This window comes from Uloborus diversus, chromosome 3 (genome assembly GCF_026930045.1).
Source record: "Uloborus diversus isolate 005 chromosome 3, Udiv.v.3.1, whole genome shotgun sequence".
Lineage (NCBI taxonomy): Eukaryota > Metazoa > Arthropoda > Arachnida > Araneae > Uloboridae > Uloborus > Uloborus diversus.
The window spans coordinates 131,711,686-132,783,852 of NC_072733.1; the positions used below are offsets into that span (position 1 = coordinate 131,711,686).

The following is a 1,072,167-nucleotide window of genomic DNA, read 5'->3' on the forward strand; positions in this document are numbered from 1 at the left end:
AGATTCTTGTCAGCCACGTCTTAAGATAAAGTCCTGCTCACCCTTGTTTGAAAAACATGTCACAGTGCCACCTTTCTCTAGAGGACATTTATCTTACCTTAGCCTTTTAGAATTGCATTAACAGCACAGAGTGGTGACAGACTCCCCTGGATAAAAATGGAATTCTCTAAAAGAACTTCCCAAAAAAGATTGACTGACCAAGAAATCACAGCGTAAGGTTCTGAGAAAAGGTCAGTATGAAAGAATGTTGAAAGAAAAAATTGTGGACTAGAATAGCAATTGGATGTTGACTTATAGGGGTTCCTGCAAATGTGCGTCAAGTTAGAGAGATTTTAGCCCATTGAAATTAGCATTGAGCCAACCATAAGGAAAATGTTGAGCTACCAGGTTAGTCTAGTTATCCGTAAGTCGAGTTTCCAAAGTTTCACTCTACATGAAACTAAAAGTTTGAAATATCTGGCAACTGTCCACATGAGACGGTGAAAGTCAACATTCTCTTATTTTAAAGCTTTCACAGTAATATATATTTAAATGTGTTTAGGAATAAAGAAATTGTTGCACAATTAAGTCTCAGAAGTGTAGAATTGATGCTAAATATCTCATATCAGAACAAAAAATTTATATTGTGTGTGTATTCTTATAGCCCCGCTTAAACGGGTAACGGATAAACAAATACCCCAAATATGAATAAAACCTTTTGGAACCGAATACTTCCCCACTGAGGAAATGTCAAAGATCCTCGCTTAATCAAACAATATTGATCAGCTTTCACAATATTTTGCTAAGAAGTTTTTTTAAGTATTTTAAAAATTAATTACGTATGAACAATTATTCATGTAAAAATATTAAATTATATTTTATGCATACAACAGATGAGGTTGTAAGTTGCATTTTTTTCCTTGCACTCTTCTAATATATATTTAAAATTATTATACATACCTATTATTTTGTTGTTCACTTAGCTTGTTTCAATATATTTTTACCAAAAACATTACTCTCATTATATAGTTATTGATTCATTATTATTACATTTTAAGACAAATGTTGTCAATTTGGAATGATAAAAAGTATTTCCCCGGTTAATCAAATAATATTTCTTGGAACTGACAGTATTCAATTAAGCAGGGCCGACAGTATATATATTTTTAAAATCAGAGTAGAGCAAATATATATTATAATGTAAAAAAAAAAAAATTCAAGGTTATTACTATCTTCCCATTAAATTATATTCTTCCTACTCTGATTGGAAAAATATTCAGGTGCATTCCACTTCTCAAATAGCCAATGAAGTACTTTTCACAACAAAATTTTCAACAATATAACTAACTGTTCTTGAAGTAGAAGGGATTTCTGTTGTCAATTTCTGTTTGAAATATTTGACTTATGACCATTATCTTAAAAAAATTAGTACCATCTACAAGAAATAAAAAAAGTGTATCCTATTCATAACACCAATGAAATAAAAACACATTGTATACGTTGTCCTACATCAGTACGGTGAACACATTTTAGTCTAAATTAAAAAATCTTATTTCAAGGTATCTGTTTTTGCCAAGCACAATGGAAAAAAAAAAACTCTAGGTTTATTTTTCTGAACTAATTTTAAATGCTACATTCCAAGTTATTTCTGGTAGGAAATTTTTATCATGACAGCATCTCATGTATGTAGATTGAAATTTCAAATGCTTCTTAAGCTTTTATTTGGATGATCTACGCACATAATCAAATCTAGATTAAATACATTATCATTATGCAATTTTTAGGGAGTTCCAAATCATTTTGAACTATGTTTTAGCCGAAAGAGTTTTAAGATTTTCTTAATTACTGTATTTTTCGAAAAAAATTTCTGAAAAAATTAATTTTTAAAGAAAATCTTCAGAAACGCCCACCTTCAGAAAATCTCAAGTTATTTGGCCCACTTTAAGCCTATATATTCTGAGAAAACCTTGAGAATAAAAATTTGAAGATTTTCTTCAGAGCTTTTTACAGAAAATCTACAGATCTTAAGTCTGTAGATTTTCTTAAGATTTAGGTTTAAAAGTGGGCCAAATACCTTCAGATTTTCTCAACTTCAGAACATTCTGCAGAAAATCTAGAGATCTTCAGTCTGCAGATTTTCTTAAGATGTAGGCTTATGAAGTGGGCCAAATACCTATAGATTTTCTCAACTTTTTTTTTAAAGTTTTTTTTGAGATCCTTTCAAGTGGGGTATAAACATATACTGAAACATATACTGTTTTAAACCAAAATTAAAGAATGCATAATAGACACATATTACTTTTATGCCGTCAAATGATTATAAAATACTTCAAATTTTGCAATACGACTTGAGAAATGTTTTTGTAAAAGGTATATTCAACGTTTGGAAAATTCTGCTAGCCGTAAACGTAATAGATCCTTTACAAAACATTCACTTCTAGTTTAAAACAATAGCAATCAAGTACCGTTACATATTTGAGATCGCAAATATTAAAAAAAAAATCAACTCACCATTTGTAGAAAACATCATCCTTGGATTCCTGAACTGCTGTCTTTATGCACCTTTTTTAAAAATTCAATTATATTCCTTAAAGCGAGATATATCTAAACTTGTCTTACTACTGCATGTTGCTTCTCCTGTCACCATCCTTTGAAAGTGTACAACTGGCTGTGAATTCTATTTCCGATTTCCGATTCCGAGTCACAACTGACTACAACTGTATTTATGTCGAGGACTGCATACTAAGTGCCTTGCCTCCATTATTTTATATACCGATAGATGGCAGCACCATCACCGGATCGAACAGTTAATGAGAATTTAGAACTAGTCCAGGAGCTAATAGCTACCTGGTGCTAGCACCCCCAGAGGTATCGTTTCATCCTGTGAATTCTTATTGGGTGTTTAGAAAGTGAACACGATGCCAAAATCTGAAAATTTCAAAATTATCTACTCATGATTCCGTCACCGTCTTAGTGGTCGAGCGGTGGAAAGCGCTTGCTCTGAAAGCTGCCTATTGTATGTCTGAGATCAGTAAAGACGGTCTGCCGGTCATTTAATCGATTCTTCAGTGCACTGCGTGCTATTTCCTTCTCTTAGTGATAATGTTATTTCTTGTATAGATTTCTCTGTGGCAAGTTGCTTTGTCCGCAGTTATCTGATGTATGAATATATTCAGCTTCCCTCAGAGTGATAAAGAACTACTCATGTTTTGTTCAGCGGAAAAGAAGAAAAAATCCGAAATAAGAACACTTTTCCGTTTCCAAGTATAGCTGTAAAGTCACCGTTATCATCTCACGACAATGTCTAACTTTCGAGGAGGGGGGGGGGGGATTTGCTAAGAATAAGCAGAAACGCAAGCATTGCAAACTTAAACGACATTTTAAACTTATGATTGAAATGAATTTAGTTATTTTACTTGGTCTCCCAGTTTCGTATGCATTATTTTTAAATCAGAAAATTAAATGAACAAATTTATATAAAATAAAACACAAACTCCAAATGTGTGTTTCTGGAATAAACTTGGAAACAACTGGACCGATTTTGCTGAAATTTTAGGTGGTGATGGGATAGTTTATAGACTGTTTTGGAAAAAAAAACATTAAATAGTTCTTTTTCTATTTGAACTTTTATTTTATGACCCAAAATAGGTCTTTCTACTCATAATAATCATCGTTTGGTCTCGGCTTTAGTTTTATTGCAAAGCCGTAAACACTCCGTTAGAGGAGTTTCTACCTGAGGTCCACAAAGAAACGGAGAGCCTAAATTAACGAAGAAAAACCGAAAAGCATTTTTAACCTATTTGTGCCTAGCGTACTTTTGAAAGGACGCTAGGCTCACAAATTAATCAGTAAATTTTAAGAATACATTTTGTTTCAAACGAAATAGCAAATTATCAGTGCAAAATGTTTTAGTTAATTTTATCCACAAGATAGTAGTACTGTATTAAATTTTGTTGCTGAGTTTTGAGTCAAAACTAGTGGTGTTTCCCTTTTTCAGCATCGTGAAACACAAAATATAAGATTAAATTTTAGTTTTTAAATGTACCTTTCTGTTGCATCTGTTTGTTTCCAGAACAAGATATGTTTCTGTGTATTTGCAAAATAACTTTAAAAAAAAGAATAAATAAATATGTCTGACTAATAACAGTTGTAAAATTATTATAAACTAGTTTCCATGGCAAGCACCACTCATTATACATTGTAGAACGAGTTTTTCTCATGAACGACAAATAGTATTCGAAGCTCATGTTTTCATGTTTATCTGAAAGCCCATGTTTTCACGTTTATCTGAAAGAACATCAAAAAACACCGTTTTGATAGGAAACAAGTATGTTCTTTCTAATGGTACTATCAAAAAGAAGAGGCAAGTCGACAAATTTGAGCTACAGCGCATTGAAAACAAGCTATGTTTCATGCGGAGTATTTTGATGGAATCTTGAATCACAATAGCTTATACAAGCTAAAATATTTAGGATTTGCACCTGTAACCCATTAAAACAAGTAATTTGGCAATAGAATTACGAAGCACGATCTTTTGAATTACGTTTGTTCAGAAATTAAGGCATCGTAAAATTCAGGAAAAAAAAATTCACATGGCGCTTTTTTGAGAGTGTAGGGGGATGCTACTCAAAAACTACTGAGCTCAAACTCATAAAAGCACTAGAACATATTAACAGCCAAAAGGTCTTAAAGTACTAAACGTTTCAGGTTTTCAATGTGATAAAATGTTCTGCAACCTTGGCCTAAATATAGAATTTTGTATCACAAAGGTGTTATGCCATTTTAGAGGTTTTGTTTTGGAGATATTTTTGATCCACAGGATTTAGAGGTTGACATATTGCATTGGTTAGTTTAAAAAAACATCTCTGCCCCTTTATAAAAGTTCATTTAGATCGGACATAAAATGACTCTTCTGCAACCTGAAACGAAAACTTCTACTTGTATCGAGAAATTATCTATTCATAGTAATTATCATATTGTAACGGATCCGGTGCGACTTCCAACTTTCTTGAAATAAAGAAACAGTTCTTGAGGGAAACACAGGAAATTTATTTACACTATGTACAGGAAAGATCGTCAACAACTGCTAAATTAATCATCAGCAATTAAGCAAATAGCACTCAACACCGTAAACTCAACGGTTACACACGTATTTACTTCCAAATACGAAAAACAACACAGCAAAATGCCTCGCAATAAACAGAGCTAATACACTCTCAGTACAAATTCTCAATCGAAACTAAACTTTTTATCATGCATAACGGCTTTTTATACACACCGAAAGAGATCTCTCAACTATTCCAGAAAATGCTACACCGTTCCACACTTTCTTATTTCTTTTCATTCACAAATCTTATCAATGAAAAAATAGGGGACCATATACTTCAGCCGAATGTATAGGGGCTGTATATTCATTACGGGAAACTATTTACAGGTTACGTTACTACAATAATTACTATTTACAGAATTTGTAACAATATAGATCTTTGCTAAGCTTGACCTTCTTCCGTACCTTTAGCAAACCCGGGGTCCTTTAGGAGACACTCTGCCTATCAGACGGCAAAGGATAATAAGAAAAAAAAAACGACCGACGAACGAAAAATTGTACTCTAGCTTCTCATGTGAGCTGTGTCGGAAATATTTTAGAAAAAAGTTGATAAACAGTTAGAAAAGATAGAACGTGCTGCCAAGAGACAAAGGAAAAGAGTTTTAAATGAATAAGCGAAAAAAGAATATATGTATTAGCAGAAGTTAAAAAAAAAAGAAAAAAAGACGGATGCTTCGTTATGAAGATTGTTCTGGATAAAACATGGCTGAGAGTCCATCCGAGAGAAAAAGTGCATCTGAATATAAGAGTAAAGAACAAAACATACGGTAGAACCACCTTTGAGAAAACGGTGCAGAGAATGCAGGAGAAGATGAAGTCCTTTCCTACAAAGAATTTTTTTTAAAGGAGCTTAAACTAATGTTTCTGAAACTGCTAGTATTGCTTCAGCAATGTAAAAACCTGGGAGACTCCGGAAATGACATGAAAAGGTGGATAAATTGGCCTATCTATGGCCAATCATTATATGTATCGTTGGTATGTATAATGTATGTATCGTATCGTACCATATCGAGAATCTTTAAAAAGGAGTATGACAAGGAAATATTTACTCTGCTCCCGAAATCGAACATTTACGGAGTTAACTACTCGCTTTGTCATAACTTACGAAATAAAGTATAACATATGATTTTTAAAGGGGTTTTTCTAACTTTTTTGTTTAAACTATGTAGGCACAAATTCCCCCTTAGTAAGTCAATTTTTCTTTCAAAGCATGAACCAACTACTGAAATTGAAGGGTTTCAACTACTAGATATTCTCATTTTCTCTTGGTTTCAAATGCTGATCCAGTGTCTTATTTTATTTAAAAAGAAAAAAAAAAACTTTTTCACATTAATTTAAATTTATCTCATTCTCATTAGTATAGTGGAGTAGTTTCCCTAATTAGAAGTTTCTCCTGCGGTGAATACACTCCAAGCTATAACAGGGAACCGGAGAATAAATCCTTAAATTTACGACTACTGCTGGTTTTAACTAATGCCTTACAACGCTTTATACCTTAAAATTGACTGGCAATGCAACGTTCGCTGGCATAGCTGTTTTATTATTCAAATAATTATCAATGACACATTTATAAAAATAAATGAGTAAAACCCATTACCTGCATAATTTAATGCTGCTTATTTATTTATTTATTTATTTTTAAGAATGTCAATTCACCAACATACGATCAAAAGAAAAAACAGCTTTAGCCTGTTATACTTTGTGCACTGTCAATTGCGTAAGGTGTAAATAGTCTACATAAATATTTTACTCTAACAAATATCTGTCTCTCTGAGGTAAACTAGTCCTTGGTGTGGATTATGCAAATAGTTAAATTCACTTTTGCTTTCGTCGACCTTTTTGGTTTTTTCTTCCATTTTCCTTTGGAAATTTGGAAGGCTTAAAAAGAATGCTGTTTTAAAGTAAACTTTTTAGTTCCAGTAAAGGCGTGCCTGGAATTTATTTTGTAGCATCCTTTCCTAAAACTTTTTCCCATTTAACGTGACTAGGGGATAAAGTTATTATTTACAGTAGGTGAGTTCACACTTTATGTAGCGATTCTTTTTTATCTTTCTTTTTAAGCTTTTAAGGTCTTATAACAAACATAAACTTATCATGATTAACTATTTGTCAAAAAACTCTCGGCTTTTCTTTGAAATATTTTGGAATAGCGGGAATGACATACGCATATAACAAATTTTCATTTAATTTCATATAAATACATTTTTCTTAGTTTTCTTTTAGATGAAATGTTTCAGAAATTACGGTCGTTTAACAAAAATGTTGTAAATAAATGTATTTGTTAGTTTCTGTTTAAATACTGGTTTATATACATGTGTTAAAATGGAAGATAAAATGCTTACATACAAAAAAGAAATTTTTAAACGTAGATTATACCTTTTTGCCGTTTATTTTCCGGCTTATATCCACACCAGGAAATATGCTCTCCTCCAAACGCGCATTCGAAGTGCATATACAAAAGTAAGAACTACCATAATTTCATCTATTACTCAATGAAATTTCCTTGAGTCCAAACATGCAGTACCCGTTATTTGAGGAATATATTAGTGAACGTGACTGCTAGTTAAAGTTGAAGGAACATAAGTTTTTTTTTTCTCCTTTTCTTTTTTTCCCCATATCGATGAATGTGTTTCAAATATGATGAAATGAAGAAAAAAAATTAAAATATAGCAAACGAATCTAGATTAGCAATAATTAATAAATTCTAAACAAAGTTATTATTTAAAAATAACTATCTTTCGCTACAAAATAAACATGTACGAAGGGATTTGTAAAATATTTTTTCCTTGGCGCAATTTTATTTCGTTTGTTAATAGGATACGTATTGTGTTGCTATTAAAAAATATTCCTAAGTATTATGATGATTTTTTATTCATATCTACTTAAATTAATAAATTTGCATAGAATACAATCAAGATTAGTTATTGATCATTTTAATCTATAATTGAAAAAATTTCCTCGTATAAGCTGTATTAGATTCATTGTTTTTTCTAAGCTATCAGGGCACAAAATAAGGAGAGAATTTAGCCAGAGACCACGTCTTCGATCATCGTATTTTAATAAAAAAACTGTGAACAAAAATCCTGTAGCTGAATGTGGGGAAAAGTGATATTTTTTAGACAGCTGACGTTTTGCCAAATAAACAAACTGGAAATTTGTTCTGAAAATGAATGTACATAAAGAAAAAACAATGTATTTGATATTAAAACTTGCATTGAAACAGTGTTTTTCATTTTTGGCTGTAAATTTTAATCTTGAAAAAAAGTGAAAACATTTAATTATTTCTTTTTCATGGGCAAAGTGAAAAGTAGAACATCCTTCTAATGAAATAGTTTCTATTTTGCTATGAAAAATAGTTTTGCCCAAATGAAAGAGTAAATAAAAGAATGAATGAATGACTGATTAGATAATGAAGCATTTAACGAAAATTGAAAAATTTTTTAAATTAATATATGGGGAAATTAACTAAATGAAAAAAAGTGATTGAATGAATAAAAAATTTGAATTTTAAATAAAAGGAACGTAAATAAGTGAATAAATAAATGAATAGGTAAAGGAGTGGAATAAGTAAACGAATTAAAGTATTTCACTTTGTCCCATACATTTTGCCCCGAGTGCTGCAGAGAGTATCACTATAACAACAAAAACAAAAAAAAAAAAAAAAAAAACGAGCACAAAGCGTTTTACTACTAACAAGTCAGTCATTCACGTTACTTATGAATACAATGTTGTTTCGTTCCTCTAAAATGTGTAATCATATGTTTCTTTTTACATTTAATCAAATAAAATAAATGTTATCTAATTATGCTAACTTAAGCAACTACATCTAGGCACAAAAAATAATATTCAATTATTAAAATAATGGCAATGTTATTCAGGAACAAATAATAAAATTTATGTACAAATTGCAACAATAAATTTGCTATATTCTGAAAGAAAAAGATAAACGTGCCACTTACAGCGTTATAATTTCATTTTCATAGTGATATGTTTATTTTCTCTAAAGAATGATGTTTAAAAAATCAAGATAAAAAATACTTTCCTACATGAGGGGGGAGCTGTTTCAGGGCAATTCAAAGCAAATTTCCGACGAAAAAAGGGGGAAATCGTCGAAATAAAATTTTGAACCAAAACATCCTTGTGCTAATTCGCAAACGGACATCCCCTATTCTCAAGCTCTTGCGTAAAGATACTGTTATGACTGTGTTAAGAGATTATAAGCATAAAAAATGATACATCATCCAGTTTCTACCACAAAGTTTTCAGAAAATACAACTGAGGTATAATGTAAAGAACCAGACTGTTGCATTTATTCATTTTTATCTTGTATAATTTGTTGCTCAAAGCAAGTATTTTCAGAATTGGTGACTTGTATAGCATTTCAAAACTCAACCAGTTGAAAAGAAAATACACAATTTTTGTCAGTAATTAAAATAATAATTGAAAAAAAAAGAAGCAGGAAGAAATAAATGTGAAGTAGTATTTCAAAAATTACTGACATTTAACTTAAAAGGACGATTAGATACATGAATGGTAATTATTAGACTATGGTTTTAAAGGTTCCTGTGTTCAAGGTTTGACATTCAACACGGTTGATTTTGTCATTTATTGGTTCTTTAATGTCTGGAGGATACAACATTTCTCCTCCTTAGTCAAATTCATAAGTTCATTCTTTGTCAATATATATGACATTTGTTTTCTATTAACTCGAAACCACACGTTTAGACAAGTTTATGAAGATCTGCTGTACGTAAAAATTCGGTTAAGTGCAGTTAATAATTGCTTGGAATAGTATCAGACATCGCGTTTTAACTAGAAATCGGGCATAAGTTTAGCTTCGCAGCTCTCTCGTTCAAAGAATCATTACGTTTCTGCTTGTTGCTTCAGAGGTTATTTATCAAATCACATCTTCCAAAATTCTGTTACAGAAAAATGACCTGCACATAAACTCATCCTAGACTAAAGGATTGATCCCAATATATTTAGCATTTCACTTTTCTTTCATTAAGTGGGCGATTCTCGAGAAAATGTCCCGTGCGTAACGCTAAGTTTTTTTTTTTTTTTCCAGCTAACCAAAGCCTTCAAAAAATAATGCTGTTGGAGAATGATACATGCTTTATATACTATCAAAACATAACAGTTAATCCCATATTTTATTAATAGCTATTTGAATAAAATTAAAAACTTAGCGTTACGCACGGGACATTTTTTCGAGAATCTTCCAAGTATGAATTGAAAAAGTTGATATCAAGTTATATAAGAAATTTTTTTCAATAAATTTTCGACTTAAAAATCAATAAACCATTTTCTCTCAAATTACAAAATATTATGCTCACATTTAACGAATACTTGAAATATATAAAGGATTTAAGAAGAGGTAATAACGTTTACAGATCGTGGGCGACATTCAAGACCTAAGTCTTAAGCAATACAGAAAAAATACCTTAAACCGTGTTAATAATTCAAAGCACGCTTCTTACTCAAAATGAAAGTTTAATTTGAAATTCAAGATATCGCTAAGTACTTAAAGTCTAAAATCTGTGATTTTTTGGTAAAGATCAGATTAAATTTATTTATCCAACTATAGCATGAAAGCTATCATTTGAATTCTAAAAACTGAAGGTATTAAATTAAAGGATGTTTTTACATTTTTTTATGTTAGATCAATTGGTGAAATGAGGAATAAAGGGATTCGTACACCTAGTTCAAAAAATTACCATTTTTCATACATGGTTTTGAACATTTCTGATATGGTATGAGTTATAAAACGACGAGCAAAAGGAACATACATAAAGCCTGAAGTATTGAAATGTTTTTTTTTACATTCACAATTGTAAAATTTCTTATATTACAACATCAAATGTTTTCATCAAACATCAGATGTTTCCATTCCGTTATTCTGGACAAATGCAAAAAAAGTATCATTATCAAAAATTTTATCAAATATTAATTAACGCCCACCAACACTTTGTTTCATTTTGAAAATACAGCATAAAAATGTCATACTTCTCAAGAGAACATTCATACTATATCAGACCGTCAACACATAACTTGAGACATTTTCAGCGCATGAGTTTATATTAGAAATATTTATCACGCATCAGAGGTAACATATACGCTAAACAATATTAATCTAAAAAATTAGCTAACATGCTGTGTACGTAATTTCTACATTTGACTCCTAACTTTAACTCATAATAACAAGTAAACTTCAATATATACATTTTTAAAGTTTTGAAGCAAACCGCGTGCTTCATTATTGCATTTTTTTCTTTCCTAGCAGCACCGTTTGGGTACTACAAGTGCTACACCTCGAAGGAATCTTAGAGTATGATTTTGTCTCACTTGTCTTTCTGTTTCCTGTTACAGAGGGTGGCCAAATTATTATACTCAAACAAACTTTTCTGTATTTTTATTGCCTTTAACTATTGTTACATAGTTTTATTATTTGAACACGTTTTAATATTTATTACAAATATGAATTATACATATTAAACGTAAAGTACAGTCTGATCTATACCATAAATGGGTAAAAAAATAATTATTGAATATTTTGTAACTCCACCTTTTCTGCTATCACTGTTTGGATGCGGCAAGACATGCTTTCAATGCATTACGAGTATATGGCTTCTTTAGTTACCTAGTATTATATGTACATAAGACCGTTAGTTTTTTCCAAAATCACCTTCAGAAGAAGAAGCCTGTAATTTGACATTTTAACTGACACTGACTCTGACGTCTGTCACATTTAAAATAATTAAAAAAAAAATCCCCTAACATTTTCAATGAAGGGAAATAATCTCAATAGAAAAATAATTCCAACGCAAAAAATTGGCATTAGTACAACCAATATCCATCGAGATATAAAACGCAGCATTTTTTGACTTACACAGCTTTACATTTGCTGTCAATAACACCTTTTGGGGGAAAATGTAGCAGTTAACAAGGGCTTAAAAATTATATGTTTTCATAGTATAGTTTTTCAAAATGATTGAGGTTTTCTAGCGTGTTTTTGCGTGTTATGGCATAGCATTTGCATTTTGTTTCGACTAGTAATGAAAAATTTTCATACTTTGTGTTTTTACTTCAACAACCTGTCATTCTTCTGAAAGGGCGATAAGTTCCAACCTTACCTTCTATATAGTCCCTTAAAACGTCAAACTGGAAACTTAAACGCTCCTTAAGTATTGGTCGCAAAGGTGTGAATTTTTTTGTAATATCTTTCAATGAAGATTATTACCTAAATATGTTAGGGGACCTAGGACCCGTAGTAAAAGTTAAATTTTGTATTTTTTGACTCATTTTTATTTTTGCTTCAAACTTTCAATATCTTAACTCTTCATCTAAATTTGGACATTTTTGCAATTGGAAGCACTTAGTACTAACGGCTGGAAAAATAAAAGGTCTTGCCAGTTACAACGGAACATCATATATATATATATATATATATATATATATATATATATATATATATATATATATATATATATATATATATATATATATATATATATATATATATATATATATATATATATATATATATATATATATATATATAGTTTATTTAAGTTTTCTGAAATTTTAAAACGCTTCCAATAGAAATCTCATAGTCTCATGTAACATTATCTTCGTCTCAGATTTTTCGTTGCAATCACTACAACATGATAGAATACAAGTATTTTTCGCATGTTCTTGACATCGGAACAGGACTTCGCCGCTGCTCTGATTCCCCCTTTGCCTTAACAGGACAAATCCGCCGTGCTATTTTCAATCGTGAAAAGGGGTTACTGGTTTAAAATTTTCATTCTTGGCAACACATCAGCTTTTGGCGACGAACAGCGTATCTAAATACACGAAATTAATTCACGGGCTACTTTCGATAGATCGCAATCATAGACCTAATGTAGCGCATTAGAAACCTTAACAGAAGTTATTGTTGATCAGCTTGACAGTCCATTTAAAGTCAAAACTCAGTATAAAACGTTTTCAAAAATATTTTGTGCACATTTATTTATTGTATACATTTTACTTGCTGTAGATGGTTAGTTTTAATAGAATAATTGGAATATTCAACTGATTTTGTCCCCAGGATAAATATACTTCAACTGAAGAATATACTTAAATCATATAAATGTCTCGATTGAATGTTGGTGAACGAAGACTAGTCCGTCTGACTAATTCCGACAAATCCTGGGTGCAAAATCCCTGAGTAACAAATAAATAAATATATTTATTTTAATAATTTTATTATATTTATTTATTTATTTTTATTTTTTTTTCAGAAATCTATCTTAAAATAGATTTCATTCCCACATCCACATACTTTTTTTTTTTTTTTTTGCAAAAATAGTTTATTTAAGCAGAGAAGATATATTTCTGCTTTTCATGGAGCAAATGACGTAAGTATTAAACGAAAAAGAAAACATCTGTTGTGGACCTCATATTACTTCTTTGTACGTCTAGTAAATAATGGATTTATTTTTATTAACTCAAAAGAACAGGTGCATGAACCCATGTGTGCTCATTAAGAGTAATACCTTTTAAATGCATATTTTTTTTAGAAAGTCATAAAATATTTTCAGTATGAGTATGGTTCTTTCAAATTAAAAGAGTTCGGATGTTTTTGTAGGTGTCTGAGATATGAAATTGAGATAATAATAACAGTAATAATAATAATAATGATGATAATAATAGTAATGACAATAACAACAAATCCAGTCATGCTCAAGAATCAGCAAAAAGAAAAAAAAATGCGATTTGAAATGTTACACTAAGAGCGGCTCCTCATTTTTGAAGCAAGGATGACTGAGAATGAAGAATACAAGAATGGGCCAACGATGGACATTCGTGCTTTACTAAGATTTAGTATTTTTTCTAACGATTCAGTATTTAAAAAAACTTATCGAAGTCGCGGGGTTTCTGTAGCTACGCAAGTATCTAGGACTTGTCATTATGCATTCTATATGTACTGTTCAATGCTCCCAACCCCTTTATTCTCTGAATAAACGTCCCTTCCCGACCGATTCCAGGAAATAGCTTAGGGACAACAAGGTCAAATGTAGGAGAAAGTCAAAGGAGCATTCGCGATTGATTACACGTGATCACTAAACGTGATAACTATTTTCAGTAAATTTGTATTTTGTGTGTAAGAGAATATCAAACACGAATAATCCTCTTTACTATAATAATAAAGTTGAAAGTCTGTGCCTCTGGATGTCTTTTAAGTGCATAGCGCCTATACCGTTTGACAGATATTCATGAAATTCGGTGCAGAATTAGTTTGTGGCATTTGGGTGAGCACCTCGAAGCGATTTTTACTTCCTTTTACAAAAAAGGAAGTACTGTATTCACGAAAAAAATTTCACTCAAAAATCGGCCTTAATTTCCATTTTTCTTACCCCCGAATGAATGTTGAGTTTTTTTTTTCGACCCAACCACACGTGGATATATGCCTAGGAACGTACAGACACCCGAAATACCCTTTTGACGATCAACGAGTTAATTACAACGACTTTTCTCGTGACATCCGTATGTACGTATGTATCTCGCATAACTCAAAAACGGTATGTCCTAGAAAATTGATGTTTAGTACGTAGACTTCCAGTGGGGTCTAGTTGTGCTCCTTCCTTTTTGGTTGCATTCGGATGTTTCTAAGGGGGTCTCTTACACTTTTTGGGGAGCAATCATTGTTAATTTCAATGCTAACTCAAGTGATGTTATAATTCGTCAAACACTTGGCAATATATCGCCAAGCTTTTGGCCGCCAAATTTTGTCACCAACCTGGCGAAAAATTTGCGTTTTCTTTTTTTTTTTTTAAATCTGGTTTTAATTCGGCCAATGTTGGTGATATTTAAAGAGTTAACCACTGAATCACATTAAAATTGCCGGTAATGGGGAAATAAATCTGTGTAAAACGTTTTTTTTTTGTTTTTTTTTTTTGCTTCAGTTTGCAAGAAACAAGGGGGTGATAATATTTAGTGTTTCCTTGCTTACTCCAAGGCGCTATTATCATTAAATTAGAGTAAATTATCATAACGTGAAACCGTAACATGGACGAGTAAATTAACATAGCAAATTGGCGAGAAATTCATCATCCATTATTTGTAAATATACAGGCGAACCAAATGACCTTTTCATTTTCTATTACGGGCAAAGCCGTGCGGGTACCACTAGTATCTAATAAAGCAATGTTTTATATTGAGAAGTTATTGAATGTGAACATTCAAGTATACATATTTAATAATTTGTAAAACTTATTTATACACTTGATTCTAATCTAGTTACATAGAAGTTGCAAATCTTGATTAAAAATTTTTACTAGCATATATGACTTAATCTATTTTATTTATTATCTGTTTTTTAAAAATGATGTTTTAAATAATAGTAACCAAATTTTCCTACATACATAATATAATCGTGTGCGCAAATTAGTGTTCATAATATAGTGTCAGGCCCGTCGCCAAAAGAGGCCCTTTTTTTAGAAATGGGAGCCACCAATTTCGTTTCAGTGATTTTTTTTTTTTAAAGATATTTAAAAGTAGTTTCGAGAAGTCGCTACAAACTGCATTTTTTTTTTTTTTACATCGCACTACTCACGACACTATATTTTAAAAAAAAGTAGTGAGTTAGAATAGAAACTACTAAAAAATGTAGCTGCTACAGTAGCGTAGGTACTTTGTCGCGCGCTACTTCCAACCACTGTTAAAACTCAATAGCTTTCATTTTCAGACAGTAAAGTTACATTGCAAGAGAGGGGATTCATATTTATTTTGCTTTCAAACAATATCAATCATTCAGTAAGTTACCGCCCTATAGCCAGGATATATATATAAACGCCCTATAGCCATACGTATTTCATGTAATATCAATCATGTTTGAAAGTCAATAATTACTATTATTATTTCAAGTTTCAAAGGCAGTTTAAAATAGAAAATGTAATTGTTGTAATTAGACACCTTACCCAATATTATTGGTTGAACATTTGCTTTTTCTACAAAAGCCTTAGGTGTTTTTGGAAGATCATCTTCCTACTCTAGATATCATAACCAGCTCTTTTTTATAAACACTAAGTTAATTCATGTTTTCTTAATTACACGTTGTGCATATGTATCGATATATACATTAAACTCTTTATATATATTTATCTATCACTAAACTGAACGTTTTTTATTTTTTTTAAATTTTTTTTTAATTTATTTTTTTTATTTTTTTTTTTTTTTTTTTTTGCATCTATGGAACCTAACCCCTATTTTAACACTACTATTAAGTCTCAATTTACGCGGTATTTCCATGGAATGTAACCCCCGTGTAAAACGAGGGTTTATTGTATTGCAATATATAGTCACACTAGTAGTTCTAAGTGTTTCAATGTAAAGAGCGAATATAAAACAAAACTTTATAAAAAGATTTAAAATTCAGAATCCAAAATATTTACAATAAAAAGTGCGAAAAAAAGGACTTACGGTATAACTGAAAAATACCAATAAAACCAAACTGTTTTTTTTTTTTTTTTTTTACTGGAGCCTCCAACATTGGTAATTGGAAAATTCATCATGAAAAAATAAAAGCACTCAAATGGTTTTAAAAATGAAAAATTAGGGGAGACTTTTACACAACAGTTTTATCAATAATTTAATTGAATGAAAGAAGATTGTTGGAATATCTTTGGATAATTGATTTTCCTTTGTACATCATTGCTGGGAAAGTGACATACGTTGATTTGTGCTCACAAACTACAATTGCATAAAATATTCCTTATTCTAATTTAAAAAAAAAACTCCGGAGGGGGGGGGATGCAATGCATTATGAACGTGAGAAATACTTGACTTAAACATGGAATTCAAATTCTTTTAAAACGTAAAAAAACGAAGAAGTCAGAAAAATACAGGATGGAGCCAAAGGAATTTAAACTTCGCCAATTTTTCTTCACCAAATATTGCACCCGACCAGCTCAATCGGCGGAGTTGTCCTGTCTTACGAAAACGGAGGGAAAATACACGGCGGAGATGTCTCATGGGGGGAATGGTAGAGATAAACTTTGCGGCGGAGATGTCCCGTGCCCCTTGACATTCCCATTTCAAGAATGATATAATTTTTCTTTTAAATGAGACGCTCGAAAACCATAAATAAAGCAAAGAGAATATTTACGGTGAACTAAGTGAGAGTAGGGGGATATATTTAAAATGTATCATGTGGAACAAATACAAGTGTTTCAAATATTTTACTGTTACATATCTTTGCATTTTCTTGCGTCTTTTGGTTTTTGCAAAAAAAAAAAAAATAATAATAATAAAGGTGTCTAGATGCAAATACATTTGAAATGCAAAAGAAAAACAAATGTTTTAGATTAACATAATCAAAATACTCCATACTTTTGGGAAATTATTAAGAAATGTCGCATGTGATTGATATTGTACATCACAGCCGTTTTTTAATCGTTGCAGAACTACTTCCGTAAGAAAACTAGTAATATCATTCCTATGTTTATTTGCAGATGGAAGCAATGATTATGTAATAAAAATTACACTTTAAAATCAGTCTCGAAAAACTGGTGGCTAAAGTTGTTCTGCCGAAACATTTCTTTTTTGCACAAAAGCAAAGGAAATGATAATATATAAAATACTGGTCCGTAAAATAGTTCAAATTTTGTTAATACTTGCCTCTGTATGTCCTGATTTCCCCTCAAATTCTTTTATTTAACAAAAATAGTCTTCTCATGTAATTTAAAAACGAATGACGCATAACTGATTAAAGAAAAAAAAAGCCTATCATTTTATTTAAGCTTAATCATGCTCAAATATTGACATTGAACGTTTGCCTACTCGTTAAATGACTAACAGCTACTAATTATATATAGTTTTAAATTGTTTCCGCTAAGGAACCTGGCTGGAACCTTCCTGGAATGTAACACAAATCGTTCTGCAAAACAGTTTTTGACAATGATTTGGTACTAATCGGTAAAAGTGTTTACTGCGTTAAGCTAGTCAAGAAAAAGTTAAATAAAAATGAAACAATTTTAAAATATGTTTTGCTTATTTTAAAGCTCTTGAGGGAGACAATTTTTTAATCCAGTAAAATGTATTGAATTAAGTATATATCCTGCAAGAAAATTTAAATAAATCTTTTACAAACAGTTATTATAATGGTCACATTGTACGAAAAAACATCAACACTTTTTTATGCAATTGTGTGACTTTAAAACACAATTAAGAAAACTTTTAACTCATTGTCTTGCATTGTCGTTTGACTTTTGCCTCTGAAAAAAAGTTCGAAATTTAATTTTTCTAGCTGATCGAAAAGTTCATATAAAATCTATCGCAAGATTCTCTTCGAACAGACAAACAACAACGTCAGTTAATGAAAACATAGTAATGTAGAATCCGTAATTCAAAATCTGATTTTTAATCGTTAATTAGTTCGAAACCTGATGACGACGGACATTAAATTTTGGTATGTCTTTAAGAATTCCCCCAAAATATGTAGGGGAAAGGGGGGCATATGTGAACAGGGTGCACTTGTATTCATGGTATGTTTTACTAGGATAACGTCAAGTAAAAAGTAATGGCAGTACCAGTCCTACTTCTTGACCAAACGTTTATAGCAAGGAGTTAGTTTATGCTCCTGTGGTAGTAGCTTCTTCGTTTTAGAAGGTGCTTAAGTAATTTTATCATTATCTTCTTCATGTAAAAACATGTTTTAAGCTACCTAATTTGATAAACTTGGTTATTGCAAATCATTAAATGAACATTCAAGTAAATTTGTGACAATGTTTGTTTGTTTTTTATTTTTAAAAGTAAGTTCTAATGTAGTTTAAGGGGAATTTGTGAACACACACGATATCAAGAGGCACATGTGAGCAATACAAAATTTCAACCCAAGGTACTTTCATGGAGCAGGGATGCGAGTGAGGGGTGAAAAACTCAACACATTCATATAAACAGTCAATGAACGCTTCTCTCTTTTTTATTTTTTGTTTTTCTTAACGCTCCCTATATTATATTTTTTACTATATATCTCGCTCATCGTAACCGACAGAGAACGATTTTTAACTGCGCATGATGTTAACTGCACATTTAGACGCAGAACTAACGGCACGGATAGCAAGATGTTTAACCTTGTAAGCGTTCATTTAGGTTTGGATTAAAATAGTCTTATAGACGCAACACTAATAACGGTTATTGGCCAAAAGTCTGCTTGGTTTCAAAAATTAGCAATCCTTATGGAAATATTAACTAGTCTTCAGGCACATTAGGCTATGTAGGACGAAGTTATACCTTTCTTTTGCATTTTACTACATGAATATGCAGAACAGTTACGTCCGATCCCACGGTCGACCCCCCCTTTATAATTTACGACCCCTAGCTTAAGAGTGACCGTGAATTAAAAAAAAAGTTGTCTTCATTTACTATGATAGCTACGTTTTACACTACAAATCTTCTGGGAAAAATTTACAGATCAATTTTTTGGTTTAGCGGACTTTTTCATACGTTTTTAAATGCAATTTATAATATATTTTGAACATTAACACTTGTCCGTTCTTTTATAAAACTTGGTTGCACACTTTTGCGATACTTTTTTTACAGCACTTATGGAACACTTCTTTAATTATACCATTAGTTTTTGCCGTTAATTTTACACATACCTCGTTGGACAACTTTTAACAAACACCGGGCCTTAGGGTGAGCCGAAAAACAACTTTTTTTTTCGATGTTAGAAGTTTTAGCAATTTTCATTTTTTTTTTTTAACGTGTACAATAAATTTTCTCAAATAGTAAAAATTTTGTTTCCGCCATATTCCTTTGCCATATCTATTTGGTTTTACCACATGTGATGCATTTTTAGATGCGTATTGTGTCATAAATTTACTACTTACTGCGTATCAAATGTTAATTTGAAATGTGATATACGAAAAGTTTCCCAGCTCCATTCAAAATTAAGGTTACAGAACTCAACAAAAAACTGAAGATGATGTGGATGCACAGAATTTTTTTTCTCGTAATTTCAACAGAAAGCTTTTATCTACACTGTTTTTGGTGGTAAAAGCTTTTTTCGAGTTGAATTTCTGTATTTTAGCGCATTTACTTCTGTTACAGTATTGCTACAATGAAAGCATCTTTTCCATCGTGGTCATCGACAAATTCAGTGCTATTTTAGTAGTATTTCTATTAACTACAGATAGCTGACGTAGTACTTAAGGTTCAATTTTTATTTCGGTTGGCTGATATTGGTTGATAACCAAACCAAGCATATTGTCGTATTCAGTTAACCTGGGTTTTAATTTTGGAACCTTAAACTTTAAACCCTCGAATTTCTTGATTCTTGTTTCTTCTTTTAATTGCTATCTATTTATTCAATTAATATGCTTTGATCAGTGGTTGGAAAAACTACATTTTATTTCTAGCGAACTACAACTACAACTACTTTATTACAAATGTAGTTAACTACAACTACAACTACTTTTTCCAAAATGTAGCAACTACAAACTACTTTTGAAAAGTAGTCGCTACTTCGCTACTTTTTAGCTACTTTAACAAAATTAATAAATAAAAATTATACACCGTTTGAGGATTGAACGAAGATTCAAAAAATGATTTAAAATAATAAACTGAATCATTTGAACATGGAATATTACCAAGAATTATTTATTCTTTCCGTCGTTTCTGAGCCAATTTGTCATTCAAAATATTTTAAACGATTTTTACGAATATTCGCTGCAAGAAAGGATTTAAAAGTTGAAGGAAATCAACCTTAAAAATTTTAATCCTTTCCTGTCAGTGAATATTTCATTCAAGACAAGAAGTGCAACTCGGCTACTTGAAAGTGTAAATAGATGCAGTCAGGGGCGTGCACGGTTGGAGGAGAGGAGAAGGGACACCTGTTGTGTGTGGCCCGGGCCCGAGCCTGAAAGGGGTCCAATATTTTTAAAACTAGGGGTTTAAATAAATCTAGGGGTAAATAAAGGGGTAAACAATATGGAGGGGCCCTGGAAAAGTCATTTGTGACGTTCCCCAAAATTTCTGTGCACGCCCCTGGATGCAGTCCATAATTTGTTTTAAATTTTATATAGTCATATATATATATATATATATATATATATATATATATATATATATATATATATATATATATATATATATATATATATATATATATATATAAATGATTTAGATCATGAAAATCATACTTTAAACAAAAGGGAAAAACTTTAATTTTCAATATATCAGTTAATTTTATAGGAACTTTTTTTTTGGAGAAACTAATTATATGATTTTGAGTTTCAAGCTAGAGGTCCGGACTAAAACAACATCTCCTTTTTTACGCCACTCATAAAATGAAATAAGAGCATTTTTTCAATTTCACCGAAAAATCTCAAAAACTAAAATATTTAATAATCGACTTTTATTATGTTAATATATCAACATTCAATCAGTGAAAAAGAAAAAATAAACAAATGGGAAAATACCCCAAACTGTACTAGTATTTATAATCAAATATTAATAAATATCTGAAATATGAAAGATAAATAAGAATGCTTACTTCAATGTGCAATTTTAAACTACAGTGGACTCGCGCAACAGCGTGATTCGATTTACACGAAATGTCTATATAGCGAGCTTTACTCGAGTAATGAATTTTAGAGCTAACGCGAATTCCTCATCCTGTAGCACGAATGTTTTCGTGTGGGAATCGCGGGGTTTAAGTACCACCTACTCTACTGGCTACTAATTATTAGTTTCGTGAATGGACTTCCCTTTAGCATCACTGAAGGTGGAAGTTCTCCAACCGTACTAGTCGGAACATCGCTTTGTTAATTAACAAATCACCACTCCGCATTTTTTTCATTCTAAATATGAGTTTGATGAAACATAAGTTCACATAAGCAGCTGTTTATCTAAAGTTTGAAAATGGAAGGAAAAATACTAATCTTTGACAACTAAAGATTTTCGATGTGCTTGAACAGCTGAAAAATGTGTCGAATATAATTACGGTATCGTACCGTTTCATTTTATGCCATTCTCTCCCACTGATTTTGTGCATCCTAACACTATTTTTATTCAATAACACAGCTTTTTTTAAAATACAGTGAAATTTCACTTCTCTATTCTCTATGTTTAAATTCGGTAATAGGAAGTTAAGAAATGGGTTAAAACAGTTTGAGGGACGTTTTCAAATGTCTCAAAATGATTGGTATACTCATAAAAAATCGTATAGATACGTCCACTACGCGAAATTTCAACCTACGCTAGGAGCCTTGGAACGCATCCCTCACGTTGAAATTCGACAGTAATATGCAGGTGACATTGATACCGTAAGCTTTTTGAAAAAGGATCAAATTTACAAGAAACGAAAAATTCCCGTGACCATATATAATAGTACAGTAAAATTACGCGAAAAAATGGCCAAACCCAAACATCCAAAAAAAAAAAAAGTTGAAACCTGTTGCAAATTACTTCTTACCCTTCCAGCAAGAAGGGGCAAAAAGTTCCAGCACTTTGCGCGTCGGGTTTGGGGGGAAAGGGGGGGGGCGAAATAATCCTCTTTTTAAATAAAAATAATTCCTATTAATTAAAAAAACACTCAAAAGTCGCAGAAATCACACTCTATTATAGTAAGATAATAAAATCTCATAGAAAAAAATGTTAAGTAACCGGGGTTCACAGGCGGGGGGCGGAGGGGGGAGGTCCATGGCGCAGATTGAGTCATTGGAACTTTTAAGGCAGTTTTTTTCATTTTTTCAAGGGGTATTTCTTTCTTTTTTGAGGGCTTTTACTCTGGATGGGTACTCCGTCACACTTCAGGGGTGCACCATCGCTTTGGGGGGGGGGGGGGGGGGGAACCATGAATTTGCATGCTAAAATAAACGATTGCAGTGAAGTTCATGAAAAAAATTCACTGATTTAACACTTTTCCGAAGTACAAAATGCCACACAATGATATAGTAATGTCAGAAGGATATTTCTAAAAGATCTAAGCGAGCACAGTAACTAATTTAGTTGTGACTGGAGTTATTAAACTGTTTAGAGCGCTGGGGTGATATCTTAAACAAAATCCCTGTGCAGCAAAAAAAAAAATAGTCCAAATTGACTGCAGTTTATCTCCTTTTTCTTAATAAATTTACTTCAACTTTTTTTTAATCTTTTCCCATTACCGTAAGGGAGGATAAACCGAAATTGCCAACAGTGAGACGGGCAATGCTGCAATTCTGCATCCTCCAAGTCAGCGGGGGTTCTCGTTTGCAAACACCTAGCCGCCTCTCTTACGCAGCCGGTTATGTGAATAATGTTAAATATGCGAACATATACTTGCAACACTATCTGAAACTTTCGAGTATATTATGCAATTAAAAAAAAAAAAAAAAAAGATAAACATGTCACATCAGCTACCCAACGATCCAACGCAGTGACAAATTTAGGTGGTCCAGAACCTGTAGTGATTCAACGATGGTAGAAGTCTGGATGAGAGCAATGAGCAATACAACAGTAGAATGCTAAATACTGCTCTTCCCTCCCTACGGGTATTGACTCAAGTTGGTAGTGGTGTTGCTCGCCGATACTGGTCGGTCGTTGATAATAAGGTGAAATGTGATGAGAGGTAGTAACATAAAAGGATATGGAAAGGAAAAAAAAATTGTGGCATTTCTTTGTAAAGGAGGTATGCAATTATGTCTCTAACTTCTCTGTTGCGAGAGTAGTTACTATCTGTAGAGATGTGTAAGACAAAACAATCTTTTACACCGAATAGTATGAACAGTAAAAAAGATGGAACAACAAAGTGCTCAAAACTTCTAGTACGAGTTGTGCGCTGATCCTCCATCAGTATTCGATGAATTTGGTTTCAGAACTAAAGAAAACTTGTATGGTTAAGTGTTATTATCCCCCCCCCCCCCTGAAGCAAAAGATCCATCCACGCCACCATCACAAAATAAACAGTTGGTGTCGTATTTCTTAAAGATGGAAGATACCTACTCGATCATGTTTTTTCGCTTTTTTTTTTTTTTGGTAATGATCTGCAAGCCTCAAGGAAATATGGCAGCAGTACAGTGTATATGTCACTTATAAGTATGGGAAAGCAAGTGTCATTTTTGATGGGTACAAAGAAGGAGAAAACACCACAGAAATATCTGCGTCGTATTACAACAGCCAAGTCTTCCGCTCTAGAAGACTTTCTTCGCCTCATATCTTGTTCTTGTTCGAAGGGGTTCATTGGAAAAATGAATGTTTAAAAGTCTAAAAGGGGACTGAAGTTCTCAACTATATGCGCAAACTGTGTTAGACATAGCTGCAACAATAACGATTTTGCCGAGGATCTCGATTCCAAAAAAGATCTTGATAATGAAGACTTTCTGTTACAAGCTTAGTAGAAATCATTTGAAAACTCCAATTCTGATGGAGATTTTATCTCAATCTGATGACGTATTTGAGGCATGCATGTTAACGCAAATTAAACATTTTGCTTTTAAGTACTGCAAAAAAGCAATATAGCAAAAGGAAAAAAAACAGTTCAGCATAATTTTTCTGACCATTTAATCAAATGTGCCATCAGAGAGCGGGGGGAATATTTCAGTAGTATATTGTTTCGGTTTGGGAGGTGAGCTACTGTTCTTGTGGGGTGGATAGTCCTGATGTAATGCATTTTAAATTTACATGCAATAATACTTCTACTTGAAATGGAAAGAAAGGGGGGGGGATTGGCGTATTATTTTTTTTCGGGGGAGGTGGTGCTGTAGCTTTGGAAGGAGGGGCACCATCGCACTTGGAGGATGGACACACTTGATTACTAACTTTAACTTTGCATAAAATAATATTTCCACTCGAAATGTATGGAGAGGGGAACGGGGGTACTGCTTCGGTTTACGGAGATAGGGGGGTTCTAGGTGGGTTGTGTCATCCCTTTTGGGAGTAAACGCCTTTATTTTCATGCTTTTAAATTTAGTATGACATAATATTCCCTCTTGAAATTTACTCTAAAAATTCCGAAAAATGCTCGAAACAGCAATTTTTAGATGTGCCCCATTCCGAAACCCGACGCACAATGGGATGGGACTTTTTACCTGTTCTTATTGGGAGGGTAATAAACAATTTGCACCAGGTTTAGCTTCTTTTTTTTTTTGGATGTTTGGGTCTGACCCCTATTTTTACTGTACTAATATTTCTATAATACTGTAACATTTGTTAGCCGGCCAAAAAAAAAAGGCAGTTCAATATCATCGTCTTCCATAACATTTACAGTAGCTTCCATACTAGGTGGATATTGGCATAATAGTCTCATTGAAATCTAAAATGTTCATCCACGGGGCATTCTCAGCTGCCAGAAAACACAAACGCGGCATGGGCGCCCATATACAAAGTTTTAGGGGGAGGGGTCAGATATTTTTCTCATGGTTTAGTAGGATATTTTCACATGGAAACCGATTTCATTACAGATTAGAAATATCAAAAAATTAACATTTTTAACAACTTATTCATTAATGGCTGAGAAGAAATGTTTTTACATTTTTGCGAAGAAAAACGTACTAAAAAAAGAAATAAATTCTAAAGCAGAGGGGGGGGGGCTTGAGCCAAAACGTGCCTTCCATTTCGGCGCTCATGAAACGCGGTACTACATTGGCAGTTATCTCTTATTCTTTTCTTTCTAAGCCATAAGGTGAATATTGGGGAAATGTGAAAATTTCGATGCTAAACAAACTAATGGCGTCAAACAGATAGAAAGTATGGCGTCAATCTGAGGTCAGCTCGTAATTTCGTCAGAGTCTTCCGAATCTGATTGGTGCAAATTTTACTCGCGTAAAATTTGCACAAATCTTATTCGTTTGAAACCTCCATTCCTTTCTTCTTCTTTTTTTTTTTTTTTTGAAACTTTATTTAAAAGTAGTTTTAAGAAATCGCTACAAACTACTTTTTTTTGTATGGAACTACTCGCTACACTACGTTTTTTGAAAAGTAGTGCGCTACACTACAAACTACTAAAAAATGTAGCTACTACAATAGCGTCGCTACTTGTAGCGCGCTACATCCAACTACTGGTTTTGATACCTTGGTTTTCGTCAGTTTCCATTTCGTCATCCATTTCTTAGGATGGCAATGTTATTTTACTTTTTTCAATCAATTTCTCGTACCCTGCATGGTCGTTTCTTTAGGCGAATCATATGTGCAAATCAATTAATATTACGAACAATGCGAAACATCGTAAGGCATGTTTGGGTTTTGAGGTACTTAAGTGCAAGCAGAGAGTTCTGTAGGCAGCTGTGAGCCACCTAGACTACGTAATATGCCCTGGTTGGCTGTCTTGAAACTCTGGATAGCATAGTCGAGTTGAAATAGTTGCAAAACTATCAATTATATGTTTTTTTAATCTGTGCTCAAATTTTCAGTATTTTCCTTTTCTTTTGCCAATGTAGAAATACATAACAGAGGTAACTTCATAAGTAGGTTTTCGCATGCCATCAGCTTGGGCCAGAAAGTTCTTACGTTCAGTACTTTATCTTATTTATCAGGTGTCAGACCGGGAGTAGAGATTCTCAATACGGAGAGATTGGACACTTTGGAACGGTGGCCATCTTATGTCCAAAGATACTCCCTCCCCGTAGACCGAAATGCATCTTCTGCCCCAAATAAAAAATTACACTGTTAAAAATTTTCCGGAAAATTTACGGTAATTGTTACTGGCATTCATGTTGCCAGTAACTATTACCGTAAAAATCAAATGTTACTGTAAAATTTTACGGTATCCTCGGTAGGCCACAGCAACCAATTGGCGCTGGTATCGCTTATTTCTCCGGTATAAATTACCGTAAAAATCAGCTATGCGTTAGTCCGCCATTTTACAGTAACAATTACCAGAAAATCTTCCTGAATTTTTAACAGTGTAGAAGCTAGTTATGACATTATGGAATGAAATGTACAGATCAAATATCTGTTTGTTTTCTATTTTTATGAACGAATTTTTGAGAAAAAAAAATTCTTTGGTAGCGCTATCACGATACGAAACGATTGGCGTCGGATTGCCAGACTTAACGCTCACTCCATTTAATGAAAATACGAGGGGTAAAAATTAGTCTGTTCTTTAAAGATTTAATATCCTATATTCCGTGAGAAGGCTAGAAATTCACACAGCGCAGCATTTCGAGCTGACAACAGTTGGACTAAACATGGCGGAGAGCGGCGCGCCGTTGTCCCATCTCTCCGTATATAGGATCTCTAACTGGGAGTTCCTTCGTATGAAAAATGTACACCAAAAATGCTGCAGTTCTTTATTTCCTTCGTTTTTTATAACACCTGCAATGACATCGTTGTTTTTCGTTTTTCTTTTGATGTTCTTACGGGAACGTAAACATAGTCGCGTGAAACGGCACGTTTCGCGCGACTGTTTTTAGTAAAGAGATAATAATTTTGTTCTTATTTAAAAAAAAAATACCAGTGATTAAGACCGATTTCTGCTTGACATCCGTTGGTTTGGAACAAAAATCAAACAGAGAGCTGCACTAAGTTTTCTATTAGCATATTTTAAATTTAAAAATTTATACGCAATAAGGAGTTAATTTAACGTTAATTAGTTAAACCACGCATCTAAAAATGCATCACATATGATAAAAATATATAATTGTGGATGAGAAATATGGCTAAAACAAAATTTTTGAGAAATTTGAGAAAATGTATTGAACACGTATAAAAAAAAAAAAATCTGAAAATTGCTAAACTTCTACTCATTTGGTGGCAAAGGAAAGAGCTATACCACACACCTCAAAATTTTATGAGAGTTTAGTGCCACCAATGGCACTTTTTCCACACAATTCTTCATCGAAAATATAATCATACTATTTTTACTAATTTTGGCTAAACATATGAAAAAAAAAAACCGCATTTTTTCGAAACTTCAACCCAATTGCGGCAGATCAAGAAATTAAGCAAAAAAATCAAATTTTTTTATGCGCACTTTGCTCCACCAATGGCACCTTTTCCGTCCTATCCATCATCGAAATAAGAAAAAAAAAAGTTGTTTTTCGGCCCATCCTACCGGGCATTGGATGGTCTTTAATGAAGGAAAACCATCCGTTTTGGTATCACTCGCGTCACCAACCGACTACAATTCATTGCAGCACTATTTCTAGTAGTACATTAATAAGAGATTATATTAAATGATCGTTCAAGCAAGTTAAAGACATTGTATTTGCTCGAAAAAAGCAGTAATCTCACACGGGTTTAGAAATGCAATTCAAATATATTCTAAAAGGTGGAGAAGTTTGAGTTCAAATATTTAAATCCAAGTTTATTTCTCGGAGTCTAAGTTAAGCATTTTGTTCTGAACGGGACACATTTGAAACAGATTTGAAGACGTTTCAGCACACTTTATTTTTAACGGAGCACATTTGGGACTCGTTTCAGAACACACTCAGGTAGCTATAGCACTTTTTCGAAATTAAAGTATTTTAAACATGCTTACAATGTATATTGGGAATTTAATGGGTACTATCGGCATAAACATCTTTTTTGGTTTTTATTACTAAATATGGTAAATCAGTTAAGTTACTGTGGCTGGTCTAGATCGCGTTGTTTCACATGTTAACTGTTTTACATTTCACTGCTGTTAGCTGTTTCACATTTGATTCAAAATAATAATAATAATAATAATAATAATAATTCTGAAATTTCTGTCGTGAAAACGGTTTACAAAAACGCTTGATGTTTTGCAAGGCAAAATTGAAAGTTATAGTGTAACAACAAGTATGGGATATGTATAAACGGTTAACTACAGTTAGGGAAGTTATTTAAGTAATTATTTAGTTTTAGCTCATTGAAATATAATAATTGATGTGGTTAAGAATTTTAGATTTTTGTCTTTCGTAATCATATTAAGCTAATTCTGAAGATGTTTCAGAAAACATTTTCTCGATTATTTCTGGTTTTTAGATTTAATGTTCTAAAAAATATCCTCTGCTGGTTCATATCCTTTGTTAAGATTTCGTTCAAACACTAGAATGAACTAACTTACAGTCAACATGGTTCGTTTTGAGAGAAGAAACAATTAGTGTAATGTTTCTGATATTCATCTTTCAAACAGAGTTGTTTGAGAAAAAAGCGTAATTCTCTTGGTTTAAACCCATTAAAATTATTTTTATGCTGTAGTAGTTTTTAAAAAATTTTGCTTTTAGTATAAATATATGCGTTATTTTGATTTCCGAGAACCATCTACACATAACTTTTTTTCATTATTTTAAAGAAACTAATTATTGTTCTTAATAATAGAGCAATGAAATTGAACGCACAGCTTTTATAGTTTGCAGGAAATAACTTCTAACTAGAAAAGTGAAACTGGTTGATGTGATAGTCAGAAATTACGTCTTTAATCTACACGTACAAATAATTTTCGTTAACAGTAAATTGAATTCGAGCGGGGTATAAAACTGTCCACTTCTATTCATCTGGACTTATTTCTTAAACTAAAGATGCTTCGTTGAATCTAACAAATTCATTGCTTATCGATTGTTGACCAAACCCAGCGTCATCAAATTTTAAAGACTTTCTTTCATTTGAATGAGAGCCAAATCCGTACTTGTACTCTGTCTTTAGGTAAAAAAAAACACGTTTCCGAGATCTTTTGGGGGGAAGTAATTTTTTTTAACAATGGCAACAAATATGCATGTAACGAATTACTGAATACTCCGGACTTTTTTTTTTTCAAAAACGACAAAGATTAAAACGTCTTCAGTTAATTCTCATACGTTTGTTTCAACATAGAAAACGAAGCTAGATGTCAGTCAAGTTAAGTGTTTCTGTCGTTGTGTGAAAAATATTGTTAAAAAGTCAAAATTCTGCTTGTTAAATACGTGCAGTTTGCGTCTAGTCAAAAGACCTAATAAACAAAGACGTTCCAGTACCACTGTATATAAGTACCGCACATTAATTTCAACACGCTTGCGAAAAAGGGAAATCGTGTTTAAATAATGTTAATTTGTCTATATTTTCTATTTTATACAATGAAGGTTTTGTTTGGATGAAATACAGTTGTAGGATTAATCTCAATCACGATTTGTTCGAACAATTAAATTATTTATTTTTAATTAGTTTGAAAATAAAAGCAAGATTTAAAATACAATTTTTAGGAGAACGCACAGTAAAGCAATAAGCACAAATACTTTAGTCCATGTGAATTCCAAATAACGGAAACCAAATTACATGATCAAAGGGGGGCACATGTAAACATTGTATGCTGAACGAAGATAATTTCAAGCAAAACATAATTAAAAATTCTGGAGTAATGGTAGTACAAATCCCACCTCTTGGTTCAACTTTTAGAGCAATGAACCATTTTATGTTTGTGTGATGACAAATTCTTTATTTTAACTGATGTTGTATGTAATTTTATCATTGAAAACACATTTTAAACTAACTACTAAGCTAAACTTAATTACTACAAACTGTTGTAGGAACATTCAAGTAAGTTTATGAAATTGGTTATTATTTGATATCGAATTAAGAATTCCTTGATTTGGCAAGTTAGTTCTAAGGTGGATGATGTTCCCATATCTCTTCGTAAAATTAATATTAGTACAGCATACTACACGTGTTAAAAAAAAGAATGTGTGAATGTTTAGATTTTTTTTTTTTTTTTTAAATATAATCAGATTGTAAATGTATTGTTACTTATTGTTATTATTAACATAAATATTTATTTATTTTTATCATTTTTAATTTAGTTCCTAATTATTTTATTTCTTAAGGTGTTGGTCTGCATTTAAGTTCTTTTTCCTACTTACAAAAAATAAAAAGACAAAATATTTTTATTTAGTTAAAAATTGAAATTTAAAATAATTTTTAACTGTTATCAAGTGTAAACATAATTTTAACTAACTAATAAGTCAAACTGAATTCTTGCGAACTGCTACATAATCATTCAAGTAAATTTATGCTGATGTTTATTTTTTTTTAATACTAAATTAGGATTTTTTTTTTTTTTTTGAAAATTAGTTCTAAACGTAGATGACAGTTCAAAACCTGTACGGGGACATGTGAACAATGCCCATACCCTTTCCGAAATATTGTGTCATAATAAGGACACCGGAGTGTCAATATGATGAACTATGGCCTTTTGATGCAACAAACCACTTTCTAGGTTGTCAAATCACATGAAGAGCTGACAGTACGCATGTACGCAACGACATTTTTCGTCTTGGATTCCTCAACTACCAGAAATTTGGTTGGCTGGTTCGTTTGGATGTTCTGGCGCAAAAGCCTTAACAGGCTTTGCTGCGCCAACATAAATTTGCTTTCAAGAACAATTGTCAATTTTTTATGCAAGTTAACTATAGAGAGCAATGAAGAAACAATGCTTACTGCTTACTGCAAAAAAAAAAAAAAAAAAAAAAAAAAAAGCTAAAATCAAACTACTCGTTAATAACGCTTTATCATTTGTTAGGCTTTCTCATGACGATTTTGCTAATTTTCGTTATGTGCACCAAAAAAATTGAAGGATCACCTTATTTGGGTCACCCACCTTATATTGAGTAGTTTTCAGATACTTGTTTAGCATTTAATCTCGGTGTTTTAAAAAGCTGTAAAGTTTTTTTAGAAATATTTGACTATTTCTATCTCTTTTTGATAGTTATACACACTAACAACTTTATCAAATAGTAATTTTCAGATAGTTGTCATAATATTTCTTACCATGATTTACCAAATATAGTCTGGCGGCAATTCTTTGTACATAAGTATAGAAGGGAAAATATTTAATGTATCACAAAATGCGCTATACTGTTAATTTAATCTTAGTAATCTGATGTATTTATTAGTTGAAGCTTGAAGTTAATTGCAAGAATTTTAAAATAGAAAATCTTCAGTAGCATAGGTAGTAAAGTAGCATAGGTAGAAAAATTATTTCATTTTCTGCAATGCAAAAAACTACTTTGTTACCCCTTTTAATCTACTTACCCATTGCAGTCAATATACACATTAGCCCCATCTGAACCTAATGAAATATTAATCATTTTTACTTTCTTTTACAAAAAAGGAAGTATTGTATTCGCGAAAAAATTTTCACTCAAAAATCGGCCTTAATTTCCATTTCTCTCACCCCCGAATGAATGTTGAGTTTTTTTTTTCGACTCGACCACATGTGGATATATGCCTAGAAACATACAGACACCCAAAATATCCATTTTGACGACCCACGAGTTAATTACTACGAATTTTCTCGTGACGTCCGTATGTACGTATGTATGTGCGTATGTGTGTATGTGTGTATGTATCTCGCATAACTCAAAAACGGTATGTCCTGGAAAGTCGAAATTTGGTACGCAGACTTCTAGTGGGATCTAGTTGTGCACCTTCTCTTTTGATTGCATTCGAATGTTTCTAAGGGGGTCTTTTGTCCCTTTTTGGATGAAAATCATTGTTAATTTCGATGTAAACTCAAGTAGTGATATAATTTGTCGGACAGTTGGCGATATATCGCCAGTCTTTTGGTCGCCAAGTTTTGTCGCCAACTTGGCGACAAATTTGGCGATTTTTTTAAAAATTTCTTTTTGATTTGGCCACTGTTGGTGATATTTAGAGAGTAAACAATTGAATCACATTAAAATTGCCAATAATGTGGAAATTACATTAAATTGGAGTAAAAGGAAGTCATGTGATGCACACATCAGCTCGTTTAATACGAAACACAAAGAATAGATGCTTTAGAAAAGCTTTATCAGGATATTTTGCGCTACTTAGACAGTAGAGACTTAAATAAAATTATTGAATCACTTTTTAAAGCTTTAAATTCAAGGTTCTTAAAATAAGTCTTGCTCAAAGTGATAACTATATATTTTTCTTCACAGCACTAAATGTGGAATTTTATCCCCTGTTTATCTTTATAATATAGCTCAAAAAAGGGGAAAAAAGGAGACACATTAAACTATGAAACGATAATTTAAGTCAACATATATGAATTATTTTTAATGCATATTACTATATTTGCTATAGTGAGCTATAGATATTTAACAAATAAGAATTAATTCCTTTTGATATAGTGCATTTCTTACGACAAATGGTTATAAGTAGCAAGTTTTATCTTTGTTGAAACGTATAAAATATGCATTTTACAAAGTAAATGTTTTGGCTATAGACACTATACTAAAAGACAAAGTTTACAAAGAAGTGTAATAGGGGTTTTTTTTCGGAACTTCGTGAAAGATGTAAAATTTCGGAATAATCTTTTTGAAAAGCTTATGCAAAATTAAAAGTTGTTTACCCAGAACCAACTGTTTTTGTGAAATTGAAGGATTATATAACATTTTTAATGAAAAGAAAACATGACGTACCGAAATGTCAACACAGCTCATATTATCTCTTGAAACGTTTCTCACGTAGTGGTTACTAATATTTTAGACTGTAACAACAAAATAAGGATGCGTATAAGAATGACAAAGTAATGAAACATAGCTGGTTAGAGCACAGAAAAAAAAACATTTTATAAAAATATCAGAACATAATAATTATGGAAAAAAAATATAAGAGTGGAGAAATTAAGCTTTAAATGCATTTTTTGCAATTTTAGGTGGAAATAGAATTCATAATGTAAAAAAGTATCATTTTAATAACAAAAAAGTAAATAAAAATAAAATAGTGAATTCTAAACTAAAAAGTTAAACTATTATCAGATAGATGATCCTAAAAACAGAATAAATGTTTCATCATTTCACTTTGCTTCGCATTTTCACTTTCTGTCACATTTCCCAAAACGACCGCATAAACCCTACACAGCTAGATTCCTCTTTGGGAGTACATAAAAACCGCCCAAAAGAATCGTTTCAGTACGATTCAACGTTTACGAGAAAAATACGAAAAACAAAGTATAACGTCACTGCCGGTGCAAAGAAAAAGCACTTTATGGACACATCCACAACAGTATTTGCATAACTTTCCAGTAGATAATGTTTAAAACATCATTACACGTTTTCAGTAAGTTACCGCCCTGTATCCAAGGCTAAGGCAGAAATACATGAAAGACACCGCCAACTTAGTCATTCCAGTCGAGGACTGCAGTTTCGAGCTTATTAGCACTCATCAGCCCGGCTACGGAATTGACTGGCTACAAGGCGGTAACTTACTGAAAATAACATGCCTTCGAGTTGAACTGAACCATAGCTTCGGTCACTCGTCTGGTCAGTGCTACTTCTATATTAGGTACCAGTTTGTTTGGCACTCTTGACTTCCTTAAGAGATTTTCCACCTCCAGCTCAGTCAATTCCTAAGCCGGGCTGATGAGTGCTAATAAGCACGAAACTGCAGTCCGCGGCTAAAATGACTGAGTTGCCGGTGTCTTTCATGTATCATTACATGTACTCGTATTTGTTGCTATACGTAATATTCGTGTACTACTGTTGATATGTTCAATAAAGTGTTTTTTTCTTGCAACTGCAGTGACGTCATACTTTGTTTTTCGTATTTTTCTCGTTAACTATGGATCGTACAAAACCGCTTCTTTGGACAGTTTTTATGTACTCCCAGCGAAGATTCTAGCTGTGCAGAGTTTATCTGGTCATTTTGGGACACACTGCACTGTAAAAACGATTCAGAAACGTTCCTGGAAAATAATAGGCAGCTGATGTGCCCAGTTTCTTCCAGTAACAAATCTTGGAAAAACCAGGAACGTTTTCTGCTAAAAGTCAGTAACCTTTCTGAAATTAACCTTGAAACTTTCTGAAGAAGTGAGAAATCTCCCCTGTTATAGCCAGTCATGTCTCTAAAACCTTCAAGAAAAATTAAGTAGGATTAGTGTTGATGATTAGAACCTTCCTGATCTACCAAGAAGGCTCCATAAAAATCAGAGCGACCACGGAAAAGGATATGCAAGGAGGAACCAAGCATATATCTTGCCTACAATTCCTGCCTTGCAAAGCTGTAGCTATCCACTGACTTTTTCGCTCGCATTGAGAGCTTAGTCAATCAGGACAGGCCGTAAGCAACCTCAGGCCGATACACTTAATAAACACGTTTATTCAGTCTTTAAACTGGTTGCTAAAAATAGTTTCCTCATTAGTGAAAAGCCTGCACGCGTGCAACTTGTAGCGATATAGGAAACTTTTTTGTGAAGATACTTGTTTTAAGGGGAGAGAGGTGAAAACGTGTGAAATATCGAGACGTTCCAAGGAAATAACCAGTAACGCTTCGGATTTAGTGTGTATAGTCAATTGTTTTGGAGTTAATGTGAATTCTTAACTCACAGTTCGAAGAAGTGAACCACAAGTAAATTACAACAATTCTTAGCTACAAAGTAGAGATCTTTTTCCTAAAAAGGGAAATCACTGCATACAATGACAAAATATCAAAGTAATTTTTACTAACTTTTTCCGTACTACATTGGATGAATGATTTCTAACAAATTTTCTGAGAAGCAGAATGAAAATAAGAGAAAAAAACCGAAAATAATATAATAAAAAAGCTAAGGAATTTTACCGTGCTTTAAATTTAAATATTTTGTAATTTCAAATAGGGGAGAGTGTTGTACCTTGGGACACTGCTAATTTCCAAGAATATATTTTTAGCAGCCATGCTTTTGTAATCTCTAACAATAACATTTACCACTAAATGGTTCCATAGTAAAAATCAATGAGTAAAATTGACGATTATGTGAGAGAAAGAACATTTTATGACTCCAAAGTAAATATTTTCTTCTTTTTATCTCATTTTCTGTCCTTATATTTTATAAAATTAATCAACTGAATTTCATTTTGTAAAAAAGAGGAGTACTTTAAAAATTTTGGTTATAAGGAAATAATGATAGTGCATCTAGATTGACCACCGTTTTATTTTATTTTAAATCATGTGGTGATTGTACCTTGGGAAATCCAAACATATTGTACCTTTGGACACGTTCCAAGGTACAACCTATGCGTGTTTCTTAATAATTAAGATATATTTAGAAACATGGAACAATGTTCTAATCTTATGAAGTCTTTTAAACACATTGATTGTTAGATAATAATTCATTAATTCATTATTCATAATTTATAATTCAGTATTCATAATTTATAATTCAGTTTTCATAATTTAATTAATTATCATGAAAAAAAATATATTTTTTTGTTTTTAGGGGCAAAGTTCGTTCAAGAATATGGCTGTTTTCTGAATCATGAAGACTTTCCCATAGCACAACAGGATGTGTTCCAAGGTACAATAGGATGTTATACCTTAGAACAGCTTGGAACTCTTATTTTAAATGGCTGGCGATATTTTATTTTCAAACTGTCTGAACTTTTAAAAATATATTGCATAGAAATATGTTGGGGTATTTTAATGTGACTTTTAGATTTTAAATTTGATTAAAAAAATTGACGTTAAAAATCAAAATATGAAAATTGTCACAAGGTACAAAGCCCTCCCGTATACTAAAAATTAAATCACAATTACTTAAAATCTTTTGAGTGGCAAGTCATTATTTCTATTAGAAATTTAATCAAATAAAACTATAAAATAGGTTTATTTGATCAGCTAAACATACATTTTTCACTCTTTGGGGGGGGGGGATTTCGTTAGGGGGGGTGTCTCCCATTCGTTCACACCTCCCACTTAAGGCGGGGAAAAACGTATTTATACTTTCAAAAATGAATTCGAATATTTTGGAATAAAATGATTAAGTACCTCTGGGAAATGGAGGAAAATGGTTCAGTACTTTAAGCGCTAATGAAAAATTTTAAAATCTGAGAAAAATTCATATTTTTTGAGTCCAATATAAAAATGAGGATTTGATGATTTAAGCAAGGGGAAAAAGATAATTTTGTTGTTCTGTCATTTAATGTTCACTGAACTTAAAATAAAAGGACTCAAATGATTTTGATTCAAAAAAGTCGGAAAAAGAAAGCGAAACAAACTTATAAATTGTCGGTTTCACAGCGCAACTATTGCCTTTTTAAGAATGTTTCGGAAATAAAATCGAGTTCTAAGTTAGAATTTCAGCACTGGAAGTATACCAATTTTTAATTAACTCAGCTTTTCAAATTATTAGCGAGGCATTTTTTTAGTCATTTATTACACTGTTTACAAGATAGTTAAAACACTCAAACCTCAAACTTATAGTTGAATTATCAAATTTGTCTTTTGACCTATTAAAACATTCAATTCATAATTTTTGAAGTAGAATTGTCAATTAACACAAATAATGGTAAACAGTGTTCGACACTTAAAAACAGCTCATAAAATGGCTCTTAATTTTGGTTTTTATGTTCTTCAACTCGGAAACAAAAATGAAAAAACCAGACACACTTGCACTCAAAATATGTGGATTTCTAATGTAAAATATATTTTTTTATATTTTAGCAGTTGAAAACATAAAGATTATACAGATGGAAAATTGCAAAAGGACATACTCCTTTTGTAGAGAATTTTCGTCACTATGAATACTAAAAAAGTCATTCACTTGAGAGAATAAAATGCTGCCAATAAAAGTAATCCATTTGGTTCAGAAATCCAATGGAAAATAGTGATTAAAACACATGTTTAATTATCCTTGGGCGCAGCGTCGTCCGTCCGCATATGCTGATTGGTGAAAGGTTTACGTTGCAATTTTTCATGAAACACGTATGCGTCAATAATTCGTGCTATGTAGGTTTTACTTTTCGCCTTCTCATATTGTGTAGGCGTAAGCCGTTTTGAAAACATGTGTAAGCTTTTCGTCTATATAAAATAATTGCTGTTGACTGGAAAATTCTTTTCTTTCCAGAGACATATCCGTTCCGGCAGATAGTGTCAGATTTTTTTTTTTAGTTCGGCCATTGGTACGCATGATTTGTTACAGCATTTTCGGTGGAAGGAATTGAACGTATCATTGGTCCCCGTTACAGTCCCGATCGCACACTAAGTGATTTTCATAATTCGGAGGTCAGCATTTCAGAGCTGATGCTGCCGTTTAACAACAAGCTGTTTTTACCTGGTTACGCAACGTTGACAATGATTTCTTAAATGCCAGATTTGATGTTTGATGTAAAGGTTGAGCAAATTTCTCGATAAGTATGGTGATTTTGTAGAGACGTAATCTTTATTTTTGCCTCCTTGCAGATTATATTTTTTTTTGTAATATCCCTGAATTATTTTTTTGTGCTGCATAAGCTTGTTACCTTGCCTTTTAAAACCCCCTCATTGTGTGTGTGTGTGTGTGTGTGTAGTATATGTGTACGTGTGAGTGTGTGTGTGTTGTATGTGTATGCGTGCGTGTGTTTCATATGTGTCTGTGTGTGTTAATGTGCATGTGCTCCTGTGTGTTGTGTATGTGTGTGTTATATGAGTATTGTGTGTGTGTTATATGTGTATGTATGTGTGTGTGTTGTGTGTATATGTGCGTGCGTGCTATATGTGTATGTGTGTGTACGTGTGTTATATTTTTATGTGTGCCTGTGTGTTTTGTCATACGCGCACACAAGTGCTTATAAAATGCAATATTTTTTAAACAACACGACAGTATGCCGTAGGGAATATATATTTAAAAAAAACACATTTTAATTTCACCTTCAATCTTTTTTTCGACATTCGCTACTCTTAACATCATTTATTTTCTCCATGTGTCGGAACATTTTGTGCTATTAACCTAGAGTTAAAGTTTAAGAACTGTCATCAAGATGAAAATCACTTTCTTCAACAAAACGATTTCAGGAAATGATGATTGTCTTCAAGAAGCTTTTTCTTTCGCTAATGCAGTCTATCATTGAATTCACGATTGTTAAAATTGACTAATTTATCGATTAAATGCAGATGCAGTTTTTTCTTAAGTGTTTTGTTCACTCGTGCTATAATTTATGTTAAATCACTAATCAATAATGTTTTTATTCTTTGTCATTTTCACATGAAGATGTAGTAACCTTAATCTTCCTTTTCAACTAGGTGGTATGATGTTTTTGCACCATTTCTCGTGATGTTAGGAATGCAATTATTACGGAAATAATTAATTTCGTGCATAATAAAATTAGGCCTACTTTAATCATGCTGTTTTTTAGTCTAACCTCTGACAGAAAAGTTGAATCAAATTTCGAGCTGCGAATTCTAATTCACAAATTTTCCACCAATTCTAATTCACAAATTTTCCTACAAAACGTGTCCTCCCCCCCCCCCAAAATGTGTGTATTTATCCTTTATTATTTGGAGCAAGGCGAACTAAGTTCAGTGCTAGAGGTATTTCTCATTAACACTGAAATTCCGTATTTTTGCGTACGATCATTTAAATTTAAAAAAAAATCCAACATGATGACAAATATACAGCTGCTGAAGAGGAAAATGAATTAAATTTCACATATTTGTGTTGCAATCATAATACTATTGAGAAGATCACTAAACATACTTAGCAGAAAGACAGCAGTTAAGGCTTAAATTTATAAAAATATTTACATCGAGTATAATATGTCCTGTTCTGTCAGTTTAATGTAAAATAGAGAGGCATCAAGTAATTTTTCTTACATTAATAGTAATTCAATTTTTTTTAAAGTAAAACCTTTTTTTTCAATTCCTTTGATATCCATCTATTCACATAATTGAAAACGGATGTAATCCTTTAAATATTGAATATCAAGTTAAGTATTTTTCAACACTATTTTTTACTTAACTGCTCAAGGTCAAAATAGTTTTTATATTAACTAGTAGTTAACTATTTTTATTTTTTTGCTAAAAGATTTAACTTTCTGAAATATTATTTGCAGAATTGATCTGCCTGCAAATATTGCATGTAAACTAAATATTTTGTCGATTTAATAACGTAGCTTCTAATTCCACGCATTCCTTCACTTAATTTCTGCATTGGGCATTTCTTAATTTTACAACGTTCCATAGAATCCTGTAAAGATGTTTATTTTAGATCGTCGCTTTGGATTGCAGACAACTAATACAAAAGTTAATTCTATCATAGAAAATCATTTTTATATAAAAACAACATTTTAATGAAAAGGTAAGTACGTTAATACCTATTTAAAAGAAATATTTATTAAACTTGTTCCACTCAACTTCACATACACAAAACTATAGTAAGTTAAATAATGCATTCTTCAGAGCATTGTTTTACTCCCAAAATAACATTTAACATTTATTTGAAAGCAAAAAGAAATTGACAACAGCTTTTAAAAAGACTTTTTATATATGCTTTTTACTTACTTTTACAAAAAAGGAAATATTGTATTCGCGAAAAAAAATTCCTTCAAAATTCGACCTTAATTTCCACTTTGCTCACCCCCGAATGAATGTTGAGTTTTTTTTTTTTTTTTTCAACTCGACCACACGTGGATAAGTGCCTAAGAACGTATAGACACGTGAAATATCCATTTTGACGATTCCCGAGTTAGTTACAACGAGTTTTCTCGTGACGTATGTATGTGCGTATGTACGTATGTGCGTATGTGCGGATGTGCGTATGTGCATATGTATGGCGCATTACTCAAAAACGGTATGCCCTAGAAAGTTGAAATTTAGTACGTAGACACCTAGTGGGGTCTAGTTGTGCATCTCCCCTTTTGGTTTCATTTAGGTGTTTCTAAGGGGTCTTTTGCCCCTTTTTGTGGAGAAGTCATTGTTAATTTCAATGGAAACTCAAGTGGTGTTACAATTTGGCGGACACTTGGTGATATTTTGCCATTCTTTCGGTAGCCAAGTTTTGTCACCAACTCGGCGAAAAATTTGGGGATTTTTTTTTCTTTTTTTTTAAATCTGGTTTCAATTTGACCACTGTTGGTGGTACATAGAGAGTTAACTATTGAATCACATTAAAATTGCCAATAATGTGGAAATAGCATTAAATTGGTGTAAAAGGAAGTCATGTGAGGCACACGACAGCTCGTTTGAAATTAAAATAAACACAACTGCTGTAAAAATGATTATCATTTCATGCACCATTATTGCATCTATTGAACTTAAAAAAATATTTCGTTAGTGCCTCAAAATATTTTCTTTACTTTTAAATAAAGTCCATAGCTATAATCTTGTTTCAGAATTATGTAAAATATAGGACACAAATCATCTAAGGAAAAAGCATGCATTCTCAATAGAAATTAATTTCAGTTTAATTGAAAAATATTTACCTGAGCAATAAAATCGAAAAGGAATAGAAACTGACCATATATCTGGACGTTAGTAAAGTTATCCGCAACGTGGTTTACAACACAGTCGTGTGTTTTTGACATTTTTGACACCGCATAAAGGTTGAATGATGTATCTGGTATCTTTCTGAAAGGGATTTTTTAAGAATAAAAAATAGAAAAAGACTGCAGCTGATTCGGCATTTCATGAAAAAGTCAGCTCTTCGAAATGGCTCTTCAAACACGACTCTATTCAATATTTTCTCTGATGCGTATTTAAAAGTTAAAATGAAAATGAAAAGAACCCCCTTTTTCAAAAAAGTTAGTTACAGAAAGAGTAACGTAAATGAAAATCAAACATCATATCGCATCAATACTTAAAGCTTTATAGTTCTTAGGTTAAAAAAAAACGAAAGAACTAAGAAAGTAATAAGGTACTTGAGGACATAGTACTGCTATATTTTATTGAAACGTTTAGTCAATAACATAAAATATTCTTTTAATATCATATCATAGGGTAAAAATGAAGAAAAACTGATATTCTTCAAAAATATATATAAAACAATAGGAAACATGTAACATGGAATAACAATCCAATCATTGCATGGTTGCATTGAACATATTATTGGGTATGTGTGCTAGTTTAATAGCTTTGTATTTTATACATAGATTAGATTCTATTTACGAATTATTGTTCTTCTATTTGCTCAGATTTTTAGAAAGGGTATGCGCTCGCAGTATTTGGATGACTTACAAGAAGCAACTGATTTAAGCTTGTGATCTCCAAAACCTTAAAAAAGAAACAAATTAAAGGAGTTCAAAAAATCATTTTGTTATTAATTGCTTTACTTGTTAGACTTGAAATGTGTTTAGTATCATTGTTTTTGAGCTTTAAACTGCTTAAAATTCATCACTGTCAAAATCGTCAATTTGTCATTACATTTAAAATTAATTAGATAATATTGCTTTGCATCTTAATCATAATGCCAATTATTTGTAGAAGTTAACAAAATAAATTTATCATAATACAAGGCCTGTATAATAAGTAATGAGATTAATTTTTTCTGATGCGACTGTACCTCCCAAGGGCGCAAAAATCGGTTAGGATATTGGTCGGGGTAACTGCTGGGGCTCACTCCTGTTCGCAGTCACCTGGGAATCTTTGTTCGCGCAGCATCGTCGTAGTAGTGTACCTCTGTTGCTAACGTCAGCTCCAGCTTCAAAATGCAGAGAACATTTGAGCAGTGTTAAGCGATAACGTTTTGGATGGAACTTGGTAAATTGGCCTGAGAGACTTTACAGATATGTAAACAAGTGTTCGGAGATAATTGTCTCTCAAAGGCGCATGTGTTTCGGTGCCACCAGTGTTTCACAGATGGTCGGGAGAGAGTCGAAGATGAATCTCAAACAGGGTGTCCGTCAACCAGCAGAACGGACTCAAATGTAGATCGTGTGCGTGTTGTGTTAAATTTGGACCGCCGGTTAAGTGAGAGAATGATTGCAGATGAAGTTGGACTTGATAAAATGATATTTCACAGCATCATCGCTGAACACTTGAGAAATACTGGAAACACCTTCTTCATCCTCCATGACTTCCTGGTCAATAATGGTATCTCTACGCTTCCCCAGCCTTTCTGCAGCCACTTTTTACCTCCAGCAAACTTCTTTCTGTTCCCGAAGATGAAAACCTCACTAAAAGGGCATCACCATGGAACTTTGGATATCGTGAAAGCGCTAGTACAATATCTTTAAAGGGCATTCTGGAAGCATATTAAAAAGTAGTCTTCAAAGCTTAGAAGAATCGCTTGGATAAGTGTGTACTGGGCCAAGGGTATTATTTTAAGAATTTTAGGTGTGAGTATTGATATCTGCAATAAATTGTTCAAACACAGCTCCGTCTCATTGCTTTTTATGAGAACCCTGTATATTATTTAGAAAAAAATAAAATTTTCAAAATAAGCTGTTATTTGTCCTAGTTCATATGTAACAGTAAATTATTTACAGTGTATGTCGCAGTTGTTATAAAATCTGCATCCCCCTCCCCTCGCCCTCTACTTTGAAACATTCTGCTACTATTTGGATTTTCAAAAGTTGGCAGCTCTGATCATATCTGAATAACAAAACTCCTTTGTAATTTAATATTATTCTAAATTGCTTATGCAACTAATGTTGTTGTGTTTTTTTCCTTCTTGCATCATCATACTAATTACTTCTATTCAATCAATTCTTTACAAAATAACACGCTGTCTGAGATAGCAATTGTACAAAATATGTTTTATTAAAATTCAAATGCTGAAAAATCAAGCAGCTAAGAAATTCCGCAGCTGAAATTAAATAGTCCTATTTGAAGTACAATGGGCATGTCAAGTTAACCCACTCAGATTTAAATATTCAGTCTTTACAAAGCGCAATGATACTTTGTTTAATCAAGACGCTCTTCGTGATTTCAGGGAGCTGAGAAAAGCTCTCAAGTATATGAGCAGTTAATAAATGAAGAATCAATATATTAAACAAATATTGAACAATTTGCTAGTCAAAAAAGTCCGATAAATGTATTAAGTTTTAGAGAAAAAAGGTCAAATATTTGTCGATGGTATTATTCACACCTCCTTTACGTATGAATGAAACTCTTGTTTTTTTATTTCATTAATAAGAAAGTAAAAGATTAATTTTAAGAGTCGTTTTGCTATCGAAAACATTCACTTCATGTGTTCTGACTTTTATTTATTGTATGTTTAAAATTGTTACAAGACTTTGACCTTAATAACGTAAAATTTGTGCGTAAATTTCAGTATTAATTTATGCTTGTCCTTTGTATCTACGTTGACACAAAAGTAATACAATGGTAAAACCAAGTTGCGCACAACTTTGAGCACACACACATACAAACACATTTAACGTATAAACTTAAATCATGTATATGCACTCTGCAGTGTACGTATCTGGAGTTAAAGAAGGATCTTCATCAACTGCTACTGCATGTCGGGATTTCCCTTTAAAAGGGGAAAGAACTCTAACATATATGCTGGGTGATTCTAAAATCTTGTGCAAAACTAAAAAGGGTGTAAGAAGAGACAACGAGAGGCAAAAATATATAATAGGAACTAATGTTTGCAAACGCAAAGCTTACGCGCTGCATGCACACAAAGACAGAAACCGATAGATGCAGATCAGGTCACAAATGAATTACACAAGGACAATTTTTCAAAATATTTTACTTTTTAGCACGGGGTTAGAGTAGTAGTATGCAAACAGTGTAAAAAACGCAACACTGCGGGTGACAGCTTCAGGGATTAAACAATTAAATTTCACTTTGTGCTACTAAAATATGTTAAGATTTATCTGTTTTTATATTCGTATATTAGTATATCCAAAACATCTACAATATTAATTTTATAAATATTACTTGTTTCAATTTTTAACTATAATGAAAAATGCGTTTTAATCTTTACTATCATAAACGTTGTCTAAAGAATAACTACTAAAATATAGAAAAAAATTTAAAAGAAAAGTTTTGCTTTTCAACATTATTTTGTGCTACAAAATTATTAAGTTTATATGAGATATGTACGTGATCAGAAATATATACGTTTTGTTTTTCAAACTAAACAATTGTGTATGCACTTTCTGTATAGAAAATTAAAAATGATACATACTGCTTAAAGCGACAAAATTGTTTTATTCTCAAGCGGGTAATATATTATCAAAACCAAAGAATGTTTTTCGTGTGTAATTTAAAATTGCTGTATGTTTTTGTTTTCATCAGTTTTCACAGTTGGAATTCGGGAAAAAAGTTTTCAAGTTGGATATTGGAATAACATTTTCATTACTAAATATATTATTTTTCACTATATTTTATCATAAACAGCATGAGAAATAAACTTTCCGGAATAATTTTCTTTTCTTATTGAGGAGTAGAATTTGCCATAAAATATCTCATATTCTAATTCCGTAATGTGGAGCTAGACTTAAAAATCAAAAGTGCTTATGTACTCTCTTTTCAACAACCCAAAATCCGAGTTTGCTCCACGTTCCACAGTAGATGAAAATAGGCTCTCCAAATTTGTATCTGAATCATTGGAGCTCATCTATTACAATAGTGAACCAAAGGAAATAGATCACTGACCGTGCACTAAGATGTGATGTTAAATATGTCAAAGCACATAGATCATTTTGCAACAGTAATTCTTCTTCATAATACCCGGAATTCATTATACCCATATCTTCGGTCACTTAAACATGAAAGGCAAATTTAGTGTTACTAAAAATACAATGTACAAATCATGTTAATAAGTTTAATATATAGATAAAAGCATTTCGTTACATATCATCACTTAGCGTTATACTCAAGACAATTTACATGTGACATGTGATAGAGATATATCATTAATTTTACAAGCACTCATTTATGCTTAAAATACAAAAGAAAATTTAAAAAAGGTCTTATCTTCAAGTCATTCCGTTACCAGTATGATTTAGCCATTTTCCAACTCCGACCCAAATGCAAGGGGTGCTCGTTTGACGACGTTCTAGCAACTAGTGCATCCCCCACACAAAAAGAAAAATCCCACAAATCCTCCCCCTATTCCAAATTTAAAAAAAGGCTCCGAGCAACCAGTTATGCTACAGTCACAGTTAACAGTACCCCAAAACAGAAGCAGTGCTGCAATCGGTTAAAAACAACCGAAGAAATTAGTGCACTATGGTAGCATAACGAGTAGGGGAGGAGAGACAGATTGCCAAAGCATGTGAGACAAGAGTTGACCAGAGCGTCAACTTGAAAAAAATGTAAACACCACATTCCGTTGACTAGCGGCATATGTACAACCCAAATTCAAAATAATAGAATATCAGAACTGTTTGAACAAAACTTTTCCCTTAGTCAGGAAAAATGAGCGCATGCAAATCAAAAAGAATTAAACACGTTCTTCATGAGTAGGTAAACCAATTTCAACAACTTTGCTTACATTATTTCAACAACTTATGGATCATTAACTCATTGGAAAATTATATTCATTTTATATGGGTCAAAAAATTGGAATAATCTATTCATTCACAATGTGAATTTAAAAAAAGGTTTAAAAGGTAGTGAAACAAATTACATACCTGTTAACAGATAGCCTGTCATAAGTATAAAAGTTTGGTGCTCGGATAGTTTTACGCCCTTTTAAAAGACTTTTATTGCTCAAAATGAGTCGTCAAGGTCATAAATAGGAAAAAATGAAGTTCCGTGTTGTATCATTGCTTAAAGTTAGAAAAAAAATAATCCAACTCAATTCAAATTAACATTTTATTATCTACGGTACGTAAGATTTTAAAGGAATATAGAAGGATTGATTAACTAAAAAGTAACCGAAGTAAATGAGGTAGAAAAAATTGTGACAACTGGCAGAGAGGAACTCAAATTAAAGCGATTCGTCCAAAATAATCGTTGCAAAATGCTTCTTACGCCCGTAAGTGTTGGAAAGAATCCATATTTTTCGCATCCACGCCAACTACACTTGGATGGTTGCATAAACTGCAGTTCCAAATGAGGATCTACGAAGTAAAACCAAAGAGAAACACGAAGCAGAAACGTGCATGACTCTCCTGGAGCAAATGGAACCTCGTAAGGCAACAACAAGGTTGAAAAAATATTATGTGCAGTAATGAATCTTTTTTTGAAATATCTGTAAACGAAAAAGGTGTTCTGGTTTGACATTTTTAAAAGTAAAGTGTATGAGATCTTGTGAAAGACGTTCTCTCAAATTTGAGCAATCTTTTATAACATATGAGTGCATGAGGGCTGCTGGAATTGGGCAATTCTATGTATCTTATAATAAAACAATGTTTGACTTCCGTTGTTTATCAGTAATACTGCATGATACTTCATCTGAGGCACAGCAGGGACACATTCGGTGACACATGTTATCTTTCGGCAAGATTCAACTCCATGTCACATTTCTAAATCGATTAGTTTAGATTAATCCAGAAAGAGGAATTTCGGTATTAAACTGGTCAAGCAACTCTACCGATCACAGTACGATCAAGAATTTGTGGTACAGTCATATCTAAAGAAAACGGTTCAAGACCGAATGCACGCTAACAAAATTGCACTCGTTGCCGCATTGAAGAGAGTATGGAAACGTTGTCAGTAGAGATGAATGTAAATAAGTGGTTGAATCCGTGTGTGAAAGGATTAAAGTATTGAATCCAGCAAAAACGACACATTTAAGTATTGATATTGTTTCTTTTGAAAAATGTTTTTCTCCCTTTAGATGAAAATATTCTTTTTTTTTTTTTTTTTTGACCCAATGTAAACCCACATCACTATAAACTTTTGGAGTATTCTGTCTAAGATTATTTTTTAATTAAGTATATTTAAAATGAAATATACAATTTACGGTCTAAGAAAAGTGGCATGTTCAATTAAATACCTAATGTGCACTTATATTTGGTTAAAATAAACTTTTCCCCAAAAAGAGTAAAGTATTTTATTATTTTGAATTTGGGTTGTAGTAGAAAATGTTATCTCACTGGCTCATTTAGTGCACAGAAAAGATGTGGTAATCTGAATATCACAATTCCTACCTGTACATTCATACACACACACTTGCACACGCACACACTTACACACGCACACACTTACACACGCACACACTTACACACACACACACCACACACACACACCACACACACACACACCACACACACACACCACACACACACACACACACACCACACACACATTTTTAAGCAGAAAAAATTCATGGTTGGATTTTTCGGCTTAAAAATAAATTACTTGAAAACAAAATCCCAAATAATCTCGTCAACAACGTTTTCGCTGGCATAGCCTCTGATCAACACTTTGCCTCACTGTAAACCGTTTAACTGCTTCTAATGAAATGACTTTTCTTTAGTAAACCACAACACGTGGACTCTAGTTAATGATGCTTTAAGAAATTAGTTTTTCGGTCGACTTTGCTCGTTTTATGGAACTGTTCTTATGGATAATTATCTTTTTATTTGAATGGATCTACGTTTTATCGACTGGAATGAACACTAACTTGCGGGACACGATACTGAGCTCTCACCTGGAATATTAGGTAAGACCTTTGAATTTCTGCTGGTGGTACGGTGGAGGATTATTATTGATAGCCATTGGCATCTAATAGTCAGGACGAAAACCCAATGCAAAGTTTTAGGTCCTAGTTCCAGGAAATCTGTGTTCAGTTTTCGCATACGTTTAGCTCTATGTACTACTGAATGCTGCTTTTTCGGAACGGGACATCCTCGCTTTAGTTTTTAGTTAAAAATTTTGGGGCTGTTGACCTTAGGATGAAGGTTCCACTGCTGAGGAGTTCTGGCTTCATCAACTTAGTCTTATTATTAGTTTTAATATTCTTATTTGTTTAATTTTGTAAATCCCTTATGTGTTAATTGTTTTGCATTTTGTAATATTTACCTGGCTGTACGTTTGACTGCTTTACGCAACATTTGGCTTGTGGTTTACTCCATTTTATTTTATTGCATTCTTTTCTAATTTTCTTAAAGCGCTACTTTAAAGTTGTCTAACGACGAAAATATTTTTCAGAAAATAACTCAGAAATATACATGAATTACTCAAAAATATACATAAAACTTACACTCAATATACAAAATGTGTAAAATAACACAAAACGGAAATACCTGACAAGTATGGAAGTATAGAACCTTGCATATGCGTCAAATTAACTGCAACATCACAGTTCAACAACAATCGAAATTAACAAAACCTATTACGATGTTCATTACTAATCAGTTAACCTGTACAGGAAGATGAACTTCGATATGCAAAAAAAGAAAAATACATAAAAGGTTAAAACTGTAGTACGAAATAGGTGAACACATATTATTATGTTCGAACTGTCATAATACCTGCAATTCAAGTGCTCAATACTTAGCATGAATTAACCAAATGAAAACTTCATTTGAGACTTTTTGCAAGAGCATAAAAATGAACAAATCATCCAAAAATGGTTTTTTAATTTGCAAAAGATAAAAAACCAAAAGCACCCATGACAAGCAGTACTGCTAATGTATGGCAATATCATTTAAATGCATTATTTGAAATTTAAACTCGTCTATAAAGAAGCTTTGACGAATTAGTGCCTTAAAGAATACGCATTTTCAACACCACTTATTACTGTTTTTTAATTCAATCCTTGCTTTATTTACATACACTTTAATCATTTTGATTATTTTTTATGTTCTTATCTATTAGCGTTTGAAAAAAAAGGTGACTTAAAAATAAAAATGAAATACAAAGTAGCATTCACAAGTTTTGAGTCGTTTTGTGCGATTCTATACTTATGAAGAACCCAAACTTTTTTGCTGTAGATTCCTTCAGATGTTTTTCATGTTTTGTTTAAATATTGTTTACCAGTAATGAGTCGTTCTGGAGCCATTTTTGTGCCTGAATTTGTGCATTATTTGTGCCTGAAAGCATGGATTTAAAATAAAGGTTATACTCATTTTTCTGGCATTTTAATTTTGCGATTAATTTGCACGAAAATTTGAATAATTATGTAAGAATATGTTTCGCATTATGGCGCCTTATTTTTTTTTTCTATTCTTCTATCTCTAAAATAAGTAGCAAGAAAGAGTATAATGTAAAATTCTTAGTTTAGAACTTAGGTGTTGTATTATTTATCGTTATTATTACTTATTATGATTATTACTTATCGTGAATTGGATAAGTATAAAAACGGTAATTTACAAATTTGTATTGTATACTGTGTTTTTCATGAACATCATTTTAGAACTGTTGTCTTAAAACTATTGTTGATAAGAGACGATAATGCAAACATGCATTTGGGAAAAATAAGATAAATATGTTAGAAGCTCTTAAGCATATCTTCAAATGGTTTTGTAATCACCCAGTTTTTTTCTGGAAACCAAAAATGAGAAGAACAATACAGCCACAGTTTCCTATACACCAACACTACCATGTTTTCAACTGCTAATAATATAACTAGCTCCGTTTCATATCTTAATAGAAATATTTTTAAAAAATATGTATAGATGTACACATGTAACTTGTTGCATAAGAAAAGAAAACAAATAGTATTATTTATAAAGGTATGAAAATTGGTCTTCTCGAAAGAGAATTTTTTTATGTACCAAAATAACTTCGAAACTCATCCTTTTCATAATTCTCAGCTATTAATCTTATTTTTTTTCCGAATAATATTTTAAAAAGCTATTTGAAAACCCACTTTACAAAGAACTTCTAGTACTCAAAACGAATTTTGAATTTCTCAGCAAAAGAGATTCTCTCTTAATATGCAAATAGATTTATATCTTCTTAAGAAAATTACAATGGCGTTTGCATTCATTACCCTGACAAATAAATTCATGCAGCGTACTTTACAAAGTTACTCTCCTATTCTGTTGGGTGCATTTCATAAATATTGTCTTATTAGATGGCGAAAGTCTAGAATTGGAACTATTCAGCTCATTCTGAAAAGCTATCCAAATACTCTGAAGTGTCGGTCTTCAATCATTATAATAAGTATATATATATTCAGAGTGGTTGTTTTGAGAAATTTATCATATTTCATGAAGTAAAAATATTTAATCACGGGAAACGCATGAAGGAAATGATACCTCATGTTTTAGCAGCTTCATAATTTAAATACTTTGATAAAACGCGAGTACAATTTACTTGGCAGTTTCATGTCTGAGTAGTGTTTTTTTTTCGTTTTCTTCATAACATGTTGTGAGGTATGAAGTAAAGAACTAAACAGCATTTTAGAAACCAACTTGGCAGTTTTTGTTTCAAACCTTTGCGATAAGTAAAAATACAAAACTGAATGAATTGGAGAACACCAAAGCAAAAGTTACTGTTTAAGAAATATTTACTCGCTAAACAAGTATTACTTGAATTTAGAATATATGCTTCTCAAAAACAATTAAAGGATATTAAAGCTGTGGGTTAAACTTGAACCTGGAGGATTGTTGAATGATTGATACATTATCGACAAACGGTAGTAAGCTGTAGGAGATAAAAATGGCAATTATTGTGCACAAAAAGAATTTGTTTTGTAGAACATTTGGTTACAAAAAAAACAAAAAAAAACTGTTGTGTATGAGAAAAACACCCTATAAAAAAGTGTGGTTAAAAAAATCGTTTTTAGTAGACGGTATGGTTTCTCCGATTGGTCAGTAACATTTAAACATCAACGCATCGAGTCAATGAGGCTATGTGATATTCCACTCCACTTCTGTATAAGAGTCGTTTCCAGTTTCTGGAGTGTTTGGGATGGTCGTTGCCTAAAATGTCTCAAACATGCTCTATTGGATTCATGTCCGCAGAACACGCTGAACATTACATTCGTATAATTCCTTCCGCCAAAAGGGAATTATTCACCAATTTAGCATGAGTGACCTGAAATTGTTGTCCTTTAACATTAAGTCACCTCTAACGTAAGGGACTGCAATCTACAATAGGTCTGATGATCTCATCTCTATATCGGTGACTAGTCAGAGCTCCATTTCGAATGATATGGAGATCGGTGCTCCCGTTAGTGGAGGTGAAAGCATATCTCCCTCCCCCCCCCAACGCAAAATCTGACACTTCCGTGATATGGCTTGAATAAATAGCTGCATGAGTTAGAAATACAATTTACGGTTTTGTAACGTTTGTCGTGTTACAACGTTTTAATAAAAAAAATCTTCTGATTTGAATCTGCAAGTATTTGCCTATCTATTCATAGATCACATGTGTTGAGTTTCGTGGTGATAGCTCGTTTACTCTTGGATTTATGAATTTTTTCGCGACATACTGTATTTTCTCACTAGCTGCATTGCCCGGCGTTGCACGGTCAACCTCTTTTTTTTCTGTCAAGTGTTGTGATCAATAATTAGGCTTAGATAAATGGGGAAAATGCATCGTTACAATTAAATGTGAAGAAAAAACCATTTTTATGACTAAAAATTTCATTTCTGACTTCCTTGATTTATTTAAAATTTCAAATACTAGGTCATAGTTTAATAAAAAGCGTAATCATTTGGGATCTTCTTGCGGAGACATCTCTAAGTGGTAAATCCTCAATCACAAGAAATAAGTCAAGTTCTATCGCTAGAAATAAGTCAATCACTAATTAATGATTTCCTGTTTGTGTACTAATTAAAAAATCTATCGTTTAGCATTTCAGAAATTTGGAAAGAGGCTCTTTCTACATTTTTAAACTATATCCGATAATTGGCTCTCAAAACTATATTTCTATTTTATTTGATTGCAATGGTGTGAAATATATTTATCACATCGAATATTTATTTATCCAGTGAAAATCGTTGATTTTTTAATGTTCATGTTTTACGTTTGAAGCATCCCTAAGAAAATGAAATTTAGAACAGATTTTTTTTTTTTTTTTTGGTAATTGGAACAAGATCAGAAGGAGGGTTTAACAATATTTTAAATGTCATAAAATCCGGTCACAGAACCTGCAAAACGTCTATTTCTACAACCGCTATTCTTAGATGCATACTTCTAATTTCAGAAATGATCAAAATAAGTAAGATATTGACTATTTGAAACAAAAAAAAAAAAAAGAAAAATACAAAATCGAACTTTTTATACGGACCCTAGGTAAACAAATTTATTTTGGGGGCAATAATCTCCGTTGAAAAATAATTCCAACACAAAAAGTTTGATATTAGTATGAAAAATATTCATCGATATAGGATACGCAGAGATTTGTGACTTAGAGACCTCTTTACACTCGCCGTCAAAAACTTTTTGGTGGGAAATACAGCAGAATACAAGGGTTTAAAATTTTATGTGTGCATAAGTGTGTTTTTTCAAGTTGTACGAGTTTTTGTAGTGTATTTTTACGCATTATAGCATAACATTTCCATTTATGTTTCATGTACATGAATAAAAACTTTTTAACAAAAAAATTGAACCGCCGAAAAAACTGAAAAGCAAAAAATAATTAACCATTTTAATTAAACCTTAATAACTAAGTTCTTAAACTGATGTAAGTATACCTAAGTATATATTTTTGTAATAATTTAGAGTTTTTAATTAACCTTAATAACTCAGTTCTTAAATTAATGTAAGTATACCTATGTAGTTTTGAGTCGGTGCCAAACAAGCAAATTAATTATTTTTGTAAAGCGTGAGGCGCAGCGGTGGCGTATGGCGACACGCCCCTTCGCCGGAAAATGCCGAGCGTTCACGAAATTAAACCCGAACGTCGTCGAGTGGTCTCGAAGAAGCACGTGTCGAGTATTTGGCTGCTAGTGAGCTTTTGCCTCATATACAACAGTCAAAATGTTTATATCATTGTTCATCATACTGAAGAAGGATTTCTCATCTTGTTAAAAGCTCAAATAAATGGTTTTGTGGGTCATAGTATTATTCAGCGTAAGTATGGCATAACAACTGTAGCCGTTAATTGCATACATGATCCTGAAGATTTTTCTCACTGGTTGTTTGCCTCTCTCGTGCGAGGTCCCAAAGGTTTCAAAGCTCCAACGAGAGGTACTTTTTGTTGTATACGATCTACTAGTATTCATGATTTAATGATGGCGTGTGGAGGGAGCATTTTTTGAAACATTTATGTTTATCGCCGGACATTTCACATTACATTGCTAATTTTATTTGGTTATTTCTTTAAATTTAGGTAATTTAGGGATCTTTGTTTATTTATTGTTTGGCACCGACTCAAAACTACTTAGGTATACTTACATTAATTTAAGAACTGAGTTATTAAGGTTAATTAAAAACTCTAAATTATTACAAAAATATATACTTAGGTATACTTACATCAGTTTAAGAACTTAGTTATTAAGGTTTAATTGAAATGGTTTATTATTTTTTGCTTTTCAGTTTTTTCGGCGGTTCAATTTTTTTGTTAAAAAGTTTTTATTTTATAATTTTTTGTGGCTATAATCTGTATGCTTATATTTTTGATTACTTTTAAAATAGCTACCTACCTTACTTTAGCTATTAACATATATATATATATATATATATATATATATATATATATATATATATATATATATATATATATATATATATATATATATATATATATATATATATATATATATATGTATATATATATATATATATATATATATGTATATATATATATATATATATATATATATATATATATATATATATATATATATAATCGTATTTTAACAATTATCTGTTGTGTTACATAAATAATTTTAAAAAAGCAGCCTTTATATACTAACATAGGTAGGCCTACAAAAAATGCTGCTCGGATGAGGAAAAGATGCTTAGAAGAATCTATTAATGAGAAAGAAAAAAGGTTGGAAGCAAACAGAAAGAGAATTACTTAGGTCAGCGCGAGGAAAGACTGTCCAGAATGAGAAGCTACAATAACGATAGGTTATTGCAAGAAAGTGATAAGCAGCGCGCTCGTCCTTTAGATATGATAAGAGAGCGACTTTCAAATGAGAGTGAAGAGCAACGCGCTCATCGTTTAGATCTGATAAGAGAGCGACTTTCAAATGAGAGTGAAGAGCAACGCGCTCATCGTTTAGATCTGATAAGAGAGCGAGTTTCAAATGAAATTGAGGACGAACGTATGCTGCGTTTGGATGCTGCTCGTAACCGTTCAGCAATGGTGGTACTTCACGAATCTTCCGAGGATAGAACTAATCGTCTGAGCGCCATGCGACAAGCAGCTCGCGATCGAAGAAACCAGTGTAACGCAGAAAACTTTAAGAAATCAATTAATGTTTATGCTGACTTGTCGTGTTCAATATGCAAAAAAAAATTTGTATCCTCAGCAACGTAGGAAATTGCAAACTAAAAATTTAGGCTCTATTTTGCCTAACGAACTGGTAGCTTTAGGTAACCTTTAGGCTACGGCAACTATACAATTATCTTTTCCCTCTCCCTACGGCTCAAAGCTTTCTTAGTTCCTTCCCCCCCGAATAGGACAGCATAAAGGGGGGCGATGTCCACTTCGACCGCTGAGCTCTCCGCAATACAGGGTTACTATAGCGGGACACTATACTTGGCTAGTCATCACTTATTCAATGGTTTGAAAATAATTTTTTTCCCTCCTTGTTCCTTATGGGGTTCTCTAGGTTTAGATTTTCTGTAAGTATATTTGGTTCAGTTTTAAAATTGAAATCACTGAAATAACGCTTCTCATCTAACCTAAGGCTAACGACAACAAAATAATAAATATCAAACTATATTTGTGAGGTAGACCACTGGATTCAATAAATGCCAGATGTCCTTATCTATGCGCTAAAATGCGGATGTAAATAGCGTTCAACTGAGACCAAAGCCATTGTAAATACAATGTAGAATACCGTAGATTCAAGGGAGGCAACTTTGCTTTTCAGCTTGGCTATTCAGAAAAATGATGACACTAATACGTGTGTCCAAGAAAGAATCCACAATAATAGTGAACAATTCCTTGCTTTGCTTTTCAGAGCAGGTGCAAGCGGAATATGCTTGAACACCGTATTCATTTACATAAAGAACGTTAGCGCTTATCTATCTTTTAGAGCATGCAAGGCCCCTTTTTTTGTATATGAAGCTGGCGTTTCAAAGTCAATCACTGTCGAGTGAGATAATATGGAGAGACAGTCTACAAATCCCCTGATATCCCCATTCACTCTTTCTTCTAATTGTAGTTGAAATACCTCTAGTAATTGTTGAAGGATTAAGTTCCGCTCCCTTCACAATGCACAAGAAAAATATCTGGGCAAATTTGTTTTAGATTCCAAGTCTTTCCTCTTTTCAACATTTCCTATTTATGTACTATCTTTATAATACATTTTCACTACCCAGTACGTTGTTATTTGTGAGTAAGAGAAGATAAGTAAAAAAAAATACGCATGAGTAAACAGAAAACCAACCTCTTTCTTCCATTTTTTACTGGCATAAACAGTTCCAAATGTAAGAATTAATTAACAGAAAAAAAAAATAAACAGACATTAGACTCTCACTGAAAACTGAGTAAGATATATCAGGTGCTCTTATAAATCTTTTCACTTAACCTCTTTTTTTTGCGCAAGAAAGAAAGAGGAGCAACCGACTTTGACTTAAAAATTAACATTTTAAGCCCCTTAAATACAAACAGGGGGAAAACTGAATGCACAAATTTATACTTTATTAACTGCTTTATAAGGCCATAACGTTTAAGAATTCCTAAGTTGAACCATAAAATTAAAAAATTCAGCGAAAAAAAAAAAAAAAAAATCCTCGTAAACGTTCCCCGGTGTACCATACTTATTTTGTTTCATTCAACATATCCTTAGTCCTTTTGACTTTCTACTGAAATAATATTCGCTATAGACAAAATATCAAGGAAATACATTTATATTTTCTAAAATATCAAAATTAAGTTTTTATGCTTTTCACTCAATAAGTGATCAATTAGATAGATTTTGAGGCGTAGCGAGGGGGGGGGGTAAAAACACCCCTCAGAGCCCTTGATTTTAACATTCTTGCCATCCCTAGTGCAATAACTTTTACATATGAAAAGGCTCGTTTTGAACAGAAAACCCCCTCCAGAAGATAATTCTGGCTGTGCTAGTGACTCTTTTTATAAAAAAAAAAAATGAGCATTTAGTCTAACTTTCAATTTTCAAACCAAAAGATTCACGACACAGATTCTTAATTGGACCTCTCTTTCAAATTTATTGATTTTAGAATGTTTTCCAAGTTTTGTTGAAACGGTATTACAAATAATTTTCAGTTAAAATGTAAATAAAGAAATAAATGAAACGTGGCAAATCGCATATTGATAAGTTGTTTCTTATTCAGCATGATATTCATTTTCGAAAAGTTAGCAAAATAAGATATGCTTTTCAAGTGTTTAATTATTTTTATAAAACCATAACAAAAGAAATATTTTGGAGAATGATGTTTCTTGCGCTCTGCTCCCTAAATATCTACACTGCTTAAACTAAATAGGTGTTTTGTACTCAGTAAAATATGCTGTTATTAATTATAGGAAGCCTTACTATTGGGTTATTAAACAGAAAAAGGCTATCAAAAATTTTTCTTTCCTTCAAGTATTTTACTTCTTCTTTTCTTTCTCCCCTCTTTTTCGAAACTTCGCCACACATTCCTTCACTGGGAACAAAACTATGCCAAACGCCTCTGATTGACAGACCCCCAAAAGGGGTGTACTGCGTTTCATTCATTTTCTCCCTGCGTAGGCGTGTGTGAAAGGATTATCAACTGCGGGAAGTAACTGGAGGGGGAAGGGAAGGACTGGTACAGACGTTGTATCACAGCCGTAGGAAGAGAGCACTTTTTGTCGGTACAGCATATGTACCGCCGTTGGCTAAAGGGTAATATAATTACTTGTTCACGATGCTCAAACAATATTAAAAAACATAAAACTCCACCCCAGACCTATTGGAACAAAATGTCGGTAGCTGCAATACCTACGGAAATTGATGAGTTATCGGAAATTGAGAAACGTTTTATTTGCAGAGTAGTGCCATTTCTTAAAATAATAAAAGTTCAAAATCGTTTGAGCCAAGACTGGTGCAAAGGGCAGGCAATCCTTTTTGCTCAGGATGTGGTCGAGCTGGCGGAACAACTTCCGCTTGAACCTAATCAAACTGGATTAGTGCTCGTAGTAGAAAGTCGTAAAAATTTAGAACATTCTAGGGATTTTCAAATTGATATAGGTAAACTTCAAGTGGCATTGCAGTGGCTCCTAAAGAATAATGCACTGTATAAAGATGTTCGTGTGCATTTTCCTACTGTGATCGATATTTCTACGATAACACAAATTGCTGACGAATTTGCATTTTGTCATCTATTGTACGTTAGCTTTGTTGTACAAACTAACTTATTTGGTTTCCGCTGAAAAAAATATATAACTCCAACATTTTCTTATTGTTAGTACTACTGAATCCAACACACATTTCTTCAAATATCTCGAAAACTCATTTCTGCAGATACTGCCGCTTACCTGCCCACGGCAGTACACACGAGAGACATACAGGTCTGAAGCTCATTCATTGTGAGCTTTTTTTTTGTAATACCCAACTCAGAATCAAAAAATCTTGGAGTAAACAACAAATCACCCCCTCTTCCCCCCCCCCTCTTAGGGTAGGAATTTTTCCATCAAATTTATAGGGGAATTACTTCAGGCTATACCCTTTCTAATTAAAAAAAGAATATTCAAAATCGGACTATTCTGTAAAAAGTTATGTGTGGTCATACATTAAAAAAAAAAAAAAATATACGTGTCGACTTGAGAACCTCCTCCGTTTTTTCGTCGGTTAAAAATAGTATGTCACCATCACTAAACTTCGCCCTATTTTTTCATACAAATCCTGAATATAAAAAATGTTTGACGACTGGCACTGAAAACTAACCCTAATCACAAGTACCAGAGATTGAGAGGTCTACACTGCCGTGTGCAGGTAAAGGGCTATAACTGCAATTTTATCTTTTTTTTTTTTTTTTTTTTTTTTTTTTGCATTTTGTCATCATTGTTTGTACGTTAGCTTTGTTTTACAAATTAACTTATTTGGTTTCCGCTAAAAAAATATAATTCCAACATTTCCCAGTTGATAGTACTGAATCCAGCGCACAATTCTTCAAATATCTCGAAAACTCATTTCTGCAGATACTGTCGTTTACCTGCTCAAGAGAGTACACACGAGAGACATACAAGTCTGCATCTCATTCATCGTGAGGTTTTTTTTTTTTTTTGTTATACCCAATTCAGCATCAAAAAATCTTAGAGTGAACTACTAATCGCCCCCCTTTCCCCACCCTTAGGGAAGGATTTTTTCCCTCAAATTTATATAGGAACAACTTCAGGCTATACCCTTTCCAATAAAAAAAAGAATATTCTAAATCGGACTATTCTGTAAAAAGTTATGTGTGGTCATATATAAAAAAATCTGTGAGTGAACAACAAATCTCCCCCTTTTCCCACCCTTAGGGTAGGAATTTTTTCTCCAAATTTATATGAGACCAACTTCAGGGTATACCCTTTCCAATAAAAAAAGAATTATCAAAATCAGACTGTTCTGTAAAAAGTTATGCGTGGTCATACATTAAAAAAAAAAATATACGTGTCGAATTGAGAACCTCCTCCGTTTTTTCGTCGGTTAAAAATATCAATATTATGTTGTTTTTTACTTCCTTTTACAAAAAAAAGTAGTGTATTCGCAAAAAAAAAAATTCACTCAAAATTTGGCCTTAATTTTCATTTTGCTCACCCCCGAATTAATGTTGAGTTTTTTTTTTTTTTTTCAACCCGACCATACGCGGGTAAGTGCCTTTTCTCGTGACGTTCGTATATACGTATGTATGTATGTGCGTATGTGCGTATGTATGTCGCATAGCTCAAGAACGGCATGTCCTAGAAAGTTGAAATTTGGTGTTTCTAGTTGTGCACCTACCCTTTTTGTTTGCATTCGGATGTTTCAAAGGGGGTGTTTCACACCTTTTTTGGGGGAAATCATTGTTAATTTTGATGCAAACTTAAGTGGTGTTATAATTTGGCGGACCCTTGGCGATGTATCGTCAATCTTATGGTCGCCAAGTTTTGTCGCCAACTTGGCGACAAATTGGGCGATATTTTTTTTTTCTTTTTTTAAATCTGGTTTCCAATTGGCCACTGTTGGTGATATTTAGAGACTATAAACTATTGAATCAATCTAAATTTTCCAATAATGGAGAAATAACATTAAATCTCGTTTTACTTCAAAAACCGGAAATTCTTTTGAAAGGGCGTTAAATTCTGATATCCTTTTCTGCGCGGTCTCCCTAAGGTTCGAACTCCAATATCGCAATGAGTTTTGGTCGCCAATGTCTTAAATATTGTGCATTGAAATTATTTTTCGTTCCAGATTTTTTCCCCAAACATAAGTTAGGGGACAAATTTTCGTTTTCGCTTCAAACTAGAACTAACGGTTGCTAAAATATAGGCTTTGCAAGTTAGACGTGAACACGCTGTGTGTGTGTGTGTGTTTATGCATGTGTTGGTTTGCGTGTGTAGAGAGAGAGAGGGAACTCTAGTGCCGTTTTTTTCTATAATTCAGTTACATCTGATAGCTGCCAGAATATGTGCAAAGCTAAGTTTGGTCAATTCCTAAAACAACTGCTTCTTTGAGGTGAATTGAAAGCTAATAATACTTTGAGCAAGCCGTTTACGTTTCAAATAGTTTCCTTCATTCACAATTAAATAATTCTTTCTGTATTTTACTTACAACTGCTGTGGAAGCTTCATATCATTTATTCTTTCAATAATCCTGAAAAAGCCTTCCTCTCCATACTCTCACACGAGCGGAATTAGACACTGATATATATTTCCCAAACTGCGAAACTAATCCGGAGTAATCCTTTTATCTCCCATTCATTTCAAGTACAAAATATAAAATAACCTTTTTAAAATTATCCTTTCAATATTTTCCTTTATTTACACCGCAATTTGCTAAACTGAACCAAAAAATAAGTGTTCCCTGCTTAACTTCACTTTAATATGACATTGCTCCATCAGTCAATGATGATGGATAGAACGAAGAAAATGTGTTTTTTCCAGCGAGCCAAATGAAGATTAATAGTTCGTACTTTTAAGAATGACGGTGTTCCAGCTGCACATTAAACATAAAACATATTTTTGCGGAGTAGAGCTAAGTATTTTGAAAGCTATCTTATTTATTTCATTCCAGTAATAAAATCAAACATGTTACTCACATATATTTCATCTGTGAAAAAAAGAAAACACAACAAATCCCTAAATTGGAAGTTCAAACTAGAGGTATTTTATTGATATAAGTAAGGTTTTCATGTTCTTAATGCTAGATATCAGTTTACATGATAACACAGGAAGAACGATCAAATTGTCTCTATTTTTTTTCCAGTCGGACGATAACATTCAGTTGAAAAAACTCCTTCTGGTGGGCTAAATTAATATTAGCTATAAGAACAAAGGAAGTGTCACCGGCTATGGCAATCCCACACTGATTATCCCCAATAAGATAAAATTGCAGTATCAAATATCGTAATCGAATTTTCGATATATGCCCGAATTTCAGTAGTTAATAGAATAAAAACAAATATTAGCAAACGATTCACATTTATATGAACTGGTATTTAAAAGATTTCAATGAAAAACAAGCGTAATTTCATTTATTAAACTTTAACAAATTAACTGCTGCTTGGCAACAACCAGACCTTAGCTACTAATTATTTATGCTTAGCTATCGTTTTGTATAAAAATAGTGGGACAACTAAACATTTGTCAAACTTAAACATATCTATATTTTTCTTTTAGATTTAAAATGTTGATTTTAAATCTAAAAGAAAAACATGGAGGGGACATAGAGGGGTGTGCGGCCACCCAACATGATACCTGTTCAGACCGTCAAACCACCACTGTCATAATGGTCGATTTCGCGCATATTGGAGGATAGGTAGTGGGTTCCTGCTTCTATCCAATGAACGTAGGACAATAATAGTCGGTCAAGCTGAACCGGGAGCCACTACCTGCCCTCCAATATCCGCGAAATGGACCATTATGGATGAGGAAGCTTAACGATCTGGGCAGGCATCATGTTGGATGGCTATACGCACCTCCATGTCTTTGAGAGAGGCTCTGTTACAGTTGTGAGGCATAGGGATGTGGTCTTGGAGCCCTGCTCTCACCTCTTGAGAGGCGCAGTTAGCCCTGAGTTAATTTTAATGGATGTTTACATAAGACCACATAAAGTTCTTCTGGCCGGCGAATTTCCTGAACGGGAGGATATTCACAGGATAGAATGACTAAGCAGATCTCTAGACTCCAACCCTATAGAGCATGTCTGGGACGCTCACGGGAGGGCAATAGCAACTCACAATACCCCTCTGGGGACCCTCTACAGCCTGAGTTATAGCGTTGTTGAACGAGTGGAAAACATTACCCCAGGATCCCATAAACTGCTTCATTTCCAGTAAGGAGTCACACTGCGAGGCCTATATGTCTGTTACAAGGGATCATATCCCCTACTAACCCATTTTTTTTTCTTCAATTTTGCAACTGCTGTTTTATACCATCCGACTATAAAGGGATTTTCTTATGACCATGCGTGTATATTTTAAATTTTAGATCTCTATTTGGTTTGTATTGTTTCAATGTATTTACATACCAAATTTCATTGAAATCGGTCCAGTAGTTCTGGAAATAATTGACCAAATCTGAAAATTCTCTTAATTTCTTACACCAGTATATATATATATATATATATATATATATATATATATATATATATATATATATATATATATATATATATATATATATATATATATATATATATATATATATATATATATATATATATATATAGTGAATAAGTAGGTAATTAATCACCAAGAGAAAAAGCATTATTCAGGTCCACTGCGCCAAAAAAAAAGGAACCACACTAACTCCATACCTCTCGTATTTATTATTTATTGGATTTTTACACTTAATGTTCCCAACAGTTTTGAAATAGCTCTTTTTCAATGAAAAATATAAGCAAATATGTTTGAAAAATAAAATATTAGTTGGTAAAATTAATCTCTAAACTATTCCAGCTCCATTTTTACCAATTAAAGTAGAAAATGCGTTGGACGATAGAAGGGATTACATTATTCTAAGCATGGCTCCGAAAAAGTTTGCAGCTGCATTATAATAATAAAATATTAGCAATAACGATTGAATATTTGCATGTTATTCGTTAAACATTAAGTACTTTTGATTCGAGGAGGACATTAAACCGTAATTCTTCTTCAGATTGCTCCATTAGTGACAAAGCAATCTGTGACCAAAAGGAATTCGAATTAGGTTTAGTTATTAAAAAAGTATCACTCCTTCAATTCTTTTCACTACTTATTAATAATAATCCTCATTAAGTGATCTGATCTGCATATACAACGGATCTTTAAGCTGCGTTTCTTGCAACTTCTAAGCTCTAGAAAATACGTGATACGAATATGAATTATAGGATAATAGTTATTGATGGACATATTACTTTGAATCTATGGTCCCTTTTAAAAGAACGACACTCAGTTGAAAGAAGTTTTGAATTCATTCTTTTCCATTATCCATTTGAAAGAATATATTTCATTGATTGCTACTCCAAGCAGTCGGATTCTGATGGTGATAAAGATTGATGGAGTATTTTGTATACATGTAACAAAAAATGTCAAATAAACTCAATAACATACTCTTTATGGAAATTGAAAATTATTCTGATATTCTTACGTGAATGTCTTTCCATTATGAATTTGACTGATAAAATCAGTTGAGTTTAAAATGTCTGCATTATTGTGAACCTTTAAAGTAAAGGTGGTATTTGAGGGAGGGAGTTACATTTGAGGGGCCATCTAAAAAATTTACCATTGTTTTTATGATACTAATGTAGAATTCAATGAAGAAGGGAAGTTAGAATCTAATTATTAGTTAACTTAAATGTGTCATTAAAGAAAAAAAAACACTGATTTATAAATTTTTATTTTCTGCAGACTGCTTTCTCGTATGTAGTTTTATCAGTTAAGATAAAAAAATAAATTTAAATGCTATTTTGAACCACTATCTGTAAACCCATTGCTAATCTGCTAACCCGATGCTCTCTAATCTGTAAAATTTTGCTTTATTTGTTGCAGTGAACAGAACTTATGCGCTTCTAATGCAACATCTTATTAAATAAAATACTTACAATGTTCAACCAACGGTACTCCCGGATCGAAGTTAAATGCACTTAATTGTTAAACTTTATCTTTGATTAAGAGGAGATAAATTGTCCTGAGTATTCCTTGAGATTTTGAAGTATCCGAATTGCACTTTTTTTTCTTGTATTAACTCTTTACTCTTTGAATCTTAGTAACTATAACTTGAACGTGCAACGTATAATAAAATGCACGTGTTTATCATTTTAAGCTTTAAAAAAAATAATTAAACTTATAAACGTTGTAAAATAAGTAATCCACTATTTTTGTCAGATTTTGCTGCAAGAAAAAAATGAGGAATATGCTTTGCTTTTAAAAGTAAGAAATGGGTTAAAATAGGAACTTGAAGATCAACCAATGGTTCAGATTCAGTTCAAGAGTTTATTATGTTAGCTTTTCGTAGGTATTACAGTATAAAGGGTACTGATTTCAAATTAATTAATTTTATTAGTTGCATTCTTCTGTATTTTTAGATAATTTTCCATTAAAAACATAATTGTTTAGTGTGCATAGTAAAATTAGTTTGAAAAGTTGATGTCGTTTAAAAAATCATCCAGGGCAAAAGCAACCAAAACATGTTAAAATCTAGTCAAAATGGTACATAATCAAAGTAGTTTGAAAAGTATTTGTAATGCTAAATTTCTTTTAACAGTAGTTTTCAAAAGTACAACTTTTAAACTGTGCTGCTGATTTAAATACTGCGTGTCTCTGTCGTATACAGGCGTGTCTCTGTCGTTTAGGAATACATATGATTGAGAAGATATCATTTTGTATTACAAAAATACTCACATCCAAGCCGTGGGAACGATACATTTTCATTATTAAAAGCATTTTAAATTCAACTCTGAACTTTAAGAATTATCTGAGATAAAAAATATTAAAACGATTTGTAACATCTCAAGAAAATTTCGGATTTAAACCACAATGCTTCAAAAAAAATTTAGATATTGTACCTGTCGGTATACAATTTGATTTTATCGAAAGATTGGAAAATGAAGTATGAGAAAAGAAAATATTATAAATTTTTACTTTAATTATTACTGTAATATTCTTCCAAGTAATATTCATTTTAGAAAGACTGCATTTTATTACTAACTTTACAATCCGTTTTCGAGACAAAAGCATTGTAAAATAAATAACAAATCGGATAGTATGACAGAAATTAAACAAAAAAAAAAAAAAAAAACGAAGGGTTCGGGACAAGAACGTGATAAGCCATACTTTTGAAAAAAAAAAAAAAAAAACTAGTTTTTTGTTCTAAATGCTACTTTGATAATTAAAATAAATATGACACTGTATTATGTCATTGTCAGAAAAACGTATCTGGTTTTAGTATTGCAGAGTATATAATGTATAATATCTTTAAAAAAATTGTAGAGTTTTTCAAAGTTACAAATTGGCCTACCAGAAAAAAATTCATATGGCATATCACATTCTTGTCCCGAGCCCTTCAAACGTAAATAAAGCACACATTTTCAGGAAAAATTGACTCTTTCGTTTTATATTTTAATGATCTTAAGCAAACATAAATTTTAATCATATTTCTTTAAGATTTCATAGTAGTTACCTTTACAGTACATTACAACACAAAAAGCAACATTTACAATAGAATAATAAAAAATATATATATATATTTTAAGTACAGTCGGATCCCGCTACAACGCTATCCGACTTACGCGAAACGGCTACAACGCGAGTTTTTCCTGCGTAATGAATTTTTTTTTTTTTTGTTATGATGCAAAATCCACGGTTGCAGCGCGAAAGTTTTTGTAAAAGAATCGCGGAGTGTTAATATGGGCTTCGCTGATACTAAATATTGGTTTCGTGAATGGACTTTCATCCCTTTAGAATCACTGAAACAGGAAGTTCACTCGCTGTGCTAGTCTAAACATCGCTTTGCTTTCCGATTACACAAATATCCACTGAATGGCACCAAACGTTTTCTTTCAACTAAAGTTTCCGAAGATGGGAAGAAAAAGAGAAAGTTTTTGACAATTAAAGAAAAGGTCAAAATTCTGGACAGGCTTGAACACCTAAAAAGTGCGTCGAAAGTAGCGCGAAAATTAGGCATGAGTGAATCTTCAATTCGGACAATTAAAAATCAAGAAAATGAAAGCCGTAAAAATTATAAATTAAGTTTTAATACTGAAGCTCGCAGAGTAGTGTCGAAGCAAAATACCAACATCATGAAAATGGAAGCTGCTCTTGCATTGTGGATTAAAGGGGCTAGAAAGAGGGGTGTTCCCACGGATGGAAATGTTATCAAAGAAAAGGCGAGGCGACTGTATACAGAAATTGCACGTAAATCTACCCCTGCTCCAACTGAAGAAGAAGAAAACATCGATGACCCTCAGGCAGGACCCTCGGGTGTTGAGACATTTCATGCTAGTGCTGGTTGGCTCAATAGATTTACTAAGAGAAGCAATTTAAAAAGTGTGATCCTTCATGGTGAAAGCGCTTCAGCTGACCTTGCTGCAGCAGAAGATTATGTAAAAAATGTTTTCCCTAAGATTATTACGGAAGGATGTTATCAACCTGAGCATGTTTTTAATATGGACGAGACAGGGTTGTTCTGGAAACGAATGCCATCTCGTACGTATTTATTTAAAGACGAAGAAAAGGCCTCTGGGTTTAAAGCCAATAAGGTGCAACTTTGGTTATGTGCGGCAATGCTGCTGGCTTTTTGTTAAAGCCTTCTTTAATTTACAAGTCAAAAAATCCAAGGGCTTTGAAAAACAAAAACAAAGCCACCCTGCCAGTTCATTGGATGCACAACTCAAAGGCTTGAATTATAAAACCCCTCACAAACGGATGGTTTGTTGAATCAATCATTCCTCAGGTTAAAGATTATCTGAAGGACAATGGTCTGCCTTTCAAGGCCCTCCTAATAATGGACAATGCTGGAGGGCACGCAACAAACCTTCTTGAGGAAGGGGTTGAAGTGCGTTTTTTGCCACCGAACACGACGTTTAATCCAACCTATGGATCAGGGCGTTATTAAAGCATTTAAAGCCATTTATACAAGGGAGTGTCTCCAAAATCTTGTGCAGGCAATGGACAGTGAAGAAAATTTCAACCTGAAAGAGTACTGGAAGCAGTACACAATTGCCTCTGCACTGCACAACATAGGCACATCATTAAAAGTCATGAAAACACAGACAATCAATGCAAGTTGGAAGAAACTTTGGCCGGATGTCGTGCATGACTGTCGAGGCTTTGCTCCTGAAGACATTCACCATGAAGCAATTCAAAAGGCAGTGGAGTTGGCGAAGCACTTGGGTGGAGAAGGGTTCTCCGATATGAAGGAAGAGGATATTAACGAGCTCATCGACTGCCATGGCCAAGCTTCGTCAGATACTGACCTTGCAGAATTTGTTAAATCTGCAAGTGAGGAGGAAGACGAAGATGAAGAGAATGGAAAGGAGTTGCCTTCCCTGAATTTTGAAGTTAAGTTTTGAAGTTAGTTTTTGAAGTTTTAAGTCTTAACAAAATGAGCATACACGCAAGAGAAATGCTAAAGCTGTCGGAGACGCATGATCAGAATATGATGCGCTCTATTACCTTCGCTAATCTCCTTGCGTCTGCAATGGCTCCTTACAACAATTTACTTGCCTTAGAGAAAGAAAAACTAAGGCAACCAAAGATCACATCCTTTCTGATAAAGATGACAGATCCACCGAAAAAAACCGGGGATGGTCCTAAAAAAGCCGAAGATGAACTCATCACTCTTTCTTCTTCTGATGAATTGTCTGATGTGCATGAGCTGTCAGACGACTGATAACATTCTGATCGCGCTAAAAAACTTAATTTTTTAAATTATAAATATATTTATTATATCTATACTGTTCAGTGCTATAATAATGCTGTAGTGTATATACTGTAAGTACCATACTGCTTTGTTTTAAGTTTCTCTCCCCCATTAATCATTGATTTTGTGCTAAATTACAAAATTTTATGTCAAATAATAACATTTTTTTCGAAAATAAAGTCGGTTCTTTGTAAAAGATACTGCAATATATAGTTCATAAATGGTTTAAAACAATATGAGGGGTGTTTACAAACGACTGAAACAATTGGGTATGCTTATAAAAAATTATTAAACATAACTTGTTCTACAACGCGAAAATCCGACTTACGCGAGGTGTCTTGGAACGCATCCCTCGCGTAAGTCAGAACTCGACTGTATAAATAAATGTTCTTTACTTAAATGTCTAAAAATACCAAAATATTCAGTCAAAACAAAGTAATTAATTTGTGTTAAGAAATTTTCTTAGAGGAAATCTTGGTATAGTTTATACACATTTTGCATTCTGAATTTTCAATTTTTATTTGTTAACGTTACGTACCATCATAATAATATTTTATGTGATACTAATATTATTAGTTTACGTCATATAATGATTTCAAAACTTCTGTTGACATAATCTTTTTCGTATGAAAAAAAATCTATATACATATATATGGATATATTTTTTGATCTTGACCCAACTTGGGTTAAGTGCATAAACAAATATATAAACTGTTATGCTGACGTAATAAGCAATAAAATAAATTTTCTAAGACTTGTTTTAAGGCAGAGTCTCATAAAGTAGGGTAGACCGGAGCACATTTACACATTGGGCACGTTTACGTAGTGCCCTTTTTCCAAACTGAGTTATAACTGGAGAGCCATCAGTCATATCAGATTGATGCTGCTCTCTTGCCAATATTCTCACAAGTTTTTGAGCATCAGTCGAGCTTCAGTTTAGCATGCGGATAGGAAAATCTGTTTTCCACAAAATTGAGTAAATTTTGTGTTGATCGATTTGAAGCTTATTGTGAGTAAATAGTATACAGTTAAGAATAAGTAAATATATAAAAATTAACAGAATTTTATCATTTTTTGAGAATTCTATTTGTATCGACAGAAAAGTTATTAAATTTTCTTGCATGTAAAAAATAAATCCAAACTTGCCGACGGGGCACGTTTACGGATTTTCATTGGAGCACATTTACGCACGTTCTTACTTTGTGTCTTACTACTCTGTCTTACTTCTAGAAGGGTCTCGGACGCTTTTATCGCTGTATACTCATTCAAATTTTTAGTATTTTCAGGTTATTTAGTTTTGAAAATCACCATTCGTTTTAAATTAAATAAAAAATTCGTATCTTATAGCTTACAATCATATGGTATTGTCTTCATGCTTGTTCAGCTTTAACTTTATACACTAGTCAGCCTGTAATACATTTTCTTCATTTTAAAGATAGTAAGACATTAAGTTCAAATAACACTAACAGAACCACTTTAGGTATCGAAAGAATGAAAAGGCTTATCGACAATCCAAGTACTTTTCCCAGTAGGCCTTTACAACGTCACATATGTACTACCCCAACTGAGATATTTGTAAAAGTAGGACTAAATCTTAACAACCAGGAAAAGAAAAAAAAAATAAGGATAATCAGAATCCTAACTGATACTCCGATTAAAGAAGCCTTCAGACAAGAACAGTTAGAAGCTACAAAGAAAAAAAAACTAAATGTGCAGAACAAAAGAAAATGGAGAAATTACTTTAAAATTTACAAGTTTCTATTAAAGCAGAAATAGAAGACATCAAAAAAAGTATGAAACCAAAACCTGCGACAGGGAAAAAGTTAGTACAATCTGTAAAAAGGAAACTAATGAACGATTCTGTTTACGAAGTAGAAAATTGTGCTTGCATCTATTGTTTGAAAGTATACAACCAATCGAAAAAAGGAATATGGTTCCATGTCTTAGATATCAAGTATGACAAGTATCATATGACAAGTATGCGAAAAGAAATAGTACTTCATTTTTGTTAGTAAAAGCTAATGTTTTTAATTAGCAATAAGTCCTATGATTTTATGGCTATAAAATGTTCATTAAGAGATTTTCTTATTTTTAAAGTGTTTTAAGATAAATAAAATATTTAAATTTGGTTAAATATATGTTTCACTTACTGCTTGGTATCATTTTTTATATGCGTAAATGTGCCCCGCTCGATGCGTAAAGGGCGGGGAAATAAGTTTTAAAAGTGTGTATCAGTGTGTTTTTTTTGTGGCATCGTAGCTCCTAAACAGATGAATCGATTTTGATAATTCATTTTTAATTCAAAAGGTAACTTGATCGAAAGTATTCTTAGCTTGGCCTCGTTTTTGTAGAACTTTAATTACCGGAGATATTAATTAAAAACCGACTTAACGTTTTTCACAATTATGGTAGTAAAAATGTACCCGTACGTTAAAAATGTTGGCCCTAATTGAAAAAACGAAGTTTTCTGCGTTTGATATTTATTTGAAACTTCCAACTTACCTACAGTAGGAGCTATACTCTTGTAAATTTTAAATGCAGTTCTAAGCCTTTATAAGCGTGATTAGTAGCGATTTCATATTCGGAAGATAAGGAGAAAAACCTCAATGATTTAAAATTTTTACCTGATGTCAGTTCATATTTGTTAACAAATGTGTAATCCGACCCGCGAAATTCATCTTATTATGAGGTCGGCTCTCTGGGACGTGTTTTGTTTTTTTAATTTTAAATTTAATATTTGTTTTTGTTATTGATTTCGGGTCTCTGTTATTCTACATTTTTGTTTTTCTCGGCATCCTTCAAAAAAAGGTGAGACTAAATTCTCTATTTACTGTTTGTAAAGGTGTTCCCGGCTCTGAATTTCGTCGGTCGAAGTAAGTTCGGTGGAATGGGTCAGCGCTGCATTTATGCTAAAAATAAAATGCGAAAAATTATTTCTAGCCTGTCCAGTAGCAGCTTTACACTCTTGCTCCTGTATCCTACATCTACTGAGTAAGCTAGAAATAATTTTTCACATTCCATCTAAGCATTAATGCAGCGCTGGCCCATTCCTTCCAACTCTGCCTCAATTTTAACGGAGATTTCTTTAAAGAGTAAATCACAGTCTTGATTATATTTTTGTCGTAGTAAAAATTTTGTAAAGAAACTGCTATTATTCTGACGGGAATACCTTCCGTAACAATTTTTACACTTGGATAGTTGAATTGCGTAAAATAAATTTTGAGATCCGTATCCGTATCCGCGGATCTACTTTTTAACGATCCGGCACATCACTAAGATATATATATATATATATCTATATATATATAACTTCTCTTAGGTAAAATTATGCCTCCTAATAAAGAAACACAGTAATAACTTGTTTAATGATATAATTTCTCTTTTATAGAACAGTTGAAAACAAGCAAAAAAATTACTTTTGTACACAAAAAACCGCAATCTTTAGAATAACTCTACAACAAAAAAGAACAGGTTCTCCGTCTTAAGTAGGTCAAATCAGTCTTCCCCATAAGACTTTCAGGGCGCTCAAGTATTCGAGAGTTATTGCCCTTGTATGCACTGAACCCTGTATCAAGTGGACTCGGTCTCCCCTACTAGAATATTATATAATTAGACAGTTGAGCCAAAGGGGTTTAGTGTTCCTTAAATAATAAACTTTCCATTTGTATAACAAATAATTTTATTACAAGTTGTTGATACTGTATCAACAGTCATGTCTCTGGAGTGAACGTGGCAGAGACTAAAGACGTTTTCTTTGATCGTCGGTTTATGTCTTGGAGTGATTTTGTTTTTTAAGCGCAAATAGTTCTTCTTTTCGGTAAGATTATATTTTAAGTCACCTGTATTTAAACTCTCAGATTTTTGAATTATACGTTCTTTGAAAAATTGTTTCTTTCTTCTTGGCCAAATTTATTGAAATTGTAAAGAAAGTAATCAAATAATTATATTACGTCGGGCCATATTTTTGTTCTGAAGGTAGGCAGCTTAAGGAAAATTTTTAAAACTAACATATGTGTAATTTGTGGTGCATATTGTATTATGATAGTAACTCAACATTACATGTACAGTTCTGCTAACAATTTTTAAAGTACTTTTAATGCAGGCCACTCTTATGCATAGCTGCACATGATTAAAAATAAGGATTTAGTGTTTTTTTTTTCCTGTTTTTCTGAAAATTTTATTACTCTTGCGGAAGTTTAAACTGACTTAAAATAATTGTTTTTCTCATACTGAAAGTGATTTAACTAACACAAGATTCCAAGGTGGCACGCCGACAAATTTGAAAACAGCATTGAAAAGAAGTATTTATGTTTCATTTAAAAAAAGGAACAAAAACTATATTTATCGTATGTCACAGAACAATGTAAAACGTTGCATATAAAATAACAACTTAATACACCTCACCATAAAATTATAAAAAATCATCAAATTGTAACTATGGTCACATTTAGCTCACCTACATTATATTATTTTCAGTTTGCGTACATAACTGACAAATATATGATTTTTTATGAATTTCTTACCACCTAAATTAAACTCAAAATTTTAAGCATTGACTTATCTGTTTTCTACATACATTAAAGACAATTATTGCATATTTAGAAAATAAACTTTAATTAAAATAATTTTATCTTAAATATTTTGAGACTGAATATTTTATATCTTAATGCTTTCACATAATAAAACCTGCTACAATAGGTCATATAAAAAATGAATCCGATAAAGAATCAACGAACTCATTTAAATAAAGAACTGTCTAAACAAGTTCTTAATTGAGTTTTTAATACTAATGTGTTTTTTATTCTTTTCATCAATAATAAAAAGCAACAGCTTCCAACATTTCTTCACTCTAATTCAAATTTATTGGAGCAATCTTTTTTGAAGAATAGCACTTGAACATTGCTTCATTTTTTCAGGAGACAAATAATTATTCTTCCTTTGTAAAATGAAAATATTTGAAGTCATTGAGAGAAATAAAATTGAAATACCACTGAGTATTTTAAGCAGATGCGCTTTTATTCTGTATTTTTTATATAATGACGTTTCCTTGTGCTTAATGTAATTTATTATACTATGTTTTCCTTTCCTGGATTCTAAAAGATTTATATTTTAAATTTAATAATATGATTTTTATCAGTAATGTAACGTTTAAACCAATGATATGCGTGCAGTCATTTTTTTTTTTTTTTGCAGGGAACTCCATTTTTTACTTAAAATAAATGGCACTTTAATTTAAAATATTTTCATAATTAATGAGTGGTAGGAAACTTCATCTCTCATATTTCACATTTATTAATTTATACGTCGTTATTAATTCATTTTCTTGTCCCGCGGGTAATACAATAGAATAATGCATTTGGAAATTCAAATTAATATAGATTTTTAAAACCAGTCCCATGGCACTATTATCGTATATTAAAACGTTTAAATACTATGATCTCACAATAAACATCTGTTACCCTTTAGCATTTTCTTTATGAAAGGTGAAAAAAATTAATAATAAACAATTAAATAAAATAAATAGATTAAGCCTTTTAAAAAGGTCAAATGAGTAAAGAAAAAATATGAAATGAGTTAATGAGACAATGATGTTGCTAAATCATTCACTCGTATCTTCATATATATATATATGATAGCGAATGATCAAGTAACGCTACTGACGTCTTCAACAATGAAACTCGCTCCACGGCATGTCAATGTGATAGTATTTTTATGTAATGTTTGATGTGCAGGAGCATGCATTATTTTGACGAGGCTGAACTGGATCCGGTAACTTAATTGTTTTACTGGTAAGACTCATTTCAGGGGAATGAAGAAACGAAATAGGGGTCATCAATGAACGCTATCTACAGGAGTTTGGGGTTAATCCACTAGAGTTGAGGTTAAAATTTCAACTATGAAAATATAACGAAACAGACGATTGCTTCTCTCAAATTTAGGGGAAAGTTGTCGTTAGTGAACCACATAACAGTTTTCGATTTTTTTAGAAAGGGAATTTGATTCAAATTTCATGTTAGATTTATAGGAACAATTTCTCAGTATATTTCTCTTTTAATAATAACTAGTTGCGTGCCAGGCGTTGCACGGGCTACCTAAAAAATTAAAGAGATGTCCAGTTGGTGTTTTTGGGGTACTACTCTGACATCAGTTTCAAACGCGTTAAGGAATAAATAAATGATTTTAATGCAGGGTTTGCAAAATACCAGTAAAACATATTTTTGGCGAAAATCTAATTAACGTTAATAATGGTTATCAATGAGTCAAGTTATGAGCATTTCTGAAACATTTATGTTCAATAACAATCAGCTTTTTACATAAAATGACACATATTGCTTAGTTGATTACGTGAAACTAAAGCATCAAGACTTAATAAATACCAATAGCCATAACTTTAATACCAAGTTCTAAAATTAAGGTTTAGTTAATATCATTAAAAGCAAACTTTTTTGTTCAACTCTGTTTCATTTAAACATATCCAAACAATCTTAATTTAACGAATACTTTTAACTGAACACAGGAAGAAAAGAGAGAGCTATTATAATTCGAAAACTCACTTATGTAAAGGAAAAAAGTCCTACAAAACAAACAAAATTATTCGCACATCCTAAATTTACCAAAATTTGAGACTGGTAATGATAAACTTACACTACAATGCATAAATATAACAAAAGAAATAACTTTCATATGCTGAAGAGTTAAGAATGTTGGATGTAAAAAATTTTAAAAAATGGAGCACACGATAAATAAAAGCTATGTCCGAATACAGCAATCCGATTGATGACGTCAGTCCCACTGAAACAATTGTTAAAATGTTATTTATTAACACAAATGTAAAATGACAACACAGAGAAACAGAAATGATTGCTTAGAATAAAAGAGAAACGAAGCTAATTTACAATAAATTTCTAAACGAAAAACTGCTTTAAAGAGTAGTTTTATGATTTACATATCAGAATAAAAGATACATTAAACTAATTTAAAATAAAATTATGTATGGAAAAGTTGTTTTAAGCTTTAAACCGCAGTCAAAAAATTCCCTTTTAAAACAATTATTAGAATTTTATTATTTGCTCACCCATATGCAAAATAACAACAGGAAAGAAATAACAATTCCTGAATAACGTAATGTTAATTAACGTTTTAATTAATGTCTCCGCTAATTAAAGTCGTACAATTACGAGATTGGTCCGATTGTTTTCCTTGGATAACTTCGAATTGATCGGTATCTCGTTCGACTCTCGACTCGCAGCGATTCTTGAGAAGATCAATATGGACAGACAGACAGACTGACAGACAGACGGACGTGAACAGATTTCAATAGCATGGATATTCACTTTCTTGATAAATATACACAATAAAGAATGAAAGTTAAAAATAAATATTTTAGCATGTGGCCCATTAATGGCGACCGGTTGCTATGGTTGGACCATCGAGTGTCCATCGATGAACCACATTCTCAAATTTTAAAAAAATCAATGCGTAACTTATAAATATTTATAACAAGAGTTCAATAAACATTACAAATAACAATAAGTTACAGAAAAATAGATTTATTTTCTGAAAAGTGTTATTTTCGGATAAGAGGAACCCCAACACTCAAACAATACACAGCTGTTGTCAGCACACTTCGTTCACCACTTGATATTTTCCCAACCTGTGCAACTGTTCTTAGGAGTAATCTTTTCAACCTCTTTTTAAATAATGGGAGTTTTGTTAAATCCACTTTGAATATTTTCGTTCGACGCAAGATTGTACTTGCTATCTAAAATGTCAAAGAACTTATTGACCATTTTATTACTGAAACAGAAGCTTAAGTTTCAGACTACCAGAGAATATAGTACTAAAAGACTTTTCGTTTAAATTAAATCTGTGGGACATGTTATTTTTCTCAGCCTCTTGAAAGCCCAATTCCCCCAATTTTTCGGAAGTAATTCCAAAATCGTCTTCTCTTGTTTCAAAACATTATTCACTAATTATGTTCCTATTTAGGAGGGCTTACCTCCTGAATTTCAAATAAGTGACTAAGGTAACAACAAACCGGTTTTTATCTTTCATACGACTGTGTAAAGTTGCTCTTAGGACTCTACATTGTCGGCAGACTTCGTTAAGGTCCATACCACCATTTCTGTAAGCTACTGTAGCACGTTGCATACTCTCACTTGTCCACCGGCCTTATTTTACTAATTTTTGCATTTTTATAGATCAGCAAAAGTATTTGAAACTGTATCATTATGTTTTAAATTTTTAATCAATTTCAAAAAAAAAAAAAAAAAAATATTGAGGTGAAATTATAATAAAGTAAAAGAGTTTTCATGAATTACTGAGAAACTTTTTTCATTATAATCAGGTTTATTTTAAAACAGTTGAGCAATTTTGAAAGGTAATTGTACTGAAGTTACAACAATATTTACGATTTTCCATGAATGAACCACTTTGTCATATGGTCTGTCGCGTAAAGTCGGGAGGAAGGAACGGGCTAAGAAAATCATTCAAAGAAGTAGAAATGAATTTGATGATTTGGGGCAAGAATAAGACATGCTTCTAAGCACCGAGTAAATGACAAAGAAATTATACTCCACTTTAACATAAATGACCATAAAGGAAATAGGGTACTCATTTACAGAGTTGGAAAAAGACGATGTAAACTTGTGTTCGGCCCGTGAATCCGTATAGTGGTGAGCGTTTAAATAAACAAAAGACATTTCAAAATAAACCCAAGAACGGTGAATTCACCCCGTGACAAAGTGAATCCACAAATAGTTTGATTTGATTGCTTGATCATACGATCTTACTGTTATGGGAAAACTCTAACTCAGAAATAATATGAACATACATTATGAAACCATATACTTAAATTGTGAAGTTGGCATTACAACAAGAAATTGAGACCAAATATTTTACGAAGGTTACTCACGTAAATTTGAAGTTCTCATGGCGCCGGGTAACGAAGGGCTGAAAGTCCAAACGAAGAATAATCCAAGAGAGTTCGTGAACATAACCGATTTATTGTCCCAACTTTTTCACATTACAAACGGGAAGCAAGGTTAACACTACCGCGCAAAGCGGTGGCGGGACAAATGTGTAGTTACATCATATCAGAATATCGTGGCACAGCAGTAAATCACAATGCGAGGCAATCACTCATCCAATTTCATACATAAAAAACTAAATGACCGCTTTGGAGCCATACTCGGTCGAGCGAATCGAGCCAAGAACCCTTCGCTCTTCAACACAGCGTTCCGATGCACGCAAAAAATATGATCCCCTCCTAAAAAAGTTACGTCGCCTTTTTATCAACTTTTCCATGGAAGTTTCTAGAACAAATATTGCATCATCCAAAATCCGACTCGGAGCGGTTCCGCGTCCAATACAATCAATTCTAAACCAAAACTTTCTTGCGGTTTGCTAAAAGTTCAGTGACCTCAGAAATGCGAATCAATGACGTCATCAGAAAGTTTCATGATCGCGAAGGGAAAGGATTCCGCAACGGCTCTCAGTCGGTAAAAAAAAAAAATGACTCGCCGGAAATCGAAACAAAATGAAACAGAATGAATGTGGATTACACCACATTTCCCCCCTTGACAAAGTTTTGAAAAAAAAAAATTCCGGGCAGCCAAAAAAAAAAAAAAAACGTCAAGTACAACCAGTACAAATAGACACAGGCGCAGACGCTGTAAAGTAGCCTTTGAGAGCAGGTGTGAAAAAAAAAAATTTGCCTGAAGATGGAGGTAAAAAAAATTAATGTGCATCAAAGTCATCATAACCCAAAATGTTCAAATTCCAAAAAAATGCCACACAAAAGGGACAATCATTGGGAAAACAACTATTTACAAAGGCTCAGATTTTCAAAAATTTTGCAACATGGCAAAAACAGCCTCAAACTTCACTAATTCCAATTGAGCCTGAAAACTTCCCAAGAGAGCGTCAGTAAACGAAACTCTTCAAATTTCAAAGTTGCCACAAATTTTCTTTTTACATCAAATATGTACAATGGCATCAAGCATGGCCAACCTTAGAAATTTTCAAAATGCCATACAAATAAACAGAGAGCAACATGGCCAAACAATTTCAAAGTGTAAAAAAAATTTCGTTTTCAAAGGTTCCCCGAAGAGGCCAAAAAATTTTTTGCAAAGGCTCTCAATTGTATCCAAATAGAAAAAAAATTTTCACTTTCATTCATCTTTATATGTACAAGGATACACAACATTTTTCAAACCCGCATTAAACAACAAAAATCTGATGCATTAAATTTTTGACATGTCATTTCACAATATCAAATTCAAAACTTATTTCCAAAAAAAACTTGCATGAATTTCAAAAATTACTTCAAATTATTTCAAAATATTTACACATCATGCAATCAAAATAATTCAGATGCAATTCACTTTATACATACAGTGTTTCAGCTAACACAGAACATGGGTGCATCAAACTTTCCATCAAAATCAAAAAAAAAATTTTACACTTGTGAAATGCACAAAACTTTTCATTCCAATCAAAAAAAAAAAAATGTACAAAATGGCCATATTTCAATTCTGCAATATTTACAACCACTAGTGGATCTCAAAATCAAAATGTGTGGGCACGCTGCATCTACAGCATTACTTAAACCAAAAAAAAAAACATTTTCAGCATTAACTCTGATCAGAGATGTTAACTATTCAATTATCTCAAAAAAAAAAATTGCATGCTCTAAATTCACTTCAAAAAAAAAAACCATGGAATTTCACAAACAAACAAAGCAAATGTACATGTTGACGCAGAATGCCCATCATTCAAATCATTCAATTCAAGTTGTCACACATCATTCAATTGGTACTCAAGGAAGGTTACAATTTAGAATGAGGCACGAAGAAAGATTTTTCCTTCACATTATAACAAATCATTTTTGTAAAAAAAAATTCCAAATGAGTAAAATTTTGAGGTCAAAACGAAAAAAGAGTCAGTACTGAACAAATTTTGATAGCCAAAAATGTACCTCTACAACACGAACCAAAACGGGGAAAACAGGGAAACATCATCATTAGGTGCACCAATTTCAACAGGGCTCAACCCAACCAAGAAGTACCATCAAATGAACCTTTCACATTCAGCAAATCATTTCAACCAGTCAACCTGCAAAAAGGGCAAACAAAAGTGACAATACACAAGTCAAATATTTACATCAATGCATCAAGAACAGCATGTACAGCACTTGAAATCAATTCAATCCCTCTTGTTATATATATAACCCCACATGTCTGTCAAATTTCATAATACTCCATACACTATCTTGACACAAGAACCAAAATCAAAAACAAATAAAAATTTTGAATGAAAAACATATGATCAAAAAAACAATCACTATGACAACTTGTTTCATTCTTCCCAGCACAAATTCACAGACCACTTATCGCAAAAATCAACTTATTTTTGCAAAAATAAAACAAAAAAAATTTCTTTGTCAGAAAACAAATCAGAAGACGTTGGTGAAAGCTGCACAAAGCAGAAAGAACAATTCTTGAGATGCGGGGACTAGTGACGGTTCCAATGAAAAAAGGGGACTCACAAAATTAAAAGAAAATGTACGGCCGCGATGGACAAGCAGAGCTTTCAAGAAAACCAAAACCAAACACAACTGCATGCACAATCGAAAACTACCATTTGCAATGACAATTTTGACCTCTCGAGACGATTCTGAAGCTGCACAGCAGTCCAACCATGCATGACGAAATGATCAGAAATGATCTCATCCAGCTCGCATACTATTTGCATCACAAGAAGAGGTACTCTTTGTACTGAAAGCAACAAACTAACTTCTGAAAAAAAATTTAAAAAGGGACAAAACAACTTTCAAAATCAAAAGGAAAAAATTTTGTGTTTTTCAAAAAAAAAAAAAAAAAACACCTTGATACTTTTTTTTCTTTGTTAAAAGAAAACAAACTGAAAGAAAAAAGATATTTTCCCTAACCAATATTTGTTTGTGTAAAGAGTTATCCTAACCATGAATTAAATACAAAAAGAATTTTAAAATTTCAACAACCAGCCAAAATGAATTTTCCGCCACACCATAGGTCAACTCATCATGCACATGGAACTCCAAACCTACCAAGAAAGTACTGCAATGCAAAAGAATAAATTTTGACCAAAAAAAATTTACAAATACTTGACCGTGAGAGTAAATTGAAGAAAGTTCCAGAAGAACAAAAATTTTACTTGAATTTTTCCGGAGACCAGTCCAAATTTTCTTCTTTTTTTTTCTCTTTCTTGAATTTTGAATTTAAAAGTTCTTGCTGAAAAAAAGAAAAAAAAGTTCGTGAGAGTGTTACACCAAAAGAATGTCGTCAGCTACCACATGAGGACGTCAACAGGCATGGCACAACATCAGGTGACAGGAGGACACCAAAGAGCTCATCAGCAGCTGGTTCAGACACGGTCAAACACATCATTGGGAGCAGGCGATCACATCTGAAGGGCAGGTCAGCCAAGATATCAGGCAGGCAGCAGACCTCATCAAGGCAGGAGCACGCATGGGCACAAGAGGCACTATCGGCGATTTCTCAACGAATAGGGACATCTCATGTTTGGATCAGGAATTGAAGCTCGAGGGCTGGGAGGCACAGGAGCATCACCACAGGGTTTGGCATCTCGGGAAAAGCAAGCAGGAGGGACAGCATCAGCATTCGGACTCTGACGGGGCGACAGAACAGGCGGCTCAGCATCCAATGGATCGACACTCACTTCAGGTGAAGGTGGTCGCAACACGATTATGTCAACAGGCTCATCATGAACAGGGAGTTGATACGGTTGAGGCGAATCAGGACGCTGAACAACATCATCGTTTGGCAACTGATTTTCTTGAAGATAAGGAAGACGTTTCTGGACCTTGATCAATCGGTTGATGTGTATCTTTTTCAGAGGTGCCGCTTAATTATTCAGTTCTTGAATGAGCACAAGAACAGGAGATACTATACGTTTACAAAAGAAAGGTCCACTAAAGGATGGACGGAACTTATTTTTTGACTTAAGATACAGCCAGTCGCCTGCGTTGATCTTTCGAGATTTACAATTGGAATTTTGGGTCTCATTTTGTGCCAACTTCTTACTTACAGAATTCTGGTAAACCTCCCGATAAACAAATTGCAATTGCTCTAAAAGTTTGTGCAATTCAAATGCCGAATCCAAAGATGGATTAATATTAAAATTAACAATGTCTGTAATTAATGATAATTCTCGACCGAAATGAACTAGATTAGGAGAGAATACAGTAGTTGAATGTGTGCACGCGTTATAACAGGCTTTATGAACATCAACAACATAATCAAAATCAAGACCTGATGCTAGCAAAGCTTTAATCGAAGTTTTAATGGATAGATTCACTCTCTCACTCAGAGTGTTAGCTTGGGCATTAGCCGACGTAGTGTGCCTTAACTGAATATTAAATAGCTGATTAAATTTAGCAAATAGTTCACAATTGAACTGACGACCAAGATCTGTCAACACTAATTCAGGTCTGCCAAACAAAGTGACGTATTTAAAGAAAGACTTAGCAACAGACACAGCAGTTATATTATTCAAAATATACAACTCTAAGTGTCTCGAAAAGGCATCAATGACAGTTAAGATATATTTGTTATTGCCAAGAGGTCTAACAATGTCGAGTGTCACTAATTGATTACATTTAACAGGTGAAAAGGTTTCCTGAAAGGGTGCTTTGTTTATACGATGAGGCTTTGCCTGAATGCACTTAGTACAACTAGCACAGTAATTTAAGCAGTCAACAATTAAGCAGTCCCAATAAACATTTTTAGTTAAAAATGCATAAGTCTTATTTATGCCAAGATGTGAATGATGAGCAATACTTAAAACTTTAGCTTTTAAAGAATCAGGAATGACAATTTTCAAATTTTCCTGATCATCATTAGATGAATTACTTTTGCACATCATTAAAACCAAAGTTTCAGGATGAATACAAAATTTGTTATGTTTTTCAAGAGCAACTCTATTAAGAATATTATTATAAATGACAGATAATTTGGGATCTTTTAATTGCTCTTTTAAAATAGTCGACTGAGTTACTTGCAACAAAGGATCTTTCTCCTTTTCTCCAACATCAATTAAACTCAACACATTAACACAATGTTGTAAAAGTGTACCAGAATTCTGTACATTATCAACAAAATTAACATTTTGATCAGAACCATCAGTGTTTACACAATTCCCAGTATTATCCTCATACACTTCAACAATTTCCAGTAAAACTTCCCCCTTATCGAAAGTCGTGTCAACCACAGGGTTAATTCGATTATCACGCAACAAAGAAGGATCTGATACTATATCAACTTGATGATTTGTAAGGTCTGTGCGAGAGAGCATGTCAGCAAATACATTTTTTTCACCAGCCAAATGTAAGAAGGAATAATTGTATTCAGATAAAGTCATTAGCCACCGAGTAGTTAAAGATGCAGGAGACGAGTTTTTACTGTAAAATTTCAGACTTTTGGCATCACATAATAAAAAGATGTGGCGATTAAATATGTATGACTTGAATGCTTCGAGAGTCTTCACAATTGCCATCAATTCTAGCTTTATAGCAGGATACCTTGTTTCAGCTGGAGAAAGCAATTTCGAAAAGAAAGAGATGGGGATAAACAAACCTTCCCTCTTTTGCAAGAGCACACCACTTATTGCCAGTCCACTTGCATCTGTGTTCACATAGAATTTCTCATTCCAATTCGGTTGAACAATATATGGATTCTTGAAAAACACTTCTTGCAATTTTTGAAAACATTCATTTACTTCATCTGTCCATTTAAAAACTGCTTTAGGATGGGTCAACTGATTCAGTGGATGAATCAAATCAGAAAATTTGTATATGAGTGTTCTGTAATATGAGCAAATACCAATGAAACGCTTCAGCTGCTTCTTTGTTTTTTGCGGAGGAAAGGAAGTAATTTTCACAATATTTGACGAGATTGGCAAGACTTTATGTTGGGAAATCTGGAATCCCAGATAATCTATTTTGTCCATGAAAAAATGACATTTCTTCGGTGACAGAGTCAAGTTAAAGTCTTTAAGGACTGAAAACAGTTTCTGAAGCTTAGCCTTCATCTTATCAAAGGTTCTGGAGCCTACAAACAAATCATCTTGATAACTAAAAATTCCATCCATGTTTGTTTGTTCACAAACAGTGTCAGAATAATGTTGTTGTATGCTCGCTCCACTGGCCACGCCAAAAGGAATTCTGTGAAAAGCATAAGTACCCCAAGGTGTTGTGAAGGAGAATTTGTCTCGGTACTCTTCTGGTAAATCAATTTGATGATAGGCAGCATGTAAGTCCAAAGTTGAAAAATATTTGTATTCTGACAATGAGTTGATCAGGGAATGGATCTTCGGAAGCGGGTAAGATGAATGAACAATTATGGCATTTAAAAGTCTTAAGTCTAAGGCCAATCTGTACTTTTGTACACCTGGTCCATCATCTTTTTTCTTCACCAGGAGACAGGGGCAACCATAGTTAGATAAATTTCTAGAAATCACGCCAGCCTCTTGTAATTGATTTAATTGATTTTTAACTTCTTCTTGAAGACTTTGAGGTATGGGGAAAGGAAGCGCCTTAATTGAATAATCATGAGTGAATTGAAAATCAACTCTGATTCTGTCTGAATGACCGAGAGAGTTCAAAGAACTTGAAAAACACTGTGTATTTTCTTTCAGCAGATTTTGCATGTCAGACAGTTGATTATCCTTTAAATGAGCCAAATTAAAATTTTCCAAGTTAAATTCCTTTTTCCTGAGTTGCACAACTTCATTAGACGCCTGAATAAAGTTCAGTGAATGTTCATTATTTTTATTCTCAATCTCCTGAATGTGGTCAATTTGACTCAAATGCCCCAAAGTCATGTTTTTATTGAGATGAACTTTTTGGGAAGAATGGTTCTCAACATATAGATAAAAAGAATTTTTTTTTTTTTTTGCACAACTGCCCATTCGGGTCCTCGTCAATAGCAATTATTGAGTCTTCAATTTTAACTGAATTTACCGAATCACAAATTGTAAACAAAAAATGTGATTTGTTGTCTAACTTCCCATGAGCAAAAACTTTAATGAGAGCAGTTTGTTTTGGTTCAACAAACTGTTTAGAAAAAACCTGAACTCTATTCATTGCTTCCAGACTGGGAGATGTGTAAGCACTACAATTATTACACAAGTTCACATTGTTGTCAAGTTCATGAGGGCTCCTCAACAAAGGAAATTTGTTACCGTCATAAAATAATACATTCTCTTTAGGGAGAATATACATGTTATGTTTAGTTAAGAAATCATAACCAAGAATTCCCACAAATGGAGAATTATCTCTGATATTCATAGTGTAGAAAGAATGACGAAAGAAATTACTTTGAATTTTAAATGAGAATTCTACACATGAAATGAAATCTACACTGGAATTCACAGTGGATACATTTATTCGTCTTCCTAAATTTTTGATTTCGACAATTTGTTTAATTTTCTGGACAACATCATCAATCAAAATGCTAAGACTAGCTGCAGAATCAATTAAAAAAGGAAAAAACAAATTAGAAATTTGAACTTTGACTAATGGCAACTTTTTTTTCAAGTCCTCATGATGTGAACTTTGTAATCTTACATTTACCAGAGCTGCAGGAATAAATTCCTGAGCTTCAACCAACAATGATGACTTATTTTTCACAGGAGAAGTTTTAGTTGCAAGAGTTTTGCCAATTTTAATGACACCGGTGGATTTTTGAACAGGTCTCGAGTAAGTATGACCACTAGAGCGAGTCAGATCTGACATATTACCACCACGAGTAGAGTTTTTTTGGCCCGAAGGATTTACATTATGAAAATTTGGCACCGAGTTATTGAAAATAGGTGGTTGTGGTACAAAGATAATATTATGAGGTGTAAAAGACATATTATTTTGAGAAAAATTATGAAAACCAGGTGGAGGAGGTACAGGAAAATCAACACCACAATTATGATACTGATCATTAGAGTTCATGGTAGCATTTTGTGTGGCATTTATGACATTGCTTTGATTTACAGTACACAAGGAACTCATGTCCTTTGCATCATGTACCATACGAACATTTGAATTACCACCTGAACAAGAATTAACCACATTTTTGTCTTTGTTTGGACAGAAATTATAACTGTAATTAGGCAAAAACTCTGCAGTATGGTGAACTGGCTGTGGAAAGTGAAATCTGGGCTCTGGGTTTTGTACCAACAGACTTCTATTTTGAATTTGATGATCAGAGGTTACCACTGGTGCACGATTTTGAAAAGACAAAAATTTTTCTGATGCCTGTGGGTCAGATTCATTGTTTGAATGCACAAAAGATGTTTGGGAAGCATTAACATACTTAATGGGAGAATACTGTGTACCCATATCATTGTATTGAATTTTATCTTTTATAATTCTCGAAAAACTCAGACAGTTCACCTGATGATTTCTGGATCTGTTATTAAACCTCTGATTTTGACGATAATTATCATTTCCGAAATTATATCTAATGGCTCTAGAATTCGATTGATTATCAGTATTAGAAAAATTTCCCGACACAGGTCTTTCAAAATAATCAGAACGGCCCAAGGGCTCAAAATTTGAATTATGAGATTGGCTGAAAAAAATGTTTCGACCACGAGAAATATTAGACCTAAGTCGTCGATTTTGAAATCGAGCATTGTTGTTCTTTTGTTTTAAATACACAAAACATCTTTCCTGCACATGACCAGCTTTACCACCAAAATCTGCACAAAAGTTTTCTGAATTGACGGTTTTGAGGAAATTGTCTTGACGATACCTCAAATTGTTTAGATTCACAAGCAGAGTTACTAGGAATAGTGTCTAAATGCTCCTGAGAAGCAAACAATTTTTGCTTTGGATAACCATCATTTTGTTTAGCTTTAGACTGAACACCCCTTTTATTTTGATCCATTTGCAGTTCTAGCGAAACAATTTTTTCCTGTAGTGCCAAAACATGTTCATCAGAAAATTGAGGATTCTCATAAGATTTAACATCATCTTTCAATTTTTGCAATTCCTCAATTTTTTTTACAGCCAAGTCAAAAGATTTTATGTCAAGTTCTAAAATTTTGACTCTAAAGTCTGACGGAATGGTAGACAACAATTTTTGGTACATTATTTCATTTTGAAATTCAGGATTCTTAATTTTGAAAACACTAGTGGTAATTAATTTTATTCTATGAGCCAAATTCAAAATTGACTCTGATTGTTCCATGTTAATGGAGTGAAAGTCCTTCATAGAATAAGTATTAGCCACCGGCTTAAAAAATGATAACAATGCATCAGTTACTTTTGTAACCGAATCAGAATACCTTAGATCTGGTGTATCTAAAATATATTTAAGTGCTGATCCTGACAATTTACTTGTAATGTACAAGACACCTTTTTTTTCAGACCACGAATTAACACTAATTATATCTTTAACCTGCTCTACAAAATATTGTGTTTCAGTGGGATCTCCACTAAAATTAGCAACATTGAGCATGAATGGGGATCTGCCAGAAATGTTAGTTCTACAAGATGCAGCATTTTGAGGGATTTGTGTCACACTAGCATTAACAACAGTGTTGGACACGGCTGACAAAGTTGGGTCAACCTGACGGGTTTTCCTTTTAGCAGGCATGGTCAAAGAAAAATTAATGCACAACCAGAAATGTCACTTGACTTAGAATGACAAAAATTTCAACAAGAAACAATTTTTCAACAGTAGATGTACAAGTAAACAATTTCCACTGAGCGTTAGAGTTCATTCCCATAATATCAAGTGTTAAATATTTTTTTTTTTTTTTTTTTTTTTTTTTTATGAGCTCGGTTTCACAAGAAAAAGAACTGGCACAACGCCAAAGATGGGACTGGTCACGCACCAAAAATGTCGCGTAAAGTCGGGAGGAAGGAACGGGCTAAGAAAATCATTGAAAGAAGTAGAAATGAATTTGATGATTTGGGGCAAGAATAAGACATGCTTCTAAGCACGGAGTAAATGACAAGGAAATTATACTCCACTTTAACATAAATGACCATAAAGGAAATAGGGTACTCATTTACAGAGTTAGAAAAAGACGATGTAAACTTGTGTTCGGCCCGTGAATCCGTATAGTGGTGAGCGTTTAAATAAACAGAAGACATTTCAAAATAAAACTCAAGAACGGTGAATTCACCCCGTGACAAAGTGAATCCACAAATAGTTTGATTTGATTTCTTGATCATACGATCTTATTGTTATGGGAAAACTCTAACTCAGAAATAATATGAACATACATTATGAAACCATATACTTAAATTGTGAAGTTGGCATTACAACAAGAAATTGAGACCAAATATTTTACGAAGGTTACTCACGTAAATTTGAAGTTCTCATGGCGCCGGGTAACGAAGGGCTGAAAGTCCAAACGAAGAATAATCCAAGAGAGTTCGTGAACATAACCGATTTATTGTCCCAACTTTTTCACATTACAAACGGGAAGCAAGGTTAACACTACCGCGCAAAGCGGTGGCGGGACAAATGTGTAGTTACATCATATCAGAATATCGTGGCACAGCAGTAAATCACAATGCGAGGCAATCACTCATCCAATTTCATACACACAAAACTAAATGACCGCTTTGGAGCCATACTCGGCCGAGCGAATCGGGCCAAGAACCCTTCGCTCTTCAACACAGCGTTCCGATGCACGCAAAAAATGATCCCCTCCTAAAAAACGTTACGTCGCCTTTTTATCAACTTTTCCATGGAAGTTTCTAGAACAAATATTACATCATCCAAAATCCGACTCGGAGCAGTTCCGCGTCCAATACAATCAATTCTAAACCAAAACTTTCTTGCGGTTGGCTAAAAGTTCAGTGACCTCAGAAATGCGAATCAATGACGTCATCAGAAAGTTTCATGATCGCGAAGGGAAAGGATTCCGCAGCGGCTCTCAGACGGTAAAATAAAATGACTCGCCGGAATTCGAAACAAAATGAAACAGAATGAATGTGGATTACACCACATGGTCCATTCGTGAAAACACATAGCGCTCCAATGATAGCAACTACGTCATTTTGAATGTTCTTATAGGTGTTACTGCTGTGATGAATCATGTTCAAACATGAAGTATGGGGTATTGTACTTGAAAATGCATTTATTTGTGTCAATGTTCCCGTTTAATTGATCAGTGATATTCAAAGCATGTTATAACTAGATGAAAATCTCAATAATTAGTAAGATAATGGTAGAATCTTATCTGACCGAAGAACAATATAATGAAGTAGTTTTAGCTACTTGATGACTCTGCAGTAGACTGTTTTCGGACAAAGGAAGGTACTAAAACTGATTACGCGTCTGCACAAACTCTGGTACGGGAAATATCTTCGCGATCTAGTCATGGAGGAACCGGTCCATTGACGGCAACCTTGCCGTAGAAGCAATTTTCACCCGTCATACCTTGACGTGTGATTTCCTAGTAGTAAAATAAATACTTTAAACCACTTAACGAATGCTTTCAGTAAAATTGTATGTTGAAAATTGTTTTTACGTTTGAAAGCTAAACTTTAAGTTAGTTTCTGCAAACTCTTAGATTTATTTATTTCAAGCGAACAAGACCTAAGCAGAGCCGCCAAGTACCAAGGCGGGCGACTTGTCAGCTTGGTCACCCGGGGTCCTTTTACCCATGTAACGTTTGAAATTTAAACTCTATCGATTCCAAATCGGGGGGCATTAAGCAGGGAACTTCAGTCAAAAATATATGCTTATCAATACTTTCGTAAAATATTCAGATTTTCAGATTTATCTTGACTGTAATGTAGAAAATTTGAAAGACTGTACGAGAAATATATTTTCAAAATTTATCAAATATCGATCGGTTGTATTTCGGGTCTAAATATGTGAAATAAACAAAACATAATGTTTTTTTTTTTTTTTTCGCTTAAATAATCTTTACATTACTGATTTGACCATGGTGCTAACGCGAAAAAGTTGTGGAGTAGTAATTTTTAAATCTTAAGTTAAAATAGCATCAATAAATATGTTTCATATCCATTTTTATTTTTAATTTTAAAATTAAGGTGGAATTTGCAGGAAATCATAATTAGGTAACAAGTGATAAAAGTTCACCTAAACATTTATTTTTGTATGATTTTTAATGAGAGATGGTCTCACGTAGTTAAAACCAATATATGTCGATTTTGGAATAGTAGACTTGGAATAGTAGATCATACGGTAGTGTATGTCAATGCTAAAGCTAGATGCCCAAAAGAACGATGTGCAGAAGAAAAAAACCTTTCGGAACAAGATTAGGAGGTAATGATTCAAATGATAGAAGGATAAAGTGTGTGAAAGATTAAGTCTAACTTCACTGACTATCGGTGAAACTTACACTGATCGTCGAAGTATATCTCCACTTATTTCTTTACTACATAAAAAATTCTTCTATAAAATGCTATCAGTAAAATAGCAAAAAAATTGCAATTAAAAACTGCGTGGTTAATAGCTCATTGACGATCAGGCTATGAAAATGTTTGAAACTCTACTGCAAGCTATCCACTAATACCTTATTTGATGTTGAAAATGTAAATAAGCAAACTTTATTTCGCATACTCGGTTTTCGAATGGTTGCCTCCATCGACATTAGTTTAGTTTCATCAACATTTCATTTAAAACTAAACTGAAATTTCATTCTATAGTTTCAGAGGAATTTGTTTTTAAATCCGTGTTGGTTGGTAGTTCTGCATACTAGGTTAAAAATAAGTTATTGCATGCGTAAGAGTTTTAATTAATTAAAGTGCATATTTTTTGAAAATTATAGACATTTATTCATTTTTTAAAGCACTTCAATATTCTAATCCTTGCAATTGCAGACATTTCTAACTCGAGTGAAAATAATCAGTGAAGATGCTTATGATAGCTTTGGGAATCATTATTTGAAAAAAAAAAAAAAAAAAATATATATATATATATATATATATATATATATATATATATATTTTTCTTTCTTAAATGCTCGAATTGACGTCTTCCATGAATTAAATAAAATAACAATCAAAATTATGCGGACGATTTGATGGGATATTTTTAGTAAAATTAAATTGTTCCACATTGCCAAAAACGTAATATTGCGGTAGGGTATTTGGAAAATATTCATATTAAACTGCGTTTTTCAAAGAAACCTCAGAAAACTCTGCTCCTTGAAAGCTTGAATTTATATGATATTTCTAAATTGTGTAGGTATTTTTAAAAGCTTTGGGTATGTCTAAAAATTGTTTTCATCAAGTAGAAACGAATTATTTCTTAGTGGGGTACCTAGAGATATGATCTTATGTAATGGTTTTCGTAACGATAAACAAATTCATCAACCCATTTTTCAAAATTGAAGTTCAGTGGAAGAAGAGTAACTTAAATGAACTATTCTTAATTTGTTAAAATGCAAATACATATTTCCTATTTGAAATGGATTATTTTTAGTTTGTTAAAATTCAAAAAAGTATTTCTTAGCTATAATGGATTACTTACAATTTGTTAAAATGCAAATAAATATGTCCATTATAAAATCTAATATACGCCTTTTAAATGTTAAAATATTTCTGCAATATTTCACCATTCTTAGAAGAATTTTATTGACATTTTAAAGTGAACATTAAAAAAATACACTCACGGAAAAATGTTTTTTCAGTTCTACTAAACTTAGTTTTTAAATTTGTTATCAACACTAACGTTTCAATTCAAATTTGTTGATTGAAAAATAATATAACAATGTTAGTATTTGTACAGTAGACTCATTATTTTCGGCAGACTTGTAAAAAAGTGTGCAAATAAGTTTTATGATGTGTATGATTTCTGCAATGGTGGTTTTGTTTCGATAAAAGTATAGCTTCAGGATTAATCTCAATGGCATTTCACTGGGATTAATAAATTATTTGATCTTAATTACTTCAAAAAAAAATGAAAAAAAAGTTGAAAAGTGCTGAAAAAACAAGAATATTATATACTCAAATAATTTACTTCTTTAACTTTCATGTGAGAACCCCTGATAACTACAAGCATATTCGTTAACATAATGAAGTCGGCCAAAGAGAAAAATATTTCTGCCGTTTTGAAAATCCGTATTTAGTTTTTAATGCAGTTTTAATTTTTTTTTCTTTAATAATTTGGTCCCTTGTAGAAAATTTAAGAAATAAGTTTTTGGGAATTTTCTGCTACAAAGATCATATTTCCAAAAAGTAATAAATAAATAACGTCTAAAAAATGCCGAGGATGAAATTTTTTAAAAAGCTCACTTGCTTTGCTTATTCTGGGACTTTAATTATTTACAATGTGTCAGTTTTACATGGAAAAAAATGCGGGATTAATTAAGCGATTCCTTCTGACGCAACAATCAATATACTCAGTTTTTAAAGAAGAAATATTGTAATGAACAGGATTAATAATTAATTTCCTCATTATCTAGAAAGCAAAGAAGAATAATGATGTCGAAATCAGATGTTAAAGGAACTTGTTGCAAATCGTTAAAAATATTTTTCAAGCTTTTTTTTAAATAACAAAATACTAAAACAATTAATTGAACACTCAGAACATTTTTTTTCCTCGAACGACAAAAAATGCCAGATTGAAAATCACTCTCTGATTCTGTTTGGATACATTTCTCACAAAAATGACAAATAAATATTTAAAAAACTCTTCTGTAATGACTTTTTTACAATAAACTATCTTTAACAAATTAAACAATAATTATTTTCTTTTAACAATATTTTTTAGCAATTGCTTTTAATGTTTTAGAAAATGAAAATAATGTTTCAAAACAAACTTTCAGTGCGAGAATGTTTTCACCTCATTAAACATTGATCCACAATTTCTTTATTTTTAACTGTTTCACTTATATATTGTGTTGTAGCATCTACTGCCGTTTCTTTCACATTCATTTGCTTTAGGTGTGCGAGTTTCTTTCTTGTAAATTCGATAAATTTAATTAATAATAAAATAGTTTCAAAACTAGTAAAAACTTTTGGTAGTTTAACAATGTCTTTTATTTTTCTTTTAAAAATGCTTTGTTCATAAATCAACTTCCAAGTTTTAAAACGATATCATAAAAAAAGGAAAACAATACATAATTTATCCTTGCTGAGCGGGTTCATGTGTTTACATTTTTACCCAGCAGACCCAGTATTCCATGTGAAATGTGGCCGGATTATACTGCCGCGCTAATCAGAAAAGTCGTATCTTACGTTGTTTTAAATCAAAGTTGAGTTATTCTCACAAGCGTGCTCTTTATAAAATATTTTCCTACATACAATGTTTTATGGCCATTTGTAAGACGGAAATATTTAAGGAAAAAATCTGAAAAAAGTGGACTCTGAATCAAATGTATGTGAAGGCATAGAACTTTAAAGAACAGTTTATCAGTTTGAGCTCACCAGCGGATACGACTTTTGTGCTTAGCTGGGCGGTATACTTGCTTAGTTGCAGAGGACACTACACTGCAGGATTCCCCGTACCGACCACTACTACACATGGTTTAACCGGGTAGATTTGGGCACCTAGAACGCATTCTGTTTTTTTTTTTTTTTTAAATATAAATCCGGAAGAGGAACCGAGTAACCCTCTGGTTCAACAAACCCCGCAGCCACACATTTGGAATGAGAACTTCAAGAACGTTATTAATACGTATTTAAAGATTACCGGCTAAAATGAACGAGCACAGAGGATCTTCGACCAGCTGGCATTGAACCCACGGCCATCCACTTACGAGTCCAGCAACTTACATCTCAGGCCATCACGACCAGTTGCTGAGAATATACGCTGTCGGCTAATTTTGACGCGATGACGCAGTACTGTGTGTGCCCATACTACAATGTTGGGTCTTGCGATACAGCAATCTGCATCATTCCAGTGAGCAAAGTTATATGCTTTCATAAAACTAGTTTAATAATAAAAACATTTTCTATAGCATAAAAGGAGAAAGATACGCTGGTAATAGTTTCCAAGACTAAAGCCCAATTATAGCAGTAACTAATGCGGTGATAAATTAGAGCTAAAATAATTTACGGTAATGTTGTATAGTTGAAAACGTGTTCCAACTCAAAATCGAGCCAGTGAACTGTACCAAAAGATGCATGCAAGACATTATAGCAGTATAAAATAAGGTGTGTGGTTGATAAGGCTGAAAGCTCATCTGATATGGCAACTATTCATTACATTAGCCTATTAGAGCTTTATTCAACCATTAATAACTATCGTTTTCAGCGCATGCAATATTTGTTTCTGCTGAAGAAATATTATAATTTTTTGGTATAACACAAAATAACTGTAAGAACACGTGCAAATTCGTACAATGCTTATACATGTTGAGAACATGTATATTTTTTTACCCCTTGGGACCTGTGGCACCTGCAAATAGAGAAGATATGTAGTTAATAATTATTACTTTTTTCATACAGTTCATTGTGTAATGTTGGAAGAAACGCTATGGCCGTAATTAACATTAACTGATAATTATGGTTTGATTATTTCATACTTAAGAAAAAATCAGATAAAATTGGAAACATTTCAAAAATTCTTACTTTTTGAAAAAAATATTTTCAGAGCTTATTACACTGGCCTATGATGTTTCCCAAGTAATATGTGTATCATGTTACTATATGACATAGTTATATTTCTTAAATAATATAACTGTGTGCATAGATAATAATTGGGATACAGTCGACACCCGCTACAACGCGATCCGACTTACGCGAAATGGCTATAACGCGAGTTTTTCCGGAGCAACAAATTTTAGAGCTAAAGCAAATTTTTCGTTCTCAACACGAAATTATTTGGAAAGGAAACGTGATGCCAAGTTTCGGCTGTGTTACTGACTACTAAACATTGACTTCGTGATTACTTTCATTCCTTCAGCATCACTGACTGCGCAAGTTCTCACACATCGCAGTATAAGCATATCTTTATTATTGTATCACCACTCATATTTTTCCTTTATTTATTCTAAAAATGAAAGGCGATGAAATATTGTGGCACCTAGACACGCTGTTTTATCTTAAGTTTGAAGATGGAAACAAAAAGCGAAAGCTAGTGACAGTGACAATTTAAGAAAAGGTATAGGTTCTTGATACGCTTGAACAACTAGAAAGTGGGTGGAAGGTAGCACGACAGTTATGAAAGATTCACTCATACCTACGTATAATTAAAAGTCAAGAGAACGCAACCCGTTTAAGTCAAGACCCTAAATTTTAACATGAAGCTCGCATAGTGTTACAGCAAAATGCAAACAATATGAAATTGAAATCTGCTCTTGTATTGTAGATTATAGAGATTCTGAAAGAAAGGTGTTACCATAGATGTAAATGTTATAAAAGTAAATGCGAAGCTACTGTATGTAAAAATATATTAGAATGACGATCAGCATAAATCATCATCCTCAATTTTTAAGTTATATATGTATGTTATTGTATCTATTGTATAGTACTCTTACAATGCAGTGCTTTATTATTACTACATACTGTACGTTAGGGTGGGCCGAAAATGCACTTTTGCACAAACTTTCGAAATCGAAGAGGCTTGGGGGCGGAAAAGTTGTGTATTGGGTTGCTCAGTAACCATGTAAAAATTTTTTGAAATCGAACAATATCTTCAGGTGGCGCCGGCGCCTTAAAAATTTGAAATTTTGACTAAAACAAACCTTTTTCTTCTAAAAACACGATTTTTTGCATTTTCGAAATAGATTACGCTCTAGTGCGGAAAAGTTGTGTATTGGGTTGCTCAGTAAACATGTAAAATTTTTTTGAAATCGAGCAATATCTTCAGGTGGCGCCGGCGCCTTAAAAATTTGAAATTTTGACTAAAACAGACCTTTTTTTTTTCTAAAAACACGATTTTTTGCATTTTCGAAATAGATAACGCTCTAGTGCGGAAATGTTTAGTATTGAGTTGCTAAGTAGCCGTGTAAGTTTTTTTTAAAAATCAAACATTATCTTCAGGTGGAGCCTGAGCCTTTAAAATTCGGTTTGTTTAGCAGGAAAAAGGAAACGTCAATAAACACATAAATAATAATTGAATTCATCTTTTACTGCTGTCATTTGTGCCAAGTAAGCCAACAAACATGAAGCAATGCAGCTCTTTGCTTATCTCAGAGAAAATTCACTGAGATAACCCAGAACTCACCACGAGGAGGTGGCTGCATATCGAGTTCCACCCGTGCCCTCCCAACCACCCAACCATATAATGGACACTCAGATTTTATTAAATATTTCACTTTTCTGTTGCCTGATCTACTTCGCCTTTTTTGTATTTCGACTTGCTTTCAAATGAAGGAATTATTCTTTGTGATTCTAGTTTCGCCCTTATAAGGCCATCCCTTTCGATTTGTCCCACCACAGAAGCTGAAGCAACTGTCACTATTTTTACTGCCCTCTCCACTGCTTGGCTGTGGCATGGAAACTCTTTTATTTCTAGTAAAGATATTTTCTCCTTTAGAATATTTCGGAAATCTTCATTGCTGACTGCACGAAGCATTGGTGGCTCCGTAACAACTGATTGGTGCCAATCAATTATGTCCGTATAATCTTTTGCTTCGAAATTTATTACAGGAACAGTGAACCGCCGGATACCTTCTTGTTTATTTTCCCTGGCTTTTAAAATTCTTCGTATTGCAAGCAGTCGGATGTAATTTCGTTCATCCGTAAGCATCGAAAGAAAAATATTTTCATGATGCGCAAAAAAAGCATTTCGGCTTATTACGCCATCCACGAGTCTTCAAGTCATCTGGGAGATAACGTGACAAGCTAATCATCTTCCATAAGTGTCTAGCACCATCTTTGCAATGCGGTTTGGATTTTATATCAAACCACATCGACACATACACTTTAATTATAAACTCTACTAAGGTTTTCAGTTCTGCTGAAACATTTGTAACTGAAATGTACAGGCGCAAAACTCGACATGCTGCCGTTAGCCAACGGGAGTGCGCTAGCTTTCCTGGTTTTTTCTCTGCTAGGGCAACAGAGCAGTAACCTGATGTTACAGTTTCATAAATTTGCAGCATATATTGTTGATCTGTACTCAGATCTTTTCGAAGCTCTTCTGATATTGCTACTAACTCTACGACATCAACCTTTTTGAAATTGACTACCGGTTTCAGCTCACAGGTTTCGAGATCTTTTCCTATTGGACCAGAAAAGGTTTCAGGACCACTTGTTTGGCCGTCTAGCTTTTTTAGAAGATGCCGCAACGGTAACTCATTTGCGTGTAACATGCATATGAGCCATTGAAGAGGTCTACCAACATCTTCTTCTATGAGACGTATAACTCCAGTCTTGCAACCTGTGTTAACGGGTGTCCCATCGCAGCCAACTGCCAAAAGAGTTTCAGTGTTGATATCATTCTGTAAAAGTTATTCAGCGATGCTGCTCTTAATAGATTTTGCAGAACCACTAGCTGGAGAAACATGGCCGATATATTCAGATCCAGGTTCTTGTATTAAAACTACATGTTCTTCAATAACCGTTGTCCTGTGCTTTTTGTTTCCCTTGATTTGATCTGCTAAAGGTTTATCTTTTCGTCCGTCAAAAAAGAGGGCTTGAAGCTCTTCTGGTTTTCCTTTACATTGTAGTTCCTTTCGTTTTCTCTTTCTCTCTCTTCTTATTTTATTTTTATCTGTAACTTTGGAACGATTATTATCAGAAATCATTCCGACATCTTCAAGAACTGCAGAAATAATTTTCGCTGCAGGCCTGTCTCCAATCCCTGCACTATCGCAGGCGAGTGCTGTGGTTGGCAGTTTTATCCTCATCTGGCTGATTACCTTGGTCTCTCTTTTCGTTTTTCTGGAATGGTTCTCTCTGGATCTAGGAGGAGTGTATTCTTCATCATTACGCTTTTCATATTCAAATTCTTCGTTCTCACAATCCTCGAACTCAGGCGACTCGAACATAGACTTTGGTGTTTGGAACTGCTGTTCACTTGTAGCAGCTTTCAACACTGTCTTTGATTGCCTATTTTGCTTTCGGAGCAGCTTCTCAGTTACTTTTAAATCAATGCCCCCGATAATCATTTTTCTGACGGTTCGTTGATCAATCAAAAATGGTTGTTATAAATGTGGCACTTTTCTATCCATTTCACAGGAGCATGCTTTAAAGGAATGACATTTGCATGTGGCAATGTCAAAGAGAGTTTTCTCGGCGTCTTCCGAAAATTCCTTTACTTTGTTCCTATAGGATTCCGTAGACTTGTTTTTACTTTTCAGGATATTTTTATACTTAGCATGATATGATTTAAGGATGCGCACAATTCTGCAATGAGAAATAGTAGGAATCGAGGACTTCTTCCACAAATCAGCTACCCTCTCAGCAACAACATTGGCAATGTCAGTAAAAGCTGGATCTTTGCCGTGATTTGAAGATTTCACTTGTTCTCTTATAAGGAAGTAAAATTTCATAACTTGACTGTAAGTTGGTAAGACGTTAGGTTTCACCTCTTCTGGCAAACCAAAAACAAAACAATCTGTAACTTTTCTAGTTGAATGACAACCGGCCATTGTGACAAAAGTATAACTATAACTAACTAGTTAATGACATTTAAATATCTAAAGAGACTGCTCTTCGATGAACAAACGACATAAAGTAAACTTATTAGTTGATTGCTTCTGTACTAGACTGAACTAAACGATAACTGTGTTGCATATTATCACACTGACTGTCACGTGGACTGCAGGTGCGAGAGCATTTCATTTAGTAGAAGGGGGGAATGGAATAGAAAACTGATAAGGAATGTAAGAGACAATCCTGTACCACTGGGGGGTCACGTGGACTGTCACGTGGACTGCAGGTGCGAGAGCATTTCATTTAGTAGAAGAAGGGGGGTGAAATAGAAAACTGATAACGAATTCTCTTTTCATGAAAATATATGTTGGTTTTGAATACAATCTCCGATTTTAAGGCGCCGGCGCCACCTGAAGATATTGTTCGATTTCAAAAAATTTTTACATGTTTACTGAGCAACCCAATACACAACTTTTCTGCACTAAAGCGTAATCTATTTCGAAAATGCAAAAAATCGTGTTTTTAGAAGAAAAAGGTCTGTTTAGTCAAAATTTCAAATTTTTAAGGTGCCGGCGCCACCTGAAGATATTGTTCGATTTCAAAAATTTTTTACATGGTTACTGAGCAACCCAATACACAACTTTTCCGCCCCCAAACCTCATCGATTTCGAAAGTTTGTGCAAAAGTGCATTTTCGGCCCACCCTACGTGTACGTACCCGTACTGTTTTATTTTCATGTCTCTCCCATTGATTATTGATTTGGTGCATCGTAACTGTATTTTATGTTGAGTAGTATAGCTTTTGTAAAAATACGGTAAAAACTCAGCTCTTTATGTAAGAAACGGTAATATATAGTTACAAATTAGTCTAAACCAGTTTAAAAGGTGCTTAAAAAGGCCGAAAATGATTGGGTATGTTAATAAAAAATCATATACACAACACTTTTCCACAACGCGAAATTTCAACTTACGCGAGGGGTCTTGGAACGAATCCCTCGCGTAAGTCGGGATCCGACTGTATATCCTTAATATTTTATTTACTTCCGAGTTGAAAGTAGCATAAGCATAATGTCGATAAACGTGGAGGTGGATAAATTCATTAGCAGGAGAATGTGTGAGGGGGTTTACTGTTTCCTTATAATAAATTCATCCATTCATTTTTGGATTAAAGTGGTTAAATATATGAACATTACAATAGTGTTGACGAATAAAATCTAACTATTAACCGTTTAACCGCCGAACTATTGACGGATGATCAAATTTGAGTAATTTTTTGAAATTATGTCTATTTATGTCTAGTAAATACAGAAATAAAATAAAATTTCCAGAAAAAAATTTTTTACTATGATTTTCAGTGTGTTCCATTTTTGGAACATTGGCGTTTTGCATGAAGTTTTTTTTTTTCAGAGAATTTTTTTAAACTAAGAGGTTTTGAATGCGGTTTTTATCTTAGCATACTTTATTGCGGAAAAAATAATATTTTAAATTGCATTTGTGTACATATCAGAATTCAGAAAATCCAATACTGAAATATCTAATGCCCATCATATGAAAGGAAGCGTTGCTGGTGAAGTCGTTTGTCGCAATGGAAACATTTCTTAGTCGTATTTTTTTGCACACCGCGCAACGTCCTTGGGATGCAGATACAATATAATGTCCGTCAGACATTCTTGACCGTTTATGTAAATGACAACGAGGCCCTGGAGGACTTTCCACTCGTACTTTTCTTCTTAGGAGTTGAGTTGTTATTTCTCTTCGGAACTTTAAATGCTTCATCTTGACTTCGTGTAAATCACAATGAAGTAACCAACTAGCTACAACTGAAATATTCAGCGCATTACTAAAAAGATTCCACCACCATTTTTTACTCCTCAAATGAGGTCTGTAGCTCCCTAAAAGTTTATCCATGACGTCCACACCCCCCCCCCCCATTCCTTCATTGTATCTCTTGATAAGATGAGGTTGTGGCACATCTATCTTGCATTTCTGCGCATTTGAGTAACATTTTACAGATGCAAGTGGCTAATGTGTATAACAATTAGATGCTACTGTAACCACTGCATTATCTTTCCAGCTGCACATGTACACTGATCCATCAGATCGATAGTCAAAATTTCCGCGATCTTCTTTAGAAAGGGCTTTTTTGGATTTCCGTGGACAATGGCCAGTTCGGTTTTCACGAATTGTTCCTGTTGCTCGTACACTTTTTTTTTGATAGCTGAGAAATTAAGTCATATGATGTAAAAAAGTTATCAAAGTATACTTCATGCTTAGATGTGTCAGTCAAAACTGATAATAGATCATTTACAACTCTGGATCCTAATTGCACATCAGGGGATCCTTCTTTTTTGCCTGAATAAATCTCCATGGAATATGGGTATCCACTTGAAGAGCACAGCATCCAAATTTTGAAGCCGAATCTTATTGGTTTTCATCTAATAAACATTTTACATGAATGCCGACCGTAGTAGGGAACCATAGATTCATCTATGCTTAATTTTTCATGAAATACACCAAATTGTTGAGGGTTTTACACAATTCTTCGTAAATAAGGAAAACTTTTCTTAGTTTGTCATTTTGTTTTAATTCATGGTTGTCCATCAAATAAAAGTTGTTTTTTATTTTTCGAAAACGATTTTGAGGCATAACTGTTAGTACAATTGGCACAGATGTATCTTCTGCACTGCTCCAATACATATCTTCAGAAGGAACAGAATGGTACCCACTCAATAGCAACAAACCAAAAAATTGTAGGATTTCATCTCTGTCAACATCTATTCTTCCTCAGTGATATTGCCTAGTTCATCAGGGGGTAATTGGCATATATCTACATCTGACAAATCCGAATCTGACAATGTCTCTAAATAAGCCACAGCTTGTTCTACAGTAAGAAATCTTGTAGACATTTTTAAACATTTATGAACAGTTGGTATACGTCAAACAGAATTTCCTTTCGCCCGAAAACAAAGCTAGCGAATTATTGAACTGCATTTAAAATATGAAGAATAAAACTCTCACTAATATTATTTTTTATTATTACGTGACAATGCAGCTGTCCGAGCAGGTGTGGATTCGGAGCCATATAGTCCGTCAAACAGAAGACTGTTATTATTTTCTTTGCTAACGAAACGTCATATCCTTTCAAAATATAAACTTACTTAGTTCTGCCAACATCTACATCAGAGTACATTCAAAATGAGAAAAAAAAAGAAACATATATTACGAAAAATGAAATTTCCCCTTGGAAGTCGAACGATTTACTTCTTGGAAATTTGACTCCCTAAAAACGCCAATGTTCCAAAATTGGAACATTGTATTTTGAAGGGGTACACCTTTCGGAAATATCATTGTACATTTCTACAAGCATTTTAAAATCATACATTGAAGTATTTTACACAACTATAATAAATATCATCACATTTTCTGAAAAAACCAATTTTTGGTAAATTTTATAAGAAAAAGTTGCAAAAAGCTAAAAAAACACTCATCTTTGAAAAATCGCAATAAATAATTGAAAACATATAAACAATCAAGCAGGAAATCAAAAAATACTTTGAAATAAGACTAAACTGTGTTAAAAAAAACTTGTTTATTTTAACGTTATTTCTTGGGAAAATTTTCACTTAAATATTATGTTCCATTTTTGGAACATTGGCGGGTAAACGGTTAACTAAGTTGAAAACATACAGTAGTTTTTATGCAAATTAATTATTTTTATGTAAACTTCAGCTTTCTATGAATTAAAAACGAACTTAAATCTATCACTATTTATATTGCGCTTTTATACAAATTTTACTATAAGAGCCTAACGAGTGATCAGTTTTTTTCACAGAAATATGACATGATAAACTAACCCATGATAAACTCAAATCAATCAAATTACTTCTTTTTGCTAAATCCATTTGTTTTGACATCTTTGCATGAATTTTGAATTTTAGACCAATCAATTTTCTGTGCTTGACAGTTATTATAGCGAAATAATTTAATAACGCCTGTACTCTGCAACTGCAAGTTTGTTTTTGTAAATGTAACTAAAAATATGTTTATCCAAGTTCTAATCACATTGTATCTATATTACCCACTGTTTAAGGTTCAAAATTGTATGCATCTTTGAAATTGTAGTTGATATTTTGTATTTATTCTACCACGTTTTCTTTTGGATCTAGGCAAGATTAGATTTTTTTTTAAATACGAAATTCGGCAGTGCTAAGTTCGTCCATTAAGTTCTAAATCATTAGAAGTGCGTTGGAAAAAACAGAAATAATTTAATATATCTAAAAATCTTTTAAGACATCGAATCAGTAAATTTATAAGTTTGACTTCTGCAAAGCTGCAGCTGCTCTTTTTTTTGATGACATAAATTGCTGCGTGGCCTATGAGGGTTTAAGGAAATCAATTTTGAGAAATGACCAAACTTTTGCTACATGCATTCCAATATAGGACGCGAAAGGCTCAGTTCGCTGTTTTATAGAGTACAACAGATGTTTTATATGGCTTTCTAAGAATGAAATCTCGAGAATTTTATTTCATTTACCATAGCTAATCTTTTAGAAGCACCTAAAACGCCATTCTCGTTTCATTCCGAATTGTTTTATTTTCCTCTTGCTTTCTGATCGATTTTGATTTCACAATGTTCAATGTAATATTAGTATTGAAAGTATTCGATTTCTCTAGAGTATTCAATTATATTTTGGCGAATTTAGAAACGTTTGTCATCATCAACAATATTTCTAAAATAATTCGTAAAGAAAAATACGTAATGACTCTCTCTGTCTCTCTCTGTGTGAATATATATATATATATATATATATATATATATATATATATTCTGTCTCGTTCAGAGCTTCAGTGGAACCTAATTGAGTCAACCTAGAGACTTAGGTAACGCAATTTTTTCGTCGCTTCTACTCGTATTTAAAAATAGTTTGTTTTTACGGCATTTTTTTTTGATAAGTACTTTGTTTTTGTGGATACGACTTTGTGCAGTTCCTAACTCAATGAAAAAAAAAATCGCGAAAGATTTACTTTTTGTGCTGCGTGCATACTTTTTAAAAATGGCTTCCGAAAGTGCAGACGTTTTCCAACTTTGGTAGCCAGGGTTTACTATTTGTATCTTAGAACGAAAAAAAACAGAAAAAAATAGTTGATGATTATTTGATTTAGTGTATTATTTAAATGTTTCACTTTAAAAAATGCTGCAAATAAACCTGTACTATTTGGAACACTTTGTTTCAGAAAAAGTGATCCTAATATATGAATGTGCGCTATGACGTGTTCTGAATTTGCTACGTCAGAAGGAAACTTTCAAATGTGTTCCGAATGTGTCCTGGATACTGAACCTCGTGCGCCAACACACAAGTCCAGACAACAGATGGTTCGTCATTACATTAGAAAGCATATTTGGTCACATTTGGGCACACTTGTGAAATCATTGATTTCTTTGTTGCAACGAGGTTGGCTAGATAAAGATTATTTGGGAGTACTACATAGTGTATGTATACACTATTGAAAAAAATGCTGTTATTTTTACTGCAAATGTTACATTTTTTTTCAATCTCCTTACTTATAAACTTATCTGAAAGAACTTCGTGCTACGAAATTGTAACGTATTTCATTCTTGTGCCAAATTCTTCGAAACTACGCAGAACGTATTAGTAAACATTGATGTCGATTTCAGAATATTCAACTGAAACTGTTTTGGTCTGGTTTGGAATAATTTAATGCAAGTTACTTATTTCCATTACTCTTCATTACATTATGCTTAAATATTTGAAAATTATTAACTTAGCACTTGCAAATCGTTGAGCTCCATATTTTGTGTACATTATGCGTTAGCATTTGTACATTAAGCACTTGTACATCTCTGAGCAGTCACATTTTGTTTTAAATAAACTTTTATTCCTGATACTGTTTAAGTTATAGAATAATCTAAATAACTCCAATTTAAAAATTATACAATTGTAATCCTGATGTTTGGCCATCGATTATGCTTGGAACAAGGATACCTAACCTTCATTATTATCTGTTACACTTTATAAATTTATGAAATTTGAGTCTCACAATTTTTACTTAACGCAAATGCATAAAGACAAAAATGGTGTTTGAATTTCTAATCTGAGCTCGAAAAATATACTATGCAAAATATTATATCAGCTACATTGATCTGATTTCTGAAACTACTAAAGCTTATATAGGCTTGTATAAATGTATGTGTGTGTAATAGCGTATATATCGAGCCTAGAATCGTTCAAAAATAGGACTGGGAAACAAAAGATTTAAAACCACTGGTTTGGAAGATGATTCTGAGAAATTTACCTTTTTTTTTGTCTTATTTAAATCAATTTTTCAATTCGCTGATCGACCTGTTAATAAAAAATTTTATATTTTGAAAAATGACCATGTCCTATTTATAAAAAAATGTACAACTTGATAAACTAAAATTAAAAAAACGTATATGATGAAAATTTTGACGAAAAACGTGTAATTATTGGATAAGTAAAAAGTGCATTCTATTGCAGTTATAAAAGAAATATTTCAATAATATACATATATTTCATGCAATATATTTAACACTATAAAAGAGAGGCTCAGGGGGCCACAGACTATGATACTCGGAATTTTCAGGGCTTTTAATGAAAAAAACTCCGATTTTAGCTTTGATAACGCAATTTTAGGCAAATTTTTTCATGTTCGAGCAAAAGGTGTAGGGATACCTTCCATCGATGTTTATTGAAGCTGATGTTTTGAAAATAACGTTTAAGCTGTCTTTGGTGATGTAAACTTGACGAAACCGGAGGGGGGGGGGGCTCTAGAAAAATGACTTAAACTGGAGTTATAAAATTACAATATTTGATCATTTTTAGTAAAATATAAGGGTAAGAGGTTCCATGAATGATCCCCTCCGAAAACGATTCAGAGGTGAAGAATTAAGAACATCTTTAAGGGACTTAAGGGGATATCCAACCTTAATGTTTTAAAATTTAACTTTAAAAGTACAATTTTAAGCTGTATTGAAAGACGTTAGAGGAAGGATACTCCGATGATCTCGCCGTAAATTTAAAAAAAAGGAAAAAAACAATATCTTAAAAACATTTCAGCTGTATTTGATGATAAAAGGGAAAGGATGGGGGAAGGGGGGGGGGTCTCATTCTAAAAAAATGTTATCCAAAAGAATTTATTTAAAAAATATTGAGTTATTTTTGTGTGTGTATGTCCCCAATACAAATCCAGTTTACGTCGGATCCCGACCAAATTTGGCAGGGAGGTACTTGGGCACCAAAGAAGGAACGTAGGAGGGTTTTTGAATGCCAAAAAAGAGCCGCACCGTTCGAATTTTAATTTTAGGGTTCAAAAATGGCATTAAACGGCTCTTTCTACCTGAAATAAGTTTTCGATCATTTCGGTTTTGGCGCCATTCGAAAGCTCGCGAAAAACACCCATACAGTCCCTTCATGTCCTTCGAATTTGAAAAAAAAGGGCTATAAAATCACCGGGTACAAAGTTAAAAAGCACTGTTAAACCTAATGGAAAATAACTTTTAAATCGGAAAACTATCCTTTGCGCGATCTCATTTTAAATTAGCGTTCAGTAGGTTGCCACTTTTTTTTCCTCGGTTGTGACTAAATAAAATTTTGCTTTTGTTTTGAGGTAAAAATTTCCCCTTTGTTTATTATTTGGCGATTTATCTACATTCTTTTTTTAGGGTTTTAGCTGTATTTATGGAGGGTTGCGTTTAATTTTTTCTGGATATTTTCTTCATCCACTGATGTTGTTCCTAAAATGTGCATTGCAAACTTGAGATTGATAATACGAGACAAACCTGCCCATTACAGGTTGGCTAACCATTACTAGTAATTTTCCTAACTTACTTTAAAGCACTAGAAAAAGAAAGAAAAAAAAAAAGATTAAACTCTTTGAGTAAAAAATAAAACAGTACTGGTCTAATATATAAGTGATGTATGTATACAATTGGTAACTTACGTAACAACAAGATATATATAATCTTAGCTATAGTAAACATGTTGTAACACTTCTTGTTCTTTTAACTGCTCTTTTTTTTTTTATTTTCCTTGCTTTTTCTTTCTCTTTTATAAACTTTTATAAACTCTTTGTGATGCTATACAAATACGCAGCTAGCTGTAGTAACGTTTTTTCTCTTTCCCACCGCTGTAATCAGTCTTAAAATAATTTTATTGACTGTCGTTTAAATTCATGAAATGTAAGACATCGGATTAAAAACAAAAAGATGCTCAAAGCAAAATTTTATTATCAAAGTTTTTAATAGAAATTAACTCGTCAATAGCTTATGCAAATGGAAACTTTCGAATAGTTTTGGTTGACTTAGATAACTGAGTAAATAGTTCATTCTTTGAATATGTCAATATTATCTATATTATTTAAGCAAGACATTTTACTTCGGTACACTTTAAGCATTACAGTAAAGTATAAGAATAAATCACTAAAACAGGAGGGGAAAATATTTCAAAAAAAAAAAAAAAAAAATATCCCCCTCTTTTTTTATGTAAGATGACAGAGTATTGCTTTAATACACACATTTATTGCATTATTTCTTATCCAATGAAAATTTTAAAAAGATAAATAAAAATAGATTATAGAAACACTTTTTAGCTTTAGAATAAATATTTTTATATTTCTATAAATAGAGATGTCTGTAAATAATGTTTAAAATATATTCCAGTTTCTGTGGATTTTACCCCTGATTCCGTTTGGATTTCAATTTAAAGTACAGTAAAACCCCTCTCATGCGGACAGTTTTAAATTCCCCGGCAGAAATACATTAAGCCTAATGTATTTGGAACCTCTTTCGTACGGACATCCTCAAATACGGACACGGACACTATTTTGGCAGTCATTTTCATTGATACATCCTTTTTTGCGGACAGTATTTAAAACTCGAGAATTAAATAGCTACTCCTTAGAAAGGCTACATTTAATGCAAAGTCGACCAGCTTATACGGAAATATATTAAAACATTTTTTTACAATTTTACTTTGCATCTACACTCGAGTCCCGACTTACGCGAGGGGAGGGATGCGTTCCAAGATTCCTCGCGTAAGTCGAAATTTCGCGTTGTAGAAAAGGGTATGAATACAAGTTTTTTTGAAACATACCAAATTCTTTTATACACTTATAAACACCCCTCAAACTGCTTTAAAGCATTCCTCAACTATACATTAAAGTTTCTTATAATTAAAAACTCTACTTTTACTGTACTTAAAAAAATAAAAAATCTGCTTCCTTCAACATAAAACACTGTTAAAATGCACAATGATCAATAGCAGTGAAGGACATAAATTAAAACTACGTACGTAAGGTACGTACGTCACTTATACTTATTGTCGTGCTACTTGTTCAAGCATATCGAATATCTCAAACTTTTTTTGCCTTTCACACACACATATATATATATATATATATATATATATATATATATATATATATATATATATATATATATATATATATATATATATATATATATATATATATATATATATATATATATATATATATATATATATATATATATATATATGAAAGAGTAAAATTCAAACATATTTCATTTCAGATTTCAAAAAATATAAATAAATAACAAAAATTAATTAAATTTTAAAACCTCTGTAAAGCGAACACCCCTCTCTTACGGACAAAAAAGTTTGTCCTGTTAGTGTCCGTATAATAGAGAGGTTTCACTTACTTAATCCAACGAGAATTCAGATATCGTGCTGCCATCTGTTGCTGTTCTCGAGCATTGCAACGATTTACCAACACGTGAAAAAGGAAATTTCAATAGAAGCAGCGTCTATCAAAAACCCTAGAAAATAAATGAAACTCCCTCGCCACTGTTGCGGTTGGTCAACTTCTGCATCGAAGACCGAATTCTTATTTTATGAAGATTTCTTTCAGTGATTACTCCTTTATCGTGCTTCGCAGAGCACGTAACTTTGATGAAATATATCACCGATTTCTATGGACAGGATGCGTGACCTAGAATAAAAAAAGAATTTTCACTGAAAAGAGCAGAGATAAAAATCTCAGGCAAAGAAAAGGGTTATCAATATAGAGTTCGTTTAATGTAAGAGGGGGGGGGGGGGATGATGTTTCTCATAGATTTTCCGGAATGCTCAGTTTATGAGCTAAATATAGTTACTTTTTTGTTTGACTTGAGTATCGTTTCTGATAATTTAATTGTATTTTAGTTATTTAGAGATTAGGATTATTATTACCATGAGCTTAAATCAAAAAGTTTAGCTTTTTTTTAAGTGCTGAAATGCTTTCAATTAAAGTCAGCTTCAAAAATGAAAATAAGTTCAAAGAAAGTAATTAATCCAACAAATGCTGTTAAATAAAAAACAAAATTACCGTTACAAGAATGATGAAAATAGTGTAGCTATTGAGGGATCAGAACAATTCGATTCAAAAATTATCTTTGTTATTTTTGCTTTATTCGGACAATGTTTCATTTAACTTGAAACAATCTACAAAATTCTACAATAGACTTGAACAATATCTATAGCTATTGAATTCTACAATAGCCTCTTGTAAACTCTATTCTAATAGGAAAGTTTAAGAGCATTCGTCGTTAATCTTGAGAAAAACTGCTTTATTCATATGAATAGTTTAGAGCTTTTACCGTTTATCATAGGCATTTTCATTTATGTATTTATTTATTTTATTTATTATTATTATTATTTTTTTTGTAATTGAAATATTTTTAAATATTGACTTAGAATGTAGAATTGAACTTACAAAATTGAGATTTACAGCGGCTTATTTTTCATGCAAAAGAATTCAACAAGTCGTTGCTTGCCGTTATGTTTTTCCTGATAGTAACCCTAGAAAAGAAAACTTATGACCAATTAAAGGATATGATTGGCAATGTCAAAAGTTCGGTGTCTTTACGAAGACACCAGATGATCGATAGACAGTAAAACCTTGTGTTACGTTTGCTGCACAAATGGGCACAAATTTGGTGCAAGAGTGACCAAAAAAAAAAAAAAAATTAAGCAGTGTCCCGAATGTGACGATTAATCTTGATTTTTTCCCCTTTCCATTGAAGTAAGTAGGAAATTGTTAATATTGTTTTTGAGGTAACCACATGTGGTACAATGTGTTTTTATATTTACAAAAAAAATTTTTTCATTTTTTTTCCTTTTTTTATTTTTGGTTTAGAACTATTTTGGGGTTATTTTAGAGTTGGCTTTTTTGGAGACCCATGTTCTAACCAAATTGCCAACCAAATGATGAAACCAAATTGCCTTTCTTCGTTAAAACTGCTGCAATGATCGGGGAGACAGTATGATATAAGACCAAATTGCCTCTCTTCGTTAAAATTGCTGCATGGATGGGGTAGACAGTATGATTCTGTGTTGCGTATGTGAATAAGCTGGATTCATCTGAGACAAAAAAAAAAAAAAAAAAAAAACTTAAGCAGTGCCCCAAGTGTAACGATTAATCTTTCATTTTTTTCCCTTTCCATTGAAGTAAGTATCAATATATTGATAATGTTTTTGAGGTAATCCCATGTGGTATAATATGTTTTTATATTAACAAAAAATAATTGTTCAGTTTTCTTTTACTTGTTGGTACTTTTGGTTTAATACTGTTCGGGGTTATCTAAGAGTTGGCTTTTTTGGAGAAAAGTGTTTCTGATGAGGTCAAATCGCCTTTCTTCATAAAACTTGCTGAAAAAAAATTGAAACTAAGATCTTCACAATGATAGTTTTATTATTTTCTATGACTCATATCATAGTTACACAACATTTGGAGCCAGGAGAATCATAAATTCACTAAGATGTTTTGTCTAATAACATGCATTTGATAACGCCCTAAACAACTTCATTTCAACAACTATTACTTTCGGCAAATATATCAAACCAATCAATAATTTCTACTTTAGAAAATGTAAACTTTCAAACTTTTATCATATTTATCCTTCTAAAAAATTAAAGTTGTCTTTCTAAATATATTGAAGCATTCATAGCGGCATTTATGACTTGCATTAAATATACACGTAGTCAAAAGTTTATTTCTGTGCATTGCACCACTATTTGTGCTGCAAACTATTTTTAATGTGTTCATCAAAGGAAGATAGCTCACCTGAATTTTAATATAAATAAACGAAAAAAAAAAGTATATATAATCAAGTGGATTTCTAGTGATCACGTAATCTATAAATATGTGAATATGGCAATATTTTGCATAAAAGCCATTTGCACTAAAACATTTTTCATTTCCTTCACGACTTATGTAAAACTATAGATGTTTCAGAACGAAAGTTATAACTTTAATGCATAGTGTTTCAGAAAAAAGTGAAAATACCTTTCCATCGTAATGCTTAAGCTTATTTCACATTCCAGCTCAATAAAACTTGCCTTCAACATGGATTGATCTGACGAAGTGAGAAAGCTACATGTCCATTAGTTTCATATCAAAATATAGATTGCAAACTATACTTTAAATCCTTATGCTAGCACCTATTAGTAAAAGTTGGCGTTCTTATTATTATTGTTATTATTATTATTATTATTATTATTATTTTGCTTTTTCTAACATAATGTTGATTTTCAGAGTATTAGAATGATTAAATAAGCAGCAACATCTAGAACCGGAGAGTAACTATAAGAGCAATTGGGGGCGACCAGTTCTTGGGAAGAAAAAGTGCTATTTTAGAGAAACTATCATGTTAAGATGACGACAGACGCGTTAAGATGATGATTATTGCTCTGAATATTTACACTGAATATCAATGAAGCATGAATGCAATACGAAAAGGGGCTAATTTAGGAAAAATTACTTCTTTTGCATTGGAAAATGACTCCTTGAACACTGAAACAATTATACAAGAACATCGGCGTTCAAAGTTTTGCATTCTGAAAAAAAAAATAGTGGTCAAAGTATCTTTAGTCGCCTGGGTGACCTGGAGCCAAGGAATATTTAGACCCTGACTAAAAATTATAAAAGCAAAACGAACAAAGCATAAAATTTGTAAATAGCCACTATAAAAACTAAAAAAAATGCTGTGTAACCTTAATTCAGAAAATACCCATTTATCCCGGTTAATTCGCCCCAGACTCTACAGCAATATTTGAATTTCTGCGATGTAGTATTATGTATTTAAGAAACGAATATGTTCCTTATTGAGGCATATGACACTTATTTATGACATTTTACAAAGGCTTTAAACACATTTAGAGCCTTCTGGATATGAAAAAACTTTCTTTAGTCACCATTACATTCGACTTACTAAATATATGGCTCAAAAGATGAGAAAATAAGGTAGCTGTAATTTTGTATTATTGCTTCGGTTTTCAAGGAATCATTTTCCAACTCAAAAGATGTAAGTTTTCTTCCATTAGCTACATTTTGTTTTACATTCATTCTTCATTTATATTCAGTGCAAATATTCAGCATAATAATTAATGACCAAAATTAAAGAAAAAAAATTAAAAGAAAGAATAAATATTAGATTGGCAATTGAATTTCTGCTTTTTCAGTGTCTTGCAGCAAACATCATGAAATATACTTTTCAGCTTTTTTTAATCATATTTAAGTTTAATAAGTAGGTTACAGCTTAGTAGAACATCAGCGGGTCTAGCATAAAGCTATATTATTAAAACGGTCTTTGTTTTGCTTAAACAGTTCGATATGTACTTTTCAAAATAAGTTTTATGATCACACATTGCCCTAAGTAGATATAAAAATGTAACATAAAAGCTTAATAATCTATGATACGGCCACTAAAATTTCAACACTACCCTGGTGACATGCTACACACGTGAATTTTGAGCAACAAAAAGAGGTTTGCTGTGATATGTTAATTGTTAGTCTGCTTTAAACGCAGTCTTGAAAAGTGTGTTTAAAAAGCGTCTGATCAAAGGTTGCCGCAGTCTGTCCTTAAGTAGAAAGCATCCTTAAATATAATGCTTTTAACACTATAGTAGACCATTCGGGACCATGAAAAGCCGTCGTTAAATAGAGAAAGTCGTTAAACAGAGAGTCAACTGTATTTTTTAAAAAAATTCTACTAAACAAAACAAATACCGGCTCTATAAAAAAAACATTTTACATTTTTGTCATATGCCTAACAAGTAAGAGTTATTACTGATACATATAATAAAAAAATATACTTGATAACAATTAAATAAGTGCATTTTTAACTACAAATCTTGTAATAACATGCTATTATATAGTAGTGACAACTATTCATTGTATGTTTCAGTAATAGTTTTTAATAATTAGACGTAAGACACTGTCAACATGACATATTTCTTTTGTAAATGTCACAGCAAAAATCTGTTTGAAAATGAGTATAACAATTTTCATAATGTGATTAAAACATTTTAAGTGAAACCTTCAACGAGATACTACTATATATGAAGTATCAAAGAACGCAGACACTGGATCAGTTTAAGCTGGATAGAAAACAAAATTGTAAAAGAGAGCAATGACATCAATATTTTTGCAATAGTTTGGAGTGTAAAGTTAATATTTTTCTTGTAATTCATTCTCTTTATCCAGAAACTAAAGGTAATACAATTTTGAAAATACAAAAGCAAGTCACCTTAATCCCCAAATAAAAATCCGTCATAAAATAAAAGACAGGAAAGACACAGGAAATCCGAAGACAACTATGATATTGAAGTACGAAAAAAAAACATACTTGTTCTTATCATTTCCGTTTTCTTTATGCCACGAGTGATGAATGAATTTTATCCATTCAAAATCTGAAATTTCTTTTTCCAATTGCCCGGTAGATATCAACTGATAGCTGATAAGTTTTCTCCACTTTGTTATCGGTTTTAGTCTTTGGAACAGTTATTTCCTCTTGCATACCTTTTACCTATCATAAATATCCATTTTTCTTTTCAATCATAGTCATTTTTCTGGGAAAAATAATATCCCTTACTACACATTTTTTTTATAAAAAAATATGCTCGGTTTGCCGCCGGTGATTATGTTATCCTTTTTTGTTACTTAATAAGAATCATCGGAGTTATGTCTTTCTTATTTATTATTTAAAAAAAACTTCCTTATTGCATATAAATTTAATTTTTTGTCATATATGTTAGTAACTTTTGATTGTATATACGTATTGTTACAAATCCTGTAAATAGTAATTATTGTAGTAACGTAACCTGTAAATAGTTTCCCGTAATGAATATACAATAATTACTATTTACAGGATTTGTAACATTTGAGGATAGGCGAGGATAGCCGTTGATGTTAAAGCCTCCTTCAGTCGTAGGAATGCATCTTCGCATTGTTTGGACCATTCAAACTTTTGCTTGCTCTCCGTCAGCTTATGCAAAGGTCGTGCAATGTCGGAAAAACCCTTTACAAACTTCCTGTAGTACGTGCAGAGCCCCAGGAAACTTCGCAGCTGATGGATGTTTTCGGGACGACTCCAACTCTTGACCACAGATACCTTCTCTGGATCGGTTTGTACACCCTCAGAAGAGATGATGTGACCAAGGTAGTTCACTTCCCGGCGGAACAAATTACATTTGGACGGGCTTAACTTCAGATTGGCTTCCTTAAGCTTTTGCAGCACCTTCCTAAGATTTGCCAGATGTTCTTCGAAGCTGCGTCCCACGATGATGATATCGTCTAAGTAGACCAGACAGGATTCGTAAGAGAGTCCTCTTACCTCTCTCCATAAGACGCTCGAACGTAGCTGGTGCATTGCAGAGGCCGAAGGGCATCACTTTAAACTGCCATAAGCCTTGTCCAGTTGTAAACGCTGTCTTCTCTCGGTCATCAGGGTGTATCTCAACCCGCCAGTAGTCGCTCTTCAAGTCCAGGGTCGAAAACCACTTGTGTCCGGAAAGAGTGTCCAAGGTGTCGTCTATCCGTGGAAGAGGGTAACTGTCTTTCTTGGTGATTTCATTCAGCCGTCGGTAATCGACACAAAATCTAGTGGAGCCATCTTTCTTTCGGACCAAGACGATGGGAGAGGCCCAAGGACTGGATGAGGGTTCGATTACATCTGATGCTTTTGATGAAAAATTTGAAACAGTAGAAAACCGTATCGCAACAGTTGAGAATCATGTGGATGAGAAAATTAAAAACATGGAAAGGAGATTGGCGATCGCGGAAAGCAGCTCTGTACAGTTTGGCGCTCCCACATTGGTTGCTCGACAGTCCATTAAACTTGCCACATTTGATGGGAAAACTTCGTGGCAGGTTTACAAAACTCAGTTCATGATAGTGGCGGAAGCGAACGGATGGGACTCTGCTACCAAGGCCTGCCATCTTGCAGAATCCCTGAGAGGTGACGCAGCGGACATTCTTCAGACCCTTCTGGACAGCCAGCGCCTGGATTTCGCCGCCCTCACAGCTGCGTTGGAGCTTCGCTTCGGTGAGAAGTGCCAGAAAGATTTCAGCCGACTCCAGTTGAAGTCCCGTTTCCAGAAAACCGGGGAAACCCTGCAAGAGCTAGCGGCGGACGTCGAGAGACTGTCGCATCTTGCTTTTTGCGACTGTCCTGCGGATGTTCGAGACAACCTGGCACTCAACTACTTCATCGACGGAGTTCGGAATCCTGAGATCCAGAAGGCCCTCCGGACGGCGAATGTAAGCGACCTGAAATCCGCTTTGGTATATGCGATGAGATACGAGGCCGCCCAAGAAGCAACCCGTGTGGATCGCCATTTAATCCGGACTCAGGAAGCTGATGAGTCTGATTCCAGGTCGTCCCACCTCGCTGAACTTGAGAGACAACTCGGTGACTTGGCAAGACATCTGAGCAGCATAACAGCCCAAAAGAAACAAGAGCAGAAGTGCTGGAAATGCGGTAGTGAAGGACACCTGCGAAGGAGTTGTCCGGTTCGCCAAGCTACGCGAGGGAAGGAAATCAACACCACCAGAGCTCTGCAAATTTCCTCTTCTAGTAGTGGCAGAGATGGACTTTTCATTTACGCACATGTAAATGGGAATCCTTGCAAACTGATTGTCGACACTGGAGCCAATGTGACAATCGTTAGGACAGATGTGGCTCGTGAATTTGGATTGAAACTGTTGTGGACATCGCGACGCGTAAGTCTCCAGACTGTGACAGGTGACAAAATTGAGATTGAGGGTAAAGTGGACTTGGAAATAGTGTTTGGGAATGCCATCTACCATCATACGGCATTCGTTGCGGATATCACGGACCCCTTCATTCTCGGATTGGACTTTTTAAAGAAATACGACTTCACCCTTGACTTCAAGACTAATGAACTGCACTCGATGAGAGAAGACATAGCCATCTTCAACGTTGAAAATGATGTAAAATCCGCTCATCAAATAATAGCCCAAACAGATTTATCGATTCCCTCAATGTCAGAATCATTAATAACTGGCTGCATTGAGGAAATCAATAGTTTTCGATTTGGACTCATTGAATACCCCAAATTAAGCAAATATCACTCAACACCGTAAACTCAACGGTTACACACGTATTTACTTCCAAATACGAAAACAACACAGCGAAATGCCTCGCTATAAACAGAGCTAATACACACTCTCAGTACAAATTCTCAATCGAAACTAAACTCTTTATCCAGCGTAACGGTTTATATACACACCGAAAGAAATCTCTCAAATATTCCAAACGCTTCTGGAAAATAATAGACCGTTATCAAATTTTATCAATGAACAAAAAAAGAAATAGGGGGCTCGTATACTTTAGCCATATGTTAAGGGGTTGTATATTCATTACGGGAAACTATTTACAGGTTACGTTACTACAATAATTACTATTTACAGGATTTGTAACAGTATGCATGCATGTACAGGGTGGTTATAAAATAACGTGAGGTGTTCAGAGCCCACTAGCGAGTGAAGTATTGGACGAAACATTGCCAAATTTCATGGGCATACACATTAGATCATGGGATTTCGATTTCTGAAATTAAAAAAAATGGTACAAAAAATCGCCACCAGGGGGAATTTTGACGTTGAAAAGGTTTATTACTGTGACTATTGAAGGATTAAATGCTAACTGATAAAATATGCATCAATTTTATTCACAAAATATGATTTTTACCAACAAATGAGGTTCAATATGACCAACATCAAGATTTTACAGGTACCGCATACAATACACAATATTTTTCACACCTCTAGGGGGGGGGGGATTAATTCGCGTACCTGTAAAGTTTTTCAAGTTTTGAATGTTGAGATATCAAGAACATGTCAAAACATCGTTACGAAATCCCTATGGTTAAAAATCACAAGGTGAAAGGTTGGGTGAGCACGGTCTCCATACTGTAGGAAATGCATGACTGCTATTAAAGAAATGTTGCCGCCATACACTCAGTACCTAAAGCCTTACATAGGGTGGTGCACCATCTTACATGAATATTATTCAGGAAGCAATCCTTGCTGCCGCGCCGAAATTTCTTTATGCTGACTTTTGGTAAAATTCTTCTCTTGTTACAAATTGCAATTTCTTGTTGGTTTTATTGAACCTCATTTGTAAGCAACAATTATTTGTAGCAAAAAACGTGTGTTCTGCTTTTTTTTGGCATTTAATTATTCAGCATTCGCTAGCAATACACCTTTGCAGTGCCAAAATTCCCCCTGGTGGTGCTTTTAGTACTATTTTTTTAATTGTAGAAATCGAAATCCCATGGTCTGCTATGTACGCCCATGAAATTTGGCAATGTTTCGTCCAATACTTTACTTGCTAGAGGGCTCTGAACACCTCACGATATAACCACCCTGTATATTAGGGTCCTTTGTGTAATATCTGTGCAATAAAGTATTTGCTTCAGCGTTTTAATAGAGCAAAATACATAATGTCACTGCATGTGAGTCAAAGAAACTTATTTTCAAAAGTAATGCATCATTAGCTTAAAAATAATTCATTTAATGTTGATACCATTAAGTACCCGAGGCTAATATAGAGTTAACATATTTGAGTTTCCCAATTCAGCCCCGTATCACCGTTACTACCATCAATATTACGGGTATTTCTGTTATTTCTCTCCCCCCCCCACCCAAGTACCATTATTCTTCTTATTCACTACTACTAAAATCAATAACCATCGAAAGTAGTGCAGCTGTGATTAATAAAGTAATAGGTTAACATGTCTTGTTAAAAGGAACAAATTTCCAATTAAAACTTCTCCCTGTTAAGTTTTCCCAAGTCACATGATTTGATATTTAAAAAAAAAAACATTAGTTTTAAGGCATTGCAATTACTTAATAATCTGCTGGATAAAAATTCTAAATATGATTCATTTAAGTTACTGCAGTAACAATTTCCAACGTGAAAACTAAAAAAAAACTTTTTATTTATTTCATAATCTTAAATTGGACCACCGGTCTAATGCAGGAAGAAATGTCCGTTCTAATAACGCATATAGGGGAAGGTGGGGTCAGGTGAGACACAGCTTTTTCAATTTTTTAGTAAAAATTGATCTATGATGCTAGGTATACATGAATTTGTAGCAATTTGCAGATTGGATTTTGGGATACAAAGTTGTTTCTTATATTTGCAATGAAATAATTGTCATTTTTCTGATTCCAGGCAAGCAATTTTTTTTTGACCTTCGCATGCATCGATCTATAACGCAATCTTTCATGAATAAAAATTAGCCATTTGATCGCATTCATTGTTATACCTATGTAGCTAATTATCATTAAAAATAATAAGGTTAGACTTTAAACAAACTCCTTAAAATGTTGAATTAGGAGAAAAGGGTGAAGTGTGGTTCAGTGACAGTCGTAGTTGGAGCAGGGTAAGACTGTCTCACTGTGCCCCATCCTAAATTCTGATTCGAAAGTGTTGTTTTTTTTTTTTTTTTTTTTGAAGTGATAACTTCTTATGGGAGGATAAACCAATTTGTGACATATCGCGCGTAACGGCGCAACTCTCGTCTGGCATTCCTTTCCTTTTGGCGCGTACGACAGAAGCGCGCATGGTCAGGAAATTTTTTTCTTCACTCTTTGGGTCAACTTTAAGCGTTAAGTTATAGTAGAAAAAGTAATGAAACTAACAGAAGACGGATGATCCTCGCAACATAACGCAATCTCCTAACGAAAGGTGAGTTTAATAATACAATATAATACCAATAACATTAAAAACAATATATATTCAAAACAGCATTTAATATTAAAATTTATTTTCAAAACAAAAACATTTTTTCGATTAGTTATACTAAAAATATCTTGCTTCATTTAGGATTTTGAACTGTGAAAAGGTGTACATAATTAGAACAAACTGTCGTATTACCCCGCATTTGCTGGCATGCCGCAAGATATGAAGGTCACCAAATTTTCAACAACCCTTTCCTGGTCCTTTCCGGCATGCCAGAAAAAACAAGGTTAAAAAATCATATATATAACAATATAATACTATAATAAATATGTATTCAACTTTTTCTTAAACATAATATAAGTTCTATACTGGTGTGCTAAGCACATGAATATATTTCGTATCTACACTTTTTATCCAAATTATTATCACTAAATGATTCTTTTTAACATATACTACCTAAATACATTGTTTCATGAACATTTGTGAATGGAAAATATTAAAATAAAATTCCTGAAAAAGTGGCATCTAAATAAATTACATGGAGGCATAAAAATTTAAAAAGTGATTTCAGATTTATCATTTTGAGCTCAGCTGCAGATTCCATTTTTGTGCTTACCCCGACAGTACAGATCAGTTTATTAGTATTAATAAACAGTTTATGTTTGTACAAATATTTATTAACTATAGTAAGATAACACATCATCAAACTACTAAGATTTTTTTTTTTTGTCTTGACGACCTGAAATTTATTGGTTCGTTTTTGAAAAGGAGATTACTTTGGAAATTTATTATTATTTTTCCTTGTAGAGTTTGCTTTGCGGTTGAAACAGAGTTAAAAATTTTTTTTTGTGTGGTTTCAAAATTAACCTTGAATTATCCGACATGCCGGAAAATTCGAATTTCCCGACACGCTGGTCAACCTCGCTTTTTTCCGGCATGTCGGCTAATGCGGAGTAATACGGTACATCCCCGCAGACTCCGCAACGTGAGGGTAAGGGACGGCCGAGAAAACAAAAATAATAAATGAACATTTAATTTGTTCATCACAGAGTTAAATCTAAACTGCTTCTTAAGTTTGACTGTTTTTTCTGATCAACGAAATATTTAGAAACGACGCGTCATTTAATCTATTGTTATTGCGCCGACATCTTATGTTTAAAAGTTGTCTGAATGGTGATCAAAGAATATAATTATTTTTCATTTAGAGCAATTTTGAAGTCGGTTCTATTTTTTGTTTTTTTTCCAAATATTTTTTAAATAAAAACCTCACCCTTTCTACAATCCAAATTACAATTACAAATGATTAATAAGTCAGAAGAAGCCACTACAAGTCACGGAACTGTACATGACGCAGTCTTTGCTAGATTTTTAGATAACATACAATGCAAAAATTTCGTTGCTTATTATAGCTACCATAAGCCAATTGTTACTTTCATGGGATTAAATAATGATAGTTATTTAATCCTATGAAAGTTATCACTTATGCCGAGCGTCCCGTGACGCACATTTTTTTTTAAATTTATTTTTTGTCTAAGAGTTGGGTCTAAGAGTTAACTTGCTATTTGTTTACTTTACAAAGATTTTTATCTCATCAATAATGAAAATTAAACCGCGTAAGGCAAAAATAGATATATTTCCTGACAATTCCATGAGAAAGTCATTTGTAACTAACCTTTTGATTCCAAGTGGCATTTCAGATAAAGTAGATCATAATAATCTGTAAATTACAGACAAAACTGATACAAAACAGCGCTCTTGCTGTAGTGTAGCAGTAAGTGTTTTATTAGGTTCTTAGAGTTTCAGAGGATATCTAAAAACCGAAGAAAAAAAAGTTGAGCAATGAAGAAAAATCATAAAAAGGGTAAAAGTATCATTGCAAGCGATATTCCTGGCAAAAAAAAAGAAAAGAAGAAGAAGAAAACATAGAAACTTGAGAAATGAAAAAAAAGTCAAAAAATCGAATTTTACGTTTTCCTTTTTTTTTTTACATTATCTCCAAAACTTAAACAGTAATGACCTTTTTTTGTGTCTCAAAAGTTTGTACACTTAATGCTGCATTTCGAATCCACTTAAAAAAATTTCTTTAAGAATAAAAGCTACCAAATTTCTTGACTTTTATATTCTTTGTCTCGCTGTGCCCCACCCTTCCCCATGCCACTTTTGAATCTTTAATTTATACCATGTTAACAAGGTTCATAATCTCGCATATAAATATATTATTGTAATGCCTATTAAATACTCATATGATACTAAAATATATCTTACTTCAGTAAAAAGATCTTTTTACAACTCAATTAGATAGAAGTACTCAAAATCATTTCAGATGTGTTAAACATAACTCACGTTGTAACACGAGCTACATAATTTGAAGTCTGATGAAACTTCATCAGACTAATTCATCTTCATCAGACTAATCATCTTCATCAGACTAATTCATCTTCATCAGACTTAATGAGATTCTAATATAAAGCTTTGCTTCTGCACTAATAAATGTAGCAGATAACTTTGTTATGGTTGTTTCTTGCCTGAGGTCCAATTTAAGCAGTGGTCCAATATAGACGGTTTTTCCCAACAAAAAACCGAAAAATACTTATCCATCCTTCACTGGGGGCTTCCTAAAAATAAATTTAGGCAGGACTTCTTAGTGGAACTATTTTAATGACTACAACACCTTCTCGCTTTATCTTCAAAGAAGTAAAATCTTAAACAACTTAAATCGGCACTCCTTTTAAAAGCAGAAAACGACTGCGTTAGCAGTGTAAAAATGCGCTCCAAACACAGTCCCTTTAGAAATTTACCACCCTGATTATTCCCAATCGAAGTCTTTTGCATTTCAACCTTATTTTTAAAAGCATTTCAAAAAAAATTCCCGGGATTTCATACTTTATAATTTATTTCTTGAATACATCGCAAGAAGTGTTTTGATACAAAAAAAGAACATTAATTCTCACATTTTCTGATAAATAATCTTGTTAAGATTTAAACTACAGAAATGTTCATAATGGTAATTACTGGAAACATGAAAATACCACTGATAATGACAGTGAAGATGAAGATATTACATTAAGTATCTCATTTAAAACATGAAGGAGCGTAATTCTAGTGCAGAAATGATGACTATCTATATTCCAGTGGAGAAACGCATTTAATAAAATACAAATATCTTATTACTTCGGTGCTTAAAATTTACTTCATTCATTTCAAGAATGATCTATCTTAATGATGAACAAGGTGTACGTTTTAAATGGGATAAGGCATACATGTTCCTTCCGTAATGAAACTAAACAATGGATCCGATAATTCAAACTACTTATCACTAAATATTTTTCATTAGTGCATATTTTTGCAATGTTGTATTTAAATTTTGATATATTTATTACCCGGTATTTGATCACGTTTGGCCTTTAACTAACTAGTATAATGTGATCACCATAAAAATAGCAAAAATTGCTTTTGACAAAGTTTACTAGAAAGAAATTTTTACACAATTTATGCGCTGATTTTTTCTTAACTTTTAGCTATTTTGGAACATAACAAACGTTTAACATGAGCGTGTGTGATGATAAAAATGATAAAAATAAAATGTTCATTAAAAACATGAATTATTATTATTTTAGACTTTTTAAGCTTCGTGCTAAAATATTTGTTTCTTGAAATAAATAATACATAAAAGTGAAATGTATTTTATTTTTACCATTAATGTATAAGGCAGTTTTAGCACCTCACTTCGTGATAACATATTTTACAAAACTGACCGATTCGAAACTCATTGTTAGAATACAAATACATTTATAAACAACTAACGTATTTGAACTGATGACAAATCATCTTCAGAACAGTGACTCTATTATCAACAGGAAAAAATAATTACTCGATAAATTTTTCTTCAATTTCTTCATTCACCAACTTTCTGCATTTAATATATGTCTGACTTTGTAACTACAACCACCTGCTAGACGAGGCAAATATGCTTTTTTTTACATCATTTAGTCTAATTTTTCGATTTAGACATATATTTATCACTCCTACCAAAAGGTCAATAATCATTTTACAGGAATAAAATTATTTCAAGTAGAGCAATTGAAATGTTTTTTTAGAAAAACATTTCAATTCTCCAGAATTCTGAAAGCCACGAAAGATAAAAAATAAGCGTTTTTCAAAATGCAACTCCCTTTGCGATAGCCTTTTTTTTCTACTTTACGAACCATTTTACAATTCTAGCGTTTCTGAGAGCATTGCTGTTTCAAACAAACAGTAAATTTTGTTTGCCTTTTTCCATCAAAGTTTGCTTTTGTCATTGTGTTTCTATGCATTAGAAAGGGCTTTGTGCACGATACGGAAGCTTGGAATGTTCACCGTATGTTAGTTTTTGGTGAGTGTGTTGCTATGGCAATGTTGATGGATGAACTTCTCAAGTTACTGGAAAAAATATATCTTCCAGTGAATGATAAACTGTAGGTGATAATAGGAACAAGTGGGGGCTGCGTTCTGAATCACAATGAAGTGAAACTTGAAAAGAAATCCTCAACTTTTGATGGATAAAAAAGAAAGGTTAAAGAAAAAAAAAATGGCTATTCGATTTGCTTGAGAGGACCTAGTTTTAAAATTTCGGATGTGGATGCTCCGCACGTGGAGCTTTTTAAATGATGGCTTCAAGAGCAAAAAAAAAAGTTTTAAACTTTTTTTAATGCCTTAAGAAAATAAATTCCAGTTCATTTCGATACATTTTATTTAATATCCATTGAAATTCCGAATTCAAGTTCTTCAGGAAAATAAGATGTTTTACTTGAAAACAAAATTTGGAAAATTTCAGAAGAAATTGAGTCCAATTGTTACATACAAAAAGCAACGTCTGCGTGCCAGACATAACTTGCAAATACTCCATTTCTACTTTTGGGATTCGAAAATTATATTACTCAGTTAACAAAGTTGAAATTATTTGGCGTTTGAAATATAATAATGTTTAAAAAAGAAAAAAGGATCTACTACATCATGACACTAATCAGTGATATTGTGATTTCTGGTAAGCATTTTGTTTGCAATATACCTGAAAGAGGTTTTTATTGTGATTTTTTCCCAGATACTATCTAATGTAGTCCCATTCATGAATGTTTTTCACTAAATTTAGATGCAGGTTTAACGTCCGGATAATAAAAAAGTTTTCGTATTATTAAAGCAGCTGATGCATATATTACATTTGGCTATCACTTTCAATATAGTTTAATTGTCGTTTAAATTACACATCAACGCTTTAAGTAAGACATAGCAAAGGAGTGAGAATTAAACAATTCACAATTTGTTTTTTTAGCATCCTTAGAAGAGTTTCTTGGTTTACATTGCTTACTTAATAGTGTAACATATTTATCCTCCACACATGTTGATTTCAAAAGAGTAACAACCCTAATAATTACTGGTCAATCACATTCGCACGCTTGATTTAACAACAGAACAGTAAGATACAGTACAATAATTTTCATTTTTCAGGAGCGTGTTTTACTTTCGGTAACTTATCTTACCAAATGTTGTTAACATTTCTGTTGATTCATTTTCAAAAAAAATCAGATTAATTTATACTTAATTGTTTAATAAGTAAAACAAAAGATAAGTTATATAGTATTTTAATATACAGATGTAGTCTCTGTTAGCACAAAAATGTAAAGTTGGGTGCAAAATAGTTTACACATTAGCATCTAAACGATTGAAAAGAGTTTATCTTACCATCTCAACGTTATATCAGTATTATTACTCTCAAATCCATCATGGGACAATGTACTGTACCATCATAGGAAAATCAATATAAAGAGTAAAACATTGTCTTATGGAGAAACAACGTCTTAAGTAACGGAGAACAAAGACTACACCCCCCCCCCCCTCCCCAATCACAGGGATTAAAAAAAAAGAAGTTAACTTCGAATGGGAAAGAGTTGAATTCACATTGTCATACTCAGATATTTTGAGTCATGTAAACGTACTTCCTATATTTAATGAATTGCATGAAGTCTCGATTTCTGCTATTAGCTAAAAATGATCAGTTAGCTGATGAAAACAATATTTTTAGCACTAAATTTAAGCAATAAAGAAAAATTATCTTGTTTAAGCTTGCTTTTTTATAAATCTTGGTGTAGAGTAGTATGCAAATTTTTCCATGAGCTAGTCATATGTCCATAATATTTAAAAAGAAAAAAATGTACTCATTTAAATGTTGTCGTAAACTTTTCCTTTTTTTAGCAACTGCACAATAATTAAACTTCGAAATTATGTTTATGTATAATTAATGCAAGATAGAAAATTTCTGAACTAAGATTATGTAGGCTTCCTCTCTGTTGCTTCATGAAACCTCTATTTCCATAAGGTAATGTGTTGCAAAAACTATTGTCTGAACAAACATTCTACCACGCAATTAATGTACTCAGTTGGCACATTTACAAAGAAAATGCAACAAAATTGATAAAAATGAAAATTTCCGAAAGATGCTCCAGATATTGGTTCTCAGTTAAGGTAAAATTTTCAGTGAGATGCTCCGGATATTGGTTCTCCGTTAAGGTGAAATTTTCCGTAAGATGCTCCGGATATTGGTTCTCAGTTAAGCATCTTCAGAAAATTTTATCTGCAAGCTTATGGAAGAGAAGCAGTAGGTCATTTTGTTTGTTCCATGGATTTGTTTGTTACATGATCTTTCTTTTGCTATTAAGTTCAATTGTGATTTTTTCTCATGTAGTTTAAATTTGTTATGAAATTGTTCTAATAAACTTTCTGTAAAGCTTGTATTTTTGGTTTGTAAATGTTCAATTTAATTATTCTTGTCATGCTTATATTCTGGACTTTCGATAACCCCTATTGCTTGTTCTGTGAGATATCGGGGTACTACTGCTGCTTTTTTAGGCGATTTCGCCAGCAGCACTCATGAAACATCTTCGGGAGTAGCCCCCTGATGAGGCCCCATGGTACTTTGGGATTTTTTCAAATTTTCGTACTTTTAAATTTTTGTTCTTTCTTGCTCAATTTTATATATATATATATATATATATATATATGTGGTGCCGACTCTGGTACACCCTGGTACACTTGCACAGCCCTTCATACATTTTAGCTTTCTTGTATGTAAAACTCGCCAAGAGATGACGACGTAGAGTCCGGCGACAAAACGAACAGCGCCAAGGGCGGTAAAACTTCTTGATTAGTGAATAACTTGGAGGAGACGAAAGACGTAAGACGTGGTGTAAAGACGAGCAGCAAGACGGCTGCATTTCTGCATTGTAATCATTTTTGTAAATATTAGTTATGTGTAATTTAGTTATCATTAAATGTTTAGTAGCTAAAATTATGTCATCAATGATTGGTTTTATAAGTGAATACCAGCATTTTCATAGTTATTACCAGTAGCTCGGCGTCCCACAAAAAATTCAGAAGTGGGATTAAGGATCGATATGAGGAACGCCTACACCCAAATTCTTTTGGAGTATGATGTTTGCGAGTGTGATTAACCGGAAAACTAATTGATACTGTTTCCGAAAGAAAAAAAAAGAGAGAAAGAACTGAGTGAAATGTGACTGTGCCTTGTGAACTATCTTAAGTTCTGTGTTGGATTATCTGATTTCAAGCATCCGGAAAAGGGGTGAGTGGATTTATTTTCTTCAAAGATGCAATTGAAAGAGATTAAAAACATTGACTTTGCGCTCAGAAACTTTAAGCGAGAAAAAATAGTGCTTCTCCACCGTTTTATATTTTCTGATAACGGGGACAGTTCCAATAGAAAGCGCTTAAGAAATTTTACGGGATTTGAATACAACCCAGAATCAGATGAATTCAAAAATAAATTAAAAGACATTGAGAAAAATTTTTCTCTTAACGAAATAATAACTATTGCAAATTTTTTGAACATTCCCTTGGAAGGAAATAAATCTGAATTGGCAAAAAACATTCTCTCCTTTCTGACAGATATAGCTGCGCTGGCCAAGATCTCGGAACCTTCCCAGTCAGAAGATGACTCATTCTCGGATCATCAGCAGTCCGGTCAGAACGAGGAAGTTATTAGTGACGATTTATCTGTTGGAATTGAAAACAAAGTAGCACCGCCGCCTGTAATTAATTATTCTGATTCAGGCAATGTTTTGGCTACGAGCTATCTTTTACATTATTCTGATATTGAACACTCCCTGCCGAAATTTAATGCAGAACCGCATGAGAACATTTCTTCTTGGGTAGAAACTTTTGAAAGTGTTTCTAAGTTATTTAACCTTACTGAAGTTCAAAAATTTATTTTTGCTAAACGCTGTTTTGGAGGAAATGCCGCATTATTTATCAACACCGAACAAAATATTAATTCTTATGAAAAATTAAAGAAAGCGCTAATCAGCGAATATTCCACACAAGTTAATTCGGCTTCGCTTCATAGTTTAATGAGCGAGCGTAAAATGCGACATTCTGAGACTACGCAAGAATATTTTTTAAAGATGAAACAATTGGCTCTTTCTGGACGTATTGATGACATATCTCTTATCAGTTATGTAATAAAGGGAATTCAAGATAAACCGGAAAATAAAACAATTCTTTATGGAGCGCGCGATATAAATGATTTTAAAGAAAAACTCAAAGTATACGAAGTAATGAAAAATGATTTGGCTAGAAATGAGAAACCTTTCGACAGAACCAAGCAAAAAATGTCAAATGATGATCGCTTAAAAAAGAGTGGGTATACTTCCAATTTCAAAAGAGATTTAAACAATAAAAATAAGATACACTATGAACAAAATAATGAGAAGACGCGATATAACACCAACAAGGAAAACTACAAAGAAAAAATTTGTTACAATTGCGGTTTGAAAAACCACATTTCGAAAAATTGTGTACACAAGGATAAGGGACTTAAATGTTTTCAGTGCGAAAATTTTGGACACAAAGCTTCTAATTGCCCTAATAAGAAACCAGACGTTGCTCATTTAAATGTTCCAAAGAAGAAAAATTTAAATAAAGAAGTAAAAATTGGTAACTCAGTGGTAAAAAATGCTATTGTCGATTCAGGGTCACAAGCCACATTAATCCGGGAATCAATTTTCAAAAAATTGAATTCTCTTGGTAAGCGATTTCAATTACTTCCTTTAAATACTGTTTTGTCAGGATTCGGTAAATGTCAAGTAAAACCAGTTGGAGTTTTTGAGAGTGATATTCAAATTGACAATCTTAAATGTAAAGCAGATGTAGTTGTGGTGAATAACGAAATAATGGCTTGCGATGTAATTATCGGACTAAATGTTTTGATGCAAGGAATAACAATAATTGATGATAATGATGTTACGATTCAAGCTAAACCCAAAGATGCAGAACATTATGATGTTTTATCTGTCTTGCCAATGAATGTATGTGTTGAAGAAGTTGAAATGAATATTTCCCCTGATATTCCTCTTGATTTAAGATCTAAAGTAAAGACATTGATTTCCAACTATGTGCCTCAAAAAATGAAAACCACTAATGTTGAGTTAAAAATTTTGGTAAAAAATGACGTACCTATATCTCATCATCCCCGTAGGTTGGCATTCTCAGAAAAAATGATCGTCGAAGCTCAGGTTGCCGAATGGTTAAAAGAAGGTGTAGTGGAACCCAGTTCCTCCGAGTATTGCAGTCCAGTGGTTATTGTAAAAAAGAAAGATGGGACACCGCGCGTATGCATTGATTATAGAAAACTAAATAAGGTTATAGTAAAAGATAGATTTCCCCTTCCACTAATTGAAGATATTTTGGATAGACTGCAGGGCTCCAATATTTTTAGTACTATTGACCTCAAAAATGCTTTTTTTCATGTAAATGTAAGTGAAGAGAGCAGAAGATATACGTCATTTGTAACGCATGAAGGACAATACCAATTTCGCCAAGTCCCTTTCGGATTATGTAACTCTCCGGCGATCTTTACAAGATATATCAACACTATTTTTCGAGAATTAATTAATAAGGGTATTGTTTTGCCTTATATGGATGACATAATCATTTTGTCTTCCTCTCCCGAAGAAGGTATTGAACGCCTTGAACTGGTCTTAAAAACTGCAAGCGAATACGGACTTGAAGTAAATTTTAAGAAGTCCCATTTTTTGAAAAAACGTATTGATTTTTTAGGACATGTAATCGAGGGTGGAAATATTTTCCCATCTACTTTAAAAACTAAAGCAGTTCTTAATTTTCCAGAGCCGACTAATTTGAAAAAGGTTCAAAGCTTTTTAGGTTTAACAGGATATTTTAGGAAGTTTATCCCGAAATATTCCATAATAGCTAGGCCGTTAAGTGATCTCTTGAAAAAGGATCGAAAATTTCATTTTGGAGTCGAAGAAAAACATGCGTTCAACCAATTAAAAATGTTGTTAGCTGACGCACCTGTTTTGGGAATCTACAACCCTAAATTTGAGACTGAACTTCATACGGACGCTAGCCTAGAAGGGTATTCTGCAATTTTAATGCAAAAACCACCGAATGAAAAGAATTTTCATCCAACCTATTTCATGAGTAGAAAAACGACTGATGCCGAAAAGAAATATTCTAGTTATGAACTTGAGGCCCTAGCCGTCATCGAAGGGATAAAGAAGTTCCGTGTTTACCTTTTGGGTATTCATTTCAAAATTGTAACCGATTGCGCCGCGTTTGAGAAAACGTTGTCAAAACGAGACTTATGTACCCGTGTAGCTCGTTGGGCTTTGTTACTACAGGAATTTAATTATGACATTGAACATCGTCCCGGAAGCAAGATGCCACATGTTGACGCTCTTAGCCGCTCCCCTATCTACGTGTTTTGCATTTCAGTCGATAATTTGTTGCCACAGCTGAAATCAGCTCAAGATAAAGATACTGAAATTAAGACTATTAAGGAATTACTTAAAATTTCAGATTATGAAGATTATTGTGATAGAAATGGAATATTATATAAATTTGTTGAAGGTAAAGAATTAGTGGTTGTGCCAGAGAATATGCAAACAGAGATAATAAGAAATGCGCACGAGAAAAGTCACTCAGGTATCAAGTATACTGAAAAGGAAATAGAAGAATATTATTTTATCCCGAAACTAAGACAGAAAATAGAAAAAATAATAGGAAATTGTGTCCATTGTATACTTCTGAACCATAAAAAGGGAAAAAAAGAAGGTCGTTTGCATCCATTGCATAAAGAAGACGTCCCACTGAAAACGTATCATGTTGACCACATTGGACCCTTAGAGAGTACTAACAAAAATTACAAACACATTTTTGTTGTAGTTGACGCCTTTACTAAGTTTGTATGGATCTACCCAACAAAAACAACAACGTCTGCTGAAACCATAGCCAAATTAGAGCTTCAAAAGACTGTATTTGGAAATCCTTCACAAATAATCTCGGATAAAGGACCAGCATTTACTTCTAGCGAATTTGCTGATTACTGCGCAAAAGAGGGCATTAATCATCATTTTATAACGACAGGATTACCCAGAGCAAATGGCCAAGTCGAACGAATTAATCAAACAATTATTGCAATTCTTTCTAAATTGTCCTTGGAAAACCCTGCTCAATGGTACAAGCACACGAATAAACTGCAACAAGCCATTAACTCAACATATCAAAGAAGCATAGATAAAACTCCATTTGAATTACTTTTTGGAACGAAGATGAAGGTTGCAGGACTTGAAAAGCTGAAAGAAATGATTGAAGTTGAATTTCAAGCCAGTTTTGAAGCCCAAAGAGAAGATATGAAAAAACATGCGAAGGAACAAATTTTTAAAATTCAGGAAGAAAACAAGAAGACATACAATTTACGAAGGAAAAAACCGAAGCCTTACGAAGTTAACGATTTGGTCGCCATCAAAAGAACGCAATTTGGACCTCACCTAAAACTTAAACCGAAGTACCTAGGCCCGTACAGAATAACGAAGGTGAAAGGAGGAAATACGTTTAATGTCATTAAAGAAGGAACTCACGAAGGACCAAACTGCACATCAACATGCGCAGAATTCCTTAAACCATGGAACAACTTTTCGGAATGTTAATTAAAAAAAAAAAAAAGATTAAAAGAAGCAAAGAAGTGTAAAAAATAGAAGAAAAGAACACCGACTTTTTGTAACCAACTGTCCATACTTTCAATTTAAAGACGAAAAACGAATACCTAAAGAAGACGAAAAAGATGAGAGAAAACACAAATGACGAAAGAAAGACGAAACAAATGATAAAAGACGAAACGCATGACGACTAAGATTTTTTTTTAAAGCCGAAGGTGATTTTTTTTAAAGACGAAGACGACATTTTACAAAGACGAAGACGACATTTTTTAAAGACGAAGACGACATTTTTTTAAAGACGAATAAGAATTTTTTTTCAAAGACGAGGACGAAGAAATAATTTTAAAGACGAAATATTTTTAAAGACGAACAATTTTTAAAGACGGACAGTTTTCATTTGCAGACGAACATTTTTGTGAAGACGAAAAATTTTAAGACGAGCAAATCAAAGACTGAACTTTTGAAGACGAAAAACTTTTGCAACCAATTTAATTTTAGTTTAATTGTTGTTTTTTTTTTTTTTTTTTTTTTTTGCTTACTATATTTTCAGGTTCGCCTGGAGGTCCAGTCGAGTGCAGGACGGCCGAACTTGTGGTACCGACTCTGGTACACCCTGGTACACTTGCACAGCCCTTCATACATTTTAGCTTTCATGTATGTAAAACTCGCCAAGAGATGACGACGTAGAGTCCGGCGACAAAACGAACAGCGCCAAGGGCGGTAAAACTTCTTGATTAGTGAATAACTTGGAGGAGACGAAAGACGTAAGACGTGGTGTAAAGACGAGCAGCAAGACGGCTGCATTTCTGCATTGTAATCATTTTTGTAAATATTAGTTATGTGTAATTTAGTTATCATTAAATGTTTAGTAGCTAAAATTATGTCATCAATGATTGGTTTTATAAGTGAATACCAGCATTTTCATAGTTATTACCAGTAGCTCGGCGTCCCACACATATATATATATATATATATATATATATATATATATATATATATATATATATATATATATATATATATATATATATATATATATATATATATATATATATATATATATATATATATATATATATGTGTGTGTGTGTGTGTGTGTGTGTGTGTTTGTGTGTGTGTGTGTGCGTGTCAAGTTATTGATATTTTACATTGCAGAGAACTATAAATAATTTTTCCATATTGAGAGGGAAACTATATGTGTTTGTAAAACGTTCTTCTATGTCTAAGCAGTTTTTACATAAGGTTTGACAGTATGCAGGAATAACTCAAATACGGAATACATTAATGTTTCCTTTTGCTTCGCAAACAAAATAATTTGCAAAATTCTTTTCGTGTGTAGGCGTTTTTTTGTTTCGTATTTTCTTTCGTTGCCTTTTTTGCTTTTGCCTACACATTGCACCAAGTTTTCTCATTTCCCGGCAAACTGCACCGTGCAGCCATCGTCAAAGCTTCGATCCAGTAGATTTTGTACAGTCAGCACTTCAGCTTTTTTTCTTTTAGAAAAAGGATTTGTCCCGTGCCTAGTATTGTGGGAAGGTGCAATTTTCCTGCAAGCTTCCGTTTTATTTGTTTTACAGCAAATGCTTGAATTTCTTATGCTAAGTTAAAGCAATTCGAATGATAAATATCCGATTCTGCGCTTCGTTTTGTTTCTGGCTAAGACCATTACTAGATATAGAGCCTCAAAATTAAGACACATTTCGAAACAACTCATATATTTTATCCAACTAAAAATCCCATGATGTGATACCAAACTAGGTTAAATAATTCAAGCTTAAATTAAACAGGAACTGTTTGAGTTTTAAAAAAGATACTAAAATTTGCAAAGGAGCAACAAGAGACGGTTAGAAATCATAAAACTATTTACATAAATGCTTTTACAAGGGACAATGTATTTTTGACTTTGATAGAGATTTTTATGTAAAAGTCATTTTCATAGTTTTGAGAAGTTTCTTTTGTTACATTTTTTTAAACACTTTATTCAACTTAACTATGCTTCGTATTGAAATAACTTTAAAAGAGAAGGAACAAAAAAAAAAAAAAAAAAAAAAAAAAAAAAAACATGCCGCTGACTTTAGAGGAGAACTTTTACTATTGTGAATTTATTGCATAAAAGGTAATACCATATAAATACTTCAAGGTATTCCAAAGTGCATGTTAAAAATAAAATAAGAGTTTTTTTTTTTTTTTTTTTTACTGTGATTTAGGATTTAAACTCTTAGTGAAATTCTGCAATACAATAACATGGGAATATGAAAAATATTGTTAAAATATATTTTGTGCTTCACAGTGTAGTTTAAAGTAAGTATGAAGTTTAAAATATCTTATATGCGTTACTGTGGTTAAAGGTTTAAACTAAAGGTTTTAGGAATAATCCAGTATGAAGTACCGTACAAATTAATGAAAAATACGAATTTTTATTTAAAAAAATGTAATTCATATTTAGCTTACATAAAAGAATTCAAAAGCGAAAAAATTACAAAACTTAATTTTTCAAAACGAAAAAAAAAGTTGATTTTTGTTTCATTTTTTGTTGGGGAGAGCAGAAAAAGTAATTCCAAGTTTCTACCTTGTTATTTTTATGATATTAACAGGTGTTAGTGTCTAAATCACAGCAAAGAACATCAATGCTCCTCTATACCAATTACACCAAGAAGAACTAGTAATACCGTGGCATTCCAAATTGTCAGAGAAAAGGATATAGGAGAGCCAATAACTTTTTAATGGAAAACGGAACTCCACGAAGAAAAAATAAAACAAATCAAAATTTTGATCCTCAATCTTATGTAGGCTTGCTTTCTCAATCCCCGGGATAGAACCATCCCCAGACTACTTCGAAAGGGCTTAATTTGAAGAAAGGACGGGTATATAGGGGGCAGGAAAAAGAAGATATATTTGATTTCGTGGGTTCCCCTCCGATTGGGATCTCCAGCCGAAAATGGGTCTACCAACAAAATGAAAAAAATCACGAATGAGGAGGTCGTAAACTTTCCCAGATCTAGCGAAGTTAACGGTGAAACTACTTCCTTTTTTCTTTGAGATTTGTTTCCAGCTATAACGTCATCATGTTTGTTACTGCCATTTGAAGTAGTACAGAGTCAAAGTTTGTATGTGTGTGTGTGTGCTGCGGAAGAAAGAAGAAGAAAAATAAACGCACTCTACACATAAAAGAGGCTCTGAAAGGGCCAAAAATAAAGGTATAAAAATGATGTAGTTTCCACTAGCGTTGTTGAAACTAAGCTTAATAGGGGAGAACAACAAACTATAAAACTTGATAGAATCGGCTATCTCTTACGTGGCTGTCTCGTTGCTTATCTCGTTTGAAGTTCAGTAGACAGTTTTAGGCACGAATTTTTATTCCATTTGAAACCAATCAACTATATTTCTTTTATACTTCATCTTTATATAGTTCAACCTAAGTGGGAAAGACATTTAGCTATTTCCTATGTGATAACTATAAACCATGTTAAACGTTGAAGAGAACTTTACTTCGATTTCTAATACTGCGTATCACAGGATAACACACACTTTATCAAGGGATAAATAAAAACAAAGCACGACATATAGTAAACTCCCGATTATCCGTGGACTAGGGTGGCACGGTAACCGCGGATAAGCGAAACCCGAGGAAAATCCGAACAATAGGTAAAAAACGACATACTTAATATTAACGATAGCTAAAAGATATGAAAAACACTCACAAATGCATTTAAATTATAACTAAAAACATTGCTACATTGCATCTACTAACTTTGAATATAAAAAATATATGTAAAATCTAAAAGAAAACAATGACACAATCATAAGTTTAAGGAGAGGGACGGGGGGGGGGTGTGAAAAGACCCGTAGATAATCCGACCGCTGATAATCGGGAGTTAACTATACTTTGTTTCTTCAAGCTAAGTTCAATAATGTACTTAAAGGTTTAAATCCTACAAAAAATACTCTTAGCTTCAATAGGTTAACTCAATCGTCAAGAAATGTTTACCTGTTAAAACATATGTTCCGTATTGCTGATGTAAAAGCTAACGCAGTGGTGAGTACAGAAATTTCTTACTTTGTACTGTTAATTAATTACTATAAAGTGCCTCGAGTTGAGCCTAGTATTTTTTCAAAGAAAAAGTATTTACAGTAATGAAAAATTAAATTATGTAAAGCTAAAATAAAGGAGCCTTTCAGTGCTTAATGGTTTAAAAAGCACAAAAAATATAACTGGTAATTAAACAAGGTATTTTGTACCTTCTATTCTTATTCGTTGATTCACCAAAATCCTAAAAACATTATGTCCCAGTAGCATAACACAAAAAATGTTTAACTCAGAAAGTTTTTTTCATTTTTTTAATAGTTAGAAATAACTTATCTGATTGATATTCTACTCGTATTAAAATAACTCATTTAGTTTTTTCTACAAAAGATTTTAAATAACCAAAAACTCACACTTTTGGTATGTCCCCATCCGTTTTTCAAATGGACTTAAATTGTGTAAAAATTTCATATCAACATTCCACAAATTCAATTTGTAGTGCAAAATTAAGCACACTTAAAGGTGTAAAGTAGCATTCTTTAAACTAATTAAATTATTTAAATCATCAATGTACATCGTTTTAAACTTTTTCCCCAGGTTTCATGTCATTCTCCTGTCCTAGGAATGAGTTCAATTATTATAGATTAAAAAAAAAGGAATTTTTGATTTGCTGTGCTTCAACACTGTTTATTATCACCAATTTGTTAGATTACTTGAGTATTAAGTTCATATGATTTGTCTGCTGTTCTTACTAAAACTTTGAAGTTAAAAAATGGGTATGTAACATTTTTGCTGTCATTCTCCTGGACAAAATTTTTGTGTTAAATAAAAGAAAAATAATAATTCTACTCATAGAGTGTGTAGTTGAATTAAGAGGTTAGAATCGAAAAATAACATTAGTTACCTTAATTATAATCCTGAGCTTACGCAACAGGCAAATTGTATAGAAAGTGTCATACTCCTGTCCTAAAAAATCACTCTCCTAGCATTATTTCTCAAGCACTGGTAATGCATCCCGTAGAATAGAAGAATTTTTATTTCCAATACATTAATTGGAAAATAAGATTGATTGAAAAAAAGAAAGTTAAATTTGGCAAACGATGAGTAAAAAATGTATCAGTGGAATAATTCCGTGTATTTAATATTTTTTGTTGTTGTTTAGACGAATCGTTCCAAAAGGGATTTATTGGTTAGACATTCGTTTATCTAAATGTTGCGTGAATAGGTTAGTGAAGTTGCTAAATTATTTCGTAGTTGTTTAAAATTAAAAGTAAAATATATGTTATTAATATTGCTGATCCCCTTTTTGTTTAATGTTTGTATTTCCCGAACCATAAAACAATTCGCAAGTAATTCGAAGGTAACTTTTCTTTTTGTAAATTTTATCATACTGTATATGGCTAAATTAAAGAAAGTTTTAATCTAGCAATCGTTTTTGTTTTGTTTTTTTTTTTTTTCGTTGAAATGAATGCCCGTTATTCGTAGTGTAAGCTCTTCAGAGTGAACAATATGGAAAAACCTATGCGGGACTTGTACTCGAAGAAATAGGGGGTGTTCGTTAAGAGAGGTTTTACATAAATTTTGTTTTGTCATTTAATAACCATTTTTTTATTTGGGCTTCACTTATTTCTTTATTACTATAGTTACATTTTAGATAAACCATGAAAAAATCATTTTGTTACTCTCCTTGTCAGTCTCTTGCTGTATGAAAATTTGACCCCCAACTTTTGAGGGTGTAACATAGTTAAAATGAGTTGACTCTATTTTTCTCTTAATAAGTTCCCAACGAAGAGTAAGTATAATATTTTTCAGATTTTTTTCAGCACTTTTATTTTTAAAAAAAATGTGATTTGAAAATGTCAGGTTTTTAGACAATCACCCATTTGTGTAACATGAGATAACAATAGTAGTTTCTAATTTTTTTAAGTTTTGTTCTTTTTAATTTTTTTAATTTGGATTATTTTATTTAATTCCGATTTTGTCTAGTTGAAAAGTAAAACACGTAACTGCGTATTTTAATAGGAAATTCATGAAAAATATTAGGGAGGAACATAAACTTTTTTTTAAAATTTTTAATAAAAAAAAATTAAGTGATTACACTTAAAATACCTTAGATGTCTTAATTGATTTTTCAATATAATAAAGCACTAAAATGTGCGAAAGTTTTTCCTCCAACCACAAAATGTTTCTCTTAATCTTACAATAGCAGCCAAGCTCTATAATGTGTTGATTAACCCGGCTAGAAAAGCGCCAATTCTCTCTCTCTCTCTCACTCTCTCTTTTTTTTGTATCCTGTATGGGATATTACACTTGTCTACGAAAAAAGAAAGACTTTTTTCTTCTACTTGGAGAAAAAATACCTGATCTTAGTCTAAACTGATGCGCTGATTTCAAATATATAAACAGTTTTTTTTTTTTTCCATCACCCACAGATCACCCACCTGAAGTTTGAAAGAAGTGCGCGTATTCACATGCATGATTAGTAATAAAATAACAATCAAAATCTTAGCTTTTGTTCATCTCGTTCTGTACTTGGCGTCAATTTTAAGTGTCTAGCATTAATTTATTCATTTCGACGAGGAGTGGCCTTCCAAAGATGCGTGTCTTTAGCTATTCAGCAACAATACGTAAATATTTTGGTTTTAAGCATTCAAATTCAGCACCAGTGTTTCAAGTCTTTACAAAGATTTTTAATAGGCCTAAATTACTATAAAATGCTAGTAAAATCACAGGTCTAATCTTTTTTTTTTTTTTTTTTTTTTTTTTTTTTTTAACAATTCTTCTTGCCATTGCTATCCAAGCAGCAAGAGGAAACAGCATTGCATAAAACCAAATCAGTTAATAAAATTTGGTTAATTTAATTTTAGGCCAGAAATAATTGTCCCATGTGTTATACTAAATAGTATCTAAAAATGCTTACAAATATCTATATAGTTAAGTCATTTTATCTGAATATGATAGTGACAGCAAAGATACGGAAGGAAACGTGTTTCAATTATGCAATAGTATAGCTTTTAAACCAGTTTCGAAAGAGTTCATATCAAGTCTCATGTATGTTTGTTAGCGCAGGCAAGGTTTATAGACCTCTTCGAAAAAGTTCAATAAATAGTTCTTATTTTATTAAAGGCTTTAATTAGCATGGGAAACGTTATGCATTTGTTAGCGTGATCAGCTAAACTTAAGGTGAAGAATTTATTGAGAAAAATAGCTAAATATAAATATCTGTTGTCAGTTTTTGCTTGAATAGTAACACAAAATTCTTACTTATGTTTTGAGACATTTCGTTTATTTGGAAGATTTATTATTTTCCTCTTTTGGTTGACGATTTTTTTTTATTTTTTGTACCGTCAGCAGAAGATAATCAAAGATTTGTGCAGTATTGATGGATACTTTTACAATGTACTTTAACCAAATCGGGACTTTTAGATTCGTAGTCTAAGTTTTTTTAAGAATGATTGATACTAACGTGAATTTTGGCGACTGATGTCATTATTGAAATGGAGACTTTTAGAAAGTACTGAACGTAGTTCAAAATGAAATTTGTAAGCTATTGTTCCAAATATAGTGTTAAAGGGTGTTTTTAAAAACGATTGACAGTTTGATGTTCTGTCTTTATCCGTTAACTTTTTTGTTGATAAAATTATGTTTTTAACTTGTAAAAGCATGTAGTAAGGCATTGTTTTACTCTTAATTAATTGGTGGAAATTTCCTTGTCCTGACGAGAAAATTCACATTTCCTAAATCTTTTTTGTACGCTTTCAAGCAGCTTTTTTTTACTATTTTAGCATTGAAGAATAATATTTGTTAGTTACACACAGATGAAGTAGATTTTACTAAACTAATCATGTAACAGTTTACAATTTTAGTTTAGTTTGTTTCCTTAAGTGCAACTCATGAGTGTTACAAAAGGGAAGTATCATTATTATTTTTTTTAATGTGCAAAATATTTCTTAACCCTAGCTAGCAAAATAGTTTTAAGGAGCTCATATTTGTTTCTTCTTAGAATATGTAAGTCTAAAATTGGATATATTTAGTCCTTATATGTTGCATATCAAAATGTACAATTCAATGTAAAAAGTATTTTAACCATTTCTCATGAGTGTTGTCCATTTATTTTGTAACATTCTTTAAGTATGGATTTATACAATTAGGCAGTAATATTTTTTTGTTAAGGAAACAAGAAACAAAATGAAATATTCAAAAACACCAATAGAATTTATTCCAACAAAGAATTCTCATGAATGTTACTTTTAACAAGTAACATTCATGAGAAGGAAGTAACACTCATAATAAAAGAGACCCAAATATTGAGAAGATCCATAGTTATAGATATTGTATTGCCTTTAACTCATGTCTTTATCAAAGAGATATACTTTTTCACACATTTATATAGAATACATTTACTTTTATTTAAAAAAAAATGAGACAAAATTTAGACCGACACAAAGCTAATGTTTGCAAAAATGAAATTTTTGTGCGTCGTTGAGGAAAGACTAATTGTCAAGATATGGTATTCAAATAACTACACATTTTCGAAGAATTACTGCTAAAACTCTACAATAAATAACTTAATGATTACATCTCTCATGAGTGTTGCCGTTTCTCTTGAGCGTTACTATTGCTAAAATTCAGCATTTGTATTAACAAACTTTTTCTTTAATCTTTAAAAATTGGTTTCAATATTGAAATTTTTTAGCTATTCATGGTAATTGCCATGGAAATATTTAATGTTTATTTTAATGTTTTTATTGTAAACTTTACCCTTTATTTAGGAAGCAAAGAAACACTCGTGAGAAAAACATTTTTTCCAAATACTTAAAAATTTCTTAAGAAATAAATATTTATACCATTTTGACTTAAAACTAAGTATTTAAGATAGTTTAATCAAGATTTGTTAGATTATTGATTTTTAGAAAATAAAGTACAGAATGGTTTGTAAAGGTAACACCAGTGGTTGGAAAAACTACATTTATTTTGTAGCGAACTACAACTACAACTACTTCGTTATAAATGTAGTTAACTACAACTACAACTACTTTTTTTAAATGTAGCAACTACAAACTACTTTTGAAATGTAGCCGCTACTTCACTACTTTTTTTAAAAAATAAGTAAATAAAAAGCATACAGACTAGGGTGCCCAACAAAAAATGAAAGTCGATTTTTCTAGAGGCATACCCTCTTATATTTTTCTTCTTATGTTAAAACAATTGTAAAAAAAAAGTTTCATGCAATTTGAACAAAGGCAGCCCGTGCCGAACTGCATCTGAAAGGTTAAGCTAGCACTTGTAGGTACGAGTATGCCAGGACAAATTGAAAAAAAAAATCTTTTTTTAGTAGCTCGAAATTTTTGTTGATAAAACGTTGCCCCTATATCCCACACTCCACATGCACCATAAAATCAATTATTCAAATTAAAAAAATATTTAGATATCCCACACTTGGCATAAAATTTATAATTTTCTTCAAAAAACTAATTTTTTATTTCTATTTATCTACATATTAATTGAAACAAAATATCAATTTCAAAAATTATTAGCAAACACATTTTCAGATCAACATTTGTAAATGAATAATAATATTTTTAAAAAAAATTAAAATGAAAAATTTAACTTAACCTTGAAAAAATGCATATCTTTGAGTACTATGTAGGAGATTTAAATATTGCAGGAGAGCAAAAATTTCTATTTAACGCTAATAACCTACTTTACTGCTCATATTTTTTATTTTGATAATTTCGTTAAATTTACCTTACTTTTTTAAAATATGTATCAAAAAAAAGGAAAATAAAATTATAAATTTTAGGCCAAGTGTAGGATACCTAAATGTTTTTTTTAAAATTTGGATAAATATGTTTCTGGTACATGTGAGGCTATAGAGCCAACGTTTTATCAACGTGAAGTTTCGAATTTCGAAAAAATATATATATTTTATTCGGTTTAGTGCACAGGTCTGGTTTTTACTCTCAGAAGAAAGCCAGTACTGGTTGCCGTTGTTCAAATTATATGAAACATTTTTCACAATTGTTTTGACTTTAAAGTGAAAATACCGAGGGTGTGCGACTTGAAAAATCAACTTTTGATTTTTCGGGGGCACCCTAATACACACACACACACCGTACGAAGATTGAACGGGAAAAGGTTTAGATTGATAAATTATAACATCTGAACACGGAATATTACTAAGAATTATATATTATTTCTTTTTTCTTTTTTCCCCCAAAAATGTCCGTTATCGTACTTTTATGTGGATGCTTCACTTGCCAAATCGATTTACTTCATAAAACAGAAAGTCGAGAAAAGTGATGAAGAAGATTGTGTTATCCATAGGAGGGAATGGGCCCTCGTGTTACATTTTCTACCATCGCAGGATCAGAAATGTACTGAGCCCAATGTTTAATATAAATTCACATTCTAAGCATTGATTAAGCACTATTAAAGCAGAAATGAGGATGTTTTCAAAAAGTGGAGTTAATCGATTTGGCAACTGAGTCATCCATATAACACTCTAATGCTTGTATTTATTGTAAGCCGGTCAGGTCAGTTTAGTAACATCTTCTATAACATTTACAGCTTCTTTATTTGGTGAACACAGTAGAAGCATTATTTTTACGAAACTTTAATTTTCCCGTCGTAATCACGAAAATTTAAGCCTCGTGAAGTACTTTTGTTTTTCAACTTTCGGTCTGTTCATATAAAATTCACGAAATTTTCAACTCGCAAAATCACCGATGCCTTAGTTTTCGCGAAAATAAGTGCTTTTACAGTCTTGGAACAATAATCTCTTTAAAATCTAAAATGTTCATCCATGGGACATTCTCGGCAGCCAGAAAAAAAACAAAGGAGTTACAAAATTGGCGGTTATCTCTAATTCATATACTTTCTTTTTAAGTCAAGCTCTATTCAATATAAATATTGGCGAAATATGAAAAATACGATGACAAACAAACTAATGGCGTCAAACAGATATAACGTATGGCGTCAAAACGATATATCTGAAGTTAGCTCGTATTTTTAAGAGCTTTATTTCTCATTGTATCCGCTGATGCACTTGTTTAAAACTTGCACCAGTCAAATTCGTTTGAACCTTGATTCTTTTTTTTTTCTTCGGAAGTTTATTTAAAAGTAGTTTCCTGAAATCACTACAAACTACTAATTTTTTGTACCGAACTACTCGCTACACTATTTTTTTTTAAAAAGTAGTGCACTACACTACAAACTACTAAAAAATGTAGCTACTACAGTAGCGTCGCTACATGTAGCGCGCTACTTCCAACCACTGGATAACACTCATGACAAAAACGGTGACTTGCCAATAAGTTTTTTTTTTTTTTTTTAATTTCTAAAATCTAAGCAAAATAACTCACAAATAATTACCTGGTTAGAAAGCTGTAAATTGTAAGGATTTCAATTTTTATAAGAAAAAATCAAATCGTGTCGAAGCTAATATGTAAATGCATTTTAAAATCACCCTTAAAATATGTAACGTTGTTGCTATTTTGAAACTTTTTCTCATTCTGAAAGAGATTTTGGGAACTATTTTTGTTATCCAGAACGATTTTTTAGAGGTATTGTTGACGTTACGGGAAATATGTAACCCTTATTCTTACATGGTTTTTAGAAATTGACGCCCTTATTTAAATTGGTAATTTTAAGTAATGCTTTTTTTATTGTAAGTGAGAGGTTAATCCCCTCTAGGGATTAATATCCTCATTATTATTTTTAGGGACTGCACCGTTGTCCATATTCTGATGAAGATTTTAAGGACTGTTATTGTCACTTAAGTACATATTATTTGAAGATCACTCGCGAATGTACTGGAGATTTTGGGGTCCAGTTGATCTAATTTCAATGAGGATTTATAGTGTCTGTTGAAGCTATTCTGGGATTATTACCGTTATTCAAATGACTAATATCTTCATCCTTCTTTCTTCAGAAGAAATATATATGCCTTATAACTCACTCACCACACTTCAGTTCTTTTTATCGTACCTCTAGCTGCAGTTTCCAAATCTCACTATCTACTGTGAATTTAATAGTTTCTGCTGTACTTCGTTGCGTAATTTCTAAATAGTCCTTAAAGTTTTCTTCACATTTTTGCATTTTTTGTATATAGAATATTTTTGTCGATATTAATACTTATCTCAACTACGCCAAGTTGTAAAAACTATTATACATTATCTTATTGCATATTGATAAACTCTGAGTTAATATTCGTGTTTTTTTCTAAAATGCAATGCTTACATGTATTACTGGGGAAGCACTATCTATCAAGTTAAAGTTAATATCGCACATGCTGTAGAATAATATACACATAAAATACCACTACAGAAGTCAAGAACTTGTTTTTCGATGGACCAGTAAGAAGAATTAATTTCAGTGGAATAATTACAAAAATACAAAGTCAATTAACATTCAAATAAGCTACGGCGTGGGCGCATCATTGTCTATAACTTGATAACTAAAGGTCTAATAAGCTTTATCTGATTTTTTTTTCTCGAAACCGCTGATGCAACATTTAACAGAACAAAGGGAATGGCGGGTTGTTGAAAAAAGAGGTTTACTACCATATATTAAAGGCTAATTTATATTATTTATTATAAAAATAAGACATCCCAAACTATTTTCTCTCTGAATTTCTAATTAAAAATAAAGAACCATCTAGGTACTGTAAAAAATTTCGTATAACCTTTCTCAATAAAATTGGTGGCAGCTTAACTGCCTCCACCGCTTTAGAGTAATTAAACTGATACAATTGGCGCAAAGTTACACATCACTTGTGAAAGGTTAAACGATGAAAATGAAGCTATAACGTAACGTCAAACTAATTTCTGCGTAAGGTTGCACCAGAATTTTCTGTTACAGAGAAATTGCTTGAAAGGTTACACATTAGAAAAAAATATGCTTTCATCTGACTTTCTTGGACGATTTATCATGTTCATGCTTTTTTACGAACGATATACACCAACTATATATTTACTATAATGTTCAAACAAGACATTTTTATTGTACAGAGAGACCTGAGTGGGGTCAAAACCCAGAACGCAAATGTCCGGCGAGTCGCAGATGAAGAGCATTTACCTCCCGACCATGTACGCGGCCGGATTTTTTTACGCTATTTAGAGTTTAACTGTTGTGCGCTAATTCTGATCTTTACGCATGCGAGTTGAATCCTACTGAAACTATAGTTCAAGGTTCTGCCAACAATTTGAGTTTTTTAAACAATTATGCTACACACCTCAGAATTTGTGTATCATTACACCGATTAAGACTGGTAACCTTACACATTTCTTTTACAGTGGGGGCTGGGGCAGGGGTAGGGGCAGGGGTAAATTTTCATGGATTAGCTAAAGTTTTGCAAAAATCATTCATTTGCATCATGGAACACATTAACGGGGTGTCGCATGACCTAACTACAAGTTCAAAAATAAGGGCAACCCTAATGTATAAAGTATGTGTTTATGTGTGACTACACGAGCGTGTGATTATGTAATTATTTCTCGTTTAAAAACCTAAGAGAAAAAAATATACGGAACATCACTTAAAAAATATTATAACCACCATGTTTTTTTAATAGACGATGTCCTGTATATTTTCCTTAAAACTAGCGCAAATAATGCCATAATGCATAAACATATGTCTTCTAAAGCAAGCGTTACGTTTATTTTAGCAACCAAGCAACAAAATAGCCTTTAGTCACTTTACAAAATCTGGTCTCTGGCGCGGTGGAAAACTTACTTTTCTCATAATATGTCAGAAGTTGGACTGCATTCAATTTTCAAAAATGATTAATGACTTTAAATTATACTTTGAATGTATTACTTGATAATGTAGCATTTAATGCGATACTTTAAAATAGCTCTCTTCAGAATTTCTGTTGAAATAAAAGAAGCAAAACTAAATTTGAGTATTCTTCATTCTCTGTCTCGTTTATGATTAATGGTACAAAAGTATAATTTCCAAAATTGAAATTGTTTAAATTTTGCACCTTTCATTGTTTTGGTTTCTTGTGATTTTGACTGCATCCAAATATTTTAAGCAGACAAATCTGGTAAGTAATCTAAGCTAGTTTTTTCAAGCATCTTCAATGGTTAAGAAATTTTCTTTGCTTCCTTTAAAAAAAAAAAAAAAAGATTTAACATTTTTTGGGCATTTTAAAAACCTTAACATTTTCTTCGATTATTTTACAGTTTAAAGTGCATCCGTGCTTCTATTTAGTAACTCCTTTGGTCCTTTATTTTCCTCCTTTTTTTTAACAATAATTTCCGTTTTTTGAAAAAAGAAATGATTAAAATTACTAAAATGATTAACTTATTTGCATCCTCTTCGATTTGTTCGTTTCTAACATTATCAATATATATTATCATAAAAACATCAGTACCTTTCTTTAAAAAAATACTACACCGCGTTAGGAACTCAACATTGTTACATCATTCTTAAAATAGTTCATATTACTTTAGACAAAACATTTGTGGCTCTCTCTCTCTCTCTCTGTGTGTGTGTGTGTGTGTAAGTAATGTATTGTTCTCATAATATATTGCTTCTTGGAAAATCCATCAAATAAGTAATTCTTGTTTCAATGCAAAACTTCTTTTGACAGCTCACATCACTAGTAAACCTTTTTCTCCTTAGCTAGTTCATCAGTTTTTTTGAGGAAGCATGGTGGCTTTTTTTGTTCTTAACAAAGCTGAAACAAAAAATGATGGACTTATTTGAACTTGACTGATATATTTTCTTTTTCCTCAATTTCGTATTGCTCGTATTGAAAGTAACTTCAATTGTCAGGAAGTCTAATTTAGAACTTTTGGCACTATGATACCATTTTCTCACAAAAAAAATGTTTACTCTTAAACTGACAAAGAATCAGAAATATTCCCATTCAGTATTAGAACTATAGGATCAGTTAACTTCCTAGGAAAAAAGCCTTTTGTTTAATTTGCTCACTTCGTTTTGAGGTAAAATAAGGAATTATTTAAAAGCGACGAATTAAAAAAATGACATTAAATTAAGAATTAAGATGAAAGAAGTTTCGTCAAAGGGACGTTTATATTACAGCGTAACACATACTGTTCGGTTGACCCGTTCATTTTTTTTAATAAATAATGCACAACAGTAGTAAATCTATTCTTTAGAGTTTCATTCTTTTAGTTTACTGCCAAATGGACGTTTTATTAAAACGTATTTAAGTTATGATTCTTTCGTAATACCACTCTGGTGGCAACCTAATTCATCTAAAGACCTTAAATTCAACCTTCCCCATTTTAGTGAACTCCAAGTGCCTTCTCAAGGTCAGGTTTTATTTTATCACAACTGTTCAATATGGAAAACTAGTTGATGAGATGTGGTGCAAAATAGGGAGAGAAACAGGGAGAGAGCGGTGTGACATTCTGATTATATTATCAATCTTGAATGAAAACCAATTTTGCGCAGTTGATAAATAAAAATGAGAAATTTTACGCGTTTTAAAAAACAAATAAGTTTTAGCCTGTTCATACAACGGTGGGAAGTGAAAAGGGATTGGCGCGCGCAGTGGTGCTTTATGCTTCAGATGATAGTCGTAAATTTTACAGTAATTATCGCTTTCAGTTAGAAACTTTGCTCTATTAGATCCACTTCTAAAAATAATGGATCTACGTCAGAAATCAAATATCGATGTATAAAATTTTATATATTATCGTAGAAGAGAATTGAGTCAGTAAGGAGCAAAAGGGTGTAAGTGAACATTTTCAAGTTTTGAGTAAAATGCGTTTAAAGATAATGTCCTAGGTAAGTTTTCATTAAAAAGTTTTTGTAAATCATGCTGTATAACAGAACCTAACAGGGTTACTAGTACTATCTTTTGCCCCAAGACAGAGGAGAGGTTCCCCCTACCATTTTTACTGGTTATCTCCGAATTTTTAATTTTGGCACTTGCATCCCTTTGCTTCTCATTGCTTCAATTGGGTACAGTGAGATAACATCAATATATTTTCTGTTTGGATGTTTCCTGTCTGGTAAAAATTTTGAATAGTCAGTTCGATAAGCTGTGAACTATATTATAGAAAAAAGTTTGCTTTCAAGTAGCATGTAAGAAAACTAACTATGTCGTTATAGTTTTAACCCATCGATGTAAAATTACCCCCATGGTTTATTGTCCTGCTTCTAAACTATTAGATAAACTTTGCAGACGTGTGCTATTAATATTACTTTGGCTTATTAACCAATTAAACGCCGCTATATGAACCACATTGAAAATACTAAAGTTTCCATATGCTTTGAAGTTCAAAACACATCTTTAATCATATGTAACTGAAATTTTGCAAAGATATTTACTAGGTTAGGAAATATGGGATGGTCCCAAAATGGGAGACATATACCTGCCACTATGTTGATAGTTGAATAATATCTGGCTAAATTTATTTAGAAAGTCCTTATATCATTTTTATGTAATTAATAAAGTTAGTTATTAGTACTTTAAGTATATATTTAACATATTAAAGCTTTCAAATATAAAACTTGTTTTCATCAGGCCCGGATCTATAAATTTTGGGAAAACAACAATATCTGTGGATACCAGCCCCAGAGGCCGGAAGCGTATGTCTGCAACTTTAATAAGTTTTAGTGCTTGTTATTTTCATTTTTTTCCCTATTTCTTTAGCCGTTGCATACCTGAAAGACGTGCAACCCGTGTAATTAAAGGTGTTTTTGGTTAAAAACATGTTTCTCAGTACATCAACATTATTCTCAAAATTCGTTCTGCCCTGCAAATGTTTATATATAAAAATTCCTCAGATCATTACTGAGCCGCCTCCAGATTTGAGACTTTTTTTCCCTTCACATAGATCGTACCCGAAGTAGCAAAAACCATGCAGTCCATCCTAATTAATCATTTTCTCACCAGAAAAGAATACATTATCACTTTACATCATTACTTTTTACCCGTTACAACGCATTTTTGACAGGTTCAATCCTCGGCCTCTCATGAACTGTTTTAAGAGTCGGTCGGGACATTAGATAATACAGTTTATGAAACTTTTTCTCTTTTTGTAAAACATGTTGAACAGTTCGAAAACTGCATCGTAACTTGAATTCCCATCTAATATCCATTGATGTTTGTTTTTTGGAGCAAGCTCGTCTCTCTTATCATCATGTGTTTCACTCGCAGAGAAAAAGAAGATTCCCTACCTGTTCGTCTTTGTGGCCCTTATATGCCGGAATTTTTGAGACAGCTCTAAATAACCGATATCTATTTATTCAGATGTATTGCTGTTTGACCTTTAGTAAGTAGTGAAGTTTTTCATGCAACCACTATCCTTTTCTGAAATTTTTTAAGTTTAGTACCTGACAGCATGACTGTAAAAATAAAATGCGACGTCAGCAATCGCTGATATAGGGGAGACCGGGTTTAAGTGTGCCAGGGACAAGTTGTGCCATCGACACTCCTGACTAAGGCAATAGGTTTCAACACCTGTCGCGTCATGTGAGTGAGCAGGTTGATGCTCTCAATGTCTTGTGCAAGCTTGGAAGTATAGCGTTCGACTTTTTTCAAGATAAAAATACTTATTGTGTTTTCTACAGCAAAAGTAAATTTTGTGACCTGCGTTGGAATTGTCTTTGCCACTAAGGACATTGAGGTGTGAAAACTTTCATAATATTATTTAAATGCATATGTTTTGAGCTGTTATTCTGTGCATTTCATTGGTTGATCATAATACTATTTCGGAAACTATTCAGTAAAGTTCAAGATGGCGTAACACGGGGCTAGTTGTGACTCAAAGAGGCAGGTTGTGACAGTGTCCCTACTTGCTTTAGTCCGTTATAAAACAGAGATGAGAGCGTTGATGACAAAAATGACAGTGAAAATCATAAATATGAAGCTGGTATCAAATTCTGCAATAAATTTAGTCAATGATAGTAAGATGCGGAGAAGTCTTCAGAACGGAGAAATCTCATTGAATTAGATGACTCTGTGGAAGTTGACATTAGCATTGTAACAGCGGTACGCTTTATAGAGAAAAAAAAAAAAAAAACGACCACCTAAAGCTGGAAATTGAAAGTGCAAGCACTCCGCTCGTAAATGTTTTAAAACTTGCTATTCTAGCAATGGCACCTAAAGAGAAAATTCGAGCAAAACAAAAAGCAAGAGAACGCGGGAAACAAATTGAAGAAGAAAAAGCAAAGTTTAAACTTTACGGAAATGCCAAAAAGTGCACTGCATGACACTTAAAACTGGTCTAATGTCAAATGTACAAAAATAAATAAATAAATAAACCTAAGTGTTATTGAAAACATGAAGATGTGCTTTTTTGTGTTCAGAGCATTATATGAATAATTATTTTAATCTTAACGTAAAATATCCCATTTAATTGCATTTTTTACATAATTTGTACATGTTACAACGTATTTGTACGCGTTCTTTGGGTGACACAATGTGCCTCAAGCATGTCACTACTAGTCCCGCTACGGGCAAGTTGAGACAAACTTAGAGGCTACGCAAATTCTATTTTAGGTCTCTAAAAACGTCTTAAATGTTGATAATTGTATTATAAATATATTTCTCAAGGTTTACTCTAATGAAATGGTGCATTAAATGTTTCACATCAGTTCAAATTCTACGGTAATATCAAAATTGACAAAAGTGTCACTACTAGCCCCGGTCTCCCCTAAACTTTTGAGACGCAAAAATTTTCATTGCTGTTTAAAGTTTTTTGAATGATATTAAAAAAAATGAAGCGTAAAATTTTGTATCACTAAATCACAAGCACGGGGCATAGTGAGACAGCATACGAGGCACAATGAGACGGCATACAAGGCACAGAGAGACAGCATATAGGGTTGGGTAGATTATATGTTCAACGTATGAAATCAAAATCATATCTCAAAATCCAACCGGCCAATTGCTGCCCATTCATAATTAACTTGCATCATTTACCGATTAGAATTAAAAAATCCAAAAATTCGTTTTGTCTCACTGAGCCCCACTCTCCCCTACATACTTTTTCAGGTATGATTATCATTGAAAATTAACTAGATATATAAGAATCAATAATAATATATGTAAGAATAAGAATCAATAATAATATATATAAGAGATATATAATAATAAGAAAATGAACTAGATTTATAAGCATATATATGCTTATAAAGTAGCATTAATGTATGTATGTATATTTCTGGGGATACATCTTGATACAACGAAAAGCAATGGGGGCAGAGCATTACCAGAAATATACATGCATTTCTATCTTAATTTTATCTGTGAATGTAAGTTCAGTCATATGGGTAGGTTCTGTACTAAAGATCTGCTATGTGACTCTGACTATGCAAAATGCGATACTTAAAATTTTTATTATTATTATTATTATTATTATTATTTTGGTTTTCCAACATGAAAATATTTTCGATTGTGGGACTCATAGGAATAAGTACTAATACTCTGGTGTTATTAATGTCGAAAAATAAGTGAAAAAATGCGAAAAAAAAACCTTTTTGAAGATTATAAAACTTTGCTCCTTCTAGCCCCTCAGATTTTTTGCCGTGCAGTGTAAAAAATTATTACCTTTTTTTTATTTTATTTTATTATTATTATTATTATTATTATTTGAAATGAAAGCAAAAATAAAAAAAAGGAAATATAACCAGTTAACTGGAATAGTTCGCTTGTATTTATAGCTCTAGGGACTCGCGAATAAAATCAAAATGCTCATGAAACCAAACAATGAATATGTTACGACTTTATTAATTTTTAGAGTTTCAAATTACAAAATTTCAAGGAAAACAAGTGTCAGAAAAAAATTTACATGTTAAGTCGTGGCGCCATCTAGAAAGTTAAAATAAAACCATTTCAAAAATCGTTATGATCTATCTACACTCGTTCCTGTAATAGACAGTATTACTGTGAAACATAGCCATTATTTTTTCAAAACACGTGAAAAAAACGAAAACAAAATTAGAAAAATATTTTTAAGCTAAAAGAAAACAACATTTGACTTAACGAGAGTGTCACTAACAGCATGAAATTCGAACATTATTTAACATCTTCATTACAAACATGTCAAATACAAAAAATAAAAATACGAATTAAAAACAATTACTTCTAGTGGCCAATTTAGCTCTATATAGTGCACTAGATTCGAATTAACTTTGGAAAATTTGACTTAAAAATTGAAACTCTGAATAATGCGCGCTAATTTTATTTTTAAATACATGCAAAAGAAAACACTGAGCTAATAAATAGCCCCATCTAACTTTCACACTCAGGTATTATGAAAAAGATTGAAATAATATTTTAGGTTACACTACGAGCTACATTCTAGTCACAAGTGTGATTCTAAGGAAGATTTATTAAGCAAAGTTCAAAACATTTTCATTTTAAAACGCTTCTTTAAATTTAGAGTTCTTTTTTACCTTCCTTAATAACATTTCTTCTTTAATGTCACATATTAAGAATTCGTTTTCTATAAAGCGAATGCTTTTTTTAATTGCATTTTACAAAGAACCAGGTCATTAAATTCTTAAGGATATTGTTCCGAAATTCTTGAAAAAAAAAAAAAAAAAACTTCAAAACAAACACATTTAACATTTACGTGCAGAACTATAACTCTAAATTCTAGTATCTCGTTATGCATACGACTTTATTTTCGTAATTGAGCCCCGTTAGTAACATAAAAGCAAAAAAGGAGTTACCGTTGCAAACTTAAAATTTACGACCTTCCTTCAGCCCTTCATATTATACTGGGTGCTATAAATTTTTCTAGGGTATCTTTAGAAAGAACATAAATGACTAATTAACACCTGCCTGCTCTTTATATATGGCGGGCCGGATAATTTACGGCTTTGGAGGAATTTCATTTAGTTACAAGTAATTTTTATTTCAACCTATCTCGTTTAATAGACTGCCGTTGATTAGGGATTTAGCAAAATAAAGATTATTACCTGCAAAAGAGTAGTTCATCAAAGAAGCTCTAGGAAAAAAAAGAAGAAAGAATGTAAATTAATGTGTAACGTTTTAAGTTTTATTATAAGCTGTAAATTCCTGTGTTTAAAACCTAATTGTGAAGGTATTCTTGTCCGTTTGTTATAAGTTGTGCTGCGGAAAAAAAAAAGCCCTTGGTATAAAATGAGACTTTAAAATATTTTTCTTTAATGAGAGCTTAATAGTTCTCTGTTTTACAAGAGGTTTTTAAATAAGGGCTTAGTTTCACATGAGCACTTTCAAAGCAAAGCATGGTGTGCGTAGTATTTATAATAGTTACTGTTTAATTTCATTCATTAAAATTCCAACCATGTAAATCAAATATTGATGATAGTATTACAGAAAATCAAGACTGCTAAAAGTAGAGTCAGATACTTCTGGAAGAACAATACTGAATTTTCATTTATCTTTAAAATTCGAATATTGTTTGGGTTTATCTCCTTTTATTGTTTGTATTCAAACAATCGATAGTGTATGATTTAAAGATCACAAACTCATTAATTTTAATGAGTTTGTGGCATTAAATGCGACCTCAAAATATGTTTCTTTAACAAGACTTTTAAATTTCTGTATTTTACCAGAGGTTTCTAAATAAGGGCTTAGTTTCACAAGGGTACTTTCAAAGCAAAGCATGGTGTACTTAGTACTTTTAATATTTAATATTTAACTTCATTCATTAAAATTCCAACTATTTAAAGCCCATTATTAAGTATAGTATTACAGAAAATCAAGACTTTACTAAAAGTAGAGAGTCAAATACTACCAGAAAAAACCATGCAGAATTTTCATTTATGATTAAAATTAAAATATTTTTTGTGCTCTTCTCCTTTTTATTGATTGTATCTTAACAATCATGAGCTTGTATTGAATATGGAAGCAGGCAGATATTCAAACTTTGTTTTACTCCATGCCGAGTCGTGTAGCAGCTCTTATTGCGGCGCGTGGTGGCCACACAAAATACTAATTTCTATGTATTTTCATTGTTTGTTTGGTTTGAAAATGTAATCATTTATTTGTACCATTACCACTCAACTGTGTATTAAATTTTATTCAACTATGATGCTTCCTTCATGGTGTTGCAATTTTCAAAAACAGGAGTGTTGTGCCGCCGCACAACGCTTGACGTTCTCCTTTTACAGTCTTCTGGTGTTTGCCGATTTGCACGCCAGGGCACTCTTCCGTCGCAACACATGGCGCGCAACTCCACGTTTGTTACTTCTCCTTGCCTCATATTTCAAAAGTTTCCGCTCCAGCGTTTACGTTTGGCAACACGTCACTCCTGTGGCGTTTGCTTATGTTTGATCTTCGCCTGGAATTTTAATGGTCGCAGTTGTATGCGGATCTCGGATCTTGCGTCGTCAATGATGTTGTTCAAATATGGACCCGGGACGTGTCCGTTCGTCAATGTGAAGAGTGGTGAAATGCCCCACTGAGAATTGGGTGTCAGGCGTTGCGTTCGAGTGTCCATGGATCATGGTGAGTTGTTGATTTTGAACGGGTGCTCCATCATTCATCCAATCGCCTGGGTTATGCAACGACCTCTAATCATACCGCAATTATTCACGAGCCTATACGACCAAACATGCCGTTGGGCATAGATATGAATGTTATCTTATATAAGATAACATTCATATCTATGCTCAACAGCATGTTTGGTCGTATAGGCTCGTGAATAATTGCGGTATGATTAGAGGTCGTTGCATATAAGATAACATTCATATCTATGCTCAACAGCATGTTTGGTCGTATAGGCTCGTGAATAATTGCGGTATGATTAGAGGTCGTTGCATAACCCAGGCGATTGGATGAATGATGGAGCACCCGTTCAAAATCAACAACTCACCATGATCCATGGACACTCGAACGCAACGCCTGACACCCAATTCTCAGTGGGGCATTTCACCACTCTTCACATTGACGAACGGACACGTCCCGGGTCCATATTTGAACAACATCATTGACGACGCAAGATCCGAGATCCGCATACAACTGCGACCATTAAAATTCCAGGCGAAGATCAAACATAAGCAAACGCCACAGGAGTGACGTGTTGCCAAACGTAAACGCTGGAGCGAAAACTTTTGAAATATGAGGCAAGGAGAAGTAACAAACGTGGAGTTGCGCGCCATGTGTTGCGACGGAAGAGTGCCCTGGCGTGCAAATCGGCAAACACCAGAAGACTGTAAAAGGAGAACGTCAAGCGTTGTGCGGCGGCACAACAAGGAGTGTAAAAGTAGCGGAAAGATTACAATACAAAATAATGTTTTTATAACTGAATGGAGGATAAATCGCATTTTCGTGAGTTTGTGTACATCATGTTAGTATTTTTTTGATTTTCCTTGATCACTCACTTGCCCTTTTGTAAAAGTTAATTGCATGCGTAATTACGAATGTATTTGTGCTAATAATTAATTTCAGCGAATAATTTATTTCAACCATTTATTACAGCATCACTTTATGGTATTTTAAAAAAAAAATAATTATCTTAATTGCACTGAATTTTGAGAAAAACCTTTTCTTGTTAGTATAACAAATGGTAATTTGCTGTCACGGAATAGGTATGTTGTCATGTCTCGTTATTTAGTCTTATGCTAGGTTACATATTATTTAGCAATTTTATATCGCCTAGAAAATTTGCCTAGATGAAAGGCATAATTAACTGGAAAATATTTTCAAATACTTACATAGTTCTAAAAAATTTTGAAAGAAAACGAACGCGAATGATTAAAAAAAATCAAATTTGATTAAATTCATCATACATTTCAAACCAAAACCTCATCAAGAGGAAATCCTTCAAGATAATATTAATGTTAATATTGGAAATGAATTGTCTCTCGAAGAAAAATTACAAGTAGATATAAATTGTTTAAACAAATTCTACGCACAATACAAAGAAATTCCCACACACGCATTAAAAAAAAAAAAAAGATTTATCCAAAATATATCTAAAAATTTGCAAGAGAGAAAATTATTTGAACATAAAGGACTTCGAGGCAATAGGATGAGTTGTATCGTGCATTTTTACCTAACAGTACCAGCGACCTGCGTGAATTCAGAGACAGTATTTTACACTGCAGGAAATTTATTCACTAAAACGAGTTTCAGGCTGTAGGACGATTCATAACATATATTATGTTTCTCAATATTATTGACTTTATTTTACGATATTTGATCCTTTATTTTATATTTTTTACAATAAGTTTTCATAAATATTGCACTTTTTGAACAAAATTATGAATTGTGGCAACGAAATTATATGTTTTAATTATTTTTTGAGAAATTCCTAACACCGGTATTAATACCGGTATTCCGGTATCATGTTTTAAAAATACCGAATACCGGTATTGTAATTTTGGTCCGGTGTTGCAATACCTATACATGGTCTATTGATAAAATCATAATTATATATACAGTGCTGTAGCTGGAGCTTACACACCTAAACCTGGATTTTTTTTTTTTTTTTTTTTTTTGATTAATTTTTCATATGCATATTTTCTTACTTTTAGATTATTTTAGTTTTGTTTTTCTTCAAAAAATATTACTGATCTAATGAAAGATTTTAAATGTCCGTGAGTACGAGAAATCACCTGCAACGTTTTTAAATGAACGAAGTCGTTCAAATGAACAAATCAAAAGGAAAAACGACTCTCTAATGAATGGATCATTAAAAATAACGACATTGCCCATCTCTAATACGAACTAGTTGTTTTCATCGTTTATTTTTAATGATCACGTTACAAAAATAAAACTTACGAATTAATTTACTTCACTACAGAAAGGGTTTTTTAAAACCAGACTTCATAGATAACGTTCAAACAAGACAGTTCATAAATATGCGTATATAATCTTATTTTCTTGTGTTTTGTACATATTTTTTCTTTTGGTTTAATTATTGTAAAATTATGATCAGGTATTTTTGCATTTTAACGTATAATATAAAAACGCACAAGCAGCGAATTTGTTTTATAAGTCAAGATAAAATCGTACAAAGCAGAAAAGTCAAGTATAAAACCGGCAGTATTTTGCTCCTTTAAATGTAAAAATTTGCCTTTGGGACTTTATATTATCATCATACTTTAATAAGGCCTATGTTGCTGTTCCTGTAGGTCACGATAGCACGTTCTATGCTCTCAGTTATCCACTGGCTATATTTCATTTTTTTCAGCAACAGAAAACGAATTTGAAACTGCATCAAAATTCATTTTAAAAACTAGTAAATGGTTTATAAAAGTTTAAGTAGAAAATGTAATAAATTAGAGTTTTTCAAAAATATTTTTTAAATATTTTTTTATTATTTCATTCCATGCAAAATGAGCAAATCAGCTGTGGCTGACATGTCACAGATTTCAATGAAAATTTTTATTTAGGTAAATCATGCATATATATCAGATAATGCAAAGTATGGAACTTTAAAAACTGGTTGTTGCTTTGTTGTTAGAAGCTGTTATTAGAAAATTAGAAGTTGATGCTTACGCTAAGCCTAAATTTTCAAAGTTCATGGCAGCCAGTTTATTGACTCAATAACTCCGTAAGTTATAAACGCATACTTAAAAAAGAAATGTTTCCACATTATATAAACAAATCTCTATTAGGAAAAAGGAAAGTAAAATTTATTCGGAGCTTTTTTTGAATCTGAGGTATTAACAAAGATTGAAAACTTGCCAATTTACTTCAGATTTCAAATCACTCTTCTAACTATTGTAATGCAAAAAATAACAGTAAAAAGGATTCAGATTGAAAAACCATCTATAACCAACTGTCTCCTCTAATTTTTAGTTGTTTTTTAATTCCTTGATAATGAAATCGTACTTTAAAAGATAAAAAAATTCTGAAATTTTCATTTTTCCTTTATTTCAGATTAATTTTCGAACTTGAGGGAATGCCCTTAGTTTACTCATTTTTTCCGTAACATATTAAAGTGTCACCTTTAGATAATACTAAATTTTGATCATTGGAATCAGCGTATTTTTGTTACCAGAGTAACTTGAACTAAGGTAAAATTAAATTAGTTACGGCTTTTTATTGTAAGTATAGCAAGACTTAACCATTTCTTTCATGTTTCATTTTCTCAAAAGTGTGTTTATGAAGTACTTGCTGAAATGTTTCCCTAATTACTGTGAAGTATTTAATACTTAAAATACACCACCAGCTCAGTTATTCCATGTAACGTACATCATACGTACATGCATCATCATAACGTGATCATAACGTACTTGCATGTACGTACACATCATAACGTACACACATGTATCATCATAACGTACATGCATAACTCAGTTATACCATGTAACGTATGTATCCCATGTAACTTACTACAAAATACCAAAGTATATAATAGTCCAATATGCATAATTAAATATGAATATTCCACTGAAAGTTGAATTTTCCAAGCTACCCGTGGTATAGGAAAAAATAATTGTGACGTTTCTAGAAAACCTATCATGTCAGCAAGACTAAAAGAATATTCTGAGTTTAAAGATTAAGAAAGAGGACCATCTCGTCTAATTCTCAATAGCATTTGAAATTTGGCTATGAGTTTGAGGAAATTTGTTTCATCCATGAATAAGTATATTTGACGAAATACAACCATTTATTTCAACCGTCCTGCTGCGACGTTCTTTTAAACAAAAGGATTTCTTTGGTAGAGAAACTCGTCTAGTTTAGTTATAGCTTTTTTGTCCAGAATAAAAGTTGCCAGTTAAACATTTGCCACACAATGAATCTACATTTCAATGGAAAGCATATCAATTTTCTTTCTAAATGCTTATGCTAAACTAACATGCATTGTATGGCATATTTATAAAACTATCAAACTATTATCCGTTTGAACAAGTATACATGCGACATACAATAACCCACTTATAACTGCGAAATAGTTTCTCCTTCTTCCGGCTACAATCACAAATAGTTTTTTTTTTTTTTTTGGCTTATGAATAACATTTATCAAACTTGAAAGTTAGGCTCAATAACAATTTATTGAAGTACCCATAGCAGTCTTGGAGATATGAAATCATCATCGTTTCAACTCAATTAACAATCGAACATCTAAATTTCTCAGATTTATCTCAATCATCAGTGAAAGGAACATATGTTTGTAAAGAGAGTTTAGAGATCAGGCTCTAAATCCACCATCAATAATATCATTTGTTTGTTATAGTCTGGGCGCCAAATGCCCAAAAATAGGGTAACCTTGTTTTGAGGTATGAATAAAATTGTTTCACTGTTTTTGAATACTTATGCTGTGTAGATACTATATCCGGTTGATGCCACTCTGCCAGATTTGAGCAATTTGAGTAATTCAAGATGGCGTCCAAGATGGCGCTCAAAAAGGTGAAAATGTAGTTTTGGAGCGATTTTATCATATATATCTTTTTATATGTTTTTTAGGTCGAGGAATCAGAATACAACGTCATTTTTGGTGAAAAATGTATGTAAGCGTGTTTACTTAAAGCTTTATTGAATCAAGTTGACAAAAATATATTGTAATGCTTTGAATAAGAAATCAAGAAACTATGTTTCAAATGTTAACATTAAGGATTTGTTTCTAAAGTTGCAGTTTAAAAGATAGTACTGAAGTTGATGTGAAATATATATATATGATATTGTTACCTAAGCTCAAGGTTACATAGTTGTAAAGTACAAATCAAACTAAAATTCTTCTTCAGAGTCACTTTCATTCACAATGCGAGCTATATTGGTATTTGGATTGCAGCACCTTTCCCCTTCATGTAAGCATTGACACATTATACTACAGGAAATATTATTTGCCCTACAGCTACATCTCATAGTTATGCAGGATTGTTCAGATCGGCATACTATAATGTAGTCTGAAGCAATTGAAGTATTTTGCGGAATGGCAGTGTGAAAAAAACTCTTTGTTGATTTCATCTTTTTGCCAACCAAATGATGTTGGATCTGGGCGAAGAAATAATGGACTGTTTGCAGATAGCCACAAAATAGTTTGAAAGTGAGCCCGTTTCACATTTTCGGCAAAGCAGTCCCTAGTGGGTGGTAATGAAGCAAATGAAGGAGCACGTAGCTGTGCTTGACCATTTTTTTTTTTTTTTTTTTTGCCCAAAGAGAAATTCTTACTTCTGTCATATCAGTAGCACCTTCAACACCATAACAAGAAGCAATAAATGCTGTGCATTCTTTAATTACCTCTGTCATACAACTCTCTTTATGGCCCAATTTTCATAACTGTTTACCAGCCTGAAGACACTTCAGAACTATTTTCTCTCCCATCGGAGCAACAGAATCACAGTTAGGCAGGGCATGAGCAGCCGGCAAACTTGAAATTATATCCTTGTATTTTGAAGCTGTTTCTTTGATGTCTATTAATGCCCTTCCTGGTTTTAACGATGCCATACAGACTTCATTTTTCATACCTAGTCGAGGGTAGAAGTATAACAGTAACACGAATACATCAGTGTCGTCACATATAAGATGAACAGTTTAATTTTCTTTCATTTTAGTTTCAGATGCTAGCTGCTGGATCATTATAGCAGTCTGCTTCTTCGTGTTTTGTTTTAAAATCGGTTCTCTGACTGAGGTTGCCCCTATGTACTTGAAATGGCGTAGTATTTCGTCCAGTAACAACCAAACGGTTCTCAAATGGGAAATTACAAACATTTGTAGAAATGAAGTTACATAAAAGCTGTATATCAATTGGCGCTTGTTGTCTTAATTGGACAGCGTTATATTTTGTAGGGGAAGTGGTGTCGTTTCAGTTAGCACAAACTTCCTTGATACTTTCTTCCCACAACTGGTTCTTGTTGCACTTTTGATGCTGTAGTCATAGTATCTGTCAAATACCAGGTGGACATGAGCATCTTTCAACATGACAGGGATTTTTTCAAGGAAATTTTTCAGGAAAACATACACAGACCCTCCTACAGGCCAGTGAACAACCCACAGTAAAGCACAACCATCAACGATTATTAGTGTCGGTGACTTACTTCTTCTTTTAGATTGCGACACACTCATTGTGTTCATTAAAGTAGACATACCAACAACCTCTCTCATGTTTCCATCGTCTTTAAACATAGATGGAGGCACAGAAGAAAGATCGTATTTTAAAACATCAGTCATTTTATATCTATGTTTGCTTGGAGAGCAATGATTTTGGAATATAAAAGAGAAGCGTCCATCTGTAACGCGGTTAAAATTTTGCCACTCTCTTTATCCTGATCCATGCGTACAACAAATATTTTTTTGACTGACATGAAATCTACTTCGGAGACTTTTTTGAAAATTATGTACTGCTATTATAGCCATTTCATAAGCTTTGTCCACTTTAACTGATTTAGCTGCTACAATTTTTCCAGATACAATGTTTACCAATCCTTGAGGATGTACGCACAATTCCAGTTTTCTTTTCTTCTGTTACTTTCTTCTTTGTGTAAAGGCAATTCATCAGAACCCTTTTGTTCGCTCAAATCAACTCTTGAAAATCGGAAAGTAGAACAGTCTATGAATTTTCCCGTTTTTACAGTAACTCTTTTCATTATCTTAGAATCGATTTCAGACAATATATGTATAAATTTTGAATTCTGTAAAACGCAAAACATTTTCCATTGAGGTTAAGGTTAGAATTATCAAATATTGACGATGGCAGCAGTCAGTCGGAAATTGTGCAAGGAAATACTGATTTCGTTATGGTAAACCATCTGTTTTTTAGTGGACTTACGGCCGTCGGAAGAGATGGGCGAGCGGGGCGATGCCCCCGTGCACTAAAATATGAGAAGAGGTCGTAAACTAAATTTTTGATGCATTGTAATTTAGTTTCTAAAATATTATTTTTTTTATTATTAAAAAATAATTTTTAATTGCTAAACATTAGATTTGCTTTCGTAAGATACACATACATTTAAGATTATTTGTTCAACTATGTTTAAAAATTTAATTATGATAACGTTCGGTATTTTTCTATCACACGATTACAAGCCCTAAACAGCTTGTTGACGTGATTTTCGGTGTTTAAAAAGAAGGCCTTTAAATGTTCATCTAACTCTGTAAAAATGTAAAAAAGTGTTCGGCGGGGGGAGGGGAGTCGAAGAATATTCGCCCATTTACAATCATTTTTTCGGACAACCTTGGGTACGCAGACGGTCCACTATAGCGGGTTCTACCGTATAATAATACTGTTACAAATCCTGTAAATAGTAATTATTGTAGTAACGTAACCTGTAAATAGTTTCCCGTAATGAATATACAACCCCATAACATATGGCTAAAGTATACGACCCCCCTATTTCTTTTTTTGTTCATTGATAAAATTTGATAACGGTCTACTATTTTCCAGAAACGTTTGGAATATTTGAGAGATTTCTTTCGGTGTGTATATAAACCGTTTCGCTGGATAAAGAATTCAGTTTCTATTGTGAATTTGTTCTGAGAGTGTATTAGCTCTGTTTATTACGAGGCATTTCGCTGTGTTGTTTTCGTATTTGGAAGTAAATACATGTGTAAACGTTGAGTTTACGGTGTTGTGTGATAATTGCTTAATTGCTGATGAATAATTTAGCAGTTGTTAACGATTTCTCCTGTACATAGTGTAAATAAAGCTCCTGTGTTTTTATCAAGAACTGTGTCTTCATTTCAAGAAAGTGGAAGTCGCACCGGAATCCGTTACAATTGGCGCCCAACGTGGGGCTACTTCTGGACTTTATTGGAGTAAGTGTGACTTTGGACATTTTTTTATAAAGACTGTTTGAATTTATAGACTTTGTTTTTATGGTGATTACTCGCGCAATGGATGAACAATTAAAACAACTTCTTGACGCAATCACCTCTGTGAAGAGTGATATGGCGGCTAATCAAGACCAATTAAAAAGTGATTTGACTGCAAGTTTTACTGCAAATCAAGAACAATTAAAAAATGACATTGCGGCTAATCAAGAACAATTGAAAAATGAATTAGCGACTAACCAAGAACTGTTAAATAGTGATTTAACTGCTAAAATTACTACAAGTCAAGATGAAATGAAAAGTGACCTAACGTCGATGAAAACCATGATGGAGAATCAACTAACCGCCATGGGAGATAAAGTCGATGCTCTGGAAGAAAAATTTGATACTGTGGAAGAGCGCATCGCCAATGTGGAAAATAAGTTGGAAGAAGAAGACAAGAAATTGATTTCATTTAAGGAAGAAATAATTAAGGACGTGGAAAGGATATTGGCGACCGCGGAAATCAGCTCTGTACAGTTTGGCGCTCCCACACCTGTTGCTCGACCGTCCATTAAACTGGCCACATTTGATGGGAAAAGTTCGTGGCAGGTGTACAAGACCCAATTCATGATAGTGGCGGAAGCGAACGGATGGGACTCTGCTACCAAGGCCTGCCATCTTGCAGCATCCTTGAGAGGTGACGCAGCGGACATTCTTCAGACCCTTCTGGGCAGCCAGCGCCTGGATTTCGTCGCCCTCACATCTGCGTTGGAGCTACGCTTCGGTGAGAAGTGCCAGAAAGATTTCAGCCGACTCCAGTTGAAGTCCCGTTTCCAGAAAACCGGGGAAACCCTGCAAGAGCTTGCGGCGGACATCGAGAGACTGTCTCATCTTGCTTTTTTGCGACTGCCCTGCGGATGTTCGAGACAACCTGGCACTCAACTACTACATCGACGGGGTTCGAGATCCGGAAATCCAGAAAGCTCTACGGATGGCGGATGTCAAAGACCTGAATTCTGCTGTTGTGTATGCGATGAGATACGAGGCCGCCCAAGAAGCAACCCGTGTGGATCGCCATCTAATCCGGACTCAGGAAGCTGATGAGCCTGATTCCAGGTCGTCCCACCTCGCTGAACTTGAGAGTCAACTCGGTGACTTGGCAAGACATCTGAGCAGCATAACAGCCCAAAAGAAACAAGATCAGAAGTGCTGGAAATGCGGTAGTGAAGGACACCTGCGAAGGAGTTGTCCGGCTCGCCAAGCTACGCGAGGGAAGGAAATCACCACCACCAGAGCTCTGCAGATTTCCTCTTCTAGTAGTGGCAGTGATGGACTTTTCATTTACGCACATGTAAATGGGAACCCCTGCAGACTGATTGTCGACACTGGAGCCAAAGTGACAATCATTAGGACAGATGTGGCTCCTGAATTTGGATTGAAACTGCTGTGAACATCGCCACGCGTAAGTCTCCAGACTGTGACAACTGACAAAATCGAGATTGACGGTAAAGTGGACTTGGAAATAGTGTTTGGGAATGCCACCTACCATCATACGGCATTCGTAGCGGATATCACGGACCCCTTCATTCTCGGATTGGACTTTTTAAAGAAATACGACTTCACCCTTGACTTCAAGACTAATGAACTGAACTCGATGAGAGAAGACATAGCCATTTTCTACGTGGAAAATGATGTAAAATCCGCTCATCAAATAATTGCCCAAACAGATTTATCGATTCCCTCAAGGTCAGAATCATTAATACCTGGCTCCATTGAAGAAACCAATAGTTTTCGATTTGGACTCATTGAATACCCTAACCTAAGCAATAGCCTAAAAGGAGTGCTGGTAGCATCTACGCTTGTGGACCTTTCTAAGGATGTAATTCCTGTGAGAGTCGCCAACGTGAGTGAAAGGCCAAGGAATATCCGGAAAGGTGAAGTGTTGGCAACTTGTACTCCAGTAAACTGCATCATTAGAAGAATCAATTCCCTCGAGACTGTGTCTTCTGAGTCCTTGACATCGAAGTTAGTTGGGAGTGCGCCATTATCGAAAGATCAAAGAACTACTGCGGAACAATTGGTGGACGACTTCAAGCATCTGTTTTCCTCTACATCGGAGGATGTGGGCCGGACGAATTTAACGCAGCATAGGATCTACACTGGAGAACACCTCCCTATTAAACAGCATCCAAGACGACTACCGTTCGCCAAGAAGGAAGAGGTTGAAACCCTCCTGAAAGAGATGAAGGAAAATGATGTAATCGAACCGTCATCCAGTCCTTGGGCCTCTCCCATCGTCTTGGTCCGAAAGAAAGATGGCTCCACCAGATTTCGTGTCGATTACCGACGGCTGAATGAAATCACCAAGAAAGACAGTTACCCTCTTAAACGGATAGACGACACCTTGGACACTCTTTCCGGACACAAGTAGTTTTCGACCCTGGACTTGAAGAGCGGCTACTGGCAGGTTGAGATACACCCTGAGGACCGAGAGAAGACAGCGTTTACAACTGGACAAGGCTTATGGCAGTTTAAAGTGATGCCCTTCGGCCTCTGCAATGCACCAGCTACGTTCGAGCGTCTTATGGAGACAGTGTTAAGAGGACTCTCCTACGAATCCTGTCTGGTCTACTTAGACGATATCATCATCGTGGGACGCAGCTTCGAAGAACATCTGGCAAATCTTAGGAAGGTGCTGCAAAAGCTTAAGGAAGCCAATCAGAAGTTAAGCCCGTCCAAATGTAATTTGTTCCGCCGGGAAGTGAACTACCTTGGTCACATCATCTCTTCTGAGGGTGTACAAACCGATCCAGAGAAGGTATCTGTGGTCAAGAGTTGGAGTCGTCCCGAAAACATCCATCAGCTGCGAAGTTTCCTGGGGCTCTGCACGTACTACAGGAAGTTTGTGAAGGGTTTTTCCAACATTGCACGACCTTTGCATAAGCTGACGGAGAGCAAGCAAAAGTTTGAATGGTCCAAAGAATGCGAAGATGCATTTCTACGACTGAAGGAGGCTTTAACATCAACGCTTATCCTCGCCTATCCTCAGCCTGAAAAATCCTTCTTCCTGGACACAGATGCGAGCAACGAGGGCATTGGAGCTGTTTTATCCCAAGAAATTGACGGCAATGAACATGTCATCGCTTACTGGAGCAAATGCTAATCAAAGTCGGAGCGAAATTACTGCGTCACCAGAAAGGAGTTACTGGCCATAGTGAAAGCTGTAGAACACTTCCATCATTACCTCTACGGCCGAAAGTTTCTGCTTCGGACAGATCATGCCTCCTTAACTTGGCTTTTGAACTTCAAAAATCCGGAAGGCCAGATAGCCAGGTGGATACAGCGACTCCAGGAATATGACATGGAGATCAAGCATCGAAAAGGGCTATCTCACGGTAATGCTGACGCTTTATCAAGAAGACCCTGTCCTGAGAACTGCCACTATTGTTCCCGAATCGAGAAACAGTATGGAACGACTAGCCCTACCGCCTATCAGGTGACAGTGTCTCCAATATCATCAGAACCTGATCCATGGAGTGACGACCAAGTTCGAAAATATCAACTTTAAGACCCCGACATAAAACCAATTTTGGAGTTCATGGAAAGTGACAGTCGGCGCCCTAGCTGGCAGGACGTTTCCATCTTCAGCCCTGCAACAAAAAGATACTGGGCTTTATGGAACTCACTCCATTTACGGAATGGCGTACTGTACTGAAAATGGGAATCTGATGACGGCAAAACGTCTAGGTGGCAGTTACTACTTCCCCGATCAAGGATTTCAGATGTTCTGAAAGAAATACATAGTAGTGCGACTGCAGGACATTTTGGTGTCTGGAAAACCCTCAATAAAATTCGGGAGCGCTTCTTCTGGAGCAAGGCGAAGGATGACGTGGAGAAGTGGTACCATTCTTGTGACGCCTGTGCTGCTCGTAAAGGACCGAAGAAAAGAAGCAGAGGGAAGCTACATCTGTACAACGTTGGAGCTCCTTTCGAACGAATTAGGATCGACATCCTGGGTCCTCTACCAAGAACTGCTGATGGGAACAAATACATTCTTGTTTCCATCGACTATTTCACCAAATGGCCCGAAGCGTATCCCATTCCAGATCAAAAAGCTACCACCGTAGCAGAGACTCTAGTCCAACATTGGATCTCGAGATATGGAACACCTTTGCAAATTCATTCCGATCAAGGGAGGAATTTCATCTCTGCTGTGTTTAAGGGCCTATGTCACATTTTCGGAATTGAGAAAACTAGGACAACACCACTACACCCACAATCGGACGGCATGGTGGAGAGATTTAACCGCACAATCCTGAATAATCTCTCGCTTATGGTATCCAGAAATCAACAGGATTGGGACAAGAAGCTACCTTTGTTCCTGCTGGCCCACCGCAGTGCTGTCCACGAGACTACCGGATATGCCCCATCTCAGATGCTCTTCGGACGAGAGCTTCGGCTAACTTGTGATCTCGTCTTCGGTCGTCCTTCGGATGCGCCTGCATCGCCTGAGGAGTACATCCAGGATCTCCAGGCCCGGTTGGAAGACGTTCATAACTTCGCACGAGAGCGAATCAACATCGCGGCGGAGAAGATGAAGACCCGATACGACACAAGGTCTACTGGACATGAATTCAACGAAATTGACAAGGTTTGGTTATGGAATCCCATCCGACGGAAAGGTCTTTCGCCCAAATTGCAGTCGCATTGAGATGGACCCTATGAAGTCCATAACCGACTGAATGACGTCGTAGTGAGGATCCAAAAATCACCTAATGCAAAACCTAGGGTTGTACATTATGATCGGTTAGCCCCATACTATGGCCATAGTTCATGAGTATTACGTAAACAACCATGGTTGATAACATAAAAGTTGTAGATAATTTTTGCTTTTAATGTTTAGTAATATTTCTTGTTATTATTGTGTTTTCTGTATCTGTTAGTTATTAATTAATGTGTATATTGTAAACTTGTGATAGAAGTTTGGCACCCTTTCTGGGGATTGTACTGCCCGGGACGTGCAGTCCTTAGGAAGGGGGCAATGTTACAAATCCTGTAAATAGTAATTATTGTAGTATTGTAACCTGTAAATAGTTTCCCGTAATGAATATACAACCCCTTAACATATGGCTAAAGTATACGATCCCCCTATTTCTTTTTTTGTTCATTGATAAAATTTGATAACGGTCTACTTTTTTCCAGAAACGTTTGGAATATTTGACAGATTTCTTTCGGTGTGTATATAAACCGTTACGCTGGATAAAGAGTTCAGTTTCGATTGAGAATTTGTTCTGAGAGTGTATTAGCTCTGTTTATTGCGAGGCATTTCGCTGTGTTGTTTTCGTATTTGGAAGTAAATACGTGTGTAAACGTTGAGTTTACGGTGTTGTGTGATAATTGCTTAATTGCTGATGAATAATTTAGCAGTTGTTAACGATTTCTCCTGTACATAGTGTAAATAAAGCTCCTGTGTTTTTATCAAGAACTGTGTCTTCATTTCAAGAAAGTGGAAGTCGTGCTGGATCCGTTACAATACATTAAAAGTTAATGTTGCTTCATAACAAAATTTGCAATGTTTTGGGCGCCATCTTGGATGCCATCTTGAATTGCTCAAAATGCTCAACTCTGGTAAAGTGGCATCAATCGGATCTGAAATGCACATAACATAAGCTATCAAAAACAGTCAAAACATTTTATTCATACCTCGGAACCAGCTTTTCGAAATGGCACCCTGACTATAACATATATATAGCAACTATTGGTGGCTGGGTAATGCTTTTCTACACATTGATTTTATGAATCGATATCTTTTCAGATAAGTGATTTTCTTATTAAGTTAGTGAACCCACATGGACCGTTACTATAGGACACATGACCTATTAAAGATGATGTCTAGAACCTCTTGAAATATATTAATGAAAGAGTACTTTTTATGTTTTCAACTGGATTTTCCTACAAAAATTGAGCCACACACTTTTAGCCAGATCGAAAGATCTTTTGTAGAGAGCAAAAAAAAAAAAAAAAAGAATTTTTTGGATGCATTTGTTGAAGTTATTATTATTGCTTAAGATATAAATTTTATTCATTAACTGTTTTATAAAACTTACACTATGTATTTTTACATTTTTTAAAAAAATTGAAATGAATGTTAGATATACTTGCTTTTGCATCATTTAGTTATTTAAGTAGTTCTTTGAATTTTCGTAATTTCACAAAAACGCAAAAAAAAAAAAAAAAAAATGCTAATGTTCTGTGTGTGTGTGTGTGTGTGTGTGTGTGTGTGTTTTTTTTTTTTTTTTTTTTTTTTTTTTTTTTTTTTTTTTAAAGCTTGAAAACAAAAAACCAATTTCGAACTTCTTCAAGCAAATAGTAGAAATGCTGTTCCATATTCCTGCAAAATTTGAAAGTTGTTGAAAGTTTCCCTCATTTAAATCTTTGAGCCTATGTGAAGGTGGAAGTCTCCATTTTTTACAAAATGTCACTAAGTTCAAAACTGATTTTGAAGACAAAAGGAATTAAAATACAACTTCAAAAGTATTCCTTTCATGACACTTAGCATGTTATTGGGTCTCATTTCAGCAATACATTCCTTAAAGCTTGAGATTAAAAAATATAATGCTTAGTTATGAGAAAACTGAAAGATTTTCAGTTTTTCAAACACGGTTAAAAGTTAACTATAATGGTCTTGAAAATTTTACTCATATCAGATGAATTGCCCTAATCCATAGATTACAACTATACATAAATTTTATGTTTTGAATAAGTAGTTAAAAAAATACAAGGCTTTAAAAATGCAAAATTTAGCATTTAAGAGATTGTTCCATTAGACCAATTTTCAATCGCATGTAACTATTAAAATAAAAAATATTTAGTCGAAATATTTTAGTTATTTTTATATAGGCATAAAAGGAACCTGTATACCAAATTTCATAAAAATCTGTTACCATGCGGCCACCACTTTTTTGTGAATTTTGCTCATTTTCTATGGAATGACCCTATTATCAAAATTATTTAAGAAAAATTGTGGTGCAATGATAGCAACTGGAACATTCTGAATAGGGGAGAGTGTTGTACCTTATTTCGTTTGTACCTTCGGACACTGCTCATTTCTGAGATCTATTTTTAACAGTCATGTTTTTTTTTAATCTCTAATAGTAACCTTCACTACTAAATAGTGCCGTAGTAAAAAAACATCAAATGAGTAAAATTGATGATTTTGTGAGAGAGAAAATTTCATGACTCAAAAGTAAATAATTTTGCATTTTTTTTTAATTTTATGTCTTTGACTGAATTTTATTTTGTTATAAAAGAGAAGTTCTTTAAATAACTCGATTATTATAAAATAATGATAGTGATGACCATTATTTTTATCCACCAGGTGGTGATTGTACCTTGGGACAACTATACATTTTGTACCTTAGGACACGTTCCATGACATCTGCATGATTCTTAATAATTAAGATATGTTTGGGAACATGGAGCAATGTTCTAATCTTATATAGTCTTTTAAACACATTTAATGTTAGATAATAATTCATAACTGATAATTTTTAATTAATTATTCATGATTAAAATTTACTACCATGAAAAAATATATATTTTTTATTTTATGGTGCTAAATTGGTTTAAGTATTTGGCTGTTTCCTGAATCATGAAGATTTTTCCATAGTACAACAGGATGTGTTCCAAGGTACAATAGGATGTTGTATCTTGGGACAGCTTGGAACTTTTGCTTTAAATGGCTGTCAATATTGTATTTTCAAACTGTCTAAATTAAAAAAATATACTGCATAGAATTATAATGGAGTATTTTAATTTGACTTTTAGATTTTAAGTTTGATTCAAATAATTGATGTTTAAAATTAAAATCTGAGAAATAACCAAAGGTACAGCACTATCTCCTACTCTCATAGTTGTAACTGCTGTGACGATTCACGATAAAACATGAAATATGGGATATTGTGTTTGAAAATGCACTCTTTCAAGTTTATAATCCCATGTAGTTGTTCAGTGATATTCAAAACATGCTATAACAAAATGAAAATGTCCAACATTAGTAAGTGAACAGTAAAAACATGTATTTGACAATTAACAGTATGATGCATTAATTCTAGCTCCTTGACGACTCTGCATTGAACTGTTTTCAGGAAAAATATCTTCGAGGTCCAGTCTGATGCTTGGTCTATTGATAGCAACCTGCCCGTATTTTATGAAGATTATTTAAACAACAAAGCATGTACTTAGCTTTACGACACATTTGCCAAGAAATAATTGCCATTTACGAATAGAGAAAAAAAAGAAAGAGAACAGGTGGTTCTATTTTCTACAAATAAAAATGCATACAGGAATTCAAACGAAGATGTAAAAGTTATGGGAAAAGCAAAGTAACTGATATTTAAATTATTAAGGTATTTAAAAAAATATTGTATTCATTTTTTTTTTTCATTTTACATGTAATAGAACCCTGGAAATGTGGCGAAAAAGGTGAATTACTGAATGAACAGAGCTACGATATGATACAACACGACATGATACATACGATATGAAACATTCCTTGCCCTTTGCTCTACGGAGTGTGATGCGCAGAGCTGCTTTTGAATTTATCTTCTACGAATTAGTTTAATACATTACTTAAATATCAGACATTTATTATTAACGGATGAGAAAGTAAAAATATTTTTCAGATATCGTCGCCTTAGAGCAATAGTAGGATATCTTGCTGTTATTCCTGGGATTAGATGTCTTACTGTTGCTCTGAGGCGACGATATGTGTTTTGGCAGCTTTTACGGAGGTTTTTGCTATTATGTTTTAAACACACAACTACGCAAAAAAAAAAAAAAAAAAAAAAAACATAGAAAACGGATTTGTGTTTTTTTTTTTTTTTTTAAATTGTTTTCTTTTTTTCCCTGGAAAATTTTCCTTTGCTCATAGTACAAACGGTATTTTAACGCATCATTTATCTTTAGAATATCCATATGCACCTTTCATCATCACTGTAAAAAAAAAATGTGTAACCTTACTCCGTAAACGTGGGTGGCAGCAATGGAGCAACTTAATTGATAAAACTGGTGTAACGCTCATACGTTATACCAATTTTATCAGTTAAGTTACTCCACTGCTATGGAGGAAGCTAACCGCCGGAATAACGTTACATAAAGTGCAAAATGCTGCCACCGTATTTATGGAGCAAGGTTACACATGTTTTTTACAGTGATGTGTTTACTACTCTGATCATACTTATAAGCTATTCTTTTTTTCGATGCATTATACATGGACTGATCCAAAAGTAATGAGTCTGATGTTATATTGACGATGTTATATTGACGCATGCACACCCTGCCGCTATCCTAACCTCTATACGGTGGTGCAGGACACGGCGATATGGAAAGTTAGTCAGAGCAACGCAAATAGATCAAATTGTGTTTCCTGTTTCCTTCCTAAACGTTCACAATGTTTCAACAGGCTTTTGAGACAGAGTGTTTTTTCTTACCTAATATAGAAAAGTGGCATGAAGAATTTCGTAAGGCCGGGAAGTGGTGGCTGACGAACTCCAGTCTGGACGCCCGCCCTCGACCCGTACTGACGTAAATGTGCAACGAGTGGGTGAATTTTTGAACACAAACAGGTGTTTGAGTCTCCACCAAGTAGCAAAAGCACTAGACTTATTGGAAACAACGGTGCAATGCATTGTTACGGATAAGTTACACATTCGGAATGTCTGCACGAAATTAGTGCCGAGAGTTCTGAGGGAAGAAGGTTCGAGTCAACGCTCCCGTGTTGTCCTAGCCTTCCTACAGTCCGAGCTTTTGGCCTCTTGACTGCTTTTTGTCTCCACTATTAAAATCAGAGCTGAAAAGAAAACGTTTCGACTCCATCGAAGACATCCAAGCACATGTCAAGGCAACTCTTTCAGATATCTCGAAACAGGACTTCTGGGATGCCTTTAAGTCATGGAAAAGCTGGCTGCAGAAAAACATTGTTGCAAGAGGTGCCTATTTTTAAAGCTATTAGGCAAGGGTACCGATCAGCTTAATAAATCTGTCGTTTTAAACGAAGGCTCATTATTTTTTATTGCAATCGCAAGCAAACATCTACGACTAACGGTTGCGAAAATAAAGGTGTTGCCGGTTAAAACGGAACACCCTGTATATAAATATGTATATAAAATGGCTGTATGTGGGTGAATGTATGTATGTGTATATTCCATGTACAAATCTAGTTTACGCCAGATCTTTGTCAAATTTGGCACAGATGTCCTTAGATGCTCAGGAATAAACAAAAGGGGACTTTGGATCACCCTATAGGGAAGAAATAAACAAAAACCTTTGCCTGAATGTTTGGAATTAAAAAAAGAAAGAAAGTTTACATTTAAATTTTGAATCAAAAAATTGTCCTTCTCTACAGGTTAACGAGAAATTTTACGCTATTTTTTTCCTTTAACTTAAGCTTCATACTTGAACATGTCTTATTTGACACAATTTTTATTTTTGGGGTAGACCGGGCAAATCAGCTAGTATGAAATAAAAACGCTCTAGAAAACATTTTACCTGATCTTTTAAAAATACGTTATACGAATTCTGTTAATAGCCAGAAGGATTAAAACGCCCGTCAAATGAATCCGCCTCCGCCACACCCTTTTTTGTATCTCATACCTACCGCAACCATTAACTCCAAACTATGCATTGAAATATTTCCAAAGTTAAAAATTGGATTTTGATTAAGTTTCAAGAATAATATACTTAAGTTAATGCGTTTTTAAATTAAAGTTTTTTTTATAAGTTATGGTAAGAATGGATTATACGTACCATTTTTGTCTTTCTCGGGGACAGCTGTAGGATTTATGTATCAGTCAAACTATTTCTCTTGATTTTGCGTCACAACCTGCTGTAAACATAAAAAACAAACTCTTTTTTTTTTCAAATTGATAAGAGTTATTTCAGCAACTCTTTGAAACTTGCTAAAGAAATCGATTCTTTCTTTTTTCATTTTTTTTCTTAGTGCGAGTGCATAGTACAAGTCTGGAAAATCGCTCCTCAATGTTTGATGGGTGAAAATTGCTGCTACATTTAGCCAAAACAATTGCATTTTTTGTGGTATTTTGATAGTTGAAATTGTAACCCTAACTTCCAGTGGATTAACCCTAAACTCCAGTAGATAGCGTTCATTGTTGACCCTTCTTAATAAAAAAAATAGTGCATTTCCCTGCATGTCATACATTACAAAAAAAATTATTAAATTATCATACTGTGGCACGAGTTTCATTGTTGGTGACGTAACAGAGCGTTACTCGATCAGTGAATTTGCTATTATATGTATGAGAATTTTACTTCCGTAGAGTGCGCAGAGGGTAAATTCATAAAAACATATGCTGAATCTAATAAGTTTAACCTCAGTGTATTCAGCATGAAACGGGTTAATTTTTATTTTCAATCAACACCAACCTTAAGTTCCATGAATGTGTACATGCTTTTCATCAGTTAGCAATTAATCATCTCTTGAATCTTATAAATAAAAGTTGTATTTAAACAAGTTCAAAATTGATACGCATTAATTTCATTTGGCTTAACAGCGTTTAGACTTAATCCATGGTCTACCGGTAAACACTATGGGGGTTATTAACGGTGGGGGTATATTCCGGTGAACAAGTCAGTCATTTTTGGAAATCAGGAGGAAAAACTTCCCTCCTGACTTTCAGAAAAAAAATGCATTTAAACGTAAAAATGCGTAGTTTATGTTATTTTTCGGTGTAATTTACATTCTGTTAATTCCCTTTGACACACCATTCTGGAAAAAATTAAAATAATGTTCCTGCTGGTGTCATTTATACTTGGTAAAATGTCAGCTAGTTGCATCGTGTGTAATAAGAAGCATCAACAACTTTATTTTTAAAATTAATAAATAAGGATTGAAATTAAGTTACTATGAAAAAGCCTGCAAATTAACTTATATATATAAATCAAAATGATCAGCATCACAATCTTCAGAGTGAAAACAGTAATTGACTTTTATGAAAAGCACATTGAAAATTCATTCTTTTTTTGTTAAACTTCGCATACTTCCTTTTTTTTTACTTGTGTTATACAACTATGGATCTAGCTTGTGAAGAAAAAAACTCTTAATTATACTAACCATATTTCTTAAAGGCTACTTAACATCATGACCTACATAATATTAGACAAATAGAATGTCGAATATAATTCTTCTATTATATATTGATCTGTTTCTGTCACAAAAAAATTTCTTAACGTAAACTAATAGGAATAGGTAATAGCAAAAACGTGACAATAGTAAACTTAAGTTGAAGAAGCTCAACGAGGAGGATAATTTCAATAGGAGTAACGTAAACTTCTACCCAACTTTTTATGATGTTGTTTTAAAACTGAGAAAATAAAAAATAACTATGAGTCTTTTACTAAGTAAAACTAGTTTCCTAAAACAATAAATACCTTTAAATCTTATTTTCAGATGTGTATGTATATTAAAACAAGAGTTATAAATTAATGACATTTTGAACATGTATGCATTTTTATTGTAAATCGTTTGAATTGACTAAATGGCAATCAATGAATCAACTGAAAAAAAGCGCTAAAAGTTTGTAATAGTTTGTATCTAAAACCATATTGCATTAAAAATTGTATTAGTGGATTTTTATGTAACAATTGAGACTTTTTTAGAAGGCGAAATAAATCAGCTGTTACTCACATTTGTCTCTTGAATAATTTTTAGCATTCAAGGTGTGCACATTTAGAAAATATTGTTAGGTGTACACAGAGGCGTAGGAACTATATAAAAGTAGGGGGAGCTGGGGCTTATGATAGGGATCCAAGGGACAGAAGCAGTAGCACCACCAGATTTTTTTTTGGGGCTGGAGCACTTGAAAAAAATTTTCTTATTTGAAATGATTGTCGATCCTTTCGTCTTCCTCTCTCTTTTCCAGTAATGTTTCCAATCATATCTAATATATAAATTCAGGCAGTCAGAAGCAACGGGATGTAAGTGGACTTCAAGTTTTGAGTAACACGTATCAATTAAGCCTTCATTGATTTTTTTTCAAAATCATGCTGTACAGCAGCACCTACCAGGGTTATTAGTACAATCTCTTGCCCCAAGACAGAGGAGAGGTCCCTCTATTATTTGAACTGGTTATCTCCAAATTTTTAATTTTGCCACTTACATCTTTTTGCTTTTCACTGCCTCAATTGTATATGGAGAGAATGAGGTAATAAAACTTCTGGTTTTTGGAAGGGGGTCGGTCAGTTCTCGAAGATGCGCACGTATCAATAGGGGGGGGGGGGGTCCTGGGACTTTAGCCCCAGAAAATTTCTGAAATCTTTGTTCTAAAAACGTAGTTTTATACGGTCTTTGGTAGTGTTAAGGAGAGAAAAAGTTGGAATGCCCTCCCTGGAAAATTTTCGAATTTATGTCTTTAAAACGCGAATTCAGACCACATTTATGACGATAGGAAAAATGATATGACTCAGGGATTGTCCTCGATCGATTTACATCTCTTTCCCAATATTTCAAAATTGAAGTTCTAAAAACGCAATTGAAGACAGTCTTGAATGATGTCAGGGAAAGGGGGAGGTTCTAGGGCTCTCTGGATTTTTTTAGAAACTGTCTTAGAGAGCGTTCCTCAATGAGGTTATTGGAAAAGATTCCTTCTCCTTAAAGTTTTAGAAATTGTAGTTTTAAAAACTGAATTTTCATCCTTCTTTTTTGATATCAGAAAGAAGAGTTTCGGGTGTCGCTCTCCGAAAAATATTCGAGATAGATCATATTTGTTAATGTTAGAGGCATAGCAATGTTTTGAAATTGAAGGGAATATTATATAATCTATCATATTGTGGAGGTCAAGGTATTCAGTAATGGGTTCTCTTCCGGGAATTTTCAGGAAATCGCTCTCTAAAAACAAATGTTGCAAGGCTTTTTAAAATTTTAGGAGGTAGGGGAGGGCTTCTGCAGCGTAGCATTTAGAAGATTTTCTTTTATGAGAACTAGAAACAGAGGAATAAGTAGAGAAACAGTGCGCCTGAAATGTGTTTAAATAAAATGTTCGTTGTATAGTTCAGATAAATGTTAGTAAAAGTACTTCAGAAAAACTATGAAATATTGTTGGTGCTTTTTTCTAACAATAATAAGTGAAAAGGAAAATTTTTAATCGTAAAAATGGATATGAAAAAGTTTCCCAGAACCTCAAATATTTTGAGGGGTGCTCGAGTGCCCTCTTCCACATGCATTTTTTTTTAGCATGAAAACATAGCTGTGACAAAAAAAACCCCTTAGTTTTGAGAAAGCAAAAAAGAAGAATAAATGTAACTTCATAAAGTCTAAATGTTCAAAAAAATTTTCTATTTTACTTACTCCTTGGTATCATTTTTTATATGCATAAACGTGCCCCACTCGATGCGTAAACTTGCCTCGTGTACGGAGCAAATTTACACAACCGACGTGGGCTCAAAAAACTTTTTTTTTTACGGTTAAAAGCACAAGCTGAGCGACAACTAAATATACAGCTTTTGACTTCATTAACTACTCCTTAAAACCAAAATGTCTAAAATTTCCTAGGTTCAAACATAAAAATTAGAAAATTCATTAAAAAAATATCCTCGTAAATGTGCCCCGGTCTACCCTACTGTTCTATATTATGCCCGTTTTGTGCTGGCAGAATTTAAAAATAATAGCCTGAACGTTCGCTTTAATTAGTTGTCTTCGAACCAAAATGGTAAGCCAATATTGCATGAAGTTCTTTAAGAAACAAAAAGTCAAAAAGTAATGCAATTGCATTACATTTTGACAAGAACTTTTTTTGCAAAGAACTCCACTGCAGCACATTATGCAAATGCTTTATGCTCTATTCATTCTGATGAATGTAAAGACAAAATTGGGTTACGCTAAAAATGCGTTTTTATTTATTTATTTATTTATTTTTAATTTTTTTATTGCATGCAGTTACACATTTCAAATTTTCATTCTTGCACTAAGAACTACCATGCATTATGAAATATTTAAGTTTATTTATTTTCTTTAAACTTCCACAATAACTTAATCACACTGTGCGGCAAAGAAGTACCTTTAAAATGCTTCTGACATAATTCTTTTTGATTCTTATGTTTAATGATCCCCTGAATCCAAATATGACCACTGTTCCTCAATGAGGTTATTGGAAAAGATTCCTTCTCCTTAAAGTTTTAGAAATTGTAGTTTTTAAAAACTGAATTTTCATCCTTCTTTTTTGATATCAGAAAGAAGAGTTTCGGGTGTCGCTCTCCGAAAAATATTCGAGATAGATCATATTTGTTAATGTTAGAGGCATAGCAATGTTTTGAAATTGAAGGGAATATTATATAATCTATCATATTGTGGAGGTCAAGGTATTCAGTAATGGGTTCTCTTCCGGGAATTTTCAGGAAATCGCTCTCTAAAAACAAATGTTGCAAGGCTTTTTAAAATTTTAGGAGGTAGGGGAGGGCTTCTGCAGCGTAGCATTTAGAAGATTTTCTTTTATGAGAACTAGAAACAGAGGAATAAGTAGAGAAACAGTGCGCCTGAAATGTGTTTAAATAAAATGTTCGTTGTATAGTTCAGATAAATGTTAGTAAAAGTACTTCAGAAAAAACTATGAAATATTGTTGGTGCTTTTTTCTAACAATAATAAGTGAAAAGGAAAATTTTTAATCGTAAAAATGGATATGAAAAAGTTTCCCAGAACCTCAAATATTTTGAGGGGTGCTCGAGTGCCCCTCTTCCACATGCATTTTTTTTTAGCATGAAAACATAGCTGTGACAAAAAAACCCCTTAGTTTTGAGAAAGCAAAAAAGAAGAATAAATGTAACTTCATAAAGTCTAAATGTTCAAAAAAATTTTGTTTTCAATAAACTCGCACTGTTTTTAACATCGTAACAGTGTTTACAATTATTAAAGTTTTTTTTTTAAATATTCTAATGAAGATTTCACCGATTTTGATTAGTGAGAATTTTTGTTTCTGTGTCGTAGTACCTTAGAATTCTTTAAATTATATTTATCTTTGCAAATTTTTAACTTCATGAAAAAATTAATCCCTCAGGGTTTTAGATATAACAAAATAATGGATAAAAAGTTTTTTTTTTTTTTTTTTTTTAGTTTTTACCGTGGGATAGTTCTGGAAATTGTGTTTTTTTTTTTTTTTAATCACAGTAATGATATGTATCCGCAAAAGTAATTTCTGGGTATGTCACTTATTTAGGTTGTTTCTTCTGACACTATTTACAATCAAAAATAATAAATGTAACTTTTATAGAATTTTAAAGATTTGTTCGAAGAATTTGTATCTCAGGCTTTTAGTCTATGTCCCCTGTCAGAAGATCACTTTTGGTTTCGATAGACCATCGAACAATGATATTTTCGCTATCTGATCGTATCTTTTGATCGAAACATGGAATTTAACACCCGAAACAAACGATCATAATCCCTCGAAAATTAGTTTAGCACTATTTTTTGTTCTAAAACTACATTGCTAATCTTTTGAGAACTCGCTAAAGAATTTTCTTTGGTCAGGGCTGAACTTTTTATGAAAAAATGAAAAAAATAAAAAAGAGAAAGAAACGATGGATAAAAAATGCTAAATAAATATGTTTGTACATTGGGCTTTTTTCTTTTCTCCCCCCTCTTCTCTCTCTCTCTGCATTGTTTTTTCTTTTCTTTTCTTTTCTTTTTCTTTCTTTTTTTTTTTTTTGATAATTGCAATACATAAAAATATTATATGACCACTCGGTATTTTAGTTTTACTTTCGTGTCATATTTTGCAAGTTTATTTTAATCAACGAATCAAAAAGGATTCGCTGGAAATTCTTTAAATAGCGTCCGAGAGGTCAGATAACTTAAAATGAGATAAGTTTCTGTAAAGCTAAAATTTAGTAAGTTTACCTTAGAAACCTTCTTTTTGATACATGTCTGGAGCACCTTCATATTTCGATGCCAAACTGACTCACAATTATCTCTTTTTAGCGAAAGTGTGAGATACAAATGGCATGCAAAACTAAGAACATTTAAACTGAGCTACGCTACAGTGTAATGTGTAATACACGTGCGAAAGACGAGCTCGAAGTGGAGAGGGCGGAAAACAGCCCTATGTACATAACTTGTCTTTAATACTTTTTTTCTTCCGGGAATCGAGAGGTTTGAAAAGAGGGAAACCCAAATGTACTGATCATACTAACCACTCCATCTCTCCCCTTTCTTTATCGGTTATTATATGGAAATTCCTAGAAAAGATAGATCGCATTTTTGAAATCAGATTTGAGGTAGACAATGTACTGCAAAAAGCTATACTGTGAGAATTTTTTTAGGGGGAGCTGAGCCGGTCTGAAATATTATAGAGGGAGCTCAAGCTCCCCCAGCTCCCCCGCTTCCTACGCCTATGGGTGTACAATTATAAACATTAGAAATCAGTACTATTAAAATCTGTTCGCATCCGTCTGTCCACCTGAAGTTAGATCTTTTCGAGAATCGCTGCGAGTCGAGAGTCAAACGAGATACCGAACAAATCGAAATTTTCCAAGGAAAACAATAGGACCAATTTCGTAATTGTACGACTTTAATTAGTGAAGATTTTAATTAAAACGTTAATTAACATTACGTTATTCAGGAATTTTTATATCTTTCCTGTTGCCATTTTGCATATGTTAGAGCAAATAATAAAATTCTAATAATTGTTTTAAAAAGGAATTTTTTGGCTGCGGTCAAAATCTTAAAACAACTCTTCCATTCAGAATTTTATTTTAATTTTGTTTAATTTATCATTTATTCTGATATATAAATCATAAAACTACTCTTTAAAGCAATTTTTCATTTAGAAATGTATTGTAAAAATTATCTCCGTTTCTCTTTCACTCTAAGCAATGATTTCCATTTCTTTCTGTTATCATTTTACATTTGTGTCAATAAATAACATTTTAACAATTGAGTCAGCAGGACTGACCTCATCAAAACAAACAACCGGGTTGATCGGTTGCTCTTTTCGGACATAACCTTTATTTATCATCTGCCCTTTGTTTTAAATTTTTTACAGTTAACGTTCTTAACAATTTTCAGGATATGAAAGTTATTTCTTTAGTTATGTTTATTCATTGTAACGTAAGTTTATCATTACCAGCTTTAAAGTTTGGTAACTAACGACTCATTTTTTTTATTTTGTTGGACTTTTTCCCTTCACATGAGTGAGTTTTCTAATTATAATAACTTTCTTTTTCCTTCCTGTTTAGTTTAAAAAAAAAATCAATAAATTAAGATTGTTTGGATTTCTTTAAATGAAACAGAATTTAACAGAAAAAATTTTGCTTTAATTGATTCTAACTAAACCTTAATTGAAATCTGATGACTTGGTATTAAAGTAATGCTTATTAGTATTTATTAAATCTTGATGCTTTAGTTTCACGTTATCAACTAAGCAATATGTGTCATTTTATGTAAAAAGCTGATTGTTATTAAACATAAACATTTCAGAAACACTTATAACTTGCATAATTCATAATTATTATTAACGTTAATGATATTTTTGCCAAAAATATATTTTACTGGTATTTTGCAAACCCTGCATTACGCGCATTTATTTATTCCTTAACGCGTTTGAAACTGATGTTAGAGCAGTACCACAAAAACATCAACTGGACATCTCTTTAATTTTTTAGGTAGCCCGTGCAACGCTGGGCACGCAGCTAGTAGTATTTTAAAATTTGATTTTAATCATTGAACATTTTTAAATATATTCGCCTTGGAAACTAGATGGCAGCACAAGTAAAATTTTACATTTTTGATAGAGTTCTAAAATTTTGATATATTTGCATATGGATTGGAATTATTGGGAACAAGTTATGTGTTGCAAATGAAAATCCAAAATAACAATGACAATGAACAAACGTTAAAAAAAAATTGTTAATTATCACATTTCTTACCCAAAATTATGAAAAGGGAATAAATGTTTACACGTGCAAGCGCAAGAATTTTTTGCAATAAAAGTATTTTTTAATAAAATTAAATAGAGAACCGTTTAAAGCATTCGTCCTTAACAGAAGTAATTTAAAAACCCGGTGTTTAAGGATTTTTTTTTTTTTTTTTTTTTAATATCCAAAACGTAAAACTTTTTTTTTTCACTGATAGCGTTGAAGAAATATTTAAAAACAGGTCCTACTTTTGAAGCTAGAAGGCTTATAAGGAAATTATGGCTTGACCTCCCCCCCCCCCACCTCACTTCGAAAAAAAAAACATTAAGAAAATAACATACACATGAAATATATTCAATATATATTCAAAATATTTTTTGAACAACAGTAATATCGTGATTTTCCTTTCTTTATTTTTCAGTAATAATGGTTAAAAAAATGCTGTTTCACAAAAACTTCTTTGAGAAATAGTATAGTAAATGATACATCGATTTACCATGTTAAAATTGATGTCTTAATTTTTAGTTTCAACAACAGCAGAACTGATGTTCAAAATCCTGCAATGAGTTTAGCTTATATATTTTCGGAAATATTGATTCAAAATCTCAAAAATTTCGAACCTAAAAATTTTAAACGGTATTCCCCGTCTCATGTTAATTCTAACTCACAACCTTCTCATTATACGCACGACATTTTAACCAGCTAACACTATAACTCTCCATTTTGGAAAACTATGCATTGAAGCAATGCTGAATTAAAAACCAAATAAATCTATTTTTCGATTTAAAAAAAAAAGAACCAAAATGTGAATTATCTTTATTTTTTGCCAAAAGCGGTAAAAAAAGATTAAAAATAAGCCTAAATATGATGACATACTTAGGAAATTTGCTAAAGTATTGACGGAGCTATGACTTTGTTACAGAAGCACTATTGAGAAATTATCTATTTATGAATTACATAGTATAACTTCAATGTAACGATACCCGATTTAAAGATTTTCTCACTTTAATGATACATCTTACGGGTCAGGATTTGACAGCTTTGCATGTCAGTGCTCCTCGATTTAACGATATCCTTGATTTGACGATAACTTTTCCCAGTCCCTTGAAAACCGTTAAATCGAGGTTGTACTATATTTGTTTGTCGGGGGTGGACGGACAGTTTTAGTACATTAAATATGCATTATCAAGTTTACTTTGCATCTTTTCGCTAATACAGACCATTTGTTGGTAGTCACTAAGATGTGATTGAAAAAAGAAAAGAAACAAAACAAAACAAAAAAAAGTTTAGATAGTTTGCTTTGCTTTTTTCCTTTTAACGTCTTTAACTTTAACATACATTTAAATTATGGAGGCTCCTACTTATTAAAAGTGGATGAAAGTATGATTTTAAGAAAAATGTTCTAAATTTCCCAAGATAAAAGTAAACATTTTGTTACAAAGGGACTCTTTGAAAGTTAAAAAAAAAGTTCCAGTTTCAAATATATATTTGTCAAACTACGCTGTTGTAGTAAAAAAAGGATTACAACAAACATCAACAAATATTTGGTTCATTAGTTTTCAAGATTTTTTTTTTTTTTTTTAGATTTCTGTAAGATTTAAAAGTTTAAGCTGGCAATAGACAACCAATTTTTCTGGTATTAATTCTAACAAGTAAAAAAAAAAGTTGTGCCAACTCAATGTCAATGCCGGAAACGCAATATGTCATCGTTAAAACATTTAGTATATTTTGAATATAGTTATCTCTAATGTACTCGGGGTATGTGTGTTTTTTTTCCTTAAAAAATGCAAAACCACATTTAAATCTAAAAGTATAAACAAAATTTGATCTTATTTTCTTTGACAATTACTTACAGAAACAACAACATACTGAACAACTTCAGCTTCTGACAATTTGAATTTCCTGTTAACAACTTAATTTCTGATATAACAGATTTATTAAATATATGTGTTATTTTTAAAAAATATTATGTGCTTTCAGTATAGTCTTATCATGGATAGCGACGATTGAGTAGTTTGTATATTCAATGGTTAGAACTTTGTTAATTGTTGTTACTTAATGAAAAGTATTAACAAATAACAAACTTTACAGCTACAAAATAGATACAAAAACATAATAACTTATTTTGAATCCTCCTCCTGAAAAAGGAAACGAATTTAAAAGATAAAGTAACAATAATCATTATAAATAAATGAATAAATACGTGCAAAAATGATCCTAATGATTGCTAGAAATGTAAAGCGAATCCGTGATCCATTCCGCTAACAGAACATGATCAAGGTATTAAAAAGAAAAAAAAAAAACGTGTTTTAGTTCCACCATATTTCTAAATGCTTGACGTGGCATTTGCGTTGCTGATGATTATTTGTAACTCTTACTATACCAATGTGGTATAACTAAATCTGAGTCTAAATTTAGTTCGTAATCACTCATTAAAAGCATATATTTTATTTGTTATAGAATATAATACTATATACCCTCTTAATTAATATATGCTGTGCATTAAACATATTACTTGTTAAATTATTAAGGCAAACTTTCGAAAATAAAGCAAATTGACAACTGAAGTCCGATGTTAATTTAATAGTAGCAAATAACTTTTAGTGAAGACACTCAGTCAACGCTTTTACACTCTTTCCACAAAATTAACCTATCGCCTTTCAATTTTAAATAGCCTCTTTAAAGCTGAAAACTTTGAAAACCATTATTATGCTTAGAATCCAGCAACAAAAACGCAGATATTTATAGAGGAAAATATTTTGTTTCAAAAAACGAATATTAATGTATCTCAAAAAGAAGAAAGAAATAACAAACAAATAAAGACATAAATAATGAGCATGGAGAAAGGATACATGTTATGTATTTAGTCTACTCGCCAAGTAGATTAAGAAACGGAGAAGGTTTAAGTTTGAATGATTCTGGAAATTGCTGTAAAATATATTTGCACCAGAAAATCCATTTCTCAATTTTGATCTTTTACAAGAGAAAAAGAAAATCATTGATCAAGCACTTTTTTCCTCCCTCTTCTCCTGCTAGAAGATTTCCACTCTAACTGATTTAAAGTGTTCGTACAATGTCAGGCAACGAATCTTAGCGGAAAGTCATTTGCACAAATAGTAATTGTTCATACTCTTGACTGAGTAGGAGTTTGCGCGTTTAGTAATTTTATTTATTGCAAATAAAGGAAAATACAGAAATATAAATCTTTATTGAACTTAAAATGGGGATGATAAAAACTCTTGTCCAAAAGAGGTAACAGTTTTAAGTTGATACAATGACTGTTATTGAGTGTTGGATTTTGCAGGGTGTTTATAAAGTCTTCAACTAATTAAAAAATATATATGGATACTTAAATTTACCCTTAAATCTTATTTTGTTTATATTCCTACCTCATGAAGTTTATTTTCCTATTGTTACAAACATTATTAAAAGGCATGTAGGTGGTGATAGCATTGAAAACTGAAAATGCCAAGTAGGAAAGAAAAGGGAGACACTGAGGAGCCTAAGAGGAGGGGGGAGGGGGACAGCCTCCAATTAACCTTTGATTTTAACATAATGATGCAGTGAGAAGCAAAGGGATGTAAGTGCCAAAATTAAAAATTGGTAGATAATCAGTAAAAATGGTAGGTAAGGCCCTCTTCTGCCTTGAGGCAAGATATGGTACTGGTAAGCGCTGCTGTACAGCATGATGTAGAAACGCTTTTCAGAGAAAGCCAACCAAGGACCGAAACTTTAAACACGTTTTACTCAAAACTTAAAAATATCCATTTAGCTCCTTTTGCTTCTCACTCCCTCATATATAGTCAATTATAACGTTTCAGTTCATATATGGGCTGCTATCCTCAAATTCTCATTACCAAGAAAGTTGATTATTTTTCATGCGTTAGTACGTGGCGAAAAAATGAAAATCATATAAATTTTCATAGAACTACGAAAAGTAAACGAGTGGAACTGCATTGACGTCAACATTTCCATATTTGTTTCATTAAAAAGGAGAAAGGTCAATCGTCACATTCGGGGCATTGGTAAATCGTTATTTTTTTGTTTCTCGGCACTCTTGCGTACAGCTCGTGCATATGTGCTGCATATGCAGCACATGATCATATCTACTAACCAATTTTCGTTGTCTTAATAAGGAAGCCGAAGTCTTAGTAAGGCAAATTATTACCCTATTGGGCTACAATCTTTCAAGTTTTTATCAAATAACAGGAGAAAATGACAATGCACAAAGTCCAAAACAACATTTTACTTTAAATTGGTCGTAATTGGGCGTTCTAGAGCAATTGAAATTTTTTTATGCTATCTAACTACAGTGAAATACGAAGAAACAAAATTGACTGTAAAACAAGGTCAGACAATATGACAAAACTCATTTATAATAATGGTTGATACACTTTTGCCTGTCAATAACAAGTTAATTGTTGATAACGTTTTATCTTCTGGTAGGCTTTTTCTGACGATAAAATTACGATACAGCAATTTTTTTCTATCTTAAATTAAAAAATGTGGGATTTAGATTTGTTTTACAGTCTAAGCTTTTCTTATGCATGTGCAACGAAGAACATCATTTCTACATTATTGCATATATGTACAATAAGGTTCGGCTCTGAATGGGAAAGAATGTTTATTAGATTAATGCAGGTAGAAGATAAAAAAAAATGTACATTATTTTTTATGTCGCGGCCCGCTTTTAAATATCGTCTTTATAGAGCCCTCCAATATATAAATAACTTATTGCTGATTTTAAGAGATGAGGACGCTTCGTAAACAGAAAGCTATTATTTAGAAGAAAACGATGCATGAAAACTTGTGTCAGGAAGTAAAAATTGCAATCGTAATGCAGTATCATCAGTGCTAAATGGTTCAAAATATATGTAATTACTTTCTCCTAACATCATAATTGGTTGTACTAAATCACATAAGACCTTACATAAATTCCAAGTTTTACAATAGGTACAAAAACTAATATGTCTGAAATAAAAGTTCTGTTTTTCAAGTAAATCAGAATACTGTTCCAAGTTTTCCGGCATCATTTATTTTAAAATGTTCAGTCGTTTCCAGAAGAAAACCGTTTTTCATTACTGCGACGAAAGTGACAGGACCGCTAAATAACTAATAATTTTCCATGGAAAAAAAACAGTACAATTTGAATACACAACGTTACAATTATATCATTTACTGCGCCATCGCAATCGACGCAACTTCATCACTTATTTTATAGGAAAATTCATCTTTATTTTTATACAACCAAAACTTGTGGTTTAGAAGATTTATTCCGCTTTTTTCTTTGATTTTAATTTTTATTCCGAAGTAAAAGTAAATGTGCTTGAGATAAAAGATGAATTCATGTTTTTTTCTAATTTTTAAAATTTTTCCATGAGGTTCTTTGATGTTGTTAGTATGCCTTTTAACTTGAATCTCTTGGTTCTACGGAGTAATAGTATTATTTGTTAAATTAATCAAGTACAACCAGCGATGAAATAACCATAAACACTTTTTAAACTAGTTGAAGGCGTATCTTGAATTTTATTGCGGATGTTTCTTTTGTCACATTAACCTACGATTCTCAGACTGCCCCATGGCACTTGGTATCAAAATTTGATTACCACATTTCATTGCTCTGAAGTTTAACTTGAACATCTTAAATGCTTAATACCGATTGATCTGTATAAACTGCTTAGGGTAGACCGGGGCACATTTACGCATTGGGCACGTTTACGCAGTGCCCTTTCTCCAAAACGAGTTACAGCTGGAGAGCCAACAGTCATGTGCCCCGGACAGAATAGTTGTATAGACAGAAAAGTTTTTAAATTTTCTTGCACGTTTAAAATGAATCCAAACTTGCCAACGGGGCACGTTTACGCATTTTTAGTGGGACAGATTTACGCACGTTCTTACTGTGTGTCTTACTGTCTGTCTTACTTTTAAACGGGCCTCAGACGTTTTTTTTGTTCTGTACTGTTTTAAATCTTTAGTATTTTCAGTTGTTTGGATTTGAAAATCACCATTAGTTTTAAATTAAGTAAAATATTCGCATCTTATAGCTTACAATCATATAGTGGTTTCTTCATGATTGTTAAGCTTTAACTTTATACGCTATTAAGCCTGTAATATATTTTCTAAATTTTAAAGATAGTAAGGCATTAAGTTCAAAACACTAACAGAACCACGTTAAATGTCAAAATAATGAAAAGGCTTATTGATTATTTTAAGTATTTTGCGGTAGGCCTTAAACATCGTCACATGTGTACTACCCAAACTGAGACCATTTGTAAAAGTAGGACCAAAGCTTAAGAACCAGGAAAGGAAAAAAAAATAAGGATGCTCAGAATCCTTACTGATACTCCGATTTAAGAAGCCTCAGGCAAGAGCAGTTAGAAGCTACAAAGAAAAAAAAGGAAAAAGGGCAGAACCAAAACAAAAAGGAGAAATTACTTTAAAATTTACAAGTTTCTATTGAAGCAGAAATAGAAGACATCAAAGAAAAAAGTATGAAACCAAAACCTGCTACAGAGAAAAAGTTAGTACACTCTGTAAAAAGGATTTTAATGAACGATTCTATTTACGAAGTAGAAAATTGTGCTTGCATCTATTGTTTGAAAGCAAACAACCAATCAAAAAAAGGACAAGACAGGGTTCAATGTCTTAGATGTCAAAACGCAGTCCCATGACAAGTATGCGATTAGACATACTTTATTTTTGTTAGTAAAATCTAACAGTGATGATGAAGATGACTAAATAGTTTCTGTTTTTAATTCGCAATAAATCCTATGATTTTAGGACTATAAAATGTTTTTAATTAATTATTTGGGATTTTTTTTTTTTTTTAAAGTGTTTAAAAAAAATATTTTTTTTTTTTTTAAATTTGGTTAAATATCTATTTTACTTACTCCTTGGTATCATTTTTTATATGCATAAACGTGCCCCACTCGATGCGTAAACTTGCCTCGTGTACGGAGCAAATTTACACAACCGACGTGGGCTCAAAAAACTTTTTTTTTTACGGTTAAAAGCACAAGCTGAGCGACAACTAAATATACAGCTTTTGACTTCATTAACTACTCCTTAAAACCAAAATGTCTAAAATTTCCTAGGTTCAAACATAAAAATTAGAAAATTCATTGAAAAAATATCCTCGTAAATGTGCCCCGGTCTACCCTACTGTTCTATATTATGCCCGTTTTGTGCTGGCAGAATTTAAAAATAATAGCCTGAACGTTCGCTTTAATTAGTTGTCTTCGAACCAAAATGGTAAGCCAATATTGCATGAAGTTCTTTAAGAAACAAAAAGTCAAAAAGTAATGCAATTGCATTACATTTTGACAAGAACTTTTTTTGCAAAGAACTCCACTGCAGCACATTATGCAAATGCTTTATGCTCTATTCATTCTGATGAATGTAAAGACAAAATTGGGTTACGCTAAAAATGCGTTTTTATTTATTTATTTATTTATTTTTAATTTTTTTATTGCATGCAGTTACACATTTCAAATTTTCATTCTTGCACTAAGAACTACCATGCATTATGAAATATTTAAGTTTATTTATTTTCTTTAAACTTCCACAATAACTTAATCACACTGTGCGGCAAAGAAGTACCTTTAAAATGCTTCTGACATAATTCTTTTTGATTCTTATGTTTAATGATCCCCTGAATCCAAATATGACCACTGTTTTCTCCTACTTGTCCAACTTTTGGGAAATGGCGTCCTCCATTTTTTTCAGTTTACGACAGTTTTATAGTTATTATTTTTATTTGAAGTTGAAGGGAGAGTTATATCAGCCATTAAAACTCTTCTGATGTGCTAAAGAGGGGCAAAGTTGCAAATCATGAACATTTGGGGCACGTCGAGAGGCTCGTGTGGATCTTTGTTTGTAAAATATTTAATATTTTTCCTAGGACTTTATTTTACAATTCTTTAACTTATATTCCAACAAAAAAAAAGTATAGAACCTACTCCTATAAGTCCCACGTCCGAAAAAAACTTCACATGGTTTATTATTATTATTATTATTGTTATTATTATTATATATATATATATATATATATATATATATATATGTACACTCCACGATATAACTATGATTAAAATGAATTTAGGTAATCTTATAATACAGCATTAATATATATTCTTGTTTCTGGAGGTAGACTGCTCCCACTGTTTTCACTATATCAAGAAGTAATAAATCTTTTTGTGTAATATTTTGTCAAGTAGCTGTTTTTATTTTTTTGTCTGAAGATATATTTCACTTTGTTTCATGTTTCGAGCTAAAAGTATTTTCTTTAAGATTTAATTATCTGAAACTCTTTTGTCTTAGACTTTGTATTGATTTTTGTGCGACTGATTTAAGTTTTCTTAAGTAAATCAATATATTTCATCAACGATAATCAAAGATATTAATTTCTTCTTCAAGCTATTTTGTAGAGAAAAATCATTTAATCTAGTTAAACTCTGAACCTTTTCTGGAAAATTTTCAAAAGATAAAATGTGTTTCAAAATGAACTCATTAAAACCAAATATTTTATCTGAAAACACTTTTTACCCACATTAAGTTAACAAATTTACTGTGTGACTTTTTTTTTAAATTTAGAAATATGTTTATCACAAAATTGCATTCACATATTCTTTTAACTACTATTAAACACACATAAAAATTTCTGAAAAACGTGTTGATAAAGCACTTTTGAAAAGTGTTTATTCCATTGAGTACATGATCATAAACTGACAAAATAAGAGTTAGTTTATTCGGGGTAACTGTGATGTATTTTTTATCTATATTTTTTCGCCGTAGTTATACTTTAATAGTTTTAATGAACCAACTGTTTTTCAGTTGCTAAAACAAGTTAGAAATAATGAAAGTAGAACCATTTAAAATTCATTATTGATAGAGGATTCGAAATTACCGAGTCATTTAAATATGAATAATATGACCAATGTTGCAATGATACAATGGAATTTATCTTCATATTGGTCTAAGTCGAAACCAAAACTCTAAATTTTCGCAAGGAGGTTTAAAAAATAAGGTAAGGAGCAGATGCAGTATAACAATTTTCTCCGAATAAAAAAAATGTATACAATGTGTGAGGAGGCAAAAGCATAGATTAATTCTCTACAAAAAATATACAACATCAGGAGGCAAAGGTATGGATTAAGTCTCTACAAAAAATATACATTGTGAGGAGGCAAAGGTATAGATTAACTCTTAACATAAAATATACAATGTGAGGAGCAAAAGATATAGATAAATTCTCTACAAAGTCACCGTACTTACTGCGGCATTTGTTCCAACGGTACACCAAACCATCGAAACCAGTGAAGAATTCATCGTAGAGGCTGTAAAATCACGCCAAGGTAACTCGCTGAACAGCAGCATCTGTTCTGAAATACTGATTTCTAAAATGTTTCTTCAAAGGTAGGTCCAAAGAGACGGAAATCACTTGGTACTGTAAGGAGGATGGTTTAATACCTTCCACGAAAACGCTGTAACAAACCAAACTTTGCTGTGGCCGTATACCGTTGGTAATATTCGTGCAACAACAAAACACCTGTTGTGAGCACTGCTGACCATTTACGGCGAATTGACTTTCATAACCAATACAGCGAGGCAAATAATGGGCCGTAAGAACTGTTGACCATGTTTCCGTCAACGCAGCCATCTTCTAACTAACATTTCGTCATGTTAAAGACAACCCAGCTCACTCATTTGACACCGTTTGAAAGTTCTGATAATCTTCGTTATTTTTTTTCAGGGTGATTTTTATTCATTCAGAAAATCTGCAGACTCGTACGAGCACTTGTTACCTTACATTTTTAAACACCATTATATAATGCTTTGCATATCTGACGCTTTGGATTTTCAGTGCTATCATTTTGATCGATCGATTTTTTTTTGTTTTTGTTTTTTGTTTTATTAAGTAACAGGAAAACTCTTTTTAAGTATTAATGAAACTCTGGAGTATTATAGTTTTCTTCTGAACACATACTTTCCTAACTAAATAAATGTGACCTTAAAAGACTGGCTTTAAAAACACCTGCCTTTGCTTCCAGAACGTCCAATTCTAACTCTGGTCAAAACTAACAAAATTGTCAAAAGAAAATGTCGGAAAAAGAATCGTTTTAAATGGCAATTTTGCAATGAAACCGTTCTAATAACATTTCGTGGCATATAAATGATTGCTACAATATTAATTTATTCATGTTTTACTTATCTTTCCATTACAAACTTTTGATGTGCTTTTGGTGGCTCATTTGATCAACTAGCTGAATAAGAAAAATATTTAAAATGTAAGAAATATCTACAGTAAGCTCAAAGACGCAGAAATAAAATTCATTTTTATTTATCGTAAATGTTTAGAAGCATATTCAGAAATTTATGATATATGTCTATTTTTGGAAAAAAAATATTTAAAGAAAGACAAAAAGCAAATAATAAAATAAATAAATGATTAAAATTGAATTCACTTTCCCTCGCACATAATGAAACTGTCTCTTATATTTATAGTTACTTTCAATACAAGATAATTTGTTTAAAATTTAATTTTATACTCGACGTGCGTTTAGGGTTTTTTTTTTCTCATTTCAATTAAATTGAAGTTCTTTTTGTTGTTTTCTTTTTCATGGCATTTAACTTAAACATTTTAAAGCGCATTTAATTAATTGGAGTCGTTTCTCGTAACAAAATTATACTCATTTGAAAGAAGGTAGTATTCTGAACTTTTATTTTCAGAAAAACTGCTTTTTACTCATAACATTTTCTAATAAGTCGAAAAACAATGATTGATGCATTTTATTTTTGACATAATTGCATTTTTGCATGAAATGCTTTAGATTCTACTCCTGGAAGTCGCATTACTTTTATTTGAATTTTTTAACTGGTCTTATTGGGAGTAATGAAAATATTTGTCGTTCATCTAACGGTAATTCTTTTGAGCATTTTATATTTTTACAAAAACGGAATTAACGTCCGTGTGGAGAAAAATTAAAAATTTTGTTTCAGGAGAAAAAAATTTGAAAAAAAAAAAAAAAAAAAAACTTCATTATCACTGATATTTTGAGTTTTAGCTCGCAATACTCATTTAAAAACCTTTCACCTAACAAAAGAGCATAATGTGTAACTTAGAAGTCAGTAGAAAAAAATCAAGTTAAAAACAAAATGTTAAGAATGGTTAAATCTCATCAAAACATTTTAGAAAAAAGGGAGACTTGTGAGAGAGAAGCAGAAAAACCTGCCCTAAATCATATCATATTTTTCTATATGTAAACATTTTACACCAAAACTGGTTGAAACAGAAATTTAAATATCTTTCTAAAAGTATGCAGTTTTTTTTTGCGCATGTAAATGTACTATTTTCCGTTTCTTAACTCAAAACTTAAAATTTTCAGAATTAAGCTATTGCTATAAATTACTAAGTTTGTAATTCTCAAAGTTAGTTAGGGACAATTCATTAATTACGTAAGGATGATTTTCGCAATTTTCGACCCCCCTCCCCCCTCGTAAGGGTGCATAAGATTTTTCAAACCTCTCCCCCTTTTCTTACGCAAGATTCAATTTCGTTTTTCAAAGTAATAAAGTAACGAATCTTACATCACAAGAATCGTTATTAATTCCTTATTATGAAATTAAACTTTTTTATGTAAAGAAATATTCACTAAAAAGTTGGAATCAAGACTGAATGTTTTTTTTTTTCGATATTTTTTTGTTAATGATGCGATACTAATTAAAAATGAAACGTGCGGTACATAGTGCGATTCTTTTATTACATTTTACACTATTTATTCTTTGTAAAAAAATAAAAAACAGCTCATTCTAATGCGTATTTTAAGTCCCAGACGCAAATAAAATATGATCCCTGCCAAACCACTTGACAGCGCGTGTTTTCTAATGTAAAATATCGACTTGGAAAATATTACGTAAGAATGGGTTTAACCCCTCCCCCCTCCAAAGTAAGGGTATGTAGAGATTTTTTCAATCCCCCTCCCCCTCGGGACCCTTACGTCATTTATGAATGGCTCCTTACATAATACAGAAAAGTAGTGCTTGCTATACATTTTTTTGACAAATCATATTTTTTGTATCAAAGTAAAATAAATTTTCAGTACCTGAGAGGTAGAAAGACGTAAGTCGCATTATGATAATTTTGCAGAAGAGATGAAAAAAAATTTTTTTGGAGCATGGAAATGGATGGGAAATGCTTTGGGGATCTAGTAATAACATCAAAAACTAAACACTTAGAAAGCATAGTTTAACATACAGCTATTCATAGGTCAAGAACCGCGCAAACTCATATTTTAGAGAAGTGAGCTTGCACCATTTTTGTTTTTCAATGATTATTTAAATATATAAGTTTAAAACTTCGTTAAAAACATTAATAAAAACAAAAATTGAAAAATTAAATGACAGCAAAATTTTTGATTAGTCAGCAATCACACGTAAAACAGTTTGTCATTTCACTGCTTTAAACTAAGACAAATCACCTTTAGAAACGTCAAACACATTAACATAATAGCTTAAAAAATCCGAATTTTATAAGTGCTTTGAACAAGAAAACAACTTGATTTAACTCCACTTAACAATGCAATTCTTAATACTAAAACACGTATGCTGCTAGATACAATCGTTCCCAGGTTGCAACAAAGAATAACTGCAAAAACAGAGTACATTCGTTTAATTATACTCTCTTTATCTTCTAAAATTAAACGTTCTGAGAACGAAAAAGGAAAACTCAATACATTATTAAAAATAGTACATGCCCTTACAAAGTCTGCGCACAAGGGAAATTGGCGGAAAATTAAAATGCGTACAATGTTTAAACTCATTAACCGATAAACAAAATAATCCAAGAATACAGCAGTGTTGGGGAAAATTGATATTCAACTCGTGTATTCCAAGGGTGGCGTCGCTTGCACGGAAGTTCACCTATTAAGGAAAGTTGCAGCATTTATATTGAGAAATGAGAAAGTCGCTTTAAGTATGAAAAATGGTTCCCAAGGCATACTTCACAAAGAACATAGATGATACTTAATTTCCTTCATAACCTTCTGCCTGCATCTATCTTTTGGGAAAACTTGTAAGAAAGTAATGCCTTTTGTGGGATATTCTGTCGTTATACTATTTATATCATATGCCATTCTATTCAAAGATTTCATTTAAGATGATAAATAATTAAATCGGATATTATTGAAAGGCGTTGTTTGCTATTTTTTTTTAAATTTGAGCATTTTAGTTTATAAAATACATTGTTCACAACTATATTGAAGAATATGTAACTGATCAAATGCATCATAAGTTAATTAATGATGCGTACATTTTTCTAAACATTTCCTAGTTCAGTTCAAAAAAGTGTTATTTTTGTGTTCCTATTATTATCCCCTAAGAAAAAAAAATTATTGTTATTTTTTGAAACATTATATAGAAAACTAAAATCCATTCGCTGATCTAATGAAAATTCCATGTGTTTTCTCAGTGGGATCAAGTATCCCCCGTGAAGAGATCATGTATCCCTTGATGTGAGAATGCATGATTCCTTTATAAAGACATTGAAAAAAAAATTACCACAATTATCTTTTGAATTTTAACTTTAAAAAATACTGTAAGATAGAGGGGAAAATTATCATTGTTCACAGATTTAAAAAAAAAAAAAAACCACATAATCTGCTGCAGAGAAAAAAAATTGAAAAAATGTGTTAATCAAGTATCTCCTACACAAGCCCTGGTCCACCTTACTAATTCTAGTTACCATTCTAAAATTATTACACTTTTATTAACGGATAAGAACCTAACTCTCGATTATACTATGAAGTACACCAAAAAAAAAAAGGCGCGCCAAGGAGTTGTCTAATCATGGTGCGTCGATTTTTTTTCTAATAGACTGTATTTTTACATAAATTATCGAAGTTTTTTTACTATGTAAATTAAATATCCGTTTCCTAGGTAATGCATTTGCTTTAGTATAGTTTGCATTTAGAAATTTGAAATTTTTTATTGTCAATAAAATTTAACATATACAAATTTTTAATTTTACAATTATAGAATAATGTCGTTTCATAAATTGAAATTTCTTTTAGCCAATAGTAATATATAGCGATGCGGTCGAATGCTCGGAGTGATGCCAACTGTAACAATGCATTAAAATTTTACTCATTACTTTGAATTTGCACAGATTCCATGGACATATATACACCTAAAAAATATAACAAATCTACCTACATCGATGATTTTCATTAATATCAAAAGCAGAGAAATTTAATAGTGTTAGATACTACCAGAAGCCAATACCTTTTTACAGCATTGTGCTTTTCTATAAAAATAAAAATACAGAGACATTTTGAAAAACTTTCTCTGAACATACAAAATAGAGTTTTTAAGCAAATTGTTCCTGTTGTTCATATTTCTGCAGCCCGTGCTTTCAAAATCCTTTAAAAGTTTCCAAACAAAGCGTTTTTATTCTTATACTTTGGCATAGTTTAAAAGTTACAAAATAATTTTGATATTTTCGGCGTTAGTCAATGCATAAAAAACATAAAAGAACAAAATAACTCTATCTTCTTTTATTCAAAATTTAAAAGTTGCGCAAACATAAGTTGTTAGTACCGAGTCGATGTTATATCAAAAACGTGATTTCGAATTTTTCCACTATAAGTCGCGAAAATAGTGTACAATATTCTTTTCTTTTATAAATCTAACGTAACTTCTTTTAGAAATCTAACCCTTTTTTAAAAAAAATATAACATAAAAATTCTAACAGAAAGAAAACTACAAATTAAATAAGAATGATGACATTTATATCAGGAATTTGAAGTAAAATTTTCTTCTGCAGAAAAATATCAATGTGATTTTTAAGAAACATAAGTTGAATAATTTACTTTTCAAACATTTGACCAGTTTTAGCAGTTATTTGTTTCTAGACGCACATAAAAAAGCATTTTATAAAAGACATAACACAACAAAAAACAAAATAGGCCTCTCTACTCTTTTATGATTCAGAAATGAGATACCGTTTGAAACCAGTATTAGAAAGCCTCATGTATAAAAAAGCTAATTATTAAAGATTATGGGACATACGTGCCCCCATAGCTCAAAATTTGTTTCATATATTATCGGGTAGCAATAAATTATTTAGGATTTGTTTTTTCCATGTTATAAAGATAATATAATTCAAGTGTTTGTAAAATAATGTATAATAATAATAAATTATTGTTTGAGAAACATACTGTGATATATTTTGAAAACATCTCGAATGGAATATGTCAGTTCTCTACAGTTAATAAACCCTCTAGCACGAGATGCCGTGAGAGACAAGGTCTAATGTGCGCAACTCCGTTTTCCTGACCAGGGGCTCTGGGGCGCAAGGTTGTTCCGGTTAGGTGGTCAGCCTAACGCGGAACCCCCAGTGTTTGTTTCCCAAGTACGCTTGGTGCTCCTTTTTTCGACCCACTAAAAGGAATATCGGCTGAGTCAACCGTGCTCAACCCGGGCCTGTGGTGTGGGAGCGCTTCGTTTATTCAAGCTTTTTCTTAGGTATGACGGGTTAAAATTGCTTCTACATTTGAACGGAGCAATTGCCTGTTTGCGATATTTTGATGATTGAAATTTTAACCCTAACTCCAGTGGATTAACTCTAAATTCCAGAAGATAGCGACCACTTTTGTGCTTATATATTCTCTTAAAATGATAGTCTTACCAGTAAAACATTTAAGTTACCGGATCCAGTTCAGCCTTGTCAAAACTAAGCATTTCTCTGCATGTCAAACATTACAAAAAAAAAAAAAATGTCAAATTGTCATGCCGTGGCGCGAGTTTGAATGTTGGTGACGTTACGGTTGGTGAGAATGGAGTGTTACTCGATCAGTGAATTCGCTATTTTATATATGAGGATTGAATGTTATTTATATGTACAGTTATTACTTATCAAATCAATTCTGAGTTGAATAATACTTTACTTAGGTTTTGGAAAACATTTTTGGCATTGTTTATTTTATAAAGCCCACAAAGACACAAAGGTATCTTCAACTAAAAAAAAATCTGCTAAACCAGCACTACATACAGCACTACAATTAGCAAATTATTGTACAATTAGTAAACAATTTACATTATCATTTAATGATTTCATGCTTGCATTAAATCATAATAGCATTAAAATAAATCTTTGCACTCTCAAATGCATTTTATTTATTTATAATGCCAAAAATAACTAATTAAGATATTACTATTTAAATGCTCTTATCTGTAGAAGACATTTTTTTATGTCTTGAGAATAAAATAAAGCAATTAAATAATTATCGTACTCATATTTTCACAGCATTAAATTTTAATAGGAAAAATACAAACTAATTCAAACTAATTTTATTGCATTTATAAATCAATTAAAATCACTAATTTCTGAACAAAGTTTGGAAACAAAATATTTTACAGAAAATGTAACAGGATAATACCAAGAGATATCTAATCTCCAGATCTTTAATCCAATCAGCGAGACATTACTGTCAAACAACTTTTCACCCTAGCATATAAAAGTAAAAAACAATCTCATATTTTATTCAAAATCTGGAAGTTGTTAAAAGTTACAAGAACGTGAATTGAATCTCCAATAAATCTTTCACACACTTCTGATTTAAATTTCATCCTCCTGGTTAATTACGCAAGATGTTGCATAGAACTCGCAATCCGTTTAGCAGAAAATCTTCAACTTATGGAACATTTTCTTGGCTTTGTCATTTATTTTACCGTTATCAGGAGGATTTGTCTTTTTTTTTCCATTTCCTCAGAATACTCTTTAGCTTCATGTTTTCCAAATCAGTCACTTCCTCAATACTACAAGGATCAAGATAAAGTTTTTGAAGTTTACATAATGCAAAGAAATATCTAATTATGTTTGTTGAATTAATGGAAAATGTCTTAGACATGATGTATTTGAAAACAAAGGTTTAAATAAAAATGCCTATTTAGTTTTTGTTCTGTTAATGTGCAGTAAACGTAATTTATATATAAAGATATACACGTTTCCATATAATGAAATACCTTTCGAATAACGAATTTCAAGAGACCGCAAATATTGTTCGTTGTAACGAGATTGTCGTTCTAATGGAAATCAAGTGACGGAATGACAATCAAATAGGGACTGAAAACATATTTTGTTGAAATGGCTATTTCGTTATAATGGTAGTCTTTGTAACGGGATTTCACTGTTTTATCTTGCACTGAATATGTACGGATTTTTAGTATAAAACTAAAATATGACTTGGCAGCATGATACATATTTGCTTTCGCACTTTGCAACAACATTAAAAAAAATACAACTGCACGTCGCGTCGTAAGGTTTTAATCACTGAATTTAAAGGAGCAAAATCTATTTGAAACCGTCATTCTAATTATCTTCAATTACACCAGGGAACATTGATTTGACTAATTAAGATCTGTGACTTGTTTTTGATTAACTTCTGACAGCTGAGTCCTAAAATGTCTATCACGTCAAGTGCTAAAGCTACATGGAGATCAAAGTGCCATATTTGCAAAACATAAGACATTTGCAAAAAATGTAGGACAAAAAAGTCTTTAAGATTAAAAAAAAAAAAACAATCAGAATGTTTTTCATACACAACGTAAAAAATGACCATTCTGTCTTAATGATGAATGTGATAGTAAAAAGTTGCATTCCGTGGACTTGAGTAGAAATATGCTGCATTTAAATTTTTCTAGGATACTCCCATTGAGACGAACAGACGGAAGTTGATTTATCAAAAGCTTCCTGAATACACGTATCTAAGCAAGTGTCTCTAATCATAAGACTAAACGACATATGAATGTCTCAATTGATAAATCAATTAACCCAACTTTTCTCAAATTTCCTTATTTTAGCTTCAATACTGCTTTACTGACGTGTCATATATAACTTAATATTAAAATTTGATTTAGTATATTTCTGTACATGCGACGACAAAAAACATCCCACGAGGACGCTTTTATTTCTATGGATAACACCATCTTCTCCATCCCTTTTCCCTACTCTTTGTTTTATGAAGTTAATAAACTTGGCAAGTTATATATATATATATATATAAATAAATTAATGTATATGAAGATAGTAGGAAAAACCCATGTGGAGGGCGAGTACTACCTGTTCAAAGTAAGTAAAGAAAACCTCTTTAAAGTCCACCGAAAACACATTTGGAATGGATGTTGAAATCAAGTTAAATACATAGTAAACGCCTATTATGCGAACTTAAATAATTGATTCAGCCAATTATCCGAAAATGTTGTCCCTCTCAATAAGTTTTACGACGCACTCCGCAATATCAGAAATATTACTCCATTACATTGAGGGGGAAAAAAACTTGAGAGAGGTGGGGAAAAAAGATGATAATTTTGCGCTCTAACCATCGATAAAAATATGTGGGAAATTCAACTAACATAATATTTTTAAAATAAATTTTCTCACTTTAAATTTTTCCCAACTGCACACTTGCGATATCAAAAATATGTATTTTAACCGTTTAAATGCAGCCAGAAGCGTCCCAGAAGTTGTATGTCCAAGTGTAAGATAAAATAATGTCGTTTCTGACATGTTTGGGTAATTGCCGATGTACTGTCCGTCCTACAATGAAAGAAAAGGGTCAAAAGGAACGAATTGAACAGCTCAACATTATTTATCAGAGAGAGCACAAACCTGTTGTGTAAGAGCATTCACAAGTATTTACTCGCAGAGGAAGTGAAACTTCTGTTTGGATGTGTTGCTTGGGCTATTCTTGATGCAGTAGCTAACTAGTTGGAGTTAATTGGAAGGGGAAAAAATAATGTATCTGTTGGGGCTAGCGTAACTTTGTTCAACTCATATTTCATAAAGGATATGTAATGGTTCACAAGTATTTTTCATAAAAAAATACATGCCCATGCACGACAAAAAAGAGATTAAAAAAAGACAGAGAGCAAAAAAATTAATAAAGAAATAAATAAACTAAAAAAAATAATAATTAAAAAGATGTCTGTGAAAGCTTTCGTATGTGTTCTCATACCAACAAAGTTTCTCCGCTAATACTGAAACCATTTTTCAAAGCAATGTTTCCATAAAAGGCTTTATTACACAAACCTTCTTTTTATTATGTAATATGTTCAACCATGTTACGTATAGTTGCGCAAGAAGTTTGGATGTAACGTTACGTTTTACATTTAGTTGCTGAATGTATCAAAAAAAAAAAGAAAAAAGAAAATCATTTTTCGAAAAATCTTTACCATATATCATACAATTACTATAGATAATAAAATTCTTACAGGAAAGAACCAATTCCATAGCACGTAATTTATACGGTATAAAAAGAAAATTTCCTTGGTCATTGATTTGTAATGTGAAATACATCTTACATATTTTCGCACCGTTTTTGCATAGGGTAGCACTTATTGGTTACTGACGAAAATAAATTATGTATTCGCAAACTCGTATAAAAATACAATATATTACGAGTTATAAATATTTATGAGTTGATTAGTTTTCTTTGAGAATTCCTGTGTTCACATCAGGCTTGGAGTCAATTACGAGGGAATGTAATCGATTACGATTATGATTACGGGCACAATAAAAGGGGGATCACAATTACGATTACGATTATAATCCTCTGGCAAAACGTAATTACGATTACAGCAACTATCCGATTATGTAGAAAATGTAATCGATTACGATTATAATATGCCGATTATGATTTTGATTACGATTACAGACTTATATTGTAATGTATATGTATCACTCATTTGCATCAACAACGTAATAGTTGAAAATTATGATTTTTGATTTAATATTAAAGAGATAATTGCAACTACCGTGTAGTATTAACTTAAAGATTATTTATTTTGTAATATTGCGCTGTTGCAGGGAAAGAGCAATATATGAAAGATTAAAAAAATCTAGAAAATTCAAATTGCGTACATTACACAATGCTACAATGACTGTACAGGTATAGGCACACTCTTATTCAAATGGATACACAGTGCATATTGTTTTTGACTCTACTGTTCATTATTATTTTGCCATTGCAGTAGTTTTGCCTTAGCCCTGGCTTAAGGGCAATGACTTACTGCTAAACTGCTCAACATTTTATAGCTTATTATTTCTGAAAATTATGTGGTATATTTCAGCATTGTATTCACAATTATTTAGAACTAGCAAAAATACCCGGCGTTGCCTGGGTCAGTAATAATTATTAGAAAAAATCGTTACTTGATTTTGTTTTCTGTTTTAAGTGAAAGAATTTAAAACACATCTTTTTGACGTGATTAAAAATCGAGTTTCTTCCTTACCCATAAAACTAAAATAGCAATAAGTATAAAGAACAAAGTAGTATTGATTTAGAAACGAAAGCACTATATATAAGCATATACAAATTTAAAAAACATGAAATTAATCTTCTCATGTTAAAAAGATTAATCTGTTGATACTTTTTTTTTAACATGGAGGGTAAAACCTTCTCTGTATGACTAATGAAGTACGAAGTGATTAAAAAAAGTAGCTGCGCTCGTAATCCCCTTATACTTGCTTTACTTATTTCGGGAAATTTCAATTATTGTGGCTCTTGGTGCGATTTTACCGAATTTGCGAAAGTCGTTTCGGGGTACCTTCAATGATGCTCCCCCATTCTTTCCTTACTTTGTAAAACGATATGATATTAATTTTCGTTACAGAGATATCGTCGCCAGATGCTGAGATATTTTTGGTCACCATAAAATGGTGCTAAACAGTTTCATCCGAAATGTTACCAAAATAAGTAATACAATTTGGTGATTGTTTGAAATTGTGCAAAAAGGAAAATTAATGGAAGTTTTTGTGCTGTTTATGGATTTGCCTAATTTAGTTGCTGGATTATTTAACACAGTAAAAAAAGTCTTTTGAAAATTCTTTGATTGGCGATATTTTGTTTACATGGTGAAAGCTGAGAAACATTATGACGTAGTCTTCGGCTTCAAAAACAGCAACGTTGAAAAAACTGCCAAGTGCATCAGCTACGGAAATCTTTCTGCAAAAATTTTGGCGATCGGCTGGTTGTTTGGATAATGAGTAAGTGTTCAATCAGCATAAATAATAATAAAAACCATTAATTACATTAAAATTCCGTTTAAATGGAAAATCATCAGCCAAATCATGTATTATTTGCCAATCTTGTGCAAAAATCTTACTTCAAGATTTGACTTGAGAAAAGCCTTGAACAATCACGAAAAGCAAAGAAAGTCAACAATACAACAATTGTCGCTATCGACAGGGAGTTGAGATGATACACTAAATACTGTATTGAGTTGAGGAAAGCCTTCGAACATGGATCTAAAAAGCTCATAATTCGTTTTTTATTCTACTTAGAAATTTCGAAAAGGTGCCATCTTCAGCAGAAAAATCAGAGCTTTCGATGGACATATAATGTAAATATGTGCAAGTATTTTTTCATCCCAATATTCGAGAATTTATACAAAAATTGTGTTTTATTGCCCCCCTAAGGGGGTTTTGCCCCCCATAACGGGACGAAAACTACCCTATGTGTTATTCTGATGCATAAGCTATATTATTGTAAAGTTTCATCAAAATCCGTTCAGTAATTTTTGCGTGAAAGAGTAACAAACATCCATACATCCATACAGACAAACTTTCGCATATATAATATTAGTAAGATATTATCAGTAAATTTAATGCGCAGCTATTTATAAAAAAATTAACCTCATATGGGTCTTTATGCAGAAAAACTGCAATGTAATAAAATACGCAGAAAGTGTAACTAAAAAATACGGAACTAAACAATTGAAAATTTAAAAAGAAAGGAATTAAATGCATTTAAGTGTAATTCATACTTCAAAGATGTCTGTTTTTTTTCTCTCTCTCTCTCATTCTTTGAGAAGTGAAAAAATTTCCAGCAATGCTAAACAATCGTTGAACTGGAGCAGATGACACAGAGGTGAAAAAATACTTGGGTAGTATTATTTTTAGCAAACGGGTACTTATGAGTGTTAGACCCCTGCAGGGGGGGGGATCAATTTTATGATCAAATTTGATAAGCTATATGCATATGCTTTGATTTCATTTTTGAATCACTCACGTACTATATAAATTGCACTTTTACAAGCGCTAAAAGGTTTCAACTTAACACTCATAAAAATAAGATTGGACATAACATGTTTTGCTATGATTTCCACTTTTTTGTCATACAGCTTTTTTTTTTTTTTTGCATAAATGAGTATTTTATAATGATATTCATACATCACAGTTTTAATGCAGCAGTGAAGTGCAATTTTTCTCACTTTAAAAATATAGCTTAAAAGATAATTAAAGTTCGAAATTTGTGTTAATTCCTTGATACAATAAAACGAAAGCAAATTTTATAAAATCTGTCAATGCAAACTTTTTACTTTCATACATACTCATTAATTAGAGATAATATCAGCCGTAAACATACATTTAAGATGAAACTATGCGAGGATCTTATTCACCAGGGTTTAGATTAGATGTCATGTAGTAAAAAATAAATGCAATACGTGTAGAGGCAAGAATACTTAAAGAATCACGGAAACACAAATGCAAATTCGGTTTCCTTTTGACAAAATCTTTTTTCAGTCATTCACTATTTTCTCATGAAAGTATAAAAAACCAAAAGCTTTTTATTGCGCAAAACTTAGTTGTACTTGTGATATTATTGTACTTTTCTGCTAAAATACGATTTTGAGGCGGCAATGTGCTTCGCTTGATTGCATAACATTGACGGATGAAAGGGAAACTGATGAATGACCAATTGTAAGGATTTGGGAAGACGTTCCCAAGAAACCCTGAAATGCAAAAGCAACCACAGGATACTAATTGTACTAAACACTTTTATAAGATGGGGCTCGATTTATGACTCTCGTTTGCAAACAGGGACGAGTGGGACGAGCACTGAATGGTTGTTTAAAGAAAGAAGTTGTTTTCAATGTTACTATTGAACTATGTTATCTTTCCATACATCAATAAAAGGGAGGCTTAAACGTTTTCTCTTTTAGATAGACAAGATTACACGATTACAAGGGGAAATTACAGATTATTTTACTAAGATTACAGTTACGATTACGCGTGAAAATTCTGATTATGATTTCGATTACGATTACGGCAGTATCCCATCGACAGATTACGATTATGATTATGATTACACAAAAACGTAATCGATTACTCAGATTACGATTACGTAATCGGCGATTACTCCGAGCCTGGTTCACATTGAGTTTTTATGGATTAAAAACGTAAAACCTTTCAACAAAAAGTCAACAAGATTTTTTTTTACTTTGAATAATTCTCGCAAGAGCACAAATCTTTAAGTTAATTGCTCGTTCTTTTTTTAAATCATACTTTAATTACGTCATTTTGTGTTTGATTCTACAAATTATTGCTTTTAGTGTACAAATTCATTCTTTGATTATCACAAATCTAAATATTTCAGTTAGGGGTGCATTAAAAAAATAGTGTAGTTAAACTAAGAATACTTCACAGTTTTCTTTAAGTTTTGAATAGGCAAGTATATCTGTTCAGACACTAAGGTATTTTTTTTTTTCATTTTCGGTTTATGTTTCTACAGTCTGTTTCTTTCAGGTTAGATTATGGTGATATTTACGGTTCTTGTTGTGTTATTCTAATAGTGTTTTTATCGGAGACTTTGTGAAAACTAAGTTTGTACTAATATTATAAGCGGCAAATTACACTACATTAGTGTTCAGTTAAAGTACGTGGAAACTTATAAAACACTATTAAGTTGTGTTTCTAATAGTTGATCTGAAATTTGTCTATTGCGAAACGGTGTTGAACTTTCAACCTGCGTCTCCGTCCCTCAGTCCGAATGGAAGGAATGAGCCGATCACCGGTAAAGAGATAAGCAATTAAGTTATCAATCCTATTTTTTACATTATCCCATGAAAATTTGACATTATATCGTTATTTAAAAGATTATATTTAAAAATTAGCACAGTTCCATGGATTAATCAAAGAAACACTTTAATATTTTCACCCCCAGTTTGTTGTGAACCGAAGCAAAAAACGTTTGACACAGATTAATTTTCCCAATATTGGCAATTTTAACGTGATTCAATGGTTAACTCTAAATATCGCCAATGGTGGGCAAATTAAAACCGGAAAAAAAATTGAAAAAACGCCGAATTTGCCACCAAATTGGCGACACGACTTGGCGGCCAAAAGCTTGGCGATATATCGCCAAGTGTTTCCCAAATCGTAACACCACTTGAGTTTGCATTGAAGTTAACATTGATTTCCCCCAAAAATGTGTAAAAGACCCTCTTTGGAACATCCGAATGCAACCAAAAGGGGAGGTGCAGAACTAGGCCCAACTAGGAGTCTACAAACCAAGTTTCAACTATCTAGGACTTACCGTTTTTGATTTATGCGAGATACATACGCACATACAAACATACGCGCATACATACGTACATACGAACGTCACGAGAAAACTTGTTGCAATTAATTCGGGGATTGTCAAAATGGATATTTCAGGTGTCTATTCAGGAGTCCGTTCTTAGGCATATGTCCACGTGTAGTCTGGTTGAAAAAAAAAAAAAAAAAACTCAATATTCATTCGGGGGCGAATCATCCAGTTTGAAGATTCCCGAGTCAATTACAACGAGATTTCTCGTGACGTCTGTATTTACGTATGTGCGTATGTACGTATCTATGTCGCATAACTCAAGAACGGTGTGTCCTAGAAAATTGAAATTTGGTACGTAGACTCCCAGTGGGGTTTAGTTGTGCCACTCCTCTTTTGGTTGCATTCGGGTGTTTCTAATGGGATCTTTTGCTCGTTTTTGGGGGTAAATCATTGTTAATTTCGATGTAAACTCAAGTGGTGTGATAATTTGGCGGACACTTGGCGATATATCGCCAGTCGTTTAGTCACTACGTTTTGTCGTCAACTTGGCGACAAATGTGGCGATTTTTTTTTTAAATCTGGTTTCATGTTGGCCACTGTTGGTGATATTTAGAGAGCAAACTATTAAATCACATTAAAATTGCCAATAATGGGGAAATGACATTAAATTGGAGTAAAAAGAAGTCATGTAATGCACATATCAGCTTGTTTTTTTCTTGAAAGCTATTTTTTTTACTCCGTTCCGTACACAGTAAGGACTAATAATGTACGAGAACAATATAGAGTGTGTAAGGCTAGTCGGAAGCTTATTTTAAATTGAAATAACCATGAAACGTAAAAAATGCAAGACCACAAGTAGTCAAAAAAGAATGTAAAGTGAGGAAGGCATGGTAGGGATTATTTGTAAAAAAAAAAAGTTTGCTTGAATTTTTTCAAAAAAAAAAAAAAAAACTTTAAATGTTTTTCACGGTATTTCCAAGAAAAAAAAGCATGTATTCCAATGTTATATATCTTGGTTTTAAGTGCTCGTTTCGTCAATCGAATCCTATCGCATTTCTAAACACTCTAAACAGCATGTAGTACATTTTTTTTAAACTTTCGAATGTTTATATATAGTGGTTAGTTAACTTCTAACGGTAGGTGTTTTCTTCTTTTCTTCTCGGCTGCCTCTATCATCAAAACCGTACTTTTTTTTCGCGGTGGTTTCTTTTTTGGAAGGTTTGTTTTTGATTTAAGTTTGACTGCTTCCGCTTCTAATGAAGTTATTTCTTTATTTTGTGCAACTATTTCTTTCTTTAATTTTAGCGATGGGGGAATTTGATCTTTGGCATTTCTGTTGCTTTTGAAATTAAATACTTCCACTTTTTCTTCTATTTATATTTAGAATGTTTCTTTTAAGTTTTTGTTTGAGTACATTCTTCTTCCTCTGTCAAGAACGTATAATTTTCATTATAACCGTTTAATGTTACGCACTCTGCTTCATTTTTCTGCAATTCTTGTACTAAGTTTGTTTCAGAATGATGATGATTTTTTGTGATTGAATTTTATTAAAGCTCGACTCATTTAACACTTGTTTACCTAGAAATGAAATGATTTGTATGTATGAAAAATATATTTGGACAAATTTCACTTTTGAGCAGTTGGATTATGGAAGTAATATGTATTAATTCTTATTTGGAAGTAACCTGTGTGTAATACTTATTTTAAAGCTTTTTGTTTCTTTTTCGATGCACAAATCGCACTTATAGCAAAATTTGCTTAATTATGCCTTCACTTTTCGAGCAATTGAAGACAAAATGCAATTAGTATTGGTCGTTATCAGGATTTTTTTTAGTATGCAAACTTTATTTTTATTATTTGCATAACTACGTAAGAAACAGCAGTCGTGCTGAACGCGAAGAAAATTAGACCGCGGATGACTGTTGGATGAACCTTGCACTATGGTTTCAATAGAATCCTTTGCGTATGCGCAATGATCACAATCGGCGCAGAGCAGCTAAACTCTTGTAGGCGAAACGAAAACCGACCTTGGTAACCGAGCGGTAAAAAGCTTTTGCTCTGCGCCTCGTCTCATCTGTGAGATTTGAGTTCTGAGTTCGAACCCCACTCAGGTCATTTCCTCTCTTAGTGCAATGAAAATGCCCTGTTTGTATGTTGAAATAAATATGTAACCGGTATAAAAATGTCAAAAATTATGAACTTGATAAACCGTTCAAGAAAATCAGATGATTTTTGCTTTCAAGCAATATCTCTGTAAACGTACAGAAAATTCTAGTGTAACCTTACTCAGAAACTGGTAAGACGTTATGCTATAGTTACATTACCATGGTGTAACCTTCCACAAGCGATGTGTAACTTTACACCATATCATTTAAGTTACTCTATACTAGTGGAGGCAGCTAAGCTGCCACCGGTTTTATGGAGTAAAGTTACACAAAAATTTTTACGGTGTGTAATAGGCACGTAATTATAATCTGTAAAAGTTATTACTGGTGTTCGTCTGTATACCAGCTATTTTAGCGTTAAGTTTACTTTTATTTTTTTTTTCACCTTGTCATAACAAAGCTCCAAATATATATATATATATATATATATATATATATATATATATATATATATATATATATATATGTATATATATATATTAGGGCTCGACCGATGGCATTTTTTGGCCGATGGGCCGATGCCGATTGTTGGCCGATTGTTCAAAGACGGCCGATGGCCGATTGCCGATTGTTTTCCTCCAGATGGCCGATTGCCGATGGCCGATGGCCGATGCTGTTGGCCGATGGCAAAAAAAAAAGAATCTAACAGAAATAAATTGATAAGATTGTCAGGGATTTAAAGGATCATTGATTTATTTCACTTTACTTCCTTTCTACGATTAAGGAATTAAAATCCCTCCCCCCCCCAAAAAAAATCAGATTTCGATCTAAATTTTTATTTTACGATCATCCAATTTAAACTTCACAAGTTTTTTCGGCGCATATGTACATGCATATGTACCTAAGAACATATAGATGACCGAAATATCCATTTTGAACGCCTCCTTAATTAATTATCGCAAATTCTCTTGTGATGTCTTCATGGGCGTAAACTTACGTCACTCAAAAAGTTATGAAATAGTAAGTTGAAAACTCATACGTACGTAGTAGTATGATCTAAAAGTTCGAGGACAAGTTGCATAAAAATTTACCGTGAATAGTTCACATTGCCGAAGTACATCTATCTACAAAATAGTCACCTTGAACGACTATGCACTTCTGCCAACGTTCGTATAGCTTTTAGAAGGATTCCTGGAAGACATTTATCGCAACCGTAAGGCCTTTGCGCTGCTGCTTTAACTTCATCGTTTGGAAAAATGCGACTTTCATGTTGAGGATGCACGGTTCGATTGGTCAATACTGTGATATGACAAACAAATAACATAACGTTTCGTCGGACTTAGCTCCGTCTGACTTTTACCTGTTCCCAGCAAAAAAAGATTTGCATGGGTGCTGCTTTCTTCCGTCAGGAGAAGATAAAGCTGCATCACAGAAGGTTGCGAAAAATGGCTTCCAGGAGTGTTTCCAAAAGTTATATGAACACTGGCAGAAGTACACAGTCCCTCAAGATGACCTTTTGAAGGTGGATGTGCTTCGGTTATGTGAACTATTCAGGGTAAGGTTTTATACAGCTGGTTCCCCGAGCTTTTGGATCGTACTACGTACAATCTGTATAGGGTGTAGTTATGCTTCTCCTTTTTTGACTGCTGTATGATGGAAGACAAAGAAAAACAGCCAAAAAAAGTAAGAAAAACAAAGAGACTGTTTGATAACCAATTGATTTTTTTTTAAATTAAACAAATAACTAAGATTTCAGTAACATTGTAATAATGTATTGATTTAGGTAAACTTAACATAGTTAAAAAAACATTAAATTATGTTGTTTAATCATTAAAAAAAAAAAAAAAAAATAAGACTCACACTATGAAACCGTTAACAAATTACGCAATTAAAGTGGAAAGATTGCACGTAGACATTTTTTAGTCATCAAATTAAACAAAAAAGGTAACAGATAAATTACAATATTAAATCATAATAGGAATATTTTTATACTTATGAATAGAAAAGTTTGCATTTTTCATAAAATGTATAACTGACATAAATTTTGCGGAAAAAAGAAATAGCCATGAAAAGAGCGAGGTTCTTAAAACGTAGCTACAATAAACAAACTCAATATTTACACCAAGTTAATAACTGAATACATATACTATACTTGATCTGATGTTTGTACACGTAATATTGAACAATTTGATTGTTTAATCTTTTATGAAGCACTACAAACAAGTTCAAATTAAAGTCTTCAATTTAACATTAATTTTCTGAAATTTAAAAAATTGCATAATAGAAAATCCTTGAAACTTTTCTATAACATATTATTAAACATATGATGAAAACGAAAATAACTTTTTCATTGATTTTATAAAAATACATAAAAACAGTTACTTACAACAGAAAAAAAAAAATCGATCGCTACTAATGATGCAAAAAAGATGGCGCATTACAAAATATAGGTGAAACAAGTATAAGAAATAAACAAAATGTCTTTTCTTGACCAAAATAAATAATCGCTAAATATTTAAAAAATGCTTGAAACGACGAGGGTGGGTTAGAGGGGTCACCCTCTGATTTTGGAGTAACTGACAACGTTAAACTTCGGCCCCAACTTCGGCTTAGTTTTTTTTAGTACAGAACCGCTACCACCAACGCCTCGGAAGAGTTTCTGAATCTACTCCAGCATTTCCGAAGAAAAAATTCATAAGTCCCTTTGTTTTCCGAATTATGTCACCATTCAAAACGTCTTTAATCAATTTCTTACATTAGTGCTCTAAATTCTTCCTAAGCAATAGATAAAGCTTGAAAAAAAATCTCTAATTTTATGAATAGTGTTAGTTTTAAATTACTCAGAACTACAACTAGAGCTTAATTTCAGAAATTGAGGGAGTGGGAGGAGGGGCACGCAAGTGTTCTCGGAAATACAAAAAATAGTCTTAAATATAGAGTTCAAAGTAATCATAAACATTGAGCAAAAAAACCGTTTGAAAACTTGCACCCGAGTTTGTTTTGACGTGCAGTGGCAGATTTAAAATATAGCAAATGTTGCAATTGCGCGAGAGGCCCCATAACCATAGGGGCACCGTAGGAGCTACAACAATGCTTGTGATAAATGTTTTATAACTTCTGTGATAGAGAAATAGGGTCACAAAATGTAATTCGACGGGCCCCAAACTTGTAGCTCCGCCGAAGCGATACAGAAAATACTGCATTACTGTGTTTCATACAGGGTCCATTATGAAAGTAATGAGCATAATGTTATTGTGACGCGACGATAGATGGCAGCACGGTAAAACCGGCTGGGAAATGTGGTGCGGGATATGCCCTTTCAATGCATCCAGTCGTCAGTTGCTTTCAAGCAGTGTGAGCGGAGATAAGTGCCTCCGCTTGAAGTATGTTTTCAACTTTTGTAACATAACGCAATGGAGCGTTCGCTTGAACAATGATACGTCATAAAGTTTTGCGTGAGGTTTGGAAAAAATGCAACCGAAACATTCCAGATGCTGCAAGAAGCCTTCAAGGACGATTGCATTTCAAGATCACAGTCTGGGAAGTGGCATAAGGCATTCAAAGAGAGCCAGGAGGAGGTCGCCGACGAACCCCGTTATGGATGCCCCCCCCCCCCGGTGATCCCTCACCACCTTACAGTCCCTACTTAGCTTCATGTGACTTCTTTTTGTTTCCGCGACTCAAGAGAGAGAGAGAGAGAAGAAAAGAAAACATTGGGGAACCTTGGGAAACATCCAACACCATGTTACAACGTTCCTGAGAGGCATTCCCATGGAAGAGTTTCAGGGTGCCTTTCAGGCGTAGCAAACACGTCTCCGCATGTGTATTGATGCAGGAGGAATATATTTTGAAGAATATTGAACATTTGTACAAATTACGATCAATAAATATATTTTGCCAGTAAATGCTCATTACTTTCATAATGGACCCTGTATTACAAACATCGAAAAATGAAAAATTACCGTCGGTTCAATGGGAATCTAATAAAAGGAAACAAAACCGGTTTCGCCATCTCATATTTATTTCCATGATCTCCAATTCTGCAATATATCACCAAATGATCGTCAGTCCGAGACGCTATATTAGTTTTGCATTGAAATAAGTATTTAATAACCACAAAAAATCAGTTAATAGGTTTTTAGAACACCCGATCGAAAATATAAAGGGAAGTGCACAACTGTAACGTGCGCATATCTCACATGCGAAAATTTAGCCTTCTACAACTTACCATTTTTGAGTTATGACTTATAAAAGATATATACGTACATCCAGCCGCAAGAAACAACGCAATAATTAACTTGTTTAGTACCTGAATGCAGTATTAAAAACTTTTTCAGGGGTGACTAAAATAGAAATTCATACACTGTAACAAATTCCGGAAACGTTTCTGGATATATCGGAAACGTTTCCGAAATAGTAGGAATCCTTCATCTAATAGCGAACTCCTCATTATTCAGAAAGCTTTTTGTTATTTCAAGAAATCTAGATGCGGAAGTGATGACGCAACGCTTCGAAACGTATTTCATCTTTCCGACATGGGCGCCAATGAGTCGGAAGTAACGAGAACTTATTTTTTTCTTATCTATGGTTGCTGCAGTCAACAACTCTTTAGCGTTGGATTGCTAGTTATTTCATGTCTAGAGAGTAGTAAAATGTGTCGAAACTAATTTTACGCCTTTGCATTTTGGACTACCCTTGATTTTTTAGACGATGTATGCAGCTATTAAGTTAGTTAACAACCATTTGCTTTCCAGTGCTTTTTTTCCATTAGATATATATTGTGTGTTCAAGCGTGAATAGTTTCAACACCCGTGTTTATACTTAATGAAACGAAACCCTTTGGATTACTTATTCAGTTGTAATGGAGGTACTTAGATTTTCTTCCACTCATGTTCACTTGTAAGTATTAATGAAGATTTTAAAACATGTTGTTATATACATTTATATTTTTGTTCGTTTGCATTTGATAAGGCTTCAATTGTAACTGTTTTTGGGTTTATCGAATTAATTTAAAGTTGTCTTACATACCTATGTGCGCGGTGTATTATTTGTTGTAACCAACTGAAACTGATTAATTACGCAAAAGAAATAAGATTTATATTTGAGAAGCAATCACAGAAAAGTTATTTCGAAATACTTGGATGTACATACATTTTGGTTCAAAAAGAAAAAAAAACAATTGTTTAATTCATTAAAAATATGGTAATGCAAATATTTTCTAGTATTGTTATATGCTTCACAAAAAAATGTGCCAGTATTATTTACCATTTTTTATTATAATTTATTCATTCATTTAAAAATTTTTTATACCATTAGAAAATGACCATGTTATCTATTAGTAAGAACATAGTTATGCAATTAATTCATCTGCTTTTTCATTTTGTTAAATGTGGTTAACAATAAAAAAATTCCTTGACATTAGTTGTTCCGAAAATAACATTTCCTTCGTGGATATACTAGTTTAATGTAGGACAGCAGGAGGATTGAGTCAGTGGCAAAAATGGAACAGCTGTATTTACATGCCGAAATACAAAGTAATATTGTTTCATGTCATCGTTTTAAAAGTGATCATTTTTTAAATACTATGTCATTAATATGCAATGCACATATGGGGAGAAGACGAGGGGCGTTCACCACGCAGACTGTGCCATTGATATTTTCAAAGGGTTGCTTTTTTTAAGGGGGGGGCGCTTTATATAATTTTATGGGTGCACCATCACTCTTTTGGTGTGGGGGGGGGACTCTCGTATATATGAAATGGAATAATCATGTAATAGAGTTCAATGTTTTAATAAATAAAATATATAATGCATTTTGCTCACACTCTAAAAATAAAATCAGTTACCTATTTTGATTACGTATCTATATTTGTGATAAACTGGAAAAGGGCAGAACAGAAGAATAAACCTGAATGGTTCCAGCAGGGGGACTTTGGTGTCATATTTAAATTCATCAATTTCTCTGTTGGTACTTTTCGGTACACTTTGTTCGTCAAAGAAATTGACTTGACGTGAACGAATTTCGGAACGCAAAGTGTAGGTAAGTTCTGTCAAATTATATCCGAAAATAAAAGCTATCAAGTTTGATACAAGATATGTTTTTAAGTTCTGCATTAAAAATACAATATGTTGATAATTTTGTCTTGAAAATAGAGAAAAACTGAAGTTTAATATTGTTTAACAAACAATCCCACTTTTCAGGAAGTACTCCCCTTCCCTCCCCCGACGATTTTGTGATTATGAATGAAACTACTATATTATTTCATAAATTTTCAAAAATTTATAACTGTGCATATGTTATGCTGTTAACCATGCTATTTTTTAATTAGAAATTCTGAAAAAAAAAATCCACGAATGATTCTAAAATTGCTTGTTTCATTGGTCTTAGATATGAAAGAATTGAAACTGATATGGCATGCAATACTATAGTAAAGAATTATTTTTTAGAAAAAATCACGGAAAAAGGATTCCGAAATTCTCAGAAACGTTTTTGAAAATTGTTTGGAGAATTCCGAAATACTCGGAAACGTTTTCGAATCTTTCATGAACCACAGCTGCACAGAATACTCAGAAACATTTCTGGAAATTACGGAAAGAGGATTCCGAAATACTCAGAAACGTTTCTGAAAATTACAGAAAGAGGATTCCGAAATACTCAGACACGTTTCCGGACATTATAGAAAGAGAATTCCGAAATACTCAGAAACGTTTTTGAAAATTTCATGAACCGCAGCTGCACGATATTCTCAGAAACGTTTCCGAATTTTTTTTACAGTGTACTGAAATTTAAGTAAACAATTTTGTTTGAAAATAATAACTCCCTTTACTTTGTATTAAAAAGTAAAACAACAAAGGTCCTTTTTTTTTTCAAAAACATCAGCCAATTCCATCGGCTTTTCGATGTTTTTAAGGCCGATGGGCCGATGTTTCCTGCAAGTTAGCATCGGCAGCCGATGCCGATGGCTAAATTGTTGAACCATCGGCGCCGATGCATCGGTCGAGTCCTAATATATATATATATATATATATATATATATATATATATATATATATATATATATATATATATATATATATATATCATTTTGAATTGTGTGCCTATTTTATGAGTCAATGCAATATTTTATGCGGTTTTTTTATTAGTGATATTTTATTTATTTATATAAATCACTTAACTTTATTTCTCCTAGCTGCTGCAAATGTTGAAAATAAGAACTTGTATTAAAAATATTAAATTATAATCGAAGTCAAAGTGCTCAAAATAATGGGATTTACAGTTTTAAATTTTTCTGTAGGTAATGTACTGTAACTTTCAATTCTGAAATTGTTTTTCTTGCAGATTGTTGCTCTCAAGATTTAAAAGAAAACTGAAGAAACGAATGCACCGAATATAAATCCAGAAATAAGAAACCATGTGTAAGAAATATTTATCCTCATCAGAATTCTAAGCATCATTTATTTACCGTCTAGAATGTTTTACAAAGGAAGGGAACAAATTTCCTCAAATCACTTTCCATTATTGAGAAAAGCAAACGGCAATCGATTAACGCAAGCCATTAACGTTTCAAATCAAATGGAGGAAAAGAACAACGTTAGGCTTATCTCGCAAGAAAATTACGATTGAATCTTTTAAAAAACTCCACCACTAAGATTGAAAACTAAATAGCTTATATTTAGGTTTCCACGCCATGTTGAGTCATCTCTAGAAAAATGTAAGACCAAGAGATTAAATAAGTTTGAAATCAAAATTAGCGTATAAGGAGAAGAAACTTGTTTAAGGCGTAAATATTTGGAACCTTGTTTTCAAAAACAGCTAAGTATATTTTACGAAAATTGGTATATACAGCAGTTGTGGACAGTTTCCATGTTTAAGCTAGAAACAACTGGGAATATTAAGCCCATTGACTAATTACACTGCTGCAATAAATGTTTTATAACATACTCTGCGATTTTAGGATAAGTATCCTTTTGCTTAAATGCAAGATGAACTTACCCGAGTAGCTGTATGAAAAAAGTTTTGTTAGTATTCGCGTGTTAAAAGTATTTTTCTTCCTGTACACATCCATCTGCAATATGTTTTATAAATGCCTAGTGACGTTAACTTTGGATGCAGTTCTTCATTATTTTTATATTGTAACTGATATGCATTCACAATAATCTGGTTACAAAGGATCAGAAAATTGTGTCCGATGGTTGCTATTTTTGGCCTATATATGAGCAATTTTTTGTTACATACAAATCCAGTTGTGGCATTGAATTATAGATGAATTCCAGGAAAAAGGAGACATGACGCTTAATTTTTTAAAATTAATATTCTGTCACTTGCCATGTAAGATTCTCTTCAGAAATGAATGAATTTCTTGAATCTTAACCTGTTTTTTCCAATAGTTTGATGACTTCCAGGAAATCCAGTGCAAAATCAAGTTTTCTCTTAGTGTTTTTACAGAGCAGAAAATTTCTTTTTTGTCACATACTGTAACTTCAATATACGTGTTATCAGTATGTAATATTTAGGTTAACTTTTATCATTTAAATGTCTAGTTAAAATTTTCGGAAGTAATTTAAAATTTCTCTTTTTTTCGACTGTGAAATAGATCCATTACTAAGGTGACAGTTTGATGTCCTTCCGTTACCAAAATACTACATCTCAGTTAGTTCACCAAGAACCTACGCGGTGTGGAAATGAATGTTTTTTTAGGCAAAGCAGAATAATGTTCCTTGTCAAGGAGACTCAGTTAGAATTTTAATATAGATTTAATTTACATGTTTTTATTGGTAACGGAAGGGCATTTATCTATAAGCTGATACAGGGTAAAATTTTAGAATGCTAGTGGAAAACAAACTATTGTTTATAACTAGTAGTCACATTTAAAAACATATATAAGTCATATTTGTACAAAAATTATGTGTGCTTTCATTTAAAAAATAAACTTTTATTTATTTTTAAAAGAAATGTTTTGTGATTTCATTTATTCCAGTGTATGTGATAAAAATCATTATAACTACACTTAAAAGTTCCTAAGCATGTAAAAATCATTTTGGTATGACATGTTTGTGATATTACAAGCCAATTTGAGCAGAAACAATTGCTTACAAACTTGATATTTATATTTTAACAATACAATATTGAAACTGCTTTCAGATTTGTAAACAGAAGTCACAGGAAAGGACTGTCGAGAGCATTAGTTCAACCGTTAAACATACTGCGAAGAGATCAGTGAATTCAAAGATCAGTTCCAAAAAGATGGAGTAACATCCATTCTCATCCTGACACGCAAAATATGCACTATTTGAGACTTGTAACATGTTATGTTATTGAATAAAGTCAGTATTTTAACAAATCGAAGGAGCTATCAGTTCAGACTGATAGTCAAAAGACTTACAGTCATAAATAATATTTAAACAGAAGATACAGCTGAATCGAAAGCACCAAATAATGAGAATATGCGACAGGATTCGTAACATTTGGACAAGTTTTGTTAGTGAATGGAAGAGAAAGAAATTAACAAAGGCAATGTTGGACATGTACTTCATATAGAAGATGAAGGAATAAAAATATTTTGTTTGAGAATGCATAATAATGTGGAATGATTTTTGTATTACCTGACAAAGAAGATACATGTTCTATGGATTCTGATAATATGTTTGAGTATTTAAAGAATTCAGAATTGTAACAGATGGCTCACGTATTAGATGTTACTTTTTCATTGTATTAGCTGAATAAATGTTTGTAAGTTGAAGTCGTTTTTCGACTTCTTGTCCGTCCGTTACTGTCCTTCCGTCACCTTTAAAAATACATAATTTATATGCTTAAAATGATTATTTTTTTAAAACTAGAGGTGAAATTGTAATGATTGAACACTCATGTATGTGCTCTAATTTTTATAGAATTTTCCTTTTTATAGTCTGGCTGAGCTTTTGGGGAGAAGATGATTGCGTTAAAAACCATGTCGCAAAAATATCCTTCCATTACCGCTTTTTAAATTTCTTTTTTAAAAAAAGTTACTGGTACAAAATTCCTGGCTTTGGCTTTTTTAGCAACTTACCACAATTTGTATAAAAGTTTGTGCAACAGTTTTAAAAATTATATTTTGATATGATCACTGACAGAAATACATCGATTTCTTTGTTCAAACTGTCCTCCGTTACCGCTTGAGTTCACTATATTTTAATAAACAAATGTGCATGTGCAGCATAACAATGTATTTCAATTTATTCCATTTTTTGTTGTAAGTTCTGAAATTGATTTTAACGAAAAAAAAGCTGAATCAAAATTTCAAACTTGTTTAGACGCAATTTATAACAAATTATGTCCCCTCTATTACTTTTATCTTCCATTGTTTAAAAAGAGAAAAAAAAAAGCTTTATTTTGTTTTTCGACACATTGGACAAAATGGCTAACTTCTAGATGCATATCTGAAACATACATAGTTTCTTATCAATGGTTGACGGATTTTAGCAATCCACCTTCGAGCTAATCTGCAGTTTGGCACCTTTGCAAAAAGAGAACTGAATAAAAATAGAAAGTACACAGACTTCTTAAACACAACGGAATCGAATGATTTTCAGAATAGTAAAACTCGTATTTCTTTAGCTAAGGTGACAATACACGCAAAGTATCTTCATCTACCATAATGTAGAATATCGTGATTCAACTTCTGTAACCTGAATTGTGTTTGTCCCAACAAGACATTTGCGTGCTGTCGTAAGAGGAATAAGATATCTGAGAGCGTTGAGTAAAGATTAATGTTTCAAGAATGAGTCAGATTTTCAAACTTTATCCATCGTTCTTAAGGTCGTGATCCACAAGCTTTTCAAAACTTCAATGTGAATGTGAGTTTGTTGAGGTATCACGGACATTCCTGGGGATAATAAATTACGAGGTTTTACTGACACCATAATGTTTGGCGCAGGATCTAAATCGAAAAATCTGAATTTTTCATATTCCTTTTGTGAATGAATGTTTAAAAATAGCTTACCATTAACAGAAGGGGCTTAGTTTCCAATTCAGTATACAGATTTTTTTTTTGGGGGGGGGGGGACATGGTGCGCATTCATAACTTTAAATGTTTTAAGCATATGTAACCTAAACGTTTGGAATATATATAATTATTTTACATTAAAAAGAACTAGTATAAAAATACGTTTGTTTAAATAATAGTTCAACTGAATTATAAGACTATATTTTCATCAGTAAGAAAATTTTCGAAAATCTTCATTGCATTAAATAGTGTTTTGCAGATACATATTATTTTCAGTGTAGTCTTTTGCAATTTTCATTAAACTTTTGTTCAATCACTAAACCGTTAAACATCAATATTTTTTAAAAATTGAACAATTGCTCGAAAAGAAAAGGAACAAAACATTAGCTGTTACGAATATTAGTTCTACAATGCAAAGTTTTAATGAACCTTCATCTTAAAACATTTTTGATTAAAAAAAATGTTTCCTTTACTTTGAATTGAGTGTTGTACCTAAAAATAAAATTAAATATTATTTCTCAGATTTACTAGTATTTGTGTTATACGAAAAACTGTAAAAAAAAAAAAAAAAAAAAATCAATTATATTAAAGCTGTTAGATGATACCAGTGTGCTAGCGCAAGTCCCATTATTGTATTCCTTTTCTTTCCTTTTCTACCATATTCATATGTAATAACTACAAGCAAAAGTATAATAGTCGTGTATAAAATGTTTAAAATAAATCATTTTATAACTAGAACAATCCTGATATCAATTTTTACATTTTAGACAATAGTTTCCAAAATTTTATTATTAATTTTCCAATACATAGTTAAACTGAAGGAAATAATAGTAGTGACATATTTTAATAACACATCATAAATTCCAATGATCAAAAAAAACACACACAAACAATTATTTGACAGGTGGCAAAGAATCTGCAATTGAACAATAAAATATTTTCAAAAATCAAATATTTTAAAGTTCTAAAAAATTCTCTTACTTTCTTTTTTTTTTTTGCTGATTGCAATATCTTAAGACTTTCCTGTGCAAATTTAGAGTCTATCTATCAAATTTAAAGACAATTTCTTAAAATGTTTGTATCTTTCACAGTTACTAAACTACTAGTAAATGATGACAATAAAGTGTGAGATCAATAAAAATGGACACTAAACCTTTAAATGTACTTAATACTTTTCTTGTTTTTTTGTTGAAATTTATCTTTTTTTTTTTTTGCATTTTTTTTTTAAATTTTCCCAAATCTACACCAATAATATAAAGCAGTAGAGTTTGTTTGTTTGAACGCGCTAATCTCAGAAACTACTGGTTCGAATTGAAAAATTCTTGTTGTGTTGAATCGTCCATCCATTAAGGAAGGCTATTATAGGCTATGAAACATCACGCTATGACTAATAGGAGTGCAGCAGCAATAGAGAATGTTATGAAAACGTGAAAATTTTTCTATACTAATATTATAAAGCTGAAGAATTTGTTCGTTTGAACGCGTTCATCTCAAGAACAACCGATTTAAGTCGAAAAATTATTTTTGTGTTGAATAGTCCATTTATTGAGGAGATTATAGGCTATTTTTTTAAAAATCAGATTGACTGAAATGTTTGTAATTGCAAATAAAATGTTTAATTAATTGTTTAGTTCTATGAATTACTAATGGATGGCGGGGTAAGTTTAGATCTGAATTCCTAACAGATGGCGGGGTAAGTTAACTGTTCGAGAGGGCGCTGGCTGACAGTGTCGACAGCTGCGAGGAAACATGCCCATACTACGCTGTTGAAATTAGCGAACAGATTTTTGAATGCGTATTTTTTTGATGTTCAAGAACATTATTTGATTTTGTAGGATTTTTCTATTGGATTTTGTTTTCTGTATTTCTTCAACATTTGTTTTTGTTCTTATTGTTGAAGACAGTTACTTATCTAAGTAAATAATTAGATTTGTCGGATTATTCAATTGCGATTGTTCGTTATACCATTTTTATTATAGCATTGTTTATGTGGCGAAACGTTTTAAATTGCAGGGAAAAAATCGCTTCACTCGCTAAAGGGCAGGGTTACGGTAGCGTGGTTGCTTGGCGCGTTAAGCGATGAGTAGTTGAAGGGCTATTTTGAGCTTTAAAGCTACCTTAACTTAATATTTTTATGTGTTTCGGCGAAAGGTGTTTACCGCATTTCCGTTGAAGAAAAATGATCATTTCACATCAGAAGGGGGGCGAGGGAGTGGGATTTTTTTTTTGTTCAACGTACTTCCTTTAACTTCTCAGCACCGACATCGCCGTGCGGATACTGCTAGTCCAAAATATTTTGTTGTGCAATAATAATAATAATAATAATAATATACAATTTATACTAATACTATGAGAGAGAACGGATTTTTGTATTTTTATATGTTCGAGGTAATCTCCAGAACAACTGTACCTATTTGAAAAACTCCTCCCCTTTATTAAAGGTGCATTCTTACTGAGTGACATAGGCTATAATTTATGCATATATCTCTTTACACTATTTTTTTAATTAAAAAGTTATCTTCGCTACCAGTTTATGTGTCATACCCTTTTGTTCTTATATACGTAAAAAAAAACCCCGATTGTTCCGTATCCGCAATGACAGATTGGTAGAAGGTTCTCTTTCGAACTTAATGCTGAGGGATGAGTACATGTGAATTGTATAAACATCACGATGCCAGCAGAAGAATCGCAAAATTTTTTTCATGTATTTGAGGCTGCAGAATATGGGGTATATAGCATTCTGTTAGCCTAGGACACTGAAAACCATTTAGAGTCACATAATATTTACGCTTCAAAATTTTATTAAATAAAATAAAAACTGCGATTTTCTTCGGGAAAATTAGTTTTTGAATTCAAGTACGTGTAGATAGAGCATAATAATCAGTGTTTCTGAAAGTAGCATGCATTCAATTAAGTACATTTAGTCTAGAAAATTCTTAACTGAAAGAGCAATTGCACACCATTACCGTACATGCAAACTACAATGAACAAAAAACAATGTATAGGAAAGAGTTTGACAAAGAAGATGAAAAAAAAATATTTGCGGAACTATTCTTTTTGATGACTTTACTTAAGCATTTACCAACGGTATAATAACCTAATATAGCTAACAAATATCCTTTCAGAAGAAAATTCCAAAAAAAAAAATAAAATGGAGGCATATGAAAAAAGCAAGTTTCCCGAAGAAAATAAATACTACACGCTAAAAGGCATCTCGGGATTGAGAAAGAATCATCTCTTAGTAGAATATGCAATATTCATTCTAATGGCTAATCTGAATTCGGTCACATAAGAATTCATTTGGAACATTTTCGAGGTTCTGCACATTTACAAAGTCAATTACCAGTTAAAGATCCCGCTAACCTATCAAGCAGCGTATAATGAACTCGGTCTTATAGACGACGACAAACCTTGGACACTGACCTTAGTTTATACATGTAACTTTCTGACTCCGCTCCTAAACTCAGATAATTGTTTACAACTATTTCAACATTTAAGTTAACTTTTAGATCCTATTGCTTTATGGCAAACATTTTAAAAAGATCTTTTTGACGACATATTACAAGGAGAGCGTCAGCAGAAATACTATGATTGTCTTTCAATCAAAGTCAAGCGACATAAAAATTAAAGGCAAAATTTGTGAATGAAGCGGAACATTCAACAGGGGAGTTTTATTTGCCACCACCCGCAGAGAACCAACGAAAAAAGTCTTCTAAAATTTGATTGGAACATGAAAACCAGGAATGAAAATTAATGTTGATCAGCACACCCGATGGAACTGGGAAAATTAATAAACTCAGCACTAAAAAATGAAATCATTTCAAAAATCAGTCAACAGGATTTTGCGATGTTTTTTTACGGAACTGCATAGACTTTACTCAGAAGTAGAGATGTAAAATTTTCGAAAATTTTGAAGTGGTGGAAAAAAACCCGGTTTGTTACCGGTCTTTTCGGGAAAAATTGGAAAAAAAATGGAAAAATTGATTTTTTTTATGAATAAAAATAGGGTTTTTCTTAATAGCTCTGTGTTTCTTGGAACGTATAAAGAGTTAAGCATTAAAAAATATATATGCAATCCACACATCTTCTTTTTCCGCTTGACAAAACTACACATAAAAGTAAGTTTAATTAGAAAAAGAAACTAAAAAAAAACTTTTTGTTTTACAACTGAGAGCTTTCTTGGTCAAACACCAGAAATAAGTCAAGTTGTCGTTCAACCAATAATATTGAGTAACATGTGTCTAATCATAACAGTTACATTTTCTATTTTAGATCACCTTTGAAACTTGAAAAAATAATTGTAATTTTTTGACTTTCAAACATGATTGATATTGTTAAAAAGAAAAATAAGTATTATTTCCCTTCTTTACAATGTAACTTTACTGTAAGAAAAGGAAAGTTATTGAGTTTCGTTTTTTTTCCAAATCAAAACTAAATTGGTTTTTCTTTTCCTTTTCAACAGAAACCCCGAACCAAAACTGCGTAATCATTTCCAAAGCTGAACCAGAACTTAAACTGGAGTTTCAGCTTATTCATACGGTCGTGCTAAGCACAGTAGTAAAAGAAGTCATATCTATACTATAGAAAAAAATTAAGTTATTGTAACCAAGTTTTTCTCTATTTCGTACTTTACTTAATAAATAAAATGTTTTTGGGTCATTGTGTGCATCAGGAACTATATTTTTTGGTTTGGTAAATTCTGAAAAAAAAAAAGAAGAAAAGAAAAGACATCTGAATCAACTATATGGAAGGGTCAAACTTTAAAACACAATTTCCCTGCTTGAGCTCAAATGCAGATTCCTTTTTTGTGCTTTGCAGGGCAGTATACAGGGTGCGGCAAAAAAAATAATAAAAAATAACCTCGGACAAAGATTGCATCATCGAATGGAATTTAAGTAATTTCATTTTAATGAGTGTGTTATTTATTTTTGTTTCTCACTTAATTAGAAAATAATTTACAATATATTTCCTAGTTTATGTATTGTTTTTCGGTTTTCTTACAATTTTAAGCAAAAGACCTGCTATTTAAAAAAATGTTTAACCAAGTAGAAATATTTCGTTTGCTTGTTGTGCTGGGCAAACAGTATTTGATGCGGTATGCCGCTTCAAGTGGCTTAGAAATTGTAGTGGATGTTATGGATGTTGTTTCTCACTTAATTAGAAAATAATTTACAATATATTTCCTAGTTTATGTATTGTTTTTCGGCTTTCTTACAATTTTAAGCAAAAGACCTGCTTATTTAAAAAAATGTTCATCCAAGTAGAAATATTTCGTTTGCTTGTTGTGCTTGGGCAAAACAGTATTTGATGCGGTATGCCGCTTCAAGTGGCTTAGAAATTATAGTGGATGTCCGGAAAGTGTACAAAAACGAACAGTGAACGTTTCAAGAAGACATTGCCAGAATCCAAAATCAGGCTTTGTCTGTGACGAAATCAGCCCAAGCGACATTTTTTTTTTTTTTTTTTTTTTGTGGATGCGGGCTATAAAATGAATTAAAAAAGTGTACCAGAAGGACATTTTAGAAGCTATTTTACTTCTGTGGACATAAGAGAACTTCAGCACAGCAATGCAGACATTTCAATTTGATTCCATACCATTCGATCAAAAAGACAAGAATGGCGCAAAGGCGCATTGTTTTTTGACTTCATATCAGTCTTTTTAGAGTGGACGCTCTACTCGCTAGACCTCAATTACATTTGTTACACTGTATGGCCTGTTTTAGAGTCAAAAGTCTACCCTAAACTACACATAAGTTTGTACTCTCTAAACCAATTGCTTTATAGGGAATATGATAGATTAATGGACTTACGGTCCTTGAATGAAAATTTTCAATCAGTTGCCCCTTTGTTTTTACTGCAAAAGGCGGCTAGTTTGAAACCAATTAATTTATTCATTACTAAAGGTCTTCTCATATTACTATTTTTTGTGTTTTGTTAATTTATTTATTTTTAATGAAATTGTATGGAAAATTGCTTTTTTTTTTGCTGCACCCTGTCCATTTGGTTCGCACAGTCAACAAAAACAAAGTTCTGTGATTAAAGTTATGTTTGTTTGTTTTACGAAAAAGGAAAATAAATTCTTCAATAAGGATATTAGTTTAATTTTTTTGGGAAAAATACTAAATGATTTTTGATCTATATGCAAATTATATTATCATACAACAACTTGCATTATCAAAGTAAAACAGTATTTGAACATACAAAAAGGGTTAGGGGGAGGAAACTGCATCGGAATTGAAGTATGAGAAATTTCTAATCACTTTTTACTGAAAAGTTAAATTAAAACTTCCCGAAAAGTTGAAACAATTCATTTTTTCAAAAGTGGAAATAAACCCCTTCGGGAAAAAACGGTTTTTTTCCGTTTTTTCGGAAATTTTCCGGTTTTTTCCCCCGATTGTTTTCATCTCTACTCAGAAATGTAAAAACTGATCCTTCCACATTTAAACTACTTTGAATACCTCCTCCAGGAAGACTCCGTATGTTAAACAAAAAAAAGAAAAAAAAGGGGCAATTTTTAGAATTTCTTCATATAGGGTACTTCTCTGGACTTCTCTTCATGCGTCTAAAATTAGCTGCGATATCCCAATAATTTTATTGCGCAACATTAATTTGTGTAATATATATAATGGAATTGAACCCCCAGTTAATAATATGATTTCGAGTACTGTTCTTACAGCACCAGCAGCATATCAGTTGGCTCATATTCCTGGCATCCGCATGGTCCCTGTATATTTCCTTTTCCAATTTAAGTGATTACAAAATCCAATGAAAACTTCTTATGACATCACCATCATCGAACGTACAGCTACACGATACGTAGTCCAACGTTACATGCAGGAAGATTGTATTGTTCAGTGGGAATTATATGTTGGTCTCTCTTGATATGGAAATATGGTAAATCAATTTGCTTCAAATCTCATAAAAGCGAAATAAAAAATATTGCTTTCTATATTTTTTAAATTAAAAAGTACCTTAATAATATTTATTTGAGATAGATAGTTTTTTAACACGAAGTAGGTCGGTACGGGCTTCTAGTAAATCAATAAAACTAAAGTTTTTATGCAGTTTTAGGATTCATCTGATAAGCAACTGCGGATGACAGCATCCGTCTTGCGCTGGCTAAGTGCAATAACTACCATTTGGCTTTTATTTTTCATTTTACAATCTGTTAAATAAGTGTATTTTTCTAACGCATTTAGTTCCGGTTTTGTATGATAAACGTTACAAAAATAAAAATAAAAGTTTCATAGGTAAAAATTTATTATTTGAGTAAATATGAAGCACTTCTCTGCCTAATTCTCTATCCTTTTATTTATTGTATTACATGTATTTTCACAGTAGCTTATATTTTGGCTCACTGTTACCTATATAGAGTCGACGTATGTGTAATAAATGCCATGATACTCGAAAGAATTGTATTTATACACCTTTTTAAACTTGATTTTTCAATTTTTTTTCAATTGAAAAATTCAGTATAAAGACATGTTATTTTTTTTTTATCGAATTATGCGTTTTTCATATTCAATCAGAGGCAGAAAATGATATCCAAATCAAATAAAATTTAGAATTTTTCTTTAAAACACCATTTTCATTCTGCTCCCGGTAGGATGATGACGGACCCTACTATATGCTAAGTTTAAAATTAGTGTAAATTAATAAATAGTAAGGTAATCGTAACGTGAAACTAATGGGTGATAAAATCAAAGAAACGTATTCCATCTGAACCAATAAATATACCTCGTAAAAATATGAAGTTATTGATATTGATACTACAGGTAGAATGAAAACATAGACGTTTCTTCGGAGATCTATTCATGTTATTATTATTTTAAAAACTACAGGATACCAGATATTTGCAATACAACATTGGTATATGGTCTCCTTTATTTCTTTATTGAATACTTTTATCATTCACGTACAATTTAGTTACATAAAAATGCCACTTAAGGAGGAGTTTTACTTGACAAAGATTATGTTAGCTCACTATAAACTCCTTGCTTTATTTCTTTATCTACTGCTTTAACAATCGATTTTACGAATATCGCCAGTGCAATGCCAGTGTTATCTTCTCCGAAACCGCCTAAAAATTATTCTTTATCAAACTTAGATTTGACTATATTTTTAGCAATATACTACGTTGGCTAAAACGACGCAATAATACATTCCATATCCAGTATTCTTAGTTTATTGATGTGACATTCCATGAACTATCTGGACCAGTGGTTTTGAAACGCAATGGATCGAATCGGAAACGTTTTTGTTAATTAATTAGTTTAAACATTGGATGTTTATATCTCCCAAATGATTATTATTTATTTTAACCTTTTGTTGACAGAGAACTGAAAAAGGTATTTAACCCGTTGACAAAAGACAATAAGAAAGCCAGTGAACTCGTGACCTTTTTGGCGAATATTTTGTACAGATTAAATTCCCTACATAAAAGTTTAAGATAATCTTAAAAGATTGGTTGTTGGAAGATCAGGTACTCTGGCATGAGTGGAGCAGGAGGGGGAGGTGGAGGGGTTGCTGTAGCTAAATAACCCTTCTCCTGGATTCACGATTGCGCTCAAGTATTGATTATACGCTAAAATGATGCTATTTTTCCCCAATGTATTCAAAATTTTTAATTATTCGATGATATATTTTTTAATGTAGAGATAATGTCGCGACCCCCCTCAGAAATGTTTCGCGAGCCCCTTGGGGATCGCGACCCACAGCTTGGGAACCCCTGGTCTAGACTTATAAACGGCGAATGGAATTTTCTACGTTTTCAGTCAAGTCTTCATGGCGACTGAAACCTACAATAATCTGTCCTGTATTTGTATTATGCGTTGATGACGGAATTGTTGACACTTTTTATTCGAATAAGATGTAAAATTTGACGGTTTTGAAGATATTTTTGTTTTTCCTAGGTTATTGGGAAAATTTCAATTAGTGGTGTTCTTAGCAGTGTTTCTCATTTTCGCGCATTTTCTTGATGCCCAAATATTTAGATGTATATAGTTCTTATTTTTCTTAATATTTTTTTCTGTTTAATACATTATTATTACTTTTAGGAGAGAGATCTTAACATGGTGATAATTTCTTTTGGAATGGATTGTCGCAAGATAGTATTTTATTATTTGACTTTAAATAGTTAGCTACGTTGATTTTGAATGGCATATTTAAATTTGATGCATTTTTCTTTGAAAAAGGGAGTTTTGACGGAATTGTAACCATTGTGTCAAAAATTTTTTATTACTTTAATGAATATGATTGGAGCTTAGGTAAACTTATGTGTGTACATTTTAATAAGCGAGTGAGAACCTTTTTTTTAGTTCTGGGTTTGTGAGGACTCAAAGAGCTTTTATTTTAACCTTGTGTCACAAGCAGAGCTGATATAATTTAAAATTAAAGGAATATTATTTATTATGTTTCTGGGCGATTCTCGAAAAAATATTCCGTGCGTAAAGCTACGTTTTTTATTTTATTCAAGTAACTATTAATTAAATATGGGATTAACTGTTATGCTTTGATAGTATATTAAAGCATGTTCACAAGCGTTATTTTTGGAAGGTTTTTGTTAGCTAGAAAAATTAAAATAAACGTTACGCACGAGACATTTTTTCGAGAGTCGCCTTTCTAGTCTGTTATAATTCCGCTATGCAGTGTAAAAGAGGAACTTAAAGAGTAATTTGGAATTGTCTGTCATCCATAAAGATATTTCCTTCATTTTGCCAATTTCGGAAAGAACGTTTTATAAAATATCGACCTTTCTGTTAGCAGGTTTCTGCAGTTATTCAAAGCTCTAAAATCAGCCACGAATTCGATTTCGTTACATACATTATACATACATTATGCTTGAATACATTCTTATTTTAAATCACATGAATAAGGATTTTGAATAATATAAATGTTGATTTCGTTCTCATACGATTGTTGGATTATGTGTCTCAAATCAAATATTTCTCCTCCCAAAACGCAGGTTATTGTATTTCTATGTAAGGACCTAACATAACATAACACTCCAGGGTCCCCCGTATTTACCACTATGTGTGGTTTAAGCGGTTGGATGGGGCCCTGGAGACAGCTGTGTTAATCGGTGAGTTGATACATTGTATATGCCGTACATAATGCATGCAATACATGAAATCATATTCCGACAGACAGGAATTTTGCTTACACAATTTTAAACTCACATAAAGGTTAATAATAATAATAATAATAATAATAAAACATACACACACATATACAAACATACATATAGATATAGATATATATATATATATATACACATTACACAGGGTACACAGCTATACACCATTGAATAGTGGTAGCAAATCAACAAAGTGACACAAACAGACAATACACTCAGCTACATTCACCAAAAACAAAGCCAACAATCATTAGATTGTACAATGTAATAGCAGACATGCAGAAGGACAGAATGTCTAAAGAGGCAACCATTAGATACTAAAGCTGTGGGTAAATAAAAATGCATGGGTAAAAGAAATTAGATTGAGCTCTGGTACAGGTAACCCTCGGTTGATAAAGAATGGAAGATTGCGTTAAGACGCACGGTGCTATGCCGCAGTTTAAGTGCCTGCTTTAGGCGTTGTTGATGGGATGTGCCCGGAGGACAGCGGAGATGGTGGGCTTCTGTCAGTGGGCAGTCAAAGATGTAATGGAGGCTGTCCCCTATTTCTCCGCAAGAGCAGAGAGGAGAGTCGATAATGTTAAATCTATTCAAATATGAAGGAAATGGGCCGCGACCTGTTGAGAAAATGGTTTGGCAACGGTGTGAGACGCGCGGGTAGAGCTTGATTGTTGGTAGCATATCGTGCAATCCTCTGCTCGTCTCCGCGTTGTCCCATCGGTATTGCCAATCCATACAAAGCTGAGTCGTTAATAGCCTCTTGAGGTGTGACGCGGGGTATGGGACACTCGCGTCTTCCTGAAGTCCGGTAGTGTCTGCCGCTAATTTGGCAAGACGATCAGCTTCGTCATTCCCTCTGTTGTTTGAATGGCCTTTTACCCAAAAGATGTTAAAATTTTTAGTAGAGCTGAGTACCTGTTTTTGAATTGTTTGGACTAATTGATTTTTGCTAAAAGAATTTTTAAGGGCCAATAGAGATGATAGGCTGTCAGAGAAAATTTGGAACGAGTATTGAGGAAGGCTTTGCGTATAAGCAATTGCATTTTTGATGGCCAAAAGTTCTGCTTGGAAGACAGAGTTTCCCTCCCGAAGTCTCACCGAAGAGGAACTTGTAATTGTGTTACCCGAAAAGGAAACAAACGCGGAGCCCACACCAGTCATGGTTTTTGAACGATCTGTGTAAATTCTGCGGGATAAAAGTTGGTTTGGATGGATCTCTTCAGTATGGATGAAGCTAGTGTCTACGAGTTGTTCGTAGGAGCATTGGAACCATTTTGGGGCGTCAGTTTCAAAGAGCGTACTTTGGAATTCGATTCCGTCAAGATGAATTGGTTTTTGTTTGATTAGAATGTTGAAGAACCACATATATTGCCTTATTAGTAGTTCCAAAGGGGGGATCCCAGATAGTATGTAAAAGGCTTCATGTGAGGTTGTGGAATATGCACCTGTAAGAACAAGAAAGAAACGGCGTTTAATAGAATGGATTTTATTTACGAAGCGTACTCCTAGATAATTGCTCCATAGGCCAGCTGCATGCATGAGGGAGGATTCGACCACCACCTTGTAAAGTAGACGTCTTTGATGAAAACTGATACCCCAATTACCCCCCGCTAATCTTTGAAATTTGCTAAGAAGTGTTACTGATTTAGTTTTAAGGTAGTCGAGGTGAGCCGTCCATTTTAGGCGATTGTCGAGTACCACCCCCAAATATTTTAAGTTATTTTTTCTGATGATGTGGAAGTCTCCCATTAGAAGAGTGGGGGCTCTTTTGAGATTCCTTGGGACTTTAAGGTGCATATATGCTGATTTGAAATTGGAAGCAGTCAGGCCATGCTCGAGCAGCCAGGTGTTGACTAGTGAAAGAGTGTCGCGCGCAAAGGTTTGCAGATCATGCGTGCGCCTTTTTGAAACGAGAATTGCAATGTCGTCCGCAAAGGCCTGCACGTGGGTGTGATCCAGCCATGGAATTCGAAGTAGTGAAGCCACGACGAGATTCCACAGTTCCGGTCCGCTACAGGAACCTTGCGGACAACCTTTTTTCTGTTGGATAGAGCATGAGTCTGTGCTTGTTTGAATGAAAATTTTTCTGTGCGAGAGGAAACTGCGATATATATTTAAAATGCCCTCATCGCAGTGGGAATTGGCGAGGTAATACATGATCTTATCCCATGGAAGATTGTCAAAAGCTGAAACAATGTCCAGGGAGATAAGCACCATTTGATGCCCTCTTGCAATTCCTTCCTCTATTTTTGCAAATAGTGCGGCCAAGGCAGGATTAACGGAACGCCGCGGGACGAAGCCAAATTGGTCTGGGTGGTGGAGGTTGTTAAGGGAAAGGTGGCTTTGGAGACGGAAAAGTAAGATTCTTTCAAAGATTTTTGAAAGCACTGGCAGAAGAATTATTGGCTTAAAGGAGGTAAAGAGGGAAGGATCCTTACCTGCTTTCAGGAAAAGTATCAATACTCCCTCTTTGAGAGGTTTTGGAAAAGTTCCTAGTGCTTGGCAGGCGTTGAAGTAGTCTTTAAGAAAATTGGGGAAGGTGCGATGAATAGCAGTCCATATAACGTAGTCCAGGCCATCTTTACCTGGTGCTTTCTTGCGAGGGAGGAGTTGAACTGCATGTTCAACCTCCTCCCTCGTAAAAGGAGTCTATGTAAGGACAATGAAACACACCACACACAGAATTTATTTTTACATAAAATTAAATATTATATTTTATAAAATTACTTATATATATATATATATATATATATATATATATATATATATTATTGATTATCACAACTTGTTTTTTTTTTCAAATTTAGTCAATTACTGATGTTAATATTTTTGTCTTTTAAATGAATTTGTATTTGATGCATTGCTGTGTTACTCTTATATAACTGAAATATTTTTATAAAAAAATCAGTGAGGTCTTGTAGTTTATCAATCGTCGAGGTCAAGTTTTCTCCTGGGGTCAATGGATGAAGATGTTTAAAAACTCTTGTAAAAATTATTTTTTTTTTTAAACTGAGCGATATTGCAATGACCGAAAATAAACAAAATCCACGTTAAAAACTTTTGTATTTTGGTAATACGTACTAAAAGAATGTAATCTAAAAATCTGTATTTTATTAGTAGGAGTTCCTAAAATGATAATGCATAGCATACCTTAAACTAGGTGTTAATCACGGTAATTGTTTGTCCCCAACTTACTTTTTCAGCACTTTGTTTCAATATTCTTTATCTGAAAAAAAGAAAAAGGTATTTTGTGTAGACGTTTTATTATACTACTAAAATATTTCCGGTATCAAAAATAACAATGCAAATAATCTGTAGGTTGTAATGCGACACTGCTTTCTAATAAGTCACCATTTTCCCAGTAGTTTTCTGATCTTTTACCCAGACAATTTTATGGTTGCATGGAAATATCTAGCTATTTTTAAACCTTTTAATGCTATTTGACACAGTGATGATGTCGAAATATTTCTTAAGAACTGTACTTTAGAGTGCTAGTGCTTTTAGTGAATAGAACAGTAAAATTACTTTTCAGAAAACATTGCGTAGGATGTAAGTGTGCATTGTTGTGATGATACGAGGGCACTTTAAGGCATTGATTTACAATAAAACCCGCATTGTTAGAGCTAGCTTCACAAACTAAATACCATGTTCAAAAGTTTAAAATAACTTTTAGTACTTTACATTTATTTTCCTTTTACAAAGCCGCCATATATCTAATGCATTGGTTTGCGGAAATGTATGGTTTCATATTTCATGTAAATTGACTTTTAACCGGTTAAAGTGAATTTCTGGAGTCGAAAATACATACTTTTTTTGCTCAGCTTAAGAAATTTTAAAACACTTCAGTACATTTCTTTATAAATATTAATTACAAAAATGATTCAATAATTAAATGTTATTTTCAAGATGTTCCAGTTTTTTTAATAATAATAATAATAATAATAATAATAATAATAATATATTAGTAAGTGCGTACCACTAGACGTAGATTGATTTTTCAAATGGATTTACTCGTTTACAAGTATATAAGAACGCAGAAGACGTACATGATGTCAACGAGGAAATGAAAGTCAATTAGTGCAGTTTGTGCATAAGCTGTGTACAAAACATAAATAAAGAAATAAATAAAATAACTGAGTAGTTTTTTTACTAAATACCAGTGTCTCAGTACATAATTTAATTGCTGAACTTAATGATGAAATTAAAAAACTTATTTATTTATAAATATTTTTCATTGCATTCACATAACTTAAAATATTAGTGTTCTTATTATTTAGTATTTAATAATTAAACATATCTGTTATACGTGAAATATTTTTTTATGTTAATGAAAAAAAATGCACTGAGTTTAGATTGACTTTTTAAATGTATAAATTCAGTAGTATCTTTTAAAATGTATAAATATACATATTTTCAGTGTACAAATGACATTGTAAATCTATGTAAAGCAGTCAGAGAACTGTCTAATTATCGGTCACGTGAGTGACCACATAGCTGTATGTTTGTGTTTAAAAAACAAATATATAAAACAGTTTCACATAAATAAGAATTATGTTTTAAGATAGTGCATTAATGTATTTCTGAATACATATTTTTTAAACACGTTTTGCAAATGTATTCTGAGTCAAGCCAACAGAAAATACTAATGTCAAATGCACAGTAACTGGCCACTTTACTACATTTATTGACCATGATCGCACGAAGATTGACCTTATTAAAAAATATAAAGTAAAATTTGTGTGAAGGATCTTTATGGCGTCTAGTTGTACACCTCCCCATTTGGTTGTATGTTAGACTTGACACTCCAGAGACTTACACACCTTCTAAATTGATTGGTTTGATGGTTTTAAATGTCACGGCAAACCACGCATAGCAGGCCTGTCATTTAGATCCAAACTATTTCGGTATAGTGCTGAAAGGGGGTCTCTAGGACCATGCACCACAAGTAACTGCTACCAACTGATTCCAAAACCCACGGTTTTAACGAGGATGTGCTCCGAAAATATTAGGTATTTGGCGGTGTCAGGATCCGAACTCGTCCCCTTTTCAACTAAGTTATCAACGACCCTGTCAATGGAGACAAAAGAAATATCATCAATTGGTGACCAGCAGAGCTGCGGAATCAGTGGACAAAAACGACCGACACAACTCCTGATAGAAGTCCTGAAATTTCAGAGTCTTTGACAATTTTTCTCCAAATTAGGGTAGGGCGGGGCTAGTTGAACATAGGGGCAAGTTGAGCAATCGATACATCTCGAAAACTATTCACCACACGTGTATGCATCATATGGTTGAAAGAATGGGTTATGAGAGGGGAAGTCATCGCGCGATCTTCAATTGCAGCTCAAAAAAATGAGTGAATTATACGCGCACATTATTTATTTTGGGACAAAAAAGTAAAAAACTCATTTGCTGCAAGTTTTCGTCTGTATTAGTCCAACGTTATCTGCTTTCTGCCAGGCAAATTTTATTCCGTCAGAAATGTACTGTACTTTTGATGTTGTGGAGATTCCGGGTATAATTAGAGATTATATAGAGATTCCGGGGGGTTCGTAATCTTTCTTTTATTTTAAGACTTTGATTTGGGGTTAGCTGAGCAAGTATTGCTCAACTGAACCACGCAACTTAAAACAAAAGTAAAAATATATGTTTTGCTTTTGCCAGGTTGCGGACTTATAAAAGGAAAACTGCAGGATGTTCTTACACTACTGACGAATTGAATAATGTTGCAAAGACTGTCAATGATAAGGTAAAAAGTGTGAATGCCGCCGCAAAAATAATCGGTATCAAGCGGATGACTTTGACACGATTTTTGAAGAAATTAAAAGGTGATGATTCATCCATTTGTTATGCAAAACTCAAGCAAGTTTTATCTTCCTAACAAGAAGACTCTATAAAAAATAAAAATAATAAAAAAAAACTTGCTGCTAATGGCATCAATCTATTATAAATATTCCCCAAAACACGTTCGTTGCCTTCTCTAAAGCGTTGTTAGTTCTATTCTGTATAACAACAACTGCTAAAACAGTAGAACAATTTAGTACTTTAAGCGTGGTATATAAAAAAATATGATTTACTTTTATATACTTAAAGAATTATTGAAAGAATCAAAACCTTTTTTTCTTAGGTTAAGAGTACTTTACACCAATTTCAGGAAAAATATAAACCGTGAAATTATTCAGATGTTTGAACAGTCAAGTGTAATATTTAGTTCTAACTTTTGAACTCAGAAAAACAGATAATTTAATTAATCATTTCGAAATTATTTTCGAAACACTTCAATCATAAATTTTTGCTTTAGAAGTAAATGTAAAGAAATTGACATAAAACTAAGTTTTCAAAGCATATTAGTAAATAAAAATCATTGGTACCAATAACCATAAATATTTTTAAAAATTTCGTGAAGTAAACCACAAAAAATCTAATAAATTATAATATAGTTTGTAAACTTTGTCTTTATGTTCAAACGGTTTCATAACTGCCTATGATTTTAATGATTTTTTGTATACATTTCTTTACGGAATAGTTAGCGTTAACATTAAAATAATACTTCTTAGACTGATTTAGAAAACTTATGTTTTTTTTTTTTTTTAATGTTGCTTAGCAATTATTGCTTAGCAATAAAATTTACACTACTCAGTACACTAATGGTTTTTGTGCCTAACTTATTAAATAATCAATATTTATTATTTTCTTACATGTTTGATAAGCTATGATACTTTGGTTCTTATGTTACTATATATATATATATATATATATATATATATATATATATATATATATATATATATATATATATATATATATATATATATATAAAATACTATCTAAGAATAATCGACTTGCTAGAGATTATTTTTTCTTTTTTTTTCCTTAAATATTTCTTTTTCAGTTGTATGCATCAAATCAAAAAAAAAAAAAAAAACACCCAGAGACGCCTGAAAATTCATTTTTTGAAAAGTCAGCAGGGATTTTTCTGGGATATTAGATAGTATAATACTTTATCCTCTCATGCTGACTAAATTACTCACATGACGCGTTTAGAGTTGTCATGATTGCGTTTTATCTATAAACCTCCACTAAAATCCCTCAAGCGAAATTGAATTTGCGTCCAAGTAAGCCAGATTCCGTTTGGAGCAAAATTTATGGAAAGCTATCACGGAAGTTTTTACGACGAAAGCATTCTACTTAAAGAAACTACTTTCTTATCCTTAGTTGACCCCATTTGCAACGATTCCGTATCGTTTATATGAAAAAGAGAAGATAATAAAATCTATAAAACATATAATATATGTTCTTGTTGTTGTATTTCAATGGTTGAAAAGTATAATTTACCCTTTTAGTTTTTAATACTAAAATTGAAAAAAAAAAAAAAAACCTTTGTTAAAATGTTTTCAAAGCCAAATTTATCTTGTATATAGCGTCAGTTGTAAATATGAAGGTCATTTTTCAAAGTGTTTTGAAAGGAACAAACTATGTAATAAAACTTCCCTTTAAATATTTTCTACATAAAAATCAACATCGAGTGTTAATGCACATTTCAAAGTACCATAAAAATATAAGAACCCTCCAGATCACTGATTCAATCTTTTTATTCGGAAACGATACAAAAAAGCAAGAATACAAACATTCACATATTGAACAACCAAGTGCAGTTCTTTGCAATAAATGCATAGTGTTTTAACAGTTAGTGAACTTTTACCAGAATGCCGAGCGAAGAAACCTATAATATACATAATTATAGTATACTTATTATAAGCATTAATAATATTGCCTGCAAGTTTCAAGACATTACTGATCATTTTTATTATTTTCTTTCCATTGCAGTTTATAGTTCTATTTTGTCAAATACCCTGGATATAGGACTGAATTTGTCTTTTTTCTTTATTTTGTGTAATATTTAAAATTATTAGTATGTAAGGAAAACAGACCAGTAATTGTTTAGTAGTGCTTCCGTAGTTGTCACTTCACGGTTTGCATTTGAGTTATTCGCTTCAAGATTATATTATACTATTCCAGGTTTCCCAATGGACTCAAACTTGCAGGAGGTGATACCTTCGGCACGTTTGATGCACTTTTGAATACGTTGGGAGACCTGGAATCCTGTTTTTTCAAATCTATACCTTGAAGTGGTCACTACTGAAGCACTGGTCACTACTGGTGTGTTTACCTTAAATACTATGATTTTATTAAGCAACCACGAATTCCTTATTGTTTTCTATTGGCGGAGAAAGACAAGAACAATAGAAATATTTTCTATTGTTTTCTATCCGTCCTTTGACTTTATTTTTCAATGATTATTATGTATGCGTTCATGTGCTTCGAAATCGAATTATTTATAAACTTCCTTATCGACTTTACAAAATTCCTTTTATGCGAAAACAGTGTCCAGCATCCAGCCCCCGGCATTCATTTGAATTTCCACGTCTTGAATTCAAATTATGGTTCAGATAAAAGCCATTTGTAGAAACAAGAAATCCAACGCGTAGGGTCCTATCAAAATTCGTCATTGCGAATAATTTGAATTTAAGACCTCAAAATTCAAACAATATTTATAAAATTATTTTTCATTTCAGTTAACTTTGGATTTTGATATTTGTACGTTTTGTCAATAAAAATAAATCAGTAGGAAGCTAATCATAACATAGGTCAGAGCTTCTGTGTGGACTGGAATTTCATTACTTAGAAAGTGAAACGAAATGCAAGAAACTCAGATGTGTAGTTACTTGAATTTAATTTTATTAGACTCATTCGCTTAAGATATAATACAGAAAAGGAGGAAAATCTTTTTCAAAAAAAAAAAAAAAAAGAAAAGAAAAGAAACAATATGAAAAAAAATGCACTGAATTATGAAGTTGCGAATATTTCGTTTTGTACCAATTTATTTGAAGTGCTCTCTCTACAGAGATGGAATGTGTGAAAAAAATTGAAATGTTTATTTCTTTCTGCTTAGAGACTTTCTTTGATTCTTAGTGCTAGAAAAACAAATCTTTTTCTTTCAGTTTTATTTTATCCCTAATGAGCAAACAAAATTCTTTTTGATAACTTTCTAAACTTATAAATAAATAAATGATGACTAGCGATTTTATAAAATATATTTTACAAAACGTTAAAGTTAATTTATACTAAAAGAAAAGGCAAATGATTTGTGCAGACAAAAAAGGAACGAAGAATACAATTCACGTCTTAGTTGATGAGATTATGAAGTCTTATGAAATTGTGAAAATTTATACTGATTTTTCTTATTGCAGCTCAACTATTATTTGATTTTGCTTAACATTTCCACATGTTTTTTCTTCTTGTTTAAAATACTTCGTTTATTTTCATAGCTGTTATTTTAGATAAAACTAGCGTGTTTTCTTTCTTTAAACGCATCATTGAATTGGGGGAAAATTTAAATATTTTATTATTCCACTCTTTTTTCTTAAAATACATTTTTTAGTATTTACTATATTTATCAAAAGTAAGCGCTACGCGATAAACTAATTAGAAATTACACTATATAATTGCTGTAACTTTATCTAAAAAGGTATGTTTTTAAAAATCATTTTGAGTAGGTGTTTCGTTTTCTGTTTGGTAAAGTCCATTTATTTGTGTCTTTCTTTTTTTTCAAATTTATTTATGGGTAAAAAACATGATTACAAGGAAATAACAAAATAAAACCAAATTGTTCTGAACTCTGTTATGATTTTTCTCAATAGTTTTAATTTATTTCATCTATTTTTGTTTTAGAATTTAAAGTCTGTTAACATATTTTTCCTGTTCATTTCAACAATTTAGTCTTGAATTTTCTTGCACATTTTATATGAACAAATTACAAGACAGAAAAAAAATCATCGAACTATTCACGACTTTGTTATAGCTCTTTCGAGCAAACATTTAGTTATATTTTCTCCAAAAGTGCTACAACGTAAAATGCACATGAATTCAGGAATATTTTAATTCAAAATGTGCTTTTCTAAAAGTTATCCACGTCAAATCATTCAGAAATAAGGTATCAGATCTCAGCACAACGCATTTTAGCGAAGAGCATTTTCCTCCAAAATAAATCTGTGTCACACAGCAACTTTTATTCCAAAAGGTTTTCACACACCTCTTTCGCCGTTCCACCGCAATTCTTAAGATTTTCTCCCACAGGAGATAGACCCCACGCTGTCTGGGTTCTTCCCAACCATAACCAAGGATCCCCGCAAAAGAGATAGAAAAAAAAAATAAATAAAGGATCGAAAAGAAATCCAAGGAAATTCCACGAAAATCGAATTTCTCGCAGCTAAAGGCTAATACTCCCAGTCAACGCGTTCACTAAGCCAAATCAAAGGAAGTGTGGTAATGGTAATAATAATAATAATAATGTCTGCAGTAAAATATATATGAAACAAAAAATAGTAAAAAGGAATATCTTCCACCCCAATGGGCGAACTTTCTCTCAGAGTTATGCCCCTTCCAGAGATGATCATGGTGATATATTTTTCTCAAGGGATGGTTTCACTTTTACTTTTGCTTCTGTTTTCCCCCTATCTCTTGGTTATATTTCTTTCATTGCTTTATTTTTTTTCCGACTCAGTGTCATTCGAGCAAACGTTTTTTCCTCATCTGCAGTGGCTTTTTTCCTCCTTTTTTGCAAATACACACGGCTGTTTTTAAAACTTTTTTGATGTTAAATATTGATTTAAAAAAATCCCTCGTGCTTTCTTGCGGTCTTCTCTTTTCTCAAACGCAATAGAGCAGAAAATTTGCACTATAAAATACATTTTTTTTTGAATAAAAACGAAAAATTACGTAGCACACTATCTGAAATAAGTTTTAACTTTACTGTTTGAAGACATTTTGACCACAGATTTTTTTGAGGAATATTAAAATTAAAACATTCTTGATAAAGCAAAAATCTCAATTTGACAAAAGCGGTCGATTCTCAGTATCTCGGATCATCGTGGTAGTATTATTAAGTTATCGGCTTTCCTTAGATTTGGAATACAGATCTGTTTTTGCCATTTCAGAAAAATAAGAAAAGGTTTTTCAGAACAAAACAAGGCTGTATCCAAATTAATTGTCATTCATCAGCAGAATCTTTCCCTTAAAAGGCTTTAGCAGCATTTTTTTCAAAAATACACCTTTTTAACAAATAAAATATTCTTATGAAATAGTTTGTAAAACTATGATATATTCGAACGATCGATGAACGTTGAATCACTAAACACTTCGTAATCAAAACATTATGTGTTTTTAAAACGGTTTCCTTATGTATATATAGTTAAAATTGCACCAGTAGCTTCCAGTTAGTTTACAGTCCTTAACATAGGTACAGTTAAAAAAAAAAGACCTCGACGTTAGAAGTAAGTATCCCGCTACATGTAGCAGAAGGGGAGAAAGAACTTCGGGGACCGTAAAGGTGTTCATTCACCAACGAGACTATCGTATTGGGTTTTACGTTTCAGAATCTTGTACGCTTAAATCCGTTTTTATAGTAATCTAGTTAAAGTCAAGGGCTCTTCAACTATAAAAAAATGTAATGTTAATTTAGAAAATAAAAAACTAAGGAATTTAGAACAGAAATAAAAGGAGAAAAAACATGTTCTCATTTTACTCAGGGTTTAAATTGCACTATTTAAAACCTATTCAAGAAAAATATAGTTTACCTTTAATCGTCAGTCAAAAATAAATAGATAAATAAACTGTTATTAAACTCTTAGAATGAAAAAAAAACACTAATATCTATAAGGTATTTATAATAATATAAAAATCGCTTGCATTGTTTTCTTTTCGGTAAAAATTGAGCCCTCTAACTTTATTAAATCAATCAGTCCATACCTTATCTTCAATAATTTCAAGTCTTCTTAAATACATCTTGAGTCTTTCATTAAAAACATTTCTTTTCCTATTTCTTCCAAGCAGAAACTTAAACTATGTTTAGGAACTGCAATTAAAAAGAATGGCTTTAAAGTATACTTTTTTGTGAGTACTGTTTCAGATAGAAAATAATTGAACAGCCTATAATACTCTTTTTTTTCTTAAAATAGTCATTCCACCAGGATTTTTTTATGAAATAAACTTTTCTTCCAACATACATTTTTGAATGTCAATGAAAAGGGCTAAAACGAAAAATACAAGACCACTACTAGAGCAAGAGGAAGAAAATTCTTTCCCACAAATAAAGAAATAAATATGTATAATAATTAAATAAACAATGAAACAAATAAAACCATTCAAACAGAAGAAGGAAAAAAACATGCAAGATTTTACATGTAATGAAACGTGTTATTATTTATTTTGTTTTGGTTGATTTTGAACGCATCTTCTCTGAATGAAAAGCAAATGTGGGTCATTCCACATCAAATCACGCACCTCAAAAGTGAGTGCTCACATATTTTAGCAATATTTTACAGGTTCATACCCATTTACTAAGTGGTATAAAAAAAACAAATTTTGACCCTCTCGCTGTTGTAGTTTTTTAGATATAAAGGGTCGAAATTTTAATGTTTTGCTCCACCGGCTCATACTTGCCTGACCATAACTCTGGAACAAATAAAGTTAGAAACTTGAACTTTATACATTTTAAAAGTTTACATTCAGAACTTTAAAATGATATATTACTTGATACAAAATTAAAAATTTTCATTTTGAATGTCATTTGAATTGACCTTCAGTGTTCCCAAAAACTATAATTTTAAAAATCTGAAAAAAAAATTATTTTGTATACACTCTTATTTTCTTTATTCGTGCCATGTTTGGGTTTTTACTTTTATTACCAAACACTACCTCTGTATAAAATTTTAGAAAAATCGGAAGAGGTCAACTTGAAAATCTTACCTTTTTGATCGATTTGATAAGGAATGACTCATGTATGGTCATACCAAATGCATGAGAGCCTACAGACTGATTTTGTATTGTGTAAAATTCTTAAACATAAAATGAATCAAACTTCCGCTAACAGTACCATTTAGTATTTTAGTAATATTTTATTTTTTTATTTTTTTGATAAAAACTTCTTTTATGAAAAGGGCGCGACTTGAGAAATGTTCTTCGAGATGAAACTTTGGACGATTACAAGCCACCTTGAAAGTGAGATTCGTAGAAAAATTAAAAAGTGTACTAAGCATCCAAATTTTAGAAAAAAACCTATTTTTTAGTTTTATTTCCTCCGTGTCTTATTTTTCGGTACAATCCAGGGTATCGTCATCACCCGCACAAACCTCATATTGAAAATATGATCGAGTAGTAACACAAATTACAAAAAAAAAAAAAAAAATACCCGGAAACTTAACAAGTCGCATCCCAGATCTTCAGTAAAGAAGATTACCGTATTATTTATATTTATCCAAGTTCAGTAACATAGGCTCAGTGTTGGTAAAAGTAGGCTTGGGGTAAATGAAAGAGACTTTGCTAGTACACTTTTGTTAATTTTTTAAACTAAATTGTTGGTAAGCACAGACTAATTAACATATAGAAGATGTTCCGAAAGTCCGCGTGTTTTCAAGCAACTGTATAAGCACCATCAAGAGAAAGCAATTTTTAAAAAAATGTTAGGTAATGAGGGAAAACAGTGGATACATTTGGATTTAGGAGGTATTTTTACATAAGAACCAGCAAGAAAGGATTTAAAAGTACTAAACAGGATTTTTTCTTTTTATCGCGCAATGTAATTATTTATTAACAGTGATTTGTCCGGATCTGTCACTTAGGAAGTTAACTATGATGTTAACGAAATCATATTATAAAGAAATTAAAGTAACTGCACAGGAAATTAGAGTATTTTTCGGAAAGACATTTTGAAACAGCATGTTCGGGAAACATGAAGAAACCATGAAGCTTACAAATACGTATATTGGTGTAAAACTGTATTTGAGTCTGTTAAATAAATATCTTTGAGTATAAAATGTACAATGCGAAATAATAACGTCATATTACTGTATGCAGGTACTTTTGTCGGATGTCTTTACATCCATAAGCTCATTTATTTTGCATTGAAAAAAGGCGTTCCTTGTAATGCCGAAACCGTCTCTGCAGTAATCTGCCGTTATGCTATTTGCTGTATTTTTCTTATTTTACTTAATACTTCTATGTGTTAAATATATATATATATATATATATATATATTTTTAATCTAGTCTGTTGCTTAAAAATATTACTAAAATAAAGTGAATCAAGTTTTTTCTCATTTTCTCAGCGTGATTATGGTTTTAAATAAGCTACTCGGTAGAGAAGTACACAGCACAAGACACACATGAACATTGCATTATTTACTTTCTTAAGAGTGCAAAGCACACGCAACATTGCATTTTAGACTGATTTTTTTTTTTTACTAAACTGTTTGGCAAGTTCCCTGTTATTTATTTACATAAATAAAAAATAATAATATAAAAAACATAATAGCGGGTCTAGCCAGTAACGGATACTTCAGAAAAATCACATAAAGGTTTTTCTACAAAGTTAAGTTTTAAAATGCTATAACTGTGTTTTAGATAACATTATTCAGTTCGACAAAAAACAATCATTTTCATAGTTAACCTCTTCTACTGAAATATTCCTTGATTTTTCATAAATGAAAGCAAAATTTTGAGATTATCAATACAGATTATTAAAAAATTGCTTTCCCATTGCTTTTTATAGTGCTCGTTGTTAAAACAACCTAAAAATGGTGCTTCTTTTCTGGGTTAGGATTAAAAAAAAATGCGGCACTGAGCACTAATTCCTTATGAATGGATGTTGCTTAATCATGAATTTCATTAAATATTTGGTTTAAAATACGCTCCTCTAACCGCATAGTATTGCTTGAAAAACATGTTTTATCTGATTTGCTCATTAACTTCCAGGATCTAAAAATAAATAGAGCAGGTTAAAATCCAAACCCTGAAAAGTTGAATTGCATTACAAAAATCAAAACAAATTGTATACTTTCAAAACGTTTTAGTATACGCGAATTTAAGTTTTCGGGCTAAAGAAAATGTAAACACGTGCCTCATATTTGTGTACACACAACTTTCTTAATAGAGAAATTATCTACTCATAATTAAAATTTTTCAAAGAGCTCTACGTATTTATGTTTTATACCACAGTCTTTATTTGAATGCATACTGGAAAAGCCGAAAATAGTTTATGATCATGATTTTTTGTACAAATTAATTTTCCACGTGTATTAAGCCCTTACGAAACATTATAAGCTCACAGAAAGTAAATATAATTTCCTTTTATAAAGAAAAAAATTAAAAAAGTCTTCTCCTCAAAACTCAAACAAATCGCTCAGATTATCTAGAAATTCATATTTTTTTCATGTTCTCAGAAAGCGGTATTGGGTAAATACGGCGCCTAAGGGAACAAGCAAAGCGAAATTGGTGCTGCGTTAAGCAGAGAAGAGAATAATATCTGTGATTCTTTCAACTGCTGACGCAAAGAATTTGCTGAGATACTATTATTTTTCTTTTAAATTACTTGATATCCTGTCAATGGCATGAAAGTTAAAATTTTCTTTTGAACTTAGTTTTGAAAAATAAATGCAGTGCGTGGATGTAATTATATCTTTCATTACATTTTCGCTTTTAAGTGAAAAAAAATAGCAATCATTTTTGAATTTCTCAACGAGGTATGGTTGTCTCTAATTCTAATAAAACATAATAAAAAAGAGCAGAATAAAGTCAAAGAATAAGTTTTTGCAATTATACTTCCACAATAATATTAAATTGAGCGATATTAAAAATGGATTTTTCTGATACCAAGATGATCAATAAATCTTTTTCTCTTCTTTTTCACGCTTGGGTTCCATTTTGCGAGGATAATTTTAAATAGATTTAAAAAAAAATGCTATATGTTGATTGGAACCGTTTAAAGTAAGAAATTAGCCGTAATGGCTTATATTGATGGTAAGCTGTCTGGGACGAACTTTAAACATTGAAAAGAAATGCGCTCCAAATTTTTTCATGATTATGACTCTTGGAATTTGAATGCTTCGTAATATTTGTAAATGTACCAAAAAATGAACATTTACAGGTTGCGGAATATCAACATCCCGTATTTGGAGAGGGAGCTGTGTGAGCTATGGTGCGGATACGGTGGTGGAAGTGGTACCAATGGATATTAGTATTTACGCCATTCTCCCACTTAGAAATAAAATTGTATTTATTGCGTAAAAATGCCTATAAATTTTTAGATTACTTAGAAAAATTAAATATATTGCTTGAAGCAAAACATTTTTTTTTTCATGTTCTTCGATAGTGAACTTGAAGCAATGCGTATTTTCTTGAAACAAATTAGGGTGCTGAAGCAAAAATTGAATAACAAAGTTTACGGACTATGATTCCATGTCGGCACTCCAGATCTTCTAAAATGATTAAGTTCAAGCAGTTCTAAACGTCTTTTTAATGCAGATCCCTTTCAAATTCACAAGCTGATTTTGTAGCGTTACAATGGGTTCTTTCTCATTTTGGAGTAAAATGTAATAAACGAGCTGATCACCTCGCAAAGATACGTACTGCTGTTTTGCAGAGACTAAATCATCCTCTGACTTTTCATTCTGCTAAAAATTCTATCAAAAATGGAATTTGAGAGTATACTTAAATCGGATATTTCCGCGTCAGCTAAAGGAAAGACCCTGTCCTTGTAGTGGATCATATGTCCCGTAAATTTCCACGAAACTCTGCTGTAGTCATTTTTCGGCATTTAACCTGAAATTATTGTTGCAATGCCCATCTGGTCAAAATAAGGCTGAATGGCACACCGGATTGCAGCTAATTAATTTATGAACCCTTCAGGAACAATTGCCACGTAAACACGAGCTATAGGTTCACTTACAAACTGTTATTTTCTTGCTTGTGAACATGGAAGGCAAATGACTTAAGTGTTAAAGTCATACATTTATGAAAATAAATATAAGAATAAAAAGAGCATGTTGCTTTAGGAGATTTTCAGCACTTTCAGTCACGGAACTTCTTAATTTAATACTTTATTGTGTGGATGGAGGATCCTAGATCCCACATAAAGTCTCTTCAAAGAAAAATCATTCAGCCTAGTCAATTTAGTACTCACAAACTGAGGAGTGAGGAAGTACCAATAAATCACCTATTCACAATTACTAAACTTCAAAATTTTATGTTCTAATATAACATTGTGAGTTTTATTGTTTTTAGGCTTCATTTATGTGTTTCAAATAGGGTTTATTTGAGATTTAATTACAAAGATACACTCGGAAAACAGTTTGAAAGTTTTAAGCTATATCTCCAGTGTTGCTGAAATGCCTTTGCTTGCACATAACCTAATGTAACCTACTGTCATATATGTCACCAACGAGTTTCCATCATCTTGGCAGACTCTCAACTATACAATTTAACCACTTCAAATATCTTTCTTAAAATAAAATATCTTAATGTGTAAAAAAAAATCTCTAGTTAAAAATATTAAATTTCAATTTCATCAAAAACTTAAAAGAATATGCAAAAACCAGGGTGAGTACTTCGTGCAGAGTCAATTAAATTCATTTCCCCTTTTGCCCCAAAACTTCAAAGTAATAACACGGGATAAACAATTATAGAACTGAATGACAGCGAAAATTCCCCTCAATATAAAATTTGAATTGATAATAACTAAATCGTAATATTAATAACAAGTTAACAAGCTAAATTAAATATTTACAGTAGTAAACAGCTTTTACGATAGTCTAGGCTTTTTAAAAGCAAATGCTATCGCATGATAATGCTAATGAAAAATGCTATCGCATTTTTTTTTTAATTTATTTCTCAAAAAAAAAAAAAACATTTAGATTTAAAATATAAACTAAAGTTTACATTTATTAAAAATGTATTAGTTAAAAATATTCATACTTTTTATGCGAAATCATAATCATAATTAAAAAAAAACATTCAGGTTTAAAATATATGTCATGTAAACTTAAGTTTACATTTATTAAAAACGTGTCAGTTAAAAATATTCATACATTTTTTTTTTTAAAAAAACATGATCATAATTTTCGCAGCAATATTTCCTATAAAATATAATTACGACAGTTTCAAAAGTGAACTCTCATTTCAAAATAGACACAAAATGTTAGTGTTAGTTGGAAAAGCAATTATATTTATTGCAGCATAACTCCACACATCTTTTTGCGAGAAAAATAATTCTGCTAACTACTAAGTGTCTGCGAGGAAACCATTACATCAAGATGCGGAGAGAACACGTCTAAATCTTTCACGCGTGGCATTCTTCTGTTATATCAATATCACGTTTCATTGTGCCATAAAGTTTCTTTCAAGCGAACGACACGTAATGATGAATGACTGAATAAATCATGATCGACACTGAAACCAGTTGCTCGTGGCATAAGCTCTGCTATAATTAAGATGGAGAAACCGTGGTGTAGTCTTTTGGCATATCTTTGACATGTAGAATATTAATGTTATGTAGATCAGATTCGTTAAACGCTTGTCTCTTTGTTGTTATTACAAAGCTTTGGAGGAGAATGTGATTTAGTTTTATGCTAAGCACACGCACACAGAGGAATAAGCAAAAGTTTTAGTTCTGCTTTAAAAAAATCAAGACATTACATATCATATGTATCTGTATGCTACAAAGATCAAAAATTTAGAACAGTACCGTGGTAAAATAAACAGTACTGCTGGAAATTTTTCTGCATTTACTTTTTCAACGTGCGTTTTTTTAGGGTATATTGTTTATTTTCATCAGATGGCGTAGATGGTCTACGTCATTTACTTTATCGATTTTTAATGCTTCTCTAAATTGCGCACAATCATAAAAATATATTTAGCTAGGAAATTGAGAAAAGCTAATTTTCTCTTTCTTATTTTTGTTTCACATCAGCTTTAGGCCTTTGAAAAATAGGATATGAAATAATTTTTTTCCTAACTGAATGTGAACTGGCTTCAGCAAGAATGTGGAATCAGTATAATGCCTCTTTTTAATTTGAAGTTAAATTTAAAAAAAAATTGAAACTGCGTAAAGGTATAAAGAATGTACCTTAGTAATCATTTATCTATCTTTATAAAAACGCATGCATAAAAGAGAACTCAGTGACGCAACAGTCCATGAGGGTCGAAACCTAAAGTGCCCATCTTAGTTAACAAACCACCTTGCAGTTGATGACGAGATATCTCGTTCATTTAACATGTAGTTCTGGGACTGTCCAACTGCAAGGGGGCTAGACAATGGGATCTGGGATGCAAGGTCCGGTTAGGTGGTCAACCAACAGCGGAACTTCCTGGGTTTAGTCCCCTTGTATACGTGGTACTCATTTCTATCGAGTTGCACTAATCGGGAATCGAACCCGGATCTACGGCGTGGAAGAGCTACCACTAAGCCACTGGGCTGCATAAACACACATGTATACTTATATATTGTCGCCTCACAGCAAAAGTAAGACACATAATCCCAGGAATAACAGTAAGCTATCCTCTGAGGCGATGATATATAAAATGCCCACACGATATTGTGTCCCAATACATCTTGGCCTTTTTAACCGTTAGATGCCCATATAGTTTAACTTAAAAATTAAAAATATTTCAAATGGTGGCGAAATCATATTTTATGCTGTTTTATTCATATATTTCTGTTAAATATACTACTAATTTATTTTGCATTTTTATAACTATACATTCAAATTATTTTTTCAACTCAATTAGCATGATTTGAAATTCCTTACATGATGTAAGTTATTTTTGTAATTGGAATCGTACATGCTTATCTCTAACCTTTAAATAAAATGACTTGTGTGGAAACACATGCATTTACATGCTTGTTAGATATGTGTCTCATCTATGGAAAATACAAGGGAAAAAAAAAACCTTGTATTTACGATGTAAAACATTTTTTTAGACGTTAAATGACTATTTGCAATACTCAATCTTTCTTTTAATAAAATGCTTTTAAACGTTGAACACTACATTTAGCCTTCCTTTTTGAGCCCCGTGTGCTTCACAAATCATCTGCAAGGTAAAGTTGCTTTATTTGAAAAAAACATAAATAAATAAAAATCTAAAATGGAAGATAGTTTAGATGCTTATCCCTCATTAACGTTAACAAGATTATGTAAGTTCTGAAAATAAAATTGGTTTATGAACTTATGAGATACATGTTTACTATAGAAAATATACATGCATCATTTGTCTGAAGAAACTTAAGTTTGGGAAATTATATAAGCACGTAAACTGCTTTTAAATGAAATATTACAGTTTTCGTTACTTTTGTAAGTTTCAAAAAATAATAGTAGTAAATCGGTCCCAAATTTATCTTTTGTTTGCATTTAAATGAAACTCTAAAACGGCCATTCTTGTGCCGAAAAATAAATAAGTAAGAAAAAGACATTACATGCAATTTATAGATCTGTTTCCTTTTTTTTTTTTTTTTTTTTTGCTTCCCCCTTTTTAAACGCACCGGGGAATGGTTACAAATAGCCCCACCCTTGCGGAGGTAGGTCTTTTAAGTAGAATGTTTTCGTCTTAAAAGTTTCCGTGATAGCTGTCCATAAATTTTGCAGCAAATGGAACGCTAGCTTTCAGAAAAGGCAAATTCAATTTCGCTTGAGGAGTTTTACTGGAGGTTTATACATAAGAAATCGCTTCTAACATCGATAAAGGTGTCGCCTGATGTGAAGACTTCGGTGAATGGTTTTTGCATCCGAATGCTAGAAATTGTGTCCATAATCTCAAATGTAAATGAATTTGCTGCTGATTTCCTGAAAGAAAAAAAAAATCACAACAGCTATTTAATGCGAACAGCATGTTTGGCGAGAACCATGTTGGTACGGAAAATAAAATATCTGAATAGCTCATGTTTCTTGCACTATTTCATCCTTTTTTTTGTGTGTGATTTATCCATTTGTTAGTGTTACATAGAAATTTGTAATTTATTGATTTCAGAGGTTTATCAAAGCTTAGATATTTTAATAATCATTCTACTGTTTTGTAGAAATCATTAATCACAAATAAATTTGTTATTAACCACTATTCAGTGAATTATTCTATAGTTTTGATGATTTGTTCTACACTCAAACTTAGCTTGATTTCTCACAATATTTTAAAACAGCAAGTTCTTTTTTAATATGATTGTGATTATATAATAGTTTCATTAGTTGTTTTCATTCAGTTGTTATAGTCACTCTCTCATTTACTTATTCATTTGATCAAAATAATTTTTAAATCAAACGGGAAAATATTTTATTAGAAAATATTCATGTATTTTACTTTGCCTCATGAAAAAAAAATAATAAAAAAAATTTTACTTTTTTTTTCGAAGATGCAAATTTAGTGTAAAAAAATATGTTAAATAAATTTTATCATTAAATACGTACATTGTTCTTTCTTACGGTAATAATTAAAACAAAATCCAAACTGCTCACTTTGAAAGAGATAAGTTTTCGTTCTATTTCAATTTGCATTTATTCTCCTTGATATATTTTTTAATTCGTTTTTAGATTTGCGCATAAATATACGTGACAAATATCAATAAAGATAAGCGTTAAAATTAAATTTACGAACACAAAAAATACGTCTAGAATGACAGACAAAGAAAAAGGAAAATTATTACGTCTAGACTTTTTTTTAAATTTTTGTTAAAGAAAATAGTAAGATGTAACAAAAGTCGTTCGTGAAAATCATAGGAAAGCAAACATTTTTCAACTACCGGAAGTAAAAGCACAATAAAAAGAAAAATAAAATCATGAGCTAGCTTCTTACTTTACACTAAATATTCTACAAAATTAATAATACTTTCAATCATTCCAAATTTTCTCCAGAGGTTCATAACAGTCCTTAATTGTACACTATAGTTAGCAACATGGCTCAAAACCACTACTTAATTCCCCCAGTGCTTACAATCTTTTTTAAAATATGATTTAAGGATAATTAAGAATGGCAAACTTATCTGTCATGCCGGTGAAGTTATCAAATAGCCATAAAATCAGTTTTCATCTACTTCTGTTTTAGGATGAAAATGGCAAATTATGAGATTCAAAAATTAAATTATTTATCAAAATTAGATTGGAAAAATTGTCTGACATGCGGGTGAAGCTGTCGAATACCCATAAAAATATGCTTTTAAGTTTTCACCTACTTCTATTTTATGTTACCTAAATATGTGTTTTGGAAAGAAAATGTGTTTAGATTTATATTTTAATGGATATTAAATTATAAAACGCAAAATAAGATCAGTATAGGAAGCACGGTACATTAAAAAACTCACATGGCTTTCGCATTTTTATGGCCAGTAAAGTGATGGGTAATCAATATTGTTCTTTGATTATAATTCTATTTCCCTATATATATATATATATATATATATTAGGGTGTCCCAAGATATAATGGCGAAAAAAAAATTTGTGAAATCAAATACGCATACCCTCCATATTTTTTCCATTTCACCTCAGAAACATGAGAAAAAAATTTTGTTGCAATAAAATAACGGGAAGCCGTGCCGACTTGAGCTCAAATTTGGACCTGTAAACCTGTACGGCGACTACAGTGGAAAGATTGTTAACTGCATAATTCCTCACTACAAGCGACATCAATTTATTTAAAGCAGAAATTTACAACAATATTACACTACAAGAAACATTACTGCACGTATTTCCATGTTTGCTTTTTGCAGTAAGGATAGATTTTCCGGTGCTCTTGCTTTTTGCAGTAAGGATAGATCTTCCGGTGCTCTTGAACGTAACACAAAATGTGAACTAAATAGTTTTAGGGAGTAAATCGCTCGAGCCATCCATCGAGCTTGGTGCGTGACTCCTGGCTCCAGGGGGCCTTCTTTAAAATTTATTTTCTGTATCTCCACCTAAAAATGTGATAGACAGTTCTATCAACTCTCGATAGTCACCCTTGAGAGTAACATTAGTAAGTTCAGCACGGTAAAAGCCAAGTAAATTTTCAAGTTCGGGTACAGTTCGGAACAACTCCGCAGCTCCTCTACAGCATTGTATTTTAGTGGGATCGATGTTTTTCAAAGACTCTCTGAGATTTTTGAAGAGTTTAATATAAGAACTTGTTGTGACTTGCTTAATTTTCACTTCGAATACTGGCTTTAATACCAGTTTATATGTATGATGGCGGCAAGCAAAGAAAAGCATTTCTCTATCACATTTTTGCTCAAGAAGGGTGCAAACACCATTAAAATGACCTGTACTGGAAGTTGTAGTATCACAACAGAGAATTTACGCTTTGTCTTCGAGATTCCAATCTAAAACTGCCTTCCAAACAGCATGTGCCTGTTCTTTTCCTGTAGAATTATCCAGTTTAGGCGCAGCAAGGAGTTGCTCGACATCCATATAAAATAACTATAGGGGGTGAGCGATCTTCTTTCGATTTTTGAGCTTTCAAAGCAGGCAACAGTTTCCCATCCTAATGTTAAGTCACTACATCAGGTACCTCGTATTGAAAAACAAATTTCATTCTTTCCGCTCACTCCTTCCGCTTTTCAGTTGGAATTCTTTGAACTGGAGATTTACTTATTGTAAATTCATCAATGGTACATCCAAGTGCGTCAATAGTAGCTTCAAGAATAATCACAGAATCATCCAATACAGCAACTAACTCTAGAGTAATTAAATCTCTCCTTATTACATATTTACTTATTTTAGGTTCTGATTTACTTGTTCCAGGTTTTGATATACTTGCTCTAGGTTCTGGTATACTTGTTCCAGGTTCTGATTCACTTGTTCCAGGTTCTGGTATACTTGTTCCAGGTTCTGATATACTTGTTCCAGGTTCTGGTATACTTGTTTTAGGTTCTGATATACTTGCTCCAGGTACGGATTTGCATGTTTCAGGAAAATTTTATGAATGTATATTTTCACTAGAACTCGAAGAGGAATCATCTTGTACTGGAGCATACAATTCCGAGGATGTTGAAGTGGAATCGTATTTAATGCGCCTATTTTCTTCTTTGACAGTTCGAAGTCGAGCCCCTTCCTTTTTCTCGGCCAATTTTTCATCCACTCCTCCGTCGGCCGGGCTCTCTTTGGAGTTGCAAGAAAATCCTATCTTCCTCTATTTTGATTAACTGAAATGCATCAGCATGTGCAATATCTAATAAATTGTTCAAATTACTCACAAATTCTTCTTGGCGCTGCATTAATACTTCTTGCAGTTTCTTCGCATATTTTGTAATTCTCTCCATATTTGATACAGGTTTTTAAGGCAACGATTTGGTGGGAATGCGTGCCTTTTTCCAAAAGATGATACATTCCCGAATAACGAGACTTGCACTTTCACTTTCAATGATGGTTAAATTTACTTATCGAATATTATAAAACAAAACAGACAGAACATGTCCGTTAGAGGGAAGTTTTGAGCCCGTAATTTGATGTTTTACAACTTGTATTAAAAATATCTCCTTTTTCGACCTACGAAATTCCACTGGCATGTTTCGTTCGCTATGGAAGAACTATACTGCGCTCGATTACCGGAGTGTATTCGTACTGACATGTTTGACGGTTTGCATATTGCCAAGGATAAGCCCCAACATATGTTTTTCTGTTTTGATTTGTTTTTTGTGCACCATTTACAGCTGTTGAGAGCTTCGCGTCGCCAGCGTTCGCTTGCTTAAGAATACACGTGCTATTTACACTTTTAGGCGCAAGTCGGCACGGTTTACCGTGCTTCTAATTGCATGAAACTTTCTTTGCAACGGTTTTGATATAAAAGGAAAAAAATAAGAGGGTATGCGTTCCAAAAAAATGAATTTAATTTTTTTGGGACACCCTAATATATATATATATATATATATATATATATATATATATATATATATATATATATATATATATATATAGCATTAAATTTCTTCTTCGTAAAACCTTTTCTTTTTTTCCGCATTTGAAATACTAATATTCAAGATTTTATACAATATTTTGCAGCTTGGGAAAAATATTTAATTAATTAGTTTTTTAATAAAGTAAATTGTTTTTTTCGTCTTTAATATTTTTGCTGTTTTGACTTAAAAATGCAATCACCATTCAAATATCTTAACTTTCCTACGAACCCCAGGTAAATAAGAAAACATACTTACACAGCCCCTAGATATCCTTTCCACTTGCCCTACTATTAACTACCAAAAATAAATCAGTCTAATCTTAAACTGCGAAAAAATCTTAACACGAATTTTGTCGACAAGGCTTGAGGTAGCAATCGACATCGTAAGAATTCAGGATTCCTACCAATTGCACGAACATTAGGTAAATAGGCTTAGTAATTTAACCCGCGTAACTAGTTCAAAATCATCAGTCAATACACACAGGAACAGTCGGCGTCACACTTTTATTCTTTTTTGTAAGAAATCCAAGAAAAAGACTTCAACCCATTATCACTAAGTTCCAAGCTCGCTTTTATGTTTTATTTATAGCTAATCTCATTTGATTTGCATGATTGGGTTTTTAGGCTTTGGCGGTTATCGCTACAGGGCCTCATTTAAACAGTCTCGTTTCAAGTAACGATTTGAGATTTTAGTTCGGCATAGCTGTTGTGCTTAAATGGCTGGTCTTTGATGGTGTTTATTGCGCATTAGAGAGCATTAATGGCGTTAGTCACAGTTTCACGAATAGCAACAGCTAAAAATAAGCATTTGTAAAAATTATGGTTAACAATCATTTTTAACCAAATTTATGTTTTATTTCATTAGAGTATTTGAAGCTCTGTAGGTATGGTTATCCTAAATAAAACACAAATAATATTTTTTAGAAGAATACTAAGGGAAGCAATGGTTATTTTAGGCATAATCTACTTTCAACATCATCTAGACTAGATAAATGGTTAGTTTGATTTCATTCCATTCATTTTTTTTTCAATAATAAAAACACAAATTTCTTTAAGGAAATGTGTTTTTCCTTCTTGTCATGAAGACTTGCCCCAGGGATTCCCACGAAACGGAGGTATCATGGCAAATATTTAGAGGGTGTTGAAATGTGTTTTAGTCTCACGTTTAGGGGTTCTTGTTCTAGAACTGCTCTTGAGTGGACTGGGCACTCGTTCTTAAGGGGGTTTTTTTTGTCTCGATTTGAATATTTAGTACTTATATATGTGTCTCAAATATGCGTCTTATCACATAAAAATAAAGTGTGCATTTGTGTTTGTAAAATATACAAACTTTCCTTTTAGTTTATTTACTCACGCAACAGCATGTAATTGAAATGGAATTTGAAAACAACAACTTACAGTTTCCATTTTATTTGAGTAACTTCGCAAATATATTATCTGTGGTATACTATCTCTCATCCCGAGATCTATGCCCGTTAAGAGTTAAACCATTGTAAGTGTCACTTACCGCTAATATAAAAAAAAATATCCGACCTTTCTATTCAAAAAGCAATGGACTTTCCAAATGGAATGTACTTTGTTATCAAATCTATAATGAAAACTATAATAATTTAAAAGCGACAAAACTAAAATTAACATATGCTAATTTAATTTTCAAAAGCTTAGAATAACAAGCGTAAGCAAGAATAAAGCAACAACAATACTTGCATGCAGGAATATAGCTAAGAATTCTTTCAGTGAGTAAAATACTCCTTGATATTTATTGAAGGAGAGAGTAATCATTTTGAAAGCAAAAAAAAAAGTCATTGTTTCAAAAGTGATGTTACAAAATGTTAGTATGATGATTGTGTTCATTTTACGATAACTTTTGTTTCAAGCATTATTTTTGGATTTAAAATGTAAGTGTACGGTGATAAAAAAAAGATCAATAAAAGGGAAAAAAAAAAAACATTGTGACGATAACTTAATGATGCACGTATAATGGTTGCACATCCGAAATATGTTTAATACTATTTAAAAACCGAGATGATGCAATTCTTTAAAATAAAATAATTACAAATGACCATTGAACAAAGGTTTTGTAATATTGTAACTCTCTGCAATAAAAACTGTCCCAAAGAAAGCTTTTGACTCAACCATATTTGAGTTACTTTAAATAAAAATCAGGAAAATTGTTAGTTTATATCGTTTCCTTTTTATAACAAATATAATTGAAAATGCGTAGCAGAATCTAAATAATGTTACCATTTCTTTAATATGTAAAGACATATTAACGATAAAATATGAAACATAGAGTAAATAAAAGTAAAAAAGGGCAATACCAAACAATTTAAGTAAAGGCACTTTTATATGAATCCAGTAAAAGAGTTTTATCAACTCCAAAAAAGAAAAAAAAAGACAGTGAGGACACGATATTACTCAAAATATTGAATTTTGGGCAACCGATGGACACTAAAGAGAAGGGTAGCTAACAAAAAGTAGGAAATAGAGAAGAACAATTAGAGTATGATTACGAAATTATAATTGTTACAAACTTTACCAGAAAAATAAGAGGGAATTTAACTTCAACGATAAACCATTGCTATTTTTTTATAGTTATTATAAAAAGCTCAAAAATAAATAAGTTTATGTTTGAATTGACACATAAACACTGCACAACATGTTTTAAGATAAATAAATTTAAAAAAAACACCAGCTTATGGTAATTATTTTTATTTATTTATTTATATATATATATATATATTTATTTATTTATTTTGAAGCAAATGAGCAGCGAAAAGGATTAGTGTTTTCATCACTATTTCTAAATAATGTTAAAAGAAATGTTATATATTTCATAAAAAGTTTCTGCAGAAAAATACGATCATACTCATCTAAAATACTCTTAACGTAAACATCAGAAACAATGTTGAAAAAAAACAGGTAAACTATACTTTAAAAAAAATGGCAAGTTTAAAAAGAAACGTGAAGAAGCATCGTAAAATGGTACGACTCATACCATTCCTTCCCCAATCCGTTACGTATTTCTCTGATGCTGCAAGCATTAGAATAATGCTGATGCTTATTTCGGGTGACACCGTTGATCGTTTGTTCTTTGATTTTAACATTATATATAGCGTACTTAGGCTGAAGTAGATTTAGCTCGGAAATGCAGATGTGCTTAGATTAAATACAAAAAATTCTAAATGGATTGCTAATTTTTCTGGATTAGACAATGCACAATAGATATTTTCCGCTTAAATTGAGTGCCTACCATTTTTTGATACTGGAAATCATTGTTGGCGTGAAAGTTATATCAAACATCTATGATTGTTTTGCAAAATAAATACGTTAATAATGTGGTTAAAAAACAAAATACATAGATTAAATGGCAGATTTTTGGTAGCTCAGTGAAACGCTGGTAATTTTCCCTCTTCATATCCCTGTTTCTGTACTTCAATGCCACAAGAAGCTAAATGCGCTGCAAGAGTTTTACGAGTAGTTAAAATTGCAGGAGTTTCGAAATTTGAATTCAATATTTAAAACTAAATTGTTTTTGAACATGGTTTTTTTCTTTCATTTTTATTTCATACTAGATAGTTGTATTCACACAGCTGTGCTTGTTCTATGTGGTTAAAGAACACATTTTCACTGAGTCACAAATTTTGGTGAATTGCAATTCTGCGAAAATGTTAACTTTTACGTATTTTTTCTTCATTAATTTTATTGGAATGATTTTACAAACTACAGTTAAAAGTTTAATTTCTTTCTTCGAAACTAGTTTTCAATTTTTGCCAAAGCAACTGAAAACAATATTTTCTACTCAATTGCTAGATTTTTTACTATTTCACCGCGTGTTACTTTAAATGATTTTTTGAGATATTTAAAGGCCCCCCCCCCCGCTCCGTTGTAATAAGCTGACAATAGAACTGGCTTCGCAGTTTTGAATTGGGCAGATATGCCATGAAAACTTTCTGTTATAGTACTTAGTTTTGTACCTAATATTTTACATTCACCGCACTCTAAGAAAGTAAAAAGATCTATAAACCCTACCCAGTGCTAACCAACATATCCTATGAAAGCGAGTTTAGAGTTCACAACGTGTACACACAATGGAAGCTTCATATTTGTTCATATACTTAGATGCGTCCCCCAGTCTGCTTCTAAAACAATAGAGATGTCAACACACATGTTCCTTTAGGCGTGAATAAAAGATTAGAAATTTTGGCTAAATTTTACCTTCACTATAATAGCAACAACTCCTAAAAACCTCGTTTAAGTAAGGGATTTAGTTCATAAAAGTTGCTTGTTGGATAACATGATTCCTTAAAGAACGAGGACAACATTTCTAAAATAAAACCAGCGCTGCCCCTAAAAATCCAAATCCCTACCAAAAGGTGATTTATACTGCGTGAGTTATCTCAATGGTTACAACGTGTCTTAACGGAGAGTGGAACTGAAGATTGTATAAATGAAGTAAATTCAACAGAACCTATGAAGGACAGCAGCTACCACTAGTCGAAACTCCCCTAAAGAATGTTCATTACTAAACTGACACTACTCTGAAAGAACAAACCCGCATTAACGGTAGACCAACAGCTCCTAAAACCTACAACTAAATTCAGGACAATGATTCATAAATACGTTCAACGATCCCTTGAACAGTAATGAAAATGTCAGTTAAAAATTCAAAGAAAAGTGTTTAGCGATTGTTTTTAAATTACACAAGCAATTTAACGGATATTAAATAATAAAAAATAATCAAAACTTGGAATTTTCAAGTCTTATATTATCAGAGAAACCTAAAAATAGTTAACGAATTTCATTTGTCCACATTTGAGCAAAAATGGCAACAACATGGCATTTATTCAGCCAAATTCCCTACATAAAAAAGCTATGTCTGGCGCAGACAATTTTAAATTTAAAATTGATTTTTCATTCCTTAAAAAAATTTATAACTCCCATTAAATTTAGAATAAAAGAACTATTCATCAATTTTTCCCGTAACCGATCTGTAACACTTCCCAGCACTAACCAACACAAAATGAAAATTTCAACGAAATCGGTCCAGTAGTTTCCAAGTTTTACTAATAACACAAAACATTTTGGGTTTGTGTTTTATTTATAGGGTTGGTTGGGGGAAATGGGTCACCCCCTAAAACAGAAATATGAATAAAGTTTTTTAAACATTTTTGTACCGATCATGTTAAATGTCATCACAGTAATTAGTTTTGCACATATTTGGGGTTCGTGGATTTTATTTTCATAGCATTTAGTCAGAAAAAAATGGCGAGTTTAAGCAACATTTTTCAAAGAAGTATTTCCAGATTAATTTTTATTATTTTTTATGATAATTAATTTTTCACGAAGAGTGAAACTTAAAGTTCATACAACAACAAGAATTTTAGTATAAAATACTATTAATAACTGTTTAAGAGGAGAGCTCCCAATTACCCTGTGCATTTTAGCTATTAAGGGTAAGTGGGTCTACTATAAGGGAGTCCCCCTATAATAATGGGGATTTCAAAATCTATAGCAACTCTTATTAAATATTTGTATTGGTGAAATACAACACGACTAGGATGACTTAGTAGGAGTTGATAGTTCAGCTACAAAAACTGCTAAAGCTGATTATTATGAATTTGTGAAACATACATGAAAGAAAATCATTAAAATTTAAGTAAGTCTAATGTTGGAAGTTGATGATACAAATTAAAAAATACTGTTGAGTTTGCAAGAACGAATAGAAATAGTGACACTTTTTATTGGCATAGTGCAGATGATGTTGGAATAATTATTACTGAGGATGAAGCGAAAATGGCTCTTCTCCTTAGCCAACTTAACATAGACGCAGTCATTTAGTGTTTCCAGTTTCTTTTTCAACTTATATTTTTGGCAAATTTACTCAAATTGATCTTAATCAACTGTATTACATTCATTAAGCACACCTTTATATGTAAAAGTAAAATATATCCTTATAGGTGTTTAATAAATTTCACAAATGAAATTGTTTTGTTTTTCGTTTTAAAATTTTCCGTGTTTAACACGGAAAACTTTCCGTGTTTGACTTTCCGTGTTCGGAGACTTGTAAGACAGTAACTATCTCATAAATGGATGCATTTACAAAAAAATAATTCACGCTAAAAGTGTACATGCTTTATTATGTAAAACCCCCTGACCCCCCCCCCCCCCCTTTTTTTAGATATGCTTCATTTAAATTTAAACAAAAGGAGGGTGACCCACTTACATCTTACTATGGGGTAAGTGGGTTACCCATCCGGCTTTTTAAAAAAATATAATCATTAAGAATATTTAAAGCAATATTTTAGAAAATAATGATGAGTTTTTGTTTATCGATAATGTCCAAGATAAAATAAATTTAATTTTTTTTTGTATCAAAACTTCTGTATAAGGTTTCAAAAACGATTTATTCTCAAAATGGGTCCAACTATGTATGTTTGTATAGGGTCCAACCAACCCTATACTAACTATTCTCAATTATGACTGATGTTGATTAAAAAACGTATTTGAATATTGAAGTTGGAAAAATTTATTACCATTTTCCTGACGAGCATGTTATTGATTAATATTGATCGTCATTTCGTAAGTTTATATATTTACAAAAATACAACGCCTATTTCGGGAAAGTGTTTTGAAAAATTTACATAATGTAGGAGGTATTGTTATTTTCAATATTTTTATTTCAAAAATTGAGTCATATTTTTAAATGAAGGAAATATGTGTAATGTTGCTAAGGCTTGTTATGAAACTAATAAGAAAAAAATATACAAAAGAAGAATTACGTTAAATAACACAGTGAAGATCCGAGATAAAACGAATAATATTTTCAGAATCTAGCATGATTGTTATTGGTCTCAAAAATTAGTTTAAAAGGTATCGAGATTATACAAATATATGATTTTAAAATACGGCCCTCGTTTCAATTACGACATTATAAAAATAAACACTAGGTAGAATATTTTCTCCTACACAGCTTTCTTCAGATCCAGTCATATAGTAAATAAGCAAAATTAATATCGTGCCGCAAACGGTAGTTGTCAAACCTTTGTCTCGAATCACACTCAAGACGATTCATCTGAAACAGATTCAAAGAAGTATTTAAATATTGAAATCCAACGGATTATATTCTCAGTCTCCAGAATCGATTCTTTGCCTCACTCTGTTTCACGCACCGTAAAAGGAGATAGAATTATCCGTTAACTGATTAAGAAGGGACGCCACAGAAATTATCTTATCTCAATAATCGATATCACGCGAATAGAAAGAACATCTTTATCGCTTCGATCCAACTCAGTTAGCAACAAGATTCCAGTCTGGGAATTCTTCAGCGGAGTTGCACGGTTTGTATCCGATGTTAGAAATTACGTGAACTGTGTACATTAATCAGGCGGCTGTTAATATGCGCGGCACGCTTCAAATGAACCACTGTAACAGTCCGTTGTCAGTCAAATTGTTTGCTTATTTGATTTGTCATTGATTGTGAATATTTTTGGACTTTCTTGGTGCGTGTGAGTTATTAAGAAAGCGATGTACTATCTCAACGACATACGGTGAATGGTTTCCAAGATTTCAAATTTTATCGATTTGAAAAGAATTACCACTGGGGACAATAAATAGTGTTGAAATATGCGTTTCGGTTGTGCTCTGTATTGTTTCATTCTATTGTCGATTATAAAAGCATTACACTTTTGACTTGTAAAAATATCACACCATTTTGTTTTAAGTGACGACAGCAAATGAAAACTTAACATTTTCCTACGGAAATGTATCAGTTCTCTCAATAGCTTTTTTTAGCACGAAGGCGTGATACCTAGTTTAAATATGATAAAAATTACTTTATGGTACAAAATGTGTTTCTAAACGAAAAATGGTAACTTTTATGATGTGAAAAATATATTTTTCCTCCATCCTTAAAATGTACTAGAATACTAGGCATACAGTTGAATTATCTGCTCTTAATGTAATTACATTTCCAATCGTAACGTTGAATTGTCAGATTGAAATATGGATCTTCATAATGATAAATATGTCGTAATATTAACTCGGAATTGCGCTCGTTATGCTTTTGTTTATAGAAAGAAAACCCATGCACTTAAACTCACATGCAATAAATCATTATGAGAAACCAACACCGCAAAAATTTTTTCGTAACTAAGGCATATTGGTATTTTATTTTGTAGACTGGGAGCTAAAGTATTTCAAGTAACTCATTCTTCTAGCACCAAAATATATGTATGACGATAGAACTGTGAAAAATGTTATTTTATGCATCAGGCTGGTATTATACCTATTATACTCTACGGTAGCGATTCTCATCCGGTGGTCCGGTCAACAGAAAAATTTGGCTGGTCCTTAGAGATTTTTGCTTGTTCAAGTAAACATTTTTTTACACAAAAAATAAAAAATATATAAAATTAATGAAGAAAGAAAACCTAGTAATAATAATTTTATGCATTATCTTTTACGTGAATTTTGCAATAATTTTAGGAATTTTTCTATCTTTTTTTTGAAAATGTTTATTACATATGAATGATTATATTACAATGTTTACTTATCTTATTTTTAACATTTATTTTTTTAACACTTCTGTAACATCAAATACTCAAGATTTATTTATTATTTCATTTATTATTATTATTTTGCATTAAAAAAAAAGAAGGAACAGAAAATCCTTCAGTTGTTAGCAAATATTTAACGTACACATTAAACGTATAGCAATTAACGTACTTTAAGTCGGAAGCGTTTTTTTTCCCTTTCAAATAAAAAAAGAAAAGAGAAAAAAACCTTGACGATTCATTAAAAAAATCCCATGTTTTAAGATAGATAGAAGAAACTGAAATAATTTAAAATTAAACATCACTGGTCCGCGATTTGATTTCAAAATCTCTTACCGATCCGCAGGTCAAAAAAAAAAAAAAATGGAGAAAAACTGCTCTATAAGATTGTTGCATAGCTGTGTCAAAGAGATATAAAGAGGAAAATATAGTTATATGCATATGCAACCCTGTATTTATTATTAACCACTTTTTATCTTAACGAAAAGTAACATAGAGATACCAGAAACTGAAACTATGTGTGAGCGATAGAGACTGAGGAATGGACTGAGATTTACTTCTATTCAAGTGGAGTCTGATTTAGGTAAAATTGAATCATTGGACTTAAAAGTTAAAAAATAAATTTAAAAAAATAAACATTTAGGAGGAGTCGTGAAATTCAGTTTCTACAGACTGCAATACAAGTAGTATAGCAAGTTAACGACAAGAAGTTTTCTGTTATTTTAAAAAACAAAAAAATTACACCGAAAATAAATAAGACCAAAGATAGACGACTATTAGATAGGACTGAAGAGCTTACGCTTTATCGTTAATCGCCCACAACACTGCACTAAAAATTTAACTTAACAAGTGATTAATTTGAGTTGTCCATTTGTGCGACAGTTGCCTTAGCTTTTAGTGTTTAACAAGATGTGGGAATAAAAACTGAAGCAATTTTCCCAATGTAGTTGACAAAGTAAAAAAAATAGAGAGGAAATCACGCGTCAGAAGCCGATTGAAAACTGCATAACAAAGTTTTGAAAATGTGACCTTTACTTTGTGGCAGAAAGTAGGACACTTTCTTCATCAAAATATTTAACACCAAACATTTTCGGGGAAAAAAAGAAACAGCAACCTTGCTTAGATTCTGAAACTAGATCTACTCACTGTGGTGGTATTGTTCTTTCAATGATTTCAGAAACTCCCATTATTCAAATCGTATTTCACCTCTGTCTGAATTCAGAATATCACTTGAAAAGCTACAAGTGATCGGGTGTGACAGCATTATTACAAGAGTCGGCTGGAAAAAGGGGCGCATTCATTGAGTAGAATTGTAGGCCTGATGACATTTCTATACTGTCCTTAAACGAATCTTTATTCTTTCAATTTTCATTTCATTCAAGTATTTTTAGACGTAGTGAACAACTAAGTATAAAAATATATCAATCTTTTGAAAAATCTAATTTTTAAGTACATTTCGCGGAAAAGAGAGTTTCACCCAAAAGTGAAGACGGTAATAGAAATATTTTATGGCGATCCTGGATGCCGCCATACTTAAATATTCTTCCTCCAGCTATTAAAAATTTCCATTTCAACTAACAAAAGTGGGTGGAACAATTGATTCTTCTACTTTTACTCAAGAGAAACAAAACTTTTAACTTTTTCTATTTCAGTTTGATTCTCACCATTACGGAAGAGAGTAAAAGATATGCATTGAAAGCAACATATTAAGCCACAAACCGTTCAAAAAAAAAAAAAAAAAAAAAACGCCGCCCTCCAGGACTGCCGACAAAAGGTAAAAGTTGAACAATTATGTGTGTATTTTTGGAATCGAGAGAAAATATTTTTTGAGTCGTCAGGAAATATTTTACTGTGCCGGAAATACTTTTAAATGAAGTTGTTTTTTATTCATTATATAAACTACTACTGCAAAAAGTGTTACAATTTTCATATAATGCGCTATTTTATATGAAAAATACTGCATATTATTTAACATACGAAAATTGCAATCTATTGCTTGAAACAAAAAGTTACAAATGCATGAAATATGAAATTTAATTAATTAATATTCTTTGAAATACATACCAATGAAATTGATAATTTTTATCCACAATTTTAACAACTCTTCCATCATTATCATCATAATTATTATCAGTATATTCCAAAACTGACATCATAGGTTTATGGTAACTAAAATAGGAAATAAGCATTTTTTATTCTGATCTATTAAAAAACTACAACTGTTGTAGTTTTTGTCTCGATTATGCTAAGATTGCGATCATTGTACATTAGGGTGTCCCGAAATTTTTTTTTTCCGTTTTTCTTAATGCAAGACCTCTCAAAATTTGCGAAATCGATCGTAAATTACAAAAATAATTTAAAAAATAGAATAAAACTATATCTTCAGGGCTCTACCGATCGTCAAAGTTTTGAAAAATTGTCATTTTTATGTCAACTGAAAAAGAAGTACTGTGAATAAAGTTATAAATTTACTGTGAAATAAAAGCTCGACAGCTGAAATAAAAAGATCGTGATTCGTAATATCAACACGAACAGAAGAAAAAAACATATGGTGATTACTACTGTAAATGCCTATATGGGAATAACCCCCATTTCCGCAGTAGAATCGTCCACGAAGCTTGGCGCCACGTCTCGATTTGCATGCAACAATATGTTAGTGACGACTTCGACTTTGGTTTCAACTTGCTAATTCCTTTTACTTGTTTCGAGGGCTTTCTTGGCTTGACTCACGGGTGTTTTCTTCGTAGCCAAAGTAATTTTAATGCTATAAAAGTACAGTTGCAATTGTTAGTAATATATGCCGATTCTGTTAGTTTTAAGTAATGAGTTCGAGACGTAGTGAGACTACTTGTGCTATACTGGGACCCTACAAGGAACTTGATGATCGGAAGCTACCTACTGTAAAAGACGTCATAAAATTTATTTTATTTGTCAGGAGCGAACAGAAATGTATGCATAATGGAAAGGACCCTTCCAGTTCAGATATATATACAATTGTTTCTGAAAAAATCAACAGTATTTGGACAAAAGCTTCAATTCCAATCGTAACTAAGGAACGAGTAATTCAATTATTAAAATTCTATTTCGAAAAGTACGTCAATTTGAAACGATACCCCAGAAACAAATGAAGTGATAGTTTTGAAAATAAACTGAAGTGCTTTTTAGAGTCATCTGAGAAGCTCTTCGACGTTGCGGCTTGTAAGTGCCCTGTATTTGAGTCTTGTTCGTGTTTAAAACCTAAAAAAGTTCCCATCAATGAGAGAAATTTCTTGTTGGATCAAAGAAATGACAGGAAAATGGTGATAAGAGGTGTCGATAAGAAAGAAACAGCTAGATTAATGAAACAACAGCAGAGAAAACTTGAAAGGGCAGCAAAAAAGTCTTCTACTGAAAATAACGATTCTGTCTCAGCAAATTTTGATGACGATTCGATGCGTGAATTTTCTCCAGAAACGTATCCCATAACAGAGACGAATACGGCCTCTACAGGGACACCATCAACTTCAACGACAAATAGGAATACACTGATCTTGTCAACAGTTGCTAAGGTCTGTGATAGATACGGTTTGTCGACGCGATCTGCTGCTGCTGTTGCTTCTGCAGTTTTAGCTGATGTCGGCTTGGTTTCAAAAGAAGATTTAACTCTAGTTGTTGATAAAAACAAAATCCACAGAGCTGTAGCTAAAGCTCGGAAAGAAGCTTCCAAAGATATTGGAAGTATTGTTATAAAAAGCATTTACTTTTATGGACGTAAAGACAAGACTCTGATAAATGAGAAAATAGGAGCTCGTTACCATCGCAAAGAAATTTTAGAAGAGCACATCTCAATTTTAGCAGAACCCGGATCAATTTATTTGGGACACGCACTGCTTCTAATGCAATTCTAACTTCGATTACAGCTCTATTAGAAGGTCAATGCTTGAATTTAGAAGACGTGATTTGCTTTGGATGTGACGGAACTGCAATAAACACCGGTTGGAAGGGTGGCGTGATTCAATATTTAGAGGAGTATTTGGAAAGACCATTGCAATGGTGTGTGTGTATGCTTCATGCCAACGAATTACCCCTTCGTCATTTATTCTTGACCTTAGATGGTTGCACTTTGGGTCCTAAAGAATATTCCGGACCTATTGGAAAACAGTTAGCTGGTTGTGAAAATAAAATGACATTGTCTTTTTGCCCGGTGGATGGTAATTTGCCTAATTTGCCGAAAAATGTGGTTGATGAACTAAGCACGGATCAAAAATATCTTTATGAGATTTGTCAAGCTGTATCAACTGGTTTCTGTAGTCCTGAGCTGGCAAATCGTCAACCTGGAAAAATGGCACACTCGAGCTGGCTTACTTCTGCTAATTGTATACTCAGACTTTATGTAAGTACTCTTAATCCAACAGAAAATTTGCGATTACTTGTTAACTACGTGGTTAAAGTGTACGCTCCAGTTTGGTTCTTAATCAAGCAAAAGTCATCTTTTAAGGAAGCAGCCAAACATATTTTTCAAATGATTGTGTACTCTCGATTTTTACCCGAAAACTTGAAATCTGTTGTGTATTCTGTTTTCGAAAGAAATGCTTTTTTTGCGCACCCAGAAAACCTGCTGGTCAGTATGTTGTTTGATGATAGGGAGCACATTCGGGAGTTAGCATTACGAAGAATAAAAAAAGCTAGAGAGGCTGAAAGTAGCACTAAACGCAGAATATTTAAAACACCAAAAATTAACTTCTCTGCTAAAGATTATACGGAAATAATTGTCTGGCAAGAGTGTCAGGTTACAGCACCACCGGTTCTTCGACATATTTCTAACGAGAACCTTCAAATTATGGCAAAAAATAATAGCTTGGAAATCGTTGACTTTCCTTGCCACTCACAATCTGTGGAAAGATGTGTTAAACTAATAACACAGGCTTCACAAAGTGTTACTAACGCTACTTCTAGAGATGGCTTCGTTAGAACCAGGTTGCAATCTCGCGCAGAAATGCCAAATTTTGGACACAAAAATAAGTTTAAATTCTAAACTTTTGTCATTATTTATAAACTGTAGTTTGTTTATTTTGTTTTCTTGTGCTTTGTTTCATTAGTTTCTTAAATAAAATGCTTTCTAAACTTTTTTTTTTTGTATTTTTTAAATCATATCGTTTAGGTCTGTCAAAAATGTAAAATATGCAAAACTTCAAAGAGCGGTAGAGCCCTCAAGATGACACGCAATTCCATTTTTTTTACCTTTTTCGTGATCTGTGAAAAATTTCGCAAATTTTGACACCTCTTGTGATAGTGTAGCTCAAAATTTTTTTTTCTCATATATGAACGGGACACCCTATTGTACATCTTTAAATCAAATTCTTCATTTAAAAGTTTTATTAATGGTTGACTTTCATTATCTACTAAGTTGATATTGAAATCCACATCATTGGCAAATCATCAAATCTCTTCCCAATTTTATCTTGAAGTAATGCAGAAGTTTCTTTAGAATAAATGAAAAAGAATCTAAAAACTTTGAGAAAGACTTGGAAAAGTAAAAGAGAAATGAATGAATAATCGAACCTTATGCTCGAACTCGCAATATCCAACTCCGTAGTCCTTAGCCAATCTGACAACCGAACGCTCGCTTAAAGATGCCCAATGTGCCTACAGAAGTTTTCAATTCAAAACGCGTAAATACGCTGTTTTCTTGGTGTCGGTAACAATATTGTTTTTTCTAGCTCAAAAATGCCCAACCCGCCTAAAGAAGTATTCACTTCAAAAACACATGTTTACGTTCTGCAAACAATGAATAAGTCTAACCTAAAATTCATCCTGCACAAAATTTGGTCATTTTTTCAGTTTCTAAAACAAAAATGTTTTTCACTTCACATCCCCGATTATAATGCCGCTAATAATGAAGACATGATACACAATAAGGAAAAATCGGGATGGATTAATAGATGCCTCTAAAAAATTAGTTAAAGCGAAAAAAATCAATTTTTGGCATTTTTTTCAGAAATAAATGCTAAAGACAATGGTTAAATATACCTTATATTGGTTTAATGAACAAAAAGTCATTCTCATTCTTTGATTTGCCCTCACAAATAGTTTTGATAAAATCTTAATAACCCATTTCTGAGCGAACAAAAAATAAGTTCACATTTTTTTCTGTTCTTCATTTTAACTGTTTGGATTCTATAATGCAAAAAAGAAGTTTTAAATTTAATTTCTCTTAAAAAATAACTTTACGCAAACACTTTTAAGTGTGTCTCCAGTGGGTTGTGCGAATCCCTCACAACAGTAAATTAACCCCTTAGAATTATAATGGGAAAGAAAAAAGCAAACAAATAAAAGGTCTAGCATAGGTTCTAGCTACCGACGCAGAAAAATATTGCAGCATATATTTTCAACTTCAAGTTGTTGAAAATTTCATTCTGGCATTATTTTGAATACATCAAAGCAGGTAACGATTTTTACGTGTCTTTCAATTTCTTTAAAAAAATATTATAAAAAAGAAACAATAATGCATTAAAACTGAATATAAGTTATTTTATTGTTTAAAAATATTCATCCATGCTCGGAAATCAAATTAGACATGACATCTAAAATCAAATTTTAAAAATCCTTATTCCCTTAATGTCACAAATGTATAAAGTTAGGGAGTGATTTTAAAGCTTGTCTGGAGGGAAACTCGTCAAAAGATTCACTTTCAATTTCAAATGTATTTATTTTAATTTTTCTCTTTTGAATGAAATTATTTTCTTAATTAGTTCTTCTTGTTTTCATTTGAACTAATTTTTATCTGTCCTAGTTTTCATAGTTAGTATGACTAACTGAATGTATTCTGCATTTGGTTTAGCCCCTTTCAGGTCTATGCAACTATCATGTCAACTAGTTTTTTCCCCTACTTATAACTACCACTGTTTTTATTATCAGTACTTATAGTATTATTATTAGTTTTCAATATATAATACAATTCATTCTGATTATATGTCATTCCTCATTATGTGCGTCATTCCCGCTCTTTTTAGATTTTAGTATTACTTTTTTTATTTAACTATTGAATACTTTTCGTGACATATAGGGGTATGTGGGGCTAAGTGAAATAATAAATTATTTTCGCAGTTTGCCTCGCCACCTACTTTGTAATATTACAACCAAACTCTTAAAATGTAGCTAAATCTAGTCAAAAAAGAAACAGTTTTAATTATCAAGGTACGGAATTATAGAGGTCATTTCTTAAATTTGTATGCACATATTGTTATATTTTGAGTTTTATTAATAACAATTTTTTATTACAAAATGATGAAGTATTTCTTATTAACATTTTAGCAATTTATTGATGACTACTGATGTCTAGTACAGTACTTATTTAGTAATTATTTGACACGTTTTGTTTTAAAATCTTTAATACAATTTATCAAGTGCACGCCGTGCAAAGTCATTGCATACATCTATCTAGCTAAAATGTTTCAACGATTTCCCTCTACTTTAATTGTTTTCAACTGATATATCTCATATTTTGCATGCGAAGTATACGATAGATATATAGGTATGTTTTACCTTACAAATGATGCGATTTTAGTGTAACTAACTTTTTTTGTATGCTAATCAAATTAATTAAGTTTTATTTACTTTGTGATATTTTACATATATGTACAGTAGAATATCATGAGTGGACATTTTTAAAGTTTTCCTTTAAGACATACCAATGCGGTTGACCGAAGATTTTGTTATATTATATATATATATATATATATATATATATATATATATATATATATATATATATATATATATATATATATACTTTGTTACTTTATGAAGGAAGTTGTTGCTTTGTTTCTTGCTATTTTCGTTTCTTTTCTTCAGTTTTTTTTTCTTTTGAAAAGTGTTTATAAACACGATTATGTTGGACTTTCCTCTGTTGTATAGACTCACCATGTAGCTGAATTAAATCGTGTATGAGTTATGTACTGAACATGGAAACCTACAATTTAGTAACTTAAGTTATTTATTTTTGTGACACTTGCAATTTTAAGGTTTTTCTATAGGCAACGATGTTTCTTTTTTCTTTTCTTTTAAAGATTCGAACTCAACATTTTGTTGTTAAATATCATTGAGAATAGTTCCTATATTTAGTAACAACATTCAGTACCAGATTTCTCACTTGCCCTATATACAAACCATGTTACGCAAAATAATATACAACAACGTTTTCTCTTTTAGTTCTTCTCCTCTAGAAATCAATCAAGATGTTTCTAGAGCTTGAACCTGTTGCCTGGCAGGAATTCTGAGGCCGGGGGCTAGTCATAGTTCCAAGAGGCTCCCGTTGTCATGGTGGCGATGAGAGGAGTTATGTTGAAAATAAGAACAAAATCTTTTTTTTTCTATGAGAGTTGTTATTTGCTATTGTTTCTTTATTCCATATAAGAAGAAGAGGTAATAAAAACACAGCTAGAACAAATAGACTTTATTTTGTTTCATAAGCCGAGGAATTTCTAGCTTTAGTGTTACGTTTCGCCGCTCTTGTTCTCAAAAACTTTTGTTGCGTGTTTGTCGAGGTGAAAACATGAATGAAGATGCATAGAGGATTACAAAAATAAAGCATATATGACTTTTCGTCGTTTTTTGCTGACCTTTTTTGTAAAGAAGTTTGTGTCGTGTTTCAAGACAAGTTTTACTGAACAAAATCTAATTTCTTCTTTTGCATGCGAAGTATACGATAGATAGATATGTAGGTATGTTTTACCTTACAAATGATGCGATTTTAGTGTAACTAACTTTTTTTGTATGCTAATCAAATTAATGAAGTTTTATTTACTTTTCGTCTTATCAGGCATAATATTAACTTAAAGGGTAAAGTATAAGGGGAAAATAAGAGAATTTAAACACATTTTATAATTACAGTATAACTAATAGTTCTTAAATCTCATGCATATATATCTGTTGGATATATCTTCCTTCATCGCAGTATTTTTTTTTTTTCACTTCTTTCAACGTTTTATTATTGTTATTATTATATTGATAACAAAAAATGCTCCCTTGCTTAAAAAAAAAAGAAATAAGTTTGTATTTAAATAGCAAACATACCCAGCGTTGCCTGGCAACGCTGGGGATGTTTGCTATTTAAGACAATAATGCATTAAAACACCATTTTAAGTACATCACGCTGTCATATATATATATATATATATATATATATATATATATATATATATATATATATATATATATATATATATATATATATATATATATATATATATATATATATATATATATGGAGGAGAGACTGGGGCAAAATGACGAGCCGGGCAAGATGACGAATGCATTAATTTTTCCATTTTTCTCCAGGCAACAGAATCTACTGCATACTACTGGCTCTCCTATCCGCTGTTCGTTCAGCAATAGTATAAAAACGCTGAAATCGCCATATTGTTAGTTCTGAAGCTCTGAGTGTTTACCATTGCCACGGTATAACATTTATGCATATGTAAATAAGCACTGCAATAGCTACAGATAAGATAGATGGTGTCTCTTTAGTATTTATGAGTAACTTAGTTTAAATACTACCTATTTCCATGAATAATTGTCAATTAATCGCCTTCTTTTATGGCAATGGAGAAGAATCCGTTCAAACAGGCAGTACAGGGCAAGATGACGGGCCGAAACACGGGGTAAGATGACGAGCTCGCCATCTTTCCCCGTATTTTGGAATTTCTTAAACTATGTTGTCCATTTTTTTTTAATCCATTAAACGCTTATTTGCCTGTGTGTTTGTCCAAATGACCTTGCGCTTCTATCTCATCTGGGGCTAAAGGGCGCATTGAATCAAGGGAGGTGTCGTTCGAAAGCAGGTGACCGGAGGCTATTTATAAACTAGTTGACCAAATGACTAGTGACTGAATGAAACCAAGCAAAGAATCTCCTGCTCTGTTGATTATTAAAAATCATAAATCTCACAGAACTTTACAGGCTATTTTATATTACAGTGAAAAAACATTATCATGGTTGGGTTGCTACCCCACACATCGCATCGTCTCAAGGTCCTGATGCGTCATTTCTCTGCCCATTAAAAACGTACCATAGCCAAGCATGTGACAACTTTATGGTCATTCATCTAGGACAAAGTAATATCACAGACAAAAATATTGGTGAGCTTTTGAGCACCGCTTACTTCAAATCAGCAACAGTTGGAAATGCCGAGAAAGGGTTTAAAGAATGATGGATCAAACCTCATAATTCTCTTGCTTTTAGTGGAGTATGGAGTTTTTGGCGATGAAAGTGAGAACAATAGTGTTGATTCCTAGACCTTGTAAGTAGAAAAACCACATATAAACCCTCCAGACGAAGCAGGAGTTTTGGCAAATGCTGATTTAGATGCACCAAAGAAGTCTGTTAATGTTTCTGATTTCAATGCATTGTCTACGGCAACACAATGTGAGAAAACAAAAAGGAAAAGCAGAAAACTGAGCTCGAACATTCTTACAAGCACACCCATCAATGAAATTTTAGAACAATGAGCAAAGCGGAAGGGAAGAAAAAAAAAGGATTGTTTAAAAAAAAACAAGGAAAAAAGCTCGTGAAAGTGGGAGTAAAAAAGCTCAAACTAAGTTCCTGTAGGCCCAAGTCTATTCAGTTCATTCAAAGTAATCCAGTTGCATCAACTTCAAAGGATGGTGTTATAAGATGCCTTGCTTATAAAGAGGAATATTGTGACCCTCCAACAGAAAAATGGACCCAGTGTTGTAAAAGAGTGGTGTCATGAGGAATGTTCCGATTATGGAAATGGCATTTTTATTTGTGTCTATTTTTAGCTGCACACCTTAACACTTTAACATTACGCTCCAATGCATTACGCTTAATTTGATACTTTGTAAGATGTAAAAACACATTTATCATTAGTAAAACAAGGTAACATATTCAAAACATAAAATATGTTCAACCTTTTTCAACGTTGTCATCTTGTTCGAAGGTCAAAGTCATCTTGCCCCAGTACTGGGGCAAGCTGACGATTTGTTACGGTAATGAAAAACTAAAAATATCCTTCGTAACTTTTATTTGAAAATTTAAATGGTAATATATTTATTACTACAAAGGACTACTCTAACAGCTCATGTAAAATTAATTTCACTAATCCTTAAAAATAAATTAATAAACAACAAAAAAAATGTTAACATAGTCATCTTGTCCCGGTCTCCCCTCTCTCTCTCTCTCTCTCTCTCTCTCTCTATATATATATATATATATATATATATATATATATATATATATATATATATATATATATATATATATATATATATATATATATAGTTAAAAATTACACACCCATATCCACATCAATGTTTTCCATTAAATAAGAAAATCAAAAAAAAAAAAAAAAAAAACCCTTGGTATATTAATTAATTAATTTTTAAATGAGCTGGATAATAAATTCTGAAAGTCTTCCCGCCGGGTTTGAACCCGAGAGTCTAGGGTTACCGAATTCTTACCGACTGAGCTATTCGTGCAACAAAATTTCGAGCCATTTATGCAGCAAAATATGAACCATGATTATTATTGATTCAATTTTCGCTCCACTCCTATTACTAATAGCGTGATGTTATGTAGCCTTATAGCCTTCCTCAATAAATGGACAATTCAACACAACAATTATTTTTCAATCGGAACCAGTAGTTCCTGAGATTAGTGCGTTCAAAAAAATAAATCTTCAACTCTATATTATTAATATAGATTAATAGTACATTGAATTTCCGCTTTCTGCCGTGTTTTTTCTTCCTCCAAACAGTTAGAAGAGTATGGTTAGAAACACGTTGTTGCTCCATGATTGGTCACTTTGCGAAGTCGAAAAACCGATCAAACGGGTGAATATTATATTGCCATGGCGGTTATAGTAGTACTGAAAACCTATTGATTACTTTAACAAACTGTACTTTTATTTACTCTCTTCATAGCTCTCGTTGTTCTTCGGAAATACTAAAAGTACTATGGTTCGAACAGAAAAAGCGAGTGCTTGGCAAATAACGTTTTATTCTAAATGCATGAAATGTATAAATTTATCTGTTAGGATGGAATTCCTTGCATTTCATAAAAGTCTAACCGAATGTATGGTGAAGTTGAAGCTGTTGATAGTATTGTGCAATAAGAGATTTTTGGAAATAATTTAAATATCCAATATGAAAAATTTAAATTCATTTCTCATAATAAATTTAAAAGCAAAATTACATTTTTAAATTCCTCATTTAATTCTTGTAAAAAATATTCCTTCTTTTCAGAACTTATATTTACTTTAGGTGCTTTTGCAACTGTAGCATTACAGATATTACCTTATGAAATATTGATAACACAAGAAATTTAAAGTTCAGTAATCCTAGATTATCACACTCTGTATACCGCAAATGTAAATATTGTTTCTGAAACAATAAAAGTGATACTCCCATAATCATAATTACTGTTATTGTTATTTTAAAGTTTGCTTGTTTTTTCTTTGATTATAATAAACTTCAAACTAATGCAACATCAAAAATAATTTTGAAAAATAAATAAATAGAATCGACTTCAAAACTGCAGCTGGAAGTTGCTCTAAAAAGTATAAAAAAAAATAGCTCTATTTTTGACCACCATCGATACTACAATTAAACAAACGTATACTTTGAAGTCGGCGTTAAAAACAGCCTTCTTTATTATCTTGTCGTTTTTTCATGAAAACCAGTCAAAATTAGGAACGAAACATTTATACCGCTATGTAGATAGGTTATTATCAATGTAATATATGCGAATTCTATCGAAGGACCGTTACAGCTTACATTTTAGGCAGTGAGAAGCAAAGGGATGTAAGTGGCAAACTTCAAAATTTGGAGATAACCAGTACACATATAGGTGAACCGCTCCTCTGACCTGGGGCAAGAGATAGTACTAGCAGCCCTGGTATTTGCTGCTATACAGCATGATTTAGAGAAAAAAAATCAATGAAAGCCTACCTAGGATGCCTTTGCTTCTCACTGCCTCATTTGTAGTTAAATTTTGGTTAAGTATGATTTTATCTTAAATGAATTACCAACGTTTTTGTGGAAAAAAATTCCAAATTACTGCAGGCCCGTGTTTCGAGGCTACAGTGAACTTTTTTTTCAATGCAAAGAAGTGTAAGCTTTTGGATGAAAAGTCACCCGAAGCAAGACTAAGCACGTGTCTGCAGTAATTTGCAATTTTTGAGCATAAAAACGTTGAAATTTCATTCAACTTTCTAGCACAAAGGGTGTATTTTATGTATTTCTGCCTTAGCCCTGGTTTAGGGCGGTAACTTACTGCAAAAGAGCACAAAGGTATTTATTCATTATTTAAGAATTTCTCTATTGCTTTGGCACCGTTTTGGCATACGTTTAAAATTAGTATTGTTGATGCTCAAAGAATATAAAATTTCTTTTTCTTTTTAGAGCAATTTAAGCTTCTTTAAGCTTCAGTCTTAAAGTAGTTCTTTTTTTCGAATTATTTTTTATTTCATTTTTTTAGTGTTACTGTATTTCAGAAATGTTAAGACGAACATCACGAAACGTCATAAAAACGCCCTATCCTTCAAACTCCCGAACTAACTTAGATATCAGTTATAACAAGTTACTCGTGATAAAAATTCCATGGGCTCTTACTTTGGCCTTTTATCTATTATTGACATGGGATAACAATACAGGAACTAGAGCAATGGTAGTGAATGAACTTTATGTTTGCTTCAAAGAAGCCTTCACTCAAAATTCTCATTATGATTGCTAATAATATTACTGTTGTACGGCAACGAATTTTTGTAACACTGGATTTTGTATTTAATCATTTGGTGTTCCTCCAGGTTCGCCGACATGAAGTCGTCGCGACTTCCCTCCCCTGTTTTTCAGTTTCAATCACATATTTGGATACATTAAATGGGGAAGGAAATTTGAAATGTCGTCGAAACGGGGGGGGGGGGGGGCACCAAATGTGTAAATAGGAAAAATACATGAAATTTTCCGTTTTTTGCCCGTAACTTTTTTTCTAACTAATAGATACGTTCAGTAAAAGGTATGGGACCTAAATTAGACTATCCCTTATCCATTAAAAGAAAAGAAAAATCAAAAAAGGTTTCCTAGGTGAGGCGTTATGAGTGGACAAAAGAAACATACATATGGTATGAACCGCCTCCTTTTTGAAGTCGGTTAATAAAATAATTGAAACTAGATAGGTGAATAATACCACTTTTACCGATTACAGAATGTTTTGCGACGTTATTTCTAGTGAGCGTATAACCTGATGAAGTGGGGGGAATTGTTTGAATGATTATATTCATTAGATGGACCAACAAACATCCGGTTGTAAAAAAAAAATTGCTTATGATCAAAATTGAAATATCAGATTCAGTGCCGTATGTCAAAAACTTATTTTAGTTTTAAATAGCTAAATAACTCTTTATATTTTTCATTATAAAATATTTTTCTGCATGCTTTAATTTGAAATATAATTGAGTTTAATAAGTATAATTTGAATATTTCGATGAATAAATCAAATTAAATTTATGAGATCAAGCAGCCGACGCATCTAAACGTAAAAGTGAATAAGTAAAGTGATTAGCATCATTAAAATGGTTTCAGCTTTACTGTTTTTCTTTTCAGTTTATTTTATCTTTCTCACCTTGAGCAATTAACTCTTTACAGATAAAAATATATAATTTAATCGTATTCTGAGGAAATTTTCTTTCTTTAAGATTGCTTCGTAAAAATGCTGTTTTCCGGAAAGATCACTTTGGAAAAAATGTAATCCATAAATGATTTTTGATAAGCTTTAAAAGTTGTTTGCATGGATTTCAGTCAAAAGATATGTCAAAACAAAAAAGAAAGAGAGGTGATAAAGATTTAGAGTTGTTTAAAAGAAAAAGAAAGTATTCAAATTTCCAAGTCCTTTTTCAGAGTATTAAATAAAAATAAAACATTACAGTTTTATAAATGGCGAAGAAGTAAGTTTTTACACCATCTGAAGTGTGTTTCTTTTATTAAAGTAAACATTAAAATACACATATATTTATAAAAATTCTAATATTTGTATACATGTTCAGAAAACAGCATATTTATGTGTGTGCTTAAAGGTTTTCGGACAACCATGAAGTGAAGCATGCATAGTTTTTTCCAGACCCGACGAAAGGTCATGTCCTGGTTAGAAACTAGGGGCCCGGGCCTTAGGGGGCCCGGTGACACTGAGGCAAATAAAAGAAAGAAAGAAAGAAAAAAGAAGGAAGAAAGAAAAAAAGAGGGAGAAAAACTCCGAGTAAGAGAAAACGCAAAGATTAAGTAAAATTTACGCTTTGGTATTTAATGTTGTGGTACTTAAAATAGAGTTAATTGTTTTCTAGTAAGCAGTTTTGATTTTCTAAAATTTTTACCCCCTTTTTTTCTCTTCTTTTTCCCGTTTTATTTTTCCCCTTTCCCTTTTTACTTCCTTTTACGAAAAAAGGAAGTACAGCCCTTTGTTTCCTACTGCCTCAATTAATCATAAATAGTTTAGCTAAACATTTGTAACTAGAGTGTATTTTAATATCCGGTTGAATTAATTCTCCTAGACTTACCTTACTAAAAGTTCATTCAAATTTTAAATGTTTGCACCCGTTAGCGAATAAGTGTGTAAGAAGTATACAAGGCTGAGGTTCACACCTTTTACTTTAACATAATATTTTTTGTAACTCGTAAAGCCCAAACATACAATTTAATTTCCTTGTTTTTTGGGTTATAATATTATTAATACACTAGCATAATCATTTGCCTAATGGAATATCTTCATTATGTTCCAAAGTTAAACTGGCCGTCAAAAATTTTCTCAAGGCTTAATTTAGTTGACATAAATGTCTTTGCAATATTACTCCCAAGGTTAATTTAATGAAGTTGAATTCCTCCTCAAGATCTACACATACATACATGTGAAAATGGTATAAAACTTCTCAACTGATGGTAGTCCTTCCTATCTAGAAAACTTTTCTATTAACGAGCCATTTTCTGATCCGGCAGTGATAATTTCTTTGCTTTAGTAGATTGTGTATGGAATTTCATAAATTACTTCTTTAAATTAAAAAAAAAAATCAAATTAACTAATAAGCTAAACGTAATTATTAAAAACTATTGTATGAACATTTAGTTATTTTCATAACGATGTTTATATTTTTACACATAAAAAAACCTTTTTTTTTTAAATTAAAAACAGACAAAAAGTAGTTCATCACTTGCGAATTCAACTTCTGGAGCAGATGTGAACAGTTAGATACATCATTCTATAATATTAAAAGTAGTATAATACATTGATTTTAAACCTGTGTGGCGCGCCCCCTTGAGGGCGCAAGCCCACTCGAGCTGAAGGGGCGCTAAAATATCCAAGAATGCGAAATGCCCTTGTTTTTAGCGCGGAAAAAGAATCCTCTACTCCTGATCAAAATTCAAATAGTGATTTTTTATATAATCGTCTTTTGGTTTCGACACTTTGAATGAATTTTTCTTCCGCATCAATGGAGAGTCCTACGGGAATCACCTGAAACGGATCTGTTATCCCATTCGTAACTTGCTATCATTTTGTCGTACTTTTAATACTCTTAAAAATTCTATGCCAGCATGGCTAAATTATTTACAATGGTTACGAAACGAATTTATGAGTAGTAATATTATTTTTTAATGAAATTATCAATATTTTTATTTAATAACCTGTTTCAGCAATCCTAACTAGCTCTAGTTTGAAATTTTGACAGTTTCCCTCGTATTGACGATGGGAGGGGGAAGTTACCGTCAGTGTTCAAAGGAGGGCTATGAGCCTAAAAGGTTGAGAACCCCTGCTATAATACATTAAGGGGAGCCGATAACTTGTATACGCGTAATGTTAAATTGCTTAACTTGATGTCCTTTTTTTTTCAAAAAGTTTTAATGATAGAAAAATTTTTGTTCTCTGTCTTTGAAACATATCTTGTCTACTGAAGGGACAATTTAAAGCAATTCTGTTTATTTCATGATTAATTAAATTTTAAACAAAAGTCACTCTCTAAGACCGTTTCTCTCTTAACGAACGCCGCGCCGTTTCTCTCTAAAGAACGGTCTCTCTCTAAAAGACCGTTTTTGACCATAAAAACAGTTGGTTAGGAAAATGTGCGTATCCTAAAGCAAAAAATCAACTTTAATATAACTGTGAACACATAAATAAAATGTGGTGAAAACTCCAAAGTATTATGCAAAGTAATTTTCCAGAAAAAGAAACAATAGTTTTTTTAAATTAACGTTTTCAGAAAATCGCAGTTGAAAGTGATTCCAACCGCATTAATGTCTATGTATTTATTTATTTTCCTACATATAAACATTAATTCTGTGTCACTTGAACGCTCTTGCTTTGAATATTTTTAATAAATAAACTTAAAAAAAAATTTTTTAAAGGTGTCTGGGTACAAACTCCCTTTAAGTTTTGATACGTATTTATTTATTTTTTATTTTTCGTTTACAATTAAGAACAGTTCATTTGTTTTTTGCAAAATATTTTTTACTAAATAGTCGGTCAAGAATGATGTAGATACAGTGGTTACACAGAGTAAAATTACACAACCAAAATAAATTTAATTCAAAACTCTAGCCTAAAATAATTTTAAGAAAACTTATCTTGCTCCTTATAAGCTTAACTCTTATAAAATCCTAAATGTACCCTATAAACATAAAAACAATATGTAAGAAGGATAGTTTTGTAAATATGATAAAATCTCCTTGATACTGTGCTGTCTCTTAATGTTTTTCCATCGTCTGTCAACTAAATTATGTTAATTATGTAGGGTCAGTCCTTGTAAAGAAACCATAGTTTTAATGTTTCAAATATAGATCCTTCCCTTTCTTCGGGATAAATTGAGGCTTAAATGATTGTGGTTCGTGTCCAAGACCGCAGTTTCTGACTATTTGTTGGAAGGTTTAACCATACTTCCTTTTACCCCAACGTGTTTTATTCCTCCTAAATAGGTTAATGTCCCCTTAATGTCCCCTTTCCCCAAAATCGCAATATGCACAACCAGTTTAGAAGTTTAAGATGTCTTAATCAAACAATTATCATTCAGCGACCCGTAAGATTCATGCGACCCGCCGAATCTTCCAAGTGTAATCGAAATTCGTTTCGTTCCATGCCAGGAATACAGTCAAATCTCTTCATTTTCAAAGCAAGTTTGAGTTCTGGGAATAGGAAAATGTCTGGAAGATAGTGATCTAGTGTTTTATGTGGATGTTTCTCTCTGTGTTTTGCCAATCTTAAAACGAAAATTTAAAATGCGAAACAGAAACGAAGCTGAACTGACTAACGTTTTATTCACCAATATTGCTAGGTCGGCCATTCTGACTTGATTCACTAAACTTTATTGTCAGAAGCTCTACATTCACACTATTAAACATATTTTCGTATATTATTGTTCCGCATACTTTGTCTTTGAACGTACTTTGATGTCTCAGAAATAACACGATACATGGAAGAAATAGTAACCTTTAAGAACACGGACGGCGTACTGAGTACGCCACTCAGTGAGAAAGCAGTTAGGAATTCCAGAATAGTAACTTGACCAACACCTGGTCATTATTTACCCTTTTTTCACGGTCCGTTAAGTGACGTACCTTTGTTTAAAGTAGAAAGTTGCCTTATTGTGTTGTTCTTTTCGATTATTTTTCAAAAGAAAAATCACGTCAATGTTCCAATTTTGTATGCAAAAAGCATATAAAAATAACAAAATACAATTGTGAAAGTTGCAATAATTGTTCAACAAATGCCAACGAGCTACCTTAGTGGCTAAAATATCAATTATATGTATACATTTTTTTAAAAAAAAGTATTTTATTTTCGTGAAATTCGCAAATCAGACGTTATCATCATTTTTTGCAATATTGTGATCGTATAAAAAAAAAGTATTTTATATTCGTGAAATTCGCAAATTAAACGACATCATCATTTTTTGCAATATTGTGATCGTATTCATTTTAATTGTGTTCGTCTGTTCGTTCAATTACATCTTTGCACTTTCTGTAACAATACTAGACATTGTATTAAATATGAAAATCTTTAAAAATTGATAGTTAAGCTTTAAAAAAAACCTGGCGTACGGAATACGCCACTCGTGTTCTTATGTTACTTCAAACCGTCCGTGTTCTTAAATGTTATTAACGCTCTTTTTAAAAATTTTAATAACGTAATTATAAAAGACTAAATCGACCATGAAAGATTTTCAAAAAATAAATTCAGGTTTCGCCGGATAAAGCTCCTGCTCTAAGTTAAGCTTCACATTGATAGAAACTGTGATCTTCTGAACTCTTTTCACGGCGACTGAGATGTAAATAAAACACGTATTACACTCTCAAAGAGAAATATCTTCAGGAGTTCAAAGCTTCCTAAGACCGCTTTAGGTAGGATTACATCCTTGGCTATCGAAAAACACTAGTTCAGGATTCCCCGAAACAGTCGAAAGCAACGTGAAAAGGGAAGAAACTAACACCAGAATCAAGTACTGCATTTGAGAGGATTGTAAGGAGAAGTTTGGTGCCAAACGTGATAGAAAAAGAATCAGCTGCAGGGTACAGAGCAAAAATTCGAGTCATATATGCAGTAAGTATGTACTTCCTTCTTTTTCAAAATAAATTCGTTTTATTAAAGAAGAAAGCCTCGAAGGTCTTCTTGTTTCATAAGAAAAGGCATTGCATTGCCTCTGGTTGCAACGAAAATGAAACATTTATTTGTTCGGAATATGAAAACGACCAATTCGACATTTCCAGGTTGTGTTGTTGCATTTTCGGTTCTAAAGGATTATGTAGGGTTTCTATATTTAATTGTTTCTTAGCATTTATGTAATTAAGTTTTAAACACAGTTTTATTCAGAAATTTAGTATTTCTAAAGATATACAGTATGATTTTAATGTGATTTATCTCAAAAGTATAAAAAGAATCCATTAAAGAAAGCATTCGAGAAAACTTTATTAAAAACAAAATCAGGAATAAATCGACGATTGTAGAGAGTAATATTTGTATGATTCTCGAAAAAAAAAATAATGGTAAGGTTTCTTTTTAAAAATCGCAGCACAGCTACATCGAATGATTGCAAACAACTGTAACTTATTTATCAACACTCTTGAGATCCATCACCTTTCAGAGACATCCTGAAATTAAACTCACTACATCTCTGATGTATTTTTGAATTCCATTATTTGACTTGAGTTTTGGAGTGATATTTAACTTGAGCAATGTTTGCATATAGTTAGCTACATTTTTTAAAAATTATAAATATTACTTAAATCCACGAAACCACGTACATATTGTGTTAACTAGAATTCAAAAATCCAGCCTTAAAAGTACACTATTTTTAATTTTGCTTCATTTTCACTCGCACTTGCACAAATAACTAGATTCTTTGCAACAAAGTTCCATTTGAACGTCTGACCTACCGTTTAGCGAGTTTCTCAAAGTTTTCAAATGCAAATCAATCTTCCCGATGCTAAAACTCCGTCAAGAAAGATTATTATCATTTTTTTAAACAAAATTTTCTAACACTTCATAGAACAGTCAATTTATGCTAGACATTGTATGTAAATTTTTTGTTTGCTGCCTACAATATTAAAATGTTTTTCATTTAATGTCGATGAGCTGAAAGCGCATCAATTTCAATCACTTTCAATCACCTATATCACTTCAGATTCTTTTTTTCTTTGCAAACCATTTAATGGGTTAATTAGCTTCTTTTCTGCCGTCTAGTTCTACAACTTGGGTATATCTTTCATGCTAATAATGGATGTTGGGACGGTTTCAGTGTTGTGTCCTGAAAAGGTGAGTAACAAAATGAAATTAAAAAACCCTCAGAGTAACACCATTTGTATTACAAGAATATTTCAATTTGAAATGTGCTATACCATGAGCATTGTCGACTCAGAGCAACACTGAGGCATCTAATCCCAGGAATAATACTAAGACATCCTGCTGTTGCTCTGAGGCGACGACATGATCAAATCAATAAAATCAAAGCAATATCGAAATGCAGATGAGCCAATTAAAATATATGAATAATTTTTGTACCATATATTTTTACTTTTCAAAACTCTACCAGACATCTCAATGTAAGTAGAGAATAATCAGAGTAATAGTTTTCTCTTTTTTTTTTTGCTACTAGAATGTTGCATTTGAAAAAAAAACTTGTTATACAATAGGGTGGGCCAAAAACATTTTTTTTTTATTTCGATGATGGGTAGTGCGGAAAAGGTGCCATTGATGGCGCAAAGTGCACATAAAAAATTGATTTTTTTGAACAATTTCTTGATCTGCCGCAATTGGGTTGAATTTTTGAAAAAACGCTGTTTTTTCAAGTTTTTAGCAAAAATGAAAAATAATGGTATGTTTCTATTTTTGATAATGAGTTGCGTGGAAAAGGCGCCATTGGTGGTATTAAACTCCCATAAAAATTTTGAGGTGTGTGGTATACTTCTATCCTTTGCCTCAAATGAGTAGAAGTTTTGGCAATTTTCAGTTTTTTTAAAGTTTTCAATACATTTTCTCAAATAATTAAAATTTTGTTCTCGCCATATATCTATGACTTAATTATATAGCTTTATCACATGTGATGCACCTTTGGGTGCATGGTGTGACATAAGTTACTTATTTATTGCGTATAAAATTTGAAATTTAAAATGTGCCATTCAAAAACTTTTTACAGCTGCTCTCAATTTTACAATTAAACAGAACGGAACTCAACAAAGAGCGAAAGATGGTGTGAATGTACGAAAATTTTCTACTTGTACTTCCAATAGAGTGTGTTTATCTACACTGGTTTAGGCAGTGAAAGTTTTTTTTTTTTAATTGAATTTCTGCATTTGAGCGCTTTTACTTCTGTTATAGTATTGCTACAATGAAGGCATCTTTTCCTTTGCGGCCATCTGCAAATTCCATGCTATTTCAGTAATGCTTCAGATTCTAAAATTGTTTCGAAAACCATGTTTATTCCAATTTCTTGGGACGAAAAATATTTCATGATTCGAAAATGGCTTATATTGGTTGAGAACCAAACCGGAGCATAACTTCGTATTCAGTTAACCTGAATTTCAATTTTGGAACATTAAACCTCAAACGCTCAAATTTCTCGATCCTTGTTTTTTCTTTGAATTGCTATCTATTTATTTAATTAATATTCATCACAATGTTTTGATACCTTGGTTTTCGTCAGTTTCCATTGCTGTGGTAGCATTGTTGTGAATTCTTAGGATGACCATGTCATTTACTTTTTTAAATCCCTTTTGTGTGGCCCTGGTCGCTTCGTTAGGCGAATCATATGGGCAAATCAATTCATATTACGAACAGTGCAAGACATCGTAAGGCATCTGTAGGTTTCGGGGTACTTAAGGGCAAGCAAAGAGTTCTGTAAGTAGCTGTGAGCCACCTAGACAATGTAATAGACCCTGGTTAACTGTCTTAACACTCTGGAGATCACAGTCCAGTTGAAACAGTTGCACAACTATCAATTACGTGTTTTTGGTTTCTGCTAAAACTTTTTGTATTTTCCTTTTCTTTTGCCAAAGTAGAAATATATAAAAGAGGTAACCTAGAATGGAGTTAGCATAAGTAAGTTTTCGCATGCCATCAGCTTGAGTTTGATTGGGATAGAAAGTTCTTTAGTTCAGTTTCGTTCGTATGAAAAATGTACACCAAATGTTGCAGTTCTTTATTTATTTCCTTCTTTTTTTAAAGCATCAATGACACCGTTGTTTTTTGCTTTTCTTTTCATGTTTTTACCGGAGTGCCATTTCACGCGACTATTTTTAGTTAAGAGATAATAACTTGATTCTTATTTAAAAAGATTTACCAGTGATTAAGAATGAATTCTGTGTTACTTCCGTTGATTTTGAACGCAAATCAAACAGCGGGTTTCCCCAATTTTTCTAATAGCATAGTTTACATTAAAAAACTATACGCAATAATAAGTTAATTTATAACAAACTACGCATCTAAAAATGCATTACATTTGATATAACCATATAATTATGGCAGAGAAATATGGCGAAAACCAAATTTTTACTTTTTGAGAAAATTTATTCAAAACGTTAAAAAAAAATTGAAAATTGGCAAAACTTCTACTCATTTGTGGCAAAGGAAAAAGTATACCCCACACCTCAAAATTTTTATGGAAGTTTAGTGTCACCAATGGCACCTTTTCCATGGAACTCATCATTGAAAATAAGAACATACTATTTTTTTCGAATTTTGGTTAAAACCATAAAAGAACAGCATTTTTTCGAAACGGCAGATCAATAAATTGTGCAAAAAAATTCAAATTTTTTTATGTGCACTTTGCTCCACCAAAGGCACCTTTTCCGCACTACCAATCATCGAAATAAAGAAAAAAAAAATTTTTTTCGGCCCACTCTATTATACAATACATATTGGTAAATATTTGCAATTCCATGGGTAACCGACTGATATTTTTGAAGCAGAAAAATACGTATTTTGCAACCTTCAACGTAAATGTATGTTGTGCAAATGATCTTTTGTCTTGGAATTTAATGGTATAATTGAATTCCTAAAATACATTTTGGATGATTTTTAAATATTTATTAAAAACACAGTAACTGACTGACATTTTAAAAACAAGTATGTCAGTTACCATTGATATAGAATTTAGCCAAAGATATGCAAAAGAATTGTACCAATTATATGGAATTCTAATGATAAAGAATTTATCCACATACCACAAATAATGCCAGAGAATAATTAAAAAACATTACAGCTAGTTTATTCATTGAGAGTATATAAGAGTACATTGCAAAAATGATCGTATAGTTGTAAAATGTTAAAGATTAAGAAATGGCCATTTTGAAAATATGATATTAAAAGATGCTGATCAGCACATGTATGATACACAAAAGTAAAACATTGTTTAAGACAATTACTATCCAAATAAACTTATATATTTTATAAAACGATGATCACGTGGATTGAAAAAAATTACATATTACAATTTGTTGATCAGTGAAATTGAAAACAGATGTAGAGTCAAAAAATTGGATTATACGACCTGTCCGATGTAATACGTGAAGAATGATGGCATGTTTGCCATCTTTTTTTCAAATACCAATTTGCAAAAGTTCGGAGATGGCGAAGCATTCGATTTTTTTTATAGGAAATTTTGAAATCGCCCCGCACACGATTTCATTTTATATTATTTACTTAGATGTCGTCATCTTCAATGTATTAGACAGGAAGTCTTATCGGATTAAGTTGGATGCTGTTTGACGATCGTCTCCACACAAATATTTGGAGTTCCAGAAGGCATTCGCCTCATCACAATATCACCACACATCAGGCGAAACCCCCGAACACCAAAAAGTGTCCGGGAGTCGCGACACGATCAACTTTTCCTTCCAACTACATTTTCATTCGATCTCATCCAAACTGCCGCCACATGGGAAAAAACAGCATGATGTGATTCAGTTAACTGAGTGGTTGAAGTTATTAGCGGCGTGCAACCGTAGGAGCGAAAGTGCGAGGCTGGTGACTGGAGGTGCGTTTCACGTGGAGGTCTAACCGCGTTTGGAGGCGGGTGTGACGAACTAGGTTGTCACAACCATGCTTTTAACATTTTTTTAATCACCCATAATGTATTTTAGGAATTTAATAGTACTATTGAATGAAGCCTAAAAAATGCATTATTCCCCTGGAAAATATTGTTTTCACAATGTACATTTTGCATTTAATATTACGAAAGACGTTTTGTTTCAAAAATGTCAGTCAGTTGCCCGTGAAATTACCCTAATACAATTTGAATATGTATCATCAATGGATCAGAAGGGCTTTGCCCCCCCCACCCCTCTAAAAAATACAATTTTTATGCAACCACGATTGCTTATCGATTTCATTCTATGAAATCGATTCTATTTTACCGTTGTTTAGACTTTACTCAAATTTATGATTGGTAGATAGCAGCGAGTGCAATATCCAATGTTATAACAAGCCGAATTAAATTTCTAAGATATATATTATTAAAAGAAATAAATATTATTATCCTTTTTTTCGTGTGTAAAAAAAAAGTTGCCATCTCTTTTCTTTCTTTCACATTGGATTTTCTTATTAACTTGTTATTTCTGTATGTTTTTGGAATATTATTCGGTTTTTTTAACTTTAAATGGTAATCATGAGCAGGTAATAATAAACTCTTACCTGACTTCAGAACTTTACATACTAAACGTATTTAAATTAATACATTTACAATACGTATGCATGCGGAATCATAACTTCAGCTTTTAGAAACGCTGTATCGAATTTATTTACAACTTTTGAAACTGCAAAATCCGAACGTATAAAAATTAATTTATAAGACATGGTGAATTCCAGGAAAAGAGGACATGACACTTAAATTTTAAAAACTAATATTCTGTCACTTGCCGTATACCATTCTCTTCAGAAATAAATGAATTTCTTTTATCTTAACCTGTTTTCTCCCAATAGTTTGATGACTTTCAGAAAATGCAGTGCAAAATCAAGTTTTCCCTTAGTGTTTCTACAGAGCAAAAAATCTCTTTTTTGTTACATACAGTAATTTCAATATACTTGTTGTCAGCATATAGTATTTTGGTTAACTTTTATCTTTTGAATGTCTAGTTAAACTTTTCGGCAAGTAATTCAAAATTTCTCTTTTTTCAACCGTGAAATAGGTCCATTACTAAGGTGACAGTTTAATCTAATTCCGTTACCAAAATACTACATCTCAGTTAGTTCACCAAGAACCTATTGGGTATAGAAACTAATGTTTTTATATGCAAAGTAGAAATATGTTTCTTGTCAAGGAGGCTGAGTTAGAATTTTAAATATAGATTTAATTTACGTGGTTTTTAATGGTAACGGAATGACAAAAAATACGGTAACGAAGGACATTTATCTATAAGCTGATGCAGGGTAAAATTTTAGAATGCAAGTGAAAAAAAAAACTATTGTTTAAAGTTAGTAGTCACATTTAAAACATATATAAGCAATATTTGTATTTTTATTGTGTATTTTTTTAAATAAAGTTTTATTTAATTAAAAAAAAGTGTTTTATGACTTTTTCTATTGTATGTTATCCTATTGTATGTTATAAAAATCATGAAAACTACACTTAAAAGTTCCTAAGCATGTGAAAATCATTTGGGTATGACATGTTTGTGATATGACAAACCAATTTAAACAGAAACAATTGCTTACAAACTTGATAGTTATACTGAAACAATACAATATTGAAACTGCTTTCAGATTTGTTAACACAAGTCACAGGAAAGGACTGTTGAGAGCATTAGTTCAACCGTTAATCAATTTTCAAAAAGATGGAGTAATATCCGTTCGCATCCTGACACACAAAATATGCACTATTTGAATCCTGTATCAAGTTATAATATTGAATAAAGTCAGTATTTTAACAAAGAGAAGGAGATTTTACTTCGGATTGACAGTAAACAGACTGAAAGTTATAAATAATATTAAAAAGAAAATACAGCTAAATCAAAAGCACCAAATAATGAGAATATGCGAAAGGATTCAGAACATTTGGACAAGTTTTGTTAGTTGAATGGAAGGGAAAGAAATTAACAAAGGGCAATGTTGGACAGGTACTTCATATAGAAGATGAAGGAATAAAAATATCTTGCTTGAGAACGGATAATAATGTGGAAATAATCTTTGTATTCCCTGACAAAGAAGATAAGTGTTCAATGGATTCCGATAATATTTGAGTATTTGAAGAATTCAGGATTGTAACAGATGGCTCAGGTATTAGATGTCATTGTTTCAGACTGCTGTATTAGCTGACAAAATGTTTTTAAGTTGAAATTTACCAAGGTAAATTGTTTTCGACTTTTTTAGCAACTTACTATAATGTGTATAAGTCTATGCATCAGTCTTTGAAAAAATATATATTTTGATATGCTCACAGACAGAGTACATCGATTTGTTTGTTCAAACTGTCCTTCCGTTATCGCTGGAATTCACCACATAATTTCAAAAGTAAGCGGCAATCTTTAATTGCAACAACTTTTACTACTCTGAGATATGTATGCACTTTTTTCCCCCAATATTTCACGTTCGTAACATAATGAGATGTTTGAAATCCTTAAACATATTATGGTTATTTAAATAACTGTCTATCTTTTACTCATTATTTCACCTTGTTTTGGCCTTTGTTTCACTATGTTGCAAAAACCTACCAGTTTCATACTCATTAAGTACAAGAAGTGCTTCTAATGCATCACAAATTGCTACAGTATTCTTGAATATATATATATATATATATATTAAATCTAAAGTAACCCTATTCTCATATCATCTGAAGTTTCTAAAACTAAAGCTTCTACTAAGTAAGTAGAACAGCAATATCATCACTAAAAAAATATTTAGAAAAAGAAAAAAAAAATATTTTCTTTTACGTCTTATTCTCCTCTGTTATCAAAATTTAGAAATAAAAGTAAAGTGGTTCAGATAATACCAATAGTCAGTTAGAATTCAGGTCAGTCAGACCCAAAACATGTTTGTAATTATTAATCTTCAAGTGAAACGTCTAGAAATAAATTATCAAATACTTCGAAAAAGTTTACACAATCCTTACACATTTCAATGAGCAAAAAATAAAAGAAACTTGAATAGAAACGAGCTGATGTGTGCATCACATGACTTCCTTTTACTCCCATTTAATGTCATTTCTCATTTGGCAGTGTTAATGTGATTCAATAGTTTACTCTCTAAATATCACCAACAGTGGCCAAATTAAAACCAGATTAAAAAAAAGAAATATATAAAATAAAAAAATTAAAAAAATCGCCAAATTTGTCGCCAAGTTGGCGACCAAACGGCGACCAAAAGACTGGCGATATATCGCCAAGTGTCCGCCAAATTATAACACCACTTGTGTTTACATCGAAATTAACAATGATTTTCCCCCAAAGAGGGGCAAAAGACCCTTTTAGAAACACCTGAATGCAACCAAAAGAGGAGGTGCACAACTAGACCTCAGTAGGAGTCTAAGTACCAAATTTCAACTTTCTAGGACATTCCGTTCTTGAGTTATGCGACGTACATACACACATACGCACATACATACGTACATACAGACGTCACCAGAAAACACGTCGTAATTAGTAGGGAGATAATGGGCATTCTGCAACAAGAGGGGCAATTGGACAATGCATTACCCCTCTGACCTCCCCTCCACCCCCTCTCGACCTTGGGTTGATCTTCCTCTTGATAGCCGCCTCCCAGGGCCGCCGCGAGGACTCCTAGAAGGTTACGGGGTTTTTTCCCGCGTTTTTGAATATTTTCGCGCCTTTTTTTGGACTTTGTCGTTTTTCTAGTCATAGAAGACTAGGAAGTTTTTCACTTTTTGAATGGCAACGTCAAAGTTTTTGGTTGTTATGACAACCAGAGGCTTTTTAGTTTTCAGTTGGCAACACTTGTTGCTATGCTTTAACTTATGCTATGTTTAACGTTCGTGGCGCCATCTATTGAGAGGTTGATTTTTATTTCCGGACTTAGAATATTTCTGCGAATTTAATTTTTTTTTATTTTTACAGAATGTCGCGACCGGGAATCGAACACGCGTCCACCAAAAAGCATTGACGCTTTAATTGACGCGCGCATGCCAATTAAGCCACCAATGCTTTCGATCTAGAGGAAGTTAAAATGAAACTCAATATAATTTGTTTTCTCATGCTGAAATGGAAGATTACTCAAAAACAATTTATCTGAAAAAATCCTAACAGTGCTTTCATCTAAAATAAAAATAATAATCATATCAAACTTTTTTTTTCTTCTAATTTTCTGCTATCAAAGAAAACATTTGTATGTTTCTTTCTTTTTTTTTTTTTTTTTTTTTGACTTTCATACAACAAAATATTTTTTCTTACTTGTTAAATTTTCGAAGAAATAATTAAATTAAATATTCTTTCATACATTTTGAACTTTAACGTTTTTTCCTGTCATTTAGCACTGTGATTTTTTTTTTCACTATTTTAGCGTTTTTCAATTGTTTTCAGTCTTTAACTATTTTCTTAACTTTTTAGTCTTTAACTAATTTCAAGCATTTCAGACTTAGATTATTTTTTCGTGATTTCGATTTTTTTTTTTTTTTAGTATATTTTAGAGTTTGATCATTTTCTCGCTTGTTTTTACTTTATCGTTTTTTTCCGATATTTTTAAACTTAGAAATTTTTCGCAATTAGTGACAGGAATCGAAACCTCAAATTTTTCGAAACATTATCAGGTCTACAATTTTCATCCATCTAATTTAATTTAAAAACTTGCAATCAATTTACTCTTAGTAGTAATTAACACTTATCATTAACAAATTTTCACAGATTTTAAAAAATCAACTTAATTAATTTTTTCCAGTAAGCAAAATTCGCACTTAAGTTACATTCCAACACTGCATATACGTTTCAAGAGTTTCATTGAATTTATCACATTTCATTTAGTTAACTCTAATAATTACTTTTTCATTAATACTTAACTTAATCATTTTATCATACATTTATTCCAGTTACAAAATTATGCTTAAAAGTTATTTATTTTTCTTAGCACAAGAGATTTTAACATGTTCCTACTAAAATGCTTTTCACTCTAGTTTGAGTTTACCAAAATAGCAACTCATTTACGATTTAGATTCATTTAATCGTCTTTGGTTCTTTTTCATTATTATTATTTTACATTATCACATACGTTATTATTTTTATACATTTATCTATTTAATTTTCCAAAATCTACAATCAATTTACTCATCGTATTAATTAACACTTATCACTATCAAATATTTTCATGAATTTTAAAAATTATCTTCATAAATAATTTTTTACTGTAACCAAATTTCCCACTCAAGTTATATTTTATCACTACATATGCTTTTCATGAGTTTCACTTAATTTATTGCATTTCATTTAATTAACTCTAATAATTATTTTTTATCATCGATATTTAAGTTAATCATATTTTCCTCTCTTTCTTTATTTATTTATTTTTTTTTTTTTCATGCAAACACTCTTGATGGAATAGAACAAAATTTTCAACTTTCATGATTTAAATCCCCTCTGACTATTTTATTTTACTTTACCATACTTTACTATTTTACTTACTGCGTTTTACTATTTATCATTCATTACAGCTTTTCCAAAATATTACTTTACAACCAACTAATTTCATTAACAGAATTTTCATTACAATTTATAAATTTCACTTTTATTTAATTATTTTTACCTACGGTAAAATAAAACACATAACACAAAAATGTTAAACATCAATGAAGAACCCAAGAAATGTTAAAATTATAAGTCGAGTATCAAAACTTCATGTCAGCAAATTTTAAAAATAGACTTACCGAAAAATAACTTCTACTGAAATTCATTTCAAAACTTGGAATCAATTTACTCTTAGCATTAATAAACACTTATCATTAAGAAATTTTCATGGATTTTAAAAATCAACTTATTTAATTTTTTTCCAGTAAGCAAATTTCACACTCAAGTTACATTTTATCACTACATATGCTTTTCAAGAGTTTTATTGAATTTATCACATTTTATTTAATTATTTTTTGATTAGTATTAAACTTAGTCATTTTATCGCTTAGTATTTAACTTAATCATTTTCTTGCTTGTTTTTACTTTATCGTTTTTTTTCCCCGTTATTTTTAAACTTAGAAATTTTTCACAATTAGTAACAGGAATCGAACACACAAATTTTTCGAAACATTATCAGGTCTACAATTTTCATCCAACTAATTTAATTTAAAAACTTGCAATTAATTTACTCTTAGTAGTAATTAACACTTATCATTAACAAATTTTCACGATTTTAAAAAAATCAACTTATTTAATTTTTTTCCAGTAAGCAAATTTCGCACTCAAGTTACATTTCATCACTTTATATGCTTTTCAATAGTTTCATTTAATTTATCACATTTTATTTAATCAACTCTATTAATCATTTTTTGATTAGTATTTAACTTAGTCATTTTATCGCATAGTGGTTTACTTTATTATTTTTTTTTTTTTTCATACAAGCACTCTTGTTAGAATAAAACAAAATTTTCAACCTTCATGAATTAGAATCACTTTGACTATTTCATTTTCCCAATAATATTTTACTTTAACAACTAATTTCTTTAACAAAATCGATATCATTTATTTTAGTCTTTATCCTTTTCGAACGATACATTCAAATGGACAGCTATGCGTTAAATTAAGAAACTTAATCTAAAATTTGACAAATTAAGTTATAGCTAAATACTGACTAAAATTAAGTACAAAAGACTAACCTTTTTGGGGTGAAATCCCTTAAGTACCAGCTATCGCGAAGTTATTAAAAAACAGTGAATGAAATTGTAATAAGTGGATTGTTAATTATTACTCAATCTCACAAATTACAACTACACGCATGTTTTATTTGAAATCGCTGCATACGGCTGTTTGCCCATCGTCGATTTGCAGAAGGCATGCCGTGAAATCGCAAAATCAACTCGGCTGTTGAAAAAAACTACCGCAATCCTACAGCACTTCGGAACGTCCACACACACCGATGCGAATTTAGGAAATGACTTTATCAATATTTCTATCTACCCTTTACCGATAACAGATAACAAACCCCACGTGCGAGTATGATTCACCCCTTAGCAAGCACGTCTTGTAAGTGATGTCACTGTTTCTGACCAATTAAAATTAGTTCACGTTTCTCAAATATCAAGCACATAGATCGACAATAGCCTGATGTCAGGTTTTCCAAACAAAATTTTAGATTTTAATTCGTAGTTTCGAATTAATTTCTTTTTCATTTCAAACTTATAAAAAAAAATTTCCAGCTTGTAAGAATATTTCTTTCAAAAACAGATTTTTGATTCAAAACAGTATTTTTTCAAACTTGTAATATTTTTCTACTTAGAAAATGAAATCAAAAATTTTTGTTTTCTTTAATCATATAAAATGTTTTTAAGAAATAATTTCTCAAACTTGTAATATTTTTCCACTAATTAAAAAAAAATCATTTTTTTTTTCAATCATATAAAAATAAATTTTTAATCTTACAACAATAAATTTTTCCGCAAAAATATTTTTTTCAAATTAAAATAATAATAATAATAATATTTTTGAAAAGAAAAAAAAATAATATGTTACAATCTTTTTTTTTTTTTTCGCAAAACTATATTTTTTTTTTCAAAAATTTTCAAACTTACAAAATAAAATTTTTTCAACTGAATCTTTAAACGAAATGATTTAATTAAATTTAAAACTCAATATCACTTTACTCTTAGTATTAATAACCAATAGCACTTAACCATTTACTCTTTGCACTCTAAGTATTAATTAACACATATCCATTACAAATAATAATAATAATGTGTAAGATACTTACAAATCATAAACTCAAGCTTTCAAATATCCATCTAGCATGTTATTGCTCATTCGTGTGAGGGAACTTGTAATAAAACTTTACTCATCAACCGAAATTATAACCGAAAATATCACATTTTTAGCACTTAATATAATCCTACAATTAACAAATGGGTTTTAACTTTGAATTTAAGAAAAATAAAAACTATTACACACTTAGTAACATATCTGTCGATGTATATTATTTCATGACAAATCACAAATAGGTGAGGATCTTTTATCGATCATGTGACCAACTAAGTTAAGAAAGAGCGTTCTTATCTCATATGAGAATTTATAAGTCTTTAATATTTCTCTTTAATGTAAGTGTATTGATACGTACGAGTTTGTGTATGTGAATATAACTGTGTATTGTTTTCAAACCATTGACATGTTTAAGCTTTACGGTTCTAATTTTGACTTTCCACTTAGCATTAATCGAAGTCCTTCGCATGTATTAAACTATAGAAATATCACAAAAATTATATTTTCATTCAGTCTTAATTACAAAACCATACAATAAGATGAAGACAACACCGATAGTATAAAGATTACTTACAATAAAGTGCATATAAAAATATATGTAAGAGTGATTTCAAAGTATAATCCATCAACCATATTCAACAACTCAATAAAAACACAAGTCTCTTTTAAAATGATAAACATAGTTTATTCACACACACAATAAAAGACAATTAAAAAAACTTACATCTTTAAGTAAAACTCTTCAAAACTTTCAAGCGTATTTTTAACATCGATTGCATCAAAGAAATCAGACACATGACATTTTAAACATGGACTATCAACATTCAAAGTAACGAAGTCACGAGTCAAGTTTTCCCAATTAACATTAAAAAGAGTCTGTTCGAAAAAAGTGTCGAACTTTCGACCCCTTGTTAATGATTCAAATTCATGCACTCTCATGTAAAAAATGAATCCATTTTTACAATCCACACGTTCATTTTTAGAAAGGTAGTTTATGTTGCATATGAGCTCATCAAATAGTCACTTACGTAGAGAATCAGCCAGTTTACCAACTTCTTGTGATGTATATGTGCTGATTTTATCACATCGACAATCACAGGGATATTTTTTCTCAATTTCCGAAAGGATGTACTCTTTTAGAGTATAAGTCATAAGTTTGTCTTTGACACTACGTGAGATACAAGGGGACGCGTAGCACAATTTGTCAATCTGGCTTTCCAAAAGTAGAACTCTATCAGGCATCAACTGGAACACTTCTCGTTTCAGTTTGAACAATCTTTGCACACTAACACAGATGTTACCATTCGCACTCGACTCTCCTTTTTTATAACAAAAGCGAAATCACGGTCTTCGATTAATTTTTGATTTATATTTTTACGTAGACTTGAAATAAGTGATCTCCACACATCCGGTTCTAAGGAAATACCATCCTTAGTTGGTCGAAGAATACCATCATTCCCACACGTATATCTTCTAATATGCACGCGTGTACGTTTCCGAAAAGTATTCACCTAAAGTGAAAATACAATCACCCAAGTGTATCATATCATCAGGCTGTGGAGAAGCCTCAGTGTTCATTTTCATGTTCGTTGCATCCCATCTGTTCATCTTCAGGCTTCAAAGTTTCAGAATGATTTTCACCAGCGTTAGTCATTCTTAACTCTCATAGGATTAAGAGTCACAATACTAAAACAACTTCCTGTGAACTTAAAAAATAAATCAAACTAGGTTTTAACACTAGCGGGTGAAGAAAAATCCTAAGTACATAGAATAAAATTTCACGACGTCTTTCAAAGCTCAGAATCACTCTGAAAATGATTCTCCAAACATCCACTATAAACCAATGAATATTCACTTTAACCAATGAGAAGTGTACATAAATCTCTTGCTACTGACGTCATAGAATATCACACGAACTTTTGAGCAGAATTGTTTTCCACAGTATTCAGATTTTTAGAAAATGCCAACACTTTGACTTCCAACTTCATCCTGACCTACTACGAGTAATTTTAAGATGGTGGCAGGTTTTCACATCACACCGAATGTCGATGACGGTTTCGCATCTCGCGCATGACATGGTCAATCACGTGTAATTGGTCATGTCAATTTGCATGAGATGCGAAAACGTCATCGGCATTCGGTGTGATGTGAAAACCTGCTACCATCTTAAAATTACTCGTAGTAGGTCAGGATGAAGTTGGAAGTCAAAGTGTTGGCATTTTCTAAAAATCTGAATACTGTGGAAAACAACTCAATTCTGCTCAAAAGTTCGTGTGATATTCTATGACGTCAGTAGCAAGAGATTTATGTACACTTCTCATTGGTTAAAGTGAATATTCATTGGTTTATAGTGGATGTTTGGAGAATCATTTTCAGAGTGATTCTGAGCTTTGAAAGACGTCGTGAAATTTTATTCTATGTACATAGGATTTTTCTTCACCCGCTAGTGTTAAAACCTAGTTTGATTTATTTTTTAAGTTCACAGGAAGTTGTTTTAGTATTGTGACTCTTAATCCTATGAGAGTTAAGAATGACTAACGCTGGTGAAAATCATTCTGAAACTTTAAAGCCTGAAGATGAACAGATGGGATGCAACTAACATGAAAATGAACACTGAGGCTTCTCCACAGCCTGATGATATGATACACTTGGGTGATTGTATTTTCACTTTAGGTGAATACTTTTCGGAAACGTACACGCGTGCATATTAGAAGATATACGTGTGGGAATGATGGTATTCTTCGACCAACTAAGGATGGTATTTCCTTAGAACCAGATGTGTGGAGATCACTTATTTTAAGCCTACGTAAAAATATAAATCAAAAATTAATCGAAGACCGTGTTTTCGCTTTTGTTATAAAAAAGGAGAGTCGAGTGCGAATGGTAACATCTGTGTTAGTGTGCAAAGATTGTTCAAACTGAAACGAGAAGTGTTCCAGTTGATGCCTGATAGAGTTCTACTTTTGGAAAGCCAGATTGACAAATTGTGCTACGCGTCCCCTTGTATCTCACGTAGTGTCAAAGACAAACTTATGACTTATACTCTAAAAGAGTACATCCTTTCGGAAATTGAGAAAAAATATCCCTGTGATTGTCGATGTGATAAAATCAGCACATATACATCACAAGAAGTTAGTAAACTGGCTGATTCTCTACGTAAGTGACTATTTGATGAGCTCATATGCAACATAAACTACCTTTCTAAAAAAGAATGTGCGGATTGTAAAAATGGATTCATTTTTTACATGAGAGTGCATGAATTTGAATCATTAACAAGGGGTCGAAAGTTCGACACTTTTTTCGAACAGACTCTTTTTAATGTTAATTGGGAAAACTTGACTCGTGACTTCGTTACTTTGAATGTTGATAGTCCATGTTTAAAATGTCATGTGTCTGATTTCTTTGATGCAATCGATGTTAAAAATACGCTTGAAAGTTTTGAAGAGTTTTACTTAAAGATGTAAGTTTTTTTAATTGTCTTTTATTGTGTGTGTGAATAAACTATGTTTATCATTTTAAAAGAGACTTGTGTTTTTATTGAGTTGTTGAATATGGTTGATGGATTATACTTTGAAATCACTCTTACATATATTTTTATATGCACTTTATTGTAAGTAATCTTTATACTATCGGTGTTGTCTTCATCTTATTGTATGGTTTTGTAATTAAGACTGAATGAAAATATAATTTTTGTGATATTTCTATAGTTTAATACATGCGAAGGACTTCGATTAATGCTAAGTGGAAAGTCAAAATTAGAACCGTAAAGCTTAAACATGTCAATGGTTTGAAAACAATACACAGTTATATTCACATACACAAACTCGTACGTATCAATACACTTACATTAAAGAGAAATATTAAAGACTTATAAATTCCCATATGATATAAGAACGCTCTTTCTTAACTTAGTTGGTCACATGATCGATAAAAGATCCTCACCTATTTGTGATTTGTCATGAAATAATATACATCGACAGATATGTTACTAAGTGTGTAATAGTTTTTATTTTTCTTAAATTAAAAGTTAAAACCCATTTGTTAATTGTAGGATTATATTAAGTGCTAAAAATGTGATATTTTCGCTTATAATTTCGGTTGATGAGTAAAGTTTTATTACAAGTTCCCTCACACGAATGAACAATAACATGCTAGATGGATATTTGAAAGCTTGAGTTTATGATTTGTAAGTATCTTACACATTATTATTATTATTTGTAATGGATATGTGTTAATTAATACTTAGAGTGCAAAGAGTAAATGGTTAAGTGCTATTGGTTATTAATACTAAGAGTAAAGTGATATTGAGTTTTAAATTTAATTAAATCATTTCGTTTAAAGATTCAGTTGAAAAAATTTTATTTTGTAAGTTTGAAAATTTTTGAAAAAAAAAATATAGTTTTGCGAAAAAAAAAAAGATTGAAAAGAAAAAAAAATAATATGTTACAAAAATATTATTATTATTATTATTTTAATTTGAAAAAAATACTTTTGCGGAAAAATTTATTGTTGTAAGATTAAAAATTTATTTTTATATGATTGAAAAAAAAATGATTTTTTTTTAATTAGTGGAAAAATATTACAAGTTTGAGAAATTATTTCTTAAAAACATTTTATATGATTAAAGAAAACAAAAATTTTTGATTTCATTTTCTAAGTAGAAAAATATTACAAGTTTGAAAAAATACTGTTTTGAATCAAAAATCTGTTTTTGAAAGAAATATTCTTACAAGCTGGAAATTTTTTTTTATAAGTTTGAAATGAAAAAGAAATTAATTCGAAACTACGAATTAAAATCTAAAATTTTGTTTGGAAAACCTGACATCAGGCTATTGTCGATCTATGTGCTTGATATTTGAGAAACGTGAACTAATTTTAATTGGTCAGAAACAGTGACATCACTTACAAGACGTGCTTGCTAAGGGGTGAATCATACTCGCACGTGGGGTTTGTTATCTGTTATCGGTAAAGGGTAGATAGAAATATTGATAAAGTCATTTCCTAAATTCGCATCGGTGTGTGTGGACGTTCCGAAGTGCTGTAGGATTGCGGTAGTTTTTTTCAACAGCCGAGTTGATTTTGCGATTTCACGGCATGCCTTCTGCAAATCGACGATGGGCAAACAGCCGTATGCAGCGATTTCAAATAAAACATGCGTGTAGTTGTAATTTGTGAGATTGAGTTATAATTAACAATCCACTTATTACAATTTCATTCACTGTTTTTAAATAACTTCGCGATAGCTGGTACTTGAGGGATTTCACCCCAAAAAGGTTAGTCTTTTGTACTTAATTTTAGTCAGTATTTAGCTATAACTTAATTTGTCAAATTTTAGATTAAGTTTCTTAATTTAACGCATAGCTGTCCATTTGAATGTATCGTTCGAAAAGGATAAAGACTAAAATAAATGATATCGATTTTGTTAAAGAAATTAGTTGTTAAAGTAAAATATTATTGGGAAAATGAAATAGTCAAAGTGATTCTAATTCATGAAGGTTGAAAATTTTGTTTTTTTATAACAAGAGTGCTTGTATGAAAAAAAAAAATAATAAAGTAAACCACTATGCGATAAAATGACTAAGTTAAATACTAATCAAAAAATGATTAATAGAGTTGATTAAATAAAATGTGATAAATTAAATGAAACTATTGAAAAGCATATAAAGTGATGAAATGTAACTTGAGTGCGAAATTTGCTTACTGGAAAAAAATTAAATAAGTTGATTTTTTTAAAATCGTGAAAATTTGTTAATGATAAGTGTTAATCCTTATATATTATTTCTGTAGCCTGTTTTTGATTTCTACGCCAGATTTTCCTCAATTCTTGATCGATTTCTTTGATTTACACTTTATTTTAAAGCTCATGGTGCTGGCTACTGACGAAAAATAGACCCACGGTCTAAAAATTGTTTTTTTCAGCCGAAAAACCAGTTTTAAAGAACCAGAATGAGGTTTTCGGTTAAACTTATAACTTTAACTTGCGCTATGACCAACAGAGCTGAATAGCTTGATTGGCAGCGCGTTCTCCTCGTAACCAGGAGAAAGAGCGTTCGGGCCCACGTCCGGACAATCTGCATCAAAAAACTAGAAAAATATCGCGCATTGCCTGAACACTTAATGAAGTGAATATCAAATATGAGGGAATAGAATAAATGAGAAGGAAATGCTACTTGCTGTTATGAAAACTTGATGCGACTTTGTGCTAAATTGCTTCTGAATTGTACGTTTTTTTTTTTTTTTTTTTTTTTTAAAGCTTTGGCTCTGGTAAGAAAATTAAAGCATAATGTAAGCGAAAATATAAGTAACAGGTTTAAGATTTCAGACTATAATAGAATTGTTTTTTGTTCAGAAAAAAATAATAAATCATATATTGAAATATATATTCTTCTAATGAGTTTTTGACTCTTTGTACAAATAAAAAATATACTACCTCAATTTAAAGGGTAAAATATATATTTTTTCTACTTTTTGCAAAAAAAAAATAGCTTATCACATTTTTACTACATTCGAAAAGCTACGCTTAAAATAGAGCATAGTTCAATTTATTTTGTATTTTAACCGTGCTGTTAAATGATGAACATGTGCTGCCATCTAAGTCATAACGGTTCAAGCTGCCTGCGGTAACGAATTGTAAAAATTTTCAACAATAAAAACATTTCTCTTCAATATCTTATCTTCTATATTGTTCCCTTCTCATTTTAAAACTTATCAGGCTGGCTAATGATGAAAAATAGACTTACGGTCGAAAAATCAAGTTTTCGAAAACACCCCTTGCTGTTTGAAAACCTTGATGCAGCCTGTAGTTCTTATGCAATTTTTTTTTTTTTTTTTTGCAAAGTTCTAATGCAGTTTTCCAATTTTTTACGTCGCTTTCGGCAAAAAAAAAAAAAAACCGTGTGTGTGTGTTTATATTTTAATAAAGTTTAAAAGCACCGGAATTAGTTGTTTGGTTAAATTGATAAGTTTTTTTCAGTAGAGCGTTCGGCTATAAACTATATGAACTTCGGGCAAGCTTGGGCTCTTCGACATAATATCAAATTTATATTAGTATTACGCATTACATGTACTCATAACATACACACGTAAAAAAAATAAATGAAGTGGGAATGCTACTTGGTGTTTCGACTCCATTATGCAAGCTACAGTTATCATTAAGATAAGTTGACTGTTAATCGAAGGGTATTCCTCCTTTTTTTAAAGCTCTGACTACATTCAGATCACTCAGCATAATATAAGCATAAAAAAAGTATTAGATTTACCTAAAGGAAGTCATTTTTGTACAGAGAAACATTTTCATTGTATGCTGAAATGTATATGTTTCTAATAGCAGTCTTCAACCTTTTGTACAAATAAAAAAATACTACGCCAAATTAAAACTACGAGTTTCAACCAGTAAATCTTTAATTATTTATTCGAATACGATATAAAACATTAAAATTATTATCAACTTCATTAGTAAGAAGTCATTTTCTACTCCTCTGCTTTCGGCTGAAAAAAAAAACACATTTTGTCTACGTTCGAAAAATTACACTTAAAACGGAATCAGTTCAACTGGTTTTGGTTTTGAATTTTAAGTGTTCGATTAAAAGAAAAAGTACGGGCTTTTAAGCCGTACAGGTTAAATAAGCCTATTATGGGAAATTGTTGAATATTCAAAAATAAAAACACTTATTTTTTCAACCCAATTTATTACTTCTCTAGAATTTTTGTTTCAATCGCTACGTGAGGTCTTCCTCATTCTTTAATCAAATTCCATGTTTTACGAATAATTTTAAATCGTATCATGCTGGCTAATGAAAAAAGATAGACGCATGATCTTATTATATTTTTTTCGGCGAAAAACTTTTTTACTGTGTTTTATTACGCATTCCTTCAATGAATAGCATTCGAAAAGGAAGGCACAGTTGCTAGGTTTGTTGGAGCATCGTACTGTTAATCAGAATGGCGCCAGTTCGAATCCGTGCCACTAAATATCTTTAATGTGTCTTCTTTTTCCGTCAGATGCTCACATGGGCTGGACTGTATTTGCCACAACCTGTTTTTTCACATGCAAAATTACTGATTTTTCACGTGTCACTCAGCCACACTTTTATTGATATTTATATTTGCATTGAAAATACATACAACCAAAAGGGGAGCGATGATCAAATTATCACAACGTTGTATTTAACGAAATTTTGTTACTGATGTCTTCAAATTACATGCCTTCTCTTGTGCGCTTACTTTTTTCCGTTTACTTTTTTCGGTTTTTCTTCATAATATTCAAAGATAAAAACACTTATTTTCAATCTAATTTATTACTTCTCTAGAATTTTTGTTTCAATCGCTACGTGAGATCTTCGTCATTCTTTAATCAAATTCCATGCTTTACGAAAAATTTTAAATCGTATCATGCTGGGTAATGACAAAACATAGAAGCATGATCTTATTATTATTATTTTTTTTTTTTTGGCAAAAAGTTTTTTTGCTGTTTTTTACTACGCATTCCTTCAATGAATAACTTTAGAAAAGGAAGGCGCCATTGCTAGGTTGCTAGGTTTGTTGTGGTGTCGGGCTGTTAATTAGAATGGCGCCAATTCGAATCCGCGCCAATAAATATCTCTTTAATGTTTCTTTTTTTCCCGTCAGATGCTCACATGGGCAGGACTGTATTTGCCATAACCTGTTTTTTCACATGCACAATTATTGCTTTTTCACGAGTCACTACTCAGCCACACTTTTAATGATATTTAAGTTTGCATTGAAAATATGTACGACCAACAGTTGAGCGATGATCAAATTATCACAACGTTGTATTTAATGAGGTTTTGTTACTGATGTCTTTAAATTACATGCCTTCTCTTCTGCGCTTACTTTTTTTCGGTTCTTCTTCATAATGTTCTTCCTTTGAAAATTTTGAAGAAAGAAATGCCTTATAAAGCGATTCGAAGCACAGTGCGGAGTTCCGCACGGGTCGACTAGTTACTACTAAGAGTAAATTGATTGCAAGTTTTTAAATTAAATTAGTTGGATGAAAATTGTAGACCTGATAATGTTTCGAAAAATGTGTGTGTTGGATTCCTGTTACTAATTGTGAAAAATTTCTAAGTTTAAAAATAACGGGGAAAAAAACGATAAAGTAAAAACAAGCAAGAAAATGATTAAGTTAAATACTAAGCGATAAAATGACTAAGTTTAATACTAATCAAAAAATAATTAAATAAAATGTGATAAATTCAATAAAACTCTTGAAAAGCATATGTAGTGATAAAATGTAACTTGAGTGTGAAATTTGCTTACTGGAAAAAAATTAAATAAGTTGATTTTTAAAATCCATTAAAATTTCTTAATGATAAGTGTTTATTAATGCTAAGAGTAAATTGATTCCAAGTTTTGAAATGAATTTCAGTAGAAGTTATTTTTCCGTAAGTCTATTTTTAAAATTTGCTGACATGAAGTTTTGATACTCGACTTATAATTTAAACATTTCTTGGGTTCTTCATTGATGTTTAACATTTTTGTGTTATGTGTTTTATTTTACCGTAGGTAAAAATAATTAAATAAAAGTGAAATTTATAAATTGTAATGAAAATTCTGTTAATGAAATTAGTTGGTTGTAAAGTAATATTTTGGAAAAGCTGTAATGAATGATAAATAGTAAAACGCAGTAAGTAAAATAGTAAAGTATGGTAAAGTAAAATAAAATAGTCAGAGGGGATTTAAATCATGAAAGTTGAAAATTTTGTTCTATTCCATCAAGAGTGTTTGCATGAAAAAAAAATAAATAAAGAAAGAAAGAGAGGAAAATATGATTAACTTAAATATCGATGATAAAAAATAATTATTAGAGCTAATTAAATGAAATGCAATAAATTAAGTGAAACTCATGAAAAGCATATGTAGTGATAAAATATAACTTGAGTGGGAAATTTGGTTACAGTAAAAAATTATTTAAGAAGATAATTTTTAAAATTCATGAAAATATTTGATAGTGATAAGTGTTAATTAATACGATGAGTAAATTGATTGTAGATTTTGGAAAATTAAATGGATAAATGTATAAAAATAATAACGTATGTGATAATGTAAAATAATAATAATGAAAAAGAATCAAAGACGATTAAATGAATCTAAATCGTAAATGAGTTGCTATTTTGGTAAACTCAAACTAGAGTGAAAAGCATTTTAATAGGAACATGTTAAAATCTCTTGTGCTAAGAAAAATAAATAACTTTTAAGCATAATTTTGTAACTGGAATAAATGTATGATAAAATGATTAAGTTAAGTATTAATGAAAAAGTAATTATTAGAGTTAACTAAATGAAATGTGATAAATTCAATGAAACTCTTGAAACGTATATGCAGTGTTGGAATGTAACTTAAGTGCGAAATTTGCTTACTGGAAAAAATTAATTAAGTTGATTTTTTAAAATCTGTGAAAATTTGTTAATGATAAGTGTTAATTACTACTAAGAGTAAATTGATTGCAAGTTTTTAAATTAAATTAGATGGATGAAAATTGTAGACCTGATAATGTTTCGAAAAATTTGAGGTTTCGATTCCTGTCACTAATTGCGAAAAATTTCTAAGTTTAAAAATATCGGAAAAAAAACGATAAAGTAAAAACAAGCGAGAAAATGATCAAACTCTAAAATATACTAAAAAAAAAAATCGAAATCACGAAAAAATAATCTAAGTCTGAAATGCTTGAAATTAGTTAAAGACTAAAAAGTTAAGAAAATAGTTAAAGACTGAAAATAATTGAAAAACGCTAAAATAGTGAAAAAAAAATCACAGTGCTAAATGACAGGAAAAAACGTTAAAGTTCAAAATGTATGAAAGAATATTTAATTTAATTATTTCTTCGAAAATTTAACAAGTAAGAAAAAATATTTTGTTGTATGAAAGTCAAAAAAAAAAAAAAAAAAAAAAGAAACATACAAATGTTTTCTTTGATAGCAGAAAATTAGAAGAAAAAAAAAGTTTGATATGATTATTATTTTTATTTTAGATGAAAGCACTGTTAGGATTTTTTCAGATAAATTGTTTTTGAGTAATCTTCCATTTCAGCATGAGAAAAAAAATTATATTGAGTTTCATTTTAACTTCCTCTAGATCGAAAGCATTGGTGGCTTAATTGGCATGCGCGCGTCAATTAAAGCGTCAATGCTTTTTGGTGGACGCGTGTTCGATTCCCGGTCGCGACATTCTGTAAAAATAAAAAAATAATTAAATTTGCAGAAATATTCTAAGTCCGGAAATAAAAATCAACCTCTCAATAGATGGCGCCACGAACGTTAAACATAGCATAAGTTAAAGCATAGCAACAAGTGTTGCCAACTGAAAACTAAAAAGCCTCTGGTTGTCATAACAACCAAAAACTTTGACGTTGCCATTCAAAAAGTGAAAAACCTCCTAGTCTTCTATGACTAGAAAAACGACAAAGTCCAAAAAAAGGCGCGAAAATATTCAAAAACGCGGGAAAAACCCCCGTAACCTTCTAGGAGTCCTCGCGGCGGCCCTGAGAGGCGGCTATCAGGAGGAAGATCAACCCAAGGTCGAGAGGGGGTGGAGGGGAGGTCAGAGGGGTAATGCATTGCCCAATTGCCCCTCTTGTTGCAGAATGCCCATTATCTCCCTACTGTAATTAACTCGGGGATTGTCAAAATGGATATTTCGGGTGTCGGTACGTTCCTCGGCATATATCCACGTGTGGTCGGGTTGAAAAATAAACTTAACATCCATTCGGGGGTGAGCAAAATGGAAATTAAGGCCGATTTTTGACAGAAAATTTTTTCGCGAATACAATACTTCCTTTTTTGCAAAAGGAAGTAAAAAAGCAAAGCATATCCAAACATGAAAAACCTTTCTTGTCCGAGTCGTCTTCTCCCTTTTTGTTTAATCTTTTTAGCTTGCTTTTATCTTTTTGATTGTATAACCTTTTATTACGCTTAGGGGAACTCAAAGTTTCACAGTGATATTGACGTAACCATTTCGATTCTTTTCAACAAAGCTCTCAAAGTGTTAGACAGTATCTACGAATGCGAAATGGTATAAAATTGTGCAGTTATTGTGACGATCTTTAAATATTTATTTATATATCTTTGACGTCAGTAGTAATAATAATGATAATAATAAACTACTACTTAACGTAACTGACAACCCATCAAATCCTGAATTTAACACTAATTTAACTAAGCACGAAATTAGTCTTTAAAACTAAATATACTCAGTTACGTTAGGTAGTAATTTTTTGGAGGCCCGGACTTCAAAAGGTTATTAAAAATTAAGAGATCGCATATAATTAGTTAGGTATTTAAATAATTCATCGTATAGTAAATAAAATCATTGTTAATTTTATAATTGGGTGTTTAGTTTAGTTAATTTTTGTGCTGGAACTGTAAAATAAATTTCATTTCTAGTTTAGGGTAGAAAATAGTATGTAAGTGTAATCGATTATTTTTTGCTTTTCAGTTCCTTGGTGTTTTTTTAAGGTGGTTTTTTTATTTAAACGTAATTTATTTTTTACTTTTTAGTGGTGTAAATATAAAATAAGTTCGTAGGATAGAGTATGTGGTACACGACGTTGAGGCCTTTCTTACATGCATGTGGAGTAAGAAATCGTCGAGCACATGAGTCTGAAAACAACTGAGATGAGCACGATAGCATAATAAAGACCACAACGTCTCGGAGTCTTCCGACGACTATAAAGAAAAGCTTTTTCAAATGCGCAACTATGTACAAAAATTTTTTGCCATCATTATTAATTCAACTTTATCAAAGATTGCTTTCCGAAAGCAAATGCACAAGTCGCTAAAAAAAAACAACAGAAATCGCTTTAAGTTTAAAATTTTAACATTGTAAATTATATTTCCCAACAATACGTATCACACAACCCTCGATAAAGCTGTCATAGATTTAGGAAAATAGAACTTTGCGAAAGGACGAGTATACGTAACTCTCAGCATAGTTAAGACTTGAAGTACACTGTAAAAAATATCTGTTCAACCTTTAACCATAACACGGTTCAAACTGAAAGTCCACTGTTGATGTAACCATAGTTTGGTTCAACTGTGTTTACGTCAACCACTGCGTATCACGTTTAGGTTCAAATCAAAACATAAAGCACCAAAATTATGTGGTTGTCTTCTGTTTCATCGTCAGCCAATCAGAGCTTCTGTTCAACCAACGAAGTGAAATGAAGTTACTCACGGTCGGCCATGTTTATTTATTTTCCGAGGCGCAGCGCTAAGTTCGAAGTTACAATCCTAAGTTTTGTATTATTTTGATGCAGTTAATGTTGCTCATGATTACTTTTAGTTTTCATATTTGAAATATAACAAACGCAAATAATTTAGACTATAAAATATTTGCATACCCATGGTAATATCGACTTAAATAATACATTTTGAGGTTCGCGTAGGCTTTGCTGTATTATATTTAGAGCTTATAGTAAATGTTCCAATTTGTGAACTATGTAATGGTTTTAAAAGAGGTTTGGGATGATCAACTTAATTAAATGAAATAGAACTAGTTCGATATTCCAAGTTTACTTTTGATGTAGATTGAGGATTTTGGGTTTGAAAATAGGTTTTAATCTGAGCTTGGGTGGGGAGCGAAGGGGGACTCTTTTAGCGAAAAGATAACGGTAGTTTTGCTAGCATTAATTTGTATTCTCCATCTCTTGAACCATTTGTTGATTTTGAAAATGTGTTTTTAGAGTCCTAATTGGGCGGCAAACGATTGTCCATAATTTTTTGAGATGAAACATGTATCATCGCCATACTGAGCAGTTAGAATCGGTGGCGTGTATATGTTTTTATTTTGGAGTGGGCCCAAAACCAAGATCAGCTCCTCCCCCCCTCTCCCCTTTTTGCAATTTCCATTTTTCTTCGGGGGAGGGGGAGCAACAATGCCATGATCTTTTCATTCTTTTCGAGGTGGAGCAAGGACTTCACACTGTCACCCAGTGGGGCAACCAAAAAAAAAAATTAGGAGTGCACTCTTAAAAAAACTCTTGCTTCTAGCGTGGCGGGGGGGGGGGATTAGTCAAAATATTGTAGTCCAAAGAACGCAGTTTTAGAGAGATTCTGGTAATGCTACGGTGAGGGAAAATTCGGGGGCTTTCTGCGAAAATTTTTAAGAAATTAAAATTTAAAAAAATGCTATTTTGAACTATTTGTTGACGCTAGGGTAATGAAAGGAACGGGACTTCTTTAAATTGCTTGCCTTATTCAATTAAAAAAAAAAGAAAGAAAGCGAAATCTATCACCCCTCTGTTCAATTTTTCGAAATTGAAGTTTAATAAACACAGTTTCAGACTAACTTTGATGATGTTATGGATAGTGCGGTTCTGGTGTTCGGCCCAAAAACAAATTTGAAATTGAAATCCTAAAAAACGAAGTCGAAGTTTTTAAGAGATATTCAGTGATACTAGGTGGTGAGATTTAAACCCTCTCCACTTTTCAAAATTGTAGGTTTCTCATTTTCAGATTTCATACGGGAGCGTCGTCCAAAAGTTTTTCGTAATTGAAGTCTTAAAAACGTGATTGCGGACCATATTTGGAAACGTTAGCGGTTTTGATAACGTTAGCATGATTACCTAATGAATAGTCAGCAAATTTTGAATTTTTTTATTTTAATGTTCTTTTCAAAAGCAATTCCGATTTTTCCACAACATTAGGTAATTTTTGGAAAGGAAGAGAAAATACTCCCCTGAAAAATGAAACTCAATTTCAGGTTATCTTTGGACAGCTTTCGAAGTAAGGAGAGGTTAGGGATCTTCCTCCGAAGTTTTTCAAAATTAAAATCCTATAAACTACTACCTATTGTAACTCACTAGGTTTGGTTTCAAAGATTAATTCCGTGTTAGTTAAATTAGTATTTAGCTCAGGATCCGGTGGGTTATCCACCGGATCCTGAGCTAAACACTAATTTGACTAACACGAAAGGTGGGTTGTCAGTTAGGTTAGCTAATAGTTTATAGCAGGCACAGACTTCAAATGGTGAATAAAAATTAAGAGATCGTATATAATTAGTTAGGTATTAAAATACTTTGTCGCATAATATTTAAAATCAGTGTTTATTTTACACTTGGTTATTTAGTTTGGGTAATTCTTGTATTGGAATTGTAAAATAAATTTGATTTATTGGTTTGGGTAGGAAATCGTATGTAAATATAACCAATTATTTTTGCTTTTTTTAATTGTTTAAAAATAATTGGTCGTTGCCTTAGTGAAAGGATGTTGGTCCAGGGACCTTCCTCCAGAAATGTTTTGAAATTGATGGTCGAAAAGAGCCTGAATAAATACATTTTTAGGACACCAATTTCCATTATTACTTCAATCGAACTACTAAAACTTATTTTCACTTTCTTGCAGGGGACGAGAGTTAAGGAGAGAAACATTTTGAAGACCGTTCTTTTCAGACTGACTAGGAAAAAGAAAGGGTGGGGGAGGAAAGAAAGAGGGGAACTTAAGTTGTTAAGCAATAAACTGCATCTATGAAATATTTTTAATTTAAAGATTTCTTTTTGAAAGAATCGAAATTTTCCCCAACGTTATTTGCTTTTCTTTTTGTTAAAATAACTTCGCTTTCCCAAGACGCGTTCTTTTCTTGAGTAAGGGTTTCGGAGCCCCTGACTCCTTCTGAACACCACGCCATCGCCTGGTGCCTTCTAACGCAGGATTCCCAAACTTTAACGATTCGCGGCACCTTTTGAAGAATTAGAATTTTCTCACGGCATCCTACTCTAGTTTTATGTACATATTATTATTACTATGGACACTTTGCGGCACCCCTTACCTCCTCCTGCGGCACCCAGGGATCAGGACGTTAGATTAGGAAATCCCTGATTTAACGTATTATAACACCAAATAATAACTACCTTTACTTACATTTTTTCCAGATTTTGGAGGGGATCCGGGCCCCCTCAGCCCCTCCCTTATATACGCCCTTGGTTAGCACTCTGTTGTCTGTTGGCATATCAGCAGTGTATATGCTGTAAAGATAAGAGGAAAGGCACACCTTAAGATGTACCAGAGATAATATTTCTGTTCATAGAGTTTTCCCCATTGACTTTAATAATGAAAGTAAAATTTTTAAGAAAGGACTGAAGGATGTTGATAATGTAAAATAGGAAGTTGAATTTGATTAACTTATAAATCGAACCTTTGTGCCAAACGCGATTGAACATTTTTTCAATATCAAGGAAATTAGCGATAATTCTTTGTATTAAATGTAACCCTCCTAAATATATTAACTCCAATTACAGCGCAGAGTAATTGGAGTTGATAAGAGTGGTTTTGTCTAAACCCATATTTGATGGTTGGAAATAATAGAGTTATCATCAAGATGAGATTTAATTTTTGAGAGAATAGCTTTCTCGAGAATTTTAGAAAAATTACAGAGGAGGAAAGGTCTGTAATTTTGAGAAAATTTAGTGCTAGAATTTGGTTTGTGTATCGGAAAAATAATAGCGTGTTTCCATTGGTTGGGGAAATATCCAAGTTGTATGACTTTGTTCATAATTTTGACGAAATAGATGATTGCATTCATAGTGAGGTGTTTAATGGTGTTGTTGGTAATTTTATTCAGGCCCGGAATTTTCTGCTGGGAAGATTTTTAATTTGTATAATATCAGTGGGGGTAAAAAAGTGGGAAAGGGGTTCGTCCTCAGGCGGGTTATTGAAGTAATGGTTAATCCTTCTGTTGACTTTGTTGATAGTGGGCTCATGATAAGGATATCTATTATGAAAAAAATGGGTTCCAAAAGTGTCAGCGAGCATGCTGGCTTTTTCTTGATCAGAGTTTTTGATTCCGTTGAGTCAGTGGAGTGGTGGAAGGGAAAACCTTTTACTAGTAAGAGATTTTGTGAGTTTAGAGAGCGAGTTATCTATAGTGTTGACATTTTGGAAGAAGTTATTCCAATTCTCATTTTGGTATTCTTTTATTTGGTCGCTAATAATGGTTTTTAGTCTGTTAACCTCATCTTTGTATGAAGAGTAGTGAGTGTTGTTATACTGTTTATGTGCTTAGTAAATTCAAAAATATTTCTGGGGAGAGTATCTGAAAAGTTCTTAATTTCTTTAGAAGTAGTAGCTTCATCAAAAGCATTTTGGTTCGCTCCAGTAAAGTTAGCAACTGCATTATCGAGAGCAATTTCAACCGGAATTTGGGGATTTCCTGGAATAGTACTATGGAGAATTTGTTGGAACTGGTTCCAATTGGTATGGTAAGTAAGAATAGTTCTTATAGTAAGAATGATATTAGGTCCAAAGTGGACAATAAATGGAAGATGGTTGGAGAAGAGCTCAGAGAGGACTTCAATTTGATCCGACCAATTGATATTATTGATGATGGCAATATCAAGAATAGTGGGAGCATTATTTCCCGAGTAATGAGTTGGAGTATACGGGTAAATAATTTTAAGATTCTGTTAAAGCAAGGTCAAGAATCTGCATTCCTCTTCTATTATCACAACCAAAGTTCCGAGTATAATGTTTTGCATTAAAATCATCAAAAATAATGAATATTTAAATTTTCCCAAGAATTGTTTTGATTTCATCAGTGTTGAGGTTATTTGTGGGGAAAATATAAATGAAAATGACATTAATCATCTGGTTGTTTATGTTAAGTTCAGTGGAGGTATTTTCAATGGAGGTAGTAGTATTAAAATCAAGTTCAAAAAACTGTAAACCATGGCGGATGTAAATAGCAGTTCTCCCGCCCATTCTGCAAATTCTGTTGTTACGTATAGTTTTCAATATGTGATTTTTGAGTGCATTTAAGATGAGTTTCTTGCACAAGACACAAATCAGGAGTATAGTTAGCGAGAAAAAGAGAAAGTTCAGCACCTTTAGTCGTAGTAAGCCCGTTTGCATTCCATGAAACGAGGCTAAAATTAAAAGTACTATGCATGGTTGGGCATAATCTCGTAGGTAGACCAGCGCCTGCATTATAGGATAAGACATTTACGCCCTCTTATCCAGGGTTGCCACACTGTAAAAACGATTCAGAAACGTTCCTGGAAAATAATGGGCAGCTGATGTGCCCAATATCTGCCAGTAATATATCTTGCAAATTCCAGGAACTTTTTCCGCTAAAGTTCAGTAACCTTCCTGATATTATCTTGGAAGATTCCTGAAAAATTCAGAAATCTTCCCGTTTAAAACCAGTCGTGACCGTGGAACTAATATCTTGGCATAATTCTGATTTATCAAATAAAATAACAGAGCATTATTGCAAACATGGCCAAAGCTATGCCAGAATTGCAAGTAAGTAACGAGAATTTTACTTGCCTGCAAATCTTGCAAAGCAATGAAGTCCACACTTTTTCTCTTCCATTGGGAGTTTAACTAGCATGGACGCGCCGTACTTGAAGTAAAGCCGATACACTTTATAAATGCGCTCAACTAATCTTTAAACTGGGAGCTAAAAATATTTTTCACAACAGTGAAAAGCAATTCAGGAACCTTTTTGTCAAAAATACTTAATTTTTCTAGGAAGTGGATAAAAACCATTAAAATCCCGAAACGTGACACGGAAATACCCAGTAACGTTTCGGAACTTTTTTACAGTGCAGACATCCCGGATTTTGAAAAATTGTCAGGCGTCCCGGGGAACTTCCATACGGGACGGCTGAAATCCCGTATTATGGCTGATAACAATATTTTACAGAACGAGACATTTTAAGGGAGAGAAATAAAGTGAAACAAAAATGTGAAGTAATGAGCAATAAGAAAATCATGTGACAGCAAAGACAAAAATTATTTTCCTTTTGATTTGGTTTGTACAGTGGCTCCCAAAAGTGTTCGTACAGTTTAAAAGTTTTTAGTAAAACCAAAATAATGCGAAACTGAATTCGAATATGAAGTCCAATATTTTTTTCACATCATTCCTATGTCATTCTAAATAAAACCCTGTAGTTTTTTCAAAATATTGACCGATCTTTTTGAAATGGGTCAAAAAACGTAGAGATAGAGAAATAATACGCCACAAAAGTCATCGTACACTCAAACATTTTCGAATAGATTTATGATTAAAATTATCATACTTCGTTTTTTTCATTATTTTTGCATTGTGGAGACCCTTAAAATTCATTTGGTTTTATTTTTTTTTTATTTATTCCTTAATATTGTGCTTATTACTTTAAAATGGTTGGTATTCGTAAAAAACCACAAACACCATTCGAAATTGGAATTTTTTCCTCACAGTAGCGGTAAATAGGTTTAAAATGCCTCTAAATTAGTTAATTTATTCCATTCTATTATAAAGTGCTTCGTAAAATGCTTGGGATTCTTTTAGGGTTAACCAATGTAACGAAATTTCCGATGAGTTTTTGCGGTATAATAGGTAAATTTTTATCAACTGGTAAAATTAGTAAAATTTTGTTTTTCCATTTTATGAGAAGTTTTGTGTATTTCAAACTCAATTTCAATACATTTTGCATCTGCATTTCATTTTCACTTTACCATAACTGTGTTACATTTTATTACTTTAAATTCGTTTTGGTTGAAATGTTCCGCCTTTAGAATTCGTTGAACTTAGATAAAATTGTCATGACATGCATGTTACAAGGATGAGATTTTTCCTGCTTTTCCTGGAATTCCGGCTTTTTCTGTTGTCTTTTAAAACCTTTCCTCCTGTTTTTGCCTCTTTCAGTCCTTATTTTCTCAAAAATCGGAAAAGAATACACTGTAAAAAAATTCCGAAACGTTACTGGTTATTTCCGTGGAACATTTCGTGATTTCAGAGGTTTTCACCTATTTCCCCAAAAAATCAAGTATCTTCGCAAAAAAATTTCCTGAATTCCTAAAAGATGCACGACTGCAGACCTTGCACTGGTGTGAAAAATATTTTTTGCTACCAGTTTAAATATTGACGGAGCGTGCTTATTAAGTGTATCGGCTTTAGATGATCTATGATCGTCCGGATTGACTAAGCTTCCAATGGGAGCAAATAAGTCACTGGATGGCTACAGCTTTGCGAGACGGGGATTGCAGGCAAGGAATATGCTTGGTTCTTGCTTGCAATTTTCGCGTAGCGTGGCCGTGGGTGCTCTAACACTTCCGGAGCTTTCTTGGTAAATCAGGAAGTTTCTAATCAAATAAATTAAACCTATTTGTTTTTTCTAGAAGGTTCACGACTGGCTTTAATAGGGGAGATTTCGTCATATTTCAGGAAGGTTACTAACTTTTATCAGAAAACGTTCCTGGTTTTTGTAACATATGTTACTGACTGAAATTGGGCACATCAGCTGGCTATTATTTTCCAGGAACGTTTCTGAATCGTTTTTACAGTGTACGACTGGACCCCGATTTCTTACTCTTTCAATTTTTCCCCTTAAATCTTCATCCTTCGCGGTATCTGCCAAAAAGGTATGTTTTGGAATCATGCCTATGATGTCAAACACGTGCTGCGCAAAAAGTTGCTTGCCTCGTTTGAGATATCAATCTTGTTGAATCCTGCAAGTATTTCGATTATTTTAAATGTTGGGTGGTTTTTTACTATTATGCTACCTTATATCTGCTTATTTAATTCATCATTTATATAATATTATTATTTCTTTAATTTATTTTAGAACAAATGCAAAAGTCAATCAAAAAAGTCATTGTGGCTTCGCACACACAGTCTCAAATTTTATTGAAACTTGGCATGGTTACTCTTTTTGTGTATTTGAGGAAGTAAAAAAAATATTACTGGTGAATCTCAAATGGTTTAGGCTTTACAGCCTGTTAAAAGTTTTGGGATTTCATGATTAAATGAGTTAGCTGCAAGTTGCTTTTTTGATTCCGAAATCGTATTAGGAACTTTTTAAAATCAAATTTTGAGTTCCAATGCAACGAAAAAGATAACCAATTGTTTACATACATATATTTATTTAATTTCAATTCTTTCTATGAAAAGTATGTTCTACCACATAAGAAAACTTTAGATTTTCCTCTCTGTTGTAAGTTTTTGCTTTACAAACAGACCAAATTTTAAAATTTATGTTCTCACTCTTTTAACACTATAAACTCAAATGTTCTTAATGAAAAATATGTATTTTTCTCTAAAACATATGAAAAGATGACACTATTTTGTGATGCTGCCAAAATTGACCTCTGGCTCCCCCATCCCTTTGTTCAAGGACTCGGGTTAGAAATTGTTGTCTCTTTTTCAAAATTTAAATTTATTTAGGAATAAACAATCTTGCAAGAAATGGTATAATTCAGCAAATTGTACAAAATTATTACTTATGCTTAATTTAAAACGTATTACCTTAAAAACTGGTAAATTAGCCATTTTTTGTTGAATTTTTAAATATCATGGCTTTTAGGTTCTATTTTGATGCGGTTTTGAATTGCGCTTTTACGAAATTTTTTTGGATATCATCCCTTTTACGATTTTTTTTTTTTTTTTTGTGGATTTCCTGCTTTTTGCTCTCTGACCACTCTCATCCCTGATGTTAAATGAAAACATTTTGAAAGTTAGATATTTTTTGTTGGGATTCTTTAAGCTTCAGCTAATGTAATGAAATTTCCAGTAACTTTCTGCTGTTTAATAAGTAAATTTTCTTCGACTGGTTAAATTAGTAAAATTTTGTTTTTCCTTTTTATGTTAGAGAAGTTTTGTGTATATCAAACTCAATTATCTATACATTTTGTATCAGCATTTCATATACACTTTGTCATAACTCTGTTACATTTTATTGGTTTGAATTGATATTAGTTGAAATTTAGTTCTGCCATTAAAATTCATTGAACTTGGATAAAATTGTTCTAACATGCATGTTAAATGATAAATTTTTTAAAGTTAGATATTTTTTGTTGGGATTCTCTTAGCGTTAACCAATGTAATAAAATTTGTGATGACTTTTTGCTGTTTAATAGGTAAATTTTTATCGACTGGTAAAATTAGTAAAATTTTGTTTTTCCAATTAATGTTTGAAAAGTTTTTTGTATATCGAACTCAATTTCAATAAATTTTGTATCAGCATTTCATATACACTTTGTCTTAACTGTGTTACATTTTATTTATTTGAATTTGTATTGGTTGAAATGTTCCACCCTTAGAATTCGTTGTACTTGGATAAAATCGACATGACATGCATGTTAAATGAAAAAAAAATTTGCAAGATAGATACTTTTTACTAGGATTATTTTAACATTAACCAATGAAATGAAATTCCAATAACTTTTTGCAGTTTAATAGTTAAATTTTTATTGAATGGTTAAATTTTTATTGAATCTTTAAATTAGTAAAATTTTGTTTTTCCCATTTATGTTTGAGAAGTTTCGTGTGTATCAAACTCAATTTCAACTCATTTTTTTCAGCATTTCATATACACTTTGTCGTAACTCGGTTACATTTTATTGGTTTGAATTCGTATTGTACTAACATGCATGCTATGAAAATTTTTTGATGAATGAAAAATTTAATGAAAGACAACTTTAATTGTGTTATTGTATTAGGCTGTTCAATTGAAACCTGGTTAGTGTGCCCAACTTTGCATTGGGCGTAAATAGCTCCATGTAGCTGCGTGTGTGGTGACCCTATGTATAGGTGGAGGGACTGATGCAAGCACAAAGTTTGACTTTACATAGTGACAGTGTGTCTGCACGAGGAAGGGAAGGTTGTCATTTAACTTATCGTTCACAACAGAACAGGCAAGTTCACAGGAAAATTCAACTCAAACACGGTCAGTGTGTCTAACTTTGCATTAGACATAAGACTTGGCAGTAGACGTTGCCCCTTACATCTAATGCCCAAGTTAGACGCACTGACCAGATTTCAGTTGAATGTCCCTGCGAACTCGCCTGTTCTGTTGTGGACGAAAAGTTGAGTGACAACCTTCCCTTAGTCGTGCAGCCACACTGTCCCTGTGTAAAGTCAAACTTTGATTGCATCAGTCTCTCTACCAATACATGGAATCACCACACATGCAGCTACATGGAGCCCCTTACGTGTTTTGCAAAGTTAGACACACTGATCGGGTTTCATTTGACTGCCCCTAATACAATAATTCAGGAAAAAAAATAAGTAAAGTTTGAAGTTAGATATTTTTCTTGATGTACCTCATAAACATTGCTGAAAATTTTTTATTAATTAAAAAATTATTCTTAATTAAAAACTAAAACAATACTAATAGAAAAAAATGTATGGATCATCCAACTACTGGTAATTTTCTGAAAGAAAAAGAAAAGTACAGTTGGGGTATCTCTGTTTAACGACTTTCTCTATTTAACGACGGCTTTTCACGGTCCCGGATGGTCCACTCTAGTGTTAAAAGCATTCTATTTAACAGGGCTGTGGAGTCGGAGTCGGAGTCGGAGTCGAAGAGTCGGAGTCGGACTGATTTTGAGGTTAAGGAGTCGGAGTCGGAGTTGTTAGAAAACATGCCGACTCCGACTCCGACTCCGGGCTTCTTTTTTTCTTTCCCTTTCGCTGACTCTCCTTGCATTTTTTAAAAACTGACTTCCAATTGGTTCGATTACATGCATGAAAAGATACTAATGAGAAAATAACTGCCATTATGGCAATCAGCTAGCTTGAGTGCTTACAGAACTTTCTGTAGCCGTCCCCTAGTTTGCTTGCTTTTTAACTTAACTAATAGCAACTGTCAGCAAACGGTTTTGTTGCCTAACATTTTCAAGTAATCACTTACAAATAAAAATAGAAATATAGTGTTTTGTTCGATCTCAGTTGTAAAATAGTAAAAGAAACGTAACAAATTAGTAAGTTGAGGCCCGTAGCTAATGTTGAAACGTTTAAGGGTGAACGGCAAATTCAAAAAAGTTCTGGCGCGAAAGCACGAATCCAAAAGATCCGACGAAATAATCTAATGGTTTTTTCTTTATTAAGACTATTTATAAGCTTGATTCTCACTAAAAAGTATGGAACAAAATAAGTGTAAATGATTTCTTGATTACAACACTCAATAATTGCAGTTAATCTTAAAATCTTCATATTAAGGTTAACTCTAAAGCAGCAAATAAAATTTAAATTAAAAATTTTGCGAATGAGAAACATAGGTATAGTAAAAGCTATTCGTACAAATTTGTATACCGCCGCATTTTGCGTAAAATTAGCTCCTGATGTATATGCGCCCTATTTTCGTTGCAATTTTATTGATGAAATATAATTTAAAATATATTCGCGAAAATTTTCAGAATTAAAGTATTTATACTTTTTTTATAAACTCTGAAATTAACTTTGGTTACCATCTACCAGATGGGTGTCACCCGGGGCAAACCACCCCCTCTCAAGAACTTGAATTTAGAAAAAAAGGTTTTTGTTTTCCCTTCAAAAATTAAAAGCACACGATTTGATCAATGTCTATTTGTTAAACATTAAAGGGGAGCAAATTACAGATAATCCTTTTCAAATTTTTTAAAAGGGATTTTTAAGTCATCTCACTTTTTAACTCGTAACTATTGGAAAATTTGATTTTTAAATTGAATTTCTGACGTTGTATGCGTCTTGGGTTTAAAAATAAAAAACAAAATGCGAAATTTTCATAAAAAGGAATTTATACTTCAATCTCTGTTTAGAGGTTTTCCCCCTTCCCCTGAAGGGAGAGAGGGAGTTGAAAAAATACAATTTAAAAAAAAATCCGGAGTCGGAGTCGGAGTTGGAGTCGGAGTCGGGCGTTTCAAAATCCAGGAGTCGGAGTCGGGGTCGGAGTCGGCCATTTTCCTTCCGACTCCGCAGCCCTGCTATTTAAGGATGATTTTTTGTGGTCCCTTGAAAGTCGTTAAACAGAGAGCCAACTGATACCAAAGACAGAAGCAGGAAAATTCACTATTGGAATTGAGACATTTTTATTTAATCATGCTTTATGTAAATTAAAAAGATTTATCAAATTTGAAGAAAAATGCAATTTATTGGTAGAACTATGCTAATCTTGCTTTTTTTAAAGCTAACTACAGTAAAGAGTAAATTAAGAACTTTTTTCCTTTGGAGCAAGTCTTGCAATTTTTCTTTTGTTAGAGGATAAGACAACTAATAAATTGTTTTTCAAAAAAGCAGAATATTTTAATATGTAAATTACTTTTAATGCAACACTGTTAATACAAATAATTGAAAGATACAGCTGTTGTAAATTATATTTCGACACATATAGAAGGTTTTTATGACGTCAGATAAGTTGTAATTTACTGCTGCGTGATGGCGTAAAGTGAAAAATAAATGTACACCCCATAAATACATCTAATTCTGGATATCCTGTACAAATCAATATCCTGCATTCCTATAGGAAAATAAAGTAGCAGAGTTCTGTAATTATCAATATTTTATGTTCTTGCCACTGTATGCATCGTATCACAACTCATAACTGACTGGAAATTTTAACATAATAAAAATTAGGTATCTTCTAAAAACAGCATATCAGTTAAAAATTTTGGCTCCTTAAGTCAGAAATTATAAAAACTTTGACAACAATAAATCGTAACCTATTTTAAGAACTGTAGTACCTTATTGGTATTAATTTCTTTTTTACTTTATTAATGCATTTTAATTGTCAAAATGGTTCGAAATGTAGTTAACTTTTATTCAGATTGCAATTGGATTGCTGTTAAGGAAAAAAATATAAAGATAAAAAATGAATGTCAATTAGGAATACAGTAAAACCTGTAAAGTTGACCACTTGTCTAAGTTGACCGCTTTTGTCAGGAACGGATTTAGTCCTATCTTATGTAATGAAGGGAAAACCTCTGTAACTTGACCACCTCTCTATCAAGACCTTTAATATACACCAGATTTGGTTTGGAGTATTGTAAAAAACCCTTTGTAAGTTGATCAATAGGCAAAAGCATTAAATTGTACTAAAGGTTTCATTGGTTATGCCTCAAATAAATAACCAGACATTTTGGAAAATCCTATGAATATTTATGTTTCCATCGAAAAACATTGGCCTGATGTTATGTCCCAGAAAATGCGCCAAACTTCAATAAGGAGTTATTTTGTTGAAAAGTAGATTACCATGGTTACAAATGTTCAAGAAAAAATCAAATGAAGAATTTGAGTAACTTTCGACTTATGAGTTTTTAGGAATTGTTAATATCAAGTAAGTTGTTTTTCATTAGTAATGACGCATTTTTTTTTTGATCGATTCACAGAAATTTTAAATTTGTATGATACTTTACGAGTCACTCTGGTAAATAATCTCTAAAAATATTTAAACAACATTTTTTCTTATTGTTTTAAAGTAATGTTAAATAATGAAAGTGAGTTTAAAGTATTCCAATTAGTTAAAAATTAATGCATGGGACAAGAAATGACAAAAAAAAAGTTTTCCTTACTACCCTCTATAAGTTGACCACCAAAGTGCTGCACCACAAGTGGTCAACTTACACAGGTTTTACTGTAATTGCAATAGCAATATTTTCTCTTTTTTTCCTCTCAGCTATGCAACTCTTTAAAATATCAAGAAATTTATAAAAAGGATAATTTCTTATTTTAAATTCTGTACATTTTTTTAAATTAAGTTTTTAATTAGGAATTATCACATACGTACGTTAAGAATCTTTTCAATCTATCTTTATTTATTCCAATTGCTCATTTTTTTAATGCAGTTAATGATTTTAGCAAAAATCACAAAAAATAAATAAATAGTTGTTTAATATCTGCCTGCATAGCAAATTCTACCTTTTGCGTTAATGTTATAACATTAAAGAGTATGATAAACCTGTGGTCATTTTGACGATGAAAGATGCTCATTTTAAGCACTCTATACTTGAGAACAATATAAAATTTTGACTGAAAATATTATAAATGGTTCTCGAGTACATCTAATATTAACTTTTCTAAAGAAAATCGAAAAGAAGGGAAGTTTTTAAAATCCTCACAAAATTACTTATTTTCCACTAAAACAAAATATAAATCAAGTAAAGCAAATGGCTAAATTTAACACATAAATGAGGAAATCAGAATATTGTTAGCGGTTCAACCACGTACCAACAAATGAAAGTCGGAAAACGCTAGTTATGGTTAAACTTCACCCCAGCAATGCAAGAAACGAAAACCCCAGTTATGGTTCAATTTCACTCCAAGAATACCACGAACGGAAACGTCAGTTATGGTTCTACTCCTCTCCAGTTATAGGGGAAAGGAGAACATGATACATTGTTCAGATTAACTCCTATGGTTGGAGAAAGATGGAATGACGAATATGGTTCAACTTCACACGAAACTTGGGAGTGATATAAAACACCCTGTTTTGGTTCAATCATGCACTGAATATAGGTTGCAGCAAATTTGCTCCTTTCTTTGGTGCAACGGTGGACGTAATTTTTAACAGTGTAATCGCTCGATCTGATTTTGAACCCTTCAAACTTTTAACTAAACCTTACGATGAACGAGCTTTAGCAGAAATGCAACAATTGATACATCTCATTTCTAATGAAAAGTATAGACTGGATTCAGTATTTAGTTAGAACCGTTTAAATGTTTACGGTTTCCCAAACTATAAATAAACTGCAAATTGCAAGTCTTAAAATTGTAAATTATAAATTGTAATTTATGTTTCACAAGAATACGTGTCATGCAATTCGTGATAAAAAAGTCGCACGGTGCTTCAAATGCCCCTGTTATAGATAAAGATAAAAAAATCCACTAGAATGAATTTTATGTTTGCTTCAGAGAAAACCTTGTTCAAAATTTTCATTATGATTAATAATAATGTTTTTTAGTACTTTCTTTAACCATGGTCAAAGAAAAAAAATACCTCTTTTTGTTCTATGGCATTTTTTTAACAATGGGTTTTATATCGTAAGGGAAATTACATGAAATTCATTGTTTTTTACCCATAACTTTTCTCTAAAGAACAAATAGGGTAAATAAAAGAATTGGAACCTTAGAGTAAAGTTAGATCACCCCATATCCACTAAACCAAAAAAAAAAATCATAAAAAACGGTTTACTAACTGAGACGATATACAAAGTTAATAAAGTACAAATCGCATTCAATCTGAGCATGATATTTGAAGAGTTCTCTCAATTTCATCAAACCCGAACTTGATTACCATTAGACCACCGGGGAAGTATAACGTTTCAAAAAAAAAAGAGAATTTTCCTAGTCGGCACAGGCAGTCGCGTGCACAGAAATTTTGGGGTTCGTCACAAGTGACTTTTCCGGGCCCCTCTTACCCCTATAGTTCACCCCTAGTTCTAAAAATATTGGGTCCCTTTCATTCTCAGGTCCAGGCCAACAGGTGTTCTTTCTCATCCCCCCCCCTCTCTGTGCACGCCCTTGGGTGCAGGTGTCTTCGAGTATTTATAGAACATTGTACAAAGAAAAAACTAATCCGTCGAATTCAGAACCTCCTCTTTTTTTTTTTTTTTTTTTTTTTTTGAAGCCTGCTAATTAGTATAACCCTAATTTCAAATTAAACTGGCGGCATTGTGAAATAGTAAATTTAAAATACTGGTCAAACTTGAGAAATCAGACACCAGTTACAACATATTATTATAGAATAAAAGTTTTATCATCGGGGGAGTGGTGTTCTGTATTGAATTCCCCTTGGATTGAACATTAAATATGTTTAAAAACTGAATTATCAAAAAAAAAACATTTTAGTGAGTAATTAAGTTATTTTAATTAAAAATAATATTAAAGTAATTGATTCTACTATTAAAGTAGGAAAATATATTTAATTTACTGCTTTGCCACGTAGTAAAACATTAGTCACACACATAAGTAAAGATAAACAGGCGGCGAAAATTAATCATCCATATGTCGCGAGAATTCTCGTTCAAGACGAAGGCAAAACCTTTGCTGTCAAAATACACCGGTCACAGAAAAACCACGTGACCTGTGACGTATTACTTAAGCTGTATTACGTATCCACGATGTGTGAAATTCAAAGTTTCTTGGATTTCTCCAAGAGCCCTTATCAGATCCAGACCAAATTACCATGGGAAAATCTGGAAAGTATACCCTTCCAAACAATTTTTTTTTTTTCAAATCGGTCCTGTAGTCTTGTAATAATCCGAAAACATACATAAAAAGCCGCATGACGAAACCATAACCTCCTTTTTTGAAGTCGGTTAAAAAGACAGACAATAAATGAAAGTTATGCTCGAATAGAGCAACCGGTCAACCCGATTGGTTGTTTTGATGATGTCAGTCCAACTGAACCAATTACTAAAATGCTATTTGTTAACACATACATAAAAAATGGCAACAGAAAGAAATAAAAATCATTGCTTAGAATAAAAGATAACGAAGCTAATTTAAAAGACAACTGTAAAGGAAAAACATGCTTTAAAAAGAAGAAAAAGTTGTTTTAAGATTCGGACAGCAGCTAAAAAATTCCGCTTTTAAGACATTAGAATTCTATTTGCTTAACCCATACGCAAAATGGCATCAGGAAAAAAGAGACGTCCTGAGAACGTGATTAATTGACACTTGAATTAATATATCCACTAATCAAAGTTATACTGTTACAAGATGGGTCTTATTGCTTTATTAGCAACATTTCGAATCTATCGGTACCTCGTTCGTCTCTCGACTCGAGAACATCAAGCTCCAGATGGGCATACAGACCGACGCGAACAGATTATAATAGTATCGAAGTTAATAACAAGAACTTTATCATTTTATAATAACAAAAATATATTTTGACTTACAAAAAAATATGAGTTTCATTTTTTGAAAATTGCTTGTATTATCCTTTTTTTTTGTCACTTTCGGAAATTATCTTTTCCTGACTGAATCAAACTACATGTGTTACTGCATAGTTACATTATTACCAGGTAGTTGGCGCTAAAACCAGAGAAAAATTTTCACCATATCACTTTGAACCAGTGGTTGGAAAAACTACATTTTTTTGGTAGCGAACTACAACTACAGCTACTTTCTTACAAATGTAGTTAACTACAACTAAAACTACTTTTTTAAAAAGTAGCAACTACAAACTACTTTTGAAATGTAGTCGCTACTTCGCTACTTTTCAAAAAATAAGTAAATAAACAAAAATAAAAAAAAATGAAATAAAATTAAATAAGTGGGTTTAGTGTGTCCCACAAAAAATGAGTCGATTTTTCAAGTCATACCCTCTTATATTTTTCCAGTTATGTCAAAACAATTTGAAAAAACGTTTCATATTATTTGTTGAATAACGGCAACCCGTGCCGACTTGCGTCTGAAAGTGTAAACCAGCACTTGTATGCTAGCTCCCCCCCCCCTCCAAAAAAAAAAAAAAACTTTTTAAAAATTCGAAATTCCTGTTGATAAAACGTTGCCCCTAAACCCTACTCCCCACATGTACCACAAAAAATATTTATTCAAATTAAAAATCATTTGGATGCCCCACACTTGGCCTAAAATTTATAATTTTCTTTAAATAATTGATTTTTTTTCCTATTTATCTTTTAAAAAATTACACATTAATTTAAATAAAAAATCAAGTTCAAAAATTATTAGCGAGCTCATTTTTAGATCAACATTTTCAAATGAGTAATAAAAAATAATACATTTAAAATAAAAAAATCAACTTAACCTTGAAAAAATCCATATCTTTAAGTACTATGTGGAAGATTTCAAAATTGCAGGAGAGCAAAAATTTCTGTTTAACGCTAATTACCTACTTTACTGTTGATATTTTTCAGCTTGGTAATTTCGTAAAATTTAACATAAATTTTAAAAAATATGTATCGAAAAAAAAAAACAATTTTTTGAAGAAAGTTACAATTTTAGGCCAAGTGTAGGGGATATACCTTAATGTTTTCTAATTTGAATAAATGTTTTTGTGGTGCATGCGGGGTATAGGGGGGCAACGTTTTATCAACAGAAATTTCGAGTTCCTAATTTTTTTTTTTTTGAATTTGGCACTGGTTGCAGTTGTTCAAATTATATGAAACTTTTTTATAATTGTTTTGATGTAAGCGGGAAAATATAAAAGGGTGTGCGACTTGAAAAATCAATTTTCGATTTTTGGCGGACACCCTAATGCAAACACACACGGTAAGAGAAAGAGGATTGAACGAAAAAAGGTTTAGATTGACAAATTAGCTCATTTGAACATGGAATATTACTAAGAATTATCTATTATTTTTTCCCCCCAAAATGTCCGTTATTCTTCTCTTATACAACACTGTAATTCTCGTATTCATTGTAAGCCGGCAAGGGCAATTCAATATCATCCTCATCTATAACATTTACAGTAGCTTGAAAATTTAAGCTTCACGAAATATATATAATATATATATTTTTCTTTTCAACTTTAGGTTTGTTCATATAAAATTAACGAAATTTTACATTCGCAAAATCATCGATATCTTCATTTTCACGAAAATAAATGTTTTTACAGTGTTGGATCTCTTTGAAGTTTAAAACGTTCATCCACGGGACATTCCCAACAGTCAGAAAAAACAAAGGAGTTACTAAATTGGCGGTTATCGCAAATTCATATATACTTTTCTTTTTAAGTCAAGCTCTATTCAATACAAATTTTGGCGAAATATGAAAATTACTATTGCAAACGAACTAATGGCGTCAAACAGATAGAACGTATGGCGTCAAAATGATATGCCAGAGGTCATCTCGTATTTTTATAAGTCTTATTTCTCATTGCATCCGTTGATGTAATCGCGTAAGATTTGCACGAGTCAAATTCGTTTGAACCGAATTGTTTCTTTAAAAAAAAAAATCTTTATTAAAAAGTAGTTTTCAGAAATCGCTACAAACTACTATTTTTTTGTAGCGAACTACTCACTACACTACTCTTTTTTAAAAGTAGTGCGCTACACTACAAACTACTGAAAATGTAGCTACTACAGTAGCGTCGCTACTTGTAGCGCGCTACTTCCAACCACTGCTTTGAACCGCTGTTTAGCACCACATTGCTCTACATGCGCTTTAATGAAATAATGTTAAAGGAAGAAAAATACAAGGCGTCAAGGGATTTGAAAACTGTTCAACATTGCGTAATCTCCCAACAAGAAACAACTAACATTTAATGCGATAGCTCTTGTTGATGAGCTCAATTTCAGAAAATAGGTGAGAAAAAAAAATCCAAATTCCCGCTCACTCGCTTCAAATAAAGCATCCCCCCGAACGAAACGATCCATAAAAAACCATCGATCTTTCAAAGGATGAGTGAAACGTCGATGTGAATCCTGAAGGTGATTCATTTTCCTAATCCTTATAGCTGACGTAGACGTCCGCTGTTGACAAAAGACGTTACTCTAGCAGACAGTGACGATCTGAGCCTTTAGGAAACCAGACAGGCCACTTCACAGATGAAACCCTAGTCAGAGTAGCATTGCATCTGAATAAAGAAAGATGATTCTTTCAATCGCGCTACGCCTCAAGAATAAAAAACAACTTTTAATATCATTCTTTATGTGCTTTGTTTTTAGTCGGATATTCCAACGAACATTGGACACTGTACGTGAGTGAGAAATAAACTTATATATTTTATGTGTACAGTGCCCTTTTGGAATTAAATGTCTTCAGGGCATTTCTTGTGCTGATGGATGCTTTACTTATAGATTAAAAATGTAACATTTATGTGCAATAAACATTAGTACGTAGATTGCTTCAAAAAGTGCAGAAACAGGGCTTTGCAAATATGTTCCTAGCAGGGAATTTATAGATGTTATTTTTTTTAGTTTTTCTTATACATATTTCTCTTAACGTAATAGCAGTTATTAATAAGTCCAACACATATATTAAGTTTTTCTATTTTGAGCAAAAAATACCGTCGAATTTTAAACATTCATGCCGTAAACCCTAAGAGCATGGTGACTTGGTTGGAAGGCTCCATGCTTCCAACAAACACAAAATGAACACTTTAATCACACAGTATGTAATAACGTGTACAGTTGTTGTAAAACTTAATGTAAGCTATTAATCGAATAGTATATGTGACTCAAGCCCAAATGAATACAACATTACATAACTATTTCTACAAAAAATCAAGTTCTTCTACTTACTACAAACTTCTTGTACTGATTTTATTGGCATGCTCCCTAGTGATTTGGCCGAATACTGAATTGGCCGAATCCCGAATATTCGATATTCGGCTAAATTACTAGGGAACATGCAAATAAAATCATGACAAGACGTTTGCATGTAAAGTTTTTTATTGCCAACCAAATGTAATTTTTTCTTCCGGCACTGTACATTAAATTACAAATCAAGGAAACGAAGAAACTTAAATCGTGATGATTTTTGTTCCGAACTTATATACATATATTTGTGCTGATTATGGCATTATACATGTATGTCAGACTTTCATGGAACCATTTTTTTTTAATTAAAAGAAAAATTGTATTGGTTTAAAGACTAGAGGTAAAATTTCCTTCTTAAGAATTATCCGTAAAATATTTCTTTGAAACTGAAAAAAAAAGTTTTTTTTTTTTTTTTGTAACCCCAGGATACTTATCCGCTTAGCATAAATTCTACGTTTTTGTAGCTTTTAAGTTAATCGCACAACTGTGAATATATTGATCGTAAAACGCAATAATTCTACTGTCCAAAAAAAAATAATAAAAAATCATATATTTTTCATTTTTTTCATCAAAGCTGTCACAATGATTTAAAATATATATAAAATATAGATGTACATCAACTGAATGTAAACATTGTCCCCTCAAAACATCAAATCTGTCACATGCGCAAAGTAGGAATGTAAGTATGAATGTAGACGAGTCTAGAAATAGATTGTAGACGTATATTTTATTCACTTACCCATATTCCCAACATTTTAGTTTATAAAATTCTTTGTCAAATTTAGCAACCTCTTCAAAAAACTATATAAACCAAATTTTGAAATAAGTGTGTATCTAAAAATATAATATGTATCTATCATTGAGTGCACTACAATTATCGTGGTGCAGTTACGCTTATCTTTTCCTGTGTGTGCTGAAATGGTGCATTTAACTGCTTTTTTAATTAAAATGGAATGATTAGAAAAAGTGAAAGAATTTTTCTTCAACACGAAATGAAAAAGTAAAAATAATAGAGTTGTATTAGTTTTTCTGGGAATACCTAAGAAATATTTCATCGACAAAACGAAGCAATTAAAAGTGAGCTGTAATTAGAAATACAGAGAAGTTGAATTTAATTCTAAAATATATTTCAGTGTTGATATTTAATTATAAAATAAATAGCTTTGAAAGTAAACATTCAAAGCAGGATGTCATTTATAGATCATAGAATTTTGAATTACCACTTCATAAAGCAGTATTAATTATGGACAAGTGCTTTTGTTTCGTTTGACAAAGCAAAGTTGGAATCGTAGAATTATTTTCATATTTTAACACTGCACCGCAGAAGTTAACTTAATATTATGTTGAGAACAACCCCCTCCCCCTTTTTTTTTCTTAAGAGTAAAATTTGGAGGAAGTACATTAATTTTGAACAATTTACTCGGCAGTTCGAATTTTCTATACATTATTTAATTTTAGATAGTTTTAATCATAAAAGTAAGGCGGTTTATATGTAACAAATAATATGAACCTAAAATAATTTAACGCTTTGGTCATTTTAAGATTACAACTTTTTAAACAAAAATAAAAATGTATTTATATTTTTCGGTAAAAAATGATAAGTTTTGGATACGGGCATAAAATTTAAAGAATTTTGACTTGCTTCAAATATCTTTGATTTCATCACATCAAGAAAATATTTTATTGTTGCATGATACCTTAAATATTTTTAAATGTAAAGCTTTTAAGTTTACGAGATTCGAAATTTCGTTATTAGCAGCAATATATTAAAGAAACAAATTTTGAAGCCCTAGAAGATTTTTTTTTTTTTTTTTTTTGATATTCAATTCAAAGCGTACAATACGTAACTGAATTATATGATATTATATTTGTTAATGAAATTTTTATTCCTGAAATAGAAAAAAAAATCCGATTGTATCAAACTGAAAGAGCAAAGCTGTTTTATTGCATACCATGATTGTTTTTTTCTAAACGTTATCTTACCTAATGCTTCTAATTATTACTGTTAAATTTTGCTTGAAATTGAGTAAAAATCAAATTTATGTGACGACAATTGTTCATTATAAAATTTTTAGAAGTATTACTTTTTAATAATATCCGTTCAATACAAGTTTAGATGTACCGATCAAAAAACATGCCTAAGGAGAAAATTTGACATCTCAACCACTAGCTTGATTTGCAAAATAGTAAATAATTTCAGGGCCGCCTGAAAAGTGTTCTATGAAACTGATTTCTTTAAATTTTGTGTACGGGAATACTAATTTAGGAAAAAGAACAAGAAGAAATGCTATAAAGATTATTAACAAATGTAGAAAAATACGAATGAACCTAAAGCTGTTACTTACAATTAAGCAAAATGCTTTTCCACCTGTTAATTTTAACAACAAGCCATTGGAATTGAAGATTTTTGGAAAGTGAACACTGCCATATTATAATAAAAATATATGCGTCTGTACAACAGATAAGTAAAACGTTTTATTTCGTGATTATTCCAGAAATGTACTTTTAAAAAATAAGAAAAACTAAAATAACGAACGTGGTTTGACAGGGGTTATGATATCATGCATTATCTACAGAATACGATGATGTGTCAAACTTGTTCCAAAATATTTATTAATCTAAACAACATTCTGAAACAGCCCTAGGTCTTAACGATCACATTAAACATTACTACGAAACAGAAATTTCAAGTCCTATAATTAGCATTCAGCTCTATGATGCATTCGGTTCTTAATTACCAACATTTATTAAGCCAAAGACGAGTCACGAAGATTCTAATATCGTATTATCATATTTGAGAGCAACGAAACCGTTGAGCTTCGTCCAATTTTACGAATAATTTATGAGCCATCAGTGCACTGTCTTTACTAAATAAAGTCTTCGGATTGAGTCCTCATATGACTTATGTCGGCTGGATACATAAGGCTCTGATGGATACAATACTAATTAAATTCAGCTTGGAAATGACCTATTAAACTTTTAAAAATAATTGGAGTACTTACCGTTAATTAGAGAAGTATCCAAAGCATTTGGTATTTCGGAAAGTTTTCGATTTATTTGATTTCCATCGAATTTGCATGAGTGTTAGCTTCTCCTAAAATAAATTTCTGAGATTTAATGCTAGATGTCTCTACATCAAATGCAAATATTTAAGTACATCTATAGATACAGCAAATAGAAGATCTGCAATAATGCTAGTCAGTCAAAATAATGCTTCGAAATTACTGTTACTGAAGTACCGAAGGTGAATACGTTGATTTTTTTTAAATTCCAAATTTAATGTATTGTTGAGACACATAGTATTGTTAAAAGAGCGTGATAGAAGCACAACGTTTAAACATTGATATCCAAAAGCTGAATAAAGTATGTAATGGGTGTTTTTTTTAGAGGTATAGAACTTTAGGTTCAAATAAAACACCGTTAAATGATATAAATCGCCATGAATTTGGCTTTATTCAAAAGATGATTCTTTGCCATTTTTATTTAAATGTGATTTCTGGTATATGGCCACTTCGGCTGGCTTGGAGAACGTCTAACCGGGAAGTCCAATTTTCTATCACTTTTTACAGCAATGGGGGCCGTATGTGAGTGATATGTGCTGAATGTTCTTGTCCGAGGCGTCATTCGTCTGTGGCTTATCGGTGTAGACCTGAGACTTCACACATCCGCAAAAAAAAAATAGTAAAGCGTAGTTAAATCACATGATCTCGCAGGCCAATTCACGGGTCCATTAAGCGAAATTATTCGTACACCGAAAGTTTCTTTTTATAAATCAATTGTGACACGCGCTGTGTGGCGTGTTGCATCGTCCTGTTGTCTATTCATGATGAAATTGCAAACCAAACTAAACACAAACAAGTGACAACTATCAAAATGGCCCACAGATCAAAAAGTATTCCCGACTTAAAAATCTATACCTCTAAAAAAACACCCTTTATAATATTGAGTCTCCAGTTCATATAAATGACAACATTGATTCAGCAATAACATATATTTTGCTGACCGTGATGGAAGTCGTAGTTATATTTAAAACGTGAGCACAAAAAATTGCATTGCAGATATATTATTGTAAATACAAGAGAATATTAATGAGAAGAAGCTTGACTAGAACTATACGAGCTTAATTTCTCGTATACCAACGTCAAGTAGAAAAATTATCGATATCTCTCTCTTTCTCTCTCTCTCTCCCGTGTCTGTATTAAGATAGTATAATTAAAATCCCACTTCAGACTAGTACCATCCAAGTTTCATCTCAAAATATTGGTATTTTGAGGTTCTGCACCGCAAATGACTTATCGTTTTTCTCTCAAGGTCAGTCAAAAAAAAAACTTTTTTTTTTCTTGAAGGAGAAAGCTCCCCCCACGTTATATTTAAATTTTCATCCGATGATGACGGTATACCTCCAAGTGTGTACGTCCTACCAATTTGTTACTCCCAAGGTCTCAGAGGGATTACAAGCTCCTTGAGGATTGTTTGTAAAGTCGAAATTATAATATTTCTGCTGCACAGTAAAATGTTAATTCTGTACCTCAGAGCCAGAAGGACGTTAAGTCCAAAAATTGCAATTTTCTGTTTATTTGTGCTTTGTATGTAGAAGCCTATTCCGCGATGAGCCATGTGATCGCAGCTTTTAAAAAAATCATTTTCACTTTTTTATCAGTAATAAAAGAGCGTGCGTCCCATCCTTTGCAAGTGACGGAAAAAAAAAAAATTTCTTCTCTACTGTAAAATTATCATAATGTGACTTACGTCCCTCTGGCTTTGAGATACAGAATTTAGGCTTAGATCCAAAAAAGAGCATGGTCTTGCAACTTGTCCCGCACTTCTGGATGAAGGCTCAAAATAATTTCCTTTCGATAAGCTTGCTTAAATTTAGAAAATTACATTATTTATTTTTGCAACTGGGTTTGCCTCGTCATTTATTTACTGGAATATTTACACTGTTTCTAAAGACAGTATGCGGAATTAAGCATTCTTGCTTAAAGAATAGGTCAATTTCGGTCCGTGATCTTTACCATATGACAAGAAAAGCAAATGGTTTCTTTGTCATATTAGGATGCATCTTGTTTGGTTGGTTCTCTTTTAGCTTTTGGAAGTAAGATGAGGGAAATTAGTCAAACTGGGTCTAGCAAACAACAAAACAAAAACTGTGCGTCGAAACGTTTTTGATGTTGAAATTTCGGTCCTTATATCCGCCATAAACAAACTATTTTAGTATTGAGGATCACAAACTATTAAATGTTCCAAAATAGTTATAACCGGGTTGCTTCAATAAACAATTTATCTTTAAACAAATACAACTGTATAACTCAAGATATTATGCTTCTAGTTTCCAAAAAACAAACTAAATGGTATGTTTTCCAAAAAAATTTTAAAACTCAAATACAATGTTCCACAATCAACCATTTATAGGATTATCGTAAACTCATAAGTATCCGTTTTAAAAACATACTACATAAATACACATTAAAACTAGTAACAAGTACTAATACACTCCACGTTGAAATCTTTCACAAATCCCCATTGGCTTAAACCCACTGTTAGTAAATGTATTCAATCCTCTGTTTACGTGATTAACTGTCTCGAGAACTTAATGGACAAAACGTTTTGAACGTGCTCAAGGATATATACGTTGACATAAATGTCTTAAAAAATGTAATCCTTGTAGCAAGAAAGTATTAAAAGAGCTATTGTATAAGTGATATTTAAACAAATTAATATTCTCGCCGCTATTCATAGTTAATTAGGAAAATAATATCTCGTACTTACGAGGAAAAATACTTTCGATGTTTTTAAACACTAAAAGCATGTTCTTAAATGGTTAGTACATATTTAATTCATAGTAAGGTAAGTTCTTGCAGTAATATTAGTCTCATTAATATTATAGCTATGCAGTTTATTAAAGATATTTTGAAAACAATAAACTAATGAAATATGAAATTCTTCAAGAATTTCTATTTGACATGTCTCGAATTTTTTTTCAGAACACATTGTATGTGCAATATTATATTTAAACTGGATGATGTATGATGCTTTGTTTTGTACTCGTTTTTATTTAAATTATTCATAAAAAACCTAAAACCTAATATTTCTTCGATTAGTTTACTCAGGATCTTTTAAAATCTAATAATGGAATACATGTTTGAGTTTATCTTTAGCGTACATCTTTATTAAAATTATGCAAAATTTATTGAACTGAAACTGTTTAGAGCACTTTTAATGTTGGTATTTCAGCCTTGTAGTATTATATTCAGTATCATATAATATATAAAGGTTGAGCATAAAATTGCAAGAGAAAATTGCAGTTGCGTGTTTCGGGATTACAGGAAAAACCTTTTCAATTCAAAACGGAGCAAGGATAAATGTGTAAGAAATCTGTCAAATATCCTTAAGCACAAAGACTTGACGTACTTAAATGGATTTTTTGCAATCCCAAAATGCGTGCCTAAAATTATGTTTACTCATTTGAGCTTTTAAAGCGTTTGATATTGCTCAACACCAAGTTTGAACCTCGCATAGAAATTATCTTCTTAGTAAAACATGAGTTCTTGCACTTTTAATCTCTGACAACAAAACAAAGCTTTCTTTGACATCAAAAACTAAAATATATTACATTTAGAAACAAAATTAATATTTTTTTATAGTAACAGTAACTTGTGATTACAATTCCTTAAAAACTAAACACAACTCTACGAATAGCACATTCAACTGAATACTGGTTTCTCATATATACATACATCTACAGGGAAAAAAGTCTTTCCGTTGGAATTTGGTACTTTAACCTTTCCCTAGGAAACTTTTAAAGTTTCCTCAGCTTTGTCCATCCCGGCAGAAAGAAAACGGTCAACTGCTTCGGAAACTCGCATTCATAACTTTAACTCAAAAAGAAGTTCTACTTTATTTTGCATCTTCCTTTCTTATAATGCCCAGTGTTTCTATCTCCAGGGTAAAATGCTACGTAAGCAGAAGACAGAAGCTTCAATTCTTCCCTTTCTGGTGGGATCCTTCAATCATCTGCACCATTACCTTGATGCTGAGATTTGGAACTTATTTACATCACTATGTTACGTTGTGGCAAGAAGACGTTTTTCTTCTTGGTTGACTTTTATGAGTGAAGAAAGGATTGATAAAACCGATTTCCTTTTTTCTGGTGTTCGTATGACATATATAACAAAAATTTGTTAATAAATGTTGTGTAATGTATGTGTTACCGTAAAATGCAGTTATTTTGAAGACTACCTAGTTATTCTATGAAATAACTAGGTATTCTATAAATTAACTAATGAGAGGTAGTTAAAGTCTAAAATAGACAATCTATCTAAAATGAAATAACTAGGTATTTTATAAATAAACTAATGATAGACAATTAAAATGAAAAAGAAGCTATTTATCTAATTTATGCAGAGTATAAATGGTATTTATGGAAACGTACCATAAAATCATTTGTTACAACAAGGATTACTAAAATGACACTTGGAATTACAAGGAACATCATTTCTAAAACAAAAACATTTTTTGTTGACACACTGGGTTTTACACGAACATTTTTGGGGTAACACAGGGATGGAAGGTAAATGTATTTGTCGTGCAAGATATATAATATAGATTATTTTACACTTTAACGGGCTGCAGATCATTATTCTGTGAAATAACTAGTTAAACCATGAAATACAAGAGAGTTTTACACTTTAACTGACACGCTCAAATATTCCATGAAATAACTAGGTATTCTATAAAATAACGGATTTCATACTTTAACGGTAACATATGCATTTAATCTCATGTTTTCATTCACTAATTATCTAGCTATATATTGATACCAATCTAAGAGTTTTTTTTATACTGAACTTCTTTAATTCCTGAAATTATCATAATTTTCATATTTCATTAACGAATTATCATATGCAACTTTCAAAAAAAAAGTATCATTATTTTTAGAATATTTATTTTCTAAAGCGCATACTAATTGTTTTGATAGGCACCTATTTTTGTGGTCATTCAATTTCCTAAACATTCACGTGAAAGAAAATGTACTTAAAAATATTATTAAATAGAATGTGTCTAATCGGAAAAAATCTTAATCGCAATCATGATTCCTTGAATCATCATTCTTGAATATTGATTCGTTTTATTTCATTTTTTCCATACTAGCGATCTCAAGAGCAGATGACATGCTAAAAAAACCTTTGTGCCAGAGGTTACTTTATTTTTTAAAAAAACCTATTAAGGGGTCTAAGGACCCTTAACCTTCAAAATTTTCGACTTTCTGGAAAAAATATATGTTATGCATAATTTGATTCTGAACAATTTGTTACCTTTTTTTTTTCCATACGCCAAAAACTTTTCAAGTTATTGTAAAAATGCGTAAACTTTCCCCATAGAGATTTATGTTAACAGCAGCTGTTTAAGCCTCTTTTTCTCAGGTACCGGTTTCTTCGGTTTTCTCGTTTTGCGCGATGATATCTCAGAAAGTTTCTTATATATTTCCGTAAAACTTTTTATACAGGTTTGTCTGGTATATATTTATGATATGAACCTAAATTTTAACTAAAATGAAAGGTAATACTAAAAAAATATATATTTTTTTGCCCAAAATTTTGGAAATTTTTGATTATGACTTGTAAAATTTCAAAAAATAAATATATAATTTTAAAAAAATTAAACAAATTTAGGTTCAGGTCATAAATATAAACCAGACAAACAAGTATGAAAAGTTTTACGGAAATATATAAGAAACTTTCTGAGATATTATGCGCGCAAAACGAGAAAACCGAAGAAACCGGCACCTGAGAAAAAGAGGCTTAAACAGCTGCTGTTAACATAAATCTCTATGGGGAAAGTTTACGCATTTTTACAAGAACTTGAAAAGTTTTTGACGTATGGTAATAAATAAGGTATCAAATTGTTCAGAATTAAAATATGCATAACATATATTTTTTCCAGAAAGTCGAAAATTTTGAAGGTTAAGGGTCCTTAGACCCCTTAATATATTTCCCTCTTTTTAACAAAACAAATGTGCATAAAAAAGGAAAATATACATTGTTTTCAGTATTCATATTTTGAACCAAACATAGGCCTACGTTATGACCAACGTTTGTCAATGGTTTAATAAGCAAATTTTGATTATTAATGTGGTAAAGTGAACACATTCTAAATGGCGTCATCATAGACACTCTAATGCAATTAAAACATCAGACCACCCCGATGTTTCTTTCTTATGTACTAAATGCAATCACTTCATAATTTTATCGCCAGAATTCTGGACATTGCTGGTCCTCTGCTTTGCATGCAGCGATAGAATAATTCAAAAGTCAGTTAATTATAATGACAGATTTGTAGATCAAATAGGCTTGGTCTTTGAAGATGTATGCATTTGCAGCGTTATTTTTAAATAAAAAACATGCTGATAACTGTAACTATCTGTTTTTAATGCGCATTTCTTGCTTTAAGTATGGAAAAAAGAACACATAAACAACCTATTTTTATATAGGTGGTTAATATTTGCCCACAATAATAAGATCGATCTTTCAAACTTTTCTAAGCAAAGAATGAAATCATCAGTTGGAAATATTGTGGAAAAATGAATTGGATTAACGTAGAACTCCACGATATAATTACATATTAAAATAAAAAGATTCGACAAAATTAAAATTAAAAAAAAAAAAAAACAATATTCCCCAGAACTTTTGTCATTATTATCTTCAGATGCATTTTTTTCCTAAATATTTTAAATATATATCATTTAGAAATAATTGCAACAGCATTAAACTGAAAACACTAATTGAATAATTAATAATTAAACTGCGAACAAGCACATATAGATATAGAGCACATAGTTTTGTCATTCCTTTCATCTCGTGTCTTTAATGCAGATTGTGTAAAGTGGCTTTTAGCATCTCAAGCACCAATAACAAACTATCATCTACGCTTATTTTTAGAAATTACCTCCTCCATAATATACATCGTTACTCTTTTATACCTACTCTACCGCATACATGCTAATGACAATTGTAATCATAAGGATGTTAATGAATGGGCTTTTTCTGAAACTCGTTAACTTTTAATTATTCGCTAAGTGTTATTATTCAATTCACCGTAATTTTTTTAATTATACCTTGACACAAATAATTTTTCACCATCTACATTGGTTTAAGGGAGGATTAATTTGCCAAGAAACAACCATTTGCTTGATTAAATAATTTTAAAAATCAATTTTAGCTCTGCGTGAAGAGGATAAAATCTTGTTGTGGTAATGCTTAGTTTCATTTTACGTAAAATGCATCTTTTAAGAGGTATGATGAGTGTTTGTTATATACTTTAAAAGGAAATGTCGCTAACAGTTGTACAATATATATATATATATATATATATATCTGTAATTAATGAGCGTTAGTTAAGGTGAAAAATTAAATATTGAGCTGCATACGAACATTATTTAGACGATTTTAATAATAACATTAGAGCAGAGGTTTTCCAAACTAGCGTTTGGAATAGGGTTTTCAATCCCGTAAAAATTTAATTCCGCGGGGTTTTGGGATTGTAAGGAACCAATCCCGTGGAATCTCGGGATCCAGCGGAATTGACTTCATTCATCTAAAAGTTTAACTTTAATCACAAGTAGGAGCCGCTATGCTTTTTAGAAATGACTACTTATGCTACTTGAACTAGTAGTTTTCTCGAATCCCGTACCCCAAGAAGTACTACAAAGTCACATTCCAATTAGAAACTATCATTTGGTAGGTATGCTCTAACAAAGTCCAACTTTGTGCAAAAAGTAATGCGATTAATGAAAACAAGTGTCGTCGCTTCAATGAAGTTGGTTTTACTGAAACTAAATAATTGTGGACAGTTAGAAAAGATCCCATAAACTTCCTAACCTTCTAAAAAATATTTTTCTTTTCTTATGGAATCGTGCTTGGTTTTTGCTCAAGGACTGCAATTTTCGGATTAAATCGATGTCCATTTTATTTGTGTAATGCTAAATGAAATTTAACTTTCATTGAGCTTGAATTGTCAAATGCTACCCTTTGCTTCATTAGCGTTGGCCATTGTATCAGTGCTTTGAATCATGGCAGCCAGGAGGTATTTGTTTCACCAAGTATCAGTCTCAGTATACGTTTTTGGATAACATCGCCAATTTTACCTCTCACTATAAATGAGCATTCAAAAACTTTAGCAGCTTAAGGTACTGCAATGTGATCAAGTGTTTTATCCAAGCTTCTGTCGCCACTTTTAGAGTAGTGCCTAAAATTGCTCAGCAACACTATGTTTTAGGTACCGTTTACATTTATTAAATTGACTTCACGATGACAGACACATCGGCGAGAACTTTGTGCAGATTAAATATTAAAAATACCGTTTGCTTTTTCATTGCTTTTTTTTTCGGAGAAAACTATTGTGCACTTTAAGCAAATTAAAGATTTTGGGTGTATTCCTTAAATTTACAGATGTTTTCCAACATTGCATTCAGATTACTCCAGCAGCGGGTTTTGCAATGTATATAATGCACTAACTCAATTGTTTCTAAAGCGCAAGTTTCTGGTATTAAATTTTTGTAATGGTTTTCCAGAACGTTAATAGTTTTAAGCAATTTCTCACTTTCTGAACAGAAAGACATGAAAACAGAAGGCTCGAATGAAGTAACCAATTCACTGTAAGAAAAATGATCTATTTTTATTAACCGACTTCAAAAAAGGAGGTTATGATTTCGGTTGCGGCTTTTTATGTGTGTTTTCGTATTACTTCAAGAATACTGGACCGATTTGAAAAATTCTTTTTTTGTTTGGAAGGGTATGCTTCCCAGATGGTCCCATGCTAATTTTGTCGGGATCTGTTGAGGGATCCCGGAAAAATGTAAGAAACTTTAAATTTCACACGTTGTGGCTACGTAGACCAGCCTTCGTCACTGCGCAATACGTCACAGGAGGTCACGTGGTTTTGGCGTGAACCTTGCATTTTTTCGACGGAGGTATCTTGTTTTGAACAATACGTATATACTTTTCTCGCATGGGGTTTGATTTTCACGGCGCCGCCTGCTAATTTTAATTTTGTCTTACTAATGTATTTCTTATTCATGTAGCAAATCAGTAAATTAAATGCATTTTGCTACGAAAATAGTTTAATTAATTTATTATAATTTTTTTGCTAATAAATAACTTCATTTAGTCATAAAAGTTTTTTTTTTTTTTTTTTTTAATGTTTCAGTTTTGAAGTATATTTAGTGTTAAATTCAAGGGGAATTAAAGACAAAAGCCCCCCGCAGCTCCATCCGAAGGTTAAATTTATGTTCCTTAATAAATATATAGTGTAACTGGCGTCCGATTTCTGAAGTTTGACTAGTATTCTAGATTTAATATTTCATGGCGCCATCAGCTTAATTTACAGATTTAATTGGAATTTTTTTATGTACTATGCTCCCCGATTACTAGAAGACGCCTGTAAAGATTAGGAAAATTCTTTTTCTGTTTGAAACGGTATACTTCTCAAGTCTAATGGTCTTTAAGTCCGGGTATAAGGGATCCTGGAGAAATCGAGGAAGAGGATAGATTTAAAGACAAATTTCGCGTTTAGTTAAATTAATGTTCAACTCAGGTGGGTTGTCAGTTACATTATGTAGTAGTTTATAAGAGGCCCCGACTTCAAAAGGTTATAAAAAATTAAGAGATCGTATATAATTCGTTAGGTATTAAAATAATTCATCGTATAGTAATTAAAGTCAGTGTTTATTTTATAACTGGGTGTTTAGTTAATTTTTGTTCAGGAATTATAAAATAAATTTCATACTCGCGCTTTGTTCGTTTGTAAACTCATAGGGTTTTTATGTTTTTTTTTTTTCTTTTTTTGTTTAATGCATAGAAGGGATCTTACTTAAGACCAAAACCTTTGCTTCAATATATTTGTTCTTTAGAAAAAAGCTATGGGCAAAAACCAATAAACTTCATTCAATTTCAATATCAAACGATTAAAAATAAAATCCATTGTTAAAGAAAGTGCCCCCCATAAAACAAAGGTACTTTCTTTACTCAGTGTTAAAGAAAGTACCATAAAACATTAATATTAGTCAGGGGTGATCCCTTATGGGCGAGGGAGGGTGTTTTGAGGGGTATTTTTCTTCTTTAGGGGGCCTTCCTTCCTAACTATTTCCCCTGCATTAATCATTCGTGGTCATATCGCAATTTTTGAATAAAGACTCCTCTGAAGCAAACAGGAAATTCATTTAGTATCATTGTTCTAGTGGTATTTTGATCTTCATATATACAACATCACAATAGATACTCTGATTCTAGTGTGGTATTGATCTATAACGGGGCCTAGTAAAAAGAAATGTGATTTTTTTCTTAAGTTACGTGACACGTATTATTGTGAAATATAAAATTGTTAAGAAAATCATTGACATTTAAATGACTTTAACTTGATTAACGCGCAAATAAATCCTGTAGAGGAACAAAGATCAGTTTTTAGTGCCAAACGTATAAAATGTTATGCGCATTAAGAATTTTTCTTTTTTTAACCGACTTCAAAAAGGACGTTCTCAATTCGTCAGAATCTTTTTATATATGTCCCCAATAAACTCAAACACGCATAAACCAATTCGGAAAATTCTTCGTTTTTTTTCTCGTTTGAAAAGGTATATACTTCCCAGGTGATCCCATGGTCATCAAATCAGTATCTGAAGCTGGAATCCTTGAAAAATCAAGAAAACTTTTTAGTGACTCGTGAATTGTTTTTGGAAAGCATACTTTAATAAAGTTAAACTGATGATGAAGACAATTTTCTTTGTAAATAATTGCGCATTTGAAAAAGCATTTCTTCACAGTCTTTAGAAGTCTCCGAGACGCTGTGCTCTCTTTCTTTCTCTATTTTGTTCATCTTAGCTGTTTACAGACTCCTATGCTTTGTCACTCGAGATGTATGTAAAGAGTGAACTACATACTCTACCCTACGTACTTATTTTATATTTACACCACCAAAAAGCAAAAAATAAATTATTTTCAGATAAAAAAAGAACCGACTTCAAAAAACAAAAAGGAACTGAAAAGTAAAAAATAATGGATCATACTTACATACGATTTTTTACCCAAACGAATAAATCAAAGTTATTTTACAATTCCTGTACAAAAACCAACTAAACTAAACACCCAGTTATAAATTAAACACTGATTTTTATTACAGTACGATAAATTATTTTAATACCTAACTAATTATATACGATCTCTTAATTTTTATAACCTTTTGAAGTTGAGGCCTCCTAACGTAACTGAGTTGGTTTAGATTTAAAGACCAATTTCACGTTCAGTTAAATTAATGTTCAACTCACGTGGGTTGTCAGTTACGTTAGGTTGTAGTTTACAGGAGGCGCCGACTTCAAAAGGTTATTAAAAATTAAGAGATCGTATATAATTAGTTAGGTATTAAAATAATTCATCGTACGGTAATAAAAATCAGTGTTTGTATAATTGAGTGTTTAGTTTAGTTGATTTTTATACAGGAATTGTAAAATAAATTGGATTTATACGTTTGGGTAAAAAATCGTATGTAAGTATGATCCATTATTTTTTACTTTTCAGTTCCTTTTTGTTTTTTGAAGTCGGTTCTTTTTTTATCTGAAAATAATTTTTGTGATCTTAAATAGTAAATCATCCATAATAGTGTTCATCATATGATGTCACAACATTTTCCCTGCTCTTCTTGCCGATATACAAGGCAGGTGATTTCAGTTTTCGATCATGCTTGTGAATATATTCGTTTTATGAGCGGCAAAAGTGAGAAAACGTTCGCTTGGAAAACCTTTGTGGAATTAGAAATTTTGCTGGATTTTCCTCTAAATTCCACTAAATACCATGCGGGTATTCGTATCTCGGGGAATATTGATCGTACTAATATTTTTTTTTTTTTTTTTGTGCTGGAATGATTTTTCAATGGACATAATTTCCCTAAACATAAGTTAGAGAACCTAGGGCCCGTATAAAAAGTCAAATTTGGTGTTGTTTGACTCACTTATTTTTTTGCTTCAAAATTTCAATATCTTGACTCTGCACCTCATGTTAAACATTTTTGCAATTGGAAGTATGCATCTAGGACTAACAGTATGCGAAGAAGGAGGTATTGCAGGTTAAACGAGAACCACATTTACGCATTAATATAAACTAGTCGACCCGTGCGGAACTCCGCACTGTACTTCGAATCGTTTCATAAGGCATTTCGCTCTTTAAAAATTTCAAAGAAAGAATATTATGAAGAAAAACCGAAAAAAGTAAACGGAAAAAAGTAAGCGCACAAGAGAAGGCATGTAATTTGAAGACATCAGTAACAAAACCTCGTTAAATATAACGTTGTGATAATTTGATCATCGCTCCCCTTTTGGTTGTACGTATATTTTCAATGCAAATATAAATATCATTAAAAGTGTGGCTGAGTGACACGTGAAAAATCAGTAATTTTACATGCGAAAAAACAGGTTGTGGGAAATACAGTCCTACCCATGTGAGCATCTGACGGAAAAAAAAGAAACATTAAAGAGATATTTAGTGGCACGGATTCGAACTGGCGCCATTCTGATTAACAGTACGACGCTCCAACAAACCTAGCAACTGTGCCTTCCTTTTCGAATGCTATTCATTGAAGGAATGCGTAATAAAACACAGTAAAAAAATTTTCGCCGAAAAAAATATAATAAGATCATGCGTCTGTGTTTTGTCATTAGCCAGCATGATACGACTTAAAATTATTCGTAAAACATGGAATTTGATTAAAGAATGAGGAAGATCTCACGTAGCGATTGAAACAAACATTCTAGAGAAGTAATAAATTCGGTTGAAAAAATAAGTATTTTTATTTTTGAATATTCAACAATTTCCCATAGCAGGCTTCTTTAACCTGTACGGCTTAAAAGCCCGCACTTGTTTTTCTTTTAATCGAACACTTAAAATTCAAACCAAAACCAGTTGAACTGAGTCCGTTTTTTAAGTGTAATTTTTCGAACGTAGACAAAATGTTTTTTTTTTTTTCAGCCGAAAGCAGAGGAGTAGAAAATGATTTCTTACTAATGAAGTTGATAATAATTTTGATGTTTTATATCGTATTCGAATAAATAATTAAAGATTTACTGGTTGAAACTCGTAGTTTTAATTTTGCGTAGTATTTTTTCATTTGTACAAAAGTTCGAACACTGCTATTAGAAAAATCTACATTTCAGCATATAATGAAAATGTTTTTCTGCACAAAAAGGATTCCCTTGAGGTATATCTACTACTTTTTTTTATGCTTACATTATGCTCAGTGGTCTGGACGGAGTCAAAGCTTAAAAAAAAGGGAAGAACACCTTTCGATTAGCAGTCAACTTATCTGAATGATAACTGTAGCCTGCATAAAGGAGTCGAAGCATCAAATAGCATTCCCACTGCATTTATTTTATTACGTGTGGTATCTGTTGTATGTTATGAGTACATGTAATGCGTAATATTACTGTAAATTTGCTATTATGTCGGACAGCCCGAACTGGCCCGAAGTTCAGACAGTTTATAGCCGAACGCTCTACCGAAAAAAAAAAAAAAAAAACCACTGGTAATTTTAAATTTTTTTTCTTGCCGGGAAGTGTTTTTATTTTTGAAAATTTTTACAATTTGTTATCGCTGGCTGTTTGAACCGTTATGACTTAGATGGCAGCACGTGTTCATCATTTAACAGCACGGTTAAAATACAAAATAATTTGAACTAAGTTCTTTTTTAAGCGTAGCTTTTCAAATGTAGTAAATTTGTGATACGCTATTTGTTTTTTTGCAAAAAGAATAAAAAAATATAGATATTACCATTTAAATTGAGGTAGTATTTTTGTATTTGTACAAAGAGTCAAAAACTCATTAGAAGAATATATATTTCAACATACGATTTATTATATTTTACTGAACAAAAAACAATTCTAATGCAGTCTGAAATCTTAAACCTGATACTTATATTTTCGCGTACATTATGCTTTAATTTTTTTTCCCGGAGCCAAAGCTTTAAAAAAAAAACCTTACAATTTAGTATCAATTTAGCTCCGTGTTGCATCATGTTTTCATAACAGCTAGGAACGTTTCTACCTCATGTATTCCCTCATATTAGTTATTCATTGTTTATGTAATGCGCGATATTTTTCTAATTTTTTGATGCAGAATGTCCGGACGTGGGCCCGATCACGCATTTTCCTGGTTACCAGTCGAACGCTCTACCGATCAAGCTATCAAGCTCTGTCGGTAACAGTGCAAGTTAAAGTTATAAATGTAACCGAAAACCTCATTCTGGTTCTTTAAAACAGGTTTTTTTGCCCGAAAAAAAATCAATTTTTAGACCGTGGGTCTATTTTTCGTCAGTAGCCTGCACGATAAGCTTTAAAATAAGGTGTAAATCAAAGAAATCGATCAAGAATTGAGGAAATCTCGCGTAGAAACCAAAAACAGGCTACAGAAATAATATATAAGGATGTCTGAAAAAAATGTATACCGTCTTCAAGAATGTATTAAAAAAGCTATTGTACTACTGACTATTAGTATTATCGTCCTTTTTAACTCTTAGTTAGGAAAAGAGTATATTGTGTTTCCGAAGAAACAATATGCTTTTTAACACTAAAGCCACATTCTTAAATGTACATCACAAATGTAATGTATTGTAAAGTAAGTGTTTATGGTATTATTAATCTCTATTATTTTATAGCTAGGTAACGTAACTATAAAATACTAGAGTATTTTCGAGAGAGATAGCTCACGTTTCTTCCTTCTCGATTGAGGAATGGCTCTATTGAATAAAAGTTCTAGGAGATATCCATGTTATCTTTAGTTAATATATACTCCCCTGAGACTTTACAAAATCTTTTTTTTTTTAATATTTTGTAACAGAATTTCAAAAAGGTTAATTTTTTGTACTTTTTGAACCTTAAATATATTATATGTATATTAGAAGGATTAGTAGATTTTTTTCTTTGGTTTGGAAGCTATGGCCATTATTATATTTATATATACATCATGTTAAACCGTAATTTATTACGAATCCCAATCTTCTATTAAAAAACCAACAATTAAGAAACGACTTTCTGTCTGTTACTAAATAATGTCACCACAACACACTTTTTTTTTACTTAATGATGAAAAGTAGTGTTTTTTTGTTGAGCAACAGCTGCTGAACTGATATTTTTTGACACTGCTAGGCGTTCAACAAAATAATCCTATAATTAACATTTTTGCTTAATAAGTTTTTTGCAGCTTTCACGAGAAAAGATTGACAAACTGGACAAGGAAGCAATCTAAAAATGTTAGTTTGAGACGGAGGAGATAAATTTCTGCATTTCTTAAACGCAGTATATAACTTTTTTAAGTAGCAACTTTTAAAATTTTTAATCATGCATTAAGATTCACTTGAAAGACAACACTATGTTCCAGTTTATTTATCTATATAACACTCCGTTTTGCATGAAGGTGATCTTTTAGAAGATGTTCTATTTTACTTATTTAGATGTTCTAATTTACCTTAAATAGAGGAAAACTTTACCAGCATACTTGTCTATCTAATACAATATAATATACATATGTGTAAAGAAAAGTGAGTTCACTTCTTGTTAGCTCTCTCTTTCTCTTTTTTTATGCAGGTTACAATTTTGTATCACAATTTATTAGAGTTCTTGTAAGAAAACAAATTTAATATTCTGAATAAAATATTTCAAAACAGAAGTTTAGTTGCTTTTGATTCTGATCTATACGGATTTCCTGATCACTGTAGTAAAAAACGTGATACAGTCAATCCCGCTTGTTAGAATATCGGTTTAAAGAATAACCCGCTTAATGTAATACATTTACAATGTACCAAACTGTTCTTATCTATTATTTTAATCCCGTTTAATGGACTATCCTGCTTATTGGAATATTTTTTGTCGAAAATTTGTTATGCCATTAAGAGCACGACTGTATTATGTAAATAAACGAGCTGATGTGTGCATCACATGACTTAATTTTACTCCAATTTAATGTAATTTCCCCATTATTGGCAATTTTAATGTGATTCAATAGTAAAAAATCTCTCTAAATATCACCAACAGTGGCCAAATTGAAACCAAATTTAAAATTAAAAAAAAACCTCCAAATTTGTCATCAAGTTGGCGACAAAACTTGGTGACTAAAAGACTGGCGATATATCGCCAAGTGTCCGACAAATTATAACACCACTTGAGTTAAGATCGAAATTAAAAATGATTTCCCCCAAAAAGGGGCAAAAGACCCCCTTAGGAACATTCGAATGCTACCAAAAGGGAAGGTGCACAACTAGACCATACTAGGAGTCTACGTACCAAATTTCAACTTTCTAGGATATACCGTTTTTTAGTTATGCGAGATACATACGCACTTACACACATACGCACATACATACGGACGTCACGAGAAAATTCGTTGTAATTAACTCGGAGGTCGTCAAAATGTATATTTCGGGTGTCTGTACATACCTAGGCATGTATTCACGTGTGGTCGGGTCGAAAAAAAAAAACTCAACATTCATTCGGAGGTGAGAAAAATGGAAATAAAGGCCGATTTTTTAGTGAAAATTTTTTCGCGAATACAATACTTCCTTTTTTGTAAAAGGAAGTAAAAAACAGCACTTCTGCATGACATTACATTACATAACTCCCCAGTGTTGTTCGTATCCGTTTATGAAAACGTTATGAAATATTTACCGCATAAGGTATTTCGCAAAGTACTTCGACATTATAGTTGTACAATATTTACCGCATAAAGTACTTCAAAGTACTTCAGCATTGTAGTTGTACAGTAAATTCCCGATTTTCTCCAATGGATTATCGGCGGGGCAGATTATCGGCTAGTCAATTTAAAAATCAGGAACACGTATTTTCGCAGTAAAACTTAAATACGCCGAAAAAACGAATTTTTTTTTCTTTTAAAACTCGGTTGTTTTGTTTTATTTATTTACTTGCGTATTTATTTATTTATTGCGTTCCCTATGAACATGCTCTTGTTCTCTACTGATTTTAAGATCTTCTGTACAAAAATACAAAACATTTTTACTGGACTGTACGTTTTCATTGTTTGTAAAAAGTATTATGCATCAATGTCGCCAAATTTTTGAGAAATAACTTTTTTACCTTATTAACGCCTGATTTTAGCCTTTTTGCGGTTTATCCGCGAGTTTTATTATTTGCGGCACTTTTGCGCTACCCGATTCCAATTAAGAGCAACAATAGATTTGTACGTATGAAATAAGTTCCTTTTCATAGTTTAATTTTTACAATTGTCTTCATAAGGAGCAAAACATGATGCAGTTACTTTTAACACGATGTTTTTGCTTTTTCTAATATTGCTCGAATTTAATAATGCAAAGTAAGAACTAAAATATATTCGTTTTTGACTGCAGAGTTCGTACAATGAAATTTGTACGAACATATGCGTTTTGCAAATACAGAGAGATTTTTTTTTCTATCGAAGTTTAAGAGTTGTTAATACATTCTTGACGTTAAAAAAATTTAAAATATAAAATTGCTTTTGAATTTTACGGCTACAGAAGTAGCGACATATTTTAATTTCAAGTGTAATGTGGTGTATGAGTTCTAATTAATCAATATTTTAATTAAATAAAAGAAATCGATAGATTATAATATAAATTATAATACAGGTTTGTTCATCATTTACTTACAAGGGAGCGAGTAATCTAACTGTAGTATTTTATTTGTGCTATAGCATGAATCCAACTTCGTCCGTGCGGTACAGCAATCCTAACCAGGAAAGCAAACGTTAGTGTAATAATAATAATAAGAATAATTAAAGTAAATAATAGCAATTAAAATAACAGAGTTTTGGGTACATAAATATTTTTCCATCGCGGCCTCGTTATCGAAATATAAACCGTTATGCCTGCAAAAATTTTATGAAAAGTCACAAAATTTAGTGAGTTTCAGGGAGTAATGCAGTCCTACCGCAAATGACCCTTAACCCGGGAGAACGCGCGGGGTTCATTTTATGATCCCAAACCTTCTGTAAATATAATTGCTAAAAAAAACTAGCCATTAGTTCATTCTTTTCTTATTAGTAGCTGAGTTTGGTCCCCCTATCTACCTTCTGGTTGCAGTTTGAGCCTATTTTGGGCATTTGTGCTCCGCTAAAATACATTTAGTCTGTTACTGGGGTCATAAAATGACCCTGCGTGTCTTTCCGTTTGTTTCACAGATCAACTACTTCGAATAGCCAATACGGTTATTTTCTTTATATCCCTTCAATGTTAAAGTTATTTCACGTAAATAGTAATGCCAATACCACACAAGAAAGAAATAGGTCCTTTTCGAACACTTTTTGCTGAAATTGAATCAACTAATTGTTTAATTAAGGATATAGAGCTAAAAATTTTTGTTGAAGAGAAATTCTAAGATCATGAAAATTTCAGCAAATGTAATACAGAGTTGAAAAAGGATGGAAATACTTTAATTGAAGTGAATAACTGTGATTTTTAAATTTATAAATATGATGTAAAGTGGAATAAAATGAGACGAGATTATCTTGAATGTGACGATTTTTTTTTTAGTTTTAATAAAACAATAAACATTTTTAGCATTATTTCTACAAATTTTTACATTAAAAATACGAATAACAGCATTTCAGTTTTTATAAAGTTTGTAAAACTCACGTAAAGCCGTATTATCCGCTGTGTGTCTGAACTTGATTTAAAGAATTTCTTTCATTATGAATGCGAGAGATGTAAAGCATTTTACATCTTATATATAAATCGCACTTGCGTATAAAATGCGATTTCAATGTCGAAAATTAAAAGACGTTATGATTTTAACAGTAAACAAGTCGAAAAATTATGTTTTTATTAGCGTACTAGCCGCCTGCGGCGACCAGCTGGTTCGCCTTCTTTCGCCAATCGACTTTCTGTGAAAGCAGCCACCTACGGCGGCTGTTTGGCGAACTTGTCATTTACCTTTTTACTTCAAGTTTGCCGCCTTCGGCGGCTGTTTAAATAAATTTGGCAGCATTATTAATCAATCCATCTCTATCCTTTTTTGTGTCATTCACATTTTACGCCAAGATTGCCGCCTTTCGGCGGCTATCTACCTTTACGATCTATCTCTAAATTTTCTAATCCATTTCTATTTATTTTAACCTCCCCCCCATTTTCTAATAAAAACAAAGATCATTCAAAAAACCGCTTTTTTATTTAAGTAGAGCAAAAAAAAAAAAAAAAAAGCTGAAATTCCCTGTAGTGTGCAAAAAGTAGTGTTTGACAAAGATAAAAAAAAATCGCTGCTTTTATTGAATTAAATTTGCACAACTATGAAATGTAACGAAACAGAGATACAGCAAAAGGTCCAGCAAAGGTCCAGCTTGGGGGGGGGGTGAAAAAGAAATAAATGCAATCCCTAAATAAAACAAAAAAAGGAAAGAAAAAAAGCAAGCCCTGTCGGAAAAACACGTGGTCAACATGTCATAAAATGTAGAAGTAAGCTATATAGTAAAAAGAAAAGATTATCATTGCTTGCGATTAAGATTCCATCGTAAATATCGAATCGAAATCCAAGTAATGACGTCACAGGCATAAAAGATTGAAGAACGCTTTTTTCGACGGATGCGTGAAAAGACATGATGTGTTCAGCATTAAAAAAATTGAAAAAAAAACCTATTGCGTATTTTTAAGAACTTTTTTTTTCTGAAGAGGGTAAAATGTTTTCACTATTACAACTTAAATTTTAGAAATGAGGTTTTGATTCTTCTCGCAGGATGATATTAGAAAAAAAATAAAACCCAGGAAAAAAGGCAAATTAAAGATTTTTTCAAAAATTCATAAAAAATACAAAAATTGCTCAATCTTCAAAATTTTTTCAATCATCATATTTAAAATTAAATTTTCTACACTATAGTACAAAAAATGTGGTACGATTGGTTCGGGGTCTGTGATTTAAAAAGTACTAAAAAGTGCAAAAAAACACATAAAACATTAAATAACTTTTTTTCTAATTAAAATATCAAAAATCGAAGCCCGAGGTGCACATCTTCGACAAAAACTGTACCTGTATACCAAATTTCATCTTTCTAGGCCTTACCGTTTTCCCGGGAAGCGCGCCACACACACACACAAACATCTTATTTTATTATATGTATAGATGACTGGATTTTGATCTGGGGTCATTCAATGACCCCTGCGCGTCCTAACGTTCGCCCAGGAAGCACGCGTCCTCCCGGGTTAAAACCAAACCGGATTAAAACCCACCACTTACGTAGGATGTGACCTGTTCAATGAGACATCTACCTTGACCCCACAAAATAAAATGTTTTACCTCTATGGCGAATTTCTTAAATTCCAACGTTGCGTTTTCATGCTCTAGAACCCATGATGCAATTGCAAATTCCGTTCCATCTTTCCTTTTCATACCGCCCCTTCACGAAAATGGACAATTCTAAAACAAGGCGGAGCCAAAGGTCAACTCTTCGCGGTCAGACTTTAGTCTTCCACGCACCGTGCATGTCCCAGTCACATGCAGACATTGATGTCCTCTTTGAAAAATTGCTATCTTTAATTTCTCACTATCTTCAAGTCAATTAATTTGACCCTTTTCTAAAATTTGCACAGACTAGGAATTTAAAAAGCTTTGGTGCCATGAGCCTTAGTTCAAATATTGTTTCAGAAAAGGAAGTTATTGATTCCGTTCACGAGCACTTGGGGATCAGACTGTTAAGTCAAGTTAAGTGTTGGTTAGTCCTTTGTTTTGCAACCTTAATACCAACGAGCCTTCTTTAATGGGAAGTTTTGGGAATTGTTGCTCTTACTCAAAAGCAGATTTTTAAAGATTTTTTTGTCTTTACTTTGACGGGGATATGTAACATAATTTCTACGTACTTTGTTTTGTTAGGACTGTCAGAATTGCTTACCTTATTTCTCGGGAATGCCGAAAAAATAGATAGCTGGTGCAACGCAAAAATATCTGCGGAATAAAATTTGAAATAATGTAAGTGAAGCAAAAATATGTTTTAAGGCAAATGAAAACGATTCATTTGTCCAAAATCTAGTTGCATATAAAAATTTAAAGAAGCATAAAATCTGTGACTGCTTCAAATCTAGGGAGCTTATCTTAAATGGGAATAAATATACCATTGTTGGCTTTTAGAACAGGTTTTAAAATTTTTAAAAAAGCAAATAAATTATATTTTTTTATTAGGAATTCATAATATCATAGTATGATGAGTTTTCAGTAAAAAAAAAGCATAAGATTAAAGTATACAATTTTATCTGTTATTTTAGTTTAAAAAATACTCAACAGTTTTTAATGAAACTAATATTACATATATTCTAAGAATTACCAGATTAGCAATGATAAATAAATATGAAATAAAATAAAAGATACTAGCTAATAATTCATTTAGGAACTCGGAAGCAATATGACATGATTATTTTTAATAAAAATAACCTCACCGTAAAATCTAACTTCTCCTTATTGAACGACGATGAAACTTTAAATTCTACGATTGAAGAGAAAATTAAAAATGTAACTTCTTCCGAAAAACTTAACTCCACGGAAAATTTAATAATACACCTCGGCATTTTTTCCAACTTTCTCGACTCACTTTCACCGTTTTTATGCACGCTCAGGGCTGCGGAAAACCTTAAACTGAGCGGCATTATTCGAGCTCGAGTTCGGCCATTACTCGAACAATATCCTGTCCCTTTTAGGATAAAGCTGCTGAAGAACGCCACTGACAATGACGATTTTCTTTTATACTTACGCACGAACTTGCTTTCATATTGGAAGATCAGCTCTTACGGAAAATGACTTCATTTTTTTTTAACACTTTTTTAAAGAAATGCTCTTGGAGCATTTTGCCCAAAGAGCGGTTTAGGGAACGTGTTTAGAATAATGCTACTTTCGTCTAGGATTCTATTTAATAAGGAAAGATTTCGAGCTCGTGTTTTCTTAACGAGAAAATTTAATAAACTGGGCTTCAGAATTAATTCAAAAAATAGTTTCCAAAAAAAGAATATTTGCGCTTCTATATTTTTACCAAAGTATAACAAGATATGTCCAGAAAGGTGGAAGAGACACACCTAGTTATTTATTGCGTGATCTTCTTTTTATGCAGAAAATGTAAATATTTATTTCAACAAAAGTGTTTAGGATTAACTTGTTATAAACCATTGCAATTATTTTTTAAGTAAATGTCTGTAATTTTTACGGTAATTTTGTAAAACAAAAATGCTTATCATTCAAGAGCCATGAAAATATCAAACATTTTCTCAACCATTGCATTGAACTATTAAGTTAAATACAAACAAGTTTATTGACGCTAAAGAAAGCATTTCTATTAGAAATAGCCTAGAATAGCCCTAGAATAACTTTTTTTTCTACTTTATAATCTGTCACAATTGCGGGTTTTTTTTTTTTTTTTTTTTTTTTTTTTTTTTTTTTTTTTAAGTATACAAGGGTTTCCTTTTCAGTGCGGAAATATTGTGAACTTCGAGAAGTAAGCAGAAGTCACATTGAATAGTTGTGGTAGCAGAATAAGTGCATTTGTTTCGCATTGTAAAACGGGGTATTTAACCCCAAAACAAACCTGCATATTTTCTAATTATGTGAGTCATAGCTTAATATTAACGCATACATTGCGTATGAAGATAATATACGTTTAGTACACTGGCATGTACTGTCGTTTTGCCGAAGCAAAAGTACATGGGTGTACTCTCTGTATACATGGTGTTTCATTTAACCTTTTTAGAACCTCGGAACACGATGATAGGGAATCATGCAGCAATGTAGAGGCATAATGGCTTTTCTGACAAGGTAGATGGCGTTACATTTTATTTTCCAAGACGCCCGGAACGCCTTGTGCCGTAGATGTGAGGCCTGCATCGAATTGGATGGGCGTGGATGAAACTTGAAAACACCATGCTTAAACCAGGTTACCCTTGTTTCTGTAAACTAATCATTTATACAAAATATTACAGATGTGGGGTCTTTTTTTTCGTATTTCTGATTTTTCTATGTACGTTACGGTGTCCGGAAAGCATTACCGACCATGTTTTTCTATAAGAATCTAATATCCCTAATAATCAAACTTCATTCTAATATTTTAAACACTGAAAGGATTATCTGAAACACCCCGTATATGCGAATATGAGATAAGAAAATTGATGTTTGGTAAGGAGAAGACTTAGTGTGGCCAAAAACTCACAATAATTTAAAAAAATATGTTGCAATTGTTACCTTACAATTTTAACGTTGATTCTGCGGGAATTTGGCTAAATATCGCCAAACTGACACTGGGTTTTGCGCCTCATTTTCTTCCCCAATCGGGTAATATTATTTCACCACGTTACCAAAAAAAAAAAAAAAACTTTAGAGACCAAAAACATGGCGACATATTACCAATCTGGGGGAAAAGCATGAAGATATTAATCGACAAATGATCACCAGGGCTGTGGAGTCATGGAGTCGATGTTGCAGTGATTTTGGGGTTGACGGAGTCGGGAGTTTAAAACTTTAAAATTGCAAGAGTCGGATACGGAGTCTTCCATGCTCCATTCGAATCCTTAACCAGGTACAAATTTGGTCAATCATTTCCTCTCGAACGATAATTGGTGAGAGGCATCCGGGAACGGTATCAAAACGCCTCGTGAAAGTCAGCTGCGTGTCCGTGGGTGGGATGGTCGGCGGTAGCCTCCCAATCATGTAAAAAAAAATGTAACGTACAATTTTTTCCTCCCGGCTGAAACTTTGTTAAATTATAGTTAAGACAATATCTAGAAAAAAATACAAAGTCAGCTGACGGTGGGGTCGAACCTTAAAAAAAAAAATCGATGACTTCTTCTCAGCTAAGAATTTGCCTGATGACAGCTTATATGCAACTATGAAGAACTGGGGTCAGCTGACTGTTCCCCAGTGGAGAAATAATCAGCTGATACATTATGACGAAGGAGTTAAGCGGGAGCATCTATCGCCTACTAGAATGCACCAGCTGACGAGTTTTCCCTCGACTTAATGCCAGTTGACTTTATTTATTAGCTAGAGAAGTATATTAACAATTAGCTTACAAATTTTCATCTGGAAGGAAGTGACATTATTAGCTGAATTATTTTCGTTATTTCTAAAGATAGAAGTAACACACGCAAGCATAGCATACAATAGTGGTATCTAACCTACTGCCTGCGGGTCACATTCGTCCCGTGAATGCTCCGGACAGCAGGAAGCTTACAAACCAAATGACCGGCCTTTAGTTGATAATATATTTTCTTTTTACCTTTTTTAGAGAAAACTAAGCCCAAAAAATCTGAAAAACCGCACTATTAATTGCTTAAGTAAGAACATTTCGGGGGTGTATGGCGAGGAGCAGGGGTACTACTGATTAAACCAGGGGGTCCCAACCTTTCAGGCTATGCTCCCTCTGAACACGGATGTGAATTTGTGCCTCCCCCCCCCGTTAGTTGGAAAAATAAAACAATATTTGTACCTTATTAGTCTAAAACTGCAATAAACATTTCATTTCTAGTTATTTATATTTAAAAATGTATAGCATATGTCATTAATATTAAGAAAGTATTTTACAGGGTTTTTTTTTTTTTTTTTTCTTTTTTCAAAAGAAAGCATTTTGAATTTAGATCTGAATTAATGCTGAAATGTTACGATGCAAAAGACATCATGTTTTGTTTGATAAATATTTCTTTTTAAAAGGACAACGTTCAGTAGCATCATTTCTATGTGTCTTATTTAGAACCAAAATCACTGAAAAAAATATTTTTTTTCTTACACTAGATTTTTTAATGTACTGTTTATTTTGACCCTACGTTGTTTTTATAGTATATTTTTATAAAAGATAATGTAATGCCTATTTAATTCTGAAAGCTAACTATTCCCTAAAATACATATATTTACTGCCTTCTGAAAAGTTACTTGCCATTACGTTAGCTGGTTTACCAGTCTAAACAGTCGTAATAACTCTTTGCTATTCACATGGAATGTCATTTATTATTTGACATATATTACTTACCATTCGATAAACCACTAAAAACTGATTTTTTTTTGCTTATAAACAGGCAAATGTCGATAACAACATTTATTTTTGAAAATAAAATCTTTGTTTCAAATACAGTCCCCTCCCATACCGCAATTTTCTTTGTCATTTGCATGAACAAAATGAGTAATCATACCAAATAAGAAACGTATGGAATTTTAAGTTTTCTAAATCATATTGAAACTTTCGCGTTCGGTTGCCAAATGAGAGTATCTTAGCTTTTTTATGAACTGGATTTTTTTCTTCCGAAAGCCATTTATAGGAAAACTATTTTCGTCGCATATCTTGTCGCATAACCAATTACCATCGTTGCAAGAAACTATACGAGATAGCACATTTTATCGATAAAGATAAAAACAAACCAGACGAACAACTGGACCCTTCAACATAAGGATCGACATTTTGTTTTGTTAGGCCACTTTTAGCAGAAGTAAGGGAAAACTCCACTTCATAGGATGAACACAGTTTCCAGCTTCAAATCCACCCCAAAAGGAAGGAAAATGTGGAAGTAAAACCAATACATATGAGAAATAACTAGCATAACAGGCATGGTGAGTTGATCTAAGGAAAGTAAAATAGAAGCAAAGAGAGAAAATATATTTAGAGCGAAGGAGAAAAGAGTTAGAAAAGTTATAGTAAAGCTAACGTGCGGAATTAGTAATCATTGAGATAAGCAAATCAATTAGGCTGTGAAGAAAAAAAAATTATGTTTTATAAAAATGACAGTTGGTACACAAAAATATTTAGGAAAAGTAATTCTAGTCCATTGCATTTGCATGGTTAGAGACTGAGAACTGTACAACTGATCTTTTTACTAATATATTTTTGTTGTCATTTCTTTAGAACATTATAGACTGATTGAATAATTCTAAAACTTAAAACTAGCTTTGAAATAATTTTACATCTCTTATTGCTTTATTTCTATTTTTCAAATTTGAAAAAAAACTAATCGTTTGGTCTTACATAAGACCACAATTTAGGAAAAGGAGTGTAAATCACTACAAGTCTGCATCCAGCAGGGGAGGCTTCTGAAGGCATCACTTTAAGCAGCAAGATTTGTGGAGATCTCGTAGGGCCTTACCTAAGCGGCGAGTTTAGTGGAGTCCTGAAAGTAATACATAGTGGGAACATTTGTTTTTTCCCTAAGGAATGGTATTGTATGTGATGGAAAATAATGCAGAGGGACAAAAGCTACAGTTACAAATAATGTCTCTTATTTACTTATTAAAACATATCCCATTATTTCTTAAAATATAAGTTTTTTCGCTTTTAGCTATAAGTACATAATACACGTAGTACTATAAATACATAATAATGATCACTAGTGTTGACTGAATTATTTCTGGATGTAATACATACAAAGGAGATGAAGGATGTAATATATAGCGTCTGAAAGGGGAAAGTGGTCATTCGTCAAATAAATGGCTATAGCTTGGAAATAAATGTTCAAATGAATGTGAAATTTTTATTGTAGAGTAGGGCAGTTAGAAACTACATTTTGAGTACAAAATTTTACAACTGGAAAAATTTTATTTGGTAAAAAAAATATTTGTGTGAATATGAAAAGTTTTTAAATCTAAACACCTCTTTTATCTTCCTTGGGAAATTTTGTTTGTTAGAATTATGAACAGATTGACTGCATAGGAAGCTTCCTACACGTCTCAAGAACTCTTACTCATTAGCAGTTAGATTAATCTGTTTTAGATAATTTTTTAGAACAATTTAAGTAAGATGGAATAAAGTGGTCATAATATTAGGCTTAACAAGTATTGTTCTTCTAATGTCACTTAATATGTATTGTTTTTACAGTAAATGGGGTTAAATATACGAGTATATGCGTATGCATACGCATATACTCGTGTAGGTACGTATATAGACGTATTCACATAAATGCACCAATAAATACGTGTATGGGTATCTACAAGTATTTTTAATCTATACAGATATACATTCGACTATACACGTATATGCTCGCTTATACTCGTATATATATATATATATATATATATATATATATAAACACTTTATATACTCAGGTAGACATGTATATACGCGTACGTACTCAAGTAAACACTTACATACAAGCATATGATATACAAGTATGCAGGATGAGTTAAAACTTTTGGGCAAATTATTAAAAGGTGTTAGAGGGGATGATAAGAAGTAGGAATCATAAGGAACATATGGTCACAAACACAATTCCGACGCGCTACATGCACGCAAAGCCAGAAACTGATGGATGCAAAGCACGTCAAAAATTTATTACACAAAGACAATTTTACACAACATTTTAGTCTCAAGAAAATTTTAAACGAATTGATGAAATTGGCGGCTTGCACCTGTGATACATGTGCGTCGCAATCACAAAGCACGCTCAGTTGCAATAACGATACTTTTGAAAAACTTTCATCAGCCGCTGCGCCTTTGTTGCGATGCTTGTATTAGAGCTACTACAGGCCGTAACTTTTAACAACTGCTCTAAATATTTCTTAAAAACTAAAATCTTGGGTGAAATCATCTTTGTGTAACAAATTTGTGATTTGTTTTACTTTCATGAGGTTCTGGTTTTCTGTGCATGTAGTGCGTCAGCGAACGTAAGTTCCTTATAATTCTTTGCTTCTCATTGGTTTCACTCTGTAGGCACACATGTATATAAGCTTGTATACTCGTGTATACATACATGTACTGGTGTATACACGTAAATGTACATATATACGTCTATACAGGTATATAATCGTGTTTGCACGTATACATACGTATACTCGTGTGTACAAACACGCACTGGATGTATCCACAAATTAACTCGTGTATACCCGTATATGTGTGTATGTACACTTTTATATACGTGTATACGCTACTGTACACGTATATACTCGTGTATGCACGTATATACTCGAGGTACAAGTGCATACACTCATATGATGTTCTTTTACACGCGAATATACCCGTACATACATGTGACACGTATACACTCCTGTAGGTAATCACGTATACATGTTTATATACTCGAGTATACGCGTACATACTGCAGTAGACACATGCATGCATGTATCTGATGAATACATGTATCTACTCACATATGAACATGTTTACTAATGTTTACACGACACGTATATACTCGTGTATACACATGCTTGTGCATATACTTGTAACTATAAAAATAACCGAAATATACAAATATTAGGGTTGTTTATAATGATTTTGCATCTATTTTTAACTACGACCTCTTTACCCCATGCTATGGCCACTTTCCCCCACCCCATGGGGTAAAGTGGTCATAAAAACAAAGGGAAAAGAAAGTGTTATAACGCTACTTAAATCAATATTTATTTTCCTAAAACTCAGTGTAAAGTGTTCTTTAATAATGCAATGTAAAATAAAAACAAAAAAAGTTTAAGTGTTTTAAGAATTTATTGTGTTTATTATTCACCACACACACACACACACACAAAGTTGAACACCTACGATTTTATGACCACTTTACCCCACCAGACCCTACAAATTGAGTTTAAATCGATTCATTTAGTGAATTCTAATCTGAACATTTTGCACTTTCTGCATTACATTTTTTTATTTTTGCCTTTAAAATGCTTCTATACGTTTCTATTGATGTCTTACTGGTTACTCACACATAGCCAACTACAGAGGATTCTAAAGCATGAAATTCCTGCTTAGAGGAATTTATATTTATGATTAACACGCACAAGGATTTGACATATACTCTGCGCTCATACTGATTGATATCAAAAATATCATATAATTCACACTAACAGCGTTAAGTCATTAAACTCATCTGCCTTTCTGAGTAAGAATAGGACTAGAGTGCACGATAGGGATAGTGTTCGAATGCAAGGATGAAGGCGGTTTTAACCAGCACTATTTGCCAATCTAGGTCTAGCTATCAGCCAGAGGCATTAACTTAGTGAAATGCGTTCCTTAATTTTGCCATGATAAGGCGAGAAAAAGGCCAACCTTAGACCGCCCCCCCCCCCTTATTCGGTCATCACTTCCTCCTCACATTGACAGCCAGTTTATATCCTACGGATAAAGGAACATGCAATATGTGCATTAGGGTGATTCAAAAATACATGAAAAAAAAATCTCCTAGATACCAGGGCACCCCTCAATGTTTTTAGACTTGTGGATAGTAATATACTGGAGGAATTTTAGCTTCTTATTTCAACTGAAAGAGGGGTTCAACCCCTTCCCCCAAACTTCATCAGTATGAGGAGGGGGGAGGTTAAAATAATAATTTGAACGGAAAAAACGACGCTATATATTTTAATATACACGAGTAATATGCATATACATTGTAATAAAATAATTACATACAAAAAAACAGCTAGGGAAATTAAATGTTTCTAAATTTGTGATATTTTCTATGCTACGGCTAATGTTAAATTGAGGTATCATTGAGCACCGTCTTAAAAGTTGAGTAAGAAGCTAAAGCTTTTACAGCATAATACTATTAGTAAGTCTAAAAAATTAGGGGGTGTCCTGGACTCTAGCTGAAAAAAAAACTTTTAACCACCCTAATGTGCTTATATAACATATCTGATTAACATCGCTTGGAAGGTGGTGCCAAAGCCTTATAATAATCGGTCGCTTGATTTGTAATTGTAGTACATTCTTTGAAAGTAAAATGTAAGTAACTCATTGCACTATTTAAGTGAAATTTTAGCAAATTAACACTTCTTCAAATGCCTCCGAAGGATGAGACAAACTGGTGGAACAAATTTTCTCTTAATTATTTCCATGCAAACAAATTTTGACAAAATCTCATCAAACTAAATTACATAAAAGATTTCTTTCTTTACGAGCGCCATCTGACTTGATCATTATCAGTAAACTTAACAACGCATTCTCAACGATAAGAATTATATTTTCAACGATGCAATAATTGAGTCATATTTAGGGTCTGACTTAATTCCGAATAAACGGGACCGATTATAAATACGCATATTGCGATTCATATTTATTGTAATGATGTTGCATTATATTTTTATGTGACATGACCCTGCGAAGCCAGCGTAAGTATTAAAACATGACATTTTGGTTGGTAAGCTTTGGGTGGTATGTGTGGCATATTTTGCAAAAAAAAAAAAAAACACGGCTTATATTTTACGCAAACTACAAATTCACGCTCTGTACTTCAAGTAAAATCTCTTGCATAAATAATACAAGAACTTAATCAAGACTCATGAAATATTGCTTGCACACTAAGATGACAATTACTAAAATGATAAAATTATTTTTTTATAATTTATGATCTTTGAGAAATTTTATTAGATGCTTAGCATTTAAGGAAAATTTAGAACATACAGCAATAAACATTTTGTTTTACTAGAAATATCATGCAAAATTCATAATCTGGTAATCTTTTCCCCTGGGAAAAACGTAATCGCGAGATATGAAGATAAGTTATTGTAGTTAGTCCAGTATATTTTGGCAAGATTGAGTAGAATGTATATCTATTAAATTTTGAGATTTTTTAGAGTTTTTCTTACTTTTGATATCAGATGTAAAAAAACTTTAACATTTCTTTAACCCAAGAAATTACACGGCTTCATGAGGAATGCAGTTCACTTAGTTTTCACTATGTAAACTTCCTCCTTTTTTTTAACTTTTAACCCACGCGAGTAAGTATCATACAATAATACGGTGCACAAAATTCCTCACTTTCAACCGTGAAATATACTAGCAAAATGCCCTTCTTATTAGGACGACATACATTCTTCACCCGTTGTGCATGAATCAGGAAAGAAAAAAGTTACCCTGGCAGTTTTCTTCTTCAAAATTTTACAATGTATTACGCTTAATTCAAAGCATTTAATCATCGATCTAAAGTCAGATTTGTTCTGATTTAACACAGTGCCTGAACTATTACCTATAGCTGAGAAATAGCCATACAGTTATACCAATTGAAATTAAAAAACGAATGTAGTTAATTACATAAAACACAAGGTTTAGTGATTTTTTTCGGAACTACATTTTTGGGTTAAGAACTTGGGACTTAGACATCCCTTTAAACATCCATTGGAAGATTTCGTATTTAAAAAAAAAAAAAAACGTAGATCTATCATACATGGTTTTTCCGTTTAACCGGGAATGCCTCTATTTTTGCAATCGTTAGCCCTAGATGCAAACTTCCAATTGAAAGTGTTCAAAATTATATGTAGAGTTAAGATCTTGAAATTTTGAAGCGAAAAAAAATAAAAAATACAAAATTTAACTTTTTATACGGACCGGAGGTCCCTAACTTATATTTCGGGAAATATTATGCATTAATATTACTAACACAAAAAACTTGACATTTGTGCGACCAAAACTGAAGGAGTTATTCAAGTTCAAAATTTAAAGAATCATGCCAAAGATGAGACTGGGACTTATCGCACTTTCAGAAGAATGACAGGTTGTAGAAGAAAAAAAAAAGTACTTACATATTTCATTGGAATTCAAAATTAAATGCACAAATATTTATGCCATAATAAGCAAAAACTAACTACAAAAGCTCTTACAATTTGAAGAAATACACTCTGTGAACATATAATTTTAAACCCTTGTTAGCCGCTATATCCCACCCTCCCGAAAGGGGTTATTGATAACTAGTGTTAAGTAGAATTGGTTGCAAAACGCTACATGTCATATCTCAGTGAATATTGGTCGTAGTAATGTCAAACTTTTTGTGATGGAATTATTTTTCACAAGAGATTATTTACCTAAATATAGGTTAGGGGATATAGGGCCGGACAAAAAGTTAAATTTTGTATTTCTTACGTTTTGTTTTTTTTTTTTTTTTCACTTTCTGATGTTAAACATTTTTGAAACTGTAAGTAGGAATCTAGGACTAACGGTTACGAGAATAGAGGTCTTGTAGGTCAAACGGGAACACCTTGTATACGAGTTGTGAATAAGTCGTTTAATAGCGGAATTTCCCTAGTAGCGATAGCTCCTATGATTTTCTAGTGGTCTGACCTAGTTTTTGAATAATGATTTGTTTTTAAGGCATTTAGAAAATCATTGCAGTCCGAAACAAGCTACTGAGAAACAGAACCTTTAAACATCTAATATTCTTGTTACGTCTACCTGAAGATTTATTTGTAATTTTGACTTTTTAAAACTTTCCAATCCCAAACATTCGTAAATATGGAGAAATACTACAGTTCGTTAATTTTCAAACATTGCTCTAATTGACTTGAAAAATGATTGAAGCGTGCTCTTGTTTAATAGAAACATGTATGCTTCACATTTTAAACAATACCCTTTTTGGGTTACTAAAGTATTTTCATTTGCACAAACCATAGATTGAAATCAACCTTAAAAAGTAGCAAATTCCTCTATTTCATCATTTCATTTAAGTAATGGTAAGTTTTCGCTTTCAGACATTTCTGTTTTATCATAAAATTTAGTAAGAAAATATGAAATGTTTACCTCCAAAGTACCGCAGATTGTATCCAATTCTAAAAGCTTCATCACATTCATTTTCTGCTTTTTGTTCAAAGTTCAATTAGCCGGACTGTTCAAATTTCTTGTTTAAATCCGATTTTTGCAATATAGTCTATCATAACTTGCGCCCTCATTAAACGTTACTCTTCTTTTGACATTGACTTATTTTTCTTTCTGGTCGTGTGTTTTACTATACTGCAGACACGCATTCAATTTAATCCCACTATTGTCTATTGTTTAGCTATTTTCAATCCGGTTGTCACCGACTTGAATATTGGACGCTGCGCTGGTTCGAAGACATTTCGACTGAATGATATCTTAAATAGTTCTGAAGCTGATTATAAAATGATCAGAGTGAGGAAATTGTGCTTTCAGTGAAGTAAGTTAAAATTAAAAACTTGAAGTGTAAAGGAACACTTACATGATACTGCTTTCATTTGCGCAAATGCTTAGACATTTCGATTTTTTCCCCAATGTAACATAAGCTAAACAGCCACACATGCACAGACGCAGTTCAAAGTTACTTGCCTCTGGACTCTATGCTCCGAAATAATTGCAGCACACAAGAAAATAAAATGGAACCCTTGACCTCCAGCTTAGAAGACAAAGCTATGGAGGCCCCGAAACAATTAGTTTTTTGTTTTGAACACTTTGTGAAAATGTTGGACTAGTCCATTTCTGGCCAGATTTACTCAAAGTATTTTTTTGCCAAATGATATACATTTTGATTTGACTGATGGTATTCAATTAGTGACTTTTAAAATATAAGATAAATTTTAAGACATTTGCACGTGACTCTTTTTTGCGTTCAAAACTAACGCAAACAAGCTTAGAACAAATCAAAGAGGTGACTTTGCAACGAGTATAGAAACCTTCCAGCAACGGAATGTATTATGTGCAATGCTTTGCTTTAGTTAAGGACCAAAGTCCTTTTTCCAAATGCATTTGCACTTTTTTTCTAGTTTTTTTTTTAAATTTTCAATGATGAAAAAATTTTTTCTTCGTATCACTGAAATTCACCCCTGCACCATAAGTGACACGTCTCAAATTAAGTAAACAAGTATAAATGAATGAACATATAAAATTAAAATTAAAAAAAATAACTTACTAAATACTGATTGTAAATATAAATTTACAGCGTTTTCTTGTTACAGAACTCGTACAAAGTTTGCTGACATAGCTGATGCGTGGTGGCATATAAATAATAAAATCCCTAGTGACATATACTTAAACATTCATAATTTAGAAGAAAAATTTAAAACTTTAACTATATTCATTTAATTTAGAGTGCCAAAACAAACCAGTAAAGTTAACGTTTTAATGCTTTGCACGAAATGAAAAATGTTTGAAGAAATAGTTAAAATTTTCGATTTTTTCCAATGCTGCTTTTTTTTTTTTTTTTATAGTGTCATTTTTTTGCCGGAGTGTGATATGTTCATGGTTGTTGTAAAAGGTTTTTCAAGTCTAATGGTCGAAATTAACGTGTAATTTTCAGTTTTATGGATTGTATAAATATCAAATTTGAATTCAATATGCTGCAAAGAATCACCCAAAAGATAACCATACAAATTATTTGAAGTATTTCGCTTTTGTTGTGTTACTTAGGCAGGAGCGAAAAAAAAATCAAATTTGATAAACGTTAAATAATAGTGGGGAAAGGTTGTCTTTCGCACAAATATTTCCTTGTGTAATTAAATTTTAATAGGAAATGGTTGCTTAAGGTCCCACTTACGCCTTGAAATTGAATTATAGTGCATTAAAGCGGAAATAAGTTATACTGATTATAATCAAAAAATAAATTGCGATAAGTTTGATGCAATTGCGAGTAAAATTTGGATTGCTTAACATACGCAAGCATTTTAGACGCAAATTATATTAAAATTTTCTATCTATTCCTTAAAACGGACGAACATAGCTTCCGAATTGAATATTATCATAACATCCCGTACTATGAAAAAATATTAAAAGTCATTCGAGCGGAAAAAGAATTGCAGAGATTAACTCTCGTTTCTTACATAGAAATGGGTCACGACCAAATCTACTCAGCGCATGCACTCAGCAGTAAAATGTCGATTTGCGTATGATAGAGACAAAGGTTAGGTGAAAGAAATGATTCCAACTTGTACCATTCTACAGAAGCTACACCTCGAAGCGAAAGATGTTGGAAATAAATTCTTATGTTTTTCAGCACACATATTTTAAGCGCAACGAAAACAATGAAACAAAATTTGACGAGCAATAAAAACTTCATTTTTAAATATTTTAACTCCGTCGTATATGCCTACCCAAATTGCAATTTTCCCACTATACCAAAGATTGAATGTGAAAAACTAGGAATAAGAACTATATGTTATCAAAGCAAGCTAAAATTTGTAAATTTCAGGGTTTAGAGCGAACCTTCAAGTTGGAAATGCATAATAAAAATAGTTTATATCTATTTTCATGGGGCCTAATCATAATTTAAAATTTGAATTTCCGAAAAATACAACTTTTCGTATGCTTCCCCCCCCTCCTAGTTGTACCTTGTAGCTTATAATAAAATTTACAATTTTCTTTCTACAGCTTGCATGTGATTTGGAAAGCAACATGTAAATTCTGGAATCGGCCCAGTTACTATTTTTCGTTTAACTTCTTCTGAGGATAGATTTTTTTTTTTTGCATTTAAAGATCGTTTAACCAATTTATTCTCTAAATAACACAATAGCTGCGTTCACAAGAGACTTTTGTGCTTCGGAAACCCCCGCTCCTGCTCCAAAAAAAAAAAAAAAAAGGTTAGAAAATTCACTGTCACATGAAAAAAGACGTTGTACCCAAGAAATCGGTTTTTACCCAGCATCCTCTGCGAGAAATAAACCGGGTTGCGGTTAAAAGCAGATTTTTTCCGGGGAAGAAAGGTTCCACGTAAACGCGGTTAATGAAATCGTTTTGGTGTTTTAACGAGAAGGGTATTTCATTCATATGCTATTAATTAGTAAGGCAAGAGTTGATTAATGAAAATTAATGCGATGCAAACACTGTAACCTTAACATTTGATTGTTGCTGTTGTTTACATGTCCGTAGTTAAAGAGCACGACAGAAGTATTGGGTGTCATTGCTTCAAGAGGTTAGAATTCTTTTTTTACTTAAATATACAAAACAATGCGATAAAACACAAAGATTAGAAATTAACACCCAAAGTGTAGATGGGATTCGAGTCCATGAACTCTGGCACATGAAATGAAGATTCTATCACGAAGCCACTGATCCCCCGTTCCACTGCATTGCATTATGCAAAACAAATTAAAGTGCCTTAGCGATCGTGTTGTCGCAGTGAATACTTGACCCGCTTAAGGAGATGAGTTCCACTCCCACCCAGACTTGGATAGACTTTCCTTTTCTTTGTGCAGTAAATGCTGTCACGTGTTGTCCGTATGTGCTCGGTACTGTGCTGGATAAAATATATGAAGTGTGAGATAAGTCAAACACTAAGACTATACGTGCAATATACCAGACAGCCCGATTATCACATCCTGAGACTGCAGTTTCGTTCTTATTAGAACTCCTCCGTCAGGAATAGTGAATAACCAAGCTGGTGGCAGATGTCACCTCATTGAGGTTGAGAGTGCCAACAAACTGGTAGATAAAGTGAATTCATCTCACCAGAGAGTGGCTCTGTAGTAGAAGCTTCGGAAGGTCGGGGGTTAGATTCCCGCCGGTGCCCGGGGTATTATTTCCTTCTCTTGTGTTGTAAATATTTCCTGTGTGTAAATCGATGGAAGGTGCTTTGTCTGCAGTCATCTATATATGTAAAGATGTGCAGCTTCTGCATAAGTAAATAAATTAATACATATTTTTAAAGGGAACTCAGTAGCGCAGTTGGTAGCGCGTCAGTCTTATAATTTAAGGTGGAGGTCACGACTCCCTTCCTCCCGCCCTTGGTTGTAATTTCCTTCTCTGTGCTGAAAAATCTGTCCTACGCTATAGGAACATTTGGAAACAAGGAACGTGGCACCGATGGCAACGCAAGCGTTCGGAAGGGTCGGAAGTCACTTAGTGCTTTGACGTCACATACCAGCGCTTGGAAATTCTTGTGGTCACTCTCTGGCAGTCCATCCGCATGCAACCGCTTTAATCACAGTTTCGACGTGATTTGAAAGATCACGTGGTGTTTTTTGGTAAACCCGGTTAACTTTTGTCCTCTCTTTAACTGGTGCGCCATTTGCTGATGAACTAGATTAACCGTGCTGTAGCCACTAGGTTTTATTCGGAAACATGTACCAGTCGCACCGGTGCCCCCTCAAGCGTTCGGAACGGTATAGTCCTTATGCATTTTCATACAGCGACTCGACCGCGTGCTGTGCTACCGGTGCTTGTTTCCGAATGTAGCCCATGTGTTTGAAAACAGAGCTATTCTACAGGGCTTGCCAGGAAATTTCCAGGAACGTCATAACCTTAACCTGACGAGATGCGCGGTGGAACCGGCGAACTGCTTCCGCACCGAGCCTAAGTATCTGCGCATTTAATACGAAATTGAAAACTTGAGTGGCAGCTCCAAATGTAAATACACTACCCCTTAAGCTGATAAAACTTAAGTTGAAAATGACAGGCCCCTCAAACAGAGAAGCGTTGCATCCTCGTAGGCTACGGTATATAAGACTCTACTCGGCCTTGGTCTTTCTCTCCTATTGGCTTCGTAGTTCTCGAATACAGGACTGTTTTTCACGAATGAATTTTCTACTTGCTCTGGGGAGCAAGCAAGTCCCCTTTCGGTGGTGAGTTTGCCACTTCATGTTTTCGTTTCCTAGGTAAGGTGCCTTTTGCTTTTTGCTTGCTTTCTCCTTTTTTATGCATGTTCTCCCATCCTCATGGAGCCCCACAAGTGCACTAAAGAAATACCAAATGCGGACATTGTAAAAACAGCATTTGAAAATGGTGTCACCCCGTTCCCCATATTTTTATCGGGTATCGACACAGAAAAAATCCCTCGTAACAAACCGAAGCTTATCAAGGCTGAATTAATGGCAAAAATCAAACGCTCCAATGAGATAACTAATATCAACTTCACCAGAACTGACAGCCTTTTGATTATCACTGATAGCTTTGAATGTGCTAAAGAAATCACATCAATAACCACCATACTTAATATAAAAGTCCAAGCCCATCTAATCATTGAAAACTACACCTCACGCTTCCTCCTTAGGGACATCAATAATGACATAGGACTAACCACCTGACATCTGAACTGGAACTAGAAAATACAATTATCATATTGGAAGCTCGTCGCTTTTAGAAAAATACCCCTCAGGGGCAGATACCGACAGAAATGATATTAATCACAATCATAGGGCAAAAAGTGCCTGAGTATATTAAATTGTTCATGATGAGAAAAAAAATATCTCTATTTATTGACAAGCCAAGACAATGCAGCAACTGTTTCTCTTTCTTCCATATCACCAGCAAATGCATAGAGGCAAGTGCATAAATTGCGGAGATAGACACAAAGAGATATGTACTTTCCCTCCAAAATGTATCAACTGCGAAAATGCATATCCAGCTAATTTCAATTTATGCCCAAAGAGGATAAAAGAAGCTGAAATCATGGCATTCAAATGCATCAATCACTTAAGTTTAAGTGAAGCTAGAAGAAGAATAAAAAGTAACAACACCACTTATGCTAAGATTACTGCTAAGGGCGAGGAAAATAAATTCATAACCAAAGAGGTTATAAACAAAGCCATTCAAGAAAGAATGGAAAAATTCGAATCCAAAATTAGGGCTGAATTCATCAGCCAAATCAGCCAGCTACAAACATCAATTGAAATGGTGATGAAAAACTGTATACTTCAAATAAACACCAACGTGGCGAAAATGCTACAAAATTTAGTTACCAACTCTGGTAATAAAAAAAAATATCCTTTCAAAACATGGACTCCAAGATCGACTGGAACGCCTTTAAGAGGCAAAGAGGAGACACGGATTGTTTAGAAGACGAAAATCAAATGGATCATTTCTTCTCTTGTGGAATGTTAGTTTTCTCGGCCGCTATCTGGTGCGCTTGTACTTTTCCTTTTTTCCTCCTGTTTTCCCTTTTGTTTCCCATGGCAGGTTGCTACTTCTTACAGTGGAATGCTAGAAGCGTCACTAACAAGCGCACCTGGCTGAACACGGAATTTTTTTTTGGGCGCTGATGTTATTGCCATTCAAGAAACTTTTTTAAATAATCAAATTAATTTTAATCTAAAAGATAAGACCATCTTTCGTGAGGACAGGGGAAACCGTCCTGGGGGCGGGCTCATTACGGCTGTCAGTACAAAATATTCTGCTAAAATTATCAACATCACCCTACCTATCTCCAATGTTGAAGTACTTGGAATTGAAATTTATTACAAAAAAAAAAACCTAAAAATGTTTAATATCTACTCTCCATCCGGCTCATGGAACAAAAACTGGCTCTCTACCTTTCAACAATATTTGACCCCTCCTTTTTTAATTATGGGGGATTTCAATATCCACCACACCTCCCTTGGCAGTGATAATGACTCCCGGGATGCTGAAACAGTAATCGACTGGATAATTAACAACAACATGGTTCTTTTAAACTGCAGTACTCCCACGTACTACTCAAACAACAATAAACCTGCTATTCTGGACTTAACAATCACATCATTGGACCTTTACAATCATCTATCATACGAAGTAATTGCCGATACCTTTGACAGCGACCATCACCCTATCAAAATAAATATTCCGCATCTTGGGAGTCATTACCAAAACAGATGGAAAATAAGCTGGAAGAATTTTAATTCTGACTTAAATAAATACCTTAATGATGCCAACAACATTAATATTAACGAATTTAATAATATCATAGAAAAAACCCTTTTAAAAAACAGCAAGAATGAAATTATAAAAACAAGCGGCAATAATCTCTGGTGGAACAGAGAATGCAGCTTTCTCCTTGGCCAAAAAAGAAAATATCATCGATTTTCAAGAAACTCTCTAAACCGTGATGCATGGGAAAAATACAAACAAATAGGGGCAAAACTAAGAAGATTATGTAATTGTTTAAGAAGAATTTATTGGAATAAGACCATTAACATGGCAAAGGAAAATCACAGCATATATAAAATTCTAAAGAGTCTTAATAACAGAACGTACGAAGATACAAAATCTCACTTTATCCTAAATACGCCTGCAGGAGAGCTCCATTCACCTGTTGCCCAAGCGAATGCGTTCAGTAAATTTTTTATGCATCAGAAAATCAACGAATTTATTCCCCTAGACCTCAGTGGAAACTGTGACTTAGATGCACCTTTCATTTTAAACGATCTAAAGGAAGCAATCAATAAAAACAGGAATTCTGCCCCCGGACCTGATAAAATATTTGCAAAAGCATTAAAAAATATTTCAGCAAATAACCAGAATAAAATTCTGAATACAATTAACCATCTCTGGAATACCGGAGAGGTCCCAAACTCCTTTAAAAATGCAAAGATAGTTCCAATTCACAAAAAAGGGAAGAATAAAGAAGACATAAAATCGTACAGACCAATTTCACTCACATCTACTCTCGCTAAAACTGTCGAACGCATGATCTTAACCAGGCTGACAAACCATAGTATTCAACAGAATCTTTTCCCTCCCAATCAATACGGCTTTATACCTTTTAGGGGCTGCGATGTAATTTTGGCAGAAATCCATCATGAGTTGTTCCGAGCAAGAAATGAAGGTCGATTCACCTTCCTCGTCGCATTGGATCTTAAGGGAGCCTATGATGCAGTTTGGCATGATGGTCTAATATGGAAATTGCTACAAAACGGACTACAAGGCAAAACTGCACAATGGATACACAATTTCATCAGCCACAGATCTGCCCAGGTCAGATGGAGAGAACATTTCTTAACTAATATAACATCACAAAGAGGAGTCCCCCAAGGCGCGGTATTGAGCCCGTTTCTTTTCCAAATTTACATCAAAGATCTTTGCCTCCTACATCTTAAAAATGTAAAAATAATCACTTACGCTGATGATATTTTTATCTTAGACTCAGGTGTGGACAATGACAACACACTTAATGACGTTCAAAATTCGCTAAATAAAGTATATTCCTGGTGTAAAACTTGGCACATGACGATTGTACCGGAGAAATGTGTGGCAGTTAATTTTTCAAGTAAAAGAAAGAAGACAGATCGTAATTTATCTATAAACCAAGATACCATCGAATGGAGGGAAGATATCAGAATATTAGGCATTTACTTCAATAATAACCTCACCTTCAAATCACACATAAACTACTTAGCCAAAAAAGTCTTTAAATATACTAACATTCTAAAAGTTGTCGCCTCGAACAGATGGGGAGCAAGAACAAAAGATCTTCTAAAAATTGCGAATAGCTGCATCAAGAGCAAGATTAATTATGGCAGTCACATCTATTCATCTTCTTCCCAGACAAATAAAACTAAAATTGATATAATATACCATGCTGCTCTACGAGTAGCAACTGGTCTCCCAAAATTCACCCCAATCCCTATCCTGCTTAGAGAAGCAAATGAGACCTCCTGCAGCCAAACACATGATCTCAAATCTGAGATGTTTTTTATCAGACAAGTTGCCTTGGACAAGCTCTCACCAATCAGGAAAACACTTCTCTCTTATGAGATTAAAAAAATTACTACCAAATTAGAAAAAACTCCTTTAGGAATTCGGAACAAAAATTTACTGACAGACCTAAACATCTATCCCAGTCAATGCATACCTATTTGTATTCCTTCAAATATTAATCCAAACAGAACTACCCTTCCTTTGGAAAGGAACAGTCCCTTCCTTTCCAAAAAGAAGATATTCCAAGGCAACTAATTAGCAAAGCTTTCGACGACTACTGCTCCACCCACTGGAAAGAATGCCATATTATAGCAACTGATGCATCAAAAACCCAATACTCTACAGCAATAGGGGTCCACAATTCGAGTTCAAACGAAAATATAAAGGGAAAAATTTTAAACATGAACTCCATCTTCACTGCTGAAGGGCTCGCTCTATGGCTCGCTATTGTTCGTTTCATAAACACAGGTTCAAAGATAGTATTCTGCTCCGACAGTCTGTCAGTCCTTTCTGCCCTCGAAAGAGCTAACAATAAGTCTCCCCACATCATCACGATGATTTCAAAAAGTATTGCCAATCACACTTCAATCGGTCATACACTCGAATTCTTTTGGACCCCTGCCCACGTGGGAATCAAAGCAAATGAAACTGCAGACAGACTGGCTAGCATGGGACACGGGGAAAATATCATTCTCCACTGGATTGCCCCTGGAGACATAATACAAAACCTGAAACAAAAGTACAGAGATAAAGCTACAACTTCCTGGAACAGATCTAAATACTATACCGGATACAGCCACTTAAATGGTCAAGGAAACAGCAAACACAATTTAACAAAAAATCGATATGAAGATGTCCTGCTATCAAGAGCTCAGACCGTACCACTCTCACTCAATTCAACCAGCACCGCATCAAACATAGTAACTCCCCTCTGTGCTTAACATGTAATACTCCTGATACAGTAGAGCATGCCATTCTAGTCTGCAATAAATATAAGAAGGAAAGAGACAGAATTCGTGCCTATATGGGATGTGTCCCCTTGTCCTTTTCTCTTGTTTTCTCTGCCGCTCATGCTTCCGCCGCTTGATGTCCCTTCTCATTGATTTGCTCAAGGCTATTGATTCATAATTTCCTTTTCCTTTTGGTGTTCTCCTTCCTAGGCTTTCCCCTAGTTTGGGTTAAGCTTTGTTCCTTTTCGCATCTTTCTTGCCCTCTGCTCTCAGCCCCTCGTTCTTTATTGTTTTGTCGAATTTTCTGATTATTGAACCTTGTCCTTCCTTTTGTTTCAAGTAGAAACAGGAAAAATTTTGGAGTAATAGAGGTGAAGCCACTGTGTTAGAGTGAAGCATATACCTCAAAATAGAGAAGAAGAAGAAGAACTTAAGTTATTTCTTATTTTATATATTTTAAATGCAAGAAAGACAAGTTCTGCGTCGTATGGGTGTACAAACTGGTGGACGAAGAGTGGCATTACTTATCGCGGGTGAGCGTAACTTTATACTTTTATTCTAAGTTAAGTACTTTCCTTTCATAGTAAAATATTCTATAATTAATGTGTCAAAGTCTTCAGATATTTAGAAATTGTTTTTTTTTCTTTACTTATTTTTGAGATGTATATTAATCAATAACTCACACTGAAATTTTAAGAAGATTTCAGTTTGTATTTTGTTTTCTCACACTCAGGAGCGCCACGAGCTGACCTTTTTGGGAGGTTGGAAAGTCTCATTCTGCCGAATGTAACCCCACATTTGCCGAATAAAACTCCTAATTCTGCCGAATGATGACAATTTTTGCCGAACCGTCAGACAATCGGGGCGCCCCTGCTTACATTTGAAGTGTCTGCCACATAAACATGGATTTTATTTTGACACTACAATGACTAAAAAGTTTTTCCAATATATATTTTTATCAATATACTAAACTTATTTTCTAAAAATACGTTTACAGAATAATATACTAAATAATGTTCTCCTATGTGTTAAGTGTAGTATTAATTTACTGTTGACGTATTTTGCTCTTAAAAAAGTTTGGAATTTATAATTGAAACCTTTTTTCCCAAATGATAACATCAAAAAAAAAAAAAAAGTAAATAAACAGTTTCGCTTAAGAAGATTTATTTATTTATTTTTTTATTATTAAATTAGACTTGGGTTTTTTGAAAAAAAAAAGTTTGTTTTTCATAACTAACGTTGACCATCTTCACGATGATTAATAAAAACAAAGTATTATCAATAAAATGAAGATGGTAATAAACAGGGATGATATTGATAAACGAGCGTCATGTAGACTATTTTGCAAAAAAAAAAAAAAAAGAAAAAAATGATTTCCTATAAGCTATCATTTTTTTAAAGTAAGGGACCAGTTTCTCAGTTCAGAACAAAAATTCGGGAAATTTATGCTGCTTTGTTAGTTCTGTAATGTGCTAAGCGAGAGTCTCAATACTGCTAGGAGTCACTGTTGAAGCACTTGTAAAAGTAATTCGATGACATTTCGATCTTAAACTTAAATCCCCTTCCTTCTCCTGCCTCATATTTTGGTATTAAGTAAATTAGAAGAGCATCTTCATACTTTTAAATATAGATGTTTACGACTTTTCTCAATTGCCGCGCTTAGAACACTATTTGGTAGTAATAAGTTTCGATCCTTTTCACATGAAAACGAGCCAGGAAAATGTTTTGAGGATCAAAAATGTTTATATAAACAGTCTCCCTTCTTATCACAAATAGTTACGTCTGCGTAAAAATTAATATAAGAAGACCTTAAGAACATTTTAAGTTAGGTAATTCCTGTTTTATGCATCCATTAGGAGTGCCATGCCTCCTCTCTAGAATCTTTTTACCCCCCCCCCCCCAAAGAACTAGCCCCCATAAACAAACGAAAAAAAAAACAAACACACAGCAACAATTACATATTCTTATAAGCATGGTTACAGTGATAAGTTTTTGCCGTTTTTTTTTTTTGTGTTTCCGTCCCCTACGCGAGTTATCCGCCTTTGAATTGGGTAAAATTTTTACATTTGACCTTGAATTTTCATTTGTTGCCAATTGTTTTAATTATTAAGTTACAGCTACGTAACTCAGAATATAAAACTGCCATCTTATGCACTTTTAACATCAAAGCGTTGAATTAACTGTCATAAATGTAATTCAAATAGATTTTGACCAAAATGCAAAGGTCTAAAAGTCCCATATTTGACTACGAAAATCACTTTTGATGACCTCTAAAAATCAAAGATCCAGTTTAGAGAAAAAATAAAAGTGGTTTTTAACATCTTTCATATGCAGCTTTTAGGGACATGACTTTCCAAAAAAAAAAAAAAAAATTAAAAATGATCGAGCGCACCCATCCGTCGAATCTGTATGGATTGACTCTATTTCAACTTTTTTCCATGTGGAATTTATGTAAGAGACCAATTTAATGTGTTCACAGATCTACAGTATCAATTATGTACAATATTTTTGAATTAGTAAGAACGTTAGTCCCCCGTAGTAACGTTATAGCACTATAACCTTAAGCGTAACCTATTAAAAGCATTAGTAAAAAAACCTTATTCAACACGTCAGTGTTCCTAAAAGAGAACATGCCCGAAATATCCGATTCCAAAAGAAGAACAAAAATTTTAAAAATGTTTTTTTTTTTAATTATTTGCTTGAAAGAATGCCTTTCATACAGATGTTTAGATACAATTGTATTTAGGTCGTGGTACCAGAGTGGAAAAAAAAATTACTTACACAAAAGACGCATTGCGTGCATATTTTTAAAACGTATAACGGCTTGCTTAGCATTATAAAAATAAATTGTGAAGACAAATCAAATTTTTCAACTTCATTTATTCCTTTGAGAATTTTGCTGCCCTTATCTTTTCTAAGGAAACATTTATATTTTTTCTTGCATAAGTAACATTTTTTGATTTACGATTTAAATTTATTCTATCTGAGTAACTTCTAAGTTTTTAAGCTTTTATACAGACATTTTTTTTTAATCTTTAAAAAGATTCGTTTTCATTATTTTTTTCCACATTTTTTTTTCTTTTATACTTTACAAAGGACAAAATGTTACTAAGACATACAAGATGTGCATAAAGTAGAAGTCTTTTTTCCCCCAAATATATTAATTAAAATGTCAAAAACATATGGTTTTCTATCAGATAAGGAAGGATAAACAATTTCGGCTTTCTATACTTATAATCTGCTAAATATTAATTACACAAAGATTAGTTTTTTGCCACCTAGAAACACTTTTTTACTAGATGGTAGTAAAAGTAGTTTCTTCTTTCTTATTGATACATTCTTGTGTTTATCGAGTTTTATGTTTTGAGTCAATTTGCTTTATTTCTTTCCTTTTCGACGCTCAATTCTGTAATGTTCTTGCAGAGTTTTCTATTAGATTTGATATGAGAAAGAAAGGCTATGAAACCATAATTAGATTTTCTTTCATTCTTTCTTTCTTAATCCGTAACAGTAGTTGTTTTGCCTGGAATGTTATCTTTAAAATCTTTTCAATATTAAAATTGACACAAATATCTAAGACAACTTATTTTTTTATAGATGCATTTCGACTTCTGTTTTCAAATAACGTTAATTTTTATTATTCTTTGGGTTTTAAGTAATTCTATACTTAAGCTCGTTGTTCTTAAAATTGGAAAATTATGAATGCAAAATACATTAACAATGATAAATAGTGTATTTTTTTTCTTTCTCTTTCAATTTTATAGTTAAACAATTACATTTTCAAATCGTTTCAAATCTCATTTTGAATTTAAAATCTTTTAAAAGCATTTTGTAACTAACAACATCCATAAAAAAAGATAATTTCAGTTGTTTTCCATTCAACATAACGCCGTACGGTGTAAAAACATAACTCTTAATTTCAATAAGCCCCATCATTGATTCCCTCATATCCCATCCCATATAAAGGGAACCGTGGTCCAAAGCGGGTAGGCCTTCGTATGCCCTCCCCCCCCATGATGTGTAAGCGGCGATGCATACGTTATGTCGTGATTTCATGAACACTCCCGAGTTTTAATCAGTCCCTGCGAAGCAGCAGTTAAGCGGCATGACGCAACCAGGCTTAAAATTTAAAAAAAAAGTATATATATATATATATATATATATATATATATATATATATATATATATATATATATATATATATATATATATATATATATATATATATATATATATATATATATATATATATATATATATATATATATATATATATATATATATATATGTATATATATATATATATATATATATATATATATATAATAAAAACGTTTTGTGACTTGTAATTAGTCAAAGACCAGCTTGTTTTTTTTTCTTCTTTTTTTTGACTGTCAATAATAATACGTTTTTCTGACACTATCCACCTACAAACTACGATAGTCATTTCGTTTGTTTCTTTTTTAAATTTAAGGTTTAATTATTGAAATAAAAAATGTGCCTTCGGGAAAAGCGGGTCGAGCAAAGCGGATATAGTATTCAATCATATATTTATTTATAATTTCAAGACTCGTGTGTTCTCTTATACTTATCCTATTGAAAAAGGATAAGTATAACTTTAAAAAGTTTTTTTTTTTTTGGATGACAATTAATTAGTCTATTAATTTATTGAGTTATTTCGTTATGTTTTTTAAACAAATGTGCTGAATTTAAATTGGATAACTACAACTGGTTTATATTTTTTCATATGATGGCAGGTAACTAGTAAATTATTTTAATCATTTATAACTTCATATTTGATTGGCAAATGTACCAAACCACAATTAGTGAGCTTTGCCGCTTTTGGTTTCCTGGTAGGGCAAAGCGGGTTTTTCAAATGTTTGTTAAATTTGATAATAAATAAATATTGGGTTTTAAATAATACAAAAATCACTTTTTATTTTGAAGTTCAAAAACCCTGTTAGGAAATAAAACCGAAATTGTTTCGATAAAAATCCAAAAACTACAATTTTCGAGCGTTTTTCGGAAACCCACCCGCTTTGGTCACATTCCTCTATACTTAAATAATGTAGGCATGTATCCAAAATTTTAGTTTTGAAAATCTTTTAACGTACGAGACGCTCTAATTAACTATACACTAAAAAAATTGTCCAAGATTTGATGAGTTTGATTTGATGAATTTGATTTGGGGACTTTTGGCTCCAACAGAATGGATAACGGCATACACTTCAAGGACATCATTAGCTGCTGTGAGGGGTACTTTCAAAAGCGCCTTATCTCAATAAGGGGCGATTTGGAGTGCCTCGCCTGATTCCATTTCAAGCGGGGCCCCTTCCCCGATTTGGTCCTTTCTGATTTCTGTGAGTTGTCTTGGAATCTTATTTTATAACGACAGTACCAAGTTCTTACAATGCCTAAAGGCTAACATGTGGGCCAAAATTGACAATGTACACGCTGCTACGTTAGGAGGGGGCTATAATAAATGCCTGAAATTGACCGACTCGGTGCATGGACAATGGAGTCACCCACCTGACGTGACATTCAAAACAGTAAAACAAAACTTCAGATACGTATCCACATTGTTTAGGAAAAAAACTTAATCATGAAAAAAAGGTTTTATTCCATTTTTAAGTAAGGAAGTATTATCGCCGCTCCCTGTATATCAAAAAATAACATTTAAAGATACCTACAGCTGTAGTTGACGTTTTTAATGCTTTAGTCTGTGTAACTGTCTCGTCATCGTATATTGTTTTGGTTAGATGTGACCTAAAAAATCAAATTTATAAAACATCTTTGAACGTGTACAAATGAAATGGTACATGTCAATTCGAAGCTTCCAGTAAATCTTAAATACTCGCACTATAAAATAACATTATTTTTCTGAAACGTCCAAATAAAGGAAATGTTATTTCGTAAGGTCGGAATGTGGGCTTTTCAGCATTTTGAGATAAATTCTTTATTCATCCTCTTTGGTTTGACACTATCTAACTTTCCAAGATATTCATGCCACTATATAATGATGCCTTAAATGGTCTTTACTTTTTTTCTACGAACAGAAACACCTCCTTGTGTCTCTTTTGCAGTCAATATATCATGCCGATATCATAGATTGCATCTCCACTCTTCCAGCTCCTAAAAATCGAGCGAAAAGTGCTAACTTGAAGAAGAGAGAAACGACAAGCAATATTTCCGAAGTCAGGCCCTCAAGCTATGTCTGTGAATATCGGGGTGCTCTCGATCCCTGCAAAGTGCTCTTTGGCCTAAGCTTCAAAATAAAAAAATAATAATAATAAAAATACATATATGCATGAAAATATAAAGGAGCTTTTGACATCGGCAGAGGCAAGCCATGAAATATTGATTCTGAGCTTTAGCTACAAATGCCAGTTTCGGAAAAGAAATCGGAAAATAAATACTAGGGGTTGTTTGTATAAACACAGATGTATTCAAAAAAGTTATTTGTATGGAATATTTGCAAGTTTGTTTCGTGCAGGCAAATGAAAAACATATATTTTCTGCCGGATCTGACGTGATGTATATTTTTTGATGTGATTTTTCTTGTTTTCCATATAAAACAGTTTTCTCATACAATTCGCTTTAACTTCAGCATTTCTAAAATGCTAAACAAACGATAAAGGTGAAATTTAATTTTAAAATGGCATAACTGGCTGAACAATGGGACTTAAAGCTCATTGTTTTTCTTTCTTAATATTTTTAACATACATTTTCATGATGGTACTATGTAACATTTGTTTTCTCAATTTTGGAAGCCGTTTTTGTAGTTTTTTTATGTCATTATGATCGTTATGTAGTACATTACATTTTACTTATGTCTGTGTGTACATTATATATGTATTTCACTAGATAACTATTTAATGACATCAATAGTTTATGAAACTAAGATTTCAGAGTTTTGAAGTGCACATTTTAAGGCTTAAGAAGTTGAGAATATAAAACTAAATTACTTATTTCCGTAATTAAACCAAATATTAAATCACTCATCTTTCCAAAGTCGATCATCACTAATCTACGGCGAAGTATTTCACTCAAGTCAACTGTCTTATTTTTACAATTTAGAATCTTAATTGTTCTTTTCTTTATATTCTTACATTATGCTACCATATCCAAATTAAGTAAATTCTGTTTTTATCCCAGCTAAGTACAGTCAAATACGCTTAATGGAATAGCCATTTTGCCACGACAAAATATCCTAATAAGCGGGATATTCCATTAACCGGAATCAAAATAACACATTACATTGGTTTTGTACATTGAAAAATGTGTTATATTAAGCGGGATATTCTAATAAGCGGGCTCGACTGTATAATATTTAATCCGAAAAAATTAAAAACACTTCTCTGAGGAAAAAACTATGTTTTTCTCTTTGCTTAGCTGAATAACAAGCTTAAATTTTCAGCATTCAGCGTCTGAAATATTGCTTTTTGTGAACATATAATCTATTACGTGTTTAACGCTAAGCGAATCGAAAGGCTTTTTGCACTTCGTAACTTACCTCAGATTTCCCTTAAGTAAAATTGTTTTCTTTTCCACGCAAATATAAATCATTTTTACAATGAAAACAGCGATACCCTCAATTTCAGTTTTTAACTTAAAAACCTATTTTTAAACATTGTTTTACTTCGTATTTACGTAGTAAAAATCGCTATTCACTCCAGATAAATTATAATTGACCGTAATTATAATATAATAACACTCATGAGCTGTTGGCGAAAATCTGGTGTGCTAGTTCTACATTAGCTACCAGTTTGTTTGGCTCTCTGGGCTCCCTTAATAGGATTTTCGACACTAGCTCATGTGATTCATATTCCGAGCTGATGAGTGCTAAAAAGCACGAAACTGCAGTCCTCGGATGGAGTAACTGAGCTGGTGGTGTATTTTAAGTATAATTGACTTTGGTTTGTAGTTTATCTACCTTGTTAAAACAAAATCAGCGACTTGTTCTACAAGAGTGAACTAATTTATGTTTGATGCTATAACATTTGTACAAATCTATAGCAAGTGCTTGTTTTCTAATTGAAAAAAAAAAACCTTCGTTTACTTTTATCTGTCTCCAAAGAAAATGAAATAATATGTAAGTAAGAAATCTAGATATGTTTCGCTTTTCCCCTCTTTTTGTACATACTCAGCTGTTTTTAACTTTCTGAAAACAAATCTTCCGAGAAAGTAGTATGCGGCTCTAGAAAAAGGAAAGGATAAATTGCTCTTAAAAGCACTATTTTTATCTTTTCACTCACTCATCGTTCTATAATAAAAATCAGATAGGGAAAATGTAGCTAAAGAGACGAGGCCTTTTAAACTTTTCTTCTTTTATTCTTACGAACAGTTTCTGTCCTAACGACGATAAACAAGAAAAAAATATGTTATAAAAAATGACCGTTCCAAACAAAATGCAACAAAAGCTGCTTTTGCACACAAGTTTTTTCCCCCTTTATAAAAGCCTTTTCAACTGAATTTTCTAAAGGCTTTGTATTAAAATTTATCCTATTTATTAAAATCGCTTTTATGTAAAAATTTTAATCATGTAGGACGCTTTGTTCCTAAACACAAAAGAATTTGAGGAAAAAATGTATGTATATATATATATATATATATATATATATATATATATATATATATATATATATATATATATATATATATATATATATATATATATATATATATATTTAGTGTGTGAAAATTCGCTACTGCTTTGCGTGGAACACATCGGTTACTTTTCAAATGACAGTGTATACTTCAGTAAAAGTTAAAAACCGAAAGAAAAATAAAACAATGGGCACGGAGTAAATATTGACTCATTTTATAAGGGTTCTTGTTTTTATTTTAATGCAAAATACTTGTTATATTGACAAAGCATCACTGGAAAAGAAGATAGGAGGTAACTTTCGTCTTGTGTCCAAATCTAGCTTCAATTCTTCATGTATTTGTTAATTTTGCATTTAAAAACAATAAACATTCAGAAAATGTACTAAAAGAAAAAAATTAATAAGCTTAAAAAAATAGTGTGAAACACATTGTTTTGCTGTGTTAACATAATGGGTAAGAGCATTAGACTTAGGGAATATTACTATTGTATCTTGATGCAATTTAAAAAACAAAAAATACGTCTTATGTTTCATGCTATTTGGAATTTAGAAGACTTTTAAGACTTACCATTAATTAACAAAATAAAAATGAGTAATTTGGCCAATACAAAAATAATAATAATAATAATAACAATAAATAAAATTAAAAAATATACGGAAGTAATTAAAATGAAGTAACATCAATAGGCGGAAATGAAAGACAAAACCAGGTTTCAACGAAAATCATCCATGTTTATCAAAGAAGAAAAGGATAGGAAATAATTACTATTACCGTATTACCCCGCATTATCCGGCATGCCGCAAACTTCGGGGGTCACCAGATTTTCAAGAACACCTCCCTGGCCCTTTCCGGCATGTCGGAAAAATCGAAGTTTGGAAGAAAAAAAAATAGTACTATAAAAATATGTCAGCTTAAAAATTAATATACGTTCTTATTAGTATTAACAGTTTAATTTTGTAAAAATATTTACTAACGATGTCATTTGTTATTTTGAGCATATTGAAACACACCCTTTTTTTCTACATATATTATTCAAAAGCATCATTAAAAAAAAAAAAATAGTTAACCTATGTAGGTAGAATTTAGTTTCGTAGAGGAATTTAGTTCATGAACAAAAGCACATTTGTGAAAAAAAAAAAAAAAACTTGCTTACCAGAGAGCCACAGGAATAGTGCAATAATGAAAAAAGTTGAAACATGTTTCAAACGTAAGAGCTTACTAAGTACCAAAAAATATTTATCCTACTGCCCCCGTTATAGAGATATAAAAGGTCTTAAATTTCGTCGAAATTTTGAAAACGGTGTCAAATTTTAAGACTTGGCAAGAAATTGAATCCCCAACGATTTCACCGTCTGCATGTGGTAGAACCCACATCTGCAAATAGTGAAACATGTCTCAATTTACTCAAAGAAACTTAATAAATTTGGCAAATATTTCGGAAGATTTTAAGCATTAATGTTTCGATAACGGGGGGTACGAGGGCAAATAATTTATGCATCCAGACACTTTTTTCACTATGCTCTTTCAAGTGCTACTAATTTAACCCCTTTTTTTATTATTACAGCATCGTATAGTTTCCATGTTAGAAAATAGTGACCATATTATATAAAATATGTTCTTCATAACCTAAGCGAGAGTAACTGTTCATCTGAGCACTTGATGGTGGCTGAGAGTAAGCATTGCTAAAGTCTAGACGCAACCTTCAAAAATTATGCTAAATTTTACAAAAATTAATTAGCGACAATTTTTACAACTATTGGCAGTTACTTGTATCTTAAATGCTGGCAAACCGATTTTTTTCAAAGAAAATGAAATCGGGTATTTTTTTTTTTTAAATTTATCTGCGAATAACATCTCAGAAAAACAATCTTATGTAAATGTGATAGCGTAAATTTTAAATGCCTTTAAAATGTTCGCCAAATGTTGGGTTACACTGAATTAACTTCATTTATAAAGTATCACTGAGTATTTAAATAATTTAGAAATTACTTTCACTTTAAAAGCTCAGACATTTTATGGGAAAAAAGAACGAAATTTTCTAATTACCGTTAAAACATTTACTACACAAATCCTACGCAGGACTTCTTTGTTTGATGAGAAAACAAAAACCCCAAAAAGAAAACATTGAATGCATGTACTGGTCAACGATGGAGTTTTTCAAGAAATTACAAGAAAGAAACTCTTCGTTAGACCGGCTAATCCCCTTGCAAGAAAACTGAGCCTTTCGCAGTAGATTATTCTTAATGGATTACTCTTAGTCTTAGTAATTGTGCACCGGTGATAAGATGTTTCTTTGCGCCCAAAAGCTTGGGCTGTAATCCTTCAGCAAGAATTTCGCCTGATCTTCTTTGATAGCTCAAAATTTTTGGCCCGCCAGCGCAAATCATTAGCGCTAAATGTTCTTTTTGGGGAAAGATAGAATCAGATGCTTTCAGGAGAAAAGAAAGAATTTGTAGAATGGCTGATTATCAGAACATTTGTTCTAAGGGAGCTCTAAAGTCATTTACATTTTTTTGCCTGTCAGTGATTCCATAGATATGTGATTTCCTGATAATTGTACTAAAGAGGCAACACGCATAGAACTGGTTTAGATTGAAAAGATACATTTTACTTTCCGTAATAGAATTCATGAAGCGATTACTTCAGCATATTTCAGATTACTAAAATAAGTCGCGTAATTATTGTGTGTGAAATACTTATTTTTAGTTTAAAATTATCATGCAAAGTATTTTAAACTGCCATTTTTGGTTCAGGTATAGGAAGAAAACAAGAGAGTTTTTTCTTTTACGTTGTTACTTAAATCACTCCAGAAACCGATCCTAAGTACCATATATTACTAAGTAATTAAAGAAAGAAATGTAGAGCTTCCGCTTAATTAAATACCAATAGGGGGAAGACATCCGACTTAGCTCAGACCACATGAGGCAGTAAGCAGCAATGAGGATGTAAGTACCAAAATTAAAAATGCGAAGATAACCAGCACAAATGGAATTCGATTTTCTGCTCTGTTTTGGGGCAAAATATAACACTAGCCTCCTAGACGGCGGCCATGTTTTTCTAGAATTTCTGATAGGTGTCATCACCGAAATACCAAGTGGACCCATAAAGAGTCAGTCTTTTCTCAAAGGGATTTTACCCCCCTTGCTAATCCGCAGAGGGTGTGGAGTTCCTTCTGCTTCATTAGTGACGCGTAACATTGAACGACAGTGCATCTGGGCATCAACGCTAGTACAAAAGGATATTTTTGGAATGCAGTTTCCAGCCTAGTTGCAACTTACCACGTGCTATTTCAACTAGATTTCAAAAAAGGGGAAGTACTAAGCCTATTTGAAAGCATAAGGATGTTTTGATTTTCTTCTAAATTAGAATGCAGATCTCCGAAATAATAAGACAAGGAAACAAATATTTTGGTGCAAAATTTTAATGATCTAATTATTTGTATACTTATGCTTTGAGAGCAACTATTACTTTTGTTTACTTTATTAATTTTGTTTAAAAAGTTTTGTTTTTACGATATAACTGTGGCGTTTTTCTTTAATGTGTTTAATTGCACTTAAAATATGGCGCTTTTTTTTAAACATTAACTTCTCTAAGAAATCTTTAACAGTTGACAAAAAGGCAATCTGCAAGAGTTATGTTTGAAAAACCAAATGAAAGTTTTTTTTTTTTTTTTGCACTCGGAAACCTTAGTAGTGTTTGACTTTCAGTGATTTTTCTCCTCATAGTCTCCTTAAATTCCAGAGATTTCTTTATATAAACATCATACTTGTTCTGATATCGGTTCTCATGTAACTTTATTCCTTACTAGCGAACAGTACAGGCACAGCTTTGCCCGTAATAGAAAATTAAAAGCTATTTCGGTTCGCCTGTATATTTACAAATAATGTATGGTGAATTTTCTCACCAATTGGCTTGTGCCCATATTACGGTTCCACGTTATGATAATTTCGTAATTTACTCATTTATCTTATGAAAATTTTGTTCTTAAAACTGGAATAGGAAAAGAACCACATCGAATTTTCGAAAAATCGCTTCGAGGTGCACACCCCATGCTACAAACTATCTTTGTGCCAAATTTCATGAAAATCGGCCGATCGGTCTAGGCGCTATGCGCGTCACGGAGATCCTGACAGACAGACATAGATCCGGACAGAGAGAGAGAGAGATTATGACAGAAAGAGAGAGATCCGGACAGAGAGACTTTCAGTTTTATTATTAGTAAAGATACTTCGCTAGTATCTGCAAAATGATCAGAAAAACTGTCTAAATTGTTAAGTGAGTAACCAGCCATATTATATCTAAAGCGTCTGCAATTATCAAAAATGCTTTGATGCGCATTTTAGTTTCCGGGCCTTCAATACCCTATTTATGCCCTTCCTTTTTTAATTTCATTTTTGCAGGCACATGTTTTGGTATTTTAAGGAATCTTCTTTAAAATTAAGCGAACATAAAAATTAAATTATAATTAAAAAATACAGCTGTCTTGTGTCACAACAGTGATAAAGCTAACATATTGTATACGTAATAAAGTTGAAGAATAACAGAGTGCAAATACGATGTAATGTTGTTCAATTTTCATCAGATTTAATGACGTTTTATGTTTTCCACCAGTTGTTGGAAATTCTAGCTATATTTGTAGATGTTGTGTTTTCTTTTAACGCATTTTCTGCTGGATTATTTGTATGGTGATTTACAGTTAATTAAATTAAAATGAAAAGTTAAATCAGATTTTAGAGAAACAGAATGTTCTGAAACACGAAAGCGGTACTCACATACTGTTCTACCAAACGAGTATTAGACCGCAGTGCACTTAAAAGTTCTTAAATTATATTTTCAAAGAATGGAAAGGTATTATTATTTCGAATAGAATGTAGCATTTCTTAACCGTTAACATTTTTCTGAGGAGCCAAAGAAATGAAAAGTTAAAAGACATGAACATCTGTAGCAATTAAGGAGACTCATGGATGTATTGCTCCCTAAAATATTTAAACAATCATCGAAAACTATCCTTCTTTCTGGATTTTTTAAGCAATTTCTTCACTAATTCTTCGGTGTAAAACCGTAGCATCGATCTTACTTCGAACACCACCAGTAGCGTACAGAGCCCCCCCCCCCCTGTGACCCTCGTGGCACGGGGGAGGGGGGCAAGAGGTATGAGGTCGTACTTTTTGAAAGAACACTATGTTAAAATTAAGAAACAACTGTTCTTGTGGGGGGAGGCACACTTATTAATTTTGCGGGGGGGGGGGCGCACCGAAGTCTCTGTACGCTACTGCCAATGATATTATATTTAACTCTTTTATTTACTTTATTTTTTAAAAACTTTCGTTTCGCCTTTTTAAAAAATGTTTCTGATTTTTTTTTTCTTTAAAGTTACAATTTTTTATACAGTAAACCTCGATCTTACATCTCCCGAGTCTACGTTTCCCCCGCATTTCACGTTTTTTTTTTTTGTTTATATATATATATATATATATATATATATATAATATTTTTCGTACTTTAATAATGTTAATTTAATCCGGAAAGAAATTTTTTTATTCATGAATTTTCTGCATTTTACGTGTTCTATGGGAGAAGAGAAAAAAGAAAAAAAAGTTCTAAAATAAACAAAATGTTTCCTTTTCTGCTTTTTTAAAGCTAATCCACGCTGTGAAAAGTAAATCTGTGAAAACATCTACTATTATGGACTATTTTCACCCTAAATACCCGGAATTTGAAACTAGGTGTGTTAAATTGATCTAAAATAGTATGTACAATAATGTTCTTTACGTAAAATATAGACTTTTTTAAAGAGTGATCTTCACTACTTGAACTTTTTTCTATTTGATTTTTGCTTTTCATGCATTTCTCGTATTTTACAATTTTTCCGTATTTTAATTTTTTTTATTCCAGTCCCTTGAGAAACGCAAAATTGGGATTTCCCAGTAGCATCTTAATTAATAATAAAATTCGTGCATTCCATACTGCATTAATAATTCATTTCTTGATACTAATTTCGCGTACTATGGTATAATATTTTACGATTCATTAGTGATCTTTTTGCCCTATTCATAAAATAAAAGAAAGTTGAAAAAGAAAGTTTTAATTTATAACACAAAATAAACCCCTCTTTACAATTTTTGATGGGAAAAACTTTACTTGAACGGAAACGATTTCAAGTTCATTTTTTGGCCGTTTTGCCTTTAAAATTCCATAGTTCTACAAACCAGGGCTGCGGAGTCGGAAGGAAAATGGCCGACTCCGACCCCGACTCCGACTCCTGGATTTTGAAACGCCCGACTCCGACTCCAACTCCGACTCCGACTCCGGATTTTTTTTAAATTGTATTTTTTCAACTCCCTCTCTCCCTTCAGGGGAAGGGGGAAAACCTCTAAACAGAGATTGAAGTAAAAATTCCTTTTTATGAAAATTTCGCATTTTGTTTTTTATTTTTAAACCCAAGACGCATACAACGTCAGAAATTCAATTTAAAAATCAAATTTTCCAATAGTTACGAGTTAAAAAGTGAGATGACTTAAAAATCCCTTTTAAAAAATTTGAAAAGGATTATCTGTAATTTGCTCCCCTTTAATGTTTAACAAATAGACATTGATCAAATCGTGTGCTTTTAATTTTTGAAGGGAAAACAAAAACCTTTTTTTCTAAATTCAAGTTCTTGAGAGGGGGTGGTTTGCCCCGGGTGACACCCATCTGGTAGATGGTAACCAAAGTTAATTTCAGAGTTTATAAAAAAATATAAATACTTTAATTCTGAAAATTTTCGCGAATATATTTTAAATTATATTTCATCAATAAAATTGCAACGAAAATAGGGCGCATATACATCAGGAGCTAATTTTACGCAAAATGCGGCGGTATACAAATTTGTACGAATAGCTTTTACTATACCTATGTTTCTCATTCGCAAAATTTTTAATTTAAATTTTATTTGCTGCTTTAGAGTTAACCTTAATATGAAGATTTTAAGATTAACTGCAATTATTGAGTGTTGTAATCAAGAAATCATTTACACTTATTTTGTTCCATACTTTTTAGTGAGAATCAAGCTTATAAATAGTCTTAATAAAGAAAAAACCATTAGATTATTTCGTCGGATCTTTTGGATTCGTGCTTTCGCGCCAGAACTTTTTTGAATTTGCCGTTCACCCTTAAACGTTTCAACATTAGCTACGGGCCTCAACTTACTAATTTGTTACGTTTCTTTTACTATTTTACAACTGAGATCGAACAAAACACTATATTTCTATTTTTATTTGTAAGTGATTACTTGAAAATGTTAGGCAACAAAACCGTTTGCTGACAGTTGCTATTAGTTAAGTTAAAAAGCAAGCAAACTAGGGGACGGCTACAGAAAGTTCTGTAAGCACTCAAGCTAGCTGATTGCCATAATGGCAGTTATTTTCTCATTAGTATCTTTTCATGCATGTAATCGAACCAATTGGAAGTCAGTTTTTAAAAAATGCAAGGAGAGTCAGCGAAAGGGAAAGAAAAAAAGAAGCCCGGAGTCGGAGTCGGAGTCGGCATGTTTTCTAACAACTCCGACTCCGACTCCTTAACCTCAAAATCAGTCCGACTCCGACTCTTCGACTCCGACTCCGACTCCGACTCCACAGCCCTGCTACAAACCACGCTGGCTATCGTCAATGTCAAACAGCAACACGCCTCCCATTCAAGTTAATAGGGACTCTACCACATCTCTGATTAACACGCTGGAGTGACTGCGGTGGAAGCGAAAAAGTCGCCAGTACGAAAGAGTTTTCGAACATATTGGTAGTCTCCCGCTTTTAATATAAAAATAATTCCGAATGTATTCGAGCTCGCCGCCAGGAGGGCTAGTAGCCCTGGTATGTACAGCATTATTTAGAAAAAAAAATAAATAAAAGCCATGCCAAGACTGTAAATTTAAACGCGTTTTACTTAAAACTTCCAAATCTCCACATACATTATTTTTCTTCTCTCTACCTCACACGTGACACACGGAAGCACATTTTCCACTTTTAATCCATACAGGTAGCTGTCTAGCCTGTCCTATAGTACCACAGAGTAATCGAGTTGTAATGGAAACTTGGACGATGCGACTGTACTGGAATTACCAACTGACATTAACCATTAATGTTTTTTAGAAACATCTCGCCACCTTAAGAGGAAATAATGAATAACTAGTTAATATTTGTTCATATCAAAATTTATTTTTCCAAAAAATATTTCCTCCTGTATTTTGGTACGACATTGCAAAATTTTGGTTAGGCTGAATAGCACCATGAATCGCAGAAATTCAATTAAAATTATAAAAGCAAACTGTCCCTGAACTGCGGGATATATTCGCAGGTATCTACGGGATTTCAGAAGAAAATCAAAACTGGATTTAGTACCAAATCATAAAATGTGTGCTTGGATAAACGGAAAATTGAAGGATTAAGACCACAGTAACAATACAATACCCCCCTCTTACTATCATCATTTGTTATTGTTGCATGCAAACTGGGTTTGATGCTAGTTTTCTACACAGGTCTCATAAAACCCCTAACACAGTATGCAACATATTTTTACCAACTTCTGTTCAGCAGTATCATGATAATAATAGCCCCCGCAGTCATCACAATAGTTTCCTGTTTTGGAAATCCATGAGGAAAGTTCAGCTTCTTCCAACTTTTATTTCCGTTATCAGACTCCTGTATTTTTGCATGGAGACTGTGGACCTTCAATTTCTTAACGTTGAAAATAATTTTTTGAATTTCAGGAAAATTGTTTCAACCATGATTTGAACCCCGTCCGGTTGCTAAATAATCGCACACGGCATTTGAACATCACAAGAATTTTAATAATAAATTAAAAAGAAAGTATTAATAAAATAAAGTAAATGCATATTGTTTTTTTTTTTGATTGAACATGCCTTAAAATATTCAAATAATGAAGAACTCGACACGCAGCTAAGGGAGAAAAGCTTTTATTTGAAATTACCTTCTTGTTCAATGGTATACAATCTTTTTAAGGCTATCTCCCATATAAAAGGTTGAATAACAGCAATATATTCCCTAAATGTTTTGTCTCAAAAACCAATTAGTTTTCGCATTATTTTCCTTAAATAACAAAAGTTAATAATACTTTTACCGAATTTTTATCATTCTAATAAATTTAACACCTCTTTTTAGTAATTTGCTATAAAATCAATAGTCAATAAGACGACTAATATTCGTTAGTTCAAAAAAAAAAAAAAAAAAAAAAAAATCATATGTGGGGGAATTTTAGTCAGCACACATCGTAAGTAGTGCTCCAAGTTTACTACCTGAAAATGTTCTAATGCACAAGTAGTTTTCCTTACTTACCAGCAGTGATTACCGTTTGCGGTATTTACTTAGATTTGCAAAGCATAATGCTGTTTTGTGTTTGAAAGATGATCCATTTTTTTACTTACCTTTAACCCTCGGAGAATCTTATTTTACCCCTTTGAGGATAATTACCAACATGATATGAACCGCTGTCCGAATGTATCCCTCAGATACGCGCTCCCCCAGAAAGATTAATTAAAAATTGGAAATTCATATGATTTATATGACTAAGTATAAAAACTATAAGGCTTAATATTTTTCACGTTTAGTATGCTTCTGCCTGAACCTAGTCTGATATCGATAACAAATTTTAACATCAGCAGAAAATGGTTAATATGAAAAATGAAATATGAAAAATAATACAAGTGTATAAAATAGCTGTTGAATTTGAGCTCGATTAAAGATTTTGGCATCCATAATGCCAAAATCTCTGTTTGTCTAACTTTGAAAAGTGATAAGAAAAAACTAAGATTTTACGCGGTTTTTTTCGAAAATGAAATCACGAAACGATTTATAACATGTTCTGACACATTAGCATGCTTTCAAGAAAAAATAAGCACTGACGAAGAGAACAACCTTTTAAAATCACGTTTGTCGGCAAACATTCCTAGTGCAGGGCATATTTAGTTGTTACATACTGTATTATATAAATATTTTAACGGTCCATATATCTTGTCAAAAAGAGTTCGTATCCTTTCAGCTCTATTACCTTTTCTTTTTAAAGCAGTAAAGCACTCCGCGAAATAAAGACTTTCATCCTTGTCCATTTTTCTCTCTGGTCATTAGGAATTCCGGCGTTGAACGTATAAATGGACAGATGGAGTTATGCATTAGATTTGCTTTGTTGCACTTACTCTGAAACGTATTCTGAAGACGGAATCTCGGGTTATTGTTATTGCGTTTGCTGGGATACAACTGTGACATACTTTGTCAGTGATTTGTATTCAGTTTTTGCCACTATTTCATTTCTGATATATATTCAAACCTTATTGGGTACGTAAATTACGTTGGACCTAAAAGTTGTAAAATAAAAACGAAACAAGTCAAATATCACAATCGATACGTGTGAAAGGAAGATCAATGTGCAACTACGTATAAAATATTTCGTTTTTGATTCCAGATGGATGTTTTTACATAATATTTACTTTATATTCATATCATGTACAGAAAATAGGCGCAAGGAAAATACTTTTTGCACGTATGAATTTAATTTTGAAAGTATTTTAAAGTTTAATTTAAATGTAGACCTTTAGAAATTGCATAAAAGGTTTCAAGCAGATTTTCTTGGCAATTAGATTGCTCCGTTGTCAAATTGTACTCTCAAACAATACATTATGTTCTGTTTTTGATCTCAAAAACAATTTCGGTGATACTTTTTATAGTTTTGAGAAAAGTACGAATTATGGTTTGAATAACTATAACGAAGATAATGAGTTCACCTTATTACAAAATCATGAAGAGCTTGTCTAGATTTTGAATAATTTTCTTTAAAAACTAGTGAAAGTAAAAAAGCGAAAAAAAAGCAGAATTATATATACCTAATTAAATGAACACTCTCGAGCCTTGTTTACGCATATCCTTCACCTTTTACCATAGTAAAAACATTTTGTTATGTGTTTTCGCAATTTCAGTCTATTCTTAGGTGCACAAGTGATTACATTGTCAAAAGTTGCCATAATGCTAATAACTTTTTACTTTGTATAAAAATTAGATATTTTGTGCAAAATATGCAAAAATAGTTGAAATAATATACCATCAATAGGCGTTAGTAAACAATTATAATAGGCACACTGGTTTTAAGTGTCATCACTTCTTTCGTCAGTGCATAATCAGTTAAATAATATTTACAATTACCGTATTAACCCGCATTATCTGACATGCTGGAAAAAAGGAAGGTTGATCAGCATGCAGGGAAATTCGAAATTTCCGGCATGTCAGATAATTTGAGGTTTTTTTGCAACGAAACAAAAGTAAATTTCCTCATTTAGTTCCAATCAGAAAGCAAACCACTGTAAGGAAAAAAAAATAAATAAATCCCGAAAGTAACCTTCTTTCAAAAAAAAAAAAATGTGTATTGCTTAATAATGTGTGCTTGTTATTTATGGTAGGTCATTATTTATGGATTTAATTATATACCAATAAAGTAATCAATTCAGAAACAATCATCGTTGCTGCGATTTGTTATAATTTTTTAAAATAAATTATTTTAGGTTCCTTTTAGATAGGTAAGTTTAATTTTTATTTATTGAGCACCTATGGTAAATTCTTTAGCACTCGTTCATGGGCGGTAAATTACTGTTTAAATGTTTGCTTACTTAGTTTTAATTTAAGTTTTATAAAATTATTCGTTATTAAACAATATTTGTGTTTACGAGGGGGATCCAAAAGAAACCGGACTAATGGTGCGATGCCAATCCCAGATGTGGTAGATTGTTCTCCAGCTAGATGGCTCAAGTAGAGACCTTCACAAACCAGCTGGACAAGTGGCGTCAGTTTAATTGATATCGTCTGATCGTATTGTTTGTTTTTTCAGGTGCTGTTTCTTTCTGTTTGCGAACTGATTACATGGCACATTTAAAAGAACAAACTAAACTTGAAATTTTGCTTCTCCTGCTTGAAAAGTCGGCAACGGATTAGCTTACCAAATGTTTCAACAATCTTTCAAGACCGATGCTATGAGCCGTACACAAGTTTTCGAGTGGTTTGGGCGCTTTAAACGCGGTAGCATGAATGTTGAAGGTCATGCTCGCTCCGAGCACCCTTCAACGTCTCGAAATGATGAAAACGTTGAAAAAATCTGCCAAAAATCAACGAGAGTGGTCGTTTTACGATTGACGAAAATTTATAAGAAACAAGAGTGAGTTGGAGCTCGCTAGGGCGATTTGAAGGATGGTTCCTTCACTATGATAACACTCCCGTACACACAACCTTAACTATTAACCGCTAATTGGCCTCTCAGGGGTGGCCACTCGGTCTTCGACCCCCGTATTCGCTAGACCTAGCCCCCTGTGATATTTTTCTGTTCCCGAGGTTGACAAAAAATCTGAAAATGAAGCATTTTGATGATGTAGAGACTGTAAAAACTACTTCGCAACGGGCACCAGACATGGTCAAAGTTAGAGAGTTCCAGGGGAGCTTCTAACAGTGGAAAAAAAGAATTAACAAGTGTATTGCATCTAAGGGTGAAAACTTTAAAGGAGATAAAAGAAATTTTGTGAATAAACTAATATATAAATAATTTAGAACAAAAATCCGGTTATTTTTGGGTCCCCCCTCGTATATATACAACGTGCATCACGATGTAGAAATTCCTACATCGTCCAGCCCTACTGGGACAAATAGAATTGCTACTTCCTCAGCAGACATAGAGTTCTGGAAGAATAAGTCATAGGCCATTTTTATGCACAGTTATTTCAATATTTGCTCAATCTTTGTTCTAAAATTAGATATAGAAAATGAAATTAGATAATCTTGAGAAAAAGCACAGGGTCAGGAAAGGTGGAATGGGTAGTTTATTAATCTTTCCAGTTACAGAAAAGATTTTTTTAAATAAATGTTGTTATTTACAATAGTTTGACTTTATTTTGGTTTAATAAAAAACTGAATGGAAACAGTCAATTTCGTGGCAGCCTTCTCGTGAGTTATATTGTAAAAATCAAAACTAACTGATATCGTTAAAACTTTGTTTTCGGGATTTTTTTTTTTTTTTTTTTTTTTAGATAGCATTCTATTGCCTATTGCTGTTATTTTAATTAAAGGAAGTCTCCTTTGTCAGCTGAAAAATTCAGGAAAGAAAAAGTCCAAACTTTTAAAGAAATATTTAAATTTTTTTAAGTGAGGTGGAAGGGGTATAATATTAGGCTTATTTACATAGTCTGTGAAATTAACATGTTTTTCTCATTAAAAGTTATTCTCTGAAGTAAGTTGTTCATTTTAACAAAAGTTTTACATTATGAAATCCTTATGTTATGGAGTTTCTTATGGCTGCACTAAGTCTGGTTGGATGCAAGACACAATCTTTAAAGAATGGTTCAAACTTTTCGCAGGGCATCTGAAAAGACATGCAAGCCATCTGACCTATGAAACTGTAAAGCATGCAATCGATAATAAAATTATCACTTGCCTACCGCCATGCAACCACTAGACAACGCCAAAGTTGACTAAATAAATTGAAAACCAGTCTGATCAAACTCCCATTCCACTAAGCTCTTATTTTGAAGTACAATATCTACAGGAGATTGGGTGCTGGTTGAATAGTGTTAAGGGGGAAATTTAAAATTAATTTTATTGCTTAAGTCCTAGAACCTTTATGTACTTGTGCTTGTGTTGTAAAATTCTTAAGAAGTCTTTGATTGGAATATTTTTTTCCTTCCCCAATAAAGTGAAAATGAAGATTGCAGAACAGATCATCAAAACCTAAGTCAGTCAATCCTCAATAATTGTGGAAATTATACCTTTAATTGTAGTGAAATTATAGACTAATAGATTTTTACTCTTACATTAATATACTTTTGTGAAAGAATAATAAATAAATTCATTATTTCACTCTGAAATTTAATTTAAAACAATGCTACCCATTTCACCCCACCCCATGCGGTGGAATGGGTATAAAAACTGACTTTGAAATAATAGCTTTTTACCTAAATAATAAAATTATTTCAGTAATAATAACTATGGATATGTGAAGTGTATTGTTGAAATGTAAAAACTCAGTTGAGATTTAATTGCTGGATATCAAATTTGAATAGTTTAATAATCATTTCAAAAATACCTGTTTTTATACCCATTCCAACCCACCTGATCCCACCTTTTTCTTTTTGCAATGGATTATTTGTTTTATTTATTTTGCTTCTATGCAGAATGCTTTTTTGCAAAAATTTGTTTAATACGGGAACTTTATTATTGCATACATTACATACTTCATACTTTAAAAACAATTGTATGCCAAAATTTAAAAGAATATTTGAAAATATAAATCGTAAAAAAATGCAGTTATGAGATACATCGTTTGGTAAACTTAATATAGTATAATTTTTGTTAATCAATATAAACTATTTTTGCAGTAAGTTACCATCCTAAGTCAGAGCTAGGGCCGAAATACCAAATACATCGCGTAGCTCGACTATTCCATCTGATGACTGCAGTTTCGTGCTTTTTAGCACTCATCAGCCTGGAATAGGAAATATCTGAGCAGGAGGCGGAAAACAATAAAGGTAGATTTTATGTTATACGGTGTGTGTAATATAAAATATACCTTTGGCTTTCTACCCCTGAGTTTTAATAATTATTTCCAAACATGTGTAACATTAAATCAATGTATAATATACGAACACTTAGAATATTGTTATAATTATTTTAAAAGCTTTTTGAATACTTGGGGTAGGTTGGTCCGACCCATTGTGCCCCACAATGAGGTGAACCAACGTAGCTGACGTCCTTGTTCTGAAAAAGTGTCTTTTTTTTTTCCTTTGTGACAAAAAATTAAAAAAAAAAAAAGCGAATAATTGTAAACTGAACGAACTTACTTTTATAAAAACGTTCAATTTTTTTTCTGAAATTTTGATGAAACCCATAAAAAAATAAAGTTGCAGTTTTCTGAAAATTACTCAACACTACTAAAGTAACTTTTTCTGGAATAAAATTTGTTCTTTATAATTGTACCATACCATTTCATTATAGGATTTGTAGAAATATCAGTTATATTTGATAGTCGTAAATTAAAATGAAAAATATTAATTGTATTAAAATAATTCAGACTGGTTCAACGTGCCTCATCTCCTCCTACATATTTGCCATTTTAAAGATACACAAATTTGTATACTCCAATTGATGCGTCTTGCTTCGTTCTTCGTCTGTCCTGATGCTGAATATCTCAACGATGTTCGATCCTTCCTAAAAGAGTTTTAAAAAGAAAAAAAAATATGATAAGCATATATGTAAGCTCATGTGTGTATGCCCTTATACACTTTTATCTTTTGTCCATTTCGAGGAAATTTTTACGATTAAGTGCAGCAGTTTATTTCTGAAATATAAAACATTTTTTCCGCGATTTGTTTCAAAATCTGAATTTTTTTCTTGAGTTAAAAAGCTAGGTTCTCTTGTGACTTTAAAGAACATCAGATTTAATATACGTATATCTCAAAACACATTTTTTTATTAGCTATTTTTCCAAGCAGATTGTAAAAAGTTTTTTTTTTAATGGGTAAAAAAATAGGCAGCGAGATAATGCTTTCTCTCAAATTGTTCTGAAATTAGTTTCTGAATATAGTCCTGGAATTAGTTTCTTCAATCAATCGAGAATCAGTTATTTAGCCACTGAACGAGTAAACTCGTATTCATACTGCGTCGTGAATTTTCATTTTTTGGAGTTGAAAAAATCAAATATGCGACAATTCTTGGTCTATGATTTTTTACAAATTTATTATTATTCTTTTTATATACTCTCGCCAAAATACACCGCTTTCTCCAAACTTTTTTAAAATTAAAATTAGCAGTTTTCTTCGCAAATGTTTTCTGAAGTACTCCCTCTATCCCAAAGAAGTTCCATTTGCATAATTAAGAACTAAGAAGCATTCAAACTAATGATTACGATTTTTTAAACTTTCTTTAGAGTTTTTTTGTGCTAGGCTATCAATACCCCCCCCCCCCCCATCATTTACTTCCCGAGCCTTACCTCCTTACATCAGAACCAAATTATTTTCAAAAACATAGGGCTCCAACACTCGAAGCCACGCCCCATTTTATAAGAACTCTTTAACTAATAATCACATAAAGCTATCTTTCTAACTGATGAATAGAAATTTAGTAGAAAGCAAACTGATCTTTCTCTATACTAGGGGTAAAGACTTACAAATGGGACAAGGCTTAAGGGAGTGTGTAGTTCGGATATTTTTAGCTCGGTTTGATTTAAAAAGGGATTACTTCATAAGTAATGTTGTTAATTGATAGTATAGCTCCTTGAAATCTCTAAAAAAATTCAAACAAAATCCTAAAATTTGCAGAATCAACAACCAGTACATAAGTTTTCAGATGTAGCTCTACTAATTTGGGGGAGGAAGTACTTTTTTTTTCCTGCACTGTATAACAATTCAGAAACGTTTCTGAAAAATAATGGGCAGCTGAGGAGCCCGATTTCTGCAGGTAATATATCTTGAAAAAACCAGGAACGTTTTCCCGCTCAAAGTCAGTAACCTTTCTGAAGAATTCGAAATCTCTCCGAATTAAGCCAGTCTGGAACCTTGAAGGGAAATTCGGTACCATTAACGTAATTGATTAGAACCTTCCGGATTTGCTAAGATAGCTTCATAAGCATTACCATGGCCAAAGCTGACAGAATTGCAAGTAAGAGATTCAAAAGTATGTAATGAAAATTGTGACTAGCGTGGCGAACAAAGTTTGCTAGTTTTTATCATATGAGGTAGGTACGGCTATTAAGGCCTGTCGGTTAATAAGGCTTAAACAACAAAAATGCAATTTAAAATGTTCGTATCCACTCAAGGACGCACTCGTAAGTAGCTAACACTCCTAGATGGCACTTCATACTGGTCGTGACATGTTGCTCACTTGTGACCAATGCGACGTGATTCGTTTTCACGAAGCGGTTGTGCAACACGAATAATAAAAAAAATCGTCCGATTGAATGTTTAATAATTTTTGTAATATTATACTTTTAGATATAGTTTTGAGTTCCAGTTTTATGTTGTCGAATCTTCTATCGATCTTTGATGTCTGAACTACAGGGTGGTTATAATTAAAGTTACCCTGTTTAGATCCCTCTAGTGACCGTTATGCGCATCGGATTTCGATGAAACTTGGAATATAGATTATATAGACCATGGGGAGTAGGATTATGCAATAAAAAAATTAGTTCAAAAATCTACCACCAGGGTGGAAAAGGGCGCATGAATCAAATAGGACGGAGACTGTGACACAAAATCGATTTAATTTACAGAATTTGTTCAATGTGCATTCCATCTGCGTCAATCACGTGTTCAAAACGTGTTATAGCGTGAGCCACAGTTGCACGAAGGGTTTCCCTTTCAGAACATGGCGTCTTATGCTGTTCTTTAATTCAGGCACCGTCCGTATGCTTCCACCGTAGACTCGATCTTTCAAGAAGCCCCACAACCAGAAGTCACACGAATTTAGGTCCGGCAATCGCGGGGGCCAAGCTGTAGGAAAATGTCTAGAAATTGTCCTGTCATCACAGAAATGCATATGAAGCAGTGCCTTTACTGGACGAGCAATGTGAGGGGGTGCACCATCTTGCATAAAGACAGTTGAGTCCAAACACACTGGTTGTTGGAAAGCAGGAATGACTTGCTGCTCAAGAAGTAAGCAATATCGGGGACTTGTGACCGAACACCTTTTAGGACCTAGGGGCGGAGTCTCCTCAAAGAAATAGGGACCGAGGATGAAATCACCGGTGAAACCACACCATATGGTAATGTAATCGGGATGCAGTGACTGTTCATACACAACATTGTTGTTGCCGGATGTTTTATGTGTGTAGAGCGCTCCCTATCGTCGATTTTTGAACTATTTTTTTATTGCATAATCCTGCACCCCATGGTCTATATAATAGATATTATAAGTTTCATCGGAATCCGATGCGTAGAACGGTCACTAGAGTGGTCTAAACAGGGTAACTTTAACTATATCCACCCTGTATATATATAAACCAATTATTCTACTTTTGTGTCCTTCTTTGTACACGATTTCAGCGGCTAATAAGGCCTACTAAATTTAATCGTTGGCCTTATTATGCTCCTTTGTTTTGGCAACAATGTTTGTCAGCTTTACATCTTATTTTAAATCTTTCTCAATATGTTATGGATGTTTATAAGTAGTTCCTTTTTTGTAAAAGGTAGTTAAAAACACACATTTTGCAGAAATATAATATTTCAAGCACGTTAAGTTATTATGTAAGATATGCGCAATGACGGCACGCGCGCGTGCACACACACACAAATATATAGGGTGTTCCGTTTTAACCTGCAAGACCTTTGTTTTCGCAACAGTTAGTCCTAAATGTACACTTCAAATTGCAAAAATGTTCAAAATCAGATGCAGAGTTAAGATATTGAAAGTTTGAAGCAAAAATAAAAATGAGACAAAAAATACAAAATTTAACATTTTATACGGACGTAGGTTCCTAACTTATGTTTCGGGAAATGTTATCTATTAAATAATATTACTAACACAAAAAACTTGACATTTGTGCGACCAAAACTGAAGCAGTAATTCAAGTTCAAAGTTTTAAAAGAATCATGCGAAAGATGAGACTGGAACTTATCGCACTTTCAGAAGAATGACAGGTTGTAGAAGTAAAAAAACAAAGTACTTACATATTTCACTGGAATTCAAAATTAAATGCACAAATATTTATGCCATAATAAGCAAAAACTAACTACAAAAGCTCTTACAATTTGAAGAAATACACTCTGTGAACATATAATTTTAAACCCTTGTTAGCCGCTGTATCCCGCCTCCCGAAAAAGGGGTTATTGATGGTTAGTGTTAAGTGGAATTGGTTGCAAAAAAAAAAAAAAAAAAAAAATCTTGTTTTTGCTTAACACAGGGGAAAAAAATCCCTAAAAATAATGAATTCGATAGCAGAAAATTAGAAACATAGAACATGAAGCACAATCGATCTTTTTTCAAGTCATAACAAAGGGGTGAAGAAAACTAATTTGAAAGAGTTTTGTATGTGTTAATTTACAAAAGTCCAAAAATGCGAGACTTGTTGTGTTCTCATTAGCAGAACAACTCAAAGCTAGCAGAATGTCCTCGTCCATTTAGCATGAATGAACTTTCCAGTCTTTATTAATTACTGTTGAAGCCAAATGCCCCCTTTGTATTTTAACATTGTAAGCCCTCTTTTGTTGTTCAAGAGCAGGTGCTTTTATCAAAACAAGTTCTATGCCATTCGTTCTAAAAGCAAGTTCTACATTTTGGTCTAAGGTTTTAGGTAAACTGGGGTGCCAATCCTCACAGGGGGACGATTACGCATCTCTCTAAATTACTACGCAGCACGAAAGAGATTCCCCAAAAAGGATATCAAAATCCCTTTAAAATACCTCCCTCCTAAAAATTTCAATACCGCAGTCAGCGCAATACCCCCTCCCCCTTGTGGGCACCCTTGAAATAAATACAATAAAGTCTTGGTCAGAGGATTAATAATAAGGGGCGTTCAATTTCAAAATTTCAATAGAGTTCTTTCTTTAAATTTTTTGAAATCAAAAATTCCGTTAGAATAATTGTTTTTGCAACAAACTTTAAATTATATGGAACAATAAAACAAGAAGAGTGCAGTATCATTTGTTTGTGAATCGCCAGACTCTGATTAGATAGTTACGAAAGAAAATTTTTAATGAAAATTGCTTAGATCCCTGATAATGCAAAAACAGTCTCAATTTGCATTTTTACTATTACTTGTAATTTGTTGGACGGAATAGGAGAAACTAGAACCGTTAATATTTCCTCAATGTAAAGTATGCTGGCTATTTATTTCTAAAAAATTTCTATGATGTATACCATTTCATCAAGTATGTTAAGCATTAAAAAATGTAGACTAGAGAAACACTCGCCCATGGATGAAAGAAATACACCATTGGGATGTACAAAAGTGTCTTAATTCCAGTTTATACGAGAGTAGTCTTAGGAACATTGTCATTTACATTTGCTCGATCCCCGACATGGTTAATAGAAGCAATCTAATAGTTTTCTGTATATGGCAAACCTAAAGATTGTAACTAAAGGGTATTAAGTTGCGTGAGAAAAGTTCCGTTTTAGACAAAAAATGTATAAGAAAAGGAATGAAACAAGGACTAAAACTTACTAGTTCTATATTTTAAACCTTGAATGTGTTAAATATGCACTTAAAGTACCAATAACTTACTCGATTAATTACATAAAAATTATTTTAGGGTTTTCTGACTGGATTTAGCATTATTTAAGTATTAACATAGTGGTAGATATATTTATGTTAGCCCCATTAAATGCCGAGTCTCTCATTTTGGGACTAGACTCTATCTCATAATCTAACAAATAATTTTTTTTAAATCAATTTAAGCTACATGTAATTAGAAACGTGTATTGAACCTCAAAACATATAAAAACAAAGTTATTTTCAATGTCGTTCATGTAGCGACGTTTAATGGGTTAAATAGTAACGAACCTTTCTTAACTGCTGTGACGTGCTTACGCAAAAAACTTTTGGGCACTGATACTATGACGTAGGTCTGTCACTCACGGGCTGTTACTACATGTACCAATTAAGCTAAATATATATATATATATATATATATATATATATATATATATATATATATATATATATATATATATATATATATATATATATATATATATATATATATATATATATATATATATATATATAACACTTAAATTAAATAACAGAATCCCTAATTTTATTGGTATTTTCCAAAAAGTTGAAATAAATGTTGATTTTAAATAAATTAATAATTATTTTTAAAAAATCTTGTTTTGATTTATCTCGAAAAAGGTCCATAAAAGTAATTAATTAGAATGCAAAAATTAGAAACATTGAATTTGAAACACAATAGGCCTTTTTTCTAGTCATAACGAACAGGGGTCAAGAAAAGTAATTTAAATAGGTTTTACCGTTTATTTACAATACTTCTAAAATGAGAGACTTGTCCGGTTCTGATTAGCTGAAAAAGTCAAGGCTAGCGCAATTAAGCCCCACAAGCCCCTTTGTAAAACTGTAAATACTGTAAACTCTCCTTTGTTGTTCAAGAGTGACATTCCAATCGTTCTTAAAAATGTTCTAGACAAACGCGATTCCATTCTTCCTAAGAAGAATTACGCACTTCTCACTAGTTATCTACGGAGCACGAACGAGATTCCCCAAAAGTGAGATCAAATCTCTTTGAAGTTGCTCCCCGTCCCCCTAAAAAATTCTATGGTGCTGTCAGCGCCCCGAATCCCCGTCCTCTTGTGGGCAGCCCTGATATTAATCAGATAAAGTCTTGGTCACTAGTGGAAAATCTTCCATTCATGTTCTTGCATGCTGTCTTTTTTCTACAACGAGGGATTATATTCTACTATGTATTTTGGACCACACTGTATTAACATTTGTTACTCTTATATTTTGTTGCTATTATTATTGCTGTGATACATTAATATGTAAGGTAAACACACTGTTAGTGGCCAGTGCTTCATTAGTGGCCAGTTCAAGGTTTATAGTAGAAAAAAATATTATTTCAGTTCTCCCACTGGATTTAAAGTTCATCAAATGTGCCAGACGTATTACCTCCGGCACGTTTGAATCTATCGGGAAAACTGGACTCCTATTTTTCAAAACTGAACCTAGAAGTGGCCACTACTGAAGCACTCTGAAGCACTGTCCACTACCGGTGTGTTTACGTTATTTTGTTTTAATAGCTTTATAGACGAAAAACAAAATGCGAATTTAATTTTAAGATATTTTTTAAAGCTATTAATTACGTGGAATTACTACTACATATTGTAGTTATGTGTTGTTTTTATGTGTTCGTACACACACAAAAAACGAACTTATTCTTGCAACACAAAGTAAAAAAAGAAAACAAAAAGTAATGTCTTTTCTTAATCCTTCTATGGGAATTAACTCTTCTTAGATCTCGAAAGAACCCGCTTTAAAGTAGAAATCTGTAGTAATTTGTTGCCGGGTTAAGAACTTTCTCAAGCGCTCTAACTGAGCTATAAAATTACATTTTGTTCTTTTTTTTTCGGATGTAAAAAATTGGAGAAGTTGCCATTTATTTGTACCTGCTTTTAGTCTTTATGTGAGAAATAAGATATTTTTCCGCAAAACGTAAAATGAAAACAACTGGATGTTTTCACGCCCCTGCAACAGAAAAAAGAAAATAATTAATGAAAAAAAGCTAAAATACTTCTTTCTTTTCGAAAATAGAGGACCGAGTGACATTAAACAAAATAAATATAGCTTCATCAGAAACAAAACGATTCAGGTCTTTAAGAGTGGGAAAAGGGGAAATAAGTTTGTGCTGTTTTCTTCTTGAGTATAAAAATGAATTTTGCTGATGCAACTAAGTAGCTGTATTATTTATAGTTTAATTGTTTTAATTCAAAATTAATGAAATTAAGTTACTTTATTAAAGTGATCAGCGGCTTAGATATCAATGCATATATGATTTTACACCAATCAATATTTAAGAAAAATATTTTAGTCTTGGGCAATTGATGCTGTCGCATGCTTTGTTGCATAACAAATAGCTAAAACTTAGAATAATATTTTCTGGAGTTTTATTGTTTTTAAAAATTCCTGATTAATGTACTGATTACCTAAGTCCGTTTGTATGAAACACAAACCATCGTTAATGTTTCCTTCTTCTGGCTCACTTATAATACATTCAATAGTTTTTTTCTGCTAAATAATCGCTTAGATATGTGTTGAATCTTGCTTTTTTTCACAAAATTTTACATAATGCATTTTTATGTGTGATTTGTACATTTGCAGGCTAACAAAAGTACCAAATTGTATGTACTAAACACCAAACGAAAATCCAAATATGTAAGATGCTTAATTGCTCGCATTTACAGAATGCAAATAATTCTGATTCTGTACAATGACAATGAATACAAAATATTTAATGAAACAGTATTCAAATATTTTTGAAGCTTTGTAATGCTTTATTTTAGAAATAATTGCAATTTAAGCTGTGTTTATTAATTATAAGTAAGTTAAAAGAGCTTATTGATAAACATTTTTATAATTATACAGGCTGTTCGTAAAGTCCGGGCCGTGGTGACCTGAGCGGTAAGGCGAGTAGACTTGATACCAAAGGGTCCCGGGTTCGATCCCAACATGTCGAAGATCATTCGTGTACGTTAATAGTGAGTGAGACACTTGAAATATGTCGCAGAACAAGTACCCCCCGCTTGAATCAATACCTCAGGAAATGCTGGGCCAGGGCATGCTCGGATTCTAGTCTGGATCTTAAAAAAGGTATTCAGTCCCGTCCAACTGTTTACACCACAAATAGTAGTAGGTACGGGCAGTATGTGTGCGAAAAGTCCTAGACACGTTCTAAAAAATCATAGAAAACTAAATTATCGTATGAATATGTAGTTTGCCACTTTAAAGGTTCAAACCATTTTTATGACATTGTACAAGAAAAAACGGATGGAAAAAACGAAAAACGTGTACTTATACGTAACTTCTGTGACGGCTGTGAAGTCTCAGTAAGAAAAATAAACGTTACGTGTTAAATCACTTAAGTAATGAAAGGTATTGCTTTATGTTTACTAGAGTTCAATATGTGCCACGTTTGTGGACATAGAATGAACTTGAGTACCATTTAGATGTGATTCGAGCAACATACGGTACACCCATTGAACTCGAGTAATGAAAGTTATTGTTTTCTGTTTAATAAATGATTCAACACCTCACATTATTTTTTTTTTCTTGATAGAGCAAAACACCGATTACTTATAATTACATCCCCCCCTTTTTTTTCTTTTTTACAATGTAATTAAAAATGCTTGAACCTCTGAACCGCTATTCTTCAACCGCATATTCATGGGAAAAACTGTTCCTTTTCTATGAATTTTTAATATGTGTCAAGGGCTTTTCGGACACACTTTAATTCCATTAGCGTAACTCAACATGAGATTATGCTTTGTTTATTATGAAATACTTATATTTCATGAAATTTATTAATTGTTAATGCTTCGTTTTATGAATAAAATGTTCAAGTTGTTAAACATTACTTGAATTTAACAGCAATAGAAATCAATGATCGTAGTTAAGTTTAAATAATTAAATATTTTCACTTTTTGTAGTTATCTTCCGATTCTTCCGGTTAATTGTGACGTAGGAAAAATATCATCTGTTGATTAGCTCATTTTGTGAACCTAGAAACACCAGCTGCGATAATGCCGGAGATATTAGAGTTATGTACATTTTTGAAGACTAAATTAGATGGATTCACCGTATAATTCCCAGTCGAATTTATTCATAAGTGTTTCGGTTTTAAATAGAGGGAAAAAGGGTAATTTCGAACGCTATAATTTACCGTCTCTCTTTCTAAAAATATATTTTAATGTAGCAAGCCGAGCTTCCGTTCAACTAATGCATTACTTTGCTAAATATTATGTTAATGGTTTTTTCCCCATCAACTACAATTAATATATGTTTCAAAATGCTATGAATACTTTTTTAGTTTCAATAGATTTAACCAGTTCGATTGAAACTACACATTTTTAAAGAGTTTTACGGAAAGCATATCATTTTTAACCGATTTCAGAAAAAGAGGTCATGATTTCGCTTTGCGGCTTTTTATGTATGTTTTCGTATTACTCCAAGAATACTGGACGGATTAGAAAACATCTTTTTGTTTGGAAGGGTACACTTTCCAGATGGTCACATGTTAATTTTGTCCGGATCTAATGAGAGGTCCCGGAGAAATCCAAGAAAGTTTAAATTTCATACGTTGTGGCTACGTAGACTAGCTTTCGTCAGCTGCGTGATACGTCACAGATCACGTGGTTTTGGCGTGAACGGTGCATTTTTTTGACGGAGGAATCTTGTCTTGAACAGTATTTATCCTCACGCATCGGGATGATTGATTTTCACGGCGCCGCCTGTTAATTTTAATTATAGTCTTACTAGTGTATTTATTACTCATGTAGCAAATCATTAAATGTATTTTGCTACAAAAATAGTTGAATTAATTAATTTAATGTAATTTTTTTTTTTTTTGCTAATAAATAACTTCATTTAGTCATTAAAGTTTTTTTTTTTTAAATATTTCTGTTTTGAAATATATTTAGTGCTCAATTCAAGGGGAATTGAAGACAAAAATCTCCCCCCCCACCTTCGACGATTAAATTTATATTCCTTAATAAATATATCGTAACTGGTGTCCGATTTCTGAAACTTGACAAGTATTCTAGATTTAATGTTTCATGACGCCGTCAGCTGAATTTACAGTTTTGGCAATACTAATTAACATATTTCGTTGGAATTTTTTTATGTACTATGCCCTCCTATTACTAGAAGACACCTGAACCGATTAGGAAAATTATTTTTCTGTTTGAAACGGTATATTTCTCTCGGTCTTCTAATGGTCTTCAAGTCCGGGAATGAGGGATCCTGGAAAAATCGAGGGAACTCTTCAAATTTCATACTCGTTCTTTGTTTGTAAATTCATAGCGTCTCACGAGGTGAAACGATTTTTATGGTTTTTTTTGTTTAATGGATAGGAGTAATCTTACTTAAGTCCCAAACCTTTGCTTCACTATATTTGTTATTTAGAAAAAAGTAATGGGCAAAAGACAGTAAACTTCATTTAAATTCAATATTAAACGATTAAATATAAAATCCACTGTTAAAGAAAGTGGCATAAAGCAAAGGTACTTTCTTTACTCAGTGTTAAAAAAAGTACCATAAAACATTAATATTAATCGGCGGTGCCTCTTAAGGGCGGAAGGGGGGGATTTTGGTGGATATTTTTTCTTCTTAGGGAGGCTCTTGCTTTGGGGGAGTACCCGACTAAATATTCCCCCTGTATTAATCAATAGTAGTCATAGCGCAAATTTTGAATAAAGACTCATCTGAAGCAAACAGGAAATTCATTTAGTATCATTGCTCTAGTAGTATTTTGATCTTCATCTATACACAATAGATACTGTGTTTAGGGTTGATGTATAACGGGGCCAAGTAAAGAGAAATGTGACTGTTTTTCACGAATTACGTGACACGTGTTAGTGTGAAATATAAAATAGTTAGGAAAACCATTGACATTTAAATGGTTCTAACTAAACTAGCGCACAAGTAAAACTTGATTAGGAACAAAGCTCAGTTTTTTGTGAAATCGTACAAAATGTAATGCACATTCCGATTTTTTTCTTTTTTTGACCGACTTCAAAAAAGACGCTCTCAATTTGTCGGAATCTTTTTATGTATGTCCCCCGTAAACTCAAACACGCATAGACCAATTCGGAAAATTATTTTTTTTTCTCTCTCTTAAAAAGATATTTACTTCCAAGGTGACCCCATGGTCATCAGGTCAGTATCTGAAGATGGGATCCTTGCAAAATCAAGAAAACTCTACAAATTCTATGGGCAAAGTTAAAGCGATTTATTTTGTTTTTCAGTGACTCGTGATATTTTTTCGGAAAGCATGCTTTGATGAAGTCAAACTAATGATGAAGACAACTTTCTTTGGAAATGATTGAGCATTTGAAAAAGCCTTTCTCCACAGTCTTCGAAAATCTCCGAGATGCTATGTTCAAGTTCCGTCTATATTTTGCTCATCTTAACTGTTTTCAGTTTCCTGTGCTCGACGCTTTCTCATCTAGATGTACGTAAGGAGTGTACCACATACTCTATCCTACGTACTTGTTTTATATTTACATCAATAAAAAGCAAAAAATAAATTATTCTCAAATAAAAAATAAAAAGAACCGACTTCAAAAAAAAAAAAAAAAAAAAGTAAAAAATAATTGGTCATACTTACATACGATTTCCTGCTCAAACATAAAAATCAACTAAACTAAACATCCAATTATAATATGAACACTGATTTTAATTACTATTCGATGAATTACTTTGATACCTAACTAATTATATACGATCATCTCTTAACTTTTAATAACCATTTGAAGTAGAGGCCTCCTATAGACTACTACCTAACGTAACTGACAACCCACCAAATCCTGAATTAAACACTAATTTAACAAAACGCGAAAGTCTTTAAAACTAAACCTACTCAGTTACGTTAGGTAGTAGTTTATAAGAGGCCCCGACTTCAAATGGTTATTAAAAATTAAGATATCGTATATAATTAGTTAGGTATCAAAATATTTCATCGTATAGTAATTAAAATCAGGGTTTATTTTATAATTGGGTGTTAGGTTTAGTGGATTTTTGTACTGGAATTGTAAAATAAATTTGATTTATACGTTTGGGTAGGAAATCATATGTAATATGACCAATTATTTTTTACGTTTTAGCTCCTCTTTGCTTTATGAAGTCGGTTCTTTTTTTATTTGAAAATAATTTTACCATAACGTAACAATACACTTAATTTTTCTCTTCCCAATACTACCGTGGGACCTAATTCTTGTAGAAACTGTAACACTTCATTTTTAAAATATGTGTTTGGTTTCTTCATTAAAAGTAATATACTTTCCTTTTAAATTATTTTCCGCTGTTTGTTAAGTATTTGCGTTTAACTATGAATCGACTTTGTAATTTTAAGTATTTTTCTTCAGACTCGGATGCGTCCTTATTTAATAATGTAATATCTTTACTAATAATAAAGTTGAAAGTCTCTCTGTCCGGATCTCTCTCTCTCTCTGCTTGTCAGGATCTCTGTGACGCGCATAGCGCCTAGAACGATCGGCCGATTTTCATGAAATTTGGCACAAAGTTAGTTTGTAGCATGGGAGTGTGCACCTCTAAGCGATTTTTCAAAAATTCGATTTGGTTCTTTTTCTATTCCAATTTTAAGAACAAAATATCATAAGATGAACGAGTAAATTACGAAATTATCATAACGTGGAACCGTAACATGGGCACAAACCAATTGGCGGGATACGAAATTATCATAACGTAGAAGTGTAACATGGATAACAAGCCAATTGGCGAGAAAATTCACCACACATTATTTCTAAATATACAGGCGAATCAAAAGACCTTTTAATTTTTCTATTAAGGGCAAAGCCGTGCGGGAACTACTAGTATATATATATAAAACGCTCATGCGTGTCGCAAAACGAGCCTTTATTTCTTTCCCTCCGTTGGCAAAGATCAGCTTTGTTAACGTACTATAGTTGTTTACACGTGCTGCAGACTCGCTTCTAGCGTTGGATGTAGTTAACGTTCTAGCTTTTGAATTCTAGCGTTAGGATTTTCATTTTAGAATGCGTGTTTTAGATAACTTGAATATAATTTACAAAGAAGACAGCAGTGGGCTTGGGAGTCTTAAGATGAAAAATCTGATAGCAGATCTGTCAGAAATACTGCCTATAGACTTAGGCGCGCAAACGCACGCCGTGAACCGCGAATTGCAAATCGAATGATTTCTGTAAGTGTTTCCAAACATATCTGCGGAATGATCATGCACTTTACTGGAGAAAAGAGTTGAACTAACACTTTTAGTAATAAAACTGGAGAAAAATATTATTGTATTAAAAAAAAATGCTAATAATAACACTGATACTTATCCTCGAATACCACACTTATTTTATCCGAGTGTAACGTGCCTTTTGAATTAAAACGTAAACAATTTCCTATTAGATTAGCCTTCCCAATAACTATAAATAATGCACAGGGTGAAACTTTTGATAAAATTTGTTTAGATTTGACAAAACCATTTTTCACTCATGGACATGTCATATGTAAGTCATTCAAGAGTCAGATCATTTGATTATGTCTATGTTGTATCTGAAAACCCAGAAATTTTTTCAATCGTGTACATAGAGAAGTGTTATGATTTTCTTCTCTTTTTTTAAATCCTTTGCAAAGCTAATTTTGCTGTCGAAAGGTTTTTCCTTTAACCATAGTGATTACAAAAAAATAGGTTCCCTACTTACCAGGGTGGTCATTCCAAACTACTTACGTTTCGACTTCGAGATTTCCCGTCACGTGATCGATGTTGTCGAAAAAATCTCGCAACGTTGAATTCTGAACAGCTCGCAGCTGTCTCTCGAAGAGGCGCCGATTTTTTCGATTAGTTTGGTCGGCCAGGAGGTACACGTGACTTCTTCCAACCAATGTCCTTTCAGTGCAGCTAGTTTTGTTTTGTTTGATTCTTGTACGGAAAAGCGCGAACTTTGACGACTGGCACGCTAATGGCTATTCTTCAAAGAATACGTTTTACGTTACAAAGAATCACACCGAAATAATTTTAGATTTTCTTGAAGCAAATCCAGATATTCTTAAAAAATAATTCTCCGAGAATTTTAAAAAATAGTACACAAAGGAAAAATGGCAGAGGGCTCCGGTGCAAAAAGCTTAGTCGAATGGCAAAAAGTAAGTCGTATTTTTTGCATATTTCAATATTACAGTGTCTAAAACAAAAATCGAAGAGGTTAAAACAGCCAATACATAAATTTGATAAAAATTATCCGTAAATTTTGTTGATTTACTATATAACACCATCTATATTAGTAAGAATGCCTTATACGAAATATATTTTTCCCAAGAAACTATAATCGAAATAATAATAATAACTTTAAAAAAATAATGAGACTAAAAAAAAAATCTTAACCGTCATAAATGCAGATGAAAAAATATAAATAGTTCGTAATCGTGGATTGAATATTATGTTGTTGCCGTGTCTAATGAAGTGCAGAGTGCGAAAGGTTTAGAGGCATCCAAAAATCTTGATGAAAAAATCTGCTAATTCAAATTGAATAAAAAAAAAAACACTAAACTGTAGGGGGGGGGGTTAGGGAATGGCGCTGACTGCGCCATTGAAATTTTTAGAGGGGCTTGAGGGGTATTTTTTTTATTTGGGGGGCTCTTGCTTTTGGAGGGGGAGTCTTCCGGATATTCGGGGGGAGGGGCACCCCTACAAAATGTAAAAGGTTTGTTGTGCTAATTGAGCTTTTGGGGATGGGAGCAGACATAACAGAATATATAATCTTCCATATTAGGATTAGTAATGTGAAAACCAACTCTCCCCCCGCTCCAGTTGCAATTATAACAACAATCTCAGTTTCAAAGACATGTTCCAGATTTTTTTCTCTTCTCCTTTAAAATTATAATTAAATAAGCATATGCTAAATAAAAAGTATTACTTCTTCAATATTCCGGTTTTCAAATTCCATTTTTTCTAGGTATTGTTTTCCAAGACCCAATCTTAAGATATCCTCAAAACAGTACTTTTCTAGATTTTTTTTTTTTTTCAAAACAAGCAACTTCTACCTATGATTACACAATTCCATCTTTATTTTCAAGATTAAAAAGTCAAAACAGCAATCTTGGTTACAAGAGCAGTTTAAAATAAATAAATACTCTGCTTCTGTAAATGTATATTGAAAAATATTCGTAAAAGGAATAAATTTTTCAATCATTATTTCTCTTCAGCTGATAAAGAACTTTAAAGTTCAACCCAAAGGAAAGATCCTAAATTGAAGAAGAAAAGAAAAAAGGAGCATTTTGAAGCATTCTCTTCTCCTTGAAATGCATCATATTATACAGCAGCCAATTTACAAATGCTTACAGTATAATCGAATACAGTATTTATATAATATTGCTAATTTTGATGTTGGCGAAATGGAAAATCAAATTTTAGAAACAACTCCCCAGAAATTACCAGCCTACTGTTTTGTAATTAGTTAATCAATATCAAATTTCAATAAAGGAAAATAAATTTTCTTACAAATTGAATTCAATTGAAATTGAATATTGACAATAAATAAAGAATTTAGGAAAAAGGGGGGAGGAGGATTTTACAGCAAAAGAAGACAAAAAGAAAAAAAAAAGGAAAAAAAAATTACCTACGTCAGTGGCGTACCTAGCATGGGTGACACCCGGGGCGGTAATTTGTGATGTCACCATCCCCCCCCCCCCCCGCTAAAAACGCAAAAAAAAAAGGGATTGTATATTCTGTGTAAATTTGAAATTCATACAATTTTCAGAAACAACTAGTACTTTTGTGAAAAAACTAAATTTTAAGTGGGATAATGTACAAAAGAAAAATAAAATTTATAAACGCTTTTTACATAAAATTTGCCCTAGACGCATTTGTGCACGCCGTCGAACGGTCAAAAAAATAAGAGGGAGTAGGAAATTCCTAGCCCCTTAATTATTTCAAATGCATTACATCTTGAAAATTTGGAGTGCCCCCGATTCCCCCCCCCCCCCCACCCTTACCTTAATTCCTAAATGATGGGTTTTGTTACAAGAAAGTGGAATCAATGGAAGTTATCAACCGTAGCCGAATGCATTTTCATTCACAAACTAACATTTTACATTGAAAAAGAAGCTCTTAACACGTGTCTGCAATTTAATTCTTCGGATGTTTGTGCATTATAATGTTGTTATTAGTTAAATTAAGCATTTTAAGCTTTGAAAACTTATTGTAAAGCGAAAAATGTTGCATATATACCTATTTTATGTTTTCAGTTATAACCCCCCCCCCGGCCCCCTGCACCATTTTTGGGGTTGGCCCTATCCTAATTCGTTTTCCTCGTGCCAATACCTATCAGAAAAACCAACTACTGCCGTAATTTTATCACAAAAATTCCACGGACAACCACTTTTCCCCTCCCCCCCCTTTCACTATGTTCAAGGTTCCTAACATTCTAATTTGTTTTCTGCTTGCCAATACCTTTCTGAAAAACTAACTCCCGTTTTTGTGTCACAAAAATTTAACGGAAAACCACTTGCCCCCCAGCGCAGTTTTAACCCTCCTCCCTCCTCTTCACTATGTTCAAGGTTCGTAACATTCTAATTTGTTTTCTGCTTGCCAATACCTTTCAAAAAAACTAACTCCCATTTTTGTGTCACAAAAATTTAACGGAAAACCACTTGCCCCCCCTCCCCCAGCGCAGTTTTAACCCCCCTCCCTCTCCTTCACTATGTTCAAGGTTCGTAACATTGTAATTTGTTTTCTGCTTGCCAATACCTTTCAGAAAAACTAACTCCCATTTTTGTATCACAAAAATTTAACGGAAAACCACTTGCCCCCCCCCCAGTGCAGTTTTAATCCCCCCCCCTTGCCCCCTGCACTATCTCCAAGTTTGGCAACATCCAAATGCGTTTTCCTCGAGCCAATACCTTTCAGAAAGATAAACTCCCAAATTGTATCACAAAAATCGCACAATCTCACCTACTTTAGGGCAGTCGAGATTTCACTCCGCAAATAAGCGCCCGAAAAGTCACTTTTCCCCTTCTTTTGGCGATTGGAATCGCTACTTGCGAGAATTTCCTTTCGAGACCGCTTTTTTTCCTATAGCGCCATCTAGTGAGGCGATCAGAACTAATCTCGCAAGGTGAATTTCGAGCTTGGAATAAGCACCCTGGGCTGAAAAGTCGGAGGAAAAATGTCTTACTCCTACTAAAGGATTTTTAGAGACTGTGACTCCTTTAAGTAGTCTTGACTCAGACTGTGACTGCACAAATATTGGCAGAGCTGCGAATTTTGAGAGAAAATTACAGACTCCGTCTCTTGAAATTTTAAACCTTCTACTCAGACTCCTTTACCAAAAAGTCAGTCCGACTCCACAGCCTTGCAACTAACTGCAACCTGTAAATACTGAAGTTCTTTTTTCCAACCACTTTTTTGTATATACTATATTATTCAGTAGAATAAGTAAATTTATTGGACGATTCTCATTGCAAAACATGTCACTTAGATTTGCAATGCATTGAAGTTAAGAACTGAATCACAGTGACAAAGTAAAGCGACAAATAGAATCGTGAAACCTGATATTACTGCTAATATGTTTTCACAAAATTAGTTTGACCCTGTGCTTTATAGTCATTAGGAAGGCTAATCTAACAGGAAATTGGTTACGTTTGAATTTAAAAGGCACATTACTATCGAATGAAATAAGTGGTATTCGAGGTATGATCTAAGTATTTAGTGTTACAATAATCACTCATTTTATTTGATACAATAATATTTTTCTCCAGTTTTATTATTATTAGTCTTAGATCAACTTTTTTTCTCCAGTAAAGTGCATGATTATTCCGTAAATGTGTTCGGAAACATTTGCGGAATTCTCTCGATTTGAAGTACACGGTGTGCATTTGTGCACCTAAGCCTATCAGCAGCATTTCTGACCGATCTGCGTTTCGATCTTTCATCTACAGACTCCGTAGCCCACTGCTCTCTTCTTCGTAAATTATATTCAAGTGCTCTTAAGCCCAGTGACTCAGTGAAAGCGCTTCCATGCTGCAGGCCCGGGTTCGATCTCCGGGTCTGGAGTGATCGACTCAGCCGTTCATCCTTTCAGTGAGTCGATAAAAAACACTGAAACATTTTTTTTACTAAATCACTGCTTTCAGAGAATGTCAGAATATGCTTGCTCTTTGCAACTGTTAGACATTTTAAAACATATAGGGTAAGTGCTCCAGTAGTCGGCCAATTAACAGCTCGTTTGTTGATTTTTGTTAACCTACAAATTTCAGCAATCAATACAACAACAAAAACAGTGTAAAACTTTAGGTTGTACTTTTTTGATACTGATTCACTAATTTGTTTCAGAAATAAAGTCCTTTCTGATTTAAAAACCAAGCTACTGTTAATACGAGAAAATGCTCCAGTTTTTGGCCACTGAAACCCAGTGCTCGGTCATGTACGATCCAGTAGTCGGCCGTTTCATTTCCATTAGTCTTTTAAGGCATAGGTAAGTGAATAAACTTAAACGAAATTTACAGCACAGCATTATACATAAAAAATGAAATGTTCCAGTTGTTACGAAATAATTCGGCTACTCTGATGTCTTCGTAACGTTTATCTTTAGATTGTCTTTCAAACTGCTACCAGCTTTGATATGCATCACATTCAATACAGTTTTAACATTATCGTCCACATCATTTGTTAACTTATAAAATGTTATTTTCTGTGCAAGTAGAAACGTAAAAAAAAAAAAAAAATGAACAAACCCGGATTAAACCGATTTCTTTTTTTTTTGGGGGGGGGGGTTTAAACTCTTCTAAATCATGGGAATTCGAAATTCCTATCATTTCCCCGTAAAAAAACTTTTTAATTTACGTACTATATAAAATACTAAGAGTGACGAAATAAACGAAATTTAGCTGAAATGTGCAAAACATGTACCGTCAAAGGATGTAAAAAACAGTGAAAGGTTTGTAATAAACAGTATTTTACGATGTGAATGATTAAAGAATACAGAAAGACAAAACTATTTTGCTGTTAAATGTTAACTTTAAGGCTAAATGAAAGACTTGATAGAATTCATGACCGAAAATCGTGCTGGTCTTTAACTATTCCACGTTCAGTAGAACGAAACTTCCACAAACGGAACATGAAATTTAAATTAGTGTCGAAAATAATTTCACCTCAAAACAATGCAAATGTTTCCGCAAAACAATTCCCCCCACCCAAACACAGAATTTTTCATAAAAACAAAGGTCATTTGTTTTAAACTATCTGCAGTAATATGAGTTCTGTAGGCGAATTGAAATTGAAGTGCTATGAAAGTACTTTATTAGTAAACAACTTTTAGTTAGATTTAAAAAAACAACAACAACTTTTCAATAAAAGTCTAACCAGGATTTGAATTTAAAAACGCTTTTTACACAAAATTAAAGTCCACTTACATCCTTTTGCTTCTCAAAGCCTCAGTTCAACTCGAAAAAATGCAAAGAATAGCCTCTCTGTGATTTCTAAGAACGGTGCACTAGCTCTATAGCATGGCACTGAGGTCGACTCATTGAAGGCAACTAGCAGGTTTTAGGCTATAGTTCCATTTTTTTCGGTCGTAACGAATCAATCAGTCATTGTTAATGTGGCTGAATAATGCTGGTTCAACACACATATACACAAATTGAAGCAAGTGAAACACTAATAACGCTTCAATGATATGTATGTTGTTTCAGATTGAAATAAAAATAGCAGAAAAGTGCTAAAATAGGATCTTCGAGTACAGGTACGTTGTTTGTGTTTGCATCAATATGCCGTTAGCTACAAAAATAAATAAATAAATAAATAAATAAATAAATAAGGAGGTAAGGTACACAATGAAAGAGACGGCCCAATAATAGCAACCATACCATATACTATGTAATATATACAGGGTGTTGCAAAACTAATGGTCCATACGAAAATGACTTTCTGACGTACGTGTTTTGTATTTATATTATGTGGTATTTTTGGGTTTTTATTAATGCTGTTTATGATTTGAAAACTCAGTAAAATTATGCGCATATAAAACAAAGCAATCTAAAAGAAAAGCTATTGTTACATACATATTTGTTTCATAAATTATAATTTATTCTGTAATAAATGTGTTTTAATTCCTGAAACTGTCTCATAAGTTTCTTACCGGGGATGGGTAGTGGGAGTGCGTAATAATCCTTTCAGTTTTTGATTGGGACGTATTCCCCAGAAACATATAGAAAAGAATTTTCTTTCTTATTCCTGTAAAACAAAAAAAAATATATATATATATATATTTTATCTAAGGTAAAATTGAAAGAAGGAAGCGGATTTTTGTATAGAACTCGTGCATTAAAAAGTATTTGTGTCATTGTCTACTATCGTAGAGCGACTAATATTGATAAGGCAACATATAAGGCAGTATAAGAATCAATGGGATGTAAGTGGACATTCAAGTTTTGAGTAAAAAGTGTTTAAAGCTATGGTCCTAAGTAGGCTTTTTTCCTAAATAATGCTGTATAGTAGCACGTACTAGGTAACTAGTACTAGTTTTGCCCCAAAACAGGGGAGAGGTTCACCAACCATTTGTACTGGTTATCTGATTTTTTTTTTTTTTAATTTTGCCACGTACATCCCTTTGCTTCTCCCTGCCTCATATAAACTGCAAATCGCACCAAGAGCAAACTGTTATGTTGTGGTTAACGTAGTGAAATTCAAGAACATTGTATCCATAATAGGTGTCCAAAAATAAATAGTTTTGGATGATTTGTCATTTTCTTTTTCGTGTTTATAGCCAAAAACCATCATAAAGATACGGGTGCTTTATTTCTTTAATTACATATGGGACAACACAAGAAGAGTTACAGTACAAAAAGATCAAATAACATCCAGACTTGTCTGGATGTTATTTCGTCTTTTGGTTTTCGGTGGGAATTAAATCAATTTGTTTTTCTGTTATTCAGTCTCTATTGAAATATTTTGTGACAATCCTTAAAAGTATTTCTGCCTCAAAAACATTAATACTTCTGCAAAATAACATTAAATGTGCATATGCACCGATACCAGTGAGAAGAAAGCTTTCAAAAATGGATTGTCTAACATTAATACGATTAAAGAAATTGCTAATAGTTAGCTATTGTTAATAGTTGCATAAAAGTATTTTAATTTAGGAAGGATTACTAGGGTTACTTTTAAAAGCACAATTTCTAGCTTAGAGCCGATTTTAATCAAATTTTAAAATGTGACATATTGCATGCAATGTTTTTTTATTATTCATTATTTCATAACCTATATATTCATAATTGTATTCCTTATTTTAACTGTAAAGTAGTAATTCCTTTCATGTTTTGTTCCCTAGATCTATTAAATGACAACATAAAAATTCAACCTTAAAATATAGTTGAATAAAACAAAAATAATAACACAAACTATAAAATCTTCCATAAACTTGATTGATGCGAAACTTGAAGTGTCAAGTTCGACGTTGCATTCTTCATTTTAGTTATGCAAGAAAACACCACGCAATGTTCTTTCGCGAAATTATTATTTATGAAGCTCCCATCAAGTTGAAGATATCTTTTATATTGAACTCTGTCTTTTTAGAAGTAAACCATTCAATTTTACTGCTTGAAGAATGTATGACCCATTCTAAGGTATTTTCCATAACGAGTAGGGTAAAATGTGACATTAATATTTTTTCATATAATACAGTACCTATCATAGTGGTTCATAAAATTCAAGACATGCTCGAGGAATATTTTTTAACCTCAAATAGATAGTAAAATTGCAGAAGATTTTTTTGTATTCCCTTTGTAGAAGATAAATTTTAAGTTGATTTATTGGACTGGGAAAGAAGATCCTCTAATGTTTTCTTAATTATATTTTAAGGGAAGTGCAATTTTATGGTTGAGCACGATTCACGAAAAGATCAACTATTTTAATTCAAATTGTAAAATAACACCTAAAGTAGGATTGTAATGCTGAACTTAGTTTTTGATTTTATTTATATATTTTTAAAATTATACATTTCATGTTAGAAATACTTTACTTATGTGCTTAATACATTGCTTATGTGCTTAACACAAAAAAGTAGTGCTGTACCTTTTTCTGAACAATATCACTATTTCTGAATGAAAAACAGTTTTAGAAAATTAAATTTACTATTTATACGGCAATAATAGATAGGTAGATACACCACCTGAAACACACACACACTGCTTCCTCTGTATGCATCTCTTTCACGCATGTGTGTTGAATGTCGGTTTCTAGGTTATCTCAAAAACAAAGACCGTCTACTGACATCAAGTTGGCTAAACCTGGTCTTATCTGTTAAGATTACTTATGTTTGTTTAATTCCATGCATCAGCCGTTTAGACGACAGATTTCTGAGAGTGTGCATAAAAATTGATATTTTCGAAAAGCTACTTCTAATGGCAAAATAAAGCTGTGTATTGACATTCTAAACGTAGGAAAAATACTTTAAAATTAAATATTTGTGTCTTTAGATTGCGCTATAGGGTCTTGAAATAGAATCGGCTGGGGAAAACAATTGCAAACGGCACAACACTCCTGGACATTATAAACACTCATGATTTTCGAAGTTTGGAGACAAGGTAAAATTTCACATATGTAAGTATACCTTGCGTTTTGCCGAGTACCTCCTCCTAAATTTAAACCCTTTATGTAGGTCCATGCGTCTTGGACATTCATCAGATTAGTAAATTTATAAGATCGTCAGAAATATTGAAGCGCATCCGATTTAGGTAAGGTGGATTTTAACTACTAACTAAAACGTGTATATTTAGAAATTCTTAGGTTGTCTTAACATCCTCAAGCGCGGTTAACTTTTTTTTTAAAGTTAAATAATGCTTGAATCCCGAAAAAGAAGTAATCTTCCGATTTCCACCAGCAGAAGTAATAAAAATCAACTATGAAGATTGAAGCTTGCAGCTGGAAGAAATCAGAGGCAGTAAGTGGTTACAGCTGATCACAAAACAACGCGGTCCAGTTAAAGCTTCACCACAGATAATTCGGATGAACTGAAAGCGGAAACGCAGTATTTCAATTTGAAGTATTTATGTTTTGGCAGGATCTTGCGAGCAGTAAAGGCTTTACTGTTTGTCTGTCCTCGCAGATCTTACCTATTAAAAAAATGGAGCATACTGTTTCCACCTTCCAATCCGCTATCGCTTTGTCACAATTTTCTACTGCTTTAACAGATTTTTTTTAACATATGTTTTTTTTTTAAATTATTTTCTAAATACATTAAATTTTAAATATTTAGATTAATTTACTTGCTTTTCCGTCACATGCTATAGCTATTTTTCCCCGCATATTCCAAATTGAAAAAAAGGCCTCCGAAATAGTCGTCAGATTTTAGGCTATCATGACTGGAACACCAGGCTGAACCTTCTTAACGAAAATCTGATACGCTCAAGTATTTCAAAAGTACGGTTTTTTCTTATTTACAAAAAATTGCTTATTTATTTATTAATATTTTTATTTTATTTATTTATTTTATTTTATTTTTTGAAATTTTAAAAGTTTGTGAACTTTTACTCCACCACTGAAAAGGGACTATTATACAACTTTTTATAATTCTTATCATCCAAACTATAAAATCTACTAGTAAATCCCCATTTACCATCATGGGCACCCCTAGTATAATGCTATACGATGTCTGTGTCTCTTCTGTTGCCATTGGACCGTTTTGTTTTTTACAAGAACCACGTTGCTATTCTATAATCAAAGCATTTTGGATAAGTTTCTGTAAAACAACAATTCATTTCCAACACATTTTTCAGCTGTAGTAAAATAATTTGTATATTTCGATCACATCGGATGAAAGCGATCATATCGCAATCACACGTATCTCAAAAAGATTTAAATCATGAAATGAATATCTCTACATCATTTATTATTGATTGTTATCGAAATAGTTTTACTACCTTTTTCGTGCATGACGTACATCAAGTGATTTTCCTGAGAGCTGCTTTCTATAGATTGTATGTATTTTTTTCGATGAAATGCCCAATCTGCATTGAATAAGGTATTTTGATGGAGATTGACTTCATATTTTTGAACATTAATTTACTACAATGTAAAAATGAATACTGTATAAATTGTACCAAGTATTCAAAGAAATAAAACAAATATGAAAAATAATTTGAAGGTGTTTTTTAATCGCTAATTTTAAATTATATTATTTAATCGCTAATTAAAAACACATATAGGGCCATTTAAATAAGTCGTTTTGTACATAATTATATTTTTGGAATCTAAAACTAAAATGTAAGTAATCTGAACCGGTTTTAAAGCGCGCAATCGTGCATGCTAAATACTGGCAAATAAATGAAATTTTTCAAATTAAATTCCGGACATCAAGGATAGAATCTCATACCACTATTTTCTTTGTATGCATGAGTTAATCTTTCTGTTTATTCTGAATCGTACTATTCTCTTTGAAATTAAAAGACGGCTCTGTAAGACTTTTACGCTTGAAAAATCTTACTCCACATTCAAATGCAATTTTTTTGACCTCTGTTCCAGGAGCATTAGACTGGCGTTTTTTTTTTTTTTTTTCTTTTTAAATCGCAGCTTTGCTTTATTTTGGCGCTTGCTGATGGAGATTTCTTTTAAACCTTTTTATTGGGGATTTAGAATCAGTTAATTATCCGTCTTTTAGTAACAGGAAACCAATTCTTAGAAGCAGTGAAAAAAGAGAGAACAAATTGGGAGACGCTAAATTAGAACGGTTTTAGAAAGGAAAACAAGCAGTAAGAGGGACTTTATTTTTATGAATTTAAAAATAAAGGAAATAGTACAATTTATTTTACGATGAAATTGATCCAAATCAATTGTCATGGTATTGCAATATAATTGCTAAATATTGGGAAAATTAACAAATAAACTTGTAAAGTGACCGAAATATGCTACAAAAAAAGTGCATTTATAAGGAAAACGCATGCAAAAAAAAAAAAAATAAATAAAAAAAAAATTTAAAAAAAAAACATTCCAACGTATCATTGAACAAAAGATGTACGTTCTGTCATCAATATTGTTTTTGTCGAAAGAAAAATTTGAAACGTTATATAGGAGAAAAAAAATAAAGAAAAAAAAGCTACAGCTACAGAAACAACATAAGTTAATATGAAGTAATTTTCACAGCGTTCCAATTATGCTGAAGTTTTAGAAAAGTATTAAAGCAAAAATTCGTTGCATGCAATTGTTTTGAAAGTGAAAAGTGCTAACTATATATATATATATATATATATATATATATATATATATATATATATATATATATATATATATCAACGCACAGCCGAAACCGCTGAAGCTTCAGACTTGAAATTTGGCAGGCATGTCCGCATGATTACGAAAGTAACCACTAAGAAAGGATTTTTCGAAATATCAATTAGTTCGGGAGAAATTAATTAAAATCTATTAATTTCTGCGAAATTAAAACCTGTAATTGAATTCAAATCCCTTATTTTCAAAGGCTTTCCTCCATTCAAATCATTATTTAGTACTTCATCTCAACTTTTGGTCGATAGCGAACTATAAATTTGATATTGTTTTTGTTTCTCACGTGGTTCTTCGAGGCTTTTCTCAAGTCAAATCATAATGTTTCTGTCTATTGCTTTCATTTTTTCAAAACTTGAAACGAAATTTTTAAGAACATCATCACAGGCGGACTATCCTTTTGAATTTAGAAGAGTGCAGTTTCCTGCTAAAGTTTGCTTTGCAATAACCATTAATAAGTCACAAGGACAGACATTAAAAGTAGCAGGGACCGATTTAAGAGAAGACTTTTTTTCACACGACCAATGTTATGTAGCTTGCTCCAAGGTCAGTTTATCAAGCAGCTTAATAATTTTAGCACCAGAAAAAAAAACTAAAAATGTTGTATACAAAAAAGTTCTTGCTTAAACATAGGTATATCAATAAAATGTGGATGGCCCGTGTTTGCAAAGATAATCAATACGTTAAAAGGATCGTTAATAACAGTTAAAGATCGGTTAAGGACAAATGCATATATGTAAGGAGTCCAGGGGCCCCGGGATCCTCCCCAAATTAGAAAAAATTATAGGTAATAAGTAATTATTATAGGGGATTTTCGAAACTAGGTGCACCAAGCACTGTTATCCCCTGCTAATTCCATTACCCGAGCAATGCCGGGTACGGGAATGCTAGTATATATATATATATATATATATATATATATATATATATATATATATATATATATATATATATATATATATATATATATATATATATATATATATATATATATATATATATATATATATATATATATATATATATATATATATATATATACACACAATTTTTTTTAAATTATAGACATAAATTTTAATACGTGTAAGCAATATTTTATGCCTTTAATAATGTTGGTGTTTTTTAATTCTTACTGCGTTATGATACTTAGATCATTCCGTCGTGACTAACGTAACATTCAGACTCTTTTTCGTTGACTTACAACAGTTTTTAAACGTTCAATAATCATTTACTTGTATCTTTGCTCATATTTGTGAAAGAATAAAACTTCCATGCAATAATTCATACAATAAAACACACTATAGATGCGATCAATTGGTTTTTGAATCGAAATTACAATACCGAGACGAACGTAACACATTTGCAACATAGAATATTTGCATGTTATTTAGCTTTCAATAAATCTAAAACTTAGGTAGATATTATTGCAAAAGGAATATGTTACGTAATTTTCATTCCTAAACTTTACTTTTCTCGTAACAATACTTAGTTTTTGAATGCAGTGTAACATGAACGAATATTCGTTCGAAATACGACTTGTGACGAACGTAACTATGAAGGTTGACCTTTTAGAAAAAAAAAAGCAATAGACTTGTGTCTAGTTTCTTTAGCAGGTACGAGTATAAATATAAATAAATAAACACTGATATTTTATTTCGAATACAAGCATTTAAAAATACAATATGGAATAAATAAATGCTTGTTTATTGCTTTGTACAAACTTGTATCTTCTGTTTTTCATTGCGCTTAAGCAAAACATCTTTTTCCTGATAAATACCAATAAATGTAATCCTCTTTAGAGATATTTTTAACTATAAGATTTTTTTTTACCTGGAAGACTTCTTCCATGCTCTATATTGACTGTCATTCTTGCTACAGTAATTACATTATTATTATTTAACAAGATAACATATAACTACTGAGCCTATTTTTTTCCTGAGACTGCTAGAAAGAGCACGTTTTTTGAGTCTTTCCGTAAGCTTGACATGTTGAGAAAGGCAAAGTTACATGGATTTACTACTCGACGCAAGTTAACTTACTAGCTTCCATGTTATTGATTCTTATCTTCTGCATTCTTATTTTTGATTTCTCAGTCTCTTTCTGCTTCATTTTTACTCATTATTATTACTTTGCCGCAATCTTTGATTTTCATACTAAGTTATAACTAGTTGTTCTGGTAATTTGTTTATTGGGCGGATGACATTGCTCCCTCTTAAGTCGAATATTTCCACAATATATGGACAAAAACTTTAAGATTTCACAAGCACTGTACCATTTTTGTTTCTGTCAGAAACTCAGCTCCTCACATTTTATTTATATGCAGTTTAATCGAAAGGTAAACTCAATTATGTCAATGGCAAAAAAAATGCATGGCTTTGACAACCAATTGACATCTGATTACATTATAAACATTCCTATACTACTTCCACTATGAAAGTGTGTACCAAAGAACTCACACACAAACACACACACACACACACACATATATATATATATATATATATATATATATATATAAAATTTGATTATGTATCTTTGTATAGTAGTCATTATATTAAAGTATTTACTCTGCATATTGTTCAAAAACATGGTGACTAACTCAAGCTGTCAAGTTCATGTCGCGGCTGCCTATATATTCCCTTAATTCGCTACTCCGTGTAGTAATTTTCCATCGTTTGTTGCATGCTTAGAGCTTGCTGTATTTGAGCACTTGATTAGACGTATTCTCTTTATCCAGTTATAATCAGTAGTCATAGATTGCTCTTACAAATCAACCGCAGTACTTCTTCCTTAATTACAATGTCTGTTATACAAGTTAATTAGAAAATCATCATCGTCATGCAAATGATTCATGTATAAAGCGTTGTAACTACATGTAGTGCTACAATGAAATTTAAATTTGATGCTTTATGTTGTACGTTTGGAGGGTAAGACATTAAGGTCTAAATGTTTGCAATTTTGTATAGAAATGTGAAAAAAAAGAGAGAGAGAGAGAATACTAAACAACCTTGATCTGAATCCTCAAACACTCGTTCCAGATTTTTTATTCGTCTCGACATGTATTCGAAATTCCGAAACATTAGTATGTTTCTACCTAATTGCGTAACAATTGCAGCATTCTTCTTTTTACTAATGTGGAATAAACGTTCCCCTAAAAGACAAACTTTTGGGTACTCGGCAGTTCTTTGAACTGTATTGAAATTTACAGCTTAAACTATGTTTACTGTATAAATGGCTCAGTAAAAATTAGTCATACCTTATTGACTTTAAGTGCACGTCTAATTTTTAACAAATGTTTTGAGTTGCGGATTATTTCGCAGTTAATTTGATTATTTTCATTAAATTCACTTTATTTTTTATTTCATGAGCTAGAAAAGTACAAAGAAATGTAAACATAGAGAAGCGTGTTTTGTAGCAACATGTACCTAGTAGCTGACAACTAAGTATACTTAATATGAGGTTTTTTTTGATGAAACTATTGTTGTTACCTTAATTTAAAAAAGTATATCCTTAGGACATTTAATTTATTTTAATAGTTTTACATTTTGCCCCCTTTAGCATTTGTTGCATGAACAACATATTTGTAGTTTTTGCAACATAAAATTTGTCCTGACGTAGTAATTGATCAATGCTTTTACACGATTTTTTTTTTGCAATTTGTTTGTCACTATTTGAATAAAAATGGTGCAGAACATATATCTTTCGAACTATAAGTCTTGTTTTAAAACTGAAATCATTAGCTTAATCATTCTCAAAAGACAAAACTATGGTAATGAATTTTAAAACAAATAACGTCTGACATTTGATTAGACTGAATCATTAAACCCTCCACTTTTTTTTTTTCGAAGAAATGCCGTCTTTCAGAGAGATTACTTTTTTCGTCGTTTTTTACGCATTTGAGTTCACTGCTTGTTAGGTTATTTTATGGTTCAATTCAAATTAAATACAATACAATAGAGAAGATATTTTTATTTTCATTTTGGCATTAGTTTAAATGTATTCAGGCCGGCTAAACATTGACTTGCAGAACCACCAACAACAACTCTTAAATCAGTGGTCTTCAAACCGCGACGCGTTGTGACAATTTCAATGGCCCGCCTAACGATTTAGTTTCAATACCATGTTTCCATATTTTCTGGCATTTCAGTAACTAATAGGGTATCAAATGGAACTTATTGCGTTTTAATGTAATACCGATTGCAGGAGAAGTTTTAAAACTTTGGGCTATTTAATTTTTATTTATTGTATGTTGATGAAAATCAATTTCCAGCAGTCATATTTCCTGCTCTAGCCACTACATATCTTTTTGGGAGCACTTACACCTGTAAGAAGCTATACAAAAGCTCAAAAACTAGCCCAAAAGGAAGAATGTGAAGTCGAAACTGAGGAAACCTGTTTCTAAATCTCATTTTAAGAATTATCATCTAATTACTTTATCACACATTAGAAGTCAATATTGACATATTAGCAAAACAGATATAATGTCGTATTTCTCATTGAGCAAAAAAAAATCATTTTGATAATTTTAAATTAGTTTTGTACTTGTAGCAAGTTTCAGTATTTATTTTAAATCATGCTTTGCTATTTATGATGTTGAATTTCATTTTCACTGTAATTTCAAACAAAATAAGAACTTATTTTAAAACTTTTCACTGTCACCCTCTAACCTTAAGTAATGTATAAATAGAATTTGATTGATGCAGCCGCAAGCCCTTTCCATTACAAAAATATGGCCCTTTATAAAAATAAGGTTGAATACTACTGTCTTAAATACTTACGTCTAAGAGACGGATGCTCCGTCCAAAGAATTAATCTTATTAATCATCTGACAGTCCTGGGGCATGATTAAGATCATAAAATTCTTTCCCTTGAAAACATTTTTTGGAGTAACTTGTCTTGTAAGTAAAGTGCCCTAATTTATATCAATGCCTTGCTACGACTCTCCGCCTCGGACCGTTTGTCAACGAACATTCAGCATCAGTAAAAATGTGTTCTTCACCCTTGATGACCAAAGTAATTGATGTAAACCGCTTTTGAATTCTTCATTTGTGATAAGTAGGTAAAGTTGGTTTTAGTACTAAATTGCTTTAATTTTTCAAGCCGAAAGAAATACAATGACTTCATAAAACAATACGATTGATAAAATAAGAAAAGCTCAATGTAATACACACATGTCCACCCAAGCATGCATGCTGTTCATTTCAAAGTTTCTTTCCTATCAAGGTTAGTTAAATGTTTCTAGCATGTGATATCTTGCATACGTAAGTCATGTAAGAGTGACTACTACAAGCCAAAATTAGCTGATTCTAGTCACGTAATGAAACAAGCGACGTTTTTAACTACATCTTCTAGTAACGTTCTTTACATTTCTTGCGTTTTTACATTGTTTTCTGTTGTGAATTATTTCTAACCTTTTAAAATGCAGCTCCTCTTTTGCTCGGAAAAAAAGTGCTGTCTGTTAAGGGATTTTTCCATACAATTTAAATTGAGTATGACTTTGTGAAACTCGGAACAATACTTTATAACATTTGCAGTTGTGTTAGAAGTTAGCAGTTAATCAATAGCTTACAACTCTTTCTCCAAGAAATTTGAACATTTCAACTTGACTAATTTAATCAATCAGTAAATGAAGTATGAAAAAAGGAAAAAAAAAACAAAAAAGGATAAAGCCTTGTCGTGTAGACCCCCCAAGGTGAAGGGTAAATTAATTGGAAGGTAACCGTATCGTATAGAATGTACATTGAACCCAAATCGGAGTCTTGCAACCACGACAATCGCAAGGACTCCTTGACCAATAAAGTAAACAACTCGTAAGTGTGAGAATTATATGACGGGGACAATCAGACTTAAATGACATCATCATTCAGGTCAAGCACTCTTAAAAAAAACAACTTAAGTTGGCACTTATAAATTACGTAAATAAAATGGAAGTGTCTCACCCATCATGTGATCTCGCTTTGCAGGCCCACTGTAATCCAAACATGAAAAGTCCACACAAACGTTTAGAATGGTAGTTAAGGAAGTTTATTTTCACCAAGTCGAATAATGTCACAAAAATTGGCTCACAAGCTGTGCAATGCCCGGTTGGCAGCACTGGGGCGAAATATCATCAGCTCCGAACAATAACACTTTATCAATTCCAATTTAGGCCATCATAATATGCGATAGGGAACTAACATCCAAAAACATCAAGCACCCACATGCAGGCAGGTTGGGGACATAATGAATATCCCCGGCTCAAAATCGGGAAGTTTGGCCAGGCATAGCGGGAAACGGCACATCCGCTAGAAAAACAAACAAGCCCCGCGCACGTCAGCACAGCACGGAGGAAAAATATCAACTCCTGAAAAATCCGAGCAAATTACGTGGCAAGCAAAAAAGTTCGTTACACCGATAACAAAACGGGTGATCGAAAATGCACAAATCAAAACTCTTAAACAAGACATTACCATATTCGGCAGCCTATGATCGCGGGGAAAAAGACACTGGCGCCACATACGAAATAACCGTCTGCTCAGACGTCATCACTTTTCTAAAATCACAGACCGGGTTAGATCAAATGTTCGCTCTGAGGAAATCTCCGCGAAATCGAAACAAACGAAAAAATAAGGGAATCCAATGTGGATTACACCACAAGCCTGATATTAACTGCTATTAACAATCTATGGTTGGACCAAAACCAACACAAAGAAATGATATAGTATGTCATCTGCAGTAGAATGCTAGTATGACCATTATTAGGTTTTAGAATGCACAAAACTAAGCGAGTGTGACTATAACTGGACAAACCAGTGAATTCCAATTTATTTCAAAAAACATAAATAAATCAGTCACAAATTAAAGGCATTTTTTCAGGCGTAAAAGCGTGATTTCTAACACAATGAGAATTAGTTTTTTCCATGATTTAGAACTGCAATATTACATTTCAAGAGCAATTCAAATTTTAAAAAAGAAGTCCTTAACTATGCACATTGCACATATCTAGTAGTTTTGTCCATCCTGAATTCCTGAATTTTCTGAATTCTTATAGCAATGATCTTAAAATTAGGCTTACTTCATTGTAGTTGACTGTTTAAAATTTTGCTCTGAGAAAAATAATTTTTCTTTGGGCACTAGGTACTGAAAGTTTTAAATTTTGCCGAATTTTTCTGCAAAATATCTAAACTCCCCGGACATAATGCCAAAAGGGAACTTCTTTCATTTATGTTGAATGTCCCAATTTTTGGGGGCATTTCAATTTTTTTCAAAGTGTACCAGGGCCCATAATTCTCGAGTTTTCGGCTATTTTTCTTTAACATGTGCTCAAAATGTATAAATTATTTTGCGACAATGCCAAAAAAAGAGCCTTTTCTCATCGGAATTAAGTACTCATAATTTTAGCATTATCAAACATTTTTTTTAAATATTCGATAGTTCTGCTTACCATGTGTATTTGCTATAACAATAGTAGAATATCATTTTTATTCAAATTTAAAAGATATGTTCTACTTGAATATTTGATCCTATCAGTAGTCCACTGTATATATCGCAGTTTCTCCTGTAGCACTCTCATTAATTTTTAAGGCGTAAAGAAGCAAGAAAAAAAAATCACTTGGCGTGGCAATTTATTATGTGTTCAGAGAAGCTGTATACAAAATTTCAGATTAGCAAAAATCTTTTGACATATTACATCCATAACAACATAAGTTTAACTGCTTGTCTTATTCAGTTACACTTTCTAATATATGTAATTATTGTTGCAAAGAAACGTGATTTAATTTGCTATTAAATAACTATTAAGTCAAATTGGTCAAACCCAATTATTCTCATTGAGTGCTGTGTTAAACAAAATGCAAAAAAGAAAAAAAAAAACTCAGTTAAACTAACAGAATTGTAATGCTTTTTCCTTTACTCCAATTAAAACTATATAATGAAGCTAAATTTAATAAATTGTCACTTGCAAAAAAAAAAAAAAACTTTTTTTATAATTAAAAAAATGTATAGATATTTTTTAAAAAGGTACAAGGTAGGTTTGGCAAAAAATGTTGAACGTTCGTTTTCCTTTGTTGTTTTAGAGCTTTTGGTTCTTTTTTTTCTTCTTTTCTCTTACATGGTCGACTAACTCTTTTTCATTTAGGAAGTAAGTTCCCATGTGAGAATATCAAACTTTCTTATTTCCACTTCACTTCAGTACTTTTTACATAAAGTGTTGTGTAGGTAGGACATAGTTTGGTGACAGGGAAAACGACATCTGCGCAGTAGAGCAATTGTATTTAGTTAGATATTGTAAAATTATAATTATTTCTTAATAGCTCACAAGCCATCTTGGAAAATGAACCGTTTAACTGATGAGCAAAACTTTTGTTAAAGAACGAAAACAGTGTAAAAGAATTTAACTCCTTTGGCGTATATTATGATTGTTATTAATCTACAGGTTACATGTGTGCTAGTACATGCCTACTATTCCGTATTATTCTCCTTTTATTTGCATGTTTTATTAAATATTAAAAACTTTAAAGTTGAAAAGGAAGGTTTGTGACGGAAAAGTGCGTCAAGCGATTTATCTGTCTGCTATGCTCTAAAAGCGTGTGACAGATCAGTCAAATTCTTTTTTTTTTTTTTTTGCACGAAGATTCTTGAACATGATATTTATTATTTGTGCCATTCCACGAATATGTCAACCATCTGTCCCGCACGTGATGGTTCATAAATTTCATTGAAAAGTTATATTTTTAAAGGGTGATGACGAAATATTTTGCTTATGAAATGACACATAAGTTAGTAATTTTTTTAAGTAGAAACAATGTGTTCATTAATATTTTGAAGCATTATTTTTATTAAAATATTTAAGGCGTCACGTGAGGGACAAAATGACCGTTTTCCGTGGAGTGGCTTAATCCTGTTTTTCTCTATTTTGATTTGTTTTTTCGAGCAAATTTGGACATTTTAAAATAGCATTATTGGCCTGGAGAAATTTGAGGTGCATGTAATTTCTGAGTAAAAGATGATATTTGTTTTCAACAAACTGTGATGAAAAATTCTCACTTTTTTTCTTGTCGTCCATAATGTACTCAGATTGATAGCATAGTTTGTAAATATTCGTATAAATGCACATTACATAAAGTTGAACAGTTTATGAGCATTAAAAACAAAAAACTAGGCAAAAGCAGTCCACCAGTAACTCAAAAGAAAAAATAACAATGCATTAAAATTTAAATTGGTTGGTGCAAGCTTTTTTTTTTTTTTTTGAAATTGGAAATGTTTGACTTCTATGCACGTGTGGTAAAAATGATCCTTTAGGTGAAATAAATGATTTGTACTAGTCCATAATTGCAAATATTTTATTTTCTATACATACTTCAATACCTAACGAACTTTGTTTTTGCAAAATTATCAAAACGTTCATTTATCATCGATTTTTGTATTTTTCTTTGCAGAGGTAAGAACCTCTTACTTATTTTGCACCAAGAATACTTTAAAAACGTAAATTAATATTTCGAGAGAAAAGAACATATAACATTATTTGTCGTTTTTGCATTTGAATTAAATAAATAGTACATCACATCACACCCGAGGTTCCCCTGTTCCTATAAATAAATAGTACATGAACTGTTCCAGAAACACAATTACAGCATAATTCAACTATGACTAAAACAATTTTAAATGAGTTTTTTGTGTGGCCAAATAAATGAGTTTGCTTGAAGTAATAGGAGCAGACATTTAACACTTTAAGAAATAAAGTGCTTTTAAACCTGCTTTTCTGAATTATTAGTTACAAGCACCATCAACAAGACTAGTTTTTTTTAATTCTTTTTCCTTTTGTAACCTAAAATAAAATTAACGTATAACCAATAAATATACTTTCGTTTTGGGACAGTTTTATGGGGAACCTTTTTGAGACTGTCCAGGTTCAGGGGAAGCCGAACGATCGTGTACTACTAGTTTTTCAAAGTATAGATTTCAGATTAAGTAATATTAAATGATAAGGAATAAAAACAATATTTGCGGAACATTATGAAGGGTATTAAAATGACAAAATTCATAGAAATATAAATAATTTGTTTAATATTAAAGAATGACTCACTGCAATAAAAACTAATGGGACACCGCATAAAAGTGTATGATGCAAAGCGGCATCGATTGGAAGTAGTGCCTTACAAGTAGCGATGCTACTTTTTCAGTAAAAAAAAAATGTATAATTTCTAGCGGTTTCTGGAAGTTACTTTTAAATTGCGTTAAAAAAATTAAAAAAAAAAAAAAAAACATTTTGGCAGTGGCGTAAGAAATTGGATGGTGTCTAGGTCCGCACTTAAGCTTAAAGCTCAAAATTTAGTAATTAGATCCTACAAAATATAAGTTCCTATAAAATATTTACCTATTTATACAGTTAAAGTTTTTTATCTTCCGTTTAAATTGTTTTTCTTATCTAATCAAGTTTATGTATATGTTTGTCGATGTAAAATTCAAATCAAATTATGACTGCTTCAATTTGCGTTTTTGAAGTAACCGCATTTTAAACATTTGATTATTTCAACATTTTAATCCTTTCTTGCAGCAAATATTCATAGAAATGGTTTAATAAAGGAAAGAAAGAAAAAAATAGATAATTGTTAGTAATATTCCATGTTCAAATGAGTTAATTTAACAATCTGAGTAACTTTTCGAATTTTTTCGCTCAACCTGAAAATATTGTGAGTGTAGCTAATTTATCAATCTTAACTACTTTCTCAATTTTTTTTTGACCGCAAATGGTTGGAGCTTTTTATTTATTTTTTTTTTCAAAAGTAGTTTGTAGTCGCTACATTTAAAAGAAAGTAGTAGTAATCTTATTTTCAAAAAAAAAAAAGAAATGTAATTTTTAAAACAATTGCACTACGGTTTTGTTTTATATCTAAGAGAGAACTAAAATTCTTATTTTTCTTGCGACCCTAATCCAATATTTCTCGGAACCATAGAATTTCTGAGAACCCTGTATGTGAAACGCTGCTTTACTGAAGAGCACATAATTTAATTTTTAAATGAAATTTTAATTGCGTGTTTTTTTTTTTTTTTTTCTAATTCAAGGCAATCTTAAGATGAAAAACAATTATAAGTTCAATTGTTATTTTTAAATGTGAGCTTTACTCACTTCCAAGTATTTACGCAACGCATCTTAAAACGACGCGTTAAGGTAAGGAAAAACAATTTGAGAAATCTACTTATTAATAATGACTTTCGATATTTTACATTGTACATTTCAAGCAAAAAAATTGTGAATAAAATGTTTATTATTTAAATGGAATTGTAATTGAATTTCTGGTTCATGAACAAAATATTTTTATAATTACGCATATTTTTAATGTTTTTCAGCAAGAGAGATATTTTTACAAAAAATGATGTTTTTACGAGTTTATATTTTAGTCATAGTTTATTGATAAAAACGAAGCAAGTGATATACTGTTCGATATGTAACAAATACATACGTGTAGATACATAAATACAGAATTGAAGTTACAAATAACAAAAAAATATCACGTTGTATTTTAAACAACCTGCTTAAGAAATAATACCAAGATTGCAATTTTTTTCCACACGACTTAAACTTAAATGTATGGTTGTAAAATTCTTGTTTTTTCCTTGTATGTTTTTAAAATAACCCTTTAGATCAAGGAGTAAAATACTTTGCAAATATTCAAATAATACATAATAATCCTTAGAAGAAATATAAACCTGTTATTTTTCACTGCATTAAAATTGCGTATATGTATCTGTATAAAAATATAAAACTAGTAATTTAATGTTTGTGCATTTTTTGGGTAATTAATATTTACAACACTTATCCTTTTTCGTGATCTAATAGCTTAATTTTGCTTCATTGCTAACTAGGAGTTATAAACTGTTAATAAACAGTAGGTTTTACTGCAAAACCGAATTAGCATAATCTTTTTTATTCCTTAAAAAACAATGGAATGATAATATTAGTTTGACTTTTTTATGTAGTAGTTGAGATATGTCTCCGCAGGTTATGGGTACATATATACAAAAACATTTAAAGTGGAACACCTAAGTCCAGAACCAATTTATATACCTCCTTTCAGATATATATTTACTCTATGTAATGCAGTTGAATCATGTCACACAAAGAACAGCAACTTATTGAAGAAACATACTTATCAGTTTTTATCACAAAATTCATCAATCCACAAGAAATAAAAAGGCGTTCTTGTCTGTACCAGTTTATGTGAAAAGAAATAAATTAGGTTTAGTTACTGCGAATCTTTGCGTTTTCAACATTCAAACACAAACCATGGTTACAGTGTATACCATAGGTCTTGTATTTATTCTTGAACTTAAAAAATACTTCGCCCGAACCTGTTTTTATGTGATGGATAGGGACCGCATTCAAAAAAATCGCATAAAAAATTGTTTGAAACTTCACGAGCAGCTTTAAAAGGTTGTTTTCGCAACACAGTAAAAAATATTTTGCTTTATGCTGCGGATAAGGACCGCATAAAAAAAAGTCTCACATAGAAAATAACCCAAAAACTTACAAAATTGTAATATTTAAACGAAATCCAAATAAACGAAGTGATAATTTTTGCGAGTAGTCGGACAAAATTTCCCGAAGGAGGAAATTTTTGGGAGGTCACAGTGACTTCCATCGGGGCGCCTATGTCGTCACTTGGAGGATACTACCACGCACTAGTTTTAAAAATAATTTCGTCAATTGAATCCCAATCTGAATGAATTTTAATATATCGCACAAAAAAAAAAAAAAAAAATCGCACAAAAGAAATCGCATGAAAAAGACCGCATAAAAACACGTTTGGGTGTAGTTACTTATAATTGGAATATGATAATATCCCCTAATCATTCATTTTTAAATTGTTACATTGAAAAATATTTTCTTACATAACATTATTCATGTTTGCCGCACAGGTAGAGAAATCTTTATGTTAGCAGTTCTAGCAGGTATATAAAATCTCATCACAACGTTCTGAGTTTTACAGACAGTTCACATAAGTTCTGAGCTTCTGAAGCATTATTATGCTAAGGAAATTATGCAAACATTTTATACATCAATAACGCAATCATCAGTTTTGCCTTAATATTCAAATTTTTTTATCTTACAAACTTACGCATTGTATAGTCAAATGACATAAACATTTAACCACGACAACGTATAATTGTAGAAAGTATTCCTTTGATATTCACAAATTGTTTCAATCAATTTTGCAAGCGAGGATTTTAGGAATTATTGTCAGTAAAAACCTAACAATTTATTCAATTCTGCTGAATAATCAGTCTGAGGTCATTTATGCGGAAATTTCATACACAAATATTAGTATAACAAATATGGATTAGTTCCTCTCAATGCCGCACCAAAGTTTTCCTCATCGTTGCTAATCAGTTCAAATGCAGGCTTTAATATATGATGAGTGATTTCATTCCATTCATATAAAACGATCACTAAAGTTTTAGTCATACTTTCCAAGTGCAGTACTTTGTCTTATGAAATGGTATCGAATTTTTTTTTTATTCAGAATTCATTTCGATACAACAATTAAGCTTCTTTTTCTATGTTTTCTAAGCAGACATTCCATTTTAATCCAGATAACCTGAAAAAGTAAATAAAATACAAACATTAAAATTCGTTTGGGATATTTAAACAATAGTTTCGTTTTTACAATATTTAGCCAAAATATAACATTATGAAAATATAATAGTGAATCACTAGAATATAAATACTTTTATAGTTAAATCTATCGTTTTAAGCATAAAACATTGAAACAAATAAGCAAATGTATATGCACACATTGTATTTCATTTTTTAATTTATCTTTGCATTAAGCAGTAAGTTACCGACTCATATGTGCATGGGAAACGCTGGAATTAGCTTTTTTTTTTTTGAGTTTTTTTTCAGCGGAAACCAAATAAGTGAGCTTGTGCAGCAAAGCTAACGTACAATAGATGACAAAAAAAAAAAAAAAAATTGCAGTAACTGCCACTTACCTTCCATTTACCACGGCAGTATATACTTTAGTAGTTTAAATAACTGTCCTTTTTTCATGTGAAATTCATGTTTATTAATTGCCATGTAAGATTTTTGCAACTCAAGCATTTTATTTTGTTGAATAATTTTTACTTAATGTCCATTGTTTTTTTATCTGCTTCGAGAAAATTTCGTCTCGTTCCTTGTTTCACTAAGTGCACTTTGTTTTGATTCTTTTTTCTTCGTACGTGCCTTAAAACATATTTCGGTGCATTCTGACATTAAAAATACAAAGAAAAAAAAAGCTTAGCCACTGGACGACCTCTTAAATGACGCGATAAACTGATCGATAGAAACTTTTCTACCAAAGAAGTTGCTGTTTCGAGTTATTGATCGCAATATATGAGTTGAAGACTAATACATTAATCATGGCTTGCCGAGCTATTTTGTGAAACAAATTACATGAAACATTGTATCGATCGATCTTTCAATTTAAATCAAGATGGATAACAAGACTAGAAACTTTTCATTTTGCATTAGTAGTTCTTTTTCTACGTTTCCGTTGCTTTGGAGAAAAACTGGAACTTAATGTAACTGAAAATTGCATGTCCATTACTTTGAAATTTTCAGAAATGAAAAGAGCAACAGAATTGACAAGAAATATTTCCGAACTTCAAGCGAGAGAATGAATTGAGCGGAGGGAAAATTAAAAGAATGCCATTTTTCTGAAGAAAAAAAAAACTGTTACTTATAATTTATATTCTTAAATCAATGCGTCCGAAGTCTTCTTTGAAATAGTAAACTTAAACTTCTGAAAATATGTGAGCAGGTACTACGTAATGTAAAAAAAATCTCGTGTTATTAATGAGGATTTATTATGTTTGGATGTTATTACAAATGAAAGTTTTTGTCATTTTATTTTCCAAAATAAGGACGATGTGTTTGTAAATAAAACAGATGATGACCACCATTTTAATTAAAGTTCTTATGGAGCTTAAGTTATCACCAACTTATACGATACATCTCTAAGTACAAAACTGCGATACGTTTTTAAATTATAAAACGAGTATTAAACCGTCCTACAATAATCATGTCGTATAACAGTCAAAATATTAAGACTCGTTGACTTTTCCAATGCATTTGAAATTAGAAGATAAAATTATTTACATGTTTTATATTGATATGCGTTACTCTGTGTTTCAGATTTTGTACACAAAAAGTACTTACGTATGTTTAATAGAGCTAAAATATATTCTGAAGAGACAAGCGTATAAATGGACAATTTTTAATTGCTAGTTACTTATAAACACATACCTTTACGTGTTAAAACTTAGTTATTAGTATAAAATCGTTTTTACATCTTACTAAAAACTCACAAATAAATCTGCGCAATTAACATTGTACCTAATGAATTGTATCGCAAAATATTTAAAATAAAATGTTCCCACAGCTATTACTTCAAATATTTAAGCCGTTATAAGCTAAATTGTGTAAACCGATGTTGACAAAATAATCTTTTTTCCCTCTAGCCGTCAAAATTATAGCAAATAACTACCCAACCTCTTCGACCAAAGAAAAGATTACTTAATGACATTATAAGAACGCGAGCATCGAGTTTTTGTTTTATTATTTTAAAAGCCGGTCTTTTGGAATAAGCCAGCTTTCAAGTCTGGTGTAGAGGCGGGCGCGCTGATGCATTCTTTCAAGGGATTAAGTTGAAGTTACAATTTTACAAAGCTTTCAATACGTCACTGTTCTTTCTTTTTGTTTATATCTTTAGCTTCTGTTTCTAAAAATTAATGAGCTTTAATGCGGACCAGAAGATTGCTTAGGTTAAACGAAGATAAGTCGTTGAAATCTAAAAATATATTTTTGTGGAGCCTTAAAGTTATTTTTTTAAAAATAAATCATATTCAAAAGTTTTGGAATCCAAAACTTCGTTTAAACATTTTTAGCTATTGTGTCGAATTTTGTTTAAAAGGTTAATCAGACACAACAAAGGTTATTAAAACATGCTTGCTGATTTCGTAAACAATAATGTGCCTCAATCGCAGTTTAAAACTATTTCAAGGTTTTTTTCTTTTTTCTGAGGAAAAAATTCAGTTAATTTGTTTAGATGTACTTAGTTTGCAAGTTTAGCTTTGCCACGTTAATTTGCACAGTTGTGTACGTCTGAAAACCGTGGTTACTCTTTAAATGTTGGCTGTTGTTTAGTAATTTACATATATTTGAAACATATATTATTTTTTTAAAACATAAATAAATAAATACGAAGAAAGGATTAAAAATAGGATTGATATAGGACAGAAATACAATTTTTTACTAATTGATTGCATTTCTTTTACAAATACAGCATCTAATAGCAAAATTTGTACTAAAGCAGCTGTCTACATGAGGCTCCCATTCCTTGTTATATAGCATGAATGATTTACAAATGTGAAGACATGTCATCCTACTAGCAATCTAACCTATACATCTTCGAGTCAGCAATAGAAGAACAAGACTGGCAAAACATCAACCTAAAATAAGTATGCTCAGCTTCAAATTTTTAAGATTCTATTCCTGGTATATAGAATGTGTATTTGGGTACATATACGAGGACTGTAAATGGAATAATGGCAACTTGACGTATAAACTCGAAGAGCTTGATGCAGAAATAGAGGATGAGAGCGGTAACGGAAGGATGTTGTGAACGTGTAAAATACGAAAAAAAGTCGACCTAGTTAGAAGGGTAGTTTTTGTGTAACCTTAAAGTGTTGAGCGTTTCATTTTCATCGATCGAAAGCGTGTTTTTAAAATTTAATCAGCGGTCATGCTTTTAAAACCTCCAGACAGCCCATGATGAAAAAAGCAACATAATGGCACCAAAGATTACGGGAAACCTGCGGTTAAAATGCAATACTGTATAGGACGGCTGTACGATGGGTAAAGCCGTAAGGTTTGGATCGGAATGTGACTGAGTATTTGCAACTCATAGCCTATCCATATGCCATCCATTTCTTATATTCAGATTTGCATCCTAAGCAGTCTCCTTTCCATAGGCAGTCTATGGTCTCTGATCGAATTATCTTCAAAGGTTGGTCTCACTTATGTGCCCCGAGAATTAGACCACTCCGTCGTTGACATGAACCATCAACACCTTGCCAGTGGTCTCCAACGGTTTCCCAACATTTGACAAACGGTTGACGGTGATTACATAGGACTTGTAAGTTCATTAAAAATTGATGTATGCCTATTTTGCCATTACTCAAACTACAACCCGTCGTTGAAATAAAACACTAGACATTGTTTTAATTGCTCGGGTTATTTTGTTTTGGAGAAAGAGGGGGGAATTAAGGATCAGCAGTCATTTGCTGCTTTCATTGCTTACGACTTTTTATTGCAACCGGAAAGAACTTTCATCTTGTTTTTCAAAAACATTCTTTCAATATTTTAGGGGACTCTGGTGGAATAATAAACCATTTTTGTCAATGTTCTGAACATAGCAAATATATTAGGATACATTAAGCAGACCCTCTAAGTGAACGTTAGTTACCTATATAGAAATTTGATAGGCTTATATTAGCATTAGCTGCTGTACAAAAAAAATCTAGAGGCAATTTAAAACCATTTCAGAATATGTTTCAACCGTTATTGTCTTAGGCTGTTGAAACAGTGATTGGAGTCGGTAGAATCACTAGAAAACAATGACAATTGGACTGTTACATATTTATTTATTCACTAAATTTACATATGTTATAATTTTATCAAAATTACTACAAGTTACAACGTAACAGCTAGTCTAAAAAAACAAATTTAAACAAAATTGAAATCTTATAAAATCCAGTTTAGTTATCCATTAGTTATTTCTTTTTCACAGACAAGTAATCCCACTTTGTTTGAATGTTATCTGATACTATTAAATAATAAACTTCTCTCCCCTCCCCCCCCCTTTTTCTTTGGTTACATCTTTTTAGAGTATTTTATTTTTTTTTATAGATTTCTGACCATTTTTGGAACACTGATTTAAATTTAATCGGTAAGATACGATGATTATGCATAGGATTATTATTTAATTCTTACTTTACTTAATAATTTATTTTTCCTTGAATAGTTAATTGCATTTATTTTGATTATGGATTACTATTCTCTAGTGCGTGAATGTGCGATAGTGATTTAAAACTCGTGTACTAATAGGCATTATGTAGTACATACTTAACCAAACATTTTTACGTGAAATTGTTCATGACTCAACTATAGTTGATTTGAATTTAGGATTCTTTCCGACCACAAATTTAAGCTACTGCACAGGAGTAAAATAAAACATTTTTTAGACAAGAAAAAATTATTACAAAAAAGGGAGGGAAGATCCTCAGGAGAAAGAAGGATTATTACCATAGTGAATAATTGTTCATGTTTTTTTTTTTTTTTTGCTGTGAAAGGTTACACATGATTTTAAGGTTAAAATGTGTCCTTTTGTATTGAAGAATGTTAAACTAAATGAATTTCATTTTATGAACACGAAGAATAAATGTGTAGCAATTTTTATGTTTCTTTTTATAAAATTTCATCAAGTATGCGTGATGAACAATAAGTAATTAAAAATGAACGACATAGTTATATACTTCAAATAATGAATGTTTTACCACAAATAGACTATTTTTTGTTTAGCATTTAAACAAAAAATGTATATATAAATATATACGGCTTTCAGAGCAATATACCATCATTTTTGAAAAAAATGCTGAATCATCACGTACATTTCCACCTTTATTCGAAATTCATGATATGTAGGTGTCGTTCAGAGAACACATTATGGTACATAAAAATTTGCATTAAATGTTACTTTCTCGAACAATTTTGCGAAGTGTAAAACAGTGCAGTTAACAGATGAAAATAAAAAAAAAGGTTCTTTTTTTTCCCTTGGAGATAACTGAGTTCTTTTTCCAAAAAAGACCAGGAAACGAACAGCATCGCACAGAGGTAGCGTGTTATGCAAATTATATAGTCTCAGCAAAAAATAATACCGACAAATCATGCCTGTTCATCGCAGATTCCTTTGAAAAGTGGTTATAGCTCAAATGTGCCATCCATCATTCCTAAAATGGTTTTTGAACATTTGGAAAATTTACAGAAACTGTTATGCGAAAAAATATTGCCCGGTAATAATTTACATTCCGGACAATTTAGTTTCGGAAAAGCTATTAAACTCTTTTAAAATATTTTTTAATCTGTTGTTGGTTATTCTGAGTTTCATATAGTTTTAACTGAATACTTTAAAATTACGAACTTAGTTTAAAAGGATTAAAAAACATTTGTGTATGCATTAAAATTGGAAGCATATTTGATAAGAACAATAAAAGGATTACAAAAAAAAAAAGACCTCAAAATTGATCTTTTCACTCTTGTTTACGTGAAAGGAGGAGAAAATAATTGAAAGGCATTTTAGTCATGTAATTAAAAAAACTATTTTTAATTTAAATGCAACTTGAAAAAAAGAGAAAACAATACAGTTTTTCCGCTTATTTTTATGTAAATAAACTTATTTTTAAAAATGGATGCTTCAATAATTATAAGGGAAATAATTATCAAATGAAAATGGTTATAAACATTTAAGCAATGTAAATACTTACAAAAGTGATACATTATATCTGATATGGGAATTTACCCCACTTTCAATGATTACGGATAATATAAAGCTGTATCTTATTATTAATGACCATTGTCAATTAACACTGAGGTAAGTTTTCAAATAAAATATTAATAATAAGAGACGTGACGATAAATATGTAGCGACAGAGCATTTTTGTAAAGAATACAGGGGAGCCAATTTCAAAGTAGCACACCACAAAGAAAAACTGTTTTTTTTTTTTCATGCGCCTATTTTTTGCGAAATAGCTTATATAGCTGTAGAAGAGCTATATAGCTGCATTTGTATTACAATAGAGCAGTTCAGAAGGTTATTGTTTGCTAATATGTCTAAATTTAACCATTGTGTTCTGGAATAAATAACATTCCTATAGTTTGTTTCTGAATATATATATATATTTTGTGTTGCTTTAGAGACTGACAAAACAAAATCTTCAAGGCCCGCTGCCAACCAATTTCCCTTTTTTATATAGCTTTTAGAAATAGTTGCAAAATTCTTTGTACAAACACACCAACAGGAGTCACGTGAACTTTGCTTAAAGTGTGTTTTAATTAAGAAATACGGCATTGACTACCCTCGAATGAAAAAATATTTTCAATCAGATCAAATTACCTCAAAAGAATAGTGATGGAAAACTTCTAAACAAATCTGCTATAAGATTTTTCGCTAAACACTATAAGAGGAAATACGGAAATTACGCTTTGCGCATTGCTTTTTGCTAACACGAGGGTATAACCCCGTAGCTAAAAATAAATTAGCACACCGGTGCGTAACTACACAATTGCTGTTTACACTTCACTTCTTACAACAAAAATATTTTTGAATATCTTTTCAAATGAAAAACTGCATTTTACAGGAGCTGGAATTAAGCTCTTTTATTACATTCAGAAATTCCGAATTTGGGGAATCCCGCGTATGTGATTCCTCTCATATCATTAACAAATTCAAGGAAAAACATACAACCTATCGAACAAAATAAGTATCGAAAATCATTTTAAATAAATTACAAAATTCAAGTGCAACTAAAACATTAAAAAGTTTACTGATCAATGAACCTCTATGGATTCAGCAAAAGTTGCCCTGCTTTCCAGAAAAAACAACATTCTTTGGTGTTATTGAAACAACTCCCAGGCAGACAAAAAAAAAAGTGTCATTCACTTTTGCAGTCTTGCAAATATGGCGTACGGTAAAGTTGAAAATCTATCTGTATTTTTGAAATATATTGGCTCAAGAAATCATGACCAGATCCTGAGCTGGATTTGACCGCAGTCTCTCCACGCATTGCTTACCAATGTGATAGCAAAATAGTTTTTAATAAACTTAAAAACTGGGGAATTTTTGCAAAAAAAAAATCAAAAGACTATGGCAAAAGAACTAATCAAAAAAGGTGCCTACTGCTTAAAAAAATAGCCCAAAAAGACTGTTTATTGCATTACCAAATTGCTCGAATGAAGAACCTCTTAATCAGAAACCACAGGGTTTGTGTCTCGTATCATTTAAGAAATAAAAAAAAAAAAAACAAGGACAACAAAAAAGGTGTATTTTGTTTAATCAAAAGCGTACTAAAGAAACATGATTTTTTTAAAAGCGTGGTCGTCTATCATGCTTACCTTCGTGAAATGGATGATGTCACCAGTTTAACGTAATTTACTATTAACGTCGGAAAATTATCCAGGGAAGAATTTAATACAAACAGTTTCACTTACAGTACGTAAAAGAAAAAAAAAAATCTTCAAACGTATTAACTATTTTAAACTATTAGGAATCAAAGAAACGCAGTTTGATTAAATGTATTGTTCTAACCTATCAGAATAGTTGCTCATTCAGAAAGCGAAAAATTTAAATATTTACGAAGTCTGGACGTAAAGGGATTGTTTATTTTAGGAACATTGCAATTGAGTGAAAAATGCCGTAACAACGTCTTACAGCAAATTTATTACCCTAACAAAATTATCTATTTTTCTCAGTCTTTAAAAGTGTATGTTTTCAGAATGTTTTACTTTAACCTTTTATTAGCATTGAATCCACCACACACACATAAGAATAGATAGATAGATTCATACATATAGATTATTTAAAAAAAAAAAAAAACAGTAGTAGCAGGAAATAATACTAAAAAAAAAATGATTTTTGCGGAAAAGTGCTTGAAAATGTTTTATCTAAAGAGGGTTTTTTCACTAGCTTTTTGCAATAAAAATATTTTCGTCCATGCGTCTGCATGTGCTTTTAATGGTAGCTCCCCCGAAAAAAGCAACCTTGATGGTTTACTTTCTCCAAAACATACACGTTTACCCAAAAAATTACGCCGTAAGTGAACGCAAGCTCAAATCCCTGGGGTCTGCTATCATCTGAGCAGTTTAAGAATGCATTTGTATCTGGTATTCCACTAAAGTTCACCTTTTGTTTGGTAAAGAGCCAATAACATTAACTCAGAGTTGTAACATTGAAAGTCTAAATAAAGCCTGTCCCTGAGCGACAAATTGCCTGAGATATAAAGAAGAAAACGGCAACAAAAGAAGCAGCATTTTCATAGCCTTTAGTGTTTCCTCGCTGTTGAATTACAAGTTAAATTTAGGGGCTCTTGGGGAAATTGGAGTTTCCAGAATAATTCCTGTTATATTCGCCCTACCTGTAGAAAATACAACAACACTAAGTTTGTTTTGCCTTCTGGAAACTTTTTTTTCGTCGTTTCAACGGCGCGGGAACGGCTCCATTATTGGCACTGTTCCATGTCTAACGAAAGTCCTTATTTCTGGAGTTTTTTCCCCTCTTAAGCTTCTCGCTTTAACGCTCTCTGGTTTAATGTTTTTATGATTAATTTTGCTTCTTGTTTTGCAATAATCTCTTTTGGATTGCTATTTAAAACACATAGTAAGCGATGCGTTGTTTAGAATTAGTTTTATGCAACATGCGATGTGTAAGATGCTTTTTTTTTCATTTTAAGTTAGAGAATCATTTTGGCATTTATATGCGAAATATGTTAAGTTTTTAAAGAAAATCTTCGGAATTTTTTTTTTTTTCTTGACACCATTTATTCAACAAGCAGAAGAGCCGAGGATGAAAATTTATTTATTTATTTTATTTTTTGACACACTTCTTAGCTAGATATATAATACTTAAGTTTAAAGTAATTGCAAACATTTAGATTATTTTTTAATTACCTTTGGTAAAGTAAAAAAAAATGATTTAAAACGAAATAAATTGAGTAAATCTTATATAAATAACATCACTTAAATTGATTTAAATGTGTATTGAAAAATGTCATTCTTCTATGAGTTTATGAGCAAGATACTTCTTTTTCTTGATGTTGGGGACAGTTAGATGTATTTAATATTCTGTGGGTTTAATTTACAATGATTGTTACTGAAATTGATTCTGTTTTAGTATTATTTAAACGAGTACTTGTTATGTCTTCGGGTTAAAATTCTCAAATCAATGTTTAAGTTGGCTTTTTATTAGAGTTTAATTAAGCTAAATTATCTATTTTTTAATTTCTGGAAATAATGTTCATATGGTATGGTTTAGGGCAATTCCATAAAACATAAAAACTGGGTGATAAAAAAAATCTCCAAAAATGCCCCAACTATTTATGTCCCCCCCCCATGTTCTCTGTATTAGCTGAAGCTTACAAGTTGCAATCTGGTGAACTCAGGTGAACCGTTTTCTTTTCGTTAGACGAATAGCTTTATGAACTCACTTTCGGGTGAATTATCTCTCTCTTCTGAAAGCAATTTTAAACCAGCATATTTGTACTGCTTTAGCCTTTTCCTACTAATTATTCAACTTTTATTTCCCGAACGATTCATTCCAAAAGAATAAAATTATTATGGCAGGTTTTAAATTTTTCTCCTTAAACTATATGAAATAAGTTGATTGTTAAATCAATAAATTATTTGTAAAGTGAGTCAGGTAGAGTTATGTTTTTCGATAATTATAAATTTTATAGTTTGCAAATTGAAACGTTCTTACTGTTTCTTCTACACATTGATATGACTAAAAAGTAATTATAAGCAATTTTTTATTTATTTTATTTATTTATTTTGAAAATATACATATTTATCTTGTTACGGAAGTGACACGTAATGTGCGCCACAGCCAATACAAGATAATATTAAATGTTTAATGTATCCTAATGTTATTTTAGTGGCTAATGGAAAGTTAGCATTAATACATACGCTTATATATATTTAATAATTCTGCTGATTATAATTAAATAGCATACTATCTTTCTGTCTACTGTTTCATAATGTTTTAATTATTGTAAGAGTCAATATTTTAAACCTCATGTTTCTAATGGGTTTACATTATGTGTTCCATATTTACATATTAGCCTTCTGTTGTTCTAAAAGGCTTATTCTACCAATAAAACATAAGATTTTACCAAGGCATCATACTGTAAAAACAATTCTGAAACGTTCTTGGAAAATAAAGGATGGCTAATGGGCCCCAATTTCTGCAAGTAACATATCTTGCAAAACGCAGAAATGATTTCCGCTAAAATTCAGTAACCTTCCTGAAAATATCTTGGAATATTTTTGAAGAATTCAATAATTTCCTCGGTTGAAGCCAGTTGTGTCTTATGAACGTTCATAGAAAACTTAACTATGTTTAATATAATTGCTTGGAACTTCCCTGCTTTACCGAAAAAATTTCCAAAAGCGCTATTGAAAACAAGGCCAAAGCTAAGACAGAATTTCAAGCATCTACATTAGGGTGGGCCGAAAAACAATTTTTTTTTTAAAATTATTTCGATGATAGGTAGTGCGGAAAAGTGTCGTTGGTTGAGCAAAAACATTGATTTTTTGCTTATTTTCTTGATCTGCCGCAGTTGGGTTGAAGTTTTGACCAAATGCTGCTTTATAATGTTTTTAGCCAAAATTAGTGAAAAATAGTATGTTACTATTTTCGATGATGAGTTGAGCGGAAAAAGTGTCATTAAAAAAACACAAAGCTCCCATACAAAATTTGAGGTGAGTGAGTGGTATCGTTCTTTCCTTTGCCACAAATGCGTTTAAGTTTTGGCAATTCCGGTTTTTTTTAAGTTTTCAATAAATTCCATCAAATAGTAAAAATTTTGTTTACCCCATATTTGATTGAAGTAATTATATAGTTTATCACATGCTATGCGTTTTTTTGATGTGTGATGTGTCATAAACTAACAACCCTTTGCGTATAACTTTTTAATTTGAAATGTGCTATTCGAAAATTTTTTGCAGCTACGTTCAAAATTAAGGTTAAGCAGCACAGAACTCAACAAAGAACTAAAGATGGTGTGAATGAATAGAAAATTTCTGCCCGTACTTTCAACAGAGTTTTTATCTTCAATATTTTAGATAATAATTTTTTTTTTTTTTTGTGTTGAATTTCTGCATTTTTGCGCTTTTACTTATGTTAGAGTTTTGCTACAACGAAGGCATCTTTTCCTTTGTGGCCATCTGCAATTTCCGTTCTATTTTAGTAGTATTTATAATAGGACTTCAGGTTCTAGAATTGTTTCGGATACAATGCTTATTTCAGTTTCTTGTGACGAAAGACATTTCGGGATTTGAGATTGGCTGATATTGTTGGAGAATCAAACCGAGCATATCGTCCTATTCAATTAACCTGCAATTTAATTTTGGAACCTTAAACACTCGAACTTCTTGATCATTGTTTTTTCTTTTAATGGCTAACTATTTATTCAATTAATATTCATCCGAATGTTTTGATACCTTGGTTTTCGTCAGTTTTCATTGATGTGGTAGCATTGTTGTGAATTATTAGGATGATCATGTTATTTACTTTTTTAAATCCCTTTTGCGCGTCCTGGTCGTTTCTTTAGGCGAATCATACGTGCAAATCAATTCATATTACGAACAGTGCGAGACATCGTAAGGCATGTTTGGGTTTCGAGGTACTAAAGTGCAAGTAAAGAGTTATGTAGGCAGCTGTGAACCATCTAGACTAACGTAAAAGGCCCTAGTTGGCTGTTTTAAAACTCTGGAGATCTCAGTAAGTTGAAACAGTTGCACATCAATTGACGTGTTTTTTTTTTTTTTTTTTTGTCTGTGCTCAAATTTTCAGTATTTTCCTTTTATTTTGCCAATGTAAAGAAACGTGACAGAGGTAACCTAGAATGAAAGCGTAAATAGGTTTTCGCATGCCATCAGCTTGGGTTTGATTGGGACGGAAAGTTCTTAGGATCAGTATTTTCTCTATCTTATTTGTCAGGTGTCAGACCGGGAGTTCGTTTGTATGAAAAATGTACACCAAAAGGTGCAGTTCCTTATTAATTTCTTCTTTTTTTTAACACCTGCAATGACTCCATTGTTTTTTGCTTTCCATTTCTTGTTCTTACGGGAGTGCCGTTTCAAGCGAGTTAGTTAAGAGATAGTGTAACTTTGTTCTTATTTAAAAAGATTTACCAGTGATTAAGAACGAATTCTGAGTTACTACCGTTATTTGAACGCAATTCAAACAGAGAGCTGCACTAAGTTTTCTAGTAGCATATTTTATATTTAAAAATTTATACGCAACTAGCTGTACCCGACGCGCGTTGCTACTCCAACAAAAAAATACATCATTATACTGATTTTCATGACAATCGGTTGAACGGGGCAGAAGTTGCTACTCTGCAGTGCCACCTGGTGGCGAGTGGCTTCAATGAGCATATTATGCACCTTCTCCGTGGAAAAATACATATATGTAGCAATTTTCATAATAATCGGTCCAGGTATCAAGTGAAGCCGTGACTATACTCAAATTTTGTACTCACGCAGTTTGCAAGATCAATCAATCGCTAAAAAATCAAATAGAAAAAGTTTTAAATCCCACCGTTGCATGAAAAGCCATAAAACAATAATGAAAGAATTTATTTGTTCAAACTCAAGAAAAATGGCAACAGCTAACTTCTTATCAATGAGATCTTTCACGCGAATTAATTTCTGCAGCCGATAATTTTATTCGTATTTATCCAATGGATTGTGACTTAAATTGGAATAAAAAAGGAACTATCGATCGGATTTTTTTTCGAACTGGTCTATAAACATTCCCAGTACCAAAAAAAAAAAAAAAAACGATGAAAGTTTCAGCCAAATCTGCCGAGTAATTTTTGAGTTCATGGATGACATACAGACAAACATTCATTTTTATATATATAGATAAGTAGTTAATTTATAACACACCACGTATCTGAAAATGCATCACATGTGATATAACTATATAATTATGGCAGAGAAATATGGTGAAAACAAAATTTTTACTATTTGAGAAACTTTATTGAAAATGTAAAAAAAAAAAAACTGAAAATTGCTACCACACACCTAAAAATTGTAATGAGAGTTAAGTGCCACCAATGCCATCTTTACCGCGAAACGCATTATCGAAAATAGTAACAGACTATTTTTCCTAATTATCGCTAAAAACACCAAGAGCATTTGGTCAAAACTTAAACTCAATTGTGAATTGCGGCAGATCAAGAAATTGTGCAAAAAATTCTTTTTTTTTTTAATTTTCTCTTTGCTTCACTAATGGCACCTTTACCGCACTACCGATCATAGAAAAAAAAGTTGTTTTTTGACCCACCCTAAAGTATATGAATCTAACTGGCCTGCAATCCTTGCAAAGCTACGGAATCCAGAGACTTAATAGCTCTCACTGGGAGATTAGTCATTCTGGACGGACTGGAATAGAGCTGAAGCCGATACACTTATCAAATACGCTCAGTTAATCTTAAAATTTGTAGCTATAAATATTTTTTCACAACAGTGAAATCTTCATTTGTGGAACTTGGAGCATTTCAGGAACCTTTTCCACAAAATTACTTGATTTTTACAGAAAGTGGATAAAAACCTGTGAAATCCTCCCAAAACGTTCCAAGTAAATAATCAGTATGTATTTCACAGGTACAATAACAGCAGAATGTTCAGAAAAGGTGCGAAAAAATTGCTATACATATGGACGGAAACATTGTCTCTTGAGGAAGGAGTATAAGAAGAGGAAAATTGAAAAACTAAAGATGTTGCATCAAGCAATTCAAGATGAACTGAAAAATAAAGAAAGAAAACTTTCATGGGAAAAAATGGTTAACTGCAGACAGACTGCTTAAAAATCGCCTCAACTAGTACACAACGAAAGGAACAAGCCAAAGTAAAACAAAATTTGTTCAACTCCCCGTCTCTTCCCCGCAAAGCTGTAATGAGAAAAAATTATTCATCAGTAAATGCAATATGGATTTGAGAAGAAGGTTTCAGTGAAAAGGGAGGATTCAGTGTTTTATCCAAAGAAAAATCTTTATCCCTATAAACATAAGCTAAATTAATGAATTTTATGAAAGGGGATGGTTTTACCAGATTAGCTTGAGAAAGAAAAGATGTAGTTACAATATGGGAACACTTAAAAAAAAACAAGCTCTACATCTCATTTACTCCTATTTGATCTGTTTAAGGTCCATTCTTCTTCAGTGTTAAATGAGAAAATTAAGAACCTTACAAAAGCCTTCTTGTAATTATTGCTATCATTACGCAATATTAAATGTTATAATCAATACCAGGTGGAATATAATGGGGTATTGTTACATGCAAAAGTAACCAGTTGTATCAACATAGAATTTTAAATCGCTACAAGTTAACCAACAAGAAACTACTGGAAGGAGCATTAAAACCAGGATTTTTTTTTACCCTCCAAGCTCATTAATGCAGTACGACACACTCAAATTCATCAAAGTGATATTTTTCACTTGTATCACAGTTAGAGCTAAAGAATAACTTTTATTTAAAAATTGATTTTATTAGCTTTAAAAACAAGTATTAATCCACGTTTTTTTAAAGTTAAATTATAATTTTTTTTTAATATAATGACTTATTAAAATAGGCAATTAAGCATCAACCTACATTGAAAAGAAGTGAAATTGCGACAAAATTTACAGAAAAAAAGTTTTAAAATCAGAAATATCAAAATCTAAAGTGTGAGAAGTAACGTGAGTCACACTCAAAATATTGATCAACATAATTAACGGTGGAAAAATAAGTGACATTTTTGAGTAGGGGAGACCGGGGCAAGATGACTATGCTAACGATTTTCGTGGTTTATTAATTTACTTTTAAGGATAGTAAAATTAATTTTCCATGAGCTGTTAGAGTAATCCTTTGTAGTATTAAATATATTACCATTTATTTTTTCAAATAAAAATAACGAAGGATATTTTTATTTTTTCGTAACCGTAACAAATCCTCATGTTGCCCCAGTACTGAGGCAAGATGACTTTGACATAGGTGCAAGATGACAACGTTGAAAAACGTTGATCATATTTAATGTTTTGAATATGTTACCTAGTTTTACAAATGATAACTGTATTTTTACATCTTACTAAGTATCAAATCAAGCGTAATGCATTGTAGCGTAATGTTCAAGTGTTGGGTTGTGCAGCTATCAATAGACACAAATAACAATACAATTTTCATGATTAGAACATTTCTCCTGCCACCACTCTTGGCTTTTACAGCTCTGGATCCATTCTTCTGTTGGAGGGTCACAAAAATCCACTTTCCAAGCAAAGCATCTTAGAACACTATTCTTTGAATTTGATGCAACTGCATTGCTTGGCATAAATACGGGTCCACAGTAATAGACTTCTGCCTACAGGAACTTGGTCTGAGTTTTTTTTTTTTTTTACTCCCTTTTTAGCTTCATGAGCTTATTTTAACTGTTTTTTTTAATTATTCTCTTTTTTTTTCCGCTTTGCTCCTTGTTCTGACACTTCTTTGATGGGTGTGCTTGTAAGAATGTTTGAGCTTCAGTTTTTGTTTTATCGCATTGTGTTGCATTAGGCAATGTATTGAAATCAAAAACACTAACATGCTTCTTTGGTGTATCGGAATCAGCATTTGCCACAACTTCTGCTTCATCTGGAGGGTTTATTTGTTGGTTTTCTACTCCCAAGGTCTGAGGATTAGCACTTTTATTCTCAGTTTCAGAGTCAACAATGTCATAGTCCGCTAAAAACAAGAAAATTATGAGACTCGATTCCTCATTCTTTAAACCCTTTATCGGAATTTCCAACTGTAGCTGCTTTGAAGTAAGTGGTGCTCAAAAGCTCACCAATATTTTTTTCTCTGATAGTTTGTCCTTGATGAATGACCATAAAGTTGTCACATGCTTGGCTATAGTAGGTTTTTAATAGGCAGAAAAATGACGCATCAAGAGCTAGAGACGATGCGATGTATGAAATGGCAACCCAACCATGATAATGTTTTTTCACTGCAATATAAGATAGCCTGCAAAGCTATGTGAGATTTATGATTGTCAATAATCAGCAGAGCACGAGATTCTTTCTTGGTTTAATTCATTTAACTAGTCATTTGGTCAACTAGTTTATAAATAGCCCCTGGTCACCCGCTTTCGAACGATACCTCCCTTGGTTCAATACGTCCTTTATCCCCAGAGGAGAAGCGCAAGGTCACGTAGACCAACAAGCAGCGTTTACAGGAATTTAATAAAGTGGATAACATAGTTAGTTTAATAAATTCCGTAACACGGGCAATAGGCAAGTTCGTCATCTTGCCCCGCGTTGCTGCCCGTCATCTTGCCTCAGACTGCCTGTTTGAACGGATTTTTCTCCATTGCCATAAAAAAGGCGATTAATTGACATTTATTCATGGTAATAGGTAGTATTTAAACTAAGTTACTCATAAATACTGAAGAGACACGATATATCCTATATGTATCCGTAGCAGAACTTATTTACACGTGCATAAAAGTTGTACCGTGGCAACGGTTAACAATCGGAGCTTCAGAACTAACAAAAATATGGCGACATCAGCGTATCTATACTATTGCTGAACGAACCAGTAGCATGCAGTTGATGCAGTTACCTAGTTTAAAACGAAAAAATTAAGGCATTCGTAAACTTGCCCCGGTCTCCCCTATATCATAATTTAGGAATGTCTTTTAATTCATGTAACACATCTTTCAGATTTTATTACTCGGAAAGAGGAGACATTCTGAGTCCTTAGTAATCCACAAATATGTGTTCTTTTTTTTTTGTAACGTCATTCATGGTGCTAAATTCAGGATAAATTCACCGTTTGGATTAAAATTTTAAAAATTGATACCCTAGGTTTTTTGTGTCCCAGAGGACTTTGTGACATATTTCAGTCACTTGCTGTGTTGCATTAACTCCCAATAATTCGAAAAAGCAACTCTGCATGTATCCCGTCTGCACTATTTTACTCCCAATGTTAATGATATAACAAAATGTATACTGTATACGTCTTAATAAATACACACATTAAGCTGCATTTTTTTAAACGCCAACCTTTGTGATATTTCAGTCACTCTTGGTGTTGCATTCTCCCAATAATTCGAAAGGGCAACATTGCATATTTCCCGTCTTCGCTATTCAACTCCCAATGATATTTTTGAGTTTTCCTTTTAAAAATACATTTTTTTCTATCATTCTAGGGCTTAAAATCAATATATTTTACAAGTTTCCAAATTTTAGAACTAATACTATATTTTCAGGGATAGAAAAATGAATATATATTGATAAATAAATATACAAAACAAATAGAACGTATATACATGCCTGTGTGTGTGTATGTTATAAATTAAACTCTGGGATTTAACATGATGTAGGGTTTTACTTTTTTTTTTCGTTGCTGAAAGCTTATTAGCTTTAGAAATACGTAATTAAAAGCTAATTCGAATTTTTAACTATCATGCATCAATAAGAAGATAATGAGATTCAAAATTAGAAAAAAAAAAGCTAAAACTGATTGGAGATGAAGAGAATTATAGTATTAATTACTTCGTGCTTTAGAAGCAGTTACCGATAAGAGTAAGGATAAGGTTGGAAAAAAAAGTAAACAAAATAATTCTTCTAAATTTTGGTTTAGCCATTGAAACGAAAAAGGATTAATGTTTTTAGTTTTAAATACAGTTTCGTTAATTAAATAAATCCGGTCGATTTAAATTAATCTCCTAATGTTACAACGAGACGAGAAAGAAAGTTAGCTCACGAAATGGAAATCCGCGGCTATTATGAAATTAAAAATTTTGCTTCGTGAATGTTTTTTTTCTTTTGCTTTCAGTGCTTCAAAGCTTTTTTTCTGCATTAACAAAAAGATGGGAAAAATGTTTCAATTAACATAGCGGTACCATTTAATTAAACTATGGCGATATTGAATTTTTTAAACTTTTTGTTTCATAAATATTGATTAAAGCAAACACTATAAATGTCGTTTTGCAGGTATTTTCAAATCGTATATTTCTAGAACAGGGCAGGAGGAAAAACTCTTTGAAATCGGAAGAACAGGAAATAGAAAGAAAAAAAATCAAATACATTTGCTAATAATAATGCTTCTTCTTTGAAAATATTTTTTTTTTTAATCTTCATTTGCCTGAAAACATTCCATTTCTTTAATGGAAATATATTAACTAATGGCATAAAACGTTTGCGATTTTTTTAGCTTAAAAAAGTGAGCATATCCGCATGTGGAAAATCTACTTTTACATCTTAAATATCTTTAATCGCCAAGAAGAATGGAAAGAAAATTTAGATTTCTTTGCCGTGAAATAAGAGAATAAAACTTCTTCGGATTTTGACAATTTAATGTCGAAACTGTCATGACTGAAACATGTAAAACATTTACAAAATAGACCATTCGAAAAAAATTTCCTTAATAAATGCAGTAGGTCTTCGTTCCGCTGACAATTTACTGCGCTTTTATGTTCATAACGCATAAAATACGGACTACATTTTATTTTGAATAGTCATGAATAAAAAAGCTCAACAGAAAAATCAATAAAAACAACTAAACAGTTTAAATGCAAAATGAGTTTTTGTGAATTCAAAATAATACATTTCTCAAGAATAGCCTTTTTTTTTGTAAAAACTGAGTAGAATTAAAAAGCAATATTAATATAATATAAGGAAACAAAGTAAGAGCAGTGTGCATGCTTATAATTTGAAAAAATAAAATAATCATTTTGTTCATGTTAAGCTTCCTTGCTATTTAAAAAAAAAACCTTAGCCCAACAAATCATAAATTAAGTTCTATTGTTTTGGCAACATTTAGGCAAAATAAAATACAAACAAAAAGATTAGTAGGGTAGACCGACCAGTGAATGAACAGTTAAGCACAATTTCATTTTCAAAAAATCCTAGTAATTTTAAATACTATATTATACAGGTCGTGATAGCTAAAACATTTTAATTGATCTATGTAAATATCTCAAAAAATCGCGGGAACTTAAATGGTTCCGACTTTTTTAGGTGTTTAAAGAAAAAATGGCACAACGATCCAGCGAATGAACACCTCGAACCAGTAAATGAACACAAATTGGTCCAGTGAATGAATATGATAAATTTTGATTCAAAAAGGAACTTAGTTTCTTTGAGATCTATCTATCTATATAACTACCTATATCTATTTATCTATCTATCTATCTGTCTATATTTACCTTGCTATATCTATCCACCAATCTATATCTATCGGTCTGTCTACCTGTCTATATATCTACCTACTATCTATCTCTATATCAGTCTCTCTACCTAGCTATCTATCTCTATATTAGTCTTTCTATCTACCTATCTATCTATTAACCACTACCTATCTATTTTTCTATCAATAAATCTATCGATCTATCTACCTACCTACCTATTCTATCTTTATATTTATGTACCTATATATCTATTTCTATATCTTCCTCTATCTATTTATATATCTATCTATATACAAACGTACATACATATCTACCTATCTATTCTCTCTCTCTTTGTATATATATTTCTATTTCTCTATCTCTCTATATACCTGTCTATCTATCAAGAGAGATAAAGATATAGAAAGAAGGATGTAGGTAGGTAGGTTAATATACAGATAGAGATATAGATAGAAAAAAGATGAAACTCAGTAAAAAGTGAATTGTTTACAAAAACAAAAATAAAGAAATTATAAAATATATAATAAAATACATAAATAAAATAAGCATATAAAACTATCTGCATTACAAAAAAGTACAAAAATGAAAATATCTCAAAGAAACTTCAAATTTCTTTTTAAATCAAAAGAAATTTTACCATTGTTCATTCACTAGGTTTTCGCAATTTTTCGTACCCAGTGACTGAACACCCCTCTACCTGAAAATCTACGCATTCTGCATTGACTGAAACAATTTAAATCCATAGCCTAAATATGTATACTTAATTTTTCTTTCGTACAGTTAAAGAATACAATTTATCGATTAAACTAATATGTATCAAAATAATTGCTAGCACGAAACCAGCCTTATTATTTTGAAAGAGAGAAAGAACGATTCACGGCAGTAAAAATTTCAAATTTTTTTCAGGAAAAAAAAATGTATCCAAAGTAACCAATCAGATATCAGATAGCTTAGAATATCAATAAAGAACGCTTTTGTAGTGAATTTATTCAGAAAAAAAATTTTGGAAGCTTATTTTTTTTAAAAAAATGACGCGCTGTTCATTTACTGGGTGGTGTTCACTCACTGGTCGGTCTACCCTAGCACGAGCCTTCGTCATAAGGATATTCGTAGTTGTTGCTTTTCTTTTGAAGTCGGCTTGGACGTATTTTAAAAATAAAATTATATCTTATTTCGTGAACTTCGCAAAAAGGAAATTCGCGAAATACTGTTTTTTTTTTTTTTTAAATAATTATCATATTGATCCCGAATGTGCCCTTAATGCCAATATCATTTTTGCCCGCACTTAATCCACAAAGCTCACATGTATTAGAATGAAAATTTCGTATAATTATTTAAATCTCTGAGTGTCTATATGTTCGTATCTTTAGTTTTAATATCAATATAGGGGTATATGGGTCAAAATACAAAGCTTAACACAGTGGAATGGGGAAATATTTGCACAATTTTTTCTATTTCAGCCAGGAAAAATATATATCTTAAAACAAAAGCACATCCTAATACAAGGAATTTTCGAAAATTGATAATTATACAGTAAAATTCGGTTGTAATTCAAAAATAATAATAATAATAATGATTTGAATTTTGACATCAGGAATTCAAATTATGTTTTTCGCAATCACGAGTGTGTGTGTGTGTATGTAGGCGTGTGTGTTTGTGTTTGTGTACAGGTATGATTGTGTGGGTAGTTGTGTGTATGAGTGTTTGTGTGTGTATGTGTGTGTATGTGCTTGTTTGTACGTGCGTGTATGTATGCGTGTAAGTGTAGGATATTGACGCAACCCGGAGATGGCTTTCGCTAGAGGAGCAGCATAGTGAGGGGCCGGTCGACGGTGATGCTGCAGAGGATGCTGGCGGGAAAATAAAATGATAGCACATCAAAACAGTCAAATGAAAGCAATAAGCAATCGTGATTGCTCAAAAAATCATATTCTAAAATGAAAGTTCTTAATATGAACATTTTAAAGATTTAATAAAGACTTAATAATAGTTGGTGCATTCTTTATTTGAGAAAAGTTATTTTTAATATTTTGTAAAATTTGTCAAGTTCACGTGAAGCAAAGTGCTTAGGGCAAAGTAAAATAGTTTTAGTTTTTTTTTTTTTTAATTAAAGAATATGTTAAATCACTTAAGTATTTATTGAGCAATTTAAATTTTTATTTAAATTTTCGTTTTACATTGACATTCCTTCATTAAATAATTAAGCTTACTTATTTATTCATTCATCTAGTTTTCTATTCATTCACTACTTTACTCACTTATTCATGTTTTCTCACATACTAACTAATAAATACATTTATTTATTCATGCGCTGTTTCATTATCTATTCATTTACTCACTTAATCTTTTATTTTATCATTTGTTTGATCCGAAATTTTAATAATCAAATAAAAAGCATTTCATTAGAAAAATATTTCATTTCTCTCATTGCTATACGGAAAAAAAATTAACAATTTCCACTTTTTTTTAAAGAATAAGCCTACTGCCAAAAGCAAAAAAAAAAAAAAAAATCAATCCGAGGTTTTTTTAACCGACTTTAAAAAAGGAGGTTATGATTTCGTATTGCACCATTTTATGTGTGTTTTCGAATTATTCTAACACTACTGGACCGATTTGAATTTATTTTTTTGTTTGGAAGGGTATACTTCCCAGATGGTCCCATTGTAATTTGGTCTGCATCTCATAAGGGGTCCCAGAGAAATCCAAGAAACTTTAAATTTCATACGTCATGGTCACGTGGTGTTGCTGCAATCGGTGTATTTTCATACCTAAGGTTTTGGCTTTCTCTTGAACGATATTTAATTCTCGCGGCACATGGATGATTAATTTTCTCAACGCTGCGCCGCATGGTAATTTTTTGTTATAGGTGTTACTAATGTATTTATTACTGCAAAGCAAAGCAGTAAATTAAATATATTTTGCTACTTTAATAGTAGAATCAATTACCTTAATATTTTATTTACTAATAAATAACTTTATTTAGGCATTAAAATATAAAGTTCTTTGTTTAATATTCCAATTTTTAAATATTTTTAGTGTTCAATTGAGGGATAATTGAATACAGAACACCTCTCCCCCACGATTTAATTTATATTCTTTAATAATATACATTATAACTGTGTATGATTTCTGAAGTTTGACCAATATTCTAGATTTACTATTTCACGATGCCGTCAGTTCAATTTGAAATTAGGGTAATATTAATTATCAGGCTGTAAAAAAAGGGTGAGGTTCTGAACTCGTCGGATTTGTTTTTTCTTTGTACAATGTTCCATAAATACTCGAAGACACCTGTACCCAAGGGCGTGCACAGAGAGGGGGAGGGACACCTGTTGGCCCGGGTCCGAGCCTGGAGGGAGCCCAATATTTTTGTATCTCACGGTGAAATATAGGGGTAAACAACATGAAGAGGGACCCGGAAAAGTCATTTGTGATGGGCTCCAAAATTTCTGTGCACGCCCCTGTCTGTACAGATAAGAAAAAGTCTTTTTTTCGTTTGAAACAGCATAGTTCCTCGGCGGTCTAATGTTAATCAAGTTCAGGTTTGATGAAATTGAGGGAACTCTTCAAATATCATACTCACATTTAAATCGATTTGTACTTTATTAACTTTGTATATCGTCTCACTTAGTGAACCGGTTTTTATGCTTTTTTTGACACTAATTGCTAAACATAAATTACAATTTACAATATTACAATTCTGAAATTTACAATTTTACAACAAATTTAAACTTAAAAAGATTTTTTTTTAGTGAGTAGTGCATTTGCTTTCGGAAAGCAAACTTTGATAAAGTTATAAAGTTGAACAAATGATGAAGACAATTTTTTCTACATAGTTACGCATTTGAAAAAGCCTTTCTTCACAGTCGTCGGAAGTCTCCGAGACGCTCGCCGTGTTATTTACACCACAAAAAAGCAAAAAATAAATTACTTTCAAATAAAAAAAAAACCGCCTTCAAAAAATACCCAGGAACTTAAAAGCAAAAAATAACTGATTACACTTACATTCTATTTCCTACCCAAACATAGAAATGAAATTTATTTTACAATTCTAGTACAAAAATCAACTAAACTAAACACCGAATTATAAAATAAACACTGATTTAAATTACTATACGATGAATTATTTAAAATACCTAATTATATACGATCTCTTAATTTTTAATAACCTTTTGAAGTCGGGGCATCCTATAAACAACTACCTAACGTAACTGAGTAGGTTTAGTTTTTAAGACTAATTTCGCGTGTAGTTAAATTAGTGTTAAATTCAGGATACGGTGGGTTATCAGTTACGTTACGGTAGTTGTTTATAGGATGTCCCGACTTCAAAAAGTTATTAAAAATTAAGAAATCGTATATGATTAGTTAGGTATTTAAAATAATTCACCGTGTAGTAATTTAAATCAGTGTTTATTTTATAATTCGGTGTTTAGTTTAGTTGATTTTTGTACTGGAATTGTAAAATAAATTTCATTTCTATGTTTGGGTAGAAAATAGAATGTAAGTGTAGTCAGTTATTTTTTGCTTTTTAGTTCCTGCGTATTTTTTGAAGGTGGTTTTTTTTTATTTAAAAGTAATTTATTCTTAATAAACTACATTGTTCTTTCTTCATGTACTGTATCTTTCAAAAGAAAGTTTCAATTTGTTCATTTTGACAAAGTTATCTTAACCATTTTACCTTGTACCACTTTACTTCAGTAATAAACTAGTATCATGATTTATTATGAATTTATAGCTACTTTGGCTGTCTATCTTTAGTAGAAATCCAAATGAGAAAAAAAAGGTTGAACCAATTCAAATTAAATATGCCAAAAAAGTTTGTTTCAGGTTAAAATAAAATAGCATTTTTAGATACTTTTCCTATTCATTTTTAGGGGGGAGGGAAACACTATATTTCGCAATAGAATTGTTTTTTACTTCCATAAATGTCACTTATGGAAGTAAAAAACAATTGATATGATTATTGATGAATTTTATAATTTGTAAATTCAACTAAAGCATAGATGTCTTATTTATATAAATTATGAACTAATGTGATTTGGGAATTTATTTTCGGTAACATTCTTAAAAAATGTATTTTTAGATTATTTTCGCTCTGAGGTATCTTTTACTACTAGGAAAGTTTGAATTATTCGTCAGTTTGTTGTGCCTCAATTTCTTAAATCTATTCATACACTAAATCTGTAGATATTACTGTAGTGAGTTACAGGTATTTTTTAAAGGTTTGTTAGAGAGCAAATAATTGATATATTTTAATACACATATTAGACTTTACAAACACTTTTCTGTGACATTTATGAGTAAAAAAAAACTTTCGTATTTTGTAACGTACACTGCTGAATTTATGTGTAGCATTGGTTTCATTTTTTGTAAATATTGCTCTTTGTTACAAAACTACTCAAAAAATAAATAAATAAATAAATAAATAAATAAAATAGAAATAAATAAAAAAATAAAAAAAGTTATCTTAATAATATGCAAAATAATGCGCAGAAATGAATCCATATGCAAAAGTGATGATATTTCAAGTAAAGCATTTTTGAAAGAACAAAAAGTGGCTTTGAACACCCCAAAATTTAATAGATTATATAATTATGCCCTATCAAAACCCAAATAGCAACGATATTCAGATAATTTTTTTAACGGGCAATGTAAAACACTAAACTTTGGTATTTACATACTTATTTGAAATAAAAGTGGGAGGTCTGGTTGTCCCAGGCTGTAAATATAATGCAGTTCACATACAACGAATATTTTTTCAACTGCCGTGGAACCTCATTAAATGAAGTGATCAGAACATGACAGGTTAAACTAATATTTCAGATAAAACTAATACTCATAAACGAGGCAGTGAGAAGCAAAGGGATGTAAATGGACTTGTTAAAAGTTTCAAGCAAAACACTTTTAAAGTTCGGATCTAGGGTAGGCTTTCACTGATTATTTTTCTCTAAACCATGCTGTACAGCATCACTCACCAGATTTACTAGTGCAATCTCTTACCTAAAAACAGAGATGTTCTCCTCGGGGCTGAGGAGTCGGAAGAAAAGGGATCGACTCCGACTCCTGAATTTTGAAACGTCCGACTTATTTATTTATTTATTTTTCTAATCCCCCCTTATGGGAAGGGGGGTTATATTATATTGCAAATTTAACATGTATACAACGTTAGGAATTCAATTTGAAAACCAAATTATCCAATATGTGCGATTTCGAAAGTGAGAATACTTAAAATCCCATTAAAAACTTGAATAGGATTAATTTGCTTCCCTCTAATGTTTTACAAATAGATGTTGATCAAATCCTGGGCTTTCTATTTTTGAAAACTCTAACTTGAGAGATTTTTTATTTGCAGAGTCAAAAAACTTTTTTTGAGAAGGGGTGGTCCTCCCCCCTACCCCCACCTGGATGACATCTATCTGGTAGGTAACACCTCAACTTAATTTCAGAGTTTATAAAAACTGAAATACTTTAATTCTGAAAAAATTCCTCAATAATAAATCTTAAATTTAATCTTAAAAAGTTCAACAAAAATATTGCATTATATTGCGAAGGTAGGTCGGGTACATGTACGTCTGGAGCAAATTTTATCCAAAATGCGGCGGTATACAGCTTTGTACGAATAGCTTTTACACTACTACTTACCTACATTTCTTAACTAAATTTCTTATTTTAATTTCATTGGCAGCTTTAGAACTAACCTCAATTAGAAGATTTTAGGATTAACTACATATATTCAGTGTTGTAACTAATAACTCATGTACCGATTTTATTTTGAACTTTTCAGTGAAAACGAAGCTTTCTTAGATAAAGTCTTTAGATTAATATATATATATATATTTTATCGGATCTCTTTTGGATCTGCGCTTTTGTGCCAAGACTTACTTGAATTTACCAAGCACCCTCAGAAGTTTCCCGACTTGCTCAAGCGATTCACATATTCCTTTTACTATTTTATAATTGAGATCGAGGTAAAAAATGGTATTTTTATTTTTAAAGTGATTACTTAGAAAATGCTAGGCAACAAAACTGTTTGCTGACAGTTGCTATCAGTTAAATAAAGTTAAAAAATAAGCTAACTAGGAGTTGGCGTAGAGCTGTTACAGAGAGCTCGATAAACAATCAAGCCAGCTAGTTGCCACAATGACAATTATTTTCTCATTAGTAGGCCTTTATACAAGTAATCAAATTAATTGGTAGTCAGTTTTTGAAAAAATGCAAGGAGAATCAGTGAAAAATAAAGAAAAAAATGAAACCCGGAGTCGGAGTTGGAATGTTTTCAAACTATTCCGACTCCTTAACCCCAAAATCTGTCAGACTCCGACTCCACAGCCCTAAGTTATCCTACCATTTGCACTGATTATTTCCAAGTTTTTAATTTCGGCACTTTTATTAATTTGGTTCTCACTGCCTTAAATGACTACCATTAGACACCAGAAATTTCAACTTTGGCTTTAAAATTGCAATTTTATTTTTAAAAAATAATTAAATTACTCAAACTATAAACAAATTTTTTTTACTGAATTTTCAACTACTGTGGAACCTCGATTAATTGAACTTATCAGGACCTGACATTCTTTAGGTATATATCAGTTAAAAGAGGTACTCCTATACTCATAAATGACTGCCATTTGACACCAAAAAATTTAACATTGTTTTAAAAAGATTTAAATTTAAAAAGAGACACTTCTATTTATATTTCTCTGACTATAAACAAATTGGTTTAAAAAATGCCACACAAGTCAAAAAGTGCAATGCGAATTTAATACGACATAATATAGTAAACTTTAATCTTTATTTGGGTCGTTAATATTCAGTCAACTTTTTTATTATTTATCTGTACGCATAATTGCGTAGCTAAAAATAATTACGTAATGAAACAATAATCTACTTTCGCTTTTAATCAGTATCTAATTTAATGATATTTAAAAAAAAAATCATAAAGTGCTTTAAAAATATAATGTTCAGCATAACAAGAGTAGAGGTAATTGCAATTGATGGAAAATTTGTAACTGCAGTTGTAAGAAATGGTTGCGTTTGGAGACTCTAAAGAGTTAATGTTTAATTACAGAAAAAAAAAAAAAGAAAGTGTGAAAAGTTGTATCGGTTAAATGAGGTTCCGGATATAAGAGTCTCAGAAAATCGAGGTTCTGCACTATTTACAAATTTAGTTCTAAAATACATAACTATAATCATCAATTTTTGGAAAATTAATTACAGGCAGTCAACCATTGAAGTATTCTAAACAAAACCATTGAATTCCCGCATTAAAATAAAGCCGCAGACTTCTAAGACAAATTCTCTATATTTGGCATTATTTCTATCAAATCATGCGAAATACACCGCGTCACTTTCTTCCATTTTGGCAGCGGAAGAACGTTTCATTTTGAGAGGAACAATCTCCCATCTTTTCCTATAATGAAATCCTTTGAGCAGACATCACTGTAGATAAATCTCTTGCCTCCGGTCCTAATTAGAAGATTGAGGGATTGTTTCGTAAGACTAACGCTACATAATTTTCGATTACTGCCAAAATCATTCAAGTCAACCCAAAGGCAAGAGGGTAGTACGTTGGGGAGCCTATCTGTATTTCGCTTTCGTTTTTCTTTCCGGTTGCCTCGAATTGGCTCACACGGTAAATTACCCCGAAAAGACTAAAGTGCTCATTTGCACCATTAGGAGATATTACAGTCGTTGAGCGTTTGTGTTCTTCAGAATGCGTTAAGGTCATTTATGACTTTAATGAAAATCACCCGCAGGGGAATGGCTTATTTAGATACTTTGGTACGGTTGTGAATAAAGATTCAATGTTCAGCGAGCGGGGAGCTCGGAAACATATCGGTTTAAATAAAGCATAAATTGTACAAAGCATATGAAATGTTAAAGACGCAGCTAAATTGCTTTAGCATGTAGAAGGCCACGACATTGGTTTTTCTTGCTCAACACTGTATCAACAACACTGTATCAAATTGATTTCTGGTAAATAATTTAAATCAAGAATTGTAGTTAAATGTTTTAATTTGTAGTACATTATTTCTACATTAAATCAGATCTTTACTTCTATCGTCTTTAGCAAATTAAATTATGGCAGTTATTCTCTGAAATTTTTGTTTACGCTTAACTAATGCAGAGACTTTCAAAAGTCACTTCGGGGGTATATTTGGATAAAAATTTAAGTTTAACACCATACAACAAACTTCTTTGAATATACATTTAAGTAGCCAAAAAAAAAAACAGTAGGAGACAATGAGGACAATCAATTCCCTTTTTTGTAATAGCTTACACTTCAACAATTTAGAACAGTTTTCAGCCCATCAAAATGTTAATGTTTTGTCGTTGTCTAATTCTATAAATTAGAAACAAATATTTTAAATTAAAGCTATCAATGTGCAAAAGTATCAAGGTTTTCAATCAAGGATATTTGAAGCAAAGGGATGTATGTAGCCAAATTAAAAATTTGGAGATAACCAGTACAAATAGTAGGGGAACCTCTCCTCTGTCTTGGGGCAAGAGATGGTACTAGTAGCCCTGGTAGTTGCTGCTATTCATTATGATTTAGAAAAAAAAAATATGATAGCCTCCCTAGAATGTTATCTTTAAACGCGTTTCATTTGATCTGGGGGGGGGGGGACTGGCACTTATTGCAGGGTGTCATTCTAAGCATTAAATAAAGTCATGCCATTCTTTTTGCTACCTATTAAATTTTTTTTTATGAATAAATTTTTAAAAAATCATAGCAAATAAAAAATGAAACAAAATGAAAACTATAGGTATGAATTAACATTTAACAAATAAAATCAACAATGTAATAGGAAAAAGGTAGTGTAGCTAAAGGAACTCAGTATATTTATTAGCCTTCATCAAATACTCAGTTAAAGCTGAGTACTGAACTATAAAAACAGGCATTTTAACTTTAACGCATATATTATAAGTGATGAGCAAAACTAGTATCTTAACGTTGTGATTAATAAACATATTTCAGAATTGATCCCGAAAATAAGCAGAAATGAATGGTTAGGATGGAAAGAAAAAGCAAACAATTTTCATTTTTGCATTTACCCAATGGTGTTAAGCTAAACCTAGACAGATTGTTTCCGGGGAACCTACAATTTGATATTAAGAACTCGTATTATATTTCTTCAAAATTTACTTCGACCGTACTCGAGAAAATATTACAGTACTGTCGTATGAACTGGCTTTGGCAATTTGGTATTGAAGTGCCTGATACAGTTATTAGCTATCGAAGAAAAGGAAAAAAAAATATGATTTCAATGTCTGCTATCCTCACAAGTATACCAGGTAAATAAAGACTGAAGAAAGATGAAGAAAAGGAAGCGAAGAAAAGTTTTAATGCAGAAAAGATTTTTAAAAAATGTTGTATTACATGGTAGGAACGGCAAAAAAAAGATGAAAGCCAAAAAGATCCATTCAAAAGAAAATGGGCAAAAATGAATCTGCCGTCCTAAGCCTATAGTGGTTGATACCTTATTCTAGTTCAAGCAGTAGTACAAAACTGCATATAGTATATTTCATGTAAAAAGTGGGAACCAGTTGAAAGCGAGTATGACTCAAAAATGTGTGCATGTGTATCACGCAGTGTGTATCTGATTTTGCTATTATTAATTCTGATTAGGTATCTAAATTATCTAGGTATCTAAGTTCAAAAACACTTCCAGACTGCCCTAAACTGTCTGGGAGTCCAATTTTTGCATTATGTAAGAGAAAGGCTGTTTTATTTATTTATTTATTTATTTTTTTTTTTTTTTTGCAAATGCCTAAAGGATTTGTCTTTGAATTTGGTTTTCGCAAGTTAGAGAACGTCTGGGAGTATTTTATAACTGTTCAAACAGTCTGGGAGTGGAATTTCTGCATTGTGTGGGAGTTAAATTGATAAAATAAAGTATGTGCAATTTGCATAAAACTTGGGGGTTTTATTGATTTTTTTGCAACTTCCTGAAACATTTGCTTTTTGAAAGACTTTTTGCAAGTTCGAGGACATCTAGGAGCATTATATTATCGTTCACACAGTCTGGGAGCGTTATATATGTATTCTGCAAGAGCTAAACTGATAACATAAAGTGTTTCCAATTTGCCAAAAGGATGGGTTTTTTTTATTTTTTTTTATTTTATATTTCTTGCAAATGTCTATAGGATTTGTTTTTAAAATGGTTTTTGCGAATGCTCGAGGATGCTTGGGAGTATTTTGTAATCGTGTACACAGTCTAGGAGTGTTATTTGTGCCTCATCAAGCTCCAAAATCAGAAATTTAAACAGTTCCAAGGTACCTAGAGGATGGATTTTCTTTACTACCACGCAATTTCAACTAGCTGCGCAGTAGCAAAATAACCGCAACCGGTCTTGCAGACTCTCGATTCCAGATTCAATGACATTCAAATTGCTCAAATTTTCCAGTTTCTAAGTGGCTAAAATACCTTCCCAAAATATGTCACCAGCTCTCCGAATAAAGTGTTCGGTCTTGTACTTTCTTTTATCAGCATACGTGTTTCTTTTTACATTTGAAATGATTTTTATCTAAATAAAATGTCTATGTATTCATAGTACATTGCGTACATTACCTTATTTAACTATATAAAATGTTATATACTATTATCAACTTGGCCCTAGTTTATGCCAATATGCCCCCATATGAGGAAGACGGATACACTTCAGAGTTTCTTGAACAAACTAGTGTTAAAAAAATGGCAATATTTACAGTTTAAAAGTACTATTTCTTAAATGCTTAAATGGCTAAAGTACATTAATGTGTTTTTACCCATTCAGAAAACAAAATGAATAAATTTAAAATAAACGAAAAAAAGTTTGAAACATTTCTCAACTTGCTAACTCCCCCCTAATCCAATTTTTTAAAGTAGCATATCAGTATTTATATATTTTTTTAATATATATTTTACTGCAAGTTTATCTAATTTATTCACACGAATGTTTTTCAATTTAAGCGAACGGCTGCTATTAATTAACTTTACATACACTCACATATTTTACTTTTCCTAATACGAATTTAATTTTTGCTTTTTATGTTGCTACTGGAGGACTCTACAGACGTTGTTCTGTTCAAACTTTGTAAATTGAAAAGTTAAATTTTAATAAACTATCAAGTGTTTGAACCGTTTTGTTGAAAAAATAGAGTAAAAAGAAAATGTTTTAAGCTGCTTGGTGTCAGAATGCGTATATTTATTACAACTTGATTTATCTAATGCCCACTAAGCATTTGTTTTATTAACTATATTTTCTCCCGTACTTGATGGTTTGTTCTTTCAGCCATACTCAATGGATAAAAAGCGTCTTCGGATATTAAGGGTAAAAAACTAACTACCTATCTAGAACAAACGGGGAATCCCGCTGGAAAGTCCCCTATATGAAAAAGAATAAGACAATCGAAAGGATATCGCGCAAAAAATGATAAAGGTAAAAACGGTTCTCTGAATAAGCGAAAATGACTTATCCCTCTCCTATCCCGATGTAAAATAAACACATTCTTCAACTAAAATGACTAAAAACTCTTTAAAAACGAAAAACAATTCTTCGCAATTAGAAATATTTCGCCAAATAAACAAAAAATACAATAAATTACATTAATAGTAACTTTAAATTGTAAACAAATGATCACGCAACTCTATTAATTATAGCCAAAGTCGCCAAGCCACCACGTTACTGTAGTCCAGCCGATCAGTGATCGAAGCGAACTTCGACAGACTAGCGGTCCGCTTTTTTGAACGAAAACTTTTAAAACTTCCTATATTGCCTAATTTGGTTTACCATCAAATTTAAAGATCTTCCACTGCACTGATCTTTTATGTACAGAACTACCCTGTTGTAATTTATTTGAACGAAAATAAAATTTGTTTCGTCCTTAAATTCCATCATACTTTCCCTTAATAATGTACTAAATTGGTTTTATAATCCTCAAAGTATCTTTGACATTGGTGCAAAAACGGATTTGAGCCGAAAAACAAATGTTGCTAGGTACTGTGCTTTCTGATCATTTGAATAGGAAAACCTAAAGCACCGATCCGGTCGACAGAACACTCATTTTGCGTGAACCTTCCAGTACTTTACTTTAAAATATATCTCGGGACCTAAAATCGTTGCTTTCAAGAAATAAAGGCTTCACTCTCTCTCTCTACGTTGTATCTATTCTCAATTAACATGTCACAATTGGAACTAGCATTACAAAAAGCAGAGCTCACTTTCTTATTGTCCTTTGGCAGCGGATTAAATATTTATTTCAATTCTCGCTCAACAATAGGTAAAATTAATATTAATCATTTGGGAGATATAACTCTCCAATGTTTTAATTAATTAAATAACAAAAACGTTTCCGATTCGATCCATCGCGCTTCTATATATAAACCATGCTTGCCACACAACTTAATTACACACAAAAAATTTGATCAAAATCGGTCCAGCCGTTTAAAAGCCTTATGGTTACAAACGTCCGCACAAAAGAAATATATAAATATAATTTCAATGGTAATTCTTTAGTTTCTCCAACTCGATTCATTTATCTGTTAGGAAGTTACAAAAATAAATTTCCTTTGCATGCTTTAACTTTTAGTAATTTTTATTTATCAAAGTTCATCAGTATTGTCGTTGACAATACCGTGCGTAAACTACCAAATGGAAAATAGCAAAATCGCTTTATGCTATATGATTGTCAAATGATGTATGAGCATGTTAACCCTTAACAGGGGAGGTGCGGTCTCACAAACCGCTCAAAAGTCCATCCGATCAACCGAGTTTTAATTTCAGTTCGATTGAATGGTTTTTCCCAATAGCTTTTTGTTTTGTGACCTTGAACACCCTTTTCCTTATCAGTATCTCTAGGCAAGTGCATCTGGTGCAATTTTCATTGCATTCTTTTAGAAGCGGTCTGTGAGACTGCACCTTTCCTTCAGTGTTAATATTTTCGGCAGTAGTAGACATGGCTCCTAACGTCAGATCCGCGGATATAGGTACATTTATCTTACTCGCGCTATGCGGAAGAGATGCAAAACATTCCAGATGAGGTTGAGAGTTGTTTGAAATGTTCACAAACGTTAAGCAATGATGTTCTAGGAACAATGAAGGCTGAATTATTCCTCGAAATACGATGCGAAATACTAATAGTTAAAGGGCTGTCAAAATTTTCCCGTAACTTGATATAATCAATTTTCTGGTACTAAAATGTTCTGTTACGTTAGTTATTTATTGAAGCTCATGATTTTCTCGAAAGATTTTAAGACTCTAGCAAAATCGGAAAAGGTATATTTCGATTCAAAGTTTAAAAATATTTTTTCTTTTGCTAATCAAAGTTCAAAAAACATCTGAGGAAATTAAAGGAATGTATCTTAATTACACGATTTTTAAGATTTTTTTAAGAAGAGCAGTCTCTGAGATCTTACGTCCCCTGTTACGTCCTACTTTTTCACCTCCGCTGTTACAGGGTAATGATGAATCAATTAAAATTAATAATATAAAGCAAAATACAATGCGTAGCAATTATAACTCATCAATTTTCATGTCTGATGTAGGAAATAAAACTGTTTTGTGTCGAAATTTACAGAACTAGCTCTGTTCATGAAACTTAATGAGCTGTAAACTAAATACTTTAACGTATTCTTCTACTTTTCTAATTATACTAAAAATCCTTGATATCAGATTAAAATTAAAAACAAAATAAATAAAGAACTACTGTCCACCTCTGAGAAGCTGAATTATGGCCTAAAACAAGTCCATTTCTTTCAAAGGAGAGCAAACAGTAAGATGAGGAATTGCTAGACGCAGAGTTGGGCTACCATTGAGGCCCTTTTATTGGCGAGAAAATCTTGTACCATTTGCTACCTCTTACCTGAATACTATTGTTCGTCAAATAGGCATTAACACTGCAAACGAAATCCGCAAGTTCTTAAGCCGTTTTCCTCACCCTTCTTTCAACAAATGAAATCGTTTAATCGGTCGGGCAGCAGAGCTCAACTTGCCAGAGGTGGACAGTATGCAAAAGAAAAAATATATCACCTGTATTTCAATGCAGTTTTCTGTTCTCTCTTTATCCAAGGACGGTTACCATATCCTTCCTTTAGAAGTTAAATTATTTCATCAACACGCTTGACAATGAAATTCACTTTCATAAAGCAGTCGAATAAATAGTACAAAATATATGATGTTTTTTCATGCCTGCAGAACAAGTGCTTGCTAATAACAAATACACCAATGTTACGCACGTGCGTATTGAGAGGAATGCCCGCACTAATGCACACGTAAAGGAAGACGAACAGTGGTTGACAGGATTCAGTTTTATTACATAATTGAAGAATGATGTCTGGGATACAAGTTTTGCACATTTAATGATGATCTTCTCAGGCATAATGATTTTGGAGCAAAAGTTATCCACATGGATGTAGACAATTTTGCCTGTTTTTTCATCTTTGTTTGAAGTGGGAGTGGGGTTGGAAATTTTATCACGGTCCTTTTTGGCGGTCCTTAATGTTAGCTAAAAAAAGAGAGAAAAAGTAAGTATCAGAAGAACAACAACAGCAATGTATTATTTTTAGTTATATAAAAGTAAGGTCTTACTAATAAATATTTCCACAAGTATAGTGGATTTATAAATTGCGTGTGTACAAAGAACTGACTACAGATGCACAAGAGAAAAAACAGTTAATTTTTATTTCTTGATAAATTGCGAAAAAAATAATAATATAGGAACATAGTATAAAACATTAGAATACCCAAGAATAAATAAATCCTGCACTATTGGAGTTCATCGCTAGCGATTTAAATCATCAATGAACAATTAAATAAATCGTTCGCTGCGACTATTTTCCAGTCTTTTTTTTTTTTTTTAATTTATTCCTCAAAAACAGTTTTTGTTCTTCCTTTTTTTTGGTAAAGACTGCTGCAGCAAAACAGCTGTTTCCGAAGTTTTGTGTCAAAACTGACCACAAGCTTCAGTGAAATTTAATCAGCAATTGTAATGAAAACAGTTAATATATAGCCTTGATTAGAAGGAAGCATTTTAATTTTAGATAAAACTATTATCAACAGTACATAATGCAATATTTAAGATTAATATTATTTATCAAATTACAAAATTGAATGACAAACTATGTAAGAAGTTGTGGAGCTCATTAAAATTATATAGCTTAAAGTTTTTTAAAAAATAGATGCATTTACTTTAGATAAAACTGTTTCAAATAATAAAATCTATTTTAAGGGTATTGGGATAATAGTTTTATGAAAGTAGTTGTTAAGTACATACGTTACACATTACAGACACGTATACACATACACAAATAAGTAAAGTTATAAAGGTATTAATAATTTGTACAATTGTAACACCTACAAAACTTTACTAGTACCTATCTCGTGAAATTTTTCCATTTAAACATTTTAACTCCATTTTTCTATTCTTTGTTTCGTTCTGTTTTTTTTTACAAAACAATCTGAACGTAAACGTAATATTGAATTTAAAATTAGGTCTATCCTTAAAAAACTCGGTAGTATTTTATGCACATCGAATTATCTGTAATTACTTTAAAATATGTGGATCTTCAACTATTGATCAGATATATGGTAGAGAAACTCTCAAATGCATAGCCTTGTTATAAGCGGAAAACGAGAAAGAAATGGAACATTGTAACTGTATATATTGTCAAATAGAAAAACTCATTTATATATCTTTCAACTAATAAAATAAAAACCTGTTTTAGATGTATTCGCTCTACGAGATCATTAAAAATGATCACCTGCTGGAATGTTTTTCAATATGATAGTTTGTTACAATAATCCAGTTGTGCACCTTATAGTTGGAAAATATTTCAGTAGAAACATATTCATTTGCTCATACTAAAATTAGACAAATTCACCTTTTTCGTCACAAGTATCATATCATTATGTGTCATAATCACCAAATGACATCATATATGATGATTATGACACATATGATGTCATAAAAATTATCTCTATCTAGTTTGATTTAGGACTTAACAGTTAAATGAGTGATATGATAACAAATTTTAAGATTTTTCAAAAACATTATGAATATATCCTTAAGAGTTATTTGTGCAGTTTAATGCTGTAAATAAAAATAATAAAAAGAAGAATGTTTTATGGAACATTATTGAGTTGAAATAAAATTTTCGGTTACATTAAAATATTTGGAATCGAAAAAAAAAATGCGATAATGCAATTGTTCTTATATACCTTTGTAGAGTGAAGTTTTTATCTTAACTAAGATCAAAAAACTGAATATATAATCAAACATAGTTTTAATGTATGTCGAAACAAAATAAATGTTAATTGTAACACATTTTTAATACATGCAAAATAATACAAATATGAGCGAAACAAATTTTTCTTCTGTACTGCAGCAAAAAAAAAAAAAAAAACTTATTACCATTTAAAATTTGTGACCTTCAAGGCTTGAGATCATTTTTAGCCAACTTTCCCTCAAAAATGCTTTGTAAACAATGATAGTAAAATAAATCCTGAAGGTTAGGCTAATATCTCACAACGAATATAATTTTAAAGAAACAACTCTAAAATTAAAAAGATCAATTTTAGAAAAAATCATTAGAAAACCAAAATATGCCTAAGAAGGTGTCTGCCAGCACCTGATAGCAAGGGACTTGTTTGCTTATTCAAAAGAATAAACATTTGAGAGTGAAAAAGAAGTAACTTTATAAATATGTTAATCTGTTTTAAATGTGTGATCGAAATGTTTGAGTTTGAATCTTTATAATTTACTTACAATAGTGGGATAATGAATGGGGGAGGGAGGGGGAAGGAATTGAAATGCGTGCTGAGTATCCTTGCATAATCACTTTTATAGCCTTATTTTAGGCTGTCGAATTATAATCTGGTTAAAAAAATCTAAAATCTCAAAAGCAGGTGAACTTGAATTTATATTTTGTTAAAATGGCAACAAAAAGTTGTGAAATCGGAAAACTGGTGTTAACATTAAAGAAGAAGATTTTGTTACAAAAAATAATCATATATGTTGAATTCATTTCGGCAAATTGTTCAATCGTCAGTTAATTCGCTCATCTGTGTCTAAAAATAAAATTTGTTGATGCGGTCAAAAGGAAGTTAAAAATAAAAAATGCACCATTAACTGCTTTGTCGAAAATTATGCAATTGATGAAGATCCCTCGCAAGCAATCTTAAATATATATATATATTTTAAAATTCACGTCCATACAAATGATTGCGGATGTTTCTTAGAGCATTGTGTCTAACATGATGAGAAAGTAAAATGGTGAGACAAATATATGTAACCAAAACTCACTTGATTTCTTCGTTCCATATGAATGCCACAATTACAATTTAGTACTCCTAGATGCTGCAAAAACATTAGTAAAATCGGTTACATTGATTACAGCATTCCAAAAAAGTTATTTCCTTTATTAATTAAAAGATGAAAGTTAACACTTTACACTAATTTCAAAAAGATAACTGACATTTGTTGAAAAAGTGAGGTTAGTTTTCAAATTTGAAAAGGTGCAAGATTTAAGTGTCTGCCCTTTAATACTAATTTCAAAGTGAAAGCCTGAGAAAAATATTAAACATACACCGGCCAAATGAAATATCGAATTCACACCTGTACAAACGTACAAATTGCAAGCCGATAACCACACTGATAAAAAAACACAGATGGTCATGGACAGGACATGTTCTCAGAATGCAAGCAATAGACCATACAAGAACTGCTCTCACGTGGACCCCAGATGGCAAGAGGAAGCGCGGGCGTCTAAAACTATCCTGGCGTCAGATGTCTATACAAGAAAGAAATGCCTTCGGTTGGCCAAGCTGGGGGAGTGCCAGGGAAGCTGCATTAAACCGGTCAGGATGGAATGCCACGCTAGCGGCCTCATGAGCCACTACGCGTTAAGAGAATCAAGTCAAGTCTTTGATACTAAAGAAAAAATGTAAATTTTTTTAACTTATTATAAGACTTAGCGTGTTCGTAGATTTAAAAACGTAATTTGCTAATTTGATTTGTGTGATGTTAGTCCATTTCCAACTTATAATACTGATCCTTTTTCGATTTCAGCTACATTATATTTTAAGAACTTAAAAATGCATTTTTTTGTCTACTGATATCAAATCAAGTTAGAGAGAAAAATCGTGTTGCTATTTTCTTATCTTTGATCGTAAAAATATTTTTTGGGATGATATTAGTATAAGTTCTGTTTTGCATTTCATTTTTAAAAAGAAAAGCATTTAAATTCCAAAATATATGTTAGAAGAATTAACATTTCTAGCAGAATGATTTTGACACATGGACTTGAGAATTACACATACGAAGAAATAAAGTAACAAATGAACCTAACACTTTAGCAATTGAAGAAATCATTTCGCATCATTTTTTTAACGTTTTTTTCACATTAATAGCTTTATTTATTTACTTTTTTTTTGATGAAAAATGTTTTTCTTTTATATTATTTCAACCAACAGTTTAATTTAAAAAAAACATTAATTTAAATTTTGATATCTTGATATCAAATTCAATTCTGTTTTTCAAAATCCCGAATTGCGATCCCTACAGGAAAGGCTTCGTTTTCCTACAAATGGCCACTACCGCAATCAAAATTACAAAAAAAAATATATATATATATATATATATATATATATATATATATATATATATATATATATTTGAATTCAAGACGTCAAAATCAAATTAAAGCCAAGGGCTTGATAGATGTTTTGTGCTAGATGCTGGGATGTCGTGTGTTGGTTGTTGTTTTTGTTAAAATATGGTTATGACAAAATTTCGAGAGGGTCTGGTATGAATAATGTCGCTTTTGAGTCCGAGCCTCAAAAGCGACTTGGACTCAAAATTGCCCGAGAACGACAACTTCAAGCAAGTGAGGACAATTAGCAATTCGTGATTGCTCAATAATTGTGGACTGAATAACAGGGCCAGCAAATGCTTTAAAACGAATGTTTGTAAAAAGGGAAAGTAGGCTAAATTACCTCTGTATGAAATTTTTTCTTAATCAAACAATTTTACTTAACATGATTTCAATTTTTGATTATTCTATTCGCGAAAAATGTAGGATGAGTGTTCAAATCTTTAATTATGAAAAACTTAGTGAAAACGTACCTGAATCAAAACGAAAAAAAAAGTCAAGGCCTTAATAATGTCTGCAACGCATCCCACTTACCTTGGTATTCTACACGCCTGTTCATCGTAGGACACTCACTTCCCTAGAAAGATACAAGCTTATATAAGTTCGAGTATTTTTAAAACTTTTCTAAACAAAAATAATACTGCGTAAACTTTTATTCTTATCGAATAATTATAATATGTTATGACACTGAAATATTATTTTTGGAGTCTCATATTTTAACCTCATTCTCCTCAATGTATTTAACGCGAATCAAAGGGAAGTGACTGACCTTTTACGACTTTCATGAGAGTAACATTGAATAATAAAAAAATAATATAAACTTACCTGTGAAATAACTTTTATTACCAAAAGTTTGGTGAAACTATCTTATTTTATCACTCCAACACTACGTCTCACCTTCGAAAAACGAGTTTGGAAATCTGTGATACTAATGCATTTTTATAAAACAGTCATAAACAATTGTACCAGTAATTTGGTGCAATAATAAAAATGCATAAGTTGAACTCCTTAACGCTGAATCTTTAAGAATTTTGACATGTAGCATTTTAATAAGTTGGGAAGTGACGTTGTGATGTACGTAAATCTGTATCTGGATCACCATCGCTATTAAAGGTAATAAAATATTAACAAAGTTTTATCTTTCCTTTTGCTTTATGTTTACCTAGTGAAATAATAAACAGTCATAGTTGTTAGCAATATGATTAGCAAATTATGTAATACACTCAATAACAAAAAATATATGCATATGATTTAAATTTTGACGTCATCGTGCTATGCGCACATGAGATGCGCAGCTAGGAGAGTTTCAAATTGTGATTTTTCGTGTTGTAAGGGCATTCAAATAAATCTGTTAACTTGGGAGTTGGGACTAGAATTGCCTATGAGATTTTTTGCTTTAGTTGTGTATTTTTCTTAATAAGCTAGTCACATTAACTTGTGATACTTGAGTTTCTTATGCTTTCTTAAATAATTTATACTTGTGTTTAGAGCATAAACCATTAATGACCATTTTCCACCGTCACTTAATGCAAAATGCAAATTTCAAAACTAAATTTACAACCAAATCTACAAACGAAATCTAGAGACTTCAAAATAAATTTTAATTGTTCTCTAGTTGTATTTTATGAATATAACAGTCATTTTTGTATCTATACTAAAGATTGGTTTAGGAAAGGGTTTCTGCAACAAAAGGCTTCTGTAATTTTTAAATGAATAAATTCATTTCATTTTTAAGAACATATTAAGGTGTTAAAAATATACAATCCATTTTTTTAACTAAAGATAACTTTTTTTTTTCACTCATATATGTGAAAATCACATATTTAAACTTTGAATGTGACAGATGTAAACTATTTCTCACTTTTAGGTAAAAAAGAAACGATAAAATCCATGACCAAAGAAAGAGCATGTGGTGAGATGCTTAGTTCTTTTCTCTATACTATATCGTTTTACTCCTAACAAAATCGCCAAACTTAAAGGAAATGCCTTCGGATTTTTTTTTTTTTTTTTAATTACTGAGCAATGATTATCTTCAGATCCTTTGCTTTTTAGGCATAATTTTTACAAATATCGTTTTTTTGCGTGCAATCCTTAACTAATGGGCAATAACAAAGGTCAATTTTTGATCTAACACTGAAACTGCGAAAGAATCTCTTATAATGATTTAGAAAACATAACCCAAACTAACTCTTGATGTTTGGTGCAGTAAGTAAAAAAATGAGTTTTTCATAGAAGTTTGTTTTTCCAAAGAGTAAATCATAATTTTTGCTATAAATTGCTCGTCTCGCATAAACTGTAACAAAAAAGACAGTTTGAAAGATTAGAGCAGGAATTAAAATGGAGGGAGTAAGTCCAATCATTGACTTAGCAAAAGCTGACCCAAATACTTCAAGCCACGTGATTCAACAACGCCGAATGGTTGGCACGTTTTACGTAAAAAAAAGCAAAAGAAACCTGATTTACAGTCGAACCTCCATATATCGAACTTCCACATATCGAAATTTTCTATATATCGAAATCCCAACAAATTTCTAAGTTCATTACATAGAAAAATTGTTTCTATACATCGAAAAAATCTCTAGTTATCGAATTTTTTTTCGAGACATTCGTAGATTTTTTTCCATTTTAGACTGTTTGTCTTGAAAAATGAAGGTTAGGGGAGAAAATTATGTTCACTAAAGGTTGCTACGAAACTCATAAGGAATCTGAGGTTGAGGGGCGTGTAGATAAGTCGTTGTTTCGTTCTGGAGTTCTTAAATTTCCTCAAGTTTATTTCAAATCTTAGTTGTAACCAGTAACATCGTAAAGTCAGTTTCAAGTTCTCCCTTTTGTCTGCTGATTATCATTCCTAGTCTTTTTAGCTGCAGTAAAAATCATTCAAGTTAAGTAGATTGATTTTTTACTTTTCTTTCGATTACATTGTCAAAACGAAAATCCACTAATGTTACGTATCAAGTTGAATTGAAGAAGAATGTATGGATGAAGGCGCAAAAATGTAATTTCTGTTATTTTTTTAATTATAAACTTTTATTTAATCCGAAATTGGATTTCATACACGTAAATTAGCTTTAATTTTATTGTTTTAGGAGTTTTTTAGGATAAAATAAGATCGTTTCTATATGTCGAAATTTCTATGTATCGAATTTTTTTTCGACAATTTGCTACTTCGATATATGGAGGTCCGACTGTATTTCCAATGATTTACTTTAAAATCTATCACGTGACTTGGGGTCTCGGTTTCATGACCGAAAGTTTTCACTTCCTCCATTTATTCTCTTCTCAATGTTTGAAAGCACTGGAACTGGCAGCACTATCATCATTATTAATAACATTTATGATGTATTTGATGGATGATTATAATTTGACAATGATTTAATCTTTCCTAGATAAGCTTTTGATGAACAGATAAAATACAAGTATTTTTTGCGTGTATTGTTAATGATAAATACGTGATAAAACAATCACTAATAGAAATGATGCGCATTGAACTATACAACAGAGTAAAAGCTGAAATAAAATTGTTAGACAAAACTTTTTTGATGAAAATAATTTACCACTATGAAAATGAAGCAAGTTTACTGAATTTTGCTAAAATGTGCTGTTAATACTGAATTCGTAAAAAAAAAAAAAAAAAAAAAAAAAAAAAGATCTAGTTGTATATTTTTTGAGAAATTATATGGTTGCATAAAGTTAATAGATTACTAGAAACGAGATAGCAACTGTCAGTTAGTGTAATAGATGTATTATTGTATCCTACTCAATACATTTTAAGATAATCGAAAAAAATGTATAATAATACTGAATTATGTCTTGTTTCAAATGTATATCGTCATTGTTTTCTTATGTTTATCATTTTCTTAGCGCTGTAATAACTGCCCATTAAAAAAATTAACTGATATAGTTATTTATATGTTTAAAGTGAAATACATTACAAATATCAAAGTGTAACGTATACGTAGCTAAATACAATAACGTATAGGTGAGTACATGGAAGGAACGATTACAGCTTTGGAAAAAGGAAAGACGGCGCGGCGTATTCCATTTATTACATTTATCTAATCTTTAAAATATTCTTTGAAATACCCTTTATTCAAAAGTAAAAGAAAAAAACCAATCAACTCACCTTCCTTTTTGGCCCTCTTAGTAGGACGGTTTAACGTATCTGTTGGAATTTGTTTACTCTACTTTTGAGTCTAAAGAGATGATGTTATTTTTAAATTAAAATAGTAACTATATATACTAACCGGTGCCACTTCTTTCCTTTTTTTCTTTATATATATTTTCATACGTGTACAATAGTGCAAATATCACTCACCTTCTTAAAGACATAAATTTTTCTCTCTTATTTTTTAAGATGATGAAATAAGTATCGATGATAATTTCGCTTTTTTTTATATTCCTATTTAATAATTTCTTGAATTGCAATGCTGAATTAGTTAGGTTACTTAATGTTCATTGATACCCAAAACACACTTCGAGTACTCATGTTGGAAAAACGAATATAAAAACTCCTAGTCTAAAGTATACAATTTAACGAAAAATATAGATACTTCACAGTACAAAATGGATTTTTATTTTAAATTATTTAAGCTGCGAAAAAACTTTACAAAATAATATTTCTTCGCAAAATTGATTAAAAAAAAGGTTTTTAAATGTGTTTTAATTAATTTTTTTAAAACTTTCTGTTATGTTGGCTCTTTCTCTTTTCTTTTATCACAAACATGTTTTCTACGAAAGTTAGAAAACTTTATGGGGAAGAAGTTTACAAAAACATAATTAACATTTTGCGAACAAAAGGCTTAAAACATTAACGAAACAGAAAACTATAAAAAGCGGGAAGAAAATAAATATTCTTGTAAACAGAAGAAAAACTTGTTTAATAAGCAATAACTAAGTTTCATATAAATATAAACGGTTTATTTCTTGTTCTTGTGGGGTCTTTTTTTCCCTTAATTAAGAAAAAGCAAAATAAACGAACTAATAAAATGTGAAAAGTATTTTGTTTTTATCTTCAGTATAGTTTTTCTCCTCACTGTTTTTGTCTCCAAAAAAATCAGTCTTTTATTCATGCAAGAAATATGAAATGGCTATAAGCGTTTTTACCTTCATAGTAACATATACAATTCACCTTTTTAACAAAAACATAAATATTTACATGTTTTTGAAATACACACCTGAATAACCTAAAATTGAATAGTAGCGGTAACTAATTATTTCGAACATTTGTTCTCAGTTGGTGCATATTTTAAGAACCTTAGTGTTGGTTAAAGATGGAAATTCATATCCACTATTAGGTTTTCGTTGTTATGCACAGCGAAAAGTTCTGAAAAGTGTGTCATTTATAACGAATATTATTGTTAATTATGGGATAAATTTAGTAGATATTTCGCGAAAAGGAGTTTCTTGGGAGGGGAGGGGGGAGTTTAGTAAAAGAGCAGATATGCCATCTAGTTGTACAAGAGCAATATCCGACAGTGCAGATAAAAGTGCATGAAGGTTGTGCAGAGCGTTTGCAATAAAATATCACTACGTTGCATTGTTCAGGCATGCTAAAAGCTGGACTTTCATAATTTATTCTTTAAATTGTATCGTATGGGAAAAAAGAAAAATTAACTTTTTATTTAAACGAATTTTCATAAAGTTACTGACATCGACGAACATTGTTAGCTCCGATAGTTGTTCCTAGCTGCGGCCTTGTATTAGTAAACTATCGCGCAATCTGATGTCTTGTTAAATAAAAAAAAAAAAAAAACGAAGCGAATTACAAAGTAACCTAAAGAAATTTTGTAAATTTCTTGTTTTATTTCTTCATTTTGGTCCTTTTTAACAGCATTTTTTTTTTTTTTTTTTTTTTTGCGTCCTTTCTAAAAATTGTGCTGGTTGTGATTCTGAATTTCCGTTTCATGATTGATTTTGTTAAAATAGTTGCTCAACTTTAATGTTGTTTGTAGAAAAAAGTGTATTTTAATGTTATTTTCAACCCTTAACAGATGAGGTGCGGTCTCACAAACCGCTCAAAAGTTCATCCGGTCACCCCTATTTCATTTTCAGTCCGATTGAATGGTTTTCCCCAATAGCTTTTCGTTTTGTGACCTTAAACACCCCCTTGCTTATCAGTATCTTTAGGCAAGTGCATCTGGTTCAAATTTCATTGCATTCTTTAGAAGCGATCTGCGAGACCGCACCTCCTATTCAGTGTTACAGTTTTCGGCTGTAGTAGACATGGCTCTTATAACGTTAGAACCGCGGATATATCATTTATCTTATCCGCGTTATGCGGAAGAGATGCAAAATATTCTAGATGAGGTTGAGATTTGTTTGAAATGTTCATTAACGCTACGCAATGATGTTCTAGGGACAAGGAAGGCTGAATTATTCCTCGAAATACGACGCGAAGTACTAATAGTTAAAGGGCTGTCAAAATTTTCCCGTAGCGTGATATAATCAATTTTCTGGTTTTAAAATGTTATGTATATATTAAAGATCCTAAAATGAAATAATTAATAAATAATAGATTTATTTTTATTACGAGAAAATAGTTATTTACAGCAGCATATGATCTTCTCGAAAAATCTTAAGACTCCAGTAAAGTTTCCTCGGAAAAGGTGTATTTCGATTCAAAATTCAAAAATATTTTTTCCCCATGCTAATAAGAGTTCAAAGAACATCTAAGGAAAATTACAGGAATGCATCTGAATTGCACGATTTTTAAAAAAATTGCAAATAGAGCGGTCTCTGAGACCTCACGTCCCCTGTTTCGTCATACGTTTTCACTTCCCCTGTTACGGTTAATGTGATTATTGTTGTAAACAATTTGATCGTATAATCATGATGAAACACAATCTCTCCTACCCTAAACGGAGAAATTGTACAAAAAACGTCCTCTAGGTTTTGTAAGTGCTGTTGCATTCATTAACGCGTAATAGCAAAATGGAAATGTATAACCAACAAATGGTGTTAAAATTATACAGGATTAGTTTAGCAAAACTTTGATAATGGGAGTGTTTTACTATTCCGTTAAATTGTGCGCTAACTCTCCTAGTTTAACCTTGTTTTGACATTATACTTTTTCCAAAAATATATATATATTTTTGCAACATTTTTAAAAATAATATACATTGTGTTGTGTGATATATAGGATGCGTATTGAGAGTTTTCTTACAGCTGTAATAAAGTCTTGATATGTGTGTCCTCTCAATAATAAGGTCTTAGCTTAAATATAAAGTTTGAACAATGTACTTAGCACCGAGTTTTTGAACAGCCTAAACCTATTTTAACTAAAGACAGACCTTGTAAATCTTGTAGATAGTGGTTGTTTCTGCGCTAGAAAAATTAGTATCTCCTATCACGAATCGGCCTTGATTCTTTCAGGATGCTTTAAATAGATAAATGCCCTGGATAAAAGGAAGAAGAGTAACGAGCTTGATTCTGCAATCTGATTACGAAGGGTAAAAGCTCTTACGATACGGAAGAGATAGTGAAGATTGCTTGGAAAGCGTTCTTTTCGAAGGAATTATAAAAATTTTGTCTTAATTTGCACATTACTTTGTGTACAAAGTGGTTCGAATCAAAGTGTAAGAGTTTGGAAAAACCTTATGGCACATTAACATATCAGAAAACTTTACTAGTGCAATGCTATTTTTTATTCTAATTCCAATGTAAAAAAAAAATGTACAAGAAATGAAGTTTAATAGTGGTTGTACATTTTTTAAAGGATTTGGAGTTTTACTCAAGCTGTTTAAATTCTTCAGAATGTTTTCGAAGTTGTTTTAACGCAACGATAATGCACAGTTTACATTTAAATAAACAGATAAAAAGATAAATAGATAAAATTAAATTAAATAGTAATACGTTAACATCTGTAAGAAAATACGCTGACAGTTCACGTTTGAGTTCATTATTTAACGGATGGCATAAGCAGCGTTAGCAACCACAAAATTGGAAGGCAAGGAAACATAGAAATTAGTTTAAGTTCGGGGCATAGTAAGCAATGTTGTGAGTATGCAAGTTTTAGATTCACAAAGTATCTGGTCACGTGATAGCGTTGATAAGCGATATAAAGGATTGGTCGCGCGATGGCCGTTGTTGTTCAAAAGCAAAGTTTGACGGGAAAGAATCAATTAACGAACTTGCATTTTTCGGTACGTCTTTCCGACATCCCTTAGATGATTTTATGGGTGGTCGTATGATTGGTAACATCAAAGAAGGGCAGAAATTTTAGATGTTGTCAGCGAGTTCAACGTCAGCCACAGGGTTGTTTCTAGAGTTTGAAAATCATTGCAAACAAATGGAACGCATAGAAAATGTCACGAGGGAGATCGTGTATGCAATACGACGTCAGCAGAAGATTGGTACGTAGTGCTAGCAACGAAATGGAACCAGAGCAACACAGCTACGAAGGTAGCAAAGCAGTTTCCTGCTGCTACTAGCAAGCAAATATCCCGAAAAAATGTAGCCAGACGTTTGAATGCAATAAAACTATATGCCCGTCAGCTTGTTTTGTGCAGCCCATTGTCTACAAGTCAGTGTTTTGCTAGTTTGTAATTATGTCTTCAGCATTGCAACTGGAGAGAAGTCGACTGGGCTTGTGTACTATTCTCAGATGAAAGCAGGTTCAGCCTGTCGTCTAATTGTGGACGACAACTAACATGGCATGAGACAAGTACAGCATACAAGCCGGAAAACATAAAAGAAAAGGAATAATACCATACAGGTTGGGTCATGCTATGGGTAGGATTATGATGAATGGCCGTACGTCGCTTGTGTGCATCCAAACAAGACTATGACGGCTAGTGATACATTAATGTTGTTCTACAGCCTCCTGTTCACGTGTTCTTTGGTGCTGTGGGTGATAAATTCGTTTTCATGGATGGCAACGTAACATGTCATTCACAATCGCCGTCTAGGAGTGTCTAGCTCACTGAAAATATTCAACCCAGGGATGGTTAGCACGTTCTATAGATCTGAATCAGATTGAAAATGTTACGGATGCTTTGGGGAGTAAGTAGGCTTGCTGGTCTACAACGCCCTTCAATAAGTAAGGACACCCTTATCCGTGACTGACAGAAGAATGGGATAAATTACCCCTACAGCTTCTTTCTGGATAATGTTGTGTAAAGCATCACATGACGTGTGGAAGCATGCATCTTTCTCCATGGTAGCCACATTCTATATTGACATCTTACGCCTGAACGTAATTACATTTATTCACTTTTACGTATTCAGCCCAAAATGACCGTTTCGTCCTTTGAACACATTTCAACGCCTTTTGGATTTCAGAGCACAATAAATTAAAGTCATTTCAATGTTCTAGAGTTCTGGCATTAGTTTGTTCCACTTGGCATCGAATTACACTTACTTTTCTAAGCACTACAGAGCCCATTGGAATAAGTCCTTAACAATTGTCCTCCAGTATATATATATATATATATATATATATATATATATATATATATATATATATATATATATATATATATATATATATATATATATATATATATATATATATATAATATGCGGACTCTTACAGGGCTTTGGTTCGGATGTTTTTGTACATTCTCTGGACTGCCCCGACCTCGCTCGCAGCAACTTTCATTTGTTTTGGTATTCTTTCCTTGGCGGTCGATGGCACAACATTAATGATGAGCTCATACTATGTTACCCCATGGTTGACTTGACAACGCACTTACTAATAATTTGTTCAGTTCCTTCCATAAAGATTTCTTAAGGGATGCGAAAGTTTTATGAGGTTTAGCACACACCTTTGTCTCTAAGACCTTCTTGCATTGTTAAACGACGTCAACGACCGCAATCTGTAATGGTTTGGGAAGAGAAATGTGCTTGTGGGAGAATACCACATTTCTGTTGATCAATGGATAAAGATTAATCAAGAAACATATCGCAAACTCGTTTTTGAAGATGCTGTCTTAACTCGGTAACAAAAGTTCTTTGAAAACAAAAGATAGACCTTGCAACAGAATTTCAACCTGCACACAGCTAAATGCACTCAAGATTGGTGGAAGATACATTTTACGAACTTCTAGGGAGCTCAAGAATAGTCGCCGTATTCCGCGGATTTGAACCCAGTGGATTATTTTGTTTGGTCCATCTTAGAGACAAGGGTGTGTTCAAAAACCTCATAAAATTTTGGCATTCCTAAAAAACTCATGTACAAGGAATGGGATATAATATCAGTAAGAAGGTGTGGTATAAAATAATAGTTTTTGGCCCATAGCTGAAATTTTTTGACACAGTTAAAGCTCTGTGGCGTTGTAGCTGAAGGTAGCCACATTAAAAGTTTGTAAACGCATTAGACGAAATAATGTATTCTCACATTTATTTTGAAGCTTGGTCGTATTATTTTCATTAGCATTAAATCTATAATGTATCATGAGTATCCAAGTTATTTCTTGTCACCTTGTTTTTATTATATATATAACATGGTGATGATATTTTGATTATGAATAAAGATCACAATAATTGATATTGTAGCTTACCGGACTTCTCTTGAAATCAATATTAGTTCTGATTGTTCTTTGATTTAAATCCAGCGTTGGTCGGAAGTTGTCTGCCAAAGGAGCTTTAGGGTTTCTTTCATCTCCTTGCATTAACCGACGAAGGGCGTAAAGCTGTTAAAAAATGCTTTTATAGTAAGAAAGGTAGAATTGCAAGAAAAGATATGAGAAAAAGTATGCGTTTTTTTAAACAATTAAAATATGAATAACAACATATATGTGTAAAAATATAATTTATTATTATGGGATAGACGGAACTCTTATCTTCACACAGTTTTCATATTAGTTTACCTTTTCAACCAGCTGAACGTCATTATTCCGTGAGGAGTATTTTTTGCTTGCTTCTTTTTTCAACCACACTGATTAACTATGATCTTCTGAATTTAAGTAAGTATGAAATTTCTTTGGTTGAAGGATGTAGTTTCTTTTTTTGCTTTTATGAAACACGCTGCTGCATCATAAAATTCGCTAAAAATATGTATTCAGTAGAGTGGTTCGAAAAAAACGTTTTTTCGAATTTGGTATCCGATTACCCCTCAAAAGTAGCAGTTTTGTACCCTGAATTCGGGAAAAATAATAAACAAATTCTAAATTATCATCTATAGTTCGCGCATGTCGCCTAAAGTTACGAAAAAATCAATTTTTTTCAAAAATTTTCATAATGTTGAAAAAAAATTCTAATTATGTATTTTTTATCCAACACCAAAAAAACAACGGTATGTAACATATATTTGATTTTAAAAATGGTTTTATTGCTGTTTCAAAATAATTTTGGTTCGCAAAAAAAGTTATAAAGTGGTAATAAATCGGTGAATTCGGACATTTTTGACTATATTTAAATCACATCGTTGTACCAAAATTAATAGTTAAAAGGTTTTAACTACACTTAAAAATGAAAGTGTGATCGATGCATGTATGTTTCTATAAAAGTCAAAAATAAACTAAATTATTCGCCAAGGCCATGATCCACGCACTAAGCCACCGCGGCACGGCGCCTACTTGTCGCGACATGCAGCACACTGGCCGAGCTTGTGCTGACATGAAACCATACCGCACCCGTTCCTCACCTCACAGTCAGTCAGTCAGTCCTAAACAATCAACATGGCGTCTACCAAAACTTCTAAGCGTTTGAGTCTTTGTCCAATTCTTGGTAAGTCAAAACCTTTTAGTGAAAGTGTTTTACCCACACATAAAGATGTTTTGTTAGCATGCATTGAGGAAACATCAAATTATGCGAAAAATGTACCCTTTTCCGAGATATCTCATTGTGTTGGTAATCAAATAGAAAAAATTTACAGTAAAGCTTCTATACCAACTGTAAGTCATCAACGTGTTGTAAAATTAATTAAAGATTTGCATGACAAGTATTTTACTTTGAAAAAATCATTCAATCGTGATAAACAAAAACCTAACTTTAAGAAAAAGCTTAACGAGTTTGTCAGTGAAGCCAATAACAAACTTTTTGACATTGCTTTCTGCAAATGTGTTATGCATTTTACGTGTTCATGTGGTAAGAGGCCAAACTCTTGTAATTGTAAAATAGTTATGGATTGTAGGTGTGATAAGGAAAAGAAAATCCCTATTATTGAGAGAGAATTTATCTATGACCAACGAAATATGAGGTTAAGGTATATTGGTTCCTTGGACAGAGTAGAGACAAATAAGTTAATTAAAAGAGATCAACGATTACAAATCTGTAAGAAACCTAAAATTGATGAACCTGATGTTAATGCCAGTAAAACAGATATTACAATTGAACCTTTACATGACATTCTAATCGAGAATTGCGGAGATGACAGTGACAGTTTACCATCGACCTCTCAAATGCGAATTAAACTTCCTGCGACTGCATTGATGAGTGATAGATACGGGATATCAGATAGAGCCACTGCCGCTATCGCTTCAAGTGTTTTACAAGACATCGGCTTAATCAATGAAGGAGATTTATCGCTTGTAATAGACAAGACCAAGATCGAGAGTCCTTACAAACCGAAAATAACAGTGCTAAGATATATGGGGTATATTTTGATGGGAGGAAGGACAATGTTTATTTCCAAGAAAAAATTGGTAATAAAATGTATCGGAGACTGAAGAAGGAAGAGCACATAAGTTTAGTACAAGAACCTGGTGGAAAGTACATAGGCCATTTGACACCAGTAAGTGGCACAGGAAGCGAAATTGCATCAACCATTTTGAGTTTTTTAGAAAGTAAGGAATTTGACCATAATGAGCTTGTTGCTGTTGGATGTGACGGCACAGCAACAAATACAGGTTGGAAAAACGGTGCAATACGTAATCTTGAGATTAAACTTGCCCGCCCAGTGCAATGGTTCATATGCTTGCTTCATTTCAATGAACTGCCGCTGAGACATTTGTTTGAAAGTGTAGATGGTGAGACTTCAGGGCCAACAAGTTTCTCGGGAACAATTGGCAGACTTTTATTGAACTGTGAAAAACGCCCGGTTGTTAATTTTGAAACAATCACTGGTGAAGATATAAACATAACAAAAACTGACTTGAGCAAGGACCAAAAGTACTTACTTGACATATATCAAGCAGTGAAGACAGGAGAGTGTCCTTCAGATCTTACTGTGAAAGATCCTGGTCCTCTTAGTCATTCTAGGTGGTTGACATGTGCAAATAGGACACTAAGGCTATACATATCTGAAGTGACACCCTCTGAAGGACTTAAGATGCTTGTAGACTACATTATGAAAGTATACGCCCCAGTTTGGTTTGAAATCAAAAGGCATCCATCAGTGAAGTTTGGACCCAAGCACATCTTCAAAGCTATTCAGTCGTCACGTCAGCTACCCGATAGTGTAAAGCATATCATTGACCCTGTGATGCAGAGGAATGCTTTCTTTTGTCATCCGGAAAATATGTTAATATCAATGGCAGTAGACGAAAGAATCCATGTTCGGCAGTTAGCTTTTCGAAGGTTGCTAAAAGCTAGAAATCAAGAGCCCAAAGGGAAATCCGTGCGTACATTTCAACCTCCGACCATCAATTTTGCTGCTTCAGATTACATTGAACTGATTGACTGGTCTCAGTGTAAACTTTCACCTCCTTCAGCAATGAACCATGTGTCAAATGAGAGCTTAGAACAACTGATTGGTAGTAATGTTTTGCCGGAGTTTGACCCGATGAAATTTCCTTGCCATACTCAAAGTGTGGAAAGAATAGTAAAACTGGTAACTGAGTCTTGTACAAAAGTTTGCGGGGAAGAAAATAGAGATGGTTTCATAAGAGCAACACTGCTCTCAAAATCAGTCATGCCATCGTTTAACTTTAAAAGTGAATTCAAGACAATGTCTAAAGATGATAAGTAAACTTAAATTCACTATCATGCTAGCCAAGAATTGGTGAATGTAAATATGTAAATATTGTAAAAAACACCCCTACATTTGGATGGATGGTTGGGTAGGGAGTGGGTGAAACTCGAAGTGCAGCCACCTCCCCGTGGTGAGTTCTGGGTAGTTTCAATGTCTTTGAGACGAGCTAAGAGCTGCACGCATACATGCATCGATCACACTTTCATTTTTAAGTGTAGTTAAAACCTTTTAACTATTAATTTTGGTACAACGATGTGATTTAAATATAGTCAAAATGTCCGAATTCAAAAATTTATTACCATTTTATAAATTTTTTTGCGAAACAAAATTATTTTAAAACAGCAATAAAACCATTTTTAAAATCAAATGTATGTTACATACTGATGTTTTTTTGGTGTTGGATAAAAAAAACATAATTAGAATTTTTTTTCAACATTATGAAAATTTTTGAAAAAAATTGATTTTTTCGTAACTTTAGGCGACATGCGCGAACTATAGATGATAATTTAGAATTTTTTTATTATTTTTCCCGAATTCAGGGTACAAAACTGCAACTTTTGAGGGGTAATCGGATACCAAATTCGAAAAAACGTTTTTTTCGAACCACCCTAGTATTCAGGTCCATAAACATTTTTTATAAAACTCTAAATTGAGAATCAGTACCTTTTGATGAAGAAAACGAAAACACTGCAGTTATCATCAAACGACATCAATTACAAATTTACAACTGTTTTAGAATGAGGCAATTTTTTTAGCTATTTACTCATTCGATTTCTCATGAAATAAAAGTATAGCCATTCAAAAGCAAATTCTGGGCGTTTTACTTGTAGTGCGAGAACGTAACCTTTAGCAGTTATGATACATTTCAAAAGAATAAGATTTGTCATATCGATTAATTTTTATGTACACCCAATCCTCTCGCTCAATGAATATTTGCTTTAATGAACATGTGATGCAAGCATTAAAAATATTTAAAACTGTTTCAGTTTCTTTTTCTATAAATTTTAAAAAGTATTTTGTTTAATAAGAGCGTATTTTATAGCAGTATTTGTTTAATGTCAAATGGGACCTGTGCGATGAGCTATGTCCCGATACGTTTTGAAAAATACCGGTTATGGATTTAATAGATATATATGAATAAAATGATGAGCAAAAAATTAAAAAAAAGGTTTTAAATAGTTTTCTTCTTGTCAACGCGTCAGATTTTTTTGGAAAAACATCATAAATATCCAAAAAAATTAATAAATAAACAAATAATTAAAAAAAAAAAAAAGAACACAGAACTGAAGAGTCCCGAAATAATGCTCTAGCTGATCGTAAGTAAAGTTTCTTAACTTTGACTAGTACTTGCAACTATGCATTACTATGAAGTTTATGACAAAGAAGCTGGTGATGAAGATTTGTTTAATCAAAGCTCGAATAAAATACGTTTAGGGACCGTGAACATGATGCACCAATACTTTTGAACTGGCAATGTTTCTTACAGGTACTAAACTTTCATTGCAGAAACGACCCTATCTAATATTTCTTTTGGAAAATTTTTCCTTCTTTGATAGACATCGTGATTTACGTAAAGGGTACAAGAGAAAAAACCCGTCAGAGTAAAAAAAAGATAATTTTGAGAAAAACGCATTAATTGTTTGACTGATGGGCTTTTCCCTCGGTAATACCTATTTTCGCACAAATATTTCAGTTGACCTACAGAGTTTTATAAAATTTGAAAGACTATTTGAAAAGTATACTTCAGCAACCACTAGACAGCATCTTTATTTCGTTACCTTGTAAAAGCTCAATGATGGGATTTTCCTCTTATAACATTCACGTTGTTTGTTTAATTCAGTATTTTAATTACTATTATAGTTGACATCAATTCTAGACAATGTAAGAGTTCTGGAATGTAAGTAAAATTTGGCATAATTATTAGCATAATTATCATTTATTTATTTATTTTTTTATGTTTGCATATATAATTTTGAATTTGTATTAAAAAAGACTTAACAATATATAAGTACATTTGCTTTTATTTTGAAAAAATGTACAGCTCCCACATAGGTTGTACGGTAAACTAAGATAATCTAATAAACACCACTGAAGCTGAACTATAATGCAAAAGTGCTTAATTGACCGTGCTTCATTTAAACGGCACTCGTGTTTGAACTAAGTTAAGAAAGTATGCGAAAAATTGTTTTGATATTTGTTTATGTATTTTAACCAACTCTATGTAAATTTGCTACACAATGTTTATTTGTCATAATACTGCTTATTTATGGATATACTTTGATTATTACTAATACTACCCGGATTATCAATCATCCGGATTGGCTTCGGTCCTCGTTTGTCCGGAAAAACGAGGTTGTACTGTAACTACTTTTGCTGAAAAGAATCTTTAAAAACGATGAAGTACATTTAATTGCAGCATATAAAGAGTGAAAAGGGAAATCTGATTTTTTTTCTTTTTTTTTGAACTTTTATTCAATGTTCCGAATATCTGATTTCGAAAAAAAAAAAAAAAAAAACATACGACGATTTTTTAAAAAACATCATCGTGTCACGCAATTTTAAGAATGAAGCTTAAGCGGCAATTGGTTTATGTTCATGATTTCTTAAGAAGTTTTTCGAAAGCTGATTCTTTTGCCAGAGTTAGTCCAAACTTCTAAAAGGGAAAAATCAGAAAAAACAGAAAATTCTTAAGCAAACCGACAATTTGTATATTTGTTTTTTTCTGTAAACTTCGTTATGTAAATCCCCTTCCCTTGTCTTTCAAATAAACTCCTTTTTACGAAGCGAAAAATGTATGATTCTTTTTATTCTTGTTTCCCAGAGTTGTTCTACATTTTTGCTTTTTCTGGCTAAGAATATTTTCTTCCTCACCCCCTGAGATTACCGAATTTTATTCTTTTCATTTGAACACTGGCTTTATTGTAGTTTTTGTTATTTACTCGCACGCCACTTGTTTTGTCAACTATGTTTCTGGATCTAGAGATTTAAACCGCGGATTTGGTAAAAAATGGGGAGCGAAGATTCATGTAAACGTTTTAAAGTACATGTCATGATTCGCTTTAGAATGAGTTGTGCTTGAGCCTTATTCAAATAAGGCTCAAGCTGTATTCAAATAAGGCTCAAGATCAGAATGAATGCAATTTCTCACAAATGAGGAACTTGTTAGTTTTTGGAAGATTCACAAGTCTCTTCTATTCGCCTTTTTTAGGTAGAAAATTTTAAAGCTGATTTTCCTGCAGATGTGATTGAAAGAAAGGGGTAAAAAGTAATTTTAGAAATACATCGGATTATTTTCTTTTTCACGCACAGAAAAACTGCAAAGACTAGAAAAAAGTTGACATTACTTTTAAAGCGCTAAGAACATTAAGTAGATATGAGAAACCAATTAGTTAGATTAAACAAAAAACAGAACACCTAGTGTTTATTAATTTAATGCTTCTTAGTCTTAAGTTTAGAAACAGCAATAAATTGTAAAAGCTGAGCCTTGTAGAAAATTAGAAAACTTTCCTTGTTTTACAATATTAACTACATATAAACGCAGACCAAAATGTTATATGTAGGGATGAGAGCAACGCTGGAAGTGCATGAAGTTTCACTGAAATGGTAAGACTAATGCAGTACTTGCAAAGTTTTGACTATATTGTAATATTAATAAAATATTTACGTATTTCTTAGCATTAAAAACATTTTTATACTTGAAATTACTAATATTTTTTGAACTTCGGTACTTTGATCACACTAAATGTATTCAACGCTGCATATTGCCTGTATCGAAGTTAAAATTCTAAGTCACTAACAGCTGTCACATAGAAATTATATATATATATATATATATATATATATATATATATATATATATATATATATATATATATATATATCGCTCGTTTGGAAGAAGAGGGCCACATTGCGATTTTTTTAATTTTCTTCTTTTTTGCTTAAAGGCCTTCAAATGACATTATCTTCTTTGGAAAATAATGACGCATTTTTAGTTTTAATATTAACCACTGGAGAGCACAGCAAACTTACTTTTCTTAATGCAAATTGCCTGAAGAGTTAAAGATTCAAACCCTTCTCCTGTAAAATTTTATTTATTTTTTCGTATTGTGGAATTCTTCTTCCAAATGAGTGACATTTATATTTAATAGGGAATAAAACGTGAAGATTAGAATTTTTTTGTTTTAGAAAAGCTGATAAAAAACTTATTCGGTGCGTTTTTAAATAATTGTAATAAGTAAAATGCTCTTAATCTTTTTTATGAACAATATGATCGCGATTCATGGTGAAATATTATTAAATATTTTTTCGTTGCCTTGAATTCACTGCTTTTGATTTTTTTTAAAGAAAAATGATCTATTTTAGTTACAAATTATCTCTATTGTTAGGTTATACTTCCCTCCATCAAATATTCAAATTCTTTTTAGTGCGGGTTCTATTTTACATTTATTTTTTATTACTTACTGTCAATAATGATATACACTCAAACCTGCTTTTTTGCCTTTTTTTGTGCGGTGTATGAAAATTTCAACCAGATTGGGACTCAATTGACGAAATTAATTTATATAATGAGTGCGAGGTAGTATCTTGAAGTGACGACTGGAGCGATTCGATGAGAGGTCACTGTGACCTCCCAAAACTTTCCAAATTCGAGAAATTTTGTCTGGCAATTCGGCAAAATTATCATCATTTCGATAATTTTGATTTCGTTCAAAAAAGCAATTCTTAGTTATTTCGTAATTTTATGGGGTTTTTTTTACGTGTTTTTTTTTTTTTTTTATTTTTTTTTATTTTATTATTTTTTTTAATACGGTCTCTATACACCCCATAAAAATAGACTGGGTGTTTATTATAAAGAATTTTCATAAAGGATCGTTCAGTACGGTTTCAAGGAGCTAAAAATGTTTGACTGAAAAATGACGAGTTACTCGTCAGATTATTTCTTTATATGCTTGTCCCAATCACCGTTTTCTAAGAATATGATAAAAGAAGAAGTTGTAAAAAACCAGATGGCCAAACGACTGATTATTCTTTACACTATAGTTAAAACAGCTCAAAACAACGCACAAGGACGTCTAAACAAGTGTTTTTATATGTCAAAAAACGTTTGGACGAGAATTGATGAGAAAGAATATTTGTAAGTGACCAACTACATAAATGCTGTTTTTCTTTTTTTTTTTAACTTTGTCTTTAATTGTGTACAATCTAAGATAATAATTGATTCACGGGTAAAAAAATTCACGTATTTTTTTTTACATATTTTATACTTTTCTATGGCTCTATTCTTTTATAGAAACTTATGAGCAGTTTGCATAAATATTGTGTCTCACACATAAATTATGAAGAATATACAAAAGAACACATAACATAATTTTTTGAGTAAAACGCGAGAGCAAAATTATAACGAAGAAAAATTTTATCCTTTAATGTAAAATGAATTGTTTTGTTCAAGGGACATAACAAGCAACCAGCTGTATCAGTAAGGTGAATGACTGGGAAAGGCGGACTTTCTCGCTCCCCATTGAAAATCATTTCCAGAGCACAGATTACGTTGTGAATTGTATCCATCAGCGCATGATCTGCAAGGTGATAAGGCTGGGTTTGGATTTTCGGGTGGATGCTCATGTCCCGATTACCACGATGGATGTTCGGAGGGATTCATGGATAGACAAACAAGAGAAATGGAGAAGTACATTGGATATTCGGAAAAATAAAGATAGTCCGAGCTCTATTATTTGATGCAGCGGGTTATAATAATAGGAGCTTATATGTGATGCTAACGTATTTCTCAATGTAAATAAATATTATTTATAATTCTGGAAGTTTTACATAGATTATTTTGTTTGCTAATTTAAAAGAAAATAAAAATAGATTAAAAAAACACAGTAGACACATTTTGTGTGCTTTTAGATAATTCACAAAATATTGAGTTGAAACCTTCTGTCGTTATCTATACTAATAATATAAAGCTGTAGAGTCCGTTTGTTTAAACTCGCTAATCTCAAGCTACTGGTTCGAACTGAAAAATTATTTTTGTGTTGAATATCCCATTTATTGAAAAAATACGCTATTTTTTAAAATAAGATTGACCGAAATATTTGTAATTTCAAATTAAATGTTTAATTGTTTTGTTCTATAAATTCCTAATATATGGTGGGGTAAGTTTAGTTCCATGAATTCCTAACAGATGGCGGGGTAAGTTTAGTTATATGAGTTCCTAATAAAAGGCGAGGTAAGTTAACTCATCGAGAGGGCGCTGGCCAACAGTGTTAATAGCTATGTTATTGTGGGACTGTTGTGGTCAGCGAACTGATTTTTGAATGCGTTTTTTTTTTCGATATTCAAGTACATAATTTGATTTTGTAGGATTTTTCTAATGGGTTCTGTTTTCTTTATTTCTAAAACTCAAGCGTTGAGATTATAGTTGAAGATAGTTATTCATCTGAGTAAATAATTTCATTTATCGTATTACTCAATTGTGGTTGTTCTTTATAACATTTTTATTACAGTATTGTTTATTTGGCGAAATATTGAAATTCCAAAAAAACCCACTTCCCTCGCTAAACGGCAGGGTAACGGTAGCGTGGGTGCATGGCTTTTATGTGTTTTGGCGAATAGTTTCACATTCCAAAGAGACTAATAGGTTTTTGAAAATGTGTGTACGCAATTTAGTTGAAAAAAAAGGTTCATTTCACATCAGAAGGGATGGAAGGGATCGTGGATTTTTTTTTTTATTCAACGGACTTCTTTAAATTCTTAGCACGGGCATCGCCTTGCGGGTACTGCTATTGGAATATACATTATGAACATTTACAATTGGGTTTCAAACCATCATAAAATTATTTATTTGTGAAAACACTATTTTTTTTTTGTTATAAAACATTTAATACACCAGTTTCTCCTATTTGCTAATTGTCATTACTTTTCTTTAACCAATTTTTATGTTTTGTTCAATTCTCGAAGATTCTTCTTCATTCTGCTTTTTTCTTCTTTTCCTAGGATTTACAGTTAATTAAATTGCCTTTTTGACTTTAACCTCATCGGAAATATTTTTCCGTCAAGCTAACTCTTTATTACAATTTTTTTTTATACGCCTATAAGAAAGCTTCCAAACATTGAGTGCATTACAATTAGATCTTTAATGATTTATAATTACTTCAATTGGTGTTTAGTTAATCCTACCCTATTTTCAGTTTTTAAACTCTTTGATCTTCTGTCTCGTCGCTTTTGTCGGACGACGTTTCATCCATAAGCTTTTATCCTCCGACTTATTTTGCATTCCATGTACGCCTGAAACACGCGCCAGCGTTTCTGAAAATTGCTGTTTAACGTTGTAATACGTTAAATTTCACTTTTTATTTTTCAGCAAAACAGGTTTTTCTTGATTTCTCATTGTTATAATACTTTTACTATTAGTTTACGAACATTAGTTACTAGGGTGGGCCGAAATAAGCCGAAAAATTTTTTTTTTCGAAATCAATTTTTGGATAGCGCGCAAAAGTTGCGTAGTGAGCTAGTTAGCATTCACAAAAAATTTCTTGGATATTAAAAAATATCTAGAAGGCGCTATTTGACACTGAAAAACCGAAAAAAAAAAGAAAAATGAATTTTTATCGAAATTTTTTTTAAAAAACTAAATTCCAAATATTTTGCTGGAATGCGCCGAAAATGTTATATAATGAGTCGGTTCGAGCCCATAAAATGTTTCATTGATTTTAATGAGCATTTAACCGCTCCTTTCTGACATCAAAAATTGGAGAAAAATGAAAAAAAATATTGAATTTCTTTAAAAACCAATGTGAAAATTATTTTTCAAAATTAAACCATAGACTAAATAATTAAATAGCGCCATTAATCATAGTAATTATTATCACGCAATAGTGTCATACATTTTCGAGAACTACATATATAGATAATAAAATTTTAAAAAAGAAATCTTCAAATTTGATTTATAATACCTCATGCATAATGAATATTATTTTTTGGAATAATATTGTCCCTTGTTATCAAAGATGGAAGTTCTTTCCTAGCTTGAAGTTTAGCACGAATGTATCCATCTCGTGCAGTTTCACCACGAACTCTTATTGCAGCTTCAGTTATTAGTTTCACACAACGTTTCACAGCTTGCGTGTGACAGGGAAATTTCTCGAAAGTAAACTCTGTAGAATGTTCTTTGCACATTTCTTTCCATTGTTGGTCTTTTAGATGCATTGTAATAGGTGGCTCTGTTACAACACAGTTTGCCCAATCAACTAAATCAACATAATCAACGGCTTCAAAATTGAGTTTAGGACGCTCAAAAAATCGTACACCATCCGAGCCAACAGTAGCTGTTCAGGATGAGCGAAATATGCATTACTTGAGAGAAATTTGAAAATTATCTCCTTAACGTTGTCTGGAAACTGCCTTGCAAGAGAAATCATTTTCCAAAAATGTTGGGCGCGGTACTGGCAGTTCGGTTTTATTTTTATCTCAAACCACATTGGAGCATAAACTAAAATTACATACTTTACAAGCATTGTAAGGTTTTCTGATGGAGTTGGAGTGCCTATATACAAGCGTAACAAACGGTTTGTAGTTGTCAGCCATTTCGCATGACTGACTGAGTTTGCCTGGGCTATTGTCAGCCACGCTTGAAGGACAACTACCATCTTTTACGGCAAGACAGATTCTATACAAATATTGTTGTTCAGTACTTAAATTTTTTATATCTTCCATGTCCAAAACCAGAAGATTGCAGTCAATTTTATCAAATTTGACCACCGGATTTTTTTCACAATCTCTAACAAGTTGTTCGATAGCTCCAGAATATGAATGTGGCCACTTTGTGCAACCGTCCAATTCCAGTATAAGATTCCTCAGTGGCAACTCATTGTGGACATTGGACACAAGAGAGGACCCCTTTAATTGCTTAATTCTCAGCTGTGGAGGTGTAGAATTACAGCATTTCTTGTCGAGAGGTTTTGTCTCTTAAGTGGGTTATAAAGTCGAGAGGAAGAAATGGCTTGAGAAAAAGAAGAATACTTGCGTTCAATTCATTAATCAGTTTAAAGGACTTCAGAGGATTCACATTTTTTTAATACTCAAGCGCTCTATTTGTCAAATATATATAAAATAATTATAAAATAATCTTAGGAATAATAGAAGTAGTTGAGCGCCGTTTATTATCCAAGAGAAACAATTGGAACCGAAGATTAAAAAATTAGCATCTTATGTAACTATTTTTTATTTGAGTGTGTGCATTTTTTTAAATTGGCGTACAAATATCGCATAAAATTGATTGAATTTTCACTGTTCTAAGTAACGTATTGCGTAACATTTCAGTACTTACTTATTTCGAAACTACTTTTATTTATTTATTTATTTTTTCATTTTTCCAATGTTTTAGTCTTAAAGGAGCGTAGCTAAATATTCTACGAAATGTATAAAAATCTTTGAGGATTTCAACTAATTCACTGACAGATACTTCTAATAATTGCTGAAAATAGCTTCAAACTTTTATTTTCGACCCCCCCCCCCTCCTTTTTTTTTTTAAAAAAAAGTGCATTTTTGCCATTTTTTTCCGTTTTTTGAGGTCAAATAGCGTCGGCTAAATATTAAACAAATTTAGCGAAATTTTTTATGGGTAATAACGGGCCCATATAGCAACTTTTCCGCACTATCCAAAAACAGATTTCCAAAAAAAGTTTTTTCGGCCCATCCTATTAGTTACCTCATAAACCATAATACTCTCAGTTTGGGCGTGGTCGACCCTGCCTTTTTTTTGCCTCAATGGGTCGGTAATATAAGTATTAAACGTGCTTGGGAAGCAGACACTGGGAGGTTCCGCATTCAGCTGACCCCTGAACCAGAAAATCTGTTTCTTTATATCAGATCCTTTGGTCATGAAAACTGAGATGGTCACAGTTGGTCTTGACCCTCATGAGCAGTTGCACCACTGAGTTTAGTAGGCGATGTTTGTTTTTTTTGTTAATCTTAAAATCGAAGTAAATACTTTAAAGTGATGCATTTTATTTTACTTTTATGTTTCATTTATGTGTGGACTTATTTATTTTGCTTCAACTGATATTTATGGTTTGAGTTAAAAATGTCGTATGTCTTTTTTTAACACTGCGAACCCGTTTAAATTCCTAATGCTGTACGGGTAAAATATGATTTTTAAAATCCCGAAGTGTGTAGGTAAAAAATCAGGTGAAATTAGTTTAAGGACTAAATTTCTCGTTGCACATTAAAACTACCGAAGTTTCTGAGATATATATTTTAATGACAGCCTATGGTTACATAATGCTTAAAATATAGTTAAAAAACATGTTTTAACAGGACAATAATCATATTCTTATACCTAGTTTACGCTAGTTAAAAATAAGCCCTATACCTTTTTCGATGAATTAAAGCATGCAAATGCAGCACTTATTTTAAAACCACATAATTTTTTTTAAATACAGGAGAATTTTTTAAAAATCCTTCTCTGCCACTTTTTTTAACATTTATTTCTTTAATAACATTCGTTGTACGAAAAAAAATATATATTTTTAATTAGAAATCTCACGAATTATTATTTACGAATAAAAATATTTTGAATTAAGCTAATTTTGAAATAAATAGGCATTTTTTTTTTCAAAATTTATTCTGAAATTTCGATTAAAATGGGGAATTTTAATTTTTATGCCATGTACTTCAATTTTTATCCTGTGTAATAAACATGTGTGGTGATTAAGCATTTTGTTATTATAATGTTTTTCAGGTTAAAATAGCTCTGAAAAGTCATAGATAGATAAAGAAATATCAAATTATGTCTAAAAACAGTTTTAAAATAAATGGATTGAACTCTTTTTGATGCTAAACTCCTAAAATGTAATAAGTAAAGCAAAAATATTTCAAAAAGGCTAAACTCGATCATTCTTGTTGTTGAATGACTTTTTATTCTGTAAACGCATGTTTGCAATACTGTCATTATTTTTTGTAAATCAGTTTCCTCACATATTTTTCGTTTTCCCCCTTAAGCAAAAAGTTAAAAAAAAAGCCTGATTTTGTTTTAAGTAAAATCTTGCAATTGGTCTGATAAAATATTAATTAATTTTGAATGATTTATCATGTATTCTCTAGAACTGCCTTCCTTTTAATCAGATATCTACATACCTAAAAGACAGTTTAATAAAGGGTTTGCTGCGTAACTTTGTCTTGATCATGATCTTCATTTTCCTCTAACTAAATTTCTTCTATTTATCAGGAAATGTCGGTAAAATGAGACCTCATATAATGTTACTTTCTCTTGGTTCAATGACTTGCATATTTTCTTTCGAAAGACAACCCGTTAGTAATTAAACTAACAACGCTAAATTGTAAATTAAGCTACCATTAGCAGAGTTTTCACGACAGCTGTTCGGAATCTCAACACAAGTACATTTAGAAAATTGCTATTATATTCACAAAAAATGCTTTTTGTATAAATTCGAAGCAAGGGGGGGTGGCATTAACAATTTGCCTATTTAATTTTTATATCTTTGCTTATAAAATATTCGGTAAAAGGTATAATATTCAACAAGCAATAACTAGATAAGTATTTTATAAAACTGCTTGTATGGTCTAATATGAAAGGTTTTGTTGCTCGTGCTTCAAAATCTATATCGATTCAAATGCAAAATTACGAAACAGTTGCTTATGAATCGAACGTATCACTGGTTTATTCTGTTTTTGCTAGTAAACAATATATTTTAGGTTATGTTTCTCACCCGTTTTAGGTGCTTTGACCGTATTAGGAAACTAGTGTTGCAGCAATCTTATCTGCTTTGATCTATTGTTATGAGTTGAATTTCTTTCTACATATCCAGAATAACATATTAAGCAGTGAAGTTTTTTTTCAGTACGATTTGGGTTGTATAAGTAAATTAATATTTAATGAACTCTACGTAGAACAAACCATACACACAAAAAAAAATATCAACAAAATATTAATCAAATAAAACTTTGAAAATAAGTATTTTTTTTTTTAAACATTTTCCAAGTAATTTTTCGGGACGCAGTAAAAGCAAATGCTAAAAGAAAACAAATTCAGTAATTTGAAAAACATTAAAGAAACGTTATTGACTTAAGTAAGTAACCTAAGATTTTTTATTGCTACAGTAATACCGAGAAATATTAAAATAACACTTTTTATTTTGTTCACGTTTTAGTTCGTTTACTAAGTATTAAATTTTTGAAAATATTGTTTTCTTGTTGTGAAATATCTGTACCTCAGAGCCAGAATGACGTAAGTTACATTATGGTAATTTTATTTGACAGAGGAAAACTCTCTTTTCAGGTGCATGCAAAGAATGGGACACGCTCTCTTTTAACCCTGGAGAAAATTTTAAAAAATATGTATTTTTTAAGAATGACACTCACATGGCCCGATACGGATAAAGCTTCTACATACAATTCACCAAAAAATTAAAAACCGCAATTTTTGGACTTACGTCAGTCTGACTCTGAGTACAGATATAGTGTAAACTGAAATAGTAAAACATTTTTTGTTTGTAGTACCATCTTTCTAACCCTATTAACAATGTTCTTAACCACGTAGTTGAATACAATCAAATAAAAATAAAAGAACTTTCAAGATTAAAGCGCATAATATTGTAAGTCCTTTGCAGATTTTGATACACACAATATTTTATTTTTTGTCATTAACAAAGGTGTACATGATTAAGTTTTTGCAATTATAAATATTAATTGAAAACTACTTACGTCCAGTGCAGTACCTATTTAGTTACAATTAAATATGTTTTGATTTTTAATGTTTTTAACAATGTCATGTTCCACGCTGGGCAATGTGAAATAGTTCATTTTTTTTGCTTATTTATTAATTTATAAAATCAGTTCTGTGTTCTTTCATTAATTCAATCATGTACTCTTCTTTTCTTTTAAATTACACTTTATTTTTTACCATCCTTTTCCTTTTTTTTTTTTTTTTTCACTATTTTGTACGCTCGTTATTTTTTTTCTCGTTTCACTATTTGTAAATCCATCGTTTCATTTGATGATAAATATTTTTAATGATCAATAGAAAGTACTTCAAAAAATAACCCTTATATACTTGGGGTTGTTTATTTTTTACATACATGGGGCAAATGGAAAGTTTCCATCTTTGTTTCAAGGTTTCAAATTTACTGGCAAAATTAAAAATATCATTTTAAGTTATTGATAGGCTTTTTTTTAATAAGGCTCACATTGATCTTTCTTTCCCCAATAAGTTTTAAAATAAATTTCCAATGCGTTCAATAAAAAATAAAAGGTTATGTAAAATAATCAATCTTGCCATACTTAGTTTGAAAAGAAAAGAAGGTGATAAAAATCATGGGTTACCTTTTAATATCTCGTCGCATTTAATTCCGCCTGCCGAAAATCAGCAACTCAACGTTGCATGGACTTAACAAGTCATCAGAAGCCCTCTGCAGAATAGGTGAGCCTCGCTACCGCAAAAGATGTCCATAATTACGATACAGTCACCGGCGCAGGATTTTGTGTCCGAACTTAACTCCCGATTATGTAATAGTCGAAGGAATAATGTCTGCGATCAAAGTAACCGAATCATTTGCTGTTACTGTTCAGAATAATCTTCAAGACAATCAAGTCAGTTAAGGCTACGTGGCAAAGGCGCATCTATGTTTGGGTTTATGAAGTGGAAAAATAGTTGTAAGCTATCTTAAACTATCTGACACAACTAGCTCCTGTCAGAAATCGCTGCAGTTAGGCAAGAGCCCCTATGCCATTTAAAATCAGTCCTCAATGTTATGGAGCAAACACTAGCTTGCACAGTTTTTTTTTTTTTTTTGGTAACTCCGTACGCTATGCGATACACTCGCACTCTACAAGCATCGCATACCAACTGAAAGCGTGAGTAAACGAAGAAGCCAAGCTTTCCTGTCTTCTAGTGTCAAGTGCGATTCTCGAAAAAAAAATGTCCCGTGCGTAACGCTATTTTTTTTATTTTTTCTAGCTTACCAAAGCCTTCAAAAAATAAAGCTGTTGGGGAATTATACATTCTTTACCCTAGCGTCAATGACCAAACTTTTCCCTTACTCTCAATAACCGGGTACCCATTTTGAATTTTGAAGATTTAGAGCAGATTTTTTTTTCTGACACCTCTTCTATTTAACTGGAACTTTTTCTTCCACCCTCATCTTGGGGAAATGTAAGTATCCTGATTTTACCAAAAAAGGAAATGGCTTATTATTTTTCCAGCGTTTTCTGTTCACGTTTTACGCTAAATGGTCTGTTAGAAAAAATGTGTTTCTCCAATTTTTCTGTAATGTACTGGATTTTGTTTGTACTGGATGTATTAGGTTTTACGCTTTGGTATTTTATAGTGAATTTGAAGTATTTTATTTATTTATACCAGTGATGTTCAACTTACGGCCCGTGGACCACATGGGAACCGCAAAGCTCATACATGTGTCCAGTTGCATCGAAAAATATTATCTGTAATTTTTATCCTCACTATAATTTACTCAACCTTTGCTGTCATGGCGCCTGTTCGTAGGTATACTCAAAAAAAAAAAAAAAAAAGAGGCAATATATTCCAACTGAAATATTATTGTCTACATCTCGAGAGACACGAAGTTCTTAATTCGGTATCACTGACTATGTAACAATATGTTCGTGTATCAACAAAAATAAAAAAAAAGTGGTATTTTCCACTGTATAGTTTTCCACTTCATATCGTAACAAAAGAAACTCTGGAGCAACCAAAAGTCATAACTATTTTGTTTTATAACAAAACAAAATCTGGTGTTGACTGGATTGATCAAATGCTTGGATAATTTCGAAGTATTTGATCGAATGGTAATAAAGAATGGGTGCGATGCCCTCTGAAATTTAAAAATACATAAATCCATATTATGAGTATACTTAATTTCACTTAAAATCTTAATTACATCTGTAAATGTAATTTCAATAATTTCTTTGCGTCTAAGATTTGCAGTTAGACTCGTATGTAATATGCAATGTTTTTAAGTATTTATTAATTTTTATTATTTTACAGAGTGAAAAAATTTTCGGGCATGTGAAGTGAGTCCCATACTTTGGTTTTATACCAAGAAAATAAGGGAAACAATTGTAAAACGAGTCTTTATCAAAAAAAAATTGTTTCTAAGGATTTTTTAGATTTTTTTTTTTTGGGGGGGGGGGGGTCGCTTGAGTGTCCAAACTTGTTATAAATGCTCATGATTTTGAAAGTATACTTCTCTAACCCCTCAGAAGAATACTAATGGTAAATATAACGATGTTTCCCCTATCAAATATAAATAATTGCTATGTAACTGCCGAAAACTGAATACAATTAGGGGGAGGGATATCAAAGGGGGGGGGGGGAGTGTGGTGGAAAACGGTTGTCATATTTTGATTCAAGGGTTTATTTTACATGATAATCATCAAAAATGGTGTCAGAAGCATTTTGAAGGGGTATTTTTTAACGTGCAGTGTAATGGGTATTCTGGTACCTGGTCATTGAATATAGGTATATAAATTTTTAATGCTAAAAAATACCGCTCAAAAATGTTTCTGAAAACACGGTTACAACTTTCTTTAGTTTAGATTTATGTAAATAACAAAGATTGAAAGCAATTTTACCAATACTTAGTTAGAAAAGGTAAAATTATGATAAAAGTCGCAAAAATGTACCCGGGTACCCCGTCATTGATGCAAGGGTTTAACATACTATCAAAATATAATAGTTAATTCCATATTTAGTTAATAGTTACTTTACTAAAATAAAAATCTTAGCGTTACGCACGGGTCATTTTTTTGAGAATCGCCCTCAAACTTATATGGTTACGACTGCAGGAGAGGCACAGTAGTAGAAGCCATGCTGGCTGCGTTCGAGTCGGAAATCTGCTGCCATAGCCCAAAAAAAAAAAAAAAAAAATCGATTTTTTCCGCAATGTTATATCGGCAATATCGTTTTTTTTTTTTGTGGTTATTATTGTTTATCTGTTAACAATAACTATTCTATTCTCATATCACTGATTTCGGTCAATAAGTGGAGGCGGTTGGACACTGTGTTATACATGGCGGGAACTTTCAACTCGAATTAGATATTTTCGATCCTTTTTTTGATACTATAATGTTGAATGCCCTAATGAGTTCCATAATGGAATATTCCACGTCTACTGTTCAAAGTAACATTTCAAGTTCAAATTTTGTTAATTCTAACCAAAGGACCATAATAAGGTTATAAACCGTTTTTACATGATCGCAAATAAAAAACACATAATTGTAATGCCCTACCCTTTCATTCATTTAATTAGTGACACTATTATCATCTGTATATTTGCATTTCGATATTCTATGATACCTCACTTTCAGTTGTATTTTTTTATATTTATGTTATTCGTTATTACTGTACAAATTTTATTTTCGCTACTTCAATATTCTTAGCAGCAGTAAATGTATATCCGTACTCTAAAACATCACAAATAAGCATAAGCATAGTCTCTACTTCTACTACCAAACAAAAACAACAAACACGTCTTAAAGAGAACAAAATTGGAGGTATCATATACAGTTCAGAAAAAAAAAAACTTAAGAAAACATTTGATTTACTAATTTCGTCAATAATTTTTCATTGCTTAGTTATATCGTGAGACATTTTGTTCAACTTTTTCGACCAATATTTTCCATGCTAATATTAATAATCTAAAATTTGACGGCAGTAAATTCTTTAGTAAAACGCTTAAATACCGACAAAGGATTAGTCTTTCTTGACGGAAATAATTTTTTCGGTTACCATAGTAACTTACCTGCTGTTTAGTTATGTAAATGGGCTTATTCATTACGATCCACGTCACGGTCTCGTAACATCCGGGCATTGTAGTTGATCCCTCATAAGTCATATAGTACGGTGTTTCAGGCAAAAGATCACGCAGTGACAAATATTTCAGCTGTGCTTCCTGACCTAAAATAAAGAAATGCATGTTTAAATAGAAATATTACTGTAATAACTACGTCAAAGAGAATATTTCTTTTCTAAAACACACATAGCAACTTAATTGAATTGTAGCTAATAGCTTATGATTAACATTACTTGCTTCTTTATAAGATATATCCAGAGTGAAATATTGACATATTTCACGAAATTCTTGGATAGTCCTAGATGTATACTTACAATTGCAAAAATGTTCAAAATCAGATGCAGGTTAAGATATTGAAAGTTTGAAGTAAAAATAAAAATGAGTCAAAAAATACAGAATGTGACTTTTTATACCCCCTTTTCAGGTCCCCTAGCTTATTTTTCAATTGAGGTTTTTTCCCTAACTATAACTCCAGCACAAAAAGTTTGAAAGTAGTACTCCCAATATTCACTGAGGTATGAAACGCAGCGTTTTGTGACTTACACCACTTTTCACTCGTCGTCAATAACACCTTTTGGGGGAAAATATAGTGGTTAACAAGTGTTTAAAATTACATGTGTGCATAGAATGTGATTTTTCAAACTTTTCGAGGTTTTGTAGCAGGGGCGGACTGACCAGGTCGGCTAATCGGGGATCCCCGACTGGGCCAACGGTCGAGTTTGCCACTTTTTTTTATTGAACTTAATACATTTAAATTCACACCTAACAGTTTTAAGTGGCATTATACTTTTTAAAAAATAGTTTACTCTATGTGAAATAAGCGTTTGGAAACATGTTTATTTTTTCCATCCTAAGCAGGGACCAAAGTAAATAGCCGAAGTTCACACGTGCGAATGCTTTCCTCTCATCAACTTTCTCTCTAGTTTTTAGAGCTCTGGTGGCCATGGCTTCCACATTAAAGAAACGGGAAGGAGACAGAGAAACTGGGGTCCGACGCTGCCTGAAAAAGGCCCAGGACGAAGAAAAGACGGTTAAAAACTTATATTTGTACGTCTATTAACAAAAATTAAAAGAACCTGCACCATTAGAGAAAGCGGCCCCGGTCCCCGCCTTTGCTTTAAATGCGTGGGCCATGCTTTGGGGTGTTGATACGTGAGCAGGGGCATGCACAGGGGTGGGGGGGGGGAGGATACCTGTTTCCCTGGTTCTGAGCATGAAGGTCAGATTTTTTTTTTTAATGAGGGGTGAAATTTATGTAGGAACCTAGGAGTAAACAAGATAGAGGGGGGGGGGAGTCATTTGTGACGGGCCCCAAAATTTCTGCGCACGCCCCTGGTATTCACTGTTTGGGACAGATTCAACTAAGTGCTGTCAGTTGGCAAGATATTTCATTGGTCTATTGTACATTTTATCGCTATACGAGTAGTTTCAACGAAAATTTCGACTTAGAAGAGAGAACTCCTGAACATAGGCGGATTTAGGACCGTGTTCCAGGGGGGGGGAGAAGGTTTTTTTTTTTTGAGCAACATTAGCTGTAAACAGGGCCAGATTTATACTGAACGAGGTACCTAAGGTACTTCAGGTATGAGGTCCCTTTGTAGATCTAAAGTCACCAACGATAGTCTAAAGTCTACAAAATAAGGGATTTGATGCAGGACCAGTTCAGTCCAAATTTCTTTCTTTTTTTTTAAATTCATTTCTGCGTGTGGAGATACAGAAGTTCCGATTGGTGCAACAATGGGACACAAATGTAATATCAGACCTCTGCTTTCTAGTAAATAATATGGGGAAGATTTTAGCATTTCTACACCGGACACTGATGCTATTTGTTGGTCTTACCAAAAATGAGAGTCCGGACTTACCTGATTCTTGGTTCTTGCATCAAGGCCCTCAATTGTGTTTTTCAGATTTAAATATCAAAAAATTGCCAGACATTTCACTTTGTGTGGGAGAGCTTATTAATATTTTTATCTTGAGCCTAAAATTGATTTCAGTTTCAAGAAAAATGCCCAGAGGGAACTAGTGATTCTCACAGACCAAAAAAGGAGCAGTGCTCTTTCGAATAAAGGGTACTTTTTAAGAGAAGTTTTAAAAACACAATAGGTGCTTCCTTTACTTTGTTGATTTTCTAGGTACATAGAGGCTCAGGTGTTTTCAACAGTAATTATTTTTAAAATATTGAAATGCTTTTTGATGTTTTACAGGTAATGCAAAAAAACATTCGGATATATTCTAATCAGATTCTTGTGGATAAGTTACTGAAACGAGGTAGTGTCGTTTCAAGGAAGGCTAGTGTGAATCTTTACCTTTTGAAAAAAATTTCGCTTTTGTGAAGTTTTGTTTAAACTTTTAAGGGGCAAGGAGGGTTGATTAGGTTAATGGTCAAAGGTTAGCTTAAGAGCGGAAGGGCACAGCACCCTCCTAAAAAATCTTGGGGAAACCTATCCCCTTTCCTTTTAATGTTTTCAAACATATTACAAGATTATGTTTTTAAAATTTCAATGTCGAAAAATTCCGAAGGAGAGTCGCCGGATTCCCTATATTAACTAAATGTAGTTTAAAATTGGTAGACTATACTTCAGTGTTTAAATGATTCCAAATGAGATCACTCAGCCTCCCCCTCTCTCAAATGTGATGAGTGATAGTTTTGCGTTTTTTAATTGTTCAAAGTCGAAACTTTTTCGTAGAGAGCTCCCGATGCTTCTCTTTTCCATTAATTTTACCAAGGGTAACCTAAAATTGTATTTCTAATACTTCCCATTTCGGATAATTTCTGGGAAGAGACCTGGACAGTCTATTGTAAACAAAGATATACTAAAATAGATTTCAAATTTGCAAAAAAAAAAAAAAAAAGTTAAACAAACAAAATCGTGGGGTAACTCCTTCTTTTCCCTCTCTTGAACGTTACCGAAAATTGTAAAATAGCGGTTTTCGACGTCCACTTTCAAAATATCGCTTGGAAGGGAACCGGAACCCCTTCTCCAGATTCTTTTCTCGCTATGCCTGTATAGATCAACCAATTTCTAAACGTTTCGGAGTAATTTATCTGATCCCTCCCTTTCCTCGTGTCCTTCCTATGTTGTCAGTACGTGAGCCTAAACATGTGCCTTTTCAGACTTATAAACCATTAGTATACTTCTTTGACGGGACATAAAAAATGTGTCAGTGTTAGCTTCGTTTTACGTTTCACAATTTTATTTTTTTAGAACTTTAAAACTTGATTTAGAAACTTAAAGGAAAATGTAGTTTAATGTATTTGCTAGACTCGGAAGAATCGAGAACCGGTACTGGTTAATGTACCCCTTTTCTTTTTCTTTTACACAGCTGGGCCAAAATACTCTTTTGCTGACTGGGCCAAAAGTCAGCCAGTCCGCCCCTGTTTTGTAGTGTATTTTTGCGTATCACGGCATAATATTTGCATTTTGTTTTGAATAGCAATGAAAAATTTAAATACCCTGTTTTTCTTACTTTGACGACCTGTCATTTTTCTAAAAGAGCGATAAGTTCCAATCTCATCTTCTGTATGGGCCCTTAAAACTTTAAACTGGAATCTCTCCTTAAGTTTTAGTCGCACAAATGTCAAGTTTTTTGTGTTAGTAATAGTTTTCACTGGAGATTATTTCCCTACATATAAGTTAGGGGACCTGGGGCCCGTATAAAAAGTTAAATTTTGTATTAATTGACCTACTTTTATTTTCACTTTAAACTTTCAATACATTAACTCTGCATCTGATTTTGAACATTTTTTCAATTGGAAGTATACATCGAAGACTAACGGTTGCGAAAATAAAGGTTTTGTAGGTTAAAACGGGACACCCTGTATGTATGTATGTATATATATATATAGTGGTTAATATTGGAACAAAAAATCTGTCATTATGTTCCAAACAAGATAACGTCTTTTGAATGCCTTTAAGCGGAAGAAAAAAAGAAATTCAAAATTTCATATCGTGGCACTCTTCTTTCAAACAAGCGATATATTTATAAAGAGAGAGAAGCTATCACATACATACTTCAAATAACGTCATAACAAAAAGAATTCTTCCAGACATAACTCATTCGTAATAATAAAAAATAGTTTAATGCGAGATGAATATTCTCATTATTTCTTTAGATAATCACAAGGTTTGCAAACGCTATTAAAACAGTACTTAGTGCTAGCATTCGATATTAATTGCAAGTAATATTTAATGTGAACGCTTTCATTCATTTTTTTTTCAGGTACCACCTTCTTTGCGAATTTCAATTCTTTTTTTCTGCATATTTTACACACGCATTATAAGCTGAGACATACGCTTTAATTTTCTCAAAATAACAGAAAAAGTAAATGTTGATTTTTTTGCGATTAAGTACATGCATTTTTTTGCCTGTGATGAGACCGCCCCTGAACTCATTAGACCATACTATTTAACTAAAACTTAGATTGAAAAAAATAGCCAATAACTAAATTTAATTGCAATATTTTTAAATAGTTTGAAAAGGATTTTTTTTATCTGATGATATGGCTTCCCCAGAGTTAATTGAAATCAGAATTTTTGCTTCTTTAATTAGATGAAACTTTCTTAAACGAGATATCATTTTTTTGTCTTTTTAAATATTACGTGCTTTTTTATCGGCTGAGTCATATTATTTTTAATGCTGCTATATTTATTTATAATAATATGCTATAGAGAAGAATCCGTGCCTTAAAAATTTATAAATTATACCAATTTGAACTGAATGAAAAAAGAAAATTATAGTTAAGTAAAAACCAACATGAATAGTTTTAAAAAGAAAATAAAAACTAAGACTGCGCGTTACTCTAAGTAAAAAGTACGTAGTTGAGGCTAGCTTAACTATTAGTATTTAGAGCTTATAAAACATTTTATTTAGACAGAGGCATGTTTTAATCTAATTTTCTAGCGTTTAGTTTATGTTAAAATGAGATACTTGGCATCGAGTAAACTAACAAATGATCTTAAGTTTACTCTTAAAAGGAACGCTACCCAAGTGTCAATACCGATTGGAATGAAACTGCACATCGATAGAACACTTTAAAATATTGAACAAATGTTTTTTTTTAATTTTTTATCGGCAGTAAACAGTTTTAACGGGGTGAAATTTACCCCTAAATATTGGGTTATTCGAGCACACTGACAAGTAACCCTACCGATACCGAATCACCGATTGTTATAAAACTTGCACATCGCTAGAACACTTTAAAATATTGAACCCCTGTTTCTTTTATCGACAACAGACATCTTTAACGGGGTAAAATTCACCCCGAAAAGGAATTCTTTACTCTCTTTTGGGATACACTGACAAATAAGCCTGCCCAAGTATCAATGCCGATTTGAATAAAATTTTGTACATCGATAGAACACCTAAAAACATTGAACACGAATTTTTTTTATCAGTAAACACTTTTGAGGGGTGAAATTTACCCCTGAATATTAGGTTATTCGAGTACACTGACATGTAACCCTATCCGATCACCGATTGGAATAAAACTTTGCACAAGATAGAAAACTTACACATATTGAACCCGTGTCTCCTTTATTGTCCACAAACACCTTTAATAGGAGAAATTTACCCCTAAATATTGCAATAATTAGGAATTAGAATGTACAATACAATATTTTATTTAAATCTCAAAAATTCAAATAATGAGTGTCAATTTGACAAACCTAAACAAACTAAAGTTGACGTATTCCCAGATTTTCCTGAAAATACTTTTTGTAAGGGTAAACCATCCCTCGCTATCTTACCCCGTCGTGCAGCTAATATCCTATGAGTAATTCAATGTCAGAAAAATCATTTTCTTGATCTCACCATTTCCGATTTCAATAAAATGTTTCAAAGAGGACACATATGACAAGATAAATAAAACTGCCAATTTTTAGATTTCTATTTTGAAAATTGTTCGAAATGTAATATTTGTTAGTTTCTGATTCAATGTGTTAAAAATAAGACATTGCTAACATGTTTGCATTCTTTATGATTGATGTTTCTCATCCTTATTGTTATACTAAAGAAATTAGTTGCACACTGTAATTTACATAGTATAACACATGTAGGAAATCATTTAAAGCGGTAGCCAAATTGTAACCAAAGTACATGATTACAGATTTATATTTGTAAATAATTTAACACATTAAAAAATACATTCAATTTAAGGAAGGTTAGTTAAAAGGGATTCAATTATAACCTGTGCGACTTTTATGGAAACATTCGGTAAAAAATATCATGTAAGCAACACCATACGTTTGAATAAAACTATATGAAATTAACCACTGTAAAGTATCTTTTAATGTGACAAATTAAAGTTCACAATTTCAAAATATTTCAATTTAGCATGGTGCATGCTTAATGTAATCTTTTGAAAACGAAACATTAGATTCCTTAGCTAATACTTCCTGTCAAAATTGATTAATGGTCCACTCTTTTCACACTAAAATGAATTGAATTTACATCTAAAAATTATGTGGTATCTTAACAAAGTCTAAAAATATATATTTTATTTCACTATAACTCCAAAAGGTTTCTTAAAACAAAAATGATGTAGTTGCAATGGGGGAGAGGGATTTGAATGCATATTCATTACAAATTTAATTTAAATCATAGGTGTCCCAACTATGTGATAATATTGAATAGAAAAATGGTTTATTTTTCAAATTACTGTAAAACGTTCAAGAAATTGTTTCAATAGAAAAGATGGAATTCGAAAGGTGTGTTTCATTATTGAAAATCTAGTAAAATGCGATGGTGTATTTATATATTTTTGAAAATTAAGTTAACATTTTACTTTGTTTATATTTACAGTTACTGAAATACAAAAACTACAGTACAGTTTACTGAAATACAAAAATAATGGTGTGAAATAATAAATGATGTTTTTTTCAATGTATGTTTTGCTCATTTAAAAATAAATACTCTCTATAGACACTTATTAATACCACCAGATTTAAAAGTAATATAGGGAGAAGGTTAGTTAAAAGAGATTTAACTATGCCAGTTGTGACATTTATGGACGCATTCGGAAAAAAATATCACGTAAACAACACATTACGTTTGAATAACATTATATAAAATTAACCAGAGTAAAGCATCATTTAATGTGGCAAATTGAAGTTCACAATTTCAAAATATTTCATTTCTATAAAATGCAAATATCTCGGAAAAATCCTCAAGACATGCGACAATATGAAAATGCAATGTCATTTTTTCAAGGATTCAGCCAAACCATGATAAGCTGCGAAAGCAACAGTATAATTTGCATAAAACCACAGAAGAATAAGTATCGATAGTGCGTAAAGCTATGATATAGCTTGAAGGTGGCATTAAATGTAATGCAATACGATTGCATTCAAGTTTGATTGATGTTTGTATCACTCATCTATATACTATACATATAAGGGTCAATCGTGTTTTGATATATTTATTGTAAGTGGTGGATCCTACAGTGAAAATTGCATTTAAAATACTCATCAAACATTTATTGCTTCAATTGTTGAAACTTAAATGATACTGTTTAATTATTTATTAAAAAAATGCGCTGCTTTGAAAAAAAAATGCTAAAGGTTACGTACAAAATTAAAGTATGCCACAATTTAATCTTTTAACAACTACTACTAAAACTTTTTATAAAGGAATGCGTCGGAACAATCAACAGAAATATGGTACTACTTTGCAATATTTGTATTCTTGAAAAATGGGTAAGATCCTTTTCATTTTATTTCAGCTATCGAACTCCATTAATGACATAGATATTTTCAAAGAAATCATCGATTTTCAACAACCTGTTTTATCCTCTCGTAATAAATCATGTTTGGAACCATAATCTGTCAAAGTATAATTAGCGCAGCTTATTTTGTTCGTCTATAAGTCTAGCGCTGAAGTTTCGCAGTTGAACTTTGCCCCAGTAGGAGTATGCAAATTTGGATTGATCTCAGAAACATGATGAATGAGAGTTAAATACTTTTCGTAATATTTGTAGACAGAATTTCATAGTTGTATGTAAATTCGAAAGCAATTACATGAGAAATGCTGGGAAAATATTACTGTTAACTAGAGATGAAAACAGTCGTAAAAAAACCGGAAAAGAACCGTTTTTTTCCGAAGAAATAAATTTCCACTTCGGAAAAATTGAAAAAAAAAATTCAACTTTTCAGGGTTTTATTTGAAATTTTCAGCAAAAAGTGACTAGAAATTTCTCACGCTTAAATTCTGATGCAATTTCCTCCCCCCTCCCGTTTTATGTTAAAATACTGTCTAACGTCAATGCAAATTGTTGTATGACAAGATAATTTGCATATATATAAAAAAATGTTTAATAATACTTTTTACAAAAAAGCGTAAACCAATAACCTTAGTGAAGAATTTATTTTCCTTCTTCGTAAAACAAACAAGCATAACTTTAATCACAAAACTATGTTTCTGCTGACTGCGAACCAAATGTACAGGGTGCGGCAAAAAAAAAAAAAAACAACCGGGCAAGCAATTTTCCAAGAAACTTTATGAAAAACAAATAAATTAACAAAACACAAAAAACACCACTCCTTGCACCACTCCTGTCTTTTTGGCCATATGAATCGGTGTGGAGTTAAAGGAAACTGTCCAGTCTCTACAATGCTGAAGTGCTCTTAGGCCCACAGAAGTACAATAACTTCTAAAATGTCCTTCTGTTTCACGTTTTGATTCAGTTTACGGCCCTCATCCACGAAAACTAGAGATTTTTTGTTGCTTGTCCTGATTCCATCTGAGACCAAGCCTGACTTCGGATTTTGGCGATATCTAACACTTTCTAAGGGCGCCCATATGAAAATTTTAAGAAGAGGGGGGGGGGGGGGGGGGGGGGGGGGCTCTGATATTTTCCCCATGGTTTAGCGGGATATTTTCCCCATGGAAACCGACTTTAGTACAGATGAGAGCTAATAAAATTTAACATTTTTGATAACTAATTCATTAATGGCTGGAGAAAAAATGTTTTTACATTTTTACAAAGAAAAAAGTATTAAAAGGAAGGAAGTTCTCTTTTCCAAAGGGGGGCTTGAGCCCCACTTTCCCCCCATATGGGAGCATATGGTGTCTACAGACCAAATCCTATGGTTCTAGGGGATATGAACCGGTTGAACGGTAAATCAGTGAAAGCTCTCTCTTCCAGCGTGGACTTGCGGGCCCGTCTCAAACGTTTCTGAAATCTTTAGAGTCATACGAATGCCTAAATTTTTGGAACTTGCAAAACTTCTGTTTGAGCTGTTTTTTCCCTTAGTCTCACTTATCGGTCACAAATTCCCACAAACAACTGCTCTCGTGAAAACCCAAGGATTTCATTGAACTCACTTTTGGATGACCTTACGATTAACTGTATACTGCCATGCTAAGCAAAAAGGGGTCTTTGCAGTTGGGCTCAAGCTAAGATATTGTATTTTAAAATGGTGACTCTTCCATATATTTGATTCAGAATTCAGATGTCTTGATCAAATGATTTATTAAGTTAAATACGAAACAGAGAACAACTTGGTTATAATAACTCAAATTTGTTCAAAAGGGCTGGTATGACTACTTTTACTATAGCACGGCCGTATGAATAAACTTAAACTCCAGTTTAATTTTGGTTTAGCTTAAGAAAAACAATTTAGTTTTGATTTGGACTTGGACTGGATTGGAAAAAATCAAAACTCTATAGCTTTTATTTTCAGACAGTAACATTGTATTATTTTTCTCCCCAAAAAATATGAATCATGTTAGAAAGTCGAAAATTTCAGAAGTTTCAAAGGCAATCTAAAATAGAAAATATAATTGTTATGATTAAACACACATTACCCAATATTATTGGTTGAGTGACGACTTGACTTATTTCTGGGTTTAACCATGAAAGCCCTCTACTCAGTTATGAAACGAAAATGTTTTTTCTTCTAATTAATCTTACCTTTATGTGTATTTCTGTCAAGCAGAAAAAGAAGATGTGTGGATAGCATATATTTTTTAATGCTCAACCCTTTATATGTTACAAGAAACACAGAGCTATGAAGAAACCCAAATTTTATTCATAAAGAAATCAAATTTTCCATTTTATCCCGAAAACAACCGGTAAAAAAACGGTTTTTTTCCACCACTTCAAAATTTCCGGAAATTTTACATCTCTACTGTTAACTCATAAAAAAAATTCAAATTTCTAATTATGCTACGAGAAACACTGAATAATAAAAAATAATAAAGTTAAAAAAAAATATTTTACGGTTAATGAACTTATTCGAATTGCTATATCAATAAGCGAAAGATTTAATAATGGAAATATTGATTGGTTTTATTAGCCCTCGCTGCAGTTAACAAATTATTACATATTATTATAAAATATACTGATACGTAAAAAAATTAGCATTTGTACTAGTATTTAACAATCTAGTATTGACGGTTGTGGTCAATAGAGGTCATGATGGATAAATGTAGGTACACTGCATGTATACGACGAGTATATAAAACGTTCAAATGTATTGTCAACCATGCGGTTAACAAAATCTAAGTAAATTTAATTTATACATTAAAATGAAGCATAAATTTAAAAAAAAGAAAAAAAAAAGAACCTCATGGTAGTTTAAAAACCCCGTTTCAGTAATGTAATAACTCTGCATGTCATTTTCAAGTTGCGTTGTTTTAAATGCCATTTGACAGAACCTCACGCAATTACATAATTTATCATTGGATGTATTAATTAATTACGTTTTGGATAACTGTTGATATAATTCGTAAATCTACATATAGTTCAAATTTGATTTCGAATTAATTGATTTTGGTTTGCAGATGCATGTCACAGTTTGAAATGTTGTTTTAATAGTAAATTTTTATTATTAACGTTGTAAAGCAGATATCGAACGAAGTTTACGTGTTTAATTTAGTGTTGATCTAGTGAATTGACAGTTTCTTGACGCGGTATTCTTAAAACTGATTTTATACGGACAGTAAAATTTTAAAAAAAGCAATATTATAGGTAAATACGTCTGTATTATTTTCATGTTTTCGCAATGTTAGTTGCCCTGATTAGCAATTTAATTCTCAGGAGTAGGAAATACATTTAATATATATTTAAAGTATCAATATATGCTTTTTTTTTAACTTTTACAATTCTTGTAATGTTGTAGGCAATGGTATATAAACTCTGTCTTTGACGAAACCCCATAAAAAATTCACATGGGGTTTGGAGATCTATCTGGGCAAAGCCTAAAGGGTAAACCATCATAACCTGCATGGCTAATCCAGCGTTGCGGAATGTCAGTGGCGCAGCGAAGGGGGGTTGAGGTAAAGCACCTCCAAGCGGACTTGGTTTTAACATTGTTGCCAATCCTAATACAGTAGTTAATACACGTGTAAGTACTGTTGTGATCAAAAAATAAACCCTCCAGAAATAATTTCTGGCTGAGCCAGTGTGAATCGTGTACGTTTAAGTAGTTACTTGTATTTAACCCTAGAGAAGTTGCGCTTCGGTCGATTCCCCGCCCGTTGTCAGATATTTCGCTCTATCCCACCACCCCTTATTCTAATAATGCGGCACATCTGTGTAGCTGAAGGTCAGACTCATCCCAGCCCACACACTTAGTTCTGAGAATTTTCTTCGGTATTTCAAGGTTGCATAGCTTTTGGAAATGTATGTTGGTCATTTAGACAAATAGCGCGCCATCCTTGTCAGGTGTCATTTTCTCCCCGGAACTTCCTTTCTTCTGCTTTCGTCTCACGGATCGCTACGGCGGGTAAAAGACCGAAGCGCGAGCACTAGCGTAACAAAAGGAAACGCGACTTCTCTAGGGTTAAAAAAACTAGGACAGTTTATCTTTATTTTTGTGTATCAGTTATAATGGTAAGTGTAATAGTTTATAAAATCTAAATTATGAAAAGCCGGACATTCTTTTATGCAAGCATTGCTGTTATTTAGGACTTTTTTTACTTTCTCTCTCTTCGTGTGTGGGAGTATTTTTGAAGGAGGATGAGTTTTTTGTTGTTGTATTTATTTACTTATTTTGGCTCCTCATTTTCATTTTTACTCTTTCACATTTTTCGTTATCTTTTTTCTTGTATATTTTGACGCATATTTAAAACTGATTTCGATTTGTATTTATTTTCAGCACATTTCTTCTTAAGTAGTTAAAGTTATAAAATTTTACAAACTAAAAACTACGATATGATGAGAGCTTTTAAACGGTACCTGGGGATGGAGCTGGGTGTCCTCTACCAAGACAAAAAGTTAATTAGGACACTGCGTTGACGGATACTTGTCTCACCAATAAAAAAAGAAGTGTGATAAGGTTTTTGTGTTGGGAAGGGATGTTTACTTTCATTCAAGTCTCGACCTCGCACCAAGTGATTTCTATCTCTTTAACCTTAAAAGAAACACTTGTGTGGTCAGCAGTTCAGAACCGATGTTCAGCAAGCCATTTTGATGTGGTTTCATTCTTGACTATGATTTCTTTCATGCCGAACCTCCAAGTGTTTGAAGGTCCTGTCGCACCTTGTGACGTCCGTATCGGACCTCACAAGGTGCAAGATCTGGACTGTAAGGAGGGTACCCCAATACGTCCCAACGCAAAAACCTTCTAATACCTATTGTTTTAAAGGCGGGACAACCAGCTTCTAACTGACATTTTGTCCTATTTGTGGACAAGCTGCTCCATCCACCGGTACTGTTTGAAAGACTGATCGGTCTTTGTTATTTTCAGCGTGATTTTTATTCATTCAGAGGATCTTCCCACTCGTCAGAGCTCTTGTTACCTTACTTCTTGAAACATCTACATACATATGACTAAATATGCTTTGCCCATGACTTATTTTAGTTTTTATTTTATTAGAAGAAATTATACCGTCAGATGGGGTGAGAATAGTATAGGGGAGCGAGATTAGGGCAGTCACGCTTTTTCGCCGATTAAGCGCTACCTGTCGGTCTATAGTTGAACTAGAGGATTTTCCGGGTGAGGGAGGGATAGCGTAATAGTAGTCAAACAATCACGGCCTCTTCCATTAGTCTAGAACCTTCCCTGTTATCAGTACATTTTTTGAACTGAATACGTGAGTTTTGTGATTTTTCAAGTTTCTAAGAAAACCTGCAGCGGGGCGTGATCTTCAGTTCAGCAGACACAATCAGTAAGTGTTATATTCTGTTTACATACTATCTAACATAGTGAGTGTGAAGTGGCGTTTTCGTACGACTGTTTTTACGGATGTTATTAACAAATAACCTGCCTATCACCAGTCAAGGTGGTTAGAATGGTACACTCTTATTTCACGGTTTTTGATTTGTTTTAGTCATTTATTTATTTTTTTTTACAGATACCTATCTTTTTTGTTTCTTTTCAAATGTTTTTATTTTCTTTTCAGATATAATGGTGCGTACTTATAAAAAAAAGTGTGGCAAAGGCAAACACTACCCAGGAAAAATGCTGTCCGATGTTGATGAGTCAGGAGAGGTTTTAGTAGCAGCAATGAAGAAGAGCGGGAAGTATTGGATGTGGCCTGACCAAACAGATGAGATTTGGTACAAAGTTAAACAAGTTGTCACAATTTTGAAAGCTCCAAAAGAGATCTAACCCGAAAAATTCCTCGTTGACTTGAAGAAATGAAACTTACTTTTATGATTATCAAAGTGATTTCGACTACCTTCATTTTATTACATCCCAACTGCTTCAAATGATTTTTTATTGTAATTTTTACAATAAAAAAATGATTTTTAAAGAAAACTTATTCATCTCACCTTTTGTTTTTCAGTTTTTTGTCCTCCAGGTGGCTAGAAAATTATTTCCAATTTTTTTTTTTCATAAGAAGACAGGTTTTGTTGAACGGACTGAGATGTGAGATTAGTACAGGAGACGTTTCCAATCACTTTCATATGGAAAAACGGTGATGTACCAATCTCACCACCCTGCAGGGGTAAGAATGGTACACCTTAAAAGAATTTATACCCCCTCCCATTACAACTTAAAAAATTTTTTCCTAAGTGCATTTTAAAGCGGAGATAAGGAGCAGTATTGTGTAAAAATTTCAGGTTTCTACGTAAAACAGCAAAACATTTATTAACTTTAATGTCGAAATTTGTACCATTCTCACTCCGGCGTACGGTATTCATTATTTAATACTTTAGGTTAAAAGTGTTTTTTTCCCAAGCAAGGAAAATGTAATCACCCAACTGTCATTTGGGAAAAAAAATGCATCAAATTGTTATCTTGATCGTGTTTTGGATGTGAGCCCAAATGACTTAAATTGAAAATGTCTTTTTGTAAGAGTATTGAGCACGCCTTATATAATTTCCATCATTACAGATTCATCGCAAATAAAATATTTCAACGAAAAACAATATGCAAAGAAGATTGAAAATATTTTTCTTGTGTGTTTGTAAGTAAGGATAAACATCAATAAAAATGTATAAAAAGGTTATTCAGTTTGTATAGAATGAATTGCGATTGAGAAAGCATGAGTAAGCATAATAAACGAAGAAAAATGTTAGATTAAATTTTATTAATTTCTTTTCTATAGAGTAAGCTAATTATTTTTGTAAATGATATGTTCTCAAAAACATATTTTTTTTCTTTTTTGTTTTTTAAACTTTTTAATAATATTATTTCTCAAGAATGTAACAAAAGTACAAGCATTTGCATTGCACATTTATATCGAAAATACTTTAGTTATAGAAATCAACAAATTCACATTTCTGTTGGATATAATTAACACTTTTCTTACGATATTATTACACTTTACTACTCTTCTTGCACTTCTTTTCAAAATCTTATACTATTTTAAAGCACTGGTAGTGATTTTGAGTTTATGTTGCTACACTAACTTAGCGAGAAAAGTAATCAAGCGAAAAATATCGATCATTCAAAATATAAAAATCATTCATAAAAGTAAATTAATATTTTCTTCGATTTATTCAATCTTAGTACGTTACATGTTTAAAAATTGTATAGTATTTAGTGAAAAACTACTTAAATCGACAGATATCTTGGTTAGATTTTATTGACTGTCTTAATGCAAGAAAATTAGTTATTTCGTATTTGCCTGTACGAAAAAACGCCTCTGCCAATATACATGTGTTGATTGTTTTGATGTACACAGATATATTTCAGCAATTCTGATCCAGTCATATGTTACCACCGGTAGTTGTATTAACATCATCTGTTGTCCTTTTTAAATTGGAGATTTTTCTTCCATCCCTACTTAAAATTCGTAAATTTATTTAATTATTTTTTTAATTTGTGTTTATTTGTTTAGAAAAATAACATTTCCATTGACTTTTAAAATACCTTTCGTAACTGCAATCGCACGGAAAAAAGCATTCAATAATCGCAAAATGTAACAATTTAAAGTAACATACTTTACTTATTGGAACTGGAATTAAATATGCTACTTAAACTGAGCTTTAATACGACGAAAAAGCAAAACTAATTAAAACGTCTCTTCAAATTTTAATTTTGATACCTTTAAATTCCTTTTATTAGCAAACTTAGCGATCAGTACTCTCCTTTAAGTATTTTCACATACGTATGCTCTCTACGAAGGCTTAGTTACTGATAAATTAAAATACTTTTCTTTTGTCTTAAAATGCTCCTCTGCTTCTCGTTAAGCTTACTTATGAAAGAAAACGCTTGTTTCCGCTAAGTGTCTTGGTTCGCTGTTTAATTACCTAAATCACCGCTCCTTTCACTTTAGCAACTAAGGTGGCAGGTGTAAAATTTAATAACACGAACACATCGTGAAACATCTGTAACAATGCCTTCTCTATGAAAGTTCGTATGCCTTCATTTAACGGCTGTTTATTCACTCGGGCATGCAATGCCACTAGCATGTTGAGCTGTTGAAGGTAATGGATATTACTTTCTTTCGTGAGAAGTATTTGACGTTTATTAAGCATGCATTCATTGAAACAATTGTCATAATTACCGAGATAAAATTTTAGGGCGGATACCGAAGTGCGAAGCTCCGTTCTAATGTGGGGTGAGTCTCGTTTTTCGTTATTATTCTTGTCATGTTTTACTGCAGGTATGCCGCTGCATCTTTATAGTAGCTTATGTTGTTGGGATCAGTTGCAATGTGGAATGCAACTTCCGAAATGGTTTCAGAAATGAAGTTTTTCATTTTGCTTTCAAGGCTTCATGAATACATATTTCTTGGATATGCTTCACTTAAAGGGTTACCATTCTTTAATTTATAATAAAATGCAGTGGAATTCAAGAAGACTGATGTAAGAGTTTGAAATTCATACAACACCAAAGCGTGATTTTAATTAATTAACTGGAGGGAAAAGGAGATTTATTTTATTAGGAAATATACGTATTTGGATAGTTTTTTTAAATTTTGTATACATAATAAAATTGTTATGCATTTCTTAATGATAAATTTTTAACGATTTCATAAAAAAATGCCGTGTCAATCAAATATCATATTGTAATAACTAATTAGTGGCCGTAAGGTATCTTCAAAAAGGTTGGAGATAAAATTTCTCACATGTTTCAATGGCCTTAACGTTTGCATAACATCACGCAAAATATGTTCAAGTCAGTAATACTCAACCTGTGGTACGCTACCTTCTTCGTAGAAGCGCGATAAATTTAAAAACAGACGTGGATATAACAATGGAAAATGAAGAAAAAAAGATTATTTTACTGAAATACTAGACATTGATGTACATTTTGCGTAATAAGATATAAAGTACACATTAATTAGCATTTACTTTCAGAAATATAATACATCTAAATTTAAATGATTTTCTTTAACATGAAAATAATATCTTTAATTTATTCTGATTGTTTTTTGTGAATATTTTACGGAATAGCATTTTTAGTCCAATAAGTTTAATTATGATGTTTCGTTAAGGAAATATAAGCTGCTATTTACATGAAAGCGGTAATGCTATTTTTTTTTTTTTTAAACTTTTTATGCATTAAGGAAATATAGTTTAAAAACATAGCAGTATATAACAGTCTCGTGATTAAAAACATAGCAGTATATAACAGTCTCGTGAGAAGCATTTGCAATGAAAAGGAAATAAAAGTTTTTTTAGCTATAACACGGACATTTGTATAATTATTTTGATAATGAATTAAGTAGAAAAATCCAAAAAAAAAAATGTTTACCGCTTAACTTTATTTGTCGAAATCTAGAGTTAAAAAAGAAAAAAAAATCCCCAGTTTTTCAACAGATTTTTAATGACTTTGTGCAGCTTTAACGCCAACATTGTTATTAAAAAGCATTATAATTGATATCAATATTTTATGATAAAATGGAAGGAGTTACGATGAAAATTGTGACCGGAAATTGAATGACGAACAGTAAAAAGTTGGCTAAAACTCATCTGAACTTACATCACTGAGTTGGACTTAAGCAACATTTATTTATGCCCCCCTTATACGTAAAATAAAACGCATACCATAGTAACTACAGAATAAGATTTTTTTGTATAAATACCATGTGAACAGTTTAATGCATAATTAAATTTATTTATAAAGACCACTTGAAATTATTCAGGGTAAACCGTATACTAGTAATTTGTTAGTCGAAATTAAGATTTTATGTAGTTTCGCTTGTGCACAATACTATTGCCAAAAATGTGTTTAACAAAACAGCAAATATATATATATAACTTTAAAAACAAAATGGATAAATATAGCGAAACTTTTTTAAGATAGTAAAATGCAGGTGAAGGTAAAATCATTTAATGATATTTCGTAGTTCAGGATCTTGTATTCTAAATGTACCTAAGCCGTTCCTGTAACGTAATTTCTCGAACTCCGGACGAAATCTCATCCGCATCTAACTTGAAATTGTCTTTATTCTCTAACGAATGAATACCATATTCTGTTATTTAATTCATTGTAGGGGATATCGGATATTGTTGATACAATGACTTTAATTCTCGAGAGCGTATGCGCAAACTGAGCCTTACAATAAAAAATTAATGTATTCTAATTTGCCCTACGTAAGCGGATACCCTGTCTTTTAATGTATGCGAGTTTATCAAAATTGAGTTACGGTCACCAAGTGATTCTTTGCGACATTTTTTTTCTTAAATAAAATGTTTTATGGTAATTTGTGAATTGGATTTTTTTTTAATTTGAAAAAGTTGCATCCGTATCAAATAAATGGAGGCACACAACTTTAAACGGCAATTTCTATTTTGAACTCGGATGCAGATATGACTTTTACGCTTAGCACGACATAATTATTTCTAACTAAAGATTTTTGAGAACAAAATAAACGTTTTATTGTTTTATTTCAGTTTTCTTTACAGGGTGTTAAAATTATTTTATGATATTGAGCAAGATACTACTGTGTTCAAAACTCATATTCAAAAGTTTTTTGATTTTTTTCACTGTTTTTGTGTTAACGAAGGAGCGTTGTTTGAAACTAGTTGATACATCTTACCATGGTCAGATTCATGCCGTGCAACAATTTAACTCTTTGTTTTTTTTTTGCAGAAAGGTTTGAAATGACCATGGAAAAAAACCCTAAACGAATGGAAATTCTTAATTTCAAAATGGCATATTTTGGAGAAGATAACTATTGTATTAACTGTAAATCAGATTTTTGTTTATCATTCAATTCGGATATTAAACGTCAAACACCTTACGATAATCTTCATTAAAAATAATTCCTAAAAATTTCATTTCATCGCTTATTACGTGAGCATAAAAAATTAGTCGCTTGTATATCAACTTGATCCACTTGGGGTGAAGTTAGTACACTAAAAAAAGCGTCATTCATATATATATATATATATATATATATATATATATATATATATATATATATATATATATATATATATATATATATATATATATATATATATATATATATATATATATATATATATATATATATAGTTAGTGTGAAAGACCTGTTTTGTGTTGAATTTCGGTTATTTCATTCACGAACGGACACCTGTTATTAATTACCTTGCTCTTCACACCCTTTCTATTGTAAATATGACCTTCACACCCGCCTCTACGCACTCTCTCTATTAAAACTGAATCGCGTTTTCGAGGGTTGGAATTCTTGTTTTCTAACCTATTCAATTTTTACGAATTGTACGTGATTCACATCCCTTAGGAAAGTATCTCGTAACCAACGGGTAGGTTAAAATAAGGGCCTTTTGATGAGCTTTCCTTTGGCCAGTCTTATTTCATCATTTCATTTCACTACTCGACTCCATTACTAAACGACTCCGTTCATCTTGCTTCCCCTAATACCATGGACAATAAAGAAGAACACGTTATTTAGAAGAGAAAAGTATAATGGTATGTAAATTCATATTTTTCATCCTTTTCTAATAAAGTTTCGATAAAAATGCTCCTGTTTACTTCATTCCAACCGCTGATGTTCCCAAATGGGAACATTCAAAAACTTTATTTAGAAATTTTTCTTTCGCCAAAATGTTTAGATTATCTATGCTAGAGGTAAATTGAGACATTTAAGCAAAACATTAAAAGTAAAAATTAGAAATTTAAATTACGGCGTTTAAAAAGTTAAAAAACATATATATTTTTGTTCCTAAATAGCTTTGCTTTACGTAGGAATCATTTGCGTAGCCAGAATTCCCGTTAGAGAGAGGCAAGCGTATGCGTAACAAGATAGTGGTTTTTAGTTGCCACCTACCCCCGGTGCGGACCAAGAAAATTGCCTGAAATTATATCCTAAATTATATCCTCTCTCCCTAAAAAACATGTGCTATTTTTGGCCACAGTAGGGGCTTCCCCCGGAAATATTTCGAAGTTGAAGTCCAAAAATTGCAATTTCAAATTATCTTGTGAGACATCTGGAAAGAGCGTGGTAATCAAAATGTCTTCAAGAGAGGGGCTGTTTTCCCTCTGACCCTCCCCCCCCTATCTACGCTCATGGTATGACTAGTTTCATATTACGCTATGTTAAATAGTACATGCATTATAAAATATTAACATACAGAATTTAGTTTATATTTCAAAAAAATTTCAATCGACTATCAGGTTATAGTTTTCCAAAAGTATTATATTTTTGCTTTCACTTTAGCATATTTAATTTAACACTGTTTCTAATCTCAACATGAAAGGAACTTAAAATAGTTTATGTTCCTTTCGGTGTGCAACCGAAAAGTGTTGCATATTTTTCGGTTTAAATATAATTATAATTTGAAATAAAAAAAATTTGAAAAAAAAAATAGAACCGACTTCAAAATTGCTCTAAAAAGTGAAAAATAATTTTATTCTTTAAACACCATCGATAATACTTTTAAACATAATTTTTGAAGTTGGCGCAAAAACGATCGATAAAATCATTCACAGCCATAACTCAACTACAAGTATAAATTTAACCAGGTCCAGTTTCTTCACTACCACATGCATTACGCATTGATGACAGCATATTTGAGTAACGATGTAAATGTTTCGTTCCTAACTTTGGATGATTTTTTGATAAAAATATGAACGAAGCATGGTTACAATGGATTTTACTTTTTGTTTTTGCGCCAACTTCAAAAATTATGTTTAAAAGTATTATCGATGGTGTTTAAAGAATAAAATTATTTTTCACTTTTTAGAGCAATTTTGAAGTCGGTTCTATTTTTTTTTTCAAAATTTTTTTATTTCATTCTTTTTAGTGTAAATGTAGATATTTCAGTAAAAGTAAGAAGTTACCTAGTAAGAAGTTCGGCTCTATATCACTGTATTGCTTTAGAAAACCCTTTATTCAAAATTATCATTACAATTACTATTAATGTTACTGTTATATGGCACCAAACTTTTATAACAATGAGTTTCATATTGTCGCGTAGATGAAGATAGCGAAGACAATGTGCAAGTCAAATGAAGCGAATACTCGTTAGTCTCAACTCGAGATCTTCCAGACTTGGAAAGATACAGAAATTAATACAACATTCGAGAAAATACGGGAAACAGTAGAAACGAAATTTTAGCAATATTCCCTTTGTCCTAGTTGGGATTTGAACCCGGGTCGCTCGTGTGGGAGGCGAGAATTCTACCACTGAGCCACCGTTATCCACGTATGAAAAGTGCGAACTTCGCTACAATATCATTTTAATCATTTAATAGGGAAATTGCATAAAATTTACTGTTTTTTGCCCATAACTTTTTTTCTAAAGAACAAATATGGTCAAACAAAGTAATGGGACCTAAGTTGAGCCATCCCCTATCCATTAAAAAAAGAACCATCAAATTCGGTTCACTAGGTGAGACGCTATGAGTGGACAAACAAAAAAAAAAACATACATACTGTATGAACTGATAACCGCCTCCTTTTTGAAGTCGGTTAAAAATATATACAAAGTAAGACACATATATTTACTTTTACACATAATTTACATCCAATGCATAATCTAACACGAAAAAGTAAGAACTTTCAGTTAATAAAAAAGTCATACACTTAGAAACGAAGCATCAATTTTAGCCACACTTAATTGAAAGAAAGCGTGAAAAAGCTCTTTTGGAATACGTAATTTCAGAAAAAATGCTCAACTTGTAGCTAGTTTACGCACTTCTTCTTGCTTAAGCGTTACTAGAACTCGCATTTAGAACCATAATTTTCCTGAAATAATTTTATTATCTGCGGAAGTATTATGGAATCTTTTTTCTGTTAGTCATTCAGAACACGTTCAATGCCGTGGGCTAGAATGAATGTAAGAGATGAAATATATTTTCTCTATCTGATGGTTAATTATAGGAAGCATGTATTGATAGTTTCAGCAAAATAAGCAGCTCGTTTAAAATCATTTTTTTTTTTCGTGTCTACGTTTCATTTTATTTCTGGAATATTTTGTTTTAACTTAAATAACTTGGTACTCTACTTCGCATAGAAAAAAAAATATTATGAGAAATATAACTTAGTTTTTGCTACTAAATCTTAATTTTTTAAAAGTATTTTTAAACGATTATTTATGCAATCACTCGCAATGCGAAGGTAATTAAGCCCAAATGCTGCAAAGTAAGAAATACGCACCCAACTGTTCTAATTCTAACATGTTGTAGTATTGTTGAAAAATAATCAACTAAGAAAAATATGCTTTTTATAGCAGTGCCCTTTTCTCTGAACAAACTATGCTTGTAAATCTAAACTTATTTGATACTGAAATTAAATTATTGATGTCTAATTTTTTTAAGTGTAATAATTATGTATTTTGAATATCAATGTACTAATAGTTTTCCCCCCAATGCTTGCAAAGTTAGTGTACATAAACATGGGGCGTGGTATCATCAAATAATAACAAGAATAGTAGAACATGATAAAAATTTCTTTGTTGACAATTTTTTTAAAATCTAAACTATTAACTATTTAGCTATTGATGTACACTACAAAATTATACTAATTAACATTATATCAAAATATTTATGAATTATACTATAATTTTAGTCTGGATATGCATTATGAATAATAATATGATGTTATGATTTATAAATTATTAATATTATTTATTCATTATGAATTTGATATTAAGATTTATGAGTTATGCTATAACAATGTATCATTTTAGAATAAGATAAAACTAGTGTTAAGCAAGGACCAAAAAAAATAATTTTTGTTGTTTTCTCATGCCCTGAAATCAGCACTAGCTATCTACGATTAATTATGTAATTGCTCGGGTGTTTTATTGTGGAAAATAATAACAATTATAAAACATCGAGTATCGCTTCTGTATAAATATGTTAGAATGAAACGTTGTTGGACATTGAAAAAATAAGAGTACTGCACAGCCTAATTTGAGTACATGGTTTGTAAATTTTTCCCTTTTTGTAAATTTTCCCTACTGCTTGCTGTCGAAATAATGCAACTTGAATTGATTATATCTCAAACCAAAAACTTTTATCTTTCCATGCTGACTCTGTTATAAATTTTCTGAAAAATGTCGTTCTTGAAACCAAGTATTAACTCATACATGCTTTCATAGATCATTTGAAACAAGTTTTAATTTTGTAACAATAATTAAAACAATGTAACGCAAACAGTATTGTAAAATAAGGAAAAATATAACTACTTATAGTCATACTCGTCCTTAACCAGCGACAGGACTGTGATATATGCTCATTATTTTCGAGTGCTTTAGAAAACGTGTTCATGAAAAACATAAGATTGGTGGCTAGTAAAGCAAACCCCTAAGCAGAATCGCAAGCATCGAACCTTCTAAGTAGGATAGCAAAATTGCTCGAATTAATAGTGACAAGGAAACATAACTGAAGATAACAAGGTATTAACAAGGCATTTCTTAGCAAGAGGCAAAATAGTAGTGTTTATACAATAGTAGTGACCTTATTTAATAAAGATAAAAACATATTTACCGCCCTGATCCTATGGTTGAACTAAATGAAAATAGGGTTATATAGAGTAACTTGGTAATATAGCTAAGTAAAGTGTAACTATTTTTTTAAACAAAAGTTTCCTGGTCTTGTTATTCTTAAAGACGCGCATAGAAAAAAAATAACAAATAAATATCATTGAAACTACCTAAAAGGCTAGCGACATAGTAACTTGTAATCAACCACGCACAAAATTATCAAATTACTCCATACGCGTGTTGCAGAGTGACGCGGAACCCTTTTTTTAATGCAAAGTATTGAGCTTTTGGATGCAAAGACATCCGGTAAAAGCAACGAGAATGAGCAGCAGACAGCTCAAATAGTAAAAATAGCAAATTAATAAAACAAACCAGACAAAATGTAACTTACAGCCGAAATTTGTTACATGATTCCAATCAAGAAAAAGCAATACATTTCTCTAAAAACTTCTCTAAATATTTTTTGCTGACAAAATGATACCGCTAATTAATAAATTAGCAATAAATAAATTTCATGTCAGAAAATATTTTAAAGAGTTAATTGAATTTTTTAATAGAAAGGCGAAATAAACATAATACAGGAAAAACATGAAAAATGTTGGAAAAACAGCAAAAAAAAAAGAACTGTATTTCTTCGTTACTTTGTTGCTTATGCCCTGCTTTATAGAGTTTCAGATTTGATATCTATTTCGAGAGTGTAAAGCAGATTTGAAAATAATAATGATAATAATAATAATAAAAAGGAAAAATAGTAAAAATGTGCTTCGTAGAGTAGGTTTAAAACTAAATATGAATTGTATTTTGTTTCGAAAGCTGTCAAAGCACGGGAAAATGAGTTTCGTACTAAGACAATTTCACTTAACTTATTGCAAAAAATTAGACATTCAAAAATTTTGCTTAATGTGAGAATGAAATCTTTACGTTCTTTCTCAGACCAACATCTACTGAAAAACAGTCTCGTTAATAAAATAACACAAAAAACTTTTAGAACTTAAATGTATTAGAATAAATTGCTCCCAGCTTTTGTGATGTTTTATAGATGGAAATTAAATTTTTCGTTTGAGAATGAAAGCCTCTGTCCCGGCATTAGAGTTGTTTCTCTGGACAAAAAATATGCTGTATTGATTTTTCATTCATTTAAAAACCATTGGAATAAAACATGAGATGTATTAAAATTTACATAATCAACCTTTTTTTAAACGTAAATCACTTTTCAGTTTTATAATTAAGCTCATTAATGAAAACTGGATTGGGCACAAAATGTGTACAAATACATTTCTTAGATTGTTCCTATACACATTTCGAAGACGTAATTAGTTAGCAAAAAAAAAAAAAAAAAAATAGAGGAATGTGTGGCAAAGGGAAATAGCGGGGCAAAGTGAAATGGTGAAATATTTACTCCGCTTTTACCACCACCTACCTAGTAATATTTTAATTATGTAGTGACACATGTAGTCTATTCCAGGTAAGAAAAAATTCTATTCCAGTCAAGAAAAAATTACCTCTGAAAATTAAAAAACACGATAGTACAAGCATTTTTCAAAAATTAATACACATTATGTACAATTTTGTTCTAGGTAAAAAATTATTTCTTTATTATTGAATGATAAAGTTCTTGTTATTAACATTTGAAACACTAATTGAAACCTAGTAATATTCGATGAAGTATTTTTTTCTTTAATAATAATCTTATTTATATTTCAAATGTTTTGTACAATTAGTCAAGAGCATACGAAGCAAAGCGGATGGGACAAAGTAAAATGGTTCATTTCATGTACTTACTAATTTTTTTTTCAAACCACTTACGTAATCATTTATTACTCACTTCATTTACATTCTTTTATTTACTAATTCACTTACTTCTTCATTTACTATTTTATTCATTCATTCTTCTATTTACTCATTTATCTGATCAAAAATATCTTTAAGAATCGAGTAGAACATGTTTCATTAGAAAAAAAAATTATTTTTCACTTTGCCCCATGAAAAAAAAAGAAGAAAATTTCCATCTTTTTTTGAAGGTACAAATTTACTGCCAAAAATAAAAAATAACGTTTTAATGCATGTTTTGTTATAAAATATGTTGTTCTTTCCCTGTGTACCGTAATTTTCAGAACGAATTTCCAATTTCTTCATTTAAAAAAAAGTAAGTTATCTTAACCAATTCACTTTGCTCACTTTCCCCTACATAAAAATAGTAGAGAATAATAATAAAACTTAAATAATAATAAACGTTTCTAACAATTTAAATTTTCCAATCAAGAATTTCAGCATAGCGTTTTTTCTATACTTCTAAAGGTTAAAATGTTATTAGATTCCCTTCCACCCCCCCCCCCCACATTTTAGCTTCCCTTTTCATATATATTGTTTACCTATATATTGTTTTGTTTTATCTGTCATAATAAACATTATTTTTTTTGTTTTAGATACCCTGTATAAGAACCATCTAATATTAATCGTTTGCAGCATTGGTTGTTTAAAATTAATTTACACTTTATTTCAGCTGTAATTTTTTAGAAGCAACTCTTTGTAATATTGTTCGATTTATAAAAATATGGCTTAATTTCCGACGAGTTTTAACATAAAAATCAAATTTGTGTGATTTTTTATTTTTTTTATTTCTTTTGTAGATATTCAGAGAAAAGTACATATGACTGGCTGAGCCAAAAAAAAAAGTTTGTCCCTCTTACATCGTTTGAGGTCCCAGTGAAAATAATAGGCAATCTTCCTGATTGCTCAATGTATTATTTTGATTACATTTTTTTCAATCTGTCAAAATCATCTTATCTTAAATCAAAACACAAGTTTCAGTACTTTAATGATACTTCTAAACCGTTTAAAATGCCGAATTGCAAGAATTCATTTTCTAACGTCCAACATGAAATCTTAGATTTGTGCCTTTTGTTCCATACTGGGTTGATTTTACAGTTTTATAAAACGGGAAAGATCACTAAGATGATGATTTTTATCTTCAAATTGCTTATGTGTACACCTGAAGCTGTGTGATGTAGATAACTATTTATTTATCAATTTAAAAATCTTTGAATGTTCATCCGTAGGAATTTTACCTTTAATAAAGGATTCTTGTGCCTTTCTTTTGTGATCACTTATTTTGCATACAGGGTGATTTGAAATTGTTTTTTAAATTCAAGCGGGGGGGGGGGTGCCAATGAACGCTATTGAGCGATCAAATTTGTTATTTAATGCAAAAATTACAGCAAGTGCTCAAAAATCTGATCACACTTGTTACGCAAGTCATTCCGGCGAAATAACGACTGGCACACTCAAAAATTCCTGTTGACATAAATTCTCACCACGAGGTATTCAACTGAGTCCACAGGCGGCTTGTACTCGAAATATTTCATTCATGCCCGAATGAAAAAGTCCAGTGGGTCGAGGTGCGGTGAGCGAGGAGAACCAAACACAGATCCGCAACGTTCGATCCATCGCGCGAGATACCTATAATTCAAAAATTTGCTGACCGTGAAGGATAAATATGATGTTGTCTAACGTGCGGTAAATTCTTGATAGTCTTTGGAAATATGCTACTTAACCAGGTACGAATTAATGCCGAAGCAGATTACTTCTATTGATTAATCTTGCAGGATACGTTTCTTCTTCCCCTTTTTTAAATCTCAGAGTGGAATTGGAAACGTTTTTACCAATGATAACTTAACACATGTAATTATTGGTCCTCTGAAGGAGTATCACTAGAGGGGGATCTCTAGAGATAGTTATGATTATAAATTTACTCTAGTTATTCTTGAAATCCTGACTCCTTTTTTTGAACGGTATTTACATATAAGGCAGTACTAAATACCAAATTTCCTGAAATTTCTGCACATCTTCTTTAACCACGTTAACAATGTTGTGCTCGATTTTACTTCCAAACACGATGAAACACTGATACAAAACTAGTAATTCAAGCAGCAATTCGGCAGCAAAAAGTCCCTTCTTGCTTACTGACAACTCACTCAAAATATCGGAGCAGTTTGCTTTGTAAACTCCGAGGAAAATGTAACAATATTCCAGTAAATTTTAGGTTATCTAATAGGTTTCAAATATCACCAAATTTTGGCACGACGACTTCATGCCTAATTTGCGCCTTAGTTGATCGTACAAATGAAGCAATCTTAGCAATATTTGGCCGATTTCTTAAAATAAATTCATTTTTAAATTAGTTCCTAAACAGGAGAAAAAAAAAACTTTTGAGTAAAGCTTTAGAGAGCAAGGTAATTTTGACTGAAAATGAAACAATAAATGCCACATTTGGCAAGTTTACAACAAATTAAGCACATAAAAAAAGACCCACCCACCTACTTGCTACACAGTCACACACACACACACACACACACACATATATATATATATATATATATATATATATATATATATATATATATATATATATATATATATATATATATATATACACGACCTCCTATTTCATTGTCAATCTTGCGCGTAATTATTATTTATTATAAAAGCTTGCTTTTAAACAGTATTATCTATACTAATATTATAAAGAGAGATATCAGATATTTGTGTGTTCATATGTTCGAGGTAATCTCCGGAACCATTGCAGCTATTTGAAAAATTCTTTCAGCATATGAAAGGTGCGTTGTTACTGAGTGACATAGGCTATAAATTATGCATATATGTATTTATACTATTTTTTTAAAACCAATAGTTTGTCTACGCTACCAGTTTATGTTTCGTACTGTTTTATTCTTATAAACGTAAACACAAGCGCCAATTGTCCTTCCTTTGCACTATTAAAATAGTTGAAGGTTCACTGTGAATTGAACGCTGAGGGATAGACACGACTCAATGAAAAAAAAAATTCATGAGGTCAGCGTAAGAACGGACAAACTTTAACGCGTATGTGAGGTTGCAGAGGATAAAATTGGCATTCCATACGCCGTGGACATTGCAAACCATTTAGATTCGCAGAGTGTTTATGCACCAAAATATATCTGAATGAAATGTAACTGAGATTCGCTTCAAACAAATTAGCTTTTGAATTCAATTAGTGCAGATAGCCGATATTAATCTGTGTTTCTTAAAGTTCTAATTTTGCATGCATTTCGGGCTGAGGTTTTTTCATTTATACTAATATTATCAAGAGAGAGGGTTACTTTGCATGTTTATATGTTCCGGGTAATTGCCGGAACCACTGCACCTTTTCAAAAATTTCATTCATTGTATGAAAGGCACATTCTTGCAGAGTGTCACGGGCTATAAATCTATACTAATATTATAAAGAGAGAGCCCGGATTTTTGTGTGTTTATATGTTCGAGGTAGTCTCCAGAACCACTGCACCTATTTCAAAAATTCCTTCACTATGTGAAAGGTGAATTCTTACTCAGTGACATAGGCTATAAATTATGCATATATGTCTTTTTACTATTTTTTAAAACTAATAAGTTATATTCGCTACCAGTTTATGTTTCGTTCTTATATACGTAAAAGTGAAACCCGATTGCTCTACATCCACAATAGTAAAATAGTTGACGGTTCTCCTTTAAACCAAAGGCTGAGGGATGGGCACATGTGAAAGATAAAAACATCACACTGCCACCAGGAGAACCTCCAAAACTTTTTCCTATACTTGAGCATGCAAACGATCGGTTTTGTCGCATTCTATTAGCCTAGGAAATTGAAAACCGTTTAGAGTCACATAATGCTTACGCTTCAAAATTTCCGGATAGAAACGAGTACAACATTTTAAAAGGCATCCCTAGCTTGAAAACGACTCACCTCTTAGTGGAATATACAATATTCATTCTAATAGCTAATTGGAATTCGGTCACACAAGAATTCTATTGAAATATTTTCGTTGTCCTACATATTTACAAAGTCAATTAACAGTTAAAGATCCTGCCAACCTATCAAGTAGCATATAAGGAACTCGGTCTTATAGAGGGCCACATATCTTGGAAAATAACCTTAGTTTATACATGTAACTTTCCGACTCCGCTCCTAAACTCAGATACTTGTTTACTACAATTTTAACTTTATATCAACTTTTAAACCCTATTGCTTTACTTATTGGCAAACATTTAAAAAATATCTCTTTGACGACATTTGAAAGGAAAGCGTCAGTACAAATACTTTGATTGTCGTTCAATGTCAAGCGATAGAAAAATTTTAAGTAAAATTTGTGAATGAAGCGGACACTGAACAGGGGACTTTTGTTTGCCACCGCCTCATAGAATCCACGAAAAAATTCTATTGAAACATGAGTGATACATGTAAACGAGGAACGTAAATTAATGTTGATCGGCAAACCCAGTGGAACTGGAAAAAAATAATAAATTCAACACTATCAAAAATCAACCAACAAGCTTCTGAGATGTTTATTTACGGAACTGCAAGGAATTTACCTAGAGGTATAAAAACTGACCATTTCACATTTAAACTACTTTGAATATCTCCTACAGAAAAACTCCGAATTTTTAACAAGGGCAGTTGGGGGAATTTCTTTGATAGGGTAATCCTCTAGACTTATCTTCATGCTTCTAAATTAAAATGCAATATCCTATTAATTTGATTGCGCAACTATAATACGTCCAATCTATTCAATGGAATTCAACCCCATGTAATTCACTACGGAATAATAGGATTTCAAGTGCTGAAATTCTGTTGCAAGTTTGCTTATACGAGTCAAGCAGCAGATCATTTGGCTCATATTCCTTGCATCCCCATGGTCGCCGTATATTTTCTCTTCCAATTTAAGCAATTACAACGTCCAATGAAAATGTCTTACGCCATTACCATCATCTAACGTGCAACTATACGATACGTAGTGCAGCGTTACATACGGGAAGATTGTATTGTTCAGTGGGAATTATATGTTGGTCTCGCTTGATCTGGAAATGAGGTAAATCAATTTGGTTCAAACCACCTCATAAAAGTGAAAGAAAAAAATATTGCTTACGATAAATTTTCAAATTAAATAGTACCTTTATAATATTTATTTAAGATATATATATATATATATATATATATATATATATATATATATATATATATATATATATATATATATATATATATATATATATATATATATATATATATATATATATATATATATATATATATATATATATATATATATATATATATATATACTTTTTTAAACCTGAACTAGGTCAGGACGAGCCTCTAGTTAGAATATAAATTAAGATGCGTCAAAGTTCCCCCAGCAAAGAAATTTAAATAAAATAAATTGAAATTATTCTCTAAAGAGTGAACTGTTTGCAATCAGAAGGTCAAAATAAAGAATCTTTAAAAGGCTCCATTTGCTATGAATTTAAAATTTAAAGGTAGTGTTTCACCGAAAGCGTTTTCCTGATAAAGGAAGAATGGCATAATGGTGTTTAGGTTTGATCATTAACGGAGCTATTACCAATGATTAATGTCTTGCAAAGAAAGAACGAAAAGGGACTTTATAGATAAATGATTGATGATTGATGAAAAGAGATGAATCATCAATTAATGTGAAATTTATTTTAAGTGTTTTCTTATAACAATGGTATTTGAAACGGTATTTTGCAAAATGTTTAGTAATTACGCTATTGCTTAGATATAATTAATATTTTGTTTACTATCAACTGTAAGGATAAGTTCTTACTCTTAAGGTAAGGAAATATAACTAATTTTTGGTGGAGTTAACAACATTGAATAGAAACGTAGTTTTCTAAAGTTTAAGTAGAGAGAGAGTCTTATCCATATATATTTCTTTTTTTAACCGGACTCGCAATCACAATGGTTACATTGACTGAAAAGATTGTTGGAATCTTTTTGACAATTACTTTTCAAGGTTAGTCATAGAACTAAGCGAACTTATTTTCCCATGCGTGCATTTTAGAGAAGAATGACTAGTATCTTTAGTAATGTTTTTTATTACATGGTTAATACTTCAATAAGTTTTAACTCTTTTAAATAGGAAATACCCCAAATAATTTCTAATTTACAACTATTAACTTTTACTATAGCACTAAGAAATATAAAACCAGTTTTGAAGGCAAAATATGACTTTTGATAAAAAAATAAAACTGTGTGCTTTTATATTCATATTTATTTATTATGCAATTTTTAATTATTGTTTAGCAAGGTACACTTAACAGTTGTGCAGTGTATCTAATTTTAAAAAGGCTTAACATTACGGATCCTGTGGTATGAGCTGTCATGCAGTTACGCCACTGTGTTGCTGTTCATTAAAAGATAAAAAAAAATCCTGTAATTGCAGAGTGTTTTAAATGTAGTGCAGGACTTTGGATTTTTTGTTTAAAAATTTTCATTCACAAGTTGAACTTAAATTTTAATTATATATATATATATATATATATATATATATATATATATATATATATATATATATATATATATATATATATATATATATATATATATATATATATATATATATATATATATGTATGTGTGTGTGTGTGTGTGTATGTATGTAGTTCAATTTTCTAAAAGCTATTTTTTTCATTTAGAAACTGAAATTTTGAAGAAACAAGTAGATGTAACAAAATGACAGGATGCCGTTGGCAAGGTGTGATACTAGCAGTTTGTAACTTATGTTTCAAAGAAACAAATAAAATAAAAGAATTTTTACTACACTAATATAGAAAAGGAAGACAGACAATTAAGATTTTTAAATAAAGTCAACTTTGAGGAAAAAAGGAATAGGAGGGCAATTTAACAATGTTAAATCAGATCTATTGTCTTAAATTAACATGTTCTGTAACTGTGGTGATTATTGTCATTTCTTATTTTAACGAGATAATAGCATTATCACGCAAACATATGCACACAATTCTAAACTATATAGGGTAAGTGCTCCAGTAGTCGGCCAGTCTCCAGTAGTCGGCCACAAGGACATAAAACTGCTTATAAGTAGAACATGTATAACTCAAAATCAGAAATGATGCATTCCCACATTTCTTTACCTGTCCCCAATTATAATCCAACAACAGTGAAGTTGTAAGTATGTTTATCAAGTAGTAATGAGTCATTTTATTTCAAATGGTGTGCCCATCATCTTAGTTTGCAAGTCTGCTTATTTTTTTTAAGAAGGCACATCATCTTTAAATGTTTAGTACACTTATTTTTTTCCTTCTGAAGTAAATTTGCTTTAACTTATGTTTTAATGGATAGTATAATGTTACGTTTCAATTAGAAATTAAACTCCTTCTTCAACTTGATTATTTTTAGAAGGGTGGCCGACCACTGGTTACTAAATTCTTATGCATTTCCCAACAGTCGGCCATGGCAGATTGACCACTCGTTCTATACAGTTTTGTTGATCTACCCAGTAGTCAACTGCGTACCTAATATGGATTTTCTAATATTCAAATACTAATTAAAATAAAGTATTGACACAGCAGCAATTTAACTGTTTTGAGACAAAATTAACTTTCTATCGTTATTTCTTCTAAAGGCAATGTATAAAATATCTGCCGAAACTTTTTTTGACAAAAGGGGGTTATTTCGTCATTTTATTGCCTCTAATGTTGATTTCAACTTAGAATTCTGGAAAACTGGTGTTGTAAATTTAGTCCATCGTTGCGTTTAGAACAAATGTTCTATTACTTAACATGTCATTACCAAATAGTAATTTATCGTCTTTCTTATGAAACCATCTTACGTTTATGGTTTAATTTTACTAAGGCTAATTATTTCAAATGTTGGTAACACTTTTCATTACTACTTCCATAACCAAATATTTATTTCCTTGGGTTTTCGTCTCTAGGAAATCAAAATTTATTTCTTATTTAAAATAATGGTGACTTCAAAGTTGCATTACGTGGGTACTAACTCCATTTTAGTTTATTCATTGTTTACTAATATTCTTGTTGAAGGTATGTATGATTATCTTCATGACACCCCAAATGTCTAAATTTCAATTAACCTACATACAGGCCCATCATTTGGGCAATCAATAGGGAAGGGGGCAATTGACTCCTCTGGATTTTAACAACGTAATGCAATTATGCATTTTCGCTTGCATTTTGATAACTTTCTATCAAATAAATTGAATTCATACCCATCCCCCCCCCCCCGGCGAAAAAATTTTGAAAACAGACGAGCCTACATAATTCATCTTACTGTAGTTCATTCAAAACGAAGTACCATTGTTTTTTATGATAAATTTTGCTTTAGACGTGACCTTGATTGCTAATCTTTTAAGTAAATAGATTTTTACTTTTATTGTTTTGAGGTGAAATTATTTCCAAAACTACAATTTAATTTTGTGTTCCGCATGTTGAAGCTTCGTTCTAATGAACATAGACTAGTCAAATGTCAATCATATCGATCAATAATTTGCTCTTTATTGGCCATTAATACTATCAACACTTTCGTTCAAGTTTTCAAAATGCCTCCCCCCCCCCCAAAAAAAAAAATCCGGTTTAACCTGGGTCTTTTCCATTCATCAAATTTCTTCTTTCGCAGCGTATGATATCATTTTAGTCAATGGCGTAGAACAAGGAATCTCAAACTTTCAGGCCTTGCAGCCTGGAGACTGACATGAGGTCGACTCGCCCCCTCCCTCCGTACGTGCTTAATACAAGCGATCTAATTTGAAACTGGAACTGATACGGATAGCTGAAAACAAGTAAATAAGGAAAAATCTAGATAGTTTTACACATAAAATTTAACTCAAGTGTTCAAAGCTTTATTTTGAACAGCTTACTACTAGAACATATGAAATCCAAGATGAAAAGAAGTAAATACAATTGTTTGAGGTAATTTAGTATCCAAGTGAGGTTGACGTATACATTAGTCACTTTCACAACATTAATGAGAGGGTTGATATTATTTTATCTGATATACTCTAATGCCCCTCCCCCCTCGTCGCCTTTATATTCTTTTGCACCCCCCTCCTCGTAGGTAGAGAACCGCTGATGTAGAAGATAAATAATAAAAAAAATATTGCATTAAATGCATATTTAAACTGATTGCAGTACAGAAGATAATATAAAGATAAATGTTAAGAAGACATCCAGAATGCAAAACTCTTTCGTAATTACTGGAATAATTTTTTTATGTACACTGCTGTGCTGTAAGTTTCGCATTCAATTTTTTTCAAATTTATTCACTTACACCTCATAAGAGTAACGAAAATGAAACGGCCGACTACTGGCTCATGCATGGCCGTGCACCGTGTTTCTATGGTCGATTACTGGAGCATTTTCTCGTATTAACAGTAACTTGGTTTTTAAAATAAAAATATTTTTATTCCTGAAACAAGTTAGTGAATCATTATCAGAAAGGTACAGCCTAAAGGTTTACATTGTTTTTGTTTTTGTATTGATAGCAGAAATTTATAGGTTAACAAATCTCAACAACTGATCTCTTAAATGGCCGACGACTAGGCTTTTACCTTATTCTAACTATAAATAATAAAAATGACCACTGTTGTTTTTTGGAGAAGATTTTTTTAGTGTCACCGCTAATAGTATGCTTGAACAGCAGAATGAAAAGTGTACCTTTTTCCAATTTTGTGTTTAAAAAATTTCAATCAAAAAAGTTCAATTTAAATTTGAATTAAAAGAGAAAAAATATATTTACAGTTAAATATGGCACAAATAAAAGTTAAATTTTGATTATTATTATTTTTTTTAAACTTAATAACCAAAATTCTGGGAAAAAACTATATCTTTCAAAATGACTGCGAACCGTGTAATATAGTACTAGCAATTTCGAACTTCTTTACCAAACAAGCAAACGAAAAAAAAGTACAGTCCAGCCAGCTTAATGTAATAGCTATTCCAAAAAAAAAATATATATATATTCTAATAAGCGGGTTATTTCATTATACTGGATCAAAATACCTAATGACTACGACTTGGTACATTGAAAATGTATTACATTAAGCGGGAAATGCCTTTAACCGATATTCTATTAAGCGGGATCGACTGTATTTTTACTAATTTAATATCAAATGGGTAGCGATACAATGAGGGTTATATTTAAAAATAAAGATAACATTCAGAAAAAAAATAAGTAAATCGGGCTGTTTTCGATAAATTAAACAGTGTGAAATGCAATCTATTGTCTTAAATTAACATATTCTGTAACTACGGTGATAATTCTATCGTTATTTCTTATTTTAACCAGGTGATAGTATTATCACGCAAACACACACACACACAAATCCATTTAATATTTTCTAACTATAAATAATAAAATCGACCGCTGCGCTTTCTTGGGTAAGAAGATTATTATAATGCCACAGCATTTCGCATGTCTGAATAGCAGCATCGAGAAAATTTACCTTTTTCAGCGAAGCAACAATTTTATATATAAAATGTTTGCCGAACTCTTATATAAGCTTCTTGTTCAGCTTGGAATATTCGTTATTTCCACGTGTCCTTAAAGGAATGAGGTATTTATTGGTGTCTATCCATTATTCAAAAGGCTATTCCTTTGTTAGGATCAGTTGGGGGATAGAAACTGAACTGGTCTGCAGACATTCTTTGAAGAAGTAGACAAAGCAAGAGACGGCCAGAAATAAGTATTTCATCAATAGCCAAATGTTCCATTCTTGGGGGTCGAAGAAAGATAAATAATGTATGAGAATCCGGTAAAAGTAACATAGTTCATCGATTAATATTCATTGCTTTCTCGCAAGCATTGCTTTTAGCAAAATCAATATGGTTTCTCAAGGAAAATGTATTGAAGAATGAGAGTTAAAAATGAAAGTCTCTTTTGATGTAAAAATTCAAATAGGTTTTAATTTAGAAAATTACTTTTAAATAAGTCTTTTGGAGTGTTTGATCCTAATATTTTCACAGAGCAGTGTTTAAATGAACTTTCAGAAAGTAAGCCACGCTGTCGATATCTTTCAGAGTTTAATTACTTTGTACCTGATGCATAAAAGAACGGTGGCATAAAATGATTCACTTTTTATATATTAATATTTTTTTGTCCTTACTAAAAAATAAGTGTTGGAGGTTTCGCGTTAGGCTGATCACCTAACCGGAACATCTGACTTGAACCCCACTGGTCCTTTTTCAAGAAAACTGAGTTGGGCACATTAAGCCTTGTTCCGTGACAAAGGGTTTGGGTTTAGTTTTTGAAAGTAAATGTGTAATGGTATATTTATAATCGCATTTATTTTTCAAATAACTGTTTCCTAGATTACATTGTCTAAAAACTGTGTCTAGACTAGACTAACACATATCACCTGTGACTGGAATTTGCTAAAAATGTAATTCTTAACTCAATGGTTCCTGGGCAATTTTATGATATTATTAAATCATTCCGTCTTTATTTACTCTGCGAATAACTATCAAAATTTTGAAAATACGGCTTGCGCAGACTCTATAGATGAATATATAAATTAACAATATCAATTCCCTTTGTATATGTAAAATATAATCTATATGTACAAGAGAAAAGCGAATTTGCCATGAAATGTTGCTGCTATTTTGAAAAATCAATGCAATCAGTCTTTTTTCCCCACAAAATTTTCCCTTTTTTTTTGGCATCGGCATCACTCGTTTAAACAAAATATCCGAAAATAGGCTCACAAAATAAAAATATTTTTAAAACACCTTGAAAGTCCTGTCCCTCTTAAGCGAATCCTTAATAAAAACTGCCCATATGAGTAATTTCAGACGGATAGGACGAAATATTTTAAGTTTAAGTCTCTAATTTAAAGTTTTTATTTTAAATTTCTATCCACTAACTTCCTTAATACCTGATTCCGATGAGGGTTTTTCGGATCTGTCGTCCTAAATATAATGAATATTTTTATTGAATTTTACTGAGCGGTAAAAACTCTTGCCTTGTGCCCTCTGTGTGAGACTCGCGTTGTAGGTTCGGACACCATTTAGGTGTCCTGGGTGTTATTTCCGCGGTTACTGTAAAAAATTATCTTGTTTTTATATTAAAATAAGTAAATGTTGTTGTTGTTGTTGTCGTGTGCCAGCCAGGCTGGCAATTTAGGGTGCGCTGCTTCACTTTTCCAACTGTACCGTAATTTGGTGAGAAGTCCGACTTCTACAGTACACACATGCCATAAGGACCCGTTTAAAGGGTAGGCAACCATTCATAGCATAACATCACATTCACACAAAGGAAGGACAAGGACAGGAGAGAGAAAGTACGTCCATGCCCGAGCCGGGATTCGAACCCGGACCTTCCTGTCGCAGTCAGACATTTCTGACCACTAGACAAGGCAGGCGGCAAATAAGTAAATAAGTCGTGTATATTGGTACTGAAAAAGCATGAATTTAAAAAATATGGAATAACCGAAATATTGAAGGCAAAAGCTGAGAAGAAAACAAACAAGGGGCTTTTAGCATGACTTTTTTTAAACTGTTTTTAGGAAATTTCAAGTATTGTAACCATGTAATGTATTACTGTACTTTCAATTTAAAGCGTATTGAAATAAATTATTATTTTATCATTTAATATATCTTGATAATTCATACCATCGAATAGTTAACTTGATATATATCTATTTTCAATTAAAAATGAGCACCTGTTCAAGAAAGTCAAATTAAAACCTATTTTTTGCTAATATGTAACCTTTCAAGCAATTTCTCACTAAGCATAAGCAATACAGAACATTCTGCTATAAATTTACTAAGAAATTTGTGAGACACTACGCTACAGTTACATTACCATGTCGTAACCTTCAATAAGCGATGGGTAACTTTACACCAGTTATATTAGTTAAGTTACTCCAGAGCAGATTTTATGGAGTAAGTTTAAACTTTTTTTTTACAATGTAGCTGAAACTAATTAATGCTGTATGAATGAGACTTGTCGTGATTCGGGAATATGTTTGAAAATACAACTGCTTTTCACTAAAAGATGGTTAAAACCAATGAAATACCAAAACGTTGCTTGGAAATAATCTGCGACGTGTGACGCATCGGAATTTTCTTGCACTGCATATGCGATAAGGAATTTTCTTGCACTGCATATGCGATAAAAAAGTAAAACACAAATTATGCATAACATTTTTGCCTACTTTAAAGACTAAATGATGGTTCATCGATTTTTAAACTTGTTCCTTCCAGTGTAAAATAAACAAGCGAATTACATCATTAAAAAATGTGAAAAAAAATATTATAATTTAAATTTTGACTACTTTGTTTATATATGCTAAAGCTGTAAGAAATCTTAAAATTATTAATCATGTCCGTCAATTTCTAACCTGGACTTCAAATCACGCTCTGTATTTTAAATGATACAATTATAATACTTTTCCCTAAGCCTATAAAAGTCGGGAATTTAAAAAAATTTATACAAAATTTAAATCAAAATGTACATTAAATTCTAAGCCATTTCTACTAAGAAATGTTATAAGGAGCAAATCGATAACTGCATTTCACTTTAAAGAATACAAAGGAAAAAAAAAGCAAAATCTCTCCCTAGGAAAAAGAGGAAAAACGAAATACGAAAAAATCATGCAGTGTCTAATTTAGTTTTAAGAAAATGCATGGTCTCAACCAAAAGGAAATATAATTACTTACGGCTCAGTAACAGATTGGAAGCTGCACACATCTAACTAGGAGGGTGGGGTAGAACATGGGTAGAAAATGCAATTTGATCTACACGCTCCCGCTCCCTACCCCTCAGTCTCTCGAGTGATATATAGGAACTAGCAGCTGTTACTCTTGTGGAGACTTAGCGCTCAGTGGGATGGAAAATGTGATCTTTACCAAGATCTCGCGACTAGTTGGCCAAAAGTAAACAAAAATATTCACGTTAAACCCACTGACCATATGGTACGTAGCTCTTTCTTTGGGATGAAGCAACGAAAAACTGAAAATTGGAGTAGGCTGAAAAATAATTTGTTAAGCAAACTGTAAATGAATGCTATGTGTATGCACTAAAATATAAATGATGTCAAAAAATCTAAATCTTTGATATTCAAGGGCTGTTTCAATGTTGAAGTCGTAGTTAAGTGTCATTTTTTTAAGATTAATTATTAAATTTAATGCGCGAAAAAATGAGGAAAGGACACTCTTAACAACTGCTGTTCTTTTTACACTGCGCTTTTTTTGTTTTACATTTTCTAAGATGTATGTTTTTATGACCGGAATATATCAATCTGGTGCCTAATTGATATTAGTTTACTATAGATACTTGTTTTACTGCAAAATTAATATGAAGTAGTATAGGTTATGAGTTACCAGAATTTTTTTATGCAGTATGTAAATTATTTAAACGGTCGAGTTACTTACACTAGTTCGATACTGCAGTACTACATCAATTTGCAAGACAGAACTTTAAAAAAAAAACTATTACATAATCGTATAATCTTGATTTAAACTAATGTTGCTAATCTTTTTAACATGATGGGGATTTTGCTCCCTTTCTTCAGTTTTTAAAATTCAAAAGTGTTTTGAGGACATAACAACTCAACATATGCCATCGTTGAGAATTATGATAAAAAAGCAGCAATTTAATTATATGTAATAATATTATTATACATTTCATTTCATTTCAATACGTTTTATCAACTCCTCATATTGAGCATACAAATACTTATAGCTCAGATTTGAAACGTTATTTGAGTGACTTCTTCGTGTTTATGTCATTAACGATTGTTTTATTAACATTATAGGCATGATTTAGAAGTTTAATAACAATCACTTGATCTAAAAACATTTTATACCATGAATATGTAAATGCATTACTAAATGCTGTACATATAATAAGGAAGGTTGAGTAGTTGAGTACAACAGGTCGCATTTTAGTTATTTTCACTTTTAAAGTTATGCAACACTGAAATTAGAAATTTTTTAAATCTTTTTTTGTTAACTGCACGTTAACATTACATTCGTTTAGTATAGTTTTGTATAATTTTACGATTATTTTTTAAATCAAAAATTAGTTAAGCTGACTTTAAAAAATTCGGAACCTCTTTACCCCACTCTGGCGTAAAAAAAAAAAAAAGCCACGAGTGACCATGGCGTAAAATGACCCATAATTAAAAATGAGTACTAGATTATTACTTTAAGTGCATCGTAGTGAAAAAATAGTGACATTACACATTCTGCCAAACAAACGAGTTAAATTTTAGAGAAATATTTTTCACAGTTATCGCAAAGTGTCACTTCTAAAACCTTTTTATAACATCAATTTTCTACAATATCAATGCTATTTTTCTTTATTTTTCTTTCAGAAACAAAATAGTTTTCTTTTCATGATTTAGTTACATGCTTCACACGTATTTCGTCATACACATTAACAAGTGTTATTTGACATCCAAATATTTTTAACTTTTTTGCTTTGCATTGCTGTTTCCATTCATAAGTTACAGGTGTGTCTTGTGTTGATATTTGTTACGGTTGGAGATATTTTTAAATTTATGTGTTAAATACTTTAGTTCACACATTTTCTTCTCTCATAGATTATCATTATTCTTTACGTTCCACTGCATCAGATTATGTCATGACTTCTTTAGCTCTGAGTTGCTTTTTTTTTTCTTCGTGTAACTTAAAATGGCTTTTTTTTTTTTTTTTTTTTTTTTTTTTTTGAGGCACTCTATTGTACAGAAGTAACAGTTGTTAAGATAGCACATCTAAAATATTTGTACGATGGTGCTCTAAAATAGTTGTTTTTTCAATTGTTTTGGGTTTTTTTTTTTTTTTTTTTTTTTTTTTTTTTTTTTTTTTTTTTTTTGCGGAAGGACGTTTTAAACTAAAATCTAAAGCAGAAACCAGTATATGAATACTCCTGTAATACTGATGTATTCAAAGAAGAAGACGGCCTTCACTTGTAAATTAATAATTTTCATACAATGGGTTACAAAATCTGAATAAACGTAATCCAAACATAAAATTAAAAAAAATAATAAAAAGAAAATAAGCATTCAAGTTATCACTGCTTATTTAAACAAACTAAAATATAAATTTCAAGAAAATTAATGACTAGCATTGTTTAAATTAATAAAAACTTACTGCAGTACTCCTAAATTGTGGAAGCAAATTTCAAGGGTTACAATATCAGTTGAGTCCATTTTACCCACGCTAAAAAAAATCTGAATTAAAAAGAAAACTCTTTACATTTTGTCTTACCTGATTGGGTTTAGATGTTATTGGGGGGTTCTAATGAAAGAAAGCACTTAAACTTTGACTTTTATTTAACACATTTTGAGATTATTAGAAGTTGATAAATGGTATGTTTTTAAAATTACCATCCACAGCTTTTAAGTATTTTTCCTGGGTTCTTAAATTCATTAGACCAACTTTTTTGAAACAAATGTTGCCCGCACAGTAAAAAACCATCACAAACATTGGTTGAAAAAGTTGATAACTTAGTTAGATTGATTTATTTATCAAATGATCCATCTTACCCTACCTGATCCTACATATTTATATATACTGTAGCTTCAATACTAAAAGAGGAAACTTAATAAATCTTTTGGAGATACCAGGATCCCATTGTTGCAGCAGGGCAAGAAATGAGTCTCTGCAAAAAAGGGCAAAACCTGACCTATTTCTTTGCACAACTTCCTTTTTTTTGTATTGAAGGGAAGGATTCCTCGTAAACCCAGATACAAGTGCAGTATCTTTTTTTCTGCAATTGAGTACTCGAACAGGTTGGATCTATGAAATAATATTTCTATGTATTATGGAAGCGGTGCTCAACCAACGGCCCGCGATGTTGATCCATGTGGCCCTTTGTTTTGTCCTTTGTTATAAATTGGTCATCACGATTAGTGTCTGTCACAAATTTGGTGATAAATGTTCAGTAATTGGATTCTGAAAACTGTACACTTAATGACATAAGCGTTAAGGTAATGATAACAACAATAACTAAACCGTTTATTTCGAAAACCAGTCAAGTGACAAACCTTACAATTTCGAAAAAGCAAATTTTGCCTCCGTATTAAAAGTTTTTCTATAAGATTACAATTTCTTTAAACTAGAAGGGATACATATTTAGGTATATTTCTTTCAATAGACAATGCTGTAATCATCATTGAATAATTGAATATGATGATATAGATGTTTTCCTCAAATTATCACCTTTGTCGCTTAACTGGTTTTTGAAATAAACGATTCAATTGGTCTGAAATGTTCTTTCGTTTTTTTCATATTTTCCCAAGTTGGTCAGAAAAACATGAAACATTTTAAAATTTTATAAATGTTTTGACAGTTGAGAATGGTTACAATATGAGTTGCGGCCCTCGGACAGAAAAAAGGCTGGGCACCATTATATTATAGTATCACTATATATATATATAAGTCCTACAATATTCGTTCCATCATAATGTACATCTTTATTAAATATTTTAATATTTCCTGAATGAATTCTACAATTCTGTTAATTTCATCAAACATTTTATTAGTAATGTTACAATTTGCATCCTTCTCTGTTCATTCAAATTTTCTGGAACGTATAATAGCATCATTAAAATAAATTCCGGTTTACGCGCGCTGGCTTTAGCATTAGAGAAATTGCTGCAACTCAATTAAAAGCTGCAGAGTATATTTTGGAGGTCGTTATCTTTGCAGCCCTCAATTAAAATACTTCATGAATATAAGTTTTCTGATTCTAAGATCAAATAGTCATGTCTCTACCTGCAAAAGGCAGAGGCCAGTCAGCCATCGTTAATCATGGATTGTAAATGTATCTGACATGGTTTCCCCATCTGCTTCAATTTAGTTTCATGGCTCTTTTCCAAACATCCGTTCCTTGTTGAAATTAAGTGGCAAAAGCTCAATTTAGAAAGGAGTTAATGAAATCCGAGTCTTTAATAGATCATCGTTAGAATTCTAAATGTTTTGAAATATTAATTAAACCATCCAAATGTGGGCAATGTGTTAAGCACTAGAAGCTCATAGAAGTATTTTCATTCGGTTGAGCAGAAATCAGAATGGAATGAGTAGCTTAGTGTGAAATTAATATTATTATTGGTGGCACGGTATAACTTTCATATGACACGGCAATTTCTTATTCAGCCGCAGATGACAATGCGGAGGATTTAAATATGCGTTTAATATAAAGCGTTCAGCTAAAAATATCTATTTTACAGCGTTTTAACATGCCGGAAATAATAGGATATATTTTGAACTTTCAACCAAATTCATGATTTTTCCAGAAAACTAACTTTGCCATTAAATGTCCTAAAAATGTAAAGTATATAAAAACACACTATGTGGGGTATGTTTTTGTTTTTCTTCACTTAAACTAACATGATTAAGAACAAAATTAATGATATTCGGCGTTGAAATAAACTCTAAATTCTTTGATATGAGTTTAAAATTATAAACCACTAATTTCAGCTGCAAATTTAAATGTTTTTCAAAATTTGGAAAAAGGTTTGCTCACGCGGAATGGCTCCTTCTATAGACTTCCACAAAAATAACACTAAAAGACACCTCTTTTCATTTCGTAAATCAATCATTTGCACTTCACAGTAGATATTTTTTGGATTATCCATGCAGTCTTTAAGACCCTATTTAAGATCATATGAACCCGCTACTTACTCTTTAATCATTTGAAAACGTTCTCACAATCACAAACCGAGCACTTATTTCACTTTGACACTCACCTCTAAACTCTTCCTTTTCTGAATAAAAGGGAAGTTACTTTGCTTTATGTTGCTTATTTTGATCGAACTTGCCTGTTTCGCTAATCTGATTTTCAATCAAAATCACAGGCACTAATTATGCTACAAATCTAATAAACATTGAAATATTACTTACTTAACATTAATACTGAAGAAAAAAAAATATTAAGTTAAAATTTTCAGCGCGTAAAAACGGATTAATGTAAATGTTAAAATGTGTATAAAAGCGTAAAGCTAGAAGATACGTATAACTTCAGATGCAGTTTAGTGTCCTGTTTCCAGACACAACATACAGCATCAAATCTTAGAGAAATAGTTTCAAAGTATATGTTTCCGTGTATGTCGGAGGCGTGCGTAAGCATAGGCTGAAGCATTGACTGAAGCATAGGCTCCTAATTCGGGAACTGACAAGGGAGCTAAAACCATCATATTAACCTTTTATATAACCCCTATTTTACCCTTAAATGATTGCTGTTACCATAACATTCAAAACAAGGACGAAATAAAAATAGCTAAATACCACTAACGTAAGCCTAGAGTGTACAAAAATAGTTATATATTACCTAGGTAAGTAGATAATGTATTACCTACGACCTTTAGCTAGGGAACTGACGCATACTTCATTTTGGATCAAAATATTCGCCTGCTCATGATCTTCTACCTATGTGCAGGACTAATAAATACAGCAAATTTGAATGTTATAATCACAATAATGAATAGCAGTACTGCTGTACATTGTAATAACAGGAAATAGAAAAGATTGTGTTTCTTTAAAATTCACAAACTAATCGACGGTGAGCTAGATTCTGGTGCTAGAACTCGGTAGTATAAAATAAAACTTTATTAAATCAATTATTATATACTATTTTTAATGTTCTTCATTGCTGCTACCAAATTCATTAATTATCGTAATAAACTTGCATTCACTTTTTTTGAAGAGCCGAAATTAACAAATGAAAAAGCATAATTTTTTTTTAAAGAAATTATTGTAAGTAATAAAAAAAAACTTGATATGTAAACGCATTCGTTCTTTATAGTCGAAATGTTAATTGTTTTTTTTCTTTTATTTTGAAATATTTCAAGATTATTCTCTTTTTCTTCATGCTAAGCCACATATCCTTGACCTGCATATTAAATTGTTTTTCAAAGCTCATTATTTATTTGGGCGGAGAAAAATCATCCGTTACGTTATCATATGATGAAGTTAAAAACAAACGACCATCTGTCTTATTGGTAAAAATCTTCAAAGTGACTTGGTTCACAATATTGGCTAGTTCAACCTGAGTATATGTAGGAACTCTTCTATTACAGAAGATGCGTCATGTTTTGTAGCCATGGATTCCACATTAAAGACTGGATTGATTTAGCTGCTGTAGTATAAGTCTACTTTAACTTGAGTGAAAGACTGAAAACTGACCGAATACTACATGAGGTCTGACCTTGGTTAGATTCATTTCTTCTTGGGAAGATAGATACATTTTTGTATGTGTGCAAGGACGATAGTTACCAAAGTTATCGAAATGTATTGACAAAGCAAAATTACCTACCTAATTTTAATAAAAAAATCGCCTTACCCTCTATTCTCTGGAGTTCCAACTACCAGATTCAAACTATGAGAAGCTATGAGTTCAAAATCAAAAACAACCTTATGCTACAAAATACACAACGTAAAACAATAAAAGGTGTTTTACCCATTCAGTATCGCTACTTTTACAAACTTACTAAGCATCGAAGGAGCCCTTTCAAAAACGTTTCAAATATTCTTTATTGGATAAAAGAGTATTACAATGTGCAAACACACACAAAAATGTATAAATAGAACCGTTTTATTTTTGCGCATAAACGAACAGCTTTGTGCATAAAAATTTACAACTCTCTAAATTGTAAGAATATAAGATGAAATGCATTTATGATTTTTTTACTAATTGTATTTTAAAACAAATTTTATATTAATCTATTTTACGTATAAATCGTGAAAAGAAAATCTAGACTTTCCACTTATTCTAATAGCATACTGCTTTAAATGATTGAAGAAATTATAATAATATTTACAAATCATTTACTCTTCTAATACAAGTTTATCTCAGATTATATAACTTATATTTTTAGTTCTTGCATTTACTTAACTGCAGTAGAACGTTGATTAAAAGAAGAGAACGAGCCCGAACCACTTACGATGAATCGAATAATGCAAATAACGGAGATAGACTTAAAAAATGACCGTTAAGATATAGTGGCAGTTTTAATTCTGAATTGAAACACGAACATATATGTGAATCAAATAATAAATGTGATGTGTTCAATCCTATTTTTGTAATCAAAAACAAAAAAGTTAAAAAAAAAATGTATCGTATGAGACAGAAAATAAGTTTGAATTCAGTTCGACATAATATAGGAAAATTTAATTGTTATTTTATTATAAATAATGCAGATGATTCATTTTTTTGATAATAATCATTAATACTTAAAGAAGAAATAATTTTCTAATACAGCAATCCCTTACTTTCGCAGTCGACTGATTTCGAATTTTAAAACATTTTTAAAACAAAATATTGAGGGTTCAAGAAATTCGATGATGGACTTGAGGAGTGATGAAATACACAAATAATTCGGTTCCTAACAACAGAAACGGTTGCCTGCGGTGACCTTGAAGTGAAAATGGTTATTTACGAAAAGATAAAATGCATTAGAGCATATTGAATTGCTGATTTTCACTGAAGTTTGACCCTAGAGAGAGATCGCGCACCTTAACAGTGACAAAAGAGATCGCGCGGGGTGACTGAGTTACCCCAATCAGCTGTATCTAAAATTTTCTATAAAACATAATTTTCTATCTTTTCATGATTCGTAAGTTTACGTTTGCGTGCCATTATTCAGAGCACAAAGCAATATAAATGCAAAAAGAGAGCTAGAGAACGCAAAACTACGCTACTTAGAATGAGAAATTTCGAAACAGTAACAGTCGCGTGGGTAGAGTCAGTCACCCCATCACCCCTTGAATTCCAACAAATTTTTACTTCACTCGCAGAAAGAAAATAAGTAATGAGAAGAAAATGAGTAAAAACAGCACTTCACCTACTTGTTAGATAGGAGAATACATAAAGGGTGGTTAATTACAGATAAATATTTACCCTGCAACTGGTGTTTGAATAAAAATGGGGTGACTGTGTGCCCCGCGTGATCTCTCTCATGTTAACCTCTCTTGGCAAAACATATCGTTGGCACCATTATAAAGTAACGAATGTAAAAATATGCACTTTACAGGAGAGCCAAAATACTGAATATATTTTTCTCCACCTGACGCGTTTAGTTACTTTTAATGTTTTAGTTTCATCAGATAACTTCGAGTGTAAAATAAAACTATCATTTGAAGTAATGAAACACCGTTTATACGTTACTCTTTTACGTTTTTATCAATTGTACGTTTTTAAAATTAGTCCCTGCAAAGTCTAATACACATTAACCTATACCCATTATACGTGTTTTCGTTTGTACGCTTTTTTCATATCGTCCCTTCAAAAAGGTATAAACGGTGCTTCACTGTAGTTATAACTAGTAACCCATTTTGAATACTACGGCAAACATCGAGTTTGAAAAATAACGATTTTTCACATTCATTAGTTTGGCATGGTGCCGACGATATGAGTGATTAAGACCAGTCCTATCAGAAAAGGCCTATATTTTTATGAACATTACTTTTATTTTTAGGCACCTTTCTCCTTGACTGTTGTTAACCATTAATTCACGTTGAAACTTTAGTAAAAGGGTCTGTTTTTGGCTGATTCTGAATATATGTCGTTTGTTATAACATGATCTTAGTCCAAATTTAAAAAATAAGTGTTTGTTTTCTAAATGGTATCACAGTAAGCTATATATTTTATTATGAAATCATAGCAAAATGCTAAACACTCTACTCCCCCCCTTAAAGACCCCCTTCCTTTTTTGCCTAAATAAAAATTTGCAAGGAATTTTATATAATAAGCATTGTAAACTCATTTACTAGGAAATACACCATTTTTAAAGAACGAAGTACATATGAACTGTATTTGAAGCATTCATTAATCTGCATAAAAAGAGAGGAAGATTAGACCCATACCCCATTGGTTATACTTACTAACTGGAACATGAATAAAAACGTTGTTGCCCTTTCGCTTACTAGTAAAATACAAGGTAGGCCAAAAGTAACCTTCCCTACATACGAAGCCCTATCGGCCTATCCGCTGAATCAGTCAAACCAAAATTTTAAGTATGATTATGTGAAGGTATACTCTTGAGAATGTGATGATTAAAAAAAAAAAAAACAAACAAACAAACAACACAGTACTCACGATTACCGGTACAGTGAACAAATGTCGAACTTTCTGAATCAGTACACTTATTTATTCCTGCGTAAATTGGTCGCTGCGTTACGAAACTACAAACAGCATTGGAACGAGTGGCGTGTCACAAAAATTACCGACATAAAGCATTTGCAAGTATGGACATTTTTATTCCTAATGACAGCATAAAAGATGAAAATTTTCAACATGATTGACAAAACTCACTAGGTTATACAGTTTTAGAAGTACCAGGGCCGTGGTGGCCTGATCGGTAAGGCATCGAACTTGTGACCGAAGGGTCCCGGGTTCGATCCCAGCTGGTCGAAGATACACCGTCTTCATTATTGAGGACTGGTGGACGTTAACTCTATCAGTCGGAGTTATTAAATACTTAGCCAAAAATGTTTATATTTGGTACACAGTACTCTATGGTAAAGATTATCTCATGGACAAAATTTCAAGCTTGTAGGAAAAAATTAAAAGGTACAAGATGCGTCCAATTTTCCGGATATTTTTGAAATTAATATTTCAGATTTAAAAAAAACGAAGAAATATCAATCAAATTTCATTGTAAAATGTTTTTTCAAACAATAATAAAATAAAATGCAATATAAGCATTTGAAATGATGATTAAAAGATTATACATTTACAAAATAAGAAAAAAAGCCTCCCCTTTGTGACGATAATCAATGGTAGGAAAAATGAGCCACTCTCTATCTTCCAATTCCCAAGAAGTATTGTATACTTCATTCCCAAGAAGTATTGTATACTTCATTCCCAAGAAGTATTGTATACTTCTATAAAGAACCGGAATATCTAATGTTTACAGTTCTTGTAATAACAATTATAAATTAATTAAAATTTGTAGAGGCGTAGTAGTGTCTTTTTAAATTTCATATTCGGATTATCACTAGAAATTTAAAATTTGATATCACTATAGCTATGACAGATAAAATAAACGGCTATCTAAACTAAATGAGAACCTTTTCAATTGAAAACTTCTTCCTTTCACTAAAACCTTTAAATCCACCTATTTAGCTAAGAATTTATCATTTATATTATAATTTGGATATTAAATCTCAAAAAAATAGGCAGGATTCACTATGAATATTTTTTTAAAAATAATTAATTCAATACTAAGTCACACGTCAAGACAGATAACTGAGAGATGCACAGTAGCTTATTTTAAATAATTTTATCTGAATTTCAATAAGAAACTAAATGCAAATACAAACTTAAAATGAAATTTGAAAACTTGTGATTTTTTTCTGAAAGGCATAAAATTTCAATTAAAAATGCTCCCCTTTTTCAGACAGCGTTGTATTAAAAACGAGGTACAGCTTAATTACAATATATTTTCTTTTTTTTTGTAGACAGCCATTTTTAACAATAATATTGCCTTTAATGTCGTGTTTCGAAATTCAAGTAATTAGCCGAACATCAAACTAAAATTAAGGTTAAAAATGCTCTAAAAATATTCTTACTTAAATAGACTAATGCGTCTTTGTAATTTCCATTAAATTTAATTTAAATAAGTGTGAGTTTTTCAAATGAACGTGCATTAAAATTTTATATTTTTTTCCCTTTTTTTCAATAAAATACGGTTTTATTTGAAAATTCAAATAATGCTTTTACAAAATATATCTTTAAAAAAAGCGATGCACATTTCTTTAATAAAATACATGATCACTTCAATTTAAAATTATTCATTTAAATCCATACGAAATTTAATCCCATACAAAATTTAATTTCAATTTATAATTTTTTTTTATCATAATAGCTGCTCGTGATGTATTTCGAGCACTGCATTTTTAACAAAATGGGGTAGTTCACGGAAATGACACAGCTGAATTTATGCAGAAATAACAATTTGTATTTTTGTTCTCAATATTCTACTGTATTTGAAGCACACTAAAATAAAGCAATAGTTCAAAGTTACTACGTCTTATTTTTTTATCGTTTTATTACAATATGAATACAGCATACTGCTCCCGACTACCTCCAACAAAAAATTAAACATTTGATTTCTAAGATTAGAAAAAAAAGCATAGTTTAGCTTAGCTGACCGAGGGAAAAAAAGTAGTAACACTGAAATAATTTGTAGAGTTTTAGTCAAAAAATTTAAAGATATTAAAAATTTGAAGCAGGTAAAGATCCAAAATTTTTGCATGAAAGCAAGTAGGGGAATGAGGGACAAAGTTAATCAGTAAAAAAAACTTAACTATTTCAAAAGGAACAAATTGGAAATTTGTTTTAAAATTAATGGTACGCTAAGAAAGAAAAATGTTTTTTATAATAAAAATTGTACTAAAACATTATGTGTTCTTTCTCTTCGTAAATTGTTCTTAGTAATTGGTCACTTCTTTTTTTGCATGGGTGGCAAAGGTTAAAATAAACTTTTTCTAACGAAATATTCTTAAGTTGACTAAAAATATTTTTTATCAAATAAACTGTTAATAAAAAAGAATGATTAAATGAGTACGTAATCAAACAATAAACTAAAAAACAAATCGAACATTTAACTAATATAAAGGATATAAAACATATTATTTTTAATAATGAAGTTCGAAATGAATTAATGCTTGTTTAATGACATTAATTACAGCCCGATAACAATCTTGTTTTTAAATATAAACTATTAATGCGCAGATGATTTTCCTCTCAGCGGAACAAGCCCATGCAAAACACGCGCAAAATTTGACTCCTATCCCCTTGCCAGAACCATTCGTATTTCCTCATTTTCGCCTTATCAGTGATGCGACACCGAGTCATCAAGCTCAAATCGCAGCGGTTTATCTGTATGGAGATAAATGTTTGCGGAAAAAAGTTTTAATAACTGTTTCCACTGTAGCTTCCGCATTGAATCAGGACTGTAACATCCGCCTTCAACGATGCGAGCTGTAATAAAAATTAATGACGATAATTTTAACTTTCTACCAGTAGACATAAATGCAGCCAGGCGCAGTGAAAACCATCTATTCCATTTCGAAAATTACCACAACCTTACAACTTTCACACATTTTGATATATATATGGTTTTTCGAATTAAAGCGTAGCTAAACGTTACACAACGCTACTTGATCAATGGTCCTTCATCTAGTGCTGAGTTTGAAGCTGTGCCTAATATATCTCTTGGGAAGTTCTGCCATTCGACCATAAAAGATAAGATCAATAGTTCATTGTTGCTTCATAATAAAGGTAAAGTAATATATATAGTCGCTCAGGGACTAGGGAGGGGGGTTGGAAGGAGACGTCTAGTACATTAAGAAGAAATGAGTCGAATTCGATTCCTTGTTATCGTTGGAAACTATTTGAACGGGGTTGCAGTAGCGACGACATATGTAATTACTTTAGTTACAAATGCAGTCCACATATGCATTTGGGAATTCATGTGACGGCTGGAAAAGGGTAAACATTGAGTATCTTCGAAGGCAAACGAATGGTTGGTATTCTCTTGCGGGTTGTTTTAATCTTCAGTTTTAGTTAAGGCCTGATAAAGATTGTTACTGAAATATTCCTCCCACTTGAGTTGTACAAATTTTAAAATGATTTATAGGGTTTCAATAGAAAGTTTTACGATACATTTCGCTCTTTAAAGGGGATCGTTTTAAGGTAGTTTACAAGTATATAATACAACGTATTATACACTGTAATAACGATTCAGAAACGTTCCTGGAACATAATGGGCAGTTGATGTGCCCATAATAGCTTGGCACTCTTTCCAAAATTTCCAGGAAAGCTCCAAAAGCAGAATTGCTAAATTGGCCAAAGCTAAGAAAGAATTGCAAGAATCATTTTCTCGCCCGCAATTCTGGCAAAACTACGAAGTCCATAGACTGATTTGCGCCCTTTGGACGCCTTATCAGTCTATGCGGGCCGCAATCGAACTGAAGCAGATACTCTTTATAAATACGCGTAGTTATTCTTTAAACTGGGAGCCAAAAATATTTTTCTCACCATGGATAAGTCTGCATTCGTGTGACTTGGAGTAATTCAGAAAACTTTTTGACAAGAAAACTTACTTTTTCCAGGAAGTAGTTAAAAACCATTGAAATCCCGAAACTTACACGGAAATACTCAGTAAAGTTTAGAATTTTTTTTACAGTGTATACTTGTAACTCACTCTTACTTCGTAGTCTACTGATACCGTGTTTTTTTTTTCCTGGAAAAAAGGTGAGAAAAGTTTAAAGTTATAAACATTTCTCTTTGAGTATTTATTAAAGAAAAAATATATATGAGACGATGAGAAGCAAAGATATGTAAGTTACAAAATTAACAATTTGAAGATAACCAGTACGAATGGTACGTGGACCTCTCCTTTGTCTAAAGGCAAGATAAAGTACTAGTAGCTTTAGTAGGTACTGTACAGCATGATTTAGAAAAAAATAATGAAAGCCTACCTAGGATCTTATCTTTAAACGCAATTTTATCGAAACTTTAAATATTAGTTTTCGCAGAGCAAGTGCAAACTGTATTTTTTTAAAGGACTAAATAGGCAATCGTATTTAGTAACATATGTAAAAAGAGCAGTATAATTTTTAAATGCCCCGAAAATTTAAAAACATATATTTCTTCAGATAGGGCGTATATTAAACATTCTCTGAAGAGTGTTAAAAAAAAGAGGCAAAATGTCTTAATGTAATTAAATCTTTCAAACAAGTTTTTGATTTTTTTTCAACATAAAGATAAGCAACAATTATGAAGTTACTAAAATACACTTTTGATTTCAAAAAAAAAAAACTGAAATCATAAAGCAAAATAAATGAATTGCTTAAACTGTTTCGAAAATCAAAGTATCAGTTCATTTGAATAAAAGCAAAGACTCATTTATTCAAAGCATTTACATGCATTTATAATGTCAATTTAAAAAAAAATGTTTGCGCCTTTAAATTATTACCATATCCTTTCAAACATTTAAAAAGAGTTCACGGTTTGTAATCGTAATAGGTAGTTTTACCTATCACGATTATAAATTAGTTTAAAAACTTTTCATATGAGCATATTCTTACGCATAGTTGTACCAACGATAATATTTGTTAAGGATATTGAAATTAAAAGAATGACAGTATTTTTGGAGCCTCATTTTAAAATTTATTTAATGTTGTAATATAAATGTAAAACTTAACTAATTTGTATTTTTAAAACATACAAAAACTCCTATAAACTGAAGCATTAATCTTGTTTGAGTTAAATATTTACGTTTTTGAAAAATACGTAAAAATATATATTGTATAAGTAAACAATCGTATACAGTTGCCAAAGTATTTAATACCACTGCAAATATTATGAAATGAACTTGGTTTTCATTATAAACTTACCTCGATGGACAATTTTATGAAGTTGGCTCGTGATAATTCTTAATTCTGGGTTAGATAGATCTCCTGTCTATGGAGCAAAAAATAAATAAATAAATAAAGAGATGCACTTTAAAATTATATAAATAATAATAATAATTTAATTACACGATAATGATCAATCACTGCAACAACAACAATAAAACTGTAAAATCAAATTTGTTAAAAACACTTTAATACATTAATGCAATGGTATTTGTAAGTGCGTCGATGCACACTGTAAAATAGAAATGATTAGTTTTTTCTGTAACTTCAGTAACACTTCAGATATGTGCCGTACGACTAAAGGAACAATAATACTAAATATACTGATGAATTAAACAAAATACGTTTAATGTTCAATCATGAAAAATCTAGGAGTTTTAGAGAAAAGTGTTTTGTAACATATATACCCAGTCTTCGATGTTTACAGTCAAGTCTAAATATTAAATGCAGTAATGATAGCAGTTAAGGATAGTTTACGACTGCTAAGAGGGGGAAATACTTTTATTGCTTGCATTTTAGACAATAATGAGGTAATAGTCTAAGCACTTTATTTCTGCTGCTGAAGAAAACTTTCTTTTTAGAACAATTTTTATTAATTTAGTAAACACTTTAAAAATACAAAATATCCACAAATAAAGAAAATAGTTTTTGTCCGTACAGTCGATCCCGTTTAATGGAGTAGCCTATTTTTCTCGAAAAGTTATTCTAATAAACAGAATGTTCCATTATCCGATATCACAAGGACTAATTACTACGGTTTAGTACATTGAAAAAATAAAACATTAAGCTGGATATTCTTATTACCGATATTCTATTAAGCGGGCTCGACTGTATATCTTTCTATTGAACGTCATAAAAAAGAGCAATATTCATCACAAAAAGTAAATAACAATAAATTTACAAGTCTGAGAACACTAATACTGTCATTAGCTTCGAAGTTAAAGTAGCGTTTATCATACCTGCATTAAAATAGATATGCCTACGAGACCTTGATTTTTTTGAAGAGCCATAGCTTCTGATATGTTCTGATACAGGTCACTGTTGTAACCATATATTTGTAGCTGAAAAATAAAGTAAAAATCTCTTAAAATTAAACATGAGCAGAAAAAAAGGGCATCAATAAGAATAAAAAAAATATTACTTAGTACAATGAAACTAATTGAAGTGCAATGATGATCTTAAAATATTTTGAGTGGTATAATAGAAATAGTAATTACATTTTAAAAGCATTAGCTCCAGCTATGTTTTCAAGGGAACAGGAAGGGAAGTATAAGCATAAAAGTGTTATGGAGATATTTGAAGCAACCCACTTTATAATCCTCTTAAACCTATAGGGAAATGTTTGAATTTGCCGCTTTTTAAATTATTTTTCGAGCTTTATTTTCAGCGGAAACCAAATAAGCAAGCGTGCGCAATGAAGCTAAAGTACAATAGATGACAATAGGTCAAACAAATTAAGAATTTAAAAAAATCTAAATACTGCCCTTTTGCCGTCCCACATTTGTTATGGAAAGAATGGTTGCAAATATTGTTACTTTAAGGTAAGATAAACAAACAGAAAAAGTAGAAGTAAGAGCATTGGAAATATCAAGCAAACGATTTCATACATCAAGAAAGTTTTAAATGCCATTCTATATTCGGATACGATCGGAAGTTCAACACTTATAAGGCTGTGGAAAATAACTTCTCACCAACTTCAACAAATACCAGTTCCCATAAAAAAACAAAAAAAATATATATATTTGACTATATCTGATTATTTAATAACCGTTTAAAGGCCAAAAGTTAATGCACCAATCTTTCAGTACAGGGAGAAAAGAAGATAAAAAAAAAATACAATAATTTTAATACTCTGAGAGTCTAAATGAATATCTTTAACTCTTACTCGTATCAGTTCAAAATATGCAAGCACTAATAAATATATAAACACTAAATGAAGAAAATGACCTTATAAATGGTAATACTTTTTAAGAGCTGGTTGAAATCCGTAATTTTTAATTATACTATTTAAAATTAACATTTGAATCGAGAAAGTTTGAACCAAGAAACCATGCCAATAGCGTAACTACAAATATAATTTAAATGATGTTGATTCAAAAGAGCGTAGATGTAGAGCGTAGTTGTGCATTTAATTTTAGCTGAAGAATCATTTACTCCTCTCTAGTCACCCTGGAGACATATATTTCAACTTTTCAGGCAAAAACAGGAAAAAAAGGATGAGGAAATGAAACGATTAAACCTTGTTAAAATAGAAATCGTTTCGGTATTTCCACCATGCTTCTCAATACATTTTTTAATGTTTTAATAGTATGCATCAATATATTTATCATAATTGTAATATGTAATATATATATAATCCAGAAATATGAAACATAAATCACGATAATTAACCATCTCAAAATCGCGTCACTTTATTGATTTAAGCATTCAAAACGGTCCGTAAATGGCAATACATTGGAAAAGTATATGTATTTTTGCTCTGAGTAAAGGATTGCTGCACCTTTGGGTTCAAGTCTTATGTGCACTAAAGCGTGGTTTCCTAGTAATTATCAATGCGCTAAAATCAATAAATAAATAAATAAATAAATAAAATAAAGCATATCATTATTTTTAATGTGGCAACGATGTATCACTTTGTTCTGGTTAGTCATAAAGCGATTTGTATTTATTTGCACTGCGTCTACATAAGTTATACACATTAGGATTTTTTTTAAAAAAATGAACATAATACTGAAAAATACGCCAGGACATGTACATTCTTTAGTGAACCATCATTTTAAGTGCCTTTATACTCAACCCTTATTATTTAGATTGATGGTGGCATTTGAAAAGTGACGACAATGGCACTAGAAGTGACAATTCACTCTCGGCTCGTTTTATACTGTAATAAATTATCCCCCGTGATTCAGTTGAGCTACTTTGTCTTCCTTTGTGTTGCGCTCTATAGCTTTGAGCTTAAGAAAAGATATACTCTATTGGGCAAAGAAACAATCATCAGGAGAGCTTAAAAGCACAGCAGTTGGAAAATATTACATTTCAATAAAAACAATAAATGATTTTTAACCACATTTAAAAGCTTTACTTTTTAGTTGCTATTTAAAATTGGCGCTAGTTTAAGTCTAAAAAATATTGATGTTTCACTAAATTAAATCTTCGTCAATCAATTTTCTTATATCAGTTTTTCATGTTTCGAAATTTTATTATCTCTGCTTTATTTTGACTTTCCCTGTAAAATATAAAAAAAAAATATTAAGAATGTGCAGGAATCATTTAGCATGACGAAGTCAATATTTGTGTATTTAATCATATACAAACCTTCGAATAAACTTATTTGGGGGCCATTTTCAACTATCAAACTTTTTTCCTGGCTACATTGGTTTGGACGGATATATTGATACACAATATCGCGTCTCGTAATCGTTGTGAATTTTTCTCTCAAAGAGTTACTGCAAAAGTAGATACTTTAAGTCTTGATTTCGAACTTTTTTTTTTTGGTGACTACTTAGGCATTTTTACAGAAAATTAGATTTGCCTTATACACTCACTATGTTTCGTTCTTTTTTTCCTCCTTTGCATTTAAAAACTTTTTTTTTTTTCAAACACGCATAAAAAATAAAAAGCTCGATAAAAGACGACACTTTTAAAAGAAAAATGGTGAAGGTCAAAGAACATAGTTTAAATACGTTCAATAAAAGTTAAGTTATTTCTGCAATTCTTTTAATATAATTGCATAAGAAAGCAGTCCGTCGGCTCGGCAGAAGAAATCACAGTAAGGATTTATATCAAGTGTGCGCATGTCAGACTTAGCTGGGTTTAACTAGATTTGATTGGTTCCAAATATTACAACAGTGTTTGACAAGGAAAGAGACTTTTCAAACCAGTCCAAAATTCACTACTAAACGTACATTTTTATACTGAAAATACTTGAATTGCCTTTAGAACTATATGTATGACTTTGCATTTCAGCATTTCGTGAAATGTTACATTTTCTATAAGCATACAAGGGGTCCAGAATGTTGGCTACCACTACTCTATTTATCGACCTACCTACCAATCTACCCATCTATAATAAACCCTCCCAACGGACGCCCCTCGGTTGCGGACAAAAATGTCCAGTTAGGGTCCACATTAGAGGACGGAGGATATATATATATATATATATATATATATATATATATATATATATATATATATATATATATATATATATATATATATATATATATATATATATATACATATATATATACATATATATATACATACATATATATACATATATATACATATATATACATATATATACATACATATGTATATATATATATACATATATATACATATATGTACATATATATACATATATATGTATATATATATACATATATATACATATATATGTATATATATACATATATATACATATATATGTATATATATACATATATATATACATATATATGTATATATATATATACATATATATACATATATATATATATATATATATATATATATATATATATACGGGAAGAAGTCACGGATGAGGCTCCTTCTGGGAATCCATCATCATCGCGAACGAACGAACAAACGATAATGTCCCTCGTGTGCGAGATATACAGGGTTGTCCAAATTAAAGTTCTCCAACTCAGAGGCCTGTGCAGGATATTCTATGGGTCATAATGTGATGGAATTTTGGAAACAGACACTTCAGATCATGCGCTCGTGATTTATTAAAAAAATAGTGCTAAAAGTTGCCGATAGATGGCGCTGTAACACAAGTAATGGGAAATTTGCATATTTCAACAACGTGATTTGCAGAAATAAAGCTTCTGCGCAACGTATGCAAAAGATGAGCCCTACAAAAGTGGAAGGTGGAAGACAGGCGCTGCACAGGCAGCTATTTTCAGCCTCGCTGGTACACAATGGTGAATTTGAAAGACAAAGCTCTATTGGTCAAACTTTTTTACCAGAATGACGAGAACTCATGTGCTGCTTTAAGAGCATTCCGTCTGCTGAAGAACATGCGCCGAGGACCGATGTCTTCACGCGCTTTAAGAGAGAGGATGAAGAAGTTCGAAAGATAACTGGGAATTTTGCCAGGTAGAGGACGCCATGCTGTGAATTCTGCACGCGTAGAAGACGTTGCTTTGGCGGCCGTGGATACCACTAGACAATCGCGACATGGTGTTGTCAGTGTGCCACGTGTTTCTCGTGCTGTGGATATGCCCTATACGACCGTCTGGCGTGTGATGCGTCGAATCCTACGCTATTTTCCTTACAAAATCCATTGTTTTCATCAGCTGTCGGACGGGGACCCTGTGGTTCGTGAAACATTTGCGCTGCAGTTCCTTGCCAGAATGGAAGTCGATGCTGCTTGGCCGTGGAAAATCCTTTGGACGGATGAGGCCCATTTTCACCTGAATGGTCAAGTGAATGCGCACAACTGCCGCATTTGGGCAAGTGAAAACACGCGAGCAATTCATCAAGTGCCCTTGCACCCTGCAAAGGTTATGGTATGGTGCGGTTTCACTGCAACATTCATCATTGGGCCTTATTTTTTTGAAGAGGTGACTCCAAGAGGATTCGAAACCTGCTCTGTCACAGGAAGACGATATCAGAACATTTTGACAACGTTTGTGATTCCTGTACTGCAACAACGTGGCCACCCACAGGACACTATATTTATGCAGGATGGTGCACCTCCCCATATTCTTCTGGGCGTTCATCAAGTGTTACGGGCAACTTTCACTGATGCACGTGTCATCAGCCGCTGTTTCCCAATAGTTTGGCCTCCTCGCTCGCCTGATCTCACCCCATGCGTCTTTTGGTTATGGGGATTTTTAAAATATCATGTCTACCGAGAAAATCCAGCAACCTTGGCAGATCTGAAAGACTCAATTATTCAGAATGTGCGTGGTATTAATGTGCACTTATTGCGTTCCGCTATGGAACACACTGCTTTACGGATGGAAAAAGTTGTGGAGAACCACGGCAGACATATAGAACATCTATATAATGTCTTGCTGATCTGCAACGCTACCTATTGGCAACTTCAGGTACTATTTTTTTTTTTAAATAAATCACGAGCGCATGATCTGAATTGTCTGTTTCCAAAATTTCATCACATTATGATCCATAGAACATCCTGCACAGGCCTCTGAGTTGGGGAACTTTAATTTGGACAACCCTGTACAAAAACCGCCGAATGAGTGTTCGTGTGATGTCAGAACAATTAAATTTGCCAAAAACGGATGTTCATCAAACGGTTACGAAAAACTTGGATTTACGCGAAACTTTTGTCAAAAGTTTTGTCCAACCGTTCCCATTGTCCACCCGGACCGGTGTTTCAACGGTAGGCAGACCCCCTATAGCCCGGCAGACTTCTTGCTGCCGAAGGTGAAAAGGAAGCTGAATGGAAAGCATCTGGAGATCCTGAACAACATTAAAGACCACGACAAAGTGCCTTAGCAGCATTCCCAAAAGCTAGTTCCAGAGAACTTTTGATGCATGAAAAACACATGTCCTAGGTGTATAGACGCGGATCGTGAAGAGTATTAAGTTTTATTACATGTTTGATCATCAAAACTGTTTTTTTTTTTTTGAAAAAAGTCTTATTACTTTTACGAGAAACTATATATATATATATATATATATATATATATATATATATATATTACACTTTTACTATACGTAGTTTTACATATATATACGTACAGGGTGAGTCAAAATGAATATAGCGATTACAAACGGCTATAACTATTTAATGAAAAAAAAAACATATCGATAAGATTGACACCAATTGTAGAGGGAATTTCGAAATTTTGTGTACATATCTCAGAGATTTTCTATGTGTCTTCCCTTGGTCACACGGAAAAATTCTAAGCGGTAGTCCATTTCACGCCTGAAGCATTTGCGCAGTAACCGATGCAAGCGCATTACACATAGAAAATCTCCGAGATATGTATACAAAATTTTGAAGTTCCGTCTACATTCTGTGTAAATCTTATCGATATATTTTTTTCATTAAATAGTTGTAGCCATTTGTAATCGCTATATTAACTTTCACTCACCCTGTATATGTAGTTAGTAGCCAAATTATTAGGGACACTCCTCAAATTCTAGTATTTTCAAGTTTAGCCTCATTTTTGGAGAAATAAACTACAAACCACATTTTTTTTTAAATTCTGCATTGCTAATGGTATCATTATTATTGTTTTTTTTTAAGTGGCTGCACTACCAGTCTGCGTCATTTTTCAAAAAAAGTGACGTTATTCCTGTTACAGTTACCTCATTGAGTAATAACAGCTGTTCCTGTGGGGTTATATTCTGTATTCTAGGAATATTTCTATGAAAGTTGTGGTGTCTGCTATTGTCAATATGCAAATAACACTTATTAATAAAGTTTTTTTACTGCAGTTTGTGGCTGAAGTTCAAAATTAGATTCATATTATAACGTAAAATTGTCAAAACTTATATTTAAATAATGTACAAGGTTTCAAACATGTATTTGGAAGAGAGATATTTGGGTAATTTTACAGAACACTTTAACTTAGTAAACATAAACTGTTATAGAATCGACTTATTGACTTAGAAATGATCAACAGAAATTAATTAAAAGAATAGCGCTTGCATATATTTTATAGTAATTGAAATATATGAAAGTTGCAATTTTGAACATCAATTCATTAGACAACGCTCGCACGCGTTTATCTTTTACTCAAAGAGCAGAGGAAAAAACCGAGAAACAAAAGTAAGTAATGTGTATCTTCATTGTAGATCATATTACCAAGATAAGTCGTCAAATATTGGGGAAATTGTTGCTATGAAAATCGATAAAAAGTAAGGATGGTCTGGTTAAAGAAAATGAGAAAGATATAATATTTTTTATTACTTACGATAATACTTATTTCTACCGAGCATCCTAATCAGATTTTTATTCAAAAAGTTTGTTGTCATTTAATGGAATCTACACTAAAATGGTAATTGAATTGCAAATATTGAATGATGGTGATCTTTGATAGCAGTCAAGATCCTTCGTTATTTACAATGCCAGCATAATCTAGTTCGTATTAAAAAGAAATGTCTAAAATTTTACTAGAGGAAAGAAAAGTTCACAGTATAAATCATTCTAATTTGTTGTCAAATGAAAAAATGTGTCAGGCAGTTGATCCCTGTATTTTATCCAATTTAATTATTTTGATTAATGTGTATTGTAAGTTAAATGAATACGAAAGCTACTAATGTGCATCATATGCATGTACAAATTTAATATATTTCTCAAAATTAATATATATATATATATATATATATATATATATATATATATATATATATATATATGTCATTGATAAAGTGTCGCACCACATAACATAACACATAATTTTAAGGGAAATGATTTTAAGGAAAAAGATAAATTTCAACTTATATTTACTTGTATTCAAACGATAAAGAAAAAAATGTATGGTAACAGTTGAAGTATGCGGTAAATGAAGCTGTAAAATCCACTCTTGTATAGTTAGGTAATATATAGGATCACACTTCTGTTTTTTTTCATACAGTTGTAGATAGGTGTGTCTAAAGTTTCTGACTCCATGCACTAAAAATCTGGTAATTTGTTTTTACTTTAGATATTTTTTTAAACTGTTGTAGATGACTGTGTCTAACTTTCCTGACTCCATACACTAAAAATCTGGTAATTTGCTTTTGTTTCAGATAAAAAATGATGACTTATATGAGCGATTCTCAAGAAAAGTTCTTTTTGCACTTCAAACTTTCCACTGAGAAAGGTCAAACGACTTTTCGTAACAGGTGCAGTTTGGTATATTTTTTAAGAAGAAAACACATGTATTTTTTGTAAAAACTCCTAACGTTCATGAAACATCTTCATTTTTTTAGATTATTTTTTGAGATTTAAATGAATAAATTTGATAAAATGAGTTTTTATTCTGAATCATGAATCAATTGATTAGCTAATACGCTATTAAAATTATCATCTTTAATGAAGATAAATGTACTAAAATATCAAATTATTGAAAAAGAAAAAAAAAAAACTAAACTAATTTTCCTTGTGAGTTTCGCTCAAATTTTTAAAATAAAAACCAAAGGTGAACATTTTTGGTTCCGAAAAAAATTATTTGCATCTAATATAATAAGAATGATTATCTTAATATATTTTATAGTCAGTCTATCAAACCATCTACATGTTTATTAATTTTCCGCTGAATTTTAATGATATTTTAACACATTTCTACCGACAATGCAGAAAATATGGCTACATCAAATACATTTTTTCATATTTTCAACAATGGTTCACTTTATTATAAGCATCAGAAACTTAGATATTTTTCAATCATTTTGATATTATTCTCCTGATCAGGAAGCCTGTAATTTTCTACTAGTAATGTCGACCGCTACTAAAACTGTAAGTTTTATTAACTGCCTGTTGCACCTAGTGGTCATGAAAGCCTGTAAAAACTGCTCGATGGAAATGACGCAAAATACCGGGGACAATTTTTAACTATGCAAGAAACATAGTTATGTATGCAATCGGACAAAAACAAAATTAAATTTAACATACTTAAATCTTTGTAAAAATCTCTTTGAAAAATACATTTTAGTTTCTTTGCTGAAAAGGCAGACTAATAAAGACTTAAATTCTGACTACAGACATTGGATGATGATGACATTTTAGTACTTATATGAAGCCTCCGTATATATAATTGTTATTAATGACTATTAATTGCCTGTTATATTGTTTTAGAAAGTAAAAAATAAAATGAGGTAAAAAAAAATGTAAAATTTTTTTGTAACCTTACTCTATAGAGTAAGGTTACAAGAAATTCGATGGCAACTTAGCTGCCGTCACTGCTCTGGAGTAACTAAACTGATATAAAAGTTGTAAAGTTACACATTGCTTGTGGAAGTTTACACCATGGTAATGTAACTAAAGCGTAAAATTTCTAGCATTTCTGCGTAAGGTTACACCGTACTTTTCTATATGCTTACGGAGAAATTACTTGACAGTTTACACATTAGCAAAAATCAAGCTTTTATCTGACTTTCTTGAACCGGTACTCAATTTTAATTATAAGTAGACAAAAACGTCAAGTTAACTATTCCATGGTTTAAATTATCTAAATGCATTAAATGATCAAGTAAGGATTTCTTTATAAACGTTTTAAATTGAAAGTACAAAATGAAATTAGTGAGTTACAATGCTTGAAATTTTGTTATAACAGTATTTAAAAAAAACATCCTAGAGACCCCCTTCTTTACAGCTCTTGCTTTAAATAATTTGTTTATTCAATATTTATCAAGTTCATGCTTTTTCACAACCAATAGACACCAGCAATCGTTTCTTTTTATTATTATTTTAATTTATTTTTTATAAGAAATAGATTTTATTGCACTAACAGAGGAAATAATCCGAGTGGTGTCCGAACTTTCAATGCGCGTATCTCACAGACAGATCGCAAAGCAACAAGAGGCTTTACCGCTCAGCCACCAAAAGTCGGTTTTTCGTTTTGCCAATTAGAGTTCACCTGCTCTGAGCCGATTCTGATCTTCACGCAAGCACTTTGAATTCTACTGAAGCCATAGTTCAAGGTTCCTCCAACAATTTGAGTTTAAAACAATGATACCACACAATTCAGAATTCGTGCAACTATGCACCCATTAATACCGGTAACCTTACACATTTCGTTTATTTTTTTTTTTTACAGAGAATTTAAAATGGTTTTCAGAGGCTATGAGCCTGGGACAAGAAATTGCATTTCTAGAGAACTACCCATATATCCCTTGTGTGTTGAGAGTAACAGAAACATGTGCAAAGTGTCGATGCTTTTATACCTTAAAAGAAAATTCATAGTATTGAGGTATTAAAATCCTTATGGGTTTGTACTCTAAAAGCCTAAAAAAGAAAGCATTGCGCTTTCTTCATCTTTCTTTTTTTAATAAAACGATTAACATTATTTTTGTTATTATTAAAAACAAATCTTAAACACTATGTGTTTCTTTCTTCCGTTTTTACACAAGTGCCTGCTTAAAATGTAAGCTGCAAAGAGTTAGATGACGGAGTAAGTTTATTCTTCAAATCAAGTTGTTTACGATGAAATATACATTAATAATAAAACAAAGAACGGAAACAACTTGTTTGATCTTTGTTGCCTGGAAACAAATAGTAGCGACAACTAGAAGCTTTAGAGCACTGCAGTTTCAAAGAAAACCGCTTTAAAGATTACAAGATACATTTTTACTGCAATTTATCGTTTATAACAAATCAACTAAATATCTTATTTCAATGTGATAGACATGAGTTCAATGCATTTCCACTTCATTTCATGAGAACACTTACTCAATTATATATTACATACATATATTAGAACACTTGTTCAATTATATGACAAACATTCGCTGCTTTGTTTGGAACAGCAAAACACTTTAATAAAGTAATTATGTTTTACGATAACTTAAAATTTTACGTTATCAGAATCTTACAGTAAAATACGAATATTGCCTAAATGAACAAATTTCATTTTTTCTCGTGAACTAAAAAACAATCTAAACATGCTTTAACATTTTAGAAAAAATATTTTAAAAAGTGCATTTGATTAAAAGGAAAACCAACTCATACGAAAAGCGAGATTTGTCTAAACTTTGCGTGATTGGTGTTAGTTCCGTTCGGTTACTTTGACTTCAAAGCGGAAAGTGAAATTGAGTTGTTCAGTTTTTATAGGCTCAAAAGGTCAACGCGTGGCACCGAAATTATAAAAATATGGCGGATTTATAAGAACATGGAACTTGCTATGAGCCACATTTGCTGCCGAGAACAATTTACCTCCAAATTCTTTTTTTGTATGAAGGAGAGAAGATTCAAACTTTACAAAATGAATGCTAAATTTGGGGCAAGTTGTTGCCTCAAGGTCAATGAAGGTCACAAAAAAGTGGCATTTTTGACGTTTTTTAGCATTTTTGAGATCGAAAAACAGATTGCACCTTTCAGTTGCCACGGCAAAAGTACTGTCGCTTGAAAAGTAAGTATGTGCACTTGGATAAAAATGCATAGATAACTTAGGCAAGTTTAATGTGCTTTTAGTTGCATGAGGCCGAAATAGCGAAAATGTCACATTTTACTGATATTCTAACTGTCCTCCTCTTTGCGCAAACAACATATTGAAATATTTTTGTTGCCCTAATCATGCCCTATTATTGGTCTTAGCAAAACACTAAACTACATTGAGGCGAAATGCTTTAAAATTAAAAAAAAATAATATTTTTGCCTATTTTTGCCGTCATGGTTTTTTCTTTCTTCATACTATTTGCCAGAACTTCTGGTATTCTAATAATATAGTTTGCAATATAATTGAAGTTTTATTGTTCTGTGACACATATATAATATTTTTGACATTCATTTCATAAGACATTAATAAAATTTAAATTTTGCATATTTCAGAGCAAAGTAATTAAACCATCATTTTGAATGTTATTATATTTATTTATTTATTTATTTTTTTGATCAAACATATCGTTTCATTTGAGACTCCTGAATGTGTTTTTAGCACGGCACTTTAACCCATTCTTTGCCCCGGCCGATACAGGATCGGCCGCGCAGTTTGTGTTAATACTGCCCCGGCCGATTCAGGCTCGTCGCAAGAAAATGGTTCCTAACTGTCTTCGACGAACCTGTGTCGTCACGGCGTTTTTAGCAGTTTTTGCCTCGGCCGAATATGTGTCGGCGATCCTTCCAGGGGCAGAACCCTGTTATTGCGCTTCTCTGTTGGGTTCTGGTGCTTTTAAGGGAGCGGTAATCAAGCTCTTTTCCTTAGACAAAAGGGATGTAACTTATAGTATTTCACAAAACTTGTTGTAATTTATTTTATTTTACTAAGATAATAACCTTTCAAGTACTCCTGGATGAGACACGTATAATGCTTCAAATAATCAGGCATTATATTTTTATCTTTTCGTGGAAGCTTTGTTTCTCAGCATTCTGGCATTTGAACTTCTGATGAACAAGTGTGAAAATATTTCCTTACACATTTAACAATATTTCTATGCCTGAATAAAATAAAAAAAATAAACAGATTTTTTTTCTTGTTATCAAAAATCCACCTTCTTACACAAGCAACCTTCACTAAATTGTTCACAATCCTCAAATTTTATAATTTATTTTACACAACATTTTTTAAAAATTATCTTACACATCTTAATTTTGTACGAGTATGTTTTTTTTTTAATTATAATGTGTTTTACTACGCTTTTTATTTATTTGTATATTATTATTATTTTTTATTATATATTTATTTTTAAATCGTGATAATTTCAAACTTAAATTTTAACTTTTTATATTCACGGCATCCTTTGATGGGTTTTTAGTGATACAGTTTTGAATATTTTTAATTTCGCAAACAAAAATTATGACGACCGCATTGATTATACGTAATAGTTGACCCTGCAAAACATAAAATATATATTACAGTAAAAATTAAATAAAACATCTTGTTCTTTTCGCTTTACTCATACGAAACGAAACATTCCTTTTCTCCCTTTCTTTTTCAGATTTTATTTACTGTTTTAAAATAGCTCCAATGTTTTAACTGCACCTTCTTTTATGAGATTTTAAAAATAAAAATAAAATATTTGGTTTCTTTTCAATAATCAAGTTGCCTTAATTAGTAAATAATCCTATGAAACTAACTAAAATTTATCCCAATATGTTTTAAAATAAGAAAAACAATCCGACTCGATTTCAAGCAAGATTTTCTTTTTTTTTTCTTCTGAAGACATGTTCTCAAATACAAGCAGTAAAGCTTGCTTTGAAATTCCTTTCTGATTCAAACTCTTTTGTTGTAAGAAAATAATGTGGAAGGGTTGACCACAAAACACTAAAACCGTCTGACCATTCTTTGAATGGAACTAACTTGCTCGGATGTTTGCAAAGAGGGTACTTAGAGAATACAGACCTCCCAGTCGGTCTAGTTATTCCTCTCTCAGCTGGGGGCTTTTAGTTGCATGCACAAAAGTATCCTTTAGGGAAATAGGGGATTAGTCGCAAGTTTTGATCTTTTGTAATCATTTATCTTTAAAATACTTCCCACGCTTGAGCAACTGATATCTGGACACTCAGAAGGGATTTAAAAGTCATCGCAATTACGATAAAAGAACCGAAAAGCAAAGAGATGTCTCTGTGTTTATTGGTCGTTTTGAAGGGTCACAATGTATCAAAAGGCACCGAAGAATACTTTTTATCCGCTTAGAAAATCATTCCCACAGTTAAAGCGTTTTTGTCCATTCAAATGCTCCCCTTGCTCACAGGTTGGATCAATCAGACAATTGTTTGAAGAATGTTTTGTTAAGCCCTTTTGAAAGGTATATCATCTTACATTTAACAGTTTTGATTTCTTAAGTGTATAAAAAGAAAAGAATGATATACTGAGATAAAAGCAAAAAGAAAAATAAATCAATAAAATAATTAGTGTTATAAAAATAACTGCTTTTCGTCCTATCCTCTATTGTTTATTATTTTCCCGTTATGTACTGTGTAAATTTAATGAATATTTCAGCACATATTAGCAACCTTGTATTTTATTGCACTATTTAATTCAGTGCCAAAAAACTAATAAAGCGAAGTGATTTTCGAATGCAAGCTGAACAGCAAAAACAACATTAAAATCCCGAGAGCAAAATGGGGAAAAAAGCGCTATTACAACGTAGCAAAAAGCTACTCCGTTCGTTATCTGCGGCATGCGCGTTAAGGAGTTTCGGGCTGATCATCGAATGGGTTAAACGGATCAGTAACTAGACACTTTCTCTAAAAAAAAAGTATTTTTTTTTTTTTTTTGAAAACTTTGTACTCAAGGCCGTCTTTTCTTTTTAAAGCTAAGTATTTATTCATATTTAACATTCGAATAAAAAATGAATGTATTATAAATCGGTTTTCGTTTTTTGACAAAGTATATTTTAAAATATTATTGATTCAACTTCTAAAATTTACATCTATATTGACTTCAGTAACAATTCGCAGCAAAACGATTTTTTTTTTTTGTTTCTTGACTTTTGTATTCTTACCACTACATTATAATTAGATCCGAAATATCAGAACAATCATACTATTGAAATTGAATTTCCAATGTTTTAAAATTAAAAAAAAAAAAAAGAAAATAGAAGAAGATAGAAAAAATAACTTCGTCCATTTCTGTCGTCATGGTTTTTTCCTTATTCATACTATTTGCCTAAACTGTTGTATTTTTATAATATAGTTTGCAATATATTGATATTTTAATGTTCTGTGACACATTTAACATTCATTTAAATTTGCACATGACATTTCACATCTGCAACTTTTATGTTTAGGCGCAAAGTCCTAAAATGAATCGAAAAATAATTATTTTTCTGCATCTGCAAAAAACATCAATTTATATTAACTATATTATTAGAATGGCAAACTATATTATTATAGAATACCTGAAATTCTGGCAAATAGTATGAAGAAAGAAAAATCCATAACGGCAAAAATAGGCAAAGTTATTTTTTTTTTTAAATTTTAAGCATTTCGCCTCAATGGAGTTTATTCTTTTGGCAAGAGCAATGATAAGGGCAAAAAAAAAAAAAAATCAATATTTTGTTAGCGCAAGGAGTTACGACAGTTTGAATATCAGTAAAATGTGACATTTTCGCTATTTCGGCCTCATGTTACTAAAAGCACTTTAAACTTGCCTCAGTTAATTCTGCATTTTTTCAAAGTGCACATACTTGCCTTCAAGCGAGAGTACTTTTGCCGTGGCAACTGAAAGGTGCAATCTGTTTTTCGACCTCAAAAATAGTAAAAAACTTCAAAAATGCCACTTTTTTGTCACCTTCGTTGACCTTGCGGCAATAACTTGCCACAAATTTAGTATTCATTTTATAAAGTTTGAACCTTCTATATTTCATACATAAAAGGAATTTGGAGACAAATTGTTCTCGGCAACAAATGTAGCTCATAGCAAGTTCCTTGTCCTATAAATCCGCTCAATTTTGGCTGCCGCGCGTTGACCTTTAGGGGCTCATAAAAACTGAACAACTCAATTTCACAACAGAAAATTCTGGATTTAGATTTTTATTTAGATAACTGGAATTTTTTTGGAGAAAATCTGAGATCGCATGAATCATAAGCGAATAAAATAATACGATGGCAACCCAATAAAAGAAAATAAAATACTAGCACAGCAGTCCAAACTGTTTTAAAATTTCATTTCAAATTCGATTGTTATTTAAACAGTCTTCATACAATGGAAAAAAAAATCATTACTTTGGATCAAATATTTTTCTTTTCTAAAAATGCCAGTATTTAACAAAATAAGGTCTCCAAAACTACTCTAAAGGAGTGAAAAAATAATTGGATCAACAACAAAAATTGCCCCTCATGATTTATTGCAAGTACCGGGTGGTTATAAAATAAGTATTACTTATTTTGAGAAGTCTGTAGCTTGAAGGAATCATCCGATTGCAACCAAATTTGGAACACTTACTAATCTTAACAGGGGAAGAAGGACGGTGCACTAAAAAAAAGTTGAAAAAATTGCCAACAGGTGGCGCTTTTATATTTGCAATGAGTAATACAAGAAAAAAGAATTAGCAAGTAAAGCTGGATGGCTTATTTGAAAGTTTTACAGGCGATGCTGATCAAGTTAAGACTCCACGACTTGACCATTGAGCTGGACGACACAATCCAGGCGATGTGCGACGTTTTTAACAGCGGCTGTAAAATAGTTTTAAAATCAAAGCGCGATCGGCAAATTAACAGGCATCTCGTACCACGTTAATGGCGGAAATTACTGCTTCTTTAATTTGCTCATGATTACTACAGTGTTTGTACTGTTAGCGTCATCCTTTTCAGGCTGCAGAGCCACCTATCGGTGATTGAAGCAACTAAATATGTTTATTGCACCATCCTTCTTCCCCCTTCAAGATTAGACAGTGTTCCAATTTTGGTTGCAATCGGATCATTCCTTTAAGCTACATACTGCTCCTAATAGGGATAAATTTTTCGTAGTCACCCGGTATACCAAGTTATTTAAGACAAAGTGAAAAAAATCACTATTCTAATGATTTTCACACATGTGTCCATGCAGAGTGTCTTTTAATTAACCTACAGTTTTAAAATGAAATTAATTCGCGGAGACTCACTACATGGAGCTCATGATTAATGCAGTGGCAGGGGGTATAAAAAGAAACAGTTTCACGTTGGTTTCACGCCATTGCAGTAATGCCTCCCAAAGTACAATATTCAACAGAATACCGTATTGTCCTTGTGAAAAGTTATTATTTTTTGCCTTCTAGAGTGTTTGACATCATTAACAGTGTGTTCAGAACCATTGCTATTGCTTTCCAATATCCGAGCAACCATCCTCGTGTATTGCATTGCTCATCGGATTCACCGGATATGAATCCTTGCGACTTCTAACTTTGGAGTCACATGAAAGACTTAGTGAACAAGCAGCCGGCTGACAATAACATCAAGAAGTTCATAACTGGCTCATTTGCAAGAGAAACACTTAAACGCGTTACTTATGACTTTGTGACTAGGTTGCGTTACTGTATCGCTTCTGAAGATTCCCATTTCGAAAGCATTCTGATTTAATTTTGTTTTCAAAGTTCATTTCAATAAAAACAGTTTTACAGTTCTTTCTTCAACGATTCTTGTGTTATTTCAGTTTAAAATCGTAGGTTCATTGAAATATACCCTGCATATATGTGTATATATAAATATATATGTTAAATATAACAACAAATATGATGATATTTAAAGAATAATGTTAAAAACCATTGTTTGTGAGCAGTTCGCGGCATTCGTAGGAGCGAACTTTAGGCAATATCGTATACTATAAACACAAGTTTAAAATCCTTCTCGTCTGACCATTATTCTTGTGACATGAAAAGTTCTCTTTATTGAGTGATTTAAAGCCCCGTCGTAAACACGAGCACGGAAGTGATACGAATTCTGTGGTTTCCGGGTCAGAGCATCATTCCCACGGGCCTTCTGAAGATTAGGTCTAATTACACGAGGCATATTAAATACTTATGAGGTACTGAAAGTCTTGTAATTAACTTCTGTGATAAATTGGATCCGTAATTGTGCCTTCCCTCAGCGTTATCAAAGAGGACTCCTTTTATCCATTAAATAACGTTTACATTTTGAGAAAACAGAGAGCCTTTTAGTAGCTGGGTGTGTTTAAAACTTTGCAATTACTTTGAGTTGCGAAGTCTGAGTATTCTTAGTTCAAGTGGAAGCATAAGCAGGGCGTGGACAAAAATGAAGATATTAACCAAGTTATCTCTGGCGCACCAAGGGCAATTATGTAGCATGAATTTTGAATCGCAATAGATTAAAAATGTGAAGTAAGGAAATTTGAGCACACCTTATACTATGTGAAGAGCGTTTCAATATGGTTTCAGAATCTAAAGATTAAATTATATCATGACCAAAGTGGTTATAATTAATGCTTAACATTTAAGTATCATAATGCGCATTAATGTAAGATAATAGCACTTATGTTCTGTAAATTGCATTGTTTTATAAGAAAATGAATTACAGCTTTGAAAATAACATTCTTATTTATTGTAATTATACCATGTTTATGTATTTTGTCTTAAAACATGAAAATTTCATTTATTAGGTAAAAGAAAATCAAAAATTTTGTGTACCATTTAAATGTGTAATAAATAGTTAAAATAGTTAAAGATATTTTACTCCTTTAAGGGCTGTTATACTTAAAACGATGAATACATTCAAAAAAGATGTTTCACAGCGAAATACATCAAATTTCAACATGCACATTGATCGCTTTCCTTATGTTTGCTTTCCTTGATCCTTTGATCGCTTTCCTTTATTGTTATTTTGATTATTATATATCGTCATGTACATGTGTGTTTCTCAAAACAACAGAATATGAGAGGCCAAATGACGAGTACAAAGTGTAGCCAAAAGTATACGGACACTTTTAATGACTAGCATATTTTTTTAAGTACAAAACGAGTTGTTCTATATGTTTTGTTATTTTAAGAGACAATTTTGTCATTTTACTTGACCTTAAACATTCCAGTAAAATTTAAGACCCACTTGTGAATCTTGCGAACCGTACAAATAAAAGCTTAGTATTATTAAGTATTTAAAAAGATTGCTTGACCTTATACATTTCAGTGAAAATTAAGGCACCATTGACATCACATCGTACGAATAAAAGATTAGTATTTTTCACTATTTAAAGAGTTTGATTGACCTTATTCCAGTAAAAATTGAGACATATTTTTGAATCATAAGAACCGTAAAAATAAAATATTAGCAGTTTCCTTTCTTTAAAGTGATTTTTACCCCGCAGCTTACAGGTTTATGCTATGATAAAGTATTCGTATGTAACCCTACACACATGAAAAAAATTTAAACTATTTATTTGCTAACTGCGTTGCTTTTATTACTCAGGGATTTGATCTAAATTTTTATTTATAAATAAGTGCAGTAAATTAGATTGCAAATAAAATAGGATTGAGTTTTGTACAGTCTCAACGACTTTTTCTAATTTTTAAAAGGTGTCAACTCCGAGACAACTCTATACATGTTTTTAGACTGCACTTATCTTAAAAATTAGATTAAAAGAAACAAATAAAAAAAAATAGGATTGAATGATTTTGAAAAGTTTGGAGTGATATATCGTGTTGAGTTAGGAGTGACTTATAAGAACTTCCAAACTCGCAATAGTGTTCAATAATCGCATTTGTTCAGTTGTCAGGAATTCTAAATTCACTAAGTGCCCCAAACATATTGTGGTTGGCTAATCATTCAGACAATCACTTTACCAAGTGCATTTCAATTATGAGAAGACTTAGAAATACAGATGTCTTGTTATGCAAGAACTGCTTGTCAATTTGTTTTTTATGTCGTGCGGGCTGTGAAAAAATTAAAGTAGTATTAATTTCGGTAGTTCACTAAAACATGACTTACATGACTTGATTTATCACTTTAAGTTTTCTTGAAATAAATATTATTTATAATATTACATCATGTACAGGTTTTATTAAAGTTTCTTTATATATAAAAAGAAAGAAGATAAATTTCAACTAATAATTAGGCATAATAACTACACATAACTTTTAGTTTTTGAAAAAGAGCTAAGAGACACCTGCTTTTCGCAAAGCTTTGTTTCGATAATTTACTGCAAAGTTTTGCATTTCAAGCATCTAACATTAAAAAAAACCTTTAAAACACGTTTTAGCAGCTGTAAGTAATATGAGTAATCGTGTTATTATTAGACTGCAAAAGTAAATTAATTATATTTTTTGTGCTTTCGTCAAAACCTTAAATTCGCGTTTTTCAATTATAATTTACAGAATTTTACTATCAATGCTCTAATTATACAATTTCACCGCATTTGTTCTTAGCATTGCAAAATGAAATTTAAAATTTGATGGAATATTCATCATTTAAAAGAAAACAATAATACTTGACATTGTATTATTGTAGCTACTAAAAATATATAATGATGATACATCATACACCAAGCATATAGAATGATAAGAAAAAAAATACTTTCATATTATTTAATGCTTATATGAAATAAACTGAATGTAACTGTACTACATTCTAAAGAATTCATCACAATTTATTGAGGCATTATTTTAGAATATTGCTTTCCCAATGAGAGTCTATTCATTTGAAACTACAACTGGTTTGATTGTAAAGCATTTTAAGCATCCAGCGCAACGTTAAGTACTTTACTGCCATAAAACTTTCCGGATAATCATGTTTAAGTGTAGGAGTTCCTTCCAGAAATAATTAAGAAATGAAACACTATATTTAATCAAGACCGTGCACCCTTTCCTTAATAATTAGTTTTCCTCGTAATGAAGACTCAAAAAAAGTGGGTTTTACCACCTTGCAAATATGAACATAAAATTAAGGCATATTAAACAAGTGCTCTTTTGAACAAAAAAAATCGATATAAAGAATTCAAAACTCTTGTACTGCGCTTTGTAGCAGACACACTAGGGCAAAAATTTTCTCCTGCTTTCTCTCTGTTAGTTTTGGCTACTGTCCAGCGCAACATCATACAGAGTAAGGCAATTATTATCGCTTCGTTTCTCAAGAAAGAACATTTAATGGAGGAGGGTGGTACTAGAAGTTTTCTGATGCTTCATTGTGATTTTTTATCACTTTTCCTTTCCTTTTATGATTTGCTGAATTTGGTGCTTAAACTGCTTCTCGTCCTTTGGAGACAGAATATTTTCAGAGGGCATTAAACAAGAACTATTCAGAGCAACATATTCCTAAAGCATATTTAAATTGCAGCAGAACAGATTTCGAAACCGTCTTTTTCTCACTAGTTTTGAAAACAACAAGCACAATAAAACTTGAGAAGATGAAAAAATAATTCGTAAATGTTTTTAAGACATTCTTTGAAAAGGTATTTTAATGTAAAAGAAAACATAAGTGGTGCGAAAAGCAAGAAGGATTTAGATTTCTTCTTCTGATGCGAATTACTTCCGTAAAATTTTGTGAAAAAAATATAGTTACAAAAACGCGAAACACAGAAATGAAGGTGTTAGGCGTCGAATCAAAAGTTTCAGTGTAACTTAACTCGCCATATTATGTTTGGGAACAGTACAGTCAAGTTAAAGCGGGTTATAAAAATTGAAATTGGGTTTGAATTTAAAGAAAACGAAAGGAAATCAGGAAAATAAACCGATTGGGTGTTAGGGAAGTGTCAGTTGAAGTAAAGAATTAGGGCAAACAAAAATTGTAAACTATTTTCAGTTTTCAGCCTAACCTACCTACGATGTTTTAACCATGTTTTCCATGTTTTTAAACAAAGAGTCTATACCAGTCAAAAAATGAATAGCTAAAAGATGAAAGTATATAATAATGCAAGTCAATTTTCCAAATTGGATACAGATGCAATATGTAGTGGTTTATGAAAAATACATTTTGTTTGTGTATAGGTGAAAATTTTTCGTAATTAACATTAAAAAAAATATTTGAGACATATTGGTTGATATTCAGTGAAATACTCATTTAGGCAATGTTTGGCTTGTTTCGATTCAAAATGGTTAATATAATTCTTAAAGTACACTTGGGGCAAAGTGAAAGAGATGAAAAATTCCATTTTGTTTATTTATTAATTTATTTATTAAGTCATTTAATTATTTTTAAATAAATAATTCATTTACATTCAGTCAGTTATTAACTTAATTATTTGTTAATTTATTCAATTATTTCTTATTTATTCAATATTATACTAATATTTTGTTTTTTTCTCATACAGTAATCAATTAGGTTATTCGTTTATTTTTTCATTCATTTGATGACATATATTTTCAATAAGTAAATCGAAGACATATTTTATTTTTTAAAAAAAATTGCCCCATGCATACGGCAAATTTAAACTAATATGCTTCACCAATGAATTGTGTAGACGTCTTCATTGTTTGAAAATTATACTGTTAAGAGAGTAGTTTTTCAAATTTTAGTGATCTTAAATTCTTACCTTCAGCCGGACCGCAAATGCAAAATAAGCTTTTTTCATTGACTTATATTTATCATGTATAAGGTTATTCAAAAGATTTATTCCAGAGTTCTTATCTCCCCAGCAATTTTTTTTTAACTAAAATAAATGTTCACATCAACCATATAAATGCTGTACACTGCAGTAAATGTAAACAACTGAGTTTTTCTGTCTTCCACTTTTTTAAAAGTTTAAATTTTTAATGACATATTTTACTTTTTTTGTGTGTATTTTACATAGATTCAATGCAAATCTTGCTTTTTTGTATGATTTCAGATTACATTTGGCGTATTCATCTGGCCACATGCGACCTACGAGCCACACAATGAGTATTCTTGGTGCAGAACGTCGCAAACTGCACCTAGGCGGTTAACATCCTACAATAAATAGAACGTTTCCAACCAACCTCCAAATCTCTGAGGTAGAAGAACACGTTAGGTTAAAGCCAAACATAACTTTATTTGGTAGCAAACATACATAAAGTCACATTTCTCATTCCCAGTTACTTTCAGAGAGTAGTGTTGTATGCGGTTGAAACATTAAAATTATGTTTTTCTGTATTCTAATTGACGCTTATATAGCAAGGAAAAGGTCAAGAAAACTTCAGTTGAAGTTTAGAAGAAGCATAGTGCTTATGCCAGATATCGAAACCAGAATGATGATTTAGGCGTGAATACTGCAGACATATATCCTACGTTTACTGAATATGTGGCAGTTGGTAGGATCTACTTCAAACTGACCAACAAGATCTCGCATAAACAATGGGAAAGAAGGGGCATATTTTTTTTCAACCATTGTTTTATTCGAGTATTAATCCGTACAGAAGATTAACTTTATATATATTTTAAATAGTTACAGTGCCTGCAAAAAAAAAAAAAAAAAAAAAAAAAAAACTGGTTGGCAATTAAAAACCTTTCATACAAAATTCTTGTTAGTATTTTACTTGGCATGCGACCAAGTGATTTGGTCGAATACCGAATATTCTACTGCAACCGACGTCGAAAATTCCATGTAAAGTTTTTTTATTGCTAATCAAATAAAAATATTTTATTGCCGATACTGTATATTTTTAAGCTTTTGAAATAAAAGTCTAAGCATGTCATTAAGAGTAACGGTATATCACTCTAAATATTTGTGTTTCCAGGTGTCCCGGTTATTTTTTATGTTTTTCCCTTACAAGTATCCCAAAAGAAAAATTTCCCTAAAATGTTTTTTAATATATTTTTAAAAAAACATTAAATATGTTTTGGACCATAGTTTAGTTTTATATCAGTCTATCAAAATTCAACTTCTGGTTCACATAAAAAAATTCTATTTTTAATCTCTTTCTCCACAATGACATTTTTGGTAAATGATATGAATATTAGTATATCCTATGGATGGTTGAAAAAAAAATGTCAAAAACAATAAAAAGCAATCACTTCACAAAATGTGACATGAGTCACTTGGGATGAAATTCCGACTTATATCCGAAAATTTGCTTTAACAGACTGCACAAGTCGTATTACTAAAGTACCGTACTGAGATTAGTTAGCTATTACGACCGGTTTCAAACCCCAAATACCACTATGTTCTCTATCAGAAACGTTCAGTGTTAGTTGCGGCTACGAACCAGTGATAGATTAAGTTTAACGCGAAATTGCGTTAAAAAATAAGCATTGGAAGAAATATTATTAACCATGTAAGATTAAATCGTGACATAAAAGCGTTAAAATGGTTGTTAACATTGTCAGTGTTTTATATGCACAATAAAATAACATCGCTTATGAAAACTAATATTTAATAATGCCACTACTAATTTTGTTACAAGTCCAGATTGAAAATATCAGTTAATGGAATGAAGCATTGATGCCAATTGCTATAACAAAAAGTCCTGTTGCCAAAACATGCAAATAAATTACAGTCACCACATTTTGGAAAAGGTTATGAAACGTTTTAGCGCTACCTGGGTTAGTACTAGTATTTGTAATATATATTTCAATTTAACTTATGTTTAAATTATAAAAAAATTGAAAGGTTAAGGGTGATTGACCCGTTTAGACGTATATTTGCTTGTCAATAAATCAACTGCCTAAAAAGTCTTTTTTTTTTACATATAATGCCATAAATGCTTTATAGTATATGCATAGAAACTACAGTTGTTCACCCCAAAATAAGACTAGTATGAATTAGGTTACTGAAGGCAGTCCAATGAGCTGAAAAGATGCTTTCGATGTCAAGTAAAGAACTTGCATTCAGCAACAAAAAGTTACCCACGCGGAAAAGTAAATATGATGCATGATCCATTTGGACATGAAAGAGAAATATCCAGATTAATAACGTGCGTATGAGAAGTCTATAAATATGTTTCTTTACTTGGGATTACGTGACGCTTGTAGATAAATGAAACACTGCATAACTCTGTAGCAAAGAAAGCTGGTTCATTTTAAAATTGTAACATTTCATCTAAGAAACATGAAGGTGGTTAAAAAAAAAAACACCGTTACCATTATTCAATTGTCAATGAAAATAGTTTGAATATGAACTTGTTATTATCTAAAGGGATTAAATGAAATATTTTCATTTATTAGTGTTTATTGTTATTTTAGTGATATTTATCTTAATGTGGCAAAATAGGGAAAGTTGAAAGTATTTTAAAAGTTGCCTTTGCTATCTTAAAACAATGTGAAGTACAAGTAGTTTCGAAGTAATACAAATGTAAAAAAAAAAAAAAGAATTGAGTAAGAAAAAATGTTGCAATTTGCTTTAAGCAGGATATAATCAAACGTGAAAGCATATATTCAAATGTCATATTCATAGTATTTGATTCTGATTACAATGCCCTAATTTGTACAACACACATATTAAAGCTAGTATTACAGGAGGGTTCATTTTGACGCCAAGCAAACTTGTTTTGCTAACTGATCCGCGAAATTTTCATGAAAAGCCTAATCCCTCTTGAATTTTCCTAAAACATTGTGCTACGTAATAATATAACAATTTCAAAAAATAGTACATATATATATATATATATATATATATATATATATATATATATATATATATATATATATATATATATATATATATATATATATATATATATATATATATATATATATATATATATATATATATTATTTTAAACCTGAACTAAAGAGTTATACCTAGCGTGTGAAGTGTCATTTTGCCCCCTTAAAGAAAAAAAGAAATAAAAATACATCAACTGATGCTGAAACAGAGTAGAAACTCAAAAATGCTTCTTATAACATATCATTGCAAAAATTAGAAGTATTTCTAATATATTTGTGCATTAAAGGAAGCATTAGCATCTTATTCCTAAAATGAAACTGAAACAACACTGGTTATTTAAAGTATATTTTAAACTCTTTTTTTTAAATTATTCAACATATGTATTTAAAATCACTAAAAATCTTACTTTAAATAAGCTACGTTTAATATAAATATGTTTATTTTCAACTAATTTTCTCAAATGTATTTCATTCGTAATTCTAGTCATAAAATAAGTAACACTTACAAGAAACAGAATAATCTGGACGACACTGCAAAATTAGTATGGAAGATGTTTGAACATTCCAGATTAATAATTTCGAAGATAATATAAGAATAGGAAGAAAGTGAAAAAAAAAAAAAAAGAAAACATAGTGAAGCTTTTTTTTTTTACCGCGCTATTACGTGTGCACAAAAAAACCAAGAGACAAACCTTCAAAAACACGAAATAAAGCAATAATAATTAAGATAAAAATAGTAACTTCTTCGGGAGGGGAAAGAGAGAATGTTATAACCTCTTGATCGAGCTCGAGGAATTTAATTATATCTGTCAAACTATAGATAAGTAAAAATTATGATTCTCCTTGGATATGACTTATGTTTACCAAGGGAGATCATAAATTTTCCCTTATGGCTTGACAGGTATAACTTGACCTTTTTTTTTGTATTTTGATCTGAATTTCTCTAAAGGTTTGTTTTTCTTTTACGTGTTTTGTAACTGACAACTATATGTAATTGACGAAATTGGGCGCTTTAAATTATGTAAAAATTATCAGAACGTTACTTAATGAGAATATTACTGAAACGTTATATTTTTTTCTTGATTATTTTGTTCAGACAACAAACGAGTACGAACTAAATGTATTGAATGCAAATATGGTATTATGCAAAACACCCTAGTTTTAAGATGTTAGATAAAATTAATTTGTTCATAATTATTTTAAGATATGGAAAATATGGCTTATGTTGTTCTACTTGTCATACGAAAAATATATTTGAAAAACTTCGTTCAGCATAGAAGCTATTTTTTACTTGTTTATTTATTTATTAAATATAAATTGTAATAATAATATTAAATATTATTATTACTGTTACTATTATTATTATTATCACTATTATTATTATTACTATTACATTATTATTATTACTATTTCTTAGTGTGATCATTATTATTATTGCTAGCATTATTATTGTTACTTTTATTATTATTACTACTACTATCATTATTATTATTATTATTATTATCATTAATTTTACTATTAATAGTATGATTATTATTATTACCATTTGAAATACATATTTTTGTTGTTTAACGTTTTACTTTCTTTAACCTTATTAACTGAATTCTTCATAATTATAATCTTTAATAGTTTCATTCAATGAAATTTTGTACATAAAACATATACATTTCTTATGTTTCCATAATTCCCTCAAACAAAAATAAAAATCTATATGAAGATATTGCCTTAGTGTTTAAGAAAAATAATAAATACAAGAAGTTACAAAATATATAGGCTTAAGTTGCACCGTAATATGTCTGTCATAGCAGCGCATATACGTATATCCTTAAAAGTATTCCTTTTATCTCCTTTTTTTCTCTCTTTCAACGCATATTTACCATTAAATCTCGACGGTAATAGTATTAAAGAAACGAATGTCATCTACACGGTACTTAATTTTTATAAAATGATGTTCAAGTATCGGTTTCCTGAGTTCCAAAGTAAAACTCATTTTATACTTATCTCAGAGCAGATAATCTGCCATAACAATTAAAATTACCCCTCACTAAGAAACAGTGCATTTGACGGGTATAAATGACATCAGACATTTGCACACGACGCATCCTCGCTTTGCCAGCAAGTAAAGAAATATCGCTTCTAATTACTACCCTTGGAAGAGCTAATGAATGGCATCATTTAGTTCAGGTGTTGTGTTTCTCACATCGAGAGAAGACAATGGCAATGTTCTGTGCGTTTCATTTTATTTTGAAATTTCATTATTTGTTTCACGGCAGGGTTTGATGAAGATGTCATTGTTTTAATCGAATGTCGTTGCAGTCTCTTCGCAAAAGCACTGGCGTAGGATATAATCTGCACGTGTTAATTATGTTTTTTATGAAGATTTTGCATGAGAACTGATATTTCATTCTTGTTTTAATGTAGCATTGATTGCTTTTTTGGAACAAAAAATCGTTCTGATAGCTGTTAGACACTGTAATTTTATAAATTCTGACGATGTAACAAACTGCTATGGGTTGTGTAGACATTTATAGAGGAATACTGCCGTGGTCAGGTAAACGGTCAGGTAAACGGCAGTATCTGCAGAAATAATCATTCAAGATATTTAAAGAAATTCATTTTGGAGTTAATACTAACTATAAGGAAATGCTGGAACTATAGGCTATTTTCGCTCTTTTTTCAAAGGAAATAAATGCTCAATCTTGCGCATAACATACAATATTTGGAAAAAATGCAAAAAAAAAAAAAAAATAAGAAAAAAAAATAAGCATTTGTAGTTACCGCCATTTACCTGCCCACGGCAAAATACATCTCTACACTTCTTGTGATAGAGTTTGAACTTTGCAGTGACAGTTGAAAACTACATGCAATATTTTGTTTCTTTAAAAGAGTGATGGGTGCCGAATTAGCAAATAATTAGTTCTAAACTCAACTTAAGAATTTTATTCATGATGTAAAGAAGCTGACAAAAAAAAAAAAAATGAGAGAAAATCATCAGAATTACTTGTCACTCAAATTAAATGGGTTAGAAATATTGCTGAATCCTCTAAATTTAAGCTAATTCTTATCTCAAATGAATCGACGGATCAAACGTATAAACAAGTGAAATTTGTCAGAAATCTAATGCGAGCAGATTTTTTTTATTATTTTGTAATTTTTTTCTGAGTATCCTAATCGTAATTGTATTTTCACAATACTTAAGTAGTGAATCGTAGAACTACTAAGTACTATTTAAGTAGTACTTAGTAGTTTTACGATTCACTACTTAAGTATTGTGAAAATAAATAGTAACTGTTAAAGTAGTACTTCCTTTCATACTTCATCATAGCCGGATTCCAGTTTTACACCTCAGTCTTATGCACCCTTTTTCTGTAACGGTGTTACGTACACTGACAGCTTGCTATATTTTCTTTATTTGCTCTTTAAAATGACTTGAATGATTCATTTTTGTGCACAAAAGTGTACAGTGCTTGAATTTATCAAAAAAAAAAAAAAATTGAAACAAATAGCAATATTTTCCAAAAAAAAAATTTAGTCGAGAAATGACTCCTTGGTGGTGGTCCAATTGTATACTAACACATTTTCACGAGAACATACTTGTTCTAAAAACTTGAAAATTTCATTCGAAAAAAATACTTTCATAGTGTTTCAGTTTGGTTTCTACAATATTTTTTCACTCAAACCTGTTTTTTTTTTTTTTTTTTTTGCGATTTTTTTTTTGTGCAAACTTTTTTTTTTGTGCGGTATATTAAAATTTCAGTCGAATTGGTATTCAACTGACAAAATTTTTTAAATCGAGTGCCAGGTAGTAGATTCAAGTGACGACATAGGCACCCCGATGGGAAGTTACTGTGACATCCCAAAAATTTCATTTTGTCCAACCACTCGGCAAAAATTATCATCACTTAGTTTATTTTGATTTCGTTTAAAGATTATTTTGGGTTAATTGTCCATGTGAGACTTTTTTATGTGGAAAACAACTTTTTAAAGCTACTCGTGAAGTTTCGAACATTTTTTTTTTTTAATGCGGGTCCTATCTACCGCATGAAAACAGGTGTGGCTGCATTTTATATATTTCTCATTGATGTTATAAAAGTTTTTAATAACGAATTTAAACATTATAATCTTAGCTTCTAATACAAAGAAATCACTTTCAGGTTTACTATGTTATATTAAAAGCTTGAGCAGTACATTTGAATGTTTTACCATTTGTGTCAAGAACTGAATGAAAAAAGGGAATGACTTTCTGAAATCGTATTTAAATGTGAATCATTTGTTACCAAATAACCCAAAAATATAATTTAGAGATCTTGGATGAAAATTTCGACGTCGTTAGAACGTTCTAAACCTGCTTTCAACGCATTTTCCAAACGTAAATCACATCTAATGCTCCACATACCGTTGTCAAAAAAAGTTGATCATTGAAAGCTAGAATGCAATTTCTTACTGGAGAGATTTTGAAAAGGAATGGCTTGAATGAAATCACAAAGGAAGGAAATTCTTTGAATGTAAATTCTTCTTGAATCTGCATGTTGTGAAACTCGCGGAACAGAAGCAAAAGGAATTTCTCTAAGAGGATTACTCGAACCATTCTCACCCCCTTGCTTAAGATTCTGGTGAGTGTTTTGCTCTTTGCGGTCGTTTGTATAGTTTGATCACGTCCTCAACAAACCCGATGTCGCCAGACGACTTTTGGCGATCACTTCCACCCCTCAACCTAAGCGACATGTTCCTCTGAGAACTGCTATTGCATTCTCAGATTCCACACATGCTATATACAAAAATAGAAAGAACTACAATTATTTTGACCAAATTTGCGGGATCACAAAAATGTGACACAAGTTGGAAAATAATATGCTATTTGAAACTATTGTGGGAAGTGGTTATTTTTCCAAGTCAGAGATTCCTCTATTATTTTGAGTTATATGTAAAAACAATGTGTCTTTTAGAACACTGTGTGTATGGTTTAGTAAACCTTTAAATTAATAAGCGGAAAGGAAATAGTAAAAGCTATATAAATGACGTCATTACCTTACAGAAATAGTACACTATAATTGTTTACCGGTAGAATGTACTTCTCTTGTTTAGGATAGATGCTATTACCTGCATATTGAAGATGGCTTTTGATGCACGACAGGTTATACTTACTACTACCAAAGCGGATGGGAAACTGAATAGGTCAATATTTCATATGAAAGTTTTTCTTTTTTGTTACAGTTAATGTTGTCTGTTGCCTTTAAATGATACCGTTTATTTCAAAAAACTGCAATGATAACAAATATCATTAGATTCAGTTTTGTTGGTATTAACATAGGGCCTTTGATAATGCCGGAGTAAATGCTGAAGATTGCTACTTCAAACTCTTCTCCAGTCTTAGGATTTGCGTAGCTCTGAAAAGTGATGTTGTTATTGTCGAAAATGAGTTTTATAACTTTCGATAAATGAAGACAACACGTAGCAGTTGCTAAGAAAAGTGGATAGTAATTGTCACATGGTTAATATTGTGAATGTGGGTACATCCAGTTTTCACATATTACAACTTTTTAATAACTCTTTAGCTTAAATATGTTTCTCGCAGGTATTTTCCAATTCTTTAATAATGTTTTATTCAAAAGCATCTGAAGCTGAAAAGTATGTAAACTTTATAACGGGGCAAAAATAACAGCAATAGGGGAGACCGGGGCAGGTTTTCGCGCGGTGCACGTTTTCGATTTGACTTTAACTCGTTAGCGAGCCGTTAGAGCGAAGCACCAACGATTCTATTTGAAAGGCAGAGCCACTAGACGACAACTACGAGAGTTTCAGTTGGATGGCGGTTCACATCGCTGCATAACGTCAGTTTCACTTGTTTTTATACAGGTAAGTAAATTTTGATGACCTCATTTAAACTAAAAACAAACATATACGTCTTAAGTTAAGTTCTTGTCTGTTGTAATATTTCGAAAGAGAACATTTAAGAGCTACCAGTGATGTGATAGTTTGTCCATAAAATTATTATTTTGACCGTCTGCGTGAAGTTAAAGGAAAAACATGGCGACGGGGTACGTTTTCGAACACCAAGCGGGGCATATTTTCGCATCGAACTTGTGCCCCATCGCATCGTAAATATGCTCCGCCTCCTTCAGTCGCTACTATTTATAGATGTTTGTTAGATTATTTACTCTTAAATGAATCATAAATAGTTAAATTCACATGAAAAGGTAAGCTTCTTATTTGGAAACTTATATTTTTAAACAGAAAACAGATAAAAAATAAATCACAATCTCAATCATTCATGAGAGATACATGTTGAAACAAAATAGGCCTCAGTGTTTATAAAAATAGCATTAAACTGATATGTTCACAGAATGACTTGATTATTATGACTTGATATTGATCTGTGTGTTGGGTTTTCAGATTTGTCATGGTACGACACTACAAAAAGATGTTTGAAAGAGGCAAGTACACCATAGAGACTATGGTAGAAGCTGTCAACAAAGTAAAAGAAGGAAGAAGTATGTAAACGCGGGTCCGAGAAAACAGTCCGGCAAAGAAAGAAAGAAGTGAAAGTCGGCCATTTTGACCGAAACTCCGGTCAAAGAGCAGCTTAGACAAGAGCAGCAACAAGCTAAGCAGAGAAAGCAAATGAAAAATGAGAATGAAAAGAAAGATAAGAAAAAATATAAAAAACACTTTATTTAAGAGACAAATTGGAAAACCTAACAAGCCCGAAGAAAATGAAGAATCAAGTGATGAAGAGGAAGAAGACTGTGCTTGCATTTACTGCTTAGAATTGTATAGTAAATCTAGTGCTAAAAGAGATATGGGTAAAGTGCACTCGTTGCAAAAGATGGGACCAGGTGTCTTGCATTAAAGGAAACCCTATCTTCTTTGTATGCATTAATTGTGACAGTGAAGATGACGTTTATGTTTTTAACAGTCTTACATGGGGGGGGGGGGGTATTAAAATTATTAAGTAGCCAAGTTGGTGACGAGTTTTTTAAATGTATATTTACTGAAAATCAATAAAGAACCTACCTTGAAAATATTTTGTTTGACTTCCTAAATTATATTGATATAAGTGCATGCGAAAACTTGCCCCTGTCTATTAATAAGGTATGCGAAAACTTGCCCCGGTCACGGGGCACATTTTCGCGCGTGACATACCGACACTTAAAACTATTTTTCTGTAAAACAAAGCTTAATTATTTGATGTAAGTAATTCCACGTTGTAGCCAAGGTTTCTCTGAATGCTGTAGTACAGTTTTTTCAAACTTAGGTAAATAAATAAAAAATAGAAATAATAATTTTAAAAAAGCGCGAAAACCTGCCCCGATCTCCCCTACTAATTAAAGATTAGAGTAAAATACCTTTTACGTTTTTGAAAATTACTATTCAATATTATGTACTGGAGATAGAGAATGAGCTCGTTTTTAAGAAGAACTTGATATAGTAACTTGAAAAGGTATACAGTCTCATTAGAACGACCTCCCATTACTGCGACCCTTCCGTTACAAAGACCGATGCATGAAGTCCCGTTTGGTATTCTATAGAGGTACTGTTATTTTAAAGTTCGTTACAACGTCCAAACTGAACTGCTCATTCCTATATAACGTCCAAAACTAAGTTTCGATTTTTCGTGATTCTCAAGATTATCAATTTGAACACTTTTATGTTTCTAAAGAATAAATATTTCGATGTAAAAGGGCATTTTTTGGTGGTGAAAGGTTTAAAAAATATTGATGAGGATTGCAAACAAACGATAGATAGTGTCGCGAAGACACGAGCCAAGGAAGAGATAACGAGAGAGTTCGGAACCCCCCTCACCTCCTTCGAGCAACCTCGAGCCCCGGAGGGTGAGAGAGAGAGAGGAGAACTCAGACGGGGGTGCGACAGGGAGACCAGTAGGAGTGGACTCGAGCTGGCTAGCCACGGCGGGTAAGTGTTTCTTCTGGAATTCCTCTTAATCAGTTACTTGTCTATTATTGAATTATGTATTAAAATATAGAACGGACAATTTAACTCTCTGTTTATTGTCTAATCTTTGTTCCAACATGTTCGAAGTCAAACCATTGTATTTTTACTCAAAAAAGTTAAACCCCTCGCAGTCCAAATACAGTGCAACAGTTTTAGAGTTTTTTGCTATCTATTCAGCTTTGAATTTTTTTAGACCTTTTCAGATAGGGAAATATTTCGAAGTGTTTTCAGACCACAAGCCACTTCAAGGGTTTCTCTCAAATAAAAGTCCGGCCGCTAAAATATTAAGGTGGAAGTTAGCACTCGAAGAGTTCAATTACAAAATCCGCTACATTGAGGCTGCTTTGAACCCAGTGGCCGACCATCTCTCTCGTTGCGTGAACGCGATAACGATCATCTTTCCAAGTACTGAAGAGTTGATAAAAATGCAAAACAACGACCCTAAATTAAAGACTATTATTGACTCATTAAAAAACCAAAAAACTCAAACCAATTACAAAAATTATACAATCGATGAAGACGGAATTTTAGTTCATTTGTCCAAACGAAATAACAGATCCCGCAGGAAAGGTATTAGAAGACAAATCTGTGTGCCGCATTCTTTAAAAGGTAAAGTCTTAGAATCAGTTCATTCGGAGATTGGCGGGCATCTTAGGTTTTTTAAAACATACAACAGACTTAGCGAGAATTTTTTCTGGCCTGCGATGTATAGCGACACGCAGAATTACTTGCGCTCCTGTATTATTTGTCTCTCTAGACGGAGCGCGCAGAAAGTGACTAACGCGCCGCTTCAGCCATACGATGAATACGGGTTTCCTGGTCTAAGATGTCATATGGACGTTTACGGCCCTTTAAAAATGACAGCTAGAGGTAACAAGTACGTTCTCTCTATGGTTGATGCGTTCTCAAAGTACATCCATGTAGTGCCACTTCCGGATCTAAAGTCCGAAACTATATCAAAAGCCTTTTTCGAACATTATATTGTGCACAAAGGTTGCCCCAGAGTATTGATTACCGATAACGCCCAGTACTTCAAGGGTGCGAAGTTAACAGATTTTTGCAAAACACAAGGTATAAAAAAGAGGCATATTTCTGCGTATTCAACTCATGTCAATGGCACGGCCGAAAAGCCAAATCAATCGGTAGCAAATATTTTGGCGGCTCTCTCTATTGAAAAGCACGATTGGGATATACATTTGCCTAATGTTATGCTAGCATTAAATTCCGCGATACATGAGGCGACGCAGACGTCGCCCTTTTTCTTAGAGCACGGCAGAGATATTAAATTACCGTATAGTCTAAACAAAACTGATGAAACCCAGCAATCAAAATTCGAGTACACAAAAAATCTAGTATCTTCACTTAATGATGTTTTCGAAAAGGTTCTGGAAAACCTTAAACGTCAAGAATCAAAAAACATAGAACGTAGCAGAAGGGGGGAAAAGGATAATAAATTCGACTACTCAGTTGGCTCTCTATGTTACATTAAAACTCCGAATTTTAACTTGGGAATTTCCCGCAAGCTAAGAGCAAAGTATGAAGGTCCCTTTCGAGTAATCGAACGATTTTCAAAAGTGAACTACAGAGTGCACCATGTCGAGGACCCAAAAAAGACATTAAACGTTCATGTTAATAGAATGAGTCCTTACACTCAACGTTTCAGCCACTTACACTTAGTAAACACTGAACAGATTGACAACGCGGCTCCGTCAGAAACAGACGACGATGAGACTATCGCACCAGAACCAAATCAGAGGTACAATTTGCGAACGCGTCATTAAAAAAAAAAAAAAAAAACGCTAACAATTTTTTTTTTTCTCTTCCTTTACATTGGCTCAGACTACGCCGAAATATTACTCTAATTTCCGTTTTGACGAATAAATTAGTTTAAGTTAACCAAGTAAAAAAAAGAGGTTTTTCCAGAAGGGCTTTCCCTGTCTGTTACCACCAAGGTCTACCCGAATGACAGTTTCAAAAAAAAAAAAAAGACACGGATTCTGCCTCTGGTATCTTTTCCCTAGGAAGCGTGCTCACCGGTCACAGCAAGAGAACCTGTAGAGCACAGGAGGATCACTTGGTGCGAGTTCAATGTCAATGGAGTCGACGGATTCATCTTACTACAGCAACATGAACACTACCGACGCTGTCCTGCGTCATGCCTCTGCGCATTACCGGACTTGCTGAGAGCCCCCACCACTTCAGGCCAGGCAAGCGATATCGGGAAACGAGGGAAACGTCCCACCTGTTTTCAAACACAGTTTGGACATTACTCAGGACTTTATGTACTTATTATGTACAGGACTTTGTTATGACTCGTGATGTACAGGACTTTGGACATAACTCAGGACTTTATGTACCCCTGTGGGCTAGCCAGTTTATTCGAACAATTTTTTTCTTGGTGGGGAGGAGTGTCGCGAAGACACGAGCCAAGGAAGAGATAACGAGAGAGTTCGGAACCCTCCCCCCCAACCTCCTTCGAGCAACCCCGAGCCCCGGAGGGTGAGAGAGAGAGATAGAGGAGAACACAGACGGGGTGCGACCGGGAGACCAGTAGGAGTGGACTCGAGCTGGCTAGCCACGGGGGGTAAGTGTTTCTTCTGGAATTCCTCTTAATCAGTTACTTGTCTATTATTGAATTATGTATTAAAATATAGAACGGACAATTTAACTCTCTGTTTATTGTCTAATTATTGTTCCAACATGTTCGAGCGTTGGTTGAATAGTATGATTTTTTTATTTTTTTTAAGTCCAAAAACAGATTTCAGCTACACTCTCTTAAAAAATTAAACTATATTTTTGAAAATAATCTCAAACAAAGCAGAAAAAACCGTTATCTAAAATGTAAAAACTAACAAATATCTGTCCATTGACTTAGTGTACATTTCTCTTAATGTATTCTACCAAATGTAAGATAGTATTTAAATACAAATATTAAAAAACAGTTTTAAGTGCACTTAATTATTATTTTCTTAGTTCGCTTGTAATCTTTTAAAATGAAGTATAACTGGTAAAAAGTCTTCCAGTATTTCCAAAAATATTGCTAAACAGATTTTTTGTACCCTCTGACATTTACGTTATAGTGACCTCTCGTTATAGCGACCTATTTGGTTTGGACGACAAGGGCCGTTATAACAAACGTCAACAAGTTTTTTACTCTGTTTGAAAATTAATAAAAAAGACATCATGTGTTTTAATCGACATACTTCATTATACTGATGCATATATCAAACTCTCAATTTTAATTTAAAAAATACTTGATTCTAGACAAAATGTTTCTTTACTTCTAGGATAAAAAAATTACAATTCGTCGTCAGGCACGGTTATTTCTCTTGTTATGAATTCATGTTCCTTCACTTTTCGTTCCAGAATTGTTCGTAACAGAAAAATTTATATTTCAAAATATTCTAGTTATTTAAAAGTTCCTGCTGCTAAGTTCTGCAATACATCCAATGTCATCAAAGTTTCAAATCACAAAACTATTTCTAAAAATCGACTCTAAGAGTGTTTCTTTCAATATTAAATATTCAGTCTAAACTAGGTGCCTCGTAAAAGCTTACATTCTAGATATTCAATTCCCTTTAGTTTTAAAGTATAACTCTTTAACGCGCGTCAAGAAAAATGAATATAAAAATGTTGGCAGTAGATTCACATTTAACCCTTTCTAAACTATTCAAGGTTCTGTTTTATATTCTGTCTAATGGAATAAAACTTTGACACTTGAAATATATTTTCGGACTAGATGTGTTGGAATATAAATACAATTGTTGGAGAATCTTTGCTCAACATTGTTAACAATTATGTGCATAAATTTAAACAAAAATATGCAAACTATTTCATTTAGACATATATGGATGTTTTTTACTGATGTAGTTAGTAACATTGACAATTATTGCAATTTTTTATGTCACGATAATGTCAGTATTGAAAACATGAGATACCAAATTTAAATTCATATCGTTGAAACCTCAAGATTCAAACGCTTGTACATTACCTGTTTTTTAAGCCATAAGATATAAAAATGAATAAGAAAAATAAATTATTATAATATAAAAAAAAATAAACTCTTACATGAAAAATATTTAATAGTTATACTGGATATCCAAAATTAATTTTTCCTATATACGGAGTTCTAGCGGCCTATTAGTTGAAAGTATCGATCCAAAATTTTAAATACGGTTATTTGAAGGAATGCGTTTGAGATTGATGCTTTTAAACAACGCAGTAGCTGCGGTTACAGTAATAAAATCTCAACATTTTGAAATGACATCCCCCACTTTTTCCTTGTGCAAATTGATCAGTGTATTGATGAGCCAGAAATGGCGTTGGATTGATCGACGTGGGACGAAAATTGTTTGTTTGAAAATTTAAGCACCGACTGAAGAAACACGCTTTCCAATCTGCATTTAAAGATTTTTTCCTTAAGCTTTGCACATGGTGTTTAGTGGTTGGTGCTTCTACTACTGTCTTACCCTGTGAGTTGTGCAAAATGCTTCTCTTTTATGTTGTCACTAGGATAAAAAATTTTCATCTTCGCAGTTTTTGTCACACGCCACTCGTTACAACGTAATTTGAGGTTTTTCAATACGCGGATCAATTTACGCAAGAAAAATGTGAGTGTTGCAAGTCAAAATCAGTTTAATGTAACAGAATCTGTGTTAGTACTACGTTGAGGAGAACATCTGTTCAAATTGGTAAATTTGAACAATTGGTCTATTGGTAAAGTGGACAAGCGGCTATTTAATTAGTTGCAAAAATACTTTTTTTTTTGAACAAAAGTAGCATTATATTTTATCTTAAGTTAAAAAAGTTTGTAATCACTTTGGTTTCCAGAAAAAAGCTTTAAAACCCACATAAGTTCATTACTTTACCGTTCTGGTCAACTACAGGCATAAATTGCATTTTAGACAACCATTAGTAGACCACCCCTCAATCCCAGCATAAATGATTAGTAAAATTATGCATTTTTTTTATTTACTTAGTATATAAACATGGATAATCAGCATATATCAGTAAATGAACCTATAGAATAAAACTTAACGTCGAGGAATAAGATTAAACATTTTATCTCATGGCAATTCTCACTAGTAAGAAAAGTGATTTTCTTTTTTCGTTTTAAGTTTATATATATCATACTTTTATACCACATTTTTAAATTAAATAGTTATAATTAAATAGTTATAATAGTCATTGGTGTAACAGAATAAACATCCAACTTTTTTGAAGCTTTTATGTGTCTCAAATGCGTAATTTTGGCTAAACTAGTGGGTTTTTTTATTGATTTATTTCTTTTCAAAATGATAGGCTACTGTTTAAGACAAAACTTACATCACATTTAATACAAAGTTTGCGGAATGGATCGATAGTTTCAACTAATAGGCCGCTAGAGCTCCGTATATAGGAAAAGTTAATTTTGGATACCCAGTATAACTATTAAACATTTTTCATATAAGAGTTACTTAACAGTAATGATAAAACTTTTAGGCATTATTCTGGCAGCTATACTGACTAGATTCGGGTCGACGGCAACGTTCGGTTCCTGCGGTGACTTAAATTATAGGGACGTCATATCTACTAGGAGTGGCTGTTATGGACTTAGCGAAAAATTAAAGAGATGTCGCTAATTTGGCATCATTTTTGGCAACTTATATTTAGCGCCAAATTTGTCGACTTTTTTAAATTTAATAGGTAGTTGCTGGCAAAGTTTCAAAGTTTGTGCGAGTGTTGAATTTTTTGGCTATCGCTTTTAATTTATTTTGCGGATTATCCGAGAAATTCACTTTTCCGCGGTTTCCATATCACCCTATTCTGCAGATAATTGGGAGTTTATAGTACATACACTGATCACCCATAATATCAATGCATTATTTTTAATAATAATGTTTTATTATTTAAGCATTATACGAGCGGTCTAGGGTGACTAGGTTCTCCGCCCGAGGTGCCTTCGGCGTCTTATGTATTAATGACGTAATATGCGTTTGTATTCTATAGGCTTGGCAAGAAATTGGAGATCTAATAAAAAATTGGCACCATGTTTTGATGACTTAGTTCTGGCACCAAATGTCACGAAGTTTTTACGACATTTTAACCTATTAGCTATCACTGTCGTGTAACCAGCATCAAAATCACGTGACATCTGTGATGCCATCATTCACCCAACAACCAATCAGGACCTTTACTAACCAACGACCTTTAAGGGAGCATAAGTACATACAGGCATACATCCGGTCCGATTTTAATATTGTAGATTTCATATTTACATTGTTTGAAAGGTGGTCAACTACTGGCAGACGCTGGTCAACTACTGGAAGTGAGTGGTCAATTACTGGCAAAATCTCCCTTTTTAAATTCTATTTGAGATAACTTAAAAAATAGTAAGTAAAACAGATAAATGATCAATAACCGTTCATCCTGATAGTTTTATAGACACATAGAAAACTTTTTTAAAAAAATCCCGTTTTTTTTCCTGTGAAATTCAATAAAACTAAATGGTTAACTACTGGCGAATCACCCTACTCTAAAAACCATACTCTGGTTAATTATTAGAATATAATACTAATCCACTACTAAATACTTTGGTTATGCAATACCATCCTTCTTGATTAAAAATATTTTAAATTATAAGTAATTTTCAGACCGGAAAATTCTCGGATTGTAGTTAAGGTGAATACGTTGCTGAAAAGCCATAAACATAATTTTTATTCAAGTTTAGGATATTTAACTCATTAAGCGCCAAGTCTCCTATTTTGGGAACCTTTTGATTAATATTTTTTTTCCTCATCAAAATAATAAAAATATCATTTTAAAATTAGTTTTTGACTTGAATGATAGAGTACCTAACTTTATTGGTATTTTTTCCCAAAAGGTTTGGAATGTAAAGTATTTTTTTAAAAAAAAACTTCAATTTCACAAAAATTTCTCGTTTTTGCGTTACACGGGAAAAAAAAAATCCATAAAAATAATTAATACGAATACAGAAAGTTAGAAACGTAGAATATGAAGCTCAATAGAACTTTTTTCCAATCACATCAAAAAGGGGTCAAGAAAAATAATTTGAAGGAGTTTTATAGGAGTTTATTTACTGAAGTCCCAAAATGCGACACTTGGCGTGTTCTGATTAGCAAAGCAAGTCAAGGCTAGTATAATTGGTCCTCACCAATTTTGCATGAATGAACTCTCTCCCTTCTTTATTTTTTCCTGTTGAATCCACAGCCCCCGTTGTATTTTCTCACTGTAAACACTCTTTTGTTGTTCAAGGTCAAGAGCAGCAGCTTTTATACAAGTGAAATTCCATAAATACAATTGACATTCCATTCGTTTATAAGAAAGTTTTGGAAAAACAGGGGTGCCAATCCTCCCTAAGGAGGATGACGCATCTCTATGAATTTCTATAGAGCACGAAGGAGATTCCCCTAAAATGAGATCAAAGATCCCTTTAAAAGTATCCCCCCCCCTAAAAATGTCAATAGCTCAGTCAGTGGCATGCGCCACTCCCCTTGAAATAAATAAAATAAAGTCTTGGTCATTGGCTTTCAATAAGGGAGGTTGGATTTCAATAGAGAAATTTCTATAGAAAATTTTACTGTTTGTTACTTCCTTTTACAAAAAAAGGAAAAGTTGCATTTGAGAAAAAAATTTCACACAAAAATCGACCTTAATTTTCCTTTTGCTCACCCACGAATGAATAATGAGTTTTTTTTTTTTTTTTTTTCGACTCGACCACACGTTGATAAGTGACTAAGAACGTATAGACACGCGAAATATCCGTTTTGACGATTCTCGAGTTAATTACAACGAGTTTCCTCGTGCCGTCCGTATGTACGTATGTATGTGTGTATGTATCTCACATAACCCAAGAACGGTATGTGCTAGAAAGTTGAAACTTGGTACGTAGACGCCTAGTCGTGCACCTCCCCTTTTGGTTGCATTCGGGTGTTTTTAAGGGGGTCTTTTGCTCCTTTTTGGAATGAAATCGTTGTCCATTTCGATGTAAACTCAAGTGGTGTTATAATTTGGCGGACACTTGGCGATATATCGCCAGTCTTTTGGTCGCCAAGTTTTGTCGCTAACTTGAGGGTAATAACCCCCCCCCCTAAACCGTCGACAATGGTATTCGTCCACATTATGTTCAAATATTTCATTAATAAAATGAAAATTATTTCAGTAGTCTTTTCAAATGGAATCAATATGTAACACGTTTGCCCCATCAGACGCCTTATTCCTGGCTCAAATGTTACTTTTAATTGGCTCTCAAAAGTTTCAGAAATTTTTCATACTCATATCTTTGGCTTGTTCATGGAAGAGAATGGAAGGAGGGGTCCAGCATGACTATTTCCCTCTAAAATGATACTACGTTCCCGCCCCTACTTTTACCAAACATAGGTCATCCACATGTTGTTTCTATTTTCATCTGAACGCACGTATAAGCACGATCTTGATGTAACAAAACACATGTTGACAATTTGCATAAAGTAAAAAAAGAAGCATGAATGGTTTGAATAATGTATAAAAAAAAATTAAGTAGATTCGTTCTGGTTTTGAATATGCATGGAAACGAACCTTCAATTAAAAAGCCTATTAAAAAACGGAAGCTTGAAGAACATCATTTTTTACTCTGATTAATAAATTACCTGTTTTAACAAATGATCATAATTAGAAATTTCATAATGCTTAGTCACGGGCAGTGATTTTTTTATCACGTTCTTGTCGTTTTTTTTTTTTTTTTTTTCGTTTTCTCCTAACAAACTTCTTTCACCGGCACTGCACTTACGCAAAATTTGATAAAGAAAACCATTGTTCGCACACATCATTAAGGTCCGATAAATGTATCGAAGATTTTTTCCTCTACTTAATATAACGGCTTTATAGGTTTATAAAAAACTAATCTTTGAGAAAAAGTGTCAAAATCGATAATAAGTGAGATTGCCAGAAAACAACTCTTTCTGCTTAGTTAGTAAAAAAGCTATAATACTTTATTATTTCTCAAACTAATTAATATGCATCTCCAATAAATACACGTTTGGATTCGATTAATATATATAATAATTTTTAATTCCAGACACGCAACGGAACTTTAATATAATAATAAGGTAAAAATGTTTTTTATTGTACAACATGTTTTAAAGATTATACAGTATTGTGGCAATTAATTGGGAAATGCATTTTTCTCAAAAACTCTGTTTTATTCCAGTTTTTCATGAATACATTTGAAACTAATAATTAATATGACCTCCTCGAGACTTAATAATTTCAGAGACACGTTTTGGCATGTAATGTACTAGACTGGCATTTCAACGTCATTATACCATATGTCAATAACAGACGAAATTAGTTTTTCCATCGTAGTACTGTCAAACTTATGAAGACGTTTTTTAACAATAGGCCACAAATTTTCAATAAAATTTAAGTCCGGTGAGTTTCCAGGCCAATCCAATACAGTAAGTTTGTTTTTGGAGCAGAAATTAAAAATTTGCTTTGACGTGTGACATCGCGCCATCTTGTTGAAAAACGTAATCTCCGTTCGGCCAAAGTTTAAACATGGTTGGAACCACATTTTGGGTCAATATTGATTCTTAGCTGGCACTGTTCATCATTTCTTCAATCGGAACAAGGTATTATGCCCCTGAAACTCAGAAACTACCCAAAACATCATTTTAGGTGGATACTTGGGTGCTTGATTAATGTGGTGCGGACGAAGAGGTTCTCATATGCTCCTTCTCACGAACCTGGATCTAACCACACAATCCTGAACCACAGAAAACAAAACCTTTTCCCAGTCCTCCTTAGTCCATGTTTTATGTTTTCGTGCCCATTCTAACCTTTTTTTTTTCATACGAGGCGTGAGAAGCTGTTTCTTGTACGGTCAACGTGCTTTCCACCCACGTTCTAAAAGCATGTATCTCATTGTTGAAGGTGCAATGTCAATACCAGCTGCCACCATTGACTTGGACACATCGAATCTAGTTAATCGAGGATTCGTAATACTCATTCGATGTAAACATTTGTCGTCACAAGCCAAAGTTGATCTTTTTCGACCGTAGTTTCCAATACATTTGGTTCTAGCATTCCTGTTGTGTTAGACCGCTGCCATATCCTCCCGATACTTGATTTACGCACTCCACATATTTTGCTTATTTCTTCTAAAGTTTTCGAAGTTTGTTCTCTAAGTGCAATCACTTTAGCACATGTTTCAGGGCTGATATCCATGACTCTAATTACTCCCACAACAAGTGAGCAACTAACACTGCCAACTTCTATCCACATGGCGGAAGAAAATATATACCTGCTACTTACCTGATGCCTACAAACAGCAACTAGTTTTCCAATAACTGTCATTTGAACTCTGAGCTGAATTTGAGCGCTTATGCGTTCGTTTACGTGTGATAAAACGAAAACAATAACATTTCCTAATTAATTGCTACAATATTGTACACACACAAACACACACACACACACACACACACACACACACACACATATATATATATATATATATATATATATATATATATATATATATATATATATATATATATATATATATATATATATATATATATATATATATATATATATATATATATATATATATCCAAGACATCCAACAAATTAAAAATTGGTGACAAATACTTGATTCTTAATAACAAATACATATTCTTCCCCCAAACAACTCATAAAGAAGATCTAAAGTTGTTTTGATTTTCTCAGTTTTCACTGAACTTATTGTGAAAAATGTCTTAAAGAATGGCTGGTAACGTTTATACAGAAATACATTTTTTTTTAAAGAAAAAGCTTTTCCCCCACAGAGTTTTATATTATCAACACGTTTAATCATTTTTCACACTTTCGTTTATTGCAAGTATAACTTTGGAAATTATAGTTTCTTTATTGTAAACTTTTCTCCAGCACAAATTACAAGTTTTAGAAAAAATGCTTTTATGTGACCAATAGAAATGTAGTACGAGGGTTGGTTTTTTTTTTCAAGATCCGATCGATCGCGGAGTGAAAACCAGAAAGTCAAGCTGATTACGCTGTGCGTAGCTTTGTTGAACAGTCTCTCAAATAAGATTGTGCAGTGCATCAGGTCGCTGTAGTTATTTCGGAATTACCAGTGAACGACGAAACATGCCTCGAACTATTGCGTCTCCCACCAAGTGTGAAGTGCGTGCTCTAATTCCATTTTTGAATGCTGAGAAAAAGGGCAACCTAAAGCAAACGTAGAGGAATGTTGTCATCAGGCATTGTCCTTCTGCACGACAATGCGCGCCCACACACTGCTGCTTTAACCAAAAATCTCCTACCAGCAGACCATTTTATTGACCATCCTTCATTCAGACCAGTCTTGGCACGTCTTCCGAGTACCATCTCTTTGGTCACATGAAACACTGGCTATGAGGACAGACGTTTGGCTCTGACGCCGAGCTGCAGATCAGCGCACAGAATTGCCTGAAAGTTTAGGCGGTTGCCTTCTATGACGAGGGTATCGAAAAATTGGTACCACGCTACGACAAATGTCTTAATCGAAGCGGCGACTATGTTGAGAAGTAGTTGGAAGGTGTATGTACATATTCCAAATAAAAGTGTTACCATTGTCTTTGTGGTCGATAGGACCTTGAAAAAAAATGACCCTCGTAAAAAAGAAACCATTGTGCTAAATTTTACAGTACAAAAATTAAGTTTTTTTTTTTTCATTCTTTTGATGGTAACTGTTCTGAGTTTAAATTAAAGTATTTTTATAAGATTAAGTTTAGCAAACGAACTGCTGAAAATTATTGTCCTTGTCTCTGAGTAGACAGTAGGGAGTTTAATTTCGGCAAAGATAAAAACTAATTTGTCTGCTTCAACAAACACACCGATGTAAATTTTTTAAACCTCTCAATCTCAACAATAATAAATAACAATTAAATTATAAGTATTCATTTGTCTTTAAAACGATACAGATACACTACATAAAACGCATTAAGAAGAATGCTCTGACGCTAAGAATACATCGATTATTCCTCTCCACGCGTGCTCTGAAAATTAATTATTAAGCATTTTTCAAAAATCTAAACATACTTTTGATAATGAGAAGTTGCTGAATGAAGACGCGTAAAAAGATGAATTGTTAACACTAATTGAAAGCTGATATATTTCAGGCTTAATATTCACCTCTTGAATATCTGTCTGATAAAAATTAACTAAAACGAACCAGTGAAAGTTCATTGAATATGATTACAACTAGTTGCTTAGTATAATGATTTTCACTTTTAAACAGATATTATATTTTATATGTAGACACGAATATATCAGCATTCCAGTTTTTACTAAACGCATAGCGTTTAAATACATTTAATTGTCTGCATCTTGATTTAAAGTTCATTTTAATATCTGTAGGTTCTGATTCCGTAAGGTTTCTTAATATACTTTAAAAATACTATTTTAAACTTTTTAATAAATAACTTAGTAGTAAATTGACTTTAACATTCGGCTGTTACATAACGGCATAGAAAAATATTAACTGTGGAAATATTTATAGCATCATTTCTCGAAAATACGAGTCTACAAGATACAAAGTGCAGGTTAGCAACTAACTGCGCTATTTTTCTGGGTTTTTTTTCTCGTATTTCAATCCTTGAAGTCCACCCATAAACCTGTTTGAAAGTTTTGTTCCAGTCCTGCTGTTTTCCAATAAGATTTTGTATATATTTCTTGTATATATTTCCTCGTGCGAGACACAACACTAATAGTATTTTCTATTAGTTCCTAATCAGTTTTAAATTCCCTTGTCTCCACTAACTTTAAGATCTATATTGCCACATAAAATATTCAAGTGCTGTACGAAATCTTTTCAACATAATAACCGTAAACCGTGACAAGAACACGAATTTGGTACTCAATGAAATACACCAAGTCATAGTCGTAAACACAATAATGGAAACTAAAAACCAGCTTTCTAAGGGATTCCCTGTCAGACGATGCTATTATCCCCGTTTCGAAATGTAACGTAATAGTAGAGCAGTGGAATGTGGCCACAAGTAAAACTACTCCAAACGCTTATTTCCACAATATCGCTCAAAATCGTGAGGAAAATTTACAAGTAACTAAAGGTAATGACAGTGTAATTCACCATACTACATGTGTCGGAAAGAGTTTTCACGACACTATTTTTATTGCCACTCAAAGTCTTTCGCTATCTGACTTCTTTTATTTCAGTCCTATAAAGAAGTGATCTGGTTTATACAGTTATTTTTTTCAAACTGTTGCGAACGTTTTTGGTATTATATTTTTGAAAGCACTACCTTTTATTTTTTCTCCAATTTGTTGTTAAGTACTTACGTTTTTCATTCATTTTGTCAATTTTTGTGACTTCTTAAAAATAATACGTGTGAGTCAATTGTAAATTCATTTATCAGTAACATATATAAAGGAAAACATTAAGCAAATATTTTTCATGTAATAAGCTGTTTACGGAGTTTTTATTATTGGGAGATCAAACATATATTACTTCTAAAGTCTCTGTGTTGTCTACTTTTTTCATTAATTCAAAAATTGTGTCTGCTGTATTTTCACGCCATTTGTATTGTTAAAAAAACATATTCATTCCCTGATATTTTCAATACATCTGTCTTTTTAGTGGCTGGAGTAGTAGCCGCCTTTTTAGTATACGGATATGTATTAATTGGTCTCGCTATATCGTGCATTACCACATAGAAAAAAAAAGCGATAAATGAAAAAAAAATGTCGAGTTGATATTGAAGATACAGAGCCCAATAAAATCACTATTTAAGTAAAATGCATACTTTTATTTTAACATGCTTATTTTTCTCCAAACAACTGTACTATTGAAAAACTAAAAGAAAAGTTGGTACTTGGTAGTTTTTTCAAGCTTAAAATGAAACTTAATATTTAACTTTTTTTAAAGTAAAAAAATAATCCAAATCTTTCGTTTGATTGTAGTACTCAAGCAACAAAATTTAATCAAACTTAATAGTTTTGGTGTTAATTTTAATGCATCTTTTGCTTTGCAGTTAAATAAGGAAATATCTGACTCGTGATGCTTAAATACAGCCTGATACTTTGGCGGATAATCAGTCAACTACAATAGTTACAGCTAGGTTTGACCTTTCTCTTTTATCTCTGAAAAAAACAGCGTTGAAAATTGGAAAAGACCGTTCCGGAGAATAATATGATTTTTCCATGTCGTCTACGTTTTTGTAGTTGATTAAAATTCATATATTAAAAATACAGAACAAAACAGTAATAAATACATACCAACCAGAGTAAAACTAAATTTTTATTTTGAATGGTACCATGGTTTTAAAATACTTCATAACCAATATTAAGTTTTAATATACTAGGAATTTTATATTTTAGAACACTTGTAATTTTTCACTTTCCAAGTAATATAGCAGTTAAATTTCCAAGTATGAATTTCAACAATAAAAATTTGTAAACTTGTTAGTTTCAAATACAATGAAATTTGTTAGGATATTGCAGGTTAATTCATTATTTACTTTTATCAATGAAAATGTATAAAAAGTGAGATTTCAGTATAAAATAAATCTGGATGAGCTTTTGTGTCGATGATTAAAATTTAGTAAAAATATTTAACTGTTCTTTTGGCTCAAAAACACCATTTTCTCTCGATCTTGCCGCCGTTTGCTACTGAGGAATGTATAAAAGTAACCCCTCGCTAAACACGAAACACTTTTAGTAAAACTACAATAATACAAAAGAAAATCCTTCTAGTCCACATATTTTCTCTATCAGGCTGAATTTGTATCGAGGAAGCTCAGCAACTGTACAATGTTGCAGTTTGGTGTAAATTTTTAAGTATTAGACATGTTGTTGTTGTTTTTTATTCCACTTGATAGACAGAAACATCAGACTAAGTCCACGAACCCGTATGCTTTCAAACCCTCCAAAACAGCAAAAGAGTTGGAGTAGAGCAGAGCCTCTTTACAACCGATGCAGGAAAAGATATGGGCAGGAGCGGCTTGACCCATATTGAATTTGGAACATTCAGGAAAAACTTTGAGACCAGCCTCATGTCTTTGTTTTCAAGTGTGTCCGCTTCGTAGTCGGGCCAGTACCGTTTGATCTTCTCTGCTGTTTGCCCAAAGTAAAGCAGCAAAGGGGCGGGTTGAATATGAGACAATTAAGGCTATTTACGCCTGACACTTTCTTAAACAGCAGGACTCCCTCATTTCTTGTATTAGAGATTGAATTTTATAGAAAATGCTGAATGCATTTTTTCCTTTAAAACACCGGGATGTTAGTTTTTGTTGCATGATGCACCATTTTTCCAGGTAATTAGAGCTCTCTGAATTTCTGTCAAAAAAGATTTATCTTATCAGATATTTAAAGCTAGTGTTACTTTTGTACCAACTCTGCACCTTTCAAAATATTTGATATTTTGTGTTGATTGTTGTGTTGATTTAAACTGTTGTTGGCAGTTTCGGTGACAATAGTCAATAGAGTTTAGAAAATGTCTCAGAGACGTTATTTAGCCGATTCATTAATGTGGAGGGCAGTTAGATGGATGGAAGAGATAGTCACAGGCTGATTTTAGGCGTCTCAATGTGTCTCGTAGTATTTTTCAGCGACTTTAGGATCGATATCAATCCGAAGTTTCTGTGTCCAGAAGACTGTTGCAGGCCGACCACGAGCTATAACATCTGCAGAAGACCGCTTTATAGTTCTTTCGGCCAGAAAGAGAAGAACCACCACTGTACCGCAGCTCGTTGCAGACCACTTTGTAGCATCAGAAAGAAGAATCTCTGCTACTACGGTGTAAAATCATCTTCACAATGCAGGTCTCTAAGCAAGACGACCACTTGTGTGTGTTCCGTTCAACGGACCACAGCGAAGTAACCGTTTATGCTGGGCAAGAGATCATGTGTCCTGGACCCAGCAGCAAATGGCTTTTGTGCTGTTCACAGACGAACCCAGACTTACATTGGAGAATAATTCAGGGTGTCTACTGATCCGGAGGGAACAGCGCAATAGATACCATCAATCCAACACTATTGAAAGACCACAGTTAATAGAGGTTCCGGAATCATGATTCGGGCAAGGTTCTCGCTCGGTTGTCACTGACCTGCATGCGTTCTATAGAGGAACTCTGACTGGTCTGAGGTATCGGGATGAGATCCTTTATCCATATGTCCGCTGATATTCTGGTGCTATTGGTAATGACTTTATTCTAATGAATTATAATGCAACATCTCACCGAGCTCGGATTGTTAAGGAGTATCCCGATGATTACGGTTTGGGACGAATAGAATGGTCAGCTCGATCTCCGACCACCTGAATCCGATAGAATATCTTCGAGACTATCTTGGCAGACAGGTTGATGCTTTAAATCTTCCTCCAAGGTTGTTACGTGAGCTGGAACAAGGCATACACTGTGTTTGGTCTTCGCTTCGTATTCCGGTGTCCGACAACTTAATAAACAGCATGGAAAATCGATGCCGCCAATGAATTCAAGTTAGTGAAGACACATTCCTAATATTAGAACACATTTTTGTATTGTTTCTTGTTTCTATGACATTTTACTACATAACACTGTGCTTTTATGTTTTCTTCAAGATAGGACATTTCCGCAAAGAGTGCGGTTTTTTTTTTTTTGTTATAAATCGTGTTTGCAATACACTTATACAAATTTCTATGACGCATTCAATAAAAAACCATTTAAAGCACATATCCTCAAAAGTTTTCGTTTCAACATTCATTCATTTGCAAATGAGATGCAAAAAACTGGTTGTATCTTAACTTTTTGAGGCCAGTGTATTAAAACTGGAGACATGTTATTTGCATTACAATACGGTAACTGTAATAACGATAGTTCAGAAAATAACTATTATACAAACATATTACCCTATTTCACCGAAAAACAATGCTGTTTAACTTTCACATTACGTATTTTGTTTAAATACGGTATTCAGCCTGACTCTAAGAGTAAAATTTAAACATAAATTAGAATAGCCCAATTCCAGGAAAAAGGTTAGGAAACTAAACTTTCTTCATAGTTTTCCAGAATGTGATAAGACAGCAGGAGCTTAAGTGCACTAATTCTGAATTAAGCTTACCTCTGCAGGAAATTGATAGCCGGAGATTAAGTGTTCTGATCCTTTTTCATCAGATCTAGCAAAGTGGATATGAATCTCGCTGAAGCGGTACTTGTAGGATAGAGGCCCACCAGTTATGTTTAGAATTTCTGCGTGGGTTTGTGGAGTCGTCCTAAATATAACTCCATGACCGGTGTTGGTAATGACTCCGTTGACCTAAGAAATAGAAACAAGATTGATGCATTTGTATTTAATTTAAATAGTAATTTAACACTTCTGGTATGCTTATTTAAATAGTATACATGCTTTAGAAAATAAGGAAGAAAAATGTTTTATCATACGCTGTCTATACGATTCATAGATGAAAATTGATTACAATTAATAAATTTTCATACATAATTTTCACTTTTGTGCCGTTTTTTATATCTTAGATATATGATCCACTTTATTAACTAAGTTATTTTTTAATTGACAGTAGGGTGGTCTGCCAGCAGTTGATAATTTAGTGGAAATACTTTTTTCTAAAGAAAAACTCTGTTTCATTTTGTTTCTGAAACCTATTTTTAATCACCTTGTTCTTGGGAAAAAAAAGCTATTAAGCCAAAATCCAATTCATGACCGCTTTGGTCAATTATTAACAGTGATACCTTCTCCAACTGGTAGAGGATCATTCCCTGAATCCCAACATAAACGGTTAGTTTCTAAAGTGCTTTCGTATTTACTTAAAATAAGCATGAGTGTTCTGCATATCACAATGACAAACTTGTAAAACTAACTTTAACCTTAAACGATAGAATTAAATATATTAACTCTCAAAACACCTCTTACTAGTATTGAAAGTGACTTTCTTGAAGTTTCCTAGATGGTTTTGCAAGTGTTCCGTCATAATCTTCAATCAGAACTTCAGTTACAACTTTAAATTATAACATCACTAGAGGCCCTTCCCGAACTTGTTCAGGTAGAAAAATTATCTGTCTTAAATAAATATTAATGCAGATTTTTTTATTTGAAAATATCAAGGTATACAGCTTTTGTATTCCGTTTTTATGAGATTTTAAGAGAAACTGATTCACTTCATTTCCTAATCAAGAGAGACCAACCTTTTTTTCCCTGGGAAAAACATAATGTTCTGAAATGTAACGTCGTACTGCGCATAATTGTACGTTTGACTTTCAGTTTTGATGATGATGGCATAAGAAATTTTCATTTGAAATTGCAATTACTTATATTGGAAATGTAAATGTGCAAGTACCATGGGAATTCGAGGAATTTGAGCTGACTGACCTGCTTCTGGTCCAGTAAGAATAATACTTTAAATTATATTAGTCCATATTGATTCTACTTGTGGGTCCATATCCACTGTATGCATATAACTAATTAAAGATTCGCAACGAAGTTATTGGAATACCGCCTTTAACTTTAATAGAATAAATATGGGCTTTTTAAAAGTGTTCTTAATACACAAAGATCGTACAGAGTTCCTAAAAAGAGATGACTTTAAACAGGCTTGATAGTATATCTTCGAGCGTTAATCGCGGGAACCACTGGAATAATTTAAATAAAAACACCGGCAAATGCAACCATGATACCTCTCATAATTTTGTCTTAAACTTTCAGTTCTTTTAGAGTTCTATCCACGGCTTCTATATCGAACCGCACTTTTTTTTTTTTTTTTTTTTAAGAATTCTTAAATGAAAAATACCCGATTAGCAAGTAGGATGAATTGAGATATTCTATTAAGAGGTGAGTTTTTCTCAATCCCAGGAAGTCGTTCAACCTCTTGTATTCGTTTTCGTCGGAAAAACTTGCTTTTTTTCACTTTTTGTTTTTACAATTTCTTTCAGGTTGGATATTTGTAACCTATTGTTTCGTTTTATACGCTAAGATACGGTCATCAAGAAGAATAATTCTCCAAATTCTTTTTATTTCTTTTTTCCTCTTCTTTGGTAATTTCTTTCGCATTGAATGTTCTTTGTTCGTTAATGTTTTAACTCTTAACTGTAAATGAACAGAAACTATGTGCAATTACTCTTCGACTTAAAAACTTTCTAAACTAAATACATCTTACGTGAATTCATTAGCAGATGTTTCTTATTTTGATTTTCGTATGCATATAATACCTAAGGTAAAGTATGCAAAATTGCATTTTTAAGAAGCACGACCTTACATTTAGCCAAAGCTTTTGATGGTTCTTAAGTTGACAACGTTATTCCGTTTCTCTTTCTCAGCACCTCGCTCGAATTGGACTTTTTACCAGACACAAATATTCAATCAGAATTTGTTTTTACGTATATAAGAACAAAACAGTACGAACGTCTTGGTAGCAAAGATAACTTATTAGTTTTAAAAATTCGTATAAAGACATATATGCATAATTTATAGCCTTATGTCACTAACTAAAAATGCACCTTTCATGTGGTGAAGGAATTCTTCAAATAAATTCAATGGTTTCAGAGATTACCCGGAACATATAAACACACAAAATAAACTCTCCTTATAATATTAGTATAGTGCAGCTCTGATCAGTTGAGCTGTGACAATGTTTACCTGTTTTAAGGGAGTTTAGTGGAAAATAGACCTGTTCTTGGCTCGGATTTTAGTTGGAATTTTTTTGAAGAACTGCTAAGAAAGTTTCTCAGCTCAATTTAGCGCCGATTTCCCCTCCCTATTTTCCGAAACAGAGGTAAACATTGTCAGAGTCGGAGCTCAACTTCTCAGAGCCTCGCAATATACATGAGAAAACCTCAAAGGATAGGCCGAAATGTATGCAAAATTATAACTTTTAGGAACACGGATTAATATCGGCCATCTGCACTACTTGAATTCAAATACTAATTTACTCGAAGCGAATCTCGGGTAAAATTCGTTTAAATAAATTTTGATGCATAAACACTCTGCGCCTCAATTTGCTCTGATTTGCAATTTTCAAATATAATGGAACGCTATATACCTTATCATCTGCAGCCTCAAGCACATGTGAAGATTTTGGCGGTTCTTGTGCCGACATCGTAATTTTATTTTGTTTCACGTGTTTCCATCCCTCAGCATTCAGTTCAAAGAGAACCTTCAGTTACTCTTTCAGTGCATGTAGGGGACAATCGGTTTTTGTTTTTACATTTATGACAATGTAACGGTACACGAAACATAAACGGGTGGCGAAGACAAACTATTGGTTTAAAAACATAGTATAAATACAAATATGCATAATTTATAGCCTATGTCACTCAGTAAGAATGCACCTTTCATATTCTGAAAGAATTTTTCAAATAGTTGCAATGACTTCTGAGATTACTTCGAACATATAAATACACAAAAATCAGCCCTCTCTTTTTATAACATTAGTTTAAATTTCATTAGATGCTATGTTTTTTTTTTTTTTTTTCAAATTCTAGCAATCAGATTAAAAAAAAAAAAAAACATGTTCTCTATTTGATGTTAATTCTGAAACGGTGTTTTATACAAAATCATAAATAACTCGTAATGAATCAGCTTAAAAAAAATATTCGTTCTTCAAGCTTTGTTTACAATAGTAGAGTCCAAAATATTAATACCAAGTGAAAGAATCGCAGTTTAACACAAGCTTAGCTGTTTATATTTTATTGCGGAGCAGTTAGGTTTTCATCAAATGCTCCACTGCACTTTCAATTAGTGTTTTTTTTCTTAACTCTATTTCGCACTTTGCAGCCTGAAATATATTTGTTTTTGAAGCAGTTTGTCTGCTAACTAGGAATAAATAATTTAAAAAAAATCCCAACTAGTTACATTTGAATAAATTTCTGTAATATATTAAAAGAGTTGCTCTACATTTCGCATGATATTTAAAGGTTTTTTGGTGGATAAAAAACGGCATTAACTATATTTTCAGTGTGAATGACAAAACCCACTCTGTTCAAACATGCGAGGAGAGAAATCCAGTTTATTTTAAATCTCTGACAACCTTTTAATGCTTAGAATGTTATAAGTTTTACTTATAAAATGTCGTTCAAAGACTGCTAACTTGGTTCTTTTCTTGAAGTTTAAGAAAGAAAACGGCAAATGTGGCAGTGAGAAACAACGGGATGTAAGTGGACTTTGTAAATGAGTAAAACGCGTTTGAAATTCAGATCGTAGGTAGGCCTTCATTCATTTTTTTTCCTAAATCTTGCTGCACAACAACATCAATCCAGATATACTAGTATCATATACTGCCCCATAACAGAGAAAAGGTTCTCATAGCATTTGCACCAGTTTTCTTGAATTTTTAGGAAGTTTTTTGCCTTGAAGAAATACAGCTTGAATTGCATATTGAGCACAGAGATACAAACTCAAATCAAACAAAAGCATAAGTCAAAAATGAATCTTTTATAACACATTTTGTTCTGTAGTTTTATCTAAAAAGGTGTTTTTGCAGTAGGTTTCAGAAATAAATTATGCATACTGCTAAGCTTAGTCATTTAATATAAATAATATAGTCCTGAACAAAAGAGTTTAGGGTTTTATTAAATTTAAGAGCGAGATATACTAATTAAAATAAATATGAACTAATTACATTCAATGACAAAAAAAAAAAAAAAAAAAAAAACTTATTTTCCCCTTAGGAACACATAGAATGTCTTCTTCCTTTTTTGAGAAAGTTCTTTGTTTAATTATACGCGCATAGAAGCTATTAAAAATGAAATCTCTTCGCAAGTAAACCAAGAGGAAGCATAAAATTTATGTTCCAGCCATTAAGTGTAATAAGCTGTAAAAATGTCCTGGGCAATAACTTGAGAGAAATAGAGAATTATATTTAAAGTAAGCATACTTTATGAACGCAAAACATAAGGTTTTGGTGCTTTGTGGTAGTGGAGATATTTACATTGCAAATATTACTAGTATGCTTTTAGACATTCGTTTTTATGGGTTTACTTTTTGCTTAATTTATGGCTAAGGCAACAAAGTTTTTTGCCTATTACTATAGCAATTTACGATTCTTATTATTAACAGAAGGAAAGGTAAGAAGAAAAGGTAACATGCATTTTCTCATTTTATTATAGTTAAGCGTGATTTTTTCAAACAATTACCTACATATATCGTTTCTTATTTGCTTGACAAGATGTCAAGTAAGGTGTTTTTTGCATTACTTAAAAAAAATTCATATAAGTATTTAATCTCAAACAACAGCATTGTAGCAGTTTTAGTGTATCAGAAGCTTACATTTAATTACCACGGTGCTCAGAGTTTTCTAACATTTTATTTTAGTCATTTTTTTCACTACACGAAAGCGTTAAAATGTTTAAGAAACGTTTGGGTTAAAAAAAATGAAACTAATAATAGTTAATAAAATATTTAAGGATATTAATTAATCATCATATAAATTTTTATTTATTAAACATTTACAAAAGTATTAGTAAAAATTATTTTTATAAGTACTACATATCGTAAAAGCGGGCTACTTTGGCCCTAGGGTCCTTCTTTGGCCCAAATGGAGAAAACGATACAACGTCCTCTATCAACCTTCAGTGCGCAATATTTTCAACATATTTTGACTGATTCCACTAGAGCACCCCCAAGCACTCAATTATGTATACCAATCAGTTCTATAGCTCTGCTCGAGAAGCACCACTAGTTGTTCTGCGTTCCTTGTGCGAACATGTGCCTTCGTAACCTCTATGTTCTGCAACAGCTAAGAACTTTTTAAGTATCTATTTGTGACCACTATTTAATACTCAATGCCGTAGAATAGTCATACTTCTCATTTCTGTTTAGTTTTTTTTTTTTAGTTTGACAGTGATAACATATCTCTTAACCTAAAAATTTCGACCTACTTTGGGCCAGCATAAAAACTTGAAACAATCTGCCACAGAGATTTGAAAAAGTAAAGAATATAATCTATAATTGAGACTCTAAACAGGAAAACCTGAAATTCTCCGCAGCGGATAAAAAGAGAGACTGCAGACTCAATTCATCAGGGCTCAGTTACATGGCTTTCGTTATGGAAGATGAAGATAAATCAAAAGCTGCAGGGGGTTTAGAAAAAGATTTTCGGAATTTAATTATTATTGAATGGAATGAGCTCAGGTTTCTAAAGATAGCTGTTCATGCGAGAGAAGGGGTGAGCATGAAAAGCACCAAAAAGTTGTAGAAGTGACCGAAAATTTAGGACCCGTTGTTTTACGAATGGTGTTATCTTAATAATGTTAGTCAACCTCCAAAACTGATGAAAAGATGAATCTTCTCCGTCGGTAATTTTTCAGATAATAACTAGGTATACACATTTTTAAAAACAATCAATTTTCCTTAAAACAAATATGTGTGACTTAAACTTCTTGTAAAATGTAATTTTTTTTCAAACAAATATTTTCCCCTATGAGAACACACGTCTTTCTTTGACTATAGTTAGTTCAACAATGATTTTAAATAGGGAAACCCACTTTGGGCCAAAGTAACCCTAACGCAAGGGTAACATTGGCCCAAAAGAATAATATATGAGACAAATACTTAGATATAAACTGATCACTATTCAAAAATTAAATTAAGAGATCTCTAGATGTGTGAAACAAGTTTCCACAGCTTGGAAACATAAATAATTATAAAATTATTGAGAAAAGTATGAGAAAAGTTCCAAAATCTGGGTCAAACTACCCCGTGTTTACGGAACTGAGATGGATCTTTCAGACTGCGTCTGAAATTTTCTGAATTTCTACCTGGGTTACGGAAACGTGGTCAACTTAATGTAAGTTTTGCCCATGATGTTTATTAGAGCGTCTTGGGGACCTATTATATTTTGTAGTTAAGGTTATAAGAAGAAAATATTATATAATAAACTATTATATAATGTTTTCCTTTATTAAAAGGGAAAGTGTCTACTTTGCACCGAAGGTATGTTAATCTGCCGATTTGCGTGGTGGGGTTTATTCAGAAGGGAGGTTAAGTGAACCCTAATAATGTTACCATCCAAAAGTTTTGGCTGTGACGTAAGTTCGTAGCGAATTTTTTAAAGTACAAGAAAAAAAAATGTCATACTGAAATACTCGGAGTGTGTCAGATTTTTATACAGAAGGTTAAGCTTGATGTTAAAGTTATGGTAGCCGAAAATCTGATGATTATTTAAAGGGGTATTATTAATCTGACCTTTTTTGAATTTTGATATAACACGATACATCTTCTCATCTGATTTTTCTCATGCACATACATAATTAGTATTAAAAATTAGTAAAAATGTTATTTTTAAAAAAGTCTCGTATAACACGGTTTCGATACTACACGGAACGAATTAACCGTATTATACGAGGGACATATGTGTATCACTTTTATTACATATTTTAGCAGCATCTTTTGAAGGCGAGAGATATTATTTGTAAATTAACTAAACAGGAGGAAAATTACTGTGCGAGATGTAGTATTGTCAAAAAGCTCAGAATCAAGCTGAGAATATTTAAATTTAAATTACAAAAAGTTATAATGTGGGTACGGGAACATGGGAAAAATAAGGATCAGATTTTGTTTCAGAGTTTTACGTGTACTTGACAAAATTTGTGTTGTTTACTAGACAACAATTATTTTCAATGTTAGCATACAATTTAACCTAATTTATTCACGCCTTTTCAAATGAAATTATTTTAGTTTCTCTTAGCTTTTAACCTGGAAAGTACAGCATTATCCATTCCGCAAAAAACATCACATTAAATTCTAAGACTAAGAGATGCATAGAGTGTTTGTGTAAAGTAGTACTCTTTCATAATTTAATTATAGTAGCACTTTAATTTGTTTTGTTTTATTATGCTTGTGTATACTTTACCATTGTTTAAATTTTTATTTAAAGTGCAAAGCATATTATTTTTTACATTATAAATTAGGAAACAAAAAATAAAATTCTTACGACTTATTTTAAAGCTTTTATTGGTGAAAATTGAGCACTTAAAAATATGTAATTATCAATTGTTTCAGTCAAACTTCGCTTGCAAAAGTAACCTATAAATGTATCTCCAAATTAAAGAGTAATATGCACCTAGGCAGAGAAGTATTGCATTAGCGGGTGTATGTTTAAATCTTTCACCTGCTATTTTTATTTCGAGTTAGATATTGAACAATCTTATGTATTAATTTTGAGATTTTAAATTGTGTTTGTAAACAATTGTAACTGATTCGTCTAACAACGGAATGATTGTAGGGGAAACACATTCGTGGGTAAGAACCAAATGTATGAACTCGGTGTAAGTTTTGGTGAACAATATTTATTTAGGAATGATCTTAGTATGCAATTATATTTTTCTACGAGACCTTTTTTTAAGTCAATAAATTGCATAAATGGATTCAAGTTGATCGTTTTTTTTTTTAATTCAAGACTAAACTGATTTTATTGGAGTCCTATAAATCACTGCTTGCATTTTTGTCAATTTCAACGTCAATTAGAAGAATAGACTCGAAATGTTAAGGTTTTGAGCGTCATTATCTTATGGCCATGATCGATTCTCTTGAGTCTGCTGCCGCTTTTTATTGATAAAAAAAATCGTCAAAGATCAATCTGAAATTATTGATTTTTATCTTCTAGGTAATGGAGAAAGAAGAGCACGATTGTGTAACCACATAACTCAGATTAATGACGTCACGTGAACTCCAGAGTCATAGAGGATAAAGATAATGAGATCCATTTGTTAAGGAGCTCCCTTTTATTTACGAGGAGCTTTCTAAGTACGATTGTGGTTTTAGGAAGGAAGATTATGAACATGTTGTTTTTATTTAGTGATAGGTCTCTTTAAAGCTCATCTTATTAAAATAATTTTGACCGAGTCTCTTAAGCGAAATATTGTCAAAAGAGAAGCGCTTCAGCATAAGTATTTCTTTCAATAAAGTCTCTAAATGAGCTTTCCCCGTGTGTTTATACCATTGTATTAAATCGAAATTTCCCACCGAGTAAACAAATCTCGGTAAAGGATAATTAGTTATGCTATATAAATGCTCCATTGTTTGTTTACTTGCGTACCTTGAAAAACTGATAATTCTACGCAAAACAACGGCAAAAAAGTATCTAGAAATATCTTATAGTTGAAGAAAAGCTTAAAAATATTAGAGCAAAACATTTTCATTATTAATCTGGTGTACGAAACATGCTCAAAAATATTAGCTTTTCCTATACATTATTATGAAAAAGCATTTACAAGTGGTTTCTCATAGTAATTTAACGAGCTAAAAACACACAAGAAAAACAGTCTAATTGGAATCTTTATTATGCATTTAATACAATAGTAAAAGATCTTCGACAACGTTTTTTAAAGAGATATTAACACAATGTTTCCAAGATAATTAATTTAATGAAATAAGCTATAAATAATATTTTATTTGTCTAATTTTATACATTCAAGTACATTCAATGTTCGTTACATTTTTGTCCTATACTTTTTGCATCATAAAATACAAAAAAAAAAGATATTGTTTTAAATTTTCCAAGTTCATTGCTACTACAAATGGCTGGTTTGACTTCTTTACTTGATTTATTAATTTTAATAATAGTAAATTATTTTTAACTAAATTAAAATCAGGCCAGTACATTAAAAAATGTACCGCTCAAAGTCATTTCCTTGTCATTCCGTGAACTTTTTAACCATGAGCCTAACAAGCTCTTTTTGAAAGTTGATCTACTTTTGAAACATCTATCGTTGCATAAAAAAGTTTTTAAAAAGTCACATGCCGACAATAGGAAATATTTCACTGTAGGGTCTTTTTTGAGAAGATACTATTTCATCACAAACCGGATGCCTGTATTTACATATTTGTAAGGGGTAGGAAAACACTATTCACATTTAAAAAGTTCCCGAGGGAGCCTATTTTGAGCATTGTATCTTGAATCGGAATTTAATCATGAAATAAGACCACCGACGAAGGACCCAGGATGGAAATATTCTATACTTAAAAAGGAAAGTGCCCAAATCCTAGCGTTTCTCTCTGGGAAATATCGAAATAATGTCAGGAAATATAGGCTTTTGTGACGTAACCACGCTTGCGACAAATTGTTGACGTATCAATTTTTGGCTTACAGTTACATACGGGATTAAGTCCAGCTACCAGGAGAGGGGAAAAGTATCGATTGAAAATATATATATATAAAAAAAGAACGGGAAAATAGGAGCAAGTCGCAAATTCCGTTTTCCGACGGAGATTGCATTTTCTTCTCACCACTGAAGGAAGTAACTCTCGCTCGATAAAATTTTCGATCATTTCTATGCGCAATTTTCTGGTGCTCACGTCGAAATTCAAAACCTGACCAGCGTTTTCGTCCCCTAGAAATCGCAATCTACCGAATTTCCGCTTGAAAGCACTTTTGCAACACATAAAAGTAGTATATCGCTAGCAAGGAAAAACGCAGCTTTCATTCTGCTTCCACCATTCCTCATTCCCACACCAGTAAATATTAGTAATCTAAAAGTTAAATCAAGCGCTCTAGGGATGAATCACTAGGCGACCAACCAACTAGGCGAAACCAACACCTTTTAAGTAGACTTAAAAGGTGTTGGTTTCCGTCTTTAATTTACTTAAGTGATGTGGTTAGAGCTGGTAAGAAGTTGTTTAATCTCCGTCTCTTATTGCCTACGGCGTATCGCTCCATCGAAACGTGTGTCGCATTAAACTACTGATTTCTTCACGAAAAATATTTTTACACATACATCTAGTGAAAAAGAATGCTAAAAGCTTAAACATAATTTTGTGTTGTCACAATAACTTATTTCCATAATCTCAGGGATAAAATGATCTTTAAAAAATCTACATTAAAGGCATATACACTGGGGTAAATCGTAAAAACTTCAGAAATTCAAAATGTTAAGTTGATAAAAAGTTGCTACTGAAGATCCACATATACCAGAAAATGTTTCATTCAAATCCAAAAAATAAAAAATAAAAGTCTTTAGGCTTTAATTTTATGATTTCAAACAAAAAAATATTTTTGTCTACACATTTTTTTTTTACCCTCCAAATCAAAATGATGGCAAAGAAATAGTTGAAAACAGAAGAAAAAAAATCCGTTTCCAAAAACTGGCGGATGATGGTTGAAAATGGTGGTCAAATTTTGATTCAGGAGGTTATTTCACATAAAAACTAGCATAAACAGTTAGAAGCAATTTTCATGCCTATCAATGTAAATAATTTGTTCATAATGAAAAATTTAACATTCAATTCAAAATTTTTATTTTTGAGTTCTATGCGTGAGACTAAAATATTGTATTTACGCAAAATGTTTTTTTTTTTTTTCTGAATAACAATGTTCGACTTCAATGTTTACATTAGTCAATTTAATTTTTTTTAAACATTGTTAATTTAAAAAATATATTTAGAGAAAAAAGGATTTTTGTTTAAAAAAAATTGGCCTCTTACTTAAATAGTATATACATAATTTGTATAATTTTTCGGTGTTACATGTGGGTTTGTAAAAACAACTTTTTATCAACTTAACATTTTAAATTTCCAAAAAAAAAAGAATCAATACAATCTAATATATCCTAGTAGCTCTAAGTATAGCAAATTTTAAAAATTTATCTTCACATTATCAATTCAAGAATATATTTTTTCACTTAAACCTTGAGCAAAGAAAAATTATTTAATTTCAAAAAAAAAAAAAAAAAAAATACTGTGCAAAAATTACGTTATATCAGAAATTGGAGTCCACTTTGTTTTCATTATTATAAATTTAGTTTTTCAAATTTTTCATTAGTTATAACGGTAATATAGGAGTGCAATTGAACATAAAAAATATTGGGTTGCCTTTGGTTTTGATCACTGCTGCTGTTATTTTTCTGTGACAAACTTTTATATTTGTTTTTAAAAACTTTCATTTGGTTTTGGATGACTTTGAAATAATTTTGAGAAAACGCTTTCTTGAGTTCTTTCTTAAAACCCTTATATTGATAAATATATAGACGTTATTGAAAAGGCAAGACCGGTGGATTTATTTAAATCTAACAACCACATGATTAAAGTTAAAATGTGTAATTGACTCTCCGGCAACAAAGCAAGGTGTAGAAACTATTTTTTTTTTTTTTTTTTGCCAATTTCAATTATTAGAAATCAAAGTACTACTATAATAACATAAAAATATTTACATTTTTTCCCTTATAGGTGTAATTTGTTTAAATGGTATAAAATACATGTTCCTTACCCTTATTTTGTCAACATGAAGCGGTCGAAGACTAGGATCAAATAGTAATCCGGATGGATCTACATTTACTGGTGACTGTCTCCTTCCTTTGCTGCATAAACTCCACTCTAGGTTTAGCAAACCCCAAAAGTCTGGACCTGTTTAAAAAATAATTATGATGTTGAACATAATATTTTAAAATATTTCATACATTTAAACTTTTAATTTTTATTACAAAAAATAAATAAACATATTTGTGCTTTTAGGAGCTATATGTAATCAAATTGAAGACGTTTGTTTCCAAAAATAACTTAATTCTGCTATACGGAAGTTCACAATAATCCCATAATTAGAGGCATTTTGTTTAGTTAAAAATAATTATTTGTTACTATCCAGCGCTTTTATTTACTTACTACCAAGATAGGCTTCATGATCCTTCTTTTAAAAATAAATATTGCTATGACTGAAATTTGTTATTCTCATCAGAGTGAATAAATACTATTCAGGAAACTCTTTGCTGTTAAAGTATAATCTAGATGCATATTATTTACTCCCGTAGTATTTTTTCTTTTAATTAGGTTTAAGAGTATCCCTAGGTTTAATGAAAAAAAAAGAGCTGTTCGACCTAAGCACTACTATATACATTATTACTTAAATGTTTTGACATTCCTTTTTATGAAATAAATTGAACGTTTTAGGTTATATTTTGTTCATGTTTAAATCAACTTGGTTCACTATACTTCTAGTGGCAGTTACACGATACGTTTATATATTTTTTAAAATGATAAAACCCTTTTTTTCGCAGAAATATATTTCTGCCAATTAAGACCTTTTCTCAACTGAAATGAACCTTTTTCTCTACTTTGAGTGCTTAAATTCACTTCATAAACAAATAAATCGTTACTGAGAGAAATGAATGCGCATAATTTTTTTATAAGAAAATAAATGAGTTTTAAAATTTCTGCATGAGACTTTCATTAGCTTATGAATGAAATTGCGCGAAAAAATATTATGCCGCTTCGTTAAAAAGTTTTTGAATCTTTTGTGTATTTAAGGACTCTTGAAAATTTATATGGTGTGTTGTTGACTGCATTGATCACAATAAATGTATTGATATAATGTTTCATATATTTTTAATGATAAATAAATTTCTTAACATTCTGTATTCTGACAAACAAAAGAATAGCTCTAAATTGAGTGAAAATAAAATACTAATAATAAGGCTTCAAAAAAAAAAAAAAAAAAAAAAAAGGAATTTCGCAGCAGTAATTTCAAGCCACTCTCAAAAGGGAATGATTTAATTCTAAAATATTTATGCGTCCTCGTTTTTTAAGTTGCTCACCACTTGACATTTAACCTCCGTGGAAAAGCCTTAAAAACCTAAAAGTTCTCTCATTTTTTAGCAATAAAAATCTTTTGACTGTCCTGCAACAAATCCTAGTTCCCTATAATGTTATAAAAAATTTCTAAAAATATCCCATCATATATGAAACAATATACTAATATAAGTAATGCTTTATACATTTCTTAATGGCAAATGGATTTTTTAACAGTTAAGGTAAAGCTTCTAAAGCAATGTTTCATTTTTACTTTCTTCTATATCTAATGTATAGAAGAAAGTATTGGATTCGTGCAAATTTTCGAATTTCGAATTTTGACGGATTCGAACGTTTTGAGGTGTGCTGAGTCCATTTCGACCATTTTTGGAAAATGTCTGTCAGTCTGTGTGTGTGTGTGTGTGTGTATGTATGTATGTGTGTGTGTGTATGTATGTGTGTCACGTCTGTGTGTGACCAGTTTTTTGTGGCCGCTCTACAACAAAAACTACCGCATGAAATCGAACGAAATTTAGTACACATATGTGCCCCTATGTGAACTTGTGCCCATTAGTTTTTGGCGCGAATTCCTCCAAGGGGGGTGGAGCAATGGGACGTTTTTCGAGTTACGCGTGCTTGCTATTCCTCAGGAAGTTACTGGCGGAATCAAACAAAATTTGGTCCATATGTTGGTATTAACAGGAACAGGTGCTGATTCAATTTTGGTGTCAATAACTCAAACGGGGGTTGAGCTGTAGAACGTTTTTTGTCGTCAATTGTGACTGCTGTATCTCAAGAAATAATGAACGGAATGAAAGAAAAATTTATCGGCAAGTAGCCCTTAGTGGGTATAAGAACTGATTTTATTTTTGTGTCAACAGCTAAAAAGGGGGGTAGCGCAATCACCCGTTCTTTTTTTCCATTTTGAGTGCCCTATCTCAAGAAGTAATGCTACGTTCTGGTTGAAATTTGGAATATATGTGAATCCATATGTAAACAGGCTTTGGTTCTATTTTGACGCCGATCGCTCCAAGATGTGTTGATTTTTTTTTTTTTTTTTTTTTTTTTTTTTTGCGAAAAAAAATATTTTTATTAATGCAACAATAAGAAAGATAAATCGTAATAGATTGTCGTCTGCGTATTTCTCGTGATTTTAATTGTATGGAAATGATAGGAAATATTATCTCAATGATTTAAAATTTTTAACTGTTGTCATCTTATGTTTGTTAACAAATAAAATAGTTGTAATTCATTCAAGCAAGGCTTTTAAAATAACTTTCAATTTTCGCTCTTTGCTTTGCTTTTGCAATAATTCAGACATTGGGATAGTCGTCAAGTTTTTGCATGTGTCATTTTGTTTTTGTTGGGAATATTGCTTCCTCGTCAAGCATGGGGAGGGATCAGAAAAAAAAAAAAAAAAATATAGAAGAAAGTTTCGTGATGGCCACAACATACTAGTTATTCAATGTAAAACCTTTAGTTGATATAAAGTAATTAAAAGTTTAATTTCATCGTTAACTTACTGTACAAATATTTTTTAGATCTGGGATAAAAGGCGTTTTGGAAATAAAGTGAAAACTCCAAGATTAGTAGAAAAAATCTAAAATATGCAAGCATTTAACGTCTTTGGTGCACGTGTTATTAATGGCCAATAAGGTAAATGTTTGGTACCTTACTTTTTGGAGAAGTGTCACAAAATTAGGAGAAGTCACTTTTCAAATTCAAAGAGAAAAAAAAGCACATACAATTAAGGACCATCCGAATATATATATATATATATATATATATATATATATATATATATATATATATATATATATATATATATATATATATATATATATATATATATATATATATATATATAAATTATTTAAGAAATGTATAAAGACTTAATAATATTCTCTTAATTTCTGAAAATAAAATAAGTATTAGTAATCAATTCTTTACGACACAGCTGCCGAGCATTTGAGGGCTATGTGCTACGGAGTGAATAAAATATCAAATATTGAATCAGCGAAGGTACTAAACAGTTGTTTTATATACAGCAAAGCCAGATGTTAGAATTACGAAAACATCATACCCAATGCATTATGGATTCGCGTTTCTTATGCCATTAGAGTGCAATTACTATCGTTCATTTAGATCGAAATTACGAAAGGAAATAATGTTTCAATTTTATTTTTACTGTAATTTAACAAAATACAATGCTAATAAGCATCTACGAGCATTAATGTTGAATGTATATATATATACTTAATTCGCATATTTTGCCATAATGAATTTATAGTGAATACACAAAATACACACAATGGCATTTCGACTAGTATTTTTATTCTTGAATGCATGTCTCCAGACCGGATAGTTTAATGGAGAAGCAACCGAATTAAGTTAATATGACCTATGTCCTAGTTTCTTTTTTTTTTTTTCGTTTGAGAGTTTAACGTATCAAATTGATTTTTTTACACAAAATCAAACTATTAAGTTTTCTTTTAACAGTTGTAATGAGTGGTTGAGTGATTACATCATATTAAGCAAAGTATTACTATGTTCTTTGAACTGAAGTCATGATGCGTAAGAAAGGCTGCTTTTTTTACTTCCTTTTACAAAAAAAAAGTATTGTATTCACGAAAAAAAAATTTTCACTCAAAAGTTTCCATTTTGCTCGCCCCCGAATGAATATTGATTTTTTTTTTTTGAACCGACCACACGTGGATACATGAAAAAGAATGTAAAGACACCTGAAGAATTCATTTTGACGATCCCCGAGAAAATTACAACGAGTTTTCTCGTGACGTCCGTATGTACGTATGTATGTGCGTACAATCATATGTGTGTATGTGCATATGTATCTCGCATAACTCAAGAACGGTATGTCCTAGAAAGTTAAAATTTGGTACATAGACTCCAAGTGGGGTCTAGTTTTGCACCTTTCCTTTTGGTTGCATTAGGATGTTCCATAGGGGGTCTTTTAGACCTTTTGGGGGTAAAATCATTGTTAATTTCAATGTAAACTCAACCGGTGCTATAAATTTGGCAAACACTTGGCAATATATCGCCAAGCTTTTGGTTGCCAAGTTTTGTCGCTTACTTGGCGACGAATTTGGCGCTTTTTTTTAAAATCTGGTTTCAATTTTAGCCATATTTAGAGAGTTAACCATTGAATCACAATAAAATTGCCAATATTATATAGCGTTTTCTTTGCTTCGGTTCGCAATAAACTTGGGGTGAAAACATTTTGTATGCTTACTCTGAGGCACTATTATATTTAAATTGGAGTAAAAGGAAGCCATGTGATGCACACATCAGCTCGTTTCGAAGCTATTTTTTCACCATTTTTGAGTTAACGCAACAGCGTTGTTTCGGTCAAGTTGATATTTAGCGCTGGGGTTGATAAGTGCAATAATTTTATTAAAACCACAATTCTTAAGTTTTTTTTCTTGTTTCAGAAAGCTTAAAAATGGTCAAAAAAGTTGAAAGGAAGGATATTCCTCATAAAATATTTGAAAGAGCGCATTTCAGAGAAAATATCCTTACTTACGTTTGTTTGAACTGCAAATAAGATCTAACTTGGAATAATATTTCAAAATTTTTACGAGCCTGTTCTTCAAAATCAATTCATAAAAATTTCATTTCGTAGTTGATAACGTCAGCATAGCAGTTTTTTCATTTGTGTATCAATGTGACCTAACGTTGGTCAATTTGATAGCTATATTTAAAAAAAAAGGATTTTTTTTCTATTAAAATATTACGTCAAAATAGATGTTGTAAAATGCTAAATAGGAAGGTATAATTTGTAAAACAAATTAGGACAATCAAAATTCACTTAAACCTGTTTTTGTTCTTTTTTTTTTTTTTTTTTTTTTTGCGATTTTTGTTGTGCAACTTTTTTATGTGCGGTATATGAAAATCCTCATCAGACTGGGACTCAACTGATGGAATTATTTATAAAACGGACGAACGGACGATTTTTTATGCGGTTTATTTATGCGGTCCCTATTTACTGCACAAAAAATGGTTTAAATGTATAAAATGTGTATCAACTACACCCAGTCTTTCCTATATCTTATTTTCGACTGTTCTTAAAGCTATATAATACCATTCAATCACTTACCAAGCTAATATAATTTATGCAAACCAACATAGAGGAGTATTGTTCATTTAATTTATTTTCTTCAGGTAAATAAAGTACTGCAACTGAAATGTGCAGTGCTCCAAAGTAAAAGTTACCAACATTAAACCCGGATTGGGCAACATATCATCTGCGGGTTAGTGAGTGCGCTATTTCATATTTCGTCGCCTCAGAGCAACAGTAGGATATTTTAGTGCTAGTCTTGGGATTAGATGTCTGCGTGTTGCTCTGAGGCGACGATTTCAGGCAATCCACTGCAACTCCAAAAATGAAGCATAGTGCTTAAAAGTAAATTATATAACATACATATGGAATGAATACTTGAAGAAAAGACAAGAATAAACTGAAAATAAGTAGCTATAATATATTTAATTTATTACGCAGTTACCCCCCTTCACTAATTAAAACATTCACAATTATCAATCTATAACTTGCAATAGTAAATGTTGAAGGAGAAAATGAAACCTTCGTTACACGAAATTACCACTAATATTAAAATATTGGTTAAAAACGTAGCTGATTTTGACTCATTCAAAAATGATTTTCAATGCCCTATATGAACAAATGAGTTTTGAAGATTCTCCCACCCACTGCTTTCAACAAAATGGCTCCTCTGTACCCATTTATGCTTAGATTTTTTAGCAGTTGAACATAAAGTTTTTATTTTTAAATAAAATCATCTTTTGTTTTTACTGCTTTCATTTTTCTTAATAAAAACATTTAGGGCGCATTATCTATTCATAGCAACAAATCGTACTAATAAATACAATAAGACACTGACATAGAATAAAAATATTTCTGCGAAAGATTTAGCAATAAAACGTCAAAATGTAACTATTTAATGTTGTTAATATTAAATTAAAAGTACTAATGTAAACTTCTTGGTGCTTTCATAATAAATATTAATGCTTTCAAAACCTAAACATACTTCCTATTACGAGACGAAACTCAAATTCACACCAGCGAGCTTCTTTCTATAAAATATCATCTCTATAGCAAAAATATTCAAATCTAGCTTCAATTCTAAAGATAATTGATACCATGAAGTTACGCGGACTTCTTATTAAAAAATACTAAATAAGTATTAAGTTGATAAATACACGTCCCTGTCGGGTTCACTACTCGTATCTTGTCTTGATAATAACTGCTAAAAGAAAAGTTACCTTTTTAGAGTCACACGTTCCAAAAGTGGTCTACCTTAATCGTAGCAGTAATTGTCCTCTTGGGATTAGAACAGATGTTTTTGCCCTGGAACAGTGCCCTTGTATGAAAGATGTATACTACGTGTACACAAGATTTCTTCGTGTTTCAGACCGAAACGTCTTTTAGGGACTAATCACATATCTTTCGTTAAGTAATGGGACATATTTTCGAGACGAGTTAACGCATGAATTAACTGCAGCTAGGAAAAATTTCGGGCTGGTGATAGGCGATTAATTTTAATATTAGGAACATGAAGTATGTCATATTTCATGGATTTCCGAGAGTTTATTAGCTATATCGTAAAACTGCTCAAAATGTTTTGCTTGTGTCATTTGTCGTGTATTTCTGCTTTTTATTTTTACTGTTAAAACTTACGTTGCATACAATATTCTGCTTTTAAAAATCATTCATACCACAGATTAATGTTTATAGGGTTAATAGTAACAAGCGGGTCCGCTTTTTGTAATACCGGTTAAAATAAAATACCGTTTAATGTAGTCAATTTTCAATGTACCAAACCATTGTAATTTGTCTGTTTGATACTGGATAATGATATATCTAGCTTATTAGAATAATGTTTCGTGGCAATTTGGCTATTCTATTAAACGACTCGAATAATATTTTAAAGTCCCTGTCAGATATGCGACTGCATCGGTTCGAAAGTAACAATTAAAACAATTCCAATATTTCACTTCAATAATAGTTATCCATTAAACATAATGCATGTTTTATGGGGAACAGTACCTTTAAAAAATAGAACTACATAGTACTATGCTTTATTCTAAGATTTCTGCCTGTTAACAAATCTTTTAGCATATAATAGCGATAACAATGATCTGCATTTTTTTTTCAAGCTGCTGGAGACATTTTTGCTGAATTATATATCTAAAAGTCCCATATTCTGATAATAACTTCCTTCATATTCCATCCCTTACAAGTTTTTTTTTGGCAAAATAAAACTTTTCTTTAAATTAAAGTAAATATTATAACTAACTCAAAATTATCATAATAATATCCAACTACATAAAATATTTCATAAATCGAGTTGCTGTTATGTCATAGTTATTAACACTTAGAAGAGATGGGGTGTCATTGCCTCGATAGGTTACACATGTTTGTTAACATATAAAACAATACAAGAAAGATATGCAGCACAAAAAGAGGAACTAACACACAGGGGCAAGGCGGCGGTGGGAATTGACCCACAACCTCTAGTTTTCGAAGCAAAACTTCTACCTCGCCCCCCTAAACTATTGTATGTTGTACTATATTGAACAGAATATTTTAATGTGTTACAATCTATATTAAAAAAAAAACATGTTTATACTATACATACACAGTTTTAGGTATGCCCTTTATTGTTGTGAAAACGTTTCTTCTTCTTTTTGATAGGTACTATTCTAGGTCTTTTTCAATATCCTTATCTGGTTTCTCAATTGAGATTTTCAACGATACTCAGTTAAAATATTGACATGGTATTTTCTTTGATGAGGTCTCTTTTGGTATCACGGACACCCTATTCACCCTGTTCTTTACCGCCCAGTACGCTCCCACGTTTCTGGGAATATATTCAAAATGTGTTGTTGTTGTTGCTTGTCCCACTTGGCAGACAGAAACATCATACCAAGTCCATGAAGCCGTGCGAACAAAGTCCCTCCAAAACAGCAGAAGGGTCGGAATACAGCTGATTCCGGTCACAGTCGATGCAAAAGAAAATATGGGCGGGAGCAGCCTGAGTCAAATTGCATTTTGGGCACAAGGGGAAAACCTTAATACCAGCCACATGTCGCTGTGCTCGAGTGTGTCCACTTCTCAGTCGGGCCAGGACGGTTTGATGTTCTCTACTACTTGCCCGAAGTAAAGCAGCACCAGGGCGGGATGCTTTGTACCATTCATGTATAGGGGCTGTCTCCAAGAGGAACTGATGCCTTGCTTAACACGGGTTGCAATTTCTGTAAAAGGAAGGCATCCGTTTTGAGGAGAAATCTCTCGGCTCCCCTGACGAGCCAGCCCATCAGCAATCTCATTTCCCAATACATCAACATGTGACGGTATCCATTGAAAAGTAATGGTGAGACGTTTACTCAAGTGTTTTAGATGTTGGATTATGTTCAGAGTCGTTTTGTCATCTAGTTTCCATCATTCAGACAGATGCTGAATAGAGCTTCGGCTATCACTCAAGATCCAAATATCAGTACTGACACTCTCTGTGACGCAATAAGTCAGAGCCTCCTCAATAGCTAGAATTTCGGCCCGGAAGACGGAGCAAAAATCGGGGTTTTTAATACATATCTTAATGCCGTTTCCTTCTCTGATATACAACACCGCTACCGGAGATAGCGCCGTCACCCCTGCTACCGTCAGTATATATTTGCAATGCATCACATGGGATTTGGTAAATAACCTCCAAAGCAAGTTGTCTAAGATACTCCGGGTGTTGGGAGCTCTTGTTGGAACCCCCTCAAAGTCCCAGCAGGCTGTCTCAACGTGACGAGGGGGTGGCCCTGGGCGGAGTGGGTGAAGAACGTCGGGAGTGTATACTCCTGGTAGGGTCACCCAAGGCGTGAAGGCCACTCCATTATGCTCAGCTAAAGTCTGCAGGCATGAGGCAAAGTCAGACTTCAACCTATGGTGCCTCAAGGTGTTTACCTCCTGAAGCTGCATCTTCCCCCTTCACCATGACTAGTCGTAGTCAAAATGTTCATGTAAGAAATGAACCTTTAAGCTCATTGTGCATTACTTTCTAGAAAGAGTCCCAGGCCATGCTTCGTCTTCCTTTTCTCGCCATTGTTCTAAAAAATACTTCATCAGTTTTATAAATAATTCCGTCAATTTAGTCCCAATCTTATTGAAATTTTTATATACTGCACAAAAGAGTCCGCAAAAAAAAAAAAAAAAAAAAAAAAAAAAACCTGCACAAAAACAGGTTTGAGTGCATTATTTCGGTGGTTATGCAATTTAAGAAACTGAAAGGATCTACAGCGTAGCAGAAAAATAATGGAATTAATTGTCATACATTTTTTTAAAAGTTGAGTACATTCCATATTTTTTTGTAAATTAAGTTTAAAACTATATTTAAGAGATACCGAAAATAAATCGAGAACCTATATCCAAAGCACTAATAAAACATCACATAATACTATTTTATAATAGTACGTTCTCGATTGAATCTTATTTTTTCACCATGAAACGCATTTCATTTCGCATATGTTTTGCAACCAAAGGCTTTTTTGTGCTGTTTTGTCATATACCATTACAGGATATCGAAGAGAGATATACGCCTTACAGTACTTAATGGACAAATGATTATTCTTCAATACGCTAATACAAGAATAAGAAAACACTACTAAAATTACAACTAATTGTTTTTCATTTTGAAATTTCTTCAAAGATATGATAGAAACACTAATAAAATACAATATCAGCGCAAGTTCTTACATTATTAAGCTTATATTCAGCTGACAAGTTTTCCAATAAAAAACCGCAGAGAAGAGAAAGCCGGAAAAACGGCATGATTAAGTTAAAAATAATTAAACTATCCATCTCTTATACTAATTCCATGCTTATTCAAATAGAATAGAATATATTTTATTGCGATACACAACTTTGTAATATGCATTGTTCATTAAATATATTAAGCTAATGAAATAAGGAGAGCATTGAAGTAATACATTAAATTAAAGATGAAATGGAAATGTTGATCCAGACAAAATATTTTCATATTTTAGAATTATGATACTTATTCCAAAACAGGGAGAAATGTTTCACTTTTAAATTTTCCATTTTAGAGCTATTTCTGGATTTGTATTAATTAGGATAAATAACTTCAAAGTAGCTAAATATAACTGCACGCTTAATGAATCTAAACGGATTAAACTGACTGTTCGTTGGGTCAAAATAATTTATCAGTTTGAAGGAAATATTAATATGTGAAGTCAGCCTTTTAAAACGAGCGGAATGAAATAGCTAAAGGGAATTAAAATGTTAGGGAAGCACAACCAATTATACGAGCCACAAGATCAGTACAACGATGCAAAATACATTAAACCCATTCATACATTGTAAAAAATGGCCGCCAACAAAAGAAAACATTCTTATTTTAAAGCGATACTATTTTTTTTAAAGTTTAAATTGTATTTACCTTGCTTACTTAGGTTTAAGGTTTAAAACCATTTCCATTTATTTCGTATAAATTGAGATATTGCTTCTTATTCACGTTCACGAAATCTCGTTAACAATTGAATAACAATGTTTTTTCTAGGGTCTTTTTACAAATATATACAGTGAAAGAAGCAGACAAAATTAGCTATGATGGGTCATTATATAAAAGAAACCTAGGTTTTTGAAGTTGGAATTCATGAAAAAAAAATCTTCAATTTTTTTAAAAGTTATTTTATACTGTTCCTTTTTGGCACCTTTTTACTCTCACATAGTTAATCACATTCTTTATTGGTTATTTTGTAACTTTCTTTTGTTGTGAAAATTTTGGATGTGAACGATGGGTAACGGATAGTAAATATATATTTTAAATGTTATTTTTAAACTTTTCATTTAAATAAACAATGCATCTTGTATGAGGAACACGATTTGAACTGATTAAAATGTACACATCTTTCTTAAAATGGATTTTTAAAGAAAGTTGTATGCTCCATTTCTGATTGTATATCTTCCATTACATATATACTGTAACGGAGGATACAAATACTTATGTTTTGCTATGATCATTGTGTTGATTTAGGGTTAACGCAACATGTTATTTAGAATTTACTTTTTTTTTTTTAAGTGATTTAATTTTAACTATATTTTTTTTGTAAACTAACAATTCTTTCCTTTTTAACTCAAGAACGGAGGATACACAAAGTTAAGGACCTATTTTACTTAAACGAAATAATGATGCAATTCTTTCACACTAAGTTCTTCAGCTTCTTTATGAAGACTCAGAGTTGAAAAGGGCTAACTTGTGATTCTAAACCTCTGTAATAAGCTGGCAGTACTGCCGTTAATAGGAAATTCTATTACTTAATTAAATCCTGAACGGAGGATACAAGAAATACTGTGACAGTGATTCAAAAGATTATGAATGCTATATATATATATATATATATATATATATATATATATATATATATATATATATATATATATATATATATATATATATATATATATATATTACAACATAATTCTTTTAATCAATTAAAAAAACATATAATATGATTTAAATTTCACTATTAAATCTGTTATATTTTTTGTATTGAGTAAAAAAATGAAAAAGTAAATGGGAAGAAATGTGTTGGGGCATGTAACGGAAGTATACAAGTATCCCTCCGTTCAGTGAAAAAAAACCATTTAAAATGTTTTATTACATCATTAGATTGTATTGATTATTTTCAAAATTCTTTATACTTTTCTAAATCTCATAAAAAAGTGCTTGAAAATAAATATTTTTGAAACTAACCACCCTGGACCTAAAAAAGCGCGTTTTTTGTAGAATGACCCTGATGTGATTGTCGCAATATTATAGTGTTTAGCGTTTGTGAATTCAGTTTACTCTTAGTTTCTGCGGTCTGGTCAAGTGTTTTATGGTGTAGTAATCTTTTTTCTTAAAACTGGCAAGCAAAAAAGAATTCATGTTAACCTTTTTTTCTGGAGAGTAGCTGTTGTACCAGATGATTACATGATTTAGGAAAAGTTGCCTGGTTTTATATCTATTGATGTACAATTAACGTCAGCAATTTTTAATAAAAGAATTAACATGCGTTTGCTTACACACAGGCTAAACAAAATCTTACATTATTTAAATTTGGAAACGCTGGTAACACACTTGTATTCTTTTAAAATTCTCAACGGTCATTGGTTGTTATTTATTGCTTTCTGGCGGTCAATGAAGATGTTATTTCATGTAAGTTGACTTACTGCTATTTGTTTAATGAGGATTTTAAAAATACAGTTCTCTGAATTCTAATGGAACTGTTTACAGACTTACGACCTCCTACAATAGCGATTTTTATACTACTCTGCCGAGGACACGTAAAAGAACGTTTTTTTTTCTTTTTTTGCATTTTCATAGTCTATTGTACGTTAGACTTACTGTACAAGCTTGCTTATTTGGTTTCTGCTGAAAACAAAGGATGAAACAAAAATAAGTACAATTCCATCATTTCCTTTCTTGTTAGTATTACATTCAAAGTTAGTATTAAAGTCAAATAGATCGAACACTTATTTTTCTGCAGATAATGCCATTTACCTGTCCACGATAATACTGTCTTAATTTAGGATTTTAAATATATTTTAGAAAATTTCACGTTTTTTTTTTTTTTTTTTTTGAACATGTCTTGATTTTTATTGTGATTATTAGGGCAACTGCTGCTATTTACGGCTTCTTGTTCGTTATCTTAGTCAAAACTTAACGAACTAATGTCCTTGTTCCAATGGGAATTTTAAAGTGACTGATAGCTTTATCAAAACAAGTACTTTCAGGAAATGTCTCCCTTTTTTAATAAGGACGGAAAATACTCTGGAGTTTATTGAGAAGCTGTTGTGCTCGTTCTGACTTAACGCTCTTTAAGAACTTTTATCCTTATTTTTCTAAGATGTCTTAAAAACTTTAATAGTTTAATATTGCTCCCTTTTTTGCATTTTTGTCAAAAAAAAAAAAAAAACAGTGCTTAGTCAAGTAGTCCGTGTGGGCTCTAATATGGAGTGGAACTGCTGAAAATAGACAATAATGACGGTTTCATTGGATGAAGTCTAATGTCCATACAACGTTTCGTGGAACTAAATAATTTTCTGTTTGTTTTGAAATTGTTGAAATTAATTGGATTTTCTGATTAAAATTCGTATTTTTTACAGTACAAAGAATTTTTACGGTGCAAACCGTCATAGCTACTGAAGTTTCCAATATAAAATGCGTTTCTGCATGACCACGTAAGCTACTAATTTAAGCCATTATTTCCACGATATTTTTTAAGAGGGGGGGGGGGGTGTCAGAACGTAACTACAGTAAATTACAAAACGTGCTCGTTTTTTTAATATTAAAACAGAACATTTGCCGAACCGTTTAGTTTCTATACTTTGATAGGTTTTCAGTGTTAATTGACCTAAACTGATAGTTATATAAAATTTAGAAAAGTATTTAGAGAGCATGAATGCTTGCACGTTTGCATTTCTCAGAAACAAAAATCAGATATTTTTTTTGTTTTGTTAAAAGTTCTCACCCATAAGGTAAGTCTTTGGATTTTTTGCAGTTTTCAGTTATCGTAAAACTCCAAGATTTAAAACGATTTTAATTCTATATTTTTTTAAAAATTATTTTTTCATTTGACAGATTAAAATAGGTCATTCGTCATTACGCCACATACCTGCGAAAACAAATTACAAAAATACAATAAGATACAAATATTTAAGATCTGCTGTTTTGCTGACACTTTATTTTAACTAAGCAACGTTTTAAGTATGTTCTGAAAGTTTTTTTTTAATTAAAAATATTTTTTAAGAAATTTCACTACAAACATTTCTGTTTGTGTAGCATCACCCAATTATATGCTTTTAAAATTACCGAAAAAAATATTACTTAATACGTTAATGAAAACAATCTTAAAAAATGATTTTTTTTAAAACTTCATCGTTGCTATGCTCCAGAAATGAGTTTTGCTAAACGCCATGGTTCAAAAGTTTCATCCAGAAAGTATATATATATATATATATATATATATATATATATATATATATATATATATATATATATATACAACATATCTTCGGACCGCATACATTTTCATTTTTAAAGACAAAAAATTGTAATATTTGGTATTATTTTTATTTTTATTTATACTTAAAAACATATTTACAAATTTACTTATATCTAGGAGTACTTCGAAAGAGTATTTTGAGCTACAAATAAATGAATTTAACACAACTTTAAAGCCAAATTTAATCTGAAGTTTCAGCCTTTAAGTTACACTTCTAATCACCAAGCTCAAGTACTCTCTACAGTCCCTAGTGGCATAGAGTAGCACAATTTTATGCCTGGTCCATTTAGGGGATGACAGCAACATTTAGTAGAAAACATTACGACAGACCACGCTACATTAAAGTCTGACGTGTTGTGGCTTCTTGAAACGGCGCAAAATATCTTAGGGGACCTCACTTACAGAACTTGTAAATATAACGCTTCAAATACGAGTTATTTTAAAACAGATAGTGAGGAAGTCATTCCATATCCTGCCTTTACTGAACATTGAGGGAGCTGTAGTTTTAACTTTAGGCAATACAAAAATACTTGTTATAACATGATAAGGAGTTAAATAAGGGGTCGAGAATAAACTATTTTAGAAAAGATAGGTCTACTATAATCTATATTAGTTGGCAGCAGAATAAAGGTTGTCAGAATTTAGCATGATTCGTCGATGTTATTTCGAAACTTAATTTAAAATTTGCAATGCATTAAGTATAACGCAAAAGACAGAAATATAAAGAACATAAATACTTTTTCAGTTAAACTGCGAGAAAAAAGTAATTACAGTATAGGAAAGGGTATCATGAGAACACAAATGCTATAAGAGCTTGGTTTAAATTTCAAAACGCAACCTAATAAGAAAAATATATTTTTTTCTGGTATTTTTTAACGAATGAATTTTTTTTCTCAAATTATGTTAAAGTTAAATTTAAAGGAAGAGTGATAGGATAATTTAATAAAGATTAAGGAATATTGCCACATCGCTTCACTTATATTAGCATTTTTTTTTTAATCTGAACAATGAAATTTGTGTATTAGATTCATTAAAAAAAAAAAAACAACAAAATTACAAATACCAAAAATAAGTGTTTTTTGACAAAAATGTAAAATATTGAAATTAAAATTGGACTTTTTACTAATGTCCCTTATTTTGTTAACTATATGCAGCAATGACTAATGGTGCAAATTTGAAACATTAAAGTGACTCTAAGTACTGAAACTAACTAATGCTATTAATGAAAAATTCATTATGAGTTCATTAAGCTATTATCTTCTCGTTAATGGTAAAATTGTTACTCATTAACTAATTAATTTAATAACTTCTAATACTTAAGTAACAACAGTTTCACTTTAGCAAGTGATACCGCTTTAAGACCAAATATGTTTCCCCACTATCAAAAACTTAATAAAATAATATAAGTCCTGTCATGCCTTGCAATAAGGTTATTTAAACGTTATTTTTACACTAAAAATGATGCAATCGTTATTAAAAGCCACATTGTCCTATAAAATCAGTTATCACATGATCTACATCAGTAAATTACAGACAGTTCCAGCTGAACCTTTTGCGGTAAAGCGTGACTTGAGCTCTTTACCGCAAAAGGTATGATATCTTAATCAAATATTTAGCTCAACTTCCCAAAGCAATTTCAGAAACTCTACTCCTCAAAATGCTGAAGAGCAACAATGTAGCAGCAAGAGTCAGTACAGGATAGTAAAAAATGAATTTCCCCTAAATAACTACCGTTATAACTTATAAAATTAATATTTATTTCCGAATTCACTCAAAATGTTTTATATTGAAACTACTTTCAAAAATCCATAAAGAAAAAAAAACGTTTTGTAACGGACTGGCATTCTGTATCGAAAAGTAATTAAATAGCAAAGTTTCAATGCAAAATAAAAAAATTGAACTAAAATTTTTACGGCAGTTTTGCATTGTGTGTGGTTATAAATTTATTGTAGCAGTGGCAAATCAATAAATTTAAGATATTCTTCGATACAAAACTTTGAAATTAAAAAAGAAAAAACTTAAATACAACAAACAATAGGCAAATTGAAATATTATATGAATATTTTTTTGAATTTTTGAAACTAGTGCATGATTGTTTGCCGAAATACCCATTATTTCTTGAGGAAAAACTTTAACTTATTTTAATCTTTGGTCTGCGTTATCAGTGCAACTACAAATAATTCAAAATATAGAGTGGATCTTTTAAAATATTTTTTGAAGAAAATATTAATTTATTTAAGAAAAAAGAGGCAGTAAATCAAGTTACCTTAAGCTTATTGAATAGACATACATATATCCTTTAACTACTCCGTGGCTTAATTTAACACCAGCAATCATTGCCTAAAAACGTAAACTAATTGAATACGTCATTTACTCATCATAAATCCTGAATAATATATAATACCATTAAGATTGAGTTATAAATTCCCACTATGAGCTATTGTTGCTGCTATTTGCCACTAATAACTATATTACTTTTCGTCAACTCTTTATTTCGTATCAAAGTGTACACACTGTTACAAACAAACAATTTATATAATATTATTAGTTTTTCAAATGTAAAACAAAACAAAATTGCTTATTTCGTAAAATAATTAAAATGAAAAAAAAGGCACGACACAACAGCTAATAACTCAAAAAGTAATGGATAGAGTGGAAAGTAACTGATATAGTTTTAAATAGACACAAATGCAGGCACAAAATGCTACTTTCTTGAGGACTAATCATATCGTAATTATTAAAAGTTTCAAAACGTTAAAAAAGAAAGAAAAAAGCCTTATTCTGACATCATTTACTTAAAATAGTGTATTTTAACAAGATTGAAAAAAAAAATGTTTGCAGAAGAAGATATCGACACAGAGATGAAATAAATATGCAATCACGTGCATTAAGAAATGTTTTTCTGTTTGGTTTATAAGTTCAACTGTTATTTTTGATCCGAGTCCGACTAATGCGAACGAAATATTTCGCATTCTTGTACTCCTCCTGCAAACGCTTCCCGGGGCAACAATATTTGATAACGAATATTAGTTGAAAATCGTTTAAAACCACCGGCGAAATAAATTAACTAGGTTGCAGGAAATCCAGGAATTCTTAAACGATTCCTTTCTCCAGGCGCTTTGTCAAGTTACGACACACGATCTTCGAAAGTTGATAAAGTTAATCGTTCTCGCGCAAGGGACCTTCAAAGAATATTTACACAACTGCCAAACCCTTTGCCATAACCCGATCGGACAAGATCTGCGTAAAGATTTAACGAAGCGGTGCTCGAAAGAATTTTCTGAACTGCCAAACGGGTATGCATTAGAATAATGTTTATCATTCCTGATGGCATGTCTCAACACTACGATTTAGTGAAAACGTGATATTGAGCGAGTGCACATCCCTTCATAAATCAAGAAAACGTAGCACGTTTTGAGCAAAACTTAAGTTTATATATTGAACTTTTGGGTTAATGCAAATAAAGTACTCTCCTCTGTTATTAATTCAAAACACTCAAGAAAATTCAGTGTTTGGTTAATTAGCTGGACAAATACGTTTATTCAGAGATACATTTTATTTCAAAATGGGAAATGTGTTTCTAACTGTTGACTCTTCTTGCACGTAACAATGACATCAATTGGGATTAGAAAACAGTTGATTGCATTGATAAACGACTTAATGAAACTACTTTCGCAAGCATTTTCATATGAAATTGTCAGTGCTCATTAATTTTGCTAAGTTAATTTCTGAACTTTTTTTGTTTATGCGTATATCTTTTTAAAGATCGAACTACTATGTTAAAACAAGAGTGAAATGTTTGGGAAAAATATAAACACAAATGTTTGAAAATTCCTAGACGCAAGGGCTTGTACCTTTTCTGCTGAAAAATGAAACATTTACCTTAATAAGTGTGCTGAAATAGTAAATAACAGTTTAATAAGATATTTTCTGAGTATTATACCAATTGCAGACCTAATCTCATAATTAAAAACAAGGAGTAGATGTAAAGGAGTAAAAATGGAACATTTAGATAGACTCGTGAAAACATATTAAAATTGAATGTATGAGAAATATTATTCCAAATATTTATTAAAGATAATGCTTATGTTTGAAAAAAAAATCTCCCGAATCATGTTCGTTGTTTTCATTTATATATAAATAATACGTTTACTGCACTCTTTTGCTGTTGCTGTTAAAGTATTTTCGCAAAGAAAAAAAACATTTTTAAATTTAATCATGACACATTTTTAACAAAGAAAGTCGAAGATAAACGACAGATTAAATGGCTAACCCTGTTCTACAGTAGTGTTACAATGTATGGAATCCTAATAAGAATAGTTCCGAATAGTTTTGTATTCTGTTTAGAAAACCACATCAAAATTTATATGCATTAATTTATTACACTTCTTGCGTTTTTTCTTCGCCGAAAACAGACACATTGACATTTTATATTTATTAAAATACATAACCCTTGGCTTATAGTTGTAATGAAAATAAGTTCATTTACAAACTTAACGAAAGTAATAAATAAATTGTGTAAATGCAAAATCACGCGTAACCTCTACTTAAAAAAAATTGGTAATGATACACAAAAAAAAATATCAACAACAAAACATTTATTATTCTTACTCATACTTACATCCTATCCAAATATTTTTGGCAAAAAATATTCAGTAATTTGCTAGTTGTATTAACATATTTGCTTATATTGTGTTGAAAAGTCATGTAAAATTTGGTGTTTGTTTTTTCACTGCATTTTACTAAAATACATTTTTTTCTGAAGAAAATTTTAGAGTTAGTGTTGATTTTTCACAGACAAATTTATTTAAATAATTCAAGAAACAAAGTTTTCTACTTTAAAAATAGTAATCATTTTTGTTTTACTTAAAAGTTGCAATTTCATCAATTGTAATAGTATATTATACTTTAAAAGTTTTTGTGCACTTGTTTATAGCTGGGAAGCATTGTTCAAAAAGTAATCGTTCAGAAACAATCCAAAACAATTTTACATACGCAAACATTTTCTAGGAAATAAGTAATAGTAAATCTACGACTAAAAGCGTCTCTTGCCTTATACATGACTTTTCAGTTATAAACAAGGATCATTTATTTAAGTATTGGTTCGTGAATCATTATCACGACGTTTTAAAAGACTAATTTGTGTTTTGGTAGACAATAGTTTAAGGTTTGTTTTCTCTTTAGATTTGGGTGTGTGATTGTTTAGAGCATTTTATCCTTTAAAACGTTCCATTTAATTGCTTGTGTTTAGTTTGATAGTACCATGATACTATATGCTTAGTCATTCATACAATGCATAGTTTGTTGGTTTGATCACTTAAAAAGGGACTTCGTTATATTTCAAATGATTACCTTAGCGTCGGATAAAACACTTAACTTAAACAACTTAGTTTTAAACCGCAATTCAAACAAATGTGCATAACCACCGTTCTGAATAAAAAGCATAATGCTTCTGCTGGTAAATACAATGGAAGAAGAAACATGCGATACATTAAAAAGAAGGTTGATATTTTCCTTAGTTTTGAAATCTCACTGAAGGAAAACGCGTCATGTAACTGCAAAGCTTGTATGTTTGCTCAATTATCTTGTTTTGTTCAAGTTCTTTTTTAAAAAAAATATGAATAATAAATGATATATTACAAGAACAATGAACGATATAATACGAACAATGCCTGATATAATTAATACGAAATCAGATCATGCAAAAAGTTAAATAACCTCAGTATATCGTTATTAGTTAGAAAAAAAGTCTGCAACTGCAGGCTTTTAAACAATTGAAAATTAAAAAAGCGATAGAAAATTACACACATTACAATTGATGTCTTTTTTAGAATGTCACTAATTCATAATCTTTATAAGGAGCTCGTTAACTTAGGTTTCGAATTCTTTAATTTTTAATAAGCACTATTAAAAAATAAATAAATAAATAAATAAAACCTATTTCTTCCCTTATGCAAAAAAATCTGAAAATATATTTGTTTCATTTTATTTCCACTAATAATTATGCACTAAATTGAACGAAATCCTTCAGCCATAATACCGATCACGCATCGTATTGTTCCTTCGGAATAACTTTCCTACAACACAAAATGGTATTGTGAAGCCTGAGAATTCAATCTCAATCATTACCATTCGTTTCCTTTTCTTTTTTCATCCCTTAACAGCTATCGGAGAACATGACGTGGCTGATTCAACTGAAGTTCTAATGCTATTCAATTAAATAGCGAAGAGATTTGTAATTACAGCAAGAACACGGTTTTAACAGATGTTGGTAGTGATCCCAAGAGATTTCACGAACTGACAAATCAGTTCATGAACTGTCCCCGTGCTATCAATCATGTTCTCGACCGTAATCATTGTCGTGCATGCACGGACATGGGTGTGTCTCTGAAGGAGTTAAAAGGGTATTCATCGGGAACTAATTACTGGGTGAAAATTGTTGGTATAGAATTATTTGTCTTCGTAAGTGAATACATGAGCCGGAGTTTAGAAACTGTTTGTTCTCATAAATTAGGTCTAATTACGTTCATCACGTTAACTGGTGTAAACGTTTGCTGAACTTTCTCAGCGTTGAGTTTTAGTAAAAATGATTTTAGTAATTTTTTAATCAACTGCACAACGTTTTGATTTGGTATTATATCGAATTGGCATTTCTACTTTTAGTTCCATTTGCTAAAAAACTTCTTCAAATGAAATGTAACAGTTGTATACTTCTTGTAGCGTTAAGATATGATTTGTGGGAATATTCAAGCAACGTTAGACAAACAAGTATTTTTTTAAATTTTGCTAAAAAGTTTACATGTAAAAATATTTTAAAGTTAACAATCATAACATTGATAAAATATAAATTCAGTCGTAGAGAAATGTGGGGTAAAGAGAAATAGCTGGAAAAGTGAAATGGTGAAATATTCACTCTCATTTAGCGATTCAAAAAAAAATAAAAATAATAATAATAATACTCATATTTTAATACGTTTTTGCAGGTAAAAAGTAATTTTGTTATAAAATGATAAAGTTCTTGTTATAAAGATTCTAAAAACTAAGACGGAACTTACACAATTTGGTGCGTTAGTCATTTATTTAATATAAAGATTATTTTTATTTTAAAAGGTTTTTTACAATTTTTTGCATGCGGAGCAAAGTGGATTGTGCAAATAAAAATAGTTCGATTCATTTTCATTTCTTCTTCAATCATTGAAACCTAAATAAATTATCTCACACGTTTAAATATCGAATGTTCAAGCTATTTTCTGTTTTTCCACTGAAAGTAGTTGGATCTAACCTATTCATATCATCGAAACAACTATCCACTCAATGACGTCGAAAAGCATGACGAAGCAAGTCTTTCAATGATAAACGTAGGTATTTTCAATCCTTAAATCGCATACCGTTTTCTTTCGAAATAACTATTTTCCTTTGAACATCCCTCGTTCCTTCTTTCACAATAACAGGTTTCCGTTCAATTTATTGTGTATGACGTTGTTTATTTACCCATAAGAGAGGAATAATTTATTTCATGTAAAACCTATATTTGTAAATTTATTGTGCCCCGTACTTAAGTTTCTGCAAATAGGCGAAATCTTCATGAGAAAATGCGGTAGTATAATTCATTTTAGTTTAGTTAGAAAAGTATCACCACTATTACCAATTTCAGATATTTATGTGTACTTATTTTAAATGTTTTTTGTGTAAATTAATATTAAAAGTCAGCGTTAAATTCTGAGATAATTTTTTACCGTTATAACATCACATTATTAAAACATACTTTACAAAAGTAGACAAATTGAACTTGTTAAAAAAAAAGAGAAGAAGAAAACATGTGCTGGGCGGTTAACACCTTTCAAAAGGCGTTATTACTTTATAAAACAATTAATGCCAAGCGAAAAACTAGAACTTTTTTCTTTGAGGTAAATGGATGTATAATTTATATTATGAAAAATATTACTCCCATACGTATTGGCTAAAACATAAATAATGATTTATCTTCTTACTTCGCACTGAAAGGGTGTTGTGAATTAATTATAGAAATAAGAAAAAAAAATATTTAAATAAAAAATTATACATAAATATTTAAATAAAAAAGAGAGAAATTCGTTTTTTCCATGTGACCACGATCCTGGGGAAAAGGTAAGTTCATGCGATTTGTTAGCGTCTAGGCAAATTCGCAATTTAATACTGATATACATGCAATTTAATAAGATGTAAATCTTAAAACCAGAAGATTAAGTTTAAAGATTTGAACTATGGCGATAAATCAGCTTCTGATTTCATACCCTTAATAAGGAATATTGCAGCTTTTGTCGAAATGAAGAAGAATACAGCATATAGCATGTTTAGAAAGTCTCAAAAGCAGACAAAAAAAAAAGCAGTTGGAGAAGACTCTTCTAGTAACCTTTTGAGTGTGAAAATTCCGGTAATGGCCCTTTTGGTACAGTATATTTGTTCTGTACAAGTTTTTTTTTTTTGCGATGACCAATATTGCAAGAAATAATTGTAATACTTATGATGCATACTTCTAATTGCGAAATTGGTCAAAATAAGTTGCAGAGTTAAAATATAAAAAGTTTGAAAAGAGAAAAAAAAAAGGAAAAAAAAATAAGAAATCTAGGGTCTGGTGGGGGAAAGTGGTCAATGGGGTAAAGTGGTCATACGTCAAATAAATGACTATAGCTTGGAAATAAATGTTCGAATGAATGTGAAAATTTTATTTTAGATTCGGGGAGTTAGAAACTACATTTTTAATACAAAATTTCCAAACCTGGCAAAATTTTATTTGGTAAACAAAATATTTTGTGTAAATATGAAAATTTTAAAAATCTATACACCTCTTTTAACTTCTTTGGGAAATTTTGTCTGTTAGAATTATGAACAGATTGACGGCACAGGAAGCTTCCTACATGTCTTAAGATAACTTACTCATTAGCAGTTAGCTGAATATATTTTAGATCATTTTTTAGAACAATTTCAGTAAGATGGGGTAAAGTGGTCATAATATTAGGCTTAACGAATATTGTTCTTCTAATGTCACTTAAGAGTTATGTATAAGGCAGATATGAATTAAATATTAATTTCACTTAATATGTATTGTTTTTACCGTAAATGGGGTTAAATATACGAGTATATACGTATGCATACGCATACACTCGTGTAGGCACGTATACAAACGTATTCACATAAATGCACCAATAAATACGTATATGGGTATCTGCGATATGGGTATTTTTTATCTATGCAGATTTACATTCGACTATGCAAGTATATACTTGCTTTTACTCGTATGTATACGAACACTTATATACTCAGGTAGACACGTATATACACGTACGTACTCGAGTAGATACTTACATACAAGCATATGACATACAAGTATACAGGGTTAGTTTAAACTCTTGGGAAAAATTTTACCAGGTGTTAGAGGGGAGGATAAGAAGCAAGAATCCCAAGGAACACATGGTCACAAACACAATGCTGACGCGCTACATGCACGCAAAGCCAAAGACTGATGGATGCAAAACAGGTCACAAATTTGTTACACTAAGACAATTTTGCACAACATTTTAGGTTGTAAGAAGGTTTTAAAGCGATTGAAGAAATTTGCGGCCTGCAGCTGTAATGCATGCGTCGCAATCACAAAGCACTCTCTGTTTTAATAACGAGACTTTTGAAAAACTTTCATCCGTCGCTGCGCCTTTGCTGCGATGCGTGTATTAGAACTACTACGGGCCGTAACTTTTAAAAAGTGTTCTAAATATTCTTAAAAACTAAATTTTGAGTAAAATCATCTTTGTGTAAAAAATTTGTGACCTGTTTTGCATCCATCAGTTTCTGGCTTTGTGTGCATGTAGCGGGTCAACGACCATAAACTCCTTATTATTCTTTGCTTTTTATCCTCACTTCTCACACCCCTTAGATTTTTGCTCAAGAGCTTGGATTCGCTCTGTAGGCATACATGTATGTAAGCGTATATACTCGTGAATACATATATGTACTGGTTGACGAGTATGTACGGACACACAAATGTACGTATATACGTTTTTTCAGGTATATAATTGTGTTTACACGTATACATACGTATATTCTCGTGCTTCCATATATACGTGTATATACGTGAGTAGACACGTGCAAACACGCACTGGATGAATCCACGAATTCACTCGTGTATACCCGTATATACATTTATGTACAGTTATGTATATACCCACATGTACACTTGTACATATATGCGTATATACGTCTACTATACACGTATATACTCAGGTATGCACGGTATCTACTCATATAAGAACGTGATTACTCATATTTACACGACACGTATATACTCGTGAATACACGCATATATTAGTGCATATACTTGTAACCATAAAAATAACTGAAATATAAATATTAGGGTTATTCAATACGGTTTTGCATTTATTTTTAACTATGACCACTTTACCCCATGCTATGACCACTTTCCCCCATCCCGTGGGGTAAAGTGGTCATAAATACAAAGGGAAAAGAAAGTGTTATAAAACTAATTAAATCAATATTTTTTTTTCTAAACTTCAGTGTACTGTGTTCTTTAATAATGCAATGTAAAATAACAACAAAAAAAGTTGAGGTGTTTAAATTATTTGTTGTATTTATTATCCACCAAAGTTGAAAACCTACGATTTTATGACCACTTTACCCCACCTGACCCTAACATTTTATATGGTCTCTAAGTCATCTACATTCTTTTTAGGGAAATCACTAACATGAAAAAGCATTTCCAAAACAAAAAACAAAAACAATTGCACGACCAATATTCATCGAGATAAGAAACACAGAGTTTTGTGACTTAATGACTTTACGCAACAGTATTTTTTTCTTAGGAAATATAGCAGTTAAAAAGGATTAAAAAATTATATGTGCGCATAGAGTGATTTTTCAAAATTGTACGATCTTTTGTATAGTGTTTTTACGCATCATATTATAACAGTAACATTTGCTTTTCAATAACAATAAAGAGCATCAATATTTTGTTGTTTTTTTTTTCTTCGACAACATGCCGTTCTCTTGAAAGGCGATATGTTTCAATCTCTTCTTGATATGTTTCAAATCATTCTCTGCACGGTCTCTACTAATTTTGAACTTCGGACGAAAATTCTTATATTTTTTTTTGTGTTGTTAGTGTGTTTCAATGTGGATTAGTTCCCTATATACAGTGTAGGGAACTGAGGGACCATATAAAAATTTAGATTTAGTATTTTTTCATGATTTCTTTCTCTGGAAATTTTTAATAACTTAACTCTTCACCTCAATTTGGTATTTTTTTGCAAATGGAAGTATGCATCTAGAACTAACGTGCAAGTTAAAAGGAAGCATGCTGTAAGGTAAAGCACCAGTAGTGGACAGTGCTTAAGTAGTTTTCAAGGGGTCTTCAAGGTTTAGATTTGAAAAAAAAAAGGATTCTTGCTCTCCCAATGGATTCAAAAAAGCATCAAACGTGCAGGAGGTATTGCCTCCTTTACGTTCTAATCAATAGGGAAACCTGGAACTAAGAACATTGAAGTGGCCACTACTGAAGCACTGGTTATTACTGGTGTGTTTACTTTATATGTTTGCTGTGGCAGATCCAATGAGTGGGAGGGGGTCACTAGTGCCCCTGTCATATTTTTACATAGATGAAAAATAGCATATTTTAGCAAAAAATCTCTTTTCAAAGTAGAAATCATTTATATGTTTGTTAACTTTTGTTCTATTCGAAAGAAAAAAAAACGCCAACCAAGTGAGGAAACCTTAATTGTAGCAAATGTTGGAATTAAAACAAAACCCCTTACGGCTTTTTTTTGCTATCACTTCTCGTTAAAAAAACTTTAAAGGTACAATATATTATTCCAAATTTGCTCTAAATACTGCCTGCGGTCGCTTGCATTCTGATCGCAATAAGTAGCAGCTCGCTTTCCTCAAGTTAATAGCAATCACTATCCACTACAACTTGTAAATTTGAATTTGTGTTAAGTTTTGAAATGTTAACATATTTTTTTTTAACATGGCTTTATCTTTCGATCCAGTTGTGGAGCTCTAATATTGATTGAATCAATGAAATGTCAATGGTCAAGACATTGAAACCTGCTCCAAATATTATTCGATATATCTCTAAAACCAAATAAAAAAACAATAATAATAATAAAAATCAACGAGTAAAAGAGCATCGAAAGGACATTCATAAAAATATTTTTAGAACCGCTGTTGTTAAAAAAAAAATCAGGTTAATGCTCCAACTTATCCTAAAAACTTTTTCCGAACCTAATGTATATGTAACTCTCTGAACTTTCTTACCTAGCTAGATATCTGCTTTAATCAAAACAATATTATATGTACGCAACAAAAAAAGAATTACTGGTACATGGTACATATTATTGATGGCACTTGAAAGTGTGCATGTGACTTACCCTGAAGCACAGAAACCATTTCTGGGGAATTGCGTATGTGGAAACAACTATGCTTAAATTAATTTCAATACAACTTTTTGTGGTTTAAGTCATCGACACGAAAAATGATTTAAAAAAAAATATGCATTTTTTCCCCTCTTACCCTAAAACACATGTTATTTTTATAGCTGGAATACATTTACCCAGTAATATACATTCTTTTGGCTTGAAATGACTACACTGGTTGATGAAAATAACTACGATGGCCAGTCAAAAAGTTAGTTACACTGCTCAAGAAAACAAAACAGGATTACACAAAAAAGGATTTTATAAAAATATTATTGGTATTGGTTGTTCCATTCCAAATCTACTTTTTAACGTAACCACCTCCGTTATGCAAACATTTGTGGAGACGTGGTACCAGTTTTTCGATTACTCCTACAAAGAAATCCCGTCCAATGTCCAAAAAAAAAAAATGTTGAGTTACAGTCTTCACTTTGTCATTCGAATGGTATCGTCGCCTTGAAAGTTTTTGCTTCATTTGTCCAAAAACATACAATTCAAGAGGTTGAAGATCTGGGATATAAGGAGGGTGATCCCACACTTTCCACCTAAACTTGGTCTTCCCTCGCACTCAGCGTCGGCAATATCTGCAAGTCCATTCTCACACATGTTGCATCATTTCGCAATAGCTTAACGTGACATTGCATTTTCACGATACACTTCATGCAACTGCCGACACGTTTCAGTGCCTACAAAACATTTTTGCTCGCGAAAAACGAATCACTGCACGTATTTCCAATTTGGACGCTACTCACAGCTGTCGACACATGTTTGTGACTGATTTAAAGAAAAACTATACTTACCTCGGGAAATTCGCTACGTCACACGATAAAGGTACATGTCTTAAGTGTTGCCACACAGTGTCTTAAAATTGCCGTAGATGGAACATATTTACGAATTAGTGTAACTTACTTTCTGATTGAGCTACGTAATAAATTAGTTTTTCTTTATGCTAGTTTTTTAATAAAAAAGTAATCATTTTTATTCAATAACTTAGTCCTATCTTGTATTCGATCTAATTTAACCCAGTAACCATTTAAAATATCAGTGGAATTGAAAATCAGGTTTTCCCCCATATATATATATATATATATATATAGGCGCACACACACACACACACATAATTATACATAATATATCCTATGAAATCAAACTAGTCTAGTGTTTGATTTAAAACCATGAAAGAACAACGAGTCTAAATTAAACGCTCCTAAAACAATATTGAAAATAAAGGAGCCTCAATATCAATATATTTCTCTTGGCCATGCAAATGATGAGTACTTTTCTTCACCGTGAACTCGGCTTAATTAGAAATAAAGCTGATAAAGCCACACGCCCTTTGGAAGGGCTCTCAGACGATTCCTTCAAGTGTTTCTAATTTTAAGAGAGTGGAGAAACCTCTTAAGTAGTTCCTCTCAAAGAAACTTACTGAAGATTAGCTCTTGAAGTCAAGCATATTTTTTTCCGTCAGATTTCAAACTTCTAATTTATAAAATTGTAAACAAAAACATGTTTTAGTTAGCTTTGTTGTACATTTTAGTTTTGTGAATTTTAATTATTTCTAAAAATCGTTCTTTTTAAAGTATTCAGTTAAAACTTCATTTATTGAAATTTAAGTGCTTGAGATTTTATTTTATGATCATATGGTTAATACAATCAAAACGAGCATTATAACATTATGTTTAGACATGAAAAATGGACATTATTAGATGAGTGCTGACTCATACACTAATCAAAAATTTTTTGGTGAGACATGCTTTTAAGAGAATACTTTTGATATTCCTTTTTGTGTACTTTTATCAATAAGGGAGAGACAGGAGGGATGGGGCAAGGAAATTAAATAACAAGTTTTTGATTCTTAGTTTTTAAAAATGTAGAAGTTAGTATATACAGGGTGTTCCGTTTTAACCTTCAAGAACCTTATTTTCGCAACTGTTAGTCCTAGGAGTATACTTCCAATTGCAAAAATGTTCAAATCAGATACAGAGTTATGATATTGAACGTTTGAAGCTAAAACAAAAATAAGTCAGAAAATACGAAACTTAACTTTTTATACGGGCACTAGGTCCCCTCCAATATTTAGTGAAATCATATCCATTGAAAACTATTACTGACACAAAAAACCTGACATTTTTTCGACCAAAACTCAAGGAGATATTTCATTTCAAAGTTGTAAGGGACCATACAGAAGATGAGATTGGAACTGATCGCCCTTTCAGAAGAATGACAGGTCGTGAAAGTAAGAAAAACAAGGTATTTATTATTATTTTTTTATTGCTATTCAAAAAGTAAATGCAAATGTTATGCTGTGATACGCAAAAACACACTACAAAACCTCCAACAATTTAAAAAACCACACTCTATGCACACATATTATTTTAAACACTTGTTAACCGTTATATATTCCCCCAAAACGTGTTATTGAGTGAAAAGTGGTGTAAGTTACAAAACGCTGCGTTTCATATATCAGTGAATATTGGTCGTACTAATGTCAAACTTTATGTGTTGGAAGTATTTTTCAATGGATTTTTTTTCTCTAAATATAAGTTGGGGGACCAGGAACCTGTATAAAAAGTTAAATTTTGTATTTTTTCGACTCATTTTTATTTTAGCTTCAAACTTTCAACATCTTAACTCTGCATCTGATTTTAAAAATTTTTGCATTTGGAAGTATACTCCTAGGACTAACAGTTGCGAAAATAAAGGTATTGTAGGTTAAAACGGAATACCCTGTATTTTTGATGTATAACTGAAACTATATTTTGATTAATAATGTAATGTAATAATTTACATGTAAAAGAAGGAGGATTTTTATTCAGTCAAACAGAGGTAATAAAATTACTTTTAAATAAAAAAACCGCCTTCAAAAAACACCAAGGAACTAAAAACCAAAATATAACCGATTTCACTTACATTCTATTTTCTACCCAAAACTAGAAATGAAATTTATTGTACAATTCCAGTACAAAAATTAACTAAACACCCAATTACAAAATAAACACTAATTTTAATTACTATACGATGAATTATTTTAAATACCTAACTAGTTATATACGATCTCTTACTTTTTAATAAACTTTTGAAGTTGGGGCCTCCTATAAAGTACTAGCTAACGTAACTGACAACCCACTGAATCCTGAACTAGTTTAACTAAACACGAAATTAGTCTTTAAAACAAAACCTACTCAGTTACGTTACAGTACTGGTAAAAAAAATTGCATCACCCTCGCATTTTCACAACAATGGGATTATGTGAGAACTATTGGTCGACTGATTAACGATGAATGTAGGTGAAATTCTGCAAAACTTATGAAGTAAACATTTAACAGCAGTAATCCGATAAGTGTTTACGTAGATCAGGGCTGTTTCTGGGCCAAAGCAAACTGCTGACCCCATGCTCATTATTCCATTTCTGAACCTGCGTGTAAGTTTAGAGATAAACGAATATTTAAATCATTGTCAATTTAACTCTAATGGCAGCATAAAGGTTTTTAAATTGTTACTTGCCAGTTTTGCCCTATGGCACGGAGCAGAATCTTCCTTGAAAATGACGTTTGGAACTGAAGTTAAGTGATAGTCCAGGATCTGACAGCACTTCTGTAGGAAAGTTCGAGTAGGGAGAGTTTCTTCTTAAAAATGTTTAGTAGGTGTCCTAGAAAGTATTTTGGACTCGGGTGGACATCCGCCACCTGGTCACTTCTCCTGCTATGACGTCATCAAAGATGGCGGCCGCTCGCTCTCATAAATGCTTAGTACTTCGATGGAAGATTGAATACGGAGAATTTTGCTTCAAAAATGTTTATTAGGTGTCCTAAAAAGTATTTAGAGCTTATGTGGATATCTGCCATTTCGTACATTTTTTAGCTATGACGTCATCAAAGATGGCAGGCCTGCGCTTTCGTCCACATATAAGCCCAAATTTATGTTAATACTTAACCAACAAAAATGAAAATTTGGCCAGTAAGATACTATTAGTGTTTTTAAGGCGAATAGCAATGTATTTTTACTGCTGCTATTAATAACTATTTTTTTTATTTTTTTGTTGCACTTAATAAAATTATATTTAAAAGGGGTTGTTACAAGTTGGTTGCAAACCAAGGGCGCCCATACACAAAATAGTAGGGGGGGACTCAGATATTTTCCCCATGGGTTAGGAGGGTATTTTCTCCATGGAAACCGATTTTAGGACAGATTAGAGTCATTAAAATATTTCATTTTTAATAACTTATTCATTAATGGTTGGAGAATAAATGTTTTTACATTTTTGCAAAGCAAAAAGTGCCAAAAGCAAGGAAGTTCTAATTTTAAAGGGCTGGCAAACCCCCTTGCTCCCTATATGGGCGCCCTTGTTGCAAACCCGTACTATTACACTTACAGAAAGAGCAACAGGTTATTTCATTTGCTCTACAAGTATAGGAAGATTTGGCACATTTCAAGCAATTACATGCTCCAATAAAATCGGTTGGAAATCTCTGTGAGTTCTTTTCTGGCATCAAATCATCATCTACCACTGCAAAACCAAATTCACAAGGATCTAAGTCAACAGCAACATCGTCAATACAATGTCGTTGTAGGTATGTGTAAAAATATGATTTTAATAAGTGGCTCTTAGCACTTCTGCTAGTAGGCGGCAAGTTATCAGTGTCAATATTTTTCGCATGATGATACAGCCATAACCTAAGTTCATCTAAAGATTTACAGAATGACCCTTTCTGCAGTACTTGCACTAAGTATTTTTCTGCAGATTTAAGGCTTTGCTCTACATAAATCCAGTCAGATGATGCGCCAAAACTCTCCACATACTCTACAGATGCACAATGAAGAGCAGATTTTTTGGTACGAAATTTACTTGTATAATCTGATCCAGATAGTGCGTGGAAACAACGAACATAAGTTTTCACCTTTTTTCAGTGAATATCATTAAGAGATAAGAATCGTGTAAAATCACCAACTCCAGTACGCACCTAAAGTTCCTGAACACCAAATCGTTGAAGAGTAAGATAGTGAAACAAAGTTAACACCATTATATCAGTGTTGGCGCTAGCAATAATGATTTTAGTGAACACACACAGGGATGCATGTTTTGAAGGAATCGACATTCTGAATTCAGCTTCCTCTACTGTCAGACAATTTAATTCTGGGTTATTTATCTGTTTTCCACTTTGCACAGATGTACAGTTAAATATTACATCATCCTCTTCATCACCACGAAAGGCTCTAAAAGTGTGGTTGGTATTATGTGGTGTTTGAGTCAAAGAAGCTGTCACTGTATCGGCAATGAACTTTTGCAACATCAGTTTGTTTCTTAAAGATCCCCAAAAGCTGCTGAGTCGGACAGGCAATGGAATATATCTTCTGAGATTTTGACCACATCTATAACGATGCTGCTACCTTGTCTTTGCACCCTTTCGGATTTTTTAGGAGAAAATTTGCGATAACTGTCAAAAATGTAATGTACTCTTCCACAGTTCTTGGTGATGCTCCCGATGTATGACGAAAAAGCTGAAATAGCTCCAAACTTTCATACAGAGTTCATGACGTCAACTATAAAACAGGTTTTATCGTCAGACTTGAACCAGGTATCATCACTGGTGCTACCATGTTTCCAGCTCTTTTAACAATGCACGTTTTTTGTTATTTTACCATTAACCCTTGGTTATTGAACAATGAACAGTTTTCAGATAGCTCATTACGAAAGAGCTCTTGCATGTCATACGAACGAGTCTGAACTATTTGTATCATTCGGTGAGATGACTTGTTCGATTTCTTTTTAGTAACTTTCCTTGTAGCACCTAAAATTTGCGCTTTGGTGCAATGAAATGGTGGCAACATGACTTTATGGGAGGTGCTTGATATTCTTACTGTTTTGTCCTCGTATCGTGTTTTCTGCAATGTACAATACATCTCTTCGCCGGTCTTAAATAATTTTAATATTTTTTTTATTTGTATCTTGGGAAACCAGTGCTTTTGTTAACAGATTGTGCAATGGGTTAGGAAGCATATGCATATGAAACGGATTACCTTTGTTCCCCTTCATGAGCATGTCATGCATCTCTGGGGCTGTCTTGGTTAGTCTCCTCATGTCTTCTAAATACAGAGAAAACCATTGCTGATAGTTAACACAGTCAAATACGGCAAATACTGGTTGAAGTTTCCGCACTGTATTTAAATGTAATTCCCAAAGACCTTGTCTATCTGAACGAATCAAATTTCTGAGAAGTTGGACGAGTTTCAGAAAATTGTCCCAGTACAAAAATTGCTCTGACATTTTCCTTCCTCGGCTGACAAATCTCTCAACGTCCGAAAAGAGTTTTTCCACATTACCATCTACATCTATATGATCTGATTTTTTTCCCCAAGTCAAAGAAATATTCTGCTGAATGTTCTGTAAGTTTTCAAACTCTGTAGCGCAGGACTCAATGGAACGTTCTTCAAAAAAGATTTCACCTACAATCTGAACATGGTTTCTCCCAACATAAACATCCCCTTGACACCTCTCACATAATTCTTTCCATGTAAAACCAATTGTAGCCCATTTACTCCAAAGACTGAACATTCAACAAACACATTGGATATTCCACTTCCTCGAAGATATTTACCTAAACAACATAGCACAATTTTAGCCATATGGAATGCACCCAACACCAGTACAATATTTGAAAATTTATCTGGATTGCTAAGTTGCACTTCGCGTGCAATAGCGTAGACACCTTTGTCACAGGTTACTGGTAAATAATTTATCATTAACTTGCCATCTTCACCTTTTGATTTTTCCTTCTCATTTTGAAGCTGTAAAAGAGGTTTCTTATGACAGTATTGCTTATAGCATGCATTATTCATATGGTAGTACAACAACTCTTCCTCACTTAACGCGTTCAAACGCTTAGTAACTACGTCATTTCGCAATGGCTCTTATTTTTTCACGACCATTTTCTGTACTTTTCACACTATTGCTGCTTTTATTACATATAATGCAAGTCTTTCCAACTGGTTTAAGATCTCCTATGCTGTCTTTTGACACTATCGACAATTAAATAATATCCATATCTCAATTTTATTTCGATAAATCTCGAACAAAAGAATCATTTAGATTAACAGCGTTTTATCATCTCAAACACTACTCTCAGTCTCACTCATAACACATCATATAATTCAATGGCTGCCAACTTACTACTTCGAAGAATAACAACGCGCTCGAATGTTATCTCTGCGTCGCCTATAGTGGCACGCTTAAGTGGAGCGACTAATGAACATTCTGATTGATTAGTCACACCAGGTGAAAATGGCAAAAAAAACATTTTTTTACATAAATAGTTTCTGAGTATAATTTTATACGGTTATTCAAAGATTGACAGTTGAAAAAAAAATTTTAAAGAATGAATTTTAAAAAGGAAAATAAATAAAAAACTATAAAATAAATTTTTTTAAAACTACGTTTTCGGGAAAACTTTAGCACTGTAACTGAAAAGTAAACTAGTTAATATAAATTAGTATAAAAATGTGCAAGAATTACGCAAAAAAGTCAAGTATTAAAATAAATATGAGCATTTATGTGATCGAGATGCCGCCATCTTTGATGACGTCATAGCAGGAGAAGTGACCAGGTGGCGGATGTCCACCCGAGTCCAAAATACTTTTTAGGACACCTACTAAGCATTTTTGGAAAAAAATTCTCCCTACTCAAACTTTCCTACAGAAGTGCTGTCAGATCCAGGACTATGATCCCGCATAGTAGGAAGCAAATTTTCCTCCAAAATGCCAATACACATTTGAGCGTTTACTGTTCCTTGCACAAAGTGAAGCCTACCAACTCCTTGATCAGAAATACATCCCCAAATCATCTGGGATACGGGATGCTTGACTGTGTGTTGAATGCAGTTGGGATGATAGGTAGTAGTTTATAGGAGGCCCCGACTTCTAAACGTTATTGAAAATTAAGAAATCGTATATAATTAATTAGGTATTTAAAATAATTCATCGTATAGTAATAAAAATCAGTGTTTATTTTATAATTGGGCGTTTAGTTTAGTTGATTTTTGAACAGGAATTGTAAAATAAATTTCATTTCTAGTTTTGGGTAGGAAATAGTATGTAAGTGTAATCGGTTATTTTTTGCTTTTTAGTTCTTTGGTGTTTTTTGAAGGCGGTTTTTTTATTTAAAAGTAATTTATTTTTTGCTTTTTAGTGTTGTAAATATAAAATAAGTTCGGAGGATAGAGTGGTGGTACATGATGTTGAGGTCTTTGTTACGCGCATGTCGAGTAAGAAAACGTCGAGCACATGAGTCTAAAAACAACTAAGATAAGCACGATAGAGAAATAAATAGACCACAACGCCTTTTAGACTTCCGACGACTGTGAAGAAAGGCTTTTTCAAATGCGCAACTAAACACAAAAAATTTTGTCTTCATTATTAGTTCGAGTTCATCAAAGTTTGCTTTCTAAAAGCAAATGCACGAGTCACTAAAAAAACAACAGAAATCGCTTTAAGTTAAAAATTGTAACAATGTAAATTGTAAATTATATTTCACAACAATACGTACCACATAACCCTCGATAAAGCTGTCATTGATTTAGGAAAATAGAACTTTGCGAAAGGACGAGTATACGTAGCTCTCAGCATAGTCAAGACTTCAAAATAGCTCAATCTAATTTTGAACCCTTTAAACGTTTAACTTAACCTTATGATGAACGAGCATTAGCAGAAATGCAACAATTGATACACCTCATTTTTGATGAAAAGTAGACTGTATTCAGTATTTAGTTAGACCCATTTAAATGTTTACGGTTTCCCAAAATACAAATAAACTGTAAATTGCAAGCCGTAAAATTGTAAACAGTAAATTATAAATTGTAAAACTGTAAATTGTAATTTATATTTCACAAGAATACGTGTCATGTAACTCGTGATAAAAGTCGCATGGTTCTTCAAATGCCCCTATTATAGATGAAGATAAAAAAATTCAATAGAATGAATTTTATGTTTGCTTCAGAGAACCCTAGATTCAAAATTTTGATTATGATTACTCTTAATAATAATGTTTTTTAGTACTTTCTAAAACTGTGGGTAAAGAAAACACATACCTCTTTTTTTTGTTTTATGGCATTTTTTTTAACAATGTGTTTTATCGTTCGTGAGGGAAATTACATGAAATTTATTGTTTTTACCCATAACTTTTCTCTAAAGAACAAATAGGGTAAATCAAGGATTCGGAACCTTAGAGTAAAGTCCCCTATCCACTAAACAAAAAAGAATCATAAAAACCGGTTCACTAAGTGAGACGATATACAAAGTTAATAAAGTACAAATCGCTTTAAATCTGAGTATGATATTTGAAGAGTTCCCTTAATTTCATCAAACCCGAACTTGATTACCATTAGACCACCGGGAAAGTATATCGTTTGAAACACACACACAAAAAAAGGAATTTTCCTAATCGGTACAGGCAGGGTTGTGCACATAAATTTTCGGGCATGTCACAAATGACTTTTCCGGGCCCCTCTCCATATTGTTTATTCCTAGTTTTAAAAATAGTGGACCCCCTTCATTCTTAGGCCCAGGCAAACAGGTGTTCTTTCTCACCCCCCCACCTTTGCACGCCCCTTCGAGTATTTATAGAACATTGTACAAAGAAAAAACTAACCCGGCGAGTTTAGAACCTCCTCCTTTGTTTGAAGCCTGCTATTTAGTGTAACCCTAATTTCAAATTACATTCAATTCTGGTGGCATTGTGAAATAGTAAATCTAGAATACAGGTGAAACTTCAGAAATCAGACACCAGTTACAATTTAATATTAAAGAATGTAATTTAAATCATCGGAGAGGGGTGTTCTGTATTCAATTCCCCTTGGATTGAACACTAAATATGTTTAAAAACTGAATTCTCAAAAAAAAAAAAAAGAGACATTTTAAGTTATTTTAGTTAAGAATAATATTATGGTAATTGATTCGGCTATTAAAGTAGCAAAATGTATTTAATTTACTGCTTTGCTTCGTAGTAAAACATTGATAACACCTGTAAGTAAAAATTAACAGGCGGTGAAAATTAATCATCCATATGCCGCGAAAATTCTCGTTCAAGACGAAGGCAAAACCTTTACTGTGAAAATACACCGGTCACGGAAAATCCACGTGACCTGTGACGTATTCCGCACGCTGACGTAAGCATCGAATACGTGTCCACAACATGTGAAATTCAAAGTTTCTTGGATTTCTCCGGGACCCCTTATCAGATCCAGACCAAATCACTATGGGACCATCTGGGAAGTATATACCCTTCCAAACAAAAAAATAATCTATCAAATCGGTCCAGTAGTCTTGAAAGAAAATCCGAAAACATACATAAAAAGCCGCATGACGAAATCATAATCTCCTTTTTTGAAGTCTGTTAAAAATGAAAAATGTCTCTGTTTTGATAACTTATGGAGAACACCGATATCTTGAAATATTCAGTATAATTTTACATAAAAATAATATTTTTATGCTAAAATCATTATTTGATACCTACTTTTAATTAATAGATACTGTAGTGCACACAAAACCCACAAAAATCTGAGTAATATAATATATTTTATTCAGGAGCGGAAAAGTTTTTTTTTTATATTTTTATTTGAGTCCAAATTAGAAAGAAAAGTAAGTAGTAATTAATCTTTGGGAAAAAAAATGCTAAAAATATGAAACGAAAATTATTTTTTTATTTTATTTTATTTTAAACCAATGATACCTTCGTACCTGCCATTTCTAGCTTAACCGGTGAAGGGTACCATGGTGGTTGAGAGGGGCGGAAAGAAACTGAAGGGAAAACTTGAAATACATACACATATCGCATATACGCACATACCTATACACAAATACATATATATATATATATATATATATACATATATATACATACATATATATACACACATACATACACACATACACACACATACATACATATATATACACATATACATAAAAAAAACATATATATATAAGGGGGAAAAGGCTAAAAAAAGTTAATAGGTTCAAAGTGCTATATTGGGGCCAAGTAACTAGGAATTAATGAGAGAGAATACTGTGGGGCCGATTTTGACCTTCTGCCCCACATGCCTGGAAAGGGATATCTATCCCCTGAACCTTCATTCCGCTACAAATAGCCTCCCTCGCATTTTTAAACGTCTTTTAGGTTAAGAAGAGTTGACCTTTTTGTCGCGGCGCGGCGGTACATTTTTCCCGTGCAGGAAATAAGTTCAGACCCCCGAGCAGTTGCATCTCATAAAATAGAGAGTTAGAAATAAACACATTTTGGCGGGAAAGTTTCCCTCCGCTTGTTTTGAGTAAGCGACACTTGGAATTTTCTGGGACACCCGCAGTGGGTCAAAAGGGGTTAGCTTTTCTTTCGGACATTTCAAACATTTTCCCCCTTTCCGAGTCATAGCTGTAGGATATAACTTCTGAAGTTCTGACATTTTCGAGCCCATAAAATAGAAGACTTGGGAATAACAAAATTCCATTCTGACACTTTGCGACACTCCGTACCCCATAAAGCATAGGGTTTTCCTGGAAGCTGGATCTCCAGATGTTGAACTATGATCCCCAGAGAATGTGCCCCGATCAGGGAACTTTATCCCCCAGTATAAAATAAGGAGTTAAGATTTTTCGAAAAAGAAGAGATAGTTTTGGGAGAGAGAGGATAGAGTTTGGAGGATAGAAGAGCTTTCCCGAGCTCTGGGTGTTTCTCCGAGACGTCTTGTCCGGATTCATGATAGAAACGAGTGCCTTTGGATTACTTCATTGATATGGGACTGAAATCTTGGTACGTACCATACTAGCTCCCACTTCCCACAACTTAATTTAAACCAGTAGATTAAAGTTTAATTCCTTTGGAGAGCAGAATCATGATGTACTTAATTGTTGAAATCTTTAATGTTTTGAATATAAATATTTAACTCCTAACTAAATATCTAAGCTTAGTTTAGAACTGTATATGTACTATTTTATTTAATAAACTTTCATGGTGCAAAAATGAATCCAACTATTATTCCTACAGTCCAAAAGTCCACCAAATCATAACACAACGCATTGTACGAATTCCACTATGGGGTTTCGGCCCAGCAATACTGTTACATATATATTAGGGTTTAACGAAAAAAACAAAGTTTTTATTTTCGAATCGTAATAGTGCGGAAAAGTTGCGATTGGTGAAGACTTACAAAACAAAACAAAGATTTTTAAAATCGGATAATATCTTCCGATCCCGCAACGAGCCTGAATATTTGAAAAAATGGAAAATTTCGTGTTTTCTTAGTGATTTTTCAAAAATTTTGTTTTATGTTTCTTTTTAAGGCTCTAAGACGGAAAAGTTACGATTGGTGAAACCTTCAGAAATAAAAAAAAAATTCGAAATCGAATAATACCTTCTGATCCAGAACCAAGCCTAAAAAATCGAAAAAGTTGAGAATTTCAGGATTTTTCCGAATTTTTAACATTTTTTGATCAATGTACTTTTTCAGGCTACAGAACGGAGAAGTTACGTTTAGTAAAGACTTCAAAGCGAAAAAAAAAATATCTTTTTGAAATAAAACAATATCTTCCGATCGCGCAACGAACCTACATGTTTGAAAAAATGTAATTTTTAAGAACTTTTTCAGCTTTTTTTTTTCTTTTAGTTTAACGATCCTCATAAATTCGGTATGAAATACTAATGGAAGAGCGTTTGTTTATAAAACAAATGTGATATTATAAGTATTAGAGCCTGCCTGTAAATTGTCCACATGGCCCTTCAATCCATCGATACTCATATTTGTTTATGCCGCTTAGTACAGTGTATGCATCTAATACGCCCCATTAGTCAAATAAAGAACCGCAAAAATTTCACAGAAGGTGCCATTCATGTTTACAGAACAACTCAAACCTGTCGATACTTACCTGACAATCTAAAACAAGTAATTTACCCGGTCATTGAAAGAAACTCTTTCTTTGCGCATCCCGAAAACTTATTAATGGCAATGGTGTTTGATGAAAAGAGGCACATAAGAAAACTTTAAAAACGTCTTAAAAGCCAGAGAATCTGTTTCTAAAGGCAAAAGCATTAGAAACTTTGGGGCCTCCGTGGCTCTATGGTAGAAGCTTCGCTCCAAATGCCGGAGGCTGCGGGTTCGATTCCCGCCGGTGCCCTGGGTGTTATTTCCTCTCTATGTGCTGTAAATCTTTCTTGTGTTGTCTTATCTGTTAATAAAGAAGTCCAACCTTTCGAGGCAATGGCACCAAACTTTTCGTAGTTGTTTATTACGGACACGACAACAACAACATTAGAAACTTTGTCATTCCATCTCTAAATTTCGAAGCAGAAGGTTACACAGAGATTATTAATTGGAACACGACAAAGCTATCTTCTCCACCTTTTCTTCGAAAAGTTCCTAACAAAGACATTGAAAATCTTATTGCAACAGGCACTATACCCGACTGGGATATGAAACTATTCCCCTGCCATACGCAAGCTGTCGAAAGATGTGTGAAGCTAGTGACGGAGGCTTCACTCAAAGTGTGTGGATTTAAATCAAGAGATGGCTACTTAAGAGCAACATTGAAATCCAGATCAATTATGCCCGAATTTTCCAAAAAATCTGATTATAAATTAGCTTCAACAACTAACACTTAAAACAATAAGACTTGTATACTGGATTGTAAATTTGGTAAGTATTTTATAATGTTTTATTATTTGAAAATGTTTCATTGTTGTAAAGAATGGTAGTTTTGCATAGTCAAGAAATAAATTAATGTTTATGTGTACTATAGGGTTTTTAAAAAGGCTTTTCCCTGTAACACCGGGGAAAAATAAAACAACAACAATTTTATATTTAATCACTAAGAAAAGATGAAATTCTCCCTTTTTTTACTTTTCATGCTTGTTTCTGGATCAGAAGGTATTATTTGATTTCAATATGTTTTTTTAAATTTCTGAAGGCTTCACCAATCGTAACTTTTCCGTCTTAGAGTATTAAAAAGAAACGTTGGAGAAATTTTTTTAAAAAATCTCTAAGAACACATAAAATTTTCCATTTTTTCAAATTTTTAGGCTCGTTGCGGGATCGGAAGATATTATCCGATTTTAAAAATTTTTGTTTTGTTTTGTAAGTCTTCACCAATCGCAACTTTTCTGCACTATTACAATTCGAAAATAAAAACTTTGTTTTTTTCGTTCCACCCTAATATATATCCTCGTATAAAATAAAAATATTAACAGAAAAGTAAATATACAAAAATACTTATAGTAAAAAGACTCTTGGTTAAAAGGTTGTATACATCCAAGTTGAAATGCCTGGTAACGGTCCACTGTAAACATGCCTAATAACAAAATATTTCAAAAAAGAGGAAGAAATGGCTTAGTGAAACCTAATACGCGTATCTGTTTCTTCCACCGATGTTTACAGAAGAGGATGAGAAGAAAGGCGAAAAATTGGCTTTCATTTTGGAAATTAAGTATGTAAAACTGGAATAATATTATATAATAGTGACGAAAAGAGTTACAATAAAAGGCATATTATGTTAAAGAGCAAACCGGTTGTAGCAAGAGTACTCGAGATACTACGACGGGCTTTCTCTTTTTCTCCCTTTTCTTTGAAATATAATAGTAATAACAGTAATAAAGTAAAATATATACATTATATATACAAAGTTTTAAAAAAAAATCGAGGTTAATAATAGGATACTCTAGCTAAAATGCTTGATAGCACGCATTTTTGAGACACACAATCATGTAAAGCAATGAAAAGGAAACGTCTTAATGAGTTCAGCTTGAACAGAAACGCAAGTCCACATCCTTTACCAATATACACCTGGAAGAGTTGGAAACAGACTGGAAAATCAGCTAACTTCTTGGAACTTGTAGTTGCGGATGGTCAATTCGCTAATTAAATTATGGATGGAATTTGAACCAGATGGGCGCGAAAGAGCTTGCCGAATATTGTCGGGTATTGTGATACTATTGTTCATCTTTAGGTGAAATTGAGATGTGAGAGGGTAGGAGTAAAGATAATGATGTGGAGTACCTATGAGTCCACATGCACAGTTGGGAGATGGAATTATTTTGAAGCGAGAGAGGTATGCTGGAAAGGGCCCATGCCCAGTTACAAAGAGGGTGTCAGATCTGTTCTTGAACCTGGTGTTTAAAGAAGGGGTTTGGGAAGATGGAGTGTACTCTTCTGCCTGTTGTTTCACTTTGCCAACATGTGTTCCAACTATCTTTTAGATGTTCTTGTAATTTTTGTTTTATGAAGGATTTTGGCACTGGCATGTTTAGAATAAGGGGGGTAGATGGGTCGTTTGCTGCTTGTTTGGCTAAGAAGTCTGCCGCTTCATTCCCCACCTGTCCTGCGTGACCCTTAATCCAACTTAATGAGATATCATTCTGGCCTTTGAGTATTTTTTGAATTTTTCTTACTAGGGGATTTCGATGTATGGGATTCAGAGTGCTTCCAAGGAGGAGAGACTATCAGAGTACAGATCTGCGGCAGAAGAAGGGTGATTTATTTGCAGATACGACAAGCCTTGGAAAATAGCCATAAGCTCTGCCTGGAATACTGAGTTTGAAGGATTGAGTCTTGCGGACCAGTTTTGGATGCGGACCCCATCCCGTAGCACAGCATAGCCTGCTCCTACTCCACACTTTGTTTTGAGCCATCCGTGTATATCTCCAAATTCTGCAGTGAGGGAGTTTTTCCCTTTAAGCATATAACGAAAATTATTTAGAACGTGGAAATTTATCTAGTAAAAATGTACTTCATGTATTGTAATTAGTTGTAAAATAAAACAAAGATTGCGAAAAATGGCGGCCTTAATGAATATTTTAATCTCAGCCTTGAGAGAAAGATAAGTGTTTATTATATTTGCAGCGGGGTATGGGTAAACACAGATATTGAATATTCAGTATATGAGAAAAATAAGACAAGAAAAAGTTTTAATTTAAATAGAAAAAGACACAATACAGCAGGAAAAAAATTACATCACAATGAAACTATTTCTTTCCACAAATACTTGAGGGTACCAGAAGAGCCCTGTACTACATTTATTTCAGTTTTAATTAATCAAAAAACAATATTCGTTAACATAAATATTCTGAAACCTTCTCCCCTCAAACGCATCCAATACCTCCATCCTAGGAGATAAGTGAGGGACAGAAAAAATTAATTCAAAATTTGCAAATAATACAAAGTATTTTGTATTTTGCTGTGTTCGGATGTTGTTTACATAGTTTACAGATTATAACGTCGAACTTATTTGTGCTTTATCCTTGTTATCTCTAAATAGAGGGAATTTAAGCAAAAATTGAAATAAGTCCAACTTCTTTCAACTCCACTATACACATCAACAAAACAAGCTTAATTTTAAAAGTTTCGTATAGTCAAATAGTCAAAGAAACAAAACAGAAAAGCATAAAGTAAAAAATGAAATAATTTAAGATGCCTGGAATAGAAAAAAAAAATTAATTTTCAAAACAAATAATCGCTAATTAACTAATTAAATAAATGAAGAACGCTGTCAAAAATAAAAAAGGACATGTTGACAGTAAGAAAAATCATTTCGCTATTTTGGGGTTAATGATTTTGTACTAAATCTTAATGTTTATTGCTGAATAATTTTTTAATTTCATTATTTTGCAGTTTAGTTCGCACTTGATTTTTTTTTCTTTGTTTAAAGGCTATTATAACAAGTTCCTCATAAATTGCCAGTTTACTGCTTTCTCTATTTATAAAAAAACAATAACTTAAAAATATATGTTTTGAAATGTATTAGAGGAACATGTTTTGAAAGAATTGGTAAGGTTTTTTTTTTTTTTTCTTACGGCAAAATATTGTTTACTGATTTTATCTTTTAAAGAAATTAATTCCAGACAATGCTATCGCAAAATAATTTCAATCAAAAAGATGATTTTTATAAGTTATTTGTACGTTGAAGTTTTTTTTTTTTTGTTTTTTAGAAAAAAAAAGTAATACACATTATTTTTTCTTTAGTTTTGTTGTTAGTATTGATTATACACGTAAATGTTACGCTCTACATACAAGGATACGAATATACGTTTTTGCAACAGTTTAAGAATTGCAACAGTTAAAAATACAAATAACAGTTGAAATAAAAGTTTTGCAACAGTTAAAACTCAGAATTAGCAAACTAATTTTGTTCATACAGATCTGATAAGTTTTTGGGAAAAAATGTTAAATTCTGTGAGATAGATAACGGCTGTTGAAGATAAAATAATGATAACAATAATTCATAATAATAAAATTAATATTTATCCAAACATTTTCTTGTTTGCCAACCTGTAGTTTTTTAAACTGTTATACCTGCAATTTAGCATCGTTTTTGCTTGTGAAAGCTAAACAATGTGATAAAAAATCGTTCTGAAACTTCACTTCTGAGACCATTTTTTTGTATTCAAAAAATGATTTATTATCTGACAATGTTATTCTTCGAATTATTTTAGGAACAATTTGAATTTTATGCCAACTATTTGTCAGTACATAACTCTGGGCTGCCTTTCTATCAATCTTCTTATTATTTTTGCCTCTTTTCTTTCGCAGCAGCAAAATTCGATTTATACAAAGAAAATTTTCTCCTTGTGGAATTAAATTTAAATCGTTCCGTTTTCTAAAGCTTTGAAGATAAGGATATTCGAAATTCAAAGCTGCTTTCACCAATGATTCTACTTTCGCTGCTTTTGTTTTTTATTGTTTTTGTTTTGCAACATAACCATAAAACGGAATTCGTAAGAAGTATATTAAATATTGATTTTGCTTCAGACACGACACAGGATAAGGGGAAAAAAACAAATTTCTAAAACATAGGTACGAGCCATTAAAACAACATAAAATATTCTGAATTTCAGAAGTGACCATAAAACAAATGACTAGGAGAATATGTTCAGCTATAAAAGTTAAAACAAGACTAAACCATTTTTTTGTTGGAAAAACTGGCAAATCGATAATTGTTAGATTTCTTTTTCACAGTTTGAAGCTGGTAATGATCTCGTATAAATGCCTTTCTAGAAATATGTCTCCTTCTAAATGTGTCACTATATACATGGTAATGGTTTCAACTAAACCAAAATATTCATTAAGTAATGATAGACAGGCTGATTTCGGCAGAAGCACCAGCAACAGCTATTAAGGGGCTAGGAAGAAATAAAAAAATAAAATGAACTTTGCAAAATGTATGAAAGCTTTGTTATCATGATGCAGATATTGATTTAGAAATGATGTTTCCTACATACCATTACCGTGAACGATTAGGACGCAAAATGTGGTGACTAAATTTATTTGTAAGATCGTGTAATGAAGAAATGGCATTTAATGTTTCTTCTAAACACTGGAAAGAGATCAGCAACACAAATTAGCATAGTCAGCATTAGTTAATGTGGGCATTCTTAATAGACGAAACTATTCTTGTTTACACGGTTATATAGTATAGGTTATATATTTTTAAAAGGTTTTTAAAATATTGCTTCCAAGATGAACCCTTTATAGTTTCATTGGGGTTAAATCTAATCCCACCTTATTTTTGCGAATGTACTAAACTTATAAGTGCATTATAAAATTCATTTAGTCAATAATATTCCAGTTCTTATGTTTATTTTATTGCAGTGTATTGAACGACACTGGGGTTAACCATGACCCGAGGCATTTGTATGGTAAGTAACGCATTCCTGCTTATTTTTATTTCAAATTCTTCAAATAATTAGTGATAATTGATTGAACGAAATACGGTAGAATATCGATTAACCACAGTGATAGAGAGCGAATCACTTTCGATAAATTGGAATCCCCGGACAAAGTGGATTTGCTGAGGTAGTTGGTGTTTTAGTTCTGCATTTAAACACAAACAAAATTTACAAAATAACTAGGGTCTGGTGGGGTAAAGTGGTCATAAAATCGCAGGTTTTCAACTTAGGTGGATAATAAATACAATAAATTCTTTAAACACTTGAATTTTTTTTATTGTTATTTTACATTGCATTATTCAAGAACACGGTGCATTGAATTTCAGGAAAAAAAATATTGATTTAAGTAGTTTTATAACATTTTCTTTTCCCTTTGTATTTATGACAACTTTACCCCATGGGGGGGGGGGGGGTAAAGTGGTTATAATTAAAAATAGACGCAAAACCGTTACAAATAATCCTAGTTTTTGTGTATTTCGGTTGCTTTTTTGTTACGAGTATATGTACGAGTATATGCGGGTATACACGAGTATACTATACGTGTCATGTAGACATGAGTAAACATGTTCATATATGAATAGATAAAAGTATGCATCAGATACATGCATGCACGTGCCTACTTAAGTATATATGTGTATACACGAGTATATGAGCATGTATACTTAGTTACCTACAGGAGTGAATACGTGTCTACGCGAGTATATACGTGCATATCTGAGTATATACGTGTATAGTCGACATATATACGCATATATAAGTGTGCATACATACTTATACGGGTATACACGAGTTAATTCGTGGATATATCCAGTGCGTGTTTGGTACGTGTCTACTCACGTGTATATATATGGAAGCACGAGTATATACGTTTGTTTACGTGTAAACACGATTATATACCTGTTTGACGTATATACGTGCATTTACGTGTATACACCAGTACATGTGTCCACGTATATCCACGAGTATATCCACTAATATACATTAATGCTTACAGAATGAATCCAAGATCTTGGGCAAAATCTAAGTGTTTTGAAAGAGGAGGATAAGAAGCAAAGAATCATAAGGAACTTGTGGTCGTTGACGCGCTACATGCACACAAGGTCAGAAACTGATGTTAGCAAAACAAGTCAAAAATTGTTACACCAAGATGATCTTAGCCGACATTTTAGTTTATAAGAAATATTTAGAGAAGTTGTTGAAAGTTAAGGCCTGTAGTAGCTCTAATACACGCATTGCAACAAAAGCGCAGCGACTGATGAAAGTTTTTCAAAAGTCTCGTAATTGCAACAGAGTGATTGCGATACATGTATTACAGCTGCCGGCCGCAAATTTCCTCATTCGCTATAAAACTTTCTTAAAACCTAAAATGTTGTGTAAAATTATCTTTAAATTGTGTATAAAAATTAATATATTAAAATAAATATATTAAATTGTGTAATAAATTTGTGACCTGTTTTGCATCCATCAGTTTCTGGCTTTGCGGGCATGCAGCGCGTCAGCGTTGAGTTTGTGTCCATATGTTTCTTATGATTCTTGCTCTTATCCTCCCGTCTAACACCTTTTAATAATTTGCTCTAGAGTTTAGACTCACCCTGTATATATGTATATCATTAGCTTGTATGTAAGTGTCTACTCGAGTACGTACGCGTATATACGTGTCTTCGTGAGTATATAAGTGTTTGTATATACACGAGCATAAGCGGGTATATACGTGTATAGTCGAATGTATATCTGTATAGATAAAAAATACTTGCAGATGCCCAAATACGTGTTTATTGGTGCATTTATGTGAATACGTTTATATACGCGCCTACACGAGTATATGCGTATACATACGCATATACTCGTATATTTAACCCTGTTTATTTTAAAAACAATGCATATTAAGTGAAATTAATATTTAATTTATATCTGCCTTATACTTAAACATTAAGTGACTTAAGAAGAACAATATTCGTTAAGCCTAATATTATGACCACTTTACCCCATCTTACTTAAATTGTTCTAAAAAATCATTCAAAATAGATTCAGCTAACTGATAATGAGTAAGAGTTCTTGAGACATGTAGGAAGTTTCCTGTGCAGTCAATCTGTTCATAACTCTAACAAACAAAATTTCCCAAGGAAGTTAAAAAAGGTGTTTACATTTTAAAAATTTTCAAATTTACACAAAATATTTCTTTTTACCGAATAAAATTTTGCCAGCTGTAACATTTTATATTTAAAATGTAGTTTCTAAATGCACTACCCTAAAATAAAATTTTCACATTCATTCGAACATTAATTTCCAAGCTATAGCCATTTATTTGAATTATGACCACTTTACAACATTGACCACTTTCCCCCACCAGACCCTACTAAAGATGACATGTTTAAATTGGCTATCATAAATACAAACCATGGTGTAGTACGTTTTATTCCTTATTGGCCTATTAACAATGCAGCTCATCTTTGTTCTGATTTTAAACATGGATACGCAAAGGCTGAACAATCACAACAAAGCAGTACTTTCCTTTTATATAAGAACACTTTCGTACTTAAATGCATTTTTTATACTAGAAAAAAAAACAGTTATCAAGAAATGTATGTATGGACTTGTGGAGAGGGAGGGCAGAAGAAGCGATATAAATTAGTGCCTCCAGTAAAAATTGTCCCTTCGACGACCTTGAAGTGATATTGTGTACTAAACAACTCGAAAAACCAGCAAGGGTGTATACCCTTTTGAATAACCGCGACAATGGGAGACAAAAGGATGGGGGGGGGGAGCATTCCAGTGTCCAGGTTGAACATTTCAAGAATCTCTCAACTCTGCTATTGAGCCACCTCTTGGGAGAAAGTTCGGGGCGATACAAGTCGTGCTGTCCACCTTACCGTCTCAAATGATCCCAGATATGTTCGATTTCTACAAATCATGGGATGGAACGGACCAGACAATTTAATAATGTGAATGTCCCCAGACATCCTTGATGTATGTAACTAAGCATTTTCTTGTTAAAAATGGTTCCTTGGACTCCCCCCATAAGTGGCAACACTTGTGACTGAAGCATGACACAAACGTACCGTTTAGCTGTTTTGATCTGGATGAACCGTCTAAGACCATATGGATCCATTTGGATGCAGTTAAATCCTGTCAAGCACGTAACTATTTCAAGTGGAAGAGACTGTGAATGCTTTAATGATGCTTTTGCTTTTCGGCAGCACACCGTGCTCACAGTTGGGTCTACCACAAAATTGGGGCACCTTCATTTTGACGGTATGGGATGCAATGGGTAAACAAACATGGTCATCTTTATTATTGATCCACACTACCTTGACAGTCAACCCCCCCCCCCTCCGTGTTATCAGTTATGTGTGTTGGCACTGATTGTGGAACTCCCAAAAGCAATTTTTAGCATGACAGTGCTCGGCTACACACAGCACGGGTATCAGAGAAGTTCTTCTCTATTATCATATTTATATGTTCTGCGCGATCCCTTTACTGGAGCCGCTAAGTTGACAACCTATGAGCTAATAGAAATAGTGGTGCGTTTAGAATAAAGATGCTCAGATATTACGTAAGAGCTCATGCCTGGCGGTTATACCTATTCGCCTCTATTGCTTCGTACATTCGCGACAGAGGTTGTTCAACATGGAACTAAAATCTAAATTCATTTTGGATTTTTTCCGTAATAAATGGTCATTATATTAATGGTCTTCTATTAATGTTGCATTCATGGCATATATATATATATATATATATATATATATATATATATATATATATAAAAATCTCGTGTCATGATGTTTGTTCGGAGTAAATTCCGAAACTACTCAACCGATTTTTCTCAAATTTCATATCTACGTGTCATTTGGTCCAACTTAAAAGATAGGATAGTTTTCATAATTTTTTATTGCAACTTTCATATTAATTATGCAGTAATAGTGTGAATTAATTGTTTAGTTCTAAAGATTCTTAATAGATGGCGGTGTAAGTTAATTAATCGATATAACTCTAACATCGTATGACTTACTGCTAAAAACACCATGATAAAAAAGCTCAGAAATGTTATTTAGAATTTAAATATAACATTTCGGGATATTACAGGTTATTATTCACTTTCTGAGAAAGTCAATTATATTTGTCAAAAAGTTTCCTGAATTGCTACAAATTGCAGATTTCACACCGTTGTGAAAAATATTTTTCTCCACCGGTATCAAGATTAACTGAACGTATTTATTTGGTGTATGGGTTAAAGCTCGATGACGGGTAGTCCAGATTGACTCTGCTCCCAATGCGAGCGGAAAGATATCTGGATCACGAAGCTATGCAAGTAGTTGCAGACAAGTTGAATTCGAGCTACTTGCTGGGGAGTTTGGCTTAAAGTTTGCAATAACGCTCTGAGAGCTGGCTTTCTTAAAAAAGCTAGAAGGTTCCAGGTTGTTATGTCAAACCTACGTTAATCTTCTCTGAAGGTAGCAGAATCATAACTGGCTTTAACCAAGAAAAATATTCCAGGATAATTTCTGGAGGGTTACTGAATTAAAACAGAAAACATTTATTTTCTTTCTTTTTTTCCGCCAAGAAATTTTTAATATCATTAATTCTTGCAAAGATACTTTCACAACAGAAAATTGCAGTGACAATTGCATCGTCAGCATCGCTGCAACCTTTTTTAGATGGTAGACGGACAGCACATTCAGCTTTAAAGTTGCCAATTAGATATTGGTAACAAACAAAACGCAATGTGTAACATTAAAGAAAAAAAACCGCGGAATGGCTGTAGTGTTGCAAGAGAGTGAAATTATAATTTGGGATTAGTGTACTATGGCAATGAGTAAAAGCATTCATTCGAAGCACATCAGAGGATTATGCAAGATTTGAACGGCAACGATAAACTTTTAGGCGAAATTGTTTGAATACTGTCTGGGGACTTCCGGTAGACATTACCAGTTATTCCGATGAAATCAACGCATGTTTAAAACCATCGTATTTATCGCGTAATGTCGAGATGATGCGATTGACCGCGAACATGCGAGTACAAACGCAAAATGATGTGTTCGCACAAGTATTTTCTAAGCAACTGCTGTTTATTGGAAACGGTGAAGCTGAAATGAATCAAAATACACAATGTATCAATTAGCCCGACAATTTCTGCACTGCAATTGAGACGAAAAGTGAACTAATTGAGAGTGTATTCCCGAATAAGTTTATTTTTTTTTACTATGACTGCCTCTGTAATCGCGCTATTTTGGCAGCAAAAAACGTTGATGCAGACGCAATTATCTTTTAAATGCAACAGTTGTTGCCCGGTAATTTGAAATCATTTAAATCAATCGATACAATTGCTGATTAGAACAAATCAGTGAAGTTTCCAATTGAATTTTAAATTATCTGGATATACCAGGAATGACACTAGACAATTTCCAGTTGAAAATTAATTCAGCAATTAATCTTCTCCATAATTTAAAACCATCTAGGTTTTTTACAAATATACACGTATAGTATCAAAAGAGTCACCGGAAATTTTCTTGAAGCAGCAATTTTATTGGAAAAGTTTAAAGGAGAAATCATCCTGCTGCCATGCATTCCATTAATATCGTCAGAATCTCCAATACAGCTTAGAAGGCTTCATTTTCCGCTTCGCTTAGCCTTCGCGATAAACATAAATATATATCAAGGCCAAACAATGGCGGTTTGGGCTAGAAAAATAGGTGTTTCTCCAATGAGCACAACTACATGTAACCTGCTCATGTGTGGAAAAACCATCAAATCTGTTCATGTTAGCAAAAGACAGATTAACCAAAAATATTGTGAACAAATTAGTACAAAGATAATTTTCAATTTTAATAATTTAAAATACTCGAAACAATAGTTCGAAATTAATGTTATCAACCTTATTCATAAAATCCCACTTTTATAGCTTATCAAATTATGTAGTATATTTTGTGAGAAGTCATTAATTAAAAACTATAGTTAAGGCTGACATGAATAAACTGTGCTTACAAAATCTGTATATTGGTTAATGCTTAATTTCAACATTCTAATACTGAACCTACCACTTTCAAGTTATTTTGTACTATTTGACGAAGTAAGTACACTGCAAAAAATTTCCGAAACGTTTCTGAGTATTTCCGTATAACGTTTCAGGATTTCAGTGGTTTTTATCCACTGCCTGGAAAAATCAAGTATAATTGTCAAAAAGTTCTCTGAATTGCTACACGTTGCACGAATGCAGTTTTCTCACTGTTGTGAAAAACATTTCTAGCTTCCAGTTTAAAGATTAACTGAGCGTATTTATAAAGTGAATGAGCTTCCAGGTGATTACGGTCCGGCCGTGCTAATTAAGTGCTGAAAGAGAGTGAATAGGTATGGACAACGTTGCTTCGGGCAAACACGACCATTATCCATTCCCTGTGATTCAAAATCAACGGAACTTTTTACAGCTTTGTTAAAAATATTAATTTGATCCTATAAAAGCAATGAGTAAAAAATTATTTCCATTCACAGCCACAGCAACGCGTGGCTGGGTCAGCTAGTATATATATATATATATATATATATATATATATATATATATATATATATATATATATATATATATATATATATATATATATATATATATATATATATATATATATATATATGTCGTGTTACCCCGCATCATCTGGCATGGCGGATAATTCAGAAGCAATGTTACTGCGATTTGTTCATAACTATTTTCAAATCACTAATGTTAGGTTCCTTTTAGAGAGGTAAGTTTGATTTTTATTTACTGAATAGCTATGGTCAATTCTTTAGCACTGGGTTTAGGAGCGGTAACTTACTGCTTAAATGTTTGCTCAGTGTAAATTGTTATTAAATTATATATATATATATATATATATATATATATATATATATATATATATATATATATTTAAATAATTTCACCATTTCCTTATAAAATCATGCGAAAAAAGAAATTTAAATAACACAAATACTAGTTAAGTAAAAGAAACATAATATACGTGTACTATACTCAATTGCATTTATTTTCAGATAGATGAATTCATGAATTGCTATTCACGTACTAAGCTCGTGGACGTTATTATCAGCTCTTGCACATCAGCAAACATTACATACGGGAAAGAAATAAAAGGAAAATGCCGATTGCTTATTGAAAGGATAATTACAACTATACGGTATGTAATGGAATATCCATTTGTGGGTTTGATCGATATCTTCAATAAGACTTCGAAAACGTTGGCAAAGTTTTGTTCTTTGGTTCTATTGCATCAATATACGCTCAGGAGTAAAGTGAATAAAATACCATTCATTGAAGGAAATAACTTATCTGCATAACTGTTGAAATTTTAGTATCTTTGTAATTTTTTCAGTATTTCCCCCCCCCTTTCAGTTTTTAATCACATGATGTGGTAACCATACAAGTTTACACGATATATATATATATATATATATGGGAGTGTGGCCCAAAGCGGGTAGGCCTTCGTATGCCCCCCCCCCACATGGTGTCTTAGCGGCGATGGATACGTGTATCGTGTTTACCCGAACACCCCTGAGTTATAATCAGTCCCAGTGAAGCGGCATGGCGCAACCAGACATAAAATTTAAAAAAAAATGATACATAAAAAAAAGTTTCGTAACTTGTGATTAGTCGAAAACAAGCTTGTTTTTTTATTGTCATTAATATTAACTTATTATGACACTATCCACTTATAAACTACGATGGTCACTCCGTTTTTTTAAAATTATTAATTTAAGGTTATAATTATTGAAATAAAAAACGTGCCGTTGGGCAAAGCGGGTTTAGGATTTAATCATATATTTATTTAAAATTTCTTGACTCGTGTGCTGACTTAGATTTTATCTTTCAATAGGATAAGTATAACCTTAAAAAGTTATTTTTTAGGATGGCAAATAATTAGTCTATTAATTAATTTAGTTATTTCCTAATGTTGTATAAACAAATGTACTGACTTTAAGTAGGATAAGTACAACTGTTTCATATTTTTTTATATAATGACACGTAGCTAGTCAACTATTTTAATCATTTATAACTTCATATTTAATTGGCAAATGTATCAAATCACAATTAGTTATGCTTAACCGCTTTGGGCTAAATGGTAGGGCAAAACGGATTTTTCACATGTTTGCTAAGTTTGATAATAAATAAATATTGGTTTTGAAATGATACAAAAATCATCACTTTTTATTTTGAAGTTCAAGAACCCTGCTAGAAAATAAAACCGACATTGTTGCGATTGAAATCCAAAAACTACAACTTTCGAGCGTTCTTGGGTTTCGTACCCCTTCTGACCACCCTCCTCTATGTGTGTGTGTGTGTGTGTGTGTGTGTGCATTATTCTGAGTATCAAAAACTCATTACATTGCATATCAATTAGCAAACAATGAACAAGAAAGTGAAGACAATACGAATATGAGAATGTAACAAACTTGAAACTTCTTTAAAATAAAGAAGAAAAATTCATTGAAGAATAATAATGCTAACAATAGGTTACAGGATAGACAAAAGTAGCGAAGGGTTTTCCAAACTGATCCTATTATTCGAGGTTTCTTCATTTATTAACAAAAGACGATATTGGTGGAGAGAAAATCTTTAGACTTTTATCGGCGCCTTACGTTATGAATGTGGTTAAAAATACATCTAAAAGAGGATTAAAGAGGGAAAAGAAACATCTGTGGTAATTATGCTATAAGAAATGTAAAATGATAACTTAGTCATTATGTTACTGGCAAAAGCAGATGTCTGTAAAGCATGGCGTTAAATTAAGCTATTCTTTTACAATTTGTTTTAAATTATTATCAAATAAAGCCGACTTTCTCTTAAAGTCGTTTTCAAGAACAGACCCAACTTTTCACTGCATTTCTTCTGATACTATTTTTATAAAGAAAATAATTAAATAATAGACTTTTTACGTAGGTGCATTAATAAGATAAAGAGCATTATATATTTTCATTGTCTTTCGCACTCATTAATGAAATCTAATCTATTACGTTTTAGAAATGTCTATTTAAAGATAGAAAGGAAGTGATAATAAAGTTTCTTTTGTTTCAGTTTTAAAAAAGTTATTTGAATATCGTGTTAAAAATCAGCAAAATTAGCACCATTTGGCGTAATAGATATCAGTAAAAATATAAATAACGCCTAGTATGGATAATTATGTAGCAACTATGCTGTTAACATTTTAGTCAAATATGACGTTAATCCATCAGACATGTTAATATAAACAGTAATAGCGTATTGTAGGAGTCGGCAAATTTTCTTCATTGTGATTCCTAAAATAGTTAATGGAAATATTCCTAAAAGTTCGTTAAGAGAACAATCAAATTTCAAAAAAATAGTAACGTGTGAAAAAAAAAAAAAAAAAAACTGGGGCAGTTTGAATTTTGAGTTAAATATGTTAAGTAGGGGCTGGTGGGTTAAACTAGTCCGACATCAAATAAAAGGACAGATCGTTGAAATGAAGAAATGAGTGTTGAATTTTTAATTTACATTTCTAAAATACGTAAAGAAGTTTTAAATTAAAAGTTTTAACACTGGCAAAACATTTTTATGTGGAAAAAGTCGTTCTGTTTTCTAATAGCACATTTTAAATTCTGAGCAACTCTATTAACTTTGCCAAAAAATATTGTCTGTTTAAATTTCTCTTAAACTGGTTGTGCAGGGATCTTCCCACACTTCTCAAGAACACATCTGCATTATATGCTATTTTTACACTATTCAAGTAAGATGGGGTAAAGTGGTCATGGGTTAGCCTTAACATATACTGCATTTCAAATCGTTTAATCTGTTATCAGGCAGTTACCACCTAAGTATAAAATTTACAAAACATTTGCTGTTTTCAACTAAACAGGTTTAAATACGGCTGAGCTTAAATGCAATATAAAGATTTAATAAATGCATGATTGTACTCCTGTAATATTTGACAGATATATAGCATTTTATGTGCAACCACAATTTTTAGTATATTCTAGTACAATAATTGTTGTTTTAAACTTACTTTTGTTAACTATTAAGGAAAAGTAGATTCTTAGAACTAGAAGAATTATTTCAAGTTAGAGATTCATTTTTTAAAAACCGTTTTGTTTCTTTAAGATTTTTTTCTGAATTGCCTTAAGTGTAATAATTTATTAGTATTTAAGTACTAAATTAAGTACAGGATAGGCCTTTTGGACAGGAACACGTCCTGCAGCGATGATGGAATGACCATTACAAAAATACATCACAAAGGCAACATGCAGTGTCTTCGTCCACTCCATGATGGCGACTGATTTTAATTAACTCAACGATTAAATTTAAGATTTCCTCTCTCTCTCTCGCGCATGACCTTATCCCCACCATCTTCAAAGCATCTCTTGCGTCAAGACTGCCAATTTAAATAAGAAATTTGTTCTGCCCCGCGCAAGTATTCAACTATGGTGAGAAAATTATCCTGCATCTATAATGCTCATCTGATTACTTTCTATCAATAATTACAAGAAACCTAAGATTTGTACCACCTATCCCAATTGTGCTAATTCCCCTACAAAAATTTTTCATTTCGATGCTAAATGCATATGCAGTCGTAATGTTTCTGTTAGATACTGCAAATGTAATAAAAAATTTCTTTAATGTCATAAAACAAAAACATTTTTTTTCTCTTTTTTTTCGGTGACTACTTTCAGCGTCGTCAGTTGAAGACCTTTGTTGTATTAGAAAAATAATTATTAATCTGTTAAAAAAAGAAAAAAAAAACATGCGTATGCAACAACTTTGCAATTTTCGTGCTTTAACAACATTGATTTTATCTCAGAAGTAAACTCTTTCAAAGTACTTAGTATATGCATAGTATAAACGTTTGTGCTTTTGCACGCTTGCACACCACCGTAACTGCATGCCGTATATATTTGCAATGCTATAGGAATTCTTAAAATTTTCTTTAAAATCTGAAACCTTAAAATTTCAAAAAACTTTAACTGAAACACACTGTAAATGTATTCTACGTGGTATATAAACTTACAAAACACAACAAATTTTCAAGCTTTCTTATTTTTTGCTTTTAAAGTGTACTAAAAGTAATCGATGCAAAAATGATAATGAGGGTAATTGCTAACGTACAAAAACAGTTTTCTAATCTAGATTTAGCTTTTTGTCTAAATGTTTAAACTGTTTAAATTTTTACTGGTGATTTTAACTTAATTTAAATTTTAACATTGAATTTTTAATTCAGTAATTAGAAAAATGTACACACATGTGTTCATAGTTTTAGCGTACATATAAAATTAAATGCTTTTGTGTTTTTATAAGCTGAGATACATGGCTTATCTGCACGGATATCTGTAAAGTTTTTAAAATATGAGGCTAAGCGGAGCAAACAGATGTAAAAATAAAGAAAAAAAAATCTGGTAAAAGTAAAATGTGTGCAATTTAAACTGTAGGTAGGAGAACATTGCCTATATTGGATTACTGCCTAAATTGGATCTGGGGCTTAAAAATTAGCAAATGCCTCAAAGTTACACTTTACTAGTGGAAAAGAAAAGTTTTAGTTTCACAGACTACGATGATCATGTTTCAATATTCTTCGAGCTGCGTAGCTTACAACGTAGCATGTATTCTTCACTCTTAAAATATTCTTTCAAGTACTTCTATCTATCAGTATTTAGCGTGAGTCCAGATTCGATTAGTAGCTTTAGTTGTAAATTCTTTATTTTCAATAACTCATATGTGCATAATTTTCAACCTAAACTTATAAATACCTGGTGCGATAAAAGGTTTTGTACTCTAAATGTCCTAACCGTGCTTGATTTCGAAGTCAAAACCATATTTAGGGCCTGTATCAAGTACTGTGTATGAATACGACACTTTCCTTTACTTTGGCAGGGAGTGAGGGCACGCGATTTGTAAACCGAACATTATAGGGTACATGTCGCACCACCATGGGTGTTTTTTTTTTTTTTTTTTTTTTTTTTTTTTTTGCGGCATACTGTTTTAACTAAAATTGAACTTAATCCGACCATGTTATATTTCTTATACTACATACTTTTATATTACTAGAGTAGATTTTCGAAGTTGAATATATTTTTTTTTCCTTAACGACAACGATATTCCACATTACACATTTTAAACATTGACCAGGATTTAGGGGCCGGTATCAAATCAAAAACTCAAGATGTGGCAAACTCCTTAAGTAAAGCACTATTTACCACACCTGAAATTAATTTACAGCCTGCTAAACCAGGAACTAGCAATATAAAATCATCATCGCCTACGAGCACATACGTAACACATTTCTTATTTAAAAAAAACTGAGCCACGTGACAGCGATGCACCGAATTTAAGAAAATATCAGTATCGTTATCCCCCTTAGAATGTGTTTGAATCACATTTTGAGTAACGACTTCAAAAGATTTAAAAATATTATAAAACATATGACAAAAATACCAAGAGTCATCAGACAGTGATGAATAATCAAACATTTTTTAAAAATTAAGTACATAATTTCCTTACCGAAACATTTAAAACCTTATGCTACAATAGTTTTTGTCCTTTAAATATTGCTTAATTTTGGAAACAAACGAAGTGTATGGTTTGTATAAAGTACCATGAGTACGAAAATGACATTTTTCTTTACAAGGATAGGCAATTATGGCGTGCGGCTTATGAATCGTACAATATAGGATACAGTTAGCATCCAAACAAATGCAATCATTCCATTAAACTCAAATGCAAAACATGTTAAGGTTTTTCTGCATTTTTAAAAAATATCTAACTCTAAAAAAATAGAAATAAGCTAGCTGCATGAACACATAATAAATAGCATCTAAGCTCAATAAACAAAAAAATAATGTTTCTTGCTGTAAAAACAAAATATACAGCACTATCAGCACTTTTATAAGAACTATTTTGGAAAAATCCAGAAAAGAAACAATATAATAATAACTCGATAATGATCTAATATTCTTTTTAATTTGAAAAAAAATATTTGCCTTTTTTTCCCCTTAAATCATACGTATGGGTAATTATGTGCACAAATGATTGAATACCATAAATTATAGTTTTCTCAATGAAAACAATGCCATCCTTTTACAAAATTATATATTAAATAGTACAGTTAGAAAATGTCTTCGATATTTCAGATTAAAAGCTTAAGTTTATTTGTATGAGGAAATAATATGTTTAATTAGATGGCAAATACGTTGAAGTGGGCAGCATAGAAATGATCAAAATTACTTCCTCCATGGAAGGCGATATGAGCCTGCAGATAAAATATAAAATTCAGTTCGATGCATGAAATGTTACAGTAAAAAAAAGGTAAACGTAAAAAAGGCTAAGTATGCCGATAAATGTTTCGAAATTTTCAGTGTTTACATGAACCTATATGGTCAAAAAACAAACAAATCTTGTATTTGTTTTTTAAATAAATAAAATGCAGGGAGTCAGTCTGAGCATTTAACTTACTATTTTCTTAGTCCTACACACATACACACACAGTCACACACACATGCATACATACATATATGTATTATTATGATTATGATTATTATAAACATTTTTATGTTTGAAAATTTGTAAAACAGGAGTAGAAAACTTGGTATGCAAACCTATTTCGAGAAAGCAGTCTTTTCAAATCTTGACACTCATGAATACAAAGAAATAAATATAAGAATCTTTAAAGTTCATCGTACGTAATAAACTGCATATGATGCATTTTATGATTTAAACTTGGAATGAATAAAACTCAAAGAAGAAAAGACAGAAGTTTCAATCTTTAGAAGAATAATATAGCTGCATACTTTAGGAAGCAACTTTTCCTCGTAAAATTCTAAAATAGCTCCCCGGAAAACGTAGTCTTTTTTGTTTACGGACACTTTATGACTTGCTGAAGGTTGTGTTCTTTTCTTCATTGTCATCGTCTCCCTATAATATTTTGAGACCGGCAACAATGCTCTCTGACAAATGCAGGCACGACTTCAGAAGTGTTGGAAAGTCCTGTTTTCCAACTTCCTTTTGTTACTGGTACATAATAAAGCTCAGCTTTGAAGTTTACCCACGCGTCTAGGCAATTAAAAACACCTCCACACTGCCAATTAGCTCCACTAAGCATCTGGCCGTAACAGCTCATGTAATGCTGGTTAACAACTTTGAGAGTTAAAACGCTAATTGCAAGCCATCGTAATTTTCACTTTTTGACGTTTAATTCCTACATTCGTCGATATTTTTTTGTATTAAACTAAGTTAAAGCACATTTTTCCTTCGCCAGCTTTAATTAACAATTTCTTACCTTTCTTTTTGAGTGTAAAATAAGCTATGTGTGCACTAAAACATCCAGTATCTGTTTTGTAAAATTGATTTCTCCTTTCCCCAGAAGACTGTTTTTTCTTCTTTAACTCGTACAAAGGTTATCTCCGAAATAATTTAGAACACTGTCATGTTTTTTTTTTTTCTGTAAATGAAACTAATGAACTCTTTTGTTTACTACTGCATAAACGATGATTAATTTCGGCTAAATGTAGAACGATTATGGATTATTAATCAGGAGAAGTATTAGTCTTTAGTTTAGGATTGTGATTTTTTTTTATTTAAATGGATTTCAGCTCTAGAAAAGACTTTTGTGAGGATCCAACTTTAATTTTAATTGCAACTACAGAAGATTAAAAAAGTTACTTTCTTCGTTAAAGATATGTACTACTTAATTTGAACTTTTTTTTCTTTTAAAAATATTCTTGGAATGTAAACATTTTACAGCTTAGTAAACATAAAAAAAACTGTGTTACGAATAAGACTTTTATTATAAATTGTACTATTAATTTTAAGCAATAATAGGTCACAAATAGAGGAGAATTATTAATTAGGAGAAAGGTATGCTTTTTTTTTAATCATGCGAACATGTTTTTCGTAAGAAAAGTTTTGGTACAATGCGTTAACTGAAACATTTTGAATCTGGCAAGTCACGTATTTTTCTGTCTATTACCAAATGCAGTTTTTTATGGCATTTTTTTAAAATAATAGAAATTATTCAAGATTTTTCAGAAAATAGTTTATTTATTTATTATTTTTTTTTAATGAGAAACAGCTTTTCAAGCTCCACACCAAACAAATACTTCTTGCAAGAAATATATGTAACAGAAAATCACAGCATTTCTTGACTTCACTACATACGAAGTAAATTTAATGGTTTTATACCTAAATAAACAATGCATATACATATTTTACGCAATATGTTTTAAATTTCCTATAACGTATCGTGTAAATGCTTACGTTTCATTTCCATAAAAGTATTTGAGTTATTATTTTGTATTGTAGTATGTGCCATCAATCTGTTCAATATTTTTATTTCAAACTTAATTACATTAACTAGTTTAACTGTTGGTAAATAATGTAGCACATATTTAAAAAACTATAGCATATTATTTTAATTAAACAAAATGCATGTCCGTAATAGTTTAGTTTACATTGTAGAGTTTGATAGTTTTTTTTTTTTTTTTGGTTATACTTCATATACAGGAGCAGGTGGTTCAAAGCGAGTAGGTTAGCGAAAAATGCTCGAAAGTTGTAGTTTTCGGATTTTTATCGCAACGATTTCGGTTTTATTTCCTTGCAGGGTTCTTAAACTTTAAAATAAAAGTGAGTTTTGCACTATTTGAAACCCAATATTTAATTATTTTTAAACATTAGAAACACTTAAAAAGCCCGCTGGCTCTACCAGGGGGCCTAAAGCGTGTAAGCCGTCGGAGTAAAGCGTGTAAGCTTATATAATTGTGACTTCAATTGCAAAAATGTTCAAAATCAGATGCAGAGTTAAAATACTGAAAGTTTGAAGCAAAAATAAAAATGAGTCAAAGATTCAAAATTTAACTTTTTATACGGGTACTAGGTCCCCTAACCAATATATAGTGAAACATATCCATTGAAAACTGTTATTGACATAAAAAACTTGACAGGTGTGTGACCAAAACTCAAGGAGATATTCCAGTTTAAAGTTTTATGGGACCATACAAAAGATGAGATTAGAACTTATCGCTCTTTCAGAAGAATGACAGGTCGTCAAAGTAAGAAAAACAAGGTTTTTATATTTTTCATTGCTATTCAAAAATAAATGCAAATGTTATGCCGTGATACGCAAAAACGCTCTACAAAACCTGGAACAATTTGAAAAACAACAAGTGTTTAAAATTGTATGTGTGCAAAGAGTTTTAACTGTTATATTTCAACCAAAAAGGTGTAATTGACGGCCAGTGAAAAGTGGTGTAAGTCACAAAACGCTGCGTTTCATATCTCGATGAATTTTGGTCGTACTAATTTCAAACTTTTTATGTTGGAAGTATTTTTCAATGGAGATTATTTCCCGAAATGTAAGTTAGGGGACCAGGAACCCGTATAAAAAGTTAAATTTTGTATTTTTGACTTATTTTTATTATCACTTGAAATTTTCTATATCTTAACTCTGCGTCTGATTTTGAACATTTTTGCAATTGGAAGTATACATCTAGGACTAACGGTTCTGAAAATGAAGGTCTTGCAGGTTAAAACGGAAAACCCTGTATATAAAGTTTTACTCATCCTATTTAAATCGAAAATTTAATTTAAAACACCCTTCATATTGACATGAGGTACTCATGAAAATAAATAACATACATAAGGGATTGATATACAGGTTGTTTCGTAAAAGCTAGGCAAAACTTTCAGAGGTGATAGCAGTTATCCATATAAAAAACATTCATTTTAAATGCATGAACTTGAAAATTTTCAGAAACTATATCAATAAATAATTTTTTGACTTAGTAAAGGCTTGATCTTTTGAGATACGTCCGTTACTGAGCAAAAACCTATTTTTAATTATTGTTTCTAGTAATATTTGAAATTTGAAAGCGGAATTGAGTAGCAGAATCCATGTTCTCCATAAAATTAGTACAATAAAACAAGAATTTAACATATTTAGACTCATTCTTAGGTGTTTTATGCAACAATTGGCACGTCTGAGAATTGCCCCTACGTGTATTTTCACACTTTCACAATCTATTCATGCATTTTAAATGAAAATTTAGCACGGCAGAAAATGGGAAATAAGAGAAAAAAATTAAGATGGAATTTGTAAAATACTATAATTTGATGCGCTATTTTTCAAAATAAAATTACCAAATATTTTAAATGTTAAAACTTTTAAAACTTAAAATAAACAGGTCTCTTCTTTTACTGTCATCTTCATTTTCATGCTTAAAAACTGATGTTTAGTTTAATTGAAGATTTATATTTCACCTGTCTAAATTAAATACTTCTTAATAGAGGGCGACGCATTGAAACACATTATGTGTTGAACATTAAAATTAATTATTTTAATCAAACTTGTTTCATTAAAAAATAAACCCTTTGTGTCATGCAATTTCAAATGGTAAGCTTAATTAGTTTTACAGTGTTGACTAAATTTAAAAAAATATATATAAATAAAATGTAAGTAATCTATTTTGCTATTAGAAGCGTAATACGATGTGTAATTGAAAGAAAAATATCAATTACGAGTGAAATGCAAAAAAAAAACACATTTGTTTTCATCCCTGCTATTATGACTTCATATATTCTGGATGATGCTGTAAAAAGTGATAACAGAACTTTGTGTAATGTTGAAACTATAAATAATGTGGTGGAACAACAAAACATACTTTACTACATCGGTTAAGAAACTGTTGGCACTATTTTTAACGACGCTTCATTTAAAGACTTATTCTATTTAAAGAAGAAGTTTCAAGGTCATCTACTAAACCTATGTAGTTTTAGAAAAATTATATTTGAAGATACATTCAAATTAAGGACGACTTTTTGTATCTACTTTGAAGTATTTAAATAGAGAATCAACTGTGTATATTTTTTAAAGCTGGTCATCTTAGGAACAAGCATATGGTCAGCAATTGTAGCCCTGCTGTAAAATTATTAATCTATTAAATTTACTAGACATAATGCTGTGATTGAATTGCACTAAATGTGGTTAAAGCGAAAGAAATAATGGTCCAAGAAACGTATCTTAACTTAAAGTTCTAAGAATTTAAACTCACAAAAAAAACACATATTCTTATCAGAAAGTTAGAATTAATCCTCCTCAAGCGTTAAATACTGCATATCATGGCGCATAATAAAAATTATTTATTTCACATTTAGCTATTTGCACAGCAGATGTATGTTTTATAATGCAGTACCGCCGATTTGTAATTAAAAAGCAGTAATAATAATGTTGACAGTGGTTTACCTTAAAACACACTAGCAAACTTCCTTTTTTTTCTAGCCAGAACTTTAATTAGAATCTTGAAGAACAAAGTTTGCCGATGCATCTCAAGCGAATATTTTATAAATATCAGCAGAACCCTGGCATATTTATCTCAACTTATTACAAAAAAGGAATAACATAGATCTTAAGATAAAATCCCATGGAAGGGTCTTTTACGGCAACACGAAAATAAGAAATCATTCATTGGCTTTAACACTGCGAAGGGGAAACACTCCAGGAAGCAATTTTCGCCTCAGTATAGAAATTCATCCATTATCAAGAAAACAGATTTTGGATTGAAAATGCTTCGAAAAAAGCAGTAAGTGATTTGAAGTGAAAAATAGGGTAAAAGTTCAGATGAAGTGAAATTCTCGAGCGTAGGGAAACTGTATTAAAACTTATTTCACCAAACAGAAAAATTGAGAACTTCGGGTTTTAAACTTCCCATCTTAACTTCTCACCAAGTTGGAAGAGAATAAAAAGTAGCATTGCTACTAAATATTACTTTTGTCTTTGATGTAAAACAGTCATAATTTTATTGAAAAAAAAAACTTCTTACAGTTTCTTGATTTTGTTTTTTGCATGCACACACACACCGGAAAATACACTCATTGCCAAAAGTTAAGCACGGAGAGGTAAAATGCGAAACATTGATAAGTACTGCTTTGATTGACTTGAAACGCAACTGGAAAGTAGCAAATATGTTTATGCAATGAGCAAAACAAAGAATTGCATACAGAGATGAAAACAATAGTACATTTTCATAAATTAAAAGATGACGTCATAATAGAGTCCACTTTAAAAAAATACTTTAATATTGCTTACTGCTCCATTTTGTATTAGGTATTACGCAAAAATAATAGTTGTTCATGCTAATTGCTCCAGTACTGCAAATATATTTATTTACTATTATATCTAAACAAAATCTTCATTTTGCCGTGTATAACAGGCAATATGACAAAATAGTTGTATTTGCAAAAAAGCTTCGATATGTCATAATATTTTAAACTCAGTTAATGTAACTACATAGCTTTATAAGCGAAGATTCATCTTAAGAAATTCAGATACAAAATATTAGTTGAAATACTTTAAGCACGTGAAAAAAAAAGAACCCCGTTAAAACCGTTATCTTGCCCCGTATTTGTACGGGACAAACGTGTGCCGATTGCCCATTACAATTGCCTATATACAGTTAAAATTCCTTGACTTATTGTTTTGCTACATACACACCACAAATACACTTTTTCTAGTTAGTTTTTTAACAAAGTTATCATAGATAAATATTTTTAAATAAAGTTATCATATAAATAGATCATATAAGGGAGTTAGAAGCGGAGGAATGTAAATGGACATTTTTAAGTAATGAGTAAAACGCGTCTAAAGATAACTTCTTAGATAGGCTATGATTGATTTTTTTTTTTCTAAATCATGCTATACAGCAGCAGCTACCAGGGCTACTAGTACCAGAGAACATTGTTGCTAGTACTATCTATTTCTCCAAGACAAAGGAGAGGCTCCCCTACTATTTGTACTGATTATCCATAAATATTTTATTTTGCCAGTTACATCTCTTTGCTTCTCACTGCCTCATATGCACGATAATGTTAACTGGTACCGTTATTTTATTTCCTACATTAGTATCAAAAATATCAAAAATTGGCATGTATTCTTTTGAATAAAAGAATATTTTACACGCAAACCCTTTGGAAAAAAATAAATAAGAACGCCGTTCTTATTTTAAACCACATCTCTCAAAAAAGGGGGATTTAAATGTGTGGCATATAAAAGAACTCTTAGACACTTTGATACTTAGCAGCTTCCTAAAAATAAGCAGTTTTTTAAAATAAAATATTCTTAAGCTTACAAAATAGTATTGAATGAAAAATCAAGAGAGTTGTTTACTTCTTTTAGAAAATTGTTCTCTTGTAAGAAAGGTTAATTTGACTTTTTTTTTGCGTATGTAATTAGCAAACCTCATATCTGCGCGAGAAAAAGATGCAGTGCATTTTGTATTTTATTTATTTTATCTTTTTAAATTCGAAACCATTTCATAACAAAATTAAATTAAATGATATTTGAAATGTTAAGTTCAATTTAATTTTCCGTTCAATGAAAACAATGATGGAAAATGGGTTAGACTTTTATTTAATAACCGCACTCCTGTCAGAATGTGTTAATGTTTCATGCGGTTTTAAGTGGATGTGGTAAATTGATTTTCAGCAATTAATTTTAAACTTATAGATATCCCGTAAACATACTGCCATTGGTAATAAACTTCAAACACTTTACCCATTTAAAAGATAACTAATAGGGCACTGAAATGGCTTTAAATAAAATAATTACTAAATGTTATGTATATTTACAATATGATTATCCATTTTTTCTGTCTTCTAAGCAGTTAATTGTTCATATTATTTTTAAATCTACTTAATATTTTTGGAAAAACACCTCATGTGAAAAGTGTAAATAAGCCTATATTAGAAATATGTTATTGAAAAATAACAAAAAATATGTTTTGGAGCAAAAACTTACTTTTTTTTTTTCTTCAAAATTAAAACTCTGATTTTATGTCCCTGTCATTATTTACTAATTGGAAAACTGTCAAAATACATTTAGTACATTTAGTTCTACAATTTGAAATACACTGTTCCAAAATTAAAATTGGCATTAGAATTTTTTTTAGCCATTAATCGAGAAATTTTTTAAAAAAAAATCAGAAAGGCATTTCATTTTTGTAGGCGATTTGTTTGAAACAAAAACTTAAATAAGTCTAAATAATAATAACTTGTGCCGTACCTAAATATTTTCTGTTTCAGAACGAACCTTGTTTTACGTGTATAGGAAAACATTTTTTTTTTTTTTTTTTTTTGGCGTTTCAGTTTTTAGACATACATTTGCATTTGTAATTACTGCACTGGTAGTCTTATAATTATATATTTATTTTTTACTCTAACTATTATTAAAATGTATTATCAAGTTAATAAAAAATAATACAATGACGTTCTAATTAAATATTTTATAAAGCAAAGACATTGCAAAATATGTCTTATAGATTTTCAAATTAATTTTTTGTGTCCTGAAAATGCAAACGTTGAAGCAAATGTTTTAAATACAGACATTTTTTCTTTAATTTAAGACAATATTTTTACATAAATTAAAACAAAAATACAGTTTTTTAAGACATAAGACTTAAACAAAACTCATCATTCTAGGATGCGCAATTGAGTTCCAACTGGCCAATAAATAGTTTTGTTTTCATACCATGGATTCCGCAATATAACTAAATTAATCATATACCATTCTGTAAACGTTACCTTTACACATGAAATGAAAATATTTTTAACTTCTGTAAAAGAAATTAGGTTTTAAAAACGTTTTGCAAAAGTCTGATTATATTGGACTAGGATTATCAAAACTCGCCTTATTAATCTTGTATTTTGTTTGTTCTGGGAAACACCCAACTTGAATAGAGGCAAATTGCAAATTTCAAAATTTATATCACAGCAGGAAAGAAAAGCTCAGTAATGACCCTAATTTGGATGAGGAACTAATTCAAAATAGGAAAATCGTAACTAAAAAACAAACAAAAAGCAATTCACAACCAAACGTGATGAAAAATCAGTAAAAAGGATAAGACTTTTAAATTTCTGGAAACATCGGGGAAGGCTGTATCTCCTCATAAATATTTAAAGCGGAGTACAAAAACCGAACCTGCAAATGAACGCTGACGATTTCTTTGAAGATAAACGTCTCTCCTGAAGCGTATCCTTTTTCTCCTCAATTCCACTGTTCGTCTTGTGTCCTTTTCATGATTTTTCTTATCGCCCGAAGAAAATCGTAGCGATAAAATTTTAATAAATGTGGAAAATGTTCAGAAAATTGCTTGGCAAGTTGATTAAAATGCAATATTAGGCTCAGAAAACTCTTTTTCTTTTGGATAATCAAAGTGTTATTCAACCCACAACGAAGCGTATTCATAAACACAAAGAAATTTTAATAAATAACCGGGTTTTGTTAGAGTCGAATATAAAGTTTAATAATTGTTTTTATTTTAATTGTTCACCGCTGGTGTAATATATATATATATATATATATATATATATATATATATATATATATATATATATATATATATATATATATATATATATATTACCACAAATCTTATTAAATGTTAAATTAAAACCGTTTTTTTTTTTTTTTTTTTTTTTTTCAGTTTCAATTTTGCATTGCAATTCGACTTTAAATATATATGTATATTAGTTGTTTTTCAGATATGTAAAATTTCATGGGACATGTTTTTAATAAATAAAAAAAAATCACTGAACTAGTTTAAAAAGTCATAAAACTATGAATTTTCGTTATAATAGATAAATTTAAAGATTGCACCGAGTTTTTATTTACACATTTATTTTAACTATTATTTTCCCTTCATTTCAGGGAGAACTAATTTGCTTCTCACATTCTTAGCTTTAGCATAAGCGTTGCAGGAATTGATAGCAAAAGGAAAGGATTGAACAGTTGTCAATACTTGACAGACGGAAAAAAAAGGAGGAAGTCTCTCTCGCATTTTTCTCAGGATTACTAACTCAGCACTATATCAAGAGAGGACAAAGAGACAAGGGGGAAGGCATTGAATTTGGAACTCGACCATGTTGCTGGATTTCTTGTGACATTGAAATACTATTTTGCAGTTGGAGCAGAATTAATCTACATGACTCGTCGAGCTGCCGAATCGGTGTTGTACCTACACACTCGTGATAAATGTGAGCTTGTAGATGAAATACAATTCTTCAAAGCATTAAAATGTTATACAATTTGGTTTTAAGCGACTGCCCAGCTTGCATTCTTGCGTGAAATGCAAGGAAAAATTACGGTGCACTTATTTTTATAAGAAAACTACTAAACACTAGAGGTACACATGAATATGCCTAATTATCAGAAGCAATGAACAGCATAAAATGTTAAACCATATTTTTTATAGTAGTCTGGAAATAAAAATCAGCATCAATTTCGCAATTTCTATCGGTTGTTCCATTTTTATATTAGATTTGAAATTTAGCAGAAAAATTCAGCTTAGTATAAGTCTTTATGTTAGATTTGTAATTAGAAGTAATATTTCACTTAGTAAAAGTCTTTGTGTGTTTTGGTTCATCCGCTCAACGTGGATCCGCTCCGGAACTATTTTTTTTTATTAAAAAATAATAAAATAAAACTAAGTATGTAAAACTAGCCCTGTCATAAACCATATGTATGTGGTATTTTTTGCCAACTTATTCTTTAAAGAATAAAAACAATACTATATTTTATGTAAAAACATGATCTGAATGAACTTTAACTTCGTTTTTGGAAATTAAGGTTAAGCATGGTGGTTGTATATAAGTGATGTGTATAAAGTATTGCACCTCTTACGAAATTATATGATATTATTACAAAACCACATTTATTCTTAAGATTTTACTGAAAAGGTTAGTATGTTTACAAATACATTTTCTATTAAATTAAACTACCTTCGTCTCGTTTTTAACCTACTTTCCCAGTAAAGTCAGAAAAGGAAGAAAAAAGCATGAACGATGGCTTAATGCATCTTAAAAACATCGCAAAATAAATAAATAAATAAAAAAAGACATAAAATAATTAACTAAATATCGAAAAATATAAAATTGGAAACTAGGGTATTGAGAGGGGGAAAATGTCAGTTGGTCTGTCGGTCTGTCCCCCCTAACAACTTTTGAGAGAATAGTTCGATTTGAATGATTTTCTTTCTTTTTTTTTGTTCGAAAGACCTGGAGGAGGACACGTCATTCCTTTACTTCATTTTTTTTTTATTTAAACTGATCGTTCGATTTTTATCTGATCAAAAAAAAAAAAAAAAAAAAAATAGCGCCCTACGGGGAAATTTAACGCAAAAAGAAATTCCGCGCGCGCGAGCTTAGAGGTAAATTAGCTTCAAATAAACTTTTCTGGAAATAGCTTTTGACGAGGAACAGGTATAGAAAATGTTTTTTTGATTTGAACAATTTTCCGTTTAATTTTGAACAGTTCAAGTCCTCTAACATTAGCGCCTACAGGGAAACAAAAATTCTATTTAGATTCCGAACTTAAAGGCGGATTTACGCCAAACAAATTTCGTTGGAAATAGCTCTTGATGACTAACTACCGATTTTGACTCCTAAAATTTTAGGGCAGTCAACTCCGACTAATGTACCCGAAAATCTAGCCTGACTCCGAATTCCCGACTTCGACCCTGACTCCGTAGGTTTGGTAAAAATTTGGACACGGTAGGAAAATGACCGACTCCAACTGTTCGAAATTTAAAGTCTTCGACTCCGAAAATATTGACAGAGTCGCAGACCGTAAGGGGAAAATGACAGATTCCGACTCTGAGTCTTTGAACCTTCAACTCCAGAATCTGACTCTTTTTCCCCAAAATAAGACCAACTCCGATTCTGCAGCCTTTGAAATAATTATTATCGATATGATTTGTTTTTACTTTCAACTTAAAGTTTACGTATCCAGTGTTTGGCGGAGAAATTCGATGTTTTTTATTTTCTACATAAAGATTGCGCAGATTCTTTTTTTCTTGGTAATGAAATTTATTTTGTGAAGTTGACATTTTATTGTTTTTTTTTTTTTGTTTTTTTTGTTTTTTTTGAAAGTACATTTATTCATTTTTTTTTAAATTATTTTTTGCCAACAAGTTAAAAACAGAAGTTTTTGTTTTATCTTCATTGTTTTGAATTCGAATTAAGATTTTTTATGGATAATAATGTTTAAGTTGCTTTGTTTAAAAGGATCTACTACTTAATTCGTTCTTTTATTTTGTTTTATTTTATTTATTTTTACTCATATTTTTCTTCAGATGAGCAAGGCATATTTTATTTCTAGAAATCAGGTTAAAATGTTAAAAAGGTATGTTTAAAATAATGTACGTACTTAGCTAATTTTCAGAATATTGATCACAAACTAGAAAGTCGATTTGGTTTACGGGAACGTAGGCTCGTTTAGTTCTGGACGGAACTTCTTGTTTACAAGGCTTTGGGAAACTTCATCTTAAACGGGACGTTTAGGATCATGACTAACAGAGTAGAACTTTCTCTATGTTAAAACACGTAAATAATGCTATTTCCAACATCTTAAGAGCCTTTTCAAGAGCTTTTTAATTCAAGGTGGGGATTAAGGGTAATGCATTGTAGTTTCACTGGCACTGTAAACTGTGGGCATATTAAAATTACAGATGAATGGCGATTTGTATTTATTCTTCCAAATCAAACTAAAAATATGGCAGTTTGAAAAAAAAAAATCCAGCAGTTTCTTTTGCATATGCAACCAATATGAAAGCAATTTATGACACTTTGAAGGCAAAGTTAAGATACAATGTGGAACTTAAACGCAGAAAATATCTCGAGGCTAAAAGTAATTGCTTATTTTTAAGTTTGCTGGCAGGATAAGTACTTTTTTTTTTTTTTTTTGAAGCAAGTGATACAGCAGGAATCAGAAAAAAATTCAAAGAAAAGTTATGGTCTTCACGTAAATATTTTATTACTTAGAGAAAAAAAATGCTATGAATAAACTTTAAACCGCCTTCAAAAACATCGATCTTCCAACTTTTCACATATCGCTGGGTTTAATGTAGCATTTTGTGTAGGTTATAGACAAAAATGGGAAAGGAAAGGATTTAGCATTTAAAGGAAAAATTCGCCATAAATAGTTATTCTGAAATGTAGGAAGGCATTTTCGTAGCACCAAAAATTAAAGAACTTATGAAATCCAGCATATTTACATAGATAAAATAGCGAATTCACTGATTGAGTAACTCTCTGACGTCATCAACAATGAAACTACCGCCATAGCATGATAATTGGATAATATTTTAAGGTAATGTTTGACATGCAGGGAAATGCTTTTTTTTTTTTTTTTTTTTGACAAGGTTGAACTGGAGCCGGTAACTCAACAGTTTTACTGGTAAAACAGTAATTTTAAGATAACGAAGAAACGAAAAAGTGGTTAACAATTATCGCTATCTACTAAGTTTAGGTTTAATCCACTGTTGCTAGAGTTAAAATTTCAATGAGGCATGGAGTAGAGTGGATACAAAGTCATTCTATGTCAAACCTGGTTGTTACCAAAGCTGACAAGGGTGGCCAAATTGTTGTTCTTGACAAATCATCTTATGTTGATAAAACTAATGATTTGATTTCTTCTGGACCATATGCTGAAATTTCTAAAGATCCTAGTGATAAAGAGTTAAAAACTATTGCATCTGCTGTCAAGTCTGTTAAGTCTATTCCTTCAAATGTTAAACGCTCTGTTGTTCCATCTATTGCTAATTGTGCTAGATTTTATGCTTTACCTAAGGTGCATAAAGCTGGTATTCCTTTCAGGCCGATTGTTTCCAATATTGGTACGGCTTCGTACAAACTTGCAAAATATTTAGTCTCTGTGTTTTCTCCCCTTAGGAGTCACAATTTATTTACTATTAAAAATTCTGTTGAGTTTGTTAAAAAAATTCATAGTTTCGTTCCAAATAATTCTTTTATGGCTTCTTTTTGCTTCTCTTTATTTACGAACGTTCCCGTCGAGGGTTCATTGTTATGCCTTCGTAGAAGACTTTCTGAATTTCATTTCACCAATACGGAAATTGAGGATTTAATTTTCCTTACCCGTACTTGTCTTAAGCAATGTTCTTTTGTTTTTAATGGGAATTTTTATATTATGTTAGATGGTCTGGCTATGGGTAACCCACTTAGCCCCATTCTTAGTGATATTTACATGCATTATTTTGAGGTTAAGCTGTTCCAAAAACTGCAGTTCCAATTTTATGTTCGGTATGTTGATGATTGTTTTGTTCTAATGAACCAGAATCAGTTTGAGAGTGATGAGGTTTTATCTATTGTAAACTCCATTGATCCTCATATTCAGTTTTCTTGTGAGAAAGAACGGAATAATTGCATTTCATTTCTTGATGTACTTGTTTCTCGTACTGAAATTGGTTTTGAAACTACTGTTTATCGCAAACCTTTTGCTGTCTCTTTACCTCCTCATAGACTATCGTCTCATCCTCCAAATCAAAAATATTCTGCTTTCAATTCTTTTGTTTATCGCGCAATTAATATTTGTTCTTCGTCGGAACTTCTTAAAGTGGAACTTAATTATCTTAAAGCTGTGGCAATTGATAGAGACTATCCGCCAACTTTGATTGATTCCATTTATAAAAAACTTTCAAATAAATCCCAAACTAATGTTCTTAACCGAACCTTCATCAAAAAGAATTTGGTTGTTTTGCCATTCTTTCCATCTGTAAGCTATCAGGTTGCTAAGATTCTAAAACGTTTCCAATTCCAGGTGGTGTTCTCTCCTATTAATAAACTTTCATTCTCTTCTCTTAAAGATCCTATTCATCCTCTTAATTGTTGTGGAATTTATAGAATTAATTGTAGTTGTAAACTTGCCTATATTGGACAGACTCGGCGTGCTTTAAAAATTCGCTTGAAAGAGCATCAAAATTATGTGAAAAAACAACAATTAAACAAGTCTAGTATTGCTCAACATTGTTGGGATTCGAATCACTCTTTTGATTTTAACTCTTATCAGATTATCCAAAAATGCCCCAATTCATCAGATCTTGACTTTTGGGAATCGTTTCATATTTTGAGGAACAGTTCTAACTTAGTTAACGATCTTAGTTCAGTTCCATATTTTTCTAACATTTGGCTCCCATATCTTTAATACCCCCCTTTTTTCCCACTCATTTTTATCTATCTTCCTTTGTTTATTTTTACCTTTTTGTCTTGATTGACACCCCCCCCCCCAATTTTCTTCTATTTATCTTTATTTTTCCTTTTTTCGAATATTTTTTGTTTTTGTTTATCTTAGTTCATGGTTTTCCATTCTGCTTTTCCTTTCTTGCGGTTCACGGTTACTGACAATTTCTTTTCTTTTTGCTTAAGCTTCGGCTTAATCCTTGTCCAATTGAATTCTTTCTTTCTGGGTTCGTACCTAAGGGAAAGCTCCTGGCCTTTGCTTGCATTCCTATTGGTTCGTTATCGGTTTATAACTTTGTCATTGGTGTTTGGCTAATCCGCTGTTTTTATCTTTTAAGCTGCATGCTTATCTGCTCTTGGCTTTTGTCGGATGTCTTTTCATCCATAAGCTCATTATTTTTTGCATTGAAAAAGGCGTTCCCTGTAACGCCGAAACACGTGTCTGCGGTAATTTACAAATTTGTGCTTCTACTTACGTTGTTTGTTCTGACTTTACTATTCAGCACAAAGGTATTTATTTATCTTATTATTTTGGCTTAAACGGGCCTTACGTTTTCATTTTCCGTCTTTTATGCAATTTGTGTTTTTGTTTTTGTTTTCGGAATTTTTGTCTATTGTTGTATTTTGATCGTGACTTTTTACTTCTTGTTTCTTATTCATTCCGTTAGTGTTTGATTTTGTTTATTTTCATTTGTTTTGGTTTTGCTTCTGATTATGTCTCAAATCAATAGGTTTGCCAATCTTCGGATTAAGAAATTTCGTTTTTTGAACCATTTAAAATTTCTTCAAGAGTGTAGGCGCAAGAAAATTATTCCGAAGTTTATTTCTTTGAAATGTAATTTACCACGTTCTGTAAAAATTGACAAAGTAATCTTTCGGTCGAAATTGGCTTTACTCAGAGCTTCGATCCAGGAAACTAGGAAACATTTATCGTTTATTGAACGTGAACTTTATGATTTACATCTTTCGGTTTCTAATTCCATTCCAAACTTTAACATTATTGACAGAAATTCTTGATCTAGAACCCTTCGTTCCTCTGATAAACATCAAATTGTTTTGAAAAAGAAATTAGCTATGCTTTGTAAATCTTCTCATGATGTTCCTCTTGATAATTTACCTGTTGTTAATAAGAATGTTGTTGTTAATCTTTCTAGCGTTCCATTAAGTAATTCTCAAATTGAGGCTCTAAAATGTAATGATAATTTTGCTGTGAGTGTTAATCCTTCTTTTTCAAAGCTTATTGCTCCTGTTGAGAAAGCTTTTAAATTTAGTGCCTTAACTTCCTCTCAAAAAGATTCGATTCGGCATCTTATAGCTTCTAATATTGACTTTAACTCGAAAATTTCTAAACCTGTATTTGCTAATACTGTTAGCCGTTCTGTTAAAGATTTAGTTTCGAATTCTGATCTGGTTGTTACCAAAGCTGACAAGGGTGGCCAAATTGTTGTTCTTGACAAATCATCTTATGTTGATAAAACTAATGATTTGATTTCTTCTGGACCATATGCTGAAATTTCTAAAGATCCTAGTGATAAAGAGTTAAAAACTATTGCATCTGCTGTCAAGTCTGTTAAGTCTATTCCTTCAAATGTTAAACGCTCTGTTTTTCCATCTATTGCTAATTGTGCTAGATTTTATGCTTTACCTAAGGTGCATAAAGCTGGTATTCCTTTCAGGCCGATTGTTTCCAATATTGGTACGGCTTCGTACAAACTTGCAAAATATTTAGTCTCTGTGTTTTCTCCCCTTAGGAGTCACAATTTATTTACTATTAAAAATTCTGTTGAGTTTGTTAAAAAAATTCATAGTTTCGTTCCAAATAATTCTTTTATGGCTTCTTTTTGCTTCTCTTTATTTACGAACGTTCCCGTCGAGGGTTCATTGTTATGCCTTCGTAGAAGACTTTCTGAATTTCATTTCACCAATACGGAAATTGAGGATTTAATTTTCCTTACCCGTACTTGTCTTAAGCAATGTTCTTTTGTTTTTAATGGGAATTTTTATATTATGTTAGATGGTCTGGCTATGGGTAACCCACTTAGCCCCATTCTTAGTGATATTTACATGCATTATTTTGAGGTTAAGCTGTTCCAAAAACTGCAGTTCCAATTTTATGTTCGGTATGTTGATGATTGTTTTGTTCTAATGAACCAGAATCAGTTTGAGAGTGATGAGGTTTTATCTATTGTAAACTCCATTGATCCTCATATTCAGTTTTCTTGTGAGAAAGAACGGAATAATTGCATTTCATTTCTTGATGTACTTGTTTCTCGTACTGAAATTGGTTTTGAAACTACTGTTTATCGCAAACCTTTTGCTGTCTCTTTACCTCCTCATAGACTATCGTCTCATCCTCCAAATCAAAAATATTCTGCTTTCAATTCTTTTGTTTATCGCGCAATTAATATTTGTTCTTCGTCGGAACTTCTTAAAGTGGAACTTAATTATCTTAAAGCTGTGGCAATTGATAGAGACTATCCGCCAACTTTGATTGATTCCATTTATAAAAAACTTTCAAATAAATCCCAAACTAATGTTCTTAACCGAACCTTCATCAAAAAGAATTTGGTTGTTTTGCCATTCTTTCCATCTGTAAGCTATCAGGTTGCTAAGATTCTAAAACGTTTCCAATTCCAGGTGGTGTTCTCTCCTATTAATAAACTTTCATTCTCTTCTCTTAAAGATCCTATTCATCCTCTTAATTGTTGTGGAATTTATAGAATTAATTGTAGTTGTAAACTTGCCTATATTGGACAGACTCGGCGTGCTTTAAAAATTCGCTTGAAAGAGCATCAAAATTATGTGAAAAAACAACAATTAAACAAGTCTAGTATTGCTCAACATTGTTGGGATTCGAATCACTCTTTTGATTTTAACTCTTATCAGATTATCCAAAAATGCCCCAATTCATCAGATCTTGACTTTTGGGAATCGTTTCATATTTTGAGGAACAGTTCTAACTTAGTTAACGATCTTAGTTCAGTTCCATATTTTTCTAACATTTGGCTCCCATATCTTTAATACCCCCCTTTTTTCCCACTCATTTTTATCTATCTTCCTTTGTTTATTTTTACCTTTTTGTCTTGATTGACACCCCCCCCCCCCAATTTTCTTCTATTTATCTTTATTTTTCCTTTTTTCGAATATTTTTTGTTTTTGTTTATCTTAGTTCATGGTTTTCCATTCTGCTTTTCCTTTCTTGCGGTTCACGGTTACTGACAATTTCTTTTCTTTTTGCTTAAGCTTCGGCTTAATCCTTGTCCAATTGAATTCTTTCTTTCTGGGTTCGTACCTAAGGGAAAGCTCCTGGCCTTTGCTTGCATTCCTATTGGTTCGTTATCGGTTTATAACTTTGTCATTGGTGTTTGGCTAATCCGCTGTTTTTATCTTTTAAGCTGCATGCTTATCTGCTCTTGGCTTTTGTCGGATGTCTTTTCATCCATAAGCTCATTATTTTTTGCATTGAAAAAGGCGTTCCCTGTAACGCCGAAACACGTGTCTGCGGTAATTTACAAATTTGTGCTTCTACTTACGTTGTTTGTTCTGACTTTACTATTCAGCACAAAGGTATTTATTTATCTTATTTATCTTATCATCCAGAATGTTTTGAAAACGCCACCCACCATCGCCGATTTTGTTTAAAATTGGTGTACTTGTAGAATTTTTGATGCTGATTATGAAAATATAAATTGTTTTGAGATTTATGAAAGGGTTAAAAAGTTACGAGCCTTTAAACATATGCCAAGATTTTTTTGCCGTCATTTTGATTGACACAAAGACGTGTATAAATGGCTATAACTCATCAACAAATTATCACAGAGCTTTAATTTTTTTTTAGTTTGTTCAATATGATGTAAACTTGAATTTATACTGGGTTTAACTTGCATGAATTAAAAAGAAATTGTGATGGTTTACTTTTAATTTTTTGACTCGAAAACGGAGTAAGTTTGATAGAAATTTACTCAAAGTATACCCAATTCGATTTCAACCAGATTTTGTGCACAGGTACCTCTAAGTGTGATAAAACATGTGGTAAAAAAAATCTCGGTGGATCATTCACAGGCAGTCGTTAAAATTAGAGTTTTTTTATTTTCAGTCAAAAAAGTGAAACTAATTTCAAAAGTAAAGTTTATTAAACTGCGTTTTCCCTAAAATGAAAGCAACACGTGTAAAAGAAGTCACACCATGATAATTTAGAGGTGTACAAACCAAATACTACAAGCAACAGAATAAGATAAGATTATCTATCAGTAAAGGTGCTTGCTAATTTCACTTACAGTATACACAGAAAACATAAAATTTGAGTCCGAATTTATTATAAGTATGTTATAAATTATCTATAAATAATCTTATTAATAAATAAACTTCAAATGAATAATAACATGAAATATTACTCCATATATTTGGACTTCAACTGATATATTTGCATTTCGATAAGAAAACATCGATGAGTGTTGCATACATTCTGTGCGTAAGACAATAATTGCAAATATTATTTTCTTGCACTATATTTTATAAAGTGATCAATATCTTTTCGAGTTACATTATTTTAACAAAATTTTAAAATAGTGATGGCAGATAATGTCTATTATATATAAAAAAGCAGCAGTAGTTTATGAATTTTTGTTCCTTAAGTATAGACTAGTTTCCAAAATTAGAGTTTTCCAATTTTAGAAACATATTTTATCCTCACAGCGCACACTAAAACTTTAGAACGATCACCAATTTTATATGGCCTGCGCTTTTGTATTGATATCATTAGTACAAGGAGTAAGTAAAAGTAGCTATATTCTGGCACCCTAAGTAAGAAGGTGATGGACGATGCAGATAAGTTGTTGCATCACTTTCTTCGCCGTAGATTTCGGGAATAATATTCTTTATCTTCAGTAGAGGCCTAATATTCATCACTCACAAGGACTTTTTGTATTAAACTGCATGTAAAATCTACCTTTCTTCGCAATACATAGAATTATATTGTTAAAATTATCTGTCAAATTGAGGAATAGATATGACTGAGCAGAAATTAATCTTCTAGCAAATAATTTAAATATTACTGCTCAGTCACCAGTCAATGTTTTCTATAGAATGGTCTAGTTATAATTGGATGTAAAGAAATACCTGTCTTTTGGTATTTGTTATCTTTTAAACTTTTTTACACATCACTAATAAAAAAGATATTTTGAAACATTAAAAATTTTAGATCTAAAAAAATACCAAGAATCGAACATCAAAACTGTATTATCAGGTGTTAAAATGAACTCAAAGATACTTGTCCTCGCATCTTTGTTGCAGTTGAAGAGGGGGCTTTTTGAGCTAACTTCTGTTAAAAGAAGCAAACAACTTGCAGGAAAAAATGTTACAACCTTTACCGACTGATAATCATAACTACTTAAATTTGTGTTTTTATTTCTTTTGTAACACACCTAAACTGTCATGCTGTGGTTTCTTTTATATGTATTGGCTTTATTTTTGTGAATCCCGACTTACATGAGGGATGCGTTCCAAAACTCCTCGCGTAAGTCGAAATTTCGCGTTGTGGAAAAGTGTTGTGTCATATGATTTTTTTATTAACATACCCAGTCTTTTTAGACATTTAAACACGTTTTAAACTATTTTTGACCATTTGTTAACTATATATTAGCGTTTCTTACATAAAGAGCTGAATTTTTACCGTATTTCTTTAAAGGTTGCGTTATTCAACATAAAATACTGTTACGATGCACAAAATCAATGATCAATGGGAGAGATATATATAAAAATAAAACAGTACGGAACGTACAGTATGTAATAATAATAAAGCACTGCACTGCAATTGTACTATACAGTAGATACAATAAGTTACAATAAAAATTGAAGATGATGATTTATCCTGCGCAATCTGATCGTCATTCCAATATATTTTTAATTACAGTAGCTTCGCAATTGCTTTTATAACATTTACATCTATGGTAATACTCCTCTGGGACCCTCTGGACTTATACAGATTGCCTTCTCTTGACTTTTAATTATGCGTAGGAAAGATTAACCCATCTACCTAATTGTCGTGCTACCTTCGACCCAATTTCTAGTTGTTCAAGCTTATCAAAAATCTTAACCTTTTCTTAAATTGTCGCAAACTTTTGTTTTTTATTTTCATCTTCAAACTTTACATGAAACAGCGTGCCTAGGTGCAACAATATTTCTTCACCTTTCACATTTAGAATATAGCCATTGTAAATGAAAAATGAGGAGTGGTGAAACATACACACTAACAATGATATGTTTTCAGTGCGGTATGTGGGAACTTGCGCAGTCAGTGATGCTGAAAGGATGAATGTTCATTCACGAATTAGTGTTTAGTAGTCAATAATAAAACCGAAACTTAGCATCACAATTCCTTTCCAAATATTTTCGAGTTGAGAGCGAAAAATTCGCTTTAGCTCCAAAATTCGTTGCTCCGGAAAAACTCGAGTTATAGCCATTTCGCGTAAGTCGGATCGCGTTGTAGCGGGAGTCGACTGTATAATAAGCATGGTTTTTGAAAGCATTTTCTTTCTTTCCTTTTTTTTTTTTTTTTTTTTGATTGAAGATTTAAAAATTAGATGCGTGAACTTGAATTCTGAAATTTTGAATTCAAATTATGTTTCTCGCAATCATGAGTTGCGACAGGACCCTGCTCATTGGAGGATATTGTTTCTAGAAACGGCCCCTGGGAGGTTACGTGTGTATAGTTGTGTGTGTGTGTAGGCGCGCTTGCATGCATGTGTTGGCTTGTGTGTGTGGGCAGACCTGTGTGTGTATGCACGTAGGCCTGTGTGTATGTGTGTAAAGGTTTGTGTATGAGCGCGCGTGTGTGTGTGTGTGAGAGAGAGAGCGTGTGTGTGTGTAGGACATGGACGCCACCGACCAGGAGAAACTGATTCCATGAGGCAGTGCTCGGAGCCGCGCCTGTGGAGGACGTGGGCAGTGGTGCTGCAGAGACTCCTGGTCCAAGCTGAAAAAGGCACGGACATCAAAAACGGTCAAATGAGAACAATAAGCAATCGAGATTGCTCAAAAAAAAAATGTTTTTAATAAAATTGTTGTTATGTCTACTGTTTTAGTGTGCGCTGTGAGGATAAAATATGCTTCTTAATGAGGAAAATTCTAATTTTGGTAACTAGTCTAAAAATAAGAAACAAAAAGATATAAATTCCTGCTGCTTTTTATATAACACATATAATCTGCGATTACTATTTTATAAAATATTGTGCAATAAAATAATATTTGCAATTAACGTAAAACCTGTAAAGTTGACCAACCTTGTAAGTTTACCACCTGTCTAAGTTGACCACCATTTTCAGGCACAGAATTAGATCTATATATTAGTCAAACTCTGTAAGTTGACCACTAAAGTAGTGCACCGCAAGTGGTCAACCTACACACGTTTCACTGTATTATCTTACACTTCACGCGAAACAGAATTTACGCAACACTCATTTATGATTACCCTTATCGAATTGCAAATACATCAGCTGGGGTAAGTTTAAATACATGGTATAATATTTCATGTCAATTATCATTTGAAGTTTATTTATTAATAAGGTTATTAATAGATTTTTGTAATATACTCATGGTAGTTTCGGACTCACATTTAATGTTTTCGGTGTGTACTGTAAGGCAAAGTAGTGAATACCTTTACTGATAGATAATCTAAACTTCTTCTGATGTTTGTATTTATTTTGTACACACCTAAATTCTCATGTTATGGCTTCTTTTAGACGTGTTGGCTTTCATTTTAGGGAAAACGCAGTTTAATAAACTTTATTTTTGAAAGGAGTTTCATTTTTTTGACTAAAAATAAAAAAAAATATTTTTAACAACTGCCTGTAAATGGCCCACCGAGATTTTTTATACCAAATGTTTTATCACACTTAGAGGTAACTGCGCACAAAATTTGGTTAGAATCGAAGGGGGTATACTTTGAGTAAATGTCTGTCAAAGTTACTCCGTTTTCGAGTCAAGTTAAACACAGCTTAAATTCAAGTTTACATCACATTAAACAAAATAAAAAAATCGAAACTCTGTAACAATTTGTTAATGAGTTATATCGACATATTTACACGTCTTTGTGTCAATCAAAATGAGGGCAAAGAATTCATCTTGGCATATTGTTGCCTCAGAGCAACAGTAGGATATCTCAGTGTTATTCATGGGATTAGCTGTCTTACTGTTGCTCTGAGGAGACGATATATTTTAAGGCTCGTAACTTTTCAACCCCTTCATAAATACCAAAATAATTTATATTTTCATAATCAGCATCCAAAAATCTAGAAGTACACCAAATTTGAACAAAATCGGAGATGGTGGGAGGCAGGGCCTGGATGATTGGAGATGGATTGACCCCAAGGCTATTTAGTGTGAGGGCTTACGTTATAAGAACTTAGGGTTTATGAAGAAGCAACCTATACGTGCTGTTATTTGACGTAACTAGTGGAGAATTCTTTTTTCATTTGATAGTTAAGTGTCAAAAAATGGTTTTTGTGCACTAAATAAATCTTCAAATGTTTTCTTTAAATGTATGTATACAGTGTTTAATTGATTATGATACAAATCATGATACGTACTACGATATTCCGAGGAAAGAAAATAATATTTAAACTAACAAAAGTTGCTTATATATGTACCTCAGAGACAGACTCAAGTAAGTCGCTATTTTACATGAAAGATGAAAATGTTTGTCAAGCGCATTAAAATAATAGGCAGTTCACCCTTTTAACATTGGTAAATAATAACAAAGACTTTTTTTTTTAATTACGTTCACATGCCTCGATGCGAAATAGGATTCTACATACAATCTTAGAGCAGGAATTAGTAATTGGAGAGAGCCAATCCAATAATTTGCTTAGCAAAAACTGAAGAATGGTTGACACATTTTCCGTGAAACTAGCGAAAGAAAATATATCACGTAATTTGGGATCTGTGCTTCACTTTAATGAGAGTCTTCACTCGTGCATACAATTCACTTATAAACGGAAAATCGCAATTTTTGGACATGCGTTAGTCAGGCTCTGAAGTACGTATATTAAAAACATTGTTCTCTCCGCTTTCAAGTTAACCTAATGAAGTCGTTTGGATCAAGATGATGAACCGCTTTTAAGTTTTTACGTGTAAACACTTTTTTCTTGGTGCAGGAACGCTTAAAAATGACCAATAAAGCTGAAAGGGGTAGCTCAAGAGCTCAAAAGCTATATTCCTCCCGAAATATTCAAATCAAGACAATTGCAGAACGTCACAAAATAGTTCCGGACAACATAACGGAATTTTTCGGATTTCCACTAGTTTCCTGGAAAAAACAAAAACCTGGAAAAAGCGTATTACGGAGAAGATATCTCTACTTCTGCTTTTATTAACTGTAAATCACATTTAAGTTTATCATTTAACTAATATTGATGCTTTGAACATTTTATGAGACCTTTTTTTTTAAAAACAACTTCTAAAAACGTCATGCTATTGCTTAATTTGTTAGCATAACAGTTGACTTTTTGTGTATCAAAATGAAACACGTTGGGTCAATTTAATAGATCTCAAAAAAAAAAAAAAAAAAAGTTGTAAGATTTTTCGCATGAAAAAAATGTCAACAAAGGTTTTGAGATCACTATTCATTGGAAAATAGAGAACATTAAGTAGAAATCTTCTTATGAATCCATCTAAAAGTTCCTAAGGTATAATGTATGATATGCTAAAAGCATCTGATAAATTTGGCTGAAATATATCGTAAAATACGTTCTTTTTCATTCTTACTGTGATTTCTTCCGAAAAAACATAGGCTCCGTTAGCGATGTATATGGTGAGTGAACCTGGTTCAGTGTTCTGATAGTAGACTATCAGGACACTGAAGTTACGGAAGAGATAGAAAAAAAAGGAAGGTGATTTTCTGTTGGAATTTTTGGAGGGATCGAGGGACATTCCAGAAGCAAAGAGTACCAAAACATGCCTAAGTCAAACCTCTTAAATAATGAGATCATTACTTGCTTCTTCGGTGTAAATGATACTGCTGTAATATATTAAAGTGCCTGTCACTTAAAACCTTTACGTGGTGACGAAATCTTATTTTTAGTTTCGCATTCAGCTTCAAAGGAACCGAAAAACTCAGTCAAAAAAGTCCTTAAGTCCTTGGGAGGCAGAAATAAATAAGTTTGACCAGTGAAATTATTTCAAATGAATCCAATCAATGTAAATTAATATCGTTGTTGTTTTCCTTGGAAACATGATGATTGAGTATCTCACCTTTTCGTAAACATGGAACAATTACAACATTTATCAAAGTACTCAAAAATTTATGTGACTCCTTGTGTAGACAAATTAAAAACGTAAAAAAATGCTGTGAACTTCCTAAAACGACTCCCTAAAGTCGTAAATGCTTTCTCACAACCAACATTTGAAAACTCGATAATTCATGGGCCATTTTCCCCGAGCTAAATTAGGGGGAAAAAATGAAAGCACGCAAGCACATGCTAAATGTCACGTATGCTTTTGCCTTTCGTATTACAAAGCGTTCCATTGCTGTATCTTCGTTCTTGCTTTCTCAAACTTCGCGATAACTCTTTTTATGGAAGAAACACATGGCAAGAAGCATACAAATTTCTAAGCTATAAAGTGGGAGAATTCAAGGAATGACTTTTTATTTTATGGAAACCTATCGCTTAGTGCGCATCATTTTATGTTGATAATAAAAAAAGCTTTAGTTTTTAAAGCGGAAGGGATAGCAATGTTTTAATATGTTTCAAATGTAATGAGTTACCTGCTTCATTGATATTTGCGTTTTTTTTTAATGTTGGTATTTAATATATATATATATATATATATATATATATATATATATATATATATATATATATATATATATATATATATATATATATATATATATATATATATATATATATATATATATATATAATTGATTTTCTAGTCTTAGTTCTCAGAGACACTTCACTTTCCTAATGACTTGAATTTGGCGGTGGTTAAAAATAATATAAAGTACACAAGTTTTTTTTATACGATGAGAAATTGGTTATGATGCAGGCTAAGTATTTTTTATTCATTCGCCAAGCTATTTTTTTCATAAATTAAAAAAAAAAAAAAAAACAATCAATGTTATCTAAGTAAGAGAAAACATGTCAGTATTAGGTTGTGCTGGACAATATTTTTCACCATAGTGATTCAGTTGCTGATCTCCCAAAATTACTGAATATTTAAGGAAAAAATGTCTGTAGGCGTATAGCTCAGACTAAAGGTTTCCTAAGATTAAAATTTCGAGGGGTCAGACGGAATAATTTGAATGAAGTATTCATTTAAGCTATTTTTTGGTACCAGAGCAATTAAGGAAGAATGCAAATAAAACAAAATAATTTGTATGTTTTTAAAAAATGTTGCGTACCGCTGTAAAAAAAAAATCCGAAATGTTAGATTATTTTCGGGAAACGTTCAAGGAACTCTCGGTTTTACACTAGTTTCCTGAGAAAAATCAAGTACTTTTGCGAAACTATTTCCTGAATTGCTACACGAATACAGAGTTATTTCCTTGTGAAAAATATCTTAAGCTAACAGTTTCAAAATATACTTAGCGTTTTTTTTTTTTTTTTTTTTTTTTTTTTGTTTCACCTTCAATTCAATCACGTCTGTCCAGGTTGACAAATTCCGAAATGAGGACGAACTGCAGTCGCCGGATACTGTAGCTATATAAGAGTTATCAGGCAAGTAATTAGTTATGTATTTACTTGCAGTTCTGCAAAAGGTTTAGTAAATAGGTTTTTGCTTATTTTTTGCTAAAATGCTTTAGAAGCTTTTCTGGTGTACCATGAAGGTGCCAAGCCATTATGTTAACATATCTAAGTTCTCTTGTAAGGTTCTTCATTTCTTCCAAAAACATGACTGGCCCTTATTGGTAGGATTTTTGAATTCTTAAGAAATATTCCTAGTAAATTCAGAAAGATAACTGACTTAGCGGGACACTTTCATGTATTTTGTCAGTGTTACTGGTAGAAATTAGGCCCATTTTTTTCAAGGGAAATTTCTACTTTTTTACAGTGTAGTAAAGAAAAAACATTATTGAATATGTTATCTTCGTTGAATTCGTTCTATTACTGTGACTACTCACGATGCATCATATTAATTATTATTATTTTTTAATAACTCAATAATTTTTGAGCGCGCACCTCGAGTTTGTTTAAATGTAGCATAATATTGAACGAGATCCTATTTAAATCTGGGCCAAAATATTTGATTTTTATACTCAAATAAGAGAAAACTGAATAAGCATAGTGAAGAAATTAAAATTCATAAAACTAGAAACATCAAAACTCACGCAAAACTCAAATGAGTGCACTTGAAACAAATTTATTTCATTCTTGCGGAAAGATTTAATTCAATTTAATGCATTGCAAAATAGATGTGGAATCTGTATCACTATGTAATAAAACTGAATTTATATTTTTAAATTTTTACGTTGAAAATATTAAGACCATAACGCAAGCTTAAGATTACTTGAAACAGTAAAAAAAAAAAAAAAAGAAAGCAACCGCTGAAAGATTTCCCGTTGCCTGGAATCAATATGAACACGCACCGCTGGTCAAAATGATGTTCCGTTCATTAACTAGATTTTGTTCCCCAACAGGAGAAAAAGTCTAATGTTTGGAACTTCTTTGTTGTATTAATCATTTACTTTAGTTCATTCACCAGTTCGACTTCAGGGATTTTTATGTTTGACTTTTTTACATGCGAAACCTCAGAATGAAAAATTTTCTTTCGGATTTGAAAAATAATTAATTAACACGAAGGGAACAACATATTTTGTTACAAAGTTTTTCACTGCATTTGGGATTAAAGTTGAGGCTTATAAATGTATTTCAAAAGATAGCATTTTTAAGTTAACAAATTAACTTGAATGTTAAAATTGTTGGAATTTTTTTTTCTGTTCATTTATCATTCAACACTTAATCTTAAGTTTTATAAAGGTAAAATTAAAATTTCATAAGAAAAACATTAAAAAAAATCAGATGCAGTATATGCCATAGATGTATATAAAATGTATATATAAGTTATATATACATTATTTTATTAATTCTTTGGTAGGTACTTTGCTTACTTTTTACCAAAATTCATAAGTTTAATTATCTTATTTTTTCTTTATTTTTTAGAACTGGAATGAAACACTTTAAAAAACTTATACACGCCAAAGATCATTTTGCTCTACTGACAAAGGCAAATGTTCCGGTTTTGATGGTTATTCGAATGCGAAATCCCCAGTATTTAGTTCCAAAGCACTCTCGGTGCGCCATTAATCAGCTACTGAAGGGATGAAAGATTGAGTCCACCATGTTTAACCTAGGAATCGAACCGTAGGACAGAATAGAGCGAGTCGCTATACTGCTCCTCTGTGGCGCGGAATGGCGAAGCACTATCACCTAAGCCATAAAATTTCAAAAATATCCCTAAACTAAATGATTAGCAATAATGTCCATTGAAAAAATGAGAGACAATACCGGTGTATTAATGAATACTTCCAAACGGTGACATCGAATTTTTGAAAGCTATATTACCATCGTTCTGAATTCTTAACGTCGACCATGCTGTAAAAAAGGTCAACACTACACCCCCCTGGTTTCCAAACTCAAAAAGCTTTAAGATTGCATGTCTCTAAATCACTTAAATTCATAAGAAACACATTTAGAGTCTTACTTCACTTTATGTCATTTTAACGGTTAAAATATATTAACGAACAGCTATAAAAGTGTCTCGTTATCTCTAGTGGCATAAAATGCCTATTTTCCAACACTAAAAAATTTTTTTAATGGGTTCTGAAAAAAAAAGGTTTGGTTTATTTTAAAATAACATAAAGAGAAATCAAACATTTCAAAAAATAACATAGTATTATGATTGACAAAAACAAGAAAAAAAAAGCTTAAATCAATAAAACATAATTGGAACTAAAAATAAGCGATAGACAGCCTTCCAGATACAAACTAATTTTATAATAATTTCCTATATTTCTACGCTATTTTGGTAGAAAATAAAAATGATCAACGTCAACAGAATGCAGTATAAAATGTTAAATATGATGCGATTAATAATTAAGTTAAGAAACAATAAAAATAAATAGCTGTTAATTGAAAAAAAAATATCCTATCGAGTCAAAATAATAATAATAATGAATTTAAAATATTTTCGCTTCTCGGAAACTAACGCAACGAGAAAAAGCATTTTCAGAAACTTTGTTTAATACAACAGATAAAAATTTGAGTTGAACATTGCTTCAATTTGAAACTATACCTCACTCTATTAGGTTTCTCCTACTGCCTCTTTTCCAAAATTGATCTCTTTTTTTCCATTTGAAAACTTGATTTTTTCTTGTTTTCGTAAGGATGATTGTGTTTTTTAATGTGCTTACGTTTCAATATAAATGTCTTACTCCTCCATATTTACATTTCAAGGATTTAAGGGATCAATATTCATGGTCGGACCATTTCTGGAATCTTCTAAAAAGCAGTAAACTGTAAGAGTTTCTGCAGTGTGTTAGTTTTTTCTGATTTATTTTTCTTTTGATTTTCCTCTCAGGTGCTTATTTTTCTTTTACCTGCTGTAAAAACATCCAGCCAAATGGAAGGTATTACTTCGCTAGTATTATTTGCGTAAAAAACCGGAGGGATATGATTATCAACGAAAAGAAGATCTCGGATCTTCATTTTGTATCAAAGGACGGCAAACTAAAATGCTTTTGATACAAAAACTCGATGTTCTGAAGGAAAATAAATATATACTTTAAAAACAATATTGAACAAATTTAGCCATTTTGGAAACATTACATTTTGTTTTTGTAAGTTATTAGCTTAGAAAAGAGTATGCAAGTGAAAATATAATGCTTGTAGAATGGTGGAATATATCACTTGATACTACCAAAACTATTAATGACATTTAAATCTTAAAATTAATGATTTATTAACATTAAAATGTTTGCACATTTAACAACTTTGATTTCTTATTACGGTTCCTTTATCTTTTTATTTAAATGTCTAAACCTTAAATCGTAATCTTCTTAAATAACCGGAAAATGCATTGTAAAAAATTCTGAAATGCCAATGGTTACTTCCGGGTTTCAGTATTACTGCAACAAAAGTAGATGTATAAAACAAAACACTATGTGCAATTACAAAAACAAAAAACCCTTATTTAAAGAAAATGCTCCCCAAGATGTAGTTTAATTAACTTTAAACTTTTAATAATACATTTCTGCCATCAAGGGAGCGAGACCAGTTTAGGAGGCTAAAATTTTAGTCTTTTTCGTGAATTGTTTTAATACAAAAGAAATGATCAGGATTTCTTTAATCTTGGAGGATATTTTAATCATTTTTTTCAATTATACTTTGTAACTTCCTCCACAATTTGTAGAGTTAGAAGCTGCTGTCAATGGGTGGTCACCATCAGAGCTTGTTGCTGGTGGGCATTATCGATGGCACAATATTTGTTTGCAATCATACTAATTTTTCTTCCTCGTAAGCAACATAATTCCTAAGAATATAAACCTAATTAGGATCAAAAAAGTTAAAATTGCACGTTTTTGAGGTGTTTCATTAAAATGTTATGTTTTTCTATCATTTCCTTCATAATTCTAGCATTAAAAAATATTTCTTATAAAAAATATCACCAAAGAGTTCGGTTCATAGAGAGTATATAATTGAATAAATAATACTCACACAAAATTTTACAACGATTGGTCAATAAGTCTTTGAGCTAGAATACCCACCAGTTGAAAATGGTGTTTCGAGAAAAAAGCGTTTGAAAAAATGTTCTGTGAATGTTTTCAAATCTCCACAGTCATTATGAGTGCTCATAGCATCGGGACTAATCTGAATTTTTCATTGAAAGTTTGGCAACATATTCTTGTATAGTTTTACTAACATTTTATGATATAAATAAGTGGATTTTTTTAACCCGTCTAAACTGGTTTCCCCATTTAAGTTGCTTTTGAAATTTCAGTACAAAGATTACCTAGATAAAATGAAAATTATATGCTAATACTTTCTCAATAGACAGAATTTCTGATTCGCAACACTTCTTTTCAAGAAGGATGGAGATTTTTTTCTTGTTTACGATTACATCTGTACTTCTAACATGCTTATATTTAAACAGGTATTTCTATTGAACATATTTGCATCACAAGAACTAAGTCACTCAATAATTGCGTCATTTCTAGTGCTTTAAAAGGGCCGTAAAAATGCAAAACACGTTTTAAACTAGCAAGTCTGGCAGTACTCCAATAGAAATATACTTTAGTTCTTGTTCCAACAAAGAGAAACCGTTTACGGAAGTAGGGAAGAAGCATTAAGGTACATTCTATACAAGACACTTCACTGAACGTCTATCTGACTCTCAAGTGATAAAAATATAGCTTCTTAAACTACTACGATATAACACCGAACATGTTTAAAAATACACTCAAACCTGCTTTCGTGCGGTCTATATTCGTGCGTTTTTTTGTAGGGTATGTAAAAATTTTAAACATATGTTATGCTCGAGTTATGCTCAATTGACGTAATTATTTATAAAACGAGTGCGAGATAGTATCTTCAAGTGACAACAGGAGCACCTCGATCGGAGGTCACGGTGACCTCCCAAAAAATTCATTATTCTGGAATTTGTCTGAATATTCGGAAAAATTATCATTACTTAGTTTATTTTGATTTCGTTTGAGAAGCAATTCTAAGTTATTTCGTAAGTTTTGGGGGATTTTTTATGTGGTCCCTATCCACCGCATAAAAAAAAAAGTTTGGGTGTATGAAACTCAGTAGTAATTTTGAGTCAAAATATTATTAAATCAATAGAGAGAAAAAAATAATGGTTTGCCGTAATGATTTGTTTGTCAGTTTTTCATTTAACTTCATTGATTATATTACATTTGAGTAACGGGATCTCTTACTTATAGGTCCTTTGCGTGGGTCGCTCAACATTTCTAAGACTGGTGGGGATAAATATGTTTGAGTGAAGTAAAAAAAAATATACGAATTCGTAGCAAAAATGTTAAAATGACAGATAAACATTGCAGCTCTTACATGTTACCTTTAATACTGCAATTTAAAAAAAAATAAAAATGCATGTTCTGGTTTACCAACATTTTAATTATGTGTTAAATGAATCTTCTCATTCCTAAAGAACACACCACATTTGGCTCATCGATTATACCCTTCCAGGTAATCAAAAGTCCAAATTTTTAGATTTTTATCTATTTTGCTTTTTTTTTTATTTATAAGACTTTGATTTTTGGAAAACCACTCTTTTTTTCATGGATATTTGAAAATAAAATGGACGATACCTCAGATCCAAGAATATATAGAAAGATTTGGTACAAACCATTTTAAAGTACCTTAGTTGCTGTTTAATATGATGTGCAACATGACTAATTTTGTAAACATTTAATTTGAAAAAAAAATAAATTTAAGTTTAAATTTTTCAGAAAATCTATAATGAATTTTGCTTTAAAAGCTCCCAAAAACCTTTATGTATTTTATGTTTATTTGTGCAAAATTTCAAGTTGGGATATCGAAGGGATCATATTTTTAAGAATTTTTCAATAAAATTTGACTTAAGAAATAATGATATTTTTCAGAATCTATTTAGTTAAATACGGGATTCTCTTACTGGGGGTGATGGTCAAATAAGTAGTAAGTAAACATTACTATGCTTGATATGAGCTGAGAAGCCTCCCCCCCCCTCCCGCCACCACTTTTTTTTTTCAAAACGGTTTTCAAAATTAAAAAAAAAAAAAAAAACGCTGCCTCTAAACGCTAATCCAAACGCTGCCGAAAAATCAGAAGTGACTGAGGCTCATAAATGGGGGGGGGGGGAGAATCACAAACACTTAAAATTCGGAAGACTTTATTAGACAAAAAGAACCAGGGGTATACTCTAGATATGCCGCATGCTCTCAAACATTTTTTTGACATATTATGTATATGATGCATACACATATTGTGTATTATGGATTACTGGGAGTACACCCTCAGAAAATTGATGGGAACAACCCTGAATAGAACCACTCATTTGCAGCTTCTTTTTTTTTTCTTTTCTTCGGAAAGTGGGATGATAGAGTGAAAGGGGAGAGCAATCTGGAATGAAGCTTAACATTATGGAAAGTTATGCTCAGAAGAGCAAAGTTTTTTTTGATGTATAACTGCTTTTAATATATGTATAGATAGATCTTGCTGCATTACTTTCCTTCACAACAGAAATTAAAAAAACTAGCAATAAAGAAAAGAAAAAACAGCTGCACTCCAGATGCTGTAGAAAGTTTCGTCTTGACAGGCATATGATCTGATACCTTAAATAACTTGTAGTTTTATTTGAATATAATGAAAAAACAATAAAACAACATGGAGTAAACACGATTTTGCTATAATCTTGGGGCAAACTATTTCTTTCCTTTTCCGAAATTGAGGGTTATTGCTGAGGTAGGGAATGAAATGAATCATAACTTTCCTTTTCATATATTGCATTAATCAGTTACACTTTGTGAAGTTATGATCTAAAAAGAAACACTTGGTCTGCAAAAAAAGAAAACATATGGGGTAAAAATAATTCTCAATTCAATCGTCAACTAAGGCGTGATAGTACTAGTATAGTGTTAATCGTATGAATGGGCGGGTGGGGGGGGGATATACCTCGTCTTGTTTTAAAGAACAAAATTTACCGCATTTAAATAAGTTTACTTTTCATTTTGTTTTATTTTTTTACATTTTGAAAACTTAAAAAAAAAAAAAAGTGGAGGTGCTGGGCGGGGGGGGGGGGGGGGCTTACCAATCTACAAGTTCATGCCAGTTCATTTCAAGCACAGTCATGTTTACTTACTACTCTTTTGACCATCACCCCCAGTAAGAGAATCCCAAATTTAACTAAATAGAATCTGAAAAATATCATTATTTCCTAAGTCAAATTGTATTCAACAATTCATTAAAATATGATCCAATGAGATCGCAACTTGAAATTTTGCACAAATGAAGATAAACTACAAACATTTTTGGAAATAAAAAAAAAAAACAAAAAAAAAACATTATATGTTTTCTGAGACATTTAAATTTTAAATTTAAAATTTTTAAAAGTGAAAGTTTTTACAAAATTAGTCATGTTGCATATATTAAACAGCACTTAATGTACTTATGCTTTTATTTAAGCATTTAATGTACTTATGTATAAAATGCTTTTTACCAAATCTTTCTATCTATATTTGGTGCTGAGTTATCGTCCATTTTATGTTCAAGCATTAACGAAAAAAAGTGGGTTTTTCCAAAAATCAAAGTCTCATAAATAAAATAATAAAATAAATAAAAGTATAAAAACTTGGACTTTTGATTACCTAGAACGTACAATCGACGAGCCAAATTTCAAAGAAGTACAAAGATGTGAGTGAAAAAATTTCTCAAATTTTGGATCACGTGACATTAAATGACCCATGTGCTTTGTCTTGACATTTATGAAAGAATCTTCTTAGGCAGGGTGCTAATGATTTTTTTTAAATAGTAGTTTTAATCGAGATTTAAATCAAATGATTGTTTTAAATCATTGACTTGAACCATTTTGTAACTTAAGATCTTAATCTTTTTCTTGAAATCCTAAATTTCAAAGTTTTGCCTTTTTGTTTAGCAAGCACATTTTTTATTTTTGGTTTCTTCCCATGAGTTGATCTTCACTTGAGGATAGTTTTTTTTCCCTTATACCGTTAACTCTTGATCGTTTGAGCTATTTTTAGTTCGAGTTATGGGAAGTTTCCACAACAGTCTCAGGATTTTGAGACCCAATGAAAACGAGATAAAGTAATGTTTGAGTTATAAGCTTCGAGTTATCGATATCCGACTGTGTTTGATTTATATCAATTAAGTCAAACGTGTACAGTTGCATGGATTTCAAGACTGAAAAGTAATTAATAGCACAATTGCAAATTTAAAAAATATATATATTTTTGATTTGAAATTTCACCAGTAGTGAAAAAAGCTAAAATGATTTTAACTAATTTTCTTTTTTACTTTCAAAAAACATAAATGTTTTTATTATCATTGTGTACATGATTTCAAATTTTAATTATTTTTTTAAACATAATTTAGTTCTCTCTTCCTTAATATCACAAGGTAAAGTGCACACAGTTGCATGGTTTTTGAAACTGTGAAAAAATGTTGAGAACGCAAACGTAAACTAGAAAATAATAATTCTGATTGGAAGACAGTACTTAGCTGTTAAAATATTACCCGTTGTAAGAAAATTATAATGTTCTAAACATTTCACATTATTACTTTCCCAAAGCATGCGAGCTTTTATCATCAATAAATATGATGAATACGAGTCATAAATGAAGCAAAGAATTCACACAAAAATATGACTTTGTTCAAGGTTCACAAAAATTCGATTTAATAGTGGACTGTAATGAATGAATTCAGAAGAATTCGCACAAAGAAACTCAAAACACAACTCAAGAAGTTTCACACTCAAACAAGAACAAAGCACCACAACTCGCACACAGAACACAACAATCAATTCGAAAATCAATCAAAGTCGAAGAATTTTTTAGACTGTTGCCACAACCTTATAAAGTAAATTATGTAAATTAAATTAGGGACAAAAACCATGGAGGAAAAAGTTTTAGCCCCATATAAAGAATAAATTTCACGGACTTCACGGTAATTATATAGAGAAAAAATGATAATCAGCCGTGAAGCCGAACAGCACATTTTCTTTTCCTCTTCCTTTTTTGTTTTGTTCTCGCTGTACCAAATATACCCCCAGCCTTGAAACGCCAGGGGGCGGGGTTCAAAACTCACGAAAGGCAAGCACCTGAAATGAGAACACATAAATACAACAAAGAAACTAAAATAGAAACAATTGAAAATGCAGTCTCTAATAAAAGTCACAAAGTCAGTTCAGAGGTAAAGCACAAAGTTTAGAAATTGGTCTCTTTAGTACACCATTTGCAGTCAGTAGCTCTACAACACGCACTCTACTATCTTTTCCTGGGAAAACATGTTGAATCCTACCTAGACTCCAGCGTAGAGGAGGAAGGTTCTCGTTTTTGACTAACACTAAGTCACCTGGTTGAAAGTCACGTTGTAATTTACACCACTTAGGCCTCTGTTGTAACCTACACAAGTATTCATTACTCCAACGTCTCCAAAAATGTTGAAGTATCTTTTGCATGTTTCTCCAACGATCAATGTGGCTAATTTTCTCTGTAGTCAAGTCCGGTTCTGGAATGGCACTCATAGATGTCCCAATCAAGAAGTGTCCGGGAGTCAGAGCTTCTAACTCATTCGGATCTGGTGAAGCTGGTGTCAGTGGGCGCGAATTTAAACATGCCTCGATTTGCGTAATAAGCGTTAAGAATTCTTCAAACGTTGGTACAACGTTTCCAAGGCATCTCTTTAGATGATACTTGACAGATTTAATTCCTGCTTCCCACAGGCCTCCAAAGTGAGGCGCAGCGGGAGGGTTGAAGTTCCATTTGATGCTTTCAGATGACAGATAGCCATGAAGATGATCATTTCGTAACATGTCGAACGCCTTTCTCAACTCTTTACTGGCACCCTTGAAATTTGTGCCACAATCACTGGATTTCTACGGGCTTGCCTCGACGTGCTATGAACCTCTTCAAAGTTGCTATGAAGGATTTTGTCGTAAGGTTTCCTACTATTTCTAAATGTACTGCTCTCGTAGAGAAGCAAACAAATAGACACACGTAACACTTTGTAATTTTCACTCCTCTGCCAGTTCGATTTTTGATATTGAATGGTCCGGCGAAATCTACTCCTACACGATTAAATGCTCTGCTTGCAGTAACTCTTGAAACTGGAAGATCAGCCATCATCTGATTCGCAGTTTGAGCGCGAATTCTGCAGCAAATAACACATTGATGAGTACACCTTCTAATAGCATCTCTAGCACTAAGAATCCAAAACCTTTGCCGTATAACCGAAAACAGTAATTGTGGGCCAGCGTGAAGATAAACTTGATGATAGTAGTTGATGATCAAATTTGTGATATGATGACTCTTAGGTAGAATCATGGGATATTTTCTGTCTTCTGATAAGTTGGAATTTTTAAGTCTTCCACCTACACGCATAATTCCAGTTGAATCTAAAAATGGTGTTAAACTTAAAAGCTTACTACTTGATTTCAGAGGTTTCGCAGATTTTAAACAGTTCAACTCCTCGGAAAATGCTGATTGTTGAACAATTTTAATAATCGCCGATGTACTCTTCAAGACTTCCTCTGTTGATAAATGGCTCTGAAGACGATTCTCAGGTACAGTGGAACAGTTATTTTTGAATCTCATACACCATGCTACTACTCTGCATAGCTTTAACCACGATGAATATTTTGTAATTAATTCTGGCTCTTGAAATTTTGACACACAAGAATTGTAGCCTTTTTTCTCCTCCTTGAGCACAGTTTCACTTACGTTTGAGTCAATGACTACCTTTGGTTCCGCAATTTCAATAGGTTGTTTGAGCCATTGAGGTCCGTGCAACCACAATGAACTCCTCAAAAACTCTGATGGTAGCTTTCCTCTAGTTCCACAGTCGGCTGGATTCTCTGCTCCAGCTACGAATTTCCACGAAACACTAGGATTGGCATCTTGAATTTTGGCTACACGATTTGCAACAAATGGTTGCCAGCGATGTGGTTCAGAGTTAATCCATGACAATGCGACACGCGAATCTGTCCAAGCATAGATATGATCAAAGGGAATTTCAATATGGGTACAAACAACTTGTAAAAGGTTTGATAACAGTAAAGCAGCACAAAGCTCAAGCAGCGGAAGAGACTGAGACTTCAGCGGTGCTACTCTAGTTTTTGCAGCTAAAATATTTACTTGCACTTCTTGATCACTTGAAGATTTTACATATATCACTGCACAATAGGCCTTCTCTGAAGCGTCAGAAAACCCATGAATTTCTATAAGAGATGGACTGGAACACAAAACAAAACGCGGAATTTGAAAAGTTGATAGCTGTGGTAGTTCTAAATAAAATCTTCTCCACTTTTCTTCACATTTTTTACCAATAGGTTCATCCCAACCAATATCGTAATTCCATAACTCTTGAATTAAGATTTTGGCGTACACAATCACAGGTGCTAACCATCCCATAGGATCAAAAATTTAGGCAATCTCAGAAAGAATATTTCTCTTAGTGCATGGCTTCTCGATATCAATGGAGTCAGTGAAATGAAACGTATCTGTAGATGGTTGCCACCGAATTCCTAAAACCTTAACTCTTGTGTCACAATTGATCTCTACAGAAGTATTATTTTCTCTAAACCTTTCGGGAATGCCCTCTAAAACATTTGGCACGTTTGAAAGCCATTTTCTCAGCGTAAAACCTCCCTTCAACATCATCTCAAACATTTGTTTGGCCACGAGTTTGGCTGTTTCTTCACTTTGGGCTCCTGAAAGAAGGTCATCAACATAAAAATCACGAATAGCAACGTCAGTCGCTAAGGGAAAGTTGTCCTTTTCATCTAAAGCTAACTGTTTCATTACTCTTGTAGATAAAAATGGGGCGCTCGCAGTTCCATATGTAACCGTTACTAATCTGTAAGATTTTAAAGGTTCATTTGAATTTTCTCGCCACAAAACTCTTTGCCAGTTCCTATCTTCTGGATGCACTCTAATTTGCCGAAACATTTTTTCTACATCTGCGCAAAAGACTACTTTATACGTTCTAAAGCGAAGGAGAATAGGGAAGAGTTCTTGTTGAATTCTTGGCCCTGTCATCAAAAGATCATTCAACGAAAGGCCTGAGGTTGATTTCGCAGAAGCATCAAAAACGACTCTTAATTTGGTAGTAGAACTCGATTCTTTTACTACACCATGATGGGGTAAATAATAGGATGAATCACTAAACACCTCGTTATTAGGGACCATTTCCATGTGTCCTAAGCTATAGTATTCACTCATAAAGTTCTTGTACTGCTCGTGCACCTCAGGCTTAGATGATAATGATTTCTCCAACGATTTAAATCTGCAAACTGCTGCTTGTCTGGACTCACCAAGCAATTCTGGAGATGAATGGAAGGGTAATTTTACCGTATAAATACCGTTATTATCTCTCGAAAATGTAGATAAAAAATGATTCTCACAGTCTTGTTCTAGTTTAGTTAAACTAGAAATTTCAGGCACAGAGTCTAATTTCCAAAAATTAGTTAGCATCTCTTGTGTTTCTAACTGAATATTATTCACTCGAATAGTATGATTCCCCGTCGCAGGAAAGCTAACACTACCTGAAATAATCCACCCTAAATCAGAGCGAGATGCATATGGCATATTTTCGCCTCCCTTGATGGTTTCTCCTCTGAACATTGGCATGGAAATGTCTACTCCTAATAGAATATCTATTGGTCCACTTTTGAAAAATGTTGGATCTGCTAAAGTGAGATCGCTAAATTGTTCAACAAACTCCTTACTCAAAGTTATATGTGGTAATTCTCCAATAATTTTGTTTATCACAAATACGGGAGTGGTGAATGATAACTTATTAGTGAAATGTGGGACAAATTTGATTTCTGAAATTCCATTAGTTTTAGCATCTGATGATCCAAGGCACGATATGAGAAATTTAGCTTTTTTTCTAGATAAGCCTAACCTCTGTAAACAATCCTCAGTTATGAAGCTGGCTTGGCTACCAGGGTCGAGTAACGCTCGACAAAGTTGCAACTCTCCAGAAGAATCTACTACCTTGATGATTGCAGTACACAATAATACCTGCCCATGATAGTTAAAATCAGAAACACAAGAATTTATAGGCGCAGAAATATTTTCATGCATCGATGAATCTCCGATTTTGTTTTGATCAGTGTATGATACAGCTGTTGATTGTGGAACAAATACCTTAGCACTGGCTGATAATGTATTTGAATTACTCGCACCTTGATAATTAACTTCAGAGTTGTTCTCAGACTGATTATAATGAAGCAAGGTGTGATGATTTTTAGCACATTTTTTACATTTATAAACACTCTTGCACTGCGATACTCTGTGATTTGAAAGTAAACAATTGAAGCACACATTATTTTTCTTCACAAAATTAACACGCTCTTGAACACTTAAATTCAAAAATTTATTACACTTAATTAAAGAATGCTTAGCCTTGCAATAAACACAAAGTGAATGGATCTCTGATGTGAATGTTGACACCTTTTGATGAACATTTAGCTTTTTATTGCCCTGTTGTTTACTAGTTTGCAGTGTGTTTGAATGAGATTTTAACAATTCTAATAATTCATCCAGTTTTGGAATACTATCTCCTTCTATTGAACGTTCCCACCAACCTCTTGTATCTGGGTCTAATTTAAATTGTACGATAAACATTAATAGAGTGTCAGAAAAGCTCTCTATTTTGAACTGTAAAGTCTCGAAAGACCGAATACATTCTCTTACACTATCCACCAAACTTAAAATTTGTGAAGAATTTTCCGATTGCAATGAAGGTAAATACAACAACTTCCTTACTAAAGCACTCATAAGTTCTCTTTTATGCGAAAATCTTTGTGAAAGTAACTCCCACGCTATAGTAAAATTTGCATCAGAAATCGGAAGTGATTGCACAATTTTTGACGCTTCACCTTTTAAAGAACACTTTAAATACTGTAATTTCTGCCCGCCGGATAATTTCTCATTATTCGAAATCGCTGCGTTAAAAAGGTCACTAAATGACAACCATTCTTCAAGATTACCACCAAAACTCGGCAGAGTTAATTTTGGTAGTTTTATATCAGCTGCCTCGGAACATTTACTTTCATTTTTTACAACAACAGAACTGTTCTTAGAAATGGCTCTAGAGACTACAAGAAGTAATTCGTCAATTATATCGCATTGACCTTGTAGCTCAGAAATATAAGAATCAAGTTCCGATTCTTCAGACAAATCAAAAATATTATTGAACACAGAAGTAATATCTTCACTAGATTTTGGAATTTTTATTTTGAAGAATTCCAATTCTGTGGAATCTGCACAATCAATACTACTGTTAATTTTCTCCCTTAATTTTGTTAAACTGGCTTTAACAGCAGTTTTTCTTTTTTTTCAAGGCTTTAAGATCCATTTTCACTCACAAATAAATGGAACAAACTCACCCTCGTTGATGCATAAAATCTCCGGCTCCGTCGGTCCAAAAATAAATATGATGAATACGAGTCATAAATGAAGCAAAGAATTCACACAAAAATATGACTTTGTTCAAGGTTCACAAAAATTCGATTTAATAGTGGACTGTAATGAATGAATTCAGAAGAATTCGCACAAAGAAACTCAAAACACAACTCAAGAAGTTTCACACTCAGACAAGAACAAAGCACCACAACTCGCACACAGAACACAACAATCAATTCGAAAATCAATCAAAGTCGAAGAATTTTTTAGACTGTTGCCACAACCTTATAAAGTAAATTATGTAAATTAAATTAGGGACAAAAACCATGGAGGAAAAAGTTTTTAGCCCCATATAAAGAATAAATTTCACGGACTTCACGGTAATTATATAGAGAAAAAATGATAATCAGCCGTGAAGCCGAACAGCACATTTTCTTTTCCTCTTCCTTTTTTGTTTTGTTCTCGCTGTACCAAATAATCAATATGTGCGTGTTTTCAAATTTTGCAAATTTCAGGTAACAAGTGTTCAATTTTAGTTTCTAAAGCAAAATGTAGATAAAGACAAATGTAGATCTTTAAATACTACGATTAATAAAGTAAGTATTTTGTATGTCAATATTCATGTAACATCAATGATCATTTTTGCAAGGTTTATATAAAAGGCAACTTTTGTTCACGTGCATGCACAATAAAGCGCTATAATGCCTTTTACGTTTTTATATCGCACCAACGACTTCAACATATTGTCTTTGTTATTATTTTTTTTAATCTATTATTTATAAGACCGTTTCTGTTGTTTGATGAACAAAGTGATTTTGAAAACTCATTTCGTGTTTCCGTGTTAAGCAAAGATTTATAAAAACAACTTTCTGTCTATACAGTGAGCATTGGTTTTTAGTAAATATCACTTTATTTCCATAAAACAAGTCAGAGTTACTTGTTTTTGTTCAATAGTCTCTCACAGTTCTTTTGCATAAGAAAAAAAAAAAAAGAAGAGGTACATTATTTTGATTTTTCGCTTTCTTATTATCTTCTCTTTCTCCGCTCTTGACTTTTTTTTTCACTTTTTTAGTCCATTATACATTCCCACTTATACGAAAGAAAGTATTGATAAAAACTTTTTGCTGCGTTAGCAGTTTTTAGGTTAGAAGACAGGGAGAGCAGCACGCACGAATATCCGAATTTCCTTGAGAATTTGCACATGAATCGGGTCCATATTTTGTTTATTTTGGCTCAAAGCCTTTCGTGCAATTTTAGAATTTTCTCCCTTCACCCAAACGTTTCTTCCATGTATTAAGGATCCTTCAAGCAATAGAAGTCAGAACATAGATTAAATGCTGAGAATATTGAACATTCAAATGCAAATAGAGGGGTTCGTTTTTTTTTTTTTTAAATCAAAACGTTAAAAAAAATATTTTCTACATCCTAACTATGTATTCTAGGAGATGATCTCTAACATTTTTTGAATCTTTGAACGCGAGCGTTTTTATTTGTAAAAAATATAACGAACGTTGTAGAACTCATTTTAACAATTAGTTCTGGAGTGACAAAAGAAAAATTAATGAAATTTTACTGTTAAGTGTCGACTAATGTATGTTTAATTTTTTATTTCTACAACGAATCGTTGTTAATTTATTTAAAAAATACATATTGTGTTTCTATCAGAAATCAGTTTTTCACTTTTCCATCAACATACCTGTGTAAAAAATATCAGTAATGTTACTTTTAGTGATAGCTGCGATTTTATTTTTTTCTGGGTGGGGGAGGGGTCAACCTGCGCATATATATTTAACTATTATTTTTTGAAAAGTTAACGACAAGAAGATTATTAAATGCTTGATGACAGCTGCATTTAAAATTTTACTTTACTAATTAAATCCCAGAGAAATGCATTTTTCAGCACTGATGTACTAAGCATTGATTTGGTGGAAGAAATGTTTATTTCACTTAAAGAATCATTTCAGCAATAATATTAATAATAACAAATTTCGTTATAAAGAACTTTATTATAATACATGATGAAGAACGAATTTCTAGGAAGTTGTGTATGTGTGAATTTCTTTTCTTTTTCCTTTTAAAAATAATCACATTTAAAATAAACTTTAAAATAATAACAACTATAGTGTACATTTAAGCTCTGTACGGATAAAGCTATATTTTAGTCATTTAAAAAGGTATTTCTCTGAAGGAAATTACTTAAAAGTTAAAAATACTAAAAGTTTTATACAAAGCAGAAATTTGATTTGGCTAACTAAGATATTTCAATATCACTCGCTTCGAGTGAACGTTTTCTACCAACAATTACAATAGACCCACGTTTTACGCGGGGGTTACGTTTCACGGAAATGCCGCGTAAGACGAAACCACGTAAATTGAGACTTATTAATACTGTTAACATAGGGTTTAGGTTCCGTAGATGAAAAAAAAATCCATTCCAGTTATATATATATATATATATATATATATATATATATATATATATATTAATATGTACTTATTCCAATACATACGTAAAACTTGCATAAAGGAAACATAAATTAATTTAGTGCTTATTAAAAAAGTTGCTTATGTTATTCTTTTGGCATACAAAAAAAAATCTCTGTAGTTCTTTTGTGAGGCATTAACTTTTCCATGATCACTCGCTTAATTTAGGTGACGGGATCTTCCTTCACTAATAAATCAGATCATTTGCCATTCTCTAGGAATGGCTCAAAATTTTCAGTGTGAAAGCTTTTGGTTGTGTGTCATTGATGTCCTCATTGGTTTTGTTCTCCCTTTGTCACTTCTAAAGGTTCTTTCTGTGAACTCAAAATTGTGCATATTTACTAACTTTACTTCTGGAAAGCGCTCTGGAACCAATCACAAAAAACATGTCTCCAGATGCCCAAGCTCGCTTGTTAGCAAGTAAAAATGCAGTATATTAATTGTTATCCACAATCTCAGTTGGAATTTTAAAATAGGGGAAAATTTTATCTGTTTGCAATGCCGTTTTCAAGTAAAATTGAAACTCATCCGCGTAAAATGAAATAAAAGTGTCAAATCTTAAATCGCGTAAAATAAACCTATGTAAAACGGGGGTCTACTGTACTAAATAATGATTCATCTTAGACACATATCTTTGATTTAATGTAACATAAGTTTTTAAATCATGTTTTTTAAGTGACTTTTTTTTTCAAAATTTTGTTTAAAATAATATGTATTTTAAAATTATTTGCAATGTAATTTACAAGTCAATCAATAATAACATTTTCATTTACGTTCTGTAGATTAAACTTTACCTGGAACTGCTGAATATGATTTCTTCTTACACGTAAAATTACATGGTTCCTATTACCGAGGTTCCACTAACGTTTTAAACTGCATTAGAGAAATTTCAGCACTTTACACTGAAAGCGTTATTTAACGATTATAGATAATTCTAAAAGGTGAACCTATTGAGCACTCCATCGATGTTTCACGCTTCGCGATCATTTAATCGCAACCCAGTTATTGATGACAGTAACTTATTGATGATATATGTGCTCTTGATTTCATTACCTACTATAAATTTATTGGGTATTTTAGCAGCATTAAGTCTTTCCTCGAGTACTATTAAAGGAGCGCACAGAATTAGCAATAAGGTATAACTGTGAAAGATAATGTTATATAACTTTTTTGTTAATTTCATGATCATAATTTGCATTTTTAATTTATTGGTGATCTATTTCACTGAGTAATGTGCTGTGCTCAAATATTGAATAAGTATAAGGTTTAAGTTTACAACATTAGATTGTTCCAAAAATAATACAAATTAATGTAACTCGCTTATTTTACCAGATTTGGAGGATTTAAAAAATTGTATTTTATCATTCTCAATTTTTCGATTGGTAAACCTAATGAATAAAATAAAAATAATAGGAAACTAAAAAGCTGTTATTTTCCTGTGGTGTTTTACGGATAATATCAATTCTTAATTTGTTAAGCTGTTGTTAAAACTGTAATATTTGTTTCCGCAAATCATATGGCATATCATGAATAATATATTGTACAAATTTAAACGTGTATCAAGTGTAATAATATTACAGTTGAGCTATTAACTGTGCCGGTCATATATTTTGAGATTTTGTACGAATAAACAGTTTTTAAAAGTTTTATATCAATCACAAAAGATGCAATGAAAATCGCATTTAAAAGTTTAATAAAAAATGATCAAGGGGCTTATTCTATTCGATTTTGTTCAATTCGATCAAAATCTATCTAGCAAGAAATTTCGGTGAGGCAAAGGAAATTCTTGGCTGCGCGGATTATTAGATACAGTTAATCGTAGCCGGCTCGATTGAGATCTATTAGAGTTAATGAGCTTCTAATTCAAAGGAGTTTTTCTTGAGATATTAAAGTCATTTTTAAATGTTAGAACCACTCGCTATTTTTCCCCCTTGATTTGTGTTTTAAATTCCAGAATATTGCTTAAAGTACAAGGTGAAATAATAAGGGCCATTTTTTCCTACTTTGTATCATGCTATAGAAAGCTCTTTACGTCGTATTGTTCTATAATATGCAGCTCGACATGTTAAAACTCTGTAAAGCAATTTTGTTACGTTATGCAGAAAGCAATAAAAAATCTTTAGCATTTTTTTAAAGAAAAAAAAAAACGATTAAGAATGATGGTGGTCTGATAATGATGTAGAGAAGAATTCTTTAAATCAGATCTGAAAAATAATGTATTTATTAACTTGTTTAAGTACAAGGAAGTCTTCAAAGAATTGATTCTTTGCCATTATCCATAATAACGAAGTGTTTTAAAAAAATAATGAAATTTTCGTGAGCAACTAAGATTTTTTTTTAAGAGTAATAACAAAAAAGTCATATTTTAAGGAATGATTCTTAAAGTTTGCTGAAATAAGTATTGTTTTATATGTCCATTAAACGAAGGGCTTAATTGATTGAATATAAACCAATGTCATTTCAGGAAACATCACTCATTGGATGCATGACTGATATAAGCAACACAAAAACAAGATCAAGTCTAATAAGATCCATAAATTCAACTACGAACTTGATAAGGAATTTGGTAGTAAATAAAGACATCAATCTTGCGGTCAAGACAAATGAAAGCTAAAGTTATTTTGATGATTAAAAGTATTTACAACAAACACTGATTTGGTTTGTTCAAGTCTAAACTAATAAAATTGATGTGGTTCTAAAGTAAATGCCGTTTGTTGAAGAGTACAGCTTGCAGACAAATTTCATAATATTTCTTCTGTTGGATTATAATAAATCATGTGTTACTGCACAATAAAGTAAAGCTATGAATTTGGTATTGTATAATCAGATAAAATCTAACGCAATCTATAATTTCATCTACGTACTTGACAAGGAATTTGGAAGTAAATAAAGTCATCAATCTTGAGGTGCAGATAAATGAAAGCTGATGTAATGTCACTGATTAGAAGTATTTACAATAAACACTACTCTAGTTTTTGTTCAGGACTAAACTAATGAAATTAATGCGGTTCTAGTGTAAATAAAGCTCGTTGAATAAGAACTAACGGCAAGTTTCATATATTTTACAGCATTATAATAAATCATGTTTTCTGGACAATAAGGTAAATCTGTGACATATGTCTTTCGCATTTTGGAAAATTTGAGTGATATTAAAAAAAAATAAATAAATAAAAGAAAATAGTTGCAACATTCATTGGGTAAGCCAGTTAAAATCATAGTTGTAAGTCGGGAATGTAACTTCCCAGAGCAAATGTAATGCTTTTACATTTTTGAATAATACAGTTTTCCAACAGTAACAGTTAACTGCATTCATAGTACGTTAGAACAGTTTTTTTTCTTTCTAAGTATCGAGAAAAATATTTCAAAATTTATGCGTGAATGATGGTGAATTTTAAGTCACAAACAGTCTTAAGAGGGTACCTATATTCAGAGAAAGCTATAGCAGAACAACTTTTATCATTTAACAATATTTTTGAAAGTAAAAATTGCCTTACAATCAATGCTATCGATCTCGGTAATTGATATGTAAGAAGTGATCATTATCAACTTCTAAATGCAGCTGGCTTCGTGGATATAGATTCAAGGCGTTTTTAACTTTTTTAAAGAGTTTTTTGAAAGTAACTTATGATTTGAATTTAGTTTGGTTGCAGTCATTAATATCTTTTCTCAAACGAGTTCAAACGCCATAATTTGCTCAATACTTTTTCAAACTTTACACTGCAAATAATCAAACACTTTTTGAACAATATTTGCACACGTACACTTGTCCCCTTTTTAAGAACACTATTAGTACTATTTTTTGAAATAGTTTTTAGAACCGTTTTGTGAACACATGTCATAATACTTTTTGAACATGTACACTTGTCCCCTTTTTTTGGAACACTTTTTCCGGTCAGTTTTCAAAACACTTCTTGAAACACTGTTCGGAACATGTATAATCCTTTTTAGCTCACTTTTTGAACATTTCATGGATAGTGTAAATAAATGGTTTTTGAACACTTGAGCTAAACATTTTGTGGCACACGTTTTAGTACAGTTTTTAGGATATTTTTCGGAACAATTACCGATCGCTAATATCCACCCGGAATGTGTGCTACCCAAGTATAAAAGAAGCTTATAAAAAGAAAAAATACTCACTAAATTCACTTTTGTTGAGACTGCAGGCTTGAAGATGGGTTTAGGCTTTGAGTGAATATGATTATTAATCTGCATTATTAGTATGAAAATTTAAAATGTAATGGCATCTCAACACCAATTGAATAGTTTACAGCGAAATGACAAACGAGCAAAAAATGCAGCAGGAAATTGTAGTATAAATCATATTTACTACAGAAATGACAACTAAATTTGAAATATAAATTTCCATAAGTAAGTTTTCAAAGCCAATCAATAATGTAAAAAGTAAACAAAAATGTGTCAAAAAACAAATGGTTATATAAAATAATTTAAAGAAAAAATAATTCCTCAAGAACAAAAACTTTTTTATTACTGTCTATAAATCTAATTTGTTTACGTTCTTACTACTTAGCTACTCAGTAATGCAATGAAATTATCTAATAACTAATCATTTCTGTGAAACAACACTGCAAAGATGGAATTACCAATAAGTTAGTACTTAGTTTTTCTTCCTTATGCAAAGTACAGGAATAAATGCATTAAATAAAAAAAAATCATTTGAATTAGGCCAAAAAATGTCATTTAACTCATTCCCAGATGTATGTTTAGTGTTTTCGACCCGTCTGCAAGTGCATATGAATGTACGGGCAATCAAAATGCCCGTTTTTGATAATTACTGAATTCATCATCACGAGTTTTCTCGTGACATCAGTAAGTACGTATGTATCAGAGGTGAATTTGTAAATGTTCCAGTACCAGAAACCCTAATGATAAATGATTGAATAACGATTTTAGGCCAGTTTTGTGTGGAAGCGGAATTATTTTTCTTGAAAAGTAACAGCGTTGCAGTAAGACTAAGCACGAACTCACCCCTGGTTTTAATGTATCTCGCATAACTGAAAAAAATTATGCCGTAATAAGTTAAAATTTTGTATGTAGACTGAGTGGAGTCTGGTTGTGAATCTCCGTTTTTGGTGTGCACAGAGGTTCCAAAAGAAGCGTTTGCACTTTTTCTTTTTTGAACCAAAACGGTGTAGTTTTCAATGACGACTAAGAAGTATATTTTTCTCTATTATGTTCGATTTGATCGAATTCTATGTACCAGTCACGGAACGAGACATTTTCTTCTGGGTAGAGTAAAGGAAATTTCTGGCTTCACTTTTGGTTGATAAAATTCGTTCGAATCGAATCATCAATTATGTTAGGTTAAATGTGCCTCTGAAATGATGTTATGCATGGACGCGCACTTGGTGAAAAACTGCGCTACAAATATTTCACTAGTTACTACTTCTAAATTGTTTTTTCAGTATGATTTTTTGGAAAAATTACTTCTGGAATAAAATTTTTTGAAAATCCAATTATTAGGTTGATCAAAATTATTAAACGTAACTTGCTTTCTATTAATGGTACATTCAACTCGATTGTGTTCAATTCAATGGAATGCTACCTACCAGTAGCTTAGTGGGAAATTTCAACTGAATGAGGCAATGCAAATTTTTGGCTGTGTTATTGGTAGGTACAATCTTATTCGATTGGAGCGAATAATGTTTGAGTTGAATGGGCCACTTCAACTAAAAAAGTTTCAGTTGTACTTGATTTTTTGCAATAGTGCGATTTTCTTTAAATAAAAATACTAGTTCACAGAAATTCCTGGTCAAACTCGCTTAATTATACTTTGAAATACATAGTGCTGTTCAAAAAGTTAAATTGTCTCAAGGAAGAAATAAGTTTCCTAACGCAGCTAAAAATTAAAACACGTATTTAATTTACATTTTAAACTGATACACTTAGAATCTCTGAACTCCTATTTTGCAGTTTACTAAACACATCTTGCCGTAAAACAAAATATTTTTTTAAGTTAACATAATTGACATAAATACACATTTTAAAATTTACATCACATTGCTGAAAGTAGTATTGCGGAATCCTTATCGTCTTTGGGCAAAAGTTTAATTAATTGAGTGTTGGTCAACTTTGACTTATTTTGTTTCAGTCGAACGTTTAATTAAATTTAGTGTGGTAGGTTCATTGTTTCAAAACTTTTTAAAATACGAAAAACACAAATTTCAGTTTCAAATGTCTGGAAATTTAAATACAAACGACGTCAGGAAAAAGTCTTACATAACTGAAGCTTGAATAGAAGTATGTTCATTTTTTTTCAATAAAAGGAAATCTTGAAACGCATCTGCAGAAATCGTTTGCAGTTTTACTACTCAATGGTCATTTAACTCAATATTTTTTAAATTAATTTATTTGACACATGTACAGATTTTAAAATTTTCATCACATTGCTGGACAGTTGTATTGCAGACTCCTCGTTTTTACATGCAAGTCGATTCTACTGTAAAATTCCATAAAAATTTAATTTATAAAAGCTATTTTTTAAAATTTATAAACTTCAGCAGTTAAACACAAATAATACATGTCACCTTTAACACTAAATTCTATTGGATAATATTTTTCTAGAATTAGACCCCCCCCCCTCCTCCTTTCCCTTTTGTCATCAAATATAGCTGAAATGTTTTTAATATACATATATATATTTTTTTTTAAATTTACGGCGAGATTCTCTGAGTCTCCTTCCTCTAACGTCTTTAAGTTGAGCTTAAAAATATACTTTCAATATTAAAATTTTGAAACATTGAGGTTAGATATCCTTAAGTTCCCTAAAAATGTTCTTAACTCTTCACCTCTGAATCGTTTTCGGAGGGGATCACTCATGGAAACTCTTACCCTTATAGTTTATTAAAGACCAATCTAAAATTGCAATTTTAAAACTCCAGTTTAATTCATTTTTCTAGACCCCCCCGTCCCTCGTTTTCTCACCTTTACGTCACCCAAAGACACCTTAAATGTTATTTGAAAAACATCAGCTTCAACAAATATCTCGGGAAGGTATCCCTACACCTTTTTTCCGAACATTAAAAATATGGCCTAAAATAGCGTTATTAAAGCTAAAATTAGAATTTTTTTTTTTATTAAAAGCCCTGAAAATTCCGAGTATTCCAGTATGAGGTTCCCTGAGCCTCTCTTTTATAGTGTTAAATAGTTTGCATGAAATATATGTATAATATTGAAATATTTCTTTCATATCTGCATCAGAATGAACTTTTTACTTATCCAATACTTAAACGTTTTTCTTCAAAATTTTCATCATGTTATTTAATTTTATTTCATCAAGTTGTACATTTTTCTCAAATAGGACATGGTCATTTTTCAAAATATAAATTTTTTTTATTAACGTGTCGAACAGCAAACTGAAAAATTGATTTAAATAAGGCAAAAAAAGGTAAATTTCTCAGAATTATCTTCTAAACCAGTGGTTTTAAACCTTTTGTTTCCCAGTCCTAATTTTGAACATTTCCAGGTCCTATATATGTACTGAGACACACATACATTTATACAAGCTATATAAGCTTTAGCATTTTCAGAAATCAGATCAAGATAGCTGATATAACTTTTTGCATATATTTCGAGCTCAGAGTAGAAATTTTAAACATCACTTTTTAGCTTTACTATGCATTTGTGTTAAATTTAAATGGTGAGACTCAAATTTCTTACATTTATAAAGTGTAACAAATAACAATAAAGGTTAGTGATCCTTGTTCCAACCATAATCGATGGTCAAACATCTGGATTACAATTGTATAATTTTAAAATTTAGTTATTTAAATTCTTCTACAACTTAAACAGTATGACGAATAAAAGTTTATTTAAAACAAAATGTGAATGCTCAGAGATGTACAAGCGCTTAATGTACAAATGCTAACGCATAATGTACACAAAATATAAAGCTCAACGATCTGCGAGTGCTAAGTCAATTTTCAAATGTTTAAACATCATGTAAAGAATAATAATGGAAATAAGTAACTTGCATTAAATTATTCCAAACCAGACCAAAACAGTTACAGATGAAAATTCTGAAATCGACATCAATGTTTACTAATACTTTCTGCGTAGCTTCGCAGAATTTGGCACACGTGATAAAATACGTCACAATTTCGTAGCAAAAAGTTCTTTCAATTAAGTTTATGAGTGAGGGCATTGAAAAAATGTAACAAAATTTACAGTAAAAATAACGTCATTAATTTAATAGTGTATACATACAGTATATAGTACAAACAACCAATCTTCATCTAGCCATTCTCATTGCAGCAAAGAAAGCAATGATTTTACAAGTGTGCCCAAATGTGAGCAATCATGTTTTCAAATGTGTTGACGAACCATCTGCTGCCTAGACTCGTGTGGTGGCACTCGAGGTTCAGTATCCAGAACAAATTCGGAACAATTTCATTCTGACGGAGCTTATTCAGAACACTTCATAGCGCATATTCCCATATTAGGATCACTTTTTCTGAAACAAAGTGTTCCAAATTGTGCAGGTTTATTTGCAGTGTATTATTGAGGCATCACAAAAAAAATTTATTTAACACGTCCGAAGAAAATAAAGAGACAACTCAAAATTTTTTTGTTTCCTCGAAATAATATAAAACATTTTAAACAATTTTGATTGTGCATTGCTTCGATACATAGCATCTTTAAATGGTCCGGTGGTAAGAGCGTCGCGCTAATATTGCGATGGTTTTCAGTTTGAATCTCCAACTGCCGAAAAGTATCGCGTTAATGACTTATTTTTTTTAGCAGAATTCTGATCCACAGTTCAATGAATATATAATCTAAACTTACTACAGGATTCTGAGCTACAGTTCTGTTGTTAAAATCAGGAAACAAGACATTAATTTTAAGGTAATTTGCTATATGGCTTTTAAAAAATATATATTAACAAAATAGAGGCATCGATTTCCAATTTGTGTTTTTACTTTTATAAACATTGCTTTACTGTACAGCATTTCTAGATGGACGCCCATAATCTCAGTTGGTTGGAGTGATATGATAATAATGTGATGACAATTTTATTTTAATTATTTAAAATTCAAAATAAACATGCGAGGAAATCGGATGTTACTTTTTGAATGTTAAATTTTGTTTCTTGACCTTCTACGTCCTAGTCATGCCACCTACACAAATGAAAATGCAAAATATTACTTCCATTATACCTAGATACTCATTTTTCTTTAAAACTGATCATTTCAACGTTGTGGAGAGCATTTCTTGCCAGTTTTTCTGGAAACAATCCCTGCTTTAAGAAGTTATTACATGCTACAAGGGTTATTTTTTTCAAAGTCCGATCGATCGCGAAACGAAGACCACAAAGACAATGGAAACTATTTTATTTGGAATATGTACATACACCTTCCAGCTACTCCTCGACGTAAACGCAGCTCCGATTAAGACATTTGTCGCAGCGTGGTACCAGTTTTTTGATACCTTCTTCATAGAAGGCAGCCGCCTAAGCTTTTAGCCAATTCTGTACGCTGCTCTGCAGTTCGGCGTCGGAGCCAAACGTCTGTCCTCCTGGCAAGCGTTTCATATGAGCAAAGAGATGGTAATCCGAAGACGCGCCAAGTCAGGGCTGTATGGAGGATGGTCAAACACTGGCCAGCGAAACTGCTGTAGGAGAGTTTTGTTTGAAGCAGCAGTGCGTGAGCACGCATTATCGTGCAGAAGGACTATGCCTGATGACAACATTCCTTTACGTTTGTTCTGAGTCGCCCTTTTTTTCAGCATTCAGAAATCGAATTACAGCGCGCACTTCACACTTAGCGGGAGATGCAATTGTTCGTGGCATGTTTCTTCGTTCACTGCGTGCTCCGAAATAACCACAGCGACCTGATGCATTGCACAATCTTACTCGAGAGACTGCGCAATAAAGCTACTCACACCATTATCGGCTTGACTTTCTGGTTTTTATTTTGTTATCGATCAGACCTTGAAAAAAAAAAAAAACTCGTATTTTCTAATTTATAAATCATTGATCAAATAAAACCAGAGAATTTAGCTTTTAACTAAGTTTTGTGCAAATGGTTTTCATACATTTGTCAGTCAGTTTTCGTACATTTGTCAGTCTAGCGTAAAATGATGATGGGAAACGTGAAAAATCAGTAAACTAAAACTTCTTAGGATTTTTAAGTGTTTACGAGAAATTTTATAAATAAATAGGAATTTGCATCACACGTAGTAATTCCATAACGTTTTATTACTAGCGGGAAAACAATTTCTTTAATCTGTGAAAAGAAACAAATATACAAGAATAAGTGAAAATTATGTGGGCATGAAGTACATGAAAATACATTTTCTTAGAAAAAAAACCCGCTTATAACATTCTTATATACTTTTTTAATATAACCCCCCAATAAAAAAATAACAAAAAGAAAGAAAAGTCTATCGAAAAAAAGATATGTTAGAAATTCTGGATCAAGACATCTGGTGGCAGTCAAATATGTCAGGGGTTGAAGATAAGTTTTTCTTTTAGTATAAAGGCCTTTCTTTCTTCGACTTTTCTAAGACTCTCTGCTTAAAAAAATACGGCCGGGAAAAGTTTAGTGAAGTTGAAACGTCAGACTTTTTATAACAGTTATTTCTTTCCTTAAGTAGCTCTGTAAATATTCATGCCAAAGCTAAAATAGCTTAAATCTGTAAATAAATGGAGTATTTTCCGTAGCAGAAGCAGAAAATCTCTGTTTTCCCTCAAATATTTTCCAAACTCGGAGCCAATATGGAGATAAACTTTAACTGTTGTAACGCTTTTCATCTGAACTTTGCAAGGACATATCAGTTTCTTTTCGAATCACACAGTTCAACAAACATATACGAATGATTTCAAACTGAGAAAAAGTACAACTGCTTCTGCATAATAAAGTCTCGTTGTTAGTAAGTAAAATTTCAAAGAAATTTCATATTTTTAACTTAAAAAAGTAGTTGAAAGAAAACTATTGCACAATACAATTTAAAACAAATAACTAATGACAACACGTTTTTTATGCTTAAAAAACATTCTATAGCATATTTGCATTAACTTTTTATTTAAAAGTACGGAGCTTAAAGGTTCAGAGCAATTGGAATTGGGTTAAAAATTAGTTTTTATTAACATATATATTAAAAAAACATGGGGCCAATGAGGATAAACCGGCTGTCCCTTTATTTACTGCCTTATTTTTAAATATAAAAATAATGAATGAATGTAGATTTTACCTATCTACTGTTCTAATTAAAAATATAGTAATTCAAAAAAAAAAAAAGAGTAAAAAAAAAATTTGAATTTTGTCATTTTGAATTCAAATTATGTTTTTTGCAATCACGAGAGTGTGTGTGTGTATGTAGGCGTGTGTTTGTGTGCGGAGGGTATGTGTATGTGTGTGTAGGCATGTGTGTTTGTGTCTGTGTGCAGGCAGGAGTGTGTGGGTAGTTGTGTGTATGAGTGTTTGTTGGCGTGGGGGCGGGGTATGTGCATATGTGTGTAGGCATATGTGTTTGTGTCTATGTGCAGGCATAAATGTGTGAGTAGTTGTGTGTATGTGTTTGTGTGCGCGTATGCAGTGGCGCCGACTCCATGGAGCCTGAGGGGGCCCGAGCCCCCTCAAAAAAATTTTTGAGGGGGCAGAGCCCCCCCAATATTTTAAGAAAATTATTAGTTATTTAATGCTTTCTAAACTCACAAATTTGTCTCAGTATTTTTTATTTTCCTTGTTTGAAGATAGTAATCTTTCCTTGTTTGAAGTACCTTGTAAAATACATTCAGCAATGAGTTACAACAAATAATTTTTATGGTTGAAAGCAGGTTAACTGAAAACGAGTGGTGTGAATAATGATAGTGTTACGGTGCTGCGAGTGCTTAAATTTGTCCCAGTGTGCGAACCTGCGGATAGTCTGTCCGATCAACAATGGGATGCGATTGAACAACTTTCATAACCACCGAGATATTTTTGATGAATTGGATATTCGACCAGACGTCAACGACTTCAAATTCAGTAATCTAGTCAGGCGGTCGACATTCGCACCTTTCTAAAGACAGCCCTAATATTGGTATTTAAAGCAAGTTTAAAAATCTCTGTAATAGAGAATTAACTACATACAGAATGTTAGATTCAAAATTTCGAAATATTAGTATTATTTTATTACCGTATTACTATAGTACTGCATTAGTTATTTTCAAATACTTAAATATTTTTAGGGTATAAGACTCTATAAAAACCCGCTATTTACATACTATGTTAACTTTATTAAACAAATTAACTGTGGGATATTATTTTTATTTAATGAACTCTGAGCCTTATTCAAAGCAAGTTTAAATTAGCTATTTCACTTATTAATCAAAGTGAGACAGCAATACCTTATGCTTTATTTTTTTTAATGATAGTTTATTTAAATATAATTTCAATCTTTTCATATATATATAAATTCAATATTCTGTAATAGTCTAAAAACAAAATTATTATACTATAAATTAAACTATTTTTTTACGAAAACACCGTACATGTGGGGTTTTCTTTCTCTTTTTTTTTTTTTTTTGTTTTTCGCTTTTCAAAGCCAAAACATGTGTCGAGTTAGCGAGAGTAGAGTTTTCGGGGTTCTAATGTTGATAATATATTACTCTAAAATGCTTAAAAAACTGTAAAACTTACTTTCTCCATCTCCAATTTAGAAAATTTCCCGGGGTTAAACCCGCGGCATGCCCCCCACCCTCCCAATATTTTTTTGTATTTAGGCGCACTGGGTATTTAGGTGCTGGGTATTTAGGCTGTATTTAGGCGCCCTTCCATGCAAGTCAAGTGCCCTACACCTTATATCAATGCCTAGCCACGGAACTGCACGACTTCCACCAAAATAGAACTGCAAAAATGTCCCACACTGAAGATAAGTGACATGATCTAATTGAACCAGAAAATTTGTATACAAATTCTTAGATTGACTTTGAAAACGACATGCCACATATTGTTTGTTAGTATAAATCACATACACCAGAAAATATATAAATTGGCATTTTCAAGGTTCAAAGTATCTGAACTTTTTTTTGGGGAAAAGTGTGGGGGGGGGAGCGCCGTGGGAGTTCATAACCCCAGGACCACCGGTGACGTCTAGCCCCCTCAATAATTTTTGCAAGTCGGCGCCCCTGCGCGTATGTGTTTGTGTATGTGTGTGTAGGTGTATGTGTTTGTATGTGTTTGCGTGTGTAGGTGTATGTGTGTGTATGTGTTTGTGTGTGTATGTGTTTGTGTATGTGTGTGTGTGTATGTGTGTAGTTGTGTATGTATGTGCGTGTGTGTAGGATATGGATGCAACCTGGAGACGGTTTTCGCTATAGGAGCAGCAGCGTGAGGAGCCGGTCGACGGTGGTGCTGCAGAGGGTGTTGGCGGGAAAATAAAATGATAGCACGCCAAAAACAGTCAAATGAAAGCAATAAGCAATCGTGATTGCTCAACAATGTCAATCCATCTATAGATCATTGTATTTTCCTCTTCTGGAATAAAAATTAACACAGCATTGATTTTTATTTATTTATTTATTTTATTCATGTATTTATTTATTTATTGCAGATATAGTTAGAAAACTGTCAATTACTCGAACGTTCGATACAATGACTTATATCACGCATTCTAGCTACGACTTACGACTAAGAAGCAAAATTATTGAACATAAAAAAAGAACAATAAGCAGAGAAACAATAAAAGAAAGAAGAAGTGCTTAACATACTAAAATACATTTCTTTACAAAAAGGGTGTCCCAAAATTAGCGCAAGATTTGAATTGTAAATTTTGGGACACCCTTTATATCAGTAAAAAAAAAATGCTTAAAACTGAAATATGTATAGGGTATTCCGTTTTAACCTGCAATACCTTTATTTTCGCAACCGTTAGTCTAGACGTATACTTTCAATTGCCAAAAATGTTCAAAATCAGATACAGTGTTAATGTATTGAAAGTTTGAAACAAAAATAAAAATGAGTCAAAAAATACAAAATTTACGGATCCTAGGTCCCCGAACTAATATTTAGAGAAATAATCTCCATTGAAAATTATTACGGACGCAAAAAACTTGACATTTGTGCAACCAAAACTCAAGGGACCATACAGAAGATGAGATTGAAACTGATCGCCCTTTCAGAAGAATGAGATTGCAGAAGTAAAAAAACCAAGGTATTTTATATTTTTCACTGCTATTTAAAAGTAAATGCAAATGTTTTGCCGTGATACACAAAAACACACAACAAAACCTCGAAAAATTTCAAAAAACAGAGTATGCACACATATAATTTCAAGAACTTGTTAACCGCTATATTTTCCCCCAAAAGGTGTTATTGACGGCAAGTGAAGAGTGAAGTAAGTCACAAAACGCTGCGTTTCATTCCCGGGACATATTGGTAGAACTCTTTTCAAACTTTTTGTGCTGGAATTATTGAACATTTTTGCAATTGGAAGTAGTATACATCTAGGATCAACGGTTGCGAAAGTAAAGGTCTTTGCAGGTTAAAACGGAACACTTTGTATGTATTAGAAGTAAAAATAGTGTGGGTACGTGGTAATAATTTTCGTTTATGAATCTCTCGCACCTGCAGCAAAGATTTAATACATAACATTCCGAAAGTAACAAATGTTTATGCATCAAAATTAAATTTATTATTATTACACCAGAATATTTCATTGAACCAAACAGATACACAATGGAAAATAAAACAAAAATAAAAAACAAGTTAATCCAACAACTGCATTTGTGCTAAAGCGTTTTTACGTTTGTTTCTTGCACTATAAATCAGGTGATCCCATACAAACTGCACATGATTTTAATTAACTGGTAATTAGACAAATCAACGGTATATAAGTTAAAAATTTTACCAGTTGTAATCAAAAAACAGTATCAAAAATTTAAAACAAAATACGTCGATACGTGTGTCAAATTGCACTTTAAGCAAACCACTTTTTTCTCTAATTGATAGACAAAAATATAACTGTTGTCAATCATGACTTTCTGGATTCGTGCTTTGGTATAGTTGCATTGCCTTTTTCTTTTTGAAACTAAGTTTTTTTCTCAATTTTGCGTGTTTTCTTTTTATCATAAATTTCACGGCACAGACATAAAACTTCTTGTGATATCCCCTAGATACTTGTAAAACGCTCAAATTTTGAATCATGGCATCTAGCTTTGCGAGAACATTGACTTGTCCGAGAAAAATATTGAGATAAACCTCTTGTGGTAGTTTTTTCACGCAAATGTCTTCATATTTGTTTATTTCTTTCATTTTCAGTTTATTGCTCTAATGTAATCAACTTTTGGTGTAGCAACGAATATGTGCGCTTTAATAATACTATCACGAACTGTAAAAGGCAGTTATCAATGTTGAATTAATGAAAGGCTCTTACAAAAACTTCGCAAATTCTACCTACATAAATCGAATGTTTCGTAAGTTAGCGATATTTTTAACATTTAATTTCTTGTATTTGCTTTTTTAGTTTCGTTTTCTTGTAAAATTGAACACTTAGAGATTAATATTAGGGTGATTAATTTTGGGAATCATGTTTAAAACACTTAACGTTTAGAAAAGTTATTTTGTGTGGTGAATTTTTAATGTTTTGTTTCAAGTACAAGCAATAAAGTCGGCTGATAAATAAATATTTTTTCAGCAATAAAGTATCGTTTTAATAAGGCATTTCAAAATTCACACACATTTTACATTCTATAAATTAAAAACAATCTTATTTTTCTTTAAAAGTGTGTAAACAAGAACCATTGACTCTTCGTTCAATTTACAATACAGATAAATCCTTACAGAAGCATATTTAGTCTTTTGTAATAAAACGTCAATATTGCAAAAAGTTCGGCTCACATGACGGCAATGACTCTCTTAAGAAAATCTTTCTTGGGTTTTCCTAAAAAAAACATGCTTTCCTCGGACCAGGTTCGGGGAAATTTCTCAAATGTTGAGATATTTAGTATCATTCAAACGACAAAACCTCGCTTGAAAGGCATGCCTTTTTATTTATGTATTTTTTAAATCGTAAACCCTATTCATACTGAGAGGCGTTGATGGAACAGTAGTGGTGTGTATGAGAATATTTGCTTTAGACGTAGAATGTAAATCATAGAGGAATGGTAGACCTAAGAATTACCTTGCGTTTGATTTTAGTTGCGTTAAAAATCATGCCAATAGCAGTAGTTACATATTTGGTGTAATTTAAAGGAAAAAATATGAGGTTCAAAATTGTCTTTTCAACATTGACCACGTACATTTTAGAAAAGGAGATAGGTAGAAATGTGAGGTTTAGGGCATATTGTTCAGTGTCAACGTATTACTATGGTTTTAGTAGTGGAGTCCAATGGGTAGACTACTTGTAGCATATATTATATTTAAATAATCTTACAATTTCTCGAATGTTCCGCCTAGTATGTCCTTATTAGTTTGTGCAGTTGCTGTTTTGTAGTACGGTCAGTTTCTGAGATTCCGCATCAGGAGCTTGTGCACGAAGTCCAAGCAACTCCCTTCCCGCCAAAAAATACAGGGTAGAGCTTGGAAATTCTGAAAATGGATCCCAATCTGCCAATTCAGCGACCATAAAATTTTTCCTCTCACAAGGGCCAGTGTGGAGGGAAGTTGTCAGTTTTAGTAGATGTAACTATAAAGTTTTAGTTCTCCGACTTGTGCCAATGTAAATATTTGGAGTCCACCAAGATACACAGTTGAGTCGATTATTGCAGAAAAAGCATAAGTCACTTTTCTTTTCAAAATTGAGTTAGCTATGGTTTTCTCATACTTTCATGTACAGACATCAACTAGTGTATCAGGGAAGTCAATTCTTGTACAACAAAGCACTTTATTTAGGGGTCACATTATTCGTTTAGTGCAGAAAGGGCGTAAGTCCCGGACTTATGCCCTTTTTGCACGTAACGCGAAGTAAGAAATAGTAAGAAGCAATGTTAAGATCATAGAAGAACTAGATTTTTTGGCGTAATGAAGTAAAAACAAATAACTCCTTTGATCTAACATAATTTCGGTAGTGGTTTGTTCGTCAGTTTGCGTGGTTAGGGGGGAATTCAAAATCACGGAATCCGAATGAAATTCATCAATTTCTCATGGGTTTTATTAACATCACTCTAGGAACTGGGAAAAAACTGTATGCTTTCAGTGACATGTACGCTGGTCAAATTAAGAACAACACTTCAGGAGACTTTTTCGAGAAATAACACTAATAAAATTTACAAGATTGCTGATGACTTTCCTCTGAGAGGACATTCGTTTATTCTTTACGACCGGGATCTTGGGACAGTAAAGCGAATGTTAAACAGATGTGACAGATTATAGCCATGTGAAATCGAATCTCTAAATGTGACATCCTGAAATTACATCAAGACTCACCGTCACATCTGTTGAAAACAATGAAATCTGCAACTGCTTAACAGGTGCCCTTCATTTTTTAAAAGGACTTATCTCCCAAATTGAGATTTTGGAAAAAGATTCTACTGGACGACAAATGTTTTCAATTATCAACATTCATGATGCTTTAATATTCGATTGAACATCAAAGGAACGGTTTCAGGCTAGCTATTTTATAGAAGGTTTTCAAGAGAATATTGCAAAGTAACTTTTGTCTGCTAAACTACCTTTGCCAATATTAAGTACAAAGGGAACACTTTCAAATTGTTGAAAGAAATAACAAATACCAAGATGGTTATTCAGTGCAATTTTGAACATCGTCATACTAATACGTACATCAAACTTGGAACACAAAACTATACAAGAGAAGGATAGAAAAGAAATTTCCATGGATGATGTATTTTATGAATATGAATATAGTTTTTTACAAATGTAAAACTTTTGTTTTTTTATCTCAGTTTGTTAGTTTTTGTATTTTTTTTACTTTTTTTATGCCTGACGTTATTATTTCACTAAAACAATACGAGAGAAAGAGGAAAATACACGATGTATTTTCTTAAGATAATGAATTTATGAATACGGACTTCACTAATTATTTTTCTCACTTAGTAATATTATTTTTTATCATCATAAATCAGTCTGAAAGAAATCTGTTTCACTTGATGTAGATTTTCATCACTGCAAACTATTCTTTCAGGGTATTTATTGCAGAAGGGGCATAAGCTCAAATTTAAAAAAAAAAAAAAATTATATATATATATATATATATATATATATATATATATATATATATATATATATATATATATATATATATATATATATATATATATATATATATATATATATATATATATATATATATATATATATATATAAATTTCAGTGACGAAATGAAACTTAATTTACGGTGTGGTAATGATCCTACTTGTGGCTAAACTAGTTCTAAAAATTTTCGTAGAATTTAGTACATTTCTCAATGAAATAATCACTTTTTATTGATTCCTGAAAAGTTGCATTAGTTGGACTCATGCACTTTCTGAAATAATCAATTCAATCGAGGTTTTTGACGTCTCTGCGAAGAATTATGAACCGAAGAAAGTCATGAAGAGGTTTGCTCTTCATGACACTTTAACTTGTCAACTTTAACGCTTAATTTTAATGTTAAATTGGGAAATCTCATCCCAGATGCATAGTCAGGGTTGAAACTTGAGGTATGAGTCAAAATTATTAAACAAGATGTTTTTTTCTAATAAATCCAAATTTCTAAAATATACGTAGTTTCAGATATGAATATTATCTTGGAACACTGTTTATTGAACTTACTAAATTTTAGAAAGAAATAAAGTTTATTTTTTAACGCATCATGCATGAAAAAATAAAAAAAAAGTTAAATTAAAGTTGTGTACTATTACTCGGCGAATTTACAGATACACTGGCATCATGATTTCTAAATTTTAGAACTGGTGAAAAAAGAATACGAATTTAACCAGAATTACAATGTCGTTTAATAGAAATATATATTTGAAATTTATAGATTTTTTAATCATGTCTATTATTAATATAACTTAGAAATCATGATCAGGGTATCTGTAAATGCGCCGAGTAATAGTATACAACCTTAATTTAACTTTTTTTTTTTAAATTTGTCATCCATGATTTATTAAAAATAAACTTTAACTAAAAGTAAGTTCAACTTACAGATTGTTCCAAAATGATATTCAAATATATAACTACGTATATATTAGTCCAAGGAAAAAGCAATATTTTTACATACACATTTTTTAAAATATGAAATCATTTTTATTCCTGAACAAAAAAAGCCAGTTCAAAAAGCAGAAGTCATTATCTACAACTATGCATTCTACAACGCTAAAAATATTTCCAGTTCCTCCGTGAGTAAAGCTCTCAGTAAATTATATGTGATTATTTGTTTGACGCAAGTTCGGCGACATTTTGTTAACCCCTCCTCTAAAACGATAAAACAGTAGCTCTAACTTCGATATCACCGGACTCTTAATAGGACTATTTGAATATTCTGTGTCTGCGAGAGCGAACAAAGTGTTCGGTCATTGAATGTCCCTGGGGGGAATAAAGCTTGTCTCGTTCGTCCATGTGACGGAAAGGGAAATTCAATGGTCATTTAATGCAATGGGTTTCTGAGGAAAGTATGTTGTCCATTGCAAGCCTGGGTGTAAGGCATTTGATTTCTCTTGGCGAAATGCCTAAAATGTTCCGTGTTCTCAATCTTGTGAAACGAAGAAAATAAAATATTTTGAATGAAGGGAGTCTGGTTTATACAAAATAAATACTCATGGTTTTAACTACAAGGTGTTTGAATTATAAATTTGAACAGCAGACGTTTTCGTGCAAGTGATGCTTTAGAAGTACAGGCACTACTACTGCCGTATTTAAAATAAAATAAAAATATCAGATTAAAATGTATATATATGTATTTTCTTACACAGTCAATTTTCCCTGTCGTCGGGAGAGTTTTGAACTTTTACCTGGAAAAAGTATATTCATCAGGATTTTTCAGTTGAAACAAAATACTATATAAATAGTTGTAGTGGAATGTGGGGCAAAGTGAAATATATAGTTAAGAATAGTTATTTTTTTTTAAATGAACAATTTAGAAATTTGTTCTGAATTTTACGGTACATGAAGAAAACACAATATATTGTATAATACAACTTGCATTGAAATATTATTTCTTATTTTTGGCAGTAAATTTGAGTCTCCAGAAAAAGATGGATTTTAAAAAGTAAAAAGTAAAATATTTTTCTAATGAAATATTTTTCTATAAAATTGTTAACAATATTTTTAAACAAATGTGCGAGAAAATAAAATAATAAATTAATAAATGAAAATTATGTTTAAAAAAAAAGGAGCTATTAAATGAAACGCAAAAAAAAGTCACGGGAACCAGTGTTGGGCATTAATCAACTAAATCCTCAATCGACTAAAGTAATCTGACTCCCATTTAGTTCAGACTAATATTTTAAAAATTTAATTCAATTGCAGACGAAGATTAACGTTAGTTTAAACTAACTCGTTAGTTGATTAAAAAAACTAATTTAGTTCAGATTGATTTAGTTCAGATTAAATTAATCAGATTGAATTTAGTCAGATTAAAAGTAATCAGATTAAAAGTAATCAAATTGATTTGATTAAATTTTTAATTCAAATTAAATTCGTAAAATATAAATGTCACATGAACAGAGACACATTTGTATTTCTACGTGTATGTACATATTTACGCAAGCATACACGAGTTAATACGTGTATATACGACTATGTGCGTGACAATACGTATATAAACGTGTTATCCCGCGTATGTTCGTGTACGGAGGTACATTTGAATTTTTAAGTGAATATACATATTTATGTGTGCATACACGGGTAATTATGTGTATATACGAGTATGTACGTGTACACAAGAGAATATGCATATGGATATGTGCTACCCCGAGTGTACTCGTGTACAGAGGTAAATTTGCTTTAAATTGTGAAAACACATACTTATGCGTGCACACAAGAAAATACGTGCATATACGTGTACACATGAAAATATAAGTATAGATACGTTTTATCCCGAGTCTAATCGTGTAAAGAGGAACATTTGTATTTCGACGTGCATATACATATTCAAGCGTGCATATACGAGAAAGTACGTGTATATACAAGTATGTTCGTGTACACACGAGAATATGCGTATAGATATTTGTTACTCCGAGTATACTCGTGTAAAGAGGTACATTTGTATTTGTACGTGTATATACATATTTGTGCGTGCATATAGGAGAAGGTACGTGTACATACAAGTACGTTCATGTACACACGAGAATATATGTAAACATACGTGTTACCCCGAGTATACTCGTGTACAGAGGTAAATTTCTATTTAAACGTGTTTATACATATAGATGCATGCATATAAGAGAAAATACGTGTATATACGAGTAAGTACATGTACACACGACAAATAAGTGTTTAACCCGAGTATACTCGTGTACGAAGGCACATTTGTATTTCTACGTGTGTATGCATATGTATGCGTTTATAAACGAGTAAATACATATATATACGATTATGTACGAGTACACACGATAGTATGCGTATAGATACGTGATACCCCGAGTATACTCGTGTACAGAGGTAAATTTGCTTTTAATTGTGTATATACATACTTATGCGTGCACACAAGCGAAAATACGTGTATGTACGTGTACACATGAGAATATGCGTGTTACCCCCGAGTATACTCGTGTAAAGAGCTACATTTGTATTTGTACGTGTATATAGATATTTATGCGTGCGTAAAAGAGAAGGTACGTATTTATACAAGTATGTTCATGTACACGTGAGAATATATGTAAACATACGTGTTATCCCGAGTATACTCGGGTAAAGAGCTACATTTGTATTTCTTCGTGTATATACGTATTTAAGCGTGCATATACGAGAAAGTACATGTATATACAAGTATGTTCGTGTACACATGAGAATATGCGTATAGATGCGTGTTAACCCGAGTGTACTCGTGCACAGAGGAAAATTTGTATTTATGATTGTACATACACTTTTATGCGTGTATGTAAGAGAAAAGACAAGTATATACGAGTATGTACGTGTACGCACGAGAATATGCGTTTAAACCAGTGTTGTGCATTAATCAAATAAATCCTCAAACGACTAAAGTAATCTGACTCACATTTAGTTCAGATTATATTTAATCTGATTTTTTCAATTGCAGACGACGATTAACGTTAGTTTAAACTAACTTGGTTAGTTGTAGGAAAAAAAAAACTAATTTAGTTCAGATTGATTTAGTTCAAACTAATTTAGTTCAGATTGATTTAGTTCAAACTAATTTAATCAGATTGATTTAGTCAAACTAATTTAATCAGATTGATTTAGTCAACTAAAGTAAGCAGATTAAACTTCGTCAGATTAAACTTTATACTAAATCTAGAGAGATTGAAATAAATCTACACCGTATGTACTTGTATTTTCTCATGTATGCACGCATAAAAATGTATGTACAATCTTAAATACAAATGTACCTCTACACACGAGTATACTCGGGCTAAAAAGGAATATATACGTCTATTCTCGTGTGTACACGAACTTACTCGAATATACACGTATTTTCTCGTATATGCATGCATAAATATGTATATACACTGTTAAAAAAACCCTGAAAATTCAGGTAGTTTTCTGACTGATTTTAACAGAATATTTCCGTAATGCTTCAAAATGTATTTTTTCCTTACAAAAACGTAAACATCCCGACGAAAACGGAATTTTTCCATTTCTAGGGTTGCCGCTGTGCTGTACTTTGCTCCGATTAGTCTTCAAGTCATGATAAACATCACTTATTGATAGTGCTTATTAATCGCACTGTTACATTCTGCTAATTAAAAGCATATTTAGAATAACAACTCAGATGCTGTAGACAAAATAGATAGCTTGCTATTTCATGTCTGGAGAGTAATATACTCGTATGTCGAAATTGTTTATAAGCATTTGAACTTTGTAGGTTTGGAAAAATGTTCGCGCCATTTTTAGACTGGCAGATGTGTTTTGATCGCATTGGTGATTTGATGTGGGTTTTACCGAGTCAGTATTAGAATATTTTTGTGGTTTTAATATTTTGCTCAATACTTTGAACAATTCTATTCGTTAGTCATATTGTGTGCTCTAGCAGTGAGAATAGTTTAAGGATCTCGTGTTATCAATTTAAAATAAAGCCTATTGGATTAGCTGTATCGAGATGCATTTAGCACCGCTGGTCATATGTAAGTGTTGTTGAATATCTTTGTACATGTTTATACAAATGTATTTTCCTTGTTAATATGCATTTGATAGAATTCCGATGATAGTTTATTTAGAATTTATACAACTATTATAGAGTTATTTTTTATTGCTCTTACGCATTCTTGAAAGTTAATACACTAAATGCCATTTCGTATCTATACCGGAGATTATCGTGGTGTGCGAGCAAGATAGGAAAAATCACTCTTTTTTTGGGGGGGGGGATTCGCTTCACAGTTTGGAATACTGAAAGTAACTATTTTAAATCTCTAGATAAAGGTGTATTGTTGATCTTTAATATATACAATGAAAGTTTTGGCTACAATAAGTACTTAATTTAATTTATTAAGATTTTATCCAACAACTTATTTGAGATTATTGCAAGTTTCTTGGAAAAACAGTTCGGGTAAAACGAACTGATTGATATATGCTTAAGTAATAATGATTATGTACTAAAAATCTACGTTGCGATTCCAATGAGTGAAAAATTTGGATATCATTGGGGGGGGGGGGGGGGGTGTAGCATCTGAACCAAAAATTCTTTACGTGCATGTCAATGATTCTGTTTTTAAACACAATAGATATGCGGTACTCTCTATCAGGTATATTATTATATGATAACGTCAACCTGCTTTTAATAGCATTTTATTTGACATATTCTGCAAATAAAAATATCATATTTTTCATGTATGTTTTTCCATGCCACCCCAGACAATGTACGACGAAGGGAATATCGAACAGTATCAGCAGGGATAATTGGTGTCCTATTCAAATCCATCAATTTTTCTGCTAGTACTATTTGATTAATTTGACTCATCTGAAGTTGATATAAAAAGTTTTGGTCAGCAAATGGATGCTTGGTATGTTAGGTAAGTTCTCTCTCCATATGTTAATTAAAAAAAATCTTTGAGTAACAAATGCAAATAAAAAAAAGTAATATTTTTAGAACAGTTAACTATATCTGTATAAATATCATTTTAAAGAACTAAATTTTTAATGAAACGAAAAGTCAATACTTGACATATCTTTTTAAATATTTTTTTAAAATAAAATCTTTTTACATAAATACGGGAAAGTGAGAAATGGAAAAAATATCGCAATGAAAAAATAAGGAACGTAAATTCTGTTAAAACACAGAAAGATCGTAAATGAACGGAAAAATAAAAAATGGAATTTTCGTTCAGTCACGAGAAATTTATAAACGGAAAACTACAACTACGGAGAAATAAGAAATGGAACTTCTGTTAAATCACGGAAAGTCATTGAATGGAAACGTAATATTTACGGCAACTTTGCTGCCGGTACTTTCTCCGTTATTTTCAGGAAATTTTTTTAACAGTATATATATATATATATATATATATATATATATATATATATATATATATATATATATATATACGTTTAAATACAAATTTACCTCTGTGCACGAGTATACTCGGATTAACACGTATCCATACGCATATTTTTTTGTGTATACGTACATACCCGTGTAATCACGTATTTACTCGTGAATGCACAAATAAATTTGTACATACACTTAGAAATTACACATACCTCCGTCCACGAATATACTCGGGATAACAGGTAGAAATGCAAAAAAAAAAAAAAAAAATGGGTTTACACTTATCTACTCGTATATACACGTATTTACTTGTGTTTACACGTACTTATAGGTATATACACGTAGAAATACAAAATTTCCAGTATACACGAATATTCGGGATAACACGTATATATACGGATATGCAAAAAACTACTCGTTTATACATGTTTTTTACTCGTATATACAAGTATATGCGAGCATAAATATGTATTTTAACGTATTAACATACAAATACAAATGTACCTCTGTACACGAGTATACTCGGGTTACACGTATCTATTCGCATATTCTCTTGTGTACACGAACATATTCGTACATACTTGTCTTTTCTCGTATATACTCGCATAAAAGTGTATGTACAATCTTAAATACAAATTATCCTCTCTGCACGAGTATACTCGGGTTAACACGCAACTATATGCATATTCTCGTGTGTACACGAACATACTCGTATATACACGTATTTACTCGTTTATAAACGCATAAATATGCATATACACGTACAAATACAAATGTGCCATCGTACACGAGTATACTCGGGTTAAACAAGTATCTATATACCTATTGTCGTGTGTACACGTACTTACTCGTATATACACGTACTTTCTCGTATATGCATGTTTGAATATGTATATACACGTCGAAATACAAATGTACCTCTTTACACGAGTATACTCGGGGTAACACGTATCTATACGCATATTCTCATGTATACACGTATATAAACGTATTTTCGCTTGTGTGCACGCATAAGTATGTGTATACACAATTGTATGAGCAATAAAGTATACAATTGTATAAAGTATGTGTATAAGCAAATTTACCTCTGAACACGAGTATACTCGGGGTTACACGTATCCATATGCATATTCTCTTGTATACACCTACATACTCGTATATACACGTATTTACTCGTATATGCACACATAAATATGTATATTCACTTAAAAATTCATATATACCTCCGTACACGAACATACGCGGGATAACACGTTTATATACGTATTGTCACGCACATAGTCGTATATACAAGTATTAACTCGTGTATGCTTGCGTAAATATGTACATACACGTAGAAATACAAATGTGTCTCTGTTCATGTGACATTTATATTTTACGAATTTAATTTGAATTAAAAATTTAATCAAATCAATTTGATTACTTTTAATCTGATTACTTTTAATCTGACTAAATTCAATCTGATTAATTTAATCTGAACTAAATCAATCTGAACTAAATTAGTTTTTTTAATCAACTAACGAGTTAGTTTAAACTAACGTTAATCTTCGTCTGCAATTGAATTAAATTTTTAAAATATTAGTCTGAACTAAATGGGAGTCAGATTACTTTAGTCAACTAATCAATCAATTACAAATTTAGTTGATTTTTTTAGTTGATGCCCAACACTGACGGGAACGTTTAAGTAAGGCATAGAACGATCGTAAAGGTGCTCCGATGTTCAACGCGTAAACTTGCCCCGTCGCCAAGTTTGGATTTATTTTTAACGCGCAAAAAAATTTACAAACATTTCAGTTCATACAAATACAATTCTCAAAAAAGGATAAAATTCTACTAATTTTTATATATTTGTTATTTCTTAACTAAGTGTTATTTATTCCCAATAAGTCTCAAAACGTTCAACTCAAAATTTACTCGACTTGGTAGAAAAGTAATTCTTTCTGCATGCTAGACCGAAGCTCGAATGATACTTAAAACCATATGAGGATATTTGCTAGGGTGTAGCATCAATCTGTTATAACTGTTGGCTCTCCAGTTATAATTCATTTTGAAAAAGGGTACTGCGTAAACGTGCCCCTGTCTACCCTATTTAATTTTGTAATGTCATTTTTTTCTTTACTTGAATAGACTACATGAGTTATTACATAATAAGTGCAGATAGGTAGCGCAAAAATACAGTAAATATTTCACTTTGCACCACATGCTCCTACTATTTCTAACTTCACGGTACGGAAATTTTCTTATTATTCTTATGTTGATGGAGCTTCATCAAATTTCTAAATGATTTTTCTCATATCTAATACCGTTTCTGAGATAATACCGCTAACCCCGAGTTTTATTTTCGAGGTTGCGCTGTCCCGCCTTTGTGACTAAAGCTCTTACCATTCAAAAATTAATGTGATGACAACGAACTTAGGCGATCATACTGCATAAAAAAGAACATTATTGAGACTTTTAATTTGCGTTTAACTGGTAAATACATATAGAGATAAGTTCAGAGTATTTTAAAAGTTTATCATACAATATGCGCACTGTGATCCCCAACCCTATTGGTACTATTTTAACTAGTCATTAAAGTTTTTTAACAGTTAATGAAATATTAGTCATTAATTTTATATCATGCGAATTATTTCATCACATTATTGATGCAAGCATGAATATCATCACTAGGAAACTTATCACGCAAACACGGCAGACATTTACACTCGATGATAACTCTTTTTACTAATATTCAAATCAAACCGTCAGCGTGTTAATTAAGATGAGCATGGCAACAGTTTATTAATTAAATCACGAAAGTAAGTTTATGTAGTTATTATAGGAGCATTGAAGAGCCCGCTGCATTTTCGCCGAAATAAAATGTGAAAAAAATAATTTCGAACTTCTTCAGTAGGCGAAGCAGCTGCAATTTAAAGCAGCTAAATCAATTTTACAAGCTAAAAATATTTTTTTCACATTTTATATCAACATAACAGTAGCGCTCTTTCACTCCTTCCAAAAACCCATTCATCCCGATTCTCCATTACAGTATTTTTTTTCTGAAGTATGCAAAACTCATAAAACATTTTCTTTGCATTTAAACTGATTAATCAACAAAAGTTTGCAGTATGAAATATCATATTAATACCACTTATTTCGTGACTTTTAAAATTAAAAGTAAAAATGCACGCAATAATAATGAAGTTATTTTTTAACAATGATAATTAGTTTGAGAAATTCATGCTTTTAATGACGAAATGAGTGCAGCGTACAAACATAACCTGAATTATAGTAAGTGTGGAACATTTAATTCTCATGTATTCGTTTCTTTCATAAGAGTCATAGTTTAAATAATGATGGAACTTAGACATTGTTATTTAAATTTGTAAAATGAAATTAAAATTCTATACTGATACCAATCTATACTTTTCCACAATCTTGATACTCATTCCAATCATAATTCTATGTAGAAAATTTAAAACCAATTTTGAGTCAATTTAGAAAGGCTATTTATTACTTCAGACTCAAAGAAGTGTACATTAATAAGCATAATATAGAAAAGAGTAGAATCTATCGTCAAAAAAAAGTTAAATCGAGTGTCTAGCAATGGCTTAATTGCAGCGCTCCGTGCTTTTACGCCGCAGACTCGGGTTTTATTCCCGGGTTAGAGAACGAAATCCTGGGAGTTACACGCTCGGTTGCCAACATAACAGGAACCCATGGTCTGGACCCATGGGTTGTTGCGCTACTGAGTTTAGTTTTAGTTTATCGGTTACCATTTATTTTTCAAGTGCGTGCTTTTTTAATATTTACTTGCATTGCTTCAACAAACATGAATCCCTACATCATACTACTCACAAAATATGTGTACGTAAAAGCTTGTGCTGTATATCAATTTTGTTGAAACACTTAAGCCTTGTGTTAAACAATGCGCACAAAAAAAGGAATAATTTGCTTGCATTTTTATACAATATTTCATTTTTTATCCCGCATGAATGACTTTCTTTTGTTTAGTGAAAAGTTCAAAACCGACCGCCGGAAATGTATTCTAATATAGTGAGGGAACATCATTACATAAGATAATAACCCGAGGACACACACCTTGCTGTTTGATTTAATATTGATTTAAAAAATACTTAGTTTACTATAAAACTTCGATCTGAATTGACATTTAGAAAATGTTTCAACTGGAGATTAGATTTCTTCTAAAATTTGTATTATTCTTCAAAATACAAACAAAGTGAATTGTACTGCAAGTGGGAAAATGTTCAAGTGAGCGAGAGACTTTAATTGGTAAAGTATATTTCATTTCTTAGCAAGTTTTTTTTCCTAGTTTCAATTAAATTGAAAAATCCATAACCACTTTTTCTCCACAAGCACTTTATGCAGTATTAACGAGCTTTTTTTAAGCAAGAAATTTTAATGATTGTATTTGTAAAAAGTTACTATTATTATTCTTCTTTTTTTCAAATAAATCGATTGAGTGCTATTGCATTTGAATGTTAGCTTGTTTTACAAAATCTCGTGGTAAAAATTTTCTGCTTGAGAGCTACGAAAAATGAGAAAGTATTTTAACCTGGATGATATAAAAATTGCTTTACTTATGCTCCTTAATAGTTTTCAGTTGATTTTTTTTTTCACCGGATAAGAATGATCTACTATTATGATTGATGTTTATGTTATTTTTTCACATCATGGATTTTGCTAGAGCATTGGAAGGAAGTATCCCATGTATAGTTGTTTTTCAACTGATTTAACGATTAAGTAGATAATAAAAACATGTTTTTAACCGAGAGAGATCGCGCACCTAACAGAGATCGCGCAGGGTGACTGAGTTACCCCAATCAGTTTTATCTAAAATTTACTATAAATCATCATTTTCTATATTTTCATAGATTGCAAGTTTTCGTTTGCACGCCAGTATTCAAAGCGCAAATCAATATAAATGCAAAAAGAGAGCTAGAGAACGTAAAACTACGCTGCTTAGAATGAGAAATTTCGAAGCAGTAACAGTCGCGTGGAGAGAGGGAGTTACCCCATTAAACACGTGAGTTCCAAGAAATGATTGCTTCACTCGCAGAAAAAAAAGAAACGTAAAAATAACACTTCACGTAGCAAGGGGACTGTTAGGAGGATACTAAAAGGGTAATTCACTACAGACAAATACTTACCCTTCAACAGGAGTTTGGATAAGAATCGGGTGACTGTGTGCCCCGCGCGATCTCGCTCGGGTTAATGTTGTTTAAGATTGATAAATTTGTATACAAATAAATATTTCAAATACATATAAATTTGTTTTCAGGAAACAAAACATAAAGTTAATAATAACAATGATTTGTAGCTTTTTCAATGATACTAAGGGTAAATGAAAGGGGTCTGGGGTAAGTATTGTTTTTGTTACCTGCGATTGACATGGATAAGAAAAAAATAAAACGATATCAGTGATAATATCAGTTTAAAATCTCAAAACAAAAATTATTAGCTATGAATTTAAACTTGAAAAAAATTCAGAAAGCGTTCGTGAACACAATATGCCTCCTATTATGGGGTTTCACAAAACAAACATTTAAAAATAAGTGTTTTCATTTCATTAATTAAATCAATGCTTATTGAATCATATATTTATGAGCTTCAGATACGCTCATTTTAAGCAAAATCTATGATAATGTTTTTTAATAATTTGTTTGGCTCTGATATTTGGAAAGAAAACTATCAAGTGGCGATAGTAAAATTTATTTTTGACGAAATAACTCAAAGCGGCTGAACTAATAATAATAATAATAAAAACACGGTTCAAGATATCTTATAAAAGTTTCGGACAAAGATCCATGCCAAGGGAGACTGGGGCTGGTTATGACATTTGTTAAGCAACGGGCGATATTTTTTTGTGGCACGTCACCCGTATGTTCAGGGTAAGACGCCGCACAAGTGCAGAATTGAGGTCGCGCCTGGCATACGGACAGAAAGTAACACTAAACACCTGAAGTATTTACTGAGTAAAGACTATAAGAAATTCATTGCTTTTAGTGATGTGAAATTTATAATGTTTGAACATTTATTTATATCTGATGATCCGTCGGGGGATCCTCACCTCATTGAAAAAAAAAATACTTATCCTTTTTTACTTCCGTTTACAAAAAAGGAAGTATTGTATTCGCGAAAAAAATTTCACTCAAAAATCGGCCTTAATTTCTATTTTGCTCACCCTCTAATGAATGTTGGGGTTTTTTTTTTTCGACTCGACCACACGTGGATATATGCCTAGAAACGTACAGACACCCGAAATATTCATTTTGACGATCCCCTAGTTAATTACAACAATTTTTCTCGTGACGTCTGCATGCACGTATGTATGTGCGTATGTGTGTATGTATCTCGCATAACTCAAAAACGATATGTCTTAGAAAGTTTAAATTTGGTAAGTAGACTCCTAGTGGGGTCTAGTTGTGCACCTTCCCTTTTGGTTGCATTCGGATGTTCCTATGGGGGTCTTTTACTCCTTTTTGGGGTGAAATCATTGTTATTTTCGATGTAAACTCAAGTGGTGTTATAATTTGGCGGACACTTGGCGATATATCGCCAGTCTTATAGTCGCCAAGTTTTGCCTCCAACTTGGCGACAAATTTGGCATTTTTTTTCTTATTTTTAAAATCTGGTTTCCGATAATGAGAAAATGACATTAGATTGGAGTAAAAGGAAATAATGTGATGCACACTTCAGCTCTTTTATTATTATTTTCTTACTTTATTTGTATATTTTCTCAAAATTTGATTCATTTTCACTCCTTAAAGCGGTTAAAAGTTCTGTGCTTTCTTTATTATGTGCTATGCTATCATCTGACAAGATATTTCATTTAGGTTCTTAGTAGGTGATGACAGCTGTAAATTGTTAATTCTAGCGTATGCAAGCTGTAAATGTATTAGGGTTTAAATTGATGAATTTGCCCCTTCTTGAGTTGTGCTTTTTGTACTTGCACTTAACTATCCATTAAAAATAAATGATCTCGCAGATTGGTTTTGTTAAGAAAAATAAGAAAAAAATTAAACCACTAAAGAAATAAACGAAACTTACTGCAGTAAAACACAAAAATCAATAGTTGTCAAATTCTACATGGTTAGATAAAGTTCAAGTTTATTAATAGCGGAATCCCACAATGAGAAACAGCGGCATGTATACCGGAACGCTGCCGTAGCATGCTTCTCTGTACAATTGAGACGCCGCACACCGTAGTTACTTGGCCATGTAAAATATAAACCCCTATTCATACACAAAGAACTCTTTATACACCTTACACTTAGTTTAGACTTCAAAATTATGCGTAGTAAGGATAATTAGAGGGCAAAAACTATTTTAGCGTAATGTGTTTAAAAGTTTCGGTCGGGAAATCACCCTCGTATCTCAAAATAAGGAATTTACTTATACATATCTAAAGGCATTTATCGAATTGGTACTCACGCTGTACACATGTTGAGGAAATCTCATTGTGCGTTTGACTGTTTTTTATAAATAATTGCATAAAATACAGATGTCGCAGCATCTATCCTGGTTGGGGCGATATACCTTGGTTTTCCCTACATACATTTTATTCATAACATGTTAATGGCAAATAAAACTATGAAACTTGTCAAACATAGTACGTGCGAGCAAAGTGTGCATACTCAAACTTATTTTTGGAAAACTCTGCACTAGAATCAATTATTCGTTATTGTAAGGATGAATCATTTTCACACAATTGTTGAAAAGCTTATATAATCAACGAGGAAAATCCACAACACCGGTCATTAAAGATGTTTCAATGATCCCCTCCAACTAGTTACTCGAGCACTGCTATCATTTCACGCTTCCCTTTGATGCGAAATTTACGCGTCTAGCTCCGAATCAATCACTGCAACATTCGCTTTATGCTATCCCTTCCCTAATTCGTAATTGACTTAATAACGAAACCACGTGCAAATAGGAAGTTTGTTTACCATGCAGCTTTATGTCCTTAGCAAACATTAATACTACAATAACTAAAGTACACATCTTAATTTCGCAGCCAATCCTGTGCGCGCCTGAGTCGATGAATGCCAATGATCATGCAAACACTAGCAGGCTGTTGATTGGCCTGAGGTCCTTTCTGATTGAAGTGCTAGGAACCAGGAATTCATGAGTTTATGTGTGGTAATGCATACGATTTCTCTGATATATTGTGTCAGAGAGATTCGTGCCTAATGGAGATACAGAACCTGCAGATTGAAATCCAGCTCTTATGCCGCCTTAGGTGTAAAGTTATTTATGCCTTGATCGATATTAGTGCACTCAATGGGAATCTATAGCAATATAGCTATAAATTCTTACCGAAAATGATAAATATTAAGTCATTGGCAAACATCTATAACATCGCTTCGAAATTTATCAGTGGATATTGTATTACTAAAATTTATATCAAAAAGGAAAAGGCAAACCTCTGTCGGTTAACATTAAACGGATATTGGAAAAACAACTTACCAAATGCCTAATTTCTTGGCAGGTGCAAAAGCAAATATAGATGGTGTTGCAAATTTAATAGTCCATGCTGGAAGGGGTGATAGACCTTGCTAAAACAAGCATCTTTTACCTTGCAATTCGGGGTCGGAATGCAAAAGGTAAACCGCGAGAGGTCGCATTGTCAGAAGTAGGTAAATCATCTACTTCAGACAAAACATCTTAAAGCCAATCATAGCGTACGCTATTCCTTGCCATAGATGCCGCACTATTCAAATTCGAAGAAGGCATATATGCTCTTAATATTATCTAACATGCAAATGGCAACGCTAGATAAGCGGTAAAACTTTACGCGATGTGTTTTCGAACAGAACACTACCCGATCGTAAAACATTTCAACGTTTCCAGAGGCAATCTTGGAGATAGGTTCATTTTACTGCGAAAGACAAGATATAGGTCGACCACGGACAAAGAGAAAGAAAAATCGAGTTGATAGAAACCTGGCGTCACCGGAGGACCTCATTGCACAAATTGGTATATTGGCACGTGATATGTCAGGAATATTCCAACGTGTGCGGGATTTAATGCATCCATCGCCGGTTGTCGCTCATTTGAGCATTTGTTATTAATCAAGGTTCTTTACCTTCATACTGTTGTTTTTAGTCGTTATTGTATCCCCCATTTTTGCGAAGCAAAAACCATCTCGCGGCTCACCATTTCATTTTTGACCCCACACTGTGAAATGCTGATGTCCGGTACATTGCACCCGCTACCGTGAAACATATGTGCATGCGGTTTATAAAGAATTGCGTTTTAATGTATATTTCATATTACAGTGCGGCGCAAAAGTTTGAGCACAATCAAAATATTTTGATAAAATGAAAAGTATACACCAAACAGCTTTGAAATTTTTACTGTATGTAAACAATCAGTTTACAAATTCATGTTTCGAATTTGGTAACAATTTAGAGAAATTAAAATAAGATTTCCTTAAAAATAATCAAAATTTTTCTGTCCCAAAAGTTTAGGCACAAAAACGAAATATTTACATTAAAAAAAGCATAAAATTCTTTTAATAGTTTACGGTGTTAATATTTCATTTGATGAGCTCGGATAAGCGGTTTTCCATTGACAGCACGATATTACGGAAGGTTTCGGGAGTGAATATGTACCTAGCTTTCTCGATTGCTGATTTGAGCTCATATACAGAGTAATATTGCTTTCCATTCTGATATGCGTCACGTGAGAAAATTTCCTAGACGTTTTCTATTGAACTGAGGTTTGGACTGAGTGCTGGCCCGGTTTATTACACTGATATTCCGAGCTGCAACCCATTTTTTTTTTGCTTCGAGAAGAGTGTATTAGAGCGTTGTCTGGCTTGGAAGTCCATTTAGGATCACCTAGGCCTTCACCAAACGGTAGCAAATGCTCGCTAGGGTTATTTTGACACACTTTTGTATTTAGTCTGTGTAACAACTTGACTTGTTACATTCGACTTGACCTCCTGTTTCACCTCCATGTTGCATGTACCTCCATCACTGAGACAGAATTTTTCAATATCTGCGGTTGCGTCGCCCATAACTGCAACTATTCAGTTAACCTGCAGAGACCACATGCTTTTCTTTTTTTCCTTCGAGAGAGTTGGAAGCTTTTCTTCAAGCATGTGTCTTTTTGAATTTGCAAATTTTTGGTGACCCCCCCGGGCTCTTGATTGTGTTCGGGGGTCACGGAATGGTGTGTGAAATGTGGCTGATCATCAACTTTAGAATTGTTAGGACACCTGCGATAAAAACACGTGAATAGTGTTCAAGACTGAAGCTACCTTTGTGTTCGTACTACTATAACTGTGATCTTATGAGCCAAAAGGCTGAAATATATAAAATAAGTCCGCTAAAAAACGCACGTATGTTCAACTATATGCGGTAATCTTCCCCGGCAAGATGCGATCCAAAAAAAAAAACCCAATAGCGGAATTCGAATACACTACGTAACGAATTACGATCTTCCTAGTACATGTTTAATCGTTCTGAACCGAGTGCGATTTCAGAGAAATTACGCTTCGAATTCATTTTATTGGACTTGACATTTTTTAAACATGTGCTCCCAGGACTCTGCATAAAGGTCGTATCAACTCTTTTGTATCCACATTTCCTGCACTATTTATGCTCATTTAAAACATTGAGATGTATTTAACTAATAATCCAGGGGATGAAATGTGATGTTGCTTTTGAACTATCATGTCAGCTTTATGTTAATATTTTTTGCTGATCAGCATTCTATAATATGAATAGCATAATAACTTTTTTAATTGGCCAATTTAACAACGCAATTATACTTTTTATTACTAACCACTACACGTAATTAGAAAATGATGTGATGTAAGTGATCTTAACCATGTAATAAATCAACATCTATGTTACATTTTCCTATCAGGCAATTAGTTATGTGTTTTGTTTTAAAACTTTTCTTCTAGCTCTCTTATTTCTTTTACCACAAAGTTATCAGTCTGCCCATTATATAGCTAAGAGAAGTTGGTCCGTTGAAGCGAAAAGCGCCCCATACTATGAGCGAGTCACCACCTTGTTGCCTACTGAATATGTGCACTTCGTATCTTTCTTCAAGTCACGTAAATAATATGAGAACCCATTTTAGCCGTCTAAATTCCATTTTTTTCATCTAAGAATATAACACTATTACATTCGTCAGTATAATGCATGTGGTGTTTTGCCCACTGTAGTCTTGCTTGTTTGTGACACTGTTCCAGAAAAGGTTTATGAGCTAACTTTTGTTTTTTTGATAAATTCTGATTCGGTTATTCGCCTGCATATGATGTCAAGTAATATTTTTAATCCAAGTCGAGTTTTTATATGATTAAGAGACAAAATTCCAGTTAAAGCCATACTTTTAATTCTTCTATCCTCCCAAAAGGCACTTCTTTTCGGCCTTCCTGGGCGATAAACAGGTTTGGTTTTCCACAGTTCAGAACATTATAAATACCCCGTTTAGACCGATTTAAAATCACTGAAATTTCCATAACCTTCAGCTTTTAGGTTCCAGAGTTTCGCAACTTCTTCAGGTGAAAACTGTAGACACTTTGGCATCTCGACAACACGTTAAGAAATTGCTACACTATAAAATGAATTGAAACGAACTGCACTGGTCCTTCACGTATCACGTTTCAAGAGATATTTGCATAAAATCTGATTTGTGCATAAACTTTTGCGACAGTCAAAAAAAATGTCAATTGTACTTTCTGATTTTCGTTACAGTTATATTTTACAAAATTTCAGACACACATTTAGGATTAAACTAGCCATCTACATTAGAAATTTAAAAGCATTCCGTTGAATGGTTTTCTTTTTAATCAAAAATTTGCTCTGTGCTTAAACTTTTGCGCTGTACTGTATTTAGCTCATTATGGTACTTAAAATCTTTTTTTATTTCATATTTTAATTATTAATGTTAGTTTAAAGGAAAAACTCGTGATTTTATAAAACAAAAAATGGCGACGTTTGCAGCTTCTGCGTCACCATTTAAAACTACAGGAGTGATTTTTTTTTCCTTGGGGGTTAACTTTAGACCAGTTGTAAAAAATAAGTTGGTCAGAAATTAGAAAAGATGCGGGCCACCCGCACATAAGCCGGGGTTTAAACATAGAAAAACAACAAATTTTCGTTTGAACATGCGGTTTGTACAAGAATACTTCACAGATGCATTACTGCTTTATGACATTGAAAAAAAAAAAAAAAAAAAGACACAGAAAACACTTTCAAATTGTGTTTAAAGCCGCGTTATACCGTAACAGTAATATAATAAAACGTAATATGAGGTGTTCACTCATTTTATAAGACAAATAGCAATACCTTTTAAACTAGAGTTAAACGTATGCATTGTTTGTTGTTAAATGGTAATCAAGTTGATCCTATGTTCTAGCTACCATCGACTGCGAGTTCAGTTAATCCTACTTCCTTAATTTGGATTTCCAGACCTTCAATTCTAGTCATGCTACACAATTTAAAAACGAACACTATAAATTCGATAAACTTAAAAGTAATATTTCGCAAACCGCATATCATACGACAGTTTGTTACTTTTGTATAATTTTTTAAAAATTTGTCAAGGACTTTTTGGACACCCTGCACATACACTGGTGGACAGGTGCTTAAGGACGGAAGGCAATAGCAGCGTAGCAGCCACAAAATGGAAGGCAAGGAAATATGGAAATCAGCATAAATTCGGGACACAGTAAGACGTTTTGTGAGTATGCAAATTTAGACTCACGACGTTATTGGTCACGTGATAGCGCTGATAAGCGATATAAAGGATTGGGCGCATGATGATCATTGTTGTTCAAAAGCAAAGTTTAACGGAGAAGATTCAACTGACGAACTTGCATTTTTTGGGTATGTCTTCCTGACATTCATTAGATGATTTTATGGGTGGCCATGTGGTTGGCAACATCGAAGAGTGGCGTAAATATCTAGATGACGTCAGCCACAGGGTTGTTTCTAGATTGTGGAAATAATTTCAAGCAAATGGAATGTCTAGCAAATGTCACGAGGGAGGTCGTGTATGCAATAGGACGTCAGCAAAAGATTGGTTTTTAGTGCTAGCAACAAAAAGGAACCAGCGCAACTCAGCTACTGAGGTAGCAAATCAGTTTCCTGCTGCTACAAGCAAGCAAATATCCCGAAAAACGGTAGCCATACGGTTGAATGCAGTAAGACTATACACCACTCAGTTTGTTTTGTGCATCCCATTGTCTACAAGTCAGTGTTTTGCTTGTTTGTAATGATGTCTGCAGCATCGAATTTGGAGAGAAGTCGACTGGGCTTGTGTGTGACTAAAAACAGGTTCAGTCTTTCTTCTAACTGTGGACGACAACTAACCTGGCATGAGAGTGGTACAACATACAAGTCGGCACACACACACAAGAAAAGGACTAGTATCCGTCGCTTGTGTGCTTCCAAACAAGACTATGACGGCTAGTCATATATTAATGTTGCTTTACTGCCTCATGTTCACGTGTTCCTTGGGCGATAAATTTTTCATCGATGGCAACGTAACATGTCAATAACAATCGCCGTCCAGGAGTTTCTAGCTCATTCAAAATATTCAAACCATCGGATGACCAGCACTTTCTATAGATCTGAATCATATAAAGTGTTTGGGACGCTTTGGGGAGTAGTCTTTCTGGTCGACAACGCCCTCCAATAAGCAATGACACCCTTATCCGTGACTGACAGAGGAATGGGATAGATTACCTCAACAGTTGCTGGGTAATGTTGTGTAAAGCATCACATGACATGTGGAAGCTTGCATCGCTCTCCATGGTAGTCCTATCCCATATAGACTTCTTACGCCGGAACGCCTGGTGGCGGTAATTACATTTATTCACTTTTACGTATTTGGCCAAAAATGACCATTTCGTCCTTTGAACACTTTTCAACGCCTTCTGGATTTCAAAGCACAATAAATTATCTTCATTGCAATGTTCTAGAGTTCTGGCATTAGTTTAATTTACTTGGCATCGAATTTTACTTACTTTTTACGCGATACATAGCAAATTGGAAACCGTCCTTAGCAATTGTCCACCAGTGTGTGTGTGTATATAAATATATATAAATCGGCGTTGGTTGAGTTGTAATTAATCTTACCTCCAATTTCGATAATTCGCATCAAATCTAAAATTCATTTAAGTTTATTAGTTAGCGGTGCCTGAAATTGCTAAATTTAGGAGTTAAAAATTCCGTAAACTTCTTTCCTGTAATTTGAAGCAATAAATATCATCAGATCTTTGACGACTGCATTTCAATTTATTTCTGAACTTCAAATCAGTCATAATTAATCAGTTTTAAAAAGTCAAATGAAGTCAATGAAGAGAAACTTTAGTTTTGCGCGGATCATATTTTAAAATATTAAACCAATCAATAATTTTGAAATTCTGTTTTAACTCAAAGTGTTAAAATTATTTATTTGTTTATGCTTCTGACCTGCTTTGCATGAGTGAGCATTATGCGAGCATTTCATAAGTCCTTAAATCATGTCAGTTTTACTTTGTTTTGCTACTTTAATGTAGTGGAATTTAGTAACAGTTTCAGTTTGTCAGTACTATTTTGCTGAGCAGTAGTGTCACTGCCGCTGTTATTTACTGCATCTCAAATGCAAAAATAAAGAACACTTGCATTTTGGAACTGCAGTTTCCCTTATCAAGCGAAACATCTATAACAAGGAATTGAAATTAATGTTCGCTCAAAACTGAGAAATTAGAAAACAAATTTATGAAGCCAGAAGTGGTGAGCATTACTTTTCTCCATAAGCTATACGATAATTACAGCGAGAGCGCATTTGTCGGTATTTTTAGAATATAAACATAAATCACACTAAGGCACCCTAAAAGGGGGTGAAAATAAGGCTTAGACGAATTAAATGTTACGTGTCGGCAAATAATTAACCTTTCTTCTGCAATATTTTACGTGGCATAGGACATCATTTTGTTTGAGGCTCCTTCGTGTTTATGTTATTTTATGTTTTTCCAAAGCGGAGTTTCATTAATTGTTGATTATGATGGGCATAAAATATTAAATAAAATGTGTTAATCATGCACTGCGACATTTTTGTTTTAGTTAAAATTATTTTTGCAGATAAAAACAACCAGTGATTTTTTTTTTAAATAGGAAGCTGTTCGTAAAAGATAAGGTTTAGATCCTCTGGTCATTTTGTTTACATACTTTTATTAATAAAAGTATCTGAAATATCTTTTACTTCTTTTTGTGCGTGCGTGTGTGTATGAGTATGTGGCTGCTTCTTCGTCTGTGATTCATTACTTTATTTATTAATGTCATTACCTAAACCTATTTTCGACAACAACTAATACCATATATGTGAATAATTGCTCACAACTTTGCTGCGGCTTCTTGTATGTGTCAAGAAAAAAAAACTGCAATAACCAAAAAAATTATTTTTCCGGATTTTTAGGCTGCTGGCACAACTTGTACTACCCCATTTATGTTTTAACCCAATAAAATTTCGATCATTTTATGCATGATATACATACATTGTGTTCCTCCTACCCCTCTCTCTTCAGGGTGTTATGTGGAAGATACCAGTAATTCGTTACTTTGATTTCGATAACAGAAAGTAAAAGGTAATATGTGTGTAATCAAATAAGAACAATATTTGATTTTAAAAATAAAATAAATCTCGAGCAAAACTCTACAACAGCTGTTGTTTAAAGTTACCAAAGCAGGACGCAACATGGCAGTAAAATCATTGATATTTATCGATAGTTTGAAAGAAAATAAAACTATTCTAGTGTGAGACCTTTCTAAAGATCTATCACGCAAAATCCCTTACGCCTTGAAAAATTTTGCACGCTATTTAAAACATATTGGTTTTGTTGAAGAAAGATTTTCGCTCTCTTGCAAGGTAAAATGTTTTCAAATCAATACGGTTTACAGCTTGATCAAAATAAAATGCGAATTTCTATTTATGCCACAACTATTACGGGAAAATTGATCAATAATTTCTTTTACAAATCTATTTCACATTCAAAACACTGTTCTTTCTTTTGTTAAATTATTGTAATTTTTCAACTCGTTGATATTTTAAGCTAAAAGTGGTAATTATTTCTGTTGTGCCTTTGCTAACTAAAAACTTATTGAACATCTTTCTTTTGACATTAATATTATTTCTAATATTTTTTAACACTTCTAATTGCCCATGAATGTGACATTACGTTCCTCAAAAACTTATTTCACTTTCCTAAACTTAATATTAATTATGATTATTAGGGCGATTCAATTTTGAATCTCTAAATGAATAGTCCATTAACGTGATAATGGAATCTTTCATCACTATTCTAGACCAGTGTTAGGACAATTTTAAAAGAACGCGATAGCTACTAGAAAAAGAAAAAAAAAGTTCAAAAATAAAGTAGTTGAACTAAGAACATTTGTGTGACAAACATTATTATATAGTTACTTCTTTTAGATTACCAAGTCAAATAAATCAGTATTTGATAAGAGTAAAATAGTTTAGTAGTTAATGTGAATAATTGCTCTTTTTTTTAGATTTTTAATCGACTTCATATATTTAATAGTTTTAATTTGAATTCATACATAGACGTACTATTTCCATTTAGAGCGGTTATTCTTTTACATGTTTTTTAAACACCTTTAAACTGAAAACATAATATGCAGTGATTGCTGTTTGCCTAATTTTCGTTTTTAAATACTCAAGGACAAAAGGTGTCGATCATTTAGAAATTAATTTTTGAATCGTATTTCTTATAAATTAAATTCCCTTTTCTCAACCGAGAAATGACAACACATTCCTATACTGTAACCTTATCTCCTCGAGAACAGCAGGGAATTAAGGGTTTAACCAGGTATTAACAATTTCAAAATTTTACGCTGATTTTGGATACCGCGGTCTCATCATCGCACGACGTAAATTAACGCACAAATTTAACAATGTCATCTAATTCTAAAGACATGTAATAGTTTGCTGCTGAGTTAAGTACGACGCGCATGTGATGCGATGCAATACTTTTAATATTTTCTTAACATTTGTGCAATTTAAACTAGAATGTACAGTAATATAAACTCCCACTAACATGCTTTAGCTAAATTAAGCCGTCATAGGCAGTAAGAACGAGTGAGGGGTCTTTATGTGGTTACGTTACATGTGTACATACCTGCAATACTTTTATTTCCTTTGGTGTCAATTGCTTAATGGAATATTAGTAACTTCAGATCACTTCTCAGTGTTGTTACTGAGTTTTGAGCGCAGAGTTATCACATTTCCGTTCACCCCCCAAATGTGGTGCGACTATTGGTATTATTTATGAATACAACATCTTTATGAATTATATCGTTTTATGTTTTATATTATTTTCTGCAAATGCTAGGATGATTTTGGTAGAATGTAACTCAAGAGTAATAGCCGAAATAGAGTAATCACAAAGCAGTCGAGGAGTAGTAGCGATCAGAAAATTGTATTCTTACTACTTCAAATTGAATAGCGATGAACCGCAAACAACCTTTGTGAGATTCAGGAAATAAAGATATAGCGTAAATCCAAAATAATAATGAAAAAGATAATACAAAAAAAATATATTTTTATGATACAGTTTAAAAAAAAATAAACGAAGAACAATAAACTATGCTGCTTGCGAAAAATAAAATTACCGCGCTTGTAAAAATACTTAATCAGAAGATGATCCCAAATCAAACAGATTCTGAACTATTATCTTTGAATTTTGGATAAATTTATAAATAAAATGTAAATAAATTATTTATTTCGTCAATTTTAAAAAGTTTAACAATCTACCATTGAAAAAAAAGGAAAGAAAAGAAAAAGCATTCCATTTAGCTTTCAAAAAAGTGCAATACGACTAGCCATATCGATATAAGACTGGTATTGAGGTTTCACAGTGCTTTAAATATGTCATGTTTACACAATGTTTGCCTGAACAGAACCCAAGCAAAGAGATCGTTGTTAAAATTTCCGGAGTGAATCACAAGTAAGACTAAATAAATTAAAGGACTTCTTTCACGAGATTTGATGCCTTAACAAATCTAATGCTGTATGTGATAGGTTAAGTTGCGCTGCAAATTTGTAGTACGCAATACTCCGCAATACTCCAAACTACTAGTTCCAAATAATATTTATTGATAAGTGCTGAGAAAGCTTGTTAGTTCAAGTATGGGTAAACTTGCTTATGATTTTTAACTATAATATCCAACGCTTGTGTTACAAATTGAAAACACTATTTTTTTACAAATTGGTAAAAAGAACATTTAAGAAGTTTAGTATCAAAGTTAGCTTAGTTCACTTTTCAAACTTTGGCGAGGCAAAGATATTCAAGAATTAGGCTCTTTTTCTTTCTGGAAACCCAATTTTTGACAAGAATTTTACACCTGATTGTACTACTAATCTCCTCAAACCGGGATAGTATCTACCAAGATAAATCTAATTAAGAATTCTTTGATTTAGCTGGCTTTTTGCTAAAATTTTAGAGGTGACATTTGCTACCGCCGAATTTGGCATGATTTTCTAAAGAAATGACGCAAAAATGGCAACAATTATGTCACCAAGTTCAATGCGGTATTTTTAAATACGCGATAATTTGTCAAAAGAATGCCGTAGTACCGACAAGATAAAGATAGCAAAGCTGGGATCGTGTTTGGCATAGCATTCTCCAGGACTCATGAGAAAGAAGTTCTTCAAAGATAATTTACATATTAGAAACTCCCTCCCCCCCCAAAAAAAGCAAAGTTCAAGTTTTTTTTTTCAGAGTATGTATATTACTATAAATGCATATGTTACTACATTGTAATTATAAGCAGAAATACAATGAAACCACTTCAACAAACTGCTGTGCACGATGGGTTTTCAGATTTAAGAGTATCTTCCGTTTAATATTTTTTAAATGATGTTTCTTCTTTTAAGAAGCTTATAGTTCACTTTTTCTAGCATGATGCTGTTTTTTTTCTTCAAAATTTCTCTTTGGAGCACCTTTAACATAATATGCGTGACACTTAAGACTTATGAATGAGAATTCTAAGACATGTTATTGCTTAGAAAGCTGGGAAAGGAACGATAAGATACTTGAACGAATACTTGAGAATAAAGCACAAAAAGTTTTAAATTTTTAACAGCTGCAGCAGAATTGAGAAACATTCATCATAGAATGTATTAAAAAGAGCACTTCAAGTCTTTAAATACTACAAAACCTTTTGATTTTAGAAATAGATGGTAAAAAAAAGTGTAGGAAAGAAAAACTAGCTTTAAACAAAAACAACTTTTATAAGTGGTGGAATCTGATTATTGATGGTAAAAATAAATAAAGAAATGACATTACAATTTCTTAGGATTTTAATGATTCATATTTGTGTGTTTTCCACTCGTTTAAGTTAAGAATTTGATTAAAATTATATTTATATATATATATATTATATATATATATATATATATATATATATATATATATATATATATATATATATATATATATATATATATATATATATATATATATATATATATATATATGTATTTAATTATTATGTATTGATATGTAGAAAATATGCAATACAGGGCATTATATTTTTGAAATATTTTATTCGTGCTAATTAATCATAAAGCAACCGTTTTTTCCCCACTTTTCAGCCAAGTAACACATTTGTTAAAACGGTTGTGCCTCTTGAAAACGAAGAAAGCTTTTTCTAGTAGTAAATGTGTAGTAAATGATATGTTCAGGTTTTTTGCTTGATTAGGTTTTTCGCAATTTTAAATCATTTATCACAAAGTTTAGAAAAGTAAGCAGTTTAAAAAAAAAGCTTATAAAACATCCACTTTAGTTTGAGAATGTTTGTATGCAAATTTAATCATAAAATGAGTATTTCTTTACATTGATTTCTTTCAGATCGCATATCATTTTTAATGAATGAAAAATAACAGGTTATTAAACATCGTTATCATTTTAATCCTCAGTTTTAACTTCCTGTCATTAACTTTCTATTACGGCCGCTATATTTAAATTAATCTCGAAGGATACAACTAGTTCATAAACTTCAAGACGCAAATATATTTTTTTTTGGAAAATCAAAAAGACTTACTACCAAACGGCACGAACTTGAGGGTCACGGATTTGGACAAAATTCTAGATATAGGTCAATTCCCACTAGGTATGAGCGCAGGTAAAGCGGTTGACTGCATAGGCCCTAGTTTGGCCATAATGGGGGTCAGAAGTTTAAAATTTGGACCCAGAACGCAACAGAGTTTCCTTTAAAATTACCATTTTTATCCATTTTTCTGCTACTGTACTGCAGTATGAGCCATTTGCATGCTTACCTTCAAATTAATTATGTTGGATCCTAATTTTTAATAAGCGGTTCTCAAATTTAAATTGGTTACTACTTTTGATTTCAATCCCTTGAATGACAATATAACATAGTTACAGGATATTTATCGTTTGCAAATTAAACTAATTATTTTCGTTTTATATTAATCGTGTGCTAGTAAAAAGTATTTATCGTTTGCTAATAAAAACATTTACTTTTACTGGATATTTATCGTCTGCTATCAAAGATACCCCACATTGATATGCAAAAATGGAGAGGAGAAAAAGCTCTGATTTATTGCACATGGCACACACGAAAAAAAAAAAAAAATGCAAGATCATTTCGACTTTTCAAATAACTTAGATAGTGCCCATAAAAAAATACATGTTCTCCCTTATACTCAATTTACTAACAAAAAAAGCCAAAGGTGATGGGAGATCGAACATAGTGTCGAAGTCTGAAATTCCAATGGAAACGTCATTGCATTTCTAGGGCCAAAATAGCAACTTTGGGCCCTCGTTGCAGCCAACCCAGGGCCTATGCAGTCAAACCGCTTTACCTGCACTCATACCTAGGGAAAATGGAATTATAGCTAGAATTTTGTCAAAATCCGTGACCCTCAAGGTCGTGCCGTTTGGTCGTTAGTTTTTTCAACTATTAACACAAAATAGTATATGAAAACAAAAAAAAAGCAAAACAGGTCATTGAAAAAAATTTCAGACACATTATTTCGATAAAAATACAATAAATAAAATAGTAGAAAACTTATCTTATTTTCAAAGTAAATCTAGGAAGTTATTCCCTACACTGTAAAAGAAATCCGGAAACGTTTCTGAGTATATCGTGCAGCTGTGGTTCATGAAAGTTTCAAAAACGTTTCTGAGTATTTCGGAATCCTCTTTCTGTAATGTCCAGAAACGTATCTGAGTATTTCGGAATCCTCTTTCTGTAATTTTCAGAAACGTTTCTGAGTATTTCGGAATCCTCTTTCTGTAATGTCCAGAAACGTGTCTGAGTATTCTGTGCAGCTGTGGTTCATGAAAGTTTCGAAAACGTTTCCGAGTATTTCGGAATTCTCCAAACAATTTTCAAAAACGTTTCCGAGAATTTCGGAATCCTTTTTCTGTGATTTTTTCTAAAATATAATTCTTTATTATAGTATTGCATACCATATCAGTTTCAATTCTTTCATATCTAAGAGCAATAATACAAGCAATTTTCGAATCATTCGTGGATTTTTTTTTTTTTTTTTGAATTTCTAATGACAAATAGCATGGTTAACAGCATAACATATGCACAGTTATAAATTTTTGAAAAAATATGAAATAATATAGTAGTTTCATTCCTAATCACAAAATCGTCGGGGAATTGGAGGGGGGCGTACCTTCTCAGAAGTGGGATTGTTTGTTAAACAATATTAAACTTCAGTTTTTCTCTCAATATTTTCAAGACAAAACTATCAACATATTGTATTTTTAATGCAGAACTTAAAAACATATCTTGTATCAAACTTGATAGCTTTTATCTTCGGATAAAATTTGACAGGACTTACCTACCCTTCACGTTCCAGAATTCGTTCACCTCAAGTCAATTTCTCTGACGAACAAGGTGTACCGAAAAGTACCAACAGAGAAATTGATGAATTTAAATATGACACCAAGTCCCCCTGCTGGAACCATTCTGGTTGATTCTTCTGTTCTTGCCCTTTTCCAGCTCATCACAAATATAAATACTTATTCAAAATAGGTTACTGATTTTATTTTTACAGTGTAAACAAAATGCAATATATATTTTATTTATTAAAACATTGAACTCTATTACATGATTATTCCATTTCATATATACGAGACCCCCCCCCCCCACCATAAGAGTGATGGTGCACCCATAAAATGCTATAAAGCCCCCCCCCCCTTATTAAAGCAACCCCCTGAAAATGTCAATGGCACAGTCTGCGTGGTGAACGCCCCTCGTCTTCTCCCCATATGTACATTGTATATTAATAACATAGTTTTTTAAAAATGATCACTTTTAAAACAATGACATGAAATAATATTACTTTTTATTTTTGGATGTAAATGCAGCTGTTCCATTTTTGCCACTGACTCATTCCTCCTGACTGTCCTACACTAAACTAGCATGCATGCAGTAGGTACTGTCCTGAGGAAGACAAATTATAGGGACTTGTTTCTTAATTTAGCCGAGGTAAATAACCCCTACTTTTAATTTTAGGTTTAAGCTCTTGTTTATTGCATATAGTTTAGCATATGGTGCGTTTGGCCCAATGTAATGCATATATTAGAGCTTAAACACTCTCTATTTAGTAAATAGTTTAATATCTTTTGGTCTTTTGACCATATTTATCGAATCTTCCACGGCTGATGAGCACCGAATTCAACCTTTCAACTTTATTCTAATATTTGCTACTTTTAATTTTCTTTTTCTCATTGCTATTCATTGCTTGTGTATTTCATATATATACAAAAATACATTATTGAGAAATAATTCTTGTTTGTTATATTTGCAGCTTCTTTCCCTTAAGGGCAGGTACATTGCAACTAAAATAAATCGTACTAATGAAGCTCTGCTGAGATAAATAATATTTCATATATAATATAAATTATAAATCAAAGTATCATATACATTATAAATCAAAGTATCATATAAATTATAAGTCAAATACTTTAATATGGTGTAAAAATACAAAATTATTTTATTAAGTCTTTTTTTTTTTTTTTTTTGCTTTTGGTAAAATTGAGGTTCGTAAAACGAAAAAAAATGAAGACACTTTTAAATACATATATGTATCTATTTGTTAAAGAAATTAATACACATTTAACTAATTTAAAGCGTTTCGCTAATGCAAATATTTAAAGAGATATCGTCATTTAGATAATACTGAAGCACTATGTTCCTAATTACAAGAGATTTTTTTTTTTTACTTCATACAATCTAGCTACACTGTTTACAAGAGAATGAAAACATGCAACCTTAAAGACGAACTATCAAACCTGACAATTTGCATATTATAACATTTAATTCATTATGCTTGATACATAAATGTTCAGCCAAATATTAACTGAGATTGACACATAAAAACAAAGTATACAATAACACTTATTTAAAGTTTTTTATAATCTTCAATTCATAAATTTTACAGAATAAAACTAGACACACTTGCACTTTAAATATGTGTTCTATGTAATGTAAAATATTTTCAAATTGCAATAGTTCACAACGAAAAAATGATACTGAGGAAAATAGTTTTTTTAACGAGATTTATATGAACTAAATCTCTTTAAAGTAATAGAGTTGCAAAGCGACTTACCTATTCGTCGGTGGTGGTCTTTTGCAGGCTTTGGTCACCAAAAAGGTGATTTTTATGACAGAATAAAATTCTGCCAACAAAAATTACCCATTTGGTAGAAAGAAGAAAAGTATCCAAGAAAAAAGTAAATTACCTACACAAGTTATGCGACGCAACGAATTTACATGGCGTCCTCTCGGCAGTTATTTGGTTTTTAATTTCAGTTTGTATTCCTTCCGCGAGCATGCGTCGACAAGTTGCACTTCGTACTTAAAAATAAGTGACATAGCTTCAAATTCAATCTCATGACGATACATAAGCAAGAAAATATAAGACTTTAAAATTATCTTCAGTGAATTCATGCGAGGAACAAAATTGCTACTAATCCCCTTGATGAGTGTTACTTCGCATACATGAGTCAGCACTTGTTTTCATTGCGTGCTTTCGAAAGTTTCAGTTTGGATTTGCTGCTGGACTATAAAATTGCCGTGTGAGCTGCGCATGCGTCGACTCTTACTTTCTTGCTAAACGGGAAAGGTTTTTGATTATAGCAGAAAACTGCTGAGGGCGTACGAATCTGTGTATTACGGAAAACTTTTTTGTATATTCAGAGAGTTTTCCGAGATTTTTTACAATGTAGCTTAAACTGGCGATCCTAATGCATTCTTTAAAAAAATGAGCATAGCTCTCAAGACAAAATGTTATTTTTAGAGCCCCTCAAATGCAAGACATTGTACTCGATGTACAAATTTACTTGAAACACTTCAATCCAATATTTTAACCATTTATTTCATCTGCAAAGTATATTTTGTCATACAAAGAGATTTTAATATTTAATCATTTGAAAATGTCCATCTCATTTGTCATTGAAGGGCGTCATTTTTCATATCAGATGCTACAAAATGGCACGGAAAATTTAACAAAGTGAACAAATAGCAAAAATACTACACACAAGTGTTTCAAGTACATGCGCCTACTACAATTCTTTGAAAACCGAAACTTTCTGTTTTGTACTAATGAAGTCACAGAATTAAAGTTTTTTATACCAAATTAATAACCATACACTGTTCTGTTTAGTTTTAAATATCACATAAATCAAGACCTTAACACCAATATAAACATTCGCAGAATGTTATACCTTTTGTTCAACTTTCCGTTGCAAATTAAAAACTTACACTTTTATAACACTGTACGTAGTTTTCTAAACACATTCTGAAATTATTTGCAAAGTAAACTAAAACCCGAAACCACTTATTAGATCCCGCAAAGAACAGATGTTAAAAACAGAGCACAAAAGACGCTCCCAATCCAAAAGATGATTGCAATTACTGTTTTCCTTGATGCGTATAAAGCAAAAGTAATCTCATATTTTCGTGAAAGGGAAACATTTTCGATTGTGACAAATTTAAAGAAAATTTCTTTGGGAGAAACTAAATAGGTAATTTAAGTTAATTTTAACCTTTTTCATTTATTTAGCATTTCAACACTTTAAATTGCGTAAACAGTAATTTAAAAGGAAAGCCGTCTTTTTAGCATAGTCGTTTACTTTTCTATCATTTTGTAGATCTTTTTCGATTCATCAGTAGCATCAGCAATTCAAGACATAAATGCACGACCCTATTCAAATAAAAGCTCTTTCCTCCTATCCAATTGCTTTATGCAAATTCCGTGAAAGTTCCGTTATATTGACGGAGAGAGCTTAAAGCAAATAGAAGTAGAAGGACATGGGTCTTAAAATTAGGGAAGAACTCACACGCAACAGTTCCAGACTTAATAAGAGCAAGCCGAGAATTTCAGAGGGGGGAGTTTAACCCCGCCCCCTCTTTTAAGCTATTATGGAGGGAATTGTAATGGTCCTATGTCGTGAGAAATCCGGCAAAACGTGGGTCAATCCAATAAAGTCCTATAGTGTGAGCAAGTGCAAAGTTCCACTCCAGCACGACTGCGAGAAAGTTTCTTAAATTGTTCCCCTTTTGTTCTAAATCTATAATGCATATAATTTTCTCCGTTTGTGATTTAAGCATTATTTATGAAGTCTGGTTTTCCTTCTTCTTAGATTTTTTTTTTCATTTATGTTTCCTGATGTTTTCATTTACTATTCCGCGAAATTACTCTATTTAAGACGATTTGAGAAAGCCGGCTGGAACCACAATTTTTATTACTGTTGAGATGAAGCTTTAAAAGTAGTAATTCACACTGAGATTAAGCGTTTAATGTTGCACTAGCAAGAACTTATATATATAGAGGGAGAGAGAGAGGGGGAGGATTTTGCTTTAGTTGTCTGCGTTAAATAACGAATTCTTATTCAAAAAGCATAATTTCATTTAAACAGTTTATAACTCAAAAAAATAAAATCGTTACACATCATCTATATAATACAAACAACACATACTTTACTAACATAAAAAACAATAGCTCTTGATACTTTCTGATATTTCTATTTAACATAACAAAAAATAAAAAAGAAAAGAGTCAAAAATCACTTGACCCAGAATATAAGGATTTGTGCGATAAAACTCCGCATAAACTCACACATACTAGGTCTTATAAATTAAAAGTGGAAAAATAAAAAAGGAAAACTAATGTCGGATTGACCAAACTTCGCTCCAGGGCTTAGTAATATAAAAAAAAATGTAGCTTAATAAAAAAAAAAAAACATAGGAAAAAATGTGCCTTCCTAACGATTTCTTGGGTTTTCTGACATACATGTATTTTACAACCCAGGAACGTTTTATAAAGTATATCTACAATTAGGAATAATATGTTTAACCTTCTGCATACGTGCGTTAAGTCTTGATTTTTAACTTAAGGTACCTAACACATAATAATGAACGAACAACAATTATTTTAAAAGTACATTACAAAATATTTTTTCGAAGCGTGAGAGAGAATAAAATCTAATGAATTGTTCGCTACAACAGTAATGGTTGGCTTTCGTGTTGAAGCATTGTATATTCGTAATGATCTCTCAATTTCATTCAAAAGAAGAACTTCTACCAAATACCAAAAAAGTGTTAAATTCTAATTTCATTTTCGCATTTTCATGTTCTTAAAATGTGTCTTGTTTTCAATTTAATTACCGGCTCAAAATAAATGAATAGTAATGTAACTTCAAAGAAAAGAAATGGAAATGTTTTAATATTCCACACATTTCTTTAACTGCAATCAATATCATCGAAATACTTTACTGTAAAAAGAGTAATAGCTTTTCTCGGTACGTACAAGGACGGAATATGTGAATGAAAAGGAAGTCCTTAAGAACTATATAGAACTTAATTAAATGGCGAACTAGGATTCAGTTTTCATTTTTAAAAATTAGCAATTAAAGTTTTCTTTAAAAGTAAATTTCCTTTGTTAGAAACAAAATCAGTTTTTCCCGTATGAACGTATCAGTTTTATACGTTCAACATTTATTTTTTTCTTAAAACTAATTGGTTTTTAAGAATCTTTTTTTTTAAAGCTGGACACTTTTGATAGTTGATGTCTTCAATTTTCGTAAAAGTTTCAGGATGTGTTAGTGGTACTATGATAAGAAAAAGTGAAGTTTCTTTTTCTAAAAAAACTGATTTGTTTGTCCTTGAGTAGAGGTCAAAGTATAAGTTTGTGAAAAAAAAAAAAAAAAGCTAAATATATGATTGCTTTGCTTCAAAAGCAATGAGCGAACCAAGCCAATTCCTACAAATGTGGATACTACTTCATACTAGGAACATGCTAGCATTAATATTTTGGTGGCTCATTCATGACTTTGGGGGCAAAGATCAATTGAAACTGCTACTTTTTAAACTTTTTTTTGCCTTGTTTAGGCCCGGATATCTGCTAAAGCCGTGATTAACCCTCAGAAATAAGTATATGATCAACTACTCACCACAGTATAGTATTATGAAAATTATAAAATAGTTTTCGTTTCTCTTGACTTTAGTAGTTAAGCGATCTTAAAGTCGATGATTTGTTTTAAAATACCCAAGTTCAAAGGTCAATAACTTTAATCGCGACGGGTCAACAACTTTGGGACACAATTGCAGTTATAGTCCGATTTTAAGGTCCATGTTAAAAACCCATGGCAACTAATCAACTTTTTGTAATTACGCGATCTCAAAGTACATAATTTGAAACAAAAACATCACAGCTTTAGGTCAATTACCCTAAAACGCCTGAGTCAATAACTTTGAGCAAGAGCTGTAATTATGCTCTACGTGGTGCAGTTTTAGACTCATGTCAGAAAACCATGAAATCTAATCATCTTGCTTAATTAAACGGTCTAAAAAATGATAATTTCAGTATAAAATAGCGTTTTTTTTTTCAAGAGTTAAAATGCTTGCTACTCAAAATCTTATGAGCTCAAACTTATATAAATACTAGAACAAATCAACAGATTAGTGTACTTTAAGCTCCCAAAATTTCATTCTTCCAGTGTAATACAATTTTCTGTAACCTTGACCACAATATGGCAATTCTTCTCACAAATCTGATCCCCCATTTTGGGGCACTATATTTTGGAGATCCTAGATCCTCAGGATTCGGCTCTCGGAAGCTGAAATTAGCTTCAGGTTAGTTTCAAAGACATTTCTTCGCCTCGATAAATTTCATCCCATTCGGGGATGATCGAGCGGGGACAGTTTGAAAAATCAGGTCACGTGGAATCACTCCGACATAATCATTATGCACATTTCACCTGCATTTTTTGTTATTGTCTAACAAACCTGTAGTTTTTTTTTTTTTTTTTTTTTTGACGTTAAAAGTTTATTACTAAGTAGTGTAAATGCAAATTCTACAGTAGTTATGAACTCAATCTCTTACCTAATTGCAATTCTCTTACTAAAATATAGCATTGATTTATGAACATTATAAAGTCAAAAATATCAAAAGATGCATTTGAATCGTCACAATGTTATATCCGGGTGATTCCACGTCAACTGACCTAAATTTCTAGAACTGTCCCTGCTCAATCATCCCCGAATGGGATGAAATTTTAAAGAGGTATAGAGATGTCTTTGAAACAAACCTATGCAAATTTTCAGTTTAAGAGATCCAAATCCTGAGTGTCTAGGATATCCAAAATATAGTGCTCCAAAATGGCGGATCAGATTTGTGAAATGAAGTGCCATGTTGTGGTCAAGGTTACAGAACATTTTATTACACCGGAAGCATAAAATGTTGGGAGCTTAAAGTACATTAGGTTGTTGATTCGTTCTTGTATTTATATAAGTTTGAGCTCATAAGATTTTGAGTAGCAAGGATTTTAACTCGTGAAAAAACGTTATTTTATACTGAAGTCATCATTTTTGAGATTGTTTAGGTAAGTAAGATGATTAGATCTCATGGTTTTCTGACATGAGTCTAAAACTACACCACGCAGAGCATAATTACAGCTTTTGCCCAAAGTTATTGACTCAGGCGTTTTAGAGTAATCGACTTAAAACTGATTCTTTCTGTTACAAATAATGAACTTTGAGACCGCGTAATTAAAAAAGTTCATAAGTTGCCATGGGTTTCTAACCTGGACCTTAAACTACACCACTCAGACTATAACTACAGCCGTGTCCCAAAGTTGTTGACCCGTCGCGGTTAAAGTTGTTGACCCGTCGCGGTTAAAGTTATTGACCTCTAAACTAGGGCATTTCATTATCGACTTTGAGACCGTTTAACTACTAAAGTCAAAAGTAACGAAAGCTATTTTATATTTTTTTTAGTACTATACTGTGGTGAGTAGTTAATCATTCATATACTTATTTGCGCACATATCCGAGCCTAAAAAAGCCAAAAAAAGTTTAAAAAGTTGCAGTTTCTATTGACCTTTGCCCTCAAAGCCATGAGTGAGCCACCAAAATATTTATGCAAGCATGTACCTAGTATAAAGTAGTATCCTTATTGAAAAGAATTGGCTTGGTTCCCTCATTGCTTTTGAAGCAAAGCAATCGTATATTTAGCTCTTCTTTCTCATGACCCTAAACTTTGACCTCCACTCGAGGGCCAACAAGTCAAATTAGAGAGGAAAGAAGTTTCACTTTTTCTTATCACCATACTAGTAAAATATCCTGAAAGTTTCAGGAAAATTGAAGGTGTCCACTATCAGGCCCCCATTCACTTTGTCCAGCTTAAAAAAAATGACTCTTAATTACGAAAATTACTTTTTAAATAAATAAATAAATATATATACACAACATGAGATACATAATCTAAATATAAATTCAAAGACATTGAAAAAATGAAAGAATAAATAATAAAGTTTACTGTAATGCCAGCGCAAAGCTGCTAGAAACAAAAACAGCACAAATATATTCATGAATAAACAATCTAAATAAAATTGAAGATTCAAAACACAAGAACATAAAAATGAAAAAAGGTGAACTAGGGACCGACACTTACTCAAGGTGAGGATCGGTCCCTAAGTTAACAAAGCCCTTTCTGTTTAGCAAGAGGGAAGGTCCCAATAACTTGCTACCCTCCTCGAGAGCCTTGGAGGAAAATTGAACAAGAAAACATACCTGGAAAATAAGTAACGAAAGCGTATTCAGGTGAACCATCAGAAGGACTTTTTCCATTCCTAGGGCTTTCAGATACGTTGATGACCTCATCATTTTCAATTATCACAAATTTTTAAATGATTCCAAAAGTATCTATCCTCCTGAATTAGAACTTATTTAAACCAATGATAAAATTCCTCAATCTTTTTATTTAAGTTACATTAGAAAAGTAAGGAATTGCCCAGCAGAGTGAAGTATAGCGCAATTGTATTATTGTAGTAAGGCCACCTAAGCTACGAAGGTTTGTTGGGATCTATCCTGAAATTTTCTGATGTAATTTCCGGTCCAGGTTGTATTTGCATTATTTTTATTATCATTTTTTTTTTCAACTCCGGTTTTTTTCATCTCCAGGTTTTTTCAACTCCATGTTTTACAAACCCAAGTTCTGCTGCTGCCGTGTCTTAACTGCATGTTTGCCTGGCACGTGCAGATCATTTCTTTTTTCAAGGTCTACTTTCTGATTGTTGGGCCGTGGTAGCCCGATCGGAAGAGTGTCGGATTTGGGGCCGGAGGGTCCTGAGTTCGAACCTCGATGGTCGAAGATCCACGGTCGTCATTAAAGGGGACTGGGCGACGTTAAATATGCTCGTGGTCTCAATGTCCTCCAAGTGAAACGATACCTCTGGGGGTGCTAGCACCAGGTAGCTATTAGCTCCTGGTCTAGTTCTAAATTGTCATTAACTGTTCGATCCGATGATGGTGCTGCCATCTATCGGTATAAAAAAATAATGGAGGCAAGGCACTTAGTATGCAGTCCTCGACATAAATACAGTTGTAGTCAGTTGTGACTCGGAATCGAATCGAATTTCTGATTGTTTCTTCCTTTTGATGGTTCACCTGAATACGCTTTCGTTAAGTATTTTCCATGTATGTTTTCTTGTTCAATTTTCCTCCAAGGCTCTCGGGAAGGGTAGAAAGTTATTCGGACCTTCCCTCTTGCTAAACAGAAAGGGCCTTGTGAACTTAGGGACCGATCCTCCCCTTGAGAAAGTGTGTGGTTCACCTTTTTTCATTTTTATGTTCCTGTGTTTTGAATTTTTAATTTTATTTATATATATATATATATATATATATATATATATATATATATATATTAATGCGGTAGATGCAAATTTCAATCATCTTGGGACTCAATTGACTAAGTTATATTTGTTATATTTAAAATGACTGCTTAATAGGGTAATTTTGATCGATTTGTTTTATGCAATATTTTTGTGCAGCGCCTATCTGCCGCGCACAGGGGTGAGTGTACAGCTGGTTTACACAAGGATGACCAAAAGATTCAAACCTTCGGTTTTGCAGTATTGCGTAGGAAGCACCACGAGATCGCATAATCTATTCAACACAATTTTTCTAGCAGTGCAATTCAAAGCATATCAAACGATCTGCAATTAAAATTGGTTTGTGCAAACATTTCCCAATTTGTGTCGATAATGCTAAGTGTGTTATATGTATGTTAATGTGTTCATAATATAAATATAAACTATTAAAAATATCTAGATTGAGCTGAAGTTCAACATCATATGTTTCGAAAGATATGATAATTTTTTTCTATATTAAATCTGACAGCAAAGTATGATAGGTTACATGAGTAAGGTAGAATTCATGTCAATTCAACAAGGAGCGTAACTTGATGGACCGCACTTGATATTTTTTTTTAATTTAACATATGTTAATTTATAAAAAAAATTAAAAAAAATATTTTTTTTTTTTTTTTTTTTTTGTTTTGCCCAAAAAGCTCCTGGTTCGAGATACAGGCCGCCGAAGACAGCGGTCCTGTCATGATTTCTTACTTGAGATTTTCGTCGAAATCTTTAAAGTACATTATCTCACAAACGGTAGAACATATTTTGTTGAATGTCAATTTTAAAATTTTTCATTTTTTTGCTGTTTATTAGTATCACTGAGCATTACGTTTCATGAAAAGGAGAACTTCCACTTTTTCGTTTAACAGATTTTAGATGCATTTGAAAAAAAAATGAAGGTTTTTAAGAAATTCTTTACGTAATGGCAGACCTGAAAATTCAAAAAAAAAAAAAAATCGCAACAAGTGGCCATAAAACACATTTAATTAAGTTATGTAACGAAATTTGTATTTTGAATCTCCACTTTATCCAGGAGTTCTATTTTTTTTTCAAAACAAGAACGCGGTCTCCAGCCGATTCGCTGCATTTCCCCACGCAACCTTTCAGCGTAGCGCTGAAAGAATCATTAAGCGCAATATATGCCATCTTGTTCTCTCTAAATTCAATAATTTATGCTATGTGACTAAATTAAAAGTGTTTTCTGGCCATTTGCTGCGGGCAAAAAGGGAATTTTCAGGTCTGCCTTTACGTTAAAGTTTATTTAAAACCCTCATTTTTTCAAATGCCTCCAAAATCTGTTAAACAAAATAGTGGAAGCTCTCCTTTTCAGGGAACGTAGTGCTCACTGGTTCTAATAAAATGTAAAAAAAAAATGAAAAAATTTGAAATTGATATTTTTGAGAAAAATAAAAAATAAAAATGTTTTTAAACTCTTTTTTCTTTCAAAAGACTGAAAAAAAAACTAAATAACATATTTCAAAATGCAGCAAATGCTTTTAAACAAGAAAAAATATCCTTTTAAATAAAACAAACTGCAACAAAATATGTTCTACCGTTCCTGAGATAATAAACTTTAAAGATTTTGACGAAAGTGAGAAATCGCCCCCCAAAGTGAGTTTCCCAAGTGAGAAATCGTGACAGGACCGTGACAGTCTGTTTCTCATTCCAAGATTTTTTTGGGGGGCAAAAAAAAACGTATTTCTTAATTTGTTTATGAATTTTAACATATGTTAAATTAAAACGAGCTGATGTGTGCATCACATGACTTCCTTTTACTCCAATTTAATGTCATTTCCACATTTTTGGCAATTTTAATGTGATTCAATTGTTTACTCTCTAAATATCACCAACAGTAGACAAAGTGAAACCAAATAAAATAAAAAAAATCGCCAAATCACGGCAAAACTTGGCGACCAAAAGACTGGCGATATATCGCCAAGTGTCCGACAAATTATAACACCACTTGAGTTTACATCGAAATTAAAACAATGATTTCCCCACAAAAAGAGGCAAAAGACCCCCTTAGGAACATCCGAATGCAACCAAAAGAGAAGGTGCACAACTAGACCCCACTAGGAGTCTACGTGCCAAATTCCAATTTTCTCGGACATACCGTTTTTGAGTTATGCGAGATACATACACACATACACACATACGCACATACATACGGACGTCACGAGAAAATTCGTTGTAATTACTTCGGGGGTCGTCAAAATGGATATTTCGGGTGTCTCTACGTTTCTAGGCATATATCCACGTGTGGTTGGGTCGAAAAAAAAAAAAACTCAACATTAATTCGGGGGTGAGCAGAATGGAAATTAAGGCCGAATTTTGAGTGAAAATTTTTTCGCGAATACAATACTTCCTTTTTTTTGAAAAGGACGTAAAAATCAGAGACCATCAAGTTACGCCCCTTGTTGAATTGACATGGATTCTACCGTAAGAATTTTGCTGCTAGTTATTACATGCTACATGCATATTGAAATTTTGTTTAAAAACACTTAGCAGAGAGTCAAAAATACCAATTATCACTCCTACAGTATAATTTTAACGACTGTCACTATTGATGTTTCAAATTCTAAAATTTTATGTACAGTTATTTATACTATATTTATGTATATTTTTACCATTTTTTAAATTACTTTTTTTTTGTTTGTTTCTCCATACTGCAATATCACTTTGAAACAACAAATATGTACTCTTTTTGGCTGTTTCTATTAGACTTATTACGCAAAAGTATTTTTTTTAATTAAAACATTCATAGCAGACACTTACTTGTTGACTATTTAACTTACATGGCGAATTTAAAATAGCAGCTAACTTCAAGTTTGAAATAATTTTTGCATATTTAAATGCTTATTGTTTACATTATATGCATTTATGATTGAAAATATTTGCTCTCACATGCATTTTCAAGAGATTCAATTTTCAATAAGAATAAAGTATAATTTGTACCATCATGTTTCCCTTTGAAAGATCATTACTAAGATTAAATTACTTTTATTTTGTTATGGTTCAGACGTTGCAAACTATCTTTGAGACAAGAAAAGGAAAAACCTCACTATCATACGGTTGTTTACGCAAAATTTTTTCTTGTTTTATGTAAGTTTCACGGCAACATATTCGCACAAAAGGAAGTATCTATATACTCGAACTACCTATTGAGTCTTAACCTTTTTTAAGCGAAGTAAAAGAGGATGTATGTCAGAAACGATGATTTGCTGGTTAGAACCTATGAAAGAATGATATCCAATCTCGAGCTGCATCTTTGAAAAGAGTGAAGGCTGCCTTTTATATCGTTCCATCAGAATTGAAAGGCGGAATTTCTTTCTTCTGAAAGAACTGACACTTCATACTTGATAAAGAACTATAGTACGCTACATTTTTCCCGAATATTCAACTAGACCATTTTCCAAATTTTACCTAAGAAGACTAATGCAAAATGTCAACGCATTATTATGTCACTTGTCTAGAAAAGGTGGAATTTAAGGCGGAACTTTATTTGGAATAAAAATGTTTTTTTTAAAGATATATATATATATAAATTTATTTATTTATTTATTTATTTTTTTTTTGAATTTAAATGCTTCTAGCATGAAAAAGATGCAATAAATGTAACTTGTTTGTTATATAACTAATAGTTTAGTAGAAATGAAGTATAATTCACTTTTTTTTATTTCAGTGATAATTTTTAAAACGTCTAGAAATAAAACTGGAATAGGTTATATTAACAGTCACTTTACTGTTTTTACATGCTAAGAATGTAACAGACTAATAAGCACCCTTTTATAAACGCTTTGTAATAGATAACCTTTAGAAACATAGAACCAGTTCGTTAAAAATGATTTTAAAATAAAGTTTTAACATATATTCGACATTGAAAAAAAAAAGAAAAACTGAAATCTGCTTCACATATATGAGGCAGTAAGAAGCATAAGGATGTAAGTAGACATTTTTAAGTTTCGAGAAAAACGCGTCTAAAGATATGGTCCTAAGTAGGATTTCATTGAAAAGTTTTTCTAAATCATGCTATATAACAGCAACTGCCAGGGCAACTAGTACTATTTATTGCACCAAGACAGAGGAGAGGTTCACCTACCATTTGTATTCGTTATCTCCAAATTTTTAGCTTTGTCATTTACATTCCTTTGTCTCTCACTGCCTCATATGTGCAATATTTCATTTGTAAAAATCTTTTATTCTTCTTGAAAGGTGTGTCGGTTATTAATGATTCAATTTTCTTTTAAAAAAATAATTTCCTATAGCGCTGGCTATGGTTCAAGTACAGATCAAACGCAAATGAAATCTTTTGTGACAATAAGGAGTACATTTCGTCCCCATAGAGCAACTGTAAGACATCTTATCCTGGGAAAACGCTAAGATATCCTACTGTTGCTCTGAGGCGACGATTTAGTCGTGTATTTATACGTAAATATTTCTTAAAATGTAAGAAAACTACACTAACTTTAAATAAAAAATGAATCAACAAATAGGCAGTCATGGTACTGCAGACAGAAATGTTTGTGTGTGGAGTTTAATTTTCACTTGGAAATTAATTGTGATGTCAGAAAATAAAATTTTATAATTTTTAAATTTTAAATATCAGCTACAATCTAGTTTTTACGTTTATCTAGTTGTTACGTTAATTATATGGGTGATTCTCCAAAAACCTCCCACCACATATTTTTTTAATAAAAATGCTGAAAAAAAATTATGCTTATTCTTTGTTAGGGACTTAAGAGAAAAATAGAGGGAACTCATTTGAACTATGTTACACCCTCAAAAGAGGAGGTAAAATTTTCATGCAGCAGGAGACTGACAAGCAGCACCAGGAGAGTTCCATAATAAATATCTTCATGGGTTATCTAAAATGTAACTATAGTAATAAAGAAACAACTGAAGCCTAAATCAAAAAGTATGGTTATTAAATGACAAAAGAAGTTTTATGTAAAACCTCCCTTAACGGACACCTCCAATTTCTTTGAGTACAAGTCCCACATAGGTTTTCCCATGCGATAAAAGGTTTGAGGTCCTTTATTATTTACTCTGAATTACACTGCGAATAACGGACATTTATTTCAACGAAAAAAAATCGATTGCTACATTAAAACTTTCTTTAAGTTAGCCATACACAGTATGATAAAATTTACAAAAATAAAAGTTACCTTCTCTTGTACCTGCGAATTGTTTTATGGTTCAGGAAATACAAACATACTTCAAAAAGGGAATCAGCAATATTAATAACATATGATTTTACTTTTAATTTAAAGCAACTACGAAATTAGCAACTTTACTAACCTATTCGAGCAGCATTTAGATAAATAAATGACTAACCAATAAATCTCTTTTGGAACGATTCATCTGGACAACAACAAAAAAATATTAAATAAATAGAATTATTCCACTAATACATTTTTATTTATCGTTTGCCAAATTTAACTTTCTTTTTTCAATCAATCTTATTTTCCAACTAATGTATTGGAAATGAATCCTTCTGTTCTACGGGATGCATTAACAGTGCTAGAGAAATAATGCTCGGTGAGTGATATTTTAGGACAGGAGTATGACTGTTTTTTTAGGACAGGAGTATGACAATTTCCATACAAAATTGCCTGTTGCGTAAGCCCAGGATTATAATTAAGGTAACTATTGTTATTTTTCGATTCTAACCTCTTAGTTCAACTACACACTATATATAAGTAGAATTATTATTTTTATTTTATTTAACACAGAAATTTTGTCCGGGAGATCTACAGCAAAAATGCTACATAGCCATTTTTGAACTTTTAACAAAGTTTTAGTAAGAACAGCAGACAAATCATATGAACCTAATACTCAAGGAATCTAACAAAATGGTGATAATAAACAGTGTTGTATCACATCAAATAAAAAATTTCTTTTTGTAATCCATAATAGTTGAACTCATTCCTAGGACAGAAGAATAAGATGAAACCTGGAGACAAAGTTTTAAAACGATGTACTTTGATGATTTAATAATTTAATTTATTTAAAGATTACTATTTTACATTTTTAAGTATCCTGAATTTTGTGCGAAAAATTAAATTTGTGGAATGTTGATATAAAATTTTCAAATATATTAAGTCCTTTTGAAAAACGGATGGGGACACGCCAAAAGTGTGACTTTCGGGTTATTTAAAACTTTTGTAGAAGAAACTAAATGAGTTATTGTTTTAATAAGAATAGAATAAAATCAAATAAGTTATTTCTTACCATTAAAAAAAAACGAAAGTACTTTCTGAGTTAAACAATTTTTGTGTTAGGCTGCTCGGACATAATATTGTTAGGATTTTGGAGAATCACCTATTTACATTTTAGTATGGTTTATTTCAGTTCGTTTATTAAGTAAATATTGTTGCAAATATAGGAAATATTTGAAAAAAAAAAAAAAGCTTTTGTAATTCAGTTTTCCAAGCATAAAAATAATAAACAATACAAATGCTGAACTTTCCAAGTCAACAATTTACTGTATTACTCCTCTTTTGCCCACATGCCGAAAAGAGCCGACGTGACGTGAGATTGACTAGCCCTACGAAAAATTCGAATTTTGAGGCATGCCAGGTAATTCGAGGTTGATTTCGAAAAAAAAAAAAAAAAGAAAAAAAAACATTGAGCTCATGGATGACAAGACATTTGGCAAAAAACAAATGCCGGTTTGTTTGTCGTGTTTTTTATGCATTTACATGTACTATGCAATCTTTTTTAAGTGAATCATATGCAGCTGTATGTAACTGGTTCCGCAGGATGATATGAAAACGTTTTAGTGACGGGTTATTTGAAATTTAATTGTTTTTAAAATTTTAAAACATTGATTTTCAGTTTAGTTATATTTAAAATTATAAAGTTATCAGTTAAGAAAGTTTTTAAAGCCTTTTTCAAGAAAAAAGCCAAAAAGAAATCAGATTTAAATTTTAAAAAATCTGATTAAAATCAAAAATTTCCTTTTTTAAATTTATTATTATTTTTAAATATGACATTTTTTACCCTGATCACCATCGTTTTTATCATTATATTCAAAAACTGATACTATATTTTTATGGTAACTAACATAGGAAATAACAGCTTTGATTAGAATATATTTAAAAATCTTGTAAAGACTTCATAAGTTGTAGTTTTATATCGTTGTGCTAAGATTGCGATTATTGGATATCGTTAAATTGAATTATTTAATTAAAATTGACTTAATGATAGATTTTTATCATCAGCAAGGTTAATGTTAAAATTCCCTCTGAAAATTATTGGCAAATCATCAAAGCTCTTCACAATTTTATTTTGAAGTAATGCATAAACGTCTTCAGAAAAAATTAATAAATTTTCTCTCAAACTCTTGCATTGGGTTTATAGACTAATCCGGTAAATTATAAATAGCAACAAATATAATTAGCTGTCCATTTGCAGAGTGGCAACGACAGACACATGTATCACCAATATCAGAAACATTGTTTTTCCCACATCTCAAAAAGTACCCAAAGCGTCTAAAGACGTTTTCACTTAAAAATATTATATAAGCTTAAGCATGTTTTTTTTTTTTTTTTACTGACTCGGTTGAGGATCGAACACACGCTCACTCAGTAGTCAGATTACGAGATTCAGGCGCTGCTGACAGCGCTACCGAGGTACGCATTTCCCAAGGAAAGTAACGGAACTGAGGAAATTCGCGCATGCGTGTTCTTCCAAAAGTCGGCGGCGAGGAGAGGTGAAGGTGTCGCCAAATGAATGGTTTTTCCCCACCTCAAAAATGCTCAACGCGCCTAAAGAAGTTTTTATTTCTATAAATTTTATTTAGAGGACAGTTTAAATATACAATTAGTAAGAAGTTTAAAAAAAAATCCAAAATCAGTTAAATAACGATTCGCTATTAGTTAATATTTCAGTAAAAAATGGAATTTATTTACAAAAGCCATTCTTAGTCAACCGTTTCATCTAAGCAAATATAGGTTTACAACTTTACATTTATTATTCTTAAAGAAAAATATATTGTGTGCATAAAAAAAGTCAACAAAAACTTTTACTTTATTCATCTTTAATTATCTCAATGGAAGAGAAGTTCCCGGAAGCTTTAAAGTAGCTGTAAAATTGACAGCTTCTTATGATGTATTTGACGATATGTTTAATAGAAAAGTACATATTTTATATTTTTGAGAATATATTTTTACTTTTGATGTATGCACATTTCGCAATTTTTCTTTTATGTTCTTTTGGATTTAAAAACAATTCTTCATTTAACATAAAAAGGTTATATGATACAAACTTTTTGACACGCATCACTAAAAACGCACAATTAAGGTAAACACACCAATAGTGGTCAGTGCTTAATAGTGCATCGGTAGTGGTACCTTCAAGGTTTATATTTTCAAAGTTAGGATTCCAGAGTTCCCAATGTATTTAAACGTGTAAGAGGTTTGATGTACTTTTAAATCCATTGGGAGACCTGAAATCCTATTTTTTTTTTTTTTAAATAAACCTTGAAGCGGCCACTACTAAAGCATTGGCCACTATTGGTGTGTTTAACTTATATCAAAATAAATCTGTTCTATTGAAACAGGTTTTCTTTTTTTAAATTAAAAAAATACATAGTGAAAATTATTGTTAAATAATTATAGTATATTATTATTTTTAATAATACTCCTCGATGACTATTTTTTCTTAATTAAGAGTAAATTAATAAGTTTAAAATTATACTAAGGTTTTCAAGTATACCCTTTTACAGACGCGAAAACATCCTTTATGCTTTTTAAAAATCTTTTTATAATGCTTTGTGAAAAACAACATCAGACTTACCAGATATACCGTCATATGTCCACCAATCTTCCCAACTCGTCGAACCTCCGGAATACACGTAAGCACGGCTTCCTATAAAATAAACATGAATTATTAATAATTGTGAATTAAGGAAAGTAATAAACATTTGTTTGTTTCTAAAACTATTTTATATCCTTAGACATGAAATGCAAAATGCAATGACATACAGATAAACGAACCGATCTGTGACGACATGACTTCCTTTTCCGCCAATTTAATGATTTTTTATCAACATCTTCAGCATAACACCTGCACCATAACCTTACCTGAATCAGGTGCGTCACTCACATTAAGGAATTCAAAAACATTTAAAATATTAACCGGTTTGTCGCGAACCGACGCAAAAAAGCGTTTCAGAGATTACGTTTGCCAATATTGACAATTTTAACCTGATTCAAAGGAAAACTCTCTAAATATCGATAATAGCAATAAATTGAAACCAAATTCGAAAATTAACTCTTTTTGACAAATGCTTCTCCAACTTAGCAATGTATCGCCAAGTTGGCGATAAAACTTGACAACCAAAAGCTTGGCGATAAATTGTCAAATGTTCAGTAAATTATACCATAACTTGAATTTGCATTAAAAGTAACACTGAGTTTCCCCAAAAAAGGTATAAAAAACCCTTTTGTATTATTCGAATGCAACCAAAAAAAGAAGTGCACACTTAGACCCCCACTAGGAGTCTACATACCAAATTTCAACATTTTACGACATACCGTTTTTGAGCTATGTGAAATAAGTACATACTGTATAATATCAGTTATTAAGTACATATGATTTAGCAAACAAATTTTATGCTTCCCCAGTTAGTGGGGGAAATAACAATACGAAGAGCATCACATGATTAAATTAAAAAAAAGTTTTTTAATGATTCAATTATGTGACTATTAGATGTTGATATAGTTTTCATCATGTAATATACCATTTAAAGCTGATAAATATGCAAGAATCGGATAGTTAATTTAGCAACCGATGTACTTTTCTGAATTTCAAAAAAATGTATTCGATTTCCTTTCATATGTTTATTAAGGTATCTGTTTAGATCACCAGTGTGTATGAAGGTTCATTCCGAATTCATGAGACAATGCCTACTCACTTTTGCATTAATAACTTCAAAATTTACTTTTTCCTAATATATATGCTTTGTTATTAAAGTGTTTCTTCTCCAACAGTTTTCACATGCATTTTTAGGGTGTTCCGCCTTTTTTTCTCATCATTAAGTAATTCCTTCGTAACAGATGAGAAAAACTGCTTTAAACAAGCTTTAAATTTTCAATTTAAATAAGATCACACATAACATATGATGGTGGAAATGAGGTTTTTTTTTCTACAAAATATTGGACATTATTTAAGATAAGCAGCAATACATTACCGTGGCAGAATAACAAAAATCATCATTGTTTCGACTTGTCTTTCTATTTATGCCTATTACGTACACAACACAGATAATTCTTTGTAAAAACTATATTTAATGAAAAAAGTTTTAGAAGTAGTAATCTAACAAAAGGTTTTAGTGCCATGTAGCATATGCAAAAAGGAGAGCGGCGTAAGAGACTAACATTTGATCCTAAAAAGTCAAACAACGAATTAACTGCGCCAGTTAAAATAAGTATATATTTTTTTAAGTTTTGAGTCACAATGGTTCAACCTGCAACATACGGCTTTTATGCAGCCCGTCAAGTTTTCTGTCCCGTCGGAAAAAAGAAACATTAGTTTGAAATTGCCTTGTTGCAATTACCATTTTCTGGCGTATTTCAAAAAAAAAAGAAAATACAGTGTTTCTTTATCCCTCGCTGTAAGTGCTGTTCTTACCTTTTTTTTACACTAATGAAAAAATGAAAATAAGTCATTGAAATATCACGGTTTTATCTCTAAAAACAAACAAAGTTTTAGAAACTATAAACATATGGTTGATATAAAGCGATTGACTACGGATAGTCACGTTGAAAAAAACTGAAATGGTGTTGAAAATATTGCAAATTGGATAAAATCGTAGGAAGGTGCATAATACAAGATGTTATTGTGTACACATCTGTTGATTATCAAAAGTCGTCGGCTAGACTGATACTACTAAAGGCAAATATTTGTACTCTAAATTAATTTATACCTTATGTTGTGTGAAAGTGGTTTTTCAAAAATGTTATCTCTTGAGAAACATGAAAACAAGTATTAAAGTATCAAGAGAAATAATATTTCTACATACATACTAATATCGCTAACTTTCGCACTTAAATAATAAGGCGGAAAATATGGTTTAAATTCCTCATTTTCGATTAGACATGTGAAGTGTTTAAAAGTAAATAAAAAATGTAATAGTAAAACTATGTTAAAATTCAATAACGGAGAGTTTTAATAGAGAAATAAGACGTGCGTTTTTTTTTTTTTTTTAATATCAACGTAGTTTCAAAAATAATATTAAAAACAAGAAACTGAAATATTCCCTTGCAATAATATTTGAGTATGTTTGAAATCGTAAAAGGTTATTGACATAAATTGTTATAAATTATAACTATAATTCGATAATCCACATATGTGTCTCAACCAACAAGCTTTGCCAAACTAAGTCTTTTTTACTTTTTAAACAAATAAGGATTACCCTATAGATAGATGAAACTTCAGAAAAAAAAAATAATTTCATTTTTTAAAAAATTATTTAGCTATTTTCCAGATTGTATGTAGTACAGCTCGCTACATACTACTATTAAGTCGTAAATATGATGCATTAGTGTCTCAAAGTATGATCAACATTACGATCAACAACATCTGCGTTGCTCAAAACTCAATACACATGTTAAATTATGATCAACAACAGCATAGGGTACATATTGAAATATACCCGATACTGTGAATTTCGCAAGTTTTATCTTATTGCAAGATTCCATTATCATCGTACAACACAGAACTTCTTAAATCTATGCCTATATTTTCTTACTACACAAAAAAGCCTATTACTTGTTTTGTAAAACGTTAAAAATAAAAACTACTATGAACTGAAGTGTCGAGTAGAGGGGGAAGGACCGTTGCACTTATAAAGTTATACATGTAAAATAACTTCTTGTACTTTTGAATATACTGAATTAATTAAGATATAATCTGGCCAATGAAGGAATACTATTGCTCAATTTCATTTTCTTAAATTCAAAATATAAACTTCTTAACGCTACACTTAAATTTTCTTTCTTTCATTTCACATAAAACATTTTTTATAAAAGGCAAAAAATCAAAACTACTGTGTACTGCATTGCGTGCTGAATGGGTTGTTGCAGATTTACACATTAACTATGTGAGTCTGACTAGTAAATTAATATTTGAGCAGGATTTTATTTTGAGAAATTCAAAACAAACTTTTTAACTCTTCATTAATATTTTCATACTAATCATAAAAGCTCATAAACGTCTTATTTAAAAAAAATCAAAACTGATCAGAACAATTTCATTTTCAGAAATTTATATTGTCGTTAAAAGTTATAACAGTTGGTAAATGACATTAAAAACACGTTTTATATGTATAATCATGAAGGGAAAATGGGATAACTTTTATGGTTCTGCTTTAGGTTTTTTTCTATGTGTTTTAATAGGAAACTACAACAATCCAGAGCCTGAACTTATTTAACCTGTGAACGAACAGAGCATTTCAAAGTGATTTATAGAATAAAGTAACTGTTGCCTGTTCATCTGAGAAAAAAATTAACCTTATTTTAAAAAACAAATTACAGTCTGTTTATACTTACAAAATCATTCACGGGTTACCAAAACTGATTTTCTATACTGTTCAGTTGAAAAATTTCAAGAAAATTTGCTTCGGTAATAAGGCTTTGGACATTAAAATTTTTGCTAATTGAAACATGAGTGGTTGCTTTAAAGCTCAGTTGACTCTTTGTTTCATATGTTTAGCTATAATCTTTGTATAAAGAGATACTATAGAATTCATGAATAGTCTCTTTTTAATTTTTTATTGTTTAAATAATTTTCATTCGCTGTCTTGAATGTATCTGAGCAAAACTTGCAAATGTTAACATATTGCACGTTTGGATAAAAGTTGAAATATTTTAAAAGCTAGTTCTCGTCCAGAATGGAGTAATAAATATAATTTACTTATTTTTGCAAATAGCATGATCTAACTATATTTATTACCACGTACATAAATTGCTGATCGAAATAGAAATTATCTAGTTCAAGAAAAAATAACTAAATACAAAATTTAACGATATGCTTATCAAAGTGATATATTAAAAATTATCACTTTGATAAGCATATCGCTCTATATTCTTGTAAAACATAATTGTAAAGACAATATAATTTCATGGGTTATCACTTTAAAAGAAAATGCTCAGTTGTGTAGTATCTCAAAGAAGTTACACAGCAGGCTCTACGAAGAAATTAAAATCTAGCACCACTCCTGTGTCTTTTGTTTTATACTAGTATAAAAATATTTAAAAAAATCATTGAAAACCTAATCGAAACTTAGCCTTGTTTTATCCACAAAAAATAAACAGCTGTTTTAGTAGAGCTCAAAAATTTGTCTAATACCTAACTTTGCTCTGAATACGTGAAATAAATCATTGCTATGAATATAATCTGCTCCATTTGTTCATTAAAAACGCGAAAATATATTCTTGGATTTTCTTTCAAAGACATGGAAAATGTTATATGCAATAAAACATAATACATACATACACAAAGGAAAATAAAATAAGCATCCTAAACCTTAAAAGAGATTAAAAAAAATATTAAGAACTGATACATTGATTGATCATTTATATTTGGGATTTTCCCAGTAATAAATAATTGTTTTGCTAACATTTAATTGTCAATTTCTTACATCAGAATAGCCACTACTTGCGAAACATTTCGTTTTATTCTGACAGCTTGGTGCATCGAATTTTTTTAAGAGTGTGTAGAATATTTAATGTTCCAAATCTAATACTAGCTCATAATATATAACATAACATATTCCCGCTCATTATTAGTAAAAATGGGTATGTTTAGTCCTTTAAAGGCTTTTTATTTCATGTTCAAGAAAAAACTAACAGTGAGCTCCATGCTTCTGCACTATAAAAGAAGTTCTTATATAATGCAAAAACGGAGATAATAAAGAGATCTATTTCGCTTTATTTTTCTATTTTTATTTAAGCGTATATTGAAAGTGCTATTAGGTATGTGGCATCGTCAGTCCTGTGCTCTTTTTGATGCCGCGCGTCCACTGTGCGACGGGGATGCCAACCGAACTTTGCGAAACTGACGGACAGCTATTCTCTTCACCCTTTTGTGTCTGGGTTGGATTCCCGAACCTGAAGAATGGACACGACCAGCTGGCGACACTTTGGACAGTTTCGAAATCAAGTGTGTCGAGTTTCCTGTCAGGCCTAGCTGGAGATCCGTTTTGACTTGCCGGAAACCACAGACGTGGAGGTGTATCCTCATGTTAATGAGGCGCCGGATCAACTAACGAATCCGGGCCGTGAGTTCTCGACGGAACCGCTACGTCGCTGTGCTCGTCAACATGTTCCCATTAATGGGAAATTTTAAGGGGGCTTAGCTGACAAGCCCCTTGCCTTCACGAAGACTTTGGTCTGAACTTTGGGAGGGCAGATTGCTCTTGGACTTGACTGAAATAGGTGTCCGGAGGCATTCTCCGGTTTCGTATGGAAACCGTGATTTTTGTGATCACCACGAGGCAACTGTGTTTGCCAGAGTAAAGTGTAACCCCATCTATGTAATGATTAATCGTCTTTTATTTTTTTTTCTCTGTAAATATTTTTTTTTTTTTTGTTAAACTTTAAAAGGGGTTTAGTCCTTCCTTTGGTTCGTGGTGTAACTTTTTAAATTAAAAGCTTGGATTTTTTCAACGCTACTTCTGTGACTCACTACGTCACAGCTAAGAACTAATTTGGTGGCAGCGGTTTGATCATGTTTCAGAGAGATTGAAACAGACCCATGTTACTTTGGTCTTTCTATTTTTTTTATGTAATTTTGAAATATAATTCTCTTCAAAACGTAAGGTTATTTTTACCTAAAGTGGTCCAAGAGCTGATCGAAACTAAGTTATTTTGTGTGTGCCTTTCCCCCTATTGGATTACTGATGATAGAAAAGGACGCAGAAAAGGGTGAGTCCGGTCTTTGTTTCTTGGTTACCGATGAGGCAGCTTTTGTGGTTTTTTTGAGAGAATTTAAACTGTGTAAAATGTGGAAAAATTGAGGTTTTAATGTTTGTAAAAATTTTCAACGTTTTCGAAAATAGAATTTGACTAAAGGTTTCTTGTGAGAATTATTCTGTGAGTGACTGCAAAAAAATTGTTTTGCAGATCTTTGATATTCAGTTTGGAAAGGAAAGTCATATAAATTAATGATTTATTTTGATGATATAGATTTCAGGTTAATTAAATCTAGTGAAATTGAGCTGTAGAATGATATTTATGTGCATGCTGTTATTGTGAATTGTTGGATTTTGCAGGTAATAATTAGGGTTTTGCGTAAAAATAAAAGGGGAACGCTCTAAAAATCTATTTGAGCAAAATGGGTTCTTTTCTTTTTGAAATCGAAAAAGATAATCTGAGAAAGATAGCCTCGGAGTTTGGCGTGGAAACGTCTGACTCAGATACACGTCGGTACATAGTTAAAGCGATTGTAGGGGCTACAGATTATGATGAAGAATTTGCAAAATCGATTTGGAGACTTTTGAAAGAAGAGATAGAAAGGGAGAGAGAGCAAGAAAGAGGAAACCTAGAAAGGGAGAGAGAGCGGGAAAGAGAAAACCTAGAAAGGGAGAGAGAGCGGGAAAGAGAAAACCTAGAGAGGGAAAATGAAAAACTAGAGAGAGAATGTCGGGAAAGAGGCAAAGAAAGACAATTTGAGCTAGATAAACTGAAACTAATTACCGCAGCTGAAACGGTTAGCTTGAGTTCAAATGGGTCAGCGAGTCCAGATATTACCTCTAGGAGATCAAATTTAAAGCATCTGGTCCCAAAATTTGACCCGAAGCAATTAGATGTCTCGTTATTTTTTGAAATTTTTGAGAGACAGGCTAAGAAAGAGGAGATAGAGAAAGAGAGGTGGGTTTCCCAGCTTATTCCTTTGTTGCCCCCGGAAGTAGCTGAGCTAATTGTGAAGGAACCCCTTGAGAAAAGCGACGATTTTCCTCACATGAAGCGCCTGTTAATGAAGAGGTTCAAACTAAATTCTGTGGAATTGCGGATTAGGTTTGAAGAACATAATCGGAAGTTTGGTTCCTCCTGGGCAGATCTCACCTTCGAATTAAGAAGCTATCTAGACAATTGGCTAGAAACGGCGGAGGTAAATACATTCGAGGAGTTAAAGGAGTTATTGCTCACGGAGCAGTTAAAAAAGAGAACCCCTGCTGAGGTGAGGGGACACTTTTTGGACTCATGGGAAGAATTCCGTAAAGCGTCAGACCTCGCTGAAAAGTTAGATCACTATGAGAGCCTTCGGCTTACGTTCAAAAAATCGGAGGGAAAACAAAACGACCCCAAAACGCACAAAAAAGAAAAATGGGTGAAAGGAGGAAATGATCCGGCAAAAATTAGCAATACTAAATCGGAAAGTGCTAATAAGAAAGAGCCCCCCAAATGGGAAAAAAACAGTAATTTTGAAAAAAGAAAGGAAATTGTTTGTTATTTTTGTTCACAAAAGGGACATATGAAACGCAATTGCCCTGAATTTAAGAGAGCGCAAGGGGAACAAATCAATCATATTGGAGACACGAAAGAACTGAGCGAGTGTTTTGCGCCTTATATAAGTACTGGGAAAATAAATGGGGAGGTTCGGAAAATCCTTCGCGACAACGGGGCCTCCATCGATGTCTGCCTCCGCAGTTGGATCAAAACAGAAGATTTTACGGGAGAATATGTTTACGTGAAGCAACCTTTAGATGAGGAGTATAAATGCTTGCCTTTGGCAAAAATATACATAGAGACCGACGAAGGTTGTGTGTATTCTAAAGCAGCGATAAAAAACACGGATAGAGACGCAAGATTCTATCTTTTGGGGAATAGGACAGCAGAATTACTTTCTTGGTCAAAAACAAAACCAGAGGTCTTAAACGCAGTTGAAACGAGGGGAAGTTTACGTCGCAAACAGGGAGGAAAAGAAGTGAATTCCACAACACAGGAAACTTCGAACGCAAACGTTTTTCCCCCTCCCGGAGTGGAAGAGTTGGACACTTGCTCACTACAACCCATAGAGCCTTTTGAGGGATTAGCGTTAGCTGAAATAGATTCCCAGTCATTCGAGAAAGAGCAGAAATTGTGTTCTGTTCTAAAGCCCTTGTGGGAAGAGGTTTCGAAAGGGGAGGGAAAGGATTTTAAATGCATGAAAGGAAAACTGGTCCGTCTGAGTAGATCTAAGTTGGGAGAGGAAAGGGTGGAGCTTTGTATACCCTCGAGGTTGACAGAAAAAATTATGAAATTTTGTCATGATGGCGCGTCAGGCCATTTGGGTGCTACAAAGATGAAGGATAAAGTGTTGCGTCATTTTTTTTGGCCAAATTGTTATGCTGAAATTGAGTTGTATGTGAGGGCGTGTGATGCTTGTCAACTCGTAGGAAAGAAAGGTGATCGAAAGAACGCGCCTTTAAAAATCGTGCCTATCATTTCAGAACCGTTTGCAGTCATAAATATAGATGCTGTGGGAGTTTTGCCCTTTTCAAAAAATGGGAACAAATATCTAATAACGTCCATCGGTACGGCCTCAAAATATCCTGACGCTATACCTGTGGCCGATATTAAGTCCCCGAATGTAATTGATGCCTTGTTAAAAACGTTCTCCAGGACTGGGTTCCCTCGGGAAGTGCAAAGCGATCTAGGGCACTCCTTCACCAGTTTATTAACGACAGAATTCTTTGACAGGTTTGGAATAAAGGTTAGACACAGTTCTATTTGACACGCGTCATCAAATCCGGTTGAAAGGATGCATTCTTCCATCAAACGTGTATTAAAAGCATCATGCGTGGAATCGGGAGAAGACTGGGAAAAAAAATACCGTTGGCTTTATTTCCCTACGTTCAGTAAATCATGAGAGTACGGGATTTAGCCCAGCCGCGCTCGTTCATGGAAAAAATTTGAGGACTCCGCAAACTTTGCTCTACGAGAATTGGATGGTGCCAGAAGAATCTGACCCAAATGTAGTAGAGTACATTCTAAATTTGACCAACCGTTTGAAAAGATGTCAGGATTTGGCGGTAGAAAAAATGAGTGAAATGCAGGTACGAAGAAAGGCTTGGTATGACAAGAATGCTGTGAATAGGCAATTTAAGGTGGGCGATCAGGTATTAGTACTGGCGACAAATAAAGCGAATAAAATGGCAGTGAACTGGATAGGTCCAGGAGTAGTTACGAGCAAAATATCGGAAACTAACTATGTTGTCGACGTCCCTGAGAGAAGGGACAAAGGCACCATTTATCATGTGAATTTACTAAAACCATATCATAAGCGCCCCGAGCGAATTAATTTAATAATGGAGAAGGAAATAGAGGATGTGGAACAAGAGGCGGAAATCCCTTATCCCTTGCCAGACCCTACCCATTTTGATCTCCAAGAGATGCTTCGGGCTAGCAATTTAGAGAAGCGAGCAACCGAAGAACAAATAGACCAATTAGGAAAAGTGCTTCAGAAACATAGAAGGGTGTTTTCATCGGACCCTGGGAGTACTCAATTGGTCACTATGGACATTGAGCTGACCAGCGCCGACCCCGTGAGATCGCGAGCTTATAGAATGTCTCCGCGGCAAACGGAAATATTGCGCGAGGAAATAAAAAGATTTCTAGATCTGAGGATTGTGGAAATCGGGCAGTCAGATTATACCAGTCCCCTAATTTTGGTGGAGGTACCTGGGAAAGATCCCCGACCTTGCGTTGACTATCGAAAATTGAACAAGATTACTTGCACAGAATTTTTCCCATTACCAAATATTGAGGAGGCGGATGCTGCTCCATACATCACGGATAATGGATTTGACCAAGGGGTATTTTCAAATTCCGCTGACAGAAAGGGCAAGTAGGTACGCTGCTTTTGTCACCCCTTTTGGTACATACCGGCCGAAAAAAATGATGTTCGGGCTTTTGAATGGACCATTTTATTTTGTCAAGCTTTTATCTCAAGTGTTGGACGGTCTAGAGTATTGCACAGCAGCGTACATTGATGACATAGCCATCTATTCACCGACGTGGGAACAGCATATGACGGATATAAGCACGGTGTTGGAACGGTTAGGCAGGGCTGAGCTAACGGTTAAGCCATCTAAGTGTCGGTTCGCGAAAGATTGGATAAAATTTTTGGGTCACGACGTCGGTTCGGGGAAAAGATCTCCTAGCGAAGCGAAGGTGAAAGCCGTGCAAGATTTTCCCACCCCCACTAACAAAACACAGGTGCGATCGTTCCTCGGACTGGTAGGATATTATAGCAGGTATATCCCTAACTACTCCAAGATAGCAGCCCCCCTAACGAGTGCGTTGAGAGGGCGGATTATTAAAGAAAAGGTAGTTTGGACAGAGGAATGTGAGGAGGCGTTCCAAATTCTAAAGGAAAGTTTGTTGAAAAGCCCCGTTCTGTTTGCACCTGATTTCTCTAAAGAATTGTCCTTCAAACTGACGCAAGTGACAATGGGATGGGGATAGTTTTAGCTCAGATCTCTGACGGGGAAGAACACCCTGTTGTTTACCTCAGTAAAAAGATTTCTAGAGCCGAAAAAAACTATAGTGTTGTTGAAAAGGAGTTAGCCGCTGTAATTTTTGGATTGAAAAAACTTGATCACTACTTAAATGGTCAAAAATTTAAAATCCAAACCGATCATAACCCCCTCACTTTTCTGATGGAAAGGATGAGAACAAATGCTAGGCTTACTCGTTGGGCATTGTGTTTGCAGCAGTACAATTTTGAAATCGAGCATAAGCCGAGAAAATTAAACGGAAACGCGGACAGCCTTAGTAGACGGGACCCATAACACTCCCCGAGATTATTTGTAAATAATTGGGGTAATTAAAAGACTATGTGGGTTTTTAATTGCCATACATCGCATTTTTTTGCAATTGAAATTTTTATCGTTTTTTTTAAATTTTTTGGTCGTCGAATAAAATTGAAATTTATTTGGGTTAATTTTTTTGTTTTTGTGGGTAACATTGGGAAAATTTTTAAATTACTTAATTTTTTTTTTTTGTAAGCTACTGAAATTTTAAAGTTTTGGACGCCAGAAAAATCATTAAGGAATATGATGCACTTCCAAACTTGATTTAAGTGACGCAGGTTATGCTTGTAAAATTTTGTCTTTGACGAACTTAACTTGAAAGAGTTGGCAGTCGTGAAAACCTAAGGTTGGTTCACGCGTCGGAGGTCTGTACTCTTTATTTGGGTTTGTTTTTCGAATTTGTAGCTGTCTTTTCGGGAGTCCAGTTCTCTGACCAATGGACACCCGCGTCTTCCTAAATTTGATGTGGCTGCACATGGAAATTTTTCTCCCAAGGGGGGAGGAGCTGTGGCATCGTCAGTCCTGTGCCCTTTTTGATGCCGCGCGTCCACTGTGCGACGGGGATGCCAACCGAACTCTGCGGAACTGACGGACAGCTATTCTCTTCACCCTTTTGTGTCTGGGTTGGATTCCCGCACCTGAAGAATGGACAGGACCAGCTGGCGACACTTTGGACAGTTTCGAAATCAAGTGTGTCGAGTTTCCTGTCAGGCCTAGCTGGAGATCCGTTTTGACTTACCGCAAACCACAGACGTGGAGGTGTATCCTCATGTTAATGAGGCGCCGGATCAACCAACGAGTCCGGGCCGTGAGTTCCCGACGGAACCGCTACGTCGCTGATCTCGTCAACATGTTCCCACCAATGGGAAATTTTAAGGGGGCTTAGCTGACAAGCCCCTTGCCTTCACGCAGACTTTGGACTGAACTTTGGGAGGGCAGATTGCTCTTGCACTTGACTGAAATAGGTGCCCGGAGGCATTCTCTGGTTTCGTATGGAAACCGTGATTTTTGTGATCACCACGAGGCAACTGTGTTTGCCAGAGTAAAGTGTAACCCCATCTATGTAATGATTAATCGTCTTTTTTTTTTTTTTCTCTGTAAATATTTTTTTTTTTTAATTTTAAAAGGGGTTTAGTCCTTCCTTTGGTTCGTGGTGTGACTGGTTTTAAATTAAAAGCTTGGATTTTTTCAACGCTACTTCTGTAACTCACTCCGTCACAGGTATTTCTCGATTATCTCTAAAACTAAAAATAAAGAATAAAATATGTAAGCTATTGCTTTATCAAATGATTTACGGAGATCTTTTGTTCAGCACTGTTATTGGTATTTTAAGGAATAAACAGTTATTTTAATAGGAACGAGATATTGCCACTCTTTTTCGGTGTATATATTTTTTAACTGAATTCAGAAAAACTTATCATGAATGACGCTCGCTTTCATTTTTACAACATAAAATGCGAAGTGAAAGAGCTGCGCTATTGAATAAAACATAATTAAACTGTATGGTAAACACATGTTGACAAAATTTGCAGCATAAAATAGCTATACCAAAAGATTATAATAAAAAAAAGGCTTTATATTGCATTGAAAAAAAGTTTGTGAATATATTGCAATATCATCAAATGCAGAGTCCAAATTTCTATGGATCTGTTTGTTCATTGCGCTTGAAAAAAAAAAGTTACGCGTTTCAAAAGAAAAATATTTTTTTTTTTTTTTTAAACAGAGCAAATTTAGCGCTTCAGCAAACACTGGAATTTTCAGAACTGTTTTTGCTATTGTGCTGAAAAGTTGCTTTTATTATTGGAAATGTTGTTTCCAATATTTTTTTACACACTTTTACTTAGGTTTAATACATGAATAATGTAGCTTAACCGCTCTTTTAAAAAATATATCATTGTAGTTTAACTGCTTAATTTTTCACTAGACTCCCCCCCCCCACCTGCACTTGCTTTTCATAAAAAACACTTGTAAAGTCAAACATGCTTATAGCAAGACCTGATTTAACTAAATTCCAGTTTAAATAAGAAACAAATTGTTGGTGCAAGTCTGTTAGGTCTATCACAGTACATTTCGCTTATATATTTTGTGATTTATAAAACGTCTAATGCTTTTAGCTCAGTTTTCTCTATTCTGGGGAAAAAATGCTTTAACATTGCAATGTCAACTGAAAGTTAGTCATTAGTCATAATCTCGAGAAGAAGTAATGATGGCCCTTTTTATTGATTTGTAGAGTAGAAAAGATTTTGAAAATTATGTATTTGTTGACGACCAATGTTATCACTTCCGAAAGGCTTACTTCCGGGGAAATTATTGCTTAAATTCTAACTCATGCAGAGGAAAAAAGTAATGCAATCGATGACTATAACAACAAATGTGAAGACTTTGAAGCTGAACTTATTTAAGCCATTGGTTTTTAAAATGCAATAAAACTTCGATCTTTTTGAAGCCTGGAGTGTAAACCACAATGTCTCTTTCTCCAACAATACTCCTCGAATAATAATACTACAAAAAAGAGAATAGGACAGTTCAAAGAAATTTAAAGAACTTCTTTAGACACTTACATAAATAAAAAAGTAAGCAATCTAAGTTCGTATGAATTTTTAGGATATACTCCACTAAGCGGTTCTTACGATCACTCGTTTATAACAAGGACATATCGAAGTCCCTCTGCAATCGTTATAAACGAGTTTAGCTATAGTAATATTTAAAAAGCAAATGAAAATTATGGAAAAAAAAATACTCAAACGTAGCTTGATGAAGAGTTCTTTTGCACTTTGTTTCACCACAAAAGTGTGCACATATTTGTATAAATAAGTTTTTATTTATGATTTAAACGAGCGTATCATTGCAGTAAGTGTTAAAAAAGAAATTAAAAAAATGTGGTTTTTCTACACCAGTCTTAACTAGCAGCTATTTTGTAAAAAGAAAAGTCAAAAAGCTAACCAAGCAATGCACAGGAAATGATTCGCGAATTTCAGTCAAACGGAAAGAAGTTTAGAGCATTTGTCAATCTCAAGTTTTAGTTTTTCAATCATCTTTTCATTTCCTTTTTTCGGTCTAAATTTCAGAGGAGCGTTTCATATTTTGGGGATACCAGGTTTTATCAGATTTCTGATCATTTTTCTGATGCAGTCGGTTTCCGAGAAGCCCACGTTTTGCTTTTAAAAATTGTCTTTCCAAGCGCATAAGTGTGGAAGGTAATTCACAAAGAAATGAGTTCTCGATCTGAAAATAATAAGATCTATATGTTCTATTCATTTTAAAAGAAAATATTATTTTCAGTTACATACTTACACTGTCTCCTTCACGAAGTGTATTTTAGATTCCGCTTTATTTACCTTCCTTTTCAATCCTTTTGGAAAATTTTACAATGTAAAAAATAAAGCAAATAAAAAAAAATATTGCGTTCCCCAGTGTATCATGTAGACTGAAAATCCAGTTTTCAACGAGATACGAATTGATTTTTGAGGCGTCCTCTGGTTTTTTTTTCTCCCTATATGGGAAAAAAAGGTAGGAGAAAAGGGTATTCGCAGACTTTTCTTTTATTAATATTGAACTTTTAGGAGGTAAAAAGAAAATACCATTTCTTTTTTTCCCACTCTATGTCAAAACACAACTCTGGAAAGCCTTTTCTCTTAATTAAACAATACTAGTTTGATGGATCGGCGTACGTTTCTTAGAAAATAAGTAATAAACAGTATGAAGGTCGTATGGTAAGCAATAGCAAAATGAGAAAGAACGAACTGATCAATAGAAGAAAAATGACTTATTTTGGAAAAGAAAATCATTGCGCTGTGACTTAACAAAACATACGTAAGGAAATAAGTCTGAAGGTTTTTTTTCGCTTTTTTTCATGACACTATGAGCATTAATCAGATAAGGCAAAATTATTTGTCAGTTTTGCAATAGTTAAATCAACACGATCCCATTGCTTATGAAAACAGTATAACTATAAATCTTTCCCGAAAAAAAAGAGTCATTTTGACAGTTTAACAGTAAATCAATAAGACATTTATTATTTTCGCTTCAATTTTCGCATAGCTCTTTTTTTCTATTATCAATGACATTTGCTTATGAAAATACAAGAAACAATCAGTTCATTATTTATTAATATTTATCCCAACAACATTTGCATAAATGTAAGTTTTATGTATAATAAAAATAATTATTAAATAAAAACAAAAACTGCGACTGTGTAAAGCTAAAAAAAACTAAAAAGAAGAAATATATATAAGCACAGTAGTTTAGAATGTTATTAAGTACTACTGAATAATTACAAATAATTACACCATTGAAATAGTTTTATAATTGATATACACACAAAACCAAATCATAAATTCAAAAGCAGAATAGCAGAATCAACCGTCAGAACCCATTCAAATTTGGATTTGTCTTATGTGTGTACCGATTATAAAACTATTTCAATGGAGCAGTTATTCAGTACTGCTTAGTAAAATTCTTCACTACTGGGCTTATATATATATATTTTTTATTTTTAGTTTTTACACTGTCTGGTTTTTTGTTTTTATTTAATAAATATTTTTTTATTTTACCAATTTTAGTTAATTTTCATTGACTTAGTTATTATGATTATAAGACGGTAAATTTCGCAATCTTGTCATTTCATTGAGAGAGTTTATGTTATGAGAGTTATTAAGTAACTTGTAGTGGTCTGTACTACAGATCATTAGTTCCTTACTCGGCTTAAAGCTACATACATATGCTTGACCTTTAGCAAAAATGCGTGATTTTAAGTCAACCGCAGCTATATTATCAGCGCGAAATAGTCGTCAGTCAAATAATTCTCCCAAAAGTAAAAAAGCCCGCCAAAATAAAACACGTAGCGAAACCCAGTCCTCTGAATCACGACAAAAACAAATGCAACATGTTAGAGATGAAAATCGAATTAGTAGACTTAGTAAACAAAAAATTCAGTCAGTGAAAACGCTACCTGCATTTGTCGCACAATGTGTAGCATGCATGTAGCGTGCGACACGATCCGGAACTGACAATATGGCGACTGGTTGTTGATATGGTGAATTTTAATTACTATCATGCGTTTAGTAACACTCCAAAGGTTAATACAAATCGATTGACGTAAGAATTATAAAAATTGGCCAAGGCGTTTTACCCTCTACAACGCCACATAAGAACAAACATACATACATCTATACTAGTATTATAAGGAGAGAGAGTGGATTTTTGCATGTTTATATGTTCGAGGTAATATCCGGAACCACTGCAACTATTTGAAAAATTCTTTCACTACATGAAAGGTACATTCTTACTGAGTGACATAAGCTATAATTTATGCATATATGTATTTATACCATTTTTTAAACCAATAGTTTGTCTTCGCTACCAGTTTTTGTTTCATATTGTTTTGTTCTTATGTACGTAAAAACAAACCTTGATTGATCTACATCCGTCACAACTGAACGGTGAACAGTTCTCTTCGTACTGAATGCCAAGGATTTGGAACGCGTGTAAGAAGAAAATATCCTGATGCCAGCCTAAGAACCGTCAAAACTTTTACATGTAATGAGGCTGCAGAGGATAAGGTATACAGCATACTCTTAGCATTGGACATTGCTATCCAATTAGAGTCACAAAATGTTAATGCCTCATTTATCCAAACGAATTATAACTGAGATTCGCTTCGAGCAAATTAGCTTTTGAATTCAAGTAGTGCAGATAGACAATATTAATTCGTGCTTCTAAAAGTTGTAATCTTGCATGCATTTCGGGCAATACTTTAAGGTTTTTTATTCATACTAAAATCGAAAGGAAAAATATCCGATGATGAATCCGTTTAAGAACATGTAGTTTAGAAATTTCTAAACTTAAAGAGACTGGATAGGAAATAAATTGACAAAGAGGAAAATAAATAAAATCATTTGGAGAAATATTCTTCATGATAACATATAAAACAATGTAATAAAAGACTATAGCTCACAAATATAATATCAGGAAGAAATTGCAAAAAAAAGAGGCATGTGAAAAGAAGAGGCATCTGAAGAAATCGAGTACAAGAGGTTAACAGGCATCCCGGGATTCAGAAAGACTTAACTCTTATAGTCGAATTACAATATTTATCCTATTAGCAATTTTGAAGTCTGTTCTATTTTTTTTTCATTTTTTTTTAATTTCACTCTTTTTAGTGTAAATTTATTTCAGAAATAGTAAGAAATTGTCATCACGAAACTTCACCTCATTGTTTTCATAAAATCCATGCACAAAAAAAAAAAAAAAAAAAAAAAAATCCCGAACTAAATTTACATTTTACAGCATACAAGTTGCTTGTGATGAAATCATGTTTTCCTTACTTAGCCCAGACCATGACTATTGGCATAGATGATAACGATAAAACAACACTACACTATACTTGAGGCAAACCTAACCTGGTAGCATTGTGAAGGCCTAAGCAGATCTTAATCACTACATTATCTCACTTCCAGGTTAGGTTTGCACCCACTATAGAGCAATGACACTGAAGAAACTTTATGCTTACTTCAGAGAAGCCTTCATTCAAATTTATCGCTACAATTACTATTACTTCAGTAAAACGACAACAACGTGCATAAAGTACAAATAAAGTAGTAAAATAGAGTTAAAAACTCAGCAAACAGCTGTTTCGGGGCTGTCAATAGCAATCCCCTTCATCAGTGCATAAAAGAAGAACAAATGAACAAAAATGGAAGAATGCAAAGAAAATGGACATGGAAACCGTAAACACATGCGTCAAAGAACAGCAACGACACCTATAGTGCAGAAAAACGTCACAAACAAAAAAAAAACTTTCGATCTTTCTTCTGCCAATGTTATTTATGGGTGTTCTTCGATTTATGATTTAGATTTTTGGGAATCATATTACATATGGAAAAATTCTGCTTCAATAGTTAATGATTTGTAGAGTACTCCCCCTTTTCCTCGTGTTTGGAAATCTTATCTTTAAAAACTTTTTTCTGCTTGTGACGTTTTTCCGCACTATAGGTGTCGTTGCTGTTCTGTGACGCATGTGTTTCCTGTTTCCATGTCTATTTACTTTGCTTCCTTCCATTTTTCGTTCATTTGTCGTTCGGTCCACATTGTGTGGGCTTTTCGTTCTTCTTTTATGCACTGATGCAAGGGCTTGCATTTGACAGCCCCGAAACAGCTGTTTGCTGAGTTTTTAACTCTATTTTATTACTTTATTTGTACTTTATGCACGTTATTCTCGTTTTACTCATTCCATAGTACAAAGTTGTCGACTCCTTCTTTACAAATTACTATTACATGGCACCTAACTTTTGTAGCAATGGGTTTTTTATTCAATCATTCAATAAGGAAATTGCATGGCATTTACTGTTTTTTGACGATAACGTTTTTTCTAAAGAACAATATGGTCAAATAAAAAAATGGGACCTAAGTTGAGCCATTCCCTATCCATTAAAAAAATAATCATCAAAATCGGTTCACTAGGTGAGACGCTGAGAGTGGACACCAAAAAAAGACATACATACGGCATGAACTGATTACCGCTTCTTTTTGAAGTTGGTTAAAACATGGAATGTTTTTGAAGACTAATAAAACACATTTTCGATTGCTATTGCACATTTTGCTGACAAACGTTTTCTTTGTTCATTTGTTACAAGATTAAGTAAAAATACGCCCGATTCCTAATATGGACAACTTATGTCCACATTGTTAAGCCATACCTTCTTTTCTTATTGACCCACCTTAATCACCTGCCAGATCATTTTCCATGGAAAGTTCCTTCACTAATTGACTCCACTGTAAGAAGGGATAAGAAACAACGTCGCCAAACAATGCATTCAAAAGGCATCAGAGTGACAAAATTTGTTCGACAAGATGCCATCTGTACAATCATCTAAGAAACATCCTCCAAGAAAAAAAATCCCCCAAAATGTCCTTGCCGAAAAATTTAAAAGAAGCATCCCCTGAGTAGGGTATCTGATGGCGAAACCGTAGGTACCAGCCGCATCACTTTCTCAACAAGCTGGTACTGTTTCTTATGCAGTACTGATGCTGTTGCAAGCATACGGTCATGTATCAAATGCGGTAGATATGTCCACGAGTGTGGAACTTTCCGCGAATGATGAATAAGTTTTTATCTGTTCATTCCGTGAGGACTGAGTAATAATAAATGTAAATTTTGCAGATAGATACAATAAAATTTAGCAAAAGCAACTCTATTATTTTCTAATATTTTGTTGCAACTAAGGTGCTTTGCATGGGTCTTCAAACAGCCACAACAGAAAATGACCCTCTACCCACATGATGGTTGTAGTAGATAAATAAGTAGCCCCCTTTTAATGACATGGATGTAAATAATTGAGACAGGTGGTTCCTTATATGGACTCTTGTAAACATATTTTGTTTTTATCATTTAAATTAGACCAGAATATTTACAACGCCGCAAATTTTAAGAATGTTAGTCAAAAGTGAAAGGATAGTTGTCATACAATTTTGCAGTTCTATGACGGATACATGGGGTTGAAACATGCATTTCCCTTAGGGTTCTTATGTTGGTTACTTGAGCTCATAGTTGAAGGAAATTATTTAATTCCCCGTGGGCTTAGAGGATTAAATAAATTGAAATCATCCCCCTCCCTTTTTTATACTTCAGTATCGTGGATAGCTGCAATGCAACTACAAATTTCACAAAAGAATTTCCTTGCTATATATCCTCATTTTTAATATCTTTCTTGAAATATCGCCTATAATCAATATAAGCACATAAATTTAAATTATCAATTTATGTCAACCTTTTTTCGGCTTACAAAAAAAAAAAAAGACTTTTTCTAATGTTTCAGGAAACTTAATAAATACAAGAGAAATATTATACTGAAATTCAAATAAAAATTTTGAAAATTTGATAAAATATGGGTATTTAATGGATTCATTTTTCAGTGTATGCATTTAAGATAGCAATTGGTAACTGAGCCAAGTATGAATTTAGAGTCAAATACGTGTGGCAACTTTCAAAAAAATTGCAATTGAATAACGTAACAATGTAAACGCAAAATAATCATGTAGTAAGTTGTATTTAAAAAAAAAGTCATCGGATGTGGATCGTTAGAGGTTTTTCACAGTATAGTGAAAATTGTTCACAGTATATTGAAACTTTGTTGAAAACTGCCCTTCATGCGCCAAACACCTCAGAAGAAAATTTTACTTTTTAAAAGATACGCTTATATATTCATACATACCAGGAAATTTTTTATAAACCGCAATCAAATAATGTTATATAGAAAACAAACCAATTCATGATATTTACAGCTCAGGATTATTTTTTTTTACATTGGAACATGATCTAACAGGCGTTGTTTTTCCTACTTGTTGATGCCTTAAATGCACACGTAGCTGATTTTTTTTTAATAAGAAAGTGTGAACTTAAGTATAATCTTTATATTATCAAATAATACCAAAAAATGGTCAAGCATTTAACAAGAAATACGAGTCATTTTACTAAATTAAAAACAATATTAAAATTCCCTATTCATTTCATCTCCGAGCAAGTAAATTTGAAGTATTTTCTAAAATGATTTCGTTGTGCCAAAGAGGTTATACGTAAACCCAAAAACTAACTACCGAAAATTTTAATTTGATCTAAAGATAAGCGTTTTAACTTTTTCTATGTTCCAGTGAAGCTTTTAACTATATAGCTATTACGGTAAAACGTTTTTCACCATTTATATTGCTCTTAGGCATCTTATACCTCCAGAATCCACATCACGTACTTGTCGTTCTCAGTTTGTGTAATTTTTACTTGTCGAAAACCTGTCAAAAAGAGTTTAGGAAATGTTTTCATGTCATAAAATTTCAGCTAAAAGCAGAATTCAAAACTTTTGGAAAAACGTAGGACATGATAAAGCTGTTCAATGTATGTTGCGTACCTATCAGTCAAAAGTCAAGCTTAGTAACTTTGTGTCAGAAAATTCTTTTCCGTAATGAACTATCATACGGACATAGTACAGTTGAGAATATATATCTAAACAATGTGGGTTTCTAAAGAAACAGAAAAATGGATCACGTTTCATATGTTTAAGAGGAATAAAGAAAAAAGCTGATATATATATATATATATATATATATATATATATATATATATATATATATATATATATATATATATATATATATATATATATATATACATACATATATATATATATATATATCCTTTCAAAAACACTCAGCACATGAAGAGAGAGATAAAGTAAAAAAAGATCCTAAATGGCTGCCAGAAGAAAAAAAAAGCTGCCCGTCATGTCTAGTGGTCAGAAGTCCGACTGCGATTGGGAGGTCCCGGGTTCGAATCCCAGCTCGGGCAAGGACGTACTTTCTTTCTCCTGTCATTGTCCTTCCTTTGTATGAATGTATTGTTACGCTGTAAATGGTTACCTACCCTGCAAAATGGTCTTTATGACATGTGTGTAAGTTCGACTTTACACCAAATTTTGGTACTGTTAGAAAGGTGAAGCAGCGCAACATAAATTGCCGGCTTAGCTGGCACACGAAAGCAAAAAACTTCTATTTTCTTAAGTAAACTGTAAGTTCAATACAACCCCGAAACAGGTGCATTAATTTCTCTTCAAATTTGTCTGATTTCACATTGTAAATTTTTCTTTTACACGCAAAATATCTTCACAACTCTACAAAGATAATTATAGGAGAAGGGAAGGATAAAGTAAACGTTAAAAGATGAACTTTAAATAAAACAGAATATGAAAAGCTCAATGAAACTGGGAATTTAAACAAGCATATAGACATGGAAATTTCAAGTTTGTTCACAAGTTACACATGTTCATTTATAGAATTACTGCATCACTTTTTACTGAAGTCCCTCCAAAAGCCCGAAATGTGCGAAATGCTAGTTTTTAATTACAGTATCAATTAAATAATAATTCTTAAAATGAAATTATGCTTTAATGTTTACATACTGGTCGATAACCTTTCCAGAAGTTAATTTAACAAACTATTACTCCTTTACATAATTTCAGTGTGTGCACTCTAGAACAAACCGCTTTTTTGTTTTTTGTTTTTTTTATAATTCAAACGTCAGCTCGTTCTCAGGCAGATTATCAATCAGATATTTTTATAAGACAACCTCTTCCATTTAACTAATTTTGCCTCAGTTTAGTTAGTTTTTTTGCCGAAAATCTGAAATCCCTGATCTGGATTTTGTCCAACAAAGTTTTATCATAATTATTATTACCCTTAATTACTTATCTGAAAGAACAAGCTGCGTGACTAAATTGCAAACTAAGCTGCAAGTTAAACTATAAAATGTTCACTGATGCAGAATCTAACAAACCCCTTTATCTTTCTAATGTAACATAATTCTTTCAAATGCATCATGAAAATATCAATTCGACCACGAATAAGTGTAAAGTCACTTAATTTTACTACTTGATTCATGGGAAATCAGCTTTTATTTAGAGTTTATTTAAAAGCACTAAAATGAGCACTATTTATGAAATTAAAGTCTAATATTTGACTTAAAAGTACCTTTGTACAGATATTATTGTATAAATAGATTAATACAAGAAACAAAAGCCAGTGGTAATAAATTACTGCATGAAGAAAAAAAAAAGTCGTTGAACTGCCGACATAAGTGAAAACTTCTGTTTTCAAAGAAAAGTTAAAGAATACTAAAGAAATTTTGGTATGTTTGTGCGTACGCGCACGCGTGTGTGGTGTGTGTTTAATTTTCATTTAAAATTAATTGTAGTTTCAAAAAATTAACGTTTTATAATTTGTAGATTCAAAATATCAGCTACAGTCTAGTTTTTACGTTTATCAGCAATGCGAACATCAATTATATACATTTTGGTTGATCTAATTTAGTTCATTTATAAAATAAATACTGCTGCAAATATAGGAAATATTAGAAAATGAACTCTTAGTTTGTGTTATTCAGTTTTCCATGCATAAAAATAATAAACAGTACACATACTGAACTTTCAACGCAATCAATGTACCGCATTAACTCTCTTTAGCTGATCTGCCGAAAAGAGCCGATACGCCGTGAGATTGAACTTTTCGGCATGCTGGGCAAATTTTGAGGCATGCCAGATAATTCAGGGTTCATATCATCAGAAAAAAACTGATGTAAATTTTAAAAATGTGATAAAAATAAAAAAAAATCCTTTTTTTTTTTACTTTTTCAAATTCATATATATCATGCATATTCAATATCATGATTTTTTTACGCCATGATCATCATCATTATTATATTCCAAAACTGATACTATAGGTTTATGGTAACCAAAATATGAAATAAGGCTAGGATTGAAATCATTGGACATCGTTAAATTAAATTATCCATTTCAAAATTCAATTTATGGTATTTTATCATCTGCAAAGTTGATTTTGAAATCCCCACTCAAAATCATTGGCAAATCATCAAAGCTTTTCCAAACTTTATCTCAAAGTAATGCAAAAGCGTCTATAGAATAATGAAATAAGTTTTCATACAGAAACTCTATTGCGTTTGAAGACTTATCCCAGCTCAAAAGTGCTAAACGCGCCTGAAGAAGTTTTTACTTCAAAAATGATGTTTTAAACCAAACCTACATCTCCTAACACTTACAAGGGTTATCTGAAAAGTTATTTTTTCATAAAAAAAAGGCATCATTAACTGGAAAGAACTATTTAAGAAGATTGCTGCTCAAAAGCTACAGAATTTGTGACATTTCTGAGAAGTTTTTTCAATCCAGTGCCATAGAAGTCTGTCCCCAGGAAATAGAGTCAGCTTTTCTGCACGCTTTAGTCGAAATGATTGCATTGGACTGGAATTCCTTAGCTCCCAGAGCAGGTGGAAGTCGCTTAGAGTAAGATTCGGAGTATAGGAGATATGATGAAGCTTCTTACAGTTATACTTCTTCAGTAAATTCTTTAGTGGATTGCGTGGTATACTATTGTGACACTGGACTGAAGAAACGTATGCCATATTATGACAAGTGTTATAATTTTGGTTCTTATGTTAAGAAGTAGCTATAGTAGAGATGTATATTTTGCAATTAACGACTCCAGGTAATTTTGTTTTACAAATTTTCTGGGCTATAGGAAACTTTCAGATGACCTGCAGGCAGTTTGCTTTCTGCGTTCGTTTTCGAAGTATAGTTAATTTATTTAATGTCATATGCCATTAATTCATAAACAGTACAAAATGTGATGGTCGAATAATAGTAACAAATGTAAATAAAAAATAAAGTACTATATTGCGAAAGAAAGTAAAATATTTTGTAGTTAAAAGTAATAATAAACGGACGTTAAAATACCTTTAATAAAGAATTTTCAATATCAATTTTATTCAGCTTCTTCAGTAATAAATAATTCCCTTACACTTAAAATAAAAATCGCAATCAAACAGAGTTAAATAAAAACATGTGCGCAACCTGAAGCAACTTAAAACTCCTAACACATTATTTTCACTTTTTTAGTTATAATGCGCAATCAGGGATAGATTTATTATTTTTATCATTTTTTTCCATTTATTGTTGTTCAGTTTATTTTGTTATTTGTTTATTGCAAATTAAGTTTTTTTGGGAAAATAAAGTAAACAGATTACCTGTATGTAATGTTTAAAAAAATAATTAGGAAAAAAAAACAGCTACTATAAATGAAAAGTAAAATACTTTTGAGATTAAAAGGAATGCAGAACTAGAAAGTTTTTTTTTTTCATTTGAGCATTCCCAATTGGTTATTGTTTTCACTTTAACGATGAAGGACGTCCGTCCTTCAATGCCAACTTCCACATGCCTTGAAATAGGATTTATAAAAGACTTTCTCGACTTTGCACAATCCTTTTTTCACGAAAACATTATCCAGCATACTCATCCAGCAACCAGCACATAACATCTAGCATCCAGCCCGTTGCAGTCATTTTCATTTTGACGTCTTGAAATCAAATCATGGTTACGATAAAAGACATTAGTAGAAACAAGAAACCCAGTGAGTAGGGTTCTATCGCAATCCGTGATTGTGAAAAATCTAATTTAAATTCAAGATCTCAAAATTAAACTTTTTTTTCTTCTTTCTTTTTCGGTAAAGTAGGCAAACAATGAGTTGTTTCAAAGGAAAAAAAATGTATGATCGTCTCGATTACATTTTTTTTTTTTTTTTTTTTTTTTGAGGTTTGTGGGAGGAGGGGATGAGGAAGGGGTTGACACCAGAATTTTCTGCCCCCAGGTAAAACCCATGTTAGGATCGCCTTTGATTAATTGATTCGGTTTTCGTTTTTTTTTCATTTTTATATCTTCTTATCTATTTTTTTTTAGTTTAATTCCGTAGTTTTATTTACTTAGCAAAATGGTTCTTCTATCTTTCACATGCATTTATTATTTTATTTTAACATGCTTTACTGTTATAAGTATTTAGCGTTGGATAAAACATACATACATCAAAATGATTATCTTTAACTGCTAAAATTATTATCTTCGCCAGTTTCTGGTTTTATTTGACCATTCATATTTTTTAAAAAAATCAAAGAAATAATAAAGATAATTACAAATCCACTCAAATCTATTTTTGTGAAGCGGTGTTCTGTGGACAACCAGAAAAAAATAGCATAAAAAATCGTTCGTTTTATAAATAACTTCGTCCGTTTTATCAATAACTTCGTGCGTTTTATAAATAATTTCGTCAATTGAGTCCCAACCTGACTGATATTTTCATATATCGCTCGAACAAAGTTCGCACAAAAAAAAAAAAAAAAAAAGACCGCACTAGAACATGATTGAGAGCAAAAACAAATGATATCAAGCTTCGCTTACAGGACATTATTTTGCTTAAAATATTATGATTCTGAGAGAACTTTATATTTTCAAAATGCATGAATAAGCATTTAACAAGTTTAGGATCATCTCACTCATCATAGAGCCAGTCTCGAAATTTTTGGTTTGTATTAAACCACTTTGTATATCATGTCAATTATAACAAAGCAATAAATTATCGATTTTTCCATGAGATCTATGAGGTATTCGATGACAGTCAGGTGTGGTCGAGCTAAGATGAACGTCGATAATTATGGAGGTGCCATATACTTCTGACTGGAAAAAAAGTATATATGTCTACTACAAGTGAACGAACTGCCATTTATACACTTGTTTTTACATATCAAAGGAAATACAATAGAAGCGAGACATTTTCAAGAATTATCCGCAAAAAAAGGCTCTTTGCTCGATTTACCCCTATTTCAACAGATTTTGGCTATAGTTTCTCGCTGAAGGCTAATGCTAATTAAACATTTTTATGTTACTAAATGAAAATCTTATCATTTACAAACGTTTTCGAAAGAAAGCAATGATATTCTGACGATTTTTTTTTGAGCAATACGATTGCTTATTGCTTTCATTTGGCTGTTTTGATGTCCTATGATTTTATTTTCCCACTACTTTCCTCTCAGCACCACCGTCGACCGGCTCCTCACGATGCTGCTCCTATAGCGAAAGCCGTCTCCAGGTTGCACCCATATCCTACACACACGCGCATACATACAAAACTACATATACACACACATACACACACACACACACAAACACATACACACATCTACACATACACACGACTACACATACACGCACACATACACACAACTACCCACACATTCATGCCTGCACACAGACACAAACACATACCTACACACACATACACATACCCCCACACGCATTCATACACACAACTACCCACACGCTTATGCCTGCACACAGACACAAACACACACGCCTACATACACACACTCGCGATTTCGAAAAACATAATTTGAATTCAATATGTCAAAATTCAAGTTAATTTCTTTTTTTTTAACATATTGTTAAAACTTTTTTTTCAACTTTTAGTAAATTTTTTTTTCGAAATATGTTTTTTATTAATTTAATTTTTTTACTGGAACTCGAAATCCCAAAGGATTGGCTATAAAACCTTCGAGGTATTGCAGTTCTTACAGCCCTCTCAAGAGTTTGCTACCAAATGAAAACATTGAGAGAAAGGAACATTCGACTTATAAGGCTATACGTAAGTTTAAAAATATTTAAAAGCGCAGAAATGCACTAAAATATATTGGCGACTAGGAGAGCACAGAAATGTTTGAACCTGAACTGCTTTTGAGGTGGCAATGAGAGTGGTTCAAGTCAGTTTTCAAGTCACGGATTACATAAACAGTGATAACATTCTGCTAGTGGGAAGGGGGCAACTCACTGCAATCTTTAGGATATTATTTCAGTAATACCATCGTAAATGCAGAATGACAGTGATGTAAGTCATTTAAATTTACTTTATATTAGAAGTCACTATTGATTTTATCAAAATATGCATACTAAGTAAAAGTAAAATACTAATCCTACTCTCGAAGTGAAAATGTACGAAATCTAGTTTTTATTTTCAGATATTTTTAAAAGGTCTTTAATTAAGCAAAACTAAGATAGGCTGACTTACATCACTGTCACTCTAAGTGCATGTATAGCAAGGCACGATAAAGGAGGAAAATAAACCTGAAACTATATTCAGCTCTGTTATCGTTTATATTTCCATCATTTTATTTTGTTGCTAGTGAAAATTGCAACGTTCACATTGATTTTCCTTCGCGAAATATCCTAGGCTATTCAATGCGACTTGATTTTCTGTGTTTTAGATAAGTTTGCTTACTATGAAAATTGATGTTTCGAACCATACCAAAACGGAGCCAATGGTGATGAGATAATCATTTCCCAACACTTGGTGACATCTTGTATGCATCTGGCGTGCAGGTGTGAAATTGTTTAATGTTAACACGATTTCTGAGGTAGTCTCTTCATGCCATTTCGCAGTTTCCTGTTAATTAAGCGAACTTGAAAGATATTAAAGGCAGTCAGAACTTAGTTCTTGAAATGCGTAACGATGAAAAGATGTCGGCTAATTTTCAAATTATTACTGTAAAACTTATTTTAAAGCGAATATTTTTAAATATCAGATAAAAATGTAGAAGAAAAAGGAAAAAAAAAAAACCCGTTTTTTTAATAAAAAAAAAACAGTGCGCAATTGCAGAATAAAAGTGTGGCAGTTTTTAAAAATGGTGTTGAAGAGATTTCGAAAAATGTCAATAAGAGGCGTAATCTTTTAAAAAATAGACAAAAACTTGAATGTATAAACACATTTCCAAAGTATGAGTTAAATATCCATCAAATGGCAATATATAATAAAGTAGGCACAAAAATACGTTATAGAATGACTTTTTTATCTTCATAAAATACAATTTAATCTAAGATAAACATTACAATGATATTTTTAAGTTAGGAAACGACGAAAAAAACAAATTAAGTAAAAAACGAAACAATGACGTAGCTCTATGTGGTGACCCGTTAAATATAATTAAAGGCACCTAGTTAAAGCAAAAAAAAGGCTGCAACTCAACGCATTTGCTTTAATTTGGTGTCTTTAATTATGTAACCCATCCTCACATTTCTAAATACACGAGTTTTAACTCAACCTAATTTTTGGAATGTATTTTAATTGTATGAGGAAGTGTGTGATATGTCACAGCCAAAAGTAAATTATCTAGTAGGACGAACTATCTAATTCACGACACTCTACTTTTTTATTTCTTTGTTCTCATATTTCTTTGTTGGGTTTTCAACATTTATAAATTAGCTTTGGAGATTCTTAATCTGTTACTATTACCCTTAATTATTGTTTATAGAGCGGATTGTTTCAGTTTTTTTTACCGATTAAGTTTATACTGTATCTTTATCGTGCTCATCTTTAGCTCTTTCAGAGATTTTTTTTTCTCATTTAAGTTTGATTACGTCCCTTTTACTAATGACTGGCCTTCTAAGCTGCAATGCTTCGCTAGAACTACTTTTATGCTGAAGATAGCTGAACTTTCTCTACTTTTCTCCACCTCATCCCACCTTTCAGCGATACACCTAAGGTTGTACCACACAAAAAAGGCTTCTTCCGTAAGGCTGGGTTTGGAGTTGGTCTGCGGACGTGGTACATTGTGCTGGGGAAAATCCCGTGTTTGGCCCTTGTTCATTTTCGTACCTTCATATGTTAAACCATACCTCGTTTGTGCGATGTGGCTCCCTGGACCTTAAACAATGAAAAATAGTTCCTGGCAAACCCAAAACTAGTGCATGCAATTTATTTTAAATATTTATTGACGTAAAACCGCATATTTCTCACATTCGCTTTCGACATAAAGTTAAGTGTTTACTATTTGCTTAGTTTTAAATGTCAATGTATTTAACCGTGTAGAAAATATATTAATTAAATGCTAATCACTCTCATATATATATATATATATATATATATATATATATTTTTTTTTACTGTAGAACATCAACAACCAAAATGATCGGGATTTCCTTCGATAAAACTTTTTTTTTTCTCTTTGAATAGAGTGCATAAAAATATCTGTCAGGACACCGCAGAAATTTTAACTTTATATTCAATTAGGTACGCATTTCTAAAATGTCTGACAAACGTTGTGGTTTCGATTTTATTGCTTTAATTATTAAAATGTCAATGATTTAAAAAAAGTAACTCAAGTCAAACTGTAATGTGAATTCGTAATTAGCATAATACAGGAAACTTTTTTTTTTTAATAACGCAGCTTTTTTGTTTTGTTCATATATTTTGAGTATGAATACCTAGTTTAAGTAATAAATTAATAAAATACTACTTCAAGTTATAGTCAATCAATTTCTAATTTAACACCAATTTAAACATCCAACTATCGAAATACAAGCTCTTACATAAGACATTAAGTAATTTTATTTCTAAAATGTTTGCATTATGCAGAGCAAAATTAGAACACTCTCGACCTAAAATGCTGAATTTTTAACGCTGGATACATTGACGCTTGGTTTAAAAAAAAAAAAATTAGAATTTACCTTATGGTATTGGAATTATTTTTCATTTATCTCTCAAACTTTCCAAAACGCTGCAGCAGTCATTTCAAACTTTTCAACGAGGGGGGGGGGGGGAGTCAAAGAGTACATACTCAATGCATTTAAAAGGACAATTACATTAAAATACATTCAAAATGTCTAATTAGGTTATGTTTCCATCCCCCTGATCACCCAAATGACTGGCCTAGGCAAAAGAAATGCGCACTTTTGCCAAAATTTAAATTTACCGTTAGAATTTTAGAATTCTTATACGGTTACAACATCAATATGACCTCTAAGTTCTACCTGAGTTACCAGATTTAGGAGAAAGTATTACTCAAGATTGACGATATTTTTGAATCCAAAAATATAGAACAAGTTAAATGTCGTTTAAATGATTAAACATGTCGTTGTTTGACCCTTGAAATCACCGGCTGTTTAAAACAGCATTTAATTCTTAACATTATTTAAGCAATAATATGTTTCAGTAATAAAGTCAGTTTGTTGCAGTTTGAAAACATCGTCACTGTTGTTAATAAAGCAATCATTCTCGTATTTAAGACTTTTATCATAAAAAAAAAATACTATGTTTGAAGATACATTTCGAAAAACGTAGATATTTCAAATAGTTTTAAACGATTGCTAAAACAATTCAATAACCTGTATACATTCTTTAGGAAATAGGTTCCGCTTCAGAAATGAAAAATAGTATTTTAAACTACTGTTTTCTCTTTGAAAATTGTCATAATGCCGTAAAAGGCAATGAAATGTTTAAAGAAATGTGTAGATTGAATAAACGTGAATGTTTCAGAGACAAAGCGAAATGTGTTCTTTTTCGAAAAAAATGCTGCGTTTGAAAATATTTATGCAGCAATAAATTGAATTTTGAATATGAAACCAAAGACATAATGGTTTCAAATTACCTCTCGTGTGATAGATTTAAAATTTCTTCAAAAATTCCCATGTCAGCAATGAATAAATATTCAATGCTTTAAATTTTTCATATTCAGTTTTTCATTTCTTTTCAGTTCTTTATTTCAGTACCGTTGTGTTTAGATTTTATCATCTCGGTAACAACTGGGAAAAATGAATGACTTAATTGGTGCAAAACATTTATGAAGTTAGATTATTGCAGTTTGAGGAGGATAGTTTTTTTTCCCAACGATAATTAATTTCGCTCTCAATCATGTTTTTTTATTTATAATTTTTTAAAATTTACCCAACATTATACTCGCAATTGAATATAAAATGATACTAAGTAATAAAATCTTGATTTAAAATAATTTTTATTCATCTGATATTCTTTACTGTTTAAAAGTGAAATATACCAACTGGTTCGGACACATATTTCTGGAAATTTAAATTTTGAAGTAACCATTATATTCAACCATATGACCTCCAACAATAATAAAGCGAAGTTCAGGTATCGGGATGCACGTCTGTGATTTACGATTATGAACTTTTGAGCATGTTTCATGACATTCGGCACTACACTTGGAGAATGAGGGGTTGAGTGCTAGGCGTTATTCCGCTAAAATTTAATTATCACCTTTCTTATTTATATTTTTAACCATAACGGCTGTGCTTTTCAGTGGCGCCAATGTTGTGAACGCACAAAAACTTGACTGACTCCTAAACAGTTGTAACAATTTATCTGGTCGGATGAGTTAATCTTCAAAATAGACATTTGGACGAGTTTATGCGTAGAGAAAGCCAACAGAAACATTTTATCTTAGCTCCTTCTTGCCGACTGTAAAGCATGGAGGTAGTTCTGCATGATATGGGGGCTATGTCATGGTATAATTTTTGGCCGATTGTTACTGAGCATGGAGGTAATAGCTGTTTACTATGCAGATATTCTAAGGTGTCTGGTGCCTCTTTTTAAGAAGACTTTATTTCTAGGAAAATGCCGACTGTATCCACACAAAAAGGCTTCTATTCACAATGATAAAATCGTCTAAAACTGATTTTAAGATGCAGAAAGACAAATTCGAAAACCCGGCTTTGTCCTCCTTATTTTCTGACTTGAACATTCACAAACATATGTGGGGATATTTGGTGTTAAAATTATGTGCCTTACTTTTCCCACTATCAAACATTCGGAATTAGAGACTGTTCTGCGGGGAAAAAGGGCTTCATATTCCATTTAATGCTGTTCATGACCTTTATGAATCCATCCTTTGTCGCATACTATCTATAATTAAGTTAAAAAGTGGATCAATTATCTATTAATAAAGCTGGTCTTTAAACTTGTAAGTATTCGTATCATTTTGTGACCCCCATATATATTTATCTATCTATCTATTTATTTATTTATATTATGCATTATTTGTCTTACAATATGAGAGTAAAAAACAATCCCATGTAATTCGTTTTTGATCTCCAGTAGGATAAAATCCATAAAAATATTCGATTAAATGAGCATCGTATTTACTGTATGTATCTCCAAAAACTACACACGTCTAGTATGATTTAAAAGAGACAAAACATTACATAGTTATTATTTATTTACTATACAAGAGATAAATGAGTTCAATCGCAACAATTCTGATTTCAAAGAAGATTCACATATTTATTTATTTATTTTATTTTTATTTATTGTTTTTTGCATTTGGTGTAACAAGTTTCAATATTTCCATTTAACTTGGAAAATAATGCGATGCGAATTAAATTAAATTGTGCTTTCTTAGCGTAAAAAAAGTGGACCATAACGAATAAATACGAATCCGAAGAAAGACTAAAGGGTATTAATTTTAGCTCAATCGATGTGGAAAAAGGTAAAAGTGGTTGAAAGAAGCTAAAACACCCAAAGGATTGTACCACGTGTCTGGTAAGAGCTGTTTCTATAGGAGCCCATGGGAATTCCAGCATTCAGCGAACTCTGAATCAATAGGCTTGGGGAATGGTAAGGGAGTGAATTCTCTCTTCAACTATATGCTTCTTCACCAGATGTTTTAGTAACGCGAAATATAATGCCGAGAAGAACAGTGCAACACATAGCAGTATAGGGAAAAAAGATCAGCAATATTTCAGTTAGTTTTCCTTCTAAGATTTCTTCTTTTTTTGAGAAAGCTTTTCTTTTTCGAATGGAGTTGTAAAAGAGAAAAGACAAAGAAATATCTTTGGTAACTACTCTTTGGTATCATGACACTGTTCGAACAACTCTGAAGAATTTTTCCAGGAATGAAATTTTCTGTTCTTTTCTTTGCTTTTACTTCAGTAGCATTTTACATTTTTTTTTTTTCGAAAATACGACTGAATTTTAGTAAAGCATTAAAATAAAACTACTGAACATTAAGATTTTAGAATCGAGAAAAAAACGGCATTGTCAAAATTTGAACCTACATTACGTATGCTAGTAAGAAGATAAATTTTAAAAAAAGTCATACAATAGTTTGGGCATGGGATGCTTTATGTATGCCATTTGCAATAGCGACATTTCATTAATGCTAATTTTACAAACTGTATTTACATTCAATAGAACGGAATTTGGTTTTAAGGCACAGCAGCTATTTAAGGATAATACACTCATGTCCAAAACTAAGGTCACAAACAAAATGTGCAGAAATGAAAAATCAAAATTCACTGTACTGCCACGTATATTTTGGCCCATATTTATATTACTATAGGAAAACGAACATAGAAACATAACAAAATGGAAAATGTTTAAATTGTGAATTAAAAAAGAGGAGGTATCAAAAAGTTAAATCATGAATCAGAGATACAGCATCTGTAGAAAAGCCTGTCTAATATGGAGTGTGAGCATCGTGCACTGCTATACAAGCTTCACAAAGAGCTTTCATACTGTTTGAGAGTGTCAATAAAGGCTTGGGGCAGCAAAGACCATTCTTCCAAAAGAACGGCTTTTAAATCTTAGAGGGTTTTAGGATTGATGTTAAGTTACGCAATGGCTCTTCCTAGACCATCCCAAACATGCTCTTTATGATTGAGATCCAAAAACATCGAGGACCAGTTCATGCGTCGAATATTCTCTTCCTCAACATGTTTATGACCTTAGTTTTGGACATGAGTGTATATATGATATGTTACTCCTGACAATAAAGTATAAAGAATGAAATGTTTGTGACGTGCTAAAGATGAAAAACAACGCACAAAAGTACATTTAAAATATGCTACTGAAGGTCGAAAAGGAGGTATATTTCAAAATTAAGGACGTCACGCTGACTAAAAGAAAGTACAAGAAAATAACAACATCACTCAGGAAACGGAGACACATTCAGTGACACATAAAATTTTTTTTATAACAATGCAAATGAACGTGGGGTGGAGTGAAATACGTATAGTTTAGTTTGAAACGTCAACTATATTGCAGTAGTTTAACCGTATTCGTAAGCATAGAGAAGAGTTGGGAACTTCATCCCTCAGGAGACTTGTTCCCACTCTCAAATCTTGCCACTGTAATAATCTACAACGTTAATAATTTCAAGTGAGAAGAGCACATATAGTAGGTTTAAATTCCCATGTGTCAAATGATCCGTTTTGCTTCTGCTTTTCAGGTTCTGTGTAATTTCCAGTTTTCGGAGGGGAGATTATTTCTGGATTGTATATCAAAAAAGTTGCTAGCTTTCTTGAAGGGGTTAAGCAATACGTACATTGTATTAATAAAATGGTAGAAGATTCGAAACATTTTTATGGCCATTTGCTCTAATTTTAAAACGCACTTTAAAATGTATACTATTTGGGAAAAATTGAACGTTTCAAACCAAGGATACTTGACTCGTGTCCTTTCATGTAAATATACCCATAAGTATGTACGCAATAAGTTCTCCTTGTTTTAAAGTAATGCCGTCGTTTTTCAAAATACATCATATACAGATAAAGTAAAACTCCTATAGATAGTGAAAATTAAAAAACGCTGATTTAGAAGATGCGTTTTGTTACCACATTATACAGGGTGCTCCTTTTTAACCAGCAAGACATCTATTTTCGCAACCGTCAGTCCTAGATGCATACTTCCAAATGCAAAAATGTTTAAAATCACATGCGGAGTTAAGGTATTGAAAGTTTGAAGCGAAAATAAAAATTAGTACAAAAATACAAAATTTAACTTTTTATATGAGCATTAAGTCCCGTAACTTATATTTAGGGAAATAATCTCCATTGAAAAATATTAACACAAAAAGCTTGACATTTGTGAGACCAAAACTCAAAGAGATAGTCAAGTTCAAAGTTTTAAAAGACCATATAGAAGGTGAGATTGGAACTTATCGCCTTTTAAAAGAACGACAGGTTGTAGAAGTAAAAAACAAAATATTCATATTTTTTATTTGTATTCAAAAATTCCAGCCAATTTTAAGCCGTGATATTCAAAAAAAAGTCTCACTATAAAAGCTCGAACAGTTTGAAAAACCACACTCTGCACACTTGTTAACTGCTATATTACCCCTCCAACATATATTGACGGCGAGTGTAATGTGGTGTAAGTCAAAAAACGTTGCGTTTCATATTTCAGTGAATATTGGCGTACTAATTTCAAACTTTTTGGGGTGGAATTGTTTTTCAATGGAGATTATTTTCCTAAATAAAAGTTAGGGGACCTGGAGTCCGTATAAAAAGTTAAATTTCGTATATTTTCACTCATTTTTATTTTTACTTCAAATTTTCAATATCTTAACTCTGCATGCAATTTTGAACATTTTTGCAATTGAAAGTATGCATCTAGAGCTAACGGTTGCGAAAATAGAGGTCTTGCATGTTAAAATGAATCACCATGTATATATGTATAAAAAACCGTGCGAACTTTAAAATATATTATTAAACTTGTCATGTGTTTTACTTTTCCAAGTCAAAAATGAATACATATTTTCTTTTTATGTAAGGTACTCATTTCAGTAGATTGTTGGTGTCAAATTAAAAATATTAGCGTATGACGGTCGAGTATATATATTAATATTTTAATCTTTTTTAATATTTATTACCGAGTTTTCAGCGAGTGCGTAATCAAGACTAATAAAAAAAAACTATAAGTTACTTTTGAAATGTTAGGTTTTTTTCCTGTTATTGAATGTTAGGTTATTGAGTTTATTTAGTTTTTTAAATATTATCGGTTTCAATCGCTATTGTGTTTTTTTTTTTTTTTTTTAATTTGACATGAACATTTTTTAACGAAATGAAAACATGTTGCAGTAATATGTTTGACTAGCATGTATAACACTTTAAAGGTTAGTTTCCCACCAGGATCATGTGTTCTGGTATATAAGAGTAAATCTTCTTGTATAAAAGAGACTGGATCCAACATCCAAACTTTGGTTTTATTTAAAGGTTTTTTAATTGCTGATGTCAATTTTGAAACATTTTCATTGTTTATGGCATTAAAAAACAAATTTTGCTTATTACTCACAGCATGCACACTAAAATTTAAATGTATTTTTCATAGTTATTTCTCAGTTTTAACAGATTACCTACTCGATCAAGACTCATAAAAAAAGTATGAGTTTCGTTTGCATTGAATTTTGTTTCTTAAATATTACCATTTATATTTATTGTTTTTACTTTGTAATTTTTAATTTATTTTTTTTTTCAAAAACATTCCCCAGGCAGCAAAAATAAATGTTTGTATTGTATTATAAACACTTGCTCTGCCAGGAGCACGTCTCCTGTTGACTGGGCTCGAGTTGCTATTGATTTTCTTATAAATGCTCATTCCGATTTATAAAAAATAATTAAATAAATCCGTCCTAGCATCTTGATAGACTAAAGACTTATCAATGTGTAGCCTGAAGTTGTTTAGCAACATTGTTTCAAATATAAACAAATAATTATTAAATAAAAACAAAAAACCTGACTGCGTAAAAACTAGAAAGAAAAAAAAGCCCAGTGGTTTAAAATTTCATTAAGTTTTACTGAATAACTACTCCATTGAAATAGTTTTATAATCGATACACACATAAGACAAATCAAAAGCAGAATAGACGGATCAACAGTCGGGTCCCATTCCTTCTTGACCAGTCAAGGATCCCCGTAAAATTTGAATGAGCCCCGACTGTTGATCCTTCTGTTCTGCTTTTGAATTTATGATTTATCTTATGTCTGTATCGATTATAAAACTATTTCAATGGAGTAGTAACATACATGCATAGACTCATAAACACATTACCATCTTTTGTGTCGCGCACGCGCAGTCGGGTGAAACGTTATGAGCTTCAACATAAAGAAGAAAAACTGTCTCCGTCTCCCGTAAGGAGTATTCTAGTAAAAAAAAAGTTCAAGTCAATTTCAAAATTGAATACCCACATTGTAATACTTTGTGGCCTGTCAATAATAAGTTGTTTCTTTCAGTCAAAAGTACTACTTTCAGTCACTGAAATTTATAAAATAAGTATTAAAAAAAACAGCAAAAAAACATGGAGTGAGAAAAAACTTTCATTTTCCCAACGTTTGATTTTAATTATTTCTTTTTTTCAAATTTCCGATATTGGAAACAAGGTGTGGTCTATATGACGTCACAAGTGATGTACTTTTCCGTGCTACTCCACTAGCTCTCTGAAAGCTTACGCTTGATGCCTACCGCGTTTCCCCGATATGATAATTCACAAGCGAATTAAATATTGCGCTCTACGCTAATGGCAACAGTGAAAGACATTTCATCACTAGTAGAGTAATGTGCAGTTGCATAAAAAATGAAATTGAATCTTCGCACCAATTTGAATAACTGTTGAAAAATATTAAACTTTGTTAAATTATTTCAAAAAAAAAGTTATATCCTACGTTTTTAAGCATGCTCTTTCAGAAAAAAAAATAAAAACTTTAAAGTTTCAGAAACAACCCAATTACAAACTTTTTTGTAATATCATTTCTATTACTAATGGAAAATTACTGATGTCATGTGCAGTATATTTTCAGTTAATACTAGGCGAATTTTGATTTTGAATGTATGCAATTTTTTCAGAGTACACAGGGCAAAGTGAAATAGTTCATTGCGTTTACCAATTCATTCATTTACAAGATCAGATCGTCTATATTTTTATTTATTAAGTAATTCATTTATATTTTTTCATTTATTTATTTATTCATTTATTAATACATTTACTTCAGTTATTCAGTCTCTCTCTATTTTATTTCCTTATTTATTTTCTCGTGAATTATTTTATTTGTTTATTTATTCATTCTTTATTCATCTAATCAATCATTCATTCCTTATCTTATTTGGAGGAAAAATTTAAGAATAAAAATAGTAATATTTATAAGAAAAATATTTTGTATTTTACTTTGCTCCACTCATCGAGCAAAAAAAGCATTTTTCACTGTTTTTAAGTTAAGTACATACCGCCCCCCCCCACCCGCAAAAAATACGATTTTAATGCAACATTTATTGGAACATTTATTGGACATTATATTATTCCTTCTTCATATTTTTCAATTTTAGAAACTAATTTTTGGTTTGTTTATTTTGAAAATAGGCCAAGTATCTTAACTGTTTCACTCATATAAATTAATATTTAGATTAATAGTTTATTAATTAATATTTTTACAGCATAATACTGAATTATTCTGCATTTATACATTTATGATGTGAAATGTATTCAGAATTTAGCATTGTTTTTAGTGCACAATATCTGGTACATGGTATGTACAACAGCTTTGAAGTCAATATTATTGTTTCCCAGTTCAATCTAATCAAAACGTGACATGCAATGCAAATTTTAAACTCTAATTTGACACTCTATAAACTCTGCTCCTTGAGGCAATGACACATGTTAGATGATTTGTAATATTTATTTGTCTTGATTCGAAACTAACGTAGTTGGTACTAAATTTTTTTCTGCACTTAATTATCATTAATTTTAGTTTACGATAATTGTAGAATAATCTTTGAATCAAATCAATAAAAGCTTATTAGAGTAACAAGGATATGGGTCAATCCAGTAGAAATCACCAAGGACGTATTGCTCGACATTTTGGATTTTCCTAACTTTTTACTAGTTATTTACTAAGTGAGTTCAAAAGTGTTGAAAGAAAATTTCTTAGGCTCATACTTTTTTTTAATGCGCCATTTTAAGTTTGCTTAGTAGCCGTTTTTGAACCATTAACAAGTTTTACGTAAATGCATCTAACTCAGTTAATTTTACAGCTATCAAGACAAAACAAAATCCTATATACCCAAAATGACGCCCTAAATATGTTTTTCTTCCAAAATATTATTTAAATGGTAAGAAAGGTGAAGAAAAAAATTAACAATTACAAACTGAAAATTAGCATTAAATAAGAGTTTTAGTGCTCCAAAATTAGTAAAAAAAGGAAAGTCTCAGCTCTAATTTTTTTTCCTGTGTAGATATAATACAGAACTACTTGTTGTAGAAATTTTAAACTGGAGAACTTAGTCTTTTTTTTTTTTTTTTTGTTGCAAAAAATTTCAAAAATGGCAAAAATCGAATTTTGGCAAAGTTTAAAGTCAAATATCTCAAAAGGGACTGAGTGAAAAATCATGAAATTGATACAGGAAACACATTTTCATGACATGAAAATATGATAACAATTTGATGACTGAGATTCAACTAGTATCATAGTTACAGTGCATCAAATTTGGCTAAATATTGCATTACACATACTTAAAGTTAAAAATTAATTCATAGAAAAGTTCTACTTTCCAAATATTTAACAGCAACAAGAGTTCCTATTTTTTTAAATAAATTAAATTCATGCAATAGAAATATGAACAAAAAGTAAACAAATGAATAAATGGAATAAGATGGACAAGCATTGTAAAGTACTCCAGTATCACAGAACTCCATCGCCAACACGCTGAAGAAGCGTTTCTCCGTTTTTTGACTTTGTTGTCGCTTCGGAAACGTTGGCAATCAAAGTGTTCCGTAATCTTACGAGTAGGAAAAAAGTGGTAATCACAACACTCGAGCTCCGGACTGCAAGGTTAGTGGGAATTGACAGTCAACAAGCCACTCCGTTCTTGATTGCAGTGACGCTTCCTCAACGGGTTGGCGGGGGAATTCTGTGAGACTCGATAAAGAAGTCGACAATTATGCAAGGAAAAAGATGGCAATTATGAATAACAATAGAGAAACGTTTTTTCTCTCCAACGGTGTAAATTTCAAATAGACTGTGCTGTATATTGGTCAAATTGACCTTACGTTTGGATCAAACCTCGTATGTAAAGATATATTCTTTACAATGCTTGTCCATCTTTCACTTTAAACTTTAGGAAAATGCAATATTTGGCCAACTTTAATGCCCTATAACTCTAGTACCAGTTGAGTCTCCGTCATCAAACTGCTATCGTATTTTTATGTCATAAAAAGGTATTGTCTGTATCAATTTCATAATTTTCCATTATGTCCCTTTTGAGATATTTGACTTAAAAATTTTGCAAAATGCAATTTTTGTCATTTTTGAAAAATTTTGCAAAAAAAAAAAAGGAATAATTTCTCAAGCTTAAAATTTCTACAACCAGTAATCCTATATTATATCTACACAAGAAGAAAATAGAGCTGAGACTCTCCTCCTTTTACTAATTTTGCAGAACTAAAACACGTATTTTATGCTAATTTCCAGTTTGTAGTTGTTATTTTTTTTTCACCTTTCTCACCATCTAAATAATATTTTGCAAGCAAATCATATCTAGGGTATCATTCTGATGATGTAGGGTTTTGTTTTGTCTTGGTAGCTGTAAAATTAACCGAGTTAGATGCATTTACGTAAAACTTGTTAATGGTTCAAAAACGGCAACTAATCAAACTTAAAATGGCGCGTTAAAAAAAAGTATGAACCTAAAAATTTTTTTTCAACACTTTTGAACTCACTTAGTAGTGAGAAATAACAGAAAAAAAAAAATTAGGAAAATCAAAAATGTCGAGCAACAAATTTTCTTCTTTTTGGTTGATTTCAAATGGATTGACCCCTATATAAAAATAAGTAGGCAATAGAAAATATTTCGTAATAATTGATTGGAACTATACAATTAACTAACTATTCAAGTACAATATGTTTAAAATTGATTTGTATTTCTTTTTCCATCCCCTACATAGCAACTAAAGTTTTGAACGAATATACAGACATTTTAGAAATGATTTTAGAAGCGAAAAAAGAGAAAAAGAAATACATAAAAGAAGTAATTTTACAAAACTTACATTTATTCCTAGTTAGTAACAACCCGTATTTTTGAAATCAGTAGATAGAGAAAATTAAAACATGTATTTGGGTTCGCAGATGTATTTTATGAGTTGTAGCATAATAAAGCTTTTACGGATGAAATGTCTGATCGCATTCTAAAGATTATACTTAAATTGGAACCAATTCCGATACTAAGCCTTTAACCACTATGAATGCTGGATTACTTTTCTGCTTATAATTCGTTATGTGAAAATAAAGTAAACTTGCCCGACAAAATAAAATAAAATTTTACAAACCTTTTTTTTTGGATAAGTCCTTAGCTCTTCTTAAGTATTTGCACACAAACAATATACAGGGTGTTCCGTTTTAACCTGCAAGTGTTCTATATTCGCAGACATTAGTCCCAGATGAATACATCCAATTGCAAAAATGTTCAAAATCAGATGAAGAGTTAAAGTATTGAAAGTTTGAGCGAAAATAAAAGTAAGTCGAAAATACAAAATGTAACTTTTTATACGGGCCTTAGGTCCCTGACTTATATTAAGATAAATAATCTCCATTGAAAAATATTATTAACACAAAAAACTTGACATTTGTGTGACTAAAACTCAAGGAGATATTCGAGTTTAAAGTTTTAAGGGAACATACAGAAGGTGAGATTGAAACTTAACGGCCTTTTCAGAGGAATGATAGGTTGTCGAAGTAAAAAAGCAAAATATTTATATTCTTCAATGCTATTCCAAAGTCAATGCAAAAGCTATTCCAAGATACTCAAAAATACACTTAAAAACCACACGTTATGCACACATAATTTTAAACCCTTGTTAACTGCTATGTTTTCCCCCGAAATGTGTTATTGACGGCGAGTGTAAAGTGGTGTAAGTCACTAAACCCTACCACTGTATTTTACATTTGGGCAATTAATATCTCAAAAAATATAAGTATTGTATCAGAATGGCTTGATTGACTATGAACCAGAAAATGATGATGAATATTTGCAGTCAATTACTAGGCTTCCTTACATCTAAATACTGTGAAACTTTATAGGCATATGATGCGTAACTGAATATAAACAAGAGGTCAAAATTTACAATTGGTAACTTCCTGAGAAAGGGTGTGCGATGAATAAACACTACTAAAGAACATTTCTGTGTAACCTTAGAGGCAATTATAGTGTAACATTGCGCAGTAATTTGTGATACTTTCTGATCTTTTAAATGGGAACTATTGAATCACTTAAATCTTCATGATATTTAAGAATGAAACAAAACCTGTAAACTTCAGTGAATTCCCGCACACATTAATATTGTAGGCAATGAAAATGCAGATTAACTAGCCAAAGAAGACAGAAATTTAATTTTGACACATGCATCGTTACTGGAAGATGCTAATGCAGTATTCAAACCTAAATTAAGAGAAAAATTAAATTCATCGAAACACCAGCTTTGTGATATAAATGCAGATATAATCGCCGCAAAAACCAAACACCACAGAGGCATTAAGATTGTTAGGGAAAGCAGAAGAGTTAACCGAACTTGTGATAACCGCGCGGATACGTAACTGATACCGAGCCACGTTTTTGCCTGTCCACCTATAAATGCTGATGTTAGGACAATGGCAGTTTTGCCTTCATCGGTAGAACTTTATGTCGAAAACAGGAATGAAATGGCATAGCCATCACCAAGACTCACGGCTATATCTAATACGACTTTCATAGATACGACCAAAAAAAAAAAAAGTTACCTACATTTTGAAAACATAGGTTTTTAGCTTGCCTTTCATACGCTCTAGTACAAAATAATCTGAACAAAGTGTTTCGGTAATTAATATATTCATTTTTTATTACAAATATGTATTAGAAAGAATAGGTTTTAATGCAGAAAAATCATAAGCATACGTCCTATATCGGTCAGTAAAGAAATACTTTGAAGAGTAAAAAAAAAAAAATACGGGCGTATTTTCATCGAAAATAGACTACATTAATTTAATATTCGTACAGTTCGACAATTTAGTTCGACAATCAATAGTTGTCCTTTTTTAATTTTACAAATCTATAGCTCAAGAAAGATTCATAGTCTTATGCGATTATTAAATGTTTAATTAAATTATATGTTTTCATTATTAAAATGAGTCTGAAATATCCGAGGTTATTTCACTTTACTTATGATTAGCTCGGATTTGCAGTAATTGTGGCAATGTGCTGATCCAGAGTAATGCAGGTAATTTCATTGGCTGAAGATAAATGGCTTTGATAACGGTAATTTAGTCCGTGCTTAAGATGCACTCTTATCGTAACGCGAGTGATAAAAGCATTTCCTCTGTCTAGCTGTTGATGTGATTATTCAGAAATTTGGATGTGCGCTTTTACGGGAATCTAGTTTCCACAACCCCTTTATTTTTTACGCCTTAAATGTGCGTGGTGGTTTATCAGGATAATGCAGTTTACTAAGCGACATTTTTTGTTTCTTTCACGCAAACCAAAACATTTCAGTTTTACAAGCAATTTATTGCTAAATTACTCAAAAATTAAGTATTCTTAAAGCTAAAGGTTCTTTGTTTCACCTTTTAAAAGAAATTTACGCTTTAAAGGGGAAAAAAAGCAAAAATTCTAAGTGTTTGCCCTCCGACAAGACACTTTCTCTCTTGTATTTTTGATTTAAGTGACTTTTTAAGGGTTAAGGTTACATAAAAAAAAATCCTTATGTAATGATTCTTAAAAGACATAACAGATAAAATGTGCATGAATTTCGGCCGAAAAGCGGTCTAGCAGCCAGGGAATTTTTTTGTGGCAAGAGAGATAAATTTTAGAAATGTATCACTTATTGGTTCGAGATAATGCAGATTTCAGTTTGTATTTTTTGTTTTTTAGTTTCTGACTAATTTCTACTGTTTTAAGCTAATTATTTTGTCTATTAAATATAGATAAAAAAAATGTTTAAGTTTCAATTCCTCAGATATTTAATTTATTACGTGGCTTTAAGTAGCGTCTTTTACATTATTTTAGATTTACATTTGCTTAATAATGCATCATTACTTTTGCATCAATGGCTCTTTTCTTAAAATTACGTCATTTTGATTACACATCAATTCAGTTCCGTTTCAAGAAATTTTTTTTAATTATTATTATTAATTATAATTTATTAATTTTCGTCTCATAACATAAAACACGTTTTCATTTTTATTTGTAAAGTAAATCCAGGAGTTAAGCATCACTTTTTTCTGTTTGAATAAAATATCACCCATTGAAAATAAAATTAATCATGATATGATATTTCACCGTGAATGCAAAATAAATACACTTTGACAAAAAGTATAAAAACATAATAATTCTTAAGAATCGATTTCTAATCTCCTACACTACAGCTCTCCGTATGATTCGATTAAAAAGCCTTACTTGGGCACGAATGATGTCGTGCCTGGCATACTAATAGAAATGTAATGAAACAATAAATACCGATTATTGAATAAGTAAAACCAAAACGGAGCTCAACGATTGTAGTGTAGTAAAGTTGATAATGTTTAATGTTTAAACAATCATTGGCATCGGAAGAACCGTCTTTAGATCCTCAATGATTATAAACTAAATTCTTCACCTTATTATTTTTTATTTACATTTTGGATTATCTTCTTTTCAAAACAAATGCTCTGGGAAATCGTTACTGTTAAGAAAAATAAAAAAAAAGGTTTATAATACCAATGAAACCCACAAAACCCACTCCGGTAGTAAAAATGTTAGCAACATAGTTTATAGAATGTATGTACGGTAAAGCTCTTATTCAGTAATAGAGGTATCCCGTGATAAGAAACTGCGACATGTATACTACTGGAACGCGGTGCGAAATGTATCCCATACTGTGCAATTCAGACGCCACACTAACTAGCTACATGCCTTCGTACAGAATAATAGTGCATTCATACGCACATTATTCTACAGAAACATTACACATAGTCTTGACTTCGAAATCATGCATACTTAAGATATTTTAACGACAGAACTATTTTGGCGTAAGGATGTTTAAAAGTTTTAGTGGGGAATTGATGCATTTAACTCAGAATAACGATTCTACATCGAAATATGTTTAGCGTATTAGGACTCTTGCTGTACACTAGTTTAAAAAATAGCATTTTTGCAAATACTGTAAGTCAAAATGCGCTCTGTCAATTATGACAAGAAATACAACAGGTGCGACGATTCCACATTTATATTTATTTTTATTTATTTATTTGTTTTATTTTTTTTTACATTTAACGTTACGCAACCATCTAGTATAAAATTTGACCGAAACGTCTTAAAGAGATAATTTCTTAATCACGAACTATTCATTAAATGTTATATTAAAAAAAAAGAAAAGGAGAAAAATCAAGTTTTTTTTATAGCTATAGTATTTTCTTAAATATTTAGAATCATTTGGGGCCAAAGGAAAAAAAAATAGATTTCAGTGTTTCCACTTCATATCCTTCGCTTTGTTTTGAATAAATTGAGACAAATAGTTTGGGATTGTGTCCAAGACTAACTCTTTGAGAATTCGAAGCTTAAGAAGTTCCACATCCACACTCACTCTGTGGCACTAGGTCGACGGCCAAATTCTTTAAATGTGAACAGAAATCATTTGAAAATAAACATTATACAAACAATAGAATTGGGTACTGAATTGTACAATGAATGTAAAATGCACACACCATATACATTTCTATCAAAATATGGATAGTGAAAATCCGAGTTGCTTCCATCATTTCGAGAGTACTGTATTTATGGAGTAATCTAAATTGAACATAAAAAATTAGCTGGGACGGTAACATTTAAAAAGTTTTTAGTAGCTAGTTCAGGGCTAAGGACTTCTGCTAGAGAGAAAAATATAAGACCACTGAACTTTAAAAAACAATTTTTTAGAGTGCCATCTTCAAGCAAGACTAAACAATTGTTTGGAAACAGGCAAAACTCTCAGAATATCTTCTACATGTTCCCTAGTCTTCACTCAGCGACATTTTAGTTCAAAAAATTACAAGATTTGTTTAAAAGTTTTTTTTTATGTTTACCGCATGCGTCCCTTTACCCCAACTATCCCTACTAGAAGAGAAAACAAAATTCAATTTGTTTACCATATTGACTGCGTTTTTAGTCTCACGGAAACATTGCATCGTTTTAGTAATTATTCATGCAGTTAAGTGCTCATTACAGGATTGATCACCACACACTACCACCTATTTAACAGCCTTCACATTATACATTTGCTTTTTCAATTGTTTTCAGAAAATTCAAAGTTATGAACTCCCTAAAACACAATGTTTCTTTTAATACATTGAATCGCACGAAAAATCCAATACGGAAAATAGTTAATCTTCAACTATGATCAAATTCATGAAATTATTTGAACACATTATTTATTTATTTATTCTGCAGCAATATTCACCGCATCCAATCACGTATTTAAACATGGATAAGGCTGAGATAATTTTATAACAAGCACTCAACTCATCAAGGCATGCATGCATCGCGAACGTACGGTAAAGTAGTGCTGGATTTGCTCTTCACAACTGAGAGCAGTTAAGAGCGTGATGATATGAAGTACTCGCATTAAAATGAAATCATGGAAGATACACGCTATCCATGCAACTGGTTAGTCTATATATTTACTTTAATCCTGCAGATTGGCAAAATGTATCTATTTGATACGTTACTTGAATGCTTCAATAAATATTTATGTCAGCAAATGATCTCATCTAACTACGACTTCTACTAAATAATTGTTTTATTCACAGATAAAAAAAATCATACTTATAGTTTTGGTTTATGATGTTAAATATATACTGTTATTAAAGAAACGTACAAGTCTTTAAGCTTATGTTTTCCATAACAGCATGAACAATAGGGTGGGCAGCAAGAATCGAATTTCAGCTGAGCACTTACCCTTAGTGGGGAAAATTTGCGACTCCCTAACTCCAATTCTTGAGCAAAATCTCGTGACTCTGAATTAATGTCTTCTGCTCTGGCAAGAGACTTCAATTTTTGAGAATTTTAGAAAAACATCAAATAAAGGTAACATTTACAAAGTATTTTAAATTCAGAATCAGCGCGGTAGTTTTTTAACTTCCTAACACAAACTACTGCGTAACATTTAAAACATGCGACTTTTTTTTTCTGCTACGGCAAGAGACCTAAACTTTGAAAATTTTACATAAAATTCCTTAAATACGAGCGACACATTACAAAGTAGCTACATACCTGATAAGCTGCGATGCTTCAAATTTTTAATCACATCAACGACATCAGTCCACCCCTTGAACCAGGTCCGTCATTTAAAATTCTAGGATGGAGGGGGTGATTGCCTCCTACTTTAAAAAAAAAAGAACTAACGTTTTTACATACAAGTGGGCACGGCTTTGTGGATTTCCGATAAAATTTCATCGATTGCAAACCGTTTATCCCCCCTTCTAAAAAAATCGAAATAATTAAGTATGTGTTTATTTTTGTAAACTCTTAACACAAGTTATTATGCAGAGTTTCATATTTCAGGGTTAATTTCCTCTGCTCAGGCAAGAGATTTAAATTTCAATGGACATTTTTTTATCAATCGTGTGGCTGTTGAAGTAGGTAGATACGGTTACGAAAACTCTGGGAAATCTGTGAAAAATTAGAATTGTGTTTAGGATACAAATTTCTATGCATTGAGGAAAAATTATAAAATAACTTATAAAGCTTGTAAACTATACGTTATTAAAACTACCAAATGTACCTTTTCGAGCAATTGACGGAATAAATTTCATTGATACCTTTTTGTCAAAGATCTTGATGCAAAGAGAATTCTCATGTATGCTTAGCTCCGTCTCTAATAGAATAGATGGTTTTTATTCTAAACCAGAATGGAGTAAACACATTACTAAACTTGACTAAGATTTTGAATCAATTCATTTTATTTCAATCAGGGAAATATATATATATATATATATATATATATATATATATATATATATATATATATATATATATATATATATATATATATATATATATATATATATATATATATATATATATATATATATATATATATTACAAATATGCATTTCACATATAAAATAAAAAGAAATTACAAACAGAAATATATTTCTGTCGAATTGAGAATCCATGATTGAGTAGATGGGAGTAAAGGCTATACAATAGCCTGACTAGCTCCCACCACTCAGAGAAGAGCTTAATTTAGAGCCAGTTTATAACATAATATAAAATTAACAAAAAATAAATGCATAATCATACAAAGAACACATAAACACAACACAGGTAATGCAATTAAAGTACGTCTAATTTTATAACAGAACCGAGGCATACTATTACGAATATGCTACTTTATCCTAAATTGACTGCAGTAGAATTGAGTATAAAATTTTTTAGCCTATTCTTAAACAAATTTCGATTATTAATGGTTTTTAAACAATTGGGTAAGGTGTTCCACAATCTTGGTCCGTAGGAGTTAATGCCATTAAACAATAGATTTGTTTTTGCGTTTATAGGTATAATATTTTCACGGTTTCTAGTGGGGGTAGTTATGAACCAATTCACGGATTGTTACTATTTCTGAATTCAAACCATTTGTTACTAAATCATGCATAAAAATACCAACATTATATTTATAAATTTGTTCCACGGTCTTTAAAAAGCTCCTATTACTGTTACCCACAATATTATCTCTATTAATTATTCTGTGAAATCTTTTTAATAAAATATTTATTCTATTTAGATTATTTTTAGTTGTTTGGCCCCAAGCAAGAACACCATAATTGAGAACTGAATATATCAAAGAAAAATATAAAATAAACAGAACATCAGCAGGAGGAAATTAGACACAAAATTAATTAAACCTAAATTACGAGAAATCTTTTTTGAGACAAACTCAATGTGATTGTCCCACCGTAAGTTATTTTGAAGATTTACCCTCAAAAAATTTATATTCTCAACATGTTGATAAGTTTTTCCAATCAATTTTAGTTCAAAATTGTCAATTTTTTTATTTTCCCAAGAATTTGAAACTAAGTTGGTGGTTTTATAGTTAAAATGTACAATTTCAATATTCTTTTAGCTGTTTTCAGACAGCGAAACGTATTTAGAGCAACCAAATCACGGTTATTAAGATCAGGAGGGCATATACCTTATTTTACGGCATCTGATATTAGTAGTAAATAATGTTGGGGTTTACTCAATATCGTCGGGTCAAATTGCAATCTAATATCTTAAAACCAACTATTTGACGCTTTTCAGAGTCGGATAGCCTTTTTTTAATTTTACTGAAGTAAGATTTGGACCCTGAATGACGTTGAACCATCAACAAACTGGAAGAGATGCCGCAATGAGAGAAAGGAAAATAGCCCACTGGAGAGGTTTGCAAAGCTTTTGCTCCAATTGGCGAATGATTCCAGCTTTAATTCTAGTGAATTGAAATTCTTTTGAAATGTGCATCAAATACAGCAGACAACTTCTAACAAATATTTAAACCACTTGACCTCCTTATCATTTTTCCTGTATAAACAATGAAGTATAACCTATTTCAGTTCAAGACAAGCCGTTATTTCGATTTTCGAGGGGAAGGGGATAAAGGGCGTAAAATTGATGAAATTTTATTAAAAGCTACAAAACCACTTCATTTTTACGGGTCATTCACCAGAAAACGTAACTTTTGAACGCAAATATATATATATATATTTTTTTTTTAATTTCGAAACCTTTTCTTTTCTTTTTTTTTTCCATTCTTACATGAAAGTGTTACCTACTAGAAGTAACCATAAACAATGGCCCAGCTAAATTTCAATTATTTTACTCATAAATAATAAATTTAAAAAATGCCTTGTTCACGGAAATGAAAGAAGAGAAAAAAAATATTTAAAAATCGAGGGCAATTTAATATCATAGTAATAACATTGCTAATTGTGCAAACAATGAGCTATTTTAAGGATTAGTGGGAATATAATATTAAGCTTTCTTAATTAAAGTACAACTTAATTAGTAGTTTCAAATGTATGTTAAAAATAGTATTTAGTTAATTAGAGGATATACTGGCAATTTATAATTTCGGTAGAATAACCTTTTATTGATGTATTTCTGCTCCATCAGTTATTTTCACCTCAGAAATAATGACATTGATAAGATCTGACACGGAGGTGAGGATCTTTCTATTAATACAGGCCTAATAGATACATTTTTCATGGATTTTTTTTCTTCGTTGCTACAATCTGCACATGCTAAGCGTATGAAAACATGTTCACTTCATTTTGTACATTAATTTACTTCCCTGAAATACAAGTTCAAGGAGGTGAGAAGTCAAAATAACCGCACAAAGTTTTTAAAGCAAAATCTATCTTATTGCCTTTCGACAAAAATCTCACAACTTCAACTATGGCTGAAAATAAAGAAAGGGGCTCCCTTTTATCATGGAAAATTGATGTCATTACTGCCACGTGTTAATGAGGAAGAGTATTTTGTGTTTAGGTAACGGAGGTGAGCAGGTGTTGTGTGACGTGACTACTTGTCCTTCTAAAACAAGCTAAAACACAATATTAAAAAATTAAATATACTTAAACAATTAGTATTTGAGACACTTATGAAAGGAATAATAAAGGTATATACTTTTAATTAAACAAGTTATTAAGCAACATAAACAGTCGCATAAGGTGTGTCACATGCCACGGAGGTGAGAACTGCCCTTTTTTGCATTTTTGACAGAAAAACACCAATTTTCGGCAGCGCAGAGGGTGAGCTAAGCAATTAATGAGGTTATTGAATAATTTATGTATGTTATTACACAAATTACGTACAAAAACCACGGTAGAACCTCAGTGCATGGAACCAGGCCTCAAACATGAAACATTTTCCCTTTCTTCGGCCCAGTTTACCACCCCTGCCAGGGTCCACTGAAGGTCAGCCACAAAATTTACGATATATATTTCAATTTAGGTAATAAATGTCATATTGTCAACACAAGAATTTTGGCGGATGCTCAATACACAGAAATAATCGAACTTTAAAAAATTTCGGATTTGCAAAAACCTCTACGTCGGGCTCCGCTTTACGAATTTTTACAGGTCCCCTAAAATTGTTTTGGAGGAAAAGAAACAATATGTATTTTCTAAAATCTTTAAAGGAATCCACCATAAAAATTTGAGCAAAATCAAAAATGGTGTATATCCGAACACCCCATTTCTGCCCGGTTCTTATAAAACTGGTTCTTAAAAAACAATATTGCTATATGCATAACAAAAATTACTTATAATACATTTGGACCAAATAGCCAGCCATGTAGTAACGTTAAGACGTTTCGTAAACGTTTTAAAACTGTTGTCATAACGTCAACAACCATTTTAAAATGCTTATGAAACGAAGTTTGCTACATGGGCTTTTAATTTTCTACTACGGGTTAGGCCGTACGGATTCCGCTAGTTGAGGCAAAAAAAAAAAAAAAAAAAAAAATGTACGCGTTCTAGTAAAACGACAGACTAGAATTATTTTGTTCATAGACCAGGACCAACTGGATTACTGTCGCAAACTTGACAATACTAATATGGATTTATTAATACTAATATGGATTTATGGATAAATTAGAAAATTTAGCAATGCGTTTTAGTATAATTTATGAAGCTTGGAGCTAGTTTTAACGATGCACTTATTTTACTGATATCCAGGGAGCTGCCTTTTTTTTTTGCATCGACAAACGGAGCTCTTGCAGCAAACAAAAAAAAAAAGCGCTTTTTAATTCGATTTCCACATTTGTGTTGTACAATAATTATTTTTCAATTGTATGTCATTTCAGAAGCAATGGTTTTTGATTTTGCTCAATGCATCGTTGTCAGTTTGATTACGTATATACGAATTGGCACAGCATTTAAGAAAAATGTAAACTTGTTTTGAACGCATGGAAACATAATATATCTTAATGTAAAGTTTTAAATACAGGCGTCCCTCGTATAACACGGTACTTGTACAACACGGTTTTGATATAACACGGTAATAAATTTGCGATTATCATAACACAGTTTCGATATTACACGGTTTGAAACTTGAATATAAATACTTTATGGTTTTGATAAAATACGAAAGTTATCTATAAAAGATAGAATTTTTCATTTTGTTTAATACATCCTGTTAACGTTTGATACTCTTGTAAGTTTTAACTTTGTTTTTATAAAACTTGGTTTCGATATAACATGAAACATATTGACATGGTTTATGGTATGTACATGAATAATTAGCTTAAACAATAAGTAAAAAAACCAATTTTTAAAAAAGTCTCGTATAGCACGGTTTCGATACTGCACGGAACGAATTAACCGCGTTATACGAGGGATACTTGTATATACATTTGATTTAAATAAGTAATGACTTTTACGTGTTATAGCAGGTACGTAAAAACAAAATTTCCGGTTATGGGATGAAAACCATCCTGTACATTTATTACACGTATTTCTTCACAGCTGACGCTTTACGGTATGGTGTGCTGACGCTGATCCCAAAAATTCAAGGCAATTTTTAAACGAAATGATTCAATTTACATAAAACATATCTTAAAAATCATTGTCTAGAGTTGAAAATAATTGATTCAATAGGCTTTTTAAATTGCTATGTTATTTGTTGCTGCAATAAGGAAGTTATTGTGTTATTACCTGTGCATCCTATAATGCAATTCCAAAGACTCAACATATGGAATACTTAATCTGTAAATATCATGCTTAAAAATGCTCGAGATAAATTAAGAATGTTATATAACCTTTCTTAATTGTTGATTTACAAAAAAAAAAAAAAACGAGTTGAATTTAACACTGTTGTCAAAAAGTAGATGCGATATTTTTTTTAGAAGTATTAAGAAACATGTATATATATATCAATAACAGCAAACAACTTTAAATTTATCACAATTAAAAAACAATCTAAATATAACTTACGATAAAACCCAGCAAATATCTTGGGAAAAATTATTGATGATACAAATTTTCAAACCATTCAAAATAAATTGAAAACACTAAAAAAAAGAAAAGAATGGCAACAGGTAATTAGAAAGTCTAGAAAATTTAAATTAGAAGCAGAAACTTTATTTCGATCTAGTGAAAGGAAAATAGTTTTCTTAGTTTTGTAGCTTTTCATTTATGCACTTTTTCGTTTGCTTGATGAGAATAAATTCCAAAAAATTATTTTTCCGCTCTTTGTTTAAACCAGAAAATGGTATGATGCCTTTTCTCTACAAAGAGTTTGCTAGCAAAATTTCGTTAATACTTTTTACTTAAAATTTTTTATTTCTTTTGGAAATTTGGTTTTATTATCCTCATTTTTAAAGTTATTTATTTTGAGTTTTCATTTCAATTGGTAAGAAAAAAAATCTTAAGGAGTTAAAGGAAACAATAATAACTTTATATTCTGAACTAACTTTTTTAATTTTAAAAGTCAAATAAGCATACATTGGTAAATTGCAGAGGAGAAATTAACGTTTTTGCCCCCTCGTAAGATCTTAAAATTGCAAGATTGATTTACTTCAAAGATAGTTAAGGGAAGGCGTTATTCCAAGTGACAATTTGAAAACTAATGCAGGTGTCCCTCGTATAGATCGTTTCGTGTAGAATCAAAACCGTGTTATACGAGACTTTTTTAAAACTAACATGTTTACTTATTTTTAATACTAATTATGTATGTGCATGAGAAAAATCAGGTTATAAGATGTATCGTGTTATATCGAAACCGTGTTATACGAAACTTTGAAATAATGTAAATCAAGGGATGTGTACCGTGTTGTATCGAAACCAAATTTCATAAAAACATTCAAATATTAGAAATATTAGCAAAATTTAAAAGAATGTATAAAACAAAAATGAAATTTCATCTTTTATAAATATAACATTCGTATTGTATCAAAACCATGAAGCATTAAATTCAACGTTTCGTACAGTGTATTATCGAAACTGTGATATAATAATCGCAAATTTGGTACCGTGTAATATCGAAACCGTGTTGTAGAAGTACCGTGTAATAGGAGGGACGCCTGTGCTTTTATTTTTACTTGTGAAAACGTTAAAGTCGAAATACCAGTAAAACCTTTGTGCTTAACCATTTAAAAAATCTATAAACATGCAAAATTTTGAAGTATGGTACTTCATAAGGCAGAAGTATTTTTTTTTTCAAACTTGCTGAGTAGCATCCTAGGGCCCCCATTGTAAGCGATTGTACCTACCAAGGCACAATGCTTCGGGATGCAGGGTATTGTATCTTAGTACTGAACTAAAAATTGAAAAGAAAATATCGCAAATTAATCTTATTTAATGAATATTAAACAAATAACTTTCTAGAAAATGATAAATAGGCACTTGATCTATCCGATTAGTACATGGGCATGGCCACATGCCCTGAACTTCGCAGGGAACTTGAGTAATTGATTTCGACATGCTGAAGGCCCTGTTATTGAGTGTAAAAGAAATTTACATATTACTCTTTCGTAATGTATTTCAAACTTACAAGGAGACGGCAGGAGCGCGGTAACGGAGATTTGTGTCAATTTCAATTTTTTTTTTCTTGGTGAAAGAGGACCCCTAGTACCTTACGTGGTTAAAGTGATACGTGGCAATACACAGAAAATAAGAAAAATCGATTTAAAGTCGCCATAGAGTATCCTAGGCGCCTGAGGAGTTTAAAATGTCAGTGTTGTTTGGCGAGATGCCGCTAGCCTAGTTGGTTAAGGCGGGATCTTGTGCTCCAGAGATAACACGATCGAATCCCACTCTGGACCTTTTTCTTTTAACTTCTTTTTTTTTTTTTGGCTATCACAACAATTAGTGGCAACACTTTTCACCCCTATATTACTTTCTGAAATTTATTTTTGCCAAAGATCGCAAACTTTTTCATTCACTGAAAAACATTCTTGCTCGTTATTCTGAACGGTTTGTTCTGCGTAGTAATGGTTTTTGACCTGTGGTCCCCTTACGGTTATAAGGGACATCTGCTCATAGGTCATTCGGATCTTTTTTACTTCCTTTTACAAAAAAGGAAGTATTGTATTCGCGAAAAAATTTTCACTCAAAAATCGCCCTTAATTTCCATTTTGCTCACCCCCAAATGAATGTTGAGTTTTTTTTTTCGATTCGACCACATGCGGAAAAGTGCCTAAGAATGTATAGACACGCGAAATATCCATTTTGACCATCACCGAGGTAATTACAACGACTTTTCTCGTGACGTCTGTATGTATGTGCGTATGTGTGTATGTGCGTATGTGCGTATGTATCTCGCATAACTCAAAAATGGTATGTCCTAGAAAGTTGAAATTTGGTACATAGACTCGTAGTGGGGTCTAGTTGTGCACCTCCTATTTTGGTTGCATTCGGGTGTTTCTAAAGGGGTCTTTTGCACCTTTTTGGGGGGAAATCATTGTTAATTTCGATGCAAACTCAAGTGGTGTTATAATTTGGCGGTCACTTGGCGATATATCGCCAGTCTTTTGGTTGCCAAGTTTTGTCGCCAACTTGGCGAAAAATTTGGCGATTTTTTTTTTTTTTTTTTAAATCTGCTTTCAATGTGGCCATTGCTAGTGATATTTAAAGAGTTACCCAGCTAAAAAACGACTTCAAAAAAACTGCAGATGAAAAGAAATTTTCGCGTATATTTGAAAAATACTGCAGTTGTTTTGGTGAATGCAAAATGCTTTTATTTTATCTTTTTTTGCAATTGCAGTTATTTTGCAGATTTTTACTATCGAAGCAAACTGGACCAACTATTTGGTGACTTTTTTAAAGTTTCAAACGCAACTTCATAAAAACTACACTTTTTTGAAAGTAAAAAAAAAAGTTATATTTTTCTCGACTATATGCTATATTGCTTCGGTGTTTTTAATTTTTTCCTTTTTGTAACATTATTTCATTTTTTAACTGAAAAAATAAGTTGTAATTTTAATTATTTATTCCTTTGAGTTACGTGTTACAAAGCAACCACCTTTCGAAATTCCAAAAATTGTATGTATGCAAGTAATGTATTTATCCATTTACTTGAATACTGAACTTCAGCCCCAACCAAAACTATAGCAAACAACCAAGACTATGACAGATAGGCATACTGACGCCTAAACAATATTTTAATGAATTTACATATTGATTAAACTAATTAATAATTTGGTATTATTGATCAAATTCAACTAACATAATTTTGAATTATTTAAGGACAAGCTTAAATTTGTAAAATAAAAAAAAAAAAAAACACCTCCATTTTATTTTTATTTCCCCGTAAAACTTTTTTTTTAACTTTTTGAATAACAATTCAAACAATCGTACTTTTTACAAAAATGATTTTTAAGTGAAGATATTCTAAAAGCTAATCCCCACCTTTCGAACTTAGAAGAACGTTTTTATTTTATTTTATTTTATTTTTTTATTTTTTTTTTTTTTTGCTATAGTTAAAAGGTTTTGTGTATTTCTTGTAAATCTAATATGGATCTCAAGAACGTTCTCCTTTTCCCATGAGAGAAGCTTGCAATGATTACTACTTCCTTAGTCCATTTTTTAAAACTCACGTGCTTTGTATTCCTATCTATTGTCCCTCATGTCAAACGTTAAAATCCGTCACGTGCAGAACTTACGTACCCGCCCGCCATTCTACAGGCATAGGCTACACTAACACAGGTCTCTTATCGCTTCTCAGAAATTCCTGCAATCAACTTTTCCAGATGTTTTTATCGTTTTACTGAAAAGATTTCAATTGTGAAGAAAAATTAGATCTTGTCTAAGCAGCCCTAAGTGTCGTGCTAGCTGGAGTTTCATAATAAAACATTGCTGTTTAATCCGGCTCGACTTAGCATTGAAATGATATGTTATGTATTCGTCATTTTAAATAATTAACGTGATATCTGGAATGTCGGGAAATCTGGGTGTTGCAAAACGAGGTCTGACTGTATGACTCCTTAAAAAAGTACTATTAAGTAAATTTCATTAAAAAAAAAAAAAAAGAATGATAACATTGAAACTTTTAATCTTTGTTTTTTATCTATTTTCTATTGTATTTATTTGGTCACATATTTTTATTATTTATTTATTTATTTATATATTCTTATTATTTATTTATAAATTTTTGAGAAATCATGATTGATTTCACTTATAAACTAATTTTTGCCGTAGCGTGACCTTAGCTCTTTTTATGCACGGGATGATTCATAGTTAGCGAGTCACACGGTCGATTGCTTTATATGACGAGTGGACCTTATGTGAACTGTTGTGACGTTTGAGATATTTGATCTCTTTCATGTTCCTTGATCACACGCCGCACCTAATGAAATTCATTAAAGCTAAATTAATGAGGATAAAATAAATGTGCATGTCTGGCTCAAAACATAAATATATTACTTTTATCATTGACACTTGTAAAGTTATGCCATATTTATTAGCTTTTGAATAATGTAGGTGAAAATATGGTTTTCAAAAATACCAATTTCAAGAGGGATTCGGATTTAAACAATGTCAAATTAGTCTCTTATAAAAAAAAAATAAGGAATTTAAAATTAAATAAGAACACATATCACTTGAAACAATGTCCCGGAACCTAAGTACAAACGCACCGGAACACCGCGGTCGGGGCCGAACTACTAGCCGCGCCGCGGGGTTCCCCAGCAAAGAACTACGAAGGAAGGTAACCACTTTAGCCCTGAAAGCGCGCTATTTTTTGCTCCGCTTCGAAATCAATTTATTTGTGCAATTTTAAGTTTCATCGTTCAAAATCCCATGCGAAAGGACTGAAATATGACTCCGGTTTACAAAAAGGTAAGACACTTGAAAATTCACCTGTTATTATTTGTGTAATCAACTTTTATTTAATTAGTGCATAACAGATTAGGGTTAGCTTGAAAATTTAATACCTTATTGGAAGTTTATAATATTTGTAATTTTTATTTTTTCACCGATTGACTTAAAACTTTGAGCTCATGTTATCAATATCTAGCCATGAAAAAAATTGTGTTATGATATCTCAATATTAACCAGTCTAATTAACTTAATTACTTCGCACCACGTGGTCGATTTCGACAAATTTCATGATTTTTTTATTCTTACAAACAGTTCTATTTGTTATTGTGTCTCGAAAGTTTTTGTACTACTTTCATAATCATAGCAATGTATTTTCGTGCAAAATTAGGCTGGAAAATTTCAATTTTAATATCCTCCAAATTAATAAAATCTTAATTTGTATTTCGGAGGAAGAGTTCAAGTTTTAATTAGATGTTTTATAAAACGCACTAGGCACATCTATCTGTAGTCAATTTAGGCATTTCTATTAAAGAATTGTCTAAGCTTTAATTTTGAAGTGGTTTGGGATTTCTATCGCATTAATCCTATTTGTTATTAATTGTTCACTAATATTTTTAATTTGGTGGGCAACGTTTTTTCAGTCTTTTTTTAAAACTCAAGAAAAACTGCAGTTTTCATTTTATGAAATTCTGGTGGTATTTGGAACCAGAGAACAGCAGAAAATGAACTGCAATTGAACTGCAGTTAATCTGCAGATATATATTTTTAAATTCTGGTGTTATTTGGAACTGAAAAACTGCAGTTCAGAAAATTTCAGTTTGACTGCAAAAATACTGCTGTTTTTTTATTTTAAAATTCTGGTGGTATTTGGAACCGAAAAACTGCAGTTCAAAAAGGTCAGTCTTTTTGAACCTCCGTAGTGCAGTTGAACTGTAGATTAATGCTTTGTTGAACTGCAGTTGCTCGGTTCCAAATACCACCAGTTTTTTTGCAGTTTAACTGCAGTCGATTTTTGGCTGGGTAGAGAGAGAATCCCATTAAAATTGCAATAATAGGGAAATAGCATTAAATTGGTGTAAAAGGAAGTCATGTGATGCACACATCAGCTCGTTTTGTTTTTGTTATCACAGCAGTTTTTAATGATAATTACCAAGTCTATAAGGATAAATTCAATTTTTTTAATGATTTCGCACAAAAACCGCAGTGGTAGTTATCATAGAAACTAACAATGCAATAATTGTTGCGACATCTTGCGCAACAATTGAAAGCGTATTTTTTTAATTGCAGGGAATTTGCAATATATCACTAGAAAAACATGCCTCATTAACATTCATGAAAATATTTCCAATAATGGATAGTTTAGACGCAATCCAGGCGTATTTAATCATGTCTTAGAATGTGTATTGCTGTTTTTTTTTTTTTAATACTTCAAAAACTAAAAAAGAAGGCATCATTTTATTTTATTTATGCTTTCCATCAGTAAAAAAATAAATAACTCATATTGTGATTACATATATATATATATATATATATATATATATATATATATATATATATATATATATATATATATATATATATATATATATAACCGTTTTTTTAAATTACCGCTATTAAGTGCGAATGCTTCTTACGTGTTAGCTTAGCAAAAATATAAGGTGAGTTCGAGTAAGTGCGTACCCGTACCTTCAAAAATAAGTTTCTAAAAGATGGTGTTTGGTTGAAAAATCTTGTGCACATTTGACCAAATTTTTAAATTTCATTTTTAGGACCTTTTTTAAGGCTTCCAAGCACATTCCGTGTCAAATAAACTTCAAGCAGAAGTTTTAAGATTTCTTTAAAGGCAATTCTTCTAAAGGTCGCACTGGTCTCACTTGACGGAGTAAGTGCGACCCATGGCCATTTTTATCATGCATTTATATTTACATTGAACTAGCAGTACCCGCACGGCGATGCCCACGCGAAAAATTTAAAGGAAATCCGTTGAATGAAAAGCATCTATGCCTACCAACCGAAGTTATCCAATTTCGTCAAACTTTTAAATGGAGTATAAAAATTCATTTCAGAGCATCAAATTACCTAATAACTGCTGCTTTGACAATTCATTTTTTATTTTTTTTAAAGATAAACGTTGTTTGGAAATAATCCTATAAACCCTATTTCCCTTATTCCATTCTTTTGAATATACGTTTTTACTATTTTCCAAATTAAATGCACAACTTTAATTCAGTAGACGTTTATGAAAAAAATAATTAAAGAGTGAACATAAAAAAAAGGGTATTATACGCAAAATTAAACGCGAAATGCACTTATGTCAAAGTACATTTAAGAAACGGAAAGTGCAACCCAACGTGTAAACAAAGACTGGTTACAATGTATAATCAAATCACGCTATGAATGAAAGTATTAGCAACTATGATTAAAAATACAACTTACAGTTGCTGACTTCAAGTTGTTTATATCGCAAAAAAAAAAAAAAAAAGAATGAAACTCTAATCTTATCATTTTTCACATTAGAGTTATGTAAAAGATATGTAAGTTGTCACTGATTGTGTTTTGCCTATGCATGCCATTGCCAATATCTACTTATAGGAATTATCACTAGATATTTTCCCAACCTTCCTAGATGTCTCTTTAGGTAAGCATTCGAAAAATTCTCAGTGGACGCTCTTACCCTGGTGGCGCACTTAACTTGGACAACAGAATGGAACGACATTATGTTTACATACGAATACTGCCTCTGCTTGCAACATCACGATGGTCGGATTCGAGTTTGGGTACACCGTGGTGAGAGTTTGCTGAATTGTTGCGTTATACATTGCCACACTGGTCCTGCACCCGGTATCATGGATTGGGTTGGTATTTGATACTACTGTCGCACCCCTCCAGTACGCATTGCCGGTACACTGCCAGCGCTACATCTCTGAGATGTTGGAGCCCGTGGTCCTCAAATACATTCAGCGCTGGCCATAAGAAATGTTCCAACAGGATAATGCCCGAGCACACGTGATTCACATTGTTTAAGAGTTCTTATTTACCCATTCGATTGAATTGTTTTCTTTGCTTGCTTGTTCTTCCGATCCTTTGCTAATCAAAAGCTTGTGGTCCATGTTTGCACAATGACTGCTCCTTGATATACTAGCGGCTACTACACCATATTAACTTCAAGGATGTGTGGTAGATGCATGGATTGTTATATCCCAAGGATGTAACTAAAACCTCTTCGCTTCCGAGGCATGTGGCAGCGGTTATGGCAAAAAATGGCATCTACGCTAACTACACTGTTTTTGTGATCATACACACTTCAAAAGAGGCTGTAGTTTTAATCATTGGATCTTTGTACAACATTTTAAATGACAAATAAGTTTTGCTACGACATCTGTAATCATTACTGGTGTCGTATTTTGTTCGACCAGCATCGTAAATAAAATAAGTCTAACTATACAAAGGGTAATATTTTTAAAGAACTATTTTAGTCTCTTTTTACTTAAAAAATGCATAGAACACTGTAAAGAACTCCGAAATCCTATTCAATTCCTTAATGCAGCTTCATTCAATGCCGTTATCAATCCGCTTTGTTCATTAGCTACTTTAAATAGAAATAAAAAAATACATTTTTTATGCAAGTAAAAAAAAAAATAATCACAAGTATTTTTTTTTAACGTTATACTCGCTGTATTTTACTGTGCATATGCAAATTTATATATTTATACTTTTCCTGTGGCAACGCCTCTGGGATTGCAGTTTTATACTGCGGTCTCTGGGACGAACAGCAGAAACTGTAAGACTGCGGCGGCATGATGTACACAATATAATTGTTCTTTAATAAAACCAAGCAAAACTACAATTGTGTCAGCCTCAACTATTTCTCAAAATAAGTTATACAGTCCACTACCAGCGATCAACATATGGTCCAGCAGCCGGATAATAAAATGGCTAAAACATATAATAAAGCTGAGTTGAACCGATTAAGGGGACGCGTAAAGGCAAAACTCACGATTATAACTAAATTTGATGAGAAAGATAAAGAATTGTGTGAGAAGACTAAAGTTGAATGCGAAAGTAAATTACGTGATATCTCGGAATTAAAACAAGAATTGAAAAGGCTCTTCGAGTTATACGGTGAGTTAAAGTTGGATGAAAAAGAAGAATTCGAGTGTGATGAAGTCTTCATGGAATTGGACTCTATCTGCGACACTCTGGAGGTAAACATTAAATATTTCCTTACTGGGTTTACTGATAAAACGGATAAGTCTAAAACTGAAGACTTTAGCGCTAACAATTCATTAAAGTTTGATTTGGCTCCTAAATTGCCTACTATCCCGTTACCTAAATTTAGCGGTAGAATTGAAGAATTTGCTAACTTTAAGGGTCAGTTTCAATCCATGATTTCTGCTAATAAAAACATTTCAGAAACTCAAAAATTGTTCTATTTAAAAGCTACCTTACAAGGTGAAGCAAAAATGTTAGAAACTAGTCAGGACACGTTTAAATCCTTGTTTAGTGCATTAGAGGCAAGGTATGAAAATAAACGTGCAATAGTGGATCTCCATATTCAGGAAATATTGGGATTAGAAAAAATAAATTTCGAAAACTCAAAATTATTGAGAAATTTATCTGATAAAGTTAAAAAGAATTTAAGAGGCTTAAAAGCGCTTAATTTAGAATGTAATGATCTTTCAAATGCGATAATAACGAACATTGTTCTTCAAAAGCTAGACAAAGATTCTAGAAAGGCATACGAATTATCTGTAGCTACTAAAGAAATTCCGTCATTACATGAATTATTACAATTTATAGATAACAGATCTAATGTGCTTGATCAATTAAATACGAGTATTTCTAACAAAAATGTAAAATGGTTTCAAAATCCTATGTCAAAACCCAGAAATTTATTGATTAATGCCGATGAAAACATTAAGCTTTGTATTATGTGTAATGAACAACATTCTTTATTTAAGTGTAACCAGTTTAACAATTTAAATATTTCTCAGCGCTTAGAATTTGTAAAGAATCACAAATTGTGTAGAAATTGCTTAAGGCAACACAAGTCTGATTGTCGTTCAACATTCAAATGCTCTGTATGCTTTAAAAGGCATAATACATTGCTACATTATGAAAAAGGCAATAATTGCGGTAAATTGGCACCTTCAAATGAAAACGCTAACTCGTTTTCCGCGGCAGAAGAATTTTCGTACAAACAAGAAGCGTCACTCGTCAGTGTGCTTCAAGGTCAGAAACCTGAAAATAGTGGGGTAAATCAGAATGTTTCTATTAAAGAGTTGTATAGCGAGGAATATTTCAGTAAAACGGCTAAACGCGATGATTCTGGTAGAGATATAGTAAAACTTCCAATAGAGGAAAAGAGTAGGTCATTAAGCAATTTGAAAAGCTCCAGAGATGTCGCAGAGAGATATTCGCCATTCCTTGCCACTCGTACTCGAGGGACTTTGATAGATGAAGGACATCAAGATTTTCCCGATGCATGTGAAGTTGCACGCGGGGACGTTTGTGTCAATGACGTTCTGTCAGGTTCGGAAATTTTGGATCAGGCAAAGTTCCAACAGTCTGATCTCATTCAAGTTTTGCATAAAGAAGAAATGGAACTCCATAAATCGATGTCTAACCATCCCGACTTACTACACACAAACTGTGAACATTCGTTTACGCCTCAAGAAATGACTGGAAAGACATTGGAAATGTTGCGTTCAAGTTCGGATTATTTTACATTTAAGGTGACTGTGAATCTCAAGGAAAATTACACGAAAGGTGAAGTTCCTTTTACGATTTCTAGAATTTTTGAACCCCAGGGTCCAATACAACCATTCATTTCGAAGGATAAAATGTTCCATCAGAGACTTTGGGTGTTGTTACTCAACTGGTCGGATCCTTATCCCCCTAAGGAGTGGTGGAGTTGTTTGAAACAACTTCCTGTTATAAATCAAGTGCAAATTCCAAGGTACAGTCATCTTTCTAACGCAATTACTATTCAGCTACGCGGATTCGCTGTTGCTTCAAAACAAGCCTTTGGAACAGTCGTCTACTTGAATTCGATAGATGCGTTTGGATACGCAAATACGAGTCTCTTGTGCAGTAAATTAGCTGTAGCTCCTCTAGAGACCTCAACAATTTCTCGTTTGGAGTTGTCAGCGTTCCTTCTAATAGCGCGACTTACATCCAAGATTGTACCCATATTGCAGTTGCCAATAGATCATATTGTCACGTAGATAGTGTAAGGAGACCAAGTGAACACTCTAGGTAAAGCAAGAGACGTAGTTTATTAACAGAGCACCACAGCTACACTCGGCTGAGAACTACCTCAGACAGAGAAACAAGTCACTTATATACAGTGATCGAAGATTCCAGAATGCAAGATTTGCATATTTTAAATTTACATGTTTTGGAACATTCTAGAAACTACTAGAACAGGAAATAAAACAAATAAAGGTATTTACAAGAACGTACGATTAATTCTCCTTTCTAATCACCGACCCGCGGTCGGTTTCGAACCGAGGTCGTCGAGGTGGTAGTCCAAAGCCTACCCGATCACGCCACACCGGCTGGGAGAAGAATTGACTTTGTGGCATTGCTCCCTCCTCAGAACAACAGCGTTTCGCTGTTTCAGGATTCCTGGGATAAAGCTCTAGTCCTTGAGCGTGTTATGGGTCCTGAACGAGTATGTTGGGACAATGGCTGATGGGTGTCCTCTGGAATAGGTGTAGCGTCTTCCTCGGCGGATTCGTCAGAAAGAACATGATCGACCATTATTTGGTCTTTTGGGTCATAATAAGGCTTCATGCGAAGAACATGTACCACATCTTTCTGCTTACGTCGTCTGGAGCTGGGATCAAAGTCTTGTACCTCATAGGTGACGTCAGACAGTTGTCGTAGAATTTGATAGGGCCCGAAGTATCTTCTCAGGAGCTTCTCCGACAGGCCTATTTTCCTTACGGGTGTAAAAATCCAGACGAGATCTCCAGGCTGATAGTATACCATCCTGTGTCTGGCATCGTAACGCCTTCTGTCCTTTTCCTGAGCTTCCCTGGTCCGTAATCTCGCGAGCTGCCTCGACTCCTCCGCCCTTACTACGAGTCTAGTCGCGTAGTCGCCTTCTGTTTCCTCGGAGCAAAAAGGGAACATCGTGTCGAGGGTCGTTTCAGCCTCTCGTCCATGTAGCAAGTAAAACGGTGTAAATCTTGTAGTGTCCTGCTTAGCGGTGTTATATGCAAATGTGACAAAAGGTAATATTTCATCCCAGTTCCTATGCTCGACGTCGACGTACATCGATAACATGTCGGCTAAGGTCTTGTTGAAACGTTCCGTCAACCCGTTAGTCTGGGGATGGTAAGCCGTCGTCATTCGATGGGTTATGTCACACAGGTGGATGAGTTCTGAAAGTAGTTTAGATTGAAATACTTGTCCTCGATCTGTGATAATTACCCTTGGCGCTCCATGTTTCAAAATAATTTCCTCAAGTAGGAACTTGGCTACTTCTGGAGCTTCAGCAGTTGGTAGCGCTTTTGTGACTGCATAACGGGTCAAGTAGTCGGTGCAGACGATAATCCATTTATTGCCAAGAGATGATTTTGGAAACCGACCTAGCAAATCCATTCCAACTCTATGAAAGGGTGCTGGAGCAGGAGGTATAGGTACAAGATGACCTGGTGGCTGTTGCGGAACGGCTTTTCTTCGTTGACATTCCCGACAGTGCATAACATATCGGCGAACTGCACGAGACAGTCCTGGCCAATAAAATCGTCTCCTTATCCTGTCATAGGTCCTAGAGAATCCTAGATGTCCGGCGGTAGGAGTGTCATGAAAGTACTGGAGCACGTCTTTGCGCAGGTGCTTTGGAATGACTGGTAGCCACATTTTCTCGTCAGGATTGAAGTTCTTCTTACAAAGGACTCCATCGACTAACTCGTAATGACTTTTAATCGGCTCGGATCTCTCTTTGCTTCTTATTATTTTGGCAAGCTCGGGATCCTTCATCTGCTGCGCCTGTATATCGGTGAATGAGCTAAGAGCATTCACTTCTCCCGGACTGCAAACCACTCCGTCTACCGGATAGCGGGAAAGGCTATCGGCGTCCTTATGCTTCTTTCCACTTCTATAAACTATAGAGACGTCATATTCTTGCAGTCGTAACGCCCATCTAGCAAGTCTACCTGACGGATCCTTGAGTCCAATCAACCAGCATAAGGAATGATGGTCAGTAACAATGGTGAACGGCTTTCCAAAAAGGTATGGACGAAACTTGTGCACTGCCCATACAGCAGCGAGGCATTCTCTCTCAGTGGTGGAATAATTCTTCTCTGCCTTCGTCAGCGTCCGTGAGGCGTAGGCAATGACTTTCTCTTGTCCACCTTGGACTTGAACGAGAACTGCGCCAATTCCATAGCCGCTGGCATCTGTATGTAGTGCTGTAGGAGCGTTCTCGTCGTAGAGCCCCAAGACAGGATCCGTGGTGAGGGCCTCCTTTAACTTCTGGAATGCTTTAGCCTGTTCGCTAGCCCAGCAGAATTTTGTGTCGCCTTTCAGCAGCATTTGAAGTGGTTGAGCTTGGTGACAGAAATCTTTGATAAAACGGCGGTAGTAAGAACATAATCCTAGAAAACTCCTAACGTCGTGGACATTCTTTGGTACAGGAAAACAGCTGACAGCTTGCAATTTATCTGGATCAGGGCGAACACTGTCCTCGGACACAAGATGGCCTAAAATTTTAATTTCTTGGGCGGCGAAGGTACACTTTTTGGCATTTAGAACAAGGCCAGCTCCCCGGATGCAATCAAGAACGGTACTTAATCTCGTGAGGTGTTCGTCAAAAGTTTTAGAAAACACTACGATGTCGTCTAAGTAGCAGAGGCACATCGTCCACTTTAGGTGACGTAGTAAGTTGTCCATCATTCTCTCGAAAGTGGCAGGTGCGTTGCATAAGCCGAACGGCATAACTTTGAATTCATATAGGCCTTCCGGAGTGATGAATGCCGTCTTCTCACGGTCGGCTTCATCTACCTCGATTTGCCAATATCCGGATCGGAGGTCCATGGATGAGAAAAATTTGGCGCCCTTCAAGCAGTCGAGAGTGTCGTCTATACGGGGTAGAGGATAAACGTCCTTCTTAGTGACTTTATTTAGACGGCGGTAATCTACGCAAAAGCGCCAACTTCCGTCTTTCTTCCTTACTAAGACAACTGGTGACGACCAAGGGCTCTCAGACGGTTGGATTATTCCTCTGTCTAACATCTTATCAACTTCTTCTTGGATTATGCGACGTTCTATGGGAGATACTCGGTATGCCCTTTGGCTCACAGGTCCATGATCGCCAGTGTCAATCCGATGTTTAACCGTCCCTCTCAGGGATCGCGATTCTCTCTCTTGATCGAAAACTTCGGAGAAGTTCTTAAGCACGTCTAAAAGCTTCTTTCTTTGCTGATCAGTAAGATTCGGTGCTAACATACTAAAGTCGTCGACATAAGTGTATCTACTTTTCGTTTGAACCCTGCTAGGTGCTTCTGTGGCGCTTATTGTGCTGATATAGTCCTTGTTTATGGCTTCCGCATGGCCCAAAGCCATACCCTTTGGTATGATTTGAGCTGCAGCTTGTCCATTGGCTATCCACAGTTCGCCTCGGCCGTCACGCAATGTGACGACTGTAGCAGGAAGTGCAAGTTCTTTTTCTAACAGCAGGACTCTATTTCCATCAACGATCATGTCAGTATTGTGATCTCCACTATCACTGTTAACGAGTATTTTAGCCATAGAACGTCCAGGTATTGTGTAATCGTCTATAGCATGTAGAGTCCACGTTTGACGCTCTGGAACTTCCAGTAGTGTGTCGTCGAGTGTCAGCTCATATTTTCCACAGTCTATTACGGCTTGTGTTGCTTCCAGGAAGTCCCATCCAAGAATGACGCTATGACTACAACTCGGCAATACCGTAAATTCAAAAGGCTGGATACGTCCGTTGATCTGTAAGCGCAGCACACATTTCCCGAGCGGTTGGACATAAGTTCCATCAGCGACTTTCAGAAAGACTTTATCCTTGGTCGGGAACATAGTTTTACGGAGATGATGCCGAAACTGGTCGGAAATAACGGAAGAAGATGCTCCGGAATCGACAAGAGCACGTACTGGATGATTGTCGACCATAACCTCAAGATGATTTCCGGACATCTTCGAAGCAGTCGGAGGATTTTCTTCGGCGGCGACCCCACCTCCTAGGGAAGTCGCAGGTCTTAGTTTTCCTCGTTGCGGCGGCTAGGAGAGACACTGGGACGGCGGTAAGGTGACGGCGTTCTGTAGCGGCGTGTCGGTGATCGTCCTCTAGTGGGGCTCGGCGAGACTGTTCTGGCGGCTGCTTGACTATAGTCGACGTGATCCCTCGTCTCGGCTCGGCTGTCCATGGCGTTTCCTCGGCTGGTCCGGTAAGCATCGAAAACAGCTCGTCGCTCGCGGCAGTACCGAACGACATGTCCGGGGCGACCACAGTGGAAGCAAACAGGTCTGTTGTCGGTAGTTCTCCACATGTCAGTCTTCCTGGGTCGAAGCTCGGCAACGGGTATTGGTCGTCTTCTGATGGGCAGTTGGGGTCGTTGTGGTGGTTTCTGCACCACCGTCCACGGGTCACATGAAGTTGAGATAGGTGCAAGGGCGTCCTGCACCTCCCCTCTGACCATTGCCTCGATTGATTGCAGCTGCGGAGCAACTTCTGTACTTGGTGCGAGCAGGCGCTGGACCTCTTCTCGCACTATCTGGCGAATAAGTGCAGCTAAGTCCGTCTCTTCGTCCATTGAAGCCATCGGGACGACGTTCGGCAGGCGATCGAATTTCACTCGAGCAACCCGCTTTTGTTTCATGTCCTCGATGTACTGACACCACTTAATAAAGTCCCCGGTGGTTTTCAGTTCTTTGGTTAGCAGTGCCTGATAGATGTCTTCTGCTACCCCCTTCATTAAGTGAGAAACCTTGTCGTCTTCTGACATGGCTGGGTTTATTTCTTGACAAAGTCCCAGAACACTTTGGATATAAGATGTCGTGCTTTCTCCAGGCCTTTGGGCTCTTTTCTTCAGTTCTTCTTCAGCTTTTTGCTTTGCATGCTTGCTGTCGCCGAAGATTTTTCCTAATTCGGCCTTAAACAGCTCCCAGGAAGTCAGTTTGTCTTCATTATTCTCGAACCATTGCCGAGCAGTACTGTCCATGAAGAAGTAAACGTTCGACAGGCAGAAAGGGTCATCCCATTTATTATGATGCGCAACCCTTTCATACTCCTTAAGCCACTTGTTTGGGTCTTGCCCAGGTTCTCCGCGAAAGACGGAAGGATTTCTGATCTGCTGCACAAGTGGAGTGGCTAGCACTGGCTTGGTCTCAGACGTATTAGTATCCGTGGACATGTCCTTGGTTTTCTTTACTCGACCAGGCGGTGTGAATAGTCCGTACTCAGGCGGAATTTCTCGTAAGCGATTACTCCTTCGGAGTCCCGTCGATTCCAGGATGCACAAGGATTACCCGGCGCTTCCACCAGAAATGTCACGTAGATAGTGTAAGGAGACCAAGTGAACACTCTAGGTAAAGCAAGAGACGTAGTTTATTAACAGAGCACCACAGCTACACTCGGCTGAGAACTACCTCAGACAGAGAAACAAGTCACTTATATACAGTGATCGAAGATTCCAGAATGCAAGATTTGCATATTTTAAATTTACATGTTTTGGAACATTCTAGAAACTACTAGAACAGGAAATAAAACAAATAAAGGTATTTACAAGAACGTACGATTAATTCTCCTTTCTAATCACCGACCCGCGGTCGGTTTCGAACCGAGGTCGTCGAGGTGGTAGTCCAAAGCCTACCCGATCACGCCACACCGGCTGGGAGAAGAATTGACTTTGTGGCAATATTTACTTGTATAGTGACTCGACCATTGTTCTTGCCTGGATTAAAACCCCTGCGGAGAAGTTAAAGCCGTTCGTTTCCAATAGAGTGAAGGTAATTCAAACGATGAATCAAAATTACCAGTGGCGACATACCTCTTCTAAAGATAATATAGCGGATATTATCTCCCGTGGACAAGATGCAGATGTTCTCTTGACAAATAAACAGTGGTGGGAAGGACCAGAAATTTTAAAACGACCCCAATCACATGGACATTCATTTGAACTAAACGATCTTAATCAAGTTTTATATTACAGTGAAGTGAAGGATACTCATGAGACTGTCCTAACTGCTACAGAAAATGATTTGTTGGTAAATTTCCTGAATTTGAGTAATAACTATCAAAAATTAATTAATGTATTTAGTTATATTCTTAGGTTTATTTACAACTGCCAGAATGAAGTAAGGAAGGTTGGACCTCTTACAGCTGATGAGGTCACTGCCAGTGAGTTAAAACTTTCATCGTTTGTTCAACAGGAAGGTCTTAGTGATGACTTTCAGCAGCTAAATTCGGGAAAACCGGTAAAATTGTCAAGTAAATTAAAATTTTTGTTGCCTTTTTTCGATAAAAATTCAAATGTCATAAGAGTCGGAGGTCGTTTGTCAAATTCTCAATTACCCTTTGATGCAAAGCATCCAATAGCAATACCTAAACATTATAATTTATCAAGACTTATTTTATTAGATTTATACGTTAGAATTTCCCATCTAGGTGTGCAAGCACGATTGCATGCATTTACATTAAAGTTTTGGATAATTCAGGGGAGAGATCTCTCTCGGAAAATTGTACATGAATGTGTGATTTGTGCAAAATACAAACCACGAGTTTTAGGACATAAAATGGGAGACCTCCCACCCGAACGCTGCAAACAAACCTTTCCCTTTTTAAATACTGGCACTGACTTCGCAGGTCCATTTTATATTAAAAATAAAAATCAACGTATAGGAGCATTACAAAAAATCTTTATTGCAATATTTGTATGTTTATCAACCCGTGCTGTTCATTTTGAAATTGTGTCGGATTTGACGTCTGATTCATTTATTGCATCATTGAAAAGGTTTATATCCCGTCGTGGAAAATGTGCTGTTTTATTCAGTGATAACGCAAAAACATATATCGGTGCTCACAAAGAGCTCGACCGCTTGCATAAGTTAGTGAGTCAACCAGATGAGATTTTATCAAAATTTCTTTCTATTGAAAGAATAACATGGAGGTTTATCCCACCCAAATCTCCTCATTTTGGAGGCATTTGGGAAAGTGGTGTCAAATCATTTAAATTTCATTTAAAACGCGCAATGGGCAAATTGATTTTTACTTACAAAGAATTTTTAACAATCTCAAATCAAATCGAAGGGATTTTAAATTCGAGGCCTTTAATGCCACTTCCGAGTGATGCAGAAGAAATAGAGGTTTTGACTCCGGCACATTTTTTAATTGGCAGAACAATGCTCACAGTGGTAGAGCCAGAGTTGTTAGATTTGTCTGATAACAGATTAAAACGATGGCAGCAAACAACAAAAATAATTCAGCAAGTATGGAAAAATTGGTCGAGAGACTATTTATGCCATTTACAACAAAGGTCAAAATGGTGTTTTTTGAAGGAAAACATTGCCATTGGGGCAGTGGTTTTAATAAAAGAAGATAATATGCCTGTAAATTCGTGGAGCTTAGGACGTGTAATAAAGGTTTTCGAAGGCCGGGATAAATGCATTCGAGTCTGTTTGGTAAAGACTGAGGGTGATACATTCAGACGTCCCATAACTAAGTTAGCGATTTTACCTGTTCCAGTGTAAAGTGGATGATTTTAATTAACTATACCTATTTTAATGTTTACATGTTTTAATTGTAATTGAGTTTTATATCTGTTCAATTTACTTCTGTGCATTTTATGGTATTTTACTGATAATTTTATTGGTTAATATTTTTGAAATCTATCAATTTCAATGTCGGGAGTATGTATTTTACTGTGCATATGCAAATTTATATATTTATACTTTTCCTGTGGCAACGCCTCTGGGATTGCAGTTTTATACTGCGGTCTCTGGGACGAACAGCAGAAACAGTAAGACTGCGGCGGCATGATGTACACAATATAATTGTTCTTTAATAAAACCAAGCAAAACTACAATTGTGTCAGCCTCAGCTATTTCTCAAAATAAGTTATACAGTCCGCTACCAGCGACCAACACTCGCTTTGTTTTATGTTCGAAAATTTCAGTCGTTTAAACGAGCATGGGAATTTTTCAAACGTTTGTTTAAGGCAAACTAAGAAATGGTTTTTTACAAGATGTATTCATAAATTCAATAGATTAAAAAAATTTTAGCTGACAGAAACTTACCAAATTACTTATCATTTTAGATACACATAAGTTTTTTTTTTTTTTTTTTTTTTTTCCGGAATAGTTTAGTTTTTCTAGTGGTTACTGTTTGGAGATGATTTAGAGTTTTTTTTTTTTTTTTTTAATAGCATGTATGTAATCATTATTGATTAACCTGAGTAGTCATAATTTATGTTTTATGTTGTGATTACTAATAAAATACGTAGTTAATATTTAAGGCATACAACCATATTAGTATTGTTTCCGCAGAATATGTCACTAACCGTATAAATGTCCTGGTTCATCAACTATTGCTTATTTTTTTCAAACTTTTGATTCAGTATTTTATGAGATTACATCAGGCCGTTTTCTGAAATTCATTTAGACATTTAATATTAAACATTCGACTTCTTTTTTTCCATTTTCCACGTAATCACTCAATCTGTGCGCTGCTTATTCATTTACCTTTGCACAGGTAAGACGGTGATATATGATGAGAAAATTTGCAACAGGTAGCACATCAAGGGTAATTAACTGCACGTCAGTTTTGCTGCTGTTAGATTAGAACACGATGAAATTAAGCTGAATTTTCATTTAAAAATAAATTCAAATATTATGTTCGAGAAATGAAATCAGCATTTTGATTAAAATTCGCATTTTAGACAGAATTTGCGCAATAAATATGAGATCAAGCAAATGCTTTTGCCTGTTTTTTTCGAAAACAATATTATCATTAGCTTTCATTTTTAATTTAACAAATGTTTCGAATCGAAATTAGTTTCTTCTTTAGTCAGCGAAAATTGTTTTAGCATAGCTCCACTAAGCCTCAAATCTATAACTACTGTTTCTTTAGAAGTAATTGATCTTCAAATCTTAACATCGGGAGCTAATACTAATCTGACTGTTGTTAAAAATATTTCATAAGTAACTTTAATTTTTCATTAAGAGAGAAATTTCAAACTGAAAAGTTACCCTCGTCAAAATTAGCTTCAAAAAAATTTTAAATACAAATTTTTAATTTAGTTCTCGTTAAATGGACAGCGGTGTGGACAAAAATGAAAAACAATTAGAAAAATATAAACAACTCGGTAAATAAAAGTTTATCACTAACAAAAATTCGCAGACTTTCTTAAGAAAACAAGAAACACTTTGTCTTCGCATTTTTATGCGTTTTGTTATAAAGGTAAAATTGAAATTTTATCGTAATAAGCTAATAACGAAATGCGTGATCATATGTTAGACCAAGATAGAAAAGGACACGGTGCAATTTCAGGATTTCTATTGATTATCATTTGGTAAATGGACCCGTGATTTCCAGTCAGAGATACTATTGACATTTTGCTTTCTTTATCTGATGAAGGGTTTAAAACTTTCAAAAAAATTAGAGGAGGAAAACATATCTTTTCTCGTGAATAGAGTAAAAATTTTTACTCTATACAATCTGGTGCGAGAGTAAAATAGAGTAAAACCAATATATATATATATATATATATATATATATATATATATATTAGGGTTCGACCGATGGCATTTTTTGGCCGATGGGCCGATGCCGATTGTTGGCCGATTGTTCAAAGATGGCCGATGGCCGATGCCGTTGGCAAAAAAAAAAAAAAAACATAGAAATAAATTGATAACAATGTCGGGGATTTAAAGAATCATTGATTTATTTCACTTTACTTCCTTTCTACGAATAAGGAATTGTAATCACAAAAAAAAAAAAAAAAGAAAATCAGATTTCGATCTAAGTTTCTATTTTACGACCACCCAATTGAAACTTCACAAGTTTTTTCGGCACATTTGTACATGCATATGTACCTAAGAACATATAGATGATCGAAATATCCATTTTGAACGCCTCCTTAGTTAATTATCGTAAATTCTCTTGTGACGTCTTCATGCGCGTAAACTTGCGTCACTCAAAAACGTTATGAAATCGTAAGTTGAAAACTCATACGAGGGCAAGTTGCATAAAACCTTACCCTGAATAGTTCACATTACCGAAGTACATCTATCTACAAAATAGTCACCTTGAACGACTATGCACTTCTGCCAACGTTCGTATATAGTACAGTAAAAATAGGGGTCGGACCCAAACATCCAAAAAAAATAAAAATAAAAATAAACCTGGTGCAAATTGTTTATTACCCTCCCAATAAGAACAGGTAAAAAGTCCCACCCCATTGTGCGTCGGGTTTTGGAATGGGGGGCATCTAAAAATTGCTGTTTTGGGTATTTTTCCAGAATTTTTAGAGTAAATTTAAAGTGAGAATATTATGTTATACTAAATTTAAAAGCATGAAATTAAAGGTGTTTGACCCCCAAGAGTGATGACATAACTCACCAATGCTACAGAGCCTCCCTATCCCCGTAAAACGAAGCAGTACCCCCCAACCCCCTCCATACATTTCATATTTAAACATTATTTTATGCTAAGTTAAAGTTAGAAATCAAGTGTGTCCATCCTCCAATTGCGATGGTGCACCTCCTCTCAAAGCTACAGAACCCACCCCTCCGCCAAATAAAATAAATCCTCATCCCCCCCCCCCTTTATTTCAAGTAGAAGTATTATTTCATGCAAATCTAAAATGCATTAAATCAGGACTGTCCACCCCTTAAGAACAGTAGCTCACCTCCCAAAACGAAATTATATACTAAAATATTATGCTTCCCCCCACCCCCTCTGATGGTGCCTATTTGATTAAATGACCAGAAAAATTACGCTGAACTGTTTTTTGCTTTCAAATGATTTTTCCTAAGCTTGTAACAAAAAGTCTTCGTTATCAAGGTGTTTTTTGGAATCTAGATCCTCAGCAAAATCGCTATTGTTGCAGCTATGTCTAACACAGTTTGTGCATATAATTGAGCACTTCAGTCCACTTTCAGACTTTTCAAACATTCACTATATCCAGTGGCGGATTGGTTGAAAAAATCAGCCCTGGCATTAGGAGATGTAGCGGCCCCATAGCTCTTATAGATATTAAATTTTACCTAACGATTGGGATATCACTTAAATATGAGAAAATTATGCTTAACAACTAAATGTTTTATTAACAACAAAGACAACAGTTAAACAAAATTTAACAGATATAGGAACACTTCTGCGCTTTAATGGTGAGCAAATTGATACAGTATTAGGTAAACCTTATTTTGGGGGGAAACTGTGATTGTAATTTTCCATTTAAGTATTTTTATAATGCCCGGAGCTTGATTGAATATTTCCATAATGATAACACTGCTTGGCTAGTATATCCTTTTCTGTAGTCATAACAAGTAACTTAATTGCCCTGTTATATAAAAATGATCTAGCGATATTCATGGGTGAAAGTGCCGTCTTAGAACGTGATGGATCCCTCGACACAAACATACATTACCGGGCCCTGTCATAAACATTTCCTTTTTTATACTGTCATACCCTGACGACACCCAGACTCGATGCGAGGTCAAAAACCTGGTGGGAGGGGTCGGGTACGAGTTTGACGGCCCCTTAATTTTTTTTCAAACGCATGCATCAATACAAATTAGCAATATAAACTTAATGGAAAGATTAACATCGAGTGATAGGGGGGGTTCGGGGGGGGGCTCTCCCCGGAAATTTTTCGAAACTGTAGTCTTAAAAACTCAATTTTAGACAATATTTGGTGATGTTAGGGGAGCGTAGGTTCAGGGTTTTTCCTGCTACAATTTTTCGGAAGTGGAAATCCAAAAACAGCATTTTAAATTATCTTCGAGTATATGGTATGAAGAGCTGTTCAGAGGGGCTCTCCTCTGAAATTTTAAAAAATATATTAGCTCTGAAAACGCCGCTTAAGAAGTTCTTTGGTGAGTTTAAGTCGATATAGATTCCGAGACCATCCACCAGAAAATTTTCAAATTGAAGTCTTAAACGCCTTTTTTTGGTAAAGACTGGCAATTACTCGAAAGTTAAGTTCCAAAAACGAAATTTTTGCTGAACTTCACTGATTTCAGGAAAAAGAGTTTTCAGGAGGCTCACCCCAGAAAAGTTTCGAAATTGAAGCACTAAAAACGAGATTTAAAACGTTCTTCATTGATGATGCCGAAAGACAGGACGGGACACTTTCCCAGAAAATTTTTGATACTGTTAATTTCAAAACACAGTTTTAGACCATCTTTGGGAATGTTAAAAAAATGGGAGAGGTTCGAGTACTTTCCTCCAGCAAATTTTCGAAACTGGAATTCCATGTTATGGCGGGAGTGGATCCGGCTGTTCTCTTATGAAGTTATTCAAAATTGAAGCCCAAAAATTTAAAAATGACACTATCTTCGATGATCTTAGGAGGGGGGAGGTTCTGGACCACCGGAATTTTTTCGACATTGGTTTTTATCAATTTATTTTCTTTTTAAAATGAGGGGACCGAAACCGTGAGTTTGTACAGCGTACAGAATACTTTATGTTTCGTCAAAAACTGTTTGAAACTCACATTTCGGCGGTCTTGGGCTTTTGATTTGATAATCTTAATAATGTAGAGTCTTTCATGCTCCTCAGTGGTATTTTAAGATTGAATTTTTTAAAATAATTTTACGGGAGAAATATTTTGTCACTTTTATTCCAATTGTTATAAACAGGGTCGCCGAGAGCAAAAGCGGATCCAGGAAAAAAAATGACGTAAGTCAATTTTTTTTCACAAGCCCCCTTCTACACCTTTCACCATTAGAATATTTTACCCTCTGCGCGAGTTCAATTCCGAGCCGGGCCCCTATTCTCCAACTAAGCTGACATGACCTCACGTGGGCCCTTGTTGTAAGTTGCATTTTATAGCAATTGTGAATTGTCGTTTATAAATAAAAGCGTCAAAGAGACCAAAAGTATTTTAACTTAGTACGACCGCTAGTTTCCCTGTTTTTTTTTTTTTTTTTAATTTATTCATTTATTTTTTATTATAGCACTAAAAATATATTGGCAGCCCCAGGGCCCGACTAACTAAAAGTGAGGCCCTAGGCCCACATTAATTTGGGGGCCCCGTGAAGACTATGCAGTGTTTGGTTTACATTTTTAAAGCACGAATGAACTTTTGGAGGCCTCTTTGTCTAATCACACAAATGTATAAATCACTTATGTGCATTTATGAATCCTCTTTGGGTCTCCTCATAATCGTGACCAAGTAAATTCGTTACTGGCAACATGATTAAAAATTCCCCTTTAAAGAAGTTTTTTCCAATTAATAAGTCTTTTTTTTTTTTTTAATATATGTATTTTTCATATCGTTGCAATGCTATGCAAAAATGTGGGGCACCCTAAGGACATGGGGCCTCAGGCCTAGGCCTAGTCAGCCTGTGTGGTAATCAGGCCCTGGGCAGCCCCATTTCAGAAATTCTCCTCCCCTTTCTTGGTGACGGTCCTGCCTCCCTCCACCCGCAAGCTTTAACCCATGCTTAAAGAGGAGCTGAGGCTGTATTTTGCGAATTTGCGGTATTCTAAACACATGCGTGCAAAATTTACATTTTGCTGTTAGTTGACAGGCCTGAAGACTTTGCTTTTAGTCGATCGGCCCGAAGTATGACCGGCCCACCGGGCAAATGCCCGGTTGCCCGCCGGCTGTATCCGCCACTGACTATATCCAATGAACCCCTCAGAGCAAGCACAAGATTTGAGATGCAGAAAGTCTTCTAGAGCAGAAAGCTTGACTGTTGTAATAGGATGCAGATTATATTTCTGTGGTGCTTTCTTTGCACCCATCAAAAATGACACTAGCTTTCCCATACTTACAAGTGACCTATACACTGCATTGCTGGCATATTTCCTTGAAGCTTACAGATCATTACCAAAAATATGGTCAAGCAGGTATCTTCCATCTATTACATATGAGGCAGTGAGAAGCAAAGGAATGTAAGTGGCAAAATTAAAAATTTGGAGATAACCAGTACAAATGGTTGGTGAACCTTTCCTCTATCTTGGGGCAAGAGATGGTACTAGTACACCTGGTAGCTGCTTCTATACAGCATAATTTTAAAAAGAAAATCAATGAAAGACTACCTATGATCTTATCTTTAAACGCGTTTTATTCAAAACTCGAAAATGTCCACTTACATCCCTTTGCTTCTCACTGCCTCATATATGACACCAACTGTTCGTTCTGTGATGGTGGATGAACCTTTGCTTCAGATAATAGCACTTTAACGATACAGGATTTTTTTCCTTCTGAAACCAGATTCATCGAATACTGATGGAGGATCAGCGCATAACTCGTACCAGAAGTTTTTAGCAATTTGTTATTTCATCTTTACTGTTCATACCATTCGGTGTAAAAGATGGTTTGACCTTACACATCTTTACAGATAGTAATCGTAACAGAAGCTAAAGACGTAACTGTTTACCTCCTTTACAAAAAAATGCCACAAAATTGTTTGCCTTCAATATCCTTTGATGTTACTACCCGAACGTTAAAGATCTCATCGCAACTCACCTTATCATCAGCGAGCAATACCCCTACCAACTAGAGAGAGAAGAAACTTCTGGTGTCTTTAGAAATGGATTGTGATTTCCAAACTGGGAGGCAAAAAGGTGTAAATACTTAGCATTCTATTGTTGTATTGCTCATTGCTCTCATCAAGACTTGTTCTATCGTTGAATCACTACAGGTTCTAGACCACCTGAATTTGTCACTGCGTTAGATCGTTGGATAGCTGATGTCTTAGCTGATGTTTGATGTGAGAATTTTATTTTATCGCATAATGTACTGAAAAGTTTCAGATGTGTTGCAAGTATATGTCCGCATATTTAGAATAATTCACATAACCAGCTGCGTAAAAGAGAGGTAGCTTGATGTTTGCAAATGAGAACCCCCACCGACATAGAGGGTGCAGAATTGTAGCATTGCCCGTCTCACTATTGGCAATTTCGGTTTGTCCCACCTTACAGTGATGGCAAAAGGTTCTGGAAAAGTTGAAGTAAGTTAATCAAGAAGAACCAGGGAAACTTTGGTCAATTTGGACTTTTTTTATGCTGCACAGGAATTTTGTTTCCAGCGCTCTAAACAGTTTAATAACTCCAGTCGCAAATAATTTGGTTACTGAGCTCGCTTAGATCTTTTAGAATTATCATTCTGACATTACCATATCATTGTGTGGCATTTTGTACTTCGAAAAAGTTTAAATCAGGGAAATTTTTTCGTGAACTTCGCTGCAATAGTTGATTTTAAAATGTAAATTCAGGGTCCCCCCCCCCCCCCAAAGCGATGGCGCACCCCTTAAGTGTGACGAAGTACCCATCCAGAATAAAAGCCCTAAAAAAAGAAAGAAATACCCCTTGAAAAAACTGCCTTAAAAATTTCAATGACGCAAAGCTGCTCCATGGACCACCCCCTCCCATACCCCCTCCGCCTGTGCACTCCTGTTAATTAGAGAGAGTTTATTATTTTACTATTATAGAGTGGTTTCTGCGAGGTTTGAGATTTTTTTAAGTAATAGAAATTATTTTTATTTAAATAGAGGATTATTTCGTCCCCCCCTTCCCCCCAAAACCCGACGCGCAAAGTGCTGGGACTTTTTACCCCTTCTTGCTGGAAGGGTAAGAAGTAATTTGCAACAGGTTTCACATTTTTTTTTTTTGGATGTTTTGGTTTGGCCATTTTTTGGCCTAATTTTACTGTACTAATAGCTTTTAGAAGGACTCCTGGAAGACATTTATCGCAACCTCTTGCGCTGCTGCTTTAACTTCATCGTGGGGAAGAAGGCGACTTTCATGTTGAGGATGCACGGTTCGATTGGTCAATACTCTGATATGACAAACAAATAACATAACGTTTTATCGGACTTAGCTCCGTGCGACTTGTACCTGTTCCCAGCAAAAAAAAAAAAAACATTTGCATGGACGCCGCTTTCTTCCGTCAGGAGAAGGTAAAGCAGCATCACAGAACGTAGCGAAAAATGGCTTCCAGGAGTGTTTCCAAAAGTTATATGAACACCGGCAGAAGTACATAGTAGTTCAAGGGTAACCTTTTGAAGGTGGATGTGCTTCGGTAATGTGAACTATTCTGGGTAAGGTTTCATACAGCTTGTCCCCAAATTTTTGGATCGTACTACGTACAATCTGTATAGGGTGTAGTTATACTTCTCCTTTTTTGACTGCTGTATGATGGAAGACAAAGAACAACAGCTATAAAATTTAAAAAAATAAAAAGAAAATAAAAAGAAAAAGAAGAAGAAAAACAAATAGGCTGTTTAATAACCAACTGATTTGTTTTTTTTTTTTTAAATTGAACATATAACTAAGATTTCAGTAATATTATAATATCAGTAATTGGATTTAGGTACATTGAACATAGTTAAAAAACATTAAATTATATTGTTTAATTATTCGAAAAGTGAATAAATAAATAAGAATAAAACTATGAAACCGTCAACAAATTACGCAATTAAAGTGGAAAGATTGCACGTAGACATTTTTTAGTCATCAAATTAAACAAAAAAGGTAACAGATAAATTACAATATTAAATCATAATAGTTATATTTTTATACTTATTTAAAATTTATGAACTGAAAAGTTTGCATTTTTCATAAAAGCTATAAACAGTGACATAAATTTTGCGAAAAAAAGAAATAGCCATGAAAAGAGCGAGGTTCTTAAAACGCAGCCGCAATAAACAAACTCAATATTTAGACCAAGTTAATAACTGAATACATATACTACTCGATCTGATGTTTGCACACGTAATATTGAACAATTTGATTGTTTAATCTCTTATGAAGCACTACAAACAAGTTCAAATTAAATTTTTCAATTTAACAATAATTTTCTGAAATTCAAAAATTTGCATAATAGAAAATCCTTCAAACTTTTCTATAACATATTATTAGAAATATGATGAAAACAAAAATAACTTATTCATTGATTTTATATAAATACATAAAAATAGTTACTTACAACAGAAAAAAAAATCGATCGATATTAATGATGCCAAAAAGATAGCGCATTACGAAATATAGGTGAAACAAGTATAAGAAACACGCAAAATGATATTTCTTGATCAAAATAAATAATTGCTAAATATTCAAGAAATGCTTGAAACGACGAGTGTGGGTTAGGGGGGCCAACCTCTGATTTTGGAGTAACTCACAACATCAAACTTCGGCCCCAACTTCGGCCTCGTTTTTTTTAGTACAGAACCGCTACTACCAACGCCTAGAAGAGTTTCTGAAGCTACTCCAGCACTTCCGAAGAAAAAAAAATTAAAAAGTCCCTTTGATTTCCGAGTTATGCTACCATTGAAAACGTCTTTAATCCATTTCTTACATTAATGCTCTGAATTCTTCCTAAACAATAGATAAAGCTTGAAAAGAAACTCTAATTTTATGGATGGTGTTAGTTTTAAGCAACTCAGAAGAACAACCAGAATTTAATTTCAGAAACTGGGATTTGGAGGAGGGACTCCCAAGTTTTCTCGGAAATACAAAAAATAGTCGTAAAAATAGAGTTTAAAATAATCATAAACATTGAGTAGAAATACCCTTTTAAAACTTGCACCCGAGTTTGTTTTGACGTGCAGTGGCGGATTTAAAATATAGCAAATGTTGCAATTGCGCGTGAGGCCCCATAACCATACTGGAACCGTAGGAGTTACAACAATGCTTATGATAAATGTTTTACAACTTCTGTGATAGAGAAATAGGGCCCCAAAATGTATTTCGACGGGCCCCAAACTTGTAGCTCCGCCGAAGCGATACAGAAAAGACTGCATTACTGATTCATAATACAAATATAGAAAAATTAAAAATTACATTCCGTTCACCGGGAATCTAACAAAATGAAACAAAACCGGTTTCGCCATCTCATATTTGTTTCCATAGTCTCCAATTCGGCAATATATCACCAAATGATCGTCAGTCTGAGACGCTATATGAGTTTTGCATTGAAATAAGTAATTAATAGCCACAAAAAATGAGTAAATAGGATTTTTAGAACATCCGATCGAAATCAAAAAGGGAAGTGCACAACTGGAACGTACGCACATCCCACATGCGAAAATTTAGCCTTCTACAGCTTATCATTTTTGAGTTATGACTTATAAGAGATACATACGTACATTCATCCACAAGAAACAACGCAACAATTAACTTGTTTGGTACCTGAATGTAGTATTAAAAACTCTTCCAGTTGTGACTAGAATAGAAATTCATACTGAAATTTAAGTAAACAATTTATATAAAAACAATAACTCCCTTTACTTTGTATTAAAAAGTAAAACAACAAAGGTCCTTTTTTTTCAAAAACATCGGCCAATTCCATCGGCTTTTCGATGTTTTTTAAGGCCGATGGGCCGATGTTTCCTGCAAGTTAGCATCGGCCGCCGATGCCGATGGCTAAGTTGTTGAACCATCGGCGCCGATGCATCAGCCAGGCCGATGCATCGGTCGAGTCCTAATATAATATATATATATATATATATATATATATATATATATATATATATATATATATATATATATATATATATATATATATATATATATATATATATATATATGCATTAAAAACACTAAATATTCCAATAAATTAGAAAAAAGCTGCTATTTAGTAATTTATTTCAGCTGAAAATGATTAAGATACATAGTTAAAAGAAAACTCATGCTACAAATATTTAGTAAAATAATCTAAAACATCTCTAGTTAAAACTTATATCAATTGCAAGAAAAATACCGTTTTTTAGCATTTCCGGGAGCATCTTAAATACAAAAATAGTTTCACTTATATTTTTTAAAAACAATAATACAAGTATGACATTGAGTTTCTCAAATCGGGGTTCGTGAATTCCTAGTGGTCAACGAGCTCATATCAGGAGAATAGACAATAACCGGCAACAGACTTTAACTAATAAGCGTGGGCATTAAACAGTAAGATGTTTCCCTTAAGTCAAGAGTCAGGAAGAACTATGACTTTAGCTACCATTTTGATGGTACTCTCAACTTCAATAATATGATCTTCCTCCAGACTAAAACTGCAGTATCTGGATGATGTAACCGGACTGTTGTAGCGTATGTAGTTCTGCCTTAGTCCTTTAGTAAGATCGATAACTTACTGCTAATCATCTCACTAGTTTTAGCATTGAGATGGCAGTAACGACTGGTTTTGATTTCAGAATCAGAACTAGTACTAATTGAATTGTATAACATTCAAGTACAGAACGAGTGTCATTTCCATTTTGAAAGTCAGTCTGAAAGACATGGGCATAAGTTCCTCAGGGAGCGTTTTTTGCCGTCGCCACAAATGTATCAGAAAAATGCTTTCACGTTTATTTAGCATAAGTAATTAAACCCATTTATTTTTAGTACTGCCCCAATTTTCAAAAACTTTATGTTAAGGTATAAATTAAAATACATTGAAAATAATTTTATGGAGTTATTTGTAAAAGGTAATTTGCAATTGAGGCAACAAACTCTTTAAATGCGTCACAAGAACTTATTATGTTATAAAAAAAGACGTTACTTTGAGATGATTAATGGGCTTTTCACGATATTATGGGTGCGTTAGAAAATAATGCTTTGTTGATAAACGCTTTGTAAAGATTAAAATTTAAAATTTTCTACTGTATGGACTGTTCAATCCCTTTTAACCTTTTTTTTCTTTGAATTAAAATACGGATTTTTCATCCTTTCGTATTGATTTGCATTTTCTTTTACACCAGGTTGCTTCGTCGCAGAGTGCATCTAAGTCTTATAAATTTGTGGCATAATAATTTCCATTTTAGATGAGAAAATATGTGATTAAACAGCATGCGACAGAATAATTTCTCTGTGTGCTCTGAAAACATAATTACTAATAATTTAAAAACTTGTATTTACGGTAAGGTATTAAATTTTTTTTTGTCAAAATAGGTTTTTTTTCGTATTAACTGCTAAACTTTATGCTTTTTTAATTAATTTTATTAGTCCACTTATTTGACAATGGAACTACTTCTATATTTTATTATTTTCTATTTTATTTCAATGGGTACAAAAGACCATAGTGACCTCCAAACAAATTAACTGAACAAGGAAATAACATGGAAAAACAAAAGAATGACAGTGGAAAAATGTATCGGCATTTCTTTTAAAAATATTTGTAATCGTATGGCAAAAAATATCAGTTTCCAAAATAGTTATTATAAGCAAAAATATCATAATGTTTCTATCATTTTACAACGCCATTTACGTCAAATTGAAAAAAAAAATCATATCAAAAAATCAATAGAACCTTTCTCAAACAGGTAAATATTATTTGATCCTTACTACAAATTGATGTTTAGCTTCTCTTTATATGATTCTGGAGAAAGGGTAACATAATATCCATATATAAGAAAAAAATTCCGTTTCTCCCTTTTTAAACGCATAATACCTTATTATTATATTTCATTGGAAAACCTTTCCGCTTCCAATCAAGGAAAATATATGCAAGACATGAAGAGGGATGGTGTAGGAATCGAAAATGCTGAAAAGCAGAAGTGTACAAAGTTGACGTTATTGTTAAGATAGTTAAAGTATTTGTTGGAGCGAAAACATCGACAGCCTGTGCTTTCTAATTGAATGTATTGTAGATTCAATGTGCTTATGTTTCATAAAGGAAAACAAATTTTTTCCAAGGAAAAGGCTACAGACTGAAGTAAACAGATATACTTTTTCCGGAGCGTTCTATTGTATATGAGAGGAATGAGATGTTTCATTGATGCTGTACATTTGTGACTCAAAAAGATGTTTTGTATGAACATTGAATTTTTCTTATGGTTAAAATAAGAATGCATTTTACAAATAATAAATAACAATTGTAATTTTATTTAATGTTTATTTCTTTTCTTTTTTTTAATCTTACATAAATAACAAATGTCTTATTTAAATCAAAATCAATGTAAATGGTTTCAATGTGATACATTTTAGCAATATTTGCATTTCACGTTCTTAAACTATAATCATCTATATAATAGCGAATTATCGAAAAACGCTCCAGACATCATCAACAATTAAACTTGCTCCACGGCATGATTTTTTTTTTTTTTTTGGTAACGTTTGACTTGCAGGGATATGCTTTCTTTTGGCATGACTGAACTGGATCAGGTAACTTGACTGGTTTACTGGTAAAACTGTCATTTTAGGAGAATGAAGAAACGAAAAAGTGGTTAACAATGAACGGAATCTACTGGAGTTTAAAGATAATACATTGGAGTTTGGGGTTAAAATTTCAACTATCAAAATAGCATCAAACAGGGATTTGCTTCGTTCAAATGTAGAAGAAATTTTACCCGTCATCCTTGACCGGCGATTTTTTTATTTATTAATATCGTTTATGATTTTTAGTTATGAAATAATGTTTAAAATTTAGTTTATTTTACCATGAAGTTGATTGTAAAACGACGATACTGGTTCTTTTTATGCGGATTTCTTTCATGTTTTTGCCGTTTCTAGAAAAAACGATCTTTCAGAAGCCAAACGAACGAACGACTGAGTTTTAGAATAGAAAAGTATGAGTTGGAAGTTCGTGCCAACGGATTTTGATTGAAGTGAACTGTTATTGGGCTCTTACAGGTTCGAAAAGTGATCTCGTACTTATTTTTTGTCACAGATAGACCCTGTGTGATTATTATCTATTGCCAGGTTTGAAAATGAAGCCTTACAAGGAAGCCTATTGCTGAAGTAGAGGTTTTAAAAACAGCTTGGCTGCAGACATTGTACCATATAAAAGATGAATGCCCCAGAGGTACTTCAAATAGTGGGAAAGAAAGCTGGACCAGTTCATAGGTTTGAACAGAGAGCAGTTTGAAATACACTGAAAGAGCTTTGTAAGTGAACTTGATTAGCTAACGTTTCATAGAAAAAAATCTGTTATTTCGGGTTTCCCGCTCGTATGTATGAATATATATGTATGTATACATGAATAGGCTCAAAAATACCCTAAGTGGTAGGATGTACCTGAAATAAGCTAATAATTCATTTCAAATGGAGTTAAATATTACTTCTTGATTTTGGATAACTATACCGTATAAGAGTTTCTTTTTTTTTTAGTTTCTTCTTTTTTATACCATCAAAACAACAATATATTAAAAACTGATTAGTGTCGTTTGAGGTTAAGAAAGTGAGTCACAGAAACCTTAAATAAATATTTGCGGTTTTTTTATTTAAAGTTCATTCTAAGTGAGAGATTCGAGATGAAATGCAGAAATTTCTGAATACACTGTAAAAAAAAAACTGTAAATTTTGAAGAAGTTATCCGTATTTTTTACAGAAAATAACTGTTCGTAATAAAATACAGGATTTTTCTGTTTTTTTGAATCTGTAACCGGTTATACTTTGTTTTTCTTCGCATCTTCGAAATTTCGCCCGCGTGTTTGGATTTTGGTTCTCGTGCTCGAGTTTTTGATCTTATATTTATTTAAAGCGAGTAAGTCTTACAAGGAGAGGTTACGGTCTCGGAAATTCAGATCGGGATGAGATTTGGTAGATTAGTAGTATCCTTTAAGGGTACTCTCAGGGTAAAGTAATAAAGCGCACTATCCATAAAATTCCGAGAAAACAGCCTTTAAAGATTTGCGCGCAACTTATAAACTAGTAGAGATTGTTCGTAAACAAGCGCCCGGTGGTCATGTGGGCAGCGCTCTGGGGTTCCATGCGTCCGATCCGAGTTCAAATCCACTGCAAGTTTCTTTTTTGTTCATTTATAAAGTGACTGTTACAGCTTTGTGCAATTTGAATTGAAGATAATGCGAAATTTTTGAACACGTAAAGCACTTTAATAGAGAAAATGGAAATAAATTAAATCGATACAAGTTAAAATTTGAATTACAACGGCTACAAAATCACTGTAGAGCTTAATTTATAAATGATTTTTAACAATATAGTTGTTATTTATATACATACACCAGAATTATATTTATCATAAAAACATGGAAAACAAAAACTGTTTTGACATCTCGCACAATTTATAAAGGAAGATTGCTTACAGGAACAACTTCTTTGTAAAAGAGTCGTTGGAACATACTTCATTTACATTCAGGAAAATTTCTCTTTTGTCAGAAAGTTTAGAAGTATACCAGGCATCGAATCATTTTATCAAAAATTGGTGATGACAGTTGATGATGGACAATTGATTGTATTTTATGCAGTCTTCACGGGTATTCATTTCTCTATTATTTTCAACGAGATACGCGCAATTTTGTATACGTTTTATTAAATTCTTTACCTGTCTATAAAAATGGAAGCGAGAAATTGAACTTGATATGATTCTGATGCAATCAAATGATTTTCAGTAAGCAAGCTCTCGTAATAAACGACAGCATCTTTTAATCTCTGCTTCAACATTTCACTGTGCAATGAATTTTTATCCATTTTGTTAACAGATTTTATTCGTTTCAGGGTTACTTCAATAACCGACCATTTCGATTCACAATATTTAAAAAACTCAAATCCTTTTTCACGGTATAGAATTTTCCAGTCTAATATACAGCACAGACGATAAATAAATTTAATGATGAAAACAAACATGAACATTGCAGACGATAATTAGATGGAAAATAAAGAGTTGAATATTCAATGTAAAATACAGCAGACGACAAATTTACAAATAACAGAATCAAGGAGCAAAACCATTGCTCGATAAGTGTGGTTAGGGTTTTTAAAATTTGACTACCTGCTTATATGCAATAAAACAACATTCTTCTTACTCATCCACAAAGAAACTGATTATGCATTTATTGCAAAAATCATTTACTTCGTCAAAGTTTATAATATCTAAAAATGTGTAATCACTTGTTTGTGAAAATAGTAAATAGAAATTTAATGTACTATCACACATTAAAAATACATAATATTTTTTAAATTAAGTATTACCTTCAATTCAAACTGCAAAAAGCGGTAATAGTCACTTCATAAAATGAACAAAAAAGAAACTTGCAGTGGATTTGAACTCGGATCGGCCGCATGGAACCCCAGAGCACTGCCCACATGACCACCGGGCGCTTGTTTACGAACAATCTCTACTAGTTTATAAGTTGCGCGTAAATCTTTAAAGGCTGTTTTCTCGGAATTTTATGGATAGTGCGCTTTATTACTTTACCCTGAGAGTGCCCTTAAAGGATACTACTAATCTACCAAATCTCATCCCGATCTGAATTTCCGAGACCGTAACCTCTCCTTGTTAAATCGTTTGCAACTTCCATTTCATTGCATCCTAATCAATATTTTATTATTATGTTTTTTTGTCATCTGTTACAGAGGCATATTCGGAAATTTATCTTTGTATACATGTATTTCGTAGTAGTATAGTAAATATTGAAATGTATTTATGAAAGTATAGTTTCATTTTTTCAATCTTCATAAAATAATAAATCAGCTTGAATAAATAATAAAAATACGGAAGATTTCTGTAAAATAAACGGAAGAAAACTGGCGTCCTGGCTGACAGTTTTTTTCCGTAAATTTTACGGATTTTTTTTTACAGTGTAGTAGATGTTCATTGCGTGCTGTACTTTTCCGTGGAAAGTGGCAAATAGATGACACGATTCCATCTGAAAAAATCTGGTTTAGGAAAACCAAACGTAGCAATAGGATTTTTATGTGGGTATTTTGTTCATTTGGATGTGACCCATCTACGAATTTGGTAAACTGACAAACTTGACATCTAATAGGGTGTTTGTATACACCGAATAGCCACATTTTGCGGTTATTTCTAGTCTGTGTGTCCCTCTAATCTGTGGAAGAACAGTGTAATCAAAACCAAAACACGTTACCGTATTGGTGAAGCAACTTAATCATCAAGAACTGTATCCTGTCATCTCCTGCCTTTGGCTCCAATTTTTCTGGCCTTTATAAAAACTTTTAGCCGCACTTAGTCAATAAAAGTAAAAATTTTATCCAGTCACGTTTCAGTACACAATTTATAACAAACGCAGAAATCACAGATAAAAGCAACACAACTACGCATTAACATACGTCATCGCTCTGAAATGTAAGTATGTTAAGGATTGTAAAAAATTTTTTAGTACAAACTGAGGTAAGAGCATTCTAAACAACCCTGTAAAATGTGTAACACAGGCGGTAACAACGGGTTGAGAAACAGAATAGAATGATTGAAGGAGCCACAAAATCTTTTTATTGCATTCGTTTCAATCGGAGGCGTAATTTAGTCAGAAAACGGGGAAAAAATGAATTTGAAAGTATTGATTTATAATGTTAAGCGGGTAAGATGGAGAGAAAATTGCTAAATGTAACAAAAAATACCATAAAAAGTTCCGAAACACTCCCAATTTGCCATAAAAATGACACTGTCTGAGAAATGGGCCAACGCCGAACGGTAATAACGCTACTATTCTCGACTGTTCGCTACTTTCTCGAATTTTCGCCTATTCTCGAGCCCCTTTCCATTGAACATTTTAGTGCAATGTTTTATGATTTATAGCCGTTACTCTTTCTGTAAAGAAAGTTCGTGATAATCATCCAAGTCACCCATTCTAGGCTGACGTTAATGATCTTTTGTGAATAATAGGTACCTCTTAAGGCTGAGGCGGGGATGAATCATTAAAATTTCATAGAATGATCTTTAGATGATAGTCGAGAGCAAAAGTTAGTTTTTCTTCAATCCTCAGTTATTTGACCTTCTACTGAAACACCTTAAATCGACAAATCACTACTTAGATGATTAATAGACGTTCTTGCATTACACTAGCAATAAAATCGAAGGGACTTAAATATTTATTGAAAAATAATCCTTAGCACACTTAAAGCTTTTCAGATGACTGCGTGTAAAGTAAAGTGTGCTCAGACGAAAAGTTAAAAAAAAAACAAGCAGTTGATTAGCTTTAACATTTGAGGAACATGGGTTCAGGTCTTTTTTTAGTGCAAAATTCATGAAGTGGAAATTTTAAGATATTGAATAAGGATTGTTTTGAACTTTAACACTTAATGAGTACTATTGCTGTAGTTATATAGATATTTTAAAGCTTAACTATCGCTCCACTTTAAACAATTATAAAACAGTTCATTCGTAGATTTATTTTATTGTTTATAAACGAGCTTAATTAAATGTAACATCAGTTTCTTCTATAACGTCTAAGTTTATAACAGTGATATAAGGCGGCTTATGTAAAACTCAACTATATATAATTTAAATGGGAGGTAGCGATACCTAAATTGTTACGTTTATATAATGTTTTGCAATGTTAAAGGTAGTAAATTTATTAAAATAAGCAAGAGTTGTACGCTTTCTATTGCCCAAATTTGTGCTTGAACTTATCATGACTTTAGAGTTGGAACGCTTTATACTGTGGTGTGCCGTTAGTTGAAAAATTAATAAATGGGTTACTTTTTGAGAAAAAAAATGTTATTTTAAACTACTTACCATTGCGTCAATTATTGAAGTGAAACTTTTTATGTGAAGGTTTTGAAGTTCTGATTTGCAAAACTGTGATGTGAAGGAAGTGTCGTAGATGTTTTTTATGTGAAGAAAAGTAGCTGTGCTCATCCGGCTTTCTTTCTTTCTCGTCGGCTGTGAATGCATTTACTGTTTTCAGGTGACATATCAATCACTGAGTACGACTGTTGGTTATCAAGAGAGCATTGCTGTTTAAACACGAGTGTGTATCCAAAGCATTTCGAGTATAGTTTAGTGTCATCGTTGTTTGTCATATATTTTCTTCAATTAAAATAAGCATGTTTCTTGTGAATATACCAAGTCAGATAAAGAAATAATAAGAGCGTAGCGTAAGAGAAAACGTGCGGATGAAGTTGCAGTTAAAAATGTAAAAACTAAGAAAAACATTTGATACATTTTTATCACGGTTCCTAGAAAATTAAGAATCGAAAGATTTAATTACTTATGTTAGATATAATTAATCGATAAATTATATATTATATATATATATAAATGAATTGGAATCACAATCTAGGTTATTCAAAAGTGATTAAAGATTTTTTTTTTCATTTAATACAAATGTTTCACTTCCGTCGATCGTCTTTACGACACACCTTTTTTTTTTCTTTTACAATAATTTGTGATAATTTTGTTTTCCCATATTTTTTCCATTTCACCTCTGAAACATGAGAAAAAAATTTTATTGCAATAAAATAACGGGAACTCGTGCCGACTTGAGGTCAAAGATGGACCTGAAATCCTGCACGACTACAGTGGAAAAATTGCGAACTGCATAATTCCTTTCTACACGAGACATCAATTTACTTAGAGCAGATATTTGCAACAATGCTACACTACAAGAAAAACTATTGCACATATTTTCGTTTCAATGTTAGTTTTTTTAGTGTTAGGATAGATCTTCCGGTTCTCTTGAACGCAACGTAACACAAAATTTTTTGTTCCTCGTCATTTGTTAGCATACCATGAAAATCCTGCACCATTTTTACCGCTCTTTCAGCTACACCCTTTTCAGTTCTAAGCATTGAGATATTATTGACCCATAAAGAAGGACTCTCCGTTAAGAACACTATTATCAATTTTCAGTCTAGTAAACAATGACTGGCTTTTGGCTAATATAAAATCACAAATTCTTTTTTCTGCAAAATAATAAAATAACCGGTAACAAATGCACGTTATAAAGGAATAATTAATTAAATATCTAGATGAAATAAATGTGCAAAACTTACCATACAATGAACCACAAAGATCTTCCTTCGATGGAATGTATCTTTTCTCATAAGTCGAGAAGTCTTCCTTTCGTAAATTTGTCACCGTTTTTGATTTTGTTTCTTCTACCTCGTCATCAAAAAGAGCCAAGACTGTTATTTCGTCAGACAAAAATCATAAGTGCTCGATGAATTTTTGTAGAGCAGTTTTTGAGATCATTGGGTACACATTTTCGCACAGTTTGGAAGATTTCAAAAAGCACAAATCTTTCCTGGGTGCTTTGACTGCAAAGTAGCAATAGTTTTAGGGAGTAAATCGCTCAAGCCATCCATCAAGCTTGGTGCATGGCTCCTGGTGGTCCTATTTTAAAATTATTTTCTATCTATCCACTTAAAAATATGATAGACAGTTCTATCTACACTCGATAGTCATCCCTGACCGTAACATTAGTAAGTTCAGCACGGTAAAAGCCAAGTAAATTTTCAAGTTCGGGCAAAGTTCGGAACAAATCCGCAGCTCCTCTATAGCTCTGTATTTTAGTGGGATCGATGTTTTTCCAAGACTATCTGAGCGTTTTGAAGAATTAAACATCAGGGCTTGTTGTGAATTGCTTAATTTTCACTTCGAATACTGCCTTTTATACCAGTTCATATATATGATAGCGTCAAGCAAAATAAAGCATTTCTCTACCAAATTTTTGTTCAAGAAAGGCGCAAGCACCATTAAAACGACCTGTATTTAATGCTGTAATATCACAACAGAGAATTTGAACTTTGCATTCGAGATTCCAATCTAACACTGTGTTCCAAACAGCCTGTGCCTGTTCTTTTCCTGTAGAATTATCCAGTTTAAGCACAGCAATGAGTTGTTCCTTACATCCATATGAAATAACTATAGTTTATATATAATTTTCCACGTGCTCCTTCTACTTTTCGGTTAGAATTCTTTGAATTGAAACTTTACTTATCGAAAATTCATCAATTTTAAACCCAAGTGCATCAATATTAGCTTCAAGCATGAACACAAAACCTCGTATACTTAACTGACACTTGTCAAATGCAGCAACCAACTTTAGAGTAATAAATTCTGATGTACTTGTTCCAGGTTCTGATATACTTGTTCCAGGTACTAATTTATATGTTTTAGAGAAATCATTTACATGTATATTTTCACTAGAACTTGAACTTCTTGTACTAGTTCATACAGTCCCGAGGATATTGAAGCGGAATCGTATTTCATGCACCAATTTTCTTCTTTGACAGTTCGAAGCCCTTTCCTTTTAGTTCGTTCAGTTTTTTATCCACTCCACCTAAGTGACCGTGTTGGCCTCGCTTTCCTTGGACCTGCAAGAAAATCCTATCTTCTTCTATTTTGATTAACTGAAGTACTTCAGCACGTGCAATATCGAATAAATTGTTTAAATTACTCACAAATTCTTGTTGGCGCTGCCTAAATACTTCTTGCAGTTTCTTTGCATTTTTTTGTATGTCTCTCCGAATTTGATACAGGTTTTTAAGTTTACCCCACACAATTTGGCAAAGATTTGGTGGGAATGCATGCCTTTTTCCAAAAGATAATACATTCCCGAATAGCGAACTTTCACTAATGGTTAAATTTACTTATATCTGTTTTGTTTTATAACATTCGAGAACATGTCCGTTAGAAGGAAGTTTTTAGCCCGTAATTTGATGTTTTACGACTCCTGTTAAAAATATTTCTTTTTTTTTTCCACGCAATTCCACTGCCATGTTTCGTTCACTATGGAAGAACTATGATGCACTCGCTGACCAGAATGTATTCGTACTGACACGTTTGACGGTTTGCACATTGCCACGGTTAACTCCCCAACATCTGTTTTGATTTGTTTTCTGTGCATTATTCACAGCTGTTTTGAGCTTCGCAAAGCATCGCGTCGGCAGCGTTCGCTTGCTAATGACTTACACGTGCTATTTACACGTTTAGGCGCAAGTCGGCACGGGTCCTCGTCCTTCAAATTGCATGAAACTTTTTTTGCAACGGTTTTAATAAAAAAGGAAAAACAAATAGGAGGGTATGTGTCAAAAAAAAAGACTTTCATTTTTTTGGGACACCCTAATATCTATATATATACAGTGGCTCCCAAAAGTCTTCGTACACCTACGACTTTCAACGAAATAGGCCCCAGTCCATTGGTTAGAATTAATATTTCGGAATAGGTATTTAATTATAAAACCTATGATCAATTTTTAACAAAATTATATGAAAAGTTTTTAAAAAATATTAAAACTTAATTTTTTTTAAAATCAAAAACCAAAAAGTGCCGGAAATTTTATCTCACAAAAGTCTTCGTACACTTTATAAAATGTCTATATATTATTGAATAATCTAACTTTTGATTAAGTTATTAATTAGTAGAATATCATACAGTATTCATAACACCTTTTAAACGTCTGGGAATAGATTTCATTCTTTTTCTTTCTTTTTTTTGCGTAATTTCTGAGTAAGTGTTCAACCACACTTCGAGTCTCACTGTTTCTAACTCTATTTTTGTCTTAAAGCCCTATTTTCGTAATCTAGCCTCCAGATATCTCTAAATACGTTACATTATGTTACAATCTGGAGACTGAGGGGGTATTTTCTAAACTTAAGGACAATTTTCGAGGCACTAGACGCAAACGTTGAAAACCGTGTGCTTCTTATCGTTATCTTGATAAAAAACGAAGTTGTTTCCAATAACCAAATTTTTGGCTAAGAGTTCAAAATTGGTTTTTAAAATATTTAAAGGAACAGCATGATTCATTATTTCATCAAAAAATTACAAACTACCAAGTCCTGATGCTGATATGCACCCTCACGCTAGAACACCTCCACCGTCCTGATAAACTGATCCAAATAAGTTCTTAAGATTAAGTTCCTAATTTTTTCTTCTACTTACAATTATACAACAATTTAACCAAAAATGTTAAATTAATGTTTATTTGTAAGTAATACATGATTCTAAAATGATTTTAGCTTATTTATCATTGATTTTGCGACGAAAACCGTAAGCTTTTTGTTTTACGCACGACCAAGAAAATTTCTGCGGGAAGAGGTCCCATTTATTCCAGCTAATCAGAGAACTTGGCGAACAATTTTAGGTGAAAATTATATGTAAAATGTTTCATTTAGCTCTGCAGAAACTTTTTTTTACAACACTCAAATGTATATTTTTCATAATTTTTTTAACTTTAAATCTCCGACCACGTTTAGTCAACTTTGCCGGTTGACCTTTTCTTACCTTGTTTTCGGTCCTATTCCTTTCTTTAAAGCATTTTATCGAGCACTTTACTATACAACCAAATAAATTAACTAATTTAGAGACATTTCAAATCAATTTACCACTACTATGGGAAAAAAATTCAAACTTTGAATGGTGTTTGCTGTTTTTTACGAATACCAGCCTTTTTTACAGTAATAAGCACAATATTAAGGAATAAATAAACAAAAAATTAAAGCCAACTGACCTATAAGGGTCAACACAATGCAAAAATATTAATAAAATGACATATGATAGTTTTAATCATGAATTTATTCGAAAATATTTGAGTGTACGATGACTTTTGTGGCGTGTTATTTCTCTGTCTCTTCGTTTTCTGACCCATTTCGAAAAAAAGATCCGTCAATATTTTGAAAAAACCAATGGGTTGTAATTAGAATGACATAGGAATGATGTGAAAAAATATTGAACTTCATATTCGAATTCAGTTTCGAGTTATTTTGGTTTTACTAAAAAATTTCAAAGTGTACGAACACTTTTGGGAGCCACTGTATATATATATATATATATATATATATATATATATATATATATATATATATATATATATATATATATATATACAATGTAAAACAGGAACAAAACATGCAGTGTTAATTTTAATGAGTAAATATAACATTGTAAGCGAGTTCTGTAGTTTTTGGTACAATTCAATAACGGATTTTTTTATCAGATGTATGGTTTTGAAACATTGTTTAACAAATAGTTTTTCGTTTATTTAACTTTCATTAAGTTTGGAACGAATTTTTGTGTCTGAGTGAATCAAAATTGAGGCTTTTTCTGCATTAAAGCTAGTTTGTTAAATACTGTGAATAATGATAGACATATATTTCATAACAAAATTTTCTTTTCTTAAGAGAAGGATTAAATTCTTATTGTTTGAAAATTTAGTCTTTCGCTTGACAGCTCTGTATTAATATACTTTCTGCATATACTTTCATTATTTTTTTCTTTTTAAATTAAACTGAAGTTTTATGCCTCAAAGAAACGCCAAACGTATCATCGGCGATACTAGCACAAATCTTACGTCACATGTTCTATAGTGCGTGTGGTTCGACATTGTGAACATGCTCCCTATGAGAGGTGATTCTGTGAGGGCAGAGTGATCTATCTTGCTGAAATCCACAGTGGCGTTCTCTTAACTGCTGAGACTGCAAGGATTTCAGATCAAAGATACGTAGTATTTTAACATCGACCTTGGAAAATATTTTGTAATGCTTAATAACACGACGTAGAATAAAGAAATCAAAGAAAAAAAAACCTGAAGATGTAAACAAATTTTGTTTGTCTACAATGGACAATAGTAAGCGTTATTTATGTGTTGTAGGTTCTTGTCAAAGAGAAAAAAATTGAAAGGAAAGCAAGAAAGCAACTGTTTGATTTTAATACTATCGCAATCATAAAAAATACACATTTTAGGTGAGAGCAGACACATAGCTTATTTTTTAAGTTTTTATTCAAAAGTTTGGCTAAAGCGGCTAAAATAATATCTTCTGTGATACGTACAAAAGCAAACTTTTAAGATTTTGAATAAGGATATCATACTTTTCACTACATTAGGTCCGGTTGAAATGGTTATACATAATTCCTATGGTGTAATCGTCTATGGTGAAATTTAATGTTCAAACTTCAAAACACAAGTAAGGTACCGTTAGAGATGGAATAAATTCATCTCCATTTTACAAAAAATAGGGCAAACATTCAATACAATAAGGATATTAACATATAGAAGTAAATTCGGGACTACTAGCCACAGTGTATACAATATGAAAATATTATAATCTGTTTATGCACTCAGTTTAAAACGTGACCTTTCAGAAAATATTTATATATTTGATAGATTACATTCCCTGCACTTTGCAATGTTTAGAAGAATACCAACAAGAAATTCAGAAATCAAAAGTTCTTAGCCTGTAACGAAAAAGCAGTTTTTGAGATTTAGAGTGATTTATGCTTTCCGTGCTAGCATGATAAACTTTGTTTTCGGTTTTTTTTATTTTTTTCTTGCAAAAAGTGAAAGTACATATAGCTGCACGCAATTTGCAACAAAATCTTGAGTTTACTTCAAAAAGTATTTTAAGCTTTTTAGTATTTTTAAAGTATGCATGATTTATATTTATACTTTGGCTATCAGGAATCATTGATAATATTTGCTATTTACTTAAAATATACAAAATAATATACATCATTTATGCAAATAATTATAATAGTCGTTTAACCTACACCGGTTGCATTAATTTTTTTTATTTGGGATTGGACAAGGAGAAATAATACGAATTGCAACGAATATTTACTGTAGTAATTCGGTGTAGAATTAGTATTGTACTTCCTATATGAAAGCTCGCATACAATTTGAACGAAGAGAAAGGAAAAAAACCTCACTGTAACATTTTCTATGAAAATTTCGGCAAAGAGCTCTCAACGTTAATTTGGGTATGTAAGTACCCATCAATACATTCTTAAAATAGGTCAAAAACTTTTTTCCTGAAACTCATGTTCTGCTTTGTACTTTTTTTTTTTACTATTAATCAAGATTTAGTTCAGATGCATCACTGTTTAGGCGCTATCAAGAGCAATACAGAAATTTTCAGGCTGTAACATCCGACCCAAGATTTTTAACTAAAATTTGCTAGAACATGTTGTTTGAAATTTAGGTAGCGTCTTAAAACCATAACTCTTTTCTCCCCTTTTCATTTGAAAAATATACTTGTGAGGAAATGCTGTATTAGTGTTCAAGTATGAATTTGTACGTTTTGCAAAATTTTTAATCAGCAGCGCCTTTGACGTTTAGATTTATTTAGGTCAAATATTCGCGCAGGATAGCAAGATAGAAATGCTTTGCAACATTTGATGATTGTATTTATTTATTTTTTTGCTTAGTGGATTTAACTGGGATAACCCCTGTATCCCTATCAAAGGCTAAATCAAATACACGGTCTACTAAGTTTAGTCCTTTTTAAATGTCCAGAAAAAACACAATTGCACTAAGTAGTCACATTTTCAAAAAGGTAATAGGAATACACTTAACGCCCAATGCATAACTTTTCAAATGGCAACAACTTACCCCCCTCCTACCAAGGAGAAAACTTAATGAACTCAATATAATAGCGTAATTGTCTTTTTTCATATGCTTTAAGAGAACCAGAAGCTATTAGCGGGTGACCATAGCTAACTCGTGTGAGAAAGATCTTAAGAAAAAATATCTATTAAAAGCGACAGGAGCGAGTGCTAACTGCTTTAGAAATGATATCCTTGAAGCATATTTTTAATTTTGGGGAAGTACTAGACGTGACTTGGGGCTGAGTAAGGTGGAGGTGGACAGACATTACTACTTCTTTGGGTTAAAAAGTCGACATCTGACGAATTTGCCGAACTTTTTGGATCAGACGAACTTTTTGGCCGACCACCGATGTTGTTACCCACTGTTTCGAAATCAGTTCGAGCCTTCATCAGTTTAAATTATTAGGGTCATTCTCAGAAAACGTAATTTTTTAACGCAAATATTTTTCAATTTTGAAACTTTTTTTTTTTTTTTTTTCATTCTTACATGAAAGTGTTACTTACTAGAATTAACCATACACAATGGCCCAGCTAAATTCCAATTATTTTACTCATAAAGAAAAAAAAATTAAAAAATGCCTTGTTCACGGAAATAAAAAAAAAATGAAAAATACTTTAATATTTAAAAATCGAGGTTTATTTAGTATCATAGTATTTTTTTAATTGTACAAACAATCAACTATTTTAATGATTAGTGGGAATATAATATTAAGCTCTCTCAATTAAAATACGGCTTAATTAGTAATTTTCAAATGTATGATAAAATTATTTAGTAAATTTTAGAATTTACTGGCAATCTATGATTTTGGTAGAATGCCTATTAGTGATGTATTTATCCTCCATCATTTATTTTCACCTCAGAAATAATGACATTGATAAGGTCTGTCACGGAGGTGAGATTCACGGAGGTGAAGAATTATCCATTAACATAGGCCTAATAAATACATTTGTCAGGGAAAAAAATGTTTTCTTCGTTGCTACAATCTGCACATGTTAAGCATATGAAAGCATGCTCAATTCTTTATTTTACGTTAATTTACATCCCTGAAATTCATGTTCACGGAGGTGAGAGTTTACAATAATCACACTTAAGTTTTCAAACAAAATCTATCTTCTTGTTTTTCGGCAAAAATCTCACAACTTCTTTATGGCTGAAAATAAACAAAGGGGCTTCCTTGTATCATGGAAAATAAAATGTGATGTCATTACTGCCACGTGTTAATGAGAAATGGCTTTTTGTGTTTAGGTAACGGAATTTGTGTGACATGACTTCCTGCCCTACTCAAACGAACTAAAAAACAATATTAAACAACTAAATATATTTAAACAATTAGTATTTGAGACAATTTTAAAAGGAATAATAAATAAATAAGTCTATACTTTTAATTAAAGAAAGTATTGAGCAACACAGTCATACAATGTGTGTGACATGCCACGGAGGGAGAATTCACATGTTGTAAACCAAAAATATATAATAAAATTTAAAAAATATTAAAAAATTGTTGGCAGGTTCAAACAGATATATTTTTGACGAAATTAAAAAGCATTGTTAAATGAAGTGTTCCTATAAATATTTTCTGTAAACGGCGTGTGACAGAAAAGTTACACTTTTTGAAGAATGACCCATTAGTACAAATGCGCATTGATTCATCTCAATCTAAATGAGTGTCAAATGAATTTATTAGTTTCAAATGGACCCCATGAACGAGACCTTTAATCTAGTAGTTCTGGAATTTAACTGACATGTCCAAATTAATTGCTACCTGTCTCAACCATAAATCTAGTACAACTAGATGCACAACTTCGTAGCAGCAGTCCCTGGCCACCATTGAAGGCGCGAATCTTGAAGTAAGCGAGTAAAAGCGTCGTAGACTACATGAACGAAACTACTGATCTATAAGAGAGTCCAATGGTCAAAGTTGTTTGCAAATCTGTGCTACGCCGCCCGCATGTGCTTTTTGGACGCTTTCCCGTCTACTACTGGGCCCATGGAACCTGTTTCTGTTAAGCATCTAAATAATACTACATCCATATTTTCAACTCAACCCAACCAGACAGATCTTATTACACATGTGTTTCTTTAGCAGTTGCTGCAAAAAATAAATAAATAAGTAAAAAAAATAAAAAATCATTGGTCGTACTTTTTGATAACAACTAGTAAATATAAAATTTAAGTACTTTTTTCTTTTTTTTTGGAAGGGGGGGGGGAATAATGTACACTTCTCATATCTAGGGGTTTTTGTGTGTGTGTGTTTCTATATCGTTAGATTTATTACTTATTTCACTCTTATATAGGTGTTTGTGAACCGTCTCTTCATATCCGTAAAAACCGTTAAATAATAAAAGATATTATAATATATTTCGAATTTTCGGGGAGGAAATATTGTAAAAGAGATTTTAATCCCTTTTAACAAGGAATTGAAAATTCGATTAGCGGTGTACAATATTGTTTGCTAGACGAATTCGTACACCTTATGGTTGAACGAGTTATTCATAATGTAAAATGTTTTTTACTTATTTTCGTTTAGTAAAAACTAGATGTGATGCATATTGTTTGATAATTGAGCTATTGGGTTTGGTCTTATTTTCTACTTTATATGCTAGATTTAAAACCCATGCAAAAAGAAAACAGGTAAGTTGATAACTGCAGTGCAATATAAGATCACGCAGAATCTGTCTTGAAACTAAAAAAAAAAACCCCAGATATTCCGAATTTTAACTCAGGCATATTTTTCGTTGGGTATTATTTCATGTGTGTATATAAATGGAAATCCGTGGTACGCGGAAATGGAACAAAGCGGTTTTGATTTTCATGTGTACTGAAGAAGAAACTCCATACGTTTTCAAAATTGATTTGCAATACATTACTTAGAATATTTTTCTTAGAAAACTTACGTAAGAACCAAATAAGAACCAATTTAACTTCTTTGACTTTGTATTGAAGTATTTTAAAAGCAAAATACCTGAAGGTTATGTGTATTAATGTACATTAACATACAAGACGGCTAATTTTATGTGAAAAAATAATTTTTAATGTGTTCTAATTTGAACTAATAAAATGATAATAATCAATGTACTTATAGTACTAGAGAGAGAGAGTATAGACTTGTTCAGTTTTGACTTGTAAGTTCTAAATTTAAGAGATTATATGGAAAAGCAAAGACTCCATGCTCTAAAGAATTCATAGATAAGCCAATCTATGCGTAAGCCAACAAAAAATTCATAGATGAACTAAAGTTTAAATACATTTTTCAGTTTTCAAAATATGCATGGCTTTATATCCCTTCTATGGGTATTTTCCCCTCTCATGTTAAGTACATTTTGTTGCATTAATAACGATGGAAAGCTTTCTTAAACTCGTGAATTTTGCTTAGGCTCCTTGTATTGAAAACTACTTTAACATGCGCTACATGGGAAAAAGTTTTTTAATACTATTTAGAGCTTTCTACAAATAATGTAAAATATTAACATTTATTTATAGGCAAAGCACTAAAAATATTTACCAAAAAAATAAAAAATAAAAAATAAAAAACCCGAAAATAAAACGAGCATAAGAATTAAATGTAAAACATGCTAGGACTAGAGGCTACAGTCAAGCCTGCTTATTGGAATATCGGTTAAAAGAACATCCCACTCAGTGTAATATATTTTCAATGTACCAAACCGTTGGTGTCTATTATTTTAATCCCGTTTAATAGACTATCCCGTATTTTAGAAAACAAATTCGTGGAAAATTGGCTATTCCATTAAGCGGGCTTGACTGTATTTTGTTTTCAAATTTGAAAAAGATATATATTGAGAGTAATAATGATAGTAATACCCAGACATGCATTAAATAAAATATTTCATTTGGATTAAAAATTACTTATATCTGCATCTTTAACACAAATAATAGTTACTTTTAAAGTTAAACCTTAAACAAATTGAATTTCGGAATAAAAAATATAGACATATTTTATTCAAAACTCTGGTACCTTTACTGCAAGTTTCGAAGTGTAGTGATATGTTAACAAAATACTTTCAATCGTACATTATCTTAAAGTAAAATGAGCGTTTTCCAATGCCCCATTGCAATAAAACGTTAAGAGATTAGTGAAAATCCTTAAGTTCATTAAAGGAAGTGATACAAGTCTTGAAGTTATTTCATTTTCCTAAACCGTTTAGCTAGCTGGAAATCTGAAGGAGTTTCAATATAAACAAAGAAATACCTGACACAATGCAAATACTTTACTAAAATAGTGACAGCCACTACTATCTGTGAATATATTTTCAGTCTACCAAGCGCAATGACTTGAAAAGATAGTTGCAGTAAAATGTATATCTACAGAATAATTAATAGTAGCTCCTAGTTCTAGTAGAAATTTGTTTGGGCAGTTTAAATGAGTCGGTCGTAACATAGAAATACAGGATTTCGAAAGAAGTTATTAAATGCGTGTTATAAACTGTTGCAAATACAATGTCGTTAAGATCAATGCAAAAAGACCACGCTTTTGAACTTTTATTAAACACACACTTTAAGAAAATAATATATATTTATGGGTAGATCGAAAAAAAATTTATTTGTGAGTCGCTGTATGTTGCGAAAAAGTTGCGAATAAAGATTTAAAAATAAATACATAAAAATAAATAAATAAAATTGCATAGCATATTCCGATCGTGCAACGGGCCTGAAAATGTCACTGGAAATGTCAGTTTCTTTGTGATTAAAGAAAAAAAAACTTTACCGTTTTTAAATCACTATTCATATTTAGAAGGTGATTTCTCTTATTTTTTAAATTAATTTTATTTGATATGATTATATTTCTAATTTAAATCAAATGGCTGTATTCTGCCTTAGATTTTGTAATGTACCTTAGTTGTCAGCTAATGAACGGGAAGGTTGTTTTTTTTTTTTCATACTATCACATGTTTTTTATTTTCTTCTTAGCAGCTGCCCATGTTTTTGATGCAGATGACCAGGCGTCATCAGGTCACAAAATACTTATATTTTATTACTAAATCGTAACTTAAGTACATAACTTACGTCCACATGAAATTTAAATAATACACAATGAGTTTTAGCGGAATAAAAGTCTTAACTAGATGTCTCTTCTTATGGAAACAGTTATTTTTTTTTTTAAGAATGCTTGTTTTTCTGTAAAAACATATGTATTAATGCATTTTAAGATTCTTTTAAAAAAGTGATTTTCAGAAAATTTCAGAGTTATGTATGGAAACAAGGCTTTATGCTTTTTTTCATAACCTAAAAAATCGTAAATATAAGGAAATGAAAACGACATACAGTAATATTTTAATCTGTCTGAACTAGTTCCACCTATACGCGACAAAAAGTTTTTATTTTATTCCTTATTTCATACAAATATATAAACTTTCAATCTAAACTCTCCACTGTGACATTTCACGTCAGCGAACGAATAAGTCTTTTAACTAGGGAAACTCATTCAAACTTTCGAAACTGCGTTAAATACGGAAGGGCACCACTTTAATAAGCCAGGAATTTAGAGCAACCTATCACACACACACACACACATCACAACAGTCATTAAGCAACCAGAAACAGGAGGCTAGGTAGCGGAAGCTATTCAGCTTTATAGTCAGTATCCTATTCACTTCGGAAACCTGAAGCCCGTTACTGAAGACATTATGAAATTTAGTAGGAACTGAACAGAAAAGTTGCAGGTGGCTTGTAGCGCCAAGCGAAAAAGTTAATTCATTTCTTCCTCCACAAATTATGTACTTTTGGTTGGATTTGAATAGAAAAAAAATCTTAGTCGGTATGCTTTGAAAATGTGTGAAGTTTCGAAAATGGTCGTTGATCTTCGTTATTGCTGGAGTTGCTCTTATTTTTTTCTACTTTCTGTGTAAATAAAGTTACTTAAGATCGAAAAAGAGGTGTTTCTCAAGTCTCGGAAAGTTTTTGCAAATATGAAACTATCCTCAATAAACATACTAAACGATATTTCCTTTTTAGAGTGAGAAGGTATTATTTTACATTTTTGTAATTCAGATATGTTATTTTCAATATGGTAAACCTCAAGCCTTATACGACCTTATTTCTTAAGTGTTCTTTTATTTCTATCTTCTGCAATATTTCTTACGTAAATTCAATTTAGAATGTAAAAAGAGAGCTCAACTAATTAAAATATGTCTTAGTTTTTCTATTGCAAAGGTGTACATGCTAACTTTGGCATAGGACCCACATGCGTAGGTTCCCATGTGCAGAGACTTACATTTAGTTGTAATCAATACAACAAATATCTACATTTACTTTATGAAAGTTTCCAAATTCGAGTTCAGTGTTTTTTAGGAACAATGAATGAAACATACGTTATATTTACTTAAGATAGTACATACAACTGAAGAAAATAAATTACACTTATAATTGCATTTATACTGTGCCTAATGTTACACGTATAGGCAAGGTACATTTACAATATTATATAGTAGGCAAGGTTATATTTTTATAATATTTATAATTATTTTAACACTTAAATTCTTTTAAAGTCTTATTTTTTTAACAACACCACATATTGGGAGGCCATGAAAGAATATTATGCTGCTCTTATTAATAGAAGATTTTAAAGATCTTATTTTACTACCTATTTAAGTGTTTTCTACTTAAAATTGTTACTGCTGTAATTAGCATATGCTGCAAATAAGAGGAAAGGAACAATTATGGTCAGATTGGCAACAATAAATAACCCAAATTACGTCACTAAAGATAGAAAATCACATTGTTCAAGAACAGCTGTTTAATTTAAATGAAAAAAGCTTTTTTTGCACCGATAAAAGCTTAAATTGGCACATCAAATAAAAGATGGGTATGATGGATTACTATGCCACTTGAATTTCATGACGTAACTGCATGTGATAGATTTAAATGGACAAATTCGTAGATTTCAACATGACGGCATTAAAGTAAATTTTCAAAATTCCATTCCGTAATACAAGAGAAACTGAAGCAAGGAAACAAATTTTATTACGAGTATTCTTTAGCAAAATGAACTTACTGAGAACAAAATAAGAAAATCTGGAGAAAATATTTGATGCCACTGCAAATGTACTTTTTATTAAATGATTTCCATTCATTTAAAAGAAATTTCGCAATTGAATTCTTCAATTTTCAGTGCTTTTCTTCAAACGCTTGCCTCTTCAAGAAAATAACTGGTGTGTATTTTCGATATTGGGGAAAATAGCGAATTATTTCACGATATTTGTTGAATTCAACATTATTTCTCAAAGCAAAAATTGCCTTCAGTATGACGTTTTAAAAAATTTTGTTTTCTATTATTTTTTTTTATTAAATAAGAGTTTTTTTTTTTGTCGTTGTAAAGCTAAGGATAACTACATAATATTAAGTATTGTTATACTTTCTTACAGACATTAGAAAGAACAGTACACTCATTTTAAGTAATAAAGGTGCAGATTGACATTTTTAAATATAGTGTAATGTGTGATTTTAACAAATTTAAAACTATATTTATTGCTTGTATATTTATTATTTTGTTTGGATTATATTCACTTACATTTTTTTTTTTCAAACTTGTAGCAGTAGTACTTGAAAATGCTGATTCATTGACTACAGTTCGGGTAGCTAACCTGACAGCGTTGTGAAGGCTGTGCAGATTTCGCAAACAGCATTATGACGCTTCCGGGTTCAGTTTGTCCCAAAAGTATAATACTGCATTCTTACATACATATTTTTTAAATTAAAGTTAAAAAAAATAATCTCAATAACAAATTTAATTTTTAGAAAAATAGCAATTTTTGCAACGTATTCATCAAAGTTTAGTCTTTTTTTTTTTAATGATTACATCTGTACGTCAGGGCAACACTAAATTAAGTTCAAAAATGGCTATTTTTAGGTAACCGTACTGTATGTAGACTACTGCCCTTCGAAGTTAATTTACTAGTTGTTTTAGAGAATCAAAAACGTGTTTCTTCAAATATAGCAAAAACTCATTTTTGTAGATATTGCCATTTTCCTGCTCACGTCAGAATTTTATTCCGCATGGATCCAAACCAACGTAATTCTTTGTTGAAATGCGTTATAGTTATTTATCAGCGTTATAAGAGCGTGAGTCCCAGCTTCTGTATGCATCTGTCAAACGTTTTTACGCTCTCCTGCAAAGGAGTAATTAACAGACTAACGTTAGTCGGGCTTTGAGGTACAAATATAACATCTGTACTTGCACATATGCTCGGAAAAATAGTACTCAGAATACAAATTCTTAAGTTTTTCATTACCATCATTTAAATATTTTGATTTCCTCTCGAAAATGATCTTTTTGGTGTCACATTCAAGCGATTCTTATTGGAATCATTAGGTCAGAAAGGGTGTAGACAGAATAAATAGTCCAGTGTATTGACTCCGCGCATATTTTCTGTTCTGCATTAACAGCTTTGTGAACATAGTTGCAAGCGCCACATCAAAACCTGAGAAACGGGATCTAGATTGCTCTGCACCAGGTGTACATTGTACACGAATTCAATGCATTTTTTCCCTAAAAAAAACATGTTAAATTCAGAAGAATGATAAAATATGCTAGATAGCTTGTTATTTATTTCATGCGTTTTTTGGGCAATGAGACCATGTAACATTGGTAAAAAATCTTTCTATTTGCTGCTAACCGTTCACCGATTTGTTTTTATTTCATCTTCGGACGAAGTGAAACGAGACTCAGCAACTGTATGACCCATCGAAGCAAACAAGACGTAATCGGAGAAAACCATGACTGGTGAGTAAGCCGCGTCTGTTAGAACTTTAGAGCATGAATTAGTAAATGGAGGGAGCAAGTCAAATCGTTTACGCAGCAAAAGCCGAGGTAAAACCCCAAGTCACGTGACGTAACAACGACGAATGGTTTACACTTTTGCGTGAAACTAGCTAAAAAAAATTTATTTCCTTCAATGCTTTGCTTCAAAATATATCACATGACATAGAATTTTTGTTTCACGAATGAAAGTCTTTCATCCCTCCATTTTATCTCTTCGCAACGCTTGTAACTTCTCATCTGAGTGTTTTCCGTATGCGATGGATTATTGAGCATGAGAGAAAATTACTTCGTTCTGATCTTTTGCACTCTGGGCTTTTTTGAAGCTGTCAACAGTTGAACTAAGTTAATTGTTGTTGGTAAATTTAGTATTAACAGTTTGCTCATTTTAACTGCTCTTGACAGACTGCGCTTCTATGGTAGTACCGAGATCAGAGTATCGTCTTTACGCCAAATTCACCACATTTGAGAAGCTGGAACCATAATCTTGCAGTGACGCGTTCATCAAAAGCTTTTCAGCGCACAAAATAATGATGACACAACAAAATGAGACTGTTAAATCTTCGGAACACAAATGAAACTGGTGCAGCAACTGCTGTCTAAAATCAGCATTTAATACTTGCACACATGGTGCAATATTATATATTATCTTCAAGCATAAATCATACCCTTTTTAGTTGTTAATTTCTACAAACTAAGTTCACCCTAAAACATTTCGAGAAAATATGTACCGCTGTTCCGCCTTTACTTATACATATGTTCACGAAGCGAAATCAAAGTGCGGTTTGAAACATAATGAAAGCTTTGTGGAATAACCAGAACTTTAGCAACGAACGTAGTGTTGTTGTAATTTTGGTGACAGTTGTAGAGACTAAACTACAAAGTTTACTAACAAATTTACGATAATGCCTATGCTCACTTTTTTGTCTTTTCTTATTTTTCTTTTACAAGTTAGACCTATATTGCCATGCAAGATAAATATATGTGTTAAGATTTCTTTAGTTCATATACATGAAAGAAATATATATATAAATGTATACAACGTATTGTAGTTGAATTTTCTATCAAATAATGCACAATTAGCATCGCAACCAATATATTTTTATGTACTTCAATCTATGAATATTTTAGATGTGTTATATTGCTATGTGATATTGTAGAGATTATAAAGATGAAATTAAGTCCGAAATAATCATTTAAATCAAGAAGACAAAAAATATTTAACTAATCGAAGTTAATCACTTTCTGTGCTTTTTTTTCCACAATAATTGCAGGCTTAAGTTTATTTTTTAGTTTTGGCATTTTACCTTTTTATCTCAAAGATTCGTTATTAACAGTCTAACCCTGAAACACCAAACTAACTTTAACAAAACTAAAGAAATTTCTTAACCGAAAGAAAAATAAAAACGAAATCAAGAATTTAATGCTCAGTTTGCTTACAATCTCATTAACATATCGAGAGCAAGAACACTTAATTACGAATATCTCGCATTTTAACATGCTTGGATTACTAAATGCTCGATTTAACATGGTTAGTCATGCTTGCTTACTCATAACCTAAAGGCAGAAGATCAGAGTTCTAAGACACGAAAATTAAGAAATAAAATACTAAGATTTTTTTTTCTTTAACCGCAAATTTAAACGGGGAGTACTAATGTACTGTTTTACACTTCCCTGAATAAGGGTTTATCTGAAGGGGTTGTTTATGTATCGCAGAAACGTTTAAGAGTAATTTGTGAAAAACAAATTATTGAGCTGTTTGCTGAAACTTTTGAGCAAGTCGAGTGAATATTATTAAAATTTGCGTATGAAGTTATTAAATAAATGCGATAGTTATGTGAAGTGGAAAATGGTTTTTAAGATACTTGATTTGTTTTAGAAAAAATAAAATTCCTCCTTTATCGCGAAAGAAATTAAGATGGAGGTGGCTGTTTTTATTTTTAGTGTAATCATTTTTATTGTTGTTTAATTTAGATGTTAAACTTCTTGAAACTTAATGACGAAACGCATTTTCAAGAGGATTAGTTTTGTTGCTGCTTTGTAGTTTCAATTTCATATTCAATTTAGTTTACTTTCAAACATAAAAATGTGGCGTCAAAGGCTTTGACTAATATCAGAAAAAAGCTTTGCTACGTTAATAATTTGAGGCTATGTTGAGGAAACTTTAAAGAATTTATTTAAACCAGTAGTTTAAGTTGACTGTAAAAGTTGCACCATTGATTTGCTTAAAATGATAAAGGAAAATGGAACTTTAAGGGAGCTTAGAATCAAATCAATCACCTTTTTATTATTTTACAATAATGTACCATCTGCGTAACCTATGATTTTAGCAGAGCAAGTGAATTACCACTTATCGCAGCATTTTTTTTTTTTTTTTTTTGTAATGTCTATATGTAAGTTCCTAATTGAGTAGGGGAGAGTGTTGTACCTTGGGACGATGCTAATTTCTAAGAATATATTTTTAGCAGCCTTGTTTTTATAATCTCTAATATATAGTAACCTTCACCACTAAATGGTGCCATAGTAAAAATCAGCATCAAATGAGTAAAATTGACGATTTTGTGAGAGAAGGAAAATTTTATTACTCCAAAGAAAGTATTTTCTTCATTTTTAATTCATTTTCTGTCTTTGTATTTGTAAATTTTGTCAACTGAATTTTATTTTGTAATAAAATAGTAGTACTTTAAATGTTTTGCTCATGAGAAAATAATGATTGTGCATCCTGATAGTGCATTTTGTACCTTAGAACACGTTCCAAGGTACAACATATGCATGGTTCTTAATAATTAAGATATGTTTAGATACACGGAACAAGTTTCTAATCTTGTGTAGTCTTTTAAACACATTTAATATCAAATAATGATTCTTTATTCATAATTCAAAATTAAGTTTTCATGATTTAATTCACTATCATTTATTTTATTTTATTTTTTGTTTTTTTTGTTTTCTGGTGCAAAATTGGTTCAAGTAATGGCTGTTTCCCATAGTACAACAGGATTTGTCCCAAGGTACAATAGGATGTCGTACCTTTGGACAGCTTGGAGATTTTACTTCAAATGGCTGGCAACATTTTATTTTTAAACTGTCTGATTTTTAAAAAATATATTTTATATTTTTTAAAATTTTGCTGGGGTATTTTAATGCGATTTTTAGATTTTAAATTTGATTCCAATAATTGATGTTAAAACTTAAAATAAGAAAAAGCGTTCTAAGGTGCAACACTATCCCCTATGTACTTTAACCAGTACATACATACATACATTTTCAATACATTATATTTGTAACCACACCGATAGTTTAAGAATGTTTAAATTGTTTTAAAAATACATTTAAAACTCAAATCAGAAAAAAAGTTAAATGAATCATTTCTTTTTAAACCGATAACTTGACGTGTAAGTGTACTGGAACAACAATTTTTTTTTTTTTTTGGTCTAAATCGGAAACTGATTACATGTTTTAAGAATTTTACTACGCAATTTAAGCAAAGTACAATAAGATTTGATGTAAATTTAAACTTTGACTCAAATAAAAACCTTATCTTACAGATTACCTGCATTATCTTTGTACTTGGTTTTGAATGCATCTTACTCATTTCAAAGTTAAATTATAACGGAAATGCCATTACAATGCTTCATTTAATAACGTCGAGAAAAAAATTGATTCATTGCTTTACAGAAAATCAAAAAAAGTATGGCTGATTTTTGCTTTAAAAACCTGTTAATCATAATCAGTTTTACATATTTTTTTAATAATCAGCTAATAACCATTAACAGATTTAAGTATTTTTTTATTATAGGTTAGATTTTATTAATAATTAAAAGCCTTTTAAGAATCGAATTTAAAGCAGGCATTAAAATAACCGAAAAATCAAAAATCTTTTTTTTTTTTTTTTTAAGACAGCAAAACAACAATACAGTGCGAGATATTTCAATTACGCAGCATTTTCATAATGCAATTGTAAATCGCCCCTCTCCGTCAATTGTATCTTCTTCATTAATATAATAATTAGAACGCTGTACACAAAAACAAATCAATAAATTTGTCAAGCAATCGCACAAACGCAGTTTGTCCTTGGCTCAGTGGTCTATGCATAGTGAACTAAAAGTAATTATATTATCTCCAAACCATTCATTTAATATTCATTGCTGTTCAATTTAATGACATTTATTCTGATATGTGAAGCAAGCTATACTGAAAAAAATAATAATCACTGTTGATGTTGGTGTAATGACCATGTTGTTCGTTTCTAATTATTCATGCGTTTTTCTGTTTGGCCGTGCATATTAATAAATTATTTTCAAAAAAGATACGCGAATTTAACTTAGCTTCGTGAAACGACTTTTGGCTACTTCAAATCACTACGATACAGTTTGAAAAACTTGCTCCAATTTGCTTTTCTTTTTTTCGCTATTATAGTTTTTTTTTCTTTTAATAATAGATCAAATTATGTCTCAATGATTACGAGCAAAAATTGTGTTGAAAATTGCAATGATATTTTAATTTTTGTTCGAGTTCAACAACTTCAGACCAAGATTTAAAAAAAAAAACATTTGATGAAGATTCCGGTTAATTAATAAAAATAATATAAAATATTTGCTCTTTGAAATAGTTTGTACTGTTGTAGATAAAATACCTTTGCCATATATGAACCGTATACGTCATGTATAAACAAGTACACACCAATATAAAATCTATACAGTAAGTCGGGGTACCATGCCCTACCTGAGAAGAACATTTTTTAATAAGAATTTATGTTAATGAAAAATAGAAGACACACTACATCTTACATTTGTTCATGTTGGTGCAGATTCTGTGCAAAGCAGACCGTTACCAATAAATATAAATTACATTATTTATAATAAATAAACATAAAATTTTGGTTTTAGGTATTATTATCTTGTCAGTCAGAAAATATGCCCCTCTCCTAAACGTAATATACCTACTAACCTTACTAAACATATTCTAACATTAAAATGCATATTAATTATGCGATTGACATAATAAAATTAATATTTACTTTACACTGAAAAAATGACATTTAAAAATTAAAATATTTTCCATCAATCTACCCCATATTTTTTGATTGTTACAGTATTTTGATATTTAACCATGCCATCATAATCGCATATAGCTAGCGTTTCATGCAGCCATTTGATTCATTTCGACAAATGACTAGGTAGAAAGGTATTCTTTAATGTACTAATAACATCTAATTCGTAGTTTGATAAAGAGTTCAAGAAATTCAGTTTCAAAATGTTTTTAATACGCCTTCGAAAATGGGTCATTTTTTACAAGTTACTGTCAAATATTATTTTAAGGCCGCTAAGGGTTGATTTAAAATAGTACTCGACTTAGCAACTTTTCAAAATTAGGGAACATTCTAGATAGTTGTATTTTTTAGTTATTCATTTAATTTAATTTATTGTTATTTTTTAATTAATTTATTTATTCTTCTGATTTTTTGATTTTTACAAATATATGATTTTTTAAAAATAATTTTCAATGTAAATGTCTACAATATGATAAATTTCAAGAAAATACAATGTCATTATCTTTTTTTCTTTTTTGCGAACCTTTTTTGTCTGTTCGTTGCAGAATAACCATCTAAACAGTTTGTCTACCAGGAAATGATGTTAGGTACAGTTTGCTGAAACGTAACACACATCAATTAAAAAAAAAAAAGAATTTAACATGGCTATTTTATTAGTTTTATGATTTCAGTTTACGTTAAAGTTATACATAAATGAAAGTTTTCGATTAAGATCATGTTATCCAACAAGTTGGCATGATAATAATAAAACAAAAGTTATAGATTTCAAGATGAATTTTAGGCTTTTTTATTTCTAAGCCTTTTTTTTTTAATGTAAGAGAAATTCTGACATTGTTTTTCTATTACATATCCATTCATTATCTATCTATTTTCCTAACTGATTCGTTTAGTAAAATAATAATGTCTAAAATATTTTTATCATGAAAAAAATAATAAAAATGCAACAAATGTGTACATAATAAATACATATAGTGCAAAATCTGGCAGATATCTTCATTATGGTTTTAATCCTGAAATTGATATTACTAACGATTTAATCTAGATCCGGATCCATAAACTACATATTGTAAGGATAAAATGTTACTGTACAAGAAAAGCAGATTGTGTGAACATGAGAAACCCTTCTCTACACAGAAAAGATGAAAACATAGCTACAAAAGAATGATTTTCTTCCACAAAATAAAAGAACTAATGTTTAAGAGAAGCCGAATTCCTTTCGGAAATCACCCGAAGATACCATCGAAATATTAGATTTTTATTAGAGACACACATTAATATTAGTATTATTAGACAAAAATGCGTTTGAAAAATATCATTTCTCGTGATAGCAATTAACATTTTGCATTTTTTCCTATTCATATACAGTAAAACCTGTAAAGTTGACCACCTATGTAAGTTGACCACCTGTCTATGTTGACCGCTTTTGTCAGGAACGGAATTAGTCCTATCTTATATAATGAAGAAAAACCTCTGTAACTTGACCACCTCTCTATCTTGACCACCTGTCTATATTGACCACTAATGAACACCAAGTTTGGATTGGAGTATTGTAAAAAACCCTTTGTAAGTTGACCACTTGGTTTATTTTTTAAAATTTTATTTAGCAAATTATTTTTTTATTATTATTATTTTTTTTAAAACTTTCCAAGAATATCTCTGATGCCAGACCAGCATTTTACCAACTAAGTGAAACAGCAGCATAACTAAACCTCCTTTTGAGTTTAATCCACATGGGAAAACTACTAAGAACCCTTTTATTCCCCAAACTTGTTTTTCTTCTGTTGTTAAGCGAAAAAATTTTAATTTTTGATTAGCTATAAATTTTTAGGAACTATTAATATAAAATGAGTAACTTTTCATAAACAATAAGGCTTTCTTTTTTTGATCAATTTACTGAAATTTTAAATTTGCATGACACATTATATGTCATTCTGGGAAAATAATCTCTAAAAATATTTGAATAACATCTTAAATTATTGTTTCAAAGTAATGCTAAAGAATGAAAGTGAGTTAAACAGAAAGAGTAGGTGTCAATTGCAAGATTTACAAAAGGTGTCATGGTGCAAGAATTCCAAAAAAAAAAAAAAAATCTTTACCCCCTTTATAAGTTGACCACCTGTCTAAGTTGACCACCAAAGTACTGCACCGCAAGTGGTCAACTTACACAGGTTTCACTAGTATGAATTGGTTAACAGAAAAAATATGTATAGATTTGCTAATTAAAAATACAATAATGGATAAACTTTGCTATCATTATACAATATAATTTTTGTACTCTTATTGCTTATATAATCTGTAACGGTAATTTATTTATTTGTTTCAGTATTTATTTTTATATTTTTTTCTTTTAAATGCAATGTGATACAATGACTGTATGTTAATTCGGATTAAAATATCATTGTTTCGTTTCTTCGGAATTCAATATTTATGAAATGGTAAAGAATATTCATTAATGAAAATATACTAGTTTTAGCATTCATATTTACATTGTTTTAAGAATTCGAAATATTCTTCTTTTACTTGGGGTTAAACTCGGTCAGTCATCGAAAAAAAAAAAAAAAAAAAAAAAAAACTTTTTTTTTTCTTTAATATTTTGTACACAATTTAAAAACCACGTGTAAAGGCTACTTAATTCAATAGAGAAAAATACAAAGCGCTTTAAAAGCAAACATCATGCTGCATCAAAACATGCAGATTTTAATAAACGCATCATACGACCTTTTTAAAAAATAGCGTTAATTTGCCTAGTATACAATTTTTAAAAGAAATCAATTTTATATATTTGGTTTACTTTGATACCTGAAGATCATCCTCAATGAAAATTCTTGTAATTATGGAAAAAAAGATTATTTTGCTAAAGAAGTTCAATGAGCAAATAAGTCGCAGTTCTATCAAATACATCTACCTTACTTTAAGTGAAATACATATTTTTGTGTGTGTTTGCTGTTAAAATAAAAATTAGTCTTAGTTTCTTCAGTCCCCTGCCGTCCATCTTCTGTCAAATGTAAGGAAATTAAGGAGTCACTAATCCACTGTCTACTAAATTTTTGGCATTGCTAATTTTTTGAATAACTTTCTATCTTAAATTCTTCAATTGAAAGATGTATGAGCAATAAGACATATAAAAGGATATATAAAAGAGGACGTTTTTGTAAAAGTTCTTAGCTGACGTGTTAATGCGGGCAAAAGTATCACTCTTAGGCCATGTATAAGATATTTGCAGTACTCGAAATGTCTGCATGACAAGATTCGAGACAAACACGTAAAAATCAAGTATTACGACAGCATTTGAAACTATTGAACATTTTAATAAAATGACCATACATTAATCTCACCATCGGGAAATTGTATTTAAATTTTGTATTTGTATATCAAAAAACCTTGATTTAATGGCTTTTGGGTTATCTTAAGCAAATGTCTACAATCAAGTCTTTTTAAATTAAACGTAAACTTAAATTTAAGCTTTAAAACAAGCATCAAAATCAGCTCTTCGTTGACAACATACGCGTTTGCACAAGATAGTCTCAGAACCTTAAGATTCAAATGTTTGAAGTAAAAGTAACAATTACATATCAAAGAAGAATTCAAATTTCATTACAAAGTTTGTAATGAATTATCACGCCACATGTTTTGATTTGAAGCAAGATCGATTTATCCATTCTCTTGTCCGTGAACACAAGTTTTAGTTTTCTAAATATTTTAAGAATGTTCCATAAATCATCAGGACTGTCATTTACAGCTGATTAAAGATTTAAAAGCAAGTTGATTTAAATCAAAACAAGTTTTCAAAGGAATAATTTCCAAGGAATTTGTCATTGCTTTGAATTAGGTTTAATGAACAATAATAATTTTTCAAAGTGCTTAGAAATGAAAATTTTTGTACTGTAACTCTTTTATTTGGTTTTATTGCTTTTAAGTTATGTTAATCATCGGAAAACAATCAGAGTTTATTTCGTTTGATAAAGTATATTATTATGCTACGCAGCAAAATGAGAAATGTATGTATGTTAAAGCATTTCATAATGGAAGAAACTTTTCTAGCGTACTAATTATTTAACAGTTAGATACATAACATGTGCCCGATTACGTCCGTGGTCACCCGACTAACTTCTTGCCCGCAAGAGCTAAACTCATAAAAGTAGGGTCCGTGAACAATAAACTAGCTATACGCTGCTCAATGAAGTCGCTTACAGCGCTTAGCATCGAGTTACCGTTCTCACTTTAGGGAAGGTACAAATAAGAGGGGGAAAAAATTGTTCAGCATCTGCAAATTGAGAAAAAAAAACATCTCATCTCCCGCACAATAATGTTATAAATAGTAGGCGTAAAATAAACTTTTGTTTCATCGCGTTGAACAAACTGCATTTGAGTCCCATCTATGTGTAACTCCCAAAATTGTGTATTTCAGCAGAAATACACATCTGAACATGGAACAGAACTAATCGCGGCATATTAAACAACATGATAATGTGACACGGTGGCATAAACATATGTAATACGATTTCAAAATTGATGCAATGTTGATGTTAAGTGACACAGGCCCGGAAACCTATCTATTGCGTTTAAGAGGGCGCTGTGTGAGTATATAAATATATATATATATATATATATATATATATATTAGTATATGTGATATTCGCAGTAGTAGCAACAGCATGGCGAAAAAAACATCTTCATGTGTTGTGGACGAGCGTATTTGATATAACGATTTCTTTATTGCTACTCAGCAAGAATTTCACATTCATTTCAATTTAGCCCATATGATTCTGTTTCATACTTAAAAAAATATTGGGTATCAAACTTAACAGCCCCAGGTATATTAATTTGAAAAAAAAGACGCATGGCCAACCTAAGACCGTTTCAACCTTGAAAAATATGGTACCCGAGAGAGCGTCCATCCAGGAATCTCTAGTCGTATTATCAAATTACTTGAAATTTAAAAATCCTACAAGGGAACTACACTTTAAGTCTATCAAGCTCTGCTTCCCAATCGCTGGTCAACTGCATGTTTAAAAGCTTAGCACATAAACTTGCAATTGTTCAGCGATTTTCTGTTAGGAATTTTAGAAAAATCCTGAAAAGTAATCTCAACAACGTGAACAGTTTTTCAAATCCAAACAGGATCATGTCCGTCAAGTGGGAACCAACCGCTAAATTCTTGCAGAATAATAATCAAATAATCACTATTTCGGACATGCCCCTCCACAACACCCAGATGATGCTTACCGTGTCATGCAATTGCTTCGACTGCAAATGGCACATATAAGGATATCTGTCGTTACCTTTTGCACTACCATATACCCACCACAACTCTCACAGTGCCCTCTCAAAATACGAGAGGGTAATATTCCGGACTCTGTACCTAAGCCATGTGCATACGGCTTTATCTCGTTTGTCCCCCTATGATGTTACCGAGAGTATATGCATTATCATTTAACTATCGTAGATTAGAAACAGAGCATCAACAGAGTACATTGCATCAATTCATAACGTGAAGTGAAACGCAAGTACTTTGCTACTGTATTAAGTACTAACTAGACACAGAATTATATTTTTGTGAATGCAACTGAAGCTATTTTTTGTTACCTAATTATACTTTTTAAAACATATTTAATTAAAATTGTTATCAAACGTAACTTATTGTTTCGTTAGATACCGAAATTATTTAGGTACAAGTGCATTACAGTTAATCGTTCATCGCAGATTGGATACATTTACGATGATTTTTTTAAATGTATCACAACATATAACATGCGTAAGTGAATATGTTAACATCACAGTAGATTTTTGCGGTGTTGAAATCATCAGTACAGTGTTTTTATTGTTTAAAACTGAACAAAGTGCAGTTTTATTCGTTTGTAACGAGACCAATTCAACGAGAACACATATTTAACAATGAAAGTAGAAATGCTTGGTAGGAACAATTTTAAGTTTAATTGATACTACTCTTTTAACATTTGTGATTCATAAAACGTCTACTGACTTCTTTCTCACCTTATCCTTCCTTGAAAAATTCCTTGAACACTCCGAAATCAAATGAAAGTTAGTGCTAAGTTATAAATCTTGAATACAAGTGGCGGCCGTTTCTTTAATTTACAGAGTAAAAAATAAGGTGGGCGGAAAAAAAAAATATTTTCAAATCAATTTCTAATAGCGTGGAAAACTTGCACATTGGCATATTAATAACGGGAAAATATAATTTTAAAAAAATTATAATTTATTTTTGAAATCGCGCAAGAGCCCTCAAGTTAAGAAAAATTAGAAGAAATCGGCAAAATTGAAAGACGTAATTTTTTTTCAAAAAAACAATTTACTGCATTTCTAATTGTATAAAAAATGCATTTTGTAATTACCGAAATGTATATTAAAAACTTGGGGTCACATTGTCGATCTTTTGAATTCAAGCAGAAAGACCTAAAATACCACTTTTAAAGTAAAAGTTATAATACTTAAAAAATTCTTAAGCTGATATAAAGCTATAAAAATATACTATTAAACATCTCTTTCAATGTTTTACATGCATTTCTCTCGTGCTGAAATGACCCAGGACTTACCACATGCAGGCCCGTCACTTCAATTTTTTCCGCGGGGTGGGGGGTGGGGGTCAAAAGGTGCAAATTCAATGGAAGTTTCAACGGAAAACAGCAAAAATCACGCCCACCCAAAATGAAAATACATTTATTTATTTATTTATTTTTCAAATCCGTGGGTGGGGGGGGGTGCAATGCACTACCCCCTAACCCCCTAAATGATGGCCCTAATAACATGGTATGGGTGGCAAGTCCGAGTCACACTCAACACCCTACCCAATCAAACAAATTGGATGTCATTCATTATGCTGAAGTACTTTTCATTCTGTATTCGTATTAAATGTTCGTGATCCGATTGTTATTTACTATGAAAACCTTCTCGGTTTTCACGCTTGCGACATGGTCCTTCAGCCTCTGTCACAAGTTTTGCTCATCTCGCTACCGATTGAGTGTGTTATCAAATATTCAAGTTAAGGCAGGACTTTGGTTTTTAATGAATATTAAACATCCGTTTTAATGCTTAACTTATTTTTCCATTACGTTAAAATGAACCACGACTTACCACATGGTGGTAGCGGCAAGTCAAGTTCTCTCCCCTCCCCTCCCCACACACCCTACCCATCCAACCAACCAATTTGTGTGTGATTTTTCCGTTGAAGGTCTTCAAATCCTGACATAGTATCAAATTTTTCATCAGTGATCTTAACTGAATCTTGTCTACTTAACAGAACCATCTGGGTTTTCATGCCCGCAAACTTTTTCAACAGTCTTTGTCACAAGTTTTGCACATCTCTCTACTGACTGAGTATGGCACAAAAAATTCACCTTTTCGTTGAAATGTTCATACCCCGAGCACAGAAAAATTTCAAGAAGTGATCCACAATTAGCTGTTACGAACCCCCGACCCATCAGTTATTCCCAACGGTTAACTGTGTTAACTGGGTGTTAAGAATTTGTTGGACAAATTAGTCTGACAAGAGTAATGCAGATATTGGAAATATTATAGTAAAGACTTACGCTCCTGTTTGGTTTGATATTAAGATGCATTGCACCGTGAAAGACGGTCCAAAGCATATATTACACGTTATTCAAACAACAAGACATTTACTGAATAACATTAAAAGAAATTCTTGATCTCTTCATTCATATAAACTCGTTCTCTTGTCATCCAGATAACATGATGGAGCATGATACTGTGAAATCTGTGTATAACAAGATTGTTTATAACAAATAAACCTGTCTATAACGATATTTTCCTTGGTCCCAATAAAATTTTAGCATAAATAATCAAAATGTCTATAACAATATTTTTTTAGGTCCCATCAGTATCGTTGTAGACAGGTTTTACTGTATTTAGACTACACACAGCACATTCGAGAATTAGGCTACAGGAGAGTAATTAAACTCTGAAATGAGTCGCCAGTAGTAAATCACGTTAGATTCTTCAAGATTTCATTAATTTACTTTCAAGCCGCAGATTATCCTGAACTTGTTGATCAACTCAAGTGTTAATCTCATACTACTAGCACTGTGTTCAAACAAGGCAACAGAAGACTTGGAACTTCATTGAAAGTCAAAGCCCAGCCGTAAGTGGAATATTTGATATCCCAGTAAATTGGTAGAGAGATGAGAAAAAACTGGTGACTGAGGCTGAAGGAGAATGTCGCACGCGTAAAAACCGAGAAGATTTTCATAGTAAATAACAATCAGATCAAGAACATTTGATCCGAATTCAGAATAAATAGAGTTTTCAGCATAATGAATGACATCCAATTTGGTTGGTTAATTGAGTAGGATGGTGAGTGAGACTAGACTTGACTGCCCCCGCCACGTAATTAGGACCGTCATTTAGGAGATCAGGGTGGTTTACTGCCCCCCCCCCCCCCAACACGGCTTTGAGAAATAAATGTATTTACATTTGAATGGGCAAGAATTTTGCGACTTTACTCTCAATCTTCTATTGAAATTGCACCCTTTGACACCTCCCCCCCCTCCCGAAAAATTTCAAGTGAAAGTCTTGCACATAGTGAGTCCTGAAATCCTAAAGTTCCTGAGGCACTTCAGAACAAGAGAAATGTATGTAAAAACGGATGTTTAATAGTACATATTCATCGCTTTGTGTCAGCTGAAAATTTTTTGAAATAATATAACTTTTACTTTAAAAATAGTATTTTAAAGCTTTCTGTACGACTTCAAATGACCGGCAAAATGCTCCGAAGTTTTTTCTATACATTTAGGTACAGTCGAACCCGCTTAATGGAATAGGCAATTTGCCGGGAAAAATTATTCTAATAAGCGGGATATTCCATTATCCGGGATAAAAATAACACACATCAACGGTGTAGTACATTGGAATTTTATTACATTAAGCGGGATATTCTATTATCCGACACTCCATTAAGAGGGCTCGACTGGAACTCTAAAGTATGTTTCATACTATTAGAAATGTAGTAAGTTATCTTTTGAAAAAATATACGTCTTTAAAAATTGCCGATTTTTCCTATTTTTCAACTTGAGGGCTCTTGCGCGATTTCAAAAATAGTTTATACATTTTTTAATTATCTTTCCCGTTATTAGGATGTCAGTGCGCATGTTTTAAGCGCTATTAGAATTTGGTTAAAAGAAAATGGTGTTTTACGACCCACCCCAGTAAAGAATCATTTGAAAAAAAAATGTTGATGCCAAATCGGTCACTTTCGAGATATACCTACTTCCGACGCTAATGTAGATCAAAATAAAACTGAAGCAGCTGAAAACATTATCGAAAAAGATCACGATTAAAAAAAATCATTAAGAATTTAAAGCTGAACCACCTTTAATATAATCAATAGCTTTTAATGTGCCGAAAAACGTTAAGGACGAAGTTTTCCAGGCTATGAGTATTAAAAAAAAAGAAAAGAAAAGAAATAGTACCGGAAGCCCTGTTAGGTGCTGTTATATAGCATGAGCTAGATAAACTTTTTAATCCTATCTAGGACCGCAACTTTAAACGCGTTTTACTCAAAACATGAAAATGTCCACTTACATCCCTTTGCTCCTCAAATGTATTTATACGCAATATTTTTAAAAATATTTTTTTTAATTAGATGTATAGCTAACGCATAGCACACTTGTGGTTTTAAATAATGCCATCATCAAATTTATTAATATAAATTTGAAAGAGAAATCGAAAGTAATAGATTAGAATCTTTTAATAAATATACTAAAGAAATTCAGAATACTTTGTAAACGATACAGTTTTCTGTACCATTTCAAAGAATAGAAATTATACTTTTCATACACATAAAATACTACCAATAATTATGTATAAAAAACAGTATTGTAAACTCGCTCATAAATTCGATCGTTAATAAAATAAAAGAGGTGACCTTTTTTTAATTTAATGAAATAAAAATGAGCTTAGCCATCAGTATTAAAAGATCTTCAGTAATACATTTACAGAATGATCAGATTTTTACTTCACGCAAAACTTTTATTCTAACACTTTTGCTACATTATTTAAGTTTCTTATTCAATCACTGCATTGAACTACGCAACCACCTTTTTTAAAATGAATACAATAGGTAAATGAATATATGAGGTATTTTTCAAGATCTATCAGTTAAAATCTGCAACATTTTATGAGCATAAAATCCTATTATTTGTTTCAAACGTAGAAAACATGCTTTTTGTTTTGTTTTTTTCATTTCCGAAAATAATTGCAATGTATTCATTTTTCCTAGACTATACTGACATGATGATTTGTTTTATGCTTTAAAAGATACGACAGCTCAAGCGTATGCTTTGATAAAGAAATTCATTTAAAATGCGGAAAAAAAATATCGACTTTCAGGTTGAAAATGCCAACTGCAGAACATTGAATGATAAAAAAAAATCATAAAAATGTGCCTTTCAATTTTGTAACAGCATATTGCTTTTAAAATTGAACATCTACGAAAAGGTACAGGGACACAAATTGAACTGTCACATTTTTTGGATTTCTTAAGTAATAAAAAAACCCTATCCTTTGTGTGATGCGTAAAACACTTATTCCACACGATCTTTTTCGCTTTGTTTAGTTTCGTTCTATCTATTTCTCCGTTTAATAGAAAAGTAATATCAAGAGCTTTGCAGGACAATAAGATGGAACAAGATCTGAATTATCATGCCTTCGAACAACAAATCAGTTGCAAAGGATAAATTTCAAATCGATTGATTTCTTTTTCCAAAGCGCTACGTAATCATTCCTTCCATGCAGCAAATTTTGCGTTCGAAATAGAATATAAGTTTCGGTTAGAAATGGCTCTACTTAAGTGTTATCTTCCCTACTAAAACGTGTATTTTACACCAAACCCATAAAAATTTACTACCCGGCATTTTTATTTTAAATCCTCAATAACTGCTTTCAATCGTAACCTATTTTACAGAATTTATCACCTACGTTTAGCAGATACAACGTTGGTATAAAAAGTACTACGTTGGTTTAGCTTTTACCCCTAAACATATAGCAAAATGATTTAAAATATTAGATATGTTTGCAGCAGAATATTTTGTCTTTGCGTACTATTTTACAGTAAGAACACACGAATGCGACTTTAATATTTGGCTTGTTTAAATACGAATGTCTTGGTGACAACAATATTTTCAAGAAGGTTACTTGACATAAATCGGAGGCAGCAAATGGTTCACGTCTTTTTAATATATGTATATGATTCAGTTCGGCTTTCAGTTACAAATAACACTGCATCAATGTGTTATTTGGAAAACTTATAACTAACGATAAAATATGTTTTTTTTTTTTGTTAAAAAGAAACCCTTCTCCGAAGCATTCTTTTTATGCGTAATAAATTGAAAATATAAAATGAATTAGTAGGTTACAATGCTTGAAATTTCCTTATTACAATATAAAAAACAGCAATTTCATACTAGAAATACCTTGTGTTTTGTCTTATTTGCAACTTTTGCTTTCAAGCATTTGTTTACTACATATTTATGAAGTTAATGCTTTCTCACAATCAATATACACCAATTCAAAATGTACTTTACTATACCAACAAGGCATTTTATAGCACTATGAGAAGACATAACACACAGGACACCTGAGCGGAATCGAACTCACAGCATGAGTCTCCAAGCATGAGTTTTACGTTCGGCCACAAAGTCCCGTGTTTGTTTCGCTAATAAGACTTTACGAGCATTTCGTCGATGGTGATCATTGCGCATGCGCTTTGAATTCTACCTCAGTTTTTAAGTTAATTTGACTACCGGGTGAAACTTTATACAAACCATAGTTCAAGGTTCCTCCAACAATTTGAGTTTTTAAAAATATGATACGACTTACTCAAGAATTCGTGTTACGTTACACATATTAAACCTGATAAATTTACATTTTTTACAGTGAACATTCAAATAAGTACTCAAACGGACATACGTTCTCCTACTGCTAATAAGGGAATATATTTCATTCATAGACTCCAGCATAGTGCTTTCTTCGAGCAAAACAAATGTGTTGATAATTTCTTTTGTACTCTGCAAAAAATTGCTTAGCAAAAACTTGTTACTTTTGCAATGTGTTTCCGTTAATATGACTTTTTTTTCAAAAGTTTGCAGCGTATTTTTAGTATGTTTAAAAGCTACATATATTACATAACCTTCTTTTCATATACAGTGACACTAATAAATGCCCCCATGCTTTTCTGTCGCGTATATTTTCACAAGTACGAGCCCGAAGAATCTATGTCAAATATGATTTATTTCTTCCTTGATATGACATTGAATAAATGCCGATTTAAAACGAAAAATGTTACTTTCATCGCACATTCTTCAAGAATGTCAGTTTCCTTGTATGAAGGTTACAGATCGCTCAGAGAAAATACTGTTTTATGACAGTTTAAATAAATGCATAAGGGGTGAAAAATACTTCTTGTAACAAACAGATAAACAAAAGTTTTCACGCTTTGAAAACGCTTAGACTACGATAAACGTTGCAGAGCGCATGGATACTTGAACATTACATTTTCAAATGAATCAAATTCCTCACAGCTCGAAATGGCACAAGACAAAGCATCCGGCCTCGTTACACGGTCTGTTACTATCTATCAGCGTGCATTTCCAATATCTTCAGTACACTTTTGCATGTGTCTTCATGACGCTCATTTTTAAACGCAATATATTGCCTTTGTTTGACTTAGAAAGCAATTTTTATTTTCTGCCGAAAAATCTCTCGACGCTCTTATTCATTTCCGTCTGTCCAAAGTAATGCGGTAGAAAATCTTCTGAAGGATAACGATTTTTGGTCGAAAAGGGGATTGCAGGGTTTTGAAAGAAACAAGGGACTTCGCAAAATACTGATTTTAACTGATTATTGCCCATCGCTGGAAAAAATATTTAATTTAAGTTTTAATGACACTAAAGATAAAAAGTACATATAACTTCAAAGTAACGTTTTGCATATTGAAGTGTACTTAAACACGACTTGCATAGTGTATTTTCTGCAGGGAGTTTATTAAGAACTGAAGTCACATCCATGTCAACATATTTCGGAAGACTTATGAACTTTACTAAATCATATCTTTTTCTGCTTGGTTAAGAAACTATTTTACAATGAGGCATCATTTTTGTGTTATATTTTATAGAATTATTTAATACAGCGTAAGCGGCGTCATTTTCCAACCATCAACTTTGTAGTTGATATATGTCATTTAGCAAACCTCTTTATTTTTATTATTTTGTTGTAATTAAAGTGAAATACTTCAGTATATACACTGGCCTCAAAAAGTTAAGGTACAACCAGATTTTTTGTATTTAATTTGAAATGAATGAATGTAGAAACAAAAAAATGCAGTGATGAATGTGTCAAAGAAATTTGTATAAGCGTATTGCAAAAATGACTTATAACAAAAAAAAAGCAATCTTCACGGAACAATCTATTCTTAAAGAAAACAGAGCATCACAGTGTTAAGTAGTAAAATGTCATAGAAACTATACAAAAATAGGCTAATGATTAATTTGTCCCCCTAACTTGAATTCATTGGCGGCATCGATTTTCCATGCTGACTATTAAGTTGTTGGACACCGGGATAGGAAGCGAAGATCGGACAAAGAGTAAGCCTTGTTCCAGCTCATGTAACGACCTTGAAGAAGGATTTAACGCATCGACCTGTCTGCCAAGATAGTCCCAAAGATGTTCTATCGGATTCAGGTCTAGATATCGAGCTGGTAATTCCATTCGTCCCAAACCGTGATCTTCAAGATACTCCTTAACAATCTGAACTCGGTGAGGTCGTGCATTATAATCAATCAGAATGAAGTCATTACCAATAGCACCAGCATATGGGTGGACATACGGATCAAGAATATCATCCCGATATCTCAGATCAGTCAGAGTTACCTCCATGGAACACATGCAGGTCAGTATGACCACCGAGCGAGATCTCTGCCCAAACCATAGTTCCACCACCTCTATAACTGTAGTCTTTCAATAGTGTTGGATTGATGGTATCTATTGCGTTGTTCCCTCCAGATCATTATAAGCCCTGAATCACTCTCCGATGTAAATCTGGGCTTGTCTGTGAACAGCACAGAAGCCCATTGCTGCTGGGCCCAGGAAACATGTTCTCTTGCCCAGCATAAGCGGATCCGTTGCTATGGTCCGTTGAGGGGAACACACACAACTGGTCGTCTTGCATAGAGAACTGAATTGTGAAAATGATTTCACACTGTAGTAGCAGAGATTCTTCTTCCTGTTGCTACCAAAGAGGTCTGCAACGATCTGCGGCACAGTAGTGGTTCTGCTCCTTTGCAGGTGTTGTAGCTCGTGGTCGGTCTGGAACAGGTCTTCTAGACACAGAATCTTCTGATTGGTATTGATCTCAAAGTCGCTGAACGACACTACGAGACACATTGAGATTTCAAGCAGCATCAGCCTGAGACAATCGCATTTCCATCCATCTAACTGCCCCCCGCCTTAACGAATCGGGTAAACGACGTCTCTGAGACATTTTCTAAACTCTATTGACTATTGTCACCGAAACTGCCAACAACAGTTGAAAATCAACACAACTTACACACAAAATTACGAAAGCTCGATATTTGCATATTTTTTCTCACTCGTAAAAATATGTTATTTACTATAACATGAAAGTGGTAACAACCTTTTTTCTATAAATGGTTTTTAAGTTCGTTACTATTATTCATGCAAACTATGCATTTTATTGTTACTGCCATTTTTTATGGTGAGCTTCGAAAAACCTGTTGTACCTTAACTTTTTAAAGCCAGTGTATATATAAATGAAAATAGCAAACAAAACCTTTGGAAAAAGGTAGGTAATATTTTTGAATATTAAAATCCGCGAACTTGTTTAAAAGTTTTTGAATGATCTAATATTATGTAAAATTATAACTTGTACTCTTAATTACATTTTCTTAGGGTGACTATTTGGCCATTGACTAAAACATTCAAAACATTTGTTTACATTTAAATTGTACAAAAACTATGGTGAGGATGAATCGTTAAATATCCTCTTCTTCCATGCCGCCCCGCATTACGTTTAAAACTTTTACTAAATGCCGTGAAAAGCATATAAAATGAGAATACATTAAGAAAAAACTACATAACTGAACTTGAAAACTATAATGAAATTTTGGAATCAGAATTTTATTACTTGATTTAATTTTATAAAAGTTTCAAAAATCGTACTTAATTATTGTCAGGGTCTTTAGTCTTGGATGCAATGCACAAAAGTTAATCATTATTTAATTTAAAGTATGGAGAATAATTTAAAATGAAAACAATGAAAAGTTCCCAATTTTCCTAAATGCCTCTATTTCTTACTTAAAATGTGATTCGGCATGCAGTTTTGAACTCCATCCACAGCTATTATCAAGAATTAAGAAGAATTAAATTGTGGTAATGATATGTAATGGAAGATATCTTTCAAAGAAAAAAAATAAATTTCATTATCTCTTTAAGGAGTATTTTAAATAGGAGGGGGCATGCTGCACATCACTACCAAACGTGCCATAGGTTGAAAAGGCAAGCATTATAATTTTTTAGTGCGATTATTAATATTTATTTTTGTAAGAATCATATTATAGATAAACTAAGACGTTTAACGGCTTTTTTCACAGTTGAATTTGCTACCAAATTTAGTTTTAGCACTAACACAAAACGTTTTTACCTTAACTGACTTTTTATTAACATTTTATAGTCTATGTTCTACGTTTTCCCCTTTCAGAGAAGAACAAATAATGATTGCAGTTAAAACTTACCTTTCACCTTATAATGATAATTTTTTGCACTGATTGTTTAACATTTCAAACGGTTTTCTTCATACACTTACGAACCATATTTACTAATATTATCAGGAATTTTGAAGAATTAACTTTTCTTTATGCGTACTGTCGCACTTTTCTCACTAAACGTTTCAATAATTTTGTGCAGTTTTTATTCAAGTTGAATGTTTGAATATGGAAAAAACAAAATGTCATGTAGAAGATCATTTAAAGCAATATATATATATATATATATATATATATATATATATATATATATATATATATATATATATATATATATATATATATATATATATATATTAAATATTAATAAAAAATATTCAAAACAATTATTTTTGAAATGATTATCAAACTATTCAAATCCGATATCCAACGATTAAAAAGCCATAACTGAGTTTTTACACTTCACATATCCATAGTTATTATTACTGAAATAATTTTATTTAGTGAAAAAGCTGTTATTTCAAAGTCTGTTTTTATATTCATTCCACCATATGGGGTGGAGTGAAATGGGTAGTATTATTTTAAATCAAATTTCACCGTGAAAAAATAAATTTATTTACAGTCGATCCCACTTAATGGAATAGCCGTTTTGCCACAAAAAATATTCTAATAAGCGGAATATTCCATTAACCGGGATCAAAATCACACATTACATTTGTTTGGGACATAAAAAATGTATTATATTAAGCGGGACATTCTTTTAATTGATATTCTAATAAGCGGGCTCGACTGTATTATTTTTTCACAAAGGATATTACTAAAAGGTTAAAAATCTATTGAACAATATAATCTGTAATTTCACTACAATTAAAGGTATAATGCTCACAATTATTGAGGATTGGCTGACTTAGTTTTTTGATGATCTGTCCTTCTTCAATCTCCATTTTTACATTATTGGGGAAGGTGGAAAATTTCCCATCAAAAACTTCTTAAATTCTTTTACAACGTAAGTACAAGTATTTAAAGATTCTAGAACTTGAGCAATAAAATACTTTTTAAATGTTTAGCATGTATTCAACTAGCACCCAATATCCGGTAGATAGTGTACTTGTACATAAGCTTAGTAGAATGGAAGTTTGATCACACACATACTGGTTTTCAATTTATTTACTCAGCTCTGGCTCTGCCTAGTGGTTGCAGGGCATGACTCGTAGTAGGCGGTAGGCAAATGATAATTTTACTATCGATAGAGTGTTGTACAGTTTCATCTGTCAGATGGCTTACATATCTTTTCAGGTGCCTTACAAAAAGTTTGAAACATTCTTCAAAGATTGTGTCTTCCATCAAACCAGATTTACTTCAACCATAAGCAACTCCATTACATAAGGATTTCAGAATATAAAACTGTTGATAAAATAAACTTACTTCAGAGAATAGCTTTTAATGAGAAAAAATGTTAATTCCACAGCCTATGTCATTAAGCCTAAAAGTATTATACCCATTCAACCCCACTTTAACATTTTTAACATATTTCTTAAAATGTATGGAATTTTTCTTTTCTGATTTTTTCAGTCGACAAAGCAGACTTCCTTAAATAAAAATAACAGCAATAGAATGCTATCTAAATTGAAACAAAATCCTAAAAACGCAGTTTCAAAGATAACAGTTTTGATTTTTACAATATAACTTACCAAGAAGGCTTCCACTGTACTTACTGTTTCAATTCAGTTTTTTCTTGAACCAAAATAAAGTCAAACTATTCTAAATAAGATGGTTAATTTTATTTTTTAAAAAAATTAGATTTTTTTTGTAACTCAAAGATTAATAAACTACCCATTCCTCCCCACCTGACCCTACCAAACATTTCATGAGTCAAAAAGGCCTGCATTTACATTTTTTGTTTGGAAATATTATCTAAAATCATAATTCTTTTCAAATGTTGTAGATGAGGACGTTGAATCAACATTTTCATTTGGAAGTTAATGCCAAATTTAGTTTCAGAACTAATGTGAAACATTTTTTCTGTATAAACTAGTAGCAGTCATTAAAACTGAAAATTATCGATATTTTATTTTATGCATTTTACCTGAAGAGAAGAATTAAGAAAAAGTTCAAATGTTAAAATTTATCTTTAACTTCTGATGTTTAAGGTTTCTGCACTACGTATTTAACGCTTAATTTGAAATGAAACTGAACCGTCTTATGTACGTTTTTTTCCATTGATAAAAAGTGATTTGCTCAATCTATCTACTATTCAAACTGAAAGGCATTAATTAACTTCCGCTTAAGAGCAAAAGGCTCAAATAGAACAGATTGAATCGCACTTTTTTCTAGCACAAAGAAGGTACATTTTTCAGTATCTAATTCAAAAGAAAGTGCAATTATCTAGTCGAATGAAAACGATAGCTTAGCTTAGTTCTCCTTTCATTGGAAGTATTTATAAATGCAATATTCTTCATAAACAATCCGCTAATGCGTTAACATTTAAAATACTTTTTATAACATTAATTAACTCAGCTATTATTTCAAGTCATTACATAATTAGAAGTGCATAAACAATGATTTAGTTCAATGCCTTAAATTTGTCTGCAAGAGATATACTGTAAAAACGTTTTTTTAATAATGGTTCGCTTCGATGCTCTTAATTTGTTCGGAGAAATGCTGGCAATAGATGATTTTTTGTAGTTTTGAGTTGCTAATGTCTTAATGGCATTTTGAAAAATTGTAATTTAAGTAATTTGATTTTTATAGTGACAAAACTCATGCACCTTTCGTGGTTTTTATAGTTATTGACTACCATAATTTGTTTTCCTCTTTTAGATATATTTTAAACAAAAATGAATAGAAATTAACTTTATTTACTATACTTTAAACACAAATTTTGCTTTTTTTTCATTTAAAAGTCTCTTTTAGTCATGAAAAAAGGCCCTTTTTCGTTTACATAGCCATTTTTGAAGAACTTAAAAGAAAAAAAAAACAAAAACAAAAAAACAAAATGGTGATGGTTTACTCTTTGGTTTGAAATACTGCAGCGTGACACCGTTACAGCACTTTGAGTTAATTATTTTCGTATACATATACTCGTGTAAGCTTTTTCAGTACAAAACTAAGACTGGTTTTAGCGGTATGTTTTGTTCACTAAATATTCATCTTCAATACCACATGGGTCCAGTGTGAACTATTGGTTAATGCTGCCATCTTTCACGCAGAATAACCGGTATCAATTCCCGGCATAAGAACAAATCAAGGCTTTCACAATGAGCAATGAAAACGCCATTGCAATTCTGGAACCCTGGAACTCAGTCTGGTTCAGACAAAACTTGAGTCACGAATCTGGATAAGCTGCTGGATTTTGGTCAATTCGTACTAGAGATGATCACAGGTAAAATAGTTTGAGTGCATATGCTACAGTTCGGCTGCCAGGAGGGTCTTTTGCTTGTTTGACTCCAGTACTGCAGTAGCGTTTTCTTTGGAGTTAGAAGCTTTGGCACAATATTTGCTCTCCTAACATTTTTCACGTTTCTTGTTAGTACTTGTTAAAGGTGGGGGAATTAATTCTATATTGTTAGTCCATTCAGTTGAGCGACACCGCAATGCAATAGCAAGAAAAGGCAAAAAAAGTTTAATTTCACAGGAAAAACCATTGCTTTTCTGGATCTAAAAAATATTTAGACCCCTAATGTGGTTGAACTAGGATATATGCAGTCAAACAGCTGTTCCTGGGTTCATACCTATTGCCAAACCAAACGCCTGATCAAAATCCAGAATTTCAACCAGATCCGTGACCCTCAAGGTCGTGCCGTTTGGTAGTAAGAAGAAACTTTTTTCCATGCCGCGTTTGCGAAACTGAAATGTTAATTTAAAACCCTATTTATATCTAAATCACGGACGCTTCAATTTTGTTTGAGCTTTGAGTTAATTGAAAGATTTGTTCTGGAGCAACATGTTGATTTAATGTAAAAATTGCCGTACCTCCTAAATCATTCATGCGTACGTTACTTACTGGAGATTCAGTTTGTGCATTATCAATCAAAGCAACAACACATTATTTTAAGACTGGTTTTAGGGTGATTTTTCACTCAGTTTTGCATTTCAAAGGTGCAGTGTGCTTTGAAAGGCTTGGCACTAACCATTGGAAAGCTGTAGAGCATAAACTTGTGATGTTGATCGTTGTCGATTAATATTTTATTCCAAAATACTGTAAATAAAAGGATCATGAGTGGGGAAAATAACCTGTAAAGAGGCAGGACATATATCCTTTTTTTTTCCAAGGTTACTCGCTCCATTAACTAGATTCCAACCAGTAAGTCTATATTACTGCTATCAACGACAAAGGTCTTGTTGTAATGTTCTCTTGGTGTTTAAACACACAAATGAGCAGAATATTGAAACCATCATTATTTGCATACAAGTTCTTAAAAGTATTAGCCGTCTGAGTTGTGTGATAGTTAGGCATTGATATCTTGCGCCTAAAAGTTTCGAGTCTGGCTTTAATCGGTCGATTTCAAAGATGCAGAAAATCGAAATCGTCCATGCCTTTTGATTACGCGGAGAATGTAAAACATTCCGGAAAAACTCATTTATCTTTGAACACTACTGATAAAAATTAAATTTTAAGTGCAGTTTCGCATCGCAAGCGCTCAAGTGCCTCCATTTGGTGGGGTAACTGGGCTTCAAAATTATAGCTGTAATGCCATCCGCCGATAGTGGTACTAAATAAAATAAATGTAGCCAATCTCTAATGAATGCAATAGGTCTGAGAATAGCCATTAGACTATACAAAGGCCCATTAGAATTAAACAGTACTAAGATCACCTGTTAAAAAATGTCCCACTTCCTTTTTTTTCCCTTTAAAATGGCCAGTATGGGGAAAAATTGGTAGAAAATTGCTATAATTTACTATAGCCACTTTTTCTGCATACCTTCGATTTTGGGAGTTCACACTGTGTTTGTTAAATATTAGAAATGCAGTCACTGGGGATCTTAACCCAGTGAAGCGCATAAGCTCTAATTAAACTATAGTAAGCAAAGTGATCATCTTACTCAAACACTTTTTAAGTATCATTAATTAGTAATTTTTATTTATCATTTTTGGAAAAAAAAGTATATAATCTGAAGAGCTTGGAAAAAACATTTAGTACGCAAGTTCATCGTTTAAAGCAAGCCGAGTAATACAAATATGTTAAATAAACAAGTTATTTTAAACGGAACGAACGTTTTTAAACGGAATATCGATCATATCCGTTTAAAAACGTAAAAGGAAAAAAAAACAGATAAAACAATTTTATTTAACATGCAGGTAACTTAAAGATATATTTCAATTAAACGATAATTGATGTATCAAGTTCTTCCTATTTACATTAGAAATATTTATCTTTTTTTCGAGGGGATTTGACAAAAAAAAAGGTTTAAAATGTGCTTTTACGAACCTACGTGTCATTTCGTTAGTCGAGATGCAACTATAAGATTAGTACTAAAGATACCTAATCCCGAATAAGTTCTATTGAAGAAGAAAATCATGTTCGCAATAAACAGAGTTTTGACAAATGAATCAACTGAATGATACAACAATAGATTTAAGTATTAAAAAGGAAGAAGATACTTTTAAGGAATTACTGACTACAATCTTGAAAAGCATAAAATGCAAGTTCAAAGATATTTTATCTTTCATGACGAAAAAACTCTAAGGTATTAGAGCAAACACTAATGTAATTCATATAATATTTCCCCAGAAACATACGATAAATCTCTTCCTTCTTCTTTTCATAAAATACAGTCGGCTGTTTTTATCGAAGACTTTGTCAAACTCGAAACTTTTTTCTTTTAGGCTTAAGTTTCTACGCAAAAGACCGGAATTGTTAGCTGCTCAAAACCTAATTCTGTTTCCTTTCTTAATGGGTATTAAGCTTTTCCTGGAAAGGAACACTTTTTCCTTGGATGTTTAGATCTCGCTTCAACTGTTTTGGAAATATTTAGGAGTAGGTTAAATATTTTCCGCGTATTTAAGCTGAATTTGTGCATTTGGTTTTGTCCACTAAAAAGTTTAATAAGTTTGTGTATTTCGTGTTTTGAATTACTGTCATTACCTAGATTTTATCATTTTTATTTCGGCTTTGGTTAAAGTGATTTCTTTGATATATTTCAAGTGCGTTAGAAATTCTTTATAAACTGTTATTTTTACATTTTCATAATCTGATTTAGAATTTTTTCAACATATAATCCCAAAAGCATAGATTTCATCATTAACTCACATTAGAATTTAAAAGTTTATGATTGCCTTTATTTTTAATAAAATAAGTTTATTCCACAAAAAGGTACATTTTTAACAACTTTTTCTCTCTACTCGCACTTGTTTTTCATGAGTTTCGGGTCACAAGACAAAATAAGTTATTTTCACTTTTTTAAAGTGTATGATAAAAACCTAATTCATTTCGTCGGTGTTTTAATACTCTTCTCATATAGCAGTGATGATTAATAAAAACCCTATAGAAATAAGAAAATCCCACTAGGCACATTCTTTTCAATTTCTATAACAACAAGCACATGATTTCAAAATTAAAATGCATTAAACGAAAAAGAGTAATGCACGTAAATTTCTTTATTACATTAAACTATTCAAAAACAATCAGTATTAAAATGTCTTGTCAGCAATTTTAGTGTTTCATAAACACTCATTATGCTAGAAATTATAAATGTTTGCAGCTCTAATAAAATTCCAAAACGTCATAGATAATTTCCGGGCAAAGTCTCGGGATATCGTTTGTTCCCTCATTTTCCTGCTTTTTTTTTTTTTTTTGTTGAGAAAAGTGTCTTTTTTTGCATCAAGTTTCATGACTGAAGACTTCTTACTGCTCCAAAAATATTTTTGTCAACCAGTTTGATGATATACTCATCATTTTTCTTAATTAAATATTTCATTAAGTAAACGTTCTCTACGAGTACGAAATGATACCGAAATGATAGCTGTGCAAGATTTAAAAGAAAATAAGCTGTTTGGGATTATGTAGTGATACTGTATTGGCTTCGACTATATTTGATTTAGGAGCCTTCCTGGGAAATTAAAACGGTTACACGCTGCTACTATAAGCATGCTTAAGTTTTGATTTTGGATTCCTGATTTATTCCAGAAACACGAGTTTTATTAAGAAGGTTTCTGATTTCTTCAAAAATATTACAGGCTGACTTAGAGATGATGCAACGGAAAACATAGATATATTTTTATCCAGGTATCTTACTAGCGGAAATTAGATACACTATCCGCCCATTACTTTTCAGGAACGTTTCTGATTTTTTTTTTTTTACAATGTAAACATCATTCGTATAAAGTTTAAAAAAAGGTTTTTTTTTTTTTTTTTTTAATTTTAGGCATCTGATTTACGCCGCATAACTTACCATGAACCTGAATGGTTGCGAACCCACAACGAACTAATTCTTAATATGCAAAAAAAAAAAAAAAAAAAAAAAAAAAAAAAAACCAGCATCAAATAAATAAAGCAACTATCAAGTTTTTGTGTAACTTATAGTAAGTAGGAATTTGAGCTTATTTGCATTAATTCAATGGTCTATAACGGAAGCCTTACATTAATGCCATTCATTTTTATTTTCTCTCTACAGACTAGCCAGGTTTTGTATTGCATTAATAGTTATAGTACAGAAAAAAGTTATATTATTACAAAATTTCCTTTTTTAATAACTCTTAATGCAACCGCTAATTATGTTTTTTTTCAGCCAATGTTATTATGTAGTTCAACATTATAGATCAAAACCAAAAACTCTTGTCGGGAAAACGTATTTAACAAAAATGTGTTGACTAAAGAGAAGTCAAGAAGCAGTGATTGCATCCTGCTGTTATGTTATAGTGGGGATACAAACTATAATATGCAAATCGTCAAATTAAAAAAAAAATTAACTAATGTTTATACACAATATTTACTTATAGTGTGACTAAGTATTATATGCTGTCGCCGCATTATAGTTGGTAATCTTGCGGATCATTTCGAAAGTGTTGCTCATACCGAGTAGAAATAAATAATTTTGTCTCTTTATGAAAGCTCATGTAAAAAATGTCTTGAAAACATTTATGCATTCGTTACGTAAAGGGAACGCATTTTTCATAATTAAGACAGTGAGAAGCAAAGGGATATAAGTAGCAAAATTAAAAAATTGGTGATAACGAGTAAAAATTGTAGAGGAATCTCTCCGCTGTCTTGTGGCAAGAGATAAGTTAGTAGCCTGGTAGGTGCTGCTGTACAGCATGATTTATAAAAAATATTCAATACAAGTCTACCTATGACGTTATCTTTAAACGTATTTTACACAAACTTAAAAATGTCCACTTACATTTCTTTGCTTCTCACTGCCTCAATTGTGCTTGTGTAGACACTTGTTAAGGTAGTCACAAAATCGTTTCATTATAAAAAAACGAGCTGATGAGTGCCTCACATGACTTCCTTTTACTCAAATTTAATGTCATTTGATGTCACTTGAATTTACATCAAAATTAACATTGATTTGCCCCCAAAAAAGGCAAAAGACCCCCTTAGAAACACCCGAATGCAACCAAAAGGGGAGGTGCACGACTAGGCGTCTACGTACCAAGTTTCAACTTTCTAGGACATACCGTTCTTGAGTTAGGCGACATACATACGCACATACATATACATACGTACATACAGAAGTCACGAGAAAACTCGTAGTAACTAACTCGGGAATCGTCAAAATGGATATTTCGCGTGGCTATACGCTCTTGGGCACTTATTTACGTGTGGTCGAGTCGAAAAAAAACTCAACATTCTTTCGGGGGGTGAGCAAAATGGAAAATTAAGGTCGATTTTTTAGTGAAATTTTTTTCGCGAATACAATACTTCCTTTTCGTAAAAAGAAGTAAAAACTTTCGCATTATATTTAAGTTCAATAGCCTGAAAAACTAAAGAACACTAATCTTAATCATTTGGGAATAAATGTTGTCTACGCAACTATTGCAGTGCAATGTATAAATCACTCGAAAAAAAACGAAGAGAGACAAATACAGTTATGTCAGAAAAGAGATAACATTAATTAATGTTTTACAACACATTATTAGCTCTCAACATTTTAATGGAGTGTCATCAAATATCTTACGAACGTATGGATTACTAAATATTTCTTGAAAGCTAGACATGAATAAAAACGTTATGAATTGATTAAGAAGTATTTGATTTTTTTTTATCATTATAAAGCACAAAGATCTCTTTAGAAGCATTGCGATGGATTTTTATTCGAAAGAAAATTTCGAAAATCGCTTTAAAAGATCCTCTAAAAATACACAGAATAGATTAGTGACCAAAAACGGCTTATTTAAATACAGAAAGTATTCTTCAAAAGTTCTCCTTATTTTTAACTAAAGTTAATTTAAATAAAATACTCCCATTTAGAACAAAAATGTATCCACCAAAAAAAAAAAATGAGAATAGCACTTTTCAAATAATCTTAACGATTTCCCTAAATATCTCACCAGGATACGGAAAATAGTCTCAAAAGTGTGTTTATCTTAGAGTAGTAGTTTCATTACTAGACAGTTAGGTCGCTTAATTATGGCGATCCTGTTGTCATCATTCCTAACTTCGCGCTCTAGTTAAAGTCCAGCTCAGTAGTTTTAACCAGTTCCAATTATCCATCAACAGTATCTTCCGAATAAACTTCAATATTACTGGACAGTAAAAATAGCTGTACACAGCGAAATAAAGATTTGTAATAAAAAGGAGAAAATTAATTGTATGACCTTGCCCTAAGACTGCAGTGTTAGGCCTTTTACAAATAGTTTCAAAAGAGAATGTACAAAAGAATCTAACGCGTTACAAATCCAGGTGATATGAATAAAATTACTGAGAATAACTGCCACAAAAAGAATCATGTACTTATTTGAACAAATATATACAGGGTGTTTCTGAACTCTTGGGAAGATCTTTGAGGGTTAATAGTTCACATCTCGAAAAAAATTATATTGGCCGAAGGAGATAGTCGCCTTTAAAGTTTAGAGTCCAAAATTTCAAATGATCATAAAAAACGGAAAAGTTGGTCGATTCCATTGCGGTTTTCGCTAAAATTATTCTTTTTATCAGTATTTTCTTGAAGATAAATTTTGAATTAGTTTAAAAAAATGCCGATCGAGGGCACTTTAGACATTGGAGTAACGAACAATTATTTTATAACGTTATTTTTGAATACTATTAGATTTTTTCTAATGCTTCGACTTAAACTTAAATTTTCAGCTCAAAATCAGAATCATCGGAAGTGATTGTTTCGCGCAAACTGAGATGTGTTCAGAAGTTGAAATATACTCTGTCACAAAAAACAAATATATTAACCAAGAAGGAAATGTAATTCACAAATATTAAAATGAGTATGGCTTATGACAAAGATAAGGCAATGATTACAAATTCAGAACAAAATATTGTTTTATTAAGAAGCTATGACACAATAAATGTTAAAAACCGTAAGTTGTATAGCTCCTCTAGCAGCTATACAAGACAAAACAGACGGCGTGGTATAGAGTGAAATAGGTCACCTATGACCACTGCGGCTAAATCGGGATTTATCGTTGAAGATAACATGCCTCCTGTCTGTCATAACCCAGCTAACCAAGTCCAACGAAAATCCATCCGACGAAATCCAATCCATCGCAATGGACGCCGGTTCGAAATACCAGTGTCTTCCAGTCTACTCAAGATTTTCTTGATACTATCAGTTTCTTGGAAGGTGTTAAACGGAATGGAACTAATGTTAGCAATATTTTTGATACGGTAGTGGCCGTTCTTATGATGTGCCATCTTCACGCTCATTTCTGTTTCTAGAATGCCTTAACTCACCATTATTATGTGATTAATTTATTTTTACCTACACTAAGCTACTACCATATCGCTCCGACTGAGGTGGCGTCAGATACGCGCGTACAACCAACCTGCTTCTCTGAGACCTACTATACGTCCCTTTAAAAAGTCCAACAATTGTTCGCATACCTCTAAAAGGTCGTCGTAGTCACAATAGCGTCCTTACAACTCGACAGTTTCATTTAAAGGGCCATTTGAATCGTAATTATCTGCGCATCTTGTATGCGCATACCGCGCTTACCCTTCCGTCACTGGCGACGAAATTTAAATCATCTTTTACAAAACTACATTCCTGCCGAGTTTGTTGGTTGCAGCTCAATTTATTCTTGATGCATACATTTTTTGTGACAAATAGTATTTCAACCTTTAAAGGTAGTTCGATTTTCGCTGGTTTATCAAGCCCAATGAGTCAGTTTTTGAGCTGAAAATTTAAGTTTAAGTCCAAGCATTAGAAAAAAAATCTAATGAGGTTCGAAAATAGCAGTAAAAAATGTTTTTCCTTACTCCAAACTCTAAAGCGCCCTCTATATCGGCGTTTTTTAAACTACAAATTCAAAATTTATCTTCAAGAATATACTGATAAAAAATTAATTTTAATGTTATCCGCAATGGAATCGACCAATTTTTCCGTTTTTTACGATCATTTGAAATTTTTTACCCTAAATTTGATGGCGCCTCTCTTTTTCGAAAGACGTTTAGGACCCTTATTTTTGCTATTATATTGTTTGTCCAGATGTGTACTATACCCCCTTTAAGTTTTCCGCAAGAGTTCAGAAACACCCCGTATACTAACAATTATTATTTGAACAAACATGGTTGGATTAGAAAACAACATTAACTGTTCTAAATCAAAAGTGTGATTAGAATGTCCAAGAAAATACTCTGAACCAAATCGAAAAACGAAGAGCTTAGGGTGGCAGAATATATCGGAAATCGTAACTTTGTATTGTCTATACACATAGCAACATAACAGAAAGAGAAAAGAAAATAGACCTTTGTTGTACTGATTAGCCCTGATGTAATCTGACAAAGTAACATAGGAAATTGGCTCGTAGTGAGAGTACTAATGTCCCCTTCACGAACTTCTCGGTAAAATAAAAGTGTTTATTACAAAGGACAATCGTATTTAATTCCTCTCATATAAACGTATTAGTGTTCCGTGAAAAAGTTTTATATATATATATATATATATATATATATATATATATATATATATATATATATATATATATATATATATTAGGGTGGAATGAAAAAAACAAAGTTTTTATTTTCGAATTGTAATAGCGAAGAAAAGTTGCGATTGGTGAAGACTTACAAAACAAAACAAAATTTTTTAAAATTGGATAATATCTTCCGATCTTGCAAAGAGCCTAAAAATTTGAAAAAATGGAAAATTTCATGAGTTTTTAGCGATTTTTTAAAAACTTTGCTCCAACGTTTCTTTTTAATACTCTAAGACGGAAAAGTTACGATTGCTGAAGCCTTCAGAAATTAAAAAAAATATATTGAAATCAAATAATACCTTCTGATCCAGGAACAAGCATGAAAAGTAAAACCAAAAATGAGAATTTCATCTTTTCTTATAGTGATTAAAAATAAAATTGTTCTTCTTGTTTTTTTTTCCCCGGTGTTACAGGGAAAAGCCTTTTAAAAAACCTTATATTACACATAAACATTAATTTATTTCTTGACTTTTAAGGTATCTTCTAAACACGCAAAACTACCATTCTTTACAACAATGAAACATTTTCAAATAATAGAAAGTTATAAAATATTTACCAAATTTACAATCCAGTATACAAGTCTTATTGTTTTAAGTGTTACTTGTTAAAGCTAATTTATAATCAGATTTTTTGGAAAATTCGGGCATAATTGACCTAGATTTCAATGTTGCTCTTATGTAGCCATCTCTTGATTTAAATCCACACACTTTGAGTGAAGCCTCCGTCACTAGCTTCACACATCTTTCGACAGCTTGCGTATGGCAGGGGACTAGTTTTATATCCCAGTCGGGTATAGTGCCTGTTGCAATAATATTTTTAATGTCTGTGTTAGGAACTTTTCGAAGAAAATATGGAGAAGATAGCTTTGTCGTGTTCCAATTAATAATCTCTGTGTAATCTTCTGCTTCGAAATTTAGAGATGGAATGACAAAGTTTCTAATGCTTTTGCCTTTGGAAACAGACTCCCTGGCTTTTAAGACGTTTTTAAACGCTAGTTCTCTTATGTGCCTCCTTTCATCAAACACCATTGCCATCAATAAGTTTTCGGGATGCGCAAAGAAAGAGTTTCTTTCAATGACATGGTAAACAACTTGTTTTAGATTGTCAGGTAAGTATTGACAGGTTTGAATTGTTCTGTAAACATGAATGGCACCGTCTGTGAAATTTTTGCTGTTCTTTATTTCAAACTAGACCGGCATGTAACATCTCAAAATAAAAGTCACTATGTCTTTTAATTCACCTGATGGGATCGATACACTTATGTACAGTCTAAGGACTCTATTTGCACAAATGAGAATCCGGAATGTGAGAGTGGGCCGGAGTCCCGATTTGACAAATCATTTGGGCAATTGCCACCCTTTATTGCCTGAGATATATCTAAAAGATATCTTTGATCCTTGCTCAAGCACTTTCTTTTTACATCTGGAATTGTACAGATGTAATTGTACAGTCAATTAATTGAAAATCTATTACTGGCAGTTTTTCGCAACCTTTGAGTTGTTCTCCTATTGGTCCAGAAAACGAATTTGGACCAGTTGTTCCACCATCCAAATACCGAAAAAGATGGCGAAAAGGCAACTCAATGAAATGTAATAAACAAATAGCCCATTGCAATGGTCGTCCAATATAAATTTCAAATTGACGAATCGCGCCACTTTTCCACCCAGTACTGATTTTAGTACCATCGCAACCTACCATGGCTCCATCCAGTGAAATCCTTTGTTCATTTAGATATGAAACAATGCTATTCACTATGTCTTTGGCTGATCCAGAGTTTGGAGACACGTGGCCTATATAAACGGAATCATGTTCTTTGATAATAGAATAATGCTCTTCTTTCACTGCTCGCCGAAATTGCTTTGATTCAATCTTATCTATATATAAAGTATCATCATTTCTTCCGTCAAAATAAATACCCCGAACGAAGTATTGTTTAATGCCACTTTGCAGATCTTTTCTATTTTGGCTCTTTTCTCTCCTAATTTTTTGTCTATCAACAACTTTAGAGGTATCTGTTTCAGTCACTAAGCCAACGTCTTGAAGCACACTGGATGCTATGGCAGCAGTTGCACGATCAGATACGCCGTAACGATCACTACTTAGTGCCGTAGTTTTCAGCTTAATCCTCATCTGCCACCGGGTTTTCTTCTCTGGGTCGGTTGACTTGTAATCATTATCAGGTTCTCTCTTGACTGAACAACTTGGTTGTTCTTCATTTGAAAGCTCAGATTCATCTTTCATGACTGAAATTCACTCAGTAACTTTTCGTTTTAAGGCATAGGCTTTGAAATCATTTTTTCAACCTTTTTGTTTCCTTTTGGTCCAAAGTTCCAATTTTTCCTATGCCATGGTTCCTCCGAAGATATAGAAATCTTTGTTCAGAGATCGGTATCTTTTTAGATTTTTCACACGTACATTTCATGTAAATTGGACATTCACAAATGTCTGGGGTCTTTTGCACGTGCAAATAACATTCGTTACGCACTTACATGCAGAGACGTCAAAGAGTTTCCTTGCTTCACTTTTAAATTTATCAATCCTTTCTTTAAACATTGGTTTTTCCTTGTCTCGGTCGTAAGATCTCATGAAATTGAGACATTTTTCATAGAAGATATCAATGAGCTGAGCAATTCTTTTCAGGGAAACTGTAGGAATCGAGACCTTATCAAAGATACATTTAACTTTTTGCGCCACTATGTCCTTAACAATGGAAAAACTCACTTTCGTGTTTTTGACTTTTCTAGCTAACTCAAATCTCTCTTAAAATCAACTTTGAAGTACATTTTCATAAAAAGGGAGCTTATTTGTTGGCAAATCTCTCGGGTGGCCAAATATAGAGCACTCAAAGGACTTTCTCGTAATTATTTTCTGCAAAGATGGATTCATGTTTGAAACACGTTTAGCAGAGCAAATCGACCTCACACGCACATTAGAAACATTGAGGAATACTGATGCCAGCACGACTGCTTTATTCATTTAAGTAAGATACCTATAGACACAAGCCAACTAAAAAGCTCATAAATTCAAGATCGTGAGGCGCTAATGGGGCGTATTAGATGCATACACTGTACTGAGCGGCATAAACAAATATAAGTCTCGCGGGATTGAAGGGCCATGTGGACAATTTCACAGGCAGGCTAATACTAAAATATCACATTTGTTTCATAAATAAACGTTCTTCCATTAGTATTTCATACCGAACTTATGAGGATCGTTAAACTAAAATTAAAAAAAAAAGGCTGAAAAAGGGCTTAAAGTTTACATTTTTTCAAACATGTAGGTTCGTTGCGCGGTCGAAAGATATTGTTTTATTTCAAAAAGATATATTTTTTTTTGTTTTTTTGTTTTGAAGTCATCACTAAACGTAACTTCTCCGTTCTGTAGCCTGAAAAAGTACATTGAACCAAAAATGTAAAAAATTCGCAAAAAAACCTGAAATTCTCAACTTTTTCTATTTTTTAGGCTTGTTTCTGGATCAGAAGGTATTATTCTATTTCTGAAGGTTTTACCAATTGTAACTTTTCCGTCTTAGAGCCTTAAAAAGAAACATTAAAACAAAATTTTGAAAAATCACTAAGAAAACACGAAATTTTCCATTTTTTCAAATATTCAGGCTCGATGCGGGATCGGAAGATATTATCCGAGTTTTAAAATTTTTGTTTTGTTTAGTAAATCGTCCTCAATCGCAACTTTTCCGCACTATTACGATTCGAAAATAAAAACTTTGTTTTTTTCGTTCCACCCTAATATATATATGTGTGTGTGTGTGTGTGTTACATTTTTATAAACTTAGTCGTCTTTTTATGACATACTTGCTGCTACATTTAAATTTAAACTAATCTAATTTAATGTACTTTTAATGAATGTTTTTTTAAGACCATTTATCACAAACTTTCATTTAAAAAAAAATGTTTCTTATTTTTTCGGATTTTAACTTGTACCTAAGTCTCATCATTCATACCTTAAACACAGCTTCAAACGAAAGGGGAATCAAATACGTTTTGTTCCAAACCCGTAGAAATTTAGCTCTCCAAAGTTCTTTTCATTTAAGAAAATAAAAACATTTTGATTTTCTGTTATAATTTTGCATTTTCTTCTGAGTGCGTGGAATTGTCGTTATGTTTATTTTTTAAGGAACGGAATAGCCACTTTATATTATATATATATATATATATATATATATATATATATATATATATATATATATATATATATATATATATATATATATATATATATATATGTATGTATATTAGGGTGGTCCTTATTTTTGAAGTTGCAGATATTTTACGCGACGCCCCCTTTAATTTGTTCCATTATACAAATAAATGATCCTTGCAAAATTTTAAGTCAATCCATGAATATTAACACGTGCCCCTAGGGCTCCCTTCTTTGAGTTTCGAAGAAAAAATTGCGGATTTTCTCATTTTTATGTAAAAATATTCTAACGTTTTACATTTAAAGTAATTTTGAACCTCAATAGGTGTTGCTACTTCCAGACTGACCATTCTCTCACTTTCATTCTGTAAAATTTAACATGTTACAGAGAGTACATGAACACCAATGGCCTTGGGTCAAGCGTACCGCTTTTCTGCGCTTGTTCCAACCAAGCGGCAGGGGAACGTTTCCTCCCACCAAGATGGATACAAGAGATTTTATAGGTCATTAATGAATGGCCTAGGCCATTAATGAATGATCTTTGACTACAACAAATTACCTCCTCCAGGCTTTGGGGGTGTTGATTTACAAAATTCCCTGTGTATGTAATAGGTGTGGCAAATAGAGTCGCAAAGTTTCAATGCTATAAATATAAGTAATTGCAATTATATTTTAATTCGCTGTTCTTTAGTTATAAACATACTTAAATGCATACGCAATTTTTAATTTTTAAAAGATAAATTACGAAAAATCCTCGATTACTTCTAACATAAAAATACACTGTATTTTACATATCTAAAATATAAATTAAAAAAAAATATCCAGATCGGAACAATGTAGAAATCTATAGATTAATTTTCTTCTATTTCAGTACATAGTCCTTTATTATCATCAAATTCTTGCGATTCACAAGATTAAGAAACCGAAATGGGTATTTATCCTAACCTGTTGAACTTTTGTTTTCTACAGCTGGTTTACCGCAATGCAAAAAAGCTTGCCAACTATTGATATCATCTCGCTTTTCTTCACTGTTAGACAAATGCCATGTTTGGGATAAAGATGTTACGCATTCATTTATTTACAGCTTATGTAGATGCAGTAAATTTAAATCCAAATGACCTAGTGATCAATCATACATTCCTTAAGAGAGCAAGAGAAAATCTTCGAGAGGTAAAATTAAATTTCATGAGTTTAAAATTATATTTTGTAGTTATTCACTGGGATGCAAAGCTACATCCAGATGTAAACGGAAAAATAACGCCAACAGGATTACCGTAATAGCTTCAGGTCCTAATATTGAACAGCTACTCGGAATTCCTTAGATATTTCTTCAGTTGTATATGATATTTTAGATGATAGCTCTTTATTGCTAACTGCTCTAGCTGTAGTGTTTGATACAACGACTTGCAATACCATTCGTATAAATTGTGCATGCAATTTTTTAGAGCAAAAACTGTACGGTGATATGTTACATTTGGATTGCCATCATCATGCACTTGAAATCGTACTGCAGAGAGAATCCTTAAAGAAGTTCTTGCCTTTCTTAGTTCTAGATCAGATATTCAATTATTTAAGCGCTTCAAAACTAGGTGAATAGATCACCATCATTCAGAACTTATAACAGTTCAATCAAGTACACATTCCACTTAAATTCTAAAAGACGAAGTTGATGACATATTATTGTTCGTAAAAAGCTGAATTAAGAAAGATTACAGAGAATTCTCGCAACTTGTTTTATATTTAGGAAACAATTTAAATTGACCTTACATGAAAAGAAAACCCTTCATTGCTGTTTCACAAAGCTGTTTTACAATTAAATGTTATATGAAGATATGGTTTTTCGCAGCAACCCAATCGAGAGTCCTTTGAATAATATAGTATGTCTGAAAAACTATCAGCGTACAAATTGATGACAAACATGCAGCAGAAGCAGTGATTGGAAAATTCATAAATCACTTATGGTAAAATACTAAAAATTGTAAATGATACAATTGAAAGAGGAGCACAATTAATCGAAGAGGAGCACAATTAATCGAAGAATTTCACAACTAATTTACCAAATATGAGTCACAAAAACAATTGATTTTACAGACCGTCCAAGACAATCGGAAAAAAATACACACTATCGAGATAAAGGAAAGAGAAAAAGGATTGAGAAAAGCATACGATTAAGGAAAGTTTCTAAAGCATTATTTCATTCTTATTCAACGTAAAATCTTTAGATGATATAAAGTAATTAAAAATATTAATTTTAGTGATACCTCACTGTAAAAATATTTTGCAAACCTAGGAGAAACGATGTACTGGATCTTAAGTAAAAACTCGGAAGGTTTGTGGGAAAATTATCAAAAGTGTTAAAGTTCAATGGCTTAGAGGCACGTGTTATTATTGACCAATCGAGTTCAAATTTTGCACTCGTTACTTTTAATTATAGTGTCACAAAACTAGGGGGCGTCACTTGTTGAATTCCGAATTTTTTTTTCCCATATAAATAAGGACCACCCTAATATATATATATATATATATATATATATATATATATATATATATATATATATATATATATATATATATATATATATATATATATATATATATATATATATATATATATATATATATAAATTTTGTTGGGTTGCTTCTTTTACTGACGGTTACATATTTTTCTAGGCTGCTAGGCTTTATTAGGTTGCTAGATACTGCTTGCAGACAAGAAAACACATTTTTTCTCCCGGTTCCCAAGGTTAAGTGGATGGTGTTTCCGTTGCGAATTCAACATCAGAATATACATGTTTTGAAAATTTATTTAAAAAAAATCGTTGAAACATTTATACAAGACCTAACTTTTGGTTACAAAAATAAGAGCAGAAAATCGTAAAAACGAAAGCAAAAAGAAAAAAATGCAGTTTGGGCATTTAAAAACTTAGTTAAACAAAATTTTTAAAAATATGCATTTCAAATCTTGAATTCCTCTACTCTACCAAACCGTGCAAGGATTACGGTACTTCCAGTCAAAAGAAAAACTGTCTTCACTGAAAAAGCATTCTAGATAGCTCAAAAATGAAATAAAATTAGGAAAGCAAGTAAATACGTAACTTTTAATTATGTGGTTTTATTTTTGCTTATGAAAAAGATTGTAGAGCACAATTTTCGAAATTCGTTTTAAAAAGTAATAAAGCTGTTTCATCAAAGCTTAATTAAATTAGCATTTCTTACTCTATAGCTGATGATATTTTAATGCCATATGCTTCAAATCTTAAGACCATTAGACCATTTTAAAGCCATTAATGTTTTCTACGGTCTCCAGTTTGGAAAGAAGAATAATCTAATTGTTAGACGAATATTTTCCGAGTCAATTAAGATTCAAAGTTGACATTGCCAAATTTTAATGTTAATTTAGCAAAACGTTTTTATCCGTCAATGTCGACTATTAAATTATCTATTTTTTACTGATTTAAAAATGAGTTGAAAAAATTTGATATTTATTTCAAAATAAGGAAATATATACATCACAATATACAGTATCAGTTTCCTGAAAACGATGATTGCGCATAAAAACTAATGATATGTATGTGTTGCGGGTGTACAGTAACCCTAACAACCCATACAAATCATTTGTTTTAAATAGAAAATATTTTAGAAAATAGTACTTCATAAAATGATAAATAATGGTTTGTTGTAATCAATTAGGTAAATATTATAATCCCAAAAGTATACTCTCAGAATAATGTGCAAATATGTGTGCAAGAATGTCTCTTTCGACTAAAAATGGAAATGAGCAATATATACAGGTGTGTCACAATTATCTACGGGATTCAGAAGGCTTATTGGAACAAAAATATTACCAATACAGGTTCACTTTTACGGGAGAAAAAAACTGCACTATTTTTGCTTTCCAATCGTCCGATATTTGATTCGTTCGTAATGCATCATATATCAAGTAAAAAATTCTCGTTTCACTCGCTGTAACATGTCTCCATCAATGGCTGCAAAATGAGGTTGTTGCGTAAATCTTGTAAATTTTAGCTCCTAACTTACATCTTGTAAATCACGTGACACATGGGGCAGGATATATGACCTTTGACGTAAATCCACAAAAATTTAGATAGTTTGCGAAGCCATATCTAGCTCAAAAGGAAAACGACCAATGGTAGTGACATCTTACAGGGTCTGAAATAAGAATTAGATTTTAGACATGCTATCTGCTGCATTTCAACAGGTATCGAGCATTTGGAAAGCAAAACTTGTACATTTTCTTTCAACAGTAAATACAACGTTTCTGCATTGGTAATATGGTTCCTCTTATAAGCTTTCCAAATCCCGAAGGGAATTGTGACACACCCTGTGTGTGTGTGTAAATTATATATATATATATATATATATATATATATATATATATATATATATATATATATATATATATATATATATATATATATATATATATATATATATATATATACGTATGTATGTGTGTGTCTGCAATTTTTCTGTGATATTTGATTCTGCCGTAGGTAATATTTCCCAAGATATTCTGTTTTTATATAAATAATAATCAATTGATTTTTTCTATTAGTCGAACTTTTCTATTAGTTTTCAAACTATTGACTTGAAACATATCTTAAGTGCATGATAGTGTTGCATTGTCTAAAACCGCAAGCAATCAAACTAAGTTCTCTTTATAATGTTATTAACTGGGTATTCAGTAGTAAAATTGATGTTTAAAGTTAACTTATATTTGCGGAGGTCAATGACACATTGCAACTCAGCGAATGTGGAGAACCGCGATCATTATACAATTGTAAGTCAGTGAATCGTAATTTAATTCGAAATTGCTGCTCTCATATAATGTCATTTAAATACCACAATATCTAGTATTTTGTCATAATTTGCATGGTTAGATTTTGATTCGTATGCATAAGTCAAGTTAAAGCATTGGAGTATGATGTTTCTGTATTCTAAACAAATATGCTTACATACTGGAAATGAACATCACAGTTCAGTAAATTTAAAATAACTCTATAAATCAGCATCATTTTAAAGCTTATCCAATTAATCAAATTAATAAATTATGCTTTGCTTGTTACAGGCCTCTGAATATATCAGTCTTTTAGCCATGTATACCTGTTGACTAGGTGCGATATAATGTTCTGCTTAAATTGTTGATTTTACACTCACTCTCACACCCACACAGATATATATATATATATATATATATATATATATATATATATATATATATATATATATATATATATATATATATAAAATCAAAAAATGAAATACCTTATCTAATAGTTTAAAAGATATTAATTTCAAACAAATGTTCAAAAAAAAAATATTAGTTAAAAAAGTTAAACTGTCAAAATGTTCATACAGTAGACTTCCCACAATTAAATTCTGATATTTATCACTAACTTAATGAGCTGTTGAAAATGACTATTTTTATTTCCTTTTACAAAAAAGGAAGTATTGTATTCGCGAAAAAAATTTTACCCAAAAATCGGCCTTAATTTCCATTTTGCTCACCAGCAAATGAATGTAGAGGTTTTTTTTCAACCCGACCACACGTGGATATGTGCCTAGGAACGTACAGACACCCGAAATATCCATTTTGACGATCCCCGAGTTAATTACAACAAGTTTTCTCATGACGTCTGTATGTGCGTATGTGTGCATGTATGTCGCATAACTCAAGAACAGAATGTCCTAGAAAGTTGAAATTTGGTACGTAGACTCCTAGTGGGGTCTAGTTGTGCACCTTTTTTTTGGTTGCATTCGTATGCTCCAAAGGGGGTCTTTTGCCCCTTTTTGTGGGAAATCATTGTTAAATTTCGACGTAAACTCAAGTGGTGTTATAATTTGGCGGATACTTGGCAATATATCGCCAGTCTTTTGGTCGCCAAGTTTTGTCGCCAACTTAGCGACAAATTTGGCCACTTTTTTTTATCTGGTTTCAATTTAGCCACTGTAGGTGATATTTAGAGAGTAAACTATTGAATCATATTAAAACTGCCGATAATGAGAAAATTACATTCAATTGGAGTAAAAAGAAGTCATGTGATGCACACAGCAGCTCGTTTATTTATATTTTTTTGCAAAATCTACATTTGATTGTGGCAAGATCTTTCGTTATTTTTTTTTTCTTTTTGAACAGTGCACGCTTGAATTGTCACGTTAAATAATTAAATTCGCTTACGTTTTTTTAAATATTTCAATTACATGTTAAACATCACTACTTTTGTTTAGTTAAAACGTTCAGTAAAACTACCGCAAATCAGGTCATACCTGGAAGTCCTGGGACAGGAATAGACCAAACAAATTTGTATCAAGAAAACAAATACAAAAAAAGAAATATTTTAAATTGCTAAAATATTTACTTTGGCATCGCGATATTTAAATATACTTCAACGTTTTGTAAAACAATTTATATCTAAGGTGAGACCCCCAAATTAAGCCATGTAGACTAAACCATGTAACACAATGTTTCACTTTATTAGGACACCCGGCAATCAAGTGACGAATATGATCCTGTGCTGCATATGTTGTACATCTGTGCACGAATCGTAAGGAGGGGTGACGAAAAACAGAAAGAACGAGTAATCAGTTTTCGAATTTTCGAATGTGGCTAGTATCCTTTTGTCTTTAAATTAAAAAGAAACCTGAAGTTTTTGACTGTTTTTGAGCTTATCAAATATGGTTAGTATTTTTTTTTTTCTATTGGCATAAAAAAAATCAATATTTTTTTGGTTTTTTTTTTTGTTTTGCCTTTAATCCTGCATGAGGTAATTCATGTCCAGAGTTGCCCTTATTGAGGCATCATTTTCCTAACAAAGCCAAATCACCGTTCTTTATCAAAGCTGTTAACAAACGTAATTTAATCTAATGTTTTCATCGAAAGCTATTTTTTCTCTTAATTTATGAATTGGATGTGCAAATGCTGGAGGCAATTGAATCAAAACTGAATGAGATGGCCATGAACCTTGGGGTGGCTTAATTTGGAGCACTAAACGTTAATTACTACAAAATAATTGCTTAATCTACTTGACGAAACTTCTGAAGCAAAACCCTAAGTGACATTGAAAATGTGAAACATAAAAAATAAAAACAAATTTTCCAAATATAAGTTAAACTTACTGCCGTTATCAGCTTACATCATGCCAAACCAATATGCGTATCGAAAACAATTAAAACCAGGCGAATAAAACCGTAAGCCTTTCAAAATAAATTCAAATGAAAGGTTTATCGCTAAGGAAGCTCAGATAAATACTATAATCTTGTTGGAACGACAAAAAAGTCCACTTTTCCCTAGAGGAACAAATAAATATACACTTCATTACATACGTTTGAATTTAGCTCCCGTCATAATCGCAAAACTCTTTTCCCTAAAAGTACCATCTAAAGAGATTATGCTTAATACTTTCATTCGAATTAGTTTGGACATTCTATTTCCTAATATTCAGTATTTTCAAAGTTCTGCACATTCATAAATTAATTGTTTTATGCAAAATATAATTCTAAATGTTTTTCAATTTCATTCAACTTTGAAGACTGGTATAGACTTATGGTAATAGCTTCTTGTAAAACTAAACACCTTGTCATACACCCTCTACTTAATATATATATATAATGTATTATATATATCGTGTTTAAGCAACTATTTTTTTTAATTCAATCCATGCTATTAAAACACGTGTTTGTCGATCTCTGTGTGTGCGTGTGTGTTTGTAACCCTATTTCCTCTAGATTGTCACTGTCTACCAGCAATTACTGGTACCGTTAAATGCAGGACATCCAGGGAAAGTCATTTCGCTATGTCTCACCTCTCAAAACCTTGAGAGGCCAGATAAAAACACCACGAAAATAATCTTCACCAGTCACAGGCAGCAAACGGGGATTTAGCGACCGAAGAGAAAAGTGGAAGAGGTCCTCTAGTGTATAACAGCATATTTTTCAAAATTGCCTTATTCAAAAAGAAAAAAAATTACGTTGTATAATGGTGAATGATGAAACACAACATCCTTCACTCACCAGCCCCTGTTTGCGGTTTACTGCGATGCCATCACCTACCCGCCTCCAGTGTAAGACTTCGGTGGGAGGGGGGTATTTTTGCACATTTGACATGACAACTTCTGTTTTGAACTTCTTCTGGATAGGTGACAACGGTTTTCTTTATAATATTTGACATAACGAATACATGCTTTGTCCGTATGGCAAGCCTTGATCTTTTCCTCTAGGACTTCTTGAAGCGTGTTTACTTCATGTATAAGCTTTAGTCCGATAATGGTCCGTGAAGATTGACTAAGCTCCTATTGAGAGCGAATAAGTCACTGGATAGCTGTAGCTTAGCAAGGCAAGACTTGCAGGCAAAGGATGTGCCTGGATTTTACTTGCAATTCTCCCGTAGCTTTGGCCACGATTGCTTTAACGGTTCTGAAGCTCTTTCGGTAAATCAGGAAGGTTCTAATCAATTACATTAAACCTACCTCACTTTTCTTGAAACTTTCGAGACATGACTGGCTTTAACACTGGATATTTCTGAATTGTTCAGAAAATTTCAATGATATTTTCAGAAAGATTACCGACTTTTTAGCGGAAAATGATCCTGTTTTTTGCGAGATATGTTACTAGCACAAATTGGGCACATAAGCTCTGCTTATTGTTTTCAAAAAACGTTTCTGAGTTGTTTTCACACTGAGTTGTGCAGAGATTTTTTTTAACTGTTACTTATTTAACAAAGCACGGCACAACACGTTAGTTAATAAGATCAGTTAAAATCATTTTCCATGCTTTTCAACATATGCATTCAGATTAATTATACAACATGCTCTATTTTTTAAAATATCTCCTATTCTATGAAATATATAGATTTTGCATTTTAAAGCTAAAATTCCGAAATGAAATTTGGTTATGCATAATTTTAAATGAATATACAAAAAGTAAATACTGTTGAGAACTATAAAGCATCCATTTATTTTATTTTGGCTTTTTTTTTTCTTTTGCGAAAGCGCTTTAGAGAGATCAAAAAGGAAAAAAGGAAAGAAAGAAATTCTGATTTGTTAGAAAGAGGTATTTTCAAAATTAGATAAATGTGTTTAAATACAATTTACCAAAGATAAGGTCTGAAAGGTAGGAAACAGATATCCTCCAGAAAAATAATTTCTCAGCTCTAATCTTCAGAAAAATAATGGAAGAAGCACCATGAATTAAAGTTTTAACTGATAAAGTTACAAAAGGAGGAAAATCCATCGAAAGCTGCATTCAAATCTTTACTAATTTTTACAGGCAAGCCACTCATAAAAAGATAATCGTCGTTAAGCCATCTTAGTCATTTTTTTTCAAAATTTGAATGAGAAAACTTTCTTTTTAGAACAAGCGTTTATAAAAGAAAACAAATACATAAATGGGTCATGTAATTTTTTTTTTCAAATGATGATTTTATTTGTGTGTTATGCATTTCTACTAATTTTCCAGTAAGCAAACTTAATGACGACCGCTCAAAAAAACATTTTGGACCCACAAAGGTTTATGATTATATATGCTTACACACACTATATAGCAGCGGGAAATCTTGCCTCACCCATTGCTGACTAATAAGATCCGTAATCTATTGTAGTATAATCAGATCATATGCTTTACTTAAACAAAAATGTTCACATTTGAGTTTATAAAAATTCTTACACATTCAATTTAATTTTCTTCTTAAATAAACAAATAAAACAATACATTGCGTTTATGTTGTCTAAAATATCACCACCAGAGGGATCTGGCAGCCAAAATAAATAACAATACTCGCATTATAGCCGCCTTTTGGAGCATAAACGTAGCACACTTCCATAACAAAATTTTCGCATACACATGATAGTATTTTGGTCAAAATACTGTTTTTTTTCTTTCTTTTTTGGGCAGTAAAATCACGTCTACTATAGAGGAGATTGATGTCACATGCATTACGCATGTGACGCTATTTAGACTGAGACGCATTTATTGCTGTAAATGGTGGATAGATTGAGAGTATTGTTTTTTAATTCGTTATCTGCTAGTTCTCTCTATTGAAGATGGTTTGAACTATTTGCACGTAATGAATCTTAAAATTGATCGGCTTTTTTTATAAAAGTGCTGCAAACGGCGCGGTGCCTCTTTAATTCAAACCGCATTGTTCTTATTTACGTTCAAAATTGGTCACTTAATGCACACACTGTATATGTTGTACCAAAGTATGTAGGTAATTTCTAAACATCATTTATGGTTAGCTATAGGTTAAGTTTAATTAGGTAGAAACTCTTCCGTTTAACGGGAAAAAAAATATTGGAAAACCAGCATTGCATCATAAGGTATATTGAACTGTCTATTAATAAAACATCTCTCTTGTAGTTCAGTGCCATGTTAATATTTATATTACGTGTTTACTGTTGACAATTTATTATCATTGTTATATTTTAAAAATAAACCTTACTATCAAAACTGATAATATAACGCTATCCATTTGGTTTTATGAAGAAGAATAGTTATGTATGCGATATATGCACCACTTCTAACTCTGTATTCAGTAGCCGTGAAGCTCGAAAAGTATTGTAGCACACTATGCAAATTATACTATGTAATACCTAATATGCAAGTTAATAAGCACAGTCATATTGACACAAGGACCAATGTAAGTAAGCTTTGAAGCAAAGTTGTGAAGACATCAAGCCTTTACGAAATGTAGTGGTGATGTTTCAATACTTTACATAACATTTGTCATTTAAATGTGAATTGTACCTTAACGCATTGTTGATGTCTGGTATATGTTATCCCGTGGGTATTTTCTAAGACTTTCATCCATCGATGTTTTCATGAAATGCAAATTCTTCTTAGTAGTAAAATAAAAAGTTCAAGATCTTAGAAACCGCTTTTTTAGTACAATTGTTATTGTGCAAATAATTAAAAAAGTATTTCATCTCGATGGTTGTATCTCTAAAAAAGTTAAACTACAACCACCTTGCTTTTTAACTTTGAGAGTGTTGAACGCTGCAGCTTTATAATATACTTTTATGGTAACTAATAAAACTTTTAGGCTATCTAATTAAAACTCCAAATTAGGGAAAAAAGTCATAAGGAAATCAGTCTTCGTACTACTGAAAAGAAAAAAAGAACAGTTTTACTATATTAACCTTTAATGTAATAATTTGTGTGGTTAAATTTCAAAAATTTAGTTTAAAGCAAGTTGCTAAGAAAGTTACCACTCATCTTTTAAACATTATCCGTGGTAAAATTAGTTTTAGTTAAAAAATTTCTTCGGGTCAAAATACCAAAATCCGTCGAGAAATAACAACTGATTTGTTACGTCCGTAATTGTGGTATCTCCAGCAAAAGAAAAATTAGTACAAAAGATGCAACCCATTAATCATTTTATCGAGATTAGTCGATATCTCTAAAAGTAGCTTTCCTCAGAAAGCTATTATACTATTCACCCATTTCGTAAATTGTGCAGTACACCTGTATTCATTAGGATTTTTCCTCAATTTTAAAGAACACATTTAGGTTGTAAGTATAGCAGAAAATACAAAATAATAATAATAATAGAACTTAAATTCCTTTCCGTCAAATTAAAGGTTTTTGCAACCAAAAATTGCAGCAACGTGTTCACTTCTTTTCTAAAAGTAATTATGTAACACAAATTTCAGTTTATCTTTTGATACTTTTTATTCGTTTAAAATATCAAAAAGTATTTTCTTAAGTTTTAAAAGCATTCTACAAACCAACTAAAATGTATCATCTGCAGCATTGATTGTTTGCAAATAGTTTAAATTTTGATTGCAGCTCTAATTTCTTTGGGGATAACCCTTGTTTATATTTATTACCGTTTGGTGTTAAAACTTATTAATTTGATTTAAGCAATATTAATGATGGTAAAAAAAATCTTAATAAAAGTTAAGTAAGGTGGATTTTGTCTTTATAACCCATGTTATTTTTTTATATTTAGAACATGCCAAATTGGCAAGAATCTCAAAAAAAGCATTCTTTGTGAATCTTTTACTGCATGATTGAACATTTTGGCTTCTTTAGACACCAAAATAATTTTAACCAACGTGCCAGAAGCCAAGAATAAATGGTGCAGTAGAATTATCCAAGTCCTTTATGTAACTATTTGTAGAGCAAACTGACGTATCTTGTTTAAATACACTTATCTAATAATATTCTGTCAATGTTTTGAGTTAGCATATATTATTGGATAGTTTTATGATGAAAATACATTAAAGTTGAAAGTGTACCGTTTTGCTTCAATGGCGTCGTAGTTATCTTGTAATAAAGTCTATTGTTTTTTTTTTTTTTTTTTTTTTTGTTACTTTTTAGTCACAGAAGTTCTTGACAGAATTTTAGCTTTTTTATGTTATACAATTTAGCAGAATTTTTGACGAATTTTTAAATAAAAATAAAGCTAGTGTGATTATTTTTTGACAATAAAAATAAAGCAAAAAGAAAAATTTCCCTTTTTACAACGTTTGAGGCTAAAGTGAGAACAATAAGAAATCTTCTTGATTGCTCAATAATAAAAGTAACCAAATGAAAAGCAAATCAATGGATTTTGTTTTATCGACCAAAACATGTGATTAAAAATCATAAATAAATGCATTACTGTATGGAAAATTATTTTGACCAGAAAGCTATCTTACTATTTATATATTTTGCAAAATTGCATAACGCTTCTATTCAAGAGCATTTATGATCAAAATTTATGAAAGAAATTTATTTTTAAAATTAAACGGAAAAAGTTAAAATACTTAAATAGTTTAAAAAGAGAGGTTTTATTTGTACATAAAAATTGCATCGTGCTTCGATACGGAAAATTGTATTTCTCGCTGTCTGTAACAATTAATACTTAGCGCTCTTCAAAATGTTACAAGTCAAAAACGATTTTCTGAAAAAAATTTAAAAATATATGAGCTATGAAAATTTTTCTGACAGAAGAGCTGATATAAAAATTCAGATGTAACAGTAATTTTGGAGTTATTCAATTTATAAGTCAGCAGCGTTTCCCTTTTCTTTTCTTCTCACTTTACGCTAATTAATACAAAGGTTTTGAATCGAAACGTATACTTGAAGGAGCCCTTATCTCAAAATGCGGAGATACAATTTAATTTAGTTTTATGATTAAAACATGCAGCTTTTGAATTCAATTCGAAACCTTACGAAACCATAACGCAACAAATGTGTAAAATGCCCATATGCAATAATGCATATATAAATGAAGGTTTGATCCTTCAATCGTCAAAAGTTAATTTCAAAAGGAAAAGAAAAATAAACAAAGCAGAAGTAACCTTGTTAGTTAAATGGTGTCGTAGAAATGTAAAGAGTTTCATATATCTTTCAATACTTTCATTTAACATAAGATGCACAAAGTTTTGCTTTAATAAATAATCAAGTTTCATTTAATCTTTATTTAAATTATTTTTCTACAACAATAGTTTTAAAACTTCGTGATAAACCAAATGAATATATGATATATTGATTAAATTGCGTTAAATGTTCTGTGCTAAATGCTACAAATTTCAGATATATTACAATTTCTGAAAAAAAAAATGTCTTTGAGTTTTTATTACTAGTCGGATAGCCTATATGAATTATTTTCACAGTTAGCGCTGTGCAAAGTTATTTCCCCATACAAATGTTAACCCGAGTATATTTGCTAGTATATATAAACATGTAATGAAATGGTTAAAAAATACATTTAAAGGTATCGATCATATTTTCAAAATTATTTCGCTGATTTTTCAGAGCTATGTCAGATTGTAACTGACCACTTTACTCACTCTTTGGACCTTTATCTTATTTCCGAAAGTAGTTTTCTTCCTCAGACAACACTCCAGAATATTTTATGCGAGAAATATTTGAAAGCAGAAGTTAGCTGTGAACTATTATTGAACATAATAAAACAATATTTTGCTTCGAAAAATTTGCCTGTCCAAAGTTTTGACTTGTTTCGCGTATCAAGAAAAAATATCGTATTATTAAATTTGTACTGCGTGGTTCTCTTATCCGCAGCTTGTCTCCTGAGTTATTCTGATGTGTTTGTTTTCAAAGAAGTATAAGTTTGCGATTCGGCGTGACACTTTTCCCTCTTGCAACTAGCCCTATCCAGTGTAAAAGGAACCGAGAAACAAAAATATGATTGTAACACGTTCGTGACTTCGAGATATCGACATATTCTGTGTAAGAAAATAAAAAGGGGAAAAGGAATTTCTGGAGCGGAAACATTTGAAAGATCAGGGATAGTTTTTCCTTTTCCGTAACAATATAGCATAAATTAATCGAATTTTCTCATTATTTCGATATAATTAGATTTTATTGCATCTACTTTGCAGTTCGTTAATGACACTGATACTAGAGCTGCATAATAGATATTATCTTGATTTGGTGCATGTGTATAAAGCGCTTGTCATTATGTTTTGAGATCTCGAAAATTAAAAATGATTATTTTTTGGGTATCTGTTTTTATGATGGACTAGCAGTACCCGCACAGCGAGGCCCGTGCTAAAGGTTTAATGGAAGTCAGTTGAATAAAAAAAATTGACGCTCCCTCCCCTCTGATGTGAAATGATCATTTTTCTTTGTATAAAATGCGCACACACCTTTTCAAAAAAAGAAACTATTAAAGTTTCTTTGGAATTTAAAACTTTTCTTCAAATTATTAAATTAGATATACAGTTGCTTTAAAACTCTATTTAGCGAGTGAAGCGGTTTTTACTGCAAATTAAAATATTTCGCCAAATAAACAAAAGACATCAAATAATATCTTTCAAATGTAAAAAATAGTTCCGCAACTCTATTGTTTATCGCCAAACTCGCCTAGCAACCACGCTATCATAATGCATCCGTCTAAAGAAAAAAAAACATTCCGTGGACCATTGAAAAATCATAGTCAGAAAAAAAAGTAAAAGTCGTACATTTCACTCGGATAAAAACAAATCAAAAGATTATTTTCTTTCAAAACAAATCACCAAAAAAAAAAAAAAAAGAATTACATTTACGGATGCTTAAAAATAATAATCCTCGACTGAACTGCTCAGCGCCTAACGCGCCAAACGACCACGCTACAGGAACCCAGCCCTTTTGCAAATAAAGCGGATGTTTTTTCTTTGGCAATAATAAATGTTTCGCCAAACAAACAAAAAAGTATAAAATCGAATTAACAGTAGCTTTCAAATCCCCATATATTAAGAGCTGCGTTGACCGGCTTTGCCTGGTCTACCTTGAGAATAAAAATTGTGTCAAGTGACATATATTCAACACTCAGACTTAAATAAAAGCAAAAAAAAAAAAAAAACACCATGCAAAATTACACTTTCAAGCAATGACGACAGATATTAAATTACTTTTAAGAAATTAAAATGTGAAAGATGGATTTTAAAAGCGTAACCATGGAAACACGAAATAAAATAAGTTAAAAAATTAAATACAAAATAAGGAAAGAAACAATGGATTTGAAAAGCGTAGCCATCGAAACGCGAAAATAAAATGGTTCACAACCTGAATCAAAATGACATTTTTCGAACTTGATTTCAAAACTCTTGTAACTTTTTTTCCTTTGAAGATAGAAGCTAAGTTTTGCGACCACAGGTCGAGAGAGATCTGGAGTAAAAAATGTCGCTTTTTCCAATGGTGTCAAAAAGAAAACTGTGGGGCAATTCCTTCACTTTTTATTGATAGATTTAATGAAGAAGGTAATGCCTAAATTTCAGCTAAGCCTAAAAAAGTTGGAGCTAAACACGCAAATTACTCCCGTCGTAATTAAGTTAGAGCATTGAAACAAATTGTTTATAACGCAAAAAATTCTACCCATTTCAACGACATATAATATTAATATGTGCAAGTAATTTTTCACTCTTATATTCGGGAATTTGTGAAATTTTGGCCTAAATTGGAATAAAAAAAGAACTATTTATCGGATATTTTTCTAATTGTAGCCTATGTCACTCAGTAAGAAAGCACTTTTCATGTAGTGAAGGAAATTTTAAAATAGGTGCAGTGGTTCCGGAGATTGCCTAGAACATATAAACAAACAAAAATTCGCCCTTTCTCTTTGTAGTATTATTATAGATTTGAGCTCTAGAGCAAAATGTTTCGAGTGTTTTTCAAATAAAAAACTAAAAAAGCACTTTAGTGTTTGAATGCCATGAAAGTCAAACTGACAAAAATATTTATAAACTAAAATTGCTCTGTTACATTTGAAGAGAATTTGTCTAATAATGTTGTAATATTGATAACACGTAAAAAACGCAACTGAAAACTTTTAGGTTTTGAATAAAACATTCTATAAACACTTCCTAATGCAAGACAAAAAGAGTTGTAAATGCATAATTTGGCAAGAAATTGTCAAAGTTTCAAATTAATGCTCGTAGAAAAATAAAGAAATTATCTAACACAAATATAAAAAAATAAACAAACAAATTAGTCTCAAGTAAAGTCAGTTTTTTTTCTAATGAAATGCCAAACAATGTGGTGTTTCCTCTTTTTACATGAAAATGCGCTTTTTTTACCACCATGGTGATTTATGTAGCAATGAAGAAATTTGTTCTACGGCAACATTTGAATAAAATTGGAATCAAACACGAACGTTGGTCAGTTTCTTTGACGTGTATATGAGTCGTGTCGTTTAAAAACTCTTCTTATCAATATTTAACTAAATTTTACTTTAGAAAGGCCCTTTAATAGTTTTTGAGATGGCACCCATTCAATTCAATATTGACTATAAGTAATAGAAAAATATGCATAGAGAACTGATTGCCGGTACAAAACTCTATAATATATTCAGACACCAAAACAAAACTCGTCATATTCGAGGCGCAGTAACAAAACTTCGTACTTTCAATCCTTTTTTTTTTTCTTCAATTACTGTAAAATTTGTTAAAATCGATAAGACTAATAATAGATTTAATAGATAGGACTAGTTTTTAAACGTCACTACTCACATAAAACATTATTCCTTAACTGATGGGGTATGGTGTCTTACATCCCCTATTTTACATGCAAACGTTTTGCACATAATATTGCTTTAAATATATATGTATGTCAAATACGGTACAGTATTAGTATTATTTTTATAAAAACAAAAATCATTAAAAATCCAACTTTAATTTCCTAATGTTTGCAGAGCGCACAAGAGATACATTTTTTCGGTTACCATTATTTTGTCACTTACGTTAAAAAGCAGGAAAGGAATGATTTTTAACCTTACTTAAATATGCTGCATGAAATGCTCTATTTTTTTTTAAATTCAAAAACCGTTAGGTCACTGATTTAGAATAAGTTCAACACTGTTTAAAAATTTTCTTTAACAAAAGAAATTAACAAAAACGTTAAAACTTCAATCTCTAAATCTCTAGTAAGAAACTGAAACCAAAGTAAAATATTGCCCTCAATGCCAGTTTAGAAGTAAAAAAATAGTGCCTAAAGAAAAAGGAATCATCTCTTGATTTATTTTCTGCAGACCATGAAAGATAAATTATTTTAAATATCCTGTTCTTGCACAAAAATCGGAATTCGGTTAAAGCACTTATCATTCATGTTCTAAAAATCAAATTATTTCACCCTATGCTCAAAACTTCAGCTTTAGAAATAGAAAAAACTAAAATTTAGCTAGTCTTTGGTAAACCTATTTAGAGATATTTTAATGAATGGATAAAAAGAAAAGAAAGAACAGCATTAAATTTCATTTTAGATACACACCTTTAAACTATGAGCTAGTTTCGTACATCGTTTCTTAAATATTAGTGTCATCAGTGAATCTGAGCATAAATGTACAGCCATATAAAAATAAATCATTTGTAGCTACTTCGTATTTAAAATTCATTCAAATCGTTTAACAATTTGTAACGTAAGCAGTTCATAAGCAATTCTCTAAAACGAAAGTTCTAAGGAATTGGGAAATAAATGCGGGTAGTTATTAAATTATTTTATTTATTTAAGATTGGAGAAAAGAATATGGGGGTAACAAAATTAGGAAAAGAATACTCATTGAATAATATGTCATGAACCTTAAGGACGAATAAAAAAAATAAAAGTCTTTGGAAGGCCATATTTGAACAATATATTTTAGCAGAACGTATATAAACGTTCTCTTTCGCGCACGATTTTTAAATTAACCAGATGACCACACAAATAGTGTAATGATGAAAAAAATGCCCATAAATAGCAATCAAAAGCGCATATTGAGCATTTTCTTAACGCAATTTTTTTTTTTTTTAACATCGTTCCCTATTATGAATTATTAACGAGATGTAAGGTCTTAAAGCTTCCTGAGATTTTGAGAAAAGCAACAAAGGGTCTGAGGGAAATTGAAAGTGCCAAGCGATTTTACCTTCTGCATATGCAGGACACGCATCAACAAAGTGAGTGTAAGATGTTTTCTATTGCAGATCTCAAATCAAATTTTGTTAAATTTGGCGACTTTTCTTAAACTTTCATTAGACTTTAGGACTTCATTTATTTCGATAACGAGGACACGGTGGCAAATAATTAATTCGTAAAAAAAACTTGCTTCACGATGTTTTTTTTTTTTTCGCGTACGTTGTTAATCAACACTACGGACAGAGTGGTGCCAATGTATCTAGATGTTGGTCTTCATTATATATTTACAGATAAGACAACACAAGAAAGATTAACAGCACATTAGAGAGGAAGCAACACCAAGGACACCGGTGGGAATCGAACCCACGAACTCCAGCCTCAAAAGCGCGAAGCCATATACGTCTCCTGCTAAGTATCTTTTTATTATATCAGCACTTAAAGGGCCGGATATGCAGCAGTGAGAATCAAGTGATGCATCAAAGGATGCAGTTGCAGTAAAGCAAATCGTTTCGAGATATTCTCAAAAGCGTTTCGTATAAATTATCTTTAGACATCATCTAAATGAAGAGTTTTTAATCCTATTTAGGGGAGTTCACAAGTTACGGAAAGCAATGTATGTCGAATCGAGATTAAAATGTATTTTGCTAACAGAATGAAATTGAAATAAATATTCTCCGGGTCGCAATCTTTGGGGATGAATCGTAGTTCGATTAAACATCTTCCTTTATGTATCATCTAATTTTCATATTACCACCACTATCGATTACTACTATAAAATGCATTAGTTTGCAGACAGAAAACACAGCTTGATATAATAGTATGAAGAGAGTGACTGATTGAAGTGACTTTAATCGTTATTTTGAAGAACTTAAAGGGAATATTCCCGGTATGAGAAATAAGGAATATCCAAAGGAGCTTTGTTTTTGAAATTACGAAATAAATTTGTAAAGTTCTTAACACAATAAATCAATGTTATAAAGAAGTAAGTTTTCTTTAAAATTAACTAGTAGTTGATTTATTGGCTGTTTTACGGTGCTACTTAAAACAAAAATAAATGACTGTTTCCGCAAACAAGAAAAAGCAAACTGAAGTATTGGATCAGGTTTAGAATCTAATGTTTCATTGTTTATTTTTTTTTAACCTTAATAAAAGGAAAAGCAAGCAAAAGTTGTATCAAGTAAGTCAGAAAAAAAGTTCCGTTTAGAACAACACGCAAAAAAGGAAACCATTTTGGACTAACTTCTGTTGAATCTGTACCTCAGAGCCAGACTAATGATGGTTTTGAAAGTCTTATCACGCCCTAGTGAGTAGGTTTCAAAAGCATTTTACACTTTTTTTCTGATGCTAAATGTTCGTTGTCAATTAGTCGGAAGCGCACGGAGGTAGCTAGGCATTGATAGAAAGATAGGGCACTTGATTTACATAGCAAGTTATGCCAAAAAAAAAAAAAATGTATGGGAAGAATTCACGTATTTTACTCATGCCCCTGGACCGACAGAGGGGTCACATTATCGCTTCATCAGCCTTGGTTTCCTAGGAGCGAGCAAGCCGATCGTCGGCGTCGCTCCTCACCGTGAGAAAAACCTTGATTATTCTGCGCATGCTCGCCCGAGCTAAATCGACGTCGTGAATGGCCACGTCGGAATCCACTTGACTTTGATTCCAGCATCACGGCGAGGAGCGACGTCGAAGATCGGCGATTCACTCCTAGGAAACCAGGGCTTTACAGGACAGACGGAAAACGTTTGTCTAGCGCATGCAAAGGATAGGATGCGCGCTCTTTTAAAACTGGTAAAAAAGTACAAAGTATTTCGTTTTTAGAATTACGTTCACATGACTGGATGCGGAATAGAATTCTACATAGAATGCATGAATAAACGGAAAATCGCAACTTTTGGACTTATTTTTCGACGTTAGTCCGTCTCTGAAAATACAGAAATAATTGTTTTGAACATTTTAAGCTCAGTGCCAAATGATTTAGCAATCTGAAAGTGCATGCCCTTTCTTATCTATCAATTAGAGTTGTTACCGTAGGATATTGCCGCTGGGGTATGGAATGATACCATACTTCAATTAAAACCGTTTACCCGCCAATGTTCCAAAAATGGAACATCATATTCAACTGAAAATTTTCCCAAGAAATAACGTTAAAACAAACAAGTTTTTGTTATCACAGTTAAGTCTTATTTCAAAGTATTTTTTGATTTCCTGCTTGATTGTTTATATATTTTCAATTATTTATTGCGATTTTTCAAAGATGAGTGTTTTTTTAGCTTTTTGAAACTTTTTCTTATAAAATTTACCAACAATTGGCTTTTTCAGAAAATGTGATGATATTTATTATAGTTGTGAAAAATACTTCAATGTATGATTTTAAAATGCTTGTAGAAATGTACAATGATATTTCCAAAAGGTGTACCCCTTCAAAATAGCATGTTCCAATTTTGGAACATTGGCGCTTTTAGGGAGTCAAATTTCCAAGAAGTAAATCGTTCGACTTCAAAGGGGAAACTTCATTTTTCGTAATATGTGTTTCTTTTTTCTTCTCATTTGGAATATACTCTGATGTAGATGTTGGCAAAACCAAGTGAGTTTATATTTTGAAAGGATATGACGTTTCGTTAGCAAAGAAAATGATAACAGTCTACTGTTTGACAGACTATATGGCTCCGAATCCACACCTGCTCGGACAGCTGCATTGTCACGTGATAATAAAAAATTATATTAGTGAGTGTTTTATTCTTCATATTTTAAATGCAGTTCAATAATTCGCTAGCTTTGTTTTCGAGCAAAACAAAATTCTGTTTGACGTATACCAACTGTTCATAAATGTTAAAAAATGTCTACAAGATTTCTTACTGTAGAACAAGCTGTGGCTTATTTAGAGACATTGTCAGATTCGGATTTGTCAAATGTAGATATATGTCAACCACCCCCTGATGAACCAGGTAATTTTTTCCGCCAACTCTCGTGAAAATTTAACAAAAAAAAATCAGAGGAAGAACAAAGTCTAAAATCATTAGATAATAAAAGTAAAAAGCGAATGAAAACGGAAAAAAAGAAAAAGTTGGAATTATGAGGAAATAAAAGTAGAAAAGGAATGAAAATGGATTTAACTTGGGAGAAGAAAGCTAATTTTCAGAAACTGATTTCGTCAGAAAGTATTGAACCGCTTCGACATGCATTTCCGAATATAGTGGATTTATCTCCAATTGATTTATTTTTTTTAAATTTTACCTTTGCAGTATGTTGAACACTTAGCAAATATGACAAACTTGTACGCATTGCAAAAAGGAGAATCAATAGATGTTGACAGAGATGAAATCCTACAATTTTTTGGTTTCCTGCTATTGAGTGGGTACCATTCCGTTTCTTCTGAAGATATGTATTGGAGCAGTGCAGAAGATACATCTGTGCCAATTGTACCAACAGTTATGCCTCGAAATCGTTTTCGAAAAATAAAAAACAACTTTCATTTGATGGACAACCATGAATTAAAACAAAATGACAAACTTGGAAAAGTATACCCTATTTACAAAGAATTGTGTAAAAACCTTCAACAATTTGTTGTGTTTCATTAAAAATTGAGCATAGATGAATCTATGGTTTCCTACTACGGTCGGCATTCATGTAAAATGTTTATTAGAGAAAAACCAATAAGATTCGGCTAAGAAATTTGGATACTGTGCTCTTCAAGTGGATACCCATATTCCATGGAGATTTATTCAGGCAAAAAAGAAGGATCCCCTGATGTGCAATTAGGATCCAGAGTTGTAAATGATCTATTATCAGTTTTGACTGACACGTCTAAGCATGAAGTATACTTTGATAACTCTTTTACATCATATGACTTAATTTCTCAGCTATAAAAAAAGGGTGTACGAGCAACAGGAACAATTCGTGAAAACCGAACTGGCCATTGTCCACTGAAATGAAAAAAAGCCCTTTCTAAAGAAGATTGAGGAAATTTTGACTTTCGATCTGATGGATCAGTGTACATGTGCAACTGGAATGATAATGCAGTGGTTACAGTAGCATCTAATTGCTATACACATGAGCCACTTGCATCTGTAAAACGTTACTCAAATGCGCAGAAATCAAGATAGATGTGCAACAACCTCATCTTATCAAGAGATACAATGACGAATTGGTGGGTGTGGACGTCTTGGATAAACTTTTAGGGAGCTACAGACCTCATTTGAGGAGTAAAAAATGGTGGTGGAATCTTTTTAGTAATGCTCTGAATATTTCAGTTGTAGCTAGCTGGTTACTTCATTGTGAGTTACACGAATTCAAGATGAAGCATTTAGAGTTCCGAAGAGAAATAACAACTCACCTCCTAAGAAGAAAAGTACGAGTGGAAAGTCATCCAGGGCCTCGTTGTCATTTACATAAACAATCAAGAATGTCTGACGGACATTATATTGTATCTGCATCCCAAAGACGTTGTGCGGTATGGAAAAAAATACGACTAAGAAATGTTTCCATTGCGACAAACGACTTCACCAGCAAAATGCTTCCTTTCATATCATGGGCATTAGATATTTCTGTCTTGGATTTTCTGAATTCTGGTATGTACATAAATGCAATTTAAAATATTATTTTTTCCGTAATAAAGTATGCTAAAATAAAAAGCGCATTCAAAACCTCTTAGTTTAAAAAAATTCTCTGAAAAAAAAAATCATGCAAAACGCCAATGTTCCAAAAATGGAACACACTGAAAAACATAGTAAACATTTTTTTTCTAGAAATTTTATTTTATTTCTGTATTTACTAGACATAAATAGACATAATTTCAAAAAATTACTCAAATTTGATCTTCCGTCAATAGTTCGGCGGTTAAGCGGTTTTAACCAGTGCACCTATTCCGTGACAAAAACGAGAATTGATTATTCACTCCCTTCCTCTTGTAGTAGAATTAACGCATTGTCCTTTTTGTTTCACAAAATTTCGAATAAACACAAAACAAATAAAAATGAAAATGCAGATTTTTCTTTCTGTGTCAAAAAATTTTGGTCGGGAGGGAGGGATTTTTTCAGAATAACCATAGTGCAATACAATAACTAAATTCCACTAAAATAACAAGTGAAATGACCGTAGATAATTTATATTTCAGTTATTTTTCCAAAACTCTCTTTCTTTGAATATCCATCAATGTACTTATTTATTTTTCTTTCTCAAGTTAGCAACATTTTCTATCTATTTACTGATAAAAATGATTTGGACTCAGCTAGTTTTTAAATAATTATGATACTTTTTTCCGTTTCCTTTGAAATAGCAGTTACATTTACACGGTATCTCAACATTGGACCTTGAATAAGCTTTCAAATTCGTGCGTTAAGCGACTCATTATAGTAATGTTAATGTTGTCCGTGTGTTTTTCAGTGGTCGTTTTGTAAAAAGATTGATTAAGCTGGTTTTAAAACAAAATTAGTTTTGGACCGCGGTTTCCGACCTGAATGAGAGAGAATCATTCCAAATAGTTTTTGTAGTTTGAAAGTTTTGAGCAAGAAGTATCGAATCCCGAAAGAAAAAAACATGAAAGTTCATGGATGTAGCTGGTCCTGTCTCTAAACTTTTCGTTTGAGCCTTGCTATTTTAGGCTCTATCAAATTTCCCGATGTAGGAATTTTGTGAAAATGCAATTCATCTGGCTTTTTTTCCCAATTTGATTTGTTTCCTAGATCGAATTTTTTTTTATTTTTTTGTAAGCCATTCGTTAGTTGTAACCACATTTTTGATTCGTTTAGTACAGGTGAAGCAGTACGAAGCAAAGTGATGCAAGAGAATTTTTTAAAGTTTCGAATAAAACGCGTTTAAAGCTCACTACCAAACGGCACGAATTTTAGGGTCACAGATCTGGACGAAATTCTGGATTTAGGTCAGTTTGTACTAGATATGAACATAGGTAGAGCGATTTGGCTACATAGGCCCTAGTTCGGCTACAACGTGGGTTCAAAGTTATCTTTGAGTCTAGAAAGTAACTCAAAAAATATCATTGCAGTATGAGCCAATTAAATACATTAATAACATAGAATAAATCCCCACCCCCCTTCGTTGTACTGACAAGAGATGCCAAATGTCTTGGGAGGGGAGATATTGTCCCAAAAATTCCAATTACAACGCCATTGCAGTTCTCGAGTCTTGCAGATCAGTGTGGTTCAGACGGCAAAAAATTGAGAGTCAAGAATCGGGAAAAATTTCTGGATTTAGATCAATTATTAGTAGGTATGAGCCCAGGTGAATAGTTTGACTGCAAGGACAGTTTAAATTTGCTTGATTGGTTCCAGAACTGCAATAACATTTTCTTTGGAATTCGAAACTTTGGCACAGTATTTGCTCTCCTAGCATCTGTCTAGTCTCTTGTTAGTGAAACGAAGGGACACTGAAATTTAATCTGTACTGTGAATGCATTCAGTTGCGCGATACTGTAATACAATATCATTAAAAGCGTAAAAAAAAGTTTAATTTCAAAGGAAAAACCTCTTATTTTCTGGAGCTAAACTAAAAAAATTTGACCCCCATTAAGGCCGACCCCCAAATGGCCTATACTGTCAAACAGCTTTACCTGGGTTCATATCTAGTGGATATTGACCTAAATCCAGAATTTCGTCCAGATCAGTGACCCTCAAGGTCGTGCCGTTTGGTAGTCAGATCCTAGGTAGGCCTTCATCAATTTTGTTTTTTTCTAAATCATGCTGTAGAAGAGCACCCAACATAGCTACTACTATCATCTCTTGCTCCAAAACAGGTGAGTGATTCTCCGTATTTTAAATTATTATCTCTGTATTATCTCCATTTTTTAAATTTTAACACTTACATCATTTTGCTTCTCACTGCCTTAGGTGTTAAAAAACTGTTTCTGGAAATCAGTTTTAATACACATCATGGATCTCATTGAGAGTGGCCAGGCAGTAAATTCAAAATCACGTGTGGAAAGTTTTCACGGGTGTTTTACTTTGTCATGCATATATTTTTTGATACATTTGGGAAAAATGCTCTTTACACAAGGTATATTAACATTTATTTATATAACCTGAAAACGAAAGAAAAAACAAATTTTAAAAGTGCGATATATGTTTGAGAAATAGTGAAGAATTTAGATTAGTATTATCAAACATATTAACTTGACACATGCATCAGTTCTAGGGGCCTCATATTGCCCGTGGAACGTTGGTTGGAAACCACTTGCTAAAAACGATTTCGATCAAGTAAATCCTTTAATAAAGACAACGGGTGACATGACCGGGCGTACTGCCTATAAATATCATTATAGTCAAAAGGCTGAAATCATCTGGCACCATTTGTGTTCACCTAGAAACGCGGCACTTTAAAACATCAAGTATTTATATTTTTAAAATTTCTGTTTCTAAATGGAAATTCGCAATATCAGTTTAGCGAGTAGTCGATTGTCGACATTTATTAATAAATTTGATTTATCGTCTTAGGAATCAACGAGTGTACGAAATGGAATAATGCCATTGAAACATCTGGAGTCAATGAGCATCTCTTAAAATTATTAATATTTACTGGAATACGAAGTATGTAATTTTGCAGCTTCTCTTCTTCTGTTAAAACTTGAATGTGGGCAGTTTACTAGCAACCTCTTAAGTGTTTGAAGTATATTCAAGATCGAGTTTTCAGGAAAACCATTGCATATATCTTATCTTGGGCACTTTTTAACAGTTAGGTAGAAAGAAACTGTATATACAGCTAGTTTTAACTTTTCCGAGGCATGTACCCTTTACCCCGAAACTTAGGTGATGGTCGTGAAAGTTAACCCTTCATAACTTGCAAAATTAAAAGAAGCAAACAATTGATATGTACAATCAAAATTTGGTATAGCAGAAATATAGCTAAATGGAAACGCACTCTCTATATTTAAAAGTCTTAAGACGCGTATCTTGCAAACGCAAATGAGAGACAAGCAAATATTGTATTTTACCCCTTTTATGCACATCCTACAGTACTAAAACGTCCACGTGTGATACTTATTTTACATAAATATTTTTTAAAAAAAAGCATGTGTGTGCCTTTTTACTTTGTCCATAAACATAAATGATTACAAAATGTCATTGTACGCCTGCTAAACTTGGGAATGAATCCAAATATTCTTATGTGTACTTTATCCTTGAGCAAAATTTTAGAAAAATCTTTTAAAAGCAGTTTCTATTTTTTTGTAGACCGGTCTTACTAATAAAAGATTAAAAAAAAAAATAAATAAAAACTTTTTTGACGTTAGTGACAACATTCAGGACGATCCATGAACCGTACATTTAAAAAGGGTTTAGACCTGATGAATGAAATGATTTTTTCCTCACTTAATATAGTAATTTTCTGCAGTCTACTTTAAGCGGTTTTTAAGCCTTGTGGGAAAAAAAAATACTCCAAATTTTATTATGCTAGATTGGAACGTTTATACAAAGTTCGTGAAAAACACCGCAAATATGCACCTATCTACTCAAAGACTCTCAAGACTTTTTTACTCAACCGCGGAACTGAATTGCGACTTAGATCATAGTACTTGAAAAAGAAAACCAGCTTCATCCAGCTTTGAACTGTTTAGACACAACTTGGTTGAAATACATGCATTTCAACTAGTGCAGCCAGAACACATAATTTTGGGGAGGGGGTAAATAGTTTTTTCATGCATGTAAAATGCTGTTTTTAAGATCGACGAAGTGTTCAATCCACGGGTTCTGAGCCCAAAAACCCCCAACCTGTGCCTCTTGCACACATTTTGAAAGAGAAGGCTCGAGATTTCATATATATCTTTCTAAAGCATGCTTTATAAAAATGTCCTTACACTTGTCTTTTGATATACATTTACACATAAAAAAAACCCTAGTGTTTATTTACCAGATTTCTATAGTTTGGTTTTTCAAAGTGTTCAAGTGGTTTGTTTTTTTAAAAAAATCCAAAAAATCCTAATAGGAATGCTAAACCAACACATTAGATTAAAACAATAAAAAAAATTAGATTCTTACCTTGGAAGTACAGGATGTGGCATAATAATGATAAAAATCCGACTTTTTGTTTCATTCTTTGCACCGATAAAGTTTTGTTGCTCTTTCTCATGTCAAATTAAACTAAACAAAAAGTTTTATAAAGCGATGTCATATTCGTCAAAAATACATTTCAGCAATATGAGCCATTGATAAAGTAAACAAAGTCAAGTAAATATTTCTTTCCTAGAAACTCGAAGAAAAAGTTTCAGAAAGTTAAACTGTTTTCAGCATAAAACGAGTCACTTAACTTCAGCGAATAAAAATAGTTCTTTTTTTTATAGAGCGTTCTTTCAAAGAGTCATTTTCCAAAGAGCCCCCGGAAAAGATTAATCGTTCTTTTATAACTTTAAAATCGGGCCAAGTTAATAACTCAAATCCTCCGCGAGAGTTGTCGGAAACAGCTAAGAAATCAACTTTACTTCAACGAGGTAAATATTGTCAAAGAAAATAATTTATTTGAAAAATCATATTTAAGGTTTTCAAGTCACTCTACGTGACTAATTTAAAGACTTAATTCACTTATTGGAATTCATTAGCTGATTTTAAAAAAGTTTTATTTCGCGAAGTAACAATACCGTGGCGACTTAGCTGAAAGCTTCGGGGAGAGTAAACCAGAACGCACTTCTAAATCTTGCAACTACTACGTTTCAGGGTGAGAAAGCAAACGATTCCAGCGCCGCCAGACGCTGGTCTGTAGAGCTAACCAATCAGAGATGAGTGTTTCAACTCTTGTTGTCCATTCACTATCGCTTGTTCAGGTATCTTTTTAGTTCTCGGAACAGACGAATCGTATGAAAGATGATTTTAAAACGCTCTTTCTTACTAAACGATGATGAAATTGCAGTATACATGAATTAATTTTGGAATATTTTAGCAAGCGATGTGGTATGAAAAAAAAAATTCCAGAAAAAAAATCTTATTTTGAAAAACGTGTTTAGGATATACGTTGCACGTGAAGAGTATTTGCAAAGACGAATCGAAATTATACAGTATCGGTTGAAAAAAACAGTATAAAAGTAAATAATCTTGATTTTAAGTACATGCGTAGGTAACAAATTCCTCACAAAACCCTGTTAATTTACATGTTGTATTTAAATACATGAGAATGTTTTTTAAATGTTTTTTTTCTCTTAAATATCAACCATTTTACTTCAATAACATCACATCAATTTTTTTTTTTACAAATTACCAGAAACGTATCGCAATTTTATTCTACTTGAACAACACTATTTGAGATAATAACATAAAAGTATAATAATAAGAACAATTTTTTTTCTCTCAGTTTCAAACATTTTTGTTTCTTTCACTAAGAAAAAAATCACAATAAGGTGGGTAGTTTGTTATAAGAAGCATTTGACAGTTATAGACTCAATATATAACATTATATAGCTAAGGTAACATATGGCGAGATAGTCATTAAGATACAGGGATACTGTTTGAAACTGAATTATCGATTTTAAGTGATGCGTTTAACGATGGCTCCATACCGTTAAAAACTTTTTCTTCACCTAAGATTTGGTCTGTTGCTGAACTTCATGTTTTATCTATGCAAATAGCAAAATCAAACATGTTTTTTCGCATATAAGATGCACTTTTCTTCTGATTGTTAATGCTTAATTAATGATCTGAGTTTTATGCGATGACCTTTTTTTTAAATAAGAATACTACTAAAACCGATTGAATGCATATCATGCATTCCTCAAGAAAAAAAAAACTTACTTTCACAGGAAAAAAAGAAAGTTATATTTTAGCGATATTTTTAAGTGACTCTTTACGATAGTTTTTAAAATGACAAACAAATAATTAAATGAAATAACTCCAAACTCATCGATTTCACTGAAAAAATCGAATTTAGTGATATCTATTCGCATTGTGTGTGATGAATTTGTATCGTTTCAGAAAAATCCCCATCAGCTATAAGAGATAGTTAGAAGCAAAGGGATGTAAGTGGGTATTTTCAGGTTTTGAGAAAAACATGTTTAAAGTTCCGGTCCCAGGTAACCTTTCATTGAAGATTTTCTTTGGGATGCTGTATAGCAGCACCAACCAGAACTACTAGTTGGCGATACCGGGGCACGTTTACGCGAATTTTTTCAGTTATTTTTCTAATTTTTATGTTGTGACTTAGGAAATTTTAGACATTGTGGTTTTAAGAAGCAGTTAATGGAGTCAGAATATTCAGTTGTTGCTCAACTTGTGTTTTTAACCGTTAAAAAATTATTTTTGAGTCCAAGTTGGTTCCGTAAACTTGCTCCGGAAACGGGACACGTTTACGTATATTTATTTTGACACCTAACGTAGTTCTGTTAGTGTTTTGAATATAATGTCTTACCATCGCTAAAATCAAGCAAATTGAATACAGAGTGAATAGTGTATAAAGTTGAAGCTGAAGGGGCATGAAGACAGAACTATATGATTGTAAGCTATTTGATACGAATGTGTAACTTAATTGAAAATTGAATGGTAATTTTCAAAACTAAATAGCCGGAAAAGACTAAAAATATTTGACACAGTTAGGAGCGAAGAAAGAGTCAGGGACACGTTAAAGTAAGACACAGTAAGAAAAGTATTGTAAAGGTGATCCGACGTTCAACGCGTAAACTTGCCCTGTTACCAAGTTTGGATATATTTTTAACGTGCAAAATTTTTTGTAACATTTCAGTTCATACAAATACAATTTTGGAAAATGAATAAAATTCTGCTAATTTTTATGTATTTGTTTTTTTTATTAACTAAGCATTAGTCATTTACGATAAGCTTCAAAACGTTCAGCACAAAATTTACTCAACTTGGTAGAAAACAGATGATTCTTTCTGCATGCTGGACCGAAGCTCGACTAAAGCTCAAAAACAAGTAAGAATATTTGCTAGGGAGTAGCATGAATGCGTTATGAATGTTGACTCTCCAGTTATAATTCGTTTTGAAACGAGCTGATGTATGCATCACATGATATCCTTTTACTCGAAATTAATGAAAATAGTGCCTCGAAGTAAGCAAAGAAACACTTTAAATATTTTCCCTCCAAGTTTGTTGCGAACCGAAGCAAAGAAAATGTTTTATACAGATAAATTTTCCCAATATTGGCAATTTTAATGTGATTCAATGGATAACTCTCTAAACATGGCCAAATTGAAACCAGATTTTTTTTTAAAGGCTAAATTTGTCACCAAGTTCACGACAAAACTTGACGACTAAATGCTTGGTGATATATCGCCAAGTGTGTTGCCAAATTATAACACCACTTGAGTTTTCTTCGAAATTAACAAGGATGTTCCCGCAAAAAGGTGTAAAAGACCCCTTTGGAACAACCGAACGAAACCAAAAGGCGAGGTGCACAACTGGACCCCGCTAGGAGTCTACGTACCAAATTTCAACTTTCTAAGGCATATTGTTTTTGAGTTAAGCAAAGGTACATACGCGCATACACAAATACCCACATGCGCACATACATACGTACATACGGACGTCACGAGAAAACTCTTGGTAATTAAATCGGGGATCCTCAAAATGAATATATCTGGTGTTTATACGTTCTCAGGCAAATATCCACGTGTGGTCGGTTTGAAAAAAAAAAAAAAAAAAACTTAATATTTATTCAGGGGCGAGCAAAATGGAAATTAAGGCCGATTTTTGAGTGATTTTTTTTTTTCGCGAGTACAATACTTCCTTTACTCCGTAAAAGGAGGCAAAAAGGGCACTGCGTAAACGTGCCTCCATGAGTAAACGTGCCCCCATGAGTAAACGTGCCCCCATGAGTAAACGTGCCCCCATGAGTAAACGTGCCCCGGTCTACCCTACAATCTCTTGCACTAAAACAAAAGAGATGTTTACCCACTATTTGTACTGGTTACCTCCAAATTTTAAATTTTGGCCCTTACACCCATTTGCTTTTCTGTGCCTCATATGTAGTTGGTGCGGACTACTGTGAAACGATGCGAAAACGCGGAAATGAAGGAATTTCAGTTTTCTTTTTTCCTGAAATGATATTAGTAGAGATGATATAATTCATTCTATTTCAATTAGGAGGAAGAGGACACAGTGTGACAATTTTCATATGTTTTATAATAATTAACTTCATTTTTCTAAAGGAAAAATATGTACGTGACATTACATTAACACCATTTAGCTTTTACTTTATTTTTTTTAAATAATCATATATTATGTTTCTTTTTTTTTTTTTTTTTGAAAATAAATTATTTTCTAAAGGTAGTCAACGTGCCATAACTGGGCCCCATTGGGAGGCACAGTGGAACTGGGCATGAGAAACAGTAGGACATTGAGATAGGCACATACAAAGTGTCCATGTAATGACAACATATTAATAATATTATTTAATACAGGTTGAGTATACATAGTATGCAAAAGACATGAAAACAGTTTTAAATGACAAGAACTAATAATAGTTTCAATTGAGAGCTGAAAGGTTACTTTCAAAATTATGTTTTCGGCATTAAAATACATAACGTTCAAGGAAACGTAATGAGTGTTTTAAAATGGGAAGAATATAACGTAAAGGATAGACAAAAAATAATTTTAAACTAGAAAAAAATATCAAGAAAGTTTCTTTGTTGCTGTTGATTTTACCTTCGCAAGTTGTACGTTTTGATAATTTCATCTTATTACATGTATGGAGACACAACAACTCTGAATAATATCTTCTTAATGAACCAATTAATTTAAAGCATTCAACACAATTTTTATGATAATTCAACCATAGTATAAATAAGTTTTTAAAGGCACTATTTAGATCTACGCAAATGTTGTTTGAAATGTATTTTACATAAAACCTCAATAAGTCTATGTTCATTGACTCATTCATTACGTTATTGTAAGTTTAAATTTTGATTTTCCAAAATGCATTTACCTTTTACTTCCTTTTACAAAAAAGGAAGTATTGAATTCGCGAAAAAAATTTCACTCAAAAATCGACCTTAATTTCCATTTTACTCACTCCCGAATGAATATTGAGTTTGTTTGTTTTTTTTTTTTTTTATTCGACCACACGTGGATAAGTTCCTAAGAACATATAGACACGCGAAATATCCATAATGGCGATTCCCGAGTTAATTACAACGAATTTTCTCGTGACGTCTGTATGTACGTATGTATGTGCGTATGTGCGGATGTGCATATGTATGTCGCATAACTTAAGAACGGTAAGTCCTAGAAAGTTGAAATTTGGTACGTAGACTCCTAGTAGGGTCTAGTTGTGCACCTTCCCTTTTGGTTGCATTCGGGTGTTTCTAAAGGGATCTTTTGTCATTTTTTTGGGGGGGGGAATAATTAATTTCGATGTTAACTAAAGTGGTGTAATAATTTGGCGGACACTTGGCGATATATCGCCAGTCTTTTGGTCGCCAAATTTTGTCGCCAACTTGGCGACACATTTGGCGGATTTTTTTTTTTTTTTAAATGTGTTTCAATTTGGCCACTGTTGGTGATATTTAAAGAGGGGTTAAGTGCGACTCTGTCCCAATGTACCCTACGCTCCACTTACGCCACCCTCCCCTCTGATTACGGAAAAATCTACGAAATCTTACTGTATGTCTATTACATTTTTAAGCTTCCTCTAGAAAAGAGTTACGACTAAAGGGTGCGAATTACCTTTCTGTTTTAAAAGTACGAAATGAAAAATACTTAAATGTATTTCATTAGCATTTCGTGAATAGTTCTTACTAGTTTAATTGTCATGGTTGAAATGAAAATGATGCAAGTCATCCATGCATAATTTTGAGTGATTGAAGTTTTGTAATAACGTATGCAAAAAAAAAAAAAAAAGGACTGCTTAAATTGTAGCTTCAAGGGAAGGCTCTGTATTTCAACATAGGTATTTCTTCTTATTATGCATTAACTTTTATGAAAAGTAATTTTTGAGTTATTTCAAAGTAACTTTAAATGACTTATTCCACTACTTTATTTACAATCGGTGTAGAAAAGAAAGTCAAAATTCTGCAAGAACTGTTATGTATAGGTGTTACCTAACTGTTATGTATATGTAACGATCCTTCGAGGGGAAATATCTTGTGTCTTTTCCAATAAGCGGTAATAAAAATTGACTTACACCACTGTGGTATCGGTTATTGGACCATTTTTGTTCAATCCTGGTGAGCAATATACCTCCATCGGAAGGTAAAACACAGTATCTGAAGAAAATAGTTTTTGAGATATTTGAAGTGACGCGTTTTGAATTCTATACTAACAATAAGGATTTTTTTTTTTTTTTTAATTTGACTTTTCTTCGTAGCAGAAACCATATAAGCAAACTTATACACTAATGGTAAAGTACAATAGATGAAAAAAATGAAACGTATTAAAAATTTGCAGATACTGCGCTTTACCTTCCTACAGTAGTATATTTCAGTGTTTTATCGGCTAAATATATACACTTAAAAGATAAATTCAAATCCAGGCGTACCCTAATTTGTAAAACTGTTGACTGACGCCACTATGATTCTACGCTGTCCAGTTATAATCTGTGTATAGTTTTTCCTGAGAAAAGCTTTTATGATGTGTATTTTCTAACTGTCCTCAAGCCTAAAAATTCTAAGCGCACAAAAAGAGATAAAACACCGATTATTTTTGCATTATGCTAAAATTTTACAGTCCTTTGCAACCAAAAATAAATGTTAATAATACCATTGTGCAATTGTAAACAGGAAATTAATAAAACGATCAAAACTGAAGAGTTATTGAAGACTGTTTCCTCAAAGAAGAAAAAAATCAATACAGTTGTTTACAAAAATTTAAAAAAAAATAAATAAATAAATAAAAAACCTATCAACAAACGTACAAGAAACTTTCAACAGCCTGTATCCAAAAAAGAAACCTCTGATAACCTTATGACATAAGTACTCTTAATTATATTCCATTCCCTTCGCTGCTTGCATACAAAAACAACGTAAATTCACCGGATAAAATTTTCTACAATTAAAATACGATTTCTTTATTTCCCATTATGTAAATAAAATCATCCATATATTAATATTTTGAGAAAACAAGCAATAACTCGAGATTACAAGATTATTCTAAAGCGTTCGTAAAATATATGCTTATTTTAATGTATATATCATTTAAATCAAATCGGTACGCACAATTTTTTAATAAAAATATCTCAAATTCAGTAGCTGAACTTTATTCGCGAAACTATGATTGCTTTACTGTCGCCATTCGGAATTCCATTATGCGAAATACAAAAGGAAATGGATTTTCTCGCTTGTATCTCTTCAGCGCGAGGCATTTGGGCATCAAAATTACTTTTAGAATAAGAATTTTAACAGTCATTTTCATTTCTCAATATAAAGAATATGCAGGAAAATAGTTTTCGAAATGAATTTCAGGTAGTAAATTGTGAGTTGTTGCGCACATTTTCGGAATAATTTTAAATTTCACAAGTATAATAACTTGTTTAAGAGAAAAATTATTTATGAAACAAAAACAACATTTTTTCAAGAATATTTAATAAATAATAAGAAATAACAGACATGGGTTTGGATATACCTTGCATTTATGCGTATATACGATTTAAAATAAAATATACTATGTGCATATGCTCAATCTTTGCTTTAGAAAATACACTAGTTGCAGACATACACTTCCTGATAGAGATATGTTAGAAATTAAACTAAAATTCAAAAACTGAAGATTTAATTTTGTAAGAATTTTGACCATCTGTTGTTTTTTCGAATATACTATTTGGTAGAGATGTGGACGAATATTTGCTAGTCTACTTTAAAAAAAACTAAAGAACAGAAAAATTTCACACGAAAGGACTGAATAAGAACTAAAAATATTAGTTCAAGCTTTTAAGTGTCTTCAGTATTACTGATTTTGTTTCTTTAATTAAGTTTTTCTTCGGAAGACTTGTTTTTAGGGCAAAAACTTCAATTTTATATCTATATGCTTTACTTTATGTGTATTGCAAAAAGTGGTTTTACAATTCGTATTGCTATATTAGCGTTTTTAATTTTTAGTGTTAGCATGCTTATTTTTAATATCCGTCACTAGTTCCAGAGAACTGGGTACGAAATTTAAAATTTAAGTAGACTTGTCAGCAAGAAAATTTTAAGGCATGAAGTAAACAAGTTGTCCTTTACTGGTATATAAAACAGTACTATGGTTACAGAATGATGCAATAATGATAACTTTTGAGGAAAACGACATTTTAAGGTGGTTCAGAACTACAGAGTTTCATTAAATTTAACCCATGTAAATTGTATATAGTCGAACTCGCTTATAAAGAGCCCTGATTTAACGATAATTTAGTTTTAACTAGGAAATTAGAAAAATTTCGATGGTAAAATGTTAAGTCTATGGGAGCAAAACTCGCTTTTAGCGAACAAACCCCGCTTCCAAAGAGCAATATTTTTGGGATTCATAAATTTTTCATTGTTTTCAAGCAAAATTATGAGTCATAAATCCTTAAAATAAGTGATGACGGTATTTTTAATTTGTAATTAGATAAGCATTGAAAAAGTACATTTCTGATTACTATATTTTAGGTCAAATTCAAGCTAATTCTAATGAAAAAAATCAATAAAAGCGACAGCGATAGCAAACATTGTGAAGAATTGGAAGCTAAACTACCATTAACATACTGAATGTATTTTGATATGCAGAAGAGCTTCAAACATTTTTTGAAGCCAGGAGTGAAAATGATGTTTTCATCAATGAATAATCCTCGAAAGACATAAAAAACGCTAGAGAGAGAATATAAGACAGTCTAAAGGAATTAAATAAATTTGTTGGCATTGTGGATAAACTGAAAACGAGCAAAGCAAGTATGTAAGAATTTTACTGAGTTTTTCACAAATCCGTTTTTACGAGCACTCGGTTATAACGTGCAAATGTCGTGGTCCCTTCTCTCTCTTGTTATAAGCGAGTTCGACTGTACTATATTTTATAGAAAGTCATGCGGAAATTCTTTTTAAAAATGGAGAATATAAAACATATTTGTTTTTTGTCTTGAAATTGAGAAAGTCTGTGTAAAACTAATTGCGTAAGTAGTTTGTTCGTTAGTTAGGAAAACCATATTTGAGACAAATATTTTGGCACATGACACGTTCCAAGAGGAATTTTTGACAGGGCTCCAAAATCGGAGCGCAAATGGCCGACTCAGGGAATTTCAGAGCCTTCGACTTCGATCCCGTCTTTTTTTTCTCCAAAACCAGTCTGACTCCGACGCCGTCTCCGCAAGCACTGGTATAGTGGCGGAGTTAGTTGGAAAATGACCTACTCAGACTCCAACTCCGACTTTTGGAATTTTAAGCCTTCTACTCCTGACTTTGATTTCAACTCCTTTACCTTATCATTGCGATTCCGACTCCGATTCCTCAGCATTGTTTTTTGACACTGATTTCAAATACCCATTCAAGAACTTTTCCCGCATCCGGTTTTTTTTACAATAAAAGGTTTTAAGTTATTTTCTTGACGTAAGTTTTTTATATCACGTAATAACTACATCAGAAAATTCCCGTAAATAATCCTGTCAGGAAGGCACAAAATACGTTCCTAGACGGTCTAGTTTTCTTTTACTATAGGAGCGACATCGTAGTCAACCGCATTAGTGCCAAATTTTGTAATAGATGATGCATGGATTGAATAATTTTCAGAGTTTTTTGTAGCATTGCAGCCGCATTTTTAATCCGTAATCATTTCCGAATTGAAACTAGTCCCGGAAATTTTAAATCATCTAATGTGCTCCATCATAATTTTTTGAGATGTCATTTTTGCTTTCGTATTATCATACAATAGTACTAATAAATTTAATAAATATGTCTTAAAAAAAGAAAAAGAGCAAATAACTTGTTTTGTATTTCTGGTTTTTTAAAGCTTTTGAGGGCAAGACGGCAAAGATTTTTGTGAGCTGATATAAGTTGGTATTTTTTCTGTCAAGTTTGAGAGGGTGCAGACCACAATAACACTGATTGTGTGAACTGCTTCGCACATTGACACAAACACGATATTGTAGCTATAGTTTGGCGTGAGACACATAATCATTATAGAACTTATTTTTTGCACTGCACAGAATTAACGAGCTATAATTTATCTAAATCCACATAAGCCTACCCAATTTAATACCTTTCATAAAAACTGTATCACACAACGTAGATATACTTGTGACACAAGCTCCTACACATCTGAGTGCAGTAAAATTACTCAATAATTCCTTTGCACTACGTATTAAATATGGCCCTTCGAAAAACTGTAAGGAATATATAGATCAAAATTATCATGGATTTCCGTACTTAAAACCAAAATTTCCACGTATTAGTCGTGCAAAGATGAAAAAAAAAAAGTATTCTTAGCCCCCTCCCCCCTTCGCAGTAGTTTCAGTGAAAGCAAAGCACTCCACAGTTGTTGCATTTATCGCTGCTTAGGTTCAAATTTTGTATTCGCACATCTGTTGTTACATTAAGAATTAATGTGTTGGTTTGGACACTTGAAACACCACTTTGTTTATAATAATGAAAAAAAATCATAATAAAATCTATCACTGAACTTATATATATATTTTCATTTTTTAAATTGCTATTTTGTACTTTTGCTTAAACAAAAAAATATCCGCACTTTTACAAAAGCCACTTCAGCGTAAATAATGAATAGAATTAATAATGTAAAAACAAATATGTTTCTAATATTTTACACCAATGCTTAGAGAAAATACTGCAAAATAAAAAAGGACACATTTTTGAATAAGAAAAAAAAAGAACGATTTCCAAGCTATATTAATTTTTATGTAAAACACATTTCTGAAATAAAATTAAAAAATAAAGAGTAACCGGCTGAAAATAGATTCTCTACGAACTCGGTGTTTGAGTTTGGAAAAATTTGAAAGATACATTTTGATTAAATTAAAGTTGTTCGCCTTTTTCCCCCCTTTTTTTGTTTTTATTTATTCTTTTCCTGGCACAGAAAGTAGGAAATCACTTCTTTCTTCTAACGATATGTGTTTTTTCCTCTTTGTTGAAATATGACTTTTCGTGGTGAATTTTTTTCCTGACTTGCTTTTCTAAAAATGAACCAGTTAGTAGCATTCTTCGTTCTAGTTTTGCAGAATATGTTCCAGTTGCGGAGAAAACAATTTTAAAAGAAGTAATGCTATCTGTCTGAACAGCAAAATAGTACAGGAGCCTCAAAAGTAATATCACTAAGGAAAGTTTAGCGTTTCTTTTACTTTATAGTTATAAATCTTTATACTGGGAAAGCTTTTGCAGTTTTTAGAGCATTTAAAAATGCAATATATGCAAATATTAAGCAAAATATGTACGAAAGAGTAGCCAATCTGGAAAGGTAATTTTTGTTTCTTTATTATTAATGTTATTTCCTTATTTTTATGTTGTTGTTTTTCTCTCGTTTTAATTATTTATTAATTTATTTTCTTATAAAACTCCTCGTTGAATTTATTACTATCATATAAACTTGATTTTATTTCCATCTGCGAAAGTAGTTTTGTAACGTTTAATCTGCATAAATCGAAATAAAAAACAAATAGCAACAGCTTCCCAGGACTTATATGCCTCAAATATTGAAAGTTTGAATAAATAGTTGATCATCTCAATTTTATTTAAAACATTGTTCGTATTCTTAACATGGTAGTTTGTTATGACCCTGAAATGCATGATTAAAAAAAAAAAAAACACCTAAAATATATTCAGTAGTTATAAACGTCTGTTCAAATGAGGAGAAAAATATTTTTCAGTTTAATTTACTGATCAATATCAGACTTTAAAAGAAAAAACAACAAATAATTGCTATCGAATGTCCAAAACATTGATAAAAAATCTAAAAATGCCTTATTCTTCAAGTAGTAGTAGAAGTTGTTCATTATAAGGTTGAAAGAAATAGGCATTTCAAGCTCAATCCATTAAAAAAAAAGCCCTACCTTTGCGAATTCCAAAAACGAGAAATATATTTTTAGTATCCATAAGATAGTAGGATTTTCAAGTAAGATTGATTTAATAGCATCTTTAGTGAGTAGTTTCTGTAGGTGTAACGCTTAAAAAATAGATGAAAAATGAAATGTCCAGTGCAGCAATTTTAAACAGCAGCATGCTTTTTAAGAATGTTGTTTAGTATAAACTTAAATTGTTGTATGTTAAATGTTATCTTCGAAAGAGTCATCAAGTGTTATTCATTGTCATTTTTACTGGAAACTTTTTTTAATGAGACAGAACTTGAATTTAGGTGTTAGCCGTAACCCAAACCTGTTTTTGTGCGGTGGATAGGGACCGCATAAAAAATCGTTCAAACCTCACTTGTAGCTTTAAAAAATAGTATTCGCAACACAGTGTTTAAAAAAATGCGGTGGATAGGGTCCGCATAAAAAAGTCTCTTGTAGAAATAACCCAAAATCTTACGAAATAACTAGGAATTGCTTCTTTAAACGAAATCAAAATAAAACAAGAGACGATAATTTTGCCGAATAGCCAGACAACATTTCCCAAATAAGGAATTTTTTGGGAGGTCACAGTGACTTCCCTTCGGAGTTCCCCTGTCGTCATTTGAAGATACTACCTCGCCATTCGTTAAAAATAATTTCGTCAATTGATAGTTCCAATCTGATTGATGCTTTCACATACCGCAGAAAAAAAAAAAAAAAAGCACGAAAACAGGATTGAGTGTATACATTCTTAAATCTTTTCATTACGATTTCATAAATTCCAACTCTTTTGTTTGCCAGCAGTACCGTCTAGAGCATGATGTTTTGGATGTTTCCATACTATTGAAATTTCATTACGTAAAATAATTACATGTAGCACTCATTTGTAATAGACAAGTTTAAATTACTTTTTGAAGCATTTTTTTAAAATGTGTAACGACTTATGAACAAATTTATTCATTTGAATTCGAAGCATAAAGTAATATTTTGGGGCATTTTTACTCCTCACATCTTTTTGATACAAAGTCCAATCGAGCTTATAGCGATCACTGTATTTTTTATAGATCATGATATGCATCGAAATACTCTCCATCGGGTAAATTAGAAACATTTCAATCAAAACTAACCATGATACACGACCGTACAACGAAACTGAACTCTGCGTCTCAGCGCACGTCGCATTTAATTCCAAACTCCCTTATTCCAACCAGAGCCTAAATTAAAGTCAGCGGAAATGTTATTCACCTTCTCCATTTGTTTCTGCGCAAACCGACATGATGAGCAACTACTTTTCTGCTTCAGGGCGTAGAAGAGAGATTCTGCGGCCCTTTCCCTTTTAATCACCGAAAGGGGAACTGAGTGCAGCTCCCCTAACCTCATCTTCAGTGCAGAAGAGGCAATTGGAATCACAGTCCTCACGACAGAAAACCTAGGCAATATCTTTCTCGCAAATTATCCGGTCGATGAAAAACTTCACCGTGAAATATTGTCCAATCGGAGTCGCTTCTCATTTCCTGCTGTAATCTAGAAACAACAGCTTTTTGGTCAATATTGGAAAGGCGCACATTTATAACGGCCGTTCTCATCGTGGAGCGAAATAGATGACAGTATAAATATCACCAACATTCACCGAAAGGCCGAGACCGTTTGTTTTCAACAGCAGTTTCTTGCCATTGATTCCTCGAGGCTGCATCAGAGTCAAAGGCTGTTGTCATTTAATCGGAACTGCCCGCTAATTAAAGCTGATTTACGAGCACTTAGTGGCGTTCCAATACCTTACCCAAAACCGGGCAACTAAATCAGAAGAATTATCCAACCCCCTTTTTTTTACGATGGAAGCATTTTTTGTTTCCTTTCTAAAATTTTTAAAAATAATATTCTAATAAATCATCTAATTGTAACTTTGATACATTAAGCAGTAATACTTCAAAATGTGCTTAAATGGGCGCTTTTTAAATTGTATAAATTGAAGCAAATTTAAATTAAAAAAACAATTTGATGATTAATTTAAAATTGATTAAACACTTACTGTAAAAAAAGAATAACAAACTTGTTTAACTAGCATGGAATTTTTTTACAGAATTAATAAATGATTTTAACTCTTCAAGACGTTACATAAAGTAAATAATTTTATATCAGTAAAGGTTTAAATATACGAAGCAGTAATTTCAAAGATTAAAATAAACTTGTATAATTAAAAAAAAAATACCGATGCTTACAAGGAAAAAAGTTCAAAAAAAGGCATAGTTAAGGGCATAAAGTTCAAATAATCAAAGAGTTTTTCTGCGTGTTTTTTACTTATGAAAACTTTTATCCGCAATATATGGAAATGTATATAAGAAACGTAAAAATATCGCTTCAAAGTAAAGTCTACAGCAAATGTAAATGTATACCTTCGGTACACTTTTCCTTGTGCACAAATACTGTGATGGACTGAAAATTGTATAAACGGTATTGTATAACATTTAAAAAAGAAAATAAATCAAAATTCTTGATTTGAGATTATATTCTTCCGATTTCGCTAAATTGGTTTGCGGTACAAATTCCTAAGTCTTTTTAGAAAAACACACAAATGATTATTTGCTGAGTTAAAATTGTTTGATACATAAAATTAGTTACGACAACGTATTTGACCTTCATAGAAGTTGGCTTAAAATGACATCTAACCATGCATGAACAGATATAAGCCAAAGTAGGAATCTAAAATATAAAACAAAAGACATTTGACAACCAAAATCCCGTATATAAGGATATTACACATTTTTTTTTCTCAAGACAACTATCTCAAAAGTTATTATTGCCAGGCAAAATTTTTTTAAAGTATATTTATAATCCGCCTTTTAATGAAAATGATAAAAACGTTTTTAAAATTAATGCTATTTGAAAAATTCCATTTTATTCTAAGCTTTAATTTTATTCTCGGCGTTTTATTTGGTCTTTTAATTGAAGTAACCTGAGAAATAATATTGCCTCTATAAATGTTTCTACACAAACAAGAATAATTAAGGAGTATGATGAATTTTTAACTGTAAAGTTAACACCAGAGCTTTTATCAAAATATTTGACAGCAACTTAATGTCATATGTTGGTTTTAATCTCAGCAGCAGGAGCAGAGGCTGCTTTGACTTTAAATCTGCTAAGATGAATATTTTTATTAAATAAACTATACTTGAGCAAATATAACGTATAACGCAAACATTAAGAATTTTATTTACCAATTGAATCTACAGACAAAACTTTCTCTATGTCCACAAAACTACATGAGTTCCAAAAGTTAACTTGAAAAAAATAAGAAATATATATATTAATCTAATAAAATTTATGTATGTAGGTGTGTATGTGTTCATTTTGCAAATCCACAGCTTGCGTAGGAACACTTCACATAAAAAAATTTGCTTTTGGAATTTAAAAAAATATAAATGGGCCTAAATTTAAATTATTTTCTACTCGTTATCGAGAAACTTTATATCATTTTTAAAAATTTTATCTACGTCTGATTTTGGAACATGCGTCAATTGACGCAACTATTTTCCAGATAGACAGTGCATCTTCACGCGATGCAGCAAGAATAAAATAAATAATATTTAATCATCTTTCGGCAAAAAAAGTACATGGTAATTAAATTTTAAAATTTATAAAATTATATGGAATTTTTCATATTATTCGACCATTGACATTTTGTCGCCTCAGAGCAACAGTAAGATATCTTAGTGTTATTTTTCTAGGATTAGATATCTTACTGTTGCTTTGAGGCGACGATTTGTAGAATAGTTTCCCTGGTGAAATTATTAATACTTAATTTGTTTTAATCAGTTTCCTCACAGGTTCAGCATTTTTTTCCATGACTGAACGCGATAAACGTCACGTTTCGGCAATCCCTGGCCGAAAATACATATCGATCAATATGACGTTCTACGTATTAAATTTTACCAGCTACTGTCATTTTTTCAAACTATACTCGCGTCACTTTCCTAAGTTTAAATCTATATGTCTCACTTATTTAGTTATAAATGTTTTTAATGTGTTTCTTAATTTTCTTCTATTTTTTAGGTTGACTCTGTTTTCTTTTCCGTTTAAAAGTAGTCCTTTGTAACTGCAACTCAATCGCAAATCACTACAACTATGCAACTACTACAACTATCACACAACAACAACTACATACTACAACAACTATCACAACAACTAGCGACATGAGAGAGAAAATGCAATGTAGAAATTATTCAAGTATACTATTGGCGCATAATACACTTCAGTTTTCTTCTACAATTTCATATTCATGTTTTAGTAGAACATTATGTGTCAAAGAAACATCCTATTGTATAGACCCCTCTACTTTTCTTTTGATCATTTAACACCTTTTTATCAACTTTGTTTTGTTTGATAACATCTTAATGTCCTTGATTTCATTAGTTAAACATAGTCTTTTTATTTTTAAAAAAAAATAACTAATATTTTTTCTAAAGTAACCTATTCTAAATTTATGTGGATATTGAGAAAGTTTTAAAATTATTTGCATCAGATATTTGTTTTATAATTTGGTTATCCTAATTTTATTTCTTTTATTATGTTATGCATAATGTTTACTTCACTTCTTTTTAACGTACAAAAGAACGGTCGATTATAGCTGTTCTACTATATTTCCAAACACTTCTAAGCCTGTGAATAATCCAGGGCCGGACCGCTGAATGTGCTAACTAGGCCGTGGCCTAGGGCTCCTGCTTTTTAGCCCCCCCCCCAAAAGGCTGAGATTGTTTCAGCCAAAAGCTAAATTTCCGATAAATTTTCTAAGATATGCGAGAAACAATAAGTGAGCTTTGCATGTAAAAATACTTAAATTACACACTAACAAATCTTAGACAACATTTTTATATTTCCGTCCCATAAGTAAATTTTCTTTCATTAAACTTTTCCCCACTAATTAAGAAAAAAATGACGCATAAATTCTATTCCGTGAGTTCATAAACCAGACGAAATTGACATTTTCAGCGTATAAAAGGAATCAAATTCAAATTGCAATAGGACTAAGCATGTTTTTGCCTTTACCACAGTTTCAAATCCAGAATTTACGTAAGTAAAAATGCAAAGACATTTCTTTAAATTATACAACTGATATCTTTAACGGAATAAATTCTTCATAGTTTTTTTTTCGCAAAGGATTTTGTGTCACATCCGTATTGATATTCCATTAATCACTCTAAAATTTTATTTAAATTGAAATGGATACTTTCTCTGGAGAAAAAATGCTTTAGAAATTGTTGACTTTAATTAGTTTTTCAACTTTATCTTAGTACGTAAGAGTATTTAAGATAAAAACAATCTGTAGGGGAGACCGGGGCAGGTTTTCGCGCTTTTTTTAATTTATTTTTTATATTTTTTATTTATTCACCTAAGTTTGAAAAAACTGTACTATACCATTCAGAGAAACCTTGGCTACAACGTGGAATTACTTACATCAATTAATTAAGCTTTGTTTTACAGAAAAATTGTTTTAAGTGTCGTTATGTCACGTACGAAAATGTGCCCCGTGACCGGGGCAAGTTTTCACATACCTTATTAATAAACAGGGGCAAGTTTTCGCATGCATTTATATCACTATAATTTAGGAAATCAAACAAAACATTTTCAAGGTAGGTTATTTATTGATTTTCAGTAAATATATATTTAAAAAAATTCATTACCAACTTGGCTACTTAATAATTTTAATACATGTAGGACTGTTAAAAACACTAAACGTCATCGTCATTGTCACAATTAACGCATACAAAGAACATAGGGTTCACTTTGATGCAAGACTCGTGGGCCCATCTTTTGCAACGAGTGCACTTTACTCACATCTCTTTAGCCTTAGATATACTGTACAATTCTAAGAAGTAAACAAATGTACAGTAAACAAGCCGGTGAGACAATTTCAGTAGTTGTAGAACATGACGAACCAGGAGGCACACTTGATGGGCCAGGAGTCACACTTGATGAGTCAAAAACCGCACTTGATGGGCCAGGAGTCGCACTTAATGAGGCAGGAGCTCAAAACTGTCTGGGAGTTTCTGTTACCTTTTCAGAGGTTAACTTTCTACAATAATTTTCCAAAGTCCTGTCGCACAGTCCGAACTCTGCCGCTACACTTTTCATACTTTTTCCTTCTTTTACTTTGTTGACAGCTTCTACCGTAGTCTCTATAGTGTACTTGCCTCTTTCAGACTTCTTTTTGTAGTGTCGTACAATGACAAATCTGAAAACCCAGCACACAGATCAATATCAAGTCATAATAATCAAGTCATTCTGTGAACAGATCAGTTTAATGCTATTTTTATAAACACTTAGGCCTATTTTGTTTTAACATGTATCTCTCATGAATGACTGAGATTGTAATTCATTTTTTGTCTGTTTTTGTTTAAAAATTGAAGTTGTCAAATAAGAAGCTTACATTTTCATGGGTTTTATGCTTCATTTAAGAGTAAATAATGTAATAAACATCGATAAATAGTAGCGATCGAAGGGGGCGGTGCATATTTTTGATGCGACGGGGCACGTTTTCGATGCGAAAATATGCCCCGCTTGGTGTTCGAAAACGTGCCCCGTCGCCATGTTTTTCCTTTAACTTCACGCAGACGGTCAAAAAAGAATTTTATGGACGAATTATTACATCACTGGTAGCTCCTAAATGTGCTCTTTCGAAATATTACAGCAGACAAAAACTTAACTTAAGACGTATATGTTTGTTTTTATATACGATATGAACAGCCATCCATCTGAAACTCTCGTAGTTGTCGTCTAGTGGCGCTGCCTTTCAAATAGTCTGGTCGGTGCTTCGCTCTACCGGCGCGCTAACGAGTTAAAGTCAAATCGAAAACGTGCCCCGCGAGAAAACCTGCCCCGGTCTCCCCTATCCGTATTATTCCAAAAAAAAAATCCATTTCTAAACAATAAAAATACGATAACAAAATGTTGATCAGTAAATATTTTTTGTAAAGATTTTGTTATTGAGCGCAGTTAATGTAAAAACGTATCACAGCCAATAGTAAGGTTTTAACCGGATAGTAATTCTAAAATAACGGAAACAAATTATGTGTACTAATCTTCCACATATGGATGGTCTTTTACCAAATAGTGCCCATTGCATGCATTACACTTGTATCTTTTTTTTCAAGTGTCAAAGACATTCTGGAAGTCATTTTATACACCTCCTTCAAAATCGCCAAAGAGGCTTCCACAACTGGCTGAAAGCGAGAGATGCCGTCCCTGGAGGCGTTCCTTCGAATTTAAAAGCAGAAAGAATGCACAAGGAGCTAAATTTACTGTATGGAGAATGGGATACACCAAACAAACCATCCCACTCACATCCTTTTTGTTGAGCATAATTACTCTTGGATTCCTAAGCGCACAAGCACGTGTGATTTGCAGTTTTTCTTTAAACAAAGTTCGAGTGAAACAAAATAAAATTTTTTAATCATTGCGATAGCTTTCTTAACTTGATTCGATGGTATTTTCCCAGTATCGTAGCAACGAGGTTGATGTTTTCTTCCGGTGCAAAACGTCTAGTTTATCTTCCTCGGTAATTGATTTTTCCACATCTTAAAACAGTATGAACCATTTTCTAGCTGTTCTACAAGGATGTACAGACTCCCATCATCTTTCTGTAACGCGTCATATATTTCAACTTCTGATTTTGAGGTGAAAACAAAACTTAATTGCCGCTTTCGGTTTGTTGGATGTGTATCGCTATTTTTCCGATTGCAAATGTAGATTACTACACACATATAATTTATTCTCGGTGATTTCATTTTTATTTAGCTATAAAACATATAAATCTTTACTGATCAACCTACGTATGTGAAAAATCATTTTCTTCTCAATTCATTTTTATTGCCCACCCACATAAAATTATTATTAATCATATTGCGTAAGGGCACCACTAGTACTGTATTTTGAAATTACTTAGAATTATATTGCTCCGATTATTATTCTGGATGCATATTGGGAATAAATCAAGAGTTTATGTCATGGGCCATATAGCTCGAAAAGAAAAAAAAACAATGTGAGGGAAGGGGAGGCGTTTCGAGTAATGTATTTGCCTATCGTCGTTGCTACCAATCACCTAAAAAGCCGTTCAAAGTTTTCACCCTTATCTGTACACATTATGAAAATATCCTTATTCATGCACGACTTCAGCATATGTACAACTCAAAGAGTTATAACTAGATAAAAATAGAAAGTGTCGTTCATTTTATTTAAATTATTACTGATTTTAAAACAATTTCAAATGGAAAACTAGAGCATAATTACAATTATGCTATTTCAATAGGACAGCAAGATTCAAGCTAAGCAAATTTCGCCGTTTGTAAATAATAGAACTCCATTAGAACAAAGACACGACAAATATCATTGAAGCTGATTTTCAAAGAGAGATAATTTATTAATTAAGCGCTTTAATTTAGACGCAGAATTAGAACACAGATGCTTTTGTGCGTTAGGAATTGTTACAATTCATTTGTTAACAGAAGATGGGGTGCACTATTTAGAAAAAAAAATTTCGTTACCTTCTATTTTAAGTTAAAATAGCCTATTATTTAACATTAAGTGCCAACGTTTATACTAGAGCTATACTGCCGTGATAAGCGCAAAAGTCGTATCTGCAGCTGAGCCCAAAATGAAAAACTGCTACTTAAAGTTTTATGCATCCATATATTCGATTCATATTCCATTTGAACGAAACAAAAATAAATGTCTCCCATTCACAAATGACCATAAAACATTATACGTAGCTAAAATATGTTAAAAAGAACCAATTTGTGGCAATAACTAAATTTTGATAAAAGTGCAGATACGACTTTTGTGATTAGCTCTGCTGTATACCCGCAAAGGTAACAAAAAATGATTGCGTATCGAAATGTATTTCTCAAGTATATGCACTATTTAAATGATTTATCTTTGCTCTATCTATTACGTCGTAATATTCTAATTTGTTAATTTTTTCATAAAATAAACAATACCTGAAATTTAAACGGAATGTTCATGATTATAATAGTATGTGGGGTGATATATAGGGGAGACTGGGGATACTTGATCTCCACTTTAGTGTTCAATTGTTTTCTCTGCTGCAAATTATCAGTTTTTTTTTTTTTTTTTTTTTTTTTTTTAAGTACGTCAACAAAGGTAATTTTTTCCTCTATAGACAGTATTTTTTTTAGTTGAAATTAAACAGATAGTTATGGTTAAATAATTTTTTTCGATAATTTTATAACGGGATTATGTATCCCCACATCAAGGAATACATGATCCCTTCACGAGGGATACTTGATCCCACTGGCAAAATACATAGACTTTTCATTAGATCGCAATTTATTTATGGATTTTAGTTTTCTACATAACGTTTGCAAAAATTAACACTACTTCTCATTTTCTTTACTACATTACAACAATGCGAACACAAAATACCATTGTTTTAAATTCCAATATGACATTTGCAAAAAAACAAGGTAAACAACTTTAATAAATTTATGATGCTTTTGATCAGTTACTTATTCTCCAATACAGTTGTGAACAATATATTTTATAAATAAAACTAAATTTACTGCTAAAATTACAAGAAAAAAAAAAAACAAATAGATAACAAGCACAAAAATCAACTTATTTGCTTATTTTCTTACAATGATAAAATTAAGAGTTTTATTAATTGAATTAATTTTTAAAAAGAAGGAAGAAAAAGGTAAGTATCAGTGTACTTATAAAAAGAAAAGAAAGCCTAGCATATGTTTTCAAATCCTGAAAAGTAAATGCAAACAGTTCGTTTGTTGTAGTTTTAAAGTTCCGCTCCACCCAACTGGATGTCTGCAGCTTAACACATTTTGTCAATTTTTCAGAAAAAATAGATTGATTAAGCATATTACCTTTTCACTTTAGAAATTTTATTTCAAACTCTAGAAATCCAACTTTGCATTCTATCCGCTACTGAGTCTACATAATGGGCAACTCACTTTTTTGTTGTAAATCTAACTATAACAAAAGCATTTTTTTCCCTTTAAACAAAGATTTGACATCTAGTTCAAGCATATATATTCTCATATATATATATATATATATATATATATATATATATATATATATATATATATATATATACACTGTAAAAAAAATCTGTAAAATTTACGGAAAAAAAACTGTCAGCCAGGACGCCAGTTTATTTTACAGAAATCTTCCGTATTTTTATTATTTATTCAAGCTGATTTATTATTTTATGAAGATTAAAAAATGAAACTATACTTTTATAAATATATTTCAATATTTACTATACTACTACGAAATACATGTATACAAAGGTAAATTTCCGAATATGCCTCTGTAACAGATGACAAAAAAACATAATAATAAAATATTGATTAGGATGCAATGAAATGGAAGTTGCAAACGATTTAAGACTTACTTGCTTTAAATAAATATAAGATCAAAAAACTCGAGCACGAGAACCAAAATCCAAACAGGCGGGCGAAATTTCGAAGAAAAACAAAGTACGCGGTGAGGCGATGGTAACAGTTAACGCTTATAACCGGTTACAGATTCAAAAAAACAGAGAAATCCTGTATTTTACTACGAACAGTTTTTTTCTGTAAAAAATACGGATAACTTCTTCAAAATTTACAGTTTTTTTTACAGTGTATACATATATATATATATATATATATATATATATATATATAAAGAAAAACACAATGTTAGCAAATATTATTAATGCAGATAAAGATAACAAGTCAAATCGACAACATATTTGGAACTAAATAAGGAATGAGTTGCTCTATCAACTCCCAGTGACATAATTGGCTTGTACACAAATGCCGCCTATTACAATGATATTCCGGTTATTTTTGGGTGCCCCTCATAGACTTAAAACTAAGTTTCGCATTAATGTACTAATTGTTAAACTTTTAGTCTTTTAATATATACTGCATTAGGATTTTCTTAATTCCTAGTTAACCAATGAAAGTGTAATATTTAAGGACTCTTTAAGAAATACAGAAAACTTCTTGAAAAAAAATACGCGTATTAAACACACATAACTATGAAAGCAGTTTTAAGTCATTATCTGAATTAGTTCGTAAGTTGTTAAGTTGTTGTTAATTATATTGACTTTTTCATATGGTGATTTTAAGCGATATTTTTGTAGCAAATTTTAAAATTTTGAGCACAGAATAATTTGCGTGAGTCAGCTGGTATATATATATATATATATATATATATATATATATATATATATATATATATATATATATATATATATATATATATATATATATATATATATATATATATGTGTGTGTGTGTGTGTGTGTGTGTGTGTGTGTGTGTGTATGTGTAGGATCAAGTTTGTGTTCAGAGTTATACTATGGGGAGAAAGAATTTATCATAAATAATGAAAGGTTTAAGGTCATGTTTATTTAACTAACTTGTAGATGTTTGAAATAAAGGAAAACGACAGCATAATATGTTATGTAACCAAAACCCACTCATAACTTCTGTGAAAAGGAATTTTTTAAACATATTTTCATGCCGAGATACATCTTTGTTTTCCTTTTTTCATGAAGGCCTGATGAAATACTGATAAAAAGGAATATCTGGATTCAATGGTCTGCATATTATCCTTCGTAGGCCAACATTCATTGACCGTCTGACGAGAATTATGCTGAATCTTTGGATTCTGACATTCATCTAACAAACGGTAGTTCCCAACTGAATTTTCTTGTCACTGTTAGAATCCCGCGTGTCATACCTCGAGGTCAATCGTGCCCATCTGACGCCGTTCAAACTATCCATAATCTCCGGTGAATAGATATTTAATACCTTTCGTCTTGCTTCAGGAGTTTCATAAACATCTATGAATATGTAAAGACTTGGAAACAGCACATGTTATGTCCCGCATGTTAATTAACTAGTATGGGTCTAATTACACAGCATTTAGGATTTGAAAGACCTCAATCTCAGTAATTTTCTTTTCGTTAACGTTCTAAAGTTTGCAACGCTTTGCAAATGAGGATTGTTAAGAAATAAAAATACAAAAAAAAAAAAAAAAAAAAGTGCTATATATAACATTATTTTCGGGTAACTGCACCTAAAAAGGCCAACCTAAGTTTCAAGGCCTAATATCTTGCTCATTTATGATTCAATTGGCTCCAGTTCTTATACATTCATCGATTGACTAATAACAGAAAAAAAAAAAAGATCATTCAGTGGGAAAATTTAAGTTTAAATTATGCGTTTGTCAGAAGTAAACGAAAAATGGTAAATTGGTTTTATTAGGAACAAGGGGCCATAACAAGCGATGGAAACCCTGAAAAAACTCCAAAAAGGTCTTTGCACAGTAGACCAGGCGGTTATTCCCTACTGTTTTACATTGCTTAAAGTGCCGCTTTCTCCGAGCAATTTCAAATTCACTAAAGTTCTTAGTGGCTACGGACACTTTAAACGCTACCTTCGTACTTCTTTTTACGAAGTAAAGGAAGTATTGTATTCGCGAAAAAAATTTTACCTAAAAATCGGCTTTAATTTCGACGCCCCCGAATAAATATTGACTTTTTTTCTACCCGACCACACGTGGATATATGCCTAAGACCGTATAAATACCCGAAATATCCATTTTGACTATCCCCGAATTAATTACAGCGAGCTTTCTCGTGACGTCTGTATGTTCGTATGTACGTGCGTATTTATCTCGCATAACTCGTAAAGGGAATGTCCTTGAAAGTATAAATTTCCTGGTTGGGTCTAATTGTGCCCCTCCCCTTTTGGTTCCATTCGGATGTTGCAAAAAGGGTCTTTTACACCTTTTTTATGGGAAATCATTGTTAATTTCACTGCAAACTCAAGTGGTGTTATAATTTGGCAAACACTTGGCAATATATCGCCAAGCTTTTGGTCGACAAGTTTTTTCGCCAATTTGGCGACAAAATGGCGTTATTATTATTTTGTTTGCATCTAATGTCATTTTGGCCACTATTGGCGATATTTAGAGAGTTAACCATTGAATCACATTAAAATGTCCAATATCGGGAAAACTAATCTGTATAAGACGTTTTTTTTTGCTTCAGTTCTTGGGGTAAAAATATTTAAAGTTTTTTTGCTTACTCCAAGGTACTATTATCAGTAAATTGGCGTAAAAGGAAGTGATGCACACATCAGCCTGTTAGATTTGGCATTTGGCCAAGTGTGCGTTACAGCTGTGGTGTTGGTGAGCAGAACGTATAGTCCGGGATCTGAAGGGGGTTGAGCATGCATGAAAAGACTTGTGCAATATTCTTTCTGATTATTGTTACAGGCACGATAGTGATTATGAATCCATATGTCGTTGCCCTCCTGGGTTGCCGACAACCCCAGGGGAGGGGGGAAAGCAGTGGGGAGAGCCGCGTTTGCTAAAACACTCATAACTCGCGAGCTATTTGAGATGAAACACTGAAAAAAGAGGCAATCGACGCAACAAAGTAAGGGCTGAATAAGTTTACTGTCCTGTTTTTGTTTGTTTCTGAGTAAATTTCCTTTTTTCGCAAACAAAAAAAAAATTTAAATAAAATACACAAACTTTTTTTTTTCAAAGATAAGTACTTCATAAAATATTTTAAACTGTTTAGAGTATCAATAAAATCTGAAATTCCATTATTCAGTTTGTTAAAACTATCTAACTATTGTTAACGCATTGAAAAACAAATTGACGGTAGCAAGTTCAAACATGCTTTGCAGTTTAGTTCAGAATCTGAAGGGGGGTTGAGCATGTATGGAGCAATATTATTTCTGATTATTTTTACAGGCACTAAAGTGAATATGAAAACACATTTCATCGCCCCCCCCCCCCTCTGGGTGGTCGACATCCCCGGGGGAGGGAAAAAGCAGTGGGGGACGCCGCTTACTAAAACACTCATAACTCGCAAACCGTTGGAGGTAAAACACTGAAAAAAGTGGCAATAGATGCAGCAGAACAAGCGTTTGATAAATCTATATGTTTCAAGTCCTATCTTTGTTGGTTAATGAGTAAAATTCCTTTTCTCGAAAACAAGAAAAAAAATTGAATAAAATACGCAAAGATAAGTTGTTTATTAAAATTATTTAACCGTTTTGAAAATCAATGAAATTGGAATTATTATCCAGTTTGCTAGAAACTACTTAATTATTACCAATGTGTTACAAAGCGCAATAGAAATAGCAAGCACCGCCTAAGTTAGCACGTTGAATAAAGTGGACGCATGCTAAGGAGAAAAAATAGCCTTATCCGTATGACGAACATTCCATTCTTCAGTTTACGAATTTATTCCAAATGTAAAGTGCGCATTTATCGCTTTTGTTTTATAATAATTTTGTTATACTGCTTTAAATTTGAGAGGGATTAGGAAAACAGACCCACAGTAGTTTCAATTCAAATATGATTTTAATTTATTTCTATTAGTTTATATTTTTAATTTGCACAAAAGAATATGGTTTTACATTGCGAGTTTTATATAATTTACACAACAAAGAATAATAATGTAAAAATATTATATGTACTAAATAAATGAAAAAAACGAGAAGCTTCTTTGAGCTTATAACAAAACAATTATAAATATGAAACTATAAACTAGATTTAAAAAAAAAAAAAAATCACTAAATAACCAAAATTAGTTAAATAATTCACATTTAAAAATATTTTTCGAATATTCATACACTAAGTGACTAAGTTTTTAGTATTAATACAATAGGAATTCTGAAAGCTAATTCATGCGCTTTTTAGTTGACTTGTAATTATTCTATTCAATCGTTGTCTTCTGAGAATTTTGTAGTTAATGGGTTTTTTCCTTAGTCTTAAAAGCGCAATATTCACAGCAAGATAAATCATTAGTAAAACATTTACAAGATGATTTCTTACATTTCTTGCGTACGCAGGTAGGAATTAAACTCTTTTTGCTAACGATAACTGCATCATCAGGCGTGGCTTTATTGTTTTATTTTCATCCAAGAAAAACCCAAACTTGGTTACAACTAAAGACTCTGCAAAGGTACAGGAGAATTGACCCAATAGTACAGTTGAGCAATACTTCTTAGCTCATGGTAACGGAAAGAATTGCAAGAGCATGGTAGAGAGCCGGTGTTATGTATTTCTGATGGAAATGATAATAAATTAATATAATGGTTGCCGTCGCAAGAAATACCATTTTTCTTGCAAATTTTTAACTATACAACTTCCAATAGTTGAAATTCGGAATCACTCAGATATTGTTTAAATAGCTTTAGTGTATATAAAACAACTTCTGACTCTTTTGGTAAAGTGAAAGCACATTTTTTTGTTCCTATTTTACTTGTTGAATCGCAGGCGGAAACTGCATGAAAAGCTTTTAAATGTTTAGATATTTTTTTTCTGTAACTGCTTCTGAAGCCATCCTAGCCTGAAGAAGCTTGCCTAGATGACATCCTAAAGCTCTTTGTCTTCTTCTAATACCCGCAGTTAAACACATGAAATGGCAACCTTTGTTCTTAAACAAAGGTCAGTATGATATTGGCAGTACAAATTCAGTGTCTGGTCTATAAACTATTATTTATTTTTGTTCCTTATTTTGCACTGAATCATATGCAGGGAGATAGATTCTGTTGCGTGCTTCTTTCTGATTGGACTGGAGCTTATCAAAGAAATTCATTACTTGACTCTCAGCTTTAAAAAAAAGAATATATACATATATATATATATTCATTTCGGTTTTCAGAGCTACCAGACACTTCATAAACTTTCTGCCTGCAGGAACGGATATGTTATTTATTACATATTCTGAAATGTACTTGAAAAGGGTTCTTTGATTTTCAAGAATGGCTATCCGATGAAACCTTTAGTTTGGTACCTTGTGAATTTTTATGAGCAAAGGAGACTTTCCTGACCTTCTGATTTTTGAATTATGAAACGATATTGCTGTACCGATAGTATATAAGATCCACTCTTGTAGTTTGACTATCGGAGAGAAAATATTATTTTTCATTTGGAGATCTGCGAAATCTTTGTTTCATTTGAGAGCAATGTTTGGGACAGAGTCATTCCATCAATAATTTGAACTTTATTCTTCAAATGGGTATCTGTTCCATAGTTTTGCTGCAAGAAGTCGCATTTTCAATTACGTTCATTAAACCGGACCTCGAGCTTTTCTTCAGTATTTTCTTTCCGATGAGCCTAACCTAGCGTAGGGCTTATTGTATAGGAATGTTTTTCAGATTTACTAACATCACTTTTGAGCTAACGTTTCCCAGTGTTAGTCTTTTGGGTTTCCTTTTACTGTTTTGCAGTTGTTATTGAAGGCATCATTGAAGGCAGACTATTCAAATTTTGTTTAAGATTTAACTGAAATTTTGATGCTGCTTATGTGGCAAAAACACTGCTCACTGTGCTTCTTAACTCAGGTGTAAAATTTTCAAAAAAGTTGTCATGATCATTTATGAACTTAGTAATAAGTTAGAGATCACTTTAATTTTTTCTTCTTCTCTTTTTATTGCTCATAATGCACAAACTCGTCAACCTCACCAGCAGGATCTTGGAATTTACCTCAAAATTTTTGTAGGGGTCGACAAATGCCAGATTTAAAATGATACAATGAACACCAGTTTTGCAACGCACTTCCATTTGATGAATTCAAATGAGACCTTAAAAGTGTACCTTAGAAGAGTTAATTTAGGACTGCTCCAAAACATGAACCGAGGTAACTATTAAATTTTCCTGCTTTTATTCTTACAGAAAAATATTCTTGACTGAAATCCATTTTTAACTCTTGAAGGCTGTATCTACTGGGTAAAATATGCATCCCCTTACATTGTTAACAAGATTAAATAGTAAAAGGAGAGGTACGATTCTATTTACAGGGCCATTAAACCGAAAACGGTAATTTTGTCCCGCACAAGATGTCTGGTTTTTTTCATTAAAAAAATATTTTAAAATATTAACGATTTTTTTTTCTTCTGCTAAACAAATTGCAAACTTATGTGTGATATCTTGAGCAAAATATTTCGTCATTACCCTTTAAAATGATTACTTTTTAATGAAATATATGAACCATCACGTGCGGGACAAGCGGTTGACTTTTTTGTGGAATGGCCCTACATCACTCTTTGCTCTAACTTTCTCAGATCTAGCAGTCTAAAAGGCGTCAATCTTTTCATAATAGTTAACTTACATCAGTATTTGAAGTTTTCGTAAGTAAGTGAATTATCTTTCAAAAATTCTTTAAATGCAGTTAAAAGTAGAACTGCTTTTTCCGTAATATTTTCGTACGTGAACGTTTTATTTTTTTTAAAAGGGCCAATGTGACGTATCGCAAGCAGTATATAACACGTTAAATACATAAATAATTACTTAACTAAGACATTGTTTTGAGAATATAGCCAAATAAAACCGATAAAACAAAAGAGCAACAAATTCTACTGCGGTTCAGGTTAAGTATTCAAGACATTTTGCATTTTATGAATTACCGCAAATTCTATTAATTTGAGCTTGCCATTTCTTTTTAACACGTTGATGACAATAAAGTAATTCTAAACAAACTGAATAACAATATTTCAGATTTCATTCATACTCTAAACAGTTTAAAAAATTTTATGAAGCACTTATCTTTGAAAAAAAAAGTTAGTGTATTTTATTCAAAATTTTTGCTCCTTAGCAAAAAAAAATAATTTTACTCAGAAACCAACAAACATAGGACTATAATCATGTTTAGCTTTATTAAAGCCCTTGTCTTGTTGCATCGATTGCCACTTTTTTCAATTTTTTATCTCAAATAGTTTTCGAGTTATGAGTGTTTTAGCAAACGTTCCTCCCACTGCTTTCCCCCTCCCCCGGGGCTGTGGACCACCCAGGGGGGTTACGACATGTGGTTTCATAATTCCTATCATGCCTGTAACAATAACCAGAAATAATATTGCGTCAGCCTTTCCGTGCATGCCTTCCCCCTTCAGATCCCGGTCTAGTAGAGCATATTCTTCTGTTCTGCAGTTTGCATGTAGGTCCTAGGTCTGCCTTTAGGAAATCTTTGAATAGCCTTTTCATAAGCTGGCTTAACAAGATCCGAGACTTTTGTCTTCTTATCTATGTTTGTTAACAATTTAAATTTTTATGCATTTTTGGTAAATTATAACAAGTTAGAGGTGACGTTACTTCAAGAAGGGCATTTAATATTAGGGGCGAATTGCTTAACTGTCAAGGTAATGTGCTTCGTCTTTTTTTTTTTTGCAATAAAAATTTAGTTCGTAGTTTCGGTACATGATAGATTTTACACAGGCAAGAGGAGTTATCTTTTATTTTTTGTTAATAAAAAATGTTTTTAAAAAGTTTATGCTTTGGTACGGAGTGATACAGATTCTTACTGTATTTTAAATTGTGTGAAAAGTAGCGTACATACGAAAGTTGTTCCGAAAAGTGAAAAACTGGACTATGCAAAAATGTACTGCAATGGGCAAAAAAAAAAGAAAAATATTAAGACAAGTTTAACTGCATAAATTATTACAGTTGATAAATGATACAAAATGTAAAATGATAAATATTTTCAAAAATACATGAAGAAAGTTCGTAAAAATTGCAATTGAGTTGCACTTAAACATACATTTAAAATTTTTGTAAATTATTAAAAAAATTGAAAGTTCACCTTTTTAAATTGTTTATTAGTTTCCTGAATTTTTGAAGTTTATGTGCAATTTAAGGACATATTTTTTTTTAATTTTTTTTCCATAGTAATCTGCTCACCCAGGTTTTTTTTCTTCTTTTTGATACTCGAATTAATTTCTCTAAAATATCCAAATCCCGGTCTACCAAAATTCATAACTATTTATTGACATGAACTGTGTGGGCTATTTTATTGTTGAAAATACATTTTCAGATAATGTATATTAGTAATCGTGAATTTTGATTAATGGTTTGTGCGTTTCCTGTATGCAGAACCTGTATTTGTTACTTGATAAACACTTGACAATTCGTGAGAAGGCTAGTGTTTAAAAATTGTTCGGTATAGTTGAAGAAGCTTGTCACTTCTGTATTTTTTTGCTAGGCAAATTGTTAATATTTCACAAGGTAATTACGATGTTTTCAAAAGTAGTTTAATTGTATTTACTTGTAAAAGGACCCCCCTCCCCCCCCCCCCCCCCAAAAAAAAGAGATAAGTGTGAAACTATTAGACTAACTCAAAATTTTGAAATTATGCTTTTAAACTATCTCGTTCACGCTCAAAGGCCGCATATTTGATGTTCCGCGACAATTCAAATCACAAACGGCGATGAGAAACGAGTTTAACTTTTTCTTCCATATAGTAGACTCTACCTCTTTTTTCTTATATGTGTTTCAATGTCTAATGAAAAGCAGCAGAAAAAAAACATACAGCGATGGATTTATAGCACATAATAAGCTGAAAATAATACACGCAGTGAGTATGAGAATAGAATCCGTTGCCATCTATTACGCTTTTAAATGTTTAGTCCACTGAGATGTACGGTTGTCGAATTTGCTCTCATGCCAATATAAAACACCTGATAAACATAAGTTAGTTATAGAATTATATTTTGACTTATTTTTATAAGGCACATAGCTAAACGAACGTGAATTAAACCTACAAAAATACGGTTTAATTTTACAAACATGTTGTTTGATGAAAAAAAGTATTTATTTTTTAATTACACATATTTCTAGTGACTGTTACATCACCAATAAATGTATCCAACTGACAATCTCGGACAAAGAAAGAAACACATTTCGATTTACCACAATATACATCATTATTCTAGAGAATCGAAATCTGTAAACTAATAGGTGAACAGTCAAGCAGCCTTTAAAAATCAAACGCGGTTTCAACAAAAGAAAATTGAAGAAAAAAATGTTTTGCAATCTTCCCAAAATATTTCTGAGTTTCAGAATGTTTTCACTTTCTTTTATGCTGGACTTCTGCATTTTTTCGTTTTTCATTCCTTGCTTCTTCGCTTTACTGAAAGAATAAAAACAAACGTACAGAGTTCGTTTCGCTTCAAATGAAAAGAGGTTTTGATTATATTCGTTGCTTTGACGAAGGGAAAAAAATGAAGATTTATACATTCCAGTTGCTGCAGGCATTATGATGAAAAATGTAAAGAAAAAAAAGTTGCTTGTAAAGTTTTTGTAAACTTTTGCTTCCAGATTAGAAAATCCTTAATCTTTCATCATTCAGAATTCTATGAAAGTGTACCTTGATGTCCACATGAGATTCGTATCAGGTTGGATTCCGTTGTTATATAAATATTCAAAAAAAAAAAAAAAAAAAGAGAGAAGACAAGGAATTTACTATTGGGTGAATAAAAAGGTAGATCGTGTATTTTAACGCTAATGCTAGTTTAATAGTTCAACGATGATTTTTTTGTTTCTCTTTTGCGTAAATTTATAGTAAATAATAGTAGGGAGGTTGGTCCAAAGCGGAAAGGCCTTCGTATGCCCCCCCCCCTTCATGGTGTGTAAGCAGCGATGCATACGTATGTCGTGTTTACATGAACATCCCCGAGTTTTAATCAGTCTCAGCGAAACAGCAGTGAAGCGGCATAGCGCAAACAGGCTTAAAATTAAATAAAAAAAGAAATACATTTTTAAAAAAAAACTGTTTTTTCACTTGTGATTAGTTGAACACCAGTTTTTTTTTTTTTTTTTTGGCTGTCAATAATATTACGTTATTCTGACACCATTCCCCTACAACTACGATAGTCATTTCGTTTGTTTCATTTTTTAAATTTAAGGTTATAACTACTGAAATAAAAAACGTGCCTTCGAGCAAAGCGAATATAGGATTTAATCATATATTTCTTTAAAATTTCTTGACTCGTGTGCTGACTTAGATCTATTTCAATAGGACAAGTATAACTTTAAAAAGTTATTTTTTAGGATGGCAATTAATTGATCTACTTATTTAATCGTTTATTTCTCAATGTTTTATAAACAAATGTGCTGACTTTAAATCGGATAAGTATAACTTGTTTATATATATATTTTTTATAATGGCAGGTAGCAAGTCAACTATTGTAATCCTTTATAACTTCATATTTGATTTGCAAATGTACCAAATCACAATTAGTTAAGCTTACCTGCTTTGGGCTCCCTGGTAGGGTTAAACGGGTTTTTCAAATGTTTGTAAAGTTTGATTATAAATAAATATTTGATTTGAAATAACACAAAAACACTTTTTTTTTTGAAGTTCAAGAACCCTGCAAGGAGATAAAACTGAAATTGTTGCGATAAAATCCGAGAACTACAATTTTTGAGCGTTCTTCCGAAACCTATCCGCTTAGGGCTAACCTCCCCTACATGTTTCACATTAAATTCGTTTTCTTCAAAATATGATATTTGTCTTGCATTTTCAATCGTGTTCGTCTGTGTCTCATGCCTGCACACTTGCGCCCCTCTATAAGGGCACATGTGAACAATTAAAGACATTTTTAAAAATACCATAAAGTAAAGAGAAATTTTTAAAAGAAATCTTTAAAACTTCCATTACAGAAAGAAAAGTCTATTTAATCATGAAGACAAATTTCGCTGAGAAACTGATAATGTTGTTTGAAAAAAAATATTTCACATGTGCCTCCCTTTTTCCTACCTGGCATACAAAGCATTAAAGAATGCGACCAAAATAAATATTAAACGAAATAAAATTTTGATAAAATTAAAAGTATAAAAACAAACAAAGAGTAAGATTTTAGCATCGGGGGAATGGTTAAAGATAAAGAGCATGAGAAAATGCTTGTTTAGAGTCACTTCTAAATAGATACGTAAAATATAGACGAAATATATTGTCAGTAAGTTTACTACGCTGATTGTACTACTTAATAAATTTCGTGGGAGATCCAACTGAGTAAAAAAAAAAATATTTCCTTATATTCCTTCAAAAATATGTTTTTAATTCATCAAATATAAATTCAATTTTGAAAAGTTGTTCAATTCCTCATATAATACGTATATATTTATTAGTGAATTTCTCACTTACAAATATATTTTTATTTTTTATTTTTACTTCCTTTTACAAAAAAGGAAGTATTGTATTCGCGAAAAAAAATTCATTCAAAAATCAACCTTAATTTCCATTTTACTCACCCCCGAATGAATGTTGAGTATTCTTTCGACCTGACCACACGCGGATGTATGCCTTGGAACGTATAGACACCCGAAATATCCATTTTGACGACCCTTGGGTTAATTAAAACGAGTTTTGTCGTGACGTCTGTATGTTCGTATGTATGTGCTTATATGGATATGTGTGTATGTACGTATGTATCTCGCATAACTCAAAAACGGTATGTCCTAGAAAAGTGATATTTGCTACGTAGACTCCTAGTGGGGTCTAGTTGCGCACTTTCCCTTTTGCTTGCATTCTTATGTTACTAAGGGGGTGTTTTACACCTTTTTGATTTGAAATCATTGTTAATTTCAATGCTAACTCAAGTGGCGTTATAATTTGTCAAACATTTGGCAATATATTGCCAAACCTTTGGCCGCCAAGTTTTGTCGCCAAGTTAGCGAAAAATTTTGGCGATTTTTTTTTTTTTTAAATTTTAAATCTGGTTTTAATTTGGCCAATGTTGGTGATATTTAAAGAGTTAACGACTGAATCACATTAAAATTGGCAATACTGGGGAAATAAATCTGTGTAAAACGTTTTTTTTTTTTGCTTCAGTTCGCAAGAAACTAGGGGTGAAAATATTTAGTGTTTCCTTGCTTACTCCAAGGCATTCAATTGTCATTAAATTGGAGTAAAAGGAAGTCATGTGATGCACACATCAGCTCGCCTAATCTAACAGTAGTCTGTAAATGCATTATGTATTTCGAGTTAATTTTTGAGGAATTAAAATTTTTTTGAGTTTTAAGTAAGATTTTTTAAGTAAGAGTAAGAAAGGTAGACGAGAGAGACTAGCCATTTATAGGAGGACTGCATGGAAAGACAACTGAGACAAAGAGTTTTAGGTCGAGCGAATGGTAAATGACAAAAGGCGTGAGTAAATGCTTGCTTAGAGTCACTTCTGAATACATATGTAAGAAATCAAGATGTTCCCCAAGGTCAGCTGTACTTGAGTATTTCTTTCGTCAGAAGAAGATTCTTTGCTTATACAGAATACAGATTTTTAAGTATATGCATGCTATCTAACCCAATGTAAATGAAGTTACTTGTAGTTTACTCCAGCAATTAATTGAAAGACGAGGAAAAAAATTAGTATGTGGTATTTGGATCCTTAGCCATAAATTTCTTGTAATTACTGTTCTTTCTTTGTGTTCAATATGTGTTCCTTCTAACTTCTATAAGAATAATTTTGTATATAAGTATGTTTACTTGAAATGTTGAGTACTAATTTAAAAGCGAATTGTAAATTTCAAACGGGGTGAGTAAATGCTTGTTTAGAGTCTCTTCTGAATATATATGTAAGAAATCAAGGTGTTCTCTAAGGCCATCTGTATTTTAGTCTTTTTTTTCTATAAAAGAAGATTGTTTTACTATAAAAAATATAGATGTTAAAATTAATGGCACGCTACTTTACCCAATATGCCTGCAATTATTGGCAGTCTCTTCCCGCAATTAAATTAAAGGGAAAAAAAGGTAATATATAGAAGTAAATGGTATTTGGATTATTTGCCATAAATTTATCCCAATTAATGTTCTCTCTCTGTGTTCAATTTCTTCCTTCTAACTTATGTGAGAATAATTTTGTATATAAGTTTCATTGTTTGAAATGTTGAACACCATTGTAATGTTCTGATCACCACATATTTTAAAAATATTTTCAATCAATTAAAGCATACCCCTAGTAATTTTAACTTTTACATTTTCTTTCTGAAGTGATTTATATTCCTCGAATTAAATGAAAAGACTTAATGTTAGCAATATACTTTAAAAAGCTGAATATCTGGCTTCTTCCTTTTTTTTTCGTTTATGCTTTTTAAATGAGCACAATGTTTTGTTTTCCTTTTATATTTGGCTGAATGATCAATCCATAACGTAAAAAGGAAAAGGAATCTTTTATAATCATGTACACTTAGGTTCACCGGGCACACAGGTTCGCAAACTAGACTTTGGACCATAACGGCACTGTAAAACTTTTCTTATTATTAATATATTTCTGACTGGTCGTTTTTAATGATGACCATATTTATTACTTTAAGCTCTTAAGGGTTTTGCTTCCGGAGTAATTTTTTGTCACACTCGGGCTGTCTTTGTCTTTATTTTGAGAAGTGCCAACAAAGTTTCCGGAACTCCCTTTTCAGGTTGATTTTTTCCATTCCCTATGGAGTGTTAGCCAGTATCGAAGCCTAAGCACGTTTTTAGTACTTGAAGAATGGGGAAAATGAAGACGCACTTGCGTCCTAAGAATCCCAAACACGCGCCATAGTGGCAATAATCAAACTTTTGAGATGATACTGGGAAGCGTGGGTGGTAATGTAAGAAGGCATTTTATAAGGATTGAAAGCTATTTAATCTCTTTAGATAAAGCGAATAAATATACTGCGAAAGCGTTGTCTTCAAACTAAAAACTAATTCATCTACTCGGTAAAATGTCAGTAACTTTCAAGGAGTGTTATCGCTTTAGTATCTCCAAGTGATGGTATCAAAGAGCTATAAATGTATCTCACTTTCAGAATTCTATAAACTTTCACTACTATGTTGCTGTGTTAAAATTGACATTCAATGGTGTTTTACCACTATTACGATAATAAACTAGACTGATAAGTTATTTCCCGATATTCGAATCTAAAATGAGAATTGAAAGTTAAGTTTCGGATGAATGCATAATGGTTTCTTAATGTAAGGATTATACCAAAGGTTCTCTATTTTTTTTTACATCACGACTCCTTTTCTGCTGACTTAAAAACATACGAGCCATATGTATACCCCTCACCTATACACTAAATCATCAAAAATATTAGCACACTTTCAAAATTTCACATTTTTATGGTTTTCTCGAGAAATAGAACGGTGATTTTTGTCACATAAAAGATATGCTCCAGCGGTTATTTTTCAATAAAGAATAAGTCACCATGCATTTAGGGGAGAAGCAACACATTGAGAAATAATAATATTTCTAAGCTTTGTCTTCTTCAGCTTTGTTTGTTTACTAGATTTCTTCTAAACCTTAAAAAACATGCAAAGACAAACCATCGATGGTGGCGAGGTTAATCCTAGAGTCTCATATCAGCGTTTTGATTCTCCGAGGCATTTCTTCTGATTAAGCGATCTTCCATTCTTAGGCACCTTGCAAGGTTTGTTTATTGCTTGTCAGGAAAACACACAAATTATTTAAAAGTGGAAAAATACATAAAAATGTGGCAAATGAAAGAGATTGTAAAACAAATTTTGACGCGTACTTAATTTTGTCTCATTTATCCGTTATCAAGATATAAGGTCTGAAAAACTGCGGAAATTTTTAAGAAAGTCAACAAATTTAAAGACTTGGCGAGAAACGGAAGGTACCATGAGACGTCACTGTCTGCATGTGACAGAATATTCATCTGCAAAGCGTGTGAAAGACGTCTCCCATTATTCACCGAAACTAGCTAAATTTGGCAACTTTTCTTAATAGATTGGCTGACTTTAAGACATCGTATTTCGATAACAAAGAAAATAAGTCAAATAATCCCCTTCTCCTCAGGTATGCAAAGACATGTTATACTATGTTATATCTATGTATTGCTAGTTAGTTATATATATATATATATATTTATTATTGAACCATCATGGGGTTTTCTGGTGAATCTCGTGAAGATGAATCGTGTTTTGAGACTATCAACTTAGCGTCGTGAAGTCGGAGACATTTTATTTCATGATGAACTTCTTAACTCGCAAGGATAAGGGGAAGAAGACATGCTGAGAAGAACAGCGAGGAACCGACCAAACATTTCATGATTGGTTTTCGTCACATCCAATAACTCTTTCACTCGTTGAGAGTGCTGCCCAGTGCTCATCCATTTCCTTTCTTCTAAAACCTTCTGAATTCCAACTCGAATTTTAAAACGTTATGCTGCCGTGCTAAGCGCAAAAATCGTAACTGCATTTGAGTTCAAAATGAGAAAGTGGCGTTTAAAGTTGTGTGCCTCCATGCATTTGATACAGATGCAACTTTTTGAGACAAAAAAAAAAATCTTATTCACGAATGACCGTAAAGCATTGTATTATTTAGGTAAAATATGTGACGCATAATCACTTGATGATGGTAACTTAATTTTGATTACGGCTTTTGTGCTTAGCTCGGCAGTACGGTCGTTCTATACACGACTTTATTGAGTCACGCATATAATGCGTGGAGCATATTCTCAGCTCTATCAACCTCAGGAGTACCAAAAGCTCTTTCCACGGCCGTCAGACCTTTAGAATAATAAATACTGACTTCGTCTTAAAACTTCGAAGTGTCCCTGTATAAAGACTGGATGTAATGAATCTTGATTAAGAAATCTAACTGATGAATAGCTACTTATTGTAAATCGGTGGCTCCTCTGGGGCCTTGCGTATGAAATACCTTTTTAAATAAACTATGTTTTTGTAAATGTTGCAGGTTTTTGGTTTCTCTAATTGTAAAACTTTTCAAAATTAATTTTTCAAAATTAATTTTATTCTTTGGAAGAGCGAGAGCTTTAAAGATCAATTATCATTATTCCAATAAGAGTTTTATTGCTATTCCGGAATACCCTCGGATCTTAGTTAAAAGGTCTGTACATATTTTAGTTAAAGCAAAGGGAACGTGGCCCATTTAAAGCTGTTAAACCCTTGGGAAAGCGTTAACACTAAAAAATACCACCATCAATAGACCAGACTGAACCCTGTACTGCTAAAAAAAAAGGGGCGAAATTGCCGAAAGATGACCAAAGTCATTTTCTTTCATACCTTATAAGCTCCACAACAAATGGGCTCTCGACACGTTGGAAGCAATCGGTTGGGATTGCTTCTACACCATGCAGCCTCCGCACCAATCTTGCCTTTTTCTGATTACCATTTGTTTGCATCTATGGGTCCTTTGCTGACTGGGCTGCGCTTCGGTTCGTACGAAGATGTGAAAAACAGGCTCGGTTTGCAACAAAAGAGGAATATTTTTGTTAGTCTGGTATTCAAATTGCCCGCAAGAAGAAGGAAATGTATAACAAGTCATATTTTGAATAAAGCCCTGTCTTTCCTACTTCGGAAATTAACACATTTTTTTCATGAAAAGAAGTTCACAATTCGTACTTGTAAACCTGGCATCTATACGACCAGTATGCTTTTAAAAGTACTCAACCTTTTTTTCTAGGCATAGCAAAATCCCTCTTCAAATGCTTTACAATTGTATACAATAAACTTCAACAAAATCATTGTACAAAGTCTGAGTTTTATGTTCATCGTTTCAAAAGTACAATGGGATTAATTTAAACATGAATTAAGCATTAGATATTTAAATTCTATAACAATTGCTTATTTAGGATTAGACATTATTCATCTCATGAAGTGCTCCCGTGTAGAGTTGTTTAAAATCAATTGATATGGAATTAAAAATAACTCTTTAGGATTATTTGCGTTTGGAATAAAACGTAAAAATAATAAAAAAACACTAAGTTGGAATTCAGCATAATTGAATGATAATACAGAACTAAATCGTCCTGTTAAATTACAACATTAGTATTTAAGTTGCTTTTTTTCACAAATGACAACGGAAAATGAGTAACACCTACTCCCAAAAATACATTTTATCACAAAAATCTTTATAACTTTATATGCGGTATAGACATTTTAAGTACTTTTACTAAAAACGTCCACTCATTCAAACTTAGAAAACAAATTTCATGCGCTATAAATAATATATAATAACGCATCACATTTTAACAGCTCATATTTGGAGAGTGAAACAAATATATCGCGGAAGTGCGGAACTGAGGCGAGGTGCTTTCAAGTGCGTTACATTAGATAATAAGTAGCGTATGCTAGATAGATTAATGTGCAAGTTTAGATCTCAACAAACACAAGCCTCTGATGATAATGCCGAAAGCCGCCTCGGCTGCTTTGAAGATTGTGTGTGTATATCTATATCTATATATATACCATCTAAAACAGTATATATATATATATATATATATATATATATATATATATATATATATATATATATATATATATATATATATACCATCTAAAACAGTATATATATATATATATATATATATATATATATATATATATATATATATATATATATATATATATATATATATATATATATATATATATACCATCTAAAACAGTATATATATATATATATATATATATATTTCAATTTTTTTTAGTTTCTTTTAATCCTAACCTCAATCTGTTAAATGTTTTAATTATCGTAAAGATGGCTCAAGATTCACTGTAATCTAAATTTTTTTGCATAAAACATGTGTCCAGTTTTTACGTGTGATAAAGTATTAAAATCACATTTTTTAACTACGTCAGTTTTTTTTAATTCAATTAATTAGTCATACTAAGTTTAGAAGCACTTTAAATTAATCATCTCCACTTTAATGAAAAAAATGTCAACTGAATTATATAATTGACTTATAAAAAACATACTATTTTATTTACTTCTCTAAATACAATTCCAAGAGTAAAACAATTACTTTTCTTTTCATAAGCTAATTTACTCCTATTTAATTTATGTTAACATTCTGTATGAAAAAAAAATGTATCTTTACTTTGTAATAGGTCTCCTGACTACGAATTTCATTTTCTTCCAAATGTCTTGGTAACAAAATATTTAAGAAAATCATCTTACTTGAAATTGAAGATTTTAAGAAAAATCATATCATGAAAAGAAACATAGAAATACACTATCAGTTAAAAAGCATACCCAATATACTCTTAAAAGAAAAATAAATCTCTTCAATAAGCTAACTTTTTGAAATTATTGCTGCATTGATTTTGGTTGCCCAAGCATAAAGATCTAAAATAATTTCTTTCCGTCCCACTTCGACTGCCCTACCACATTTCATTTGGGAAAGATAAGTCGTTTTATATCCATCTAAAACAGTCTATTTGAACTTTATGAAGAATTTAACTGCGAACCCAGTATTAATTCTGATGAAAGTGCTGTTATTTGGTGATGAACTCTAAGTTATTTAGCTGGACCCAATACGACCTTAAATTTCATTAATGATTAGCTCAGGAATCGGATTATGTAGTAATCTACCATGGGACGGATTTTAAACCCTATAAATTGCGACTTCAGGAAATGGGTTTTGGACTCTTAACTGAGCGTAGTTTCTATGCAAATTATTCCAAACGTTTAAAAATGTTTTTAAGTTCAGTAAAATGTTTTTTTTTTTTAACGATATGTTTATAATAAATACATAATGTTTGGAGAATATTTTCCTAACCATAATAATTGGAATAAAAGTATAATAGGCTTAAAGTCAATAATCAAGATTGTTTATTATTAGCTTTCACCGGATTCAATATATTTATTTTTAAAGTTGTTTCTGAAATAAAGAAAGTTTTATGATGTTTCTGAAAATATGAAGAAACTTTGTAAGCGATAAAAGTTAAAAAAAATTAAAGAAAATACATGTAAGGTAAGTCAGAGAATGGTGGCCATAATTAAACTTATTTTCATAATTTTCTGGTTTGGTGCATTTGATGGGATTTTATTACGTTTAACTTGACATTTCATGTGCATTTTTTATAAGATGTATTTTTACAGTTTCAAAATTGTAGCTTTTGAGCCACATTTGTCCCACACTGTTTCAAAGACGGTCCATATAGTGAAATTACTTGTAAAATGCGAAACACATTATCAGCTAACTATTTTCACCTTAAAAGATAAGTTAAATTGAAAAAAAAAATATTATAAGAAAATGACTAGAAAAAAAATAATAAACATGTTTTTTTATCGGAGTTTATGGAAAAGTGACTATTTCCCCGATTTTGTTTATTTTCTGTGCTCTGAGAAAGGCCTACGCATCATTTTTTGTTTTAGCTCGGACTTAGGTTCAATATTCACGGATTTTGAAATTAAATATTAGCGCACCTCTTACACCTACAAAAAAACTTTTCTAATGGTAATTTTATCCTTTTCAATTCATGAATAACTAGTTTTACCCTCAAGTGAATATTTTTTTGTAGTGTGAAAAGAAAACTAAAAAAAAACGTGCCAAGAATCCAAGATGGCGGCAGCACGAACTCCCCCAAATTCCGGCCATATTTTGACTATTAACACAGCAAAAATGTAATATTTGTATTATCCTAATTATGTATAAAATTTGTGTTTTGTACTAAAAACCGATGGAGGTAGATCATTTCACTGGAATCTTGTACTTTAAAGCATGTGATACGTTTACAAATCTTTTTTTGACGAATGCTAATTTTAATGTTTCAAACATAGACTTAATTTCTGCCGAACTTGAACCCCAATATGAGTTGGTGTGATAACATTTAAAAGCTATTCGGGTGGAGTAGTGTTTGGTAAATTTGAATAATTGTAACCCGAACGATTGTTTTTGAAATTTCCGTTTACATATCTTGGTGCCAATTCAACTTTGAGTACTTGACGATTCCTGCAACTCACTAAAAAATTTGACTATTTTGCTTGATTAAAAAAAAATGTCATTTCATAGGATTTCATCTTAGTTTCTAAATATGCACTTATTCTGTTTTGTGGCTTTCCAGGAATCTCATAAATCGGTCTTTTTCTCAGAAATTTACTTTTTTTAATAATTTTCCTTCTATCTACCATAACTCGGTTACGGTTGTGGATTGGACAAGATAATGGTAAGTTCCATGTTCCACTTCAACTCTTATATATATATTAGGGTGGTCCTTATTTTTGAAGTTGCAAATATTTTACGCGACGCCCCCTCAATTTGTTCCATTGTACAAATAAATGTTCCTTGCAAAATTTTAAGTCACTCCATGAATATTAACACGTGCCCCTAGGGCCCCCTTTTTTGAGTTTCGAAGAAAAAATTGCGGATTTTCTCATTTTTATGTAAAAATATTCTAACGTTTTATATTTAAAGTAAGTTTGAACCCCAAAAGGTGCTGCTACTTCCAGACTGACCATTCTCTCACTTTCATTCTGTAAAATTTAACATGTTATAGAGAATAAATGTACACCAATGGCCTTGGGTCAAGCGTATCGCTCTTCTGCACTTGTTCCAACCAAGCGGCAGGGGAACGTTTCTTCCCATCAAGATGGACACAAGGAATTCTATAGGCCATTAATGAATGATCTAGGCCATTAATGAACGATCTTTGACAACAACAAATTGCCTCCTCCAGGCTTTGGGGGTGTTGATTTACAAAATTCCCTGTGTATGTAATAGGTGGGGCAGATAGAGTCGCAAGGTTTCAATGCTATAAATATGAGTAATTGCAATTATATTTTAATTCGCTGTTCTTTAGTTATAAACATACCTAAATGCTTATGCAATTTTTAATTTTTAAAATATAAATTTCGAAAAATCCTCGATTACTCCTAACATAAAAATGTATGGTATTTTTCATAACTAAAATATAAATTAAAAAAAAATATTCAGATCGGAACAATGTAGAAATCTATACTTTAAATTAATTTTCTTCTATTTCAGTACATTGTCCTTTATTATCTCATCAAATTCTTGCGATTCACAAGATTCAGAAACCGAAATGGGTATCTATCCTAACCTGTTGAACTTTTGTTTTCTACAGCTGGTCTACCACAATGCAAAAAAGCTTGGCAACTACTGATATTTGCTCGCCTTTCATCACTGTTAGACAAATGCCATATTAGGGATAAAGATGTACATTTATTTACAGTCTATGTAGGAGCAGTAAATTTAAATCCAAATGACCTAGACATATTACAGAGAATTATCATAACTTGTAATAATATTTCCTGGTAAATTTCCTACTACAAGAATATGTTTTCGGCAACCTGGAGCTTATACCTGAGCCACATGAGTAACAAAAGGAATTTTTGTTTGAAAATTTTTATGTTTAGGAAACAATTTAAATTGACCTTACGTGAAAAGAAAGCCCTTTAATGCTGTTTTACAAAGCTGTTTTACAATTAAATGCTGTATGAAGATATGGCTTTTCGCAGCAACTCAATCGAGGCTCCTTTGAATAATATAATATGTCTGAAACACTAGCAGCGTACACAATGACGACAAACATGCAGCAGAAGCAATGATTGGAAAATTCATAAATCACTTATGGTATTTAGGGGATAAACTAGTAGCTTTTTCCGTATTGGATGATGGAATTAACTTTGAAGGTAGGAAAAGACTAGTCCAAAAAATGCTTGTAATAAGAAAGACGTGTCTGATGACTGTTTAACAAATTTCAGATAACAGTAGTGATTTGGAATACTTTCTTAGTAAAGATCTTCCTCTTTATAGAATCAATTACGAGTCAATAAAACTCTTTGATAAGTTACAAATACTAAAAGATTTTTTCCTATTTGATTCTGATTCACGGCAAAATGAAGGAAGCTATTTAAAGGGAAAAGCGATCGTTAAAATAGTACTGAAAATTGTGAATGATACAACTGAGAGAGGAACACAATTAATCGAAGAATTTTACAACTAATTTATCAAATTTGAGTCAAAAAGCATTTTATTTTACAGACGGTCCAAGACTATCGGAAAAAAATACACACTATCGAGATACATTGAGAAAAGCGTACGATTAAAGAAAGTTTCTAAAGCATTATTTCATTCTTATTCAACGTAAAATCTTTAGATAAAATAATTAAAAAGATTAATTTTAGAGCTACCTCACTGTAAAAAATATTTTGAAAACCTAGGAAAAACGATGTACTGGGTCTGAAGTAAAAACTCGAAGATTTGTGGGAAAATTATCAAAAGTGTTTAAAGTTCAACGGCCTAGGGGCACGTGTTATTATTGACCGATCGAGTTATAGTGTCACAAAACTAGGGGGCGTCACTTGTTGAATTCCGAAAAAAAAATTTCCCATATAAATAAGGACCATCCTAATATATATATATATATATATATATATATATATATATATATATATATATATATATATATATATATATATATTAGGGTGCATCTTATTTTTGAAGATGTTATTTTTTCCTGAGGCACCCTCTCATTTTGTTCCTTTGGATGAAAAAAAAATCACATATCATAAAAATAAAAATTGAATGAAATTTAGAGGTTGCTACCATTGTTGCAAAATTTGAAATCTTTTTTTTTTTGCATTGATTATTATAATATTTATTTATGTTATCTTTTTGTCATTAATGTATAGTAATAAATAAGATTGTTATTGACTTTGAAATTATTTCATATTTTATTAAATCATGTTAATTAACTGTAGCTACAATCAACTATAAACCTCTTAACTAACAGTTGGTTAGCAACTCAAAGAAACACAAGTTGTCAGTTTAGAACTCAAAAAGAAAATTAAAAGAGTTCTATTTCAATAATCGGAAACAAAGTTATTGGAATCCATCATTAGATTGTTCGCTTGACCTTGCTCTTGCTGATGATACTTTACGCAAGATTTCACTTCCAGGCGAGAAATTATTTCTAACTGAAAGAAAACTAGGAGGACAAGATGAAATTGGTAACAAATAAATCTCCATTTAAAAAGGCAACAGAATTTGCGAGAAAAGAAGAAATTTCGGCAGAAAGAAAATTATGAAGAATCTGAATCAACTGTAGCTGAAGCATTTTTTTTTTTAGCCTCTGTTGTAACTGAATGTACTTTGACTGATTCTAAAGAACAAGAATTTGCAATAAAATTTATCTAGATTGATATTTTGTTGTTAAATAGCATTTTCACTTACAAGAAGGAAACTGTTGCTTCAAGTAATTTTATTTGACATCTACGTGTCATTTCTAATGAGACAAACTGTCTCTTTCAACCAGACCAAGACCAAATTGGTCTCTTTCTTAAAGAAATCTGAAACAACAACTCCTCCAATGAAGCACTGAACAGCAGATGTTGTAGAACTAAAACCAAAGGAAAAAAAATAGAGGATTTCAGTACTAACATTCAGATTTTTCACCATAAAGGTCTTTTCATCAAGTTTTTTTGAAGAGATATTTTCAAATAGTTTGGATGATAAGTAGTAATCAGAAAAAAGCTTGTATATTTCACATTACTAGAAACAAAGGGGAAAAATTGCAATATTAGTGAATGTAAAAGACTGAAATTGTAAACCGAAGATATGAATGGTGTAGTGGAAATTTTTCATGATTTTTGTTCGACATTATTACACAGCATAGCAACCATGAAATGCTTATTATTTTTTTGTATGTATAGGAAATAAGTATTTGGGTTATGTTTCTACCTTAACCAACCCAATTTCATGTTGATGTCAAATATTGCAATAGAAAATTGGGAATATAGTTTTATTCTATTTTTTCATAATGAACGTAATTTTAATCGCTGGTAGCAACCTCTAAATTTTGTTCAAATTCTATAAAACTTTTAAGTTGGTGTTTTTTCATCAAGAGGAAGCAATTAAAGGGGTGCCCCATAAGAAATTCACAATTTTTTCAAAAAGTGCATTATAAGACGCACTTTAATATATATATTTATATATATATATATATATATATATATATATATATATATATATATATGTGTGTGTGTGTGTGTGTGTGTGTGTGTGTGTAAAAAATAATGGGGCTAATTTTGTTCAATGATCTCCCTAGTTTTACAGCAGATAATTCTCGAAAAATGTACCGAATGAGTCTGAAAATCTCCAATTACAATGTTAATCAATATTTTCTTTGTTAAAGGTTCTATTTTTTTTAAGTACAGGAACTCCATTTTAAACAAACGAAAGCTCAATCTTGTTGTTAGAAAACGAAGTTATTTTGACAAGACCACAATACTATTAATCTCTTCCACGATAAATGCCTTTCTTTAAGATAATCAAACCATTTTTTGTTCAATCCAGATAACTAGCTTGGTAATCGAAATTTAAGCGCTTACTTCATCGAATACTTTCCCTATACTCTTTCGTTTTTGTGTCGAACCTTATTTTATTCTTTCTTTTTGATGTTGAGCCATAATTAACTCACGTGATAAACGATGCTATAATAGTTTTTGTCTGTCCGGTCCTTTCAATTGGCTGGAACTGACGACAGCATGGATCCTATCATCAATTACCATTGAATGATAAATAAGGATATTAAAACCCTCCCAAAATTAAAGCATTCCGAAAGAAACAAAGAATGCTTCTGTGATAAATGAAGTAAAATAACTTCAACGGACTGATTTTCTTAAACTACTACTTTGAACGAAATACTGAATGAAATTCTTGATTTATGATTTGTAAGTTTGTGGTGAATTTCAAATATATTTTAAAAATTGAAGATGCACAATTTAGTAAAAATGGTTCAATATATTGTTTTGAAAAAATGTATCTTTTGATGATCTTTAATTGTCGTAATTTATAGCGAGAAAAATCTGCATATGCTAAAATGTTTTTACACAAAAAATATGTTTTTATAGTGATGCAATAGCAGAAATAAATAAATAAATACAATAAATCATGCAATTGTTACGAAAATAAGCAAATACAAGGTGACTGAAGTATCCGGTTGCTTAAAAATATTTACAAAGCATGTAAAACCCGAATGTTAGTTTTACCCAGTTCTTCATCAAACCAAAAAGTAATTAAACATTTGTAGCAGAAGGTGAGTTATATTGATGCATAGCACCCATTGATACACCATAATTATTTCAGAAACTTTAATCGATATTTATCTAGATAGAACAGTAAAGTTTATCAACACTTTTTTAATAAAGTCGCCGGGAAAGGTTAATCTGTCAGTTAGTGGACAGTTAGCATTGAGAGAGTGTATATTTTTTGAAAAGTTTCTCAAAAATATTCATGCTACATAAGGGTGTTGTTGCGCAGTGTTTCAATGACAATGGAGGGTGGAAAATACCAAAAGTTTGTTGATGACGATGAGATTATTTTTTGTGTTCATGAAGATACAAAATCAGATAGTAGCATGGGCCCAGAAGGCAGTCCTGGAAAACTTTTAGACATTATTCTCATAACGGGTTTGTTGACAAAATTATGATCTCATACCCGACTGGCAGACATAGGCGATCAAAGAGAAGTATTTTTTCCCCATATTATTATATTGAATAGAAGCTAAAATGATGGTGGATAGTATTTTTTGAGCCATTGCCTCCTAATTATTATTATTAGTTTTCCCGAGAAAGCTGCCATGTAAAGATATTATACCTGTTTAAAGAAACTATAGAAACTTTCAAGTTACCTTCTTTAGTTACCTTGTAGTCTGAAGTAGCAAGCACATAACAAATTTTGAATGCATCCTATTTTCACATGCAAAACATCAAAAGTGGCTTTCGGTGCAATCTTTCTGAAATAAGTCCGTGAAATAAGTGAAATAAGAGTTTATTTCGGATTTGAATGTATCCTTTGGCAATTTTTATTTGTGTGTGTTCAAAACCAAACGAAAAACTTAGAAAAAAATGAAATCACGGAGTAAAGTGTCCGAATCTAGCTGTGCCCTCAAGAACTGACAAACAGTCACACGAAAAGACCACATTATTCCGTTTTATTGATATTCTTCGAGAATTTTAGAAACAATTTAATGGAAAATTATTTATTTATTTTTATTTGTTTATTTATGATTAATTTTTATTTATTTATTTTTGATTTATTTATTAATTTATTTATTTTGTAGCGATATTTTTTTCAAGATACGAAACTATGCAAGATATGTACTATGTGTACTATGCAAGATACAATGCAAGAACATAATATTAATTTTACGATGAAAAAGGACAAATACCACGTGTGTTGCATTATTTAGATCAGTATGGTTCTCCAGAATATCGCAAAATTATTATCTGCAAATTTGAGAGAAGTGCATATTTGTTATCTCAGCTATGAACGACAGGACTCGTTCCTGTACGTTCATGTTATAAACATTGTTTTCTAGTACAAAGTCGTAAGCACAACGTGCATTATAAAACAAAGCAACTTTTTTTGACAAGCTGCTTTGAACTACGTTTTGCAATGTTTCGATTAAGCGCGAAAGAGAGCAACCAAGGGAAAAAATTATAAGGTGTGTGCGCCGAATAAGGCCAATACAAAATTTCCCTATGCATGAAAGCAAAAATTCGTTAGATCCTTATTTTATCGAAGCGAGAAAGCCTAACCAAGGATAAAAGTTTATACTACACAGTTTGCTATCAACAGACAAAAATGTAGCAACGGTTATTACAAGAGTCTTGTCAAAATTGCCTGATCAAATTTTACTGTAAATTTTGTTTTTTCATAGTTCACCATAGTTTACTCCAATAAAAAAAGTTATTCAAAACAGAAGTGTCACTTTGTACTTCTGTTTTTCATTTGAGTATTTTCTTTTCTGTCAATTGATAACCTTAGAAAAGTTAACTGAAGCTAAAAAGTCTTTTATTGGAATTACTGGGAAACTGGTGTCCTTATCAAGATACCGAAGGATCAGGTGAAGGCCATGTGCTTCATATGCTGCCCATATGGTCAGAAACGGAGAGCAACCAAAAAGCAAAATATAATTACGTATCTGCGCTCCGAATGTGAGGATTAATTTCTGTTGAAGAGTCCTTTCAGTTGGAGCAAATTTGGAATTTTTATAATGTTTTTGAGTTTATTAAATTTGGTTTAATATACTTTTTTTATAACGACAATGAACACTTTAAATTTTTTAAAGCTTGATTGTATTTTTTGGTGTTTTTTTGGAGTTGGCCTTACTGGGGACCAGTGTTTCTCATAAGGTCAGTATACCGTTTTTGTTAAACTGCTGCCTATCCAAAACGCATGGAATGATTATTTTCGTTTTTTGATTGAGTCATTTAATGAACATAAAAAGATCGAATACTATTGAATAATCGTTTAGCGAGATATTAGACCCTCAATATTAGGTTAGCCTTATTTGATGCACTTCTTTTAATGTTTCAAAAATTAAGGCTTTAAATAGAAATATAATTACAGATTGCACGAAAGGAATATGACGTTGTACTTAACATTCTGAATCTAACATTCTAAAAACAAAGTATTGATCTTGGTTAAAAAATAGTAAACAGTAAAAGTACTGAAGCTTTCTGCCTTATTTGATAAACATTGTACTTTGCATGATATTTTTAATTTTTTTTTAGGTAAAAAATAAGCAGGGCTTATTCTGAAACGTATATTTCATTTCTTCCTTTTTTTGGATTGAACATAAGTAATATTCCCTAAATTAAATAGACTTACATTATTGATAATATAAATTACATATAATGTGCTAACATCATATACATTGCTTAGTTAGCATTACATTTTAGTACTTATATTTCATTTGTCAAAATTTTAAAGTAATTTTTTACTTACACTGATAATGTCTCCCTTCTCGTAAAGACTATTTATTCATTTCAAACGCAAATTCCATTAGAGATAAGGCTACTTAATGAAGTGAAAGTACCACCTAACAATATTTGATCTAGCATATAGTTTTAGATATGCGTACCGAAACAGTCCAAAATGTCTTCCAAAGCTTATACTAGAGGCAATTAGTTTAGCTTACGTGTTAGAGGAAAAGTGTACCGAAACATTAGGGCTCTATCAGCATTCTGCTATTTGGGTGACAGAGCATTACTAGGGTGTCGCATTATCGAAAAGTAAGCCGTCATTTGAGCTGAATACTGTGCAAGTTATTATTTAATGAAGGCTTGCGGATAGAACGAAGATGTATCTTCTGCATCCAGTTATTATCATGTTACTCGTTGGAGAGAATGAAGGGATGACTGCTCATAATATTTTATAGGAAAAATAACTATGCCTAACATTCACTATTGGGGTTTCGGTAGAATATTTAAAATGTGTGCTATTAAAAGCAATTTCTAATCGATATAGTTAGATTTTTACATTTAGTAATTGAATTTTATTCATGATCTATGAAATAAAAAGAAAAAACAATTTAAGGGATTTGTTGCAAAAAAAAAAAAAAAAAAAGATGTAGCTACAAATTTCAATTTTCGAAAAGTCGACATTGAACAGCTATAAACACCAAATCATATTTGTATTAAATTTTTCAATTTTTATGACTGCTGTCGGACAACTGTACTGAGAAGCATACACGGGGAGTTGTTAAAATTAAAAAAAAGAGGGTAGGAATAAAGTTTTAAGCTGAAGCTTAAGTTTAAACTACCCCTAATTTGCAGCAAGCCTTTTAGTTTTGAAAGTACCCAATTGAGGTTATGGGCTACATTTAAACTTACAAATACGCTCCATAGAAATCCGAACTACGAGTAGAAAGCGCTAAATGACTGAATAACGTTCTGAACATTACAACAAGAACTTTCTTCTATCTGTAAAATACGTAAATAGAAATATTTCTCTTACTAAATAGGAATTCGAAAATCGAGAAAGTATATTTTTTCCAGTTTCATGCAACAGCACGTTCACGAATTAAAACAAGGAATTTTAGCACGAACCTTTTTGTAATAAAGCAGTATTAAACTCTTTAAAATTATGCAATCGGTTGGCTATTTTTAAACAAACAATGTTCCTTAGCTCTTCAGATGATCTTGGTTGTTGAAAATTTTAGCAAATGTGAGCCACAAAGATTTTTAAGTTCGTTGTTAACTTGAGCACCAATTTTAGAGTCAAAGTCCATCTTTGGAACTACACTTGACGCACTAGAAAATCGACGCACCCGGAAGATGACGCCGGAATAAAACGAAATTTTTATATCATAAGGGCACCATTGGTATACGAAAGTAATTGTAAAAGAAAAGTAAATTACCATTTATTGCTGAAAAAATTAAAAAGAAATGGAGATTTCAGTACCCAGCCTTCTCTAGCTGGAACATATAAGGCAATACAGGAAAGCAGTGAGGCATAATAGTCTCGCACGATGCCCTATGTCATTCCGTATCACAGCCACAACTTGTAAATATGCAATTATTTTGAACAAACTCTCAGGCTGTCCGACTTACCGTCCCACATATGCTCGATCTATAAGAAATCAGGCGGTCGAAGAAACCAGGGAAGGCAATAAGGTAAATGTGGACGTCCTATGACATCCTTGTGTGTGTTATAGGCTATTGTTTTGTAAAAAGTAGCTTCTAAAGCACCTGCCATGATTGATAACACATTTGACTGAAGCAGGGCACAAACGTATTAGACTCCCATGGTGCTGCGAATAAAATTAGGGGTGACCTTGAATCATATTCCACGGCACTCTATCGTATTACCCCAGCTGCAGTTGCAGAGTGCCGTTAAAAACAAATGCAGTATTAGAGCTTTTAAACTCTCGCCTTCATTAGGAGAAGTGCCACAACAGAAAGTAATTCGCTACCCTACAATGTTAAGTGGTTCAAAATTGTAATTGTGTCCCCAATTCTGCATGCAAGTTGTTCACAACATTTATGCAACGATCCTGTGTATACCCATGCTGTAGATATTCGAAATACATTTTAAGATTAAAAAAAATAATAGCTAATTATATTAGTTTTAAATGCATTGCATTGAAGTTCTTGCATTGCATTCTCAGAATGTATTTTAATATCATAAATGGTTATTGGTATCAACATTGTTCTATTGTGAGTTCTCAACATTCTATTTGTGAAAAACATCGCGAAATGAGTTTCAACATTTTTTTCGCAAAAAATATAGGGTCTGGTGGGGTAAAGTGGTCATAAAATCGTAGGTTTTCAATTTTGGTGGATAATAAATACAACAAATTATTTAAACACTTCAACTTTTTTTGTTTTTATTTAACATTGCATTATTATAGAACACAGTACATTGAAGTTTAGAAAAAAAATATTGATTTAATTAGTTTTATAACACTGTCTTTTCCCTTTGTATTTATGACTACTTTACCCCATCGGATGGGGGAAAGTGGTCATAGCATGGGGTAAAGGTGGTCATAGTTAAAAATAAATGCAAAACCATATTAAATGACCCTAATATTTGTATATTTCAGTTATTTTTATGGTTACAAGTATATGCACTAATATATGTGTGTATTCACGAGTATATACGTGTCGTGTAAACATGAGTAATCACGTTCATATATGAGTAGATACCGTGCATACCTGAGTAGTTACATGTATAGTAGACGTATATACGCATATATGTACAAGTGTACATGTGGGTATATACATAAGTGTACATAAATGTATATACGGGTATACACGAGTTAATTCGTGGATGCATCCAGTGCGTGTTTGTACGTGTCTACTCATGTATATACATGTATATATGGAAGCACGAGTATATACGTATGTATACGTGTGAACACAATTAAAAACCTGATAAGACGTATATACGTACATTAACGTGTATACACCAGTACATATATGTATTCACGAGTATATACGCTCTATATACATGTATGCCTACAGAGTGAATCCAAGCTCTTGAGCAAAAATCTAAGAGGTGTGACCTGTTTTGCATCCATTAGTCTTTGGCTTTGCGTGCATGTAGTGCGTCAGCATTGTGTTTGTGACCATATGTTCCTTGTGATTCTTGCTTCTTATTGTCCCCTCTAACACCTTTTAAAAATTTTACCAAGAGCTTAAACTCATCCTGTATACTTGTATGTCATATGCTTGTATTTAAGTGTCTACTCGAGTAGGTACGTGTATTCACGTGTCTACCTGAGTATATAAGTGTTCGTATACAAACGAGTAAAAGCAGGTATAAACGTGTTAGTCGAATGTATATCTGCATAGATAAAAAATATCCAGATCGCAGATACCCATATATGTATTTATTGGTGCATTTATGTGAATACGTTTATATACGCGCCTACACGAGTATATGCGTATGAATACGAATATACTCGTATATTTAACCCCATTTACGGTAAAAACAATGCATATTAAGTGAAATTAATATTTTATTTATATCTGCCTTATACATATCTATCAAGTGACATTAGAAGAACAATGTTCGTTAAGCCTAATATTATGACCACTTTACCCCATCTTACTGAAATTGTTCTAAAAAAGGATCTAAAAAAATTCAGCTAACTGTTAATGAGTAAGCGATCTTAAGACAAGTAGGAAGCTTCATGTGCCGTCAATCTGTTCATAATTCTAACAAACAAAATTTCCCAAAGAAGTTAAAAGAGGTGTTTAGATTTTTAAAATTTTCATATTTGCACAAAATATTTTTTTTTTACCAAATAAAATTTTGCCAATTTTTGAAATTTTGTATTCAAAATGTATTTTTTAACTTCCCGAACCTAAAATAAAATTTTCACATTCATTCGAACATTTATTTCCAAGCTATAGTCATTTATTTGACGTATGACCACTTTACCCCATTGACCACTTTCCCCCACTAGACCCTACAATTTGAATAGGGTCAAATGGGGTGGAATGGGTATAAAAATATGTATTTTTGAAATGATTACAAAACTATTCAAATTAGATATTCAACAATCAAAAAACCTTAACTGAGTTTTTACGTTTCAAAAATACACTTCAAATATCTATAGTTATTATTACTGAAATAATTTTATTATTTAGTGAAAAGCTATTGCTTCAAAGTCTGTTTTTATACCCATAACACCCCATAGGAAGGGGTGAAATGGTTAGTGTTGTTTTAAATTAAATTTCAGAGTGAAAACATGAATTTACTTATTATTTTTTCACAAACATATATATATATATATATATATATATATATATATATATATATATATATATATATATATATATATATATATATATATATATATATATATATATATATAAGGGTAAAAATCTATTAGTCTGTAATTTAACTGAAATTAAAGGTATAATATCCACGATTATTGAGGATTGGCTGACTTAGGTTTTGATGATCTATTTTTCTTAAATCTCCATCTTCACTTTATTGGGAAAGGTGAAAAAATTTCCCATCATAGACTTCTTAAGAATTTTTAGAACTTAAGCACAAGTATATAAAGGTTCTAGAACTTGAGCAATAAAATACTGTTTAAATTTCTTAATACTGTATTTAACTAGCACCCAATCTCCTGCAGATATTGTACTTCAACATAAGCTTATTAGAATGGAAGTTTAATCAGACTGGTTTTCAATTTATCTAGTCAGCTCTGGCGTTGTCAAGTGGTTGCATGGTATGACACGTATTAGGTGGTAAGCAAATGATAATTTCACTATCGATAGCATGCTTTACAGTTTCATAGGTCAGTTGGCTTGCATGTCTTTTCAGATGCCTTGCTAAAAGTTTGAACTATTCTTTAAAGATTGTGTCTTCCATCCAACCAGATTTAGTGCAACCATAAGCAACTCCATAACATGAGGATTTCAGAATACAAAACTTTTGATAAAATAAACAACTTACTTCAGAGAATAACTTTTAATGAGAAAAAATGTTAATTCCACATCCTATGTCATTAAGCCTGAAATTATACTCATTCTACCCCACTTAAAAATTTTAACATATTTCTTAAAATCTACAGAAATTTTCTTTTCTGATTTTTTTAAATGACAAAAGATACTTCCTTTAATGAAAATAACAGCAATAGATTGCTATCTAAATACAAACAAAATCCTGAAAGCAAAGTTTTAACGATATCAGTTAGTTTTGATTTTACGTAATAACTTACAAGAAGGCTGCCACTAAACTGACTGTTTACATTCAGTTTATACTTGAACCAAAATAAAGTCAAACTATTGTAAATAATATAAGTGTTTTTTTTTTTAAATTAATTTTCTTTTCTGTAACTCGAAAGAATAATAAACTACCCATTCCACCCCACTCTATTCCACAAAGCCACCTTACTCTATTCAAAAAGGGGGGGGGACAGGTGATGCTTTTAAATTATTTTTTTCTTCTGACAGGTAGTATTTTTTCTTTGCATTTTAATGTCAGTGAACTTCTTTGACTATTATACTTGATGCATGCACTTAAAAAATAAATTATATATATATATATATATATATATATATATATATATATATATATATATATATATATATATATATATATATATATATATATATATATATATATATATATATATATTCCAACTTTACGAAAATGATAAATGTAAGAGATACTCCTAATTCTGGTCTCATTGTTTTTCATCGCAAAAGAATAGCATAAATGATGGATTGCCATGAAATCCACAAAAAGGATACAAACGTAATGTTTTCCTATCGTAATTTTATACCGTAAAAGTTTGAACTTTTAGAACCATGATAAATTATACTCGCAAAGTCGGCACTTTCTTACTGTTTTGTTTTCTTCGTCATGAAAAGTAAAATTACAAAAAATCACCTCAAAGAAGGAAAAGATCTGAAAAAAGACAGAAAGAAACTAAATTGTTGCTTTCTATTTCTATAACGATTATTGCTTGAAGGTTTTGTTAGAAGAAGAATGAACCATTTACCAGCAATCTTATCCTTTTTAGAGCAGGTGGTCACCGCTTCAAAAACTTTTATTCTAATGTTAGAAATCTCTTCTAACATGAAAAATGGGGTTGCTATTAACTAAATTAAAACTTTTCTTTGACAGCTGATCTTCAATAACAGTGTGAATGAGTTTTGAAAGGATGGGCGCACATTTAAAAGTAGTTGGATAGTCGGTCGACATTTATGTATTGTATGTATACATATATATATATATAAATGTCGACCGACATTTATGTATTGTGTATATATATATATATATATATATATATATATATATATATATATATATATATATATATATATATATATATATAAATGTCGACCGACTATTCAACTACTTTTAAATGTGCGCCCATCCTTTCAAAACTCATTCACACTGTTATTGAAGATCAGCTGTCAAAGAAATGTTTTAATTTAGTTCATAGCAACCCCATTTTTCATGTTAGAAGAGTTTTCTAACATTAGAATAAAAGTTTTTGAAGCGGTGACCACCTGCTCTAAAAAGGATAAGATTGCTGGTAAATGGTTCATTCTTCTTCTCACAAAACCTTCAAGCAATAAACGTTATAGAAATAGAAAGCAACAATTTAGTTTCTTTCTGTCGTTTTTCAGATCTTCTCCTTCTTTGAGGTGATTTTTTGTAATTTTACTTTTCATGACGAAGAAAACAAAACAGTAAGAAAGTGCCGACTTTGCGAGTATAATTTATCATGGTTCTAAAAGTTCAAACTTTTACGGTATAAAATTACGATAGGAAAACATTACGTTTGTTTCCTTTTTGTGGATTTCATGGCAATCCATCATTTATGCCATTCTTTTGCGATGAAAAACAATGAGACCAGAATTAGGAGTATCTCTTACATTTATCATTTTCGTAAAGTTGGAAAAAATTTTTTACCAATGTACACACACAAGTTAAAGTAAAAAAAAAAAAAATTTAAAATTAAAAAAAAAATTAAAAAAGCGTTCCCGTGGTGTTTAAGAAATGAATGTTATTTCAATATTAAAAATAAAGAAATCTAAAATTTAAATGGCAAATTATGTAAATAAAGTAAAAACACATTTAAAACGATTTTTTTAACAGAACTATTATTTTGATAAGGAAATATTTAAATGCCTAAAAGCTCCCAATATTAACGAAAGGACGTTACGTTTAAACGTTATATTTATGATATAAACTAACTTTTAAAAAACACAGTTCGATAAACACTGCTTTTTTTTCATAAATAATAGCGTCAGTGAAGAAGATTACAATAGATGCAAAAAAAAAGTTAAACTTCTCAATCACCAGCTCTTTGTTTCCTTGTTGTAGCATAAACATGCTGTATTGACAGCTGCATGCCCGCAACTTTACCCCAGTTTACTGATCATTTTCTGCAATTTTCCCCTAGCGAACAATTAACTGTTCTTAACTCTTGATTAAAAAAGCAGCTTTTTATGCAGAAATTTATTGATTAAATGGAACTTTGTTTAACGGTACACGAAAATGTAGCGTTTTTTGAAGGATGAAATTACCGATTAAACTACTATCACACCCGTAAAAATAACAGGAAATAATAATTAGTAACAAGGCAAGGAAAAAAACGAAATGCAGTTTTCAAGAACGATTTTGATTAAAATATCTGTAAAGCAATTCGTTAATTACAAAAAAGTGGGAGAATATTGATTGAAAGACTTATCCATCTAACAAGGTTTGGACGAGAGGCATCTATTGTATGATGGGATTCAATACTTTATCCTAAAGTAAATCAAATGTTTTCTCTCTTTTATTTTCTATTTATATTTTACGCAACATCTATATATTTAAAATAAAGGGATCAGGGACTTACTTACAGCGAAAAAACATTTTAACAGTACAATGTAAGACACTAAACAAAGCTGTAATGAGCTTCTCCAGGCAAATTAGAATTTAAGTAAAAAGAAATGTATTAATCTTAAATAAAATATACATAAGATATTGATGTAAAATATAAAGAAATATCTTTATTCAGAAAGGTGAAACAAAACATTACAACGTTAAATTTTACTAGTTTTCAGAAAATTGCATACACGTATTTCGGGGTTACAGGGAACATTTTTTTTAATGCAATAGAGATAAGATTATGGATGAAAAGACATCCTACAAACGTTTTGAAATTTCTTCCTGATTAAATCCAGCAAGAAGTGCAGAAAATACTGAAGTAATTAACCGAGCAACAATAGGTAGCAACCATGGATTTTCAGCATTGGTACCATATCTACTGGGGGGTACTTGGGGGTATAATGTGCGTTACTTTTGGTTTCGAGGCAACGCGCAAACCTATTTCTGAACATATATATATATATATATTTAATAACAGTGACATATTTTTTCTTTTAAAAATTTCGATAATTATTTTTAGATATTATTTTTAAACATTGAGGGTACTCTTTTAAAACCCTAGGTTGAGTTTTGAGATATTTCTTCGACACGTAGCTGATCTACTATCGTGTGCAACGCTGGGTATTTAAAAATAAGAAGATTATTATATTCAGTTATTCGTTAAGAACTACTCTCTTAAAAAATTCCAGCGATTTTAACTCAGACTGAGTAAATTTTCACTCCTTTCCAGTGTCGAAAACGCACTTTCCTTATAGGAATGAATTTCATTCCTTTTGCGGAGCGGTTATTTTCACTCCTTTTGGATAAGCTAATTTCACTCCCATTTGATAAGTGTTTTTCACTCTTTTTAAGACTAAATTAATATCCTAAATGAGTGGTTGCTTTCCGTTTTGGAAAGCCGCTATTTCACTCCTTTTTTAGAATAAAATAGGTAAAATCATTTCTCTCTCCTTTGGTGAAATTGTTTTTTAAACGTGTTTTCATGTGCTTATGCTGTGTATTTGAATTTAAAACTGTTTTTAAAACTTATTTCATTTGAAAAAAGAAATAGTTTTTCAATTTAAAAAAAAAAAAAAAAACATGTTTTTAGTGTTTCAGAAGAGGATGCACAAGAACTGTATGGTAAGTACGAAGAATTTTCTTTTTTATTAAAACTTTAACTGGTAATATTTCTTGAACTACTCGTATATCGTTACAAATCACCCACGTGCAATATTACGTACATTTCCGAATCTAAAGATTGAAATAAAACTAAAAAACCCACACAGTTCCAAATAAAAATATTTAAAATTTTGAAACTCTATATTGATATTCTCGGTATGCCTTTTAACATTAATAATGTTTTAAAAGTTACATCAGTTCAAATTAATTTAAAAAGTCACTCATAAATTGTGACAAGATACGTTTGAATTCAATTTTGTTTCTTCGAGGCCATTCAGTAATTACGTAAGGACAATTTTGGCAATTTTTGACCTTCCCTTCCCCCTATGTAAGGGTATGTAAGACTCCCCCCCCCCTCCATCTTACGTAAGATTCTTTTTTTTTTCTTCACAGTAATAACAAATATTACATCACTGGGATCGTTCTTAAATTAACTATCATTTTGTTTTTAAATTTTTTCAAAAACATTTTTGAGTAAAGAAATGTTTACTGTAAGGAATCTAGACCGAATGTTTTTCGACAAATAATTTTTGTATATGATGCGATAATAATTAAAAATAACACATGCAAAACACAGTGCGATTCTTTTATTATATTTTACACGTTTCATTCTTTGAAACACAAGTAAAAAACAGCTCATCCTATAATACATACTTTTACCTTCCTGAAGCAAATGAAATATAATATTTGCCAAACCACTTGACCGCGGATTTCTAATATAAAATATCGGGTTGGAAAATATCACGTAAGAATGGATCCACCAACCCCCCCTCTCCAAGCAAGGGTATGTGGAGAATTCCCCCCCCCCTCCCCCTCAGGACCCTGAATTAATGAATGGCCCGTTACACATATGAATGAGTGTATTATACAAAGTTTATGATACTCTTTAAAGTTTATTATACACAAAAACAATGTTTGATTAATTTAAAATATACGCAGTGGTTGGAGCTCCGACCATCGGGAGCGGATTCGGTATCCGACCTATAGATTTGCGCATGGTCGGGTCTGTAACACCTACCTAAAATATATATACAGTACACACACACACCAAAGATGGTAACGACTGTTTCAAATGTCATATTTTTTATTCGATGACCGAAATAAAATTGTTGATAACAGTTTCATTAATTTGGAAGAAAAAGTTACAAAAAGTTCGCCGTAACATTGCACGTGGGTGATTTGTAACGATATAGCAGTTCAAGAAATATTAACAGTTACAAGCTTTAATAAAAAAGAAAATTCTTCGCACTTACCATTCAGTTTTTGTGCATTTCCTTCAGAATCCTCATTCGGCAACAAATAGCGTTTTAATTCATTAAATGAAGACATTCAAATAGCGACATCCACTTCGTATTCGCGACCAACGTTAGTTAAGCCTAACGTGGAGGTATAGAAGATTCTCTCTAAACAAAATCACGTGACAGAATCGAACCAATAAAAATGCTTTTGAGTCCTTCTTTTAAAGAATGTTTTTATTTTTCGCTCTTCAAAAGAGTGTTTCCGAATTTCACGCCAATAAGGAAAAGTTTTAGTCTTGGTTTTTTTCGTAAAGCGTCTTTTTTCGATAAAGCTAGCACTCAGAAAGAATGAATGCACCCGCAATAGATTTCACTCTTTTTAAGAGTTATTTTTTCGTTCTTTTGAATTAAGAGTGTATACAACACACAGGTGACTGATTTCAATGACTTATGATCTGGCCGCACATGTAGTAAGTTATTGGTAAAGGATTATACGATGCGCAGGTGAATGATTTCAAAGACTTACGGTCGGACCGCGTGTGTAGTTAGTGCTTGTTAGTGCAAGCACAAAAACTATTGGCTTCTTTGACAATAGCAACATATGACGGACAGCTGTGACTTGGATTCTTTGTATCCATTTCCATGATGTTTCATTTGTCCATGTCAGGCTTTGAAAGACAATTGCAGCAGAACGCGCTTACGCTTACTTTTACGCTTTCATTTACTTCGACTTCATGTCCATTGTACTTCTCTTAAAATCTTTCGATTTAACTGTGTAAGGCAGGTTTGGTGATATACGATTTTGAAATGTAATCCTCGTTTTTTGAATAGGCGTGCTCTTAAGGTTGCTGTGCGATACACCTTATAACCACATAGTGTAGTGTTGAAGCGAAGATTATCGTGAAAGTAGCACCTTTAGGGGAAAAAAATACGCAGCAAATGCTGTATGACACATGTATGCGCGTTTTGCTGCTACTCTACCCCTTTAAATTTTGTGTATTGTTAACACTGTGAGCAACAATTTCCTTTAAAACACGATTCATAATGTCATTTATGAACGTCACCTTTTGTTAGTTAAAGAATTTTTTCTAATAGGCTTTATGTCTGTAAATGCGTAGCGATTATGCAAATATTACTTTATTCATCTTAAAACATGAATAATGAGAGTTTCATTACCGCACAGTCAAAAAAAAAAGTCTCCATGGTCGACTTAAGTTGTACCCAAATTAGAACATGCATGTGTTCAAAATGCCTTTATTTCAATATGAAACATCACTTAGAAATGAATACGTAATAATAGATTATACTTCTCAAAATATGTGTGATTAATAAAATGCATGTAAGCTAGGTAAAACTAAATGTGAGAACACAAAGCTTATTTTTAACATGCAGTACGAAAAGGTATTTTTTAGTCATTTAGATACACAAATAGCTTCATGAGTATTTATTAACAATCATTACTTCAACTCAATGGAATATTAACTGTATATGTGATATTTTTTTTAAAAAATCAAGTGTTAGATATACTAAGATTTTATTTTCGGAACATTTTGCAATTTAGTGCCCATTCTCAATAGCAGAGAATACAAAACTTTTAACTTCTTCCTACTTTAGCTGAATATTTTTCTTCCTTTCTCCAAAACTACAGGGGATATTACGCTGGAGAATTAGGATACATTTGTTTTTGTTCAATAATGTATAAAAGGTTTCTTCCCCTTTTTTAAATCTTTAATACGGCTTAAAAGTTTCCACGGTATCTTTAAAGAGTATTACCATTCCATGCAATATCGTTATAAATCTTAATTCGAAGAAGAAAAATTTTCCTAAGTACTCCTTTTGGTGAAAGAGAATTACATACATTTATTTTCTCTTATAGGTTTCAGGAAAGCTAATACACAAAGGAGAAACAAATTTGCAATAACCTTTCTTCAATATTGCTTTGCGAAAATTGTGCTATACCCAATTTCGTTATGTTTAAAATGTTTCCTTTCGCATAAAATAAAATAGCAATTTTTTACAGAAAGAGACAAAAAGGAAAAATTGGTTGGGCATTATTTTTCGGTCTATATACTTATCATGCATGACACATGTAATTTAAAATAGAAGTACACACACATTTATTATTACATTTTACACACGATAAGTCAAAATCAGGCTAATAATTTATTTTAAATATATTTAACAATAATTATTTGTTAATGTTGGCTAACTCTATGCTAGACTAGGATAACAGTGAGAAAATCGTCAAAATACGAGTGAGACACTCCAAAATAGAGACATTATGGGTCAAAGTTATACTCAATGACAATAGTTAATTTTGTATTTTCTCCATATTAGTGCAGAGCGAAAACTGATTTTAAAAATGATAATGCTTTTATCTTGCTATGTGTGAAGAGATGCACGCTCTCCCGATTCATGATGTATCTCATATTGGTTGGTTGAAACATGCTATGAGCCTTTCCACATTTTCCAGAAAATTTCTGATTAACATTTTTTATAGGTTCTTTTTAAAATAACTCTACTTTACGGCAGGTTTGTTTATTATATATTTTTTCTCCCATGTATCTTAGTTCTCTTGTTTTCTCCTTCTTCTATGTACTAATGGGCAATGGTTACGAGAAATTAAATAGAGTGTCTTGTTTTACATGATACAGCTCAAGGTCAATCGCATGATCTATTAGTATTTTCTTTTTCCGATTTTCATCATGAATAGTTGAGCAAAATAAATTTCATCTTATTTATTCTTAAAAGTGAAACACCTATATTTCACTAAATCATAACAGATCTGCTAAATTAAACACCAAGTTGCATTTAATAATCAAAATAAAATAACAAAGATTGCAAAGTCATCTGAACTGCGATTAGGGATTTTCGCAATAGCAGTTCGCTTTATACTAACCAAGCTTTTTTCCGATATTTAAGAGAAAAATGGGTCAAATGTGTTCAATGAATTATTAAATTTCCGTCTTTATCGCAACTCTTCCTCTAGTAGGGTCAAATTGATCGCACATAGAGAATCCTCATTGTTTGTTATTCATAAGTTCATAAGGTGCCTATTATTGGACGGAAGAAAAGAAAGAACTTTTAGAAAGCAACATGTGCACTTGCTTCAATGACTTGAATTTTGATTTTTTTTAAAAAAGCTGTGTAGTGCGGTAGGACAAAAGAATTATTCTTTGTAGAAAGTGAAATTTCCGCAGAAGTTTTTGAAAAATGAGATTTCTTTTTATATCCTGCTCACAATAATACTAGATGGTATTGATTAATGGCTTTAGAATCATGATATTGATTTATTTTTGAAAGAACTACATGGTTTCTGAAGAAGGCTTTTTTAATATCGCCTTATTGTACTTGTTTCGTGTTCTTTTTTCATTCGGAATTCCAACAGAATAACGAGCTTGTCATTGGTTCACTTTTAACAATCACAATGATACAATTTATTTTAAGAACTGGGTATCGTGGAAATATTTCAGCTGTTACACATTTCTATCAAGTATCATCAATTTTTATGCATCATTTCAGTATCCGAGTCTTAATATCGGTTTTAACACGTTGAAGTGTTCTATTTTTTAAACAAAAATTAGCGAAATTGACCTAATATTTTAAGAACGTGTTATATATTAATTGGATATTTAATATAGAAACAGCATTGAAAAATACTTCAACTCACTATCCTCGATATTGGAGTATTTAAGATTCCAGAATCAATTTCGCAGTAAAATCCTTTGAGATGGAATCATTGTGACAATACTATATTTGCTATAAACACAGCGTACCAAATTCCATTTTGTGCATGTAAAAATACATGTATTTCAAAATGAAGAAAATGATTAAAAAAATTTAAATAATTGTAATGGAACTTTTAAAAAAAAGCCAAGAATTAACACTCCACTGTATTATATATTCTACAAATACATGCTCATATAAAATACCATTAAGATTATGAGGTTTCTTCTTGTGGTTCCTGTAGTATCTCAATCTATGGTTACTGTAAGTGCACATATAACTCCTCCTAGCTAATAATGCACAACTTATTGACCCGAGAAATTCAATATACTCGTGCGTTCAATCAATGCACAAGCCTGCGATGTAATGAAATACGTCAGTGTGGCGGTTGCTGCTCAATGACATCACTTTTGTATGTAGCAATGCATTATTTTATAAAAATATGTCTTGAGTAATTTTCTGTGTGAAACATTATTTTAAACTGCTATACCAAGTGTTTGCATCGTATCATCTAAAAGATAAGCAAATAAAAGGAACAAAATCCAAATTAAAACGCTTAGTAAAAATCTATCTAAACGATATCAATTAAATATTATGTGAAAAAAAAACTGGTGGTAACGTCATTGGTAAATAAGCATATCTTACTAACACAAACAAAGTACACTCTTTATTTAAGAATACAAACTATAATTATCCAAGATATTTTAGAAGGAGTGTCGCAGTTAAGTTCGTAACGTTAATTGAGTGCAAAAAGAATAAACCTCCAAAAAAAATAGTCTTTATACAAAACTCATCATTTTTAATGAAATCTGTTGTTAATTAGCCTTCTCGTTAAGACGCATTGCTTTTTTTTTACTATTACTAGACTTGCAATAAACTATTTTTTGGCCTCTCAAAAAAAGTGCTTCATTAGGACGATTCTGCTTAACTTTTTTTTGTTTCTGTTTTAATGATCAAAACTCGTTTAGTGTAAAAGTAAAGTAGCAGTCCATACAATGTAAATTAAACACTTTGATTTAGAAAAAAAGAGAAAAAACTCTAAAAAATTCTTGTATTAAAACTATTTAAAAACCGTAATGGCAAAAATTTGTATTATAATTTGTCTTTTAAGTTCCTTGCGGAGAAATATTAATTTAAATGAAAAAAGTATTGTTTCAGGCTAACTTTACTGGTATTGACACAGCGTTGTCACTGCCACTAGGTTAACAAAATTCAAATTTCGATTTATGTGAACTGAATTAGTTCATCAAATTGCAAAGACGGTAGGGGAAAACCGCCTACATTGGACCACTGCTTAAATTTGACCAGGGCTTAAAATCTAGCGTAGAGTTTTGTGCTACACTCTACCGGTGGAAATACAGAGATTTGTGTCTGAAACCTTTGAAAATGAAATTTCGTCACATTTTGATCTTTATAGGTTGAGTTACGATGTGATTTGTGTTGAAAACGTGTTCGATCTTATTTTGGGAACTTGCATCTAGTAGAATAATACTAAAATTTTTGAACTGAGAAAATTGCTTTTATAGTATTATCAACAGTTTTTAATGGGGATTACAGCAAAGTATTTACATGCACGATTGGGAAGCTTGTTGATAAGTAATAAATAAAATAATAAAAAATGGCGTGTTCTCCTTTATTGGACCGAAAACATTTTTCTATATCGGATCGGTAGTCCAATTTAACAATATGTAATCAAGCAAGCCTTTTTACTAATCACGTTATAAAATAAGTGGTTAGTGGAACTTAACCCTTAACAGGGGAGATCTCACAGACCGCTCAAAAGTTCATCTGATCACCCCAATTTTATTTTCAGTCCGATTGAATGGTTTTACCCAATAGCTTTTTGTTTTGTGACCTTGAGCATCTCCCCTGCTTATCAGTATCTTTAGGCAAGTGCATCTGGTTTAAATTTCATTGCATTCTGTAGAATCGGGGTCTGTGAGACCGCACCTCCTCTTCAGTGTTACAATTTTCGGCTGTAGTTCTGGCTCTTAACGTTAGATCCGCGGATATAAGTTCATTTATCTCATCCGCGTTATGCGGAAAAGATGCAAAATATTTTAGATGAGGTTGAGATGTGTTTGAAATGTTTACAAACATTACGTAATGATGTTCTAGGGACAAAGAAGGCTGAATTATTCCTCAAAATATGACGCGAAATACTAATAGTTAAAGGGGTGTCAAAATTTTCTCGTAACATGATAAAATCAATTTTATGATACTAAAATGTTCTGAATATATTAAGCAACTAAAATAAAATCAATAATAAATAATAGATTCATTAATTACTGCAGTATATGATTTTCTCGAAAAATCTTAAGACTAGCAAAATTTCCTCGAAAAAGACGTATTTTGACTCAAAAATTAAAAATATTTTCCCCCCATGCCAATAAGAATTCGAAGAACATCTTGCGAAATTACAGGAATGTATCTTAATTACACGATTTTTAAAAAAAAATCATAAATAGAGCGGTCTCTGAGACCTCACGTCCCCTGTTACGCCCTACTTTTTTCACCTCCCTTGTTACGGGTTAACAACGTAGTTAGGATTATTTTGCGCATATTTTAACACTAATTCAAGAAATTCATTTTGACTTTCTGTTTTCTCAAGCACCCTTCCTAGAAGCTGCCACTCATAAAACTAGGTGCTTATCCAATAAATTTCAATTTTAGTTTTTTTAACTATAGTTTTTCAATTTGACTAAAAATTGTGCTTGTTCACGTTACTTGTTGACTGCTAAATTTATTTATTACAAGGACCGGTAGTTCAGTTTAAGAACATGAAATTCAAACAAATTTTTCAATTTTTTTATGGAAAATAATTTAGTGGTGACATTTAAATGCTCATTTAGGATTACTTAAAATATAAATTAAGGCTTATCAAGGCACTCACACTGGCTTTTATCAAGTAAGTTGCTTAGAAGTTTCAATCTCATAAAATACATTTTTTTTCTTCTTTTCCTTTTAGCCAAAAGCTTCAATTTCAGTTTTGTTAGAAAAATTCCTCTATTTTCAGAATTTTTATTTGACTGAAATTTGTCCTCGTTAACCTTTTTCCTGATTTCTTTATTAATTACAAGCTGCGTTAATTTCTATCATTCTTGGTTTGAGAAGATGTCTAAAAGGGAAAATGTGGTTCTTAGGAGGGAAAAATAATGGAAAGAGCCTTAGCTGTTTGTAGGAATGATGATATGGCGCTATGCTATAAACTTGGCAAACGATAACGGTGTACTAATACTTCCTTTTCCAGCACACATTAAGCATCGTTTACAGCCCTTAAACGTGGCTTTTTTCAAGCTTCTGTCCACATATTTCAATCAGACCTGTAAAACTTGGTTGCAAGAACAACCACATTGAGGTCCATTACCCAATATAAAATAAGAGAATTAATAGGTGATTCTTATGGACAAACTGGAAGCGTGACAAATATTCTGTGAATGAATTCTCCAGAACAGAAGTTTGACCTGCTAGTACAGAAATTTGACCTGTGTTTAATGACACCGACTTTGCAGCAACTGCGTCAGAAGTTTGTAGTTCAGATGAGACTACCAAAGTAAACATGCTACATGTTCTTTGTCAGTTGTTTAAGATTCACAAGAGCAATGCACGGATAAAATTAATACAAGTTCCGAGGAATCAGTGGTAAGTTCTAATCAAGTTATGATCATCGATTCTATTGATGATTTTGTTAAGGTGGTACACATAGGGTAGACCGACCAGTGAGTGAACAGCGCGTCATTTATTTTAAAAAAATAAGCTTCCAAATTTTTTTTTCTGAATAAATTCCGTACAAAAGCGTTCTTTATTGATATTCTAAGCTATCTGACACCTGATTGGTTACTTTGGATACGTATTTTTTCCTAGAAAAAATTTGAAATTTTTACTGCCGTGAATCGTTCTTTCTCTCTTTCAAAATAATAAAACTGGTTTCATGCTAGCAATTATTTTGATACGTATTATTTTTATGAGATAAATTTTATTTTTTAACTCTACGAAAGAAAAATTAAGTATACATATTTAGGCTAAGGATTTAAATTGTTTCAGTCAATGCAGAATGCGTAGATTTTCAGGTAGAGGGGTGTTCAGTCACTGGGTACGAAAAATTGCGAAAACCCAGTGAATGGACAATGGCAAAATTTCTTTTGATTTAAAAAGAAATTTGAAGTTTCTTTGAGATATCTTCATTTTCGTACTTTTTTTGTAATGCAGATAGTTTTATATGCTTATTTATTTATGTATTTCATTATATATTTTATAATTTCTTTATTTTTGTCTTTGCAAACAATGCACTTTTTACTGAGTTTTATCTCTTATTTATCTATATCTCTATCTGTATATCAACCTACCTACCTACATCTATCTTTCTATATATTTGTCTCTCTTTATAGATAGACAGGTAGATAGAGAGAGAGACTAATATAGAGATAGATAGCTAGGTAGAGAAACTGATATAGAGATGGATAGTAGATATATAGACAGGTAGATAGACCGATAGATATAGATAGGTAGATATATTGATAAGGAGATAGTTAGATAGATAGGTAGATAGATAGACAAGTAAAAAAGCAGGTAGATAGAGAGATAAATAAATTGATTAGGATAATAGATTGGTAGATATTTAGATGTACAGACAGATAAATAGGTTGATAGTTAAGTAGATAGACAGATAAATAGATAGATAAGTAGATAGATATAAAGATAAGTAGATATATATATATATAGATAAGTGGGCAGATAAGTAGATAGATATATAGATAAGTAGATATATATATAGATAAGTGGACAGATAAGTAGATGGATATATAGATAAGTAGATAGGCATATAGATTAGTAGATAGATAAGTAGATAGATAGATCGATATATAAGTACATATATATAGAAAGATGGATAGATAAATATATAAATAGCTAGATACAGATAAGTAGATAGATAGATAGAAAATAGATAAGTACATTGATAAATAGGTAAATAGACATAGAGATAGACCGATAGATGTGTAGATAGAAAAATAGATATAGATAGATAGATATATATATAGATAGTTATATAAATAGATAGATGGACAAATAAATATAGATAGATAGATAGATAGATAGATCTCAGAGAAAGTTTCTTTTTGAATCAAAATTTATCATGTTCATTCACTGGACCAATTTGTGTTCATTTACTGGTTCGAGGTGTTCATTCACTGGGTCGTTGTGCCATTTTTTCTTTAAACACCTAAAAAAGTCGGAAGCGGTATCATTTAAGTTCCCGCGATTTTTTAGAGATATTTACATAGATGAATTAAAATGTTTTAACTATTACGATCTGTATAGTATAGAATTTAAAATTACTAGGATTTTTAAAAAATGAAATTGTGCTTAGCTGTTCATTCACTGGTCGGTCTACCCTACTACCTTTGCATAAAAAATTGAAGGCCAAAGAAGGAAACCTACTTTGGAAAACGTTCTAACAATATCGCCACAGAAAAAGGGCACAAAACAGAAAAAGCCGCAAAAGAAAGAGCAAAAAACCGCACAAAACAGCTGGTATTGCAATATTTGCCATACAGATGAAGTGCAAAGCATGATTTAGTGTATGAAATGCCATTAGTGGGTTCATCAACACTGTGCCAAGTTAGCCCAAAGCAAAGGAAAATCTATTATAAATTCTGTGAAAAGACTGTAGTTTTGCGCAGTTCAAATGCAAGTTATAATATCATTTACTGTTACGGTTCAATTTATGAAGCGCATGGTTCAATATAGGCGTATATATTTCTAAATTGGACTTTTGCAACTTTGTGAAAAATATATTTTTTTTTAAATTATCGTCATATTTACAGAAAATGTAAGTACCTATGGTGGTTCCTAATTAAATTTGGCTTTAGATGCCCTATTTTTTTCTTTTGTTTTGCTTCACATTTAGTGACACGTGCCTCTTGTTCTTAGGGGGTCCTAAATAGGCGGTTTTCCCCTATTAATCATTTAAAATAAGCGTTTGCGTTTATTCAGCTATTAAGTTTCTTTTTTCACTATTTCGGTCGAGTTTATGAAGCTTTTTACCATATGTCGTTCTAGTATTACAAGGTTATAGGTGGTCTTTACACTGGCGAGAAAAAAATACATTAAAAATAAAAGCGTCATTGCTTTTAAAATAAAATAAACTTAAAATATTTTTGAAATTGGGATATTTAGCTATTAATTTTATAATATTAAATAATATATTCAATTTCCGAAATTTGATTTGAATGCATATAGCAGGTTTATATACAGTGACTGTATGAATATTAACATTATTATAATTAATTCTAGTTCGTTAGTGGTAGAAAACGCTGAATCACACTCGACAACCATGCCATAAAAAACTTATTAAGTGAAGTTTTAATCAATTGTTTTGTTCACAAAAGCAGTTTGCGGCGAAAGTGATAGAGATATACTACCAGTCTACATCATTCTACGGGAATATTTTTACTAAACCCTTTCCATTATTATTGGAACATTATACGATTGTATTTATATTTTACTGTGCAAATCATAACTTCACCTATCTAAAGCTGACGTTAGATGTCATTGTTGATTATTTTTACTAAATTTTAACACTTCGAGACTCCTTACACTGCAGAGCTTATAACAGCCTTCCAAAAACTCTAATAACCAATATTTTCTCGACATTATCATTTTGTTTAGAAATGATAGCACTTAATATGTTTATTAAACGTTAAGCTCCTTATACCAATAAGAAAATGTATCTATGCGTTTTGCTTCATTTTACAGACCGTTCCGGCATGACGTCAAAGATACGCAATGGGTAGATCTGTACGGGTACGCACTGTACGGTATACTTAGTTGATTTTACACTTTTTCAAAAAGGATGCATGACATGTTTTGTCTTCAATGTATTCCCACATTTGGATATGCATGTAATGGGATGGTTTTTTTTTTTTAATAAAACCTTAATTGACGAATCCAATGACTGGGATGGCGATATAGTTTAGCCTTAAAACACGAAACAGGTTGAATTTGTCCCTCTGATATGGAAATTTAGGGACCACCAATAAAGGTGATACTATAACCTAGTATAGTTTTCCCCATTTCTAGAATGGACTTTTTAAAAATATTTTAAACGATAATGATAAACAAAACCTCTATCATCTTAAACTTGCAACGCAGCCTTTTATAAAAAAAATGTATCATTCAGGATTCTAGTATGGTACAATTGTAAAAAATTCTCATAGAAACCGTATAAACAATCTAAATTCATACAGTTTAAGGCTTTCACGGCCGGCGTCAATATGAGGACATAACATTTTCGGGCTTATTGGCCGTGGTCTAATTGGAATAGAAATTCCAGACGTTTCGGCTTGCATTGCTGCAGCCATCATCAGTGGTTTGAGTTTGGTGAGACTGATTCGTGGCTTCGGTGGCTCCGGTAGATCCGCTCGCCACAACAGTCTAAAACATACTGTGGTCCCATCCAATCAGAAACCGGTAGCCACCACGGCTTGTGAATCCCATCCAATTAGGTACCAGTATCACCCAGCGGCTTGAATCTCATCCAATCAGGAACCTTATTCCACCAGCGGCTTGAGAACGCCTCCCAATCCGGACCAGCAGCGCAGCAGCAGTTTGCTTAAATACCGGAGCCACCGAAGCCATGAATCAGTCTCACCAAACTCAAACCACTGATGATAGCTGCAGCAAAGCAAGCCGAAACGTCTGGATTAGACCACGGCCAATAAGCCCGAAAATGTTATCTCCTCACAATCTAAATTCATGCTTGATGCATCAAGCAGTTAAATGAAACCTCCCGGGAATGCTTGAAAAACCAGGAAATTGTTTCTCTAACTTCGGAAAATTAAACTTAAAAACAAATCTCTTTAAAACTCAGACTCTGTCTAAACACTACTAAAGGAATAAAAAATAAAGGTGTTTAAAAACTGTAACACACTTATTGGTTTTTATCACTACGACATTCTCTTTTGACTGAATGAATACCAATAATAATTTTTCAAAGTAGAATAAGGGACAGTTAAAACAAACTTCAAAGTTCAAAATCCAATGATGCTAATGTATCAGACTTTTAGTATTAGTTTAGTATTTTATTAGTTTAGTGTTTTTAGTATTTTATTAGGTTTAAATTTTTAGTCCGACTTTTAGTATTACCTAGCTCAATCATTGTTTTTTTTTAATTGTTTTTTATTAGTGAGTTTGATAAATCTTGGTCAATATATTTCAGTCTCAATGCGATGGAGAGGGAAACCTGTGCTACAAAATAAGTTTACCTAAAACCCGAATTAATCCATATCTTTATTGGAGACCACTAAGCAGACGATTCTACGTACCTATATCTTAATTAAACAGTACTTAAAGCAAAATATGAAAAAAAGAAAATATAGTATTTACTTCAAAACAACCTCAATTCAATTTATTTTCACCCGTAAACAATTAAATACTTCGGCTCAGTAGAAAAAAAAAAAAAAAAAAAAACAGGAATGAAGTCGTAGAGTTTTTCTCAAAGAAACAAAAAAGAGCTTGGATTTTGCTGGAAAACTACATTCACGTTAACAATAGCTCATAAAAGTCAGGTTTTTTCTTTTTTTTTTCCCTTTAATGAAAACTAGTTGTCATTTAAAAACAAAAATGTATTTACTTGTAACTTGAACTTCACCTGTTTTAGAGCATTATAAATTAATTTTAGTGAAATTAATAAAGACTTCTTAAATATTTGATTGATCTTTATTGATTTTGCTCTATTTTATGGATCTTCTTTAATCTTTATTAATTTCAATGAATTTAGTTATTTAACTTTCTCGTAGAAGATCACTTCGAAAAAGCATAAGCAAAAAAAAAAAAAAACAACTTATATTAGGACTTTCGTACAAGTCAGTTTAACAAAAATTTCTTTACAAAAATATTCAATTAACAAATTTTAAAAAGTGAACATTCTTATACATTAAGATATATCCGAAAAAAAAGACGACTTGCGAGTAGTTATTGGCACCCAACCAGTGATGGACAGATTTGTCTTGAATCGTCAATATCAAGTTTGCAATCGATATTCCAGGAACAAAATCAGTGGATTCTATTATAAAAAGTTTTCACCCCTACTACGGCAAAAAAAAAAAAAAAAAAAAGTAAAAGGAAGGTGCTATTTGATATCATCGTCTTATTGGGTAAAACAAGTCAATTGATATGTTAGATATTCCTATTTATTTAGTTATATTGAAATCCTCTGTCACTTTCGCATTAATAACATTTTTAATTCAATTGAGCGTGTGTAAAATTTCCTTACTTTTACAATTTCAACAGTGTTGATACAGGATGCCTTGAAATACAGTGACTGTTTTCAAAAATGTATAACAAGAAAACGGTTAATGATAAAATAATAATAATAATTCTTTCAGAAAATTCATGTGGGGGGCAGTAAGTTTTATATCCGGAGTTGCAAGTTTTAGTTCAAATATTTTCCAATAGATGGCGCTGTAGATTGTAAGACCGTAAATCAAAGACAGATAGAAAATTGCATCAGTTTTTCGAAAAATGTTTTTAATAAACAAAATTGCACAACAATAATTTCAAATATCTACCACCGTCTGCAACCACATTTCGCAATCGAAGAAAAAATTGGTGAATTTCAATCTTTCTTTTTTGACTTAACGGCTTATTATCTGCTGCGCCATCTATTGAAAACTTTTTGAACTGAAATTTAGAACTCTGGGGAAAAAACATACGGCCCATCATTTGCATTTTCTGCAAGAATTTGTTTTTATAACAATCCGTTTTCCTGTCATAAATTTTTGAAATTAGTCAGTCTAGTCCAGAACATCCTGTATTTCAATCTTTGGTAGAGAATACAGTCAACTTTTCAGTTTTTAAGAGCTTTGAAATTGTCTCTGCTAGAGCTCCGCTGGCCAAAATATCTGACTTTTTCTGCTTCATGTCGTCAAGTTTGAATCTTCAAAAAGATGCAAAACCATTAAGATTAAATTAACAGGTACTTGCTTTTCTGTTGTTTACTCCCGTCGAGTGTCAGGGCCGGAAAGTGTCGATGAGGGAGTCAAACGGGCTGTAAGATACCGCCACTGTTAAGCTGATCCACCAACCGCACACTGAAAAAAAAAAATCAGAACGTTTTTGGAAAACAATGAACAGCTAATGTGCCTAATTTCTGCCAGTAACATACTAGGTGAAAAACATAAAAGTTTCTCGTTCCGTAACTATCCTGATAAAAGGCTAAAATGTTCCAGAATAAATCAAGAACCGCCAAGAAAACGTATGTATGCTTATTAATAGCTTGGCACCTTTCTGATTTCCTCGTAAAGGTCTTAAAGCAAATATGGTCAAATATAAAGCATAACTGAAAGAAAAGCACGAACAACTTATTAACCTGCAAGTCTTGCAAGGCCACACTATCCAGTGACTGCCTTTCACGCTTGTTTGAGACTAAGTCAGTTGGAAGTGTCATAACTCAGCTGAAGAAGAATCACCTGATAAAATTGCTGAGTATATCTTTGTACTGCTAAATAAAATTTTTTACACAACAGATAAAAGTTTACGTTCATGAAACTGAAGGTGAAGCGCGAAACTTTCCACAAATACACATTTTTTTTCGGAGAAGTGATAAAACCCGTGAAATTGCAGATCGTTGCCCGAAAATACTCGGTGACTTAAGACTCTCCCCAAAACTATGTTTCCTTTTTATATTAGCAGTTAAATCAATTTCTCTTCTTCGGGATACAGAAAAAAGAATATATAAGTAAAATCTAATCATCCTTCATTCTTAATTATAACACACAAAGCTATTAATAGTAGAAACAAGGACTTCTAAAATATAATTAACAGAAATTTGACAACCAGCCGGCCTAGTTCACTCAAAGTAAACCTTAAAGTAACTCACTTTTGCTCGATTCAGTTAATGCAACTTTGTTGGTTCAAAATATAACAAACAGTCATTTTATGTTAATTTTACTTACATATAAATAAGTTAGAAACAAATAATCAAGCAATTGAAATTTTCTAAAATAGATGTCTCACAAAATAATAATTATTATTGCTACAGAAGCAAAAAATGATTCAAAGTGATATTAAACTTTTTTAAAAAGTTCAAGGAAAAGAAAAAAAAAACATGATCTATCGTCAAAGACGAACAATATATGGGAGACTGGGGTTAGTTGTTACACGGGGTAAGTTGATCCATTCGAATTTAAAATTAACCTCCAAAAGAAACTGACTTTCCTTGCAGTAGATATAGCACTCACCCATCTGCATTCCCTGACAATCACTGGAGTGCTTGCAATCAGTAGCAGGGAGAGTGCTCCAGGAAAACGGTATTTTGAGTCTGGAAGTAATTTTTCTTTCCGCTGTTATTTTTCTATTTGTGCCGAAGCCGTTGCAGATAATGAATTTATTTCTATACCACGTGAAAGCCTACATTTTCAGGTAAGTACTAACATATTTAAAAGTTTTGTACAAAGATATAATACCAGTAATATGTGCCAAGAATTAAAGTTGCGTCATATGGGTGAAGTTGTTACAATTTTGTTGGAGTTAGTTGTTACAAGTAACAACTTGCTCCATGCAAGTTTAAATTTAATATTTTGGTTTCTTTTTAAATGTGATATGGCGGGGGACTATAAAAACAAGACGGACAGGGTCAAAATACCTAAAGAAACATATCTGGATGTGGCTAAATAAGTAATTGCAGGTAGTTCATTACGAAAGGCGGTCGGTGAATTTCATGACACTAGAGAGATTCTGCAGTAAGATGAAAATTGCTAGTGGTGGTAAGAAGTATTTGTGATACGTTTTATTGCATGATTTAATTCACATAAAATACTGTAGTAGCTTGACGATAGTAATAATAATAATAATTCTGATATCTTTCATTCTATGATTTAATTTATTTTTAATATGTATGGTTTAATAAATAATAATAATAATTACAACAATGATAATAATAATAAATGTATGATTCGAATGTATATAGGCCTTTCTCCAACGTTGCAGGCAGTGCAGAAGTGAAGACGTTTCGCAAGCGGAAACCATCGATCAGCGACACTTTAACAAATACACCAGTAAAAAATTTTTTGGAAGCCGAAACTGGTAAACAAAAATCTGTGAAAAGGAAATTGTGTCTAACAGAGAAGAAATAAACAAACACAAAGGGGAAAAAAAAAGCAAAAAGGTTCGTCAAAACATTGCGTCCTTCGAATGAAGATGATGAAGACTGGTTCTGTCCCCCCCCCCCCCCCCGAGTGCTCTAAACCGTATTCAGAATCCAAAAATCCAACTAAATGGCTTCAATGTCCTAATTGTGACAAATGGGCACATGGCCGATCTGCTAAGTTTGATAAATTATATGCTTGTAGAAATTATAATTCGCGCGCACGCGCGGACTGTGATAATGATGATGATATTTTATTATAATAAGTCATTAATGAAGTAAATTTGTAAAGCCGAAACGTTTTTGATTTTTAATGTGGTTAAGAATTTTTAAAAATTAACAGAATAAACCACAAATGGGTAAAATTCATTTTAATACTAAAATATACCTCATGTAACAACTAACCCCATATACTGAAACAACATGCCCCGTGGTGGGGTAAGTCGTTACAATCTACATCTATTCAAAAACATGAAATATTTTGGAGTAATAGCTTCTAATCATTTTAAAAAAAAATATGTTATGAATGTTAAACAATCTGGATGCACCTTAAAGATTCACGAGGTCTAAATAACTGAAATAGTTAGCGTAAAAAAATATTGAAAAAAATCGTAACACTTAACCCCGGTCTCCCCTAAATTTTCATATTTTAAGATGATGCATTGAAAATATAATTGTGAAAAGTAGCATTATTTATCTACAAGCTCTTAATAAAGGTCTATATTTTTTGTTCCTAAATAGTGCAATCAAATATGTAATAAATGCTAAACGTATTGTAAGAAAACCAACGGTTGTATGAGTTATTTGAGGCACACGATTTTCATACAATTTGAAAAGATTTAAATAACTTATGGAAAAGATTAAACTCTTTTGTTTTCAGTAGCTGGAAGCAAAGAAACTAAATATTCCCCTTCAATTATAGAGAAAGCAATTAAAACAAAATATATTAAAAAATCTTACGTGAAAAAAAGAAATGTCGATTTCCTGCACTCTTAATTAAGAAATAAAATTTGTTCCATTATCAGGATTGGGTTTTAAGAAAAAAAAGGAAACGAAAAAAAAAACTTTGTTTCAGAATTCCCGAAATGATTTTAAAACGTGAAAGAAAATTGTTTGTGAACATTCATATTTGCGGTAAACTGGTTTTTTGCGTGCGTGTGTTAGTGTTTTTAACTATCTAAATTACAGAAGTTTCAGAAGAAAAAAAAATACTCGAAAAAAAAAAGCATCTAAAAACAGTTTTATCATATATAAATTTTTCTTTTTGATAAATATCCGTATAAATAAAAAGTAATTAAGGAACGTAAAATTAAAAAATAAGATCATAGATACACGTCTTTTTTTCAATTGATCAGTGTTTTTGATCGGTTAATGTACAATGTCATTTGTATTATTTACTTCTTCAAGAAATGAATAAATATAATATCTAAAAAAGAAATATTGCTCTATTTAGTCCACGATTAAAATCTATTGGTTTTTAAAAGTATGCAAATTTTTCTCATCACAAAGCACTTTTAATGAAAATTTTTTTAAAGTGTATTAGGAACATATAAATTAATTCGCCGATTTTCATCATTCCAAATATGTATTTAAATATTATTTAGTTTTTTTTAATCTCAAGCATACACACACACATATGAGGCAGTGAGAAGAAAAAGGAACATCTGAACAACTTGAACATTAAAATGTCATCAATTTGCTTTTATAGGCGTCAATAGTGACAAAAAACAGTTACTTGACTCTTACTTTTCACGTTATAGAACTAATAAAGCAGCAAAAAATGCCCGATTATATATATTGAAACGAGCCAATGTTCCAGATAGGGAACATAGAAGTTTGACAGCTTATAGAAAGTATATTTTTGATGCATTTGTTCTGTGTCTTGCTTGTTAATTAACATGATCCTTATTTATTAATACTCGAAAATTTCCTAAATATTGGGCTTTGTAAATTTTTTCTACAAAAACTGTTCATTGATCTCCATTAAAATCGAAATAGAAGTTTTTGCGAATTTTCGTAGGTTACAACTACTATTATTAGGGAGAACTAATTTTCTTTAAAAAAAATCAAGTCTACTTTAAATAAAAAACAGATTTTTTTCTAAATCTCAAGAGCGAACCTTTTTTATTTATTTTTTTAAATTGATGTTCCTATTTGGAAACATTGGGGCTTAAAAGTTTAATGTCTTTAAAATTTTAAATATTTTACCTGAAAATTTGAACATCTTCATGCCCAGTAAAACATTTCCAACTGAATTAGGAGTGCACGGATCATAACGTCTTCCTTCTATTTGCATTTTTTAACTCCTCGGTGCAACTAGAACAGGTAAAAAAGCTCTATTGCCCAAATACAATCCAAAGCGACAATATGACGTAAATTACGTATAGAAGAATGAAAATAATTTCATTAAGTTTATCAAGGTAGCCGAAATCCATGAAAACTAAAAGAAAGCGTGTATACATGTATAACAGTTATACAAAATTATAACATTATAATTTTTTTTAAAAAATTATACTATCAGACCCAGCCAAACGTTGATGCGGCTCAGTAGTTGTACTAGATGGGATTACTTTTTTACTCATCATTTTGTTAGAATCAAATCAATATTTTTAAGAAAGCAGAAAATAGTTTAGCCGATTTTAAATCACATGTGATCGAGAATCGGCGTGTTTGGCTGAAGTAATTATTTATGAAATTTAGTAAGTACTTTCTGAATTTTCTATAATAAAAGCATTACTTACTATACTTACAACTACTACTAAATACTTACTTCTGCCGGACATGCACAATAATTTGATAGTTTGATGGGTAGTATCGGAGTTTTGAAATTAAGCACAAACCAGCATAAACTTTTTGCATATACGTTTAACTCATCTCAGCATTAACCACAGTTTGTAATCAATGACTTCTTGAAAAAATATAAAAACTTAATTGAAAACTTTAAAAAATTTAACTTTATAAAAGATATAGATACCGTTGATTTAGAACAATAGTTTCTATTATTTTTAATTATTAAAATTGAAAATTATCTAAGCACTAATTTGTGCACAATACGCTTCGTTAACCCGCCTTTTGCTAACACGAATAGATTTTATGGTTTCGCACAATTGAATAGTGTTCATATATAAGTACTTAACAAAATCTTAGCTGATATAGAACTGTTTCTACATGTAAAAGTCTGATATGTTATAAAAACACGTATTAGCACAACGACCAAGTAACCACTAATATGGCTCCTTGTCTAGAGCTATCAAACTGCTTGGTATACATTACTGAGCTCTTGTGCCTGCTTTCTGAGCGATTCTGACAAATTATATTTCAAAATTGCTTCCTAAAGGCTTACAGAGAACGCTGTATATTTTTTCTCAATTTGTGCCAAAGAAGGACCCTAGGGCCAAAGTAGTCCGCGTTTGCGGTAACAATGCGCACCGTATGCATAATGCTCAAATGGAATAGCAAACGGATAAAGAAATTTTAATTTTAATTTCATCCAATATTGGTTCACAGGGGTCAAGAAATGTCATTTCTCTCAGTTTCGGGAAATTTTAACTGAAGGGCAGAATAATAATAATAATAATAATTGCAATTATAGCTTCTCATTAGTGCGCTTCCAATGATTAAATTTTGAGATCTTTCAATTTGTGTTTTTGTCCCCCAAAACTCCTTTCATCTTGAAATTAGGACTTTTGCCATTTAATTATTACGCTACAGCTAGATGACCCAATATTTGAAACTAGTATCATTTGTAGTTCAGTAGAAAAATGCAAATTTAGCAGCCATAAACGTTATTTGAATAAATTTTGGCCTTAAAGTCTTAAAATTCCATATTTGGCTGCATAAACGACTTTTAATGACCTCTATAAAATTAAAGGTCAAGAAAAGAGGGCAAATAAAAGTAATTTAAAGCATGTTTTACATGCGGATTTTCGAGAAGAAAAAAAAAGTGATCAAGAAGCACTTTTCTAAAACGTCCCACGAAATTGTTATGTATTAACCCGAAAGGAAGACTCGAAAGGGAGGAAAATCTTACACGATTAAATGTAATGTTAACTTATAAGTTACTTTAGATATTCCCACTCAGGGCACCAGCGAGTGCAGACGCGAACCGGAAGAGCTCCTGCTTTTTTGTTATATTTAACCGATTTTGTGCCGCAATCTGTGAAGTTTCTGAGATCTTTGGAGGCGTTCGAAGGAATACATCGTTTTGGTGAGAAAATTTTTGAAAATTTTTGAATTCGGCCAGCTTAACAGGCCATAAACTCTCCATGCAACTAGGCCTAACTAAGCAAACGGTTTGCCAGCGTTTCCTCTTTGCTAAGCCTACAGTCTCCAAGCATAGTTTCGCACACAGCTGCAGCTAGTTTTCGCCACCCTTTTGGAAGTTTTCTGAAGTCGTAACATTATCCTTCCTAAGGCTACAGCAGAGTAACGTTTTCTCATCCCCCACCACCCCCGAAGCGCATCGCAACGAATCTTCCCCTCTTCACTCATCAGATAAGGGATCGTTGAATTCTCCCCTTCATTGCGACCCCTCTACTGTTGACGTCGACAGCGCTTCCCTGCAGCAGCAAGAAGAGAGCCTTACTCGTGTCCATTTTTGCGGTTTTCTCCCTCGCTACAGTAAAACAGTGATATTCTGTTGGATATAAAATTTGTTCTCCGCTATGCCCAAATTGACCCCAATCAAGCCCAATTATACTTCTTTAGGAAAGGTAAAATTAAATCGAACTTTATCACCTATTTTACCCTCCTCCAGAAACGTTCTCCCTATGTTACAAGACACTTCCACCCAATCTATTGCTTTATCAGAGCTCTTCTCTGATTCCACTAAGCCTTCCTTAGATTTTTCCTACAGCGGAACACTCTTCACTGCAACTTCTGAAATGTCTCCATCAGATGATGATGGGGGCGCCTGCAGGCAGAAGAACAAAGAACTTTTTCCCCGAAGATCTGAGAAAAATAGCTACTTCCATTGTAGAAGTCCTACGCAAGAGAATGGATAAGTACGACAAGTCACATCCTTCACAAGGGCATACTGATGCCTCCACGATGACAACAGAAACCTTTAAACTGTCAAATGACAAAACTCCTGCTATCAAAGACGCAAATACGTCAACTTTCGATCTTCCTACAATAGTAAACTCCATACACGGTTCCATTGCTCCATGTGATACTCACCAAGTCATTTCTAAGGAGCCAAGCTATGCAGAATACCTTCAGAGGAGTTCACCTGAAACCGCCTATTCTAAGCACACAGCTCTTTTGTACCCAACTGAGGAAAAAATCAGCTCACATGACCTTATGAATTTATTGACGTCCAATCACGATCCTTCTGAATATGGCCTTAGTATTAAACGGACCAGATTTATAAGGAATGGAGGTCTAGCAGTAGACGTTGCAAACAAAGAGCAACTCTCTAAGCTCTTAACTTCCCTCAACTCTAACAAGTATCTCGCTGAAAAAATAATTACTCGGATCCAGAGTCGGAGATTGCCCAGGATAATTGTCTACGGAGTGCACGCAGAGGCTTCGAAAGAAGAATTAACAAGAGCAATTCAAACGGAATATGACCTTGGAAACGAAGACTTTGAAATTCAGTTTCGTCTAACAGGACGTAAAGGAAAGATAAATTGGGTCGTTCAATGTCAACCTTCAGCGTTTCACAAGCTCATCTCAATTCGTTCTTTGAGTCTCGGTTGGAAAATGCACCCTATTAAAGAATTTCTGAGCATAACAAGATGCTACAAGTGCCAAGAATTTGGCCACATAGCAAAAAACTGTCAAACGGGAAAAACATCATGCCCAAACTGTGCAAAAAACCATCACGGCAGTGACTGCAATAGTCAACATCTGACGTGCAGTAATTGTCATAAGGCAAACAGCGTCTACAAAGCCAATTTTCCCACCGATCACTCAGCTAATGATACAAATTGTTCAGTTTACAAGCAAAAAGTTGAAACAATCCGAAAGATAACCCACGAAAATCACGAATCTTAGGCAATATCCCATTTCATCTCCTCTCATATTTTTTCTACAGCTTAGTTATGTATTCAGTATCTACTCAGGCCAATGATGTTTGCTCTTCTGTTGTAAACAACTTTAAAATTATACAAATAAATTTGCACCGTAGCTACGCAGCCACGTCAGTTCTAGAGTTTTTGGCAAAAGAGCACGACATAGGACTATTCGCCCTTCAGGAACCGTATGCATTACACGGAGCAGTGGCAGGCATTCCAGGGAGTTGGACGCAAATCGTGTCAGACAGCTCTAAAGCAGCAATTGTGTTCCCCTCCTTATTGCCTTCCTCTTTTGTCACACAAGTTGGCATGGACTTTGTAGCCCTAAAACTCAGCATTAATAACTCGACAACTACTATTATATCTGCTTACGCTTCACCTAATGAAAATATTTCATTGTTACTTACCCCACTGAGTGATCTCCTACAGAAAGTAGCTCTTACTCCAATTATTATAGCAGCAGACTTAAACGCGCACAGCCGAGTCTGGGGTTACAGGAACGAAGACTCTAGAGGCCGAGAACTTTTAGATTTTATTTCTTCGCATAATCTAAGCATCGCTAATACATCTAATGCTCCTCCCACTTACACCAAAGACAAAGCAGAAGGCTGGCCAGATATAACTTTTATTAGGAATTTGCCGTTGACGCTTACTTGGGAAGTTCTGGCCGATGAATCACTCAGCGACCATAAGTACATTCAATTGAATCTCTCAGCACCATTGACATTCCACCGCTTTATCCGTTTTAAATCAAAGTATAATCCAGAAAGATTCAAGCGAAAAATTAAAGCGCAAATACCCTCTATTTTCACCAATCTCCCACCTATCAATGACTGTGCCTCTTTAGAAATTTTCACTGAAGAATTTATTAGAATATTACAATCATGTGCACTCCAGTCCTTCAAAATAAAGTTTCACTCTCCCAAACCTTCCCTTTCTTGGTGGGACCATAACCTATCAATGCATAAGAAGCTACTGCTCGCCAAAAGACGACGGTACCAACGATGCCAAGCGACAGACACTCGTCAAAGCTTCTACATTTCCTATAAGAGGGAACTTGCCTTGTATAAAAAACACATCCGAACAGCCAAAAGAGCCTCCTGGAGAAAATTTTGCTCAGCCTCTAGCTCCACTTATTCCAAGCCGTACAAAGTTACGTTTGAAAACACTGTGCACCCTTCTCTTCTTTACGAAAGAACGGCAACCGATGACGACGCTAAAACGTTTTACACTAAACTCCTACATCATTTTTATCCCCAAGATGTTTCCACAGCCACTGATAACCATGTCTCCACTTACTCTTCCTCTGTAGAAAATGCAGATTTTACCTCCTCAGAACTCAGCTTCGTCATGAAAAACGTTTCAATGAAAAAAGCTCCCGGAAGAGACGGATTGGACAACTACATTTGGAAATATTTCTTCGAAGTTCACCCAAATTTTCTTTTAAACTTCATGAACAAGTGTTACAGACTGGGTTTTTTTCCAACTTGCCTTAAAGAAGGAGTCTTAATTCTTTTTCACAAACACTCCAAACCGCTGACGTCATTTGATTCATATCGTCCTATAGTGCTACTTCCAACTCTGTCAAAAATCCTGGAAAAGCTCATTGTTAACAGACTTCAAAGCTTTCTTTCGGTTAACAATCTTTTACATCCCCTTCAATTTGGATTCACACCAAGAATTTCAACTGAGCATGCACTTCATTCGCTTTTAACAGAAATAGACCAGAGGATAAATTCAGGTTTCTTAACCATTTTTATCTCCATAGACATAAAATCAGCTTTTGAAAATTTACAGTGGCAAGATATTTCGTCTTCTCTAGCAGCAACTGGATGCGAAAAGGGCGTCTATAATCTTTACAGCAGCTTCCTGAATAATAGAAAAATTACCTTGATAGCCCAAAACGAAGTCCTTTCTACCTCACAGTTTAAGGGATGCCCGCAGGGCTCCTGCAGTGGCCCACAACTATGGAATTTGGTTATAACATCTTTACTTGCAAAACCATGGCCGGATCACACTTTTGTTCAGGCTTTTGCAGATGACTTAGCTTTCGTTGTACACGGTTCAACAACAGCTCAATTACAAAACTCAGCTAGAGAATCTCTTCAAATTCTCCACATATGGCTGACTGAACATCGCTTAGAGGCATCGGAGGGCAAAACAAGAGCAGTTATCTTCAATAAACCAAGGAATTTAGTGAAAAAACCTAGTCTAAAATTTGGAAATTTTTTTATAAAACGTGCGGACGAAGTCAAATACTTAGGAATCATCGTTGACAAAAATTTATCTTTTGTGCCACACGCTGAATTTTTAAAAACGAAAGCACTGAGGAAGAAAGCACTTCTACAACGTCTTGCTGGTCCTACTTGGGGCATGAACATATCACAACGGAAGCTGATCTATTTAAATGTTGTAGAATCTTCAATTCTATACGGATCGGCTGTCTGGACGAATTGGATGCACTGCAGAGCGTTAAAGAAGATACAAACAATACAAAGACTTCTTCTCCTAACAGTGACTGGAGCATACTGCACAACCTCCCACGCCGCACTCCATGTTATCGCTGGAATCCCTCCAATAGACCTTACGATCAAGTCAAAAGCTCTAATGTCAAAACTTTCCCTCACAAGCAAATCGATTCAAATTCCTGGCCACAATTTCAGCCCTAGCGACTTAGAAGAAACTGCCAAGAAGTGGGATAGCCATCCAAGCATCCAGTGTACACTTCCTAAGATATGCTTAAAGGGAAAAACTCCCTCACTGCAGAATCTGGAGATATACACGGATGGCTCCAAAACAAAGTGTGGAGTAGGAGCAGGCTATGCTGTGCTACGGGATGGGGTCCGCATCCAAAACTGGTCCGCAAGACTCAATCCTTCAAACTCAGTATTCCAGGCAGAGCTTATGGCTATTTTTCAAGGCTTGTCGTACCTGCAAATAAATCACCCTTCTTCTGCCGCATTTCTATACTCTGATAGTCTCTCCTCCTTGGAAGCACTGCTGAATCCCATACATCGAAATCCCCTAGTAAGAAAAATTCAAAAAATACTCAAAGGCCAGAAGGATATCTCATTAAGTTGGATTAAGGGTCACGCAGGACAGGTGGGGAATGAAGCGGCAGACTTCTTAGCCAAACAAGCAGCAAACGACTCATCTACCCCCCTTATTCTAAACATGCCAGTGCCAAAATCCTTCATAAAACAAAAATTACAAGAACATCTAAAAGATAGTTGGAACACACGTTGGCAAAGTGAAACAACAGGCAGAAGGGTACATTCCATCTTCCCAAACCCTTCTTTAAAAACCAGGATCAAGAACAGATCTGACACCCTCTTAGTAACTGGGCATGGGCCCTTTCCAGCATACCTCTCTCGCTTCAAAATAATTCCATCTCCCAACTGTGCATGTGGACTCGTAGGTACTCCACAACATTATCTTTACTCCTACCCTCTCACCTCTCAATTTCACCTAAAGATGAACAATAGTATCACAATACCCGACAATATTCGTCAAGCTCTTTCGCACCCATCTGGTTCAAATTCCATCCATAATTTAATTAGCGAACTGACCATCCGCAACTACGAGTTCCAAGAAGTTAGCTGATTTTCCAGTCTGTTTCCAACTCTTCCAGGTGTGTATTGGTAAAGGATGTGGACTTGCGTTTCTGTTCAAGCTGAACTCATTAAGACGTTTCCTCTTCATTGCTTTACATGATTGTGTGTCTCAAAAATGCTTGCTATCAAGCATTTTAGCTGGGGTATCCTATTATTAACTTCGATTTTTTAAAACTTTGTATATATAATGTATATATTTTACTTTATTACTGTCATTACTATTATATTTCAAAGAAAAGGGAGAAAAAGAGAAAGCCCGTCTTAGTATCTCGAACACTCTTGCTACAACCGGTTTGCTCTTTTACATAATATGCCTTTTATTGTAACTCTTTTCGTCACTATTATATTATATTATTCCAGTTTTACATACTTAATTTCCAAAATGAAAGCCAATTTTTGGCCTTTCTTCTCACCCTCTTCAGTAAACATCGGTGGAAGAAACAAATACGCGTATTAGGTTTCACTAAGCCGTTTCTCCCTCTTTTTTGAAAAATGTTGTTATTAGGCATGTTTACAGTGGGCCGTTACCAGGCATTTCAACTTGGATGTATACAACCTTTTAACCAAGAGTCTTTTTACTATAAGTATTTTTGTATATTTACTTTTCTGTTAATATTTTTATTTTATACGAGGATATATATGTAACAGTATTCTCTCTCATTAATTCCTAGTTACTTGGCCCCAATATAGCATTTTGAACCTATTAACTTTTTCAAGCCTTTTCCCCCTTATATATATGTTTTTTATGTATATGTGTATATATATGTATGTATGTGTGTGTGTGTATGTATGTATGTGTGTGTATATATATATATATATATATATATATATATATGTGTGTGTGTATAGGTACGTGCGTATATGCGATATGTATATGTATTTCAAGTTTTCCCTTCAGTTTCTTTCCCTCCCCCTCAACCACCATGGTACCCTTCACCGGTTAAGCTAGAAATGGCAGGTACGAAGGTATCATTGGTTTTAAAAAAAAAAAGTTACTTTAGATGCATCAGTCAAATTAAATGATTATTATTCCTAAAATCTTAAGAAAATTTTAAACTGTTGCGTTGATACGAAGCCAATTCGTGAAAGAAGAACAACACTTGATGTAATACCAGAAAAAAAACATAAACCATCTACGTTTGATTATGAGTTAATATTTATTTTAAGTATAGGCTACGCAAAGTCTCTTTATTTTTAACTGCAAATGGCAGTGTTTATTGCACTGTTAGCACATCCCGAGATGGCCACAAAAACATTCCCTCTCCTGTCTGTCATTTCATATATTTTTGTCGAATACTCCTTCGAGAGTTTAGTATTATCGCGTCAATTGCCTCAAGTCATACGAAAAGGTCTCAAGCCGGATATGAAATAGAAATATTACTGAGCAGCGAAAAAATATTTTTTTCTACAAGATTTCATTAGAATCAATCTAACGAGAGCCCCCAGGCAAGAGAGGAAAGTTTTTCAGCAAAAAAACAGTCAAAACCACATCAAAAATTTAATAAATGATCGATTCTCAATAAACAGGAGGGAGACATTGACTCTTTTTTGCGTGATCACATCTGTCTGCAAAGTTGCTAACGAAAGACAATTTCGGAATTTTAATGCACTTTCTCCCAAACTTTACGAACGGAATTTAGTTGCACTAGCGGCAGCTTTGATGATGATTCTGGAGGGAAAATATCTACCCCTTCTAAGCGTAGGTAACTTTGTTTCTTCTCTACGTGCTTTATTGTAGTACTTTCCCATCAATAGGTGAGGGGTGCAGGTTTCTGTTAAAAGGAGATTGTCTGAACCCTCCCACCATCCCTTGCTGGTGATAATCGTATCCTATAAACGTGATGCTCTTAGGAATGACTGAGAAATGCATGCGAACCTCCGTAATTCAAATCGACCTTTGCTATGCAAAAAGACACCATATTTTTCGCATTTTTTATTAACATATACAGTTTTTTTTCCTCTGGTTTTTGGTTTGTAAGACTTTCACACAAAGAATGTTAAAGGAGCTAATTTAAATTGCGTAATAATAGCAAGTTACCCAAATATTTTTATTAGGTTTCCCACTTCAATGTATCTTTTTTTTTTTAATTGTACTTTAAGAGAAGTTAGAAAACTTTCTGAAGACTAAGTTGTTTCGCACAAAACGTTAACCAAATTTGGTTTTGGGGTTATTACTAACCATTTGCTACCTGTACCAATGCTCTAAAAAAATTCATTCGCTCAACAGCTTGTTTTTTTTTTCAATATCCGAGCTATTTCATCTAGTTATTTTTTTTTCATTTATTTATTTACGGTTGGTTTGGGTAAGTGGGACCCCTTTTGATAACAGTTTGTTTTTTAAACATTATACAAAAGTTTTGAAACAAAAAAAAGAAACTTAAAGTCTTATTTTAATTTGGACACTATTAATGAACTAAAGTACATCATTGTTTTCTGAAATAATATTTTAAATTTTCTTACCGATTGTATTTAAAGAAAAAATCAGATGAGTGTCTCACTTGCCCCATAATGAAGGGTAAGTGGTCAATCCCCTTTTATTTCAATTTAAATCAAGCAAAAAGGGTAATTAGGTTTTTCTTGATAAAGTATAAATTTACAGTATGAATTATTTTTTTTAGCAAACGCATCTGTTTACGAGATATTTACTGTCTTTTAAATCTATATGACAGACATTTTTTAAACGAAAAACAAAACAATTACATCTGCGAAATTTATTAAAAGCCTATAGGTACATATTTTATTTTTAACATATAAAGGTGTGTTAAATAAACGTAATACAGTTGATTAAGGTTGATTTTGGTAAATGAACCAAAACTATGAGCTGAAAAAGGAAGTGTAGAAACTAAATAGCTGCGTCTGATTAAAGTGTGCTAAAGAAGAACCACCATCATACTAGACTTCCTCCTCAAAAATATTCCAACATCATCTGCACCAGGCTAAAAAAACACTCAACATTTCTATTTGTTCTTACAACAGTATTTTTTTTTAGTTTGTATCATCAACCTCCAACATTAAACCTATATAATAACTTATTATTTACTTTGATGCAAGTTTGAAGAATACATAATTACCAGCTTTAGCAACAGAACTATCAATTCCTACTAGATCATCCTAGTTGTCTTGTATTGCACTAGTTCAAATATTTAATCAGAGTTGCTTTTGATTTTAAAATTCCCATTATTATCGAAGATTCACTTACCCCTTATAGCAAAAGTTTACGGGGTAGGTGGAACCCCCCCCCTGCTAAATACTTATCAATAATATTTTGCACAAAAAAATCTTGTTACTGTATGAACATTAAGTTAAGCTATGCGTGAAAAATTAATTATCATAAAAAATAATAATAAAAACTAATCTGGAAACACTTCTTCAAAAAATGTTTCTTCAGATTTTTTTTTTTTTTTTTTTTGATAAAGTGCTATAACCTAGGAAAAAAATTCCACGAAACCCAAATATATTCAAAATCAATTACTGTGATGAAATTTAACATAATTAGTGCAAAAATGTTTGAAAACTTTATCAATGTTTCAGTCTTTTTTTTTGGGGGGGGGGACCGACTTACCCCAGTGAATCACTTCCCCCAACCAACCCTATATATTTTGCTAAATGTGCATAAGAATAAAATCTTCCTTCAGGCCACATTTTAAAATTTATTTTTGTAATGGGAACTAGCTTCATATTAAATACAGACAAACGCAGGTAAGCTGATTTAGGTTCAAACGCGATCAAGATTTTTTAAATTAAATTACACGATTTATTTAAATTACAGTCTTTATTTTAGAATAACCGTAGAGAAGATGATTGTCATGAGAAAACTTATGATAATTCACTCGAGGATGGTCAAAATTGATATTTCGGGCGTTCATACGTTCTAAGGTATACAGGGTGTTCCGTTTTAACCTGAAAGACCTTTATTTTCGCAACCGGTAGTACTAGACGTATACTTCAAATTGCAAAAATGTTTAAAATCAGATGCTGGGTTAATATATTGAAAGTTTAAAGCAAAAATAAAAATGAGTCAAAGAATACAAAATTAACTTTTTATGCTGGCCCTAGGTCCCTTAAATAATATTTAGAGAAATTGTCCCCATTGAAAACTATTACTGTGACATTTATTGACTGATACTATTGACATTTGTGCGACCAAAACTCAAGGAAATATTCCAATTCAAAGTTTTAAGGGACCATACAGAAGCTGAGATCGGGACTTATGGCCTTTCAGAAGAATAACAGGTCTTCAAAGTAAGAAAGACAAGTTATTTATATTTTCCATTGCTATTCAAAAATAAATGCAAATGTTATGCCATGATACGCAAAAACACACTACAAAACCTCAAACAATTTGAAAAACCACTCTATGCACACACGTAATTTTAAACACTTGTTAACTGCTATATTTCCTTTCAAAAGGTGTTATTGACGGCGAGTAAAAAGTGGTGTAAGTCACAATACGCTGCATTTCATATATCGGTGAATATTGGTCGTACTATTGTCAAACTTTTTGTGTTGGAATTATTTCAATGGAGATTATTTCCCTGACTAGTTAAGGGACCTGAGGCCCGAATAAAAAGTTGTTATTATTATTATTATTTTGACTTATTTCTATTTTCACTTCAAAATTTCAATATCTTAATTCTGCATCTGATTTTAAACATTTTTTGCAATTAGAAGTATACATCTAGAACTAACGGTTGCGAAAATAAAGGTTTTTGCAGGATGAAACGGAACACCCTGTATATGCACGTGCGGTAGGGTCGAAAAAAATACCCAACACTTATTTGGAGATGAGTAAAATAGAAATTTATGCCGAAATTTGAAAGAATTATTTTCGAGAGTACAGTTATTCCTTTACTATGTAAAATGAAATAAAAACGTACAGTAAACTCCCGATTATCCGCGGAATTGGGTGGCACAAGTGCCGCGGATAATAAAAATCGCGGATAACCGCAAAAAGACTAAAATGGGGGACAAATCAGGTAAAAATTGTCCTATCTCAAATTCTTAACTGTATTGATGCATAACACTTTCTGCAAACAGTGAAAATATATATAGAGTACAGTACAAATGTTTTGTATTTTTGCACAACCGAACTTAACATCAATAACAAACAAGTGTATGTACGATGAAGAACGCAAAATAATAATAATAATAATAATAATAATAATAAAATTAAATTAAATCAATCAATCAAGCAAAAACAACTCAGTGTAAATTTACAATTTTTCAAAAAAAAAAAAAAACAGCCACTCGTATTCGCTTTTTACTGTGAAAATACATGTTCGTGATTGTTGATCGATTCGCGGATAAACCGCTCTCGGATAATCGGGAGTCTACTGTAATATGTTTTATCCGATTTCAAGAATAAATTTCGAGTTAAAAATGTTTTTGGTTGGATTAGATTTTTATGATTCAAAATGTATGCATTGATAATTAGTCAATTTATGCATGTCGGAAAGTTTAATTTCTCAAGTGCAAAAATGAAATTAAAAAAAATTAAAACTAGTAACAGCACAAAGAAAAGTGAAATACAAATTGTTATTTCACGGTCAGTAATATTAAGCTTTTCTGATAGCAGGACACATAAAATCAAATTCACAAAAATATAAAAAAAGGATAAAATGCTAATGAAACTATGTATAGTGCTAAAAACTACCATGAATTGTTTGAATATGCAATACAAAGCTCAGCAGTTCTAAGTTCAAAAAAGCATTTTTTGTCTTCAGATGTTTTTTTTTTTTTTCTTTTTTTTTTTACATCTGAAGATATACCATTTTAAAAAGCTGGAAATCCTTTGGAGTATTTGTTGGTCTAGTGCTTATCGTGATTCGTTGTTCGGTAGAGGCTTGCCATGGCAGTGTCACAACTTTAAGCCTGTCGCAGAGTATCGATCGACGTAATATCTTTTGAGATATAAAATGAGATTTTTAACGAAGATTTGTTTGCTCCAACTCATTGTCCCATAGAAAAGGACACTACTTCGAATGTTTGGAATTGAGTGTAGCTTTGCGTCACATACAAATTACTGTGGATTATCAAATAAAGAAAGGGTTGAAACACTACGCAAGGCTTCTTGTCGGATTTTATTGATTCTTTAAATAAATTAGGTAGTAATTATAGAAACGAAAATACTTTTTCAGATGTTTTGGACTTTTCTTCTAAACACTTGTGATATTTAAAATCATGCTGTGTAAAACTATTTAGCCTGTAAATCTCAGTTTATAGCATCATTTGGGTTAGTGCAGAGCTGTGAAAATTGCACTCAAGTATTGCTGTGTAAAGTTTAAAACGATTTTCCTTCCTTCATTTGCGCTTCAATATTCTTGCAAGATCCCACTATATTTCCAATTCTTGCGTTTTTGTGTAAGCAACTTAAGTTAAAGTTTAAAACCGTTAGTTTTTCCTTTGAAAATATTTATACTAGACTGACTAGTCTGATTTATGTTTTAATATTTTCCCCTGAATTTTGATTCTATTTACTTTATCTATATTACTTATCCTATTTGCTTTATTTGAACTTATTTTAGTTATTTTGTATTTAAGTACTCAATTTTTAATTTTTGAGTAGATTTCGCTCTGCAATTGTCTATACATTGCGAGTCTTAATCATACAGACACTGTAATTTTTGGAACACAATATTTGCAATTAAACAAAAAAGTTAATAAAAGTTGATGAGAAGTAAAAATGAGATAATTTAGGAAAATCAATACGCTGTTGACTGTAAATTTGCAAACAGTTAAGCATCATCCACTTAAATATCATCCTCAAGGGGTCTAAGGACCCTTAACCTTCAAAATTTTCAATTTTCTGGAAAAAATATATGTTATGCATAATTTAATTCTGAACAATTTGATACCTTATTTATTACCATAAGCAAAAAACTTTTCAAGTTATCGTGAAAATGCGTAAACTTTCCCCGTAGGGATCACGGGACGCTGGAGCGTCCCGCCCCGCCAAGGAAACCAAACGTCAGCAGCCAACAGAAGCAAATCCACCGCCAAAGACGAAAGTAAATAAAAGCGACCAAGAACAAGATTACACGACAGAATAGGTTGAGATTTTTGGATTTTTCACCACTCTGTATCTCAGCCCCATGAAGACCCCCGGAGTTGACTTTTGGTACACTCAATCTCTAGTGGCCCCTGACGCCGTAAACCAAACTACAATTTACTGGACCATCAGGGGGAGGAGGTATTAAAGTTATAAAATCGCTGTTCCAAAAAGATTTCGCTTTCTTTGACAGGGCTACAGCCCAGACGAAAAAAGGAATCAAGCTGAAATTTCGCACACACATTCCTTGTGCCCTACTGATGTGCCTTTTGTGCCATTTGACCTCCCTCCCCTTCCCCCCTCGCTTTTACCCCCCAAATTGTACCTTCCCGGGGTTCTATCACAGCCCCCCGGGGAGCTACGGTAATGATTTTTTGTATACATATTCTTGGGGGGCCATTGAGTACATATAAAAAATTCAACCCCAGTGACATCATGGGCCGGAGTAATTCAAGTTTGAAAATCATTAATTTTCCCTAAATTTTTATGTACTTACTCTCAGTTCATAAGGTTTGTTTATCTCGGACTGCAATTGCAAGGTTAGAACAGATCTAACAGTTATTCCAAAGTTGTCTTAGGAAATGAAATTCAATCAAGACTAAATCATATCCCACAGTTGCAACTTGACGTTAAATCGCGGATATCACAAATTTGCCACAGCGACTGCGCATGCGAGCAGACTTAGCTCATTGGGCTTTCTGTTTTCAGATTCTATGTTCTTTGTTTATACTTAAGCAGAGAAACAAATTAATGAATGAGATTAGAATGCTGTCCTCCCCCCCCCCCCCCAAAGTTTTGCCGATACGAAATTTCCTTCCCCCCTGTTTTTCAGTTTTGATATATTTCTGGAGGGAAGAAATTTTAAATGTCGGCGCGAAACTGGGGTTAAATCATTACAATATTTTACATGACAAATTTTATGAAACTGTACGCATATGAATACGGCACATATAACTTTTTAATTGAAAGCGGAAAATAGCACTTTTTTATTGGTTTGCTTATTTTCTAAATTAATGGATTTTTCACAAACAACACATAATGAATTGAAAATATATGAAATACGTGTGTGAATATCCGTGCTTTTCAGTAATTTGTTAGCTGAAAAAAAAATTTGCAATCAATTTAAGCAAGACTTTTAATGAGCTTAGTCCGCGCGCAACATGCGCATTCGCTATGGCAAATTTGGGATATCCGCGATTTGACATCGTTGTATAGATCTTCTGACACATTCAAATTTAAAGTATTTAATGGCATAGTTTTTTTTTCTTTTTTTTTGCTTGGTGATAACACGCGTTATTTCGTTTTTTAAATGAACTTTTAAACAAAATTAGGTATTAAACAAGTCAAAGACTTCTGACAAGAAAAGGATAAATAACCAAACAATTAAAATTATCCCATAAAACGTAAAATAATCCACGATTTAAGAAAAAATGTAATTAAACAAAAAATGAAAAGCTAGATTAAAATAGCCCTCAAGCTGTAAAACATTTAAAGAAACCTTCATGAAAATGTTGAATAATCTGCCAAATAAAGAAACTGTAATAGAATTTATTGCGAAGTTGTTAAACACTAGTAGGGGAATAATGAGAGTTCTGCAACAGGAGGCGGTGGCGTTAGTATGCATCTACAATCCGCCTCCCCCTCCCACTCTTCCTCCCACCGCCTCCTCCACTTCCTCCCCACCCCCTCCCGACCTTGGGGTTGACCCTCCCCACGACCGGGGCCGCCGCGAGAACCCGTAGAAGGTGACGAGGGTTTTTCCCGCGTTTTAGATATTTTTCCCGCGTTTTCGGACTTAGAATATTTTGAACTTGTTGTCATGGTATCCACAAAGTTTTTACTTTTTGGATGGCGAGTTTCGGTTTTGGAATGGCAACACTTGTTGTCATGACAACCAGAGTTTTTAGTTTTCGGTTGGCAACACTTGTTGCTATGCTTTAACTTATGCTATGTTTAACGTCGGTGGCGCCATCTATTGAGAGGTTGATTTTTCTTATTTCTGCGAATTTAATTATTTTTATTTTTACAGAGTGTCGCTGCTGGGAATCGAACACACGATCTCCAAAAGGTCTTAGTAGCTGTCAGATTTAGACACGCGCAAACTGACCAAGCTACTAAGACCTGAGTGTAAGCACGTTAATTATCATCTCAATATAATTTTCACATGTGCTAAATGCTCGTGGCGTCATCTATTGAGACTTTGAAGATTTTCCGTGATTTTTTGGACTTGGAAATTTTTTTTTTTTTTAAATCTTCGTTTTTAGGGAATGGCAAAATGTCGCAATTGTTGCCATGACAATGTGTGATACTTTTTGCCATACCATCCAAAAGTCTTTTGATCTTTAATTATTTTCGGGCGTTTTCAAACTTGAAATATTTTCGAACTTTATTTTTTTTTTTTCAGGTATTTTAGAATTCAAATATTTTTTACATTCAAGTCTTAGACTATTTTGACGTCTTTCGTTCTTTTGCTTATTTTCGAGCGTTTTCAAACTTTGAATATTTTTCACAAGTTAGATTTTTCTTTCATGCATTTTTGGACTGGAAATTTTTTCACATCCATACATTTAGGATTTCGATTATTTTTTTCTAGTTAGGTCTTTGACTATTTTAAAGCTCTTTTGTCTATTTTTAGCAATTTGTAGACTTAGTTTTATTTTTATACCTTTTGATTTCTAATTACTTTTGCATCTTTTATTCATTTACAAGTGTACTCGACTTTATCATTTTTCCAACTTAAACTATTTTTTTCATCATTTAGGAGTTCAATTGTATTTTCATACATATTTACACTTAAAATATTTTTCGAATTTTGATTTTCTTTTTCATGCAATTCAAACTTTATCATTTTTACAACTTTGATTCTTTGCACGAATTTCAAAACTTGCAATCAATTTACTGTTAGTAGTAATTAACACTTATCATTAACAAATTTTCACGAATTTTAAAAATCAACTTAATTAATTTTTTCCAGTAAGCAAATTTCGCACTCAAGTTACATTTCATCACTACATATGCTTTTCAAGAGTTTCATTTAATTTATCACATTTTATTTAATCAACTCTAATAATTATTTTTTGATTAATATTTAACTTAGTCATTTTATCGTATTACTTTATTTATTTTTTCATACAAGCACTCTTGTTAGAATAAAACAAAACTTTTTTTTCTAGGAAAATTATACAAAAATACTTCATTTATTATCTATGTAGATAGTGGTAGTTGGTACTATTCTGCCGTACGAAGGTTAAGATCAGTATCTGCAAACTGTTTGCTTGTCTTTTTTTTTTTTCATTTTTTCCTCATTATTTTTGCAACTTTCTTATGTTCTTTCGGAAAACCTCTTAGAAAAAAAACCAAGTTCCCAAATTTACCTATTGTTAGAATAGAATCCTAAGAGCGTTTCTTAACATACCTGAAAACCTCATTTCTGCAGATACTGCAATCTACTTTCCCACGGCAGTGTTGTATTGTTCTAATAACGGTATGTAAAACTACGGATAATAATAGACTGTTGGTTAAGTTTTATTGAAGTTTAGTCTACAGTTAAAATCTTCCAGTTACGGCTGTCATACTTGCTTATTTATTGTTCAAATATCACTCACCAAAGTATTTTTTTTATCGCCCAGTAGGTCAGAACAAAGGGACAGAGACCGGAACATTTATTGCAAACTCCGCAGCAACGTGTCTTAGGTTTGATAGTAGTAATATCAAACAATATTAGCTTTTTCACATACCCCCCTCAAATCAAATTCCAGGACTAAGTAGTTGTTGTCACCAGTTTTATAAAAATCTCCCCTCCCCAAGAAGAGAAAAAAGTAAAACGTATCTCAATTTCGACAAACCACAAGATCATAAAACTAAAAAAAAAAAAAAACGAAACACAAAAACTAATCGGGTGACTAATCGATGAATATAACTGCGCCATAGATCTTTAAAAGGGATAGATAGGCCTTTCCCTCTACAGCGCAGCGTATTTCGCCCGGAGAAAGTGGGGTCATCATGATTCTTCCGAGAATCACGTGATCAAGGGACATCGTGTCTCCCTCTTCTCGGGCAGCAGTGATATAACGATATAACAATGCGAAGCGTCGTTAAAAGTCCAGGATTGTCTGAAGATTTTCATTATACTTATGTGAGAAATTTCTATATGTGTGAATCTGAGATTTTCTAAAGAAAGAGGGTTTGATGAATTTTATTAAAAAATAAAGACATAGTGCGTAACAGAAATATTTCTTTCTGCGAAAGGCAAAAAAAGTCCCCATGCAGAGTTGAAATTAAGAATATTTTAGGCAATTTACTTTAATTAGATGCCGAGCATTATATTAAATCACTAAAAACAAGGGATGGAAAATTAGTTATAGTATGTCGCGAAAAACTGGATTTTTAGGTTTTTCTAATTTCTATGAAAAGTGTGCTGGGAACATATGAAAAGTATATAGGTGCTTGAATTCCAGTTCTAAACTGCGTAATGACTTATAAGCTTACTCACGATCACCTTGAAACTTTTTTCAGTGCAATCAGGTTATGAGGGGGGATTCAACAATAATCGTCGGACAATTTCGGAGTGCGAAAAAAAGATGATTGATTTATACGGAAATTTTAAAGAGTCCAGTTCTTCAAATTGCCTGATTTTGACAACCTTCAAAATGCTAAGAATAAATTTGAAGCGTAACAAAAATGCTTTGAAAGAAAGCCTTTTCTTCCGATTCCTTTGACGACGATTTGGAAAATTCAGAAATCATCTCAATTAACATGACACAGTTAATTAATGATGTTTCTGACTACGCTGGATTTTTTGTCTGGCAAGTGCACTCTGTTGTGAACTGCGACGACTGCAACGCAGTCTTAACTACAACAAATCAAAAAATAGACCTAATAAAATTTAAGAATTTTGGGACACATTCATGTATGATAACTTATTGCAAGATTGCAGCCATTAAAATATGTACATTTGTGAAGAACAACTGAGCGAGAATGTGAAAAAGTTTTGGGAGTAAAACACAAAAATATAATGTTACTCATGAGACCACAAGAGTGATGAGAAAAATTTCGAATTCCATTTTTCTAAGTTTAAATAAGCATACGTTGGAAACAGAAGCAGCAGATTTTCTCGTTAAAAAGTTTATAAAATTAATCGTTACTAAATATTTAAGCGTTAGAATGTATCACGCAGTCAATTCAAACAATGAAAATAATTCACAAAGACCAATAAGTAGGAAAGTAACAAAATTAATATTGTTAAGGGACAATAATCACTAGTTTTCTTCACCCTCGAGTTTAAATTCTCAAAATTATCATATTCTGTGGACGAAAAATAAAGAAGAAAAGAAAAATTGGGGAGGGGGCGGAAGTCAAATGACCATTCATGTAGTTTATAATTGCAAATGAATTTATTTTCTGAGTACTTAAAAAACAAAAAGAAAACACTGAAGTTGCTTAAAAGTTAGGAACAAACCAAAGTTATTGGTTTGGCTAATTTAGTGTTGATGCGAAACGCATGCGAATATTAGAATTTTATTTAATTGAGTTGATATTCGATACTATTTACATTTGTATTTCTAATTGGTTTATGGTTTTAGATAGGGTTTTATGTTAAATTGTTGCACTGGCTTCAAAAGTTGTGGGAAAAAGCACGCATTGAAACTATTTATCTGTATTTGAAAAATTTGATTGAAATAAAAGAAAATTTATAAGGTCAATTTTTGTTTAAGATTTTTGAAGACGTCTATTTCTACTCAGTATTTAAAGCACTTGAAAAACTGTTTAAATAGCTTGTGCACCTGCTACAAAAGTTATGATGGGAAAATATTTAATGAACCATTCCATGAAAAAGCTGTCATTTTGTCCCGCATTTCATTGAAAAGTAATAACTTAAAAAGGTAACAAAGAACATTTTTTGCAAAAGTACAACAAATACATTTGCGATATCTTAATGAAAAAAAAATTGTTACTTTTTTTAATTATTACTTTTAGTGAAAAATATGAGGTGTTACGTGAGGGACAGAGTGTTCCCTTTTTCTTTAATATTGGGTAAAATGCTTTAATTTAACCCATGCTTAAAGGGGGGTTTAACCCTAAAAGCATTTAACCCATGGGTTAAATGCTTTAATTTCCCTTAATTGCGCAAATGATCGCGGCGCAAAGTAATTCTCTTCGATTAGGGAAACAGTTTCTTGTCAGGGGTGTCCCTTGATCACGTGATGTCCAACGGGGGATGTTGACGCGCGCTCTGAGGAGAAAAGTGGGGAGAAGGCACATCTATTCTATTTTAAGATCTATGAACTGCGCGCGAACGGATGAGAGTAATACCAGCAAAAACGATAAAGACACTTGTAGCACTTGGTGAAGGCCTCTATTCATGTGAAATATTCTTTTAGAGGCTGAAAAATGTTATGGCATTGTTCAGCTATCTTTTATTAACCTGTCCAACATGCTGATGATATTAAACTTTTATTACGTGATTATATAGCCACACATAATATCTCAACAACCAATTCCTGACGTATTTTAAAAAATATGTATACCTTTACCTTAGGGGTCTAAGGACCCTTTACCTTCAAAATGTTCGATTTTCTGGAAAAAAATATATGTTATGCCTAATTTAGTTCGAACAATTTGATACCTTATTTATTACCATACGCAAAAAATTTTTCAAGTTATCGAAAAAAATGCGTAAACTTTCCCCATAGAGATTTATGTTAACAGCAGCTGTTAAAACCTCACTTTCTCAAATTGCGTTTTCTCGGGTTTCTCGTTTTGCGCACTTGATATCTAAGGAAGTTTCTTATATATGTCCGTAAAACTTTTTGTGCCTGTTTGTCAGGTTTATTTTTATGATCTGAACCTATTTTTTTTAAATTATTTATTATTATTATTTTTTTGAAATTTTATAAGTTAATATAAAAAAATTCCAAAATTCTGTGGGAAAATATATTTTTTTTTAATATTACCTTAATTTTTAGTTAAAACTTAGGTTCAGATCATAAAAATAAACCAGCCAAACATGCATGAAAAGTTTTACGGAAATACCTAAGAAACATTCTAAGAAATCATGCGCGCAAAACGAGAAACCGGCACTTGAGAAAAAGAGGCTTAAACAGCTGCTGTAAACATAAATCTCATCAAAAACAACCCTGTTGTAAAAATTTCCCCGCCAAGAAAACCTTTAACTTTTCCGCACAAAAAAGAAAACCTGCATCCTAAACCCAAAAACCCTCAGCCTTAAAAAGTTATGATATGTAGTTTAACCACCAAGTATCTGCCAAACTATCATCCTCCCTCTTCTCCTTTTTCATCACAGCTACTTCCATTAGAACCTCCTCCCACCTTCAACTCCTCAGAAATATGTATAGATCTTTTAAATTGTTTATCTTGTTTGGCGGGAAGCTTTTTGCTCACCAAGCAACCACTTCACTTTGAAAAGCTTTCTTGACGGGGAAATTTTTACAACAGGGTTGTTTTTGATGAGATATCACATCTTTTTGCATTGATATTATTAATTTGTCTGTATTTTTAGAATTGAGAACTTCAAGTCAGAAAATTTTCAATTGAAACAACGCTGTCTTGTGTTTTTAAGGAACAATAATGGCTAGCATAATTTTACGTCAAGTTATTTTCTGACTATTAAGATTCTATGTTCATTTTGCGAGAATTGGGCAGTTTAAATTTTATTACAATTCTTGTATCCTCTCTGTTGCAAAGAAAACTACTTGGATAATAAAATACTACATTTTAAATTATATTGTTTTCGAGTGTTAGTAGGGGAATAATGAGAGTTCTGCAACAGGAGGCGGTGGCGTTAGTATGCATCTACAATCCGCCTCCCCCTCCCACTCTTCCTCCCACCGCCTCCTCCACTTCCTCCCCACCCCCTCCCGACCTTGGGGTTGACCCTCCCCACGACCGGGGCCGCCGCGAGAACCCGTAGAAGGTGACGAGGGTTTTTCCCGCGTTTTAGATATTTTTCCCGCGTTTTCGGACTTAGAATATTTTGAACTTGTTGTCATGGTATCCACAAAGTTTTTACTTTTTGGATGGCGAGTTTCGGTTTTGGAATGGCAACACTTGTTGTCATGACAACCAGAGTTTTTAGTTTTCGGTTGGCAACACTTGTTGCTATGCTTTAACTTATGCTATGTTTAACGTCGGTGGCGCCATCTATTGAGAGGTTGATTTTTCTTATTTCTGCGAATTTAATTATTTTTATTTTTACAGAGTGTCGCTGCTGGGAATCGAACACACGATCTCCAAAAGGTCTTAGTAGCTGTCAGATTTAGACACGCGCAAACTGACCAAGCTACTAAGACCTGAGTGTAAGCACGTTAATTATCATCTCAATATAATTTTCACATGTGCTAAATGCTCGTGGCGTCATCTATTGAGACTTTGAAGATTTTCCGTGATTTTTTGGACTTGGAAATTTTTTTTTTTTTTAAATCTTCGTTTTTAGGGAATGGCAAAATGTCGCAATTGTTGCCATGACAATGTGTGATACTTTTTGCCATACCATCCAAAAGTCTTTTGATCTTTAATTATTTTCGGGCGTTTTCAAACTTGAAATATTTTTCGAACTTTATTTTTTTTTTTTCAGGTATTTTAGAATTCAAATATTTTTTACATTCAAGTCTTAGACTATTTTGACGTCTTTCGTTCTTTTGCTTATTTTCGAGCGTTTTCAAACTTTGAATATTTTTCACAAGTTAGATTTTTCTTTCATGCATTTTTGGACTGGAAATTTTTTCACATCCATACATTTAGGATTTCGATTATTTTTTTCTAGTTAGGTCTTTGACTATTTTAAAGCTCTTTTGTCTATTTTTAGCAATTTGTAGACTTAGTTTTATTTTTATACCTTTTGATTTCTAATTACTTTTGCATCTTTTATTCATTTACAAGTGTACTCGACTTTATCATTTTTCCAACTTAAACTATTTTTTTCATCATTTAGGAGTTCAATTGTATTTTCATACATATTTACACTTAAAATATTTTTCGAATTTTGATTTTCTTTTTCATGCAATTCAAACTTTATCATTTTTACAACTTTGATTCTTTGCACGAATTTCAAAACTTGCAATCAATTTACTGTTAGTAGTAATTAACACTTATCATTAACAAATTTTCACGAATTTTAAAAATCAACTTAATTAATTTTTTCCAGTAAGCAAATTTCGCACTCAAGTTACATTTCATCACTACATATGCTTTTCAAGAGTTTCATTTAATTTATCACATTTTATTTAATCAACTCTAATAATTATTTTTTGATTAATATTTAACTTAGTCATTTTATCGTATTACTTTATTTATTTTTTCATACAAGCACTCTTGTTAGAATAAAACAAAATTTTCAACTTTCATGAATTTGAATCACTTTGACTATTTCATTTTCCCAATAATATTTTATTTTACTTTAACATATTCTCACGCGTTTTACTATTTATCATTCATTTACCAAAGTGATGAAAAATGTTCCCGCTATTATATTCAAAATACAACTCTTTCAATATAGTTATTTTCCAAGACGAAAGTTAACAAGTTTTTTCTAAATTATTACTTTACAGCCAACTAATTTCATTAACAGAGTTTTCAATACAATTTATGAATTTCAGTTTTATTTATTAATTTTTCATTCGCATGCAAATAAATTCAAAGTCGCATATTTCATTCAAGTCGGCTTCAATTTTGTATAACTGAAGAAGCTTCCAACAAAATACTCCCACATCACAACCAAGACTTACAAAAGATATTTTTACAAAATTTCATATCATTTCAAGAATATACACACTCATATAAAATCCCCAACAGAATAAAATAAAAAGTTTGCTTAACACAATTTTAGACCTATCACAAGTACTATATTTGCTCCTTTTTAAGAATTTTCATTAAACTTCGAATTAATTTAATACTAGTTCATGATCAACATAAACAGATAGGAACAGACACATACAATCTTCGTGAAAAAAAAAAAAAAAAAAAAAAAAAAAAAAAAAACCGGAATCAATAGTAAATTTATCATACGAAGAAAAAAATATTTTAAAGTCAAAAATCCAACCTTTGTAGGAAAAGACTCCTCCAATACTTATGCATTGATGCATTATTGAAGATAATGAATAATATTACAAAATATGCGTCGATTTTAAATTTAACAACGGCATAAAATGTAATATTATCCAAACTTCATTTCCATGCCTTCCTAGAATGTTCTGACTGCAACCAACACTCTCTTCGCTAAGCGTCCATCCACATCGAAAGCACAATGGATAATGAAAGATGAAACATAGGCTTATCTCAGATTTTATCTTATCATAGTGAGTCATGGAATTCACGTGGTAAGATTTCAACTCAATACTAACGGCTGTAAACACATGTGACCTCTTTTATCGCCCAAAAACTTAATTAAAGAAGATACATCGATTTAAATCTTTATTTGAAACTAATTTCCTAATTAATTTCAAAACCACTGTCGACGATTTATTTATTTTTTATTTTTTCCCGAACTTGAACTGTCTACAAAGTTATTCTATTCTATTCGTTTCTCATGCACACACACACACACACACACACACACACACACACACACACACTTAAAGACTTAATTTTTTCTATTCGCAATCAGTCCACCATAACATTTCACATTTTGAAAAAGACCATAGTTATTACTTTTTTAAATTGAGTTGTTTTCCAATGATTATTTCACTGTGGAGATTATTTTCAATGCGTTCTTATTCTTTTAATAGTTTTCATCAATTAAGCATTACAATTATTTATTCTTCCAAAAACATAGCGATTTTCACATTTCCAAAACATATTTCTAGTGATTTTATTTTTACAACAGCGAATTCAATTTCCTTAGAAATTTTCGAATGTATTTTGTCATATTAAAACGAATGCAATATTCAAGTTATACATATGTACATGGTGTAGCAATCAACCTTGAATGAATAATTGCAGGTCTTAACATATAAAAAAAATTTCAAGTTGTAAGAATATTTTTTTTTTTTTTGTTTCAAAACAATATTTTTTCAAACTTGTAATATTTTTCTACTTAGAAAATGAAATCAAATATTTTTTTTTCTTCAATTATATAAAATGTTTTTAAGAATTAATTTCTCAAACTTGTAATGTATTTCCACTAATTAAAAAAAATCAATTTTTTTTTTCAATCATATAAAAATAAATTTTTAATCTTACAAAAATAATTTTTTCCGCAAAAATATTTTTTTTCAAAACAAAAAATAATATTTTTATAACATATTATTTTTTTTCTTTTCAATCTTTTTTCACAAAACTATTTTTTTTTTTTTCATTTTTTTTTTCAAACTTACAAAAATAAATTTAATCAACTGAATCTTCAAACAGAATGATTTAATTAATTTTAAAACTAGCAATCACTTTACTTTTTGTATTAATAACAACTATTGTTAATCCATTTACTCTTTGCACTCTCAGTATTAATTAGCACACATGCATTACAAATAATAGTAATGTTTAAGATACTTATAAATCATTTACTCAAGCTTTCAAATATCCAATTATCATGTTATTGTTCAATCATGTGAGGGAACTTGTAATGAAACTTTACTCATCAATCGAAATTATAAGCGAAAATATCACATTTTTAGCAATTAATATAATCATACAATTAACTTTGAATTTAAGAAAAATAAAAACTATTATACACTTAGTAACACATAGGTCGAAATGGTTTACGATCAGGTGAGTGTCTTTTATCAATTGAGAGAACAACATAGTTGAGAAAGAGCGCTAACATTTCATATTAGAATTTATAAGTCTTTAAGGTATTTCTCCAATATTGAATTCAGTATTAATACGTATGAATTTCAACATGTGAATGTGACTGTATATTATTTTTCAACCCATTAACTTGTTTAAGGTTCACTATCATAATTTTCAACTTTTTCTTAGCATATGTTGAAATATTTTATGTGTGTCAATCTATTGAAATATCACAAAAATCATATTCTCACTCAAACTTTATTACAATACCATACAGTGAAACAAACAAAATACAGCCATTCTAAAGCTTGCTTACAAGAAAACGCATGTAGAAATTTATGAAAGATTAATTTCAAAGCACAAATCATCAACTATATACAACGCAAAGCAACAAAACAAGTTTAACTGCCTTAAAGGATAACAGATACATTTTGAAGGATAGAGGTAATTCATTTATAAAACTTATTAATTTACTACTTAGCTAAAGGTGCGTATTTCGCAGTCTGAACTTCCACATTGACAATATGATCCAACGTCCACCCAGATCCAAGTTGTATAAACACCTCTAAGGCGTTTTCAACCTGACCAATAGCATCATTCAAATGTTCTAAGATAGTGTCCTTAACAAGTTCTATTCGCATTACACTTCTAAAATAAGAAGTAATCAAATTATCATCATCATCACCAACATGACGACGCAGCACTGCCTTCATTACTATGCACCATTTAATGCTTCGTTTTTCATCTATTTCATCCTCCAATATTTGAATAATTTGGAGTCTTAACTCATCAAAACACATTTTTATGTCTTGAGAATTTTTAGGAGCAGGTGTTACAAACTCCGTAGCAAAAACACCGAATGTAGTTTGTCGAGTAGGTTTTAATCTCTTTGGGACATAAGTTTTCACTGTAACTTGCTTCACTACACTATGCATAACACGAACGTGATGCAAAAGGGTAGATTTACTAGCAAGCACTTTTTCCGCACTGATCACATGTATAGCTTCGTCCATGTATCAGTATATGCCTTTTCAAACTATCCTCTCGTTTAAACTTTCTGTCACATTTCGAACATGCAAAGGTGGTAGTAGAATTATGAATCTTCAAATGACGATTCAAAGCAGATTTCCACTTGAATGACTTTCCACATTCTTGACATATGAATGAGGGACCATGCTCCTTAATATGTAGATTCAAATGCTTTCTTTCATCGAATAGCATGTCGCACTTTTCACATCTATAAGACTTCTTTCTAGAATGTATCTTTTGATGACTTCTCAAAGTAGACTCACGCCCAAAGGAAGCATTACATTTCATACAACAAAATGGTTTCATTCCTGAATGAGTCTTAAGATGTTGATTCAAATTTGAATTTGAACTAAATTGCTTCCCACATGAAGCACATACCTGTAAAAGATATAAAGGAAAAATAAATCAAAAATTATCAGAAACTTTTTTTTATTTAAGTCAATTCTATCATTGAAAATAGCATTTAAAACACTAGCACATATGAAGTTTCGTGCTATATACTTTCTCAACATCATTTCATCATCTAAATTTAAACTCAAATGAAATGTAAATAAATACATAAAACGTGAAAACAAAACTCCTGTTTACATCATATTCAATTCTTTTAATAAGACAAGAATCCGAAAGTTGAAATTTTATAAAAGTTCATTTAAAAATACAGCACACAATATCGTTTACTGTTCCGCTACCAAAATTCCGCATGTACAATTTTTCCACTAAACTAACAAGCTTCTTTAGAATATTAAAGTAAGATGCTTATCAAATAAGCGCAAACCTTCAAGTAAGCACATTCTATGAAAATATTAATCAATTTTCATGAAATGATTATTTCGTACTCACACTTTTGAAATAGAAAAATTGGTGAAATCTTTACCCAAAATCATTTATTATATTATTTTCATACTGCTTGAGCCCTCAAATATTTCAACAAAAGAATTATCACATAACACACTCAAAAATAAATACTTACATGTGATGATAAAACATCTTCACGACTCACACCACCATCAACAATATTCGAGTTTTCCCTATGATTTTCCATTAGAAAAGCTCTAAAGAAATTCGAAACACCAAGTTAAAATTTTCAACTGTTCGAAAAAGTTTTTCGATAGAAGTTAACTTCAGCACAGAAAACCTCCCGTCACGATCGGAATGGAATCCAAACCACCAAATGATCTTTCGAAGTAACCACATCAAATTTATACTTTCGAAGGATGCGTTAAACAAAAAGGTGAAATTATCAACCAATGAGAATGCTAAATGAAATGGATGAGAGAACCAATGAGCTTAATGCATCTGTTTGAATACAATCCTTTCACAACAGTAAAAAATAAAACAAAATTAATAAATAAATAAAGATAAATTCAATCCATATGTGACCATCAAGATCTTTCTCAAAATTTGTCGAAGACTACTCTGAGTGGAGTTGAGTTGTTTTTCTCAAAATTTAAGTTTCAGGATGTGCCATGACTTTTAATTTTGAGAAAAACAACTCAACTCCACTCAGAGTAGTCTTCGACAAATTTTGAGAAAGATCTTGATGGTCACATATGGATTGAATTTATCTTTATTTATTTATTAATTTTGTTTTATTTTTTACTGTTGTGAAAGGATTGTATTCAAACAGATGCATTAAGCTCATTGGTTCTCTCATCCATTTCATTTAGCATTCTCATTGGTTGATAATTTCACCTTTTTGTTTAACGCATCCTTCGAAAGTATAAATTTGATGTGGTTACTTCGAAAGATCATTTGGTGGTTTGGATTCCATTCCGATCGTGACGGGAGGTTTTCTGTGCTGAAGTTAACTTCTATCGAAAAACTTTTTCGAACAGTTGAAAATTTTAACTTGGTGTTTCGAATTTCTTTAGAGCTTTTCTAATGGAAAATCATAGGGAAAACTCGAATATTGTTGATGGTGGTGTGAGTCGTGAAGATGTTTTATCATCACATGTAAGTATTTATTTTTGAGTGTGTTATGTGATAATTCTTTTGTTGAAATATTTGAGGGCTCAAGCAGTATGAAAATAATATAATAAATGATTTTGGGTAAAGATTTCACCAATTTTTCTATTTCAAAAGTGTGAGTACGAAATAATCATTTCATGAAAATTGATTAATATTTTCATAGAATGTGCTTACTTGAAGGTTTGCGCTTATTTGATAAGCATCTTACTTTAATATTCTAAAGAAGCTTGTTAGTTTAGTGGAAAAATTGTACATGCGGAATTTTGGTAGCGGAACAGTAAACGATATTGTGTGCTGTATTTTTAAATGAACTTTTATAAAATTTCAACTTTCGGATTCTTGTCTTATTAAAAGAATTGAATATGATGTAAACAGGAGTTTTGTTTTCACGTTTTATGTATTTATTTACATTTCATTTGAGTTTAAATTTAGATGATGAAATGATGTTGAGAAAGTATATAGCACGAAACTTCATATGTGCTAGTGTTTTAAATGCTATTTTCAATGATAGAATTGACTTAAATAAAAAAAAGTTTCTGATAATTTTTGATTTATTTTTCCTTTATATCTTTTACAGGTATGTGCTTCATGTGGGAAGCAATTTAGTTCAAATTCAAATTTGAATCAACATCTTAAGACTCATTCAGGAATGAAACCATTTTGTTGTATGAAATGTAATGCTTCCTTTGGGCGTGAGTCTACTTTGAGAAGTCATCAAAAGATACATTCTAGAAAGAAGTCTTATAGATGTGAAAAGTGCGACATGCTATTCGATGAAAGAAAGCATTTGAATCTACATATTAAGGAGCATGGTCCCTCATTCATATGTCAAGAATGTGGAAAGTCATTCAAGTGGAAATCTGCTTTGAATCGTCATTTGAAGATTCATAATTCTACTACCACCTTTGCATGTTCGAAATGTGACAGAAAGTTTAAACGAGAGGATAGTTTGAAAAGGCATATACTGATACATGGACGAAGCTATACATGTGATCAGTGCGGAAAAGTGCTTGCTAGTAAATCTACCCTTTTGCATCACGTTCGTGTTATGCATAGTGTAGTGAAGCAAGTTACAGTGAAAACTTATGTCCCAAAGAGATTAAAACCTACTCGACAAACTACATTCGGTGTTTTTGCTACGGAGTTTGTAACACCTGCTCCTAAAAATTCTCAAGACATAAAAATGTGTTTTGATGAGTTAAGACTCCAAATTATTCAAATATTGGAGGATGAAATAGATGAAAAACGAAGCATTAAATGGTGCATAGTAATGAAGGCAGTGCTGAGTCGTCATGTTGGTGATGATGATGATAATTTGATTACTTCTTATTTTAGAAGTGTAATGCGAATAGAACTTGTTAAGGACACTATCTTAGAACATTTGAATGATGCTATTGGTCAGGTTGAAAACGCCTTAGAGGTGTTTATACAACTTGGATCTGGGTGGACGTTGGATCATATTGTCAATGTGGAAGTTCAGACTGCGAAATACGCACCTTTAGCTAAGTAGTAAATTAATAAGTTTTATAAATGAATTACCTCTATCCTTCAAAATGTATCTGTTATCCTTTAAGGCAGTTAAACTTGTTTTGTTGCTTTGCGTTGTATATAGTTGATGATTTGTGCTTTGAAATTAATCTTTCATAAATTTCTACATGCGTTTTCTTGTAAGCAAGCTTTAGAATGGTTGTATTTTGTTTGTTTCACTGTATGGTATTGTAATAAAGTTTGAGTGAGAATATGATTTTTGTGATATTTCAATAGATTGACACACATAAAATATTTCAACATATGCTAAGAAAAAGTTGAAAATTATGATAGTGAACCTTAAACAAGTTAATGGGTTGAAAAATAATATACAGTCACATTCACATGTTGAAATTCATACGTATTAATACTGAATTCAATATTGGAGAAATACCTTAAAGACTTATAAATTCTAATATGAAATGTGAGCGCTCTTTCTCAACTATGTTGTTCTCTCAATTGATAAAAGACACTCACCTGATCGTAAACCATTTCGACCTATGTGTTACTAAGTGTATAATAGTTTTTATTTTTCTTAAATTCAAAGTTAATTGTATGATTATATTAATTGCTAAAAATGTGATATTTTCGCTTATAATTTCGATTGATGAGTAAAGTTTCATTACAAGTTCCCTCACATGATTGAACAATAACATGATAATTGGATATTTGAAAGCTTGAGTAAATGATTTATAAGTATCTTAAACATTACTATTATTTGTAATGCATGTGTGCTAATTAATACTGAGAGTGCAAAGAGTAAATGGATTAACAATAGTTGTTATTAATACAAAAAGTAAAGTGATTGCTAGTTTTAAAATTAATTAAATCATTCTGTTTGAAGATTCAGTTGATTAAATTTATTTTTGTAAGTTTGAAAAAAAAAATGAAAAAAAAAAAAAAAAATAGTTTTGTGAAAAAAGATTGAAAAGAAAAAAAATAATATGTTATAAAAATATTATTTTTTGTTTTGAAAAAAAATATTTTTGCGGAAAAAATTATTTTTGTAAGATTAAAAATTTATTTTTATATGATTGAAAAAAAAATTGATTTTTTTTAATTAGTGGAAATACATTACAAGTTTGAGAAATTAATTCTTAAAAACATTTTATATAATTGAAGAAAAAAAAATATTTGATTTCATTTTCTAAGTAGAAAAATATTACAAGTTTGAAAAAATATTGTTTTGAAACAAAAAAAAAAAAAATATTCTTACAACTTGAAATTTTTTTTATATGTTAAGACCTGCAATTATTCATTCAAGGTTGATTGCTACACCATGTACATATGTATAACTTGAATATTGCATTCGTTTTAATATGACAAAATACATTCGAAAATTTCTAAGGAAATTGAATTCGCTGTTGTAAAAATAAAATCACTAGAAATATGTTTTGGAAATGTGAAAATCGCTATGTTTTTGGAAGAATAAATAATTGTAATGCTTAATTGATGAAAACTATTAAAAGAATAAGAACGCATTGAAAATAATCTCCACAGTGAAATAATCATTGGAAAACAACTCAATTTAAAAAAGTAATAACTATGGTCTTTTTCAAAATGTGAAATGTTATGGTGGACTGATTGCGGATAGAAAAAATTAAGTCTTTAAGTGTGTGTGTGTGTGTGTGTGTGTGTGTGTGTGTGTGTGTGTGCATGAGAAACGAATAGAATAGAATAACTTTGTAGACAGTTCAAGTTCGGGAAAAAATAAAAAATAAATAAATCGTCGACAGTGGTTTTGAAATTAATTAGGAAATTAGTTTCAAATAAAGATTTAAATCGATGTATCTTCTTTAATTAAGTTTTTGGGCGATAAAAGAGGTCACATGTGTTTACAGCCGTTAGTATTGAGTTGAAATCTTACCACGTGAATTCCATGACTCACTATGATAAGATAAAATCTGAGATAAGCCTATGTTTCATCTTTCATTATCCATTGTGCTTTCGATGTGGATGGACGCTTAGCGAAGAGAGTGTTGGTTGCAGTCAGAACATTCTAGGAAGGCATGGAAATGAAGCTTGGATAATATTACATTTTATGCCGTTGTCAAATTTAAAATCGACGCATATTTTGTAATATAATTCATTATCTTCAATAATGCATCAATGCAAAAGTATTGGAGGAGTCTTTTCCTACAAAGGTTGGATTTTTGACTTTAAAATATTTTTTTCTTCGTATGATAAATTTACTATTGATTCCGGGTTTTTTTTTTTTTTTTTTTTTTCACGAAGATTGTATGTGTCTGTTCCTATCTGTTTATGTTGATCATGAACTAGTATTAAATTAATTCGAAGTTTAATGAAAATTCTTAAAAAGGAGCAAATATAGTACTTGTGATAGGTCTAAAATTGTGTTAAGCAAACTTTTTATTTTATTTCGTTGGGGATTTTCTATGAGTGTGTATATTCTTGAAATGATTTGAAATTTTGTAAAAATATCTTTTGTAAGTCTTGGTTGTGATGTGGGAGTGTTTTGTTGGAAGCTTCTTCAGTTATACAAAATTGAAGCCGACTTGAATGAAATATGCGACTTTGAATTTATTTGCATGCGAATGAAAAATTAATAAATAAAACTGAAATTTATAAATTGTATTGAAAACTCTGTTAATGAAGTTAGTTGACTGTAAAGTAATAATTTAGAAAAACTTGTTAACTTTCGTCTTGGAAAATAACTATATTGAAAGAGTTGTATTTTGAATATAATAGCGGGAACATTTTTCATCACTTTGGTAAATGAATGATAAATAGTAAAACGCGTGAGAATATGTTAAAGTAAAATAAAATATTATTGGGAAAATGAAATAGTCAAAGTGATTCAAATTCATGAAAGTTGAAAATTTTGTTTTATTCTAACAAGAGTGCTTGTATGAAAAAATAAATAAAGTAATACGATAAAATGACTAAGTTAAATATTAATCAAAAAATAATTATTAGAGTTGATTAAATAAAATGTGATAAATTAAATGAAACTCTTGAAAAGCATATGTAGTGATGAAATGTAACTTGAGTGCGAAATTTGCTTACTGGAAAAAATTAATTAAGTTGACTTTTAAAATTCGTGAAAATTTGTTAATGATAAGTGTTAATTACTACTAACAGTAAATTGATTGCAAGTTTTGAAATTCGTGCAAAGAATCAAAGTTGTAAAAATGATAAAGTTTGAAATGCATGAAAAAGAAAATCAAAATTCGAAAAATATTTTAAGTGTAAATATGTATGAAAATACAATTGAACTCCTAAATGATGAAAAAAATAGTTTAAGTTGGAAAAATGATAAAGTCGAGTACACTTGTAAATGAATAAAAGATGCAAAAGTAATTAGAAATCAAAAGGTATAAAAATAAACTAAGTCTACAAATTGCTAAAAATAGACAAAAGAGCTTTAAAATAGTCAAAGACCTAACTAGAAAAAAATAATCGAAATCCTAAATGTATGGATGTGAAAAAATTTCCAGTCCAAAAATGCATGAAAGAAAAATCTAACTTGTGAAAAATATTCAAAGTCTGAAATGATTAAAAATAGTGAAAGACTAAGAGAGTGAGAAAATAATCAAAGATTAAAAGACTTTAGAATAGTCTAAGACTAAAACGGTAAAATAATCCTCGAACTCTAAAATGCTTGAAAATAAATCAAAACGCGTGAAAATATCCTCGTAAAAGTTTGTGAGAAAAAACAACTAAGTCCAGTATGACCGAAAATAAATAAAATTCGCGGCAAAATATCTAAAAACGCGCGAAAATATCCTCGTAAAAGATTATGAGAAAAAGGTGACGAAGTCCGAAAACGCGGGGGAGGGGGGGGGGGGGGAATATAAATGCGCGAAAATATCCTCTTAAAAGGTTACAAAAAAAAAAAAAAATGACAAAGTTCGAAAACGCGCGAAAAAAAACGACAAAATGCGCGAAAATACCCTCGTAAATGGTTACAAAGAAAAAATGACAAAGTTCGAAATACGTGAAAACAAACTAATTCTGAAAACTGTGAAGTTCGAAAGGCGGAAAAATAAATTAAGCTGTAAAAATGAAAAAAGATGGAAATACGTGAATAAATCAAAGTTTGGGTGTTCGATTCCCAACTCCGATACTCTGTAAAAATAAAAATAATTAAATTCGCGGAAAATATTCAAAGTTCAAATATGTAGGAAAATAATTGAAGATCAAAAGACTGGAAAATAGTCTAAGACCTAAATGAAAAAAAAAAAAGGTTGATAGGGTGTATTTAATACACCTGGTTGGTTGGTGGGACCATCATCTTTTAATTAATTATTTTTGTGAAAACCTTCGTTACAAAGAAAAAATCACGGAAAATATTCTAAGTACAAAAACGCGGGAAAATATCTAAAACGCGCGAAAACTATTCGTAACCTTTCACGGTAAAATGACAAAGTCCAAAAAATGCGGGAAAATATCTAAAACGCGGTGGTCACCTTCTTCAAGTTCGAGGCGCAACCCCAAGGTCATCCCCAAGGTCGGAGGGGGAGTGGGAGGCGGCTATGAGCCGGATTGCAGATGCATAGCCGCAGTGCCGCCTCTTGGGGCAGAACTCTCCTTTCTACCCTACTTTTATATGTCAATCTCAGTTAATATTTGGCTGAACATTTATGTATCAAGCATTGTGAATTAAATGTTATAATATGCAAATTGTCAGGTTTGATAGTTCGCCTTTAAGGTTGCATGTTTTCATTCTCTTGTAAACAGTGTAGCTAGATTGTATGAGGGGCATTCCACGGTATTTTGGACATTATGTAGAGTCCGTAACGTGACCTTTTTTTGCCATAACTTTTTAATTTACCGTTAGATTTGCAAATAATTTTAATTTGAGCTGGTGTGTTGGTAGGAAAAGATCAAAATAAAATAATATGCTAATCAAACAGTAAATTAAAAAGTTATGGCAAAAAAGGTCACGTTACGGACTCTATATAAATGTCAAAAATACCTTGGAATGCCCCATGAAGTAAAAAAAAAAAACTATCTCTTGTAATTAGGAACATAGTGCTTCAGTATTATCTAAATGACGATATCTCTTTAAATATTTGCATTAGCGAAACGCTTTAAATTAGTTAAATGTGTATTAATTTATTTAACAAATAGATACATATAAGTATTTAAAAGTGTCTTCATTTTTTTCGTTTTACGAGCCTCAATTTTACCAAAAGCAAAAAAAAAAAAAAAAGACTTAATAAAATAATTTTGTATTTTTACACCATATTAAAGTATTTGACTTATAATTTATATGATACTTTGATTTATAATGTATATGATACTTTGATTTATAATGTATATGATACTTTGATTTATAATGTATATGATGTTGCTTTTTCAAGGGGGGGTGGGCACTTCATAGCATTTTATGGGTGCACCATCACTCTTATGGTGGGGGGGGGGGTATTCTTGTATATATGAAATGGAATAATCATGTAATAGAGTTCAATGTTTTAATAAATAAAATATATAATGCATTTTGCGCACACTGTAAAAATAAAATCAGTAACCTATTTTGAATAAGTATTTATATTTGTGATGAGATGGAAAAGGGCAAGAACAGAAGAATCAACCCGAATGGTTCCAGCAGGGGGACTTGGTGTCATATTTAAATTCATCAATTTCTCTGTTGGTACTTTTCGGTACACTTTGTTCGTCAGAGAAATTGACTTGAGGTGAACGAATTTAGGAACGCGAAGGGTAGGTAAGTCCTGTCAAATTTTATCCGAAGATAAAAGCTATCAAGTTTGATACAAGATATGTTTTTAAGTTCTGCATTAAAAATACAATATGCTGATAGTTTTGTCTTGAAAATATTGAGAGAAAAACTGAAGTTTAAGATTGTTTAGCAAACAATCCCCACTTTTCAGAAGGTACCCCCACTCCAATTCCCCGACGATTTTGTGATTAGGAATGAAATTACTAGATTATTTCATAATTTTTCAAAAATTTATAACTGTGCATATGTTATGCTGTTAACCATGCTATTTGTCATTAGAAATTCCAAAAAAAAAAAAAAAAATCCACGAATGATTCTAAAATTGCTTGTATTATTGCTCTTAGATATGAAAGAATTGAAACTGATATGGTATGCAATACTATAATAAAGAATTATATTTTAGAAAAAATCACGGAAAAATGATTCCGAAATTCTCGGAAACGTTTTTGAAAATTGTTTGGAGAATTCCGAAATACTCGGAAACGTTTTCGAAACTTTCATGAACCACAGCTGCACAGAATACTCAGAAACATTTCTGGAAATTACGGAAAGAGGATTCCGAAATACTTAGAAACGTTTCTGAAAATTAGAGAAAGAGGATTCCGAAATACTCAGACACGTTCTGGACATTACAGAAAGAGGATTCCGAAATACTCAGAAACGTTTCTGAAAATTACAGAAAGAGGATTCCGAAATACTCAGACACGTTTCTGGACATTACAGAAAGAGGATTCCGAAATACTCAGAAACGTTTTTGAAACTTTCATGAACCACAGCTGCACGATATACTCAGAAACGTTTCCGGATTTTTTTTACAGTGTAGAAAGACTTGAAATACAAAACAAAATAATATTTCCTATTTCGACAAAATTGATTATGTAAAG

General features: G+C 32.1%; 1 protein-coding gene and 1 long non-coding RNA gene across 3 annotated transcripts; one reads left to right on the forward strand and one right to left on the reverse strand.

Moving 5' to 3' along the window:
- The first annotated feature begins 152,271 nt into the window (after nt 1–152,271).
- On the forward strand, nt 152,272–214,607 carry LOC129219443 (uncharacterized). Its single transcript, XR_008580417.1, has 3 exons — nt 152,272–152,498; nt 212,581–212,657; nt 214,384–214,607. It is a non-coding gene; the product is annotated as an uncharacterized LOC129219443 (long non-coding RNA).
- Nucleotides 214,608–467,319: 252,712 nt separating this feature from the next.
- LOC129218563 (carbonic anhydrase-related protein 10-like) lies at nt 467,320–956,834 on the reverse strand. Of its 2 annotated transcripts, XM_054852872.1 has the most exons (11): nt 956,241–956,834; nt 785,224–785,295; nt 618,503–618,639; nt 606,415–606,609; nt 556,803–556,904; nt 555,823–555,889; nt 502,296–502,450; nt 482,168–482,299; nt 472,203–472,245; nt 470,321–470,374; nt 467,320–467,524 (listed from the first exon to the last, which is right to left on the reverse strand). In XM_054852872.1, the coding sequence occupies exons 1-10, from the start codon at nt 956,329–956,331 to the stop codon at nt 470,352–470,354; spliced, it is 1,017 nt and encodes a 338-aa protein (XP_054708847.1). In that variant the 5' UTR covers nt 956,332–956,834; the 3' UTR covers nt 467,320–467,524; nt 470,321–470,351. The 2 variants fall into 2 exon arrangements, with proteins under 2 accessions (XP_054708847.1, XP_054708846.1); XM_054852871.1 differs by lacking the exon at nt 470,321–470,374.
- Between the last annotated feature and the right edge of the window lie 115,333 nt (nt 956,835–1,072,167).

Excerpts from the sequence above, each read along its gene's own strand:
- LOC129218563 (XM_054852871.1), bottom strand. The coding sequence starts at position 956,331 with ATGAGAAAGAGCAACAAAACTTTATCGGTGCAAAGAATGAAACAAAAA. Across the intron at positions 606,610-618,502 it reads TTCATGTTGACAAAATAAGG|GTCAACGGAGTCATTACCAA; the intron begins GTAAGGAACATG and ends TCTATTTCTTAG. Across the intron at positions 555,890-556,802 it reads GCATATCTATTTTAATGCAG|ACAGGAGATCTATCTAACCC; the intron begins GTATGATAAACG and ends TTTGCTCCATAG.